The sequence below is a fragment of the Zootoca vivipara genome, chromosome 11 (assembly GCF_965207765.1).
Source record: "Zootoca vivipara chromosome 11, rZooViv2.hap1.1, whole genome shotgun sequence".
Lineage (NCBI taxonomy): Eukaryota > Metazoa > Chordata > Lepidosauria > Squamata > Lacertidae > Zootoca > Zootoca vivipara.
In genome coordinates, this window is record NC_142594.1 from 25,717,125 (window position 1) to 26,870,557 (window position 1,153,433).

Consider the following 1,153,433-nt stretch of genomic DNA (forward strand, 5'->3'; position numbering starts at 1 on the left):
TTCTGACATCGCCAGATGTAGAACCTCTTACCCTGCAGAAAGCAAAGAGGAAGGGGGAGGGAAGGGGCTCTGAGCTTGATTCCACACCAGCCTGGTTTTGCTTATTCCTGAAAATATACCAAGTGATGCTGTGGAAACCTCAGGCATATGCCCCCCTGTGTTGATGGGATTGCTGCCTATTAGGTGTGCCTAAAATTGCCTCCCGTTATGGGTTAACAACAAAAGGAAGAAAAGATCCAAAGATCTCCTCTTAAATCCAAAGATCTCTGCTGCTTTGGGAACCTAGCTTGTACTCTGGAGCGTTGACATTCCTGAGCTCTAGACCACAATTAGCACCCTGTTGGAGCAAAAAATATTGTTGCATGCATCCCAATCTCCAAGCGGCGGAAACCTCAGCTGTAAAATGACTCCCACAGATCTGGGATTAGGAAGCCGAACTTCCAGGTCAGAGGGTACAACTTGGAGGCAGACTCCTGTGCCTCAGCACCTGTTATTTTTGAAACAAAACAGTGTTGCATAGTTTCCAAGAGTTCAGGCTGTTTGGTTTGGATTTCCTCTTGATTACAAATGAGCCTTACATTGTATGATCTCTGTAGCATCCCTGGTTCAGTCATTTGGTACTCATGGTTAAGATGGCATGAAGACAGTCTCCCTAGTACCTGGATTGCTCTTCCTGCTAGATGCTGGCTTGCGTGGCAGCTGTTCCCATCCCAGCTGACACATATTTGCATAGATGCACAGGGACTCCCTCCACGGAGATGCAAACCCTCTCCTCTTTCTGTGTAGGCCCCCCACAGAATGGACATGGTTGGATGGGGTTGCACAACAGGGTCAGGGTCTCTGACTGTGGAGAATCTTCTCCATAGTCATAACTTGCTTCAGGAGTGCCTCCTAAAGAAGCTGATCTCAGCTTCTCCCCATATAGCAAAGCCCTTTCTTTTCATAAAGGCTTCTGCATAGGTCACATACTCAGCTTGGTTTTGTTCTGATTGTTAATTATTATTATTTTTTTGGGGGTTGCTGGGTTACTTTTTGCAGCTGTTTGAAGGAACTTGCTCTGCTGGGATGTCTAATTTATCTCACAGTTTTCCTGCGGTTCCAAAGTGAACTGGTACTGTGAATTTTATTGTTTTCAGTTTATGCTGTGAGCTGCTTTGCAGAAGCAGGACAGGCATTTTAAAACTAAAGAGAGATGAATACAAAGAAGGGCCCAGGCAAACCATAACAAGGAGAGCATTCCTCAAGCCAGGATGCCACCACTGAAAAAAGGAGTCCTAACTCACCTCAGAGGGTGTGGGCTCCCAAAGGATGGCCTCTGAGGAAGATTTCCATTAGGGATGGCGAGCCTGTGATCCTCCAGAAATTGTTGTCCTGCAATTCTCATAATCTCTGACCATTAGACATGCTGACTCTGAGGCTGATGGGAGTTGTAGTCCAGAAACACCTGGACAGCTACATGTTCTCCATCCCTGATTTGAATGAATGGACAGGCTGATGGCTGCTGATCCTTCAGATCCCAAGCTGTACTGGACTTTGAAGCTAAATCACTTGTATAATGTTACACTGTTAGCTTCTCAATAGTTTGAGGGTTACAGATATTGGGAGACGTGAAACAATGCGAAGATTGAATCCATGCACGTGGAATCAGTAAAATTCCTGCTCCAGCTGTTCTTAACGGAGCATGGAACTCAACAGATGTTTCAGATGCAGAGGGGATAGTTTACATTGGTTAAAGACCAGAGGATTTCCCATTTCACACTCTCAGCCACTGCATTACCCTGCACCAGTTCTCACTGTTCACCTGCACACTATCCAGTGCCCTGTGTGTACTGAATACCGTCTCTGTGTGCAGAGGATTGAGCTGACGGAACTCTACCATCAAGGTTAATCAAACCTCGTAAACAGCTCTCTCTTTAATTGTGGGCCAAATTCGCAGCCACGTCTAGGACTTTCTTTGCCATTGTACATTGAAAGTGAATCGGTAAAATGGCAGTCCATGTCTCCTATCACCCAACCAAATACTGCTTAATTGATTTAATGCAAACTTGTCTCAGGTTGCAGTACTATGTACACTTTCCTGCGAGTAAGTTGCTTCACAACCATTCCCTTCCAAAACACAGCGATGAATGAAGCCTCAACAAAGGGGCACTTGGAGGGAGGTCATAGGTTGATGGTAGAGCTTGCACTTTGCATGCAAAAGGTCCCAGGTTCAATCCTAGGCAAATCCAGGAAGGATGGAGAAAGACTATTGTCTTGGAGAGCTGCTGCTCTTCAGTATCAATTATACCTGTGTTTCTCAGAGAGTTGGCTGGGATCCAGCAGTGATTCCAGGGCCACTTTGAGAGGGCACCAGTGCCACAGGCTGCCCAGTGCCTCTTCACTTGCCTACCATAGCCCCTAGCCATGCCACAGCCCATTGGGGGCTATGTCTTTTGTGACTGGTGGGCCCCAGTATTTTTCAGCTACCTCTGGCCCTTAGGGGTAGAAAGTCTGAGAACCTTTGGAGTACACATTCACCAAGCTAGAGAGTACAAGGTAGTTTCCCATGTAAAAGAAGTCTGAGAATCACAGGTCTCATCCATAGAAATGCCCACAGTCAATTTACAGCTGTCGGATGTTGTTGTTGGCATCCACCCATCTCGAGAGACAATGGAGTGCACCTCTGGGGGTGAAGTCAAAAGGCTAGTTTAGCAGCACCAAAGTGACCTCCATGGGCAGTGTGAAAAGAATTTAAAAAGCTTAGAAGATTACTTGAGACCCAAGTTAAACCACAACCCCAAGTTGAGTGGTGGAATGAATGAAGCAACAGGATATGGGATGATGACACTATGTATGAATTTAGTGCTCTCCATCTTTTTGAACTTGTACTCCCCCTCGCCTTCTTAACTTTGCTTTCCTGGACCTTCCCAGCTTGGTTTTCAACCATCTGTTTGGCAGGTGAGTCTGGGGAGGGTATTTGGTGTGTGTAAAGGAGAGGAAGAAAGAGAGATCACAGCAACATGTATCCTGCGCTGCTACATTTGAGAATGTGAAGACTGAAGTGGAGGAAGATAAGCAGGAGAAGCATTGAACTCTTCTCCCCACAGCCCTGTCATCCTCCTTCTCCTGCCTGGCAACAGGACCCACCTGGATGCTCTAGGCCTTGACCTCAACAACAGGAAGTGTCTGAGAAACTTCATCCGTTGGGTGCTGCTTCCAGGGTTTGAGGGAGATGTGCGAGCTGCTGCCTGTTTCTCTGGAGCAGGAGATCACTCCCAGGTCCCTCACATTAAAAATCACACAAATGGCTGTGGATCCCCTTACAACTCCTGCCCAGGTTAGAATCATAGAGTTGGAAGAGACCACAAGGGTCATCCAGTCCAACCCCCTGCCAAGCAGGTTCTAATATGTGGGTCAAGAGCCTCCATATGAATGATTCACACCAGTTTCTTCCTACTCTGCAGAAGGAGAGAGCCTCGAATGGGACAGATGGTGGCAACAGCTGTCATTTCGGATGGCATGCAACATCAAATGTGATCACTTTTTCAGCTTTGCACAGCCTGGGATAGGAGAAGGGAAAGGAGCAAGCGGGGTTTAAAAAACAAGACTAGTAGCGGTGGTGCCGGGGGCGTGTGTGCATTTGGCCAGGCTGGAGGATCCCAAGGACAAATCCATTAATCTGTGGCTACAACAATGAATTTTAAAGTGAGCATCTGGAATAGGATCCTTTCCAAAATGAAATCAAAAGGAATTTGGCTAATAGAGCAGACATAGTATTTGAATTAATTCTGTGGAAACTCATTTTGGCTGGAGGCTGATTAACACATTAAAAGAAATGATACAGTCATAGCTGCGTTGGTCATTGGAGATGGAAGAGGAATCCATTTCAAATTGGATTTCTGCATTATTCAGACTCACATACCTATCTATGTTCAAGCTGCTTGTGCATTGCTGGGTTACTTGTTACTTTTTTTAAATTAAAAAAGTCCAACTAATTACATGCAAAAATATGCACCAAAACAATCAGATGCATAAGATAGATATAATATGCACAAAAGAGTCAAGCCCCATGCTGTATTGTACTTCTGCAATGGTATTTCAGTAATTTTATATCAAAACATAAGGAATTGTACAGTTATATGCATAGTTTCATTTAGCTGTTCATGTGCTGGCGACTTTTTAAAAATTGGAGTATATATGCAGATAATATCATATGTATGACAAAGTATATAATATGCATGAATTGTCCATATTCATAGCAGAAGGAGAGGTAACCTCCCTTCTCATCAAGGAGTGAGAGCCTGGATAGCTCAATTGGTTAGAGCGTGGTGCTGATAATGCCAAAGTTGCAGGTTTGATCCCCGTATGGGACAGCTGCATATCCTACATTGCAATTTGGACTAGATGATCCTCAGGATCCCTTCCAACTCTACAATTATTTTATTCTATAAGGATGGAACTGTGCAGATAACCACATCGATATTTTTCAGAAAATCCCATCCCTGTTGTCCATAGTTAACAGTGACACTGGCATTCTAGGAAGTGTAATGTGGACACTGGATGTTTATTGAACTGAAAGTGAAGACGTTGGATGATTGAGGGTAGAAGATTTGTTTGGATTCAGAGGGGAGTTTTATGGATTATAAAGAGATGGCACCACCTACCACTTTGGTCCAGTGTGGGCACATTTGGAATTTTGAAAAAAGTGCTGTTGATGCTTCTCAAATTAGCTGGCATGGATGTGTGGCACAATGCAAAATAGCCACATCTTGAAGGAAAACGAGACAGGGAAAATTGTGTGGGCATGTCCCCCATCAATGAGAAAAAAGTCACCTACATCAGCCACTATCTGGCTCATTGATTGAGACGCTATTTACACCTCTCCTCCGTTCAGAAGAGATGAGACAGTGGGTCTCCAATCTCGGCATCCAATGAAAGGAGGGCATGTTTAAGAGGGTGTGTTCAATGTGCCAGTGCAAACAGGAATTGAGCGGGAAGAGTAAACAGTCTCCCATGTATTGTGGATTTTCACGACAGCCTGGGAAATTTGCAGCCCTTCAAATGTTGTTGGACTACAACTCCCATCATCCCCGATCATTGGTCATGCTGTATGGGACTGATGGGTGTCCAAGGCCAGCAACTTCTGGAGGGCCACAAGTCACACATCTTTGGTAGGGAAATGCTCCTCTTTCCTTTCTAAACACACGGAATCCGTGCAGCCCCTGAACCGAAATCAACCATATGTTCTGCAGATGACCATGCAGCGATCTCTTGCATTCATTTGAGTGCATGAGCCCATCAGAGGAACACGAGGAAGGTCTGTGGTCATTGATCTAACTTAACATAACAGGATCTTTGATACCAGGATATTCACAGGAAACCATCACTAAAACAAAGCAGTAGCTGTTTCTTAGCATCCCGCTACAGGGGAAGAGGATGGAGTGACTGGGGAGCAATTCTTCCTCACCTCAGAAAAACCTAGTGCATACCTGCCAAGTTGCTGTCAGAGAAATAAGGGACCGGGCCGGAAATAGCAGACTGGAAGTAGCACTGCCGCCATTTTGGAACTGGGTGGAGCATGCTCAGAAGTGACTTTTGATGCTGCTTTGCCCAGTTCCAAAATGGCTGCCGCGCCAGAAGTCGCACCGCAGCCATTTTGGAACTGGGCAGAGCAGCATCAAAAGTCGCTTCTGAGCATGCTCCGCCCAGTTCCAAAATGGCCGCCACGCCAGAATAAACTGGGAAAAAACAAAAAAAAATCATTTTTTCAGCTAGGAACAGCTGGAAAAACGGGGATTTCCCGGGGAAAACAGGAGACTTGGCAGCTATGCTAGTGTGTGGATCTAGATTCCTCTCCACTCAACCTGTTGACATACTTCAGGATTCTCTCCCTCAATGAAACTTCCTCCAGGTGTTATAGGGCCCATGCCCACAGTTTGAGGACATGGGGAAGTAGACAGTTTCCAAGGATCTCCGTCAGATTTATTTTATTGTTTTTAAAATACCATTTAAACCAAATTTGGTATCAATTTCATAATAACTTCTTCTTCTTCTTCTTCTTCTTCTTCTTCTTCTTCTTCTTCTTCTTCTTCCTAATTATTCACCCTTCACCCAAAGGTCCCAAGACAGACTGCCACAATTGAAAACACAACTTTAAACCAATCACAATAATAAGGTGGGTCCTATACCATAAACCAAATTTATGAAAACAACAACAATAACAATTGGCAGAGCCACCAAGAAGATTTTTAAAATGCTTCCAGGACTTGAAAAGCCTGGGAGAATAAAAATACGGGAGAAAAATACTGTGTGGTTCATGCCGTCAGATCTTTTGTGAATAAGCCTTGTAAACTTGTTCTGCTTCTCCATTGGGAATCTTATTTATTTTGAAAGTGGGTTGGAAATCATCTTTAAAAAATTAAAAAAAATAAGATTCCCAGCAAGAATCTTATAAATAAAATTGTTCTGATTGCTTTTTAACTGTTGTCATTGTTATGCTATTTAAATAGCTTGTTTACATTTTTAAATTGTGGATGCTTTTAATAGCTTTAATGAAATAGTTTTATTGAGTGTTTTAATTTTTAAAAAAATTTAAATTGTGCATTTGTATGCTTTTAAAAATTGACTTTATACGTGTAAACTGCTTAGAAGCCACTTTGGCATGTAGATAGTAGATAATGATACATCTTGGTTTCCTGTTTGGAAGACAGAGAAGAGAGTGTGTAGAAAGTAAATAAACCCACTGAAGTTCAAAGGAATAATGTACCTCCATTGCTCCGCCCACTTTTGACTTTGACCCTGCCCACCACTGCCATGTGGCCCCCAAAACATTTCTGAGAAGGGAATGTGACCCTTAGGCTGAAAAACTGTTCCCCACCTTGATATAAGACAATATAATAAAACAACAGAAACACAAGGTATATGCAGGAATTTACCTTTTTTTTTTAGTGTATCTATCTTGACGGTATGTCTCAACACAGCAATGGTTACTCCAGAGTTGAGAGGTCGAACTCATTAGCAGCCCATCCAACATTTGAAATCATTTGCTCTTGGCTAAATAAACATTATTTCTTGTTCAGTAGACCAGGTTGGCTAGGATTGCAAGAATGCTGACTAATCCATCAAATCAGATTTTTACCGGATGGTGCTGAAATGACATAACACCCAACTATGTGATTCTGTCCATGTTTTTTTTTTTTTGAAAATGGCAACTCTGACCTTTAAAAATAAAATTTTAAAAAACAAAAATCATTTTCTTTAACCCCTCCCTCTTCCGCTTGGCTTCCTGATGATCACCAAGCAGATCAAAAGGTTTGGGTAACTTTTGTCCTGTTTCATGAACATTTTGGAGAGAATTTTAAAAGCGATGCTTCCCCAAACTTCAAGCCTATCAAATGTTTAGCAGCTGAGAAGGATATTCGCTTTTAGGAGTGAGGCCAAAATGTCAGTTAAAAATTTAATTATTTCTGAAACATATGGGAGCACTTAGAAAAGAAGAAGAAGAAGAAGAAGAAGAAGAAGAAGAAGAAGAAGAAGAAGAAGAAGAAGAAGAAGAAGAAGAAGAAGAAGAAGAAATTCTCAATATTGATATTGAGAGGAAAGTGAACAATATATTTTCATATTTGCTGGTCAAAACCTTGCCCACTCTCTTCCTCTTGCAAATCGAATGCTGGCCACTGATTTGCAATTAATTCTGACAGGAGCTCCAATTCTTGTACTAGAGGACAATGCTTAAGTTTATGGGATGCCCCGTGGCAGCTGCATCCATTTCCATGACAGATGTGTGTGTATAGCTTATGAGTGTAAGCAGCAAGGAGAAAAATATTTGTAAGGGAAAATGGTTGTAGTCTGATATAAACTATGTCCTCTGTACCGATGAGCCTGGGGAAAGCACATGGTTTGTGGTGCCCAGTCATGATCTCTCTACAAAATACTTTGGAGATAAAGACTTGGAGTCTATAGCTGGACACCACAATTGTAGCAGGTCAGTGCAGAGTGTCCAGAGCCCTGTTTATGGTTGGATGATCTTGAAGTTGGTACAGGTCATGGATGTGGAGAATATGTTTGGTCAGGTCTATACAATTACTTATATGCTTGTTTCTCGCCCGTTGTGGCTTATGAAACCTAGCAGCAAGTGGTTGGTGATTAATACATAGGTTTTTTTTGGATACATTTCATTCATGTTTAGGTCTAGATTTGGCACTGACAGTGTCTTGCCCACCGTTAGAAGAGAGATGGAGAAAAATGGCCCTGTTGATTTTCCTTAATTTAGCAGCTTTCAGTACCATCAAAGATAATTTGCTTCTGGAGTAACTGTCCAAATTGGGACTAGCTATGACTGCTTTGCATTGGTTCTGGCCCCAATTGAACTACCAAATCCAGAAAGTGGTATGGGAGGTGGTATTGTTTGACTCCCATGGAGCTATCAGTATGGGGTTCTGGAGGATTCGTTCATATCTGCGATGTTATTCAACATCTCCATAAAACTGCTGAGTGGGTTTATTTGGAGTTTCAAAGTGATTTGTTATCTCCTTTTCATTGGCATCTGAGCTGTGGCAATGGACTTGATGAGGGCTAACAAACTGAAGCTCAATCTAGACAAGACATGCTGTGTGTGGTTGGTTCCTTGGCCTAGATAAATTATAAATTATACCAGTTATAGATGGGAGTAAATTTCCCCAAAGGATCAGGCTCATAGCTTTGGGGATACACCTGGATCTACTACTGTCACTGGAACTTAGCTGCCAATTTTAATCGGTTTCCCGCTGTTCTCCCGAATGGAGAAAAATCCTGGAAATCCCCCAGATTTCCAACCTGCCAGGGAGCCTCCATTTTGGGTGCCGCTCTTCCCATGTGTGGGCACCGGAAATCGGGCAGAGCAGCACCGGAAGTCGCTTCTATGCATGCCTGGTGGCCCTCTTGGTGGTGGCCGCATGGCGGTGGCTGTCACCAAGATGGCCGCCAAGATGGCCGCTGGGCATGTGTAGAAACGGCTTCCGGTGCCGCTCTGCCCGATTTCCGGTGCCCCCACATGGGAAGAGCGGCCCCGGAAGTTGCTTCTACGCTGTTGATCCCGCATTTTTCAGTGGGAGACTTGGCAGGTATGCACCAGAAGCACAAGTGGCCTCTGTGACATTGAGTGCCTTCTACCGACTTCAGCTGGTAGCGAAGTTATGTCCCTTTATGGATGAGCATAACATGGCAGGATCCAGCAAGCAGCAAGCCTCTCTCAAGAGATCCACCTTTCCATTTTCACAGGGTGAAAACATTTTACTAGAAATCACAGAGGGATTCACCCCACCTGCACCTCCCTGGTGCACTCTTTATTTATGTCCTGGCTCTTCTGCAATGACTCTCCAGCCCCAGCAGGTTCCCCTCATCATAACACTGATTATGGGCTAGCTCAGGCATCCCCAGACTTCGGCCCTCCAGATGTTTTGGACTACAATTCCCATCTTCCCCAACCACTGGTCCTGTTAGCTAGGGATCATGGGAGTTGTAGGTCAAAACATCTGGAGGGCCGCAGTTTGGAGATGCCTGGGCTAGCTCTCTGGGAAGCCATGGTTGACTCTTGACGGCCCACAGTATGTTCTAGTCTTATAACATCAGTCCAAAACCTCCTCACCACAGGAGAATATTTCAGGAATCTACTCCTCTCTCAGCATTCTTCCACAGATGGATTTGGGCGACTGTTGATGCGATCACGGTGAATAGTCTCCACCATAAGCTATGATGGTGACACCTGCGGGTCAGAGAGTGGTGGGGGTGAAGAACATAAGCCACCTCACAAGCACTACAGCTGTCCATCACCAACAGGTGACAAGTGCCACAGAGAAGTGTAGCATTTGGTCATATTTTTGGTGCCTGTGTGCTGAAGTAGGAAGCTGAGGAGATCTACTTGTCTTCATCTTGTTCCTTATATTTTGACAGTAATAGTCCTTAGGCTCATTAATCTGGATAGATTTGTGCTTCAGCAGTTCATTTTTATTGTGGTGGGAGGACGGCATTTGGTTTAATTGGTTGCGCTGGTGTTTGTGAAGGACAATGGTTTTGGTTGTGTTTATTTGCTACTTTGCTTCAGAAAGGAATTAGTCATCAGGTTCGAGCTGAACTTCCCTTCCTCGAGACATCAAAGCTGAGGTCTGAAGCCTTGTAACCTTTTCTTGAGAAAGGTTCTCTCTTGTATTTCTGCTTCTTGTTTTGTTTTGTGGTCACTAACCACAGGAGAAATTTGTCTTTAAAAAAAAAATATGCTGGAAATAATTTACTGCCCTTGGAAATATTAAACCACAAAAAGGACATTAAAGTAATGCGAAGGGTCTGCCTAAAACCCTCAAAGAGCCAGGAATGGAGAGTTAAAGCGAAAATTCAGGGCTGACATGTCACTCTATCCAAAATTCACCTTGGAATAGTTTGGTTGGACTGACTTCTCAGGCTTGAGGATGAAAGGTATTGTGGGATATATTTCCTGAGCTTCTTCTCAGGATGAGTCACATGGATATTGGCCCCCAAGCTAATTTCTGGTCTGCCCCCACCCCCATAGAAAATTAAAGGGTTGATTCACAGGCACCTTCTGTTCATGCCGTAACAATCACTTATAAGGGAAGCAAAATCTTTCCCTGCTTAACGTCCCATTAATACCCCCCACTTCTGAGCTCCAACCCCCATATGCTGCACCATGCAGTGGGCACTTCAAACATTACAGCCAGATTGGTGTAAACTCACCATGTTTTATTGCAGTGCTTTGCTGTCTAGAATGACATGTGGAGGTTAGAACGTTGGACTAGGACCATGGTTCAAATCCCTGCCTAGCCATGAAACTCACTGGGTGACCTTGGGCCAGTCACAGTCTCTCAGCCTAACCTACCTCACAGGGTTGTTGTGAGGTAAAATAGGGAGGAAGAGACCCACATATGCCACACTGAGCTCCTTGGAGGAAAGCGGGGATGTACGTGCAATGAATAAAATAAACAGTGTCTCCATACCTTTGAAAGAAATGGGACTTGTACATTGAAAGTGCACTCCAGACTTACTGATTTCAATGAAATTTCAGCACACCTCACTCTCTGGGTGCCTTGTAGTCAATATGTCTAAGGCCATGTGTATAGCCGGGGGGGGGGGGCAGCTCCTCCTCCTAAATCAATCTAAATCAATACAAACTGAGGTTTTGCCTTCCTTTCTAAGAAAAGCCTGTCCCCCCGGGAAAAATCCTGGCTACGCCCATGTCTAGGGTTGCCAGACTCAATAGAGGACAGGACTTCTGTGCCTTTAACTGCGGGAGGCAGTGGAAGACAGGAGTGCCTGGCGTGCTATGGTCCATGGGGTCACGAAGAGTCGGACACGACTAAACGACTAAACAACAACAACAACAATTGCCCTGCTCTCTTTTGAGTCTGGAAACCTTAAAGAGAAACCAGGAGACCCTTTGTTTAATTTCCAAGCAAAGGGTCTGCTGGTTTCTCTTTAAGGTTTCCAGACTCAAAAGAGAGCAGGGCAATTAAAGGCACAGAAGTCCTGTCCACTATTGAGTCTGGCAACCCTACCCAGGTCTAAGGCTACATTTTGATCCTCTGCAAAGCCAACCTTTACACTCCCCTCCCCTCGAGTAACATTGGTCCATTGGGGAAGCATGCTCCAATATGACCTATAATAAAGGCACACTCTGGCATCCCTTTTTCCAGGTTGGAAGCTGGTCTGCGTTACAGATGCACTTGCTGTCAGACGTCTGGGTTTTAACTGCTGCATCTTATAGATAACAGCCTTTGGAGATTACATCACTTTTTTTAACCCCCTCTTCTCTTTGCTTTTAATTCTCCCCCTCTCTCCACCCTCCCCTTTTGTAAAGCTTTCAAGATGGCACAATCTTAAATACCTCGCATGGAAATGATAAACGGCTTGGTGTGCCTCCACTTTGAATGGGCTTCCCCTGCAGAGTATCATATTTAAATAAATTGCCATTGAGAAGACCAGGCAGCCCAATCATGTGCCTTCGAGAGGAGCCTTTTGATCATGTTCTTCTATAAGGCAATCAAGAGCCACATGAGGATTCAAGGACGTAATGGACATTATTCCATGCTAAATAGGTAATGGCGAAGGGAAGGATAGAGTATTAATTGTGAACTTGGAGTACTTGACAGAAACATGAAAGCCCATCTCTGCCTCTCCGGGTTTTTAATTTTATTTTAGAAAACTTGTTTGTGTATAACAGCAAAACATTCCCTGATGATACAAGCTGATCAGCATTCACAGCCAAAGAGAGTTAATGGAGTTTTAGAAATAAAAATAAATCACCACTCCCCTTCGTACTAAAGGACTTGTTTGTCCTCAGAGGATCAGGGATCACCCAATGGGATCGCCTATTAGGAATTGCTAACTGATGGATTAATTGGGAAAACTAATGGATGCTGTTGAACTTCAGCTAATAATTTAGGGGATGAGTTTAAGCAGAGGCAACAGATGTGGAGGCGGAAGCTGGCAGAGAAGGAGCTGCTCGGCTTGCGAAGATGCTGTGTTGTCATTTCAGTTTCAAACGAGAAAACAAATGCAGCGAGAAAGTGATAACTGATGCTGTTTGGAAAGATGTCGTGTGCAACATTTCCAAAAAAATCTTATGGAAAAGAAAGAAAGAAAGAAAGAAAGAAAGAAGGAAAGAAAGAAAGAAGCATTCTGTTGTAGCCAATGGATTAGGTTGTGGTGTGTGCTTGCGGTATGCAGAGGGTGTTGTGTTTTCCAGTTTATAAATGTGCACAATAAGGTTGGTGACCTCTGGCATGAATATAATTCACATACATACATACATACATACATGTATGTTTTAAGAGATATTCTATTCAACCATCATGAAGCTACTTGCTTCTAAGTATGGACTAGAGCTCAGCTAAAAAACTGAGATCCTTGTATTTCAAAGATCAGTCCTGCAATGCCTAAATTAGCTGTATTAAAGAGGGGAGGGGGGAAGAGTCCAGGTTTTAATTAACTCATTTGACCGAAAACCATATGACTTATTCAGCATCCTGCTTTTGTCAATGTGGCCCACATTTCTTGAAGCTAGAAAGCTGCACGGAGAAAGAGGGAGTAGATCGCACAGAGGGGTCACTAATGACTTAAAAGTGATGGAAGGTATCCAACTGAACACATTACATATATTTTCCCCTCCGAACGTATTCCTGAATATATATATATATATCTACAGAGGTTAAAATCTGAGGCAGGAACAAAAGTCTTCCACCACACTAGACTGCTCGTATCCGGATTCAAAAGGAAAGGCCAAAGTTAGCCTAGCCAAGTATATAAATTCATGGTTCTTTTCAATAGGAGGTCAAAGTCCCTTTTGAAGTGTGTAATTCAAACTGAAAGCTCTGGTAGAACATGCTCTCTTTTGCACGAAACAGTCTTTCCATTTCAGATAAAAAGAAAGCAAGCCATCCCTCTGATGAGTTTCCAGTGTAAGATTCCTACACACGGATGAGTAGAATGAGAGTAACCATGACCTAAATGCTAGTCATTTGTAGTGCTGTGGCACACAACATGAAACATAGGAAGTGTTGTGGACAGAAAACAACCACCAGACTCCCCTGATGGATGTGGGAAGCCAGCCATATCACTTTTGCAGCCCTGAATGGTCCCTTGCTATTCTGTCGTGGGAGGAATCCTCAGAGGTGTTGCAATAAATGGAAGCATTGGTACAGGATTTCTTGGACGGGCTGTAGCTCAGAAGGTAGAGCATTTGCTTTGCCTGCAGAAGGTTCCAGGTTCAATCCCAGGCATACCCAGGGCTGGGAAAGATCCCTGTCCAGAATTACGGAGAGCCACTGCAAGTCATTGCAGACACTGCTGAGCTGCCTACGTTCTAATATTCTATGAGCCCTAAAAGTCAAGATGCTCAAGAATCCTGATCCAGGACATCTGCTAGAGTTGGAGATCATCATAGTGCAACTTGCCTGTATCTTTAAAAATGGAAGCAATAGCTACTAGCTCTCTTCCCAGCTAAACTGTGCAGTGGCACAATGAACTCTTGTAACCTTTCAGAAGTAAAACAACAACAACAACACCCCCCCTTTAAAAAACCCTATGTGTTTTAGATAGAAGACATTGTCTGAGTGTGGATCCTTACATAGTCAGTTTGGCGCCATCCTTGCCCAAGGGGCTGCTATCAGCAGGTGTGGGGTAGTCCTATGTTTTACAGAACTTAAAATTTATTAATTTACTAAGCCCTGAACACCAGGGTACCTCAGGCACCACTTGAACCCTTATATCCCAGCTCGGTCACTGAGATCATCTGCAGGAATATAATTGGTTATTCCCAGTGCATATAATTGGTTATTCCCTGAAGCTCAACATCAAAAAAGCCAAGATCATGGCCACTGGTCCTATCACCTCCTGGCAAATAGAAGGGGAAGAAATGGAGGCAGTGGGAGATTTTACTTTCTTGGGCTCCTTGATCACTGCAGATGGTGACAGCAGTCACGAAATTAAAAGACGCCTGCTTCTTGGGAGAAAAGCAATGACAAACCTAGACAGCATCTTAAAAAGCAGAGACATCACCTTGCCTACAAAGGTCCGTATAGTTAAAGCTATGGTTTTCCCAGTAGTGATGTATGGAAGTGAGAGCTGCACCATAAAGAAGGCTGATCGCCGAAGAATTGATGCTTTTGAATTATGGTGCTGGAGGAGACTCTTGAGAGTCCCATGGACTGCAAGAAGATCAAACCTATCCATTCTGAAGGAAATCAGCCCTGAGTGCTCACTGGAAGGACAGATCCTGAAGCTGAGGCTCCAATACTTTGGTCACCTCATGAGAAGAGAAGAATCCTTGGAAAAGACCCTGATGTTGGGAAAGATTGAGGGCACAAGGAGAAGGGGATGACAGAGGACGAGATGGTTGGACGGCGTTCTCGAAGCTACGAACATGAGTTGGACCAAACTGCAGGAGGCAGTGGAAGACAGGAGTGCCTGCCGTGCTATGGTCCATGGGGTCACGAAGAGTCGGACACGACTAAACGACTAAACAACAACATTCCCAGTGCTGCCTTTCTACAAAAAGATATGCCAGAACTCCCCATGAGTGCCATACTTGTTCTCTTATAATGGCAATGGCGCCCACCTGAGAGGTGCCAGAACTGAGTTCTGGTGAGTTCTGACTGAAAATGCCCCCTGAACAAACCCCTCCCCAGGTTGGTGAGGTTTTTTTTTATGGTCATCACCACATCTTCTGGCAGAAAATTCCATAATAACAAAAATTAATAATTTCATTATTTATACCCCAGTCACTAATTTCATTATTTGTACCCCAGTCACTCTCAGTGGCTTCCAGCATATACAAAAACACAAAGCAGAAGCATTAAAAACTTCCTTATATAGGGCTGCCTTCAGATGTCTTCTAAAAGTTGTATAGTTCTTTATCTCCTTGTCATCTGATGGGAGGGCATTCCACAGGGCGGGCGCCACTACCGAGAAGGCCCTCTGCCTGGTTCTCTGTAATCTTAATTCTTGCAGTGAGGGAACCACCTGAAGGCCCTCAGAGCTAAACACCTGCTGGGATCTTTTCTATTCTGTCAGGCCTATGCAGACAATAAAGAATGCAGTACACCATTCCACAATAATTAGCTGATTTCTGATTTTAACTTTTTTTGTAAGGGTTTTTTACTGTATGGTTTTGTGTACCATTACTGTAAACCACTATGTTTTTCTAATGAATAGCAGTATATACATACTTTTTAGAAACAAAACAAATAGAAAAAAATAGAAAAAATAATCCGAAGAAGGGGAAAGCACAGGCTTAGCTCAGTGGGGACTGAGCATGCTCCGTAGATGTGGAATGCTGACTGACTATTGGAGGGAAGAAACAGAAAGCTGGGGGTGGAATGAAGTATCCTGGAAAAGGGAGCCCTCAACAAAAGTATTCCACACTTCTCTGCCATATAATATATGTCTATAATATGGACAATATCTAGGTTTCCCCCTTCCCCTTTGGACTTTATCTTAGATGGATATGTGTCAAAAATCTTGCTGACTCATCTTAAGGCAATAACATTAAGTTCCCACTTGCCAAATTCAATTAGTCAAGGTTGCATCAGCAAACAAGCTCCATATGTAAAACTGTGATGCTTTTCTGGCCTACTCTGACGGCCCTGGACTTGAATGGCAGCAACACTCCCCTAAGTTTGCACAAGAAACAGAAGGCACAGTGTGTAGGACATAGCCCAAGAGAGTTCACTCGTAGTGTTTTATAAACATGTAGGCTGCGGCAAACGAAACTCCCAAACTGATCTGCTAAGGAGTTATTCAAAATGACATAAAAAGCACTTTGGGAAGGGATGTTGCTCAGCAGTCGAGCACCTGCTTTGGTCACAGATTCAAACTCTGGCATCGCCGGGTAAGGTTGGAAAGGGCTTCTGACTGAAACACCAGAGAGCTGCTGTGGCTTTGGTTGGAGGAGCGTCCTGCACTCAAACCGAAGCTACGTCAGATGTTCAACTTCTGAAAAATGTTTGAAAACCAGAACATTTACTTCCGGGTTTTTGGCGTTCAGGAGCTGAACCGTTCCAAAACAGAGGCATTTGGGAACTGTGGTTTGACTGTAATGCCATATATATTTAGTTATCAAAACAGTGTTAACTTCTGTTCAATTTTCTTTTCAGAATGAAATATTTAACTGCTTTTGTGATGGCAGAGAAACCAGAGACAAGCTTGCTCAGAAATTCAGTGAGACCAATCGGCCCGTCCAGAAGGATTGGTTTCCTTCCCTCATCTTACTAGTTCTGCAAAGAACTTTCAACTATTACCTGAGTAATAGTCTTCTGCTCTCTTTAGGTGCTTTTGGGTGCTGCTATTTGCCCCTTTTTATGGATTCTGCTTCACTGATTGCTTTTTTAAGAACCTATTTTATAGCTGCCCCTCACTACCGAGGAAGGATGAGATATAACTCTTTTAAATAATAATCAAATTCTGCCAGAGACCTGGAACACTGGACAACAGGAACCCAGAACTGGACAACAGGAACCCAGAACATAATATTATCATCCAGATGTAATCTCCATCACTTACTGTATTTCTGCAATGTGAGCTGCAACACTTCTGTCTTTAGTGCATTCCTAATAATTAAGTTGTCCATCCTTGGAGAATGCATTCCCCATATTGCCATTGGTCTACTCAGCAGCAACTGGACTTCTGCCAAGGATGAGTCCATATGGGATTGTCCATCTTGGATTTAATTTCTCGTTTAACTCTCTCTTTTACCAAATAACCAAAATGATCAAAGGGCTGGAGAGACTCTTCTGCGAGGAAGAGAATTTAGGGAATTCCTAGTTTAGAGAAAAGGTAAGTAAAAGGTGACATGATAGAAGTTAACAAAATAGTGAGTGGCATGGAGAGAGTGGATAGAGGATGCATGCCACAACCTTTGAGTAATTGCTCCAGTGTTCCATTCCCAATCACATATGTTTTGAGTGCGTACTGAGCTGCAGCCCCAAAATTTGCCCATTCAACTGCTATGATTCCCAAGATAGTAATATCACACCAACACCAAATCCCATATGTTTCTATTGAAGATGAAGAAAGTTGGGGGCACACCGTCCTTATCACTCCCCCCCAGGAGCAAAAATAAATAAATAATACCAGTCAACTATCCCCTAACAATAAGCAGAGCTTTCCCCTCATTGCCTTCCCAGTTTTTGCCACGTAGCCCTGGTTTCAAATTCTCTTTGTGTAACTACTTGCTAAAAAAATATCACTTGATGTAATTTCGCAGAAGGAAGTCTCTGCACTCCCCAACCACCCCTTTCCTGGAAAACGTCAGCTTCCCATTGAAGTTTTCTCATCCACTTCTCATTTTTGCATCACAATCTGAGGCCTTTTGTAGCACTGGATTCTGACTTCTTAAATGACCGCTTTGTAGCTTGGGCTATGGAGGATGAAACGAAGGCGCCTTGTTCTGTGCCTGCGTTTTTTTCCACGCACGTCTTCCTATGGCTTTCCATACATTTGGGAGAGGGCGGGGTGGGAAACAATAGTTCAAAGGGAGCCAATATCTGTAGTGGAAACTAAATAAAATCAGATGGGAATAAGCAACGGCAGGGTAAGGGGAAAACAAATTTCAATCAGCCAAGTTGGTTCTCACTCTTAACCTCAGTTTGAAGTTAAAGAGAATTTGATTGTTAAATGATGTCTTCCGTTGACTTCATAAGATTTTCCTGTGACCTCTTGGGGCATATGGAACGTCTTTTCTCATATGGCTCTATTTTAGGCAACTTTTTTATTTATTTAAAAGAACTGAAATATTAGCGTGGCATGTGATGAACAGCCTCTTATCATATGAAATGCAGCTAATGGTTTCCCTCCCTTTCTTTCTTTCCCTTATCCCTGTTTCTTATCAGTGATAACAGGGCCAAATGAAATCACGCCATAATGTTGTTTAAAAGATCAAGCTGGCATCTTTGGGATCCATAACTGGTGTGCCTTCCTTTCTATCCCATTTAACATGACATCAATGCCTATTTTGACAATGTGCTGAGTAGACTTTCAAGCATGTGAAGCCCTCTGGGTGCCCATGTGTCCTCAGTGGCCCCCCTTTTGGTCAGAGATAGCTCACTTCCTTTTCCGTAAATCAGGTGCAGCAAAGCTTTGGCCCTCCAGATGTTGCTGAACTACAACTCTCACCAGCAAGTCCCACCAATGGCCAGGGGTGATGGGAGTTGTAGTTGAGCAATATTTGGTCCTCTGCACCTGCTGTAGATCCCACCCATCTCTACACAGCAGGAGATTTAGCAAGAGGCCTCTTTTGTCTTTTATACTCCACAGCTTCCTTACAAAGAGCTCAGTTCCTCCAATCTCTCAACATCGATAATTCCCACCGTTCCACAAATCAGGTTTGCCCAAGTCAGTTCCTTCTGATGAATGGCAAGGCTATATCCTGCTAGAAGAGGGGGTAGCTAATGTAGTGCCTACAGGTGCTTTGGAGTACAACTCCCATCATCCTTGGTCACTGACCCTGTTGGCTGAGGATGAATAGAAGTTGCACTCCCAAACATCTGGAAGGCTCCATGTTGGCTGCCTCTGAGCTAGAAAGTAGAATGGTAGTATCTGAAGCCCTGGGAAACTGTCCAGTACCGCATGGATCTGATGCAAAGGGACATAATCCCTCCCATATAATGGTTTGTCATACTTTAACTATTGACATACAAATTCCTGATTATGGGGCGGGTGCAGGCCACAGATTTTTATCATGACACATAATATAGAGAGAAAGCAGGAAGTGCAGGTCCCTTCTGCTTCCTGTTGCTGCCCTTTGTAGCAACAAAAGAAGCTTAGTATTGACTTTCCATCGCTGCAGCAGTGAATATACGATCCCTAGTGTTGATTCATTCCCACAGGTAAGAAAGGCAAGAGGTGTTCATGCCCAGAGTTTTAATATTGCCACATTCCATTTAAAATTATGGGCCGTTCCTTCCCAATTCCATTGCAAATGGTGGCGATGTTTGAATAACCTGCTACAGTCTCATGTTTCCTTATTTTTTTAATGGGCTGTTCCAGCCATCCCATCCCAAATGTTTGTTTAGGAAAATAGGAGCATGTTAAGGGTATATATGTACTATGTGTATATAGCTGTAGCTATAGTTAGATATGCTGCCCACATTACTAGACTTCTAGCTTTTTCTTCCTACATTCCATGCAACAGGATGCAATAGCTGATGATGCAGTTCCCTATTTACTGGGGATAACTAGCTAGCAACTTTTATGTGGCTTCTCATAGAAGAATGCTTGTAGAAAACAAAATGTGAGTTTCTTTTTAATGAATCATATCCTGCCACGTCTTTGTTTATTAGACCTATCTCATTTTCAGAACAACCTCCAGGAAAACCCCAGAGGAGATTGTTTTGACTGTGCACAAATGCAGGAACAAATCAACATATGAAATCAAATAATTCAGATAATCCATTAATTAATGTGTGTGGGTTTTCTTTTAAAGATCTGGTGTTCCAGAGGTCAGCCCTTGAATGGGATTATGAAGAGTGTATCTAAGCGTGTACAGAGTGTTTTTCCACCAAAAGAGCCACAAGTCACCACCATCTCGCATGAGAGGGAAGTTCCACCAAATGAAGAGGTCAAACCTTTTCAAACTTTTGCAATTACACACCTCAAAGTGTAGAAATCAAACACTGTGTGCAAGCAAGATGTTCTTAGCATGGGCGGTGCTGGAGGTGTGTGTGTGAAGAAGGGAAGTTCCCTCCCAACCAAAAACTTGCTTCCCCTTGCCCTCACATTGTTGGGCTCTTGTCATTAACATGTGAGACACAACTCGCCCACCTAGAAATATCCTTTGCCCCTTCTCCTTCTCCCCGAATTTTTTTCCTGCTGCCACCACTGGTTCTCGGCGAGATGAGAAAGGAAGTCCGGTTGGGCCCTGATCCACAGCAGCAAAAGAAACCGAACTAAGCATAGAATCAGAGCTCAAAGTTGCCGTCTTTAGATCTGTATCATTTTTTCTTTCTTTCTGTGGTTTTTTAGGCTGACAAGTAACATTAGTTTCAGATTAATGCTCGCGGTTCTTTTTTTTATGTACTCCAGCTTGATGGTGCTCAGTGACATTATGTTTTAAGAGCTAAATCCCAACAATTCAACGAGGGTGGCAGGATCAGATGCTGCTTCCGAAACTTCCATTTCATCCAGGTTTCCCCCCCTTCAAGTGGATTCTTAATATATTTATATATTTAAGAAGGAGAGACAAACATCAAATATTCTTATTTCAAACGGTTTTTTAATGCACACAAGAATGAGAGTATAGCCAAATAATTATACAAAACACAAGACCAAAGGACACCCCCCTTTCAGCCTGATTGAAGACTACATCAAGCAATCCCAAAGCCTACATATTTACAACAGACAAAGATTTGGAGCACAAGATGACTTTCAGTTATTCACTGGATTCTCTCAGATACAAAAACGTATCAGGAATAATAATGAGAATAATGCTCCACAGATTCCTCCTTGTCATACCAAGATGATTCCTTTTAGTGCCTTTTATAGTACCCTAGTTGAGCTTTGCCCAATTAAAACATTCCCAGTGGCAGTGAAGTCTTTGGGCCTTATCTGATGAGGTGTTAAATGCACACATGAGTTTTGCATGGCTTTTTTAAATCACAAAATGATATCTGCGGTAGGGCCTGATCAAGACTGGGACTGCAGTGTGTGGGTGGGGAGTAGGGATAGAGGAGAAAATTGATTCCGTTTGCATTTCAGCTGACTCGATCAAATTCACACTTTCCAAAGCGGTATGAGAACCACAACGCCACCATTCTTCCAAGTTCACACTTATCTGAATTTTGCGATGCAATTCTCCAACCAAACACTGCTTACAAAAATGCATTATTTTAGGGGAGGTGTGCGTAAAAATGAGTTCAAAAACACATACCAGAGAGGTTGTTTGTAAAAGGGTGTGCATTAGTCAATACAGCATAAAAAATGTGTTTGTTAAGAGACATTCACACTAAAATGCTGATGAATTTTCATGAGGATTTGTGTGTTTTTGTTTTGTTTTTGTTTTTTTAAAATGCAAGTTGTTGCAAAATGTGGAGAACTGAATACAGTCATACCTCGGTTTAAGTACACTCCGGTTTGAGTACTTTCAGTTTAAGTACTCCACGGACCCGTCTGGAACGGATTAATCCAATTTCCATTACTTTCAATGGGAAAGTTTGCTTCAGGTTAAGTACGCTTCAGATTAAGTACGGAATTCCAGAACCAATTACACTCATACTTCGGGTTAAGTACGCTTCAGGTGGAGTATTCCACGGACCCATCTGGAACGGATTAATCCACTTTCCATTACTTTCAATTGGAAAGTTCGCTTCAGGTTAAGTATGCTTCAGTTTAGGTACTCTGTGGACCGTCTGGAACGGATTAATCCTCTTTCCATTACTTTCAATGGGAAAGTTCGCTTCGGGTTAAGTACGCTTCAGGTTAAGTACAGACTTCCAGAACCAATTGTGTACTTAAACCAAGGTAACACTGTATAAGTGCCCCCAGTATCGGGACCTTTCCTCACCCCCCCCCAGGCCAACTTGGGGCACCTAAGGTGGTCTGTGGAGGTGGGCTTGCCAGAATAGAACAGCAGTCGGAGAGCACTGACAGATCCTTCCATCCCTAGTGTGGAGGGAACTTCCACCGGTGTCAATGGCAACCCCAATCTGAAGGAAAATAACCATTAGGGAAGTGGGATATTTTAATTTGGTCTATTGAGCAGGAAGAAATCTATATGTTGTGTTCCTGTCCCTGACTGGGGGCCTCCATGGCTTTTATTTTTAAAGTCTAGTCTGGTTTGGCCCTTGAATAGTAGGCAAAATATACTCCCTCCCCACCTAGGTTTACCTTATAGTGGAAGTTGTGGGTGGTGGGGGTGAATTAGGGAGTCAATGTTGACTTTACTTTTCCATATCAAGTGATCTTATAGTAAGCAGATGCTTCTTCTTTTTAAAAAATGGCATCATATTTTAAAATACTTAGCTTTGCAACAGAAAAAAAAATAAGGGGAGAGATGGATTATTCTTTTTTAAATAGTGATTAAAAAGTTCATTAAGGTCTATGGAAATATTCCAGGGAGAGAAAGGGTTGCTAAGTATATAAATTGTCAGTTCTGCTTTGCATCTTAAACTCAACTCTTCCAGAATTCAAGCATTAAAGTTTAACTCACTCATATGAATCCCATCCACCGCAGCCCAGTCAATATCGTGAGACACTTGAGGACCAGACCAGATGAGATGTGGGGGATCAGTGATGGGATCTCCTGGCGTTTTAATATGAACAAAGCACAGCTGCGGGACCACCCCAAATTGGATTGCAGCAGGGGATCTGAGGGGGGAGTCTTAACTCTTTCCCTGACTTTGCACCAATCTAAACCAGGCCCCTTTCAAGCTGCCTTAAAAACTGTGCCCCACCCTCTCCAATTGGGACTCAAATGTGGGGAAGTATCATGCCCTACCCCCAGCCCTGTGGTCCCAACTCCATTTCTAGGAGAAGCTCTGCAACTACTTCTAAGTTAGAATGAAAATGATGGGAACCCAGATCACTCTCGTCTGTTTTGATCTGTCTTGGAAGTCTGCAATATGTGTGTCGGAAGCGGTTTGAATAGGGATCACTGTTCATGGTCTGTGCACTCATCCCTTTTGCTCCCGCTTTTCGGGGTCCTCCCCCCCCCAAATGAAAACACCTGCAAAGGCTGTTTGATCAGAAGGAACTGCACAATGAAAAAAACCTGTGGACATACTACAGTTCCTTTCAACTGCCTTTAAAAAAACTGTTGTCTGTCTCCAAGCTGTAGCTGGCGTCAGCTACATATGGATCTGGCTGTGTGTGACTCGCTTACTGCAGATGCGCACGCCAGCCTGGAATGTAATAAATACCATTGGGAAGACCTTGAAAAATTAAAAGCATTATCTGTGTGCTTTCCTAGGAGAATTTGCTGCCCAATCAAATGCACGTATATTCAGAAGCAAACCCCACTGACTTCCTTTGTGGGGACTTACTCCCTAGTAAGCGTGGATAGGATTTTGCAGCCTTAATGTTGCATCAGTACGGTACTTTAAGAGAGTTTTACACACACACACAAACACGTGTATGGTGTAAGTGAAAACTTATGTACTTATTATGGGGCATTTATTCTTCTTGCAATTAATGGTGCAATATTTTGCATTCTTACGTACTGCTTTTTCTTTATTGTCTGAAAGTGCTCCTCTTTTATAGCTGGTTAACTTATAACCACATACAGTAATTTATTCAAGGGACAACAACGATATCCCTCTCTCTCCGACCTCGAACCAATCCACCTGAAGTTTGCCATGTCCTTGCAACTGAGTTATTTGTGACCAACATAGCTTTAAAGGGGCATAGCCTGATCCTATGCATGGAAGTCAACCCGTTACTTTGAATTTTCCAATGCCTCTGCCCCCATAAAGTTTCAACATCACACAAGCATATCAACAGGCACCTGAACTGCATGCATGAACTTTCCTCCTCCAAAAGGTTCAGAATACAACTTGGAGGCAGCCCAAAGCATTTCTGTATGTGCAACATTTGGGGCTTCAAAAATAATAAGAGGGGATTCATTGGCTGGTGTTTTCTTTTGTTTGCCTGTATTTAAACGGTTTCCTTATTGCAAGCACATCCTGATATCACGTGGAGCTCCCAGTAACCCAGATTGCTGACCATTAATCCCTGGCCCATATCAAGGCGAAGGGCAGTCGCTCAGTCTCTGCTTTGCATGCAGGAAGTCCCAGATACATCATCAACTAGTAGGGCTGGAGAAGACCTTTGCCTAAAGACCTAGCGAGCCACCGCCAAGACATTGTATGCAATACTGAGCTAGGTGAGCTAATACAGAGACTCAATACAAGCCACTTTCCTGTGCTCTTAACCTGTTTAGCTGAAGCAGTGTTGCAGCAGCTAGTGTTCCTAGACTGTGGCTTTGACACTGCTGTTCAACTTAGCTTTCGCATGGCAAAATGAGGATGCCATGTGTGAAGTCCAAAGAGGAGTCTGACTTACAGTCAGATAAACACATGTTTACTCGGAAGGAATTCCTCCTGCGTTCAACAGAACTTACTCCTGCTTTGTTTTGGCACAGTTTCGCAAAGTATCTGTAATAAGCCGAGTGCTCTGCAGCTAAAACAGGCACATTTCCACACTATAAAATTAAAGCTAAATGGGCAAATCTTATTTGTTCCTATTTTATCCCATCAATTTTAGATTAGGATTCTAAAGGAAAAGAATGGATTTTAATAACTATTAAGTGGAGGTTTGCAGCACTTCCGTGTAAAATAGGATGCCACAAGTTTAAGCCATGAAAGTCAAATAATAAACACCATTAGGCATGGTGGTTGATTTTTCACGAAGCGTTGTTTATAGGATGACTATTAGACAATTGGAGTAATTTGTCAAGTACGATCATTCAGAGAAGCAGTTAGAACATATTGCCTTACAAATGTAATGCTATTGGAATCAAAGCCTTAGAGTCAGTATCCATTTCCAGATAGTTTAAAGTTCTTCAGATTACTTGCAATAGCCAGGAAAACTGGAGTTGGATGATAAAGCTTTGAGGAGGGTTTGATTTTTTCAAATAATTAGTTGTAAATGCCCATCTTATCATAACACTTTCATAAACAAAGGCATGTTCAACCGGGCTGAATTCTCCTCCAACTTCCTATTTCAAGCACCGTCTCAAATTTCCAAGTTATATCAAACAGTTTCCATATAAGAAGGAAACAGTCTTTCAAATGAAAATGTTAATTGTAAACAAACCCAAACACATTGCGGGGGTGAAGGTGGGGAGAGAATGCAGGCCGATGATATAACAAAAGAGAATTACTGTATATAATTCCATTTGAGTGAAATCTTTCATCTTTGATTTACAGGTTTGAGTCTGCTATAACTCAAACCACATTTGCTCCATATCTTTCATACCACAGCTTTCCCTAAAATCTTGTTCTAATTAAGGTCCCTTTCAGATTTCTGAATAAAAAGCATGACAGTGTTCATTTATGGCTTTAATGTATCCCTTTGAGCTTGGAAAATATATAAAGGAAGAGCATCACTTGCCGTTCAAACAAAGGGAGGCTATCGGATACTGCAAAATGGAATGACGGAAGGTAGAAAATAATGCACTGTGTTATTTAGATGTGTGTGTGTGTGTGTGTGTGTGTGTGTGTGTGTGTCAGTGTGTGTGTGTGTGTCAGTGGGGAGAGGGTACAGCTACTGTAACTCCTCTATTGCTATTTGCATCCCTTAAAAATTCTCCCATTCTGAATAAGTGCTATTTCCCTTTCTGTGACAATAAGGCAGCATGTGTGAGAGTTTTAAACTTTCAGCAAAAGGCACAGTTTGTCGTGCATCCACAGTTACTCACTATAATGGAAGGAGAAAAATAAATAACAGGAGACACCTCTTGGGTTTTTTTTGTTTTTTTGTTTTTGTTTTTGTTTAGCACTAGGCTCCAACTTTTGAAAAGCCTCAAAAAGAAAAGAACATCTCATGCTCTGGTCAGGTTTAAAAACAAGGAATCTGCAGAAGCACCCGAACCTTGAGGGAAACGCAGGAAGGTCCCTTCTGCTTGCTTGCCCTGAAGCTGGAGCAGAGCAACAGCTTAAAGCAGGGGATTTTTGTGTGTGAGCTAACTGGAACCTCTTGCAATCATATACTGACTAGCTGATATCAGCTCCAAAGTGAGCAGCATTCTCCCAGAGTCAAACCACTGCTCTTTCTCTCTTGCGGAGAGCGTTTTGTTGCACGGGTTTATAAAATGCCACATGAAAAGTGAGAGAACAGAAAGCAAAATAACCCTCAAAAAAGGGAGGAAAGGGGCTAATTTAAAAAAGCAATGTTGCACATTTCATTTGGGGGACAGCTGAAAAGCAGTGGAGCAGAGCTCTCTTTCGGCTGAGTCCTCCTGACTCAGCATTTTAAAAATGGCACTACAGAGGAACGGCCCATCGGGAGCATTAAACCAATCCTATCAACTCTTTTGACAATGTGAAGAAAAACAAAACCCGATCCAGTCAGACATGTTCAAAATGCTAGAAACGGTGGGATTTTGTGACACTGTTTTGTCCCTCCCCTTGATGCTTCGCAGGCTGCTTTCAATTTCCCTCGGCAACCATAGTTGAGAATGTAGAATTGCTTTAAGTGTTTTCTATTCTACCATTTAGGCCGGCAAGTGGATCACACAGCGCACGAAAGCAGGCTCTAGGCTCAGGCTCGCTTTGCAAGGTCTGGTTCCCTGTAACTTTAGAATGGCAGCGGTTACATCGAAGGAGTCTCGGAAGACCCTTTTAAGTCCATCCAACGAACAAGTGAAGCTGCTGTTCTGAATTCTGTGCCCAGTGTTTATGCTCCATCTGATCTCTGCCACCCAAGCAGCAGACAAGACATGTCTAAGGGTGCTTTTTTGGGGGTAAGAGGAGGGGGAAATACACAATGATGTCACACACAGGAAATATCAGAGAGAACTTGGCATTTCACAAGGCTGGCTCTTCTTCCATAGGCTCGCCGGCAGCTCTAGAAAAATAAACAGGCAATCAGAATATGGAACCAGAGTACACAATGACATTGTAGATTTTCATGCATAATCAAAGCTGATTTTTCAGCTCTCCCCCATGTTTATTTGTATTCTTCAGCTATCCATAAATAAAAATTTCTTTCCTAGGAAGTATAAACAAATGTCAAGTGGAAAAACATTTTTGTTCCAAGCAATCACTGCAAAAGGTTCCTGTTTATATTAAAATTGTCAGAATATTTTATAACTTTAGGTTCAGAAATGCACATGCTTTGTGTCAGCAAAATCAGAAAATTTAAATGCAGGGAAAGGTGCAAGCCCACCATCTCTCCTTCTTTCCTTCTAATTTATCCAATTTAACGACGGAGAATACCCTCTTCAAAATCAGGTAACACGTAAAGAATGTAGCAGGGTTTCCAAGTCATCTTGGTCGCGCTGCTTCGCTTTCAAGACCCTGTTGGCTGCTTGCCTGCCTAAAACTTCCGAGCTCCAATTCTGAATTTGATTAGCAGACTGCTGCCATAAAGCAGGTATCTAATAATAATAAATAATCTGATTATGCACATCATTTTTATTAGGAATCACCTGGGAGACAGCCAACAGGCTGAACTAAATTGGCTGTTGGGAATGTAAAAACAGAGAAGACAAAGTATTTCTCCCCCTGCCCCCTTCCTGATTGCTCTGGAGAGTAAAGAATGAGAGATTATTTTTAAAAACTATGTTGCCGACAGAATGAGAAATCAGATAATATGTGAATCTAATCCTACAGCGATGCTTGAGAACAAGCGCGCACGCACACACACACGCACACACCCTCTTTGTTATTGCTGGATGCCCATTTCCAGATTACTTTCACCAGGGAAATTGCAAATATGATGGGGGAATTTATTAATATCCAAAATATTTACCATTGTAGCTTGCTTTGTGTTCCTTGAATTGCTGCAAGAAGGAAACTAGGGTGTTTTTTTTCTCATGGATGTGCCTGATGCAATGGTGATTCTTTCATGTTGTGCGTGATGTGTCACACACAAGTTTGACTAATGGCAGATAGCCCCACCCTGCTAGGAATAATATCGAGGGACTCACACAAGGGAGCCTTGCTTTTATGTCTGCAAGTGATACGGAATGACTTTTTTTTTTACATTGGTTTGATGTTTCCTTTACATGAATGTAAGATACGTTAAGGAGTGCAAATAGCTACCTAACATATGTAACTTACAGTAAACAGTGGACAGCAAGGTCAATAACCTGTAATCTGATTGAACTGTACTTAATTCTGAATTTTAAATTGTTCTAATCCATCCTGGAACCTGCTGTTGAAAGATAGGTATTAAATGAATAATACAGTAATAATAATCAATTAATAATACAGTAGTAATAATAATATCGGTTGGAATGTAAATCCCTGCCTCCTTACATCCCTAAAAACAGGTTTACAAAAAACAGTCTCAAAGCCAGCAGTACTGTTAGGAAAAGGCGGCCTTGACTGGGTAAGTAGGTAGATGTGTTGATCCATTATTTTAGTTATAGATGTCTATTTATCATCTATCTATACAAACAGCCCGCCTCCAATGCATTGCATAATATACAATATATTAGGTCCATCATGATAGCAGTATTATGCATAGCTACCTGAGTGTCAGGTCCAATGAACACAGTGACTGACTGCATAGGTTCAAATAAATCACACTGCGTTTTAAAAGGAAATATTCAACCAGCTGAAATGCAACCTCTAGCTTTTACTTAGAAATGCAAATGGGCTTGCCGATCAGAAGGTTGGTGGTTCGAATCCCCCTGACGGAGTGAGCTCCCGTTGCTCTGTCCCAGCTTCTACCAACCTAGCCGTTTGAAAGCACACCAGTGCAAGTAGATAAATAGGTACTGTTGCGGCAGGAAGGTAAACGGCATTTCTGTGCGCTCTGGCTTCCGTCACGGTGTTCTGTTGCGCCAGAAGCAGTTTAGACATGCTGGGCACATGACCTGGAAAGCTGTCTGTGGACAAACACTGGATCCCTTGGCCTGAAGCGAGATGAGTGCCACAACCCCATAGTCACCTTTGAGTGGACTTAACTGTCCAGGGGTCCTTTACCTTTTACCTTTTGCAAACAAATAATGCAAAAAAGGAAGAAACTTCAAAGAGTCAGAACCTCTTCCTCTATGCTAAACTGTTACAAACAAACTCCAAAGTCTCATTATTATCTCATTCAAATGTTGGAGCAAGGACAGTCCATCAAATTACACTGGTGCTGTGGCAGACAATATCAGCGCTACCATTCTGTTTCCACCGCTGCATTGGTATATCTAGATCTATTCTCAATGAGAGCAGAAGCTAGCAACACCCGATGGCACCTAACTTCCCTAGGTGAAAACCAAGTGATGTGATCAAAACCTATAATGCCTGACTTTGCAGGCATGTGAAATATAAACACAACGGTGAAACTTCTATAACAGCTGCTAAGCATAATACAGCACAGCACTGAATGTTGTTCAATTTTTGGCACTTGTTTTGGGGAAAATGCATAGCTCATTTGCAGCATAACACTTTCTCATTATAAAGCTAAGCCTATCCTTGTATTTTTCTTGGTATCCTGGGTTCTGTAGATAAATTGTTGGACTTGGATCTTGGAAATGTCCATTCAAATTCCAGCTAAGATTCACTTGGACAAATTGCAACATCTCAAAGCTGGTTCTGCATCTGTAAAATGGAAGTAAGAGCAGCATCCCTTAACATAGAAAGAAAAGGATTGCCTTGCTGGAGTGATCTAATCCACCATTTTGTTTCCAATAGTTGTCAACTGGGTGACTATGTAAATTCAGCTGGTGGCCACTCCTTCCTGTTGCCCCTAGCATAGAGTAGTCAATGTGATATACTGCATGTGTACAGGGAGATTTCCTTTCGCTATAAGGGCTGTTGATAGACTGCGTTCATTTGCTCCCATGCACCCAGTTGACGATGCTGTCCTGTCACTAGTGTTGAAGTAAGATTCAGCTGCATGCCCACTTCTCTTCTCCACATGGAATGGGAGAGGGAACCATCCTGTCTTTTGCTACAGGCAGCAAAATATATTTATATATCAGGGATGAGGGAACTTGGGTCTCTCTAGCTGTTCCTGGACTGTAGCCTTGGCCACTGGCCATGTCGGCTGGGACTGATGGGAGATGTAGTCTAGCAACATCTGGAGGGCCCAGGTTCTTCACCCCTGAGATATATTTATATATTTGGGTAGGATTTTTATGTTGTGTCACTTCATCTGCCCCCAGAATTACCTAAATCAGAAAGCATGCAAAAGCAAGCTCCCACATTGTTTCCAAAATCAGTGATTATTTGGATGTAGCTCTTGGTCCGACACAAGGCTCTAATCAGGCCGGTATAATCTCATTTCCAAAAATGAATGGGTACTTATCAGCACATACGATGCGCAGGGCATTACAGGGCCGTGGCTGCTGTTTACGGATCAATCTTTTCATTTAAATCAATCGTAGCCTCATTTTCAGCCCTTTTCTTTCATCTTGAACCGACCCCACCTCTCTTCCTTATTCCTTCCCCACCCTCTTGACAATTTCAATTAAGTTCCGAACATAGAGAGCTCTCACGAACGTAGAAAGCTCTGCTTTACCAAACAAAATGTTAAAACACCCAGAAAATCACAGCTTCCCCCTGAAGCCTGCTCCATTTGGCATGTCAGAACAAATCAAAATGAAATAACTGTTTACTCGATGATGTCACTTTAGCAAGAAGGAAGAACAAGAGGGGGGGGGGGAGAGAGAGAGAGAGGTGCTCAGCCAAACCATTCTCTCTTTCTTCTCTTGGTGGTAAATGAGTCAGATATTAGTTGGCCAGGGAAAGAGATGCTTTATTCAAACTCTGAGATGGAAATGAATCATGCTACTCTGCGCACCAATATAACCTCCAACATAATTGGCAAGTCTTTTGCAAGGAGAATGTTTTTCTCACCAAACACACACACACACACACACACACACACACACACACACACACACACAACCCAAGACCACGTTCTGGATAACAGATGTCAACTAATCAATCAGAACACAGGGCTGGGTTTTCCAACTATCCCTGTTTGATGTGAGTGTTTTTTGTGTGCTGGCGAATAACACTGAACATCATGGGATGCCGTGCTGACAGTTCTAAACTGAGAAGAACCCTGGAGGAAATGGGAGAATGCTCTTGTCTGTCATTGGAATGTGCCTTATATCTAGTTGCACTATGATGGGTTCTTTGTGAAGACTGAATGATGACGTGAAGCACAGCAATTTGGGGTACTTTCTCTTCCGTCCCCCAGTGCAATGTCAATAACCCCCCATGAGTCATGGCCCACACAAAGCCTTATGTTGTTTTGTTGTTTTTGTCTGTTGCTGTACCTTTTTCGCTCTATGCTTTCCAATATTTCCATGCTTGCCTGGGTCCAGTCTTCCATTTTGCAAGAAATGCGGCTGTCCAAAAGTTCCCTGTGGAGCACTAAAGAGCGCTACAGGATATTGTTGATGATGGTGATTATGATGCACAGCAGTGGAGGATATTTTTAAAAGTTAAAACCTTCATTTAAGTGGTTTTTTTTAATTTTAAGAAACCATATATTGTTCTGCTTTACCACGGCAACAAAAACTCACAGCTCTTCAGAACTCCACAGGCAACATTTCGACAGTCACGTACTGTAAGGCCCACTGGAAGCTTGTAAGGCTGGGGCAATGGATACAGGGCATAACAAAGACCTAAACTCTTGAAGAATGATTTGAAATTTACTGCATGTTATACTTTGAAAGAGAATTATGTGAAAATGATGCATAGATGGTATTTAACAGCAAGTAGGTTGGTTAAGATGTACAAAGTTGGGTCAGATCTGTGCTGGAAATGCAAAGAAACAGAAGGAACATTTTTTCACATGTGGTGGAGATGTAAAATGGTTAAAGGCTATTGGGAAATAATCTACAATGGGTTAAAAAAATGTTTTAAACAACATTCTCCAAAAACCTGAGGCCTTTTTGTTAGGAATACTTCAGTCTGAAGTTCCCAGTTGTCAGAAAAAAATATTTATGCTCGCAACCACGGCAGCTTGAATTTTGCTAGCCCAAAGATGGAAAGTGAGCAAGATCCCTAGTATAGAAGATTGGCGACTTAAGATGATAGAATTTGCAGAAGCAGCAGGTTTAACTTACAGGATAAGAGAGCAAGAAGAATCTTTATTCAAAGTGGAGTGGAAATTTTTTGCTGAATATTTAGAAAATAATTGTGTACAATTGAAAACACTGGTAGCATTTAGATAAATTCAACAGTATGGTAAATACCGTATTTGAAGGATGTAAAATGGAGAAACAATTAGACTGGCTATAGTAAAATATGCAGGAATGATAGAGAAGTAAAATGAACCATGAAAGGGAAGGAGGGAAGTCAACTGTTACATGGTATTATGTAAAATGTTTATTTTGACATGTAGATTAATTTAAAAATTTATTTTAAAAAATGAAGTTGGTAAGGCTGGAGTGGGGCTGAAAGTTAAAATAGCATTGGGGCATTAATACACACCACTTGATCTCCTCTGAATTTTGTTAAGGTAGGAAAAAGCACGAGGCTACACACCCTCACTCCCCACCTCAAAAATATGAAACTAGTATGGATTTTGGCCAAAGAAAAATATTACCTTAATAGGGATTGTGGAAGAAAGTGAATCCTTTTACAGTTCAAGATGATGAATGCCTACTGATTTCAGTACAGACTGATGAACTAAGATGAATCTGGAAGCTGAACTACCTGAATGCATGTGATCATATGCCCTGGTATCTTTATTTCTCTCATTTTCTTTAACTCCACTCTTCAGTTCAATTTGTGCGGTTGTTTTCTTTTCTTTATTTCTTTTTTTAAAAAGGCTTGGAGGCTGAAATGACCACATGTGATGCTCTGGTGGCTCGATATTTGCAGAAGCAAATGCATTGTTAGAAGAAGAGAAGGTGGCTTTATTTAAGCTCCTAGCAAATCAATTACTGCTAAGTGGCAGTGGTTTCAAATTAACACACTCTCAAAATATGGCAATTAGCTGCTAATTAGTTTAAACTCTGCAATTTGATAGGCCAAACTAATTACGCTTCGTTTTCATTAACCGAAAACTTGGCTTTATTTCACCATAAAAATTAGATTCACTCAGACTTAAATTATGGCTTGCATTTCGTTTCAAATCTCTCCACATTGGTAAAAGATGTCTTGTGTTTACATCTTTGGCTGATAAAAAGAACTCTGCAGTTCTTTTACATCTGGCTCCCAAGATAAAACCAATAAGCTAAATTCTGCTTCCCCACACCTAAAATCCCCATGAAATTAAGACTAATCCTGAATTCACTGGCCCAATAAGAAGCCCCACTGAACCTCTTGGGTTTACTTCTGAGTAGACTACAGCTCCCATAATCACCAGCCAATTTAGCAAATTATCATGGATGTTGAGAGTCATATTCCAGCAATATGCAGGGACCCAAGGTGGATGAACATTGGCCACACCAAATGTCTCCAACTCCTTCTTTCAATGGTGTGCTCACAGCATCCAAAGAAGTTCATCTCTATGGGATTTGCTTCTCCTTTCCCTCTTTCCCCTTTCTTCCACTTAATGGATTCAGACCAGTTCCACTACATTTGGACTCTCCTTTGCTTTGCAGAAGTGCCAAAAAGCACTTGGCATGAATAAATGCAAAGAACTCTATAACATCCTTTTTTACAGAGTTGCTTTCCTGACAATATGCTGTTCTGCGCATGGAACTATTCACACATCATATTGAAATACTTGATCGGTGAAGCGCATTGGCAGTTGTTCTTTCATTTTACGGAATTGTTAAATTCAGGTCCAAGTCAGTCATGTTAGGTCAGTGTGAAACAACAGCTGGCAGGCAGGGAAAAGGAACACTCCCATCCTTATTCATTGACTAGCTGAAAGTGCCCAGTGTTGCCCAGGAATTCAAAGAAACAAAAACAAAAAAAATATGAGATTTTTAAGTGGCTCATGCAATTTGTTCGTTTTAGGGCTGTTTATTACCCCACTTCCATCCTCTCTGACATGGCATCAATTGAATCCAGGTTGTTGTTTTTTGGTGGGGAATGATGTTTAATTTGGTTTTTTTTAAAGCCCTATATGGTCGGGACGCGGGTGGCGCTGTGGGTTAAACCACTGAGCCTAGGGCTTGCTGATCAGAAGGTCGGCGGTTCAAATCCCTGCGACGGGGTGAGCTCCCCAGCTCCTGCCAACCTAGCAGTTCGGAAAAAAACATGTCAAAGTGCAAGTAGATAAATAGGTACCGCTACAGCGGGAAGGTAAACGGTGTTTCCATGTGCTGCTCTGGTTCGCCAGAAGTGGCTTTGTCATGCTGGCCACATGACCCAGAAGCTGTACGCCGGCTCCCTCGGCCAATAACGCGAGATGAGCGCCGCAACCCCAGAGTTGGTCATGACTGGCCCTAATGGTCAGGGGTCCCTTTACCTTTACCTTTATGGTCAAGGTGGTGGAGGTGGAGGTGGCGATGAAGGAGTTGCTGCATCTTCTTCCCCCCTCCCCTCCTGACTACACCTAAGAGAGCAGGAGGGTTGTATCCTGCTGGGCATTGCTTTGTCAGAGCATTCCTTGAAAGCAGGGGTACCAACTTGAATAAAATATTGGGGGGGGGCGACATCCAGGTAAGCCCCACACCACATATTCAATCACCGTATGCAGCATGCATGCACACTATTTGAGTGGCAATGCCCACCAACTTTTGGGAGCCCCTGCCCCATCAAATAATATATTGACCTCAGCCCCTAGGAGTTGGCTTCTATGCTTGTGAGAAACATGCCAGTGAAGCAGTCCTCTGCCACCAGCGGGACTGTACCCTTGAGGCATGTTTCCTGCTGTGCTGCTTCACATGCTCAGCTGCTGTGCCAGGCATGTCTTGCCTCCTCGTTCTGCCATCCCCAATAGTTGACCCCCAAGGTGCCTCAGTTTGGTGTGGTTCAAGTCCCAGCTGTTCTGCGGCCACTATCAACAACAGTGCTGCCTCCTCCCATTCTGTAGCTGCCAGTTACCCTCCTGCAACTGCTGGTACAAGTAGGCAGTGGTCACCTGACCTGGCCCCACCTCATTTGCTGTCTCCAACTGACTCCTGCACCAGCTGTTCAGCTCACCATCCTGATTCCAAATGGATGCAGGAGGTATCCAAATACAGACCAAACCCCACTCCATCATTTCAGGAACTGTCACACCAAACTATAAACAGTCTATTCAGAGCCATCCAAACTAGCACAGTTGGCTCCATTATATGGACTCAAAACTGTGCCCGAAGTTATCCAAATGTAGGCCAAACCCACTTAATTTCAAGAACCATTGGCCAATGATATATCCTTGGCCAATGATATATCTGCATTTTGGAATATTTTGGCCCACCATCTTGATTCAAAATGGTATCCAAAGATGTCCAAACCCAGAGAAAAACTGGCACACCCAACTCAGGAACCATCATGCTAAATTGGATGACAATCTTAATAATAATAATAATAATAATAATAATAATAATAATAATAAGGAATGCACAATAAAAAATGACATCTAGAGCAGCCCAATTTCCTGAAAGGCTAACAATCCAAGGCAACTATAGAATGCTTGTTATTCCAACATTGTCAAGGAAAACAACATGAAGTTAAAGCATGCAAAAAAGAGTCTGGATTATTATTTTTAAAAAAGGTCTTAAAACACGTTCCTTCAGTCACACAACAGAAGTGCACAAACACTTGTCACTTGCCGTTCTAAGATTTGGCACGCACCTGGCATGTTCATGTGAGAAAGGCTGCTCCACATCCACCGAGAGTAAGGCCATCGCTGAGACTGCCTCTGTCTCCTCTGTTTCTTGTTTCTGAGTCTCAGCCAGCTTACAACTAACTGGCACAACGTAAGGCTCCACAGACTTCCAGTACTTGCCTAAAGAAAACACACCATAATAACTGTGCAGTCCCATAATTTATGGGAATTTTAGCTAGCATGGTGGTATAACCCTAGTAATTGCTTAGGTCCAACCCAGAGTGCTTATAAGTGTGTGGAGTGGTTGCAACGGGGAATTTCAAACGGCTGTGATGAAGTTATGATTCTGGATCCCACAGTGCCAAGTTGGAAAGTGCTCTCTTTCCAAGGTCTGTGTCACAGCCCTTCCTAAGAAAAGCAATAAAGTGAAAGAGCAGCACACAGTTTAATGAACTCTTAGTATCTGGGACCCTGGAGCCGTTGGCGGGCTGTTGCTAACAGTGTGAGCATTTCAGCATTTGCAAAATCGGAGATTTGTGAAATGGCAGGTACATTTAATGCAAACATAAACAGCAGGCAGTGGGAGGAAAAAAACCCAGAGACGACAGCAACTAGAACAGAAGTTTGGTATGCCAGAAGGCACTGTGCATCTGTGTTGCCAGAACAATCAGGTTTGTTAGTCCTGGATGTTCTTTTGCTCTAACCTCAGGGCGTGCACTAGAACAATAATTTATTTAAAATGTTAATATATGTACCGGCTGCTATGGGAGCACTGCGATATATTAGAGGGTAGCTTAGAATAAGGCAGGCAAGGGAATAGTGGTACATTATATAATGTGCGGAATTAAAAAGCAAACCAACCCAAAAACCAACCCTGAGTTTTCAACCTCCTGCTTATTGCAACATCAAAAAGTCTCTGAAGCAAAATAAAAAAATTCCTTCGGTAGCACCTTAAAGACCAACTAAGTTTATATTTTGGTATGAGCTTAGATATAAACTTAGTTGGTCTTTAAGGTGCTACCGAAGGAATTTTTTTTATTTTGCTTTGACTCAGACCAACACGGCTACCTACCTGTCTCTGAAGCAAATTATCCAGTTCAAATCAGCAAGGTGTATATAACATTTAATGGATATCTCAAACCAGCTTACATAAAATGGTATAAAATGTTCATTAAAAATAGCAATAAAAACAGGCTTTTAAAAAGTAGCCGTGTCGAAAGTTACCAAAATGTAGATAATGCCAATGGTTTAAAAGAGCAAATGCACATAATAAGTGTCTGGATTGGCTTCCTTAAACAAAAACAGTTCAAGTAGATGTCAAAAAGGGCACAATGAAAGCTCCTGGTTACAGTGGTACCTCGGGTTAAGAACTTAATTCGTTCTGGACGTCCATTCTTACCCTGAAACTGTTCTTAACTTTTAGCTAATGGGGCCTCCCGCTGCCGCCGCACAATTTCTGTTCTCATCCTGAAGCAAAGTTCTTAACCCGAAGTACTATTTCTGGGTTAGCAGAGTCTGTAACCTGAAGCGTCTGTAACCTGAAGCGTCTGTAACCCAAGGTACCACTGTACTATTAATAGGCAGGGAGTTTCAGAAAATAGGTGCTGCAGCCTAGTTTTTCCAGGGTGAGCAAACACACTGCAGTAGCTGGAGCCCAGATCAGTTCTACGTATACACACAGAAACTAAGAGATGGCCTCAGATTGGAGAACATCTTCCTTGGAGGAACTCCCCAAACCCATTAACTTCTTTGAAAAATTGGTACCTTTTCAAAGCTCAAGAAGCCAGCCTACAGCAACAAGAGGAGAAAGGAGCTAGAAAATGGGCACAAATATTTCCTATAGTTTAAGAGTTCAAATTTGGATGAATAAATTGTCAAGCTTGGCTTTTATATTTATGAATACAATCTCATGCGGCAGAGTTGGGGGTTTCCTATGTCAGGATGAGCTCAATGTTGTTGGCTGGTTGGTTTTTTAATTCCCCTGACATGCTAAATATCAGGGTTGTATTCAAATCCAATACAATCGTACCTTGGTTGACAAATACCTTGTGACTCAAACAATTTGGCTCCTGAACGCCACAAACCTGGAAGTGAGTGTTCTGGTTTGTGAACATTCTTTGGTACCCGAATGTCCGACGTGGCTTCTGATTGGCTGCAGGAGCTTCCTGCAGCCAATTGGAAGCCGTGCCTTGGTTTCCAAACATTTTGGAAGTCGAACGGACTTCCAGAACAGATTCCGTTTGACTTCCAAGGTACGACTGTATGTGTCTCATAAAACTGATGTGGTAAAGACACCTTAGGCCTTGGCGTGAGCCTTCAGATGCTGAGCTGGGTAGCTCTGTCAAGCTGTTTGCCATAGCAAGAATAATCCAGAGATACCAAATCTCTGATAGTCCTGGAAAATTATAGCATCCTATTCAGGAGACCTTGACGTAAGCTTGTCATAATAAAATAGGAGATCTATGCTAGGGTTTCAATAGCAACCAGATGACTTGATTATACTTCAATGTAACTGTTTGTCCATCTGACTCAGTACTGTCTACACTGATTGGCAGCAGCTCTCCAGGTTGTCAGGCAGAAGCTTTTCCCAGACTACCTGGAGACATCAGAGATTGTACCTGGGACTTTCTGCATGCAAGACATATGCTCTACCACTGAGTCACAGTTCTTTCCCAATACTGAGATGGACCATTGGTCTATGCTTTCCAGGGCTTCATCTGAGCCCTATGTCAAGATGCCAAGGATTGAACTTGAGACCGTTTGCATGCAAAAGATGTGTTGTAACCCTGAGATATGGGGTTGAAGGAGTTCAATAGGTAGTATGAGGGCTTAGAACTGAACTGGATGGAACTGAACTGGATTCTCTTATTTATGATGTAAGGTAAAGGTAAAGAGACCCCTGACCATTAGGTCCAGTCGTGACCGACTCTGGGGTTGCGCGCTCATCTCGCATTATTGGCCGAGGGAGCCGGCGTATAGCTTCCAGGTCATGTGGCCAGCATGACAAAGCCGCTTCTGGCAAACCAGAGCAGCACATGGAAACGCCGCTTACCTCCCGCTGTAGCGGTTCCTATTTATCTACTTGCATTTTGACGTGCTTTCGAACTGCTAGGTTGGCAGGAGCTGGGACCAAGCAATGGGAGCTCACCCCATCACAGGGATTCGAACCGCCGACCTTCTGATCAGCAAGCCCTAGGCTCAGTGGTTTAGCCCACAGCGCCACCTGGGTCCCATGTTATTTATGATGTAGCAAAGCTTGAATCCTTTCAGGATATCTCCTTCATTCACAAGAGGGGACATCAATGGAAGCCAAGCAGCAGGAAAAGGGCAATCTGTTTAATCAACCGGTAACATGATAGGAAGGTGGTTTCTTGGACATGAAGCCTCATGACCATTTGAGTTGCTAGCAGGATCCTTTAAAAACAGAAAATTTAAGGGGATTAAATCTGCAGCATATTATGTATCTTAAAATAAAAAAAGATCCAAGTGATAGAAACTTGGCTTTTCTCCAATAGTGTAAAATCCATCACTTTAAAAATGGTGTATATAAAGCACCGAACAATCACTGGGTCTGGCAAATTCTATTTTAAAAAACCAAGACAGAAACATTCTCTATTAATGGTGCATTTAGAGACTATAATCTCTATTCATTAAAACAAAAAAATTAATAAAAAAGTTATATGGGCATTCCACAATGTTCCCACAGAACATTCACACAGCAGTTAGTTTGCAATGAACAAGCAATTCAAACTCCATTATTTATGGGTTTCAGGGTGGGGGCAGTTCTTTGCTAGAAAAACAGATGTGCAAGAAAACCAGATCTGTTGGCATGGGAATAATACCCTGCCCTGTCATAAAAGAAATGAACCCATGTTCACCACTGGAGTTTTTGCAAAGGAATGAATAAAATAAAGTAAAACCAAATTTTGACTCTCTACTTTTTGATTGTGACTCCCACCCCACTCCAAACCCAACAGAGTTAAGCAGCTGATTAATTGCAATTTGAATTGGGTGCCAAAATTGAACCAGAGTAGGATCAGACTACTGGCACTCGCAATAAAAAAAGAAGAGTAGCTTTTCAACTGATACCCAGCGGAAAGCCTACAGGAGCTGAGGAGCATCCGGTTTGGGGATGGATCATTCCCAAGGGATGGAGGTGAAAATGTTCATGATTTTCCAGAGGGAGGAGGGCAGAACTAGACAACGAAAGTGGAGGGGGACAGGAAAGCAATTCAAAGAGGCTGAAACACTACAGGGGGAGCCATGTGTTAGAGCAGGCATCCCCAAACTGCGGCCCTCCAGATGTTTTGGCCTACAACTTCCATGATCCCTAGCTAAGAGGACCAGTGGTCAGGGATGATGGGAATTGTAGTCCAAAACATCTGGAGGGCTGAAGTTTGGGGATGCCTGTGTTAGAGAGACTTGGAGAGAAAAGATAGTGCCGTGGTGTGGCATGGGGGGGATCAGGGGGGTCGTGGACCTGGGCGCAGAATCTTGGGGCAGGGGGCACAAACCAGACTGGACAATGTTTCTTCCAAAAGAAGAAACATCAGCTTTTGTGCATGCTGACACTATTAATACCTACAATATAGTATATACTGACACTATTAATACCTACAATATACTATCACAATTACGTTTTCTGGGAGCATCAAGCTCAGGCATCCCCAAACTTTGGCCCTCCAGATGTTTTGGACTACAATTCCCATCTTCCCTGACCACTGGTCCTGTTAGCTAGGAATCATGGGAGTTGTAGGCCAAAACATCTGGAGGGCTGCAGTTTGGGGATGCCTGATCAAGCTCCTAGATCTTCTTAGAGATTGGTCCAGTTGGTCCATTAGGTGCCCCCTTAGGTATGGGCAGCTGTCTCGTGAGTGCAGCTGCACACTTATGAGAGGTCTGTCTATGGAGAGAGGGAGACAGTGTTGTCAGGAAAGTCCTGTGCATTGATCTGCACATGGTGGGAAAGTGAAGCCTGTACATTTTGGGATGTCCATGTACCTTCCAGCACTGCTCAGTTTGTAAGCCCTAGTAGCTTTTTAAAAAGAAGAATGAACAAACCTTGCAACTTACTATGAATTTTGGTGATCTTTTGCAAAGACGCCATGGCATTTAAGTTTGGGGTTCGGTGGAGGATATCCTCAGACAGGGGCTCCAGCTGCAAGACAGGAACAAATCAAGTGCAAAACGGTAAGAATTTGCAGTTAGCTGCACGGAAGTAAGGCTCGCTGAAAACGCTTAAGCCTCATGAAAATCTCAGCCAAAGAAGTAGCTAACACGTTGTGGGGATTCCTCCCACCAAATGAACAGGGGCTCAGTTTTGCTTTCTGTTTTTCAGCGATGTAATTGAATTCCAGGGGGCCTTTCCAGTGACTGCAAGACTAATCTACGGAGCCTCTCAAGCAGGTGCATGGCTGTGCATTAGTCATTTGAAAATGCTAGTTATCTGGGCAATTTTTTTTGTAGGCTCCTCACAAATCAAATTCCAGTGTGTCTCTATGTACAGCTGTATGCTGAAACAAAGCATTGTTGAAGTTGCCTTAGAACTCAAGGGGGCATGCCATTGTTCCCTTTCTTCTTCTTATCCCCTTCTCCCCATAATTCATAGAAGGGAAAACACCAGAAATTAATTTTATGCGCAGAAAATTCCATACTTCAAAACAAGTACTGTTAAATATCTGTTTACAGTCATAAAAATGTGCAAACATTTTTCGAATGTTCAAATAAATGGAATAAGAAATAATTCCATCAGTCCTTTTAATGGAAGTCTGATATTATAGTTTTAATTGATTTTTACATTTTTTTAAAAAAAATATTGTACACTGCTTAGAGGTTATTGAAGTTAAGTGTATATAAATCCTTGAAAGAAATTATATATATATACATAAACTGACCACACACAAATTTGTCCTGATGTTTTCTTCATTTCTGTATGTTATTTTGCAGCTGATATCTCGGGCCAAGATCAATTTAACATCCTTTGCACATTCTTGCCTAAGCGAAGATGTGATTTTGTGGTGCACAGCATTTCCCATTCATTCATTCAATAAGGACCATTGGCAACCCACTAGAACCTAGTTACGCAGAACAGGCTTCTATGGCTTTAGGAGCACAAATGCTCATTTCTCCTCCTGGCTTAAATGAATGGTGCAATGACTGGCTTTTGGAGGCAGGATATGTAAACACAGCTCGTGCTGCCATGGATAGAAACACACAGTTGGTTTGGGTCCATTGTGCCTTCTTGGAATAAAAGAGGCTGCCTTATACCAAGTCAAACCATTTATCTGTCTAGCTCAGTATTGTTTGCAGTAACTGTCAGGGGATCTCTCCTAGCCCTATCAGAAGATGCTGCAGATTGAACCAATGCAGATGGTTCTACTACTGAGCTTCATCCCTTCCTCAAACTTCTGAAATGATGTTTGATAATTTCTATCTATGGCATTAGACCTACATGCAAGGATCAGGGTTGCCATACATCCTCTTTTCCTAAGACATGTCCGATTTTTCATGGGCATGTAAAATGAGAGTCGTCCTGGAGATCCATAGTTAAAAGTTGAAGTCGGCAAATGTGCCCCCTTTTTTGCTCTTCGAAACACGGCAACCCTAAAGTTGCCACTGCCCGAGGGAAACAGTACTTAATAACAAATGGTCTATAGAGTTCAAAGAAACAGGCTATCATGAAGGAATTGTTTGCATGAAGCATTTGGGACCTTTAAAAAAATTGTTTTAATCAGATATTTTTTGGTATAAAACAAACAGATAAACAGGGAAAGGTACATCTATTGTCTCCACTTTCAGTTCATAGTCTTTTTCACACTTTTGTCATAGACATCTTGCATATGGGGGGAAAGGGTGGGGGGGGAGAGATAGGGTATTGTTCTTTCGTTCTATTGCCTGTTATTAGTTTAGGGTTCTGTGCCAGCATCAGTTCTGGACCTGTACAGCTCTTCCCTGTACTGTATATGATAATCTGGACGCTATCTGTTGGTGTGAAAAGGGGTGAATATAGAGCAAGGCAGAAAGGACCCCACTTTATGATAAGGAAGTAGATCTGGAGCTCCCAGATTCTGTTTAAAAGTTCCTCCTGTAAAATAGTTAACAGCTCATTCATGAGATGGCCTCTATTCTCTTGTCAGTTTCTGCTCCATGTCAGTAAAACCTCATCAGCCTTCGGAGGTAGGATCTCACACCCTATTTGACCCAGATAGATGCACCATTGTTATGAAAACACCACTAAAAAAATAAAAGCCAAGCGGATTATAGCAAGATATGTCTTTTTGAAGAATAATTTCTGATGGCAACGATCCATTTTTAAAATAAAAATAATCATTAAACTAAGTAGACAAGAGGGTGTCCCTGGAAAATGTCATGAGACCCAGCAATGAACAAAAGGAATGACTCCGCAGCTGACAGACATAGCAGTGTCACCTTCACTCCTACACTTCTTGGCATTTTATAAGCTCCGGAGCCAAAGAGTGAAGGGGTGGGGGGACTGCAAAAGAAGTGGAAATACATCTTTATAAAAGAATTTTGCATAAACAACTGACTAAGGTCAGTGCAGGAGCAACATAGCCGTTTGATGGATATGCTTGAAAAAGATACACCGAGCAATGTTTTTTTCAAAGGGTTTGAAGCCAGCCCAATTGGCCTGTTGCATGCTTTCTTGTACTTGCTTCCAGATAAGTCGGTATGCACGTCGAAAGGGCTTTCAAAGAAATGGCATCCTAGTGCAAGCCAGGTGAAGTTTGCCAGAGCTCCACCGCCATGTCTTTACAAGCAGATGTGAGCTAAGCTGTATTATGGAGTTGTAAAATTCTTGGACCGGAAGGGAAATGGGCGAGGTGAGATACATGGTTAGACACATAGAAGGAAGGAGGTGCATTATATCGAATAGAATCTATAAGGCAACTTCTTCCTTCTACTTAAGGAAGAGATAGTATTTGGAGGTAGAAATTCTGTTCTCAGTACAGAAGGTCCCTGGCTCAAGCCCCAGAATCTTTACTTCTTCTTAATGATTTGATTAAATTGATTTTACCTGCATGCACATAGATGCAAAGTTTTTTTTTTGGGGGGGGGAGTATGTATTTAAGCCATTCTACCGAGCCTAGGCCTTGCCGATCAGAAGGCCGGCGGTTCGAATCCCCGCGATGGGGTGAGCTCCCGTTGCTTGGTCCCAGCTCCTGCCAACCTAGCAGTTCGAAAGCATGTCAAAGTGCAAGTAGATAAATAGGTACCACTCCGGCGGGAAGGTAAACAGCGTTTCTGTGCACTGCTCTGGTTCACCAGAAGCAGCTTAGTCATGCTGGCACATGACCTGGAAGCTGTACACTGGCTCCCTTGGCCAGTAAAGCGAGATGAGCGCCGCAAGCCCAGAGTCATCCATGACTGGACCTTTACCTTTATCTTTACCAGCATGCTGCCAATATAAAATCATCACACACCAGCACAAAACCATTATGAAACCAAAAGCCCACACCAGTTTTTAGCTGATTTTAGCCTGTAACACAGGGGTAAGGAAAAGAAATGTATTGGGGTGTGTGTGTGTTTGCTGTTTTGTTTGTTATTATGTTATGTGTTTTTTATATATATATTGTAAGCTACAATGTGATCCTCGAAGGATGGTATTCAAATTTGATAAATAATTATTGTAATAATAATGATTGGCCGGTGGGACAGATGTGGCATCCCCGTCCTCCCTTCTACCAGCACTGCATTTAGGCTTCAAAGACCTTCAACTGGAGACAATAAGAAGTTGTTGTTGTTGTTGTTGTTGTTGTTGTTGTTGTTGTTGTTGTTGTTGTTGTTATAGCTTAAAACTGTCCTGGGGGAGAGCATTTCTGCATCAGAAGGATTCCTGGCATTGACCTTAGAAAAATCACTCATCTTCAGTTCAGTCTTCCAGATTTATATGACATTTGCCCTAACGAAAGTTCACTTCAGTCCAGTTGTATTTCTTTCTTTCTTTCTTTATTTTAAAAAAGGTGTGTGTGTGTATATATATATGAATAATAAATTTTGGTTGACTAATTCAGATGCAATGGAGGGAGCCCCTCCCCCAGTCTGCCAAACCAGGGTCTCAAATTGCAGTCTAAAGCTATATAGCCCTCTGAAGAACTTGTTCCTTTGCAAGTCGCCCCCCCCCATTAGCTGAAACCACCCGTTCCTTTTGTTTTGACAGATGCCAGTATAATGGATGTGTCCTAAAAAGTGCTAACTGAAGACTTGGGGGGGGGGGTATTTTGCAGCAGCTTAATCTCCCCCTTCCTTTCGATACCTGAATTAAGGATTTCAGTATTTTTATTTCAGAGTTCAGGGGGATCCAATTGCTTAATCTTTTCACACCTCTCAAGAGGGTTTCCTCCTAAGAGGCAATCTATGGTGGGAAGTGGGAAAGAGGCTTCTGATTAATATTTCCTCCGCCTTCTTTGTAATAGCCATTGGTTCCTGTCCACTGATACAACTCACAAACCTGGACTTTGGGTACTCTCACATTCTTAATAAATTTCCCCATTGTTTGTCTTTATAAACTGATATAGATCCCTCTGGGAGGAACCCCATGGATTCTCAATGGTATATTGAAACCTAAATTTTTATATTTTTTGCACTTATAAGTAGGTCCCACTGGTTTCCCTGGAATGCAAGTAAGTGTGATTTGGATCCAAGTTAGGTTTCTGTGTATTTTCCAAATTTGGGCTGCGACCCAAAGAACACATACTTGGAAAGCAAATACACTGAAATTAATGGGACTCCCTTCCAAGTCAAATGTATTTAGAGCTGAGGCATAATATTCAAGGTGAAGCAGGGTTGGTTTTGACCATCCAGGCAGTCGCCTGTGGCAGCAAAATTGAAGGGGGGCAGCCGTCAGGCCAAAGTGGCACGTGGTCTGTTGCTTTTTTTTTTTAACAGTGTGGCTGACCTTCACGAGGAAGATGGATCACTGCATCTTCTGCAGTTCTGGGGAGCATTTTGGAATGATGTTTAGGGGTGCTTGCTAATCTTAGGCTGGTAGGAAGTTTGGGGCTGGCTCTGGAGCAGAAATGCAGGCACCGAAGAATAATCTGAGTATGTAGCATTCCTCGCGCAACAAAATTTTGGGTTAGCTTTAACTTGTCAGCGCATACAGTGGTGCCTCGACTTACGAATTTAATCTGTTCCGAAGGCACCTTCGTAAGTCAAAAAATTCGTAAGTAAAAAAACGCCATTGGAAACGCGATTTTCCATAGGAATGCATTGGAAACGGAAAAATTCGTAAGTCGAAGCAACCCTATCTAAAAATTCGTAAGTCGAAAAATCCGTATCTAAAACTGCCGCGTTCCCCCCCGGATGTTGAGACATTCGTAAGCACGCGGCCATTACCCCCATTCGCAAGTCGAAAAATTCGGTTGTCGAGTCGTTCGTAAGTCGAGGTACCACTGTATATGAATTTCCTGTCCCTAAGAAGGTTACCTGGTCAAGCTACTTAGGGCTCATCACACTTCCACTTGTCCTGTGCCTAGAATGCATGGGTCCAAGTGGTTTCCCTCTTCCCGTGTTCCTTTCCCAGGGAAAACCTTCTCTTGAGCACTACCAACCATCTGCGAAAAAGCAATTTGCTGTTTCCTCCAACTGAATGCTAAAGAGCAGTTTTCCCTGGGGGGAAAGCGGCAGGTCAAGAGGAAAGTCGATAAGCTCTTAGTTCTTACTTGCTGTGATTTCCCCCCTACAAGCTTGTCTACTTGTTGGAATCAGCAACAGAACCCCTCTTGCACATCCCACCAATATTACAAGTGTGTTGGATTAGGGGTGGGAAGAGAGCTTTTTCTGCGGCTCTGTGCCTAGGCCAGGCACCCCCAAACTCGGCCCTCCAGTTGTTTTGGGACTACAACTCCCATCATCCCTAGGCTTTGGACCCTCCCCCCAAGAGAGGCCTACATCTACATCCATAGATTGTTCCACAGGCACCACAGAGTAGGGGAATCCAATTATTATTGTTGCTCTTCTTATCATCGTCATCAATATATTAATCACCTTCTGCACAGTCATCTTAAAGGGGATGTACAATAAAAAAAAAACCAGCAGGAAACAGTTGAAAACACAAAAAATAGCAAATATATTTCTTAGAAAATTAAAACAATACAGAATGGACCCATTTATCCATCTGGGAAAGCTGGAACGAAAATATCTTCAACCGTTTCCAAAAAGCGCAGGTTAGCGGGTGGCTGTCATATCTTGACAGGAATGCTATTCCATGGAACAAGTTATTGCAGACCATTGGTGGAAGTACTATCCCACCAATGGATCTCCCTTTCCCCTGCATCCAATGACCTTTCACACAGCCTCTGGCCAGCATGAGTTGCAGCCTTAATCTGCTTGAGCCACGAGAGCTGAAGGTGATTCTCCATAATCCATCAACTCCAACCAATTCATCCTAATCCATGTTTTATTTCTACACTATTGCCAGAAGAATTTTTTCTGAATGCTTTCCCCCCTCCCCCAATCATTTCTTCCTTCTCTAATTTTCATCCATTTCTGAAGTGGGAGACAATGTGATCTTCTTAAACTGATCTGTGCATTTGTGCAAGTGACAATGCAGAAAGCAATTCTTCTTCTCCAGCCCGGTCCTCCATTTATTCATTTCTTCCACATTGTTGGGATTCAGGATGTTTTCCTTCCAGAGATTCTGAGACAAAATTAATTCAAACAAGCTCTTCTTGCTGCAGAGTCTGGGGCGTTACATCTGCATGTCTGCCTGGCTCCCCATGAATGCTGGAAGGTCCCTGCTCATTTGACAGTTGCTTGTTTTATAGATTTTTGTGTGTGTACGGCTGTGCGTGTGGGGTGTGTGTGGGGTGTGTGTGTGCTGATAGTAGCGTGGACAGAGCCGCATACTGCTGCATTGACGAGTCCCAGCCAAGAACAACAAAGGCAAAGCAAAAGTATTCCAAAGCCCCCTGCATTCATGTTTATGAATTCTAATCCTCAGCACATGAATAAATACGTCTGACAAACTGCAGAGTGCCTTAAAAAGGCCTTTCCTGACCTTCCTAATTTAAGCTCAATTGCGTGCACCGTGTTGAGAAGGCAGCTTTGGCCTTGCCAGTGTTTTCTGAACTACGGCTAGGGCTCTGCTAGCACTGTTTGCAGAAGGGAATTGCTGGGAAATGAGTTCTAATTACCCAGTTAAGCACCTGCAGGGAGCGGCATCTTCTAATTATGATAATGCGTGGCTCAATTTAACCGTTGTTGTTGTTGTTGTTGTTGTTGTTGTTGTTGTTGTTGTTGTTGTTGTTGTTTGAAACATACTTTCCTGCTGGCCATGAAAGTTAGTGGATGGCCAGTCATATTCCGAATATACTGGGCTTTTAGCTATTAAAAAAAATAACCTAGCTTAGGGTGTGCATTGGGAGGGCTATCAGAGGACAATCTTCTATTGGAAGGAATCTCTGGTCCGTGTCCATTTTAAAGATTAAGAAGGGAAAGCAGAGGGGTCCTTGATGTCACCCACCAACCATTAGCCCCTGAAGAGGTCACCTGGTGACAGCTTTCCCAACAATGCTAAAGTGGAATTCATTTCTGCTTCAATTATAGTAATGATTTCTAAATTTCCACATGCACATGCACACACACACACATATAAATGCTTTTTTAATGTGAATCTGTATCCTCTCTTTGTGCTGTAATGGGTAAGCATTCAGTCTAGCACTGCCCCATTTGAATATAAGGCTTCAAAGTGGTTTGTAGGATATTGATTATGGTGCCTTCTACTTACAGAAGGGCTGTTTTACATGTGTGTTTCCCTCCAAGATCCTTCATTTTCACTGCTCCATGGCTAGCCGGTGAAAATGGTGGAGAGATCATTTTTGAAAAGGGGGTTGATAAGGGCAAAGGTTGCTAGCCATGTGGCCGCCATGTTCTGGGGCCACAATTTCGCCCTGAAAAAAAAGCACCTTTGGGGAGCAGCGATCTGGTGTTCTGATAACTAAATCCATTTAAAAATGGAGTTTGGCTCCTCTTCCCACCTGCTGCTCACTTTCCACTTTCCACCCCACATCTTTACAATGGAGGTAGAGAATCTCTGGCCCACAGGCCAAATGCGGCCCTCCAGGTCTCTCTATCTGGCCCACAGGAGAACACCGGCCCTGCTTGAGTGTTTATGCCTGCACGGAATACACCCTCAATTTCTTCTAATGCTTCTTTATTGTCTGGATGAAGGATAGAGAGTGGTGCATGAACATGTGTAGAAACTAGCCTAGTATACAAAGGTAACATTTACATCCCTTACCCCACCCACTTTTGTCTCTGGCCTCACTCACCACCAGCATGCGATCTCTCCAGAAGGTTCTTCAAAATGGTAATGTGGCTCTCAGGCTGAAAAATGTTCACCGCCACTGTTTTACAAGCTGCTCATTGCAATCCACGTTTGGAGATCCGGGCTTTGCTGCCACCATGTCAAGTTCTGCCCCCAAACATACCCGGGTGACATTTTCATTCTACATTGAGGGCAAACCCACCCCACCATCCTGTCACCCTGATATCACATACCATGAATCCACCATGGCATGGGAAAATATCTAGGAAGCATGCATTGTTTGTTAGCGTTTCAGCCTATTGATTACCTGATTTCCTAGTAGGGCATTTAGACAGGCTTCGGAGGCATCGCAGATGGCAGTAAGGTCATGTCCTCCCTCCAAGACCAGTACCATGCGACCATCTGCAAGCGTCAACAACTGTTGGATGAGGTGACCAAAACCTAGCATGTAGAAAAACAACAACAACCATGCAAGTTGTTACAGGAGAACAAGCACACATTAAGTACATGCTGTATGTTAGAGTATGTTATGCAATAACACATAGTGATCATAGGAACAATTTGCCACAAACCCAAAGTGGTTATGTGCCACCACTGACTCAACCCACATAATGACCTCTTTCTAATTCTACCGCTGCTATTTTGCCCGCTGGTGGATATTTGTGTGTTTTCAGAATTGGGGACTTAATAATGCTCCATTCTCACTGTTTGTAACACCACCTTTGTCAACCTTTATCAGAGATCTCTAGAATAGGGTAGCCCTTCAGATGTTGACTGCAGATGTTGATTACAACTCCCATCATCCACGATCATTTGCCATACTGGCCGGGCCTGATGGGAGTCGGAGTCCAACAGAGGGCCACAGCTTTCCTATTTTTGCTCTAGGGTGCGAGTTGTTAGAAAATTCATCTTTCCAGGTTTGCTCTTTTACCATGCTGTGGCCATTTTGCTGCTTTTAAATTACATGCAGCTTAAAAAGCAAAACTTAATCCTGCAATTTAATCTCAGCTTTCCTTGGTGGAGAAAACTGGAGGGGTGGGGAGGGATACTTCTACAAAAGACTAAATTTAGACAGGATAATAAAAAAGCAAGGAAGGAATGGGATGTGGATAAACTTTGATGTTTTGCCAATTGTCACTTTCTATTTTACCTTAAGGATCTATATTTCCACCTGTGTGTTATACATACAATCTTCAGATGCAGAATATCAAGGCAGTGCAGGGGGTAGTGAATCTTCTTTGCTGTATTACAGGAAATTAATGTCTAATGGGCAACTTACTTCCATAGACTGTTTAACTGTGCAAGAAACTTAATTCTCTCTTTTTTTTAACTGCTTCTGTTAAGAATGAAAAATTCATCTTAGTCCAATATCTTGTTTGCATTCTGACAAAGCAACCACAACTCTGCTCTGCCATACTGGAGGGGAATTGGATGGGGAGATGTTCCTCTGCCCAGATTTGCCTGGCTGTGTTGGGCTATGCCACCAGGGGGGCCTCTGTCACCTTTGTGCTCACTTAAACTAATGGGGGGAGTGGGATGGAGGAGAATTTTGATCTTGTTCACATTTTAATGAGTAGCTACCTAATTCACACTTCTCAATCCAGTACATGAACTGAAATGTATCCTTTGAAATTTGCACATCTCTGAATTTTGCAAACCAGTTTTCTTTTTTAAAAAGAAGTTTTTATTGGTTTTATGAAATATCTCTCTTAACAATTTTCCATTTTTCCTGTCCCCCTCCCCTGGATTTCCTCATACTTCCACTTTGTTTTACTTTCAATTTATTCATACTGTGTACTATTACAAACCAGTTTTCCAATCAAATAATGTATACAAGAATGCATAGGTTAGGGAAAAGAGTGAAAAGAAATGCATATATTTGTGAAAATTGTTATTTCAAAAATCCACTATAGCAGGAGAAAATGCATGTCGAAATATGTATCTTAGAACTGCATACAAAAATGTGTATTTTACGAGAGATTCACACTCAAACACTGAGCAATCTTCCTGAGAATTTTCGCAAGTTGTTTTGGACATGTGGAAAAATGAATTTAAGATTGTGAAAAAGAGGAACTGAGAGAAATTGAAATCGATAGGTTTGTTCACTTTTTGGTGGAGGCGACTGACAGCAGGAGCTAGTCCGTACACCCCAAACTGGATGTTGTAGAAGTGGAACTAGCATCCTGTTCTCACAGTGTCCGAACAGATGCCTGTGGGAAACCCGCAAGCAGGATTTGTGCAACTAACTTGGTCTGGATCCAACTCATAGGTACGTCAGGACTTCTCTCAGCTTTTCGTGTAAGTGACTAAGACTCCTACCTTTCAGGAACATGCAAATGGATAACAGAAAACTAACCCGATGAGCATAATAATCATGTTTCATTCCAGTATATAACCTATGTAAACAATGATTGCCAAAAATGAGGCAACCAACCCTTTTCAAGCTCCTCCCCACCCCACCAAGGATGATGGGGGTATTGACCAGCAACCGCTGGAGGACCACAGGTTCCCCATACCTGGTTGAAAGGTAAAGCTGTTACCTTGCACTTCTATACAACCACCAACAAATATGAAGTTAGTGGGCAGAAATAAAGCCTAATCTATTGGATTAATGAAGTAGGCATTCATCATCAAAGGCAGAAATGGCCGGAGGGGTGGGAATAAAAGAAGAAGAAGGGTTTGGATTTGATATCCCGCTTTATCACTACCTGAAGGAGTCTCAAAGTGGCTAACATTCTCTTTCCCTTCCTCCCCCACAACAAACACTCTGTGAGGTGAGTGGGGCTGAAAGACTTCCAAGAAGTGTGACTAGCAGCTGCATGTGGAGGAGCGGAGACGTGAACCCGGTTCCCCAGATTATGAGTCTACCGCTCTTAAACCATCTACACCAGGCACCCCCAAACTTTGGCCCTCCAGGTGTTTTGGACTACAATCCCCATCACCCCTGACCACTGGTCCTGTTAGCTAGGGATCATGGGAGTTGTAGGCCAAAACATCTGGAGGGCCGCAGTTTGGGGATGCCTGATCTACACCAAACACTACACTACACCAAACAGAGTTTGAGCTATGCTGAATTATTATTGTAGCAGTGATTTTAGATTGATGCTGGCAAACCGCATCAGATAAAAGCTAGCTATCAAAACCCTCCGCTATCAACACAACGTACAGTGCTGGCAAACCTTCCTGTACGTCAGTATGCACAAACACGCATCCACAAGTTGGGTCAGGGGGACATTAGAGGGCAGCAGGTCACTACTGGGCTGGCCAGAGTTGGGAGGATCCTGATGGAACCAGTTAGAGCAGGTTAAAACAGGGTAGGCTGGTCCAAGCCTGAAGGGTCAGACACAGGTTAGGAGGAAGACAATGGGAAAATGGCAGAGTGGTGGAAAAACCCCAAGGACCACAAGATTGAGAGGAGGGGGATGTTTAAGGAGTAGGCATGTGACAGGGCGAGGTCTGAGGAGTATGTGAGGACCAGGCACTTCCGCTATGGCGGAGTTTTGGGGTGTTGGCAGGATGTGACCTATGCAAGGACACCACCTCTTTTGGAGTTGACCACTTGTCATTGGATGAAGGATGCACCTCTAGTTAATCATTGACAGTTCTGAAACTTTACAATAAAAGGGGGTGCCTGCTTTCATTCTGGGCGACCTTCCGATCCACATTCTGTCTCCCGCTGTGTTCTTTATCTCGTGCTCCCCACAATTATTATTATTATTATTATTATTATTATTATTATTATTATTATGAAAGATTTTCTTGGTTTACAAAAGTATGTGCATTGTCTCTTATTTCAGGTTGTAGAGTCTTTTCTACAGATCAGTTACATTTGATATGGGACATTAGTGTTGTATACAGAATAAGGTTGGTGAAGAAGCGAAAAAGGGGAAGTGAGGGGAGAGGGGTGGGTGGAGTAGAGTGGTAAAACTTGTATTCTTTCACTTAGTGTGTGTGTGTGTGTGTATGTGTGTGTTTATGTCAGTGTCACTTGGGTAGGTTATCTTTCTATTCGTTTATTATATTACCTTGGTAATGAGAGAGGTTGGGAGGGCAGGCTGTGGTTGGTTGTCCTTAGTTGGCTGCAGTAAAATTTGCTTGCATGTGCAGGGAAAGGGATTGTTGGGTCAAGTTAGCCATATTGGTTCATATGCTGTTGTGGGTTTTTGTTGTCCTGTTGGGCTGTGATATGTAATAAAGGGGAGCCATATCAGAGTGAAAGCATCTTCTTCTATTTGTCCCTATGTCAGTTTCAGGCTGTTGGGCTATGCTGTTTTATGATGTATTTTAGCATGTGCTGTAGCACATTTATGATGTGCTTTGCTGTGTTCACCGATATCCTGATCTATCTATCTACCTATCTACCTATCTACCTATCTACCTATCTACCTACCTACCTACCTGAGGACGAGATGGTTGGACAGTGTTCTCAAACATGAGTCTGACCAAACTGCGGGAGGCAGTGGAAGACAGGAGTGCCTGGCGTGCTCTGGTCCATGGGGTCATGAAGAGTCGGACACGACTAAGCGACTAAACAACAAAATCTATCTATCATCTATCTGATGAAGTGAATTTTAGTCCAGATACTGTAAGTTTCTGCCACAATAAATCTGTCAAAAAAATTAAGGGGCCATGAGACTACTTTTGTGTATTCTTTGCTGTAACTGACCAGCACACCTACCCTGTTTGCTGCGGTGGAGACTTACAATGTGCTTCAGGGCTTATTTCTGCCCACTCTCTACCACAATTTTTACTGGTGACATCAATGGAAGAAGACATTGAGGAATTATGTCTCTGGCAGCTGTGGTTAAAAAATAATTATTATAATATATTCCCAGGAAGACCAGTGAAAAATATTCCCTGTAAAAGGTACCACAAATTATGAATTCCCTGGGACAAGCCACAGAATGTAAGCAAACAATTTGATTTTTTCTTTTCTTTCATGTTAATGGAAGGCAATCTACGTGCTGATGCTTCCAGGAAATATCGATGTGGAATATTTGTTGATGTCTCTGGAGACAATGCCAGATATTTATTTTGCAAGGAACCAGGACTTGAGTCTTCTTGAAGCTACCATATTTGAAGGGGAAGGCCAGCCTCATAATAAGGGATGGGCTGAGCATACTCAGTGGTAAGGGAAAGACACTCTGACCATGTTCAGAGACAACGTCTTCTTCACATTTCTCGGTGCATTTGAAATTACTGGGGCAGCCATCTTGATGAGGCTGGGTGTGTTGTGCGGCTAGTTAGGAAGCACAGGTATGCTGCCTTGGGTTCTGCAATGTAATGAAGGTGTTGTATAAATGTAAGAAACTAAATAAATGAATTATTAGGGCCTGGGATAAGCATAGTGAGCCCAAGCTCAGATTAAGCCCCAGAAAACACTCATGCAAACAACTGCACCTTTGGTTTACAATCTCCCAGAAGAAGACGAAAAATGCCGTTTATCAATGTTCAAAGTTACCAGAATAACAATTGGGAATTGGGGCTTTTCTTTGGCCTAATAATACATGGTTAAAAAAACCCACAACAGCCACCTAGGTGACTTTGCTGCATGGAGTGGAAATGACTTTGCCCAAGAGCCCCACAGCAGCCTGTGGAAAATCTTAAGGCAGGCTTGGATCCTGCATGTTCCAAAAACCTTCAAAAGACATTAGCTTCCTAAAGGAAATCCCCCTGCAGTGCGAGAGGAGCAAAACAGTGGAATAGAAATCCCAGACATGCCTTTTGATGGGCTTTGGTTTGTGCCAAACGATTAAGAAAACCCCCAAACCGAAAACCAACATAGTCACAAGAACTTGGAGGAGCAAGCTGTTCTTCTTCTCGAAACACAACCAGGACAATCAACCTTCCAAACTCCTGTCAGATGAGGAGGTAGGACAAGGGAGAGGTCAGCGAGGACATTCTGCTTTCTTCCCACGTCTTCTGAGTCACACGAAACCTCAGAAACCAGGAGCAGATCCTGGCCCTGGCCTTCCAGATGAGACACGGACAATTTGTGCCAATTGTGAAAGTGGCTCCACAAATCCCATTTCCATTTGGGCATACCATACCAGAAAGGAGGTGGGTTCCCGCCCACCCCCCACCCCACCTCACAGTGGTTTGTAAGATTTATAGTGAAATGGCCTTTTCTACGAACTGTGACAGTTTGGGGAAAACATTTAGAATGGAAATTCTTTTTCAATTGGAAAATCAGGTTTCCAGTCGAGCCTTAAATAGAAACCCCTTTCAGAACCACCAGTTTGGTGGGTGCCAATATTTGCCAGCCCAATCCATCCCAAATCATTGTTGCGTATCAGGCAGAAGCTATGTTTGATCAGTCCCATCCGTTTCAATGATCCACTCCAGAACAACGGAAGCTGAGCAGGTCAACTACACCTATGAATTCACTCTTCTAAGTCCCTCTGCTGGAGAAGTGCGGTAGCTCAGTGGCATAGCACATGCTTTGCATTCGAAAGGTCCCAGGTTTAATCATTGGAGTTGCAGGTAGGCTGGGGAAACAGGTGTGTCTGAAACCCTAGAGAAGACTTCCCCTCCAGATGTTGTCCTCCAGATGCTATTGTACTACACGTCCCACCATCCCTGATCATTTGCTGCGCTGGAGAGGGACTGATGGGAGACATAGCCCAATACCAACTGGCTGCCCTAGGGAGCCGCTCCTAGTCAGCGCAGAGAGTACCACTCTATGTGGACCAATGATCTGATTCAGTGTAAGGCAACTTTCCTAAGTCCTCAAGTGGAGACTCCGAAAAACTAGTTTAGGGTGATAGCGACCATTATTCGGTGAACAAAGATTTCACTGTGGACAGAGGCATACTTAGAGGCTGGCAAAACTGGATCCTGCCTGGGGACAGGCCCCGCGGAAGTGCAAAAATCACTTCTCAGACTATGGGATGTATGGTATATATATGTGTGGCAATGCACCACATCTATCATAGCGAGATCAAAGATGGGATAAGCTTCTCATCCTACTCACACTGCAGCGCAAAGGCTGATGTTTTGTTGTGTTCTGTTATATTCTCTTGGGAGCTGCCCAGAGTGGTTGGGGCAACCCAGTCAGATGTGTGCAGTACAAGCAAATAAATAAATAAATAAATAAATAAATAAATAAATAAATAAATAAATATAATCAGTGCTTTTTTTCTTAAAAAAGAGTTGAGGGTACTCTCATTTTGACTCAAGAAAATCACCATTTTAGAGTTCAAATCGGGAAAAATGAATACAGTAAATGGACAAAAGTACAAAGATTCACAAAATGTTTAGGGGTATGCGTACCCCTAAGGGACACAGGTGGTGCTGTGGGTTAAACCACAGAGCCTAGGGCTTGCCGATCAGAAGGTCGGCGGTTTGAATCCCTGCGACGGGATGAGTTCCTGTTGCTCGGTCCCAGCTCCTGCCAACCTAGCAGTTTGAAAGCACCTAAAAGTGCAAGTAGATAAGTAGGTACCGCTCCAAGCGGGAAGGTAAACGGTGTTTCCGTGTGCTGCTCTGGTTCGTCAGAAGCAGCTTTGTCATGCTGGCCACATGACCTGGAAGCTGTACGCCGGCTCCCTCGGCCAATAACGTGAAATGAGTACCGCAACCCCAGAGTCGGTCACAACTGGACCTAACGGTCAGGGGTCCCTTTACCTTTATGCGTACCTGTGTCCCCCCCCCAAAAAGTAATAATAATAATAATAATAATAATAATAATAATAATAATAATGCAATAAAGTGATTCTTTTTTGGAAGCAGGGATACAGCTCCTTGCCAAGGGTGCAAGGGACCCTAGGTACACCTCTGAAAATTAATTACATCATACACTGTGCCTGAAAGCTGGAGGGGCAAATGAGGAAAGGAAGGCTTTTTTGTGTGGAGTGCCCATTAACTTTCACTACCCTTGGTCTCATCCCTGAGATTATATATATCATAGAATCATAGAATCATAGAGTTGGAAGAGTCCACAAGGGTTATCCAGTCCAACCCCCTGCCAAGCAGGAAACACCATCAAAGCATTCTTGACATATGCCTGTCAAGCCTCTGCTTAAAGACCTCCAAAGAAGGAGACTCCACCACACTCCTTGGTAGCAAATTCCACTGCCGAACAGCTCTTACTGTCAGGAAGTTCTTCCTAATGTTTAGGTGGAATCTTCTTTCTTGTAGTTTGAATCCATTGCTCCGTGTCCGCTTCTCTGGAGCAACAGAAAACAATCTTTCTCCCTCCTCCATATGACATCCTTTCATATATTTGAACATGGCTATCATATCACCCCTTAACCTTCTCTTCTCCAGGCTAAACATACCCAGCTCCCTAAGCCGTTTTTCATAAGGCATCGTTTCCAGGCCTTTGGCCATTTTGGTTGCCCTCCTCTGGACACGTTCCAGTTTGTCAGTATCCTTCTTGAACTGTGGTGCCCAGAACTGGACACAGTACTCCAGGTGAGGTCTGACCAGAGCAGAATACAGTGGTACTATTACTTCCCTAGATCTAGATGCTATACTCCTATTGATGCAGCCCAGAATTGCATTGGCTTTTTTAGCTGCTGCATCACACGGCTGACTCATGTCAAGTTTGTGGTCTACCAAGACTCCTAGATCCTTTTCACATGTACTGCTCTCAAGCCATATATATGACCAAAGCCCCCTTTAAGTGCATGGAACCACCTGACGTCTTTTTTTAGATCGTGGGCAACAATTATAATTTCAGTCCATTAATTCATCAGAAAGGTGATCAATAAGCTAACACTCACAGGGTGTCTCCAGATCTTCCTCCTCACGCTTGTGCAAAGAGCCTTACTCTCATCTTCTGGAAGATCTCATTTTTTTTGTTTCACGGGCAATTTCTCTAAAACGCTTATCCTCCCCACTGGGGTGGGTCTGCCTTGGCCAGCTCACACCTACCGGTACCTGCCTTCTTACTTATAACCAGTCCATGAGCTTTCTGCTGCTGCTTCGTCTCAGTGTCGCCCTTGTAGAACTCTGCAGGGAGGAAGGCAGGGACTAAGATGGAATTAGTTGGGTCTGTCTGTCATTGGATCTGGCGCCACCTACTGCTTGGCTCCCAGCCTTCCGCCCTACCAGTCCCAATGGACGGCAGATCCTCCTGCCTCCTACTGCAAAGCCCCTACACTCCCCTCATCCTCCTTGAAATCCATGCTGAATTCCTAGGAAAGGAATTGACTATTCAGAGGAGCACACTGAGGACACACCACTCCTGCAACTTTGGATCTCCACTGTCCTTGTCTTTTAGTCATGCACTTAACCATTATTTACCATTTAATCATACCATTACTCTCTAATTTGCTTGAGAATGTGTTTTCCTCTCATTAAAACCTTTGTAGTGGCCGCTGCCAAGAGTCTTCCCACCCACCAATGTTCTGCACTTTATCCTTGCGGTTCTTTCATGACCGTTTGATTAATTTTCATTGATATGCTTCCAACAATAGCATCTAAAATTAACTGGGTCAGGTCTTTTTTTTCTTTTTTTACATAACTTCCTGAGTCATCAGGCTCTGTGTCCTAAATAAATACATCCATACAAGCATGAAATGATAGTTCACCCTTCCAGCAACGGGCTGGAGCTAGTGAGAACTAAAGAAAACAATGTGCTAGTTTAGAGGGCTGCTGTATTTCTCTCCTAGCATAGCATCACTAAAAAACAATAAATAAATAAAAGAGGGAGGAGATGCATCGCCAAAAAAGAGTTTTGCATTAAAAGTTGCATATGCTAATTTATATAGAGGGATGTGATTTTTAAAATAATTACTATTACTGAAATAGAAATACAATCTATCCCAACACAGTGAGAGTGACCAGGTCAGTCTACTGTTCAGGATAAAAGTGTTGGTGTGGAACTTTACAACCTCTCCACTTCCTTCTTAGCCTTCTTCATCTTTACACTGGCCTCGGATTAGTCAACCCTTCAAAGAGAGGACTCTTTCAAATGCAGGACCATCACCCCACAGATAGAGAATTGTCCTTTCTAAGTAAGACATATGCATCGTTCAGCTCAGACACTGAGGTCCAGCTCCGAGGGCCTTCTGGCCGTCCCCTCACTGAGAGAAATGAAGTTACAGGGAACCAGGCAGAGGGCCTTCTCGGTAGTGCCCCCCCCCCTGTGGAAAGCCCTATGTCAAGGAAATAAACAACTACAGTGGTACCTCTACTTACGAATAACTCTACTTATGAATGTTTCTACTTACGAATGGAGCTCCGTCCGCCATCTTGGAAGCGGTTTAGATAGGATTTTTTCTACTTATGAATTTTTAGATAGGGTTGCTTCGACTTACGATTTTTTTTCTCCCAATGCATACCTATGGGATTCGACTTACAATTTTTTTTCTACTTACAAATGTGTGTTCAGAACGCATTAAATTCGTAAGTAGAGGTACCACTGTACCTGACTTTTAGAAGGCAGCCCTGTTTAGGGAAGTTTTTTATGTTTGATGTTTTATCGTGTTTTTAATATTCTGTTGGGAGCCGCCCAGAGTGGCTGGGGAAACCCAGCCAGATGGGTGGGGTATAAATAATAACTTATTATTATAGTATGGTGCTCATTTATTGAGTCCATTTTTATATTGCCTCTGTTCCATCGCGGAACTCAATTTGGCATCCAGGTGGTTTCAAGGTGGGCTCTTATTCAGGCATTCATTAGACCCAGGCCTGCTTAGCTGCAGTGATGTTGCTGGAGCACACCTTCTTTCTACTCTCCAGCAAGCACACATTTTTCTATAGCAGTGGCATTCAAACTCTGGTCCAGGGAACCCTAGAATCCATTGGAAGCTTCTCAGGTGTCCCTCAATAAAAAGAGCAATACAGATGTACTGAAAGACACCTTGTCCACCAGTGCTGTTAGTTCATGAGGGCCAGTGGTGAGACCCAGCAGGTCTGGTCAGTGCCATACGTGAGCTGAAGGTGCATCTTACATCATGAAACAGGCTCTCCTGCTGGGTTTCCATGGCAGATGTTCAGTGGTTCCTTGCCAAATGGGCCAGTGTATGGGGTTCTTGGAAGTAAGAAAACCATTGACTTAAGCCTTGTGTCGTGACAAATAAGTGGAAGGCAGGAAGCTGCCTTATACCAAGTCAGATCATTGGTTAATCTAAGGGTCACACTATACATTTCAAGCACATTTCACACACATTTAAAATCTATGGCTTCTTTCAAAGAATACTGGAAGCTGCAATTTGTTATGGGTGCTGGGAACTGCAGCTCTTCAAGGGCTAAACAACAATTTCCATGATTCTTTGGGAGAAGCCACATGCTTTAAATGTACAGTGTAGATGTGACTTACCTCAATGTTGTCTACACAAAATTGGAGCTCCAGGTGCTTTTGGACTGCAGTTCCCATCATCCTTGACCACTGGGTCCTGCTAGCAATGGCCTTCTCAGTAGTGGCACCCTCCCTGTGGAACACCCTCCCTTCAGATGTCCAGGAGATAAAGAATTACCCAATTCTTAGAATACATCTGAAGGCAGCCCTGTATTGGGAGGTTTTTAATGCTTGATGTTTTTATTATATTTTTAGATATGCTGTAAGCTGCCCAGAGTGGCTGGGGAAACCCAGCCATATGGGCAAGCTAATAATAATAATAATAATAATAATAATAATAATATGTCCAAAAACAGCCAGAGGCCCACGTTTGGGAAACCCTGGTTTATATGACTGACAGTGGCTCTTCAGGATTTCCTACAGAAGTCTTGTTAGTCCTACCCTAAGATGCCAACAGCTGAACCTGGGCCATTTTGAATACAAAACACATGCTCTGCTACCAATCTTCATTAGCGGTTGGATCAATTGCTTCATGAACGCAATATCCCCAATAGGATCAGTGCCATAAGAAGGCCCCATGTGTCACATGTTCCCATTAGCGTCATATATACATAAACACATGTACACATTCCACAGCCATTAATCCTAATTCTAAAAATACCTTATTATGAAAGATGGACCTTTGACTTTTGGCAGTAACTAGTGTTTCTTAATTTTTTTGGGGGGGGGGGAGGGCAGGACAGCTTTTAAGAAAAAGAGAGAGCGAGAGCGCTCAGCAATCATTTAAATGGTATGTTCCTTACTGGCTTTTAATTTTGATTGTGTTAGACAGTAATTGTATGTTAAACAAATATTAGCGGTTTGAAAACACACTTTGCAGGAAGACACGATTTATATAATAGATAATTTCATTATGTGGCTGTTGGTTCTGCAGTAATTTGTTTCCAACAATTAATCTTTGATTGCTAAATAATAACTATTTTAACAAGCCCATAGAAAGCGGAGCAGAACCCTCATTTTCTAAACTTTGGTTACCTCAGTTGTATTCTGCCAACTTACTGTTTGTCATTTGCATAGCCATTTCCTAGTAAACAGCACCATAGGATCAGACCATTAGTTCACCTGGCTTAGTATTGTACACTGACTCTCCAGGGTTCAGACAAGGGTATTTCCTACCCCTACCATGAAATGCCAAGAACTGAACCTGAGATTTCCTGCATGGGCTTCCAGCTATACAAATAGTGAACTTTTTATGTCTTTTCACTGGCACTCGGATACATGAAAGTACATTAATCCATGTTCAGCCTTTTCATGTTCACTCAGACATAAATGCCACATATTTTCTCTTGGCCTCGGTCCAGTATACCTGAAGGAGCATCTTCACCCCCGTCATTCTGCCCAGACACTGAGGTCCAGTGCCGAGGGCCTTCTGGTGGTTCCCTCACTATGAGAAGCCAAGTTACAGGGAGCCAGGCAGAGGGCCTTCTCGGTAGTGGCACCCGCCCTGTGGAATGCCCTCCCACCAGATGACAAAGAGAAAAACAACTACCAGACTTTTAGAAGACATCTGAAGGCAGCCCTGTTTTTAATGTTTAATAGATTATTGCATTTTAATGTTCTGTTCTGATGGAGGCCGCCCAGAGTGGCTAGAGAAACTCAGCCAGATGGGCGGGATATTAATAATAATAATAATAATAATAATAATAATAATAATAATAATAATAATGGCCTTGCTCTCAAGTAAGCGTGTATAGGATAACCATGTTAAGCATTGCACCGTCACATTGCTACTGCTAAAAATTATGTCAAACAGCAATTTACAATGGAAAAATATGAAACTAAAATAATAAATTAAAATCCGATTATTAAAAATGCTCCCCACTTAAAATGCGCTAGGACTGTACGTATATAAAAGGATAGGCTGTGTCATAGCAACGGCCAGCATAGTCTAGTGCAGGGGTGAGGAAACTGTGACTCTTGGGATGCTGTTACACTCCAGCACTCATCAGGTCCAGAGAGTAAGGCAAATGGTCAGAGAAGATAGGAATCTTAGTCCACAGGAGGGCTACAGTTTTTCCACCCATGGCCAAGTACCAACTTTCTACCATGGCTGACAGATGGCATGCTTGGAACATAATACGAGCCTGATGGATCAAGCCAATGGCCCATCTAGTTCAGCATCCTATTTCAGATCCTATTGATCTAGTTCAGCATCAGAAACCTGCAAACTGGAGATGCGCACAATAGCACTCTGCCCACCTGTGTTTCCAAGCAATTGGTACTGGGATGTTATCAGTCTGCCTGATAACAGTCTGCCTGATGTTAACAGTCAAGGAGTTCCATCGATCAATTTGTTACAAATGTAGAATGGGTATTGTATGGCACCTGTAAGAGTGCCACTTCCATTTTTTATCCCATTCTGTAGCTGATAAAGGCTCCCAGAACCACTTCCAAATATCAAAAACAAGGCAGCGTTTGACAAGTACAATTGGGGTTAAAAGAGCGCTTCTTAGGCAATCTGACTCAGCTGTGATTTCTCTTGTAGCATCCCAATGAACATTTGTGGTTGGGTGAAACACAGAACCCCGAAGTCCCCTGAACCCCAGGCAAAGGTCCTAGTGAGTAGACCTCATCGAGATCCTGTGTATGAATAATCCACCCTTTCCAAAAGCCGCAGTAGTACAACAGGAATGAGTTTTGTGTTAGTAAATGGCCTCGGGGGATGGGGCTAAATCTCCTGGCCCTGATTAGCACCTACCCTTTCACTGAGTGTCGAAAGTGCTCAGCACCTTCTGGATGCGGGCCACTGTGTTTAATCAATTCCATTTCATCGGAGCAGAGGGACTCTGAAGCACAGTGCATTTCTAAGGGATTACTGCACATCTTGGGTAGTTAGTCACTTTCCTTTTGGCTTCCTGCCTCCTCGATCCACCTGACACATGCCATAATCAGCCAGAAATGCACCGCCTGTCATTCTTTATTGCAGAGGTAATGGGTGAAATTCAGCAAAACAGAGGAAACTTGTGTTGAAATTGAGTTTTGGCCCCTCAAAGCCTCCTGATTAATTGTAATTTCCAAATAAAACATCTTGAGCAACTTTCTGCTACGTTCTATTACAAAGACGTGTCAAGCGAAACTTGGAAGTTCTTGCCAACACTGTATAGCCCATTGGAGCCTGGCCAGAGGTACTGAGAAGCTGTTTCAATGCCTGCATTACTTATTACAATTCCCCTCGAGGCACCTAAACTAGGGCTGATATACAGACGACATTGCTGGTTCTACCACATTGAATTCCCCCCTTCCACTGGACAGTGCGATGGAGCCCTGTTATCAATCAGCCTGGGCTTCAGAAGACTAGAGGCCGATCCCCAAGTGGCTGGGTATTTAGGAAACACGGACAATTTAGAAGTTGCTGAAATTTTATTGTCAAAACTTTTCAGAGTAATCCTTCCTAAACCAGAACATTTTCCTGTTAAGAAATGAGTTATTGGAACTAACCCTAAGAAACCTAGGAATGTGGTTTCTAAGAAGAAGCAGGCAATGTGTCTCTTCCAAGAGACAAGGAGGAATCATAGTAGTACTTTAAGCATCTCCCAGCTGATTTAATCTCTCTCTCTCTCTCTCTCTCTCTCTCTCTCTCTCTCTCTCTCTCTCTCTCTCTCTCTTTTTAACGGATTAAAAGGGCAAATTGAAAAATATATGTCTTGTCCAGTCTGCTCTCATGGCTGCTGATCGCTGATAACTCAAAGTTGTTTGGAGAGAGGGGTGCTAGAGATGCATATTTTGGGGGAGAAGGGAGGGCAAAGGCACACTTTAATAATAATAATAATAATAATAATAATAATAATAATAATAATAATAATATTCACATCTCTCAACTCCCCAAAACGATGTGGATAATGTTGCAGCAAAAGCTGGCAGACAGCATATAGCACTTTGGGAATGTTTACATCACATCATTTATATTATATCAGCCAACTTGAGGCCAGAATGATATTCCTCTTGTGTTGCAGACTGGAGGTGTGTGGTGTTAGGAAGGTGAGAGACAGTAGCTTCTCTATGGCCACCGCACTAGTTAATTGTTAACACTTGAATCCTGAACTTCCATGCTCATGATCTTAAAGGTAAAAGACATGTAATGTTGGAGGTCCACGATGGATTTCTTGACTTTTAAGCCATGGCAGGGGGTGGGGTAATAATTTGTTTGCAGTGGAGGCATACCTAGGTTCCCTTGCACCCTTGGCAAGGAGCTGTATCGGTGCCTCTGAAGCCATGAGACCAAAAACGCAAAAGGTTTGTTTCCTTTTATGCTCCACCAGTGACTTCCTCTGTGGCCATCGGGGTTGGGTCTGCTCTGCTCCGCCTCCCCTCCTCTTTCAATCCATCCATCTCCCTCCCTCCCTCCCTCCCTCCCTCCCTCCCTCCCTCCTGCAACTGTCACCTGTTCTCTCCATCTTTCTTCCCTCCAAGCTCCCCGGGCACTCCACTAACACTTCTAATAGCCAACTGGGAAGCAGGCCTCACAGGGCTGCTGCCATGGCCAATGCCAGTGACAGCCAGATTCCTCTGCCAAGACACCCAGAGGAGCCTGCATACCTGGCCTGGCCTCCTAGAGCATGTAGATGGGAAACTCTAAGCCAGAGTGAAGAGGTGTGATTTTTGCAAGGGGGGGCAGGCCTGCACCTTTGTTGGAGGCCAACCTGCCCAACCCCAAGGTACACCCCTGGTTTGGAGCAGTGTGCATGTATGTGGGGAGAGAGGAAGGATACAAGACTGTGGAATCTATAAATCACCATAGACATCTCTAGTCGATCACGGTGAGGAGCAGGATGCTGGAGCAGGCACGGTGAGGAGCAGGATGCAATGCCCCATTTGGGGTTTTCACACTGGTAACTGCTGCCAAAGGTCTCATCAGCAGCCAGCCCACCCACATGATTGGCACATGGAAGTGGGAGGTCAGTGCCATCAAAATGATGCTTCTATTGCTCCGGCAGCATCAGCCAGCAAGGCGCTGGCTTAACTGGGAGACCTGGGCATTCCAACTGCAACAACCCCAGCCAGGTGTAAGGAGGTTGGGTTGTTCCGTCCAGTAACCTTATTTTGCAGAGAATATTTCACAGCAAGTTTTCAGCTCTTCACTGGTGTGTGAACAGAGTTAAACTGCCTGCTTAATAGGGACCATAACTCATACAAAAATGTTAATGGTAGTTTTATCACTCTACGCAGATGAAAAGAATCTCTCATTCTTAATGCTGGATATCTAAATATAGTTATTGCAATAAGACACAAAGTGACCCGACATTCCAAATCCGAACTCCAGAATGTGCTTAGATCCAAACTTCACATATGAATCCTCCCTCTTATCCTGATATAGTTCCTAAGTGAGTATATATGTGGGCGGATATTGGCAATTGAAAGAAGATTTGCTCAGGGTGTGTCAGCGAGAGAATAAACGATCTGTGGTGTGTCAGTGAATGACTAAGACAGCCAATGAAACAGATTATGCACACTGGAGCCAAAGAGATATTGTGAGTGTGTCAGAGAAAAGGCTTGATATATCCAATATCCTGGTCCTACACACATTGGATATTATCCAGAAAAGGGCACAACGAGTGCATATAGCATGTTCTCAGGCTTCCTTTCCAGTTTGCAGTTCACAAATCAGTAAACTGCATTTTTTATCTTTTAAAATGTGGAGCAATTCTGGGCATTATAAAGAAGCAGGAAACACAGTTTGTAGGGGCTTCTGCATCTGTTTTTGTGCTTCAGAAGGAATGTGCAAGAGGCAACTCATGCATCTCTTTCATGGAGAGATAACTGAGCTACACCAGCCACCCTTGACCTGATGCCCTCTGGATGCTTTGAACTACAACTCCCATCATCCCTGATCATTGGCTGTGCTGGCTGGGGCTGATGTCAGTTGTAGTGCAAATCACCAGTAAGCTGGGGGGGGGGGAGGCTGGGAATTCCAGTGCCTATTGCCCATATACATCTCACTATGGCAGAGAACTGTACATTCATTCCCCTTACTATTAATGTACAAATCTGCTCTAAGCAGTGTATTTCAAAACAATTTGATAAGCCATTTGAGGACTAGTTCTGCATTTATACCAGGCTCATGGAGCAGGGGTGGTACCATAAGCATTAATGGTTACACAACAGTGCCCCTTGCAGACGATTGCAGTGCTTGGAAACAGTCAGGTTATGCGTCCATAGCTGTGACCAGAGGAAAAACAACTACTGGGAGGAACTCAGATAGTAGAAATGCCATGGTATATTTGCAGCAGGAAAGCCAGATGCCATCATCTGTCCCAGCTGCAACAAAACATGTCTCTCCCATATTGATCTCTACAGTCACAGCAGGCGCCTTTCAACCATTTGACTCGACCCTCAAAGGTGCACTCCTCCATTGTCTTCTGAAACAGACAGATGCCAACAACAGTGTTTCATAAAATGCTGACTGGACAGCAAGCCACACCCCATCCCCAAACACTAAAGTGAATTGGACAGTTCTTGCTCATGCCAGAATCCCAAGTGTGCATCAGAGCCCACCATGTGGGCATCCTGAGCAAGTTTGAAGATGACACCAAATTGGGAGGGGTGGCTAATACCCCAGAGGACAGGATCACACTTCAAAATGACCTTAACAGATTAGACAACTGGGCCAAAGCAAACAAGATGAATTTTAACAAGGAGAAATGTAAGGTACTACACTTGGGCAAAAAAATTGAAAGGCCCAAATACAGGATGGGTGACACCTGGCTTGAGAGCAGTACATGTGAAAAGGATCTAGGAGTCTTGGTAGACCACAAACTTGACATGAGTCAACAGTGTGATGCAGCAGCTAAAAAAGCCAATGCAATTCCAGACTGTATCAATAGGAGTATAGCATCTAGATCAAGGGAAGTAAGAGTACCACTGTATTCCGCTGTGGTCAGACCTCACCTGGAATACTGTGTCCAATTCTGGGCACCACAGTTCAAGAAGGATACTGACAAGCTGGAACGTGTCCAGAGGATGGCAACCAAAATGGTCAAAGGCCTGGAAACGATGCCTTATGAGGAACGGCTTAGGGAGCTGGGTATGTTTAGCCTGGAGAAGAGAAGATTAAGGGGTGATATGATAGCTATGTTCAAATATATAAAAGGATGTCATATGGAAGAGGGTGAAAGGTTGTTTTCTGCTGCTCCAGAGAAGCGGACACAGAGCAATGGATTCAAGCTACAAGAAAGAAGATTCCACCTAAACATTAGGAAGAACTTCCTGAAAGTAAGAGCTGTTCGACAGTGGAATTTGCTGCCTAGGAGTGTGGTGGCGTCTCCTTCTTTGGAGGTCTTTAAGCGGAGGCTTGACAGCCATCTGTCAGGAATGCTTTGATGGTGTTTCCTGCTTGGCAGGGGGTTGGACTGGATGGCCCTTGTGGTATCTTCCAACTCTATGATTCTATGTGTATGTTTGAGCCATTGGGCAAAGTAGCGGCAGTGTGAAAGGGCAAAAAGTATTGCACTCAGAGGAAGTAAGTTAAGCAATGGGCACACATGTCAGATGTATGTGTAAGGGCGATAAGGGTCAGGAACTATGTTTGTGAAGCTATCGTGTAACCTGGAAGGTGAATCAGTAAAGGTTTAGGAATAAATCATGCATTGGTGGGCTTCTACAAGAGAAATAAATGGAAAGAGGTTGTGTGAGATAAATAGACAGATGATCAGATAGATGATAGATAGATAGATAGATAGATAGATAGATAGATAGATAGATAGATGATAGATAGATAGATAGATAGATAGATAGATAGATAGATAGATAGATGATAGATAGATATAGATAGATGATAGATAGATTTGCCTCCTACTCTTATAAAATCTGTAGTAGGGGAATGCCAATTCCTCATTGGGGTATCACATAAATCCTATTTCTTTTTCAAATGCCTTCAGGACTTTCTGCAAATGTGACCATAATACAGCCCTGTGGCTTTGCTGCCTGGAAATGAATGCCTGGGGTAAAAGTGCAGAGGTAACAGCCTACAAAGAACTCTACTGGATTGCAATTTGTGGAGTTTGGATGCTCTTCTACGTTGTTGAAGGATATCGGGAATATTGGAAGGCAAACTTCGGAAAGCAAGATTCCAGCCAGAATGGAAAAGAACAAGCCATTCCTCATTGGGACAATCACACTGCATTCCATCAAGCAGAATTACACTGCTTCCTGTCCCCCAACATTTTGCCTAATGCAACCTGGGCTGCAACCCAGAAGCAACTGAAGTCAAATATTCTGCATTGTGTTTGAGATACATAATCCATTTGCTTAAAATTAAGATAAGCCCATAGAAATAAAGCATTTCAGATTATTAATGAGCCAATGCATGTTTTTATTTAAGAAAGGCTCAACAATCTTGGGGTCTTCCTCAACAACTTTCAGTGTGTCCTCGTTTTTACTTTTTAAAATATGGCAACTCTAGTATCAAATCAAGTAGCAGCTGTTGGGTCTTGCTGGATGAAATGCTAGATGCTTGATTTATGGTAGCATACAACCCTGGATCTTATGCTTAATTATGAATAATTATTATTATTATTATTATTATTATTATTATTATTATTATTATGCTGCCCATCTTGCTGGGTTTCCCCAGCCACTCTGGGCGGCTTACAGCATATAAAAAATTGTAAAAACATCAGACACTAAAATTTTCCAGATGCAAGGCTGTTTAGCCCCCCAGTGCATAGGTGCGAACTCCCTGGGGCTCTGAGTACCCAAGCACCCACAAAATTCCCCATGAAGGGGCCAGGCACCCACAAATTTTGGAGCCAGGGCCATGGAAGCTGCATGGCACCCATGGCTCCAGGCACCTATGGCCACAGGGCCAAGTTGGCACTCCTGCTCCAATGTATGAAACTGTGTATTTGTGAATTTTACTGGTCTATCCTGCTAAAGAAGAGCAAACCTCATGTCTGCTGCCATTGCAAGGATATGTAGATAATTCTCTTGAGCTGATATACAAAGCCCTGAACAACTTGGGTCTAGGATACCTTAAGGACTGCTGGAGCCCTTATTTCCCAACTCAAGTCACTGAGATAACCTGGAGGACTGCTGTTAGTTGTACCCTGTGTTACAGAGGCTTGAATAGTCTGAAGTAGAAATCAGGTATTAAATGTTGATGGTCCCCTGCTGTGGAACACCTTTCTAGCAGAGATTTAGCAGGCATCCTCCCTATCAATTATTTTTGGAAGACCTTTTAATACTGACAGACCTATGCAGCCGTTAAACAACTTCTTTGATTAGCCAGTCATTTTAATGATTATTTCGTACTGCTTTGAGTGGGACTTTATTCTCTCTCTCTCTCTCTCTCTCTCTCTCTCTCTCTCTCTCTCTCTCTCTCTCTGACACACACACACACACAAGCAAAAAGAGGAACCTATGAATAAGCATTTGCAGGACAAGGAGAAAAGCATTTTACAGAAAATGCAATTTATTGTAACCCAGAACCCTTTGGCATGTGGTACACTTCCATGGTTGCTTTTAATATCCCCCTTGCATATTGAGGCAGGTTTGCTGTTTGTTAAAAATCATACTTGCCTGTCAAGTCACACCACAGCACACTTTTGAATGTTTCATTTTATTCCATGCATGCTTGAGGAACTAAGAAGCCAGGATCCGGTGTTCAAACGTATTGTGACAACTACCTATTTTATTATTGTACTTCTTGGGGGAGGAGAGTGGAGTGATCTTTTGCCACGGCACCAACATCAGAGTTAGATCAAACAAAATAAAGGCATTTAGAAAGAAGAAAGAGAGAGAACAATTCCAACAAGCAAGCAACCAAACCTCCACATCTTTAAAGGAACCGATTTCATAAGACGCAATTCTGGGGAAAATATGAGAGCTAAAACAGCACATTTATTTAGCTTTAATTTTTGTGCTGTCATACTTCAGTGCTGGAGCCCTGATTTAGAACACATGCCATTTTCCTTTGATGTTTTGGGCTGCCTTTTTAAACAATGGCAAGAAAGATAGAAAGGAATTAAACTGCAACCCAAATCATAAAACTGGACTTTTGTGCTCTTAATTTACATAAGGCTATTTTGGTTTCGGAAAGGCATTTGAGTCCCCAGAGCCTCGGAAAAGAAAAAGCAACCATTTCCATCAAACCATTATTTCTGAGGGTGCAATGAGGTCAGTTCCTCCCCACCCACCCCGCTCCAATTGGCATATAGTTTTCTCCTTGCCTTTCTTCCCCAACTCCTGCTGCCCACCTCCCTTTGTCAGCCCAACCCATTTCTCTGTAGGGTGTGTGTGCGTGCAAGGAAATAAAAAAGTCCCTCCTTATTCGCCTTTCCAATCCTACATTTTCATTATTAAAATCTTCATTTGTTTTGCAATTCATTCATGAGAGCCCTGCTGAATCCCAGCACTAGAGGGTGCAGGTCTTTGTTGCTCGTGCAGCCACCCAGTTAATTTCTGCACAGTTACAGTGATCTGGATACCACCTTGCACCAGACAGGTGGCAAAAGGAAACCAGTTAATGGAGCATTTATCTTCCGTGAACACTGTACTCAGAATTCGAGGTTTTCAAAAAAGCCATTTTTAAAATGAGCCAAAGGAAAGGGGACCAGAGGCAGTTTTAGGGTACTGCCACGGGGGGCGCCGCAACAACGATGTAGAGCAGTGTGTGAGAGGCACGGGGGCACCAAATTTTAGTGTTGCACAGGGCAGAGGCGGAGCTAGCTGATTTGGCACCCGGAGCAGTGCACATGCTGTGCACCCAGGGGGGGGGGCGAGTATCTGGGGGACGCGGCGGCGATGTCACCTCCCCAGGATGACACTCGGGGTGGGCCACACCCATTGCATCCCCTTCCTCCGCCAGTGGCACGGGGCACCACTGAAAGTCGAGAGCCCAAAGTCAGATACTGAGGGGATTTCTTTACAATCAGCAAATCCAAATGAGAATATTTTGCTTGAGATTTATTTTCCTGAAATGTGTTCCATCTGCAAACAGCAAGCACATAGCCTCCAACATTTCTCCGATGAAAATAGGGACAACTTATTCCATACCCTCCAACATTTCTCTGAAGAAAATAGGGGCGCCCTAAGGAAAAGTGGGACATTCTGGGATCAAGCCAGAAACTGGGACGGCTTCCTTAAATCTGGGACTGTCGCTGGAAAATAGAGACACTTGGAGAGCCTGCATGCTAGGCACTGGTAAAAGTCCAAGATAGCCTTCTGGTGCAGTGCGATCAATGGCCTAAACTGGGACAGCCCCATACTGAAGCCTGTTTTGATCATGAAGTTATTGACATGAGTTCGGTACAGGACAAATCACAAGCACAGATGAACTGCAATTTCCTAAAGACAAACCAACAAGTCTATGCTAATATATTAAACAAAGGCTTTTTACAGAAGGTCAAATCAGGGACTGAATATGCTAACCCACTTTCTTTTCGGTATTCACTATATATCCCACTTAGACCTTGAATAAAGAAGAAAGGTTGACATGCTTGCTTTTTGTGCTTAGGTTACACATTAGTGTGTTCCAAGGCCATACTTGAAAGTCCCTATTTATAGCACTTCATTTCCTGATTTATAGTCCAAAATATTGTCAGAAAGGCACAAAAAGCCAGAATAATTTGCCGCAAGGGGAACAGTTCTTTTCCGGTCCCTCTCAACCCAGAAATAACAACAAAATCTGCCCTAGTTGGCTTTCTACAACCACACTTTTCTGTTTTGTTTCTTTGATCACTGGTGTTACCTTCAGGCCACTGGCATTATTATAAGTGTTTGGAATTGGAATGTGAAGGACTCACAGCACACCCCTCAGTTTGTGCAATGTAATTTAATTTTGTACTCGGACTGTATACACATGGCACTTTTAAAGCATATTCAAAGCACATCATTTCCCTCAAAGGATTCTGGGCACTGTTGTTTGCTAAGGATTGTTGGAAACTCTAACTCTGTAAGGGGTAAACTACAGGGCCCAGAAGTCTTTAAGGGAAAGACAGTGCTTCAAATATGCTGTAAAGTTACAGTGCGTACACAGCCTAAGACTCCAAGCTCCTAGTTCTCATCGATGGGGATGAGAGCTGGTCTATGCATTGCACTGGTGAGGCTGTTGCCACAGCTATGTTCTGCTGTGTTATGTACTGAGCTGAATCATAGAACAATAGGATCCAGAATCAGCAGTCTGATTAGTCCGCAGGAGCCACCCAATGCAACTCCAGGTGGAAGTGAATCCGCAACCTGATTGGCCTGCATGAGCAGCCAATCAGGCGGCTGGCAGAATTCAATCCACAAACTGATTGGCCCACAGGTGTAGCCCTGAAGTAACCAATCAAGCAAAGCCCATTGTGTAAATAATGTATATAAGCAGATGGTTTTGGGAAAATGGCATTCTTCTCTTCTTCTCCTTGATGACTATGAGCTGAATAAAGAGCATGAATTCACTCTCGACTCCGAGTATATTTCATGCTGTGACACCATTCTTTGCTTCATTGAATGGAAACCTGTGGCCCTCCAGACAGGAATGGCCAAAGACATTTTGGCACCTGGGATGAACTACAAAATGGCAGCTCCACTCCGTCAAGGAAGAAAGGGTGAGTGAAGATCTACATCAAGAACAAGGGGATGAATACAGATCTACATTGGGAACAGGATGCAGGTGGCGCTGTGGTCTAAACCACTGAGCATCTTGGGCTTGCCAATCAGAAGGTTGGCGGTTCGAATCCCCGTGATGGGGTGAGCTCCCATTGCTCTGTTCCAGCTCCTGGCAACCTAGCAGTTCGAAAGCACGCCAGTGCAAGTAGATAAATAGGTAGCCTACCACTGCGGCAGGAAGGTAAACGGCGTTTCCATGCACTCTGGTTTCCGTCACAGTGTTCTGTTGCACCAGAAGCAGTTTAGTCGTTCTGGCCACATGACCCAGAAAACTGTCTGTGGACAAACGCCGGCCACCCTCAGCCTGAAAGTGAGATGAGTGCCGCAACCCCATAGTCACGTTTGATTGGACTTAACCGACCAGGGGCCTTTACCTTTACCTTTACATTGAGAACAAGTAGGGAGTGAAGATCTACATCGTGAGTAGGAGGGTGGGGGTTAAATCAAAGGCCGCAACAGGGGAGGAGGAACGGGTCTGCTTTGAATCACGCCGGGTGGATGCAGAGCTCCACCCGTACTCTACTCATAATAGCTTGAAAAATAATGCAATACACAGAATGTGTTGTTTGCTTAAAAACAACAACAACTTGGGCATTTGCTTGAGATAAAGAGAAATGCATTGGTGGACTAATGAAGGAAGGATCCCAAATACTGAAGCTAGTTTTTTAAAAAATAATATATGTGTGTGTTAGTTGGGGAGTGCAGAAAAGGTGCAGACCATGAAACAAATGGCCTTTAATTGCTTGATGGGGTTAAAACACCACAGCAGACTTTTTAGAGACTCCTTAACTTGTCTGTCCCTACCAGGATGGCCTCTCTGTCAAATTAAAGGTTATTGCCTCTCTGGCTTTCCCTGTGCTCAGCTTTTGAAGTCCATGGCCAAGGGGCCAGGGAGAGAATATTGCCTCAGATAAGAGGTGTCTGCTTTGAAAAATACTTGAGGTAACAATCCGTGGAGCCCTTAACAGTTCAGCAGGGACCTATGAGCTCCAGCTAATGTCTCCCGGTTCCCTGTTGGTTTCAGGACTACTCTCCATAAATAAATAAATGCCATCATGGTATTTTCTGATCTCGTGTATAAAGATCCATTGAAATTATGTCACAAACTTGCTATACTTTACTTATTAAAAATGTTTCTCCACTGCCCTGCATCTAAAGTTTCCAGGGTGTTTTACCAAAGCGTGGTTAAACCACTTCACGCGACTCATCTTAAATACAATTTTTAAACATAACGAAAGGTAAAAGTAACAAAACACAAGAAAGCAAATGATCAAATAAAAACCCAAAAGCAGAAGTGCAGATCAGGTCAAAGTTCCAAAAGTAATCCCAAAAGCCTGTGCAAATAAGAAGATATTTGCCTTGTGGGGAAAAAACCCTTCTAAATATTAGGGGCATCAAACATTCCTTTTAAGTCTGCCTTGAATAGCAAGGGGGTGAAATTCTGATAAATAAAGACCAATTTTTGAGAAAATATCAAAAATTCTTAAAATTAAAGTCCTGAGAATGCAGTGTGATATAGTGGTTATAGTGCTGGACTAAGACATGGCAGACGAGGGTCTGAAGTTCCACTCGGCCATGAAGTTCACTGGGTGACCTTGGACAATTCACCATTAGCCAAGTCTACTCCGCAGGGTTGTTAGGAGGAGCAGTGTACACACACACACACCCCGACCTCCTTAGAGGATAATTGGGATATGATGCAATAATATTTACACGTTTGGTAATTACAACTGGGCACAAATGGTTTTGTGAAATTTCCCACCCTATTTCAGGGTAGAGGAATGGGAAGTAGGAGAACATTCCACGCAATTGCTTCTGGGACAGTTTCTTTGGGGTTGGAATCTCAATTAGTACTGGCAGAAAACCAACTTATTTTTTTTCTTTCCCTGAGGTATCTGCAACTGTCTTGGCAGCCTGGCCAATGTTCTGCATTCCCCACAATGCCCCAGACCTAACATCACTGTGGGGCATTAGAAACATATAGAATCATAGAGTTGGAAGGGACCCAAAGGTCTTGTGAAATGCCCTGAGATCTGCAGGTTTAGGGTAGTCTATAAATTCAATTAATTAATTAATTAAAATTAAAATTAAAAATCTGGTCCAACACCCCCTGTGCAATGCAGGAAACAACGAAAACATATTTAATATACAGTCCTCAAATAAAGGACATACCCGATATTAAATGGATAAGAAATGATACTACACTTGATTAATGGCAGGCCTTGCCGGAAAAAAGAAGAAGTGGAGAATATTCAGAGAAAAATTCAGCAAAGTGACTTCTGGGGCAGGAATTTTTTTTCAAATCTCAGCAATTTTCTCTGAAATGTAATTTCACCTGTTCAAAACAGAGACAAATCTCTACACTCAGAGAGGAACAGAAGTTTGGCATAGTTTGCCAGTACTGCATATACTTGAAAATTAGTTTTATCATGCCATACTGTATACATTAGGGACTCCAATAATTGGGCTCAGCAGCAAGTAGATATCCAATCTCACATTGACTGATGTGCCTTCTAAATAAATGCTTCAAGGGCATCTTTTGTTAAACTACTGCTAATTGTCATTCCACTTTGCCCCATGGTGCCAAATGTTTTCTTTGAGATAACAGAGAAAAAAGCAAGAGCCGAGTTCTAGAAAGTCACTAAGTCCAGCCTTTCTGGGAAAGGCAGAAGCTCCCGTTACCCCTCTCTCCCCGCTGCCACCACAGACAAAAAAAGTCACCCAGCGCTTTGTTTGACACTTTACTGTTTACCATCTTTGAGATAGTTCCCATTTAATGGTTCAATTACTGCACCGGGTGATAAGGCAGTATCAAGAACTTTAGGCACAACATTTTTCTCCCCAAGCATTTTATGATAAAGCAAATACAAGGGGCACAAACCAGCCAAGGTTAAGTGTTTTCTGTTTTTGTTTTCACATCCCACGGGTTTTTCTGTGGGAGACACTTAAGCACATGCTTAAGCTACTCCTTTAAATCAACAGGGTTTAAAACTGCTTCCTTCGAGCTGGATCATGGTGAAAATACAGTATTTTGCATGTAGTTCTTTATTCAGGACAGATAAGAAGAGAATGTTATTTTTCTATTATTATTAAAATTACAAGATGCACGCAGAGAAAAAACTTTAAAGTATAGAAATATGATGATATATTATTATTTATACCCCGCCCATCTGGCTGGGTTTCCCCAGACAGCCTGGGAGGCTCCCAACAGAATATTAATAAATATGAACTAAGGAAGAATGTATCATTTTTCATGGATGCAATGGAAAATGCACGTCTGGTCTTGCACACCAGTTAGGAGGTTGGAGTATTGGATCTCGGTCACTCACCAGCTCACAGGAATTTTTTGAGGGCAAAAATGAGGAATTGTCATATATTCTGCCCTGAGTTTCTTGGAGTATGGCTGGGATATAAATGCAATTAATAGAGATGGTGGCTGAATGGATGGATGGGCATTTGGGGTGCAATCTTATGGTCCCTGAGAGGGTCTCCTGGGAGACATAGGATACTGTGGATCTTCCCTTCCTCAGAGAGGAAGTGGCAGCTCCTCTGCCATGAACTCTCCCCACCTGAAGAAGTGTGCATGCACACGAAAGCTCATACCTATGAGTTGGTCTCTAAGGTACTACTGGAAGGATTTTTTTTATTTTTTGTTTCGACTACGTCAGACCAACACGGCTACCTACCTGTAACATCTCCCCACCTTGACCTCCGTAGGAATGCTCCTCCCATTATTATTGTTTCTTATTTACAAAAATGTACAATCCCCAGTCAGAAGATCCTCAAACCAGAGAACCACAAATCAAAACAAGAATAGTAACACAATGACATAACATGAGAATAAAAACTCATCAACAGAAGTCAAAATAGCACCACAGGTAACTAAATCTACTCAGGGTTACAAAGTCTGCCTGAAAACAAACAAACAAACAAAGAATTGTATGGCATGAGAATTTGATTAACTTAATGTGTAGAGATGAAACTGTAATGCAGAAATACAGAACATACCAACCATATGCTCTCTGTTGCCCATAGACCATGGGTAGGCAAAATAAGGCCCGGGGGCCGGATCCGGCCCAATTGCCTTCTAAATCCAGCCTGCGGACGGTCCGGGAATCAGCGTGTTTTTACATGAGTAGAAAGTGTGCTTTGATTTCAAATGCATCTCTGAGTTATTTGTGGGGCATAGGAAATCGTTCACACACACACACACCCAAATATAGTCCGCCCCTCCCAAAGTCTGAGGGACAGTGAACCAGCCCCCTGCTGATAAGGTTTGCTGACCCCTGCCATAGACTAAGCCCATATGTGGAGTCCTTGCATAAGCAGACTCAACCTTTCAGAGGATGAAGCTTCACATATCCAATGGAATGCACAGGTATCATTTTTTCTGTCCATTAAAGTGAATGGGTGGAGCAGCTCTATGTACGCATGAGAGCACCTACCCCCTGGCCTATCCTGCTGGATGGGAAGCCACTGGGCATGATCATGGCAATCTTTTATTTCACTGCTGATATGGCTCTCCTCCTCTTTCACTCCTTTATCTTTTTATACAGTGAATATTCCTAACGCGTTGTGAGCCACACTGATATTACAGTTTGTCTTATTAAAAATTTAATAACATTTTAGCAGTGGAAAGGAAATGCTGAAATTATTGAGCAGGGCTATAACGTGGCAAAGGGGAATATCTGGATCATGAGCTGCACAAAACATTTCCATTGATATCAACAACTGCTGCGTATGAAGATCAAAGACAGTATATATGGTCTTTATCTGGGGCCTTGGGGAGACCCTTTATGGGGTGTTGCACTAAAAGTCAATATAGGATCTGAAGCAGCAACATATGATCCAGTTTATGCACTATTACGAAATGAGAAAAAAGTGTGTGTGTGTGTTGGCCTTTCTTTCTTTCGAAGTATAGCAATATCCAACTGAGTCAATTATTTACTTAGTCAAGGCAGAAACACAGGATGAGCTCCCCAGAAAAAATTGTGCTAATGTAGTTGGGCCATTTACTGCATCTTTGCTTCAAACCCTTAGCAAGTGAGTCTCCCCAAAGAGCAAAGGCTATTCCTGCTATGATCTCTGACCGCCAGACTCAAAACCAAAAACAAACCAAGCCAAATGAACACCACCATCCCCAAACAAAACTTTTTGTGGTGCTACAAAAGCCAGAACGTTGCTTATGCCCTCGTCATGGGATGCAGGTATATCAGACACTACCGCCTGTCGACTTGTGTGTTGACTTCGCACCTTGCTAACTGCTGCAAAATGGTTACATGAGCATATCAGGCAAAATTTGGGCTAGAATAATTTCCTTGGGTTCTGGGCGGCGGCGGGGGGTGGGTGGAAGGGGAAGAGAGACTTTTAAAAATGCGTACGTACATTTAGCTGTCAGTTTGTACCCGCCTAGAGGAGGGTCGTGGCCTTCCACAGCATCAAAGCCAGCCGATACTAAGACAATGTCGGGCTCGAACTCAGAGGCAATGGGCATAATCACAGTCCTAAAGACAAAGAATAGGCAAGCGGTTATGAACAAGAGGCTTCATTTAAAACGCACTGATTAGCATGATACCATAATTAGCTCTTGTCTAGCTCATCTCCCTCAAAGTCTATTTCCATGTTCTCTCTCTCTCTCTCTCTCTCTCTCTCTCTCTCTCTCTCTCTCTCCCTCTCTCCTTTCTGGGGATTTTTAATATTATTATTATAAAAAGACCCCCATAATTTGCAGGTACACGCGAGAGCTTCTAATGTTACACCCACATCTGGGCCTGCTTTACCCTCCTGCCTATAAAGGCTGACTCTTCAAGGGAAGTGACTAATGGATTACAAAGAGAACTCTGAAGTCTCAGTGGAAACCGGCATTGCTCCAGTGAGTGCGAACTTGGTGTAAATTTGAACTATAAATTTCTTTGGGGGAAAATGTTTGCTTTTCAAACTTATTTCCCATCCTCTTAACATTTTAAAATGTTTGTCAAGATGGGGGGGGAGGGGGTAACTCTTGTAGAAAGGGTGGGGTGGGGACCCACACAAATTCCCATAATCATATTCAGGTCCCGCTGTCAGGCATTTTCTGAGGTCATGCCTGGTAGGAATTTGGCTACCACAAATCAGGAAAAGCGCCCCCTGCTGGTTTCAGGAAGAAACTTCCGAGGTTTTTCGATTCTCAACTTATTAACTCCTTCGTATCCAGTGTTTTATATCAGCCTCTTCGGTTTGGACCAGCCCTACAAGGTTTAGGTAATGCAGTTTACTTTGGGCAGTGGAATTAAGGGGAAACTGATTTCTGAATGGGGAGACGAGCCTATTTTTAAAGTGTTGGCCATAGCAAAAGGAAAGAGGTGTCCTTTGGCAGCATAACATCTTAGGTTGGCAAGAATTTGGAATCAGTTTGCCAGTGTCAAGTTGAAGGCCTGTCTAAACCAGAAATCTTCACATTGGTATTTCCAAGAGTCTAGCCCTCAGTGACTTGAAAATTCAACGACATATTTAGTAATTTAGCAGGGTGGTCACTTACAAGTCACCCCAAAAAGAGGGTGGATGCCTCAACAGCAACAAAAAAGGACACATATTTGCAGGAAATGTGCATATGTTGATTCATGTATAAATGCAAATTTTTACATAATTTCTATTCTCCAAATAGAAATACTCTATAAGGTCGCATTATAGTGGAAACACTGTGGCCAAGCAGTCTGTAAGACTCAGTCTGCTATAACTGTTGATGGGCTTCCTCGAGGCTCTGGCTCTCCATTCCCAGGACTTGGACCAGACAGCGCTTCAAACAGAGGACTGTCAGCAACATACTTCAATTAGAGGACTGTCCTATGCAGGGTCGTATGAAGGGGTGGGGGGGTTGTGGCCCTCTCCAGGTGTCATCCTTGAGGGGGGGTGACAAAATGGCACACCACAGGTCCTGGCTTGCAGCGTGTCCAAGTCATGCGTCTCTCCTGGGAGTGACGCGGTGGCTCGGGGGCCCAGCACTGCCCGAAATGGCAGCATGGGGCTCGTGTGTGCCAGGCGGACTCTGTGGGCAGCTCACTGCCCTGCCCTCCCTGAGCGGATTGCTGCACCGCACCCCCCTGTGGTGCCCCCGTGTGCGGATTGCCACGGCACCCCCGTGGGTGGCTCACCCCGCCCCCGCCGCTCTGGGTCCCGGAGCAGCTAGCTATGCCCTTGGTCCTATGCAAATTAGGATATATGACAAATTCAGATTGCACCTGCATGGAACTGACTGCAGAACACCAGCTCCACAGCCCAAGAAGCCACATAGGACAGGACTGTCTGAATCTGAGATCTTCTGTTGGCACTAATGATGCAGGGAAGTAGCCCCATACTCCTGAGCAACCTTATGAGAACTGCTGAAATCTTTCAGATGTTTTTTAAACACCATTGCTCATCAACAGACAGCTACAAACCACTCCTGGATCATGGAGTTTCACCAAAGAGACAAAATCTAGGACCTTAGGGAAATACAGTGAGCAAGACCAGGCAATAAGGCAATATTGTGAACAGCAAGTGCAAGGGCAATGTGATAATACTCAAGGTAGACTATCAGAAAGTCATGTCCACAAATTAAATGAGTAAAACTGATTTATGCAGTGTCATCTTTGGAAGTTCCCATCCCACTCCTGTGGCTTCCAAATGGACCATGAAAACTTTTTTTTTAAAAAAAAAATCATCAAGACTTAACTGCATTTTAATTTGATGATGTTGTTCTAATGAATTATTTTGATTTTTTTGTACTATTTTAATGCTGGTTCTTATTTCACCCTATTTTGCTTGGCCTTAAAAGAGGTGGGAGATTCATAAATGGAAATCATTTATGCAAATGACCGTTTATGTAAATGCCAGTTTCCCTCTTCTGCTAGGCATCTTCTTTGAAACATATAAACCAAAGACTGTGGTTCATTCTTCTAACAAGCCAAGGTATTAACTTTTTCCACTCCATAAAACAAGGTTAGGGAACCTGTGGCTCTCCAAAAATTGTTCACATCAGCCCCAGCTAGCACAGCTACTGGTATTGATAAAGGATAATAGGAGTTGTAGTCCAATGATGTCTGCCGTAGAGTTGCACAGGCCTTCTGGAACAGTTTCCTCCTTTCCAAGCAAAGCAGCTCTTCCTGTATTCCAAAAGTATTGCTCAACAACAACAACATGTCTGGAGAGATTCTTTCCCCTGAGTTCTAATACATTCAGTCTGGTGCATTCTGCTGTCTGTAAAGAAGTCACAGGATTGTTTCCAGCCATTGTTAAACCATCTAGCACGCGATCCTTGCTTCTAACACTATGAATGTCAGATGCAAGTCATTCGGGCAGCGAGAGAGGGTTATAAACAAAAACCCAACAACCTTGGAACTTCCCTCACCACTCTGAATTACTCTCATTTATCTTGTATGGGTTTTACAGCACACGGAGCAGAGATGACTGTGAACTGAAAATCGGGGTGATGCTGCCCCAATTTCAGTGAACATGCATAGAGGGGGACACAGCCATGAGGAGGAGATAGGTCTTCATGGAAGGTGAGGGAGAGGAGGCTATTTACAGCTAGTTCCTGGCTCCTACCCCTCCCTTGGCCAGGTTCCTGGTTGCTCATCTGCTGTGTCCACCAGTCTATGAATGCTGTTGTTTAATGCCAAATCAGTATGCAATAATACTTCACTCATCCATGATTTGATTTTGGATGAGGGTGTTGATCTGGTGTATATTACTGAGACCTGGGTGGGCAAACTGGGAGGAAATAATCTGACCCAGCTGTGCTCGCCCAGATACTTGGTACAGGCTGCAGAGATGGAGGGGGATTTGCTGCGGTTCATCTCCTTCACCAGGAAGCCCCCCTGTTTTGAAGCCGGCTGCCAAGGCCTGTACTTGGTGCCGGTCCAAGTAAACTAGGCTTGTTGCTGGTGTACCATCCAACCTGCTTCCCAGCAGCTTCTTTGACTGAGTTGGCTGGCCTCGGGTCTGGTGTTGGGAGGAAACCAGAATGAGAATGACTTCAACATCTGTGTTGAGGACTTCATTGCCTCCATGGGGCTGCCTCAAGTTGTCATCGGTCTGACACACAGGTCAATGCTTGGTGTTTGCTCTAGATGAAGGAAGGAGTGACCTGTAAATGGGCAGGCTAGACGAGGGGCAAAAAACTGGCCCTGACCCCAGCAAAACTGAGGTGGTGTGCCAAGGTGTTGTTGGTCAATTGGCTGCTTTGGATGGGGCCATGCTCCTAATTAAGGAGCAGGTTCGTTGTCTGGGGGTGCTCCTGGATCCATCTTGGTCACTAGTCTCCCAGGTGGCCTCAGTGGCTAGGAGTGCTTTTACCAGCTTCAACTATGGCTATTTCTGGATGGGGTTAACCTGACCACTGTCATCCATGTGCTGGTAGCCTTCAGATTGGATTACAGTAATGCACTCTGTGTGGGGCTGCCCCTGAGGTTGACACAGTAACTGCAGCTAGTGCAGAATGCCAAGACTTGACTGATCACTGGGCCAGAAGATCACCGTCATATTACGGTGCTATTGAAACATTTGCGGCTGGCTATCAATTAGCTACTGAGCTCAGTTCAAGGTGCTGGTACTGGTCTACAGAGCCCTGTACTGCTTGGGGCCAGGATACTGAAAGCAGCATCTTGCCCTTTATATACCCAACTGATTACTGTGCTCTGCAGGATGCCATCTCGTAAAGAGGTCCCTTCTGCACAATGTTGGAAATGGGTCTTCAGTGCTCGTCTCCCTTCTTGTGTTTCTCACTATTGATAATCTGGTGAAAGAGGCATGTCTTTTGTTTATGTAACTCCATAAAGCAGCAGGTACATGAATCATCTACATATTAATTTCAGCGGAAGAATAATCCACAATATATGATTTCAGTTTGGAAAATGGGGGGGGGGACTAAATCACAGTTTATGCCTGATGGACCAAAGCAAATGAGCCAAACCTGGAATTAAAGTTTTGCCAAGCTGAAAAATGCATGGCTGTTTAAAAGAGGAAGGACAATGGGATGATCTGATCATGCATTTGCATTTTAGTTTGAGATACTGAGATACACGTTTTTCAGAACAGAAAAAACTTAATGGTTATAGTACTGAATCCATTTCCATGGCAATAAGTTCACTTCAAAAATTATTCTCACTTATAGTTCATGTCTTCTAACTTAATATTATTTTACTCCAACAGCAATCACAAAACTAGTATACCAGCTTGCTATGTTAGACAATCTATTCTGCAAAATCACTTCCAGCATTAACCAAAAGAAATGTAACTCGGCTGGACAAAAACAATATTGTTTAAGCTTAAGATCTCTTCTTCTCCATACCATAGATGCTGAAATCTTGCCTTTGGGATATCTGAGTTGCCTGCGCACCTTATCAGAGCTCACCAATCTCACCAACCAAGAGTTGAAATGAGTTTCTAAAAGTATATTTGGTCGTTCATCTGACCGCCTGGTTTTTAATCATTCTCACTGCAGCGCTTTCATAACTAGCCTTTCCCATTGCTCAATAATCTTTCAACTGGAAAGAATTTGGAAGTTGCGTCATGGATTGATTCCTTCTACGAATCAATGTTTTGTGGCTGTCCTTTTTCTTCTGGAAAAGGCTAAGTAGAAAAATGAAGAAGCTGAAAATAATGACATGGAAATTTCTTTCCATTTATAAAGGAATCTCTCTGATCTAAGTCAGGAAGATGTTGACATTAGAGATTGCAGCAGCATCCAGTACTGTTGGCCCTCCTGAGTCTCAGCAGAGCTGTGAACTTCTCACTGAAACGATGACACATTTCCCCCAAGACAAAAACATTAAATTGGTACATTCTTTTCAAAACATCCATTTAAAAGGGCCAGCAGGACTTTAGACACTAGTTAAGAACAGACCACAGACAATGTGAATTCATAATACCCCAAGTGCCAGGAGAGCTGATGTGCTGAATTCTTCAGGGTAATTATAAAGAGATACAGCAGAGGTTCCAGACTTCAATCTTTCAGGAACAAACTCTGGGATAACTCTAGACATTATATGTGCCTTTTTAGTATAACTTAAACTTGTTTTCATTAAGAGCTTTGTGACAAAATTAATTAATTAATTATCAAGGTAATGCCTGAAACGAAATGTAGAAATTGTATGTGTGCAAAGATTTGCATGTACAACCAGGACCTTGCAGTATCCTAAATGAAGACACACACACACACACACACACACACACACACACACACACACACACACACGACTCTTTTAGAGCTTAGAGGGAGTTCTGGATGGAACTGCAGCCTTAGTTTTAAAAGCTACCGACCTTCCGACTGGTCGAGCATCCTCAAGATTACAAGTTATTTATGATCTTCATCCAAAGGTCACAGGGTGATTCACAACATAAAAATACAAAATGAGAACACAAAATACACAACGTATAGTTGACTAAAGTAATTTGGAGGCTTGATTCAGCTTCATGTGCTCTGCTTATATTGTGTGTGTTTACTCTGGACAGCTCCTGCTTATATAGAAAATTCCCTTGTCATTGATAGGAAGCTCTGGGACATTTCACAGCAAGCTTTGTGAGACATCACAGTAGGGCAAAGAGAACCGCCCTGAAGAATTGCATGGGCCAGGAACAACGTAATATGTAGGCCAGCCCTTTGTCCCAGAAGTTCCCCCAAAGCTAGAAAGCCTAAAACGAGGTGATTTTGCACAAATAATACAATGTCAAGATTTTGCACAGCGTCAGAGATGGTTCAAAACATTCTGGAATCCAAGGTAGAAACATCCAAAATGGTTCTTCCAATGATGATAAACCTTATCCACATGAAAAGCTCTTCCCTATATAAAGGGGCAGTAGCATCCATGACAGATGGCCACCCAACCTCCGCTTAGAAACCTCCCACCTTCTGTGGGAGCCCGTTCCACTGTCAAAACAGCTCTTACTGTCAGAAAGTTCTTTCTGATGTTTAGTTGGAATCTCCTTTATTGTAACTTGAAGCCATTCCATGTGACAGCCCTTTAGATATTTGAAGATGGCTGTCACAGCTCCTCTCAGTCTCCTCTTATCCAGGCTAAACATACCCAGCTCTCTCAACTGTTCCTCATAAGGGTTGGTTTCTAGATCCTTGATAATCTTGGTTGCCCTCCTCTGCGCATGTTCCAGCTTGCCCATATCCCTCTTGAATTGTTGCTCTGAAATGACTCCCATGCTGTGCACCTGGTCCTTTAGGGGCACATTTACCCCATTCAGGACCAGGGAATTCCCCACACCTGTCCATCCCCTTTCCTCCAGAAACAGTCCTCCTGTCTTTTGGGGATTCAACCTCAATCTGCTGAACACCATCCAAAGAACGCTTTGGATAAACTGGAGAGCAGATTTCAGAACAGCCCAAACAACGTCAGTGAATGTTCTGCAGCGCTTGTGTGACTTTAGTCTTTTTATCTTTTACTTCACTCTTCTCTTGTGTGCAATCATTTAATTTATAAGGAATCTGTGGTGCCTGTGTTAATCTTGATTGCAGTTTTTTTTTGGGGGGTGAGTTCTTTACTAGGTGCATATATAATGCAAGAAAGTAAAAAAGAAAGGAAGAAATTATTCCTTCCCAATTGTCATATAAAGTATGCAAACAATATCCTATTAGGTTTCATTTCATATTCGGTTCTGAATCTTACTTTCCCCAACTCCCCCTTTGATTTTCATCCTCCCCCCCCCCACCTTCTGCTTGCTTTCATCCTTGCTCTTACTATGAAATCACATCCATATGATTTAAATTAGAACAGTTCAGTTTCACAGGAACAAAGCTGCAACTAGGAGCATGATGTGCCGTAGAAGATGGCTCCCCTTAATGGTAGTTTTGACCTTGTTAACAAGTATGTGTGCTTCTTCACACGGAAAGCCAAATAAAGAAAGACGTGTGCTAGGGCCAGTTCTGCTTCTATTAGCTATTTTGCCTTTGAGCTACATATCTACCATTTTTTTTCCTGAGAGGTTTCCCCTTATCCCCTTTTTGCTCTTTCATGCTCATTGCAATCAGGAAAGCAAAAACATATACTTTTCTTTTATCTCCTCTGTCACCCCTCCCAACACCTCTAGTAATCTTTGAGAGTTCAATCTATGAATGATTTTCTTTTTTAATCCCAATGCTTCCAAATTATTGTTTTACTAGAAGATCCTATGTTCAGCTTTTCAGCGATGAAATGTTTTCTATCTGCTAATGCTGAATAAATCCCAGAGTGGAAAATGACTAATGCTACATTTACGCCATATGTTTAAAGCACATTTCAAGTACACACACACACACACACCTGGCAAAGAATCCTGGGAACTGTTGTTTGTGGATGGTGCGAAGGGTAAGCTACGGTCCTCAGGGTTCTTTGGTGGATTGCGCTTTCAATCTATGGTATATAGGCAGCCTAATTTAATCTACCATCTTTGAGAGAACCTCGTTTCATGGTTCCCTCGTTTTCTTCTTGATCTTGAACAGTCTGACCCTGAGATTGGCTGCAGAAACAAAAAAACTGCCAGACCTGACCCGCAGCGAAGGAGGCATGCTTGCATACCCTTGCATACCACAGCATTTCCAAGCCACAATATCCTGACAGCTGTCCAACAAGCTGGAGCCAAAACGTGCCACAGAAACCTCTAATGCCACAGGAGTTGCTGCTGCAGAATATTGTAGGGGAAATTATGATGTCCTTGCCTAGAAAGGGGCTCTCTGGATCACAACCTAGATAACCAGTCCCCATATTTATAAGTGGCTCTTTTGCCCGCGCAGCACTGCCTGCCCAGGAGATTCACTGTGGAGTTGGGGGATCCAGTTCACGCAACAAGCCTCTCGGCTTGCAAGTGCTCCCCTACTGCCTACTTCAGCAAAGGAAACAACTTTTTCACATGCACAACACTTTAACACCCATAGAGCTTTTCCCTTGGCTGAAAAGAGCAGCACACACATGCAGATATACAGTTGGTGCACTGGAAGCCACATAGTGCTTCAGATCAGCTCAAATGTATGCAATCCAATATCTTATATGTCTCCTTTTGGGAGGTGATTTCCTCTGTAATAGCGGGTAACAGGAGTGTTCTATTTCCACCCATTCCAGCTGAATGGCTGGATCATGGACAATGTGTTTAAGGTTGGTGTGACCATGCCATCATTTCCATAAGTTAACACAGAAGCATCTTTTTATGCTGGATGCAAACTACAAATAAGGATTTACTTATGCGGGTAAGTCCTTAGTGAGGCGAAAGAGAGGGATGAGTTAACCTGAGGAGCATGGGATAGAATGACCCTCAATGGTGCAAAAAACCCAATGCAGCTGAGATTTCCTCAGCGGCAAGTAAAACGACTCCCTGAAAAGAGTGGCTCGGACAGTTTCATACCTATTTCATTTGCTGATTGGTGAGCAAACAATCGCAAGCAGTTCTGTGCCATCATGAACCATTGAACATTTATTCTGGAAAAGCTAAGCTTTGTTCGCTCACTTTTTACGAGGCACCCTCATGACGCTATGAGAAAACCACCCTCCTTCCCATGTGTTCACCCCTCCAGTGTGTTGCACGCCCTCCCCCTAAGCTTAGAAGAAGAATAATCTGACTTCTTAAAAACACAATGGAAAAGCTGTGCAATCTCCACAGGTGTAGATGAGCCATCCCACACAGCTGTTCAATAGCTTTCTCACATAGCTGCCAAGTTATCCCTTTTTAAAAGGGATTTTCCCTTATGCTGAATAGGCTTCCTCGCGAGAAAAGGGAAAACTTGGCAGCTATGCTTTCTCAGCTGATCATGGCTGGTACAGATTGCTCTGGTCACTTCCTTCCTTATGATCTGTCCCTCCTCTCTAGATATCTTTTGCTTAAACCAGGTATGGCCAAACTTGGCAACTCCCATCATCCCTACAACTACAAACTACAACTCCCATCATCCCTAGCTAACAGGACCAGTGGTCAGGGATGATGGGAACTGTAGTACCAAAACATCTGGAGGGCCAAGTTTGGCCATGCCTTACTTAAACCTTCCCTTTTGCAAACAACAACAACAACAACAACAACAACAAAACCCAACAACATCCATTTCTGCTCTACCCTCTAAGTTGCAGCCACAGGGAGAGGAGCACAATCATGGTTCAAACTGCAGTGAGGTGTGAGGGTGTGTTTAACCCTATTCTGCCATCATGCCATGGTGCTGCCAAACACACCAATCTCAGCCTATGTTTGAGTCTGGGGAAAGGGGAAATGTCCTCCTTGTTAGTGAGAACCACTTGGATTCTAGAGCCCTAGAAGCAGAGTTGCTGTTCTGTTTTCAGCTTGAAGCAAAATGATTAGAAGAGCTAAATTGTCATGGCTGGCAACACCCTCAGTGTTCGTTCCCCAAGGAAAAGTCTTATAAACTTCAGTGTTTCTTATGCACCTTTGAGGTTTCCCCACTCCTTTGTTTGCAAATGCTTATTAAAGCAACAGTGGAAGAGGAAGTAGCACTTGGCACATTATGAAGCCAACTGGTTTCTGAACTAAAACACAGTGATGCTTGTTTGGTGGACACGGCACAATAATCCACTTTTTAGAAGAAGGGTAGATATAATCTACCTCCACTGCAGGGACTCCTCACAGGAACTCCTCCTATGTTTCCAGAACACCTTGCATTCACTCATATTTCCCTAAACTAAGATACTACACCAGATATAGGAGAAGCAACCCTTTAGGGCATCAGGCCTCACTCTAAGGGTTTCCTCTTGAATTTGCACTTCAGAGAAGCATTAAGAATCCATTCTATTTGCAACGCACCTTAAACTTCGGTATCTTTCTTTCCCCTCAAAGGTGATTAAATAGCCAATTTTTTTGCCAGAATCCCAACCTCAAAAACAAATGGAAAGGCTTCCTTCACAAATCGAGTGCAAACAAAATGTTTTGAAAACTAATCACTTGGGTTTTTTTCATGGGAGGGTTTTTTAAAAAATGTTTTTTAAAGTAGAAATCTGACTTCTGTGTTGTAAGGAATGTCCACACATAGCACAGTGAAATTCAACACTGGTAAATGATCCGACTACCTCAAAGTGAAGTTTTTGCCTTCCTACAGTGGCCTTTCACCCTGCCCTTTCCTCCAATCTGAGGAGAGCTGATGTTGATGGAACATATAATGGCTCCTTTCCTGTGTAGTAAAGTCAGCAATAAAGCTTAGTAATTAAGGTGACCGGGGAGGCCCGGCCCAGCAGGCCAGTGGTGTGGCGAACACTTTTAGAACTTCAAACAATATCAAAGTCATTGAGGAATGGGCCTAGTTCAGGACTGGTTTGAATTAAGCCTCACTTCCACACGCACTTTTCAAATCCAAGCTCAAACAAGAAAGCCAAGGCCTTCTGGATTTCATTAGAGCCAATTATCTTATCTGTTTCATCTCAGGCCTGACCCTAAGGCTGGCAAACAGCTATTCAGTGCATTTGGTTGTTTGAGAAAGCCTCCAGCCAGCCAATGGCCTAAGGTACTGATAATTAAAACATTGTTGCCCCCTGCCTCTTGTGATTAAATATTTTCAAGCTTTTGTAAATAATTTTCCCATTCTTTGCCCCAAGCCTCAAAGGTCCAATACACCCAGCAATTTACTGAGCTTGTCAAGAAAATACCACTGGAAATAAGGCTATAATAGAAAGTGAGGGAAAAGGGGAAACACACACACACACACACACACACACACACAGACAGACAGACACACACACCCCAACATTCGGATTGTACTTCTGAAAGTGTTGTTTGACGCATTAGCAAAATGTGCATAGGAAGTCTGGTATAGTTTTCTACCCCCACGCCCCCAATAATATTTTTATTTTGAAATCAGGCCAAGGATTCCATATCTGTGAGGTCACTGGAGGAAATGTGGCATGTGAATGTACCAAATAAATAAAATGATAAAGAAATATGCAGAGTATCCTAATTCAACAATAAGGAAGGAGTAGATCAATAGTATTTTAAACAAACAAACAAACAAACAACCTACATCGGATTCATTATTTTAGGTTCTCCAGAACTGATAAATAAATAAGGGGTGTCTATTTTATTTATCTACATTCTCCAGATAAAAAGACAAAAGAGCATGGAAAAGAAAAACCAAGGAAGGAAGGGGGTGGGGGAAGGAAGGAAGGAAGGAAGGAAGGAAGGAAGGAAGGAAGGAAGGAAGGAAGGAAGGAAAGAAAATATTAATCAGATTGTTCCTATCACAACATGTAACAAAACTGTAACATGTAACAAAACTGTGTTCTGGACCTTATCACTCCAATAATGGACAAACATGCTGCACTTCTGCATAAATGAGTCATTTGCTGCATTCCCTCACTTACTCTTTTAATATTAGCAATTTTAACCATATAAAACCAATCTTCAGTGGTTGACAGATTCATCAGTAAACGTGCAGCCATTTCCCTATAATCGAAGGTTTTACACTTCCACTTAGCCTAGAGATCCACAGGCAGCTCATAGCCAGCGATAATTTCATTTACTATCAAAACCCAATAGTTTCTTATTTGGGGATAGGACCTTATATGAAATACGAAAGCACAAGCTGCATCCTATGTCTAACAGTTGACTTTCCCATTGACGTATATCCATCTTAATCTCTGTGACGTTAAACACCACCAGAAAATCAACTTTTTTCCTCTGTAAAGTATTGGAAATGTTTCCATTTCCATCTTGTTTGTGAGATGTTTGTATTCATCTCATTTTCTCATTATCCCAGTATCTTATAGTATCTAGATAATCTAGAATTTCATATAGTTGGCTCAAGATTACTTTAACTGGCTTACCAGTCAGTATCATCTCAAACTGTGTGCTGTCCCTCAATGAACTAAGCTTAGCAATTATAGAAGACACTATGTAAATACTGGGGAAATGGAATACTGTATAGGAAATGTATGTTTCACCATCACCAATAATTTGCCTGCAGATCTTTGTTAGACCATTTCCCATTAAATTTCTGGTCTCAATTAGACTGCAATCTCCCCAAATTTGTAATAATAATAATAATAATAATAATAATAATAATAAATAATAATAATAATAATAATAATAATAATATATTCTTTATACCCCGCCCATCTGGCCGGGTTCCCCCAGCAACTCTGGGAGGCTTCCAACAAAACATTAAAATACAGAAAATTTCCTAATACCCATTTATCTGCCAATTCCTTATTGTAATGAATATCTGATGTCATTTTAGATTTGAATTGATTTATTGCATAATAGTTTTCACGAACTTCCTTAATGCTGTGAATTTCCAACGTATTCAAACTCTGGAGAGTAATGAAATCATGCCAGCTCTAGAATGGATTCTAAATTATCTGTGCTTTAATCTTATGTCATTATGGGATGTGGCACCATAGGAAACATGGTTTGGGAAGTACTTAAGTTCAAGGAGAAAAAAAATCAGGGCAGCACCATGAGGTCTGGAAACCAAAGAATTGTGTGTGAAGGTGAAAGCAAAGCCTCAAAATGAATTTTTTGTGAAATAATAGTGTGCCCAACACATTCAACTGTTCTGTGTTCCACAGTTGCTTGAAACAACAAACCAAATGAAGTGCCACGGTAATAGGACTCAGCTATACAGCTGCAAATAAAACATTTTGAATGTGCTGTAAAGTGCAATGTACAATTGCGTGTGTAGACCCTTTAAAGGTAAAGGTAAAGGGGCCCCTGACCATCAGGTCCAGTCGTGTCCGACTCTGGGGTTGCGGCGCTCATCTCGCTCTATAGGCCGAGGGAGCTGGCGTTTGTCCGCAGACAGCTTCCGGGTCATGTGGCCAGCATGACAAAGCTGCTTCTGGCGAACCAGAGCAGCACACAGAAATGCCGTTTACCTTCCCGCTGGAGCGGTCCCTATTTATCTACTTGCACTTTGATGTGCTTTCGAACTGCTAGGTGGGCAGGAGCTGGGACCAAGCAACGGGAGCTCACCCCGTTGCAGGGATTCGAACCGCCGACCTTCTGATCAGCAAGCCCTAGACTCTGTGGATTAACCCACAGTGCCACCTGGGTCCCTGCGTGTAGACCCTTTAACCACCCCAAAATAAATTCAGACAAGACTCAAATTTTGGTTTGGTTCTTGGCAGAATTTAGACCACAACTTTATTGATTACAATCAAGTGAGTGGTTGCATAAGCTCTGGTTCAACTAGCTCCCTGCACTGTTGCAGGTAGCGCTGACCCAGGGCACACCATAGGTCAGCCTTGGGTGAACACCCGGCACAAGCAGGGTCAAGCCAGTCCACCAGCCAGATATCCCCTGGACTCAAGCTCAGGGCAGAACCCCTCTCAGGGTTGACCAACCAAAGAGTCCCTGGATCCCTTTAATGGAATACCCATCACGCAGGGATGGCGAGAGCGTTCTGCCACCCCATCACCTGAACCAGAGCCTATCCGCAACCTTACAAGTTGTGACAATTTGCTACGCAGCAGGCAAAACCCAAATGGCACCAGCCAATTAGCCAAGTGGGGAAAATTCCTGCCATGCCCCTGTCCCAACGACAGACGGCACACAATAGCTTAGCAAAGTCATGCGTGCAAGCCCTAAATATAGGGAGAAGTGGGCGGGTGTTCTGATGCACTGGCCTAAAAGAGGAAGCTTAGGGACACATGCATGGGCTTAAATAGAGGTCCCTCAATAGAATTTAGCTGGCATCCCATTGGTTGCCAGGTCACACCGCAACACGTGCCCTCTTGTTAGGGAGGACCCGATTCGAGACACTAGACTAGACAGAGACTGTGAGCTATAGCAAATTCAATGCATTTTTCAAAATGATTTTTGAAAAAAAAATGATTTTTTTTAAAAAAAAGCATTTTCACAACATTTTAAACATGTATGTAGACTCCACCTAAGTGGAACAAAATCCCTTTACCACTGAAGAAGGTGAAACAACCTAATCCATAATCCAGCATCACATGAGGTTTTCCATTTTATGGTTTTGCTTCAAGAATTTGAGGAACGTGGAATTTGAGGTGAAACTATGAAGCTCCCTTGTTATTTTTGCTGTTGGCTGCTGCATGTTGTTTAAAAAATTTAGTTATATTTAAAATATGGAAATGTGGTTTATGGGTGTTATTCTATCTTTGTTTTGCTGTGTTCTTATGAAATTGTTGCTATCTTGTTGTTTGACTATGTCACTATGAAATCGATATTGCTACATTATTATGAAACTCTTTTTGTAGTGTTTGTTTGAAACGCATCCCTGTTTCTTTGTTGCAAGCTGCTTTGAGCATGATATTGTGTGTGTGTGTGTGTGTGTGTGTGTGTGTGTGTGCGTGTGGAGAAGACACATGCAAATAAAATGAATGAATGAATGAATAAGTTCCCCAATCATATTCCATGCAGCTGTGTAAAACTGTGCCACCTATTTGGTATCACATATGGAACTCATGTTAGATGGCACAGTTTTTTCTGCCTCCTCAAAACCCCCTTAAATTTGTCATTTAAAGAAGTGCTCTGATCCCATTGGTTTGGCCTCAGACAGGGTAGCCAACGGAGTACCTTCCAGAAGCTTTTTCATTTCATTTATTAATTGCTTCCCAGAAAACATATTGAAGCGATTTAACTATTAAAACATCAACAATGAAAACAATGTCATGAATAAAAACAATTTGAAATCCAACACAGATACAGACTGAGCTAAAACTAGAGGTCTCATCAGCTCCAATCAACACAGCCAATGATCAGCGATGGAGGAAGTTGGGATCCAGCAACTATGTTGGCTTCTCCTAATTTAGGATTAGCCAGTTCAATGGTAGCTCTCTTAAACTTGTTTTGCTTCAACCTCTTCTAGTGTTTCACACATTTATGATATTTATCCATTTTTATTCTACCTTTTCTTCCAAGGACCTCAAGGTGGAGTACATGGTTCCCTCCCCCCTTATTTATTCCCCACAACATCCCTGTAAGGTAAGTGAGGCTGAGAGGCAGTGACTGGCCCAAGGACACCTAGTGAGCTTCATGGGTGAGTGGGAATTCGAACCCTGCTCTCCCAGGCCTTAGTCCAGCACTCTAACTGTTATGCCATACTGGATGGAGATAGGTTTGTTCTTAACCCCTTTGCATGATATTCACATGCTTAAATTTATAACCGAATGCAGCGCAATCAATATCTAGTTATATTTTTAAGCACTCGGGACATATGCACCAGCAATGGGTGTGTGGATCTTCAAGCAGAAGGGAATTAAAGAACCTTTTAATGAGGGTGAAAGAGGAGAGCGCAAATTATGGTCTGAAGCTCAACATCAAAAAAACCAAGATCATGGCCACTGGTCCCATCAAATCCTGGCAAATAGAAGGGGAAGAAATGGAAGCAGTGAGAGATTTTACTTTCTTGGGCTCCTTGATCACTGCAGATGGTGACAGCAGTCACAAAATTAAAAGACGCCTGCTTCTTGGGAGAAAAGCAATGACAAACCAAGACAGCATCTTAAAAAGCAGAGACATCACCTTGCCGACAAAGGTCCGTATAGTTAAAGCTATGGTTTTCCCAGTAGTGATGTATGGAAGTGAGAGCTGGATCATAAAGAAGGCTGATCGCCGAAGAATTGATGCTTTTGAATTATGGTGCTGGGGGAGACTTTTGAGAGGCCCATGGACTGCAAGAAGATCAAACCTATCCATTCTGAAGGAAATCAGCCCTGAGTGCTCACTGGAAGGACAGATCGTGAAGCTGAGGCTCCAATACTTTGGCCACCTCATGAGAAGAGAAGACTCCCTGGAAAAGACCCTGATGTTGGGAAAGATGGAGGGCACAAGGAGAAGGGGACGACAGAGGACGAGATGGTTGGACAGTGTTCTTGAAGCTACGAACATTAGTTTGACCAAACTGCGGGAGGCAGTGGAAGACAGGAGTGCCTGGCGTGCTCTGGTCCATGCAACTAAACAACAACAACAAACAAGCCTCCTTAATTCAACGCAGTAGCTATAATTTGAACTGAGGTTTGAAAAGAGATTGCCTTCCCAAGGGAGGGCTGAATATTCAGAGGATGTTGGAGAAGAAGGGGGAGTTCTGAGGCAGGTAAGGAGGGAGAGTGAAAAACCAAGGTGCTGTAAGGTTAGAAACATAGGTAAAAAGGTAAAGGACCCCTGGACGGTTAAGTCCAGTCAAAGGCGACTATGGAGTTGCGGCGCTCATCTCGCTTTCAGGCCAAGGGAGCCGGCGTTTCTCCACAAACAGCCTTCCGGGCCATGTGGCCAGCATGATTAAGACGCTTCTGGCACAATGGGACACTGTGACTGTTGTGGGGATTTGAACCGCTGACCTTCTGATCAGCAAGTCCAAGAGGCCCAGTGGTTTAGACCACAGCACCACCCGCGTCCCTTTTAGAAACATAGGTGTCAGACCAATAGCCCCATAGTGCCAGAAGCAATATGCACTCTGCTGCTGCTGGGAATTGCAAGTAGGGTGAGTGCTATTGCGACCATGTCCTGCTTTTGGGCTTCATGGAAGCATCTGCTTAGATAAATGAGTGTAAAACAGCCAGGCTGTTCTTAGCATCTTAGGCATTATATATGCTGACTAGCAGCAGCTGTTCGTCATTTCAGAAAGGAGTGTTTCTGAGCCCTACCTGGACAACCACTGAGTCACCGACCAGGCCACTTGACCCTCTTCTAGTTACTTTGTGGGATTCAAAGACACCTGCCTTGGCACCTGAAACTTTAAGATGAGCATTATCTCCTCCTAAAGAGTTTGCAGACAGGCAGACCTGCTAACAGTACCTCTACTTTGTCCTGATAGGGTGTGTTTACATATTAATAGGCAGAAACACATTTATACAGCTGCATCCACACTGTGACATTTTAAAAAAAATATTTTAAGAAAAATTAAGAAGAATAGGCAGAGATGGTCTCATTAGCTAAGCTACATAAAACAGATATTTAAAAGAAGCATGTGGCTAACCTGGTTTCTGCTACTTTGGAAATGACCCTTCCTTCTCATTCTGGAAAATGAGACCTTAATAAAATATCCACCAGAGGAAAGCAGTTAAACAATACATATAAAGCACCAGGGTGCAAATGCTGTAATGATGTTAACTTCTAGAAGGGTTGCATCAAAGACCCAAATGCTTACACAATTATGCATTAGAACTGGGCTGGACAACTAAAACATACTGGGCACTGGCACAGGAAAGTGTGCCAATTGTAGATATTATTTTCAGCAACCTCAGTACAGATAATCAAGAGTATACACTGAGGAATTTCCCCAACTAAACTGTCCATTTCAGCTTCTCTCAACCTGTCATTTTTACAAACTTAAGTTTACTTCTCCACTTTTATTATTATTAATAATAATTTTATTATTTGTGCCCTGCCCATTGACTGGGCTGTCCCAGCAACTCAGGGCAGCTTCCAACATAAATAGAAACATCAGTCTGAAATTTTATACTATTTTTAAGCCCTCACCAAAGTGTGTCAGGACTTTACTGTGGATTTCACCAAACATGCCCATGTTTGCTTGTGATTTTGCCTGATTGACGCATTTCTACAAGCAGTTCCCCATAGCAGAATGCATTTTTAACTTTATGTTCATTAATTTTAGCATTTTAAGCACCATATGCCTATTAATGTATACATTTTTGGGGGTTTAGGAACTGTATCACAAATTCGGGAAAAGTGCAAATTTCAAAGGTGGCCTGCATTTCGGTTCACATATTGTTTCAGGAAGTGATAACCAGGTGCAAAACAATTTGAATTTGTCCCCCCATTACTATTGCAAACCCATCATTCTATAAGCCCCAACTAGCTTATATAGTTGTGTCAGGATGTTTCAGGGTCAATCAGTGAATTATATTGCTCCTTCTAACTAACCTGGAAACAGCTTTGGTTAGCTACAGCTTGCAGGTATCCATACAATTCAATGTATGGGGAGAATAGTTTAAAATATTGATGAATGCACCCACAGAAACTTGGGGTTCCACCCTAAGACCTCCGGGTATAGGGAGGTATATAAATTCAATAAATAAAAATCATAATAATTTTCTTTTCTTTTTTTCCAAGGATCTTGCAGATGATTTTTCTCATCTCATTGCCAGTTTCTATAAAACATTTGTATATAAAACGGGGAACATGATTTATCACCCATACACTTGTAATATTTCATTTCACCATTTTTTGAAAAATATCTAGAGGCTAGGACTTTAATCAGTTTTCAACTCAAATCACATAAAAGTGGATGCATGCCCTGTTTATTATCTTCTCTCTTGCCTGCCCCCTATGCAGACGTGCCAATAAAAGGAATTGCACATCCGTAAGAAAGTTGAGTTGCAGTAATTAATTTGTGCAATGAAAAGGTTTTGTTCTGGCTCTCCAGTGGATTAAATGAGCTTCATCTGCTGTTTTCAAAAGCTGCTTTCAGGGGGGATAGCAAAGGGAGTCAAAGGTGTTTTGGCGAGAAGAAGTTGGAGTTCCCAAATAAAAAAAAAGAAAAAGAAGGAAAGAAAAAAGGAGATTGTGTGTCACAAAATAAAAGCAGGGTTGCTGGTATAGCTTTATTGTAAACTTTGAAGTATAATAACCTAGTCAGAAGACCTCTAGGTGTTGCATTTTCTCTCTCTCTCGTTCCCCTAACAAACCTTTTTCCATTCCTTCCTCCAAACAATGTCCCTTGGACATTGACATTAAAGATGCCAAGAATTAAGACACGCAGGCACAGTGTGCAACAACTCAGCCTGTCAAGGAAATCAACTCTTGCTCAGCAGAATTAAATAACCCAATAATTATTATGGAAGTGCCACATAAATCCTTGTACTTTTCTGGGGGAAATTAATTTTTATCAAGGACCCCCTCGGAGGGTTTCTCAACATTTCCCTACGAAAGCAGCTGGTGCTCTTCAGACAAGCTGCAAGAATAGACTCTTCTTGGAAGTGAAAATGCAAGAGGCAATCCCCCCCCCCACTTCAGGAGAGCACCTAACATTCATTGCTTTGTGGTGCGATGTAAGGTCAACCCTCTCTGGAAGTTGCTTTTTTAAAAAATTAAAAAACGGTGACATTACAGAACTTAACTCAGGCAAACCAAACATATAACAGGAATAAAGTGGAAAGCAAGCGAGCCCACGGATCGTGAGTTTAATCTCGCCTCATCACTTTTCACCCTGATTACATCATATGAGAACAAACTTGGAAACAAGGACAAACTTGGAGGGAATGTGATGATTGTGGAGCTCTGGGAAATGTTTTCTGGCAATTCCTGAGTTCTGTTCATTTTCAAGCACAGTATGCAGCTCTCATATAGTTCCCCCCCCAGTCGATGCTTTCTTTCTCGCTATTGTCACTCTAGCCATGAAGACACCAGTTAGTCTATTTCTCGCTTGTCATCCTGAAAATATTCCCATTTCACTACTGAACAGGGTGCTGTAGTGATTACTTCCACCTTCAGAAAATGTTCTTTGCTTTACATTTTTTTTAAAAAAAGAATTCCTTCTGAAATTATGTTTCTCAAGGATTAATGGTGGTTTAGAGCCAGTGTGGCCAACTGTTTTGGACAAACTATACATTACAGACTTGCATAGCTGTAGCCCCATTGGCCGCTGAAATGTAGAAGAGCTGGGTACCAAGGGGGTAAACAGGAGCAGAGGAGCACTTAAGCCTTTCATGGACTGTTCTTTTCCCTGCAGCTTCCCCCTCCCCGCCATGAGATGTTTAATGTGGAGAAACACGTGTGAGACTCAGAAGGGTAGAAGCCAGAATCTCCTCAAACAGGCCCTGTGAGAAATCTAGGAAGCAGTCAGTCGGTTTGACTGTGTGGCCTACTTTACAGAGTACGACCCTCCAATTGATGGAGTCCTCTTCTTGAAGAGCTGTCCAGCCCAAGTCCAGTTAAATGCAAGCAACCACAAGCAGAGACAATGGAAGTCTTGAAGTTGCCTATCAACAGGAAGCACCTCGACAGCAGACCGAGCAGCCACAAATGGCACCTGGTCACAGTCTTCTCCCCTATGTTTGGTCTTTCTGTTTCAATTACAAGTGTGTTGGAATGGTCAAGAGCAGGCATCCCCAAACTTCGGCCCTCCAGATGTTTTGGACTACAATTCCCATCTTCCCCAACCACTGGTCTTGTTAGCTAGGGATCATGGGAGTTGTAGGCTAAAACATCTGGAGGGTCGCAGTTTGGGGATGCCTGGTCAAGAGTGTTGGGCTTTGGCCTGAGAGCCCAGGGTTTCAAATCCCTACTCAGCCATGAAGCTCACTGAGTGAAATTGGGCCTACCACTGTCTCTCAACCTCACAGGGTAGTTGTGAATATAAAATGGGGATCAGAAAACCAAGTGCATCACCCTGTGATCCTTGGAGGAAAATAAATGTAATTAATAAATGCATGAATTATTATTTATAAATTTGCATCTATGTGAATAGCTCATGCACATTCTATGCAAGTTGGTGTCTTCCTCTTTTGGGGGGTGGAAGTAGTGGTGTATTTCTTCTTTTCTTGGATGCTGCAGAAGTGGCCCCCCTATAACCACTTCTGGAGGGGCGCAGTGAGCAACGGCAAGGTGTTGAGGAGAGCTAGGCATCCTACACTACTTTTTTTAACCCAGCCTGCTCCTCTTGAGTACGATGCACAATGCTGTCCCATCACAGATGCTGAAGATTCAGCTGCCAGCCCAGTTGGTTTTGAATAGGTAGCACCATTGTGTCCTTCACCTCACTGCTGACCCCTATTTGCCCAACTGCAAAATGGGGAAAATAGTTACAGGTTTGTAGGGTTGCTCGATGGCTGAACCAAAGAACTGAAAACAAGCCGCAGGTTCTGAAAGAGCTATGTGTCCTAAAACCAGGGCTATTTGTCTAGAAAAAGAGGTTCCAGAACTCACCACAAACACCTCCCTTGTTCTCGCAGAATGGCAATGGTGCCCACCTGAGAGGTGCCAGAACTGAGTTGCGGCTGAAAAAAAAGCCCTGGCTAAAATAACTAAAGAAGTCAAACTTTCTTTCTTTAAAAAAAGCCTCCATGAAGAGACACAACTTTCACAACCATACCATGAGCAGCTAAAAATGCCCCACAAATGTGAAACGTAGAATCACTGAGGTTTGAAATGTGGAATCATTGAGGTTTTGCATAATTGCTGCAAGAAACCTTAAAGGCAAGTACAAAGGTAGGGAATGAACTTGGCTCCTTTGCTTTTAAATAAATAGCCCTTGGGATACTCTTGCTGGAGCTATCACTTCGGAGCTCCCTGCTGACTCCAAACTAGCAGGCCTGGAACTTTTATCTCACACAGGAGAAGGCTGTGGTTGTAAAAGTAGCACTCGGCTTTAGTTCCCTCCACTGGCAATCTACTCAAGGGTATTCTGTTACATATCTACAAGAAAATGGGCTCTTTTGGAGGCCCATACAAGGATGAAACAATCCCTGGGAAAACTTGTTTTCCCCAGAACGAAACATGGCACAAAACACGCACCCCTAATATCTAAATCATTTGTGTACATAGTAAGCAAAAGAGAAGAAGGTGAGCCATTCACTTAAGCATTAGAAAATGCCCCCCCCCTCCCTTGAGAAGCAGGGGGACATATGGGGAACACAGGCCAATCCTGGAGGAAATGGGTAGACACTGTTCACATAGTATACATTTTTTGAGTTATAAAAATGTTAGTCTTTGCTAAAATGATGCTAAAAGGACAGGTGTTCAACCATCCCAAGCTGTTTTTCAGATAAACCTAATGGGGCAGTGCTCATGCTAGTTTCTGAAATGGCCCAGTTTAAAAGGCATTATCATCACTTAAGGCTGCCCGTCAGCTACTACTAAAACTTCCCAACCAGTAAAATCAAAAATTTCGATAGGTAAAGAATATTAGAATATGAAAAGTCAGCTAGCGCCAAAGCCAGGTGGGTGTACATGGTATCTCGATTTAAGTACACCACTGGTTCCGGAAGTCTGTACTTAACCTGAAGCGAACTTTCCCATTGAAAGTAATGGAAAGTGGATTAATCCGTTCCAGACGGAGTATTTAAACTGAAAGTACTCAAACCGAAGTGTACTTAAACTGAGGTATGACTGTGTGTGTGTGTGTGTGTGTGTCCTGGTTTTCCTTTATCTTTGAATTGCAGGATTCAGTTAGGCAGGGAGCATTCAAGAGCTTTTGTTCAAATACTTGAGTGGGGTTGCTTGTGTGTCACCCTGATCTTATGACCTCCCTCCACTTCTGCCGCCTTCTCTCTCCCCACTCCCAAGACCAAGGAATTATTTTAGAATTCTGCAAAAGGAAAGTCATGGTAGCAGAGGGTATGGCTGGGGCCTGTTTGTGTCCATTTGTCCTCTCTGAGCTGTCCAAGCTGATCAACTGCTTGAAAAAACTTCACATGGTATGCATTGGCCCTTGCAGGTGCCATCAGCCCCCTCCCCACCCGATGCCACAGATGATGCCAGGTGTAGAACAGGTGGGTGTGGCCAAAACAGCCTCATGGGCCAAATGGGGAGGCCTGCACTGAGCACTCACAAAAGCACTTCTCAGGCCAAATGATGGAAGGCCTGTGAATCTCTATTGCCTGTAATCGACTACTTTCTACTGAGCTCCTTCTCTGACCTGTCAGGTTCCCCACTGGCTCCATTTCTTTTGTTGTTTAGTCGTTTAGTCGTGTCCGACTCTTCGTGACCCCATGGACCATAGCACGCCAGGCACTCCTGTCTTGCACTGCCTCCCGCAGTTTGGTCAAAATCATGTTCGTAGCTTCGAGAACACTGTCCAACCATCTTGTCCTCTGTCGTCCCCTTCTCCTAGTGCCCTCAATCTTTCCCAACATCAGGGTCTTTTCCAAGGATTCTTCTCTTCTCATGAGGTGGCCAAAGTATTGGAGCCTCAGCTTCACGATCTGTCCTTCCAGTGAGCACTCAGGGCTGATTTCCTTAAGAATGGATAGGTTTGATCTTCTTGCAGTACATGGGACTCTCAAGAGTCTCCTCCAGCACCATAATTCAAAAGCATCCATTCTTCGGCAATCAGCCTTCTTTATGGTGCAGCTCTCACTTCCATACATCACTACTGGGAAAACCATAGCTTTAACTATACGGACCTTTGTCGGCAAGGTGATGTCTCTGCTTTTTAAGATGCTGTCTAGGTTTATCATTGCTTTTCTCCCAAGAAGCAGGCGTCTTTTAATTTTGTGACTGCTGTCACCATCTGCAGTGTTCAAGGAGCCCAAGAAAGTAAAATCTCTCACTGCCTCCATTTCTTCTCCTTCTATTTGCCAGGAGGTGATGGGACCATTTCTAATTCAGCTCCATTTCTAATTCAGCAGTTTCCATTGGAGGTCCCCTGCCTTTATTTCTATGCCCCATCTTGGGAAGGCAGCTTTTAAAAATCAAATGTTTGCAGCTGTCATCATTGCCGGACTCCTAAAGAGAACGCCCGCCCCATTCATTTTCTTTTGTAAAGTGAGCTTGAGGGAGGAGATGTCTCTTGCATCTGTTTTGCTTTGTTTCCTTTGTGCATTTAAAGGGTTTAAATGAGGGATGTGTGAAGCCCACTAAGGGAATAGATTCCATTGGAATTCTGTTTTCCTGCCTCCCCCAGACAGATATATGCGGAAAATCCATTGCCCAAAGCAAAATTCCACTTGGGTCTCCGTCCTTCACTGTTTTTGCAATTGTTCTTTTTAATGCAGACCCACAGATATTTCGGCATGAGCATTTTTGCTCACAGCCGCACTGGAACGATTCAGATATAACTCTAAAACCCATGACAATGCATTAAAAGAGCAAGCAGGCTGTGGCATAGATCCTTCAAATCTTAGAACTGTAGAGCTGGAAGGGACCACGAGTGTCATCTAGGCCAACTTCCTGCAATACAGGGATCTTTTGCCCAACATGGGACTCGAACCCATGACCGTGAGATTATGAGCATGATTTTGTTCCACATTGATGCTCCTTGCTCCCCTTTCACCATCCATCATCCCTTGCACATTGGCCCCTCAAACAAGATATGTTCTGATGAGCATGTTTATATATTTACACATCTTTAAGGCTACACAATGCTAAACCATTAACCATTTTCATTAACACGTACCAAGCCTGTAGTGCTATTGCAAACAAAGGTTGTAGTAGGAAACCATAATTCAAGAAAACTGGGGAATAAACATTCCCAGTTTTAAAAGGATCTTGGCTCAAAGAGGTTGCCACGGGCTTTGGAAATCTTAAAAAAGTGGTTTGGTATGGAAAGAGTTAGAATTCTGCAAGAAGGAAGAGGTTTCAAGAATCCAACCTGAAAATAACAACCTTTTCTTGGATAAAGAGGTGGCAGATTTGAAACAACATCAATTCAGATTTTGATGGGGGTTTTTTTTGCCAATGTTTTGGAACATTTTCTATTTTGACAGAGCCACTATTTTTGCCTTGCATTACATTTTTGTTCATTTTCAAAGCAACTCTAGTTTAAATTATCCCCCCAAGTCTAGGCATGCCCCCATTTTTTTGCATCCCAACCACTGGGTGTTTCCTCCTCTGCACTACCTAGTGAAAACCAGTGTCTAACTCTTCCTTTAATCTATCTGGGTAAACAAGGGTTTCATATCAGTAAGAGTTTTGACCACTGACAGTCAAATCAATTTTTCTGCTTCCTTGCTTGTACAGTACCCCCTGTGTAACTACGGGGTCTGTCCTGTAATTCGGGAGTCCACTTCCTTCGAATTCCCTGCTCTACATTTTAGGACATGGGCACAGCCACTGTAAAAATTATGGAGAGCGTATGTAACAGAAAATCCCTGACCCATAAAGAAAAATAGAAAGAAAGAGGATGTGGGAGCTAATCCATTAGAGTGAATTGAGCACTGCTCCATCACCCCTCAGTCTGCCACCTGCCAGCTACCACCTGCTTGCCTTCTCACTTACAACAGGTCTGGGGTGTTCCTCCTCCTCCTCCTTAGTCTCAGTATTGCCTCAGCATAATCCTAGCAGGGGAAAGGTGGGGACAAAGCTAGAATAAATTGGCTCTGGCTGCCATTGGTTCTGGCACCACATACTGTTGGTCTTCCTACATTCTGCCCGTCCCGTCCCTAAGGACATCAGTCACCTCTGGGTGGGTGTGGGGAGACGATGACTACGATAGTCAAGAAGGCATAGCAGACTTGGTCAAACTCGCCTGCTTGAAAAAAACCTCAGGGGCTTGAAAGAAGACAGAAGGATTTTAATAGACTATTGGATAAGATCTGGACTTGATTGATTAGAAAGCAGCGAATATACGAGGACTAGGCTTTCTGAGTCTGAAGTATGGGAAGTCAAGTTTAAATTTGTATAATTCGGCAGAAGATTTGGATTAATTGTTTAATTGATATTTGTATAATTTGAAAATGGATTAGATGTTTAAATTGGAAAATCTAATAAAAATGTTTATCAAAAAAGGGGAAAAAAGAACAAGAAGGCATAGCAGCCATGGAGTAGGATGTTCAGCTTATGTCCCACACAGGGCTAGGCCTCTTATTTTTCCACAAGGGCATTCAGTCCAGGCTATCCGCCTAAGTAAACTGTTCAGTTAAATGGGCTAAATTGCTCTTTCATACACGAAAGGAAGTGAAATCAAAGCATGTGGATATGGCAAGGCAGCCACTTTCCTTGACCACAAGCAAACCTCCACAGCATCAGAAGCCATTTGGAGAGCGGGAGCACGGCACAATTCACTTCACACCGCAGGTCCCAAATGCTTATTGATTCCGAATGAAAAAGACTGGGTTTAGTTTCAATGACTGACACATGTGCTAAGTTACCTCAGGGTGCATTCCTCCCTGCCCCTTCAGATGAGATACCATCGGTCCAACTGTGGTAATTTTTCTGATAGCGATGCGGTTGAACTAAACACCAAATGTGTTTGGCTCAGCTTCCAGTATTCTACCCTTATTCACTAACTGGGGTTGAATGTGAACCAAGCTTTTAGGAGGTGAGAGAAGCTGAACTCCATCACCGAACCCTTGTGCCATCTAAACACCCTATTTTTTTGTCCAACTTTTTGATTGACCTCAGCAAAGGATTAATGAAAATATAGAAGTGGTTACCATCTGAGGTTCACCAGCTTGGAGGGCGTAGCTTAAAAGTAATTGAATATTTGACAAGGTGTTTTCCACGATAGGCAAATTATGTATATGAAATCAAAACCCATTTTACAGAAACAGTGCGAGGCTGTGATTTTATGTTGCTTGTGTGTTTGGGGGTCGATGTCAGGTGTGTTATGTCTGAATATAAAACCACCTCAGCGCTGTGCTTTCCTGGACCACCCAAGAGTCTTGGGGGGTAGAGGAAAAGCAGGTTTTATAGATTTTGTGGTATATTTGCAGTGCAGCTAAGGTATGCAGCAGATATAACATTTGAAATTATAAAGTTCTGACATTGGTCAGAGCAGAAATTAGTGGTTTCGTTGTCAGCTGGTAAAAGTTCTGAACTAGCTTTTGCAAACTTGACCTGGCATTCTTGACCCAATGCCAACTGTTTGCCCAGTCCTGACATGGATTACTTCATCAAGCACTTTCGCCGTAAGGGAGGAGAGAAAAAATGAGCTGTGCAGCTGCAATAGCAGAAAACTGGACATGAAAGTACTTTGGATTATGCAGTAGCCCCTGGGTAGAGTACACAATACACTACACATTAAACTGTCTGAAACACCTAGGCAAAAATATAAGGAGAAATCTTTAGCGCTGGCTGCTACACTCAGTGACATGGATGAGATTAAATAACTGTTGTCTGGTTCATACAAGTTTGTAATGTTTAATATAGCTAAACTCACAGTGAAGGCTGCTCAACGTAGACTAGGTAGATGAGATTTAAGATTCTCTTCTTTCATGTGTATTTTGTTTATTGCATATATCATTGTTTTTTTATTTATATGTATAATTCTTAGCTACATTTATATGCTACTGTTTGGCAACAACCTGCATTCGGCTGCCTTATTAATACAGTGGTACTTACGAATTTAATGTGTTCCGAACGCACATTCGTAAGTTGAAAAAATCCATAAGTCGAATCCCATAGGAATGCATTGGGAGAAAAAATTCCTAGGCCGAAGCAACCCTATCTAAAAATTCGCAAGTCGAAAAAATCCTATCTAAACCACATCCAAGATGGCGGATGGAGCTCCGTTCATAGGTCGAAACATTTGTAAGTCGAGTCATTCGTAAGTCGAGGTACCACTGTACATCTGAATTTGGATGTGAAAGGCAGGTTTGATATCTTAAAGCAGCAGATCAATGAGGGATGCCACATTTATTTGATTAATTGGTTAAACTGTGGTATCAACAGTCAGGGACCAAGAGGTGGTGTGGCTATATCCAAAGGGCTACTTCAGTGTGTTGGCATCTTTGCTATCCCCGAACCCACGAATCCAATGGCAGTAACTTCTGCCCACTCCCTCCAGAAGAAACAGAATGGAACACCAGCTGCCAAGGACAAGAAAAATCTTCTGAACACACTTCTATGGGTAGGGAACTGGATACAACAAAGAGCTGGATCCAAGATTGGCCAAGCCTCCATGAGCTGCTTTGACATGTTGGTTGGGCTGCCTACCTATCAATCACTGAATGTGTCACATGGTGTCAGGTGGTTTTAACTTCCTTCTATGGGTACAAATGGAAAATGGGGAGTGCACTCTAAGGCCACATCCCCACCATACATTTAGAGCACTTTGATAAGTCATGGCTTCCCCCAAAGAATCCTGGGAGCTGTAGTTTATGCTTTACAGAGTTACAATTTCCAGCACCCTTTAAAAAAAACTACAGTTCCCAGGATGCTTTGGGGGAAGACATGTGCTCTAAATGTAAAGGTGTGGATGTGACCCCAGGTGCACTCCCAATTTTTTTCCTTTGCAGTTCTGCTTTGAATTCAAGCTGAGGCTGCAAAGGAAGTTTCTTCAGGCCCAGCTCAAATTTGGTGCTTTTTCTCAAGATGAGGATGATAGAAAAAGGTATCAAATTTTAGAAGCACAAAATCCGAGCTACAGCAGGAAAGGAAGAATCAGGAGCATTCTTCCTTTTTGAATTTGGCACTCTTTGCACCCACAAGTTAGCCTATCCCACCAGGTCAGTGTGCCTTCACTGGAATGACCTGGTTGGCCAAATGATGATGCCGGGGGGGGGGGGTTAATTAACCCCACAGGCTGGATAGCACAGTCCCTAGAGCATGAGACTCTTAATCTCAGGGTTCAAGCCCCACATTGGGTAAGAGATTCCTGTATTGCAGGGAGCTGGACTAGATGACTGTTGTGGTCCTTTTGACTATATTCTGCCTTTTGACAACTATTTTAATTGTATAGCAATGCAGGGTATGAATAATACACAGCAAACAATCGACCGACTAAAAACATTGCAAATTGCTAAACAATGCCACCGATCAATCTGGCAGCAGATTCTCCCTCCATTATTTCAAATATAAAAACTTGCAAAAATTGTAGCCATCCAAGAAGAGGCACTCCCCCCTTTCCCTGAAACTCAGACTGAAATGTCCCTTCTAGGATGGTGACTGCGGAATCACAGTACACACATAGTATAAAAACAGAACATACTTTCTCCCTCTGCAGAAATAATATTTAACCATATGAAAATCTATGTACATATAATTAATTAATTAATTGGCTGAAATGGCCAACTAATAGCCCAATCCTGTGTGGGTCTACTCAGAAGTAAGCCCTGCTGAATCAATGAGGCATACTCCCAGCTAAATATTTATAAGATTGCAGTCTAATTGTTCTTTAAGAGGTGAAAACTCTACTTCTCTCTCTCTCTCTCAATGAATATTCATTTATTGACCACAATACACATGTGGAATCCCCCTTGTGTAGCTCAGCTGACTGGGGAACAACCGAGAGTGATGTAAAGGAGGTTGAGCATTAGAAGAAAGTTAATATTTTTCTGGAGTCCTCTTGGCTTGAATGGTATATTGTGGGCTATTTAAGATTAGGCCGTGGTCCAGAAGCAGCCAGGAAGGGGCTCACATTTCTGAATGAGACACACAAAGAATAAGGCATATTTCATGGAGGTTGTGCATACTGACCAGAGATTGTGCATACTGCCCAGAGAATGTACAACATTCAGCCGAGATAGGCACATCCCCCAAAGTCTGCTATATTGACTTGGGGAGATGCACAATTCCCTCTTCACGAATGGATTGTGTGCATATTCTCCATGAGGCCAGGGGAATGTGCACAATGGCTGGTTGTGATGCCTGTTAACCACTCAACTTGCATTCCCATTAATTGACACCCACATTCTTATACATCTTACATGGAAGATCCATTGCTAACAGTAGGTCTTGGTTCTGTATCTGTTTGGTTAGGGTGTAACAGTGAGTTTCCATATACCGGGAAGCAAGTTCCAGGGAATGAATGGGAACTGAGCGTAATCCTGGTTAGATCATGATGCCAACACTTTACTCAGGATTTTCATTATATTTCTCACCTTTGAAAAGGCTTTTAATTTTAACCAGTATACAGTGTGGGGGCAAAAAAACCAAACAATCCAGCAATCTAGGCTACTTCACAACTGCTTCAGGCATGAAATGGTGTGTGTGTTTCTCTCGTGGGTGGCCAGCAATATTAACATTGACTCTTTATGAAATTCTGCGAAGTCTCCAAACGCTACATAATAACAGATCTTTCTTTCTTCAAAAACTTTAAGCCAGGTTCCACCACGGGTCACGTTTATGGCTTTCAAGATTGCTGCAATTCTAACTCTTGTACGTTTCAGGCTCGGTTACTTCTGTTTGGCACTTTCAGAAGGAAACAAGAACCAACCTGTATGCTGCGAGGTACTCTGCGTCTCCCATGGGAGGATCCAAGCCACCTGTCCAAGCAATATTTATATTATAACCTTCGCCAGGGCCACTTCCAACCTGAAAGGAGAAGTGGGAGAGGAGGGGGGGGGAGTGCCAGAGGAAAGGGGGGGTGGGAGAGAGGAAAGGCCAGGAGTGAATCAAAATAAGAAAACATCCAAAAAACGTCCTTTTGAAACAAACATCAAACGGCATGTCAAATCAACCCGGCCCCCATTTGACAAGGACTGTTCTGGGTTATGCACTTGTTCTACGCCGGTCCCTTGGCCCCAGTGGACTATTTGGTAATCTAGTGCAATTTAAAGCACCAGCCGAGGATGAGAAAATTAGGGGTAATCATGCAATGCAATTACCCGAAAAGATACAAATAAAATTGGGGCTCTAAAGAAATAAACCTAACCTCATTTGGGGCTCCGCTGCCAGGGAAGAAGTTGCCTTCATCATAGCGATGAAGAGAGACGTACAGGATGCTGGGGTCAGCATAAAAAGCCTGCTGTGTACCGTTGCCATGGTGAACATCCTAAAGGGGAAAGAAAATAGATGACAAACACAATCATGTCCAAGCCAGTGTGCCGAGAGCCCTTTTGCTTTCTCTTCTCCTTCTCTTTTTTCTCTCCTCTCTTTGTGTTTCTCCCTCTTTCTTTTTCCTTCCTTCCTCTTCTCTCTCTCTCCCCCCCTTTCCACCCACCCTTCACCACCCCAAACTTCCTGAACTTTCAGGCAAATTACTCTTTAATACACTCATTTTTTAAACCGGCTTCTAAAAATCAGGAAACCACAGTGAGCGTGCCCTTGAGACTCCAGATGAGCAGTCATTGAGAAATCCCAGTCCTTTTGTACAATTAGATATTATACACCGGCTCTTTGTACTCCTTGTCTCAGTGATGGAATCTAGCATCCTGTTTTATGGAGGAATTTTATGACTTATTAACTGCCAACAGTTCATAACCCCTCAGGCTTAATTAACTAGTCTCATTGGCCTAAAAAAGAAAGAAGAAGAAAGACTAATGTTTAAAATACAAACTAGAATTCTGCAGGAGGATCTATGGGTTATGGAGCATTTTTGCAATTCTTGAAAGAGCACTAAATATTCCAGTATTCATTGATTTGCCAAGTTCCACTATTGAGGTCAAAGGGTTTGCAACCAGCTGAGTAAATTGGCTTCCTTGAAACGTTCAGTTCAGTTAGCAGTCCCTCCGCAGCGAGATCCACATCAAAAGGGAACCCAGATGCAGAAAGGACTTCATACGTTATGTTCATAAAATCATGACGGCTGTAGTTGACGATGTAAGAATATGATCTCATTAGCTTGGAGCAGCCTGATCCTCAAAAGGCCACAAGTGCCATTCATCCTCTACGCTATTTGCTGGCAGGCCACTTTGAAGAATGAATTGCAAATCCTCTGACAAAGGACAGCATATTCCATCAATACAATGCAGCTACACGCATACAAATCATTGGTAGCAATAATTCACATGCACAAATTATTAGCATCTATGATCACATTTTAAGCTGCAGTGCTAAACATGCATGCTTGGAAATAATTGCCACTGAAAATCCACGGAACTTGCTTCCAAGGAAATACACTTAGGATGCTGGTGTGCAAAATAGCTTTTCGAGACTGAATTTGTTCATAGTCACAGCAGTCTTGTGCTTACCTTGGAAGTCCCGGACTGCAGAATCCGGGACCGGCAGCCGTGTGACACCGGAAGTTGCGTCGACGTAACTTCCGGTGTCGCTTTGCCCTTCTATGGGCACCAAAAATGGCCGCCGCCGGCTTCGAAAGTCGCTTGTACGCATGTCAGGAAGTGCGTTGACGCAACTTCCGGTGTCGCTTCGCCCATCTATGGGCACAAAAAATGGCCGCCGCCAACACCGGAAGTCGTGTCTATGCACTTCCGGACATGCGTAGATGCGACTTTTGAAGCCGGCGACGGCCATTTTTGGTGCCCATAGAAGGGCAAATAGGAAAGGAAAAAATGGCCGCCGGCAGGAGAAAATAACGGAGAAAAACGGGAGACGAAGTGATACGGGGGACCACTGGGAAAAGGTAAGTAAAATCGGGGTTTTCCTGGAGAAAACGGGGTACTTGGCAGCTATGGTCTTGTGAGGGCTGCTTCCATAAAGTTTGCATATTGACACAGATAATTACTGTCCATTTCCTTGTACATGGTTTTAGGGAAGAGAGATCCGCTTCTAGTATTGGAATTAAAAAGCCAGCCCACAGATCCTTGCAGATCAGCTTGTATCTATCCACGAGTGTCCACTTTTGTCCACTCTTCTGTGGAACAGATTATTGATGCTGGGTTTGACCTGGAGGGGTCCAAGTTGAAACTGATAGAGGAACACAGGTTAAAGTGTTTAAATTATAATGCGACAAATAAGGAAGAACACATGCCAGACGTATTGGAACTTGGTCTCAGGGCAGATTCTACAGCCACCATACAAAAAGCAAAGCATGGTCTGGCTAGCCATGGAAGGGAGACTCTATGGAAATTCCATATGCACAACATGGAGCTCTATGATGAAAGGAAGGCGGGATAAAAATGCACCAAATAAAAAAGTCAGTCAAATCTGTGCTAGAGATAATTTCCCAAAACTGAAGCATAGAACTCCAATTTAATTAGGTTGCCGCTCAACCTATTTGTGCTTCTCTTTTGCACTTGGCTCTGTGACCATTATGGATTTAAACAAGGCCACACATCAAGTAAAAAAGGAGAGCAGGTGACCTACAAACCTTGGATCTGCCTCTCCGTGTCATTAAATGCATTCAGCTCCAGTGGGGATAGGAATCTTCCAAAATAATGAAATTTGAGCATACTGGCTATCTATTCTCTACACAAGCTGAGGTTTAGTTTCAGTTATTTTGGGGCAATGCAGAGTTGGAGTTACACAGTAATCCTGCAGGATGTTTTTATGAATCCATAATATTATTAAGCTATTATTGATACGTTCAAATTAATGCTGAAATGGGATTGTGTTATTTCATTAAGGAAAATAGCTCCTGGGGAAATGAAAACCGCAAAACATAGTTTAAGGAATTTTAAAATTCATGGTGAGCTCATTAGTATGTTCAGCAAAACCTGTTCCCAAGGAGCCGTAATGGCTTATTGTGCAGGTAATCATCGCAATATATCACAGTACGCCATTCAAAGATTTCCAAGTATAATGAAGCCAAATGTAGTCTAGTTGCAGTTGCTACTATAGACATCTGTGTTGCCAACTCTTAAAAATGTCAATTCTAACTAAGACTTGACCAAAATTCCCTCATAGTTTCCTAAAGATATTCTCCCCTACAAATAATAATAATAATAATAATAATAATAATAATAATAATAATGGGCAGCAATATATTGCAGGGCACTTTTGAGTAGCACAAGAACGATTGCTTAAAACAAAACAAAGAGGGATGGGTGGTGATGGGGAAACCACGACCAACTTGTAAGATTAGGTAATGCAAGTAGGAACCTCCTTCTGAAAAACTGAGAGAAATTCTTCCCTTCCCATCATCTTTCAGGAGGGTTTCATTGAAAAACATTTCATTGGCATTTTCACCTCAGCTCTAGTTATTAAAATTTAGATGCAATTTCTAAGCCACATAGGCCCAGAAAATCTTTTGGAAATGCTAGAACATCAGCCTAAAGGGCGTACATGGTACTAAAGCGCAAGCAGGACACAATATAATTGTGGCTCAGGGCTGCAACAGAAATTACCTAGATGCCACTTAACAGTAACACTACTAACTAATTTAGCTCTTGAGAACTTTCCCCTGCTTCAGTTAATGCACATTCCCACTATTCTTGTTATGCTTTTCTTAGGTGTCCGTTAATGGAGATGGAGTGAGAGCTTTAACCGCTGGGGAAAGCGCGATCATCGAGAGGGTACTGGGGAGAGCACAAAGGCACTGTGCACCCCAAAAGAAGCCCAAAAGGGAAGTTTGGGTGCAGAGTGCAATTTGCAGGGTCTCCTGCCCTCCCCACCAAACCAAAAGGTCTCTTTCTGCCAATGCGTGAGCCCAAGATATGAGCCCGTGAACTACCAGAGATAACTTCTATAATAATACATGCCATTCGAGTTCTCAGCACTGATGCTATCTTCAGAATATGCATTCCTATTTTGATATTTCTGAGACGTACAATGGCATTTATTTTCTCTTCAGAAACTAAAGGGCAGGGCAGGGCAGGGCAGGGCAGGGCTGTGGCTCCGTTGTACATCACATTTTGCATTAAATCTTTGACATCTCCAGGCAGCACTAGCAGAGACCATGGAGAGCCACTGCAGTCAATGTATAGAAAATACTGAGTTAGACCAATGGTCTAACTTATATGATTTTGTAAACATTGTTTTCACAGTATATGGATGTTACTCTTCCATTTATCTGTCCAAATAAACTTTTGCTGAGACAGCAAAACATGGGCAGTAAGCCTCTTGTGCATGCTATTTTTTTCCTGTATACATTAACTTTGTGTATGCTATTTCTAATATTGCCACAAAGGCTACACTGCTACACATACTTGTCTGGAAACAAATCCTACGGAAGACAATGAGGCTTTCTTCCGAGTAGACATGTGCAAGTCAAATATGTTATTTGTTCCTTGGAAACAGATGCTGCCATTAAGGATGTTGGATAATTCCATCAGAAACAGAAACGGGAGTGGAAACTGTGACAATTTGCGTGTTTGTCTGAGGTCAGGAACGAAAATCATGCAAGCTAATATGAGTGGTATTCTCTAGCTCTGTTTGTTTTTGTTTTGTTTTTTAGATTACAAACACTGAATAAATGACATTATTGTCTGCATTGTTCTCATGGTTTTCCTTCCATTGAAACACACTAAAGTTAATTATGTGGTTAATTACATTAGTTTCAGCCCTATCAGATAGTGAGATGAACAATGTAGGTTTCAACAGAAGCTAAACTGTAGTGGAACAGAAACAATGCTGAATGCAGCAAACACAGGGCGGAGTGGGAAATTTTGCCTTCTTCCACCTCCAGATGCCACAAATAATTTTAACAAATTATTGTATTTTCTCCCCATATATGTTATTTTTCAATGTAACATGAGTAGTAGTGCTGATAGACAAAGAAAGAGGGCAAGTAATTTTTTTGTCTGATAAATGGTTACCTCAACAGAAATAAAGGAAATAGTTCCAGCATAGTTGCTGATAGCAGGATAAATGGGGACATTTTTGTTGCACAGTGCATAGTTGAAACACCAAACCTTTGGGTTCCATGCACAATTTTATCCAAGGGAAAAGCTAAAGAAACGATAATATGTTCAATACTTTTTCTAACATCCATTCTGCATTTTTGTGGGGTGCTTCCACAAATTATTTCCGACACGTAGTAATGATACTTCTCTTCCCTTCAAGGAGAACCTTCTCAGATCCAACATAGGCAATGATGTGGAAGTTACTGTCTCAAACTACCAGTGCACAAAAATTGGTTTTAGGTTCTGATTTAAAAAAAAAAATCTGGAAAAATGTTTAGAGGTCTGTTGGATACTTGATTCCATTGAGAAAAAGGAGACAGCATGAAAGAAGATGGGTATCTTCAGCCCTGATGCCAAGCAGTATGTTTACTCTGATCCAGCCAAGCCTTGTAGATTCAGGGTGGATACACAAAACTCTCCTGCCTTTTTTTTAATTATTAAAAAAAGCATTTACTGATTCACTGCAATGGAGGGAGCAGGTATTTCATATAAATGGATGGAGCTGACTTCTGAATTTATAGGAACTCGGTGTGAACATGCAGTATACATAAAGCTTTGAATGGGGATGGTGGTATTATCTTCTGTTGAGTAGAGAAGATGGAGATAATATATTATACAGCCTCACGAACTTCACACAAAAGCACAGCAGTCCCATTTAGGGCATTTGGTTTGGGAGCTGTGTGCCACACATGGGACAGTCTCCTTCAAGAACTATTTGGTAACTATGAGAAAATTCTTCCTATGCCATTCCTATTTTTCAGCATGTAAACACTGAAAATCCTTTCAGGATTGCAGATTTAAATCTTTAAAAGGAATGGTAAAAGCTCCAAGGATCAGAAGGAGGGAAGTTAGTTGAAACAATCTGGCTTCATTATATTTTTTCAATGCACATAATCCCCAAATCCAGGAGAAAAGCAGTTTCCAGGGCTGAGTCAAATGTTTAATATGTGTCGGCAGAAATTTCAGATATGAAAATATTGTAGCAGTTTGGCACCTGCCATCTTTTCTTTCAATATGTATATTGCAGGGAACTAATCGATGCAAATTTCCCACTGCCATATAATTCATTATACCTTTCTGAAGTCACCCTCTGTGTCAAAAATACGTTATCCCTTTTTTGAGCTACTCTCTGTTTGTTCTGGACCTACACCTCAGTCCATGATTTACAGAATGTGGGATTCCGAGCATGCACACACACACATACAGTGGTACCTCAGTTTACAAACTTAATTCATCCCGGAAGTCTGTTCTTAAACCGAAACCGTTCTTAAACCAAGGCACACTTTCCCTAATGAGGCCTCCCACTGCCGGTGCCCTTCCACCGTTTGGCTTCCGTGCTTAGACCGAGGTAAAGTTCTCAAACCGGAACACTACTTCCGGTTTTGTGGAGTTCGTAAACCGAATATTTTGTAAACAGGGCTGTTCTTAAACCGAGGTACCACTGTACTTTACTTAGTCCTGCTGAAGGAGACAGCCTAAAGGGAGGCAGACTTGTGGGATTGCCAATTTATGGATAAAGTGGGAATCCTGATCTGTGTTTGATCATCTGAGCACACAAACAAATGATCACCATTTTCCCATAGCCCCATTCACTTGAAGGAGCATCACTCATAAAAAGAGGCTTCTACGCTGGTTCCAGGTGTGTTGCTCCCTATCTTAGACACAGTCTTTAACATCATTTCATACAGGGTGGCTGGGCTGATACAAAGAACGGAACAAACATGCAAGACTCGCTGTGAAGTGAGTCTTCTCAGAACCCTGATTTAGAACTCAGATACAAACACCCATCAGGGATCCCTGATGCATGTAAATCATAGAATTGTAGGGTTGGAAGAGTCCTCTAGTCCAGTGTTTCCCAACCTTGTGCTTCCAGATGTTTTGGGACTACAACTCCCATCATCCCTAGCTCGCAAGACCAGTGGTCAGGAATGATGGGAATTGTAGTCCGAAAACAGCTGGAGGCACAAGGTTGGGAAACACTGCAGTCTAGTCAATTTCCCTGTAATCACAGCAAAATAATCCATGATAGATGGCCATCCAACCTCTGTTTAACACCGCCCAATGAAGGAGAGTCCAAATCAGGGAGGGGAATTCCCATATCTCCAGGTGGAACACCCAAACAACATCTATCACTGCTGTTGGCCACCTCCAGCGTACAGGTTATTCAAACATAGCAGCCAGAGAAAGGATCTCCCTCCTCCTTATGAAACCATGTGCAGTTGTACCTTGGAAGTCAAACAGAATCAGTTCCAGAAGTCCGTTCGACTTCCAAAACATTCAAAAACCAAAGCGCAGCTTCTGATTGGCTGCAGGAAGCTCCTGCAGCCAATCGGAAGCTGTGGAAGCCCCGGCAGACATTTGGCTTCCAAAAATAGTTCGCAAACCGGAACAGTCACTAATGGGCTTGCGGCGTTTGGGAGCCAAAACGTTCAGGAACTAAGCTGTTCAAAAACCAATGTACGACTGTGTTAGCTAGGTTAAAGACCCTCCATTCTTTCACAGACTGTAGCAGTATCTCCCAAATGGTAGAATACATGGTAAGTATACAGAAAGGGAGCTTCTGTTTGCCACAAACTCCCAAATACAAGATAGCTCTCAGTGGCAACAATGAGACGCACAGGTACTTTTGTCAATGAGCACCAAACCTGCTATTGCATCGATTCTCAATGCTTGCCAAACATTCATAATTTTATCCAAGACACCACTGGCATAATGGGGTGCCAGGCCAGATATGTGGAATGAAAGAGCAGCAGAGATTCTCAATGTATGAACACCCAGTCACCGGTTCCAGTTGCTCCCCTTTACTTTTCACATTTGTCATTATTTTTTCTGTTTCTATAAGACAACTCTTAAAGTCAACTCTGAAACAGCTACAAAGGAAACTAGAGCTTGTTTACAACTGCAACAAACAAACAAACAAACACAAAAACCCAGGCATGGTGGATAGGGGAGAAAATCCCTATTGCAATTTCTGTCTAACGCACACATTTTTGCAAAGCATTTCCTGTAATATAATGGATTTTGGCATGTTATTTTCACTCATATGTATTTTTATGAACACCTTGACCCACTCTGTGCATTTTTGTACACATTATGTAGCAGGAGACCTGCATTGCAGAATTTGGAGAGGTGCAAATTTCAAAGGATACCCTTCACACATTGTTAAAGAACGCTTGTATTAGGTGGGCCCACCCTTAAATGTGAACTGAATCAAATTTCTGGCTCGTCCGTTGTGACAACATGTGTTTGTTCCGCCATGTCTATATCATAGCTGCCAAGTTATCCATTTTTTAAAGGGATTTTCCCTTATGCTGAATAGGCTTCCTCATGAGAAAAGGGAAAACTTGGCAGCTATGGTCTATATGCTCATTGTTGCCTTTCCCTGCACAGCTATTGTGGGAGCGTTGATGGCAAGCTTCTTCCTGGTTGGTGAGCATGACAGGGTTACTGCTATGGGCGCATTTTGCTGCACTACTGCTATTCCTGGGGTGCAATATCTGCTGCTGATTTAGCATAGGACTGCAGCTGTAGACTACAGACTCTTCCTATCACTTGCCCAGAAGTGTACAGAAACATCTTGATTGTTTTCTCTGCTTAATTGTGCATTTTGTATCACACGATTAAATATATTAGAAAACAATTGTTGTTCATACAACTAAACCACAAGCCCTGTTTTCTTTGCACCGTCCTCCACTGGGGCAAGGTCACAAGGAGATTTAATTATGAGCGCTGATATGAATAAGATTTAAACTATTAATTCCATAGCTTGGGGGGTGGGGCGGGATCTTTAACGCATTTTGTCTTTAAATCTTTTATCACCTGCAAAAATTAATTAAATGCAGATGTAACAGGTTAGGTTTGGATGCCAGGGTTCATTTCCTGTCTATGCTTTTTCAGACAACTTATTACACCTCCTCCCAAAGTGTAGGCAAAACAAAAATGGTGCTCATAAATCAACCCCCAGCTTTTCCTCCAGGCTATGCATGAAGTTGGTCCTTAAGTAGGAGGCAAAGCTCAATTCATTATTCACAAGCCGAATGGAGAGAAAACTTACCCAGTGACAACCGCATTTGAACTAACCATTTGTTTGAAACTGTACTATGCAGCAAAAGATTAATCTAAGCCACGAAGGCTGGCTCTTTGTTGTTATTAAATTAGATTTCCTGCATGGAAGGCATCCCGTACTGGCACACGTGATTTGGAACCGGGCGAGGGTGGGGTGGAGAGAGACAAAGGCCTTGTTCCTTTGTTCCAATAATGTTTGCACTGCACAACTAAGCCAAGCTATTGTCAGCTTAAGGAGGAAAGCCAAACCGGTTACCAAACCAAAGCCACGCAATTTAACTATTTCAAATTTATATTCTGCAGGGAGAAGTAAACGTTGGTACTTGTTGGGTCATTTTAACAGTGGAAGTATCAATTCATTTAAGGACCATAAAAGTCACCCTGATCTGCGCCTTCTTCTCATTAAAATTGCAGTTAACACCATTAAAGTGAAACATACATGTTTATGGTTTCAGTCCTGCCATCCTGGATTTAATGAGTTCCCAAATTCAGAGGAAAAACACACACCTTTATTACTCCTAAGTATTAAAGGCAGGAAAGCCTAACATATAAAAGAAAAACACAAAACCCCTTTTCCCCTCCCCGTTTCCTTCCACCCCTACCCCAACCCTTTTTTTTTATCTAGATCCACTCAAATGATGATGCTTGCCAATAATACATACCAGATCTACAATCAATATCTTGCCCATATTTAGCTTGTCTCTCAAGTATTTGGCAGTAATTGCAACCGAATTAAAAAAGCAGAACCCCCTGTGGAATAGAGAAGAACAGAAATTTTACAAAGCACATCAGTCAGGAAAACAGTTATAAATAATGTTCAGTGCTTGTGTGTGTGTGTGTGTGTGTGTGTGTGTGTGTGTGTGTGTGTGTGTTAAAAAAAACCCACTATATGATCTCTAAGACCATAAATCTGCTTCTGTGAGTACCTCGAAAACCTTTTCAGTCATCTGCTAACAATTAGAGCTCCCCAGAGACATGCACAATGCAGGTGATTGCCAGTAACCCTAGCACTCCAAGATGGGCAATATTCCCTGGTACTTACATGGCTGTTGATTCTTCAGCATGATGGCCTGGGGGCCTTACAACAGCAAAACCATTCTGTAAGAACAAGATAGGTTTTCAATTACCAGATTTTAAAAGAAGAAGGGGAGTGATCTCTTCTCTTTTCTGTGGAGCAAAGAGCAGCAAGTAAACAGGTTTGGAATGTTTTAAAAGCTACTAAACACCTCCCCACCCCAGCACTCATTACCCTTTCATAGAATAAGTGGGGCGAATGCAAAGGATCTCAGCTGAGCGATTTTTTTTAAAAAATAGGCCGTATGTCAAGGATTCCAGGCTAGATAGATAGCTCACCCCAGAAGCTCACAAGCCAACATTTCTCATACCAAGAGAATTTTTCTAAGCAGGGAGCAATAAAACCATGCAAGTCAGTATAAAAATTCAAAACATTGAGAACAATTCAGCAGTTAAGTAAGCTACAGTGGTACCTCATGTTACGTACCGTCCCGCTTACGTTCCGCTAACCCGGAAGTAGATGCCCCTTGTTGCGACCCGGGATGCGAGCAGGAAGTCGCACTCCGGCAGCACAGCAGAAGTGGGAGGCGGCATTAGAGAAAGCGCGCCTCATATTACAGGTGGTTTCCTGTTACAAATGGACCTCCAGAACGGATTAAGTACATAATACCAGGTACCACTGTAACACAAAAGCTGGTCATGCTGCAGGGGCAGCCTAGCTCAATAAGAACATTTTGAGTAAGTGCAAAGGATAATACAGAGAGAGCTTACTTAACATGCTCTTTCTGAACATGAAGCTTCCACTTTGCCTCATGACATGTGACCATTGGATAGACTGATTCCGCAACCTAAAATTCCGCATGACTATTATGTGGGCGCAGAACTGCACCAGCAGAGGTGGCCCATTCTTTTTCATGTCGGGGATGTGTTTGGATTGAGACTGACCCAGCAGTCCAAACTCTCTGCTGCTGTTGCTTCCACAGCCTGACCACTCATGGTGGCTGCAGTAATAGAAGTGGGAGCAGGCAAATCAGCCCCAGTCCTTGTGCCAGCTCCAGGCTGGTGCAGAGATCAGGCCCAGATTGAGACCAATGCCCGTCTGCCCCAGTTGTGAGACTCCATTTCCAGCAGATTCTTGGCTGTCTCAGCCCCTCCCCATCCTCAAAAGGCCCCATTTGGGGGAGTTCCACCCATGAGGATACAGTGGTACCTCGGTTTATGAACACAATTGGTTCCGGAAGTCTGTTCATAAACTGAAGCGTTCATAAACTGAAGCGAACTTTCCCATTGAAAGTAATGGAAAGTGGATTAATCCGTTCCAGACGGTCCGCGGAGCAACTGTTCATAAACTGAAGCGAACTTTCCCATTGAAAGTAATGGAAAGTGGATTAATCCGTTCCAGACGGTCCGCGGAGCAACTGTTCATAAACTGAAGCGAACTTTCCCATTGAAAGTAATGGAAAGTGGATTAATCCGTTCCAGACGGGTCCGCAGAGTACTTAAACTGAAGCGTTCATAAACTGAAACATGGGTGTAATTGGTTCTGGAAGTCTGTTCATAAACTGAAGTGTTCATAAACTGAAGCGAACTTTCCCATTAAAAGTAATGGAAAGTGAATTAATCCGTTCCAGATGGGTCCGCGGCGTTCATAAACTGAAAATTCATAAACCGAGGTGTTCATAAACCGAGGTTCCACTGTACTACCAGTGGTCCTTCTGCCTGTTTAGTGGGTGGAAGGGGGAGGTCTGCAAGGATGGACTGATGCGTGTGACACTCTGGTAGGAGCAGAGGTAGGGGGCTGAGTCATACCTGAAATCAGTGGAACTTGGACATGGCTAACCTAAGTCCCACTGATTTCAGTGGGCCTACTGCAAGCATGACTAAGCTGTATCCAACCCAATGTGCATTTGTTGCCACATTGGGTGAGAATTAGGGGCGTCAGAAGCCTCAATTCAGCTGCTGAATCTCCACTGTCTTGCTCAGTGCAGCTGATTTAATATTTTCTACCAACCTCCAAGTGATGTTCATACCACAAGATAACCCTTTTTGTTTTTGTGCACCTTTACTCTTAGTTGCGTACAGCTGTTTGCACTGTCTCCTTCTACCCGTTGATCCCCTATAGAATAAATATTTTCTTTTTTCCTTGTGTCTAGCTTTGGTTATGCTAGAATATAAGAGATGTCTTTTGGCAGGGCTGGAAACATTCATTTATGTTCCACAGTTATGCACTGATCATGGAAGAGGAGAGAAAAATAAGAAACTCCATAGAAAATATGCTCAAATGGGCAGACATAACAGGAAAATGGCATACCCGTCAACTGCCTCAGAAAAACCGGAGAATCCTGTTTTTTCCATTGAGAGTACGGCAGCCATTTGGGGCTCTTGCTGTCTCGTGATTTGGGGCCAATATCTCACACACACACCCCCACACAAAAAAGCACCTTTTCAGGTCTGTGATCTCGTGCTGGATTTTGGACCCAGAAAATAGTGTCCCAGATTTGGGTTGTGTCATGTAGGAGGGTACGAAATGGGGCAAGTGTCTTGGTGGCAGAGCCCCAGATATAATGCGAGATTTTGGTCAGCATTGAGTTTCTTGTGCTAGAAGGGAAATGGTATGATTTAACCATTGCTCAATCCAGCAAGGCTATGTAAGCATGGAAGCCCAGTAGTTTCACTGATTCCTAGCTGTGCCCATGCAGAAACTGCAGGCAACATCAATGGAAGAAACACATTAAATCAGGCATCCCCAAACTGCGGCCCTCCAGATGTTTTGGCCTACAACTCCCATGATCCCTAGCTAACAGGACCAGTGGTCAGGGATGATGGGAATTGTAGTCCAAAACATCTGGAGGGCCACAGTTTGGGGATGCCTGCATTAAATCAAGATAAGCCATGCATTGCAAGGGAGCAGCACAAGCAACCTGTTATACATAGCTGCCAAGTACCCCGTTTTTCCCGGGAAACCCCCATATTTTCTTACCATTTCCCGCTGGTCTCCCAAATGGATTTATATCCCGTAAATCCCCTGGAAAGCAGCTCCTGCTGGCGGCCATGTTTCTGGTGCCGCTCTGTCCATGTATGGGCACCAGAAATCAGGCAGCGCCGGCATTAGAAGTTGCTTCTACGCATGTCCGGAAGTGCATAGAAGCGACTTCCAGAGCCACTCTGCCCATTTACAAAATGTCCGCAGCACCAGAAGTCGCTTCTACGCATGTCCAGAAGTCACGTAGAAGCGACTTCTGGCACTGCGGACATTTTGGAGATGGGCAGAGCGGCGCCGGAAGTCGCTTCTACGCACTTCTGGACATGCGTAGAAGTGACTTCTGGCTCCGCAGCCATTTTGGAAATGGGCAGAGCGGCACCAGAAGTTGCTTCTACGCATGTCCGGAAGTTGCGTAGAAGTGACTTCTGGCTCCGCAGCCATTTTGGAAATGGGCAGAGCGGCACCAGAAGTTGCTTCTACGCATGTCCGGAAGTTGCGTAGAAGTGACTTCTGGCTCCGCAGCCATTTTGGAAATGGGCAGAGCGGCACCAGAAGTTGCTTCTACGCATGTCCGGAAGTTGCGTAGAAGCAACTTCCAGTGCCGTGCTGCTGCTGGTCCCGGATTTTTCAATCCGGAACTTGGCAGCTATGCCTGTTATATCCAGAAGGCACATATGACAAGGAGGCTAGAAAAACCACAGAACCATATTGAATTAGTGATGTGCCAAAATGTGTTGTTTTAAAGTTTTCTTTCTCTAAGCAAGAGGTTCACATTTGTCTGCCTTATTCTTGGGGCACTTTGCAATTTCAGCAGGTGGGGGGCTGAGCTTACCTTATTGTTGCAAGGTAACCAAGAGGTGTGTGCCTGGGAGCTTCCCCCACCCAGCCAGCCACCCTCTGCCCCAGTGAACATTTCTCCAGCACTCTGCAACCTTCCTGACTGACTGTACTTCCTGACTGGAAAGGCCCCATGATAGGAGGAGTCACCTCATGAAGTATTCCCCTGGGCTTTAATTGAAGCACAACCATGCAGGGAGGCTGCAAAACACTGAGAGAATTCGTAGACTGAAGGGAAGGGTACTTAGCAACACCTTTTGGTCACCTGAAAAAGGAAGTTCAGCACATCCAAAGCCCTGCACCTCACCCATGAGAATTTCACTGAATTTCTCTCTCTCCCTTTTTCAAATGCAATTTATTTCCATATTAATCAGGAGAAATTTTCCGCGCAACACTACATTTAAACCAAAATTAAGGGAAATGTAAATTGCTCAACATATGAAGCAGTTCAAAACTATTTTAACTTCTTTTCGTTTACATCGATTTGCCTCAAAAGTGCCTCAAAATTTTTTTTTCTTTTTTGTGTGACAAGGATGACGAGCCCTCACATAACAACAAAAAAGGGTTGCTGTGGATATGAGAAAAAGGATGATGGAAATTCCATATTTCAGTAGTCTATAAATCTCATCTAGAAGCCTGCCAAAGCTTGCAACTTTATTGGATTTCCTAAGTCAGTTTATAACACACATTCTGGACATTTTATAGGAGGTTTTCATACAGACCAGTCATCAAAAGTTGTGATTTTCTAGGAATACCTGAAGCTACTGCTTCACTGCAATGCACCACTTACAACGAGCCTCCGTTCCCTCCCAGAACACCATGAAGCAAAGACCTATAAATCTTTGCTAAATGATGACTCCCCCCCAAACTCAGGGTAGGTAGCAGACATGCAAACATTCTTTGCTGATAAGGAGCTCACTGTTAACCAACACCTGATCATACATCTCCAAATGAATGAGGAGGAATTATTATTTTTACTGTTTCCATGAGACAGTAACCGCAAGTGCGACTCATTTCTCTGTGTGTGTTTGACATCATAGCTCCAAACCCAGATGCCAGAGATCACTCTCTCAGGTTCATACAGATGAAGAGGAAGAATCAACATTATACAAATGAAAAGAAAGTTTCAGGTTAAGTTATCTTCATTTTCTTTCCCACACTCATAATGAATATGGCAATGGCTGAATGTATACACTCTATTATTCACCAAGCTGCATTTTTAAAGTAATGGATCTGGGAAGGAGGGACTGGGGCATTTGCTTTCATGCTACAGAAATCTTAGGATAGCCTTCCCCAACCTTGGGTCTACAAGATGTTGTTCAACCAGAGCTCCCATCTTCTCTGACCATTAGGCTGGCCATGTTAGCTGGGGAGATGGAGGTTGCAGTCCATCTACACCAGGGGATCTCACAGCACAGGGTCATAGCTCAGTGGTAAAGTATTTGTTTTGTATGCAGAAGGTCCCAGGTTCAATCCCTGGTGGTTCCAGGTAGGGCTGGGAACATCCCCTGCCTGGAACCTTGGAAAGCCACTGCAGTCAATGTAGACAATACTGAGCTTGATAGACGAATTGCCTGAAGACAGTTTCCTATGTTCTGGGCTAGAGAAAACATCCACAAAGCTGCATTAAGATATAGACACAGACATATAATGATGCTTTTGGAGTTCATGGTATTCTTTCAGGAGGTAACTGAAAATAATAATAATAATAATAATAATAATAATAATGATAATAATAATAATTTATACCCCACCCATCTGGGCTGGGTTTCCCCAGCCACTCTGGGGGGCTCGCAACATAATATTAAAAACATGATAAAACATCAAACATTAAAAACTTCCCTAAACAGTGTTGCCTTCAGATGTCTTCTAAAAGTCAGATAGTTGTTTATTTTCTTGACATCTGATGGGCGCCACTACTGAGAAGCCCCTCTGCCTGGTTCCCTGTAACCTCACGTCTTGCAGTGAGGGAACAGCCAGAAGGCCCTCGGTGCAGGACCTCAGTGTCCAGGCTGAATGATGGGGGGTGCAGATGCTTGTTTATTCTTCTCTGTTTAGGAAGGCATTGAGAGATGCTTGATATCTTCTATTTTTGTATGTATTTATCTATACCATGTATCTGTCACCTAATAACAACAGTTCCCTTGGGCGATGTACAAAATAAAAACTAATTAAAACTCTTTAAAAAAAGCAAGCAGCAGGAAATAAGGCTGAAATAAGAAGAAAAATTCACTTTAAAACAGGGTTCAAGGGATTAAAATACTGCAGCAGTGACAGGAGCGGTGCTAGAACTTTTTGCGCCCTAGACAAAAACACCTTCTGGCGCCCCCCGGGTGCATGCGTCATGACGCACGCACGCACACCGCTGATGCCCTTGCATCCCCTCCATTGGCGGGAGGAGCGCGGGCCAAGGGGGGAGCTCGGCGCCCTTCCACCTGTGGAGGGGATGCTTTGAGCTCCTCAGCGGCGGCGGCTGCAGCGAGCGAGCGGCGCCGGCACCAGCAGCAGTGCCCATAGCCGAAGGCTTCAGCTGCGGGCGCTGCCGCCGCTTGCTAGCTGCAACCTCTGGGGAGCTCACAGCGTCCCCTCTGTGGGCGGGAGGGCGCTGAGCTCTCCTTTTGGCTCGCGCTCCTCCCACCTGTGGAGGGGACGCTGTGAGCTCCTCGGAGAGCGGGTGGGCGGGCAGCGGCAGCATGGGGGTATTGCGGGGCAGGCTCGGCAGCACCCCCTCCATTTTCATGCCCTAGGCAATGGCCTAGTCCGCGTAAATGGACGCACCGGCCCTGAGCAGTGATCAACTAGAACAGAGAGCCAAAAAAGAACAAACTTCTCACAGTTTTTAAAAATAAAAACACATAGTAAAGTTTAAAAGGCCTGGGAAAATAAGACAAGAAGACATTAAGGTAGATGCCAGGCGGGTTATTGTGGGAGAGAAGACATTTTAGTTCCACTACTGAGGATGTCACAGCAGACAAGGTCCTTTCTTTTGGACAAAAAGACCCTCATGGTTCCTTCCAAGTCTACAGTTCTATGATTCTATGATTCTCTCAGCCACCCACCACATTTCAGTTGATGGCGGCACATAGAGAAGGGCTTTAGTACTTAAGGGAAGAATAAATCCTTTAGATATGATCCCAAGTGACAAAAGTTGGTATAGTCAACTGGAGGAAACCAGCAAGGAAGGGTGGTCAGCAAGGACCACCATGCATCTGGCCTCCCATCAGCCAAATTGCTGTACTTACTGAAAGCAGGAAGGGTAAAGCAGCCGAGAAGGTGATGAGATGAATCCGGTGTAGAAATGAAGATAATAATAATAATAATAATAATAATAATAATAATAATAATTTTATTTATACCCCGCCCATCTGGCTGGGTTTCCCCAGTCACTCTGGGTGGCTTCCAACAAAAAAATGAAATAAAATAATCTATTAAACATTAAAAGCCTCCCTAAACAGGGCTGCCTTCAGACGTCTTCTAAAAATCTGGTAACTATTTTTCTCTTTGACATCTGATGGGAGGGCATTCCATGGGGCAGGCGCCACCACCGAGAAGGCCTTCTGCCTGGTTCCCTGCAACTTGGCTTCTTGCAACGAGGGAACCGCCAGACGGCCCTCGGTACTGGACCTCAGTGTCCGGGCAGAACTATGGGGGTGGAGACGCTCCTTCAGGTATACTGGACCGAGGCCATTTAGGGCTTTAAAGGTCAGCACCAACACTTTGAACTGTGCTCGGAAACGTACTGGGAGCCAATACAGGATTGGCTTCATATGTTCATAATGCTCAGTCCCACTTAATGCTCTTCTTCCCATATTCTGCATCAACTGAACTTTCCAGACTGTTCTTTGTCTGGATTGACTGGCACTCATCCAAGCCATCCTCCTCAGTCAAGCGCTGATTTAACACCACCACCACCACCTCAGCTCGCTTTATGAAAAAGAGAAATAGAACTACATGTCATCAGCTCACGGGTGGCACTAAATCCCAGGGTGACCTCACTCAGTGATTTCATGTAGGAACAGCAGCACGGGGGACAGAATAGAATCCTAGAGGACCCAAAATTATAAATGCCAGAGGAAAGATACCCCAGGAACAACTGGAAACAGTTCAGCCAGCTGCTCCAGAAGGATGGCACAGGAACCCCATGAGAGGTCCACAATAATCAACAGAGTCACACTTGCCTTGTCTCTAGCAGGGCAGTAAGGTAGTTTCAGTGCCCAGCTGAAAACTCAGTTGAAAACAGATCTAGAAAATCAGTTTCACCCATTAACAACCTGAGTTGATCGACTCTATCTTAAGCACCTTGCCCAGGAAGGGAATGTTGGTTCCAGATCCAGAGGAGGTGTTTCTCAGGAGTGGCCACACTCCTGCCTCTTTAAGAAGGCTGGGACCACTCCTCTTCTTAATGAGGAATTTGCTACCTTCTGAACCCAGCCAGCCATCCCATTTCTGCTAAATCACCCATCAAATTATGGGTTGCCTCTTCTTCCCACAGAGTGAATGGGAATTTGATAAGTGGCAGTTAATACAAAATAACTTTCGGAGTGGTGTGGGTTTTGCTCAGAGTCTGACTCATTGTCATTTGATTGGGAGAATGAGATAGGATTTGTTTTCGGTGAGTGCTTCAAGCCATTGTGACTGAAGCAAATGGGCTGGTTACTTGCTTGACTCAACTTATTACGGTACACTTTAGGCTCTCGTGGCCTATGACACGCTATTGTCTGTATTGTGTATGTTAATGTGTGTTAACGGATGGCCAAACCTTGGATCAGAGGCTGAGCAGGGCATCTGTCACTCTTGCAATATGTCATCCACAAAAGTATGTAGAATTTCGGGAGACCCATTCTTCATTCAACCCTAGTTTTTACATTTCCCCCATTTGGCTGCTTTCCAAAGGAGATCTTAGGCTATCTCAGGATCATCATAATAGGTGTTTTTTTGGGGGGGGGGGGGGCTATAGTATGACCCTGGTACTAAATTACTTTGAGGGCATGATATTTCTCCCCACAGCAAATGACTAATCATTGTTAAGCACTTATGCCAGACTTTGCTAATCAGCAGTTCTTCATTTCTCCCAAAAGTCTTCACACGTCTGTGGCTACTAGTTCTTCACAACATTGTCCCATATTAGCAGGAGGGAATGTGAATTCATTTATTTGGGCAATACTAAATACCAGACAGTGATCTCAGAACAGTGGGTGAAGGTCAGACAGAAACGTAAAAATATACTCCAGAGATAGACAGTCTAACATGGAGCGATATGTTGAAAATGTAGCCAACACACATAAATTCAAAGCATTTTTACACAGACGCTTGTTTATACTAGGATACAGACACCATTATACGTCAACAGAAGGTTAAACTGACTGACAGAAATGCACATTAGAGGAGAGATTCATGTCTTTGTCATTATAGGCCTGATTTTTGTGTGTTTTAAACTTCAGGATATGATGGAGTAGAAATGCATCAAACTTGGTCTAAAGTCTAGAAATGCTTAAAACAGGAATGACAAATCAGCAGTATATCAAAGTCTGAGTGGGGAGGAATCACTCTTTCATCTCATATCACTGGAAAGGGCAATGAAAGCCCAGTCTCCTCATTTATAAAGTATCACTCAGTTACGTGCTAAATATGTGGCATATTGTTTATTTTCCAAACAGAATGAATCCCATACACCATCTTCGTTTTCCTCACCGGAATGCAGTTCAGGAATTTTCAGATAATGAAAATAGAAGCCTTCAGAACACACTTCAGGGGCCTGATAGAAGCCATGATTGGTTTCTTGCAATCACTTTGGCCAACTAGCGAAGCTGGAAAAAAAAATGCTGGAAACCATATTGGATCACCAAGGAAACCAAGGAGAGGAAAGAAGCAGTTGGCTCAAGCTGCAAGTCAGTTTTAGGTTGAATACCAGGCCACGTCTTCTAATCACAGTTAGTCAAGGAAACAAATTGACTGTCAGTGACAGTTTTAAAGAAGAATCTGGTGCAAATTGATGTAAGACTAGAGAAATCTATTACTTTAGTGGGCTGGCCCAGATAATCCCACTACTATGTTTATATTATTTTTAAGTGTAAGCTTGTTAGCCTGTGCTAGTTATTGAGCATCAGTGACCATACTGCTTCATTTAAGTGCCTTAACTTTTTAGTCACACAGTCGTTATTCTTTGCCTCTTATTATACAGATTATCAAGCTGGCATTTCTTGTTGGCATTGTTATGCATGTGGGAGAGATACTCTGAAAATCCCCCAATGAACCTGAAACAAAACCGTCATCTCAGAGAAGTACAATCATGAACTTCGTTTATGTTAACGAAGCAATAACATTATTACACAAAAATTTCCCTGTGCTGGTGTCCCAGTTAAACATTGTCGGAAATAGCACAGAAATTGTTTGGCAAGTCTTTCCACCTCACAGAGTTTATGATACGTGCTTTACAGACTGACAAGGAAGAGTGATTCACGGCATCTTAAAAACACCATCTGCCAGGTTTAAGATAAGATTCAGAGACATGGAAAATTTGTGGTCTGTGGTCCCTAGATTTTCAGCCGGCAATGCCTCAATCCAGAGCAGCCTGTCTCTGTCATCCAGACTTACCTTTAATGTGATGTTCCGTTGCTTCCTCAGTGGTGAGGGAAAGTCACATATCTCTGCCCTTGCCCTCATTCGGTAGCCATTCTCAGTTCTTTCCCCCCACAATGGCTAAACCAAAACGGGCTGTTCTCATCCCTTTCTCAAACATATTTTACTATGTGAAAACAAGAAACCATGAAAGGAATTCTGCCCCATATCATGTCTCGCATGGAGGCAGGTAGCCACACCAGCCCTCTGTAAGGCATCACAGTGGAGAAGAGCTGATGACACTTAAATAAACAAGTGGGGGGGGGCTAGAAAGGGCAAAGGTCAGTTTCATCCAATGTTTGGGACCAGGGTGACATCACCTGCCCAAGGTAAGCAGGGGAAGTGGAAATTCCTAGCCATCATCTTGGTAGATAGCATGTCCAAACTGAAAAGGTGGAGTTTGACTTGCCCTGTTGAGTGTGCACCCCACTTTACTTATTTACAAATAAAGTTGTGGCTCATAGTTAATCCCAAATATTGTATTTATGCGTTCTGGGGTTGGGGTTAGGCCAATTGTTTTCAGTCAATTGTATTGACTGAAGGAGAGAAAAAACACATTTTTGCCCCTTATTCTGGAAGCCTTTAAGGCTGATGGATATTTTGAGACCTCTGCCCTGTGTATTTGACTTTTATGGCAAAGGCCTTGAGTAACATCAAACATATAAACTTATTTGAAATAGCAATTTTATGTTTCCTTTATGTTACCCAGAAATAGCAAACAGGCAGCAAGCGTAATAGTGACGGGATACAGCAAAAATCGTTCTGATACTGATCAGTCTTGACATATCAAAAGGAACCATCCCAGGAAAGCCTACAGTTTTAGTTTCCAAGGATATTCATTTCAAACTATTTTAATTCAGTTAAATGATCCCTGACTACCAAGAGGCCAATTCCATATACGCCATCTGAAGAGGGGTTTCAAGGGACTCATGCTTGTTTTGCTTCAGTGCAAATGGATGTGCAAGATAATGTCAGAATGCATCATCCTGAGATGGATTACCCCTCCCCCACCAACCTATTCCAGTGGTTTTGCTTCTCAACTGGTTGAATTTTAGAAGAACTTTTTGAAATTTACAGGAAAACTTATTTTAATTAAACATATTATTAATTAAAGCAGTGGTGCTGAGCAGTGCTTTTTGTGATGGTACTCACCAGTATGGAGTACCATCATCCCTTTTGGGGATGCTGGTGGCAGCCATTTTGTTTTGGCAGCCACAACACTTTTATCAAGATATGAGTACCGGAACTTAATGCTTTAACAAAAAAACCCAACTGGTTCTATGATCCTCTGATTTTATCAGTGTGTGGTGAAGCCAAGTCTCATGAGAAGGTTTCAAGTGCTAAAAAAAACATGCTGTTCAGTTATTCCGAATAGGGCTTACATAAACATGGGAGGAGGATGTGGACTAGTTTCATTCACCTACCGTTATGTTCTTGACGCCATTGCCCCTATTGTCCTCTGCATATTCAAGGTTGACTGTCTCCAGCAGAGAAGGCTCCTGTTCTCATGGAGGCTCCTGCACTTTAGAACGTGGGGAAACCAGGGAGTCGAAATGTACGGAAGTCTCTAGGGCCACAGTAGCTTTCCCCATTGCCAAAAGTCACTCTTGAACATTCAGATTTGCTAATGCACTTTCACGCACACTCTCCTCCTTATATGCTTATTTGAGCCCCATTCTGGATGTCTGAAGAAGGGACTATACATGGTTGAGGGAAGGTCAGGATACAAACATGCAAACAATTAGCAAGTTCTTAGAGCATCTGGATTTCTTGCCAGTTTGCAGAGAGGAATTTGTGAGGAAGAAGAACTACAGACTCTTTTAAAACTTAGATCAGGGCCGGCTCTAGGTAGAGCCCCGGTGGCGCGGTGCGCCAGGGCGCCGGGTGGGTAGGTAGGGCGCTGCACGGCAAAGCCGCGCGGAAACCATGCTGTGCCCTGCGAGGGCGGGGGCGCCGGAGCGATCTCCACCCCTCAGTGCCAGGGCACCCGACCTGCTCGAGACTGCCCTGACTTGGATAATGTAGCCCTATTCCCAAAGTGTTTTGCCCCCCATGGCAATGTTATCCAGAAAGGGGCATATTTCTTGTGCTGCTCTGTCCATAGTAAAGGAATTGCCAGCCTCATAAGGCTGTGGTCTCAGCCCGAGGAGCAAAAGAGAACAGCACAGATAACTGTGTGTTGCTCCATAGAGGGGGGGAAAGTACAAAAATGTTAGAAGCAATCAAAATGTAACAAATAGCAAGCAAGCTTTTCAAGTTCTTAAGAATTCTTCATCAGGCTAGATATTAAGCAAGAGAGAGAGAGAGAGAGAGAGAGAGAGAGAGAGAGAGAGAGATGGCAGCCTGATTAAAATCTACTGTAGACTTTGGATCTAAAGGAATAGGTAAAAGGTCAAAAGTCGTGACCGACTCTGGGGTTGCGCGCTCATCTCGCATTATTGGCTGAGGGAGCCGGCGTATAGCTTCCAGGTCATGTGGCCAGCATGACTAAGCCACTTCTGGCGAACCAGAGCAGCACATGGAAACGCCATTTACCTTCCCAGTGTAGCGGTCCCTATTTATCTACTTGCACTTTGATGTGCTTTCGAACTGCTAGGTGGGCAGGAGCTGGGACCGAGAAATGGGAGCTCACCCCATTGCAGGGATTCAAACCGCTGACCTTCTGATCAGCAAGCCCTAGACTCTGTGGTTTAACCCACAGCACCACCTGGGTCCTTACATTGATACATGAGATATGCATGCACATTAAAGCACACCAATCAATCTGCCAAATCCCAATGCAAGCCCAGAGAAAATTCACTTTTAAGGTTCCAAATTACTGAAACTTCAGGGTAGGGGGCAGGTGAGTTAATGGAGTGCTAAAGCTCTCCAGGAGAGGGGAATCTGACTATCTCCTTTAGGTTTCATGTCTTAGAAGCAACCCTGTATAAAAAGTTAAGTAGATACAGGGTGAGAACTGAATGAAAGCAAGGCCATTGGACACCTCATTATTTATGATATGCTTACACACCAGTGATCTAGGGTCCTGCTTAAAATGTAGAGTGATATGCCTAGTATCCCTGAACTGCACCCACATAACAATAGAAAAAGCTTGGTTTCGATGGATGATTTCACCCACTTTTATATGTGGGAAAATATTCTTGTTCAGATTCCACAGGTAGAGGCAACATTCTCCTAACCCAAAGAAGCCATTTACTATCTCTCCTTAAAGTGGGATTCAAGTAGGCTGTATTGTTTTACAGTTTCACAGCTGGTATTCTGTCCATTAGCCAGGAACAATAAAAAAGACCAAATAGTTCACAAGGGATTTCAAATGGAATGGAGAGATGTTTATTATAGCTATGGATTCAGTGTTTCAATCCGATTCCCCTGCTTTTTGGTCAGTTATCGAGTTACGTTGCTGATCTGAGACTTACGTAAGATGGGAGGAGAGGACACAAAGGATTCATTTTGTTCAAAAAATTAAATGTATTTCCAGGTCATAGTATAGAATCTGGCATATCTCTACAAGGAGTCCAGTGGTGGGAATAGCCTAGATTTTGATAAATAGGCTCACTGTTCCGCTATACCACAGGCATGTTATGTGACCATAGGGAAGTCTCCATATATTAGCAGTGGAATCCTACACAGAAATATGTCCCATTTAGATCAAGGGGACTTACTACCAGGTATGCCTAAAAATGCAGCCTAAGTGGACAAAATAGCGAAATCATAGCTGATTCCTCCCTCCTTTCATTTTAAAAATATGTACAGGTTCATGTACACAAATTCATAATAGACTGCTGGTTAAAATTGTGAACTCTTCAGTGTGAATGTATAACCAAGTAAATGGGCAGAAGATTGCAGCCCTAGTGTCTACTTTGGCTGCTGCAATCCTTTCCCAATTATCTCCAGATTTCTGCTGGGGACATTCCCAGCCCTATCTGGACTCTCCTTCACTGGAGGTCTTCAAGAAGAGGTTGGATGGCCATTTGTCATGGATGCATTAGTTGAGATTCCTGCATTGCAGAGAGGTTGGACTAGAGGACCCATGGGGTCCCTTCCAATTCTACGATTCCATGATTCTATGATCTGGGAATGGTGAGGATTGATCCTGGGACCTTTTGCATGTGAAGCAGTGCTCTACCCCTGAGCTCTGGGCTCTTCCGCTTCAGTGTCTACGGTCCTCCACTCCCCATGTCCATCAATACCTTCAGCCGAGGATAACACTTCATGCATATGCCATAATAAGCCTATTTAAGGTGCCGCAAGGCTCTTTGTTGTTCTAGTTGTAGGCATAGCATAAGCCCAAAGCATGTATATTGGAAGGTTACAAGAGGAGATGATAGCTGGTGAGCATGAATGGAGCGAGGAGAACCACAGGGGAAATGAGAGTCAAGAAACCTTTGAACGGGCTTCATAAAAAATCTGCACTGTGCGTGCTTGTTCACCGCATAAGCTAATCCCCATTTGATTCCTGGTGTGTGTTTTTCATACACCCAAGGTATTAGGAGTGGCAACGAGATGGATGTCTGAAGGAGGACATTAGGTGTAAGCTGATGGATCTGTATTAGTGACTGTGAGGACAGGGCCAGAGGGGGATAGTTATTCTAAATGAATATGTTAATTTGGGATAAAAGTGTGTCATCCTGGGGCTATCCTCTGCTGACCTTCCCTGGTGCCTCCGAAGGCAAATAAAAGAGTGATTTATAGACCCCGAGTCGCATAGTATTTTAATGACACTGTGTTCTCAAATTGTAATGCAATTGGTATTCTGCAGTAACACTCTGTGCGTGACCTTGATCTGCAGGATTCAGTTCCAGACAAACATTCCATTTGGAAATCTTTTAAATCTTCTTCTTAAAATAAACTGCAAATAAATATGGGTGAGGGGGAACCGCCGTCGCCGCCCCCTCCCCAACCCATGTAAGTATTTGTTGCTTTACTGCAGCTACTTCAGTGGCCATTGAGAAAATAGATTGATTGACAACTTTGTTTTTAGAGCTCTTCATTACACAGAGATAAACAGTGAAGAGTAAATCCACGATGTGAAAGACCCCATAAATCCTGGGAGATAAGCAATAAAGGTCCTGCAACAAATCCTGGTTGTGTCAACTGCACATAAAGCATGTCTGATTATTCTTATCTAGGCCAGCTTTTAAATTCTGATATATTCATCATCCCAATTATACTTCCTAAGCAGGAAAAAAAATGGAAGTCTGAATTATTATTTTGGAGCATGTACGTCTGCATACACATCTTTCATTTAAAGCACGTGACTTGCCTCAAAGAATCCTGGAAACGATAGTTTCCCCCTCATGGAGCTACAGTTCCCAGCACCTTTAACACACTTCAGTTCCCAGGCTTCTTTGGGGGAAGTCATGTGCATAATAGCACAAGCCTGTACATAGCCCAAGTCAGTTAACACAAGACGTTTCCTATAAATTGCTGTAAATTCTGGCAGCTACCAGTAGGTCATTGACTGGAACTAGCCACATGAAGCCTAGTTCACCTGCATTAAAATGGCTCCATGAGGTTCTTGTGGGCTTCCAGACGAAAATTAATGTGCTGGTGTGGTTTTTTAAATATATATAATGGCTTTGGGCATGAATATGTAAGGGACTGATTGTACCCGTATGAATCCACGATTCATGTTGCGAACTTCCACAAAGGCAACTGTGTGGGTGCCTTTCTTTGCAGGGTAGACATAGTCTAGCAGCAATAGGGCCTTCTCAGTGGTGGCACCTACATAATGGAAGGCTGTTCTCGTGTTAAGCTTTCAAAACCTGGACAAAACTGATTTGTTTGCCCATGCTTTAAACTACATAATGATTTGATTTTTACTACTGCTTTCATGCTTTATCGCAGTGTTTCGTATTCTATGCTGGTTTTCAATGGGTTGTTTCAGTGTCAAACTCATACCGTAGTCCAGGCATCCCCAAACTGCGGCCCTCCAGATGTTTTGGCCTACAACTCCCATGATCCCTAGCTAACAGGACCAGTGGTTGGGAAAGATGGGAATTGTAGTCCAAAACATCTGGAGGGCCGAAGTTTGGGGATGCCTGCCGTAGTCAATGTCCACTGACTTCATCTGAGTTTACTCAGAGCATGACTCTCTCAGAGAGAACCCAAGCTATTTACTGTTTTGTTATTTTGATTTTATGTTTATTTTCAGCTTTGAGGGATTCATTGAAAAATTTAAACTGAACAGCAGGAAACAAGCTATCTAAATAAATAAATAAATAAATGATACATAAAGCAAACATGTATTTTCTCTGGGAAACTTGCAGCATGGTGGCTTAAAAAGTGTAGAAAGTAGGGCATATTCAGAGCCTCTGTAGAACATTATTCCACATATCCATAGTTAAAGCTTTCAAGGTCCTGCACCCAGTGAAGGAATAGTTACCATATATTTGCAACAACTGGGAAAACTGGAGAATAGAGGTCACAGTGATGATGCCGATTTCTTTTAGCTGGTGGCTCCAGGTGATCAGCCTTCTGCATAGCCAGATCATCGCTGTGCAATATGTCCTCAAGAGGCCACCATTTTGCAAATGTTCAGATTTGTTACAATGTAAATCCCTGTCATAGGTGCCAACTCCCAGATTGAAAAGTCCAGGGATCGGCACCGGAAGTTGCGCTACGGCCATTTTGGAACTGGGCAGAGCAGCACTGGAAGTTGCTTCTACGCATGCTCTGCCCATTTCCAAAACGGCCGCAGCGCCAGAAATAGCTTCTGTGCATGTCCAGAGACTCCAGACATGTGCAGAAGGAGCCTCCCCGGGCCGGTAAGAATCCGGGGGATTTACGGGGTTTTTAAAAATCCGGGCTGCCAGCGGGAAATGGCTGGAAAAACGGGGGTTTCCCAGGGAATACGGGAGACTTGGCAGCTATGATCCCTGTACACCATATAAATAAGGTGCTTTTGATCTCTGTACTTTAGTGTCTTCATTGTTCTTCACATTTTACAGATAGGTGATTGAATCTGTAGGTGTAGTGTCTTCCTCAGTAAGCACGTAAATATAACCTGCTAATGGAACCATGCTTAAATCCTACTGTAATCCCTGGGATTTAAGTAATCTGTTCATTACAGTCCAGGTTTTGCAGGATGGTGTCCCAAGTCTATGGTAGCCACGGCTAGGAACGAAAGAACCTGTCCATTTCAGTTCTCACAGTTTCTCACTCTTTCAATCTCCTGTCCTTACCCCCAAGCTGTATAGCATAGACGGGCAGGTATCAGGAAGTGCCCCATCTCCTGGGAGGTCCCAACTGCTTTTGCCCCAATGGAGGAAAAACAAAAGAGCCCTAAATCACCACAAAACTGTAAGCATGTGAAAGAAAGTTACATACTTTTCATTTAATTCCATTTGTCGTCAGATCTGAACCGCAACAGTAGACTTTGGTCACTGGGTGAAATCCATTGCTATTTTACCGAACATCAATTGTATTGATGACGTGTCACATCCAAGAAAGTTTATTGGGATATCTGACCATTCGGGCCGTGCAGGGCCTACCTTTAAAACCCAGTTGTTATAACATCAAATAAAATGTCAACATTAGTCGAGCATGCAGGTTTTATAAATTGTTTAGACTGGGGATAATTTGGGTTTTGTGTCTCATTCATTTCAGAACGTGCAGAAAGGAAGCTCAAAAGCCGAGTTTGGGTTGGGGAAGTGCTTTGAATTTGCGATTGTTTGATGGAAAGGCGTAGCCTGCACCATTACCCTTCCAATCAACACTTTCATTCTTTCTTCAAAGCCCACAGGTCCATTATTTACTTTTCTTCGCCTTGGGTGGCATTTCTGAGGCCATGCTTTCAACCCGATAATAATTTATTTAAAATTCATTTCAAAAGGGAATTTCAGAATGGCGTGCCAGATCTGTACATCCTCTGAGTCATTTCTATCTCGGACAACGGTTGTGCAATTGACTCCGGGGCGGGGAAAACAAAAGAGAGAGAGAGACTTCAATAATACTGTAGTACGCTGGCAAGCAAAACTCTCTCTAGTGAATTGGAAGGCTCCGAGTAATAAAACGATCTGCTGATTGCCAAGCGAGTCTATTTAGATTACCACACCTTAGTGACCCGCCATCTTCCCCATTCTCCGGTCTCCGCTCCCCTTCCTTCAACCCCAGAACAACAACATCGCTTTCAGCTCCCCGCCCCCTGCCCCACTTTTCCCACACACATTGCAACCTAGACCTCACCTTCAGCTCTCCTGAGGCCACTTTGGAAGCCAATTCGATGACACAGCCAACAGCCATGCGTGCAGCACCGGACGAATGCAGCTCATTCCAAATGGTGTCACTATCCACCTGAGCAAACAGTTAGCAGAGGGGGTGGGGAGAGAGAGAGAGAGAGAGAGAGAGAGAGAGAGAGAGAGAGAGAGAGAGAGAGAGAGAGAGAGAGAGAGTTTAAGAGAAAACAAATCAGTGAGGGAGGGCTGGCAGGGTGACAGCCAATGTACAATAACATTAGTCTTCCGACTTGGCCAGCTGAAAAGGCCTTCTGGACATGGCTTTGCTTATACTTTTTCTCTGCACCAACTTCTCCAATGGAAACACATTCCTGTCATGCCTCACTGCCATTCCCTGTTTAGATTTCTCATTACAAACAGCATTACATAGGCCAGAGCTGGCCCTAGCTAACAGGCCCGTTAGACACCAGGCCGCAGTAATAGATGCAGCATACGCTCGGAGTAGCCTTACTTCTAAGAAAAGAATTTGCTTTTTGCAAAAGCCAGAACAAAAGCTTCAATGAAATGGCATGTGCTTACAGGAAAGCTCTGTTATAATGAACTCAAGCTGTAGCAAACACCTTTTTTTTTTTTAGTGTATTGGAGGGAGGCAACTATGGTTCATATTCCTAAAATAAGAGGCATTTCAAAGTCGCTGCCAACATGAATCAGAAAAGGGTCTGCAATTTAGCACCTGTGAGCAGGCAGGGAAGGCAGGTCAAATTTGAGGGGTATGACTGTGAGAGGACCCCTCCGATGGCCAGAGCCAATGGGCTCCTCCTTTCTTTGCTCCCACTGCCAGCTGACACAGGTGGCAGCTGTGTCATCTAGATGGTCAGATGGGGGGGGGATAGTTGTACAAATAAGGGGGGGTGGTCCCACGGGCATCACCTTCCTCAGGGATTAACGTGTCACTCATGGGAGCAACCAAAAAGACGTTTGGTACCTTCAAAAACAAACCTCTTTTGCAGACTCAAGCTCATTCCGTCTCATACATGAAACGAAATCTTGGCTGGGAGGCACATAAAGGAGAATATGCTAAGGAGGTTGAATGGCAATTGGATACAACAATCACAGTAAGTGATCAATAAAGCTTAAATATGCATCAAATAGATGCGCTTTTAAGGTTCCGCAATAGCAGAATTGCTGAGATGACTGTTAAGAGCTGTGGTAGGGCAGGGAACCATTTTCAAGAAACTGCCATAGATAGCACAGATATCCTGCAATTGATAAGGACAAGGGTGATAGTGCTAGCTGTATTCTTCTAGTGGCTACCACTGTGATTTCCCATGGTTCTTCAAAGCCCTGTAACATTACTCAAAAGTAATTAAGAAGGACAGCTGCCCAGCACTTATTGGAACAGAGCAAAAGTGGGCCCAGACCAATGGGATCATAGACGGGAGGCCACCAGTAATAGCTTGATGATTACTAGCCTTCTCTGTCCCTTTGTATTTATTTTATTTTTTATTAAATTTATATTCCCCTTTTGGGGGGGGGACAGTTTTGCAGGGCAACTTGCAGTAATATATAAATTAAACAAATTTATACATTGGTTTATATATAAATTGGTTTATATAAAAACCAAATATATTAAACAAATATAAATTAAACAAATTGATATCACTGTAAACACATCACCGTTTAAACTAAAAGGAAACTATCACAACAAAATCGAACAGAGGCAGCCAGAAGTAACATTAAAACAGTGGTCAGCGCTATATAACCAGCGATAGCAAGATAAAACAGCGGCATAATGACAGCACAACTAAAATCCTTAAGATTTTGAAAAGGTGATAGTAAACAAATATGTTTTCAGTTCAATGATGGAGATTGTTGAATCCTAAATGTGGGCGCCAAAATGTGCCCCCCCCCCAAATCGAAAAAGCCCTCTTCCATATGAACCAACATTGGACCAGCTAAATGATCATGGAATGCTATAGGTAATATATATCTAAGGGAAAATGAGCACCAACACTTAAGTTTTGAAATACAACTACACTAAAATTTAAGGCATCAACATTGTTCATATTTCAGCAACACTTCAAACAGGCAGAATTATTCATGACAATGTTACAAGCCAGAATATGCCGCCCCACTCTGAAGTCTAAGACTCTTAAGGCACATATGGATTTACTTCATTCAGAATTTCCTGAATGAATATAGTCGTTTCGAGCTTTTCCAAATACATCCAACGTAGCTCAATCACTGGCATGTGTAACAAAGCTAGACCGTAGGAAAGCCCCAGATGATAGAAATTAAACTACCTGTCCCAGAAGTGTGTGTGTGGAGTTATTCAAAAAGGCTGGATGGCTTAAATAAAAATTAATTTACATTTATCCCATGTGAAAGCTACCGGATTTTTACCTACAGCGTGCATAAGTGTGCCTCCCCACCCACCTGCAACTCTTGCAGAAATAATAGGGCCATGTAATATCTTCTGAAGGGAAGATGAGTTATTCTCCTCTACACTCTCAGCAGCATTCTTGTGCTCTGGAACTGTGGGGTGAAAGCTAGTGTTGCACACACACACACACCCCAGTCTCCGAGTAGCAAGAGACTCCAGGGGTTCCAGTGCTTACCCAGGGTTAGCTTTCCTTAAAATGAAGGTCATCGGAGACTGTGGTGTCCCTAGGATATATGGTTTCATTGGTACATGTATACAAACTGAGCATAGGACAGAGGGGCTTGCTTCCCCATTGGGTTTCCAATGGTTTCAAGAGCCACAGCTTTAGTCAAGAGCAAATATGAGCCTCTGTGTCTCCAACTTCCAGCATCAGCCAAACTCAGAACCAGTTTGGTGTAGTGGTTAAGAGAGGTAGACTCATAACCGGGTTTGCGTCTCCGCTCCTCCACATGCAGCTGCTGGGTGACCTTGGGCTAGTCACACTTCTCTGAAGTCTCTCAGCCCCACTCACCTTGCAGAGTGTTTATTGTGGGGGAGGAAGGGAAAGGAGAATGTTAGCCGCTTTGAGGATATCAAATCCAAACTACTACTCTTCTTCTTCTTCTTCTTCTTCTTCTTCTTCTTCTTCTTCTTCTTCTTCTTCTTCTTCTTCTTCTTCTTCTTCTTCTTCTTCTTCTTCTTCTTTTCTTTCTTCCATACACAGTGATTTCATGTTCAACCAGGTGAGGGAGCTTACCCCATTTGTCTCACTGGTGACAGGGCGACCTCTTTTTAAAGTACATGGAAGTACTTAACTAGTCAGCTAAGGTCAATGCCCTATCAAAGGAACTGGCTGGGCAGGTCTCCTCTTAGATTCTGTACTCACAGATACAGAGTTTCAGGTTTGGGGCGGGATCTGCAGGTATCATCCACAGTGAGAATGAGAAGTCATTCTGGAAGCCACAGATTTGCCATGTCATCTGGTGATTTATGCCTTCTTTACTGAATCCATGTGTCTCCGTAGGTACAAAAGCTTTTAGAAGCTCACACTTGGCCGTTTGCTTCCAGAGAAAATACGTTGCCTCCAACTCACCCCTCACCCCCTTGCTCTTTAGTGGCAAGCAAGTAGAAACTAAATCCATTCCTTTCGCAAAGTGTTCCTGCCTTTAGGAACTCTGTGTGCCATTAAGATCCAAGTGTCATCAAAGAGCCTGCCATTCCCAGGCCTTGTTGGCAGAAGTCCATGCTTCCAGCAAAGGTGACGCAATCTAGCACATAAGCCTGCTGTCGTTTCAGGGTGGGGACTCAGCTGCTGGGAGGTCAGGTGAGTACCGCGGCTGCTGTTGCTGCTCCACTAATGCTGTCTGCTATTGAAATCCAGGACCCACCGCAAAAGAACCAGGGCACGGGTCCCCAGATGGCAGCACCTAACAATTTCTTACTGTGAAGACATTTGTCTGAAATGGCCTTTCCAAGGCTCCTCAGTCTGAAGCAAGTTGCACCGATTTCATTGAACTCAGATCTACATAAATATGCCTACGATAGCTAGGTAAATTTCACGGGAATGAAATTGCTGCACATTGCATGCATCATTTTGTTACAGAGCCAAAAGTTCAGCTTCTCCACTTTGTGTTTTGTTTGAACACGACCGAAGGGGCAAAGACATATACATCAGAACTTAAGTCACCCTTAGTGGATTTAGATTTGATGAGGCCCTAAGCTACTGAAGGTAATGGGGCCCTTTATATGTCCAGCTGTCCTTTGCTAACAACAAATTGTCTCTGTTGTTTGTGTTGAATATATGCTACATGGTAATTTATGGACCTAATAGGTATCTAAGCCATTTGCACATAACAAAAATATGTATTTTATCAACTGAACTGAACTGAAAAAACTGAACTGAAAAACAAATAAGAAGAAGTATATTACCGGTAATAGCAAAATAATTATTAAGCTCTAACTTAAAATGATTTTTTATTCATAACAAACTTAATAATGCAAACACACTGGCATTTGGCAATGACAAAAGTTCCTTTAGAAACACAATTTACAAAGACTCATAAAATAGTCTCTAGAAACTTGCTATAACATGAAATAATAATAGGTGTAAATAAATGATGCAAACTACTAATAATTATAAGTAGCAGAATGTAGGCACCCTACATATACAAATGAGCAAACCAGTGATAATTTATGGAGCAGGCTAGAAGGTGAGGCCCATTACTTATATCATAGGAGCCTACACAACACAAAACATTGTTGCTGTATGTAGGTTTTTTATTTTATTTGTTTTTTATCTTATTTTTTGGAAACGTACATCCAGGTGTTTTTTTTCCCCTTTAATTTTTTTGAGGGCCCCCAAGAGAATGTGGCTGTAAGCTATAGCTTGTTTAGCTTATACGTAAATCCAGCACTGCGTATGTGGCTGTCAGGCTATGAAAGAGGTAAAAAAAAAATGTTACTTGTCATCGGCAGGACAGTCCCCACTACCCTGCCCAGACTTCACACAGTAATATGTAAGACACTTTAGAGCAGGCATCCCCAAACTTCGGTCCTCCAGATGTTTTGGCCTACAACTCCCATGATCCCTAGCTAACAAGACCAGTGGTTGGGGAAGATGGGAATTGTAGTCCAAAACATCTGGAGGGCCGAAGTTTGGGGATGTCTGCTTTAGAAGGAAGATGCTCTAGCACTGTGTTCTTCTGGTATTACATGTTTGCTATTATGAAACAGGATTGCCAGATTATGACTTGGGATGGAGCCCTGGTCATCAGACAATTGCAATTGAAGGAAGTCTGGTCTTCAGCTCCTATGTACTCTCCATAAAGATGCATTTCACCCATTTGCTCCTTTACCTGTTACCTGGGATGTGGACCTGAAATGGAAGACCTCATTCTGTATCCCTAAGTATGTGGGAACAGATAAGTAGGGCTGTTGCCAAAGCAAGGCATGGATATTTATTCATCACTATCGCTCCTGAACGCTGAGGATCAATTGAGAAAGGCAGTTCCTTCATCTCTGCATGAGAATCATAAAAGAAATACTCGAAACCAGGTGTGCTGTGAACTTGTCCTAAATCAGGAGCGGTCAAGCTATGCCTCCAGAGCATTGTGCTATCACACACACAAACAAACACACACTTTCTCTGCCTATCCTATTTGCACTAAAACTTTCAGATTTTTTTTTAAAGAAATGGGAAGTATTTCTGGCCGTTTCATGAAATGCAAAACCAAAAAGTAGTAGAAAAAGGAGGCACGTAAAAAGCAAAACTTTTAAGAGTATAATTCTCAGGATTCCAATGGTGGTTCTTTCTCTCTCTCTCTCTCTCTCTCTCTCTCTCTCTCTCTCTCTCTCTCTCTCTCTCTCTCTCTCTCTCTCTCCCGCCCCGTTCTTACATAGCCAGTGCTTTATCAAACACTGAGGATAAGAATATCAGAAGAAAAATATTCTTCTCCAAGGAGTTCTAAACATGTGCCCGTTGATGTTGGCATCCACCATGTTCATGGAAATCATAAGCAGCTAATGCCAATTACATGCAACTAAACCATGCAAAAGAGCCACAACTTTCTGGCTCATGATATATCATCAGTGTATCCTTCTGCACAAAATATGTTGCTTGGTCCTTTCCTTAAAAAAAAAAATTCCCCCTAAATCAGAAGGGTTGATGCAGCTTCACTTTTTTTTTCAGAGACGTACATTTGTAGTACAAACATCAAATCATTCTGATCTGCTGAAAGGAGCTTGGCTGACTCCAAGGGGATACAGCGTTTGGCACATTGAAGTCGGCAGCTAAGCCTAATTTAACACTTCTGCCCTGAGTGCCTGAATTCCTGCAAGGTGTCACATTGGCACTTCCTGAGATCTTTCAGCTTGGAAGTCTGACACTGCACATTGACCTTTCCCTTTCTGCTTGGTCCTTCCCACCCACCCACCCATCCCCGGCCTCCTCCTCCTCCCATCTTTATTTTTTAAGCATCGTTGTATTGGGCAGCTGCCTCGTTTTATAAGATAAATGTGGAATTCTCTTTTGTCTGCAGTACAATCCCTGGGGTACCAGGACTGAAACCCAAACTTTGCCCCAGCACAGCTTGAGAGCCCATTCCTCATCTAAACAAATGGCGTAAGACCATTTAGGCTTGCTTGCTCCCTTCTTCTTTTTTTACAGCATGTCAAAAATCATATTGACTGCCAATAGTGATGTGATTGGTGCGGCCTCCTTGGAGTCATAAAAGAGGCAGTCTGTTATCAATTTCTCTATGTGTATCCAGGGAATTTGGGGCAGGTTCACCTCCAAGTTATAAATGACAACAACTCAAATGCCACAGAAGTTTTGAAGCTGGAATCTGATTATGCTATCAGAGGCCCTGTTCTTCTTTCCTTATTAATTTCCTATTAATAAATCATAGATAGATGACAGGTAGATCTATATCACCACACACAAATGTGTGCATGCACACATACTGTATATATCAATATATATTCATATAGATATATGATTTGATTTAGGTCAGGGGTCAGCAAACTTTTTCAGCAGGGGGCCAGTCCACTGTCTCTCAGACTTTGTGGGGGGCCGGACTGTATTTTTTTTTAAAAAAAATGAATTCCTATGCCCCACAAATAACCCAGATATGCATTTTAAATAAAAGGACACATTCTACTCATGTAAAAACACCAGGCAGAACCCACAAATAACCCAGAGATGCATTTTAAATAAAAGGGCACATTCTGCTCATGTAAAAACATGCTGATTCCTGGACCGTCCGTGAGCCAGATTTAGAAGGCGATTGGGCCGCATCCGGCCCCCGGGCCTTAGTTTGGGGATCCCTGATTTAGGTTGTACTGATATTTGACCATTACTCCTGCTGTTGCGTTATTTATCATTTCCATAGCACCAACACACCATACCAAAGTTACAACAGCAATAAAAACATCTTAAAAAGCACAAAGAATTTTTAAAATCCACAAATACCAGTTGGTTGAAAGAAAATTCGCATTTCAAAGGCCTGTCTAATTAACATCATTTTAAGACCTTATCTAAAAGAAGGCAGGGGTGAATCCTGCCAAACATCCACTGGCAGGGAGTTCCACAGGGCAGGACCTGCCACAGTAGGGAAGTCCCACCTTATTTTAGGTTTCTGGAGGCAGAGAATGGCCCATTCTTGCCCAAGGAGGTGTTTATATATCAATAATATATGTTTCATTGAGTTTTGCATACACTGAGTAATAAATACATTCTTACAATCTACCCATACACCCACATATCAGTAGAGCATGAGAATCTTAATCTCAGGGCAGTGGGTTCAAGACCCATGTTGGGCAAAAGATTCCCGCATTGTAGGGGGTTGGACTAGCTGACCCTCGTGGTCTCTTCCTACTCTGCAATTCTATGATTCTATGATTAAGGAATCCCAATGATTGAACCCGGCACTAATGCAAAGACGACATTGATCGTATTCCAGTAGCTTGAGTTTAGATGCACAAGGCAGCATGATCACATTTCCTCTGCCAAGGCTGCATTGTTTACTATATTAATGTATCCTCGATGAAGTTTGCAATACCATGAAGACAAATGTGTGCCTGTCACATATTCATTTCCATTTGCACACCAGGGCATTGTATCGAGTGCTAGAACTGTGACAGTTGTAACTTGGTTAGAACAATATGGTGAAACCATCCACATATTGTGAAGCTTAGCATCATGATCCCAATCCATTTTGCACCTAGCTCCCAAAATGTGTAACCAGAGTATATATATATATATACACCATTGAGTTACCCAGCAGAAAGTTGTTTATGCTACCCTACTACACCAAAGCGAAACCTACTTACCCCAAGGCCTCCGCAGGGCAACAACGAAAATAGTTTCTGAGGCACGCTACCTATATATTAAAAAAGAGGGGAAAACAGTAAGCATTAAGATAGAACTTCATGTTTTGGATGACAACCCCTATCAGCCCCAGTCAGCACATTTGTAATGGGATAGAATTTTGTGCAATGCGGCGGATTTACAAATACTCCTCGATAAGAGTCAAAAATATTGACATTTAGGAAACTTCCGAAGCAGTTAAATCGCAGCAACTGGAACCCTGGTTAGTCTACCTTGGTTCCAGGAAAGCAGTATTGCGTAAAGTCTCATTATCGAATTATTTCTGTGGCTGAATTTGCAATCTTTGGAAGCTCACTTTTGTTGAAAGCTGATGGTTTGGTGGTCATGTGCCAGTGTTTGTGTACGGGAATATCTGCCATTGGATGCAAGTTAATAGAAACCAGGAGAGGTCTGGAGGTCCTTAGTGGTTTTCATTATCATCACTTCAGGCCAGTGGTGACTCTGGTAAGAACATGAAAAACTTGCCTCAAAGCTGTAATATATTCACACATACTGTCCAGATTCTTTAGAATGTCAGCTCTGCTTAAAATGAAGCATTAGCCATTGTGATGCCCCGACACATAATTTTGGCATTTATAAATTTGCCATAATTAGGAATAGTTGGTTTTTTTTAGAAATGCTATGTTTGTCAGGGTGGCAGTGGGGGAGGAATGGAAACTGAAAATGGGCAATTGTTCTGAACTGTGCTTATTAAAGGAACATGGTATGGTGCCAATTTGAAAATCATGATAATTTACATCACATCAAGATGTAATGTTGTATGGCAGATTGTAATGAACTATAAGTTGTCAAAGGCAGCATGTTAAAGGATTTTTTTTTTAAAAAAGTTACATTTGGTTTAGGAAACCTCTTAAGTAGATGCTCAGTTAAATGACATCAGGATATGAACACATACTTAACCATCTTCTAATTTCTGCTGTAGTGTTTTTGAATTTACTTCTTAATGTAAAGTTCACGAAAAAGCATTTATTTATTTCTGTAAGTCTCTTTTTAACTCTTCTTTGAACCTTTATTTACTGATGTTTTGTAAAACCTAAGTATTTTGCCTTTGTGGTAGTGGCATTTAAAAAAAACCCATATAGCAGAGTCTTGTACAATATGAATGTTCTGTCACTATCTACTAGAGTTCAACTTCTTTTGAAAAATTTGATTTTGGGCAAAACTAAAAAAAAAAAAGTTCAACAACTTTGGCAAAAAAAAAAAAAAGCTCAAAAACTTTTGTGTCTGGATTTTCACTTTTTGAAGTATGGCATCCCTAATATCACTCAACTTTTTCAAGCCCCAAACTGGGGCATGCATCTTCTAGGACGTGCTCCTGGGCAAATCATATGACCAGCGCCTCACTCTCACCCCCCCCCCAAATCCTCTAAGATCAGCTGCTGGGGAACATGAGTGGGAGAGGACCATTATGCTCACGTCCTGACTGTGGGATTTCCATAAGGATCCAGTTGGCTACTATGAACACACAAGTGCTGGGTCTGATCTGGCCGGGCACTTAGTTTGTTCTTAGTGTTCAAATAGTGCAGCAATAGTTTTGAATGTTGGTCCTAGCAAGGAAGTTGGACCATTTGGCTAACAAAATGTATTGGGCTGACAGAACTAAACATTACTCCATGTTGTGTTATCAGGTGTATTCAGCACGCACTAGTCAAAGATATTTTCGTACATGCTGTAGAGCCCTACAGCATGCTCTTTCTCCTAGTACTAACACTTTAAAATGTCTTGTTTCGGGCCTGCAGAAGTCCTGCCTTCACTTATCCTCAGCTCCCTTCCTGCTGCATGCACTGGTGGAGGAAGAGGAGTGCGGGGGGGGGAGCGCACTGCCCCTGGCAGCGTGATCCCGGTGGGGTGCCATTGTGCCTGTTCGCACTGGCTGCTACGCCCCCGCAGGTGGCATGCCCCACCCCCAGGACGCACGTCACGCCCCTGCGGAGTGTGTGTCAGCCCCGCCCCCGGTTGCTCTTCGCCCCCCCCCAGTGCCGGAGCATGAATCTCCGCCACTGGCTGCATGGGCAGGGAAGAGTCCTGTGAAATAAGTCAAACAGCCTTCTGTTCAGGGTTCTATCTGCCCATGCAAGTTAAATATTATGCCACAAAAGGGTTAATGTCCAGAGGATAAGAAAGCAGAGAGAGAAAGAGATAGAAAGAGAAAGATCTCTACTTCCCAGCAAGGACCTTCTCCTAATCTGTGTTGGCTGATGCTGCAACATTCTCTTTCTACAATGCAATGCATTTGGAAAAAGTGATGCTTTTTGTGTGTGTTATACTGCTTGCCAAGTATTTTAAACTGACACCAGCTATGACTAATGACAGTGCTGGAATGTGCTGTTCTCAGTAGAATAGAGCCCTTTACAGACCTAGGATTTTCCTGGGGTCCAGCTTCTGTCTGTTCAGGGGGCTGGTGCCATACAGCAGTGAATGATGTTCAGAGTGAACCAGCTGTATTTCTTCCAGACTGGCTTTTCGACCTCGGATCCGCTGAAAGAAAGCAGCAGAGGTCTACAATATTCCACCGATAATATAAGGAAGACAGGGAGTTGAGGGGGCGGGGAGCAAATCCAAAATAACATTAAATAGGATTAATCATGGGCAGCAATTGCATCATATGAGAATGTGAGACTGGTTTTGTTTAATATTCTTCAAGAAAGGAAAAGCAAGGATGGTTTTAACAAATGCATTGGCCCCGTGGTAAATCAAACATGTTAGAACAACACGAACTTTGCATGCAAAAAATAAATGCCCCGCCCCCAGACATGTTCCCCCTCCCCTTCCATGCAAAATCACAGGGACACCATTCACATGATTACCAGTGGCTTCAAGTTACAAGAAATGAGATTCTGACTAAACATCAGGAAAAGCTTTCTGACAGTAGGAGCTGTTTGACAGTGGGATGGTCTCCCTTGAGAGGTTGTGGACTCTCCTTCCTTGGAGGTTTTGAAGCACAGGTTGGATGGTCATCTGCCATGGATGCTTTAGCTCAGATTCCTGCATTGCAGGGGGTTGGACTCGATGATGCTTGTGGTACCTTACAACTCTACGATTAGTTATCCAGAGTGGGATTGCAGCAAGGACCAAAGGTTTAAAGCCTTCTCCTTCCCCCACCAGGGTCTTGGTTAGAACTTCCATGTCTGCTATTTACACTTTAGAAGCCCATCCAAACAATTGTTCATAGTGTGAATGAAGTTACATTTAGTTTTGTCCTAAGGCAGGGGGAGTCAGTATGGTGCCTTCCAGATGTTGTTGGACTACAACTCCCATTATCCCTGATCCCTGACAACAATACTGTAGATGGGAATTGTAGTCCAATGACATGTGGAGAGCATCAGGTAGACTACTCCTGCCCTAAGTTAATAATAATAATAAAAGTTTCCTAATTAACTTGTCTTCAGGATATTTGCATTGAAGGGTCATTTATTCACAATATCTGATGCACAGAGGTTTTTCTGCAAAGAGTTTGTCCACGAAAATCTGATGGAAGCTGAAATGGTTTATATTCTTGTAGAATGATTGATGGTCAGTCTTGTTTATCTAGAGCAGGAGTGGGCAACAATTTTCTGCTTGAGGGCCACATTCTCTCATGGGTGTCCTTATAGGGGCTAGTTACAGGTAGGTAGCCGTGTTGGTCTGAGTTGAAGCAAAATAGAAAAAAATTCCTTCAGTAGCACCTTAAAGACCAACTAAGTTTTTATTTTGGTATGAGCTTTCGTGTGCATGCACACTTCTTCAGAAGGGGCTTATAGGGGCTGTGTAGCTTAATGGGCAGGTCCAGAGGCAAAGATGTAGGCAGGGCAATAAAGATGGCTCTTATCATTGTGCAGCCACGCAAAGGTCAGAGGATTTCTACACACACACACACCTGTCCATTCTCCATCCAGGAAGCACAGGGCACAGTTCAATGATAAGTTCAACCCTGGTCTAGAGTTCTCATGTTGGGTATGAAAGGTTTAGGGTTCGCTGGCAGCTCAGTGGGAAAGAGCAATGTAACAGGAAACGGGGGAGGTGAGTTTGAATTTCATTCCTAGAAAATGTGCCTTCTTCTAAGTACAGTGGAGGTGACCGTTGCATGGATCACTGTGGCCTGGTTGGGGTGGGAAAGGTAAGGGACCAACTGCTTGATATGGCGAAGATGGAAAAATGTCGCCTTGGCTGTTGCTGCAACCTGCCCCTCCATGGAAAGGGAGGCATCAAGGATTACACCCAAACTCTTAATGGAAGGCACTGGCACTAATTGAGCCCCTGCAAGAGAAAGGAGTTGGTCCCCCAACCCTATGCCATCCTGACCCAGCCAGAGGGTCAACACAACTTGCGGTCAGAACTGAGAAATTTATCAGGAAAAATGCTATTCCCAATGTGTTGAAATCAGGCTTCTTTAGAGGCAAAATGATTTTATACTGATAAACATTTGGCATAGGTAACATAGTTAAACTGCCTTTCTAGAATCTAGCACTGTTAAAATTCAGGGATCTATTTTTCCTTATACTGATAAAATACAGCCAATATTTTCACATGCCTTTGATCACATTGCATTAATATGCTGTTCCTCACTCTCTGTCTTGTTTCAGTTACAAAGTTGCCTCCTCTGGAGACATCATTGTCTTGCCCTGCTAATGGCATGTTTGGATTTTCTTCACAATTGCTTACCGGAGACGTAACAGGGCTTTGCCTGGTTAGAAATCAAGAGCATTTGAAAGAAATTTCTGGTAACCAAACCTTGAATGTTGTTTCTGCAGCAGGAGCCAGAAAGAAACTGCACAAAAGATTTATACTCCTTACTAGTATTCCAATGCAAACATTGCTTGTTTTCAAAGGCCAAAAAACATTTAAGGGAAGAGGCTATTTTCTGCGACTGGCAACAGGACTTGATACAATGGACCGAATCTAGGATTTAGCCTTGCCTCTGTCTAAAAAAAATGGACTATGTTCCCTAAAACTTTGAATTAAGTCACAAAACAGTCTCCAAAGGAAGTAGTGGAAACCTCTATTTTATTTCTACAATTTGAAACTGAAACATACCAAATAATTCAGGGGGATTTTGCTATCCAAGGATGTATGCCTCACTCTGAAACACCTTTATTTAGAAGTAACTTATTTCGGTTAGGGAAGGTATAATATTTTCTCCCTTCATGTTGCTAATCTTCTTCAAACCATTTCAGCTTCCATCAAATTTCCATGGACAAACTAGTTTGCAGCACCATGACTGAAAAACCTTTCTCTTCCCACTCCAGCACCCCTCGGTTTACTTCAAAATGTGCTTTAGTTGAAATGTTAGCATAAAGTCTCATTTCAGTGGAATTTCTTTCCAACTGAATACGGTACTTTAGCTTCACAGTCTAAAGAACTTCACAATGGGGTTTTAAAGAACTGATTTCTCCACCTCTCCCAGAACTCTTAAGAGAACTCATAGCTGAGGAACGATATCTGAGGCGCAGTTGCCTAAAGTCGAGAATACAATGTTACTTTGTGGAGACAATAAATGGTTCTTCTGGGGCTGCTCTAAAAACAAACAAAGCTACAGTGTTCTTCAGACGTCAGGTGATTGATAACATTCTCTCGCTCTCCTAAAAGTTGTATGTATGTATTTTCTTGAAGGAAGGCAAAAGGGATGTGGTATAATATAAATGTTTTTCCTGGAATGGGCTTCAGATGACTGCATAGCAAATCAACGAAGAAACCCCAGGTGGCCAGTACTGTGGAAGACCCCTTCCATTTCCACTGAGGGTTGTGTATTCTATAAGAAAGCTAATTAAAATATTTAAGAGGCTGGGGTAATTATTAGTCATTGTAGCACTTTTGTCTATTAGTCCAGACACACTGAAGTACCATAAACCTCACTGTACATAAGGAGATAAGAACAACAGCTAGACTGTTGTTTTAAATTTTAAAAGACCCTTTGAATGATTTGCAGTCCAATCCTTAACATGTTTACCCAGACCAAAGTCCCACTGAGTTCAGGGGAATTTGCTTCCTGCTAAATATGCTCAGGGACTGCAACCCTCGTCTAATTCTTTTTTAATGCTCACAAGAGCATCATGGTTTTCCGATTGTATATTTTAAGGATGGCTCACTGCAGCGCCTATCCCATTGGAAGTCCAGGCTAACAAAAAATGTATCTCGTCGCATCCTAATACGTAGGGATATGTGACAAGGCCAATGGCACAGGGAACAAGTTGTGTGTTTGCTGCATGTGTGCTTGTGCTTCCTAGTGCATTTTGCTAAGTATAATTATTTAATAGACACTGAAATTGTGAATGGCTATGTGCATTAACGAAGGCTTTAACATGGGGATTTTCCATGGGGCTATATTCAGGCCAAGGATGGGCTCTCTGAGTTTTAACTAAGTGGATAATTAACCGTTGTCATTCTCTAGTAGCTAACACTTGAGTGTTAAATTTTAGATCACATGGAAGGCTATTGAATTCAAAATCACCATCTTGGAAGAGTGTCTTTGTTCCTAGACTTTGTGGACCTTTGCTTCCAGGAACTGTTTGGATTATTTCATATTTTGTAAAATGTGCATTTTACTGGCATATGTCTTATGGAACTGTTTGGGTGTATCATTTGATGTTTTAATTCTGTTATGAAGAAAGTTCTGCAAGTAAAGTTTTGAATAATATCTCATTGGTCTGGACAATGCTTCATTTCCAGAAGGAGTCAGATTTTATGCATCCAGTCACTTTAAACTGTGCAATATTAATATCTGCAATACATATATGGTCTGCACATATATAAACAGTTGGTCTTGCAGTAAGTGATACAGCAGAGAAACATCTCTAGATGATCACAGAGCAACTCTGTGTAGGGGCTACCCTTTAGCTATATACAGCAGAAGATGGGACCTTTCTTTCCTGGTAAAGGTAAAAAAGTAAAGGACCCCTGGACAGTTAAGTCCACTCAAAGGCGACTATGGAGTTGTGGCACTCATCTCACTTTCAGGCCGAGGGAGCTGGCATTTGTCCACAGACAGCTCTCTGGGTCATGTGGCCATCATGACTAAACTGCTATTGACACAACGAAACACCGTGATGGAAGCCAGAGCGCATGGAAATACTGTTTACCTTCCCACCACAGCGGTACCTATTTATCTACTTGCACTGGCATGCTTTTGAACTGCTAGGTTGGGAGAAGCTGGGACAGAGCAACAGGAGCTCACCCTGTCGTGGGGATTCGAACCGCCAACCTTCTGATCAGGAAGCCTAAGAGGCTCAGTGGTTGAGACCACAGTGTCACCCGCGCCCGGGTGCATGTTCTTGTAGGCCTCAGAAATAGCAGGGAATAGTGAAAGAATAAAGGTTTCATAAAGAAACAAAGGAAAGTGAGAGGCCAGGACATGAAGATGAGCATGAGCAGGGAAGAAGCAGTAGCCCATTGGTCCCAGGCTCCTGTGCTGATCAAAGCATCATGGCCCCTATGTAGAGTGTCAAAAACTATCTCCATGTGGTGGATTCTCCACAAGATGTCATTTAACCACATTCCACCTTGATATTGTGTTGGGCGTTTTCCACACCTTTATCACACATCCATAGGACTGGCATGGTGATTTAAAACCACAGATCTTCAGTAGCACTACACAGCAAGTAGAGGTATACATCACAGCCCACAACATCAAACAGAAGCATTTGGAGCGGCTTCCATGTAGAGGCCACAAGACAAAGATTGGTCTGGAGAGTGCAAAGGCTAACCTGACCCTTAAGCAAAGAGTAGCTGGTGGGACCAGGTTGCTGAGGGAACTGGGGGTGGGGGGTGGGGGTGGGATGGAACAAACAAAAAAGCTGGAGGATACACATAGGTAGCTATGTGTGAATGGGTTCAAGCTTCACTGGGGAGCAGAAGGCAGGGGATTACTACTTGCACTGCTAAACACAGGACCCACCAGGATCAAAGGTGTGTGTGTGATTGCGCCAATCTCCTATTTTCACAAGGTTGCTCAAATCCTAGGCTCCTGCCCTGTGTTTCAGGATGTCAGAAAGCCAAGCCCGGCACTCATTGTTTACGAGCCCCATAAATAAAAGCGTAGCGAACCCATAGATCTAGCACCTGGAAAAACCAGCTCTCCGTCATTTTCCCCCAAGGCTTCGAAAAGTTGGATGGAAAGTTCTACCAGCTCAATCAGATGCAAATGTATGATCAAGCTTTGATCAGCACAGACGTCAAAATAATGCTCAGAATAAATGTAACTTGGATTGCATGTAAAGAATGTGGCATCATAAAGCTTGGCTTGCTTCGCCCAATATCCATCAAATCATTATTTTACTGCCAATACATTTCTTATGGGAACTGAGTATGACCTTTATGACAGCCTGATGATTGACTTAAGAGAGAATCAGAATATTTTCAGTTCACAGCATTTATCCGGTGATGGGAACAACGCTCCTAGATTGTTTGAGGTTGTCCAATTGTTTGGTGGATTCTAAGTGGAAACACAATCCTTCTTTTATCTCTGTCTGAATAATCACCCTCCTCTCTTTAGCTTCTGTCAAATCTAACCTAGTCTGGTTGAATTTACGCAGCAGCACCATAAACTGCAGCAACAGTTTACTTATAGTTATTTAACCCAAATGATAAAATGAATGACTTATACAAAATGTAACACTCCTGGAGGAAAAACATTATACAAAGGAGTTGCATTCAGAAAAGCCAATGCAATAAGACCTGCGCCAGCAGTTGGCACTTCCTGGAAGCTGGGGAAGAGACTGATCGCCACTGACTTCCTCAACATTTGCCCTTTGCTGCTGCCAACCTTCTCTGGAGTCAGGATATGGGAGTCGGGAGTCAACTGTATGTCTTCTAGCCTGGTGAGAGGACCCGTCCCCTCTGAACTGTATTTAAGCCAAACTCATTGGAGGGCAGAAAAACCAATACCAGACACTTGATTGTCAAACCTTCCTTTTGCTTTGTATATATGCACTTAAATACTTTGTACTTATGTACTTGAATATTTATGTACTTCTTTAAAATATATATACTGTAACTGAATTTATTCTGTGTTTGTTAAATTGTTGGGTTTTGTCATTTTTGAATTTAATGGTATGCTCTGCGTTTTCATCTATTTGTATTTTGATGTGTTGAATGTTTGCGGCAAGTTGCTTTGGGCACAGCTCATTGTGGGGAAAAGGCACATAAACCTCAATCAATCAATTTGTTATCTGCTGTGGTCTAAAACCACAGAGCCTAGGGCTTGCCAATCAGAAAGTCATAGGTTCGAATACCCACGACGGGGTGAGCTCCCGTTGCTTGGTCCCAGCTCCTGCCAACCTAGCAGTTCGAAAGCATGTCAAAGTGCAAGTAGATAAATAGGTACCACTCCAGTGGGAAGGTAAACGGTGTTTCCGTGCACTGCTCTGGTTCGCCAGAAGCAGCTTAGTCATGCTGGCCACATGGCCCGGAAGCTGTACACCGGCTGCCTTGGCCAGTAAAGCAAGATGAGCGCCGCAACCCGAGTCATCCACGACTGAACCTAACCATCAGGGGTCCCTTTACCTTTACCTAAAGATTATTTCCTTCCTATGGTCACCCACTATAGACATTTTGCTAATCTAACTGGCTCACAGCAATTGGGTTAAGTGTCTGGGTTAAGTGTTTGGGGGTTCTATAGAAGGAGATCCCAATTCAGCAGCACCTCGATCTAGCAACACATTAGAGGCCTGGTGGTTCCTCAGTCTTACATCAGGAAAGGCTCAGCTCCATTCATTCCCAATGGCTGCATTTAGATGGTACATCCTGGCCAAGTTATGAATGAGCAGCATACACCCTACATGCAGCTGCTTTGCTCTTCCCTTCATGTGAACTGGGAAACAAGTCAGAAAGCACTAAAGTACAACTTCCCATTGTGATTAAACTGGTGGGGACTATGGTTTAGTGGCTCCAAACAAGCCAAGGGTAGCCAACTTTAAACCATGGGTTCATATCAGGTCTTGTTTGGAAACAATTCACCATCATTTCCCAATTTTGACATAACAAAAAGCTACAGTTACACAATACATGTAAAGCATGTTACTTTCCCCCAAATAATCATGGGAACTGTAGTTTGTTAAAGGGTGCTGGGAATTATATCTTTGAGGAAGATTTGCATTTTGAATTTGTGGTGTGTATGCACTTGTTCACTCACTTGTGCAAAGGAAAGAGGGAACTGGTTTATTATTATTATTATTATTATTATTATTATTATTATTATTAAAAACCCTATGCCCCCCTTCAAATTATTTTATGCTGAATTATGATTGTTCAAACACTTCTAGTGGTGCCATCACAAATAAGATGTGTATGTCTCAGAGTTCAAATGGAAGCTGTACATCATGGATGGAGTCACAAAGGGGGGGTGTAACTTAATCTGTCATTTTTTTGTATGTGGCACTGTAGGTTAAACCACAGAGCCTAGGACTTGCTGATCAGAAAGTCGGCGGTTCAAAGCCCTGCGACGGGATGAGCTCCCGTTGCTCGGTCCCAGCTCCTGCCAACCTAGCAGTTCGAAAGCACGTCAAAGTGTAAGTAGATAAATAGGTACCGCTACAGTGGGAAGGTAAACAGCATTTCCATGTGCTGCTCTGGTTTGCCAGAAGCGGCTTTGTCATGCTGGCCACATGACCTGGAAGCTATACGTCGGCTCCCTCGGCCAATAAAGTCCTTTCCGCCGTAAGGAGGAGAGGAGGTTGTGGGCCCACGAGGCCGACACATGGGGGTGAATGGTTGCCATTCCCCCTGCCCATTGGCTGGCACCCGGCTGCGGCACTCCCTTGGTGCGTCCAATCAGGACGTTCCAAGGGGGCGTGGCTTGTTGATTTAAGCAAGCCCGCGGCCGGGAATCTGCCTCTCTCCGCATTTTAACTCCCAGCTGCTTCGTTTTTTCTCCTCGTCGCTTCAAGCAGAGCTGAAAGTCACCTAAACGGCGTTTTTAAACGCCAATTTTTCTTTTGCTGATTGCTGCTGCGATCGCCCTCAGCCACCTCCGTGGCCACCGGGCTTCCTGCGTCACTGCTGCGCTCCCGGCGCCTCCTGTGCAGCCTCTTTACCAGTTCCTACCTTCCATTCATCTCCCGCCGGCGCGGCCGTGCCCAGGGCGCTTCTTGACGCTCCCTTTAGCGCCTACACGGGCCACTGGCAGCCGGCGGGGCACAGCGCGGCGCCTCCTCCAAGCCGCCTCCACGGCCACCGGACTACCAGCAGCCGGCGCGGCACAGCGCTGTGCCTCCTATAAGCTGCTTCCGCAGCCGCAAGGCTCCCTGCAGCTGCCGCACCGTGTTCCTCGCTGCGGCGCCTCCGCCGCACAGCGCCTAACAGCTGTTTTCTTCCCCTGTTTCAATGCAGCCGCCGGCCGTGCCGCGCTCAGGGTGCCCGAATTACAGCTGAGTGGCCCTTGAAGCTGCCGCGATCCCGCCTTCCTGCTTCGTAATGACGATCGTGCTCCCATTGCCGCAGCCGCTCTCGCAGCCCGCGCTACAGCAGAGCCTGCTAGAGGTGAGTTATCCGGGCACCCTGGGACCGCCGGTGCTAACACTGCCTTTCAGGGCTTCTTGTTCGTCCTAAGGAGGAATTCTCTTTTTCTGAGGTTCTGTTGCCTGTGTGTTTGGTTGTCAGGGTAACGTGGGGGCCGCCATTTTGAATTGCCCACGTGAACGACGCCATCTTAAGTGTGGTTTTGCTCTTGCTGCGGCGGCCATTTTGGGAAGGGCTAAAATAACAGGCCTAACTGGCGCCCATTTCCTATTGAACCACGTGCGCGGCGTATTTTGTGTGTGGCTTTCGGCGGAGAGGAAATTCCAACTGACTTTATTTGAGCAGGATTTGTCCCGCCGCCTCGGGGAATAAATAATAAAATGATTAAAAAAAAAACAATTTATAATAATTAAAATAAAATAAAAATAGAAGCTGCTTTAAATTTCTCTAAGGGTTTCCAACTGCAGCTGCCCCTTGCGGTTTATAGCCTTAGTTTTGCCAGAGTGCCAAGGCTGGCCTAGTTCTCCAAAAGAGTTAAACGTAACTAAGTTCTATTCTGGTGGGTTGCAAATTACAACCACCCCAAGTTTTTATACAATAAAACAAATAAAAGTGTGCTGGAGCTGTACTTGCATTTTTAAAATTAGGTGTTTGATTAGGACAAAGGTTTCTGTGAAACTAGTGAGAGTGAGGCCTTTGGTTTAACTGCCGCAACACACTGTGGGGGTTTTCTAAGGGCGGTATAAATTTTTTCATCAGGCTATCTAGAGCCTCTCTTAATTTACCCCACAGCAATTAGAATTATTGTAGGAATCAAGTGTGTAGTGGGGGGAACACGTGCTTATCTGACACAGAAGCTTATAAAGTCAATAAGAGCACTGCCTATATTCCCCTTAGTTAATGTATGGTCTCATTTAGTTGAACCTCTTTGGGGTTATTTTGTTGCTGCCTTGAGCAGTATGTTGCAACATTGTTTTGCTTGTGTTACTGCTGCTTGATTAATTTACCCTCTTGGTTGCTTTGGCATCCTCCGTATTTTCTAAACTTTATATTACTGCGATTAACATATTAATTTAGTGGGCTGTTAATTTATGCTTACCTTGCATAAATTGTAAAGTTTACTCGATATAATAATAATAATAATAACAATAATAATAGTAATAGTAATAGTAATAATAATAATAATAATAATAATAATAATAATAATAATAATAAATAGATCATAGCTGCATTGGCGTCTTGTATATTTTCCGAATGTTATATTACTACATCTAACATTTTAATTTCCTAACTGTTAGTTAAGCTTACCGTGCATAATCAGTAAATTTTTACTCGATAATAAGCATAGCTGCATTGGCATCGGCCAGTAACCCTGCTCAGTTGCTAGAGAATGAGACTGTTAATCTCAGGGTTGTGGGTTCAGGCCCCACAATGGGTATAAGATTCTTTCATTGCAGAGAGTTGGCCTAAAAAATAAATAAATAAATCTGTATTTTAATTTTATATTACTGCATTTAACAATTTAATTTCGTAGCTGTTAGTTTATGCTAGGGGTCAGCGAACTTTTTCAGCAGGGGGCTGGTCCACTGCCCCTCAGATCTTGTTGGGGGGCCGGACTATATTTAAATAAATAAATGAATAAATTAAAATGAGCAAATTCCTATGCCCCAAAATAACCCAGAGTTGCATTTTAGATTAAAAGACACATTCTACTCATGTAAAAAACATGCTGATTCCCTGACCATCTGTGGCCGGATTTAGAAGGATTGATTAGCATTCGGCCCCCGGGCCTTTTAGTTTGGGGACCCTTGGTTTATGCTTACCTTGCATAAACAGTAGTTTTTACTTGATAACAATCAGTAGTAGTAGGGGTAGTAATAATTTTAATAAATAAATAATAAAATACTTTGTATAGAAATAAATAAATAAAAGGAAAGCCAATCAATAATAAATAATGATAATTATATTATTCGAATCTCCGGTAAATTGTCAAGATTACTAAATGACCTTTGGCCTAATTACTTAACCTAATTGTATGCAGAGTGTCCCTGATATTTCTAGGTAAGATTGGGAATCTTCTTCATGAAACTTGTTAGCCCTGAAGTGGTGCAGAATTAAAATGCTAGCACAGTTGCAAAGCTAAGCAGCGTCCAGTATGGTTTCAAATTGGATGGGAGACCAAATGTACTGCAGGTTGTTGGATTAGACTGCTTTCAGAATCCCTTCCAACTCTACAGTTTAATAATGCCAAGGTTCTAGGTTCTATCCCCATATGAGAAAGCTGTATATCTTTGCGCTACGGGGGGTTGGACTATATGACCACCAGGGAAATCTCTGAGATACTATTTCTGGGTTTACAGGATAATTAGAGCTGCATATTCTTGCATTACATACCCTGAGTTACCGTTTGGATTGGCAGGATAGTAGTGCTGACAAAGCCAAGTTTTTTTTTTTTTCCAGGCCCTATCCCCATAGGGGATAGGTGCATATTATTGCATTATAGGGGGTTGGAACAGGTGACCACCAGGGTCTCATCGTGGTTTGGATAACACCAAGGCTGCAGGTTCCATAAATGACCACCAGGGAAAATTCTGAGGCACTATTTCTATGTTGACGGGATAATTAGTGCTGATGATCCCAAGGTTGCAAGTTCAATCCCCATATGGGAAAGCTAGTCTGCTTTTACCCAGTGCAAATAGTGGCAGTACTGTATATGCATTACTATACCACACATCTGCCGGTAGGTTAGTCCAGGTATGTAAAAGGATGCACCCAAAAATAAAATAAATAAATAAATAAAAAACCTCAACATTTTCAATTATAAGATAAATAAATAAAGAAATACATAAACAAATACATAGAATAATATTAATAATAATAATTTAAAAAAGAAGAAGATAAAAGTCGGCCATTGGCTTCAGTTATATGACCTCCTTTTACCTCTCCAGCTTATCAGTATGAAACCATTGGCTTCAGTTATATGACCTCCTTTTACCTCTCCAGCTTATCAGTATCTATGGTTAGGTTGGCATCATTCTTATGGTACTCAGTGGATGGTTAGAACGCCCCTATGCCATCGTGCACATGCACACCAGATCATTTGGGTAACATTTGCGTTCTAATAAATTAGATCCTGGCGGAGCCTACCATTCGATATTCCAAAACAAAGTGTTGATGGTTGAAGGGACTTCCTGGAGCAGGTGCCGACCTTGCTTTCTCGCCCTGAACATAATAAGTTAGGGATTTACATTTGGTGCTAAGGCCCGCTCCTTTCTAGAGCCTGCTCCTGTGAGTGTACATCAGCTGGGTTTCTGTCCTCTTCTTACATTATTGCCCGGAACATGATAAGTTAGGGACTTACTCTTGGCTCTAGAGCCTGCTCCTGTGAGTGTACATCAGATGGGCTTCTGTCCTCTTCTTAAGTTATGCTCTTGAGGTATCTCTGGCAGGACTATTGCAAAGTACTCCCACATTATCTGGTTCAATTAGGGCTCCGTCACGGACACCTGTGGGTGCGTGATGCTAGCCTGGTTACTATTGTTAAATAACCTTTGGAAGTTTCTTTCATAATAGTTCCAGTTCACCCGGATGAAGGACTTCAGAGATTGCCACCTTTGCCTTGGGAATTTATAATCAAGCTGTCATCGGTGCCCTTGCAAAACAGTCCAAGATGATGTCACTCCTGCTACACACAATTGCTCAGCTTCACCTTAAGTTTATCTTCACCTTCTCAGCATATTTATTCCTGGGGTTGCTAATGACATTGCGTTGCTTAGCCTCGATGGGCTGTGGGAGTAGGGGCTTATTGGCTTTGTCCACTCTCCTGGCTGATTTTATTGACTTCGGGTTCAAACCTTTGTGTTCAGATGTTATGGCCTATGTGGCACATCCGTGGGTATCGGGCACAGGCAGTCCTCTCACCACAGGGCAGGTGCTTCAATACCTTGCTGACTGCATAACCTGGGCATGTGGTTAAGACTTTTAATAGTCTGACAGCCGCTATTCTTCTTAGCCTATGGATTGTGTCAGAATCGGTGAAGGACACCAGGTGATTCCTTCAGTTAAGTACATCCACGCCTGGCCCCTTCCTCATCCATTGGGATGGTTTTGCGACACCCCCCCCCCCCGGTCGACCAGTCCGCTAAGGGCACTTTGTTATCTGACATAACACTATCAGATACATAACTTGTGCTTCACATTCGTCAATCAAAGCGGATCGAAGAGGGATGGGTGCCCTGATGCGCTTACCGGCCACAGGGCTTAGCGGCCCTTGCCCCGTGAGGGAAACCAGGCCCTCCCACTCATGGCCTAGCCCAGCATCAGCTTTCGCACGTCAGGCACAGGGCTATTGCATCATGTGGACTTTCTCCCTCTGAATTTATGACACATTCTTTCTGAATTGGGGCAGCTACAACTGTGGTACACATGGGCCTCTCATCAAGGAGAATGAAAGAATTGGGTCCTTGGAAGTCCATAGCTTAAATAGGTTACCTCTGTCGCACAATGTGACTAATCATTTGAGTTTGGCAAATCACTTACATTCTATTGCTTTGTTCCCAGGAGATAATACGCTAAATATCTGGACGGGTCATCACAGTATCATGCACTGGGCAAAGGCACGCACCTTTGATTGGGGACTGGGTCCCAATTTGGGGCAATCTCCACGGTTCAGAGTTTCCTGGTCTACCAGGAGATGGATGTGCTGGGTTGAGCTCCTGCCAGCTGAAAAGGTCAGGGCCGCCTCGCAAAATCCCCCTGTTGTCTTGGAAGCGCAGTCTGGTGAGAATGATTTGGCCTACCGTAAAGGCGTGGATTTGAAGTTGAAGATTTTGGGGACTTTTGATGAACTGGTGGCTGCCTTCCGGACTTGTCTATCTAATGGCCTTCTTTGGTCTACACGGCTGGAGAAATGCATTTTGGCGCGACTTTCACACCCCCACCGCTATTGATAAACCAAGAAAGTTCTTGATTCTGGCAGTGGCCAGAAAGGTTCAGCCTTTGAATGGTCAAGCTCTGTAAGGCCCCTGGGTGAGTCCTAGTTGATGTGCATCACAGGACTCACCCAATGGTGGTTCACCCTTCACAGACTGCCAGCACAGCGGGCTGGAGTCATCAAGGAAGTTCTTGGAACTGGCAGTGGAACGAAAGGCGTCAGCCTTGAATGAGCAAACTATCTTGCACTGTGGGGACCCAGGGTGAGATCCTAGTTGATGTGCATCACAGGACTCACCCAATGGTGGTTCACCCTTCGCAGACTGCCAGCGCAGCGGGCTGGAGTCATCAAGGAAGTTCTTGGAAATGGCAGTGGACCGAAAGGTATCAGCCTTGAATGGGCAAACTATCTTGCACTGTGGGGCCCCAGGGTGAGATCCTAGTTGATGTGCATCACAGGACTCTCCCTATGGTGGTTAACTCTTCGCAGACTGCCAGCACAGCAGGCTGGAGTCATATGACAGCGAGGCGTCCCTGTGCCGTGTTGATGGCGTTCACTTCTCGAACGAGGGATATGATGTTTGGCTTGCGGATATGTCTCTATGCTATTAGTTATTGGTTACGGTTGTGAGGGTATTGGCGGCGAGCCCTTCAGGCTCGATTGGGGGGGTTACAGGTGGGGGGGGAGGTTGCTGCCATCACCTCCCCCAAAATGCTGAAGGGTACTCCCTTAAGGAGTCCGGGGCGTGGCCATGTCCGAAGCCGTGGTAGGTGAGGGCCAAAAGGCACGACCTCTAGCGGTGGCCCCAGGATGAGTTCCTAGTTGATGTGCATCGCAGGGCTCATCCAACGGTGGTTAACCCTTCACAGACTGCCAGCAGAGCGGGCTGGAGTCGGATATAGACGGTTAGATCCAATGCCTATGCCAATACCTCTCTACATCCGTAATCAATAAAGTTGTGGCCTATTATGCCCATTAACCTTATACCATGTGTCCTGTGTCTTTATTCATTCTGGGGAGGCATCGGGTTTTGCCACACAAAGTCCTTTCCGCCGTAAGGAGGAGAGGAGGTTGTGGGCCCACGAGGCCGACACATGGGGGTGAATGGTTGCCATTCCCCCTGCCCATTGGCTGGCACCCGGCTGCGGCACTCCCTTGGTGCGTCCAATCAGGACGTTCCAAGGGGGCGTGGCTTGTTGATTTAAGCAAGCCCGCGGCCGGGAATCTGCCTCTCTCCGCATTTTAACTCCCAGCTGCTTCGTTTTCCCACCCACCCTCCCTTTAGGCAGGTCTCTCATTTGACATTGCTACGGGCATCGGTCAGTTGCCGTTGAGGGGCCTGGTAGGAATTTTCCCACTGGGAAATTGGCTCTGGCCTGGTGGTGAATTGGCTTTTGAATTGGCTTTTAATTTGGCTTTTGAATTGGCTTTTGAATTGGCATTTTTCTTGAATTGGCTTTTGAACTGGCTTTTGAATTGACTTTGAATTGGCTCTTGAATTGCTTTTGAATTGGCTCTGGCTCTGGCCTGGTGGTTTTCGCCTACCTCGTAGCAACTCGTCACAACTTTGGTTTGGGCGGTAGGCATTGGATTATCTCTGAAAGGTTACAGGTGGGGGGGGAGGTTGCTGCCATCACCTCCCCCAAAATGCTGAAGGGTACTCCCTTAAGGAGTCCGGGGCGTGGCCATGTCCGAAGCCGTGGTAGGTGAGGGCCAAAAGGCACGACCTCTAGCGGTGGCCCCAGGATGAGTTCCTAGTTGATGTGCATCGCAGGGCTCATCCAACGGTGGTTAACCCTTCACAGACTGCCAGCAGAGCGGGCTGGAGTCGGATATAGACGGTTAGATCCAATGCCTATGCCAATACCTCTCTACATCCGTAATCAATAAAGTTGTGGCCTATTATGCCCATTAACCTTATACCATGTGTCCTGTGTCTTTATTCATTCTGGGGAGGCATCGGGTTTTGCCACACAACACGAGATCAGTGTGCAACCCCAGAGTCGGTCACAACTGGACCTAATGTTCAGGGGTCCCTTTACCTTTACCTATTATGATCCACACATGAATCCACTGTGAGTCCATAGTTTATTTAATTTTTATCATGAAGTACAAGGGATATTTACAGAGCTAGCTGCTTGGTGCTTACACAAGGAATAGAAACACAAGCTAATAACATTGTGTCATCAAACCTATCTGTGTGGCCATGTTTTCGATTACCTCACACTTGTTCAGCAAGCCACTTTCTTGCAGCCTCGACCAGATGCTTTGTATTCTTCCAGCATGCTCAGGGTGGTTGCTGTAATTTCCACACATGCACTGGTGCTTCAACATTAGCGTGTCGTATGCAACACCTTCAGCATAAAGACAATATAACAAAAAATGATAAGTACATGCTCAAGGATCGCCTCTCCCTGTATAAACCAACCGAGGACCTTCTTCATGTGCCACCTCCACAAGAGGTCCAGCAGGCCTTTTCTGCAGTGGCTCCCCGTTTGTGGAATGCTCTTCCCAGGGAGGTTCGTCTGGCGCCTTCATGATATATCTTTAAGCGCCAGGCGAAAACATTCCTCTTCAACCAGGCCTTAGACTGATTAACATTCTACAGCCTTTAAAATTTATTTGTGGGATGGGGGGTGTTATTATTTTGGTTTAAACTATTTATATGTGCATTTACCTTGCATTTTTATCTTGTGAACTGCCCTGAGATCTTATGAAGGGAAGTTTATTAAAACAAACAGACAGACAAACAAACAAACAAACAAACAAACAAATGCCTAACCATTTGCCTTCTCAGTAAGTGACAGAGAGCCAACTATACGTGGCAACAAAGTTTCACAAACTCTTCGCAGTCTCTTAGGGTGCAATTCAATCTTGTGCTGTTCTGAGGACTCTCCCAACTTAACTCTGGTTTCTCTTCAGATCGTATAAATCTTTTGCCTCAAAGGATCGTTAATTCTGTTTGAATCCAGTAAAAATAAAATAAAAAATGCTGCGTTTTTTGGGCCTTTGTCAGAAACGTTCAGCTCAGACTGTTTGACAGTAATATATTTGCCCTTCTAACTGCATCGTGTCTGATGAAGAGTTTCTTGGTTTCAAAAAATGAAATCTGAATGGGTCGTTCCCACCCACCCCTTTCCTTCTTCATTCACTTCAAACATCTAAATTGATTTAGGATGTGCAAATAATTCACTTCTGCAGCTGCGGGTCACGCAGCACGTGTGCTACAGTACCACAACACAGCAACAGAGTTGCCTTCTAAAAATAGACAGTAGGATTCCCTAACACAATCCAGCCAAGGCTACAGCTCCCACCCCCAAAGTAAAGAGAGAAGAGACAAATGTTTTCAATTGCTAGCTGCTGTGGAATGTTAGTGGGAGATAATTATTCAGCCTGGAATGTTGTCTTCATTGAAGCCACTGGCAAAACTCCCCACTGAAATCAGAAGATCCAATATTTTCACTTGCTCTTTCTCTCTTTCTGCAAAAACCCTGCTCCTGCTTTGAGTCAGATGCTCATCTAATTGCAGTCCTGTAAATTGTGAATTTGCCTCCGCAGATGTCAGGGTGGAAATTGACCTCCAGGGAGAAATATACATGTATTTCAAATGCATCACTTTTTATTACCCTTAAGGCTCGCAGTGGGTGACAACCTTTATGAACGTTCACTGAACGGGGCGATGAAATATACTTAGAACAGGGAAGGATCCTAAGCTTCTCCCTTGCCTGCCTAAGTGAAAAGCAGAAAGCGGTCAGACTATCTGCTGTGAAATGGGTGCTGTGAAAAGGCAGCAGAAGTGCTGTAGCTCATGCGGAACGTCCTGGGTTCAATCCCTAACATCTCAAGGTAGGGCTGGGAGAGACTTGTGGGAATGTTCAGGGAGGCAGGAGAGGATAGATTGTTTATTAATATCCCTCCTAACTTGCGCTAGCAAGTTCTATACCTTAGCAGAGTTTTAACATTCCCCTTTAAATGCACAGCTGGTAGCTGCTTGCAAGCTTGTTTAAGCTTCTCAATACAGTGGTACCTCGGGTTACAGATGCTTCAGGTTACAGATGCTTCAGGTTACACACTCTGCTAAGCCAGAAATAGTACCTCGGGTTAAGAACGGTGGTGGCGTGGCAGCAATGGGAGGCCCCATTAGCTAAAGTGGTACCGCAGGTTAAGAACAGTTTCAGGTTAAGAACGGACCTCCAGAACAAATTAAGTTCTTAACCTGAGGTACCACTGTATAGATTCCTGGTAAGATCCCTTAGTTCCCCCTTAAAAGAATAAACATGCCACAATCTTATTTAAGATATATAAAAGTAGTTTACTCACATCATCAGTTCACATCTGGATCCCTGAAGGCAGGCTTAGTTACAGATATGTGGATCTACCCCATATGGGGGTTAATCCCAGTAACTGCAGACTGACAGTCACTGCAGCTCACACAATAAAAGGAAGATGGAGAAGAAGGGTGGAGGGCTGCGGGTCCTGTGCTTTCGTTACCTGCACAGGTAAGGCCACACCAACCTCTAGTCACATGCAAGAGGAAGTATGTCCCAGCCCAGGCGGAAACAGGAAGTTTTCAACTGGCTGGTCCAAACATCCCTTTGCATGTCCGCTCTAGGAAAACAAGGAATGTTGTACTTGACTTGCCTTGGGTCCTGCTCACCTTGACTTGTGGCATCACAGCAACCCAGAGGTGACCAGAGAAGAGGGTGGAGTGGGCTTATGTGTGCTCCATCATTCACTTGCGACCACTTCACTTAAGGCAGGCACCCCCAAACTGCGGCCCTCCAGATGTTTTGGCCTACAACTCCCATGATCCCTAGCTAAGAGGACCAGTGGTCAGGGATGATGGGAATTGTAGTCCAAAACATCTGGAGGGCCGAAGTTTGGGGATGCCTGACCTAAGGCCTTGCCCCATACCTGCCAATTCAATCACTTTGATTGGTGAAACTTGTATGTCTACTACTGTCACACAAAGTTCTTTAGTCTGGCAGGATTTGTGCTTCAGAGCTCCCTGTGACCATCACTGAACTCTTTCAGATGCCCACCGAAAGACCCTCTGCTTCAGCAGCCCTGTCTAGAGCACACCTATCTGTTTTTAATGCGTTGTTTTTAGGCGCTTCTAACAATTTTTAAATATTCACAATATGCTTTTGCCTCATTTTTAATTGTATTTTTTAAACAACAGATGTGTTTGCCACCCTGCCCAGAGGAATGCACACAGCAGAGTTAACCTAACAAAGATAACCCTTACACTCGCTTCTACAGCTCTGGAGACCTGTACACACCATTCTGGCATCTAGACAGCTATTCCCAGATTTGCACTCTGTGGAGCTGTTGTAGCATCAGGGGATCATTTATCCATTTATGCACCTTTCCCTGATGGATTGTGCACATGCAGCCTGAGACTACGCCTGAGTGGAAGCTGCCTCTGTGCTTTCTGCTTCAATTCTTTTCTGGTTCTGGGAGACAGTGGGGCAGGAGAGGTGGGGCAGCACCCGGCCATTCACTGGCCTGGCCTGCCTCTTTTTCCTCCTCTTCCTCCAGCTCTGAAGCTTCCCCTACCTCTGATTCTTTCCTCCTGGCGGGTACAGGTCAGACTCCAGTCCCTGGTACACACTCATCACTGTCCTGTTAGTCCCTGACATAGCCCAGGCTCCGTTGGGAGGTAGGATGGTGTTATGTACTGAGCTGAATAGGATCCAGAATCAGCAGTCTGATTGGTCCGCAGGAGCCACCCAATCCAACTCCAGGTGGAAGTGAATCCTCAACCTGATTGGCCTGCAGGAGCAGCCAATCAGGCTCCTGGCAGAAGTCAATCCACAAACTGATTGGCCCACAGGTGTATCCCTGAAGTAGCCAATCACACAAAGCCCATTGTGTAAATAATGTATATAAGCAGATGGTTTTGGGAAAAGGGATTCTTCTCTTCTTCTCCTTGATGACTATGAGCTGAATAAAGAGCATGAAATTCACTCTCGACTCTGAGTATATTTCAGATGGGATATATATTTAATTAATAAATAAGCAAACAAATGCTAAACTCCACACAGGAATCACCCCTTGGATTTGCATGAGACTCTGTGAAAGGAAAGTCCCACAAGCGGGGCACAAGCAACACAAATTCCTCTGCGTTTGCTGTCAGTGACTCAGTGTTGACATTTGGAGCACTGAGAACATGTCCGTATGGCCTTAGTTGAAAGCCTTAACGGGAGGATTAAGAGATTTCAAAAAGCTCAATATCAGGTCCATTAAAGTTAACCCACAGTGGGATGTGAAGAAAGTCAAGAAAAGAATCAAAGAGGCTTTAAAATGAGATCAAACCCAGTAAACGTTACTATTTTGTAATTATAATTATTATTCGTTAAATTTATATGACATCCTTCATCTGAAGATCTCAGGGCAGTTCACGAGATAAAAATAAAGGATAAAAGCACAAAATGAATAGTTAAAACCAAAACAAACCCATAACAATAATGATAGCCCAATGCAGCCCAAACACATTTCACATATCATTCCTCATTATGGAAATTGCACTTTTTTTGTTTGCAAAAGTATCAACTTTCTATTATGGCTGAAATTTAGTAGACTTTAATCTCTGATACATTTGGATAAAAGGAAGAGTGTGAGATGTTGTAGGAAAAACAAACAAACACCTACCCACAAACCCTGAAGCCCCCCCCCCTTCTTATCTCTCTCTAATTCAAAGAGCACATGTGCCGGCAAGCGCCTACAAATACCACAAGCGCATGCCAATCAGCCTTTGCTGATAAGCAGGTATCCCTTCCCCATAAGTGATCAGGTCATTTGTGTCTCGATTGTGGCTTTGCTTGTCACAGTGAAGAACAACACCTTCTGCATCAGCAGGTGGCATTCCTACAGGAGGCAAAGGACGGGCCTCAGCTTTATATATACTCCAGTCACGCAATTTTGTAAGGGTTTTGTTTCAACCTGGTGGTGGTCTCAACAGAGGCAAAAAAAGAGGCAACATGGAGGGAGGGAGAAAGAAACAAAAAGGGGGGGAATGACATGAGTTGGGGCGGCTGAGGGAGGGGGGAGGGAGGGAACCCAAATGCACCTGTTGCTCAAGTTATGGAGCCAAGTCAACGGTATTAATTTATGAGTGTGTGAATATTATCTCTTATCAGCTGCACTAGTTGACTGGCAGCCAATAAAGCATCATAAAGTCCGGTGGGATTGAGGTTAGAAATGAATGCATTGCTACGGCTACAAGAGGCATTCATGGCATTTAAATCAATTGATCCTACATGAAGCGTGCATTTACTCTGCCTGTTAAGCGGAGCCTTCAGGGAGTCCTACCAGTCATGAAGCTATGAGCCACAGGCTGATCCACCGCTGGGTGAGGTAATGCAGGAGTCGCCGGGGAAGACTGTGTCCTGGCAATGGGCTGACGTCTGTCCAATTGCGCCATGCCAACTGCAGCCATCTGAGCCCGGTACATTTGCAACTGCTGGATTCGCCGGCGCTCCAGGATCTGCTGTTGTCAGGAAAGAAGCACAGCAGAAAGAAATGTGAGAAGGGATCAAGCGGAAGACTGGAGGGAAATGGGTGCAAAGTAAACAAGGCCCGCCTGAGAGATACTCAATAAATCTACCCAATAGATGTGTTCACACTGACCCTCTCCAAGTGCCCCTATATTCCAGAGACAGCCCTGGCTTTACAGAAGCCGCCCCAGTTTCTGAATTGGTCCTGGAATGTCCTGATTTTCCTTAGGATGTCTCTATCGTCATCGGAGAAATGTTGGAGCTATGCAACCCCCCCCTCCCCCAAGCCAAGGAGACAAGTAACTATAGAGACTTTAGGAGACTTCTGAAGGTAGCCCTGTATAGGGAAGTTTTTTTAAATGTTTAATGTTTTATTATGTTTTTATATAGTTTGGAATAGGAGGTTCCCTATTTTCATCAGAGAAATGTTGAAGGGTATGTCAGGGGCTGCCTGCATCTTTTGCCAGGCCCAGAATAACTTCTGCATCCTCCACCAGGTAGCTGCAGAAGAAAACTCCCATTAGGGGAATACAGATACTGGAAAGAAAGGGATTCAGTAACAAGATCTCAGATGAGGCCACATGATCTAAACAGAAGAGATCATCCACTACAGCTTCAGAGAGATGGTCAGATAAGGTGGAGGCTTCAGGAATGCTTATTTATTCAATCAATCAACAAATAATAAAATTATTTTCACAGTGACTCAGCCCTCAGGTATGACTCATATCAGTTTTCCTAATGCTCTTGTGCATGCAGGGTGTCATAAATATTTCAATGAAGGGGGCAGATCCTTGGAAAGAGAAAGGTTCATTGAGATCTACTTCTCCCATTGAAGTGAATGGAATATTATTTCCACATCAGCAATGACCCCTTGGCTCCTTCACCGTGTGAAAAGGGACCCAAGCAAGCCTTGCATCTAATAACTGTCAAGCTAATGTGGATTTAACGAAACAACTTTTCTGTGTTAAATGACTTTACATGGGAAAACTCTATTTCGGAATAATAGAAGACATGATTTTACCCAGTAAAGTGGCCTGCTAATAAATCATATGCTACCTCAACAGGCTGTGAATAATATCATTGTGCTTAGGCCTGCTTATTCAATTGCTCGCTTGGGCTTTCCGAATTGTTAGGGTGCTCACGCAACAGGCAGCTGAAAGTGGGAGGATGCTTTGCTGGGGGAGGGAGAAATCCCGATGACTAGAAATACAAGGCACAAAATATTCCTCACAACCCCACCCAGCAGCCCTGCAAAAACCACATCCAGCCACACACACTAATAATGTGGGAATATTTCCTTCACACACAAACTCCAATTGCACTATTGTTGTTGTTTAGTCGTTTAGTCGTGTCCGACTCTTCGTGACCCCATGGACCATAGCACTCCAGGCACTCCTGTCTTGCACTGCCTCCCGCAGTTTGGTCAAACTCATGTTCGTAGCTTCGAGAACACTGTCCAACCATCTTGTCCTCTGTCTTCCCCTTCTCCTTGTGCCCTCCGTCTTTCCCAACATCAGGGTCTTTTCCAAGGATTCTTCTCTTCTCATGAGGTGGCCAAAGTAATTGCACTATATACAGAATCATAGAATTGTCCAACGCGGGGCACGAACTCATGACCCTGGAATTAAGAGTCTCACGCTCTACCGACAGAGCTATCTCAGGTCTTATCCTGACACTTTAAACAGTAACGGCTTCTCCCAAAGAATCCTGGGAACTGTAGTTTGTTCAGGGTGCTTGGAGTCATTTGGATACCCTTATTGCCTTCGCTAAGGGGACCCAGGTGGCGCTGTGGGTTAAATCACAGAGTCTAGGGCTTGCTGATCAGAAGGTTGGCGGTTCGAATCCCTGCAACGGGGTGAGCTCCCGTTGCTCGGTCCCAGCTCCTGCCCACCTAGCAGTTCGAAAGCACATCAAAGTGCAAGTAGATAAATAGGGACCGCTCCGGCGGGAAGGTAAACGGCGTTTCCGTGTGCTGCTCTGGTTCACCAGAAGCAGCTTTGTCATGCTGGCCACATGACCCGGAAGCTGTCTGCAGACAAACGCTGGCTCCCTCGGCCTATAGAGCGAGATGAGCGCCGCAACCCCAGAGTCGGACACGACTGGACCTGATGGTCAGGGGCCCCTTTACCTTTTTATTGCCTTCACTACAATTCCCAGAGTCCCTCAGGAAGAGGGATGGCAGCTCAGGAAGAGGGATGGCAGCTCTACTTTTGTATCTTTCTTGAGCATAGGTGTGCACAAAATGTGTATAGATGCAAACTGAGAATCACTATAATTTAAACAGAAATTCTGTACATCTCACCATCGTGGGGAAGATTGTAGCCGGGTGATCACTGTTAATGACCAACCTCAAGGCTCCTTTTCACCCTTCTTATTAGGCTTTGTTTTCAAAGAAATGCCTTTCCAATAGAGAACTGTCTGTCAAGGAGGGCATGGGGCCACCCTAAACGCATCTGACCCTCTCTCACCGCCATCTCTGCCCAAAGCAACTCTTGGAAGCTATGGAGGCGCTTTTAATGTGTTGGCCATTTCTCAGGGAGTGGAATCTTTGGGGCATTACTGTGTTTAATGTGAGATCACTCATTGCCAGAGTGAGTTAATTTCGGGTTGGGCAGGGAGGGGTGGGGTGGGGGTGTCTATACTTGCTGAGCTAGGTAGAACGAGAGGATCAAAATGTGGAAAATAAAATTAGGGCTGCGTTAGCACATACTATATTACAGGCTGTGCAGCACAGCAGACGTTCCAGCTTCTGATGTCTCCAACTGATTCTGGACCAAGGAAAGCAGAATACATTTTAAAGTAATCATAGCAACTGAGACCAGTGGAATTATGTGGATGTACAGGAAAGCCCCAGTAAATGTTAATGGATATCCTGGCATTAGCAAGACTGGGCGGGGGGGAGGGAGAGGAAATCCCAAGGGTGCAGAAGGAAAGAGAGATTTTATTGGCCCAATGCACATTTTAAAAGCTCACCGCTACGTTCTCTCGTTGTCCTAAACAGAATTACACCACATAATGGCATGCTTTCAAAGTACCCCCAAAGAATTTTAATCCAAAGTGCACTTTGAATAAATAAAATATTTATTTTTGTGCACCCCATGGGGTTTCATCCCCCCCCCTTATTGGTACTGTCTTCTCTTTCTTTGGTTTCTTTAGCTTGTGATTGGCCACAAAGGCAAATGAAAATTAGTGAGCGATCAAAGCAGTAGATCAATTCTCCCATTTGGAGGGTCAGGAAGATGCTATGAAATTGGCTTTTGTCCTCTCTCTCTCTCTCTCTGTGTGTGTGTGTGTGTGTGTGTGTGTGTGTGATGACTGCTGTGTGTGTGTGATGACTGCTTAAAAATCAAACCATAAGTAGATCAAGGACTTCTGCTGGCATTTTGGCACTGGAGCCTGTTTCTGTACCCCCACAAGAGCTATTCCATTGTACTACTAAATAAACCAGTTTTCATAACATCCAGCATTTGTAGCATCCACTCTTCCCAAAATTAAAGCCACTCCAGAATTTATTTATTTTTTCATCATTCAGTGAGAGAGAATCACAAATCAATTGTTTTGTTGTGCAGTTTCAGATCATGTCACACACCATGATGCAGTTTCCTAAGCACACACCATACTCTTGAGGAAAGCCACAAGGTGTGAGAAACATGCATGTCATGTGCAAATGCGGTGGGAATGCAGGAGATAGTAATGAAATAGACACATATGAGTTTGCTGCACATTCTGGCGCACAATGTGATCTTCCTACATAGAAGTGGCATTTCTGTAATAAATTTTCTTAGTTAAAGTATTCCTAAGAGGGGAGTTAAGCAACACCACCTTACTTCTTTTCTGAGGATGTGAGAACTCCCATTTAACTCAGTGCGGTTTTCTGAGAAGGCGTATACAGTCGTACATTGGAAGTCGAACGGAATCCATTCCAGAAGTCCATTCGACTTCCGAAACATTCGAAAACCAAAGCGCAGCTTCTGATTGGCTGCAGGAAGTTCCTGCAGCCAATCGGAAGCCGCAGTAGCCTCGTCGGACATTCAGTTTCCAAAAATAGTTCACAAATTGGAACAGTCACTTCCAGGTTTGCAGCATTCGGTAACCAAAATGTTCGAGAACTAAGCAGCTCGAAAACCAAGGCATGACTGTATAGGATTGTACCATTAACCTGCAATCCTCTATCCACTGACCTAGGAGTAAGTCGACTGAACTCAACCAGATTTGCTTCTGAGTATACATTCACATGAGTACGCTGTTAAACTGGACTCCTATGAACATTTTCTTAGGAGAAAGCTCAGTTGAGCTCCCTGGGGTTTACTTCTGACCAGGCATGCATCCGATGGTGTTAGTATTATTTTTTAAGCTGAAATACATACCATAACATACATACAACAATATTTACTTGTTGAGGGGATCTGTGCTGTGTTTGATCAAAACCAAAGCTGGGTATGGAACGAGATCTAATTATTACAGATGCTCTTCCATCTTGCCCATGTGTGTTCAAAGGGGGAAGGGATTGTGCCAGTGTGATTAATTTTTCAAAATAAGTTTTAACTACCGGTATACATGGTAAGAGTACGAAGACCTTAAATCCCAGATCGTGCAAAATGTTGATTCTAATTGTTCTGTTTAGCTGGCCTTGGTTGTGACAAGCTTGGTATTTTACAGATTTCCTACCTGCCACCCTCCCTTTTAGCAAGTGAAGTTACACAGATGACTCTTCTTGAAACTCACCTCTTTATTCCTAATTATCTTGGCCCTGTGTTCACTCAGTGAAATACTGCCATTGTCCCTGAGAGTTCTCATTCGGGATGAGTGACAAACTAAATTATCCAGCATTTGGATACGTAAAAAAGAAAACCTCACTGAAAGGCAGCCATGCATTTTTTTAAATTTTTTTTTTTTGCTACCAACAGATTTTTCACCGCTGTATTGGCACTGGTCCATAACTTGATGATAGAAACTGCAACAGTACCCAGAGGGTCACAGGTAGTAAACAAGAACTAGATAAGAATAGTGATCCATACACAACACTAGCCATTGGTGATGATAGTGTCTTTTTAGCTATGCTAGGCTAATTTAGATTGTAGGTGGAGCTAAACCTACTTTTCCTTGCACAGAATTACATTTGCTAAGACAATCTAGGTCAGCAGCTCCAGCCCTCTTTACTGGAGACTGTGGGGTCAACAAGGGAGTGACCTGGGAGACCGAAATGTTTCCCCACTAGTTTCTGAACACTACAATTTTTTAATAATGCCTCTTTTATTTGCTGCATTAAAATATTTGCACCCTGATTTTCCAAAGAAAAATCGAAAGTGATCTACAATTAAAAAGGCAAGGGCGCTGTAAAAACAACTGCAATAACAAAAAATACCCCAGAAGCAACAGATGAGCCACTTATGAAACAACCAACCAAAAAAGATTTGAGGGAGGACTACGTTCGAAATAAGGCAATTGCTTTTGGCAACACAAGGTTTGTTCGGGCTTGAGGATGCCTCAAACAAAGATAAGGTTTAAGATGCTGTCCTATTTGATAAAAGAGCCTTGTTTGAAAATGAAAACATTTTATATTAGTGCAAACCGGCAGCTCTAAGTACTTCCTCCATGCTTGGAAGAATGTTTCGTGGCCATAGAATGCCTCTGAAAACCAGGGCCGTCTTAAGCATATCTGGCGCCGTGGTGCAAAGATCTCTCCGGCGCCCCGCCCCCTGTTTCCCAGAGTTGTGGCTGGTGAGGTGGCTAAGGGAGAGACACGGGGTGCAGGTGGGGAGATCTCACCTATGTCCCTGCTGCACTGTGCCACCCAGCCCAAGCCTAGAGCTGGCCCTGCTGAAAACCACTTGCTGGGGCTCGCAATGGAGGAAGAGTACTTGAGAGCTTCCTATGAGCAGGGGGTGGAGGAAGAGGGTGGATGTGGTCCTGCCCAGGTGTCACCACTGAGGGGGGTGACAAAATGCCGGGCAGCACTCACGACGGGGCCTGCAGCACGGCCGAGCCATGCGTATCTCCTGGGAGAGATGCTGTGGTTTGGGCGCACGCTGGCTCCATGCTGCCCAAACGGTCCACTCGCTGCCTCCCCTCCAGCTGTAGGGTGGCTGAATGGAAGGAGGCAGGCAGACTCCGGAGGCCCCGTGGTGCGCCCTGCCCCTATGGGTGGCTCGCCCCGCCCCAGGCACCTGAGCGGCTTCCTCCACTGCTGCCTATGAGCTGCTGGTTGGCCACTGTGAGAAGAGGGGTAGATGCCCATTGGCCCTCTCCAATAGGACTCTCCTTCTGGAAGGGGCTACCCACTGGGACTGCTATCATCTTTCATTGTGCTTTATTATGTACCCAGAAGGTATAACTGGGATCTGCAAGACTGATTAAATGGCTGCTGAGGAAGCAGTCGAAGATGAATGCCGGATTCGTGGCTAGGCAATATAAGCCACAACTGGGATTCCTAAAGTGGTTTAACCACCAGGGAGCATTGTGTGGGGTGTGAACCAATGGTTCACCCTTTAAAGCCCCCCCTCATGTTTGCTTATCACATGACAGGAAAGCAGGAGCAATTTAAAATGCCTAGAACGTCTGCCACATGAGGAGTTTAATTGCTATGTATGGTACACCATAGTGGGATATTTGCAAGTGCCCTCCGAGTGATACATATCATTCAGAATAATGAGTCCAGTTCATAGACTCAAGACCTAAAATATGGCTGACCACAGAGCCTCTCTGTTCCTCAGCCCCTGCAATTGCTCTAGATTCTCTCCTATTGACAGCTCTGGTTCAACAGCCTCGAGTTTTATTCCTATAGCTTGATCTATATTGCTATTGATTATCTAGCTAGATACAGGTTTAAATCTACACACAGAGAGAGCTGAATTTCAACCTTCATAATAAGAGTTCCCTTTTAAAAAGAGAGAGATTGAAATTCACCTTTCGTTCTCCTGCATGTGGAAACAAGGAAAGCACAAGAGCAGTGTGGGTTTGTGACAGACTTACAACATGATTTAGCAAAAGGAAATCTTCCTGGATCCATGCATGACACACTTTGTGCCACCAGTTAATTTCAAACGCACACCAGAGATGTTCTCCTGGGTGATTTTCCTAAGTGGCCTCACTTAGTAGTAGTTACTCAGAAGCCTAATGCTGCCCTCGACCTGCATTGCTCTTGTATGGAACATTTTTACCTCAGTGTCCTCACTTTCTTTCCTATGTACAGTGGTGCCTCGCTAGACAAATGCCCTGTAAGACGAATTTTTCGCTTAACAAAGAGATTTTTCGAGCGGAGGTTGCCTCGCAAGAGGAATTCGTTTTGTGAAAAATTCGTCTGGCGAATTGCGGTTTCCCATAGGAATGCATTGAAATTCAATTAATGTGTTCCTATGGGCAAAAATAAATAAAATTCAATGCATTCCTATGGGATTCGCCAGATGAATTTTTTGCAAAACGAATTGACTCACAGAACGAATTAAATTCGTCTAGCGAGGCACCACTGTACAGCTCCTGCTGATCCCTATGTCCTGGTAGAATGTCATGGGCTTCATTTAAATCAGGCATCCCCGAACTTTGGCCCTCCAGATGTTTTGAACTACAATTCCCATCTTCCCCCACCACTGGTCCTGTTAGCTATGGATCATGGGAGTTGTAGGCCAAAACATCCACAGTTTGGGGATGCCTGATTTAAATCCTCCAAGATAACAGAGACGTTCTCAGCCAGTAAGTGCTGGTGAGTCAGTTTGCTAGCTATAACCACCAGGGAGAGTGAATTGTTATCTGAGTCAGGGGTGGTGATGGAGGCAAGGAGTATCTCAACCAGCACCATGCAAGCACTGGTACGGCCATGAGCAAAGGCCTACATAGTGCTAGCAGAGTTGCCCTCTACTCCACCTCAAGGGATCAAGATAGTTATCCAAAAATGGCAGATATGTCCTTCCCCACTCATTTGCTAACTAGCAAACAACCTCCCTGGCCATCACTAGTGCACAATAGTATTCCTAAGGTGATTCAGATATGCTTCTCAACATTTGCCATTCCCAAATAACAGGGATCAAGTAGACCTGGGTTGTTGAAGAGGTCCAGCAAGCAAGGAACATCTTCAGCTATATATCACATAAAACTCCTCCGGATTCTCCACTTGACACAAATAAGGGACTTAAGATTTGTCCCATCATGAACAACCATAATTTTGGAGAACTAGTTTGAAGCAACGGATGATTAGCTACTTTGAAAACCTTGTTCCTTTGAGATTTAAGCTGGGTTGACCTTGTAGCTAATTATGCAGCCCGGTGTCTTTGAGAATCGCCAGCATTCCTGATTGCAGTCCCCGGGCCTTTGCCTGTTCAAATTAAGGGAAGGACAGGAGATCGGGCCAATTGCCTAAGGGTCTGTTTCCAGTGTGGTTGATCAAGGCACACAATGTCGACAAAAATCCCCATGAGTGGAAAGGGTGGATTCACTGGGATTGATTATCCGTGTTGCGTGTCTGTTATGCAGTTGAATCAGGGAATGGTCCGCGAATAGTTCTTTTGCCATTTCAAAGAAGAATTGCTATTCCTTGCAATGCATCTTTTAATGAAGACCCTTAACATTCTGTACATTCATCATGTATGTCTCACCAGCTCGTTCAACCACTAACTCCCACCTGGCATGAGTGGCATGAATTTTGACAACATGCCTTCCATTCTTTTGGCTTTTGGCACATGGGGCTGATGAATACCAGCAGAAACATTCGGAGGCATCCACAAATGTTCAAGTGCACAATACACAAGGCACCTTGAATGAGATGAGCTTTGCAATTTTTGTGTGGTGGTGGTGAAACAGGGTTCAGAGTTTGAGTGCAGTGAATATGCCAGTTCCTCCCAGCCAAACATTTCAGAGAGTATCAGTGCAGTGGTCCAATTATTGACAATTTTAATAATGTTTTGTGGATGCATTTACTGATTTTATTACTAGTTTGGATGTTGTATAACATTCCTTGATATACTTTTATGAAAGTGCGGATTATAAACAAACAAATAAACAAGAGGAACAGGGAGCCAGGAAGTTCTCCAGAAGAAAGATTAGAGTTGAGGGATGAAGATAGAGAAGCAGGTGGTCTCTGTTGCACTAATAAAAGGGACTTTGCTGAGGAAAAGATGGATGGAGAGATGAAGGAAGGAAGGATGAATAGGAAGTCGTGGGGCTGGTGAGGTCTCTGTTTTCATGTTTATTTGTTGTAGAGAATGGCTCATTCCTTTACTTTGTTTCCTAGCTAACAGTGAGAGGGCAGGTTTCAAGCTGGCAAAAGAAGTTGAGGAGATTTGGGGGTGGACAGCTCAGCTGCAGGACAGGAACAGCTGGTTTTCCTTGGCCTCTCCTTAAGTGCCCTTCCCAACTGTTGCTTTTCTTGACTATATGGCCAACTAACTGCACCTTGGCAGGACTCTTACAATAAGTCATCAGAGTGGTAAGGAGAGTTGAGTCTTTGCCAAGGTGGCATCAAAGGGATTGAGGACCCTGGTGCTGTTTCTAAAATCCCCCCTTCCCTACAAAAGGAATATACAATATAGACTAAAAAAACCTTATTGAGTTAAAGTGCATTTATTTTGTCTTCCTATATAAAAAAAATGTATGACATCGTCATACTCTGGTTTGTGTGCAGCCTTGCCAACGGCAGCATGAGGAATGACAAGCAGGTTAACAGAGGTGGGGTGTTTCACAGCGATTTAGCAAACCACTGTGTGCCTGCAGTGAGCTGTGGGGGGAATAGGCAAGGGAGTTGGTGAGGTGTAAAGGTGTAAAGTTGGTCAGGTGTGGGGGAAGACCAATGGGACAGGCAGGGTTGGCGAGTCGAGCAAGCAGGAATGGCAGCCTATAGTCAGAAATATTTGTGCACTGCAACACATCTAGATGCAGAGTACGAGGCATGCAGTGGGTTAAATGACAAGGAGTGGAGGCAAACTTGCAGACATTTACAGGTTCTTAAATAGAAGAAGAAGAAGAAGAAGAAGAAGAAGAAGAAGAAGAAGAAGAAGAAGAAGAAGAAGAAGAAGAAGAAGGAGGAGGAGGAGGAGGAGGAGGAGGAGGAGGAGTTTGGATTTGATATCCCGCTTTATCACTACCCGAAGGAGTCTCAAAGCGGCTAACATTCTCCTTTCCTCCCCCACAACAAACACTCTGTGAGGTGAGTGGGGCTGAGAGACTTCAGAGAAGTGTGACTAGCCCAAGGTCACTCAGCAGCTGCATGTGGAGGAGCGGAGAAGCGAACCCGGTTCCCCAGATTACGAGTCTACCGCTCTTAACCACTACACCACACTGGCTCTCTAGAGGTTGGAATTGTGGCCTTGGCATATTTAGGAGCCTGTAGAGGTTTTGGTTAAGAAACCAATAAAAAATAAATGTCAGAACAATTTTTAAAATTAATTAATTAATTAAATTGGTGAATAAACCAGACAAGCAGCAATCGTTTCAGGCACATCCATCACACCAAAAACTGGAAGTAACCTGCAAATGTCACAACAATGGCAGAAGAGAGCAGGAAGGGGGCAGAATGGGGTGTTTGCAGGCTTTTTCCAATGGTGTTTCAAATATACGTGATTTCACTGTTATTAATTTAATTTTAATTAAGTCATAATTAAAACTGCAGTGCCTGTGATTCTGTTGGACTCAGTTAGATCAAAGAACACTAAGGAAAGAACACTTTTGGCTCTGCTATTGTTGGACTCCAACTCCCATCAGCCCCAGCCAGCGTAACGAATAGTCAGAGAGATTATGAGAGTTGTAGTCCAGCGTTATCACAAGTTCTCCATTTTTGCTTTGTGGTGGAAATCACAAAGCCAGCACATATGTTACCACAGGCAATTTACTTGCAGGTAATTAACTGTTGCTGCTAGTTAGAGGTCTGCCTATTCATGGGACCAGTGTGACTTAATCTTCCGTGATTAGAAAAAGGCACATCTTGTAGAAAGGGAAGTGTGTGGATATCAGGACACAAGGGCAGTAAAGGCAAAGGAATATAAAAGAGTGGCTTCTAGACTCTTAAAACCCAGTCGAAACATTTTAGAAGCGGAGACGGCAATAGATGCAGACCAGATACTTCCCAGATAATTTTTCTCTTCAACACGAGGACTTACATACTTCTCCCAAATTAACTGGAAGCCTTAAGATGCCAGTCAGCTGCTGTTTGAGCATAGCTCTGCAGGAGACCACATGCTCTGTATGAAGACGAGATGTTCCTGAGCTCACTCAGTCCCTGACAATTCAAGCTAAGATGAGAAAAACCCCTTCCTGCCTCAGATCCTGGTAGGGATGAATGAAGTACTCTCTGGGCTGCTTCAATTTCACATGTGTTTATTCATAAGTCTATTCCGTTCCCACATTAATCTGCATATTTCTAAAGAAAAGAAAAGCCACACAACATTCTTATGGCCTTGGTCCAGTATACCTAAATGAGCGTCTCCACCCCCATCGTTCTGCCCGGAAGTGCCGAGGGCCTTCTGGCGGTTCCCTCATTGCAAGAAGCCAAGCTGCAGGGAACCAGGCAGAGGGCCTTCTTGGTAGTGGCGCCCGCCCTGTGGAACGCCCTCCCATCAGATGTCAAAGAGAAAAACAGCTACCAGATTTTTAGAAGACATCTGAAGGCATCCCTGTTTAGGCAGGCTTTTAATGTTTAATTGTTTTATTTCATTTTTCTGTTGTAAGCTGCCCAGAGTGGCTGGGGAAACCCAGCCAGATGGGCGGGGTATGAATAAATTATTATTATTATTATTATTATTATTATTATTATTATTATTACTTAAATGTGTGTTTTAAAATGCATACCCACATGTGCATTTTTTTCACAAGATACCTATTTAAATCCGCATTTTATCCCAATAAATGCAATTCCAAAACTATTTTACCCCCAAACACACCCCTTTCCATGTATTTTATAGAGCCAAAAATTGTATTGCAAAATTCAGAGAAGTGTGAATTCTGAAGGCTAATTCTGCTCTGATCTGCACATTAGTCTCAGAGGTGCATATTAGGTCAGGTTGCTATAAAATGTGGGCCAAACATAATTATCCTCCATCCCTTGAACAGCTATATTCACCCTTCTTCTGTGAATGGAAAATTCCTCATTCTGGACCACAATGTTTGGAGTTACAACCCTTTTGGTTGTGTTTAGATGCATGAGAGGATGCAACAGATTCTCAGCAGGATCAGGGCCAGCTCTAGGGGAATGCTGGGTGGTGCGGGGCGCCAGGGGGGGGCTCTGCGCCCGCCCACCAGCCATGGCAAGAAACGGGGCGGGGCGCCCGGGCGCCGGAGTGATCTCCGCACCACGGTGCCCGGGTGCCCGACATGCTTAAGACGGCCCTGAGCAGGATGTACAGCAATGGAAGAAAGGGAGGACATTCTAGAAAGGAAAAAAGAGGCATTAAGGGGTTAATAGCTGCCATCCATGCACATTCTCCAATGGGTGTCTGAATAAGTACCAAACAAGGTTCCAGGTTCCTATATATGGGAACATGAGAAATAGCAGGCACTGATTGTGATGCTTCAGAAAGCAAACATGCACTTGGAAAGCTTAATAACAATAATTTTAATAATTTAATAATAACAATTTTACTGCTGACACCCTGCCCATCTGCATTTTTGGATCACATGATCTGCAGCAGCCAACCTCATTAGTTCATTCCAGAGTTCTCCCTTTCCTCAGATGGACTAGCTCCATGGCCTTCGACATATTGGCTAGACTCGGAATGCATCCATCACCAACACTACAATGGACAATTCTTTTCAAGGTCAAGACATGGATTAGCTATCTGTTAACACCAGTTTATCCTCCCTGCTGGTTTAATGGGATGGATTTATTCCAATCCCTTCAAGGAATACTTATGGGCAGAGTGGGGATTCTAATCTGTATTAGTAGATTAAGAGAATGATGGAGAGTGGTATTTATTCTAAATTTAATTAGCATGAAGCACAAGGATGTGTATGCAGCAGAAGGTTAAGAGCCTCTGGTCTCAAAACATATTTGAATGTAAACTTGGCAAAAGCCCTGCAGATGATCGAGCCTGTAATGTAATTACGGTCTGTTTTTATCAGACTTGGAAATTCTCCTTTTAACTTTGTATGGATGCGGAGATTTTCCGATACCCAAGCTTTATTTTTGTATATAGATATTTTTTTAAAAAAACCCCACATATTTCAAAACATTTGGCTGCCTGAAACGGAAGGCATTCAACCTCCCCCCCCCCCACCACCACATCTAATTTGCTTGCTCCCTTCTACTCTTGGAAAGTTATTGTGCAATTTTCGATATATTATATTTAACATTTTTAATATATTATATTTAACATTCAGTTAGACACATTGGTTCATCAGTGCCTAGCTTTTGGGAGCTTCTGTGTATTTTATAACAAAACTCTGAAGAATGCTTCCATAGGCATCCTGCCAAAAGATCAACTTGCTACAAAAATGGTGAAATCTTTCCACTGAGCTATCGCTCTGTTGCTTTGCTTTGCTGTGATGCAACTGACCGACTTAGAAGAAGATGATGGGAGGAGGAGGGGAGGATATTTATTCCTTCTCCAGGGCGGGGAAAACAAAGGAACTTCTATCCTGCCATCACCCCAAACACTGTGATGCCATCAAGACGACTAAAAGCCAAAAGAGAATTGCTTAAGTAAGCAGACCAGCCTCTTCCATGCTAAAAACACAGCAGCAGCGTCGATCTATTTGCTGACCACAAGAACTGTTTTGGCAAGAGCTGCCTCCATCCAACCAACAGGCCACTACAGGGCACTCGCCGCAAGGCAGCAAAAACCCTCATTGGAATAATTCTTTGCAGATGCCAGGGACCGGAAGTTTCAAGGAGGGGGGAAATGAAAGCCATTCACTCTTGCAATGACATGGACCTTTGATACCCACACAGTTATTTGGGCAGAGAGCGGCAAGGTCAGGAAGGCACATCAAGATTGGTGATTAGAGAAATACTATATCAGCAAAGTGTGGTGAGCTATTAAAAGAAAATGCAGCTTTTATGATGGTGTGGCAAAAAGCTTCCCAGAAGCTATTTGTATTAGATATTGAGTTAAGCATAACTTATTTAGCCCTGGCATTCCAGAAAACATTTTGATGTGAGCTACTGCAGGAAAGTAAACACAAAGGGAAAGAGGAAACAAGACTGATCCCAAACAGATAAATTTTTTGTAATTTAATTTTCCGAAGCCGTGCATTTTTAAAGAGCATCGAGACGAAGGAATTTTCATAGGATACTTTCAACTTGGGGGCAAATAAGCGCCTATCTAGTTACTTTGGCTGTTCGGAAAGCAACATGGGGAATGCATACATGCAGCGGCATTTAAAAAATAAAAATAAAAATGTCTGTATATGTATTGTCTCTGTGTGTGAACACACAAAATCACAGCTAGACTATTCAGTTGGACAATCATAATGTGGAAGGTGCCTTTTCATGGCTTATCCCTTCTGAAGCATAACTTAATAGACAGAACACCCCCCCCCCCCCGAAGAATCTCAGTACCTTCCAATGGCCAAAGACAAAGAGCAAATTATCCCAGCCTACACTTTAAGGTTAGCTTTAGCAAGGCCATGTCCAGAGAGAATCAGCCAGCACCCCAAAATGCTGTTAGTTTACAGAGCCTCAATTCAGCTCTCTGCCTCTTTCTCATTTGTCTTAATCCCGTTTAAAAGCCGCCACCTGCCCTCTTTGTTTCATTCACAGATACCTACATGATTTCATCCTTAGTTGGAAGTGAAGGTGGGCATTGTTGCTTTTGTCCCCTTCAGAAGACATAAGGAAGACGTCTAACAATGATTTCCCATGGAGACAAATCGCCTGTAAGTTCCCTAACGAAAGAGACACTTGCCAACTTTGCCCAGGCTCCTGAGTTTTTTAAACCCTTCATGTCCAGATTCCCTCATTCCAACAACAACAACAACAACAACAACTTATGGCTGGGTGGGGTATAAATAAGAAAACAGAAAAATAAAATAATCGATTAAACATTAAAAGCCTCCCTAAACAGGGCTGCCTTCAGATGTCCTCTAAAAGTCTGGTAGTTATTTTTCTTTTTGACATCTGGTGGCCCTCTGCCTGGTTCCCTGTAACCTGGCTTCTCGTAGCGAGGGAACCACCAGAAGGCCCTCGGCACTGGACCTCAGTGTCCGGGCAGAGCGATGGAGGTGGAGACGCTCCTTCAGGTATACTGGACCGAGGCCGTTTAGGGCTTTAAAGGTCAGCACCAACACTTTGAATTGTGCTCGGAAACAATGTGTGTGCATGTGTGAGCGTTCACATGTGTGCAAATTAACTCAGCAACATAATAATAATAATAATAATAATAATAATAATAATAATAATAATATTTTATTTATACCCCACCTATCTGGCTGGGTTTCCCTAGCCACTCTAGGTGTCTCCCAAGAGAATCTTAAAAATACAACAAGGCATCAAACGTTAAAAACTTCCCTAAACAGGGCTGCCTTCATATGTCTTCTAAAAGTCAGGTAGTTGTTTATTTCCTTGACATCTGATAGGAGGGTGTTCCACAGGGTGGGCACCAATTCCAAGTAGCCCTTGTGCATTAGGGCCACTTGGAAATGAAACCCCACCTCTACAAAAACAAATATACCATGAAATAAGAAAGATTTTGGATCGGGGGGACAACCATGTGCAAATTAGGTAGCTGGCCCTCTAGAGAGTAGGTTCTCACAAGCAAAGGAGTTATTGTTGGGCGATCTGGTCATATAGTTCACAATCGCAGCACACAGCAAGAGTTTTATTATGAGCAAACGGTTAGCTTTAAGGAAATGTCTATGTTTCTGTTGAATGCTTGAATGGTAAATAAATAAAAGCCTTGTCATTTCACTGCAATCAGTGAGAGCTTCACCAGGAGAAAAGGGCTAAGATTGAAGAAGCTTAGTGCAGCTGCAAAGCCACCTGGACAGCCTAAACATTGGCCATGTATGTGCGAAATCTTATTTTCCATTCTGAGCCAGAGGAGAAATTCCAAAATTGAGATAGGGCTGGAAAGTGGAAACATAGCTGGATGAAAATTGGGGGGGGGCAGCAGGGGACAAAGAAGGGAGAGTGGTGGATAGGTGGCGAAAGAGTGGGAATGGGATGAGGAGTAACAATGGGTTATTTTCTGATTAAGATGGTCCGAAACTGGAACGTTTTATGGAGCTGGTTGATACATCTGGGAGACCCGGAGTCCAGGGGAAGGGGGGTAGAATTAGACAAATGTGGTTAAAGGTATGATAGAAGAAAAATCATTTGAATGTATTTAAAAAAATTGGGGTATAAAATGTGAGGCTAAGGGAAGAATAAGAGACGGATGGGAAAATAAAGTTAGATTTGGATTAATTAATGAATTATAGGTTGAGGATAGCCGATGTCTTTTTGTTTCTTTGAGTAGATTAGAATTGGTTGGGAAATAATGGAAAAATTGTGTCAGAATGATTTAAGATGACAAAAGAAAATTGCTTAATTTAGATTTAATAAATGGACCCAGTGTGGGGGGAATCGAGGCAGTCCACAATGTCAAGTTAATGTAATGAATTGATATGTTTTTTTTCCTTTTTGATTATGTTTTATTGTTGCTTTTTTGTTTTTGTGTTAAAATGTTTGAAAATTAATTAATAAATATTATGGGGGGGGGACAGAAGAGAAATTCCAGGCCAAAATAACGTTTGATTCATAATACAGCCAAGCATTAGGAGGTGGGCAAATTCATGCGCCAAACCTGGTAATTACAAACCTTGGTAACATGTCTAGGGCCTGGTCACTGCCTTCTCTTCCTGTCTACATATATATCCATCCATCATAATCTGTGCAGCCAGATATTCAGGCCCTTAACATACCAATTTTGCAGCATTTGGACAGGCCAGTAGCCAACAGGAAGATCATGAGCTGACGCTTTGCAAGATTCACAGAGCATGTGATTTGGAAAAACTGTGTTAGAGTGCAACACTGACATTCTGTTGCAAACGGTTGTACAGTAATAGCAAATTGCTGTTTTGGAGATCCTACAATTCTCGGCCCCCTTTTGGAAAGAGTAATCTTATAGAATGGTGTACTGTTGTTTTCTTCTCCCTCATGTACTTTATTATATTTTAATCTTCATATTTTCCCCCAAATGGAAGCTCTCCTCAGTTCATGGATATTCAAAAGCTTCATTAAGATGCCACTACGGTCTATTGTTCTAGACTAAAGGATGCATTGCCTGCAATCACACAAGGCACACACACACACACACACACACACACACACACACACACACACACAGTGACGCATAATGGAAATTAAAAAACAAAAACAAAATATGTCCATAAAATAGTTTCAACTTGTAAAGCCCACTGCGTTTTAACAAATGATTTTCAGCCAACCTTTAGTTTTCAACTAAAAATTCAAAAAAACCTTTCGAAGAAATGCTATCATTTATATTGGTAGCACATTGGAGGAAAGGTAAGGTGTACAGTGGTACCTCGGTTTAAGTACACAATTGGTTCCAGAAGTCTGTACTTAACCTGAAGTGTACCTAACCTGAAGCAAACTTTCCCATTGAATTTAATGGAATGTGGATTTATCCTTTCCAGACGGTCCACGGAGTACTTAAACTGAAGTGTACTTAACCTGAAGTGAACTTTCCCATTGAAAGTAATGGAAAGTGGATTAATCCGTTCCAGACGGGTCCGCGAAGTACTTAAACTGAAAATACTCAAACCGAAGCATACTTAAACCGAGGTATGACTGTATTCAACTTCTGCTTTTCTTCATTCTCTGGCTTCCTGTATGCTACTGTGTCACACAAAGAAACCTGAACGCCTCATTATCACCTCATTCACTTGCCAGAGCAAGGAAAGGCCATCCTTTGGTGCTTTTTAGGGCTTTTTTGGTTGTGTTTATTCTAATTGGTCTTAGTATTTCTGTTGTTTGTAAGGCAGTTCAGATCACTTTTGTGAGTACAGCAACTATATTATTATTATTATTATTATTATTATTATTATTATTATTATTATTATTATTAAACCTGGCACTCCAGCAGATAGCACTATCACACCTGCTCTGAATAAAGTTGCAGAACTGTACTGCCCAGCATTCACCCACTGTGATGGTGCCTGCTGTTGCTGATATGCATCCTTTGCTTTCATACCCAGGGATGGAGGAAAGGTTGTGTGGTGGGAGAGGTCTGCCCCGGGTGTCACCACTGAGGGGGGTGACAAAATGCCAGGCGGCACTCACCATGGGGCCCACAGCCTGCCCGAGCCACATATCTCTCATGGGAGTGACGTGGTGGCTTGGGCGCCTGCAGGCTCCACGCTGCCCTAAACGGTCTGCCCGCTGCCTCCCCCTCAGCTGTAGGGCGGCTGAGTGGGAGGAGGCAGGCAGACTCCTCAGGGGCCCCACGGAGCATCCTGCCCCGGCTTGCCCTGCCCCACGGGTGGCTGGCCTCGCCCCTGGACGCAGGGCATGTGTGCCACCCCAGGCGCCCAATCGGCTTGCTCCGCTGTTGTTCATACTTATTTCTCCTAGGGCTTCTGCTGAAAAGATCCTGCAGGGCTGACTCAAATCATCACTTCACTGTTGGTACCTAAATGTGCATAGATATGCAGATTCAAAATAGGAAAATTTCCATTTGCTGCAGCTATTGGAAATAGCATTCCATCTGTGTATTTCTGTTGGACCACAGTAAAATTTTAATCACTGGGACTGCGAATTAGAGACACATTTATGCTGTTGGGTTTTTTGTTTTTTTGTTTTTAGAACCCTAACCTTCTTCCAATAAAGTAGCTTTTCTTTATTTGGTTGTTAAACTATCTCTTTTTCCTTATGATATCTCAAAAAAGGCATCTGCACTGAGCTTTTTGAAAATGCAAATGTATTGAAATGTATTCAGTTTGATTGATTTAATCAGCTGAAAGACAGGTGATAAAGCGACTCAGAAACGCTTTCATTTCGGATGGCAACTAAATACGCTGGCCAGGAGCCAAGGGAAATGTATAGATATGAAATCCCTGTTGCTTTGGAAACGGCTGTCTCTAAGGGGCACTGGGATCTGCTGGTGATCTTTAAAATCAGTGCCCTGCCACATTTTCTGCCTTTTACATAGTTTTGCCTGGCTGTGGTAATTGGCAGGGTGGCAAGCGATGGCCCCCTCAAGGCCCAAGTGCTAGGTATAGTATGGCGTCTATATTCAAGCCATGCTCCTCTTATTTCCGAAGCTGCTGCTCTTCTGGGGTACAGGAAGATTCTGGCAAGAACCGTTGTGGAGAGGCTAATTGCACAAAGCTTATTCCTCAGAGGTCACTTCTAGGATAAATGTTAGTCTAATTAATATGTTCAAGCTTTCCTTTGCCACGAAGTTATATACTGAAGTTATATACCTCATGATTGGATCAAACATCTGCTCAAGTCTGTGGAAAGACTTTCAGAGAAGTGGGGAGGGCATTAGTGGAGTAGAGAGACCCTTCTTGCAATGGTTTGCATTATTTCCCCATCTTTCTTAAACTTCTACACATCTCATTTGCCCAGATTCTCATATACTTTTTCTCCTCCAATGTTTTTGCCTCTCTTCTGTAACTGTTCCTCAGTGCAACCCAAACCCCAGGTCTTCTGGGACGAGCACATTTGGAAGAGGTGGAACTTGGGCAGTTCCTGGCTGAGTTCAGGCTCTGCCCATGTAATTCCCACATCCTGGTTGAGCCAGGAATATACAGTCATACCTTGGTTTAAGTACGCTTCGGTTTGAGTACTTTCAGTTTAAGTACTCCGCGGACCCGTCTGGAACAGATTAATCCACTTTCCATTACTTTCAATGGGAAAGTTCGCTTCAGGTAAAGTACGCTTCAGGTTGAGTACTCCGCGGACCCGTCTTGAATGGATTAATCCACTTTCCATTACTTTTAATGGGAAAGTTCACTTCAGGTTAAGTACGCTTCAGTTTAAGTACTCCGCGGACCGTCTGGAATGAATTAATCCACTTTCCATTACTTTCAATGGGAAAGTTCGCTTCAGGTTAAGTACAGACTTCCGGAACCAATTGTGTACTTAAACCGAGGTACCACTGTACCAGCTTTAATATCCTCAAACCAGCTCAGCTGGCGCTATGTTGGCTCAGCTGGCAGAACTTCCCAAAAAGTGGCATTGTGGGGGCACTTGTTGATACAGTACAAATCAACTTAAACCACTTCCCCTTCCTGAAATGGATGTGGTTCATCTAAGATTTTGATGATCCATCAGTTAAAGAGGGAAGTAATGGCAGTTGAAAATTAGTAACAGGGGGAGAAAATACTAGTGAAATTCTCATTGGGGAGAGGGTTGTTTTTGTATGTGTGCTTACCTTGCTTTGAATGTGGCATGGTTTTTGAGTGTCCTTTCCTTCATTCTACAAACCATGTATCTGGTGGTCTGCATTCTGCAGCCTTCCTGGGTGACCATGTTTCTGAAATATCCAGTGGATGTCCTCGACTGAGCTTTCATCTAAGTTTTGAGAAGCTGAGAAGGCTGCCTATTATACTCTGGACAGCTGTTAATTGATTGTTTTTAAAGTGAAGTCTTAAAAAAAAATTTTAAAAAAGAAATCAGAGCAGAAACTTTCTAAATATAAAAGCAAGGATTTCTCCTTTTAAAGAAAGTGTGTCAATCTCTGGCACACACTAGCCATCGTCTTGGGCTTTCTTTGATTCAGTTTAAATATGATTCAGTCACAGCCCAGGGGAAGATATCATGAGGTAACTCCTTCTATGGGTCTTTTTTCCCCCAGATCAGGTGCAGGCAGCTGGGGAGGCTGCAGAAAACACATGCAGGAAAACCCTCAGTTGCCTCACAGCAATAAGATAAGGTCAACTTCACACCCACCAAAATTATAAAGCAATTCCAAAGTGCCCTGAAAATGAGGCAGGAAAACAGATGCCTCTTTTATGGGGTAAGAACAATTTCAATAGTTCGGAAGAGAATTACTAGCACAGCACTAAGCAGACTTCGGTCAAGCAACCAATGGCAGATAATGCAGGGAAGTTTACAAATAGAGCACAATGCCCATATTCATCCTATCTTGTTATTCCCCCCCCCCCCGAAAATGTTGAGCTTTTTGAAAACTTCAAGCTTTGGGTTATTGCCTTGTCATATCGCGTGTAGCTTCCAACATATATTGGTGCGGCTGAAAGTTATCTGAGAGTCACATCCTGGTTACTTGTAACTTGCAATTTCAGTAATAGCTCAACCCTGAGGATATCTAGATATGTAAGGATGGAGAATCCTGCAGCCACCCAGAAGCTGATGAACTACAACTCCCATCAACCCTGACCATTGACCATGCTGGCTGGGGCTGATGGACTCCAACATCATCTAGATGGCCCCATGTTCCCCATACCTGGTGTACCAAATGAACAGAGGCATTGTGATGGAGCATAATTGTCCATTGTCGCTTCAAGATGCTTTGCCTTTGAAGATAACATTCTGTTTACAATAAACTCTAAGGACCTCTCCAGTGTCTCCTCCTTTATCTTATATTTTCACCCTCTGTCTGAAAACCAAGTTAGTTGTGTCAAGATCAAGGGAGTCCATCAAAATAGAGACAGTCCAGGACAAAATCGGAATATAAATCATTGTCACCATAAAGAATGTAGATACCCTTTTAAAGAAGAGGGCTGTCCTGATTTGTTCCCTAGGCTGAGGGAGGTGGCATTTCCCATTCATTCACCTCTGGAGGAACCCCTCATTCATTAGATCAAGCAGGTTGCTGTGTATCAGCTCTCAAATGGGCTAATCAAAGACTGAGATAAGCCAGCTCTTGGCCACTTCTTGCCCTTTGAACACTCCAGGGCCACCTCTTGCCCTCAGACTTTTATCTTATTATAGTTAAAGAGGGCAAATTAATCCTGGGAAGAAAATGAATGGACAGCCACTGGAGCAGACCATCTTATAGGCCTTTTAGGCTTTCATCTATTGCTACCTGACCATTTCCCTTCAGCAACCGGGTCCTCATTTCACGGCTCCCGTTTAACTCTTCAGTGCAACACAAGCAAGCATCAGTAGTTCGGCAACTCATCTAGAAGCCGAGGAAGGCCAAAGGAAAAGGTCATCATTTTGTCTCCGCTCCTCCGAGTTTGATGTAGTGCTGTTTTCACTTGCAAAATAGGAAAGTGAAAACTGTAATTTATTACTGTACCAGCAATTCAAGATGTTTTGCTTGGATGCTGGGCTCATAATCGGTCACCGGCATTCCAGCTGCTCTTGCTTTCATTGGCCGCTTTGCAGTGCTATGAAATTTCATTCTGCAAATTTGCATTTTAAAACTATTTAATGACGCTTTTGATTTTGCATGGGGTGGTGGAGAAGCACAGTGGTGCATCATCCCGTTCTCTTGACCCATGCTGCATTTTTTTGTTTTGTTTTTTGGCCTGGGGTGTGTTTTCAAAAGGCCAGGAGGATGTTAAGGAGCCCCAAACCTAAAGGCTCTTTCATGGCCATCAATTTAACTTCTCCTCCTCCTCCTCCTCCTCCTCCTCCTCCTCCTCCTCCTCCTCTCTCTCTCTCTCTCTCTCTGTTGTCTGCTACAAGCTTTTTGGCACAGTGTGCCTGAGAAGTGGGGTCACTCCAGTAGCACAGCAGTAGCCTCCTGCATTGCCAAGTGAGATGCCTGCATTTTATAGTGGAACTGGGAGTCCCAGGCCGTGATTGAATTTGATGCTCTTGGAAGAGGCTGCAGGACTCTGCTGCTCTTACAGCAACACCTGCTGGACACTACGGGATGCTGTGCCTAGCCTTGTCCTTTGGGACACCACAAAAGAAAGAAATGAGATAATCCATTCCTTGGCTGTTTTTGTTTCAAAATGCATCTCATGGTTTCAGAAGCTTCTATTCCATGAGGAGCATTGGCCCAAGTCTCATAACCCTAAGTCATAAATGTATTTTCCTTTATATCCAACAGTTCAGGGTGTATGTGCGCATTTGCATTCAGTTAACCAGGACTGGGGCTGGGAGCCAATGATCATCCTCTTTGTGGTTGCTGCTCTTCCTTTTTCTTTTTCTTAATTTTGTTTAGTTCTTTTTCAGATTTTGAAATTTACAAACAATTATCAAACAACCTACACAGAAAGAGAATTCCAAAGAAACTCCTGGACTTCCCTCCTCCCCTTTGTGGGTCCTTATATTAACTTTTCCTCCTGCATTTTGTCTATTAATCCAAATCTATTAAATCTCCATTATAGTGGTTGCCTCTTTTCTTTCCCTCTCTCTGCCCACAACAGTTGCTTATTGGCACAGAACTTGTAAAACACCTCAGCTACCAAGCGCAGGTCTGCACGGGGTTCATCAAGAGAAAGAAACCCCGCCAAATGTAATATTGGGTTCAGAGTTCAGCTTCCTAAACATCTCGACGTCCGCTTTTTCTTTAAAAAGCAAGTTTCTGGGCCTCTCGACAGCAAAGATGTGCTCAAGAGATGATGAGCAATATATATTTCAATCTTAAAACCAGAAAGCTGGATGAATCATTTCTGGCAGTTGGATTCAGAGCTTGCATAGGTTCCTGCCTCCATCCCACTGAATTTGGCGTTTGCAAAACTGTCAGTATTCTATTTGCATAATATACCACTCACAAGAGAAAGATGGTGATGGAGGAGGAGGAGGAGGAGGAGGAGGAGGAGGAGGAGGAGGAGGAGGAGGAAGAAGAAGAAGAAGAAGAAGAAGAAGAAGAAGAAGAAGAAGAAGAAGAAGAAGAAGAAGACAAAGCCACCAGTGGCGAGTAGCCACAACAACTATTTTCTATCTCCACTGCCAGAAGCACATTGCCTCTCAACACCAGTTGCTGGGAATCTCAAGTAGGGACAGCACTGTTACACTCATGTCCTGCTTGTGGGCTTCCTACATCTGGTTGACCATTGTGAGAACAGGATGTTGGATAGCTCAGTTGGTTACAGCAGGGTGCTGATAATGCCAAGGTTGCAAATTCAATTCCTGTACGGGGCAGTTGCATATTCCTGCACTGCAGGGCTTTGGACTAGATCAGAGGTTTTCAACATTTTGGGGTCCACAGCTCCCTTGACCAACTACATTCTTTCTGCGACACCCCTGTGGGGTTCAGGAGCCCAGTTACGTTACCCCTTGCCTGCAGAGCTGGCAGCCTCTCACCCTTTTCCGAACAGCCTCCCTTGTGGAGTGTTCCCTCAGCCTCCTCTCCTCTCCCCTCTCCTTGGGAGTCTTCTGGGCAGCCACTTCTGCCACCCCCCTGCACCCCAAAGAGAGGTGCCTCATCACACTGCCCCACAGGGGCCTGGGAAGCAACCCCTGGCCAGTCCCAGAGGAGCCATTCGACTGGAGAGCTTGTAGCCAGGGCTGCTGCAACAAACAGCTACGCAAGCCTTTGGGAGGCAGAGATGCGAGAGGACATCAGAGGAAGGGAGGGAAGGAAAGAGGGACAGAGGCAAGTGTTACCTGTGACACCCCTGGCCATCCTTTAAGGCACCCCAGTGTGCCATGGCACACTGGTTGAAAACCACCAGACGATAGGACCCTCTGCAGTTCTATGATTCTGTGACTAGATGAGCCATTGGCCTGATCCAGCAAGACTTTTTGTATTTTCTGATGGCGATTACTAGCCCAGTATTCAGATTACCTGGATGCAGTTAAAGAAAACAAATCAAAATGCATGCAGCCAAGACTTATGAGCAGGTGTATGGCAATCTTGCTGCGTGTGCACTTATATATTAAAAAAACCCCACATGTACAATTTGCGTACGTTGCCTCCCATATACAGGTTTCATGTGGCAAACCACGTCTATAAGGAAAGGCCTTAAATTTGCAGATTCTTTGGAAATATATATTTTGTAGCTGCTTGGGCATGGGTTTGCCAAATCTGCATGATGACTAGTTTTAGGACAGCTATGTAGAGCCCTTAGAGTCTGGTCTCTTATTTATATTTCTCTCTTAACAAAATGTTTGGCACATGAGGAATGTGTGGGTCAAAGCTTTTTTCTTCTCCCTACATAAATAGATATTCTCTCTCTACTTAAGAGGACAGATGTCAGATTTAATAACTGTGGCTCAGTTGCTTTGATTTTCAGAAGGATCCTTGGTTAAAGAAATGGTACTAATGAGCAATTCATTTAAAAAAAAATATTCATGCATTTTCTGTGTCAGGACTGAATGTGCCTGTGAACATAAGAATCCTTGCCTGTCTAAGACCCACAGAGAAAAGGCTCTGGGGGGTTAGCAGAGAAATTTGTGCTTTGTGACCTGGCCCAGACTTCTTTGCACATTGGATAAAAAGAGGATCATCTGGTTAGCACCATACAATCAGGGATATTGATCCAAGGGACAGTGAGTGCCAGTGTGGCTGGTCCTCTACACACACACACACACACACACACACACACACACACACACACACAGTATGACTCTAGTGCCCCTGCCTGCCTGCGTGTGCACACACAAACACACAGTGCAACTATACATTGTGATATATCAATACATTGATATATCATGACGTCTGAAAGAAGGATGGAGCTATGTAGAGGCACTGGCTGGCTTTGCAGTCCCCTGGTCCCGTTCCACCCCACCCCACCCCCCCGCCGGCAGGGTGATTTTTGCTGGCGCCTGCTCTCGTGATTCGCTGCGCCCTGCAGGAGGCAGGGAAGAGCTGAGCTAACAGGGGCTGCAGGAATCAAGAGAAGCATGGGCTGGCTTCACAGTTTTTCCCACATTGTGATTTTTGCATAGCGTACACACACACACACACACACACACACACACACACACACACACACACCATGATTTGCAATATATTGCCAGGTCAAAAATTACGAAACCGATATCATGATATGGACTTCAAACCAGTTTTGGATGATATTTTGTCAATCTGTTTGCTAGGCTATGTTGGCTCCCCACCAGCTCAAAGTAGAAACTGCGTCACTTTATTCAGAATTTGCCTGGATTCATTACAAGTGGGTTGATGCCCTGTTGGAAAGCTGTCCACCTCACACATGTGAGCTCAGGGCATGCTGCATTAGACTGCAGCCCCTCTGAAAAACCCGGGATGGAAACAAATATTAAGAAGCAGAGTCCCGAGGTTCAATGCCTCGCCATTCATTCTTATTGCCCCGTGGACCTGCTTGGAGATATTACCACGGCCCTTACACACTGTCATTGTTAATATTGCGCAAGCCGCGGTGTATAGGATGTTGAGCATTTAACATGTGTGTTGAAATTAATGAGGGTCTCGGGGAGCGCACTGCATGCTGCCGAAGATCTGCATGCCATTTGGCTGGGAAGACATCAAAAGCTCCCTCTCTGTCGAAATGTAAGCATGGAAATAACGAATGGTAATTTATGTTAAGTAGCAGTTGGAGGTAAATATTCATATTGGAGGTGGTCTTAAGTTTTTCCCCTCATCCCTTTTACCTTGAAGCCAAATACCACAAACCAGAAACCACCAACCAGCAGAGTCCCACAGTAACAAGATATTAATAGCCCATGGAAAAAATAACATAACCGTATATTAGGCTGCTTGCTGCACCTAGCCAGTATGTTTTTTAATGCCTGAACCGACCGACATGCAAGAAAAAGCAATTGAATAGAGTTTCTTGGAAGTACTGAAATGAATGGGTCTTGCTCCCGAGTAAGATGTACTTAGCACGGGGCTGCTACTGACATGTGCGAACCTAGGCACACTTCCAGCAGTTCTGAAGGTACTTTCAAGCATTTCCTTCTCTTTCAGAAAACACTTATTGAAAGAGGAGGGCAGAGTCAGTTTAACAGTCACCCCGTCCCGAAAAAATGTCGCACATTCGGCCGCGCCTCCTTCTCACAAGGGGGATATACTGTAGCCTTGCTTTCGTCTCACCACCCCTAGTTATATGGACCCTATTTGCACATAAAACTCAACTCATGCGTGTGTGTAAGCATTTAAATCAATACACGGGTGTTTTCATTTCATGGTAAAAGAGGCATTTGCGATTCTGAAGTGACCCACATATGTACGGGCAGGTAGGGAAGTCAGCAGTGGGTGAACTAGTAAAGCCCATTTGTAGGTTTCGTTTAAGCATGAAATGGTCATGCAGGGAAACTGCCCACATCTTGAACTTGGTAGTTTATATATATATATATATATATATATATATATATATATATATATATAAACACACTAAATGAAGCCAAGGATGGGTTTCTGCCTTCTACCCTTTCCTGTATCTGTTTTTCAATACATTTTCTACCGACTTCCTGTGATGTGGGAGACCGTGTAGAAGTAATTTTTGGAACGTTCTTGCTATGAACTGGGCATCATACAAAGAGAAGCTCATATATCAGGCTGGGTGTTTACCAAAATGCACAACGCTTTCTTTCTATTGTTATTATTATCATCATTAAAATCTTAGGGAATTCTGTCGCAAACAGAATAGAATGTTTTGGAACCGGAGAGAAAAACCAAGGATTCGATTTATTCTTTCTTTCACGGCAAACACCCAGAGGCCCTCCCTTTTGCCTAAACTTCCTACCCAAAGTCCCCAGGTGCCTTTGTGCCTTGTCATCATTAAAACTCAGTATGAGTTGCTAAGATATTTGCCAGTTCTAAAGCCCCACTCCAAAGAGCCTGCTCAGGAGAATGCTACATGAGAGAGAAGGAATACAGACATTATCGCTAAAGACTAGCATCAGCTATAAAGGGGAGTCCGAAAAGGCGAACCCATTAAGCCGATGATTTACTAGGCTAAGATGTTAAATGCATAACTTTGTTCTCCTGGGCAAACCGAGAGTCCCAGTCAAAGTTCAAAGATACAGTTCTGGGTCATAGCAGACACATCTTTTCTTTCTAAGAATTACAAGCGCTTTCCAGCTCAAGGTACTCTCGCAGCTGCATTAAGCTGAATTGCAGCCGCATCCTGTGATCTTATGAAACGTTTCGCTTCTGTTTATATTTCTGATGCTAAAAATCAAATCCAAACCAGATTGGGAATGGGGGAGCGGTTGGGTGTGTGTGTGTGTGTAAAGGGAAAGTGCATTGATTTCCTCCGCGGTGATTCATGCGGGTCACCCGAATGGAGTGAGGTCTTGCTGAAAGGATTTAAAAGTAGGCAGTGATCTCAAAAGTGAAGCCAAGCTAGTAGTAAGAGTCCCGTCCCCCCCACATTTTTTGGTAAAAGTTCAGGGACGTGTTCCAAAATCGCTGTCTCCTCCGTTTTAGGCAGCCTTCCCTCAAAAGAAAAAGAACACTGCTTGCTACTTCAGATTGCCACGATTTGGGCTCGTTGGTTCTTTTTTGAAAGGTGATAAACCACATAAGTGCTCTCTGAACCCAGCCACTCCACAGCACCATGAAATTTGGCTCCCCATCCCCTCCGTAGCCCAGTATTTCGTTCCATCCTCTCACCAAAACCTGGGCGATTTGGACCTCTCCATTTCCCCAGTTATCGTTGGCCAGGGCATCAAATGCAACGGTAATAATAAACCACCCTTCCTTGAGTGAATTCTAGCCACTGAACAAATACACCAGCTATCAAACCAAAGGCGCCCCTCTTTAAATCACAGTCCCATTTGGCAGCCAAGCCTGCTCATACCATTATGCTCAGCATATGCTATAAATCTCTCCTCTTGGACATCGCTCACTACCTCCAGTGCCTAAGCCCAGATATGACAATGATTTCCGCAAAGGGGTTGGTTGCTACGAGAACATGCTGTAGGTGCAGCTCCTAGGCCTCTTCTTTCAAAACATCTTGAATTGTATTTCATAAGCTTGGCCCACCCACCTTTCACATTTCTGGCTTAGACCAGTAAAAAAAAACCAGGCCGCTTTGCTTTAAAGTCCTACAATCCTGCTCCTGGTTATGGGAGGTGTCTGCCTGGCCACTGTGCGAACAGGATGTTGGAGCAGATGGGGCTTAGACCTGATCTAGATATGTAACACACTGCACACTGAAGCCCCCTGTTTTCGGCAGGATTTAAGTACACACAACAATGTATAAGACTGCTCTCATCGGCTCTTTAACCAGGTGGATCTGGAACCAAATTTTTGTGTAATGGAGTATAATGGAGGAACTGAATGGCTTGGTCACTTTCGGTTTCGCTCCATTTTCTAATCTCAACTTCAGTTCATGCCATTTCCACAGCTGTTTGCTTCCCCCCCCAAAAAAAAGAGTCCACAGGAATATTAGTCTGGGCTTATGCACACATTTCTTACACCGTTTTGCATGCAGATTTGTTTAATATATGCATCGTTGCAAGTAATCTCCCCTAATATAATTAATTTTGCACATTATTTAATCAGTGTGCACATTTTCGGACACTTTCGGGAGGGGAGTTTGGAGAACTCTGCAAAATTTTGAGAAAGAAGATGTTAAAGAATAGCTGCATTTGTGTTGGCGTATGGGTTCAGAAAGTGCAAATTAGCTAGATTTGCATTGAAACATGGACCGAACTAATTTCTCTCTCATCCCTAGAAAACATTAGTATCATCTTCCTTAAACTAACCTTTAAAGCCTTATATGACCTGGGACCCTCGTACGGGACCGCCTCTCCTGGTATGCCCCATGGAGGACCTTACGGTCTGCAGACAATAACATCTTGAAGGTCCTGGGCCTCAAGGAGGTTAGACTGGCCTCGAGCAGAGTCAGGGCCTTTTCGGCCCTGGCCCCAGTCTGGTGGAACACCCTGTCCCAAGAGGCCAGGGCCCTGCGGGATTTGACATCTTTCCGCACAGCCTGTACTATGGAGCTGTTCCGCCAGCCCTTTGGTTGGGGCTCAGTCTGACCCCTCTCCTCTTACAACACCCTGCATATAAGTGACTTCTCTAACTCTTCTCACCAGCTCATACAAATAGCTGAGCCCGGTGAGTACTTAAGGTTCACAACCCCTATATTTATAATTTGCGGGTAGCCAACTGACCTCATTTTGATTTTCACCCATTTTTAAGCTGTATTTTAGTCGATTGTTGAATTTTATGCCTTAATGTATTATACATTATACTGGGGAGGCGGGATATAAATAAAAATTATTATTAATTGTTGTTGTTGTTGTCGTTGTTGTTGCTGTTGCTGTTGCTGCTGTTGTTGTTCCAAAACAGAATTAGAGATACAAGAAGCATTTGACACATTTGCTTCTGTGTATATGTGTGTGCGTTTTAAGAAGATCAGATCAACATACCTATCCTACCTTTGGGAGGTAGGAAGGATAGACTTGGAGACTGCAACTTACACAGGGCCACCCAAAGACCTTCCTTCCGGAGAATGAACCTAGACATTCTGCTCAAAATATGGCTGTAGCAAGGAGGCACCACCTTACTGAATTCATTCCCTTTGCCAATCAAGATGTCAGCACACGAATCCATGCCATCATATATCATCATGTGGTATGACACTGATATTTGAAAAAAGGAAGTTATCTCAGCCAGCTCAGACCATAGGCCCATCCATAGCTGCCAAGTTATCCCTTTTTTACAGGGATTTTCCCTTATGCTGAATAGGCTTCCTCGTGAGAAAAGGGAAAACTTGGCAGCTATGGGCCCATCTACTCCAGCCCTGTCTATTCTGACAGCGGTTTCTTCGCCATTTCATGCCTTTATCTTTCCCATCATCTGCAATGTCATACTTAAGAATGTAAGAAGACAAGAGTATGCTGGACTAGGTGGGTCACTGTCCTGGGCAAGCAGGACCTGAACACAAGAGGGTTCTTCTCTCTTGAGGTTTCCAGCAACTGGTGTTCAGAAACATACTGTCTCTGATGAGCCATTAAGGCTAGTAGCCACTGAAATCCTTTACCTCAAAAACTTTTAAATAACAAACCCAGGGGTTGAACATGGCGCCTTCAGCATGTCTTCAGTGTGGCAGCACCTCTTAGTTATATCACCTGCATTCTCTATCACCTGTGCTAGGCAAACACCTTTGCTATATTGTTTTTAAAGGGACCCCTGACTATTAGGTCCAGTCGTGACCGACTCTGGGGTTGCGCGCTCATCTCGCATTATTGGCCGAGGGAGCTGGCGTATAGCCTCCAGGTCATGTGGCCAGCATGACAAAGCCGCTTCTGGCAAACCAGAGCAGCACATGGAAACACCGTTTACCTTCCCACTAGAGCGGTTCCTATTTATCTACTTGCATTTTGATGTGCTTTCGAACTGCTAGGTTGGCAGGAGCTGGGACCAAGCAACGGGAGCTCACTCCATCGCAGGCATTCGAACCGCCGACCTTCTGATCAGCAAGCCCTAGGCTCAGTGGTTTAGCCCACAGCGCCACCTGGGTCCCTTATATTGTTTTTAGGCACCTGCTAAAAATGAGTTTGGTGAGGCAAGCCAATCAAGACATACAATTTTATTATATAATTATATTTTATAATATGCTTATATTTTGCTTAATTTTAGGTTAGCTTGCTTTCAACCTTTCAATTTATCAGGGGTTGGGGGGATTTAATGAACATTTTACATTCTATGAAAACCCCTTAGAGGTTGTGGGTGATTAAGCAATCTATAAATCCCGTTAAATAATAGTCCCCCTTGAATAATATTTCCTGGGGGGTTGTGGCCAGAGATTTGTTTCCACTGAACATGGAATTTAACATGGCCTTTGAACTGCTAGTGACAAATGAGTGTTCCTCACCCCCCTCAAGAAAAGAAAAGAAAAAACCACCTGGATTGATGAAAAAACCATTTGCCATTTCCAAAATATTTTGACAGCATTGCCACTGAACTCTAACAATGCTACTAGGTGGCACCTAAGATAACAGGACTACTTGTCTGCTTACATTCCACAAGGTTATGGGGTTTTGGTTTTTAGCTCTAAGGAAGTTTGACATCCAAACCTCACCTTAACGCTGCTAAAATCTGTATTTGCAAGGTAAATGCACAACCTTGTCTGTCTCTTTGCCCAGACACACACATCCTTGGGAAAGCTGTGTTTGCATTTGTACCTATTACGCAGAGAGACCACAGAAACACGTGTGTAGCAGTTTCGCAGGAGCCAAGGCTAGTCTGAGCCCAAGCCTGTCCTATTATTTCAGTGTACTCCCACTAACCTTTCTAGAAGTTGTGGTGAACCACAAAGAAGGTAGGGAGCTGCTCCCTCCATAAATTATCTTCAAAGGAAGGTTCAATCACAGATCATTTAAAAAACGTTGGAAGTTGGAACGGCAAGAGAGCAGTGTTAGCCGCAGAAAAAGATTTCCAGAAACTCCTCGCAGAGTCACCAGTTTGTTAGGTATCTTCTACAGCCAAAAGAGTACAAAAAGTGGCTACTTGGAACAGGGATGAGTGAGGAAAGGTTATTGTTTTCTTGGACCCCAAACCAGCAATGGCTTCCTTGCCTGTAGTTCATTTGCCTGTGTTATGCTGATCACCTGTGCCCTCTTACTCCCTCCATTTATTCTGCTATGGCTGATAGCTGTGATCACATCTAAGGAGGATGCGGGGCAAATTTCATTAAAGTCACATTCGCACCATAGCCTTCAAGTACTGTGATTCCACTTTCAACTGTCATGGCTCCCCCCCAAAGAATTCTGGGAACTAAGGGTGTTGAGAGTTCTTAGGACAGGCATCCCCAAACTTCGGCCCTCCAGATGTTTTGGCCTACAATTCCCATCTTCCCTGACCACTGGTCCTGTTAGCTAGGGATCATGGGAGTTGTAGGCCAAAACATTGTTTGGGGATGCCTGTCTTAGGAGCTGCCTGCTCCTCTTAAAGAACTGCAGTTCCCAGAGTTCCTTGGGAAGGGGGACTGGTTGTTAAATCCCTCTTTGTGCTACAGGCTAGTTTCTACACAAGCTCACGCCTATCTATCCTCTGTCCAAACAAGCAAGAGATGTTGTAGGAGTTCAAGGACACATTCCAGCCAGTCAGAAGCACTGTGGGGTGGGGAGCAAGGCTAGTGATGGAAATTCCCTCAAGGGCCTGGCAGTGCTGCTTGGAGGGCCACAGTAAGCAGCACACGCACACACACAGAGAGAGAGAGAATTCCCCACCTCTGTCTTTATGTCATTTTCCTATATTCTTTCCAGTTCCATTTTTTACTTTGTGGACTAAAGTAATGAGGATTCAGAGCAAGCTTCCTCAAACTCGGCCCTCCAGATGTTTTTGGCCTACAACTCCCATGATCCCTAGCTAGCAGGACCAGTGGTCAGGGATTATGGGAATTGTGGTCTCAAAACATCTGGAGGGCCGAGTTTAAGGAAGCCTGATTCAGAGGATTATTTGTATGCTGTGGGGAACCTGTTCCAGGCTGGATGTTGTTGAACTTCAGCTCCCATCAGCCTGCACTATTAGCCATGCTGGCTGGGGCTGATGGGAATTGGAGAGTTGGATTATTATTATTATTATTATTATTATTATTATTATTATTATTATTACTTATACCCTATCCATCTGGCTGGCTCCCAACAGAATATTCAAAACATAATAAAACATCAAACATTAAAAACTTCTCTAAACACGGTTGTCTTAAGATGTCTTCTAAAAGTCAAATAGTTGTTTATTTCCTAGACATCTGAACAAGAGGGCGTTCCACAGGGCGGGCGCCACCACTGAGAAGGCCCTCTGCCTGTTTCCCTGTAACCTCACTTCTCGCAGTAAGGGAACCGCTAGAAGGCCCTCGGTGCTGGACCTCAGTAGATGGTTAAGAGATTCCAGAAGACCTCCTTTTTAGTAAACCTGCACCCCATTATCTACCCAGATTATCCATACCCTCCAACATTTCTCTGATGAAAATTGGGACATCCTATCCAGGTCATGACCAGGTATCACACACCTTTGCTGGCAAGCAGTGCCATTTCCATGTAAGCAGCATGGTGGGTCCTGCTGGTTTAGAAACTGGATCAAAAGAACACAGCCTTATAATGAGTGGAACCATTGAGCCATCTAGCTCAGTACTGTGTACACTGACTGGCAGCATATCTCCTGAGCTTCAAACAGGAGACTTTCTCCAGCTGTAACCTAGGGATTCTGGAGATTGAACCTGGGAGCTTCTGTATCCATATCACCTCCCACTGAGTTGGGGCCCCTCTTGGGCTGTGCTCATAAGTGACTGAATTGCTGTTTATTTCCCATTCATATCTAACTGAATCTATGGAAGAAAATGAGGGTGTAATCCAGAGACAAACATGCTGAAGCCCTATTAAAATCAACGGGAGTTAAACGTGGGTGTAATGGCCATCAATTTCAACGTAACCCAGTTTTGCCACCTTCCACCTTCTCCCTGAAGTCAACAACGTGAATCTTCCTGAAAATTCAGTTTGACAAAGTTGCACTGAAAGCAACGGGGCTTCAGTCAGCCACTGCTAACTTGTTCCATTGGTTTTGGTGAGCCTGAATCACAAGTAACTTAACCTGGGCTCAAAGAGTTTATTCTAGAATCATTAATTTTAGCACTTTTACTGTGGCCTGGTACATGGGGATCACCCAGGGAATTGGCCATGCGATAGGTTATTTGGAGTAATTGGTTTAGAGTTGGTTCCTGTTCCCACTGAGCTCCTTCTTCCTGATGGGAGATTGCATTTGCTTATATACATAAACATACAGAGTGCCTTTAATAAATTGGGGCTGAATGCGTTCTATACATTTTTTGGTTTTGGCTCAATTTGCTGTACACAGAAATTTGTTCTCAAACTATGTTTAAATCATTACTGGCCTCACGACTGTGTTTATTGAGATAAATGCCATTTCCCCCTTTTGAGTGGTAGCAGTTATCTGTGGCATTACAAGCTGGCTTCCCAACAGAAGAATAATCAGTGGTCAATTTGTCTTTCAGGCACTTCGTCAACCAGCTGGGTAAATATTAAGATGGAGATCCCACGAAAAAAAAAATGCTCTTCGTTTACACACACATCTCCTAACTGCAGCCAAATTCCACCTGAGTTTGTAGAGCTGCTCCATTTGTGGAAGTGCTCCAGGGCCGCACTGGATTCTGTACAGCTTTCTTTGATAATATTACCATTGATGTGGACCTCCAGCCTTGACAATCAGAACCCTGAAGACCAGCTTGTAAATAACTATATGCCTGATCACCTGTGGTGATTCAAAATAATATCTAGGCAACCAGGCAAAACTTGATAAACTGTAGGACAGTTTCCTTCTGCCATCTATGTACCACAAATGGAGGGCAGGTAAAGTAGTAAAAGTTTTTGTGAGCAAGTCACAAAGAGTGGTGGCTTGACTCTAGTGTCGTCATAGCTGCATTCCTTCCCAAGATTCCTTCCCCACAAGAAGTCTACAGGTGTGATCTCTACATTGACAGTTGGTAAGGTTTTTTTTTTAATGGCCAGGCTATTCCTGCAGAGATATGCAGACAGCACCCCCCCCATATTTCTGAATGATTACGCTGATGTCTCTCTCTGCCCCTTGCCCCCCATTGTACTAGTGGAGGGTCCTAGCTCAGGGGCAGCCACTTAAAGGTAAAGGGACCCCTGACCATTAGGCCCAGCCACGGATGACTCTGGGGTTGCGCCGCTCATCTCGCGTTATTGGCCAAGGGAGCCAACGTACAGCTTCCAGGTCATGTGGCCAGCATGACTAAACCACTTCTGGCGAACCAGAGCAGCATACAGAAATGCCGTTTACCTTCCCGCCGGAGCGGCACCTATTTATCTACTTGCACTTTGACATGCCTTCGAACTGCTAGGTTGGCAGGAGCTGGGACCGAGCAATGGGAGCTCATCCCGTCGCGGGGATTCGAACCACCGACCTTCTGATCAGCAAGCCCTAGGCTCTGTGGTTTAAACCACAGCGCCACTCGCATGGCAGCCACTTAAGCACCACCCAAAAAGTGGGCACCGATTTGGATAATAAAATTGAACATGGTTGTATTCCTGTGTTTAGATCCACCCGTGGTGATTTACAGAAATAATAAACCACTCTGCAAACAGAAATAACTGCTGTGATTTCCACAGAAATGCAATGCATCTCTCCATGGGGGGGGGGAATACTGTGAGCAGGTGACCCGTGGTGGACAACTTCAAGGGCCCTGCTTGCTCTTGCTTCTTTGTCTTTAAACCAGACATGGACCAGGCAGCCCTCCAAATAGAAGCCCACCCTCTACTGAAGAGTAGGATGCACAGCAAACGGTGCCCGATTCAATCCCTGGCATCTCCAGGATGAGCTGAGAAATGGATCCTGACTGAAACTCTGCAGAGCTAGTCAGTCAGACTTGGTAATCTCCAACCTTTTCAGAATCAGACCCACCTTTAACTGAAAAGGTTGCACCTGGGGATCCATTTCTTTTATTTAAACGGCCTCGGCCCAGTATACCTGAAGGAGCATCTCCACCCCCATCGTTCAGCCTGAACACTGAAGTCTAGCTCTGAGGGCTTTCTGGCAGTTCCCTCAGTGCAAGAAGTGAGGTTGCAGGGAACCAGGCAGAGGGCCTTCTTGGTAGTGGCACCCGCCCTGTGGAACACCCTCCCATCAGATGTCAAGGAGATAAATAACTATACAACTTTTAAAAATCATCTGAAGGCAGCCACGTATAGGGATGTTTTTAATGGTTGATGCTTTACCGTGTTTTTAATATTTTACTGGAAGCCGCCCAGAGTGGCTGGGGAAACCCAGCCAGATGGCGGGATATAAGCAATCTATTATTATTATTATTATTATTATTATTATTATTATTATTATTGATATTGCAGCTCACCTCAGATCAGCCCACCCAACAGCAGATCCCGACCTACCAATGGAAGACCTTCCAACACTTGGACTTTGTTATTTAACCCATATATACCTGTACTTACTCTATGTGCCCATTTTACAGCTTTGTTTTTCATCTGTTGTTATCTCTGCTTTATATACCTTATGGAATGAAATTGAAAAATCTTCACACACACAAAATGGTGTAGAGTATGAAGGGCTACAGCTCAGTGGTAGGGCATCTGCTTTCTGTAGAAGGTCTCAGGTTCAAATTCTGGGAAGAAAGTCTCTCGTTCAACGAAACCTCTACCTGAATCCATGAGCAGCTGCCTGCCAGTGTCAGCTAGATAGACCACTTCCTATACCCCTGTGAATTAGTTCAAAACGAAACAGTGGTTTGATGCTTGATGCATTAAGAATGAAGGCAAATTAAAAAACATAGTGGTACTGCCAGACCACCAAAAGCTAAATCAAAATTAAATTCATTATAATGAAATAAACACAGCCGGGGCCTTCCTCCCCACCCCGCTCCCCACATTGTGCCACGCTAGCAGCAAAGTCTAAAATAAACTGTGATTCATGTCTCTTTAATTTCTGCTAACAAAGCTCATTTCTAAACCAGAAAACTTTTTCATATAGGAAACCTCAGAATGTGACAGTTCATCTTCCGATCCTTAATGTTTCTCTTTCAGCTCAACAGGGCCAAAATGTCATTCTCTCTCTCTCCTCTCTCTCTCTCTCTCACTTGCAAAAAAGAAATCAAAGCCAAATGGTAAAAAATGCAAAGTTTGGTTAAACAAACAGTCGGCATTTCAGGGTTTTTTTTGTTTTTTTATCTGCAGCCTGCAGAGCAACTAAACAAAGCCAAGATATTGTCCATCTCTTTGACAGACAATGAGCCTCACAGGTCCAGCATGACATGCCCGGGGCTGGCACGAGATTGGAGTAATTAAATTAAATAGCAGGAAACATGTTTTCCATATGCCACTGCCTGGCCACACACAAACTGTAACAGTAAATCTTTTATGCTAGGCCAGTGCTGGGAAAAGCGTAATCGTTTGAGAAATGTAAGATGCTCACAAAAAGAAAAGTTAAAGTTAAGAATAATAAAGACCCTTCATCAACTCCTTGCCATTGTGCTCAAACGGCCTGCGTGGATATATCTGTATTTGGAAGGCTGCAAGGTCAAATGGGCAAGATCCAGCAGTTTAGGGAATCGGTAATGCTCAAGTTTCGCGTTTTCAAGACCCTTCCTGAATCAGTGTAGCGTGCCCCTCTCAAAACTGCGCAGATGCACACATTGTTAAAAGAGAGTCACACAACTTCCTCCTTTGAGAAATATGAAGAGTCCTGCTGGATCAAGCAAAAGATCCATATAGCCTGACCAGCTCGATACCTCTGAAAAGTTCTTGAGCAGGGCATCAAGGCCACTGCCCTCTCCTGTTATTGCTCCCTCAACAAGTGGGAGGAGCACAGAGCGAAGAAATGCCCACGGTGAATCTGAAGCAGCACAACCGGATGCCTTCATCTGCCCCAGCTGCAACAAAACATGTCTCTCCTGCATCGGTCTCTACAACCTTCCAACAGTTGGGTAAATGATTCCTGCATTGCAGAGGGTTAGATTAGAGGACCCTCGTGGCCCTTTCCAACCCTACAAGTCTATGATTCTATGATTCTTTCTATGAGGATGTCTTCCCCCAACTTCCAGTCTGGCACTGAAATGCAAAACTCAGTGCAGGTTCAAGGTCATTCCACTACATTTTAGGTGATCTGCACATTCGGGGGCGGGTGGTGGTGGTGGTGGTGGAAAGTTCATGGTGTAACCTCCCCAAAGCTACTGCATTCCTTCAATTACAGGTGGTTGGATGATGCCTCTTGCCTGTGGGAAGTAAGCAGGTCAGGTAGATACTTTGTCTTCTTCCTAACTGGTTTTCTACACACATTTTTAAAGAAAGCTGGGACAGAGATGGGAGCCTGTGGTCCTGCAGATGTTGCTGGACTCCAGTTCTCAGTCAACATGGCCAATGGCTAGGGATGATGTGAGCCGAGTCCAACATCTGGAGGGCTACAGGTTCCCTATTCCTGACTGAGAAGATATCCCATCATATGATGGCCCATTTGCATTCTTAAGGAGCCGAGTCCCAGGAAGGCTGTACAATTTGCCTTCTTCTTGATGTGTATATTGGCTCTTAGTTACGTAGTAGATTTATCAGCACTTTCTGATGTTTCCAGTGGAATTGCCATTGGCAGGCTGACCTAATCTGTCACCATCGGCTTTGTTTGGCAGAGGATGATCCCAACTAGCTCAAATGTGTGCTGGTAAAGAACTCCTAGCTCAGCTGCTCAGCAGACACGAGTGCCAGATTAGATCACCGGTAAAGCTTAGAGGATCCATCTGCCAAGATTACTAGCCTATTTGGAAGAAGCACCTCATCAATGATTGTCATGGTGGTAGAGTAGATTAATCACTACTATTTTTTTAAAAAGAGATGTCTAGAAAATTTCTCAAATGAGATAAACCTCAGCCATCATTATAAAATGTGTTTCAACATAAAGAAGAATATATTTTGGAAAGAAAACCCTGCTTGGCACACTAAGACTGTTGTTTGCCCAATAACCTTTTGGCAAAGCACTAAACTAAGTACTTATTTCACTTCACTTAAGAAGAAATGCACGCAACTTGCGCAAATGTGCCAAATATATGTCGTTTCTTTTTCAATGCACCATACCAACGGAACACAAAACTTGTAATGAACACCCTGAAGTCCAGAAGTACTAGTCACTGTGAGACCAAGACATTGTGCTGCCTGAGGCAAAGAACAAAAGTCCACAAGCCCAACTCCACGTACCAAAGCCAATCAGACCAGGCGTCGAATCTTACTTCAAATCTGATAATGGAACAGCACGCTCCACCGTATCTGAAGAGTGCAAGCTAGATTTAGGGCTAACAGTGGACAGGCTACACAGCTATACCACCCCCTAAAATCTCAGTACCGCTCCCCACTCTCCAGCATCTGTTGTCTGAGTCAACTACCCCACTTGACTAGTGTCTGTTCTGGGTAACAGCACTGATATTCAATGATGCAGCCCTGTGTCCATCAACAGAACTCTCCCAGTGTGAAGCCAGGTTAGGACAAAATCACCCAGCTATAGACCATCTCAGGAATATTTAAAGAACAATATTATAGCTGTTCACATGGAAGTAGACCCATTGAAGTAAGCCCAGTGTTTTACAGGATTATACTTCTTGGAAACATCTTAACAGAAAACACTGAGGGAGACAAGTATTGGGGCTTGAGCTTGAAGTGGGTTTTTTTTAATGATTACATACTGTAAAGGCAAAGGGACCCCTGACCATCAGGTCCAGTCGTGTCCGACTCTGGGGTTGCGGCGCTCATCTCGCTCTATAGGCCGAGGGAGCCAGCGTTTGTCCGCAGACAGCTTCCGGGTCATGTGGCCAGCATGACAAAGCTGCTTCTGGCGAACCAGAGCAGCGCACGGAAACACCGTTTACCTTCCCGCTGGAGCGGTCCCTATTTATCTACTTGCACTTTGACGTGCTTTCAAACAGGTTGGCAGGAGCTGGGACCGAGCAACGGGAGCTCACCCCATTGCAGGGATTCGAACCGCCAACCTTCTGATCAGCAAGCCCTAGGCTCTGTGGTTTAACCCACAGCGCCACCTGGGTCCCTATGATTACATACTGTACTGTACTGCAAAAATCTATTCCTCTAGGTACTGGAGGCTGGGATCTGAATAACTGTTATGGACCCACGAGGGAGAAGCTAATTGAACTGGCAGGACAATGGGAAGGAGGAAGAGGATCCTGGCAAGGGGTGTAGCTGTGACTGGGACACACCGGGGCAAGCAGGGGATGGAGAAGTACTCACAGGGTGACGGAGGATGGGAGTCAGTGCACAGGAATCAGAGCAGCAGGACCCATCACCAGAGCCAGAGGGGCCCCTGTTTCCATGGTCACAGTGGGCTTTGAAGTATAGGGAGCAGCAGGAGGGACGCTCTAGGAGGCTGAGTCAGGCAAGGGCCCACCACTCAGCTCCCTAGCTGGCCAGGTGGGGCTGGCTAGCTCTGGGAGGAGGTGTGTGATTCCTCAGCTGGAGGAAGCTTGGAACAGGTGAGGGTCACCTGCCCCATCAAGCCCAGATGCTGCAATCAGCAGGCAAAGTACAACAGGGAAGCAGAGCTGAGGTGCTGTTGATGGACCTTGGCTTGGATGCTTCTGGACCTCTATGGGACTGTGCTTGGGGTATGACACTGGACTGTATCCTGACTGTTGGACTTGATTTAGTTGGATTGACCATGGACTTTGTTTCCTGACCTTCGGACTTAGCTTGTGTGGATTGACCCCTGGTCTTTGAACTTTGGACTTGACATACTGACTTGCTGCCAGGGGTTCAGGACACTCAAGCACAGCTGAGACTTCATTTGTTTCTCTCCATGCAACCGTTCCAACAAACTAGATGAGCAAACGACTTTTGAATCTAAACACAGACCTCTCTTTAGCAACAGCAAAACAGTAGATGAGCACAGACAAAGCGAGAGATGACACTCTGGCTACCTACTCATGCCATTCTCTCTCCTCACATCTAACCTTGCATACACATCACTTCTTTGAATCTTGGCCCCATGCAAAACTCGGCTATTGAAGTGACCATTTTTTAAAAAAATAAAATAAAAAACTAAGCAACAAGTGTGCTAGTAGGCAAGGGTGACCCCAGAAAACACTAGTTCAGGGAAGTGAATTTACAGTATAAAGACCTTTATTAGTGGAGTAAAAATTGAATCCATACTATAAAGGTAAAGGGGCCCCTGAGATAAGTCCAGTCGCAAACAACTCTGGGGTTGCAGCGCTCATCTCGCTTTACAGGCTGGCTGAGGGAGCTGGTGTTTGTCCGCTCCGCAGAGAATTTTTCCGGGTCATGTGGCCGCTTCTGGCGCAATGGAACACCGACATCAGAGCAGTGCACGGAAACGCCGTTTATCTTCCCACCAGAGCGGTACCTATTAATCTACTTGCACTTTTGGGCGAGCTTTCAAACTGCTAGGTTGGCAGGAGCTGAGACCGAGCAACAGGAACTCACCATCTTGCGGGGATTCAAACCGCCAACCTTTTGACCGGCAAGCCCAAGGCTCTGTGGTTTAGACCACAGCGCCACCCACATCCCAGTCCACACTATACAGGACCTTAATACAGTCTGATGGAGAGCACTGTTGGTAGGGTCCCTAAGTATCTCAATAAAATTACTGGGACAAATAATTTCAAATGTTAATTTGGAGTATTAAAATTTTAAATCTAATACATAGGAGAGAGAAAAATATATCTTAGTCAGATTCTGAGTGGAGAATGGAATCTCCTATATCTATCTAAAAGTACCCCAGGATGCCAGTGAAGATAAAACAGGGAAAATAGAGCTTGGAATTACAAATTTTGAACATGGTGTGTAACATCTAGTTGCAGAGAAATTGGTCAACTAAGATTTCATTCACTGCAGCTAAGATTTCAGACAATGATGGAAATGGAAGATGTTGAGTGAAATTTATTTACATGGAAATCAGTTGAGACTTTGCCATTAATTCAACACAACTCCATCCTTTACTCAGGGATGGAAATGAAGATGGCAAGAACAGCATAGTTGCATTGAAAAGAGACAGAATTTATTTCAGTGAGGACTTCAGCGGGAATGACTGGATTGCATGACTGTGTTGCCAATGAATGAAATTGCATTGCTCTGCCTACATTAGTTACTGGCAGGGAGCATCTTGAACAGGCATCCCCAAACTGCGGCCCTCCAGATGTTTTGGCCTACAACTCCCATGATCCCTAGCTAACAGGACCAGTGGTCAGGGATTATGGGAATTGTAGTCCAAAACATCTGGAGGGCCGAAATTTGGGGATGCCTGATCTTGAAGATCCAAGAATCATGGCAGCATTTGTAGTGGCATTTGCAAAAACGAGCGCCATTTATAAAACGGCTGGAACCCACAGAATATGGTTTGCATATCCAGATGCACTGTCCAGTCGGCCAGTTATGCACATTTTGCCTGTTTTTAGATCTCTCTTTCTTAAAAGTTGCATGCCAGCAATGCATTTCCACAATATGCAGACCATAACAATGTCATCATGGAAGAATTCTAGTTACATGAAGCACCTTTAAAAGCCACCTTGTCTTCAATGGGGTGATCACCCCAAGGAGGCATGGGTGGCTTCCAAAGGCAGTGCAACCTCTTCCCTGAGCTCCCCTTGCTCTGATTTTACTCTTGCTTGAACTGAAGGTGAAGTGCTCTCTGGTTCCTTCCTATCCGGTCCACCACCTATTGCACACGTGCAAAGATATCTGAAGACAACAAAGAGTGGGGACCAGTGTGTAGGCAATCCATTTCCCCACAGATAATGAAGTGCAACACATCCCATTCCAGACTGAATATAAAGTTTTTACAGGGGTTCTGAATGCTGCTCCAATACAGGGGCCTTATATCACTCTATATATGTCTCAAGGGCCACGTGCCCCATTGATTTCACTGAAACTTAAACGTAACCAGTTTGTTCCAGACTGAGGCCACTAGCTTTTAAGAAACCATCTTCAATGGAAAGGTCCTTACCTGTGATGTTTTAGCACTGTCATTTTATATATAGATATAAAGACCCCAGATCTGCAATCATCAGCATCACTTAACACTTCTACAACTTTTCACAGGCAAATAAGTCACTTAAGGTTTTTTTGTTTTTTGTTGGGGGGGGGACTTGAGTAACAATGGTTAGCTATCAAAATTCTGGATAACCAGAAAAATGGTATTTACTTGCGTTATTGCAGTTTTTTGATGATACAATGGTTGACCCACATGTTCAAGACAAATGTGATGAGGATAAAATGAACATGCACAGATACTTCCATTTTTGTACGATGTGTAATGGCTGAAGTGGGATCAAGTAACAGGTCAATGTGTAATGGAATAAAAAGCATGCTCCTAAATCTGTTACTTCTACAATAATAAGCAAATATATTTGCCTATATCAAAGAGAAAGCAGTGCCTTAGAATTATCAAGTTTACACAAAGCCAAGTATGTGAAAGGGAATCTTTTGAGAAAAAAAACTTTATTTGAGAAAGGAATATATAGACTTGTATCAGAAGGCAAAATAGGGAACATACAAACATAATATATTTACAACACAAAACAAGAGATCACCAAAGGTGTAAATTATAATAAATACAATAGATTTAAAATGTGACAATTAGCAATTAGAAAGATGGTTGCGTAAACCCAGTTTTCCTTTTTCACTGGTTCCAGGTAACTTCTCTCTTTTTTTAAAAAAAAATGAGTGGCATGAAAGTCCACTGGCTATACTGGGGAAGCTCTCCTCAATTCTTTATAAAAATATCTTTACAGTTACACATTTTTGAAATATTATTGTACAAAAGTTTGCTTATATCCAGGTATCTGCCCAAATAAAATATTTTAAAAGATGTTCTATCCATTGTTGAGTGGGCTAAGATCAGAAAAAGAATGTACAAGATGGGAAAATATATTTTCACAAATGATCTACTTTATGGATCTAAATATCAGATTTCTTACTTTTCTTCAAGAAGGAAGATGATCTCTCTGTTTACATTAAAGCCCTTAAATCTGAGAGTCGGTGTTCATGCATCTTCTAATAAAGCTGATGGAAACATTTTTTGTTGCCCCTCTATTGAAATTAGCATTTTGCTCCTAAACATTGGCATGACATTCTGCACTGCCACCACACACACACAAGAAAATGGGCTGCATGCATTTAGGAGCTTGTCTGAACAGTGGGTTTCTATATTTCTGCTTGAGCTACGGTGCATATAAGCAGGATTATACCATAGGGGCCTTTCTTCCTAGACTAATTATCACAGGTACTTTTTAAAATCAGAGGGAAATAGTACCAGCTGAGCAACCTACTCAGCTAGACTCCAGGGAATACAAATGTTGGGAAAGTGCACCCAGTTCCCAGAATATGACCTGTCTGGACAGCTGCGGCAATATCTGATTTTCAACATTGTGATATATCACCAGTTTAACATTGTAATATACTTATATATCATGATGTCTGAAAAAGGATGGAGCTATGTAGCGGCATTGGCTGGCTTCACAGTTTTCCCCGCATCGTGATTTTTGCCATCGCCTGCTCTTGTGATTTGCTGAGCCCTGCAGGAGGCAGGAAAGAGCTGAGCCAGCAGAGTTAAGAGGGGCTGCAGGAATCAAGAGAAGCATTGGCTGGCTTCATGGTTTCCCCCCACATTGTGATTTCTGCCTAGCGCGCACACACACACGCACCATGATTTGCAATATTATTGCTAGGTCACAAATGCAGCTGATATGAACTTCAAACCCGTTTGGGATGATATAGCAATATATCGCCCAGCTCTACTGCTGTGTTGAAGCAATATCTTGAAACAGTCAGAATTGCTTCACACAGCACCACATTTTCCCCTTTAGAATTTCTTCTGTGAAAGTGGGGGCGGGGCAGGAATGTACACCACCACATGTGACAAGCACTCGCATGTCTGCTTTGCTGTGTGTATACATGACGGGAAGATGCAATGAGCTACCACGGTCATAAAATGCACAGGGAGTGGAATAGGTATATACCATGGGTAGGCAAACTAAGGCCCGGGGACCGGATCCGGCCCAAATGCCTTCTAAATCCAGCCCGCAGACGGTCCGGGAATCAGAGTGTTTTTACATGAGTCAAATGTGTCCTTTTATTTAAAATGCATCTCTGGGTTATTTGTGGGGCCTGCCTGGTGTTTTTACCTAGGGCCTTCTGGCGGTTCCCTCGTTGCGAGAAGCCAATTTGCAGGGAACCAGGCAGAGGGCCTTCTCGGTAGTGGTGCCCGCCCTGTGGAACGCCCTCCCACCAGATGTCAAAGAGAATTTTTAGAAGACATCTGAAGGCATCCCTGTTTAGGGAGGTTTTTAATCTTTAATCAATTATTTTATTCTTCTGTTGGAAGCCGCCCAGAGTGGCTGGGGAAACCCAGCCAGATGGGTGGGGTATAAATATATTATTATTATTATTATTATTATTATTATTATTATTATTATTACATGAGTAGAATGTGTGCTTTTATTTAAAATGCATCTCTGGGTTATTTGTCGGGCATAGGAATTCATTCATTCCCCTCCCCCCAAAAAATATAGTCCAGCCCCACCACAAGGTCTGAGGGACAGTGGACCCGCCCCCTGCTGAAAAAATTTGTTTGCTGACCCCTGGTGTATACACCTGTCACTCAAGACAGTGTGTCTCTTGTGTACATTCATCTTTCTACACTTAAATGATATATTAATAGGAAAATGGTCAACTGTGGCACAAATCATATTTACTGGTGCTGTTAGCAAGTCTCTTCGTGATGTAGGGGTTGCGGGTAGGATAATGTATCTTTCGAAACTGTAGCATTTTATATGGGATTCTAGAAAATAAAAATGTAAACACCACGTGCTTTTATTAGAACTTTTCCATTTGGCAAAACAGCGCTCTCTTTTTGAAAAAGATACTGCACCTTAAAATACCTTAGAAATATAAACATTTTAATTTTTTGGGGGGGGGGGCTGACAAGGATTCCAGGTCAGTTTTGGATTATCCATATTAAAGGGGGCCTTAATACAATGCATCTTTAGCTTAACAAAAGTAAACCTCTACAACAAAGTAAACATATCAAAAGGGAATATAAAGGAAATGTTTCACTGGAAAGCTTCCTTAACAATTTCCCTACTTGCTTTGTTATTTTCTTTGACAATAAATCATTTCATAGAGTGCCCTTTAGAAAACAGAGAATAAAACCCTATCCTCTGCTCCCCTTTGCCCCCTCTTACATTCCACAGTGCATGAGTCACTTGGACTTCCTGTTTCTATAAGGCATTTCCTGTCCACCTTCACACAATTACTTTTCTGCAGGAGAACAGCAGGGACCTGACACAGCAATGGCTTAAGTAAACGGCAGCTTCTGCTACATACTGAGTTGTTCTGATTTTAAAGCATTCAAAAGGACTTTGGTCCTTCTGGAGCTGCAACTACCTATAGCTGGATGCGTGCCTTAGTAAATAATACTTACAGCATTATTGAAAAGTATTTGCCAACCTGCTCTGTTTTTAGACAAATTTCCCAAGAGAATCAGACCTAGACATTCCCCTTTACTTGACACACAGAGTAGCTGGCCAGGGGTCTGGGTAAACCAAGTACACTAAGGCTCAATGGCTTTGACTGGGCACTCTGGGATGAACAGCTGACTTAATTTTCCAACTAGGAGAGGAGGGTAGTGGAGAAAGTTGGCCCCAAGATGGGTGCTGGAAACACAAATGTGTTCGCCTGCTACTGGTATAAGCATGTAAACCTCTGTGCTAGGCTGTGTGCTATTGTGATACAGTGGAACCTCGGTTTATGAACACCTCGGTTTATGAATTTTCGGTTTATGAACACCGCGGACCCATCTGGAACAGATTAATTCATTTTCCATTACTTTCAATGGGAAAGTTCGCTTCAGTTTATGAACGCTTCAGTTTATGAACAGACTTCCGGAACCAATTGTGTTCATAAACCGAGGTACCACTGTACTTAGTTTTTGCTGAATAAATAAATTGGCAATCACCGCCATAATTTGGTTCCTTGCCACCACCATCTCAACACAAATACAGGTATATCATGCATAATGTTGCACATAAGAAATATCCTCAAAGGAAACAGATGAAGATAGTGATAAAAAGATGGGGCATAAAATTAAGTAGCGCAGATAGGGAAAACCAATTTAGTTTTTAAAAGTGCATTCTATGCCGGTCTTCATTTGCCTTCCGACTCATTTTCTCCAGGTTACATTCTATATACAAAGCTCAGATCACTGGTATTTGGGCTGGTAGTACCAAGGAAGGGGGAAAATCCCCTTCTTTTTAAACAGTGTTTAGGACTACAGTATGGTACATTATATACAAATTGACAAAAGTATACATTGAGATGTCAAAGAAGTTTAGAAATGGAGCGAAACCAAAAGGGAAGAGAAATTCCGAGGTCTGATCAGCAGTAGCCTGATCAGAAAGTTCACACAACAATGAGTTCCATTTCACTAGAACTAATGTGGTAGAATCCATTGGAGCGAATACCAATTCTACGAATTACCCCAAAGCTCGCACGGCAATAAGAGTTTCCCGATCTAACAAAAACCTTCTCGCTATGCTTAAGGTGTGAACATATCTGGCGTTGTTAGATTTGCTGATTGCTAAAAACACGCAATTCAATTGAACCCTGTGGATGGGGGAAGAAAAACACATGTTGTTCACCAAGGATTCAGAAATGCTTATTATGAGAGTATTCAGATAATCACTTTAATTACGAAGCCTGGAGCTAAATCTTTGCCTATTACCTGTTGCACAAAAGCAGCTTTCTCCCCAGATTCCATTTGCTGACTTTGAATATCATCATCACTGTCCTGTGGTTCCTCTTTCACCTTCACGGCCCCTAAAGGCTGCCCCAGTCTGTCGTCCGAAGAAATGCTACTGCTGTCATCCCGAATGCTGCTACCAAGAGAGGATGCTCTTTCTTCCTGCATCAAATGTTCTCCATGAAGCTCTTCCTCGGCTTCTTCGAGGCTGCCGGGCTGTTTTAACTGTTCAATAGATTTAGAAAGTATCTGAAACAAAGAAAGAGGATTGGGTGGGGGCAGAAAACATAGAAATGAAAGATGAAATAGCTGTTTGGCGTGATTCTTTAAAGAGGCCCAAAATGGAGATATCAGAGAACTTCAACTCACTATTGGTGGAAGTCACAGTGAACTGAAGGATTGCAAAAACAGCAACTCTGAATGGTGTTATGAAGACCGTGAATTTGTACGCCAAAGAGGTGGTGGGGCAGAAAGACCACAATCTAATCATCCCCAGTTGTCGCCACTTCAGGAAAGAGCAACAGGCAGACACAGACTACCTCAGAGGCAACTCCAGCTAAGCTATCCTCTTCCCCAGGCATCCCCAAACTGCGGCCCTCCAGATATTTTGCCTACAACTCCCATGATCCCTAGCTAACAGGACCAGTGGTCGGGGAAGATGGGAATTGTAGTCCAAAACTTCTGGAGGGCCAAAGTTTGGGGGTGCCTGCTCTTCCCTATGTGGTCATCTACCACCAACTGTCATGCTAGAAGGACCTGATGAGATACAGGGACATTGGAGAAAACGATCCCAGAATCTCCTGTAGCTGAACTACCCTCCCCACCCATAAAAAAACAACATCAGAGCCTTTTACCACCAACAGCACCATGGGTATTACCAATATCTGTGTAAATTGATTTATACATTAACCAATTGTGGCTACCTTGAAATGGAAAACACATTTGTCAGAGTTTAAATCAGTGGGCTGTATTGATCAATTAACCCTGTTGGATGCTGTCCATATCACCAATTGTATCAATTACTTTCTTAGGTTCAACTATCACTCAAAATACGTTATCTTCATTGACATAGTTACTGATAATAGATATTTCTGCAGCTAATGATACAAAACAGGGGATCTAGACAAGATCCCCTCATCCTATAGCACACAAGCACTCTCCAGTTGCAATCAAAATGGGTGAAGATGACCAAGTATGCAAAGATACCAGCCGCTTATATTCAGAATGGGCAAGATATACTGGCATTGGAAACATCTGTTGCTGAGCCACCAGGAATGGCTGACTGCTGAATGGGGATAGCAGAAAAGGAGAGGCTGAAACATCTGTGTGACAGATAATCATCTACAGCTATATGAGTCACTGATGCTGGGCCATCTGTAAAACATTCCATATGCCAGTTCCTCGGCATCAGGTGGGTTAGCCTTAAAGAGAATCTGAGAGAGAATGAGATCCAGACTGCCGCCCAGTTAGGAAACATATTTATTCCCTCACTGTACTCCTTCTGCATGCTTTCAAGTTCAAAGTGGGGATATCTTTCTCTTTTGTGATGCATTATAGCACCATTCCTGCAGACCTGATAAGGCAGATGTTGCAACCCTCGTGTGACATACGGGGTAGTTCATGGAAAGAGCACCCTTGGAGCAACTTTGGCATTAATATATTAAATGAATTCCAAGGCTTTTTGTAAAGTTGTATAAACAGTGACATTTTCCCAAGATCATGTGGCTGCAAGTCAGTGTGCTGAAATTCAGGTGAGGATCCGGTTAAAGTATCCTAAGTTGAAATTATAAGACAGCCTTTGAGCTTCCCCAACTGTAACTGAGCACTTCCTTCCCAAGCAGTTGCAAGAAGATCAGCTCCAGATCAGAATGTCAAGGGGAGAGGCACACATGGTTGTGATGGGGTGGGTGGGTGTGGGGGAATCTGAAAACCAACCCTGTTTTCACAGGAGAGAGGCTTGGAACTAGGCATGCATTTATTTGTCTCCCGGCAGCTGTGAAGAACTGTGAATCTGGCCGCATGAAAGCCAGCACAAAGGAGAAAGCTGGAGAGATCTATCAGAGCAAGGGTTGCATTCAAACAGAGGCACAAAAAGCACTGGGGTGAAACAGCATGGAATTGAATTGTTTGTGGCCTAGCAAGTGGGAAGTCAAGTTCGGACAGGGAAGAGGAATTGGGCTTGGGGGACCTGGAGTAGCCAGAACAAGGCTGCAATGTAGCAAGAGACGGCTAGATGCCTTGACATAGAGGTGTAAAAAGAGCAAGAGGGATGATTTCTGTGCTTGGTTAAAGTACTGTTAATGGCCCACAGGGGAGCATCAAGTTATTTATTTATTACATTTATATACCAGCTTTATCTTCCAAGTAACTCAAGGTGGTGTGCATGGTTTTCCTCCTCTCCACTTTATCCCCACAACAACCCTGTGATGTTAGGCTAGGCTAAGAGATGGTGACTGGACCAAGATCACCCAGGGAGCTTCATGGCTGATTCGAACACTGTTAACTTTGGCAGCATGAAGCCCACAGAATTCTAACACTCAAGATGAAAGGTAATTTATCCTCATCTTTGGTTGGAAATAGGATCCTTAACTGGTATTCGAAGGAGGCAATCATTAAGATGTGCTGTTTATATAAAATATATGAAGTGCTGCCCAAAACAAAACGAACAGATCTAGAAAGACAGTACTTTAATAATGACCATTCAGCCACATTTGGGCTAACTGTACAAAGTGCAGTTCTCAAAAGCAGTATTGGCAATTGATCCAAAGTGAGAAAGTTACTTGGTGGAACAGCTTCCAGCAAATGGAACCTGGACCATTTTGTTTCTTTTGTTTGCAGGAAATTAAACCATCAGGAATACGTCTAAGCCAAAGTAAACAGCAGCAGCAGCAGAGGAAGTGTTTTGAGAAATTAGTCTAACGAAGAAAGGACTTCAAAAGGCAGCTGTACCTGGTTCACTCTGCATGAAAATATGGTAAGTAAATAACCTAGCCGCAGAACACAAGCCATATAAATACATTATATATTTTGCTTACAGCAAGTCTTTTCATGTATTCTTCCCCAAGTGTAAGCTTTCATAAAATCCATAATTTCCTGAAACCCTTTCAATGAAATCGCTGCACAGACATTCGAAGAAAAAAGTGCCCCGAGTGTACCTACGAACAGGAGCAGCAGCATAAAGGACTGCGCAGAGATGAGCTGCCCTGTGTGCTGTCTGCAAACTAATACAAAAAGCATGACACAAATGCCTAAGGGGCATCATTTGTACTAGTCAGTTGAGCTAAAACCAATATTATGCACAAATCTGTCCACGCACCTAACCACTTGTGGCAGTGAGCAGAGGCTTGCATATCCAACGAAAACATATCCCATTCAACTTCAAACCTTTGAGAGAAAATATCTCTACTAATTGAAAATTAATGCCTTTTGTAAGCATCTATAGCAAACAAACAAAGAAAGGATAAAATATTCAAAGTTTCCTAGATGTGACCTGTTCTAACCAGATTGCATCATTAGCCCACCTTAGGAAAGCCCATACACCTCAAGCTGAGACTTTTTTCTCTGTAGTCTGAGAATGATAAACTCATTCTACCTAACAGGTCTGATTTTTGTAATGATTACTAAAATGATTTCAGGGAAACACATCAAGCACTTAAGGAAAACCACTTTTCAAAATATTTAGGATATTTATTAAAGCGTACAGTAATTGCAAATCTGAGCGTGTATTCATCACGCAATACAACGTGATCACAGGGTTCATAATATGATGCAGTAAGTTTGGGTACAGTTCTGAAGACACTCTCTATTAATTGCTTTCCAGGGTTCATGAAAATATCCGCTATCTTGCTTTCCCTGTGGTTCTAATGTTTTTAGATGCGTGCCAGTAACCCGGTGCCGATGGTGCGAGTAGAAATTGCATCTTTTAAGTTATTTGCAGAGACAGGAACAGGAGTCAAAACAGTAAGAGTTCTGTTGTAGAGCCAGTCTTTTGGTACCTATGACAATTAGTTTAACTGGAGCTGCCAGACATGCTATCCCTTTTATTGGGCAGAATGGAGTTCTAAAAATTGTGATCAAAGGACTCTGTGAGGAAACAAGCTGTCATCTAGACAGAAGTATATTAAATCTGGCAACAGCAAAGACTATCTTTTAAAGGGAAAGCCCAGTTCAGGTTTCCACACGTTCATTTTTCAAAAGCAAGGGCAAGACTCTCCACTGACTTCTGGATGAGATGTCAAAATTTGCATTTCAGCTAAAATGTTTTGAGAAGGTCAGTGTATTGCATCCCTTAGGTATAAACTTCAGACTCCAATGAAGAGGTATACTGTTTCCCACTTCAAACACATGGCCTCTGACAAATGACAGAAGGAACCATGGGGGATCTTCTCCTGCTATAAGGAAGTAAGGCAAACTTTTTGGTCCAGTTGATTGTTTTATTCTTTTTATAGCAGAAACAATTCAGGGGGGGGGGAGCTTTACCTTTGGCCTGTGTTAGCTTTTGCTAGTTATCACCCCAGTCACCGTGCTGGCTTATAGCTGGAATTTATTAACTTTATCAAAGAAAAGAACTCGATTGATTCCTGCAACTTTGCAAGGCTAAACACTCCAAAGGTCTTCTTATAGATCAGAGCTCGTGTTAATCCAGAGGTGATCTGTAAAACTGTAAGTTTTTACATGGCATTGCAATTACACAAAAAATAAAAATGATCACGGCGCAAACAAGGACTTTTCATTCTTACCCACGGGATAATTTGCTTTCCAAAGCAACTTGTTGTTGCTGTCATTATTATCCACACTTTACAAATGGGCATCGAGGGACAAGTCACAACTTGTCACAGTGTGAAACAATTCATGCAGATGCCGGATCAACCTTAACGTTTAAGTGGTTTTCCTGATGTTGCTAAAATGTGTTGATCCAGGTGGATCACATGGCAACTTTTCAGACCGGGAATTTTCCCAGTTCTACTGTTATCTCCTTCAAGCGTTCCCCAAATAAAGTAAGGTGGGTAGCAACCAAGGAAGAGGCCTTCTTGGTGGTGGCATCCTGCTTGTGTAATTTCCCCCAAAAGAAAATCACTCAGCACAATATTATTATTTTTGCAAACGGCAAGGAGGTTTTCATTTCCCTGAGCTATGAATATATTGCTATTTCAATCGTTTCATTTTATTATGATTTTGTAGTAAATTCATCCATGACCACTGGTCCTGCTAGCTGGGGATGAGGTTGAGAAAGGCTGTTCTGGAGCAACCAACTTTTTACATTGAATGGGACAACTCAATAGAAATAACATGTACACTGCAGCATAGCTGGTTGCTGAAATTACAGCATTGTTTGGTTTTTAAAGAACTATATTTGTTTCAAGTGAGGAAATTTTTTTTATCTCCCCACACCATTTGCAGTCAAAATGACATCTGGACCTATTTCATTTCATGCTAGATGAAAGGTTGGTGCCTGACATGTGAAAGGCATCAACCTTAGTTATATTTTTCATGCATATGAAAAACCTATTTATTTAGCAAAACAATGTGAATACCTAGTGAAACGTTACACTTTTTTCTGTTGTGGTTTGTAATATTGATGATTTTAATGTATTGTACAAACTGCCCTGGAATGTGATAATGAATGGTGGCATGCAACAATTTTTAATAAAAAATAATGTAAAAAAATAGTTTGTTAAAAGTTGCAAATGAATACAGATCCATCTTATTTATTAACATTTATATTCCTTTTTTTCTATCCAAAGTAGAATCTTCTAAGTAGCTTTTAAGGATCAAGTCATATAACACAACCCTGCACAACTTGTGACCCATCAAACCAAATTTGCACCATGCTATGTATTGCAGCCCACCAGGAGCATCACTAATCTGCCTGACCAGAGTTGCAAAAATCAAGGGATGTTATGTAGCACTTGACAGACCATAATGCATACCTGGTGGGTTATGTCTGGCTTATTAGTGGGTCTGCAAAACAAACAACCCTGTGCAAGAAAGCTCAAGAAAAAATGCAAGATGAAATGGTGGTTTAATTCTTTTTGAGAGAGAAAAAAACCTAGAAGGTAGCTAATCGCTATTTATTTTGGACACCCTTGGGGGGGGGGGGGAAATCACAGAGCTTCTGTCTTTCAATCAGTAATAAAAGCTTGCTTTTGTTCAGACAATTGCAGGAAGGTGAAATATTTTGAAAACCAAGATGTACCTATGGCATCTTGATTAAACATATGGAACACATAGTAAATGAAAAGCCAAGTGGAGTCCAAGTTGAGTAATCAAAACACCCAAGTTGAGAGGGGTTAACATGCAAGGATCAGCTCTGAACTTTGAAGTTCTCTAGTCTTCATTTTTCCTAATTAAGATGAGATTTAATAATCAAACCACTGTACAAACTATGTACTTAAACTCAAGGTTGTGTTTTTAATTTGGTTGGGAATTCTTAAGAGATTCCAAGAAATCAGCACCCATTGGGGGAAGTGTTCCTTAGCAAGATTGGTTCCCCTATACTTTTTATTTTTCATTATGGTTTCCTTTCATGTGATTGCCAATCACATCCACTGCCATAATGAAGAGATTCTGTGTCGGAGCCCTAGAAATTTCTTAAATAACTTGCCTATGGGAATAGGCATAGCAGATGTTGAAATCGCTAAGTAGATGTATAAAATACCTGACAGAATAGTCTTTCACCACAGTAAACTATGACATAGGCCAACTAAACACTGGCAGTTATATACATTCTTAGTCCCAGCTAACGTTTATAGTCGGTTTGTCTCTACGTAAAAATTTACTTCCAAAATTTCAGAACAAGATCTTATGTGACTAATTTGAAGCTGTTTGGTAGGAAATATTGAAAATTAAAATGGCTATTGTTTATGGTTGCTGTTTATGGCTTATATCTTAATAAGATGAGAGGTGAATGATCTTTCTGTCCATGCATGCATCTCTTTCCTCTCAGCATGTTTGAATGCCACTAGAAGTCTTCAATTAAACAAAGTTTCCCATTTTCTGGTTCAGATGAAACAATAAACTAAATTTCATTGACAACCTCTACACTGCATTCATGCAGGCAGTGGAAAAGTGGCAAAAAGGGTTTGTGTTTGGAGGCAAGAGTCTTCATGTCTCAGTTTACTAAACTGTGATCCTCAAAACTGGCCTATAACCTTGAAAGTAAAAGCTGTTAGCTCTGCTCGGTCCGTTTGCAGTGAAAGCTTCATAATTTTATCTGCGACAACGGAATGAAAAGTTCAAATGTGAATGAGCAATGGCTGTTTAGAAGTCTTGGTAACTTGAGCAATTTACAAAAAGCCTAACGTTTACAAAGAGGTCATTAAAAGGAACAATCTGGCTATACAAAACAATACTTATTTCAATGACATAATGAAAAATAGCATGTACTTGCAGTTTGGTGCAAGAGACCTTCTCTGGGAGTTAGTTCGGCAAACATTTTTTTTTATCAAACCGCTTTTAATATAAGCAAACCTTACTGTAAACTGACATGCAAGGCTTTCCCTTTTTCTTCAATGGCATGTACACTGTAAAAGCACCGTATTCATTGTATGTTAGGGTTTTGAATGGCATACTTACTTTGTTCATGTGGATCTGTTGCTGATACTGTTTTTGCTTCTCCAGAAATTGCTGATGCTGTTGCTGAATAACAAGTTGTGCCAAGGTGCTCTGAGGAAGCGGAGCGGACTGGGTCCGATTTAGTGGCCTGTGTCTAGGTAACTTATGTGCAACTCTTAAGCCAGGTGAGACTCTTTCTTTTGTTGCCAGTGGAGACTGAGGATGAAGAGGCACCCCTCCTACAAGCCAACGACATTCCAATATTCAAATATGCCCATCAATAACATTGGGAAGTCTTCTTAAGATGCTCCATTGAAGACAAAACCAAACATGAAGGAACATGTGGACTTGAGAAGCTTAGGAACTCAAATGTGGGAGCCCTTGAATTATCACACTATAAGGAATGCTCTTCCATACCGTATGTCTTTTTTAAAACAACAACAACAACAATCACAAATAAGAGTAAAAACGAATGAAGTGACAGCCATGCTTACATATTCTTAACCCATCCCACTACAGTGGTACCTCGGGTTACAAACGCTTCAGGTTACAAACTCCGCTAACCCAGAAATAGTACCTCAGGTTAAGAACTTTGCTTCAGGATGAGAACAAAAAACATGTTCCGGCGGCGCGGCGGCAGCAAGAGGCCCCACTAGCTAAAGTGGTGCTTCAGGTTAAAAACAGTTTCAGGTTAAGAACGGACATCCGCAACGAATTAAGTTCTTAACCAGAGGTACCACTGTATTAATTTTTTTAAATCAGCAGATACAAACTAATGGGCTTTGTAAGTCATGGGGCCAGAAAATAAAAGAGCAGAACAGCTTTGACTTGAAAGCAGAATCACAATGGATAGATTTTTTTCTCCTTAGGGGAATTAGCAGTGAGGAAACAGAGGATGAACCGATAGCTAAGGAGGATTTGAGCACATGCAGAAGTGGAGGTGGATCTACGGTCCCTTATACAATACCATTGCTATGGGGGAGGGGCTAGCTAGTTTTTTTTTGCCCTGAGTGAAGTTTCCAGAGGGGCGTCATTGAGACTTCCAGCCTGTGTGTGTAGACAAATGTGCATTGGTGGGTGTGCCAAATTGGGTCTTTGACCCAGGTGAAATAAAGCCTAGTTTCACCCCTGCCTTACACCCTTGGCAAGCAGCTGTATCCACACACACACACACACACACACACACACACACACACCAGGGAAAAAAATCATTTTACCGCAATAGCCACATAAGAAATGACTATGTTTTATGTGACCCAAGTACTTGAAGTGTCCAAAGGGAGGGTGAGGTGAGGCGGAAGTACGGGGGGGGGAATACGTGCACGCCTTTGTACCATGATGTGAGAAGGATGGGAAGCTTCTCCCACATTTGATCTTGCCAGGATAGCGGTGGTGTGTTGCCACACACATATGCATAATATTAGGGCTGATATATGTCTGGGATTTGTCCGCTGGAAATAGTGTCTGGGTGGAATCCCAAAATCACTAAAATGTCTGGGGAAACCCGGACGTACGACAATCCAAGCATGATTTTTGTGCCCTCTGCCCCGGCGGGGCTGGTTTTACCAATCTCTAGATATGTCTCTGTACAGAAGATTCCATCTCCAATCCCTGGCATTTCCAGTTAAAAGGACCAAGTAACCAGACCTTTGGCTGAGCCCCTGAAAGGCTGCTATGGGTCAGACTTGAGAAAATCGGACTAGATGGCTATGGTCTAAAGCAGTGTTTCTCAACCTTTTTTGGGCAAAGGCACACTTGTTTCATGAAAAAAAATCACGAGGCACACCACCATTAGAAAATGTTAAAAAAAATTAACTCTGTGCCTATATTGACTATATATAAAGTAATTCTCCCACGGCACACCAGGGAACATCTCGCGGCACACTAGTGTGCCACGGAACAGTGGTTGAGAAACACTAGTCTAAAGGAGCTCCTTATATTCTGTTATAACATGTTTATTCTCAAAAGGGAAGAATCTGCCCATAAATAGTCACTGCTAATTACCTGGAGCCAGGAGTTTCTGCTGTCTCATTTGTTCCTTCAGTAATAAATGCTGGAGGAGAGCTTGGTGGCTACTGTTAGGCTTTCCTTCTAGGACAATTGGCTGAGGGGCAGAAGGTGAAGAGATGCTTCCTCTGTACTGTCCTGGCAAAACTACTCCTTGCCTGATTGTCTGGGTCTCGCACTTCTGTTTTTCTTTGAATGGCGCTGATGCCTGTATCAATCAATGAAAATGATAGTTAAACAAACAAACAAACAAACAAAAGTCCAGACAATAAAGGCTGATGAACCAGCATCAAATTAGTTGAGAGCACCTCACTATTTCCACACTATTTCCACAAACTAAGGTTGGAGGTCAGTTGAGACCCTGGTCTCCAGGAAACATCTAAGAAGTGATGTGCCTATGAGGCAGGACATGATTTGGAATGCAGGTTGGGTAAGGGTTGCTTAACCCTCCTTGCAAGCTGCCATTTCTCTTTTGTGTTCTTCTCTTATAACAGCCACCACTTATCTCCATAGCTGCCAAGTTCTCCCTTTTTTAAAGGGAAATTCCATTATGCTGAATAGGCTTCCTCGCGAGAAAAGGGAAAACTTGGCAGCTATGCTTATCTCCCAGGTAGACAACTATGTCTGAAAAGCTCAGCTCAGAGAAAAGCAGTGGGAGGAGAAACATGAAGGAGAACCGGGAAGCTTGTTGGTCTGTTGTGTTCTTGATGATGTAGTTTGGAGTATAACATGGGAGTAGTCAACATGGTTGCTCCCAGATGTTGTTGGGCTACAACTCCCATCATCCTTGCGCACTGGACTTGCTGGCTGGAGTTGATGGGAGCTGGAATCCAAACGCATCTGGAGGGGGCACCATGTTGAATATTCCAGGTGTGACAGAAGGTAAACTTTGTATGGATTTTTAAAGAATGCATGAACAGCCCACACTTAAATGACACACTTTTAATGTAAAATACACATTTATCAGTTTGTGAATTTGCTATTTCTAGATTATGCATATGTGTGTGTGTGTGTATTTGGTGGGGAAAATGTATAATCCAACTGGAAGTTGCATTCCAATCCATAAGCAAGTTCAGAAGCATCTGGTTGAGCAGGTCTGGTGAGAAAACAGTGAACTTCTCTATCCCTACTCACCACAGTGAGGAATACTTTCACCAGACAATCTGTGTGTCTGCCCAGTCTGCTGTCTAACTCTTGATGGATCCCTGTTCTTTTTTATGATTCTTTGTCTTTAAACTGGACTTGGATCAGACAGTCCTTCAAACAGAGGGTTGCCATCTGTGAAGACAAAGGACCTCCCTATCTGGTACAAAATTTAACAGTAGCATTGCCTAGAACAAGTCCAACATTGTCTTGAAATAACATCCAGAGAGAACTTTATGCAATCTAAAAGAACTGATATACCTTGAGTGATCCATAGCCAAAGCCAATGAAAATCCCCCCTAAATAGATTACTTACACTGAGTTGTGGTTGTACGGCTGGAAGTCCCAAAGTGATGTTGGGCAAAGAAGGGGATGTGTAGAGACTCAAAAGGTTCATTGATTCTTCACTGATGCAAATGCGTTGTGGTGGAACCAAATGCTGGGCGGGGGGAGAATTAAAAAAGAAAGAAGGTCACATGGTCACTAGTCAAGGTTATGTCCACAGTTGTGCCATGGAAGCAAAAGGAAAGTATTTCTCCTTTGTGTTAGTCATGTATCCTTTACAGAAATGCATAGTCAACTAACGTATCCTGCTAAAGCTCTAATAGTAGAGGAAATTGCCCAAGTTAGTGACTATCATTGCCTGCCCTGGGAGCAAGTGCCATAGTCTAACTGTGTGCTGCAAAAAAGAGTACTTCATTTTATGTGTCTTGAATCTTTCAGCTTTCAGATTCACTGATGTCTGTGGATTCTAGCTGGTGAGGTTTTTACATTGGCCCTGCCCACTACTACCACGTGGCCCCCAGAAGATTAGCCACAAAGGAGAACAGCCCCTGAGCTGAAAAAGTCTGCTTTAAAGTCACTGCAGGCCTCCAGGAATCATACAAATGGCTCTCCAGTTTCTCCAGTACTCTGAATGTTTCACTTATTTCAGAGGCTGCTGAGAACTAGAAAAATTAACGTTTTTGTATTAAAAATGCATTTAGAATAGAATAGAATAGAATAGAATAGTAATTTATTCACCAAGTACTTACATACTTGGAATTTGCTTTGGCTAATTTTACAATGTAAACGTACTTTATACAAAATATCTGTTAAATATCTGTGTGAGGATCGGAGTGTGCAGAACACTATTTCAAGCAAAGAGGAGCCACTCCGACTGCGCCTGGAGCTTTTGCCTTCTGAGTCTGTAGTGACTTCAGAACAGGTTGAGGTGGTTGTTGGTGCCTCTGGCGCCGAGTGAATTGCTCTAGCTGATAATGCTTGACTTTGCTATAAAACTGATTCAGGTCGTTTGCCAATTTTTGACTCTCCGGAGCAGAAGAATATGTTCCCCTATATTCAGTAGAAGAAGATGTTCTCTTATATTCAGAAATGTTCTGTAAATTCTTCTGAAGAGTAGCCGAGACATGTTTGAGAATTGAGTCCAAATCATAGGTTCGTTTCATAGATTCGTTAATAATCATTTCACTGATTATTAACCATTTCAGAAACCGTATGGGTATGTGTGGCATATCGATCACATCCTTGCATAGATAGTAGTTTAAAAAGAACAGCAGGGTCACATTTACCTTTTTCTTCCCTGATATTCACATTCTTCAACATGTGGTCTGCTATCGTTTCTTAAGTTACCTCTCTTTTTTCTTGTTGTTTAACTCCTGCCTCCCTCCCAGACCCTTTGCACAATAAGAGCTACAAAAGGTCTTATTAGGCTTCGGAACTCTGGCATGATATAGTCCTCAAGGGAACAACATCCTTGAAAAAGAATACCCTCTGTAACAGTATGACACAGTGACTGCTTTCTTCCCAAACAAAAAGCATATGGGACTCCAATAATAGACCACCTCCATGAGGGATCCTGTGCACCGAGGCTTTGACCAAAATAAATATAATAACTTGTCAAGCATGTTGTGGGGAGCTGTAGATTTTCCTCTGGACAAACCTGGGATATCAATTAACGTTGGAAAATGCCTTGGGTTAATACAATGCAACCTCAGACTGTCACTAAAGAGCTGGGCAGCGTGAAAACACAGGATGTTATTCCAAAACATAACCTTCCCCATACAGTTTGTTTGGAGACTAAACCTATCGCTGACATAATAACAGAATAGTCTATATATGTCATTCCTTTCCTGCCCCAGCATTGTAGTAAACTGAATGAGGATCATGCAGAAATAAAGATTTAATATTTTTGTTACACAAAGAGCTGCTTTTTACATTTTCCTGATGTCTTGTTAGCCTGGAATTGCTCTGAAAGCATCCAACAACATTAAATGTTTTCAAACATGTTTGTGCAATGTTGTTGTTGTTTTTTTTAAAAAAAGAAGAAGCCTACTGTGAGATACTAGTTAAGGGCTCTGTATGGATGGTGAAAACTTCCAAGCTCCATTACAGCATCTACATATACTTGTTGCAACCAGATAAGAAAACAAATTTCTTGCTTTGGAGTTAACCTTGTGGAGAAACAAGGATGAATTAACATTGCAAAAAGGGTGGCAAATAAGGATAGGTTGTCACTCTTCTAAGGAATACATCAGGCAGAAAAATACAAGAGAAGATGAAGAAACTAGAAATGAATGCATTACGGCACTGACAAAATAGGATTTGTATTTTGTACATACTGGGCTTAGTTGTCAACTGAATAAGTTACATTTTAATATATTATGTCACGATGTTGATTTTGACACTATGAGAAGCTGTATCTAATTTTTGAGAAGTAGTTTCTAGTAAATAACTTGGCAATTGTTATCATACAGCCTATTACATTTACGTGGTTTTTTTTCAATTGGATTTGCGTAATATAGGCATTCTGGTGGTTTTGCCATGAAAACCAAGGCTGTGCACACCCACTCAGATGTGAAAGTGACGCTCTGTGAAGAATGTCCCAACATTATACAACCAGAAGAATATGAGTTGGGCTGGATCGTGAGGTGGGGAGGACAATAGCTGTCAAGTCTCCCGCTGAAAAATGTGGGATAAGCAGTGGTGCGGCATCGGAAGTCGCTTCTACGCATGTCCAGACATGCGTAGAAGCAACTTCCGGTGCCGCTCTGCCCGATTTCCGGTGCTCAGGTATGGGCAGAGTGGCACCCGAAATGGCGCCTCCCTGGCAAGTAGGAAATCAGGGATTTCCGGGATTTTTTTTTCTATTCGGCATAACAGCGGGAAATGGATTAAAATCCAGAGGTTTCCTGCGAAAAACAGGAGACTTGGCAGCTATGAGGGCTCAATAGCATGGTGGCGGTTGTTTTTTAAAATAAATAAACCACTTAAACCTATTGTTAGAAATGTTTCTTCTGTGTCTGATGAAAAATTGATTTGATAGCTAACCTTTTTTGAGCCAGCAGCCAGCATACAACTTGAACATTCTTCATTGTTTGGTTACTCTTAAATAATCAAAAGAGCCCCAGCTCAAATCAATCATACTGTCCCTTGGAAAAAAATGTTCCAGCCCACAGAACCACAACACTAACCATCAAGTAACTAGATAGTGGGAGTGGTACATCTCAGATGCCCTATTTCCATCTCACTGAAATTGCACCTGAGCCGATAACATCACCTGAGAGTTTCTCAGTAATAAATTATTGTTTGAGAACTGAAGTGCCTATGGTTAAAAATGCTCAGAAGTGTGCTAACTATGCTGTTAACATTACTGGACCACTTTTCAAGTCATATTGTGCAGTTTGATCTTATTTCTAGCACAACAAACTGCTGCTGCTGCTACTGATCCAAATGTGCTGGCTGCCTTTTAAGCTATTACTCATGGCAATGTATAGCTTTGAAACAACCAAGCATGAAAATGACACTTAAAAAACAGTACTGTGTAATACAAAGCAATGGCAAAGGAGGAGTGGTTTTGTAAGTGTCCTATGACAGCATCATTTTTAGAAGCCTATTCTAAGCCCATCATATATAGGATTTTAACAGGTTACATAAAACTTGTGCAGGGTTGTTGGGAGTCTAACTCACATCAACCCCAGCTAGCACTATAGTCAATGCTCAGGGATGCTGGAAGCTGTCCTCCAGCAACATTGGGGGGGGGCAGCATGTTGACTCCTCCTGGCCTAGTGAGAATGCTGATGAGGGAGTTCCCCAATTCTGACAGCATTATGGAAAAGCCCTACTCCAGATGCAGCCACTGTGGTACCCTCCAGATGTTGTGGATTATAACTATCACCCCTGAGCATTGACCAGGCTGATTGAAGATGATGGGAGTTGTTGTCCAGAACATCTGGAGGTCACTATGTTGGCTGCCCTTGCTCTCTCTACTCCCCTCTTCTGCTCAAAATGCTAGATCACGGAGCAGAGTTTCCCCTGAAGACCTTACTGTCCAAGATGGTTCATATGACACCGTAGCATTATTTTATTGCCTGACGCAAACATTGTTGGCTGACAACACCGAAGTACAGATTAGCCACCCTGTTTTGAAACTCTACAGTCTGAACTTCCTGGAATCCTGCACAGAGGATTATGAGTCAAACCCCCACATGTTTGCTATCAATGTAGTCTTTTAGGGAACGGGGTTGTTCTGGGCCAAAGAAAAGCTACTTATCAGTGTGAAGAGGTCACACGCCTGCCCCTTGGATCAGAGTTCACACACACAATTAATTCATTATTAGGGAAAGTCACTGTTGGAGATTGAACTGGGCTTTCCAGTCTTCAGGGGTTACTGTCCTGGCAGTGACCTGAAGAAATTATCCCATTAGCCTTCTATCTGACAAATTACTTTCCCTTATGTTCTTTTTTTTTCTAAATCAGAAGATCCACACATAGTTTCTATGCAATTAATAGGATTGATGCAATGCAATACAGTACCATGTTGCGTGCTGATGTCATAATAAATGTGTTAAGTCTTTAAGGTGCCCAGATTTCGATGCAAGTTTGAAGCTGCAGATGGCAATCATTTTCTGCATGTTCAGTATTATCGGTTAAAGATATTATGGCCTCACGTAGTTATGCTATATTAATAGTGCAATCCTATAACACTTATTTTGAAGTAAACCTGCTGATCTTGGTAAGATTGGCTTCTGAGTAAACCTGCAAACTCTATGCAGATGGATAGCTGCAAAAAAGTATTCTGAATGCTCCATGTAAGAAGATCACAAGGAAGGTATATCAGTCAAGGCAACAGGCATACTATAAATAATATACGATGCACATAACAGCTACTTTCCCTGTTAGTAATGAATTAATATTAAAAAGTAGTAGTGGTGGTAGCAGCAGCAGAAGTAATAACAACAGAAGCTAAAACATGCTATGGCATCAAGCAGGCATTTTCTAAGTGAAAACGTCAAGGTATGCCTGCCTATTATCAAGTCTGTGATGACCAATCTTTGAGAGCTAGGAACCTACATTTTCTCATAATGAAATATTCCTCTTTCTAGTAATTCTCTAAGAAGGTATGAAGCTCTGTGTATATATTTAAGACACCCACTCTTTTGTGTGGTGCTCACACCTATTAAAACCTTTTAACCAACCTCACATGCTCATATATGGGGTGATAAAAAGCATGGGACTGTGAGAAAAGCGGTGAAGAGCCCGGGGAAAAAACGGGGGGATAGAGCAAAACCTTCCTTTGAATTGTTTGTTTTAATGGAATTAAGCCAATATGGAACTACATATGGTTCTCAGAAGATTTAAGGGTTGAAGTCTTCGTACTTGCTGTTCACCCCCAAACCTAGATTTGTTTCGCTATCTCACCCTTCCCCAACCTGGTGTTTTGAGCTACAGTTCCCACCAGCCCCAGTCACTACCGCCTGGGGTGATAGAAGCTGTAGTCCAAAATATCTGGAGGGTAGGGAAGTTTGTGTCACCTACTTGCCTCAGTACATCTACGGTAAGGAGAAGTGTGAAGATTTTAGTGGAAGAGGCATCTTATTCAAGCTATTGCTATTCTTGCTATTTTACAATAAACAAAGCTATGTATCTCTACAAAGAGATTAGGGAACTGGGTACAACTGGAGGGGAAGAACAGATCTAGTAAGCAGCTGACACTGTCAGACATGAGAACAGCAATTTAACACACTTTTCTATTACAATTGGCTAATTAATTAATATACTGACGGCATGCCAAAATGGCTTCTAAGCAGCTGACGAGCATAAAATCAATTGTAAGATATCCACACATAATTAAAATACACAATAAAGGAGTCCCATCATAGCATTAAACACATCCAGAATTAAAATATTCAGTAAGGCAAATAGTTGGTGCTAGGTTAAGACCTTGTTTGTCTGCTTAACAGGGCAATCCTAATGAGGGGACATAGAGGAACAACATGGCACATCTACTGCTATATCCTAAGTGCTGCTGGCTAATGCAGAAGGCGGGATTGCTTTGTCTTTTGTCTTTGATATGCCACTTTGGGGGAAAGCCACCAACTTCTTATGTAGGGGTTATATTGCTACTACCCACTATGATGAAGTTGGGGCATCTGCTGCAGCTCCCCACCCTCCGCAGGGTGGGTGGGTGAAGTTTGGGCTGCCTATACTGTATTTGAAATAAATGAACAAAGCAAGTATTATGAACTTATTTGAAGGCTGCAGGTATATACATTAAAAAAAATACATGCAAGAAAAATTATAGTGTCTTGGGGGAAAGTATGCTTTAGCTCTATTTTAAAGGGTACACATTTGGACATGTATACATTCCTCTAAGTAAGTAAAAGAGAAACTTTCTCACTACCAGCTAGTGATGAGTGCGATGCAAAAGCCCCTCTCTTTACAGATGTGTTGTAATAAGATTACTAGAGTATAGTACATTTATACTTAAAAACAGAACACTTGCGACAATAAACTTCCAGAGAGTAACCAGACAAATTATTTTACTGCTTTTCGGTATGTACTGCAGGATAACAAACAATATGTTTAATCTAGACAGGAAATTACCAACATGAACCACAACTCAGTAAAGTCAAAGTACTAAACTGGCTGAAATCCAAGTAATTTGGGCTAAATGGGTTGTATGCAGCTCTGGCTATGTGTCAGTTATTGTATATATTTTTGAGTTACATGCTCCAAATCTAGGCTTTCTGTTGTTCTCCACACACTAAAAGCTTGTGTGTCCCCAAGGCAGTCATATTAAGAAATATTTATATATTCTTCATTTAGCGTTCTGCTCAATTGGGGGCTCACATTTATATCAGAAATATTTTACTGCTATGCATCACAACTAAGGAAGAGCAAATATGTCAATTTCAGATTCCAGTCTCAAGTTCAGTTCCCCAAATTTCCACATCAGTCTGTGATCATTTGTAAAGTCCCCATGAAAATTCACCAGCATTTTAGGGTGAACTGCTCCTGATATTTTCCCTAATGTATAGTTTTGCAAAGCAGTTTTTCCTAATCTAATGCAAACATTTTGTATGCTGTTTTCACTAATATGTGCATTTCTATGCACATTTTACCCCAATGCATGCATTTCTGTACCCATTACTTGCCTGGAGAAGGGCATTGTAAAATTCAAGGAAGTGCAAATTTTGAAGGATGGCTGTGTTCCCACTGGTATATTGCTATGCAAAGTTTCGTCTTTAAAGGTGAACTGAATCTAATTTCTCCCTCATCTCTGGTCATAACATCTGACTTAAGCATCTGTGGCGTTGTCTAAAACTGCCCCTATCTGCTACTGTGAAGCATTAGACACCAGTATTCTTAGATTTCTCATTTAAGGCCCTGTTACATATTAAAAAATAAATAAATCACCAAACTGACTGATAATATGACTTGAGTGCATCCCCACCCAGCTTGATGTGTACTGATTTTGTTACAGTTTTCACTTTGCACCCAACTTTCAGCCCAACTCGCAGTCAGGACGACACCACTAGCCACCAGCAATAGTGCAGCATGCAAGTTAAGTGATGAGCTGGCCAGCCACCTGAGCACTTTGCCACATGCCGGAGACTTGTTTATTGTGGTTGTGTGAGCTGCTCTTTAGTTCCATGTGCGCAGATTTATAGACCATCAGACCACGCTAACACAAAGCATTATTTCTGGGTTTTTGAATGACCCTCTTGGACATGACAGCTACACCTAGATCAAGGAAATGGTAGAAAGAGGGAGCATGTGTGTGCATGCAGGTCAGATGATGATGATGAGTCATCTCCCCCCCCCCCCGAGTCCCTTTTGGCTATAACTGCCTTAATTCCCTTTTATATGTAACCCCTCCCATCTACTTTTCCACTTCCAGTCCCTTTCTTCCTTTGTCGTTCTTCTCATGTTTGAGCATTAGGTCAGTGGCATAGTCTTTTCCCAATATCGCTCTGGTGAAAACAATGGCGCATACCCAGAGACTAGAGGAATTTGGTCATTTTGATTGCGGAAGGTTAAAACTCGCAACCAGCTGGCGTACATCCCACAAGACATACAGCTGCTATATATCTTTTAGGATTGTTCACAAGCTCCTCCCACTAACGGGCTCTTGCCCCGCCTTCCACTTTTATAGGCACATCATTCAGTGCTTATATATATTCAGTGCATAGAGGCATGTCAGCACCAGTGAATTATGCAGAAGTGTCTCTGCAGGGAAAGTGCATCATTTCACTATTCCATTTGATAATAATGTTTTGGTAGATTTGGGCTATTACTAAATTGCTCTAGCACTCTTCCCCATTCTATTTCTTGTTGTCCTCTCTTCCTTTAAAGGGATAGCATGGGGAGAACTGGACCAACCCGTACGGTTCCCAGAGGTTAATGTGCTCTCACAAGTTTTGTGTGTGTGTGTGCATTTCAAATTTTATTGAATTTTACTGTGTATTTCAATTTTTGTAAGCCACTTTGAAAGATTTTGTCATGAGCAAAAGGATGGGATACACGTCTCAAAATAACTGAAATCGGGAAAATAGAGTTGCAGTCTCCAACCAGTGTTCCCAGGTGCCACTTCTATTGCTATTGCCTACTGGTCCAAAAGAGCTGATCGAAGCAGCTTGAGACAGAGAGCAGGGCTGGTGGTCAGCAGATAATATCCTTAGGAAGCTGATGAGGGTCTCCTGCTGTTGCTGCCCTTCCCCTAGGCCACATCTTCCAGCACTCAAAAAGAGCTCAGGGCAGCTGCCCTAGTAATTGCCCACAGGGTAACATTACAAATCTGGGGAATTTCAGTGGTGACCACCATTGGAGGGTTAACCAACCTCCTCCCCCTCTTATCCATCAGTAAGGTTGCTCACTCATCCCTACACTAGGTGGAAACATGTCGGAGAGGAAGGGGACAGGCTAACATGCACATCCCACTGGGTGCCCCCCACTAGGAGGGGCACCAGAGGACTCCATGCCAAGGGTACAATGAAGGGATTCTGGTCTTACCTCAGCTTGGGAATTCATTGGCAACACTGAGGTGTCGTTCTCTGTATTCCCAGCAGGGGCGTTACTTGGTGAACTGGGACCTGAAACTGGTGAACTGCTACTGACTGATGATTCTGGGGGTGGAAAGAAGAAATAAAAATAAGTACACATAGTATTTAGGAAATACAGTCATACTTCGGTTTAAGTACGCTTCGGTTTGAGTACTCCATGGACCCGTCTGGAGCAGATTAATCCACTTTCCATTACTTTCAATGGGAAAGTTCGCTTCAGGTTAAGTACGCTTCAGGTTAAGTACGGACATCCAGAACCAATTGCACTCATACTTCAGGTTAAGTACGCTTCAGGTTGAGTACTCTGTTGACCCGTCTGGAACGGATTAATCCACTTTCCATTACTTTGTATGGCAGGCATCCTCAAACTTCAGCCCTCCAGATGTTTTGGACTACAATTCCCATCTTCCCCACTGGTCCCGTTAGCTAGTGATCATGGGAGTTGTAGGCCAAAACATCTGGAGGGCCGCAGTTTGGGGATGCCTGTTCTATGGGAAAGTTTGCTTCAGGTTAAGTACGCTTCAGGTTAAGTACAGACTTCCGGAACCAATTGTGTACTTAAACCGAGGTACCACTGTTTCAGCTACAGCAAACAGCATATTACTACTACTACTACTACTACTACTACTACTTCCTGCTCTTCCTCTCAAAGGACTATAACATAAGGGTTGGCATATAATATAAGACAACCAAGTTCCATTTGCAATGTATCTTTTTATTCACTCTCAGAATCAATTCCATGATTCTTCCAATAGACAAAGGGCACAATTTATAACTCGGGCAATTCTACCCCCTCTCACTGCTGCCTCAGAGATGGCAAGTTACTCAGCGGCAGGAAAATACTGAAAGGGAGTTACTAATGAGTAAAGGAAAAGGAAGTACCTTTGGCTGCATTCTCTGCTGCCTCTGTGAGAGATCAGCATGACAGAGATACTGGACACTCAAAGGTCATAATAACATGTCATCAATTCATGAGGCCTACTGCCATTCCTAGGCTGTTTGGATAAACCCCTGGAGGACTTCAGTTGTGAACCAGCCTTTATATGAGTAACCAATAAAAAACAATACCTCATTGGCAGTGCATCTCTGTCAGTGAACTCTGGGGGAAAGCATGAAGCTTAAAACATCTTAACGTGGCGTTTTCATGGTTATATCTTATTTTGTTTTGATGCAGTACATTTCTGCATGCTTTCTAAAGAATAAAGGGGAGCTTTCACTAATATATCACACAATTGTTTAAAGACGTGAGCTCCTTATTGCAGCTGAGGAAAACAACCGTTGCTGAGCTTGGATCCATGTGGTCAGTCGGTAAAAATATCACCCTTGCCATCAATTTTAATGCAAACTTTATAATGCAAAGCAAGTAAAAAGACCAGCTCGTTTTCTACTCATTTATTGTTGCCCATTTTATCTCTCTCTCTTTCACGCCTATTCCTGACACTTTAGGGGTAGTGTAGCCCCCCCTTTTAAAACCCAAAACATTTGTAGTACATCTGTGAAATTGACATATTTTAAAATCATATTACAGTGAACCCCAGCATTTCATACAAAGGAAGGGAATTTTTTTTTAACTGATTTGAAAATTTTCTGAACCATACAAAGAATTAAATCCTTTCATTTAAAATAGTTTATTTCCCCTCATCAAACTCAACAACCCTGACTGTGTATCTTATGGGATGTATTTTTAATTTTTCCAGAGGAATAAAGAACAAAAATGACCACTGTTTATTTTGTCCATCTGTCTGAGATGTCACACATTTCAGTTAACACTAGTACCTTTAGAAAAGGACCTTTAGAAAAAAACCACAGAGCTCAAAAAACAATAACAACAATAAACTGGAGATAACTACTGAAAGATTGTTGGTTGTTTTCCTAATAAAAGGATGTATTTTTGTATTTGTTGGAAGCTGCCCAGAGTGGCGGGGAAAACCCAGCCAGATGGGCGGGGTATAAATAAATAATAATAATAATTCCTTCCACCACCTAGTTTTGTGCAAACTCTGATTTTGCAAAAATAAAATAAAATAAGATTTTCATTAACATCAGAAGAATTGAAGTTCTCCTCAGCATTAACTTTAAGACATGTATCATTTGGACTGACTTTTCTAAATTATCTGCATCATCTGATTTAATTTACACAACATAGGGCAAAGAGTAAAGGTAGCCCTGCTAGCCGGGAAGAAAAATCCCAAAGTCCTTATTAGGGCAAAATCTTTGTAGCGTCAAACAAAATGTAAATACTGTACGCAAGCTTTTGAGTTCCCCAGAACCCTTTACCAGGCTAGATGTTTAAACTAACCAAATGCAGACATGGCTGGTTTGACAAACACCAAAAACCATTTTAAATTTTTTTTTGCCAGGAGTGGCCAGTGTGGTGGTGTGAAACTGCTCTTCCAACAACAGTGTCATTGTGGCATCCTGGAACAGTGAGGGAACAGAAAAGGGCAGTGGCCTCACCCCTGCACCATCCCAGGAAGTAGATCCATGGCCCACCACACCAGCCGCTCCCTCTACAAGTTTCAACATATAGCCTGATGAAGAGTTCTGGTGAACTCAAAAGCTTGCACACTACTCTATGACAATTTGGTTGTCTCAGTGAAGATATTACTCTAGTATGGACTTAATAAACACGCTCATTTATAAAGATGATATTTCCCCCCAAATGCGAACAGGATCTCTCCGGTCCAGTCTTTCATTACCTGTCACCTCAAACAATCTTTTCTTGAAGGAGCAGACGACAGTTCCATCCTTTCTCCTGAGTAAAGGGCTGCTTCTCCTTTCCGTCACCTTTTGTTTTAATCTGGAGCGAACTTTTAAGTTGGGCTCGGAGGCTGGGAATGGAGAGAAGAAAATACATGTTTACGATACAGAAAGCTATAGAGGTTAGGAAGTGGGAATAAATAGTTTTTATCCCTCTTAAATCACAAGCAAGTCAACTGCGCAGTAGGATATCAGTTATAAATAGTATTTATTCATAAGCATGTGGGTTTTTTTACTCTGCAACTTTCTCTTTCTCTCTCTTTCTTTCTTTCTTTCTTTCTTTTTACTATATTCACCTTCACAACACCCTGTAAGGCAGAGCAACATTATTTAATGGATGGAGTCTTGGGCTTGATTAGAGGCCATGTACTAAGTTCATGGCAGAGGTCACATATGACCCCCCCCCAAGGTAGAGTCAAACTCCAAGATGCTAAATAATGATTTATTTTAGAAATGCCCGATGCATTTCAATTAATAGCCCGTCATCAGACACAGTGCTATATTCCAGCTAACATCATGAGAGATTCATGTGTTCTCAAAGTAGCTTCTCATCTTAAAAAATGCTAACAATATGTTTAATATTTCAAATCGTAGGTAGCGCTGCACTTGTCATACATACTGCTCCCGGTGTTTCTGTAAGCACCGTTCCAGGGATGTAAGGTGGGGATGGGCAGCCTGTGCCCCTCCAGCTGTTGCTGAACTCCCATCAGCTCTAGCCATGGGGAAGATGGAAGTTGGAGTCCAGCAAATCTGGAGGGCCACGGGTTCTCCATCCCTGCTCTAACGGGAAAGGGAAAGGTAAAGGTAAAGGTAAAGGGACCCCTGACCATTAGGTCCAGTCGTGACCGACTCTGGGGTTGCGTGCTCATCTCGCATTATTGGCCGAGGGAGCCGGCGTACAGCTTCCAGGTCATGTGGCCAGCATGACAAAGCCACTTCTGGCAAACCAGAGCAGCACATGGAAATGTTTACCTTCCTGCTGTAGCGGTTCCTATTTATCTACTTGCACTTTTACGTGCTTTCGAACTGCTAGGTTGGCAGGAGCTAGGACCGAGCAACAGGAGCTCACCCCGTCACAGGGATTCGAACCACTGACCTTCTGATCAGCAAGCCCTAGGCTCAGTGGTTTAACCCACAGCGCCACCTGGGTCCTTCTAATGGGAAAACTAATGGGTAAATAGGGGATCTACGATAATTTCTCTTGGTGTGTTTTTCCATTGGGTTAAAGCATTTGCAAGATGGAGATCTGGCTCTGATTTCTGGTCCCGGGTAACTGGAGTTTAATCTGCCCCTGACATAACCATTTCCCTGACACATTGCATATCCCTGCCCGCCCAATCCTGCTATTAACTGTGAAGGCAATTGGTGGTGGCTACTGGCAATGATGGCTATGCTGTGCCTCCACAGCCAGGGGCAGTGTGCTTCTGAATACCAATTGCTGGAGACAGCAGGAGTGGAGAGGGCTCTTGTGCTTGCATCCTGCTCGCAGGCTTCCCAGAGGCATCTGGTTGGCCACCGTGAAAAGAGGATCCAGGACTCAGTGGCTATTGGCCTGATCCAGTAAGCTCTTCTTATGCTCTTAAATACAATATACAATACAATTTCTTCCACCCTCCCATGCTTCAGGGAGGATTTCAATGGAAGAAACAGCAAGGGAGATGTTACCCATGACAATATCCCAATGCCAACTCTCTTCCCCACAGCTCCTTTTAAAGAAAGAAAAAACCAATATTGGCAGTCTGATCAGACATCTCCCACGTAACACCTAGTTCATCACCTTTCAACAGAAATGACCTGTTAAAAGTGCTTCATTTCACCAGTGATGGGAAAGCAATTCTGTTTTTAATATTTTCAAAACAAATACTTTCTCCCTAAGACAACTTGCCCTATCAGCACTGCATTATCACCAAGTTGTTTTTCCCTCTCCCTCTCTCTTTCAACCTATAATCCCACCTGACAATAATTACAATTTGCAGTGAAGTCATCTCTGGCTTCGACTCAATTTACTTGTAGGGTTATATTATATTTATAGGTCTCCATGTTCCTCCAACTGCTGAAGTTTCCCATATTGGTGCCTGAATGATGGGATGTACTCTTCAGGGCCCGAAGAAAAAGCTCTTCGCCATTTCGCTAGGGAGAAGTCCCACTTGCCTCTGAATGTGTTTTCATGCCCAGCTGCTTTGATTGCCTTTCTATTTTTAACCACCTCCCCCATCGCACTCTGCATTTCAATCAATAGCATAAACACAAGACCGCCTTTCTGTGGAGGACTGAATTTATGCTCCAGTGGAAAAGATAAACTACTTCCATTAAAGATGAAGCATCGTTACTTAAATGAAAACTATTTCACCACAGGGGTAGAAATCAGATTCCTACCTCACCCCTTGCTGTAAGAAAGAAATTAAAAACTTTACCAAATGAGAGAAAATGCCTAGAACAGGAGTAAGCAACATGGTGCCCCGACAGATGTTTTTAGACCGTAATCCTGACCATTAGCCATGTTGGCTGGGGATAATGAAAGCCTAGAACATCTGGAGGACTGCATGTTGCCTACCCCTGTCCTGAATATGTTCTTGATATACCTAGGACTAGAATGTAGTATGACTGTTTCAAACAGAACCTTGGTTTTTGTTTATTTATTGAATGCATATCTTGCAGGGAGGCAAACAACAAATGAATGATTTTTTTTAAATATAAAAAACCCCTTTAAAACAATTCCAATGCAGAGGCAGACTGGGAAGAATCTCAATTTAAAATGCTTGTTGAAAAGAGGAAGGTCTTCAGTAGATGCTGAAAAGACAACAGAAATTCCTCATGTCTAAGATGCAATGAGAGGCGCAACAATGCTAAGCTCCAATTCCTATGCTTTGTGGAATGGACCTCCCAATAAGATGGCATCTGCAGGTGGTCCTCACCTGCACAGTGATGGACTGGGTATAGAAGGGGTGAGATAAACTCTCAGGTATCCTGCTTCCAATCTGTATTGGGCTTCATACATCAAAACCATCACCTTGAACCTAACCATGACCTTGATTTGGGGAGGAGGGCATCTGCAACATGGAGAAATTGACAGTAGAGGCCCACAAATATCTTTGTCACCAATTCTGTCCTCTCCATTGTCTGGTACGTGTAAAAGGCCGGGGGATTGAAGCAGAGATTTCTCTTATTTGTGCTGGGAAATGCTTTATAAAGATTGGATTCTGACAGAGAACAGGCTATCGTTCTCATAAGATCCCAGCAACAAAATAGTTCTTTGTATCAATATGATTTGCTCCAATTGTAGATCACTACTTAATGAACCTCATCAGGAAGTATGATAAAGTATACTATTTAATCGGTGTAGAAAAAAGAATCCTGCAAACTGTAGTTTATTAAGGGTGTGGAGAATTTTAGCTCTATGAGAGAGAAACTACAGCTCCCTGGATTCTTTGAGGGTGCAGAGTGTGCTCTGAATATGTCTCGTCATAGTAAGCAAGTCCTTTATCTCCAGGCCATGTTGTTGTTCTTGTTTAGTCGTTTAGTCGTGTCCGACTCTTCGTGACTCCAGGTCATACGCTCATATATAAGAAACTAGAGTTTCGGAAAACATTACTAAAGATGATATTATAAATGAAACATTTAGCCTGTAGGCTGTACCTAAAAAATAGGACCATAAATGTCCAAATTACTAAATTTGGCCACAATGCTTTTTTATTGTGACATGCCCCAATTTCTCAATGATACCATAATTTGTGACAATATATTTAAGAAAGGTGATATGAATACAGAACTTTGTGGTACATCCAGAGGGGGGGGGACCACAGCTGCTGTACAAAATAAAAATAAAAGTTGCCTGTTGTTGTTTGTTTTGTTTGGAAAGTGCAACACTGTTATCTGCATAGTGAGACCCATTATGTCATAATGAGGCTAGGTTCAAATGCCCACTTAGCCATGAAGCTTCTCTGGTCACCTTGGGTCAGGGCAGCACAACCTACCCCACAAGGTTAACAGGCTAAATTGAGGGAGGTATGTTGTCTTTGGCTCCTTGTAGAAAGGTGGGGCATAAGTGTGTTAAATATAAGAAAGGCTAGGGGGGAGGAAAAATGCTACCTCTTCATAGTACAGTACTTGAGGATTTGCCTCACTAAGAAAGTTGATTAAAATAAGCTCCCGTTAAGATTTGGTCCTTTCTATCTGGAGTTATAACAACAACCAAACTTAATTAGCTTCATACACAATGTAAAACCTTCCATCTGGTAGAGTAATTTAGCAGAATTAATTGTATACCACCATAAGTCAATGAGACACTGAGGAAAACCATTGAAATGCTATTTCCTTTCCTTTGGAAGGGAATTATGTACAATTTCGGCATGATTTGCATTGCTAACAGAGAAATCCAACTGGGAGGAATCACTCTCATTTATATTACTTTCCCATGAGAAAATCAAGAGAGAACTATAAAGCTAGTGCTGTTATTCATAAATAGCTCTGAAATACTTAGAGCACTCTGCTTTAGCCAAGACATGCTACTTGGCAGCAAGAACCTCTAATCACAGGCCTGATCACATATCCAATGTTAAGTGTGCTTCTTTGTAAGTTCAAATGTATCTTTGTTCAATAACCTAAACAATCTGTTTTAGAGGTCTTGACTACTACGGCTACAACTATGAAGTCCTAGGGCTTCTTACACTCTCAGAGCGGTGGGAGTTTTTATTGTAGAGTGTGAATAGGCCAATTTGTATAAGTAAAATGAGATTCTCCTGGTTCTCGTGCAGCTTTATGGTGATTTGGGGTTGCACAGTTCACAGTCCTGCATCTACCTTTCTTTTTGCAGATCTGTCATAGTGGTTCATCAGAACCTCAAATAATGCAGTTTCCTGAAAGGAGGAGGAGGAAGTTGATCATTTCCCCACCTGACCCAGTGAAGAGTAATTAGCAAGCTGCATGCTGGCCTCACACTGGAGGAATCACTATTGTTCACTAATGCTAGTAGTATCATGAGGCAGTAACTGGAGAACCTACAACAGCCTCTCCCAACCTGGTTCCTTCCAGAGGTTTCGGACTACAACCCCCATCAGCCTGAGCCGTCATGGCCAACGGTCAGGAATTATGGGAATTGTAGTTGAAAACCTTTGGAGGGCATGAGGCTGCAGAAGGCTGCCTTGCAACATGTGGGAATATGTGCTACCAATGGCTTCAGTTTGATCAGCAGAACGGAAATGGAAAAAAAATGCAGAACAAGCATGTATTCCATATGCCAAAAATATGTTAAAAAAAATTGAGGTTCCAATAAAAGGAGACTAATTATTAGACACTGCATGGGAAGAAGAAATCTAAGGCAAATATATAAATCTGATTCTCAACTCTGCAATATTTCACCAGGCACTTCAGAAGAGAGTTCAATATTTTCAGAAAATACCTCCACTAGTCTAACCATATGAAAATCAATCTCAAGTTACACTTTGTTTCTAAATAATCAGTACTTTTGGCATTTTATACAATGGGAATTTGCCATTTTATACAATGGGAATGCTACCTATGATGTAAGCGAGCTTTGTACTGTACAGACTGAGGGCCGGTTCTGATAAAATGCTTAGTACATTTTATCTGTGGGAGATGTGAGCAATGTAATTCCATCCTTTCTGGATTCAAATGTCCATTTTGCCCTCCAACCACATACACCAAGTGTGGGGAAGCTTTGGCCCTCCAGATTCTGCTGAACTACAACTCCCATCACCCCTGGCCATTGGTCATGTTTACTGCGGCTGGACCTGTAGCCGATCCCTACATCTGGTCCCCAAGTATCCTCCTTAGCCTCAAAACCATATTCAGATGGGTACCCTTGATTCACTTGATACACTATGGAGCTGTCCTCCTGGCACTGGCTTTGCTGTAGCTTTGCCTGGACATGACTGGGACAGAGCAAGGGGTTGGTTAGGTAAGGACTGTGCACACACATCAGCGGAGCCAACTCAGTGTTCCCAACAGTGTGTCTAGCTGTCCTCCCACCTCCATCTCCATCATCTCCATCTCTATCTCCATCTCCATCTTGGTAAGTGCTGGGGCTGCCCCACTACACAATCCACTAACTATTTGTCTCCCATCCTAACTCCCCTCTTCTTCTTATCAACAGAGCAATACTTTTGACTGTGATTGCATACGCAGGCCAGGCTGAGTCAAAATATTGCTAACCTACTCATCCCATCTCCTCTCTTACAGTTTGTGTGTTCTCGGCTGTAGAAAGCAACTGGATGGAGTCCTTAACCAGACTTTCTAAATAATTAGCTTTTTTTCAATCCAAATATACAGCTGTATATTGGAACCGCACAGTTTGACAGTTGTGTGTTAATGTTTAATTTAACAGTTGTGATAGGTAAGAATCCCTGGCCCAAGCCTACAGACAAAACAAAAGCTAATGCCTATGAAGCAGCAGCCTCAAAATTAGATTAAAACACCACACGGTCAGCATCAACAAACCTGCTGGCTAAGAACGAGTATCTCTGACCATTCATAGCCCAAGAACAGGGGAAGGAGGGAGAGGAAAGACCACTTATTGTGACAAAGGTCAAACATTTGCGGGCAAAGAACCTGTCTATACATATGAGTGGTTCATGGGACAGCTTTGTCTGGGATGGTCCCAGGAGGATGTCGTAGGCTCCAGAATGTCCCTTTTGCCTAAGGGATGGCCCCATAGCCATCCTGATCAGTTTAGGGTCATTTCACTCGTGTCATCCTGGTTCCTGTTGCTTTTTCCTCTAAAACTGTTAGGCAATCATTGGGAGCTTTGTGAATCTGTAGCTGAGGGCAGAAATTAGGACCACTTCAATTAGGGGTCCCGCGTTGCTTACTTAAACAGGATGCATACAATACACGGACCGATTCTTAGAGATGCAGTAAAACAAAATGGGAATTTTCCTAACACTGTACTGATGTTCTGCCTATGCTTTCTTTTTTTTACTTTGAAAACCTGTCACATAAACAGAAGAACAGAAGTGACCAAAAATGAGATCAGCTCATTATTCATCTGTGTATGTCATATGTTGTGTTTCAAAAAGAGCCTCGTAGTTGTGCATTTTCTCTGTAGCTGATGTATGGCGTGCCCAAATATTTGGAATAATGTATAGAAAACATCTGGCTTTAATTATATTGTAGCCCTCTTATGCAGACAATGAGAATTGAATTAAGGAATATTTATAAACCCCCACAGAGATGTAAAAGTATTAACAGCTGCACCAGAACAATACTGTTAAAATGTTTGAAAATGTTTGGCCTTACCAATCAACAATTTTACACCTCATAAATATCAATAATGCTTTTTTAAAAAAGAGAAATGCATTTTTTTAAAGGGTGGAGGGGGGAATTTAAATGTCCAAACTGTAGTATAACCCAGGCAGGAATAATATGTTTATATATTATATTGGGACTGGAGAAAAGATAATTGAAATAGCATTCTTTGGGCCGAACCCCTTCATTTATATATATATAATCAGCGTCGGTTTCTCCTAATAAACACATTTTTTAATGTAAATTGAATAATACACACATTTTACAAACAATATTCTCAAATAAAATGCATTTTTAATGTTTTCCCCAATATACAAGTTTTGTGCACTGCTCCCCTCCCCACAAATATGCATTTTTGTATGAATCGATTGTTTGAAGAACTGCATTGCAAAATTCATAGAAGTGTGAATTTTGGGGCAGGGTAGTGACAAAATCAGGGCAGCACAGGCACACTAGTGGAATTGGCTCTGCCCCTGACCCCCTTGCTCCACCCCAACCATATCCAGGAAGCTGCAGCAACACCAGTGTCAGGAGAGTGGTTCCACTCCACCACACCAGCTACCAAAATACTGGATTTGTTGGTTATTTTGAGTGCAGAACTGCTACTTTCCCCCCATTTTTCTTCATTGCTAGACCAAAAAAAAGATGACAGATTAGAAAGTTTTGCTAATCTCCTCTATGCATTTGAAACACAAGCAACAACTGTCTTTGAGCATTTAGTGCGAGTAATTCATACCATGCGCGCACAATATTGAAGCACATGGTTGCAATATTTAAATTTATGAACAGAAGAACATTTATGGGGCAATGGAGCTCACCTTGGGTTGCACCTGGACATTACAAGTTTTTTTTGAGCTACTCATTCAAAATTTATCAGCCCTTCTAATGCAAATATGCAACGGAACACAAAAGCGAAATTCATGGTATGCAATATTCTCATTAGAAGGTGGTTTAAATTTTAGCGTTGTCAGTGAATATACCCCAAATAACTTAGATGTTGTATGTTCCTTTATGTTCACATTGTATCCGAAGGTCAAATTAAGCTTCATATTGGTTAAAAAAAATGATGGAGGCAGAACCGAGCTGGAATTTAAGGTAAGCTTATTATACTCACCGGTTTTTCGAAGCGGGAAATCATCCTTGGCTTCTTGTGCTCCTGGTAACGTGTATTTGTAGGAAGGGGACGTTCCACTAAGGGGAGGAGAACTTTGATCCAATGAGGTATGGTGGGCAGCCCTACATAAGATACAGATGGTCACTGCAATGCCTGACGTTTTGTGAATTAACAATTTATACATCCAAGTTACAGAAAATGTTAAAGCTATAGGTGCAGCTTGATTCTTCCAAGTGTGTAAAAAGCCTATGGGGCACACATAGTTATGGGGCACACGTAGTTAACAGTAAGTTATGGACTGCTCAGACTTCACAATAATTTTTCTTTAAGTAATTCATAAAATGCACGCAAGAGAAGTGTCATGGCAGTGCAGATAAAATTTGCCATTGGACTAGTCATTTCAGTATCATTAATAGAGACTGACTCATGTATGCTGCATGTCTATATCAAGATTTTCACCTGGCACCTTCATTACATATCTTTATATGTAATGAAAAAAGCAAAAACATCTCTCTTCAACAAGAGCTTTGGCTGATTAACATTAAATGTGTTTGTTGGAGTGGGCTTAGTGGTTTGTTTTGTTCTTCTTGTTGTTCTTATTATATATTTCATATTCATATTGTGAACTGCCCTGTGATCTTCAAATGAAGGGTGGTATAAAAATTTATATATTTTTTTAAAAAAATAAAGTATTTGAATTCTAGGGACAAAACAAATTCTTACCAAGAAAAAGAAAGTCCGGGTCCCCTATTTGGTGTGAAATATCTGCTTATGAGAAACCTCTTTTTGACAACTGAGCATCAAAAAAATAATAATACTTACTGACATTCTCTATGTACCTAACCTCATGCCCTACTTAGTAAAAATGTCGGCTCCCTCGGCCTGAAGTGAGATGAGTTGCCTTTGACAAGGCTTAACCATCCAGGGTTTTTACCTTTACTTACTTAGCATTCCACCAATCTAACTCAAACTTTTCTTTATATGAAAAAGGTAGTGAAGACATTTTAGAGTCAAGGAGCAGCCTAATTTATTCTGGTCTTCAGTCAAAGATTAATCAAGAAACTCATTTATAGTTGAAATGAGAACCGTTCCCCCCCCCCCAAAAAAATTCTATTCCATTTATCCTATTAAGGTGTAGAATAAAACACCCGTTTTCATTTTTCTCAAGAATCTGCAGAAGAATATAAATCTGAATGCCTTGCTTGGCATTTTGAACAACAACAAAAATCATCTGACTATTGTAATGAACTATTCAGAAAAATGGCATAAGCTAAAAGCAAATTCAAAGCCTCAAGATTGCCCAAGGATATCTGAGCAAAAATAGTGAATCTCAGTCCTGTTGATGGGAACAAGTGGTAGATTGTGTAATTTGATCCTGAATGTGGTCATTTTGGTTAAACACAGCTGTTTACATTGGTTACAAAACTAAAGAGTGTTGGCATATGTGAAATTCAATAGGGAAATATGTCTCCCTATTGCTTTTATCAAGCCCTATTCGGTACTAATGATATTTCCACAAATTAAATACTTCTAATAAGCTTAAGGGGGGGCAGGCCTTTAGGCTGTCACTATTTTGTGGGAAGTATTCAATCGCATACCAGATATTTAGTTTTTGTGCAATCCAACTGGATTGTTGCCCTAGCCCAACAAATCCACTTAAACAGACTTTTTGTGGTAGGGAATGTGATGGGAATATACTTTGAAAAGTGTACCGTAGGAAGAATGAACAATTGACGGGGAAGATGTGTAACACCTTGCAAGCAAATCAGGATGAATGTTAAGTAAACAAGGTAGATCTATCTGTTAGGTTTTTATAAGTAAAGTCAATATCCAGAAGAGGTACATTAGCCCTTAGGATGCAAAGATGATGATATGCAACATCTTTCTCAGTTTGCTATCATTTTGGAATGTGGAACTTTTAATACTTGCGTTTCCACTTTATTGGATGGGGAGGGTTTAAGATAGCAGAAGGCTAAACATACGTGTACCAGAGCTTGGGGTGCCGGCTAACGGAATGATTCTTCCCATTGGCTGGAGAGTCTTTCGTTGCAGATTTACTCAATAGAAACTCTTGAAGTTTCTGCTTCACTTCTGTACTGGCCACTGCTCCTAAAAGAAATATTTTTTTTCCATGTTTGTAATTGTATAGAGTGTCCAGAATTCATTTAAAAAAACAACAACAGATGCACAAGCAACAGTTTTGCTAGAAAAAAATGTGAATATGAGTGACAGACAATAGTTGTATCAAATAATGCCTTTCCCCTGATTTCCTTTCTTTAGAGAAGATGTCAAATACTGCAGTCATTAGAGAAAAATGAGAGCCTGGGTACTTAAAAAAATATTATGGATAGGTTTTGAAAGCACAGTATAAACTCTGAAATGTGTGTCATTGTGATTGCTGAAGTAATACAGGTCTCTGAGACCTTGTTTCAAAACTTTGAACATGGCATTATGCTACTGCTAAATTTATATAATTTCCCATATAAGCTAAAAGCATATTTAAAGGAGGTCACAACATTCTCTATTTTGCTAAATATTAGTACACACTTTATTATCAATGAGAAATTCCAGGGGGATAATGAATACATTTGGTGTTTATAAATTGTTACCCCATGAATATTTTTGAAGCACTGAAACAGCTTAGTTTTCACGGCCATTCCATTTGTGAGGGGAATTATATGTATCTGCCTCCCCCTAGTGAGTATCACATTCCAGTAATGCCATTTCTTTTTTAAAAACTTGCCTAGAAGCCACAGTAATAGAAGACTGTCAACGTGCCCTGTCTATCTATCTACATCTATCTACATTTCCATACAAATATTAGCAATGCAATTAATATGGATGATTTTGGATTTTAATGGAACACACAATGCGGGCAGTTCCAGACCTTTGCTATTTTTGGGTGGGATTCAATCAAATTGTGGCAAATTTAGGTTGCACATTTATACTTGTTTGATAGGTCCTGCACAACAAACCCACGAGGGATTGGACTTTTAGAATTAAGAAACACGATGGGAAAATGCACTGGGAATGATGGAATAACACTTGCTTTAGCACAACATCCTCTAGCCTCCCCACAAACAAATCAGAACGAATGCTCATTAAATAGCCAGCATTGTCTAATCTCCTTGCAAACAAATCAGGATAAATGCTCAATAAACAAATCACTTGGAAGTGCCCTGGACCTGAATGGAATTATATTGCCAGACCATATTTTTATATATGCAGTCATTTACTGAGGGGGCAGTGGTGGCGGAGGAGGCAGTAGTGAGCAAGCCAACAGAAGTTAGATAGCGTTTTTCAACCGGACCTTGGCTGAACAGATCTTACTTTCGCGGCTTCTTTCTTTGCTTCTGATTGGAGGAAGCTGCTCCCTGTGGTGCCTTTCCAGTTCCTGTTCTTGCCTTTGTTGCTCCAGTTTCTGCTCTTTCTCAATGAGTTCTTGCTGTTGCTTGATGGCTAAGAGTTCCTGTTGTAACTTGCAAAGAAGACATAGTCATAAGAAAGTATAGTCTTAAGGCTGGAGGTGGACATGCCAAGCCGCCACCCCGCTTGCAGTCCGTGGTCCTATAGCAAACAAAATCACTTGTGCATTAGTCCCTTTGAAAGCTACATGAATTACTTTCTCCGGGACTAACTTGTCCCACCGATTTCAACTGAATTCAGTACCTGTGCTGACTCAGCAGCACTCAGCCAATTTCAACAGGACTTACTCCCAAGTAAATCAAGAATATACTTGATGGCAGTATATATCATTGTTAAGCAAGCACTCATAAATGTGGTGGTGGTTCCTGATGACCCGGGTGGAAGGTGTTGGTGGTGAGCAGATTATTTATTCTTGCTGTACCAACTCTCAGGCTGGTGCAGTAGAGGGTCTTCACTGGGTCCCTTGCTAGGAAATGGTCTGACGTTGGATCCAGTGGATCTGCCACCAGTCCTGCTCTGCTGCAATCCCACCATATCCCATTTCAAGCCCATATGACAACTACTATTAATGGGAGATACTGCCAGCAGTAGTGTGTGCCCCACCATGCCTTCGGTGGGCTCAGCAGGAGCTTCCACAGCTGCAGAGTCCACCAGACTGCAGTGGAGGCATCTCTGCTGAATCTTAACATCTGCCAGCAGCACAGATCATGGGGACAAGATTGCTGCACCCCTTTAGCTGGATCAGGGCCAAAAGAAAAGTAATTTCCTTCTTTGCCTTCAGATGTCTTTTGCTCTTCCAGTCCAGCATTCTGATTTTTCTATTTTCAAGAAAAGTGCCATAAAATGTGACATAGCTCAATAATTATTGTTTTCTTAGTGTTTTAATCTCCATATAACCAGATTTTTTCTTTTGTAAGCACATTTTTGGTGCTATTTTTGCACATTTGCCATTGTGACCAAAGGCTCTGGTTGCTCTTCTCACACACCAAGCAAAAAGCAATTATTTCATGCCCACCTAATCACAGCTCTGAAGCACCGTGAGCTACAGATGGAGGCTATAAGCATGAGAGGCAAAAGCCCATCTTGGACTTTCTTGCATTGCTTAAGCAAAAGCCCCCATTTAATTTTTCATTCTCTTCAGCAGAGCTAACTTTAAAAGGTCACATTAACTGTTTCCATTTTAACAGGCGCAGAGTCAGTCCAAAACTAACAAGCATTTTACAAAGAGACTCTCCAAAGCTAACACAATTATGAGCTAAACACAACTGGATGCCTTTGGTGACTCTTCTGAAGATCTCACCTTTATTTTTTGGAGTTGTGCCTTTTACAAATCTGGCCGAATTTCTGGTTGAAGATAGTACAGTGCAAAATATGGCCATGTGTCTTAAAGAAGGTCTTCTGTGTCTGAATCAATCTGTGACCCCATACATAAGCAAAGAGAAGGAAACAATGCATTTCTAAAGCAGATTGATACGGCTCTCAATGTGTTCACTAATTGGCCGGAACATTTTCAGAACATTCCAATTTGGAATACTATGCATTTCTGCAAAATACGTGAATTTCAGATGGCTCCCTCTGTTGTGCAGCCCTGCAAACGTTTTTATGAACACATTTGGAGTAATATCCACACGCTAACAAATGTGTACTTTCACCACATACGCTGCTCATATAGCTGAAGCTTCATTCTGCTGCATGGCACCCCAAGAGACAACGCCCTCAAGTCTTTGAACATTTAGCTTGTTATGGCACAATCTGGGAAGAGGAGAAACATGTTGCTACCTTTATGTGTTCCTGGATCTGAGCTTGGTGCTGTCGCGTCAGGTTCTCGTGCTGCTTTTGAAATTCTGCTATAAGGAGCTGTTTCTGAATTTGTTGCTGCTGCTGGATCAGGAGGAGTTCCTGCTGAAGCTGCTTTTCACGTATCATTGGGTCCACCATGGGAACCATCATCCTGAGATCTGTCCGCAGGTCTAATGGCGTGATAGGTTCTAATCCCACAGGAACTTCTGACTTCACATCCACTGATATACAAGGATATACAAGGGGGGGGAGGTGGGAACAGAAAGGGTAGGGGGGAGGGAGGGGAAAGATCAGATAGGAGTTTTTATAAAATCATGATATTTGCCATTCACCAGCTATCGTCAGTCATACAGCCTGTTGAATGTCACCTTTTGGCAGCAATAGAAACAGGAAGCAGCATTTATTTTCATGGCCAGCTTGGAGAGGGCAAGGAATGACTCACTGAGGGTTTGTGAGCATCCTTTGTGAGCACTAACAACGCATGCTCACAAATCACCAATGGTTTCCAGAAGAATATAGGTTGCTATTTAACACAGGAAGCTACTTATACCAAGCTGACCTTTAGTCTACCTGGCTCAATATTGTCCATTCTGACAGTGATTCTGCAGAGTTCCAAGCAGGGGTCTTTCTCTGCCATGCCTGGCGATGAGAGGGATAGCATGCACCTTCGGCATGCACTGGACTACTGAGCCACAGATCCTTCCTGCGATGGTTGCTGCAAGGTGAACAGACAAGTGCTCAGCCACCCCAAGCAGCGACACATGCAGAGATGCAACAGGAATGACTCCTCTTCTGGAGTCCTCCTACTACATTTCCAAATGTGGAATGATTGAATGATTGATGATAGCAATTGCAGAGATAGGGAAGAATTACCAGTCCTAGCCAGAGGCTGACTGGAAAAAGGTAAGGCCAGAAAAGTAAAAAAGTGTGCATGCACACGAAAGTTCAGCAATGACAAACTTAGTTGGTATCTAAGGTGCTACTGGAAGGATTTTTAAAATTTTGTTTCGACGTACAGAATAAATTTATAGTAATAATAATTTTATTATTTGTCCCAGCCCATCTGATTGGGTTCCCCCAGCCAGCCTGGGTGGCTCCTTCTCGGTGGCTAGGGACCTCTGTGGGCTTCTGGGTGCCTTTCATTATTTCGCAGCCCAGTGCTTTGCTCATGCTTTGCACATGAAACATCCCAGGTTCAAGCCCAGGGAGGGCCGAAACTGCTCCTATCAGTGTTGACAAGACTCATCAATGGCCTGAGTCCAGATAAGGCAGCTTCCTATGTTGATATGAGGTGTTCTCTCTGTTTGGGATTGCTGCTGTAATACTCCTCGGCACCTCTGGAAGCAACAATGAGAAGAGAAATGAGGAAACATTTACAAGGCATAAACCCATGCTTGTCAGGATTAATTCATTTCTGGATTTCAGAATTTGGTGCTATATTTCCAGTGGCAGAGAAGGGATTTCTTGTCAGAATGGGAATTTCAGCATGGCTTCCAAGACTAAATGAAATTTGAAATATTTGCCTTTCATTCCCACCCACCCAACTTTTGGCATTCCCGCCGAACTTCTTCCTGCAGGTTTTCCTACAGTCCAGACTATGCCCACAAAATTGAAAGAAGAAGGGAACAGGAAATTGAAGACTCTTTGTCAGTATCACCTTTTGTTTCTAGAAGGCAATGGGAACCATGGCTTTGGGAAGCAGGGTATTTAGTGGTGGGGTATGTGTGGATGCTCCCATCTTTAAGCGTGGTTGACAGCAGGGTCCTCTCATAGTGCTATGGTGTGGGAACTGGGAGCTCTGGCAACCATTATAAAACCAGTGGGAAAGCCAACGTATGGGTTATTTTGAGGCAGCCCTTAAGAGTCCCCTAAAATGCCATTTAATTCAACAGCACCAGAGTCACAGAACATAACAAATGCCCGTTGTTTTACAGACTGCAGTTCCGGAATCCCCCAAAGTTTCTGACATTTTCTCCTGGCAGCTGGAAAACATATGAATTCATACCACATATCTACTCTTTAGAATTTTATGCATTGTTCTTCTTCTCTTGTGAGCAGAATAAGGCCCATGGTGCACAGTAGATCCAGTAGAGGGCAGAAGCAGCCAACTATACCAGACAGTGTTTTAAAAAACAAAACTATGAGTTAGTCTCTTTGCCCAGATCCGTATATCAGAAGTATGTGCATGTGGGCACTGGAAGAATATCCCATCCCTTTAAATCAACACCCCCTTTCTTTGTTTCACTCACTTTTCTTTCACTGCCACAGTTCAATACAAGGAAAACGGAGGACTATAAAAACATAATATTAGTGTTCTGGCTCTTCAAAAAGAAACGTGCAGCATAAAAATGCAAGGCTCTTTTTAAAAAATAAAAATAAAAATGCTTGCATACATATTTTTAGGCCCTTAAACCACTTGGGAATGCTCTAGCCTAAGGGAAGAACATATGGATGATAGAAGATGCTGAGTCTCTCTTACATTTTTCTATCAAACATAATGGGTTTTCTCTCTTTTTCAACTTTCAGAAACAGCTATCGTGAAGCTCAAGGCACAGTTTATGTACCAAGCATTTTTAAACCTGCCAGAAGGATATTGCCCAACTCCTGGCTTTTGTTCTGAGGCAAAATTGCAAAAAAAAAAAGGAGGAAAGAAATCACCCTTAAGTTACAAAAACTCCCCTTGATTATAAATAATTGTCCCAGACCAAGAGAAAAGCGGACAGCGAGATCCCAGCCCTTTCATCCAATTTATTCTGCAGCAACCCACATTCCATTTGTCTAGACTAAATATAGCAGCGTTTATACAAGAAATCAATAGTGCTTGGAGAGCGAGCGGAGCAAAGGCATGAATATTTCATCAAACTCACAGAGAAATGGCAATCAGCAAACTGACAGCTCAGTGGAAGCTGACTCCTCAGGCCCTCCAGATAAGTCTTTGTTATTTGGTAGTGGCTCATCCCCTTCAAGCCACCGCCTTATCACAGCCGCTTGTCTATTTTTAGCATTAATTGCATTGTAGGTGACAAAGGCTTATCATGTTTAAAGTGGAGAGATGGATTTTCTTCTATCCATTGTGCCACATAATAAGCCTCACTGGGGACAATAAAAGATGCCAGAGCCGAGCAAAAACCCTGCTCCCCAGGACTGCCTGCAGTCTGCGCAGGTTGAAACGTTCCCAATATTGACGACAGAAAAAAAAATATTCAAGCCCAAAATAGAACACAGACACACACCTGTGAGCGTGGGGGACAAATCCTGCCACAAAGGCAGGCCACATATGTTCATGGAGCTACAATGGATCTCTTTAAAAACAAAACAAAACTGTCACATGATGACTGCAAGGTGTAGTAGAATTTATTTGGCCTTGTTCCTTCTTTTTCTAGAACCAATGTTCTATAGCAGGCACCCCCCAGATGTTTTGGCCTACAATTCCCATGATCCCTAGCTAACAGGACCAGTGGTCGGGGAAGATGGGAATTGTAGTCCAAAACATCTGGAGGGCCGAAGTTTGGGGGTGCCTGTTCTATAGGCTTGTTTCTAACACCACAAGTCCCAAACAGCCAACCCCCTTGGTGTCTACCTGCTTAGGAACATAGGAAACTGCCTTATACGGAGTCAGATGATTGGTCCATCTAGCTCAGTATTGTCTCCAGTGATTGGCAGCTGCTCTCCAGGGTTTCAGACAGGGATCTCTCCCGGCTCTACTTGGAGATGGCGGGAATTGAACATGCAAGGAAGATGCTCTACCACTGACCTATGGTGGTAAGCAAGTGCCCGTATTTTGGGCAGAAAATCCATTACAGGGCGGATAAAGAAAACACCAGAAAGGTGAGCTGGCTAGGCATAGAAATATCATACAGGGCAGCTTTGTGTATGGAGAGGTAGGGAGGGTCAGGAATGAGATCCTCACTTTTACAACCGTCTCTGGGGCACATTGTCAAAAGGTTCCTGCAGAATTTTAGAAAGGGTTGACTTCAATTGTCCTCTGCTGCTTCAGAGGTCTACGGATGTATCCTTCTGTGCAGATTTGTCAGTGTAGGACAGATACATATGGTTCCCTCTATAATCTAACTATATGCTGCGTAAAGAAATACTTCCTTTTGTTTATCCGAAATCAACCATCACTGGATGACCCCTGGTTCTAGTATAATAAGATTAGGAGTGTACTTTCTCCACACCTAGCATCATTTTGTACCCTTTTATCTCTTCTCCCTTTCTACAAACTAAAATGCTCCAGATGTTATAACATTTCCTCACAGGGGAGTTGTTCCAGCCTCCTGATAATTTTGACTGAACTCTGTCTTTGTCCCCCTTTTTGAGGGGTGGCAACCAGAACTGGACATAATGTTCCAAGTACAGTCACACCATAGATTTGCATAGCAGTTTCACTTCTATTCCTTTTCCTAACGATCCCAGATGTGGAACTTTCAGGTTAATATATAAGGAAATAATACTGAGTGTTTGCCAGGGGTGCCAATTTGCATAAAATAGTGTGTGTGTGTGAAGATAAGACCTGCCTTGCACAATCAATCACATGACACAGTGCACACACACCATTTGAATGGCAATGCCCATCAACTTTAGGGGCCCCCAGATCCCTCAAATATTTTATTGGGGGGCTGAAGACCTCTCAACCCATAGGAGTTGGCTCCTATGCTGTTTTCACAGGACAATGTTGGCTGATTCTTCACTTTTTTCTGAACCTTGTGGAGGGGGCTTCGAGGGAGCTGTGAGGAGATGCCCCCAGGTGGAGGGCAGGACTAAAAGCATATCTCCAAGGACACCACATTATTCCCTGTCCACTATTATTATTACTACTGTATTATGCTTTCTTTCAAATGCATGCATGCCAAAAAATGAGAATTAAAACGACTGTAAACAGTTATCAGAATTTTGATATGCAAAGCTCTTCCCTTCCTCCTTCCAATAGCCTGAAAGACAACACCACACTAGTAAACCATTGCTGAGATGCATTGAAACTGTAGCTGTTGAAGTTAAAGAGAGCTGGCGGGCAAGCAGTGTGAAAACTAATGGCTTTATTTCACTGATTCTCTAAGATCCGTCTTGCTCTTTGGAAATATGCAAACAAACCCAAGCATAATCATGAACGGCCCCCTAATTCCAAACATGTGACAAGTTCCTAATTGTTGCATTACGGAGTTCCATCGCTTAGCGAGCACTTAGGAAAGGAGGCTTTATCTGCCTGCTGCCTTAGAGGTTCAAGCCAGCCTCCTGCTATTTGCCAGCAGGGAACCTGGGGGGCATGATGAAACAAATTAAGTAACTCATGACAAACCGCAAAAATATGTCAACAGGAGAATACCTGAAATATATCTCCGCTTCTCAGTGTGTGTGTGTGTTTGTGTGTGTGTGTGTGTGTGTGTGATATATATATATATATATATATATATATATATATATATATATGCAGAGCCTTTAAAGCTTCCCTGCATGCAGCTTCCTGCCAAGTAATCAAGCAACCCTCATTTTTCAAAAAAGGGCTCTTTTTTCCCTTACAAGGAATCTGAGCATCTTTCATACAGCCAACTTCTGCTAAGGGTGAGATAAAAATAGTCCAGAAATAAATGTGGGTTTTAACCTTTGAATTTACTCGAGTGCTTTAAAGACTAGATTGCCATGATTATGCCAGCGAGCTGGCAAGCAAAATCGTGTATGCTAAGATGCCTCCGGGTGGGGATATATATATATATATATATATATATATATATATATATATATATATATAGTATATCAAGCCATCTTAGTGCCACATCCTGAGTTGCTTGGTGATGCCAGTACAGCACCACATGCTATGGCAATGCGCTGCCAAAGCAGTCCTTGTTCCCAAGCCTACACAATTATTTGCTGGCAACGCAGTTAAGAAGATTCAGTAAGGACGTCTCCGTATGGTCTTGCGGATACATTTCCCAGGTAGTGGTCCTCCTTGTTAAGGTGGAGAAGTGGCCGAGTTTCCACAATGCACATAATGAAAAAGGTTGTGAGGAGCCAGCTCCATATGGAGGCCTCTGCTCACGGATGCCAGAATAGTACAGCTCTCCCTTCTCCGAGGCACATTGATTCAGCTTATGTGCACGTGAGCATCTTGAAGTACCCGCTTTCCCACATGTCATTATATACACAGCAGATGAGACGCTGCACCCCTCCATGTAGAAGCAGATAGGTTTTCCCTGCGTTGAAATATTGATAGTTTGCCAAATGCAAATTAAAATAATTTGCTGTAAGCATTTTTTTTAAAAAAAAAAACCACTAACAAGAAAACTTCTGAATGCACAAGATAAGTATGGGCAAAGTTCTACTTTTAGGGAAGGGCTGTGGCTCTTCCTTGCATCCAGAAGGCTCCACGTTCAGTCCCTGTAATCTCCAGGCAGGGCTGGGGGAAGGCTGCTGCCTTAAACCCTGGAGAGCTGATGGCAGTCCATGTAAACAATACTGAGATAGATGGACCAATGCCCTGACTCCGCATAAGGCAGCTTCCTGTGTTCCTAATGTTCCATATTCACAGTAAAAAAGTCCTTTTGAAAGAACCATGCATCACTAGCTGCAACCTTGTTTTAAAATATAGAATAATGTACACTACAAGTAAGCGAGAGATTTTTCTAATCCCCTGAGAAGCTACCCCCCCCAAGGGTGGGGAGCACTCTGGAGCAGGTGCCGAGGGGACACACCTGGAAGGGGAAAGAAGCAACTCCCTTATGGATGTGTTTTTCACTCCTCCATTGTGGAGGCTGCAGCAACTTGTGATCTTTTCATTTGGGGGGTTATTTCAGAAGCACATTCAATCTTGTGCCTACTTTTAAAAAAGGCAACCTGTAGGGACTTTTCCATCACAAAAAAAATCAGGTAATGTAGCAAATTGTACATAGGAAGTGGCTTTGTACTGAGGCGGCATATGAACCGTGCATTTCAAGCATGCACATGAACACCCCTGATAATCCTGGGAACTCTAGTTTACCACTCACACAGCTACAATGCCCAGCATCCTTAAGAAACTACAGTTCCCAGGCTTCTTTGGGGAGTGTGCACAGCCTCAGTCAGAACATAGGCCAATCTAGCTCCCTTTTGCTTAAACTGACTAGCAGCTGCTCTCCAGGAGTCCAGGCAGGAATATTGCCATTCCCTACATGAAGATGCCAGGGACGAGACTTGGGACTTCCTGGAAGCAAACAGTGCGCTCTGCACTTCTTGCAATGCGGCCATGCTAGTTTAACACAGTCTGTTCTGTTTACAACTAAGTCAGTATGTATTGATGATAAAACTGCCACAATGAGAATCAATCTTCAGGGTGGGGGGGGGGGTCAACTTGGGGTTGAAGTATGAAAGCAATTAACAGTTTGAATAGCTCTGAAAAGCTTTCAGCTCCTTGAGTACATCACAACAATCATCTGGAGCAACCATCATTTGTTTTAGAGCAGTTCAACTGACATTAATAGGGGATACTCAGTGAATGAATTGCGAAGTATAGCTGAGCCAAAGTTCCCACCCACCACATTTTACAAATCTCTTTGGAATTTGCCAAAGTCCACAGATTTTCAACCATGTACCCACAGAGAACAGATTTGTTATTTTCTTTGTCAGTTTGATTCCAGGAAGCGTGTCACATAGCCACATCATTGCAAGCCGAACATGGCATGCCATTTTGTTTACAGAACCCATCATGAACACCAGTGTGGTGCCTTGGCAGTCCCCATCTTGCCAAGCAGGAAGGAGTGTAGCCGAGAGAACCAATCCAACATTCATTCGCAGTTATGAGAGTGTCGTAGTTCAGTGGACATTTGCTTTGCACGCATAAAGTCCCCAGTTCAATCCCAGGCATCTCCAGGTAGGGCTGGGAACATCCTCTGTCTGTAACCCTGGAGAGCCGCTATCAGTGTGGATAATACACCACTAGATAGACCAATGATCTGGTTTGGTATAAGGTAACTTTCTAAGTTTCAGTTCATTCCTGATTCTAAGGGCTCCCTATATTTTTTTTCTCACTTGCGCTTCACAAGGAGATGCTTTGGTAGTGCAAGCTATGGATTTCGCTACTGCCTGTGAAATACTGGACTGCTGCCAGATCAAGTAAGGAACCTCTTCCTGATCCATGGTGGGCTTGGGGACGTGTGTGTTTGCAACTACAATCCAGATTGCTTTCAAGTATCAAATGACAGCTCAGTCTACTTCCAATCTCTGTCATTTGTGCATGTGTTATGTGAATTATGGCTTTGGGGAATGATCAGAGGGCAGGCATGCAAGCACAAGAAGAGCCTGCTGGATCAAGCCAATGTTCAATAAATTGGAGTTCTAATTGTAGATACACCGAAAAGAAGGTTTTTTTACACCAAGAACTCTGGCCATAAATTTCAATGTTAGAATAAATCCTACTCGCAAGTTACGGCCAAATAAGGTATGTATTCTGGTAAGACTAACAGTCTTGAACAGAACATATGGATACAAACAAGAAATGAGCTTCAAGTTCACTAGAGTATATGTACAGTGGTGCCTCGTAAGACGAATTTAATTTGTTCTGTGAGTCAATTCGTTTTGCGAAAAATTCATCTAGCGAATCCCATAGGAATGCATTGATTTTTTTGATTTTTTTTTTGCCCATAGGAACGCATTAATTGAATTTCAATGCATGCCTATGGGAAACTGCGATTCGCTAGAAAAAAATATCACAAAACGAATTCGTCTTGCGAGGCAACCTCCACTCGCAAAACCCATTCGTCTAGCGAAAAATTTGTCTAGCAGGGCATTCGCCTAGCGAGGCACCACTGTAGTTGATCAAGCCAATGGCCTATCTTGTCCAGCATCCTTTTCTCACAGTGGCCTACTAGATGCCCATGGGAAGCCTGACATGGACACAACAGCAGTACTCTGTCCATCTGTGATTCCCAGCAACTGGCATTCAGAGGAGGTGGAAGATTGTCATTGTGGCTGGTAGCCATTGATAGCCTTGCCCTTCGTGATTTATCTTTGTATATTTTAATCAAAAGACAAATTACACAGATCCCCCACTAGATGAAGAACTTTGGAATAAACATAATTCTGAATGTGTGACAACCTTCCAAAAGGTCATTTAACTGACTAATCGGAAGCACAGACTGCTAGTTTTATTATGCACAGCATTTTTGGACCCATCTGAGAAATAGAAAACATCACAAAGAAAAGGGCCTTGTATCAGTGGAAAAGAAATTAGTTCTTAGCAAATTAGCAAAACTAATGTTCTATTTCGGATATATTTCAATGAATTGTTCCATAATTATTATACATAAATGATTACACAGTATACATAATTATACATAAAACAACCCAACCAACAATAATTACCAGATTACAATAATTATACGAAGGATTTAAATAATTTAAAATGCCATTTGTGATATTTTCCTGGAAATGTATATTCCAGTATTCAACAAATGTTCACCCTGTGTCCGTAGTATGTGTCAGGGAGATGTTGTGGCTACTCCTGAGTAAAGACGCTCCAGTCCATTGTGTCTTTGAAGGTTTTATTGTGCATACTATTTACAGTGCAGAGGTAGCAGAAAACATGACCTCCTAGTCACTCTCAGAACCCAGCAATGGCACCCGTCGGCTTTGGGGCCAGCAAAATAACCTGGGCACCCCAAAACGCCGCCCCTTCACCCTGTGTTTGGGCACACGCCTCAATTTGGGTGCCGGAAGGAGCAGTGCCCCTTCTCCCCCTGGCCGGCTGGGGCAGTGCCTGGGCTCCGACGTATCTTTGAGCCGTCCCTCCTCCACTTGTTGGTCAGAGTGGTGCAGGGGCTCAGATGCCTTGCTGAGCCCTCCCTCCACCGTCTGTTCCCCAGAGCGTTGCCAGGGCTCTGATGCCTCGCTGAGCCTTCTCTCCTCCATTCCGCTTCCCCCTGACCCGCTGCTAGCGCTGTTGCTGAGCGAAGTGCTGGTCAGGATGGTGGGGGGAGGCTCCCTGTAGGAAGTCCCCCTGACAGTATGTATTGGTGAAAACAGCATACAAAACTGCATTATATAAAGTGGGAATATATGCAAAAATATCCTGCCTGTTTTACCATCTCATTTGATCTTTTGGCCCTGGGGAAGGTGGCAACAGGGGGGAGAATCAGGCTCTGAGAATCAGCTAGGAGACCTGGAAGCTGCTATGGGGACCTCCAGTCTCTGGGTCAGAAATCTGATTCAATTTACATTTAAATGTGAACTTACCAGATTCACATTTTCCAAAACAATATTAAATTTAAACACATCTTTCCAACCCTTTCAAGTTTGAACTCCTCTGGGATCTGAAAAACAGTCCTTCAGCAAAGAAATGCATACAAAAATGCATATGCAATGGTAAAGTGTGCATGTTGTTGTTGTTTAGTCATTTAGTCATGTCCGACTCTTCGTGACCCCATGCACCATAGCACACCAGGCACTCCTGTCTTCCACTGCCTCCCGCACTTTGGTCAAACTCATATTGGTAGCTTTGTGAACACTATCCAACCCTTTCATCCTCTGTCGTCCCCTTCTCCTAGTGCCCTCCATCTTTCCCAACATCAGTATCTTTTCCAGGGAGTCTTCTCTTCTCATGAGGTGGCCAAAGTATTGGAGCCTCAGCTTCAGGATCTGTCCTCCCAGTGAGCACTCAGAGCTGATTTCCTCAAGAATGGATAGGTTTGATCTTCTAGCAGTCCATGGGACTCTCAAGAGTCTCCTCCAGCACCATAATTCAAAAGCATCCATTCTTCGGCGATCAGCCTTCTTTATGGTCCAGCTCTCACTTCCATACATCACTACTGGGAAAACCATAGCTTTAACTATACGGACCTTTGTAGGCAAGGTGATGTCTCTGCTTTTTAAGATGCTGTCTAGGTTTGTCATTGCTTTTCTCCCAAGAAGCAGGCGTCTTTTAATTTCGTGACTGCTGTCACCATCTGCAGTGATCAAGGAGTCCAAGAAAGTAAAATCTCTCACTGCCTCCATTTCTTCCCCTTCTATTTGCCAGGAGGTGATGGGACCAGTGGCCATGATCTTGGTTTCTTTGATGTTGGTTTTTTTTTTTAAGTGTGCATATAAATAGATAAATCGGTGAAAGTAACATACAAAATGCATCGTATGAGGCAAACTGCTTTGCAATGATATGCTTGTAGAAGGAGAAATTGTGGTGCTTAAGTGAGAAACTGAATCATTGCAAGAATATATTTGCCTTTAATGACCTTTGCTATCACTAGGCTCCAGCGTCTTTATAATGTACAGAAAGATTTTCTGGCGTGCTTTTACTTATTGCACATGTCACGAACCATTTCTTGCAGGACTGATACTTCTGTGGTGACACCAGGGAAGCATTGCAGAACTAATAAAACAGAATGATATGAAGGCAGTCCAGTGTAAATCCAACACAAATGAACTATTATTTATCAATGACATGTAGCAGAATATATCCACAAGAAAACCACTGTAAAATATTAGTAACTACATTAGCACCAGTGGCCACCAAAGGTAGCAACAACCTAGTTTTTCATTTTCTTGCCTTGGGTAAAGATATTCGTTTTCTTCCTTAACTCTTCAATTAATAGATTTTCAATTTATCTAATGTAAATGTCATGCCTGCTCTTTGTAACCCAGTGTGATGTAGTGGTTTGAGCATTTGTCTAAGTTCAGAGAGACCCAGGCTCAAATCTTCACTCAGCCATAAAGCTTGGAACAGTCACCATCTCTCAACATGACATACCTCTCATAGGGCTTTTGTGAGAACATTATGAACCAGTGAGCACCATGTATTAACTGTAAAAAGGATTTGCAGGGGGTTTGGTGCACAGACAGCTCTATTTCAGCCTGTTGCTACACCATCCACTTTAATGTTTGGGAGTAGTATTCCAAGCTCCTGTATATGCAATGGAACTGCTAAATCAGGATGCATTTGGGAGACATATTGAACATAGTGCAACTTCTTTATGGCCTTCAGTCTTCTAAACAGATTCTCCTACAATCCTCCTAATTATCTTCTGTGAAAGGTAGCAAGACCCATTGGTGTCAGGGCTTTGAAACTCTCTCTTACAGTAGAATGAGACAACAAAATTACCAACCCAGCCAACGTCTCTGATATTTGCCACTGTGACATTAAGTTTGTTAATTAGTAAACTCTGTCTCCACAGATGACTTTTTGTACTTTATTACACAGTCTGGGCCAAATCATATTCCTCTTCAGTTTTTCCATAATAATCACTACTGAGAACAGTTCTAGCAATAATTAATTTTGATGTCATTGTGACCTAATAATTCCTTATGGTTCATGCTGCTCAATCATTCTTTGTAGTTTTAGAAAACAATGTCCTCGATATATAAATACCCTCACAATTTCTCTTCTTTGAAGGGGAGTAATTGAAACACAGTGGACTGAAACAATACAAAACCATTTGCTCCATTTAAAATTTTTTAAGGCAGCTGCCTCCAGTTCCACTAACCCTCCAGAACAGTTCCAGTTCCAGTCGTTGTCCAACCTCCAATCTTTCAACAATACATTACTACACCTATATAGCATATCTTCATCTCTTTCACATTCATCATTTTGGGAGACATTTATCATATTTAGAAGTCATTAATAAAGTTCACCCTAATGTTACTGAATGGGACACTGGAGCTCACACATCTTGACTTTTTGAAGTGCCACTTGAAGAAGATATTCAGGGAAGAAAATAAGATACACGCACACTGAAGCTGAAAATGGAGCAAGAAGCAATGTGAAAGGTTTCTATGTGGATTAATCTACCTCACAGGGTTATTGCAAGGATAAAAAGGAGAAGAGGATAACTATATTCACCACCTTGAGGTCCTTGGAGGAAAGGTAGGATATATGGGGAATAAAATAAAATAAAAAACCCTCTCTTGGATCACCTTAGGATCTCTAGATGGTCTAATGGTGAAATTGCACTGCCACCTTTCCCATTGTGAGCAGCCCTGTAAAGTTGGTCCAGGAATGCAGAGTTGATTTATTTTATTCCTCTGTGATTTCCCTTTCTTTTTGTAGTGGGACAATGCAATGTTTGAAACATAAGCTGAATAAGGTGGTACCTCTGGTTACAAATGCTTCAGGTTACAAATGCTTCAGGTTACAGACTCCGCTAACCCAGAAATATTACCTCAGGTTAAGAATTTGCTTCAGGATGAGAACAGAAATTGTGCTCCAGCGGCGCGGCAGCAGCGGGAGGCCCCATTAGCTAAAGTGCTGCTTCAGGTTAAGAACAGTTTCATGTTAAGAACGGACCTCCAGAACGAATTAAGTTCTTAACCAGAGGTACCACTGTACCAGCAAACAATTCCTGCTGAACTGCAGCAGCCCCAAGGCCCAGCTCCGCCACGGAAGCCAAAGACTCTAAGCCACAGCCTCTTGAGTCACGCAAGTGTCAGCACATTACCGCAACTGCTGGGTAAAATGATTAATGGATCAAAATACCTGTATTCTCCAGCATGGTATGTTCCTAATGGTTTTATTGGGCCTTTTGGAGACTGCAGTTTGTGTTGCCATAAAAATGTGCCCACTGAACGTTTCTTCTTGAAATGTACAATTACCTTGATTTATATTCCACAGCATCTTTTTGTGTGCCATTAAAATGCAGCCATTTACTCTTCAGAGCAACTATAATCTTCTTGGGGGTGGGGGTGGGGGTGAAACATCCTGAAAGCAGGATTCTTTAATTTTTTTTATTTTATAATAAAACCTGCCACAAGCAAATAAACACAACTCTGAGTTAAAGTGGCAGAAGTGTTGAGTTTCAGTGCTACCATAAAACAATCAGACTTTGGAGTGAGAGACTGAAGACAAAAGCAGTTCAGGTCAGGTGGATTAACTAGAACTCCTCTCCCCCATCTTAGCCTCGCAAATATTCACAACATTTGCCTTTATTCTTGCACTGGGTCCTGGTACATGTTGAACTTACACCCAAGTAAAGCCACTACATCTATTGTAACAAAAAATAAGGACTGCTTTCAGTGGCAAGGAAAGGTGTAGGCCACAATCCAATACTCACTTACTTGAGAGTAAGCTGCATTGCATTCAATGGAACTTACATCTGAGCAAACAGGCAGAGTGATGCACTATAAAGGGTTAGGGCAGAGCATCCCATTGTTAGATTGATATATGAGGTCATCACCACTTCCAGGGCCGGCACGATGAAGCAACTTGCTTCAGGTGGCATAATGAGAGGGAGAGCAGAGATGAATACAGAAACATAGGAAGTTGCCTTACAAGGAATCACACAATTGGTCCAGCTTCTTTAGTATTCTCCTTGTTGACTGACAGCAGCTCTGCTGGGTTTCAGAGACAGGGTTGTCTCTTTGCCCTACCAGGAGATGCTTGAACCTTGAACCTTCTGCATGCAAAGTATACCGCTGAGCTTTAAATCGGTGTCTCAATTGTATAGCACATCTTTTCAAAGTGTCGGCCCTAGCTGGGGATTTGGCTGCTTCAGGCTGCTTGGGCCAGCACCTAGCAGGCATAGAGAAGCTGGAGCTCTCCAGATGTTGCTAGACTATAACGCCCACCATATCTGGCCACTGGCCATGGCTTATAGAAGTAGGAGACCAAGACTATCTGGAGGGCGAAAGGTTCTCTATCCCGGACCTACAGTAGCCATTATTCTTCTCTCATGGTATATACATCCATACAGGTCATGGCCCAGGCAGTAAGCAGAATGGTGCTAGAATGCATTGACACGCTTTGGTTGATGTCGCCTCCCATCTCAGAAATCTTTGAATCATTTGGCTGTGGTTGTACATAAGAGGGGAGAGCGCTCCTAATGTCGCCAGCCCATTCACTTCCAGCATTCCTCCTTTCTTTCAGGTGGTAGTGATCCCTGTACTGTCAGCTGCTCATCACTCCTAATGCAGTTTTAAAGTGTTTAGAGCGCCACCATTTTCGGCTCTCGTCTTTCAATACGGTCTAACACTCTACCTCAAGCTTCCAAACTCCTCTTCACTGTGCTTGTGGTTTGCCTGAGGGAAACAAACCACAAGCTCAGGTTCATATGTCACATTTGGTTTCTGGTGGCACAGCAACAGCAGGAATGGAGCGGAAACGTGTCAACAGCATGGACTGGCACACCGTGCATTCACATTCAACAGATATGTGAATTGGGCCAAACCATGGTTAAACATAACTATGGTTTGTTAACACCCTCCAGTATGACTAATTATTATTCTTCCCAAGGACTGTGAATTCAACAACCCAAATTTGTAGTCCCCTTGTTTCAAGTTTCATTGTCATTCAATTGCCTGATTTCTATTTACTAATTTCTTATACATTATTGATGTATTATTGATGTATTTTGATTAAATAAATGAAACGAATGATTAAACTGCTTGGTTGAAGCATGCCACATTTCATTCCTAGTTTATGAAGCTGGCTTGCGTCAACAAACCATAGTTAAGTTTGCATTAGGATGACACACCAAAATGTTAATCCAAAATGGAAACAGAAGCAGCTATGTTAGGAGAGGAGAGGAGAGGAGAGGAGAGGAGAGGAGAGGAGAGGAGAGGGACAAGCACACAAGCCCGATATTCTCTGAAGGCGTTTCCCACAATCCAAATACATCCACTGTCTCTAAATAATGACAATCGCTGATCTACTGGGTGTTTCTGGAACATGCAGCTTTTCTGTTCAGCCTCCCTTTGTTCAGCCTCTACGGTTTGCTCATAAGCTTTGCAACCAGAAATAGAAGCAAAACATTTAATTGAAGGCTTCCCTGATGCTGAATTTAGCCAGCTACTCTGGGAGCTTGAAACAACAGCTTTGTAACAAAAAGAAACGATGGCAACTTAAATTATCTCAGGTTCCACACAAGACAACAATATTCCTAGAGAATATTTTTCTGTTGTAAAACAGCAAGGAATTGCAACGAAAGCTTGTTTCACTGCAACATAATTATAAGCATCTAAGAGCCATTCTAAACACTGCCTGCTAGGGTTCCCGGAGCATATGTTACTTCCCCACATGCTACGAAGAAGGCAGGTGTAACACTGGCGTCTCCCTCAGCAGGTGTAACATGTTAACACTGCACTATAAAGCACGCAACAAGCACTTTGCTTGCCTAATGAAATCAGTCTCAAGTGTCCCAGTTCAGCAGCTCCAGGGCCCAAATTTCGTGAAATGCGGAATGAAAGAAACTGTGGTGCAGGCGGGTGAGAGATGAATCCTTTTCTCAGCTGAAAACACAAGACACCTCCTTAGCAAGACTTATTATCATCATCTTCTCAGCATTCACTGCATTGTCGCAGGATGAAGTCTGGCCCCGAGAATAGTTGCACTGGCTAATTTTGTTATAGCTTTGCTACAGACAGATACTATTAGGAGGCTGACGCTCACTCGGATTTTTCAGAAATGCAAAGTCTACCTTCACAGTCACGTGCAACGTAAGATCGCTTGACAAACAGAAGCAGAAAAAACAAGAATTTACTGAGAAAGGCACCATAATGTACATAAACACTACACTCAAGACCAAGTTACCTGAAAGGTTACCTGTCCCTGTATAGACCTGTAGCATCACTGAGATTATGTGGGAAATTCTACTCATCATAGCTTGTCATGGAGTGGTGACCCAAAGTTGGCCTCTGTCCACTATTGACTCTTTCCCCACTACTGCTCTTTCCCCACTATTTCCACTTTTGCCATATGTGAATCAGCAACTATCAGCTGCTTCAGACATCTTGCAAAGACATCTCTTTTTGCCCAGGCTTTCCTTGACCTATAGATCAGACCTGTTCTTGTCTATATGAATTCCTGCTTTTGTTTGTATATACTGTCATGCTACTGTTTTACTGGTGTTAAGTTACATTTTTGTATTACTTACTCCCCACCACCACCACACACACACTGCATTTATGTTGTACACCACTTGGAAATATTTATGAATGCTTTAAATCAGTGGCTCCCAATGGGTGGTCCGTGGACCCCAGGAGGTCCATGTAATCCACCCAGGGGATCCGTGGCCCCATTCACAAAACTAAAAGTACCACAGATATATCAAAATTTTCAAAAGTAGTTTTTTAAAAAAACAAAACACAAGGGGTCTGCGGTACTTGGCTAATTCAGAACCACTGTTTAAATAAATGAATGAATAAAAAAGAAACTATGAAGGCCCTCATCCATGGCAGTTTCTAAAAATGTTACGTGAACCTCTTGAATCTTACAGAGACGGTGCATGATAACATGGAGAACTCCTCCATCTCATCAGGCAAATAAGAACTGCCAAAACAAGTACTTCTCCTTCATAAATATGAATAGAGATTCACTCTGCTTTCTCATTCTGAATCTATTCAATGTAGTGCTGCAACTCTTCAAATCGTAGAACACTAATGGGCTATGGAGCTGAATGTAGGAAAGTAGGTATTTTGGAGAGAGTGTCAGGAAAGAATGGGAAAGAGCTGGTTTAATTATAAGCTTATTTTATATAAGTAGAAAATAGACCCTATAAAGAATTCACAAATTTAAAAATATCTGGAAAAGACTACAAAGAAATGCTACAGCCCTGTTGCTTCCAAATTGGATTATAAAACTTTTTTAGAAACAAAAAAGCTAGGAGGTTTGTAGAGTCCTTTACAAGATTAGGCTTGATTGCAAATTAAATAACTCAATTTTAAGGTTCTGCTTTTCGCTCTGAAATGCTTGCTACAAAAATACCACAAAGAAGTCAAGACTTGTGTCTTCCTGGGTCTTTATTAAGAAAATGCTCAAAGTCCTTTACTTTCTATGTAATCAGAGCTATAATTTCTTTGGGTTATTTTAGGATCTGGCTATAGCTAAAGCAGGAACCTCCGCTTTATTCTGAGCTCCAGATATGTCAATGCAGCAAAGCAGTGCTCCAGTTTTATAAGGTATCTCCTTACATAAAGCATAACACTACTATTAGACTCAGTTCCCTTGCAAATGTCCCATACTGGCTACTATCTATTCTTGGAGGGCACTGAGAATTATATGGTCACTGGTTCCTGTATCCTTACTATGCAAGTGCAAAAATTATGCCACATATTTCCCCATTTTTGAATAAACAGCCACCCATGCTTAATGGGTCAAAAAATTTGCAAGGCCAACAAGCGACCCAAAGATTATCAGATCCTACTATCTCCATGCATGCCTACTGCATGACAGAGGCTGATTTCAATGACACACAGCAGAGCAACCATGAAAGGTCTCACTGGGTTATTGAACCACTGACTTTTTTAACACTAGAGAATAGATTTGGTTGTGCTGAAAGCAGACTGAATTAGAACAGCCCTATCCAGGAATTCTGCTCCATATAATTTGCATGATGTGGGGCAGGACAGCAGGGCTGCCCCTACAGGCTCCACCCCTGCGTTGCCATTGGGTCTCAGCATTACAATTAATGCATTTAGGAGGAGGTATGGAGAAGCTAGCCTGATCTATGTGCATAGGGTTCACCTTGTGATTTAGAATCCCATGCAATCAGGATTCTAAATGGTGGGAGGAGCGTACAGGTATAGAGCAGGTTCACCTCTTCTAACCTTGCCCTTTATGGTGAGGCACAGGGCCAAAGGGGAGATGGCAGCAGAAGCAAGGCCTACTCTCACAAGCTATATGATGTTAACTATGTGGAACAGAATCTCCAAACAGGGCTAGCATCAATTTCTAATCCATATACCAGAGGGAACAGGACATCTAGCCATGTCTCATATAGAAATCACACATCCTTAAGGTCATACTTAACTTCTTTTACAAAACTTGTTTTATTTCAGTTCTCGGTGAACTGAAATGTGGTATGACTTATGCTCCGGAATCCTGAGAATACTTTGAACTAGATGCCCAGAGCCTTAACTAGCAGCATGGGTGCTTGGCTAAGAATCCCACTAAGATTCAGATGCACCCTTAGAACTGTAGACCATGGTTCATCATGGCACTGATTCTTTGGAAAATCCTCCATTGGGAGGTTAGCCTGGATGCATCTTTACTGGTCTCCAGGAGGGCAATGGAGACAAGTTTGGCTCCTTCTACTGGTGAGTTTTGATCTGTTTTGCTGACTTGTTTTATCTTATTTGTGGTTATGCTGTATGTATTTCAGCTCATCCTTCATTTTGCTCCAGTTTAGTGAGGAGGTCTGAGACAGGATCCCCAGTTGCAGGGAGGCTTCTAACTGTGCTCAGCTGAAGGTGACCTCCACGGACCTTCCCACTCAACGTGGAGTGGGTGGAGTTGGTGTGTACTAAGACACTGGGGCTGAGGTGTGTTTCCCCTGCACACCTTATTCCTTTACACATCTGAACAGGACTATTGTGTGCTTTCCGTTACCTATTCAGTGGTACCTCTACTTACGAATTTAATGCGTTCTGAACGCACATTCGTAAGTCGAAAAAAATTGTAAGCCGAATCCCATAGGAATGCATTGGGAGAAAAAATTCGTAAGTCGAAGCAACCCTATCTAAAAATTCGTAAGAAGAAAAAAATCCTATCTAAACCGCATCCAATATGGAGGACGGAGCTCCATTCGTAAGTAGAAACATTCGTAAGTAGAGTTATTCGTAAGTAGAGGTACCACTGTACTATGTCAGAAATGTTGCTCTTTAATGTATTGTAAGTGATGGCGTTTGCTTGGTGTAAAGCTTTTACACTTATTCATGGTGTACATGGTAAAACATACATCATGCATCACTTCAGAGCTGGTACTCTTCTCCTTGTAAGCCAAGTGCACCATGCATAAAAAGGAAAGATTTCAAAGGAGAGAGAGAGAGAGAGAGAGAGAGACTCAAACGGCACAAAATGTAAGAACAAATTAGCTGTGACACTGCAGCTTTCAGGTTTTCTCAAGGCTGTGGAAAAAATAGAATGCAGATAGTACTTCACTACTTTGCAGCAGCTTATAGTAGACCTTAAAGCAAAAGTGTCACTTCTGATTTGTTCCCCCAAATCAAGCGTATAATTTAATTAACTCTTTCCTTCTAGATCTTTTGGTATTTGGTGGGACTCCTGAGCGGGATTCCGAAAGTGTCCCACTGCTCTGTTGAGTTCTAGATGTGTCTCTCTGGGATGAATTCTAGGATACAGGTGGAATTGCCCCCAAGTTATGGCTGGGCCTCACAACAGGTTGGCAAACAGTCCTGCTGCCAGAAATGAGTCATAGTGATGCACTTATTTTAGAAAGGAAACATCGTTGTTCATCAATGGATGTCTACAGAAGAGAAGCCAGGGTCATCGCCAAGAAGGCTATCCATAGGAAGACAGTGATAGGAACTGGATGACAAGGAAGAATGATCTAGAAATCTAAACTGGTTGTCCTCCAAGTGTCAACAGTGTCCAATCTGGAAAGCCATGGGTGTGGTCAACCAGGTAGTGAGGGAGAATAAAGCCTGCCATTGACACGGACTGGAATTCTCACTTTGCAATACATTTTGCCATAGTCTTGAGTTTCATAGTTTGCCATTGTTCCTGGTTTTCCGATTTAAAATCACTGTAAAATGCAGATGCATTCTACATGTTCCTTTGCGCATACTACAGACTTCTTAGTTTCACATTAAATGTTTGAGGATTGGTACTTTTGAACCACTATTTGCATGCCAAATAGTTCAAAGAGAAGCCAACAAATAAAAAACACTTCTGAATGAGAAAAAAGAGAAAAGAGAAAAGTGAAAGAAGAAATGAAAAAGATGAAAAGACTTCTGATTCTCTGTCTGTCAACTAAATGTACAGTAGTAGCTTGTTCAAAGTATTTACTCTGAAAAGGGGATTGATTGTTACAGCACTCAGCACCCTAAGTGAACTAAATCTCCCATAATGTTTTGGTGGAAGCCATGACTGTTTAAAGTGACATCACAGCACTTTAAATGTGGAGTGTGAATATGGCCTATATCTCATCTTCCTTCTACAAGTGCTTGTCTAATATTGACCTGCATTTAAACCCTTCCAGTATGACCCCAAAGTAACAAATCTCATATCACTTTGGTTCTTAATATACATCACGAAGAATGATTAGATAGTAATGAGTTTTTAAAACCATCTTATAGCATTTCACAGGGGGGAAATATACATAAACTTAACATCATTTTCTGCAGGGAGCAATAACATTTCCACAAACTGCCACTGGCTTTCTGGAAGGCAACATTTTTAATTAAACGATTTTAATTCAAGTTAAAATGAGTATTTTATGTTTAGTTTACAGGGAGATAATGTCTTGGGGGTCTGACTTCCACTGAAGTTATATCTGTTTTGTAAACCTAGTGGTTATCTATGTTATTAATACATGATATTAACTATGTTTCCAGATATATATATATATAGCAGCTACAAAATGAATTTCTAGATACTATTTCATATTAATAGTTTACCATTATCATACCTAAGGGGATTCTTTCTCTCCTCCTCACTTGTTCAAAGAAAACAAAGGATGATCACTGATTTCACATTACATCCAAATTATGGTACTGTATTTTTTACTCCAACAAACCCTTATCCTTAAACCAAGAACTAATCTGGCCTATGAATCAAACAAGCCACAGTAAGAGTAACAGGAAGCCAGAAATGATAGTTTGTTTGCCTTCACTGCTAGCAGGGAGGAGCAAAATCGCCCTCTGGTGTGTATTCACAGCAAACTGTTATCTATGGTTTACTGTCACTTGATAATTGGATAAATGTAATATAATATGCACAGCTGGGGTTCAACATGAGAAGGTAACTGCTTGTTTCCTTCTAAGTTGGGGAATAGTCTACAGATGCAATACATGTCCTGACATAGAATGAAACACAGCAGAAATTTGCTATGCCTAAATGGCACTAAATGGTAATGAGATGAAAGAAGAAAGCTATTAAGTAGCATCTTAATGTACCAGATAAAAATATATGTGAAAAATGGTGGAGAGTAGGCAACCCTCCTATCTTCAAGTGTCGCTAGAAAGCAATAATCACACAGTTGTGATTTGCAGTAATGCTATCCAAGTACTGTTATTTCACTTTGCTGGATGACTGCAAGCATCTTGCCATAGATGAAGACTATGTCATCCTCGGAGCCCTCTGATGACAGCAGTTCCAAGGAGCAGGTGGATCCACTGCCTAGTCTGTCACATGCAGAATCACAGCCACCAGAGCCCGTATCTCCTCCCCTGGACGCCAAGGGTACATCTTGGTCACCAGGGTCCAATAACTGGTTCATAGATTTTCACATAACTTGAGACCTGAACGCCTAGAGGAAGCCAGCAGCTGCAGAGAAAGGCAGCAGCATAAGTGGCCAGATACAGCATTAATACGAAGGCCCAGTCAATTGAATACTTAGTCCTGGTTATAGAGATCTGTCAGGTTGTCCAAGACCCTTGCATATTGAGGACCCTGCTGAGACAACCATTGTCTTGAAAACCCACACCTAGGTATACAGAGGTACCTCTCCTTACAAATAACTCTACTTACGAATGTTTCTACTTACAAACGGAGCCCCATCCGTCATCTTGGATGCGGTTTATCTTGGATGCGGTTTAGATAGGATTTTTTCTACTTAGGAATTTTTAGATAGGGTTGCTTCGACTTACGGATTTTTTTCTCCCAATGCATTCCTATGGGATTCGACTTACAATTTTTTCCGACTTATGAATGTGTGTTCGGAACGCATTAAATTCGTAAGTAGAGGTACCACTGTATTGGAAAACTAACACACACACACACACACACACACACACACACACACACCACACCTATGCTTCTCTCCAAGGTGCTGATTGTGCCTTGCCTATCAAACATCTTCGGCTCAAGGTTCTTTATATTTTGCAGGCAACAGTGAGACCGAGCTGTACACACAACTTGCAGGATGGGACTTATTGTATATAATAGTAAAATGTTCCCTTTCAATTTTACACTCCTATGCATGTCTCCTCAGATATAAGCTTCAAGGCGTTCATTGTGGAGTTTACTCTCTGGTAAGTGGGTATAGGGTTGAACTCTCACTCTGAAAGATACCAGTTCTAGGCATTCAGGTGCTGTGTAGACAACAATAGAATTGGCTGGCAATGCCTTGAGAATTCTAAATGTTATGGGAAGTGGAGCATTTGTCAAACCACTTAGGGGACCATATAAAAATTGATTAGCTATCATGTTGGTCAGATGCTGTTATTTTACGGTAGCTTTTATTTTATTTTATGATACTGTTATTTTTTGATAGCAGACCACAACTCATTGGCCCCATCCCTGACCTTGGTGTGTTCAGCTAAAGGTCTGAATAGTATTTACAGCCTCTTCCCACATGACCAGGACCCCTGCAAAAGGCAACGTCCCTGACCATCTACTGCTGTGTACACACACACACTCTCTCTCTTTTCAGGTCTTCAGCAAAATGCATTGAGGTAAGCAGCAGGGCTAATGCTCATGATCCCATTCCTCCGCTCTCCTCACCCACACATTTATATCCACGTCTACGTCACATGGAATGAATTTAAAATAAAATAAAATAACTCGTGCGAATAAAATCTTTCCCACAAAATAAACACAACAAAATCCAGGCATTCAAAACCTCATTATAATTGTTTTTTTTTTTTTGCAGCTATAGAGAAGACTGTCAGGGAGAAAAAGAAGAAAATGTGAACTTATATAAAGACAAGGTTTCTGCCAATCACAAACATGAAATGAGTAAACAAAATGATAAAGACTTTACAGAAAATGACAGCTGCCTCTTGGTGTCAAGACAATGGGAAAACAATTCTGAATGGCTCATTCAAAATGTAATAAGCATTAGAACATTGCTATATGCCAAGCAGTATACAAGATAACTGGATTTCCATACCCTGGCCACCTTCGTTTTGTGAAATCTGTCAGAATGAAGGTGTGTATTTGCCACTCACTCTTTAAGCAAAAATAGAAATATGGGAGAAAACACATCTGAAAATGTTAACAGAGCAATACATCATTATGGCATAAATTCAATTGTGCACCCAATTCTTGGGAGAGGAATTATACAGTAAACCAACCATGAGGTGCTTTCATTACTATGGGATCGGTGGTAATAATGTATTCACTTTTATGTGTGTGCAGTGTCCACACAACATCGCTGTCCTCAAAATGCTAGCTCCTCTTCAATCCAGATTGACTCCTTCCAGTAAAATCTGATGTTAAAAGTACCTGTCACCCATGACCAATTTGCAATATCTCAATGTTCATTTACAATATTAAAACCCCGTCTGAAAGCACCCTGTTTAATATTATATCTGATTATTATGATACCAGAATACCAAAGCATATAATAGTCATTCTCTTGTTGAGTTCCTTATGTTTGAGGACAGAGATGCTAATAACTGGATCTTTGTTTTTGCACAGTACCTTTATTTTGCACAGCACATCCTAAAACATCTCCTAAACTTTCACAAGGTAAAAATAAATAAAATGCTCCATTCCAGAGTGGGAATGCTCCTCGATTTCCAATAGTTGGTGCAGGTGTTCTCCCAATACAGGAGAGAATAGGAGAGTCCCTACATAAATGTGGGGGGGGATCTTTGGCCCTCCAGATGTTCCTGAACTACAACTTCCATCAGCCCTAGCAAGCAAGTTCGATAAACATGAGAGTTGTAGTTCAGCAACATCTGGAAGGCCACAGATCCTTCACACCTGCCCTACATGCAGATAACTCCTATATGGAAAGGTTCAGAGCTTTCAATTGTGTCTGTGTGTCTTTGAGCAGAAGACACATTGCCTTGGGCACAGGGGTGCTTCTGAAAATTACATCCTTGTAGTGACATTTCTCCACACCTGCTATAATGCCATGATTGGTACAACTGGATTGGCTTCCATTTCTATACAACAATACACCAGGAGTGACCGCTGGGGCAGATGGGAGTAGGGGTCCAGTAACACAGAGAGGGCCACTAGCTTCCCAATCTGGGCTTCAGTTATGCTCAACCCGAGGATCTGAAAATAAGCTCAAATATTGCCAAAACACCACAAACCTCCAGCAATCCCTCCTTCTAAAGAAAACTAAACCCAGGTGAGCACTGTGCCCCTGAAGCTTCTCACCACCTGGGGAACTGAGGCATAGGAAAGTCCCATAATCCTAGAAGATGGAATAGCTTTAATTAGAAAATAAGGCAGCCTGTGTCAATGTACCACAGCAGAACTTGGCAAAGTAGCTCTAGTCTTCCTGCTATAGTACCACCACAGCAGTTCCTTACCATGTATTGGCACATATAGTTACAACCAGAGGTTTTGCATACGGTGCATAGGCAGAGAGCTGATGTCTACATAAATATTTTGCAAACAAAAATGATTGGAAACATGGCTAGATGATATAGAGATGGCAATCTATTAACAAAGGGACATGTGAGAATTTGTCTTAAATGGGAAAAAAGGTATCTGGTTTGAGGGTCTGGGAGTCAGTGAATAAGGGAGAATTAACTAACATAGTAATGGTGAGCACCTGTTGAGAAGCGGAGTGTGTTTGTAATATACTTGAGCAATACAATGCAAGGAAATATTCATCCACATACATTCTTGGGGATGTTTATAATAGGAATAATTTAATGATCAAAGTAAGCCTTTGCATACTAATCATTTGCTGCTATCTGGGGAGGTGACAGTTAATTTCTTGCTACGGTTGTTAAAACCTTTTTGTATTGCTTATTGTTTAGCATCAACACGATCAACGTCTAAACCCAATATTTGGGAATTATAGCTGTACACAATCCACTGAAGCAACAGTGCTTATGTGATCCTTGTGTTCTGCATTTAGATTGTGTAGCCTTAAGTGTGATGTGCTACAACTTTTGCTAGCTTTCATTGCCATTACAAAAAAAGCCTTAAAAACCAGCTTTAGGCCAGCCTTCCATCTCACACCATCTTTTGAGAGAACCAATATTCTTACCCTTCATTTATATTGTTACCTTGAAGTTATTTATAGCATATGATTATGCTTTCTCTTCCAACCACCAGCTTTTTCATTTAAAGACTATAAATAGAGATCCCTTAATCCCCATGCACATGCTTTATCCTCCTGTCTTTTTGCAACTCTCTTCTGTATTTTCAATGATTTTTCTTCATCCTTATAAAAGTACCTGGACCTTCTGCAGAATTATTATTTTTTTGCCCTGAAACAAATATCTCTCTAGTACAGGAAAATAAAACAACAACAAAAGCAGAGTATTCTTTATATCCATGAAGGTCTCATCACAAATGATTTTTCCTAGTATTCTGGATACAAAACGAATCGTCCTCTTTCAGTTTAATGATGAACAGCTGGTTCTCTAATAGGATTGCTCCTCTTCCAGAAAAAGAGGGAGAACATCCACATCACATTGACCTGTACTAGTGGGTCACATCCTGTGTTGTCCATCTGCCTGTGCAACAGAAATTCACTGGACTATTAGTTTCTCTTCTTTACCTCCAGCCCCCTGTATCCCCACAAATCAACTCCTGAAGGTCCACCAACCATCTGGAGATGATGGTCCTTTTGTGCAAGCAGAACCTGCTCATTCCACACAAGATCTCACTCAGCAATATTAAGGTGAGCTCCAAGTAAGTCATACTCAGAAAAGACTTGGGTCTGAGTTAGTCATAGCCATTAATTTCAATGGGTCTACTATGAGTATGACCGCTTTTGGATTCAACCCATAACTGCAGTTGTAATAGAAACACAAAAGGGATAGATCTGTTCCCTGAGGGGTTACATTCAAAATTGAGGGCAGAAAAGGAAGAATCCTCACAAATGATATGTATAAATGTATTATACGTGTGCACATTTAAAAGTTAAAAGTTCTATCTTAAAACTCTCATGGGAAACAAAGCTCTATTGGCATGAAAAAGCAACACTTTTCTAGGAAAATTTATGTGACCATTTTTGCAAGTGTTATGAATAAAGAGATACACATCGCCCACACACTCTTCTGCATAAGTCAGCAACAGCTGAAGCAACCTCATTTACACTTGGCTTATTTTAATCTGATTGACATTTAAGAAATACTGAATGAAACTAGTCTTTGTACTTCTCATAACCAGAGAGAGGGGTTTCAATGGTTCAATAGTGGCTTTTTAAAAGCTGCAATTTATCACATTAAAAAAAACAGTAATCCATTTCACTCATTGATAGGAAGAATTGAAGGAAAGAATGAATACAGGTGTCATTTTCTTGCATTGCTTACTGTAAAAATGAATTGAAATTATATGGAAACTAGGGTAGTTCTTTTTTTGGCCGGGGGGGGGGGGTCGGGATGGAGAGTCAACTGCAAACCATAATGACCACAAGCAGTTCCTATAACCCTGCAAATTTTGTAAAAATAATGCCTAATTGTGACTTCCGTGAGGAATCATACAAAACCCTGGTCAATGGGTAATCCAAAATAGATAGGCATGTGATAACCTTGTCTCTCCACTGGGTCATTTATCCAAGACAAACTGCTGTCACCACCACCCACTGAACTATATACCAGTGTTTCTCAACCAGTGTGCCTCCAGATGTTTTGGGACTACAACTCCCATCATTCCTGACCACTGGTCTTGCTAGCTAGGGATGATGGGAGTTGTAGTCCCAAAACATCTGGAGGCACACTGGTTGAGAAACACTGCTATATACTACAGTAGGACCCTCCTTAAATATGCTAAACTGTGCCAATAAGAGACAAAAACAGGGAGTGAGTTATATTACCCTGGAATCTGCCCAGAACAGAATGGATCAAGTATTTGGAACAACCGTTATATTTATTTAGAAAACCCTTATTTCCTTCACAGAGGTACAATTCTCAGAGTAGTTTAACAATCAACCCCTCCTTCCATTGAACTCTGGGAACTGTAGTTCTGTGAGGAGAAGGCGGGGTCTCGTAACAACTCTTAATACCCATAGTAAACTGTGGTTCCCAAGAGGAAGTCATGACTGTCTAGACTGGTATGATACAGGTTTAAATGCATAGTGCAGATGGCAAGCGCACCAACTCTTGGGGGCCGCCATGTCTCTGGCCCTCTCAATCTCTGTTGGAAAGGGGCCAGGGCACCTCAATGTGAAGGAGCCTGGTGTGCATCTCGCATGTTGTGGCTTCAGTGGCCAGCTCCTCCAGGGTGCACAGCCTTCTCTAGATGACATATCGTGTGTGAGTTTCTTGCATGACATCACACACGCACGGTGCTTGTTGCACACGCAATGTCACGTGCACACAACGTGTACTGGGCCTTCCCAATCTTGGGGTCAACCTGGTGCCTCTGGCAGATGGGACCCTTCTGAGATGCATTAAATACAGATGATTGTAGAATTATTTTTATGGGTTGCCGGTCTTGTAAGCAACCTAGGTCTTGAAATACGTCTTTGCAATCTGTATCAGCATCCCCTTGATTTTGTGGTTTTGTTTCTATTAAATTATGTACTGTATTGGCATCAAATTTAAATTAGCCGAAGTGTTTAAGATGTGGTTTAGTTCATATACCAAAACCTAATAAACCTCAAATTCATATTATATTTGAAATGGGGTTGGTTTGTTTTTTACCAGAGTGTGCTACAAATATAATTTACTGTTGAAGGCATTCACCTTGCAGTGCTTTGTACACTTTTAACAGGCTCCTGTATCTATTTTAAAACTCATTGTTTTCTAATCATTTATGAGAAGATCCACATAGCACTTGTCTCCCAGAACTGAGAAATTCACTGAAGAAACTGTGCGGGGTTTCACCTGTTCCTGTCATCGGGAACATATCTCTGGCTGGAGATTTTCCTGCTCCTAGTTTTACATATTTTAGCAAAATGATTAAATGTGCCACATTTCTGGCACTCTTTCCCCAATCCTGTTGAACAGGATTTTATGCTATGGCTGATGTCACACTAAAACAGATCTCTGCCCATTCTGTATATCTTTGCGGCATTTGTCTCTGTCTGGGGTGTTGGTAGTGACCATCTGTCCTCCTTTACAAAGGATCAGGCCTCCTTCTGAAGGGTTGCCTGATTCAAGTCCTGTTTAATGGTAAAGAACCATAAGGGAGAAAAGTGACCTTGAAGTTGCCTATCAACAGTTAGTACCTGAGCAGCAGGCTGAGAAGGTACAAAGGTAAGTAGGAACAGATTGGTGGAGAGAAGAATTAGGTTCTGGCTAGAATGTCCTACTAAGAGCAGATACTGTTTCTAAGCAATATCTGCAGCCATTATGTTGAAACTAAGGAATGGGGTAGAAATCTGATTGAACTCACATTTTAAGGTGAACTTAACCTAATTTGCACCTTCCAAAAGAATATGCAAACCAAACCACAGGCATCCCTAAGTCGGCTAGAATTGTTCCTTATATAGTTTTAGGTCTCATTTTATTGCTGTTTTATATTTAGCTTTAAAGTTTCTTGTTATTTGTTTCTTCTTCTTCTGTATGTCACTACAGTGTGAAAAGCTACATATAAACACAATAAGCCATCAACATCATTGTCAACACCCTTTGATACTTGCGCGTCTCTGGATTTTGCAATGCAGTTCTCCAGCCAAGTAATGCATATAACTAGAGTGAAGTGTGCATATTAGTGAAAATAACATAAAATGCAATATATCGGAGAAAATTGCTCTGGAAAAAATGTGTGTATTGGTAAAAAATGCATATAAAGGTGGCATATAAAGGTATTATGACAACTTTGCACTGAAATGGTGGTGAATTTCCGTGAGGACTTTTTTTGAAATAAGAAATCCTCAAACTGTTGTGGAAGCGTGGGAACCAAATTTAAGATGGGAAAGTGGCTGAATGATCATATTTGCCCACCCCCAGTTGAAACTAGAGGCAGGTGAAGAATGGAAAAGCATCAGAAAGGATCCATATATGAGTCTTCACAGCTGGACCCAGCAGGTTCAAGAGCTGGCTTGGAAAGCTAGGGATACATGCCAGATTTTCCTCCCTGGGATTTGGCCGTTTCCCCTGTGTTTCCTTGCCCCTTTCCTAGAATGTCCTCTTATTTTCATGTCACTTTGCCCAAATTTGAGTTACCTTGAATTAGGACTGTATATAGTTGTGCTTGAGTGGAAGTGAACGGTCTACGCTTTAGTTGTAGTTGAATATTTGTGTCTATTGCTGTAGGGTGCTAGAAATTTAATCTGACTGTTTTGTTTAATGGTATGATTGATTGTTATACGATGGTTGGGAAGAGTTGATTTATATATATTTTTTCCCCAATATGTTATATAACTGATTTTCACTTGCAATATTTTACTATCTGATTTTTAGAGGCTCTTTAGTTTAGTTTTGAATTTCCCTTGTATTTTTGATTGTTATGTCTAGTGTTTATTTTGTTTTATAGAAGGAAGGAATTCCATGGTTGTTGTTTTTTTGCAGCTGTTGTTTATTTAAGATATTTTCATCATTGTTGTAAAGCACTGAAGAGTTTTGATGAAATGTAAGTGGTATATAAGTTATGCAAATAAATAGTTGGACTAGATGATCCTTGTCATCTCTTCCAACTCTACAATTCTATGATTCTATCATATAAAAACAGAAAAATAAATAAAAAAAGTCCCTTTCCTGTTAACTTATTGAGAATTTCTTCTACATTAGGCAGGTGAATAATGTTCTCTTATAATTTTTATTCATAGCTCTTGGATCTACACACATTCTTAATTTCTTATTTCTCAACATGTCTCCCTCTATTTTCAACTCCAAGCCTCACGATAGCAAATTGCTTTCTTTTGATTTGTTATAATTTTGCATTTTGGAACCTGTTTTCTTAATCTTTGCTCTCATTTGTTTCCATCAAGCACTGCAATTCATATGATATGGCATCATTAAATACGGATATAACCCTGAGAGCAAATATGCGGCTATACTCAATAGTCTTTTTTCCTTTTTTTTTAAACAAAAAAAGTCAGTACTTTTTGATAATCTGAAAATGCAACAGTGAGGAAATGTCTTGAAGAAAACAATGACAGCAAGTAATGAATCCATCCATACATTACCTATAATTCTTTTTTGCTGTTTATATTCATGAAGTCTCGCTGTGGTAATTTTCATTCTCTCCTCCATCACTTGTGTGCCAAGGTATGAATGTTGCCATTAAATTATTCATCTCAGCACAAATTCAAGAAAGCTTGTATTTAGAGGAATCTTGTGTTTGCTACTCTTGTAATCTGAATACAATTGCATGCATTTTACGCAGCTCCCAAGTAATTTTTTTTACAATTTTGTATAGGGCTGTCAAAATAGCAGTGCTTGTGTCTGTGTTCATGATTGCTTAGTAGTTCCATATTGAGCTATAAAAAGCTAAGATCAGGTTGCATTAAGTGAAAGTAAGGATGAAACAGGCTTGTAGAAAGCTGAAAGCCTGGTTCTATGATCAGTTGAAGTTGGGCAAAAGAACCAATTCTGGCAACACTAATTAGGACCCGGATCAGTTTTCCAGAAATATCTGCCTGCTTGCCTGCTCCTCCCCTCTTTGAATTCAATTTGATTATATTATTTGTCTAAGAATATGTTGTCTTCATAGATAGTATGCATAATATGCTCTGTAGTTATTTTATAATTTTAATATGTTTTAATGATTTCATTGCACACCATCTTTTTTTAATCAGATGGTGATTTATAAATATAAATAATTTACAACAGCTACAAATATCAAAGAGACATGCCCCTCTTTTCTTTATTGGCAAAAGATGCTCTCCTAAAATTTCCAAATGCTTCTAACAGTGTCTCAGTAATACTACAACAATCCTGCAAATTAGGGTCATATTTACAATATTCATATTACAGATGTGGCGGTGGAGGGTCAGAGATATAGCTTTGCTTAAAAGCAGTGTAGCAAGCTGTTGCTATTAATAATAATATTTACACTATACCATCTGCGTTCTTGGTACTTTGCAGAATGGTAAAGGAAAAAAAGATATTTTTCTTTCCTGTGAAGATTGCAATGAAATTATTGATGGTAGAGGGAGCAACTGAGAGAGGGATCAGAAACTGGAAAGGAAAAACAAAATTTCACTTGGATGATGTGAACATTGGGAACGTTTCAGAGTTTTTCAGAATGGGTGAGACATGGATGCTGAAGAATTCTGTTGGAAATTGAAAACTAAGCAGAAGTTAAATCATAAACCAGCCAAGTAAATATAATCATCATTGATTCACAACATTGACTCTTTTTTGCATAGTTTTGATGTTTCCTGTATAATGAAATGAATGTAAGATGTGCAAATAGTTACGCATCTTATGTTAAATAGTGGGCAGCCAGATGAGTTATGTAGCATTTGGCGGAAACCGAACGGCAGCAGAACAGAAATGCCATTAGTTGCGATGGGTACAAGTTGGAATGTAAATCATCACCACCTTACATCTGTGGTGAGACATAATACGTCACAGAATTATTTTTTTATATTTGTGGAAATTTTAAAATACCATTCAGGTACTGAAGGAGCATGTAAGTGTGGTAGCGGAAAGTGCTGGCACACAGCTGCCCTCCTGACACTGGAGCTGCTGCTGGTTACCATGGATGGGAAAAGGGCTGTCGTTGGGCACGGCAATGATGAGGTTGGAGCTGCACAGAAGCACTACTGGAACCAATCCATCACATTGTGCCACACTGTGTCCTCCCCCTCCTTCCCTCTCACCCACTCACTCCCAACCAGGTAAACTGCAGTGGTACCAGAGATGAGGGGGCAGTTCTAACCCATCCCACTGGCCACTGCAACGTAAGTTAAAATACAGCTCAAACTCTCTCTCTCCCACCCAACAGTTTGTGCATCGAAATATGTATTCCAAAATATGTATTTTGATAGGGGTTTTGTTTTGTTTTATAATGTTTACTGTGGGAAAAGGAAAACATTCATCCATTCCTAAATAATGTCATCAATAGACTGTGGGTAAGAGAGAAGTTAAAGCAATGGGATGAATACAATACTACGTACAGTGCTTTTTTTCCCTTAAAAAATGTTTAGGGGTACTCTCATTTTCCTACTTACAGTCATACCTCGGGTTACGATCATTGCAGGTTGCGCATTTTCGGGTTACAGACGCGCCGAACCCAGAAGTGCCGGAACAGATAACTTCCGGGTTTCAGCGCTCGCGCATGCGCAGGAGCACTAAATTGCGCTTTGTGCATGCGCAGAAGTGCCGAATCGCGTCACGTGCATGCCCAGGTGCGGCGCTGCGGATTGCAAACATACCTCCTGCACGGATCACGTTCGCAAACTGTGGTTCCACTGTATATTGAAATACTGGCCCTCAATGACGCCAAACTTCACAAAATGTTTAGGGGTATGCTTACCCTTGCGTCCCCCCCAGAAAAAAAGTAGTGATTACGTACTTAGTTTCTACTGGGAATGGCATCTATGATGAAAAGCCAAATACAAGGGAAAAGGTGTGCCCTCTGCCCCAGAAAGGCCTACCAGGTGCCTAGAGTAACGTATTTTGGTGTTAAGCGAAGACCTTTTTGTTCACTCAGGCCTTTTAACAGCTTAAAGCCAACATTCATTATCGTTTTAGTGTCTACTCTCGGCAGTATTTGAGCTCTGTATTGTTATTATTTTTAAAAACAACAACATATCACTTGGTTGGCTAATCTATTTTGGGTCTAAGGACCCCTTTATAAACATTTGAAATAAGCAAATAAATCCAATTACAGCCACTGCTATTTTTCTAGAAAAAGAGGTGCCAGAACTCACTGTGAACATCTCCCTTGTTCTCTTAGAATGGCAATGGCGCCCACCTGAGAGGTGCCGGAACTGAGTTCCGGCTGAAATAAAGCCCTGGTTACAATGTACACCTACGGCAGCAAGACGTTTTTATTTATTTCTTAGTTTAAGGCAGCTGAATATTGCTTAATTATTTGCCTTTCTAGACGGAGCACATAAAAAGCAATCGATAGAAAAATGGGACAAGAACAAAAAAAAACAGAAAAAAATAATAAGTGTAAAACCAAACACTGCATTAAATGCTAACTTTTTGCTCTTGCAGTTAGTGAATTTTCACTAGAAAGGTCTATGCTATGAATTGGGAGGGGGGGAGCTGTGTGTATGTGCCATTGCTTAGGCTGGATGCAGAAGTCAACCAAGGTGTCCCCTAAAAATAGGCAATGGACATATCCTAGTCATCAACGTTAGCCAGGATAATGTGTTCTTTCTGACAGCATATTTCAATTTGGTCTTCTTCTTCTACCCAAACAAGAGTTGAACAGCTGGTATATTTCAGTACGCATTGTTTTTTATTTTGTGGTGTGGTTGCTTGTTTTTATTTTATTTTATGTTCTGTAGCCCGCCCTGCTATCAGTGTTGAAAAAGGGTGGGTGATAAAAAAAACATTAATGCATCCCAGCATATAAAGCTGGGACCAGTTTACCTGCGAGACTGCCTTACCCAGTATGTGCCCACTTGGCTGCCTCAGCAGAATGGGCGCTCTTATGCATACCACATAATACCTGGCACCGCATCTGTAAGAACTCAATAGCTTAGTGTGACACTTTGGAACTCCTTGCCTATTGATATCAGGCAGCAGCCTTCACTGTATTCCTTTCAGTGTCTGCTGAAGACATTCTTATTTAGACGAGCCTACCTGGATGTTTAGAAAGTTTGCAGGGGTTTTAATTTGTTTTAGTCTCTGTTTTTTTGCAGTCTTACCCTCCTGTATGTTTTAAATTATGAATATAAATTTTAAAGTGATCATTTTATTATTTTACCGTTCTTGTAAATCTCTTTGAGGTTTGTTTGTTTTCCTACAGTCAGGTGGTATATAAATAAAAAAGAAAATATGCAGATAGATTGACGAAGCAGGCAACTGCTTTAACATATGTGTTTCTTATACTATGAAATCACTTTTAGAGGCTTCATAGGAATATATATATATATATAAAGGTAAAGGGGCCCCTGACCATCAGGCCCAGTCGTGTCTGATATATATATATATGAGAGAGAGAGAGAGAGAGATGCTTACAAGTCCCTACACATTGTCATCATCAGCCAGGATAATGTGTTCTTTCTGACAAGGCTTTTCAATTTGGTCTTCTTCCTCTGCCCAAGCAGGAGTGAGCTATACCCCCGGGCATCTCATTTTACTCTAAAGCAGTGGGGATAAAAGGGTTGTCACATCTGCAACCAACACACGTTTTGGAACAATATCGCTGTCCCCTCAAGAAGCAGTTATCTTTGCGCTGCTCTGGCAGCAGGAAGGAATCTGTGGTTTTTCTTGACTGTTACTCTTCTCTATTTAAACCACTAGAAATAACTCAAAAAAATGACAGAATGCTCCCTCTATAAATAATCATTCCGGTGTAGAGTTATATTAGGAGGTAACTCAGATGGTATGATAACGCCTAACCAACTAATCTTAGACCTGTAATGCCATAAGATATAAATAAACGAAGCTAAGAATAACTGACCCAGAGGAGTCAGGCTGTTCTAGAGGACTGTGCTTTAGATCAGCATCCAGTATAGAATAATTCCTGTCAACTTATTTCATCAGGGCGTCTCTCCCTCCCTCCCTCTGTTTTCCTTTAAAGAAAACAATGTGAGCATGTAAAGACATGGAGAAAAAAAATCCAGATAATAAATGCAACTATCCCTGACCAGTTTATTTGAGGCGTTTTATCATGAGGGACCAGCCAAGCAGTTGAAGAACATGCAGTGTAACTGCATAACAAACACTTTCTATAATTTGGTACATCGCTTCAATGGTATTTGTACAGTAATAAAAATCAATGTGTGTGCATTCGTATCCATAACACGGACAGGTACTCAATACCCATTTATAGTAAGCAAGCGTTTTCCCTCATTCCCCCTTAACGTGATACGAAACAGAAGATAAGGGAGGTCTAATGGATTGCAGATTACGTTCAAAGGATAGGAGTAATGCTCAGGAATAGCATTTCCTTACTTTGCTTTTCCACACATCAATCCTACTGTTTTTACTGCAGTGGTACCTTGGTTCTTAAAAGGGACGCGGGTGGCACTGTGGGTTAAACTACAGAGCCTAGGGCTTGCCGATCAGAAGATCAGCGGTTCGAATCCCTGTGACGGGGTGAGCTCCCATTGCTCAATCCCAGCTTCTGCCAACCTAGCAATTCGAAAGCACGCCAAAGTGCAAGTAGATAAATAAGTACCGCTCTGGCGGGAAGGTAAATGGTGTTTCCGTGTGCTGCTCTGGTTTGCCAGAAGTGGCTTTGTCATGACCTGGAAGCTGTACGCCGGCTCCCTCGGCCAATAACACGAGATGAGCACCGCAACCCCAGAGTTGGTCACGACTGGACCTAATGGTCAGGGGTACCTTTACCTTTATCTTGGTTCTCAAACTTAATCTGTTCCAGAGGTCTGTTCCAAAACCAAAGCATTCCAAAACCAAGGCGTGCTTCCCCATAGAAAGTAAGGCAAAGCGGATGAATCCATTCCAGACTTTTAAAAACAACCCCTAAAACAGCAATTTAACATGAATTTTACTATTGAGCCATAAAATGAAAGCAGTTCTGTACTATAAAATAAATAAAACAGTATTGTAGATGATAAAAATTAAAATTATTATTGTTTCCTTACCTGCACTGATGATAGTCATTGTTTATCCATTTCTGCAGTCACACAAACAATCAGTAGCTGAACTGGGTTCCACACAGTCACAAACACAAATTAACCAAAAAAGCCTCACAAAGAAAAACGCAAAATAAATAGCAAAAAGCAAAAGCACCAAACTTAATCTGTTCCGGAAGTCCGTTTGCGTTCCGAAATGTTCGAAAACAAAGGTGCAGCTTCTGATTGGTGCAGGCGCCCCGGAAACAATACCCGACAACCACATCGGATGTTTGGCTTCTGAAAAACGTTTGAAAACTGGAACACTTACTTCTGGGTTTTCTGCGTTTGAGAACCAAGGTGTTTGAGTACCAAGGCGTTTGAGAACCAAGGTACCACTGTATTCCCATTTTACAGGCAAGGGAAGCAAAACAGCATTCCTTCGCCTTGCTATAGGCCCCTCAGCCCCACTTATGCTTGTGAACTGAAGTGCACAGCACTGCTGCTTAATATGCTGAGAGGTAGCATCCTGCTTAAAGTGTACATACCTGAGGAATCCAGGCTTCTTGGGGCCTAACTACAGATTTGAACGAAGCTCCATGTTTGGAATTCCCAATGTAATTTTCTTCTTTGAAAAGCAAGGGCTGCAGATTTCCCTCCACACCAGTTCCATCACTTAAATATCACCAATGGTTGGGGGAGCAGGGAGTTCTTTGAAGTAAAAAAAACATACAGAAAGGGGGTTTTTCTTTGGGGGGGGGTTTGATATTCTCCCCCCCCCAATGGCTCATCACAGGTCCAGAACATGATTTGGCCCTCAACTAAAACCCAATCACCTGTAGCAGGGATGGGAATGTTGCTGGACCAAACTTCCCATCACCCATGCCCGTGGGCCATGTTTGCTGGGGTGAAGGGATACAAACCACAAGTGGAGGAGCATAGGTTCTCCAGCCTGTGATCTATGCAGCAGTCTACAGGAAGCACATATGCTATGGCAATCAAAGCACATCATTTTGCCAAGGTTTCTTCTTTTCTGTTTCATTTGGGCTTTTTCTTGCTGGGAGTGGCGGTGTGGGAGGGTGAGGGGAAGGGAGAAAATGAATCAGAAAGGGGCTAGTGAATCCGTAAAGCCGGTGGCCACATGGTCCCAGGTAGGCTGAGCAAGATGAGTTGCTGCAGGGCAAAGTGGTTGGAAGGGAAGAACTCTGCGTGAACTCTCCTCTAGAGCTTGCCATATCAAGTTGCCATCAAGTCAGTTTATCCTAGGCTGGAGCCCAGATAACAAAAAAAGCTCAGCTCCTCGACATAAAATTCAAAAAGATAAGTCACAAAACCAAGCATATTCCTGTGGAAGCACTATGGGAGAAAGTAGTTATCTGCTATCAACCCTCTGCCTTAACACATCTTCCACCACCTCCCCCCACCCCCCGTTCCATTAATAGACAGATGACTCTCCCCAATGAGAGGCCTTGTGATATATGTCTAGCAAGCTATAGCAGTGAACAAATGATCGCATCCTGTTTGGGACAGTGCCGTCGGAAGCCGCTCAGGCACCCGGAGCGGCAAACATGATGCGCCCCCGGGGGGGGGGGGATAAAATGTTAATAACAAACTTTTCTTGAAATTTTCCTTTATTTCAATATGAGTTTTCCTGTTAATAGTGTTAACAATAAAAGAGTTGGTATTCAGTTCACTCCCAGTGTTTTGTATCAGCAACATTTTCTACCATTTTAGAAACTGAGAAAAGAGAGGACACATGATGCTCATTCATAAATACTGCTGCTTAGCTTCAATGGGGATAGTTTCAATGGCACATGCCTGGAAATATCTATGATGGGAGCATGTGCATTCGGGACTTTCTCCGAATGGCTTGGGTTGAAAAACAACAACTCCAGATTGTCTCAGAAGTGGTCTCTGTGTGTAGCCTTGCATAATGCACCATGTTTAGAAGTATATCCTATAGGGGATTAATGGCCCTCGGTTATGGCATCCTCACCGGGAAGGGGGGGGGCTAACCTGGAAGACAAAAAGACATGCAATCTGAGAACTATTTCATCTTCTTGGATATTCTGTGCAAAGTGAAAAGGGTAGCACTATTAGGGCGGTGGGCCCCTTGCTAGTCTTTGCCAACCTCTGGAACCAGCCCTGATGTTCAATGTATGTGCAGTTTTGAGACCCAAGGAATAAAGCTGAATAAAGGATAGGCACACAGCAGTTTACCAACCTGTTGAAAAAGAGGCTGGAATAATACCTTGGCACAATGAAATGTGAGCAAGAGAACAAATAAGTACTTAACTTGCAAACAGCAGAAGCAAAACAGCATTTCTGGGTGTCTATATGCAGCAATACCAGGCAAAAATTGCCACAGCAGAATAGCGACAGGAATAATACCGTACCTCACTAAGAAACACAAAACTGTGCATCCGAAAACCAGGTGGGTGGCTTTCTCATGAGCCTGGGCAAATTTGAAAGGTGTCTTCTATTTGGTCAAATGGAATGAAGACAATTGCAGAGGAGGACATATTTTTATTAGCTTGGCTCCTCCACTGAGCTATTTGCTTTTCTGCAGTGTGGTGCCCTGCGGTTGGATTGCTAAATCAGTCTGGTCCAGTAGCGCAGCTAGGGCTGGCCCTCAGGTCTCCACTCCAGATCCTTCACCACTGCTCCTCAAGACCATCAGAAGACAGGGGCAATGGCAAACAAACATGGTGTCGGCATGCCAGTCACTAGCCCCACCCTATGAACTGACACTGATTGCCACAGCATCCTCGGTTTATTACTTTTCTAAGTGCTTTATCATCAGGGGGCAATGGCCAGCCAGGCAAATACATGGCTACATATATTTTATTATTTTAAAAAACATATCATCCTTTTCTACAACAAAATAGGTCTTCTTCCCAGCTAGATGTGCTTAGCAGCCAAGGCAGAAGAAAAACAACAACATTTTACTCTTATGCTCCACAAGTGGTGCTATGACTGAAGCGAGTTCAAAATGCAAAACTGCATATGCTCAGAGACTTTCTTTTCTGCCTCTTTTAATTAGGGTTAGCCAAATGCTTTTGTTCTGACATATCAGGAAGGTAAGAATGGCTGTAAAGGCATGGAATGGCAGTGTGCATGGGGGAGATAAATGCTAATTGAGTGCTTTGCAACTGAAGAAAGAAGGCCATTAAGTTCAGCATCTAAAATTACCTAGGTGCACTACTGATCTGGTGACCCAACCATCTGCACATACTCTGGTCTCCCTCCAACTCTTTTGCGATTTGTTTGAACAATGTCTCAGAACAGCCCACCTCACAGGGTTGTTGTGATGATAACACCTTGAGCTCCTTGGGGTATCAATGCAGTAAATAAACACATATCAGCCATGGATGCCAACTTCATCTTCCTATAGTGCTGCAAGCCACCGCACCCTTTTCTCTGCTGTTTGGTCTTGCTAACTTACATTAAGTTATGCACTGATGCAACAGTCCTGAGCCTAGCTATCTATACTTAGATCCCACACGTTCATGTGAGTGACAGAGAGAGCGAAGGGAGAACTGGGAGCAGCTTTTTGCAATAAACATTTTAAAAAAGAAACTAGTATCTCTCTCTATCTTTTACAACATGATGGAAATTCATTTTCTGATCCTTGAACTAGCGGGTGTTGGAAACTGTCACTCTCTATCTTTTTTTCTTTTCTTCCTGGAGAACTTTACCACCTGATTTTTTTATTTTAAAAAAAACAAAATAATAACGGTCATGTCATTATTATCCCACAGTAACATGCAGGTGCCTTTACTTAGCACCCTTCTAGAATGTCTTATTCATAACCTGATTTCTGATCTCCAGTTCAGCCCATTCATAATAGACGCTGCAGACAGAGAAGGAGGCAAATGGAGGAAGCAGTAATTAAGGGAATTCTAGAACTGCTGCTTCAAATGACAGCAATATTTCACGAGCCTCGTAGCCTCAGAAACTCCTGTGACAGTTTAGTTTGTGAATGTGTATCCAGTGCCAACCCATTCCATTTTATTTTTTAAGATTGAGTCGTCTGAGCTGAGGAATGCTTGTACAATTTATTTAAGGCTTTGTGACTGAAACAGAACCCATTTAGTATGTGCTTCATTCGTGCAAATTCCTAATTGTTTTTCATGGCTGGTGGGTAGGTGGTGTAAATGGGACATGTTGCGTTTTCTGGCTAAAGGAACTGTTTATCCATCACAATTAATGCACGTGAGAGAACCTTCCTTATGCAATTGGAACACTGGTCCATCTACCTCAGGACTGTCTACACTGAATAGCAGCTCGCCAGGGTTTCAGGGCTTTCCCCAGCCATACCTAGAGAGGGCAGAGATGGAACCTGGGGCTTTTTACCTGCAAATCATACGCACCACCACTGTGCTGTATCATGACAAACCACAGGGCAATGTAAGCAATTATATCGTCCAACAAAGAGTGCAATGCACAGCCGTGAAGTTATTTATGTGAAAGAGAAAACCAGCTCATTTCTTTGAACGCACACCCATACAGAAGCAAGGCTCAACAATTTCAATGGAACTTAGTTTCGAACCAAGTGCGGTTATAATCATCGCGTAAGGTAAACAAAATGAAACAAATAAACCCTAGCATTTGATGGTTGGTGGATTCACCATCAAAGCTGCCAACTTTTCACTGGCCTGGTTTCGATGACTTAAGTTTTAAAGCAGCCTGGCAGGCAGGAAGTCACCATGGAGATAAGGTGAGAGGAACCGCTGTGGGGCGCGGATATTGTTATCCAGAGACTCACACAATCAGGGTCAGGGAAAAAGGATTCGCTCCAATGCTTTCTCGTCCAGGTATCCAAACTGTACATCGTGAACATAAAGGAGCATGTGGAATTTTAAGTCTGTGTTACATGAAAAAATCCATTAGATTGCTCACAACATTTATTTATTTTAAAAAGCGGGATCTAATGGCTGGCACCTGTGGTCAAAAAAGCACAGGCAATATGCCAAGTCCCTTGAAATTCCTTGTGACCAGATAGGATGCACATACCCAATCCATGAGCTCTACACTGAGCAGACTGGAGCCCTCAGCGCCATGTCTGCCTGGGTCTCTTCCAGGACAGACAGGGAAAGCAGAAAGCATGTGGTTACCCAGAAACAGCAGGCAAGCATTTTGGCAGTTGCCAGGCAACCATCTCTACATGCTTTCTCCTGCCATGACCTCCCCCAGATGAGGGCTGAAGGTTCTTGATCAGCTGTGTAAGCAGAATTGATAGCAGCGGCCAATAGTAAGAATGCCCTGGGACCTACTCTAGGTTCATGCTCTTCTTGTCGGTGGCCTTGTTTTCACGCCACTGCTTCCTTAGTGCCTCCTTGCTGTTTGGTCCTCTTTACTTCACCAGATCTACCTTCGCGAAATCCCTGCTGCGCCAGCTCCACCACTGCTTGCCCACCAGGACCTCTCTTTCTTAGGCCCTCCTGGTCTGTTGACTTGTTTCCCCTTCAGGGAACGCAAGAAGTTGCCTGGTCTATCTAGTGTCGACACTGACTGGCAGCAGCTCTTTAGGGGTTTTAGTCTAGCTCTACCTGGAGATGCCAGGGACTGAACCAGTTGTTCTACCACAGAGCTATGGCCCCTCCTAACTCTCCTTTCCCCGCCAAGTGACATAAGTCCTCTTTTAAAAAAGCACTATTCAAGTGGACACAAAGGACTTGAGGATAGCTCAGTCAGTAGAGCATGAGACTCTTAATCTCAGGGTTGTGGGTTTGAGCCCCACGTTGGGTGAAATCTTTCTGCATTGCAGATGGTTGGACTAGGTGACTGTCAAGATCCCTTCAAACTCTACAATCCGACGATTCTATGATTCTAACCCCACAATGGACACACCCTTATTATTGCAAGAGGGAGAGAAGCCTGGCTATAAAGACCTAGAAACTTTATTATCCTGTCAAGCCATTCCAACAGATGACATTACGTAGAAGAGCACTGGTCAAACATTTAGGGATCATGCAACTTTAACTGTTGTACAGAAGAGATTATTTTGGCAGATGCTGATTCTTGTGTCAAAGGCCTGCAGGAGTTTGAAAAGCTACACCTGCCCAAAGTCCGTTTTCCATATATCTGTTTGGTATAGGAGCCCAACAATGTAATCCTAATCATGTCTGCTCAGGAGCAAGTTCCACAGTGTTCAGTGGCACTTACTCTCAGGTAAGTGGGTATACAGAGGCTCCAGCTTGTGAGGGCAATGGGGGGGGGGAACGGACGTGCCATCCACAATGTCGGGAGAAGCCAGAGGTAGAGCCAAACCGAGCAGCTGCACAGCTTCAATGGCTTCTACTCCGTCTCTGCCTCCTCCTGGCATTGCCACCGGTGGGAGGCTTCTTCAACACTCCTTCCCCTCCGTGGCAGGAGCAGGAGGAGCCCCAAAGACTGGGGCCCCAAGGAGCTGGCACCCCGGTGAGTATAGGAGTGCAGTCTTTGTGTTGAAACTTTGCTCATCCGTAAGGGAGAACTCTGTCCAACTTTCCTCACTTTTCTTAGCCTATGATAAACCAAGACACACCAACAAGTCCATAAGTCCCGCATAAATGCCCATGTACCCAATTTAGTTTTCGAAATGCCAACTCACCCCATCCCCAATTAAATATAGAAACATTGCTCCCTATACTGTCAGCGCACTGGCACATCTAGCTCAGTACTGTTTACACTGACAGGCAGTAGCTATTCCTGGTTCCAGGCAGGAGTCTTCCCCAGCCCTACCCAGAGAGGTCAGGGATTGAACCCGGGACTCCCTGCATGCAAAGCAGGCACTCTACCACAGGGCAATGACAGGCACCCCCCCCTCTTTTTGCTATGAATTACTATCCGCACAACAATTCTCACCACAGCCTTTGAAGAGGAGATGGGCAGCTAAGCACCCAGAGAACCTGAACCCTCAGCAATCCAGGTGCGCCTTTAAATCTACATCACACATAGCAACAATTGTGGGGCCAATGGAGGGCATGCACTGCATTGTGCTCACCTTCACATGGGGAAAGGTCCTGGTGCTTCAACAGAAGCCCAACAGGCAATGGGGATGCATTGATGGATAAAGCTTCAGCTGCTGCTGGTTTCTACCTGCTATGCATTAGCTAAAGGTACAGAAAATGGTACTTTAAAAATGCACATGGCACAAACCATGATTTGAACCTACAAAAACAAGGTGGGAGTAATTAGGAAATAAAAGTGTAGGCTTTTCAGGGTTCTCACTACAGCATGCTTCCTGCAGTTCTTGTTCAAACTGCCCAACTGACCATAACCATGAGATTCCATCGCCATGCTTAGTTTTACTTATAAAACAGGAAGGGCAACAGATTATCACATAGCCTATATATCATAAAATCCCATAGAGATCAACAGGTGCCCTGGGAGTATGGACATCGTAATGGGCAGGCTGTCAACCAAACATTTGCTTCCTCTCCATTAATTATGGTTGCAGCCACTTGAAGGCTTGAATAAGATTATGCAACTGATCAGACATTTCAGATGAGCAAGCCTTACACAATGTAAAATGAATGAAAGGAAAAAACTGGAGTTATGGCATGGAAACGAAAAACTTCATTGTGATTTAAGAATCAGCACTGTACCACTGTAGCACCGCACAGTGCCAAGCAAGTACTGTATTCGGGAGCATTTATGTATTTCTCAGTTTATTAAAATGTGTGTCCAAAAGCAATAATACATGTGATTTTTCCTATGGCCTCATCAAGCTTCTGTGATTTTTCACATACCATGCATTGCAAACAGGTGATGACAGTAGCCAGGAGAGCTTCTAAACCTGGAGAGGGGGGTAGTTTCAACAATCTGGTAGCTGCATCTTTAAAACACCTGTTCACTAGATACTTTCAGCGAGTCATCGCACCTAACTTTCACTTCAATGTTCCCAAATATGTTTCAAGCCGTGGAAAGGAACTACAAATCTGGTACAAGCAGATGCACTTTAGAACTAAGCTGACAAAGCACCGCTAGGGAATCAGAAAAGCATGCTAGCAGAAATCTTTCATTGTCTGCGATTTTCAGAGATAACATTACAGAAGGCAGCTTTAAGCTTATTTGCACCGGATAGGATGAGTTACATCTTCCAATTCTGAGCTGTTGTCTACTGGTAAATTCCGCGCTCCCCCCCCCCAAAAAAAAACCTGAGAAAACCTGAGTAGTCCTAGCAACTGCAATAGAGGTCTGAGCCCGTACAGGAAATCAATTTTTTTAGGATTGCAAACAGCTACCGCAACCCTAAGCCTCACTGGTTCAGATGGCTGCCTTACTGTGGTTGGGAGTGTGCAGGCTTACTTCCAAGCAAAAATGCTTCATAATACAACCACCCGTCAAGCCCACTTGTAAGCAAGACAGGAAAATGCAAAAGAAAAGAAAATTACTTTCTTTTGCTTGGAAACTAGCATTATATCTCGGAAGTAATGCTGTAGCAGAGCTCTTAGCTGAACAAGGAGCTGGATATAAACGAAAGATGCAGATGCAGAACTCAGCAACAAATTCTTGACAGGTTCTGTGTATATGGGTATATAATACATGCATACATATACTCTATATGGAGACACACACTGCCACACACACACATATGCAACTATCAGATCGAGAAGCTGAGTCAGCAAAGAGCTTCTTACCTGAGCTGATCATGCTGCGCATTCTTTGCTGAGCCAAGAGCTGGTCACGTCCCGAAACTCCATCTGAGGAAAAACACGATTCACTCTCGTAAATTGTCTTCAGCATATTCCAATCAGGCTGCACTTCTGCTACATGAAAGATTCATCATCAACTGTTCAGAGGCGTTGGAAACGACCCCTTCTGCTCCTGCTTCCTCCTCCCCAGGATGAGTGGTTAAAAAAAAAAAAGCCAAACCAAAAACAATACCAAATGGCACTAAATTACCAACATGTGCATATGTATACATATAAAGGAAATATTTCTATACGCAGGGTTTTCTAAAGTACCAACTATGACAGCAATCCAGTTTAAAAACCATTTTACTCTGACGCAGAAGCTTAAGGCACAATGATGCACAGGTACTTTTTAAAAAAATAAATAAAAATAAAATAAAACTGTTAATTATTATGCACCTCTCTAGTTGTGTTAGTTGTGCTCTGGAAGCCAAGAGCAGGTGGAGGAGGGATATATTTCTCCCTCAGGTTATTCTTGGGAGTCGAGTGAGAGAAATAAAACCACTTAAAAACAAAAACAAGCAAGCACAGTTTCTAGGGACCTGACTCCCTAGGGGTTTAAGTTTCAATTACTCCCAGCCCTGGCAAGTGATTCTGTCTCTGGGTCCTCTTCCTCCTCCTCCTCCTCCTCCTCCTCCTCCTCCTCCTCCTCCTCCTCCTCCTCTTTGATTGCCTGCCTGCTTGCCTGCCTGCTTGCCTCTCTGTGTGTGTGTGCAAAGTTGGCCGGAGCTTGTGAGAGCTCATTTGCATACGGATCAACAACAGCCTGGCCCACAGGCAACAGAAATAGAACAATGGCTGGCCTGAGCCAAAAATAGGTCAAGCATGGCCAGATGATTGGAGCCTGCATGAATGCATTTAAAAATACCTCGGCTCACCCAGCTGGCCAGTCCCTGTCTCACAAAAAAAAAAAAGCTGCAGGTTTCCAGCGTGATCCTATCCAAAGCAATTACCTTGCCAAACCTGCCTCTGTCTGTATTATGTGTTTATGTTACTGTGCCTCCCTGCATGTTTATGTGTGATGGAGAGAGACCTGCGTTTCGATTGTGTTTTTGATGCCCTCGCTCCTTTTGAGTGGACTATGTGTCATCTTTTGACAAAAGAGGAAAAGGGGAACAGGTCCATGCTGGGTCTAAAATAATACCATGGAAGGTTCTGCTCATAATGTGGCTTCTGCTTCTCCCACGCGCAGCAAGCCTATTTTTGTTGCCTGCCTCTCTGGCTGTGTTGCAGAGAGTTGGCTGGAGCCCTACTATCTCGCCGCTCAGTTGCAGGATGTACAGGCAACTGACAACAAAGAAAGAACCAAAAAGGAAAGAAAGAAAGAAAATAAGCCAGCTGAAAGCCATCGCACCCACCCACCCACCCTGCCGTGCCCCACTCCCCAGGGAAGGGAAAGCACATCCAACAAGGAATTGTACTTTGATTTCTGAATAGATTGTTCCCCTTAATGTCAGTTTTCAGCTGCAGCACAGCGTGTTAAGCGCTGCAAGCTACAATACCCCTCCATCTGAGAGGAGGGAAGTGCTAAACAATTTATACTGCAGAGCGCTCTAAATATAAAAGGAAGTGTTGTCTTAAAATAGCTGCTTCCAGAGTCGCATAGCAATGTTTAAAGGTATACACACTGGCACGCCTCATCCTGTCTTTCAGAGCCACTCGTGGTTTACACTGCAGGGAGAGGCACAGAAGCCAAGTGGGGATTCGAGACCATCTAAGCAAATGCGAAGCAGCAGATAACAAAAGCAAGTCTGTTGTTGTCACGTGCGTCACTCAAAGTCTCATTGCCTTCCTTCTGAATGGTATGTGTGTGACAATATGCTTTTTGCTTCGGTATCTGCTTATACTTAGAAAGGACCTGGTTCCCTGCTTACATTTTTGTGCACCTGCCTAACATTTGGATAAAGCTGCAGTCCAGCCTGCATTCAGTGGTGCCAACTGAGCACCCAGAGGAAAGCCAAGGTTCCCATATCTCTTGCTCTCCACAGCCCTTTCCTCATGTCAAGTAATCATATTCCAGTTTGCTGCATACACACTCAAGAATGGTCACTAATTATCTTTCAGTACTTTATTCATTTATCTGGAGTATTTCTTTCCTGCTTTATAGCTCCAAGAGCTTCTCAAAGTAGTTTACGCAAGGTCCTCAAAACAAAACCCTACTCAATTCTGGGACAGGAATGACAACCAAAAAAAAATCACACAGCGTGTCTATACGGAACCAGGAATATTCAGGCTCTTGACTTTGTTCTTTGTGACAGCATACCAGACAGCATCTCTCACAAAAGACTCCTCTGAGGCCAAGGAGTGGGGCTGAGCTGTTGGATTCCCCCTAGCCACGATGGAAGCAGACTTCCCTTTGATGCCAGTTGCCAGGCAACAGTTCCCAAACTCAGTCCATGATTAATGGTTTCTCCATATGTTGTTGGGCTACAACTCCCTGGCCACCGGGCCTCCTGGTTGGAGTGAATGAGAGCTAATCGCAATTTCATCTGGAGAGTCTCCCATTCCTATCGTAGACTCAGGCCTCGTCTGCACTACACATTTAAAGCAGTATCATACCACTTTGAACAGTCGTCATTCCTTAGGGAGAGGGATTGATTAAGCCACTGAATGAATTGCAGCTCTGTGAGGGAAATTGGGCTCTGTGAGGGGAATTGGGACTCGGGTGGCACTGTGGGTTAAACCACAGAGCCTAGGGCTTGCCGATCAGAAGGTTGGAGGTTCGCATCCCTGTGATGGGGTGAGCTCCCGTTGCTTGGTCCCTGCTCATGCCAACCTAGCAGTTTGAAAGCACCTCAAAGTGCAAGTAGATAAATAGGTACCACTCCGACGGGAAGGTAAATGCCGTTTCCGTGTGCTGCTCTGGTTCGCCAGAAGCGGCTTAGTCATGCTGGCCACATGACCTGGAACCTGTACGCCAGCTCCCTTGGCCAATAAAGTGAGATGAGCACCGCAACCCCAGAGTCGGTCACGACTGGACCTAATGGTCAGGGGTCCCTTTACCTTTAAGCAATTTTCAGCACCCTTAGCAAACGACAGCTCCCAGGATGCTTTGGGGTTGGGGGAAGCTATGACTGTTTATAGTGGCACAATAATGCCTTAAATGTAGAGGGCCAATGGGGCCTCACTTAGCAAAGGAGCCAGCCAATGAAAGACAAATAAATTCACCATGTAGCTTTCCATATATTGGATGTAATGAGATAATGGCCTTGTATGCACAGAACTGAAGCACAAACCATGGTTTACTACAAATGGGCAGGATGTGCATGCTGCTCAAATCATGCCTGCTCTGCTTCTCCCCTTTCCCATGGTGGGAAAGAACAAACTACAGTGTCGGCATAGTGTTATGTGCAAATCAGTTTTCATAATTTGTTTCTTCCAAACAAATCACAAGCAATAATAACAATAATAATATCAAAGAGAGAGAGAGAGAGAGAATCAAGAGTGAGGTAAGTATGGATGTAAACATGAGAAAAACCCAGCACCATTTTCCAGAGGAAGAGAGCTAGGGCTGAAAGACCAGGGGGGGAGGTTGTAGACGCATGAAGGCAGTTATCCTAAGCACAATATAGGGGACTGTAGTCCTGCTTCCATGGCAGGTGCCTGATTTAGCAACATCCATAGTGCGTTTTTCAATCCTACAATATGTTGCAAATAATGTAGAAAAGAATAACTGGTCAAAATGCAAGAGACATGTAATCACACTCCACAAATGCGTCTTAAACCAATCCTTTTTAAATATTGCCTGAAATCACCATTATTTAACAATAATTAGTGGGGCAGACTTGTATAAATAAAGCTCTCTTGTTTACTAGTTTCTTCTCATGCGTGGTTGCTGACAAATCAATATGAAGCAGAGCAAAGTGACCAAACTGTATGGATCACTCTTTCTAGTGACGTCAAGACAATCTAAAATGTCACTGCGTCCTCACACTGGGTGTGACTGGCACCTACTCTCTGTATTCCCATGTGGAACGCAGGGAAATTACAGAGCATGGCATGGCTATCCATAGCAGGAACAATTCAGCAGGAGCTTATCTCTATCCCCCACTGATAAGAATGAAAATCTAGGAGTGCCTTTGTGCTGCACCCATTAATTTAAGTGGAAGCTATTCAGAAGTCCTCCTCAATGGGCTGTGCATTTGGATTTGCAGGAAATGAAGGTGAATTAGCAAAGGGAAAGCTCGCTTTATTTATTTTCCTTGACTGCTATCTCCCACCATGACAAAAGGTTCAGGTAACTAACAATCAACTCAAAACAAAGGCAGCACCATTTCGAAACTCATTGTTAGTTCCAAAACCCAGGTTATGCTACTCTGTTACCCTCTAACTGCCAAATGTCAATAATAATAATAATAATAATAATAATAATAATAATAATAAAATTTGTATTTATACCCCGCCCTCCCCAGTGAGACCCGGGCTCAGGGCGGCTCACATCAATAAAATTACAGTAAAACGTAAAAGAAAGAAAAACAATTGATTAAAATGCGGATTAAAATACAATTTAGATTTAAAACTTGTTTTAAAATGCAGCCTCATTTTAAAATGGCCCAAATCAAAACCCAAAGGCCAGGCGGAACAGCTCCGTCTTGCAGGCCCTGCGGAAAGATGTCAAATCCTGCAGGGCCCTGGTCTCCTGTGAGAGAGCGTTCCACCAACTCAGGTCCAAAACTGAAAAGGCCCTGGCCCTAGTTGAGGCCCATGTGATGGGCACTCTTGAGGTATTTCCCTGGTGCTCACTGGGTTTTTAAGGCCCTAGGCCAGCCTTCCTCAACCTCAGCCCTCCAGATGTTTTGAGACTACAATTCCCATCATCCCTGACCACTGGTCCTGCTAGCTAAAGTTCATGGGAGTTGTAGGCAAAAAACATCTGGAGGGTCGAGGTTGAGGAGGCCTGCCCTAGGCCATAAGTGCATGCTCTCCAACATTTCTCCGATGAAAATAGGGACGTCCCATTCCATAATGGAAATTTTACTATTTATACCCCACACATCTTACTGGGTTTCCCCAGCCACTCTGGGCAGCTTCCAATTTATTTATTTTTTTAAAAACATAATAAAATGTTTTTTTTTAAAAAAAAAAAAACCTTCCCTATACAGGGTGTTTTTTTTAGGATAAATTCTAAAAATATATCAAACACAAAAGCAAAAAACAAACAAACTGCATTTCAGAAACAAAACAAAGACAAACAGAGGCAGCCTCTCTATAAAAGTTACACCACAGCCATTTTGGGTGAACGCAATCGAATTTCTATATATGTGTAAAATTGCCAAAAAAATAATAGAATAAAATAATATATTTAAAAGGTTTCAATAATCATACAGCATTCTGGTTCATCTCTTGTGGGAGAGAACTGAGGTTAAGAATCTTGCCACCTGCAGAGTTCTGTTCGAGTCATTGTCTTGCAAAACGAGTGCAAGATGGGACTCTGGTGGTTTATCCGCAATTTCTTGAATTATTGAATTCAATATATTTGTGCGGGCCGCACTGTATAAGGGGCTGTTGAACATTATATGCTGGAGAGATTCTATCGTTCTATTGTCGCAACCACATAGAGCAGAGACATGACCTTTGGAAAATCTGTGACTCAAAACATTTGAGGGAAATACATTAAATCTTTCTTTGATGAACGCAAACCTATGCGATGCAACAGAGAGAGAGGAAGGATATGCTGGAACCTGATAAATTGGGGTGATACCAATATTCAACGGTGACCAGACCTCTCCACCCGTCATAAGATTGTACTGTAAGTCAATGTCATCCAGTCCAGCGTTTCTCAACCGCTGTTCCGCGGCACACTAGTGTGCCGCGTGACGCTGGCTGGTGTGCCGCGACGTGCCGCGACGAGAAGGGCGATTTGCATTGTCACGTGCCTGGCGGCCGCCAATAAACAACACTAACCCACTGGAAAGGAAGCCGGCCGGGTCACGACGCGGGGCGAGCACAGCTCTCAACAGCCACCACCACGGCCTCGGACGTGAGAGGCGGCCGGCGGGTGCTGCTGCTGCTGTTTGTCTCGGTCTCGCTGCTCTTGCTGGCAGCGCCCGGGGCTTGATCAGCGCGAGGTCACGGGCCGACAAGCAGAACAGCCTCCGGAGGGCAGCCAGCAGCGTCTACGAGGGAGTGAGCGGCCTCTTCGGCGAGAAGCACGTGCTGGCAGAGAAATCAGCAGCTTGTGAAGCCTTATTACAGGAGATTGCAACCAACACAGCAATTGGCAAGTGTTTCTTACAGTCATAATTCACTGAGATTTAGGACTTACCCCACAAACTAAACTGGGCTCTCTCTCTCTCTCTATATATATATATAGTCAATATAGGCACAGAGTTAAATTTTTTAACTTTTTTAATGGTGGTGTGCCTCGTGATTTTTTTCATGGAACAAGTGTGCCTTGGCCCAAAAAAGGTTGAGAAACACTGATCCAGTCTTTGTTTAATGGACCTTTTGGCTGAAGCAAGGTCTAAGTTTAGGGAGTCTGATGGAGAAATTCCATAAAATAGGAGTTTGGCATGGATTTTACTCGCCCATGGGCTAGCAAATTCGTCTCGCCATAGGCATTGTATAAGATAGTGACTGGATAATCCATGCCAGAGAAACAGCCAATAGTTAAAGACATGTCTCCATAAGAGAGATTCTAATGAAGGGATCTTCAGTTCTAAGCGTATGGATGTATTACTTACACACGACGGTAGCTTTAGGAGTCAATGTAGAAATTGATTTTGCAGCATCACTAAAGGCGCAAGGTTAGCCAGCACGACCCATAACGGGGCGGCATAGGCCATTGTGGCAACCACTTTTACATTAAATACCTTTAAAGCCGATGGAACATGCATGGCCTCCTCAGAGAAAAAGAAACGCAGCAGAGAACGGGACAAGGCTTTGGCCTTGTTATGTAAATATTCAATTTGTGCTTTCCATCCCGTATTATATTGAAAGTAAATTCCTAAATATTGAAATTTAAGGACCTGTTCAATTGCCTTCCCGCCAAGCTTCCACTTATAAAGTTTCCGACTTCTAGAGAAGATCAGTACTTTAGATTTGGAATGATTTATAATTAGCAAATTAGATTGACAATAAAGAGCAAAAATCTTAAGCGCCCTCTTAAGATCAATTCTCGAGTAGGAAAGGATCACTGCATCATCCACATATAACAGCAAGGGACAGCGGTAATCCGCGAGACGGGGGGCATGGATGGTTTGATGGGACTCAACTAGTGGATTTCTCATATCACTGATAAACAAACTGAATAGGTAGGGTGCTAGTATGCACCCTTGGCGGACTCCTTTATTTATTGGTACTAACTTAGTGAGATCTCCCGCGGGGGTAAGTCACACCCTGGCAGCTGATCCTTTGTGTAGTTGGATTATGAGCCACATAAGTCCTCTATCAATACCCCACCACGCAAGTTTTCCGCATAATAGAACTCTGGGGATGCTATCAAAGGCTTCCTTCAGGTCTATGAAGGCGGCACAAAGCTGACCACGACAAGCAGCCGAGTATTTCCGTGCTAAATGGTAGAGGATTATAGCATGGTCTGTGGTAGAATGGTTAGGTCTAAACCCAGCTTGTTCATGTCCAATCAGATTGGACTCACCAGCCCACTGAGTCAGTCTCGTTAACAAAAAACGTGCATATATTTTCCCTATGATCGATAATAGGCTATTATTCTGGTAGTTTCCGGGATCATCTGAGGGGCCTTTTTAATAAATTGGAATTATGATGGCCTCCTTCCACGCTCTAGGTACAAGGCCGGTAGCATTGATTGCATAAAAGGTTTTAGCTAGAATTTCGGCCCACTATACAAGATGAAGTTTAATGGCCTCCACAGGGACCAAATCGGGCCCGGGGGCCTTGCCCGTTCTCAGCTGGGCTATTAATTCTATAATTTCTTCTGGTTCCGTACTTGGCCAAATGGGTAGATGACTAAATAAATGATCCAGATGAACAACAGGGACTTCTGCCTGGGAAAAGCATTTCCTCAAGAACTGTTCCCATATGGGGGTGGGAATGACCATCAAGGGATATTTCCTTGTTCTTCTATTGATTAAGGACCAGAATTTACGTGAGCAACGCGACTTAGAGGTGGCAATCAATGCCTGCCAGCGATTTAATTGCCACTCACGTTTGGCCGTTTTCTGTGCCTGCTTATAGGCAATTTTGGCCGGAGAGTAATTTGAAAGGAGGACAGAGGCGCCTGAGGATTTATATTCATTATAGATGGCACAGAGCTGGAATCTGGCTTGCTTGCATAAGGAGTTATACCAAGGTGCACCAGAATTGAACTGACTCCGATTTACTATATGGGATGGTAACGTAAAAAAAGACGGTTAGATCCATTAAAAAAAAAGTGAAAAAAGTCTTAGAATCGTGTTGGGATCAAATAGAACTACCTCTGTGTCAAACTGGAGCTGCTGGGACTCAGTTAGGAAAAATTCCGAGTACTTTTGTGCCTGGGCCATTGACCATTTAATTCCTCTTACTTTGGTGGCAGCATTCATTTCCATGCGGGTTAGATGCCTGCAATCAGCCAACTGCAAGTCTAGAATAAGTTTGGCAACTAGAGGTAAATGCATGGGCGTAGGCAGGGGGGCAGGAGGGGGCAATTGCCCCCCCCCCAGAAGCAAAAGGCTAAGGGGCGCAGCGTGGCAGCCCCAGGCTCCCGCTCCCAGCGCGAAGCTCCAGAGGCGCGCGGGGAGCGTAAGCGGAGGAGCACTAAGCAGGAGCGGGGAGTGTAAGCAGAGGAGGCAGCCACAGGCTCGCGTTCCCTGCGTGCCTCTGGAGCTTCGCGCCGGGAACGGGAGCCTGGGGCCGCCTCCTTGGAAGACCTGGGAGGCGCGGAGGAGGCAGCCCCAGGCTCGCGTTCCCCGCACGCCTCTGGAGCTCCACTCCCGGCGCATGGGGCCGCCTCCTCAGAAGAGCTGGGAGGGTGCAGGCCACGTAGCCCTGCCCACATTCCCACTGTGGCCCCTCCCCTCCCACCCCTTGCCCCCGCCCCTTGCCCCCCCCAATTTTGATCCTGGGTAAATGATCGCTAGGTTGTACATTATCTATCTTGAAGAGGGAAAAACACGAAAATAAGTCCCTTGAGACTAAAAAAATAATTGAGGACACTGTTAGATTTTATGCCCAGGTGGGTAAACTCTCCCGGTATATCAGGGGGAGTTAGATTCAGGCAAATGGCCATTTGATAAAGAAGAACTCCTGCTTCATTAACTCTAGTATCTTTAGAAGTTCTTGATGAAATAAAAGTTACATCGTAGTTTTGGAGGCAGGGGTCCACCCACCACTTGGCCTTAGTCATCGACTCCCAATTGGGGGCTGTGCGGGCATTGAAACCCCCCCCCCCCGTTATGGAGGGGGTATCGGGGAACTTGACATAGCAAGACCTTATACAGGATTGCCTTCAGACAACTCATGGATTGGATAACTCCATACCCTCCAACATTTCTCCAATGGAAATAGGGACATCCTAAGGAAAAGTGGGACATTCTGGGATCAAATCAGAAACTGGGGCGGCTTCTCCAGATCAGGGATGTCCCTGGAAAATAGGGACACTTTTGGAGGATCTGTAAGTGGTGAGGGTGCTTACCCTTTTCTCCCTTGAGAATTGACCTGAGGAAGGAAGCTGGAAAAGTGACACTTTTTCCCACTTATTTCAGCTCTATGTCCTTTTCAAGCCTCGGATTAATTCTACTGGATCCCAGAACTCCTGGAAAAGAAAATGTTTATGTGTGGGTTCTCTGTGTCTCTCTCTCTGTGGTGAGGGGTGATCTGTGGGCTGAGGGAGAAGGGAGAGAAGTAAATGGAAGGGGTGCTGCCCATAGCACTTGCTCACAAATTTAGGTTGCGTCCATGGGCCTAAAAACACCGTTGTACCCTATGTTAGATGCTACTGTCCTTTGGCAGCCAACTTTAAACTATTAGCAGGCTAACAAACCCCTCCCTAGAACCAGAAAAATGGGGAAGGTCTGACATCTCGGGGGGGGGGGGTGTGAGCCTTCAGATGGCAGCTCAAGTTGGTACCAATCTCTCAGCTTTACTCAGCTCTCGTCCTTTTCGAGGCACAGTCAGGTAAGAGAGGCCTGCTCCAAATGAGGCATACATGCCTGAAGGTGGGAACTGAATGGTAAATTGAACCACAAATTCTAGAACGTAGAATTGGATGGCTATCCTCAAAAAAATTATGGGCCTGATTATTTGTTTTCCAGATTTGTTGCATACTGTACTTGATAAGCTAGCAATCCATATATCTGATGCTGAAAAGTTTTATACATGCTTATTCATGAACATAATACATGGTCTCAACACTGATTTCTGTTTTTCAGCAGATGGAGACTTTGACTTTCAAGGAACTTTCAAACCTCTGCTCATCCATGAAGCTTACTGGGTAGCTTGGGGCAATTCATCTCACCTTTCAGCTTATCATGGAGTTATTTTAAGGGTAAACTAAGCCTAAATTGTAGCCTGCTCTGTATAAGAAATATAAGACATAGAAGCAACTGAAATTACAAATCATTCAATAACCTTGGCATGGCAGACTAGAGTAATCAAACCTGAATTAGAGGATTTTTTTGGGGGGGGAGAGTGAGAGAGAGAGAGAGACAGTGTTAAACAGCTCTGAGACTAGCTGTGTCTCCTAAGGATATTTGAGCGTGTGAGATTTTCTGCATCATTTGACCTGCTAGGATAATTACTAACCTGCTGTTATTACCTCCCCTTTTCACACTGAAATACTTCAAGGTATTTTTATCTTTGGGGAATTTGTGGCTAGTTTGCATGATTCATTTGCTCTGCAAGGGAAAATAACATGGTGCAAAAATAATAGAACGGTACAGAGTTGGAACGGCGAGCAAAGCTACCCTGAACTTTTCCCCCCTAACAGGTGAAGCAGGGGCGTAGGGAGATGCTGAGACACCCGGAGCGGCAAATTGCCATGCACCCAGGGGCATGGTGTCGCTACGTAACAACACATGCATTACGTAGCACCGGATCCAGCGTGTGCGCAGTCAGCACGCGGTCACGGTGATGTCACCGTGACCCGATGCTGAATGCGAACGCGCTGGATCCGGCACTTGCGCAGTCCGTTCGGGGTGCTGCTGGCCTGCGGCGGCTCCACGGAGTGCCACTCGTGCACGGTGACCCGTTAAGGGGTGCCGCCGAGCACATGCGGAACACCGTGGAGCCGGCGCACGCCAGCGGCACCCCGAACGGACTGCGCATGTACAGAAATGCATACAGTAGACGAAAATGTGCACAAGAAGTGGGTATTTGTGAAAATAACATACAGAAAACCATTGTTTGCAAATAAAATAAAATACGTAGATTAGTCAAAACTGCATACCAATATGTGTTAATTCAGAGAAATGTAGCCATAGATAGGGTTGTTGTTTTTAAACAGCAACACAGAAATTGCTGTAGAAATGTGGAAAACTGAATTTAGAATTGAGAAAAATGAGAAACTGAAAGAAACTGCCCTGAGACCTCTGGATATAGGGCGGTGCATAAATTCAATAAATAAAAAATAAATCAAAATGGGCAGCCCCTCCCTAGTAGGAGCAGGGATCATAGAATTGTAGAGTTGGAAGGGACCCTAAGGGTCATCTAGTCCAACCTTCTGCAATGCAGGAATCTCAACTAAAGCATCTATGACAGACGGCTGTCGAAACTCTGCTTTAAAACTTCCAGTGAAGGAGAGTCCGCCGCCTCTCATGGGAGCCTGTTCTACCATCAGAGAGCTCTTACTGTTAGAAAGTTCTTCCTGATGTTTAGCTGGAATCTCCTTTTTTGTAACTTGAATGCATTGGTTTGGGTTGTGCTCTCCAGAGCAGGAGAAAACAAGCTTGCTCCATCTCCCATGTGATATTTGAAGACGGCTGTCATACAATACGATGCAGCTATACTCCCTCTGGTTATGGAATCCTGCTTTTCCGAGCAGCCTGATTTCCTAGCAGTGACAATTAGGTTGAGGTGGCTTTGAACAAAGAAATTGCTTCTCCTTCTCCTCAAGATTAGTCCCATTGAACAATTGACATACTAGCTCAAGGATGTGGAGGAGCTGTGGCCTTCAAGGCTTCGTTGGGACTTCAACTCTCATGAGCCTCTGTGTGGCCAATGGTCAAGGATGATGGGGAATTGGAGTCCAGCAACATGGAAAGCACTTCAGTTTCCTCATCCCTGAACTAACTAACCAACTGGAACATGGTTAGTTAGTTACTCAAGTTAGTATGGCAACTCAGTCATGGTTGTTCTTGCCTCCACAATTGGATGCAGTAAGCTTCTGAATTTTGCAGAAGAAGAATATTACTGTCCTGCTTGCTAGTTTCCCACAAGGCCTCTGGTTGGTCACTGTGAGAACGAGATGTTAGGCTAGATGGGCAACTGGCCTGATCCAGCAAGACCCTTCTTATGCTCTACCAAAGTGCAAGCAAATAGCAAACATGGCTACTTCCTTGGGCCTTCCGCCCCACTGTGAGAAATAACAGATCAGGGTGCTATCTGAGAGGGCTCTTGGCATAGCTGCCAAGTCTCCCGTATTCCCCAGGAACCCCCCGTTTTTCTAGCTGTTCTCAGCTGAAAAAACGGATTTTTTTTGTTTTTCCCCAGTTTGTTTTTTCTGGCACGGCGGCCATTTTGGAACTGGGCGGAGCATGCTCAGAAGTGACTTTTGATGCAGCTCTGCCCAGTTCCAAAATGGCTGCAGTGCAACTTCTGGCGCGGTGGCCATTTTGGAACTGGGCAAAGCAGCATCAAAAGTTGCTTCTGAGTATGCTCCGCCCAGTTCCAAAATGGCGGCAGCGCTACTTCCGGTCTGCTACTTCCGGCCCGGTCCCTTATTTCTCCCACAGGAACTTGGTAGGTATGCCTCTTGGCTCCTCCATTGCTTGGCCACATTAGATGCTTCCTAGCTCAGATGAGACACAGTTAATTTCTCTGGGCTTTTTTTAGAGTTGTGGTCAAGTTTCTGGGAACTGTTTTCTCCTTGCTTATTCATGATTTTGTGCTTGATTCTCTCATTGATTGGAGTAATGCTCTTTATGGACCAACAAAAGAGCTTGCCATTTCCCACACGCTCCAGCAACAAGAAAACATAACAACTCTGAACTGAATTAGTCTTTGCCCAGAATTTAACAGCCTGGGTCCTACAGCTCACCCTGCATTTATAGCTAATGCAACAACAATAAACGTGTGAGGCCCACAAAACCACCTGGATATGCAGAGGTTAATGCTTATAGGTGCGCTGTGGCCAAGCCAGTTCACTTTAAAAAAAACCACTCAAGAAATTGGTAGGTTATATAAAAAGATAAGCATTGTGGCATCATGGAAGAGGTATGCACACGACACCTGGCATATTTTTGCTTTCAGCTCCAGCTATTCCCGTGCTGAGCTCTACAAGCATGCTGCTCAGGATGTGGAGAAGAACGCTGGCAAGAAGCATTACATCGCATCTCAGGAATCTCTCCAAATGTTTTCCTTTCCACATGTGATAAATAGTGCTGCAATTTCCTCCTCGTCGGATTTAAAGAAAATGCCAGGCTTCCAAGGTTATAGAAAGCCCACTGCAGACTGAAACTTGAACTCTACAACTTCAGCTACCTGGGAAGGGAGTAAAGGGTTTTTTGCCACAGCTGATCATACATTGTAAAATATGATGGCTAGAGGGGCACACCAGTAAGTCCAAATGTTGGCATTTGCAGCTTTGAAAATCTGATAATTATCCATTTACAAAAAAGGGTTGTAGCACGACCACCTCACAACAGAAGGGTGGACTTTTGTGGGGAGGGGGCTCCAAAAAACTCCCTAAAATAAAATGGCATTTGCTGCACCACCGAAAGTGAGCAATGATGGAGCCAGGCAGGGAAGCCTGAGAGTCACATCCAGATCTTGGGACACCACACCTGAAAAGGCCATTGAAAGACCTTCATTGGCTCCCAGTATATTTCCGAGCACAATTCAAAGTGTTGGTGTTGACCTTTAAAGCCCTAAACGGCCTCGGTTAGTAGCGCCCACCCTGTGGAACACCCTCCCATCAGATGTCAAAAAGAAAAACAGCTACCAGACTTTTAGGAGACACCTGAAGGCAGCCCTGTTTAGGGAAGCTTTTAATGTTTAATAGATTGTTGTATTTTAATGTTTGTTGGAAGCCGCCCAGAGTGGCTGAGGAGGCCCAGCCAGATGGGCGGGGTAGAAATATATTATTATTATTATTATTATTATTATTATTATTATTATGTCTCAGCTATCCATTCACCCCATTTCTGATGGTGAAAGGGCCCAAAGCAGGACTGCAGAAGGAAAGATTTGGGGCAGGCTCATACGGATGAAGGTGTTTCTTTAAATTGTCTGAACCAAGTCCTAAGGTCTTTACCACTTCTCTTTGTGAACCAACATGGTGGTGGCTGATATATAGGTCCCTTTCGTTCCAGTGACATGACTGATGAGGGGCATAACTGCGCCGTTTGTGTTCCTGTCTCTCTTTCTGCTCTTTCATATGTGGCAGCCAATTCGTGCCATTGGGACAAACACACCCTGAAGCTATTTTGTTAGGCCTTGCCCCCTTTTGTGCCCACAATACCTTCTCAACATTCAAAATCTGCCCATTGGCCCCAAACGGTGGGCAGCCTCTGAGTCAGTGATTGCCCTACCTGGCATAAGCCATAAAATGCAGAACACATTTTAAGGGGGTCTCCTACGCTCCTGGAATGCTATGTTCCATCTTACCTAAATCCACACTTTGACACTGCCCTCCTTCACCTGTGATAAAAGCTGGACGCTATGGATAGTCCTCTAGACCTGAGAATATTGGGCACAAAGCTGCTGCTGTGCTTGCACAGGGGGTCGTATAGTAGGGAATTAACAGGCCACTGCTGCTCACTGCCCCGCTCCCAAACCCAGCATTTTTATTTCTCTATTTCCCATCATTCTCTCTAGCAGGACTTGTATTCTGAAAATGCAGGTTGCTTCTATGGAACTCGTAGGAATATATTTATATATATCCCAACTCTAAGCTAGTTTCAAAACTGCAGTAAAACTCATTCCGCAGGGCAAGTTAGACTGGCTGAAAATATATTTATATGTGAGGATAGAAATAAATATTAATTCTTTTGTGAAGGGGGTTATAAATAAATATCCCTGAATAGTAAAGCTACAAGATCCAAGTGTTTTATTGTGCCACCTGGAGACAAGAGCTGACAAGGTAATTGTTAGTTTCCTTCTAAATCTACCACAATAAAGAGGTCTATTATGCAGAGCTGGTGCACAGCTTATTGCTGCTTCAAGTGCTAATGAAGCCTCTGAAGGCAAAATTTATTGTAATAGTGTCACGGCAGGAATTCATTGCTCATGGAACTTTTTAGCAAAACCAATGTATTAGCAGTGTAGAATAGCTTCTTTTATTACTAGCAAACACTCACGAATGAATATCGTTGGTTCACAATGTTTTGCTTTGCTGATATTTGTCTAGGCACACAATTTTAGAGGCAGGCATAGTAAACATCAAGGGACACGATCCGACAGAACGCACTCACGCCTAACAGTGAAATTCTAACTGTGTCTACTCAGAAGTAAGTCCTATTGAATTCAGCAGGGCTTACTCCCAAGTGAGTGGGATTGAGACTGCATGCAGCCTGTCATTTCCTTGCTCCTGAGAAGATATGGCACTGTTAATGATTATTTTAGCGAATGAACCCTCCTGTCCCAGATCTATGCAAACGACACCTCTAAGGGCTTTGTTATTGTGATGCTCAGTTGTACACTAAGCCTGATTTAAATAGCATCTACTGGTAATTTCTCTCCTTCTCTTTCAGTCCCTGTGCCCCCCATAACCTCTGTGGAGGTTCAGGGTGTCCTCCTGAACAGCCTGTGGGGGACTGATGGAGGACCTCCAATGTCATAGAATCATAGAATCATAGAGTTGGAAGAGACCACAAGGGCCATCCAGTCCAACCCCCTGCCAAGCAGGAAACACCATCAAAGCATTCCTGACAGATGGCTGTCAAGCCTCTGCTTAAAGACCTCCAAAGAAGGAGACTCCACCACACTCCTTGGCAGCAAATTCCACTGCCGAACAGCTCTTACTGTCAGGAAGTTCTTCCTAATGTTTAGGTGGAATTTTCTTTCTTGTAGTTTGAATCCGTTGCTCCGTGTCCGCTTCTCTGGAGCAGCAGAAAACAACCTTTCTCCCTCCTTTATATGACATCCTTTTATATATTTGAACATGGTTATCATATCACCCCTTAACCTTCTCTTCTCCAGGCTAAACATACCCAGCTCCCTAAGCCGTTCCTCATAAGGCATCGTTTCCAGGCCTTTGACCATTTTGGTTGCCCTCTTCTGGACACGTTCCAGCTTATCAGTATCCTTCTTGAACTGTGGTGCCCAGAACTGGACACAATACTCCAGGTGAGGTCTGACCAGAGCAGAATACAGTGGTACTATTACTTCCCTTGATCTAGATGCTATACTCCTATTGATGCAGCCCAGAATTGCATTGGCTTTTTTAGCTGCTGCATCACACTGCTGACTCATGTCAAGTTTGTGGTCTACCAAGACTCCTAGATCCTTTTCACATGTACTGCTCTCAAGCCAGGTGTCTCCCATCCTGTATTTGTGCCTTTCATTTTTTTTGCCCAAGTGTAGTACTTTACATTTCTCCTTGTTAAAATTCATCTTGTTTGCTTTGGCCCAGTTGTCTAATCTGTTAAGGTCATTCTGAAGTGTGATCCTGTCCTCTGGGGTGTTAGCCACCCCTCCCAATTTGGTGTCATCTGCAAACTTGCTCAGGATTCCCTCAAGCCCATCATCCAAGTCATTGATAAAGATGTTGAACAAGACTGGGCCCAAGAGAGAACCCTGTGGCACCCCACTAGTCACTACTCTCCAGGATGAGGAGGAGCCATTGATGAGCACCCTTTGGGTTCGGTCAGTAAGCCAGCTACAAATCCACTGAATGGTAGCATTGTCTAGCCCACATTTTACCAGCTTCTTTACAAGAATATCATGGGGCACCTTGTCAAAGGCCTTGCTGAAATCAAGATAGGCTACATCCACAGCGTTCCCTTCATCTACCAGGCTTGTAATTCTGTCAAAAAATGAGATCAGATTAGTCTGACATGACTTATTTTTCAGGAACCCATGCTGACTTTTAGTGATCACAGAGTTTCTTTCTAGGTGCTCACAGACTGTTTGCTTAATGATCTGCTCTAGAATCTTTCCTGGTATTGATGTCAGGCTGACTGGGCGGTAATTGTTTGGGTCCTCTCTTTTCCCCTTTTTGAAAATAGGGACAACATTTGCCCTCCTCCAGTCTGCTGGAACTTCGCCTGTTCTCCAGGAATTTTCAAAGATTATTGCCAGTGGTTCTGAAATCACCTCTGCCAGTTCTTTTAATACTCTTGGATGTAGTTCATCTGGCCCTGGAGACTTGAATACATCTAAACTAGCCAAGTATTCTTGTACTACCTCCTTACTTATTCTGGGCTGTGTTTCCCCTGCTGAATCATCTGCTCCATATTCTTCAGGTCGGGCGTTTTTTTCTTTCTTGGAGAAGACTGAGGCAAAGAAGGCATTGGGGAGTTCTGCCCTTTCTCTGTCCCCTGTTTGCATTTCACCATCTTCTCCTCTGAGTGACCCCACTGTTTCCTTGTTTTTCCTTTTGCTACGGACATACCCATAAAAGCCCTTTTTGTTGCTTTTAACCTCTCTGGCGAGCCTGAGTTCATTCTGTGCTTTAGCTTTTCTGACTTTGTCTCTACACGTGCTGGCTATATGTTTGAATTCCTCTCTGGAGATTTCCCCCCTTTTCCATTTTTTGTACATATCCCTTTTAAATCTTAACTCAGTCAAAAGTTCTTTAGATAGCCAGCCTGGCTTCTTTAGGCACCTTCCATGTTTCCGTCTCATTGGTATTGCCTGAAGTTGTGCTTTTAATATCTCCCTTTTAACAAACTCCCAACCATCATGAACTCCCTTCCCTTTTAGTATTACTGTCCATGGGATTTCACCCAGCGTTTCCCTAAGTTTTCTGAAGTCGGCTTTCTTAAAGTCTAGAATTTGGACCTTAGTATGCTTGGTTGCTCCTTTCCGCTGGATAATAAACTCCAGAAGAGCATGGTCACTCCCACCTAATGATCCTGCCACTTCTACCCCACTAACCAAGTCATCACTATTGGTTAGGACCAGATCTAAAATGGCTGATCCTCTTGTTGCTTCTCCCACTTTCTGGACAATGAAGTTGTCTGCAAGGCCAGTGAGGAATCTGTTCGTCCTTATGCTCTTGGCTGAGTTTGACATCCAACAAATATCAGGATAGTTGAAATCCCCCATTACTACTATCTCACTTCCTTTGGAATGCTTGGCCATCTGTTCCAGGAAGGCATCATCTGTGTCCTCAGTTTGGCTTGGGGATCTATAGTAAACTCCCACAATGAGATCACTGTTGTTTTTCTCTCCCTTAATTTTGACCCAGATACTCTCAATTTGGCTTTGAAGTTTTAAATCCTGGATCTCTTCACAGGTATACATATCCCTAACATATAAAGCTACTCCTCCTCCTTTCCTGTTTGGTCTATTTCTCTTAAATAGATTGTATCCCTCTATTACTACATTCCAGTCATGAGACTCATCCCACCAGGTTTCAGTGATGCCTATTATGTCATATTTAGTTTGCTGTACCAAGAGCTCAAGTTCATCTTGTTTATTTCCCATGCTCTGTGCATTAGTATACAGACATTGAAGACCGTTGATCATTCCCCCATGTCTCTTATTTAAGGATATTTTCGTCCCACCACTAGGTCTGCATGCTGCTTGCTCCATTTGGTCCTTGACATTCGGATGATCATCTTCAGCATTTGATAGACTCCTACCTTCAGGACCACTGTCTCCCTCCCCCACATAAGTCAGTTTAAAGCCCTCCTGATGAGGTTTTTGAGTTTCGTGGCAAAAACATTCCTCCCAACTTTTGTGAGGTGCAGTCCATCACTTGCCAGAAGTCCATCTTCAAGAAACTGCAGACCGTGATCTAGGAATCCAAACCGTTCCTGTTTGCACCATTTGCGAAGCCAGTTGTTCACTTCCCCTATTTTTCCCTCTCTCCCTGGGCCATGTCGTTCAACTGGGAGGACAGAAGAGATGACAATTTGTGCATCTAATTGCTTCAACTTCCTGCCCAGAGCCTCATAATCATTTTTGATCTTCTGTAAGCTATGGCTTGCAGTGTCATTGGTTCCCACATGCACCAAAAGGAAGGGGTATTTGTCGGTGGGTTTTATGATTCCTTGCAGCCGTTCTGTTACATCTTTGATCTTGGCCCCAGGTAGACAGCACACCTCTCGAGACATCTTGTCAGGCCCACAGATTACTGCTTCTGTACCCCTCAGTAGGGAATCCCCAATCACCACTACACGCCTCTTCATAGGCTTGGTTGGGATTCTTCCATGTGCTGTCCCTTCCAAGGTTACCTGCATATTCCCAGAGGACTGACTTGGTTGCTCGTCTTCATATTCCTCATCAACTGTGATGAGGGAGAGATCCTCAGGTGGAGTCTGTTTCTCGTCTTCCATGAGCACTTCAAAACGGTTGTGTAATTCTAAGCACTCAGAGCGATCCCTGGGCCTTCTACTTCTATGAGTCACGTTCCTCCATACATCTGGCTGCTGTGTTGGGGAACTATGTCTAGCAGAGGCACCTTGCATGAGATGTCTCCACCTGCTTTGGTGCAAATCTGCTTCGACGGATGTTAGACAGTGGAATTGCTGCCAAGGAGTGTGGTGGAGTCTCCTTCTTTGGAGGTCTTTAAGCAGAGGCTTGACAGCCATCTGTCAGGAATGCTTTGATGGTGTTTCCTGCTAGGCGGGGGGTTGGACTGGATGGCCCTTGTGGTCTCTTCCAACTCTATGATTCTATGATTCTATGATCTATGCTTCCCACTCATGCAGTTCATGAGCCCCAACCCTGTAGAGAGGGTTTAGGCACAGAAGAGAGGAAGTGCTGGTTGTTTTATCTTCCTTCTACTCATGCAATCTCATTGTGATTTCCTTTTCATTGTTCACTTTAATGGATAAGGTACAGAAAGCCTAAAGCCATGGATTCATACTTACAGCTTTGACTACAACTCTTTTTTTGGGGGGGGGGGAGGTGCTCCAAAAGTAAAATTTTGATCCTTAGTTTGTAGGTACCCTGAATGTGGACATTATTGCAACTACATATACAACATACATTGAACATTTTTGCCATCATATTGTCAAATTTGCATTTGCAAACACAAGGTATGACTTTAAAACACAGCTGAGATAAGAAAAAAATCAAGTAGGATCCAGCTTGTTGGCCACACATTGACATAATTAACTTATAGCAGTGTCTATGTCCAATACTTTGGCCACCTCATAAGAAGAGAAGACTCCCTGGAAAAGACCCTGATGTTGGGAAAGATTGAGGGCACAAGGAGAAGGGGATGACAGAGGATGAGATGGTTGGACAGTGTTCTCGAAGCTACAAACATGAGTTTGACCAAACTGCGGGAGGCAGTGCAAGACAGGAGTGCCTGGCGTGCTCTGGTCCATGGGGTCACGAAGAGTCGGGCACGACTAAACGACTAAACAACAACAACGTTTAAAAAGCAATATACCTCTGGTAACCAAATTCGAGGGGCACAATGGATACATTGCATTATCTTCTCCTGGCTGTCAACACTTCTGGGACATTATTTTTTGCCACTTGGAGGCAGAATACTCTGTTCATTCAAAAATGACAAATCTTGTGCTGATACATTGCTCAGTCCTCCTCCCTTAACTATTCTAACAATTTTATTTGGAAAAGACTCACCTCCTGCTGACAGAAGAGCACTGGTAATCTTAGGACTTTGATAGATGGGCAGTATTTGCATGCAATAAATAAAATCTTATATTTCAGGGTTTTTGTTTTGTTTTGTTTTTGTTTTACAACCCTTCATTTTCCTTCTTGTGTTACTTTACTTATTTATTAAAAACTTTCTTTTCAAGCGCTAGAGCTTAGCACGGGACAGCAGTGAGTGGAAAAAAGTGTCCCTGTTTCAGGAGACATGTACGATGGCATGCCTCTCATAAAACTGTCCCGTTGTAAATATACATATCTGAAGTGTTTCACTCTAGCTAAACCCTTTGCTGAAGAACACCTTGTAAGGCTCTTCTAAATGGCACAACCTTAAAAGCTCTGGGGGGCCATAATTCTGCAAACTGGAAGCCAGTGCAGACAGCAATTCCCTGAGCTGAACGCAAATCTAGGAAGTCTGCTGCCAACAACAACAATGAAATTCTTTCTTTTATTATACTGTTTAGATTTTAAAAGCTGGGCAAAGCTAGGTAATATGAACTGCAATGGCTGATGATAAACATATAGACCATTTGAAAATGCATTGCATAGGAATGGGCTGATTTCTCTAGCCAGGTATTCTGCCTTTTATAGTGTCTAGAGAACCGACATTTTTAGGAAATGTGTTATAAGAGCAGTCATGCTTTCCCAGCCGCGGCAGTTTAAATTGCAACTTCAAAGCCAAGTACTCAAACTTTTGTGCTGCAGAAAACCTCTAGGGACAAATAAGAATAACAACAACAACAACAACAACAACAACAACAACAACAACAACAAATAATACTCCTTTCTTGGCCATGTGATTGTGGGGACGTGTAGGCTAGGATAGAAAGAGTGAGGTACATACGAAAATAGTTACTTTTTAATTGACATGGAGTTTATTAATATTACTGTTTTGAAGTACAGGAAACGGATGCATCCTCTAATTCCTGGCAAAAGAGGCAATGCTTGCTGTTAGGGAAGACTCACCAGTGTAAATTTCTTTTAAAAGCAAATGAAAGAGGAAATGAACGCACCATCCTTTATTTTAACTTAAAGCTAAATGTAAAAATAAAAGCGAATGTGAAAAAATGTGGGGAGGGGCATTGGTGTTGGTTTTTCACATCCATCTTTGCCCAATCTGCCTGAGGGAGGGGTGCAAAGTTTCCAAATCCCATGCCATTTGGATGGAAAACACTGAAGTTGCAGGCAACAGAAGACAAGATAGGGCTCCTTTGAAATCAATGGCAAAACAAAGGTAAAAAAAACGAACGCAATTACGAGAAAACAAAACGAAAACAAAAGATGAAATTAAATTTCCTTGATAGCGTGGGATCTAACAATTGTGTTGGGGGCAGAATTCACAGAGTTTGAAGAGCAAAAGGGTCAGCAATTTTTGTGCTTCGCATACTATTCATTGCCTAAGTGCCTTCAAGTAATTCTGGCATCAAGTCTGAGACCATTAGCACTGATACTAAAACTGCTAAAGGAGACCCTGTTCACAGGCTGGCACCCTTCTGTGACACATACACTTATTTGTGATTAAGCCAAATTTCAAATTAAAGGAAATGTGACACTTAATAAATAAGGAATTAAAAAATCAGTGCACAACACAACTGAGTAGGAATAAACATTTACATGAAACTTGCTTGATCCCCAGGGAAGAATTACATCCTTATTATATCACTGTGAAAATGAGTTCTGAAGTTATGTTCCCCTCCGAGGAATGGTTATTATATTCAAAATTTAGCCAGGATTTGCAGTTGCCTAGTAGCTAAAATACCTTCACCTGGTACAAACTGACTTTAAAAGGTTCCTGTTGACAACTTTAGGGACAAAAACAAACAAACAAAAAACATCCCTCTCAAGCTGTATAAAAATGAGTCACGTGCAATTTCAAGTTCAAAATCATGATATTTTGTTCAGATTTTTCCTATAAGCCATGTCCCTTTATAGGCATTTTCTTATCTCTTTTAGTAATCATTATTATAGCATTGTATATAAGCACTGCTTTTTTGACATATGGGAATTTTAACATAATCTCGCTTGAGTCTGCAATATTAATGATGCTGGGGAACAGTGATTTGCTCAATGACTGATCATAGAATAGTGAGCTACACATGTTTAAATAAATAAATGTTGTAGCTTATCATACATCAGAGTAGCCCAAAATGGTGCTGTGCAGATCCAGAGCGCACACAAAGCAGTAGCTTCCATATCTCTTCTTTGAAGACATGTGGAAGTTCCACATGCAACACATGCCAGTACATGTCTTAGGATGGAAGTTGGGGAGAAAGATGGGAATATTATTCCTTTGGACACTACAATGGCAGTGCGGAAAGCGGATGTTTCACATAGTTCCCCCCCTTCATCATAACTATCCTGGACTGGATCTAGACACATTAAAAAAAAGGGTTTCAGAAAAACACGTTGTAAACATCAAAGTGGGAAATCACATTGGCAAAAGACAGAGCTCCATGTGGTGTCACAGTGTTATACTTCATGTAAAACACTTTTTCTTTACTAATGCAGCTGAGTCGCTAGCAGGCCTTTCCTGCACTGGCTCCCCACCTTGTGTTTTTAATATTCTGTTGGGAGCTGTCCAGAGTGTGGAAACCCAGCCAAATGGACGGGATATAAAAAATTATTATTATTATTATTATTATTATTATCTCTCTTCAGGGAGGTTGCCTGGTGGCTTCATTACGTATCTTTAGATGTCGAGCGAAAACATTCCTCTTCTCCCAGGTCCTTGGCTAATTAAACAATCTATAGCCTTTAAAAATATTGGGGGGGGGGTAGATAACATAATAGCAAACGAAACAGTATTTTGGTGTTTTTATACCAGAAACCACCCTGTGATGATCAGATGAAGGGCAGTACATAAAATTAATAAATAATAATAACCACCACCAACATCCTTTGGCTTCTATTGTCCACCCTGAACCTAAGGAAGATAAAGCAGAGTAAAGTAAAGAGCCGAATAGCCACCCTTTAGCACTTGCTATTCCCAGCTCCTTCGTACACATTCTGGGTAGGTAGCAGCCACAGACCAGTAGCGCAGCCCATGGCTTGCATGCAGGAGGACTCAGCTTTAATTCCTGGCGTCTACAGGTAGGGCTTGGAAAGGTCTGCTGCCTGAAACCATGGAGAGCTCCTGGAGAGCATATACAACTCTGAGCTAGACTAGAGGGGCCACTGCTCTGACCCCAGCTTCCCATTTTCTATTAGCACATCATTGGAAAGAAACAAGATACTCTTTCATTTCGGCCAAAGAGAGCTGTAGGATTTTGAGCTTTAGTTAATTGCTTAGAAAGCAAACGAACATCTGCATTTACAGGTCAAAGGATAACTTTTCATGTGTATATGCAATTGTTTACTGTTACTAAATGTAGAGACGGTTCCATTGCGTATGAAAGTACTCAGAAAAGCACCCGGGGGGATTTGAAAGTAAATATTTACGAAGTTCATCACAGAGAGAAACACTGTTGTGTATACCAAGGGCTGCATTTTCAAAGGATGGATTTCAAGTGCTTAGGAAGGATTGTTAATGACAGGCTCGCCTGCGTGAGTCAAGTCATGGAGTTATTTTAATAGGTTTCTTTACATGAAAAACAAATGAAAAATGAGGATAAATGAAAAAAAAATCTGGTTTCTGTTGCGTGCATTTGTATGGCTGCTCAGAAAATATTTAGATGATTCTGCTCATACTATCATCTCTGCAAGGGCATCTGTATAGAAGTCTCTCTGCAGTTAGGGCTTTATATTCAAATGTGGAGAGGGTCTTTCACTAAAAGCACAACTTCTTCCCTCTAACAATTTTCAGAGGAGTATCCATTTTAGCCTTTTGCATCAAAAACAACTAAGTATTGTATCACCTTAAACACATTTATTATACCACAGGTTTTTGTGGATTTGAATCCACTTAATCACATGCACCTTCGAGGTGCCACAAAACACTTTGGGTGTTGTTACTCGGTAGTAAGGAAAAGACACTATTGAATGTTCTTGAGAAGAATATTAAGGCAGTAATGGACCCTTGCTTTCCTGGGTTTTTGAAATGGAAAGAGCTTGAAGAACCACATTGTCTCATATATACCAACGCACTTCGCTCCATGTCCCACCACCATTTCAGGTCTGATGGATGGCTTCATGGTATATTGGGGCCTCCTTGATCACTGTGTCTCAGCAGTGAAATGCCATACATCCATGGACACGCACTCACACCCTAGAGAGTGAATTTAGTACAATCTTTTCCTGTGTTCCAGCTCATGGTCAAAACCTAGCTTTTTAGGAGGGCTTTGGAAAATAGTTGAGGGCAACGTTGTTTGGCTTTTCAGTCGCTGTATTGATCTCTGATTGCTTATAGCCCCCTTGAAAAGCCAGATATTTGACAGAACAGTGCAACATAAACCCTTTAAAAATAATAAAATAACTTCATAAAAGTATATCTATGAAAGGGTAAAGAAAGGGCTTCAAGAGAAATTCAATTGCTTTCCAGTTTACTAACTAAAACTCTCAAATCATTATGAGCAAGACTCCCAATGTTTCTTCTGAGACCCAACTGGGGAGATGGGAAGAAGATGACTAGATCCTAAAGGACGGAGTGGATTTCCCTTTCCAACTCCTTTTTCTCCTTCTGACGCAGAATAGAGAACTTCTCTATTGTCATGTTCCTCATCTAGTGACAGGAAGAATTGAACAGATTCTGCCATTGTGTTTGTGTATGTTCCCCTCAGAGGTAGTAACCCTGAAGCTTCTGGCCTACACTATAGAGATCCTATAGATTACAGTGGTACCTCGGTTTAAGTACACAATTGGTTCCAGGAGTCTGTACTTAACCTGAAGCGTACTTAACCTGAAATGAACTTTCCCATTGAAAGTAATGGAAAGTGGATTAATCTGTTCCAGACGGGTCTGCGGAGTACTCAACCTGAAGCGTACTTAACCCGAAGTATGAGTGTAATTGGTTCTGGAAGTCCGTACTTAACCTGAAGCGTACTTAACCTGAAGCGAACTTTCCCATTGAAAGTAATGGAAAGTGGATTAATCTGCTCCAGACAGGTCTGCAGAGTACTGAAACTCAAACCGAAGCATACTTAAACCGAGGTATGACTGTACAGGCAAATGCTGGAGTGCACCAATGCCATAGAACTAAAAAGAACTAGAAAAATGTTTGATGAATGTCTGGCATTCAGACTGTCAGCAAACAAATAGAAGATAACGAATGGAAACCTGAGAACTATTTTCCGACTAATGCATCTGCCAGAACAGAATGGAACAGAACATAGGGAGGACACCCAACCTGTCTCTCATCCAGTATCCTAATTGCATCCTGTGATAGACAGATGGGCAGGACAATCCACTGTCAAAGTCGGCCTGTGAAGATGGGGCCAGGTTCAGCATTTGACCCACAAAGTCAAAAGGGCTTCCCATCTCTGTTATAGTGGATGGCACAGAAACAACTAGGACAACACAGTTAACGCACAGCAAAAACAGCTCTGAATGGGATTGGCACAGCTTGTTATGATCCCTGGCCTGCTGTTGTTTGCTTTCTTTCAACCAGAGGCAGGAGACAGTGTCAGTCATTCTGGATGTTTATGTTAAGCAGGTTTTTGTTCTTTGCAGATAAACACACACACACACACACACAACACACATGCTGGACATTTTTAGTTAAATTTTAAATGCTAAGCTCCTTTAAATTTTCCTATTAAAATACATATTTGAATATGTAAAATGAAGATTAAAATGCCATTTTGTATGATTTTTTTTAAGTTCCGTTTTGAGTTCATCCCCCCCACATCTGGTTAAAATTCCTTTTAGCAAAAGGCCCTGCTGTACTGCTGGGCACTATAATGTCCACCACTTATTATCATAACGTGAGATTGCTCTGTAGCAATCAGATTGCCATATATAGTGCAACATAGCATTTAGTGCATCCTGGAGTAATTAAGAGTAGACTTGAGAAAACAGGCAACAGGTAAAAATAGGCAACAACGAAAACACAGTCACAACATTATGGTGGCACATTATGTCATTTAGAAAATAATGGTAGGGATTGTTTTACCCTCCCCCCCCTTTCATAGCACCTTCACTACTAGAAAAAGAACTAGGATGAGAATAAACAGAGGTAGAAAGTAAGTGGAAGAACAACAGCATATTCCCATAAACCCAAGCATTGGCAACAATTCAGTGAAATGTTTCTGCAAAATGCAGACATCAGCACGTAAAACAACACTGCAAGTTTTTCTTTCCCAATAATAATTCAGTAAATCTGAGCATGGATCAAAGAAGAAATTGGTGTTCTTTTCTTTTAATAGCCCTGAAACAGTGTGCTCCTTTCGAATTATTAAAAACTACAGTTAAAAGCAAGAAATACAGATCTTAGTTGGCTATAGAGTGATAAAGAAACACAGTCCACCAACAAGGCTGTGTTCCAGATTCCAGCTCCGCATCCGGAGACCTCAACTCTACTCATGTTCTTTGGACTTCTCTTTAATGTTCTTTAGCAGAGATTTCCCAGCATGGGTTGGTTCAATGGGTGCCAAGTAACCTTTTTTTTACCCACACCAAGTATTAAAAATAGATTGGTAGAGAGCCTGCGCACACACTATACCAGGCATCCCCAAACTCAGCCCTCCAGGACTACAACTCCTATCACCCCTAGCTAACAGGACCAGTGGTCAGGGATGATGGGAATTGTAGTCCCAAAACATCTGGAGGGCCGGGTTTGTGGGTGCCTGCACTATACCTTTAAAGTACATTTAAAGCACAGTCTTTCCCTCAAAGATTTCTAGACACTGTATTTTACCCCTCAGAGAGTTACGGTACAATTCCCAGCAACTCTTACAAACCACAGTGCCCACACACACACACACACTTTAAAGAAATAGTGTGTACACAATCTTAGTGAGCAAATTGCACTGGAAACTGTTCCTGGGTAAAACTAGGAACAAAACATCCTGTGCACACCTACCTGGGGAATGTGGAAGAAATCTTAGAGTGTTCACACTTTTATTGTGCAAGCAAGTACACAACCTCCACTGCACACAACTTGAATTGCTGTCACAGGGTGTGTTGGCAGCACTGGGCCATTCACTTTCTAACCTCTCCTAATTTTAGAATCTTTTTCCCCCAGAGGAAACTGTGACTAGAGAGAAGAGTAGAACAGTCCAGATCAGGGTGGTCCAATGAGCACCCCTTGAGGCCTTTTTTGGCGGCCCTTGGCAACAGTTGATGATCCCTCACCCTCAGCCCTTGTGCTGCCTTCCCAAAGCCAGGTAAGTGAGCCACCAGGCTTTGGAAAGGAGGCAATAAGGCTTTCCCAGCTTTGGGAAGGAAGGGGGAGCACTCTAGGACTCTGCCAGAGCCTTGCAACGCCAACCTTCAATTTATTTAGTACAAATTCAAGCAAAAAGCCCTACACTTGGGCTATAAATCGAGCCCAGGGTTACTTTTTCACCATTTAAGGTGAAAATCTTTTGGTTAAAGAGAGGCCCTTCAAAAGCTAAGCCTTCCGTTTTTGCCCATTTTTACTAGGTAAGTGCATAGACATTGGGTGGCCAATGCCTTCTCCTCCAGGACAATCTTGAGCCTTGACAAGCTCACAGATTGTACATATCTAATGTTCTATTGACAGACTATACAATGGGCTCATCCACACTTCCATTTTCCTCCCTACTTTCCCCAGGGAAGCCTGCTGAATTGGAGCAAACATCAATTGGGTTTTCCATGGATTGACATTTGCTCCAATTTAGAGGTAAAGAGCAGGTTTTCCCAGAGAAAGCGGTGGAGAAAATGGAAATTTGCTTGGAGCCATGCCTAGAAAGCACAGGAGAAGTGGAAACTGTTTCAGAGCCATGCTTCCTAGGCACGGGAGAAGCAAAGTGTGGACGAGCCCACAAGTTGCAACACTGTGCTCTTCCCAGAGGCACAGTGATGCCAGTCTGTTGGAGAAACCTGATTTCTACACTTGCCACACATTTTGAAAAGTCCTCTTTGTGCCACAAAATCTAGCCAAATTGTAGAAGAATCACCCTTTGAGGGAGTGACAGTAGTTTTAATTAAAGCAAATCCAATCCAAGAACATTAATGAAAATAAATAAAAACACCCCAGACTTAAAAAGAAAAGTTAAATTTTCCCTGTTCGAAAAGGAACTGAGCAAGTGATTGGTGCCGAAACATTATCTGAGAAGGGGAAGGAAAGCCTCTGGAAGGTTCTGCCGCCAATCTGGAAAACTTGCACTACATCAGAGTGGGGGACCTTTTTTTGCCAGGGGGTCACAGTCCCTCACGGACAGCCTTCCAAGGGGTTGAGCAGGGCCTTAAGGCCATATTTGTCCCCTCCCTATCCCCCTAGGCCTGAGATTCCTCACTCCTGTACCATTTACAATCCCATGTATGCAATTGCACAGGGAACACATAAAAGATTGTGCTGCTGTGTGTGTGTGTGTGTGTGTGTGTGTTGGCATATTTATGTATGACCTGATTTTCAATGGAGAATTTCCACCACTCCAAAATATGTTCTGATATATTATTTATAAGGCTATTCGTTTATGCAGAAACACTGACCTTTCTGTTCTTTTCAGTGAGGGGAAAATGCAAAGGCAGAAAAGAATAATTTATCCAGCTATCTATAAATAGCCCCTAGTTCTACAGAGCCTTCTGTGAACAACAATGCAGAATTAAACGACAGGTTTAGAATAACTTACTGTAATTAGATTGGCTGTGCTACTTAAAGAAAGTTGTGTCCTGACACTAATAACTAAATTTACCTTCCGTGATTAGTGAAAGCTGATTATGCCTGATTAAGCAGGTAATCTGTTGCCTGAGACGTGATTGTTATTTTATTGGGGAGGGGGTCACTATGGTTTTTGTTGCAACTGTGAATTTCTCCCTTAAGATCTTGACTGATACTGGTCCGCTACCCAGCAACTAATATATTAAAAACCTTGGCATGCTGAAGTATTGTCCCATTGATATAAGCCTATTGATATAAGGAGAATACAATCAGAATCAGTTTGCCAGTTTTCAGAGAATATGCAAACTATTTGCCAATTTTCAAACACCAGTGGCATTATTGTGCCATTCAACATATCCTATGAAACGCCCAGGAACGAAAGCACCCTTGTATTTAAGCACATATGCCTATGCAAGAAATAGTACAGTATTATGTAATAAAATCCCAAGAGATGTTTGCGGCTGGGTAGTGTGGCTCGTGGGCTGTTCAAATAGGCAAGTGTGGGTAAAACGGACAGAAACAGAAGGAAGAGTCCTTCGGAAGCACAACAGAGATTTCTCACCTCTACTCATTGTTTCTTCCAACAACATGTTGAGAGAACTTAGAAAGTGAAGGAAGTCTCAAGATTGGAGGTTGTCAGAGCAAGGAAGATAGGCTCTCCAACTCATCACCCCTGAAGTCAATGGCTTGAGCAAAAGTGCATCAAGCAAAAAGATATGCAGCACTGACCAAGCAAAGACCACAAACTGGGCTCCTCGTTTTATATCAGGCTTGGCCAAACAACGGGCTTCATTCTTGCAGCTAATGCAAGAGGATAGAGCAACTCCTATCATCCCTGGCCATTGGACATGCTGGTTGGGTCAATATGAGAAATCATTTCACCATTAGACTTAAATTATCCAGGTCAAACATGCAAAAGGTCTTTACAAAAGCAGGCTTCAGCTGCGATTTCTGGGAGGCTGTTCTTGAGTATTTGCAACATTCACCTCAATAATCATATAAAAGCTCAGTAGGAATTTTGCCATTAAGATTTGCAGAGAAAAAAGATATCTCTCTAATCCACAATAAATAGTACTGCAGTGAACGAATGTGGACATGGAATACGGTTACCAGTAAACTTGTGTTACTGTTATATACCCAACCAGGGTAGACGATTATCTATCAGAAATGATATATTAGCACATTGATGTCCCTATGATTCTATGAAGATATGGAAAACAATTGCAGTACATAGCTCTCTTAAACATGCCTTAATAATAGAAGTTCTATATGGCTTTCTCAACCTAAATGCTATTCCATACAAACTGAAGGGACAACATTTATGAATTTTCCAAAGTATACAGAATGAAATTTTGAACAACAGCACGGAAAGGGCTCATTAGCTCACACATTCAAGAGCTTTTTCAAATCAAGTATTCAGGAAGTAAATGTCATCAGGACTTTCTCTTTTATTTTCTCCAGTGCACACTTTGAAGGAGACCTCCAGCACAGGTCTATAAATGACAAAGATAATACCAAAGGATAAAACTGCCAAAATGGGAGCGAGAGGGTAGAAAATGTAAGATTGCTCTGACATCACACCTATTCTCCTCTCCAGGAAAATATATTCCAAGAGTGTGGTTGTTTATTCTCTTTGGGATCTCCTCAAATAAATGGCATGCTCTAAAGCATTTAAGTAGAGTCTTCCAATATTATTATTATTATTACTCCGGTGAATAATTTTCTTGTACCTCAAGAATCTCAATATGCCATAACTTCTTGCCATCTGGTGGAGCACTGAAATATGCAAGCAATATACATGCATAAATTCTGATCAGACTCAGTACATCTTCAAATATCCAAAGGGCTGTCACATGGAGAATGGAGGAAGCTTGTTTTGTCATTCTCTGGAGGCTAGGACCTGATTGAATAGATTCAAGTTACAAGAAAAAAGATTCTGAATAAACATCAGGGAGAACTTTCTGACAGCAAGAACTGTTTGACTACCACAAGAGGTGATGGACTCTCCTTCCTTGGAGGTTTTTAAGCAGAGGTTGGATGACCACCTGTCATGTATGATCAAGTTGAGATTCCTGCATTGCAGGGGGTTCAACTAGATGACCCTCGGGGTCCCTTCCAACTCTACAGTTCTATGATGCTACCATAGTGTCTATGACTGTACGTCATTATGGTACTTAGAAGCTGGTTTATTGTAATGTTTGGCAAATAAAAAGCACTTAGTTGCATTAGCTTGCAAAGTTGCGTTGTCTTTTGATCCTCAGAGGTCAGGAAATGATTCCTCTTGCTTTGACTGGGTACATATTTACTAACTCAAATGCCTGGCAATTCTAATATAGCAAATGGCTACTCATCAAGGACTACAGAGGAGACAGAAGTCCTCTTCTGATGCAATTCTGATGACTTCTTTGTGTCATCAGCATTCCAAATAGCCTGTGAAGCTTACTGGCTTGTCATCTCTTGCCTGGCAGTCTTCACCACCAGCAACACAACACACAAACATACACAAACCCAATTATTGGCAGTAACAGTAGTCTTGCTGAAGAACCTGCACAGAAGCCTTGAGTTCAACTGTAAGCAAAATAAATACTGACTGGCTTCTTTATAAAGATCACTGCTAATGCCAGGGATGGATTGATGCAGCGGCAGGGGAGAGGTTGGACTGACTTCTCCTTTGTACTTCCTGGAGTGAAGTGAAGTTCATGACTATAAGCTTCCCTTTCCCAGTGCTAAGAAGGTTGGACAAAAAGTCCCATCCCACCACCTGCAGAGTGAGAAAGCGGGCATTTCAATTAGTTTTGGGGTGTATAAGAAATATTAGGTAGAGAGCATGAAACTTATCAGCTTGTCATTGCTGTCAGCTATGATGTTTAATTCCCCTAAGCCCTACAGCGAAGCTATGTTATGACACAGCAACATTCCCAGTGGGGAAATGGAGGCTGTAATGCTGGAGATAATGGGCGGCCCCATCTATTTCCACCATGAAGCGGGAATATTTCGGAAACAGTTCCATTTGCAGCAATCCCGACACATGGATGCACAGAAGCTGCCGTACTGCAATTTTTCAACTGTCATATATAAATATGTGCATTTTCTATTATCAGTAGGACTCTAGTGAGGTTCAATATATAGTGTAAAAAAAATAGGTGTTTCTCTCCTTATCTGTATATAATTCATGAATATTGTTTATTTGTTTTTAAAAAAGGAGAGCTGGTAGATATAAAATGCTATTGTATTACTAAATCAGTTTTTACTGGATACTTACTAAAGGAATGAAGGAAAAAATAAAATGTGATGATGGCAAAAGCGTACAGCCACTTGCAAACACCCACACAAATATACATTCCACATCAGAGGCAATCAGATATATACATCCTCTTTTATAGAACAGCTTACTTACCAAAAGATTATTTTAGCCAGGAATCCAAATGAAATTGGGGCTAACATCAGCTTTAATTAAAATCAGCTCAGTACACTTGATACTGGATTTCCAGAGCTAAATGGGGGTTTACAGGGCTTTAATTAGGATATAAAGTCTCTGTTCCCAGCGGAGCGGATCCTCAGTAAAGCCCTCTACTATTCCATTATCCCCAGCCCAGCTTGCGTCATTTTGTCCCTCTGACTATTTTAACCTTATTAATGTGTTTAGGCACATCCACTAGTGAATTAGCTCAATCTAGTGTAGAATTTCAGGAGTGCAGTCTGTTGTTTCCGGTGCAACAACCTTACCTCTCAGCCTCCACCTGGTCCAAAAAAGGACTCCTCTTGCCACTTCTTATACATAGCAGGTATCACGACAAAATATTACGTTGACTCAAACATTCCTGCCGTTGCCTTTTAGAAAGTAAATACCCACATATCAAAAAATCAAGATTTGCAGCCATCCAACAGCAATAACACCACCATTTTAGCTAAATTCAGCACGGCCGTTCATTATCAAGACAGATGGAATTTCAAAAAGCTATCTGCTCTGGTATTATTTTCAGTGGGACCCAAATAAACAGGACCTACAAATAGAACAGTAGACTTTCAGGCTCTGTCTTGCACTGACTGTGCAGCTCAAACCACTGTTGATGGAGGATCTGCATAGAACCTACTGTGGACACTCTACAATGCATCACTACATTGAGTCTTCAAGGTAATAACTAGCTGCTCGAAAGCTAGTTCAAGCTAACAATTGGGTGAGCAAATACAAAATCCTCCCATTTAAAAAGCCTCATTCCACTAAAAAATGGAACCTAGAAATCTTGGAAATTCAGGTTCAGTTTGAACTGAGCTTTGCCATCTTTCCCTGCCACTTCCTCCCAGTTGCCAGCCAAAGAAACATTATTATTTTTTAAAGCTGACCTTTGAGAAGAGGAAGATGGCAAGCAGCAGGGAGGGATTGCTAGAGAAAGAAGATGTCTCAGCCCTTCCCACCACCTGTTGCTTCCTCCACTAGTGGCGGGCAGATCTGTCAATTCTGGGTTCCCGCAGTTTCTCATTTCCACATCACTTTCCCTTTTTTTTTTTAAAGTCATGAAACTTCATCAGCATTTCACTGCAAACCTCTTCTAATATGCTCGTTTTTATGCAATTTCCCTGAATGCTATTCATTCCTTTCACCAATATATGCATCTTTATGCAGTTTACCCTAAAGGTAAAGGTAAAGGGGCCCCTGACCATCAGGTCCAGTCGTGTCCAACTCTGGGGTTGCGGCGCTCGTATCGCTCTATAGGCCGAGGGAGCCGGCGTTTGTCCGCAGACAGCTTCCGGGTCATGTGGCCAGCATGACAAAGCTGCTTCTGGCAAACCAGAGCAGCACACGGAAACGCCGTTTACCTTCCCGCCGGAGCTGTTCCTATTTATCTACTTGCACTTTGATGTGCTTTCGAACTGCTAGGTTGGCAGGAGCTGGGACCGAGCAACGGGAGCTCACCCCATTGCAGGGATTCAAACCGCTGACCTTCTGATCAGCAAGCCCTAGACTCTGTGGATTAACCCACAGCACCACCTGGGTCCCCTGCAGTTTACCCTACTTAATGCATTTTTATACACATTATTTGGCTGAAGCATTGCAAAAATTTGGAAAAGTACAGCTGTGTTTCCGTCCACATACTGTTTCAAGAAAGTGCAAATCTAGTAAGTTTGCTTTTAAATGCAAAGTGCATCAAAATTCTCCCCCATATCTAGCTTGAATCCAGGTTTGCCATTCCTCCCCCCCCCCCACGCTTTCTCCCAGTTCCCTCCCATGTAAATGAAAATAAAGCCTTGCTTTTGACAAGAGAAAGATGATAAGCAGCAAGGAGGGTGTGCTGGAGACAGAAGTTGTCTTAGCCCTACCCCACTGCCTTTGCCCCTTCTGCCTACTCATAGGAACATGGGAATGGCCAGGTCAACCCTTATCCTGATCATATTTCACTCACTGAGACTTCTGCAAGATGGCACTCTCCAGCTGTTAGTGGACTTCAACTCCCGTCAGTCCCAGCCAACATGGCCAATGCTTGAGGATGAGAGTTGCTGCAAAGCATCAGGTTAGGGAAGGCTAACTTAAAAGATTTTACAGTAACAAGCCTTACAGAGAAACAGAGGAAGCTGTCTTATACGGAACCAAACAAGGGTCTAAAAAGGTAAAGGGACCCCTGATCATTAGGTCCAGACGTGTCCAACTCTGGGGTTGCGGCGCTCATCTCACGTTATTGGCCAAGGGAGCCGGCGTACAGCTTCCAGGTCATGTGGCCAGCATGACAAAGTCGCTTCTGGTGAACCAGAGCAGCACATGGAAACACTGTTTACCTTCCCGCTGTAGTGGTACCTATTTATCTACTTGCACTTTGACGTGCTTTTGAACTGCTAGGTTGGCAGGAGCTGGGACCGAGCAACGGGAGCTCACCCCATCGTGGGGATTTGAACCGCCGGCCTTCTGATTGGCAAGCCCTAGGCTCTGTGGTTTAACCCACAGCGCCCTCCGCGTCCCAAACAAGGGTCTAGATCAGTATTATCTACATTACACTGACTGGTGGTGGTTTTCCAGGGTTTCAGATTGGAGTCCTACCCTGTTTCCCCTATTTTAAGACGTAGTCATAAAATAAGCCATAGCAGGATTTTTAAGCATTCAAGGAATATAAGCCATACCCCGAAAATAAGACATAGTGATAGGCGCAGCAGCAATGCTGGCCGCAGTAGGAGGGTACCTGGTGTTTTCGTCAGGAGCACTACCTGGGTGTGCCAGAGATTGAACATGGGAACTCCTGCATGCAAAGGGGCTGCTCTACTACTGAGCAACTACAGCCATTTATTTGGATTTGATATCCCACTTTATCACTACCTGAAGGAGTCTCAAAGTGGCTAACAATCTCCTTTTCCCTTCCTCCCCCACCACAAACACTCTGTGAGGTGAGCGGGGCTGAGAGACTTCAAAGAAGTGTGACTAGCCCAAGGTCACCCAGCAGCTGCATGTGGAGGAGCGGAGACACGAACCCAGCTCCCCAGATTACGAGTCTACTGCTCTTAACCACTACACCACACTGGCTCCCAGTGCAATTCATTTGCGTAATGGTGCAATACTCACCACAGCTTTTGAGGAGGGGAGGGGCAGGTGTGCACCCAGTGAACCTGCACCCCCAAACCTACCCCCCAAGGCCACGAAGGCACATTAGCAGTGCTATTTTTCTAAAAAGAGAGGTGTCAGAACCCACCATCAACGCCTCCCTTGTTCTCTTATAATGGCGCCCACCAGAGAGGTGCCAAAACTGAGTTCTGGCCCGGGGGGGGGGAGAAGCCCTGCATATTAGGAACATTTCAGATGCAATATTTACAGAAAATAAGGGAAAGCAACTTTGTGATGCAGCTACAACCAGCTTGCTGTGGCACAACTTATTGTTATTGTGGTCCATTCTTGGCGACTCTTTAGCTGTTGCCCAAAATGTAGAGAATCTCTCATGTTGATCTGAAGTATTTGACTGGCTCTTGAGCAAAGGTCTATTAGGATAGGGCAGTGAATATGGCAGCTGCTTGTTAGCTCTTTGGGACGGCAATAAAGCCTGGTCAACACATATAATTGTATTGGGGATCAAAGAGCTGGGCTCCTACTGAGAAGCAAGTGTATGCCCTGCCAATATTTCATCACTCAGAGCCACTTTCCCCTCTTCTACCTAATATGAAAGCCGTAAAAACAAAACACAAAAGCCCCCGAAACTGTTATTGTTAAAGCCAAAAACTAATTAGTCATTGCTTCCCCAAGTGTTATGTGAAAAGTTGGTCGAAATAATAGGTTTGCATTCTCAAATTTTATAGGTTTACTGAGTCTAATGTTCTCTGGCATTTCCTGTTTCCTTTACTAAGAAAGACTGAGCAAAGTTTACAAGTAATCTTGAATAACGCATAGCCATTTCAATAAAAGGCAATAATTTGTGGATTCATAAACCATACGCAAATAAAAGGCATAGCGTTAAATAAAAGCAACAGGAGGATTATTTCCCTTACCCCCCAACATTCCACATCACAAACTTACTTAGAAACATTTTGTCTGCAACCCGTAAGCTACTTATGCCAACATAATCCCACAAACTTTAATAGGCATAACCTGGAAAATCATGTTGTGGGCTGCATACGTCATTTCCAGACTTCTACAAAATAAGATTACATAAAGGTAGGTACAATTACGCATTTAATCAGATTTTGATGTGCAGAGGGGATTTTCAAATAAAGTTGTAAGTGGCCTTCCTCAAATAAAAAAAAGGAGATCTTTTGGGACCTCACTGTGTTGGTAAGTCATAACAAACCTGGCTCAGTTGGCAGCATATCCCCATTGCCTGAGGTACATGACAAAGAGGGCAGCTTCTGGCAGAACAGAAGTTCTGTGAGCTTTAAGAACTCCCACAAATGATGTGTTTGTTTGCATAAAAATACAAAAAAAATTTAATTTATATATTTATTAAATTTTTATACTGCCCTTCATCCGAAGATGACAGGGCTGGTCACAATATAAAAATACAAAATGAGAACACAAAATGCATAATAAAAACAGAGAACAAAAACAATCCAACAACCCCTCCCACAAACACATTTTAAAGGACATAGAGTGTTAATCAGCCAAAGGGCTTGTTAAAAAGAAATATTTTCTCCTGGTGCCTAAAGAGACACAATGAAGGCGCCAGGCAAGCCTTCTTGAGGAGAGCACTCCACAAATAGGGAGTAACTGTAGAAAATGCCCATTCTTGTGTTGCCACCCTCCAGACCTCTCATGGAGGAGGCACACAAGAAAGAGCCTCAGATTATGATCACAGGGTCCAGGTCAGTTCATATGGGAAGAGGCGGTCATTGAGGTAAACAATAACATAAAACAATAAAATTATCACTAATGGCTGGGGAATCCTGTTTGAGACTTTGGGGGTAATTTATCATCTCCTACTACATTGTTCTGCGAAGCAGTTTATAAATAAATAAAAAGTGCCATTATTTGTTTCTTCTCCTTAATTTTATGATAGATGTTCTGTGAGTAAAAAAAGTGGAATGTTAATAAATGCGCACAAATGTGCACGAGCAACAAAAAGTCCCAAACAATATCTACATTTGCATAATAGGTTTCAATGCAAAACAACAATTAATATCATATCTCACAGTGGGCCATCAGTGCCCATAGATTTCAGTTCAATAGCTGCTGTGGCTCTAATGCTAAGATGAAAGACTACGCAAGAAAAATATGAATAGGGTTGCATTCGTAGAACCCGTGGAAGGACGTAGTAGGCCAAAAAGAAGCTTTCCTGTTTCTTCCTCTTCCCAGAAGCCCTGAAACTCCCACCCCCAAATAATTATCTGCCAAAGGACAGGGAACCATGCTGAATGGGATGGGATAGGGCACTGGAACAGAGAGGAAGGGGGAGACTGTAGAAAATTGGGCCGCGACACCTTCTGTGAACAGAAGGTCCTTGTTGCAAATCTTGGGTGTAGGCAACTCCAGTCAGGACCATGGCAGAGGTCAAGGATTAAAGGGATCACTCAGTACAACAGCGCTCTGATCTAGCTTGGTTCCCCACCCCACCCCCATGCCAGCTATTTGCAAAAAAGAGGGGGGGGACTCGGCGAGGACAAACTATGTGACAAATGTTGCATTAGTTTAGCCCACAGGAAAAGCAAGGTAATAACACAGCTATGTCCGTTTCATATACGCAGGCTTAAGAAGCTATCCCTGGTGAGCCTGGTACACCAAAGACTACACACTGCCAATATAGGCTTATTTAATTCTTATGTTCCCTACCAGAGCCACCTTCATTCAGGTGTCTGGCACAGCAAGTTGACGAAAAAAAACCCTCCCTCATAAAGTCATAAAGTTTCTAGGTTCTGTTTTTAACACACACAGCTTTGGGGTTTTAAAAGTTCATAAAAATCTATCAAAATATTTTTAGAAATGAAATCCAAGATACCTGTTTTGAATAAACTGCTGTGTTCTGAGGTAATTGGATTGTAAAAACAAATATGAGTATTAATAAAAATGTTCCACAAGGTTAAACTTGCTGTAATTTAGAAACATACAGTCCACCAACTTGATAGTGTCTTGTTGTAAAGCTACTTTGACATAAAAACAATGAATTTGCGAGTTTCAAATTCTACTGTACATCATTTATTTCACCTATTCCCTACTGTGGAATGTACTGTAAGTACTGAACAATACTGAGGACACCAAAATGACATGACAAGACTATTATAGTGCAATCAAAACCATGTCTTCTCTGAGGGAAATCCTACTGAATTTCAGTGGTGCTTTCTCCCAGGTAAACGGGGGTTAGGATTGCAATCTTAGAAATCAAGGGTGGGCAAATTTTATTTATTTGTTTTATTTACCATATTTGCATGGCTGACCATTAACATATCACTTAAGCCTTTGGAAGGGTTTGATATGGCTCAAGGTCAGGCATACCATCGTGCTTTCATCATTGTGAGATTCATTTTTTTTACATTTTGATTAATGTTTATATGGTTTGATGGTACTCATTGTTGTTTTAGCTATTGCATTCTGCTCTCAGATCATGACCAATGAATGCTGGTTTTAACTGTGCAGACAAAGATATCCATAAAAGCTGCTACGCATGCAGGTTTATAATGGTGTACACCCCTTCATCAACTAGCAACAGCTCCCTAGGGTTCCAGACCAAAGTCTTTCCCAGCCCTGCCTGGGGATACCAGCGATTGAATTTGGGACCTTTTGCATGCAAAACATCTGTCCTACCAATGAGATACTGCCCTTTTTGAGTGAAGCCCATTCAATTCATTCAATTTGTTTTTAGAAAGGTTTATAAACCATTTAATCAAAGAGGCCTTTAAGCCATGTACAATTTTCAGCAATTGCCATCTGTCTGTCTCACCCAAAATGTATCCAAAATCTGAAACCAACATTGCTGGTGAGGGTAAGGAACTGGAGGGAGAGTTGTCTTCTTTCTAGCCTGGTAGGCACAGATCACATCTGAAGCCTTCAGTGTTGGGGTCAAGTAAAACTCTGCAGCTCTGTCACCAGTTGTCTACTTCTCTACGGCTCTTCCCTTTTAAATGCTTGGAGGGAGCAGCAGATCACACTGCGGTGACTCCTCCCACTATTGTAAGGGACTTCAAACTCCAATTCTTCCTGTTGGGAACACAGAAGTCTGCCTTACACAGAGTCAGACCATCAGTCCATCTAGCTGAGCATTGTCTACGTTGACTGGCAGCAGCTCTCCAGGATTTGGGGTAGGGGTCTCTCCCAGCCCTGCAGAGGCTGGTGACTGAAGCTGAAACCTTCCTGCATTCAAAGCAGGTGCTATGACCTTTCCCAAGCAGGTCTTGGGACAGTGGGTGGTGCTGTGGATTAAACCACAGAGCCTAGGGCTTGCCGATCAGAAGATCGGCGGTTCGAATCCCCGCGATGGGGTGAGCTCCCTTTGCTCGGTCCCAGCTCCTGCCAACCTAGCAGTTCAAAACCACATCAAGTGCAAGTAGATAAATAGGTACCACTCCGGCGGGAAGGTAAATGGCGTTTCCGTGCGCTGCTCTGCTTCGCCAGAAGCGGCTTTGTCATGCTGGCCACATGACCCGGAAGCTGTACGCTGACTCCCTCGGCCAATAACGCGAGATGAGCGCCGCAACCCCAGAGTCGGTCACGACTAGACCTAATGGTTCAGGGGTCCCTTTACCTTTACCTCTCCCAGTCCTGCAGAGGCTGGTGACTGAACCTGAACCTTCCTGCATGCAAAGCAAGTGCTATGACCTTTCCCAAGCAGGTCTCTATGTCCCACAGAAGACAGGAGAAAAGACTGAAGGAAGGAAGCAATAGAGCGGTGAGCTTTATAAAAAGATACAGCCACAGGGACCAAACCAAGCAGCAAACTCAGATATTCTGCCCCCGTGTCTGTTCTAGGAATACAGTCATACCTTGGTTGACGAATGCCTTGTGAGTCGAATATTCTGGGTCCTGAATGCCGCAAACCCAGAAGTGAGTGTTCCGGTTTTTGAACGTTTCTTTGGAACCCGAACGTCTGACGTGGCTTCCGCGGCTTGCTCCTGCAGCCAATCGAAAGCTGTGCCTTGGTTTTTGAACGTTTTGGAAGTTGAACAGACTTCCGAGGTACAACTGTACTATAATGCTATATTGTAATTCACAACCCCCAGGGGTTCGTTCACCAGCTCATCTTCCAATGTGTTACATGCCATCGTCAACGGTGGTCAACAGGGTGGCACAGGCATTGCTCACCTGCCTTCTCAACAGCAAGCATCACTGCCAGTTCTTGAGAGGAAAAGGAGCAAGGAGCTCAGCGCAGTGCGTGCACAGCAGCAGAGCTAACCTGCTGCTCCTGCTGCCATGACGACTCCTTACACCTTCCCCTTCCCCTCTCCATCTCAAGAACTGGCAGCACCACCCTCCCTGCCCTGTCCATTATCTGCCAGCCATGCCCTTCTACATTCCACATAGAAGTAACAGGCCAGTCACTATGCAAAACAACAGAGGGATATAAATTGGACACCAGAAATGGCAGCATCCAAAAACCAGTGGGGGGACATTTCAGCTTCCCATAGCAGTCACCATATTTGAATTAGGGAAGTTTTAAGGGAGACTGCTATGTGAAACCGCTAGGTTACAATTAATCAAGATGTTGTCCTGTGAACTGAATGCTTTCATCACGCTGCATTTGCTAATTGATTTACCACCGCCAGGATATCTGTCTCATCATCAACTACATTTTGTGAATGGCCACTATTAATAACATAATCACAATAAACCTGCACTCTCTGCATTTCATGTTCTTCTAACTTAATGATTTACAATCCTCACTCACGCCCAGCCAACCATATGTAGATATGTCTGTAACTCAGGAGAACTCATCATTCAGTTAATGGTTGGACTGTTGTCCACAAAAGCTTAAACCATTCAGTTTTTTCAGGTGCTGCAAGACCCTTCACTGTTTTTGTTGAGAGTAACATGGCAGACCTTCTGGAAATGACTACTTCTGATCTTTTATTGTTACACTCCTGATTGGGACTCAGCAACACTGAATTCACATAAAAGCCTCATTAAAGTCATAGGGAGCAAATCAAGCAGAGTGCTAAGTTCGAATCTAGGCAATGAACAATGTCCACTACACTTCAATAAGCAATACATTGTGATTTTATCCTGTGTAAACCACAGAGCCTAGGGCTTGCCGATCAGAAGGTCAGTGGTTCGAATCCCCGCAATGGGGTGAGCTCCCGTTGCTCGGTCCCTGCTCCTGCCAACCTAGCAATTTGAAAGCATGAAGTGCAAGTAGATAAATAGGTACCGCTCTGGCGGGAAGGTAAACGGTGTTTCCGTGTGCTGCTATGGTTCACCAGAAGTGGCTTTGTCATGCTGGCCACATGACCCGGAAGCTGTACGCCGGCTCCCTCGGCCAGTGAAGTGAGATGAGCGCTGCAACCCCAGAGTCGTCCGCGACTGGACCTAATGGTCAGGGGTCCCTTTACCTTTACCTTTACCTTTACCACCCTGAAACCTGTGGGTATAGGGTGGTATACAAATATAGTAGTAGTAGTAGTAGTAGTAGTAGTAGTAATAACATGGAAGGAGGAAGAGAAAAGATTGAATACTTCTATGAGACATATTTGTGTGAGATATCGAGTTTCTATTAGAGTTTGAATTTAAACTGGCATAGTAACAGTGCGACTATTTCTCCAAAGGGAAAATTAGGAACACTGGTTTTTGAGAAAAAATATTGCAGAACTTGCAATATGATCGCATACGTCTGCAAAAGGAAACCCAATGGAGTATCTTAGGCTTGCACACCCATAAATTCAGAAACCAGCAGACTCACAGAACAGAGTTTCCAACAACTTGTAAATCCTGAAATACGGGAAGCACTTGCAGAGAGGCTTCCTTGTGTGATGGGGCAGATGCAACAGCCTCTCATGCAGTTGGGCTTGATCTGATGGCAGAAAAATCAAAAGGAAACCTTTCAAACCACAGGCAGAATTCTTTACATAACAAACATTTGAGCTCAGGACTGAATGGTGCATTTAAATGCCCCCACTGTGTTTCTTAATTCAAAGGAGAGAATACTCAGGCTAATTATTTTTTCCTGTGTGTTTTTCTCTCTCCAAAAGCAGGGCTCTTTTCAGTATTTCCAGGGGGTGGGGGATACTTTAATGAGATCAATAAAGATTCCTTAATTGACTGGCATTGTACGAGAGTATTAACGTCTCCACTTTCACAAGAGGCACATGAAATATACAGTTTTATTATATATTGCTAGCACAGGAACTTACTTCTCCCTCCCCCATGAACCACCTGCAATTTTTAATAGTCGTGTATCACCAGGGTACCAGAAACCCATAAAAGTTTAACCTGCCAATTAACAACTAGGTAAAGTTCCAGAGCATGAACTATTTGGATGGCCCACAAACTGCAGAAAATATTTCATTCAAGCCTTCCGTCATACTTTTGATGTGATTTATATGCATGAAAACTAGGAGGGTGGGGAAGGGAAGGGAAGAAAAGAAAAAAACACTCTCAGGTGTAGAAATGGCAAACTGTCATAAAAAGTAATGTCTATGTTAGAATTATTTTCATTTGCAGGTGACAAAAGCATAATGGCAAGCATATTATCCAAATTATTTTCTTTTTATTTCTTTTTCAGAAGGGAAAAGGGGTATGTGATCTCTGTATTAAGCTGCAAAAAAATAAAAATCACAAATTTCTAATAAAATGTATTTTGTTTTGTTTCTAAGACAGAAACCTCAACAAGTTAGCCATCATGGAAGGCAAGAAAAAGGTCAACTTCCCCCTGCCCCAGTTTTTCCTGTGATAATAATAATAATAATAATAATTTATTTATTCCCCAGCCACTCTGGGTGGCTTCCAACAGAATATTAAGGTACAACAATCTATTAAACATTAAAAACGTCCCTAAACAGGGCTGCCTTCAGATGTCTTCTAAAGGTCTGGTAGTTGTTTTTCTCTTTGACATCTGATGGGAGGGAGCTCCACAGGGTGGATGCCACTACCGAGAAGGCCCTCTGTCTGGTTCCCTGTAACTTGATCTGATTGGCTCCCATCCACTCTGCTTAATAGAACAGAATGGTCATGCTAATGGGAGCCAATGGTTAAAAGATCACTGGAATTCTCTCTGGGCACTAGAATAAAATTTCTACAGCTTGGGGACAGGGGTTGGCCAGGTTGACCCCACCAAGGGTGCAGACCAGGGGAGTGTGTGTGCAATAACCACTCCCCTCCTCCCTGCCTCTGGGGAAGATTTAAAGACCCTGGGGAAAAGGCACACACCCATGCTAGTAACAGGAGAGAATAAATTGTGTGTGTGCATAGAAACAGCAGTTTGGAAGAGACAGATGAGGAGACAAAGAGAGAAAGAGCTGTCAGTTGGCTGAGGCATCTCAACGTTTTTGGCTTCTCTCTGGGAATATAATGTTGGCTAGGAGTTATGCTATCTTGGAGGAGCCCCTGCTGTTTCCCTCCACTTATTGCCCCTTGACATTGTCCCTGCTTGGAGAAACGGGGGACGTGCAATAAGTCTGTTGCTTTATTTTTATGTTTTTTAATGACTGTGTTTCCCAAACTCTGTCTTGTACTCAAGTTTATTTAATTATTTAAAGTGTGCATTATGAATAAAGAACCCCAAGGCTGTTTACAAATGAAACCAATTTAAAAATACAGTAACAAAATAAACCAAGCGGCATTAAACTGTCGGTACAAAAGTTTAACTTTAAGAAGTTGCGGCAAGTGGCTGGGTATCAGTGACCAGCAAAGGCTTCGGCAAACAGGCAAGTTGTCGCCATGAATTGGAATTGCATCACCTTGCTTCTGGGAGGAAGCTATTCCAAAGAGCGGGTGCCACAATACAAAAGCTCCCCTTTCTGATCACCATCAGATGACCTTATTTAGATTGTGGCACGAGGTTTCTTGTATTTTGTGGCCAGCCACACTCCCCATGGTAACCATTTTCTTTTGGTGCCCACAACCAATTCTCAGATTTCTCCAAATATGCAACCCCTGGTGGTCCAGTCTCCCCTAAAACTTTCTATTGAACTAACCACTGGGCACAGAGGAAGTTTGTCTGGAATCATCCACCATCATAATGAAATGAATAGCTTATCTTAAAGTAACACTTTGTGATTTGCATTACAGGTTGATTTACCACCATATAGAAATCCATTATACCTGCTCTGTATTCCATCTCGTAATCCATGATGGTAGTCCTCTCAAGTTAGAAGTTCAGCAACTTAGGAAAGGGCATTCTCTGTGGCAGCCCAAGCTGGCACCTTCACTTAGGTGCATTTGGCATTCTTCCTATGCTGAAAGTGTACCTCTTTAACCCTGAGAGAGAGTGGTAACCCACCCTAGGACCTCATGGTAAAGGGCATGTAAGCAATTGAATATATTATACTATATTATGTTATAATTTGGTGTTCACCTTTTCCCCCTTTGCATTTTTAGTAATTTGTCGGAATGCAACATAGACATCTGAAGACAGCCCTGTTTAGGGAAGTTTTTGACGTTTGATCTTTTATCTCTTTATTATTGCTATTGAATCATAGAATCATAGAATCATAGAGTTGGAAGAGACCACAAGGGCCATCCAGTCCAACCCCCTGCCAAGCAGGAAACACCATCAATGCATTTCTGACAGATGGCTGTCAAGCCTCTGCTTAAAGACCTCCAAAGAAGGAGACTCCACCACACTCCTTGGCAGCAAATTCCACTGCCGAACAGCTCTTACTGTCAGGAAGTTCTTCCTAATGTTTAGGTGGAATTTTCTTTCTTGTAGTTTGAATCCGTTGCTCCGTGTCCGCTTCTCTGGAGCAGCAGAAAACAACCTTTCTCCCTCCTCTATATGACATCCTTTTATATATTTGAACATGGTTATCATATCACCCCTTAACCTTCTCTTCTCCAGGCTAATCATACCCAGCTCCCTAAGCCGTTCCTCATAAGGCATCGTTTCCAGGCCTTTGACCATTTTGGTTGCCCTCTTCTGGACACGTTCCAGCTTATCAGTATCCTTCTTGAACTGTGGTGCCCAGAACTGGACACAGTACTCCAGGTGAGGTCTGACCAGAGCAGAATACAGTGGTACTATTACTTCCCTTGATCTAGATGCTATACTCCTATTGATGCAGCCCAGAATTGCATTGGCTTTTTTAGCTGCTGCATCACACTGCTGACTCATGTCAAGTTTGTGGTCTACCAAGACTCCTAGATCCTTTTCACATGTACTGCTCTCAAGCCAGGTGTCTCCCATCCTGTATTTGTGCCTTTCAATTTTTTTGCCCAAGTGTAGTACTTTACATTTCTCCCTGTTAAAATTCATCTTGTTTGCTTTGGCCCAGTTGTCTAATCTGTTAAGGTCATTCTGAAGTGTGATCCTGTCCTCTGGGGTGTTAGCCACCCCTCCCAATTTGGTGTCATCTGCAAACTTGCTCAGGATGCCCTCAAGCCCATCATCCAAGTCATTGATAAAGATGTTGAACAAGACTGGGCCCAAGACAGAACCCTGTGGCACCCCACTAGTCACTACTCTCCAGGATGAGGAGGAGCCATTGATGAGCACCCTTTGGGTTCGGTCAGTAAGCCAGTTACAAATCCACTGAATGGTAGCATTGTCTAGCCCACATTTTACCAGCTTCTTTACAAGAATATCATGGGGCACCTTGTCAAAGGCCTTGCTGAAATCAAGATAGGCTACATCCACAGCGTTCCCTTCATCTACCAGGCTTGTAATTCTGTCAAAAAATGAGATCAGATTAGTCTGACATGACTTATTTTTCAGGAACCCATGCTGACTTTTAGTGATCACAGAGTTTCTTTCTAGGTGCTCACAGACTGTTTGCTTAATGATCTGCTCTAGAATCTTTCCTGGTATTGATGTCAGGCTGACTGGGCGGTAATTGTTTGGGTCCTCTCTTTTCCCCTTTTTGAAAATAGGGACAACATTTGCCCTCCTCCAGTCTGCTGGAACTTCGCCTGTTCTCCAGGAATTTTCAAAGATTATTGCCAGTGGTTCTGAAATCACCTCTGCCAGTTCTTTTAATACTCTTGGATGTAGTTCATCTGGCCCTGGAGACTTGAATACATCTAAACTAGCCAAGTATTCTTGTACTACCTCCTTACTTATTCTGGGCTGTGTTTCCCCTGCTGAATCATCTGCTCCATATTCTTCAGGTCGGGCGTTGTTTTCTTTCTTGGAGAAGACTGAGGCAAAGAAGGCATTGAGGAGTTCTGCCCTTTCTCTGTCCCCTGTTTGCATTTCACCATCTTCTCCTCTGAGTGACCCCACTGTTTCCTTGTTTTTCCTTTTGCTACGGACATACCCATAAAAGCCCTTTTTGTTGCTTTTAACCTCTCTAGCGAGCCTGAGTTCATTCTGTGCTTTAGCTTTTCTGACTTTGTCTCTACACGTGCTGGCTATATGTTTGAATTCCTCTCTGGAGATTTCCCCCCTTTTCCATTTTTTGTACATATCCCTTTTAAATCTTAACTCAGTCAAAAGTTCTTTAGATAGCCAGCCTGGCTTCTTTAGGCACCTTCCATGTTTCCGTCTCATTGGTATTGCCTGAAGTTGTGCTTTTAATATCTCCCTTTTAACAAACTCCCAACCATCATAAACTCCCTTCCCTTTTAGTATTACTGTCCATGGGATTTCACCCAGCGTTTCCCTAAGTTTTCTGAAGTTGGCTTTCTTAAAGTCTAGAATTTGGACCTTAGTATGCTTGGTTGCTCCTTTCTGCTGGATAATAAACTCCAGAAGAGCATGGTCACTCCCACCTAATGATCCTGCCACTTCTACCCCACTAACCAAGTCATCACTATTGGTTAGGACCAGATCTAAAATGGCTGATCCTCTTGTTGCTTCTCCCACTTTCTGGACAATGAAGTTGTCTGCAAGGCCAGTGAGGAATCTGTTCGACCTTATGCTCTTGGCTGAGTTTGACATCCAACAAATATCAGGATAGTTGAAATCCCCCATTACTACTATCTCACTTCCTTTGGAATGCTTGGCCATCTGTTCCAGGAAGGCATCATCTGTGTCCTCAGTTTGGCTTGGGGATCTATAGTAAACTCCCAATAGTAAACTATTGTTGTTGGTGTTGTTGTTTAGTCGTTTAGTCGTGTCCGACTCTTCGTGACCCCATGGACCATAGCACGTCAGGCACTCCTGTCTTCCACTGCCTCCCGCAGTTTGGTCAAACTCATGTTGGTAGCTATGAGAACACTGTCCAACCATCTCATCCTCTGTTATCCCCTTCTCCTTGTGCCCTCAATCTTTCCCAACATCAGGGTATTTTCCAGGGAGTCCTCTCTTCTCATGAGGTGGCCAAAGTATTGGAGCCTCAGCTTCAGGATCTGTCCTTCCAGTGAGCACTCAGGGCTGATTTCCTTCCAGCACCATAATTCAAAAGCATCAATTATTACTATTATTATTATTCTGTTGGGAGCCACCCAGAGTGCAAGGCAAACAGACTTGGTACACTCTGAGCTATGAATCTTTGACTTGGTACACTCTGACCTGTGAATCTTTGCTGACGAAGAATTGTCGAAACAGGGCCTTGTCCTGATTTTTACTGGAATTTATCTTTATTTGACTTCAATACTGGGATTGATTCCTATTTGAACTCATCACACAAATAAAACCTTGTGAAGATTTATTTGAAATCCATTTTTCTTCTGGCCTGAGTTCTTGCAATTTACTGTTTATTTCTGGACTTTACCAAGATCCTGAGAACAGCCATGTGACAACCATATCAGCAGCCAAAGTAATGGAGAATCTGCCTTTTGCTTTAAGAAGGCTTGAACACTTGTTATATTTAATGGGGAGGGATTGGGTGTCTTACCATATTGCTTGACTCAATACCACATCAAGGCATACCCATCAACTCCCGGACTGAAAAATCCTGGATCAACAGCGGCGTGGCACCGGAAGTTGCTTCTAAGCATGTCCAGACATGCACAGAAGCGACTTCCGGTGCCGGCGCTGCCCGATTTCCAGTGCCCAGACATGGGCAGAGCGGCACCGGAAGTCGCTTCTATGCATGTCGTAGAATTCCCGATTTTTGAAAATTCAGGGGAATTACGGGATATTTCGCCATTCAGGACAACAGCGGGAAACGGCTTTAAAAATGGGGGTTTCTTGGGAGACTTGGCAGGTATGCATCAAGGATTGTAGAGAATGAATTTGTTGCACACTAACGAGCTGCCAGACTAGCAATTTATCAGCTTCATGAACAAGTCGAAAGGAGAGGAAATAAATAAATAAATGTTCAACATATTTTTATTTTATTTTTTTAAAAAACCTCATGCTTTACCCCACTAAGACCACTGGGAAGAAGGGTGAGGGAAGCAAAGAGCAATACGTTTACTAGTAGGCTGCTTTATTAAAATCTATATGGTGAATTTTTCAGCATGTTCAAATCATTATGAAATATGTTATGTATTTATGGTAAATTAAACTATATTATACAACTTTCTCACTATGACTGCACCCTTGAGACCAAAGGGATTGTGCTGTTTCCAAAAAAATGTGTTATTGTAAGGTGCTGCCCCGGTTAAGCTTAAGTTGCAGTTTCCCCTATAAAAAAAAAAAAACGATTTCCAGAGGGTCATTATTTAGACATAAAAACTAAGCCAGACTCAAAATATTACATGAGAATCCTCAGCTCTGGGTATGCAGAATTAAAATAAGAACGTACAAAAGAGTCCAGGTTTTTTTGTGTGTGTTTTTTAATATCCTGGTGTGCAGTCAGACAGCTACAAATACCTCTATGGGGCACTTAAACATTATTATTATTAATTATTATTATTATTATTATTATTATTATTATCTGGCCCTGCCATGCGTTGCCGTGGCTAATCCCTGTGACTGCCACCACCCTGTGCCAATCCATGACGTATCACGCCCCCTCTTCCCCCTACCCCCGGGTCATCCCTGTGACTGGCCCCATTGTGTCCTGACCTATCCCGTCCCCTCCTCCCCCCACCCGGGTGAGTCAGTACCTCCATTCGACCTAGTCTGTAAAGGCTTCGGCCTAGTTATGTAAACGGCAGCTGAGGTGCTGTTGAAAAGGAAGGTTCTATAGGTGTAGTACCGGTGTAGTCGCCGCTAGAGGGTGGTGGTTTGCAACCTGGTTCTTTTCCCAGCATGCACTTTCGGCTGAGTGGTGCATTCTGTCTTTCAAAACCTTATAAGAGCCTTCGGACATTCGCTTTGGACGTTGTGTTCAAATTTGAATGCAATCGGTGAAGCGGTTTCGGAGAAAAGTAACCCTCATGCTCAGTTTACATCCTATATAATAAAGTCCCTGTGTCTCTGCGTCCAGTCCCTGTGTCCCTGTGTCCGCGCTAATGCGCATGTGCCCCACGGACACAGGGACTGGACGAAGAGGCGGGACTTTATTATATAGGATACACATGCATGTATACACATGCATGTTCTCTCCCCCCCCCAACCCTCTGCCTCCCGTCCCCCTGCAGCGGCGGACCAAGATGGCAGCATCGGGCTCCGGGGCCGCGGCAGCGGGAGCCTGGTCCGGCTCCCCCCGCCGTCGCTGCGGGCCACAGCCCTGGAGCCCGATGCCGCCATCTTGGTCTGCCGTCGCCTCCTGACAACTGTACCTGGCCCGTGGGAGGAGCGACGGGGCTGCGGCCTTCCCTCCCTCTCTGCGCTCGGCCACGGGACACGACGGGAGAGCGCTTTGTTTAATTGCGTTCCCGGCGCGCCCCGCGGACGAGCGCAGAAAGGGAGGGAAGGCCGCGGCCCCGCCGCATCTCTAGCACCCATTTTCTTAACGGGCTGAATGAGACTAGTTTATATATATATATATATATATATATATATATATATATATATATATATATATATAATTACCCTGCTCCTAAATGTCGCAGCCTAACCTTCACTGATCTGGTGCCCTTTGTTCTGGCTGGGGGCGGGAAGGTCAAGGGAGCTGTAGTCCTAAACAACACCGAGGGCATCAGGCTCAACAGAATTGTTCTAACATAATCTTGATTCAGAGACAGGAACATATACAAATTCACAATAAAAGAGAAGTACTTTCACCGACCTATTTTTATTACTACAGTTGCTGATTTATATGCATATGTGTGCCTCTGGTCAAACTGAATATACCAGGTAGCTGAGGAATCACCAGCGCTGCACTTTGCAGTGCGCTCAGCAAAATAAAACTTGAAAAAGGTATTGGAAACGGGAAGGGAAAGGCCCGGCACAAAAGGGCAGGGGCTTGTAGGATCTGGGGGGCCCCGAGACCATCCCCTAATAATGCATTTGAAAATTGGAAATTGTGTGTGTGTGTGTGTGTGTGTGCATGCTTTAACTATATTCTTCTAGTTCTCCCAGGACAAGGTATCTCATGCCCACCCTTCACTTAGTAGGCACTATATGAGTTTCAGGGGTTCTTTCTAATATTTCAAGGCCCCTTGTGAGACGCTAAATGGAGATTTACTCGAGGACTTAAATACACAGAAACCTGACACACTCATTTTTTAATAGGCAGGCAGACTGCTGTTTATTTAGTTTTTGAGAACTAGTCTAAATTAGGCCTTCAGAAAGGGAGGAAAGAAGTCTAGGTTTCAATTAACAGATTGTCTCCCACTGTCTGTGGGATAATTTGGGTTTGAGAGAAACATGTTATAAGAAGTAAAAATATCAGCACGGCCGTAACATGCAAGTTTCAAATGAGCTATCTGCACTTTCATTTTCTGAAAAGAAATTCTCATGAACATAAAGAATTGCTCTAAATTGGCATTTAAAGGCATCACAATATCCTCACTTTGGCTGACTTATAACACTCCACAAAAGAAACGAGAGCCCTCTGATGAGATTGATACAAAACGGAAGAGTTTCCATAAGGAACATGTCAGTGGAAAGTGGCAAATGGAAATATTATTGTAAGTGAAAGTGATATTGTGCTTTAATGTCAGTGTCAGCTTTGTAAAAGCTCGGGTTTCCTCTTTGCAAATTACTGGTCTTAGTCTGCCTAATTAATAGAACAGAATATTCTTTTAAATAAACAGCAACAGAGGCATATACAATACCAAGTGTTTAATTGTCACGAAGCAATTAGGCATTTTCAAATCCATTTTATCAGTTCTGTAGTGCCTTAGTACTACTTCCCTGATTTGTGCTTGCTTTTCCTTCATTACAGTCTAGGTGCATTCCAGCAAGAACCTTTTGGTGCAAGATGCCCCAAATGGATAAAATCAGGGAGAACAAAATTTTGGTGGATCTCCCTGAGCAGCTCTACTAAATAATAATGTGAAGAATTCGAACAATGTGAGCAAGGGTTTGATGTTGTATCTCTCTAAACCTCTGGAACAGGAATTATACATCGTCAACAACAACAGTGTGCAGTTCTGGTAAATTGTCGCCACACAGAGACCCATTGCTGGATAAGACTCCTCACCTGCTCCCACTAACAGATGCTCAGCGTAGTCAAATTCGACAGCAGCAATCACCTGTGGGAATGTCTCAATTCAGATAGCAGGTTCTCCCATAAAGGAGAGCATGGGTTGCGGAAGGGTTAACAAGACATCCCAGGGTGGGAGAGGCGGGTCAGTTTGGATGGCCACATGTGTGATTGGTGGGTGTGCTGTTGCTGGGGAAATTTGCTTGTAGCAAGTGATTGATTGGCAGCCTTACCCTATATATGCTTAGAGAGCAGCTCTCAGTTCCACTTTTGCTGCTCGCAATGAATCTCCCGCCTGCCCTCCTCTAATTTTAGGTGTTTTTGCATTGACCTTGCTGCGCCTCTCATGGGGTCGCCTGTTTTGGATCAGGGGCCTGGTAGGAATTTTGCCACTTGGCTGATTAGCTGGTGCCAGGTGGTTTTTGCCTAGTATGCTGCAATAAGCCACAACTTGTAAGGTTGGCGGTTAGGTTCAAATTGGATGGTTGAGGGTACAGATTTGGTTGGGCCTGCCCCTCATGGTTGCTGCTGCCTTTAGGGGTATTCCTTTAAAGGAATCCTGGGGCTATACATGTAGGGGCCAGGGCCACGCATGAGCCTCGGGGAGCATCTGAGGGATGAGGTCAAGGGCGTGGTCCCTGCCCCGATCTCTCCCAGTAAGGGTGCTTACCTATTGGCTCCCCTACTAGGCTAGTGGGAGTCAGATATGTCCCAGGCGGGGGACAGATGGCAAGAACCAGTGCCTAAGCAACCACTCACATTCAGCTGTATTTAAATAAAGTTGTGGCCAAATTAATGCCAAAAACCTTAAACTTAAAATATTGTGTGAGGTGTGATTTATTGGGGGGATGTCTTGGTAGCTCGGCACGCAACCTCCCTCCTACTTGCATCCTTTATCAGGAGCATCACTGTCAAAGCAGGCTGCGCTAGGACACTTTAAAAAAACATCCCATTTCCATTCATTAAGAGTATCTGGACCCATAGGAGCCAACTCCTAGGAGCTGAGGTCCCCGCCACCACCTCCATTAAGATATTTGAGTGGGTCAGGCTCCCAAAGTTGATGAGCATTGCCATTCAAATGGGGTGCAAACGACCTGCCCCCCCATATTGTATTCAAGTTGCACCCCCATCTGGACCATTATCCTCCTGGGGGAAACTGCAGCTGCTTCCTTCGGGAGTCACTCGCTTCACACTTCCAACATCAACCGTAACCATTTATTCTGGCTGATGGAGGAAACAAATAAACCCGAACTGAAAACCAAACACGTATTTTAAGAATGTCATAAATATCTGTGTGCAGCTCTTAAAAGAAGAAGAAAAGAAACCGGCATATTACATTAAGGGAGTGAGGGGGAAGCCACAAACATCATGGGAAGAAAAGAGAGGTGGGGAGAGAGAAGGAGAGAGGGGGAAAGCTCCTCTTTTTTGTTTTGTTTTTAATAAAAAAAAGCACTGAGTGTAACACACTAAGCTAATTTTTTGAAATTTTCCCTGTCCTTAATTTATTTTGATCACACACACACATTTATTCAGTACGAGGCAGTATGATGCCTATAACATCTAAAATAGAGGGCTCCAGGATGTCTGCTGCAAAAAATATAGTCATTTCCTTTATTATTATTATTTTAAATGCTAATGCAGTTGGCAACTATGTCTTGAGATGATTTACAAATTTGTGGGCCAGGCGAAGAAAGGCTATCTGCAAAAGGCTTTCTGCAACTTTCAGCTATACTCTTTTCACCAGCTGATAAAAGTAATACAGTATTAATTATGGAAAGGTGAGTCTTCTACTACAGCTCCCTCTACAGGAATCAGAGAGGTAGTACCAAGAAAAAAAATCAGCAGCTTAAAAACCTGTGCATGACTTTACTGTTTTGTCTGTTTATTATGGATACAGTTAGCAACATGTTAAGATTACTTTTCAGGGCTCTGTCTGGACTACGTGGTGGGACATCGCTTCATTACTTTTCATTAAATACGGTAGTAACAGTCCCTCATTTTACGTTTTCTTTAGTACATCTCAAATTTTTCAGTTATCCATCCATTTCTGATCTGTCTTTGCCTCAAATGTGTTCAATCATAAATCAGTTCTATGCCAAAGGATGTGAATTTAAAAATAAAAACAGCACAAAAGTTGGCATTCATATTGTATGCATTTCCCTTAAAATATACATTACATATGTCTTTTCCATGCATTTGCCTCCAAAATATGCAATTCCAATGCATTTTTTTGTATGCAACTTTCAATAAAATACACATTTAAGTATCTTTTTAAAAAACAACAATTGCACTGCAAAATTCAGTACGCAAACCAAATGATGAATTGTTTTCTAATGCATTTTTTAGTCTGGAAAGTGTGAAATAGATTGGCTCACTTAAAAATGTAAACAAAATGAAGTTCAATAGCATCGCTACAAGCTATATGTAGTAAATATTGGGCAGGCTATCAGTATTTCAAATTTCCCCACAGCTGTAAGAAAATGATTTCATAGCATGGTGACTGCCAACATGTTCTGAGCTGTGAAGAACTTGAGACACAAAAAAGGAACATTTTCAGATAGCCAAACTCCAGCAGGTCCTCGCTCTTTTCTAGAGACCCTTACAATCTGCATACCTAGTACCATTCCTGCTGTCATATTTTTCATCCAAAAAAGAGGGGGAATATGAATAGCAGAATCAACTTGATATTTTTTATGCCAGAAACACACATATCCCTGTCACCCCATTGCAAAAATCTACATGGGTTTCATAGCTGCCAAGTTTTCCCTTTTCTCGCGAGGAAGCCTATTCAGCATAAGGGAGAATCCCTGTAAAAAAGGGATAACTTGGCAGCTATGATGGGTTTGTGTGTGAGAGACACATAAACACAACCTACTGATCTTTGCATCATTTATAATGCAGGAGAAACATCACATTTCCAACCTAGTTGGTTAGTCCAAACCTCTATTAACCAAACAAATTTACAGGCAAAGAAATGTTTTCAGCACAACATTCTGCATGTACTGGATATGTGATTGTTTTTCCTTGACTTTCTATCAGTACTTTTATTTTCCCTTTTTCAAGTGGATTGGTTTTTCCCCCCATAGAATGGCTTTAGATACTAGGGATCTTGACAAAACTCATGGTTGAGCACATTTTGATGTATAAAACATGATCCCAGTCAGAAAGTATCAGCATTTTGTTTGCCCAAATCCTGGTGAGAGACCTCCTTACTGTATAAGTTTCTCTATTATTACTTCTCTCCCTAGGGTAGACTTCCATAGGAGCACAGTGGTGGCAAAGTGCCTACCATTTCTGGATAAAAAATTCAAGAGGCCAAAATAAACACAAACACACACACACATCTATCTATCTATCTATCTTTATCTATCTATCTTCTATGCAGTCTAGAGCAGGCATCCCCAAACTGCGGCCCTCCAGATGTTTTGGCCTACAACTCCCATGATCCCTAGCTAAGAGGACCAGTGGTCAGGGATGATGGGAATTGTAGTCCAAAACATCTGGAGGGCCGAAGTTTGGGGGTGTCTCGTCTAGAGCCACAGAATGAAGGTCCATGAGAAACTCAATGCTGTGTCTGAGCAATATATTGACAAGATTATGGAGCCAGGGCAGCCAACAGCTTTATGGAAACAAGTGGAGCCCTACTGGCTCACTGGGGCACCTGATCCCTTCTGATTCAAATCTGCAATATCATGCTTCACCCATCTACTGTGGTGGCACTGTGGCACTACAGCAAAGCAGCAAGTTTCCTTTGGCACGCTGCCATGGTTGCAAAGTGAGTAAAGGACCTGGGTTCGGCCGCTAGCATTCCAAGTCAAGGACACCTGTCACTTTACTTTGTAAAAGCTACATTTAAAGGAGAAGAGTGTGTGTTGTGTATAAATCTGTGAGCATGCATGCCCAAGTGGGTAGTGGCTGTGTTAACAGAATACAGAGCGGTATATAAAACGCTGTTCTTCCAATTAGTCAATTTCTGCATACTCGGATGCCTAGCTTTGGAAGGACTGATTAGATACAAGCTGGTCTACTCCCCAGGGATCCACAACCATTTATACAGTCAACCTCATCCAATTGCATAGTGAAAGGTTTGTACATCTGGACAAATTGTTTCTCCAGATGGACGCAACTCAAATCCAAACCTGCCCTAGTAAATTCAAAAGAAAGTCAAAAGGAAGCACAGATAGGTTTTTTGTTGTTGTTCTATAGTAAAATGGTTTCAAATAATAAAGTGAGATTTTTCTTTTCTTCCAGCAAAGGCGGTGTCTCTAAAGACATACACAACTCCATAGAACTTTAAGAGTGGCTAAAATGCAGTAAAACAGCTCTTTGCCATATTATGTTTCAACGGGTAGTAAGGAGCTGCTACCAAGTTAACAATAAAAAAATAAGTACACTTTAGAAGCCCATTTCCCAAGCTGATCATCCAACACTGGATGAAAATGAAGGACAAAATCTGTCCTTGGCTTAGTACATAAGGTTGGCATTAACTTCAGTGGGATCTAAGTGCACAGAACTGAGAATAGAATTGGCCTAAAGGTTTGTTGCTGCTCTATTATTAGACCAATCTAAACGCCAAACTTCAAGTCCAGAGCATCTGGGCCTTGCAAGTGTGTGTAAAATGTGTCTGTGGACTGAATACATGTGCCATGACATATTCCTCCCATTGGGAGGCTAGGAAATGTAAGTGGTAGAATCAGATGCTGGTAGAATTAGCATTAATCGGCTAATAAAGCGAGGCACTGAAATTGCCTTTGACATCGAGGCATAATCGCAAGCCCTTCAAACTTCAGTGGAGAAGGCAGTCTGAAGCCTAGGTTTCTCAACTGCATGCCAACTGATGTGCCATTTTATGGGTTACAAATCCCAACAATTTCGGTATTTAGACAACCCTGTTTACACAGGGCCATGATAAGATGGCGCTTCAAAGAGAGGATACACAATTAGTTTGAACAGGGAAGATGTTTTGTTCCACGTAACACAGATGATAGGGTTCATAACCACCTGTAGAATTGTGGTTATGAGAAATGGCTGGCAGCAGCATTTACTTCTGCTGCTCCTGCCTGTATGGGAATCCTCATCCATTAAATATACCAGTGTCCCAAAGTAGCCCCTCACCAACACCTAGTCAAAACTCTCCAGGCCCTTACCCTCTTGGTAGTCCCAAAGTCTACTCTGCTCCTCTTTCACCACTTCACCAGGGGCTGCATCAAACTTAGGCTACAGCTCACCATACTTGTACTCAACATAAGCATTCAGCCACCCTGAATCCCAAGGCAGGATATAAATATGTTTAACAACAACAACAACAACAACAACGTTGCTGTACAAACCTGGACTTTATCCTGCATCCCACAGTCCTAACATCACAACTTATCACAACATCGTCCCTGCATTATAGGATAATGACTACTATGTGGAGCAATCTAAACGGCCTCCAAGAAACGCCAGTCGCATCCGCATCATACATTTAAAGCACATAGGTAAAGGTAAAGGGACCCCTGACCATTAGGTCCAGTCATGACCGACTCTGGGGTTGCGCGCTCATCTCGCATTATTGGCCGAGGGAGCCGGCGTATAGCTTCCAGGTCATGTGGCCAGCATGACAAAGCCGCTTCTGGCAAACCAGAGCAGCACATGGAAACGCCGTTTACCTTCCCGCTGTAGCGGTTCCTATTTATCTACTTGCATTTTGACGTGCTTTCGAACTGCTAGGTTGGCAGGAGCTGGGACCAAGCAACGGGAGCTCACCCCGTCACAGGGATTCGAACCGCCGACCTTCTGATCAGCAAGCCCTAGGCTCAGTGGTTTAACCACAGCGCCACCTGGGTCCCTATTAAAGCACATAGCTTCCTTCAAAATATTCCAGGAGCTGTAGTTTACCCCTGATAGAGCTATATTTCCTAGCACCCTTAACAAACTACAGTCCGCCAAATGTTCTTTAAATGTTCGGCATGACCGAAAGTGGGGTTTACACTGGGGAGATGTCTGTAGGTTTGGCATTGTTTATTTGGTGGCTGGTTCTCCACCCCACAGGAAGTGAAGGGATTTATAAATGAAACGATACAGTCAGAGACAGTTTGTTTTTGATATGCCTAATATATTAAAGTGACTAGCAGGTGACTTGTAAGAAAGAATGTCCCTGAGCCTGATTGATGTATTATTATGAAAGCAAACATGATTTCCTCTTTACTAGTAGACGGTTGCTCCAAGGATAGTATGCGACATTCCTCAGATGATTAAATAAGCATGTAGCCTCACTTTAGATGTGTGTCTGTTAACATAGGGCAAAATCCATCAAGCCTTGCTGTTGTACAGCCTCCATCCATCAATGGGGCTTGCCCAGAGATGGAGAACGGCATATTCATACGGCTGGGTTTTTTAAAAAATGTAAATCCTGGAAGCAGACTCGATTCCAATATAATAAAATAGGAGAGAGCTTAAATCTCCAAAGAGTTAAATTTCATAGAGAAGCAATGAAAGCAGGAAAATGGCAGGTTGGCTCACAGAGCAGGAACAGCAAGGGAGTAAATCTGTTAGCAATTCTTTAAAGTCCCTTACAAGAACTGTCATGATCCTAAAAGCAGAACTCACATATATATCATCATAACTTTGTCCGTAGAAAACGGGGATTTCAAGGAACAGCTGAGGAATGTTAATGATCAATAAAGAGTTTGCCTCACAGGTTCAAAGGGAGGGGGTAGCATTAAGCACATGACTCTTGGAGACCTTGTGTGCGCTTCAGTTACTTACATTTCAATCCCAGCAAACTTTGATATGGTGAAAATGGTCTCGCTCCAGTGCCATGCACTGGTGGAGGAGGAGAAGGCCTTGGGCTTCGGTTCTAAGCCAAGGTGGCCAAACTGAGGCATCTTGCCAAGAGTCAAGGCAAAACTAAGTTCAACTCAGAATAGACCCAGTGAAATTGATGGAGCTAAATGAGTCACGTCTATTAATTTCAGTGGATCTACTCTGAGTATAACTTAGCTGGCTATCATTTGGAGAGGCAAGCTGAGTTTAGTTTCAGGTAGGTAAGGCAGACATAGAGAAAGGAAGCAGCTAGGTAAGCCGATTGGGCTGTGGAATCAGGTAAGGCTTGCAGAGTAAGGAAGTTAACACAGGATCAGAGAGATGACCAGGTTAACTGAAGGGCCACCTGCTCCTCTATAGATCCTTAGATCTTCTGGGAAGTTTTTTTTTACTTGTGGCACCCTATAGAATATCACAAGGTGGTGACCTGAAAATGGACATTTTCCAGTATCACCCCTGGACCCTGGAATGTTTTTCTTTCTGCCATACATGAAACATCAGTCACCAGTTGTTTCAAACATCTTGCAAATATGCATCGTTTTGCCCAGACTTTCTCTGACCCAAAATATTAGGCCCTGTTTTTACCGAATTTACGTTATTATCTGTTGTTGGTTTTAACAGATAAGGTCCCATCCTTCTGATACTCATGCATCTTACCTCCTTCCCTTCAACAGGTTTTCCATTTTCAAATCCAGTCTCACAATTTAGTTCTTTTAATCTATTATCCACATTGTATGATTTATTTCAACCCTGCTAGTGTCTTCAGAATTTTGCAGTTATTATTCAAATATACAATGAATTTACTCCAATCCCTTTGGAATTTTGGATCGTCCTGGTCTCGAATCCTGCAAGTCAGTCTGGCCAGTTCTGCAAAGTCCATCATCTTCGCCTGCCACTCTGCAATAGTAGGTACCTCTTGTAACTTCCACTTTTGGGCCAATAAAGTTCTCACTGCGACTATGGCATCATAAATAGTCCTTGATCTGCCTTCGCAAACATTTCAATAGAATTCTTGTGTGGGTATAAAAAAATAAATTTGCAGATTAATGTGGATACAGGACAGAACAAACTTTTGATTGAAGACCCACGACATTGCTGTGGACTGCACAGACCTATTATCCACCCCCAAATTAGCTCTGATTCACTCCGGATTCAAGTCCTTCCTGCTCAACTGCTTCTTGCATGTTTCCCCCTCAGGTATCTTTTTATCCTTAACACCTTCCTTGCACATCTCTTTTAATTATGTGTTTATATAGCAACCTGATACCAGCATTAGTACAACAGAACACACACACAAGGTACAAAAGAGCTATTCTTTCCTGCCATTCAACCGCAACAAAATGCAAACAAGTGGCTCGGCCAGCACAAAACTGGGAAATGGAGAAAATTCTAATGCTTAGTTGTAATTTCTTCCTTCAACAAACCTTCTAAGTTGTTTTAACTATTTTATATATCCAATTGTTTTGTATATGGTTTTTATTGTATTGTAAAATTGCTCTGAGGTGCTTCAGAAGAAGCAATTCATAAATGATATAACTATGATGATGATGAAGATGATGATACTTTTTGTTAAGAAGGGCTTCTCACTTAGTAGTACTAAGGAGAATGTTATTCAGTAGGATTCATTTGCTTGGTGTCTATTTTGCAATTGATTTCAAAACCAATTTTTTAAAAATTAATACGCTCCTTGGTTATTATTATAGTATATTATTATTATATTATATTATATTAATTTATTTTACAGAGAAACTAGAAAGGTTTGCTTAGGAATTTCATGCCAAGGGTTCAGAAGTGTGCTCCCTAACCCTTCCTCCCCACATAATTCAAGATAAACGTGTTCCCTGTGACAGACATTTCAAGAGATCAAAGGAGGGTACAAAGACTGGGGGGCGGAGATGACATAAAGTGTGAGTTCTGGGCCATTAAGATGAATGGACAGATTAGCTGGAAAATTCACGATGACATGTTGGGATGGCTGAAGTGGTTCTGTTTATGTAATTACAGCCCGGGCCCTTAAGTGAGAAGAAGCTCTAAACAATGTTTCTGCAGCCGTGCCTCCATATAAGAGCTTCTCCAGTATTTCAACAAGCCCGTTCATCAGTGCCAATCAGTGCATTTCACCTGACATCTTATTATGACCCCTTGTAGCAGTTAAATGTAATTCACCCCATACAAAGAGCTCTTTAGACAAAATGTTATGGATGAAACACAGTTTCTCAATTCATATTTGAATGCATTGGAAAAAACAAAGATGAAATGCAAACAGGATCTGGCAGGGACAATTATCACTATATACATGCTAAACAAATGGTGTGTGTGTGTGTGTGTGTGTGTGTGTGTGTGTGTGTGTGTGTTTTAATGGCCTAATCTACAGTCCTGGTTAATTTCAATTATTCTGGCTCAATCCGTTTCTGTACTGGCAGGCCTCAATGCTAAATATATCATTCAAGGGGTTGCAAAAACACAAAATTCAGAAAAGCTTTTATGGGGTGGGGTGCAATGACTAGTTCAGCAGTTTTCTTACACATTTGTGAATTGACTCTAGCTAAAGATGCAGCCAAAATTCAGAATTGGAAGGCTCACTGTACGAGCTCCCCTAGTTCAGAACTTCCAGCTAATTACCAGCAGAGTCCAAACCTTTCTGAAGTTTGAACTCAGCTCATAATCTCCTTCTGGACTAAAATGCTAGCCAAGTAGGAACCACATATTTAAACTGACAACATCAATGTCATCAATGTGAGTTCTTGAAGACAACTCAGGAGGGCAGATAGTGTTGTCCTCATTCTGAATAGGCACTGCCATGGGGGGGGACGGGACTTTTTTTTAGTCTTGGGAAAGCTTTCATGAAAAACACATTCCCCATCCCAATTTAAACTCAGTCCTAATTTTAACTAGCTGCACCCTCAAGACTTGCTGATATTTAAAGAATGGAAAGCTGACTATATGAGTTTGGCAACTCCTACAGTGCTGGGATACAGGGATTATGGAAACAGGAGGAGGAATACTGTATATTCCTCCGTATAAGACTACTTTTTAACCCAGGAAAATCTTCTCAAAAGTCGGGGGTCGTCTTATACGCCGGGTCGTATTTCTTATACGGCGAGTATACTGTATCCCAAACTCTATATTTTAACTGGAAAAGTTGGGGGTTGTCTTATACGCCCAGTCATCTTATACACTGGAATATACGGTAAATGATTTCATTAACTTTCTTGCCGGTGTTTTGACTTGAGTTGCCTTCTCAGAAATAGCTACATATTTCCAAGGTAGAACCTCCCCTAAAGAATGCCTTTGTTACAAAGTTCTGTAATTTTATGGTGAGTATTATGGTGAAATTTTGAAACTTGTAATAAAAAGTATAAATGTCAGAAAAGAGGCTAATCGAATGTTTGCGATAAAAGACTTCAAAAGCTGACCTGAATGAACTTGTGAAGGCTCTAATTAAAGAAACCTCTTTAAACTTAAAAACATTAAAAAAAAACTTTTCAAAGCAATTATCATCCTTCGAGTCATAACTTTGCAACTTTGTGATTAGCAATCCTAGAAAATACAATCCAAGTAAAATGGTTGTTACACAAACACAAACACACACACACCTCCATGTGCTTCAATGCATTTAACATACCTCCAGTTCAGGAAACAGAGCTTACCTACCACGCTTTACAGAGGACATCTGAACAAACATGACAGCAAAAGCTTACTGTAAAAGGCAATCATGTCATCAACTACTTTTACAGGAGGGTCACTTTGAGAAGATGAAATTATGGAGAGTAGTGAATCAGGTCTCACTGATCCATCCTGGGCCCCAATGTGGAATGACAAGTCTAACCACAGCCACCACTTCCTCCATGCAACTTTCTTCCCTCCATGTTCTTTCCTCGACCTCCCCGTGCTAAGAGGTCGAGGAGAATTAACAGGGACATGTTTCCCTTGCCTCTCTCTTGATAGAGGTCATCATACAGGGTGGCCAAAGCAATTTCTTTGTCAATACCGGGCCTAAACCTCTATTGAAATGAATCAAGAAAATTCGTTTCTTCCAAAACTGGATCTGGTCCTGCGGTTTAACTTAAACCCCCCCCCCAAAAAAATGATGCAGTCTTCCATTATCTCTTGAGACAGACAGGTGCCAACATACATCTCCCATCAGCCCCAGCCAGCATCCTTATGCTGGAGCTGGATGATTATCAGAAACAGCAAAAATCTCCTTTTCTATTTTGGGAAAGTATCAGGATTACTGTAATGTAATCAGGGATATGGAGGTTGAAGGCATTAAAGTCCTGAAACAACAGAGGCTGAAAAGGGGGCCAAAACCTTTGGTTCATGCCAATGGTACAAGCTGCATCTTCTGTTGAAACCAGCAATGAAAGAAATCTAAACCCATTTCCAAAAATATCAAGGTAACTCAGGTAACCTCCTGAGAGACTAAGGATATGTTCCAAGACTGTGCTGCTACCTGAGTAATAAAGCTTGTAGCCTCCATGGAGAGTAAGATTCTCTAGCTTTCTGATGATTACATGACAATGCTTAGGGCAATTACCATTTTTTTAAAAAAAAATCACACTATTTTATAGACTCGTTTTATGCTTTACAACTGTACTTGTGCTACTAGACACACTATCCTGTGGAGAAAGCAAAGACCTCTCCCCTACCTCCATGTGGGTGATGTTGCCATGACCTTTCTAGCTGTGCTACGTCTGTTGAATGAGTACAACACTGGGCCCAGATTTCACTATTATAAAGACTATATTTTGGCAGGAAGATACATTCCACACTGTTCCTAAGCCTCTTGGTGGCTTGAGGAAAGCAAAAGAAACAAGCCAACTTTTTCTAAATGCCCCTCCAGATAGCCAGTGACTCAAGAGAGGTGTCTTGCTTGGAGGAAGGGAAACCAGCTCCCAGAAGTTCTGGTTACACCGTCTGCCCTTTTCTGTAGCCACAGAGCAACCAACAAATTCCAAACGGGTAGTCAAAACAAAAGACCACACAAACAAACCCAAGAGTCTCGTTGCATCTTAAAGACTAACCAGTTTATTATTGCCTAAGCTTTCATGGCCTTCACTCAGATAGACAGATATACCAGATGAGGTAGGCTGTGGCTCATGAAGGCTTACACCACAATAAATTGTTTAATCTTTCATGCTGGGGAGCCGACATGTTGCCACCCAGATGTTGGACTGAAATTCCCAATCAGCCTCAGCCACTGTGGCCCGCGGTCAGAGGTGACCAGAGTTGTAACCCACCAACATCTGGAGAGCACCATGCCACTTATAAGATTTCACAAATTTACAGTAATTGTGGAGTTCTTCCTAGGAGAGAGGAAGAGGAAGCTCCCAGGAACCACCTGTCCTCTAACAGAGGGCTAAAACCAGTCTGTCTATCACTTTGAGAGCTGCAGTCAGGTTCTTATATCTCTTTGATTCTCTGGATAACCTAAACAATTAGTACTTACAGAATGAAGCAGATAGTGCAGCCTTCATTCTCGCTTGATGTAAACAAATATACCCAAACCGGGATCACCACAAACTAGCATTTCAGTTTCATTTGCTGACTTGAGACCCGCAAGAGTGCTCCTTCATTTATGCCTCTGCCATGTGTGACAAAAAAGCTCACATTCCCTTTGACACCATGTAGCGAAGCTTACAATATTAGATCATTCAAAACAGCCTAGCAAGCCAGGCAGTTCTCTACAGCCAGAAGAGCTATGGAGCCTGTGGGACCTCTCCTCTAGCTTTAAAGGAGCCTTGGCCAACCTGGTGCCCTCTAGATGCTTTTGGGGCTGTAGCACAACAATGTGGACTAAACATCGGTTTACTCTTGCCAGAGGACAGCATGATGATGTTTACGTGGCCAGCTGGACTTCCAAGGTATATCTTTGTCATAGATGTAATAGCCTATAACAGGACCCTACAGTAACTGCTGGCTTTTCTTTCTTTTTTGGAGGGGATGGAGTTCACAGCAGCTGACTCTGACACAGCGTGAGAAGTTGCTGTTAGAAATTGGGGGAGTTGGAAAGCCATCCATGCGCCTAAAGGAACTTTACAGACTATAGCCATCATCTTTAAGGTTACTGCAAATCACTGTTTTCTCAATACATCTTATTTCACTGGCGAGTCCAAAGTGCGATGCCAAGTCTCTGCTTGACACTTTCTTCCAAGCTGCAGTATTTTGGCTAAGTAATTTGGGGTGGGGGGTGGAAGCAAGTTTACTGAACTTTCTTCTTGGCTGTGAGCAATCTAATCACTACATAACGTCCTAAATATAGTTCATCAACGGTTAGTGGATTATTATTTTTAAACTGGAGTCCCTGCATGACACCACTTCTGCACACCTGTAGAAATCAGCAATGTTGCAATGACTTAATTGCCAGCGCACTGAGGGGATAAAGGCTTGAGGGATCACATGAGTACAGATCAAGAGTCTTCTCTGTGATTGAAATCTACCTGGGAATTAAGAGAAAAATCAAAGAGAGGGTGAAGATCAGCAAAGGACATGGAAGTGTCAATCCTTCAAGAGCCTTGTCATAAATAAGTCAGTTGCTGGGAACCAGAAGGAAAGAGTTGGGCCAGAGAAGAACAAAGTCAGGGGTCAGAGCTATGGGAATGCACAGGAAAATCCCCAGACCCAGGAAGATGTTGTGGGGGAGTATTCAGATGGCCCCCACAACACTGGAAAAATGTGTGAGAGGTCATGAGGTCATATAGACTACCCCAACCCTAAGTGGCATGCCCTCCCACAACAACTGCATGTTTGTCAGAATCCCAGCTGACCTAGCCAATGGAGAGATATCTTCAGAGGAAGAGGGTTGAGAACACCCTGCTATGGAGAAACCCACATACATTGCTATAATGGCAACCTGTTGATCTCATGCTTCACCTGGGGTTTGCAAAGGACTCCTAAGTCCTACCTTGATGGCCAGTTTTTCCATTACAATCCCCACACCCCAGCTTCAGGACCAAGAGTGGCGGCAGACCAGGCAGGGAGCCAAGTCTCAGGAGAAACACCCGTTTGGCTGCCAGATGGTTCCAGAAGCAGGAAAAGGAGGGAGGGTCTACTTGGAAGGATAGACTTGGGAGGGAGAAAACAGGGGGAAGCAGAGAACCAGGTGGGGGCAAGGACAGTGCAAGTCCCTTAGTTTCCCGTGGACCTTTGGTGGGTTAAATTTGAGAGTTGATGAATGCCAAAAGCCTCTGCACTTGGTTTTGTTTATGAACAACATTCAGCCAGGGTGTGAAAGGGCTCTACAGGACAAGGGATTCTGGCCCAGTTGAGGCCCACCTCACACGGGGAAAGTTCTGCATCCATCAAGAATGTGAATAGAGACCCTTCAGATGCCAAATGAACACACAGGTGGAGGGGGGTTCATGACATGTCAACTACATGTGGGCATGACAACTACACGTGTCACAGCCTGGAAGGTGCTCTCAGGGGCTAAGGCCCCAGTTACTAAAGATATAAGCATTCACCAAATACTTAGCAACAAAGGCAATGTTGCAGCTGCAGCACAGTCTAAACAAGCTAAGGTCAACCACAGAAAAGCAGTCAAAGTCCAAACATAATCCAGAGACAAAGTTCAAGGTTAACATGCCAAAGCATTCAGGCAAGGTATAATGCAGCAAGGAAGGGAGACTGACCTGAAGGACTAGGAACAAGAAGTCAGAGACCAGTGTTAATTCCAGAGGAAGGCATTATGTACTCTGACCTCCTAAATCACACCCCCAACTGCAATAAGGGATTGCTTAGACATGAGTAGACCCATAACTCTAGATCTTGGAAGCTTCAACACAGACTGAACAATTCAAGATCATTTGAGGTGAATTTAAAAGCTAGTGTTCCAATATCCCAATAAATGTAGGATTTCAATTCATGCATTTCACAGTGCAGAACCTGGTCTACAAAAACCTCAGGCAGTAACAAACTTGTTAGTCTTTAAGGTGTGCCAATACTGATAGCTGTTTTTCATTCTAATGTGAAAGTGTCTCATCTTTTAGTGGTGTGAAAGTTTATACACACCACAGCCAGAACAAGGCAAAGCCTATATTCAAAGTGTGATTGATTGTAGTATGGAAGAATCAAATTTGAAATGATTGAATAGCCAGTTTCTACACTTGGTTTCTACACTCATAAGAACCTGAAATTTATTTGGACTACAGGTTTCAGGATGTTCCCGAAAATGGTAATAAAACAACAATTTTCCAATTCAGAATCAGCACTTGTGTATATGAGGCTCAATTTTACAGTGAAATCCAATGCATGTTTACTCAGAAGTAAGTTCCATTGTTTTTAATGGAGCTTACTTCCTAGTAGCTGTGTTTAGGACTGCAGCCTCATATTGTGAAGTTTAAGGGCACTTCATGGTGCAGGGGAGCAGTAAATCAAAACATATGTGCTTACATTTGTTTCTAGGACATTCTTGCCTCAATCCAACGCAGAGTTAAGTGAGGGTAAGCACACTAAAATGAATGGGCTTAATATATTTGACTCTGTGTCAAACTGTGGCCAATGAGGAGAATAGGATATAAACATATCATATAAATGAAAACTACGGTTTCATCCTTAATAGCTTAACGAAATATAAACATAGGTGTGTGTCTTGTGATTTTCAGCCTACTTCCTTCCAAGCCATTTCACTAACTTTTAATAGGACTGTTTTGGAAGACATAGCATTTCACACTATTTTTCTAGGTGGATAGCTTAGCCACGGTTATGCATGCTCTTGATAACCTCCAAGATAGACTACTGCGATGTGTGATATATGAGGCTCCATTTGATGGATGTTTGGAAACTGCAATTTGTTTAGAGAGCGGTCGTTAGGTAGCTGCTGACTGGGCCTGGCCAACTGAAATATCTTCAACAGCTCCAGTGGCTTGAAACCGCTTTTCAAACACACTGTATGAGTCAAATCCTGTACGGTTTGGAACCTGGGGTACCTGCAGGACTGGAGTGCCCACTCCCAACATGAGCCTACCTGTGCAATGCAGCCCACTTCCAGCTACTCCCGCAGCCTGAAATGATGGTGACTGCGGAGAAGGTCTTGTAGCCAAAGCCACACCACTAATGATCAACAGGGAAGTTTCAGTAAATCTGGGGCAACTTCAAGGTATGCACACAAACGAAAAGAAAAATCTAGATGGGAAAACAGCCCCATTTAATGGCATGGGATGTTGCGTTAATGGGTCAGGGGATGAACCTGATGAGTGGGTACAGGGAAAAGTAAGATTGAGTAGGCGGGGGAAGAACAGGAGACTATTATATTATATTAGAATGGACCATCTCATTTCATTTCATTTTAATTTGTATACCTCCTTTCTATTTTACTACAGTGGTACCTCGGTTTACAGACCCCGCTTCCGGAAGTCTGTACTTAACCTGAAGCGAACTTTCCCATTGAAAGTAATGGAAAGTGGATTAATCCATTCCAGGCGGTCCACGGAGAACTTAAACTGAAGCGTACATAACCTGAAGTGAACTTTCCCATTGAAAGTAATGGAAAGTGGATTAATCTGTTCCAGACGGGTCCGCGGAGTACTCAACCTGAAGCGTACTTAACCCGAGGTATGAGTGTAATTGGTTCCGGAAGTCCGTACTTAACCTGAAATGTAAATAACCTGAAGCGAACTTTCCCATTGAAAGTAATGGAAAGTGGATTAATCCGTTCCAGACGGGTCCATGGAGTACTTAAACTGAAAGTTCTCAGAGGCGTACTTAAACCGAGGTATGACTGCATACCTAAGGTGGTATAGTAAGAATAAGTCAGAATAAGTCGCTTCCTAGTTCATATCGAGAAGCAATTTTTTCAGTGTTCTAATGATAGAAGACAGAACTGTCCATAAACATCAATGGAGGAATGAAATGATTTGAATTTAGCTTTGACCGGACACCAGTGTGTCCACCCCACCCTCCATTCAACCCCCATTTAGGGGGAGGGGGAACAAAGGGAGTGGTAAACCCAAAACAGACTGAGCCTGCTCAATGGGCATGGGATGTCAAGTGATGCTTATGGGAGGAGGAAAACAAGAGGGAAGGGAAGAAGAGGCTGGAACCCAAAACAGAAGCAATCCACACTGCAACATTTTGTTGCAAGGCCCCACTTGTATATATTTATTTAGCCTTGGAATGAGATTATTACACAGGACGAGTCAGCGATGCGATAGGGTTTAGTATCCATCCAAAGCAGATACAGTGGAGGAATTTCTGGGTTGAAACAGCTGACACGCACAGATCCTAAGGAAACTATTCCTTAGAATTCTTTTAAAGCATAAGTTTACAACGTGGCAAGGAATTTCACCGCATAACATGCTGTGGAGTTTTAACAGAGAACCAGTGACAGTTCCAGCAAAGTAGATGGAAATGACATCTGGCATCCTCATGTTCAAAAGTCTGTATTTTTGGCTCCCATCAGGACTTCCCTCCGACTTTGTAAAGCTATGAAGTGAAGCTTCATAAACAGAGAAGTGTGCTAAATCAGACTACATAAGACAGCAGTTCTTTCTGGGAAATAAGGTCCAGTCTACATAGTTCAGCTGTTGCATAATTGTTACCTTTACACATAAACACTGAGGGTCAAGACAAGGTGATCAGCACTTGCAGAGGAAACTGCAGATAGATTTATTTTTAACCAATAGTTTCATTGTAATAATTGAAACCTTAAACATTTTTACTTACAAAGAAAACTGCAGTAGTTTGTTACTATCAAAATCTCTGCATAGGCATCAAAATGTAACTAACCAAAAGAATTATCAACAACAAGAATGTAGCAAATAAATAAAATCTTAAGCAAGCTTTTAATTTTCAAATTCCTTTTTCTTTTCTTTTTTATCTCTCACATCTTGCACAGAAACGCCCCAATCTTTGGGAATACATAACAAGTTTTGTCCTCAAAATTTCACTCTAATTATGACCAAAGGGTAGAATTTGCAATAAATGTTTCCTCTGCCAAGAAAAGTTCTCAGAAAATTTTACCCTTGGTCACACACAGTCATTCTGGTTTTTCTTTATGGCAGCAGCTCCTCCTTATGTGTGCAATTTATATACTATCCCCAAAAATCAATTACTGGAAAAGGTGCACCTCACTAGGTTGGGCATTCGACAAAAGGGGAACTACCACTGAGAAGGCCCTGTCACAGGTCAATGTCAACAGGGCACCCCAAGTGACAGCACCAGCACCAAAGCTTCATCTGCTCATTGGTAGCCACCAGTACACAGTTTCTAGGAATGGTAGCACACAGTCCCATCGGGCTGCCCCACTTACCAACCTAGCTGCAGCCTCCAGACCATCTTCAAGGGCAGCCCAGCATACAGTGAGTTACAGTAGTCCAGACAGGCAGGGCCGTCTTAAGCACCTCTGGCGCCCTGGCGCGACGGATCCCTCCGGCGCCCCCCCACCCCGTTTCCCAGCGCGTCTGGCAGGCGGGCACAGTGTGCAGCGCGTCTGCCGTAGGCACTGCTGCACAACAGGTGGGCGGGCTCAGCGCGCAGCACAGCTGCTGAGGGCGCGGCGGAGCGGCAGGAGGGCGGGCGCAGCTGCGTGGCGCCCTGCGCCACCCAGCCTGGCCATAGGGCCGGCCCTGCAGACAGGAAATAACCAGACCACAAACAACTGAATCCAGGCTATACTTGAAGGTATTCACTTTTAAATGTTTATTTGTTTCAAACCATTCTTGGAACTGTTGTCACAGACAATCTCAGTGCTTGAATAAAATGGTGCTTTATTTCCATCCCGCACATTCTACAAGAGTCGAAAACCATAACCAGCCACTTAGACCTAATAGCTCTTGTTCCCACACAGCATTGGCCAGAACTTATGAACTGTAGCATTCCAAAGAACACTGCTTCCTGCACAATGAACTGTTTCAGGAACAATCCTCGTTGAAACGGAAGCTTGCATGTAAAAGTGGTTTGGAAAGCTGGTTACTTTTATGCTCTGGTTTTCCCTTGCAGCCTTCTTGATACCCAAGATATACCCAATTATGTCATCAATTTCCTTCAATTACTTCACAAAGGGTTCATGGGCACCCAGGGAATAGAAGGTTGCAACAGTAGCTTTTGTATCACTCAGCAATGGAATCCAGCATTCATAACGAGGCTCAGAAGCACATGGTGGGGAGGGGAGGTGGAGTCATTTGCTTAGCATTCTTTAGCTCTATGTGGTATAACAGGAGCCTGTCATGATTTATCGCTGAATAGCACATTTATTTTGCTCACGAGAGAAACCTTTCATAACCTGCTCATTTCTGAAGTGCTTCTGGAGTTATGAGATCTGAGAGCCCTCATAAACATGTTGTCCTGCTGAAAAGCTCCAAGATAGCCATCTCCCTTCGGAACATTTCTGTACCGAGATTTTTCAAACTCTGGATTAAAAATTTACAGTTACTGGAGAGCGACACATTGGACTTGGCACATCCGTCTGTAACACCAGCAATAGCATAATCTTGTGAAACTGTGCTGGCGTCTGAAGGAGAAAGTCATAGGCTGCATTTCAAAAGAAGAACTAGAAATGCCCTGGGCGGTGGGGGTGTTCCTAAGAAAACAATACGGCAGCCATCTTGTAAAATGTTCTATCAAATGAGATCCTCTCAGGCACCAGCACATTCTTCACTTAGACCAGGCATCCCCAAACTTCGGCCCTCCAGATGTTTTGGACTACAATTCCCATCTTCCCTGACCACTGGTCCTGTTAGCTAGGGATCATGGGAGTTGTAAGCCAAAACATCTGGAGGGCCGCAGTTTGGGGATGCCTGACTTAGACGTTTTGTTGAAACACAACTGAGTACTCCCTCAGCTTGTTATATTAATGATGTTGTCTCCATGAGTGCTGTTTTATTAATTGTTGTTTTGCTCTTAGTTCATGTGTGTGTGAGTGTGCACTGTACGATGTTTTATTTTTACTGGTATTTTATTTTTTAAAAACCCCACCTCTATTTCATTTTTTGAAGAAGAAGAAAAGAGTGAGGCTATTTATTTTTAATAAATAAATATGTCAACTGATAACCAACTAAGATATACAAAGTAGACCCATTAAAATTAATGGACTCTTGAGTATGACTAACATCAGACATCACCCACTGTACCAAATGCTAGTCCTATTTTGAGTAGATTCACTGGAAATAATGAACATGACCAGCGTAGGGCCATTGCTACTCTGAATATAGCATAGTTGGATACTACCAAGAGAATACAGAAATGGAAGATAAGATTTAAAAGTTAGCCCCTAGAAATGTGGGCATACAACTTGAACAAGGGCTGGGGCAGTGGGGGAGAGAACCAGTATGTTGTTTTACCACTTTGCTATGACCTTTCCCTCCAACAAAGTAATTTTGTCCTGTCTTCCTAACTCCAGTTCGTATATTTTTATGAGCTGACATATGATAAAATGTTCCAACATACAATCTACCTAGCCTGGAGCAGATCTCACTGAGTATAATGGGACTGATCTGGAATAAAGGGGCATTTAATAATTATATTGAAATATGCTTTCTCATGAAGGTTCCTTGGAATACTTCAGATTGGAAACAATCACCACACTTGTTGGTACAACTGAAACAAATTTCTCATTGGTCCTTACAGTCATTAGTTAGAGCATTATGGCAAATACCACCCTAGAAGATTTTATTTGGGTATTTACCACAAAACTGAGGTGTAAAACCAAGATCACAAAACAGCAATGCTACACCGCCCTCTAGAGGTGGTTCATTTAACAGTAAATTAGGCTTGTTCGTTGTTTTGAGAGCGAATCTGCAAAATTTTCTACCTTGCTATTTCACAACCCATAATTGAGAAATACACTTTGTGATTCATATAAATGAAAATCTCTTTGTTCCAGAAGCAGATTAAAAGCTGCAGAAAAATCAAAGCCATGCTAGGGAGCATTAAAACCCCAAGAAAGCAGAACAGTTCTTAACCAATGTGTAAAACACAGAGGATTTGATGTCAGCTGAAAGAATAAGGGCAAGGCTTTCTACAGAAATGTGGCTAGCAGGGCCTCTCGGAGGTCCAGATGGGCCCAGGTTACTTCCAACATTTGGGGCCCAAACCCACAATCAAAATTTAAAATGACAAATTAACACACACAATCTAAATAAAAGGCGCGCACACACAAACACAGTTCAACAACCAAAAGCTGCTTCACTGCTTGCTTCAGACTCATAGCAAGAAATAAAAATGATCCACATCAAAGCAAGTCTGAGAACCAAACAAAGAAATGGGGGGAAATTGCACAGTTGAACAAACGTGTCAGATTCTCAAATATTCAGGCTGCAATCCTAACCTCACTTGGGAGTAATTCCAACTGAATTCAACAGAACTTACTACTGAGTAGACATAGTTAGGATCGCATTGTAAATGGCTGTGCATATGGCATTTTAAAAATATTATGGTTTGTGGGGCAGGACAATTTTGAACTTCCTAGTGGTATGTGATTATTATCTACATGCATATGACACACCATTATACCTGTGCATTTTCTTCAGGGAACTTGCTTTCTTGATTAGAATCGCATTTCATTACTTTTGGAAGCCTATACAGAGTGGGAGAAAATCCCTGGAAGTTCACAAATGCAAAGGAGCTTATAGTCAAGCTTCGCATGTGCATTTTTGTACACATTGGTTGGAGAATGCATCGCAAAATTCAGAGAATATTTTGAGGAATAGCTGTTTTGATTTATTGGTTTAAGAAGTGCAAATTAGGTAATAGTTTCTCATTAACAAAATTGACTTTCTTCCCCATCTCGATGAGAAAAGTGGGCCTTCCAAAACTTTAATCCCAGACTCTTTGAAAAGAAATCAGAGAACACATTTTGTGACATCCAACTCCTGTGATTTTCTGAAATATGTTACTTGAATTGCTATTCTGCCAACTGCAGATTTCATACTGGTTCTAGAGCTGTTAAAGAACCTAAGAAATAAATTCTGACTCAGGCTAGCAGCAAGCTAGGCACTTACTTCCCTTGGCTCTATCCATCATTAAGGGGGAATGACTATTCCAGCTTGTTTGGGCTTCTGTCCAAACTACCTCTTCACACTGGGCAATACAGAGAGCACCAAAGCAAGCTGTACAGAGTTTTAAGCAAATAGCCAATATCCTGTTACATAACAGAACCACTGAGCATTCCCTCTACTATGAGAAGGGACAAGTTACATTTATCAAGGCGGCCATTTGATCACGAGTGATAAATAGTTCATACACAATTTAATGGGAAGTGGATACAACTTAAGTCAATCTTTTAAACATAAATGAGAAAGCCTTGGAGGAAACCCAATCCCTCCCAAAGCAGCTTTGAATCTACTCCCCTTCAGCTCTGAAACTGAAAACCGTGGTGCGCACACAGCTTCTGTTGAGATTAGCGACCGGTCAGGAGAGCAGGGCTGCACCTGCAAAGTTGTGTGTTATGATATTAGTTAATAACCTGCATAAATCACAGTCTTTGGGAAAACAAATAAAATAACTCTCAGGGTCCTTTGACACGGGGTGGTTGGGGAAAACGCCACAGGCTATGGTGGGAGCTGAACCATTCCAGACACGGCTACCTTCCTCCTCGTGTAAGCAGAAAATCAAGGTTCCCTGCATTCACAATGCATTTCTGAAGAAATGGGAATAAAGTCTGACATTCAAAGAGAAATATGCAGGGTCTGATCCTTGGGGCAGTTGCTCTGTTCAAACCAGGCAACATTTGAAAATGTGTCAGACTTCCCTGTTCTATTCAGTTTCAAAACACTGTGTGTTTACTACTTTTAGACCAAGTTATGTTACTGTAAGAAATATGTGTAGAGTCGTACCTCGGAAGTCAAACGGAATCCGTTCCAGAAGTCCGTTCGACTTGCAAAACGTTCGGAACCAAAGCGTGGCTTCAGATTGGCTGCAGGAAGCTCTTGCAGCCAATCGGAAGCCCCATCAGACATTCGCATTCCAAAAGAAAGTTCAAAAACCAGAACACTCCTGGGTTTTGATCATTCATGAGCCGGAATGTTCGACTCCCAAGGCGTTCGGGAGCCGAGGTACAACTGTATAGGGTTAAACCAGACTTTCTACCTAAGGATAATATTGAAACCAGCTATGGATGAAACTGTGGTGAAAGCTCACTGGAAGTGGGACTCTTTTTACTGTAAACTGCTGCCATGGGAAGGGGGGTCATCAAGATTGGTGCTGTGGCACCTGAAGAGGGGGTTTAATTCTTTCCTTCCATGCCACAATCCTGCTGAAAAACTCACGTGGCCAAAGCAGCTCTGAATGGAAGCCCAAGGAAGCATCATTCTCTAATGTAATGGACTGGCTGGATGCGGAGAAGTAGCAGAAGGCACCAGATGGGGAACCGGATTTATCTGTTTATTTCTTTAACCTTATTACTTGAGAACTCCTAGCTAAACTTAATGCTACACTATACTGTAGGTAAAACAACACACATAAAATAAAACAACACTTGTTATTTGTTTCTGTAAGTATACTGCATGTGGGTTATGTAAAAACTATCCAGCTTTTTAGGAGAGAGAAATAGAGAAGTCTTCCCTTGAGGTCTTGCTCACAAAGGATTTAAATTAAGGCTCTGAAGCTTTCTGAACACAAACAACGTCTAGGTCTCAGCACTTCTGTCAGAACTATCATTTGCTTTTGCTTTTTTAAAATCAACAAAAGAGCTCCCACAGCAAGTGCAAATGCTGAAACCATTTGAATGTATAACCACACTGCAAAGTGCAATTACGTTTTCGAATTTACTCTTATTGCATCTGTAATGCAAATGATTTGTCTCAGGGGGCTGCTCTTTGCACTTGCAGCGAAGCCGCTGAGCATGGGAAACACCGAGCACAGCACCATGACTCTGACATGGTGTGGCCAGCAGGGGGGGATGTAACACCAAAATAAAAGTGTGGCAATGGGAACCTTTGAAAGAGCAGAGAGATACAACTCTGCATTTATGAATGCAGATAGTTAACCACCCAGTTCAATTTTCTAAAACGGCAACAGAGCTTTATTTTGCAACCTACTGTTAAATACCGCTGAGGACGCTTTTTTTCTGGGGAAGTTTCTAAGGTTCCCTTTTCTTTTTCACACACCCCGCTCTCTCGGGAAAAGGAATTCCACTTTGAAGAAGTTTCCCCAAATGTTCATGATCACTCTGTAATGGTGGCCACTATCCTGCCACACACACACCCCACCAACTATTCCTCAGAATGACACTCAGTTCTAGACGCAACCTCTCTATATGTGGCAAAGGGGCCTTCCAACCACCCTTGCCTCTCCTTTAATTCTCCTTTGCTGAGTAGAAAGCCACTACAACTGTTGCAATTAGGGTTGCCAGACTCAATAGAGGACAGGACTTCTGTGCCTTTAATTGCCCTGCTCTCTTTTGAGTCTGGAAACCTTGAAGAGAAACCAGCAGACCCTTTGCTTGGAAATTAAACAAAGGGTCTGCTGGTTTCTCTTTAAGGTTTCCAGACTCAAAAGAGAGCAGGGCAATTAAAGGCACAGAAATCCTGTTCGCTATTGAGTCTGGCAACCCTAGCTGCAATAAAACAAAACCTTGTGCAGGTTTGACAATGGGTTACTTTCTCCATCTCCTGAAGCCACCAGGTCAAATATTGTTGAGTACACATGGTTTGCCCAGAGATGCAAGAAAAAAAATTAGGCATAAAGAGTTGTATCTAATGCAGCGCTTAGCAGATCCTTCTATCATCAGCGAATGGATTTCTCATCGCGCAGCAGAACAACATGCCCTTCTCCTCCCATCACCTCCCCAAATCTGTTCTAATCCCTACACTAGCACAAAAATGAGTTGAATACTGCCCCAGTATAACTTGTTTGGGGAATGTGTTGTGCACATAGCTGCCAAGTTTTCCCTTTTCTCGCGAGGAAGCCTATTCAGCATAAGGGAAAATCCCTTAAAAAAAGGGATAACTTGGCAGCTATGGTTGTGCACAGCATTCCACCCACAGGCACAGGGGATTTTTCAACAGGGTTTTGTAGCTCCCCACTTCTGGTATCGGTAGCTGTCTCCTGAGCTCAGAATAGAAATTTGGGTGGCTCTTAATGCTCACCCTTTCTATGAAGGGAGTGATCTGAATCTAAACCCAATAAAAACTCAACTCGTTCTCTCCCTCCTCACAGCTGCCAGTGGGTCTCCAAATCTCCCACGTCATCTGCTTACCTGGCTACAGATGGTGATGATCTACACCAGGCATCCCCAAACTTCGGCCCTCCAGATGTTTTGGACTACAATTCCCATCTCCCACTGGTCCTGTTAGCTAGGGATCATGGGAGGTGTAGACCAAAACATCTGGAGGGCCACAGTTTGGGGATGCCTGATCTACACTGTATCAGAGACATGAAGAACTGGAAAATGCTATTTTGCCATCTAAACAGCAGTGGTCAGGTACCTTGAGAGGGGGGGGGCAGGTACCAGTGGTGGGAGGATCATCCCATTCTGCCCTGGACCCAATATGACTCTGATTCACGAATAAGAATAGTTATTTGTCTACTGTGCCAATTCAGGTCAAGTCCCATCATAAGCAGCGAAAGAAAAAGTCCTTCCCTAGAGGATAGTTCAATCTAAATGCCAATGGTGGGGGGGGGGGGTAACAATATATGGAAAGAAGTAAAGGGAGAGGCAAATGAGACAAGGGATGACTGAGAGCAACTGCAGCACTTAGGTTTGGATTCAGTTGGAGAAGAGGACACAGTGTATCAAAGAAAGCGGACAAAAATAGTATCTACATTCTCTTCCCTTTTCTCTCTGCTACTAGCTTCTCAATTTTGGTCTAATTATGTGCGAGATATTTTGTTATGGAGAAACCGGGGGGAGAGAGTTTGAAAGGGAATGAGCCTCCTTGTTCCCCTTTCATAATTAGCTCAAGAGACACCCAGATGTTTGCTAAAGGCTACAGAAGCATCATGAAATCAGTGCGACACCGCCGTGTTTCAAGATTTGCCACAGTTCACAATCAATGGTCAATCTGTCCCCACCCCCACCCCCTCCGCACCCATCCATGACCACATGTCTGCCATCTGGCACCGTGTCTGCATCAGCAGAGGCAACTGGAGCCCTGCCACTGAGTCTGCCCACGGCACATACCAAAAACAACCAGCTTGTGGGTGCTGGAAAGGAAGATCGGGGAGGCAGTAGACACTTACCAATATTGCACATTCCTGGAAAGGGTAGCCAGATGGCTGGTAGGCTGCCAAAGCAGACATGACACCGGGCACTCTGGCCATCCTGCTGAGAGAAGCTGCCGTTGGTTTTTGCCATTCTTGGTCCCTGCCTGTTTTAAGAGTCAACCGCTTCCTTCGTGGTTGTGGTGCCTGACAAGGAGCAAAGCGTAGCAGGGGAAGAGAACTTAGCTGGGGTGTTCCTGAGGGAAGAGAGGAACTGGCCTCATCAGGGGACTTTCCCCTTGCGCTATGGCAGGGAGGGAATAGCTAGCAGTGTTTCTGAAGGACGTTGCAAGTACGTATGGGGATGGAGGGAAGAAATCTGGTAGGCAAGAAGGTGTGAGCCAGGGACGGGAAACCTTTTTTTTTTAGCCTGAGAGCTGCATTCCTTTCTGGAAAGCCTTCCAATAACTCTGAGCCTCTGTACACTTCAGGTTGTTTCTGCTAAAGGCACCATCCTTTCCTGCTGGCTTGTTCATATGGGTAGATTCAGCATAACCCATTGTCATTCCAGTGCTGGATATAAAGCAGGGCTAAAGAACCTTTTACAGTATTCCTTTCTAGGCAATCTTCCAAAGGCCATATCCCAGTAGTGGGCAATGCAAGAGGCAAATGTTGGTGGAGGCAAAAAAGCAATTTTTTACCACTGTGCATAGTAGGCTAGTGTACACCTACACACCTCTTTATCCTCCACTTGGGCAAATGAGAGAACTTACCATAATTCAAGGACATATTCCAGTTAGGTAAACAAACACACCTGGGGTGCAAAGCAGATCCCTGAGAGGCATAGCCTGGGGTGGGGGAGATGTGACAAGGGGGAGTTCTGAGGATCTGAAAGAGAGGCTGGGGGGGGTCACATTTTGTCCCTGAGCCTGAGGTTCTCCACCTGTGATTTAAGCGAAAGCATGTTGCGTATATTGCTTGCAATGCCTGGATAATCGGCGTGAGATATAAGCATGCATTCTGACAGAGGGGATATAGGGATGGGCAGGTGACAATGCCCCTATCTTCATGCAACTATAAGGAAAGAGCGCTTGACTTTTCCAGCTTGACCTCTAGAATTTCCAAAAATGTGATAGGGAGATAATGACATACATTCTAAATGTTGCACACAATTAGCAACGTGCAGCCTGCTGAGCCAGGAAATATAGCAGGATGTTCTAAAATGAGACAGTATGAGAGGGGATATTTTTGTAAACTGCCCTAGGAATATGACTGAAAGTGGGGCTAAGGGGACTGGTGTGGGTGGGTGGGTGGGTGGGTGCAATGAATGGCATTTCAGGATTGGCTAATACCCAAGAGTTAGCTTTTTATGCTCCAGATTTCTTAAAGCCTAAAATCATTACCTTTGGAAGTTGGCAAGCTAGTTCTTTATCATTTACTTAATATAATGGCCAGCCTCTTTTATCAGTGGATTAGAAGTTACAAATCTGCCAGACAATCGAAGCACTCTAGGGCTTGTTCCAGGGAAACAAATGGAACAGCTACAGCTTTCCTTGTCCTTCACTGGCATTATGTACGTGTAACTGCGCAGCTTATAGCCCTAAAAAAAAGTCAATTGGTTTTATGAGCTCTGACATTCTGATACACTAAAGCCACGGGTCTCAGTGCCCCCCAACATTCCTGGGAAAGGGCCTATGTACAATTCCATTATGTCAGTGAATACCTTGCAAGTTCCAGAAAAAAGTCAGGAGTGCAGGAAGCTGCCTTATATCCAGGGCTTTTTATCAGCCAGAACTCACCTGAACTCAGTTCTGGCCGCTCTCAGATGGGCACCATTGCCATTATAAGAGAACAGGGGAGGTGTTCATCATGAGTTCTGGACCTCTTTTTCTAGAAAAATGGCACTGTTTAACTTTATACCAAGTCAAACTACTTGTCCACCTAGCCCGGTACTGTCTACTCTGGCAGCAACCATCTAGGGTCAAGCTGCAAACTGCCCCAAGGTACTGCATGCTAATATATGTTCTTCATATATATATATATATATATATATATATATATATATTTATATATATATATAATCAAATATTTTCTTTGCTTACGAAAGTACATGCATTGCCTCTTTTTTCAGGTCATAGAGTATTTTCTATATATCAGTTGCATTCGATGCAAGACCTTAGTGTTATATACAGTATAATCATCTTAGGTCCCTTCTGCACCAGACAGTTAAAGTGGCATTATACCGCTTTAAACAGTCATGGTTTCTGCCAAAGAATCCTGGGAGCTGCAATTTGTTTAAAGTGCTGCGAGTTGTCAGAGATTTCCACCCCCCCTCACAAAGCTGCAGTTCCCAGAGTAGTTTAACAGTAAATTTGGGGGTCTCTGGGGAAGCCGTGACTATCGATACTGTTTTCAGTATATACTGCAGGATGGAGCCTTAGAGTCATGCAGCTTTTCCAAGGCACTCCGATAGACTCCCCCCCCCCCCATATAGGATTTCCACAGTGACACCAACTTACAGCATTCATATTCAATGCATAGAACAATTAGTTTCGAATTTCCTAATGCAGGAGATGATGCTACAAGCCCAGGAGAGCCTGGATGCTGGACTTCAATGCAGCAAAAATGGTACACTACACTGCTAAGACCATAAAGGTAGAGGTACCCCTGACCATTAGGTCCAGTCATGGACGACTCTGGGGTTGCAGCGCTCATCTCGCTCTATAAGCCGAGGGAGCTGGCGTTTGTCCGCAGACAGCTTCTGGGTCATGTGGCCAGTATGATTAAGCTACTTCTGGCGAACCAGAGCAGCACACAGAAACACTGTTCACCTTCCCGCCGGAGCGGTACCCATTTATCTACTTGCACTTTGACGTGCTTTCGAACTGCTAGGTGGGCAGGAGCTGGGACCGAACAACGGGAGCTCACCCCATCGCGGGGATTCGAACCGCCAACCTAAACACTCACTCTCTTTTTTTAAAGGGAGTATTATGCATTTAAAAAAATGAATTTTCCTGCAGTATGTACCGCATTGATCACAGTCACAGTGTATGTCTCCATGTGTGTGTTTCAAATATTACAATAAAAAGGCATCTCTTCGGGGGGGGGGGAGAAAAACCACATGAAATTGGGTTGGGAGGAAGCCTGGGAAACACGATTACCTTGGCAATAACCTAGGGGTGTACTTTGAGGGAGCATATTATTTTCCAAGCCAAAAAGATATAGATCTGCTTTTTAAAAAGAGTGTGAGGAAAGCTGCCATAAGGAACTGCAGGTTTCAGCAACGTGATTGGAAGAAGGCCTCTGTGTTCAGCATTTTACTTTCAATGCCACGTTCATGCAGCAAGCAGTTTCAAATGTAAATATGCTTGAACAAATTCAGTGCCACAAAGGAGAGACTTTTTAAAATCATCGCTACCCCATTATGACTTTATTTTGCAAAGGGATTTAAAGACATTAAGAAGGCCTTCTAGAAAAGCTGGGTTGGTTTCACACACACACACACACACACAGAGAGAGAGAGAGAGAGAGAGAGAGAGAGAGAGAGAGAGAGAGAGAGAGAGAGAGAGAGATATCTTTTAAACAAAGCAATGTGGGATACAGAACGTACTTATCTCCACAGCAGTCATTTGGGATAGAATCAGAATTTAAATAGGATGCAAAAAGAAGAAGAAGCTACTTTTCAAGGGATAAATTAATGTGAAATTTCTCAGGAGGAAAAATAAGAAGAAAAGGCAGCTGTTTGGTTTACCATATCAAAAAAGAAAGGAAATACTTGATTACACTGCACCCATGGTTTAAAGTTAAGCTAAGGCAGCACGAGTCTGACTGGTAAACATCATTTAGCTCATTCTTAAGAGGCTTAGGGAATGCCACTGTTAAAATGTTTTGCAGCACATTCCTGCAACAGCCAATAGGATGGAGGGAAGTTAAGTGCATATGAAAGAAATCAGAAAAAAGAGCTTGAATCGCTTTTTGAAAAATGAACACCCTTCTCAAAGGATTTGCTACTTCAATCCATGAAGATGTATCCCTGAACTGCATCAGTGTGAGTATCATCATGAAATAGGGAAAATTTCCTTGTTATGACTTTATTAAATCCAAAGCATATTATATGAGAGCATTAGATTTACTAGAAGCTTGTTCAGCAGCTGAGGTCCTCAGAACAAATCCAACTCCTTTATTTAAATGCAACAGCAATTCTTCATCTTTTCTCCTTGTGATTGTTAAATACGACAAATGTCCTTATTTATAAGACTAATTAATTAAAGTTGCCGCAATACCAAATGGCCTCTGGGCAACTCACAACAATTTTAAACCATACTAAAATTTAAAGCAACGACAACAACATTATAATATTACAAAAAGCATGTTCAGTAGTTCAATAATTAAGACACATCTCATGTAATCAGATAAATGCAAACAAAAAACTGTCCACTACCAGTTTCCAATGAGTTTTTAAATTATGAATTAGACACACAGAGACACAGCAAAAAAAAAAAATGAGGGGGAAAAAGGATACGGTTCCAATTAGGTTATGCAGCCTAGGCCTAGATTCAATTAAACCAGTGTGCTAGTTAAAGCCTATGGAAACCTCCTGATAGCTAGTGGCATCCCCCACCTATGACGAACACCTAAATGCTTTTTTCTTGTTTCCAAAAACAAACATCCTCTGTGACCACAGATGAAATCAAGGACCATTGTATTTTGCTATTAATAAAAATACAGAAGTGTTGAAAAGGGATGTATGAGACCTAGCTGGTTTCACTATACTTGTCCTCCAGTGTGGTGTAGTGGTTAAGAGCGGTAGACTCGTAATCTGGTGAACTGGGTTCGCTTCCCCACTCCTCCACATGCAGCTGCTGGGTGACCTTCGGCTAGCCATACTTCTTTGAAGTCTCTCAGCCCCACTCACCTCACAGAGTGTTTGTTGTGGGGGAGGAAGGGAAAGGAGAATATTAGCCGCTTTGAGACTCCTTTGGTTAGTGATAAAGTGGGATATCAAATCCAAACTCTTCTTCTTCTTCTTCTTCTTCTTCTTCTTCTTCTTCTTCTTCTTCTTCTTCTTCTTCTTCTTCTTCTTCTCCCTCCCACCACTACACATCAGAGCACAAGTTAAAGGCACTCTTGGTCATGAAAGGATGGCCCCCAATTTCCATTGACTCCCCCATCTGGCATCAGTCCCCCACAACATATTTCACACTTTAAGACCATGTGAAGGTACATCATGCCCTCCCAACTGTCACAACATGGGATGGAGAGGTGAGGGAAGCATGGCACATTGATAGAGCAAATGCTTTGCATACAAAAGATCACAGGTTCAATCCCTAACATCTCCAGTTGTAGGAGATGCTGGGAGATACCCCTGCACAAGACCCCCAAAGCCACTGCCAAACAGAATGGTCAATATTAGGATAGATGAACCAGCAGTCTAACTCAGTATAGGGTTGCTTCAAATATTCACTAAAGTTGCAGCCACAGATTGACTTTTATTCATTTAGAAGTGCCACCAATGGTTGACCGAGAATGGTATGCACAACCTGGTCCAGGATCTTAACCACCCTACCTAAGGATCCTGTTACAAAACCTTATATTTTGATGGAGCTCAACAGTGCCAACTGGAATTTCTGGGATTTCACACACACATATACACCCCAGTGAACTCTGAATAGACAACTATTCTTGACGTTCTTTTTGAATGCAAGTCTTAAAGTAAAGCCTTCCTATACAATGACTCAACAGGTCCGAACTGGCAAAAATGTAATCTTCTTTTGAAGTTTAAGTTCAGAGTTATTAGCAAAATGGAGCTAACCTCTATGCAACTTTCTGATTCTCTACAGATACTCAGAATGGAACAGATCTCATGAAAAGGCCCAAGAACAATCCATCTCTACTAAGGGACTTTTGAAGGTCTCAGATTCCCATAAATACTGAGACGTCACTCTCAGTCTTGCCTTCCTGGAAACATCTAAACAGAATCTGAAATATGTTGTATCTCAGAACCTCTCTTCTGGAAAGAACTCTGCAACTTGTATCATAGGATCAGTAAAGGCTGGTGCCAGTTGGGACTGGTAGGAGAGAAGTCAGGGGCCTGAAATTAATATAATCAGGTCAAGGAAAGGTGGAGCCAACTAATTCTGGTTTTGTTCCTATTCTCTTCCCTGCTGAATTCTACAAAGGCAGCTCTAAGGCGGAAGCTGACAGCCATTGCTACTTCTTTGTCTGGTTGTAAGTAAGGGGGCAGGCAGGTAGGTGCTGCCTAAGAGCAGAATGAGGCGGGGCAGTGTCCCACACGCTCTAATGGATCATCCTCCATCCTGCTTATTATGAGGGGCTGCAGTTATTATTCCCAAAAGGAAACGAGGAAACTTCCAGCCCTGCTGAAATGTGTTGCTGAAGTTTCAAAGAGAAGAAGACAAACTCACCCAGCAAAGGGCAAATGGACCAAAGGTAGAAGACAACTTTTCTTCTACCCATTCAGAAAACACAAAGTGTTGCTCCTCGGATCTCATCACATTTAAAGCCAGCAGCTTCTATATGTCACTGAAGCAAACTGTGATAGATTGAAGTTCTTCACCATTCCACTAACTCCTTAATTCCACTGCCGCCTTAATTGCCATGGGGGAAAAGAAATTGCCATCATACTTCAAACATCTAAGATTAATAACAAATGCAGAGGATAATTAAATGGGGAGATTTAAACACAACTAAATTCATCCATTTATTATTACACACTTGGTTGCCTGACTAAAATTAGGTAACTAATCTGAATATGACTGATGAGAAATAATAGTAATGAAGGAACATTTTATATATATATAAAAAAGAGCACAGGACAAAGATAAGTACTTGACTTGTTTCTATTTAGCCCTAAGTGCAATTTTTGCTCTTGTTTACAAAGACATCCCATCTTGTTTTGTATGCGGTATGTGTGATTGCAAGGCATAAATGGAGCACACTGTTAATTAGTCAACACAAGCAGGATCGTTTGTTTTTGCTCATGTTTAGGCTTTGATCTAAATTTCTCTTGCAATTCCTGTCAAGATTGTTTGTCACACTTTCACACAATAAGTGAGCAGTAGCAGAACTGCTAAGCCCATATCCAGCCACTTCTGCTTGACTTGTCTTGCACTAAGTGTCTTGAAGGAGAGGAAGGTAGCATTTGATGCTCTGTCTCAAACAGCAAGATGCCTTTCCGGCAGCCACATCTGAAATCTCCTTCTCAGGCCACTCAGAAAAAGACAGAGGTTGCATTGCAACTGGTAGAGGGACACCAGTGAACACAAAGTCTATTGGGGACTTTTAGAACAGGAGCTATGTTCACTGCCACCAGCTGCTGGGAACTGCAAGTGGGAAGGGTGATGTTGGACTAGATGGGCCTTTGGCCTGATCCAGCCTGGTTCTCTTTACGTTCTCAAGGCTTCCTGTTGACCCCTCCAAGGGTCTCAAGTAGGATGGGTTTCTTAATAAGACATCTAATGAAAGCTGCCCTTAACCGTGATTGTGACATTCTGCAGAATTTTCTGAAACAAAAGTACTCCAGGCCACGTTTTAGAAACAAAAATATATCAAACTCAGCAAAAAAAATATTTTAGAAAATGTTGGGAAGGAAATTGTTTTTGCCATTTTTCTTTTAAATGTTCAAGGAACGTAGAATGAAAATAAGAGCTGATAGTTTCTGGAACATTTTCTATATTCAGAGTTTTGCTTCTGATGTTGCCAGCTTCATATAGCTAGGAAGACGTGTTTCTGAGCGCCATGGGAGAGTACAAAAAGAAATTGAAAATAAGCTCCTGTGTTTAGGGAAAAAAATTAGCACAGCCTGATCAGAGGGTTTATGACTGAGCAAAGCCGCTGTGAATAAGCCATGCCCACGGAACACAACATTTTGTGGTGGCTGTGGCTACTGGTGGCACATGGCTTGCTGCCAAGCATCCTAGAAAAATCATAGACGGAGATAAGCCACGGAAGCAGAGCAGAGGAGTGTGGAGAAACAAAGCAGAACCAGGGAGACTGTTGTTCAGGCAAAGTCCCAGTCTGAACCAGAAGGCTTTTATAGCCATTCCTGTCCTGGTGGATCCAAAAGCGAACCTGGGTGGGAATTCCAAAAGCTCACCAGAGAGGGCAACCCCACATCCAACCCAAGATTCTTGGTTCTGACCCTGGTGCACACACAGAAATTTCTCACTCTGCTAGGGCAGTTGTTACCTTCTGTTCAAGATTTAAGAAGTAGAAGGTGGAATAAGAGATTCCCAATGGAAGTCACCCTAGGTAGAATCATGGTGCTGAGGCAACTATTTCTGAGCCCTTCTACTCCTAATCCTTGTACATGTAAAATGTGTGTAATTACCATGGGACTGTGGCCTGTCTCCAAATATGTGAGTCTAGTCCATGTTGTTCTGATAGTATCAAAGGAATCAAAGGAACGAAATTTGCATCCTAGGGCAAACTAGCATTGCCAAGTTGTATTTCAAGAACGTGGGCACTGGGGGTGGCTCATATAAAGAGGTTCATGGGAATGTGGTCCTTATTTTCTACGTGGGTATCTGATACAAACAAAGCCTGCACAATATGTGAACCACTAACCCAGGGGTAGAAAACTTTTTTTCAGCTGAAGGGCTGCATTCCATTCTGGGCACTCTTTTGAGGGCAACATGCCAATGGTGGGGTTGCCCATATATTATTGCCTTTGTTGTTGTTTAGTCATTTAGTCATGTCTGACTCTTCATGACCCCATGGAGCAGAGCACGCCAGGCACTCCTGTCTTCCATTGCCTCCCGCAGTTTGGTCAAACTCATGTTCATAGCTTCGAGAACACTATCCAACTATCTCATCCTCTGGGGTGAGACATCAGGGTCTTTTCCAGGGGGTCTTCTCTTCTCATGAGGTGGCCAAAGTATTGGAGCCTCAGCTTCAGGATCTGTCCTTCCAGTGAGCACTCAGGGCTGATTTCCTTCAGAAGGGATAGGTTTGATCTTCTTGCAGTCCATGGGACTCTCAAGAGTCTCCTCCAACACCATAATTCAAAAGCATCAATTCTTTGGCGATCAGCCTTCTTTATGGTCCAGCTCTCACTTCCATACATCACTACTGGGGAAACCATAGCTTTAACTATTGCCTTTGTACAATTTGCTAATTTCCACACATACGCACACCACACAGTGTTCTCCAACAAGGGGCATGGTCAGAGTTCAGGGATTTATTCCAGCTAGGCATAAAACACTGAGGGTGTGAAGCAGCTCAAATGAAAGATTTCCGAGGGCCAGGTGTTGAGGCCCCCTAGCCAGAGTTTTCACATAACTGCACTAAGCCATTAGCAGCACCCCATTTAGGCTCAATCCATTTCTAAGGCTGAATGAATCTACTGCCTTTCTAGGACTGCAGAAATGGTGGAACTCTCAACCACTTCCCAGGCCATTGCTTGGGTGATGGGTTACATTAGTTCACAAACAATACAGGCCTAAGAATAAGAACAGATGTTTCAAGTAATGTAAAGCCTTTGGAACTTTGCAAGCTGGTCAGAAATAGTATAAAGACAGCAAGAACCAAAGTCTTCTGTAGGTTGGTGCAAGGATGGATGCCATGCTGGGAAACCCTAGCAGAGAAGTGAAACTTCAAGCAGTAGTTATTCTGAGTTCTGCAGTATTAGGACTGTTGGGCAAAGTTCATTTGTTCCACATTTGTCTCCTGTGATATCATTTTACAAAGGTTACAGCAGCAAATAATACAAGCATGCACCTCATACTCTTCAGATCGTACCATCATGTGCCTTGCTTTTGGTGGTACATGACATATAAATCATTTTGGGACCTCTGGACACCAAAAACAACGTTTTGGGGGACAGGTTTATGCTAGGACCTAAAATGAAAGTCCCAAATAGATGTGCAGGTAAGAAACTTGGGGATGGACTTTGAAATCCACAGCATCAATTCAAAGAAACAAAGTAATGCCCTCAGGAACAGCATTGGGAAATGAAATGGTAAACAGAGATGCATGCAATCCTGGAAACAAACATAATTGTCTTTTTATTAGAACTGGGAAGCGAAAATGAGAATAAGGGGAAATGAATGGAACTAATCAGGCAAAGCTAGATTCAGCTGGCAGCCTGCAAAGCAAATACGCACAGTGAAAGCATTTTTAAAAAAGAAGAAGAAGAAAGAAAATAGTAATTCCATTATAATAATAGTTATGCACACATGCTATATGTATGGCTCTAATCCATCCAAAATGTTGTCTCAGCACTCACACCTCTGCGCCAGAATGTTTTCACTGCATTGTTTCAACGTCCTTCACACACACACAAAGGTGAAAAGTTACCATGAAAATAGGTTAAAATAACTCCAGAGGTTTGGAGAGAAGAAACATGAGCCACAAAGGTTCTGCTAAAACTCACTCTTTCATCAACCCACCCTATTGGGCTCACTTAATCAAGAGGGTGTGTTTTATATATATTGGCAGACTGAGGTATTAAGAAAACGAATCTCAACATGAAATGAACTTTCTGCCTTTTTCAGATTGTGCAGGGTTATTACATATTTTGGATATTAAAACTGCAAAAGTGAAATAAATCTTTTCCATAGACACATTATATACAAAACACAGACACCATGAAAATACAGGGCAGTTTGCTACTTCCCCAGTGTACACCTAGGGAACCGGGAGGGAGGAGAGGCTGCTGTGTAGCCACCTCACATATTCCAGGATCAAAACAGGTGAATCTAAATACTGAAGAAAATAACATCGCGAGCTCACATTAACAATGAAAGTAATCTATCAATCCTGACATCAAGCCATGATAGGAAAGAGTCAAGGGTCAAAAAGGTCAAGGATCAAAGGAGCTTGTGGTTGGCACTTTGGGCCTCCCCATCAAAAGCAGCACAACCTATGGCCTAATTTTATCCTCATGAAGACTTGAGTTGCATATGAGAAGGTTGTTTTTTTCCCAGACCAGTTCTTCTGACACCTCCAAATCTATACAGTCGTACCTTGGATTATGAACACCTCGGGTTATGAACTCCACAAACCCAGAAGTATTTTCAACCCCACATACATTCGGCGCATGCGCAAAGCACGAAAATTGCGCTTTGCGCATGCGCAAAATGGCACTTCGGGTTACGACCATTTCGGGTTACGAACTGCGTCCCAGAATGGATCGTGTTCATAACCTGAGGTACCACTGTATTTTATGAGAATCTGTCCAGCTGACGGAAGCTGTTGCTTTGGAAAGTTTTGTTTGAAGAATATTCCAAGTTTGAATGGGGCAGGGGGTTTCCCACAGGTTCATTCATGGGCAGTCCTATTCACCTCAGTGAGTGTTACATATGATTTCTGGGCTGTTTGAGATATGTTTTCTGAGTGATCTGCAAATTTCCCTATGCCTATAATTTCCAACTGCACTATGCAACTTGTAGTCAGAAATTACTGCGGTGCTATTACTCAGTCACTTGATTACACTGCAATTTCTGTAAAAGCAAGCTGATAACTGTTTAAGGGCTGGGTAACTTATACATTTGTTGTTAACTTCTTTAGAATTACCTAATGCTCGAGAGAAAATCATAGGCATAACATGCCTTCCCTTGTGCAGAACAGGAGGCACCAAATATGATGCACTTCAAATGGCAACTGAAGAATCATCTGCTTTGACAGGCTTTCCTTGATCTTTAAGATGTTTTTAAAGTGTGTTGCTATTTTTTTTATTTTGCCTTTTGCCTTTTTAAAGATTATTTTATTATATGGTGTTGTATTTCAGTTTCATTGTTTGATTTATGCGCACACATACATTCTGTTATTTGCCCAATTCACATTTTGGTTTGCAGCAAAGTGAGCACTTTTTTATTCTGGCTTATGCGAGATGCAGGTCAGGAAGCAGAGTTTGTCAGAAAAGTTAACTCTTTATTCAAAGAAATGACACACAACTCAACAACACTTCCCAGTAAGTCTTGTCCCCATAGAGCAGTTGCCAGGACGGATGGTCCCTACCTTCAACCCTACCCTAAGGTTCCTCCTCTAATCTCTGTTCCGCTCTACACATCACTCTGCATGTCCTTGGAGACTTGAGAGGGCCGAGATTCTCTGTATGCGGTAGGGCAAATACTTTAAGTGACGCTAAAGGGAAACCTAGGAGCACTAGCCATGGTTACTTGTGACACTGAAACCTGGCCAAACCATGGTTATTCTTAACTATGGTTTGGTGAATGAAAACACATACACTTTTAGAAGAAACATTTGTCTGTTGAGTTGAAAGGGATCCCCAAGAAATTTGTTCCAATGAAATTGAGAAGTCTGCTTCCAGGTAAATGTATTTAAAACTCAAATGAAAGTGAATCAAGGTTTCAGAAGCAACCAGCGTTTCCCCCCTGGATATTCTAATAACTCTAAGAAACTGAGTTATCACTTCATTTGCACGTAGTAAATGTTTAGGGAAGCTAGCAAATGTTTAACCATTTCTTGCCCATAGGGACTGCCCCCCCCCTTAAACGAGGATCCTCTGATGCTTAAGAGTTGCCTTGTTCATCTACTGTCTGTCTGCTAGCTGAACAGTATTTGGGTGGAACATGAAATGTGTTAATTGTCCCTTCAGAGAATATTGCCAAGGCAATATTCCAGTATGACAGTCCTTAAAAGTAAAGCTAAAGGGACCCCTGACCATTAGGTCCAGTCATGACTGACTCTGGGGTTGCGGCGCTCATATTGCGTTATTTCCAGAGGGAGCCGGCATACAGCTTCCAGGTCATGTGGCCAGCATGACAAAGCCACTTCTGGCGAACCAGAGCAGCACATGGAAATGCTGTTTACCTTCCCGCTGTAGCGGCACTCATATCGCGTTATTTACCGAGGGAGCCTGCGTACAGCTTCCAGGTCATGTGGCCAGCATGACAAAGCCACTTCTGGCGAACCAGAGCAGCACATGGAAATGCTGTTTACCTTCCCGCTGTAGCTGTCCCTCTTTATCTACTTGCACTTTGACGTGCTTTCCAACTGCTAGGTTGGCAGGAGCAGGGATTGAGCAAAGGGAGCTCACCCCGTCACGGGGATTCGAACCGCCGACCTTCTGATCAGCAAGCCCTAGGCTCTGTGGTTTAACCCACAGCGCCACCCGCGTTACCTGGGTGCAATTATTTTTGCCTTTACTTTGTTAGGAAATTGATCAAACTTACTGAGCAATCCAACCCCTGAGCCACCATACTTGAAGAGATTTGGGTGGGGTGGAGGCGTTCCTCTGCCCAGCTGTGCTGAGCTCCGTCAGCAGGGAGACTCCTCACCCCATCCACCAAAAGCTCAGGAGGGCTGAAGCTACTGCTGGAGGTATTACTACTGCTGGTAGCCAGCATAAAGCTCTGAAACAGGTCATTTCAGACAGAAGGATCGTAAGCCGGCCCAGCAACCACAAGTTGCAGTAGGGGGCTATTCCAGGCCTATTAGCCACACCCGTCCTGGTGCTGGTATAGCAAAACAGCTTTCTTTTCCTAGCCAGTGTAATCAACAGGGCAGTGCATGCAGAAGTGACTTTGCTGCTCCATTGAGCCATGCTGCAGCTTGTGCCTTTACTCTTTCAGTAATACCCAGAAAAGAATGGGTCAAGGATATTTACATGAAATTACGTGTGCTTTATTGGGTCCTTTTACCACCCCTGAAAACTGGGTGCTGCATTGCTAGGAGAAATGTGAAGCTAGCCTTGCACACTTACTCACTCGGATATATTTATTCGCCAGATTCAACATTTATGTCACCGCAAGACACATATAAGCTATGCGTAGGTGGGAGAGCTGACAACAATCAATTTTTCTACATGCCTGTCTGGAAAAAGAAAAAAGAAAATTGCATGTAGATAATAAATAGCACGGCAAGATGCTGCACGTATTATTAGCACAATAACTTGCACTGTTCAAAGTGTAGAGGAATTAAGATAGCTGAAGATAATGTAAATTTGCCATTGACCTCTCAGTACCACAAACCAGTCATCCATGTGTACTAAATAAAAAGTGTCGCCTTGAAGACATCTAGCTTCTGCTATGAATATTTCTAGCACAGTCGACCCAATTTGAGCACAGAGAAATATTTTTTTGCTATTCTCAGCAACTCAGGCTTAATGTAGATGAACAAAACCCAGCTGTGTTTATTCTGCTTCATAAATCATCACCATAAGCCAGAGATAATGACAAAGGAAATAATCTAATTCTGACTTCTCGGTGTTTATTTTCATTTACAAATGGCATTAACTTAGAACTGGGGGACTTGCTTAAACCCAGAGGTACAGGAATAATCAAAATGGAACCAAAATAAAACTCTCATACGATAGTTAAGGAAAAGACTGCACTCTGAAATAGCAGGAGTAGATCTCTTCCCCCACCCTTAAAATCAGGCACCTCGTTACATTTTGGTTCAGTTCTGTGGAATGCTCTGAACACATTTTAATAGTGCTTCAATAGGTTTTGCCCATGTGGCTTGTTACCATAGTGAATTCCGATTATGACAACCTCATGTCCTGTCACTAGAAGCACCTTTTGAAAGCCACAACACCTTGATCCAAAAATAGTAACCAGCTGCAGAAGCAGAGCTTTGCCAAGCACTTTCTCAGCTGTCTTAGCTTCTGCAGTTACAAAAAGACATGCACATCGTCCTGGCATGGTGGGGCTTAGCATGCCCGGCTTTGTGAGCACCAACCACCTGTTTGGGCAGGGCTCAATCCTGTCTAGCCCTTGTCAGTGTTGATTCAGCCAGCTATCTGTTTTGAGCGAAATCAGTGTGTCCTGCGGGAATGGATTCAAACCAGGGTTCAGCAGTGGTTGGGGCAGAGGGTCCTCTCAATGATGATGGCACTCTGCTTGTTAGGATGGGGGTGGAAAGAAGCAATGGTAAGGTCGGGAGAGCTCCTGGTTGGTGGTGGTCCTATATCCCTGCCTGCACCTGCAGGGTTGCCAATGTTGACCTCCTCCTCTGACCTCACTCCACTCCAATCTGACTAGTGCATGCTACCATGGGAACCAAGGAATGTGCCAGAAGACAAATGCAACAATTTGGTCAAGCTGCTAAATGGAGCATTCCTTTTCTTTAGAATTCAAGTGACCCAATCATCTGTAGGTGCATCAATCTCATTCTAAAGCACTCATAGATGGTCTGGTCCAAAATATAAGGTGTTGCCGGCAGGTAATAAACTTTCACTTTAATGAGCTTTGCTCTGAATCTTAGGGACTGTACTAATATCCTGCATGAAGAATTCATCAATTGGTAACTGGATTGATAGTGCATCCCTATGAAGGCTTACTCAAATGTAAACCATGCTGCACCCAGTGGGCCTTTCTCCCCAGTGGACAAAGAAACAACCAACAAATAATAATACTTCTTCGAACAATAACTCACCTTCATGGGTTCCTTAGTGGATAAGTCTGTTTTAAAGCATCAACTATGTACAGCCTGCAGGCTGTAGAAAGAAGCACAGTGAAGCAATAGCTAGACCAGGCATCCCCAAACTGCGGCCCTCCAGATGTTTTGGGACTACACCTCCCATAATCTCTAGCTAACAGGACCAGTGGTCAGGGATGATGGGAATTGTAGTCCAAAACATCTGGGGGGCCGAAGTTTGGGGATGCCTGAGCTAGACCATCCAGTTCTTAGATAAAGGATAGCTATCCCACCTTTCACAAGGCAAGAGGTTCACTCTCTTTCTTTCACAGCAGTTCCCCAAATAAACTAAGTCTTTTGCTTCGTCTCAACAGCATTTTTAAGTGTGTGCTTTGTCACAGCTTGCTACCTGAGAAAAACAGATCCAACGCTAGCAAGACACACTACCATTATATTGCTCATTTACAGCTATGGCAAAAGTGAGAGTGTTGAGGGTGGGGTGCGGGATTGACTTAAAATAACAGTGTTCAACCTTGCCAGAAGAAACATTTCCATTAGTGGTCAAACATGCAAGTGATCCTCATCTTCCTTTTTCCAAATTTCACAACAAGAAATTAAAAGTCTTGAACAGCCAAGAAATATACATTCTTCTGTGTTTCTATAGGATTGCCAACAATTCCCTTTCTTTATTGAAGACAATATTGATTTTCATCCTACCTCTTAACATCAAGAAAGAATGGAGACACATATGAGGTCTGGCAGGCTCAACAAGTGGCTAGGGATTGATCACCCATACAGTAACTGCAACTCAAGATGCCTTGCATTCAGCACAGAAATAACAGGATTTAGCTATGGTTATGCAACCCATAAAACAGAAACATGCCTTATTTTAAAAGAAATGTGAAGCAATTTTTGAAAATATGGAACCCATCCCATATTCAAGGCTTGAACCTTGAGACCAGGCACCACTTTGCAACATGGATGATACTTGCTATAGGGAGAATACAGTACTTCACTGTTGGGAAACCATGTGTAAATCAAATATACTACATCGCTTGTGATGGCACACAAACATCAACTATGTCATATGTGCACACACATAAAGAACATGATTTGAAAAGCCCTAGACAATCATTCCTTCTACGCAAACACAAATTAACAAAATGTGGTCTGTGAGATGTTTTCCTTAATGACATGATCTTTGGGTAGGAATTCATTACATATGAAGTTGCCGTAAATTACCGCTTCCTGAGTTATAACAGGAAGAATTGGCTGCTTTCAAGTTTTATCTGTTTTAGCACCATTTCTTACAGGCTTGGAATCGTGCCAGCTAGTACCCTGGGCACTATTCCTAGTGGCCTCATGGAACTATTCTGCTATCTATTCCTTCCAATGGATGAATAACTTTCAGGGTTGTACAGGCTAATCTTGTGCATATTCGCTTAGAAATAAATACTGTTGTTTTCATTGGGGTTTAGACCTAAGTGTGGAAAAGATTGCAGCCTAGCTACCTGTCAGAAATAGCAGTCCGCAAAACTGTCCTTCAGTTAGCCAAGGCTTCCTTCTCTTCTTTTGCTCCTAGCCCATGAGTAGGCAAACTAAGGCCCGGGGTCCAGATCCGGCCCAATCTCCTTCTCAATCTGGCCCGTGGATGGTCCGGGAATCAGCGTGTTTTTACATGAGTAGAATGTGTCCTTTCATTTAAAATGCATCTCTGGGTTATTTGTGGGGCCTGCCTGGTGTTTTTTACTTGAGTAGAATGTGTGCTTTTATTTAAAATGCATCTCTGGGTTATTTGTGGGGCATAGGAATTCCTTCATATATTTTTTTTCAAAATATAGTCCGGCCCCCCACAAGGTCTGTGGGACAGTGGACCGGCCCCCTTCTGAAAAAGTTTGCTCACCCCTGTCTAGTCTAATCAATGGAATTTTTGATTTCAACAGTCAAGAAATTCACTTACCTCCTCTGTCTTGTTAATGACACAGAACACATTGCAGTAATCCAGCAGTGGACTACTGCTCAGGCTGTCTCTGTCAAGAAACAGTCACAGCTGTTGAACCAGACAAAGCTAGTAAAAGGCTTTGTTCCTCTAACAGCAAAAAACTATAAGAGATTATAAGAGATCTACAGCAAACCTTTTTAGAACTAAAATATCCACCTGATGAAGTTAAACAACAGATCAACAGAGCCAGACTGATACCTAGGGAGAACCTGCTGCAAGACAGACCCAAAAAAGAAAATAACAGAACACCACTAGTCATCACATACAGCCCCCAAGTTAAAACAGTACAACGCATCATCAGAGATCTACAGCCTCTCCAGGACAATGACAGCTCCCTTTCTCAAGCTCTGGGAGGAAGACCTTTCATTGCCTACAGACAGCCACCCAATCTTAAACAACTCCTCACCCACAATAATACAACCACCAGACTTAACATGGACACTGGTACCAGAGCCTGCAATAAACCCAGATGCCAACTTTGCTGCCACATACACCCGGACAACATCATTACTGGCCCCAACAACATCCAACATACCATCTCAGGACTATTTAATTGCTCATCTTCTAACATTGTGTATGCCATCAAATGCCAACGGTGCCCTTCAGCTATCTCTATATTGGACAAACAGGCCAAACCCTACGCCAAAGGATAAGTGGACATAAATCTGACATCAGGAACCATAAGACTGAAAAACCAGTAGGAGAACACTTCAATCTCCCAGGACATTCTATACAAGATCTCAAAGCAGCTGTTTTATTACAGAGAAATTTCAGGAACAGACTGGAAAGAGAAGTTGCTGAATTGGAAATCATTACCAAGCTTAAAACCATGGAAGCACCTGGGATGAATAGAGACATCAGATTCTTATCTCATTATGCATGATCAAGCTTTCTTTAGCACCTCAGCCCAGGACTAATTGCAGCCATCAGCAGCCATTAACAGCCATCTACAGGTTTACCACTCCCATCAGCCCATCACCCATTCCCACCCACCCCCACCACCCTCTGTATATATATAGGGTCTGACACTTCTGTTTCTAGTGTATCTGAAGAAGTGTGCATGCACACGAAAGCTCATACCAAAATATAAACTTAGTTGGTCTTTAAGGTGCTACTGAAGGAATTTTTTTATTTTGCTTCGACTCAGACCAACACGGCTACCTACCTGTAGCAAAAAACTACTTCAGTAAAAGTTATCACTTTATATACTTAACATATGCAGAGTAAATGTGATATTCCACTATAATTTTTTACAAATAAATCAGAGTGATTATCTAGAAGGGAAGTCGACCATCTGGAAAAATTGCATATTTAAGTCCAATTCTCTATATGCCATTAAGGCAGCAAGGTTTCCAGCAAATTGGCAGTTCTTCCCATAGTTATAAAACTGCAGTGCCAAAGTCCTCATTAGAAGGCTGGGGAATTCCACCAAACACTGGTTATGAAACAGTACTTTCATTCTCTAAAAAGAAAGAAGCATTTTATCTCTAAAATAAAGCAGTAGTCAAAGCCAAACCATGAGAGAGAGATTGAAAGAAGATATATATAACTCATGTTCCTCTCACTTCCAGATAACTATGTTTGAGGTGCCCACAGACACAAGAAAATACTACTGGGAACTTAGACTAACATTGGGGATGGTGTTTTTTATTGGTCAGATATGCCAGTAAAGAAAAGACTCCACCTTACACACAGTAGTAGCATTACTACCGTGTTTCTCACATTTTAAGACACCGTCTTATAACTTTTTTCCCTCAAAAAAACACTGGGTGGCTTATTTTCAGGGAATGTCTTGTTTTTATTACGTCAGGAGCAGTGCCCCTCTTGCTCCCTGGCTCCCTGCGGGGCAGGATTCTTGACTGAAAGAAAAGGACGGGCAACAGCCACCACCAAACTCCGTGAGAGGGAGTCTGAGGGAAGGGAAGTGTGTGCGTCCCTGGCCCAGCCCTCTCTCCCCGGCCCTGGGATGTTCGTGAGGGAGGGAGGGAGGGAGCTCCTCCGAAGGGCTGCTCTCTCTCTCTCTCTCCTCCCAGGTGGGGACTCACTTAATAGCAATCTGCTACACTGGAGCTTCTTAAATTTAAACCAGTACAGTATAATGGAATCTATCTGTGTGATGCAGTACGTATAGCAAATAAGGATCTCTACCAGCCAGCCCAAGACTTAAGAGCGAAAGTTCCAACAATGTAGCACTTTGTAGCACTGATAGCAAAGAGGCTACCGGCTGATAAGAGATACTGTAGAAAACAAGGCAGTTGAGCAGCAATTAAAATGGTAAATGGTAGCAATTGTAGCAATTGAGCCAGCAGGAAAGCGGGGTGAGATAATCTGCTGGTCCTAACTGCTTCTCTTACCCACAAAATGTTAACTTTTAGCAGCTCCTAAACAGCGAGAAGCCACCGGCAGCGATCCCGGTACCAGTAAAAATCCTTAAAGGGGCAGCTCTACAGACAAGCAATAGAAAGAAAAAGAATCCTCACTTTTTAAAAGGTTTTTAAAAGGGGGGAAGGTGGGGGGAAGCGAGAGGTGGGCTCTGTGTGTGTGTGTGTGTGTGTGTGTGTGTGTGTGTGAGAGAGAGAGAGAGAGAGAGAGACACGCAGGGGAGAGAGAGAGAGAGAGAGAGAGACGCGCACACAGAGTCTCTCCCTAAAGGGGAAGGCAGCGTCTTCAATCGCCCCTCTTTTCTTCCTCCTGTTTCATCTCCTCCCCACCGCAAATGCCACTTTTCTCCTCTTCACTCACACAGCCTAGCTAAAAAAAAAAAAATCGAACGGGAGGGGAAATCACGAGTCTGCAGCAACCAGCAGCTATGGCTCTTCGGTGCATTTTTACAAGCTTTTAAAAGAAATACGTGTCTTTGGAGCGACAGCAAAATGGGGAGAGATTTTTTAGGGGGGGGGAGTTTGCTGGCGGGAGGGGGGAAGGGTCTATCACTATGTCTTATTTTCGGGTTATGGCTTATATCGCACAATTGCTTAGAAATCCTGCTATGTCTTATATTATGCCTACGTCTTAAAAAAGGAGAAACACGGTACCAACAGTACAGTATACCACTAACTGTAATACAGAGCACTGGTTACTCACCCATTCCATTTTACAGGTTAATGCCAAATATTGAATCACTCCAGCTATTGTATATATTATGAAATTTCTTTCTGAAGGTATAATCTACTTCTATTACATATTTGGAAAGTGATTTTCTGTTTGTCTGTTCTCTATGAATCTGGGAGCCTCTTGAGATATCACCACCCAAATTGGCATGACTGCTCCCCATGTGGATAAGCCACTTTTGTAATTTTTGGACACCTTTGGATGCCATTTTGAATCAAGACTGCAGACCAAAATGTTCCAAACTATAGCAGTTTAGAAGCTTCTCAAGATATCATCAGTAAACTTGGCATGACAGTTCCCAAGACAGAGAAGTGAGCTCTGGCTTACATTTGGATACCATCAGACACTGTTTTGAGTCCAGATGGTGGACCAAGTCATTCTAAACTGTGCTGATTTGGACACCTCTGGAGATACCACTGCTCAATTTGGCAGGATAGTTCTCAAGAACAAGGAGCAGGTTTTGGTCTGTTTACAAACAGGTGGATGCCTCTTGAATCAAGATGGTGGATAACACCACTCCAAACTACAGATATCATTGCCCACTTTGGTAAGACAGGTCCTGAAATTGAGGTTTGAATTTTGGTCCAAACACCAATTTGAATTACAGTACGATGGCGGGCTAAACAGCTGACCTGATGGAGTCAGTTGTGGGTGGCAAGTGAGCTGGGTTCCGCTCAGAAGGCCGATTCCTATGAGTAGCAGGCAGCTGTGTAAGTGACAACTGGGAAGAGGAAGTGGTGGCAACGGTCATGGGGACAGCTGGGACCTGTACCAGCACATGTTGGGGCAACAATATGGGAGGGGACAGCAGAATGAGGAGGTAAAGCAGGCCTGGCCCAGAAACTGAACACATGGATCAGCACTGGAGGAGTCATATGCCAAGGATGCGGTCTAGCTGGTTGCAGAGATCTGTTTTGCTAGTGTGTTGCAAACATGGAACACACTGGTCAAGCAGCACCCAGAAGAATTGAACCCTACTGCTCTCTGAAATGGCGTCAGGAGGAGAGGCAAAGGAGATGCAGCAACTCTTCCCCCCTTCCTGACTTAAACATTATATAATATAATAATAATAATAATAATAATAATAATAATAATAATAATAATAATAATTTATTATTTATACCAAGCCCATCTGGCTGGGTTTCCCCAACCACTCTGGGTGGCTTCCAACAGAAAAATAAAATACAGTAATCTATTAAACATTAAAAGCCTCCCTGAACAGGGAACCTAAATAGATTTGAGGTTTAATCTGGGTTGCAAGGGGTGGTTGTGCACACCCCGAGAAATTAAGAAATCATGTTTTTAAATCTCAGTATTTGGGGGGGGGGGGTTCTTGGAATTCTCAGGCAATGCTAGGTACTTCCAGCTGGCCCGCTATATAATGCAGTGTAGCAATGACTACTACAGCTACTATGACCATTCATTGTAGCGTACAACCTCAGCAGCAGTCATCACAACTGTTCACCATCCAAAAATGATTGTGTATATGAAACCAGGATCATAAAGCTGTGCTTGAAGTTCTTAGAAGAGTTTTCATAGCACAATGGTGCAGGGCAGACAAAAAAAGTGCAAGAAGTATTTTTCCCATTAGTCAGGATGCAAAACAACTACAGTGATTGATATAAGGAGTCAACGAATGTAATGATAACTTGAAAGCAAGTTAAAGAGAACACCGGGTGTTTCTTTTCTTCTTTTCTTCTCTTAGTTCATCTGTGTCTATAGCCAGCATTTTTCAAGAAGGCACACTGGAAAGCCCTTAAAAGGACTTTGACGATAGCTTGAAAATATTTATGAATTGCAACTGGTAGAGAAAGATATTGCTAACACTTAACATGTTACACTAGTAAGTGCATTGAAGGCGTGAAGCTACTGGCATTAGTCACTACATGATGAGTCACCACTGAAGACTCCCTTGCACCATTGCAGGCAAATGCCCCAAATGGAAACCATTGATCCATGTTGACTCAGCTCATCACAGCTGATGTCAGAAGTGTCAATATGCAAACACACCTAAACACCTATTTATGTTACTTGTTTCCCTCCCATTTAAAATCACTGAAGGTTTTTATTGGTTTTAAAGGATTTTCATCAGTAAATCAGCACAACCTCATCCAAAATAAGCACCTTTAAGTCCCCTTCATTTCAGCAAGAGTGATTTTAAGCTTAACTCTGATAGAAATCAACTGCAATTAAAAGCACTTAACTATAATGGTTTGTCTTTCAGTGGCAATAAAGTGCAATGATAGGAGCGTCAGACCAAAGAAAGTGCTTCTTCAAACGGGGAACAGTTAAAATAGCAAACTCACTCCAGCAATATGTAGATCTGCCCACTAATTTGGATGACTTTGAAAGGGAATTAAACAAATTCATGAAAGATAAGGGTATCAATGACTGTCAGTCAGGATAGCTATATTATCTCTAGCATCAGGTGCATTAGGCTCCTACCAGTTTGGAGATCAATAATGGGGGGGGGGGTTTGCTATTGCGCTTAGGTCTGCTTCTGAAAGGCACCTGATTGGCTACTGTAAGAAGAGAATGCTGGGCTAGATGGGTATTTGGTCTCATCCAGCTGGGCTCATATGTTCTTGCACCAACAGTTCATATGCTCATGCGCACATACCTAATAAATGAAGAGGGAAGGGGGCATGCCCCCTGACCCTGCTCCAACCTCAGTGGACCACTGGGAAGGGATACCTACACATAAAAGAGCTGTCCACACTAGTGGGAATCTCAATCATTATAGCCAACCTTTTCTAACCCTCCACTGGAGGTTGGCAGCACAGCCAGGCATGTACCTATAGGGCAAGGGCCAGCAGATTCTGTTATACGCATGGGTTGGAAGCATCTGAACAGCTATAAAATCATAATTTCTATGCACTGCAAATATCAGTAGCTGGAGTTTTCTAACAATTTCTAAAATCTGCCTTCAGGAAAAGGCTAAGTGCAATCATATACTTATAATTGTTAATTATAATTTCAATTTATTAGTCACTTTAAGCAATTTACAAAACTTTAAAGCTTAAGGATGTCATGAAATCGGAAAAAGGACAACGCGTTAGAATAAAAAGAAACCATGCAGTAAAGAAATATAAAACAAACATGAACAAAACAGCAGAATAACCTCAGCAGAAAACCACATCATTTGACACTAAAATCATCATTATCCTAATCAGTCAAATGAATGGGAGAAAATATATGTTTTTATCTGGTGTTGAATGGTGTTACTGATAGTTCAGGCACCGGGGAGTGCATTCCACAGGTCGGCAGTCACACGTGAAAATGCCAGCTCCCTTGTCACAACCCTCTGAACCTGCCTTGGAGGGGGGCACCTGTCAAAGGCCCCCTGATGAAGATCAAGAGGTCCAAGTAGGTTTGGACTGGGAGAGGCACTCCAAAAAATATTAGGTCCTGAGCCACATAATGTCACTAAAACCACTGGAAAAGTGAAATAGGCAGCGGGTAATGGACAAGTGAACCAGGAAGCAATGCAACAATTTATTTTACCAACCAAGTTCATTCATACAATTATTGGAAATGGAACTATCAGAACTATTACTGAGGGCTATGGTGGTTGCCATAGTAGTAGTATTCTGCCTCAAGATATTCTACACAGCTAGTGAACCTCACAAATTTCTCTGCATCAATTTTTTCACAAAATTTTGTAGTTCCAGACTACTCGAGCTTGTTTGCAAAATAGCAAACATTTTTCCATTTAAAAAAAACACACAAAAAAATTAATTCTAGGCATTGTTCTAATTGCTACGCATGTTCAGTTTTCTTACAATTCTCCATTCGTGTCTTATTCTTCTCTTCCTCTCTGCTAGTTACAAGTGTGCATTAGGACACAGTGATTAAAATGATCACATAATCTAGATTCCTTTTTGTGCTGCAGTTTAAGCAATGCATGTTTTCCCTTCTGCAATCTCCCTCCCTTCTCATGTACATGCCCACACATACTAACATACTGTATGTAATCACATTTTTGAGAAATACCAACAATGTCTGGTGATTGGACTCTGGGGTCAATGAACATTATTTTCCTTTTAGAAAACATTTCAAGAAGTCAGTTTGTCCATTTCACTCACAAACATCTCAAGAGAGGACTGTCATTATTTTAAATGATATATCAAATCCTTAATTCATATTCATGCAAGGCAGGTTCTGTTTTAGTTAAAGAGGAAGTTGGATTCGTCAGTTGTGGCATGAATGTGAAGAAACAGAAAAAGGTTATTCAAGGGCAACTGTTTACATGTCTTCCAAGTTTTTCTTCAACACATCAGTGATGATGGGGTAGATGAATTTCCTCTTTAAATAAATGTTGATTTCAGACCAAAATAGCTTCACTAGTAATATATATCACTCCTTCTGGCACTTTTAAACATTCCTTACCCACCTAATTGTTAAATAACAACATAAAAATTAATTATCACAAAGACTTTAAAATGCATAACAATTTAGTTGTTTTATGCCTCATTCTTTTTGTTGCTGATCTGGAGGTATTATACGAACTCCCTTATATTTGGATCTCTCCAGGTATATGCAAGGGGATGTCGGGAGGAAATCCCTCTTTGTTATTGATGTTTAGGTGACTGCATACACGTCATATATTTGAAGTACATTTTCCACCAAAGGATCCTTGGAACTGTAGTTAACCCTTCATAGAGTTACAATTCCCAGGATACCCTTAACAAACTACAGTTCCCATAAATCTTGGGGGGGGGAGTGTTGCTTTAAATTCATGAGACGTAAACAGCCCTAGTTAAAAGGGGAAAGAATGAGTCCTTGCATCTTCATTTTATCAGGCCAAGAGGATATCTTCATCCCTAAAGCACAATCATTGCCTATGCATAAAGGAAGAGGTTCACAATTATTAATTCCCAATAATAACAACCCTTATGACTCATAGGTTTCTTGTTAAAATACAAAGCACATAGAGGGGTGTGGATAACCCAACCACTTTTATTCCAGTTTGTTCCAAATTGTAATAATGGAACACAAGATACTTTTCTTGAAAACAGCATTTAATGTATCACTTCCCCATTATTCCACTTGTGGAATCTACCGTGTTTCCCCCTTTTTAAGGCGTAGTCATAAAATAAGCCATAGCAGCATTTCTAAGCATTTGAGAAATATAAACCGTACCCCGAAAATAAGCCATAGTGATAGGCGCTGTGCGGAAGAGATCACTGAGCTCCCCGAGTCAGCAGCAGCAACGCCGGCCGCAGCAGTGTTTGCTGAGTCCTTTCTTGCTTTTGGGACTTGGTTACTGTGCTGGCTTGGGATGGTGTGTGTGCAATTGCTGTTGCTGCTTCGTGTTTTTCAGCTGGATTCTCTGGGTTCTAAGCACTTTCCCCCGTTTGTTTGTGAAGCAGCACTCGGCTGCAGCCCCTGCCTCTCCCGACGGCTGCATGAATGCGAGGCTGGATTTGATCGCTATCTCCTTTTCCATTTCTTTTGTCTTTGAGCACCCGGCCCCGCCCCCTCTCCCCTTCGTGGAATGAAGAACGGAGTTTTAGCAGCATTTCCTCATTATAAAAAAAAGGTCAGGAACTTTTACTTTAACCTCAAAAATGGGATATTTCCTCTCTCTAAAAACAACTCTGACCTGAACACCAATATAACGGGGGTAGATCACCTCCAGTTTATAAATCCGCAAGTAGATCGCAGTCTCCTAGAAGTTGGGCTCTATACTTTGGCTGATTGCAAGCCTTTGCATCTTTAAAAAACAAAAACCATGCGCTTCTCAGTCTTAATTTTCCTTTAATTCATCCCCCTATACCCTCCTCCAACCATTGCCTCCTTCCATTCCTTACCCCCCTCCCTCTCTCCCCACTTCCCTCACTCCTGTGCGATCTCATTTAGTCATATACTTGCTTTTTCTGTTGTGTTGTCTATTTTATATTTAATATTATTACCCTTTATGATGTTATTTTTCCCCTTGCGATAATTATTTATTTTTTATCTTTAACTAACTTTCCTTTCCATATTTTTCCATATATAACTCAACACTTTCCCATTCCTTCTTAACTCTTTGGATAGAGTGCCCCCCCATTATTGTTGTTAATTTTACAATTCCTGGATTTTTTATGGAACCGAACAGCTCGGGTGCTTCAGAATGTGCCTTCTGTTGCTACAGGGCTATGGGGCTTCACTATTTGACCCCCCCCCCAGGTTGGGATTTTTAAAGTAGTTCTGTGGGTCCCAGGGCACAGAATCACCCCCGATCCTTTCCTTTGTCTAAACAGACCTATTCCCCCCTGACTTTGGAAGGCTGTGCTTCAAGGGTGATACCAGGGGTTTTTTAAGACCTGCGCCTCTTAAGGATTGTTACAGTCCATAACTTCCATTGCTTTCTACAGGGTTGGGGGTTTAAAGCACTGCCACCCCCACCCCACCCTGCAGGCGCTCGGAACTGGCAGCGCCAACAACGCGCCCAGCAATGTGCAGAAGAGAGCACCGAGCATCCTGAGCCAGTGGGTCCCAGTTGTACCAGCACTTTTTTTTTAAAAAAAAGACACCCCCTGAAAATAAGCCACTGTGTGTTTTTTTGAGGGAAAAAAGTTATAAGACGGTGTCTTAAAAAAGGGGAAACACGGTAGCTACTTTCCAAATAAATCTGAAAAGGTTTCTCATCTGTCAAAATATTTCCAAGTTGCCTAAATCTGGTGCTATGTCACAATGTTTAATTGCAGAGAGCCTATATCATAAAGCAAGCAGCTCCATCAAACTGTTTGAAGGGAATACACTGTCAAAGAAATAGAACTGCAGAGAAGTCTGTAGAAATTCATGACATCTATAATGAGAGTTTAAAAACAACTGGAAGGGCGGTGAAAGAAATGGAGAATAAGTAATTAGATGGTGGTTACTCTGCTTCCTAGTTGCTCCAGGATAATCGGGTACTTACCCATAACTTTTTATGGATCAAAAGTAAAACAAAGAATATGTAGCTTTGAGGAAATGAAGTATAGTCAGAGTCTTTATATGTTCCAGATTGTTTTTTCTACCCTGTTTCCCCCTTTTTAATACATAGTCATAAAGTAAGCCATGGCAGGGTTTTTAAGCATTTGAGAAATATAAGACATACCCCCAAAATAAGCCATACTTCCGCGCCATGGAAACCAACCCCCACAGGCACCTCCACTCACAGAGTCACTCCATGCGGCCAAGAGCTCTGCTTAACAGCTGATCGCGCTCCCGCCTTGCTGGCTGCATCCCCGTGCTCCGCTTGCCACCACCGCTTGCCACCACCGCTGGGCTCACTGCTTCTTCCTTGCCTGGCCCAGCCAAGGAGCTTGGAGCACCCTGCAGCGGCGGGGGGAGCGCCTGAGCCAGTGGCCTCCGCCTGGCCTGGCCAAGGACGCCTGCTGCCCCGCTGCCCGGAACCGGTGGCTGCTGCAGTGCTGAGCACTCAAGAGAGCACAGCAGCGCCCTGAGCCAGCGTCCTGAACCGTAAAAACCGTACCAGTAATTAAAAAATAAGACATCCCACCTAAAGTAAGCCACCCTGTGTTTTTTTGAGGAAAAAAAGTTATAAGACGGTGTCTTAAAAAGGGGGAAACACGGTACCAACCAAAGGCATGATCCTTTCTCATTGGCTTGTTGATTTGGATGGACTCACCATAACCCCTTTGTCCTTCCCAGGCAGAGAGTTTGTAGATATTTCAGAGCTGGATGTAAAGCATCCAAGGGCTGGGCAAGGACGGAGGGAAAAACGGGAGGCAGGGGTGTAGGAAGGGGGGGCAATAGAGGCGCTTTACCCCGGGCAGCACAATCCCAAGGGCGCCATCGCGGCTGCCCCCCCCCGCCCGTGCTGGGCGCCCCACCCCTGCAGGCGGTGGTCCCTGCCCCCAGAATACTCACCACGCCCCTATGGGCGGCGCATCACACCCCCAGAATGCGCGCCAGCCACACCCCCGCCTGCTCTCTGTCCCCGGTGCCGGAGCATGAAGCTCCGCCACTGACGGAAGGAGCAACAAATGCAAATTTTATCTTTGTACAATAGGTCTGTTTCTACACAACCCTCTCTATCCTCCATCCAGAAAAGCAAGAGGTATTATCGGAGTTCAAATGCTGGGGACCAGATGGAGAGTCCCAGTGCACGCTCAGTTTTCAAAACTGCAATAGCTCGGAGGTGGGAAACAATGTGTAGCCAAATGAAAATGTAGGAGCACCTTTGGGGTTTTTTGGGGGGGGTGACCCCAAAACCCAATATTTTTTATAGAAAACACCATTATAAAAACTTGTAGTCTCATAACTGAGGGTATTAAGTGATTGAAAGTCCAGCTCACAGAAGATGTTTGCTCACACAATATAAGCTTAATTATATTGCAATTATATAATTATCCCAATCTTTAAAAAGGGTGACAAAAAGCTGCCATCCAACTACCGTGTTTCTCCGAAAATAAGGCACTGTCTTATATTTATTTTTTTCTCAAAAAAACACACACACTATGGCTTATTTTCAGGGGATGTGTTAATTTTTTCCTCCTTCTCCTGTTGCGGCCGGCATTGCTGCTGTGCCTATTACTATGTCTTATTTTCAGGGTATGGCTTATATTCCTTGAATGCTTAAAAATCCTGCTACGGCTTATTTTATGGCTACGTCTTATTTTCGGAGAAACAGGGTATCGGCCAATAATTGTCAAACATCGGGAAATGCTAAACATCTGTTAAATAAACTAACTACTTGGCTTGATGAGAACAACATCATAGGTCCAGAGCAGACAGGGTTTAGGCCAGGGAAACATCTGCCTTACAACAGATAAAGATCCTCTCCTCAGCAAAGTTTTGTTAGACCCCTTTCTTTCCCCAGGGCTACAACAATTTAACATAAAGGTACAGCAACTTGGGCTGTCAGTGGAACTTTTGTGAATGATGTCCCTGCCATCTGCCAAGACTATAATAAAAACTAGATTGTGGGATATTGAATGCCAGGAACTAACAGTAGCAGCAGAGAAAACATGTCCCCCTCTTTACTTTCAACTTTCTTGGGCACATGAAATTAACCACAATTATCTTGAATTTTTGCTTAACCCTCAAGAAAGAAGGGCATTTTCACTGGCCAGGTTTAATTAAAATCCATCAAACCTCCTTTGGGGAAGGTTCTCAGGCATGGTGGAAGGAGAAAGAATTTGTCCATGTGAAATCTGGTGGAAACTCTTTCACATATGGTTCTTAAATGTAAACTATATGCTGATCTCTGCCAGCAATTCCTAGATCAACTCTGCATCCCCAAATGTAAACTAGAGTTGGAGGTCATACATTTTCTATTACTGGGAAATGATCAGGAGCTCACCAAGTTAGTTGCTAAATATCTTTATTTGGTTTTTTGTCATCGAAACACATTGCAGATGTCTGTTCTCCCTGGAGACCTAGAGATGTGATGATAGACTGCTTTGCCTCTTTTCTTTTGGCAAATGTTTTGTGCCACTGGGGAGGTGGTAATTCTGTATTGATTTGTTATGGATGATTGTAAGGTAAAGGTAAAGGGACCCCTGACCATTAGGTCCGACTCCGGAGTTGCGGCGCTCATATTGCATTATTGGCCGAGGGAGCAGGCATACAGCTTCCAGGTCATGTGGCCAGCATGACAAAGCCGCTTCTGGCGAACCAGAGCAGCACACAGAAACACCATTTACCTTCCCGCTGTAGCTGTACCTATTTATCTACTTGCACTTTGACCATAGCTGCAGTCTCCCTTTTTCGTGGGAAACCCCCGTATTTTAAACTGTTTCCCGCTGGCAGCCCGGATTGGAAAAAAATCCCGTAAATCCCCTGGATTTCCTACCTCTCAGGGAGGCTCCATTTTGGGTGCTGCCGCCGCCCAATTTCCGGTGCCCAGACATGGGTAGCGCGGCACCGGAAGTCGCTTCTACGCATGTCCGGACATGCGTAGAAGCGACTTCCGGTGCCACTCTGCCCATGTCTGGGCACCGGAAATCGGTCAGAGCGGCACCGGAAGATGTCTGGACATGCGTAGAAATGACTTCCAGTGCCGCGCTACCCATGTCTGGGCACCGGAAATTGGGCGGCGCCGGCACTGGAAGTTGCTTCTACACATGTCCAGATATGCGTAGAAGCGACTTCCAGTGCCATGCCGCTGCTGATCCCGCATTTGTCAGCGGGAGACTTGGCAGCTATGGCTTTGACATGCTTTCGAACTGCTAGGTTGGCAGGAGCTGGGACCGAGCAACGGGAGCTCACCCCGTTGTGGGGTTTGTATGTGATTTGCATGATTGTATGTGATGCCAATAAATGGTTTGATGATGATAATATTGCAATTAACCAGAGGAACAGTGTATATGGCAAGAGTGGAATGTCCAGGGCAGAAAATATGGAAGTCAGTCACCAGTGGGTTGAGGATCTAAAGATAAGAGAAGGAAGGGAAAGGGGGCTAAGGATTAAAAAGAAGGTGATACTGTCCAGACTAATATTTCATTGGAGGCCTCAAGTTTGAGCTAAATGCTCATCTAAAATAAATCTATCAGTCTCGGCGCAAGCTTTGAAAAGCTGTTAGTCAAAAACAGGAAACTCAATTTCATATATAGCTGGATTTCTCCACCTGAATTCTCATATGACATTTAACTTCCCTTCAAAGAATTGTGTGTTTTCTTTTTAAAACCCAGTGGTCTCCCCAAAGCCCACAATAAACACGCTGCTGGAGGTAAGCTATAAAAATAGACTACAGCATGTAGCTGAAAGCAGGAACATCATTATTTTGGTTACATGCAACAGCAGAAAGATAACATTCTGAAATGCCCTTCTAATTTCTATTTTGAAAGTCCAGTTTGATACAAGGCATTTGCGATGGCATTTCCTGTCATATTTTAAAGTAAAATAGCACCTGGAAAATAGTTGGATGATTCTAATTCAAGTGCAGGTACACCTGTCTATACATTTCTGTTTAAAAGCTGTTTAAAAGAGTCCAGGTGCTGCAGAGGCTACTTCAGGGCTAATTTCTCACTTATGCAAATTTAAAGGATTCAGAGACAGCCCTAGAAACAAAACATAGGAACTTCTCACAATGTATTAAGATCCATGTATTTTTTTTCCGATGGGGAAGACAACTAGAGTGTATGATCAATACAAAACTAAGTTGTATGAAAAAAAAATGCATAAGTTGTATGCAAAGAATAAGTATCCCAGTTTATAGGATGGTATAATTAAACATAGGATTCTGGAGCCTGTATTAAGTATATGAACAAGGGGAGGGGGAGATCATTCTTCCTTAAAATGTGATAGGTACATTTATATTTTTGATGAGATTACCCTCCAACACACTACCCAGAGGCATTTGAAAAGAGAAGGACAATATTATATTGGGTTAATCAGAACTTTATTTCCTAAGTAGGTCAGATTTTGAAGCAAAATCTCGAAATCTTATGCAGTGTTACAGGAGATAAAAAAAATCCTGGGAGATGTACAGCCAAGGTGTTAATCACTTTTTGAAATACAAAAAAAGACTCCTGCATAAATGTTAAATGTAGCGCTTTAAAAATGCACAGTCACACACCTGAGGCTGTTCTTTCACTGTCATTTTAATCCAGTTTTTAATAACCAAGTGAATTTTAATTAACTGAATTTTTGTATTCATTTACAGTTCCTATTTACAAAAGATTGGGAGCCCCTGACTCAATATATTGTGTCCTTAACCCTTCTTTATTTAAGTAGATTAAGAATGGCCACACAAAAAACACAATTGCTTAAAATAATATAAAGATCCCACAAAGAGTCAGACACGACTAAACAACTAAACAAACAAATCTAAAGATCTAGTGAAGCAAAATGGTATTGCCCTTCACCTGTAAGCTGGGGCAGGGAGCACAACCAGACATCACAAGGAAGTTCCATCATCTTTGTGCCACCAGTTCAACAAACTAGCTTCATAGACCATTATCCTGGCCTTGGTTTCAACTAACAATGTCACTGTTTCAAAAGAAACTGCAAACAGTTAAGCAAACACTTTCAAACTTCTCCTCCTCCTGGCTGCACAGGAGAAGAATAGGGGAGGGAGGGTGTGTGAAGCTTCCTGCAGCCAATCAGAAATTGTGCCTTGGTTTCCGAACATTTTGGAATTTGAACAAACTTCCGGAACAGATTCCATTCAACTTCTGAGGTATGACTGTATTTCACTGCATACTGCCCATTATTTATTTACTTTATTATCCACCCTTGACCACAAGCTCCCAGTACAATAATTAAAACACTTTAAAACAAGTTCCTAAAACAGTACAATGTGTTGAGGGAGGGCAGATGGGGTAGCACTGTGGCAGACTGGCTCTCTAAATGTCTCATTTTCTCAAGAGCTGCTGTTACATTCCTTTCCCCTCCTCTAATTGCAGGCAGATGAAACGTGAGAGAGGCTGAAGTGGAAGCTCAAGGGAACCCAACCCAGATTGTTTCTCCCAAGCTAAGTCTTGAAGCACATACGTCTTTACCCAGGGGTGAAAGGTGTGCATGCATGGGTGTACCCAGCATGGGGCAGGGGGGTGCAGCTGCCCCCCTAGAAGACCAAACTGCGGGCCCAACTAGGGAAGCAAATACCTTGCGCAGGCGCCCCGCTTGTTGACACAGGAGGGGAGGGGGAGGAAACGCTGCTGGTGCCGTGGCTCCTCGGTGGTGGCTCCTCCTCTCAGCCCGCCCTGCCTACATTTGCACCAATTCCCACCCACTAAAGCCTCTGCGCCTCCCAATGGAAAGCCCTGCCGGGCGGCAACCTATCCTGCCTAAGAGTTCTGCTGGGCTGGCAAGTGAAGGAGACGCGGCTCCCTGCATTGGTTGCAGCCGCTGCTGCGCTCTGCCTCCCGGTAGGCTGCACTGCGATCGTCGGCGCCGCGGGCTGGGAATCGCCCCCTTCCCCCCTCCGCACCCCCCTACCCCCCCTGAGTTAGGAGTTGCTACTGAGACTCCTCCTGGGCCAGGAGAGGAAGTGCACCGACAGGAGCCAGTTCAGCCTCGGTGGGCAGAAGCCCGCAAAGGAGGAGTGGGGGGGGGGCGCCCGAAGGCGGTGGTCATGGCTGCTGCAAGGAAGCTGCGTGGGGGCGTTTGCGCCGGATTGCCGGCGGCAGGAGTAGCCCAGTGGCAGTGACCCTTCCTCGCTGCCCCCCCACCCCCGGCAATAGGAAAGGAGCTGCCTTGGGGAGGCGGCACAGCTCTCCGCTCCCCCTGCGTGCATTGCCCTCTCTGGGCATTGGCTGCTGTTTCCTTCTTTGCAATATTTACAATATTTGTAAAATAGAGAAAGGAAAAGACATCCTAATTAAAATGCACAGTAAAGCATTTCCACTGAAACACTAAAATATAAATTCCATGATTCAAACATAAAATAAAACAAACCAATTAAAACATCACAGCAATTGAAGCAGGTGAAACAGGTTGAGAGATCAAGGGATTGCATGTGTAAACAGGTGCGTATTCAAAATCTGGCAGAATGCCAATACAGATGGTCTTCCCATATTTCAGCAAAAAGGGCACTCCATAGCACTGTTGCCACCAATGAAAATGCCCACCTCCACATCATCACAAGCCAATAATCATCAGACCATGGTAAGGCTACCTAGGTACCATCTGCAGATCTTAATGCCCTTACTGGGTGATGGAAGGGAAGTTGGTCTTTCAGGTAAGCAGATCCAGAGCTACTTAGGGCTTTATATGTAGGCAACAAGACCTTAAACCTGGCTTGGTGGCTAATGGCAGCCAGTGCAGTTTCCTTGGCCCCAGAAATGAGCACCACTCACCACCCAGACTACAACTGCAATCTCCAACCAACTGTAAGGGAAGCCCCACATAGAGCACATTATGTAGTCCGAACATGAGGTCACCAGGGCGTGAGTGGCCAAGCATCCCTTGTGCAGTTGATGCAACAGTCAAAGCAAGTGGTAGACACTCTTCATCACGAACACCACCTTTGCTTTCATGTATAAAGAAGGCTTCAAGAGCTGCGACCTGTTTCTTCAGAGGGAGTGCAAGCCCATCTGGAACAGGCAAGATTCCCAATTCTGGACCTGGGAACTGTTTACCTGCAGCATCACTGATTCAACTGTTGGGCTTCATCCAGCCCATCACTGCATCCATGTGCTGGTTTGGCTTGTGCGTGCGCCCTCCTGGCACAGATCTAATGGAGAAATAGAGCTGGGTGCCAATCACCATACTGATAACAGCATGTCCCCAAATTCCTGATGACTGCTCCCAACAGCTACATGTAGATGTTAAATAGCTTTGGGGATAAAATAATGCCTTGAAGCACCCCACTATTACGTTGTCAGGTGCAGTATCCAGCTAAACAGATTTGCTATGACAAAGATTTGCATTTGCACAATAGAACCTTCCCTTCCCAAATCTGTTCTGATGAGGGGGGGTTGGGGGGGAGAACAGGCAAATAACTGCATCCTGTATTCAGAAAACTGAAATCAGATTAGGGGGAGAATGCTTTCACTTCATGCCAAAGATCAAGAATGCCTATAATGGCTCTCTCGAGAAACTGTTCTTTAAAAAACCATTAAAAACAAAGGCAACAAAAATACCACAAATGTTCCAAAACTCATTTTCAGTCCGATTTGTCGTCATGCATTACTGTCATTCCTTGAGGAAGTGTAACTTTTAGAAGTTTGGACGTGCTGTTTCATTTCCCCTAGCTATTTCTTTCAAATGTGTGTGCCCACAGATTTTTCTTTTCTTTCTTCCTAAAGAACAAAATCCATGGTGACAGGAAACAAATTGACATTTTCAAGTGACCTTTGAAACGTTCCTCAAACATTTTGATCTTGGGGCCCCTTCTAAATTTACTCTACCTTCTAATTCCTGTCCTTCTCCCTCCGCCAAAAGGAGAAAAAAAGACAGTCATTTCTTCAGCAGAGGCAAACAGAAACCTCACACATGTCTGGGCACAGACACACTCTGCTGTGTCTACTGGGACACTCTTAACATATCACAGACTTCTGGCTCTGCCTGCCTTGGCATCCTCTCTGTCCCTAAACCTTACCATCACCCATCTCAGGTCTTTTGTTGCCACTTCCCAGGTTATTAACACAGAAGCAAACTTGAGCCATGTGACAGCTATTCTAAGTCCTACTGTTGTGCCTGCCCCTGTAGTCTCAAGAGCTGAACAAGGAGATATATGAGCCCTACAGGCCAAGGATGTTCCTTAAAATTGTTGGTTTTGACCAACAGTTTCCCCTCCTGTGGTCTCCAGCAAGTAGCATTCAGAAGCATTCCTGCTTCCTGCCTTTGATAGCCCTCTCCTCCAATAATTTGTCCAATCTTTTAAAACCACCTAGATTATTATGCCAATAAGGCTGAATGAATGAATGACCATCCTGATTGCTGCCCATCATTGCCTCCAGTGGGAGTGAGTTCCTGTGGGAGTGAGTGTGAAGAAATGCTTTCTTTTAATATAGTACATGTTCTGTGCTCATTTCTGTGTTGATTAAAAAAAAAACACTATTTCCAACCTGGAAAATTGCAGGGGCAAATTAACATAATTTGGGGTGGCATACAGTTCTTTCCTACTATTTTCATGGGTGAATCATGGGGGATAGAAGCACGTATGTGCAGATAGGCGGGCGGGGGGGGGGGGTAGTGACATTGTCTAATGGCATTTGTTGTTGTGCCACACTATGCCCACTGGTGTCAATGAAATTCAGCACAATGTGCTGGTATACAAGTCAAAACTCCACAGTTCCAAAGCACTACAGGTACTGTAATGTGATAGGAACATCAGGAAAAGGGACCGAAGCCTAGCATCATTATCAGGGAAACTAATGCAATACTCCTGTGTGTGGATGCACTCTCACAGGGGAGTATGCCCCTGATTCCAATTTGGGCCCCTCCAAACGTCCTTTTCATTGCACATTCATGATGGCTTGTCTCACAATGGCATTGGGCTGGATATACACGATGCCACTATGCTGGTTGGGTCTGCAAATTTTTCAGCTTCATTTCCAATTAGTTCATGTCCTGTAACTTCCTGATAAAATCACGAAACTTTCTATACACAAATGTTTCAGTTTCTTTTCTTTCTTTTTTTGCCCTGCTTGCATTGCCCTATAGTACCCTTCCAGACAGCAATAATGCAACACTGGGGAAGCATGACAGGAGCAATTAATAGGGTGGAATGCTGAGTTCATAGCTCAACCTTTATGACCCCATGGCTTGGCTTTTTCAAATGCTAGATAAAAAGAAGTGCTCATAACCTGTTTCTTCCTTCCATTGCCAGTAAGCAACTAAAAAGTACAGCAGCTTGTTTTAAATCTCATTTATTACTAATTTTATTCAGCCCTGTCCATGCCCTCTCCTGGGCAAGGTTTACAGGTCCCTGCCCCGTGAAGCTTACAATCTGAGATAGACAAAGAGAGAAATGAAGACCAATTACCATCAGAGCTTACATTTTGGAATGAGGAGTAAGAGGCTAACGTCAGAGTCCTATGTCAAAGTCCAACTACATTCACGAGAGTTTACTCCCAGTTAAGTGTGCATAGGATTTCTCCCCAAAATCCAATCATTCTGGACAACAACCATACGAGAAATCTGTAAGATAACTAAGCAAGTGCTAGAAATCACCCCGGAACTGGTCTTATTAAACATCTTCCAGGACAACAACGCCCATGCAGAATACAAAGAACTCATAACCCACCTACTGTCAGCAACCAGAACCATCATAACCAGAAACTGGAAAGACCTGTCAGGAGTAAACATGGATCAATGGTATCAAGTAGTATGGGAAACAGCCCTACTAGAAAAACTAACCAGTAAGCTGAAACTGACACGGGGACAAACGGAAGAAGACACCTTCACCCCAATATGGTTCCCCTTCATCACCTACACAGCCCAACGAGACAATGACAAAAACCCTCCACCAGCATACAAATCAATATGGCTATCCTAAACAAAGCACCCACCCACCCCACTCACACAAGAAACCAAAGACCATCACAGCCAAACACAAACGAACAAGCGCATCCTAAGCCAACCCCCGACCTCTCTCACTAACAAAGGAGCACAAGCGAACAACAGAAAACCTGCAGGACCAACGCTGACACTGAACCCCTACACATACCAAGGAAAATAGAAACATCGGCACCCCCACCCCACCCACCTACCTCTCCCCCCCCTTTTTCTTCCTAATGTCTTAATAGTCAAGTTCAATGTGTAAAAACGATGCATGGGAAAGATTATAAGACATTGTACTACCTTTGTAAACCAAGAAAATCCTTAATAAAAATTATTTTAAAAAAAAAGTGTGCATAGGATTTCTGCCTAAGCCATATATTTGATTGAACCGTATAATCAATTGCAGAATCCAAGAGTTCCTGTCTGCTTGCTTGCTTGCTTGCTTTTTAAAAAAACAAAACACACAATTGCAAGTGTCTCCCCCTCATGGTTGCAAAGAAAAGTTCAAAGCATACTAGCACTGTCTGTTTTGATGTTAATATTTAAAAGAGATGCTACACAGCACCATGTAAATATTGAAGTCTGAGCAGTGTGGCAATTAAGGAATTTTATGCACACACAAAAAAACATGATCTGCATATCTCATTTTGAGCCCAGAATCTGGGGTGTCCTTGATGCAGAGTGTGAGTCTTTGTGGGACAGAGACAACCCACTTTTTATAATGTTATCAACACACAACACAGTTGCCTTTTCACATGAGTTTGTTCCCTGGCCTCATTTAGAAACCACAAGAAACAATATTTTGCTGCGTGCTGTCAGTAATGGGTGAGATAAAGTAAGTGACAAGGAAAGAAATATAATCCATATGCTCTTATCTCAGACGCTTTGGTGGCAGATTCTCATAAAACATATGCTTCAGGTTTGTTTTTTGTTTTCTTTAAAAGACAACTAGATTTGCTCTGACTGCAAGAAGCTCTCATCCCACCGACATATCATATAGGCTCACAGCAGGCAACTTATTGTTACACACATACACCCTTTCACCCAGAAGTGAGAAGATGTGGCTGCATTGCAACCAGATTTAAAATGTACGCTTATGCATATTTACTCAGAAATAAGTTCCATTCCATTTAATGGGGCTTACTCCTAGGTAAGTGTGCATTGTATTGCAACCTTTGCTTTCTTTACGTGATTATGATGACGATAGTTGTTCATAATAATTGTTATTATGGTGCCATAGCCATGTTCTGGTTTGGTGTGCCACCCAAGGCCAGATTTATGGTTTGTCTCACTCAAGACAAACCATGAGATGTAACTTTAGCTTGTTCTTGGGTTTATAGCACACCAGCAGGTGATTTGGCTGAACACTGCATAAAAACCAACCCAGTGGTCATCTCAAGAGACCATCTCATAACCATTACCTCCCATGAGGAATCATCAATTAACCACACTGGACTGTTAACTAGCAATCTGCCTAACTCAAGAAGTGGTTGTCCAGAAGCTCTAAGGATGTATATGTTAACACACACAAAAAAAATGCAAATAACATCAGTTATTCATTCTCACAATTACTTAGTCCTGAACAGATGAGAATGGAAGCAAAATGCTCTGTGATTGGCTCCAAAACATTTTTCAGTTTACAGCTTTGGTCCCAAACCAAGAAAATAATGTTGTATTGTGCCAAGTAGGAAAGTGCTTTGATGGTGAATGTGAATTTATTCAGTACAGCATTCTAAATGAATTCTGAACCCAAACCCAAAAGTGTTTGAGGCAAGGACTGTTTTGTGTAAGACAGCTTCTTGATCCTTCTTCGTGTATTCTCAAAGTTTGCTAACCAATAGTCCATTATTTAATATTTACACTGCCGCATTGATGCTTTACTGCAAAAGCAATTTGGAGCGGGGAAGCTGGCCCCTTTAAAGGCCTGGACATACGGGGTTTGTCTGCATCTGGAGCCTTTTTTCCTCCATCTCCAGCCCTGTGGCAATGAATTTCCTTCTAATTCCTTTATGTAGAAAAATAGCTTATACCCAAAGGGAGTGACAATCAAAAATTTGACAATGATGACAAATTTATGGATGATAAGGCTATTGATTGCTACCTCCTCTGTCAGATGCAGTACAGTATTCCCAAGTGGGGTGGGGTGGCATGATGCTAGAGTAGATGGGACTTTTGGCCTGATCCAGCAGGTTCTTCTTACCGGTAGGTTCTTGAAGCACTGTCAGTCCCCAGCCCTAAAGCTAACCACAAGAGTTTTCTATGGCAAAATTTAATTTGTGATTATTATGGGAGTCCCTTTTAGTTCCCAAATTGTTCTATGTCATGATAATGTAATTGCTACTCTCATAGTGTCGGGTAAGTCCCAGAACTTGCTGTGCTTTTCATAATTCCCCCATTTTTCCTTCCTTAAAGTGAAGCCTTTTTCTTTGATAATACTGTTTCTCATTAGCGTACATCTCCTTTTTTTTCACAGCATGATCTGACCTCATACACCATGCACTCGGTGAGAATGGCACAAGACGAGTGGAGTGCCAGGTGATAAAACTGCTACAGAAGAGCTGCACATTTCAATAAAACTTTGGAAATGAAACACAGAGCGAAGACACGAATCCTCATTCATTCTTCCTCCAATGAATTAAACCTCATAGTTGTATCCATACGTATCAGCAACTCCTGCGTGAGGGTTGAAGCACTGATGGCAAGTGCTTAATAGGATCCTGTCCCCTGTGTTTGATGTCTCATTTACCAAAGAGCTTAAATAACAAAGAGAAAAAGAACTGTAAGATTTCCACCACTATCTGAGAATGAAATAATGTGACCTTTTCCAGGGGCTCTTTCTTGTTCATGTGCCATTTAGATTGGATCCTCAGTATCTCTCACATTCTCAGCATGGGAGGAGAAAGGCTAATCATTGACATCTGTGGATAATTATTTTACTAAAAAAAAACCTACACAATTGCAGATGTGGCTTTAAATCTTGATCTCAATGCCTGGGCAGTCTGGTACAAGTGCAATCCTTCAGCTAGTCTGGTCCCAAACCATTTAGAGCAGGCATCCCCAAACTTCAGCCCTCCAGATGTTTTGGACTACAATTCCCATCATCCCTGACCACTGGTCCTCTTAGCTAGGGATCATGGGAGTTGTAGGCCAAAACATCTGGAGGGCCGCAGTTTGGGGATGCCTGATTTAGAGCTTTAAAAACAGCACCTTAAATTGGACCTGGGAATGGATAGGCAGGCAATAAAACTGGTAGACAACAGTTGAAACATGAATGCTATATTTATTTTAAAAAAACAAAACAGGCTTGTATGTGGATGGAGCTGACTCATGACAGGGTCTCCTTGGTAGTGGTCTTTTATTTATGGAATGCCCTTCCAGGTGAGGTCTGTCTGTCTCACTCATTACTAGCCTTCAGCTGAAATTCAAAACATTTCGGTTCATCTGGGCATTTGATGGCTGAAATATAATGTTCCTGGCAACACTGAAATGATTTAGCTGTGAAGATACAGTACATGATTTTAAATACTCTTTAAAATTGTGTTGTTTATTGCTTTACTGCTGCCTGGGGTTTCTTTGGGGGTTGAGTCCCTGTGAGATACTTCTAATATTAGAAAGCCAGAAGTGTAGGGGTCCCAATTCAGCCTTTAATGAAAGGATGAATCATTATGTGGTCATCCTAGTTTGCCATCACTGCTATGTCCATCTTCTATTGATTTGTCAGAAAAATACCTTCCCTTCTAAATTTATGTTTATCTATATAATTTCTTTTTTATGCATACACTTCTCATTTGCTGAAGAACATATGCTCTTCCTCAGAATCCCTTGCTATTTTTGTACCGTTATTCAGCTACCAAGTTGAAAGTGTTGCTGCAGTTAAATTTAAATCTATTTTCCCTAGTTTGCACATAATTTCAAACCTCTTTCACCATAAGGAGATGTTTATCTAAAATGGTTCCTTCTCCCCCTAGTACATCCACCAGTGAACTACAACAAAGATACTAATAACAATCACAACAACAACAATCATCTTCTAAATTGCGTGACTATTTTACAAAAGATCTGGAGGATTTCTGATTAACTTTCTCACATAATTATTCTAGCCAAACCAGTTATTCGAGTAAAACTTTGCTGAAACAGTACTTCCTGGAAAGTCTGGCACTAAGTATTTGCAACAGGTTGTCTGTGCTCTGGGTAAGGTTAGAGAAGGGATTTCAAGCAAAGGATGTGAAATGTTTATTGTGTTCTCTGCTCCTATGCCCTCCTAACCCCAGTTAATACTACAGTATAATCCTTCGTGGCCTGGGTATAAAAATAGTTAGCTGCTAATTTTCTTCCTTCCATTACACCAATAAACATTACTCTGAATTGCCAACCCATACAACGAACTACGCTGTGATGAGCTCTCTAAGCTTAGGGTAGGTTAGTCAAGCATGTGTATCGAGTGGTAATGGTTTTTATTTACTGTACTTATTTATGGGGGGGGGGGATACTCCTATTACCAATGAGTGGGACGGTGATTGTCTATGCATGTTCACTGAGTGGAGATTAACCAGGCCTATCTAGAGTAAGTTCATACATTCAAACTTGTAGCTCCATACCAATGCCAGCCATTATGTTCGCAGGCAGTCTGTGTGTTTAAACATGGAGCTGCCTCAATTACATAGAAAGAGGGGTGGGGGACAGCATCTATCTGAGGCAGCTAAAGCAGGCATCCCCAAACTGCGGCCCTCCAGATGTTTTGGCCTACAACTCCCATGATCCCTAGCTAACAGGACCAGTGGTCGGGGAAGATGGGAATTGTAGTCCAAAACATCTGGAGGGCTGAAGTTTGGGGATGCCTGAGCTAAAGGGTTGTGAGGATAAGGAATCCAGAGCCATCCTCTCAACCCCCAACCCTACCTCTCCACAGACCTTCTCTCCAAGGATTCTTCCGGTGTCATAGCTTAGCTATAGAGAAAAGTGTTGAGGGGAGAACAGGCTGCTGGGGGGGTGGACAGAAAGAAAAAGGGCCCTCTAAAGTAGTAAGAACATGCTAAATCAAGCCAAAGGCTTGTTATTATCCAGGTCTCACAGTAGTTAACTAGATGCCTATAGGAAGCCTGCAAGTATGTTGCAACAGCACTCTCCCCACTTGTGATACCCGAAACTCTCACCAAAGGAATACAGTCATACCTCGGTTTAAGTACGCTTCGGTTGGAGTACTTTCAGTTTAAGACCCATCTGGAACAGATTAATCCACTTTCCATTACTTTCAATGGGAAAGTTTGCTTCAGGTTAAGTACGCTTCAGGTTAAGTACGGACTTCCAGAACCAATTACACTCATACTTCAGGTTAAGTACGCTTCAGTTTAAGTACTCTGCGGACCATCTGGAACGGATTAATCCACTTTCCATTACTTTCAATGGGAAAGTTTGCTTCAGGTTACGTACGCTTCAGGTTAAGTACAGACTTCCGGAACCAATTGTGTACTTAAACCGAGGTACCACTGTACTGCCTCTGGCAGTGGAGGTAGAAACTAGCCATCATATCACGTTTGTAATGTTTGTTCCCAGTTTAAGATGTTCTGTAAGAAGCACTAATCAACAGATGCTATCTATACAGCCACTTAGTATTAACACTCATTAATGCAGGCAGTTACACATATCCATGTTATCAAGTAATTAATGCATACTGAGTCACTAATATAATGTATATTGTGCATGTTGTGACAGCTCACTCCTAGGTAGCATGGGGATGCCATGAGTTTTTCGGATGGATTAAAGGTCATTATGCTCTGTACATATTAAATATCCTAGGAATAAACACATCACTTACAGGAGCAATATATTTCCAGTGCTGAAGGCTGAGGTGATCACTATTGTGCCTGGTTTGTAAACTTCCCAGAGGTATCTAGTTGGTCATTTTGGACACTCCTAGGGACCCAGGTGGCGCTGTGGTTAAACCACTGAGCCTAGGGCTTGCTGATCAGAAGGTTGGCGGTTCGAATCCCTGTGACGGGGTGAGCTCCCGTTGCTTGGTCCCAGCTCCTGCCAACCTAGCAGTTCGAAAGCACATCAAAATGCAAGTAGATAAATAGGAACCGCTACAGCGGGAAGGTAAACGGCGTTTCCGTGCGCTGCTCTGGTTTGCCAGAAGCGGCTTTGTCATGCTGGCCACATGACCTGGAAGCTATACACCGGCTCCCTCGGCCAATAATGCGAGATGAGCGCGCAACCCCAGAGTCGGTCACGACTGGACCTAATGGTCAGGGGTCCCTTTACCTTTACCTAATGTTTTGAACTACCATTAGCCCCAGCCAGCATGACCAATGGTCAGAAATGATAGGAACTATAGTCCAAAACTATAAATACAAATAAATCAGTAAGTTTTTGTCTTTCCTAGTTTCAGGCCTTGTACATAGCAGGGAAAACATGTAACCAAACATATGCCGGAAAAAGTCCCTCCGAACTAGATGATCAAGACACATGTTACCTCAGTGAAGATCATGCTTACTGGTTGCTAAGCATCACCTCCACACACCTATCTTGGGTAGTTGACTAACACTGAAAATAGAATTAACTCTTTAAGCTACAAAGTGAATGATCCTTGCTGCTGCACCTCCAACAGAAAGTCCTCTCCCAGAATGCCATTTCCTGCTGTTCTGAAGCTGACAGAACTACCAAGAGAGCCAACCCTTGAGCTGAACCTAGAAGTCTCCTTTCCTACCTTTGGAGTTATGTTAGTAGACAATTAATCAGTGTGATAATTTAGAAGCAAAAGAGGAAATTAACTTTAATTAGTTGGCTGCCTAGACTTCTGAAATATCTCATATTCATTCAACTAACATATAAGTGTTCCCAAGGGCCACAAGTACTGGTTCTCCTTTTTTTTTTTTTTGCCTCCATTCTCACTTCATTCCATTCTGGCGTGTTGCACATTTTGCCGAAGCACTGGCTTGTAAAATGAAGCAATGTTGTTGTCGTCCTGCTGCGCTACTCAGAAACAATCCATTCCCCTTATTGAGATAAAGTATGAGGGTGCAAGCCGAGACTGTCCAGTGGGGAGCCAGATTACTGCCTCATAAAGCATTGCAACTGTGCCATTATCACATAATCATCGTCATTACTTCACTCACAGCCATACTGTTACTTCTAATCCTAAATAGTCTTTGCTCTTCTATCTTGCTGAATCTCCCATCCCACGCTGTGAAATTAGCATCTTCCATTTTCACCAGTGCTTAATGTAATCACAAGTTAAAAGCACAAGCCTCTGAGAACTCTTCATTTCTATAGTTACTCATGCAAGTCTACTCTAGCTGAGAGCAAAACTTAAAACACACACAAACAGCAAAGTGGCAAAAGATCATAAATAAAGGCAAATAATGTACAAGTAGCATACGACGCACAATTTATTTTAGTCCTGCTTTGCAGGGTATAGGATAAATGATAAGACATGGTGCAATAAGACTCTAGCTCAGCCCAGATGCTGTGGCCAAGCGACAGGTTGCTACAACCATCAGTACTGAGCACAAACAACCCACAGATGTCAAGGACTGGCTGGATGAGGAACAGTGGTGGGATCTGCCCAACCAAGAGCCCCCCCCCCCAGGGAAGACACAGAGGAAGAGGATTGCAAGCCTGGGGATTGGTGGTGGGACACTGGCCACACCTCAGAGGAGGGGATGAGCTGGGAAGTGTGAGAAGCAGGTCTAGAACAGGACAGGGTAAGGAGGTTTCCAGATTGGATGCAGGTACCGACAGTGATGACAGAGCCACACTCCTAGAAAGAGGCGCTTATTGCATGTTGCTGAGCAGCAAGCCAAGCAGACACAGAGGGAGTCCCTTGGAGCTTGTCACAGCAGAGGAGCACAGAGGAAGAGGCCTGACACAGAGGGCTAGGGAGTGAAGGACGGGCTACACAACAGTTCAAACAACTGCTTCATTAAGACAGGATTACCCTTTTGAAGTCTATGCGTGTTCTTTCTTTTGCTTCCCTTAATAAAGAAACTAACTGCCCAGCCTCTCTCTCTCTCTCTCTCTCTCTCTCTCTCTCTCTCTCTCTGTGTGTGTGTGTGTGTGTGTGCAGGGCCGTCTTAAGTGCCCCACGGCGCCGGATCCCTCCGGCGCCCCGCCCCGCCCCGTTTCCCAGCTGCGCGGCGGTTGGGCAGGCAGTTGCGCGGCGGACCGGCGGACCGGCCGACCAGCGGGCAGGCGCAGCTCGCGGTGCCCCCCTGCCGGGCTGGCGCCGTGGTGCCCTGCGCCACCCAGCCTGGCCATAGGGCCGGCCCTGTGTGTGTGTGAACTGCTCTGCCTATCGGCTCCCTGACAACAGACTTTATATTGTTTGCTAGTGCTGCACACTTCTATTCCCTGCACATCTTCAAAGAAGGCTCCAAGGTCTGAGCCCACATGGTACATGGAAGCTCACTTGACTAATTGCCCAGTTTAGTCCCTGAAGTTTCTCAAATTAAACTGACAGGGAGGCATCCCAGCCACTTAACAATGGTAAGGTGAAAGGCAATGCATGTGGCTACTGTTACAATTTGCTCCTCTAGTGAAACAATCTACTATTATACAGGACACTACTGTACATGAGGGAAATATTTCTGTAACTAAAAGTTTAAAACAGCTAATCTAGCTCATCCACTTAAAAAGAACTTAGAGAGAAGAAGTACAAAATACCGTCTACTTACAGGGATGTTCCTGAGCTGCAAAGAAGCCACTAAGCTATCCTAGGAGATGCTCCCACATTCCTCTAACAGTTCTGGAGGGTAAAACAATTAGTTAACAGATTAATTCATTCTGATTGCTTCCAATTATAATGGACACCATTTCAATGCAAAAACATCCCTATTGAGTTTAGAGTGGATTTTTCAGGCTATTCATCCAAATCTATACTTAATCCAGGTTTCCTGGTGGTATTTTTAATTAGTTCTACCATCTATTCTTCTTTGTCCTTTAACCGCACTATTAAAGGCAAGTTAATGGTAAGTGAAGAATTAGTCACATCCTAATTTTTTCCCTTTGTTCTGTACCTCTAGAACTGAAATTCTGAAAGGCATCCCGTGTTATAATGAAATCCCTAAATGCTGCCTTTGGTGGGAATTACGGTAAGCCAGACCTTGTTGAATGATCATAAGCAACGTGGAGTGCTGAAAGCGAACACTGGATTTGCTCCACCATATCCAACATAACATGCATCTCAGCCAGTCAGTAACATCAGAGATACAAGCTAGCGATGTGCTGAAACTGGTCCACCAGTTTCTCAAAAGATTTCTACCCCTGCAAAATAATTATTAATTCATTAATTATACCACTTCTATTACAGTTTGTTACCTGCCTTTCACATGAAGCTCCCCAGGCGGGTTACAACAATTAAAGCACAACATTAATATTAAAATGCAATGTTAAAAATGGTTTAAACAATTTAAAATTACAGAAATAAGGTGGATCCTAAAAATATGCATCTCAAGTGTCAAAAGCCAGGGTGAAGAGGTGTGTATTCAGTATTCTGCCTTTCCTGGGCAGCGGTGTAAGCAACCCTTGATGGTGCCTGGGGTGGACCAAAGCTGTTGAGCTAGGAAATCTGACGTGCCAATCTCAAGCTCTTCTGCTGCCCAGAATCCCACCCCAACGCAGAGCAGCCACCATGCCACCCTACAGATCCCCATGGTGCCCTACAGCCCCCCTGCCCAGTGCGGACCACCCCACCCCACCCCTGGCTAGCTACTCTACTGTTCCTGGGCAGAGGAACCACCTAGAGAGCACCCAAGATGAAGGAGGCAGCCTTTCAGGTATTTGGGACCCAAATCGTTTACTGCTTTTAAACATTAATGTGAGTACCTTGAATTAAGCCCATAAATGAACTAGCAACCAGTGCAGCTATTGAAAAACAGGGGTTATACAAGATCTGACAGGGAACCCGGCCAGCATTTTTTCCATCCAACTGAAGTCTCCAAATCTTCTACAAGGGCAACCCCATGTAGAGTGCATTGCAATATAATCCAGTCTGGAAGTTGCCACAGCATGAAGTACAGTGGCCAAGTCATCTCTGCCCAAATTGGGGCTGTAGCTGGAGAACCAACCAGAGGTGGAAACAAGACACTGGGACCAGTGACTGTGTTGAATCCAGGAGCACATCCAAACTGCAGACCACAGTTTCCATGGGAGTGCTGTCCCATCCAGTTCAAACCGTTTCCCCACTTCCCAGTTATGAGAACTTAGGATACAGAACACCTCTGTCTTTTCAGGACTCAGCTTCAGTTGATTAAACTACATTCAACTCATCACTGTCTCCAAGCACTGGTTCCTCCACTGCCTCTTCTAATTCAGTTGGAACAGAGAAACAGAGCTGGGTGTAACCTGCAAATGGATCGCCCTTCACTCCAAACCTCCTAATGACAGCTCCCATAGGTTTCATATAGATGTTAAATAGCACGGGGGACAAGATGGAACTCTGCGGGACACCACAAGACAACTCCTATGGCACTGAACAGGAGCGCCACATGACTATTTGCTGGAAATGGCCCTGGAGGCAAGAGTGGACCTACTGAAGTACAGTTTCCCCAACCACCAATAATACTCTGGAAGGATATTGTGGCCAATAGTTTCAAAAAGGAGAACATGCAAGGTCTCACTCTATCTCTCTCCTGATTAATGTCACCAACAAAGGTGACCAACTTTTGGTGCCATGACAAGGCTTGAAGCCATACTGTAATGGATACAAGTTATCAGCTTCCTCCAACCATGCCTGGAGCTGAACAGCCACCATCGTCACAAGCATCTTGCCAAGAAAGGGGATATTTGCCACTGGGTGGTAATTGTTTGATACGTCTGGGTCCAGGGAGGTCTTCTTAAGGAAGAGGCGCACCATCACTACCTTCATGGTAGATGGAGGCAATGTGGCAATGGGAGGAGCAGTGATATGGGTTAATGAGCATGCTAAATGTGATGCCCCAGAGGCTCTTTCACCATGTTTGTCCTCTATATCTGAGTAACACGTAAAGAAGACTTTTGTCAGCAGGACAATCTCACAAACTCGCAAAATAAACAAAGCACATATCATTATTTTGTGAGTAGGGATAATAGGCAAATGAAGTAGTTTACATGGAAGTAAATTCTACAGAATTTAGTCACAGTTGCTCACGCAACATCTTTAAGACTGTAGCACCCACTTTGTGTTGGCATAAAAAAGACCCAGACAACATTTTAATACTTTGGTGGTTGATTCTCCTAACAGCATCTGCTCAGATTTAAGTCCTATTGAACTCAAGGGGATTTACTTCTAAGTAGATATGCATAGGGTCGCGCTGAAAAAATACTGAAAGTAAGATTCAGAAATTCCACGCAACGTATTTAAATAGGTAAAATATTCAGGCTGTGATTGTAGGTTTTCAACTAGCGCAGCAGATCTGCTATTCTATTTTCAAAGAACTCAAAACACTTCAGTATTTTCTTACATACATCATTATGCAATATATAAGCGTTACTACTGTAGCTTGCTCTGACAGCAAGATCTACTGCCACTTTAAAATGTTCCCTGTTCCCGATTAAAGATAAAAGAAAGCAACAACAATCCAAAACTTGCAGCTGTGATCAGGAACATTAGTAAATTCTCAGAAATTTAATTATTAATCTTATCTCTCTGAGCACCCAGACGACTTGCTGAATGCATCTATCAAAGGTATTTGCATTTCTTTTGCATCTGAATTGTTAAACATTTTCACCAGATTAGAAAACTTGAACAGGAATTGAAAGATATGGAAACTCAATTCCTATGAAGCTGTTTCTGACAGCATTATTTTAATTTATTCAGGATGGAGATGCAAATAAGATCTTTTAAGCACATTCTGAGCACAGAAGACTGCCATGAGACTTAAAATATAATTATTGTGACACAAGGAAAAAATTGAGAAAAGTATTAGCATGAAGGCTTAAGAAACCATTCAAAGCCTGCAGTTCATCAGATAACTACTTACACAGGGGTCATGCTGCCTCTGAATCAAAGATTACCAGCAGCAACAGTTTTAACGATTATCAAAAATGTTGAAATAATAAATAGAAGATTTTAATGAGAAAGCTTGATATGAAGGGTTTTTTTTAGGAAAGAAACAGAAACAGAAGAGGGATGGTGGGATATGGGGTGCCTTTTTAGTTGTTTGATGCTGAGAATAACTTGAATCGATACTACTTTTGTTATATTTTATTTAACTGTTTTAACTGTTTTTGGTTCGTGTGGGTTTCTTGCTGTAGTTCATTTTTATTAAGGGAGGGGTGATGTATCTGGGAGGAGGGAAGATGGGGAGAGCAAGCGGGGGGCCCAGTCACAGTGGTTAGCGACACACCAGTGAGATGAGATTCAGGTAGGTAGCCATGTTGGTCTGATGCAGTCGAAATAAATAAAAATAAATACAAAATTGTCCAGTAGCATCTTAGAGACCAACTAAGTTTGTTCTGGGTATAAGCTTCCGTGTGCATGCACAGTTCTTCAGATACACTGAAACAGAAGTCACCAGACCCTTATATATAGTGGGAGAGTGGGGTGGGGGTTTTCTCAGAAGGGTAGTAGGAGGTGGGTGATTGACTCAATGGGCATGGTAAACCTGTTGACTGTTAACAACTGCAATTAGTCCTACAGGAAAAAGCAAGGGATAGTATGCAGATGACCAAAAAACAAACAAACGTGCTACTGGACAATTTTTTAATTTATTTCAACCAGTGAGATAATTTTGTGACTGCAATATATCTGGTCCTGCGCAGCAACCAGAACTCAAATATGGAGAAAGGGCCACGTAAGGATTGTCAAATGCAGCTGGGATGTCATCAGACCAAGCTTTATACACCCAGTGACCTGTCCATGGTCCAGCAAGTCTCTTATCTCCCCTTCCAGCTTCTCCCAACCTCTGGAATCTGCATCATCTTTTTGTATCTACTTGCATAAATCATAATGAAATGTATTCTTCAACTATCATGGTTCTAACTATCACCCATGAACTCTGACTTTCTCGTCTTCTGTGAGCTCTGCTGCCTCAAAGCAGGAAAGTCACCTTGCAAGCAGAAAGTCTGGAAAAATGTAGAAGCTACCTGAAACATTAATTTAGCCCAGCATTGCTTACTCTGCCCAACAACACCTCTGCAGGGTATCGGACACAAGCAATTCCTAGCCCTTCTTGGCACATGAGATATGCTCAGAACCCATCTTTGTAAGTGAGGCTATAAGACAAAAGGATAGGCTTTGGGACCCACTTGAATAATAATGGTCTGGAGGAATAGGTGTATCTCTCTTGCTTAAAAAGCAAACAGGATTTTTTGAGTGAAAACAGACCATATTTACTGAATTGATACCAATCATTTTAAATATATATTCAAAAGTTACAATACAGTTACAATACATTTTCAATCAATATATCCCCTCCACAGGCACCTCTGTGCTGTTGGTGGTATTAAAATATCGGGTTCTTCTCCAATAAAAGAGAAAAAGAGAGACCAAATTGTGTCAAATGTATTTTTTGGGAGATGCCTTTGATTAGTCACTGATGGTATGTGAGGCGTTCTGATAGAGCAATGCCCCAGATGTTATTAACCCAAGCATCTATTGGTATTTTAGAAGTTTCCTTCCATCGTTGAGCAATAACTAGTCCAGCTGCTGTGAAGAAGGAAGGAAATTTATTCTTTAGATTTAAGGTTAGAATTTGGGGTCAAATCTAATGCTAATAAGGCAAGTGCCGATTTAGGAGGGATATATTGTTTAGTGATTTTGGAGGTCAGACTAAATGCTTTTTCCCAAAAGGTGTGGACCATGGCACACTCCCACCAAACATGAAATAGGAACCTCGTTCTCCACAGCCTTTCCAACATAATGGTGAGCTTAAAGGATTTATCTTGGCAGGGAGTGTGGGGGTCTAATGCCACCAAAAGATAATTTTAAGGAAATTTTTCAGGAGGCAAGCCGGAATTGTTTTTAAAGATGAATTTTGCCATATTGATTCCCATGCTTTTCCATTTATTGAAACTCCTATCAATTATTAAGAGCTCTATTGCCATTGCAAACAGCAGTGGCAACAGAGGGCATCCTTGGCGGGTGTCCCGCTGAGGTTTATTGCAGCAGCATCATATCAATTTACCATAATTATAGCTGAATATTTTGAATAAATTTGTTGAATCATGTAGATTTTTTTTTCCAAATTATAATTTAGAAAGTAAGAGCTTTAAATACAACCATTCAACTTTATCAAATGCTTTAAAAGCATCAAGTGAAATTAATGTCGCTGGAGCATTTTGTGGCTGCACGTCATAGATTACATTGAGGACTCTCCTTATAGAGTCTACTATATTCCTTGAGGGGACGCAGGTGGTGCTGTGGATTAAACCAAAGAGCCTAGGGCTTGCTGATCAGAAGGTCGGCAGTTCGAATCCCCGCGACGGGGTGAGCGCCCGTTGCTCGGTCCCAGCTTCTGCCAACCTAGCAGTTCAAAAACACACCAAAGTGCAAGTAGATAAATAGGTACCACTACAGCGGGAAGGTAAACGGCATTTCCGTGTGCTGCTCTGGTTTGCCAGAAGCGGCTTTGTCATGCTGGCCACATGACCTGGAAGCTGTAAGCCGGCTCCCTCGGCCAATAAAGCGAGATGAGCGTGCAACTCCAGAGTCGGTTACGACTGGACCTAATGTTCAGGGGTCCCTTTACCTTTATATTCCTTGAGGGTGTAAATCCTGTTTTATCTGTGGTGATGTACTGACCTATGAAAATATCTAATCTCTTAACCATCACAGCTGTGAATAGTTTCGTGTCCACATTTATTAAAGAAATTGGCGTATATGAATCAGGTTTTGTGGGGTCTTTCTTGGGCTTCAATATCAAAGTTAATTTTGACGTGTGCAAAGTTTAAGAGATATCCCCCCCCTTTAGCACTGAGTTAAAGTGTTTAGTTAGCCATAGTGACAATTCTACTTTAAAGGCTTTATAGCAGGCATCCCCAAACTGCGGCCCTCCAGATGTTTTGGTCTACAACTCCCATGATCCCTAGCTAACAGGACCAGTGGTTGGGGAAGATGGGAATTGCAGTCCAAAACATCTGGAGGGCCGAAGTTTGGGGGTGCCTGCTTTATAGTATTCTCCTGTATTCTCCAATATGACTGACATCAATCATATTGTCTGGACTGATTTCTGTTCCAGACCTGGGGTGGGGGGTGGGGGGAGTTGCGATTGCCACCTCCATTTGCAACAGAATTCTCCGACATCCCTAATAGAGAATAAGACTATCAATGGCTAAAAGTGATGGTTATGTTCTTCCTCCACTGTCAGAGGCAACATGCCTCTGAATAACAGTTGCTGGGAATCACATGTTTAGAGAGCGCAGTGCACTCAGGTCCTGCTTGCAGTTTTCCCATGGGCATCTGGTTGTCCACTGTATGACCAGGAGGATACTGGAATAGATGGGTGTTTGGCCTGATCCAGCAGGCTCTTCTTATGTTCTCATGTGCAGAGCTGGTGGATTTAAAGACACCAGTGCCAACCAGTTAAGGCAAATAGTCCCAGATCAGTGCTAGCGCCAGGACACTCCACTCCCCACTGCCAAGTCTTTCCTAGCCACTGCTGTGGGCAGCCGGGCAGCCCAGAGATACTAGCAGCATCAAGCAGAAGCAGTGGTAAGGCTGTGTTCTTAAGCCAGTCCTGCCTCCTAGCCAAGTCTCAAGTGCTACCAATGATTTACACAGCCTTTTATTGTCTGACGTCAAGAGAAAGTGTGTGTGTGTTACACATTTCCTCTTAAGAATACAGGTTGCCCATGAACAAATATAGGTCCAGCTCTTACCAACACCACAGCCCAATGGAAAAACAAGTTAACTACATGTTTACATGTTGGCTTTGGGATTAGGTCGTATGCCTTCAAGAATTCCATGTCATGCTGAAAACCTCTTTTGACTTACCCCTGAAGGGAAGGATTAAAAGAAATTAACATCTTTACTAGCTTCCTAATTAAAAGTGTCTGCTCTAAAACAAATATGTTTATCAAAACAGTTTGACTGGTAAAATACATTATTGAAGCTGCAGTCACCCAAATTACATGCTGTCTAAAGCAAAAAATAAAGGAGGGGCAAAAGCCATCTGGCTCATATAACTTACATTTTCTAGACAGCTTGCAGCTGGTTCTGATTAAGCAGCATCTTTTTTTATAATAAAAAAACCCTCACAGAAATCTATTTTTATCTTTGCAAGTTTATTTTTAGTGCTCGCACATCCAAGGCGCATGGTGTTTACATTAATAAATGAACAACCACCTACAGTTAAGAAAGGGTTTGTGTGATTCTGATGGCAGACTTGCCATCAGGTAAGGAGGACAGAGGGAAGGATGGGGAAAAATAGGTTCTGCCCTGTTGTTTTTTATTTTTTAAAAAAAGGTTTCTCCAACACACACATGCCACACAACCCACCCCTAAAATAGATACAGGAAAAGGAAGCTCCTCAGAGATCTGGACACTGTAGGAAGTGAAGAAGAAGAAAAATCATCACGAAAAACTGAGCCTAGATTGCATGCTATGTAATGGCTCTCTCTCTCTCTCTCTCTCTCTCCTCTGTTCATATAGTCAAAATAGGCTTGGTGGTCCCTTCCAAGTCTCTACAGGATGCCAAAAGACCAAGCTAACTGCCACTGTATAATTCAGAACAATTGGCAGGCAGTGCCTATTCACAGTAACTAAGAGTTAGTGCCATACATCAGTGCACCTAAGCTTTTTTTTTCACCCGTCTCTGTACAACTTCTTCCCAGAATTCACAGGCATGGGAACACAAGGAGGAATATTTGTGGGGATTTTTAGCTGATGATACAAAGAAAGGCCAATGTTGGATTCTATTACCTGCTAATGCTGGAGGCATTATGCTTTTGAATCTCAGCTGCTGGGAATCACAGGTGCGGAGTGTGCTGCTTGCAGGCTCCCCACTGTAAGAGCACAATGCTGTTGTTTTCATTCCCTGCTGTCTGTGAACATGTGCAGCCTTGTTTGTTCGCACTGTGGGTGATGTGTGCCCAAAGGCACCACGTTGGTGACCCCCCAGTATGGAATCCTGCAATAACACGAGTGGACTGTTGAATGCTTCCCCCCCCCCCAAGTTAAAAGAAAAGAAAAGGCATGTTGTGGTGAATGGATCTATCCGTCAGGGACTGACTGGGCTCTGAGGGGTGTGTGGCAGAAGAAGGGGGAACCTCAAGACTTATCCAGGGGAAGGGGTCAGTGATTTATGGAGTTTTGTGCCACCTGTGAGGCAGGAGCCAGGGCTGGAGGAAGGGGAATAGTCAGAGCAGTCGGAGAAAGGGGAGGATGTGTTTCCCAGGACCAGGAGGGGGTCGAAGAGACAGGCACAGTGGCAACTTCCCTGTAGAAGAAGTCACAGGTTGCTTGTGCACGCCCCATCAAACAAGGGTACTGAAGTTCAGGTGGAGGCAGGGCTGCAGTGCTGCTCCAACAGTCCAACTTGGACCCCCTGCCTGGAGAGGGGATGCCAGCCACTTAGCTGCCAGAAGTGTGTATGTGTGTACCTTAGAAGATACTGTAACTGTGTGCTTTGTCAATAAGAATCAAACTACTGGCTGTTTGTCCTGGGCTGAGTGTGCTCAGGATGCTAGCCAGATCATTTCTTAGTTGGGTTAATTTTCTGCTTGTAGTAAGGATTTCATGTAAAAGCCCATTTCAAAAAATGAGCTTCATTGCCACCTCATTTTGCTGCAGGCACAACCAGGTCTTAGCTGGAGAATTGCTGATTAATCTTCAGCTGCTTGGAAGCTGACACGGAACTCCCCAGAGTTTGTAAACAGGATTGCCAACTTTTAACTTCCTGTGTGCCTTTGATTCCATGGTGGGGGGGAAACCTTCAGCAGCTGATTTCTGCAGAGGTGCTATTTTGGTCAACTGGCAAACATATTGGTAATAGAATCCAGGATTGTAATAGTCAGTGGTATGGAATCTCGGGCTGAGGGGGTGTCAAATGCAACCCTCCAAACCTCTCTATTAGGCTCTCAGGACTCTGCACAGGCCACACCTCTCACCAGCCCTGCTCCACCCCCTTCTCAACTGGAATGGAATGTGTGCTTAAACAGTAATATTGCCTCTTGCTGGCCCAGAATGAGAGGTGTTCATGTAGAAATCTCTGGTCTTTGCATGTCTGGACTGTAACCTAGTGTACAAAGATAAGAGTTGCATTGTTTGACCCACCTGCCATTGGCACGTGGGCCCTGAAAGGGTGTCCACTAGGGAATGTGGCTCTCAGGCTGAAAATGGGTTAAAGCACAGAGCCTAGGGCTTGCCAATCAGAAGGTCGGCGGTTCGAATCCCTTCGAAGGGGTGAGCTCCCATTGCTTGGTCCCAGCACCTGCCAACCTAGCAGTTCGAAAGCACGTCAAAGTGCAAGTAGATAAATAAGAACCGCTACAGCGGGAAGGTAAACGGCATTTCCGTGTGCTGCTCTGGTTCGCCAGAAGCAGCTTAGTCATGGTGGCCACATGACCTGGAAGCTGTACGCCGGCTCCCTCGGCCAATAAAGCGAGATGAGCGCCGCAACCCCAGAGTTGGTCACGACTGGACCTAATGGGCAGGGGTCCCTTTACCTCTGGTATTTATACTAACCCTAGCACACCTTGGAGAGAAAGGGTAAACTAAATTTACTTCAAAGAAAATGCAACAAGAAGAGTGCAATATCAGAACTTGGATTCTTTTAAGACCGAGCCTTCTCTTTTCTGACTACCAACAGCCAGTTCCAGATTTCATGCACAAGAAATATCCATGGAAAAAGCTGTCTTAAGGTTTTTGTTGTTTGCTTGTTTTTAATGTAAGACACCACCCTATAGAAGCTGACTGTGGAATTCTGTTTTGAAAAAATAAAGGTGCATATAATGCAATTAACAAACAATATGGAAATAAATCAAAACACCAGGCAAATAAACAACTTGACACACAGACACGATGCTATTTGATCCATGCAAGTGGTTATTTTCACAGGAGGAAATTAGTTTGTAGCACTGGAGGATAAAGTATGTGATGGAAGAGTAAGCAAAGCAAATGGGCATATGTAATTATGATTTATTCCTTTCCAGTTTGTGATAAGCAGTAAAAGTGAACTTAATCATTTAGTACTTCAGGCGGCGCTGGGGTGTAAATTCCAATCTGTTTTCAGTTCAAAACAAACATTAAATGAAAGTGCTTAAAAGCCCTGAGTGATGATAGCCACACCTCAAGCTCAGGAGGAAATAATCAAGAAAGAGAGAGGTGCAATTGGCTCATTTTCAGGGTTTTATTGTACCCTGGAAGGCTTGGATTAACTATGCAAGACATTTATGATTTCTATGTATTAGGGACAGAAAGCAACCTTTTTAATACTAATAACTCTCACACATAAGTCTGTGCAACTGCATTTGCTAGCATCCACTCTTTGCCACCCTTACCTCTACTATTTCTACTTTTCTGGTTGTTCCTTTGTTTATTTTTATCATCATCATTGTCATCATTGTCCACCCGTGGAATATGGTCCCCAAAGGTTGCTCAGAAAGGAATGTGGCCCTCTGACTGATAAAGGATCCCCACTCCTGACCTAGTCCTTCTCACAGTTAAAAGTTTTTATGCAGGCATAGGCAAACTCGACCCTCCAGATGTTTTGGGACTACAACTCCCATCATCCCTGACCACTGGTCCTGTTAGCTAGTGATGATGGGAGTTGTAGTCCCAAAACATCTGGAGGGCCAAGTTTGCCTATGCTTGTTTTTATGCTTCAGAGCTGCTTCCTCCTTTCTCTATTTGGATTTTTCCCACCTCATATCTTTAAGCATTTCAGAGGTCAAGGTCAAGGTGGGGTAGGGGGTGGCGAACAGTGAGAAAGTGGCTGGCATCAAACACTGGGCATGCAAAATGCTCCTGTGTGCAACAGGTTTTCAAAGGCACTCTGCACTTCTTATTCAAGTGCTTCATGGAACTTCCACCCTTTCCCTCTTTGGCATGTTATGTCCCCGCTACTCATAAAATAACTAATCTGCAAATTACCTTTTAAATGCTTTCTCAGATTCATGAGAAGTAAGTTCTGCTGCAAAAAAAAGCACATCTGGGCTGCTAAAGAGACAAATGAAAAAGTGGAGAGTGGGTGGGAAAAAATTAAAAGTTGTCAAACATGCTTTCTTTGGGTGTTCAAAATAATTTGTTATTCTAATTATTACTCCAATATTTAAGGCAGCGGATCCAATTAACTCAGCATCAAACCTAAAATAACTAATGAAAAATCCAAGGTGATATAATAGTCCCTTTTATGTATTTCTAATTGTTTCTAAAAGTTGCTTTGTAAAAGAAGCATTTTTTAATTTTATTTTAGGTTTGATGCATAGGTTACAGGTGCCTCATGGAAGCCAATCAGTGGCTCACCTAGGGCCCCTCTCCAGACAGTCAGTGTTTTGCAGGAGGGATTCAAGCCACAGAATTAAGGCTTACACAATTAAAGTGGATGGAAGTGCTCTGTATAAATCCACTTTAAAAAGAAACTGCCTTTTCTGCAGTTAGGAAAGTGATGGAGAAATGTGTTGAAAAGTGTGGAATGAATGACTGATTAACAGGAAGATGCATAAACACCCCACAAGAAAATCGGGATGAATGCTTGTCGGTGAGTAACCTTCCTGTAAACAAATCAGAGTGAATACTCAATAAAGACCAAATATAATATATGCCTTGTGCAAATCAAATCAGGATGGATGCTCAATAAACAGGTTACATTATGTTTTTTCTTTATTGTACTTTTGATTTCATATTAATAAAAAAACTTAAAATTAAACAGAAAAGTTGTATGGAGGATCTATGTGGCTCAAGTCAATGAGTTGGATACAGGCTGCATCGAGTCTCTTGATATAAATGGGACATGACTTTAATCCCATCGACTTCAAAATTAACGAAGTGCTATTCACTCATTCTGGATTCAATCTATCCTCTCTATAACACTTTACTATATATAAAAAAGGAATTGCATCAAGGTGAAGGTGGGAATAAATTCCCAATCTGTGCATTTCTTCTTCTGGGTTGTGGCTCTAACAGATACTATGCCACACAAAACATATAAGAAGAGAGAGGTCAATGTAAGGGAAGCAATACTGTGAAGCACAGACAGATGTAGTGACCATCATCTTGCAACTTACTGCTTTTTGGGGGGGGGGGTTAGTAAACAAATTTATTTTAGAAATAAAAATACTCAGAGTTACATGTGCATTTCCCCCTCCAATGGAAAGAACACTGTGCATGTGTACATGAAGCAAGAAGTTTGGGGACTGTTGCCTAAGTCAGTATTTGTGTGCAAATGTTTTGGACTACAGCCATGAAAAAAATTACTTTGTCCACATGAATACATTCAATATATTAAAAAGGACTAGCAATAAAGTTCCACACAAACCAGGTGGAAAACCTGAGGCCGTCCAGACACCATCCAACTGCAATGGCCAAGGGTCAGGGATGATGTGAGATGGAGTCCAACACTAATAGGAGGGGCAGATGGTTCCTCATCACTGACACTAAATCGGCTACTATCCAGAAAACCACAAAGCCCATGCTGAGCTATTCTATCAAAATAGTACTTTTCATCCGTCCTGCTGCACATATCCGTGAGCATGATGTAGAGTTTGAGATACAGGATCAGATTGTTTTTGCACTTCATAGCAACCCCATTGCACAGCTGATTTGATCAAAAGAACAGGACTATAATCCTTTACCATCTCCAACTATGCAGTGTCCCCACCCCTAATGGCTACGAGCTCCATGGAAGAAAAGACATAAATACAATATGTGAACCTGCTTTTCCCTGTCCCCAACACCATCCCCCCACCAGGTGAAGCTAGTTGCCATTTGGATAGGTGAGTCAGAGAAATGACATTGGAGGCACACATTGGAGGTCCTTTAAAACCCTTCTTTCTAGGCTACTCTAGCAAGCAACAAAACACACACTTTCCTTTCCTTTCCTTTCCTCACCTATCTAGCTGCCATGTCTCCCCTTGTCTCAACTTACCTGTTATCAGCCCTCACCTGGGTCACCTGACTTCATCTCATCTATCCAACCAACCTGACATTTCACCTCCAACCTGTCTATGACTACACTGTCTGCTCCTTGCCCTCCAGACAAAAATGTGTAGAGGTTATGCATACAATAGATAAAACTTTATGAAGTGCGTATTTTTAAATTTTTCTTCTTTTTCACTAGATATAATGCATCACACAGTGCAAATTTATCTGTTGACCCTGTTCTTTCAGTTTGTGCACCATACCAAGGGCTTGTTGTTCATACTGAAACTAATAATGGTCTTTATAATGACAATAAAATAATTCTCTGGAGGAAGACATGACAGTTTACAGTGGTATCAGTGTTTTAAAGGTGTAGTGTGAATGTGGCCCATGAGATCCGGGGGGGGGGAGAGGGGGGGAGGCAATAGAAGGAAGTCTCTCTAATACTTACCCAATTGGCATGTCACCTTCAACAAGTCAAAACAGGTGTCTGACCACAGGTCAATGCAACAAAAACTGCTGGCCATTTTCCCTAAGTTTCACGTCCCTGTCCATTGGCCATGGTAGCTGATGGGAGTTGAGTATGGCAGACAGAGACAATGGTACTGGGTCAAAATACTGCCCATAAAAGCAATAATCATTAGCTGCAGGGGGGGGGGAATTATCACAATAACGAAGTTTGTCATACTTCAGGCAAACACATAGTTCCTGTTACAAACCTGATATTCACACAACATTAAAACTCCATAAAACTAGGCACCCCCCCCCACGAAAGCCACAAAAAAGTTGTGTACATGCATATAACTGCAAAATTCATCAGCTGGAGGAAAATGAGGATACGTAAGGGGTGTGACTACATTCATGGAAGTTTTATCAATTTGGGAACAATCCTCCATTAGTGTTTAAAGGAAAACCTCACACTGTCTCTGTAATAACATGTGACAGGTGCAAACTATCAACGACAAATTTGTGCCTAAAAACACTGGCTCAACCGGCAACTACACCACAATAAACAGTAAATGCAGAGAGGCCCTCAGACTCTGCCCCCTCCCATAAATATTGAGATCATTTGCAAAACAAATTAAAATAAAAACTGTAAATATTTCCCAACATGTTTATTATCTACATCGGGGCGAGAAACCTTTTTGGTCCCATAGGTCAACTCTTTTATCAGGTTCTGCCTCACTGGCCAATTTGGAAAGTTGGGTGGGTTCAGAACCTGCTGCATAAAGAAAAGCCATTTTGATTTCTTGGTATTGTTTAGGAAGGATTGGAGAGCACTTTCCCCTACACATACCTGCTTAATGAATATATGCACAATACGCTTTCATATGAGTACCTCATTATTTCTTCATGAAAAAATATTGGTTGGTTTCACTGCATGGAAGATAATTCTCTGAAGATACCTGAAGTGATCTTTTCACTATCACCAACATTTCTTCACAGGCTCTGCTGACATTCAGAGAGAAATGGTTGTGTGTGTGCCGGGCAAACTGTGGCATTACCACAAACTGACATATTACGTATCTGCTGGTAACAAAGTTCAAATCACAAACTATGAATTAACTAGTGAATGCTAGATCCTGGCTGATGAATAGGCATAAGAAAAATGTACCTCCAAGCATCCTTTGTTCCCAAGCATTTCCACCTATGCAAATCCACCTGAGGACTTGAACCTATTTATTCATTTTCAAAAAGGGAAATGTGAAATGCTTTCTGAAACCATTACAAACAATGCCTGATAATCCACCCCTCCAAAAGCAAACAGAGCTTTATTTATTGCATTTTTAAAAAAACTTATTTTGATCCTTACATCTTATGCGCACCGAATGGTTAAGAACATGTAACAGAAACAGGATGTAAACATTTCCTTAATGATAGCATAGTTTAGAACAAGCAAAGCAAACAACAAAACACAAGCATTTACCTCCTCCCAGTGGGAGTTGGCATTTGCTTTATAGCTGCAGGAATTAGCCATTCATTTAGACAAGGCCTAGTCCCTAAAGGCTCACAGAGCTGTGTTCAATTAAATTGGTTCTGGTGTTGTTGTAAGTAAATGTTACTACACAGGAGGCCTGTTTGTTGCATCATGCAATCGAAGGAAACACTTATTTAATGGTGCACACAGAAAATACTCAAGTAGTGTCCTTCGAGATCATCTGAGTAACAGACATACATTTTGCTTCGTTTGAGACTCACTCTTTAAAACTGTCAGTTTGCTAAGTTTGGTTGCAAACCACCGAAATCTATGGAAGTTCTGCTACTTCAGAAAATAAAAAAGGAAGAAGAAAAAGATCCCATCCTATTGTGCACCACTGAACGGTATGGAAGTTGCTCAAATGTAGCTCTTTGAAAGACAACAGTTCTCTCTTAGATGTTTTTGCTTCCAGCAGCTATGGATAAAAGCGTCAGTCAGGGGTGGATACGCAAGTAACTTGCTGCTTTTGATACTTTCCGTGAAAAGTCTGAAAGGGGAAAGCAGATGTGTGCATATACAGCTTGCACGTCTCAATGCGAAAGAAAAATACATTTAAAAAGGCACAACTGAATGTTCATCTGTGTTCAAAGACAGCCACATAAAATAATTATACCTTCTATCAAGTGGGCCAGAAAGAAATACTTCCCACACTTCCCAGTTCTTTTAAAATATGAAATAGTTTCACTGAAGCAAACACCACTCTTTCCACTTAATCAACCAGTGTATATAACTTGCTTGCATTAACATCCAAGAGAGACTCTTTTTATATATAAAGATACTGAAGCACTGTATACAAAATACCTGAAAATATTATCTTGCTCTACTTCTTAACATTTATTTGCTTCCAACACTCTGAAAGCACTGATTTGCTGTCTTAACACAGAATTGCAGCCAGCTAAGTTTTGCTCAGGAGTAGAACCACTGAAATTGATAGACCTAAGTGAGGCTGCATTCACGCAACAGTTTATACTCCCTCCCTTATGTCTCCCTAACTGTTAATATCTGCTTCACATAGGACTGCCTTCAAAAACTGTTTCAAAACCTCCAGTTAGCAGAGAATGCGGCTGCCCAACTATTGACAAGTTAAAAGGCTAACAGATCATTTAAAGCAATTCTGTAATAACTAAACTGGCTGCCTGGCTGCTTCTGAGACCAACTCAAAGTGCTTGTTTAAATCTACAAAGCTCTTTACAGCTAATGACCCCAATATATTCTGGAAAGTCTCAAGCCGGGTCCCCAGATCTTTATTTGAGGACATTCTCTGGATGTTAGAGGGTGGCTTGGAGGGGGATGCCAAGGGATGGGAGCCTTTTCAGTTGTGGCTCCCCGTCTGTGGAACACAATCTCCACTAAGGTCTGCTTGGTACTTTCACTACGGTAATATATTTATAGTGCCAGGTAAACTTCCCCCAGGCTTTTGATGGATAGCAATGTTTTCACTGATAATGTGCTTCCAGAGCTTCTATACCACTGCTTTTGGGGGGTTGGGGAGCGCCTGACTGAGCTCCAAGAAATGACTGGATTAGCACAATAAAAAAATGGGAAGACCCATATCAGAACCTCGGTCTGCTACCGCAGAACCCTGAGTGACGTCAGCAGAGTCAAGTGCTTTCCCTGTGCTCTAGATCCCCAGAGTGTTTACAAAGATGATTACACCAAATATTGTAGTGAACTCAGAGGCTACAATAATGAAGGCCTGAAAATGTGAGGAATATAAGTTCATCCTTTTCTCAGCCTCTTGGCAGTCTAAGCATGCCAAGCTTTTTTTTATTACACCTGAAAGAAAGGTATTTCCCCTGAAAAGTTTAATGTATCTATTTATAGTAACTTTCCAGGATGTTCCTCGCTGCTGGAACAGACACGGAATGCTCACCGTCTATAAGCAAAGCGGTTGTTTCAATATATTCATGCTTTATTAAGAATCCGAACTGAGTGAGGTCTAATAACCTCCATTCCTTGCTATAAAAAGCCATGTACCTGCTGGTGGAATTAACAGAAGTTAAACCACACTTAATGCAGATTGAACCTGCATCTTCTAAAAAAAAGATAATAATGAATTAATATTTACAGGCAAACAGCATGCACTCTTCATCAGTTTAAAAGAACATGGTTATAAGCAGAAGCTCCAAGAACCAATGGTAGTACTGGGCAGGCTTCTTATTGTTTGGGTTTAAAGCAGTAGCAGCCAACATAGTGTCCCCCAAATTGTTGCTGGACTCCACAACACCCAACATCCCGGACCGTTGGCCATGTCAGCTGGAGCTGATGGGAGCACAAGAACTGGAGGGCACCATGACATTGGCTACCCTTGGTTTAGAACTGTCATCACTTCTTGCTGGATTAAAGGCCTGCTGGTTTAAACGGAATGTCCATCCAGTGCAGAATCCTGCTTCCCATAGTGGCCAGACACCACCTTCAGGAATCCCACAAGCAGGAGAAGAAGGCCTTCTCCCAGCAACTGGTCACAGCCATTGGTCACAACCATTTTTGTTGTTGTTGTTGTTTAGTCATTTAGTCGTGTCCGACTCTTCGTGACCCCATGGACCAGAGCACGCCAGGCACTCCTGTCTTCCATTGCCTCCCGCAGTTTGGTCAGACTTAAGTTGGTAGCTTCGAGAACACTGTCCCACCACCACGTCCTCTGTCATCCCCTTCTCCTTGTGCCCAACATCAGGGTCTTTTCCAGGGCGTCTTCTCTTCTTGTAAGGTGGCCAAAGTATTGGAGCCTCAGCTTCATGATCTGTCCTTCCAATGAGCACTCGGGGCTGATTTCCTTCAGAATGGATAGGTTTGATCTTCTTGCAGTCCATGGGACTCTCAAGAGTCTCCTCCAGCACCATAATTCAAAAGCATCAATTCTTCGGCGATCAGCCTTCTTTATGGTCCAGCTCCCACTTCCACACATCACTACTGGGAAAGCCATAGCTTTAACTATACGGACCTTTGTCGGCCGGCAAGGTGATGTCTCTGCTTTTTAAGATGCTGTCTAGGTTTGTCATTGCTTTTCTCCCAAGAAGCAGGCGTCTTTTAATTTCGTGACTGCTGTCACCATCTGCAGTGATCATGGAACCCAAGAAAGTAAAATCTCTCACTGCCTCCATTTCTTCCCCTTCTATTTGCCGGGAGGTGTTGGGACTAATGGCCATGATCTTAGTTTTTTTGATGTTGAGCTTCAGACCATATTTTGCGCTCTCCTCTTTCACCCTCATTAAAAGGTTCTTTAATTCCTCCTCACTTTCTGCCATTTTAGCCACACATCCTCCATATCCAGACCAATGAGAGGCATTGTCACCATTCAAGGACATATTCTAGCCAAGCAAAAGCACTTAAGGAGAGTGTTTGGAGTGTTTTCCTGGAGTGGAGGTGTGGCCTGGGGAGTGTCCCGAGGGCTGGATGGGGGTACCTAGAGGCCACATTTTACTCCCAGACCTGAGTTCATGCATCCATGAATGCATAGTTTATTACAGTCAGAGGCTCATCAAATTAGATAACCAAATAAAGCTGGTTTAAACAGTTAAAAACAGATACATATAAATATACTTCTTTTTCTCTCTCAAGAAGCCAGCATAGAATTTCAACTTATCTGCATTGAAGTCAGGGGCATAGGTGGGGGCGGGGGGCCCAGGCGGTGCGATCCCAGGGGCGCCATCGCGGCTGCACGCCCCACCCCTGTCCACGGTGCGTCACGCCCCCAAAACGCACGCCACACCACGCCCCCAGCATGCGCGCCACGTCCCTGGGGGCAGCGCCCTGCTCTCCGCCCCCGGTGGCGGAGCATGAAGCTCCGCTGCTGATTGAAGTCAGAATTAATTAACCCTCTTTGTAACGTAAGAGAAAACTTCCCATAACCAACACTTTAGGAGATCTTCCCAGAAGAGTGCTCAACACAGGGAGAACCAGCCTTTCTATACATACATTCTGCACATTATGGTGAAGAAGAACGTGATTCTATTGCTCTAGCCCTACACAAATACAACCATTCATTAACCATGGCCTTCTTAAATCATCCACTCAACCGTGTAAAAAGTAGCACATTAAAATGAGCAAGGATAAGTTCTCTCCTGTTCTCAGAGACAGTTAGTGTATATGGGTATGAAGCTGAGCGGATTCCATAATTTATAGGGTTATTAAGGAGTAATGGGGACAGGACTTGTTAGCTGCAGTTCTCACATACTGTAGATCTAAATCATTAATCTTTGAACAACAAGGAGTTGAGTCCTGTTTAACTCGATATTGTCCAAAACTTTAACCTGTAATTGCCCAGACTAAATGCCTCCTTCTCAATCTCTGTCATCAGTTGACTAACAAGAATCTGAGAGCAATAAGGAGAGACAACTGGCAGGAGCTGCAGAAAAATGCAAACTTAGCCACTGTTTCGGGGCATCAGCTCAAGCTTTATATTCAAGTGATTGAATACTGTACACACTTCCTAATGAATTCCCTACAATAGGTGGCAAGCCCAGTATCTTCCTAAGGAAAGCAGACGGAACTATTTAGTTAGTTCACATCAACAGATCACATTCAACCACTGCTTGCCACCCAGCACTCCCTTGGCATTGTGGCCCACAATTCAACTGCCCTCACTATTTCAATTTACCCTTTTCTGCAGGTTCTCCTGTCCTGAAGCCACACACAAAACACTGTGAGTGTGGGTGTGTTGGTTTATTTGTTTCACCCCCTATGCTGCTTTTCTCCATTTCTCCAAACTCCTGAGCTCTGACATCCTGCTCCCTATAAAATCTTTGTTTGGTACATCGCAGCAGGCTGCTGTGCTACAGCTGTGGCCCACATTTCAAGAACTTCATATGCACATCTAGCTGAAGAGACAATTTGCTTTTTTATTCACCCCCCACTTCCAGCCAATGTGCTGCGTGAAGCAGCAACATAGAGATCTTCTCAGAATTCATTTGAGTTGACAAACATGATTGCAGATATACTAAAACCTTTAAGAAGAGTAATGTGGAATTTGTTCACGTGAAAGGTTCTATAACAGGAACAAGATGCAACTGTCCCCCTCTTTCTTTCTTTCTTTCTTTCTTTCTTTCTTTCTTTCTTTCTTTCTTTCTTTCTTTCTTTCTTTCTTTCTTTCTTTCTTTCTCTCTCTCTCTCTCTCTCTCTCTCTCTCTCTGTCACACACACACTCATACTCTAAAACTCTCCCTCTTTCTTTTTTCCCTCCTCAGCCCCAGGTTAAGAATATAGAAGTGAGATGGTTGTGGGCTCCCTTATCTGAAAGAACAGCCTACTCCTTAGGTTCTGGAAATGTGACTGAAATGTAACATCATGAAATTGCAGCTAATTATTGATATTTTAACACCTACACAAATTCATAAACCAAACAGCTTGCAAGGCTCCTCAGGAACTCAGAGGAAAATAGGTCAGCTAGACCCATATACATTAAGGTTTCTTTTATTTCGTACAGTCCCAGATCACATGAACCAGTATGTATGCTTTTAATGCTCCCCACCTATTTTGTAACTACCACAAATTCCCTTCCTCTCCCAAGTTTACTGCAGGAGAATAACGTGGAGGTAAATATGCAAAGTTTGGAACTCTGATTATTCTTTGCTGTTCTTTTTCTAAACATAATTATATAAGCAATTGCAGCACAATGTGTTTGGCAAGAAGATTACTCTGGCAAACCTCAGCTGCAGAACGTTCCTAAATTAAACAAACGGAGATGAAGCAAAAACTTCAATTACACTTCTCTTGCTATTTGTTCTTAAACTGATATTAAAATATTACACTTTCTTTGCTGACTTCTAGATTCCAACTGTTCACTTAAATAGACAAGCCTTTAAAAAATTATATTATCAACACCACATTGCGAAAACATGCACACATTAAAGCAAGGATTGGGAACCACTGCCCTTCCAGATGTTGCTGGACTTCAATTTCCCCAAACAGCATGGCCAATGGACAGGGACAATCAGAGTTGTTGTCCAACACCTGGAGGGACCAGGGGCATAGAAAGAGGGGGGGCGGTAGGGGCACTCCACCCCAGGCAGCACGATCCCAAGGGTGCCATTGCGGCTGCCCCCGCCCGCAGAACGTGCGCCACGCCCCCGCAGGCGGTGCGCCACACCCCCAGAACGCACTCCACGCCACCGCAGGTGGTGTGCCATGCCCCCAGAATGCACGCCAGCCCCGCCCCCGCCTGCTCTCCGCCCCCGGTACCAGAGCATGAAGCTCTGCCACTGGGAGGGACACAGCTTCCCCACTCCTGCATTGAAAGGTATAGACCATTTCTTCTAACAGGTGGGCAGGCATATTCCATACTAGTAAATGAAGCTTCCATTCTACAAATAAGTATGCATTTTTGGCAACTACTGGAATTCTCCACTGCCCACAATGGGGATTGCTAAAGCTGTGATAGGCAAAACCCAACAGGTTTGCTTGCTTTCCCGCACTTTAAAACTTGTGTTCTTTTCCCCACTCCTTCCTACATGTCCACCTGAGGATGTTTCAAGCTTGCCAAAGAGCAGAGGAACTCCAGTACACCAATGTGTCTTATGCTTTAGATTACTGTACTCAGTGCTAAGGTGTTAGATGCTGTTAAGAAGCAGACCTCCATGTCCTGAGTTTCAAGGCAAAGCGGCCAAAAAAACCCCAATCTGTTTACTAGCAGAGGTTTTTTTCTGTAATAATAGCGTGTACCAAATTTCAGCTTCGAGGATGTTTTGGGAGTACTTTAGTTTTAATATCATCTCAGTAAGAAAGTCAGACCTGAGCATCTTTAATATTGCAATATTTATTTCCATAGAGAGAAGTAAATGAATTGTAACTTGCCACAAGGGTTCACACACTCACAAAAATCAAGCAGTATATACTTCATATTATCACAGGTGTGCTGTATCCCAATTTAACATGTGGGTTGACTTCTCCGCACTGACTGATAAATTGGCCACAAGAAAATGTTACAGATGAGAAAATACGGATAAACATAAAATGTGAAACTTTGTTTATTCAAATACACAGAAAAAATATGTTTCGTTTGTATGTTTGTGTGCCGCTTCCTTCTTCTTTGTCAATAAGGGACAAATATTGATACTGTACATTAGCAGGAGGTTAAACGAAGAGAGACTGACCTGGTTGTGTTGTTGAACTCATTGTTGTTGATGGAGAGATGAACATTTGACACAAAGAGATCAAATCACACCAACTGTAGTTTGGATTTCTATAAGTTCATCCAAGTTGATGCAACTCTGTGATTTCAACCTATTAATGAAAAAAAAAATCATGTAAAATATATTACCCATAGTTGTGAAAGCTATCTTTAATCACCCTGGGATCTTTGGATAAAGGGCAGTATATGAATTGAATAATAATAATAATCTTGTGGAATGAGACAATAGTGCCCTGATCCAACCAACCCCATTGAATAATAATAATAATAATTTATTATTGGCCAAGTACATTTTCCAACATACTTGGAATTTGTTTCGGCTACATTGCAATGTAAACATGCACACACTGTTCCACACACAATACAAATAAGCAAGGAAACCCACCCATAATTGACCTCCCCTTCAGCTACACATCTACAAATTTAACAATTTAATGGCATAAGGGGAAAAAACTGTTCCTGTGCCTGGCCGATTTTGTATATGAAGACCTGTAGCGATGTCCAGATGGGAGTAAATCTAGCAGATGATGGCAGGGATGTAAAGGATCTGCTACAATTCTCTGCTCTCTTCTTAACTCTGGTAGCATAGATCGACTCTATTGTAGGCCAGCTAGCACCATATACCCTTTCTGCAATTCTTACAGCTCGTTGGAGCCTTTTCTTGTCTGTCTTGGAGGCTGTACCATACCAAGCAGTAATAGAATTACAGAGAACAGTTTCAATGATGCTTCTGTAAAATTGGATCAACACTTCCTGGGGCAATTTTAATTTCCTTAGTTGACGCAGAAAATACGGAGGTCCATAAATAAATAAATAAATAAATAAATAAGGTCCACATTGACTTCAGAGCTGGACAAGCTGCCACACTAATTATAACCCCATCCTAGAGACGTGGAAAAAAAACTATGATTGTGAAACTGAGGGGTAAAATTTGGAAAGCACCGCATCTCTCTGGTGTTACTGGTGGGGGGGGGAGAGAGACTTACAAAGAACCTGTCCATATTTAATTTTTCTCTCACATGGATGCATGCAATATATAAAAGCTGGTAACTTGCAAAAGCACAATCTGAAGGGTGCATGTCAAAGAGCTCTCATCCAGTGCCGGATAATAATAATTAACAATAATTTATTATTTATACCCCGCCCATCTGGCCAGGTTCCCCCAGCCACTCTGGGCGGCTCCAGCCACTCTGGGCGGATTTACTTACTGTATAAGCTAAACAAGCTATAGCTTAGGACCCCACTCTCTTGGGGGCCCCAAAAAAATTTAAAGGGAAAATAACTGGATGTACATTTCCAAAATATAAAATAAAATAAAACCTACATACAGCAACAGTGTTTTGTGTTGCGTAGGCTCCTATGATGTAAGTAATGGTCCCCGCATGCTTGCCTGCTCCCTAAAACATCACTGGTTTGCTCATTTCTATATATACTTCTTAATTGTATTTCAGTTCAACAATTACTTTGACAAAATACATATTTTGTTATGTATAAATGGCTTTAGATACCTATTATGTCCATAAATTACCATATCGCATATATTCAACACACAGAAAAAACAGTGACAGTCTGTTGTTGACAAAGGACAGCTGGACATATAAAGGGCCCCATTACCTTCAGTAGCTTAAATCAAACCTAAATCCGGCCCTGCTCTCATCCAAGGGTAAGCAATCAGAACACAAGATGGAGAGGACGTTAATGGAGTGTCGCTTCAGGTAGGATGAGGAGGAAATGGAGGAGGTGAAGAACCAAACACCTCTAGAACTGTAGCGCTGCCCGAGTTATGGAACACCCTCCTTCTAGAGGCATGGATGGCCACATGGTACTTGGGAGTTTACTGCTCAGTGGAAATTTACTTGATTTCTCTTGCTTTTGCTGGCTATTGTTAGATTGTTTTTGACCCATGACCTTGAGACTGATGGTGTTGACGTTTTACTGTTATCTTAATTGTGTTCCGTGATTTGCAATTAAACAAGTTATTTCTTTATTTTATTTAAACTGTTTTGAGGCCACGTCTGGAAAAAAAGTGGTACAGGGGACTCCCCACTTACGCATGTTCGACTCACATGCAACCACATATACGCATGGTGCCAGGAAATTAATAATTATTTGATTTAAACTGTAGAAAGGTGCGGAAAGGGGGGGGAAACGGCCCAAAAAGAGTGCAAAAACTGGGGGGGGGAGTGTGAGTTGGTAAAACGGCTAGCAATCCCAGGAGCCTTTGCAATTGTAATCTGACTCGCAGCCAAGCACTTTGGAGTCCCAGTCTACCCCCTTGTCATTGTTTCCACATCGTCCTCCACCAACGAAGAAGGCTGAGAGCCACCATTTCCCTCAGTCATGCCAGTCTGGTAAGTGCTGCTGGTTTTCAAAAGAGTTTTTTAAGGGTTTCCAGAGGTTTAGAGGGTGTTTACTGGCTTTTTAGATGGCTTTCCCCACTATATGTGATTTAGCATGTATGGCAGTATCTGGAAACATAACCCCCACATAAATAGGGAGTCACCTGTATATGCAAATACTAAATTAATGATGATGATGATGATGATGATGATGTATCAAAAATTAGGCCCAGAAAACTAAAAGCAACTTGGTAGCTACTAGGATAAAATAAAATGTGAACTCTTCCAACACAAGGCAAGTTAAATGCTAGCAAAGCACATAATGATGATTGTCTGCTTGAATGTCCCTAAACACATCTCACATTTTGAAAATTCTGGCCCTTACAGAATAGGTTGTAGAGGTTATCTCTGCTTAGTATAATTCCAAAGCATCCAAGAATTCAGCTGCAAGCTTTGCAGAGTACTTGCAAACGAGTCTTTTATCAATTCTTTCTGCTGTTACTAATACATTTTGTGAAATTACAACTAGAAATATGCCCAAAGAGAGATGATATACTCGCAATTATTCATTTCATACTGTGTGGAACTTTCTTTTTTTAATAAATCAAAGATTGAGGCATATCAAATTGCACTGAAATTGAACAAGAGTAATATTTTCATGGGTATTTGGAAGACTTCATTCTGCCACGTTTAGCAGATTTTACACATGCATCCGAATTGATCTCACTGTTGTAACATCTTTACTTTTTGAAAGCTTCTTAGACTTGGCATATCTTAGAAAGCAGAATATTGAAACAAAAATTAGTTTAGTGGTTGTCACATCAAAATCAATCAAGAATGCACTACTGTATTGCTGAAACTTATTTACTAAAAACATACTAGACTCTTAGACATAAAACTAGAGCCTTCATGCAGACAGTGACATATGGCGGGGAGATAAATTTCTAAAAACAAAGTGTACTGGTAATTCCTCCTCCTCCATTTGTTAACAATGAAAATTAAACCCCAGGGGAAAAAATTGAATGCTTTCTGAACATAATTATATGTTAACGGTTTTTGTTGTTATTATTTCATATTGTCATGCTTTCAAGAAAACCTTCTCTTTTTATACATTATGGTTTAAACATGACATAGAACTCAGTCCGAACCATGTCTACCCAGAAATAAGTCTGATTGACTTCAATGCGGCTTACTCCCTAGTAAATGACATTAGGATTACAGCCTTAATTAACTGGCTTGAACAGAAGTGACCGAAACATTGCAAAAAGAATGCATGCCTCCCCTCTCCTGCAACTCCCTACTTCCCAAGTTTCCAAAACAAACTTTTGCAAAGAGGAGGTGGTCAACCAACAGTGGGTCAGGCACCCTAGACACAGGAGGAAAAAGCCTCACATGTTTCTTATGGTCTTCTACAATGGGTAGGGTTTCTTGGCATGCCAATCAATGTGAAAAATTAAGGTAGGAAGTTTTTTAAACCACCGATGCACAGATGGAAAAGAGTTCAGCCATGTCTGCTGGCCTTCCAGTTGACCCCAACACTCCCATTCTAATGTGTTTCACATGAAAGGTGTACACATGGTCTCTCTGCGCAGTTAGGTATCCTGCAAAATGCAGAATACCAAATCAAGCAGAAAGAGCCTATGCACCTACAAGTTGTATTGGCGCAGGATCTTGGAGCATAGGAAGCTGCCTTATATTGACTCAGTCCATCGAACCACTGAGGTCAGTATTGTCTACACTGCCAGTGGCTCTCTAGGATTTCAGGCAATCCCCTACTAGGGATTGAACCTGGGATCTTCGGCAAGCAAAGCAGATGTTCCACCACTGAGCCACAACCCTACCCTTGATCTCTGCACAGGCAGATACACTTCACTCCCTCTAGTTTGCATAGCTGAATATGGCCTTCTTCTCACTCAGGATGCAAACTCATATCTGGACTGTCCCATCTCCAACTGCACGTCCGGTGGATCACATAATTGGATTCCCCTCCATATGAAACAACATCCTTCCACATAAAGAACTGCCATATCATGGGAAGAAGCCTAGCCATCCAGTTTTCTCACAGAGCTTACACAGTATGCACCTATAGAAAAACATTGTCCATTCTGGTCTACAAGTTCTGCTGGATGCTCAGGTAGCAGCCTGGTTTGCATGCCATGCTAAGCCAAACTATAGCTTAGGGCTTGTCCACACTTCTCTTTCTAGGCATGGGTACAAGTGGTTTTGCATTTGCTCTGCAACCTTCCCCTAGAAAACATGTTCTTAACTGCTGAATTGGAACCAACAGCAATCTACAAAAAACCCAATGCCCATTTGGCCCGATTCAATGGTAAACCACAGATTTACAAGGGGGGAAGTACAGTAGTGGGCAAGCAGATGAGCCCTTAGGGGCAGCACACACACTCCTGCTGGTAAGATCAGTGTCACTTAGCTCTTCTCCAGGATTTCTGCTGCTGTGCTGAGCTAAACCACACCCAGCTTACCATGTCATCTGAAACCAGGCTCATTGTTTATCTCCCCACAGACTAACCATGCGCTTTAGCTCAGGTTTGTTCTTGGTTTATGGCTCAGAGTTTTGATCACAGGGCAACAGGTCAACAGCAGAACAGGAAAAGCAAGGCAACCACAATCGCCTCCCCAAGAGGGAGGCATGGTAATGGCCTGCGTGTCATTGCAGTCTTTTATCCTCAAATCTCTACATCTTGTCTACATGGAGTGGATTGTTTTGTTTGGAGGGAATGTTCAGTGAATTGGGCCTCCACCTATTGCCTCACATGGCACAGCCGAAACAGACCTATCTCTACTTATATCTAATTTCTGTTATTGTTTAGTTTACTATTAGGAGGCAGGCATGATGCTGGCACTAGGGGGAGGAAGAAAGGAAAAGAAAACCATGCTTCAGTCTGATGAACAGCCTTCATTGTGCAGCCAAAGATAATGATGATCTCCAGAGTGTGACTTACAATGCAGTTTGATAAACTGGCAAATTAGCTTCCAAATAGAGGTTGACAAAATGAAATCCATAGTTATCCATGAAGATGAGACACACAAAAAATAACATCTGATGAAGTGGATTCCAGTCTATAAAAGCTTATGCTATAATAATTAGTTACTCAAAGGTGCTGTAAGACTCTCTGTTATTTGCTACAACAGACTTAACATGCCTACCCCTCTGGAAATAAATGGATAGAAATAATGGAAAGCGTGTGAATGAATTTATATATTAAGACACGGGAAATCATGTTAAGTGGCAAATGAAATGGGCCACCATTGTTTCAGAAGTAACAATGGAGGAGTTAAAGAAATAGAGTTATCACAATAGACACAAGTAAAAATTACCGGTATGTGTTCATATCATTATATTTTCTTCTCCTTTGTAGTAAAGATTCAAGTGATTTCCACAAACCTTAAATTAGTATCAAAATAATGGATTATAAAATTGTAACAATGGATCAACAGCAGCACAACTGTTACAGATGCTCAAGAGCTGCATACATATATACAGCCAGGTAGGTATTGTAATGTTAAAAACATACTGTGCCATTAACATGCATATAGTTATGTTACATGGATGTTTGTTATAACAGCTCTGCAGGTGCACCAATTCAGTGTTGTAAAAAATAATAATCTAAAAATAAGTTCATAACATATGCACAAAGATAATAAGAAAAAATAAAGTAAAGAAAGTATATACAGTGGTACCTCGCTAGATGAATGCCTCACAAGACGAATTTTTCGCAAGACGAATGCGTTTTGCGATTTCAATGGAGACTCTCAAGACAAAGTTTCCTATGGTGCACTTCGCAAGACGATTTTTTTCGTCCCATAGGGTGCCTCGCAAGACGAATTTTTTTTATTCGTCTTGTGAGGCACCCTATGGGAAACCGCACTTCAATGCGTTCCTATGGGAGCCACTTCGCAAAATGAATTTTTCGCTATATGAAGCGACTCACAGGACGAATTAAATTCGTCTTGAGAGGCACCACTGTAATAAATATGGGGGGGGGAGAGACTAGATGGATGGATAGATGAAATAAAACCCATCTATCTATAAACTTGACTTTGTGAGTTATTTTTGGCCCTTGATTGATATATCATGTTGACTAACAATGCAATTTCCAATGTTTTTCTTATCCATTCAATTAATGATAGAAGATTTTGTTTTTCCATATTAGCCAATACATAGTCTTGTACCAATTAAGAGGCTAACAACAAGCTGGATATCAACTTCTCTTACATATTTCTGTTTACACCTAGAAGAGTTGATTTAGGATTTCTGAATAAAATACATATCAATATGCATACTCTCCAGCATATAAGCCCTTATTTTCCTAACTCTAGTTCAGAGGTTGGCAATCCAGCAGGCAACAATCTAATTTTATACAGCTTATTGTGTTCCCTCCCACCAGCACACCTGAGAGTGTGCAAAATGTCCGGGTAATGTACAAAAGCCTATCAATGCATTTCACATTCCCCAAGACCTGCTGGGAGATTGTACACAGGGAAATGTGTGCAATTCCTTCTTCAGAGACAGGTTATGTGCACATTCTCCATGAGGTGTGGTGTATGCACACAATGGCTGGTTGTTATATACATTAACTGCTCAACTCGACAGATTATGTTATGTAGACACACACATGCAGCAGAAGTAACCTCCCGAGTACTACATTTCACTTTTCCTGTTTTGCATTTTACAGAAACAACACATCTAAAATAACCTACTAAACACACAAGCAAGATACAGCCAAACACAGCTAGCTGAAGCAAGAACTCTGTATTCCAAAGCACACACTCAAATCTATCACCCTTAAAGTGATTAACATATGGATTTCATTTCTCATTTTGACACCTTCCGTTGGATTTTTTCCCACTGCCTCTGTTTTTAATACTAATTAACACATAATATTTTGACCGTTTACAACATTTCATCATTAGAGGGTAGTATAATATTTTACAACACTAATCCAGGTTAATGTCCATGCCAAAAAATTGGAATATTTTGATAGAAGGGGAAGCAAGCTAGGTGGCAAATGTGGTGCCTAGGCTTAGAAGTCAGAACCCTGGAAAATTAGCTGTTAGCAGCTGCGAAAACATTTCAACACAATCCCCTTCATTTCAGACACCAGTTTGTGTCTCCTCCACTAACAGCTACAACTGCCAAATGTGTTATTCAATTCTAGACTATAAGAAATACACAAATATGTGTCTCTTCTCGAAATAGCAAGTGTTTCGGTACAGAGGCAGAATATAATGTAGAAAGGCTCAGAAGCATCACCAATTCTAAACTTCAAGAAATTGAAATGAGGTGCTACCAGTAAATCAGGGGTCAGCAAACTTTTTCAGCAGACCACTGTCCCTCAGACCTTTGGGGGGGGCGACTATATTTTGAAGGGGGGGAATGAACGAATTCCTATGCCCCACAAATAACCCAGAGATGCATTTAAATAAAAGGGCATATTCTACTCATGTAAAAACACACTGATTCCCAGACCATCCGCGGGCTGGATTTAGAAGGCAATTGGGCCAGATCTGGCCCCTGGGCCTTAGTTTGCCTACCCATGTGCTAAATCCTCACCCTGTATCCACAACCCTTATAAGCCACAAGCCCATTGACCATGCATTTTTCACTTAGCTGAGATGTCAAAGTTTCACAGATAAAGTCCTGTTTCACAGATAAAGTGGGGGAGAAGGAGGAAGCTGCAGGCAAGAATGCCCTCAGCCCTACACCCCACCATCTGCTACAATTTGGCACCCCCCCCCAATAGCCCATCTTTCTACATCAGGGGTGGGTAACCAAATTTGGTCCAAGGACCAAATGCAGCCCTTTAGGCCACATGCCTTACTAGCCTTGCTTCAAACTGCCCTTGGGTATTTTTCCCTTGCTGGTCTGTGCCCTTGAACTGAAATTGTAGTTTCTGGTTTTTGTTTTTACTTTTTTACTGTACCCTGCCCTGTGATAAAGGCATACAGTGGAACCTCAGTTTATGAACACCTCAGTTTATGAATTTTCGGTTTATGAACGCCGCGGACCCATCTGGAACGGATTAATTTTGGAACGGAAAGTTTGCTTCAGTTTATGAACGCTTCAGTTTATGAACAGACTTCCGGAACCAATTACACCCATGCTTCAGTTTATGAACGCTTCAGTTTAAGTACTCCGCGGACCCATCTGGAACGGATTAATCCACTTTCCATTACTTTCAATGGGAAAGTTTGCTTCAGTTTATGAACGCTTACTCCGCGGACCGTCTGGAACGGATTAATTCACTTTCCATTACTTTCAATGGGAAAGTTCGCTTCAGTTTATGAACGCTTCAGTTTATGAACAGACTTCCGGAACCAATTGTGTTCATAAACCGAGGTACCACTGTATTAAAAATATTTTAATGTTTTAAATCACATCAATACTTACATACACATGCTATGTGGGAGGACTGTTCTAAACAGCAGCTTACATTTTTTGGGGGGGGGAACCCAGCCGTAATGATTAATAATTATTTAATTTGCACAAGATTTCTCCTTGCAAAACAAAGCCTTCATTTGCAGCTGCAATAATAACGGAGCTCACAAACTCATTTTCCTTCTCAGTTAACCATTGAACACACATGTGATGATTACAGCAATGTTAGTCCTACTCAGAGTAAACCCACTGAAAGGCTGAGTGTGACTAGCATTGGATATCACCTGTAGGCTGGAAAATCTGCTTCTTAAGAGGCACATATTAAAGACAAGAAATTGCAGCATGCATTTTTTTTTTCACCATGTACTGTTAGTGTTATGACAAGGTAGCATAACCTTTAACTAATCATCCTTTAGCTGGCAAATTCTGGGGGTATGTGTGTTTAACTAAATAATCTTGTCTGCATGTGTTATTTATAGATAATTCAGCCTGTCAAGAATTATGGATGAAGAGGGGGAAAGAGCAGACTGCCCTTAAAAAAAAATCCCTCAAACTTTCATCCAAGCTATGTGAAAAGCCGATATTACTCTGGCAGACATCAAAGATTTACATTACATTCCTTTCCATTCACTGTTCTAATTTTTTTAATAATGAAAAAAGAAATTTTTACCACCTTCAGTGAGCCTGTTCTGCCATGTGCAGTTTGCAAGATGTTTTGTCTCAGTACAGAGACCAAAAGTAAATAAATAAATCTGTATTCATCACCAAACAATTCACAGGAGCAGGTTGCTAACTTGCAGCCACATCCCACATATTTAAGGCACATCCTATGGGAGGAGACAGAAGCAACATTGGTGAGCAGCTAGCAAAGGGGATTTCACTAGTAACAGAAAACACAGTTTTCTTAACAAAACCATAGAGAGCTAAGCAGAGAGGGAGGCAGAGAGGGGGCTAACTTTACAATTACGCAGGGTGAGGCAGCTGCCCTGGGCAGCAAATACCATGGGATGGCAACCGTACCCACATTCTCCATGAATCTCCTAAGCATGTCACCTCTGTGCCTCCCCGCAAAGCTAGCCTGTTCCCCTCAGGAACGGTGAAGGATTTAGACACACACACCCCCATGAAATTTTTCTCCAGGAACATTTCAACTGATTGTAAATTTTCATAAGCGTCTCGGAGAATGTTTTACGGCAACAGGCCTGTTGAGTTTAAATTCTGGTAAGATTAGCCAAGTCATCTGAATGATTATTCCATAGCATTTTTATGGTACTTGTATTGGTATATATACTGTATCTCATTGTACACAACCTTGATATTTCACATCCAATATTGGTACAGTCATACCTCGGGTTAAGTACGCTTCAGGTTGAGTACTTTCAAGTTAAGTACTCCGCGGACCTGTCTGGAATGGATTAATCCACTTTCCATTACTTTCCATGGGAAAGTTCGCTTCAAGTTAAGTATGCTTCAGGTTAAGTACGGACTTCCAGAACCAATTAAGTACTTAACCTGAGGTACCACTGTACATTGATTATTGTCTTCATTTTATGGATCAATGGTCTTATTAGACAGTAAAATTCGTGTTAAATTGCTGTTTTAGGGGGTGTTTTTCATCATCTGGAACGGATTAATCCACTTTCCATTACTTTCAATGGGAAAGTTCGCTTCAGGTTAAGTACCCCTCAGGTTAAGTACGGACTTCCGGAACCAATTAAGTACTTAACCTGATGTACCACTGCATATAAATGCTTTGATAAATAAATAAATAAAATTGCCAGGGTCAAACCAAGATTCAGATGTCACTTTGGTCCTATTCTGTCTGTGGCAGAGGAAGGTACCAACTCATCCTTTGCCTCAGGGAGCAAATGTTCTTGGGCTGGATCTGAAGGACAGTGGCTTTTGTGGCATACACATGCCTCGCTTGCACCTCTCCTAAACAGTTTTTTGCATTGTTTATTTTTTTTAAAAAAACACCTTTAAAATCTGTTTCAGGTGAGAAGGAAAATGTTGTGTACTGCACCAGAGGGAGAAATACCTCTCCTAAATCATTTTAAACTTTATTTAAAAGCTACGCCTGTCTCCAGTCTAACACATTACTTCTTTTCGATTTGAATCCCTACCAATCAAGCAATAGCTTTGAGCAGACCAAATGTGCTGCACTGATGAACTCATGCTACGAATACAGGCCCAATCTTAAGCCTCTCGTCCTGGAAAGTCTGCCCTCTACTGCATGAAAACATGGGAGATAGGAGAGCTGAAAGCTTATCATAATGCCAGTGGTTATGGTATCTCTTTTGGTGCCTCCTAGATCCTGAGGGTGTGGATTTCCCATCTCCCTTGTGGAATGAAGATGAGCTGAAATAAATGAAGTAAAAGTGCTTAGTCCACCAAGCAGAAAATAGTAGTATGTAACCCAAATTCTGACTATATATCTTTCTCACACCCTCTTTGGTTTAACACATAATCAGCAACATTTTTAAGACTGTTCAGCACCTTCTAAAATATCCTAGCGGGCTGTTCAGACACTTAAGACACTGTCATGAAAACTGTTCTTCCTGAATTTAGTTGAATTTTATTCCTTAGGCAGCAATTTGGAACTATTGTACTTTGACTAATTCTCTTCTGAGGAAAAGTCCTCTGGAAAGAAAAAAAAACACACCTTTTCTAGGTACTTCAAATCTAATAAATAAGATATCTCTGTGAGAGGCAACCAGACATGAGGCATCATAAATTCAACAGGGAAGAGATATAAACCCATTACATTTTTTACATCTGCTAAACAGGTTTTGAATGATTGTTTCAAAAACCTGCAAAACTTGTTTAACCACAGTGGACAGTGGATAGAAGAAGGGTTTCACCTACTTTCGGAAGCAAAATTTCTCCCAAACTATTTTCAACTTCATCAGGTTCAAACTAGAAGATACATTAAATGTATACATGCTTTAATTAAATATGCGGATTTAATGTGTCTTGCTTTTTCTATTTTATTTTTTAAAAAATCTGCAGGATCAGGACTGCACCATGGAGAGAGAAAGCTAGCACTTTCCCCCTTTGCTACATTCTCAAAAAAAAAAAAAAATGTCCATTCCCTCCTGGGGCAAACTGCAGCTTAGAGTTATGTGGTTTTCAGCTGGGACTGTAACATTAACAATCCTGCAAATCATGGTCCTAGTCCTGATCCTGTCTCCCCATGCCAAGTTGAAAGGTAAACACAAGACACAATAACTGTGTGTCTCTTAGTTTAGCCCTTTAAAACAATTCTGTTTCGTGCTTTAGCCTGAGCATTCTCCTGAAAGCCTTGCATTTATTTCACTTTTCTCTTTCTTTCCATGTTACAAGCCATTTTTTTTGCTTGTGCTGCAGTGTACTTTGATTCCTTCTTGCTGTGTTAGCAGCATGCTGCCTTTCCCATATGTTTGTCAAGCATTTATCTTGCCGTGTCCTGGTTTTGTCCATTCAGCCTGTTATTTGCAGATGAACGGAAGAGTACAAATCAACAGAACTAATGCTGCTGACACTGCGCGTGTTGATTAGGTTTTTGTGTGTTCGGTTACAAATACACTCCTGAATCTTTATGGCTATGCCTTCCCAGGGTGAAATACTGGACTGTGCCCAGATTTAATGCTATATCCACCCAGAAAATTCCCCTTCATTTCCATCTTATCAATTAAGGACTTGCCAGACCTTCCAAAAAGCATGACTGGCTCCCCTGCGGGGAAGAAGTCCTTTCCCAGCAAAAGAAAAATATTCTCCTTGGCCACTCTGTTTCACCGCACCATGTTTGACGACAACTTTGCTATCATAAGCTGTATTGACAGTATCACATTTGGCCATTTGCAACTTTAACACTGTTGATACAGTGTAATAGCAAAGTTGCTATTGGCCAAATATAATACTCTTGATACAGTCTGTGGTTGTGTATCATTTGCAAGTCAAGAGGCAAAACACTAAGTCTGTACAACTTGTAACCTACCAAGCTATACAGAACTTCCCAGTCATGTTTAGCAGTCCATTAGGAACTCAAAAACAACAGTGACCTCTGGTCACCAAAAAATGGGACTTTGGGGGTTATTGCAGCACACGGCAAGCCACAGAGAACTGTAGCGCATGCTCTTCAACAAGCTAATGGCTCCCAACTCTCCCTTCCATCCCACCTCAAGAAAGACAGTGAGATTCTGAACCAGCACCTGAAGTCACTGATGGACCTGATATGGACTAACAAGCAGAGATTTAATGCAGAACAGACAGAAGTGATTTAAGGAACAGAGGTGAGATCTGTAGTCTTGTGGAAGTATTGCATTCTCTTTTGAGAAACAGGTTCGCTTTTTGAGTGTGACCCCATGCCATGGAACTCACTGGCCTGGGAGATCTGTAACCCTAGCCTTAATGGTGCTTTCGACATCAAGGAATTCTTTTTGGTCTACTTTTCCTAGCATGTTTATGGCATGACCAGTTTATAGTTACTGGAGTTGGGCAGTGGCAGAACTTCATGCTCTGGCACCGGGGGGCGGAGAGCAGGTGGGGGCGGGGCTGGTGTGCGTTCTGGGGGCGTGGTGCCCAGTGTGGGCGGGGGGACAGCCATGATGGCACCCTGCCGGGATCACACTGCTGGGGGCGGTGCGCTCCCCCCCCCACTCCTCTTCCTCCACCAGTGGAGTTGGGTTGGGGCTTCTTTAATCCACTGATCTTTTGAAAATCTGTTTTACCTGCTGTTTTTGGGGTGCATATTTTACACTAACACACACACAGAGAGAGAGAGAGAGAGAGAGAGAGAGAGAGAGAGAGAGAGAGAGAGAGAATTTTTCCGTATATAAGAATAGGTTTTATTTCCCTAAAAAATAATGTCAAAAATTAGGGGGCATCTTATACACAGATAGTGCTGAGGGTGGACCGGCAATTTGTTGTTGCCCCCCCCCCCCAAATAGGGGGCATCTTATACATGGCGGTGCCTTATATAAACATTTATAATAAATAAAATATCCACAGCAAGTGGGCAATTGGTTTGGTGGGTCTTAAACTTCACAGAGCCTCAACAAATCCTATTGAAGGAGTGTCTCCACCCCCATCGTTCTGCCTGGACACTGAGGTCCAGTACAGAGGGCCTTCTGGCGGTTCCCTCGTTGCGAGAAGCCAAGTTGCAGGGAACCAGGCAGAGGGCCTTCTCGGTGGTGGCGCCCGCCCTGTGGAACGCCCTCCCATCAGATGTCAAAGAAAAAAACAGCTACCAGATTTTTAGAAGACATCTGAAGGCAGCCCTGTTTAGGGAGGTTTTTAATGTTTAATAGATTATTTTATTTCATTTTTCTGCTGTAAGCCGCCCAGAGTGGCTGGGGAAACCCAGCCAGATGGGTGGGGTATAAATAATATATTATTATTATTATTATTATTATTATTATTATTATTATTATTATTGATTTAACAGAAGTCACAAAACTACCTAACCTTTCAACCTCTGTTCAGTTTTGCTTTTTCATTACTATTGCATTGCTGCCCTTTAGACCAGGTCAATGGTCACCACCGGCCTTGAGGAACTTCTAGAAGATAAATGCTATTGAAAAGGCAGTAAACAAAAGAAGAGTCACAGTGATTACAGTATATTTCTGTTGTCATGAGCACAATTTGATACAACTTTTCTTTCACTCTTCCCAGTGCCCAGCCCCGTTCCAAGAGTGAAAGAAGTGCATTGCTCTCAGCTCAAAGGTCAGACTTCCAGCCTCTAAAGGGAATTTAGAATGCTAACTCAGACACATAAAGAATAGAACATAGGAAGCCATCTTATACAAAGTCAGGGCATTTAGCTCAGTATCACCTACACTGACTGGCAGCATCTCTCCAGGATTTTCTCTACCTGGAGATGCCACAGAGTGAGCCTAGGACCTTTTGCGTATAAATAATGTGGTCCATCACTAGAAGAATGTCGTCCTTCACCAAGAAGTACACAGAATTTAGAAATGTTAGAATTTCCTTTGTATCTTCCCACTAAAATCTTGCCTCCTTCAGCATGCAACAGAGGTGCTGAAGGCAAACAGAAAGGTCCTGAAAACCAAACTGAGTCCCCAGGCTGCCAGCTGCATATCTCCAGCCTAAATCTAAGATCTTCATTAAATGAAATAAACCATAAACCCAAAATGCAAAACTGTCACCTGAACATTAGTTGCTAAAACTACACCTATCATTTCGATGCAGTTGTCCATTAAGTTTACAACGTCTCACAAAAAAATACAGCACTGGATTTCCTACAACTCCTAACTGAACAAGAGAAGTTACTGAAAATAACCATTTTGCCCACAAGGAACACTGAGTGATTGACAGGAGAAGAGAGCTGGAAAAAATGGTCCAGTGTCTCTGTGTACATTCTCACTGTTCCGAGAAAAGTTTCAGAGTCGTCACTGTGCAGTGATGTTTTCCTTTGACACTGTAGCCAGTTAAAACAGTATATACTTTTAGTCACTTTTCCAGCTATAACATTTACAGCCAATTCCAATTTTGAAAATGGCAGCGTTTTGGCTGGTACTAAATGAAGCCTGTTGAATAGTAGCTTTTCCCTGGCAAAGCTGACATTCTATATTAAGTTTTTACATTCATGGAACTGAAAAGGAAATCATTTACGTTTCTCCATTTCAGCTGGTAAATGTAGTTTGGAAGATTAAAGGGTAAATCACATTAGCCCCTCACAGGCAGAAGTACTGTTAAATTAAAAGGGGAAAAAACATGCAAGAACTAGTTGCACCGGTGGCCCATCCATGCCCATTCAATGATGTATGTAGGCTATATTGTACCATCAGCTCCATGGAGGCCAGGAGAACCTTACTCCAACTCCATCTATTAATAAGAAAGAGTGGTCTTACAAACTGAGTTAGCATAGAATGCCACTATGGCCCAGTTCAGACAAAAATGAGCAGATAATCCACTACAAATGAGCCACAAGGCACTTCTTTAAAACTCTGCTACTAGTTAGCAAAACAATAACAAGGTTTCATGCTGTTCCATACTCAGCAGAACAGGGTTTGTTCAAACCATGATTTGTTAAAAAGCTTGGCTACCAAACCAAGATTGTTCACTGTTGCATCTGAGAAAAGGAAATAGTTGTGATGCATTTTTTTGGAGCAGATTCTTAATTGTATGTACATTATGCTAAATCTATAGTTAAACAGGACAGTTCAGAAGAAAGCAATACTGATTAGAAAATGAGGTGCTGGTATCTCGAAATGCTCGCCGTATGATTCCAGAAGTAAAAGCGTCTAAAGATGGACAGGTTGTGTCTTGGTGTACCATATAAACTATGGCCTCTGCGTCATATCTAACATTAATCATACTCAGGACAGACCCATTGAAATTAACAAACATGACTACTCTTGATACAACTCTTTGTCTAGTTTTTTGACCTTTAAAAAAATTAGCCAGCATACACATTTTAGCATGAAACTTCTTTGCAAATTAGACCACAAAACTTTAGAGCCCCCACACACACTGCATTGCGTGATTCTAAACAGCAAACAACCTAATCCTAATAAATTGCATCATTTCCATACTAAATTGTATCACAGGTTTAAGGTGAAGTTTCCCCTGTGATCAGTGATGAGCTATTTAAAAAACAATTATGCCAGAATATTACACTGCATTCACTGGCAGAAGTACTACTGGAAGTGGGAAGGAAGGAAGGCAGTTTCTCAGCATGAGAAGAAAACGCCCCAGGAGCCCCTGGGAAATCCTGTATTCCCAAGGGCTACTGACTTTGTTAGCAGCCCTTGGGAAAACAATTTTCCAGGGGTTGTTGGAGCTTTCATCCTGGAACCAGATTGAAGGAGAGGAAGAAGGCAATCCCCCTCCTTTCTTCTATTTGAAACCACTTCCCACTGCTGCCAATGCCAGTCAGGTAGGTAGGATTCAAAGGGAATCAATAATAAGACTTGGGGATCAGATGATAGAAAGGGAAGGAGGGCCGAGGGCTAGGCTGTTGAACAGAGGTTTCAGTATCTGAAACCTGTGTATCTGAAGAAGTGTGCATGCACACGAAAGCTCATACCAAAATATAAACTTAGTTGGTCTTTAAGGTGCTACTGAAGGAATTTTTTAATTTTGCTTCGACACAGACCAACATGGCTACCTACCTGTAACTAGAGGTTTCAGTAGGAATTCTTCTTTGGTTTGGAGTAATCCAAGCCCAAGAAGAATCTCTTACTTAACATTACTTTGAGGGAAGCATTACAAGCAGGGCCGGTGCGTCCATTTAGGCGGACTAGGCCATTGCCTAGAGCGTGAAAATGGAGGGGGCGCTGCCGAGCCTGTCCCGCAAAACCCCCGCGCCATCGCCGCCCTCCCAAGGCGCGCGCTCGCGCTCCTCCCGCCTATGGAGGGGACGCCAAGAGCTCCCCAGCGGCAGCGGCCGCTGCGAGCGAGCGAGCAAGCGGCGGCGGTAGTGGCAGCAAGCACCCGCAGCCGAAGCCTTCAGCTATGGGCGCTGCTGCCGCCGCCCGCTCACTCGCTCACTCGCTCGCCGAGGAGCTCACAGCGTCCCCTCCACAGGTGGGAGGAGCGTGAGCCAAAAGGAGAGCTCGGCGCCCTCCCGTCCACGGAGGGGACGCTGTGAGCTCCCCAGCGGTTGCAGCTAGCAAGCGGCGGCAGCGCCCGCAGCTGAAGCCTTCAGCTATGGGCGCTGCTGCCGCCGCCACCGCTCATTCGCTGCAGCCGCCACCGCTGAGGAGCTCAAAGCGTCCCCTCCACAGGCAGGGAGGGCGCCGAGCTCCCCCTTGGCCCGCGCTCCTCCCGCCAATGGAGGGGACGCAGGGGCATCAGCGGTGTGCGTGCGTGCGTCATGACGCATGCGCCCAGGGGGCGCCAGAAGGTGTTTTTGTCTAGGGCGCAAAAATCCCTAGCTCCTAATTACAAGCCTGAAAACTCATATCCAAATCATAGCTGCCAAGTTTTCACTTTTCTCGTGAGGAAGCCTATTCAGCATAAGGGAAAATCCCTGTAAAAAAGGGATAACTTGGCAGCTATGATCCAAATCCTGGAAGAACTGGCTTCACCAGCATCTCCAGTTGCTACTGCAACTCGTATACACAAGAGCAAATTATTCCTCAGGTGCAATCAGTATAACCATCACACTGAAGATCAGGCAGGCAGTACCTCACATCACTGAGCCCATGATATATGCCAGATGGAATTGTTCACCTGAAAATCTTGATGTTTCTTATCATTGTGCAGCTTGATGGCCATAGGCACTGGACTGGAAAATTAGAAGGAAGTTGAACTGTGACTATTCTGTAAAAAAAAATTTAATTCAAGAAAATGGAACATCAAGTGCAATCTGTGCATTACTGCTGACTGAAATAGCACAGGGACAGACTATGTGGGGGCTGTTGTTGTTGTTGTTGAACTCCTTTGAGGGTAATTAGATGTCAGCGTGAGACTGCTTCAAAAGAAAAACCAATCCTCTTTCAAGATTCTAAATCTATGGATACTGGAATCGTCTATAGTTCACTTTTTAAAAAACCATACTTTTTATTATATATCTCACAGGGGCACCCTTTGGCCTGCCATCTGGAGGACTGATTATACCCACCTGATTCCATTCAGTGGTGCAGTAGCAACAGGTCCTCCCAGACTATATCTATCCCTCTATGTTTTAAGCTTTTTGCTTTATTTTGTTTTGGGCACACAAAAAAATACAGATAGGTTGGGGAATCATTAGCTTCAAAGGGACCCGTGTGTATCAAGAGCTGGATCTAGAGTCAAATGTTACTGGTTTCCAAGAGTTATACATTTTTGGTTTTTTAAAAAAGGGTGCCAGCACCCACAAAATTGTAGAGTTAGAAGGGACCACGAGGGTCATCTAGTCCAACCCCCTGCAATGCAGGAATCTTTGGTCCAACATGGGGCTCGAACTCACAACCCTGAGATTAAGAGCCTCATACTCTCCCGACAGAGCTATCGACCCCCGCTCTTTATTTTCAAGTCCTTTGGTTGCCAGCACAAAATGGCTCCCACGGGTCGAAAAAAAGAGGTACACTCCATACCGGTGAGCAACATCACACACAAAAAAGAAGCAACCCCGATTAAGTGGATTATGAGATAGAAGGGGATGGAGAAAACAATGCCTTTCATTTTGATAAGACTTGGTCACTATCAACAGATGCCAAGTAACATGGAACTAGTGCTGTATCAAATTATCATGCCTTTCTTGACAGTGATTTTAGCTGCATGGAGGAAGAAAGCAACAGTCTGCTTTATTCAGGGTCAGCACTGGGGCTATGAATAATGATAGGAATAGTTTTGATTGGTAGCTGGGGGGCTGCAAGGGAAGAATTTGGGGGTTTCAGGGGTGATACTGTCTCATATTGTTGCTGTGAATTCTGGCACCAGCTGCCTGTGTGTACTTGTTTCTATGCCTGCAAAACACCTGTTCTGCCTGTAGTAAATAAAAGAGATAATTACAGGTGCCATAAGGCTTCAGCACTCTCTCCTCCAAAACAAACTGACCCTGTAAGAGATTGTCCTTAAGTTCCCTCTGCTTAGGGAAGCGAGGCCTAGAACAGTACACTGTGCAGCTTTCCTTACACAGCATGTTAAGAAACCAACTAAAACAGTTCAATCTGTAAGGCCAAAGAGCATGTCTAACCCCAAGCACATTTCAGCATGCAACTCTGGGGAAATCCTCTGAAGTGAATTTGGGCTGTTACTGCCATTTAAAAGCCAGAGAGTTAGCTTATGTTAGTTGGTTCCAGCAAAACAATATCAGAGTCCTGTGGCACAGAGAGTCAAATGTTATGTGGCACAAGCTTTTGTGGACTACAGCCTGCTTTGCCAGATCACTATTGTAAAATTTTAATGCCAGCATTGCACTGACCACTTTGCAGAACAGAGATACATTCCTTTGCCAGTTTCAGAAGAAAATGGAAGGAAAAATGTGGGATTTGATAAAGCAACAGAAAGATGCATTATGGAAAAACCGACTGGTAACCAACAGCCAGGTGGAGTTTATGTTGGTCCTCTGAACATTTTGTGTTTGAACGCATTTGCTTGACTCGAAAAGGATGGCAAAAGTTGTCCCAGACACAGAAGCAGCATCCAGGACCACACAAATGCAGCACCATTTGTGTGGCCTCTCAGCTGTGGGGTCCTCTCCCCTGGGAAGCACACTGGGCCCTATCAATAGCAGACTTTAAAAAACATTTACGTAATTGAATTACTTCAGCATTTTACTGAAGATTGTCTACAGGCTAGATGTTTTAAGGAGCAATCCTAACCCAGGCTGCTGCATTGATCACCACCTAACCCAGGTGGGGCTGCATTGATCAGCAGGGCAAACACGACACCTACCACCCTGCTGCACGTGGGCAGGAGAGGCAGGCAGATGGCACAGCAAGCAGCCCCAGACCAAGTCGCGTGCCTGATGGCGACAGGGCCAGCTTTGGATCTCTTGTTATTTGACACATTCTTAGAATGACCTGTTTTGAGTTCTTGCACTAGCTGTCACTAGCTGTGACCCTGTCAGGGCTATTCCCACAAACTTGCACATTCAGCAGCCAACAGGGGAAGATCCACACTGGCAAAGTGATGCTTGTGTTCCCGCATCACCAGTGACTGGTAGGAGGCTGTCTTCACCAGCAGACCTAGGCAGGGAGCTACCTCCCCACCCCCACCCCCCGCCGCCCAGTGCAATATGAGTTTGGTTTGCTCTGTCCGCTGCTACATTTTCAAAATTGTTTTTCAGGCTTGTTTTAATGGCAATACTTTAATGGGTTGTTTGTTTATCCCTTTGTAAGCCATCTCTTGCAGACTCGTGGGAGCTACATTTGATTAATTAATTAATTTCAATGGAAAACTTAAGCAATGGCAAGATAAAACAAGTTGTCCTTATAATTACAACCTTGAGTAGCGTGGAATAAAAGAAAAGGCATAATTGGCAAAATGATTTTTACTAAATTTCTTCAATAAATGTTAGCATTCAATTATAAAAGAGAGCTTTGTTCCATTATTAATATTTTACACCCAAATTAAAATAGCTAGAGTGCTCTTGGCTCTCATTTTAATACAATGGCAAAACAAAAACCATTTTGCTGAATTTTCCTATATTGACACAAACTGCTCAGTCCCCGAACTAACTTTACATAGAGGGGATTTTACAGTAAAAGGCAACTCTCCCCCCCCCCCAACTGTCAGTTATTCAATCTAAATTCACATTCTGCTATCACTTATCCTCAGCTGTCAAACCCAAGCTTGCACATCTGGATCATGTGGTCAGTGCTGACTGCAGTGGGACCAAACCGAAAAAAGACATGAATGGGAGCAACAACAGGTCACCAGATGGAATGGAAAGGAGAGGCTAGAGAGAGTTAGTGACTCTACTCCTTCCCATCTCTTTTCTAAAGGATTTGTGAATATCTAGCCAATTTTAAAGGCTAAGCCTATTGGTGTACCATAGCCAAACATTATACTGCAATTATTCCATAAATACTTCCACAGTATTTCCCCCCCCTTCCACATCATCCAGTAAGCAGTGAATAACGTGATTTCCCCCCTGTATTCCATGGTAATGGTTTCAATCTTATATCTTATAAATGAAGTTTCTACTTTTCTGACTGCACATTTGCTCTGATGTATTTCTCTGATCAACACTAGCACATCAAATAAGCACAACTAACAGGGGAAGTCACCCTATGCACACTTATCTGGAAGAAACTGAACTCAGTGGAACTTACTTCTGAGTAGACATGTAAAGGAATGTGCTGCTAGCCTCCCTATCTCTCTCCAAACAAGGGGAAATATCTTTTTATTACCTTTCTCACTACAATGCATTTTCTAAGAGAGCATATTTTTCATAATACACCCTTTCTCGAAATCAAAACCAGGGTGGCATAGTCATCCCAGAGTAGTTTGCAAAACGTCATAAAATAAGAAACAGTTAGAAATATAACAAATATACACAAAGAAGGTGATTATCTCAGGGTGCAATCCTTGAGGTATTGAAGTCCTGAGCCGTTTAAGATCAAAACCAGCACTTTGAATTGGGCTCCTGCAGTTGGGTCAGGATTGGAGCCAACTCCTACCGTAGGTGCTGAGGTCCCTTCTCCACCCTCAATAAAATATTTGAGGGGGTGGGCATTGTCATTCAAATGGTATCCATGCACTGCATCTTATGCAAGACAGGGTCCTGCCAATATTTTATTCAAGTTGACAATATTTTATTCAAGTTGACAATATTGTATTCAAGTCTGCCGATTTACTTTCTAATTAAAGCACTAAACATTAGTAAAACAGTTTAAAACAGGTAAAGTGCACAGTGCATGCATAGTCGTATTCTATGATTTTATCACATAATAACTAGTTCTAACTTTTAATCTAAAGCTCATAGATTTCCAGGTAGTTGCAAGAACACAAATAATTTTATGTAAAAGGGGTCAGTCATATCAACAGTATATCAGTAGTTTATGTACTCTAGAAATTGTTAAATAATAGTTTATTTATACAAGTAAAATACAAGTTTTGGAACCAGGTGAATACTTTTAAGAAGAAGGAAAATATTTTGAGAGGGTTTTTTATTTTGGCATGAATATTCCACCAACAGTTTTCAGAGTCCAATCAAACAAATAATATGCTACTCTGAATATACTTCCTACCAAATTAATGCGTGTTACACAAACCACATTCACTTAGCTTCAAACTTCACTTTTTTCATCTGGGATTTATGCCTTCTCTTTTTTGAATATCTTATACTCTTGCCTGGGGCTAATCCACCTCTTTTGAAAGCAAAGCCAGAATTTAACAGCTTTGCCTCCTAGAGACCTAATGATAGATGTCAAAAACGTATCATTAGGATTTTGTCCAATTTTTTAAAAAAAACAAGACTTAACAGAATGTATGTGTTATACAACTTTCTCATGTTGGACTAGGTAAAAGTTTGGAATAATGAAAGAGAATTCCTGTTACACAACATCTCATATATCCTTGAGGGAAAAGGTTTACGACTTCCCCCACTGTAAAAACGTATTATGCTTTCAGGTTTTATTCGATTAGTGGTCCTGATCCAGAGATCTTCGTGTACAGTGACAAGAAGCTCAACATGATTTGTCCATGAAATAGATAGACATTATCAGTGAGTCAGTTTGGTATAGTAGTTAGTGTATCAGATTAGGACCTCAGAAACCAGGTTTGAGCCTTGAGTTCTTCAGAGTAAAGGCAGGCCATAAAAGAAGTCAATAAACAAGGCCTTTTAGAATTGTCAGCACAAAAGAGGGTAGATATGAAATTTCTTCCAACACAGCACTATTTCCCAGATACAGAAGATTAATCCAAATGCCACATTTCCAAACAGATATAACTCTTTCAAGATCAGGGCATATATGTAGAAATATTTAAATCTGGATTTATACATCACTATTGTCAAGGGTTATGAATACAAAGGTTCTATAGTTTTTCAGCGATGTGGGTGGCGCTGTGGTCTAAACCGAGCCTCTTGGGCTTGCCAATTGTAAGGTTGGCATTCAAGTCTGTGCAAAGGGGTGGGATCCCGTTGCTTTGTCCCAGCTCCTGCCAACCTAGCAGTTTGAAATAGATAAGTTTGAAGTAGATAAACAGTGTTTCCGTGGGCTCTGGCATTCGTCACGATCCCGTTGCACCAGACGCGGTTTGGTCATGCTGGCCACATGACCCGGAAAAGCTGTATGTGGACAAATGCCTGAAAGTGGAGATGAACGCAGCACCCCATAGTCGAATTCGACTGGGCTTAACCATTCAGGGGTCTTTTACCTCCTTTACCTCTATACTGCAGTTTTTCATTACATCCTGTATTTTATTGTTATACTGATCCTAAATATTTATTGTTATACTGATCCTAAATGGTTTCCAGACTGTATTAGTCTGTTGCAGCAAAAACAGCAGTCTTTTGGCATCTTAAAGACTAACAAACGTATTATAGCATAAGCTCTGATGGATCAGAATTCACTTCACCAGATGTTGTAAATCAAAGTTGCCATATTGCAAAAAGATTTTGCAAAATCTCCCCCAAAATGAAGTTTTTAAGGTATCTTTTAGGGAAATTGGCAAAAAAAAATCAATACTTACTTCCGATATGGGCTGCCATGCATATTTGGGCAGGTTTATTTTCTTACTGTACCAGTGAGACCTCCCTTTAGGGGCCACATGTCACAGATGTACTTAAGTCAGTTTTGTGGATATAAAACTTGCATGGATAAAACCCAAATCTCATCACTAAAAAGTCTGATGCAAACACAACCTCCATAAGCAACTAAAACAACAACTTAAAAGTAACTTACAACTTAATCCTGCCTACTTCTATATGTAGGGAAGTTCCCCTAACGTTAGTAAATGTGCAAGGAGTTGCAACCTTAGACTTTAAAGCTAAGTGCTAAATTGTGAACATAGAAAAAGGAATTGACTGGATGGCAAATGTCCATATGTAAACTGAAAATGAGTTTTGAGCAAGAATTCTACATGAATGTATTAAAATCTTGTTTTCTTTCTTCTGATATGATTTCAGTTCTGCTAAGGAGAAGAAGCTATATTCATTTCAAGACCCTAATGACTTCTGTTTTGCATAAGAACTATGTAAGAAGATTTACAGTGTGGGTAACCTATTATTAAAGTATATGCTAATCACTCTCAATCCATCTACACTAAAACATCACCAAGAAAATATGCATAATGTGTTTAAGCCAAACACAAAACAAAACCATTATTTCCTATTTTACATGTACAGTAGTTAATGTATTTCCTAATTGGCTATAAACCTTTAATGTTAAAATATATGGATTGTATTTTAATTTCGTTTTAAAAACTCATACCGAAATAGAAACATCTTCATAAATATTTATTGGACCTTTCAGATGAAATGTTTCTCTTGCAAACTTACAGCCTGTGCTTACTCAAAAGGAAGTTCCAAAGATTTTAGTATAATTCACTTGCAATAAGAATACTTATGATCACAGTCCTAGGTTCTTTCCACAATGTTAAAACAGTTGGGGGAAATTAGCCAGTTTTAATTCCGATGAGGGGGTGTGATCTCATTGTGGTTTGGCTTCCTGAATCATCACTGACAAATCAGTAAAATGAATAAATCCCTGCAAAGGTATCTGTCATAGACGCTACAAAGATTTTATTGTGTCATAGATTTTATTCTATGACAGATTTTATTCTGTCATAGACGCTACAAAGATTTTAAAGACTGATGTAGGAATATTTTAAGGAAGCAACTGCCTACAGAATTTAAACACTATACAGTACTGTAGTTCTGTTGCTGATCTATAGCAAATTGCCTGCAATTATTTTCATACAATCATTTTAGTAATACAGACTGACCAGGGACTGCAGCAAATTAGCAATATGGCCTGTCTAAGGCATTTAAGGTGGCATCCTTCCCATGTAGCTGTAATCTTAACCCCCAATGTGGGGGAGTAAACCCCACTGAATTCAATGGGACTTAACTTTGGAATAGACATGGTTAGGATTGTCGCCTTGGCTGCGAATAAGACCTATTGGACTTAACTGGACTTGCTTCTGAGTAGACAGGTATAGGATTGTGCCATCAATCATCAAAATTTCTCCAGCCATACAGACACCACCAAACCTCAATAAACCCCACTGAATTCAATGGGACTTAACTTTGGAATAGACATGGTTAGGATCGTTGGACTTAACTGGACTTGCTTCTGAGTAGACAGGTATAGGATTGTGCCATCAATCATCAAAATTTCTCCAGCCATAATCCATCATCGTATTATTTATGTAGAAATCTAACAGTGATGTTAGCATTTTTCCAAAATTAAAAAATAAATATATCAGCCTACTGAAAGCAATGGAAACTATTGTTATGTCCAACACAACATGGTTTAGCTACTTCTTAACAATGCTTTACGATAAAAATTACGGTATTATTGTTTCTTTCTAACGTTGCACATATTTCACAAATTATGTACCTTAGGAAACTTAACACATCTGTTTGTTCATAACCAGTGAGGGATGCTTGTATTCAACATTTCTAAAATAAAACTACACAAGATTTCAGAAGTCAAGCTAACTTATATAAAGTTACCCATATGAAAAGAAAAAGGCCAGGAAATTGGTGGAAAGTCCTAAAAACTAATAAAAGTACTGAAAAGTCCTAAATACTAATTCCAGGAATTACTCAACATTCATCACATGTTTATTAAAACCAGAAACCTATTTGTGGAAAAGTATAAAACAGACAACAGAAAAGCATATGCATATAAACCATTACTTGAATCTATGAAATATCGTTTTTAAAAGGCACATCAATATGCATACAAGTGTACTCGAAACAACATTCTATTTGCTATAGTTTAGCATTACAAGAATTACCCTTATTGCATTTACCCTTAGGACAGTTGGGTGAAGAAAGTGATTGTGGTTCACTGTTCATTGTATCTGATTTCAAGATACTTACATCTGAGGTCAGGATGTTTTTGTTTGTTTTTTTAGCTTTTTAAAGAAGTGAAACTAAGACTGACATACTTGACCATGATACCATGACAGAGGACAGACATAGACACCAGATGTCCATGATCCAATGTGATGTAGTGGAAGTGTTAGTCAATGATGGTGGAGTTGGGCATATAGGGTCACCAGTCCCATACTATGGAACAAAAATTCAGCAGGCACCCTCCCATCCGATTTTGGTCTCTTAAAGACCAAACAAGCTAATACAACTTTGTTTGGGTTTTTTTGGGGGGGGGTGTTTCATTAAAATGGTCATTTTGCCCTTTTTTGGTGTTTTGTATTTTATAGTATATATTTATAGTTTTATTGTATATATTTATAGTTTCATTGTACTGTATATATTGCTATACACCACCATGTATGAAATAAATGCTTGCATGTATATATGTATGTATAAATAAATAAATAATTCCCCAGTGAGCCACAAAGCTCTCCTGAACCAACTGTTCTCTCTCAATCTAACCTACCTCATAGTTGTGAAAATAAACTCTTTGGAAGAGAAGGGTGGGATTAAAAGGTAATTAAAATAAATAAATTTCTGCACACTGTCCCACACTAGGGACCTCTCTCTCTCTCTCTCTCTCTCTCTCTCTCTCTCTCTCTCTCTCACACACACACACACACACACACACACACACACACACACACACAAAATTCCAGGATTAATGTGCTATTCTGAACATACTTACTAAGGAGTTAGCCTCACTGAGCGGAGTGGGGCTTCAGAGTCAGAGCATCCTTGGGGCAGTTGCATGGGCCCCAGGAATTAACCAGGGCATGTGCAAGATTCCCCCCCCCCCGGGGCCTGGTACTCTAAGCACCTCTGGGTAATTGGGTCCAGTTGCTATTTTGATTCTCCACAATGCCCCAAAACAGGGAGTAATGTGAGAAATTAAAACTGTAGGTATGACCCACCAATGCATGAAGCACTGTTGCCTTTTTTGCCTCCTGGTAAGCCTGCCAAGCGAAGGGACCCAGGTGGCGCTGTGGGCTAAACCACTGAGCGTAGGGCTTGCTGATCAGAAGGTTTGAATCCCTGTGACGGGGTGAGTCCCGTTGCTTGGTCCCAGCTTCTGCCAACCTAGCAGTTCGAAAGCACATCAAAATGCAAGTAGATAAATAGGAACCGTTATAGCGGGAAGGTAAACGGTGTTTCCATGTGCTGCTCTGGTTTTCCAGAAGCGGCTTTGTCATGCTGGCCACATGACCTGGAAGCTATACGCCGGCTCCCTCGGCCAATAATGTGAGATGAGCGCGCAACCCCAGAGTCGGTCATGACTGGACCTAATGGTCAGGGGTCCCTTTACCTTTTTAAGCCTGCCAAGAGAGAAGGCAGCCCACCAAAGAGCACTTAGGAACAAAGGAGTCAGACCATTGGTCCACATAGCTCAGCACTATGACTAACACTGACTGGCATCCCAGGATTTCAGGCAGGGGACATCCCCAGCCCTACTGGGAGTTGCCAAAAATTAAACCTAGGAACTTGTGCGTGCAAAGCAAATGCTCTAACACTGGCTTATGGCCCTTTGCCCAGGCCACCCTCAAAGTTGGAGCCAGTTCTGCCCTAAGTAAATGATACGTTTGCACTGTCAAGAATGCAACCTTAATGCAAGCCGCACTGAACACACTAGAAATTACTTCCAATAAAACATAGGAGAGGATTGCTAGGGTAGATGTCACATCAAAATGATATTCTGGGAATTTAATGCTATTACAAGTGTAAACATAATAAACAATTGTAGCAATGCCATATTGCAGTAGGAATTCCTCCCAATCATTTTGGAAAAAAATGAGTTCCACACACCTAAAATCAATATAAAATATAAAATATGTAATTTATTATTATGATGTCCTTGACAATGGCATAGAGCTTTTCAAAAGGTAGCTATTATGTACCTCCTTAGTTATCCCTTCATTTTAGATCTATACACATAAATTTTTTTATAAATATCATTTTATTTTATTTTCCCTATTTTCTCCATGACTTGTACATTTTAACACAACTTTAAAATTCTGGTGATCACATTTTTAAGGCTTGCCGGAGAGTTAATCCCATTCAACTCAATTATTCTGAGTAGACATATGCACTCCACTCCACCAGAATACATTTCAGCATTTTAGAGGCAGATATATTTTCCTCCAGTAAAAATATAGCATAGTTGCTTGTTGCAACAAACACACATCATGTTACTTTATTCATTTCTAAAATCATATATACATATGGATTTTAAGTATTTTATAAAATAATTTGAATATTAAAATAGCTGGGGTTTCCCCCCCCCAAAAAAGAGTCATTTCTAACCATTGTACAGACTCCCCCCCCCCTTTCAAAACAAAAAACAAAACCCACAGCAGCTATTTCCATAGTTACAGGATCCAGGGTTATTCATTGTGGAAGTTTGCTTTGTGGAAATACATGTCTGTTAGGCACAAAAACCCAGAACAGCCCCATCTTTCTACAACTATGTCCTGAAAGAGCCCAAACACATGAATCAGTTGCAACAATACTTACTCCCCCAGCTCTAAAATCCGGATATGCCTCACAAGCACACAGCACAGCAGACCAATCCCATGCGCTCTAACTTGGAAGTAAAACCCACGCTGTTCAATGGGACTTGCCTCTAAGGAAGGGTGCAAGAAAACGTGCACAGGATGGCAGCCTTCCTTTTTTCAGGGGGGGGGGGGAATCAAACAAACCCATCGGCTGCAACGAACGGATTTCTAGCATTTACACCAATCTCGATCCCAGTCCTTACCAAGAGGCACCGAATGCAACCCTCCCGATGGCTTCACTCGAAGATGGGAGTCCATCCCACCTGTTTGATACCCAGGAAACATTCCCTAGCGCTCACCTCGTTAAAGCTTTCTCCTTACCTGGTTCACCCTAACAAGTGTCTCCCACGGAGCGGCTCTCTACCAGCGGTTCCCCCTCCCTCTCTCTTTTTGCTAGCTTCCCAAGAATAAACCCAGTCGCCTCGTTCAAAATCATGGCTGGATGAGATGAACCCAAAAGTAGGTGATATACACACAGACACAGAAAGAGAGTTCGATGCGTGTATGTGTGTAGGATTCCCCTTCCAACCCTAAGTGCCAGCATCAAAAAAAAGAGGCAAAGGCAAAGTAGCAGAGCTGCAGCTTCCATCCCAACGAAATCCCTGGAGGGGGGGGGGGTTAAAAAAAAACATTCCCAAGGCATCTGGAGAAAGACCCAAGACTGAACTTCTGGTCCACACACACACACTCACTGCTCCTCCAAAGGAGCCCATTCAGTTGCATGGGAGGGATGTGGCATGTGTCGCCCCACTCACCTGTGTGCAAGATGCTGCTGTTCCGCAGCTGCTCCCTTTCCTCCTCCTCTTTATCTCTTTGCTCCGGCCGGGCTGCGACTGGCAGGCGTGCCCCCCACTGCCATCTTCTGCTGGAAGGAACTATGGGGCGGGGGGCAATGAAGGGGGGGAGGCAAAAGAAAGTTACCTGCCGCCGCTGCTAGTGCTGCTGCTGCTGCTGCGAGCAAGGGGGCTTCATGTGAGCCTGGCCCCGGCAGGCGGCGGAGCAAGCCTCTCACCGAGAGAGGAAGAGGAGGAAAGGAGGCGGAGATAGGGAGGGAAGCAGCAGCAGCAGCAGCGAAGGACTGAGCGCCGCTCCCGCAGCCCGCCGCCGCCGCCGCCGGTGGCGGTGGTGGCTCGAGGAGGATTTACTAAAAATAGCAGTCGATAAGGGGCGGGCGAGGCGGGGGGGGGGGGGAGAGAGGAACCGGGCGGGCGCGGGAAGCGGAGAGGCCGCCTCAGCCAACACGCCCAGAGAGAGGAGGGTTGGCGACGGCCTGGGGAGGAAGCCGCGCAAGGGGGCGAAGTGGGGCAGCGGGAAGGGAGGCCGTCGAAGCGGCCTCTTGTCAGGGAGAGGGCGAGCTCATTCCTTCAGATATAGAAACAGGGCAATTGGAGGTGGGGTGGGGTGGGGGGTGAAGCGCCTTTTGAAGCCGCCTGGAGGTAACTTTGGGCGCTCGAGTGGGAGAGGGTGCTTGTTCGCCCCAAAGAGGTCTTTCCCTTCAGGCGCTGCGGCCTCTCCCTCCCTTGGGAGACCTGGCTGCCGTGTGTTGTGTGTTGTCGAGCGGGGCTGCGTTTCGGAACCGCCTGGGCACGAAGCCGTTTCGCCAGGCTCCGGTTTGTTTCGTGCCACAGTACAAAGTTAAAGCCCCAAAGCAGGAGTGGGGCTGACAGGGTTTTTTTGGGGGGGGGGAGCTGAGGGCCGCTTTCAACCATGAGGCGGGACCGGAGTGTGTGTGTGTGTTCCATTCACGCGCACAGGACAACTGCACCTGCAGAGAACATCGCCGAGCCCCCTCCTCACTCAGCGGCCTCTGGGCAGATTGGCATCCCTGGCAAGGCGCAGGGAGGGCTGATTTCACCCTCTCGCTATATAGCACTGCACTGTCTACTTAAAATAAATAAAAAATAACAAGCCTATTAACAATTGCTATCACTGACATTTTTTTGGGGGGGGGTATCTTTTTGTGGATCCAAAAAGGAGTTAGATACCTCTCCTGTAAAGAGGAAGACTCGCTTTCGAATCTCTGCTCATTTGAAGCACATTTTGACTCTTGTTTGCTCCCAGAATTGTAGCTCTGTGCGGGGTAAACTACAGTTCCCAAGAAAATGTGCTTTGGATGATTTATTTTGAGGATGAGGTTGGGGGAGAGAAATGGGTCCATTTCTGAGTTCCTCGTTGGAGGAAAGGTGGGATATCAATAAAACGAATAAGGCACAGGCTGGGGAGATGCTTTGGCACCTCTTTTCAAACTTCCACTGTTTGTTACAGTTTCATGATGCATGCACATCTGTTTTAGAACGTGAACAGGGAGGACACTTGAACAATGGTCCCATCGAATCTGACTGGTTTGGCCCTCAACACTATCACCATACTGCAACCCCTTGAGTTTTGAGGAAATTGGAGTCTCACCCACACTATACATTTAAAAGTCTCATACCACAACAGTTGTGGGTCCCCCAAAGAATCCTGGGAAATTTAGTTTGTTAAGGTTGCCAGCCACGGAGTAATTCCCTTCACAAAGCTACAGTTCTCTGAATATCCTGGGAACTGGGACAGGATGTTAAACCCCTCCGCAGGTTATAGCTGTGCAAGGGAAATAGGGGTCTCCCAGCCCCTCTCAGCATCATTAACAGACTACAGTTCCCAGGATTCTTTGGGGGAAGCCACGACTGTTTAAAGTGGCATGATACTGCTTTAAGTGTATAGTGCATATTTATATAAATGAATGATTATATATGTTAGTTCCTTTTCTTATAAAGGCAACTCAAAGTGACTTATATTAAATAACCCTGATGGGGCCCATATCAGCTTAACTAGTGTAGAATCAAGGTATATTTGTAGTATAGCCACATTCATGAATTTCCAGAAGGAAATTGCATCAAAAAGAGCAAATAGTTTTGTGGCACCTTAAAGTTTATTGCATCTTATTATGACATAAGCTTTGCTAACAGTCTACTTCATCAGACACAGGGAGAGTGAACCTGAGATGCAGGTACATATAAAAACCCCATCCACCTGCAATTCAGGGTCTCACTTCATGCATCTGATGTCTAACAGCAGTGACCAGAGGAGGAATGACCGCTGGGAGGAGTGCAGAAATAAAGAGACATAATGGTACACCTGTACCACCTGCATGGTACACTAGATGCCTTCATTTGCCCCAGCTGCAACAAAACATATCTCTCCCATATCAGTCTCTACAGCCACAGCAGGCACTGTAACTCTCCAGTGGTTTGACTTCACCCCCAAAAGCGCACTCTTCCATTGTCTCCAGAGCAGACGGATGCCAGCCGTTAAGGTGCTGGAAGGTTCTTTGGTGCTTACACTCCAGAAGTTATACAGTAGATCACAGCCTTCATATTCAGTGTTTAATTAAATTGTCTACTGAAAATGACTTACTGTCTTTATAACCTTGTCAGATGAGCTATTCTGTTGTTCTGTTTCTTTAATATATTTTGCTTTGATTTTATTTTAATTGAGACTTTTTGCACCACATGGGTATATTTTCATAGATATATATTTTAATGAGTTTGAAGTATTGAAAGGTATAAAATATTACTGTACATAATAATACAAATAACCAGGAATAACCAGAAAATTCACAATTAATCACATAAACTTGAATTTCTGCTTTACTTTCAGAAAGCATGTATTGAAAGAGAAGGCAAGAAAATGTTGTTACCACTTTTTAGTGACTGCAGCTGGTTGGAGCATTCCATGAGTCAAGTTCAATTGTTGGGACAATCCCACCAATAGAAGGAAGGAGGTGACTGAGAATTGGAGAAAGTTGACTCCCCATTTCCACCAATTTTACAGTGATTAGATAGCAAAATCCTATGTGTATCTACGTAAGTGAGTACAAAATTGCAGCCTAAAGTCTGTTAAACATCCGTATTGTGGTTAATTTGTTAGTTTGCATATGTATGCTATAAAACTAGAGATAATGTAGCTTGCTTCCAAAATGTTCATTCTGGATTACCACCTGTACCAGCAGGAGGCATTTTTGAAGAGTCCATAACTCATTTGCATATGTTAATCCATTCAAATGTATGACAAGTGAAGAATTCCCCTTGTGTGCCCAGGCATGGCATCAAGGCATCACATCTTCCCATACTTTTTTTATACATATTTGCTGTAGGACCTGTGCATGGAGCAGATTCTACTGCCCTGACTGAATGGTTGGCCAGCTATCCATCTGCCCTCAAATGGCTAACCTTCCCCCACACCCATTCACAACACATTTCTGTCTTTTCTTTCTCTCTGACATCTTTAACTTGGCAGCAGGACTGCTTCATCAATATATTCATTCACTGCAATACTGTATTCCATCCTCTGAAATGCACTTATGAACAGTAGAGCAGTGTTTCTCAACCTTTTTTGGGCCACGGCACACTTGTTCCGTGAAAAAAATCACGAGGCACACCACCATTAAAAAATTTAAAAAATTTAACTCTGTGCTGCCCTATATTATAATTATGACTGTAAGAAACACTTGCCAAATATTGCTTTCCGGTGGGTCAGCGTTGTGTATTGGCGGCCGCCAGGCTCGTTTGCACTGAGCTTTGGGAAAGAGGAGGAGAAATATTGCTTTCCGGCGGGTCAGCGTTGTTTATTGGCGGCCGCCAGGCACGTGACAATGCAAATCGCCCTTCTCGTCGCCGCACGTCGCGGCACACCAGCCAGCGTCTCACACCAGCCAGCGGCACACCAGCCAGCGGAACAGCGGTTGAGAAACGCTGCAGTAGAGTATCACACTAAAATAAAACTCCCCTTGCTTGCATGACAATGTTACAACAATGAAAAACTTCAAGTCTGTAGCAAAATACATAACTAAGTTACACCCTCGGTACTAGCTCCCACTGTTTCTTTCCTCTTACATGCCAGAAAATTTGAAACATCAGCTTTAAGTGTGTGATCTTCACTTTACTCTTCAACTAAAGCTGCAAATCCTACATACGCTACTGAAGAGTAAGGCCTACTGGGCTCTGTGGAATTTACTTCTACTTAAACATCCACAGGATCAACATGCATTTTTGCTTTATATTACTTTGATGTATTCTTTTCTTATATGCCATCATTTCAGCCAGAAGTAGAATATTAAATATCTTCAAGCAGACAATAGTCCACTCCATCTCTCTCTAAAGCTCTTTCAGAGCAATCACATTTCTTTGTTCTTGGGTTGCCCAGAGAATTCTTTTCTGGGCGTTCTCAACCTAGAAAACAGTTGGTTTTATGCTTTAATTTCTCCAAGAAAAAAAATGATGGTATGAAAATACTGTCTTCAGAAATTTGAACGAAAGATGACATTTAAATACCTTTATTTGACAAAGCACAGTTGCTTTCAAGACACAGACTACAGAACACAGGCAGGCTGTTAGGTTTTTCCCCGCTTTGCTTTGCTGAGCAGCAAGTTCTTCATAAGGACCGTTCTTATCTATATAAATAAGTCCTGCTAAAATATAGGTGTGGGTTTAGAAAGTGGAGAATTTCTTCAAATTATAAAGGGGCAGAGCTGGAAGGGCTCTGGTTGAAGCAGGCAGGATCCTCCACAGCCAATCCTGCAGCAGTTTACCCATACCATTCCAACTGGTGGATTTTACTCATAGCCTAGGGATGCGTGTGTTAGACATTTCCCGATAGCTGACCTTAACGTCCAAGACCTTAATGTCTTGTTTTCACTTCTGTGGCCCTTTTCAGGAACTTTGGTCCAATGCACCCAAATCTGATCTTGCGCCAGCATCTGTAAAATTAATTATAGGCAGGTGACATTGCATGGGCAGATGTGGATTACGTCCATACATTCCTAGGGTTGCAGCTCCATGGTAGAGTATCTTCTTTGCATGTAGATGGTCAAAGGTTAATTCACCTAGATCTAAAGCAAACTTTCAGAAGGGGGCCGGTCCACTGTCCCTCAGACCTTGTGCAAGACTAGATTTTGAAGAAGAAATAAACAAGTTCCTATGCCCCACAAATAACCCAGAGATGCATTTTAAATAAAAGGACACATTCTACTCATGAAAAAAAACACACACCACTGATTCCTGGACTGTCCAAGGACCAGATTTAGAAGACGATTGAGCCGGATCTGGCCCCTGGGCCTTAGTTTGCCTACCCATGATCTAAAGGCAGTTCTGGGAAAGTCTCAACTGAATCCCCGGAGAGCTGCTGCAAGTCAATGTAGACAAAACTAGTTGTTGGTATTAATACCCTGTCTATCTGCTAGATGGACCAGTGGTGTGATTCCGTATAAGGCAGCATCCTATGTATCTGTGAGATAGGAAGTTGCCTTTTACTGAACCAGACTATTGATCCATCTATCCTGAATAGCAACAGCTCTCTGAACCTCCAGCAGATCATCTGCTACTTGTCTATTAATTGGAGATGCTGAGGAGTGAACTTGAGGTCATCTGAATGCAATGCATGTGCTCTACCTGACGTAACAGGAGCAGCGAGCCAAGACAAGGTGGTGGTGTTTGAATGCAACCCCAACTCATTTTAGAACACCAATTCCTGCTTTTGGTGCAAATGATGGAATAAATATTGTTTTGTTTTATAAACTAACATTAGTCTCTGGCAGAAATAATCCTTCTGAAAGGCATCAACAACAGTGGCATTTCATTATGGAAATATAAATATTACAGCGAGGAGAAAAGATTGTAAACAATTAGCTACTGTGACCTTTTATGAAGGACACACTGAAATAGGAAAGCTTTGTAAAAGGTTAAGCAGCGTGAATGTGACATGTCGGTTGAACTTGACCTCTGAAGACTTCAAAGTTTTTTTCTGACCTGGACTGGAGTAGTCCTACTGGAAATCATGAAACAACAAAATACAATCATTTATTTTTCTTCCTGTCACTTTTGAAACATTTAAAAACAAACAAACGAGTAAGATATTAACATATCCTGTTTCTTTATCAGCATCAAGGTTTGTGTTTAAGGTTGCATTTCAAAACACACTAGGGAGAAAGTCCCATTGGACACATGTCTCAAAATATATATGAATAGCAATGGACAGTAAGGTGTAATCCTGTGCATGCTTAGGGGTAAAACCCATTGAATCTAGTGAGACTGGAGAGCTGTGTAGCAGCTGACCATGTAAGCCCATGTTTGCTTTCTCAGATGTAAGAATAAAATTTACTCCCAATATCCAGCTCTTTCCCAACCTGGCTCACCAGTCTGGCTCTGTGCCTTCCTCAAGTGTCTGCCTCCCTGGAATATATTATTATTAAACTATAATAATGCCCCTTGCTTTCCTGGATGGAGAATGAAGAGATGGAGCAGGCATTGCCAAAAAAGAGAAGTTGCACGAAGAAAAAAGGACAAAAGAGAATTTCAATTTGCATAAAATTTACAAATGATAATTTTTGTGCACAGGTGTACATTTAGAAATAACTACTGTAATTGTGGGACGCAGGTGGCGCTGTGGGTTAAACCACAGAGCCTAGGGCTTGCTGATCAGAAGGTCGGTGGTTCGAATCCCTGCGACAGGGTGAGCTCCCGTTGCTCGGTCCCAGCTCCTGCCCACCTAGCAGTTCAAAAGCACGTCAAAGTGCAAGTAGATAAATAGGTATCGCTACAGTGGGAAGCTAAATGGCGTTTCCGTGTGCTTCTCTGGTTCGCCAGTAGTGGCTTTGTCATGCTGGCCACATGACCCGGAAGCTGTATGCCGGCTTCCTTGGCCAATAACGGGAGATGAGCGCCGCAACCCCAGAGTCGGTCACGACTGGACCTAATGGTCAGGAGTCCCTTTACCTTTTTCTTATGGTAATTGAAGTAGAAATGCAATACATCTCACCACAGTGAGATGACATCAGCTGATTTTTGTGCCTGCTCAGTCAATTTTGAGGCCCCTGCTCTCCCTTTTGATGGTTCCTTATTGTTAAATCAGGCTTGGACTAGCCAGCCCTCCAATTACAGAAGATCTTCAAAAAGAGGATTTGTCCTCTTGGCAGTACTGTGGGCAGCACCAAATTTTAGGTGGTGCGGGCCATTCCCCGCCCCCACCCTCAGGCATCAGGCTGAGAGGAACGCAAAATAATAATAATAATAATAATAATAATAATAATAATAATAATAATAATAATAATAATATAAAATAATGATGATACCTATATTTATATGCCTACCTACTCAAAGTTAGGCCTCTGGTCAGAGTTGCCGCAACTATGATGTGGTGCACTTGAGAGCATGTGCAGAACGGAAGGCAAGAGTGGGAAAGAGGGGCACCAAATTTTGTCCTTGCTCAGAGTGCCATATTACCAAAATCTGCCCCTGCGGTTGGATAAGATAAATGGCCACCCTTGGGGGAGGAGGATGGATGCATAGCAAGCTAATTTACTGATTTTAAGCAAGACTAGTAACATTTACCTATTTCCCCCTAAATAAACTTTCATTGGGGAAATTGAACTGAATATGAGCAAAGAAAGGAACTGTCATTTTTGTTTTGTAGTGACAACCTCACAGTTTTTTTTTATTATTTCCTGTTTTACAAAAAAAAACTGGCAGCAAAATACAGCATGCATATGTTCTCTCGATATAAGTATATAGCTCTGTTTTCGCACAAAGACACTGGAAAATCAGGTTACTCATCACACCACAAAAGACTCGGCATATCTGTAGCTTTGCAAAATATGTGGCCAGGGTTGTATGAGGTGCTCAGCACCAATGACAGCGAAATCAAATGATAATTAAAGGGCTGCATCAGTATTTCAGGCTTTTGTAAAGAGTACACCACTGCCATTCTTTCAGTTTGTACAATTGCTTTCAAAGCTTCTGCTGCTCCTCCAAAGTTCTCTTTGCGCCATTAATTTTTAATGGTGAAAAATTGATCAGCCAAGAAAAACTCCTGTTAACCTGTAAACTGAGAGATAGAGAAAGTTATTTACCGGTACACATATAACATGCACTGAATTCAGATAGCTGCACTGTATTCAATAACATAGTCCAGGCACCCCCAAACTGTGGCCCTCCAGATGTTTTGGCCTACAACTCCCATGATCCCTAGCTAACAGGACCAGTGGTTGGGGAAGATGGGAATTGCAGTCCAAAACATCTGGAGGGCCAAAGTTTGGGGATGCCTGACATAGTCTGTGGCAGCAATCCAGTTCACACTATTACTTGAAAATAAGCTCCATTGCATAAGCATGCATAGGATCTAGCTGTATGCTTGACAAAGTCAAAACCTTAAAGGGGTTGGTATCTTCTGCTATTTAAGTGAGCAGCATATATCAAACAGCTTGTAGGAACAGAAAACCAAGAAAATCTCTGCCACACTGCAGTGCCACCGCTTGTGGATGACCTGAGGAGGTACAGCAGCTCCCTTCCCAGAAGGATAGGGAAAGAAGCAACTGGCCTTATTATATACTCAGCTGCCCACCCTGAATCCCCTGTGCTGGCTCCTTGCCTCCTCTGATATTTTCTTGTCTTAACCTTAAAATTTCTCCATGCCTTGCCTCATATCCCATTATTGTATCCCTGCCCACAACCATTTCTCCTCTTAACATCTGCTCTGACTCCTCTGAGATGTCTTCTGAAGGCCTTATTGGCAGCTGCAACAGCCCTTTAGAAGTGTCTGAGATCACAGGGGCGAAGCAGCTTCTGACAACCCACTTGAACCTTCCCCAGGATCCAGCTCCTGACCCTCCTGTTCACCGCTCCACCAGCTCCAACCCTTCTTGAGACACCAGTGCCACATTTCTCATCCCACAACTTTCATCCCCCTCAGGTCCTCTACCTGAAATGCCCTGATCTCTGAATCCACACCTTTGGGATCCTCCCATAACAGCTCCATGGGACTCATGACAACATTGCCATGCATAATCTTACATACTTCTGTTGCCTCCTCCGTCAGCTGTTTCCCTAAGCTATGAAGCCCCAAGTGTTGCAATCTCCACTGCCTAGCAAGATGCTCCAACTTGTAGCCCTGTTGGCTCAGCACATGGCCATGCATATAGAGCCCATGGGTCCTCAGTTCCAGCCTTGACAGCTCCCAGCAATTATCCTGATGAACAGCAAAGTAGGAAGTCTAAATTGCTGCAGTGCTGCCAGTATCTATTGTGCTGGGTGAGCAGTTACTTAAGTCTTTTTTATTTCATTCCTCCCTGGGAGTAACAAGCGAGGTGGCCTTTATGGCTCACCCACAATAAATTATATCTTCCACCTGAGGCCATTTTTCCAATTTATTGAATGTTCCAGGTCACAGAGCTCCCATTCAGCTTTAATCAATAGGTAGCATCTTCTTCTACAATAAAATTAACACTGATACACAGATGCTGCATATCTTGGATGGGCTGAACGCCTCCAGTTTCTGTGAGATTCTCACGAGATGCATTGGATGCTGCAGATAACATGCATGTTCTGTTAAACTGGATCAAAAACTACCATTTGATTGCTGATGTTATAGGCAGTAAAATTATCTCATTGCTTGTGCTAAAGCATGGTGCAAATGTTATGCTACACCCTGCAGGTTAAGAACATAGCTTGATGTCATTTTATACAGCTCTGTATTGCATCACTTGGCTGTAAAGCGACTTCATCAAAGCTATTTCTGTGTTAGATGAAGCAGGAGGGAATACAGACTAGTGATTTTTGAACCTTGAAAACTTTAAACTCCTTCCATTCCGCTCAAAAGCAATAGTAAAAATATATGAAAACATAAAGCTCTTTCTAGGTGACTATTTTCACTGTTAGCTGGGAGCCCATTGCCTATTCTGGACTAAATGGGATGTGAAATGCAATTGGATTCTCAATATTTTCAAAATGGAATTCCAAGAAGAACTATATTTCTTTTCTTCAGCCAATTCAGAAAGCAGTGCTAAAAGCAGCTTTTTGTTTCCAATGCTATGATCATATTTTCCCATTATATAAGTCTGTGGAGCAGATTCCTCCTCCTTTTCACCTCAGCACAAACCTTTTCGCCATATGAGCTTTCAACTATATTTCTTCTCTGATCTGTACACTTACAGACACCTCAACCATCTCTGCAGATGTCTAGGGTGTCTATCTGAAGAGGTTAGCCTAAGATCCTGGCACACAATTCACCCGGCATCTGAGATGACTGTGAAACAGAAATGGCTGGGCAAAGGTGGGGGAGGGCAGCTAGGTTTACCCATTGTACCCATTCCCCCAAAAGCTGAAAAATTTCCTAACAAGCAAGTATCCAGAGGTTCTACCTGTGAGTCATTTCACAGATTAAGCTCATGGAGTGACCTACTCATTCCCAAGATTGGGGTATCTAATCTTGTGCCCTCCAGACGCCATTGGACTCTAGCTCCCATCATCCACTGCCAGCATGGCCCGTGTTGAGGGATGACCAGAATTGCAGTGCATTGGAAGGGGGACACCACGTTGCCTTCACAAAGGCAGCTTGCAGATGAGGTGGTCCCACTGCTGCTACAAGCCAATTTGACCTAGGATGTTTGCACACACTATCATTTTGGGGCAATAGGAGAAGTAACTGTTGAGGACCTGCCTGAAAAGCGGCCCTTTGCACATCACAAAAAAAGAAAAAATGTTACCAATTTGCATACACTCATTTATCTCTCTAGCTAAATGACACTGTCTAAATAAATACTTAGAAACATAAATAACACTTAGAAACAATTACTATCATCTAAATCAGGGGTCAGCAAACTTTTTCAGCAGGGGGCTGGTCCACTGTCCCTCAGACCTTGTGGGGGGGGCCTGGACTATATTTTGAAGGGGGGGGTAAAGGAATTCCTATGCCCCACAAATAACCCAGAAATGCATTTTAAATAAAAGCACACATTCTACTCATGCAAAAGCACCAGGCCCCACAAATAACCCAGAGATGCATTTTAAATAAAAGGTCACATTCTACTCATGTAAAAACACGCCGATTCCCGGACCGTCTGCAGGCCGGATTTAGAAGGCGATTGTGCCAGATCCGGCCCCCGGGCCTTAGGTTGCGTACCCATGATCTAAATAGAAAAACAGTGCATCTCACCATAGTGCAGAAGACTGTGACCAGGTGGCCAGTGTGCCCCTGGTCAGTCTGTTCTCCAGCCGCTTAACTGTTGGTGGACTAATTCAAGGCTCCTGCTTCTTAGGGTTCTTTATCTTTCAACTGGACTTGAACCAGACACCTGACAGCCCTACAAAGGAAAGTACTATAAAGCACATGGCCATTTCTCCATGCAGGCTGCTTGCAGGAGGATCTGTGGGAGGTGGGGAGAGAGGGGTGGCTGGCATGGTTGGAGCAAAAAGTTTGCATGCATAACATTGTTAGTTGGGGATGGAGGGTTAGGCTGTATGCCTGAGTCCCTTCTGATTCCTGGATCCCGCAAGGATTCCATTGCTGAAAGAGCCAGGCAAGTTTCTTGGTGAGTTAATAGCCCTAAGTACAGGGTTGTTAATATAAGAAAGGAAGCTGTTCTGTGCCATTGTGAACTGGTTAAAACACAACCAAAAATGCTAACTGCTCCATTCAAAATTCAGGGACTTGACAGAATTGAGCCAGAACTTCATAAATATTACTGAATATTTCATGATCTTTAATGCTCAAGGGAAGTGCATCCCTTTTGCTTGTTATATAATGTGTTCTGGGCCACTCAATTAGAAAGTAACAAAAAATGTGTGCACTGTGCCATGCAGTTCCAATTCATGTGTTTTACTTTCCCAAATGCCAAGTATTTTGAGCCTGATTGGGAAGACTCACATTTTAGAAACACAGGCTCAGTGGTTCTCCCATAAGGGCAGACTTTCCACACTCAGCTTGGTTTCATTTCTTAGAAAATAAAAAAGCAGCAAGGCAGTGATCTTGTGCTTCACTTATGCGAAAAACTGAGTCAACAGAGCTATTAAGAAGTTTGGGCACCCTGTGACTCTCCTTGACATGCCTTGTTAACAGTACAATCTAAGTAACATGAAAAAATACCCCAAATCACCCTAATTCACCCCCTTTGGGCCAAAACACACCCCTAATTTATATAATCTCTTATCCTGTCCAGTCTCAAAACATTTTGAGTAAAGATTACTAAAACACATACCAGTCATTTCCCTAGTTTTTGTGTGCTAAATGTCCTCTATACAGGTCAGTAACTTTATGTATATTCTATATTTAGCTATGTTCTTAGCTCAACAAACATCTGTGTAGTTATATCCCAGGGTCCTGTGTTTATGAGCTTTAGATGTCCTTGATACCTCCTTGAAGATTGCTTTGTCCACCTTTTCCCTGCTGGTTAGAAAGCCTATGAGAAATTATTCACCTTTATTTGGTGTGTCCCCCACCCACCCTTCTCCTGTTGATTTAAAACACACACACACACTTCTGTTCTTCTCAGGAGCACCACGTGTATGTGTATTTGGATCATACTACCTATCCATTCTGAAGGAAATCAGCCCTGAGTGCTCACTGGAAGGACAGATCGTGAAGCTGAGGCTCCAATACTTTGGCCACCACATGAGAAGAGAAGACTCCCTGGAAAAGACCCTGATGTTGGGAAAGATGGAGGGCACTAGGAGAAGGGGACGACAGAGGACGAGATGGTTGGACAGTGTTCTCGAAGCTACGAACATGAGTTTGGCCAAACTGCGGGAGGCAGTGGAAGACAGGAGTGCCTGGCATGCTATGGTCCATGGGGTCACGAAGAGTCGGACACGACTAAACGACTAAACAAGAACAACAACATCTATTATCAAGGCAGACCTGAAGACATTACTGGGGTATTTCTAATTATTGTTGTTGCATATCCACACCTATGAACACTGCTCTTCTATCATTAAGTACCCTTAGCATCTTACAAAAAGGGATTTAAATGCAATTATATGTATAGGTAGGGACGCGGAACCTGAGGACCTCTCAATCAGGGGTGGTGAACCTGAGGATCTCTAGATGTCATTAAGACTACAACTCCCATCATCCCTGACCACTGGCCATGCTGGCTAGGGCTGATAGGAATTGGAGTCCAACAACATCTGGACATGTTCCTCATCCCTGCTCTCAGCTGTATTGAACTTCAACTCCCATCAGCCCCAGGCATAGCTGCCAAGTATCCCGTTTTTTCCTACCGTTTCACGGCGGTCTCCCATATCGGTTATTATCCCGTTATTCTCCCTTAAATCCGCTCCTGCCGGCGGCCAATTTTCTGGTGCCGCTTTGCCCTTCTATGGGCACCAGAAAATGGCGGCGACAGACCCAAGAAGTCGCTTCTACGCATGTCCGGAAACGCGTAGACGCAACTTCCGGTGGCGCTTTGCCCTTCTATGGGCACCAGAAAATGGCGGCGCCGGCACCGCAAGTCGCTTTTACGCGTTTCCGGTCATGCAACTTGCGGTGTCACGCGGCTGCCAATCCCGGATTTTTCCGTCCAGGACTTGGCAGGTATGGGGCCCCCGGCAGCATGGTTGGTAGGCAATTGTAGTCTAACAACATCTGGAGAAGTGTTGCATTCTCATTCCAGCGTTCAGGAAATAAATATACAATACTGTAAAACAAAACAAAACAAACAAAAAACCAGCCGACCTTAAAAAAGCAGATCGTAAAATAACTAAAAACAGCAGCAGAGCTGGACATTAAATGCCTTTTAGAAATAAAAATGCTTTCTATTTCTGTCAGGAGGAGAGTGCCAGACAAATCTCCACAGAAAAGGCGGTGTGGTATACAGGAAGATCCAGGGAAACCAAGAAGGAGTACCGGTAATTTGTTTTTATAGATTTATTAAAAATTTTAAAGGTAAAAGAACAAAAACAATCGATCCATTTCCTAATACAAAATCCAAATGCAAATTACACAAAAAAGATGAGAAAAAATACAGGAAAATGCAGAAAAATGCAGAAAAATACAATACAGTACAAAAAAGGTACAATACAAAAAAGAAACACAACAAACCAAAAATATTTTGTTACATAAAAATTCTTAGTATTAATCTAGTTATCGACTTCCTCTTTCCTCCTTCCACTGCGTTACATTGTAAAACTTTATTTTAGTAGTTTCTAACTCTAAATCCTTAACTCAGTTAACTTTAACTTAACCTTAATTCTAAACCTTTAAACTTATTTTATGAACTTATCATTTATTTCATGAGTTATTAACATTATTAATCTATACATCTCTAAATCTCAACATTTAACAATCTACATACAATCTCTCTATACCTTCTTAACCTCAATATTAACTATTTAACAATACGTTTGTTCTTTAAATAAGCTTTAAATTTCTTCCAATCTTCTTCCACTGCTTCTTCCCTCTGATCTCGGAGTCTCCTGGTTAGCTCAGCCAGTTCCATATATTCTATGGTCTTCTTCTGCCACTCATCCACTGTTGGCATTTCTTCTTTTTTCCAATTCTTAGCTAATAAAATTCTTGCTGCTGTTGTAGCATACAAAAAGAAAGTAACATCTTTTCTAGGTAGTTCATCACTAACTATTCCAAGTAAAAAGGCTTCTGGTTTCTTAACAAACGTGTTTTTAAACACTTTTTTTAGCTCATTATAAATCATTTCCCAGAAGTCCTTTACTTTGGGACAGGTCCACCACATGTGATAGAAGGTTCCTTCTTGTTTATTGCATTTCCAGCATTTATTGTCTTGTTTATGATAAATCTTAGCTAACTTTACCGGTGTAAGATACCATCTATACATCATTTTCATCATGTTTTCTCTTAATACGTTACATGCGGTAAAGGAGTACCGGTAATTTGTTGGTCGTTATGCCTCCATAATAAGACACACACCACACACCACACACACACACACACACACACACACACACACAGTGAACATTTTGTGCAGGGGGGGGGGATACTCCCTGTTCATCTCTACAGGCATTATCTGTTGAAGTTACTAATGGTTCATTAGTTGTTAATAATAATCATTAAAATAATGATGATGATGATGATAAGTATAGTTGGAGATCTTAAAGCATCTCAAAGAACTAGTCTATTATCCCAGCTTCAGATTCCTGACAAAGCTTCTTTCATTATAATGTCAAATACATATATTTGCTTTCTTCTGATGTAACCACCCATATATAATTGGGTATTTTTTATCTAAATCTAAATCTAAATATTCAAAAGGAAAAGTGAAGAAAACACCCTGAAGTTTTGAAATTCTCACACCCCTTGAGTGTACTGGAGGTTGCATTTACCTCCATCTACACTTCAGTGATTGTCATGCGAGGGAAAAAGAAAGTTAAATGGAAATGTCAAGCGCTGAGAACGTGAGGCAGCGAATGTATGATTGAGCTCGCAAAGAAAACACCCTCATAATAAACAAGCGAAGATCTATAGGGAGGGAAATTTTCCCCTGCACTTGAAATTTAACAGTCAACTGTCAACATCCTACACATAACTGTCAAGAAGAACCTCTAAATCTGTCCTTGTTTATGGCATGTGTTATGACAAGAGCTGAGAGTTTCTGAAAGAGCTATAATTGGCACCTAAACATCCAGCGTTTTGTCAACTGCGATCGTGTTTAGGGAAAGCTTTAATTTTGTTTCCTTCCTGGAAGAGTTGACAGAACTTTTATTTGCTCATTAGCATTTGCAAGTCATTTTTTCACCTCCTTAGTAACATTTTGCCCGTTGGAGACATAGGGACCTTTCAGTGTAAGCCAGGAACACATAAGGGAAGCCAATATTAATTCAGTTGCAGTAAGACCAGGGTGTTTATGAATGTTTTGATTACTGCAGACACTTCTCATTATCAGGGTGGTAAGAAATGACCTCTGGATAGCGCTTAGTATTTCTGCTATGCTATCGTAGGAGAACATGTGAGAATGTAGGAAATAACCCAGAAAATAGTCTTCCCCGCTTCAATCCTGAATATGCATGAAGCATAGCAAGATGAACAGAGTAAACAAGCACTTAAATAAAGACAATTATTTTCAGTAGTGTGTTTTCTGCATGGTGCAGTGATCAGAATATCAGGTTAGGATTTAGGAATCCTAGGTTCAAACCCTCACTCAGGGATGTTGTGAGGATCAAATGAGGATCGGGGAACCAGGCACACTTCCCTGAGTTTCTGGGGTGAAAGCTGGGCTTATAAATAAAATACTGTATTAAATAACCACTCCCATTGACAACTGAGGCATACTGTAGTTCCACAGTTTCTGAGTTACTAATGAATTTGAGCACAACAGTGTCATTCAAATATATAGACTGACTGTTCCTTTAGGTCCCCCACTGTGATACTATGATGTCCAACTGTCTTGTGACCCACTAACACCTCCCCCATAAAATGTGGCGATTAAAAAACAAACAAATAATAAATAATTTTAAAATGAGTTTTTCTAGGAAAAAATACTGAGTGCTCCAATGGATACCCCACTGGTGCAAAAAATGCCCCCCCCCGGCATCTATTTTAATAGTAAAGTTTAATGGAATGTTTGAATTCCAGGAAAGCAATTCCTCAGTTTGGGATTAGGATACGGAGGGATGTCATTGTCATTCTCCCTCTTTTTCCGTCCAACCTACCATTTTCCTTAAGCTACTCGGCCCCAAAGCTCCGATCTGCTGCAGATAAAAGCCTAACAGCAGAGTTTCCCAATGTATGTTGAAAGATCTGAATTTCGGTTCTCGTTCCCGGAGTAATCAAATCTCAATAATTTAAAGAAAGGCTGGATTTCTTACAATCATCCCATCTAGTTTAAATGAGGTGGAGGGGCTAGCAGCAGTTTCCCCCCCCCTCTCTCTAACATAGTGCCAAAGTCGGGGTGTGGGTGGGGAGGAGTATCTCATTCAGTAGTTCTAATTATAGTAGAATCATCTATCTGTGTCAGCAACACAGACTCCAAGAAACAAGTTATCCGGAGATTAAAAACAGCAGATCAATAAAAGCCAGATGGGTTTTCAGGAGTCTCCTACTACGGGAGCACAAAAAGTAGCAAAGCAGCAATTGTCATCAGCTACAGTGCTCAGCTAACATTTCCCCAGCCCACAATGAAATACAGCACTACTAATAACAAATGCCTATAGGGATTCCCTTCTTCTTCTTCCTTGTCTATTTTCCATCTACAATGCGCTGTCCAACCCCACCCAACCCCTCATCCCAAAGAGGCACACCAGCCTACCAAGGTGGGACCTGCCCATCACACTCCTAAGGACCAGAAGGGCTAAGAGAGGTGGACTCTCCAGGTAGGAGAAAACCAGCAGCAACTGCAATAGGAACAGCAGGTGCCAGCATTGCCCTGGCCAATCAGTTTATGGCTGAAAACAATTTTGCAGCTCCTTCCTGGAGATAGGCAGCAACCAGACCTTCCTGTTCAATGTGGGAAGACTGGGGGATAGAGGGGCATAAGAATTAAAAACAACTGCATATGGCTAAAGAGAGGGGGCAGCAAATGCAGAGAGGGGATTTTTTTTTTACAGAGTTAGAAATGGGTACCGCATTGTACAGCAGTTCGCTGGGAAGAGAAATCCAAGTTGTTGTTTTTGAAAGCTTGGCTTGCGGTTACGAGCTCCTGTTCTTCTCCTTCAATTCGCTTAAGCAAGAATATTTGGGGCTAGGAGACAAAGCAGGGTGGATTGTCCACTTAGACACTCGCCTCCTTTTAAACAATGCATGTCTGCAGTTCACATATTCTGCTTCTTGGAACCAGCAAGGATGCCAACTGAACATTTCCACCAATTGGCCCGCCCTACTTTGCAGGGGCCGTCTCCCGTAAACAACTCAATTTTTCCATTTTGAGGATCCTTGTCCCAATGCTGTTAGCGATCCTTGGCTAGAATGGCCATTCCTCAAAGTTCAGTTCCCTCTCCAGCATCTCTAGAAACTAAGTCTTTGAGGCTGTGTACACACACTATAACTTTAAAGCACATTCCCCCGCCCCCAAAGAATTCCGGGACTGTGGTTTCTTAAGGGTTGCTAGGAACTGTAACTTTGTGAAGGGTAACGTTCAGTGGCCAGAATTCTTTGAGGAGAAGGAGAAGAATATGTTTCAAATGTGCTTTGAAGCAACAGGGTGTACACAGCCTGAGCGAGGCAATTGCATTTCATCTCTAATGCACAAACAAGGAAATGCACATGCATGAATGTGAAGAACCCAACATGCCACATGGAGTGCACAATCTGCCAGGCCACATGGCGGTGATGCTTACTGTGATCTGTAGAAAACAGATTGTTGCACAGATAGCCTGTCCTGTTTTTGAAATGCTGACCACAGGGCAGTCTGTTCCCAAGAAAATAAAAACAGTTGACAGTAGAATCGGGCTGAGGGAAACATTTTTCCACCCAAAGGCTTGCATTCTTTTATGGGCAACTGGATTCCAGAAGCCATATTCTGGGGGGGGGGGTGGATTCTGAGGCAAAAGTTGGGTGGGGCCAAATGAGATTCTATTTATTTATTTCCATTTATGAACTGCTTCCCATAAGACATCTTGAAGAAACTTAACTATATATATAAAACAATCAACAATGAAAATAGTAACAGGAATTGCTGATACAAAAACAACGCTGTATACAAAAACAGAACAGCAGGGGAAACAACCTCTGCGTTTCAAGCTGCCACCGACTACATCGCCCGAGGCTAAGGAGGAGGAAGCTGACAGGCTGTCGGAAGTCAGAAGGCAGGCAGGTGGGGCAGGCTGCTGGCAGACTATTTGGTGGGGCAGAGCCCCATTCACCTAAATAGATTTACACCCACTGAGCTTTACTGCTTAGTTTGGAGAGTTGTTTCTTCTTTGTTCATATTCAGCCTTCTGTTTATGAGGGGCCTCTGACTCCATTCCCAACCCCCCTCAAAAATATATCCCATACACTCAGATCTTGGGCTTAACACTCACCTAACCCCAAGCCTCGGCAGCCAGGTGGCCTACTTTACAGAGGGCCGTCCTCTGTTTAAAAGGCTACTGATCCAAGTACAGTTTAAAGACAAAGGAGATCAGTGATTTTGAAGTTTATTCACTGATAGTTAGCCTCTGTACAGCAGACTGGGCAAGCATATGGGTCTAGGTTCCCCCCACTATGGTGAGATATGTTGCATTTCTTTGTTAATTAGAACAATTATTTCACAATTTTCATCTATAGCCTGTGAATTAGCATATGCCAATTTCATGCAAACCTCCTCCGTCCTCTTTTTTTGTGATGTGTTTCCACTTAGTGGGATGGGGCACTGGACTTCAGCGGACAGTGACCCATCTAATCCAGCAGCCTGTTGTCACAGTGGCCAACCAAATGCAAGCAGGGTTCGAACCAAGAGCACTTTCCCCTCCTGTGGTTTCCAGCAACTAGTTTTCAGAAGCATTGTTGCTTCCAGCTGTGGAGGCAGAGCATAGCCCTCGTGCCCAGTAGTCCTATCCTCCATGAATTTCCTAATCCTCTTCTAAAGTCATCTGCTATAGGTTGGTGACCATCACTGCCTCCTGTGGGGGCACCAAATGCATGTCTAAAAGTGTACCCTGGGTCTGGAAACATTGAAGGCTTCTGCTACAGGACAAATGGAGGGTAGTGCTGACATGCTGAGATTCAAGGCTAGGAGCATAGGAGCGTATTCATCTAACCCTGGAGGTCTTATGCTTTATGGAAGAATTTAGCAATTATTTATTGACACACACTCCTCTGGGTCCCCCAGTTTCTGTCCATTAAAATTGGTAGCCTAGCTTTGCTCAACAAAATACTTCCTGGCAGGAACGTGAAACAATACAAAATTGTGTTCCACCTATTCTTTCTCATTCTGATTATGAAGGTACTCTTTTTCACCTTGGAAGATAGGGAATAATACCCAGGCTGAATGAAGGGCAGTGTATGGTTTAAAAAAGTGTACAGTGGTACCTCTACTTACGAATGACTCGACTTACAAATGTTTCTACTTACGAATGGAGCTCCATCCGCCATCTTGGATGCTGTTTAGATAGGATTTTTTCTACTTATGAATTTTTAGATAGGGTTGCTTCGACTTACGAATTTTTTCTCTCAATGCATTCCTATGGGATTTGACTTACCATTTTTTTTCAACTTACGAATGTGCATTCGAAACGCATTAAATTCATAAGTAGAGGTACCACTGTATGTGGAAAAAAGTGAAGGACTCCCATTGTAAAGTCACCTCGGCAAGTGTGCTGCTGCTGCTGCTGCTCTGAATTTTGGCAGTTTAGCAAGGTTTCATTTATCTCTCTCTGTATGTGTGGATCACGGTGCATGTGTTTTTTAATATTAAAAAAGCCCATTTATGAACACATAATTTAGGAGGGTAATTAGTCATGCAATGCAGCACTGCCCTTCAACAATTTATTTCTATCAGCATTATTAATCACAGCAGAGCAGATGTCTTAGGGACAAGCCAAGGTTAAAAACAAATGGTACAATATAATGAACTAGTGCACAAGATGATAACCTGCAGAGTTCCTCAAGTTGTAGGAGGGGCTTGTGCCACATCTTCCTGCGAACTTCTTTCGTAATCCCTCATTACCGTGATCTGTTATGGGCAACATTCATTACCACCTATTAGTAATGCCCTACTGTTGTTATTATTATTATTATTATTATTATTATTATTATTATTATTGCACAATCAAGAACAGGGCTCTCTTAAGCTTATCTGGTGCTGTGGTGCAAGGATCCCTGGGCACCCCCCACCCCCACATTTTAACGCCTGGGATATATGCCTGATCCACAGAGGCACATTCCTGATGTTTCTAAAACAAGCGCCGCAATACACTCGTGTTTCTGCTGCAACAGACTAACAAGGCTTCCCCCGGGACCCCTTCCCCCTGCACCCAAGTAATCCTCCCCAAGGCCCTCTTAGAAGTGGGTGGGGTCGGTGGGGTGGGGGGAAGCAGCCTGGCTCTTCCCACTGAAGGATCAGGAAGGGAGATCCTTGGGCAGCAGCAGCAGGCGCATGAGCGGAGAAAGGGAGCGATTCTTTCCAGCTCGTGCGTGTGCTCTTCCCCTTTAAGATGCGCACGGCTGCTGCTGACCTTCCTGGCTCGGCCTGCCCGCCCCTCTCGAGATCCCTGCCATGGCCCCATCGGAGAGGCTGCAACGCCTAAATGGCAGCTGTGTGGGCTGTCCGAGCCCCCCTTGGCTTCCCCCCCCCGTTGCATTTCCCTGGGCTTAAAGGCACAGCATGGAGAAGGCGGACGAGGGCGGCGAGCTGATGCTGGGAGGCGCAGCATCCAGCCTCCACCTCTTCCATTGTGCCCTCCAGAACTCCTGCCGCCGGCAAAGCTGCGCAGCTCCCCCACTTGCTGGGGCGCCCCTGAGAGGCCAGCGCCCTGGCGCATTGCGCCGGTAGCCCCAGTAGGAAAGACACCTCTGATCAAGAAAGACAAGGAACTATGAAGACAAAGATCTCCCCCGAGGCTTCTGTTTTTGATGGACTTGGTTGAGAACTGATAATATGCAAGGCCCAGCCAGCACAGCCTATGGTCAGGGATGATGGAAGATATCCGTCAACATCTGAAAAGGCCAGAGGTTCTTCATCCCTGATCTTGGCTGTGCTGACTTTTTAGAGCAGCCCTTGCTTCTACCCCTTTTAAAAATACTGTACCCAGCTGTCCACGGTCAGTATTTCACAGGTTGTTGCTTTGGTACAATTCCGCACACACAAATGCACAATGTTCTCTCTCTCCTTGTGCTAGTACGACCTTGCCGATCGTTCCAAGGTTGCAGGTCCGATCACCATATGAGGCAGATGCACATTCCTGCATTGCAGGGGGTTGAACTAGATGATCCTCAGGGTACCTTACAACTCTATAATCTATGATTCTATGTAGTGAGTCTGCTGGTGTCACTGCAGGCAAGCATAACCAGTCAGAATAAGGTCACTGCTTTCTAGACTGGTGGTGACACAGGTAACCAGAGCACATTTGCTCTCCTCTACGTATGCCCAAAAAGAAGAGAAAGAGTGAAGGGGTTTGCATTATTTTATGCTGTTGGATTATTTGCACTCCTACTAACTGGAATTCCCAAGCTGGTTTACAACATGTTTAAAATACAATGAAACAGGCAAGAGTGATTAATGTGCCTTTAATACAAATGGGCAAATATTTTCAGGGCCTGTTCCAAACAAACAACCCAAGAACAACAACACCCCATCAAAATATATGGTCGGAATAGAAGACTGACTTTTTAAAGAACAGATAGAAGCAACATAGATAAAAGGGCTGTGTTGTTGCTGTGCCTTTTAAAAACTGTTGATTGGCTAATTCTAAAAATGCATTGATTTATGTTGCACGCTGCCTTGAGATCCAAACTGGATAAACGGTGGTATATAAGTGTTTTAATAAATAAAAATAATAAAACCAGAGTGGGCACTAACTACTCGTCTCTCCTCAGATGGCAGAGACACCTGAAGGAGAAGCATCTGATCATGATCTTGCTATTCTTGCAGTCTCTGAACTGTCTTCAAAGCATTAGAACACTCTAATCTGAAGGTTGCAAGATTATGGAAAAGAATTGCTAGACTGTCTCTGTCTGGAGCGATTGCAGCTTGTACCTCCCGTAGTTCTAGGAGTGTCCTAAAACTGTGAATCTGTTCCTTTAAGACTGGGGTGGTTCACTTGGGCCCTCCTGATTTTGTTGGATGCTAATGTCCATGCTTCATTGTCTGCTTCATTGACTATGCAAAAGCCTTTGACTGTGTCGACCACAGCAAACTATGGCAAGTTCTTAAAGAAATGGGAGTGCCTGATCACCTCATCTGTCTCCTGAGAAATCTCTATGTGGGACAAGAAGCTACAGTTAGAACTGGATATGGAACAACTGAGTGGTTCAAAATTGGGAAAGGAGTACGACAAGGTTGTATATTGTCTCCCTGCTTATTTAACTTATATGCAGAATTCATCATGCGAAAGGCTGGACTAGATGAATCCCAAGCCGGAATTAAGATTGCCGGAAGAAATATCAACAACCTCAGATATGCAGATGACACAACCTTGATGGCAGAAAGCGAGGAGGAATTAAAGAACCTTTTAATGAGAGTGAAAGAGGAGAGCGCAAAATATGGTCTGAAGCTCAACATCAAAAAAACCAAGATCATGGCCACTGGTCCCATCACCTCCTGGCAAATAGAAGGGGAAGAAATGGAGGCAGTGAGAGATTTTACTTTCTTGGGCTCCTTGATCACTGCAGATGGTGACAGCAGTCACGAAATTAAAAGACGCCTGCTTCTTGGGAGAAAAGCAATGACAAACCTAGACAGCATCTTAAAAAGCAGAGACATCACCTTGCCGACAAAGGTCCGTATAGTTAAAGCTATGGTTTTCCCAGTAGTGATGTATGGAAGTGAGAGTTGGACCATAAAGAAGGCTGATCGCCGAAGAATTGATGCTTTTGAATTATGGTGCTGGAGGAGACTCTTGAGAGTCCCATGGACTGCAAGAAGATCAAACCTATCCATTCTTAAGGAAATCAGCCCTGAGTGCTCCCTGGAAGGACAGATCGTGAAGCTCAGGCTCCAATACTTTGGCCACCTCATGAGAAGAGAAGAATCCTTGGAAAAGACCCTGATGTTGGGAAAGATTGAGGGCACTAGGAGTAGGGGACGACAGAGGACAAGATGGTTGGACAGTGTTCTCGAAGCTACAAACATGAGTTTGACCAAATTGCGGGAGGCAGTGCAAGACAGGAGTGCCTGGCGTGCTATGGTCCATGGGGTCACGAAGAGTCGGACACGACTAAACGACTAAACAACAACAATGTCCATGAATCCCAGCCATCAAGGCTAATGGCCAAGAATGCTGGAAGCCGGAGTCCAGCAACATCTAGAGAGCCACAGGTTGCATTATGGACGCAATAGCGCAGCCATAAAAAGTAGCAATTGAAATAATTAAAAACAGCAGCAGAGCTGGATCTTAAAAGCCTTTTTCAAGGAAAACGTTTTCAATTTCTGTCAGCAGGGAAGGAGCCAAGCAAATCTCCACATGAAAGGGAATGCAATATACATTAATAATCAAGGTATGGGAGTCGTAGTCTAGTAACATTTGAAGGACTGTAAGCTCTGCGTCTCTACAAACCCATCTAGAACAGGCCAGGTCAGCCAACCCATTTGTCAGACAGACAAATCAGTGATCTGAGACACTGCATTAGCACTGCATTAGCATGTTTACTTCTTTGCCTATAACAAAGGTGTTTTAAAAAATAAATAAATTAAGGACTAGAATGACTCCGTATTTTTCTTACCATGCTACTGCTGTCATATTTCTGCCTTTTCATTTTTTGCTTTGTTTATAAAAATGGTCTGAAAATGCATGTCCTTTTCCATATGAAACACACATATATTAAAGAAATACCAGTAAATAGAGCAGGATTGTTAGCTGTCAGAGGATTCTGCTGCTACTCTTTGCTCCCTGCCACCTCTGCCACCCTTGGCTCCATATCCTGCCGTAAATGGGTTTCTCAGGGCTGGGCTGCCTATGAGGCAGACTGAAGCAGCCGCCTCAGGTGGAGAAATACCACACGAGAACGAGAACTCTCATGAGATCTTGAAGATCTTGCATGAGAGCTCGTGAGATCTCGCTGGAAGCCAGTACTGCTGTGCAACCCCAGTAAGTGAGGCTCTGGTAGACTCCAGACTTCACCCCAGACAGTAAAATGGGATGGGCTGCTCCTGAGGTGTCCTATTCAAGACGGGAATGGATACGGACTGTGATGCTTCCTCTTGAAAGCTCTCAGCTATCACAAGCACAATGCCTGCATTCCAAAGTGAGGTCTGCCCTTCCTCACGTTTGACAGCAAGAACTGGTCTGGCTTCTGCCCTCCCTCTGGGGTTGAGATTGGTCTGCCCTTCTCCTCTCCGTCAAGCCGAGTACTTAGGTCAGGCATCCCCAAACTTCGGCCCTCCAGATGTTTTGGACTACAATTCCCATCTTCCCCAACCACTGGTCCTGTTAGCTAGGGATCATGGGAGTTGTAGGCCAAAACATCTGGAGGGCCAGAGTTTGGGGATGCCTCACTTAGGTGAATTTTTGTGAGCAGATGTACGCCACTGACATGCAGCGTACCTGAGCACCTCTCACCATTGGATATAGTCTTTGCAGGCTAAAAGGTTGCCCACTCTTGCTCTAGGAGAAGAATTTATCCCCTTGTACAGGACCTCTCTCCCCAGCCCAGACATTCACCAGAAGGAGACTGGCTTTTCACACCTGATGAATCTCACCTTCCCTTTGGCTCAGCTCTGAAAAGAAACCAAGTAACATTGCCTAGTAATTTAAAGCTGAGTTTCCACAAGCTACGTGATCTCTGTCCTGATTAGGTTTCACCTCCGTGACTAAAGACTGGCCAGGTGGATATGAGAGAAGATGAGACAGTATTTAACTCTTCAAGCCTTTTTCGGCTAAGAGTAACTGGGAATAATTCTCCCTGCACAAATTTGTTTCGTCTACTGAATGGAAGATGCCTTGGAGGCAGGAAAAAGGATTGCTGGAGCAAGGCAGATATGTACACTTATTATAATTACATGTAATATGGTTTATTACAGGTCCATTGTATGTGTCTTAAACAACAACTGTGCTAAGTATTAGGTTTAACATGGCAGCCCTTAGTGGCTTGGGACTATCTTAAGCAGGCATCCCCAAACTTCGGCCCTCCAGATGTTTTGGACTACAATTCCCATCATCCCTGACCACTGGTCCTGTTAGCTAGGGATCATGGGAGTTATAGGCCAAAACATCTGGAGGGCCACAGTTTGGGGATGCCTGATCTTAAGGAACACTTGGTCCCAATGCAGAGCTGGATGGGCTTCAAAATGGACCTACATATGAAGCCTTTCTCTCAATGCATGAGCAAGAGGCCTTTTCAGTGGTGGCACCATGTCCTTCCAGCTAAGTTGCATCAGTTCTACTCTCTAAGCGCTTTTTCACGGAAATTGCAAATGTTTTAATAGGCTTTCAATACTTGACATATGAAATTGGCTGTTGCCTCAGTTGCAGCTATGTTAAACAATTTACAGTCGTACCTTGGCTCCTGAACACCTTGCGAGTCAAATGTTTTGGCCAGAGTGAGTGTTCCAGTTTGTGAATGTTCTTTGGAACCCAAACATCCGACGTGGCTTCTGATTGGCTGCAGAAGCTTCCTACAGCCAATCGGAAGCCACGCCTTGGTTTCCAAACGTTTTGAAAATTGAACGGACTTCCAGAACGGATACCGTTCAACTTCCGAGGTACCACGGTACTCCCAGGTAAGCATGTTGCAGCCATAATGTGTTTGACTAACTGCTTTTAAATGACTGTTTTTAATTGGATTTTATGTATGCCTATGTAGATTTTCTTGTAAGCCCTTCCAAGTGCAACTGCAGAAGACCAGGATATATGGTAAATAATAACATATTATTGCTGTAACTGCCTACTACATTTTATCTAACACTGCTCCATGGATAATCAAGACTGTAATTTACTATCAGATTCCACTCCAGTCATTTTCACCCAGAAGCAATATGTTCCTAAAAGTGTGCATGGGACATTGTGTGTAGGTGTTGCTTTTTATGGGCAATATCCAATCGGTTGTGGAGTTGATTGACAATTGTGTGTCCATTGCTGCAGTGTTGATAATGCTCCTGTGGGATACAGCTTCGATTGCTATAAGTCCTTGCAAAACCAGTTTAAGTTAGTCTACCTTCAGCAATATCACCTCAATGGCTTCCAGTGATTACTGTGTGTGTACATAGCATGGTGGGCCTTCAATATTTAAAAAGCTGGAATCCTCCTTGAATTCGAAGACACATACCCCTACCAATTAAAAATGCATTGCAACATCTGTGCATGGAGTGGACTTTAAAGACTCAAGGAAACAAGGGGAAATGATACATGAATTAAAAAGCGCAACTATCACACTGTAGCAGTTTATACAAAGAAATCATGTGAAAGATACCAAAGGCTGTAAAATAATTCCATTTAAAGGACAGACAATAGTTCTTAGTTTGCTTTGTTTCTATAGCAAAGAGAACAAGTGGAACAAACTGTGTTTTGACAGTGAGAAAGTTTAAACACAGCGAAAAGCCTTGTAGTAAAAAAAAAACACTTCCGAAAGAAACTATTGAATTTTTGGTCTCCAGTTTCTTGCCTGAACTTTAAGCCAACAAGATACCATGGTCAGTTTTTTCAGGGTTACTGACCTAACTAAAATTATGCTAAGATAAAATCTAGAGTGGGTAGTTGTCATGAGCCTCATGAGAATGTCCTGGAGAGGCTGGTCAGGTCAGGATGATGCTTGAGGAGCTGGACTTGGATGAACCCGGGGAGAGAATTAATAGGTTGAGCCAGACCTCGCCTAGTCCTCAGGAGGTTTCAGAGTTGTATGGGAAGGAAGATGGGGGCACAGAATCAGACCCCAGAGAGGGACTCAGAAGACTGTTGGGAGAAGAAGGTGGGTTAGGCATCAGCCATGATCAGTTGGCTCCACAGGAACTCTCCCAACCACCTTCCCCTAACAGCGAGTCTCCACCTGCATAGGAGGTGCTGGGGTACAAGTCTGGCTCTGAGCCTGTGTTGCCCCCTCCCCTGTCACATAAGGCATGGAGATGCCACTCTGAGCAGATGGCTCAGGCCCAGCACACTGGAAGAAGTGCCTGTTTGCTTGCCCACTCCAAATATGCTTCTCCCTTGCCTCGCTAAAGCTGGGCCATGCTGGGCTTCTAACCTTTGCCTTGCCTATGTACTACTCTGATTTGAGCATTAAAGATTTTTGTCAGAAACCATAATCCAAGTTCGAGTTCTTCATCCATTGAGAGCCAGGACAGTAGTAAGCATGCATGCTTCTTTCCAATCAGTTCTTGCTCTTGGAGTTTCTCAAAAGTGTCAAGTCTCAGAGTTGTTGCTCATTATCAGCTCTTGCAATTAAGCTGAATTAATTAAAGCTTAAACCACAGCAAAAAAAAAACCAGCAACCAGAACTGTGCACAAGGAACAAGGTGCTATGATTGTGGTCTCAGTGGGTTCTTGGACCAACTTACTGACTTTATTGCAGGCATTTATTTGAGTCTGAATTAGCAACCTTTTGTCTCAAAGAATACATTGTGTGCTGCATGTGGTTTCGGGAAAGAGCTGTATGAATGCCACATCCAAATCCATAGAAAGTTTCATAATACTCTGGAGTAAAGAGGAAACACTTGCTGAGTGACATGAGAATTATGAAATAAATGTAGCTTTTTATAGGCAACAGCCTTAGTGTTAAGTTCCAGTGTGTCACATCCACTTCCTGTTATGCTTACAAGCTTTGCCTCACTTTTTCCTTGAGATCTTTATCCTGTTTATACACCCTTTCTACGTTTGTTTTCAAAATTTTAAGCTTATTAAGCCACAAATGGCTTATTTTGAATCAGAACAACATGACTAAGGGGCTACTGATAATAACAGTACTTGAGTGATAAGAACGTTGCATGCTCCTTCTTTTTTCCCCTAGACCAATGAAATGTTCTAGGTTCTGCTACCCAGATTTGGCTTCTTTCAGGTGAGAGCAAACAGAATATTGCTGGTATTATTTCATAATGTTTTCCTCATATAATTATTTTCTTTCTTTAAGAGTTTTTTAGATGGACTTTCAGCTGAAGATAATTAGCAAAATGAGGCAGTCCGGAACATAAAAAGAAAATCAAAGATTGCAACAAAACAGGAGATGAAAGCAGCACAAAAAACCTACAAAACATTGATAAAAAACAGCAAAAAGGAAAACGACAGGAATAAAATTAATCATTAAAAGCTTAGGACATAAGAATGTATCATAGCTGCCAAGTTTTCCCTTTTCTCGCGAGGAAGCCTATTCAGCATAAGGGAAAATCCCTGTAAAAAAGGGATAACTTGGCAGCTATGGAATGTATTCACTAAGTGCTTGAAAGGCAACAGCACTGATGCCAGCTGAATATTCCTGAGGATAACATCCCAGAACCGGGGCACCACCACTGCAAAGGCTGTACTGCTGGTCATAACCTACCTTACGACCCAGAAGCGGATACCTGGAACTGGGCATCTGATACAGGATCATATGTGAGTAGATGGTCCTTCACTTGCTCCTAAGTCTTGTAAGCCTAAAAGTCAAAGTGAGAACCTTCAAGTTAGAAGTCAGTGAAAATATTTATATCTTCAAACACACACATTCACACATACTAGGTTGTAACCAACTCAGAGTACACCCAGAGTACACTTTGTTTGAATTATTTGAATAAAATTTGTCCTGTGCATTAATCCCAGTGCATCTACTCTGAGTAAGACTCATGCTGGATATAACCTATTGAGTTCATTAAGTTCCAGGCAAGTGTGGTTGTCAGGAGCCAGCCCAATTCACAATGTGTCAGGCTAGACTATCATTGAATGCCACTAGATATTCCTGGGCAACTTTCACTGTAATATCAGTGGCACCAAATTTTCACAGCTCCCATTGAATACTGTGAGAAAGAGAGCAAGCCTTCCATTAGTGGAGATGTAATCCTTTGTTTTTGACATTCCAGCTGGTAGCAATGGAAAAAAGATTAAGATATTTGAAAAGCAAGGATTATGATCTCACATAGGGAATAAGCAGTAGCAACTAATGCTCTGAGCCTTGCTCATGAAGCAACAAAAAGAAGAAAAGTTTGGTTTTTTGCAAAGTACTCTGTGAGGTATTTTCAACACTACAGCTACTAAGGTAAAGGTAAAAAGGTAAAGGACTCCTGGACAGGGAAGTCCATTCAAAAGTGACTATGGGGTTGCAGCGCTCATCTCGCTTTTCAGGCCAAGGGAGCCGGCATTTGTGTACAGAGAGTTTTCTAGGTCATGTGGCCAGCATGACTAAACCGTTTCTGGCACAATGGAACACTGTGACGGAAACCAGAGTGCACAGAAACACCGTTTACCTTCCCACCACAGCAGTACCTGTTTATCCACTTGCAATGGTGTGCTTTTGAACTGCTGGAACAGAGAAATGGGAGCTCACTCCATCGTGGGGATTCGAACTGCTGACCTTCCGATCGGCAATCCCAAGAGGCTCAGTGGTTTAGACCACAGTGACATACAGTATATTTCATCAAATAGCAGGGAAGCTGAAACAGGAATTGTGATGGGCTCTATAGGGCACGTTCAGATGTGGGGAATATTGTGTTAGTTGTGCCCGAGTGCAAGGTCCGATCAGGATTTGTTTTCAGTATCTGAAATATAGAAAGCTGCCTTGTACTGAGTCAGTCCATTGGTCCATCTTGCACAATTTTTTTTAATGTTCCTCTGTTCTTGCACAATATTATCTGCACTGACTGGCCAGGGTTTCAGACAATGCCAACACTACCTAGAGATGCCAGGGATTCAACCTGCGACCTTCCACCTGCAAGGCAGATGCTTTTCCACTGAGATATGGCCCCTCCCTGAGCACAGTTCACTGTCTTTCTACACTGCAAATGCACTCAGTTTCTCCCCAGCTTTCTCCATTTTAGCAACCAGATTTGGAGGTCTAGTGGGTGGGGAATTGCTCAAAAAACTACCAACAGATCCTCATCGACCTTGTTCACACCTGATCTAAAATCTTAGGTTCACAGTAAATATACTGTGCCAAAAGCCTTGTTCTAACCCACCCTGAAGTAGCACTTGTAGTGTTTGCCACATAATGTGTACAAATTAAACTGATGCTTGTAACTCAGACTGCCATGCTTTTTTCCATAGTTTTACTTTTTCATAAACAGTCAGAAGCATAAACTATAGTATACATACTACCGCTTTCATACTGATGCTTTCATCTGAGAAAAAATGATGGAATAAGCTGCCACCTAGAGTTTGAGAACCGGCTTGATATTATGGCTATATTTTACTTATTGCTCAGAGATAGTACTTGTGGTTAGACAGCATTGTTTTGAAGCACGACTCGAGAGGGGTACAACGCAGATGCCAATTACAAACAAGACTGAGGACATGCCACCCCAATGGCTGGCATCTTTGCTATATGATGAGATTTATATATTCCACATCACTGCAATAGATGCAATGACAATGGTAGCTTTCAATATTTCTGCAACATAGGAGCTGTTCATCAGGACTAGGTGCGTAATTTGTTGTTTCGGTCGTACTGCTTTAGGATATAAGGGGCAGATCACATATTTGTCTTTTTGGGGCACCGCAATTTAAGAAGAATATTGACAAGCTGCGGGCTTCCGGATTCAGCGCCAGCGTCGATCGGCGGGGTTTCGTCTCGTCTCCGAGACGGCCCGTCTCTGCTAGGAGTGGGGAGGGCAGCGAGAGCGACGCTGCGCCCCTTAGAACCTCGGGAAGGGCGTCCCGAGGGCAATTTGCTCGGCACAGACCCAATCCGGACTCCCCAACTCTTCGGCTAGCTCTAATAAGAGCTCCGGAGCGAGGAGGGTAGAAGTCGCGGGGGCCATTTTGAGCGGCAACGTTATTCTAGCAGGGAGAAGCTTCAAGCCGAAGGCGGAGAGCGCTGGATTCTTCCGAAAATAAAATGATTGGAAAAGACTGTAAGTAACCTCATGATTTGGATTATTATAAAACAATTTGGATCTGGGAGAGAGGGGAGAAAAGAGGAAGCCACCCCCCCCCCCACGGCAACAAAAGAGACAGTAAATAGAAACCCGAGGCCATAAACAGAAGATTTACAATTCAAAGGATCCCTCAAAGGCATCAAAGAGAATCTCCCCTTTGATGCAGGGTGAAAAGGGGAGAGAGACTGCGGTTTATGATGCCCTGCAATAAGAGGTACAGCCTAAGAAAAAAAACCTTTCCACTCGGGAGCCGGCAGCCCAGACAACCCAGTGAGTTGTCAGGATTTATGAGTCAAATTTTACTTCACTTTGTATTTCTGGACTTTGTGGAAACTCTTTTTTGGCTTAAGTGTTTGTGAAATGTGAGTTCGAACTTTATGGTTAATAAGACTTGAAGAATGCAGCCAGCTTGTTAAAATGGAGTCGAAAAATAAACTGTGATCATATTCCACCCCACGTGACAAGTTTTGACCTTGGCAGGACTGAAATATGTCAACAAAAAAGTGTTCCCCTGAGTTCCAGCGGTCTGTTTTGACCTTAATGTGGGAAACAAGAATAGAGTTATGTCAAGAGGAGACACGACGGCAAGAGTTACAGGAAAAATTCCAGGAGGTGATGGCGGAATATGATTTTTTAGGAGATGAAGCTTTGGACACTGAAAAAGATGAATGTGAGAATGACAATGATGGGGAAGGAAAAGAAGAAGATGAGGATTGTGATGATTCAACACAAAATGAAGCACACCACGAAAAAAATGATGACTCTACTCTACAAAAAGTTGGATGGAGTGCCCTGCTTTTGAGGGGGGCACGATTGGTATCATTGGAACTCCAGAACGCCCACAGGGAAGAAGGAAAAAATATGCAGAGAAGAGAAGAAATTCAGGGGTCCTGTATGGTGGCCTGGATGACAAAAGACTGTAAACAGGGGGTGGGGTGAAGGGAAAGTGATGTTGTGATTAAGGATGGATTAACAGGTTTATAACTGGTCTGCTGATTTTGGAATTTGCTGGATTGGGGGGGGGAAGCCGGCAATCGGGGATGTAAGGTTAAATTGAGAATAGTTATAGTTTTAAAAGTGAATGGATTTTGGAAAATGTGAAAATATGGAGGCTTATAGAGGGAGAAAAAACAAAAAATTAGGCACGGGAAGAGAAAATGGGAGTTTGATTTCTCAGTGATTTGAATATTAGATGAAAATGTTAACAATTGATTTATAAGTTGTATAAGATGCAAAGGTGTATTTTTATAAAGTAAGAAACTGTTGCAGATGATAAAAAAGGGATGAAAACCGGGGAAGGGGGGGGGAGGGGAAGCCCACAAAATATGGTTTTACAATTATGAATGCAAGAAATTTTTTTGTTTTGTATTGTTTTTTCTTTTTTCTTTCTTCGCTCTTCCTCTTTTTTTTTTCCCCTTTTTTCCTATTTCTATTTTTCTCTCTTTTTTTTGGTATGACAATAGATGGTTGGATGGATGTCCTCCTGCGTACTGCCCTGGTTTGCTGGAGCTCCCTGGTGGCAGGGGGGGGCTTTGGGGTCAGGGGAGGGGGGGGAGGACAGAAACCCAAGCATAAAATGGACCATCTCTGACTGTTCACATACATGGGATACTTCTGTGGCAGGGGAGGACCCATGTGGGTGGGTAGGAAGGAGGTGGAAAAGGGGTTTAAGTATGTACCTTTTTTTTTTGCTTTTTTGTATTTTGTAAAATTAATAAAAAGTATGTACAAAAAAAAAAAAAGAATATTGACAAGCTGCAACATATGCAGAGAAGGGCAACCAAGGTGGGAAAGGGTCTGGGAGCGAAGCCTTATGAGGAATGGTTGAGGGAGCTGGTTATGTTTAGCCGGGAAAAGAGGAGATTGAGAGGAAATATGATAGCCATCTTTAAATATCTAAAGGGCTGTCACATGGAAAATGGAGCAAGCTTGTTGTCTCCTGCCCTGGAGAGTAGGACCCAAACCAATAGATTTGAAATACAAGAAAGGAGATTCCAACTAAACAGGGCCACATGACTAAACCAACTAAACAGGGCCACATGATTCCAACTAAACAGGGCCGGCTCGCCCATTGACTCCAGTGGCGTGGGGTGCCAGGGCGCCTGGGCACTCAGGGGGGCACTGAGGGGCGCCCCAGCAAGTGGAGGAGCTGCGCGGCGGCCTCCCTTTTCCCTCCGCCAGCCGCGCCGCTCAGGATCTCCGCTCAGGGAGGTAAGCGAGCGGAGCAGGGGCACTAGGACCCTGTTCCACTCTGCAGTGCCAGGGTCATCCCTCACCCCGGCGCTGTGCTTCATTGGCATTCCTGTTGGCGGGAAGGCTTGGATGCCTTCCCACAGTCTAGGACTCTCCCCGCTGGCTCCATGGCGCCCATCTGGCCTCCGCTGCCGGGGGAGGGCTCCGGACTGCAGGAGTGGGGCTCTCCCTGCTGGCTCCGTGGGGCCGGGACGCCGGGCCTCTCTGCTCGGGGGAGACGGCATGCTCCTCCAAGGAAGGTAACAGCTTTCCTTTTTTAAAAAAATGGAGGGGAAGAGCTGGAGGTGCAGAGTTTGTTTTTTTTAAGAGTTGGGGTGGGGGGCGCCCGAGGGATCCCTGCACCAGGGCGCCCGATGTGCTAAAGACGGCCCTGCAACTAAACATCAGAAAGAGCTTTCTGCCAGTAAAAGCTATCTGACAGTGGAACAGACTCGATCGTGAGGTTGTGGACTCTCCTTCCTTAGAGCTTTAAAAGCAGGATGGACATCTTTCATGTATGCTTTGCTAAGATTCCTGCATTGCAGGGAGTTGGACTAGATGACCCTGAGAGTCCCTTCCTACGCTAAAATTCTATGGTTCTATGATTCTATGACTAGCATGTCTTTGAGAAGGACTCAGCCTTCTCAAGGATTCTATATGGAATTTTGCCTTCAAAGGGGGCATTAAAACGTACGTACACATTTAGAACCTGAAGTGGTACAGTCTAAGATAAACTTTACTAAAACTTTTGCATTAAAATGCTGATGAATTTGTAAAAGGACTTAAAAAAAATTCTCAAGGTACTATTGAAATGTAGAGAACTGAATTCAAGATTGGAAAAATGAAAAATGGACAGAAAGTGAAACTAACTTATTCACCGATCACTAGCTATAGGTTCTTCATCTTCTGGATCAGACCAAAAGTCCATCAAGTCCAACATCCTGTTTTCCCCAGTGGTCAACCAGTCATTTTGGGGAAACCTGCAAGCTGGGAATGAAGAAAAAGATCTCTCCCATTGTTGCTGGTCAAAGATACACTGCCTCTGAAATCATATGTTGCATATGGCCATGAAAATGAATAGCTGGGAATTTGTCTAATCTCTTTGGAAACCACCTAAACTAGCAGTTAGCATTGTGTGGCAACAAATTCCATGAATTCATTATGTATTATGTGAATAAGTACTTTCTAGTGAAGTAAGCGTATGGAATTCTGGGGTACTTTCTACGTTACATTTTTTTAAAAAAGAGAATACCAGCACAGTTTTTAACATGATATGAGCTTGAGTTAACATGATATGAGCTTGAGTTTATCCTGCCCATCTGACCGCCCCACCCCCGGCCACTCTGGGCGGCTTCCAACACACATTAAAATACATTTAAAAATCACAGATTAAAAACTTCCCTAAACAGGGCTGCCTTTAGATATTTTCTAAATGTCAGGTAGTTGTTTATCTCTCTGACCTTTGATGGGAGGGCGGTTCCACAGGGTGGGTGCCACTACCGAAAAGGCCATCTGCCTGGTTCCCTGTAGCTTTGCTTCTCGCAGTAAGGGAACTGCCAGAAGGCCCTCGGCACTGGATCTCAGTGTCCGGGCTGCACCTTTGACATACCTCTATTTATTGGGAAATTGAAAAATATTCCTTATTTTGTACCATTGAAAGTATGTTTCTCCTTTACGCTATTGCCTCAGCAGCAATTGTTGAGCAATATCTGGCACCTCACAAAGTCTCTGGCAACTAGAAATGTCGCTTACATTGGCTGCATTGAATTGTTGCTGGACCTATTTAAAATCATTTATATACCTCTTCAGGTTTCAAAAATCTCTACATGCTGTGTTTCCATCCAAGTTATATTGTTAATGCTGCTGATTTTAGCATGATTTTATTTTGTGAACCGTCTTGAGACCCCTGGGTATAGGGCGGTATATAAATTCTAATAATAATAATAATATAGTAGAATGCTAGCCAAATGCAGTTTTTGAGTACCCAGAACATTGTTCAAAATGTTGCCTTGCTGAAATCTCTGTTTTTTTCACCTACTCCACCTACAATTCAGCCTACAATTCGTAATGGGCTTTTGCATATACAAGCAACACTCCGTATTGAGTGAAAGCATTTTCCATCATTTAACTTTTTAAAACCTGCTGCTTGCATGGGATTAACACATGCAATGCAATAAACTGACCAGCAGAGGGATTTATAGTTCTATTGATGCTCAAGAACTACCGGTAAATAAGCTTTGAATGCTCCGTTCTATTTAACTACTGTATATAATAGCACTTGAAACAGTCATGGCTTCCCCTAAGGAATTATGGGAGCAGTAGTTTGTTAAAGGTGATGACAGATTTTAGGAGGCCTCTATTTCTCTTCCAGAACTACATTTTCCAGAGTTTTCACAATCAATTCCACTTTACAGGGAACTCTGGGAATTGTAGCTCTTTAAGGGGAATAAGGGTCTCCGAGCAACTCTCACCACCCTTAACAAACTACAATTCCCAGGATACTTTGGGGAAGCCATGTCTGTTTAAAGTGGTAACATAGCACTTTAAATATATGATGTGCATGTGGGCCCAGCGCCCTCTAGAGCAGGGGTAGGCAACCTAAGGCCTGGGGGCCGGATGCGGCCCAATTGCTTTCTCAATCCAGTCCGCGGGTGGTCTGGGAATCAGCGTGTTTTTACATGAGTAGAATATGTCCTTTTATTTAAAATGCGTCTCTGGTTTATTTGTGGGGCATAGGAATTCGTTCACCCCCCCCCCCAAAAAAAATAGTCTGGCCCACCACATGGTCTGAGGGACGGTGGACCGGCCACGGCTGAAAAAGGTTGCTCACCCCTGCTCTAGAGCATTGTGTGGGACCCTGGCCCAACCTATGGATCTTTTATGTCATAACTCCCCCTCCCCCCAATAGGTTTAACTGCTAAGGAAGCCTTACCATTCTCTGATATTGCAGGCTTTTTATAAAGAGGCCAACACCTCCTCATTTTCAAAGGCTGTTTCATGTGGATATCCTGGTGATAGCTGGCCTTCTTCAACATGGTCTTTTAAAGTTTTTATACTAATGGCTTTTTTCAGTCAAAAATTATTTTTTGGCTTACCTATATGTTAAGAAAGGTGGAGTGGTACATTTATTAAATAATGACAAAATGTCCCAGTTTATGGTGCCTGGTCCCATTTTATATAAATTTTAACAACAACAACAACAACAACAACAACAACAACAACAACAACAACAACAACATATTTATACCTCACCCATCTGGGTGGCTCCCAACAGAATATTAAAAACACAATAAAATATCAAACATTAAAAACTTCCCTAATAACAATAAATAATAATTTATCTGGGTGACCTTTTTAGGTTTTATAGGGGTCATCAATCTCCATGCCACTGCCTTAAAAGAAATAAAGAATGCTTCCTACTCAAGTAGCTGTCTAGATATCAGTCAGAAGCTGCCCTATATCAAAGTTAGACTACTGCAAACAAGTATCGTTTACTCTACTGGTGGCAGAAGCAACCTGGTCTCGATGCAGGTTAGGCTGTGCATCTATCTGGTCAGCTAAACTCACACCCAAATCCACACTTTCAACTTTATTGATCGCTTGGGCACAACTTGAATGGTAAACTTCTGAATGAAGGTGTAAAAAAATAATAATAATGGGTGAATCTAATCATGGCTGCATAAAAAAGGTAAAGGGACCCCTGACCATTAGGTCCAGTCGTGACCGACTCTGGGGTTGCGCGCTCATCTCGCATTATTGGCCGAGGGAGCCGGCGTATAGCTTCCCGGTCATGTGGCCAGCATGACAAAGCCACTTCTGGCGAACCAGAGCAGCACACGGAAACGCCGTTTACCTTCCCGCTGTAGCGGTTCCTATTTATCTACTTGCATTTTGACGTGCTTTCGAACTGCTAGGTTGGCAGGAGCTGGGACCGAGCAATGGGAGCTCACCCCATCACAGGGATTTGAACCGCCGACCTTCTGATCAGCAAGCCCTAGGCTCAGTGGTTTAACCCACAGCGCCACCTGGGTCCCACAGCGCCACCTGGGTCCCAATCATGGCTGCATACACACCATAAATTAAACACCCCCCCAAAAAAGAATTCTGGGAAGTGTAGTTTACTTTAACAAATCTACCTTTAACAAACTACAGTTCCCAGAGCTCTTTTTTGAGAGGTGTGTCTGCTTTTAAAGTATGGTGTTATATAATGTATAATATAGCATGTATATTATGTATACTAATGTATATGGTATGCTACATGAAATGGTTATGGATGACGTGCAAATATAACGGCGAGGCCAGGTCCCCAGGCCACAGATAACAATGCAAGAGGGAGGGTGTCCCCCCCCCCGAGGTCTGAGCATGGTTAGATATATGACACAGGAAAACCAAGCATGGCATGATAACAGAGGCTTGATCAGATGCTACCAGACCAACAATGGAGAAATCAAAACAGTTCTACATGCAGAAACTAGGGGGCAATATAATAAATAACATGATGCCCACCTGGAGCAAAACAAGCTGCTCATTTGCTACCTGACAGTTTCTGTCTGAAGATGCCGTTGATCGAACCAATGGCTTGCAATGCAATGGGCTCAGTCATGAAGCAATTCTCCTGCTCTCTTTGTTTTTCTACAACCCTTCTATCCCATAGGTTTCAATACAGCACTAAAAAACCCCAACAAAATCCCTACTCCATTCTTCAGGTATTCTTAAATAATGCTACTCACAATTTAATATGGGTTACAAGAGCTGAACAGCTATCAGTTTCTCTGCTAGTTGATATAACCCTTGTAAGGGAAGAAGCCCACTGGGATGAGCTCATGCATTCAGAAATGTGATCGGCTGCAAAGGGCTGATCTCTAAAAATTTATAATCTGTTCTTCCATCTCTCCACAAATAATTGAGATGGGTCTCAAAATAGCACAGAAAACAGACTTGGGGGAACTGCTAGACACAAAAGGTTAGTGCCATATGGTATATAATGTTCCTCTTCTTGGTATCAGCCAATGCACAGGGAAATTCTCTGAAAACCATACACCACTGGTATCATACACATGGCCTCTATCCGGGAAGGGGACCAGCAGACTGCTGGGGAGAATGTGGCCTTGGAGGCTCCTATTTTGTAGTGGCAATCAATGTCATCTGGCAGATGTGTTTTGGGATGATGTTATTACCAAGGGAAGCCTCATTAGCTGCTATGCCATGGCTAAAGGCCCCAACCTGTGTTTTTAACCCATAGTTTTTTGGGTGCTAATTTGGTAGCACCTTCTAAGGTCTAGATTAGGTTGATACTTGTGGCAGCAAGTTTGCCATACAGCACTGAAATAAATGTTTCGGGACTGAATATCTGTCACGAGCCTTGAGATGCCATTGGGTTCTGGCTGGGGTTGGCAGGCAATGGAGGAAGATGAGGAGGAAGAAGAGGACTGAGGAGGCTGAGACACTGGAACAGAGGCTGGTGGAGGGAAGTTCACCCCTTTCTCTGAATCAGGCATTTTGTATGGTTCCGAAAATGGAACCCTCCCCAAAAAAAGACAATGGAGAAACTCCTCTATGGGAAAAGTTTCCAGCATTTATTCTATTTTACCCAATTATTTAATTATTTAATTCATATGCTATGCCTGGCTGTGCCCCTGAAGACTCTTCAATCCAACAGTCTTTATGCATTAACTCTCCCATTTCCTGTTTGTTTGCTAGACCACTGCAGTTTTCTGTGATGTCTTAACTGAAAATACTGTTCCAAAGCCTAATTTGAATCCATAGTTTGCAAACCATTATTATGAAGTTAGAACTAACCTTATTGTCCCAATTGGGATATCATGGCAAACTACAGTGACTGAGAAGAGGGATAATATGTGAGCCTACATAAACGATCCCACGTGCCAGACTGTTTTGGTGTTTATATGTGAATTGAACCAATGCAGCAATATTCAGTCTCTTGTTTGTGCCAAGGAAACTTACATTCAAAGTAGGGAAAACAATGGCTGAACATACTCAGCTTAAAATGTACATAGTAATTGTGTTATTTAGTTATTGTTGTCTGTATAACAGATGGTAACTTCATTTGGTGTGGGTTTACTGCCTTGAAATAATTTTAGAAATTCATTACCCTACCACCAGCTTCCTCATTTAGTTGCATAGGGTTTTTTTTTTTAAAAAAAGAAAAGAACAAAGCTGTAGTCACTTTTCAAACTAAAGACTGAAAGTAGGTTCATAGCTCAAGGAAATAATAAACCAAATTAGGTCTGCAAGGGCTTACACAGAAAGACAAGAGATAATGTGAGTAATAAGGGAAATTCAGACAGATTTTTGTACAAGTTGCAAAGAGAGAAATGAAGAAGCAACTAAAACAGCTGGTGCTAGAAACCTACCGTAGAAAAAGCAAAAAAAAGAGAGAACTATATCAGGAACTTAAGTAGGAATACTGTCTTGTATAGGACAAAAGAACCTATGGTGATTCAGCTTTATACAGTTGTGGGAATGGAAATAATAGAATTATTATTATTATTATTATTTTATGAATCACTTTTCACAAATGTCTGAAGGCCATTTACAACCTTACAACAGGAACTAAAAATAGGTTTTAAAATGATAGCAAGTTAACACTCAAGGACATAGGAGCCAACTCCTAGGGGCTGAGGGGTCTTCACACACACCCCTGATAAAATATCTGTGGGGTCTGCCCCCCTCCCCAAAGTTGATGGGCATTGCCATTCAAATAGTGTGTGCACACTGTATCATGTGATCAATTATGCAGCGTGGGGCTTACCTGGGTCCCCCAATATCTTATTCAAGTTGGCACTCCTGCCCAAGGGAGTTGAAAAACTATATATAATATTCTTGAAACAAAGTGACTTCAACATGGGCAAATTGTAGTTTCTAGTTGGTTGAACTGCAACAGGATAGCTATAGTTAAGGCATAACACTTGGGTCTCGTTCACATGTCATGGTAAGCCAAACTACAGCTTACTACAACCATACAAATGTTTAGGCTCCCAGAGGGAAGTTGACTGCTTCTTTGCTCCTTGCTTTGCTCCCCATATCTATTTCTCTTTCCTCCCCACCTCCACCTCCAATCTGTAATTGCCACTCCAAACAATTTGGTTAATCAATCTATTCCCAGTGACTGTGGAGCTGAAGTTTTGCAGGTGATCCCCAGCCTGCCCTTGACAGCACGCTGGATTCCTACTAGAAGCCAAACTTGGCTGATCATTCGATTTCTAAGGATACAAGCTATGTACAGATTTGGAGTAAACCCTATTGGATTAAGTGGAGCTGACTTGCTGCCAAGTAATTGCACATAGGATTTGGGTTGCAGATGTGGTAGAAGCATGTTCAGTGCAGGGAATGGGATTGCCATTGTATAGTGCATAACCACGATAGTCACAATCACACCCCTTCACAAGCTTCTAAGTTTATACAATACATAACAATTAGGGATGTGTTGCACATAAATTATACAATCATAACAATTAGGGATGTGTTGCAGAAACCAATGCAGATCTCCATGTGTTGTCTTTCAGCTTGATCTACTATTTCCTGTGCACATACTTGGGAAATTATTTGGAGTGCTGCAATGTCTTCTTTCAGCCTGACTTAAATTATGTTTTCTGTTAAGTTCCTGTGTAGCAGAACCTGCACACTGTTCTCTTGAAACTCTCGTGTTTTCAATGTTTACCTTTGGAGCATATAGTGGGCAAAAAGCTCCCACTTCGTGCTGATTGGGCGGTTTTAGGACACTGGAGGGACTCTGCTGTATAAATAGTAATCGGCAGTGCTTTTTTTCTGGGGATACGCATACCCCTAAACATTTTGTGAATCTAAGTTTGGCCTCATTGAGGGGCAGTATTTCAATATGAGTAGGAAAATGAGAGTACCCCTAAACATTTTTTTAAGAGCACTGGTAATGGGTCTTCAACCCCCTCCAACCCTGGACCATGGCACCACTGCGCTTAACATAGTTACTCCAAATCCATTCAAAGTGAGATACCATTCTCCATTGTCAAGTCTGCTTGTCAGAAAAGTACAAACCAAGTTTCAGTTTTCTTTTTTTATGAAACAAGACAATGCATAGAAGAAATTCATCTATCTCATCCAGGCTTGGGAAACCGCAGGCCTGGGTCCCCACTGTGGGTCTCAATATACCTCTGGCCCTTGAGACTCTCCCCAGGAAACTCCCCTCCCTGGCCCTGTTCCTCATGTTCCTCAAATGTTTTGCCTGGCTGGAATGTGTCCTTCAACTGTGATCATTCCTCTTGCTTGCCTGGATTGAGGATGGAGAGAGGTGTGTTTGAGTGTTTAAGAAACTTCCAAATATGTCTGGAATGTAGTCTACTGTACAAAGCTAAAAGTCACATTAGATGCTTTGCCTGCTTTTCTCTCTAGCACAACTGGCACAACTGGCATGTGCCTCCGGGAAGAGTCTGCATGATGGAACACGGTGCTTGGCCTGAAAAAGATTCTCTGCCTTGATCTTTAGGATAAGGTTTACACAGTGTTGCAACTAAGGGTCAAGCTATGCATTAATCACCCTAGATTTTTAATTGAGAGATGGTGTAGGAAAAAAAGAAATATGGTGGTAATATTCAAATTAAATGCTTAGGACCGGATACACCTCTTCTTGAGCAAAATGCAGCTGTGTTGCCCCAGCAGGAAAGTTTTTAGTCTTAACCCTTCCTCCAAGACATCATTTTCCTGCAAAAAATCGGCCCCGGAAGTTCCCCTGACATTGCTATTTGCAGCACTGCTCTACACTTCCTCTTTCAGTTCTAGTTTGCAGCTACTGTCACTGGGAAATCACTTCAAATTCACTTCTTCTGCTTCTGCTCCTTATTGCTTTTTTCCCCATTAACAGGCTTGTCCTATGCCAGTACTTAGAAAATGAACTGTGGCTATTGCATTATTATTATTATTATTATTATTATTATTATTATTATTTGCTTGTCACTCAAAAGGTTCCCGTGACTTAGACTGAACACACACACACACACACACACACACGACAGAAAAAAGGGGCTTATATAACATATTAAAAACCAGCCCACCCCCATAACAGTAATAGAAAACTTTAGCAGCATGGGAACAACAAACAAATCAATACTCCCATTAACCAAAAGACAGAAATAAAAACTCATCCCTGACACCTGCTCCCTATCCCTAAAACCATCACAGTGTGGGCAGGAGGTATTTTGAATCTCGTTTCTGCCCAACCTAAAGTATGTGGCTCTTCCTCTAATCTCTCTTGGTTCAGAATGGCGTGTCAACATAGTTTAGTAATGCTCCTTTGATGTTGCTTTCATTCCACTAATAGCGCGAGCGGCTGAGAATAATTGGCAGAAGACAATTAGTGACAATGAAAACACATTATGGAATGTTTTGAATCAAATACGTCAGCTCCAGTTTTGTTTCAATGTCACTGGTTACCAATTCATTTTGCGGGGGTAGCTTTTAAAGTCCTAAGTGGTCTGGGGACAGGATACTTTAAAAAAGGGTTGGGAGACCTGTGGACTTCCAGATATTGCTGGACTACAACCCCCACTGTGCTGACCATCGGCCACTGGCTGGGTCTGATGGGAGTTCAGCAACATCAAGAGGGCTGCAGTCCCCCCCCCAACTCCCCTTCGATAACTGTCTACTCAAACTCCCATGCAAACTGTCAGAAGCCCTGTGCTTTATCTGAAAACTGAATACACCTTGGATGTCTGCTCTGAGCTTGTGACAGACAAGAGGGGTAAATGTAATTTCACCAAAACAAACAAGTGTCACTTTGGATGTGTAGGAATGCAGATATTCATGCTCAATTTGGTGGAAAGAATGCTGTCCATAAAACATCGCTTCATTGCTTGCTTGTGTGACCTTACATTCTCTAATAAAACTAAAAAAATTCAGTGCTAGCGTAGCGTCTTAAAGGAGCTTCTTGTTTCTTGGGCAACTGTTTTGGCTTAACATCTAATATTTTAACCCAGGTGTGAATAAAGAGAACAATAAAGCAGAAACAAACAGCCACAACCATGGCAATTCTGAAACTCTCAAGAGAGATCATAGAAATAAGCTGATAATGAAGGAATGCATTTTAAGCTGCAAAGAGGCGACACAGGTAATACAGGGTGGGGAGGGAGGAAGGTGAGCGGAAAATAAGAAAAGGAAAGAACGGAAGAGAACAAAAATACCAAGATCTGTGGATTAGGCAAATGCTGATTCACCAGAAATGGCAGGTGCTGTTTCAGAAACGATGTGCGACACTATTTATCTTTGAGGACATTTTGCTAGACCTCACAGTTTTATAGGAACACTGCTTCCTCCACCTGGTGCACTGGGTGGATTAATGGACTACTCAGCCAGGGAGCTTTCTTAGCAATGTAAGTGCAAGGTTAGAAATACCGGTAAGAGCTCAAGTGGCTACCACCAAGTGCAAACATGGCAACTGCGGAATATGGTGGCCATGTATTCTACTTCATAGAGACCAAGTCCCAATTAAAAATAAAGAACCATAGGAAGGGAGAGCAGGGGCCTTGAAATTGCCCACCAATGGTTTAGCTCTTGGACAGCAGACTGAACAAGCACACAAGCACAGTATTCCCTACTATGGTATTTGTATTTTAAATTTTAGTAATTACTTATACATTTCCATCTATACATATTAGCACATGCAAATTTTATGGTAATCTGTGTTCTCTCTTGTTAGTCATGCATTTCCTCCATTTGGCACAGCACACATGGTGGGGATGCACAAATCAATTTTAGTTTCTCACCTTTCCAATCTAAAATGCAGTTCATGATTTATATATATTTGTTTGCAATTTTGCCAAATAAATAACATTTTCCCAAGGATTTTACCTAACACCATGCATTGTTCGGTGCTATTTTTACTAATGTATGCTTCTTTTATGAACACATTACACAAATACACATTTAATATGCATTTTATGCTTGGAGAATTGCATGGAAGAACAATTTCTGAAGGATGGCTGTGTTTCAGTTTGTATACTTTTTTGAGAAGTACAGTTTAGGTTAGGTTCACATTAAAATGTAAATTAAATCAAATTTCTCCCCCATCCCCAATAAGTGGCCACCCTATTGATAAGGCAAAGGATTCCTCACACTCTTTTCTTGATTCTTCCACAGAACATGTTGCACACAACAAATGTATCACTCAAAGGATTTGTTTACAGGTAGGTAGCCGTGTTGGTCTGAGTCGAAGCAAAATAATTTTTTTTTCTTCAGTAGCACCTTAAAGACCAACTAAGTTTTCATTTGGGTTTGGCCTGTTTGTTGTTAAACATGACCACCATTGATGTTCACAATCCTGTTTTGCTTTAATTCAGAAACTTTGTTGCACAAACAATACAAAGCCTTTGACTTGTCTGTTCAGTATTCTGCTTGTTTGCAGTTCAGTAACTCTCTTGAAAACTGACATACCAGAATGAGATTTTGTACATACATTTAAGGACAATTCAGCATTTCAACTCTGAATATAATTTCTACTTCTCCCCTTTTTCAATCACCTTAGATTTCTGTTCTGACAGGTATCATAATGCAACCTATCAAATATTGGAATGAAAGTTGGCGTTCATCTTCAGGACATCACATTCGTATTTGATCTTCTTTTCCCTCATCACAATGTAATACATCCCTTGAAAATTGAGATATTGGAATGATTTCCCCCCTCCATATTTCTCTGAAGTTAGAATATACTTTCAGTTGCCATATTAATTTGTGGTGGCAGTTGGAAGATGGAAGTCAGATTGTAATGCAATATCTGAAATGAAGTATCTTGAATACTGTGCCTTACCCACTCTTGTTTTGTAACTATTTTAAGTAGTACTTTAATAGCACCATGTCAGAACTGCATGATTTCTGCAAAGAGGCAAGTGCATACATGACTATATGTCACACCATCTACAAATCCGCGTGTTATTTTATGTAAGTAATCAGACTTATGTACACCTAAAGGCAGGCTAGCTCAGTGAAAAAGCACCTGCTTTGTGTGCAAAAGGTCTTAAACCCAAAACAGCTACATGATAACTGAGCACATTTCGGGGGGAAAGGATGGTGGTGAACTTTAGGGTAGTAAGATGGAATGGAGTACCCTGCAAAGGGCATGGCTAGCTGGTAGGGAGCCCTGAATGGGACCACTCCACACTGCAGCACTTTGTCACAGATAGAGTTGTTGTTGTTGTTTAGTTGTTTAGTCGTGTCCGACTCTTCATGACCCCATGGACCAGAGCACACCAGGCACTCCTGTCTTCCACTGTCTCCTGCAATTTGGTGAGACTCATGTTGGTAGCTTCAAGAACACTGTCCAACCATCTCATCCTCTGTCATCCCCTTCTCCTTGTGCCCTCAATCTTTCCCAACATTAGGGTCTTTTCCAGGGAGTCTTCTCTTCTCATGAGGTGGCCAAAGTATTGGAGCCTCAGCTTCACGATCTGTCCTTCCAGTGAGCACTCAGGGCTGATTTCCTTCAGAATGGATAGGTTCGATCTTCTCGCAGTCCATGGGACTCTCAAGAGTTTCCTCCAGCACCATAATTCAAAAGCACCAATTCTTCGGCGATCAGCCTTCTTTATGGTCCAGCTCTCACTTCCATACATCACTACTGGGAAAACCATAGCTTTAGCTATACAGACCTTTGTCGGCAAGGTGATGTCTCTGCTTTTTAAGATGCTGTCTAGGTTTGTCATTGCTTTTTTCCCAAGAAGCAGGTGTCTTTTAATTTCGTGACTGCTGTCACCATCTGCAGTAATCATGGAACCCAAGAAAGTAAAAAGTAAAATCTCTCACTGCCTCCATTTCTTCCCCTTCTATTTGCCAGGAGGTGATGGGACCAGTGGCCATGATCTTAGTTTTTTTGATGTTGAGCTTCAGACCATATTTTGCACTCTGCTCTTTCACCCTCATTAAAAGGTTCTTTAATTCCTCCTTACTTTCTGTCATCAAGGTTGTGTCATCAGCATATCTGAGGCTGTTGATATTTCTTCCGGCAATCTTAATTCCGGCTTGGGATTCATCCAGTCCAGCCTTTCGCATGATGAATTCTGCATCTAAGTTAAATAAGCAGGGAAACAATATACAGCCTTGTTGTACTCCTTTCCTAATTTTTGAACCAGTTATTCCATATCCAGTTCTAACTGTAGCTCCTTGTCCCACATAGAGATTTCTCAGGAGACAGATGAGGTGATCAGGCACTCCCATTTCTTTAAGAACTTGCCATAGTTTGCTGTGGTCGACACAGTCAAATGCTTTTGCGTAGTCAATGAAGCAGAAGTAGATGTTTTTCGGGAATGCTCTAGCTTTCTCCATAATCCAGCGCATGTTTGCAATTTGGTCTCTGATTCCTCTGCCCCTTCGAAATCCAGCTTGCACTTCTGGGAGTTCTCGGTCCACATACTGCCTAAGCCTGCCTTGTAGAATTTTAGGCATAACCTTGCTAGCATGTGAAATGAGCTTCTCCAATCCCCTGGCTACTGCTGGGTTTTCCAAACTTGCTGGCATATTGAGTGTACCACCTTAAAAGCATCATCTTTTAAAATTTTAAATAGTTCAGCTGGAATAATATCACTTCCACTGGCCTAGTTATTAGCAGTGCTTTCCAAGGCCCATTTGACTTCACTCTCCAGGATGTCTGGCTCAAGGTAAGCAACCACACTACCTGGGGTGTACAAGACCTCCATATCTTTCTGGTATAATTCCTCTGTGTATTCTTGCCACCTCTTCTTGATGTCTTCTGCTTCTGTTAGGTCCTTTCCACTTTTGTCCTTTATTATGGTAATCTTTGCACGAAATGTTTCTTTTCCTTTCATACCTCCAAATTTCTTGAACAGATCTCTGGTTTTTCCCATTCTGTTGTTTTCCTCTATTTCTTTGCATTGCTCGTTTAAGAAGGCCCTCTTCTCTCTGCTGGCTATTTTTTGGAAATCTGTATTCAATTTTCTGTATCTCTCACTATCTCCCTCGCATTTTGCTTGCCTTCTCTCCCCCGCTATTTGTGAGGCCTCATTGGACAGCCACTTTGCTTTCTTGCATTTCCTTTTCATTGGGATGGTTTTCATTGTTGCCTCCTGATAATGTTAAGAGCCTCCATCCATAGTTCTTCAGGCACACTGTCCACCAAATCTAAATCCTTAAACCTGTTCCTCACTTCCACTGTGTATTCATAAGGGATTTGATTTAGATTGTGTCTTACTGGCCCAGTGGTTTTTCCTACTTTATTCAGTTTAAGCTGAAACTTTGCTATAAGAAGCTGATGATCTGAGCCACGGTCAGCTCCAGGTCTTGTTTTTGCTGACTGTATAGAGCTTCTCCATCTTTGGCTGCAGAGAATATAACCAATCTGATTTTGATACTGCCCATCTGGTGATGCCGATGTGTAGAGTTGTCTCTTGTGTTGTTGGAAAAGAGTGTTTGTGATGACCAGCTTGTTCTCTTGACAGAACTCTATTAGCCTTTGCCCTGCTTCATTTTGAACTTCAAGGCCAAACAAGTCACGGATAGTACTTGTTGAATATGTCTCAATTTTCTCACAAACTCTCACCCCATCACAATAAGTAGTGTGGGAAAGACATATTTTCCTGACAACTTCAACATATTTGGAAATGTTGCATCTTTACTCCAGCTGCGGTCAAGCCATCTAGCACTTCATCATTCAATGCACAATCACTAAAATTCCTCTCTAAACACCGTCATCCTATTATCTGCCTGTTCATTCGTCTTGTTTCCAAGTTATTCCAGATGTGCCCACTGCTTTGTCTGATCATTCCTTTTGTTATCCACGTTAGCTTCTTGTTTCCACTGCTAATTGGATCAATTGCCACCCTTTCCCTAACCTACGAGTGCTCCAGCCTGCTTCTCTCCCTACTCCATTCCCCTCAACTCTTTTTACCAAAATGCCATGCAAAACAAAGCAAAAGCAAGTGAGCAGCAACTAACAGCAGTCACTATTTGTCTGCTGCTCTGGCCTTGTGCGTTATCATATTTTAACGCTGCCCAGCTGATGGCTTCTGGACTCATCATGAACCTTGCTTGATATTCTGGTCCAAACTCTACTCTGACATCCCAACCCCACACCAAATCAACAAGGCTATAGGCAGGCGTTCATTCATTCCCTTTCCATACATAGTCAGGGTTGTGTGTTAGAACCAACACTAGATGACACTCAGTGTACTGGAAGAAGCAAAGATCACCAGTGTCGAAGCAATGATTCTTCAACATTAACTTCGTTGGATTGGTCATGGACAGGATGCCTGTTTATTGTATTCCAAAGCAACTACTCTATTCCCAACTTAAGAATGGAAAGCGTAATGCTGGTGGTCAACAAAAGAAGTTCAAAGATTCTCTCAAGGCAAATCTAAAAAAAATGTAGTATAAACACTGATAACTGGGAAACACTGGCCTGGGAGCACTCCAATTGGAGAACAGCCTTTACCAAAGGTGTCGTGGGCTTTGAAGATGCTCGAACTCAGGACTAAAGGGAGAAACGTGCTAAGAGGAAGGCACATTTGGCAAACCCTCACCATGATCAACTCCCACATGGAAACCTATGTCCCCACTGCGAAAGGACATGTGGATCCATAATTGGCCTCCACAGTCACATGCGGACTCAGTTAAGATCATGTTCATGGAAGACAATCTTACTTGGCTACGAGTGATCACCAAAGATGACACCCATAAGCAAGTGCTGAAAAGGGTGTGAGAAAAAGGCCCTGCCTGTTGGAGGCGTGATCATGTGTATTTTAATTGATTGTCTGATTTTATGTTAATGTGTTATACATTTGATGTTAGCCGCTCTGAGCCCAATTTTGGCAGGGGAGGGCAGGGTATAAATACTGTAAAATTATTATTAAAAATTATTATTAAGAAAGGAACAGATTCCTTTGGAATTCGGACGAACATCACATTCCTAATCAGAAGCAGGACCCCACTTGCATTCACAGAGTGGGCCATACTTCTTAGAACAGGCATCCCCAAACTGCGGCCCTCCAGATGTTTTGGCCTACAACTCCCATGATCCCTAGCTAACAGGACCAGTAGTCGGGGAAGATGGGAATTGTAGTCCAAAAAATATGGAGGGCCGAAGTTTGGGGATGCCTGATCCAGAGGATGTCTGTGCCTCCAACTTGTCCCAGAGCAACTTCTCTCTCCCGCCTCCAATCATGACTGACTTTTTGTCACCAGTCCAAATTCCAGGGAACTCCTCACAACGACCTCGGCAAGCTCTTGTGAACGTGAGCCCAGCTCTCCTCAAGTCTTTCACAGCACGCCACATACTGACTCGCCTGTCCTGCTCCGTGCCCTTTTCCTCACGTTCCGCCGCTCCAGACCCGCGTCGCTTGGGGGCGAGCGTAGAGAAAAAGGCTGGCGAGTGGAGAGGCAGCGAGCCCGCCCTCAGCCCGTGCCTGCTTGAGGGGAAGCGGTGTGGGTGGAGGAGGGAGGCGGCAAGGCGGCCGGGCCAGAGAGAGGCCTGCCCAGCAGTGTCTCGCCGCCCCAATGGGCGGCCGCGCCGGTGAGAGCAGCGGCGGCAGCAGCAGCGGCGGCGTCTCGCGCAGCCTCCTCAAGATGGCCGCCTCTCCTGAGCGACCTGCGGAGGCGGCGTCGGCTGCTGTGGGCTTGGCGCTACGGAGGCACCGCTGAGGAGGGTGGCAGCCGGCTGGCGCCGTTCCCCCTGCGGCGGCGGCCCCGGGCAGACGTTGCGAGCTGCAACACCATGCGGCGGGGCTAGAGCCGGAGGCTCCCACCGCGAGCAAGGATGTTAGCTGAGGTAAGAGAGCCGCAGCCAAGACGGACCGGGCAGCGACGGCGGAGAAGAAAAAGGGGCCCGGAGGCTGGAGGCCGCTCGCCCTGCGCGGCGCTCCGAGAGGTCTTGCCTCCGTGACAGCGGCCAGCCGCCCGCGAGAGACTCCTCAGGGCCCGTTTCCGCGGCGGCGAGGGCCGTTGGGTCTCTGGATAGTTGTTGCCCCCCCCCTCGCCGCAAGCCCCTGTGGGTGTTGCTGCCGCCCCTCAGCAAGCCGGCCGAGGGTGGTTTTGGGTCGTTTCATAAGGACGTCGGTGTGATGAAGCGGAATGCCCGGCTGCTCCCGGTAGGCCTCCTTTGGGAGGCGTTGGCCTCCGGATGCAGGTCCGCACCTGGATTTCCTTCTCCATCCCCTCTCGGGGTCTCCCCCCCCCAAGGTTAACTGACGAGCACCGGGGCAGCTTTGGGTTCCCGACCGAGAGAGAGGCGGCCACTCCTTCGCGGCCACCCGCTTGGCACTTTCCTTATCTCCCTCAGTTTCACTCGTGACCCTGCAGCATATCTCGTAAAGGGAAAGCGAAGCCAGTTGTTGATAGTACAGTACATTATTGTTCTTGGCGGTGGTAATGTTACGGAACTTTCTCAGTGTAAAAGAAGCAATCCCGAATTATTTTCATTTTTTGAGGGTGGTTTGGGTGTGTGTGATGGGACAGGAACTCAAGTCTTGTTTTCTCAGGACTGCCTGCTGCTTAGACTCAGCCAGCCTCAATGACTTAAACTTTTTAGCGTAATTAGAATTGTGGTTTGTGAGTGTTGCCTCCTGTGTTGCTGCTCATCTTTTGGTGGAGTGGGTAGACTTGGGGCCCTGACGAATGTGTTGCCGGAAAAGCATTTCATGTGTTTTGTCCTCTTTGTGTTTTTAAATGTTGCCTGGTTTTTAATAGTTTTTATTTTTGTCAAGCTGCTTTGAGACTTTTTATTGGGGGGGGGAATAAAAATGACTTCCTGTACTAAGTAAATAATAATAGCAGCAGCAACTTGATTGAATGCTAGTGTTATGCTTTTGGTATAAAGTGTGCCAGCTGTGTTCTTCCAGGTTAAGGGGCAAACACTCTTTTAGTGCAGACCTATGTATATTGACTCAGAAGTAAGCCCCATTGTGTTCAGGGGGACATATTCCCAGGTAGGTGTGCATAGGATTGCCACCTTATGTTTTCTGCAAAAGCATCTGCAAGCTTTTAAGTCACAAAGAAGTGCTCGAGGCTGCTAATTCTTTGCTGGTGTATTTTTCTGGATACTTAAGTGGTCCAGCTGGTGGTGGTTAATGGGTCAAAGGTATTGTTGAATAATACATTGAATACCTTGTGATAAGTCTGAAGTCGCTCACCAGTGTCGTGACCCTAAAGGTATTGGCTTGGAGCATACTGAACATATGAAGCTCCTTCATACTCTGAGACCATTAGTACTGTCTATTCTTAAGTGGGACCAGCTTTGTGGAGTCCAGGGCAGTGGGTTTTCTCAACCCTGCTCCCACAAATTCTTTTAATTGATAAATGCAACTGGGGTCCTGGTTGCAAAGCAATTGATGCGCTCTTGTCATTAAATTCTGCAAAAGAAATGATTAATAAGATACCTTGCTGCTGCTTTCATGTCTTTTCAAACTGTAATATATGAATCTGAGGACTATGTAGTAACTATATGTGACATCCAAATAACATGGTTACTGCTGCTGGCACTAGATAGTTCCATGTAATTTGGAAGCTTGTATGCTTTTCACAAGCAGAAATGATAACATAAGAAGAAACTGCTGAATCAGGTCAGTGGCCCATCTTGTCCAGCATCCTCACAATTAGCAGCCAGATGCCTGCAAGAAGCCACAAACAGGACATAAGAGCAACAGTAGTCTCTGCAGTTCCCAGCAACTGGTATTCAGAGGCATAATGCCTCCAACAGTGGAGATAGATGCAAACATATTATTCTCTGAAGTGGTGTAGAAAAAATTAATAGCAAATAGTAACAAATAGCATTCATATAGTGCTTTCGGTGCTCTAAAGTGCTTCACATATATGCCTTGATAATGCTTACAATAGCCCTGTATGGAAATTCACTCTTATTATTTCCACATTGCATATGGGCTGAGGCTAATATACGGTATAATGGTCTGCCTAAGGCTGCACCTAATCATTGTGAGGCAGATGCATACTTGCTAACTATGCAGTAAAATACGGTTTTTATTAACATTTCCTGTTAATCCTGTGACCAGCTGTTTAAAAGTTCCACGACCTGATAGCATTTAATAATGTATTGTGACTATTTAGGAAATACTGTTTTGAGAAGTTCTTTTCTCAGGATTTATGTACATTTTTGTTACATGTCGGACAGGAACTTTCTATTTTGATCTGTCTCTTTCGTCTTGTTCAGATATGTACATTCCAGAATGAAAGGTGCAGGGTGGTACTAGTGGATTTCTATCAGCATAAGAGCTGGAGACGGAGATGCCTTGCACAGTGAGCACTTGACTAATACTGCTATCTATGTACAATAAAATGAAAGGAACTTAAAAGCAGCACGGGCACCCAACCTCTGTATCAGCCTTGCACCTCATTTTGATTAAAAGATCTAGTTTGGGGGAAATCAGAAATGTGCAAGCATGAATAGCAATATGGTATTACACATATGTCACCTTTAAATTGCTTACAGCACTACCCTATACTGTACATGTTTGTTTGAAAGTGTGTCCTGCTCTGTTCATTGAGGCTTACTGTACTCCCTGATGTGTAGAACTGCAGTCCTAAAATAGCTTCTGAGTATCAATACTTGCTTAATAAGTATTGTAACACAGTTTTACTGGTGCTTTCATTGGGTAGTAGTTGTGCATGTTTGACTGTGAACTTATTCAATCAGTCCTAGGTTTCCTTACTGATATTTTAGTATTAGTATTATTCCCCCTGTGCTTTTTTTATAGAAAGTTCCCCCCTTCCTGCCATTTTTTAAAAAGTTCATAACATTGGAGAGAACCAAATAGATTGCCTAGTTCCACCTTGAATGGAATATCTTGTACCTGAAATGCCTGCAGTGGAAGCCTGTGCAACTTAAAATTAAACATAAATATACTCAGCAAATATCCAGGAAAAGGGGACCACCCGTATCAACATTTCTTATACTTACAAAGTCCCCCCCCCCAAAAAAAGTCACCACTCTAACTTACAAGTGGTATGCTTGTGCACTAGAAGTGCACAACTTCTAGTCAGCTTTAATTTGTTGTTTAGTTGTTTAGTCGTGTCCGACTCTTCATGACCCCATGGACCATAGCACGCCAGGCACTCCTGTCTTCCACTGCCTCCCGCAGATGGTTGGACAGTGTTCTCGAAGCTACTAACATGAATTTGACCAAACTGTGGGAGGCAGTGGAAGACAGGAGTGCCTGGCCCATGGGGTCAAGAAGAATCGAACACGACTAAACAACTAAACAACAACAAGGACCTTGGAGCTCAGTGCTCTCTTGTTGTAGTTTGCTCTTTTGAATCAACAGGTTATCTATGAGATGTGGGCATTCACATCTGTATTATAAGAAATACAACCTTTGACGACCCATTCTTTTCTAAGGCTGATGGGCTGGCCATTAATCATGTTATTATAACTTTGGTCCTCTAGTTTCCCAGGTCTACCAGATTATTGCTGATACAGCAGCATGGGCTGGGACTGATTTGGTTGATGAAAACCATCATCAAATGAGATCACTGTCAAACTGCATCATGATTTGGTCTAGATTTTCTGAGCTTAAAAGTGGAAAGAAGAAAAACACAAGTCATTTAGGAACATCAGTCTGCTTATCACATGGTCCACAGCCTACACATTTTTGATGTTCACATTAATGACACAATAGAACTAAAATTAGGACATATTATTTCTGGGAATAGGAGGAGAATTGCTGACTGACTGCATTTCTTGAAGGGAGCCAGACTCTGCTTTTGAAAATAAGCTGTAAATGGTTAAAATAACTTTATTAGATAAAGCTGAATAGTTCTATCATTCTACTGCTATCATTCACACCATGTTAGTAGATATGGGTGATTGTTTTATCTCTACTAGAATTTATATATGCAAACTGCATCTTTGCAATCTTGCTTGGGGTTGGGCAAACTATGATGAATAAATCAAAGCAATTACATGCACACAGTCCTGCCTATATCAGTCATAAAATTAAGTTGGTAAAAAAGTACAAAAGTCAGAAATCACTAGTTTTAAATAACTAAAGCTATTGGCTTATATTCAACATTAGTCATACTCTGAATGGCTCCATGGACGTTAGTCTGTTGACTTCAGTATGTCTAGGTAAAGGTAAAGGGGCCCCTGACCATCAGGTCCAGTCGTGTCCGACTCTGGGGTTGCAGCGCTCATCTCGCTCTATAGGCCGAGGGAGCCAGCGTTTGTCCGCAGACAGCTTCCGGGTCATGTGGCCAGCATGACAAAGCTGCTTCTGGCGAACCAGAGCAGCGCATGGAAATGCAAGTATCACCCACTATAATGGGTAGGAAACTGGATTTTGCCAGCAGGTTGTGTTGTTACCTCCCTCACCATTCTGCAATCAACTGATGCCACAATGACACTAAAATCAAAATATGTAGATAAAGGCACAGTGAGGACACGTGAAGGCCCATGCTTGCAGTTTTGCAAGCCCCGACAATTTGCTGATACCGTAGTTGGAGTTTACAAAACCATGGTCACAGTGCTTAGCAGATGCCACAATCAACTGATCAGAACTTTATGGACTGGTATGTACTAGGTTTCACAACACCAGGATCCAGTTTAGACCCCCTTTAGTTCAGCCACATGTTTACCTATTTCACAGCTGACATATGCCTCTACCGTTTGCGAATTTGGATGGATGTTTGGATGCTAGAAGTGCTCTAGACAGGGTGTGTAATAGTCAAAGAAAAGGTACGATATAGTTTCCAGGTGATACATACAATTTCCTCCCTACTTCCAAGTGTACCTCGCCCAGAGGCAGCTGTAGGGGAGCATGACTGGTGTGATTGCACCAGGCACAGAGCTTCTGTTCTGGGGCGCTGGAATAGGCACCACCTCTACCGGTATTACTCCAATGGAAGGTGAGAGGCGGGGGGACAGACAGACTGGCTTTTGCCATCTCACAGGGCGCCGCTGAAATTTGAGACGCCGAGGTCCACCACTCTTGGCTCTATGTTTATGGTTATTGATTTCCCAGCCATCCATGCCAATTTTTACTAAAACTAATGTCCTCAAAATAATTTATGCTTACCATCTAAACTTGTGCAAATTTAAACTGGCACAATGTATTTAAATAACACATTTTTTCCTAATGCAGAATATGGAAGTTTCTCAGTATTTTTGCACCATCAGCTGTAGCTTCTTGTCACAAAGTTTCATTTTATCCTACTTAGTGGAAATATTTTTGTAGAGAATATTTTTCCTATGTTGAGGAACTTACCTAAGTAGTAGTTCTGATGTTTATATATACACAGAGATAGACAATTGTATCTAACACTGATTTTAAATAAAACAATTACAATTTTGCAGACTGAAGAAAATTTTTGTATATTTATAAAGTATAAGTGAAAAGTTCAAACACTATAGGCCTTTCTCATTATGTGATTTATAACTGCATAGACAAGCACAATTGTGAAACACCATAACTGAGTCATACTTCTATTATAGATTTAAGAGCTGACTGTGAAAACAAGCTGGGTGACACCTTGTTATTTGCTCTCCAGGCCTTTGCATTAGGACCACATTGTCATCCTGTTTGTTACATCAAGGAGAGGATACAATATGAGATAATATGCACACAGAAAACTGCCACTTGCTATTTCGCAACCCCCTTCCAAGTGTCCACTCAGTGGCTGGCCTATAAGGGCAAAGAGACTCTGCCACTCTTGCAGTCCAGAGCCAGAGACCACTCTTCTTTTACCTTTCCCCCATGCTACTGTATGTTATGTCTTCCTGCTTGGAGTCTGCATCACTACTGCCTGGGTATATACCTCCATAACCCTCCAGAAAAAGAAAGATGAACACCAAAGTCCCTCCTGCATGTTGTGGGATTATTTTCAGTTTATGCAATCAGCTGATGTGGCTAAGAGGCTGGCGGCTATCACATCTGACCAGTGCACTCAAGGCATATTAAATCTAACACGGAGCGGGTGTTGACTGGTTGGGTTCAGAGCGTGGTGAATGTTTCATTGTGTAAGGCAGAGGTTCCTGTAGTGATGCAATCACTCTTAAAGAAACTACAGTAGTCCTGGACACTTTGGACTGGAAAAACTATCAAGCAGTTGCAGATACGCACTTTTGGAGGCAGATGGTGTAGAGAGTAGTGGCATGGGAACCATAAGCATTATTGGATGGCACAAGTAAACATGCATTGGATTGGACTTGGTGTGGTAAAATAAATTCGTTTCTGAAGGTAATATTTTCTGACTTCTCTATAAGAATAATATGGTCACTATATGTAATTATTAATTATAATGTGATTTCTAACACAGACATATGCATTTTACTCAAAAGAAACTCCATTGTGTTCATTTGGACTTGCAGTCATTGGAGTACACATACAAGTGCAGACTTTCAGTGCTTTGCCTACCATCAGCCCTGCCTATTGTTAGCCCTGACTCTGCCTGCTGTTAACTGCCCTTCCCACTGTCCAACCTACCTCAGTGGACACCAACTTGCATTAGTCATGGCTGGTTGCAGTTGCACAGAGAATTCCATGCACACTGTGCCACTGGTGCTGCTGGTACTCTGGTAGCAGTTGTTCACTAGCAGCATAACCCATGACTACCACACCCAGGAAGAAAAAGTTCTGACTTCACACTTCTTCTGCTGCAAATGCTTGGCTGAAAAGATCTAATCTTAGAATGCATGGGTTAATCTTTGGGCTTTTGGGTTTTTAAGCACAGGGGCAGGGGCCCTTCTTTGTAAAACTGATGGCTTGACACAGGAACTTGAGTGGTGAGAAATAAGTGCTTAGGATTGTGTGTAGCTGCCCAAGTAAGCACATAATTGCAAAACATTATGCAGTATTGCAGGCAAATATGCAGATACTTAGAATTAGGGCATTAAGTGGTAAAAACTTCTTGATATCAATCTTAGTTGCTAGTTATAAGCCACTTATAATTTTACTATTCTTGTGTAGGCTGCCACTGGATTTGAAGTATTGTCACATGCATTGTTAATAGTCTTAAAGTATCATCATGTGTACTGTCATGTGCATTGCTAAAAGGTACTATACTGCAGCCTTGTAAATAAGCTCACAATAATTACTAGGCTGCAGTCTCTTTTCTTACTTTCTTACTAGTTTGCTAAGAAATTAGTAGCCTGCTTTTCCATTGGGGAGGTTAAGGTTCTTAGCAGGCAAATAAAAAGCTTTATAACAAGTGGACTAGCAGAGGAGGGCCGAGTGATCTGTGAGTCTGCTTCGGATTGTGAAAGAGTAGATTTCCATTCTTCAGGTGATACCAGGACAAAGTGGGCTGCTGGAGGAAGGATGGGGTCCTTCCATGAAACCTTCTCACTGTCCGACATGTACAAAAAATGTACATCAATCCTGAGAAAAGAACTTCTCAAAACAGTATTTTCTCAATAGTCATAATATATTATTAAATGCTATCAGGTCAAGTGAACTTTTAAACAGCTGATGACCAGGTAATTCTGTACACTTGCCTTCCATGGAATTCCTGGCTACCTATGGCTACTAGGCTAGTGCTTCTATATATGTCTGTTGTAATGCTTACATCAATGTTTCTCTTTTAACAAAGCACTTTAAGATGGGAAGGTGGACCTTTATAAAATGTTCATTAGTGATGCAGATGGCTCGAAATATGTTGCCTACAGTATCTAGTTTTGTTTCAGGAGAAAGTGGTGGTGAAGAGTGCTAAATTGGGGATCTTAGAACAGTGAAAAACTGAAAGGAGATGGACAAAGCAATAGGATTATCAGTACATCTTCCCTGTTCCTTCCATCATTATTAATTCAAATGCTCTAGTTGCTTTTCTCATCCAACTTCGGTAGGTAGTCATCTCAACATGCCTTCCATATTCTAAAGTCCTTGTTCTTGTTAAAAATAATAAAAAAATGAGTTAAGTTTTTAATCTCTTTTCAGTGTAATTCTAGAACTTTTAATGACTGATTCTATTTTTGTAGGTTAAAATATTATGTCAGCTTGAAATAATGAGGCACAAGTATCATCTTCACAAGCTTCTATTTTTGTTTAATGCAGACATGGACAGACTTCAGGGTGGTGAGATCTATTTTGTTTTTTGCAGGAATGCTGAGGTTCACCAAAGGGACCCAGCTGGATGATGGGGCCAGTTACCTACTAAACCAAATGAACTGTGAACTAGAGGAACTTGCATATATAAGTACCAATATATACCTGTTACCACAGATCAGGAAATTATAACAGTCTCATTGGCAATTATTTTGGGGGGGTTTGTGTGTGTGTTCTAGTTGTTAAATAATTGGGAAAAAGAAAACATGCCTCTGCAATGCAAATAATCCAGAGATCAATCTGCCTTTGCTTGTCTCTGTCTTAATGAACTTCTCTTGTAGTTGTAATGGAAAAAAAACCTTTATATATTAAACCTGTTTGTATTTACTGCAGGTACATCATGGGAGTTAGGAACCTATATTGCTGAAATTACTTCTAAATAATAGAGCATCATGATAACACTAATCACCCATGGGTGTAATACCTAGTTACCAGTTTGAGGTCCTGTATTTCTTACTTGCCTAGTAGTCGTTTCAACATTAGCTTTATGTTGTCCATGATAGCAACAGCACTATTTCATCTAACAGTATACTATTAAAATAATAGAAGGTTGATGTCACAAGGTAAATGCCATAATAGACAACATAAATGGTAATGTAATGTTTAGATGAAGGTCAGAATCATTTGGAGCAATATAATGCTTTGTTATACATAGCACTGTTCACTCGTGTCTTTATGTTAATTCCTTAAATTTAGTTTGACTCAGATGTCTTTATTTGGAAGACAACAGGTTTGAAGTTTAATTAATTCTATGTTGTGGGCATAGGTGGAATTAGATCATACATAGAAACAATGTAAGTTTTGTAATCTTGAGCTTACCTTTATCCCAGACATCAAGGGTGAGCTTAGCTGACATGCTAAAAGTGCAGTTCCAAGTACAGTATGTGCTCTCAGAAGTAGATGTTGGTGAGTTCAGTGGTATTTACTGCCAAATAGGTAGGACCTATGCATAGGTTTGTAGTCTAAGCCTAGGATCCTAAGCACACATTTAGTTTTGGAACTTGAATCTCTTTGCTGGATGTATTTTGGAGTTGGAATGTAGAATTTCAATGACCCTTGATTGGAAGTAACTATGGGATACAGTTGGCTGCATCCCTCTTTTTGAATTTGAGGTATGTTGCATGTGGTTGGACAGTGTTCTCGAAGCTACCAATATGAGTCTGACCAAACAGTGAGAGGCAGTGGAAGACAGGAGTGCCTGGGGTGCTCTGGTCCATGGGGTCATGAAGAGTCGGAAATGACTAAACAACAACAACCTCAGTTTGTAAAAGTCTGCATAAACAAAAATATATTCAACTGGCATCTAAACATGCTAAACAAAGGTGATGATTGGGATGGGGGGCAGCCTGGCCACGGAAGCAGATGCTACTTCTGCCATCCCTTTTCTGAATTTGTCCAGAGTTTCCCAATGCCATACTGTGACATATCTCCTATTCCCTACTAGTAAAGACACCCTAGTTTCATTTTCAGCTCATGCAGGCACATACCGTAGTGCTAACTATGCAATTAACAAAAAGAGCTACAATGCAGTGAATCACATTGGCACATATAAAGAATGCAAATAGAATTATTAAACTGTGTCATATGAACAAGGTACTTAAAGTGCTCAGCATCAATACAGTAGTACCTCCAGTTACGAATGGGATCTGGAGGGCCAGCCGCATCCTGAAAACTTTGTAACGGCAGGTGCCCTTCTGCACACACATGCAGCGTGATTGAGCACTTCTGCGCACGCATGCAGAGCGCTTCTGCGCATGCGTGCACAGTGAAACCCAGAAGTATACACTTCCGGGTTTGCCGCGTTCGTATCCAGAGGGATACATAAGCAGAGGTATGACTATATGCAAAACAATTGTAATAGTTGCAGAAAACAGTTTTAATAACCAAAATAATAAATAAACAGCGTAATAAACTTTTAAGCTAGTAAAAACATGCAAACCTTCAAAAGTGCACTATACCTAGTCAGTGCTTTTTTTCTAAAAAAAATAAGTTTAGGGGGTACTCTCATTTCCCTGTTGCTGCTGTTTAGTCATTTAGTCATGTCCGACTCTTCGTGACCCCATGGACCACAGCACGCCAGGCACTCCTGTCTTCCACTGCCTCCCGCAGTTTGGTCAGGCTCGTGTTGGTAGCTTCGAGAACACTGTCCAACCATCTCGTCCTCTGTCGTCCCCTTCTCCTTGTGCCCTTAATCTTTCCCAACATCAGGGTCTTTTCCAGGGAGTCTTCTCTTCTCATGAGGTGGCCAAAGTATTTTCCTACTCATGTTTAAATACTGTCCCTCAATGAGGCCAACCTTAGATTCACAAAATGTTTAGGGGTATGCGTACCCCTGCATCACCTCAGAAAAAAAGCATTGCCTTTAGTACAGAACTGCAGTTTATAACTCACCTTAAAACTCAAGATATTCACAAAATATTTGGGGTCCTAATTTATATCTCACATAAGTTCAACCCTGCCACTCACCAGAAAGAACTGAAGTACGTTCACTTGCACTATTGTTGAATGAAGCACTATATAGTTCTCTGAGTCCCACTATGAGCTCCACTAGTAAACCATCCACCAGCTTGTGGAGAGTAGGGTGTGTGTCCTGTCCCCATGATATCCCCCAATTGGCTCTGTAAAGGGTTAACTTCCTTTGCTGTTTCCCCAACAGGATCAGCCCACAAGTCTCCTCCCACAGCCAGATCAGTTTTAGTGAGCTCCACCTGGAAGGTGTTGGGTTTTAGCTTCTAATCAGTCCCAGTCTGGCTGCAATTCATGTCAGTTTGCTGATGAAACAGCAGCAGTTGGTGAAAAAAGTAGGTGGGCTGCATGTTATGGCAGTGCTGTTTTTTCTCTTGTCACTGACTAACTGATACTGTTAGAGTTCTTCTGTTCTCATCCTGGTCAGCATTGAACAAGACTGTTAAGGCACATTATTTTTGCATTCAAAGAAACATCTTTAAACATAGTTAACATGAAGTGAAGATGTTAGACTTCATGAAGCCAATATTTTTATTTTTATAGAATAACTCGTACTTTTGCAAAACCTAACCCAGGATACCACCTTCATGTATTGTTTCCAATAATGTAACACATTTACTAGAAGTATGTCCTATTGAATTCAAGTGTGTATACAATTTTTGTAGCCTAATTAATATACATCAGACTAGGTTTTCAGTCTAAATGCTATTGTCCTCTTGTTCTTTCACAAGAGCAGAATTGGTGAAACCCCCGATCATGACACCAAAATTGAAAATATTTTTCTTTAAATTATTTATCTTTCTTTTAATGTAAATGTCAAACAGAAAATTCAATGCTGCAATTCAGCCTGAAGGAAAAATAATTTGAGCAAATAACTGAAAATTCAGCTTTTATTTGAACACTATGCTTAATCAGAATTTCATAGAATTTTAAAATCAAGTAATTACTATGTTAAGGAAGTTTGAATGCAAAGAAATAAAACAAGACCTTTATATAATTACAGCATATGAAGTTAACCAGTAATTAAAAGCAAGACATGGTTGTAAAAATAGATGATATTAAGTAATGAATAAATCATCGCTATTTCACAGGCTGGTCCTTGGTGTATGGTAATTTTTTTCTGCAACTTAGCAATGAAATACATTACTGTACCATCATTTTAAAAAACAACTATGGGGGCTTCCTCGTCCATGCCCAGTGCTCTGAACTATATCATACTACCGTAATCTGATGTGCTGTTTTCCATCCTGTTTCTAAACACAGTTCTTGAAAATCATTGCGTTCTGTAAACTGTAAAACTTCGGTTAGGATTTTGAGTTAAAGTATCTCGGCATGTTCTGTGGAGGGGAATTCACAAGTAGGATTGTACTAACAAATTTCCATTCATGGATTTCTATTGGATCCACATAGTCTTGTTTACTTGTTCATAGAATGAGAAGAGGCACCTTAATGCAGTCCAGCATTGTCCTCTTCCCACCTCCAAACACCATTTGTCTACTGCACTTTCTTTTTTCTCCCTGATGTTTCTTATCTTCTCCAAACTGCTGCATGTATTAAGAGGAAACTCTTTCTTTCTCAGTCCCTCTGATAAGTGTACAGAGGTGGAAAATCCTGCTAGTCATTCTGTTCTTCAAACTGTACTTGGGAACTGCTGAAAGACTTTGCAAGAAGACCAGGGGCTTTTCCCACTTGGTGAGTGAGATTGTTTGTGAATGCCACTTTGGATGATACAGTATTGGAAGCTGGATGACATGAACTATTTGCCGTGGTAATATATTTACCCCTACATGTGCACACACACACATTCAATCTGTGTTTTAAGATTCCTTAAAGTATTGCCAAGTGTCCCTCAATGGGAGAATAATAATGACAGACAAGCTTTTCTGAAGTACAGTTGCAGAAGGAGTGTTGGGTATGCAATAAAATACATTCATATGAAGCTTACAGTGAAAGCATGGCCACTACTCTAAATAAGCTGATTATGCTATAGGATCCTCTGTCACGTGCAATGCATCTGTGTCTGACATTCATGGCTTATTTGGCAGTCAGTGTTCAGTGTTCCTTGAAGGTGAAGGATTTCAAAGCTACTATTATTTCTTACTTTATTTTAATAGATCATAATAGTCAATTGACCTGAACTGTTTACATTGTAACAATGAGTTTCTTACAGGAACAGAGCAAGGCGATGCCAATTGTCATAATAAACAATGAACTTGTTGCCTGCCAGCCCATAATCACCAGTTCTTAGTTAGAGAAGTGAAAGATTATGAAGACAGCTGAATAATGAAGTACTTTTTAATAATGCACCTGTTTAATGCTAGGAAAATGGCAATATTGTGGAATTCCTTTTTAAGGTTGTTATGAAAACAATATGTTAGCAGTCTAATAGAAGAAATGCAGTGAATTTGGCAGATAGGATTCAATTCAACAAAAAATTAAGCACATTTGAATTCCCGTAATTCAGTGGGAGATTTTAATCCAATTGATAGTATGTTGAAATCAATGGGAATTAAAAGTGCTTTCATTTGTTTGAATCATGCCCTTGGTTTTTAATGTCTTCCCTTATTTTGGCTACTGACAGGAGGAGGAGGAGAGAAAGATGGATATTTATGTCTAGCTCTGCTGGCCTTATTTGGGAATTCTCTGGGGATTAAAGTTCTATTGCAGGGGTTTATTTAAGAGTCAAATACATTTGTGCAGTACTGGTGATCCTTAAAATATGCAGGCATGTGCCTTGTGTTTATTACAAGTTCATAGTTTGTTAAAAGTTGTTCATACTTTTAGCACATCTCTTGAGAAATATAACTCATTGTACATGTCACAACCAGTTTTGTCATATATATTTGCACCTTCAGATGCTTTAAATATCTCCTGATACTGTCCCCATGACAGCAGGAAATAGTAAAATCCAACATACAAGTTATTAAAATTAATCAATCATGCTGTTTTCTGTGAAAGACAGATCTAAAAATATAATGCAAGATTAGTATTCTGGATCTCTCAATCTTGTGGGCGGGGCGGGAATTGATATGTCCAATTCTAACAAAAGGTTTTTTCGAATGAACTGCTTCTGCGGGAATTTTCTAGAAGCATTTGTGTGTTGGAGAATGCTACATTGTAAGAAGCCACCTTAAACCATTAATCTGGATATGTTTGACTCGGTGACTTACAAGCAATTCAATAATTCTTGAGATGGAAGGAAAATGAGATAGAAACTTTTTCTGATAAAATGTTTATTTGGAATGCAGGTTATGTGCAAAAGTCAGTGGTCAACATTGTTACCATAGTATTGGAAATAAGATGTTTGTGTTCTGTGCCTACAAGTTTTAAAAAACTGGTTCGTTCTTCAGTCAGCTAGTGAAAAGCAATCTATTTGGGCCCACGTCATACCTGCATAGTACACTATGCACGACGGTACGTTATAGTATACTCTCTGGGAAGGTGAGAAGAATCTACCAGGAAACAAAATTATTTTTCTGCAGCTGCAGGGCATAAAACAAAGTGACATGTTACTGAGAGGCATACATCACTTTTAATGCCAGTTTTTGGAAATGGCAGGCAGGGAGAGTGCCTTTGTGCTCAAGTTCTGCTTGCAGGCCTCTTATGGGCATCTGGTTGGCCGCTGCGAGATCAGGGATTCTGGTCTAGGAAGAGCCATTGGCCAGATCCAACAGGGCTATTCTTTTTATGTTCAGTTCTAGACCAACATTGTAAAATGTCCTGTTTTCTGAGTATTTTATTCTTGCTGGAGTCCCAGCTTGTTCAGGATCCATCTGTCATTTCGAGCCTTGGACAAAATTTGTTAGCATTTCCCCAAAACATTCCTTAGTCCCTATAGTGTACTATCTCCCGTTTATTGTTGATATAGTGGTGATCTACCTACAGATTTCACTTCCCTCTGGGAATAATCAATCTAAATGGTAAACCATACATGGATTCCAAAGTACTCCTTCACTTGTTGCCTTTTCCCTTTGAATAAAGGGAAGATAACAAAGATAACCTGTTAGTTCCTCATTAAGAATTTTTATTTTAGTACTGTTTCCAAATTACTATATGAATGATTATGAAACATGGGGTTTTTAAATATGTTTTTGCAGTTGCTTGTGATCTAGATGGAGAAAGTTGAGCACTTATAAAGCGGATACTGTATATATTGTAGTTTGGACTGTGGAAATGAGATGCATTTTGTCTCCAGATGTTATTCCAGGATCTTTGGTCAAAGGGAGGAAGTGTTCTCTTGCTCCCTGCCACCCAGCAGACTAAGAGGTAATGATAGCAAATATTGTTATAATATTAAGAGGAACTGATTGATTGCCACAGTTAAGTTCCCATTATCTTGGGAACAGGCGAAGTCCCAGCAGACTGGAGGAGGGCAAATGCTATCCCTATATTCAAAAAGGGGGAAAGGGAGGACCCAAACAATTACCGCCCAGTCAGCCTGACATCAATACCAGGAAAGATTCTAGAGCAGATCATTAAGCAAACGGTCTGTGAGCACCTAGAAAGGGACACTGTGATCACTAAAAGTCAGCATGGGTTTCTGAAAAATAGGTCATGTCAGACTAATCTGATCTCATTTTTTGACAGAGTCACAAGCCTGGTAGATGAAAGGAACGCTGTGGATGTAGCATATCTTGATTTCAGCAAGGCCTTTCACAAGGTGCCCCATGATATTCTCGTAAAGAAGCTAGTAAAATGTGGGCTAGACAATGCTACCATTCAATGGATTTGTAACTGGCTGACTGACCGAACCCAAAGGGTGCTCATCAATGGCTCCTCTTCATCCTGGAGAGAAGTGACTAGTGGGGTGCCACAGGGTTCTGTCTTGGGCCCAGTCTTATTCAACATCTTTATAAACGACTTGGATGGTGGGCTTGAGGGCATCCTGATCATGTTTGCAGATGACACCAAATTGGGAGGGGTGGCTAATACCCCAGAGGACAGGATCACACTTCAAAATGATCTTAACAGATTAGAGAACTGGGCCAAAGCAAACAAGATGAATTTTAACAGGGAGAAATGTAAAGTACTACACTTGGGCAAAAAAATAAAAATAATAAAAATGAAAGGCACAAATACAGGACAAATACAGGATGGGTGACACCTGGCTTGAGAGCAGTACATGTGAAAAGGATCTAGTAGTCTTGGTAGACCACAATCTTGACATGAGTCAACAGTGTGATGTAGCAGCTAAAAAAGCCAATGCAATTCTGGGCTGCATCAATAGGAGTATAGCATCTAGATCAAGGGAAGTAATAGTACCACTGTATTCTGCTCTGGTCAGACCTCACCTGGTGTACTGTGTCCAGTTCTGGGCACCACAGTTCAAGAAGGATACAGTACTGACAAGCTGGAATGGGTCCAGAGGAGGGCAACCAAAATGGTCAAAGGCCTGGAAACGATGCCTTATGAGGAACGGCTTAGGGAGCTGGGCATGTTTAGCCTGGAGAAGAGAAGGTTAAGGGGTGATCTGATAGCCATGTTCAAATATATTAAAGCCATGTTCAAATTTATTAAAGGATGCCATATAGAGGAGAAAGGTTGTTTTCTGCTGCTCCAGAGAAGCGGACACGGAGCAATGGATTCAAACTACAAGAAAGAAGATTCCACCTAAACATTAGGAAGAACTTCCTGACAGTAAGAGCTGTTCAACAGTGGAATTTGCTGCCAAGGAGTGTGGTGGAGTCTCCTTCTTTGGAGGTCTTTAAGCAGAGGCTTGACAGCCATCTGTCAGGAATGCTTTGATGGTGTTTTCTGCTTGGCAGGGGGTTGGACTGGATGGCCCTTGTGGTCTCTTACAACTCTATGATTCTATGATCTTATGTATAAACTTCAAGAAATTAGCAGTTTAGCAACTGTTTTTACTTGATTATGTGTTTTAGTAAAGAATGAAAGATACCCCACTCTCCCAAGTTGTCTGCAGCAAGAGCTATTGTTATGACCAAACATTTCTTCTGCTTCTGGTCTGTAATCATGAGGGATCAGCTAGTGGTCATAGGCCTAGATTAGCTATCATCTTTACAGTAGGCTATTGGTAAATATTGTTCCTACAGGAGTCTTCTCTCCCAGGATGAAGAAAATCTTGCAAGATTTAGGACAAATTGCTTCTAGAGTCAATACAAATGTATCTAACAAACAGGATTGTTAATGTCCAGGCTCCCACCCTCAGACGAAAGATGCTTGGCTAAGCAAATCCCAAAAACTTTATTGATAACATCAGCACACAGTATCACCACCAAGTACAGGATATACAGTGCAACAGTTCTTAAGCAAAGTTCTAAGCAAAGACATTGTCCCAACACTTGACATGCCCCTCCTGCTCTGCTTTTAAAGAGCAAGGCCTGTATTTTACCAGTTTAGGGCCGCAGCTAGATTACCAGCCCATCTGAACAGAGATTTCCTGGCCTCAGTTATCCATGCTCTGATAATCTTCAGGTTAGACTACAGTAATGTTCTAAACCTGGAGCTACTTTTGAATACTGTTTGGAAACTACAGTTTGTTCATAAAAAAGCTGTTACATTATTAACGGGGACTGGGGATTATGATTGCATTATGCTTTGCTATTCTGAATGCACTGACTCCCACTTTATTATTCTTTTAGCACCAGGAAAAGTCATTTTCCTGAGCTTTTAAGTGGCACTTTTAATTATGATGCTTTTATAATGTTATGGCTTTTAGCTTATTTTAACTTTCAGGGGTTTTTATAAACTGTTCTGGGATTATAGCTGAATGGTGATATATCTATATATCTATATCTATGAATGAACCATTTGTCAGCTCCAGTGATTTCAACAGGAGAGTTCAACGTGTTTTTCAGTGTAGATATAAGGTACTTAACTTTGGTAGCATTGTGGCATGTGTTTAGAAACCCCGTTTTTAGTAATGTGACACTAGTAAAACTCAAAATAGAAATAATCTACTTAACCAATAAACTGCACCTGAGTGATCTTTATCTCTTGGCTTGGAAATGAAAAGGATTAGTCTAAGTTCAAATGTTCTCTGTTGTGGTCTATGCAAGAGTATGTACGCACTAACCTTTTCTCTTTGCTTTTTCTGTGGTCCAATTTGGTTTATAGCTATGTGTTATGGTTATGTGGTAAGATCTGGTATAGCAGGGACATCAGATGCTGCTGTGTTTATGTTGTGCATTCAGTCTAATGACCAGATCTTTAGGATTGCCTCAGTGCCTGAAGCTAATGTGTGCATATTGGGAGCAGAAGTACATATCATGCAATGTTGCTTTTGTTTCACTGTACTATTTCAGCTAAGATGGGAGATTTAGTGCTCGACTGTTTCTTTCTCATATATATCTCTTGAGCATGGAGAACAAAATCATAGTCGGAATATACCGGTATCTTCTCCTTCATCTGCTGTGTGCAGAGAAAATGCATTTGCCTACTGTAGCTTGAAATAACTGAATCCAGACATTGAGGCTCTATATTTGAGGGAAAGCAGCTAGGCTATGCTATGAGGTTGGGATCTTCACCCTTTGATAAGCAATGCTGTCTTCCTTACATAATGAAGCAATTTAGGCAAGGGGTAGTGAGTTCCACTGGTCAACAGTGTCCCTGGAAAAATGAAAAGCACCAGTAGCCTGGGCACCTAGTGGTTGGAATAAAGTCATTCATGATGAGGACAATGAAGACAATTATGCTATAGATATCGTCCATCCCCATTTATGTGTTACTAAAACTATATAGAACATCTTTCCTCTTCATTTTTATGTACCAGTATAGGTGGCAAGTTTCACATCCTACAGTAGCATAATTAATGGTTTCTGTTGTGCTTTGCATGAAATTATTTATAGATTCTTGTGCTCTATTTTTAGCGAGCTGGCTCCATCTAAATAAGCTCTATCACTCACAGTTCAGTTATTTGTCTTGCAGAAAGAAAGGCAGATTGCTCTAGCTTTCTTTCTAGGAGCAACTTGATCCTACTTTTGCTACTGGGGAAGCCAGGCACTATTCAGTGAAATACTGTAGCATGGTGAAATTTGCCCAGAAGTTCCAGCAGAAGTTTGTTTCTCCTTTCCTTATTCTCAAACATTATGAGATTATCCCAGATCCTTTCTGCATTGCCCCCAATCTTGGAATTTTGCTGTGTGTGTACATTGCAGTGGGTTAGACTAGATTAGTCTTAGGGTCACTTCAAACTCTTTGATTCTATTATTCTGTTTAATGCAGAGCCGGGTTCTCTCTTGCTCTTAAAAGGACTACCAAAAAAGTAAGAAAAGGAACCATACTGCCCGCAAGCACCTTGTGTAGATAAGGTAGTGTTGACATTTACCAGTGAACATAACTATTTTAATTAGTAAGCATTAAAGTGTACTGAAGTCCTTAGGTGCTCATATTCCCATTTTCTTTAAAAACAGAGAGAGAGAGAGAGAGAGAGAGAGAGAGAGAGAGAGAGAGAGAGAGAGAGAGAGATGGTTTTCATGCATACCACAGCTCTAAGGAATATGTTTGCTTTGGGATATTGTAAGATGTATATCTTACAAATCCTTGCAAAATGATATTTGTAAGCGCACTAGCAGCATAAACATCTCTTACAGTAAAGGCTGTGCTGCTGTTGGCATCCTAACTCTTAAGTGACATAACTAACCTAGATAAACCTCTGATGCATGAAAGACTAGCAGTTTAGCTTTCACCCCACCCGCTTCCCCTCAGGGATTGCATTTGAAAAGAGGGAAGGAGAAGGGAAGAGAAGTCTGTACAGAATTCTGCACAGCAGTCATAACTCTGTTTTATATTGCAGCATTTTCTCACACACTATTGAAACAATGATCAAACAAAAAGAGATCTTTGAGCCCAGTGATATTGGTGGAAGAATTAACTAGCATTTAATGATACTCTAAGGGTCCTAACTTTAGCTGAATTGTGCCCCCCCTGCCTCCCAGCTCTACCCATTCTTGCTAAGTTTCCTCTTTCGGTTGTGTGGCTTATACACAGGGGCGTCTTGTTTTTGTTTTTTCCAAACCATAACTGACTTCTAACCATGGTTGCACATTTCAGATGTTAAGAATAGTTTAAAAGTAAGTTGTGGCTACAATAAATTTTGTTTCCCGTTGAGCAACATAATTGTGCCCATGGTACCCCCCTGGCTGAAAGCTGTTGACAAATATCATGACTGTGTCATTGGTTGTTCTGTGGCGATTCGGTCAGGTTTTTCAGACCACCTCCTATGGTAGGCTTAGGGGCTGCATATCCATTTGTGGATTACCTTATTAGACATTAATGTGTTCCTCAATGAATCTCAGTGATCATCAGTTCTTCGTTGTAAAAGCAACCATATTGTAGTTATTAAAATTAAAATACATTATGTTTAGGGAGGCTTTTAATGTTTAATTGTTTTATTTCATTTTTCTGTTGTAAGCTGCCCAGTCTGGGGAAACCCAGCCAGATGGGCAGGGTATAAATAAATTATTATTATTATTATTTTCATATGAATGTGTTCTACCTTGCTCCCGAAACATAACTTGGGACTGAAGTCTCAATAATTTCAAGAGAATTTATTTCTGTGTAAAGCCACATGTTTGTCTGAGGGGTGTGTGTGTTTAAAATGTGCATTAGAAGAAGTCTGGGGCCAACATGCCTCTCTGTTCCATGTGTGTCTGACTCAACACATCCCTAAAAAAATGGTTTAGGGTTTGGGAGGAAGCTACTGTAACATGCACCCTTCCCCTTACCCCTCATCCTGAGTACTAGCTATGTATAACTGCTGCTAGACCTTGTTAAAGTAATTCTAGCTATTCTAAATTGGCTTCCTCTATTTCAGTAGAAAGGAAACATTGTTTTGTTGAGTAGCAAAAGTGTAAGGAGAGAGTTGGCTATTACTGTTTGCAATACAAAATGTAAACATTGCTTGTTTTGTGTCTTATTGTATTCCAGACCAGTCTTTCCATATGGGGATGGGGAAGCCTTGGCATCGTGCTTTTTCTAATAACATTTGGACCATTCGCTATATTTTACTTTGCATTTTATATTCTCTGCTTCGTGGGTGGGTAAGTACGTGTCTTATAATATGAGAAACACGGTATGTAAAGAAAGTGTACTTAAAATGATGCAGTGAAATTAGAACTATTTTGATAAATAGGTTCCCTTTAAGAAGGATCAAACAAAAAGAGATTATAGTCAGCAAGACAAGTTACTTAAATAGGTGCCCAGCTTCTTGGCGTCTGCAAAGACGGAACATTGATAAAGAACCTTGTTGTTACTATTATTCATCTGTTTGGCAGTATTATTCATCCTTTCTGCTTCTTTTCAAGATAATCAAGCATATTTAAGTAAATTACTTCACTGTACCTGTGCTTTTTTTGATAGCACATTGTTACACCCATTATGAGATAAAATTCAACCAGACCTTGACTATATGGAGGCCTCAATTGAAGAGTTCAGTCAAGGACAAATTAACTATCATGAAAATGTAGAGTCCATATTCACCCAAGGCTTACTTCAAGTCAGGTTAAAGTGAAATCATTTAAATGCATAAATGATTTCTCTGTTGTATTTTCATCTATTCCTATATACCCATTTCCTTCAAATTAGGGCTTATCTACACTTCCATTCCTTCCAGGCACAGTCTGCACTTAAAAGCTCTGTGTCCAAGCGCCCTTTTTGTTGTTGTTGCTGCTGCTCCAGAGCTTTGTCTGTAAAATCCCATCTTTAAATTCAGTCGGAGCAAATGTCAATCTGCTGAAAACCCGAATTGATGTTTGTTTCAATTGAGCTCTAAAGAGCAGGTTTTCACAGGGAAAGCTCCCGGGGGGCGTTTGGGGGGGGGCGTGGACTGCTTCAGAGCTGTTAAGCACAGAGGTGTGCCTGGAAAGTGAGGAGAAAAAGGTAAGTGTGAATAACTTACCATTAGTTAATACCATATTGTATTAACTTTTGCTATGGATGAATTGGTAAATTCACAAGAATGAAGCTAATTCAAAGATGTTAAGCAGGATTTGTGTTCCAAAAAATATGTTTGTTTAATACAAATGTTTTTGCATTATTTAAACAACATTCAGTTAGCACTGAGTAGGTGGAGGCTTGGGGAACAAATTTTGGCTATTTTTTATTTAGAATGTTAGTAGATTATCTCACTGTTTGAAACTTACAATATAGTTTCATTCTTCTAGGGGCTTTGTGGTAACACTCTTGTTTGGGAAAAACAACTCAGAGACGTACCTTGAACGGTGTGAACACTCCTATCTTCCTCCAACATCGTTTGGTATTACTAAGGTAAGTAAAATATACTGGCATTATTTTTCACAATTTATTCTCCGCAAGTCAAACTTTATTGTGCTCATGCCACATTTCCTTTTCAAGTTAACAACAAAAGAAAAGGTATTTTAGGCAATTTAAAGAACAAACCCTCCCAACTTTGGTATTAAACAACTTCTGCTGATGGTTGATATATCAGTTTTGGTTAGACTGAAAATGAAGTCATAAATAAAGTAAGAATCGTGAAGTACTTTATAAACAGAATAACAGGATGATGTGTGTGAAATCCCAAATGGCTTTTTTTTCTCATGTGATTTCGCTCTGAAACTTCAACATGATGATACATGAAATGCGTGATAGCATTTCTGTCGGGGTAGATCAGGTTTGGGACTGTGGGGCATGTGGAGAGGATTTTAGTGCTTTATTTCATTCTGGTCTAATCCAGATTGGAGAGCGGTAGAGCTGCTATTTTTTAAGCAACGAACAAACCCAGATACATTAAATGCAGGATTGCATTTTGCATATCACTTAGTTTAGCTTTCTCTTTTTTTCTAATATTGTATTTTATGTATATTTTCTGCAAATTAGCCCCAAAGTGGTTTTTGCTGTCTGTCCTGGCAGGATCACCATTCTGGACCTTTCATCTTTTATAAATTGATACATCTGCTTCTTCAGCTGACTTAATTGGACTTTCATAGTCTTAGACTGAAAAGCAAAGTAAAGCTTGTGTTTGTAGTACATGAGGGAAGCTTGCCGCCTTTGGTTTAGATTCTAAGTTGCTAAAATAGACAAGGTATGAACAACGAAGCTCTCTTTAGTGGATTAACTAGAAGCTGTTGCCTAAAACTTAATCTTGAATGTTGGGTCCTCCTCCTGTAGTTTGATTAAATATGCTTGGATATATATCTATTCTTGTGCCTGTCTGACTGTATTGATGAAAACTATACTATATTAATGCACTGTTTAACATTGGACCTGCTACAAGCTCTGTAGTCTCAGTGGATTTTGATCGTGGCTATCCTTAACAGCATTTCCATGTGGTTTTTAAATATGATATTCTCACAAAGGGTTGCTGACAGACAAAGCAGAAGTACAAAATCCAGTAGGTGTGTCCTTTGCTGAATCCTTTTTGCATTGTAAACCATAAGCATGTGTCAGAATCTTTTTTTTAATGAATTGACTAATTCTGTCCATTCTCTCCCAAAGTGCATAGAAGAAATGAAACAGGAAAGCAAGCCTATTAAGATTGATAGGAGGTTGACTGGAGCATATATAATTGATGAACCTTTGCAACAAGTAAGTTTTGAAAAAATAATTGCATTGTAAATCAGACTATAGCCATGATATTCTGTGACATTTGTTATAGTAAGATTTTTTTGTGGGCTGCTAAAATAGGAGAACTTTCAAGATAGTATATATTGAGTACAATATATGCTCAAATAATGAGCATACTGGGCTGTATCACATTTTTTAAAAATATGGTATGTCTCTGACCAGTTTACACTTCACATTCTTTCTGGTGATAGATCAGGTAGAAATGTCCTAAATGTGGTTAGCCCCTTTTGAAGCGGCTCAGACTTTCTGACTGTTATCCCAAGGAACTGAATAACTTATTAGTGTTTTTGTTGGATCACATCTGCCTCTCATATTTATTGACATATGTTTTGAAGTTGTAGATAGCCAATACAAACGTTTTCCCCATAAGTACATGAGTATAATCTGAAGGTGACTAAAGCTAAGCAGGTCTGTGTCTGGCTAGTCCCTGCCACAGTACCACATGGAGCCCAAGGTGGCATGCATGATGGAATAAAAGTGGGTTAAAAATGTAAGAAAATAAACTGGCTAAATAATACCTTGTCCAGATTGTTTTTGCATTCCTTGTGGGTCCACTCCAAAAGGTGGGTCCACTCTAAAAGAGCTGGTTTACATGTAATGCAAAACTATGGTCTGAAGCAGTTGTTAGTTGCTAAACAAGCCAACTATAAAATATATATGGTTTATATTCAGCCATTCTACATGCTTAGATTATGCTCTGAATTATCACCAGGTAGACTTTGGTTGTTCTGGTTGAAGTGGAGGGTGGGGGGAAGGGGCAGACAATGATTATTGTTTGACTTGCGGTCTTTGCCTCAGGCATGGTTAATGTATGTAACCAGAAACAGAGAGCACAGAACTAGCACAGAACTGCAGAAGCATCAAGCAAGATCTAGAATTGAATTGTGATTTCCTCAATTAAGGAATGTATATCACTGCTCTTGCTTGCTGCCTGGCTTTTAGAACTGGAAAAATTAAAGTCTTTCTGGCACTGTATGATATTTACATTAAATTTAATGCAAATTCATACTGTGAAAGGACATGTGCTGCACCCTTGAGGAAATGCACTTGTGGATGTAAAGGAGGACATAAATATTTAATAAATGGTTCCCCACCCCCTCCAAAAAGAGTCAAATGCTCTATGAATTTTGAGCAGAACTCTTTATCAGGGCTAAAATATATGTCAACCATTCTAATCAATTATAAAATGCAGTGATAGGAGCAGGCATTAATTTTTAATTTGCATACTCCCTACTCTGCTTATCCCTTCTCTGTTTATGAGGGGAGGGGATTAGAAGCTTCCATTCCTCCCCCCCCCCCCAGAAAATCACAATTTGCTCTTTAATCCAAACTCAACAAACTATGGTTAAAGAAAACTAGGATCCCAGACCAAGCTAAACAATCGTTTACTGCAAACAGATATGAAGATTTCTAATTTCTACTTTAAGAGAAGGAAAAAGGACATGTACGCAAGGCTTGCCATGGGTCATACTCGAAACGCAAAATAGCTTTGCTGGTTTTTTCAAGGTCTTTCAAAGCTTGCAAGCAGCATGAGGGAAAAATACTTTTGTACTTTTTGTGCTTGTTACCTAATGAGAAACTTCTTTGTAGTGTGTGTGGGGGGGTGGGGGTGGTTTGTATGGTTTTATAGGGGAGTGGTAAATTTGCCTTAGCACTGGATGGATTTCATGACCTGGTGTCTTTGAGTCATTGACATCATTCCTAGACAAATACTGAGATTAGTTTGGATATCTGGAGATTTAAAGCGCAATTTACTGTTTGCTGTTTTGTCTTAACATTTCAAGCTTTGATCCTTCCCTCCTCCCCCTGTATTATTCTCTACTGTTGCAAAATACATAAGGCGTTTAAGCTCTCATTAACAACAACAAGCTTTTATATATTGTTGTTGTTAATGAGAGCATAAGCCCTTTATGTAAGTGCTTAATTCTAAGATTTGTGGAATTAAAATGAAAAGCAAAGTAAGCCTTGTGATATTTGTAAGATTTGGAAAACACTATTGATGGCAGTTTTACATCACAGGTACCTGTGGCCACAGTTCACTGTAGGTTTGGGGAAAGGAATTGTGAAGTATGCCATGTTAAAAAATGCTCTGCTACCTTAGTCAGAAAAAGCTTTCCAATATTGTCATGTAACAGAGATGTGGAATAAACTAGGCATTTAGGGATTGGACTTGTTCCTTCTCTCTCCTGCACAAACATTCCTTCTCCCTTGATGTACTCTACCAAGAGTCGCTGTATAAATGCAACTGTAACCAACCTGATTTTAAGTAAATCAAGATAATGGCAAAAAACCTCACTCGATAAGCCTAATTAAGCTCTGAGCCTTTATTTAAGCAAGTGGCTATGATCCAGAACACGAAAGGTAAAGTACTCTTGAGCCAACGTGTTCAGTGACCAGCAGCAGGAGAGCTCTGCAGTGTGCTTGTGATCATGAGCACACCCAGAATTGCGATTCATTTTAGTGTTCTGAATTTCTCACATTCTGAATGACAATTGTGTCGCACAATAATGGTTTCATTTGCATGTTGTGATGAACCACGGTTGATAAGTTATTGTAATGACACTTAAGATGGGGCTTTTGGTTCTATCTGCTTGTTCATGAAGCATCAAGGATAGTTTGCTCCTAACAAACTATGGTCAGCAACCCAAGAACAAACCTTGGCTACAGATTGTGGTTTGCTAGGAGCAAAGCAAAGATATAATGCTAAGCCAAGAATCATAGTTTGTTTTCTCCAAGCAAGCAGGGAGGAGGGAAACACCACAAAGTTTGAACTTTGGTTTACTGTGTTGTGTGAACCAGGCCAGTACAGTATCACAACTTTAGCCCTTATAAGCATTATTTGTTTAACAAAATTTTCAGATAATGTAGAAACAATTACACACATGAATGTTTTAATATTTTATTTATCTAATTTGATATAATTTTAGGTTATCCAGTTTTCCTTGCGTGACTATGTCCAGTATTGGTATTACACACTAAGTGACGATGAATCCTTTCTTCTTGAAATCAGGCAAGCTCTCCAAAATGCACTAATTCAGTTTTCTTCTAGGTAAGAATTACTTTTGTTTTTCAAACAAATCTTGAAAACTTTCCCTAAAATTATCCCAGTAGCTTACAAAAGTAGATTAAAAATGGTTCATAATGCTTCCTTGCAATATATCAGCAAGTTGCATGCAATAAAAACAGACAAAAGGTTGCACACATATATCATGTTTTGTGAGTTTGTGTTACAGATGCTTGCTGTTAAGGACAACTTGGCTTTTTTAAAGAGGGGAATATTTCATAGGTTCCGACCTAGAATCATAGAATTGTAGAATAGGAGGGGACCACAAGGGTTGTCTAATCTAACCCTCTGCAGTGCAGGAATATTTTATCGAACATGGGGCTTGAACTCAAAACCCTGAGATTAAGAGTTTCATGCTCTACTAACTGTGCTATCCCTGGATGTATACAAGTAATTGACATTTCATATGATGATCAACAACCGTTGGAAACTTGCTTATATCAAATGGTAGGAGAAACTTATGAACTTATTTTGTCGTTTCAGTTTACTGATCAAAGAAACCACTTTTTCATCTCATAATGAGAAATTATTTAAGTGCCAATAAGGTGTTGTGTAATTGTGAAATTCAACCAAATATTATCATCTTTATACTGTGAAATATGAACCTTCATATCCTGGAAGTTGTCAACATTTCTCACTTCTGCTCACTGAAATCTAATAAGTGGTTTCACTGCTTGTTCTCACAAGCAGGAAGAAGTTGGACATCTTTTTCCAGCTCATATTTTCAGCATTTATTAAAAATGTAAAGATAGGTTGCAGCCACAGTGGGTTAGTTGTACTTAGTTCTCATTGAAATAAATGTGAATAATTTGTTATGATTTGAATCCTTTTGATTTCAGTGGGAGCAAAGTGTAACTAGATTAATCTGCTTCTAACCCAATATGTACAGATGCTGATTAGCCATTTCAAACTTACTTGATCTCCCTTTAGGCATTAAATGCAAGTTTCTTTAGGTTGGGGTCTTTATTTAGATCCAGTACATCTTCAGATACTTTATTTCACAGAACTGTACACATTTTATTGTGTTACACAAAACAGTTTTAACATCATAACCTTCAGTTGTTAAATGGTTAGATTGTTCACCAGGTGTTACTAATATTTACAGATCGTAATGCCATACATTTTGGATTGGTTTTGTTTTGTTTTGTCTCTCTGGAATAGGGATGCTTCCAGAAAAAAAAATATTGGGCCAGTTTGTCATGGGATAGGACAAAATTCCATTCCATCCTGTTTCTGCATGGGTTTTCAAAGACAAAACTAAATTTCCTTTAAAATCCAGAAGTTTATGACATAAAAATTTGAAAAGAATGTGAGGTGATCCAAGAGCTGCATCTCTGTCATATTTTGATGTATTTAAAAAGTAATTCCAGATGCTTAAGAGTTGTTTGATTATATGTGAGATTTCTGCCACCACATGCATTGAAATGAACCCAGCAAGTCTGAGAGTGATGGGTCTGGTTGACATGCTTTTGCCCTTAAAGGAATTTTAATGTACATTTTACATATTTATGAGTAATTGGACATCCCCTTAGTTTTAGGGGCAATTGAGTGTAAAATGCATGAAATGTATGCAAGGTTTCCCTGAGAGTAACATCACACCATCAAGACCCGGTGACGTTTGCCAGTTTTATTTCTACACATGTGATGGCTGGAGACCAGCACACTTTGTAGTGCCTCTTAGGTGGCTGAATTAACTCACAAAAGAAACAGATAGGCAAAGTTCAGACTACCTTACATACAAATCTGTAAGAGAATGGGAATACAGCAAAGCACAGTTTTGGAGCAAGCCCTTGCTCTGATCTCTGCATTCATCCTCCTGGCCAATTTGATCAAAGGTGTCTACTTTAGGACCACAGCTTTCTAGATTCCTTCCTCCCCCATCCATGTGCTTGAGAGGTCTTGAACAGCATTTTTATGTAAGGTTGCCACCTACTGTTGTATTCTATTATGTGCAACCTAAGTACTGAAAAAAAAGTTATTACTGAATTCAATTTTTGTAACCAACCACATGCTAATAGTACTCATTATAATTCCTCTCTCCTAAAACAGTTCACTGTAAAACAAAACAAAACAAAACAAAAAACCCTCTCCAAACAAACTTTAAGCTACTAGGGAGTAAAGACACTTTTGAGCACAATGTAGTTTATTGTTGAAAAACGTGTTTAAAATTGCACTGTCTGTCTGCACTGTCTATGTAGTATTATGTCTATGTAGTCTGTGACATTATGTCTATGTAGTATTTCTTTATTTTGAAAGGACAAAAGAAGTAGATTGGCAGCCTTATTTTACCACCCGGCTCGTAGATGACTTTACCACTCATCTAAGAGTATTCAGAAAAGCTCAGCAAAGGATAACAGAGAAAGAGGATCAGATTACGGGTAATGCCTACAACTTTCATATGTTGTGTTAAAATTTGTAATTTATTGAGTTGTGTAAAAGGTAGCCTACAGCTATTTCTCAATGCATTCAGCTGCTGTTATCTTACAGATAAGAGCTTAGTGTGTGCATTATCTTCTTTTACAGTGGTTTTAATTGCCACAAGTGCCTTAGTTTGGCATTAAATATGTATCTACTAGTAATAAATAAATATCAGGTTTAAACATTATGGGTTCCGTTGTTTGACACAAGAGTGCAAGTTGTCTCCACTCATATTCCTCCTGATTTCTTATTCTCCTGCTCCCCAGGAAGGGTTTTTCAGGGAGGCAAAGGGAACAGGGAGCACAGTATTGTATGCCAGCCCTCTTTTGTCTTGACAGAAGTCATTGGGCAAGATGGATGCTCCTCCGCAGTAGAAGCTTTCTTTTCTCTGTCTAGAGATAAATGTATTCTGACTGGTAGCTTGAACAAGTCTGCTTGAAAAGTCAGGTCAGGTGATTCACTGGTTTTTGGATGCGATAGATTTGGTCTTCTGGTGATTTTCCCAATTGAAAGAACTAAGTACTTAAACTGGAAACTTGTGGTATCAGAAATACAAATTACAGTACAGCCTGAACTCTAATGGTTGAGAGAGCAGTTGCTTCCTGTCACACAGACTTCCATTTTCAAGGAAAGCAGTTGTGGTGATTATTCTTTGTATATGCTACCAAACACAAGGACCAGAGTTCCTGCTGTGGCTATTTCCTGGCTTGGAACTCTTGGCTTCTGTTTTGACTGTAGTGGAAGTGCACACAATGTAGTCACTGAACTGAGCTTTAAGATTTTCCACATTATGAAATACATATCTTGTCACACATGAGAAATGAAAATTAAATTGCTAAGCAAAATTATATTTAAATAGTTCAGAAGTTTTCATAGAGGTTCATTTGGAAAAAGAATCTCAGTGAAGCTGATGTGCTCAAATTTTCCAATTCTATTTAGATGGGGCAGAAGACCTTGTAAATACTTTTTTTGAAGTTGAAGTTGAAACGGAAAAGAGAGTTTGTCGTGATCTCGTCTGCACATCTCCCAAAGATGAAGAAGGTTTTTTCCCCTTGCTTTCTTCAGTTATGTTGTGACTAAATCAGAGCAGCAACTAGTCTCCTAGAAATAAACTGAGATTTCTAAGTGGATCATTGTTAATCCCTCGTATTCAATTAAGTGTACTTTTGCTACATAGTTTTGACATTGAATTTTGTTATTAATTAGTAGTAGGAATAATATATTTGTAACAGAAAAATAAGATGCCTTTCTATTAGTTTAGAAGTGAGACTTGTGGCTGAACATTATATATTGCAACCTAATATTGTATTCCTAGAAAATTGTTATCAATAAGTGATTTTTCTGGATTATTGCCATACAAAATCTGGTGATGGCATTTATTGTAGTATATAATGATTTCTATTACTGCTTAAAATACTTGAAAGGAATATGTTTAACACAATATTAGAATTTGTTATCCACTGTTTTCTTTTATATCTTGTACCTTTAGGATTCCTAAGGGATCTGTGTGAAGTTTTACTGTATTTATTGCTACCTCCTGGAGACTTCCAGAACAAGATCATGAGATATTTTGTCAGGGTAAATTTAGTTTCCTACCCTACTCCAGGAGTGTCCAATACTCCTTAGCCTAGGAACTGCATGATGTTTATATAATCAGGAACCATAAGGTTTTTATATCTAGATTTGTCTGGTAATTAAAGCTTTTGCAATTCTCTGTTTAATTTCCGTTAATCTGTTTTTAAGGTATAAATGACTTAGGTTGCTACCCTGTATCTACTTACCGCACTTCTGAGAAGGCCAATATAGTCTTGCTCTGTTAAGTATGAATGTGGTGTGTGCAACAATTAAAAATGAAATGGCATGATTAAAAAGACCATTAAAATGAAATGGCATGATTCAGTCCACCACTGGGTACCCAAGCAAAGAAGGTTCCCACAACTAAAGCCCAGTTTTCTCCTTGCCACCACTACCACCAGATAGGTATACTCACCACTTGTATATGCTCATGTTCACTCGCTTTGTGTTTGCTATTAAGGGGTGGCCAACCTGCCATGGCCAAGGGGAGGCTAGATCAAGTTATTACTACTTATGTTGTCTTCCTGTATGTATTCTAATATACATACAAGGGCAGGAAGGGCCTTTGGAAATATGGGTGGAGCTGCTGTACTCATGGTGAGCTGGATCACGCCCGTTATACAAAGGGTGCATCATACAGTATTGTACCTTTTGGAGGAGCAAAAGAAAGAGGATATTTTAAGAGAGAAATAACTTCTAATTCAAACAGTCAGTTAACTCTAAATATAGAAGAGTGAAGAAAAGGCAAGTCTGAAAATAGTACTGAAAAAAGCTTTAACAGAATATTCATTTGCCCAGTAGACTGTGGAAACCTTCCTTGGGCACTAAATGAACCATCATAATTTAAACAATGTTAAAATATTAACAATGCAACATGTATATGGTATTCATAGTCATTAGTTATATTAAACCTATGTTAAAAAGTAAGCAAATTAATAAAATTAATCCTTAATCTTAAAATTAATTACATGTGCATTCAGCAAACCACATAAGAGCTGTTGTATGGTAATCTTTTTAAATTAATATAATCCTTGATCAAAATAAGTTCCATTGAATTAAATGTTTCTTAACTTCTGAATAGACATGTATAGAATTGCACTATTTTAATTTATTTACATATATAGAGCAATTTACAATTATAACATTGGCTTTGCACTGGGTAACTATAGTCTTAATGAAAAACAAGTGCATAAGAAATGGCTGAGCTTAATTTGTTTTATGTTTAGTACAGGTGAAGGGCTACCTTTACTAAGACACACTTTGCATTCTTTGAATTATGGTTTGTCATTTCGTTTCCCCTGAGGAAGGTTGCTGCTGAAATGCATTTGGCAATTTATTGTTTTATTATAGAGTTCCTTACACTTCTCAGTACTATTTTCAACCTTGCCTCTTTATTCTTTTCCTGCTCCCTCATGTTTGAATACAGATCAGAAAGGAATTCCATCTTTAACTTACATATTTAATTATGTTTTGACTTGAAGATGGAGCTGGAATTGTGGTGGCAAGCCTTTCAAGATGCCTAAGTCCTAGAGTTCTTGCTTGTCAGTCACATCATAAATTGGGGGAGGAAGGAATTTATATTGGTTGGTAGATTGCACTGGAGAATCAGTCAGAAGGCTCTGCAAATATCGGTTTATTTGAGAACCTTTCTCCCTGTGCTATAGAGGGAGGTCACATCTTCTATTGTATCCCATTAAGTACAAAGCAGAACTTGCTAATAAGACTAGGATTCTCCAGCCCTGCAGAGTTGCCAGCTATGACAATTAAACCCATATCTCCTGTTTGAGCAGCTCAGCTACTTCTTACCCCTGACAGGACATTTGTAAGATTACATTGCTAAACATGAGCCCTTTTGTGATTGCAATAAGGCAGAGAACAAGGCTGTGCCTGTTGTCCCGTCACCACCAGCAATGCTTCCTCTTCTCCCTTCCCCATCTATGTATTGAGATGTCTGCAATAGAAAAGCCTGCTGAAAACATGTAGGCACTCCATGTGATCGTTGAGCATTCCAGATCATGATGAGCTTCTGCATGTCTTCAGCAGAATTCCCCTTCCTTTACTAATATTTGGATAGTGGAGCGGTTGCGAAGGTGGGTGGGTTGCTGCTGGGCTGCTGGAGTTGGGATGAAACTGACACAGCCCTGTTCTCTCTCTCTCTCTCTCTCTCTCTCTCTCTCTCTCTCTCTCTCTCTCTCTGTGTGTGTGTGTGTGTGTGTGTGTGTGTCTTTCTGTCTCTCCGTGCCCTCTGCCCCCATTATTATGATTGCATGGAGTAAAAGGAGCTTGGCCTTACTGGCATTCTCTGAATCAAGGGAAGGCGAGCCTGCTCTATTTGAGTGCTTTTATGTCAGTTTGAGTTTGGATATAAACACAGTGGAACCTCGGAAGCCAAACACCTTTGAACTTGAACGTTTCAGCTCCCGAACGATAGAAAACTGAAAGTGATTGTTCCAGTTTTCAAACAATTTATGGAAGCTGAATGTCCGGTGCGGCTTCCGATTGGCTGTAGGACACTCCTTCAGCCAATCGGAAGCTGCACCTTGGTTTTCAAACTGTTCCGGGAGTCTAATGGTCTTCTGGAATGGATTAAATTTGAAAACCAAGGTACAACTCGAATCTGCCTCTTTGAAGCTGACAAGGCTTCGAAAAGTGGCTTTCTGGAATATTTTTTCTAGAAAAAGTTGATAGAGAATTTTATTTCTTGTTTAATTTTCTTTTTATTTGACTTGTTTTGTGTTAGTTTTTGTTTTAGTTGAGGTCTGGTCAATTTATTGTTCCTTATTTTTCAGGAAATCCTTGCTCGAGGAATTCTTCTTCCATTAATAAATCAGCTCAGTGATCCTGATTATATTAATCAGTATTTCATATGGATGGTAAGCTTTTTACGCTTGAACAGTATCTTTAGAATGTTTGTCTATGCACATAGGGCTGGTTTACATATCACTTCAAACCACAGTTAAGCTAAACTAGGAATTAAAGCTGCATGCAAAGCTTGATGATGATACACCCACTTTGCTTCTCCTCCATTCCTGGCACACTGCAAGGAGCTAAGCAACGGTTGGCCTTGGTGCTTGCATCCGACCCCCGGCTTATAGTCTGTCCCACCCCCCCCCCCCCAAACACCCCTAAACTTACAATTAGGGTTTGCTGTTAGTTTACCTCACATGGTTTGTCTGGGGAAGACAAACCACATGCCTGGGTTTGGACGTAACACTAATCTCAACCATGACATAGGTATTAGCAGAGTGGCAGCAGCTGCAATCTTTGCTCAATACACCATCCTACTGTGTGTTCACCTGCAAAACATAGTTAAGCATAACTGGTTAGAAGTGAGATGGGACCCAAGCCATTAAGTTCTCATTTTTTAATACACTTAAATAACAACATATATATTGTAGAAGTTGACAGTGTAATCATTAAAAAAACCCACCCAGTGCTGTTTATCTCTTGTAATCTCTTCCTAATTCCTTGAAGCAGCATTAGTAGGAGTAGAACATAGTTTGAAATCAGGAGAATTGTTCAATGTTAATAACAGGAGAATGAAGCTTGGGTTATGAAGGTTATTGCTTAGAAGGTGCAATGATTTAACGAACACCCAGTTGAGGGGAACTTAAAAAGGAAGGTTGGACTGTAATGCATTGAAAGGAACTATGTCTTGATACATCAGTCTAGTCAGCTTGAGAAACAGTAGATTAACATGTATTATCTTTTTCCATGTTCATTAGATTCGTGATTCAATTTGCAACTATGAGGCCTTTATGAACATTATTAAAGTAAGTGACAAAGTAGGGGAGTTGGAAGCAGTAAGGGATAAAGCAGCAGAAGAACTACAGTATCTTCGATCTTTAGATACAGCTGGAGATGGTTAGTATTTAAATTACATTTGCAAATTAAAGCATCAGTAACACACTACTTGGTTTAAATATGTAAAGGACTGAGAATTCTTAGTTTGAGAGCTGATGCATGGAGGGAAAACCATATTTGCATGTGTGTTTTCATAAAATGTAATTCCCCTCTCCCCTTTTGAATGGCTAGGGAAACTGATCTAAATAGGGTGACTTTTGATAACTTTTGTTCTTTTAAGAGGTGTACTGGATTAGAAGGCACAGAAAAGGAATGCAAAAGCACCTTTTTTGTTAATTCTTACCATGCTAGAAATGATGAGGACACTTTGGTAGCATTTGTTTACCTAGCTTGTTTTCTATGCAACAACCTATCAGTAGGCTACTTGTATTACCATGGGGTAACTAGGGTTGCTGGTGATCTGCAGAAAGCTATACATTAAGTTCATAGATGAACAGGTTTTTGAACCATACTGACTCAGTTCCAAGACTCCATTTTTAAATGGACCACAGAAGATAGATAGTGGCTTTCCTAATCGGAGGCATGATATGGAATTTTAGAATAATGGTTTTCCAAGTCTGGAACTTTTGTGTATCTAGAAGCTATATCTGTTCATTCTTGCCCACCTCTGGCTCTCATTAATTCTGCATTGTAGAGCTACATTTCTAGTGCTAGACTGACAGATTGTCTCATTTAAAATTGGTTACTTAAGCAGTTCAGGAAAGAGGATTGAGAAGGGGCTATTATGAATATACAAATGACCTTTGGTTTAAATTGGATTGTGCCTGGTTCAAGGACTTAATATGTTTATCATTCTTGTGTAAAATGTATTATTGCAGATAGGTTTTTAGTTCTTAGTGACTTAAAAGTTTATCCAGAAAATTTGCAAATCTCACCTATATACTTTTAGTATTTCAGAATAGTGGCCATTATTGGTAATGGTGCATATACATTGTTTTCCAAAACAGTCACGTATTTCTGCAATGTGTATTCTGTATATTTACTTATTTTGGCCAGCTTATTCTACTTCTACTTAGCATTGAACAGGGAAAGGGGCTAGGCAAGGGACTAGCCCCAAAACATGAATTAGAAATCCTGTTCATTCTAGACCTGGCTTGTGAGATTTCATAAGGCATAGACTGTAGGCATGAAAGTGCATATTTGCATACGTAAGGGCTACATGTAAAAATACAACCAGGATGGAGTAATTCTGTACCTCAGTAGAAAATATTGTGCAATCATGGTTGTCACAGCATCAGATGATACATGCAACCTTAATTGTGGGGCTGAGTACCTGAGTCAAGATATAAGTGCAAATAAAGTTACAGAACTGCATTTGTATCCTAAACTATAGTTTTTAAAAACCAAATGAAGAGTTTTTAATATTCATTTAATTTTTGTGCCATTTGTTTTAAAATGTTTATGATATCACTTTCTAAAAATATTTCTAAAAGCTGGCAAATGGAATCCAAAGGCAAGAGTGGCTTGATGTTACATCTCTCACTTTGCATTGTTAGTATTTATTTAAGTTAGTGAAACCAATGACAATTTCATTGGCTTTAAAAATAATAATCAATATATTCCTCCATTTGTGAAACCACTGCTTCAGTGTCTCTTGGTCATCTTGTTTCTGTGCAGACAGCTTTAAGCAATACTTATATTGTAATACCCCGAATACTTCCCGTCTTTTTGAGTCTTACTTCTTAGTGTGTTTGTTTTCAGATATCAACACTATAAAAAATCAGATAAATAGCTTATTGTTTGTGAAGAAAGTATGCGATTCAAGAATACTGAGGCTGCAGTCAGGAAAAGTAAGTGTGCTTTCTCTGTTAGAATGTGTTAAAATCAACCCAAGTATATACGTATAATCTATAACAGGGATGTCCAACAGGTCGATTGGGATCAACTGGTCGATCCCCGGTAGGTTTTGGCTCTTCCTTCCATGCCCCGCCCTCTAGGTCACTAGAACGGAAGACGGAGTTTTCTTAGTGAGGCTGAATGTCTCATTAGTGATCTCTCATATTTTTGACCTGAACTCCCCCCCCCCCAAAAAAGGTAGATCACTGCCACATTTTAATTGTGCAAGTAGATCACAGTCTCTTGGAAGTTGGATGTCCCTGATCTATAACATCACTGGTCCCCTCTCCTGGGTCACTCTCCTGGTCCCCTGCCTCTGCCCCACACTGACATGGTGGGAGTTCCATTCATGTGATGCTCTTGCCAGAGGAAGAAAACATGCATGATGCTACTGAAATGGTTTTACTTTGTGATTGTATGTTGATTTTAATCTAGGAACCTATTAACATGATGTGGTCTTTATCCAGGAAATAGATACTGTGAAACTGGCTGCAAACTTCGGAAAACTTTGCACAGTCCCTCTGGACACCATTCTTATTAACAATGTTGCACTACAATTTTTTATGGGTAAGAGAACAGTAGTTGTGTATTTTTAAAACTATGAAATGCCAGCATAGACTGCAGTAGGCACGAATGAATGCCACATCTACTTCAGTACCAAACCTTGCTGTCCATATTATACAACACAGATGAGCAGAACTTTTTTTTCTTTTAATGTGAATGGCTCACTTAATTTCAAGGCTAAAGAGCCGCAGTGTATTCTCAACTCTGTCATTTTTAAAGTAGCATGATTCCTTCCAGAGCAGCAAGGAAGCAGTAGATAGGACTTAGGGAGCAGGATGTACATACCAAAGTTCAGAGCAATTTGTTAGTAAATATGCTGAGCATATAATTTTGATTATAATCTGATCCAAAATCAGCATCACAAGGGAAATTATTTGGGTAGGATATTTGTATATCCTGGCGTGCTATGGTCCATGGGGTCACGAAGAGTCGGACACGACTAAACGACTAAACAACAACAACATTTGTATCCTAATGGATATGACTGAATTATTATTTGTAGATTACATGCAGCAGATGGGCGGCCAAGCACATCTCTTTTTCTGGATGACCGTAGAAGGATACAGGGTTACAGCACAGCAGCAGCTGGAAGTACTATTGAGTCTTCAGAAAGATGGAAGGCATCAGACTACAGAAACCAAAGGCCTATTAAAGTCAGCTGCAGTTGGAATTTATGATCAATATTTGTCAGAGAAGGTAAGAATGGGTTTTAAAGGAAAATTAAGTTGTATGATAGCTGTATTCTAAACGTTTGTTTGCATGGGCACCTTAAGATCAAGCTGCTGAACTTCAGTCCAATATCTGAAGATGCAGAAGCCCTGATGAGCTTAATAAAATTGATCTACAGAGAATCAGTCTTTACTTTTTACTCAGAATAATGTCCTTCATTTTCATTCCTTATGTTTGGCTTTGAGCAAGTCAATTTGAATTTGGGGATTCAGACCGAATGTGACAAAGTCCTTAGTTGTTTGGTTCCCTTTTTTATTTCTCTTGAAGAGACACAACTAACACACACACATTTTAGATACATTTTAAGAAGCACATTAAATTAAATGCCATCTATAGGCACCATGCCCATCTTTCTTCCTTGGCTAGTGATCTTGGTTTGATGAAAATAACTCTTGCAGTCTTTACTTGTTAGGTGTCTATCTTGAGCTTTATCCCCCCCCCCCAATAATAATTTCAGTTTTATTTTTTTACAAATTGATAGCATTAAAATAAGGTCTAGTGGTGCACAAATTTATTGAGTTCTCTATGGCAGGCATCACCAAGAGTCGATATTGATGATACCTTGGTTGCAAAACTGGAAGAGAAACTGAATAATGAGGATCCAACCCCCGAAATCTTTGATGAGATTCAGAGAAAGGTATAGTATGCTAATTCTCTTTTTCATATGTATTGGTGGAAGATGGTTGCTAAGAACTGATTTTGTTGATTTTTGATGAAAATTCAAAGTTATCCTAGAAATATTGCAGCATTTCCATTACATGCAACTCATAGCTTTCTTTCTGTGGCTCGTGGCAGATGTAAAAGTACCATACTACTAAAAAAATGGTGTGTTTCCCACATACGAATTCTCCCTTACTTCCTTTTTTCAGAGTCAACTAGGGTGCCATGTGGAGTTTGCTCTGAATTTAATCATAACTGGACTAAGCTTTAATTGGGGCGTACCCAGCTTCTCAGTTCCAAAATGCACAGCAACAAATTCATCAGCAGCTCAGCAGACTGGAGAGTCCTGGGGGCAATTTTGTGTGGATAAAACTTTTATTAACAGCATGACAGAGAAATTGCTTGGCTAGTTTAAACATTGACCCAGATTTTAGACCAGAGCTTTCCCAACTGTGTCGTGACACATCAGTGTGTAGGTGTGTCGCATGAGCACTCCCCACGCTCCTCCCGGGGATGGAAAGGGGTTAGCTTAACCTGTGGTTTGCTAGTAAAACTTAATTACTCTGTCGCAAAATGATGATGCATGTCTAAGAAGTGTGTCACCAACATGAAAAGTTTGGAAACCTCTGCCTTAGACCTTCATTAGTTAACTGCTTTAGACCCTCATTAGTTAATTAACTATGGTTTGGACGAAAAGGGAAACTGATTCAGTACAAATTGAAAACAGAAGCTTTACAGTGCTCATGAAGAGAAAGGGAATGGGAGGTGGGAAGTTTGTGAGCTGAAGGCTTGCCATGACTCATGCACCTAAAGCCAAGCTGTGTTCTGAATTGAGATACTCAGGTTTATAATTGGGAAAGCAATGTAGTTCAACCCGGTAAGGCCTGCTGTTCTTCCTTGGGTGCTCTGCCACAATTTAGGAGACCTTTGAAAGTCTAATCTGATTGATTCCATAATTGTGAGTAATACTGAACTTTCAATTCCATAAGGTATATGATATGATGCTCCGGGATGAACGGTTCTATCCTTCATTCAGACTGCATGTCCTCTACGTCCGAATGCTTGCTGAGCTAGATATGCTAAAGGACCCTAGCTTCAGAGGATCAGATGATGGTGAAGGGGGTAAGTTGTGAACCACCCTGTGATCTTTGGATGAAGGGTGATATACAGATTGATTGATTAAATAAATAAATAAATAAAAATAAAGTGTATTCCAGACTTTAATTGTTATGTTTTATGCTTATTTGTGATATAATTGCAGCATCAGATTTACTGTGTGATGTTTTTTAAATCTGTTTAAATGTTTGCCCCGTCTCATCCTGCATGCCCAGTAACAATTTAAGAACCAAGATATATGTTAAGTCCAGTAAAATGAGATCAAAGTACATTAAATCCCAACCTGATTACTCAGTTCCAGTTTCCAAAAGGAAGCCCACATTGTGTGTTTAAGATGACAGGCACTGATATGTCTTAGCAGAAGGAAGTTTCACTGTTGGGCTAATTGTGGGCCATATGCATAGGACTTTAAAAACGTGCAGTCATTCTGCACTGAGCTTGCATCGTGCATGAGTAGAGAACAGTTTCCTTTGTATAAACTATACACTTTATGGTATGGAAGATAAATATACTGTATAAACATCACAAAATATAAGTATTATCTATATCCAATCTCTTTCGCCCTGGTAATTATGACATGTTGCAAGCAGCCCCTTAGTAAACTGCATATCAAACTTTCTTGCAAACTTTTCAAGTCTGTAGCAAAAAGTCTGTAACTTGCTCAATAAACGAGCACTCAAGTGTGATTCTACAATTTCTTCCCCTCGTGCTTTGTCATATTAAGTCCTGCTGTATGAACACGTATTGTTGTGGCCCATCCCAGATAAGGAAGACACACATCTGATAGTTAACTCTATTGGCAACTCTATTTGCAGCAGGTTCCACAGTGCTCTGGATACACATGCCCACATGCTTATAGCCTCTAGGCAGCTGTCTATAGGTCTAGAACCTGCAGAACAGTTACAGTAGCTGTGGGGCCCCTCCCCTCCTCCAGGTTATATGCCTTCCTCTGATGGGTTGTGTATCTGCAACCCAAGACTTCTACTGCATGGAAGTCATTAAACTTTTTACCATAACCATTCCTGATTTTATTAATATGTCAAATTGGGTAATATTACCATATATGATAGTAGTAGATAAATAACAAGTGTGCTTTGCTGCCACCTAGTGGTATGGATTAGTAATACCTTTAAGTTTTAACATTAGGGCCACACTTGCATGCCTGCTAATAAGAGTTTACCATATTTGTTCTAATCTAATTAGGAATACTGTGATGCATGCAATTTTCAGGTTAGCCTAAAATTCATCGTTAAGTTAAACTATGTGGATATCAGTAATGTTTTGTAATTAGATTTTAGTTTACACTTTCTATTCAGGAAGAAATCCTAATATGTAACACTTTACATGTTAACTTGCTTAAACATTTACGTTTTGACGTACAGTTCTGTCTCCTATTTCGACAGAATCATTCAATGGTTCTCCGACTGGCAGCATTAATTTGGTAAGTGTGTTTTTTCAACTGTAATGTTGGCGGCAGTAGCAAGGTGGGGTAGGGTAGGGGGAACAGGATTCTTTCCTTGTGCTGTCTTCCAAATAAAGATTGCCATCCGCGGATCTTTATCTGACAGGGGGAAAACATACAGGAGGTTGTATAGCGGTGTCATTCAGTAACAAAAAGTAGTGAGGATATCAATAAGAGAAAGGTCATAGCTATGACAACGGTATCCTTTGGCATCTCCTTTTCTGCCCCTGCTCCTGACTCTTAACAGAAATTAGTTGAAGCTTTCCTACAATTTTTATCCTGGCCAGGAAAATTTCACCCACCTAAATTTATGTTGGGCTTCTGCCAAAGATAAGGATAGTTGCAGGGAAACCGTAGCAACATTTTTTGGGTAGCATTTTCTATTGTCATTTCAAACTACAGACACGCTCCCACATCCCACACATATGTGACCACATTTACGTAGGCCACTGCAAAATAGGCCTCATCTTGCTCAGGACTGCTGCCATTGATCGACAAGAAGCAGGGCGGGAGGCACCTTCTCCCTACCTCTGCTGCACATCCATGCCCCCATCCTGGCACCAGTTCTGCTTGGCACCCTTCTCAGCCCTCACCCTCCACGGCTGTCGGCTGCTACTGCGCATACTGGCTCACACAGAGGCAGGCAGGCAAGCTTGTAAGCTCGGGACAAGCTGGGCAGTGGCCCCGGGTGAATCTGCCTCTCTCCCGCTCCCTCTCCCTCATCCTCTCGCTCTCATCCCCATTCATTCTCCCTATTAAAGTGGGGTGCTCCCCACTTTATGTGATTTCACCTATGCCCACGGGGACCTGTAATGCAATCCCCGTGTAAGTGGGGGACACCTGTAATTGTTTAATTGGGAGATTATGTAACTGAAGCTTTACTTATCTAATTAATGAGAAGCAAATTTAATTGATGCTGGTGGGTTTTTTAAATTTTTATTTCTAGTGATCTTTTTTTGAAGCTAATTTATTAACATATCAAGGAGAGGGATATGCTAACCTTTCTTTCAGGCAAGCTAGTTTACTGCCTGGAGGGAATTCTTTTTTTACTTAGAAAGTATCCAGAAATACGGTTTCCCCTCTACAATCTCAAGTGATTGCATTCCAAATGAAGACCTCATTCTCAGTATTGTGTAGATCTGCTGTAAGTTACAATTTAGATACCAGCCTTAGGAGGGAATTGTTCAAGGATCGGTCTATTGGCTACTTGTAGCTGTGATACCTAAGTGGAACCTCCATATCCAGGGAAAGTATACATCTGAATACTGGGTGCCTTGGACAATCATGGGGCTTGACCACCATTTTTTATCCTTGCTTGCAAAGTTCTAGAGGCATCCACTGTAGGCTTTCAGAAATAAAATGCTGCACAATATTGGCTCCTGGTTTGTCAAAGCAGTTCCTCATTCTTGCTAAAATTGTGACTGTGGCTATTCTTCTTCTAGTCATTGGATGATCTTTTAAATGTGCCTGCCGATGAATCAATACAATTACATGCATATATTTCAGATACCGGTGAGTTCAGTAGTGATGCTTTCTCTTTCAATATTTGGTCATACTATCATGGCTGTTGTGTTACTTTTCTTCATAAACCTTGATAAACTCTACTGTCATGTACCTCTTTTAAATCTAAATACTTTCCGTCATAACGTTTTCATCCTCATGATCTCTGCCTGCTTGGTGTGGTTATTGGTATTCACAAACCCCAGGAACAAAGAACTGCTTAAAGCTCATGAAGGGGCTTGATGTAGCCCAGGCATCCCCAACCTTCAGCCCTCCAGATGTTTTGGACTACAATTCCCATCATCCCTGACCACTGGTCCTGTTAGCTAGGGATCATGGGAGTTGTAGGCCAAAACATTTGGAGGGCCACAGTTTGGGAATGCCTGATGTAGCCCCATAGATTTTAAAAGTTTTTTTTCTTTGAGCAGCTGCCACACCACCCCTTCAAAACATATTATCAATAGCTTTTGAAACTTTCCTTAGTTTTAAAACAGTTTTCCAGGCAAGCCTACAGGCTTCTTGGGGTTACGGAATTATTTGGAGTTCCTTGACTCCTAAGCCATTCTAATTTGGGATCCCCCCCCCCGTATTATTAAAATGTGATTAGTTGTGTTGAAATTCCATGAATGCCTTAGACTATTCAATATAAGACTGCATTTGTTTCATTTTCCTTTAATGTACAATAATGCCACCATTAAATTGCATGTATTGCACCATAATTTCATTTGTTCACATCTAACATTCACCTTCTATTTATATTAAGCAAACATTTGTATTATTATAGCACACTCAGATATTTTTCTTAAACAATAAAGAGGGATGGGAACAGCTCTTTTCATTCCAGGCATGAATACTAGCAGCCATTTTTTCAGCTGTGATTTGGAACTCTTTTTAAAGTGTTGAATCTGTGGGGGGTGTTGTAGTAACAAGGATGTCCACTTACACAGTGGGTCTCCCCACCCCCCCCACCCCCAGATCTGCTTCAGAAGTTTGTAGGAATGTTTAGGGGTGCATGGAAGGACAAATTTCACAAACAGAAATTATTGATGGAAAGATTGCCTTAGCAGTAAGTTGGATTACAAAATAAAAAGAGCTTGAAATGAAAATATGCCTAAAATTGAAACTGAAACATGCCTGTAAGTTAAACGGTCTAATATTACAGGCAAATCATCACTTACGTGGGATTTCCCTTCCTGGCTGCTGCAAGTGGGGATTCTCCTGTTCTGCCCCCCTTTTGGCACTGAAAACAGTGTGCATGTCAGCTGGGGCACTCATGCTGGTCGTACACAAGTGGGAAGATGCCTATAGATGCTATTATGCCTGCGTCCATTCAGTAATTTTTATGTGATTTCACTGCCAGAAATGAATGAAATAACTTGTATGCAGCTGCATCATATACTGTTAGTCTGGTATACAGCATTTGGTTGTACAAATAGAGCCCTCCCACCTCCTTCCCAAAGCTGGGAAGGTGCTACTTAGACTTTGGGAAGGAGATTGGAGGACTCTAGGATGCTGTCAGACCCCCCCACGCCTCCTTCCGAAAGCTCAGCACCTAGCTCACCCAGCTTTGGGAAGGCAGCACAAGGGTCGGAAGGGGTGTCAAATGTTGTCAAGGGCCACCCAAAAAGGCCTTGAAGGCTGCATGGAGTCCTCAGGTTGCCGGTTGGACTGCCCTGATCTAGACAAAAACATTTTGCTGAAGTATCTCTTGATTATAGGATGTTATGATTTCATACACAGAGCAAGGCAGTTTGTTTCCCCCCCTCAGTTTGCATGTCCGTTTTGTCTCCACTTCCTGTCATTTCCAACATCTCTTCATTTCATGTCTCTTCTGCCCTTTCGCCTTCCTCTTTTGTGTTTCTTTTTTCTTCCTTCGTTTTTTTTGTTTTAAATTGCTAGTTTATGCTGATTATGACCCATATACTGTGGCAGGAGTTTGCAATGACCACGGCAAGACATACGCGCTATATGCTATCAGTGTTCGTCGTCGAACCCCAAATGGTGATGAAGTATGGAAAACATATCGTCGCTATAGTGACTTCCACGACTTCCACATGAGGATTACTGAGCAGGTAATTCCAGGTGTGGGTGGGAAAGACCCCCATCTGAAATCCTTTAGAGCTGTTGCCAGTTAAGAGTCATGCTGCCCTCCAGAGGTTTTGGACTACAACTCCTATCAGCCTCAGTCAGCATGGCCAGTAGTCAGACACGATGGGAATTGTAATAAAACATTTGGAGGGCATCACATTGGCTACCCTTGATCCAAATGGGCCAATGGTGTGACTTGGTATCAGGCAGCTTCCTAGGTTCTCATACTACTACAGAATTGATATTTAGGATCACATTACTGTGCAGAGAAGTATCTTGTATGCTCACACACATATGGAAAAAGAATGTGTCAGGGAGAAACCCAAGCCAAATCTATCCTTGACATTTTCATTTCCTGTATGTAAAGGGTATCTTGTGTTCACAGATAAACGGATAAGACTAATGGTCCTTTATCCTGCATGCTTGAGCATTCAGTTGCATGAACCCACATTGTTAGCCCGAAGTGGTACAGTCTAGAAACAAGTTGTTCACTTGTCCACTTGATGCTCAACATTCTTAGCATTGGTGCAGATGTAACATTCCAGGTGTTTCCCATCACAGTTAGTTCTGGGGGTGAGTGTGGGAGCTTCTTCCTGATTTCTTAAATAAAGTAAATAGATTGGAAGTGTTGCATGTGAAATGGATCCAAAATGTATTTATGAAATGAATACATAGTAATTCAGTTTGGATGTAGATGTTAGGTATATATTTAAAATAAAAAAATTATGGGTTCTTTTCTAGTTTGAAAATCTAGGAAGTATGTTAAAGCTTCCTGGTAAAAAAACATTCAACAACATGGACAGAGACTTCTTAGAAAAAAGGAAGAATGACTTAAATGCATATTTGCAGGTATGTTGTTATATTCAAGTTTTTCATTATGTGTGCATTAATAGTTTTTGTCCTAATTTGATCTCTTGAAAATCAGCAAAGTTCATAACTCAGAAGGGCTAATATTTGTATCCAAAATTGTTTAGCATAGCTGCAAGGCATTCAGATTATTGGTGTTATTTTTTGGGGCACCCATCTGTTTCTGGAGACAGTGGAGGAGTGCGCTTTTGGGGTGAAGTCAAACTCAGACTGTTGGCAGGTTGCAGTGCCTCCTGTGGCTGTAGAGATTGATACAGGAGAGACATGTTTTGTTGTGGCTGGGGAAGATGAAGAAATTATTAATAATTGTGGTAATAGTAATTATGTTTTGATATTGGTATCTTCAGTATTTTGGAAACCTGATTTGGTTTCTAAAATTAAAAAAGTGTTCGAAGGAAGCACATAAGGTAATGTTAATATAACATAGGGGATCCAGCCTTGCTACTGGATGCTCAGATAGCAGTTGTGGCCAGGAGAAGCTTTGCTCAGCATAGTCTCATATTCGGTGCCAGCTTCTGTTGAGGCTGAACCTAGCTACAGTAACACTCATGCCTGGGATAAATTAAGATTGAACTATTGCAGTGTATTCTAAAGCTATTTGTGAAGTGCCCTTGGAAGATTTTAGCAGCTGGGCTTCCACAAGATCATGGCTGTCTGAGGGTACTACGCTCATTTGAGAACATCTGCACTGGTTTCCAATTAGAGCTGCCCCCTGAAAGAAAATCTGCTCTGAAACCACTTCAAGGGCCTAGAAAGTGTGCTATCTTAGCTTGGAGCAACATTGTGCTTCATCTTGGGTACACTAAGCAGAGGGCCACCTTGGTTCCAGAGCCTGGGAGGGCATGGTTCCCCATTGACTATAATGGGGAAGAAATAACAATAATAATATTTTTATTATTTATACTCTGCCCATCTGGCTGGGTTTCCCCAACCACTCTGGGTGGCTTACAGCACATTTAAAAATTGTAAAACATCAGACATTAAAAGCTTCACTAACAGGGCTGCCTTCAGATGTTTTCTAAAAGTCAGGTAGTTGTTTATTTCCTTGACATCTGACAGGAGGGCGATCCACAGGGTGGGCGCCACTACCAAGAAGGCCCTCTGCCTGGTTCCCTGTAACTTCACTTCTTCCAATGAGGGAACTGCCCTCTGAGTCCCCCGGAGCTGGACCTCAGTGAATGATAACTTGATATGTTACAATTGAAAGTGTTTACAAGCATAGTAGTTCTTTTTGATGGTATGAAACATGTCACAATCTTCTAGTGGCGTCATGGGGTCACTGGATTGGGCTCTGACTCCACCGTGATCATGAGGCAAGAGCAAAGACTCTGGGAAAGTGGGTGGCTTCCATTCAGTTTTTTTTTTTTTTTTTTTTTGCTGCTGCTTGATCAAAGCCATCACATCGCCTTTAGCTTCTGTTCTTCTTACATTTCCTCAAGCTATTTTTTCCCTCTTTCTACAATTCCTTCATAACTTTGTGAGACCTTTTATCTTATTTCCTTTCCATTCACTATCCTTCAAAGAAATTGGTACTGACCTGAAGTGTAGGTCTCTGACATCATGGCGTCAGTGGGGCCACTCCCTAATATGGACTGCAATGTGCCTCTTCATTTTCTTACATGTTCTATGCCCTGTTGTTCAAGGGGAAACCGGGCATCTTTTATTTCCTTACTACCTGAAACTCTGATGAGTGTTTGAGCTTAGCGAGTCCATTAAACTGTTTGGGAGCCCATAAAACTGATTGGGAGCCACCCACTTCCCCAAAGAGTCTTTGGTCCTGCCTCGTGATCAAAGTGGTGTTGCAGCCCAATCCAGTGACCCCATGACACCATAGAGGTCAGTACCAATTCTACTTTTAGGCACAGTTTCAGTTGCTTTTATGGAAGATGCCTTTAAAATGTGAGAGTAAAGGTACTCCTGTAACCTTTATATTTTTAGACGGAATTGGAATAAATGTACAGACATACTTGCGGACTGAACTGGCCAATTCTGCTTAGGAGAAGGACTACTAGTTATTTTAGGGAGCAGGAGCTATGCAAAAGCATTTAAAACATCTTATTTCTGCTGTGCTGTAAAGTGTTTTATCATTCAGAATCTAAATGCGCACCTTCCAAAATTACCTGCCTCCTTTACTTCTTAGCTTTTGTTAACTCCTGAAGTGATGAAATATTATCCAGCTTTAATACACTGTGTGTATGACTTCTTGGAAAACAAGGCATACAGTAAAGGAAAGGGAGAGATTGCTCGGAAGGTAAGAATATTATCTGTTGCCTAGCAGGGCTCAGTGATGGCTGTTGTCCTACAACATTGTGCACAATCAATCAATATAATCTGTTGTTCATATTGTATGCCCTTTGTTGTTTAGCTTGTATTACATGATTTATATATGAATGGACACGTGGCATAAATGTAGTTTGCAAGTAAGGGGTTGTTGTTGTTTTGAAACAGAAGCATTTATTTATCAGCAAAGAAGCCAAACTTGCAGAAGAGAATTGTTGTAATACAAAAAGTTTCTGTATTGTTTATAAGTTTGCTATCAAGCCTGAGATGCACCTAGTGTTGAAAGATGTAAATATCCCTTCCCTTTTATTTACCCTGAAATCCTCTGCCCATTCCAGGCACCACATGCTTCATGACTCCAACCACCTGCTCAAAAGAGAGAATGCATGTCTCCCTCTAAGGCTGGTTTTTGAGGCTGTTTCACATCAAAGAGCAAAAGGAGCTAAGCACCAAATTTTAAAATGCAGCACTTTGTCAAAGTTGATCGTTTAGTAATTGTGCTTGAAGTAGATCAACTTGCAGATTTTACATGCTTACTTACCCCTTTTGCCCTCACAATTCATTTCTATAAATTAGGCACAGCTTGCTGTGCTAGTCTAAAAAATTAAATTTAAGACTGAATCCCTATTGTTCTTAAACTTTTTCATTTGAACAGAACAGTTAAATTAGTGCATATTCATATTGCGCCATGGTTTGTGCAGTTCCTATCAGCTCATTTGCATGCCACTTAAAAATGTGTGGTTTTCTTGTTTGGCCAATCTTACTCTTTCAAAATAACAAATAAATGCACACAGGATAACATTTTTCTGGTTTAAGGGCAAGGGTCTATTATCCTCAGTAGCTGTAGTGTGTACACTTCAATGGATGAACACTTTAATTTAGCGTGCTCTCTCTCCCTCCTCTCCCTTTTATTTTCTCATCTTCTTTTTGCTGCAGCTTCCCAAAAAGCTGCTCTTAAGGGTGTTGGGACTTTTTGGAACAGTATGAACTTTGGGTTGGGGGGATACATACAACAGGAGGGGAAAATCTGAGACCTCCCCCTGTGTGGGTGGAGATGTCTTCTGCTTGAGCAGGAGCTCTCTAGCTTCCATTCCATTAATATTATTCAGCACCAGTAAACATGGTACTTTGCATAGTAATGTTACAAAAGCAAATCCCTGTGGATGACATTTCTCTCGGTTTTGATCGTTTTCAAAGTCAGGCCATGCATTTTACAAAATTAGCCTTACTGATGCCTGAAATTAACACAGTAATATTTTTTCATAGTAATGGCTTTGTATTACTGCTCTCCAAAACAGTGTGATGTTTTCAACACACATTATTGGATGACTGGAGTCATATCCTCATAGATTTATGCAATCGTGGTAAATGTTTTCCTCTTCAGATGGACACATTTGTAAACCCACTGCGTAACTCTATGAGAAATGTTTCAAATGCTGTCAAGTCCTTCCCTGACAGCTTCGCAGAGGGGATGACTAAAATGTCAGACAACATGGGCAAAATGTCAGAAAGATTGGGACAAGACATAAAGCAATCATTTTTCAAGGTAAGAATGCATTGAAGTAACACACATTAGACTTGGTTCCATTTTGGGCCGCCTCATTTAAACATGATCAGACTAGGCAAAGTGTGAGGTAACAGTTATGCCTTTCTTTTTATTTGGAAGAATGAAAAAAAATAACCTAGGAAGGAGTGCATAAGAACATAATCCTGCCAAAGTCCTTCTGGACACATGGACCCTGTGCAAACCCAAATCTTGCTTGGGGTCATTTCACCTTATACACGTAATGTTAAACCATGGCTTAGTGATACTTGCAAGCCAGCACTGTAAAATGTGGCAGAGTGAGTGAAACGTCTGTGGGTTCAGATACATAGATTAATACAGCTGCTACCATCAGTTGAGAAGCTTGATTGTTAAGTTGCCAAATGTTCTCTTAAACAGAGCGCTTGGCAACCGTGGGCCATCTTCTTCACGAATGGCGCATCTGTCGTTTCTTTTAATCATTTTTGGCCTACCAATATACTGCTGAATATGCACTGACATCACTGTATAGGGTAGTTTTGTTTCAAAAGACATGTAAAGCTCCCTGATGTTGATGTTAGTTAATTTAGGGTGGGCCACTACTGAAAATGCACACTCTCGTTCTTAATTTCAGAACACTGTCTGTGCTCCAGCACGTTCCTCAAATACTGCCAACTTTGCAACCCTTACTAAGTTACCAGAACACCTAGGCTTATTTTAACATAGGTCTCCTCCCCACATTCCCACTTATTGGCTGCAGCCCAAAGCTTTTCAGTGCTTCAGTGCTCACACGATGCTCTGCCTAAGTTTTGGCTTGCATCAAGTATCATGTGGGCATCAAGAGCTCCATGCGTACACTAGAGATGCTGGAGAGGGGAGACAAATGTCTGAAGCAATTTTTCCTCCCATCCCCCCCCCCACAGACCTTGCTTTCCATCAATCCCCTTGCCCACCCTTGAATAAAATATATTTATTCCATTTAGCCTTGCCATTGCTAACCCAACACTTCTGCTGTGTCACACATTAATGCATCTTTCCCAAAACGGAATATTTCAAGTGTGTAAAGTTAAAATAAAACAATGCAAGATGAGTATTTTATCTCGATTTCCCCTTTTCTCCCCCCCCCTTTTTAATTGTGTAAATATTGCTGTAGAGCTGGGGCAGGGAAGCCTGTGGCGTTCCAGAAGCTGCTGGGTTCAAATTCCCATCAGTTTCAGATAGCTTGGCCAATTTCCGACAGGCCACAGGTTTCCCCACCCCTGTTCTAAGGTCAGCAATGTAGGGCCTTACTAACCTTTAACAAAATGCACCTGCATAGTAATAAACAATATTGGAACCTTTTCTTTAAAAATGGACTAAAGTAAAATATGAAAATGCAGATTAAGCAGTAGTTTATGCCTTTAGGAATAAGGCATTTTAGAAGCATAAACTATTTATGTTATATGAGATTTAAGCAAAAGCAAATCTTATTTTTCCATTATATTTTATAAATTGTTACAAACAAATCCCAAAGAAAAAGTTACTTATAAAATGATAAGTGTCAGAATGCAGGCTAGTTGGGCTTTTTGTCATGTTACTATTAGATACTCATAATGCAGCTTAATTTGTTACAATACTTTTTTTGGATTTTTATTAAAGCAGTTTCACAGTACTATGTCTTAGCAGATTTTATATCAAGCAGTTAAAAGTATTTTATGAATAAAATATGAAAAAGTTCAAATTTTATGAACTAAAGTTCATAAAAGGATTGGTTTTGAATTGAGTTTCAGAATTCTATGGCTTTATAAAGGATTTTTTTAAATCACTATTTCTCGCTTTCAATAATTTCTCTTTGGGATTTAGGATCCTCCTTTAATCCAGAAGACATACGTTGATCCTAAGCACTGCCGTGTTGCAGCACAAGTTGAAGACAATGTGAGTTTGATAGTTGCTTTTAAACTAACCTCACTTTTATACACATACACTTTTTATACACATACACTTTTATACACTTTTATACACATACATGTTCATGTGTACACTCTAGAGTTTACCCATGGTATTACCGTGAATCAGTGGTGCCTAAATATGTAAAGTCCTCTAGTTGAGGTCCCAAGAACAACTATAGGCAAGCTGAAAGGCAGCATGCTTCATGGGATTCCCATCGCCCTTTGATAGCAACCTTCATGCCTTATTTAAAATGTATAGGAAATCTAAGTTTTGAAGCCTGATTGCCATGTCACATGGGGGATTCCTGTTAAAAGAATGTGACCTTGTGCAAAGCGTGCAAATCTACTTGAATAGTTCTTTGGATCCCGATAAAACTTCATTATAAAACGTGTGTGTGTGTTTTTGTGTGTGTGTTTTTGTGTGTGTGTTTTGTGTGTGTGTGTGTGTGTGTCCCACTCCTACAATATTCAAATGATCAACAAAGTCTGTGTCAGTTCTATTAAAAAAATGGATAACTTCCTTTACTACATTTTCATAAGAGTTTGTTATAGTTCCATGACCTCAAAACATTAAACAACTTCTTTGGTCATAGATGTAGTTGAGTTTCTTATTAAATGCTCCAAAGTGAGTGTATGTAAGAATATGAAGGTGAATATTAAAAGGCTATGTCCCTGGTGTTCTCATAAACTAGGGAATTTCTTATTTGTTTGAAACACTGATTAAATATGTGAAGATCAGTTCAAAAAAATCTTTTATCTTTAATGAGGACAGAAGGACCATAAGATTACCACTGATTATATGCAGATTTGTCATGGTCATAAATCTGCACCTGTTCTACACTTCACATCTTTTTCTTGCCACATCAAAGCATTCCAGTCTGTATATCTGAATACTGTCTGCTGCTATGATTTTAGCAAATCCCCCCGCCCCCTTCTTTAGGAGCATTTCATGTTTTCATTGTTTTGATCATCACAGAAAGAGCTTATATTCAGTTCTCTTTTGTTGCTGTTACTGATTTTGATTTATGGTGCATCATGCTAGTATTGGGAGTGTGAAGATTCTACATATTCATGTACAAGCAAAATATCCCCCCCCCAAATGCTAAATATGGTTGGGTTTGCATCTTTCAGTGTTTTCATGTCACCGAAGAATGTGTTAGTCAGCTTGTAATATTCAGATACACAGTGGGTGCATCAGTGATCCACAAAGTTTTGTTTGAAATTAAGAGCTACCAAGACACTGTGTAGCATCCCAAGGGCCATTCAGCCGATTCCACACTCTCAGGAGTGCTTCGGACTTATTTCTCTTCAAATAACAACCTCCCATACTGAGCAGCAAAAGATTTCTGAAACTGATAATGCAAATTCAGTTTGTAACATGCTGTTCATTGAAAAAAGTCAAAAATTCCAAGGGGCCAGTAGTTCATAGAGCATCTTTTTCCTTTCGATTTTGATCTCTTCTGTTTGTCCTTCATAGAAAAAAGTGTTGCTAAATATGATTTACTGTTCCTAGGCTATAACTTTCAAAAATAGGAATCTGAAATGAAGCCCTATGAGCTAAATTTGTACACTTTGTTGACAAATTATTGATGAGGACTGACAGATATAAACACATTATTTCATTGCTTTGTCTTCTGTGGTGGCTTCCAGTCTCTCTCTGGGTCCTATTCCAAGTATTGATATTAACCTTGAAAAATATGCCACAAAAGGTTCAACTCCAGGGTATCTATGGGGGTAGAATCTGTAGTATGTAAATACCAGGTTGCTTTCATGTTTAATGTAATTATAACATGAATGGGTTACTTGTTCTCCCAAAATCTGCTGCATTGGATTTGAGAACCCTCAAGAACAGTGCAGGAGATGGTGCAGGGAGACTCCATGAAAATTGTCCCTTTTTGTTTGTGGAAGCATCTGCTGGATCAAACCACTTTCATGTGCAGGACTCCTTTCCTTTGAAGAAGGACTGTGTTTGATCCAACCTTGTGTATTTGCTTGAGCTGAAATGTTCCAGTAGTTTCATACTTTTGAACAAAGCAAGCTGTTCAGAGTTCTGATATGCATTACTGAAATGAGGAAGATTCATTCATTTTCCAAAAAGTAATAACCTTTTCACCCCATTTTATAGGTGGAGGACAATGTTCCTCTTAAAATAATGCTGCTACTCATGGATGAAATCTTTGATCTAAAGGAGAGAAATCAATGGCTACGACGAAATATCAAAAACTTGCTTCAGCAGCTTATTAGAGCAATGCATGGATATACAATAAATAAGTACTGCCTTCCTTCTTTATAATTACAATAATACCTGTTTAAGTTGAGAAGTACACGTGAAAAACTTTTGTCTTTTAAGCACTCATTTTGGAGGCAAAACATGATGTGATTTAATTTTTGTTGGGGTGCAATAAATGGTTCCTTCCCTCCCTCCCTCCCTCCCTCCCTCCCTCCCTCCCTCCCTCCCTCCCTCCCTCCTCCAGACAGTGTTTGCTGTCTGTCTTGTTTCCTTACCCAGCCAGCTTACAAAACAGATCCATTAGATGGGCATTTCTGCATGATGGCATACTGAACCCAGGTAGTCATGGTCAGCTTTTGAACATATCACCTGGATCCAGTGTGCCTTTGTGGGAGATTACCAATATTTACTTAGGAAAGTTACAATTCCTTTCCCACCCTACCCTCATGTATCTTAGGTAGGGTAGGGTAATGGATTGAATGCTGCATTTATGTGGTGAGCACCTTGGATCAATTTCCTGCTCAGCTGTGAAGCTTAATATTTGGCATTGAGTTAGTCTCAGGCCTGGTTGGATGACACTGTAAGTCAAACTATGTCTTCGTGCAGGCTATCTGTCAGAGAGGAACTTGCAGTCATTGTGCTTCTGCGTTGACCTTTTTATTGCTGTCCTGTGGTAGATTAAGTCATGGCTAAGCTCTCTCCTCACCAAACATGAGCCAAAAACAAATCTTACTGAGTTTGGCTTACCATGTCATGCAAAACAGCCTTAGCAGCCTTAGGACTTCCTGTGAGGTTGCAATCGGTGCTGTATACTTTGCAACTATCCAGTTTTTCTTTGGGTAGTCATATGTTAAATATAATTACTTTTGTGAAATACATAGGGGGAAAATGAAGGTTCTGGAGTCTGCCCCTTAAAACTCAGCTTGCTGTAGGCACCTTTGCATGAAGGTATAGAAGCATTTAAAACAGCAGCAAATTTGTTTAGAGAAATTGTGTGCTCTCCTTTCCTACCTACCCTTCCAGGCCCACAAATGTATTTGGCAGATATAAGTGTTGCAGAGATACAAGTCTTACCAACCCTTTCAGGTGCTGTTGTATCAATGAATGTTGGACATGAGATTTGTCTCTTTTATTTCTTGCATTCAATTTTAAAGAATACAATATATTAAAGCAATATGCCCACATTAATTTCAGAAAAATAGTAGATCATGTTGATTGGATGACATCTCCTGAACAAGTAGCAGATGCAGTTAAACGTTTCAGGTATGTACTTTTAACACATGCTGTACCCAAAGCAATTTATATTTCCTGCCAATATTTCCTGTTGTTCACATCTATACAATGTTAGCTGACAACTATTCTTATTTTTCACGAGAACCCCGTTCTCTGCTAGGTTTAAAGAGATGATTAACCTTTTCTAGATAGGCGGTCTCTGTAGAAAGCCTCCTTTGCAAATATGTTAAGTTACTTGAAAAATAGATGTACAAAAAAAATCTGCCTAATGCAATCTTGCTATCAGCCTTCCTGCTTACAGGGGGAATCAAGCCAACTTTATACAGTGAATTATACCTACAGTATATGCTGTATGTTTTCTAGCTTTGTTTTGTAGCAGTTAGTTTAACTTCTCTTTCCCATAGAAAGTTTAAACTGACATCATTAGGAGTTTTCTACATTCCTCTCCTTTGCACTAGTGGCTTTTAATATCTTTATTTGTTGAGATAGCTTTAGCTGTCTTTGCATGTGACATCCAGCCTAGTTGGCACTGGGCCTCCAGCATAGTGCTATTCCTCCTAATTTATTCTGCTCTGGTCAGCAAGTAAGCACCTGAAAAGTCTACACTCAGCAACAGTGGCTAAGCTATTGCCTTCCAGATGTTGTTGGACCATAGTTCCTATCATCCTTGTGGATTGGATTTGCTGGCTGGGGCTGGTGAGTATTGGTGGGCTTCAGTCATTTGTCTAGGCTAACTATCACTGACTGTGATCAATCGTGCACAACCAGGGTAGTGTGGCTCTCTAAATGTTGTTGGACTCCAGTTCTCATTAGCCACAGCCAGTGTGGTCAATGATCCAGGTTTATCATCCTTGTTGTATAACCAGGATCTGAAGAAACACACCAGCTAATCTAGAGAGGCCACTTTAATATTGAGGTCTTAATATAGTACCTAAGATTTGCATGTGCAATATGTGTTTTGAGTTTTCAGAGGAGATCTATAACCTGATTTTTATTTTAACCGGTAAACTTGTCTGCTTACAGAGATGCCTTTTGGCCCAATGGAATTTTAGCTGAGACTGTTCCCCGCAGAGACAATGCCATTAGAATGCGAACGAGAATTGCTGGAAAAACAAAATTACTAGGGATGATGCCAGGTGTGTGAAATTATTTCTCCTTGAGCCGAATTGGAAAATGTCCTTAGATGTGTCACATAGGTTTTAAAGAAGCAGAGTCTTGTTTGCCTGCATGTGAACAGTGTTGAGAAACTATTTCTCTAAGGAAGTTTGCAACCTTGCATTTAATGCGAGGGCTATTTAGGGAATGATAGTTATTTTCTTGAACATTTTAAGAGTTTGTACTTTTATAGCAAATAAACATGAAGATTGAATTGTTACTGAACTGTCACCATCATTTTGTGATTTGTCTAGATGAATTGAAGCATATCCTAGGTGCTGAGACTACAAGGAAAGGCATTCTCAGAGTCTTTGAAATGTTTCAGCATACTCAGCTGAATAAGAGGATGGTATACGTCTTTCTGGAGGGCTTCTTGGAAACTTTATTTCCAGCAAATGAATTCCCTGAACTCTTCAAAAAACTGCATTCACCCTCAAAGCAGATGCAGCGATATAAGCAGAGACTGCAATCTACACAAGCGCCTTCTTTACAGAAAAGGTGACACTCCAGATTTTTAAGTTGGTGTCCATTTGCCCAGGACTTGGGCAGGTTCTCTGGGGCTTAAAACTCTCATGCTGTTATTTCTGCACCGGTCTTTTAGTGTCACATATTAGATTATTAATGCATCCATACGAGATAATCATTCATCTCATCCTCCTCCTCTTATGCAACCACTACCATGAACTGGGTTCATGTGTCTAAATGATTTGGTGCATCTTCATGCAACATTGAGAAGAATATTAGCCCACTCTGTAAGAATGTCTGTTCCTTCCACTCTTGACGGAATCTATGATTGCCAGCAATGAAAAGTGCTAGACTGTGTCAGTTGAGTAATAAGTAAAGCACAACTGTGGTGATAGCAATGGAGGACTTGGCTGCTTTGCTCGGAACTGGGAGATTGTGCAATGTGAAAATCAGGTGCAATTTGATTTGCATTATGACTGTTGAGGCCTTGTAGGTCTCACTGAGCAGCTCTGAAGTGGTTGAGCTAGCATGAAAGAAGTCTTTTGAACAGATGGTTCTGAAAAAAATTATTATTTTCCCAAACTACATTTGCTAACTAAAGGTTGAAGTAATATTTGCGAAAGCCGTGTTAGCTTCCCTTTCCAGAATGATGATGATAATAAATAACTAAGTATATTCGTTGGTTTTATTACTTAGTCCGGGTGGGTACACATAAAGAAAAACATCTTGGTTTGAATTAGCCTGCTTAGTGGTCTTGTTTTGCTCTTCAATAACAGTTATTGTATTCTGCATATAATTTTTAAAGAAGAAAGGCTCATAATAGCACTTAGTGAAGGGAAGGACAGATGTTTAAAAAAATTGGATTATCACATTTATTTATTAGGAGTTTTGGGGGCTAGGAAACAGAAGCAAATTAAAATACAACGTTCTCAACATTAAGAAACTATTATCAGAATGGTTTTACTTTATGCCATTAATTGTCACCCTTAGCTTTATTTAAGTGTGTTCACCTCAAGAGGAAAATTGCAGAAATGACTTGGTTTCTTACTGACATAAGTCTTCTGGACTTCATTGAACAGTCATATGCAAACAATTGCAAATTCCTGAATGCACCACAGTGTATATATGAAAATAAGAGACACAACAACAATATTTTTTTAAATAACAATCTTTTTTATTTTTTGCATAATGTAAAATTTTAATAAATAAACTTCTTCTACACAAAGCCCCCTGTCTATCCTCTTTACTTCCAGACATAATGTCTAATTGAGAATGAAGTAATAATTTACTACTTTTGCTGAGCCTTAAATTATCTTGGAATCTCCTTTTCCCGAATCTCCTTGATGAGCACCTCCCATGATCAAGGAATTTCAAAGCATTATGTATAATCCCCTTAATAGTCTACTATATAGTTTGTTTAAGATCCCGAGAAAATATCCCAAATAGTAGTCATTTAATGCTCTGATACTAAACACATTTGATTTTACTCAACAGGGCTGACTTAAAAACAATGTGTTTCAGGTTTGGGCATAAATGCAGTGCCTAAAGATCTTGCAAAACAGGTCCTCCAATGTAGGGGGGAAAATCAAGAGAAAATGGCTTTAACCTCGAAAGAGAAAAAGCAATATTTATTGAGAGGGTATCCAAGAAATACATGTGTTTTTAAGGCATGAACAAGGAAGTCTACAGCCCTTCCCCTACCCACTATCCTTATTTGGATTCCATTCTTGCTGTGAAGCCTACTCAGTAATGGCAAAACTGCAAAAAAGAAAAAGATTTTTACATCTTCATTACAGTATGCATGTCTTCAAGTGCAATTGTTCTCCCCTATCTCTACAGATCTATACTATACGTGTAATTCCCTTTTACCAGAATCAGAACAGCTTAAGATAACATGTATGAAGTATTCTTTCTGTAGCCTCCTCAATGCTTTTAAATATAGGTGGCAATTGACATGAATCTCTCTCATATATACACACACTTTTTTTAAAAAAAACCTTAAGATTTGTTCCTCAGTCTGTGGCCTAATTCTAATTGAGGTAGTAGAACTGTCTGGACTCTATTACTTTACATTGCAGGGGAGGACTTGCACGATTGATTTTTTTAAAAAGCACTGCAGGTAGAACAGAAACCCATCATGTTGGGATGAAATAAGCTTGCTGGTCTTTCCCTATAAAGTTAGTTTTCAGTGTACAGGCATGACCTGCAATTTGAAGTTGAATGGTCTACACAGGTATACTATTCAATGCCATCTCTTAATGACCTTTATTCCTTCCCAGTTTGACTTCTAAAACAGTAGAATGATATAATCCCTGTGAAACATTGGATAATAAGAGAAAAGGCAGGCCAAAATACAGGTCGTAATACAGCCTCAATATATGACTCGAGTCTAATTTTCAATACTTCAAAGTGGAAATGAATAGCAATCTATAGTATGTGGTATCTCTTACCCCTGGGCCATCTACATTAGACTTCAGAATTATGTTCAATTGTTGAATTTTAAAATTGATTACATATCCAAAAAAATGTGTGAATGAAACAAAGGTGTGTTGTTTCTTTGAATGCAATTATTGCACAAAGGGTTTTTTCCATCTATATTTAATTTCAGAGCGTGCCTGTAGACAGGAGCAGTCAATTTGTACACTTCCTCCTGATTAGTTATTATGCATTGTTCCCATGTTGTCCATTCACATCATCTCAACTATAGCCCCCTGTGTTATTTAAAAGCGCCCCGGAATTGATTGTGTAAATGCAGCAGATACTTAGCCAGGTGTGACCTGGTCTGAGAATGCTGTGACCAGCCTCTGAAAATAAATGTGCCATTGTCCAGCAAAATGCACTTAATTTTAGCCTTAATTGAGAGAGAATGAACAGTAAGGTGGAATATTTCATATGGTTCATCCTCAAGCTTCTGCCTCTGGTGTTTGCTATGACTAAACAATTAATTTTAAATGCTACCAGAATGTGTAATAATTTTTAAAAGTAAAATACGAATTCCACAACCTCAGTTTTAATTTAGTGCAATATTTTCCTGTAACGCATGTGTATTTGAATAACTGTTTAAAAAAGAGAGAAAGTTTTTAAGGTTTTGAGATCAAAGGTATACTGTCTTAACCAACAATGTATATTCTGTTATTGCTGCTGTGTTGGCTTATCTAAGGACTTGTTTTAAAAGTCTGGTTTGTCACTCCTTGTAAATCCCTACTTCTCTGTGCTCGAATGAGCATGGTTCTTACATTGCAAGGAGCAAAATCTAAAGAGCACATCTGAATATAGCTGTTAAATAAATGACTTGTGCATATCATTGTACAGTATGTGTCAACTGTGTGCCTAATGGTTCTTTCAATATCTTCCCCCTTTTTCTTTAATGAAGAATGAAAACAAATTTGGAATGCCATGGTCTCTCTTTCTGACGGCTAAGAACTCTAAGTTTTTATTTGGAGTTTGCATTATGTTTGTCCAATAGAGAAGTTCAGAAAAGTACACTAATAAAAGTATTAACAAGAAAACTTGGAATTTGTCTTATTTGGTTAATTTGACTGTAGCCCATGTGAAATAGCAGATTTGCTGCAGTGAGATCTTTGCAATGGTGATCACATGTTTAGGAGAACAAAATAAAGGAGATTTTTTTAAAAAGTTATTGGACCGAATGAAGTATAAGTGTAATAGCAATTGATTTAGAATAAATGTGTCGTAAGAAAACTTAATGAACCTAAAACTTCAGTGCACCTGCAATGCAACCACATTAGCTATACATAATAGCAGACCTTCCACAAAGTATTGTGTATCTTTAGTGCAACAATTTCCGATAGGGGTTTCCCCCCATAGGTTTTATTTTCACAACAGCTGGACCTGCATGCAAGAACTATTGTTCTACTTTATATGTAAAAAAAATCCAGCTGTTTCACATTAATCTTACCAACTCCATAGTATCAAGTTAATAAAATGTCACTTGTTTGTCCCCTTGAAAAATGTTTATTGTAGCTCTTTTCTTACCTAGGTATCTACCGTAGTAAAATTGGTCCTGAGAAAGAAAGAAATTCATTGGGGGCGGGGGAACCAGTATGGATGACATGCAACGTTACTTAAGAGTAGACTTGCTGAAATCAGTGTACGTACTTTGAGGATGGTTATCATCCTATGTGTTTAGATTACAGAGTACATTGGATCATAACCATAGCGTATGTGAGAGATCAGTGATCATTAAGAAATTATTATGAATGCAAGCTGGTGAATATGAGTGATCAGGAGTTCCCTATCTTATGTAGCATGACAATTAAACTTAATTTTATGAAAAACTTTGTACTTCTTTTTCTGAATATGAGAGCCAGCTTCCTCTCTGCACCATTCAGTGCTAACCTGGACACTCCACAGTTTCAGCAATGAACCTAAATAAACCATTCCTAAGAGCTCATGATGCTCTTGAAGTAATTCAAGAGCAAATGAAAGAAGCAAGAAAATTGTTCTCTATATTCTGTGCACATTTTAATACACCAGAAACGATCTTTTCAGAACTACTAAAGTACGTAAGTGTTTTAAGCCAGTGACTTAATCTCTCCATGTGAACACAGTGTTGTCCTTTCACTCCGGGTAGCATTTCACCAAGCCAGTTCAACAGTAGTTGGGGATTTTACTGTTTTAGCTCTTTGGAAAAACATCTACCTGCAGGTGTTTTCCCCTTTTCTTTACGGGTGCTCATGGAGGTCACGGAAGCATGAAATCTGCCCTAATTCAGCTTAGCTGCTAATCACACAGTGAGAAAAGAAAGTGTGACTGAATATGGAATAAATGTCAGTTGGCACCTGTTTTCGCCATCTCAATTTGTTTTTCTTCTCACGGCATTTTACACCTCTTAATTTAATTTGTGACTGGCCTTTTTCTCCTTCCAGCTGTCCAGGGTTATACAACACACATTCCATTTGTGTTATCAAGGGCTTAACAGGCCCCAGCCATTGAGCCAAGCAAATTAACAGGGCTGCGCTGAACCTGTAGCCCTTCTGCTGTCTCAGCATCTTATCTCTCTCCGTGAGGGTATTCAATTTTCAGCTCTGAAATAGAGTAGGCATAGTTTTAATGTGTCTCAGAATCTTTTCCCGTCCCAACTATACAATTTTTCATCATCATCATAACAATAAAGAAAACCTTTAGGGTGCAAACCAGAGTACATTCGTTTTGCAGATGGCGACAACGCGTCTACATTACTCCTAACAGCCAGGTTCCAATGCATGCTTGCTCTGAAGGCTGAAGAGCTATTTGGTTTCCATTTCATGGGTACAACACAAATAATAATCCTATTATGAGACACAGCAGATGGAGGTGTGACCTCGAAGTTTTGCTTTGATCATCCAATACGCCCATCTAATGGGAAGAGCAGCTCCAAAATGTGAATTCCAGCAGCTGACACTGCCCGGTAGCACCTTTTGCCAGAGAGCACCTGCTAAAGGTCGAGCAACTTGTTTGAAGTGAAATTTTAAGGTTGTGAAGTCACCAAGATTGATCTGAAACGTCGCTGAGGTCAGCAGCAAAGGACTACTGCATTTTGATGGTTGGTTGAGATGGGAGCAAGCTTTCGATTCTTTCTTCATTGGCACAAAGTTGCCCTTTACATGTTACATGCTGTCCTGCTCAGGTGTGATGATGGTTTAAAAAAAAGAATTTCTGGCAAGTTAGTGATTGGCAGGGTTTAATGATGCTAGGGGCACTCTCACTACTCTGTCCCATCACAAGCAGGGGACAAACACAGACCTCAGGACTTGTGGGGAAATGGTGTCTGTAGTCCTGATTGGTGGTTAGGAGCATGTACAAACCATTGCTGGGCAAGAAGCTGGCAATCCTAGTTCACAAAAGGAATCTTGGGTACCATAGTTCACTAGTTAATTAAAATAGTTCTAACCTGTTACGGATTATAGGGACAGAAATTAATAATAATAATAATAATGTTAAAGGAAGAAGTTCCAACCAAAGAAGAAAAGATAAGATAATGGACTATGCTGAACTGGCAAAATTAACAGCAAAACTAATTATGAGTGTTTTATAGCGAATGGATGCTTTTTTTGACTAAAGAAATATAGTATGCTGAACTCGCGAGCAGGACTTGAGCTATGAGCAACAGAAGTAATTAGGTTATAATATTTTGGTGGTGATTTGATGGAAGATAGGGTGCAACAGAATGGGAAGAACAGCAACTCCGTGGAAAAGGGGGTGGGAAGTCCACAAAAATAAGAGAAAAGATGAAATTGTGTTTTGACTATATGTTTAAAATGTTGAAACTTAATAAAATATAATTATAAAAAAAAAATCTAACCTGCCCTGTATCTTGGGCACCAGGCACACATCAATTAAACCCACGATTCATAATACAATCAGCAATAATCAGGCAGTGAGCAGATGATGCTAAGTTGCAATCAACAACCCCAAATGCTTGAGTAAACAGCCAGGTCTTTACTTGGGGCCAGAGTGCCACCAGTGTTGGCACCACACAAGCCTCCAAGGGGAGGCACCATAGTGGAGAAAGCCCTCTCCCATGTCTCAACATAGCATACAACTCCCACCAGTGGGATGCAGGACAGGGTCCTCAAGCTAATCTTAATGCTCTGGTGTGTGTATATTAGGAAGTATGTTCCATCAAGTAAACAGGCCCCAAGGTATTTAAGAATAGCCTGCTGGATCAGGCCAGTGGCTCATCTCGTCCAGCATCCTGTTCCCACAAAGGCCAGCCAAATGCCTTTGGGAAGCAAGACCTAAACACAACAGCAGCCTCCCCTTTGGGGCTCTCCAGCAACTGGTATTCAGAAACATACTGCCTCTGGCAGTGGAGGTACAACATGGCCATCAGGATTAGTAGCCTTTGATAAGCCTTTGTGGATTTTTTCAGTCCTTCAAAGCCATCCAAGTTGGTGGCCACCATTGCCTCTTGTTGAGGCCAATTCCATAGCTTGACCACACTGCATGTAGGAAATACTTCCTTTTGCCGGTCCTGAATCTCCCATCACTCTGTTTCATTGGAAGCCTCTTAGTTCTTATGGTATGTTGTGTTTTATCCATCCCCTTTCTCTGTCCTGTGTATTATTTTATACACTTGCATCATGTTTGCCTCTTCCTCCCCCTCTCTCTAAAGTAAAAAGGCCCAAAATGTTGAAACCTTCCTTCACGGGGACTTGCCCTATCCCCTTGATAATTTTTGTTGTCCTTTTCTGAACCTTTTCCAACTCTACAATATCCTCCATGAGGTGAGATGGCCAGAGCTGTGCTCAGCATTTGAATTGTGGGCTTGCCATAGATTTGTATTTGTATCTGATATCAGCCATTTTATTTTCAATTCCTAATGCTAGGAATCGTTAGGAAAGGAATTGAAAATAAAACGGCTGATATCAGATACAAATACAATTCTTTGGCATTTCAACTTTCCCAACATCAGGGTCTTTTCCAGGGAGTCTTCTCTTCTCATGAGGTGGCCAAAGTATTGGAGCCTCAGCTTCACGATCTGTCCTTCCAGGGAGCACTCAGGGCTGATTTCCTTCAGAATGGATAGGTTTGATCTTCTTGCAGTCCGTGGGACTCTCAAGAGTCTCCTCCAACACCATAATTCAAAAGCATCAATTCTTCAGTGATCAGCCTTCTTTAGGGTCCAGCTCTCACTTCCATACATCACTACTGGGAAAACCATACCGTAGCTTTAACTATACGGACCTTTGTTGGCAAGGTGATGTCTCTGCTTTTTAAGAAGCTGTCCTTGAACAATTTAGTATCACCAGCAAACTTGTCTACCTCGCTGCTCATCCCAACTCTATGTGGTGTATGAACAAGGGATCCCCTGTCTACATTCCTCCATTGGCAGAACTGCCCTTTTCTGCATGATGGCTCCTGAGATGAAGAAGCAGGCTTTTTAAATGCAACTGGAGGCCATTTTGAATCAAGGTAATGCACTGATTTTAAGCCACAGATTTCAAAACGACATTTATTTGGAGAGGGCTTCTTCCAGGGTTTCCTCTATTTCCCTCCCAGGAGCAGTTTTATTATTGGATCCTGCTTCTTTCTCTGTCTCTTTTTAGCATTATTGTTATAGCAGTTTTTACTCCTTTCATTTTCCTTTTGCAGGTGATGTGTTCAACTACCATACAAATGATTTTCTGAAAGACTTGTTCTCTAGCTCCACCCTGTGCCCATACAGGGAAGAGAAAGAATATTTATTTTCTGCTGTTGTCTGAGATGGAAACCTGAGTCTTGAACCAGGCTTTGATGAAGACTCCAGGCTTAGCTGAAAGTTCATCAAGGCCTAGTTGTCACAGACAACTTTTGAGGGGAAATCCTGTGAGGTTTGAGCAGAGGAGACGAGGTTGGGGGGGGGTAGATATTGGGAATGGAGGCTAAGCGTCTGATTGGAGGCGAGAGAGGGAATGCTTGACTAAACTTTTGATTCATATTTTTATCATTGTAAACCATGCTATTTAATTCAAATACTTCCACCCTATCCCCCCTGGTTTTGTGACAGCTTCAATTTTGTTGTTGTTGTTTAGTCGTTTAGTCGTGTCCAACACTTCGTGACCTCATGGACCATAACACGCCAGGCACTCCTGTCTTCCACTGCCTCCCGCAGTTTGGTCAAACTCATATTGGTAGCTTCGAGAACACTATCCAACCATCTCGTCCTCTGTCGTCCCCTTCTCCTTGTGCCCTCAATCTTTCCCAACATCAGGGTCTTTTCCAGGCAGTCTTCTCTTCTCATGAGGTGGCCAAAGTATTGGAGCCTCAGCTTCAGGATCTGTCCTTCCAGGACAGCTTCAATAATAAGAAATATAAATATGTGAAATCTCAGGTGGATGTAGGGGTAAATTCTGAAGTGAAGATACTCATCGTGACAACTCCTTATATAGCTACACCTTCATAAGCCACAGGTGGGGTAGTTACTGTTGTTGCTGTTGGTTTCTTATATTTTTCTTATATTTTTATTTTAGATCTTCATATGATTTGTGTGGAAATTGTTCAGTTTGGCTATGTATTTTTTAAAGCTTTACTTATTGTTAATGACTACTTCTGTTACGTTCTAATTATGTATATTTGCCATTTTGTAGGCCGCCTTGAGCATGTTTTGAACAGTGGAACGGCAGCTCACAAATAAAATTGTGTGTGTGTTTGTACGTTAATGGCATGTGAATAATTAAGCCTTCAGCAATTTCAAAAGGCAGAGAGGGATTTCACAAAGCAACATATATTATTATTAAGAATAGCTAGAAAGGTCAACTAAATATTGAAATAGATATGGACAATCTAACATTCAAATGAATAGTTTAGTAATGTCAGGATATCTTGCTCCTTTTCTATGATTTGTTTGTACTTACATTTTGATATATTTTTGAAACTACTTTTTGTGATATTGTGTTAGCTCTTTTTACGTGCTCTTTCTTCTTTTCCACTCAGCCATCTGATGAACAAAAGCCGAGAGTGAAACCAAGTCCATTTTGGCATTAACCATTCTATTACATATCCTTTCAGGGTTTTTATACAGCTGCAAGGAGTTATTTGATAGTTTACTGCAGAAACATTTTAGGCTTATGCTGCCACCTGGTGAGCGCTACAAGAATGGACAAATCTATTCTTGATTTGACAAGCACACAAATATCATACTTTTCCATGTACAGTGGTACCTCAACTTACGAACGACCCGACAACCGAATTTTTTGACTCACAAGTGGGGCAAATGGCCACACACTTACAAATTTCTCGACATCCGAACGGAAACCATGGCTGTTTTAGATAGGGTTTTTTCGACTTACGAATTTTTAGATGGGGTTGCTTCAACTTACGACTTTTTCCATTTCCAATGCATTCCTATGGAAAATCATGTTTCCAATGGCGCTTTTCGACCTACGAAGGTGCCTTCGGAATGGATTAAATTCTTAAGTCGAGACACCACGGTATAAGACTAGGTTTTTTCCCCTTAAAAATCATGCTAAAAAGTGGGGGTTGTCTTATACATTGGTAGTGCATAGGGTGGACGTTTGATTGGTTGCTGCCATGGCTGTCAGCGGCTTTTGTGCTTGTTATTGGATGCTGTGTCAATGGGTGTTGTTGATTGGCTGGTGCTGCGGCAATTGGGCGGGCAATTGGCAGCTTCTGCCGGTGAGGGGTCAGACGGGGATTTTGCGATGCATGCAGGTGAGCAATTTTTGGCATTCCCCACTAAAAAAAAGCTCAACAACCCCCAGTAACCCCTGCTCCAAAAAAGCTCAACAACTCCGAGCAATCCTCTGCAAAAAAAAAAAGCTCAACAACTTTTTGCCATCTCCCCCATTTTCTGAAAATTCAGTCCTCAAAAATAGGGGGCGTCTTATACATGGAAAAGTACTATCTCTAAAAACCAAGGTGCACTAAGCATGCATAGTGGCTGCAGAATGTCAACTGACTATAGTGAGGAGAAATGGTAGCTGGAATTCTGAACTGAAGCAGTCAACACTACAATTTGGGGTGGGGGAAGAAATTCATTTCAGTTCATAATTAAAACCCAATCTCCCAAATGTGCACTTTCTGAAAGCAGCAACAAAGGAAGGAGGGGGGGGGGGCGCCACAGGCTGCAGGGCACCCTTTAGCAGGCGAGCCCAGAGCTGCCTGAGAACACAGCGTGGGGTGTGCCATGGGTGGCATGAGGCCCGCAGGCAGTGCTGGATTTATGTACAAGCTAAACAAGCTATAGCTTAGGGCCCCACTCTCTTGTGGGCCCCCAAAAAAGTAAAGGAAAAAAAAAGCTGGATGTACATTTTCAAAATATAAGATAAAAAACAAAATAAAACCTACATACAGCTACAGTGTTTTGTGTTGTGTAGGCGCCTATTTGTTATGTGCAAATGGGTTTAGATACCTATTAGGTCCATAAATTATCATATATTCAACACAAAGAACAGCGACAATTTGTTGTTGACAAAGGACATATAAAGGGCCCCATTACCTTCAGTAGCGTAGGGCCTCATCAAACCTAAATCCGGCCCTGCCCGCAGGGCACCCCAGCCACTGCCTCCCTCCTGGCCACAGCTGCCCTCTAGTGTGTCCAGCACTGCCTGAAAAAGTGTGGAAGGGACACCCAGGAGGGGCACAGCTGGCATGCACTGGCCTCCCGAGTCCCAGGTGCCATCCCATTGGCGCACCCCACAATGTTTTTTCCGACAGCGTTGCTCTGGTGTACGCTAGTTGCTTCCGTCCCAGGAGGGATGCATTCACTCAGACACTGCGTCCTGCCCAATTGGACACCCTCCCCCCACTTCTGGTGCCTGTGGGGATTGCTACACCGGTGTTTGAAAGAATATGAGAACCGAAACACAGCCATCCTTCAAAATTCACTTATCTGAATTTTGGATTCTGTTCTCCACCCCAAGTTTGCAAAATGTATACATTAGGGGTAAGCGAGAATGGAATATTACACACCGAAGTTCATTATATGAGGGGAGATTGCTTGCAAAAATGTGTGTGTCAAATCTGCATGAGAAAATGAGTTCATTAGGGAGAAATTTACACCAAAATGCTAAAGAATTCTCATGATGCTTTAAAAAAACAAAAAAAAAACTATACACGCAAATTGCTGCATGCATGTGGAGAGCTGAATTTAAGGTTGGGAAGATAAGAATATGAGAGCACCAAACTTGACAGATTCTCTCACTCCTGCTCCACCCTGCAATGTTTTGTTGAAGAGCCTCATTTTTGTAGATTTGTTTGCCCCAGAGCAGTGGTTAGCAATTGGTGGTCTGTGAACCCCAGGGGGCCTGTGTAGCCCACTCAGGGGGTCCATGGCACATACCCATTAACTGTCTGGGACATCCCATTTTGAGGAAGCCCCCAAAATGTGTGAGATTGTGCTGTGTCTTGTGCAAGATTGTGGTGCCCCCCCAAAAAAAATGTTTTTTGAGGCATCATGCTCTCCTGTGGGTTACGTGTAGGGTTGCCAGACTCAATAGAGGACAGGACTTCTGTGCCTTTAATTGCCCTGCTCTCTTTTGAGTCTGGAAACCTTAAAGAGAAACCAGCAGACCCTTTGTTTTATTTCCAAACAAAGGGTCTGCCGGTTTCTCTTTAAGGTTTCCAGACTCAAAAGAGAGCAGGGCAATTAAAGGTACAGAAGTCCTGTCCTCTATTGAGTCTGGCAAACCTAGTTACGTGACTCAACGCAGGAATGTGGCCTAGCTTTGTGCTGGGACATGTTGGAGGGTAGAGTGGCACCATTCACATAACAAAAGCTTCCACAGAGATATAAACATTTTCAAAAGTTTGGTTTGGTTTTTAAAAAGTGGGGGGTCTGCAGTAATTAGCTAGTTGGAAACCATTGCTCTGGAGCCAAGTGTTTCTCTCTCTCTCTCTCTCTCTCTCTCTCTCTCTCTCTCTCTCTCTCTCACACACACACACACACACACAGCCTCCACAGCTCTCAAGTGTTGTAGCAGTGGTTGCCAACATGGTGCCCTCCAAATGTTGGGGACTTCAACTCCTATCTTCTTTGACCACTGGCCAAGTACCGTAGGTTGGAGCTTATGGGATGGCGCCCTGTTGGCTACCCCTGTTCTACAGTCTGAGTGCGCTGAGATTCAGGGTGGGTGGATGAAAAATAGTTAACTTTACTGGTAATGGTCCAAAGATAATACTACTAATGAACTTTTGTTATTATGGGGGGGGGGGGAGAGAGAGAGAGAGAGAGAGAGAGAGAGAGAGAGAGAGAGAGAGAGAGAGAGAGAGAGAGCGAGCATCTTTAATTTATTGCCTGAATTAGAAACATAGAGACCATTTACAGCACTTCTCACTTCCAAGCCAGATTTCCACTTAAGGTCACCTCTCTGTTTATGCGCTGAGGTTTTCAGCTTGAGGGTGTATATGTGCTATTTTTTTCCTATGATGCAGCAGAATTCCTGAAATACTTGGGTGTGGGGATGAGCTTTAAATGTTAAAAGGAAATTATTCCTAGGTGGACTCACTGAATCCCTCATCAAGTTGACCTTGTTTAGTCTAAATGATGCCTTTATGCAAAAATGCATGCGGTCGCCAGCAACCTTTCAAATACAATTGTTTCTGTTATAAATGCGGGGAGATGGCTTTCTCAGGAAAGGGCATAATCTTTGCATCTATAATATCTTTAAAAGTGTCAGAAAACCACAGCCATGATTTTTATACAGTGGAATCAGTTTTGAAACCTAGCTAATATGTGTGGAGAGAGAGTTAATGGGGGCCAAAGAATGACTAAGATTACTCTTTTTGATAGTTTTTGATAAAGCTTCCAGACACATTTCTTTTGTTAGTGAAAATACAGGTGATGCATTTCTATGGGATCTAATTATTTAGCCTGGAGAAGAGAAGGTTAAGGGGTGATATGATAGCCATGTTCAAATATATAAAAGGAAGTCATATAGAGGAGGGAGAAAGGTTGTTTTCTGCTGCTCCAGAGAAGCGGACACGGAGCAATGGATTCAAACTACAAGAAAGAAGATTCCACCCTAAACGTTAGGAAGAACTTCCTGACAGTAAGAGCTGTTCGGCAGTGGAATTTGCTGCCAAGGAGTGTGGTGGAGTCTTCTTCTTTGGAGGTCTTTAAGCGGAGGCTTGACGGGCATATGTCGGGATGCTTTGATGGTGTTTCCTGCTCGGCAGGCCGTTGGACTGGATGGCCCTCGTGGTCTCTTCCAACTCTATGATTCTATGATTATATTGGGTCAAGGCTGAAAGAGGGAATGGCTACAATCCTCATGACTAGGCATGTGTACTCTTGATGTTTGTGTGTCAGGAGAACAATTGACTACAGCACAAGTTTGATACAGTGCTACCTTGGTACTCAAACGCCAAAAACCTGGAAGTAAGTATTCCGGTTTTCAAATGTTTTTCGGAAGCCAAATGTCCAATGCGGTTGTCGGCTATTGTTTCTGGGGCGCCTGCACCAATCAGAAGCTGTGCCTTGATTTTAAAACATTTCAGAAGTCAAATGGACATCCGGAACGGATTAAGTTTGGTGCTTTTGGTTTTGCTATTTATTTTGCATTTTTGTTTTCGAAGCTTTTTTGGCTAATTTGTTTTTGTGACTGTCTGGAACCCAGCTACTGATTGATTGATTGATTGATTGGGTGACTGTGGAAATGAATAAAAGCCCCCCCCCATCCAAACAGATCAGATCAAATTTATTGCAGCTATAAGCTCATACAGCATAAACATCCAAACAATGAATATCATCAGTACAGGTAAGAATTTTTTTTAATTTTTTTTTAATCATCTACAATACTGTCTTACTTATTTTATAGTATAGTACATTGATTATTGCTTTCATTTTATGGATCAATGCTCTTGTTAAGTAGTAAAATTCATGTTAAATTGCTGTTTTAGGGGTTGTTTTTAGAAGTCTGGAACGGATTAATCCATTTTGCATTACTTTCTATGGGAAAGTGCGCCTTGGTTTTGGAATGCTTTGGTTTTGGAACAGACTTCCAGAACGGATTAAGTTTGAGAACCAAGGTACCACCGTACTAAGATACACTTTTTTCTGAAAACCAGGAATGGAGAATTTGTGGCCCTCCACAAGTTGGACTCCAAATCTCATCAGCCCCAGCCAGCGTGTGTAATGGCAGGGATAATGGGAGCTGTAGTGGTATCTGGAGAGCACAGCATCATTAAACACCAAGAGACGTGATCCAAATACCATTGTACTGCAAGTTCATTATACAGGTGAATTCTTATTGAGCCTCCTCCACAGGCTCTTTGAAAAGCTTCCACATTTTGCCTCTGGGGGCAAGGAGCGGTTCTTCAGCATTTTCTCTGTACACAAGAAACATTAATCACAAATACAACACTTCATCAAACCCAATGCACAGTGGATCACATGAGCAATGCATCATTGCAGGTGCCACACAAATAACCATTCTGATTATTTTGTTTGTTTTTTTATTATTGTGTTACACCTGCAGCCCACCTTTCATCCAGGCTGCTCAAAGTGGTGCATGTGCTTCTCCCACCTCAATGTTTTATCTTCTCAACAACCCTGTGAGGTAGGTTAGGTTAAGAGACCACGGTCACCCGATGAGCTTCATGGCCGAGTGGCGATTTGAACCCTGGTGTCCCAGGTTCTCGTCCAGCTCTCTAACCACTACAGCACCCTGTCCTGTTAACTTAATCACCATGCTCTCTTTCTCCCAAACTCCCTGCTAATTTGCTCATTTTAAATCACTGTGTTCAACATGCCTAGACCTCAAAGAGTTAAATAAATTGTTTTCCTACTCAGTGTGCTCCTCCGATGGATTTTATGGCTCCAGCATCAAAGGAGACGCACCACAAAGAACCAAATATTTGGAAATCTAGTTATCCTCTGGGAGGCGGACATTTACAAAAATTCCAAACTTGAAAATGTCAAGTCTTACTCATCCTCAGCAGGGCTGTTTTTCTGAAGAAAGCTTTTGGATCCGTTTGGCAGCTCTGGACGTTATCTGTAACTCCCAGCTTTGCTATTTGTAACCGAATGCCGGGCATACAAAGGGATGACTAATACCATTTGCCGGAATTCGACTGTTTACATCAAGGCCACAGTTTCCATCCAATGCTTTATGGCAAGAAGCAAAACAAGAAACTGCAATTTGATCCCACGTTGTTGTTGATTGGTATGGTAACAATTTGGGGACAAAAGAGGACTTTTTAATGGTTACTTCCAAAGCCAATGAAACTGTTTCTGGCTGTGTGTGTGAGAGAGAGAGAGAGGAGAGAGAGAGAGAGAGAGAGAGAGAGAGAGAGAGAGAAGAGAGAGAGAGAGAGAGAGAGAGAGAGAGAGAGAGAGAGAGAGAGAGAGAGAGAGAGAGAGAGAGAGAGAGAGAGAGAGAGAGAGAGAGACACCTACTGAATACATTAAACATAGGCCCCAGCAACACTATGTACATTGTATATACAGTGGTACCTCGGTTCTTGAACGTCTCCGTTGATGAACGTTTTGGAACCCGAATGCTGAAAACCCAGAAGTAAATGCTTCCGTTTCCGAACGCGCCTCGGAAGTCGAACGGCTTCCACTCTGTGTTTTTCAATTTTCTCAACTGAATTTGTAGACAGCCCTTTGCGCCTCGGCTTTCTAATGTTTTGGAACTCGAATGGTATTCCGGAACTGGTTGTGTTCAGGAACCAAGGTACCACTGTAGTCATGACAACAATCATGGCTCCCCCCCTCAAGAACCCCGGGAACTGGTGCCCAATGGGATCAGTAGGGCAGAAAGTAAGGAGCTTGGAAGTACGGTAGGTGGCAGCAGAGCCAATGCTAGGCAGAGCCATGGCCTGATTGGTTGTAAGAGGGCAATCAGGTGGGCATTGGCTGAGGTTGGTGGGGCAGTGCCCCATTTCCCCTAAGGGACCAGCCTCCACTGGTGCCACATGGTCTCTGTAAGTGTTGTGGAATAGCATCTGAAGGGGCTTATATGCCTGCAGGTGTCTTTCTTTCTTTAGACTGTGAATATCCCCTCCTTGGGACCCAGGTGGTGCTGTGGTTAAACCACAGAGCCTAGGGCTTGCTGATCAGAAGGTCGGCGGCATGGGCGTAGGCAAGGGGGGGCAGGAGGGGGCAGCTGCCCCCCCTAGAAGCAAAAAATTAATCTATTTTACAGACCATAACCAGCACTTTTCCCCTCCAAAAACTGAAGTGGAAAGGGCTTTGCTTTAGCAAGAGCAGCTAAGTCTCCGCTTGCTGGGGGGGGGGGACACAGCTGTAACAAAAACACATCAAATAAATAAAGCAAAGTGGCTACCAGTAGTTAAGCAGTTAAGACAATGGAGCATACATCCCCAGGCAAGATTCGATAGCTGACCATTTCACCCTATTGTTCTTAAGTGGGAGTTGTTAATGAGCATTCAGGAGCATTAAGAGTTCTATTGGCGATTTAATGAGGGTGCAGACTCAGAGGATTCAATTTGAGTAAGGTGGCTCTGCAAGGCTAAAAGGAAGTGAATAAGAAAGGGGGGGCTGTAGCTTTGACAGACACAGTGATGTTTATAAAAAGCAGTGGTGTTCCAGTCTGCCCCTCCTCCTGCATCTGTATACTGTAAATCAGGGGTGGCCACCTCCCAAGAGACTCTGATCTACTCACAGAGTTTAAAACTGGGGGTGATCTACCCCCTTTTGGGGGATTCAGGTCAAAGCTGTTGAGTTTTTTTAAGGAAGGGAAGCCCTGTTTTTTGGGGTTTAGGTCAAACTTGTTGAGCTTCTTTTAGGAGGGAGGGAGGCCCATTTTTGTTTAGGGCTTCAGGTCATAGTTCAACTTTTTTTAGGGAGGAGGAAAATTTTGGGTGAGCTTTTTTTAGGGGTGGCAGTGACCTACCAGTGATCTACCACAGACATCCAGTGATCTACTGGTAGATCACAATCTACCTGTTGGACGTGCCTGCTGTAAATCAAGCAGAGAGAAAGCTGCTTACAAGGCTCCTGTACATGCAGAGTTCCAGCATCACAGCGTCATCCAGAGACACCCACAAATATGAGTTATCCCTCTCTCTATTTCTTCCTTCCTTCCCTCCCTCTTCCATCCTTAATAAAATAGGGGGGGGGCAGATAAGCCCCACATAGAAAGCCCATCAACATGGGGGGATGACTCTTTCAAATATGGTATTTACCAGTAATTTGGGGGGGGGAGAGGCACCTAGGCCTCTAGGAGTTGGCTGCTATGCCTAGGAGTAGGACAATTCAAGAAAGCAGAATGATGCATATGCTATGGTAATATATCAATAGAATCATAGAATTGTAGTCGGAAGGGACCACAAGGGTCATCTAGTCCAACCCCCTGCAATGCAGGATTTTTTTCCTAAGGTGGGGCTTGAACCATGGTTGAAATATTATGCTGATATGCAGCAACGCCTCGGAGCTGTCGTGGCTGCGGCCATGCCTTGCCTCGCCCTCGCCCGCCCTGCCACCCCCTCTCGCCTGCCCGACCCTCCCGTCCTCTTGCTGCAGAGTTCCAGCATCACAGCGTCATCCAGAGACACCCACAAATATGAGTTATCTCTCTATTTCTTCCATCCTTCCTTCCCTCCCTCTTCCATCCTTAATAAAATACGGGGGGGGGGCAGATAAGCCCCACATAGAAAGCCCATCAACATGGGGGGATGACTCTTTCAAATATGTTATTTACCAGTAATTTGGGGGGGGGAGAGGCACCTAGGCCTCTAGGAGTTGGCTGCTATGCCTAGGAGTAGGACAATTCAAGAAAGCAGAATGATGCATATGCTATGGTAATATATCAATAGAATCATAGAATTGTAATCGGAAGGGACCACAAGGGTCATCTAGTCCAACCCCCTGCAATGCAGGAATTTTTTCCTAAGGTGGGGCTTGAACCATGGTTGAAATATTATGCTGATATGCAGCAACGCCTCGGAGCCGTCGTGGCTGCGGCCGTGTCTTGCCTCGCCCTCGCCCTCGCCCGCCCTGCCACCCCCTCTCGCCTGCCTGACCCTCCCGTCCTCTCCAGCCAAGCAGGGTAGCCGCCAACGCTGCCAGCCCCAGAAGCACAAGGTGGCCGCTGCCTCCGCCACTGCCACGATGTCAGCAGGCCCGCTGGCCTGTAGCCCCGCCCACATTCCCACTTCGTGGCCCCTCCCCTCCCGTGCCTTGGCCCCGCCCCTGAATGACCATGGCTTGCCCCCCCCTAGTTTTGATCCTGGCTACGCCCCTGGTCGGCGGTTCGAATCCCTGTGATGGGGTGAGCTCCCATTGCTTGGTCCCAGCTCCTGCCAACCTAGCAGTTCGAAAGCACCTCAAAATGCAAGTAGATAAATAGGAACCGCTACAGCGGGAAGGTAAACGGCATTTCCATGTGCTGCTCTGGTTTGCCAGAAGTGGCTTTGTCATGCTGGCCACATGACCTGGAAGCTATACGCCGGCTCCCTCGGCCAATAATGTGAGATGAGCGCGCAACCCCAGATTCGGTCACGACTGGACCTAATGGTCAGGGGTCCCTTTTTATACCCCCCCCCCTTAAGATGTGTTGGCAGGTAGCAACCATGTCAAGAAAACCCTGAGAAAATCAGAAGAACATAAAACCCCATAAAAGCACTGCTCTGCTCCTCTCCTTTACTTGCTCCCAATGCTGATATGGACAGCTCCTTATGGGTATAATAACTCAATTAACGGTTGTGTGTATATTTAATAATTGGCCAGGCAGATGGAGACGCATCCCTGCATCACAGCCCTAGAGCCACATTCCCTCCTGGACAACCTGCTAGGGGAACCACATGTCTGTGGCTTGGCAGGGCCAGAGGCAAATGCGGGTGGATAAATGAGTGCAAATTTGACATTGGTACAGTAGGCTAGTTTCTTCACACTTACAAATCCTCTCCATTCTCCATCCAAACAGGCAAGAGGCATTGCCAGAATTCAAGGACACTTTGCAGTCATGGGGGGGACGGGACTCAAGGAGGGTGAAAACCAGCTGGCTCAGGAAGCTGTCCAGAAGCTGAGAGGGTGAAAGAGAGAGAAAGAGAGAGGACTGGAGGGCCACATTTGGCCATGAGCCTGAGCTTCCCCAGCCCTGCTGTAAAACTAGCTGTACCTGCATAAATTCCCTCTTCTGTCCACTGATTAGAGTTCCCAGAGGCATGTGGTCTTGAAGCCAATGCCTTGAAGCTAAGCAGCCCTGAGTCTGGTCCACTTCTGGATGAGAGACCACCTGGCTGACTCCTGTGGAAGAAACACAGAATAGAAATGAAATAACAGAAATGAAATAAAATGATTAATGAAGGGACCTTTCTCTGTGCCTCCCCCTCTATGAGACACAGCTGGACTTCTCTACCAAGCTTTCTCTTTTTATAAACACACACACACTTATTTTGCAACAGCTCACAAATAAGGGTCTTAGTTCGCCATGCAATGCTAGGCATTCATGCCCAGTGTTTTTGCTGTGGTTGAAGGGAAGTACAGTACCGGTAGGCATGTGACAAGACTTCTTTGTGTTCATAGAAGGAAGAACTAATATTGAAACCAAATACTAGCTTGGCTTTCGTCCTGGGGGAAGCGTTTCTCTTCTATGTTTTCATGCTCAAGTTGCACTTTGGACTAGATTGTCATATTTGACAAAGATCAATCGGGAGGAAAGGTTAAGGACAGGCCAATGACGCAAGTGGCCGTATGCAGCTCACTGGCAATGCGGCCTGTCAAGTGGGATAGCTCCCTCTATAGGTGGTCGCAGATGGACTATAATTAACATCTTATGTCAAATCCAGCAAACCCTGTGGCAATACCCAGGGAGACCTGCCAGAGGCCAAGCCACCCCTGCAGGGCCCGCTGGGGTTGTTGTTTGGCCCCTCTAGAGTTTCCTTGGACATGGATCTTTTGGCATTTCAACTTTCACACAATGCTCGATGTTGCACTGGAGCATTATGGGAAAATCAAAATGGCAGTTGGCTCCCTAGGCCTCTCTATTGTTCCCACATAAATCCGAGGCCAGGGTAATGAGCAGGTAGCTAGAGGAGTGGGGCAGCAGCCTGGGGGGGGGCACTTTAATAGGAGGAGTGCCACTTAGCCAGGGACTCCCTCTAACCAGTTCCTGTAGCTCTGGAACTGGCTTGTGCTGGCCTGGCCCCAAACCATTTGAATATTGCATAAAAAGAGAAATTTCATTATTTTCCAATATATCACCATTTCCTGTCCTCAGCGTTCGCTTTTCCTGCATTTCACTAACTTCCTGTTTATTTAGTGGATGCACCAATATTGGGCCGTCAAGCCCTAAAGCCAAAAATCTGGCTGGCTCTTTAAATACTTCCACTCAAGTCCCCGTGTCTTTGGGCTCTCTGCCCTGGCGCATTGATAAAGACAGGCGTGAGGGCTGCCACGAAACAACTTTAATTTGCAAAGTTGACCCTAGAGTGGATGCAACAGCTTTAAGTCTTCCTCTGCTTTCACAGCCCTATGTGGTATTAAGGCTTGCCCAAAACATTTCGATGTCAGTGTTGCTGACTATTATTCCCATATACGAAAGTGTTTCTAAATTATAATATTTCATTACACTCCACTTCCCTTGTTCACTGACTCATAATGGCTCCTGTTTCTGTCCGTCCTGCTCACCAATAGTATAGAGTCACCCTTATTCAGAACTGCTACATACCATAGTATATGTTATGTGTTCAGTGGTCTGTGTAGCCTGAGCTTGAGTCTGGACCAAAGGATTCTGAGCCCCTGTGTTCTGATTCGATACATGATATCCAATCACAGAACATTTCAGGGTTTAGGCCTCTGCCATTGGCCCTTAAACTCTGACTCATGATTCGCAGCTTGGAAGTTTAGACAGCCAATCACGTTGGGAGTGGGAGTGGCCCAGGCCTCCAGAAATGTATATAAGCAGTTACTTTGTCCCTGTTGTCTAGTTCTGCTAGTTCAATAAAGGTTCTTGCTGTTATCACTATGTCTTGCCTTGTGGGAACCCACCTATACTTCAGTATATTTGTTTTCTTATGTGCACCATTTTCTCACTGAACAGTCCTTCCCTCAGATCCCTGCCTCCCCTGCTCCTCCTTTAACCCCTCTGCTTTCTCCAGCTATCTTCTCAGTAGTGTCAATGCCTCAGTCCCTCTGCTTTCTGAGTTTTTCTTCTTTTCCTTCCTTCGCTGCCTCTTATTCAGCTTCCTTGAGCATTGCTCAACTTCCTAGCTTCCAAGTCATCCTCCTTCTCTAGTCCCTCTTCCTGCAAATGCCACTGAGGTTTTACTATCCGTAGGCCCTCTATGAAATGTATGGTCTACCCCAAACTAACCTTTTGCTGCTCTCACATGTATGTTATTTTTTTCTCAATTGACCTTTCCTTAGCAGTTGGAATGTTTGTGACAATTCCATGACATTACAAAAACCCAGTCAATTGCTGTTCACAGGCAACAGGTGAAAATGCCCCTTTGCCTATTAATTAAGATTTTGAACTAAATAAAAGTAAGCCTGCTGGTCTGTTTATGAATGTGACTTTTCCCAAAGCAAATACTTAAATATATGTCCTCCAGTTAGCAATATTAAAAGTCTTCCATAGCTACCTCCCAGAAGCCCTTGGCTATTATATGGGATCAATTTATATCTAAAATGCATTTTCTGCTTTTTAATTGAAACTGCTCTTGAAGCACTATCAGTTAAAATTACCAGTAAAACCACCATAAATGAAAGCTTTGTAATAATAATAATAATAATAATAATAATAATAATAATAATAATAATAATAATATTATTTATACCCCACCCATATAGCAGGGTTTCCCCAGCCACTCTGGACGGCTTCCAACAGAATATTAAAATACAATAATATTGAATCAATATGTTATTTATCCTTCAACAACCAAACTTGAGGTGGCTTTCACCATCTTCTTAAAATTGTAGTTCATGTTTTAAAAGAAACCCCACAGTAATGACACAAAGAGGGGTTTTCTGGTTATAAACCAGGTTTAACCATTTAATTTCAGGTCAGAGCCATCCTTGTGGCCCTTCAGATTTGGTGATCTATCAGCCCTGGCCATTAACTGGAGGACTGATGGGACCTCAAATCCAGCCACATCCAGGACCCCTAAAAGGTAAAGGGGCCCCTGACCATCAGGTCCAGTTGTGTCCGACTCTGGGGTTGCGGCGCTCATCTCACTCTATAGGCCGAGGGAGCCGGTGTTTGTCCGCAGACAGCTTCCGGGTCATGTGGCCAGCATGACATAGCTGCTTCTGGCGAACCAGAGCAGCACACAGAAACGCCGTTTACCTTCCCGCCGGAGCGGTCCCTATTTATCTACTTGCACTTTGATGTGCTTTCAAACTGCTAGGTGGGCAGGAGCTGGGACCGAGCAACGGGAGCTCACCCCACTGCAGGGATTCGAACCGCCGACCTTCTGATCAGCAAGCCCTAGACTCTGTGGATTAACCCACAGCGCCACCTGGGTCCCTCCGGGACCCCTACTTTAGTTATTTTAGTATTGATGTTGCTTGGAGGGGACGTTGTGGTTTCCCTTCTAGTCCCATCTTCTACCAGCAAGTGTCACTATAAGGCAGTGGAAGTGATAAGAAATTAAGGACTGGAACATTCAATTGACATTATGACCTTGCTTTGCTTGCAGTGGCTATAACCTAATGTTAAGTACAGAGGGGGGAAATGGAATATGCTGGTCAAGGGAGAAGAGGAACATCTCTGGAGCATCAAAGTTCCTCCATAGCTCGCATTTATTATGGCTGTCTGAGAACACTGTGTTGAAATAACAGGCGAGAATCTAGCTTCTGATTTTCCATTTGTTTAATGGGCATGTACGTTAAAATAATAAGCTAATGAATAAAATTAATTAATTTATATACTGTTGAATGCAGCCAAAATAGGCTTTTGAGCATGTGGCACGGAACAGTTTGATCACCTGCTTTTTGAATGCACGCATCCTGTCAGTGCCTAGATGTGCTTCCTTGTGCACATAACCATGTAGCCGAAATTATAGACAGACACACGCAAAAAAGAGGCCTCGGCTAAAAATAAACTCTTGTGTAAAATGGTGTTGGGGGTGTGCCAATGAGATCTTTTGGTTTTCCAATTATGCTCGTGTTTGGTAAATAGATCTTCTGCCAAGTGCTCGTGCAACTTCTTTCTAGTTAAGTAGCAAGTCAATGAAACCGTGCGTAGGGGGAAGCGTTTTGAAAGGCGCTTGTGTTTTAGACCAGCTCTCGGAGTTGCAGTGTCGCTCCTACCCATCCCATTGCTGTCCTCATGTTGAGAAAAATGTCTGCCACAGGGAATCTTATCTTCGGTGGCTTTTTAAACCTTCACAATGGTATTCTTAAGGGACCCAGGTGGCGCTGTGGTTAAACCACTGAGCCTAGGGCTTGCTGATCAGAATGTCGGCGGTTCGAATCCCTGTGGCGGGGTGAGCTCCCGTTGCTTGGTCCCAGCTCCTGCCAACCTAGCAGTTCGAAAGCACGTCAAAGTGCAAGTAGATAAATAGGAACCGCTACAGCGGGAAGGTAAACGGCGTTTCCATGTGCTGCTCTGGTTTGCCAGAAGCGGCTTTGTCATGCTGGCCACATGACCTGGAAGCTATACGCCGGCTCCCTCGGCCAATAATGCGAGATGAGTGCGTAACCCCAGAGTCGGTCACGACTGGACCTAATGGTCAGGGGTCCCTTTACCTTTACCCTTTAATGGTATTCTTCTGACCCGACTTAGTACGATGGGTACTGGGGGCACTATTTTACAGCGGCTGCAATCCTATCTCTGGGGTCGGTTTCAGAGAAGAGTGTTGGGTGATTGTTTTTTCAGGTAGTTGTTTTGTGGGGAGCTGCTGCATGGCGCCACCTTGTCCCCAAAGCTGTTTAACATCTATATCAGGCACCCCCAAACTTCGGCCCTCCAGATGTTTTGGACTACAATTCCCATCTTCCCCGACCACTGGTCCTGTTAGCTAGGGATCATGGGAGCTGTAGGCCAAAACATCTGGAGGGCCGCAGTTTGGGGGTGCCTGGTATAGAGTAACCATTATTCAGAACTGCTACATACCATAGTATATGTTATGTATTCAGTGGTCTGTGTTGCCTGAGCTTGAGTCTGGACTAAGGATTCTGAGCCCCTGTGTTCTGATTCGATATATGATATCTAATCACAGAACATTTCAGGATTTAGGCCTCTGCCATTGGCCCTTAAACTCTGACTCATGATTCGCAGCTTGGAAGTTTAGACAGCCAATCACATTGGGAGTGGGAGTGGCCCAGGCCTCCAGAAATGTATATAAGCAGTTGCTTTGTCCCTGTTGTCTAGTTCTGCTAGTTCAATAAAGGTTCTTGCTGTTATCACTATGTCTTGCCTTGTGGGAACCCACCTATACTTCAGTATATTTGTTTTCTTATGTGCACCATTTTCTCACTGAACAGTCCTTCCCTCAGATCCCTGCCTCCCCTGCTCCTCCTTTAACCCCTCTGAAAGTAGTATAAACAGGATTCATGAACAGAGAAAACAAGACTGCATGTTTTCCCAATAGTTCCTAGGAAGAGGAATAGATTGCAAATCCACTCAGGAAATTTTAGCTCCCCAGGATCCATGACTGTTACAAGTGGTATAATACTGCTTTAAGTGTATGTACAGTGCAGATGGAGGTCTTCCTTAAAGCTGCATTAAAATACCAAGCACTTCTTTCCCCTCCCTCTCCTTTGTTGTTTTTAACGGCCGTCCTAATGGTTTCTGCTTTCAAATCCTTCTAAGTGTTTAGCTTCCTTACGACCATCTGGCTCACTTAACAATATCCACTAACTAGAAATTAAATAAAAAGAGCACTTGCAAATCCACTTTCTCTCAATAGCTATTTATTAATGTACACAATTGGATTACGGGGCTCAAAATAGAATTGGCTTGAACGAAATGAGAACTGACCTACCCCTTGGAATGCTCCAGTAAAACGGATTTCTTTCTGTCCTTTTTAGTTTATTGTCTTGAATTGTGATGCAACCTTTTGTTCCCGGAATGCTGAGGTCCAGCTTTATAGTTTTATTCTCATAGGGGCCGTGTGGGGTAAGCCACTATCATTTCCATTTCGCAGGCTGAATGTGGCTGGCATGCCCAGCCTGGAACAATCTTGCAATTTTGAAGGCTTCATAGCATGTGTGTTTCTGTGTGGCAGAGACGGTGAGCAATGTGATATTTAAAGGGGCAATGCGCATCTTTGAAGAAATATACCTAGGAACCCTAGCCAAAACTGAAGGAGCGTCTCCATCCCCATCATTCTGCCCGGACACTGAGGTCCAGTACCGAGGGCTTTCTGGCGGTTCCCTCTTTGTGAGAAGCCAAGTTGCAGGGAGGGCCTTCTCGGTAGTGGCACCCGCCCTGTGGAACACCCTCCCATCAGATGTCAAAGAGAAAAACAGCTACCAGATTTTTAGAAGACATCTGAAGGCAGCCCTGTTTAGGGAGGCTTTTAATGTTTAATCAATTCTTTTATTTTATTTTTCTGTAAAAAGCCGCCCAGAGTGGCTGGGGAAAGTCAGCCAGATGGGCGGGGTATAAATAATATATTATTATTATTATTATTATTATTATTATTATTATTATTATTATTCTCCATCCATTGAGTTATGAAACATATCTTCATTTCAAATGCTATTGGGTTCTTTGAGTGACATGTGGTGGATGTGCTAAAAAAACAAAAAACAAACAAACACCCACACCTGCTACATTCATACAATGAGAGGTGGTCCTTGGTTCAAGCTCCCACCCACCCCCCCCTATCATGCTGGCACCGGTTGGCATCATCATCAGAATTTCCTCGATGCCCAATGCTAACAACCAGAGCAACTTGTATATCACTTTACACTAAAACGTCTCCAAACAATTTACTATCTCTCTCTCTCTCTCTCTCTCTCTATATATATATATATATATCTATGCTTAGATCTGCCTCTATTTATCTAAGAATTGTGAATAGCAATATACAAATTAAAAGTGAAATAAAATAAATAAATCAAAACATATGAAAACTATGGGATGTAAAACTGCAGTCAAGTACAACATCCCTACAGTGGACATGTTAGGAGATGTTTTGTACCGCTCAGGAGAAGACTTCCTCTTTACTTCTGAGCTGGGACAGACTTCCACTACATGTGACTTGAAGAGGGTGTGGTCTGTTGTATTTCGATGGAGGCGCACACGGCTTCCATGTTCTGTTCAGTGTGTCTTCTCCATTTTGTACGTTCCTGTGTGTTTGGAGAAGTGACTGCTTAGTCGCAGTCACTTGGGACTAACTTCTTTATGGAATAGTTCTAGTTGTTATGTAACCTAAGCCTGTCTTCAGGGATATGTCTGTGAACCTGAATGAATCTGTGAGTAAACTACTTTTATATTAACGTTATTCAGATGCTTGTGTTTATTCTTTTTAAGAGGGATTAGAAGGGATTTTACCAGGAAGGAATCTTTAATAGTAAGACTCAGATGAGTCAGCAACAAGCTAACTGCTGTGTAATTTAAAAAGGGAACTCTGCTAGGATATGGAACTTGCTAGCGCAAGTTAGGAAGGATATCATTAAATAATATATCCTCTCCTGCCTCCCTAATCATCCCCACAAAAACAACCAACAGTTGTACTTATTTGGCCAAATATATAGACTGCCTAATTTTAAAAAAATCTAATAAGTTTACACAAAACAGTAAATTTCCCTTGGGAAGGAGCACAGCTCAGTTGGTAGAGCATTTGTTTTGCCTGCAAAGGGTGCCAGGTTCAACCTCCCAGCATCTCCGGGTAGGTCTGGAGAAAGCTCCTGTCTGAAACCCTGGGGAGCAGCTGCCAGTCAGTGTAGACAGTACTGAGCGAGATGGAACAATGGTTTGATTCAGTATAAGGGAGCTTCTTGTGTATGAAATTCATTAAAAATAGCAATAAAAGCAGATCTGGCCTGGGAGTTGAAATCTAACACCACGTGGAGGGACAGAGGTTTCCTCACTCCTGGGCTAAACTATGCTGTTTGCCGTCCATGCGGTTAAAAAGGTAAAGGACCCCTGGATGCTTAAGTCCAGTCAAAGGGAACTATGGGGTTGTGGTGCTCATCTCGCTTTTGAGGCAAAGGGAGCCAGCGTTTGTCCACAGACAGCTTTCCGGGTCATGTGACCAGCATGACTAAACCCCTTCTGGCGCAACGGAACACCATGATGGAAGCCAGAGCGCACGGAAACATCATTTACTTTCCCACCACAGTGGTACCCATTTATCTACTTGCACTGGCGTGCTTTCAAACTGCAAGGTTGGCAGGAGCTGGGTCAGAGCAATGGGAGCTCACCCCGTCGTGGGGATTTGAACTTCCAACCTTCTGATTGGCAAGCCCAAGGGGCTCAGTGGTTTAGAATTCAGTGCCACCAGTGTCCCAGCTATACTATGGGGATCATTTCTAAACTGACCTAAAACTCATTCATTGTCCCCCACATGAATTCAGTATTGTGGTAACCCTGATTATCAACACAGTTTGGGTATCCATCAAGCTAGTCAGAAAAATGAGATTGTAGACCTTGAAATAAAGTATCTGCAGACACTGACAAAATGGTACTAGGACATTGGCAAGTGAGTGCCAATATCCTCTGTAACAGGAGAGCTGAGCAATCTAAATATTACTCGGGATTTGTGCCATTGTTGATGTTCCAGTAACTCTGGAGCTTGCTTTGGAACATTTAACTTTACAATCCCTAGAAACCAACTTGAAAAGAATAGCTTGGCAACTATAGTCTTGACAATCTTTTACTGCATGGTAATTAATATCAGAAGAACTGGAACACATTCTTTTGTGATATTAAGGAAATTAGTCTTGGCATTCAAATTACTTCCACCTATTCCGTACTGAATCTCTTCAAATGATTAGTTGAACTAATTCTCTTGTAATTTAAGTAAATGACTCCATATCTCTTAATCCCATTAAAAAGAGAATGGCGATTATTTTGTTAAAGAGCTCGTTGGAAAAATGATCTAAAGCTCGCACCGAATCATTAAACAAAGCTCATAATTGAATTATGCAATACTTGGAAGGAATGCTTATTTACTAGGTCCAAGGATTTGGCAATTTGTGTTTTCAAGCTGCAGCATTAGACCACAAGCACCAGAACTGAAAGGTTTCTCTTACCACCAGAAGGAAGTGTAAGGCAAAGGTGGCATTGCATAAATAAACTCTATGGAGGGAATTAATTTGGGCTGATCACTGCATTGTGCTCTACGAAGGAATTGGGTGTGGCCTTTTCAAAAAGTTTGGTATTGGCCGGTTTCTTAAGATGATACACATTGTTATTATTATTTATTGCATGCAGTGCAGTCCTTGCCCATTAACTCACCACAAGTTCCTATATGAAACCAAGACTGCATTCCTATGTTTACCATACAACATTTAGACTGCGGCCCATCCTATGTTTTCTTTATTTAAATTTCATATGCACCGCTTTATATCATGCAGACCTCAAAACGGTTTCCATCAAAGCACACATCAATAAAAACAAAATCAACAAAACAAAATCATAAAATACAAAGCATGCATAATACTGTAATTCATAAAAAAATATAATTTCGGTTAACAACATTGCGAGAAAGAGCCGACGAAAAGGAAAGCACAGGCAGTCTCCAAAGGTGTTTGAAAACCATTTTGTTTTCACCAACCTGCGAAAGCCCATTAATGTTGAGGCCATTGGTTCTTCCACTGGGAAAGAATTGCATAACTGGGGAACCACCCCTGAGAAGGTCCTCTTCTGGTTCACTGCACAATGAGCAACACTCATTGGCAGGCACAGCAGCAGGCCTCCCTCTGCCCATCTCATGGCTTGGGACATGGGGTTGGGGATGGACATGAGGTGTTCCTGTCAAGTCATAGAGGGCTTTATCTGTTAGTACCTTGAATTGGGCTTGGTAACATGTGGGCCTGGTGCAAAATTCTGCGGTTAGACCATTGATGTGGACTTGCCAGCACATAACTCCCATGCTCAAATGTGCACTGGCTGCCCATATGCTACTACCAGGCCAGTCCAACGTTCTTTTTATTAATTCACAAGAACTGTAACAATTTGCGTCCAGGGTGCCTCGAGGACTGCTCAGTCCCTTACATCCCTGCCTTATCTTGGAAGCATACCTGCCAAGTCTCCCACTGAAAAATGCGGGATCAGCAGGGGCGTGGCACTGGAAGCTGCATAGAAGCAACTTCCGGGGCCGCTCTGACCATGTGTGGGCACCGGAAATAGGGCAGAGCGGCACCAGAAGTAGCTTCTACGCATGCCCAGCGGCCATCTTGGTGATGGCCGCATGGCGGCGGCTGTCATCAAGATGGCCGTCGCCATGCGGCCACCACCAAGATGGCCACCGGGCATGCGTAGAAGCTACTTCCGGTGCCGCTCTACCCTATTTCCGGTGCCCACACATGGTCAGAGCAGCACCCAAAATGGAGGCTCCCTGGCAGGTAGAAAATCCGGGGGATTTCCGGGATTTTTCTTCATTCAGGAGAACAGCGGGAAACGGATTAAAATTCGGGGGTTTCCCGCAAAAAAATGGGATAGCTAAGCTTGGAAGTCCTGGGCAGAGGTTAAATTGTTAGTGATCCCCCAATGATTCAAATGTACGGGTTGTATCCGCCAGGAACCATGTGTTAATTTAAAAAAACAACAACTCTATTCTAGTTGAGGTGAGACAGGCCACTTCCCTACTTAAAGCCTTTCATTATGCCATCAGGCATTTTAATTGATTCAGGCATTCAATTTTATAGTTTCAACTGCTATGAAGTCCAGTGGCTCCTCCTCTCCTACAATGTTTCTATCCCAGCTGGTCATTAGAAGAACTTGTAACTAAGAACTAGTACCCAAGTTTGCTTATTTCCTCCTCCCTCCTGACTCTTTTTCCTTTTGTGTTGTGCCTTCTAATTCTGCACTGGAGAGATCCTTGGCTATTCTGGCATAATCTCAAACATCGTACTTGGGTAGTTTATTTCCTCCTTTTCCGCACAGCCTGGGATCCTTGTACTGCTGATGAGAATTTATCTGCTTTTCTTCTCGTGCATTATATTTGCTATATTCACAGATTTCAGTTATTTCCTCATATTTCTTTTGTTCACAGTGAATCCATAATGATGGTCTCGTCTCATAGCATAGCATGATACTGTAGCTGAATATAAGAAGGCAGTGAATTCTAAAACGGACATGATTTTTGGTAGAGTGAAGTCCTGTAACATCAAATAAGCCAATCAGTCAATACTTCCCAACAATACTTCCAGTGTTTAACTGTACTTTCCCCCTCACAGGTCACTCCACATTAGTTAAGTGTGAAGTTATTTTAAAACAAACAGCCGTAGAGTGATTTCCCCACCCTGAAAATATTTTGCATCTGGATTGACAAGCAAAACGGTGACATCTTTCATCTTCCTTTGGGGCTGCTCTGCCCTAAAACTGGAGAGGTGGAATGGTTGCTGCTGATTTATTCCAACGAGAGATGAGAGGACAAATGGGACCATTATGATGCCAAATCCCACCGTTTCCCAGTAATAAGCCTGCAAGTTCAACACAGCAGTGTCAGGTTCAATACATCTACTGGGTTGCCACGAGCTCACTCAACCAGCAAACTCCCAGAGCTACTGCACTGTATACTTAGTTTCTGGAGTTTGTTTTCTTTTGGAATTTGGATTGCTTTTCAATCCAATTTGACATAAGCTATTTAGTTTTGATGAACGCTTTGATCACCCGGGGAAGAAGGGGAATAAAGCCTTCAGTGATCAAATTAGAGATTTGCGGGATGACTTGGCAATAAAGTGTGTGTGTGTGTGTGTGTGTGTGTGTGTGTGTGTGTGTGTGTGTGCGCTCACATGCCAACGAGTGAGAGTGGTAATTCCCTGAATCTTTCTCATCCCATTGCTACGCCTCCAAGAGGAATTGCCCCTCACTTGCAAATATAAATCCCAAACCTTCCTTCCAATTAGGCTCAGGGTGGTTTTTTATTTCAATTTAAAGAAACACTAGTTGCAAGGTCACATTCAGCTGGGCTCTTCTCAGGGCGAAAACAGAAAAGCAGAAGCCCTGTGTGATGTATCTGTTGCTGAGCTTTACCATTTCAGGTCGCCTGCGGTACTGAATGTTGAAAGTGTTTTGCTTGCTCTCCAGCAGGGCCATCCAACACATGGCCTGAGCACCACATGTGGCCCTTGAGACCTTTTGTGGTGGCCCTCGGCAACATTTGATGCCTTCGCACTGCCTTCTTAATGCCGGGTAAACAAGGCTTTGGTGTGAGGGCTCCGACAGGGTCCTAGAATCCTTCTGCATCCTTCCCAAAATCTAGTTACTGTAGCAGTTTCCCAGCTTTAAGAAAGAGGTGGGAGGGCTTTAGGGCCCTGACAGAGCCTCGTGGCTCCTTACCAAAGCCTGGCACCTTCCTTTGCCAGCATTCGGAAGGCAACACGAGGACTGGGGAGAGGTACCAGTACATCAAATTTCGGCCTTGCTCCCTCCCCCCACAACAAGGCAGTGTGTGGCCCACAGGCTCCATTTTGAAGTACTCTTGCGGCCCAATTGGTATGAAAAGTTGGACCCTAAAGCAAAGGTGGAAAACCCTCATGCCTATGTGCGACCTCCACTTTTGGAAGTATTATGCCACAATGACTATGCTATGACTTTTGCTGCTATGTGACGCTGTTGTTGTCCAGGCAGTGCTGTGATGCTGGTAGCCTCCCTTTTATTCACTGACATTGCAGTTAATTGGTTGCTGTTTGCTGCTTTGGGTTCCACAGGAGGAAAGTGGAACCATTTTTAAACGAAATAAATGTTCTCCAGCAACGTAAACAAGTCCTTAGGATGTTGAGGAGGAAGTTCTCAGCTAGCCTTTCCTGGCAAATTCTAATTTTATACGTTTAGAAAATTATTTGAGGAAGCAGCCAAATATCTGATACTCTCTTAAAGGCTTTTGCTTACCAGTTTTGACTCAAACATGCTGGAAAGAAAGAAAGAAAGCTTAGGGGGTATGTGAAGCCCAGCCCTAGGCACCACCACTAGTCTCCAAGGTCATGGTAATGATAGCCAATTTGCAAATGTTTGATGTGAAAGAAAGTGGCATTCATTAAGGATTATATAATTTCAAGGGTCTAGGAGAAAGAGTAACAATGACCGTTCCCCACATAAAAGGGGAGGCGCATTTTGTGTGGTCACGCTCAGCCCCCTGGGATCCCTGGAAGTTCGGAGGCCGGCACTGCCTTCCCGGGCTGGATACTGGTGGTCTCCGCCAATTGGACAGTTACCTGTCCAATCCAGCTCGGGGAAGCATTGCCAGGGGGATTGGCCAGGTAGGAGGAAGTAACCTTACCTTGAACACGGCTGAAGCAGAGTCATTCCTGGGAAGCAGTCGACGGCTCCAGAGCTTTCCCACCCTCCACTCCCAAAATATTAATGATTGTGTTACAGGTTATTTTCTTCCACAGGCGTACACGCACGCAGGCGCTGCTATGACAAGGCTGCTGTTGAAGGGCCGGAAAGGAAGTTTCCCTGCATTGGCAGGTTTCGCCTTTCCCGTAGCAATTTGTCACAACTTTGGCGGATGCAGACCTTGGGCGGAATCCTTTAGTCATCTACATAAATAGGGGTGTGTGGGGTGGTGACCCCCCGCCCCCATTGCGGCGGCGATAACAGGGTTTCTGTAAATGGGGCTAAGGGGGAGGCATTGACCATATGCAATAGGCTGTCATTGCCCTTCCTTTCCAGCGGCTGCGATCGAGGGGGGGCTATCTGCTTGAACATATGTTCTCCAGAGCTAGCCCAACCCCCACACATGCTGGATAACCCTGAAATTACCCAGATCCCTGGCTGGGGGCTGCGAAGGATATATGCCCAATGCCCAAGCCAAGGTCTCCCTATATCTGAATTCTTAATAAAAGTTGTGGCCAATTTTAATCCCATAGGACGCGGTCTTGTGTCATCATTCCGCTCGGGGGCTGCCTGGGGCTTTGGGGGGGCTCCGCCTGACCGCGCAAAACAAAAGATCCAGAGATAAGGAGGAACCACTGTTCTCCATCAGGCCCAAAGATTTCAGAGTCCAAAGTTTTTAAGACCAGCCAATAAGCACAGCTGTGTGGGTGAAGGATGGAGTTTCAGTGTTAATTCTAAATTTCCTTTCTGTGTGTGTGTATTATAGAAACCTAATCAGACGCTGAACATTATTTTCATAACATTTCAAGCTACCCAAGTATGTGCGCTACAATACGGAGTGATACAGATCTGGGATTGGTGACTCAGACACTCTCCTTGTTTTCTTATATCTTATATTACACTTGTCAACAGGATGTGGGATAGCTCTGTGCTGCCAAGATGCATTTAAATATAATAAATCCAAGAATTCCTCTTGCATTCCCCATCCTCTGAGAAATGTTCCTTTATTTGAACGCTGAATGGCAGTAAACATTGTGACAAAGTTTGCTCTTTTCCCACCCTGCAGTCTGTCTACACATTTTGAACATGTTTGCTTTGGAGATCAGTATTAATTCACAGCCAATAAACACCAGTGAATTTATTCTTTGTATCCCACTGTGTAGCCAAGTGCTGTTAAGATGTGAAGATCCAGTCTTTGCACAGAGTTCATGGATATGCTTTAAACTTGACAAGTTTCAACTCGGTGTTGAATCTTGATAACTTGGTATTATCAAAAGCAAGGCCAAAGCTAATATCACCAGGATGTCTAACTAAATGTATTTCTAAATTAAGCTTTTGGCAAACATCACATCGGGATTGTCGTTGCTTATTCACTCTTAAGTTGACCTTAACTCCCATTGATTTCAATGGGAACTAAGTTACAGTGTCACAAATGTACCCCAGTGGGTGGCACGTAAGGATAACTACATTAGTAAAGAAACAGCGATTTGAATGAGCTATAAACCTGGAACATCAGATGGTGCCAGAGAGCAGGAAATTGTAAAACACAATTTTCCATAGAGATTTTTTTTCTTTTGTTATAACGATCTAATTTCTGAGTTATTTATAGCATTTCCCCCCTGTGTTTAGATCCACCCTAAGTTTAGATCTAAACCAGATTTTGATTCCTTCATGGAAAGACAGCTGTAAGCCAACCAGTCCCTGAATTCTAAATCTATCGGGTAAGAAAGAGTTTGAAAACTTTAAAAACAAACATATCAGCCAACAAATCTATCAGCTAATAAGCAAAATTCAAGCACATCCACAAAATTATTTGGTGCTTTTTCCTGTTTATCCCCCTTCCGTTAAGATCCAGGCAATCAGAAAAATAATGTGCCTATGTGAAAGTTTAGGCGAATCAGCTCTTTCAATAATAGTTTAGCAGTGCTTGAAGATTTCAGAGAAAGTGATTCAAAGCTGAAGAAAATGCCAGGCCAGTCCTATGCATAGTTACACACTTTATGTTCACTGAAATCAGCAAGCTTAGATTCAACATATTGTACACACAGTTAAGCCTAGGCTTTACAGAGGATGCAGTTATTGAATCTTCGGGAGGGGAGAGATGCCCCTAAACCAAATAAATTAATGAATGTCAGAATCTAACTAATATTTGGGGATAGAAAGGCAAAATGCAAGCCACTGTATTGTGCGATACAAGGGTTGGCTTATGCAAACCAGCTTGTCCAAGCTGGTTGAATGCAGGGATGACAATATTGGGTGAAGGGTCCAGGTAAGCCCTCTCCCACATAATTGACCACAATACGTGGTGCACACACACCATTTGAATGGCAATGCCCATCACTGGGGGGTGGGGGTGGCCTCCTCAAATATTTTAAGGGGGGGCAAAGCAACCTTGCTTCCTATGGGTTGTAGTGAACTTGTTAATGGAGGAGTGACATAAGGCCAGGTTGGCAATTAGCAGCTGAGATCCCAAGGCAAAATTGCCTTGGATGAGCTAAGTGGGAATAATATATAGCTTTGCATTACGATAATATTTATTGAATGGTAACTGGCTAGAGAAGGTTATTAAAACAGCAAGAATTAAAAGCACTCGTTTCCAGGACAGGACTTTTAGGACAATGAGCATCTAAGCACACACGCCTGAATCTCACCGGATGCCAACAATACGTGCCCTTTACTGTGGTGTGCGGATGAGCCCAAAAACTGACTGGTGTGTTTAAAATAGTCTCTATAGGGCCCTGTAGGCATTTCACTGCTATAGAGGGCAACATTTACCAAATCAAGCAACTCTTTCATATGTTCATTGTCCTGGAAAAATTTATACGCACACTGCCGGTAACTTTACCATACTCCCAACTTTCATTTCAGAGCATTTCTGTGTCAGCTTGTCAATGCGCATTAAGGTTTGTAGGCTAGTGTCATTTTTTTCTCTGGCTAAGGTACATACCACTTTCTCTGTTCTGAAGTATGTTAAATGCACCCAGCCATTGGGGGGGGGGGGATCTCTACCTGTCATGTTGGACAAAAACGCAAAAGTGTACAAACATCCAGAAATCATTTTGTGGGTGAGAGCTGTCTGTTGTGGGCTGCTCACCCCAGGGGTTATTTTGGAACGTGCTTGCATTTGGTTTGTGGCTTTTTTTCAGAACAAAAGATCTGGCTTATTTGTAAGTGTAACATCTTCTTGTGAGGAAGACAGAGGGGAACACTGAGGCTGAACCAAAGCATCTCTCCAGATGACATTTTAAGAGCAAATTTAAAAAGAGCACTAGAAAAGTTCCTCAAAAGTAAAAAGCCAGGACACCCCAGAAGTTGTTGAGCTTTTTGGGGAAGGCCCCCCAAATGTGAGCTTTTTTAAAGGAAACCAATGAAACTGTTCAGCTTTCTTTTAGGAAACCCCTCAAAATGACATCCTATCAGGCCACACCTTTCACTAGGCCACCCGCCTAACAGCCCTTGCTCCATGCCCTCCTCTGGTGCTTTTGCCTGACTGGACTTTGTCCTTGAACTACAATAAGACCTCATTGCTTGTCTGGATGGAGAGATGTGGGCGAGTGTGTTACATATAAACCTCTGGTTTTTATATGGCTGAAAAGTATCCAATTTTGTCTCTTTTGCCTCTGGCCCTCCCCACCATTGTCATGCGGCCCCCAGAAGATTTCTGCACTTAAGGCAAAAAGCAGGCTTTCAAGGGATACAAAAAGCCACCCCACAAAAATACTACTATTGTGCATTCCACACACACACACCCCAAAATATTCTGCCTCTCTGCTACTGGTTTAGCACCATGATAAGGCCGCTTTCTTCTTCCCTGGAGGAATCCTAGCCAATCAGGTATCACACAGAAAGCGTGACAATACTATCGAACACAGCTAAGAGATGATATCACTGAGGGCCAAGAAGACAACCCCTTACCCTCAGTTGGGGTGGGAGAGAGAGGAGGAATGTTGCCATTGCTGGATTAAATATGCTACCTTGGTAGTACGGGTGTTCCTTGTCTTGTTGCTGCTAGTTTACTGTTGCTTTTCCTTTGGCAACAGGGATGCATTCTCATGGGTATTTTGCACTATGTTGAGCACTCTTCCACACACAGCAGGCCCTTTGGGGGAAGTGTGGAAACAGTTGGGGAACTCGGCTCCTGTTTGTTTTCAGCACTCCTTCCTACAGGAAACACAGTGTGGTGTAATCTCTGCATCAAGGACCATGATAGACAGGCAGGCATGGATGTTTTGACAGAAGGCAATGGACACAGCCCATCCATCTCTCTTGCATCCTCTCTTATATCTCCTTGGCTCCCGACGTAACTAATAAGGCCAGCTTCAGGACTCGCATTTTGGCATTTGTTGCCAAAACAGAAACAGAAGCACGGCCATTTTCATGAGGAACTGTTTTTCTTCCCATCAAGAGCTCTTTCTCAAGCTCAGTGTAAGCTTTCCGGGAGCCTAGGATTGCTCAGTTACATTTCTGAACATACGAGTGCTGACTTTTTTTGGCCTGGCTCAACTGCCAATACATTTCGAGTTCTTCCAGCAAGAATAAAAACACACCCAAAGATAAAAATGGAAGTGGAAAGTATCCATGCGCATACAGTATTTAGTCCCACCCATCCCATGTTAAGACTCTAGCCCTTTTGATATTTCTAAGCAAGGACCCCATGGTGATTGCACACCACGTCTTGTGATCGATTATGTGGGGCAAGGCTTACCTTCCACCCCCCAATATTTTATTCAAGTTAGCATCCCTGCTACAACCCATGGAGCCAGCTGCATCTTCAACAGCCCAACATACAGAAAGGAGGATGAAGCTGTGAGCCTTCCTGCCATGCTTCTCATAAGGCCTTAAGAAGAGTCTGCTGGACTGGGTCAATAGCGCATCTAGTCCATTTGAGCATATTACACTGATCCTGGTCCAACTGCACTGACTACCAATTAGTTTCCGGGCCCAATTCAAAGTGCTGGTTTTGACCTATAGAACCTTAAACGGCTCAGGACCAAAATACCCCAAGGCCAAAGTCTTTCCTGGCTGCAGGACTAACTAACCATCTAATAGTGTTTTTAGGTTGTGACCTAATGGCATCTCTAGTTATATTCTCATGGCAACATTTGCAGCTGGCCTACTTAACATGTTCCAAATCAGGGATGGAGAACCAAGTGGGACTTCAGATGTTTTTGGACTCCAAGCTTCCATCCACCCTAGGTATCATGGTCAACCGTCAGGTATAATGGGAACTGTAGTCCAAAAATATCTGGAAGGCCACAGGTTCACAATTCATATTCTACTGGGAGGTAGGCAGCCCTTAATGTGAACCACAAATCCTATCAACTAATCCCCTGCCTTATTCTTGCTTTCCAAAAGCAGTAATTTTAAGGGGTGGGATGCCACTAAATATAAGGGGCTGGCCATTATGCAATCTGAGCGCTGATCTCATGCTACCATCCAGTTGCCAATGTGTCCAGAACCACAGACCTACAAAACTAAAACTTTGAACCTTTCTCTCATGAGTCGAAGGACAACATCTGTAACTTTCAAGCTCTTTTCTTCACCTGTTTGCCAGCCACTGAGTACCTGCAGCCAGAAAGTTATAGATCTTTATATACTGAATCACACATTCAAGAGTTGAACTCTCCTTAGAGGATAAACACATGCATATATTTAAACCAAGGATTGCAAATCAATTGCAGCTTTACTGAAGTGAGGCAAAGACCTTCCTGCTTCCTTCTCCCCAAATAAAACATTTGTTTTATATCTAGACACACAGAATCCCTCGTGCAGGCAGGTATTTCAGTTTTCATTTGCCCATTCTCACCTCTTTCCCTGGAACACAGATAGCCAATGTGGCTCTTTCCATATGTGGCTGAACCATACCTGCCAAGTCTCGGACTGCAGAATCCGGGACCGGCAGCCGCGTGGCACCGGAAGTTGCGTAGACTATGGGCACCAAAAATGGCTGCCGCCGGCTTCGAAGGTCACATCTACACATGTCCAGAAGTGCGTAGACGCAACTTCCAGTGTCGCTCTGCCCATCTATGGGCACCGAAAATGGGCGCCGCCGACACTGGAAGTCGCATCTACGCACTTCTGGACATGCGTAGACGCGACTTTCGAAGCCGGCGCTGGCCATTTTCAGTGCCCATAGATGGGCAAATCAGGAAAAAATGGCCGCCGACAGGAGAATATAAGGGAGAATAACGGGAGACGACGTGATATGGGGGACCGCGGGAAAAGGTAAGAAAAAATGGGGGGTTCCTGGGGAAAACGGGGTACTTGGCAGCTATGGGCTGAACTACAGCCACCAGCATCATTGACAATTGGCCAGGCTGGCTGAGGTCGTTGGGAGTTGGAATCCAGCAGCGTTAGAGAACACCAATCCGAGGAAAGCCGAGGTATTAATTAGTGTCTTCTTCAATGAGAAGATTTTTCAGGGAGGAAGAATAATCTCTACAATGGTCCATAATGCCATAACTAGCCAGGACTGTGAGCCAGTGTGGTGTAGCTGAGCTAGGTTTAAAAATCCTACATGACCATTAATCTTTTTAGGTTGCCAAATAGGGACGTGGGTGGTGTTGTGGTCTAAACCACTGAGACTCTTGGGCTTGCCAATCAGAAGGTTGGCGGTTCAGATCCCTGCAACGGGGATTCAGTTGCAGTAGAATTGCACCCAAATTGCTACCCTGCCTAACAATTAGCTTTATCTGTAAAAGCTCCCATGGGTGCCAATGGGAGTTTTTTCCCCCCTAAGGCTAATTGCTGCCAGGGGAGTGATTCCTGCTAGGGTCATGACTAGGAAGGGTTAAACTTTCCCGCCCCATGTGCTGTGCTCCTCCTGGACACTGCCTTCCTCTGCCTCGTATTACATTAAAAATACATTTTAAAATCTTCTCATGTGGTTGTTAACTGTGCAATTTAAGTAACATTTAGTTTGACCCTCCACACGGTTCATCTCCACAAATTCCTAACGGGTGGGATCACTCTCCCAACGTCCATTGTTTCCAGAAAGAGAATAGAGATAGATGGTGTCTGTCAAAACAAAACTTAACAGATCACAGTTATGGTTGAAGTACGCAGATGCAGGAATAATAATAATAATAATAAAACACACCACCACCTCATTACATAATCTCTCAAAGAATGTGGAAGAGTTTAATTACAAAAGAAATGTACCACCGAGGAGAAGGTTTTCATTCTCGAATCCCAAGGCACTGTCATTATAAAAGGATTCTTCTTCTGTGACTCTCCTGAGTTCTGTAACCCGTCTGGCAGCAAACTCTACAAACGCTGCCAAGTTATGCTTATCTAATATTTGGCTTTTTCCTTTGAAAGTCAGCCCAAGCCCCGGGCAAGGGGACAGGCATTTCACTTAGAAAGGCGGTTTTGTTTCTTTCCGTTGTCCCTGGAAGATATTCTGTTGAGCGCAAAAACCGGAGCGCTCCTTCTGTGCTTTAACAAAGATTTAATTGCTTCCTTACATTTGGGTCCTGTGTGTCTGTGATCTGTGGTTAAAGCATTTAAAATATGCATTGGCAATCGAGGTGGTGTTTCCAGCTGACGTGTTCTTTAATTTTAGATAGGTTTGATGGCAGCAGCCGAAAAAGGCGATGGTTGTAATAAACACAGAGGCGGTGATTTTTTATGAACTCAGACCAATATGAACTCTGCTCTGATAATACTTTCCTTATTTTTCAAGAAGCAGGTCCTCACTCAATGGGTAGTCTGGCTGACACCTCAACCAACTATCTTGTTAAGTCAATTCATTCAGGTTTGTTCTTTCTGAACTCAATGAAAGCCGGCTTGGCCAGGATCCCCATAACTATTAAAATAGTTCTGTGAGCCCATGGCTAATGGTCAGCGGTGATGGGAGGGGACCACATTGGCTACCCCTGTTCTGTACTGATCGACAGCTGCTCTCCTGGGTTTCAGCCCTATTGGGAGATGTTGGAAATGGAACACCTGGAATCTGCATGAAAAGCAGATGTGCTACCACTGAGTTACAGTATAGCCGTTCCCTAAAGGGAGAGGGAAATCAACTATCCAAATAACAAAAGGAAATAAATTCCACTTGGCTAATGTAAAAACCTTTCTGTGATCCCAATCAGCCCCTTGGATCTCAGCCTCTGATTCTGTTCCAAACAGTTTGATTTAACTACATTCTGGACTGAGCTGTAAGACTGTTTAAAACCATGATCCTCACTTGGAAGCACCTTAAATCTGTGAAATGTCTATCCCAGTCAATGTATTTATGATGGGAGTGCCAAGTGGTGATGGAATTACTTAGGAGGAACAGTTGCAGTTCCAGAGAGAAATAAATGTGGTTCAATCCCATTGAAATAAACTGAATTTAAGTTTTGTTTTGTTTTTTAAATTGGCCACATGACAAGATTTTTTCCCTCCTTTTGTGAAAGACGTCCTCTCTGGAGATAAAATGGTTCATCCTATTTGCTTATAGGCATCAGTCTCAAAATAGACACTTCCTTATTTTAATCAGAGAATCACATCAAATCAAAATGGAAAGTCAGACCCGAGTTATACTCTGAAATGATCCTGAACCTGAATCACTATACCACAGTTCAAAATTGAGGTAGCTGACATGGTGCCTGTGAGATGTTGTTAGTCTCTAGCTTCCATCAGGCTCAGCCAGCAAGGCCAATGAACAGGTATGATGGGAGTTACAGTCCAGTAAAACCTGGAGGGGACCACATGGGCTACATTGGTCCAAAACAAAGGATGAGAACTTCAGCAGGAACAGAACAACAACAAAACCATAGTCACATAAATGGTTCAGTAACCAGAAGCATTGATCAAAGGCGGATATAGGGGGCATGGCCGGTCCTGTTGCACTGGGCACTGAGCCTTGCCCGCCCCAAACATTAGCCATGACTAAGACGTCCAATGAAATGCAAGAGGTGAGGTCCACGCCATTGGTCCTGCCAAGTTTTGGAGAGATTGGACAATGAGGCTCGGTTTTAGAAGCAATTTAGAAGCTTCCCATTACTTTAAATGGGAAACCCAGTTGCCCTTCTTCTGTTTATAAATTCTGTTTGTCTGCTTTTTTTTCTCATCCAATTAGCATTAAAGTTACAAGCTTTATAGTGCCCCTCTAAAGCATCATATCTGGCAAGTTTCAGATAGATTGGACAATGTGTCCCCATTTTATGTACAGTTTAGAAAGGCACACAGATGTAACCTACTATTTGAACTAAAAATAGAGTTTCTAGTTTCTCCATTTTCCCACTCCCTCACCTCCACCCCTCACTATCACCTTGCTGTGAACTGTACATTGCATTCTAAAGTATGTATACAATGAAAAACAGTGTCTTCAGCAATTGGAAGCAATGTAGCAAATGAGATTTTGTTTTGCTTTTTCTTCATTTTTTTTGTTAAAATGAAAACACAAAAACAAATGGGGCTTGTTTGTATTGCTTCTCATTTCCTTGCAAAAGAAATTTGCTTACATTTCACATTGTATAGGTGTAAAAGGCTATAGTGCAGAAACCTTTTCTTTATAACTATTGACCCAATGATTAGTTTATAATCATTGTATATGTAACAGTGGGCTTCACTGCAGACAGGCTGTATTTAAGCTAGTTAGGACTGCAGCATCCCATAAAAAGTGCAAACTGGAGAAGTGTTTGGGGCTCTGGAATTGATGGGGACCATGGATTAAATCAAGGGACCCAGGTGGCCCTGTGGGTTAAACCACTGAGCCTAGGGCTTGCTGATCAGAAGGTCAGCAGTTCGAATCCCTGCAACGGGGCGAGCTCCCATTGCTTGGTCCCAGCTCCTGCCAACCTAGCAGTTCGAAAGCACGTCAAAATGCAAGTAGATAAATAGGAACCGCTACAGCGGGAAGGTAAACAGCGTTTCCGTGTGCTGCTCTGGTTCGCCAGAAGTGGCTTTGTCATGCTGGCCACATGACCTGGAAGCTATACGCCGGCTCCCTCGGCCAATAATGTGAGATGAGCGCGCAACCCCAGAGTCGGTCACGACTGGACCTAATGGTCAGGGGTCCATTTACCTTTACCTTTATGGATTAAACCTATTAGACTATTAACAAAAATCTCAAATCTCTTCCACAGTAATAAAATGAGCCACGTGCTCGGTCCCCCTTCCTGCCCCTGCCGTACCTTTCACTCATCAATGTTTTTCTCAAGAACCACCATGAAGGCCTTTTTGCATCCCTCTGTCTTATATGCTGCAGGACATTCTGAGCCTGCAATACTAACCAAAAGCTTTTTAGACAAAAGCCTTTCTTGCCATCTTCCTCCCAAGTTCTTTAAAGAATGTTTGCAATTAAGTTAATTTAGATAAACCCAAGACCTCCCGACTAGCAAAACATGGCTCCAAGTCAACTTTGAATCGAAGGTGGCAGTGGCGGCGGCAGTGGTGGTTGGAGGAAAGATGTGCTGAGATTCTTATCTTCATTTTTGCAAACAAAGCGTATTGGAAGAGAGACAGTGAAGTTTGCCCTGCCTCCAGGTCTGCGGCGTTTTTTTTGTCAGACTATAATAATGTACATTCACTCGTATTTTTAATGGGGTACCCTTGGCACTTTGATATTAGTCTTCGGATTTAATCAGATTCTGTCTGACATTAACCCAGAAGTAACTGCAAAGGTGGCTAAGTTTTTAGCAATAGTAGGCTATTCCATATTTTACATGGTTGTTTATTTGTACATGTTTTTAACATTTTATATATGGATGTTTTATGATTGCCTATATTTACAATGCCTAATACAGTGGTACCTCTGGTTAAGGACTTAATTCGTTCTGGAGGTCTGTTCTTAACCTGAAACTGTTCTTAACCTGAGGTACCACTTTAGCTAATGGGGCCTCCCGCTGCCGCTGAGCGATTTCTGTTCTCATCCTGAGGTAAAGTTCTTAACCCGAGGTACTATTTCTGGTTTAGCAGAGTCTGTAACCTGAAGCGCTTGTAACCCAAAGTGCTACTGTAAAGGTTTGGCGAAATAAGTAAGAAGTAGTTGATAGTGCAATCCTGTACTTGCCTACAGAGAAGTCAGTCCCAATAAGTTCAGTGGGGCTAAGTCCCATATAAGTGAATACAGGAACACAAAGAAAAGCCACTTCCACACTAAACTTTTAAAGCACTATGGCAGTCATGGCTTCCTCCAAAGAATCCTGGGAATTGCAGTTAGTTAAGACTACTGAGGGTTGATCGGGGATCCCTGTTTCATTATTATTATTATTATTATTATTATTATTATTATTATTATTATTGAATTACGTTGCATACAGAAACAATTACCGTAGAAGAAAATTAACAGTCGTCAGATTAAGTAAAGAAAATAAAATAAATAAAATAAATATGGAAAAGTAAAATTATAATATGGAAGAAAAAAGAAAGGAGAAGTATAAAAGAGAAGAAAGGGAGAAAAAGAATATATATGTATGTGTATGTATATATACCATATGTGTGTGTATATATATATATCTAGGATAACAGTAAATCACTCATTGTTAGACTACTATTTTACAAACAGATTATTAAATTAAAACACAGAGAACTACAGTGGTACCTCAGTTTAAGTACACAATTGGTTCCGGAAGTCTGTATTCAACATGAAGCGTACTTAACCTGAAGCGAACTTTCCCATTGAAAGTAATGAAAGTGGATCAATCTGTTCCAGACGGGTCCGCGAAGTACTTAAACTGAAAGTACTCAAACCGAGGCGTACTTAAACCGAGGTATGACTGTACTGCAACCACAGGAACTGGAAAGAGGAACAGTTATTGGAGTCCATGGAACAAATGCAAATATTTGCATGAAGCATTTGTTTAGTCTTCTTTATATACGTATATAGCTCATGGCCACAATCTATAATGAGCAAAAATGGGCAATAGTTTGGGTTTCATATAACTCATAGACTGTCGAAAACAAAAGCAGATTGCCAACACTTCCATTACAGTGAAGATTACAGTGAGTCTCTCTTACTATAGTAGAGTAAAGAAGTGTTCCTAGCACTTTTCGTCTTCTTTTTTGGGTTGTATACAGGTTTGCCAAATGTCTCCATTTTTTATTTTAATGTGAGCCTTGCTTCTCTCTCTCAAATTGTAAACCACACAATAAAAAGAAAGAAAGATGGCCACTGGGGTTATTTCACTGCTTTGCAATCCCCTTTCCTCGGTTAAGTGGGGTGTTGAGGGAAAACCTAGGAGACTCCATTTCCTTTGAAGGCATATAATGTTCTTTGTATTTTATATATTTGCAAATGTACAAGATGAGCAAGCATTGCAGGGCAGAGGTGGTGGGATCAAATCAGAAACTGGAATGGCTTTGGTAATTCTGGGAGCATCCCAGGAAAATTGAGACATTGGGCTGACTGGTGCGATGCGCCAGGGTGCCCGCCCAGCAGGGGGTGCATCAAGGAGGCACACGGAGCCGCCCACGCCTCCACCTCACCCGCTTCGCTCCTTTCCTGGCAGTGGTGGCTGAAGCGAGGCGGCAGCGGCGGTGGCGGTGGAGCTGCCTCCATCGAGGGGCAGCAGGGAAGAGGAACAGAGCTACCGTCCGCCCACACTCCTTCAAGTCACAGTGAGCACAGACAGTGCTGCCCCACAATGCTCCGCGGCACTTCATTTGCATGCATGCAAATGGGGCAGCGCTGTCTGTGCTCACTGTGACTTGAAGGAGTGTGGGCAGGCGCTGCCCCACAATGCTTTGTAGGCAAAACTTCTGCCGGGGTGGCAGTTAGGGCTCCCTGGACTGCAGCGCCGCTCCGCCGCTTTGGCCGAGCAGGTGGAGCGGACCACAGCTGGCAGCGTCCCTGCCTGCCGCGCCGCGCCCTCCTGCCTGGCGGAGCGTGAGGGGTGCCGGAGGGATCATCGCGCCATGGCGTCCGATACATTTAAGACGGCCCTGGTGCAGAAATTATTTGCCTTGGTCCAAAATGGGCCACTTTGGATGCATCAGCACCCCAGGAATCTTTGTGAGAAGCCACCACTATTTAAAGTGGAATCATAGTGCTATGAATGTGTGGAGTGAAGGTGGCCTTAATTGCTCACAACTGGTACTAGAATGGGGTCGTTCCTCAGCCCAGAATGGAGAAAAAAGGGCATGAGACAGGGATGAGGTTGGACTGTTTTGTGGCAGTCTCACCAGCCTTGAGCCAGCTGTGTTGGCCCAATTTTATGTGCCTAAACGTTTGGCTGTAACTTCTAATAAAGTATTGTGAACAAGTTGACAGTAAGCACATGGGGCATGTATTTCCCCACTTGGCAGGAATTCACAACACATGATCAGCACAAGCTGCTTGGTGTGCGGAGCAGCTATGTTCTTGCTCGCATAAAAAGTTCGGGTGCTCAGCAATGCACATCCATAAAATCCCTGCAAAATGGGATCGGCAAGCAAAACACCAGCCATATGCCACATGCCATAATTGAAATGGCATATAGATAAAAGCCCATCTTTTAACCATGTGCCATTTTAATTATGGCTTCGTTAATGAGGAATAAATGGATCAATTCCAAAAATGAGAAATCTATAGTGGCAGATGCGTACAATTCAGGTACAGTATAGGAATCCAGGCTTGTGAACATAACAAAGCTAAGGACACATATAGAAGCATTTTATTTATTTTTTGAGAAATCAGAAGAAGCAGACTGAAGCCTATGTATGCCTGCTTCCTGTCTTGAAGTCGTGACCTCAGTGGGCTGGCTGACCTATTTTGGAAGCCCATTTTGCGGTGGAAATGGGCTAAAAGCATAATGGGAGGTTATTTTCAAATGAGAATCAGTGGGCAAGGTTAAGGCAAAAAGTGGCCTTTTTAGTTGTGGCACCCAGATTGGGAATGCTCTCCCTAGGAAGGCTTGTCTAGTTCCAAATATCAGGTCCCTTATTTTCCTTTTACAACCAGGATTTTCTTACTTGCCAGGACCTTTTAGATCCTGAATTTTAATCTATGTTACAGTCCAGATTACTAATTTTCCCACTGCTGCTATTTTCTGCTGGCTTTTAATTTGTTGCTTGGATGCATCAACCATGTCAGCTGATGATCTGAAGCACAGCAAATCAATTCCTTAAACAAACAAACATTAAGCTGGCAATTAAACAAATACAAAAATTGGACTGCTTTTAAGATGTAGAACATATGCAGAAAGTGTGCAGAAATAACCTCACCATTGTTTTAATTTTTTTGTTTTAAATTAAAATGCCAAAGGTATTTCTGGTGGTCCAGAAATTTACACAGTTGAATAGTTTTGACAGAGAAAATAATGAGAGTTTGGGTTGGCCTTTGGCAGCCTTACAAAATGTCAGCTACTTAGCGTAATCCAGTAACTGAATTTCCCTCCCTCAAGCTAATTGCTTTACCATAAGGATTAATTTTTTCCCACAAAAACGGCAATGACAATTATCTTTTTAGTTCTATAATAGATCCATGTTATTTATAAAATTACGGAATATTATTTTGGTTTGATGATTTCTTTGGCTAGAAATACCATCCAAACTATTGTGAAATGGCTTCCATTTTGGTTTGCTCTTGTGGCCTGTGGAAATGTCCAAACAGGGTTAGAAGCTAACTCACTAAGTTCCAACCCACTGCTCCTTGACCAAACAGAAAGAAAAAACTTTTGCCCTTTCATTTCACAGATTCTTATTTCTCTACTCTAGTCCTCCTACCAACCAAAACAAAACAAACCCAGGAGTGGGCATGTGACAGTCATTGCTATCGTCATCATTGTTGCCCCACGATTCTGGTTCTGTTCTGTGATAGCACTAATATTAGTTACCCAACAAATCTCCGAGTGTCACTTGGTCTTTAAACATTATCTGTGATCAGACAACTGGAGTAAATTTTATGTGACCTAACCATGGAGCCTGGCCATGGAAATGGTCCCCATCAGAAAGTGGGGGTGTTGGTGCCTCAGGAAAGACACAGGTGATTGAGTCATTGAGTCTCCTCTTTTAAGGCATTTTCTATTCAAAGGACTGTCAAGTCCAAATTAAAGAACACAGGGTGGTGAGATTCATCAGAATGTTAGATAAATTATAGCCATTATTTCTAAATTATTTTCAAATTTTAGACAAATCTGTCTTCTGTCCTCTTTTTTGGTGCTGTGTAACTGGCCATCTCAGTTACTTAGCTAGAATAACATTTATTCCGCCTGCCAGCCCAACTGTATGATGGAATATGTTTTTCAAGAACCAGGGAGGTGCAACATATTCTGATGAATCCTGAATCCCAGTGAGGGAAGCGGGTTGGCTCAGAAAGATTTTTGGCTCGTCAGATGAAAAGCGGGAACTGTATGAAGTGGCACAAGTTGAAGCAGTGGTATGGTGCTTTATGGTGCCTTGGCAATCCAGACATTTAAAAATGCTGCAGGCAAGGATCTGCTAAAAGCAATGTCTCTAACCCAGGAGTGGGGAATTCCCTCATGGGCAGCCTTCCAGGAGTCTCATGCCAAAAGTGGGCAAAGTAGGACCCTTTTAAATTAAAATTATATTAAAAGCAGAAGGTAAATATGCATAATTACTTTTTTTTGCATTCTGTAAACAAGATACAGACACGCACACCATTGTTTATTCACCGTCTGTTGACGTATGTGAAATTGTGGGGAGCACTGCCCACTGCAAAATTCCACCCTTTCTTAGAGCTATAGCATTTTGAGAGGGTGCCAAATGCGTCAGAGAAAGGCTGCTCTTAACTACTCCCAATAACTATGTCAATGAAGCGTCTTCACATGCCCACCCCATGTATTTAACTAACACAAGGAGATGGAAGTGCACCATGCCCACTGGTCACATCCCTTGGCTACTTCTCACGCCTCCCAAATGGCTGCACATTGAGCCCTAGCGAGAAAGGCTGTACATGCCTTTACTATCTGAGAGACCTGATTGGGCAGGAAGCTATACTTGCAAGAGGGCCCACTTTTCACTAACACTGCATTCATGGCTGCCAGGGACGCAGGTGGTGCTGTGATCTAAACCACTGAGCCTCTTGGGCTTGCCAGTCGGAAGGTGAGCGGTTCGAATCCCCGCAACGGGGTGAGCTCCCATTGCTCTGTCCGAGCTCCTGCCAACCTAGCAGTTCGAAAGCACGCCAGTGCAAGTAGATAAATAGGTACCGCTTCGACGGGAAGGTAAACGGCATTTCCGTGCGCTCTGGCTTTCATCACGGTGTTCTGTTGCGCCAGAAGCGGTTTAGTCATGCTGGCCACATGACCCAGAAAGCTGTCTGTGGATAAACGCTGGCTCCCTCGGCCTGAAAGTGAGATGAGTGCCGCAACCCCATAGTTGCCTTTGACTGGACTTAACCATCCAGGGATCCTTTACCTTTACGTTACTATTCATGGCTGCTGGGAATTTGGCCATAGATGTGACCCTACCCTGCTCCCCTAGATGCATTCATGGAATCCATGAGTAGAGGTTGTGCGATGAGCCCTACTCATGTTTCCTGACTTGTTTGCTGAATGCAACCCACCGATCCCATCTATGCCCCAAACTCTGTGCAGTTTCAGGAGTGATCTGTGTAACGGTGCAAAGAGGTGTATGTAAAAAGAAAAGAAAAAGAAAAAAGTGGGGAAGCCTCAGAACATGTACAAACACATTTATGCACATCTAAAAGACTCTTTGAATCACAACCCAGTCATTTTTTAGATGGATGAATGAAATTCACTGAAAGGAGCAATTACATCACCGAGAAGTTGGGACTGTGGATTCATGCTTTAAAAAACTGCTGTTCTAAATACATCTGATGGTCACGTGACGAGCTATACAAATGAACTGGAATGTAAGCACATAAAATAAACTTCACCTTGACCTGATTTCCACACTTCACTAAATTTGTTGTAGCAAACTGGTGACACATAGTGGATAAAGAGGAACACATGTCTGTGTTTGGAAACAGAGAACAGATGGTAAACTGACTGATAAAGGCACTGTTATACAAGAGCGCTGTGTACAATTCTGAACTACAAGATCATTTGAAAGCTTATCATGGTGGATAAGGGAAAAGGAATTTTGCAGTAATGTGGAACGAACTCCAAAAAAATCTATTTTCTCTCTCCTTGGGGGTTCCAGAGCTGCACAATTCACAAATTCAATTATTTTTCGCTCTTGCCAGTTTTGGGAATCTGGTGAATCAAGGATGCCTGAATCAGTTCCTACAGATAGTGGACTTTTAACATGATTGGCCAAAATCTGTCCCTCTTGCCTTCATAGCTGCCAAGTTCCCCCTTTTTTAAAGGGAAATTCCCTAATGCTGAATAGGCTTCCTCGCGAGAAAAGGAAAAACTTGGCAGCTATGCTTGCCTTCCTGATTGCTGGTATGAGTCAATTTAAAGCTACAATTGACCATACCAGTTGTGCCATTCAGAATTACTGATAACAGGTGGTAGAATAGCATGTTTATTGTTAGACCTAACAGCTTTGCTGAGAAAAACTAAACTTAGAATTTAGTTTCAGTTATATTTGACAGGCCGAATTCTACGGTGCTTCACGATATATACATTGATGGTGCCAACACACAGAAATGTCAGTTCTTGGGAACTTGCCGTAAGATCCACCCATCCAATCTAAGCACTTTTAGTCCCATCAACTTCAATGGCAAAAGAAAACACATCTCCCCAGCTGATATCAATGGACCTTCAAAACTTTGCTCAACTTTGGCTACATCATGCCTTTTGGTGTAGAAGTTTCTTCCACTGATATTTTGGACAAGTTATTGCAACACTACATAAAAACCTAAAACTCATGTCTGCAGGAAATTAGCTATGCATTCCAAAAGACTTTTAAAGTGGAAATCTGGAATCTGCTCTTTTCTGGTCTGCCCAATAATAAAAAATAAAAAAATATCGTCCAATGAAACAGGAAATAGAAGCTTACTGATTCATCTTCAATATATCAGTACTCAAACCCCCAGACTTTTGATAAGACATTTACGTTTAATCTTCATCGCTGGTAGATACATTATTGGTGACTGTGGCAAAGCTTTAGCGGGCAATCTGGGTAAGATTTTTGTTTTGACAAGAGTACATAAGTGAAAGTGCATGTATGGCTATAGCAGAACTTGTAATACTCATATGCTCTGAAGGAATCGCAATAGCCAGGAATGTGTGGCCTTCTGCCCCTTCTGCCCACCAAACATGCAGGTAGGTGAGGGTCCTACTGGCTATTGCTGGTAGTAGCCTACGAAACACCCCCAAAGGCAGACCCTTCAAGAGCCCCTATTTTCCAGGGACAGTCCCGGATTTACAGAAGCCATCCCAGTTTCTGATCTGATCCTGGAATGTCCCGCTTTTCCTGTTTTCAGTGGAGAACTGTTGTAGGTTATACAGTTGTGTGGTCTCCAAGCTAAGGAGATAAGTAACTATACAACATTTAGAAGACATCTGAAAGCAGCCCTGTATAGGGAAGCTGTTTAACGTTTTATTATGTTTTTATATATGTTGGAAGCCACCCAGAGTGGCTGGGGGCAACCCAGTCAGATGAATGGGGTATAAATATTATGATTGTTATGATTGTTATTATTATTATTATTAAATGGGACATCCTTATTTTCATTGGAGAAATGTTGGAAGGTATGCAAATGGGTCGTTTGAAAAGTAGAAAGGGCCTGAGCTAGCCCAGGATCTGTTGGATGCCAAGCTAATCTCATTCATTGCTGCCATGTGAGAATATCAGGCCTGATCTGGGTCTGTTAGCCAGACTAGCTCGAGGCGGATGCAGCAATCTTTCCGCCCCCACACTTTTTGCTCCAGCCGCTATGTGCAAGGCTATGGATGCAGCGCTCTGTGGAAGCCCTGCCAGCAGGAGGCGGGGAAGGTTTGGCTTGCAGCCTGTGTCACCAAAACCCACCTCAAAACCCACACAAAATTTCTCAAGCGTCCCTAGTTCAGACAGCTCTCAGGATCTGGTACTAGTCATCCGTGCTTACTTTCTTTCATGGCCAACAAAAAACAAAACAAAACTTTATGGACCTGGGAAAAGCAAAACTCCTTGCAGCATAAGGGTCTGTTGGATCAGGCCAACCCACAGAAGGCAGTGATGGCCACCAACAGAGATGGACACAAAAGAGGATTACAGGAGAGGGCTATTGATGGCTACTAGCCACATTGGCTATGCTCCGCTTCTACAGTTAGAGGCAGCAATGCTTCTGAATGCCAGTGGCATGGAAACCACGGGAGGGGAGAGGGCTCTTGCGTTCAAATCCTGCTTGCTGGTTTCCCACAGGCCTCTGGATGGCCACTGCGAGAACAGGATGCTGGACTAGATGGGCCATTGGCCTGAGCAAGCAGGCCGTTCTTATGTTGTGTGGCCCATCTAATCCGGCATTGTAAGGGGACCACCAGGGGTCAGAAAAGAGCCCAGCCGAGTGGTGCAGGGCTCCGAGATGCTGACAGGTCAGAGCATCGCTCAGAGGGTAGTGCAGAGTCTGGACAGGCGGAGCAAGGGGTCAGGGATGCTGACAGCTCAGAACTCCACCAGGGAAGGTCCGGAGCATCAGATCAGAGTGCTGCGGAAGGGTAGGTGTCAGTGGCCAAAGAGCCCAGCCAACAAACAGTTAAGTAGTTCAGGAGGGGAGGGGACCACCATTGCCCCTTCTCCACAGCAACACAGGGGGGCAAAGCACCAGGAGGAGAGGAGGAGAGGAGGAGACCAAAGCTACTATGCTGGAGGCGGTCCCGCCGACCGCCACTTCCGGATTCTGACTCGGACTGAACAGTCATGGACATTTTTTGCTCTGTCTTGTATACACTTGTAAAATAAAGACTTGTAGATATTACTCAAGGTGTGTCATGACTCGTGGGAAGCATCCTTAGCACTGTTACATGCATCCTGTTCTCACAGTGGCCAAACAGAGGCCTGAGGGGGACAGCAACCCAGAAGCAGGACCAGAGCACAAGAACACTCTCCCCTCCTACGAGTCTTACCAATGGCCACTTACCCCCTTTTCTGGTTGGGCGTCCTGAACCAGCTGAGCCAAAGTTCTACCTACACCTGTAGTCAATAAAGCTGTGGCCACTTTTAATCCAGATCATTGTCGGCTTGAGTTCATCTTATTGCCCCTTAATTTAACCACTGCTGGGGGAGGGTGGCACTGCGGCTGGGACCGCAGCTAGTATTCAGAGGCCTGTGGAGGAGCACAAATGTGTCTGCGATCAGGTCTCAGTACCACTAAAAGGGCTCGCCCTTCTTTGCTGTTGGGGGTCCTCACCATCTGAGCCTATCAGCTGCTGTGTCAGCATCTCAGAACAAGCCTACGACGGGCCTGTTCAACAGCGTCTCGGGCAGCATATTTGAGACGCCGATTAGTGTCAGCTGACATTTCTGTGTTGGAACACAAGCACAATAATTGTGGCCAAATGTTCCATGGCTGTTTTGAAATCCTTCCTCAGCTCGGTGCCTTGAGTTGCAAAACACCCATGCTAGGCTCAAGAGCTGGCTCTTTGTTTCATGTAAAGTGGCGTTCATATGGGAAGGGAACACTTTAAAAGAGACCGCAGTGTTTGTTGGAGCAGTTTTCGCTGCTTGAATCAGCTGAGTTCCCCATTCACGTTTCTCACCTCATCCGATGCAGTGCAAGAATTGGGCTCTCAGTGTGTATTGGGCCACTTTGGAGCTGAAGCTGTAGAACATCTGGTTTCCAGGACCGTTAAAATGTGATTCTCTCCCCCTCCCCTCTTCCAAATTCTTTGCAAAAACTGGCAATAACCTATTGGGTGGTGGGGAGGGGAACTGGCAGAAATAAGTAATAACAACTGGAAAGAGCTTGGTTAACCACAAGAGCAGCTGATCTGAAAATTGAGAACTGTTCTCAGAAGACATCTTTTGTTCTGAGAACACAATGGCAAAGTAGGGGGTTTCAATTTGTGTGTTATTACTTTCCATTTATCCTTATTAGATTAAAATAAGTTTCCTATGGTGTCGGTGGTTCAGAGGCAGGAACCAGGGAAGCAATGGCATCATTTGCCCCCTTAGGGCAAAACCAGATGCCCTAAGATCTGGTGAAGAAGACCACTAGACCAGGCATAGCCAACCTTGGCTCTCCGGATGTTTTGGAACTACAACTCCCATGATCCCTGACCACTGGCCCTGTTAGCTAGGGATCATGGGAGTTGTAGTTCCAAAACATCTGGAGAGCCAAGGTTGCCTATGCCTGCACTAGACTAAGTTAGTTCTGATGAGGCAGTGGGCATGTGAGGCACTGGATCTGTGCTGAGGCTGGGCCAGTTTGAACCGCATGGTCCATTATTCTTATTCAGGTTTATGGTCCATTATTCTTATTCTTATTCAGGTTTATATACCACCCTTCATCATAAGATTTATTCACAGAATAAAAACACCTGCGATTATTAATTGCTGGTCTTCCACCAGGAACCTGAAGGTCTTGCTGTTTCCTTCTCTTCAGCTTTCTTCAGGCATTACTAAATAGCTACAGTAAATATGTGAGGAGAGTTATATGCAGCTGAGCATCCTAGGTCCACTGCCTCAGTTGCCATTTCTGTCAACATGAGAACGGGCCTTCTCTGCAGTGGCTCCCTGTCTGTAGGCTGCTCTCCCCAAGGAAGTTCGCCTGGCTCCTTCATTATAGAAGAAGAAGAAGAAGGAGGAGGAGGAGGAGGAGGAGGAGGAGGAGGAGGAGGGGGGGGGAGTTTAGATTGATATACACCTTTAGGCGCCAGGCAAAAACGTTCCCTTTTAACCAGGCCTTTGGCTGATCCGATTTACATCCTATGCCCTTTTAAAATTTGTGGTTTTTTTTGGGGGGGGAAGCTATTGAGTTGTTTTTATTTTTATTAGGTATTTTGTAGTTTTATATCTTGATTTTATTCTGTGAACCGCCCTGAGACCCCCGGGTATAGGGCGGTATATAAATTCAATAAATAAATAAGTAAATAAATAATAATCTTCCAATGACGGATGGCATGGAAGGCAAGAGTTGGAAGCAGGCCACCACCTTGCTGAAACTAAACAGGTCTGGGCCTGGTCAGTGCCTGGGAACTATCTGTACACTGCCTTGGGTTTCATGATGGAAGAAAGGTGGGGCAGAGGTGTAAGGAAATGAACAAATAAACTGGTCTGTCTCCAACTAAGTTCTACCCAGAGTAGAAATTAACGGACATAAATTAGCCATACCCATTAGTTTTAACAGATCTGCTCTGAGTATTGAATACAACCCAATGTCAGAGGCATAGGAAGATAGGGGCGGTGGGGGCAGGCCACCCCGAGCGGCGGGCTCCAAGGGGCGCCATTGTGGGCGCCCGCCCCGCCCCCGGAACGCCCATCACGCCCCTCTGGGAGGCGTGCCATGCCCCTGGAACGTGTGCTACGGCCCTCCGGGAGGCACGCCCCGCCCCAGAACATGCGCCCTTCCCCTCCAGGAGGAGCGCCCTGCCCCCAGAATGGGCGCCAGCCCCGCCCCCAGTACCGGAGCATGAAGCTCTGCCACTGTTGAATGTATGGGGGCATTTTGGAACCTGAATTGTGCAGGAGTCTAACATGCACCCCCATGGCTACAAAAGTCTCCCTGCTACATATTGTCACCTTGATGTGGAAGAAGGTCACAGAAACAGCGATGGAGACAGCAGGGTTAGCATGGTCATCCCTGCCCCATCCATGTGTTTACTATCCCCATTCAGTTATGTCTGGAGAGGAATTACATTTTCCCAAGGATATGTGTTGAAAATGTAGGCAGCTCCACACTTTACTGTGGATGTATGCACACTAATTAGAACACTTGGTGTCTCTTTGCTGATGGAAGTGTCTTTGATCCCACAGAGCCATCTGCCAGTGGACAGGGACCAAGGAGATCTTTAAGGGGTCTCCCTGCCCTCCACAGCACCCCACAACCCCCCTAGAATCTTCTGCAGAAGGTTTGTTGACCTTTCAGCAAAGCATGAAAGGCGGCTTGTGGGTGGGACGCTACAGGGGCAGTTGTCAAGATGGCCCCGATCCCAGTTCTACTGATGGAAGGATTTTTTTGGGGGGGGGAATCATTTGGAAAAAGCATGATGCCAAACATAGGGTTCGATCCAGAGATGTTTCCTCTGATCCACAGTGTTATAGCCAATGAAGTCCTACTCAGAGTAGACCAATTGAAACTACTGGACCTAACTCAGGGCTCATCCCCACTTCTACTTTTCTTGTGCCTAGAAAGCACAGATCTGAGCAGTTTTGCATTTTCCATGCAGCTTTCCCCTGGAAAACATGCTCAGTTCAGTAGCGCTGAATCGGAAGAAACGGAAATCTGCAGAAAACCTTATTGCTGTTTGGTCCGATTCAGCGGTAAACCCAGAGCTTTCAAGGGGGGAAATGGCAGGGCAAGCAGAAGTATAGATGAGCCCATTGTCGTTTTCATTCATTTCAGTGGGTCTACTCTGAGTGAGATTAACATTGCATAGAACCCATAAATTCTGAATACTGATTTGGAGGTAGAAAGAATATTTGGTATTCTTCAATTTGATAAAAAACAAAAATAACTAATAATGGAGATTCTGTGTTGCTGGAACTGATATGGAAATGGCACTGCGTAATAATATTCAATGTGAAAACCAGGTAGAATCTAATAAAAGTAGCCTGCAAGTTGACATTTGAATAAAATGTTGACAAATGGATGGCTGTAGCTGAGAAGCAAATTCTGCCATCTATATTTATGAGTTCGGGGATCAGTAATTGGCTTTGATGACAATATACGAGAAGTATTTCAAAAAAAATACCCTGCAGCACTAGTCGCCCTTGGTATACAGTGTGAGTGATGTTTTGATTCAGAGAGCTAATAGAACTGATTGTGATTTGCAAATCAATGCTAATTTTCCCCTTTGGGCGTAAAATTGTGTGGTCAGTGACTGGGCCAAAGGTCTAACAAACAGGAGAATTGAGTTTTCCTCTTGACTAGGAATGAGTATCCTTTGACAAATCATCCGCTTTTCAATGGATTTTGCTACTTACTAAAAACTCCATATTCTCCCAGCCTGCAGTTATTTACAAGCTTCAAAGTCACCAAATATTATTCTGTGTGTCACATGGAGCCTGCTTTAAGAAGAGTCACTTGACCTCATGACTTTCCAGTCAGCAGAGATTATAGAAATCAATCGCACACGATGTCAATAGAAACAGTCTAAGCTATCCAAGTTGGGTCTCTTTGCTTAGGTGAATATTAACTCAGAGTTTCTAAAGCTCCTGATAAAAAAAATAAACTTTAACGTTCTCACGCACAATAAAATCAAACATGTTACCTATTTTTAGTGGAGTCTATTCCCTTTGCCAGTTCTAAACATATTGGTCATGATTCAAAAATCACATTGATTGTCATTAGAATGAAGGTCTTTTAACTCCTTCTGGTGGCTATTCCTTGTTTTAATCAATTACCTTTTAGTTTCCTGTCATTTGACTCTGTTTCGGGTTTCAAAATTCCAGGTTGTCGCCAATTGCCATTCACGTAAAATCCAGAAGGTTCATTTGGCCAGCAGCCTGGCAAAGTAATCAAGTCTGATTAGTTATTTGTGCTCCTGACTTCTTATCCTGTCCCTTTAGATGTGGAAGCCATTTTGTATCGTGCTGCATTTCCACAGAAGCTATTTTGTGTTATGCCACGCAACCATGTAGGTTTTTCGTGACTGGTGCCCACAGCACTTTATTTTGGCCCACCGGCCAAAAAGCTTGGCAGTCTCTGTCCTATGGCGCTCTTTCAGATGCCTAATGGGATGACACAAAGTATTAAATCAAGGATGGCCAACCTGTGGCCTTCCAGATGTTGCTAGGCTAGAATGCCCATCACTCCTGACAATGGACCTTTCTGGCTGGGGATAAAAGGAGTTGGAGTGCTTCACAGTCTGGAAGGATAGGTACCCCTCTGTTAAAGCCACTATGGCTCCTGAAACTTGAAATCAGGTTGATAAAACTCATCATTTTTTAACGCCACTCTTCATTATTTAAGAAGCCTGCAACTGCATTTATTTAATCATTTGCATTTATATCTTGCTTTTTCCTCATTATGAAACTCAAAGCAGCTCCTGAAACTTAAATTAGGCTGAAAAATACTCATCATTTTTTAACGTCACTCTTCATTAGTTAAGAAGCCTGCAACTGCACTTATTTAATCATTTGCATTTATATCTTGCTTCCCCCCCCCCCAATTATGAAACTCAAAGTAGCAAGCCGTCTCTGATCAGACCCAGTCCTGCTTAGCTTCAGCAAGGTGATGACCTCGTGTGCCTTCAAACCATGAGCTCACTTTCCTAGTTACTATGTAGAGTATCTGGGAAAGGAGATCCTTTCTCCTAGCTAGCAATTAGGTATGATAATTAGGAGGAAGATAGTGGGGATCACAGCCTATCAACATATAGCAGAGTAATTGGTTTAAGATGTTTCCTCATACAAATCTCCATAACAGAGGATTTCAGCTATTGCAGTGTGAAACAGTGTGGAACTCCCCTCTCCAACCTCCCAGAATGCTGTCTGGGGACTCAGCAATTTACAGTGGAACCTCGGTTTATGAACACCTCGGTTTATGAATTTTCGGTTTATGAACACTGCAGACCCATCTGGAACGGATTAATTCATTTTCCATTACTTTCAATGGGAAAGTTCGCTTCAGTTTATGAACGCTTCAGTTTATGAACAGACTTCCGGAAGCAATTACACCCATGCTTCAGTTTATGAACGCTTCAGTTTAAGTACTCCACGGACCCGTCTGGAACGGATTAATCCACTTTCCATTACTTTCAATGGGAAAGTTCGCTTCAGTTTATGAACGCTTCAGTTTAAGTACTCCGCGGACCATCTGGAACAGATTAATCCACTTTCCATTACTTTCAATGGCAAAGTTCGCTTCCGTTTATGAACGCTTCAGTTTATGAACAGACTTCCGGAACCAATTGTGTTCATAAACCGAGGTACCACTGTATATGCGTTGTATGTGTGGTATAACATTGTGCCACCAGAAGGCGATGTGGAGTTCCTTTTTTTCTCTACCTGATTTCCCTGTTTAAATTTGCAATGCTTTAAACTGAAATGCTTTCTTTGATGTGCCTGGATCCAGCCTGGGAGCATGAACTTGTTGCTATTCCATTTTTCTGGCTTTCTGCCAAGATAGATTTGCTCAAATGCAGACACAGTCTATTAAACTGCCACTTCTTCCAGCAGCTCCTTGGAAATCGCCATGGAAACCAGAGGAGCGTAAGAGAGTATCAAGAACCAGGTGACTATACAGTTGTAGATGAGAACCAGCAAACATATTGAATACATGTGTGCCAACTATTACAAAGGATTCTCCTGTGCACGCCTGCCCAGATGCTCTCCTCTCTATTGTGTGGTATCTGAAGAAGTGTGCATGCACACGAAAGCTCATACCAATGACAAACCTAGTTGCACTCTAAGGTGCTACTGGAAGGGGAAAAATTATTTTGTTTTGAGATGTGGCAGGTAGGCATAATCGTGGCAGGTCTTCTCTGTTGTGGTGTCCAAACTGTGCAACAGTCTCCACTGGCTTCTGGCAGACCATGAAGGCTATTTTATCCAGTGTGCTTTTAATCTGCACCTGATGCCCATAGTGCACATTCAGACACACAGATACTTTCAGTGTGTGACAAGGAGTTTTCGCTTACCGTAAGTGTCCACAATGGTTCCATGCGTGTATCTCCATTGTACGGGAGAAAATGGCTCCTACGCTGAAGTGAATGTGGAAGTCCTTCATTGCACCTTGAAAGCTTGGATCCAGCTGATCCTGTGTCACAGGTGAATGGTGAACCTGTGGCCTCCAGATGTTGCTGGACTATGACTCCTATCACTGTTGACCACTGACCATTCTACCTGATGAGAACTGCAGCCCAACACCACCTAGAGCTTTTGCCCCAGCCATGCCTGAATTCCAGAGAAAGCCTGTCTATATGGAAGCCTTGTTTACAGCAAGCATATTTCTTCAGCCTGATGAAGCTATTCTGGAACCTCTTCCCGATTCCTGTGTTTCAATGGCACCCAATAAGAAGTGGTGTTCTGTTTTGTTGTTGATAACACAATCCTGAACAGGATTTCTGTCTTTGCTTGGAATTCGTTTGTTGGTTTCGTGACGTAACCCAGAAGTCACTCTTCAAGCTTTGCATTGTCCCTTCATGTATTCACTATCCGCCAGGGAGTAATGACCCCTACACAGGAGTCAGGGCCAGTCCCTGCCACAGCCTACTCTTCCAAAATTGCCCCATTGAGCCTGCTGCTGACCGCAAAAGTGTTTCTCATTCCAAATCTATTAGCAACTTGAACTCTGGCTCTGTAGAAAGCCTTTTCTTGTTGACCACACAACTCAGCTTGCATGAATGGCTTTTTTGTCTCATTAATTAGGCCAATAAAGACAGTTCTGTGGCACTTCGCCTGCCTTTTCAGGAGCTGCCGTAGATATTGTTCAGATCCCCTATTTCGCTGCCAAAAGAGGTAGTTTTCATACATACAGGCCCGGCTCTAGGTAGACCCCGGTGGCGCAGGGCACCATGGTGCCGGCCCGCCAGAAAGGCGCCGCGAGCTGCGCCCGCCCGCTGGCCGGCCGATCTGCCGGTCCGCCGCGCAGCTGCGCCTGTGGGAGCCACGCTGCGCGCTGCGCCCACCCGCCCACCGCGCTGGGAAATGGGGCGGGAGGGCGCCAGAGAGATCGCGCTGTGCCTGCCTGCCCGCCCGCCCGCCGCTGCGCCCACCCGCCCACCGCGCTGGGAAACGGGGCGGGAGGGCGCACCACAGCGGCAGGGGCGTTTAAGACGGCCCTGCATACATACTTGATATACGCTCAGCATATTGCTAGTCTACACTTATGGTTGTTTTATGATAAACATTTAAGTAATGATATAAAATGAGATGAAGGTAAGTGGCGATTGCAGGCTGGCGTGGTAAGCTGGGCCGAAAAAGGAGCCGTAATTCTAGGCAGTTGTAGGTTGATGATTGGGGATTGCATATCCCTAATGTTATGGAATGGTGAGTGCCTGAATAGGGCCAAGGACCACTTTAGAACTGCTACTCTTACTGCTGCTTTAAAAAAGACAGGCACTCCGGGGAAAAGGGTGAGGGGAAACTCACTCGTTCCATCTCAAAGAGCACCTTCTCACAGAGCTTAGAGTGAAGTGAGGCTGAAATGTTAGCATATAAATATAATACCTTCCATTCCTCTTAGTATAAAGAACGCCTGATTCTAATTAGTAAGGATTAGTTACAACATGGAGGGCCACTCAGTCTCCTCATCAAGGCATTCAGGTATTAATGTACACAGTCCCAAAGCCGAGAGAGCTTCCTTTTTGGAAGCTGCACCCTGTTTTACGCACAGACATCGGGCAGAGTGACTGCTCAGTGTTGCTCTACATGGGAGCTGCATAGACTGCTGAAGACTTTAGTAGAAGCGCAATCCTATACATGTGCACGCAGAAGTTAAGTTGCATGGAGTTCCATCTATCTTGTGTGGTACAGGATCACAGCCTTCACAACTGATCCTGGCAACAATCCTATGTATGCATACAGCCTGATCCTATTCACATTTATTAGCTTCCGTGTAGCAGCAACGGCCAACAAATCTTGGTAGTTCCTTGGCGAAGCACCGTTGTCAACAGAAATGATGTGTTGTTTAGCTAATAATTGAATGTAGCTAAATAATCTGGAATCTAGCCTAGTTTGGGGCAGTAAATTCTTTAGTATGATAAGGATGGGGAAGGAAATCTGATTTTGCAACAATAGGAAGTGTAACGTTGCTGCTTACTATGCCATAAATCAGAGTTAAATTATTGTTTCCATTAGGACAGGTATAAAATAAACCGATGAATGATGGAAATAGCAGAATTGCATTAGTCATATGAGCTCCCTTAAGCTGCTTAGAAAACAAATGCGGTGGGAGAGGTCTGGGCTATGAGGAACGTCTCTATCCTGTGCTAAGAACCTTTTTGTTGGTTTGTTACTAAAGACCGTGATTTAAAAGAATGGTCCCATTTAGTCATTTACAATTGACCATTTTGTTATTAGGACTCTAATGGAGCATCCTCCTCATTAGGCCTCATTGGGGTGGATTATCTGGGACTCCTGCATCTTGGTTGCACTGTGAGCACGGCATATAATTTCGGGGTCGGAATTTGCAAAATAAAGGACTCACTGATCTAAGGGTTGAATGGAGAAATTATCCAGTATCAAGGCTGTGATCCTGTCTGTTAAAAAATAATAATAGAGCATCTCCCTTTCTGATGGGTATCTTACGAGACACCCCTTCAGGCTAAACCACAGAACAATTTATGCTGAACCATTCCGGTGCCAGAAGGAGCAAACAGAGTGTCTGACTAGGACCTGGTAGAACCCGGTTCAAAACCTTACATGACACTCACTGGACGACTTTGGGCCAGTCACTGTCTCTTAACCTACCTCACAAGGTTGTTGTGGAGATAAATGGGTAGCAGAAGTATATGCAGCATTTTGAGCTCCTTAGAGGAGAGGAAAGATATAAATGTGATAAAGAAACAAAAAAATTAATTAAGAAAACGAAAAAGAAATTACCTGCGCAACTTCCACAAAGCCAGTGAGATGCCAACAGTGGAAATGAAATCAATATTCAGTTCATCTGCCCTCAGTCGTGTCTTTTAATTCTCAGAGGAATTATGCAGGAAACTATACAGTAATGTTGAACAATTCTGGATGAGTGACTTCACTTTTCAAATATTTTGCTAGATTTGTCATCAATTTTAACCCAAGTTTGGCACTTGATTGTTTTTAATTGGTGCAAAATAGCATTATAGATTTTTAAAAAAATGCATATGGGTGTCTTCTGGTTTACTTTCTTACCATCCTGGTAAAACTCTAAATTCCTTTCCTTTCATTGTGTATAATATTTTGCCCGTTTTTCTCCCTTGAAGTGTTTCTCGCTGCAGAAGCATGTGCTTTGACAGCACCTTTTAATAATACTGCAAACCTTGCCATAGCAACACAAATATTACCCCAGGAAAGGTCACAGAACCCGCTAAGCGAAAAAGATCAAGATTGCCAGAGGGGGAAATTCCAGATGAAAACCAACTTTTCAGACTTGATAAAAGATACACTCTTCCAACATTCTCTCTTGTTCCATTTAAGATTACTGTACGGTGGAATTTGAATGACTGAACTCCTTGTGATTTAGTTTGCTTATCGTATGAGGAGAAACAGGGAATTCTTGTTTACACTACGAATTAGGAGAAGGAAAACATATTTATAGGAACTTTCTCAAGAAGCTGCTCATTCAAAATGCCTGCATTCTCCCCTTAGCAAAACAAGTACTTTCTGTGCTAGGAAACTAATCTAGATGCTGGTCTCACATAAATGATTAAGTAAGTTCAGAGTGTTTAGGATTTTGCGTGTAACCCACCCGGCCCATCAAGAGTTTGATAAATATTCTGTTGCTGCTGCCAGAGTGCTGCAAAAAAATAGGCTGTCAAGCGCAGCTTGCCACAATATATGGATTGCCTTCAGCATAGTGGGATCGTAGGTTATGTAGTGGCTATAATAATGAAGATGTTTTCACACAATTAAAGGGCAAGTCTGTCTATGATGGTCTGTCTATATGTGTGGACATCCGGCATGGGACACCTAGGCAAATATAACATTGTAGCTGGTATACAAGATAAGAAGATGATAAGATAAGATAAGATATGATAAGATAAGATAAGATAAGATATAAGATAAGATAATCTTTATTGTCATTGCTTCCCTGCGGGAACAACGAAATTACTTGGCTGTTCCATCCAGTCAGATAAGGCACTCCATTTAAATTTAAAATAACTACATTAATTAAACAATACAATGCGAAACGGCAAGTAAAAATAAAATGACTTCAAAGTCCAGACTTTCCATTTAAGGCTGAAATTGCTCTAGAGAAGAAACTGTTCTTGAGAAGGCTCGTCTCAAGAGTATTCCATCAGTATTTGGGGGTGAATGCATTATGATAGCTCAGGTGGCAGAGCATGAGACTCTCAATCTCAAGGTTGTGGGTTCGAGCCCCATGTTGGGCAAAAGATTCCTGCATTGCAGGGGGTTGGACTAGATGATCACCGGGAACCTTTCTAACTCTACAATTCCATGATTCTTTAAAAAGCCGTCTAACAACGGGCAAACTGTAAAAACGAAGTTGTGGAAATTGCAGCAGCCACAAAGATCATGACAATATTACCTTAAGGTCATCTGGATTCTCAGCAATGGCAAGAGTAACCATCCAAAAGGATACAGTTCAGTGGCGGAGCAGCTGCTTTGAATGTAGAAGGTGTCAGGTTCAATCTCCAGAATCTCTAGATACGACTGAGAGAGACCCTTGTCGTAAACTGTAGAAAGCTGCTGCTAATCCATGTAGATAATACTGAGCAAGATGGACCAGAAGACTGGCAGAAGACTGCTTCCTATATGTCTAAGTTTTTGGAGCAAAAATGGTTATCTGAACCCCTGGGTTTTGCATACAATGGAATCCCCTCTGGTTTGTTGGAACTTCACGAAAAATGTGTTCCTGTCCACTTGAATGGAGTCACTCAGGCAGTGTGTTTGAATATATTTGAAATGTGTCTGCATTTAAACTGGGTGAATATTCTTCAAAACCCCAGAGCTGCTTCCATAGTTCATACACACACACACACACACACACACACACACACACAAACACAAACACACACACAGAAAAACCATGTAAATATTTGTTCTGCAAACAGAAGATGCCACAGGTTCCAATGACTTCCAAAGAGTCATTTTCATATTTTTATTTTTACTGATTGGTACTGATTTTTTAAAGCCTTTGATCTAGCTCTGCTGTGTGCATTATTTTCTTAGATGGCATTCAACTGCCAGGGCTGAAAAGTGACAGTATGACCCCTAAAACCTCAGTGAGGTTGTTGAACCAGAAGAACTTGCAGAGCTTGTCAGAGGCAAACCCACAGGATGGCCATGGGGAAAACCAGCTCTGTTTCCTTTTTTCTTTTTTGTCTGCCTCTTCATTGAAAGCTCTGGAAACAGTATTAGAATTGAACAGTCTCCAGACAATGGAAAGGCTGAAATCTTACAGGCTCTATTTTGCAAAAGAGTTTAATGGAAGCAATTTAGTCTTAAAATAAAAACAAAAACAAAATCTTTAGGAACTAGGATGGGCGAAACTGTCAATTTTGATTTCTCATTCTTCCAAATTTAAGTTCTTTTCCATGTCATTCTGCAGCTTTTATTTTTTAAAAAAATGTATGAATATTCATATGCATCTTTGTGCGTCATTTCCACTAAAACACCATTTTGTATGCATTTCACCTAATACAGGGGTGGCCAACTCCCAAGAGACTGCGATCTACTCACAGAGTTAAAAATGATCTACCCCCTTTTTTGGGGTTCAGGTCAAATTTGTTGAGCTTTGTTTAGGAAGGAGGAAGACCCATTTTGGGGGGGGGGTTCGGGTCAAAGTTGTTGAGTTTCTTCAGGGGGAAGGTAAAATGTTGAGCTCTTTTAAGGGGAGCTGCAATTGTTCAGCTTCTTTGGGGGAGCCAATGATCTACCAGTGATCTACCGTAGATGTCCAGTGATCTACCAGTAGATCATGATCTACCTGTTGGACATGCCTGACCTAATACATGGCTGGAATGCTTACTGATCATAGGACCGGGATATTTTTCCCAGTGTAAATCCTTAATTTCACTCAGCCCCCCCTTTACACTGTTGGCAAGTCTTGTCTCTGACTATGGCAATAGAAGTCATGTATCTATTTTCATGCCTACTGGTTTATTATTGCACTGTACAGTTAGGGCTCATCCACACTTGACATTGCTCCACATTTCTAGGCACAAGTCTGCTTTCCTGGTCGGTGTCTGGCGAGTTTTTGTTTTTGCCCTTCTGATTTCCCTGCATAAATCCGCTCTTTACTGCAGAATCAGAACAAAATCCATGGAAAACCCAAGCTGCCATATGCATATCCTCTAAGTTCCCGGGAAAAAATGGGGCAACCCTTTTTTGTGTGAGATCTCAGAGATCATTTGGGATGCTGTGATCTCATGGCCCCTGAAAAAGCACTTTTTCAGGGCTGTGATCTTGTGTGGTGCCCCCCCAAATGTGTTTAGACACCTCACAAGATTGCACCCTGATTAGTCCTCCTATTATGGAATTTGAAACATACCACAATTATGCTTGGCCTTGGCCTATAGGTGTCTAACTAGATCTTTGGCAACCCTGCCACATTTTTATGCCTTGGATTTTGTGGTTGTGCTCAGCTTCTTTGAAGGGAATAGGTTTTACTGCCATAAACACTGAGAAAGGTTGCCCTTTTTTGTCACATTCAGCAATTTCATCAGCAAGGAAAGAGTGTCTCAGTCTTTCCTGCCATACTTCTATTCCTGGATTAAATTAATCTGACGTCTGATTTTTTCCCCTAACACCACTGTTAATATAAGGCAAGGTTACTCACTTCCTATGCCCAATGGACAGGCTAAGACATAGGAAAAATGAAAGTATCCACAAGAACAAGCTAAAGGGTTCAGTCTTAGCTCCAACCCACAATAACTGGAGACAATGTTTAACCAGTTATTACAAAAGGAATACATTTATTTTCCTACTGGTGAATCTTTTTCTTTATCCTGAAATGGGTAACTCATACTGCATAAAAACCTTTTGCCTGAAGCCAATTGAATCCCAGATACATCTGAAAGTGTCATCAAATGCTTTGCTTACCCAACTGTTAGAGGAAGTCTAACAGCTTTATATTTTTGCTATAATCATAAAACAGACAGGAAAAGGCAGCAAAGCCCTCTACGTGTTTCCCATAAAGCATTTTTGAGAAGTGCAGATAATTATAGCCTATGGCTGCAGGTACATTTGAAGGTAGCTGAAACTTTTTCTTTCAGGAAAAAAAAAGGATGTACAAAGCTCTAAGTCTGCACCGCCGAGGGAGCATTTTTAAGACCTACAGTTCCAACTGAGGTGTAAATTGTAGTTTGGACAAGGCCAGGATCTGAACTGCACAGCACAGCAATGTCATGTACTCATCCATCCTCAGTAACCCTCAACTTGCATCAAGGGTTGGTTTTTTTAAATAAAAAAAACAGGTTTGCATTCCTATTCATAAGGAAAATAATTTCATTGTCAAAATTTGTGACAGGTAGATGGAGCCCCTACTTTAATGCTCCCTCTTCTTTGGGGGCTTTGTGTAAGTGCCCCACCCATAAACTCATACCAATTTTCCAGTTAAACTTTTTATTGCACTAGCCACAGGCCATGGCATCATTCAGAAGGAGAACAATAAACAAACAAATAACCAATAGCCATAAAAATCATGATCACGGCTACTAAAATTATTTGTTGCATTAAATAGAATAGAATAGCAGAAGATTCTCAGGTAAGATGTGCCAAATTAAATATCCGAATCGCCTTTGCAGTTGACCGCTATTTTGTCGAGTTCCTTCCTCCTGATCTTCTTAGCTGCCAGCTACATTGCAAACTCATACATTACACCTGCTTTCCCAACTTGGTTCCTTCCAGCCTTGGCTGCAGTTGATGGGAATTGTCATCCCAAACATCTGGAGGGCACCGGATTGGGGGCGGTTGTGTCACATAATGGAGAGAATATTACTATTGATCCTGAAAACCAGTAAGGGGATTAGATTCTTCCCAAACACAACACCTTTCCAGGCATTGAAGAATACAGAAGATGCCTGAGATTAAGTTAGAACAGGCATCCCCAAACTTCAGCCCTCCAGATGTTTTGGACTACAATTCCCATCATCCCTGACCACTGGTCCTCTTAGCTAGGGATCATGGGAGTTGTAGGCCAAAACATCTGGAGGGCCGCAGTTTGGGGATGTCTGAGTTAGAACATACACAGAGGAGAGATTTGCAAATACAATTTATATCCATGAGCGCACATATAGGGAAGTTTTTAATGTGTAATGTTTTATTAGGTTTTTGTATATGCTTGAAGCTGCCCAGAGTCAAAGTACAAATAATAAAGTTGTTGTTGTTGTTGTTGTTGTTGTTGTTGTTGTTGTTGTTGTTGCTGTTGTTGTTGCTGTTGTTGTTGTTAAATAATGGCTATTACTTAAAGAGAAATAGAATTCAACTGACCACAGTAGGGAAGAGTGTGACTTGTGTGCCAGCATAATTTGCTCCTCAGGTGTGAACTATTGATAGGGAATTTCAAGGGCCTTCTTAACACCCTGTATCTTAATAATAATAATAATAATAATAATAATAATAATAATAATAATAATAATATATTTATACCCCGCCCATCTGGCTGGGTTTCCCCAGCCACTCTGAGCAGCTTCCAACAGAAAAATGAAATAAAAAAATCTATTAAACATTAAAAGCCTCCCTAAACAGGGCTGCCTTCAGATGTCTTCTAAAAATCTGGTAGCTGATTTTCTCTTTGACATTTGATGGGAGGGCGTTCCACAGGGCGGGCGCCACCACCGAGAAGGCCCTCTGCCTGGTTCCCTGCAACTTGGCTTCTCGCAACGAGGGAACCACCAGAAGGCCCTCGGTACTGAACCTCAGTGTCCGGGCAGAACAATGGGGGTGGAGACGCTCCTTCAGGTATGCTGGACCGAGGCCATTTAGGGCTTTAAAGGTCAGCACCAACACTTTGAACTGTGCTCGGAAACGTACTGGGAGCCAATGTATGTGGTCTCGGCGGCCGCTCCCAGTCACCAGTCTAGCTGCCACATTCTGGATTAGTTGTAGTTTCGGGGTCACCTTCAGAGGTAGCCCCACGTAGAATGCATTGCAGTAGTCCAAGCGGGAGATAACTAGAGATAACTTTAAACCCGACTCAAGCCAGTTAGCCCTTCAAAAATAGAGGGCCTGCCTCTGCAATGTAGGACACATGAATCACTGTCAGGAAAAAAAGCAGGGTATAAATAAATTGATTGATTGATTGATGGTGATAGCTATCCTACTAGGGATACTGTTATAAACAACCAGAAATTTCTGATGTTTCTAGAAGTAATATAAAAAGAGGGCAGCTGGACTGGAGCGCTGCGTAACATGAATACTGAGAGATGGGCTGTGACTTCTAGGTCCATACACATGGTGATGACAGGATCCTAGTTCAGATACAATCCAGAGTCTGGATCCAATTTCTTGGGACATTTACGCGGCAACTGGATAATTAATTTAGCTACCGTACTCCAAAGCAAGTCAATCAATCAAATCTTTATTACGGTCACCAACCAGCACAGCCAAAGCAATTTCATAATTTATCTTTGCTGGGTCCACCCTCATTACTGGACTGTGCACTGAGTTATTAAAAAGATTTGGGATGTTATTTTAATCCTCCCTGCCTGACAACTTCAAAAATCGCCAGATTCAGCCACACAGACAGAAAAACTAGGCACGGCACATAGAAAAATTAGGCACCAACATCAACACTCAGAAAAACTAGGTGCCAATATATTCAGCAAGCACTAAATAGTTTTTTTTCTTGGGTACACACTAGAAAAAAGAAGAGTGAATTAATGTTTACCCCAAAAGACAACTGGGCGAAAATCATGTTTCAGCTACAGGGGAAAAAAGCTTCTTAAAATGATTTATTGTCTCCCAGCCGCAATGTATTTTCTCTGATCAGTATAAACCGCTCAGCCGTAACACTTGAACTGCAACGAACTTGTTCTATTATCATTTGAACCTGCCAGAGCTTGTTCTGTGACTCAGAGCTTTCTTCCAGGCAAGAGTGCCTGAGGTTTCTCTGACTGGAAAGAGGCACGGTGGGTGTGCACATTTTTTAAAAAATAAAAAATAAAAAAATAACCTTACTTGATTTCTCTCCTCTTTGCAGGTAACACTTGCGCTGATTAGAGCAATTACTATACGGAACATTGGCGCTCACACTTGCTGTACAGAGATTCATTTTTGCATTCTGAAGACGTCCGGTGCGAACTGTCGGCCTCTCGCAATGTCAAATAACTAGAGATTCCGCCCCTTCCTTCCCTTGGATTTCTAAGCTATCTACAAGAACATGCTATTACTGCAGACACATCACATTACCTAATGAACACAGTGCATGCATTGTGTAATCAGCGAGTGCTTACATGATATTCAGAGCTCTGTAACTTAATTACCTACAAACCCTGCAGTATGCTTTTGTTTGGTTTTCCAAACACTCTCCTGTGGAATGCCCTGCTGGCATTAAACACACACACACACACAGGAAAAAGATAATCAGATATCTGTGGCCACCTATGTTCTTATTTAGCTCGGGTTGAAGAATGTCAAAATGCACTCACGGCAGCAGTAGTTCATAAGGATGTTTGTTTCTGGAAAATTATCTAACTTTTTAAACCGCTCTCCAGTGGAAATTCTGGAGAAGTCCTATGGGGTTTAGTGGTGCTCACCTTACTTTCAAATGGGCCAATGCGTATTTGTTAGTGTGCTTTCATTCTACAAGTAACCTCTCTGGGGTCCTGTCGTCTGGAACGAACGAACACACACACACACACACACACACCAGGTGTCAGCAGTTGCCGCCACAGGCACATGATGTCCACAGCTGGTGCAGAGAGGACTGAAACAATGTACACAGGAGACTGGTATTGGGTTGAATTAGGCCACAACTTCACTGATGGAAGCGCCTAAGGGTCATGAGTTTGATGTGGTTATGTAAGCCCTATCTGTGCGTAAGTCAGAGAAAGAAGAGTCCACTTTTTGTCATCTAGGTTTCTGTTTAAATAATGTTTAGAGGGTCTGGAAGTCAAGTCTCGTGAGGTACAATTGAGGGAGTTGGGTATGTTTAGCCTGGAGAAGAGAAGACTGGGAGGTGATATGAGAGCCAGTGTGGTGTAGTGGTTAAGAGCGGTGGACTTGTAATCTGGTGAACCAGGTTTGCGTCCCCGCTCCTCCACATGCAGCTGCTGGGTGACCTTGGGCTAGTCACACTTCTCTGAAGTCTCTCAGCCTCACTCACCTCACAGAGTGTTTGTTGTGGGGGAGGAAGGGAAAAGGAGATTGTTAGCCGCTTTGAGACTCCTTAGGGTAGTGATAAAGCGGGATATCAAATCCAAACTCTTCTTCTTCTTCTTCTTCTTCTTCTTCTTCTTCTTCTTCTTCTTCTTCTTCTTCTTCTTCTTCTTCTTCTAATATAAAAAAGACTGTCACACGGAAGATGGAGCAAGCTTGTTTTCTCCTGCTCTGGAGGGTAGGACCCAGACCAATGGATTCAAGTTACAGGAGATCAAACTTAACATCAGAAAGAACTTTCTGATGGTAAGAGCTGTTTGACAGTGGAACAGACTCCCTCAGAAGGTTGCAGACTCTACTTCATTGAAGGTTTTTAAGCAGAGGTTGGGTGGCCATCTGTCATGGACACTTTAGCTGAGATTCCTTCATTGCAGGGGGTTGGACTAGATGACTCTTGGGGCCCTTTCCAACTCTACAATTCTATGATTCTAGCTTCCCCATCTCCATAATAGGCAAATGTCTAAATTGTTACTTTCTTGGCCATATAATGAATATAATGTGGGATCTATTGCCTGCGAATTTGCTAATTTTCTTATGTTGCCTGCTCCGCTTCCAGTCTATTTTGTGGTTTCTTCCTGTTGGCAAAGTTGTGGTCTGAAGCGCACTAAAGATTAGATTGATCAGTGATAACCTGCTAGCAGTGTGTGGATGGGATTGCTTGAAGGTGGAAGACTTGTAAGCTATATGCAATCTTAGATAACCAGAGCTTTGCACCTCCTAAGCACATTATGTTCTGCCCTTAAGCCACCAGGTTCTGTCTCTTGACTTGTCAGATTCTGGTGGTGGGAATGGCTTGACAGGGTGGGTGGAGTCACAGCACTTTTGGGAGATGGAATCATGAGGATGATGCAGGAAAAAGAGAAAGACCAATATGTGTCTATCTACCCAATAGAAAACGATGACCTGGGTTATGTAAACAGTCTCAGATCCTATTTACTATGAAAGGAAAGAGCCAGCATGAATAAAGATTAGTTTTTCCTGCTTGTGTAGATATTCTGTGAGGCAGCAATGTCCTTTGTTGATACAATCCAGATAAATAAGCTATGATTTCCTATTTTGGCATCAGTTTTTGATTAATTGCCTAGCAAATAAATTCTCATGAATGGCCAGACCAGTAACAATGAAGTGACATGGATGTTGGACGCGGGTGGCGCTGTGGGTTAAACCACAGAGCCTAGGGCTTGCCGATCAGAGGTCGGCGGTTCGAATCCCCGCGATGGGGTGAGCGCCCATTGCTTGGTCCCAGCTCCTGCCCACCCAGCAGTTCAAAAGCATGTCAAAGTGAGTAGATGAATAGATACCACTACGGCGGGAAGGTAAACGGTGTTTCTGTCCGCTGCTCTGGTTTCCCAGAAGCGGCTTTGTCATGCTGGCCACATGACCTGGAAGCTGTACGCCGGCTCCCTCGGCCAATAGAGCAAGATGAGCGCCGCAATCCCAGAGTCGGTCACGACTGGACGTAATGGTCAGTGTCCCTTTACCTTTTAATGAAAGCAAACCATTCTTATGTTACCATATAAGCTAGTCAAACCCAAAAAGAAAGATAATATGGGTGTTTCATCCTGAAATCCACATTTATTTGGAAGTGTGAGCCTCCTAGAACTCAGTGGGATTTACTGTTCAGTCGTTGTGTGCTATTAAACTACAGAAGGACCACCTCAGAATCCTATATATGTTGCTGTTAATTCGGTGATAAAAGAATGGGATATACATGTAAAACTAGACAGATATAGGGCGTGTGTGAAACATGTATTCTTAATTATTTTAAAATGTAATTTGGTTGAAATCCATCAAATAGCAGCTCTAAAATAATGACAATAAAGAAAGTAGAACTGAATGAAATCTGACAGTGCAAGCCTGTGCTTATCTATTTAAGAGTAAGTCCCAATAATTCCCATGGGATTCACTCCTAGGTAAGTAAGCATAAGAATCAACTGTATGTTTGGATGATGCCTGGCTCCATCACTGGCCTGCAAAACAGAATGAAGAGGGAATGTCTTCCCAGCACCCCCCCCCCAACAGCAATGGTCTGTTTCCACAGTAAACTCAGAAAACTTGGGTTATATCCAGGGCAGATTACAGATATTGCTCTAAGAAGCAAAAGCTTCATGAAACCTCCTAAAGACAACTTTTAAAAGCGCATTCATTTTAGAGGCTATTTTTAATTTTGCTTCAGCCCAAACATGCTGCTTTGTACAAGACTCTTTGACATTAGTTTCGACTCTGTGGCACAGAGAGGAGAAGAGGAAGGGGGAGACCAAACAAAACAGAACTCAGGGCCAGCCCTACGGCCAGGCTGGGTGGCGCAGGGCACCACGGCGGCGGCCCGCCAGGAGGGCGCCGCGAGCTGCGCCCGCCCGCTGGCCGGCCGGTCCGCCGCGCAGCTGCGCCCACGGCAACCGCGCTGTGCCTGCCCACCCGCCACGCAGCAGCGCATGTGGCAGCCGCGCTGTGCCTGCCCACCCACCACGCTGGGGAACGGGGCGGGGGGGGGGCGCCGGAGAGATTCGTTGCTCCACAGCGCCAGGGGCGCTTAAGACGGCCCTGACAGAACTGGCTCACAGCACCTGCTTAGTTAAGGGTGGGCTAATGCTCCAGCATCGTGGTCTACTGAGGCACACACCAGTTTACAAATGTGGGGGGGGGGCGCATGCGTGTGATGATTTTAAATAATAAAAAAGTGCATCTAGGCCACCTAGTTTGTTTCAGCTTCACATAATTCATCCCTCTTATTGATGATGAATTCACAATTGCTTTCACACCTCTTTATGTTGGCCTTTTACTAGTTTACGATTTGTGTGGTTTTTGTGACACCACCTCTGTTGCCCATCTGCATTCTTTGGTGTGTTTTAAATTGTTCTTTTGGGTTTTAATAGTGTATGATTATATAGCTGTAGCCTACTCTGGGACCTTGTGGCAAAGGGTGGTTAAGTCATCTCTTAAAAAAATAAATAAATCTTGAAATGGGCGATTTCAATTATTGATCCAGAACTGGATAAAAAGAGAGATGAAGGTGGCAAAGGGAAAAAGATAATAACACTCCCAAAAAAATTTATGCAAATAATGGATAATGTAGACTTAACAGATGCATGGAGACATAAAAATCCTGTAGCAAAAGAATGCACACACATATCTGCACGCCATCACACGGCAAGCAGAATTGACGCCATTTGGATTTCAAAAGAATTATTAACCAAAATCCAGAAGATAGAAATAGGACCCCAGACCTTGTCGGACCATAATCCAATGGTTTTAACATTAAAAGAGGAACCGACAGAAAAAAGATGGAGATTAAACACCTTCCTTCTAAACAACTCCCAAATAATTCAGGAAGCAAAAAAACATTTAAAAGAATATTTTATGTGGAATAACAATGGGGAAGTGGACCTGCGGACTGTATGGGACGCAGGAAAAGCAGTAATGCGTGGGTATTTTATACAACAAAATGCCAATTGGAGGAAAGCTAAAGAGGCCAAGAAAGAAATGTTAATACAGGAAATTAGGAAAAAGGAAAAAATATTATTTAAAAATTATTCCAAAAAAATAGATCAGGAATTAAAAATATTAAGATTGGAATTTGAGAAAATAATAGATCAAGAAATAGAATATCAAATACAATTTTGGAAATATAAAAATTTCCAGTGGGCCAACAAACCCAGCAAATTATTGGTTTGGCAAATAAAAAAGAGAAGGAGTGAAAAAATAATAAGTAGAATTAAATCAGAGGGGAAATATGTCACCAAAACTGAAGAAATCATGGATGTATTCCAGAAATTTTATGAAAAATTATACCAAGAAGAAGAAACCCCCGAGCAGGAAATAGATGATTTCTTAAAAAAATATAGATTACCACAAATACCTCCAGAAAAAATTGCACAAATAAATAAAGAAATCACAACCTTTGAAATAGTCGAGGTAATTAAAACCATGAAAAAAGGAAAAGCACCAGGTCCTGACGGATTACCATTAGAATATTATAAAGAGGTACAAGAAATTATATTAGACCCCCTGAAAGAGTTAATGAATTTATTGTTAAAGAAAGGATCTATCCCCAAATCATGGACTGAAGCACAAATTATTCTAATCCCCAAACCTCAGACTGACACTGACAACCCTGGTAATTACAGACCGATTTCACTATTGAATAGTGATTATAAAATCTTCACAAAAATATTGGCCAATAGATTGAGCACAATTTTGACGGATACAATACATAAAGACCAAGTAGTGTTTATTAAAGGAAGATTTGCAAGAGACAACATAAGAAATGTAATAAACATCCTGGAATGCCTGGAAAACCGAAGGGACAAAAAAGCAGCACTACTTTCCATAGACGCAGAAAAGGCTTTTGACAGGGTCTCATGGCCCTTCATGCTGAAAACACTAGGGAAGATGAAAATAGGAGAGGAAATGGAAAATGCGATAAGAGCAATTTATAAAGTCCAGAAAGCAAATATAGTAATTAATGGAAGATTGACAAATAAAATAAAGATAACGAGAGGCACCAGACAAGGTTGCCCTCTATCCCCCATTTTGTTTATTATAACTTTGGAAATATTATTAAAAAATATAAGGGAGGACGAGGAAATTAAAGGAATTATAATTGGCAATAAAAAATACAAAATTAAAGCTTTCGCGGATGCTATAATAATAACTACGGAAAACCCTATACATTGTATCCCCAGAGCAATCGATAGAATAAAAGAATATGGACAGGTAGCGGGCTTAAAAGTAAATTATGAAAAGACTAAAATGCTTGTAAGAAATTTGGAAATAAATGAGAGAATAGAACTTCAGGAAAAATCGGGCTTAAAAATTGTAAAAAGAATAAAATATTTAGGTATACAGACTACAGTCAAGGGTATTGACCTGATACAAGAAAATTATATAGAGATTTGGAAAAAAGTTAAAAAAGATCTGGAGATATGGAGTAAGTTAAATTTGTCATTAATGGGGAGAATTTCTTTAGTAAAAATGAATGTGGTTTCCAAAATTTGCCACTATTGGGAATAAGTAAAATTTTTAAGGAGTGGAAAAGAGACATTACAAAATTTATATGGAACGGTAAGAAGCCAAGGATAAAATATAAAATTATGATTGATCATAGGGAAAGAGGAGGGTATGGGTTGCCTGATTTGGAAATATATCACGATGCAGCAGCCTTAATATGGTGTAAAGAATGGATGGAACTTAAAGACAGTGATCTATTAGACCTGGAAGGTCAAGGGCTTGGTTTTGGATGGCATCATTACCTAATGAGAGAGAAAATTGAAAGAAAAAATGTCTTTATGTTAAATATTATCAGAAGATCTCTTTATTCAATCTGGACAAAATATAGAAAAATTTTTGAACCCAAGACACCTTGGTGGATTTCACCTCTTGAAATTTTGGCGGTACGAAGAACCAACATGGAAGACAACTGGCCAACATATAAAATATTATTAGAAGAAAAAGAGGGAAATTTAAAATTAAAGGAATATAATGAAATAAAACCACATTTTAAAACCTGGCTACAATATTTTCAAATTAATCAAAGATGGCAATTAGATAAAAAAATTGGCTTCGAAAAAGAAATATCTAAATTAGATGAAATACTATTGGCAAAAAAAGATAAATATATGAAAAATCTTTATCAAATAATACTAAAATGGAAAACAGAGGAAGAATTAACTAAGGACTCCATGATTAAATGGAGTCAAGATTTGGGTAAATCGATCACAATGCAAAAATGGGAAAAATTATGGAAAATTGATTCAAAATACACACCTAATTATGATTTAAAGGAAAATCTATTAAAAATGCAGAATAGATGGCATTTAACACCGGCCAGATTGGCGAAAATATACCCAGATACGAACAACACATGTTGGAAATGAAATAAAGAAGTTGGTACCCACATACATATGTGGTGGAGATGTGATAAAATCAAGGTGTTCTGGGAAATGATATATAGGGAATTAAAGAAAATTCTGAAATATTCATTCAAGAAACTACCGGAAATGTTTTTGCTGGGTATGATACCAGATGACATCAAGATACAAGATAGATGTTGCATAAGCTATGCTACAGCGGCTGCAAGAATATTGATCGCGAAAAATTGGAAATCGGCAAAGGTCCCGGAAAAAGAAGAATGGCAACAAAAATTATATAACTATTATAAGTTGGCAGCAGAATATGAACGAATCAAGGGGATTAAATCAGAAAATTCAAATAATAATTGGAAGCCATTCTTTAATTACATAAAAGATACAATAGAAAAACCAATCCTCATATCAGATATTTAAAAGTTCTGTAATTAATTAATTATTAACCAATCATTAATTAAAGACTCTTATAATACCATTTAGGTATGGTACAAATAAACAATATGAAGATGAATTTGGAAAACAGTATGCAGAGATTATACATGGAATCAAAAGAGAAAAACTCAAGAACGGCTGAGAAGTCGTCGGGGATGGGAGGGAGGGCTCAGAGGGGAGGGAGGGGGGTAATTTACAAATAAGACACATGTAACACAATGTTATAGATGTATTTTATTTTCTTGATTTTTATTGAACCTGTTTTGTCTGTTGTATATTGGAAAAAAATAAATAAAGGTATTTTATTTTAAAAAATAAAATGCAACATGGAATCTCTTTTATCCACGTGGGCTTGGGGACAATTAAAACTTGCTAATCTAAACATCTGGGGTGGGGGAACAGAGGCTAAAATTGACAGGAGGTTAATTTGTGCAGAAGAAACCTAGGAAATTGGTTTCCTATATTCTAGTTATACCAATCCTATATTCCTATATTCTAGTTATACCAACTGGGGGTAGAGGGGTGGGCAAGATATATAATATATAATATTATAAAATAAAGTAATATTAATAATACACAGGCTTCCATTGCAATGACAGACTGGCTGCTGTGTCCAATGCATGTTCAGCCTGGGATAGGAAAATATACAGCTCAACAAATTAAAACACATTGTTAAAACAGCAGGCACACCCCAACATCCCTGGGTAGGATGTGACCAAGCAGTAAAGGGGTTGAACTAAAAATGTGGAAGCCTACAAGCAGGATTTTCACAACAGCACTGTCAGTTCAGTCATGAGGTAAACAATTCTGCCTCGCAATCCTCATGCTAAGTTCACTGAGGGTTTCCTGTCCGGGCTATTTCTAATATCCCTGAACTACATGGGCATCACAATCAGGGCATTTTTCCCCCAGCCGAAACTCTCTGGAACTCAGTTCCAGCCCCTCTCAGGTGGGTGCCATTGCCATTATAAGAGAACAAGGGAGGTGTTCATAGTGAGTTCTGGCAATGGAGGGTGTTATTTTCCCTTCCAGTGTTGAAATACTTGGATTAGTGGCATGTGGTGAAATTTTTCATAGGGGAAGAGTTAGGACCAGAGACACTAGCTTGCAAGGGTGATTGTGTGTGTGAGAGGGGGCAACACTGCATGTGTGACATTGTAACATCTTGACCTTGCATGTGGGAGCATGACACCTCCCTAAACTGGGCAGAAGCTTCCTGGCTTTGGGAAGGAGGTGCCAGGTTAATACTTTAATGCTCTAATGTACTGGGAACATTTAGGAAGCTCGCCTAGTCACCTAAGTCCATAGCTGCCAAGTACCCCGTTTTCCCCGGGAAACCCCCGTATTTTCTTACCGTTTCTTGCAGGTGTCCCGAATGGCAAAATACCCCGTATTTCCCCCAGATTACGGAGTTCCTGCCGGCGGCCATGTTCTTCTGGTGCCGCGCCGGCACCAGAAGTCGCTTCTACACACTTCCAGATATGCATAGAAGCGACTTCCAATGCCCCTGTGCCCATTTCCAAAATGTCCGCAGCGCCAGAAGTCACTTCTATGCAGAAGCGACTTCTGGCGCTGCGGACATTTTGGAAATGGGCACAGTGGCATCAGAAGTTGCTTCTACGCATGTCCGGAAGTGCGTAGAAGCGATTTCCGGTGCTGCGGCGCTGCTGATCCCGGATTTTTCAATCCGGAACTTGGCACCTATGCCTAAGTCCACTCACTTGGATGTTTCCCCACCATAATAACTCTCAGGGTTCAGTTAAGGTTGACCTTCCATCAGACGACACAATATGAGATTGTAATTTGAGATTACGTTAACATATACAAATTCCAAAGCTTCATCTAAAACCATAGGAGTACAGACTTCACTCCAGAACAAGGCCATTCCTTCACACGACCATATTCTAGGAATCAGCCTGCATCAAAATTGTCCCTTTTGAAAAAAGTCTCAGAGGTGTCCGGTAATCTTGGAAGTTTTTGCTGTATCAAGAAAACGAGTCCAGAGGAATAAAGTGAATTAAGGCACTGTTCATGTACCAGGCGGTCTAGCTCTCTGGCTCCATCTCTTTTTGTTATTATTTGAGAGTTATTGTCCTGCCCTTAAAGTATTTTCCAGAACATAATAGCTGCCTCTTGTATCACAACCCTCTGCTGTTCCATACCCTCCCCTTAACATTGATTAGGCAACTCTATCTCACTTAGACTACTTAAAAGGGAAAACAGACTTTTTGGTAGGTTGCCTACCTCCTGGGAATCCAAATTGCTTTCAGAAGATGAAAAATCAATAACTATCCTTTTGCAGGGAGGGGAAAAAAAGATATCTGGCTGCATAAATGACTTGTGCAAGTTATTTCTGCAAGAGAAAGGCCAAAGGAAAGATAAGCCTTCAATACTTACCTTTCTGAAATCCTAGTTAGAACTAATAGCATGTTTACAATGCTGTATAGGAAACATTAGTTTGGGGGTGGGGAGAGGAAAGAAGAAAATGCTTTCTGGCTCAGCATGACATTCTTCTTTGTAGATTTTCAGTCTCTCTCAAAACCGCAGGCAAGATCCATTTCAGTCTTCTGATTAAATATTTCTTCTCCCCGTTTACATCCTTCCACTAGAGTCGACGGATATTTCCACAACCTTATTAATGTCCCTCTTGCTAAAGAGAGAGGGAGAAATAATAAACAAGCATTGACTGTGACCTCCCCCTGACTTTTGCTTCTCTTTCAGAGAGGGGAAACATTGTGCAGACCCCCTTTTGGGAAATACGTTTCTCTGGGGTTGTCACCTCAAGCCCGAGGGGTTAGCTAAAGAATTCGAGTGCACTGTCTATATCCATTTGTGCATCCTGCATTGTTGTTGGAATAGCTCTGCTCTCTGCAAGGCTGCCCACCAGGAGCTTGGCTAGATGACATCATGTCCCTTTTTAAAAAAATAAAAAATAAAAATGGCCATCTTTCAGACTTCATCAAAGGGCACACTGCATGCATTGCTACTGCTAGTTCAGGAAACCATGGCCAGGGTTGATTGATTCGTTGCCTCCTAATAAATTGTTCATAAGGGATGCGGGTGGCGCTGTGGTCTAAACCACTGAGCCTAGGGCTTGCTGATCAGAAGGTCGGCGGTTCGAATCCCATCGACGGAGTGAGCTCCCACTGTTCGGTCCCAGCTCCTACCCACCTAGCAGTTCGAAAGCACATCAAAGTGCAAGTAGATAAATAGGTACCGCTCTGGCAGGAAGGTAAATGGCGTTTCCGTGTAGAAGCGGCTTTGTCATGCTGGCCACATGACCCTGAAGCTGTACACCGGCTCCCTCGGCCAGTAAAGCGAGATGAGGGCCGCAACCCCAGAGTTGGACATGACTGGACCTGATGGTCAGGGGCACCTTTACCTTTACCTATCCTTTGAAGAATAAAATAAGATAATGCATCACACACCTTTTTATTTGAGAATTATATCATACTGAGTATGCGAAATTTTTAAAAAAGGAAATCAGCTTCATGAGAAAATGGCTATAAGAAAATCTTACAAAATAATGGCTTTACTTACATTATAAAACATTACTTTAGCATATTCTAAACTCAGTATGTTCTTCTCGCTGCGGAATAAAAAGGCGATGGTTTTATTTGTCTGTCTGTCTGTCTGTCTGTCTGTCTCTCTGTCTGCAGGACACTGTATACATTTCTGAATAAAAAGTTTGCATGTTTATTCATTTTGCATACTTTGCATACTTTTGGGAACCCAAGAAAAAAGAAAACGATCGGCCAATATGTTTTGGCAAGTTAACTATGTGCATTGTTTAATGCTTTACTATCTTGGAAAATATAAGCTGTGAGGGTATTTGGGCTTTCCAAACTGGCAACAGTCTGTGTATAGTAACTCCATAAGAATGTTTTTACATAATTCAGTAAGGATAGATTGTATATATCTTATATATGTAAGGTAGGTAGAGGTAAAGGATCCTTGGACAGTTAAGTCCAGTCAAAGGCGACTATGGGGTGAGGGGCTCATCTCGCTTTTCAGGCCAAGGGAGCCGGCGTTTGTCCACAAACAGCTTTCCAGATCATGTGGCCAGCATGACTAAACCACTTCTGGCACAATGGAACACTGTTACATATACATGTAATGATGTGCAGAAAGAGTCCCAATATTACAAGAGTTTTCCCCATAGTTTCCAGCAACTGGTATTCAGAAGCATTATGCTTTGTTATGATTCTGTCAATGGAGTCAGATATGATCTGTGATTTGATGGTAGCTGGGGTGAGAACCAATGGGGAGAGATACAATTTCAAATATGTTTTACTGAATCTAAAAGGGTAAGTTCTGTGTATGCACCTCTTCCCTTTCCCCACCCCGGCACCTCCATTCCCCTCTGCTCTGTCTCCCAGCTTGCTGTTCTGTCCCTTCTACCCTCTGTTGCGCCACATTCTATGCAACTGCTCAAGGGTTGGTCTGAGCTAAGAAAACCACATGGAATGGAAACAGGAAGTGGGAAAGTGTGTCGCTCTACACAGTTCAACTCTATGTACTTTTCAAGGGCAACAAAATGGTCCCTGACCACCTCATAACAGAAGAAACAGTGAGGAGGGAAAGGGGTGCTCAGAGGTTTTGTGGATGCCAGGAGAAGTTTTCAAGGATGCCCTTGTGTCTATGTGCTTGCTGACTATTTAGTCATTGATCACTTGCTCGCATCTTGGCACTAGGCTCACTACTACTACTACTACTACTACTACTACTACTACTACTACTATATAGTAGTATAGCAGTATACCTGAAGGAGCATCTCCACCCCAATCGTTTCTGCCTGGACACTGAGGTCCAGCGCTGAGGGCCTTCTGGCGGTTCCCTCACTGCGAGAAGCAAAGCTACAGGGAACCAGGCAGAGGGCCTTCTTGGTAGTGGTGCCCGCCCTGTGGAATGCCCTCCCATCAGATGTCAAAGAGATAAACAACTACCTGACATTCAGAAAACATCTGAAGGCAGCCCTGTTTAGGGAAGTTTTTAATGTGTGACATTTTAATGTATTTTAATCTTTGTTGGAAGCTGCCCAGAGTGGCTGGGGAAACCCAGCCGGATGGGCGTGGTACAAATAAATTATTATTATTATTATTATTATTATTATTATTATTATTATTATTACTACTACTACTACTACTACTATTTAAAATGGTAAATCAGGGCGTAATGTCAAGGCTTGTTTTCCAATAATACAATCTGGTTTTTAAAGAATGTTGATCACCTCTTTCATGAAATGTACGGCCTTTGAATTCCTCAGTAGCACAGTTCAAACTCCCCCCCCCCCAATAGTGACAACAGCAGAATATTGTCTTCAACTCTTTCCTCAGCAAAAGGTCTTGAATCCAAGCCAGGAAAGTTGGGGGGAGGGGAGGCTTGACAGATCAGAGTCTGTAGTGTTTATTCACTCCCTTTCCAAACCAGTTCCTGAAGGAATCCTACTCCCCCCCGCCTCCGCTTTATATAACGAAGTGAAACTCAAGCAGCAGGAGGTTGCCACAAAAGTTATAAAAGCACTTCTCCTGGCATGACATTGACTAGTACAGACAGATGCCACTCATTCAGTCTGTTTGGTAGGAGTGGGAATTGAGTTCGGCAGAGGATTAAACTGACTGTCAGTCACAGCCATCCTTGACTATTACGCGGAGAAACCACTGACGACAGGGAACACTCAAGACTCAGCGAACCTAACAGAAAACAATAGGTTTATTCACGACAAGCAAGGGAGTCTCCCTGCAGTGCAGCGGTTTAATATGCACCAGTTAGAAGTGACAGGATGATCAAACGGCTTTCTGTCCCGCTGACACTACTTCTGGCATGGCTTCGGGTAAGCAAGCAAGTTGTAACAGCAGCCCGATTGGAAAGGAAGAGCTTTCGACTCGAATTTCTTGAGGACGATTGGAGGATTTGTTGGCTGGGTAATGGGATATGCTTCTTTTCATCTGCACAGCTTTGGCTTGACTCTGCCAAGGATAGTGGTTACCAGAAGTTTGTAAAAGAGTAAAAAAAAAATTAAAAATCCATTGGATTAAAGAAAGAAAGAAAATGCTTTTAATGTCAGCTAAGTGAAAACAGCATGCCCAGTTCATGGCATGCAGTAAATTCTGATTGCCATCAGCAGTCCCTCTGTTGCCACCCTTAGCAAAGTCATCAATTGCTGTCTAAATGTGGATAGGCCTTGACTGTCATCGGGCAACACAATGTCTTGAGCAGATCTTGTTCCGTGACTTTTAAGTTTATTCGAGAGTCTTTGGGGATAAACGTTATCCAAAGTGTTTCCAAAATTCCAAGCACTGGATCACGTGCTTACTAACGCTCTCAAAGAACTCTTGAAATTTAAATATTTTTTTAATAAAAAAAATTGTCCAGTAGCAGCTTAGAGACCAACTAAGTTTGTTCTGGGTATAAGCTTTCGTGTGCATGCACACTTCTTCAGATACCTGAAAGCTTATATCCAGAACAAACTTAGTTGGTCTCTAAGGTGCTACTGGACAATTTTTTAATTTATTTATTTCAACTGTGTTAGACCAACATGGCTACCTACCTGAGTCTTGAAATTTAGTGAGACCAGACTTACCTTTGCAGAAACCACACTGATTCTTCAACCAGACTTGTTCTTCTTGCTGGGCCTGTTAAGAATCTGATACCTAATCCAAAATATTTGTGTAGATCAGGCATCCCCAAACTGCGGCCCTCCAGATGTTTTGGCCTACAACTCCCATGATCCCTAGCTAACAGGACCAGTGGTCGGGGAAGATGGGAATTGTAGTCCAAAACATCTGGAGGGCCGAAGTTTGGGGATGCCTGGTGTAGATCTCTTAGTCTGCTGTAATATAACGCTTTGTTGAGTTGTACCAGAATAATAAATTCAATAAACAGTAGCAACCACAATTAAAAATGGCTCTCCTTAGTAATTTTTTGAGAGAGACGATGATCAATAAGACATTTGACTTTCTTCTAGGAGACTTGCGCTCAAATCCATACACAGCTCTCAAAAATCAATAGGTGACTTCAGCTTTCTGAACTTTCTTCTTGAGTTTGCTGTGAAGATGAGCAAGACAAGAATGGACAACATTTTGCCATTGCTTTAGCTTCTGTAAATTAGGCCTTCGTGACTAAAAGGCAGGCCTAGATCCAATGGGCACAAAGTTACAGGAGGATAGCTTTCAGGTGAACATAGAATCATAGAAATGCAGAGTTGGACAGGACCACGAGGGTCATCTAGTCCAACCTCCTGCAATGCAGGAATCTTTTGCCCACAACTTTAGAGTCTCCTGCTCTACTGAGCGATCATGAGGAGAAATGTATTAATAGGAAGAACAGTTTGACAATGGAAGCAATTACCCAGAGGGATGATGGATGCTCTCTCAAAAACTGGCTATTCATCTTTTAGGCCTGCTCAAGCTCTGGAATTCCTCAACTGAATGGGGGCTTGGGCTGGATTGCTTACAAATCCCCCTCCCTCTAACTCTAAGACTGATTTACAACCGAATGCTTTTTGATGCCAAAATGTTATATTAAAAATGCCTACTCTGAATGGAATTCCAAGTCTGTAATATATGCCCAGCCTCGGTGTATGCTCTTTTGCTGTCTGGGACTAATGGATGTTCTACATTCGCGGGAAGCATAAATGCAAAGAAAAGCCAGCTTTCGAGTGAAGCAGGGAAAACCAAGATGGCACAGTAATAATGAAGAGGCTTATTTGCATCTCCCTGGGCACAAATTCTATCAGGGGCTTCGTGGACTCTGTTTTGGCTGCAGCGTTTTGGGAGAATTCATTGGGTTAGGGTTTGCATTGTCTGTGTGTGTAATGGTAGTCTAAGGTTACATGTTTATTAAAAGAAAAGCTACAGGGCTTAGCCAAAATATGATCATCTCAGATAAAAGCTGATTCATTTTGGCCCAAGGGCAGAATCACTGAAATAAATCCCACTAAGCGCTCAAAATCAGGGAGAATCAAAGCTACAAATCTGGCAGGCAAGCGTATTAATCTAGCAGTGCTATATATGTTGCATTATAGTGAGGATTTTAATGTGTTCATTCCTTGCGAGGAAGGAAAAAAAAAACCCCACACATCTGCTTTACATTAGGCCTGCAGAGAAGAGTTAAGTTGATTTCAACCACACTGTAGGCACAGAAAACCAATAAATGGTTTCTGGGCCTCTCTCAAAATAACTTCTGATAAGAGCACATCAGCAATTATTCTAGAGCTGCTAGTTTGAGAGGCTAAATATAACGTAGGGAGCGAGCAGAAAAGCAGAGTTTTCGGAATCACAATAGAGCCAAAGCTCAAACTCCTTGGAAACTGGTGAATTCCACAATGCGTTGGGAAGCCTCCAGTAACACAGTAGCGCCATCATGGCACCAAATGCCTCTGGGCATGCACAGATTGCGTTGCTGAAGACTTGGAGGCTTATGGAATCCACTGGATTCCTACATGTTTGCCACCAGAATAGGAGCTTCCAGAATCTAAAACAGATCTTCAGGGGGTAGGGGAAACATAGTAACTACCTTACATTTCCAGGTCTACAAAATTCTCAAGTTGAACCTACTGGGTCCATGCATCTCTGTTAAAAGCATGGCACAATCAAAGCTGAAACCCTACCTCTCCATTCAGGTATTTCATGGGCAGATGAGCATTTCTTATCATGTAAGTATACTTTTGTGTTAGTGGAGAAAATAGTATGATGTGTTAAGTTTGTAAGCAGGGCTGAATGGCTCTCCATAGTTGTTTCTCTCCATTTCTCATTTTAAAGTTTTGTCCTTCCCATTTCTGCATTTGTTTATTGAAAAATTGTTTTAAAGTCTGTATGAAAATCGATATGTGTTCTTAGGCACATGTATCTCAATATATGCAGTTTTAAACGCAATTTTGCGTAGCATGTATGCCTTTTTTTCAAACAATTTCCCCTTGGACAGAATGCATTTATGTACAGTATGTTATAGCCACTAATGCATGCATTTGTGTGAGCACTTTCCCCTAATAAATACATTTCTGTGGCCATTCTTTGGTTGAAGAAGTGCACTGCAAAATTCGGGAAAGTGCGAATGTTGTGATGTTTAGGTTCACCATTGGTTCAAGAAATGCAATCTTTGTAGTTTCGCAAATTAACCATTTCAAGAAACAATGCATGAACCAAAACACGACTCTCCTTTAAAATTCACACTTCTCCAAAGTATTTTTTTTTGGGGGGGGGGTTAAACTGATTTATTTGGGGCAAATCAAAAATTCAACCTATAATTCTTAGCCTCACTTCTCTCTTTCTCAAGTGCTCTCTCAACAAGGTTTTTAAAAGAAATAAGAAACAGCCTGTGTTGCATGGATAAACATAACTTGCTGGAATTTTAATGGAGAGAGACAGTTGAAAATAATGATCCTTTGATTCTATACATTATGAATAACTATAGCAAACAATCTTATAACTAGTGAACCACATACCCATTAGGGCCACTTTATTACAGTTTGAGCATGATGACAGGTTCTATCGCTCGGTTTCGAAAATGGTTCCAATTAGAGCTCTCTTTATTCACATATAGTTCACTGAAACAACTTCCTATGGACACGGGAGCACATTTGCTTCGTACTTAAACACTTCTGAACAATCCCCTCCCCCAAGTAAAAAAATAAAAATTAAGGCCACATGTAAATCTTTTCATTGAATGTGATCTGTTTTGCTTCAGCATAGCCTGTCATACAAAGGAAGGATGAGAATTAATGTGGTGTGGTGGTTAGAGCAGGCATCTCCAAACTTCGGCCCTCTAGATGTTTTGGACTACAATTCCCACCTTCCCTAACCACTGGTCCTGCTAGCTAGGGATCATGGGAGTTGTAGGCCAAAGCATCTGGAGGGCCGCAGTTTGGGGATGCCTGGGTTAGAGTGTTGGGTTTGGACTAGGAAGATATGTTTAAATTCTCACTCAGCCATAAGATCACTAAGGCTGTAATCCTATTTCTGGGAGTAGGCCCCATGGAATTTACCACAGAAAAGGCCCGTTCTCGTGTTGCCACTCTCTGGACCTCTCATGGAGGAGGCACATGAAGAAGGGCCTCAGATGATGATTGCAGGGTCCAGGCCAGTTCATATGGGGAGAGGCAGTCCTTGAAATTCAGTTCCCCACCCCCCACCCTACAACAAGTCTCAATTTGGCTTTGCTTAAAAACATCCAGTTGTTAGGCTTTGCGGGATCAGATCCCTCCCCTGGTGGCAGCAAAGAAGCAGATAAAAAAAGAAAGAAAGAACAGTTCTTACCAATTAGTTTATTCACTAATCACAGCGAGACAAAGGAATGCAGTCCCACTCTAGAAATGGTGCTGCTCCAAGTAAAGTCCCATCCCAAACTTCGTTTCCCCTATTGTACATCAGTCCTGCATCTTCTAATCTAAGCCTTCTGCCTCCGAGCTCTCTGTTCTACTACCCTCAATGCTGGTCCTGGGAGAAGGGGGGCAGTGCGGTCTAGGAATGCTTTCCAAGGACACTGAGTCTGTCAGCTGTCTCTCTCCTGGTGCTTTTACTTCTTCCTGCTGTTCCTATCCCAATATTTCCCAGCTTCTGCCCTCTGCAGCCTCTGAACTATGCCCTTCTGCAAACTACTGATCTAAATCTATACTGTCCTCCTGTTCTCGGGAAGGTTTGGGAGAAGTGGGCCCTACTATTCCTCCTCAGTCCAGCCCCTGACACCAGTACATTTCAATGGCAATTCCTTAAATATAAGGAATTGGAGGGGGGGGGGCTGCAGTGTCTGCTAAACCGCTAGAAAATAATCACCACAATAATGAGAACCACCAGCATAAGCATTAAAATGGATCAGATTTTTTTTAAAAAAATACCCATCAGGAACAGCAACAAAAGGTGTTAAAACCATTTGCAGTCCTGAGATAAAAGGAAGGTCTTCAGCTGGCCTGAAAACTGATGTTTATGCAGACATCTGGTGAGCCTCTTAAGGGAGAGCATTTCATAAGGGGCAGGGGGGGGGAGGGTTGGTATTTTTGGATGGAAATGCCCATCTTTTACAGCTGGGGCTGTTGGAGTTAGAATACATGACAAATACTGTGTTGGCTAATCCTGGAGTGGGATATTTCTCTAGGGGAAATATGGTACTGAATAGATCTTTGGTCATCTACTGTTAGCTATGCATGCATTCTGGAATAGTCATAAATGACACAATGGTCTCTGGTGGTATAAGCTTCATGTATGTTAAAGTATGGGAAATTATTTAAGAGGGATGTTGCCAAAACATTTGTTTGATGCTGTATTAAGGATGCACCTTTAAAGACTTTGGGGTGGGGGGACAAGATTCAAGACAGCTGCTTCATATTATCTCACAGTACATGTTCCAAGAACAACTGAGGGCTTTTGTTTTTACAGTGTACGCTATATATATATATAGGGTTTGCAGCTTCAATGTAAAGTGGAGGCTCATGAAATTGTTTGTTTTGGGGGAAATTCACATTATCCATTGCCATTGATTTAGTTCTGAAGCCTGGTTTCCAGTAAACCAACCCGAGAAGTTTGACGAGAGCTGTTCCTGTGAAATAAAATTTCTGAGAACGGGAGGCACAGAGCAATCCAACTGTAACTACAGATAGCAAGAAGCCACATTTTTGGAGCATAACTGATGAGGGGGGAAAAGTGAACTAGCATGAAGGTATCTTTTTATCTCTTCACTTTTCTCACCTGAACGTAGATGCATCATAGCCATGTAATACCTAACGGAGGCTCACTTTGTCTTCAATGGAGGCATTTGTAGCAGGAAGGGACCTCTTTCAGAAGAAAGAAACTCTGATAGAAGATGATTCTATTGTGCTCACACAATACAGAACGTGTACATCACTCAAGCTCCCATAATTTAAAAAGACTTGCTGTTGAATGTGCCAACAGATGGCACTGACAATGACTGCATTCGAAATGACATCCTGCAACATGGAAATCTTGTGATGTTAGATTGGCGAGGGCTCATTCAAACATACAATCCGCAAACCAGCTGCAACAGTGATCAAGGGACACAGGTGTGAACTGGTCCTCTTTTTTAAAATTATTATTACATCCAAAGACTGCAGGAGCACTAAAATAAACAGCAGCAGGTCCTTTTGCCACAGCCTGCATCTGTTTAAACTTAGTACCTACTATTTTTCACGTCATCATTTGAGATTTGCAATCTATCCCTACAGCAGGGATGAGAAAGGTACAGTGTAAGACTACTACTCCCATCATCTGTGACCATTGGCTGTGCCGGCACCAACTGACGGGAACTGGAGTATAACAATATCTGGAGAACCACTGCTTCCCTCTTTCTGGAATAAAAGACAATAAATGGACCCTGCTCTCTCGATGCAATTTTATGCATGTCTGCTAAGAACTATTTCCAGTGCAGCTTACCCACAGGTAAGTGGAAATAGGTATGGAAATGCAGTCTGCATTAAAGGGCCCTCAGGCAGGTGAGGCAATGAAATATATCTAAAAGAGGCAGATAAGAGCAAATGTTGTGTACAAGTGTGCTTGTGTTTGTTCGTCCATTGCGAAGTGTTCAGCAAACAAAGGAAATGAATTCAATTAATGTTAAATTCACCTTGATCTATGTGACAGTTTACAGCAATTTTATCACTCTCTTTCCAAGCTTTCCAGTTCCCTCTCTTTTTGTTTCACTTCTGATTTGCTATTTTGTGATAACAAGGAATGATGATGGAACACCGTGCCACAAAATGTACAGAGGAGCTTTCCATCTCTCTAGTGGTGGGTGGGGCTGCTTCCAAGTTTTCTTCGATGCCCTGTGGGTTTCATTCTCGTATTCTTTCCATTCTTTTTATTAGTCAGCAATCACAAAGGGTATTTATAGAACTTTACTATGAGAACTTTTTGGAAGAGCCAAACAGAGTTCTCTCCCCTACAACCTGCTTTCTTTGCCACAGCGCTGAATATACAGGTTTATTTTACATAGTCAGAAATGGATGTAAGGAAACACCTTGTGGTTCTCCATTGCTGGGGCAGAAAGTGGGGGGTGCTTTAAAGGTACAGTACAGTCAAAATGAAAGAGCCTAAAGACCTACACAAGATGTAGGTTTTTTTAAATAAATAAAATGGATCAAATAAGTTTCTATGCTGCCCATCTCTTTTGCTTAATAGCATCTTATGAGGATGTCAAATGCCTTCAGCTTCAAAGCATCTTAAGTACTTCACCATGGACATGAGTCAGTAGGAAAGAAGGGTGAAATAGAGTGCTATAGACAGATCCCCCCCCAGGTACCAGAAAGGGCTTGGCCTAGTACTAAAACAAGAGGTAGGGGTGGGGAGAGAAGCTGCCCACAATGTAGGAGAAAGTATTTTTTTTCTTCTTTAAAGAATGTCTCTAGGTAGGCCATTTCTAAACTCACCTGCCACCTTTTGACAGCCAGGTTTTGTTTTGCTTGCTCTTTTATTTTTTAAAAAACTGAAGATTGAGCTAAATACATTGTGATTGGGCCTCTAGGGCAAGGAACCAAAGTAATGAAAGTACAACTAGATGAAAGGATAGAAAGCCAGAGGGAAAATAAACTATATCCACACACACACACACACACACCACTTTAGAAAGAATTCCAGAACTTTTCCTTTTAAAAAAAAATGCCCACAAGGGAAAAGGCAGAGACAAGGAACTTATATTTTTGTAGCTAACATTCTGTACTGTTCATGCTCTGCTGCTTGACACTTTTAAATTGCATCTGAGATAAGGGGATTTCACCCAGTCGCTGCGTTAAATTGGTACCTGCCCCGAATGCTTTTGAGCATTCAGGGGGTGTGGTTCTGAATCATAGCACTGGACTCGCCCCTTGAGGTGGCACAAGAAGCATGATCAGTAAACGAGAGTGCAAGTACAAATAAATGAAAATGAAACCTTCACTTCAGACTGAAAATCCTGTTCACCTGCAACACTCTGAAATGAGGTGACTGGAGGAACTTCGATTTCACAGTGCCCAACCTACACAGCACACAGTTGTAAGGACGTAATGTCTAGCTTTGAGTGTGAGCAAGCACTGGGCCATTAAAGCACAAAGCAAACAAAAGCTCACAATGTCAGAAGAGAACAAAATTTATTCCGAAATACATACAGGGAAAGGGAATCTGTGGCCTTCCAGATGTTTGTTGGGTTACAACTTATGTAGTAATCTTACTGTTAAGCCATGCTGCTTGTGGCTGAAGAGATTCGGGAGCCCATCTAGAGGGCTACAGCTTCTCCATTCTTGCTATAATACAAAAAGCTGGGAGCAATAATTGCTATGTGCTTACAATGAATGCACATTCTAGAAACGCACACGTGAATGAGCTGCACAAAAATGCACGCATCGCCACATGCCAAAGATTTTGCAGCTGAGTGACAGTTCACACCCACTTTTTACACCTCTTTTCATACAGCTAATCAGAAACTCGGGAGCTATTTTCCCATGGAACACCAAACCTTTCTGGTATGCACACTCCTTGGACTGATTTCTTTTAACACCTGAAAGCAACTGCCTGTCATAAATACTGCATGGCTGCCTTGTGCATGCAGATGACTGCCTGCAAAAACAGCTCATGGAACTGGGACACTCCACTGAATGCACCATGTATTTACATATCCCTTGAAACAAACAGCAACAGATCAATGTGTATTTGCACACAAACCATGTTTTCGGGTTGCTAATTCCAACGAGGCTGTCTACTGGAATGGGTCTGCAAGGATATTTTATGTAAGACTGAAGAATAGAAACCAAATTTAGTTTTCTACCATATTCCATAGCAACAGAGGGGGGAAAGCAGCCTTCCAGATGTTGCTGAAGATAGTAAGTGGTCCTTAAATGGAAATAACAACTCCCACCATCCCTGACCACTGGCCATGTCTGCTGGAATGGGTGTTCTGCAACATCTGGAGCACTGCAGGTTGTCTACTTGCACCAGTAGAATGTTAAATGCTGCATTTCATCCTGGCAGCTAAAGGTAACTGATTTTTAAGTCTAAGGGATAGAGTTAAACTCTGTGGTTGAGAGCTACAAGTGACCTTTTCATCTTTCTTGTCTTATATACAAAAGGGAAGTCGAAGCTCACTTCAGTATGCCTGTACAACAAAATGCTTCTGTTCTAGAGGCTTCAATGTGAAGGGTACCAAAACAGCTGGAACAGCAGCATCCCAGTCTGTGTCACACATTTACAAAGCATTCAAAAGGGGTGAACAATCCTATGTTAAAGTATGTAAGGGTAGTTTCAGAATAAAGCAGTATGTTGGACTCTGGTGTCAGCTCTAAACCTAGCTAAAAGTTATCCTTTATGGAGTTGTCAGCATTTCAAAGACAATTTCTCTGAAATCCCACAACCAAAAGAACGAAATATTATGCTTGCAGTCGAAAGGTTCCCATGCGGAGTTGTGTAGCATCAGCCTTGTGCCAGCCCTCTCTTCTGTGCGGTCCTAATAATGTGACCAGAATTACATACCACTGTCAGATTGCTGTAGCAGAGATCTAGCTGCTGAGATGTAGCCAAAGGAAGAGAGTACCAGCCTTGTACAAAAACATGCTTCTGTGCATGGGACCCATCTTGTTTGAATAAAAATATTGTCTAATATTATTATCCAAGGTCAGGTCTAACATTTGGAAATTCTAACAGGGGGAGCAGTGTCAGAACAAATCCTACATTCAAAAAATGCCCCCCTTTACTTCCTCCCTCGTCACACACAGGCCTTAGATCTGGACCTTAATTATGCTTAGAGGGTAATACAATACAACAATGGAACTTAAAATATTAGTTACTACTGAAGTCCTACTAGCTTTAATGGGTATCTCCTAAGCACAACAAAATCTAGATCAGAGCTTTCCAAACTTTTCATGTTGGTGACACACTTTTTTAGACGTGCATCATTTCGCGACACAGTAATTCAGTTTTACTAGCAAAATGGAGGTTAAACTTTCCAGCCCCAGAGAAGCGCCAAGGGCACTCACACAATACACCTACACGCTGCAGCCGACACACTAACATGCCACGAAATACGAGTTTGGAAAGCTCTGGTCTAGATCTACCTCAATTGTTTTAAAAGTAGCAGCAAGAACTAGGTGAGGCCTCGTTTTGAATTCTATCATCCTTTCTACTGCGTTCTGTTTGGCACTTGAAGGAGGGGTTTAAAGGCACCAAAAGCATTTTGAAATTCTTTCTGTTACTGGGGAGTAACACAAACTCAGCTGGTACCTTTGCCGGAGACAGACACCTGAGGGAGTATGCAACAGATGGTTAGAGTGAGGGAGGTCTAGCAATGTTGGATCATTTGTATGAAAGAGGGTTGTCCATCCCTCTTTCTTGTCCATTCGTGGAAACAAAGTTATATGATATACTTTCGAGTTTCTGTATTATCTTCTAGAGCTAGGAATAAAGTATGGTGTGCTGCGGAAAAAATTACGTATTAGCTCTAGTCAGGTGATATTTTATTGTTGTATATTATGCTTTACAAGTTTGACTGAAGCTCATTAAAAGCACTATAAAATTATACCCCGACACGTAAGAAATTAATTGCATGACATAAAGTATAGATAACAAAGGGTGATGGGAGACAGACAGGGGAAAAGCCAAGGCAGAATCTACAAAAATGGGTAGTCTAATACTGATTAAAACTAGGAAATAATTTGCTTGTAGGTGGGAGGGTAAGTGTGGGGTTGGTGGGGCAATAAGTCAGCAATTCATCACTTTTGAGAACAGTTTGGTGTAGATCAACAGTGCACCACCAATACATAGGTTTGTTGCATATAGACACAGCTAATGCAGAAAAACAAGTTGATATTACGTGTAACAGAATTAAACTAGCCTACAATAAAGCAGTACACCAATTTGTACTGCATCCTTGGCACTTAGTGACGGGATTATATTTGGTTTAGCAGAAGTGATATGATATGCAGGTCATGATTTGTTGTGGGGTTCTATGTTTTTTGTTTTTGTTTTGGTCTTTTTCTTAAAAAAACAACAACCCTACATTATCCCTTTGAATCTTTCACATTTTACAGTACAGCTACTGATTGTCAACATTACTCTTGTAATAATAAGATACTGTTACAAAAAATATTACAGCAATTGTTTGGAAAGAAGATAATAAGAAGCAATCAATGGCTATTAATCTAATGCATTTAGTGATTTCCAAAGCAAAGTTCAATGCTTAAAGGGCATTATAGCCCAAGCTTCATAGCTATTATTGAAACATAGTATCAAACAGTATTTCCTTTTTAAAAGCAGCACTAGATCCTAAATTTGAAGGTCTACAAACTGCCTGGCCATCTTTTCTAGAAGGACAAGTTTATACAATTTGTGTAAGCAAAATTTTTACCATGACTCAGATTTAAGATGAAAAGAACAACACAGCTTTCAAGTGATTAAAATGAGTAGCCACCTCCCGCTATCCATACAACCTTACCCTCAAAAACATTCCTTCTTGTTATATAAACGTATATATATATAAACTTAACTGAAACTCTTTTCTCATCAAAAATTTAAACACCACCCTGGAGGGAGTTGGTTTATTATTTTTTTCTTTTTTGAAGAGTCTACACTGTCATTTACATTATACATATGTATGCAATAGACATTTTAATAATATGGAATAACACTTTAAAATTAACTGTTTGTAAAATATTTTACAAAGACATCATTAAATGGTGCTTATTACATATTAACAGCATGTAAGGATATTCACTTGTTTGAACATGTACACACCCCACCCTCCTCCATTTAAACTACTACGAAACACCAAACATTGGTGTATGCGATTCTAAAAATCCTCAGATAAAAATCCAATACAATGTTTTCCATTTTTAAAAACAAAGCTTAAAATATCCTTTTTTTGTTACAAGGATCATCTCTCTCTAATTTTGAACTAAAATAAATTTTCATTTTTTTCATCTCTTGAACAAAGACATTTAAAGTGAATTCACATACACATAGAAAGATAGCCTTTTCTTTTTAGAGTGCAATCATCAGGGATATTTAACATGAACAGACCCTCTCCCCACTGGAACAGTTGAAAAACAGCAGCCAATCAAAATTTGACCCTCAGTGTAGAAATTTTATTTTACAAAAGTAAACTTTAGTACTATTTGCTACTGAGACACTGCTTTCCACTGGCTTTTAAAATTAACCTATCTCAATAACCACTTTAAATGGAAGTATTTGCATAGAGCAGCCTTGTACTTTTTTTTTTTTTAAGAGACCATTCGACAAGTGTTGTAACACAAGATAAGGCACATGTTTTCAGTATTTGAAATTCAGAGCTAATCCCGAGGAGACAATTTTCTCCTAAAATGTTTCTGTTTTTACCCTGTTCTACCTGAAGAATGCAGAAACGCAACAAAACACAAAATCAAAAATCCCAGTCTTTTAACAAAGTAAAAACTCAGCACATACAGAATAATATCAAATTCTAAAGAAAAACAATATACATTTAATAGAGAAGGAATACACTGCTTATAGGTCTCTAGGTTTTTAAAAACAAACCTAAGTAATCACTGAATAGTCACAAAGTAAATATGATTTGTTCTTACAGTGAATCTCCTTTTTCCTAACTTTTTCCTTTTTCCTCCTTTCAGAAATAAGGTAGCAAAGTTGTGAGGCACTTAAGGCTAACTGTAAAGGAGGAATGCAATGGATTTGGTTGTACAAAACCTAAAACTGTGTATCAAACCCTTGTATTAAACCTTCTACTAAAGTGCTAGAAGCTGACATGTAAAGTAAAAGGATAAGCTGAAAAACTACTAAATAAAGTTAACTGCGGGAAAGACATAAAAAATTGAGTGCTTCACTTGCTCCTCTATTTAGAACATGGCTTTTTAAAAGGCCTAAAATAATCTAAGATTAACTATCTTATACCATTCCAAATAAGATTGTCAAAAGTGCCCATTTTATCTGCTAAACATAAAACCATTTGCCTTATCTTATGTTCTACAATGTGATGCAGTAATATTGCAATAGTGCATATTTTCACTCTCACTGAAAATTACATGTGCACACTTTTAGGCCACGATTACAGCTCCAACTTCCACCTATAAATATTAGGTTTGGGATGACAAATCCTATATGCATGCGTTTTAAGTGCAACCACACATGATTTTCAATCTCTGTTCAATAATCCAGTCCTGATCTCTTTCTCTATATGACTTTGTTCTTGAACTACATAAAACCACTGGATGCCAAATCAGAGAAAGATCTGGGTTCTGCTGGATGATGAAGAGGCTGAAGATGTGTTCCAGGCTGGGTGTTGACAACATCTAATTGCGGTGGATATGCATCATTCATATTTCCTCCATTAAAACTATTCTGGAACTAGAAAAAAAAAGGCAAGGTCTTATTAAAGATAAATTGCTTTCTTCTTAACACTACTAATTTATATCAAGGTACAGAATAAATGATCCTGCATGCAGTATCCTAATTTCAATGCTTAAGCAGAAACTATTTGATCCCAGCTAAGCTAGTTGCAAAGGGACACGGGTGGCGCTGTGGTCTAAACCACTGAGCCTCTTGGGATTGCCGATAGGAAGGTCGGCAGTTCAAATCCCCGCGATGGGGTGAGCTCCTGTTGTTCGGTCCCAGATCCTGCCAACCTAGCAGTTGGAAAGCACGTCAAAGTGCAAGTAGATAAACAGGTACCGCTCCGGTGGGAAGGTAAATGGCGTTTCCGTGTGCTGCTCTGGTTTCGCCAGAAGTGGCTTAGTCATGCTGGCCACATGACCCAGAAAAACTGTCTGCAGACAAACGTCAGCTCCCTTGGCCTGTAAAGCAAAATGAGCGCAGCAACCCCAGAGTCGTTCGTCACTGGACTTAACTGTCAGGGGTCCTTTACCTTTTAAGCTAGTTGCACTCAGGTCCTTTGGGAGCCAATGTGAAAAGTTATTTCAATGAAAACTAAATGCAACTTATACCAACACCTGTAAATCCTGGAAAATATGCAACACAGAATCTCAACAGGACACATTTAACAGGAGTAGTGGAAAGGACAACTGTTTTCTTTCCCAGCTTCCCGAAATGATTCTTGCCTATGCGGTACAGCAGGAAAGATTGGTTTCTGCTGAATGGAAAGAGAAAAGCTTTCATTTCCCCCATTTCTTCTTCTGAAGTCTCTCCATATAATACAGGGAGATGTGGGTGGGTGTAAAAAACAACTTATGGTTTTCATCTTCCTAGCATAGTATCTACCTAATATCTGCTCAAGTAGGCTTGTTTCTTCCCCGTCACCCCACCTCAAGATGATACCCTCAACAGTCCATAGGTGCTGACAGCATTGACCATGTGTAGGCAAGCTAAGGCCCGGGGGCCGGATCCGTCCCAATCTCCTTCTAAATCCAGCCTGCGGACAGTCCAGGAATCAGCGTGCTTTTACCTGAGTAGAATGTGTCCTTTTATTTAAAATGCATCTCTGGGTTATTTGTGGAGCATAGGAATTCGTTCATCCCCCCCCCCCCAAATATAGTCCAGCCCACCCACAAGGTCTGAGGAGCTCCCTGCTGAAAAAGTTTGCTGACCCCTGGCATAGACCCTGGGCAAGCTCTTTGGAGGTTTTATAATTTGCTTTTTAAAAGTACAAACTAAAATAATTCTGCATGCCTTGGCAGTCTACCAAGTATGTGGAACATACCACCTTATTTTAGGGAATTCCATTTCAATGCCAAATTATTAGAAGTTATTATGGTGATGAATTTGCTCTTGAAAATTTCATAAAATTTATGAGTTCTAAATCTTTTGATACATTTTTAGCTAAACAGCCTCAGAGTATTTTGCATTTGGTGGCAGCAGATATTCACTGCTATTTAGTGCACTCTGGATTTTGCTCTAATTTCACTCGCCCACCTACCCATAAAAACATTATTTCACAGGCAGCAAAGATCACATTTCAGTCTTTGAATCCAAGATCTAAATTTCACATTTTGTTTCAAATGTTTTAGTTTCAAGCTCTAACACAGGCAACATCAACAAAAGGAGAAGTAAAACATCTAGCCTGGTTTCCAAATATGCAATACCTTCTGATTGAAGAAGTGTTCTATCAAATAGATTATACACAAATATAAAATACAAATAACTTCATTTCTAACACTATAACTTAGATATGCAGTGCAATCCTATATATGTCTATTCAGAAATTATCCCCAATGAGTTCAATGGGACTTATTCCCAGATAAATGTGTACACGACTGCAGCCTAAAACATATACCACTATGAACTGCTGCAACCTCCTGAAACCTATTTAGACTTTTGGATACTGAGCCATTTGACAGCTCTGAAATCTTTTTGTCCATTGTAGAGAAAAATTACAACAAAATCCAGGACCTGGAAAATAAAGCATATTTTGCATCACTTGATCTGACCCCTAGTGAATCTTGGTGCCTTAACAGGTCAAAAACTTAATTTATATTTCTGTCAGTTATAATATTTTGGAACCTGATTTCTGGCTACCCCTAACTTTAAATCTTTCTAGTTTATATAATGGAAGTTCCACTAGCTCTTGTCTGAATCATTCCTTTCACTGAACTCTTCCTCTTAAGAGTATTTTCAAGTTCATTTCAGGCCAAAAGGAGATGCTCCAAAAAGCCTGAAGAGAATTCTTCTTAAAATGAGCATAAAGTGCATCAAAAAATATACACATCAGCACCCTCAGAAATGCTATAAATCATAAAGACAACCCCGCGCTATTAAATGCAACGTTCTATAATGCAATTTTTGTTGAGACATGAATAATCACATGATCCAAATAATTACACCGAGAGGATGTATAATAATAAATACAAGCATTAACAAAAAGTCTCTTTGTGGGATGAACGGTGGATGCGTATGCAAAGGCTAGTGATGTTCTCTTAAAGAGTGGACTTGGATGGCCCCAGAGGAGGTTTTCTAAAAGATCAATAGCACCAACTAAGGCCAACGAAAGTGCAGCCAAGGGCGGTGCAAGCATACACTCCAAACTGCCAGAGCATGTTCTACCCCAAGTCATTGACCTTTATAGCAAGACATATAAATCCTACAAGCACAAAGCTTTAATGAAGAGTTTCGTAGAATGCACAACTTATCATGTCATGGTTTGGCATTATATGCACGAGTAGAGGAAAACCAAGCTTTAGCCTTATGTGCTTTTTTCCTCCTCTTGCATGCTGGGGTTGTTTTCTTTTTCAGCAATACAGTGTTTCATAAAATTAACTGGTAACATATTGAACTGATACAAGTCAAATCTAAAAGCAATGTTATCAACAATTTTTTTCCAGGTGACTGCTCTTAGAAAAGCACATATTCTGATGCATACAAGCATACAAGCAGTCTAAAACTAATGTTTTCCCCTTTAAAATCAAAATTTTATTTGAAACCCTGCTCCAGAGGGTTAAGAGACATTCAGAGGCAGATTAGGGAGGTTCAGGGAACTCTGGGGGCGGGGAGGAGAGTAAAGTGAAAGTCCGGTCAGGAAAGAGAAAGTCCACTTACACTATACTGAATTTCACCAGTTATGAGGAAGTCAGCCTCTTTTATTTCCATGGATCAAAAGAGAGATGATATTAAATGTAAGCATCTACACAAATAAAGAAGCTTAAATTTGATAAGATATCATATGCCATTATTTGTAAGCATCTATTGAGACTTGGAACTGTAAAAAAATAGTTTGTTCAATTCATGTTTACTAAAATGAATAAGAGCAGCGTGACTGCTGTTTTATTTAATCAAGGCAATGTGCAAATTAGGCATAATCTAGTTTAACGGCCAGGGATGGTCCCTGTAGCCTCAATGCCGTTTTCTGCCCTTCCCTATCCTGCATGTGTACACTGGTAATTCTCCCAATGATCCAATGGTTTTTCTTGGCCCATGTAGTGAGGGATAGGGAAGGAAACTTCTGGTTGTTGCTTGTTGTTGTTATAGCTTATGGGAAATTCACATCCATGGCCTTTACACTTGCAGCCCATAATGTTTATTACATGCCAAGTTCATGTAAACAAGAATAATTCACTGTAGCTTCTGAACTGCATATGTTTTCAAGGTGATTTTTAGAGATGAATATTTTTGCAGCAAGACATGGAGAGTATGCTCAGTGAAGTGGTCTTGGGGGAACTGTCACAAGGGACTTTATACACTAAAGGATGCTACGTCTTAGAAATTGATCTAGATCCCAAGGCTGCAGTTGAAGAAGAAATAAACTGTTAAAAAAAATTCTAACAGGATGAATGTGAGTCCTTCTAGAAAACCTCTAGTTTGGAATTTGGATATATGCTCCAAGCTAAGCAAAGAGAATGGCAAACCAAACAAAGGGCTTATGTGAAAGTTTCTTTACATTTGTTGTCTCGCATGTACTATACGGCACATTAAAGTCTATTTTGGTTTTGAACATTATACTTCTATAACACTTGTTGGGGACAATCGCCAACTAATGAAAACTACTGTGGACTTTGTTATAGGGTCCCAGACTCAGAATTCAAATTTACTGGAGTAAAAAAAAAAAGTTTCAATGCAAACTATAGTAAACCTTCAAGCTGGGTGAGTCAGAGAGCTACTGAATGAGTCAAATATCATAGCTTGAAGGCAGACCCAGCTGCATTTTAAACAATGATGGAAAAATGTCAACTATTACAGCTATGGAAGGATTACAGTTCTGGCCACGCAACACTGTATTAAAAGTTGAAAACATAGCTTTAAGCAGTGGTCAGCTTCTAATATCTTGTAGTGTTTTGTCCCCCCCCCCCTGCATCTACAGCAGTACTTCTCCAGCGGAGGGTCTGGGGCCATCAGTGGGCCCAAGTCCACTACCAGATGGGCATCAAGTACTTGGGCATACTGTAGCCTATTGGACTGACCAATGCAAGTGCAGCAGCATCTTGCATGCATGGCGCATAGGAACATGTGGTAGTGATTCTGAGAGCAAGGTTGTAGCATGCAAAGTTGGAGGGGAGGAAAGAAAGAAAGAAAGAAAGAAAGAAAGAAAGAAAGAAAGAAAGAAAGAAAGAGAAAGAAAGAGAGACGGAAAACAGATGATGGACAGACTGAGAAGCAGTGTAAGAGAAATAAGAGAGTCTGAGGGAGATGAAAAGGAGAAGTGCCTACAACATATACATATACACATACACACACACACACACACACACACACATATATATATAAAATCAACAGCATCAGGGAACAGAGAAAAAGGGAGGGGAAGAGAAGGGAATATAAAGAGAGAAGAGATCTGAAGGAAGTCAGCAGGTTGATTTTTCAGGGTAGGGATAAAGTTATTTCATGGTTTGAGGTGACAAATTCAGTGCAAAGGGAGAAGGCAAGACTCAATGACAGGAATGACTTTTGAGACACATAGAATGGGAGAGAAAATATAAAACAAAACACCTTCTCCACAAGGAGCCCCTGGATTAGCAAATTCTACCTAAAATGGGGGTGCTGAGTCACAACACCTCCAGAGCCAATGCCTATATTTAGGTTGAGAAAAACTGAATGATGGACCTCCTTGCCACAAAGGAAATTTCTGTGGCAAAGAATTTAGCAATTTTCAAAGAGAAAGTAGGTGTCAATAGAAAATGCCAGTAACTGCCAGTTGGTTCTGCCAAGTTCTACCTCTGTCTACTATCATTTTGTGTTTGATTCTGCCTTTGGCTCTGTCATTTTCTGGCTCTCGTGAATTTTCAGCCCTCTCAAGTGAAACCTGGGAGTAGAAAGTTCGAGAAATCCTTGTCTGCAGCAGCAAGTAATCGTTAAGATATATCAACGGGGTTTCGTTACCTGTGTGTTGCCTACAAATTTAACAGAACTGAGGTTAAAAAGGTTTAAAGATCAGAAAGTCCAATTTTAGTCCCAAGGCAAGATCCTCTTACAGATCAGCCCATATGAGAGTTTGTCAAGAGAAGCTGCCAGCTGGGGTTGGAAGACTCATCACCAGACCTCACCTATACCAAATAACCATCATCAGCCACATCAATTTTCTCCTCCTAATGCTGTCCTAAAGAGACATCATAAATGTGTTCTATCCCACAAACTTCTGAATGCCAGTCAAATTTCATTCACAAATAATGTGAAGCCACTAAAGATAATATTGTCCTACACTTATTTCAGTTCTAATTGTTCCTTATAACTCCGAAAATAATCTCACAGCATTTGATGCTAACCATGTGAACACACTCTATGTAGATATTGTTTAAATCTATTTCTTTCCTATTCAGAAGTGCATTAATCACTACTTTAAATATCCTAAATTACCTACAGTAATGTAGCAAAATTAAGTTTCCTGAGACTAATGAAGCAAATAATTCACCATTTGACAAGACTGATCCTTTTCTCTTCATAGTTACAGTTAAAATAATTGCTAAGCGATAATGAGGCAGCAGAAGAAAAGGATTCTATTGGAGGGTTACCAGAAAATTCATGCTACCCAGCTAAGTCCTTAGGTCTCTTTAGGATGGCCCACTGAATAAAAATCCATGCACAAATTAAGATGCAAACCAATCAGATGGTAACAGTTCATTTGTATATTTAAAATTGTTAGCTAGAGAGCAACTCTCAGAACACTGACATAGCACATTTCCAAAGCGAAACAAATGATTTCAGAAATCCCATACCTTGCTTAGCAATGCTTGCTGTCCGGATACCACAGGATTATACTGCATTTGTTCTGTGCTGTTTGGTTGAGTTTCAGATACACACTGATACATTGACACAGCACCTGCATAGCACGTCTGTGGAGTTACTATAACTTGCTGAGAGTTTATTCCACAAGGCTGACTTTCGGGAACCTGCTGCAAACAGCTGAGAAAATCCTCCAGACCAGAAGACCCTGAATAGGATGATCTGTCAAAGCTTCCTACTGGGAAGTCTATCTGCGTAAAATCTGAAAGCTGTGACACCATGCTGGTGGGCTGCTTGTAGGGAATGAACTCCTGCCTACATGCGTATGTTGCTGTGTTGACTTCAGATTTGTAAGGGAACTCCTGAGTTACTTCTTGCATGCCGGAAAAGGCATATGGCTGTGTCTGTTGCTGTGAAGGGTTAAGGGGCATGCTGCTGACAGAGTTCCAGTTTGCGAGCATCCCATTGACCTGCATGTGCTTCATCTTCTGACACAGCTGCTGCTGCTGCTCCACCCCTGGCTGCTGCTTCTGCTGCTGCTCCAGTTGCTGCTGCATTAAACAAGTAGAGTTCTGAACCATGGGCTGCTGTTGCTGCTGGCAACCCGAATACAAGAGGTCAGACTTGTTTAAAGACTCCTGAACATAGGTCAAGATTTCATCAGTTATATCTATGTCTCTAATATCATCTGCCCCAGAAAGTTCGTTTTTAAAAAACTCTTCATCCTGCTGAAAACATTTTATATCTTCAAAGTCAACACCCAGAGTTTTCATGATGTTGTACAGTTCACTGTTTTTGTTATCCTGAAAAAGTCCCACGCTGTCTTCAGGAAGCATCAAGTTGCTTTCCTGGGGGCACTCAGTCTGCTCCTGTTTCAGAATGCTGTTATTTCTCACTGGTAAAACATTATCCTGCCAATCAGAGGCCATCATGCTACCCAGTTCATCCCAGGTGTCCGCAAAAAGGTTCCTCTCAAAGGAAATTTTATTTGGAGCAGGTGGGCAGAGATACACAGATTCATCTTGCTGCAACATTGCACCCAGAAGTGAATTGGGATCAACAGATTCTTTGCGCAGTGTAGTCTTAGAAGAAGCTCCTTTCCCAATGCTGCTTTTAACCTTTGCCTGAGAAGAGTCCATTAAGCCAGGCGGCGGAAACATCACTTCATAGAGCACAGCCTCACCTGTCGCGAACATGAAGGGCAGCTTCATGTTCCGCTTCCGTAAATGCTCTGCCCCTTCTTCATCTCTGAATTGCAAAATAACAAGAATAGCAAGTTAATATAGCAGTAATTGTAAGAAAGAAAGGAAAGCCGTATTTTACTTTAGTGCTGCAACAAACTCTCCCAGTACCTGAACAGACACAGAAAGCAATTATAAGTGGGGGAAAGGCACAGCACTAAAACTGTGCACCTATATAAGAAGCAGACACTAATGGTAGGCTGGGAGACAAGAAACATAATTTACATATTGACCTAGATCCAAAGGACCACATGACAGGTTCCTTATGCCTACAGGAAGTTTGAACATGTTTTTGAAAGACACCCCTAGCTTCTGCCAATTCCACATGGCAAAATGTTTTTGAAAGCACAGGGAAGGGCAGGGAGAGATGACTGGACACTTTGCATCCTAGTCATTAAGTTCAATTTTTATATTGAAACTATTTGCTAATGGAGATTAGAGATTCTATCAATCCTGTATCTATAAACAACATTCAATAATATGATGAATATTCTGCATATTATTAATAATCAAGAAGAACAACTAAAAGGACACACAAGTATTTTAAATGATTTTGTCATTCACAGAAACATGTTACAGAATATTTACTTTTCTGTATTTAGGCGAAGATCCAAAAAGGTGAAGATAGTTCTATGCACCTCAGGGGGCATCAAACCTTTCTGATTAGTAACAGTTCCCCTTACTGTATGGGAAAAAGCTTTCTTCAAACTGAGTAGAGTTAAAAGCAGCTTCTGATATTGTAGTTATTCTTCAGAGACAATAAAAGCAAATAATTTCACACTAGGCTAATGCAAGCCTCTAGCATGTACTTGCTTTGGGTTTCAGCCTTTAATATTAACCCACCTTATCCCATTTTGAAGGTTACTAGTAACTCATACAGCAACACCACAACAATTTAAAAAGTTTAATATAATTGTTTTAAATACATATTGCCTTGTAAAAAGGGCCAAACTACCCACAGAGAAAAGAACAAAAAAACATTAAGCAAGCCCCTAAACCAAGCAAGCCATTGTTTCAGATCCCAGGTAAAGGGAGCGCTGATTAATTGTGGTTAAGGGGGAAGCAGGCATTGTCAAGATTCTCATAAGTAACCACAGAGCCAACATTTTGCCTGCACTTGCTCCATAGGGAGAAAATGCTTTTAGTGGGAGGATAGGAAGTACAGGGCTAGAATTCTCCCCACAGGACAAACTGGTTAACCACTTTGTTATATCTCTGTTTTGAATAAGATAGCCTTAGAATAGATCATCCCAACTGCAGTGTCTCTACTCGTCGGTGGCTACTTACGTAAGAGGTCTCTGTGTAGCAATAATATAATCTGGTCTCCCATTTTTGTAAACCAGGCGTGCATTTGCTTGAACCCAGGCCCATCGATTTTCTTTGGTAAGAAGTCGAAACACAGTCATACCACTCTCTCCAGTCTTTATCACTAAAAAATTGAGCAGGAAAAAAGAGAGAAGCATTTTTAATGAAGCCCAATAAAAAGTTTGGAACTCTTATTTACATAGAACTTACAAACTAAGCAAATCAAAACCACTTAAAAGGTTAAGTCCAGCTAATTTTCAGGATCAAATGCATATCCATTTAAACTGATGGGTTTTTAGTTATGACTGACTCATGTCCCATTGATTTTAGTGGTTTGCTCTAGATATGACTAAGTTTGGATCCAACCTACTGTTCTGTATTCTATTCTCAACAACACAATGACTGCATTTGCATGTCAGGCTAAAACATAGTTTGCTGAGAATGCAAAAGCATAATTAAGTCTCAGGATTGTGTGCTCCACACACAACTACTCTTGTATAGCTGGAATAGCTTTTGAAACTTTTGGTTCTGCTTCTAACAAATCACATTTCCCTTCACTGTGCAGTCCTGAAATTGTGGTAAATGCTAACCCTGGTTAGTTTAAACAATTTGGCTTCAGAAAACCGTGTTTTGAATATGACTTGAATTAAACAGACCATAGTTGGTGTTAAATTCTGGTTAACTAAATCTGTCAATAAAAGCTTCCAAAATTATCTTCCCAGCTGTATAGGAGAAGCAAAAGAAATTAGGCAAGCCCAAGTTCATTGCAAATTGTACATAACATGCTAAACCATGAGTTGGTATTATGTAAAAATATGGCCAATATTTCATGGGTAAACAGAAATAAAAGCTATGGAACCCAAGAGGTTTCAACTGCAACTTATTTAAAACTTTTCAGTATTTTTGGGGGGAAGGGGTGTCTTTAAACAGGACAAAAATGTGGAATATTTTAACTGTTTTTAGAAAACAAAGTTATTTCCCATATTTATGGAAACTGTAGTTTAAAAAATGCTTTCAGTAAGGAAAGGAGAATGGAAGCCATCTCTAATAAAGTGCTATATAGGACAAAGAAAGAGTACTCCCTTTCAGCAGAAGCTATAGAGATGGTCAAAGTTTGTGACAAAGGGATCCAAATACATCAAGGTCAGAAAACATTCTAAATTTAGACTTTGACTACTTTGAAGAGATTTTTTCCATCTGCCTGAGAAAACTGCTGAACTGGCAGCAAGAGAGGCAGAGAAGAGGAAGTGCAAAGAGCAGGATGTGACAGGAACATGGAGAATGAAGCTAAAGGAATCCACATGGGAAAATTAAACACTGCTTCTTTCAACGTAAGCTCACATGTTTAGTCGAAGGACATGTCTAGAAAAAAGCCCTTATTAGAAAAACAATAAGGTTAATTTTGGATACATTTCTGAATTTATTTTGGCACACTTTGTTCTGCTTCATCGCTCAGCACAAGAGCGCACTTACTTCGGACATGATTCTCAGCACAATAAAGCATATCAGCTGCATGGATAAACTGGTATCCTGTTCCTCTCATGCAGAGTTCTGCTTCAGTATAACCCAGCACAATTCGTCCTCTGCAAAAAGTATTTAAAACATTTAAAATATATTACTCAATCCTTTCACAGCTCAAGAGCTTGAAGAATAAAATAAAACAAAACCCAAAATAAACAAAATAAAATCAGAATTTCCCACTGAACAAGCAGAAAATAATAACTACTCGGCAATTCGCAACAGTCAAATGTTGCCAATAATAATAATAATAATAATAATAATAATAATAATAATAATAGTGTTCCGTATCTTGCTTCCTGAAAAAGTGGCTTAAATTCATTATTGACCAGTAATTCTCTGAAATATGTACATTTTGGTCATTAAATATGAAATGATCATGAATGAAGCTGTACTTATTTAGAGGGGGTAATTAGCTGAACTTCAATGGAAAGGGTATAAGGACTAAGGCTGCAGAACAATTGCCACTGGGGCTACATATTACAACTTTAACCTGTACTTCTGACTTTCAGCTACTGTATTCTGTATAATTGTCCTCAGATAACCTTGCACTTACTTTGCATCACATCCTGTAGGTGTGAAGTCTAGCTTATGCTTAGTTCTGAAGATGAAGTTTTTGGTACGTATTTCAAGAATGGATGGAGGCTGAAGAGGAGTAGCCACTGCAAACAAAGCCAATTGAGGGGATATAGAAGCGCCATCCTTTCCTTTCTTGTTCTGTCCATGGAGAAACTTTAGTCTCCCTTGAAAATTCATGGCCTTTAAAAGAAGAAAACCAGTTATAACCTCATGCCACATTTTTAGATACAATTTCATTTTTGTTAGGTATGACTGTGATAAGCTATGCCACTGTATATTTTAAACATCATCCAAAAGAGCAAGCTTACCCAATTTTACTATGGAACAACCAATCATGTGAAAGGATAGTGAATCTTAAATTAAGAGATTTGATGAACTGCCATTGAAACTTTTCACTATTGAGAGTGAATCCCCTTACTGTTATTTCAGAAGTAGCTGCTTTTATGCAATTTTTTTTTATAGTTTAAACAATTCTTTTGAAAGTATTTTCAAAGATGAACTAATTTATTTCACAAGTTTTAAAGAAAAAGACAGTAATATTTATTGGGGTATAGAAAGACCTCCTTTGGGGACTCTACAACCCTCTCATGGAAGCTCACATCATTAAAAAATATTAATACAATACAATTCAAATTGCACAACTTAATCAAAAACGAATTTGTAACACTGAAAAATCAATTACCAATATTTTAATTTTTCAGAAAATGACACCGCTGTGATAGAAACTGGGCAGAACAAGCTTTGTGCATATATTCCCACACTCAATTTGCTGGAAACTGTGAGGACCTTCCTTGTTTTTTCCGCTTAGGGCAGGCATAGACAAACTTGGCCCTCCAGGTGTTTTGGGACTACAACTCCCATCATCCCTGACCACTGGAGTTGTAGTCCCAAAACATCTGGAGGGCTGAGTTTGCCTATGCCTGGCTTAGGGCAATGCACTTGCTAGCTCCGATTCAAGGCCAATATAGTCCTACTCACGCATACAGGATTCAGAAGTGGAATAGCTATGATAGCTTTTTGTTTCTTTTAAAAATTGAGTGAAAAATCTGAAATTATAGTATCCTGTTAGGTGTGAACCAGACATTAATGCAACTCTGTACTCACCAAGAACCCAGATGAATTATCCAAGAGACAGCGTAATCGACAGATGAAGTTTCGTTCCATAAAAGAGGAATTCTCTGGAGGTAGCTGCTCTGGGTTATAATATGTTGCGGACTGTGAAAAGCCATTATCACCTATATGAAAAGATCATTTAAGACTTCCTTTTAGACAAACATTCATTCATATGATAATGGCAACTCCCTTTGTAACCAAGGTTTCAAATACTATTCTAAACAAGAATGACAGTGGGAGGTATCGCTAAGGCATAACACACTTTATAAATATCTGCCATTTGGAAAACCTCTAGATATGTAATGCATGTCCCATTAGTATCAGTCCCCATTACAGATAAGCACCTTTGCAGGTAGTAGGAGAGAAGGCAGTGTGAAGTTTTCTCAATACCTATAAACATTTCTTCCTAGGTATGTCTCGTAAAGACAGACACAAATTATTTGCTAGTGCTACTAACAGATACTAACCTTGCATTATCTGTCCAGAATCTGTAGAATGTACGGGGTTCAGAGCCCAGTGAAGCTGGCGCTGGAATTCTGGTCTGTCTTCCGTGTGAATTAGTTCAAATACACTCTGGTGTATAATATCAGACTATATTCAAGAAACAACGATAGCAAAGAAAATGCTAAGTAATATTCCTGTGCTTGATTGCTACAAAGAATATTACAATTCATGACATTTTAAGTAAGAGAGTCCACTACAATTAATGGACTCCTATAGAATTAATAAAGAAGGAAAGTTAATCCAGCAAAAACCAGTTTTTAAAATCCTTTATAATTGTTTATTAAAACTATTTATACAATTGGGGACAAAACAAAGAACACAATATCCTTGCAATACATCCAAAAGGTGCTAAGCGTATCTTGAACAGGGTTGAAACTGATCTGCTTATTTCAAATCTAACTAGAGTATGCATTCAACTGATGCAGTGCCAGCCAAAGTTCCAACAACTGGATATAAGTTAGGTTATGCATTTCTATTGCTTAATTTGGAATCAAGATAATAAAATATATTACCATTTCTTGTGAAAAGGGGGACTAGTCTACTAATCAAAGTCACATTTATGCTATGGACTTTAAATCAACTTTAAATCTCATAGTAAGAACATTAATTTTTGAGGGTGCTGATGATTGTTTAGAGTTCTTAATCCTTTCATAGGAGCTGCAAAATTTATTTACTTATTTTCATATTTTGTGCAACACCTGGTGACCCCTCTCCTTCTGACCCTCCTGAGTTTCGCACATGTGCTTGCAATTGTTCTTCAGGACTTTGCACTGAAAGTGGGAAGGTGGAGGGCTGGTGCACACACCCTTGTGCCACCTACATACATTCACATGGAAACCTCAAGAGAGCTACTGATAGCAGCAAGTGACAAAGCCCAACTCTCCATATAATCTCCCCCAGTGTCTTCATGGAACAGACAAAAGCTGGAAGTTTGAAACAGAGGTAGTTTTAAAAACAGGTCATAGTGTTGTTGTTTTTAATAAGAGGTTTCTCTACAGTTTCCTTAAGAGCTGCTTGCATCAACCATTGTTACCCAGGGAGGTTACCATTTCTGGGATTCCTCTAGAAGCCACCATGACAAATAAATTTGCCTTTCGATACACGAAGCAGACACGAAACTTTGAAAGTACTGTACTCTTTTTTGAAAGAGGAAAAAGTGCTTACCTGCTGAAAACCCAAGTAATCCTGGATTGTAGAAGAAACATAAAATATGAGTGCATCTGATGTGACCACCAGCACAAAGCCGTTTAATGCCTAAAGATAGAACAGCAACAAGTTTAATTTGAAAAATACATTGATACTGCATGTTGAAAAAGAGGATACTGCATGTTGAAAAAGAGGATTTAAAAATTTAATTTAATATATATTACAAGAAGCACAGGAAAAAGTTAATATAGCCACACTTATTATTCTGGCCAATACCAAACAGCAAATCAGCAGCAGAAAACTAAGTTTTCGATTCTCAAAGCATTTACATAAAATCTACAATAACCCCCAAGAGAGATTGCTAGTACATTAGGCATGCAATACTAACGTCCAAGCGTTTTACAATGTGAAAATTAAATCCAAAGTTAAATCAAAGACACTTGTGTAATAATGTTACATGATGACCATTTCATAGGAATGTTACCATAGAAATTGCATCTAGGAAAATGTGGCCCATCATCTAATCAAACATCTACTATATCTCTTGGAAAGTGGTTTAGTCCCATCTGTGGCTGTTTTGTCTGGGTTTGGGCAACTTGAGATACTGTCACCCAATTTGTCATGACTGCTCCCATGAAAAAGGAGTTGGTTTTTGTCTACGTTGGGTGCCAGGTGCCAGCAACACTGAAGGAATCATGAACCAAGGTTGTAGCCCTGCTAGCTACTGCGTCTGCTTCATTAGTTTATTTCTTGCACCCATTATACACAGTAAGGCATTATGTTCTTGATCTTTGAAAAAGATTAAAGAAAAGCCTGAAGTGGTAACTGGAATAGATGCAAAGTTTTTGCTTACGCTTCTATTGATGAATGAAGCAAATTAAACACATGTTCCAAGATTATTTCCCACAGAAATTCTTTCAACATAACCACAAGTACCTGTAGTAAAAGTTCTCCTTCTAGCATGGTCTCTCTCGGTTTTATAGTTCTGCCACTTTCTTGAATACCATTTCTGTCAGACTTTGCAGAACTGGATGATTTTAGTGCAACTGCAGAAAAAGAAATAAAGATGTAACATTTCAGTGAACAAACTATCCCTTGAGTTGATTAACACAAAATACCAAAAAAGAACTATTTCTAAAACTACATATTCTGGAAATGCTTATTTAAGAGGAAAAACTCCAAAAATAACAGAGTAAGTATAATTCTCAGAGCTATTATCCAATGCTGCAACATTGATAGGATTAAGCTTTCTCTCAAAGAAATTGATTCTTGTGTTTGCTCCAATTCTTAGTGCTACAAATTCGCATGTAGTTTTGTCTTTGTAAAATGGGATAACACAGCATGTCTTATATATAATTTTTTAAAAAAATAAATAAAAACTGCAATTATTTGAAAAAGCTAGTTCAACATTTTGCATTATTAATTTCATATTTAACAGGGAAAATGAAGTGAACTGTTTTTCAGTTTAGGGTTACATAATTTTGAAGATAAATGAAACCGCTTTGGCAAGAATTAAGCTATAAATGAAGAGAAGAGTGAAGCTAGTAAGAACACTGATTGGAGAATATTGATCACAAGCTCAAGAAGCTGTGAATAGCAGAATTTCACTGAATGGCTGGGACTGGGGAAGGGGAGACAAGGAAGCACGCATGCTACAGAAGATATGTTCACTGCATTTTGAGAGCAAACTGCCATGAAACACATGAAGTTGCTCTTAGAAACACACCACACAAACACACACACACACACACACACAGAGAGAGAGAGAGAGAGAGAGAGAGAGAGAGAGAGAGAGAGAGATTCTGGCTGCCTGGAACTAGTATTGTGGTTTTCTGCCCTGTGACCTGATTTCTCCTGCCTAGGAAGCTACATTTTTCAAGAATTATGTAAATTTGATTTTTATCTGACTCCTATTTGCATATTTGGCAATACATAAATTAAGACCATCTTAAAAAGAAATAAGTAGGCAGCTTCAGACTTCGTTTAAGCACACACTTTTTTATATGTAGACGGGTCAGTTCTCTAGCTTTTGTCACTAGGTCATATTGTTTTGGTGCAGTGTGTTCTCTTGTTCTCCGCCCAGAATGAAGCATCAAATGCAGGTTTGCAGAACTATAAATCTATTCTCTTCAAGTCAAGCTCCATAGAAGGAAGGTGACATGGAGGTGGGGAGTGGGGAGGAAGATCAGAAAGAAGAGAAAATAAAGACTTATCAACTTCCTTGAGGAAGTCCCCAAACAATACACTATGCAAAGTTTCGAAGTCACTACACTTAGTGTGTGTTCTGAGCCTCAGGCTCTGGCTTCCTAGAGACCAAAATGCCAGGTCTGGGAATGCAGCTTCCCTAGCTTTGCTTCCTACTATGCAGTCCTAAAATAAAGTCAGATATTGTTAATGAAGTGGATGCTCCTCTATGAGCAGGCCACTGCCCTTCTCTCACCTCCATTAGACAAAACGTATTTGAAAGTGAGAAGAAGCATGTCACCGGTGATATGCTGCTACACACAGATTTATGAATGAAGCACCCTCTACAATTCTCCCCCCGCTCTCTCAACTGAAATGAGAAATCGGGCAACCTGGTCTCCCTAATCAAACAGTCTCCAAATGCACCACGTTCCTCAATGTTGATACATGAAGTCATTTTGTGTTCCAACGCTGCAGTTCAAATATTTGGTTTATTTCTCAACTCACAAAGCAGCAAATTTACAAGATGCAACTTACGGAAAAAGTCATAGCCTGATCGTACAACATTCACGTGAGTTTCATGCAAACTGATGGCTGGGATAAAATCAAAATTATCACATATCTCCTTGGAATATCTGTATCACTGAAGGATATGGGCAGGTTTCAGAGAACTGTGAACAGAGGTCTGCTTCTGCAGCAGGACTTCCCCACCTCCTCCCTCCCACTGAAGCTGTATGAGCCCACAAAACAAATTCCCATGGGGGAAACAAGCAGAAATTGGAGATATCACTCTTGCCCTTCAACCATTCAAAGGTTTTTCTGGGTCTCACCCTTGGCTTTACAGATAAATATTTGGCTTTGAACCCAATTATAACTAAAATGCATAAAAATCATAAGCCCATTTCACACTCCCACTAGTGGATTGAAAAAGGCCAAGAATTTTTCGCACATAGCCTGGTTTTCTCAAAAATTAAAACTCAAGCGCATTAAATCCAATCTTCCAGTTCAAGCACAAATATTTTAGATAGCTTACAGGCTTACTAAATTCTACTACACACTAATAGAATACCACCACTGTTAGTAAGAAACAATAGCAGTCTACTGCAAACAAAGGCATATTATAATCTACTGCACAGTTGCACTGAATTTTTCAATTGCAATTTTCTTAAAGCATTCTATCACAGGAAAAAGATGTGCCCTCAATAGTCACAATAGTCATAAATTGGTTAGCTTTTCTGTGAATGAGATTTTGTGTCACTTTAAATTCAAATCTGTTTCTCTGCATAAAAAAACCATGGTTGAGAGGGACAGATACAGGAGGCAGGATATCTGAGTAGGCTGAGAAATGGTACCTGAAAAAGGTTTAAGAACACCAGCAAAACAACTTTTTCACATTTTTCACCAAGCAAAACAACTTTTTCACATTTAAAGTATCTGTTGGATTACCACTGGGGGTAAGGCTACCAGCACAAGCTTCTCTATTTCCCAATCATACTGTAGCCTCAAACCATCCGCCATTCTCTAGTCATTCATTAACTTGGTACAGTAATGGAGGATGGACTTAATGTAAACACAAAGTGAATTAAAACAAATAATTATTCCTCTTCACTGTAGTCTGTGTCAGTGGTCAGTGTGCATGTGTTTCTCTATTTTGCCACCTTCGTAAGGTCTCATCTGCACACATACTTGAAGGTTTCAGGAGATTGTTTCACTTGATTCTTATCAAACCTCTTGAGCATGCAGGTGATGGTTTTTATCACCTGCATACTGTGGGGTACTTTTTCAAACTTTGATTTTCAAACCCAGGGAAATTTGAAAAGCAACATGACATGCTTTCAGTTTTAAGAGGGGAATTGAGTGCATACTTAAGTCCTTTTGTAGCTTCTAGCTTTGAAGACAAAGAAAATTATTATATAATAATAATAATAATAATAATAATAATAATAATAATAATAATAATAATAAATTTGTACCCCACCCATCTGGCTGGGTTCCCCCAGCCACTCTGGGTGGCTTCCAACAATGATTAAAAATACATTAAAATGTCACACATTAAAAACTTCCCTGAACAGGGCTGCCTTCAGATGTCTTTTAAATGTCAGATAGTTGTTTATCTCTTTGACATCTGATGGGAGGGCGTTCCACAGGGTGGGCGCCACTACCAAGAAGGCCCTCTGCATGGTTCCCTGTAGCTTTGCGTCTCGCAGTGAAGGAACCGCCAGAAGGCCATCGGCACTGGACCGCAAAGTGTCCGGGCTGAATGATGGAGGTGGAGACGCTCCTTCAGGTATACTGGGCCGAGGCCATTTAGGGATTTAATCTTTGTTTGTATTAAGAAAACTAAAGTACTTGTATTATACTGCGATATTGTACTGTGACTGAATGATGCAACTCCAGGAAACTTATGAAGTAAAAAAAGAGAGTTAAAGTTCATATTGAAAATTACAAAAACTGTACATAGTATGCAGCTTTTGTGAATTCTAATACAGGGTGCTTATTTAGCATTTATAATATAATGGTGTGCTTTATTATTATTATTATTTTATTATTATATATTTCTTTACACCCCACCTTTTTCCTTGATAAAGAAAGTACTTGGGCTAAGGGGGGGGGGTGGAATGTGGTCCCAGAAAATGAAAGAGAACTTCTGGGAAACACTGGCATAGAATATTTCACAAGTTGGTGGCTGAAATTAACCTTGCTTATATTATTTGCCATTCTGAAGCTGACTTCTTTTGATGGAGATAAGCTTAAGAACCGTAACAAGATTAAGTACAAAGAAGCACTGGCTGAAAGAACAGAGAACAGATGAAGATTAAATACATCAAAAGCTGTAGAAATATTGTTCACAATACTAAGACCAGTGGCCATCCCAGTCAAACATACTGTACTTCAGAAGTGCCACTTACAAGCATGTTGCTTTAGGATAGAACAAAAAACCAAGGATGAGAAATGTTGCATAGTGCCTGACATTAAGGAAGACAGGAACTGTCTTACACAGAGCTTCAGTCTTCTCTATACTGTCTGGTAGCAGGTCTCCTGTGTTTCCCTACTTGGAAATACAGTGGTACCTCGCAAGACGAAAATAATTTGTTCCGCGGGTTGTGCCGTCTTACGAAAATTTCCGTCTTGCGGAAACAAATGGCAGACAGCAAAAAAAAAACCCCGTCTTGCGAGACGCGGCCATAGAAAGCTTCGTCTTGCGAGGCAACAAAGAATCGCTAGACGCTTTTGTCTAGTGAGTTATTTGTCTTGCGAGGTACCACTGTACTGGGGATTGAACCTGGGTCCTTCTACATGCAAAGCAGATGTTCCACCACTGGCCCATCGTATGATCACTTATTCTTGCCGTTGCTGAGAAACCAGATGAAGACCTTAGGGTAAAACCTGTCATTGATATTTGTGGCTGCTAGTTTCCACAACTTCATTTTTGCAACTTGCCCATTGTCAGATGGCATTCATCATACGTTCATCTCCAAATACTGATGATACAAAACTGTATATGGTACACAATTGTTTATGTGTGTAAGTACAGTATTCCCCCACCAGACCTCCACACCTAATATGTGAACATCAGAATCTGGCTGGTCCTTTGACTGTGTGGAACCCTGCTCACTATAATAACTAGTACTGCACAACTTATGATTCCACAATGCTGAAGGCAGTCCACCAGCCACATATTGGGGCAAACTGTGCTTTACACCACTCTGCTTATTGTAGTACTCAGGCAGCATTCTGTTGATAAACAGAATGTTTATCAAACTCTTGAAGGACCACCATTCATGACTCATTGAGTGGGTTTGGCTGGTTGGGTTATACACAGAGGCCAAAACTACACTGATCTTACTTAATGTTCTACCACGGAACTACAGCTCTTAACTGTGCCACAGTTTTCTTAGAAGCTGCTGCCAGGATAGAAGCAGCCACTGTGACCATAACACCAATCCAAAAAGATTAACATTGGCTTCCAGTACATTTCCAAGCACAATTCAAAGTGTTGGTGCTGACCTTAAAAGCCCTAAACGGCCTTCGCCCAGTATACCTGAAGGAGCGTCTCCACCCCCATCGTTCAGCTGAGGTCCAGTGCCAAGGGCCTTCTGGCTGTTCTCTCAATGCGAGAAGTGAAGTTGCAGGAAACCAGGCAAAGGGTCTTCTCAGTAGTCATGCCTGCCCTGTGGAACACCCTCCCATCAGAGGCCAAGGAAATAAACAACTATCTAACATTTAGAATATATCTGAAGGCAGCCCTGTATAGGGAAGTTTTTAATGTTTTATGTTTTACTTTGGCTTTATAATTTGTTGGAAGCAGCCCAGAGTACCTGGGGCAACCAAATGAGACAGGTGGCATATAAATAATAAATTATTAACATTAGAAGTGAATCCCATAATGTTCAGTGAAACTTATTCTCAATTGTAGTAATAAATGTCTTCTTTTATATTTTAAAAAATAAACCACAATAATAACATGGCTGTTCCAAATAATGCCAATGAAGATCATCAATTTGCAATGAACTTCCAAAAGTTAACTAAAAAGGAGGGGTGGGGGGGACAATTTAGAATACTAAATACCGGTATTAAGTTGTTGATGGTTGTTTACCAGCTTATGTTTATTTCGAGAGACTGACTTCTCTTTCAGGTTAGGTAGCTGACAAAACAACACTGAAATGTCAGAACCACTACATGTCATGATACAGAAGAGCTTTAAAATTATACTTGGAGTGAAAACACATATATCATATAAGCACAGAACTGTAGTGTTGGAAAGAGTCCCAATGGCCATCTAGTCCAGCCCCCTGCAATGCAGGAATCATAACTAGATCATACATGACAGATGGCCATCCAACCTCTGCTGAAAAACCTCCATAGAAGGAGAGTCCATCACCTTTTCTGGGAGTCGAACAACTCTTACTGTGAGAAAGTTATTCTTGTTTATTTGGAATCTTCTTTATTGTAACCTGAACCCCCTGATTCAGGTTCTAGTCTCTCAAGCAGGAGAAAACAAACTTGTTCTATCCTCCATGTTACAGCCCTTTAGATATTTAAAGATAGCTACCATATCGCCTCTCAGTCTCCTCTTTCCCAGGCTAAACATACCCAATTCTCTCAACCATTTATCATAAGGCCTGACTTCCAGACTAATCTGAAAATCTGCTCTTCTCCTTAGCTAATTAAACAACAGTAAATTTTTGTTTTATGGAAGAGAACTCTATATGAAACAGGGGGTGGGGACACAAAAGTTAGGCTGAAGATACAATAGGAAGAATGGAAAAGGTCACAATTTTCTACTTGCTGCTCTTCAAGGAATAGTTTTTGAAAGTAGTTAACAGTGAACACACTGTATATATTCCACATCAAGAAGGCATTTAACACGACGTGACAAGCAGGCAATGCCTGCACACCTCATCCAGTATTTTTGTGGCTGTTTAAATCTAATCAAATTTTAAAAAGTTAAAATACCAATTCTTTCTTGAAATACTTCAATTTTCTAAACGAAATAATTAAACCAGCTTCAAATTAAGAACCCTCCCCCACTACAGCAGATGTAAGATTGTTCAAATATATGCTCAGTTTAAAACAGGTGGAGGATATACTAGCTGAGAAAGCACTCTGGGAACATCACCATCTAAATATTTAATAAACCACCAACAATATGAATGAGGCTGTACGAGACTCATCAAGAAAGCTCATAACCTTAGCAACTGACAACCTGAAGGGCAGGCTGAAGGGCAGCCACACCATACAAAAGATGCTTTGGGAAAACAGCTAGAGTTAATTCTGGACCCCTCCCCCATTTAATACCACCACAAGAAAAACATCTTGACTATAGCAGGCTTTGGGGAAACAAGGCACTTGGAAAAGGTTTCACACAATACAAAACAATGATTCATTTGCAAATTATAGCAACTTCTGAATTTCAAGTCTTGATTTTCTTCCCTCCTAAATAAAGCAAATCCTCATAAAGATCTTAATAAGACGTATGCTCACAATAGTATCCAAAATATTATCTGTTTTTAGGGGCATTTCCAATGAGCAATTAAATGCCATTTAACAGATGACTTAAAACATTCAGCACTTAATATATAAGAAAAGGCTCTAGTCCATCATTTCATTTCAAAAAAGGAGATCTTTAATTTTTGATTGCACCTACGGTGCAGTGCATCAGATATTCTGTACAAATGTTTTAACCTGTAATAGCTTCTGTTTGGAAAGGGAAAGCCAGTTTCCTGGGCATTGGTTTAACAGACACTTTTGAGCATTTTTGTGTGGATGCAGATGCCTTTTGAAAAGCTATAATTATCTAGTGTAGTCCAAGTTAGCAGGTGTTCCTTTAGTACAAGACAATAAATTATTAACCCATAGTGGTATGTGAGGGGGAAAGGCTTTGTCACTGTTAAGAAGGTCATTGTTTCTCAAGCCTCACCCCCAGCATGACAGGAAAGTTATAATATCTTACAGCACAACTGCAGTGTCCCTGAAAGCTTGAAGAAGTAAAAGCTGTTTAAATCATGAACTGGCACACAAAGAAAATCAATCTCACTACTTACTTAATGGATACTGGTAGGTGCAGGGAAAAGATGCAAGAAGCTGACATTTTTTAAAACCAGGAAGTCACATTTCTCACTGAACCTGCCAAGAGAGGATGTGGACCCCCTTATTCTCACCACATGCCCCCAAACTATGCAATTCTCTTCCAAATGGGATGGGGCAGGGGAGAGATCACCCTTACATCCTACTGTGACCAAAGGTAGCCGGCAGGACTTTGAATGAGGCAGTTGCTGCACCATGAATTCTCCATGTCTCTCCATCACACAGGCACCCTCCACACAGATGCAAGGAAAACAAGACTGCTTTGCCCAAAGGGCCCAAATACCTATGGCATCTCAAAGGGCACAAATACCAATGGCATTTGGTTGTGCACACGTGGTGGGGGGACGTGAAGGAGGACTAATGCCTGCTACTCTTTTCCAAATGAAGAGGACACAGGATCTGAACAGATATTGTGATGGTTGGCTTTTGTCATAGTCTAACAACAGATGAAGAACAACAATCCAGGATCTGCAGACAGGAAGGGACTTGATGTTCAGTGCCTACCATTAAGGTGTTCAAGAGAAAACAGACTACAGATAAGGAAGACTGTGGGAGGACTTGACTTGCTTTTCCATACAAAGAACTTTAGTCACCGGGATCTGGACATTTTACTAATTAGATTTGAAAAATACAGTAATGGCTCAGTGTAGATATGAGTATGCTGAGTTGTTTCCAACAATGAAATAAGTCATCGCGGACTCTTAAGCTATGCACTGGAGTCTTTGCAGAACTTCATATTGGTGACTAAAGGTTTTAATTTCAAAATCTATCAGCTTTGGAAATTCTGTTCTAGAAATGTAACCACACACTAAGTGGTACCATTTCCACACACACAAGCAGATCAAAGGTTTTAAAATTGCCTTCAGAATCTACCACAAAATTATAATAGGAAATGGGCTCTGCCTACTAGAAATATTCACTATTTAACACCATCTGTAAATGTAAAAAGTTTCTCCACGATTATGTCCAGATCTAAATAGGATCTTCAGAAAAACATGTTGCATTTTGATGTGTGTGAGTTTCCTCTGATGGCAAATTGTGCAGTACTTTAACTAAAATGAAAATTAACCTTTCTCTACAGCATAATTAGAAAAGCATACAAATGAAAATTAGGCAGAAGTCAGCACTGCTTGGCTCTTATCCTTAAGACAGTAGAACTCAGCAATTATACTTAGATTTATTTGACTTGCATTGCAAATAAACCTCTACCCATCTCTTTAAAAAGCTAAAAAATAAAAACCTTTCCATTCTGTCTTTTTTCTACATATTTTTGGCAAGTCATATAGGAAGCTGCCTCTTTTCTAGTATAACATATGTGCATTTTTGTAATATACTACCGTCCAAGCATGCTCAGTTTTTGTTGTGCCAAAATGACACTATGAAATTTGAGAATTAGGACAAATTCATACATCATGCTAAAATGAACAAGAAAAATAGTCATGAAGTTCAATACAACAGAGAACATCCATGTGAATTTCTAGGTCAGAAAAAAAGTTACTTGGCAAAAAAATCTTAAAGCTTTAGGTACTTTAGATAACCAACACATACCTCATTAGATTATGAAGTATGTATATATTATGAGTCTTTCAGATTGATTAAAATTTCCATCAAAATGCAACATGTGCACCTTTTATTAATTTTTGGAAAGGAAATCGATTTGAACCTACAAGCCTACAGAGTCACACATCTCATCACTTTAAAATGAGGTTACAGTAGGATCCTTACAATTTGCCAGAAGAAATTACATTCACATGGCAAAGACTGATCTGTTTCATAATTATGCATGTTATTCATTCCAGATGCTTACAGAACTTGAGATTTGCATAAAAAGGGGGGAAATATACACCACAGTGCTCTCACTAGAGAGTGTTTTATGCAAATATTAAATTAGCATGTAAAATTCAGTAAGCAAGTATACATCATTACGAATGTTGTTGATTCTCCTATTGTCCCACTCTCTGATTTAGAATATAATTGTTTAATGCATTCCTATCAGACGCTAGGGACTCAGGAAACATTACTGTTCTTTTCTTCAAGAGAATTTCCACCAGCTAGTGGAATATGAATATGGAGGTCTCATACACCCCAGGTAGAGTGGTTGCTGACCTTGAGCCAGACATCTTGGAGAGTGAAGTCAAATGGGCCTTAGAAAGCATTGCTAATAACAAGGCCAGTGGAAGTGATGATATTCCAGCTGAACTATTTAAAATTTTAAAAGATGATGCTGTTAAGGTGCTACACCCAATATGCCAGCAAGTTTGGAAAACTCAGCAATGGCCAGAGGATTGGAGAAGATCAGTCTACATCCCAATTCCAAAGAAGGGCAGTGCCAAAGAATGCTCCAACTACCGCACAATTGCGCTCATTTCACACGCTAGCAAGGTTATGCTTAAAATTCTACAAGGCAGGCTTAGGCAGTATGTGGACCGAGAACTCCCAGAAGTGCAAGCTGGATTTCGAAAGGGCAGAGGAACCAGAGACCAAATAGCAAACATGCGCTGGATTATGGAGAAAGCTAGAGAGTTCCAGAAAAACGTCTACTTCTGCTTCATTGACTATGCAAAAGCCTTTGACTGTGTCGACCACAGCAAACTATGGCAAGTTCTTAAAGAAATGGGAGTGCCTGATCACCTCATCTGTCTCCTGAGAAATCTCTATGTGGGACAAGAAGCTACAGTTAGAACTGGATATGGAACAACTGATTGGTTCAAAATTGGGAAAGGAGTACGACAAGGTTGTATATTGTCTCCCTGCTTATTTAACTTATATGCAGAATTCATCATGCGAAAGGCTGGACTAGATGAATCCCAAGCCGGAATTAAGATTGCCGGAAGAAATATCAACAACCTCAGATATGCAGATGACACAACCTTGATGGCAGAAAGCGAGGAGGAATTAAAGAACCTTTTAATGAGGGTGAAAGAGGAGAGCGCAAAATATGGTCTGAAGCTCAACATCAAAAAAACCAAGATCATGGCCACTGGTCCCATCACCTCCTGACAAATAGAAGGGGAAGAAATGGAGGCAGTGAGAGATTTTACTTTCTTGGGCTCCTTGATCATTGCAGATGGTGACAGCAGTCACGAAATTAAAAGACGCCTGCTTCTTGGGAGAAAAGCAATGACAAACCTAGACAGCATCTTAAAAAGCAGAGACATCACTTTGCCGACAAAGGTCCGTATAGTTAAAGCTATGGTTTTCCCAGTAGTGATGTATGGAAGTGAGAGCTGGACCATAAAGAAGGCTGATCGTCGAAGAATTGATGCTTTTGAATTATGGTGCTGGAGGAGACTCTTGAGAGTCCCATGGACTGCTAAAAGATCAAACCTATCCATTCTTAAGGAAATCAGCCCTGAGTGCTCCCTGGAAGGACAGATCGTGAAGCTGAGGCTCCAATACTTTGGCCACCTCATGAGAAGAGAAGAATCCTTGGAAAAGACCCTGATGTTGGGAAAGATTGAGGGCACTAGGAGAAGGGGACGACAGAGGACAAGATGGTTGGACAGTGTTCTCGAAGCTACGAACATGAGTTTGACCAAACTGCGGGAGGCAGTGCAAGACAGGAGTGCCTGGCGTGCTATGGTCCATGGGGTCACGAAGAGTCGGACACGACTAAACGACTAAACAACAACAACAAGTAACCTCTAATCCTCAGGCAGCCACAAGGTCATTATGAAATCCTGAGTGATTGATGTCAATGAGTTTTATTCTTCACTAACTATGGAATGGAAGGGACCCAGGTGGCACTGTGGGTTAAACCACTGAGCCTAGGGCTTGCTGATCAGAAGGTCAGCAGTCCGAATCCCTGTGATGGGGTAAGCTCCCATTGCTCGGTCCCAGCTCCTGCCAACCTAGCAGTTTGAAAGCACACCAAGTGCAAGTAGATAAATAGGTACTGCTCCGGCGGGAAGGTAAACGGCATTTCCATTCACTGCTCTGCTTTTCCAGAAGCGGCTTTGTCATGCTGGCCACATGACCTGGAAGCTGTACGCCAGCTCCCTCGGCCAATAACGCGAGATGGGCGCGCAACCCCAGAGTCGGTCACGACTGGACCTAATGGTCAGGGGTCCCTTTACCTTTACCTTCTTCAGCTTGTGCTTCATGAGAGAATTCACAAACTAGTCTTTGTTTTTATAAAAATTGAGCATTTGTTTATATAGGGAAAACATATTATAAATGGCTTTAACTGTAAACATCTACAAAGCTATGTAAGAAAGCCTTATTGGAATTCTGATGAAATCAAAACAAGAAAACAGGAATTTCTGTGAGAAACAAAGTATAGTTGCTGAGTCATGCAGAAGAATATGATCTGAAAAATATGCTTTGCCTTGAATTGTCACTTAAGCTACACAAAGGGTGTTCTAACAGTGTCATTTAAAATTAAACTCAAATTATTTACAAGTTTTTCATGTTTATCAAAGAATGCCTACCTGATGGATGTGTAGTGTCTTAAACTAAAGCAGAGTGTTTGGAATATCAGTAAAATAATGTTTCTTGCAGCAACTCATGTCCCATGTACTTTTGAGCAATACAAACACACTTCTTAAAAACAGATCAAGCTCATTAAATGTTACACCAGCCTTGGATTTAAGCACTCACATGGAAGCCATAGGCAAGGGGGGGAAATTGCATGCAGGTGAGTGAGCTTGTATAAATGAAAGTTTGGGCCATTCTTGTTAGCATACCACATATCTAGGCTGTGTTAAGTTTGAAAAAAGATGTTTTGATGCTGTGTTTTTTCAGTTTGAAGCCCAACTGTCTCCCTTCTTTAAGTAAGTCTTGATGCGAGGCCAGATGACTTATAACATACTGGCATCAAGTCTTGGTTTCAAATCCTGGCTTATTCTGAAACCACAGCTGTCTGAATTTGGGCATAACTGGGAACTTTTGATAATTTAAAAGGAGCAAACGCCTTCATTCTTCTCTTCCTCACTATAAAAGGGGATGGGTGGGAATAAAGTAAGCCCAAGACTCATGCACCAGTGGAAAATTGTGAACAGATCCTTCATATATATAAAGTCACTTAACCACATAACAATAACCACATATGAAGTCTACAGCCGCTGACCTGCTATCTTCTTGAAGAGAAGGATTCAACCTGCTAACTACAAAGGAAATGGACAACAGGCATGCATTAACTCTTTGCTAGTGAAAATCCCAAGCTTGCAAGACGTTTCCGAGCACAAATCAAAGTGCTGGTACTGACCTTTAAAGCCCTAAACGGCCTCGGTCCTGTATACCTGAAGGAGCATCTCCACCCCCACCATTCAGCCCGGACACTGAGATCCAGCACCGAGGGCCTTCTGGCAATTCCCTCATTGCGAGAAGTGAGGTTACAGGGAACCAGACAGAGGGCCTTCTCGGTAGTGGCACCCGCCCTGTGGAACGCCCTCCCAGCAGATGTCAAGGCAATAAGTAACTATTTTACTTTTAGAAGACAACTGAAGGCAGCCCTGTTTAGGGAAGTTTTTAATGTTTGATGCTGTACTGTTTTTAACGTTTGGTTGGAAGCTGCCCAGTGTGGCTGGGGGGGCCAGCCAGATGGGCGGGGTATAAATAATAAGTTGTTGTTGTTGTTGTTGTTGTTGTACTGGACACTTGAATAAACAGGGAACTGAAAAACTGCAGCCTCAGTGAGCACATGACATCCACTCCCTGTTATTTCTAGGAACTGCTTTCTCAGTGTATTGGAAAGAGCACAAAGGTGTTACCTCAGCCCTGTGTTACCAGAAAGTGTGCAAATATATTATTTCAATCTTTAGGAGAATTATTTTATAGTTGGGAACAGACTGAGAGACTGAATTGCTCAAGGCCATCTAAAAGCACACACAGTTTGAAACCAAGACCTCCTAAGTGGAAAGAAATTGTGATACTAGAATTCCATGCTATATAAAAATATAGCACACATTTGAAGCAGTGATCATAAAGGGAAAATATGTTGCCCAAAGTATAGGTTGAAAGCACAGTTACCGAACATGTACAGCCTTGAGACATTAAGAAATTATTTCAATAGGGGTAGCCTTGTTAGCCCCCTGAGTTTGCAGCAAAAACAATCAGAGTGCTGTGACATCTTAAAGACTTGCCACATTTTCAGAATAGCAGCATTTTAGGAAAAGGAAAACTACAATTTTCTTTATTGGTCTCCAGATTTTAAAATGAGGGCTGCTCAGTTTCTACTGGTATACTTAGACTACTATCCTACACCAAATCTGAGAGGAAGCACCACTGAACTCAAAGCCACTCACTTCAAAATTCACAAGCATAAGATTAGAGAGATAATATTATTCAGATTTTAGATGGGTTTTCTGTATGAATAGGTACCGTGGATTTTTGAATTGTATTACAAACTACTGTATGTTGATGTCATATAGACAAAAAGGCAGAGTAAATAAACAGTTCTCTCTTGGGAAAACAAGCTGTTCGAAGTTTTAAAAGCTTACAAAAAAAATTATTGTAATTTTCAGTTTAAGTTTTGTATTAAAACACACTATATGATTTCTATCTCTCATTTAATGGTTTACAAAATCTTTAAACCTAGAATTCAGGCTTTTGGCTGCTCAACACTTTAAGAAGAACTAATTGCTAATAAAAATCTAAAACCCGACAGAGAAATGCTATTCATTTTGGAGTAGTCAATACAAAGACTACTGAAGAACGATGTTTTTCCCCATCTTTAGCACTGATTTTACATATCAACTGAACTAACACGACAGGACAGGTTTAACATCTATTTTTAACAAGTTTTATGTGCCTAGCCTTAGCTTTAGGAAATCTGAGATAATTAAACATGAAGTTAAAAGCTAAGCACAGGTAAAAGAACTCCCACAAAATGTCAGCACATACCCACAGAAAGTACATATCCGATTACCTAGTATCCTTAAATACAGCCCATTTTCCAAAAGTGCAGCACAACCCTTTTAAATAAAGCATGATTTAACTCAACAATTCACTTCCTGAAAAGCATGATAATCCCTCCTAAAATTTTGTTTGCATTTTTCAGCATTCTTAACATTTGTAAAGGCAATTGTGTTTAATCCAGATAATGTTTTTAGCCCCACCCCAAACGTTGTATCACCTTCTTCCAACAACTGTGTTGTGTTCAGCCAATGCATGAGCAACCAATTGCCCATTTGGGGTTCTTTACAATAAAAGCATGCCCCTGCCCCGGATTAAACCCAGCAATGCCCTACATGCAAGAAATGTATAAGTAGGACTTTATCCATAACTAAATGCCATAGTTCAGATAACATATTAAGCTACGGTAAGGTAAAGCCACAAGCCCCAGTTTGCAATCACACTTTTGCAACATAAGAATGTTAAATCTTTATGCTGTATACTGGATATTTCTTTAAAAAACTAAATTTTAGGGGAAATTATCATGTATATATATTTTTTAAAGTTCTGCACCACAAAGTATAAATAATCTGTAATGTAGGCATTTGTGCAAATATGCTTAATTTAACTGTTCCTCAGTGGTGACTCAATAATCATGAGTGTTTCAGTTCTGAAAAACAACTGCTTAAACTGTACATCTTACATGAACAGTAAGTAGGTGACATTTTCCAACTGTATATAAAATTGATACCTTCAGAGTTTACACATTTTTAATAAGATCATTAGAAGAATTCTTTGGTTATGTCTAACTAATTGACTTCCAAAATGGATTATTTAAACACAGAAAAATGCAAGTGTTTCTTTTGGAGAGGGAGACTATTGTTATAGCAAATTCTTGGGTTTCCTTTCAAATGCGATTATATGATTGCACGTTTATATTTTACTTTCCTCAGGAATTCACACACCCCTCATTTGTATCCTGTTATTCATTTAGCATTTCCCTTCACATCAGTTAACTGTTAACATGAGCCTAGGAGATACAACTCCACATCACAATATACATTTATACATTTAGCAGATACAGTATGTTAAGAAACAAGTGCTTTTACTTGGTGCTGTATCTAGAAGAACCTGCTCCTTTTGACAAACTTCTCTTCCTTTCACTTGTTCTTCTATGTTTACTTTCTTAGGCAACATCATGATTAGCAAGAGCGGAGGAGGAGAACAAACAAAGGAAGCAAGTACATGGCTGCCAGTGCACACTTTCTTAACCTCACAGGTTGCCTCTGAAAAAAGCTGCCACTACACTGTAGTCTAAAGAAGCAGGACATGTACTGGAAACAGTTGGCATTACAACTGCATTGGGTGGGGATGGGCGCAGAGGAGGAGAAGCCAGAAGTGCACAACACAGGCATGGCTTTGTTCTGATATCCAAAGTGTGGGAAGTCAAATGATAAACATTTCTAAAACAGTTTGCTTGTTTAAGCACAGCAGACTTTTATACTGCAGGCATGCAAAGTACATGTAGAGACTTCTGCGCATGGTGCGTGAGAAATTAAGGGAAGTAATAATTTAATAGATCAATGTCTCCAGAGATAGAGGATGTCCGCCACCCCAGGGGGAAACAATCAGGTTCTGGTTTACAGTGAAAAGTTTAGGATTTTTCTACTAGTTGCTTAGAGTTAAGTCCCCACACTGCTATATCCTTTGGGTGCTATGGGTGGATCTGTACATTCCTGATGTTTTCAAAGCCCAGCCACTGCTTCCTTGTCTGGCAATTTGTAATGCAGGGCACTGGATTTCTGTTCTCTTTCCTCCTGCAACTCTTGCCCACCAATTGCTTTTCTCCCAGCTCAGGTTCCAGACCCTCGCTTGTGATAAAAACCGGAATTTAAAACTGCTGGCTGTGGGGGAAGTAACCAATTTCAAAGTTCATCTGTTAATGACATTTCTAACTTTCTGTAATTTTGCCCTAATATGATTATGGTATACTATCAGTTATTAGTTAATTAACTACCTAAGATTGGAGAACTTGCACAAAGGCAAATATCCAGTTGTGTCTGTCAGCTAACAGAACAGGCACCAGGACTTCCCCTTCCCTTCCTCTCCTTTCCCTTATAGCCCCACCCACACTTAGACAACATCATGATTAGAAAGAGCAGGGAAGGAGATCCTTTAGGGTTGAAGATCCTCTGGAGAAGATTTGTAGGACTGCAGGGGAAATCTTGTCATGCTCCAATGTCAAAAATCCCTCACTCTATATTTTTAAGCTAAGGCAGCCCAAACACTGTTTCGCATGTTTCACAAAGTGTTTCACAAAGCAGCAATCCTTATACTGCTCAATTCTTTAATTACCATGCAATGTGGTGAACACAAGATCCATTATGCTATCATATGACTAACTTAAGTATACTTAACGGAGCACTGTAAAGCACAGAGAAATTGTAAGGAAGAAAAATATCCACTTTAGTCCCATATACCCTTGCATTGGCCCATCAGCATAACTATAACAGAGTTTGGCTGCTGAAACACTTTTACATTCTAGAGCAGGCATCCCCAAACTGTGGCCCTCCAGATGTTTTGGCCTACAACTCCCATGATCCCTAGCTAAGAGGACCAGTGGTCAGGGATGATGGGAATTGTAGTCCAAAACATCTGGAGGGCTGAAGTTTGGGGATGCCTGTTCTAGAGGATAACATGCGTGCTCTAATGGGTACCAAGCAGCTTAGGTTTTGAATGTTATAACCTGCATATTTCCTTGAGTCTAGAAGGAATTAGACAGCCAGTCCAACTCCCTTGGAATTTGATCTCATGGATCCCCATTTGTTAAAATTATAGTGGTTGCATTCTACATTATATGAAGTTTCCAGTTTCCTTCAGGGCCAGCCCCATATACAACACATTACAGTAATCCAATCAAAAGGTGACCAGTCCATGAAGCACATAGCCAGACTATTCCTAACCAGCAATGGTAATAGCTGCTAAACTAGACAAAGCTAACAGAAAGCACTACCAGCCATATTATGGTTGGATTAATAGCAACCAGCCCATTTCTTCCGCCTTGGGGGGGGGGGGTAGGGGTAGAGAGATAGTTCACTTCTTTGTTAATAAGGACATGTATAATGAACAGCCAAATATGCAGTATTTGACAATGCTCCACGGGTCACATACAGTAACAGTGAAATTATGATCAACACACCTCCATGTTCAATCATTAGCTCCTTGTAGTCAGATTAGGGCTGGTTTTTTCCACATCGTGCCTCAGAAAATATTTGCATGAAGAAAAATGTGGGGTGATGAAAATTCTGCAGGCTGATTAAGACTATTTAAAATTTTTTAGTTAAAAATAGGTCTTTAAAAGGAGTGCAACTCTTTTAAAATTATTCTTACTGGCATACTTGATCCTTCAGTACTTTAGTTTAGTTTTTTTTAAAAAAAAAAAAAGAAGAAGCATAAGATTAAAGTTACAGTACACACATTTCATAGTCAGTTATGAAAATAAACTCAAATTTCTTACCATCAAAGAAACTTTTGGCTCTTAGGTAACTAACGCTGAGCCTAAGCACAGACAGTTTATCCAGCTTGGCAATAACATCATGAGGGAATGGCAGGAGACTAGCCAGGCGATCCAACTCTGCATTCAATCGATCTCTATGCCTCTTCGATGGATTAGACTTGGCTCCTTCAGGAGGTGAAGGTTTCACTCTGCCATAGTAAAAGAACATAAAAGTCACATTTTAAAATAACTATGCATTTAAATACATTCTCATTAGTAAAGCTTTTATTGGGGCTCACACAATATTTTAATTCACACATTTCCTGAATAGTTCTGTCACTTCCATTAAAGTGATGCATCCCTAGCACATTCTTCCTTTTAAAGAAATTCTTTCCATTCAAATGGAAGCTGTGAAAAGGGACCAGGGAGCTAGAAAATGTTATTCTGACCCACTCTCCCAAGGTTTGGGGATTTAACAACTTCCAAGTATTTTATATATACTGCTCCGTGGTCATTTGAAATTGCAAGGTTTAAATTTGCAGAATTACACAGAGAGTCACTTACACAAACAGCTTGTGAAATAGGGTAGTCTGTACATAGTTGCATTTTAAAGAGCCACCCACACAGCAAGGTTCATGTGTGAATTGGGTCACAGGACCAGTGGTTTGAATTGTTCCCAGTTAGCTAAGAACTTGCTTTGTTGAATGTCGAGCACATTATGTAACCATACATAGATGTTATATATTCAATGCAGAAAGTCCAGTTAACCTACCTAATGAGTTCTAGATCAGAGACTATTTTAGGAATGCCCTCTGAAGTAACCATGTTTTAACATATTTAACTCAATAAAGTCTGAGCCAAGCAAACCTCAATGATCAGGGTCTTCCATCAAGTGGGTAATACCATAGAGAAGGTCCAGTTACCATACATGACCTTGAAGGTCTCACCTGTGCAAAAGAGGAAATAGACCCTGACAGATCTAAGGGCATGAAGAATTACATAATAATGTTATATCAGGTATGTGAGTTCTAGATCATTTGAAGATCGATCCACATCCTGTCCTACAATCTTGCAGGATTTCCTTTTGATTCCAAAAAAGGAGCAATACTTTTTATGATTTAAATGAATAGAAGGATCACACTTCTAAGTGACTGTTCCCCCCTGCTTGTTCAGCAAACCTTTTTCTTTTAAAAATGCTAAATTTGCTAATCGTAAACATAGTTTTTATCTTTAAATCTTCAGTAGTTTTTTCTTAGACATTAGATGCCAGCCCCCTTGCTGCACAACAGCACCATTCTGTTTCTTATTTGGGTCTCTATGCTATCATCTACACTCAAAAACCTCCATTTTGTCTGTAAAGGTGAACTGACAAGGTCAATAAGTAGCACAAAATGAATTTGCTGTTCCTGCTGTCATACATTGCTGAAATGGAAAAGGAAGGAAGCCAACATGTATGCACTCGCCTGGGAACTCTCAGATTTGCTAAAGGCTAATTTTTCTATGCTCCCCTTTTCTGTGTTCCTCCAAGATAACACTGTATCACCATTCAACTGGCTACTGGGAACAGAGCTCTTTGGTTATGTTACTAAACACTCCTTAAATGGGGGTAGTCATTCATCCTTCTTTTGTTCACCAGAAAATCTTACTTCCAGTGACTGCCTTAACCTTTTGTTTTTCCTAAGCCTATAACTGGTTATAGACTTCTGCACTTAGGGAGACCTGACAAGATCTCAGAAGCAGTATGATTTCAGGAGAGCTGTCTTGTTAAAATAAATTCATCCCAACTCTCTCCTAGAGCTCTTGGTTTTGTGTATCTGTCTCTGCACTCTTCATCCAATGGCCATTGACTGTTAAAGCCTTATCACAGCTAAAGAAATCCTGTTAACTGTCTCCCCCCCCCCGCCCCCAGCTTCCCAATCTCCGCTTGCTTCAAGCCTCACTCCATCCTGCTCCCTCAAGCACTGAAGCAGCACTTAGTCCCACTTGCACCTCTTTCTCTATGAGTCTCCAGCCTTTACTTTCTCCAGTCTTTACTTTCTCAATAGAAACCCATTTTTGGTTAGGGGAAACCTCTGATCCCATCTCTGTTGCTAAGTATCTTATGAGAGAAATTTTCTACCTGGATTGCTGCAAAACATCTGCAGTTGAAATGCTAATTCCTGAGTTAGCTTTACTGGACCAACAGAAACCTGTCCTCCAGCAGAAAAGAGCCAGGTCCATAGACAGAAAAGTTTTCCATGGAACTAGAGTTAAATTCCCCTACTGATTCAATTTCCAAAAGGGCTGAATATTAGTAAGCAGGTTTCTGATATGTAGAAAGATAAATATGGGTAAGTATGTTTCTGATGTGTAGAAAGATGAATGTCCAGATCAAGTGTGGCAACACCTCCTCACAAAAAGCAAAACAAAAATAAAAACAACTGCAGCAAGTATGAAGATACATACAAGCATCACTATGCAGCAAATGAGTATTTTAAAACAGCCTGCCAAGAAATCCCACAAATTTAGAAAGCAAATATGCCAACAGAAATGCACCAGGATTAGTTGCAAGACAGGTGACAAAGCTAAAATTAAAGCTTGATAACTATGTCACTCTAGGAATAGGTACTCTTCCTGAAATAATGGCATAACATCATTTCAATACTCTCTCTTTTCCAGAACATAGCAAAAGGTTCCATCCAGTTGCCATTCCATCCAGTTGCAATTAATGGTACACAGCATTTTAGACAATTATATTATTATTATTAATACTCTAATGAGTATAAACTTTTCTAATGAGACTCTAGGCAGCTTAGACAAGGAAATGCAGCAAAAAGGCAAATATAGACCATATCTTATGTCAATTGTTTATTATCCAGAAACAATGCAAGAAAGAAATCTAGTTATTCCCAGACATGGGTTAATTATTAACAATATCCGAAAAAGGGTTAGCTATTTTGTATATAGTTTGATACCTGAATCATTAGTTCTCAACATATTTGCTAACACCTGTATCTAAAAGGCAGACACGTAATGTAACTTAAGTACTCTGATTTAAAGCAGTAGAGTTGCAGCAGATTCAATGTAAGTAGTTTGGTTTAAAAACTGGTTACGACAATTTGTCTACATTATCGAATAATGCATTTGGTTTATTCATTATTAACCTTAAAACCATATTTTGGCCAAGTTCCAGATTGAAAAACACATGGATTTTCATATAATAGTTGGAGTTGCTTGTAACAAAGAAATGTTACAAGAATAATTATCAATGTGTCTAGTGCTAGTTAAGAAATACTATTTTTTAAATTAGTCTGTGTGTAAATTTAGCATCTCCTTGCTGTTTTGAAATGCTTTAGACTTACTGAAACACTTTGGCTTCCACCACACCAATAGCATAGTCCCTTACCCTCTTTGGTTTACTGGTGTGGCTGCCTGTCTTTCCTCTCAGTCCCACCCCCTTTATTTTAAACACACAGGGTACTAATTTCAGTGAAAGTTGACAAAGTTACTCTTTTTCCAGTTTTGGATCAGACAAATTACATGACTAAAACATTGTGCAACTCAAAACTGTCAGTAGCCTAATACAAACCAAGCTGCTCAAAGTTGGATTATGAAAACCTAAAACAGGGTCTCTTAGCGTCTACACACAATAGGGAGAAGACAAAAACTATAGGGAGAAAATTGATCATCAAGCAGAAATCATAGTAGGAACTGGCCAGAGGAAATTGGTCCTAATTTCAGAAGTCTTATCCTTAACAATGAATTGAAATATTTTGCTTCTTGTTCAATTCAATAGGTTTGTCACTCTGGTTAAGTGCTTGGATTTTAAATTTACACATCCCTTGTTAATGAATTACAACAGGTTCTTCTGCTAACAAATAGCAGGATACTCTACTGCAAAAATTATGCAAACACTGTTATTTCCCCTCTCCTTTCAAGATCCAGAATTTGCATTCCAGCAGAATACCATGGTACAAAACAGTGAGAACTGTCACCTTTATATCTTTTGGGGGCTTTCAAGATTTTAAACCAGCTTTCTTCAACAGGAAAATAAAGGTGCAAGAGAGGTGGCAGAGTTGGCCAATGATGGTGACTGGCAGTTGATGGTCAGAAGTTTTACAGCGGGCATATCAATAATTTTAGGTTGACCGCAATACCTCAAGGGACGCCCCTCTCCATATACACCTACCTAGACCCTGAGATCATCCTCTGAGTCCATTCTTTGTGTGCCTCCTCCATGAGAGGTCTGGAAGGTGGCAGCACAAGAATAGGCCTATTCTGCAGTGGCTCCCCATTTGGGGAATGCTCTCCTCAGGGAGGTTTGGTGGACACCTTCACTATACACTTTTTGGTGTCAGGTGAAAACATTCCTATTTAACCAAGCCTTTGGCTGATTGACATCCAATGTCCAATTAAAATGTGTTGTAGAAAGGGGGAATATTGGGTTGTCATTGCTTATATTTTCATTATGTATTTTATATTCTAATTTTATGTTGTGAGATCTACAGATACAGGGGGGTATACAAATTTAATAAATAAATAAAATTTAAATATCTAACTATAAAAAGAACCAAGGCTATGTTTCTCACAGGACTAATCACAGGAATACATCTCTTCTCTGGAGTAAGCAATTATGTTAAACCTATTTCACTATAACATAATATTAAAATAAATGTTTTAAGAACATATACCCTTTTTTTTTTAGCCAAAACAATACTTAAAATTTATCATTCCATTGTGACATTTAATACAAGAACACTTCTCAGATTACTCAGCATTCCAGGAATATTCCCAGTTGCACACAGTTTAAAGCTCCCCAAATATGAACTGTTTTAAGTTCTATAGGCAGCTTATAATAGAAGTGTTTTGCTTGACTTAAGTAAATCACTCTTAGATAGGTACCAGACAATTTTCAGAAGAGCAGAAAAAAAGCCAATTAAATATATTTCTCAGTTGTAAAAGGTTTACAGCTTTCCTTTAGCTAGTAGACAGGTGGTCCAAAGCTATGTAGAAGTTCACCCTACTGAATGTAGTGAGACTTACTCTAAGGCAAGTGCATATAATTCTCCCAGCTTAAACAAGTATTGTTATAGACTTCCTGGTATTTATGTAATATTTTATTCCATTCTGTAATATTGTATTTCAACACTTGAGGGGGTGGAAGAGGTTATACATATTCAGTTCAGATATGCAGAAGACAGCAGTTGACATATTTAAGTAAGGAAGCTGCATTTTAATGTATGCATGGACAGAATCCTATTCTTACTGACTCAAGTGATTTCCAAAAATGTTAACATTTTTATCCTTAAACATATTTTATCACTATTGTTTGAGGCCTCGATCACCTGCTTTCAAATGCTCCAACAGATAAAAGGCAAAAAGAAAATGGCTTAATAATTTTAATGTTATGTGCCTATAAAAGTAAGGCCAGAAGGAGCCTGGGTTTCACTTTCTCTTTCTCTATTATTGGAGATCTGCTGTGGATCAATACTGAGTAGAATTACACATCAGGTCATGCACCCAGAATAATTAGGCGGTTCTTCATACCTTTTAACCTGGTGTTAAGGTTTTAGACTTCTTAGATGTTTATGTTAAGTCTGCTGCAACTCGATTTCTTATGGACAGTGCCGACACTGAATGTATTGGATTTGTGACCATTATGTTTATTTGCCTTCCGTAGCAGTAACGCTCTGCAGGATGAAATATTAATTGCCTCTGGTCTATTTTTTAGGGAATCCTGCAACGTGTTTAAGTTTTTACTCTGCTAACTATACATTGGAGCTCTGGCTCAATATTGAGTAGAATTCCATGACAGTGTCATGGTGATCAGCAAGTGAAAGGTGTCCACTTATTTACTCATAAAATGTTTATACCACTTTATGTTGAAAATATCTTAAGTAGTTCACTATAAAGCAATACAATTAAAAGCAATCCTAAAGTCTAGATTAAACCCTCCCCCATCTACTTCTTTTCTTCCCAATGTCTCAACAAATGAAACTGACTTGTAAAAATGTTATGAGAGACATTGCACATATCTTTGTAAACCAAGAAAACCTTTGATTAAATAAATAAATAAAATAACACAAATAAAATTGAGCAACGTACAAAACAGAGAATAAAGTTGTCTGTATATGTATACATGTTTTTAAGGTAGAGGAATAATATTTTATGTGTATTTTACAATGTTGGTGGATAAGTTTCACAATTTTATATTTTCCCCTGTGCACCTATGGATGAATATAGGCAGTGTATGACACTAAAACTATTCCACTATTTCCCACATCAACATACGACATAGTTCTTAAACAAAAACAACCTACCACTGAAAAGTCAAATTAAATGCAAATCTTTTGAAACATTTTAGTCCAAGTCCATAAAAGTAACAATAGTTGAATCTGTCTCTTTAATTAATGTTTCATTAAAAAACCCTTTAAGTATATATATAATGTTAGCATAGAAAGACATATAAAATTAATTCTGAACCTAAATACATTCTTAAATATAAGTACTGAAATGAAAATGATCCACATAACACTTTCAGTTCTTAGTCAAGGAAAGGTGCCAAGAATGACAGCCTGGGAAAAAACAAAAACATGTTAGGACAGGAATTCCCAGAACCATGCTGCAGGGAAGTTCATCAAGCTACAGAAGGGAAGGCAAAACAACAGGGGGGAATTATCTGACTGCTCCCTGGCAGATTCCAATAAATAAACCAATCGTATGATCCACTGAATCTTCACACAATAACTTGTCAGCTTTTATGCCAGAATCTTGTAATCAGCAAGTCTACAAATGGCAGTTTCAAGTGAGCAATAGCCCCATGGTCCCAGTATGAGAGCAAGACCTGGGGTGGGGATGGGGATTGGGGGGTGGGCGGGCTGCCAATTCATTTTGTCCCCTGAATATCAGCTCCATCAGAATGCAAGGACATTCTTCATTGTATGCTAGGCATTGTATGCTAGGCATAGGAGGCTGGCTAGGCATAGGAGGTCTATTTGCCCCTTTTAGACAGAATGCTGTAACAGTTGCAGGGATAAAAGCCAGCACTTATATCCTGAACGTTCTGGACTTCTACCGTGTTTCTCCAAAAATAAGACACAGTCTTATATTTATTTTTCCTCCAAAAAAAAAACACGGTGGCTTATTTTCAGGGGATGTCTTATTTTTTTATTATTAAGTATGGTACAGTTTAACCTACAAGGTTAAACTGCCTATCACTATGGCTTATTTTCGGGGTATGGCTTATTTTCGGAGAAACATGCCAATACTAAGTTTCACCCAGTATCATAATGGGCCTCAAAAGGCCCAAAGAAAATGTACAGAAGGAAAGCCACATGTGAACCTATATTCTTTGTATTTCATATTCCTAATGGAACAACAACAACAAAAAGGCGGGTGGAGGCATGAACCACATCAAACCAGGGCTTTCTTCAATTGGCTTCTTGTATAATGAATCAGTATTCATGAAGGAGCAAAGTACAACATACATGTCGTGTTATACTACAGTGGGAGGTTGGCCACACATCAATAAAACACTTTTTAAAAGTAATGTAAGAATTGCTAGGCAAGTAGAAGAAACGAGAATGCATCAAACAGATCTTCCCAGGCCTATCCCTTCAAACACACACACACTACAAGCCGGTCTTTGACCGTAATAAATTTCATGTTCACACACACACTAAAATAAACAGTTTACTGGGTTTGTTTGTTTGTTTTTACATTGAATTAACTGGCACAATTCAAAATATGGTTACTTGCAAGAAGATCCATTAATAACAATGGGAGAAACTTCCAAATAAATGTGTTTAGATTGCAGCCTATCTACTCCAACAAGTCCAACTTCAGTGGGATTTACTCCCAAGTGACTGTTCTTTGGGTTGCAACATATGAGGCTTTCTTAGAATGATACACCACAAACACACACGCATGTACCATATACCAAAGTTTACTAACACTCAGAATGTTTGCTGAACCTTAAATAACCACTTTACTCAATACATTGAGTTAATCTAGGAGTGTATTTTTTTAACATTATTTCTTTAGCCTGGGTGTCATAATCATCCTTTAAAGTCTCTTCTTAATACCTCCCCCACTTTTTTATTTTTTTAAAAAGCTCATTTTACTCTTTTCCGCAGCTGAAGGGGTAGGTGATAATTCTAAATCCCATAAAGTGGCGTTTGCCAACCTGGTGCACTCCAAAAGGTTTGGGCCAAAGCTCCCACCAACAGTTGTGCTTGCTGGGGCTGGTAGTAGTTCAAAACATCTGGAGGGCACCATACTGCTAAAGCCTACCATAAAGCAAGCTCAAAGAAAGCCAGAATATAAATGTAATAAAATAAATAAATATTAAGAGCTCCACATACCCTGTTTCTCATATTTTAAGACATACCCATAAAATAAGCCATAGCAGGATTTTTAAGCATTCAAGGAATATAAGCCATACCCCGAAAATAAGACATAGTGATAGGCGCAGCAGCAATGCCGGCTGCGGCAGGAGGAGGAGGAAAAAAATAAGACATCCCTTGAAAATAAGCCATAGTGTGTTTTTTTGAGGAAAAAATAAATATAAGACGTGTCTTATAATATGAGAAACACGGTACCTCTGAAAGGGGAGCAGTGAAATCCTAAGCACAGAAACAAGTTCCTCTGAATTCAGTGAGATTTATTCACAGGTGTAAGAATTAAAAAATGTTTTTCTAAGGAAGTGTTTTGTCTACTCTTCAGCAACATTGGAATGTTTTTTCTTCCACAAAGTAGCCCTGAAGAATATTTTTACATTGCAACCGACTACAGCACTTTTCCTTTGGAGTATGTATCTTTTGTATATACAGTATTAGTGTATGTGTACCATAATGTAGACATAGGAAGGAAGGAATTCTCTTAACTTTAATCCTATACAAAGATTAAGTGTAAGTGTTGTCCTCCTTCATGAATTGGCTTCATAAATCAAGAGGAGTTCTCCATTAAGTAGAAAGCCTACTAAATTAACTTTGTTGTGAGCCTGATTTGTTTCATAAGTCAACAATCACATAGCTAACAAACCCTGTTTGACATGAAACTGTGGAGAACAAGGAAGCTCAAATACAAGCTTTCAAAGATTTCACATTCCTCACATGATATGCTGCTAGTTATATCTCACAACAGTACATCAGTGAGTCTGAGTGTTTTTCCTAGAAGCAAGGGGATCTCTTCAGCAACAACCACCTTAAGACTATTCTGTACATGCTAGATTTTTTTTTCTATAATACAGTATTAAAAGCTTACTGTATTTGCACATCAGGAGCCTGCTTCTGTTTACAAGACAAACTACAATGTTACTTAACAGGAAGTGTTGCATAACCATCACCTCTAAAGTAAACTTTGGAGACATAATGGCTATCCTTTTTATGAGCGTGCTGCTTTTCTAGAATCCAGAAACTACTACATAATGTACCTAAGGCTGCTTAATAAGCACAGATAACTTTCAAGTACTGTAATGTGAAGTCAGATACATAAAGTACACTGGCAAAAAAACCCCAATTATTTATATTGCATGGCAGTAACACCTGCCAACCCCCTGCCCCAGCACATTCATGCTGGATTAGAAAAATAAACTAGGATGGGGTTTTTTCAAAATAATAATAATAATAATCCTGCATCTCAAGGTTAACACTAGCACCTTGAGGACAATACTAGCTTTGCCAAAAATTATAGAATTCAATTTGTATACATTATTCCAATGGATTTCCTCCTATACGGTATTTGTTCCTATTAACAATTTTAAAAGGCTAACCAGTTCGACTCCACAATCTACATTAAACATTAGTATGCACTTTAGTAAACTTTAAAATTGCTAACACAGCACAGACTGCTCCCAAACCATTCCATTTAATCTTTCTTGAAGTCCTTTGGGAAATCCCACCAAGCTCAGTACAGTTACTTTGTGTAGAGGAATAAATATTTCATCAGCAGTGCTACTTAACCAATAAACACAGATTAGTGAAAAGTGGTACTCATAAACACAGAAAAAGGATTTTTTATATACTAAATATTAATTTTAAATCAAACACTTAAGGGTAAACCTTCATACCTATGATTAACTTTTTTGAAATTTTAACTATTGATTTCATGTATTCCTAGGATCAGATTTTATACACCCATTAAAAATATAAATCCATTTTTTCTACAATTGCTTATTGTTCTCTTAAAGATGAAACCAATCTATCTGAAAGTACATAGCTTTGACAGCATGGTAAACATGCAGATTGTACAGTTTTACATTTGTAAAGCCTCGCTTGAAGAATTACAACCATTACAATAAATACAAAAAAGTGCACAGATTACTGACACACTTAAATTATTCCATCTGTATCATAACACTCCTGGCCTCCACAACAGCAAGATGCCGCTCCGGAGACTGACACTGTACTGTACAACATTGTGGCCTATGGTGGTGAGGTAGAGTGGCAAATCACAATGCTGTACAATATGATCATCATAAAACCAAGCTGAGCAAATGAGTAAATGATCGTCTTCGAATCATGGACAAGCCCACTGCAGTGGCAGAAGCACAGTCAGCACAACGTGGCTTTCTGCACACACACCATACATTAACCAGCAATCCCTGTTAAGACAGCACAAGTCACAGCCCACAGCCAAAATAAGCCAAAAGCTACATCCATTGCCACAAGCTTTCGATAATTATCTTAAACTTACATTGAACAGACTGCCAGACTATCACCTTAAATGCCTGCTGACATCCTTGGTCAGGGAACCCAGCCACACTGACAGACAGTGCAATCCAATGCAGGTTTACCCAGAACCAAGTCTCATTATGTTCAGTGGGGCTTACTCACAGGTAAATGTGCACAGGGATGCAGCCTTACACTCAAATAATTCCTTCATCCCTCCCACCTCCCAGTCCTTGTTCTGATTTTAATCAGCTGTTTGAATTTAACTGGGTCATCAGAGCCTGACAAAAATAGGGCCCTGAATCAAGGCTTAATTTTACTGCAAGTCAGCCCAGGAATCCATTTCCAATAGCACAACTGCTGAAATATATGTAGCTCTAAGCTGCCTCTGTGCATGTGCAGAATGCCTTTCCCTTCCTAAACCACAGCCTGTCACCACAAATTTAGAACAAGCTCCAGAACAGTCCCCATTCCAAATCCCAGCCCAGTTTTTCCAAGATGATCAAAATAAAATAATGAGCATTGCCTTAAACTTAAGACTTAAACCTTTCAACCGGAGAACAAGAGGCTTCTTTAGACCTTTACAAATTATTTACAAACATCTGGGGGAGTCACTAGATGCGTTTCTACCAGAGCAACTAAAGGAGGGATGACACAGATTGCGCAAATGGTTAACTCGGGCCACCAAATCCCTTTGCACATGTTTAAGAGTTATCCCAGGGTACCTTGTTTAGAAATAATAATGATGATAATAGGATAGATAGAGAAAATCAGCACAAGCTGAAGAAACTGCCGGAACACAATAGCAAAGCATAACCTTACAAGGGAGAGGGGAGGGGGACAAAAATACAAAAAGTTGCAGTGCGGGCACTACGAGGGTTTAGAGGCGATGCGCTCGCAGCAAGGCAATGCACAAGGTTACAGGGAAAAGGGCATCGGGGTTAATTGGAGGAGAGCTGTGCAGAGGGTGTGTGTGTGTGTGTGGAGAGAGAGAGAGAGAGTAAAGAGGCGACAGCTTTGCAAAGGGGAGCGGGAAGGGGAAATCCAGACCTCAGCATGGAGAGAAAAAAGGCACCCTTTTTTGCTCTCCAGGAACATCCACCCCACCCTACCCCACCCACACGACCCACTTACATTTTCTGCACGGGTTTCCGCCGCTTGCGGCTGGCGTAGGTGACACTGGGGTTCATCCTGCCCCCCCTGGCCGAGGCTCCAGCTCCTCTCCTCCGGCTCCTGCGGCAGAGAGCGGCAGCCCCTCGTTACTTCTGCACCGCCGCCCGAAACAACCACCGCCCCCCCCCCCTCGGCTTGAGAAGCAGAAACCTCTCAGCAACTATGTCAGCGGCGGCTTAAGAAGGGACCTTGTGGGTGTCTCTGTGTGTGTGTGTGAGAGAGAGAGAGAGAAAGAATATTCCTCTCCCGGCGAAACGGCTCCGCCCGCAGCTTCCCGGCCTGCCTTGACACTGTTGTTGTTCGCCCTGCTGCTGCTTGCCCTGATGCCACTCCTGCCGCCGCGGCGCGGACTCCCCTGAGAGGCGGCCGACGGAGGGAGAGAGGAAGGCGGGCTGGCGGGCGAGAGAGGAGGCGGCGGCGGCAGGAGGAGGAGGAGCGGCTGCGGCTGCGGGGGACGGGGCCAGGTGCTCGGCGCCGGCTACACCCACTACGGCCGCCCTCCTCCTCCTCCCTCTTTCTCTCTCTCTCCGTCTGGCCGGCGGGAGTGCGAGACAGGTGCGGAGGCGGCTGCTGCGGCTTCCCGGGCAGCTGCCCTCAGTCGCCGTCTCTCCTCCTCCTCCTCCTCAGGAGCGAGGCGGGAAGCGAAGCCTCGCTTCACCTCAGCGAACGCCGCTGTCGTCGTCGTCGTTGGTTGTCCTCCCTCAGTGTCAGCCAGAAGGCCTCGCTATTCTGTTTTCCCCTCCCTCTCTCTCTCGGCTATAGCAGCAACGGCTCTTCCAGTCTCAAAAGCCACCCCGCGAGCCAGCCAGCCAAGCCTGCGCTCTCTCTCCCCCGGGCCCGCCCCGCCGCCGCCCACGGAGGAGGCCCCTGTGGGCGTCGTCGGCGTCAAGGGGGCGGCGCGGCGCCATGTTGGGAAGGTCAGACGGGGGAAGCGAGCAGGCACGGCGGATGGATGGGAGAGAAGGAGAAGCAGAAGCAGGCAGCAGGGCCTCCTCCTCCTCCGGCGGTTTCCCCGATGCCACGGGGTTCTGGGCCGCAGGAGGAGAGGGTGGCCACACATCAGAACAACTTTGCCGCGCTTGCGGGAAGGACAGTAGACCCCACCATAACAAACAACCGACGCGATCAGATTGAGGGTGGAGAGAGCGAGCGAGAGAAAGATTCTTCTTTTTTCCCTCTTCACGCAGTTTTCCGAACGCGCACGTGCGAATCAGACTGGGAAATGGTTGGCCTGAAGTGCTGTGAGCACTGGAAAGAAGTTGCTGCAGGAAAGTGGCTCCCCGCCCGCATGGCTCACCTGCATTGGCAGGCAGTATTAGAAGTGGATTTGGTCAGCGCTCGCTCTCGCTCTCTCTTTTAAAAAGAGAAATTCCCCAGAGCTGCTTAGACCATAATCCAAAGAAAATGCAATCCATAAAACACAACGTTTAATCTGGACAGTAAGTATAAAAGTCAAAATAGGTATCGAGCAGTAGTACTTCGGTGCAATATCAGAAATTGCAGTCTGTCATAGAACATTTCATAGATTTTTTTTTTTTTTAGAGTTGGAAGAAACCCTCAGAGTCATCTACCGTAGTACAAATCTGCAATACAGGAATCCTGCCACAGACATCCCTAGATGGGCTCGAACCACCAACCTTCTTGGTTTAACAGCCAGACAGTAGATAGGCGTGGGGTGCAGTTGTCAACACATGAAGCACCCCAGTCCTGCACAGTTGCTTCATGACCATATAAAAAGAACATCCATAGAGATTATTTGCTGAGTGAATGCTATTTGAAGGAACTCCATTAATTTTAAAAGATTGCTTTTCCCCATAGCTTCACACCCCTTCAAACATAGCGTTATTTTATGTGATTTTAGGGAAGCACAGCTCTAACAAGTCAACAAAGATTCTTGTAGTACCTTAAAGAAACCCCCACACACGGTGGTGCTTCCATCAGACACTTGTAGTACGTATACAATTCTGAATTTATTTTCTGCAGAGTAAAGATGGATAGGACTGAACCGGAGCTAACTGAATAAACACAAATAATTGTTTCCTAGGACAGATCCTACTGTCACTGTTTTAAACGAATGCTATACAGGGTAATGAGATATGTGTTATAGTCTTGTGCTGACATCATGTTACAGATCAAATAATACCAATGCAAACTTAAAGGAGAGGAATCAAAGGGGTCTACAACACTCTTTGGCACTTGAGAAATCAGTTATCTGCCTCCATCTTTTTAAGGTGCATTTATGTTTTTGAGGTCTTTGCCGTAACTACAAGGAGAGAAAAGCTGAGATAATGAACTACATTTGATGGACGTATGGATTAAATCTGGCCACATCTAGGAACTACAAAAGAGTTCATGACCTATAGGGTTATATAACCTCTGTGGTTACAGCACACCACAATATAGTACCTAAGTGGATTATTTCATTTTAATAATTATTACAAATAAATTTATTAATTTATTTCATAGAATCCGAGAGTTGGAGGGGACCCAAGGGTCATCCAGTCCAACCTCATGAAATGCAGTAATCTCAGCTAAAGCATCCATGACAGACGGCCATCCAACCTCTGTTTAAAAACCTCCAAGGAAGGTTTAAAAACCTCCAAGATGTAGGTAATCCTGCATTGTAGGTAATAATGACAAGAGAAGGGCTGCGGACTGGTAGTAAGCGAAACCAGGATAGGTTTAGAAAACCAAACCACCTTACAAATACATGAAGGCTGGAGGAGTCCAGGCAGGAAGTGGAAGCAGGACAGAGAGCAGCTACACTTTTACAGACCAGTTAGCTTTGTGTCTGTGTTGGAAAAGCTAAAAACATAATATGAGCCTGTTGGATCAGGCCTGTGGTGCATCTAGCCAAGGGTACTGTTCTCACAATGGCCTATGGGAAGCCCAAAAGCAGAACCTGAGCACAACAGCCCTCTCTAACTTTCTTGGACAAACACTATAGAAACACAGTAGTACAGTAGCTCCTTTCATCCATTAGTCATTGAAAGGGTACTTCATATAATTAATAGGAAACAATGTTTATGTTTAGGCCTGCACCCAAATGGGATTAGAAGTCATGATCTAATAGAAGTATACACACAAACAACAACTATCTATATATGCTTCATCAGTTCAGACATCCACACCAATGCATAGAATTCTAGCTGCGTGGAATTACTGCTACTAATTGGAGTGAGGCACTCATGCAATTAAGAGGGTTCTCATGCATTACATTGAATGAGTTGTTATGGAACGTAACAGTTGTTACATTTTAACATATGTATAAGCTATCTGCGTATACAAATAGTAGAACTGTAGAAATCAACAAGTGTACAACAAGTGTACGGTACATTATTATTATTATCCTTTCACACAAACATTTGTACGTGTGTGGAGACAGCTTGTACCTGTGGTCATTGTGATTTGTGAACTAGTCCAATGTGTGATGGAGACCAATAAATCAGCAGAGAAACTAGGCCAAGTTTGCAATCCTATTTTTTTTTACTTTGGAGTAAATCCCATTGAACTTACTTATGAATGAATGTGCTTCAGATCGCTCTGTGAAACACAGTACGGTAAATGGTCGAAGGATGTGGACTATCTTCGATTGAAACAAATGGCAAACTTCTTAAAGGGGAGAGAGAGCTGGCAAATTTGAGATCACTTGTGAGGTGATACATTTTGAGAGTTGGAATTCATTCCTTTAAGAGGAAGTAAAGTAGCATTATGCCATTCTTAGTTCAAAGGTAGCTAGTCAACTGATGTATCTCTGGTTGCAAACCAGTCCTTGAAATGTTTGATTGTCAAACCAATTGGGTTGGAAATGGTCCAGTTAATTTCAGTACTACTATTGCAGAGTAAATGGCTTCAAGATTATAGACTTTATATCCCAGAGTGTTTTCATATGTGTAAGACTGAAATAGTCTTTGACTTTCTCGTATTTACGTTATGTCTGATCATTGTTAATGTAGCCTAGAGGTATTTATAATATGAATGGGTAGTCTGGTCAATGTAGGTTTTACACTTAAGCCTAATGTGTGGAAATGCATTGAGAGAACACCAATAGTGTTATTTTTAAAAATCCAGTTCCCTAGAAGAAGCGTGCCAAAATGGCTTGGTTTAGCAACATCCTCTTAAAGTGGAAATATTCTTCCATTTTGCAGCCAAAACTCTACTTCTAAGAATACTCTGGCACTAGTCTTGACAAGCTGGAATCTGGGTTCCATCTTCTTCTGCATCCCAGCACAGCTTCTGTACAAAGGGATGAAGTAAGATAGTCTTTCAGATACACGAGGTCATCCCTTGCTCATTTCCCGCTTTGACAATAATGATAAAGATCTTTAAAAGGACATGGTATCGAAAAGGTTGGGCAACATAGAACAGTGCGGACTAGTTGCCTTATATAGCCATCAAAAAGCTGTGGCTTGAACCAGTTGGGTTATCCAGCTCACCAGAATCATTTCAGACAGGAGTATGTTGCAACAACGCAGCTTGAAACAAGCATGCAGAAACAAGATTGTCTGTGTTTTTCGATTATACTATAATGTGACATTATTAGGCTACCTAAATTCTTATCATATTATTTAAGTCTCCATAAATAGTCACAAAGCATATGAAGCCCCATATTAACAGATTCATTTGGGGGGCCCAAGGCAAGCTAGCTCTGGGAGAAGGATTGTGTACATGTCATTGTGCTTGTATGCAGATCTGGATTTTTTTTTCCAAATCTCAAGGAATTGAAGATGAAATCAGCAATTGTGGGTGTCTATGTCTGAGCCCAAATGCAGAGATAACACCCAGGTTCTGAGAAGACTACTGAGTTTTGTTTGTGCAAAGTTCCTACCACAAATTGCCTAAGGATGTGCTTCTGATTTTCTATATGGGGCCAGAATGATGTGGCTATATGCCACTTGTCTTGATGTAACTGGTCTGTGTTTCCTGTTTGGATCATATTCCTGGGACGGTGCAATGGTTGGTTTCAGAGTTAATCAGAATCCTATCTGTTGTGACTCTCTCTCTCTCTCTCTCTCTCTCTCTCTCTCTCTCTGTGTGTGTGTATTGGGATGAAAGGAGCATTTATGCTCTCTCGGTTGACGTCACTGACTCCATTGCCAAGGAGGAGTAACTCAAGTATAGGAAATGCTGCTGTTGATTGCAAAAAGAGGGTTGTTGATGCCCAAGACTAGGTTCACACATTAATGTCTGTCACGTGAGAACTTCAGCTATCGCTTGAACATGTGACCCTGCTGTCATAGATAATTGCATAGTAACGTAGAATTCCTGCCATATGATAGGTAGAGCATTTGGACAGTGAAGGTCCATTTTTAAATCTCAGCCCAACCATTCACAAGGTGACGACCTCCTCCCCCCAGCATTTTTACAGCAATTGCAGTTTTGTTAAAGTGTGTCATCTGCTTTGGTTATGCCTCAGCAAAAGACCCAGGCCTGCTGTATTTCTTAGCTTATCTTCCTAGCAAAGGTATAGGAGGCTGTAATATGAGATAGGGATATATTACAAATCACTTTGAGCCTTTGGGAAAAGTTAGAAAGAAATCTAAATATTTAACACATAAGCTGGAACATGATGAGCCTGTCATAGTATTTGTTGTTAAACACCAGCTGTGTGAGCTTAAGAGTCACAGTTTTTCACCTCCATGGCATTTCCAAGTTTATTTCAACTTCTGCCTACAAACAGCATTAACCATATTTTGCTGATTAATTTTTGCTGACATACCTATGGAAAAGAAAAATAATCTGACCTCTTCAGTATCAGCCTCTATTTTGTGGATGTATAAATGATTTAAGGGAGGTTTTATTGTTGTTATTATTATTAATAAAACAAATATTCTGTTGAAACTGACAGCCAATATCCCTGCAGACCCTGAAACTGACCACTTTGGGGTCTGATACTCCTAGGTAGACAGAAAGGTATTATTATGACAATTATTAATTGCCTTCTAAACCACTATCTCAAGGTGATCTACACATTAAATAATTAAAAGACAAAAGCCTTGATAAGTGGATGCTCATTTATCCAGCTGGGAAACAATCATAGAAAGGTACATATATACATACAGTAAATATTTATAGTCACACAGATTAGAATTCCTACTTCATTAATAAACATGCAATGAAACCTGCTTAACTGAGACTACAAGGGCATTTGAAAATGTTAGCTGGTAGGAAATCATGTGTGCAGACAAACCCTTAATTGTTCTGATGAAATCTGTCCAAGGGCTGGGGAATGCAAGATTTAGCTTGCAATAGAGTCTTGTTTGGTGCTCAAGTTTGCATTTACATTCTTTCATTGTTGCATGCAACTATCTTTTTGATGCTATCCCAATCCCAAACGGTCTTTTCCAGAAAGCTGTCACTCTTTCAAAAATGATTGATACTTGCAATGTATAGCAGGCAGCTCACATACCTTCATCTCCATGTGTTGCCTGCAGAGGGATCAAAGTCTCTATCTTATCCAAAGAACAAGATACTCATGTGGAGATCAACCCCCCCACCGATAAATTGTTTGTATTCTACTTCTTAGGGGGGGAATCATCTTTAGTAATCAGTAACAATAACACGGAAGAACAGGTGAGAGGGAAGTGACTTGCAATGTGAATAATTAACACAAAAATTCAGTCATGTGAAAAAATCATGTCTACCAAAGGTACCTGAGTTAAATTTTTCATTAAAAATGTAATCAACATCACTTTAGGACTAAGAGATATTTAGTATGTTAAACTCAGAATGTTCTTCAAATAATTTGGTAATCTCGACTCTTGAAGTATTCTCAAGGCTAGTGTATTGGGTTTTTTTCTAGGAAGGACTGGGTAAGACATCTATCTATCTGGAATCCCAGAGAGCCGGTCCGTGTAGGCAGTAATGAGCAAGATGACTCAGTAAAAGACAGCAATTCATTTTATCTTTGAATTGAAGATCCATCAAAACAATATGACGCAGGGATTTTAACCTGAAGGACAATCAGTTAAGGATAACACCTCAACAATATCATGTTCAATCTCTTCGTCATACCTGGAATTACGTTACCTGAAGCAACTTTAGAAATAGATACAACTATAATGCCTACATGTTTCAAACTAATCAATGACATGACTTAATAATAAAATAAGCCAGGAGCTCCCAAACAGGGGTCCATAGACCACCTTTGGTCCACAAGCTTCATTCAAGTGGCCCATGGCATGTTTGCATTAAACATTCACATCAATTTAAAATTGTATTTTTATTGCTTCTTTCACTTCATTTCATTGTATTGTAATTTGAATTCTATGGAATGCAAATTGCAATACAATACAGCAAATATTCACATTGTATCAGTCTTGTCACTCATGTTTAACAGACTAATAAAGTGCAGGTTTCGTCCAAGGATCATCAAAAGGTAACAAGGTCTGAAGAGGAAGAAAAGTGGAATGTTACTTAAGTCAATATTTACCCTTAAGTGTGCTGCAGCTTAAAACATTCCTTTTAGACTAGATTTTTTTATTAAGGTTTGGTTCCATTTACTCAAATTGCCTTGGCATGAGATGTAATTCCTCTGGGCATAATGAGCTTACTGCTTAATATAGCACTAACAAATGTAACTGCTATACATAGTCCTATGGAGGTGAAGATGAATGATTCTTTGTGCAAGATTAGATATGTAAATATGCATGGATGATGGGTGTAGCTAATACCCATTAAGACTTTATTTAAAACAAAGAGAATTGGCATATTACAGGACGGCGCAAGATGTCTCTTGCAATACTTTGAATCACTTCACTATGTACTTCTAAAACTCTGAAATATATTTCGATATGCATTTCAATATGATCCATTTCTAATACAATTATGAAGTCAGACATTTGTTGCTAAAGACCCTGTATGTTCTAATTTGGCCATATTTACCAAGCATGATCTGTACTTTTCCTGCTATGTGTTGCTAGTAAAACATTGTCCCTATTTTGTCTTCTTTTCGAGGTGCGGGAGATGGGGGACACCTGCTTTTCAAAACTGCTGTTTGTATGCCTTGCAGCCTTCGAGCCCCTCTTCAATGACTCCAAAATTTCTAAGGGAGAAGTCTACATATGAATATCCAAATAGAAATTGTATGGACATATTTGATGTAGTTTTGCATCAAGAGTACATCCACAATATTTTGTCTAATCCTAGACCTATATTCCAGAATTCTTATCTGTACACATCTCAGTGCATACTCACATACAATTTGGCCTTTTAGGTATATATATAATCCTGTACACGACACCTTCCCTCTGCTTTTGGCAATGAATGCCTAAGTTCTCACCGTAAATACCCTCCCAGATTCATATATCCCACATTTTAACCTTTTTGGTGCAAAATGGAAACAGTTTAATTTGCCCAAGCATTTGACTGATGCTATGCTTTTAATGCCTACTGTCTCTTTTATTGCTTGTTGGTTTCTTTGAAGGGTTTCCATTATCATTTGCTAGAGAAAATTCTGGATTGTATATTTCAGTGTTTGAATTATATAAGCAACCTTGCAGGCCGCTTCATCATGAGCATGCAAATTATATCAGCAGAATGGCAGGAGTTTGCTCACGGCTAATCTGGGTCATGGTTAGTGTGAATGTTGCCGTTTTGTGGAGGAGAAACTCTGTGTGTTTTTTAATCACCTGGAAAATTCTTGAGGAGCCTTTCAAGACAAGAAAACAGGGACCAATTGTCTTCTAAAATGGAGTGCAGATAATATACATTCAAAATTTTACATGAGTCCAACTGGATGCATGAGCCAGAAATGGGGTGGAGCCAGCTTGCTTTCCAAAGAGCAGTGGAGGGCTCAGGAATGTCCCACAGCCAGGGCCGTCCCTAGGCCCGGGCTGGGTGGCGCAAGGCGCCAGGGCGCCTGGCCATCAGGAGCGCGGAGGGCTTCAGGCCGCTCTCCAGAGGCGCGTGGGGAGCGCTGACCTGGGGCTGCCTGAACAGCTGAGAGGCACAGCGCGGCGGCCCCAGGCTCGTGCTCCCTGCATGCCTCCGGAGCTTCGCACGGGGAGCGGGAGCCTGGGACCGCCTCCTCCGCGCCTCTCAGTTTTTGAGCGGCTTCAGGAGGCGCACAGGGAGCGCGAGCCTGGGGCTGCCTCCTCCGTGCCTCTCAGCTCCCCGCACGCCCCTCCTGCCCGCCTCACGGGGGGCGTTGGAGGGATCTTGGCACCAGGGCGCCAGATATGGTTAAGACGTCCCTGCCCACAGCTGAGTAGGGAAGGTGTACTGGAATAGCTGGGCCATGCTGGCTGTGGTGGTCTGTGGTCTTCAGGAGAAAATGTGGAATATGAAAGCAAATTCTCTACTGCAATCAAGACTGTGCAATTAAGATTTGGCAGAAGCATTGCAAATTTCTCTTTTAAGCTTTCCTGATATTCTAATACATACATTTGTAGCACAAAATCATTGAGATTTCTTGAGCTGTGAAAATGTTGGCATGAGATCCTCCTAGCATTGGTCATGGGCTGGTTATAGAGCCACCCAACCACTTCCACTTTGTAGGGTGAAGGTTAAATTGCCTTTTTATCAACACTCCTCAGAAAATGATGAAAGAATTTGCTATGGTTAGAAAAACCAAAACTGTCTCTTACCTAAGGCCAGTCTTGGAGCCCGCTTATATTTTCAGTAGTCAGGGTCCTGCAGTGTCAGGCTTGCAAAGAGTCCGTTGAAAGAACCAGAGGCAATGGCATAGCTCAGGCAAGGCAGGAGCAAAGTCCAGAGCAGTAAGCAAAGGGGGGCAGGGGAGGTGCACAGATGAAGTGAGGTGGATGCTCAGATTGCAAAGGTAGTATTCCAGAGGAAGACAAGCATAACACAGGAGCCCGTGTGCATTAAAACAATGGGTACAGAATAAAACTGAAGCATGAGTTTTCATGGTGTACCCAAGAATGCACAAATCATATTCATACATTTCAGGCCGACCACTTCCTTTAAAACATGTGTTCAAGCACACCAATCTTAAATACATGGATTGCGCACAGCCAAGTCCAATTGTCAGTTATGGAAGAGAACAAAATACTGCAAGCAAAAGCTGCTCCGTAGCCAACAGAGAGGAAACCCTGGCTGGATTGTGACCGTTACTTGGGAGGAAATTCTATTAATACCTATAGCATTTACTTCCCAAGTGTTGTGCCTAGGGCTGCAGTGTAAATGGACCACGCTGATGCAAAATGTTTGTGGTGTAACTGACTGCAATGCACCAGATGACATTCAGACCCTAGCATTTTCTTCTTTTCTTTTTTTTAAAGGCAAATTTAAACCATGCTGGAATGTTAAAGAGGTTCTTTTTTGGAATCCTTTATTTTGGAAAAATTCTAAACAGCCCTGGTGGAGAAAGAATACAGAAATTGAAAACAGGACAATAGTTTAATAGCCGTCTGTGCTGTTCCTCTCATTACTGACAACACAAGCACAATCCCTACAGTTTTTAACAAGATGGGATGTGTGCATTTGCGTAAATAAGCATCTGATTTTTTTGGGGGGGAGCTCTCTGTGCACTGCTGCCAGCAGCATAATGAGATCCTCTTTTCCCTTCTCCATTCTGGGTTACTGGAAAGGGGGATTTCTTCCTTCCTCCAGTCCCTCCCACTCCTCCAAGTTCACATAGGGACAAGGCATCTATCTTTCCAGCCTTTATAATCAGCACTCGATTTGCTCAAAGCATATGGGCTTCAGAAAAGGCCCTCGCTGCAAATCAGAAGCAGGCCTTCCATGTGGGCATAGTATTAGCAGCATTCCCATGACACCTCATCAAACAAATTCAAGTCCTCCAGAGGAAAAGTTTAGATTAACGTTTCAAAAGCGGCAGTAATGTGCTCTTGGAAAGTAGCATTTCATGTGAGTCCTCTTCCTCTTCCCTCCCTCTCAAGTCAAAAGAGCAGAGGCAAAATCCCCGCAAAACTGTGGTCCGCACAACAGACAGAGTTTCATATCCTTCATCTCTTACTCTTTTCTTTCACTTTCATGCAGTCAGGTCATTGGGTTGTGGTTGTTGTGGTTGTTTGCACATTATTGTTTTATTTCCAGAGCACATTTTACTTTTCTCACTGCAAGCCACTGTTTCAGAGACACTATGTTTTCTGAGCAAAGGGGTTTGGTTTTGTGCCTGGGGTGTGTGTGTGTAATGCTGCCCCCCTCCCCAAGATGGCACATGAATTGCTAATGTAATTGCAGTGTCTTTCGGAGGGCAAACAGACGCTTTATTTATTTCATCAATTGATATGTAATTGGCTTAATTACAGTCATCTCTAAATGGTGTGCGATAAGCTTATCAAGCAGCATAGAGATATAATCAATTAAATACTAACTATAGAAGTAGAAATGGCTTATGCCTGCTGAAATAAAAGGGCCACCAGATGCTGGAAGTTCAACAGCTTCTAAGCAAAGAAAACAAGACCAGCAGATCTGATCATGGATGTCTCGCATCATTTCTTGTTTGGTCCTCTATCATTTGTAATATAATTAGCAATCAGCAGAACAACCCTCTGCGTGCTCAGTCCAGGCAGAACCACTAAAACTGGCATTACTATGTTGAATTCTTCCTTCCTTCACTAATACTCATAGCATCACTAACTCCAGCTTCTATCAACCTGGTGTCTAGCTAGGGTGCATGAGAGTAGTAGTCCAAAATACCCAGAGGGCACTAAGTTGGTAAAGGTTGGCTTTCTCCTTGTTACGGCATCATCACATTGGGTGTTTCTCAGTTCTACTTCATTAGCTGTCACGGGCAGAGACAAAGAAACATGCAGAACGATAGCCACTTTCACGCATGTGCCATGCATTGGAGGGGGTAGGGTTACTGTACATTCTGACGGGCCCACCCCCACAATTAACCCCCACCCTGCCAAATGCTGAGGTCTTAATGAAAATGGTCTCCCTGTAGCTTCTGGTGCCAATGGAAAATTCTCTCCCACTGTGAACAGAAGCTTCTGGTACAGTTTTCACGGGACCAACAGAAAGGGCGAAGGCAAGAGTCTATCACCACCACTGCAGTGCATCAAGACATAATTGCCTCCCCGCTCCTCCATGCCTGCTATTTAAAATGAAATGTTGGGCACAGTGACAGCAATCACACAATGAATGTCACATCTAGCTTGGCTCTAAGCAAACCCTATGGAAGGCTCTATCTGGAGACAGGCATTACTGGATAATACCGTGTTATATAAATTGCTGTGCAGAACCGCACTTTAAATTTTGCTTCCCACTGATTATGCATTTGAATTGCCGCAGCAGCTGTAAAGGACCCTAGGGGGGAATAAGGCTAAGAACAGCTGGATCAGAATGCCAGTACATTTCCCTAACTTCTTGGGGATAAAATATAATGTCTATTGAATAAGCCAAACAGAAGACAGGGGGCTTTTGCATGGCCATTTGCCAGCGCATCGACATAATTTTGCCCTCCTCAACCATCCAGTTGCTGGGAGCCAAGATGCAATGGCAAAATTGTGCCCTTTACTGATCTGCATTCATGCAAATATCCTTATTAGCATTTGGTACCTGCAAGAGGCATCATAATCATCACAATCATCATCATCATGTGGTCCAACCTGTTAAGACTATTCCTCCATCGATATTGCAGGAAGTGGCTGTAATAGCAGGAGGAATGTGTGAAAGAACAGGAGACTCCACTAAACATTCTTCATAACATTGTGACTCTGGTTGCTTGACTTCTGGGACCATTTCCAGGAAACTACAGCCTGAAGAAATAGTACAAATGGTGACTATGAAGCCCACGAAATTAGGAATGAATCTGGCACAGAAGTTAGTCATTTTAAGGGAAAAGGCCAACTGGGAACTGCTCTGTAGACCTGGCAGCTGATGAATAGCCCCTATGTGTGGGGAGGAATGATACCTTTGGCAAAGAGATGAAACAAGCTGCATTAGAAACTTCTAAATTAAATGTTTTCAGGGCAGAGCATGATCATGCTGCGGGTAACAGAAATGGATCTATGGAAAAATGTATAACATGTGACAGTCAAGTCTGTGCTGATGTAGCCTAGTGAATCGTGGTATGTCCCACAAAGGCGGCTGAAGAAAAGAAATCAGGAATGCCAGTTAGCAGGGCCATTTAAAATGCCCAAAGACAACTCTGCAAAATCAACACAGCTGCGAGGACAAAGAATGGGCTTAAACACAGACAGGCCTCATTTTATCTTGTGGATGGAGGCATTTTGCACAGCACATGGGACACAGCACCACAGCTGGTCTTCCAACTCAGAGGCCCAGATGCATATCCAATGGTCAGGGATGATGGGAGTTGTAATCCAACAACATATGGAGGGCACAACATAGACTAAATCTTTCCCTGCCCTTGATCCCAAGCAAGAGATTCAGGCAGTACACTCTACTGGAAGACAGAGTAATCTGTGTGTTTATTGTACAGAACACATACCATATTTTTCTGTGTATAAGATGCCCCCTTGTATAAGACGACCCCTATTTTTTGAACCCCAAATTAAGAAATTGAGTTGTTGGGCTTTTTTGGGGGGTCACTATTAAATAGTGGGTAAGCATAGCAGACGACACAGGAATCTCTCCAAAAGCAGCTCTTTATTTGGAAGCTGGAACAGAACTGAACTGCATTGCTGAGCCGGCCTGCTTTTATAGAGGCTGGCTCAAACAATGTATCAAACATAATTCAAAGTTCCCTCCTAAAGTTCCCTCCTAAAGTTCCCTCCTAAAAGAACTGACAAGGACCTGAGGACCTGAGGGAAAACTATATGCACTAATACATAACAGTCACCATTGCCAGTCGCTCACCCAACCAGTCACCACCACTGCCAATCACCCATCCCCCTCTGCGTTCACAAACACAACCCCCAATTTCTGCCAAAAAATTGTTGGCAAGAACCATTGTCTTATACACGGTAAAATACGGTAGGTTTCGAATGTATATTATAGGCACTGGAATACTTCATGAATTGTACCTACTTGTTTTGCACACAAAGAGGTGCAAAGGCTTAATATATCATTATAACCGTCAAATATGAATTCACGTAGCACAGTTATTTTCATCAAAACAGCATATATGGACATTTTACTACAAGACCCACATTTCAAGATGTGGACATTATCATTATTTGACATATATACCACTGTCCAGACAAGAAGTTGCTATATTTGTCAATCTGATTAGGAAAGTGATGGGAAAGTACCAAGAAAAGATACACTTCCCCCCTCTTTGTATGTCTCTTCAATATGGCTGTCAGGTGCATGGCAGAATGGGCCTGCTGCCTTTCAAGATGGCAAAATCGGCTTGAAGTTCATATTCCTATACATCACTTGATCTTAGCCAAAAGGTCGAGAAGTGAAGTTCATTTTCCGGTGTTACTGTGGCCTATGAATATCTGCACCTTTTAAATCCCCAAACTCCCCTATTCATACCTTGCTTCCTATTGGTTCTGCTCTGTAAGGCTGTAACCTTCATTTTTAACATTTCCTCAGCCCCCATGCTCAACAGTTTTTGGGGGGCTTGGGGCTGGCTGCTAGTCCAAGGGTAAAACTAGGCGAAATGCCATTTGTGCAATTAGCAACTGTAAATGACTTCTAAAAGCTCAATAGCCAGTTGAGGGATGCAGTCTACATTGGCACCCTAGTGCAAAGTATGCAGCCTTCACCCTTGGATCTCCAGTGCAAATACCGGTAGAATCATAGAATCATAGAGTTGGAAGAGACCACAAGAGCCATCCAGTCCAACCCCCTGCCAAGCAGGAAACACCATCAAAGCATTCCTGACAGATGGATATCAAGCCTCCGCTTAAAGACCTCCAAAGAAAAAGACTCACCACACTCCTTGGCAGCAAATTCCACTGTCGAACAGCTCTTACTGTCAGGAAGTTCTGCCTAATGTTTAGGTGGAATCTTCTTTCTTGTAGTTTGAATCCATTGCTCCATGTCCGCTTCTCTGGAGCAGCAGAAAACAACCTTTCTCCCTCCTCTGTATGACATCCTTTTATATATTTGAACATGGCTATCATATCACCCCTTAACCTTCTCTTCTCCAGGCTAAACATACCCAGCTCCCTAAGCCGTTCCTCATAAGGCATCGTTTCCAGGCCTTTGACCATTCTGGTTGCCCTCCTCTGGACACGTTCCAGCTTTTCAGTATCCTTCTTGAACTGTGGTGCCCAGAACTGGACACAGTACTCCAGGTACTGTGATAGCAGGTACTTGATGTGGATTGGGGCAAAAGGTTAGAAGACTAGCCCCATGCCAACATCCCCATCTCCATCAGCTGCAACCCCAGTCCTTTGGGCATTGAATGGACCTAGCTAAATGCAGTTAAGAAGCTATGGCCTGGGGGCTGGATAAGGCCCGAGGGACTCGTTTATCCGGCCCACGGCAACCCCCGCCGCCCGCTCTTACTGGCATGGCACAGTGCACTGTGGTGCGGGGACCCACTTCCAGGTTGGAGGAGCACCGGAAAAAGCTTGTGTGCATGCGCACAGGCCTCCTCCGACCCAGACGTGCACCAGAAATAGCATGTGCACACACGTATGGGCATGCGCTCCCCTGCCCGCTGGCCCACCACACAATCGTCGCTGGAGACACCAGCCCAAGGCAAGGAAAGCTTGGAGACCCCTGAGTTAGAATGTTCTATGATCACTCATGGTTCCTAGTGACGGGAGGATTCAAAGTACACAGTCAGCCAAATACACAAAGATTCCTCCTCCAGACATGTACGAAGGTCTGGGTAGGGGCAGCAGGACTGGGCATATTGGAGGTAGGGCTACCCACTCCTCCCATTGCACATTATTGAGAGCGCCTGAGCTGGGTTTATGCAGCCGAGTGGTCAAGCCTATAAAATGGCCATGATTTTTCATAACGGGACATGGTAAACTACTAACATTCACCAGAGTTTTGCATTTCCTGGTATTGTTAAGCATTCTGAAATCAGCAGTCTGAAACCAGTTTTCTCAATAAGATGGTATTGCAGCCGAATGTAAAGTAGACTGGGATGTAGGCGTGCTTATGTCATAATTATGAAGCACACAGAATGAGACAATCATACACTGGAATGGACAGGAGAATGATGATGAATGGAGACATTTTGTGATAAGAGGCAGCCTGCGTGGTTAGGTTGACTAATATTGTAAGAGTGAGAGAGAGTGCAAGCAACCAGAGAACTTATTCATCGAACAATGGAGCAATTTTATCATGCACTGGCGCAATGAGATGTGGGATGATGTTCAACTACACCGCCTGTTGGACACAATATAGTAATGGCTTAGCCTCACTTCTGCTCACTCAATTGAAATACTGATGTATTTTATTCTTTCTCATCTATATGTACATAAACACACACATACATTTATAGAAGTGTGTAAGATGTATTTGTTTAAGTTTATATGTCTAAAATATCTAAGATCAATTCTTGCATGCCTGTTATATTCCATATAAATCTTTTAAAGAGGAATAAGTGAATGCAGAGAGGAAGTGGTTGTCTTCTGTAGGGACCGCGCTGAGGAGGGCTGCACTGAGGAGGAATGGTGGGAGCCTCCCCCTCCCCCTGCTCCAGATCCCGAATCTTCCCAGGAGCAGGGAAGTAGTATAGATTTGGAACAGTGGTTTGCAGTGGGGCTTAGTTCAGAAGTCAGAAGCTGGGAAATACTGGATGGGGAACAGCTAGGAGAAGAAACACTGGGAGATAGAGGGTTAACATATTCACTGTCTCTGGAAAGCATTCATCCACTCTCCCCAAGGCCAAGAAGAGCTGAGAAAGCACACAAAGCACAAAGGCGACAAGCTCATATTACAAGATGGAGCAGTGATGTGGATTAATAGGGACGAAAGGGGGTGGGATTCTTAATTGGGAACACCACCATTTCTAGGAGATGTGTTCTTTGTTCTCTCGCTGTGATTATTAAAGTTTCTAACTGGTAAGAAGACTCCTTTTCCTTTGTTCTGCTTATCTACTGCCACAGGGGGAGGAAGCCGATTCCCTGAAGCCTGACATCTTCTAATTTTGAATACATCGTTCTAGAGCAGGCCTGTCCAACAGGTCAATTGCGATCTACTGGTTGATCGCAGGGTGTCCCTGGTCAATCCTGGTCGCACTTGTGATCCTGAGCGATTTAGCGAAAAGAAAAGAAAAGAAAAGCTCAACAACTTTGGCTTCCCCCCAAAAGCTCAACAACTTTGGGTAGATCACTTTTTTATAGTGGGAGTAGATCACAGTCTCTTGGAAGTTGGACGCTCCTGTTCTAGAGCATGGCAGTCTGGACCCAGTGCAGACCAAAAGGCATTTAAAGAGTGGACAGAATTGAGGAGATAAAAGTATGGGACTCATATCAGCTATATATGATGACCTTCTGGACATAAGAACAGGCCCTTTATCAGGTATAAATTTCTCTTGGGAAAAGGATCTAAATATCTGCATAGAGGGCATGGCCTGGAAAGCACTTTGGAACTTGAAGTGGTACAAATCAGCACCTGCACATGTTCCTTAAAAAATCGACACTGATGATATAATCTCTCTCATATTACTTCCGATACATCACCAAACTGTTGGAGAGGTTGTGGGAAGGAAGGGACTTTTGGTGGCGATGCCCACAGATTGTTTTATTCTAGAATGAAATTTATCAGGCGTTAGCAAAGATGATTCAAACATATTCTAATTTCTCCTGAGTTAGCCCTGCAAAATATGTGGGCAGGAAGACACCAAAAGGACACCAAAATGATTTAAAATAAAATAAAATACATGGATGTTGCCAGCTGTCAGGATCTCTATAGCACAACAGTGGAAATGGTTTTTAAAAATCTGCCTATATCCTTATGGTATAAAAAATATCTGGAATTTAGTTATTGCAGAGAAAAATAACACATAAGTTACAGATCTCTAAGGGACATTTCTGTTCAGTATGGTGGGATTTTATGTCATATACAGTTGTTGCTTTTCAGATTTACAGGTCTATCTCCCCACACCAAAACAGAGCAAACATCTTAAAAGAATCCAGCTAGTGAACCTTTAAACTGTGTGGTCTTGGATTCCTATCTGGCCCATATCAGAACTGACTAAATTATTTCCTATGTATCATATGTCTTTGCATTGTTTGCAGCTGTGCTTGATCTCTCTCTTTTTTTAATCACACCTTTAGTTTGTTGGGATTTATTTCCCCTTTTGCACCACTCACATGAGCACAGAATTAAGGATCTGGGAGAAATTCAGCCTGGTTCACATTGCACTGCAAATTTGCGCTTCTGGAAAAAATAGATAAACTGAAAAGCAGCTATCCTTCAAAAATCATACTTCTCCTGAATACGATGCAGTTCTTAATCGAAAGATATGTGTGCCAACATCATATTAAAGGAAAGTGTGCACAATATTGCATCTTTTAGAGAACATGTGGCAAGCAAAATTTCAGAATGGAAAAATGAGAAACTGAGATTGAAAGGTTTGTCCATCGCTGTATAGCACACAAAGGACACAAAGTATAATGTGCGAACAAGCTGGCAATGGGTCCCCCATTGCCACCAAGTCCTCTGCTTCTCACTCAGCTTATTTATATAATAATAATCATAGCTGCCAAGTTATCCCTTTTTTAAAGGGATTTTCCCTTATGCTGAATAGGCTTCCTCGCGAGAAAAGGGAAAACTTGGCAGCTATGATAATAATAATAATATTAATAATATTAATAATAATAATAATAATAATAATAATAATTTATTATTTATACCCTGCCCATCTGGCTGGGTTTCCCCAGCCACTCTGGGCAGCTTCCAACAAAACATTAAAATACAGCAATGTATTAAACATTAAAAGCTTCCCTGACTTCAGATGTCTCCTAGAAGTCTGGTAGTAGTTTTTCTCTTTGACATCTGGTGGGAGGGCATTCCACAGGGTGGGTGCCACTCCCGAGAAGGCCCTTTGCTTGCTTCCCTGTAACTTGGCTTCTCGCAGCGAGGGAACTGCCAGAAGGCCATTGGCACTGGACCTCAGTGTCCGGGCAGAACGATCAAATTACGTAGCTCAGCATTGTCTGTTAAAACCGTCAGTACCTCTCTGACATCTCAGACCAGGGCCTTTTTGGACCCACCTGGAGATGTCAGGGAATGAGCCTGGGACCTCTTTGCGTGCAAACCAAGTGTTTTCACACTGTGCTCCAGATTAGAGAAGAGAGAATACTTTGTTCAAATGTCTGGTATGCAGTGATCATTTAGCTGCAGGATGTATTGGTTTTGTAATCAAGCCAAGGGACCGAATGCCCCCCAAATTATGTTTGCTTACATTCTTTTGTTAAATTGATTCCCTTTATGCCATAATGGGCATATGGGGCTTTCATAGCTTCAATGTACAAAGTGCGCAAGCCCTGACTGCTGACCACTAGGGCTCACAAAGCTCTGTGTGTGATGTTTTGCAAGTCCCAATGATCAGCGGATCAAAGGTGTGGACAAAACTCAGATCCCCTCATCGCATTGTGATGTCAGGTGATTGACAATTGGGTGGTACCACCCAACTGTCAAACTCAGCCCTTGGGGGTGGAGGAGATCAGGATTCTGCCCACACCTGCCTTACAGTCAAAGACATGGGCATAAACAAGTGGTCCAAGTGTGGTGGAAGTGGTATAAAAATTTGCTACATTCTAAGACATTCCTTATGAGTGTTCAAATGACTTTCACCTCACTGTAGAATGCCTGTCTCCTTTCATCCTATATGCAGGAAATGGGGGGAAAAGGAGAATCCACAGACAAGGATTTCTATAGTAAAAAGCATTGCCTTCATTTTCCCCCCTCCTTATCTGATATTTATCTCCTTCATTGCTTTTACATACTGCAGGGCAGAAACCAAAGCAAACAAAAAAGAATGATTACAGCCGACTTTTGCTAGTAGCGAAAATCAGGATTGTTGATGCATACAGACAGGTCAAATACTGTTGTGATTTCGCATCAGCTTCTCCTGCTTTATTTCCACGTTTTGAAAGCTCCCTTTAGGTTATGGCTGAAAACAAGAGGGAATCTATCTTCACTCTGGAACACAGGGAGGGCTCCCCTCGCGAAACAAGAGCAGCATCCTGCCGGTGGGCTTGCCAGAGGGTACAACGTGACTGAGAGGATGAACTGCCCTCACCATCAAATACCTTTGTTTTGATGTACCCTTCATAAGACACAGAGGGACTGCACATCTTGAACGGCCAGTTATTTCCATTCTCCTGCTCCTACTTATCATAACGTTAGCTAAGATATAGCGTGGCATCAGTCCACCAAAATTGCTGTTCATTCCTTTGCTGCGTCATCCCAGTATCGAGAGAGGACAAGCCATCACCACACAACCTTCCCCTCTGACTGTTGCCCAAAGTGAAAACACAAGCAGATACAGCGCCTGATGGATCAGTCCATCTTTTTCAGGATCCTGTTTCCCACAATGGACAATCAGATGCCTTTGGGAAGCCAGCAAACTATTTTGGAATGTTTTTAGGAATGAACTCGCAGCTTAAAATAATCAACAAAATGTTAAAATATGTTCTGCTGCCCAGGGCGGTGCAAACGTTTTATAAAATGTTGTCTTTAGAGATGCTAAGGAAGAATACAAACAGATACACTAAGTATGAAGCCTTGGGAAGGGTAAATCATCAGACGAAGGCAACTTTCAGCTGTGCACCTGAAGTGCGATTGCTCAGACTCCATCATGTAGGGAGTGGGATAATAATAATAATAATAATAATAATAATAATAATAATAATAAAATTTATTATTTATACTCTGTCCATCTGCCATCTGCTGGGTTTTCCCAGCCACTCTGGGCGGCTTCCAACAAAACATTAAAATACAATAATCTATTAAACTTTAAAAGCTTCCCTAAACAGGGCTGCCTTCAGATGTCTCCTAAAAGTCTGGTAGCTGTTTTTCTCTTTGACATCTGGTGGGAGGGCATTCCACAGGGCGGGTGCCACTACCGAGAAGGCCCTCTGCCTGGTTCCCTGTAACTTGGCTTCTCGCAGCGAGGGAACCGCCAGAAGGCCCTTGGCACTGGACCTCAGTGTCCGGGCAGAACGATGGGGGTAGAGACGCTCCTTCAAATATACTGGACCGAGGCCGTTTAGGGCTTTAAAGCTCTGCACCAACACTTTGAATTGTGCTCGGAAATATACTGGGAACCAATGTAGGTCTTTCATGACCTGTGTTACGTGGTCTCAGCGGCCGCTCCCAGTCACCAGTCTAGCTGCTGCATTCTGGATTAGTTGTAGTTTCCAGGTCACCTTCAAAGGTAGCCCCACATAGAGTGCATTGCAGTAGTACAAACGAGAGATAACTAGAGCATGCACCACTCTGGCGAGACATTCTGCGGGCAGGTAGGGTCTCAGGCTGCGTACCAGATGGAGCTGATAAACAGCTGCCCTGGACACAGGCCATGTCGAAACTTGGAAGGATATAAGCTTTCTGCAGTATGTGTCATTGTACAGTTACTGCCTAGTGAACGTGAGCAAGTTCTTAATCACGGACAGAGTTGATTTCACTACATCTGAATACCAACATATCATACAAACGGGAGGATTTTACTACATTATTATTATTATTATTATTATTATTATTATTATTATTATTATGCAAAAATGTGCAAGGAGGATTCCCCATGCCAACGTGGCCTCTTGTTTCAGTCATTCACACTTCCCATCATGAAGATTTCTGTTTCAAACGGCCAATATATTTGTTAACTTTATTTAGCAGAATTTGTACACCACATAGGGGTAACGATACATAGACATGGCCAATGAGCACGTACGTTTATTCAGTACATACTATTTCTACAGACAAAAGTTTCTTGGTATGCATTATCATATTCAGTGTGCGCTGGAGAAAACAGGATTATCTCATGCATGATTCTATCAGTATGTGAAACGAAAGATAGTGAGATCAACAAGGCTTGCAATACAATGTGCAGTTCCAGGAATACATCAGACTTTGTGTGAGTTTATCTTCAGGAAATGGAATCGTATTAATCTACTTTGGTTAAGAGGTTGGGGGCTCTCTTTATCTTTTTTAATAAACCAATTACATATTAACTTCATTTGATTTAGCAGTAAAGGGGAAATAGTCTCTATATTATTGATAAAAGAGAAAACACGAGCAAGCTATTCTGAGCAAATTAACCCTGTTTTTAAGATGGCATTTACTTTGACACACAATAACCCAACCCTGCTTCACTTTGGTGTCATCCTGATTGTTCTGCTACACAGAGCCTTGGATGTCTGCCCCAAAGCCCTGAGGCCCACAGTTCTATGGCACAGATGTGCAAGGATGCCAGACATGTGTTAATCTGGTGATCCAATCAATACCAGTGCACCATGGCCAATCCTGGCCAATGCACTAAAATCCATTGGATTCCAGTCGAGGTTCCACTTTCGTCAGTAGCAACCCAGAGGAGTACACAATAGAAACCTGGCTGTAATTGAAACAAATGACTCTGTTTAACAATATAAAAAGCTTAATAGTATTATTAAATGATATGGAATGGAATTGTGAATGATATGAAACTTGATTGGATCACCAGGTTAACAAAAAAGGACGTCATGTGTCATACGTGGCTAGAACTAGTCATAGAATCATAGAATCATAGAGTTGGAAGAGACCACAAGGGCCATCCAGTCCAACCCCCTGCCAAGCAGGAAACACCATCAAAGCATTCTTGACATATGCCTGTCAAGCCTCTCCAAAGAAGGAGACACCACCACACTCCTTGGTAGCAAATTCCACTTGAATTGCAAATAGTCACTTGAAAGATCTCCCACTGCTTTGGATGTACTTGGACCCAACTGCAAATTGACCTAAAAAACGAACAGCAAGGCAACTGCAGGCTTATGCACACCTATCTTTTCCCCTGCTCTGTCCACGCACAGGTCTGCAGTGCACTTTAATAATAATAATAAATTATTATTTATACCCCGCCCATCTGGCTGGGTTTCCCCAGTCACTCTGAAGCCACTTTAAAGCGAGAGAATGTTTGTTTGTTTTGCTCCAGAGTTCCCCCTAAAAAAAACCCCTTGAAAATCAGAGCAAATGTCTATTGGGGTTTTTGCGGATTGATGTTGGCTCTGATTGAGCACTAAAGAGCGGGTTTTGCAGGGAAAGCTCCAGGACGAAAGAAATGGTGCTCGGATACAGAGCTTTAAAGTGTGGTCTGTGCCTGGAAAGAGAAGAGGAAAGATGAGTGTGGATAAGCCCTGAGTTGTCCCCAAAAGGGACAAAAGTCTCCCAGGTCTATTTCATCAACAGAGAACCTTGTTAAAACAGAAGGTTTCCTTCTAATATGGAATCTTTTTCTAGCTTACCCCAAATAATCATAATAAACACCAGTGTTCTATATTTATATCCTCATTTTTAATTTGCCATAAAAGTACTTTAAACATCAATGTAGATCCCAAATTGGTAGCATAGAGACACAGTGCTGGTGGAATTACATTTAAACACCATTCACCTTAAAGTAAATCATGTCCTCCCTCAAAGAGGGCATGTGTTGTGGTGCGACCTGCCAACCAAACCCTTGTGTTGTGGGTAGGTACGATTGGATAGCCACAACACCCGATTGGTAGGTCCCTTGATGCTGGGTTCAATGTTCAATGGGACACTAGTCAAATGTATCAAGGGACCTATATATGCCAATGCACGTGACCCTGAGCGCTTTCTCTCTTGGTCAGTGCATCGGAACACCTGCCCACCTCTCCCTATATTTAGGGTTTGCATGCTTGACCTTGCTATGCCATCGTGTGTCGTCGGTCATTGGGACAGGGGCACGGCAGGAATTTTCCCCACTTGGCTGATTGGCTGGTGACATTTGGGTTTCGCCTGCCGCGTAGCAGATCGCCACAACTTGAAAGGTTGCGGAGAGGCTCTGGTTCAGGTGATAGGGATGGGGAAACGCTCTCGCCATCCCTATGTGAAGGGGTATTCCATTAAAGGAATCCAGGGACTCAATGGTTTGGTCAACCTTGAGAGGGGTTGTGCCTGTGCCTGAGCCCAGGGGGACATCTGGGTGGTGGACATAGCTGGTTCCCGGCTTTCTGCCATTCCGGGTGTTCACCCTAGGCTGACCTATGATGGAGCTCTGGGTCAGCGCTACCTGCCAAGGTGCAGGGTGCTAGTCGAACCAGAGCCTACGCAACCACTCACTTGTTGTAATCAATAAAGTTGTGGCCTAAATTCTGCCAAAAACCAAACCAAAATTTGAGTTTTGTCTGAATTTATTTAAGGGGGAGGTTTAAAAGTCTTCACACGCAATAAATTGCAATGAGCTACTATTTGAACGTTTTGCCGATTATTTTGTTATTGCTTGACATTGTTCATTGTAGATTATTTTATAAATGGAAATAAAATATAAAAAAACAGCTGTAAAAAATACAAGTTGTAATACCACTGGTGACATACAGGAAGCTTCTGGATCTGTTTTTAACCACAGAAATGCTGGCAATCTGTTAACTCTTTCACCTCTGAACCACTTAACAGGTGTCTAGGAAATGCAGTTGTCGACTATGTGCAGAGTGCCTTGCCAGATTCCTGACCTTCTGCACCTTGAAGAAAGATCATATGAACCCACCACCACATTCTAAATACAGCTGCGGAAGTTAAAAAAAGAAAATGGAACTTCCAGGTCCTGATTTAGGTGCCCTAGACAAACAGGGAATAACTGTCAACATTCCTTCCTGCCCCCCCCCCGGGTGAAGCTCAAATACTTGTTTGATCAAATAACTGTAAGAAATCTTCTTCTTCTGCATTATCCTATCTTCCAGTTTGGATGATATGTGTTTAATAATAACATTAAGCAAGTGACTACAGGAGCACACATTCTATAAATAATAGCTCCTCCCAAACACTCTATTTTTAGATGTCATTACATCTAAGACTGGTGTCATTCAGGAATATTGCTTTGGAATACAATTCTGCTTCAGCATCAGATGTATAGCTGCCAAGTTATCCCTTTTTTAAAGGGATTTTCCCTTATCCTGAATAGGCTTCCTCGCGAGAAAAGGGAAAACTTGGCAGCTATGATCAGATGTCGCGCCATCCTAACAGCCACTTGGCATCCATGCAAAAATAACGGCAGCAATATCACTCCTTTGATTCATTTGGGCATGCAAAGTGCAGGGGGAATTCCTCTGCAGCTTGTATTTCTTGCTTCACATCCCAAATAACAATAATAAAAAATTATTTATTGAATTTATATACGTCCTATACCCGGAGGACTTGGAGTGGTTCACAGAAAAAAAATTAAAACCATAAAATACATAATCAAAATATAAAAAACAACCCAATACACCCCCCCCAAAAAAAAACACATTTTAAAAGGGCATAAGATGTCAATCAAATCAACCAAAGGCCTGGTTAAAGAGGAACATTTTTGCCTGGTGCCTAAAGGGGTATAATGAAGGAGACAGGCAAACTTCCCTGGGGAGAGCATTCCACAGACAGGGAGCCACTGCAGAGAAGGCCCGTTCTCATGTTGCCACCCTCCAGACTTCTTGAGGAGGAAGCACATGAAGAAGGGCTTCAGAAGATGATCTCAGGGTCCAGGTAGGTTCATGTGGAAAGAGGCAGTCCTTGAGGTATTGCAGTCCTGAGTCATTTAAGGCTTTATAGGTTAAAACCAGCACTTCGGTCCTGAATTCGGTCCAGAATTCGGTCCAGAAGCTAATTGGTAGCCAGTGCAGTCGGACTAGGATTGGTGTAATATGCTCAAACCGTCCTGCTCTGGTGAGCAACCTGGGTGCTAAATTCTGCACTAGCTAAAGTATCTGAACCATCTTCAGAGGTAGCCCCACGTATAATGCATTGTAGTAATCGAACTTTGTGGTTACCAGAGCATAGACAACAGTAGTTAGGCTATCCCTGTCCAGAATGGGGCGTAGCTGGACCACCAGTCGAAGCTGATGGAAGGCACTCTGGGCCACTGAGGCCACCTGAGCCTTGAGTGACAGCAAAGGATCCAGGAGTACCCCCAAGCTATGAGCCTGCTTCTTCAAAGGAAGTGTAACCCCATAAAGAGCAGGTGATCTCCCTCCCAACCGGTCAAGGGAACCACCCACTAACAGCGCCTCAGTCTTAATCTGGATTGTGTTTCAGTTTGTTGGCTCTCATCCAGTCCATTACCAAGGCAAGAAACTGGTCCAGCACTTCCACTGCCTCACCTGCCGATGTAAAGGAGAAACAGAGCTGAGTGTCATCAGCATACCACTGACAATGTACTCCAATCCTCTGGATAACTCCACCCAGTGGTTTCATGTAGATGTTAAACGGCATAGGGGATAGGATTGAGCCCTGCAGAACCCCACATTGAAGGTTCCATTGGGCAGAAAACAACACCAAGCAACACCATCTGGAAACGACCATCCAAGTAGGACTGGAACCACCCCAAAGTGGTGCCACACACACACACACACACCAGTTCGGACATTCGCTCCAGAAGGATATATAGTATTGAAAGCTGCTGAGAGGTCAAGGAGAATTAACAGGACATGTTTCCCTTGTCTCTCTCTCAACAGAGGTAATCGTACAGGGTGCCAAAACTGGTCCTAAATCCCGACTGAAATGGATCCAGAAATCAGGTTCCCCCTAAAGAGTCTGGATCTGGTCTGCGACCGCTCGCTCCAAAAACCTTGCTCAGGAAAGTGAGATAACTTTCTAGGGTTTCTTAATTTCTAGGGTTTGAGGGTGTACTACCCCCACCCAAACTTATAAGAGAGGATTAGGACAACAGTCAGGGATAGAAACTTAGTGACACAGAAAGATGGCACAAGTTAAGGGAACAGCTACCAGGAAGTAATTCAGCACTGGAAGTACAGAGCATAGGAGCCAACTCCTAGGGGCCCAAGTCCCTTGGCCCCCCTCCAAAAAACTATTTGAGGGGTCCCGCCCACCCCAAAGGTAATGGGCATTGGGTGTGGGTGTGCTGTGTCATGTGATCAATCTTGCATGGTGGGGCTTACCTCCCCCCAATATTTTATTGCGGGAAGTGAGGTTACAGGGAATCAGACAGAGGGCCTTCTCGGTTGTGGCACCCGCCCTATGGAACACCCTCCCAGCAGATGTCAAGGCAATAAGCAACTATTTTACTTTTAGAAGACAACTGAAGGCGGCCCTGTTTGGGGAAGTTTTTAATGTTTGATGCTGTACTGTTTTTAATATTCAGTTGGAAGCCGCCCAGAGTATTATTATTATTATTATTATTATTATTAATTTTGGCACCCCTGGTATAAAGAGAGCACAGGAGGGTCAGAGAGAGTTAGAAGCTAAAGAAAGGAAGAAGTTCCTTGTTTATAGTATTTCTGTCTGATCCTTAATGATAATTAACAGCACATGAAACAGTGCATGTGTCCCAATTGCGCAGAGCTCCTACATGTGAAGAGAGGTTTGTGCAATGGATATGCAGCCCCACTTAGCTGCCAAAATGGATATGCTCTACATACAAGTAACACGTGGATAGGTCTACAGTAATTACCACCTGAACTTAAAAAAAAAACTGAGTCCATAGCATTTACTGGTTTAGAACCTGAATATCTGTAAATAACAGAGCATGCATTTCAACATGGCTCTCATCGTAACAGAACTGCTGTTTCATTTCTAGTGAAACACAGTTTCCGTTTGCGGAGAAATTATTGGCTTTTCCGTTATCTCTCATTTGCAAACAAAGTTAACTTTTTAAAAAAATGAAATCACAGCACATGATCACCATCCGTAACAACCAATGATAACTGAAGGCAAGAGTGTGCCAAGAAAAAAAGGCCAGGGTAAAGCAACTGGCTGAAAAGCAAAAAATGTTTCCAGAATAAGAAGAGTTCTGCAGGTCTAAACATTTTTATTTGGAAGGAAGAACGGAAGTGGAGGTGATGCCAAATGTGAGTTTGCCAAAAACTGCAGTCTTTCATCCAGGTTCCCCCTCTCCTTCCCACAACATTTAGTTCCTGAAATTCATGTTGTGATGTTTCTCCTTATCTTCCTAGAACAGCCCATAATGTCTAGCAGGATGAGGGAAGCCAAGCCCAGCATTGTGCATCCCAGGAGCTAACTTTTACAGGAAGAGAGGGAACTGGATGGTGGGTTGTCACTTGTGCTGGGACCACGCCTAGTTTTTGCCCCCCGCCTCATGCTTTTGGGTGGAACTTACTTCCAAGTCACACTGCTTAGGTAGGGCTGCATTTCTTAACCTACATGACAATGTACAAAAGGAAATCCTTCAACGTTTTACAAGCAACACAAAGCTTCCCACTAAATAACTGCTGGCAGGATTGATCCCACTATTAGGCAGGACCAGTCCAAGAAATTTTGCTGCCTGAGGCAAGGGGAAGATGGCATCCCCATTTAAGATACAGTCATACCTTGGTTTAAGTACGCCTCGGTTTGAGTATTTTCAGTTTAAGTACTCCGTGGACCTGACTGGAACGGATTAATCCACTTTCCATTACTTTCGATGGGAAAGTTCGCTTCAGGTTAAGTACGCTTCAGGTTAAGTACGGACTTCCGGAACCAATTACACTCATACCTCGAGTTAAGTACACTTCAGGTTGAGTACTCCGTGGACCTGTCTGGAACAAATTACAGTGGTACCTCTACTTACGAATTTAATGCATTCCAAACGCACATTTGTAAGTCGAAAAAAATTGTAAGTCGGAAAAATTTGTAAGTCGAATCCCATAGGAATGCATTGGGAGAAAAAATTCGTAAGTAGAAGCAACCCTATCTAAAAATTCGTAAGTAGAAAAAATCCTATCTAAACTGCATCCAAGATGGCGGACGGAGCTCTGTTGGTAAGTAGAAACATTCATAAGTAGAGGTACCACTGTAATCCACTTTCCATTACTTTCAATGGGAAAGTTTGCTTCAGGTTAAGTACGCTTCAGTTTAAGTACTCCACAGACCGTCTGGAACGGATTAATCCACTTTCCATTACTTTCAATGGGAGAGTTCGCTTCAGGTTAAGTACGCTTCAGGTTAAGAACAGACTTCTGGAAACAATTGTGTTTGTAAACCGAGGTACCACTGTAGAGAAAGCTGACTGGATTGGTAGTTGAGTTTTATTTTGACACTGGTGATAAAGTAAGTGTCAACAACCAGTCTGATTGGCTTTATACATGGAACGAGGGAAACCGCCATCTTGTCTTTCACCTCAGGCAGAAAAATGTCTTGGGCTGGCCCTGACTGCTTCCAATGCTGCACAATGATGCGGATGGCTAAATAATAGCATGATGTCTTCCATCTGCTGCTGGCATCTGTGAGAAAGAAGAAGTGCCTGTTTTTAAAGAAGTTTCCTTTCCCTATATAATTCCAAATCCCCTTTCCTTTTTTAAAAAATAGTATTGTTATTCTTCTTGCTCCATAGCAAAATAAGCAGAAGCACTGAAATATGTTGTGAAATACCAGGAAGGAACTTGTATGAGATAGTATTTCACAAGTTGATGGAAACATCAAAAGGGGAACTTGGTATTGGTTAGATTAAAATACATTAGATCATTCTGCTATAGGGAGCTAAGCGAGTGTGGTGGCCAAGTGAAGAATTTCTCTGTAGAAAAATCAGATTTAAATCACCTTTGGGCCAAAAAGCTCACTGGCTGATCTTGGACAAATTACTATGTATCAGTCCAGAGTAACTTCTGAGGGTTGTTGTGAGGAAGGTTTTGTTTCTTCTTATTCTTATTCTCCTCCACATCCAGCCTTTTGGTCTGGTGCTTCAGCACACCATATAATGTCAGAAATTAGTCACAGACCCCTCAAGCAATTGCTTCTCATGAGTAAGCAGACTCTACTAACTAGGTAATGTCTGACACGGTATTTCATACCTAAACCATTGTGACAAGATCCAGCCGTTTCTTGAAAAAACAAAGGAGGAGGTTTCATCCCAGGGGGAAAAAAAAAACCCCTGTGACCGTAATTGTGTTATAATAGAACAAAGGTCTCAGAGAACCTGTGGGCTTCACCTGCTAAGTACACTCAGATTTCACACTACTTCTAACTTCTATATGAAAGCAGTAATTGATGTGGGGAGGCAAAAATTGGTTTGGAGATGAAATGGCAAAACACTGTCTCTGTTGATGATTCAGAGCTAAGGTTTGCAACATGCACCACACAATGCTCTCAACAAAACCCTTGGCACACTAAGGCTCCAGCCACTCCCATTTTTTACCAGGTATTTTGGGTTTTGTGCTACCTGCTTCTTCTTTTTGTTTTTCTTTTGGACTATGTTTCATTTGGCTTGGAGTTTCTGTGTTTTCACTGTTGTTTGTGGCAGTGGTCTGAGGGAAACCACAATTTTCCTGTGAAATCTGTATTATTTTGTAAAAAAACCCCACCAAAACAAAAAACAAAACTGTTATGTACTGAGCTCCGAGTATATTTCAAAAACAAAAATGGTTTCTTAAATTTACAAATATGCTCCTGGGCCCCCAAAGGTTGTTCGGCTCAAAGCCTTAAAAACACAAATGACTACAAACAAACCTGGAGAACTCAAAGTTGAACTCTCTTAATGATTCATGTCTGATTCATATAGTATGTCACTTCCTCTTAGCTTGTTGCCAAAATAATGTTTCCTACCACATCTTTACTATTATATGGCCACACTGTTATTGACTTCATAACTCTATTCCAGCTGGAGAGACCAAAGTAGGAGAAAGAAAAAAAGTCAAATAGCACTACACATTTGTTTAGGAAAATGTGGATGTCAGAACCTGCTTTATACTGAGCCAGATCATTGATCTATCTAGTGCCCAACTTTGTCTACATTGGCTGGCAGTGACTTTCCAGGGTTTCAAACAGGGGCCTTTCCTCATGCTACCTGGAGATGCTGAGGAACATGCAGAGCACATGCTCTACCACTGAGCTATGAACCTTGTCCCAAACAACGGCCTTCACCCCATGTTTTAAGTTTGGATATTTCTTTTGCAGCCATGACAATGCCATCATCTGGGCTGGGAGAAAGGGGGTCTTGTGAATTCTGCTTTTTCCTTGCCACATCTTCGGTTCACTGAGTTTTTGCTCCTCGCACTGGTGGGATTTCCCCAGCCACATCTTTCCACTGGTAAAAGCTTTTGCTATGCTGGCATAGATATTTTTTTCTGATTCTATGGCTCCATGCAGTTCTAACAAAGGAAGACTGAGAAGCAAGCTAATCAGGATAGGCTCATTGTGTTGTGCACTTCTAAGAGAGCAAGTTCAACAGATGCTTAGACTTCTCTCTTTGAAATCAGCTGGACTTCAAAGTGCTCGGCTTCATCTGGACTGTGACCAATGACTCTCTTCATCAGATGGGGCTTAACTTTGGAATGTTTGCTGTCTCCATTCCATGGATTAGAGCACAGCGTATTTTTGATATTTCTGTAACTGGGTAGAAAGGCAGACGGACAGAAATTACCTTGTATTAGTAAAGTTGTTGCATCCATTATGCAAACTCAGGGATAGGGAACCAGTGGCTTTCCAGGGGTTGTTGGACTCCTGCTCCTGTCAGCTGTAGCCTTCATATCTGATTGTCAGGCATGAGGGGAGTTCTGGTCCAACAACATATGCTGGGCCACAGTTCCACCATCCCTGGAATTAGCATGCATCAAAATCAGAGCTACCGGTATGTAAAAGGTTCAGAAGGATGTTTCCTTATTTTAGGAAAAGCTCAGACCTTGAAGTCTGATGAGAGAAATTGTATATGATTTTCATGTTCCAGTGTCTATATCTGCAGTTCTATATCCTCGAACCCCTATTTATTTAAAGGTAAAGGTAAAGGGACCCCTGACCATTAGGTCCAGTCGTGACCAACTCTGGAGTTGCGGTGTTCATCTCGCGTTATTGGCCGAGGTAGTCAGCGTACAGCTTCTGGGTCATGTGGCCAGCATGTCAAAGCCGCTTCTGGTGAACCAGAGCAGCGCACGGAAACGCCGTTTACCTTCCCGCCATAGCGGTACCTATTTATCTACTTGCACTTTGACGTGCTTTCGAACTGCTAGGTGGGCAGGAGCTGGAACCGAGCAACGGGAGCTCACCCCGTCGCGGGGATTCGAACTGCCGACCTTCTGATCAGCAAGCCCTAGGCTCTGTGGTTTAACCCACAGTGCCAGTGTCCCTAGTTATTTAGGAAATATAATTCATTTTTTAACTTTGCAAGCCTGAATAAAGTAATTCTTTTCCTTTTAAAAGAGACATCGACTCATAAGCAAATGAAGTTTTTATGCAAATGCTTCCTAAATCGTCAGATTGTATAGACCAGGGGGTCACTAATCTTTAGGGCACAGTGGGCACATTTGGAAGTTTGAGTACCAGTCACAAAATGAGTGCTGTGAGGGTGACATAACACAAAATGGCAGCCACATTTATGAGCAGAAAAAGAGAGGGGACCACAAAAGGTGCCACAAAAAATGCACATGCATTTTTATGCAGATTGGAGCCCTTTTTGGTCCACCTTTTTTTAGTAATGCATTTTCTCTCTTTGTTCTCTCTCTCTGTGTGTGAGATGTACAGGTGGCATCCTCATATGTTTACCTTTCCAAATCCAACCTGATTCTCTAACCATGATTTATTTGGGATTGGCAAACCATGATCTCACACAACGCCACCCCCAGCTGGTTTGTGCACCTTGAAACTTGAAAACATAGCAAATTAAAGGTTGCCTGAAATAAATATCTCAATTTCGACCTTTTACAAAAGTCTGTCCTTGATTCCTAAACAAATCTCAACCCAAAATTAAAAGCGGGCCTGCTTATTTTTAAAGGCTAACCCATCAGCAAAACTATTTTCTTTCTACGTAGCCTGCATTATCACAGTCCAGATACAGGCCAAAGAGTATTTTCTTCTCAACAGCTGTTGCTGGCTGCTATGTTGCCTTGTATCTTGACATTCAGTGTCTCCACTTCCCACATGATTTGCCAGTGTTTCACATCAACACATAAGCCTCCATGCACATTTATCATGCGGCACTGAATATCAATCAGTAGTACCACTCAGCTGTGAGAGATTCTATTACTATCACTCTCTGAAATATGCATTAATGCTAACTGCCATTCTGAATAGCTTGGGTAGACTTTCCACTAGGAGAGGGAGTGGGAAGCCACTTTTTAAGAGGGTGACATACTGCATAAATGTTTTGCATTACTGCACCACTTTCAGCCTTTACACAAAATAAAGCAACTGAAAGTAGCGTCGTTCATTCACACAGCATTATTTCCCCAATATTAACTGTGATTCCTATAAGGAACCTTTTCAGAATAACTGGCCAAAGTGAAGTATATTGGGTTGGATGCCGACAAAGCCAGTTGCACTCAGTTCCCATTGAAATCAATGGAATGGCACCTCATTGTGGTGTCCCAAGAGTATGGTCTGAAGGCACATAAATTCCCCACCTTGCTGAAGCTAAGCAGATCTGGATATAATCAGTGCCAGGAACCCTGTGAACACTGCATCAATTTTTTTTTTTGGGGGGGGGGTTCCTTTCACCAGGATCAATCCTAATGGAGTTATCAGGCAGCAAATGGGTTGCCTGATTCAGGCTATATACCCAAGGCCTATGCCAATTCGAATTTCTGACTTACATCTGTAATCAATAGAATTGTGGCCCTTTCTATCCCAAGTTGGGTGTCATGTTTTTCCTACTGCATACACATGGTTCAGCCCCTCCCTCGGTAACCACTTGCGTGCTGTGCTTTGGCCCATTTCATCCATGTTCACTTCGCATGGCCATCAATCATTTCACATTAGTTCCTTTTAGTTTCCCCGCAGAACTTAGTTGATTTCAAGATAGGTACTTGAGGAAGTCTTCTTTCATTTTCCCAGGGCAATGAAACCCTCCAGCAAGCAAACATTACTGTAGGATTTAGGGAAGATTAAACTTTTACTAGCCTGCCAAAAAGGAATAATTAAAGTAACCAGGGTCTGCTTATGTAAACAGCTGTCACTTCACTTTAACTGGGGCTTTTGCCTTTTACCAGTGTCAAACAGAATAAGCTTTCACAAGACTGGGCTTTCAAGAGGCTCTCCTAAGCAACATTATCTCTTAAGAAACATCATCTTTTCTGAAGTGTTAATAGAACATGCTGAGCTACTGCAGAGTGGACATCATCCAGGATGTGATTCTAAAAGGGATGGGATTGTACACACACACACACACACACACACACACACACACACAAACAGCAAATGTAGTAGGTCTGTTGCCAAAAGGTTCTAACCTCAGCAAATGTCTTTGCTTCCTTCCTGCATGGATAAGTTGGGTTTCAGCTTTCATAAACACACATCAAGCTGCTTTATAATGAATCGGATCATGGATGCATCTAGCCCAGAACTTCCTACTCTTACTGCCAATGGGTCTCCAGGTCAGGTGAGGCGCTCTTTCACAGCTCTGGTACCTGAGATCCTTTTAACTGGAGATTCCTGTGAACCTGGAACCTTTTGTATGCAAATCAGGTGCTCCTCAGGAGAAGAAAAGGCTAAGGAGCAAACCTGACATACATATGGAGTGGAGTCCCTATTATAATTGGCTGGTGTCTTGTACGCCTCCTTCCGGCAACTCCTGCAGCCAAGCTGGTCCCAAATGTATTGCTCTGATGTCCTTTGGACCACATCACGGAGGCTGAGAGGGAGGGTCTTGTTGTCTGGGCAGCCCAAGACCTCCAAACATGCTGCCCAGTCTTGCACCCCAGAGAGGTCATTTTGGTGCTGCTAATGGAGCAAAACAACACAGTTTGACTTCACCCCCAGAGATGCACGCCATTGTCTCTTGAGAATGAAAATCCCAACACATAGCACACACAATACTGCAAAATTGTGCTCAAGCATGGGCCTTAAGTCGCCTTCCTAAGAATTCTTGCAAACAAGCGTCTATAAAGGTGAAGCTTGCCATTCTGTAACAAGCAGCTGACTTATCCAGTTCACCACCCCATCTGCGAATGGAATTGGTAGCAAACAGCCTAGAGGAAGCTTGATGAGTGGTTTTGAGAAATCCAGAACTTTCTAATCTATACAGAACTAGAGGAAGAGTTTTAATTTATCTAGTTCCCAGTTCTTGCTTTCTCATCAATGCTTGCGGGTAGCTAGATGAACAACAGAACAGAAACCAATTCTGCCACACATTTCAAAACACGTTGAGAATCAGTAGAGAGCATCCCCTATGCAAAGTCTATCCCAACGGCTGGTGATGGCGACAGCACTAAAATAACAATACAGTCATACCTCGGTTTAAGTACGCTTCAGTTTGAGTACTTTCAGTTTAAGTACTCCGCGGACCCGTCTGGAACGGATTAATCCACTTTCCATTACTTTCAATGGGAAAGTTCACTTCAGGTTAAGTACAGACTTCCGGAACCAATTGTGTACATAAATCGAGGTACCACTGTAATGGTTGCTGATCAAAAAAAAAAAAAGAGGAAAGGAAAACCATTTCTCTCAGTATTAATTTTCCTTTCCCCTAGAATTACTTGGGGGTTGTTTGTCTAAACCTTGTGGGTGACATTGAGTAGAACCTAAGGAGATTTTTTATTTTCGCTCCAGGGCAAGGTCAGATGGTGGAGGAGTGTTAGCTTTTTCCTTTTCAGTTCTGCTCACAAAGTGTGTTCTGTCACTCCAGATGCTGCTCTGAGCAAATTGTGCAGACATGTCTATTGGGCTCATTCTGAGGTTACGTCCTGTTGTGTCGTTGCTTTTTAAATGCTCAGACAGCGGAGCTCAAAACAATAGTGTTATCTTATGACCCAGTGCTGTAAGAGGCTGTAAAAGCCAGTAAGTCTACATAGGACCTGCCTGCAAACGCTCTTGAGGCATTGGCACTGGGAGTGCCAGCTAGCCAGTTGCATCAGCACTGCTTTTGTTTCGCCAATAGCCTCACAGCTACCATGCATCATGGTTTTATAAAAATGAATATCATGCTTAATGGATAGATGTGACTGGATTGTTCCAGGAGCGCAGGGCAGAATGGTTCTGTTATTCTGGAGGCAGCCATTGTGGTGCCTTCCATAATCTCCAGCCAGCTTAGCTAATGGCCAGGGAAGATGAGAGTTGTAGTATTTTTGACTCCCATGAAGCTAACTAACTGGATTTTAAACAGACAGGCAGCAGCAGAAAATTGTTTTTCATTAAAGATTTTCTGGGGTTACAAAAGTACATACACCGCCTCTAAAGCAACTCCGTGTTGAATGCACTGAAGGGCTGGTGGTTGATTAGTGACAGACTGCCAATGACTCATTCTGGAGGAACAAGCAGAGAAAACATCAATGGAAAGCAAGACTAGAGAACCTTCTTCAGCCCCAGGATCATATTCATTCATGTCTAACCTTCTGAGGGCCACTTACAGGTTATGGGTGGGGCTAAAGCCAAAATGTAGGTGGGACCAAAACAGAAGTGGGAAGGGCACTCCATACACCCACTCTCATATGCACATATCCATTCATACGTATCCACCCATCCCGCTGGTGGAAATGATAAGTTTTCCCCCAAAACCTAACAGCTGAAGGGGTGGGCATCAGACAAGGGAAGGCCAGGAGGAATATGTGTGGGCCAGAGAAGGCCCTATGGAATACATGGAGACCTTTGGAGGTTCCCTATACAGTGGTAGCTCGGTTTTCAAACATAATCAGTTCCGGAAGATCGTTTGAGTTCCGAAATGTTCAAAAACTGAAAATTCAATACAGAAGCCTCAAAATGTATGGAAAACTCAAACATGAAGCCACCTCGGAAGTTCGACTTCCGAGGCATTCAAAAATGGAAGCATTTACCTCTGGGTTTACAGCGTTCGAGTTCCGAAACGTTTGTCAGCGGAGATGTTCAAAAACCGAGGTACCACTGTATCTGATGTAAAGAAATGTCTATAAATTCTGGGTGCGATTCATTTCTCAGAAAATGATGGTATGTGTCAGGCACACTCATTTGGGTAGCCAATGCCATCACTGTGAAAAACAAACACATTCAGTTTACTAAGAACAAGAACTGTTGGAGGGAAGCAGTTATATTTAAAGAACAATCTACCAAGATGTTCCCCTGCACACTCTCCATTGAACTGAATGGAAGCTCTACAAGAGCACTGCCTCATGCCCTCCAAAATTTTCGTCCCCCCCAACACTCTGGGACATGTCAGAAGAATCCGGAAGGCGCTTTGGCACAAACCTAATGATTATTGCCAGTGGTTTAGTGATCTGGTGCGAGGATTTGCGCCAGAGCACCAGTCCAGAAAATTGGATGATCCAGGATGTAAACAGAAGCCAGGAATGGCTTCTGTGATTCTGGGGTTTCCCACTTAAAATGGGACAGTTGTGGGGTATGCTGTCCTGCAATATACTGCTATGATCTAATGTAAAAATGGAGAACACCAGGGCTTTTGTTTCCAGCCAGAGCTCAGCTCCAATACCTCTCAGGTGGGCACCATTACCATTCTAAGAGAACAAGGGTGAAGTTCATGGAGAACAACACCTCTTTTGCTAGAAGAATAGCACTGGGAGAACACCATCATAAAAGGGGCATTCCCTGCTCTCACAAGGGATGGAACACTTCTCCTAAAATGATGTCTCCCAATATGCACAGATGCATCGTCTAAGGACAAAGGACGGGTGTTCCTTTTGTTTCAGAACCATCATTTTATTCACATGCAGATGTAATAAATTGCCTGATTGTAGGGATTTACACCCCACCCTTCAATCAGACTGGCAGGGTGACATACAAAATGCAAAACTTACTTAAATAAGTTTAAAACACAACACACGAAAAGTCGCAGAATCTGTAACAGGGGTGGGGAACCTGTAGCCCTCCAGCCCCCAATGAGCCTCAGTCAGTATGGGCAATGGTCAGGGATGATGGGAGTTGTAGTTCAGCAACATCTGGAGGCCACCATGTTGGCTGCTCATGGTTTACATCTGAAATGACAAATAGCATATTGATCAGGCACCCCCAAACTTCGGCCCTCCAGATGTTTTGGACTACAATTCCCATCTTCCCCGGCCACTGGGCCTGTTAGCTAGGGATCATGGGAGTTGTAGGCCAAAACATCTGGAGGGCCACAGTTTGGGGATGCCTGATTATTGATGATAACTTCATTTTCACTTGAATTTGCGATGTTTTGGAAAACCAGTATTATGTATTATGACTTAACGTATTTCACAGGGATAGCTGTTAACAGTCAAGGAAATACCACCCCCCCCTCAGACCAGAACCTGCTGATTCTGCAATTAAAATGAGTAATTTACCCTTTAAAAATATAAATGACATATTTACTCAACATCCTCAAAGTGGTTAAGGACAGGACACTGCTAAATGGTTCCAATTAGGAACCAGCCGAGTAAGCATAAATGTGAAAAAAATGGGGTGGGGGTGGGAATAGTTACGTTGACTGGATGAGTCACAGTGAATTAGAAAAGAATGGCAGCTGGTTGTGTTTGAAAGTCTACTTTGAAACTCTTTCCTATTTCGCTCAACCATACTCCAACCAGGTCAAATCGGCAAGTGTACTTTACCAATAAACTGAAGTGCCGTCAGTTAAGAGCTTAGAAGGTTGGCTTTTAAATGTTTGCTGTGGTTAGAAAAAAAGTAATCATCCTTTGAATGTCAGATGAATAAGAAATAAGTGTGTGTGTGTGTGTGTGGAAGAATTTAGCAAACTCAATAACAGGATTTGGAAATAATTGTTAATAAGGAGCTATGAATAAAGTTTGAGTCTGCAAGACAGAAGAGGGAATCAGAGATTTAAACATGAAAACCTCAAGGCAATTTGAAGATGACCAGTACCACATCTATGATGGGTGTGGTTTTGTGTTTTTTTTAATCCATTTTTCCCCCAGAGATCTGTTTAAATTCTTACACTGAACTGATTGATCCGCAACACATTTCAAGATGCAGATGCCCGCTGAGAGAGAGCATCTCAGCTCTACACATTTATATAATTTGTGGAAGGCAAATGAAAATATCTGGAAAGGTATCAACACTGTAGGAAAACACTTGAGGCCTGGTTCCGCTATCATTTACACACATGTATTCCATCGACTTCCAGTTCCATTACATATGTATAAATGGAGAGCAGATGCTAAAGAAAGTATCATAATTTTGACAGTCATGGTATCTGGTCAACACTGGGTATTGTTTAGAGATTTTTTTTGGGGGGGGGAAGGGGGTTGCTGCTGTTACCGATATTCATTTTGTGCATCTTTATTTTAGATCTTACTAAGATTTACACGGAACGTGATTAATTTGGTTGTGTGCTTTTTGACATTCCATTTATAGCTTATTATGACTACTTTTGTTGTTTGTAAATATGCCATTGTTATTCGTGTTGTAAGCTGCATTGAGCATGGTTTTAACTATGGAAAGGCGGTATGCAAATAAAATGATGTATGCAAGACAGCAAGAAATTGTTCCAGCCTGCTACTTCAGACTCATTTTCCATGTAATTTTTTTGCTCAGTTTTTGAGGCAGGAATGGAGTTACTGAGCCATCAGCTATTGGCTGTTGTAATATCTTAATGATGCATTGCAGGGGGTTCAACAAGTTGATCCCCGGGGACCCTTCTAACTGTACAGTTCTATGATTCTGTGACTGTTATATGATTGTTAGTGTGCGTAAGGCAGATTTCATGCCATTTCACAATATGGGGGTTGTACAGAAGAATGTTCTGGGGCAGGACAGTTGGTTTACGTTCCGTAATTGTTCACTTTTGGGAGAGATATTGGGACTTCTCTTGGGTGCCACATGTTTTTGCACATTTCCTAGAAAGAAGTTAGCTAGAGCTCTGTGCAAAAAGAATAGAAACGAAGGAGATAAAGTTTGAGAGAAGAGAGAGTTGAGCAAGCTAAAAATATCTGGAGGTGATTTGAGACAGTGGGTTTCTTCCTTTGCAGGACCACTTGTGTGCTGTGTGTTTCTAATAATAATAATAATAATAATAATAATAATAATAATAATAATAATAAATAATTTTTATTTATACCCCGCCCTTCCCAGCGAGAGCCGGGCTCAGGGCGGCTGACATCAACAAGAGCACAACAAAACATAAAAGAAAGAAAAACAATCAATTAAAATGCGGATTAGAATACAATCTAGATTTTAATGGTTGTTGGTTTTTTTTAAAATGCAGCCTCGTTTTAAAATGGCCCAAATCAAAACCATTTTAAAACCCAATTTTAAAACCCAATGGCCCAAATCAAAACCATAAGGGAGGAAAAACATAGTGGTCAGACTGAGTCCAGCCCAAAGGCCAGACGGAACAGCTCCGTCTTGCAGGCCCTGCGGAAAGATGTCAAATCCCACAGGGCCCTGGTCTGTGAGAGAGCATTCCATCAAGTCGGGGCCAATACTGAAAAGGCCCTGGCCCTAGTTGAGGCCAATCTAGTCACCTTACGGCTCGGGATCTCCAAAATATTGTTATGCTCAACTTGTTCCCAGTATTACATAAGAATACAAGAAGAGCTCCAGGCTGATGGCTCATCTAGTCGAGCATCCTGTTCTTTCAGTGGCCAACCTCATGCCTGTGGGATGCCCACAAATAGGAACCGTGAGGGCTGGAGGGTGTGGAAGGAGAACATAGTGTGGTTAGTAGCCATTGATAGCTTTACCCTCCAAAGTGCATTCCGTAAGCCAAAAGCCAGCTCAGGTAAGCACTGCCCTTGAAAATTCTTAGTGCTCAGGAAATTGCAGAGCATGTAAAAGCACACAGAAATGGAAATAAGAGGCTTGCTTGATGCATCTTTTCTGGGACTTTTCTGAAATGAATGTCTCAGAAGTCAGTGCCATAATAATATTCATTTTCAGGGTGGCTTACTTATATTAAAAAAAAAACACGACCCCACACAATTTATTTCCTGATTTGACTTTCATCCTGATGGAAACTCCCTTTGTCAGCCACATTGCAGCCATTTCTTTGATTATCAGTTTTGATAAAGATGAACACAGATGTTAACTGAAATGCTCTTGGTTGGGTGTCATTTTGCGCTGGAGAGCTTATAAAAGGGGAAAACATCTTATTAAGAAAATATGGTGGTGGTATTTTTACATTTCACAAGTATGCTGGGAGGGTAAAACGCATCAAATTCTATGAAACAAGAAAGACTACAGAGTATGGTGTGGTTTGGAGTGAAAATTATAAGCAACTTCATTTCGTTCAACAGAAGAAAGAATCTTGGCTTCCAAGCTCATAGCCTCATTTTCTAAATTTAAATGCCCTTTAGTTTATGGTAAATGCTAAATACTTACATTTATAGTGGGAAGGAACAGGGCAAGGTTCTCATTCTTGCTATTGCTAATAATTTATTATTTATTTTTTCAAAGTTTCATCCTACTAGAAGTCCCATTGTTTCCAATGGGCTTTCTCTCAGGTAAATGTTTCCTGGAGAGCAAAGTTCTGATATCATTATGGCTAGTGCTTTTTTCCCCCTATAAAAATGTTTAGGGGTACTCTCATTTTGACTCAAGAAAACCACCATTTTATAGTTCAAATAAGGGAAAATAAATACAGCAAATGTACAAAAGTACAAAGATTCACAAAATGTTTAGGGGTATGCGTACCCCTGCATACCCCCAGAAAAAAGCACCGATTATGGCCCCATCTGCACTATTCATTTGAACCTGAATCATACTACTTTTAACAGCCCTGGCTTCTTCTGAAGACTCCCAGGTACAGCGGTACCTCGGGTTACAAACACCTCAGGTTACAAACACTTCAGGTTACAGACTCCGCTAACCTGGAAGTAGTACCTTGGGTTAAGAACTTTACCTCAGGTTAAGAACTGTTTCAGGTTAAGAACGGACATCCGGAACTAATTAAGTTTGTAACCAGTGGTACCACTGTAGTGTAATTTGTTAAGGAAAAAGTTGTTAAGAGACCCATATTCCCCACATGGAGCTACCGTTCTCAGAGTGGCTGAACAGTCAATCCCTCTGTCCAGGGAACCCCCTTTTCTTTTTAAATTAAGTCTTGTGAATCATCCCCTAAAAGGTAAAGGGACCCCTGACCATTAGTTCCAGTCATGACCGACTCTGGGGTTGCGGTGCTCATCTCGCGTTATTGGCTGAGGGAGCCGGCGTACAGCTTCCAGGTTATGACAAAGCTGCTTCTGGCGAACCAGAGCAGCATAAGGAAACGGCATTTACCTTCCCGCTGTAGCGGTATCTATTTATCTACTTGCAATTTGACGTGCTTCCGAACTGCTAGGTTGGCAGGAGCAGGGACCAAGCAACGGGAGCTCACCCCATCACAGGGATTCAAACCGCCAACCTTCTGATCGGCAAGCCCTAGGCTCTGTGGTTTAACCCACAGCGCCACCCGCTACTCAGAAGCAAAAAGCTAGCAACTCCACCACTCTTCCTTTCCCCTATCTCTATTTACATGCCACTGCCAGAGGGCAATGCTTGGGGAATGTTATTCAACCCCATGAAGTCCTCAGTGTCCGGGCCGGCTCTACGTAGACCCCCGGTGGCACAGTGCACCATGGCGGGGGGCTGGTAAGCTGGGCGCCGGCCTGGCAAGGAGGGCGCCGCGCGACGAAGCCGTGCAGAAACCAATTGCGCCCTGCAAGGGCGGGGCGGGCGGCGGAGTGATCTCCGCCCCTCAGCACCAGGGCACACGATCTGCTCAAGACGGCCCTGCTCAGTGTGGGGCTCCTCAGGGTTCCCCTGCAAGTCTAGCAAAGCAGCATTGGACTCAATGCATTCAAGCAAACACCTGCATACCCCATTTAAATTAATGTTAAAAGTCAGACATGACTTAAGTGCCATTAATTTTCAATGGGAACTAATTGCAATCAGCTTGGCCTGGCCCTCACCCACCATGACCTACGCTGATCTGCATGGATTTATGTAGAATTTCAAGATGTCAAAAATCCAGTCTTCAAGAGGTATCATTGAAACGATGCTTCTCCCCTGGAATAAAAAGAGAGTTCCATATGGCTGCATGGAAAACATCTAATTTCAGAGAACATAGAACAGAGCACATCTCTAGGGCGAGCCAGCTATAGGAAATAGGAAACAAACAAATAACACAAGAGATGAGTGATTCAGAGTCACTGACTCTTTTGTTTTTTAAAAAAGCTTCATTGATCTCCCTGACATAAACCATCATCTCATGCCAAGGGGAAGTGCCAAAAACAATAACAAAATTGAGCAGGCATTTAGCGAGAAAACATAAAAGCATTTTCCAAGGGAATGTACACATTCACATCGCTGTTCTGCCTAAGCCTCAGCGACCTTTGGAAAGTCACTTTAGGATCTTCTGAAGGGAGAGCCTTTGCCAAAGTTACGTTCCTTGGGGTTATACAGTATGTTGCTAATGTTTGCCCCCTGAAGAGGAAAGCGATGTCTCCAGCAAGATGTCTCTTTGATGTGAGCCTTGCTGTTCCAAGCTGAGCTTTTGGTGCAGAAAGATGACATCTAACACTTGCTTGTCAATATGACAACCTCAGCACAATGAAGGAACTGAGAGGTCATGCCCCCAACGGGTCTGGGACTGAGCTGAACTTTAGAGAATGACTGAATCAATGCCGTAAGACGAAACAGAAGTGCAAGTGTGTGAAAGATAAAAAAGATTTTTTTAAAAAATGTGGCCATGTGCCTTACCACATGACTTGAGATGAAGAAGTTCACAGGATCAGTTTCTTGAACAAAGACCATTTCTATTCCTTCCTTTTTGAAAGCACTTTACATGATTTAATTAGCCAGCTTTTCATCTCATGCTTCTTTTTTGTGTGCGTATTGTAATGTATGTACTGTAAATGAAAAAGTAACCACAACTGAGCCAATGGGAAATTACATGCTAGTTTTGATCAGGATGAGACTTGGGTGCCTATTTGACCACATTCTATTTCCATTCACAGTCATCAAAAACAGAAAAGCCTGGCCATGGCTAGCCTTGCTCTGGTAATCCTCCCGCTAGACTACTGCAGTGCATTGTATATAGGGCTGCCTTTGATGACTGTTCAGAAAAGATAGTTAATCCAAAATGCAGCTGCTAGGTTTGTAACTGGGCAATGGGTGAATAGAACGTATTACTCCAGTGCTTAATCGGGTCCTCCCTCAAAGAGGTGAGACCTGGAAACCTGTCTTGTGGGTGGGTAAGATTGGTCAGCCACAACACCCCATTGGTAGGTCCCTTGATGTTGGGTTCAATCTGGCCAATGGGGCGCAGTCCAAACAGATTGAGGGATCTATATATACCCATGCACGTGACCCAGAGCTTCCTATTTCGGTGCATGCATTCAGAACACCCGCCCACCTCTCCCTATATTTAGGGTAATTTTGTGCTTGACCTTGCTATGCCGCCGTGTGTCATCTATCGTTGGGACAGGGGCACGGCAGGAATTTTCCCCACTTGGCTGATTGCCTGGTGCCATTTGGGTTTCGCCTGCTGCATAGCAAATCGTCACAACTTGTAAGGTTGCAGATAGGCTCTGGTTCAGGTGATAGGGATGGGAGAACGCTCTTGCCATCCCTATGTGAAGGGTATTCCGTTAAAGGAATCCAGGGACTCAAATGTTTTGGTCAACCTCTTTGAGGGGGTTGTGCCCGTGCCTGAGTCCAGGGGGGACATCTGGGTGGTGGACATAGCCTGTTCCCAGCTTTCCGCCTATCCAGGTGTTCACCCTTGGCTAACCCAATGCTGGTGCTCTGGGTCAGCGCTACCTGCAAGGGTGCAGGGAGCTAGTCGAACCAGAGCCTATGCAACCACTCACTTGTTGTAATCAATAAAGTTGTGGCCTAAATTCTGCCAAAAACCAAACCAAAATTTGAGCCAAGTGTGAATTTATTTAGAGGGGAGGTCTCTGGGTCTGAACACGCAAAAGAATTGCACTGTTGCTGGTTCAGGTTCAAGCACAATTCAAAGCACCCCAAGCTTACCATTGAAGTTTTAAAGCATGACTTGAAACCAGGTCCCACCAGCAACGTCCCAGCAGGATCTTGTGTTGTGCTGTGCTCTGGAGGCATTCTTTACAGTGACCCTATTCTCTGTGGTAGCCACCCGACATCTATGAAACTCTCTTTCCTCAGACGTTTGTCACTTCTGCACCAGGCATAGACTTAATCTTTTGTAACATGGTGCCCTGTGCAAGGCCGAAATTTGGCGCCTCTCCCCCAATGGATCTTCTCAATTTTATGCCCCCTCAGCTTGGCATCCTGTATGGTGGAACCGCCGCTCATGACTCTAACTCCAGAGCTGATTTATTTATCATCCCAGACTTTTTAACATCCAGTGTGATCTAAGCACCAGCTTGGGGTTGCATTTTGAGACTGTTTCCGCCTGTGCTTCTCAAATTAGCTTCTCTTCGGCTTTCTGGTTTAAGAGATTAAAGTTGATATGCTATGGATTTCACTGTGCATTTCTCCTATGGAAAAAGGGAACAACTTATACTCTGATTAATGGAAATAACAGGAACCTTAGATCAGCTCGTGTGTTGTTTTTTCCTCCTTTATTTTGTAGACAATAAAAACTCGTTCTCTTTTGGCTTGCACTAACTACTGGTCATTTTCCAGTCAAAAATTATTTTTCAGCACAGGGCTGATTCAGAGCAAGTGGAATGTGACATTTCGACCCATAACTTAATTTTTTTAATACTTTAATAGAATAAGAAAGCTCCAGATAGGATTTATTTGTGGTTCCCAAAGTGGAAGGCTGGTTGGCAAACCGAAGATCCTCAAATTGACTTTTGGCAAACCAAAGATCTTCAGTTCACATCAAAATGGCTGACTTCCTTGGGTTACTACCATTCAACTAGCAGATAAATAGAGCAGAACCTCCATGCATAGCTGCCAAGTTTTCCCTTTTCTCGCGAGGAAGCCTATTCAGGATAAGGGAAAATCCCTTAAAAAAAGGGATAACTTGGCAGCTATGCCTCCATGATATACACTTCATTTATGCTCAGAACCTTGAGCATTGTTCTAGTGTTAGCCTAGTTCTCACAAACCACAGATGAGGTGTTAATGCTGTGTATGGATTGTATCATTTTAGACTATGGCCCCATCTTCTCACTATATTTAAATTAGAATCATACCGCCTTAAACAGTCATGGTTTCCCCCAAAGAATCCTGGGAACTTTGGATTATTAAATTTGCTGAGAGTTGTTAGGACACCACTGTTCCTTTCAGAGTTCCCTGGTAAAATGGATTGGCTGTTAAATCTGCTTCTGCCTGGGGTGGATCTTGAACCCATAGGTTCCCTTCTCCAGATCACCAGAGATCCTTCCTCTAATAGCAGGAGGTCTGAATCTTGGGCCATGACACCAGTGGAGGAATGGCTCTCGCTAATGAAGAGAATATACTCTCTCTCTCTCTCTCTCTCTCTCTCTCTCTCTCTCTCTCTCTCTCTCTCTCATATCTATCTATCTATAATAATCTATACCCCACTTTTCTTTTCTTTTTAAAGACACCAGAGTGGCTCAGAATAAGAACAACACTTCCAGTTTTTCTTTCTTTCAAAAAGGCAAGTTCATCTCCATTTCACAATATATAATGGGAAGAATAGAGGAAGTGGACATACTAGACAGCAGAGCAGCATCATTGTCTGTCCAGGAATCTTCCCCTTCTCAAGTGATCAGAAGGCATGAAAAGAAGAAGAAGAAGAAGAAGAAGAAGAAGAAGAAGAAGAAGAAGAAGAAGAAGAAGAAGAAGAAGAAGAAGGAGGAGGAGGAGGAGGAGGAGGAGGAGGAGGAGGAGGAGGAGGAGGAGGAAGAAGAAGAAGGAGGAGGAAGGAGGAAGGAGGAGGAGGAGGAGGAAGGAGGAGGAAGGAGGAGGAGGAGGGAGGAGGAGGAAGGAGGAAGGAGGAGGAGGAAGGAGGAGGAGGAGGAGGAAGGAGGAGGAGGAGGAAGAAGGAGGAAGGAGGAGGAGGAGGAAGGAGGAAGGAGGAAGGAGGAGGAGGAGGGGGGGAGGAGGAAGGAGGAGGAGGAGGAAGGAGGAGGAGGGAGGAGGAGGAAGGAGGAAGGAGGAGGAGGAAGGAGGAGGAGGAGGAGGAAGGAGGAGGAGGAAGAAGGAGGAAGGAGGAGGAGGAAGAAGGAGGAAGGAGGAGGAAGGAGGAGGAGGAGGAAGGAGGAGGAGGAGGAGGAAGAAGGAGGAGGAGGAGGAGGAAGAAGGAGGAGGAGGAGGAGGAGGAAGAAGGAGGAGGAGGAGGAAGAAGGAGGAGGAGGAGGAGGAGGAGGAAGAAGAAGAAGGAGGAGGAGGAAGAAGGAAGAGGAGGAGGGATTTTATCCACTATTGATGATTACCGTATGTTAGAAATTCCTAGAGGTAAACAGGAAAAGTCATGTATAAAATATTAGAACAACAACAACAACATCTTCAAAGAAAGACAGTGGTTAGAATTTAGAGTATTCTTGTTAATATTGAAAGGAATTATACCTAATGCAAGAGAAGAGGCCTTATTTCATATGTGAGTCCTGGAAGACCTGCTCCCTGCCTTGCAGACCTTTTCCCACCTGGCCTTGACTGACTCCAGCTACAAAAGCTGAGGATTGTGGTTTTCTGTTGGTGGTGGGGTTGTTGCTGCTGCTATTGAAATTATTTTTTTTGTATCTTTACTTTAGATCTCATGCATATCCTGAGGTACAGTGTGTGAATAAAATGAATACGTTAGTGAAAGTAACCTATAAGAATGCATTATATAAGGGGAGACTTGCTTTGTCAAAAAAGTGCACATTAGGCAAAATTTCACACAGAAATGCCAATATTGGGAGAAATTCACTCTAAAATGCTGATGTATTTCCATGAAGGTTTTTTTTTCCCTTCAAAGATCCACCGATGTGGAATTGATGTTGGAGAACAGAAGTTAAAATTGGAAAAATGAGAAACAGAAATGGTCAGGTATGCCCATCCCCAGTTTAGATGAGTGGTGATGTGGGAAGGAGGACAAACCTGGTGTGTGTGTGTGTGTGTGTGTGTGTGTGTGTGTGTGTGTGTGTGTTTGAATGCCCTGCTCCTTCCATCTTTTTAAGCTTTGCTTGCAGGGCAGCCAGACCTGCTGGCTGCAATGAGCAATACCACCATCTTAATGCCCATCCCCTCCCTGAGACTAATTAAGGAAGGGTTAAGGAATGCTTTTTAATAACGTAGATGGACATATGACGTCCTACCTTTTATGTTCATAATGCCTTATTACCTTGTCTTTTTTATCGCTTACATTTTTAAAAAATCATTTTATGCCACTATATCGGTGAAACACTGCTCATCACTATCCCTATGTAACATTTTACCTTTTCTTCCTGCCTTCAAACTCCGCCTCCCCTCCAATGGTATTTGAGGGCCAGTGTTTAGGGAGGGAGGAAGAATTAAAATATGACACCAGAGGGTGGAGCAAAGCAACCAGCCACCAGCAGCAGGGAAAGAAACAGCATTTTGGGAAATGGTGTGGCCGGACTTTACTTACATTTGACGGGAAAAACCCAAGGTAAAAAAAAAAATTAACAAGTATGCCCTGTGACATTTTAGAACGACATATCTAATATTGTTCTAATAGGAGGAAATAACGTTAGACAGGTCAGTGTAGATCCCGCCCAAGAGTTTTATTTTCTCTTCTGGAACTTTGTCAAAAGCTGCATATCTATATATAAATTAGCATTGGCAAATTGTATGCAAATCTGTGTCCCCCAAGTCTTTTAAGTTGTTTCCAGTGCACATTTAGAGATGCTGATGATCGAGACAGGTCTGCTTTTGTAAATGATCCATCCATTAGAAGTAAATAAAACTTTTTCTCATGCGCTGAGGCTGTGAACTCTGCATATCTTGTGCTTGTTGTCGGTTGGCGTGAGGCTTTCTGTACATGATCGACTGAAGTGGTTCTTTTCCTTTCCACAACTCCCAATTGTGTCTTAAAGATAACCGGGTAACATTACAGTTGCAGTGACTCAGGGCGTAAGCAAAGGTCTATTTGCTTTTTTTAAGAAAATGCGAAGCAGGGGAAAAAAAAGACAATTACTTCAGACCACACACAGCCTCAGCATCTCTCTGTTATGTATACCTGGCATTGAAAGCAACTCAAATTGTGGCTGAATCCATTTGCTGCACAAGCATTTGAAGGTTGTTTAAAAAACGTAATTGAAACAGTCATGCTGAGAAACCATACTAGGCATGGTTTTTATCTCTTGCAAAATAAAATAAAATAAAAATCATACCCAAAGACATCTGGCTGTAATGTCATGTGTTTCTGTTTAATTCTGATACACAACTCTCTGCTCCACGTTGGCTAGTGGAATTCGCCTTAAAATAGTAGATAAAAACCACACAAAGCAAAGCATAGGTAGAAAGGGTCTTTCAGAGGCAGGACTTTTGGGTTGCATAACTACAGGTCCTGCTTGAACAATAAGTGACTAGGAAGCTCTTGTGAAAAGGGGGGGGGTTCTCCCCTCTGACCTCAGAGTCAGAGAACTGCAAGTTAGTCAGGGTCATAGACCAGAAACATAGCATTTGCTCCACATACAGGAGGCACCAGGTTTAATCTTCAGCATCAGCCACCAGGGAGGGCTGGAAATGTTCCCTGCTGGAAATCCTAGATAGCCACCACTGTCAGCCATTGCAGACAATCTTGCGTTAGATGAACCAATGGTCTGGCATGGTATAAGGCAGTTACATTCCTATGGTTCCATCATAATTTTGCCCCCCTCTGCCAGCTGTTTGCTCCAAGGCAAGAAGAAAGATGATGTCCTCCTTTGCCTCCATCAACCCTTCAGAGCAGATGGGGGCGGGGAGTAGAAATTGCTAATTCCTGTTGCAATGCCTTTGTTGGATTCAACCCTACATTTCTAGGGTCTCGGACATGGCATCTGAGGTCACCATGCTGCAGCTCTTTGATAATTGCCAAGACCCTTTTAAATTAGATCTTTTCCGTTGATTCTGGAGCAGTTTGTCTTTTTCTTTTTGTCTGTGTTTTATTTATATTTTTGGGGTCTGCAGGTGCTTTGCCAGTCCAGGGGATGTTCTGAGCATCGCCAGTTTTTCTTCTGCGAAAGGGTTCTTTTGTGGTGCCCGCAACAGTTTCTTAGATAGAAAGGTTGGGAACCCCTATCTATCTATCTATCTATCTATCTATCTATCTATCTATCTATCTATCTATCTATCATCTATCATCTAAATGTAAACTGGGTATGTTCCTTCGGTCTCCAATGTTCAAAAAACCGCTTGACCAATTGAGGTGAAATTTTGACACAACATCACATGCGAATGTCTGAAGGCAATAGGAAAGTTTGCTAAGACAGATGGCACACCTGTGCCAGGTAAGAAAAGAAACCCAAGCCCCGTGTTTCAAAACACACCACTCAGACAAAAATGCATGCTGGGAAAAGAACCAGGTTGCAAACCAGCGCCCTCTAGCGACGGCTACACTGGTACTGCACCTATAAAACCTTCCCTCTCAACAGCACCTTCGGCTCCCGTTTACATACTAGGCCGAAGCCTTTATAGACTAGGCCAAATGGAGGTACTGACTTGCCTGGGTGGAGGTTGGGGGGAGGAGGAGACAGGATAGGTCAGGACACGGTGGGGCCAGTCACAGGGATGAGCCGGGGGTGGGGGGGGAAAGGGGGTGTGATACATCATGGGTCGGGACAGGGTGGGGGGAATCATAGGGATAAGCCAGGGGGTGGGGGGAGGGGCGGGATACGTCATGGATCGGCACAGGGTGGGGGAATCACACGGATGAGCCACAGCAACACGTGGCAGGGCCAGGTAGTACCAGATAAAGTCGCTCAGATTCGGAAGGAGGTAGACTCCACCGGGGTAGCAGGGCCGGGGCGGGAGAGTGCTGGAGTCCTGTCTAGTCATGTTACATGGGATCAATTTCCAATCTGTTACCTCCGAGGATGTGGACAGGCTGCTTGGACGAGTGAAACCAACCACCTGTCTCCTTGATCCTTGCCCATCCTGGCTAATAAAAGTGAGGCGGGAAGGGCTGGGTGATGGGCTCTGTGGGGTGGTGAATGCTTATCTCTGTGAGGGAGCCTTCCCAGACCCACTGAAAGAGGCGGTCATTAAACCACTTCTTAAAAAAAAAACATATTTAGACCTGGCCAATATGGCCAACTATCGGCCAGTCTCAAATCTTCCATTCTTGGGCAAGGAGATTGAGTGGGTGGTTGCTGAACAACTCCAGGCATGCCTGGAAGAAGCGGACCATTTGGATACCTTCCATTCGGGATTCATGCCTCATCATGGGACTGAAACTGCCTTGGTTGTGCTGGTCGATGATCTCTGGTGGGCTAGGGACAAAGGTGGGAGCTGTTTCCTAGTTTTGCTGGATCTCTCAGCAGCCTTTGACACCATTCACCATAACATCCTTCTGGACCGTCTAGAGGGGCTGGGAGCTGGGGGCACTGCCATACAGTGGTTCCACTCCTTCCTCCTGGGCTGTGTTCAGAAAGTGGTGGTGGGGGGATGAGTGCTCAGACCCCTGGGCTCTCACTTGTGGGGTGCCTTAGGGTTCTGTCCTCTCCCCCATGCTTTTTAACATCTATATGCAGCCGCTGGGAAAGATCATCAGGGGGTTTGGGCTGGGTGTGCATTAGTATGCAGATGACACCCAACTCTACCTCTCTTTTAAATCAGAACCAGTGAAGGTGGTGAATGTCCTGTGTGAGTGCCTGGAGGCGGTTGGAGGATGGATGGCAGCTAACAGATTGAGGTTGAATCCTGACAAGACAGAAGTACTGTTTGTGGGGGACAGGGGTGGGCAGGTGTGGGGGATTCCCTGGTCCTGAATGGGGTAACTGTGCCCCTGAAGGACCAGGTGCACAGCCTGGGAGTCATTTTGGACTCACAGCTGTCCACAGAGGCACAGGTTAATTCTGTGTCCAGGGCGGCTGTCTATCAGCTCCATCTGGTACGCAGGCTGAAACCCTACCTGCCTGCAGACTGTCTCGCCAGAGTGGTGAATGCTCTAATTATCTCTCACTTGGACTACTGCAACATGCTCTACGTGGGGCTACCTTTGAAGGTGACCCTGAAACTGCAATTAATCCAGAATGCGGCAGCTAGACTGGTGACTGGGAGTGGCCACTGGGACCATATAAGACCGGTCCTGCATTGCTCCCAGTACGTTTCCAAGCACAATTAAAAGTGTTGGTGCTGACCTTTAAAGCCCTAAATGGCCTCGGCCCAGTATACCTGAAGGAGCGTCTCCACCCCATCGTTCAGCCAAGACACTGAGGTCCAGCACCGAGGGCCTTCTGGCGGTTCCCTAACTGCGAGAATTTGGGAGCCGCCCAGAGTGGCTGGGGAAACTCAGCCAGATGGGCGGGGTATTAATTATTATTATTAATTGTTACCGGTAATTATTATTATTATATACCAAAATGGTACACAAATTGGTACACAAATTGAAAACTTAAAACCCAGTATAGCACATACAAAATAAAATGCACGATATACAGTGAACGGTTACCAGCAGTATAGACACATGCTGAGGGACTAACTGTAAGATAAGTCTTGTTCAAGCACCTAAAACATAATACGGTAGGCATTTCCCAAATGTCCAAAGGCACAGATTTCCATAGAGTTGGTACAGCAATGCTGAAGGCCCAGTGATTATGGAGTAGACCTCAGGAACACATGCCGTAGTAAAAAGTGAAACTCTTGAAGAGCACAGTGACTGGAGAAGTGGGAAGGGAGAAAGTGGTCCCTCAAATAGGCAACATTATTTGCTTAGGAAAAATGCATATATTTTTTTAAAAAAAATGGCAAAGGAATAATCATAAATAAATCAGAATAAAAATGTGCACCCCACCACCGAGACCATTCCATTGTGGACCCAACCTCCCAAAATTTCAACACCTCTTGTGATGGTTTGACCCCTTTCCATTTTAACAGTGAAAAGTCTACTAGCACCCTCCATATCTCCTCAAAATCATTTCTCCTGCATATTCCCCATCTTACCTTAATGGCACTTATTAATTTATCATAAATAGCTGTATCCCACACCTCTTTATACCATTCTTCCATTTTATATTCTGCTTGCCCCTTCCACTTCCTAGTTATAATATTGCGCGCAGCTGTCAATAAATTTGTGAGCAAGTCCTTCATAGCCTGCAAACCTTCCACCCCATCGTAAATTGATAATAATTCTAAGTCTAAAAACTGCATCTTGATAAGGTCACCTGAGGTGAAGCACATGGAATTTATACTTGTTTTTTAAAAAAATAATAATGCATGTGCAGTATATAAAGTATACAGTATGCTTCACACCATCAGCGACTTTGAAACGGGTTTTTACTTTTTTAAAAAAACAACAACGGTAGAAATTAACTTTGTTGTAGCAGTGAATGTACATAATGTTGAACAGCATTCATCTATATAGCATTTTAAACACACATAGACATATAAAACCTGGGTTTTGCCCTTCAAGTTGTGCCTTTGAGGATACAAATTGAATTTCCTGATTGCAAATGGCAAACTCTGCTATTACATACTTTGTGATTTCAGAAAGCATCTGTCATCACACAAAGACAAATACATTTCTCAAAGAAACATCTGGTGCTTTTTAAAACAAGCCTCAGGCCAGGTCTGTGCAATGAATGAAGTATGTGCTATAGATAGAGTGTTATTTAGTGCTGCCTTTCATTTAATCAACTGTGCGTGGAATTTTTTGCATCGAGCTAACTACCTCTGAAATATTGGCTCTCAAGAGATTCTTGATAATATAGATATAGATATATTAAGATGACACTTTTAGGATGACAACCAAGAGCAGTAAATAAACTCGACTTCTTTTCTTGAGCCCCTTTCAGCAAAAAGCAAGGCAAGTATTTTTACTTTAGGAATTAGAAGACCATTCAGCCAAGCATTCAAACCCCAGCTAATTCAATATTCTCAGTATCAAATCTGAAACACAAAACCATTAGCCCCAGCTGGCATAAGAGATGTTCCCACCCTGTACATACAGCTGTCCTCTTACCCTGTTACCAAAAGAATGGAATTTGATATAACATGCCTGTCATTTTCTAACCTGTCACTGGTGTGGGATCTTTACTACTGTGGCACCTGCTCTCTTGCAGACCTTCTGTGTGATTGATGTTCTCATCCCTCCCCCCTATACGATATTCCCATTTTAGGAAGAGTTGGTGGCCATCATAAATGGTGCAGTTGAGCTGCGGGAAGGAATAGACTTCCAAAAGGCTTGTGCACGATTCACAAAATGTATAAGGGAACTGGATAAGATCCAAGTGAAAGAAGCAATGCAGAGTGATGAGAGAAATGCAATGCCATGCTTAAATAGGAGCCAAATGAACATAGAATCATAGAATAGAATCATAGAGTTGGAAGAGACCACAAGGGCCATCCAGTCCAACCCCCTGCCAAGCAGGAAACACCATCAAAGCATTCCTGACAGATGGCTGTCAAGCCTCTGCTTAAAGATCTCCAAAGAAGGAGACTCCACCACACTCCTTGGCAGCAAATTCCACTGCCGAACAGCTCTTACTGTCAGGAAGTTCTTCCTAATGTTTAGGTGGAATTTTCTTTCTTGTAGTTTGAATCCGTTGCTCCGTGTCCGCTTCTCTGGAGCAGCAGAAAACAACCTTTCTCCCTCCTTTATATGACATCCTTTTATATATTTGAACATGGTTATCATATCACCCCTTAACCTTCTCTTCTCCAGGCTACATAGTACAACATCTTCCCAAATGTCATCAGGTGGTTTGGCTTAACTCCATATTGGCCTACAGAGTCTCAGGCTACCCAGTGTTAAAGGTGAACCTTTACTGTACATTTGGTTTTGGCTTTGAAAGATGTTGGAAATATTTGTTTCACCCTATACAGTGGTACCTCAGTTTTCAAACAGCTTAGTTCACGAACAAATTGGAACCCAAACGCTGCAAAACCGGAAGTAGGTGTTCCGGTTTTCAAACTTTTTTTCAGAAGCCGAACGTGCTCTGTTTTGAGTTCCCTTGTATTTCCTGTTGCACTGCTAATTTGTGTCCCCCCACTCATGGGCGTACCCAGCACGGGGCAGGAGGGAGCATGTTGCCCCTCCCTAGAGAAGCAAAAAAAAGGGGGGAAGCTCCTGCGCAGCAAAAATAAACAGCCGGCAGCGGAGAGCGGAGTTGCCGTGTTCATCCTCAGTGTGGTCCATTCCCTGGGACAGGGAAGGATTGCTGGGTCACCTCTGTTGGTTTTTGCATCGTAAAGGTTCCCTCAAAGTCCCTTTCTAGCCAGCAGCTAAATCACTCTAATCCTAGTTACATAGTTTTGCTTTTGTTATTATTACTTGATTATTTTACTCTCATAGCTGCTAGTTTATGCTCGCCTTGCATAAGGAGTAAATAATGCTCTATAATAATCAGTAGTAGTAATAGTAGTAGTAGTAAGAATGTTATTAATAATAATAATAATAAATATTTAATATAGAAAATAAATAAATAAAATTCTATCAATAATAAATTGTATTCTTCAAATCTCCAGTAAATTGTCGAGATTACTAAATGACCTTTGGCCTAATTACTTAACCTAATCTTAGAGCTGTACCACAGTAAAGATAGCCTGCTTTGCATGCAGAAGGTCCCTGGTAGGATTGTGAATCTTCTTTATGAAACTTGTAGGTTCAATCCCCATATGGGAGAGCCACGTATTATTGCATTACAGGGGGTTGGACTAGATGACCACTAGGACCCCCTCGATCTCTGAGGTACTTTTCTGGGCAATAGTAGTGCTATTAACGCCAAGGTTGCAGGTTCTATCCCCATATGAGAAAGCTGCATATTATTGCGTTACAGGGGGTTGGACTAGATGACCCCCAGGGTCCCATCAAAACTTTGAGGTACTATTCCTGGGTTGACAGGATAATAGTGCTGATAACCCCTATGATGCAGGTTCAATCCCCATTTGGGCAAGCTGCATATTATTGGTTGGCAAGATAGTAGTGCTGATAAAGCCAAATTTTTGCAGGCCCAATCCCCATATGGGATAGGTGCATGTTCTTGCATTACAGGGGGAGGGACTAGATGACCACCAGGAGCAGATGTAGCTTGAGGGTCGCTTAACACCATAATCTTCAACATTTTCTGAGGGAAAGAGGGGCACCCTACCATACTCTCCTCCGGTGAGAGTACTCCTTAATTTTCCTACATCTTTAAAAGATGTGGTTATTGAATTCAGTTTTGTTCCCGGTGAAGAGTTTGTGTAGCACAGTAGTCTGCTTTAACCAGTGTACATGGTGGCAGGACTGTATATGCATTACTATACCACATAACTGCCAGTATGTTTAGTCCAGGTACGTAAAAAGGCCGCACCAAACAAACCTCAACATTTTATTCAAACCCAAGAAAAATGCTATTAGTATAAGACATGTAATTAGAATAGAAATTTTTTAAAAATCAAGCAAATAATTGTAATAACTACCGTATAACTACTGTAATAAAACACTGCTATAATTATATATAATAAAATTTTGGTTTCATTCGCCTTTTCCATGCTGAAATGTCACAACCTGGATGACCATGGCTCCCCCCCCCCCCAGATTTGTTCCTGGGTACGCCCATGCCCCCACTGTAATTCAAGCCTTTCTTTTCTGATTGCAGTGTTCTAAGGTGATATTTGGAGCTTATATTTGGTGCTTTTGTTTTTGCTATTTATTTTGCTTTTTTTGTTTTGAGGCTTTTTCAGTTAATTTGTTTTTGTGACTGTGTGGATCCCAGTTCAGCTACTGATTGATTGATTGATTGTGTGACTGCGGAAATGGATAAAAGCCCCCCATTCCAAACAATGACTATCATCAGAGCAGGTAAGAATTTTTATAATTTTAATTTTTATAATCTACAATACTGTTTTATTTATTTTGCATGGGAAAGCGCGCCTTGCTTTTGGAACGCTTTGGTTTTGGAACAGACTTCCAGAACAGATTAAGTTTGAGAAGTTTGAGAAGCTGCATATTAAATAAGATGAATGTAGTTAGTTGGTACTCAAGAGTGCTTAGGAATATTTGACCTTAATATGAAATGGCTTTGGGCTTGAAACTTTGGTTGGCTGGCTGACCAAACAGCATGCAAGGAATAGAAGAAGTAACAGGCCTGTTCACTTTCCTCCTGCCAAAGTCATTTTCCTGTTCTGTGTGTGGAAAAGAAAGCGTGGCATAAATTGTTAATTGTTTGACATGTGGGGAAGGGCTGAAGCTCAGCAGTAGAGCATCTGCTTTGCATGCAGTAGTTTCCAGGTAAAATCTAGGTGCTGGTAGGCTGTGATCCTATACACATGTACCTGGGAGTAAGTCCCATTGACCTCAGTGTAGGCATTCAATGCAAGATAAGGACAAGGTTTTTAAAAGTTCTAAGAATAGCTGAAGTTCTTTAAAAGAGATAGAATTGAGCTGGTAATTATAGGTAGGACTGCAGCCTAATTTAATCCTGGTGATTTCAGTGGCTCTACTCTTATGAGTATGAATTATTGGATAAAATCCATCACCATCTTCCACACAGAGGAAAGAAGGTAGAAACAGATGATGGGAGGAAGATAGTATATGTCCAAGACAGTGATAAGGAAGCCACTTTCCTCTCCTTGTTTCTGTCCCACAGGTCTCATTCAACGTCATCGTGGCCACCATGATTCCTTGTTAGAAAGCAGATGAGATTGATTATAGTAAATGTGACAATGATCAAAGCTGGTTGGTTTCTGTAACTCCCTTCTCACCTGGGGTTGCCATATTTCAAAAAGTGAAAATCCGGACACAAAAGATGCTGAGCTTCTTTGGACAAAGTTGCTGAGACTTTTGGCAAAATCTCAAAAAAAATAATTTTTTAAAAAATGGAGTTTTTGAGCTAATTTTAATGAAATCCCCCAAAATCTACACTTCCGACATGCACTGCCACATGCCTGGATTTTCCTGGACATTTCAGCGATTTCTGCCAGAACGCTGCTAACAAGGGCCTAATACCATCTATGTCCATGAAATTCCAGACGTATGGCAACCCTATTCTAACCAGTGGTGCCTGGCGCCCATTGGGCGGAAGGCAGGGAGACCAGCAGTAGGTGGCACCAGAGCCAATGACAGGCAGAGCCAACTAATCCTGGTTTTGTCTCCATTGTCTTCTCTGCTGAGTTCTGCACCCTGCAGACTGGGTAAGAAGGCAGGCAGATGGGGGGGTTGGTTAAGGATAGACTGAAGTTGGTGGGGCAACGCCCTATTTGCCATAATGAACTAGACTCCACTGCTCCTAACAACCAAGGATACAGCAGACCACTTCTTGAATTAGATCTAATAATCCCCCTGCAAAAAATAAAATAACCATGTGTGTCAAACAGGCACTTTAACAGCTTTTTGTATTATGTTGTCTAGCATGTGAGTTAAGATTTTCATCTGTGATAAGGAGACATGCAGATATGCGCTTTGATCTGCTCCTAACTATTTCTGAGTGTATACGTGCTATAGATAAGTCATTACATAAGAGATTGCAGTTGCCACTGACATGCCACCTATAACCATATGACACTTATTTACATTTAAGGCAAAGGGTACCAAATTCAGGCTTGCTATAGGCAAGGGAAATTCCATTTCCATCACTGAGAGCAGACCCCAGCAGTCAGTCCATCACTTGTCCTAACATGACCTGGCAATGATTTTTCTTCTTCTCAGTTTTACCAGTTTATATAGATTAGAACCTAACCTCCCTGCACTCTCTACATATCAAACTATTACTTTAAAAATACATTTCATTTTGTATAACAATGTAGGGGAAAACTGCACCTAAAGAATTCCAACATCCAAATCACTTTGCTTAGTGCTCTTTGGGGAACCGCTGATTTGGAAACAGCATAAGAATTTTGGGTTATTAAATACAGTAAAATCCTACCTTTGTTTCAAGGAGCTCAAAGAAATGTACATGGTTCTTACTTCACCATTTTATTGCCACAACCACCCTGTGCCAGCGGCGGAGCTTCATGCTCCGCCACCGGGGCGGAGAGCAGCCGCGCTCCCCCCAGGGACGTGACGTGCGTTCTGGGGGTGGGGCACATTGTGTGCAGGGGCGGGGTGTACGTTTTGGGGGCGGGATGGGCAGCCGCGATGGTGCCCCTGGGATCGCGCCACTTGGGGCGACCCGCCCCCACCGCCCCTATCTTCCTACGCCCCTGCCCTGTGCGATCACTTTGGACAACCTTCTCCAAACTGCTTCCCTGCAGATGTTTTGGTCTACAAGTCCCATTGTGCTCAAGATGGGTTGAGACTGTGCTTTTGAACCAGTGTCCCTCTTGGCTTAGCCTGATGCTCTAACCAGTATATCATGCTGGCTCTAGATTAGCAGGTGCTGGCGCCATTCATGACTTTCCTGCCTAAAAGGGGGGGGGGGGAACTTGATGGAGTGAATGGAAATGTGTATAACCGCCTGTAAAGGTAAAGGGACCCCTGACCGTGAACCCAAGTGGCAACAGCCAATCAGCCAAGTGGGGACAATTCCTGCCATGCCCCTGCAACAACGGCAGACGACACACGACGGCATAGCAAGGTCAAGCAAAAGCCCTAAATTAGGGAGCAGTGGGTGGGTGTTCTGATGCAATTCAACCGGAGAAGGAAGGTCTCTATGGCTGAGTGCAGCGTTTAAATACTGGTCCATATGACTCTTTGATTGGCATGCCCTCGGCCCAATTGTACCCCGTCAGATGGACCATCAATAGGGTGTTGTGGCTGCTCCAATTGTCCCGCCCCAACACCTAGACCTGGTCTGCTGGGACCCACTGCAACACGTGCCCTTTCTGTAGGGAGGACCCGATTTATAAAAGAATGGAAATGGTTTATTGAATATTTACAGATAAATTGCAAACAAATAAAAACATTGGCAGGATTATTGTAATAACCTGCAGTCTCATAAGAGCATATATTTAAAGTAGATAATTAAATGAACAAATTAATTGAATGTGGATATGCAGAAGATATTAAAAACTAAGTTTAAGAAACCACAGAAAGAGGGGGAAGGAAGTCAAACCTTGAAATGTTAAAATGATTGTATAATTAATGAAATGTATAAATTTGAAAAGTATATATATATAAAACTTTTTTTTAAAAAAAATCAGCTCAGCCCTTACTGCTTTTGTTTTGGATGTGTGGTGCAGTGGTTAGAGTGTTGGACTAGGATCTGGGAGACCAGGATGCAAAACTCCACTCACCATGAAACTCACTGGGTAATGTTTGCTTGGACAGGCAGAGACCCCTCCCCCCCAACCCCAGGCGACTCCCTAGTGGAATAATGACTCATGACAACGTGTTATGGGATTAAAATTGGCCACAACTTTATTAAAGATTCAGATGTAGGGAGACCTTGGCTTAGGCAGTGGGCGTTTATCCCTCCCAGTCCCCAGCTGGGGATCTGGGGAACATCAGTGTTATCCAAACTGTGTGGGAATTGGGCTGACTCTGGAAAACGTATGTTTAAGCATAGAGCCCGTCCCCCATTTCGCTGCAATGCAGGGGAGACCACTGACAACCTATCGGTGTCTGGCCAATGACCCACCTAAAAAAAAAAAACTTTAACGGGGAACCCTGGGATCGCCACCGTGGGGAGGTGGGGCGTGGGTCACCGCTTCACACACCCCTCCCCATTTAGGGAAGACAGACTAAAGGATTCCGCCCAAGGCCTGAAACCGCCAAAGTTGTGACGTTTTGCTACGGGGGAGGCAAAACCTGCCAATGCAGGGAAATTCCTTCCTGGTCCTTTAATAGCAACCAATGACAAAGCAGCGCCCACATACCTGTGGAGAAGAGGTTAACCTGCAAAAGAAGGCATAACTAAGGGAGGGCAGGATGGGAGAAGCTCTGGAGCCGACTGAGGACTCCCAGGTAAGTTCCAACCTCTGTTGTGTGAGCAGGGCGGTTCCACCCTACCTGGCCAACGCCCCTGGCAGTGCCACGCCCCCCCCCGGCCGGGATTGGTTAACTGTCTGAGGTTAGGTGGGAAGCTCCAGGTATCTAGCATGGGAGGGAGAAAAGCCAGGTTGTATTTTAGGGAGCTGCATAGGATCGGGGGAGGGGGCTGCGTGCAAAAAACTCCCCCCCCCCATTTGATGTGGGAAGCGGTCATTGGTTAGTCACTGCCTCTCAACCTACTACACCTTACAGGGTTGTTATGAGGATAACATGGGGAGGAGGAGGAGGGAAAGTTGTATATAAATGTAATAAATACTCACCTTCTAGTTCTTTTTTGATTCATTTGTTTTGTTACACACATTCTCTCTTTTGCTTAGTCTCAGTGCTAAATAATTTTAAATTTTAAATTTAATTGAAAATCTTAAATAAACTACTGTAGGCAGTTGAGCAATTGCCAGAATTTTTTTGTCGCATCTGGAAAAAGGTCTGTTTTGCTGATTTCAGGGGCGCACTGGATCTCAGGCTTCTTTTGTTTACACTGGCTAATGTTTGGGATTATTATAAAAGAGCAAAGGAGAAAGAAAAAGCTAAGCCGAGGGTATGCAGACAAAGTGCTTGATGTGGTCAAAACAGGAAGCCTGCAAAATTGTTCAGGCTGATGGTGATGCTAGCAAAGATAAGAAACCAGTAAAAGAGGCAACGTTTTTAAGTTAAGGAGAGCAGACTCTGGTAACGCAGGCCATTACTAAGAGATGGGCTGGGTTTTAACATGCACAAGATAAAACAAAATGGTGATGTGGGTTGCTTCACTAATTTCCAAATGCAATGAGCCACACCTGTTGCATTTGGGGGTCATCTTGGGCTTCACCCCCAAACTCCTGCTCTGACAGCACCATTGAAAAGCACCGACAGCTCATTGCTGAAGTGCACATTTCCCAACTTTGTAATATTTCCACGTAGAAAGAAATGCTTCTAGCTTAATCTTGCATCAAGGGAATTTCTTAGAGTGCCATACAGGCATGGCCGTGACAACACTATGAGGCAGCAGAAGACACAGGAGTCATTCATATCTGTGTCCGGGAATGAGTGCAGAAATGACACTGACCCTGAACTATTCAGACACAAGCATTAGGATGCTGGCCATAGGCAGAACCGCAAATACTAGCCCTTCATCTACACAGCTTCACTAAATACAGCAAGATAAGTTTCCTTCAAAACAATAAACATAGATGCGACAGCATGTCAGACTAATTGGACGATGGTAAGTGATGAGTGTCTGAAGCATTCCAAAAACGTATAAGAAAACCTTCATATAATATTAAGTGTCTGATGAATACAAGTTCACACTCCATTCTCTTATTTAAGCTTTTTTTTTTCCGGGTGGGGACACTCCTATCAGCAGAGATGAAGTATACAAAAAAATAGATTTTTTTAAAAAAATTATTAAGGACTTTCTTGGTTTACAGAAATATGTGCAATGTCTCTCGTAACATTTCTACAGATCAGTTTCATTTGTTGAGACATTGGGAAGGAAAGGGGGAAAAGAGGTGGATGGGGAAAAGGTGGGTGGGGGTGGGTTCGGGTGACGGTGTTTCTATTTTACTGAATATATGTGGGGGGGGGAAGCAGAAAATAGAATTTTAAAAAATGCAAAGGAATGTTTCATTGAAGGCCAGTCTATTTATATTTTGCTTAGCTAAAGCCTGGTGACTTAAAAAAGGGAAAAGAAATAAATTTCTAGGGCTAATGTAACCCTACTGAGCTACAATCCAGCATATGTTGCAAAGTTCACACTGACATGTGCCTTTCAAATTGAGCATACCCTTTTAGAGCAAGGGTAGCCAATATAAGTCCCTCCAGATGTCATCGGATGGGAGCACCCATCAGCCAGCATGGTTAATAATTAGGGTGATGGAAGCTGTAGTTCAACAACATATGGATGGCACCATATTGGTCACCCTTGCTGTCGGGTCACTTGCCACTCTGATATTATAGCCTTCTTCATATGAAAAGGATCTAGGAGTCTTGGTAGACCACAAACTTGACATGAGTCAACAGTGTGATGCAGCAGCTAAAAAAGCCAATGCAATTCTGGGCTGCATCAATAGGAGTATAGCATCTAGATCAAGGGAAGTAATAGTACCACTGTATTCTGCTCTGGTCAGACCTCACCTGGAGTACTGTGTCCAGTTCTGGGCACCACAGTTCAAGAAGGATACAGTACTGACAAGCTGGAATGTGTCCAGAGGAGGGCAACCAAAATGGTCAAAGGCCTGGAAACAATGCCTTATGAGGAACGGCTTAGGGAGCTGGGCATGTTTAGCCTGGAGAAGAGAAGGTTAAGGGGTGATATGATAGCCATGTTCAAATATATTAAAGGATGCCATATAGAGGAGGGAGAAAGATTGTTTTCTGCTGCTCCAGAGAAGCGGACACGGAGCAATGGATTCAAACTACAAGAAAGAAGATTCCACTTAAATATTAGGAAGAACTTCCTGACAGTAGGAGCTGTTCGACAGTGGAATTTGCTGCCAAGGAGTGTGGTGGAGTCTCCTTCTTTGGAGGTCTTTAAGCAGAGGCTTGACAGTCATCTGTCAGGAATGCTTTGTTTGTGTTTCCTGCTTGGCAGGGGGTTGGACTGGATAGCCCTTGTGGTCTCTTCCAACTCTATGATTCAAACACCCTCCCACCATGTTTGCAGCAGAAAGCAGAACCACGTCTGTTGCCTTTGCCCACGGCCAGTTTTCCACCCTGCCTCTGATATCCCTGTGTTTGGTGCAAGGATGCCTACATGTTTACAACTCTCCATCCAGCTGGGAATCCCAGTTGTGCAGGGTATGCAATTTCCAGTATCATGTAAGAAGCACTTTCAGAAGTTGTGCTAAATGCACAGATGTGTGGGTTGGGGCTGGGGGGCTGGGAGGAACAGGGGCGTAATTGCCTGGACTGGTCCCATTACCACTTCCACACTTTGGCTTTTTGCATGGAGGGTTTCTTTGAACACCTCACCTGTAGCAAATTATCACCACAATATTTAAAATGACATCCTAAATTATGACACCCCTAATAAAGAAACCCATCATCCGTCAGTGTCTGAAATTGCATGACTTGCCCACCAGCCGTTAGCAGTTTTTACAGGGAGTTTTATAACTTATGGAGCCCCTTCTTTCAAAAGCATTCCATAGATTCATTCCTTGGAGACAAAAAGGATAATGACTCGCAAAGTGTCATTTCAAATTCAGCTTTATTTATTCTTGTTGTCAATTACACGAGTGGAAATAATCTGTCGTGCCGACAATGATTTTTTCGAGATGTGTCATGTGTTTATGGTTTAAATATGTTGAACGTCACATGAAAGTTGACAAAGTTATGGCTCAAGGGGGGAGCACTGTCAAACGCCCTCCGATTCAGAGGCAGCTGTTGTCATCAAACTGATTGTTTCTGTTTGATTCCAGCGTGTGGGGCCCTGAGTTTTCATATCATGACTTTTGAGAGACAAGGAGCTGTTTCCGAGAAATGAATCTGGTTGCAGGCAACAGCACATATGTGCTCACAACTGCCTCACCTAGAAGAAACTAAACCCAGTAGAGTTCTCTGAGAGAGACGAAGCTGTGCAGACCAATCCCTTCCTCAAGGCAGGATCTGCAATGCAGGATGCAACAATGAGACCCCATTCATACAATGAACAGTGGAAGTTTAAAGTGTTTCACAGGTGTGGATCCAAAACGGTACAAGGACCCCAGACCCTCTAAGTGCCTCTGTTTTCCAGGGACAGTCCTGGATTTACAGAAGCCATTCAGGTTTCTGATTTGATCCCAGAATGTCCCACTTTTCCATAAGATGTCCCTATTTTCTTCAGAGAAATGTTGGAGTGTACCGAGTTCTGCAAAGCCCCAGCCAAGTAGATAAGTAACTCTACAACCTTTAGAAGACATCTGAAGGCAGCCCTGGATAGGAAAGAGTTTTAATGTTTGATGTTTTATTGTGTTTGTTTTATATGTTGGAAGCCACCCAGAGTGGCTAGGACAACCCTGTCAGATGGGCAGAGTACGGTATTATTATTATTATTATTATTATTATTATTATTATTATTATTATTATTGACATCCCTATTTTCATCAGAGAAATGTTGGAGGGTATGCAACAGCAGCGGCAGGCAACACCCCGCCCCGAACCTTCCTATGGAGGCAATCTGTCAGAGGTTGGAGGCCAGTACTGGGTGGTGACAGAGCCCATAGCATTCTGGATTAACTGCCCTGCTTCAATTTTCACCATGGCTACCACAGATTAGCAGCAGTATCCAGCTAAACAGATCTGTTAGCCCCAGGATTTCCACTTGTGCCATGGAAACTCCCCTCACTCTCTTCTCCCTGTGCACTTCCCATGCCCTCGCCAAAGGTGCTCCAGAGAGTGGGGAGGAAACTCCAGAATAAATTTAGGAGGGCATGGAAGGTGCAAGGGAAGAGGAGGAGGAGAGGAAGTTCATTTGTATAGCCCAACAGTCTTGCCCTATTGGATCTTTTTAGCTGGATACCACTCTCAGATTCTGAATCCTGTGCAGGTCCTCTCAGACATAAGTCCCACTGTATTTTATGGGGTTACTGTCAAATAAGTATACAGAATTTATTTTTCTAGTTGCAACTGATGGATACAGGAACTGGTCTAGAAAGCAAGTGACAGTAATTCCTTTTTCTTTCTTTTTTTTACTTAAGTGTAGCACACACCCGGGATGCAGGTGGTGCTGTGGGTTAAACCACAGAGCCTAGGGCTTGCTGATCAGAAGGTCGGTGGTTCGAATCCCCGTGACGGGGTGAGCTCCCGTTGCTCGGCCCCTGCTCCTGCCAACCTAGCAGTTTGAAAGCACGTCAAAGTGCAAGTAGATAAATAGGTACTGCTACAGTGGGAAGGTAAACGGTGTTTCCGTGTGCTGCTCTGGTTCACCAGAAGTGGCTTTGTCATGCTGGCCACATGACCTGGAAGCTGTACAACAGCTCCCTTGGCCATTAACGCGAGATGAGCGCCGCAACCCCAGAGTCGGTCACGACTGGACGTAATGGTCAGGGGTCCCTTTACCTAGCACACACACACACACACACACACACACACACACACACACACACAAATATGCACACCTATGCCCATGGAAGAAGCTACCAGTTTGTTCTAAGACTACAGAAGAGCATATGTCCCACAAGCCCCACAACTAGGTAAAAGGAGGGGAAATCATCAGAGAAACCATGGTTAAGAAAGGGTGCTGGGTTCACATGCAATGTTAATCCATAGTTAAAATAGACCAAATGTTCGTAAGCTAACAACAAACCATGACCTTCGTGTCACTGTGACCTGCTTCACATGTGACATTAAGTCAAACTATGGCTTAGCACAAATGCACAGGTGATGTGGAAATCTGGAGAGCAGAAAGTTAGGAAACTGAAACTGAGAGAAACCTAAATTTGCCCATTGCTATTCAACACTTATGTGCCCTTTTTGATGTAAAAGTCAGAATTCCTGGCTTGCTTTATGCGTGAACAGAATGGACACATGTATAAACAAACAATCGTGACTTCCCTAAACTTAGGCCCTTTAGTTGCTCCATATACCTAGTTTGCCCTCTGTTTGACTGAACAAGTCCTGCTGTTGCTACATTAGAAATAATCCTAGTGAAACCAACACTTTTGCAAAGTGTTTGCTTTTTTTCATATTTAGTATCCTGTGGTTTTTAGCAAACTGGCCAACTTCAGTAGCAGTTGACTCAGAGGATTATCGCTGCTGTAAACCATTTTCCATGGTGATTTATAATATTTTAATTATGTTTAATACAGGGATTTCTAACACAGCTGGAGCAGGACTGCAAGCACACCACGAATCAGTATGAGCTGGCAGCTAAGATGTGACTTTCAGCCAGGGAGATTTTTATCAACGGTTCAGTCCCTTCCTCATTAAGAAGGATCATATTATAAATACCTCCTATATTTACATGCACATGCCATTTTGAGCACAGATGATTCACATTTTCTAACATCCAGGAGCCAGCATAACATGTGCTACTGTGGACTTTTTAGAAAAATATTTGCGCTGCCTCTTGAAAAGGCAAGAAGAAAAGAATGGTGATGCATATTTTCCAGAGGACTGCATGGATAGTACATGCGTAGAATGTGAGCTAATTTGAATGAGCCACCTACAGAAATCTAGCTGTCCTAATCCGAGTCACACTGTCACCTCTTCTCCTAGGGGCTGACGGATCTGCTAACTTGCAGAGCTACAACAGGAGGGGCATTTGATGCACAAGGTACTGCTACCTGGATACTTTCCAATAAGAATATTATTCAGCATCACTTGACTCATAAAGCTGCCCTGTGATGGAAGCAGAAGACATCATTCAATCTGGGGACGATCCAGCCTCAGTTGAGCATTTGATTCCCCAGAGGAAGGCAGCCCCTGTGTATTATAGGGGTGGAAATCCCACTCCTGTTGTCTGTCTCCCCTCTGAGTGCTGGACGGAAAACCGCTCCCTGCTGCAAAGCTCATTTCCACCTGGCCTAGGAGGCGGGGCCCAGACTCACCTTGAACAGCTAAAAGGCTCCTGGGAGGCCGGAGGGACATTGCTGGAAAAACGCTTGATTTGGGGCAACTGGCTAAAATGTTTTAAACAGTTCTTATTTTGGTTCCTCTGTTTCGTTTTTGTCGGGTTGGTGTTGGTTAAATGTTTAGTTGGGGTTGGCAGTTATTTTAATTTGGGTGGAACTGGAAACTGTTATCGTTATTGATTGCTTGTTGCTTATATAGGATATTTTGTTATTTAATGTTTGATGTTTTGTTGTGTTTTTATATATGTTGTAAGCTACCCAGAGTGGCTGGGGAAACCCAGCCAGATGGGCAGGATATAAATTTTGAAAAGTATTATTATTAAGCCAGCATGGCTTAAAAGCTGCTGGTCCTCAAGGTTATAATTTTTAAATAAATAAAAAACAGAAGGATACTTTTTCAAATAAATGCTTTCATCACAATACTTGTATTTTCCTTTCTCTCTTTTTCTATCCACCAAACTATGTGAAACTGTGATACCTCGACACTTATGACTGCTTTGCTAAAATGTGTATTAAGTAATCAGATATGGATCAATACCATTGGGATATTTACTAATTATTCTCCTTAGGCCTCCTGTCAACTTGGAGCATATGACAGACCATGGGGTGGGTGGGAATCATTTGATATTCATTGTTTGGTTCCTTTTAAAAAGAAAGAATCTAAATAATCTAAGTTCCAAGCCACGTGAAAAAAGATTTCCACAAGGAGTTATAGCTTGTTCTCGCTTTCCTGCTTGCGATAGTTCCTGTCTTAACTCCTGTGCCATATCCTTGACTACAGCTTTGTTTATGTTGGTTTACTTCTTTTATAGATGTTACACCTGCTCATACATCTCTTTTCCAGTACTGCTTTGTTCCAGAGACAGTGTCTGGCATATCGTTGCCCTGGAGCAAGAATGGGATATCTGTGACCCTCCACCTGTTGAACTCCAGCAACCATCAGCCCCAGTATAGCCAGTAGTCAGGGATAATGGGAGCTGGAGTCCAATAACACTTGGAGAGCACCAGGTTCCCTAGCCCTGTCCATGAGCTCTCTGTCCACTTATTGTCCCCCCTGCTTGGACCTTACATTCCCCAAGAGCAACTTCATGCCTCAAATCTAAACATACACATCAGCAAACTGTCCCTTGTTGGCTGCATGGATCATTCTCTCCACACCTCTCAGTAACTTTTAGGGATGTCAGAAGACTTTTGCACAGTCCACAATTTCCTGTTGAACTCTGCTCCTTTGCGTGGGATTTGCAGTCAAACACAACGATGCATGAAAGCTAGTTGGTGCATGAAAGAGTTAAAACCAGAGAGTTCTGTTCCTAGACCACATTCCCTTTTCTCTGGGAAAAAAATGATGTCAGGTGTGGGACAGGCAAAGGCTGGGCTTGGCTGAAAGGAGTTTTGCAGGCATTGGTGGTTTTTTGGAAAGCCCCTTGGAAGTGCTTCTCTAGGGCCGACTATCAGGTGTTTGTCAGCTCTTGTGAGACATCAGCTCTTGTGAAATGCTGCACACATTTTTTTTTAATTTCATTGTCATGTCGGGCAATTGGCAGGTGGACAGCCACACCCCTTTGACTCATGGGGTCATTTCAGATCCATTTCCCCATCCCTGTTTTAGATTATGGTAGAAGATCTAAACAGCAGATTCTTGTCTGTTCTCCTCTTCCAGCTATAGAATTTCTTTCCTGGCCGCCTACATATAGTATTCTCCAAAGAAGACAAACAACACAATAGTTGTGCTGGTTCACTAGGTGGCGGTGGGGATGGAGGGATGAGAAAACCATGTAGGGATTGTAAAACAAAGATCAATAGATTTTAGGCTTTATTCTTTGAATTTTTGGGGTCTGTGCCAAAGACTATAAGCTCCAAAAGCTGTTGAATTGCTTCTTTGGGGAGTTATCACCAATTTATCTATTCTTTCCATGTTATTGGATCTTTTGAGAATTCAGAATTAATGCATTCGATATCTGAAACCCAGCTTTGGAGCCCACTCTTAATGCAAACGTTTAGGCAAACATTCGACATGGCAGGTTGAATGCTGCGGGCAAAATTCAACCAAGAATGTCTCGTATTTCACAACTCCCAGTGGATCATGTTCTGTTTTGGAAAGAGGAAATATGCGAGCCCGTACGAAACACGTACAGAGAAGCCGTTTATGAACAAATGTGAACGTTTCAGTTCAAGGTTGAACCGCAAGTTAGACTTTTTGTTTTACATGATTGCATGAAAGGCCTTTCTGTAGGGGGAAACTTATGGAAATTGCTCATAGGCAGCAAACTGTGACGATCAGGTATGTGTGCCTTGCTTCATGCACTTGCCTCTTAGCAAAACAGCCACAGGGAGCCACTAGCTCTCCCATCCATCTCTGTCCTTACCTCCTCTTTAGGCACCAAGAAAACTATTGGCTGTGAGCACCAGCAGCACCTTGCGGTTCGAGGACACGCCCCCCACGAGAAATAAAGACATGGTGACACATGAATTTAAGTTAATGGGTAAAGTAAGGCCACAGCTTTATTGGTTAGAGCAAGTGAGAGGTATTGGCTTAGGCATTGGACACACGAGCAAGCATGACTCCACCCCGCTCAGCGGGGAGTCATATAAGGTTAACAACCAGTGGGAGGAGCCTGTTGATGCAAATACAACTGAAAGCTTCCCCTGATGTTACTGGGGGTCGTGCCATGGCCCTAGCCACCAGTAGGGCATCGGACGGGATCCATGACCGCCGGATCCCTTTAACGGAATACCCCTAAAAGAGGAGGGTTGGATGATGGCCACAACCAGTCCTCAAACACACCAGACAAATACATATTCCAACGCCTAACCGCCAATACCAAACGAAGTTGTGACAAATTGCTATGAGGTAGGCGAAAAAACCAAGAGGCCGGTGCCAAATAGCCAAATGGATAAAAAACTCCTACCAGGCCCCTTGGGCAACCAAGGCGACCAACCAAAGTCCATAGCAAGGTCAAAGCAAACACACAAAGGAAGACCTAAAGGGAGGGTGGGTGGGACATCCGACGGGATGCAGCAGCAGAAAGAGGATTTGAATGCTGTCGCGCTGCCTTAAATGCAGGTAAATGCAGGATCCTGTCCGCAAAGTCTCCCCTCTCGCAAAGAGGAGATATCTTACCTGAATGGCAGGATGAAGAAGGCAATAGGAGGAGTGATTTCAAGGCAGAGTTGCCTGTAGTTGCTTTGAGGACTGGCAACCACTACAGGTATTGAAAGGCTTCATTATGCACGATGCCTCAAATATGTGGATCAGGGCACATGCCAGGAAAATAACTCCCGCTGCAACATACACCTACAAAAATGGAAATAAAAATATTCTTACACATATATTTCCAAACTTGATAAATCTCAGTCAGATAAGCATAAGTCAGATAAACTACAGATCAATGCCCATAAACATAACTGATTAATGGGACTTTTTTTGCTCCTGTTAATGGAGGCTGGATGCATTTAGTTCACAGTGACCACAGACGTGGCAAAAACCAGTGGCCAAACACATAACAAATATGTTGCGTAATTGTAAATCCCAGCCAAATGCTGTGATGATAAAGTTGGTTATGGTTGCGATTACTTTCAAAGACAGAAACAGGACAAGACTTGTCCAAGATGATACAAAGGAGGATAATTAAATGTTAAGGGAAGCAGAGAACAATTTACGTGATTCCACCCCCCACCCTCCAGATAAAATACTTTGACTGGGGGGGGAAAAAGTTCTTTCAGGGCATGTTGTTGCCGTCTCATCATTTACATCATTTAAAACTAGAATGAGAACACTTGCTGCAGGAAACAATTCCTGATGACCTAGAAACAACCAAACATGCAATCGAAATTACGATATCTAAGAACAAATGTCCTTTTTATTCCTGCTGCAAAACATGTGTCAAATTTAAAATATTTATATTTTCATCCTGCTGTTAGGCTGGCAGCCCTGAAGACACTGGTTGAAATTATGTTTTTACCTGTTTTTTGAATGCTTTATTTATTTATTTTAAGGAAGCTATTATTGGGTTGTCATCGTCATCATCCCAGACTTCTTCGGGAGGAAGGCAGGGATATAAATTGAATCAACAATAAAAAGTAAAAAGTAATGCTTTACAGTGCAATCATGTACCTATCTAATGATAAATGCTTTACTTATGTATGTATTTATTCATTCAACTTCTAAGTCACACGTGCGTCATTAATTAAGATCCCAGGGCAGTTTACATACAACAGATGAACTCAGTGGGACTTTCACCCAGGTAAGTATTGATAGGACTGCAGCATAAATCTGATGGAATTCATTAACAGACAACTGTAGTCATTTCATGGGATCCATACATAGTCATACCTAGAGTAGACAAATTTGGAATCAATGAAATTCGAGCTACTGTAGTTATGACTATCTTTGAAGGTTTGGCATCATTATAAGGAAGATGGTTAGACACCTTTGATTAACTTTTGGATATACAGGTGGGGTGTAAATGCCTTCATTGCATTGTAAATCTCTCTCAGATACATCATCAGAAGTGATCAATAAATGAAATAAATAATTGTGCAAAAATATATTTACAAAAAATAGACGCCCAGAATGTTGTAAAGCACATGAGAGTGATTGGATTTCAAACGGGACAGAATTTATCTGCACAGAAAAATAGAATTATGTGTGAGCAGAATTTATCTGCAAATTCTACCATCCCTCACTTATGGCTGGGACTGATAGGAACAGCAGTACAATGCCTGGAGGAGAGCAGGTTGCCCATCCCTGATCTAAGGGGAACTCTCTACATCAGCTTCATTTTTCATTCCCTCTTGATGCTGTCTGAAATTAATTAATGTCTTTAGCAAAATTTATATTTCACTTGAGAGTAGGAAAACCTCAAAGCTGTTTACAAGAATCTAAAATGCAATGTCAACATTCTCAATGGAGGAACAGTTAAAAACAGGTATTTAAAAGCATTCAAAAGATGATTAAAAATGAACAGATAAAAAACACACGTGCATCTTCTACCTGTCTGGAAAGGCTTGCATAAACAAAATTGTTTTAAGCAGGAGCTGCTAGGTGCGAACACACGTACCTGATGTCACTAGGTAGGAAGTCCCTACACTAAAAAAAGATTTCTTACAAGTACTATGTGGCACCTTTAACAGTGCAGTTCATAGTGGTTAAGTGGGCATATTTGAGGGGAAGTGATCCCACAAGTAAACTGATCCCAGGCTGTTCAGGGCTTTAAAAAGGATTGGTTTTAATTTGTGCATGGCACCTAATGTTTTAGGCATGATTATGATCCTTGGTGTGTTACCTCTACCACTGACAAAATAGCTCCAGTATGACTGTTCCAGATTCTAGAGCAGGATTTGTGTCCGAGAATACTACACAGATCAGTACAATGGCTTCAGCTTCATATTCTAAATTTGTGTTATGGGAAAGACAAACCCTTGTATGTCGCCATTGACAAAAGAGAACCTGACATGGTTGACTTTATGAAAATGTGGTTTATTTTTAAACAGACCTTCCATGGTTGCCCCATCCCAATAGTTTTGGGGTAGTTTTTGCCAATGTTTTGGCTACAATGTCTGTGTTTTCAATGCTGGATTTTATGGTTTCATTGTTACCAATAGCAGCCATTTTGCATGGCTAAGAATACGACCATGGCTGTGGCCATAGGCGCAAATACTGTACCTAGGCAGTGGTGCCAACTCTAGGGGACCGAGGTGGACTTCACCCCCCTCAAAATTTGTTTTAAGGGGGCCAGGTCTTCAGACGACCTTGCACACATTGTGCGCATGAGATGTCATGTGCACAACGCATGGCGCAGGTCCAGTGGCCAGCTCCTCCAGAGCTCTTGGCCTCCTGCATCATGTGCAGGTTGTGTGTGCAACATTACACATGCATGACAAGCCACGGACAACCCAGTGCCTCTGTACCTAGGTGTAAGGAGAATCTGCTGGATCAGGCCATTGTTCCATCTAGTACAGCATCCTGCTCTCACAGTGGCCAAGCAAGCTCTCATAGGACCTGAGCAAAAGACCACTCTGCCCTCCTGCAGTTTCCAGAAACTGGTATTCAGAAGTGCTGTTGCCTCTAATTATGGAGGCAGAACATCTCCACCTTAGCAAGCAGCCATTGATAGCCTTAAGACAGCCATACATCCTTCCAGGTAAACATACGCATGGGACTGGCCTATAAACATTTCATCCACATGCCAGGGTAATTCAGCAAGATTGCACAAGTAATCTTAGAGGATTTTTTGGGGGGGGATTCTAATGCAAATATGCAAAGATAACAGCAAATCAGTTGTGACGCGTTCTAGGAGTATGTGTGAGAGCTTTTTCTTCTCCAGCTTACAATGACAGGCTTTTATTGGCTTCAAGTAAGCAAACATTTCATTCGGGATGCATTAAGTCATCTGCGGGTAAAGGCTGCATTGTTATGCCACCCATTTCATGTTTGAACAGTTAAGCTTGAATCCTGGGCCCAGTTTGCTTGGGTAACCATGACTCGAGGAAGAACAGAAATCTCTAGCCCTGGTGTTTAGCTGCCGTCTGTCATGGCACTGCCTCCCTGCTCCTGCTGACTCATGCCGTGTGTGTTCAACAAACATTTAGAAACATCTGGCAAGATGGCAAAATGCAGGCAAGGCAGGTCATGTTAGTTCTGGACTTTAATGGGGTAGATTTCACAGCCCACCCACTCACGTCCTGCCTGCCATCTTGCCAGCTTTTCATTTCAATGAAATCAGGTCTGCAGAACCCCACTGTAGATCATTCAAAACTGATTTGACTAGGAAGGTGATTTTATCTGTTTTAGTGTTTTAACTTCTGCATTTTTTTAAAGTATGGCTGTAATTTTTCTCGATTTTCATGTTTCATCTATTTGTAAACTGCTTTCAATGTGATTTTTTATTATTACAATCAAGTGGTGTGTAAATTTTATTAATTAAGTAAATAAAAATGAATGTATCACCTTCTCTCACCTTTCTTGGCACACCCCCAAAAATCTCATCCTCCCCACCTACCCAAAAGAAGCACACTATTGTAGCCAGCAGACTAGGTTGAAATATGGGCTTGATTGTTGTGTTTGTGCGTGTGTGTGTGTGTGTGCAAATAATAATAATAATAATAATATTTATTTATTTATTTATTTATTTATTTGTACCCCGCCCATCTGTCTGAGTTTCCCCAGCCACTCTGGGTGGCTCCCAATCAAATATTAAAACAATACAGCATTAAATATTAAAAACTTCCCTAAGCAGGGCTGCCTTCAGATGTCTTCTAAAAAATAGGATAGCTGCTTATTTCCTTGACATCTGTTGGAAGGGCATTCCACAGGGTGGGTGCCACTACCGAGAAGGCCCTCTGTCTGGTTCCCTGTAACCTCACTTCTCGCAATGAGGGAACCGCCAGAAGGCCCTCGGCACTGGATCTTAGTGTCCGGGCCGAATGATGGGTGTGGAGACGCTCCTTCAGGTATACAATGGTACCTCAACTTACGAACGACTCGACAACTGAATTTTTTGACTTACGAATGGGGCAAATGGCCGCACACTTACGAATTTCTCGACATCCGAACGGAAACCGCGGCTGTTTTAGATAGGGTTTTTTTGACTTACGAATTTTTAGATGGGGTTGCTTCGACTTACGAATTTTTCTGTTTCCAATACATTCCTATGGGAAATCGTGTTTCCAATGGCACTTTTTGACTTACGAATTTTTCGACCTACGAAGGTGCCTTCAGATTGGTTTAAATTAGTAAGTCGAGGCACCACTGTACATGCGCTCAAGGGCCCAACAAGGTTTGCAATCCCTGATCTAGGGCAACAGTGAACAAGTTTTTACCCTCTTCCATGTGGCAAGTATCTGCCGTCTTCTATTGTGTTCTTCAAAACCTATAACTGAAAATCTTTTTTCATTCAACTCTCTGCTACTTTTCTTCCTTCCACAGGGCATTCAGATGCCCCACTTGCAAAATGAGCCAGTTTCTCTAAAGTCTGCTCAGAACAGGCTTGCAGCACTAAAGGCAGGAAATCCCAAGGATAGCGTCACATGACTTTTCTGAACAAAATACAGAAGTGGCGTGGCCTTAAGAAGAAAGGAACAGGAACGGTACCATTCTGTTGAGGGATTGGGGGTGGGCGAGATGACAGAATCAGATTGAAACCAGAGTAGCTATTGGAATTGAAGCCAACACAATTAAGAACAATTAGGAGAGAAAAGTGGATTTAAAAGAAAATGATCACATGCATAGCTGCCAAGTTCTCCCTTTTTTTAAAGGGAAATTCCCTTATGCTGAATAGGCTTCCTCGCGAGAAAAGGGAAAACTTGGCAGCTATGCACATGGATATAATTTGACAATACCATTCAACTAGTAAACAAGGGAATAGCTTAATGAAAAGAGGAAATTGCAAGAGTGGTGAATTTTGAAATGTGAAAGACAAGTAAGGACCATACAAGACAAGAACACAATTTAATAGCAGATGAAGGGAGATCCACAGTACAACCTGGGGACAACCAGGGCAGCAGAAGTGGGAAGGGGGAGGATGAGCTGGAGTTGAGTGGCAAAGCTTAAATCTTTCTCTCTTTGCCATGATTCCAACAGAAAAAGCTTTCCCTACTATTTGCATCAAAACCCTAATTAAACATAATGTCAAGGGTGGGGGTGGGGAGACACATGCCTCCTTCTCGCCCCCAGCATGTTTAATTGGGGTTTAACCTAATTAAACATGTGGCTGGGTCTCCTTCTCCCCAACTCCTGACTACCAGGCCACCAACCTTCTTGACCTCTCCTGATCACTCTGGGTTGACCCAATCCAATCTGGGGATAACTGGGGTTGCCCCTGTCTGATCTGCCTGAATTAGATCCAGCCAGATTGACCCGAATCGGCCTGATTCGCTTTGGGATCCAGGATTCAGCTTGATCCGATGCACAGCCCTAGTATACAAGGGACACACAGTATACAGCAATGTGTGCTACTTCATTTATTTCGATATGTAGTAATCTATCTTTGCCGCTTTGCTCCCCCCCCCACAATTCTGCTTAATTTGTGCTCCAGTGTCCTGTCCTGATCACACAACTAGAACCAAAAATACAATCAGACATGTCTAAGGGATTTGCCAAACAATCTGCCTGACTTTATGAAGCACGATATAATTGCGGTCATTGTCTGTTTCCCCATATTTTTGGCTGTTCTCTCACTAATTAAGGTCTGATTTAGGTTAATTTTTGCTGCATGCTTTGACTCTCCGGGTCTTTCTATCCTGTCCACCTCTGTTCATTCTGTCAAGCGATGGGTGTCTCTTGGGGTAGGTAGATTTCAGCCTTAATTTGTTGGTAATATGAGTGCTCCCTGGAAGGACAGATCGTGAAGCTGAGGCTCCAATACTTTGGCCACCTCATGAGAAGAGAAGAATCTTTGGAAAAGACCTTGATGTTGGGAAAGATGGAGGGCACTAGGAGAAGGGGACGACAGAGGACGAGATGGTTGGACAGTGTTCTCGAAGCTACGAACATGAGTTTGACCAAACTGCGGGAGGCAGTGGAAGACAGGAGTGCCTGGCGTGCTATGGTCCAGGGGGTCACGAATTGTCGGACACGACTAAATGACTAAACAACAACAATATACAATGATTTCCCCCCCCCTAAAAACATGTTTAGGGGTACTCTCATTTTCCTGCTCATGTTGAAATAATGCCCCTCAATGAGGCCAAACTTAGATTCACAAAATGTTTAGGGGTATGCGTACCCCCACCCCCACCCCAGAAAAAAAGCACTGGTAATAAATCACAGCATCCATTCAGGTTTCTTTTTTAGTAGATCGAAAAACCCATTTCTCTACATTTCATTAAGGTTTTGTTTCGTTGTTTTACCTCACCTCATTATTATTATTATTTTAAAAAATGTATGTCTTTTCATGCCGTGACATTCTTATGTTTGCAATCACTTTTGAATTATTCCGTTTTTTAATATGATGCATTACGTAATTGCTAATTTCTATGGAGATGGAATTTCCCACTAGTTTACATTTCTGCTCTCTCTATTTGTTGGATTCACAATGTTTGCTAGCGAATATAAAGTTCCAACATCACTTACGAAGGATTACACAAGGCTATTGTATTGCAATGCAATGCAATGTTCGGCAAGACTCCACATGCTGTCTTGCCAAGTGTGTGCCTTTGTAATAAAATAGATACATTTGTGACTTTTGGGAAGCATTTTGATACATGCATTTTAAGATGAGAGGCTTAACATTGTCCTTCTTCACTTTTCAGATCCACACACACAAAAAAGAACTGAATAGGTACAGTACTAGGTTACCAGAAAATTAAGGCTCAAATATTCAGGCAACCTACTCTGGACTCGATCTGTTTATTTTAAAAGTCCTAAAGTCAAGTAAGGTAAGTTGTTGACTACAGCCAGTTTAACAATTATCCCCATTAAATGGTAAGTTGCAGACTTGACTATCAGTTTGAGTTCATTCATTAGCAATCATCTTTAGTTCTTGTTGCAGTCTATCTCACATGAAATGTGAACTGTTGAGGAAACCATCTTTATTAATAATACACAGCACAGAGAAAATAAGCCCATTTTGGAGCCACAACTTGTAGTTAAGACAAGTGGCATGTCCCTTATTTCCTGTGCAAGATGATATAAGCATCTACTCAGAAGTAAGCCCCACTGAGTTCAATGAAACTTACTCCCAAGTGGGAAAATATTCCAATGTCATTCATAATTCCAACTCCCACACACCTGAGAGGATTGGTCCATCACTACCTCCGATATGTATGATGACATTGTTTGAATCTAGCAACAACTATTCATACTTGTTTTCTGTTTTCTGGTTGTTTTCTGCTGCTCCAGAGAAGCGGACACAGAACAATGGATTCAAACTACAAGAAAGAAGATTCCACCTCAACATTAGGAAGAACTTCCTGACAGTAAGAGCTGTTCGGCAGTGGAATTTGCCGCCAAGGAGTGTGGTGGAATCTCCTTCTTTGGAGGTCTTTAAGCAGAGGCTTGGCAGGCATATGTCAGGAATGCTTTGATGGTGTTTCCTGCTTGGCAGGGGGTTGGACTGGATGGCCCTTGTAGTCTCTTCCAACTCTATGATTCTATGATTCATATTTGTAGCTGCAAGAGATCACCAATATTTCTTCATGGGTGGGTGGGTGGCAGTGGGTGGGAGGGATATCAAAGAATGTTTAAGTAGTTACTATGAGCATTCAAGAAGGGAGCAGAAAAGCTTGTGCTAGGCAAGGTCACGAAATATTTAGAACAGTTCCATTGTTTCTAAAGCATTTATGGCAAGGAAGAGATATGAATGATTCCTTTTTTATATAACACACACACACAACTTCCCTCTCCAGGCAACTTTTGAGTCAGCACTCAGCAATCATGAAACAAATAATTCAAAACTGACATCAGAGGCAGCTTCAGAGCTTAACGCCAGCAGATGACAGTGAAAGGAAAGGCAGACATCAGAGATGGTTCTCATCAAACGAGTTTTGGGATCTATCTTGGGTTGACTAAATATAGGCCTGCTGAATTAGTCATCTTGCTCTTTGACTTAACTTTCAGTCTACTATGGGAAAAATTGATTCTCCTTGATATTTTCCTGTTTTGATTTTAGCAGCAGTTTTGGGGTGACAGGAACAAGGTGCCATCACCCCGGCAGCAGCAAAGTCTTTCCTGTCTGGAACATTAAGAAGTTTCAAAACCAGTCAGCTGACTCGCACCTAGAAAGTGCTACTTGAAAGTCTACAGAGCCTAGGTGAGACTTGTGTGGTTTAACCAACAGATTTGCATCCCAAGTTCATTTAGCACTCCGACCAGTGGCCATGAGCTAGACCAGGCATAGGCAACCTTGGCTCTCCAGATGTTTTGGAACTACAACTCCCATGATCCCTGACCACTGGCCCTGTTAGCTAGGGATAATGGGAGTTGTAGTTCCAAAACATCTGGAGAGCCAAGGTTGCCTATGCCTGAGCTAGATGAACCATACCTTCTGCATTAAACAGATCAGCCGTGACATCACAGCAGGCCTACCATTCATTGCCAGATGACTCACAGCTTGTGGCCTCTAAAGTGCTAATTTTTACCCTGCACCATTCTGAATCACCAAGGCATGCACTAAAAATGTCAAAGGGAGAGGGGGAGAGAGAGAGAGAGGCAGGGAGATGAACTATGGTGTGCAGTTTTCTTTCAAAAGCACAATTTTAAATCTGACATTGTGATATGTGAAACTTTTAATGCGCCAAAGATAAATGACTAGATAAAAGGTAATGCCTTACAAAAACATGATTTCATTAAAAAACAAAACAAAAAAACCCAATATCCCTGCCAAAATTCACTGCAGCTAGTTTTTCCACAATATGTCAAAAAGTATCAGACAATCAGGCGTCGGTATGATTAATATCACCACATTTTTTTCTCTCCTCCAATTGACCTCTGGGAGCTCTGGCCTGCGATGAATAAGCTTGCCATTCAAGCCTGTTAACGGAAATGTTTGTAAACATATGACATCCTTTTCTCCATTAGCTTGTCTCCAGTCAGACATCTTGACCTATTATATCAGAATGATTAGTGTGAGTAATGGCTGAATCCTGCTCTCCTGTTTTGATTTAACCCCTTTGCAAACCTAAGTGGGGAAACAAAATTAGCACTGGGCTGCAGATGGGCGCTAAGAATACTTAGAATACTTTTGTGCATCAAAACTTTGGAGGAACCGCTCAAGGTCATTCCACTATGGCAACTGAGTCCCTTCTTAAGGGAAATGAAGAGCAGAAGGTAAATCTGCTCGGTAGAATATGTGAGTAGGTAGAAAGGGATACTGAACTGTTCCTCTTCCCAATGATTTGTCCCTGAAACTACCTCCTGGTCATTTTAACCTTCTTTTTTTTGTGGTATTTCTCCCCAACCAGATTCTTAAACTAGAAGTAAAAATCAGCTGGGGTTGGTGGAGCAGATCAAACAGCCGCTGCAGGTGGGAATAAGTACTGTTCTCTTCCGTAAACCTTCCTCCCCATAAACCAGGCATCCCCAAACTGCGGCCTTCCAGATGTTTTGGGCTACAACTCCTATGATCCCTAGCTAACAGGACCAGTGGTCAGGGATGATGGGAATTGTGCAATCATGTATTTGGCAAGATAAAGTCTAGTTCTACTCTCTGGACCGAGATAACATTGCACAGTCGTACGTCGGCTCCCCAACGCCTTGGGAGTCGAACGTTCCAGCTCCCGAATGATTGAAAACCAGAAAGGAGTGTTCTGCTTTTGAATGGTCTATTGAAAGCCGAACATCTGACGGGGCTTCCTGCAGCCAATCAGAAGCTGCGCTTTGGAAGTCGAACGTTTTGGAAGTCGAATGGACTCCCGGAACAGATTCTGTTCGACTTCTGAGACGTGACTGTATAACAAACCCAATGTTGATCAATTTTGGTAGGAAATGTTTGTTATTATTAGGGATCACTTATGATGAACTATTCTAGGCATAGGCAAACTCGGCCCTCCAGATGTTTGGGGCCTACAACTCCCATCATCCCTAGCTAACAGGAGCGGTGGTCAGGGATGATGGGAGCTGTAGTCCCAAAACATCTGGAGGGCTGGGTTTGCCTATTCCTGAACTATTCTATGCTCCATTGGAAGCTTCAGTTATTCTTCCATTGTGATTGGCCTCAAATCCCATCATCCCTTGCAAACATAAGCAGAAAGAGGCTGCAATCAGGGCAATCCGCAGTTCCTTGGTGGGAGCGAGATTCTGTCTTTCCCCATATCTATTCTTGGTCCTCTTTGCCTCTCTTCACCCCCAAATGGTGTAGATTCCTTACATGTCTTCCAAGGGTAGGTACACACTTTTGCATAGGCACAAAGTCAACATGTGCAAAAAAAACCAAAAACTCTCACAGAGCTACAGCTTTCAGGGTGGTTTAACAGTCAATCCCTCTTCTTGGGGAACTCTGGAAACTGCTCCTCTGTGAGGGAATAGGGATCTCCTAAAAAAGCTCACAGAACCCTTAACAACCTACAGCACCCAGGATTCTTTGGGGGCAGCCATGACTGTTAAAGTGGCAGGACAGTCTTTAAATGCACGGCGTAGATGTGGCGCTAATGACAAAATCTGAGAAGGCCCCAAGCAACTCAGAATGTATTCAGTTCTCTCATGTTAACATTGCTGCCAGAATCTGGCTCCTAACTCAATTAAAGGCAGTTATCATTAGCCTCATTATCTAACCCACTGTTAAATGTTCCACATGTTTGGTCCAAAAGATGGTGATATAATAGGAGCAGACAACGATGGGCAAGTTCTCTTTTGCCTCAGGAGGAACTAAAAGTCTCCCTCTCTCTCTCTCTCTCTCTCTCCCTCCCCTCTCTTTTTCTTATTTCTGTACAGAGTACTTACATGGTCTTATTTCACTTCCTTTGTGGTTGCATTGCAATAGATCTATGACAGCAATACGTACAATTCAGCTTCGGATTTATCAGTAAAAAGGGAAGAGCAAAATCACATTTACCAGAAAAAACCATTTGGAAGGCTTCATGAAACTTCCTCCTTTTGCTTTCTCTCATTCTCCCCTTTTTTAAAAGGGTCTAATTAGGGTGAATAATAGTTCCTTGTCTTGTATTTCAGCCGGGAAGATTAAATTAGTTGCCCCGAGGGCAATACATTCTATTCTAAATTGGTGTGTGTGTGTGTGTGTGTGTGTGTGTGTGTGTGTGTGTAAAAGTTGAATGGAACCATCTCACTCCTAACTAATCCTTCCTTCACCAGAAGTCAAAAATCTCTGTTTTATAGTTTCTTCCCACAGAGACAAAAATAAATGCCGGTTTGAAGTGGAGAACATAAGCAAAGTATCAGCCTCCCCAAAAACATTATGCCTTAAATCTTTTTTTTAAATAGTTATAGCTGAGTAAACCAAGCGGAATGCATTTCAAACACTCTCCCAAAGCTAAGTAAGGGCCAGTGGCTTGAACAAAAGAACATATTGTCATGAAAAAGCCTGACCACCAAGTTCTTTTTCCTCACAAACTTATTGGAGATGAAAGAATGTTAAAGGGCATCTATAGTTCAAGCCACAGAACAGTTGGAGCCACTTCTAGTAGCCATGACCATTTCATTCATTTATTTAACATTTATATCTCTCCTTCCTATAAAAAATATACATCCAAGGTGGCTAAGAAATATATAATTTTTACATCAAATATATCAAATTAATCATTTAAAGGAAATAAAAAATTATTAAAGCAAGGTCACGAAGTAGTCTAAGAGCAGCTGCCAAAGCAATCTGAAAGTCATCACACATTATGCCCATCAGAGGTAAAGGTAAAGGACCCCTGGATGGTTAGGTCCAGTCAAAGGCTACTAATGGATTTGTGGCGCTCATCTCGCTTTCAGGATGAGGGAGCCGGTGTTTGTCCACAGACAGCTTTCCGGGTCATGTGGCCAGCATGACTAAACCGCTTCTGGCTCAATGGGACACCATGGTGGAAACCAGAGTGCATGGAAACACTGTTTCCCTTCCCGTCACAGCAGTACCTATTTATTTATTTGCACTGGCATGTTTTCAAACTGCTGGGTTGGCAGGAGCTGGGACAGAGCAATGGGAGCTCACCCTGTCATGGGGATTCGAACCGCCGACCTTCTGATCAGCAAGCCCAAGAGGCGCAGTCATGGGCGTACCCAGCGAGGGGCGGGGGGGCAGCTGCCCCCCTAGAAACAAAACAAAAAATTAAATGGTTATAAAGTGGTGAAACAAAACAAAATTAGGTAGGGCAATGACGAATAATCAGTTGTTTACCACACTGAAATGGTGTAAAAACCGGGAAGTATCTAGAGCCACCTAGCGACTGGTAGAGGAATCTATGTCAGCCAGCCATTGGGATTCAAGGGAGGGAGAGGTCTCTAGCAGGCTCTAGCAGAGAAAAGAGGGAATCTTCTAGAGGGGTCTAGTGAGTTCCACGTCACTAAACTGAGCCGCCCGCCGCTAAACTGAACCACCTGCTATTATTTTACCTTCTTATTTACATTTAGAAGACATCGAGGCTGCCTAAATGGATATAAGAAACTGGTTCCAAAAAGGTAAGTTAAGTAATTTCTGTAGAAAATTAAATTTTAAAGGGCAAAGACCTGGCTCAGAAGTACAATGGGAGAGGACAGACTGACTGGGTTGTGTTTGATGAGCGTCCATCGGAAATTCTTCACGGAAAATCAGGACTGGATTGAAACGAAAGTTTTGAACAAGTTTTCTTCAAACCCAAGAAAAATGATATTAGTATAAGACATGTAACTAGAATAAAAATTTCAAGCAAATAATTGTAATAACTACCATAATAAAGCACTGCTATAATTATATATCATTTTCTTAAAATTTTGGTTTCATCAGCCTTTTCCGTGCTGAAATGTCACAACCTGAATGACCATGGCTTGCTTCCCCCCCCCCCAGTTTTGATCCTGGGCGCAGTAGCTTAGACCACAGTGCCACCTGCAACAGAACATATTAATGGCACCAGTTCCAGTTCAATGGGAGAGATGCATAGGATCCCCTTATCCTGTAATGAGCTGGGTGTAGGTCAAGCTAGGAAGCTGAATCTGACCGACAAGCAATATGCTTATCTGTCACTATGGAACCAAGTTCGGCAGGGTTTGATGTTCTCCACCCCTTGCTTTCATTGTAAGACTATCCACATCCACTGCAATCCCTCCACGGATTAGCATGTACAATGGATATTCGTTGTGTGCTGCCAAGAGTTGGCAGTAGCAACTAGAGATTGGGAGGGGGGGTGTCAAGGTGCAATTTGATTCAGTTCACATTTAATTGAGAACCTGCTGGATTTGCATTATTTGATACGCAAACAGCCACCAAATTCGCCCTCCTCCAGATGTTGTCATGCGGTCCTCCAAGGAATGTAGTAATGAAAGTAATGTACAAAAAGAGGGTGAAATTGCTTGCAAAATAAGTCAAAGCTATGTCCAAAAATACTTCTGTTAGTAGAAAGTCTTACTAAGATGCTTACGAATTTTCAGGAGGAATGTTTTTATATTAAGATTCAAATCACTGCAGAAATGTGGAGAACTGCACTGAAGACTGGAAGTATGAGAAATTGATAGAAACTGAAATTGAAAGATTCAGGGTAGCAAGTGATCCAAGTCGTGCACATTTTCTACAGAGACCTCATAAATATTGTGTTGTGCTCTCCCCAGCCCGTTCAGTTGCTATGGCCCTTGATCTTCTTTGCATTTGTCCCCATTTGAATTCATTCTGCATGACCCTGACTGACTCAATTCTCAAATAGAAGCAACAGACTCAAGCTTTTTTCTTTATTTTTCTTTTTAAAGTGGCCAACGTTTTAACTTTGCTAATGTTTGGTGTTCTCACTTTGGGGTTCAAACTTCCAATGGCTGTTTGCATGAGTGTAAATTTCAGCCAACAGATTCACCTAATTTCTTTTGACACCACAGGGATGTCGGTAGGTTTGCAAGCTCTTTATGTAGAAACTGAACGAACAATGATCTAAACAACCTAAACAGACACATCTGCAAAGCGAACACTTTGCAATTATTCATCTCTTTTTTTTCTTAAAAAGAAAAATTGTGAAATGTGTTTGATGTGTTCATCTTACAAAGACCAGACTGCAAACTTTTGCCATCCTCTTTGTAAAAGAAAGAAAAGAATGTAAACTGACCTTTTTCTATTGCATTTGTGAAAGCCAGGAGCTTTTACAAAAACAATTAGAAATGCTAAGATGATTTAATGATTTTTATTTACACTTTTAAAAGAAAATGTGTAGGAGTTGGTGCCCTTTTCCATTATTTTGCAAAGAAGGAGAAAGAAGTTATGCTAAGTATCTACAAGGAAATATGTTGCAATAGGTTAATTTAGCTGTTTATTTGCAGGCAGTGTTATTGGCTTTGGTGAGCTGCAACATACATAAATTGCTAAAATATTACTTTTTAAACATCCCACTTTTACCTTCCATTAAGTGCTTATGTGTAAATGTAATCTTACTCATTAATGAAAACAGGAACAAGCAAGGCCCAGTCACTAGTCATATCTACACCGTACATTTAAAACACACGGCTTCCCCCCAAGAATATTGGGAACTGTAGATTACCCCCTCACAGAGCTACAATTCCCAGCACCCTTAACAAACTACAGTTCTAAGGATGCTTTGTGGGAAGCTATATGTGTTAAGTATATGGAATGGATGTGACCGTACATAATTTTAGTCAGAACACAACATTTTACAAAATGCTATTTTCATAATCTAAACCAGGCATCCCCAGACTTCGGCCCTCCAGATGTTTTGGACTACAATTCCCATCTTTCCCGACCACTGGTCCTGTTAGCTGGGGTTCATGGGAGTTGTAGGCCAAAACATCTAGAGGGCCGCAGTTTGGGGATGCCTGATCTAAACTAATGTAGAGACACTGAAGGTCAGAGCAAACCTAAGTAGGGCCAGGAAGAATGGTGTCTCAGACCTTGCCAGATTATGCAGGTCAAAGTTAAGGCAGAGAAAGATCAACTAGCACAGGAGGCCATCAAAGACCAGATTCCTTTTAAGTTCCTAGTAATGGTACCAGGCTTGACTTCCTTGGATAGCTTCAGTATCTCCAGGCAATTTGTTTCGTACACACTCATAAAGGAGTGATATAGATGTTTCACTCAGTGCCTTTCATCTGTTTCTAAAATCACCTGTGGTTTCAGTTTTCACCAGATGGAGGGAATATGGGTACACACCAGGTGTAAGGAAACTTTGGCTCAGAGGTTGCTGAACTTATCTGAAAAAAATCTTCTCTTACATGTAAATCTCCTTGAGACTGGCTTAGAAAGTATTTAATTAAAAAAAAGTAATTGCTGTTGTTGTTTAGTCATGTCCGATTCTTTGTGACTCCATGGACCAGAGCACGCCAGGCACTCCTGTCTTGCACTGTCTCCCGCAGTTTGGTCAAACTCATGTTGGTAGATTCAAGAACACTGTCCAACCATCTCGTCCTCTGTCGTCCCCTTCTCCTTGTGCCCTCCATCTTTCCCAACATCAGGGTCTTTTCCAGGGAGTCTTCTCTTCTCATAAGGTAGCCAAAGTACATAGCTGCCAAGTTATCCCTTTTTTTAAGGGAAATTCCCTTATGCTGAATAGGCTTCCTCTTGAGAAAAGGGAAAACTTGGCAGCTGTTATGTACTGAGCTGAATCCTAGAACAATAGGATTCAGAATCAGCGGGAGCTACCCAATCCAACTCCAGGTGGAAGTGAATCCGCAACCTGATTGGCCTGCTGGAGCAGCCAATCAGGCGGCTGGCAGAAGTGAATCTGCTACCTGATTGGCCTGTAGGAGCAGCCAATCAGGCTGCAGGCAGAAGTCAATCCATAATATAATTGGCCCACAGGTGTAGCCCTGAAGTAGCCAATCACGCAAGGCCCATTGTGTAAATAATGTATATAAGCAGATGGTTTGGGGAAAAGAGCCTTTCGTCTTCTCTTCTCCTCCTTGATGACTATGAGCTGAATAAAGAGCATGAAATTCACTCTTGACTCCGAGTATATTTCACTGGCGACGAGGATGGGATCCTGCTGAGCTGACCGCCACCACGCACTGCACCGCAGCATCGCCACCTGCTGCACCGCTGCATCGCACCGTGCATCCAGGCTTCAGCTCCAGGACCCAAGGAACCCAGAATGGCAACCGACAGCAGCTTCTCGCCATTCAAACCAGCATCAGGAGACTGGGAAGGGTACGCCGCCCGTTTCAACTTCCTCCTGCAAGCGAAAGAAGTCACCAACGATGCCATGAAGAGGGCGACATTCTTCAGCGTCTGTGGAGAGGAGACGTTTGAAATCGCCCGGGCTCTCCTTGCACCTAGAGATGTCGCTACCGTCTCTTACAAAACAATAATGGAACGGCTGAAGGAGCACTTCTCACCACAGCCCTCGGTGGTAGCTTGCCGAAATGCCTTCTACGCAAAGCGGCAAGCCCCGGGGGAAACCATAACTGGGTTTGTGACCTCCCTCCGCCAAGCCGCCCGGTTATGCAACTTCTCAGAATTGGAGAACATGCTTCGTGACCGCCTCGTCGGTGGCCTGAGGGACGAGATGTTGCAACGACGCCTCTACGCCAAAAAAGACCTCACGTTCCAGATTGCCCTGGAGGAAGCCCTGGCAACCGAAGCCGCCGAGAGGTCAACGCAAGAGGCACGACCGGCCCCGCCATCCCAACCGAGGGTCTACCACGAAGACCTCACCGACGAATCCGAATCTGACAGGGAGGAAGTACACCGAGTACAGCGGCGCACTCAAGCAGCACACACACCACAGCAGCCTCGACGAGAAGGAGGGAACTGTGCAAGCTGCGGGGAGAACCACGAGAGGAGGACCTGTCGTTTCCGCAACGCAGAGTGCAGGCAGTGCAGAAAATTGGGACACATCGCCCGGGTGTGTCGGGCTCGACTCACCCGTCGACAAGCATCAGATGACCGACCCAGGAGCCCCAGGTCACACGGCACCATGCACCAAGGCAACTCGACGGAGATCACGGACTACCAGGTATTCCAGTTGCCCCATCCCAGCACAGAGAAAATTTATATAGAGGTACAGATAGAGGGAGCCCCATGCCGCATGGAGCTGGACACGGGTTCAACTCTATCCATAATCTCGGCCCGAACATTAAGGGAACTGTGCCCTAATGGGGGTCCCAAACTAAGGCCGGCCCCATTCACCCTCCGGGACTTCCAGAAACGTAAGGTCCCTACTATGGGGGTGGGGACCTTCAGGGTGCAATATCGAGGGCGAAAGCAACAATTGGACTTGCTGGTAGTTAAGGGCCCCTACGTTAGCTTACTGGGACTGGCATGGTTTGGACCTCTGGGGCTAGCCGTTACCGGGGTGAACCGCACTAGCTTACAAGTGGACGTGGACGCCATATGCAAAGAGTTTCCAGGGGTTTTCGATGGGGCATTGGGACGATATACAGGACCCCCCATTGCCCTACAGCTGGACCCCGCTGTACGACCCATCAGGCACAAGGCCCGCCGGGTCCCGTTCGCCCTGAAACCCCACATAGACGAGGAATTGGACCGGCTCGTGGAGCAAGGAGTGCTGGAGCCGGTGCCCAACGCCCCCTGGGAAACTCCAATTGTCACACCCGTCAAGCCTAACGGTTCGGTCCGCATCTGTGCAGACTACAAATGCACCATAAACAAGGTTCTCACGGCCCATGCATACCCAGTGCCAGTGGTCAGCCATGTCCTCGCCACCCTGGCTGGGTCAAAAATCTTTGGCAAACTGGACTTGGCCCAAGCGTATCAACAGTTGCCTGTGGACGAAGCCACAGCAGAGGCTCAGACGATTGTGATGCACAGAGGGGCATTCAGAGTTAAGCGGCTGCAATTTGGCGTTAGCGTGGCACCAGGCATATTCCAGAATCTAATGGACTCTCTCCTTAAAGGGATTCCTGGCGTCACCCCCTTCTTCGATGATGTACTGATCCCCGGGCCCACACCAGAGGAATTTGAGGACCGCCTCCGCTCCGTCCTGCACCGTTTCCAGACGGCGGGCCTCAAGGTGAAGCGGGAAAAGTGTTTACTGGGAGTGCCGCAGGTGGACTTTCTGGGATTTAAGGTGGACGCAGAAGGGGTCCATCCAACCGGTGACAAGGTACGGGCCATTTGTGAGGCCCCAGCGCCCAAGAGCAAGCCCGAACTTCAGTCATTCTTGGGACTATTGAACTTTTACCATGCCTTCCTTCCCCATAAGGCAGCGGTAGCGGAGCCCCTACACAGACTCCTAGATAAAAGGGCCCCTTGGGTGTGGGGCCAGCGACAAAGGGCCGCATTCCAGGCAGTCAAGGACTTGCTCGTCTCGAACTCGGTCTTAGCACACTTCGACGAGAGGCTGCCAGTGGTGCTGGCATGCGACGCCTCTCCCTATGGCATCGGCGCTGTCCTGGGACACCAACTCCCGGATGGAAGAGAGGTGCCGGTGGCATACTTCACCCAGACGCTTGCTGCAGCCGAACGAAACTACTCACAGATTGACAAGGAGGGTCTGGCAATCGTGAAGGGCGTAAAAAAATTCCATGATTTCTTGTACGGGCGGCCCTTTACCATAGTGACTGACCACAAGCCGTTGCTTGGCCTGTTTGCCCCTGAGAAGCAGACCCCCCAAGTGTTGTCTCCACGTGTCCTCAGGTGGTCAATTTTCCTTGCCGGCTACCAGTATGCACTAATCCACCGCCCTGGGAAGGCGATGGGACACGCAGATGCCCTCAGCAGGCTACCACTACCAGAAACAGGCCCCGACCCAGCGCCTGCGCAAGAGGTTATGACCCTGGAGCTGCTTCCCGACCGACCCATTCAGGCACAAGAAGTTGCGCACCATTCCACAAAAGATAGGGTCATCTCCCGGGTCCTGGACTGGGTGTGGCGAGGATGGCCCAGCAGCAGCCCCGGGCCAGAATTCGCTGGCTACACAAACCGCAAACATGAACTGTCGGCCCACAAGGGGTGCCTGTTATGGGGAAGCAGGGTTGTTGTTCCCCAGCCCCTCCGCAAAAGGGTCCTCACAGCCCTACACGAGACACACCCAGGGGTAGTGAGGATGAAGGCCCTTGCCAGGAGTTATGTGTGGTGGCCGGGGATTGACAGAGAGATAGAGGCCTGGGTCCAACACTGCCAGACCTGCCAAGAATCCCGCCCGGATCCCCCAAGGGCCCCAGTCCAGCCCTGGGAGTCTGCCCGACATCCATGGTCACGCTTGCACGTGGACTTCGCTGGCCCCTTCCAGGGAAAAACATTCTTCATAGTGGTGGATTCCTACACCAAATGGCTGGAGGTCGCACTGGTACCATCCACTTCTACGGCGGCAGCCATCCGGGTACTACGTAAGCTGTTTGCGACCCACGGGCTCCCTGACACCCTCGTCTTGGACAATGGAACCGCATTCACGTCAGAGGAGTTCCAGACCTTCACAGCGCAGAACGCCATCCGCCACATCCGCTCAGCACCATTCCACCCTGCCACCAATGGCCAAGCGGAGCGCATGGTGCGGACCACCAAGGACAGCCTCCGCCGCATGACACAAGGGGACTGGGAATACCGCCTTGCCGCATTTCTTCTAACACAGCACAGCACCCCAAGCACAACGACGGGCCGGAGCCCAGCTGAATTACTAATGGGCCGGCGCCTTGCAACTAGACTGGACCGACTTCACCCCGACAGAGCTCAGGATGAGGTAGTGGTGGGGAAAGGCAGGTACCCCCGGACATTTGTGGCCCAGGACCCAGTGTATGCAAAGAATTTTGGGGCAGGCCCAGCATGGGTACCCGCCACAGTCACCAAGGTGACCGGTCCCGTGTCGTACGAGGTACTAACGGAAGGGGGGCAATGTTGGCGCCGCCACTGCGACCAGCTACGGCGACGATTCCCAGGAGGAACCCGGGAGGAGAGCGGGACAGAGTGGTCCCAAGGGGACAGCAGGGCAGTGAGGCCTGTAGAGCGAGAGGGGTGGGCAGGGGAAGCAGAAGCAGTAGGCACAGAGGGGCGCCCCGAGGCTGGAAGGACACCGGAACCAGAGCTACAACCTAGTGGTTCAGTGCCGCCAGACCAGACAGCCCTGGCACAGCCAGCAGCCTCGGAACACGAGCCAGAACCAGAACCCCTGACCAAGGAACACCCCAGGCCACAACGCACACGGAGGCGGCCAGCAGACCTTGGGGACTACGAATGCAACTTCCCGGGCAGGACTGGAACTTAGAGGGGAGGGGTGTTATGTACTGAGCTGAATCCTAGAACAATAGGATTCAGAATCAGCGGGAGCTACCCAATCCAACTCCAGGTGGAAGTGAATCCGCAACCTGATTGGCCTGCTGGAGCAGCCAATCAGGCGGCTGGCAGAAGTGAATCTGCTACCTGATTGGCCTGTAGGAGCAGCCAATCAGGCTGCAGGCAGAAGTCAATCCATAATATAATTGGCCCACAGGTGTAGCCCTGAAGTAGCCAATCACGCAAGGCCCATTGTGTAAATAATGTATATAAGCAGATGGTTTGGGGAAAAGAGCCTTTCGTCTTCTCTTCTCCTCCTTGATGACTATGAGCTGAATAAAGAGCATGAAATTCACTCTTGACTCCGAGTATATTTCAGCAGCTATGCCAAAGTATTGGAGCCTCAGCTTCAGGATCTGTCCTTCCAGTGAGCACTCAGGGCTGATTTCCTTCAGAATGGATAGGTTTGATCTTCTTGCAGTCCATGGGACTCTCAAGAGTCTCCTCCAGCACCATAAAAAAAGTAATAGTCAGGGATTTATTTCAGTGGGAACTCACCAGAACTCAGTTCCGGCAACCTCTCAGGTGGACGCCATTTCCATTCTAAGATAACGAAGAAGGTGTTCATGGTGAGTTCCGGCACCTCTTTTTTCTAGAAAATAGCACTAGTAATAGTAATAATAGTAATAGTAATAACAACTCCCATTAGCCCCAGCAAACATGTGCAATGGCCAGGGATGATGGGATTGTAGTTCAGCAACATCTGGAGGGGCGAAGGTTTCCCACACCTGGTATACATAAAAGTTCAGTGCATTTGTCATTGAACACTTATCCCCATTGTCAACATGGAATTTTTTGTGGGTGTGCTGAGATCTGAATCCTTTCATACTCCATTCTCTGCTTTCACTTTTGGACTGCAGATTACGCCATTGTATTTTGCCTCTTGTGCTATGTGGAAGCTCATACCCATCAACTGTCCCAATTTGAACGGGACATTCAGGAATTACAGAAGCCATCCCAGCTTCTGATTGGATCCCGGGATGTCCCATTTTGGTTCCTGCGAGAGCGTAGCCCCCAAAGACACCCGTTTTTGGGGGGGCGACATGATCTCGCAAGAGTCACCCAGCTCCTGCAAGAGCACCACCCCAAAAGAAGAGCGTCCTGATTTTCCTCTGCGACAGTATGGAGGGTATGGAAGCTTCCTATAGGAAAGGCTTTGCTATATAGTTATATCTGATTCCTGGGGGAATGTGTCATGTTCTATTTCACAGTAAAAACGATGACCCTTAAGGAACGCTTGCTTCCCTTGGAAAATGAAATATGCTGAAATGCTAAACAAATAAAATGTTGCCGTTTTAGCCAGCACAACTAAATATCTCAGTTTTAGCAACGCTTTTGATATGGCCTGTAACATGAAACAAAGCAGTCCACAACAAAACAATAGGATTCAGATGGTAGAACTATCATCCAAGAATGCAATTGTACACACAATAACTAAACGATACTTGAGATTCTACTCCTAAGTAACTATGCATGAAACTTTCTTTTTAGGCTGCAGAAAGGCAGGCAATATTTTTAATTCAGGAAAGTCCCAGTCTCATTAATGCACTTCCTTCCTCCCCACCCCCCAAATCAAGAGTTTAAAACATTCTCAGTGCTGAAGTGTGTTGCCATCAGCCATGACGCTGCAGCAAAGGTTCAAGTCCCCAGTACAGCAGAGGGGCCTCCCATTGCCAGGGCATCAAAAATTTTCAAGCAAAGTGAAGTTGAAAAAGTAAATAAAGCAGGGCCGGCCCTATCACTGGGCACATTGAGGTGGGTGTTTTAGACAATTGATTAATGTCTTTTTACTGTCAAGGGGCAGAAAGATATGTTTGTGGGACCTACCACCTCTGGCTGGCCTTGTCTTGCATGTGGGCTTTCCCTTTAAAAAATGGGATAATTTGAGAAGTGTAAAACAAGGTCTGTGTTTGTCAGTCCATGCCAGACAGCGACATTTACTAAAGGAAAGGGAGACATGTTTGGCGGTGATGCACCTTAATTAGAACAAATGTCTATAAACCTCAGCAGCCAGACTGCAATGAAATGCTCTCATTAGCGCACACTACAGCCTATCATTAAATTGCTCTAATCCTTTCTTACAGCAAAGCAACTAACACCACTTACGCTTAAGGTCTCCTGCTCTTGTGAAACATCAGAGGGTAATTTGCGTGCAGTAAATAAACCAGATGGAAGTGCAATTACATATTTCCCTGTCAGATATCGAGTTGGCTGCATACTTTTCTAACATAGACAGCTAAAGGAGGGTTTGATTGTCTAATGTGAAAACTTCAGACTCTCTATTAGGAACGATAAAAAAGATAGGTAATAAACATAAGCAAGCAATAGATATGCATGTGAATGATGCTAATGAATGAAATGGGTGGCTTTTAGAGCTCTGCCTGCTTCCTCATTTCCTCTTCCCCACTGTTGACTAGCACCAGCATTTTATTATGGATCAGGAATGCCTGGCTTTTAATTCAGCACAGTGAGTAATACTGGCAAGCTCATCTTGACAAATCCCTACAGCAAAAGGGCAAAATGGATCCCAGAGGGAAAATGTCAGCATGGGAAACATCTCTTAGGCCCCTGAGTCAGTGTGACAGGGTCACGGGAGCAAGGCCGCAATAAAGCAGGAAAGCCAGAAACTGCTTTAGGCTGTAATCCTATACCCACTTACCTGGGAGTAAGCCCTACTGGACTCAGTAGGGTTTACTTCTGATTAGAACCAAATAGGATTGCACAGTGTGTGTGTTTTTTTTGGGGGGGGGGTGGACAGCTAGAGGGGGAGAGTCCGTGATCAAAGAATGAAGCAAAAAGAGGAGGTTAGGCAGTCCAAAGAGAGGGTGGTATCTGAGATGTTACACAAAGGAAGGAGGAGTTTAGAGGAGCAATTTTATTAATTTCGTATGAAGCTAGTAAGCTGAGTCCCATGGAAAAGAGAGCGAAATCTCCAAGGGGGTTTAAAAATGGGTGGCCAATTATGCAAGATGATACCATGAAAAGAAGAATATTGATTTGCATATGTTATATATATATATATATATATATATATATATATATATATATATATATATATACACACACACACACACCACTGCCAATTTAGGAGGGGAAATACTGCAGTTTAAAAAGGAATGTAACCAAACTCACCTTCATGCAGAACAAGAGCATGAATGCTTGCTTAGTCTGCTGTCCAGGTGTTAATCTGTTGATGGGCAACTTCACGATCACAGTTTGCTCTCCTTTATAGGATTCTTTATTCATAAACTGGTCTTGGAGCAGCCAGTCCAAAAATAGAGGACACCTGCAAATAGAAGACCGTCCCTCTGTAAAGTAGAACTTTAGTTCTGAACTGACTCTGTGCAGACACAAAAGGCACTTGTGATTAAAAAGAACTTGGAGGTGGTGGCGGTAGGGAGTAGCCCCCCAAATGGATGCAGCTGCCCAAAGACCGTTTTAGTGGTCTGGAAACCTAAAGCAGGCACCCCCAAACTGCGGCCCTCCAGATGTTTTGGCCTACAATTCCCATGATCCCTAGCTAACAGGACCAGTGGTCAGGGAAGATGGGAATTGTAGTCCAAAACATCTGGAGGGCCGAAGTTTGGGGATGCCTGCCCTAAAGTGAAAGGAAGCCCAGGTGATGCTTGTTGCAAACATAAACACACACTTGTGAGGGAGTCCAGTTGGGGCTTCCTTCTGAGTAAGCACGCATATCGTGCCTTGCCAGATGAGTACATTGTTGGACCAGCAGTGTGTTGAATAAGATCAAGGCAGTAAAAGTTTGAAAGGAGGCACCCACCAGGCCCGGCTCGCCCATTGACTCTAGTGGCACAATGCACCACGGCACCTGGGCAATCAGGGGGCGCTAAGGGGTGCCCCAGCAAGTGGGAGAGCTTCGCGGCGGCCTCCCTTTTCCCTCCACCAGCCGCACTGCGAGAGCAGGGAGGGAAGCGAGCGGAACAGGGGCACTAGGACCCTGTTCCGCTCTGCAGCACCAGGGTCATCCCTCACCCCGGTGCTGCGTTTCATTGGTAGAGGTGACGCCACATGGCAGCACCTCTACCAATAAAACGCAGCGCCCTGTTGGCGGGAAGGAACCCGTCATGGCCCGGCCTGCCAGGCACCCCGCTCCGCTGGGAGAAGGGAGGAAGGCCATGCGGAGCAGTGGCACCCCCTCCCCCACTCAATCCGGCAGCATCGGACAGGCAGGCGGCCTCCGGCACAGCGCGACCCTGCTTTGAGGTGCTGGGGCTGCCGTGAGGCTCCTGCCGCCTGGCACGCCAGGTAAGAGTTTTTTTTTTAAAAGAGCGGGGGGCGCCCGAGGGATCCCTGCACCAGGGCGCCCGATGACTTTAAGACGGCCCTGGCACCCACCCTTAGAGTGGGCATTGGGAACTGGTGGACTTCCTGATGTTGGACTCCAGCATGTCCCCAGTGGTCTGGGATGACGGAAACAGTAATTCAGCACACCAGGACAGCAACAGGTTCCTCACCGCTGCCTTAGAAACAAAGGGGGAGCCACTGGGCCCATTGCTCAAGACGCTAATGATGAATAAAAAAAGTGATTAAGAGTGCAATCACTTTCAATCACGAAGCATTTTCACTCAGATAGAAGTCCTGTTGTATTCATTGAGGGCTTGCTCCCTATTACAGTCTAGGTGCCAACTCCCTGGGGCCTTGGGTGCCTGGTCACCCACAAAATTCCCCATGAAGGGGCCGGGCACCCACAAATTTCAGTGCCAGGGCCATGCATGCTGCGTAGCACCCACAGCCCTGGGCACCCATGGTTGTTTTAAGACTGCAGGTTAAGTTTTCAACAATGTTATGTTTCTGCCTTCAGAAAAGGAGGCCCTTGTGATGATGAGGGGATTAACAGCAGTCAAGAAAAAAGGAAGAGGAAAAGTCGCAGCTGAGGATAGTGGAGCATATCAAATAATGTCCCCGTCCCCCCCGCCTGAATGAGCACTGGGGTCTGAGGAAATAAACCCGAGGCATCTTGAAGAAGTTAGTGCATTAAAGAATTGCCCGTCTAATGGTCATATACTGCCCTGGCAGATGAACAGAGGCCTATCTATAAGAAGAAAAGTAATTTAGGGAATTGCAGGCCTTCTCCCTCTCCACACTTCTTTCCCCTTTTTGGATGGCATTCCAGCAAATAATAATAAAATGACTTTTTAAGTTACCCTAATGGGAAATGGAACATTTACTAGTTACTGTACTATTGTTATATAAAGATCAAACCATGCTAGAACAATTCCGTTTCCTTTGACAGAGCAACTGGTTGGGAACACATAATGTGGGTTTGAGGTGATGCTATCAGTTCATGCCTTGCCAGAATTTAGAGGTCTCTGAGCAAGACTAGAGCTACCCAATGACCAATCCAGCTTTATTTCAGCCCAGCATAGACTCCAGACAGTCTGGAGCCCAGCCCCAAATGAGTTTGTGAGAAGCAAAAACAAAACAAAACCTGGGTTGCTTGAAGACTTTGCGAGTGATTCTAGGGCTTGTTGTACAATTGATAAAGGAGGTCATTGATGATTGATTGATATAGACACCCAGGAAAGAAGAGACACTTAGTGAAGGCAACAATGGATAAATCCTTCATTTATGTGAAGTGGATGAATGACCCAGGAGCTGCAGTGGGTTGTAATAATGATATCTGTAGAACATCCGGTCTAATCTGTTTGCAGAAGGAGCAGCTTGCCCAGTGCAGTGGAGTCGCAGCAGTAGCCCCCTGCAGTAGTGGCTGGTAGGGCGGAAGTCACAGAGACCAACAGTGGGTGAAGCCAGAGCCATAACAGGCAGAGTCGTCGTAGATGTGCTTTCAAACTGCTAGGTTGGCAGGAGCAGGGACCGAGCAACGGGAGCTCACCCTGTCACGGGGATTCGAACCGCCGACCTTCCGATCGACAAGTCCAAGGCTCAGTGCCACAGTGCCACCCACCTCCCCAAAACTAAATTCCCTTTAGTTCCCTCTTAAAAACAATAATGACACAACAGTCTTCTTTAAAAGTAATGATAAGGTTTACTTACATTCAGTTCACAGTTTGATCCTGAAGGTTTTTAGTTACAGTTACAAAAAAAGGGGGGTGTGCGTTCAGCTTCTTGTGAGGGATGAACCGGTGTGCTGCTGGCTGAGAGCCAGCACACAAGAAAAGGCATCGAGGCAAAAAAGTGAAAGGAAAAGGGAAGATGGCTGCATGACCGGCCCTCTTATAGAGTCTACCAGGGTCACGCCCATCTACCTGGTCACAAGCAGGGGGAGGATGCTCCAGACCAGGTATGGCAGGAAGTCCTCCTGGCTGGAGCAACATTCCCCTGTGTGTCCACTCTGGGCAAACAAGAAATGTTGTATTTGACTGCTTTTGTGATGTTACATCCCACACCCTGGCTCTGAGCCTTCTTCCCCTGGGGGTTCCCTAGGGGCTTCCCTGGCCGGTGCCTCCCACCACTCCTCTGCAGCCAGCCAGTCCATGACACACAGCCCCAACCTTGCCACTGCCTAGCCGCTGTTAGGTCCCAGTTAGGGACACTGGCACCATTGCTAGGAGGCTGTCGCTGCAGCACTGGCCCAGCAGGAGAGCTGCTCCTGTTCAGGGCTGTAGCTAGGGCTGTAGTGAGGTGGGGCCCCGCCAGGGGTGCAGGCGAAGAAGGGGCGCAAAATCAACTTAAAAAGTATGTCTATGAATAAAAATATTAATCATTGCCTCATAAGAAAAGGTTTTTAATAGAGGTGAATTGAATGGGTGCAGGGGGGTGGAGAAGAGGCATAAAGAAGAGCTAATTTGTACGTGGCTAGGGGGCGCAATCTGGACAGTTCTGCCAGGGCCGCAAGATCACTTAGCTATGGCTCTGGTCTTCTGTTCTGAATAGCTTATTTCTTCTCCTCTCTGTCAAAGACTAAAGTAAAAAAAAAAAAAAAAGACTATTGGAAGACCATAGCCCAAATCATATTACAGAATACGGGTGTTCACTTAAACACAACGTACGATTATTTTATGTTGCTAAAGGCATGAGCACATTTCTTGGGAAATGAAAGTACTTGGAGGCAGAGATGCAGTACAGGTGGTCCACGGTTTTCCTCAGCCAGGTTGGCAACCTCAAAAACAAAACAAAAAATGGTTGAAAAGGAAGAGTTTTGCAAGAACCAGTCTAGAAGCTTCAAAGGTTTGGCAGTCATAATGATGTTTTACATGCTCCCAGGAAACTGCAACCTTCTAACAGACTGCTAACGTTGCACAATGAAGCAAAGCAAATAATGAAAACTATTTGTAAATAATTAGTTTCTAATAAGTTTAATCAATGGAATTGTATATATACAATGGATTTTTTTAATATAGGAATTTTTTTTAATATAGGAATTTTTTTTATTTTTTTTAACATGTAGGAAAAGCAATGGGTGAAGTCTAATTAGAATATAATTGCACTCACAGGAGGACTTTTGATCCAGTGGACACTTCCACCCATGGAAGAGTGGGGGGGTGATTGATGTTTTGTCCTCCCCCCCCCTGCAATCCCCCTTCATGGCGACGTCCACCTGGTTCTAGAGGGTCCATCAATTCTCTAAGCCAGTTTCAAAGACTACTGGGGGCTGCATGTGGTCGACTAAAATCAGGGAACTTTTGGATCAAAAAACCACGAAGAACCTTCTCAAACGCCAACTGGGTTGCACTCAACAGTACAAATCAAGTTCAATTAACACTTTAACAAAATCAATTAGAACAGCAAAAAGCAAATGGTGAGGTAATGCATAGACTATGATCCACAAGGAAATATCTACGAGCATTAAGGAACAGATTGTTTATGTGACTGAGTTGTTTTCATGGTCACTGTTTGAAAGTCCAGACAAGAATGTTCAGTCCAAACCACTCACTTTGTTTCTATGGATTTGTGGACCTTCAAACAATAACCCAGCCAGAACTGCCAGACTCAACTCTCAAACAAAAACTCAAAAATCTGGACCATTTCTCTCTTCAAGCCTTGTACAGCAATATTTGGACTATTGCAATATTGGAGGAAAATACCCACAGTATACGCCTATTGCCAGGGAAGAAGAAACCACAAACATTCATTGCCATATGGTGGAACTTTATTTAATGTGCCAATACATCAGATGTGCAGAAATGCATGTCAGTTATGGGCAAGAGATTTAGGATTGCATTAAGTTTTCTCTCCTACACTATACGTGGACCTTGTCCTTCTTACTTCTCCTCTTTTCTTCTTTCCCTGAAATGTCTATGTTGTGATCTGACCATGGCAACTTCCACCTGTTTTCTGAAGATCCTCCAACTCTCCAATACAATTTTTAGGGACCACTGTGTTGGGAAGGTCTTGAGGTTCGTTTGGGCTTTGTTTTTGTATATGCTGTTCTTTTTTGTTTGCATGTTCTTACATTTTTGAAAGCCTACTAAAAAATAATTTTTGGAAAAGTCCATCAAAGCAGCAATAAGTAAACAAAACAACCAGCAACAACATACATGAAGCAGCGAGCAACAGTTGATCTAGATCAGGCATCCCCAAACTGCGGCCCTCCACATGTTTTGGCCTACAACTCCCATGATCCCTAGCTAACAGGATCAGTGGTTGGGGAAGATGGGGATTGTAGTCCAAAACATCTGGAGGGCCGAAGTTTGGGGATGCCTGATCTAGATGTATTTTGAAAAGTCCTATCTTCTTGTCCAGGCTTTCCCTGACTCATGAGATCAGATTCTGTTTTTATTTGTATGAATTCCCCGAGTTCCTGTTTTTAATATGCTTTTATATAACCATTTTACTGGTTTTATGTTGTATTTTTCTAATAATGTTTCTTTTTATATTGTACACCACTTGGAGACTTTTTAAATATTATGTGGCTTATAAATGCTTTTAAATAAATAAGTAGCACTCAGCATTACAGTCAGGCTCAGTCATGCAGCTTACTCAAAGAATGATCTTCAGCATTCAGTGAAAGGTCAATGGAGCAGAGGGGCATAAACCTCTCTCATTGGGTAGTTCCAGGGACCAGGTGCAACTGCTGCAAAGGATCTGTCCATAGTTGTGACAGACAAACAGGATGGATGGAACATGTAAGACTGCCTCCACAGATGACCTAGCAAGTAGATAGGTTCCTACTGTGAAAGGTTGTCCTCAAGATTTTTTAAAAAAGATAAAGGTAAAGGACCCCTGGACGGTTAAGTCCAGTCAAAGGCGACTATGGAGTTGCGGTGCTCATCTCACTTTCAGACCGAGGGAGCTGCCATTTGTCTACAGACAGCTTTCTGAGTCATGTTTCCAGCATGACTAAACTGCTTCTTGTGCAATGGAACACTGTGACAGAAACCAGAGCGCACAGAAATGCCATTTACCTTCCCGTCACAGTGGTACCTATTTATTTACTAGAACTGGTGTGCTTTCGAACTGCTAGGTTGGCAGGAGCTGGGACAGAGCAACAGGAGCTCACTCTGTCACAGGGATTCGAATCACCAACCTTCTGACTGGCAAGCCCAAGAGGTTCAGTGGTTTAAACCCCAATATAACCTGGTTCCAAACCAGGAAGACTTTAAAAGTCATAATCAGTCATTGGAATTAGTCCCGGAATCAAATCATCAATGAACTATGGGTAACCCATGTAGAGAGTGCTGCAGATGACATTATTAAACAAACATTCATATTATATGTTGATTTGTGTGGTGATTATCTTGATAAGTGACTCTGATGAAGAAGCAGAGTTATCAGTTTTGTGGATAATACAAAACTGGGAGAGATTTCCAACATTTTTGAGGATATAGCCTAAAAATTGTCTTCGGCAATTAGCTAGGCAAATGTCCACTGTTTTGTATTAACCATGCCTAATCTACTGTTTCACCTAGATTATCTGTATCTATCTATCTATATTATATTATATTATATTATATATTTTATATAGAAGGTCCATGTTTGTTAAAGTCCACTTTTCTCCGAAACCGCTTGACCGATTGCGTTCAAATTTGGCCACAACGTCACATGGGAATACACGAGTGTTTGCATGCACTTAGATTGGACAGATGTCATACCTGGGACAGGTAAACACCTGAATTTCTCTAAAAAACCATAGCACCCTCCAGTGGTCGTCAAAGGAACAGACGCCATTGTAGAGAGAGGGGTGTTGTTATGTCATATGCCTGTCATATGCAATGTGTGCCTGGGTACAGCTAGTTACAAATAAAAAAAAATATAAATTATAAATATAAATAACTTAATTCGTTTCAGAGGTCCGTTCTTAACTTGAAATGGTTCTTAACCTCAGCCACCACTTTAGCTAATGGGGCCTCCCGTTGCTGCTGTGCCACCGGCATGCGATTTCTGTTCTCATCCTGGGGCAAAGTTCGCAACCCAGAGCAACTACTTCCGGGTTAGCGGACTTTGTAACCCAAAGCGTTTGTAACCTGAAGCGTTTTTAACCTGAGGTACCACTGTAGAACTGAAATGGATCTTTTCCTACCCTGCTTCTCAGACCTAAATACCATCTTTGGATGGTAGCTGTTGGAACATGCCGTCTTGGATGGTTTCAATAAAAGAATTGATCGAGCATCTGCCAGAGTGCCTATGCATCCTTGATGGCAACACCTTTGATAGGATGGCCAGTTTGGACTACATGGTGGACCTGAATGTGCTCCATGTTCTCAGTGTTCCTTTTCAGAGTTACGGCTCTTGTTCATATCTCTGTCACCGGCTCTTGGTAATAAACAACAGCTTAGTTTACAGAAAATGCTTCCTAAAGCATGCTTTTCCTGCAGAAACCCTATTCATGTTAATCCACCACAAAAAGCATTTGATATATAACTCTGAGCCACTTGGGAGATTAGACCGTCATCAGATCATCCCATATATTATATAAAAATCTGCAGTGCATTTTCCAGCTAATTAACAAGGCAAGTGTTCAGTGCTGAAATCAGATCTTCCTTTAATAAGCACAGTGAGCACACTTTTTATAAAATAAGATACATAGGTTTAGGTTATTCTTAGGTTCTGATGCCAAATCCGAGAAGCCTTAGGAAAGACATGGTTTTTTTGTGAGTAAATGCCAAGTATTTTTGGCTTATTTTGGGAATTTGACAGCTGAATCTTCCTAATTCAGCAATGGGTTATGATGATATTATCAAGCTTGCATAGAAAATGATAGCCTAATTTACAAAAGAGGTCTTCATTTAAATGTAAATTAAAAGCAGTTTAATATACTTTGTTATGTGTATTTTGTAGTTCCAAATGCATAGGCACCCTTTTATTCTAATTTAGTGAAGAATGTAAAACATTTTTTAAGCCTGTTTGGCTAGGATTTAGCAAACTGACTTCTAAAAATGTATTTCCATGCTATGTAATTGTTTTCTGTCCGATAGGGGAAATTTTCTTACTGCTAATTGAAGAAATTAGCATGAAGCAAATTTTGAGCTGAAGGGCAAATCGCCTGATGTTTCGTTTGCCCATCACTACCTGTATAGCAGAACTTGCACATCTTTTTCTCATTCCTTTCCTTTATTGAAATTTAATGTGTGTGTGTGTGTGTGTGTGTAGTTTTGCGAACGTTGCCCTGTAAACAATGTGCATATTGATGGTGATATAACATAAGTAGCAGAAGGCAAAGTGACAAAGCACATTACTTTAATATAGTGACTGAAATGATCAAATAAGAATTCGCTGCAGCTGAATCCAGCGTAGCTTCTCTCTTAGGCAGTTCTCTGGCAAATCGTCCACTGAGGATATGCAGCTGTGGTCCTTCTATTCCTCAGGGACAGAAGAGCAACCCTTTCCCTGCCTGTTGTCAAAAGTGGACATTTTGCACAGCAGTACAATGACTCAGTAGGAAAACCGCGTTGCACAGACTGGGAGATGCTAAAAGCCCCAGAAGGGCAATAAATACCAGACTTGCAAAAAACTCCATAATTTTGCCTTACATGCAAATGAGTCTCTATGGGCATCTCTACCAGTGCTGTTAATCTGATTGTGTTTTGTGATGTTGCAAAACTGGGTGTCATTTAGAAAAAGCAAGTGCCAAATTGCCGACAGAAAGCCTGAAATAATAATAATAATATGTTATTTATTGGCAGCTTCCAACAAAATATTAAAAATACAATAAAACACCAGACATTAAAAACTTCCCTAAACAGGGTTGCCTTCAGATGTCTTCTAATAGTCAGATAGTTTATTTCCTTGACATCTGGTGGGAGGCCGTTCCACAGGGCGGGCACCACTACCGAGAAGGCCCTCTGCCTGGTTCCTTGTCACTCTTCTTGCAGTGAGGGAGCTACCAGAAGGCACTCGGAGCTGGACCTCAGTGTCACACAAACTCACGTGGAATTATGGAGAACTAGAATTAAGATTTGAAAAATACGAAGCTGAGAACCAAAACTGACAGATCCATCCATTCCTAGTCCTGTGTGACATCACATAAAAGGCAGGTAAAGGACATAGCTGTAGAACGATAGATTGAACTGCCTGTTCCTTCCTCAACTGGTTAAGGTTATGAACTCTGTGCAAGCCAAAATCAGTAGTGTGATTTTTAAAAAATATTTGCAATGGAGAACTGGTCTTAACTCTGAATATCAGTGCTACATAGTTTTAGCAGTGCCAGTTTGTTAACTTCCATGGATTCCATTGCTTGTTCAAAACAGGATCTAGCAAGATAACCCATCTGGGCAACGTAAATATTTTGCAAAGTTTATTGCACTGTGTAACAGGAGCAGTTGACTCAACGTTACATCACATCCTTAGTGCTGGTTTAAAAGCCTATTGTCTTATAGGCTTAAACCTCTCAATAGATGAATAGATAGAGGTGTGCCTCAGATTTGCATTGAAAAGTGAGTTCTTACAGAGACCTTTCTGCTGTTTGTTAACATAAGCAAGCAAGACAACAGAAATACATTAAAAGAGTTTTCAAATGGAAAGAGAATGTTTTCGGAACTCCAGAATCTATACCAGGAAAAACTCTCCACAATTAGCATTTGCGAGAAGGGGTGGAGGAGGAAAATGTTTATGTTCCTTCAAATAAGTATCTGTTTTCATTCAGCAATCCATAGCTTTTTCACAGCGACTCATGAATGTCAACAAATTCAGAGAATATGGAGCTCATGCGAAACGAAGAGAGAATTCCTGACAGGAACAGGCCAAAGGGCAGATTTTACAGAAGGGAATTGCAATGGCCGTATTAACAGTAATGGTGGTTTAACAGCTCGAGATGTCTTAGGTAACTCAGAAAATGGCTGTAACCCAACAACTTCTGGCTGACCTGGTATAGCCCATTCACTAACAGCAGCCATAAAGAATGTTAGACTCTCTTTTCAGATTCTAATTTCGGTTGTGCACATGGAACCCTATTCCACTAAAGTCAGCAAAAAATCCCCAGAGCTACACAACAATCAAATGAAATGGAATTAGGCATATCTCTGGTTTGGCATCTTCTGTCTGCTTGAATTGCCAAATAGTTTGTAAGTAGAACTACTGCCAAGGAAAACATGGACACGCGCATCAACAGTAAATGAAATCTAAGCATCATCCATCATTTTTGCAAGCCAAATCCTGGTGGCTCCCAAAAGTGAACAGATCTGTTGTTTCCACTGGATATGATAAAGCATAGATGCTGCCTTTCTGAGCGTCATGACTGATGGCTGACTGATGGCTGAAAACACACTCTCAATGCCGTTATTTTTGTTTGAAGGAGATTGGAGGGAAGCAACTGTGCTTCTGGGGCAAAGTTTACGTTCTTTGAATAGTTGAAACAATACCAACAAACAAGAAAATGGTATCTACAGGGATATGGTTCTGAGCAGGATTGCCAAGAATGATCCCAATACTCAAATGGAGAGACATAGACAGTGCACAATTTTTCAAAGAATCGTGTTCCTCGAGACCATGAGCTGTAAGTGTCACCTGCATCCTTTTTGTTTGAATAGGTTAACAGGAGAGCATTCCTACATAGTCACTCAGTAATCTGGTCATCTGAATTGTCTTGACAAGTGATGTGGAGAATATTCCCTTGTTCTCTGTGGCAGGATTTTTCCTTACTATACAGATAAACAACTTACCAAGCCTCTTGGCCAGCAGTTGTGTTGGCAGAGCATTCCTGGCTGATACATTTCCAATGCTACTTATAGGACTAAAATAAATAAATAAAATTCCCCCAAGTTGGGCATTAAGAAAACTATGCATTTTGAATCTGATCCTTCCATAATGAAGTCAATTTCTACTACAGTAGGTCCCACTGAATTCATTCAGGCGTGCTCTCATGGAAACATGCATAGAATTTCAGCTTTAGGTTGCAAACCTACATCCATTTATTTGGGAGTAAACCCTATGGAACTCAAAAGGACTTATTTCTGAGTAAGCCACATTTTAACTCCTATAGCCATTTGTCTGAAAGGAGGCGTGGTTGAAGCCTTCAGGACTCCCAAGTAGATGCATATAAGATCAAGCTGCTGAAAAAAATACCATTAGACGTTAAAAGAACGGGTGGTAGAACTTTATTCACTTAATTTGATAGTGTTTTGTTCTTCCCCTGCAACGTCTAGGGTCCAGGACCTCCTTCAACCAGTTTGTTAGATTTGGCATTATGGTTTTGTCCTTGTTTTTCCAAAGTTGTGCAGTACAGACCTTGGCAAGGCTGAAGAGAAAATAAGGAAGATCTAATGTGGTGTTGTGTGAGTTAGGACCTGGGACACCAGCTTTCAAATCCCTGCTCAGCCATGAAACTCACTAGCTAACCTTGGGTAAGTCACAAGCCTACTTACCTCACAGGGTTGTTGCGAGAGGAAAATAGGGAGGAAGAGAGCCCCTTGAAGGAAAGGTGGCATATAAATGCAATAAAGAGATACTAAATGAAATCATGAAAACATTTAACAATTAAATCTACTTTCTAGCCCAAATGTAGGCCTCACACTTCAGTTACCAGCTTTGAGAAGATGCTCAACCCAAATTTGGGTGTCATTTGTGAAAATGGTCTCTTGTCACCCCGTTATTTCACTCCTTTTTGTTATTAAAACAAAACAAAAGAACAGGGTGGTGGTTTCACAGTGCTCCTAATATTTACAATACAGATGCAATTGTCTTTATTAGCTATTGAGTTTTCCTTAACAAATTAACATCTGAAAGACAGCATAATTCCCTTCAGAGGGTCTGTTGTGGGGAAAACAAATGGCCGAATTCCTCACCCTCACTGCAGTCGTAATTGTTTGATGTAAGGTACAGATTGCCTTTTTGTTTCCCTAAATGGAATTAATGTCTGGAGGATTCAGTAGTGCCTCATTAACAGGCAAAATGACCGAGCGCAAATGACTTCCAGCTAATGACTTTGGTAATATTAACAGTGTGCCAGGGAAATATATACCCTAAATGGCTGAGCTATTCCTTTTGGCTTCAGCTTCATACAGTATCTGAAAGGCTAATACCGTGTGAGCGAGCATAATTGCAGAGCATTTTCTTATTATCTCTGCCTAAATCTCTGGGTGGGCTAAACAGAGAAGCAAAATTCTGATGCTATTTCCTGTCCCCGGAGAAAGAAGCTGTAAATATACCATGGAGATTTTCAGTATTATTATTTACAACGGAGACATTATATGTTTAAGCATGGTAATTGGCCTGCGGCATGAAACCACCGCTTCCCTATACAGCAGGGGTGGAGAACATTTTTGTCGGGGACCACATTCCCTCAGAAGTTATCTGTCAGGGGCCACATACCAACAGGCAATGGTGAGTAGAGCCAAATGTTTGTTTCTTTGTTTCATAAGATTTATCTACCACTTGTTTGCAGCATACGAAGATGTTCTCAATTAATTAGTCTGAATAAAGACCACCCTTCTTCAATTTCAATCATGGGAATCCCAGATTCACAGTTCAATATAGGTCTACTCAGAAGTAACTCCCACTGGGTTTGGTGGTGTTACTCTCAAATAAAATAAAATAAAAATTCATTCTAGTAGCACCTTAGAGACCAACTAAGTTTGTCATTGGTATGAGCTTACGTGTGCATGCACACGGAAGCTCATACCAATGACAAATTTAGTTGTCTCTAAGGTGCTACTAGGGACCCAGGTGGCGCTGTGGGTTAAACCACAGAGTCTAGGGCTTGCTGATCAGAAGGTCGGCGGTTCGAATCCCTGCATCGGAATGAGCTCCCGTTGCTCGGTCCCAGCTCCTGCCCACCTAGCAGTTCGAAAGCACATCAAAGTGCAAGTAGATAAATAGGGACCGCTCCAGCGGGAAGGTAAACGGCGTTTCCGTGCGCTTCTCTGGTTCGCCAGAAGCAGCTTTGTCATGCTGGCCACATGACCTGGAAGCTGTCTGCGGACAAACGCCGGCTCCCTCGGCCTATAGAGCGAGATGAATGCCGCAACCCCAAAGTCGGACACGACTGGATCTGATGGTCAGGGGCCCCTTTACCTTTTTTTTTAAGGTGCTACTGGAATGAATTTTTAAATTTTGTTTCAACTATGGCAGACCAACACAGCTACCTACCTGTAACTCTCAAATAAGTAGGCAGAGGAGTTTAATTTTATTTTTTAGTCCAACAGACCAATACAGATCCTGGTCTGGAAAGCAAGTGAAAGTAATTCCTCTCTGACTTCATTGTGTTAGATACATACAAATGGCAGTATCTTACTAAGTTGTTTTCAGACAGTGGGGTGTGGCTGGATGGGTGAACTCCCCCCCCCCCCCCCCGCAAGTCATACAACAAGAGAAAACATTTTTAAAACTTATTTATTCTTATCAACATTTTTTTTTAGTAAAGGGGCTTCCCTGCAGGTAAGTCAGAAACTCAAAAGCAAACCTGACAAAGTCCATAAAGACATCATTCTAAATATAAATTAATGCTGTGGTTTTGTCAATTAAGTGGAAAACAACGCCTCAAACTGTTTTCATCCATCATAACTTCCTAAATTCCACGCCCCAACAATGTACAACATTCTAAATAGAAATCACAGAGGGGTAAGTGTCTATGCATTTCTTAATCCCCAGAAATTTAAAGACTACCCTTGGCCCATCTTTCTGAAATTCAGTAGGCACCATCCCTGTAGAAAGGGCAACAATGCCTGCAAATTTTATCTAATTATGCCAAAGCTGAGGCTCCAATACTTTGGCCACCTCATGAGAAGAGAAGAATCCTTGGGGGGGAAAAACCTTGATGTTGGGAAAGATTGACGGCACTAGGAGAAGGGGACGACAGAGGACGAGATGGTTGGACAGTGTTCTCGAAGCTACGAACATGAGTTTGACCAAACTGCGGGAGGCAGTGCAAGACAGGAGTGCCTGGCGTGCTATGGTCCATGGGGTCACAAAGAGTCAGACACGACTAAACGACTAAACAACAACATGCCAAAATGGTCATACACTCCCTCCCCCCCTGGCCATTTCTCCATGTAAGTCAATGGGGAGATTTTGGAAACCTCTGGTTTTCCAAAGCAAGGTTCTGATTCAGCCCTGAGGCAAAACAGGTTGTGCCTGAAGCATTCTGTCAAACTGATCTGCTTTCCAAAATGGGGTCTCAAACTGAATCATCTTTGGTGCACACCCATTTTGGACAGGAAAGGACAGGAAAGTCTATGGGTAAATGTATGCTGCAGTACAAACTGAAGGGTGGCAGGATAGGAATTTGAACTGCTTACAATCACTGCTAAAGCTGTTTCTCGTAAGTTTCCTAAGGTTAAAAAAGAAATGAGGATGTGAAAGGAGATAAGCTAACGGTAAGCAATAAAAGTGTCGGGTCTAGAGAGACAGGTTCTGATCTGCAGGTCACAAGGAGATGCTTTGAAATCCTTAGACACCGATGAATTCTTTCACTACTGCTCGATCAACAAGCATGCTGTGAGTGGCCTCAGGCCACAAAACAAAAAGAGCAGTAGCCCTTTTTAACTTGTTAAAATGTGGTCGGCAGGGTTTGCAATGTGGGAAACATTCATTTCGAATACGAATTGTGAAAGGAGGAAGTTATAGGGGGAAAACATTCTGTAGAGAAAGGGCTAAGCACTCCCTCCTCTTGCCTCCTTTTCAAATTGTCCCTCCCCAAGGGCTTCGGTATGCTCAGCCACAGTATAAGATGGTGCATGTTGCCCTTCTCAACATGGTGGTACATCCTAGGAATAGTGCTTACCTGGGCTTGGCTTCCTCTGGAACAGAGAGATCACTAGAAACTTTAGCCATTTCTGTAATATTTGAGTTTATTTACAAGGTGGGAACAGCCTAGTACTCCCTACCAAGCAGCCCATCGGTTGTCCCGCATCAAAATCCCAGAAAGGCATCCCATATGTTGACCAAAGCCATATCCCTTTTCCTCTCTTTTCCTTTTTTTGATATAATTTTTATTAAGTTTTGAAACATAAACATATTCGTAAGTATATACATTTATACATTTTTGCATATCAACCGTCCATTCACTAGATACAACACTATATAACTAAAAAAAAACCCAAAATACAGCAATAAAACCCAGATCCCCTCCCCCCCTTCGAGTTCCTATTTTCACTTTTTATCTATTCTATTCGTTCGGCTTCCTTCTTCTTCTATGTTTGGTTTTCTACATTCACATCTTTCATCTGCTCTTTTTCCATTATTTCAATACATTTTCTATTTTGTTTACTTTTTAAAATTTTCCTTCTCTTTTTTTAAAGCTTTGTAGGTATTTATGCCAAGCCAGTCAGTGTTATCTCTGGTTTACAATATACTCTCAGATATTCTTTAAATTTGTTCCATTCTTTTTGAGATTTCTGGTCCTTTTGATCTCTGACTCTCCCAGTTAGTCTAGCCAATTCTAGATATTCCACCATTTTTACCCTCCATTCCTCCACCGTTGGGATATCTGCCGTTTTCCATTTCTGGGCCAACAACACTCTGGCCGCAGTGGTTGCATACATAAATATTCTATGATCTTCTTTTTTAATCTCTTTCCCCATTAATCCCAACAGAAACAATTCTGGTCTCTTGGGGAATGTATATTTTAGCAGCCTTTTGAGTTCATTGTATATTTTCCCCCAGAATGGTTTTATTTCCTTACATCTCCACCACATGTGGTAGGTATCCCCATCTTCCAACATACACTTCCAACATCTTTTGTCTGCTTTCTTGTAAATTTTGGCTAGCTTAACTGGGGTCAAGGGCCACCGGTACATCATTTTCATGATATTCTCTTTTAATACCGTGCACGCAGTAAATTTAATATATTGGTTCCACAATTTTATCCATAGGTCAATTTCTATATTGTATCCAAAGTCTATCGCCCATTTAATCATGACCTCCTTCGTTTCCTCGTCTTTTGTATTCCTCTCTTTTCCAATATTACTCAAACTGCTTCCATTCTTTTAGCCCTTTTGCACCAGCTTTCCCCAATCTGTTTCCCCTTGGATGTTGAAGGACTCTATATCCCAGGGGTTCCCAAACTAAGGCCCGGGGACTGGATACGGCCCAATCACCTTCTGAATCCAGCCCGCGGATGGTCTGGGAAGCAGCATGTTTTTACATGAGTATAATGTGTGCTTTTATTTAAAATGCATCTCTGGGTTATTTGTGGGTCATAGGAATTTGTTCATATTTTCCCCCAAAATATAGTCCAGCACCCCCACAAGGTCTGAGGGACAGTGGACCGGCACCCTGCTGAAAAAGTTTGCTGACCCCTGCCATATCCCATCAGTCCTGGACAATTGAAAAGGATGTCCTGCCTGTGGACTTCTCAGTACGCCTAACTGGCCTCAGATGAAGAAAGATGGGTAGACTAGATTAACCCTGGGACTAAATATCAAATGGGCAGTTAAGATTACCTCTGGTAATCTAATTTATGGCTATACCTTCTTTTCAGGGATAGGAACTCAGTTGATGTTGTTGGACTACAACTCCCATCACCCTTGACCAATGGACATGCAGATGGAGAAGCATAAATTGCCCATTCCTGCCTCAACTCTACAGGATTTATTTCCTGCTAAGTGGCTCAAAGGAATGGCTAACAAGTAAACATGGGCATAAACTCATGATTGTGGGCTAGAAAGTCAAGCCCTATTGGCCATATGAGAGAAGTAGATGGATTGTGAGATATTGATTGCTTTTATTAAGAATATACCAGTATTTGCTCCAACGAACTTGCTTGAGGTCCTCTTCAGGGTCCCCTACCATGGATAGTGACCAGAAATAGGGTGTCACCACTGAAAAAACCCTATATTTTGAATATTCTCCTAAGAGAGGATCTCTTTCATCATTTTGACACTTAGGAGAAGAGTCCACCACAGCCTTTAAAATGCTGTTTATTCTTGATAACTCTAGTTTATCTGTTTTTTTAACATCCAATTTTGCTATTTTAAAGTTATCGTTGTTGATTCTGATTGCACTTGGTTGCTTCAGTGCATTATGAGTGGTTAGCCACACTGGGAAACCTTCGGGACTGAAAAGCATAAAAAAGAATATATTAAATAAACAAGAAGCAGCCAATTTCTCTCTTGCGCCAACCACATTTGTGGGAAAACATTGTTAATTTGGGCATTTAAATTCGGAAGAAACAATGTGATGCCAATTGGATAAAAAGGATTTAAAAAATAATATTCACTTAAAGCTCATTTTGTGGAATAATTGCAGATCTGAGGCATTAATGTTGTTCACAGAGACAGGGGCGTAGGAAGATAGGGGCGGTGGAGGTGGATCGCCCTGAGCGACGCGATCCCAGGGGCGCCATTGCCGCTGCCCGCACCAAAGTGCACACCACGTCACTGCGCACATGCGCCACATCACTGGGGGCAGCGCACATGCTCTCTGCCCCCGGTGGTGGAGCATGAAGCTCCGCCGCTGCACAGGGAGATAGATTCGCTACAGAATGTGTCAATATCAGTTTCTCTCTATCATTTTCCCAATCTGTTTTTTTTTTTGAAAATTTTTATTCATTTTTCATAAAGATATTAACAGTCATTCACATTACAAGTAGTTCAACCTGTTTGACTTCCTTCCGTCCCATAAGTGGTAAATTCTGTCAATCCTAATTCATATTTTCTATTTACAACAGATTCGTAACAATGTAGAGGTTATGTTGCTACCCCTAACGCTCTCATACCCATATAATTTCCCTTAGCATACTCTATAAATTTACTCCATTCAGCTTGGAACTTCGCATCATCTGAATCACGTACTCTGTGTGTTAATTTGGCTAATTCCATAAATTCTAAGACCTTCGATTGCCACTCAATTATAGATGGTATTTCATTTGTTTTCCATTTCTGGGCGATAAGAATTCTAGCTGCCACTGTGGCGTACATAAAGAATCTTAATTTTCCCAATCTTAAATGTCTTCATGGAAATTAATTAGCATTTAAGTGTGAATTTCTCGTAACACACACATTTTTGCATGCTATTTTTTTGATATGCACATTTTTGCAAAGCAATTTTCCTATAATGCATTTTTTAAGTCATTTTCACAAATATATGCACTTTTCCGCACACTACCCTAGCACATGCATTTTTGTGCACATTGCTTCGCTGGAGAACTGCATTGCAAAATTCAGAATGGTGTGAATTTAAAAGGGTGGCTGTGTTTCGGTTCACATCTTGTTTTGAAAATTGCAAATCAGATAAATCTGCCTTTTAATGGTAAATTAATCAGATTTCTCTCTTATCCCTAACTAAAGAAGGTGGTAAGTTAACAAAATGTCTCTTGCATGTACTCCAGTTGCCAATCTGCCAATGGACTCATACAAGTAGACCACATTCAAAGTAGTCATGTTGGCCTGCAATAATCTTATACTCAGCTCGCTCAGTTGCAATAAATTTCTAGAAAATGTGAAATAGAGCATCTGGATACTAGCCTATGCATGCAAATGAATTCCATCTAGGGCTACCAGAACATCCGCTAATCAACATGCCCTTTTCCTAATGGCTTATTTGTACACAAAAAAACTGGTCTTGATGTCTAATGGCCTAAGAAACCAGAAGCTTATTAGCAAAATTAACTAGAGTGCAGAGAGTTTGCTATGTTTGCGTGAGAGATAGTGGCTTCGATGTGATCTCAACAGGAGATGTGGTTTGCTGAACTGCAGACCTGCTCTGAGTTCAGCCTGGGGGGGGGGGAGGAGAAAACATACAGAATTCCCTGCAATATCCAGATGCCACTTCAGTGATTGAAGCGAGGGAGAATTCATACTGTAGTCCACCATTTGGAAAAGACTGATATCTGTCCCAAAACTGGACAAAGAGACTTTTATCTGCACCGACAAAAGACCTCTTTGAAGCTCTGCCATTCAGTCAGACAGCATTTTGTGTCTGGTCAACTTTCTGTTTGGAACCATGAAGACTGAATAACTACACAGACATATGGGTGGTCTCAGAACATCTGGATGAGAGCCAAACACATGCCCTAACTTAAAAAGTCAATCACTCCAATTTTGAAGAATAAAATGGAAGTCCAGGATCATCAATGGAAGCCATTGATGAACCCCCAAGTTAAGAGATGCCACACATAACTCATACCACAACATGCAAACAAGTAAAATGGCAGATCAGCTTTATTTGTTTAAAACATTTCTACACCACTCTTCACCACTGATTCCAGGGTGCTTCACAGCAGTACATATGCATTTATAATTCTTTAAAAAATCAACACATTAAAGTATGCACAAATTACCTCAAAACAGCAGCAACAAACAGGCCAATTTCGACTAAAAGCTAACCACAAATGCCTGGATGAACAAACAAGACTATAGCAGACAGTGAACACTTATCAAAGTCTGTGCTTGCCTGATTTTAGAAGGAAAGTGATTCCATAAACAGCACCTCAACAGAAAAGGCCCTCTCCATAGCTGATACACAACGAATCTCAGCCGACTGTGGCAAAACCAAGAGGAATGCACCTAACGATCTCAACATGCAATAAATTCTAGCTATGTGGGATATGTAAAAAGTAATGGACAATGACCCCTGGACGGTTGAGTCCAATCAAAGGCGATCATGGGGAGAAGTGCTCATCTCGCTTTCAGGCTGAGGGAGCTGCCATTTGTCCACAGACAGCTTTCTGGGTCATGTGGCCAGCACGACTAAACTCCTTCTGGTGCAATAAAACACCGTGATGGAAGCCAGAGTGCACAGAAATGACGTTTACCTTCCTGCCACTGCTGTACCTATTTATCTATTAGCACTAGTGTGCTTTATTATTAATAATAATAATAATTAATATTAATATTTATACCCCACCCATCTGGCTGGGTTTCCCCAGCCAATCTGGGTGGCTTCCAACAGAATATTAACTGCTAGGTTGGCAGAAGCGACACACACATAAACAGCCTCGGTTCTGTATATCTGAAGGAGCATCTCCACCTCCATCATTCAGCCCAGACACTGAGCACCGAGGGCTGCGAGAAGCCAAGTTACAGGGAACCAGGCAGAGGGCCTTCTCGGTAGTGGCACCCACCCTGTGGAACGCCCTCCCACCAGAGGTCAAAGAGAACAACAACTACCAGACTTTTAGAAGACATCTGAAGGCAGCCCTGTTTAGAGAAGTTTTTAATGTTTAATGCTGTTAATTGTGTTTTTAATATTCAGTTGGGAGCTGCCCAGAGTGGCTGGGGAAATGGATAGGGTATAAATAATAATTTGTTGTTGTTGTTGTTGTTATACACACATACTAGGGTGGACAACTATCTGTGGATGATATTGCAGATTCGTTTCCGGCCAAGAAAGGGCCACCCAACCACTGAGTGTAGCTCACATAAATAACTTGTTCTGCATGCACCATATTCCCAAGAAAGCTGCACCCATCTAAAAGCAAGGCTAGGCAAGACAGTTAGTTGTCAGCCTCCTGAAAGCTTTCTTTTACAGAATTGCAGCTGGAGGGAGAGTGTGATCCAAATTTGGAGGAGCGCAACTCATTTCTTTTCCCCCTGCAGGAGGGCAAGCAGTTGAGAGCAGACAATTTTGACACACATGAGAGGGAGGGAGGGAGGAAGAGAGAGAGAACCAACTGAAATATGTTAAGCACTCTTTCCACTTTTAACAGCAGCACCTTTCTGTATTCTGTGATTGTGACAGCATTTGGGGAGCTGCTGCTGTCACAGAAACATTGGTGGCAGCCGCCCAGTTTTTTTCCCAACCGTGTCCTGGAGGATCCTGAGCCACCAGATGCCAATTTGTTATGCCTACATTCCCAGAAATCAAAACTTACAGCACTACAACCACCTTCCTCTGCTGTCACTAGACAAAATCACAAATGCAGATGTTGTGAACTGCAAGTAGTTACATTTCTCACGGATGCCTCACACCTCTGCTTGCAGAGATACCCCAAAAACTTCCCCTTAGGCCATATCTCATCTTTACCAATATCGTGAAAATAAAGCCCAACTTCTAGATCTGAGCTGGCTAGATCAAAAAGCTAGATCCAAGGTGCCTATAGAGTTGATAAGAGTGAAAGGATAAAACCTATACTAATGCACCACTGATTTGTACAGAACTGGAGAACATTGTAAATGGAATGCATGGATTGGGACAAGAAATGTGCCCGGCACCCACTGTTTCCACCTCTGACTTGCATGTATTGACTGTTCTGCGCACACAATACAACTTGTGTATGCACCAGCTTAGTGCATGCCGTGTACAGAGTTTGTGTGTTGTGCAGTTGGGCACTTTAGAGCATTCAGTGCATGGAGAACAAGCTACAGACTAGGGGCAGGGGTGGGGCACATGGCAGTGTGAGCTGGGCAAAACCGAGCAGAGCAACAAAAATAAAATTTATCTTTGTGCAGTAGGTTTGTTACTTATGCAGAGTCTCAAGCAGCCTTCTAGCTATGCTCCAGTCAGGGAAGCAAGGGGCATTCTCAGATTTCAAGGACAAATTTCTGCTTGGGAGAAGTATTCAAGAAGGCTGCAAAGCAGGGTAAGAGAGGGGCATGACTGGAGAGGGTGTGTAGTCTGGGTGGAGTCCCCAAGGGCCAAATAGAGATGCCTGGAGGGCCACATTTGAATACTGGGCCTAAGGTCTCCCATGTAGACATGTGGGCATGTCTACATGTGCTCATGTGCTCACTGTACACTGTTGGAAGACTGTGAGATAAGAATCAAAGAGGTGGAAGGGACAACAAGGGCCATCTAGTCCAACTGCCTGGAATGCCGGAATCTTTTGCCCAATGTGGGCCTTGAACCTACAACCCTGAGATTAAGAGTCTCATGCTCTACCGACTGAGCCACCTGATTCAACCAATGATGCATGCAAACATCTATATCAGCAACTTCTTTGCAGAACAAGCTTTGAAAAATATTCTACAGATTTTTTTTTTTACCCCTTCTAATCAGCTAATTACCCCGGAAAGTTTATGTAATTAATCATGTGTCTGCAGAACAGACAAATAAAAGTTTTTATAGGGGGAACTAGCATTTTATTGCCTATTAAGTTGTTTGCCTTTCTCTAGGAGAGCATCCTTTTTATTGAGGTGTGTGCATATCTGTGTGTTTGCACTGAAATCCACTGGGAATTACACAGGCATAAATAACGAATTGCATTGTTTAATGTTGTTTAAGAGTTATTAAACAGATCACATGCTCATAAAGGACTCATTTAGATTTCTTAGTAATTAGTATAATGGCTGTGCTTTATGGGAACATTCCCACCCCCTCACCTGCATAAATCGGGATTTGAGCTTTATTTCCCACCCCCCTGTAACCTTGCTTTTAACCAAAGAGAGAAAGAGAGTAAAGAAAAGAGAAGAAACTAAATGAGCAAAACTCTCATTTGGTGCCCTCTATTGATCAAATCATGAACAGCACTATCTGTCCCAAACTAAAAGGCATGATTATGTTATTTTCAGGTACATAATTGCCTTCTTGCCTTTCTATCAAGGAAAAAGCTGATTCAGAGTGAGCGAGTGCCACTAATATAATGGAAAAATGCAAAAACTGAGGTTTGCCATGTATAAAGGGCCCTAACAAGTCTCCAAAATTCGTGAAGAAAGCTGTACACTGAGCACATGTCAACATACGTACTGAAACTGGTCTAAATGTTTTAGCTTTGTCCCTGTCCTACAATTAAACCCCAGGCATTATAATTCTTGGGAAGGTAGCATTCGTAAGAAATTATACTCAGCACCTTGACTTTGTCCTTTTAGCTCCTGAAGAATCATAAGCATTTTGCAGATGTTTAGGGAAAATGTATGTTAGCTTAAAGAATGGAGTCAGCACATGCAGGCTCCCCTCAAAAGTTATCATGTCTGCCAAACCTGTCTGCATGGAGAAGGAAGGTCTGACCGAGAACTCCTTGCAACCAGGAAGCTTGATAGGACAGGGTTCTGATCATGGGGAAGATTCTAAGTCTGCTCACCTGAATCCAAATCTATTCATTGATGCACACTGCATCAGTGTGATCTCCCATACAGAGATGCTCATTTTTTAGTCTGCTAGTCCCAACTGGATTTAGATTCAGAATGACTATAACCTCCAGACAATGCTCACCTAGTAACGAGTCCCATGGCAAATGAACAGCAACGGCAAAGATAAATAAAGTTTCTTGTGAATGAGTTCCCAAACAACAATCACTTGGCAATCCATTTTAGGGCACCTTATGATACCCCATTTCTAGAAGTGTTCGCTTTCAACCACAAATTTGTGGAGGGAAGTTAACCACAAACCAGTTCAGTCCAACATACAGTCCAGTTATCCTGCAGAACTTTAAATGCATTTAAGTTTCATTTTATATTCAGCAGGCTGAAAGCTATGAACTAGTGTTAAACTGCTATGGGTTGCTGTATAGTCACTGAATTAACTTCCTTCCTTCTGTGGAAAACACATTCACCATACACAACAAACCGCTCCCATGAGATCAAATCCATGTGCCCTGACAGCTGCAAGCCACATGTTGTGTTAAGACTAGTTTTGTTCAAGGAGTAATGCTATTCCTTATTCACTAGCAGGGGCTGATGGGAGATGTAGTTCAATACAGCTAGGGGCCATCCATTTGTCAAAGAATGGGCTAGATCAGGCATCCCCAAACTTTGGCCCTCCAGATGTTTTGGCCTACAACTCCCATGATCCCTAGCTAACAGGACCAGTGGTCGGGGGAGATGGGAATTGTAGTACAAAACATCTGGAGGGCCGAAGTTTGGGGATGCCTGGGCTAAACCAATATTGCTGTTGCCAAACAGGTCATTCCTTTCAGCTGTTACTTCACTTTGAAAGCTTACAGGAAGGAAAGTGCCAAATGGGAGTGTCAAAGCAAGACAGAACTTGAACTCCTGAGGGAGGCAACAGGTCTGCTGTCACCATGGCAAAGGAAAGAGCAGTCAGATATGAAGAAAGCAATGCTTTGGGGATGAAGCGTAGATCTTTTATTTATGGTGGACATAATATTGGATTTGTTCATGAATACTGTTCATGAATACTGAAATTCAAGAATATTCCATAATGGTGGTAGTTAGAGAATACTAGATTTGCATAAGCTTTTCCTAGAGGTATAAGATACTAGGACAATTACTAGCAAACCTAAAGGGTAACGATTTGGAATGCAGACTAAGTGAATTGTGATTAGATAAGTCATGGTTATCTTGTCCCACTGGATTTAATGGGAATCAAGTTCAACAACTGGGACGCGGTGGCTACTGGGATGCGGGTGGCTCTGTGGTCTAAACCACTGAGCCTCTTGGGCTTGCCGATCAGAAGGTCGGCGGTTCGAATTCCCCATGATGGGGTGAGCTCCCATTGCACGGTCCCAGCTCCTGCCAACCTAGCAGTTCGAAAGCACCCCAAAAAGTGCAAGTAGATAAATAGGTACCGCTTCAGCGGGAAGGTAAACGGCGTTTCCATGCGCTGCTCTGGTTCACTAGAAGTGGCTTTGTCATGCTGGCCACATGACCTGGAAGCTGTACGCTGGCTCCCTCGGCTAATAATGCGAGATAAGCGCTGCAACCCCAGAGTTGGACACAACTGGACCTAATGGTCAGGGGTCCCTTTACCTAGGGTCACATAACCCCAGAGGAAATATATTGGGGACTGTGTGTGTGTGTGTCCCTCCCTCCCTCTGTTTCTTCATGCTTTCTGCTACAAACCTTTCCATGTGGCAATGAGGCATGGATAGAACTTTTCTCCCTGAAGCCTTATTGACATAGGAGATTTGGGTGGGGGTGGGGTGGGGGAGGAGGACAACTGCACTGCACAATAAGGGTTAGCACTCTCTTCCACAGCTGCAACCCCCCCCACTCAAACTTGCCCTCCCCACATGGCAATTGGGTTTATAGGAGCCTAATGATCCTGCAGAAGAGTAATCAACAGCCACTAAAAATATACGATAGACACTTAAATATTACATTTCACATATAGTCCCACATCCCAGCTGGAAATTTATTACACAAAGAGAGAGGACTGCACAAAACCAGAATGGTTGCAACCAAACTTTTGATGCTTCTTAAAGAACACATGAAAAGATTGTATCATTTGTGTTCACCATTAATGTAAACCTGCTGCATAAGCATCTCTGGATATGTCATTTGTGACTAATTACCATTGGCCCCACCCATTTTATGGAGCCAGCTGCAGAGATGTGCTCATATTCTCCAGAAGAAAAGCCAGAACATTTTAATTTTGGCAGATGCTGTACCATCACCAAGGTTCCCCAGGAGGGGAAAATATTTAAAATGGTCCCACAGTTGAGTTCTATGTTCTCTTAAAACTATTACGCAGCATTAAATAAAAATAAAAATCTAATAGCAGCTCTTGTTAGAAACCTTTCCATTCTGCTGATTATTCTAGCCCTTATCTGGAACATGTTTAAAGAAGCCCACTACAAAAAATACAGCGTCTAACTGTAAATTTAAGTTCTCTTCCTCCTTTCTGAATCGTCAACTACCGTGTTTCCCCTTTTTTAAGACACCGTCTTATAACTTTTTTCCCACAAAAAACCCCCACAAAAAACCCACACAGGGTGGCTTACTTTCGGTGGGATGTCTTTTTTTTTTATTACCGGTACGGTTTTTACGGCTCAGGGCGCTGCTGGGCTCTCTTGAGTGCTCGGTGCTGCAGCAGCCACTGGTTCCGGGTGTTGGGGTGGCAGGCGTCCTTGGGCGGGCCAGGCGGAGGCTGCTGGCTCAGGCGCTCCGCCCGCCGCTGCAGGGCGCTCCAAGCTCCTTGGCCGGGCCAGGCAAGAAAGAAGCAGTGAGCCCAGCGGTGGCGGCAAGCATGGAAGCGGCAGGGACGGCGGTGGACGAGAAGGCGGAGCACGGGGATGCAGCCAGCAAGACGGGAGCACAATCAGCTGTTAAGCGACGCTCTTGGAGTGCCGCTTCACAGCTGATCGCGCTCTTGCAGTGCCGACCGCATGGAGTGACTCTGTGAGTGGAGGTGCCTGTGGGGGTTGGTATCCGCGGCGCGGAAGTATGGCTTATTTTCGGGGTATGTCTTATATTTCTCAAATGCTTAAAAACCCTGCCATGGCTTACTTTATGACTACGTATTTAAAAAAGGGGGGAACAGGGTACCGTCACTGGGCTGATCATCGGAAAACATCTCTTAACAAAAGAAGAACTGAATCTCAACTTCAGTCGCATTAAAAGACTTCAAAGGAAAAGGAGAGGGGTCCTCTGAAAGCTGAAACCATTCTGAAATGCATTTATATACTTAATTGACTGGCAGTGTTTATGTGCCATCTCATGACATAAAGCGTTCACTTTAATGCCCCAAGCAACATGTTCAAGGACCATGTCAGTGCAAAAGCCTGAAAATAACCTTCAGATTGCCTAATTTTCAGTTACAGCCAAAGGATTGGGTTTTGTCCAGGGGTGGGGGGAGAATTTTGATTCAGTTCACATTTAAAGGTGAACCTACCTGGCCTGCACTTTCTGAAACTATACCAAAACCACAGTTCTTATTCAACATTCTCACATCTCTGAAGTTTGCAAAGGAATGGAATCAGCCAACCAGGGAGCTACAGCAAAGTCTACAGCAAACGTCACATGAACCAGATTAAGAATTTTGACTTAGATACTGTGTTATAGAAGCATCCTTCCCCAACATAGAGACTTTCAGATGCTGTTGAACTTCAACTCCCATCAGGAGTGTTGCAATGGGGGGTGATGGGGGCGGTCCGCCCCGGGTGCCACTCTGGGGGGGTGTGCCACTTGGCGCCCCCACCCCGCGACTCCCAAGCTGAGCCTCCAGTCTACCAGGAGGCTGGAGGCTCAGCTTGGGAGTCGCGGGGGTGGGGGCGCCATGTGGAACACACACACCCCGCCGCGCCGAGTGGGCTTTCTACCTGGAGGCGCGCGGCTTTGGAGGCACGGAGCGGCGGCGATACCCCGCCACGTAACGATGCATGCGTCCTTACGTAGCGACGCTGTGCCCCCCCCAGGTGCATGGCAATTTGCCGCCCCGGGTGTCACGGCAGCTTGCTACGCCCCTGACTCCCATCAGCCTCAGCCAGGTTGGTTGTCGGTCAGGGTCAATGGGAGTGGTAGTCCAACAACATCAGGTGGAAAAAGGGTTAAAAATAGATCTTAGCTGTCATTTCTGCCTTATACACAAGGTGGCTAAGCGGGCATTGTATTATCCTGGTTCTTCCCCACAGTAACCTGTGGCACATTTAATCCACAAAGTAAAGTATTAGAATATTTACAGACAAGAACCCTCTTGTATGTTTTGGATATAATATACATTGCTTTGTCTGAATCAGTCGTTCTCTCATATCCAAATATTTTAGTTGAATATTTGGCCTGTGCAAGAATAAACATTGTGTTCATGGCTTATAGCCCTTTTATTTTAAATCTCCTTACATTGTCATACATTTTGTCTAGAGTGTTATATTTTGACCCACAAATACATGCAGAAACACCGGTCATTAAACTATCCCATGAACATGTCTACATACCCTCCAACAATTCTCCGAAAGGTTGTCCTATTCCCTAATAATAATAATTTTATTATTTATACCCCGCCCACCAGACTGGGTTGCCCCAGCCACTCTGAGTGGCTTCCAACATATATAAAAACATAATAATACAAACATTTTTTAAAAAAACTTCCCCATACAGGGCTGCCTTCAGATGTTTTCTAAAGGTTGTACAGTATAGTTACTTATCTCCTCGGCACAGGGGGTTGCATAACTCCATACCCCCCAACATTTCTCCGGTGAAAATAGGAAAAGCTAGACATTCCAGGATCAAATCAGAAACCGGGATGGCTTCTGTAAATCCAGAATTTTCCCTGGAAAATAGGGACACTTGGACGATTTGTGACTATGGGTTCCAAACAGTAAGAATCTGACAATACAACCATTGTTCTCTTTAGGTCAGCTTGGTGTTTAACTTTTTTGAAACAGCATCTTTGTCCTTTAATAAGCTGCTACCATGTTATCATCAATACCACCCTTAGAAACATTGATCAGAACCAGTGTTTGTCATTCACTCCATTCTGATTACAGAGCAACGGGGGTAAATGGGAACCAGGGCCTTATTAACTTCAGGAGTTTTGATAGAATAAACCACCCAGACCACAATGGGCAGTCTGTAATGACAGACCAGATAGCAAGCAGACGCTTCAGTTGAAGAAGAAAATTTATTAGAAACTTCAAGAGCATTACTCAAAGTAGCTCAGGAAGCTCAGCTGTGATTGGCTCAGGGAGGTTTGCTCCTTAGCAGGGTGCAGCTGGCTCAGTCAAGAGTTCTTAGGTCTCTGAAGTGGTTTCCTGAAGCTTGGAGAAGCTGGAAGTAGCTGCTGACTATAACAGACCAGGTAAGGCAGGGGGAGACAGCAAATAAGGGCACCCGCCAGACTGGAGACACCTTAAGATACTTATTTGAGGTTTGCAGTGCATGTCTACTCAGAAGTAAGACTTCTGAGTTCAATGGAGCTCACCCCCAGGTAATATACACTAGTGGCCAAAATTGTGGAAACCTTTTGGGAAAAGTGTATTTCCAAGGTCTGATGGCTCATAACACCTGATTGGTTCTCTAAACACTCATTGGCTAGATCCAAAAGAAGGAAATCAACCTACACAAGTTGTGCTTCCTTTTTCTGGTTATTTGGCTATAATATTTGATACAATACAGATAACTGAACAAACTTCGTTGCATTACATTCTTCGTTAAAGTATCGTTCCATTGATATATAATGTTATGGTATTACTCCCCAAAAAAGTGGTGTTATGAGCCAGCAAACCTCAGAAATACACTTTTTCCAAAAAGGTTTTTACAATTTTGGCCACTAGTATACCTCCCTTTCAAGGGAAGATGCCAGAAGGTTCTTTAGATGGTAGCGTTTGAGACAGACGTTTGCTAGTGCTGCAAAAACTGATAATGAAATCTCTATTCAAACACTAGCTAGGATAGGAAACAAAGAGAAGAAATGAAAGACAACTTCCTAGAGATGTGAGTATCCTATGGAGAAGGAAATAGGCAACTGTACTGTAAATACATTTCCCCATCAAAACAGCAACAGAATGCCAGAATCCCTAAAAGCAGCTTTCCGAGTATATATATATATATCTCAAAGACCATCCTTTGTTCTGCAGAGCTTTTTTTCTTAAGAGCTGGTAGAAATGTTTCGTTTAGCAGATGGGAACCATTAGTTTCAGGCTATGAAATAATGCTGGTTATTTGAAATGCAGCCGAGCAGGTGTATCCTCCTGCTTAGATTCTAAGCAGTCATAGGTATAGAGGTTCAATGAAATTAATTTGTTTTCAATAATGGGGATTAATTCAAAAATATCTGCAGCATTGGCTAGCCCAGTCGACACACGTGAAAAACATCTCCCATTCTTCCGAAACCATTTCTGGTTTTATTTGACTGCTCCGTGTCCCTTGTCAACCTATTGTTTTAGCACTTCCTAAGTATCTCCTGCTAAATCTCGGTTCCTTCCTTGATGCTTTGACATCTAAGCCTTTGCGATCAGCAGTAATGAAAGAGGATTGTTTGCAACCAACTCTTCTTCTTTCTCTCTCTTTGCTACCGTACACTTCCCAAAACGCATATACAGATCTGACTTCCCCAACAGAAACATCTGTGGTATATTTCCTGTAATCGTGTGGTTGAAACCAGTTGCCTTATTAACGTGCAGATATTCTATGGAACAGAAAGATGGCAATTAACCGGAAGAATCTTTCTGTATGTTGTGCTGCCAAGATTAAGACGAAAGAGATCATCTGACAGTGGTGGAATAACCTAACATGTTTGGTGGAACTGATGAAAAGGGTTGCCTTAGCTAATTAGATGTGGAAGGTATGAAGCAAAGACTAAATGCCTTCTATTTATTTAAAGACCTTGTGTCTATTATTTGTTTTGTGTATGGCTGAGCACCCCCATATTATCATGGTGTACAAACAAGATAAACAGCAGATTTAAACTTAAGCTCATTAACATCAGGGTTGAAGTGCACAGAGGGGGAGGAGCATGCATTTAAGTCCCACCCCCAGTATCTGTGCATGAAAGGCTCACCTCAGATGTTCACACATTGATCATGAAGATCTGAAGCAGGTTTCTAAGAGTGCCCAACTGAACACTGTTAAGAGCATGGGTAAGCAAACTAAGGCCCCAGGGCCGGCCTAATTGCCTTCTAAATCCGGCCCGCAGACGGTCCGGGAATCAGCTTATTTTTACATGAGTAGAATGTGTGCTTTTACAGGGTGAGCCCTTTAAAAGAGGTCCCGTGGATACAGAGTACATATGTTCCAGGGTGCCTCTTTATAAGACTCCCCCTGTATTTAAAATGCATCTCTGGGTTATTTGTGGGGCATAGGAATTCGTTCATCCCCCCCCAAAAAAAATATAGTCCAGCCCCCCACAAGGTCTGAGGGACAGTGGACCGGCCCCCTGCTGAAAAAGTTTGCTCGTCACAGTTGGGAATCCTGATAACATACCCTCCAACATTTCTCAAATGAAAATAGGGACATCCTCTTCCATAATAATAATAATAATTTTATTGTTTATACCCTGCCCATCTGACTGGGCTGCCCCAGCCACTCTGGGTGGCTTCCAACATATGTAAAAACATAATAAAGCATTAAACATTTCAAAAGCTTCCCTATACGGGGCTGCCTTCAGATGCCTTCTAAAGGTTGTTCAGTTACTAATCTCCTTGGCTCAAGGATCACGTAACTCCATACCTGTCAGGGTTGTTGTGACTACTCTTGAGTAATGACCTTCCACATGCTTGTCTTTCAGAAGCTTTTATTAGTGCACATTATTTACAGTGTAACAAACTGCTGGTTTCATGTCTACTCGCTCAAGTCAGATTCCTGCACTGCCCCCCTCCGCTTTCTAGACCAACATAAAAGCCTCGGAACTGAGAAGCGCCTCCCTTTTCTCCTCCTCCTCTATTCCGGCGTCAGGGGGGGGGAAGGGTCTCCGGTCTGACTGATTCCTGTCCTCTCTTTCCCCCTCCCTCTCTCCCTGCCTATGGAGCAGGGGCTCTTGGATGTTGCCAGAGCCCTGGCACTCCCTTTCCGTTTCCTGACTCCCTCCATCAGACCCTTCGCTCTCATGACTGCTGGGAGACGAGCTGCTTCGGATGAGGGGGGGGCTATTCTCTGTAAGCCCTCCCCCTTACAATACCCTTCAACATTCCTCTGATGAAAATAGGGATGTCCCGACCACTGGTCCTGTTAGCTAGGGATCATGGGAGTTGTGGGCCAAAACATCTGGAAGGCCGCAGTTTGGGGATGCCTGGTTTAAGAGGACCCTGCACGGGGACCTTGATGATGGGGAGTAGCATATGCACCCCTGCCCCTCTACATACTTTTATTCCTCACATGTTCAGGCAAACACCTGAAGAAGACTATCATGTCACATGAACTAATTCCTCTTAGCATATTCCCAAAGTTAGTTAAATGAGTAAAGAATCTGGTTTAGGAAGCTTCATTTCGAACGCATGTGCATTTACTGAATGATACCATGAAACTGAGAGGTGCTTGTGGTTCCATCACACTGTATAGTGGATAAGGCTTGGTAGAACCGCAGTACAGTACTGCTAACTGTTACGAGGTTGAATTTGACTTCATTATTTCTGCTATTCCCATTTTTTAATGGTGAATATGGCCAATGGCAAGAAGGGGAGGAGAGAGAATTTGACTGGAAATATAACAAAACAGGAAATGGTTATTTCAAGTCCAAGGTAGGAATAGATATTCACAGCACATGTGATGTTTCTATCAATACTCTGCCCTTCCGGCTTGAGAAACCTTCAAAAAGGTCAGAGTCCTTTAAAAAAAAACACGTGCTTGTGTACGTGTCAGTCATCAGCAATTAATTCAAACAACTGCCGCTTCTTGTTCACAAAGCTATTGCATTCTGAAAGATAATTACTGGGGTGTATTTTTCTTCCTTGCAAGATATGAAATAGCAATTTTAAAGAGCATTGTGCCATGAATGTCTCTTGAAAATATATTTTAAGTATTTTGTTATTATGTTGTTCCTGCCGCTGCTAAAAATACACAACAACATGACCTTTATATTGCAGCAAACATGCCTTGAAATTTGGCTCCGAATTGTCTTTCTAAACAATATCATGGTTAGTTCGGATGAAATGTTTGGTTTAGGAAGCTGTTGCCTACAGCCCACTGTGAAATTTCTTGTGACCTCTGCATGCCTTATCTCAGGCATCCCAAAACTGCGTCCCTCCAGATGTTTTGGCCTACAACCCCCATGATCCCTAGCTAGCAGGACCAGTGGTCAGGGATGATGGGAATTGTAGTCCAAAACATCTGGAGGGCCGAAGTTTAGGGATGCCTGCCTTATGTAGACCCAGGAATCTGATAGCGACCCCATTGCTTACGGAATCAGAAAGAATGGCCAGCGACAGAAGGGGGGGCCCATGAGGTGAAAGTTCTCAGCCAACAACTCAAATTACAATGACTTAAATGCAATGGCAAATGGCAACAGAATTGGAGCTCACAAATAAATGACCAGGAAGCATAGGAGGCCAACTCCTAGGGGCTGAGGTCTCTTTGGGTCCCCCATCAAATATTTTAGGGGGCTGCCCCCCCCCAAGTTGGTGAGCATTGCCATTAAAATGTGCCCCCTGGCAGGAAGTGGTGTAAAGTAGAGCTAGGTCAATATTTTCAACTGGACCCTTTTCACGGAGCTCTATTGTGGGGTGAATGGTGAAAAGATAAGCAGTTTAATATGCATTATAGGTAATACAATTTTAAAGTAAGTGCAAAGTGTGGTGAAATGGTTAGAGCTTTGAACTAGGACCATGGAGAATGAGGTTCAAATCCCCAGTCAACCTAACCAAACTAGTTATAACATAGCTGCCAAGTACCCCGTTTTCCCCGGGAAACCCCCGTTTTTTCTTACCTTTTCCCGGCGGTTCCCCATATCACGTCGTCTCCCGTTATTCTCCCTTATATTCTACTTCTGGCAGCCCATCTATGGGCACCGAAAATGGCCGGTGCCGGCTTCGAAAGTCGCGTCTACGCATGTCCGGAAGTGCGTAGATGCGACTTCCGGTGTTGGCGGTGGCCATTTTTTGTGCCCATAGATGGGCAGAGCGACACCGAAAGTTGTGTCTACATACTTCCGGTGTCACGCAGTTGCCGGTCCCGAATTCTGCAGTCCGGGACTTGGCAGGTATGGTTATAATGATAAGATGTGATTGTGGTGGGGTGATGCATGTATGCTTTCTTGTGGGTAGACCTTGTTCCAAATCATCACGGAGGCCATGGTGGCACAGAGTGTCTATGCCTAGCTGCAGATGTTCCTGGACCACTTGACTACAGTGATCCATGCTCTAATATTCTCTTGAATGGACTCCTGAAATTGATTTTTAAAAATCCTCATGGTGAGATAAAAAAAAGAAACATACCAGGGGAAAACACCATGGGCCCACAAATTTGTTCCCAACAGGAAAATCATGCTACTCTATTAGCCATAAAAATATATAGCTATGGCTATCAAATTGACCAATGTAATTGAAAAGTATTTCTTCCGTTTGTTAGGACATGCATCTCACTTCAGGGATGGGAAGCTCTACGCTGCAGTTCCCCTCATCCTTGACCATTGGCCATGCTATCTGAGGGTGATGGAAGTTGGGAGTTCAACAACACCTGGAGCACTGCAGGTTCCCCATCCCTGAGGTGAAGCTACCAGGCACACCTCTGTGGGAGGGAATTCTACAACTTAGGGACTGCCCCAGAGAAGGCCCTCTCCTGGGCCGCCACCCTCTTAACATCTGAGGGGGGTGGGGCTACCAAGAGGCCTTCTTGTGCTTACCTTAACACATGAGAGGCTCTGTGGGGAAGAACGCAATCTTTCAGATATTCGGAGCCCAAGGGCTTTAAACACTGTTGCGGAGTACTTCAATATGGAATACTGCCAGCACCGTATTCCCCCTTTCCTATCAGTTCAAACAATAACACTAGAGATATAAAATAAAATAGGCAAACTTTAAAGAAAGAGGTCAAAAATATCCAGAGGAGAGAGAGCCGCCTTACAGATCCTGGCTCTCTACAACTTCTCTGCCTGGTTCTCAGCTTCCATTGTATAATCATTTAAAAGCTTGAGGTACAGTGCTTTAAAAAGGCAACGAAAGCAAATCTTCCAGCAGATGCCTGGCAGACTCATTTAGCAGCTGCCCCAAAGTTCTCCAGTCTGTTTCTGGAAAGCGTTCTCATTTCTGAAGTCTTTACTGGGACCTTTAAATGCAGGGGAAATTAAGTCGCTTTTCATTTCTCATGGCATTCTGAATATTTCATTTGTGAACATTCAGTGGCTTCATAGCACAACCTAATTTCCTGGCTCTTGACCTTAGAAAATCTGGTTTGGCTTTTCCTCCATCACCTGCAAATTATTTTATACATAAATATCATTAAAAACCCCACCCATAAAAACTACATTTCCATATTTGAAAGAGCCTCAGGGGTTGTTGTTTTTTACAATTTTTTTTTTACTTAAGTTATTTGAATCAAATTAGTGCCACTCCGTCAACTACAAGAAGCCATGAGGAGGAAAGCTATGGAATGAATGGATCAGACTGATATCATGAAGATCAATCTGCTGCAAAAACAGACATTTGATTGCATTTATTCTGAACATGTCTACTGCTCCAGAAATAGATCCTAGTCACTGACTAATTTTGCGTGTTTTTTTTTTTACTTCCTGGAAAATTACGAGAAAACCAAACACAAAATTGTTTGTGGTTTGCAACCCAATAAAGGATTCTAAAATTATCGAAGATGCATCTGTGTGTGCAAATTCTAGGCAATGATTCACCCTATCAGAAAGAGTCATCGTCTCTTTGTGTCACTTGTATATCATGGATGGGGACCCGGTGGTCTTCCAAATGTTGGACTCCCCAAATCCTATTAACCTCAGCTAGCAAGGCCAATGGTTAGGGAAGATAGGAGTTGTAGTCCAACAACTGGAGGGCGAAAGGATTTGTATTCTGGCTTATATTAATTCACAAATTATCACAGTTGCAACTTGGGGGTGGTATTTTTAACTGTGTATCTAATCTTCCCCCTTCGTGGATCACTGCCTTGTCGTGGCGAAGGGGCTTGAATAACTCCAAGACAGACAGGTCATAGCCGAAAGTTTAGACTAAATGTGGAGAAGGAACTGGCAAACCACTCCAGTATTTTGCCAAGAAAACTTTCTTTGAGAAGAAAGTGAGAGTTTCCAAGGCATGCTCTGGTTCATGGGGTCACGGAGAGTCGAACATGACTAAGGCAACTAATCAACACACAACAAATCTTCCCATTACACTTTCCAAGCTTCTTCACTATCTCCATCTCCGGTTCCTCCAGCCCCTACATCACAGGCCACCTTGCAGACAGGAATGGACCTGCAAAGTTGGTTAGAGCCTGGTGCTGATAGCACCAAGGTTGCAAGTTCAATCCCCCTATGGGACAGAAGCATATCCCTGCATTGCAGGCAGTTGTACTAGATGATCTCTTCCAACTCTACGATTCTATGACTTGAGAGAGTGATGCACTGTTAGGGCTCAGGCTGAGAAGAGCCATGTACAGTACATGGAGCCAGGATTCATGCCCAGGAGCCAAGGTGCTTCCAGATTGTTGCTTCTTTGACGTGGGAGGCAATCACATACCGGCGCCATTACACTGGATTGGAAGGTCTTGCCCAACAATTCCGCTTCCCCTGAAGACGGTCATTTAACTTCCCTGCAAACAAACCTGAATGCTCAATTAACAGGTCATCTGGAAACAACCTCGGAGCAAAAAACCAAAAGAAGTGTCCCAGGAACAAGTGGGAACTAGAAACAAGACTTGGTGGGATGAAGCCACAGGCAAGACCCAAAGATGTACAGAAAACCACCTGCGCTCAAGGAGAGCTTGTACTGTAACTGAAGCAAGTAAAGCTTAGTTGCAGGTAGGAGGACCATCTATGGTTCTTCCTTTCCAGGAGGCGCCCATTAATGGTCAGCCTGGAGGAGCTGGGCCACTCCTGAACTTGGAGATACTCGCGACTGCAATCTGTACTTCTGCCATTCACCACGTTGGATTCCATGTTGTGTTAGTATTCTGTGACATTAGCTATCCCCGATCCTCCCCCTTTGTGTCATCTGCAAATCAGTGTTAGATACTGAGATATGAAAGCTAGGAGCTAAATGGCACCTTAAACCTGGGTTGTGGGTGCAACAGCGGAATTTCTAGGCGTCCTTTTTTATAACAAGAATACAAAGCTGAAAATGAATGAACTGCAGCTAAAATCTTATGTTCATGGTCTAGTCCTCATCTGAAGACTACAAAAAACAAAGCCATGCTTCCCCTGCCCACCCCTCTAATATTCTTAAGAGGGTCTCTTCTCCAGTCTTCAGAAAGTAGCAGGAAGTGGGGAGGCAGAAAAAGCACCTCCTTTCCTTCCGCTGTGCAGTTTTAATCTGAAAATCAGAGCTCATAAACTGTTCACGCTAATGAAATTCCTTATTGCAAAATGCACCAACAACAATGGGAGTTTTGAACGCTGCCTCCACCCCTTGATCTAGCACCAATTTTAAAAACAAATTAGAGAGTGCAGCGCCAATGACTGAAAACTGCAGCATTACATTTGAAACCTCCCTTTAGTCTGATGGGGAACCACTGATGAGCACTCTTGAGTATTTTCCAACCAGCTATGAATCCATGTGATCCTCATCTAGCCCACACTGAATCTGTTCTGCTTACCAAAATATAATGGGGAACTTTGTCAAATGCTTTGCTCGAATCCAACTTTTAAAGCAACATGTATGATCAGCCTTAGGGTTCAACCAGAGCATAAATACCAGAATCTTTCTTGGACTGTTTTCTGATGTTAAAGATATGAGCAAATACAGGAAACATCCGTGGGCTTCCTTTCCTGTGTTCATGCGAGATGGTTAAAATAACAATAATCAGAAAATACTTCCTTGCAGTCCAGAACTCTCAAACTTGATTTAAGTCTTTTGAGTACCCAACAAGTCCATTTCCTCCAAGCTGCCTTTAAATGATTATTAAAACAATGAATCAAACAGTGCCATTAAAAAAAATGCACAATAAGAATATTTGCAATCATTTTTTTTTTTTTTGCAGCTCTCTGAAAACACTGTTGGAATTATTTCAATATTTGCATGACACTTTTGTTCCAGCAGATGGCGCTTGCAGCATAAATAATGAATTAATCTACTTTCGCTGCCCTGCATTGAAGCTAAACAATAAAATAATTTAATCTTGCCATACCGGTAGTTGTTCAGGAAAGTTATGTAGTTTAGCAGTCTGGAAGAAACCCTTCATTCTAAACACTCCCAACAGTTGCAGTCAGAGATGGGAAGACTATCACAACAACACTGGATCTAAAAAATCTACTTCTTCATTAAAGGGACTCATAGCAAAATATTGGGATCTCTGCAGTGGTTAACATAGGTAAAATGCATTTCGACTTCTTCAGACTGGGGAGGTGGTGGCAAGATGGGGTCCTCATGCGTGGGGTTGTCTGGGGCCAATGCTGCAGGAAATTGCCTCCCCTACTCAATCACCTTCTCACAGTCCATGGTATCATCTCTCGAATAAGGACAATCATCTATTCAATCTTAAATTCTATGGGTTGTGCTCTAAGAACTGCAAGAGGAAGAAAAATCACTATTGCTGCACCACAAATATTTATGCAGGAGTTCATGCAGTGTTGCGATGCTCCAGATTCTATTATTCATCTTTATTGTATATCTGCCTGAAAGAACCCTTTTAATGAGCTCTTTTGAGCCTGATGTGAAGACTGAGCTATGGGCTGTCTGAAGGGGGGAACTCTGAGGCCAGGAAATGCTTTGGACAGAAGAATGCATCAAGAGAGCAAAGCCAGGGGTCAGGATAGACAAGCAAGTCTTATTCACAAGCTCCAGCTGATGCAGAATGTGGCAGCCAGATTGCTGGCCAGCTCTTGTTAAAACATCTGAACTAGCTGCCCATCCACCTCTAAGCCAAGTTCAAGGTCCACATACTCATTTTCAAAGCCCTGAACAATGTGGGTCCAGCGCACTTTGGGGATTACCTAAACCCTTACATCTAAGATCAGTCACCAAGATAGTCTGGAGCAGCATCATTTGTTGTCCCCAGTGTTGGCGAGTCTCATTTGTCAACAAGAAACCTTGCTCTTAGTGGCATTGGTCCAGTCCTGTGAAATGCTCTGTTAATACAGATTCAGCGAGTGCCTTCTGTTTCAACCTTTAAACACCTGCTGAAAACTTCCCTATGGCACCAGGTTTATGCAGGCAATTAGGAAATAATGATTAGTTGATGGTCTTTGGTTTTAAATTTTTGTGTGCTTTCAGTATATATAATTTTGAAAACCACTATGATTTTTTTAAAAATGATACAGCAGTGTATAAATATTTCATTTTAAAAAAAAGATGACGAATCAGGAGGGAGGTGTAAGCCAGAATCGGAATTGTAGAGTTAGAAGGGACCCCAAGGGACATCTAGTCCAACCCCCTGCAATGCAGGAATCTCAACTAATTCATCCAGGACAGATGGCCATCCAACCAGGCATGGGTAGAAGCGACTTCTGGTGCTGCGCTACCCATGTCTGGGCACCAGAAATTGGGCAGCGCCAGGACCCAAAATGGAGTCTCCCTGGCAGGTAGGAAATCCGGAGGATTTACGGGATTTTTCCCAATCCGGGCTGCCAGCGGGAAACGGTTCAAAATACGGGGGTTTCCCGCGAAAAACGGGAGACTTGGCAGCTATGGTGCTAAGGAACAGAAGAAATCACAATGATCAGCTGGAACAGGAAGGCTTCTTATACTCCTTCCTGTCCAGGAAGAGCCAATAGGCAGCCTGGGTGGGCGGAGTCAGTCTACTTCTGTGGCACCTGTAATTCAAAGGTTCACCACCTGGGAGAGCTGCCCAAATATCCAGGATTTCCTGACACCTGATCGGTGACCCAATTGTCAGTGTATTCCAAGCAACAAAAGGGGGCAAAGATAACATAGGTGTGTGACCAAAGTAAACAACCCTCTGTTGAAAGCGCAACGAAGTCAGCAGAACTGCATTAGAAAACACATTTAAAACTCTCGTCCTCCTTACTCATCCTTAGCTCAATCATTATTCTGTGAAAGGTGAGGACTTTGGGGGTTTCCCACCCCCCTCTCCTTCTGGGTTGATTTTTTTTTTTACCTTGATTACATTTTTTCTGCACAAAGGGTAACTGTTGTATCTTCCTATTAGTTTCATCCCTAATCTCAGAGTCCTAGTGAACTCAGCCATTCATTGGAAACAATAGCACCTCCAGTTCCAACTTTCATTGCTGGTTTCTTATTTCACTGAACTGGAGCCAGGCTGTAGCCATTTGGGAGGAAAAGCCGCAGATGCACACAAAAACGCTACTTTTCCCTCTTCCAATGCAATGACACCTGATACAAGCAAAGATGGGGAGAGAAATCTGAGCATTCAGTATGCCAGGGTGAGAACTTGCAGCAGTGAGAAGTTTAGGGAAAGGAGGGAGGAGGCAGGACCAGGCATTGCTACCCCCTTTTCAAGGAACTATACTGCTGTAAATTCTGGATGAAGGGACCAGGCAGGTCAGCTGTTCTCAGATCTATAAATCACACCTACTTTAAAACATTTGCTTCCTTGGCAAGGAACTTTCGCTGGCGCAACTGATCAGCTCCGGTGAGCAAAATCCAGAGTTTTTAACATCTTTTAATTACAAATTTACCTTAAACAAAAGAAGCAAATAAACCGGGCCAGGAAGAAGCTACACACACGGTCTACCCATTTTCTGTGAAATACTCATGGGCATCTTTTGGATGCAATACCTGTATTTGCAGTAGATTTGATAGTGTTGTAAAAACTTGCTGACAATGGGCTTGTGTTTATCCAGGGTGGGGACAAAGGTTTCCGATAGCAGCAGTTATGACTTGTATTAAGGAAGAGAGCGGGAGATTTTCCCAATGAGAAAAATGTTTCATTTAAAAAAGAAAATTATCTTTTAATCCCGGGGTAAAGTTTAACGGCTAGTGATTTGTGTGTCTTTGAAGAATGTTGTCTGCCATGGTTGCATGAGCTTTGTCTTTGCAAATCAGAAATGGTTTGTCAACAATATCTTATTAACTTCTTTAATTAATAAGATATCAATAAGAAATTTCTTTTATTTCTTATTTAAGCAGGTGTGCTTAGTGCTTGCTGTTACTAATCTCTGCATCTGACAGCAATAATATTGATTGTTTTAGGTCTCCTTTTATCTGTAATAATTTACCATGTAGAGAATTTGGAGCTAACCTTTTTGTCCCCAGGAGAGATTTCTTGGCTGAGAATAAATGGGGGAAGAGCCATCCCATACAGTTGATGTCAATGGCGCAATCCTATGCATGTCTACTCAGAAATATGTCCAATCAAGCTCAATAGAACTTGATTAAAGGGTTATAGCTCAATGCTGCTATCCTGTACCACGGATCCTGTGCCTTGGAGACTTACTTCAGAGTAAATATTCAGATTGGTTCTCTTAAATGAGAACCATTTACTGTGAAGGTAAAATACTTATACCATGAAATCCTAACTTGTCTACAAAAGCAAATACTTTTACAAGTTCAGAATTTCTGAAGAATGAAGAAGCCACAGCACAATCTTGTGACAACTTCTCAGTAGAAGTTTACAGCTATGATCTGTTATGACCCTTTCAAAGTGCATTTGAGAAAATTCGCCAATATTAGCAGAATGCAGGTTGCAATTTTATGTCCACCTTTCCCTGGGTGAGCCCCACTGAACTCAAGGGAGACCAACTTCTGAGATTACAAGATTGTGCCACGAACAGCCATGTTTACAGATGGTCCATTTTGTCCAGGTCTTGTTTAAAAAAGAAAAGAAAGAATAAACGGAGATTAGTTGCTCCATGAAATTTGCAATTGTTTCTTTATGGAACCACATATGGAACCACATAATTTAACATGAAATAGGCTGGTGCAATGAACATTCCTTTTAATATTCAACAAGAAGGTCAACCAAGTTCCTATGGGTTTGTTTGTTTGTTTGTTTGTTTGTTGTTATTAACACTGCCTAGTATTGGGCAATTCTAGCACTTGAATTTCTGGTTAGATGTGGGAGAAAATTGAATTCGAATCACAGGTATCGCCAGAAGCTTTGTGACATTTTTGGTGCCTAGCATCATAGAATTGTGGAGTTGGGGGTGACCACGAGGATCATCTAATCCAACCCTCTACAATGCAATAATCTTTTGGCCCAACATGGGGCTCGAACCCACAGCCCTGAGATGAAGAGTCTCACATTCTACTGACTGAGCCAAACCAAGCCAGCTCAGCTCCATAAAAACATTTCATGTTCCATAAAACAAGAGTGAGGGGTTGCACTAAATTACTACTTTTTTAAAATGCAAAATTACCCTTCGAAAAGTCAAACGTTTCCCTATAAAATGAGATTTTTGAATATCAGACAAGTATACATTTCCTGGTCACTATCTGCTCATAAGAGTCAAAGGGATTGTTCTTAGTCATATTGTGTTAATGGGCAAAATAAAATGAACCTGAAATCACTATTAATCATTCAGCGTAATCTGCCTGTCTTTTTTCTTTAATACGTGGGTTTGGTTTCAGTAGTTTGTTAAAGGAAATTTATCTCTCTTTCTTAGAATAAAAAAGTATCTTTATCAGAACACATACAAGCACAGCTTCTCAGGAAGATTCCATTTATCAAGGTCTATCTTGAAGAGGGTTGAAAGAAGACAAAGATGCACTCTGCGTTGGGCTTATCTTTCATGCTAATTGCTGTTTCCTCCAATTTTGCAATGGCAATCAAAAAGGAAAAAAGAGTTCCCCAGACACTCTCCAGAGGTATTGTAATGTCACTCTGTTCTTTGGATCCCTGCACAATCTGATTACTTTTTAAAGTTCATTCAAAACAAGTAGGTGTTTAACAAGGTATGGAATTTTTTTAAGACAAGGAAATTATTAATATTTAAATAACCAATGGATCAGGAGGTGGTATGAAAGATGAACATCATTGCTTGCTGGTTCTAGCCTGAAAATATCACATCATCCAGACTCTAAAATAATAATAGTAATAATAATAATTTATTACTTATACCCTGCTCATCTGGCTAGGTTTCCCCAGGCACTCTGGGCAGCTCCCAACAGAATATTAAAAACACAATAAAACATCAAATATTAAAAACTTCCTGAAACAGGGCTCTTGTTTTCTAAAAGTCAGGTAGTTGTTTATTTCCTTGACATCTGGTAGGAGGGGGTTCCACAGGCCGGGCGCCACCACCAAGAAGCCCCTAGAAGAATGTGGCTTATCCTAGAATATGGTGGTGGGTTGGTTTTTCAAAGGGGGTGAAAACACTGTCCCACATGTTCTCACCTTAATATATGTGTGCCTGGTATGTGCCAAAAATGTCATGTGAAAAGTGGTGCTTAATGACAGACAGGATAACATACAAACCACTGATCAACCTCTATAAAAAGACGGAAAGAGTGGGCATTTGCGATTTTCATTGTTGGCTTAGATTACTTTGAAAAATATATTGTATGACTGAATGGACGATTATTTACCTTGAACCTGTTGTTCCAGGATGGGGAGATGATATAACTTGGGTACAAACTTATGAAGAAGGGCTCTACCAGGCAAAACAAAGGTAAGATCCCATCCCTGAAGCTGTTTGGGAGAAGGAAGTTTGCTCTAACAAAATATCCCTTCCAGGCTGACAGTGTAATCACTATGCGTATATCTCCTACAACTCAAGGATGGGGAAGCAGTTTCCCTTCAATGGAAGCTGCTTCTCCCTCCCAGTGCTGCACTTTGAAGCCACCGCATGCTGCTCCTTTCAATCTCCAAAAGCAGCAGCAAGGGAAAACTCCCTCCGTGTGGCTCCTCTCCATTTCCATCAGGGGTGGAAAGGAGCAGCATGGGGAGACTTGCAAAGCTTAGGGCTGGCAACACCCTTTGAGCTGTGCTTCCCAAACACAAAGGATTTTGGCAGGTGGGCGGGTAATCCACCTGTCAACCGTGTAGCATCATTATGACATCGTGTGAATGGCAGGTGGGTTGCCCCACCCATGTTTCAAAGTTGGCCCATGGGGTGGGGTCACAGTCAAAAAGGCTCCCCACCCTTGCTGTTAGGTGTGGTGCCATGAGGAAAATCCCCCCCCCCCAGCAATCTAATGGATCTTCCGGGTTGATAGAGGAGTAAGTAATTTTTCACATAATTCATTTCCAAATTGTTATGCGCTTTATGCATGAGGTAGGAGTCTTGAGTTGAAATATGGAAGAAGGTATCAGCAACTCAAATATGGCTCTTATAGTTGCTCTGCAGGTTTTATGTTTCACCCGCGCCTGTCAGGAAGGGGAATCCTACAATGGGACGGGGTAAACAAACCTACACTGCTTACTTTTCTTGTCCCTTTGCAAGAGGATTTTTCTGAGCCTGTTCAATGTACTTTGTAATTGTTACTTAATTCATTGCCGTGTGGCGATCACACAGGGTCCCCAAACGTTTAACGGTCTATTGATCCCTGTGCCACCATTGTACTTGCTGCCACCGACCAGGTACTCTCTGATAAATCACTGAGTCCAGTCAGGGTTTAGAATGTGAACACAAAACTCCAATTTATTTCTCACAGATTACAAGTTTATGGTTACTCAGGTAGTTTTCTGTCAGTATCTTATCTTTAGTTCCTATGCCTTCCTATACCTTCCTATACCTTCCACCCTCAAATTCACAATCCAACCAACCTCCTCACAAACTGTCTAGGTTCTCATCTGATTCTCTCAGACCCTGACTATCTCTGACTCCGACTTGCTTTCTCTCTCATAGACTAAACCAGGCACCCCCAAACTGCGGCCCTCCAGATGTTTTGGCCTACAACTCCCATGATCCCTAGCTAACAGGACCAGTGGTCGGGGAAGATGGGAATTGTAGTCCAAAACATCCGGAGGGCCGAAGTTTGGGGATGCCTGCCACTAAACCAACCCACAGACTCCACTCTTAGAACTCACAACCCTCCACTCTCAGCTTTCAACTCAACTAACTCCTAAAACTCTCCCTAAAACTCCCTTTCTTATACCCTAGCTGACTCTGCCCCCCTGGTTTCTCATTGGGCAGACATTTAACTCTTTCATACTGGGATTACATCACTAGCATCATAGGGCAAACGGTGCAACAACATTTGCCCATCATCCCATTTATGATAGAAAAATGTATCTGCATTTAACCTAATATGTTTTTTTTTTCTCTCCTTGGAAAAGCAATAAGCCACTGATGGTCATTCACCATTTGGAAGATTGTCCGTATTGTCAAGGTAAATCAAGCATGTTTGATTTGAAGCAACAATTTATTGTATCTCTCTGCAAACATAAATGATTCTACTGTCTGCTGCACTTCAGGTAGCTGCTTACAAATTCCCTGTAAGGAGGAAATAGGATACACATTTGACTCTAATTCAAATACCTAGAAATACAATGTCTCTTACCTTGGTGGGAAGGACTTTGACCGGGGTGGCTGTTCTGTCTTCTGTTGTGAAGAGGAAGACGGGGTCATGGAAGAGATGAGCACAATGAATGGTTCTATTTTGCATTGCTCTATGTCATAGTCTTGTTGTAGAGCAAAAACATGCAGAGTTCAGTAGAGCTGGGAGGCCAGCCAACCAGAAGAGTCTCTGAGGTTACTTGCCTGGAGGTCAGGCAAGTCAGCATCCAAAGTTAGGTCCAGTCCTAGGATTGGGCAAACAGCAATCTATGTGGTCAGATGGTCCAGGGGTCAGTGAATCTGATGATCATGGGGTCAAGATGAGCAGGAAGCAGGAAGGTAGGACCAGGAGCTACAAGAGTTGTTGCCAGCATCTGACTGCTGCTGGAATCTCTGCTTGAGAAGGCTGAAGCCAGCTGGTTCTCATCAGTGCCTTCTTCTCATCTGTGTCCTTGAAGGCCGATCAGCTACAGGTGGAGTGGCTCCGCCTTCTCCCCCTTCAGGCTGCTGTTCAGCAGGCGAAGCCCATGACACTAATAAAGAGGAATGCTTGCCTACTCTCTTTGCATATGTTGTATTTTGCACTTGGAATGACGATCTTCCTTTGCTTTCTCCAGCACTGAAGAAGGTTTTCGTGGACAATCAAGAAATCCAAGAGATGTGCCAGAACAACTTCATCATGCTCAATCTGATGGTGCGCACATGTAATGCACAGATTAAACTTATTGTTTGTAGTTATAATGCTTGATTTAGTGCTAGAGGTTAAGATGATGCGCATTCTTTTCTTTTTTCCTGCCAGCATGAAACAACAGACAAAAACATGTCACCTGATGGACAATATGTGCCTCGAATCATGTTTGTAGGTATGTGTTGGATGTGACTATGACCCTAAAATGGAACCTCATCTCAATGAAGCATGAAGATTTCCAGCAATAGCCCATCAAAGTGTTCCAGGAGTAGGAATTGCTGGTTGACACTGCAGGATAGTCCAGGGGTGGTGAAGGGAAGGTGAAAGTCGCCTGCTCCTAGCAGTAATGTAAACTTAAAATAAATGAATGCCTAATATTGCAGCAGCAGATCTCTACAAAACATTGCAAAGGTGGTCAACTACAGAATGCACATTTAACACAACAAAGTGAACCAAAATAAATAATTATCTGAAAGATTTCAAAAGAAAACCTAACTAAAGGAATACAAAACGCTCATCCAAAAGAGCATACCATATTTATCGCTCCATAGGACGCACCTGACCAAACGACGCACCTAGTTTTTGGAGGAGGAAAACAAGAAAAAAATATTTTGCTTTCTTGAATTGTCCTAGGCATAGTAGCCAACTCCTAGAGGCCTAGGTGCCTTTGCCCCCCCCATTAAATATTTGAGGAAGCTTCTTTTGCAAATGGGGAAAGCTCCATTTTTTTGAGGATCAGCTCAAAGTTGTGCACTTTTTTGCAAATGGGAAAATCCCTGTTTTTTTTGGGGGGGGTCAGCTCACAGTTGTGCATCTTGTTTGCAACGGGGTAAAGCTCCATTTATGAGGATCAGCTCAAAGTTGTTGAGCTTACCTTGAAAAGGAAAAAAAATCCTGTTTTATGGGGTTCAACTCACAGTTCTGCAGCTTCTCTAGGAAAGGAAAGGGACCCATTTCTACAGTTTCCAGACAGATAATCTAATCAGCCAGTCACATGTCGCTGGGGAAACAAGCGGCTTCCCTCTGCAGACAACAACTGAGGCCTGGGCAAGGGGCCTGGGTGGGGCAGGAAGGGAGCTAGCTCCCTTATCTCCCTCCCCGATCTCTTGCAATCAGCTGCTGAGTGGATCCTTTCAACACTCTCTTTCCCTCTTGCTAGCCTTTAGCTCTTTCTAAAAAAAGAAGAAAAAGCATGATCTGCCTTTTGCCCCTAGGCAATTCGGCTTCAGGGACCATACATTTGCTCCATAAGACGCACAGACATTTCCTCTTACTTTTTACGAGGAAAAAAGTGTGTCTTATAGAGTGAAAAATACGGTAATTAACAAGAGAATACAGTAGTATCATAAGCGTAGTACATATCTGCTGCTGTTGTTGCTGCTGCCAATCTTGCCAATGGTGGTTTTTATAAATAATAATAATAATTTATTTATACCCCGCCCATCTGACTGGGTTTCCCCAGCCATTCTGGGTGGCTCCCAATAGAATATTATTAATAATAATTAAAAAGCAATAAAACATCAAACTTCAAAAACTTCCCTAAACAGGGCTGCCTTCAGAAGTCTTCTAAAAGTCAGATAGTTGTTTATTTCCTTGATGGGAAAGTCAGATAGTTGTTTATTTCCTTGATGGGAGGGCGTTCCAATGGGCGGGCACCACTACCAAGAAGGCCCTCTGCAATGAACAGGGTGGTGATACAATGACTACTGCAGTCGACACAAGATAATATCACCAAGGCAAGTATCTGTAAACAAACAAAATGGCAAAAGTAATTTCTTTCCCAAAGAAGTTTTATCTTAAACAATAGCAAATACAGTAAACAAAGAGTCCACTTGTGATATACCAGTGGTTCAGTGCTCAGATGCTGTTCCGATAATCTGATGTTTCGACGCTAAAGAGCTTAGTCGTCAAGCTTTGTAGTAAATAATATACAAGAGAAGACAGTATGTAAATGACTTAAAGCAGGGGTATATCTGTCCTCATCTGCATATTGCCATTGGGAGGAGCAGAGAAAGAGGACGATGTCCTTCAATTTGATAAACCTCCTGGTGGTTTGTGGCAGGTGGTGGTTGTGGAAGCTCAGGCTCAATGATCTGGGTCTTTAACTAAGAGACAGCCAAGATAGATTCCTACCCACATCCCAACCGTCCATCACTGTTGTGCAGTGGATTGGTTCACACTTAATGCTGAACAATTGTTTGGTGCTATAGGAACAAGTTCTTACACACATGCTCTCTTATCCCTACATCCCTCAAAAATCTTAAATCCTACCTCTTAGCATGAAATAAGAGTAAGATGCTGTTATATCAGGGATGATTATGATACAGTATTTTGTTTGCTTTTCCAGATCCTTCTCTCACGGTAAGGGCTGATATCACTGGAAGATACTCTAATCGACTCTATACTTATGAGCCTCAAGACCTGCCAGTCTGTGAGTTGATCCCTCAAAACAAGCGTATGTTTGTGCTGCCCTTACAGGGAGTGCTCAGGCGAACCCTTTCAGGAGATTACAAAATACCCAGAGTAGCAAGTTTGCACTTTCTGCTTACTGCTGTGCCAAAAATTTACCTCCTGCACTTTTTTTAAAAAAAGAAATCTCTATTAATTAATGAGAAATGAAATGGCTTTCAAAAATTATCAAAGGGGGGAGAAAATGTCACAGAAATTCTCACAGGTTGGGTGCAGGGTTTTTATCTTGCTCGCCTCACTTTTGAGGAGACCAAGGGGGTGTTTATAAGGTTCCTTTTTTCACCTTACATATCATCCCAGCAGTGGTCTGCACTCCACAGCCTTCTTGGGCATGTGCATTTCCATTAAAGCCCAGGTGAAGGCATCATGAGAATTTCCCCATAGGGCATTTTCAGATTAAAAAGCGTTGGTAGCTGAGCAGGCTGCAGAGTGCTGGATAAATGCATATGAGGGGGAACCCCAAACCACGTGACAAGAAGGTAAGCTTAAAACAATGTGCCAACCCAAATTCGTGTGTGTGTATGCATGTACACACACACACACACACACACACACACACACACACAGATATATATAAACTATTGAACAAGCAAGGCAGATAAATGAGATAAGAAAATGAGTTTCAGGAGAATAAATTCTAGAATTTTGAGGACAGATGATAGCACAGCACTAATGTCTGTATGCTTTACTGGCCCCGTGCCCTGATGTCTGCATGTTTAGTGCAGCATCTGAAACGGGAGCCTTTGCATATACTTACACGAACAAGTTGCCGTTTCAGATGTGCTGAGCATATGGACATTGGCAGGGGGGCACTGGTATCCTTGTGCTGGTGGCATACACAGTCGTACCTTGTTTTGCGGCCAGGATCCATTCCGGAGCCCCGGCTGCTAGCCCAAAAGTGTCGCGTCTGCGCACTTGCGCGGAACGGTTTGCACTTCTGTGCATGACATTCTAATGGAGGCGGGTCTGCTTGGAGCTTAAAAGGAGGGAGGAGCCGTTTTGTCCGTTGGAGAGCGCAAGGGAGTGGGAGCGTGGGTGGTTGCAGGGTCAGGGTCAGGGTAGGGTTTAGATGAGGAATAAGGAAGTTCCATATTACGTGTTTGACAGCAATAACATATGACAGTAACGAAGCTTGTACACGCATGAATCTTTAAAGCAACCATTATGAATTTAAGTTAATAAACTTTCATCGTTTATGTGCCAAGGAGAAATCGTCTTTCTTATTTCCAGCACGGTATCGAAAACAGTATAGGTGGAGGCTCTTTAAAGGACAAAACTTCCCTCAAGAGTGGCGCCGATAGTTTGTGTCCTTGAGTAACACGGTATAGGCTGAAGGTGGATGACCCGGTGTGTCCCTAAGTTGCCTAAGCGGATAGGCAAGCTTTTAGAGTGAGGGATTTCAAGCTGCGGGAATCTTTTCACTGGGGACAAAGGGGTTAGTCGCACAAACAGCCTCGAGTTTCATAAGATACCTGGCCACGTGTGTTGGAAGTAAACCCCACTTATTAGTAAACCCAAGATTGAAGAGGGGTTTATAAATGATCTGTAGGGAAATAGGGAGGTGGATTTTGCCTCAGGATTCCCTAGGAGTTCCTTTAGTAAGTGAGAGAGAAGACGGGTTCCCTAGGTGCTCTTTTAATAATAGAGTAAGAGGGGCAACCGTCACACCTTTTTAGCATTGGGTAGACTGGATCCGTTGCACCTGACAACCATGAAAAGGTCATGCCAAACTTTTACGATGGTGGGTCAGACAAGATCCAGATATGGGGAGCCAAGCACATATCTCCCCTTCCCTGCACTGGCCCCTTCTGCTGCCTTTGCACTTCTATAGAGCTGGGGACAGGGAGAACAAACAGGGGTCTGTTGGGCCCAGGCGGAGATTAATTGGTATGTGGCTGAATTGCACCTGCACTTGATTGGATGGAGCTCAAAGCATTTCTGGGTTCTTTTGTTTTGATCTCCATGTGCAAGAAAATCCCAGCTGTTGCTTCCAAAGGTCGGGGCGCGCGCAGGGGAATCAGCAGGATTTTGGGTAGTTTCTTTTCTCTATTTTTAACCGTGATCATCATTCACGTCACCATCCTTCTCTCTCTCTCTCTCTCTTTCCAGTAATAGAGAACATGAAGAAAGCATTGCGTCTTGTTCAGACTGAACTATAAGTGCAGCGGTGAGATCGTCGCACCCCAGGGAAGTAATGTGAATCAGACCCATCTCTCTTTTCCCTCTCTGGAATTTTATTCCCAGCCTGCTGTTATCCCATTCCAGGCCTATCTTGCCTCTTCCAAGGGTGGTAGTAGTAGGCGGCCCCATCTGCAGTATCATGCCACTTTAAATAGTCATGGCTTCCCCCAAAGAATCCTGGGAAATGTAGTCTGTTAAGGGTGCTGAGAGTTGCTATTCCCCTCCCCAACAGAGCTACAGTTCTCAGAGTGGCTTAACAGTCTATCCCTCTTTCCACAGAATGCTAGGAATCGTCGCTCTCTGAGGGGGATAGGTGGCCTCCTAATAACTCCCAGCAAATTTAATCAACTACAATTCCCAGGATTCTTTGGGGGAAGCCATGACTGTTCAAAAGGGCATGATGATGCTTTAAAAGTAGGGTTGCCAGACTCAATAGAGGACAGGACTTCTGTGCCTTTAATTGCCCTGCTCTCTTTTGAGTCTGGAAACCTTAAAGAGAAACCAGCAGACCCTTTGCTTGGAAATTAAACAAAGGGTCTGCAGGTTTCTCTTTAAGGTTTCCAGCTTCAAAAGAGAGCAGGGCAATTAAAGGCACAGAAGTCCTGTCCTCTATTGAGTCTGGCAACCCTATTTAAAAGTATGGAGCAGTTGTGGCCATGGATTCAGTATCAAACTTCAGTTAGTGAGAATGAAGGCACAATTTTACCTCAGGATCCTTCCCTTCCTGGAACTTCATATCACAATACCCCCCCCTCCCACAGAGTCTCATTCCACAGTTCGAGAATCTGCAGTTGGAGGAAAGCATACATAGCAATGCTTATATTTGTGAAAATAAGATACAAAGTATGTTAGGTTGGGGAAACTGTTTTGCAGAAATGTGTATAGTAGGGGGGAATTATGCACAAGCATGCATCTGTTAGGATCAATTAGCATGAAAATGCTGGTGAATTTTATATACGTGGAAATGTGGAGAGCTGAATTTAAGATTACAGAAGATCGGAGAAATGGAAATTGACAGATTCACCCATCCTGAAAGCCACTAGCTGGCAATGTCATATAATGCCCATGCAAACATATCAGCATACTGGAAGCTCCCATAGTTTTCAACCTAGGGTGTAAAATGCTCTGTTTCAGCACATCCCAACTGTACAAGATGCACAGATGAGCAACAGTCCATGCTGGATTAATAGAAACTAGTGCAAACCAGTGCAAGCTCTGCAATCTAAATAGCTAGGAGCTGCTTCTAGCCTAGGTGTGCTGGAGATGAAAAGGTATTTCTCTCTTCCAGTGATGCTTCTTGTATTCCTGGTTACCTAGATGAGAATCTCCTGGTGCATTTCTTATGTCCATTAATTTACAGTAGTTAGCTCCCAGTCTTTATAACGCTGTGTAGAAATAGGCTTTTGTGCAGAGTTATCTTGAAGATGTCATTGCAATCTGCATTTGCTAAGATAGTGTGAATGAGCGAAAGATCAATTTCTTACAATGCAGTCCTAGGAAAGTTTATTCAGAAATCATTTCCACTGATTTCAGTGGGATTGACTCCTTAATAGGTGGCTTAAGAGCACAGCCTTAGTTGTTCTGCAAAGGAATTGGTTGTGTTATCTGCACAAGTTACTCCAAATTATTTGAATTTTGTATGAAAAAACCCAAAATAAAATAATAAACTGCTGACAAATCCTTCAGACCTCTCTTTGGTGATGTCGGTTTGTTTAATAATTTCTGCCCCTTGTTTCCAACTATAGTTCAAAGCACCTTCCATCAAATCTGAAATTGCAAAGCTTGGGGGTGTGGCAGGCAAGGGAGGGGGCACTGGGCAGGCTGTGACCCACCTGAAAGTGACACAAGGCTGTTTGAGAAACACTGCAGTAGAAATTGGAGTTCTTGGTAAAGTCCAGAAATAAACAGTAAATTGCAAGAACTCAGGCCAGAAGAAAAATGGATTTCAAATATATCTTCACAAGGTTTTATTTGTGTGATGAAGAGTTCAAATAGGAATCAATCCCTGTATAGTAGGCAAATAAAAATAAATTCCAGTAAAAAATCAGGACAAGGCCCTGTTTCGACAATTCTTTGTCAGCAAAGATTCACACGTCAGAGTGTACCAAGTCTGTTTGCCTGTTTGTCTGTTTACCCTTGTCCTGATTTTTTACTGGAATTTATTTTTATTTGCCTACTATACTGGGATTGATTCCTATTTGAACTCTTCATCACACAAATAAAACCTTGTGAAGATATATTTGAAATCCATTTTTCTTCTGGCCTGAGTTCTTGCAATTTACTGTTTGAGAAACACTGGCACAGAGGATGTGCAGCCTCCCTCAGTGCCACAGGTGGGCACTGTACTCACATGGAGGTTTCTTCAAGCAGAAATTACTGAGCCATTGTCAGAAAGAAACAACCTCTCTGCTCCAGATCTTATTTAACCCTTATATCTAAATCTAAATATAATATAATACCCAGGGCCGGCCCTACGGCCAGGCTGGGTGGCGCAGGGCACCATGGCGCCGGCCCGCCAGGAGGGCGCCGCGAGCTGCACCTGCCCGCTGGCCGGCCGGTCCACCGGTCCGCCGCGCAGCTGCGCCCACAGCAACCGCGCTGTGCCTGCCCGCCCGCCACGCAGCAGTGCCTGTGGCAGCCGTGCTGTGCGCGGCGCCCGCCTGCGCACCCACCGTGCTGGGAAACGGGGCAGGGGGGCGCCGGAGGGATCTGTCGCTCCATGGCGCCAGGGGCGCTTAAGACGGCCCTGATAATACCTCTACAAATCCACCTCTACAACCTCCATGTACTTCCAAATCTTATAGTAAACATTTCCAATATTGCAATTATTTCTTATATACACTTTAAATTTCTTCCAATCTTCTTCCACCGACTCTTCTCTCTGATCACGTAGTCTCCCGGTCAGTTCAGCCAGTTCCATACATTCAATCATATTCATCTGCCATTCATCCACTGTTGGTATATCTTCGCTCTTCCAATTCTTGGCCAATAAAATTCTCGCTGCTGTTGTGGCATACAGAAAAAAACGTAATATATTTTTTGGGAATTTCCTCTCTGACTATCCCAAGTAAAAAAGCTTCTGGTTTCTTAACAAAGGTGTTTTTCAGCACTTTTTTCATTTCATTATAAATCTTTTTCCAGAAGTTCTTTACTTGGGGACAAGTCCACCACATATGGTAAAAGGTCCTTCTACATTCTTACATTTCCAACGTTTATTATCATGTTTGTGATAAATCTTAGCTTATTTTATCGGTGTAAGGTACCATCTATACATCATTTTCATCACCCTTCCATCTACTCTTATTCAGTAACATCTAAATCCTTTTCTCAGCTTCTGCATCACCACCTAGTTGTTCTGTGACCAAGTGGCCATTCTAAACCTCTCCATTCACCCACAAGAACCAACAGTGACTGCATCCATCTAAAACAGACAATGGGGCTCTTATGAAGGAGTCTTCTCAATTCTGCGTTCTGAAGCAGAAAGCAGGAGCCAGAGAAACAAGAGTAAGGAAAGAAGCAGACACGTCAACAGCACAGGTAATTGTGAATATAACGGGGAAAGGCAACATCTCCTGAGACGTAAATGAGACAGGCAGGGCACCTACTCAGAGGGTGCTTAAGCAGCGGTGTATTTCTTTGGAGATTCTCATCTTCCTAGAATAGATGCGACAAATTCAAGAGCAATGTTTTTCTTCTTTTTTCAAACTGCATCCACACAGAGAAGCCGTCTCTATCACTCACCACTCTCACTCTGGCTCATTACAGCCGCTGCCCCTTTGTCCTGTGATGTGGGAAGAGAGTTCCTATTGGTCTTTGATCACATTTAAAGTTTGTCCCTTGATGGCACTTCTACCTTCTTGTGGAATTTCTATAGAATAAGAATTAGAATTATCAACTGAAGCTTGGAACAAAAGGTGGGCTGACTATGGCATCCTACTGTTCTCCTCCCTCCCTCCGTTCTGCCCTGCCCCATAACCATTACAGTGGAACCTCGGTTTATGAACACCTCGGTTTACGAATTTTCGGTTTATGAACGCCGCGGACCCATCTGGGACGGATTAATTCACTTTCCATTACTTTCAATGGGAAAGTTCGCTTCAGTTTATGAACGCTTCAGTTTATGAACAGACTTCCAGAACCAATTACACCCATGCTTCGGGTTAAGTACGCCTCAGGTTGAGTACTCCGCAGACCCGTCTGGAACGGATTAATCCACTTTCCATTACTTTCAATGGGAAAGTTCGCTTCAGTTTATGAACACTTCAGTTTAAGTAGTCCGCGGACCATCTGGAACAGATTAATCCACTTTCCATTACTTTCAATGGGAAAGTTCGCTTCAGTTTATGAACGCTTCAGTTTATGAACAGACGTCTGGAACCAATTGTGTTCATAAACCGAGCTGCCATTGTAGTCAGGATCCCCTAGCCACTCATTGGACTGTTTTATTGGAGGGGCATGCATCTCTTCCATTTTTTTCCCTAAAGTGTTTTTGTACTTTTGCGAAACTTCTTCCATGCCTGTTAAACATTGATGGTGCTCTTTTGTGTATAATTTTATTAAGTTTTCTGTTTTACAATTTAAAATGCTCATTTTACATCCTTAAGATATCAATGACTTCCCTTCTTCTCTTTCCATGGTTCATTTTACATATCATAAATCCCTGCATATTTTACAAAAACTAGATCATTCAGTATTCCATTATTGCACCTATCAAAACTTTACTTACATTGTTGAATTTATCTTAATACTGCCAGTGTTTTCTTGATGGTGCTGTTTTGGCTCGTGCCCTGAATACCATGAATGGAGGTAACAAGTGGGACTTGTTGCAACAAAATGCAGCAGCGTCAAACATTCCTAATCATAGAACCACAGAACTGTAGAGTTGGAAAGGACCACGATGATCTAATCCAACCCCCTGCAACGCAGGAATTTTTTGCCCAATGTGGGGCTCAAACCCACAACCCTGAGATTAAGAATCTCCTGCTGTACCAATTCAGCTGCCATATTCAGAGTTCCAGCCAACCACCCATGTCCTCTTTCAAGAGCCTCTCTTTAATTCTCCCTTCCTCCTGGGTTCTCATCCCCCCCCCAACAATCAGTTGTGCGTGCTTACAGCATGCATAGCACCCTCAACAAACTACAGTTCCCAGGGTTCTCCATGACTGTTAAAAAGGTCTAAGAGTGCTGATAATGTACAGTGCAGTTGTGACCTAAAGGAAACACATAGTCATAAAGATTCTTTTTCTGTGCATTCTAAAAATGCACATGTGTCTCCAGCAGCACAATAGGCTGCCTGCTTCAGACAAGTTCCTTCCATGAGTTGTAAGATAATAGGAATGGCAATAGGGGGGGATAATAATAATAATAATAATAATAATAATAATAATAATAATAATAATTTATTTATACCCCACCCATCTGGCTGGGTTCCCCCAGCCACTCTGGGCTGCTTCCAACAAAACATTAAAATACAGAAATCCATCAAGCATTAAAAGCTTCCCTAAACAGGGCTGCCTTAAGATGCCTTCTGAAGGTCTGGTAATTGCACGCTTAGTCCCTGTTCCACCCACTGCATGCTTCCTTTACACCAGGGGTCAGCAAACTTTTTCAGCAGGGGGCCGGTCCACTGTCCCTCAGACCTTGTGGGGGGGCCGGACTATATTTTGAAGAAAAAAAATGAACGAATTCCTATGCCCCATAAATAACCCAGAGATGGATTTTAAATAAAAGGACACATTCTTCTACTCATGTAAAAACATGCTGATTCCCGGACCGTCCGCGGGCCGGATTTAGAAGGTGATTGGGCCGCATCCGGCCCCTAGTTTGGGGGGCCCCTGCTTTACACCTTTTCTGTAACTCCTGCGGAGGTCTGTTGTAAATGCCTGCAAAAGGACACGTCCCTCCGCTGTGCTGAGTTTTACTTCCACGACACAGCTAAGAACTTGTTTCAGACTGAAAATTATGTGTGCAGAACGGGGTGTGGGATAAGCCTTGATACGATTCCCAAGCAAATTTGCGCGCACCGCATTCTTTCTTCCTCTTATCGCTAGCCAGTAATCTGAACAGGAAGCAAACAAACTCCTCCAGCTTCAGAAGAAGTGCACACGGACGGGGAAAGCAGAAATTCAAAAACTGACGGAACAGGTCCTTAGCCTGTATCCGTCTCCTACCAGGAGGGCGGTGGCTCCCCTCAGCAGATGGCAGGTCCATAAATATATGGGGCTGAACATTTCACTCTGTACAAATATTTGCTGTGAGCTCTAACAAAAGAGGGAGAAAATGTTTGCCGTGGAGACCAAAGGCTTTGGAACACCTCAGCATTTAGGTGACAGAAAAAGCATGAACTGGATGAATGAGCTCTGGTGCTGATTTACGTTTCATTGTTTTATGTGTTACACCTCCTTGTAAGTTGCTAAAAAGGGCCTGTGAAGAGGAAAATTCCAAAAGCTGATGTGTCTTAGCCTGAGGACCAGTCAGATCCAGAAACACCAGCTCTCCTTTATTTGGTTGTAGCAAGTCGCTGTGTTCCTTCAGACATAAATCCTGAACGCTAACTCTGACTGCTTACATACAATACAATTAAAGCACATTTCTCCCCTCTCCCCAAGAATCCTGAGGAATCTAGTTTACTCCTCAGAGAGCTACAATTCCTAGCACTCTTAACAAACTTAAGTTCCCAGGATTCTTGAGATGAGGGCTTTAACTGTATGGGGTGTATGCAGTCTCCATTTAAAATCCTTCAAGCCCAATCCTAACTCTGTTTACTTGGTGGGGGTAGTTGGGTTGCCTCCAACCCCCGTGTAAATAGAGACAATCATCATAACAGAAGACTTACAGCAGATGACTTAGGGGTTTCTGAATGGTGCTTTTCTCCAAGGAGGTTCCGGGGAGATGAAACTTCTATCCCACATGATTACATAAATATCTGTAATTCCACTTTAGACATCATGCTATGTTTATCTATTTATAGGCCAGGGCTCAAAGAGTTATGTTAAGTTTGCCCCTGAGCATTTGGAAATGCCCAACGGGATCTGCAATTTTACTTTTTTTGCACATCAGAGACACAGGCATACCCACCATAGCTGCCAAGTTTTCCCTTTTCTCGCGAGGAAGCCTATTCAGCATAAGGGAAAATCCCTTAAAAAAAGGGATAACTTGGCAGCTATGATACCCACAGAGTCACATATTGCAAACTGCTTCCGTAAAATTCCTTCAAAAGAGGTTTGCCTCAGTCCGGTATACCTGAAGGAGCGTCTCCACCCCCATCGTTCTGCCCAGACACTGAGGTCCAGCTCCGAGGGCCTTCTGGCGGTTCCCTCACTACGAGAAGCCAAGTTACAGGGAACCAGGCAGAGGGCCTTCTCGGTAGTGGCACCCACCCTGTGGAATGCCCTCCCACCAGAGGTCAAAGAGAACAACAATTACCAGACCTTTAGAAGGCATCTCAAGGCAGCCCTGTTTAGGGAAGCTTTTAATGTTTGATGGATTTCTGTATTTTAATGTTTGATGGATTTCTGTATTTTAGAATTTCTGTTTTGTTGGAAGCCGCCCAGAGTGGCTGGGGGAACCCGGCCAGATGGGCGGGGTATAAATAATAAATTATTATTATTATTATTATTATTATTATTATTATTATTATTATTTGCCAACAGCATGGAGAGTTCATTTTCAAGAAACACAAGCCCACATTCCCCTTGAGCTAGCCCAGCCTGTTGTACAGCTGTTTGAATCCTGCCATAGGATTATTCGCGAGGGGGAATGTGTCCTACATTATAGAGGACAGTCCTCTGTTTGAGAGGGCTGTTTGTGATTTGCTGAAAGAAAGGAGGGCAGAGGCCTTCAAGCTGTCCGTCAACCCTTACCACCCAGTAAGCTCACAAGTCCCTTGGTCCCTCATATGGTGATATGTGTTGCATTTCTATTTAAATCACAGTAATTATTTCCAAATTTTCACATACCAGATTTATGTAAATCCTTTTCTCTTTTTTTCTTTTTTTCTTTTTTTGGAGATACATACTGTAAGTAGCCTTTCTAGGTATTACAGCAGTAGGTTCATAAGCCTGTTTTGGAATGGGAAAATCTATGTATTTTACTGCATTTTAAAACTTTGAGGCAGAGTACACTACCAGCTTAAAACACGTGGCTTTCTTCTAGGCAAACTACAAGTGGAGCCTCACCCAGACCCTGCAGGTGAGTACAGACAGGAAGCCTGGTGAGTGATGCCCTTGCTTCCGGTGGTGGTGAGAAGCATGGATGGACTGGAAAAGCTGCTCCTCTTTGTCCATCCTCAGCAGCAAGGCAAGCAAGGCAGGAGGGGAGATAGGGACACAAAGAGAGGTGGCCGATAGGGTCAGCAGACTGGCAGGTGAGAGGCTCCGGCCTACAGACAGCCACCCAATCTTAAACAACTCCTCACCCACAATAATACCACCACCAGACTTAACATGGACACTGGTACCAGAGCCTGCAATAAACCCAGATGCCAACTTTGCTGCCACATACACCCGGACAACATCATTACTGGCCCCAACAACATCCAACATACCATCTCAGGACTATTTAATTGCTCATCTTCTAACATTGTGTATGCCATCAAATGCCAACAGTGCCCTTCAGCTCTCTATATTGGACAAACAGGCCAAACCCTACGCCAAAGGATAAATGGACATAAATCTGACATCAGGAATTGTAAGACAGAGAAACCAGTAGGAGAACACTTCAATCTCCCAGGACATTCTATACAAGATCTCAAAGTAGCTGTCTTACTACAAAATAATTTCAGAAAAAGACTGGAAAAAGAAGTTGCTGAATTGCGACTTATCACCAAGTTAAAAACTATGGAGAGACCTGGTTTGAACAGAGACGTTGGATTCTGATCTCATTATACATGATAAAGTGATCTTCAGCCATCTCACCCCTTGCTTTTTCTTGCAAGACCATTTGCAGTCGTTTACAATCGTCAACAGCTATCAGTCAGTCAATCACCAATTTCCACCACCCTTCTGAGTGATACCCCTCCCCACCCTTTCTCTATATATAAACGTATGGGGACTTCTATTTCGGTGTATCTGAAGAAGTGTGCATGCACACGAAAGCTCATACCAAAATAAAAAACTTCATTGGTCTTTAAGGTGCTGCTGGAAGGAATCTTTTTATTTTGTTTCGACTACGTCAGACCAACATGGCTACCTACCTGTAACTTCCTCATTCGTCACCTTCTCCCCTATGGGTGGCGCTGAGGGCCCTTTGCTTCTGAGCCCTTTGCTCTCTTACTTTCAAGGCTTGCCAGGTTCTGGGAGAGGGAGGATCTGGAATGCTTTCTAATGACACCGTGTCCTTCAGCTGTCACCCTCCTGGTGCTTCTTTTTCCTCCTCTTCCTCTTCCTCCCCCATTATTTCCCAGATTTCCCCCTCATCTTCTTCTGAGCTCTGACCTCCCTCAAACCCCTGTTGTAATCTGAACTGTCTTCCTCTTCTCTGGAAGGGTCAGGCTGGGGAGGCGGGTCTCCACCATTCCTCCTCTGCCCAGTCCCTGACATTGTACTTTCTAGGCAGAGGTCCAAATGGTTTTCCTTCCCCCCCCCCACTGGCCGCCTCCCTCTGGCGGTCATTTGAGGAAGGGTATTGAGCAGTGGCACCCTTGATAACATCCTAGATGCCCACACTGCCTGCAAACATGTGCTATGACAATTTCCCACATAAATTTTGCATTCCTATTTTGGCAGCAAAGAGCAGTAGCACATTTGGAGGAACATAGGAATATGCCTTAAACCATGCCCTCAAACCATTTACCCATTGAGCTCAAAACTGCCTACACTGGCTGGCAGCAGCTCTCCAAGGTTTCAGACAGGACTCCCAGGAATACCTGGAGATGCCGGGGATTGAACCCAAAACCTTCTGCAAGCACAGCAGATGCTCCACACGGAGCTACAGTCCTTTCCAAAAATCTGTTTATCTAATTGTTGTGGTTTCAAACTGCTGAATTTCAAGCTGAATTAAAGTCAGTGGCCTGTCATGCCCCGAGGGGGGAAAAATGACCCGTGAAAATGGTTAGATTCAATTAGCTTAGTCCTGTCAACTTTCATTTTTAGAATTAAATTACCAATGGATTGTGCTTAAGAATGTACAACACCACGCCCTCTGAGATCTTGAGCTCATTTGCCAAACCGGTTTTAACCTACATTGCCAGACCATTCTTGATGATGCCTTTTTAAAAGTTTTTTAAATCTCTTCTGGTACTGCTTGGAAAAGAGCGAGGCACCATCAGGGTGCACAATAAATGCTTTCTAAATCTCTGTGGGCAACAGATGAAGCATATGGAGACTCTGAGGAGGAATATGGTCAGTTGCTCAACTTGCAGATCCACAATTTAACCCAGTAATGCATAAGGCTGGCCCTACCATTGGACAGTTGTCATAGGTGGTGGATGCTGGGTGTGTGTGTGTGGGGGGGGGTAGTCCTGGTTCTCTTTGATGGATGAAGAACTTGAGCTTACAGCACCAGTTCTACCCAAGTCCTTAATTTTCATATTAGATCAGTACATAAAGCATATCCCAGGTTAGAAGAATGCACAGCTACGTGAGAGGTTAACTGCATGGGTAAGCATAAAGCTAAGATGTTGATCCAGCAAGCAACACACACTTGCTGCACCTTCCTTTCAAAGAGTGGGGCAGGCACAGCTTTAGCATAACAAGTGGCTGGAGTCCGGATATTGGTTGAGCCATTGAGCAGACCTTCAGGTGGACTGGACTTGTCCTGGTGCTGGCATCTCTGTGATGAGAGATAATAGTTTTCTGCTAGCCACCTCCTGGTGGTGATGGACGGGGAGAAGGATAGAAGGATCCTCTGTTGACCCACTTGGATCATCACCCGGGTCCAGATCTCTATCGCTCAAGCCACTGGGCCCTTCTGTTCACGTCTATGACCACATAAAAAAAGAGAAAGTGATAGGGTCCTTTCCCAGGGTCAGACACCTCTTGTGTCCCAGAATCAATGACCTGCAACCTAGTGGGACCCTTCCTGGGGTTTTCCGACACCTATCCTCTAAGCTCCTCCCATTCCTCCTCTGACAATGCCCTCCACAGCGCCTCCTAGTGACTCAGGTCAGGAGCAGCAGCAGCCCTCTAGCTGAGCCCCACAGTCATTCCCTTCTGTTCTGTACCTCAAAGGGCAGACAGGTGTCTGCCTGCAGGTTTCAGCAGGGGACACTGTCTCATCTACTGTGTTTAAAAGTCGGCTGCCAGTCCAGGTCGCATCCAGACACTCAGGATTTTTTGCAGGAGGGAATTACAGCAGGCTGCAGCACATAACGCTGCATTCTCGCACTGCAGCGTATCCATGGAGTCAGAACAGGTGCTTTTAGAAACCTCAGCCACTTGCTGTTTAACTGAGGTCATTGTCTGCAGTCAACAGAGATTCCAAATGTATGAGTATTCAGAACCACCCTGCACAGGAGGAAATGCTCTCGGTTCCTTCGCCTATGAAAACTGAGTGCAGGTACCATGCCAAATGAGATGATGATGCCCAAGAGTGAAAATGATGAATATTTTCAGACAAATATTCGTTTATTTGCAAATGTTACACCCCACCCTTCAATACTGCCATTCAGAGGACAGCAAATATAGACAACTTAAAGGGACATAATTCAAGTCTTCTGAAGCTCTATTTGTGGCCTCCAAAGCTGGATCAGGCCAATATGCAGCACAGTTCTAAATCTCATTCAGTTCAGCAGGAACCATGATGTCGTTGTGTAACAACAAGTGGCTCAAGTGAGGATTCAATCTCAATACAGAATTATAGAGTTGGGAGGGACCACAAGGAGCATCAACTCCAACCCCTGCAATGGGGGAATCTTTCACTCAAGGTGGGACTAGAACCCACGACCCTGAGATTAAGAGTCTCATGCTCTACTGGCTGAGCTATCCCAGCTGCCTAATTGATCAGATTGCCTTGGGTGATTTCCCCATAATTTCATGTGAATCACCTAGGTGGTATAAAGAAATAAACAAAAACCAGATTTTTGTTGTGGCCCTTCTTACTGGAAGAAAATAACTGGAAGTCAGAAAATAACTGAGAGCCAGTGTGGTGTAGTGGTTAAGAGCGGTAGACTCGTAATCTGGGGAACCGGGTTTGCGTCTCCGCTCCTCCACATGCAGCTTCTGGGTGACCTTGGGCTAGTCACACTTCTTTGAAGTCTCTCAGCCCCACTCACCACACAGAGTGTTTGTTGTGGGAGAGGAAGGGAAAGGAGATTGTTAGCCGCTTTGAGACTCCTTAGGGTAGTGATAAAGTGGGATATCAAATCCAAACTCTTCTTCCTGCGAGAGCATCCCCACCACTCCCAGAGCAACTGCTCCACTGACCAAAGACACCTTCAGGGTGCACCAAGCATGACTTGCCCAGAAGGAAAGGATCGCAGCTTCAAAGCTCTTTTTGCACTCGGTTTGCTTGGGGCTTCCAGCTTTCTTCTGCCTTCAGTCCTGCAATATACGCAGTCTTCAGCTACATATATTTGAAATAACATATGTTAAATGTGTATCCTATGCAGGTTTTAAAGGATGCGGGTGGTGCTGTGGTCTAAACCACTGAGCCTCTTGAGCTTGCCGATCAGAAGATTGGCGGTTCAAATCCCCATGACGGTGTGAGCTCTTGTTGCTCTGTCCCAGCTTCTGCCAATGTAGCAGTCTGAAAGCACACCAGTGCAAGTAGATAAATAGGTACTGCTGCAGCGGGAAGGTAAATGGTGTTTCTGTGCACTCTGGTTTCCATCATGGCATCCCGTTGCATCAGATGCGGTTTATTCATGCTGGCCACATGACCCAGAAAGCTGTCTGTGGACAAACGCCAGCTCCCTCGGCCTGAAAGCAAGTTGAGTGCTGCAACCCCATAGTCGCCTTTGACTGGACTTAACCATCCAGGGGTCCTTTACCTTTACCTATGCAGGTTTACTGTACATGTATGTAAGATATTTATGGACTTCTCTTCATCACTTGATCCCAGGATGGAATAAAATAAAATACATAAAACTGTAATGCCAACAATAAACAGCCATAACTTACAAACCCTAGAGCAGCAGAAAACAGAGCAGCTCTTGAGGAATAATCTCATGTGATCTGCAACATGGGGGAAGCATTCTGCTATTTTTGTTCAGGGGCATCTCTGGTCCTTGCTGACTTCATATTTAAAAAAGCAGTTTCTGGGTAAATAGAGCAGCGAAGTATTTCTATTCCAAGTTCTTATATGCAGACTAATCAGTAACCACCCGGCTTTGAGAGAACTTTGAAACAGTAATGGACTGGTTTGCTATCGCTTAATGAAATATTTGCAAGCTGAACTAAGCATGCTTAGCACTTGTTGTTATCTCACTCCCCTTGTCCAGCTTCCAATACTACACGCTAAAGATGGCAAAGATACAACATTGATTTCACCATAGTTGAAACATCAGGCGGGCTACAGAAATAAATACAATTCTGCCAATCAGTTTTGTAAGCAAGCAATAAGCAGGAACTGAGTGCAACAAAGTTCCTGGAAACTTGCACCAGGAACTTGTTCATATGCCCGCACCATTGTACAGACATTTTTCAGGATTATATATTTTTTCCCACTAATTTAATAAGTTTTTCTGCCTTGCGGATGTGGAAAAGGAAGTCAAAGTTGTTCTCAGAGATCAGGATACCTAATGAAATGATGTTGCCCAATGAAATGATGGTGTCTGTCACAGTGGCCGGAGTGGGCTACTTCAGAGTAACGACGCTACGCAGCTCTGCATTTTATTCTTTTATTGGTGCTGCGTATTTACAGTGCTGAAGTCATTGCTATTTACACGGAGTGATGTGGTCAGTCGGTTCCAGAACCTCCGAATGGCTTTTGGCGCGTCTTTCTCCAACACAAAAGCTTTGGCAGACCCATCCTCTTTCCCCTCCTCTTTCTGCGTAATTCCGGAGTTGGGGGGATGGGTCTCCCCCCCTTATTCGCCCCTTCCTGTCCCACCTGGGACCCTGGCTCCTCTACCTTGCCTGAGCCTCGGACACGACTTCCTGCTTCCCCATTGGAATCGGAACTCTCTCTGCTTTCCCCTGTGCTCGGGGATGGGCTTGAACTCAGGAGGGGAGGGACTTCGCGATATCCCCTGTCCCTCACAGTGTCTATCTTTATAAGCAGACCATACATTTAAAGCACAATGATACCACTTTAAACAATCATGGCTTTTCCCAGAGAATCCTGGGAAATGTAGTCTGTTAAGAGTGCTGTGAGTTGTTAGGAGACCCTTATTCCCCTCACAGAGCTACAATTCCCAGGGTGGTTTCACAGTCCATCCATCTTTGCAGGGAACTCTGGGAGCGCTAAACCTTGCCAACATGGTCATCCCCTTTGCTCACCAACTCTGCCTACCCACTCACCAAAAAACCCTCACCAAAATCCCAACTACACCTTGGTTACCCCCCATCCACCCTCAGACTTCACCAACCCCCTCACAGCTTGCAAAAAACCCACCCCATATCTTGCAAAACAACCAAACAAACAAACCCCTTAGACCGTCCCTTTCTACTCCACGCCACCATTGCAGTCAAGCAAGATGAAGAGTCAACCTGGCAGGAGGAGTTAAACAGGAAGAAGGCCAGAGAAGACCTTGGGCCTGCTGCCATCTTATCCAGGCTGACTATCCTGAGAGGTGTCAGCCGCGGCAGTGGATAACCAGGCTGAATAGACACCACTTTAAGCTGCCTTCCTTCTTCCTGCGCTGTCAGACCCTCCAAGTGTCTCTATTTTCCAGGGATGTCTGTGATTTAGAGAAGCCGTCCCGGTTTCTGATCTGATCTGATCTGATCTGATCTGATCCCAGAATACCCCACTTTTCCATTGTTTAGTCGTTTAGTCGTGTCCGACTCTTCGTGACCCCATGGACCATAGCACGCCAGGCACTCCTGTCTTGCACTGCCTCCCGCAGTTTGGTCAAACTCATGTTCGTAGCTTCGAGAACACTGTCCAACCATCTTGTCCTCTGACGTCCCCTTCTCCTAGTGCCCTCAATCTTTCCCAACATGAGGGTCTTTTCCAAGGATTCTTCTCTTCTCATGAGGTGGCCAAAGTATTGGAGCCTCAGCTTCACGATCTGTCCTTCCAGGGAGCACTCAGGGCTGATTTCCTTAAGAGGAAAACTTTTCCATAGGATGTCCCTATTTACATTGGAGAAATGTTGGAGGGTATGGTGTTATGCGACCCCCTGAGCCATCTGAAGGCAATCCTGTATAGGGAAGTGGTTTTTTTAATAAAAAACCCACCGTTTAATGTTTTGTTATGTTTTTATATATGTTGGAAGCTGCCCAGAGTGGCTGGGGCAACCCAGTCATATGTGTGGGGTATAAATAGTAAAATTATCAATATGGAATGGGACGTCCCTATTTTCATTGGAGAAATGTTGGAGGGTATGTGCTGTTCTCTCTGCCAGGCCCCCTCTTCATCCTAATCAGTGCCAGCAGAAGCAGCAGTTTCCCAGGCTGACAAGAATGGCAAAGGGTAGCCAGCAGCAGTGCCAACTGGCCTAGAGATCTGGGTACTGGGGCATAGGTGAAAATTCTGGGATCGGCGTGGCGTGGCACCAGAAGTCGCACTGCGGCCATTTTGGAACTGGGCAGAGTGGCACTGGAAGTTGCTCTTACACATGCTCTGCCCATTTCCAAAATGGCCGCAGCGCCATAAATTGCTTCTGTGCATGTCCAGAGACTCCAGACATGCACAGAAGGAGCCTCCCCAGGCCGGTAAGAATCCGGGGGACTTACGGATTTTTTAAAAAATCTGGGCTGCCAGTGGGAAACGGCTGGAAAAACAGGGGTTTCCCAGGGAATACAGAAGACTTGGCAGCTATGTACTGGGGTCAGTGGCCTGACACAACAGACCTGAGGCTCAGGTCCAATTTCAAAGATCACTAATCCTGAAAAGAAGTACAGGCTGACATAGACCATGCATTAAAAACACACTTATGCCTCTCTAAGAGTCAGCAATCACTCTCCACAGTCCCCTGTGAAGGGAATAGGGGTCTTCTAACAACTCTCAGCACCCTTAAACTACAGTTCCTATTATTCGGGGAGGGGACACAAAGGTGCTTTAAGTGTATGGTGCAGATGAGGCCTAAGCCTCAAAAATCCTCAGGTAGAAATAACATTCTGTCAATCCTTGGAGTGATGACTAGGCCTTAATACTTAACAAAGCACTGTGGTTGTTTGTTTTCAGGGATGGGACACTCAGCAAGGCTAGTGCAGCGTCATAGCTCAGCCCAGCAGGATTTGCCCTAGAAGTTAGGTACACATCATCCAATGACATTTCCGGTCTGGATGAAGCAGACTTGACACATTCTTGCATGTTTCTAGAAACCTGCAGCAAAGTCCAAGTGCTCCCTAGAGCTTTTTGCTGCTGTGGCACAAGCCAGTATTTGCATTTGCAATGGCGAATGTTGCATGGAAAGGAAGGAAGAAGTCGATGCAGTCCTTAGATGACCTCTGATTCTGAACGTAAGGAGTAAACAACAACACAAAAATGTGTTGCACGGGCCCAAGGAATACCTCAGTTTCCTCCACACTATAGCACAGAAGCCATTTTCACATTCACTGAATGCATGGAAGGGAGAGGTAAGGATCACACTCATGGATCACTGCTCAACTCAACCAAAGACTCAAGTTGATTGTGCTTAGGAATGATTTTTTTTGGGGGGGGGGGAGTTCAAGTACGTAGTGCCCCTAAAGGAGGATTTATATTTAAACATGTTCGCTTCGCTGAACGTGTATCTGTGCAACTTGGAGGACCCGTCTTTTTCTGCATGTAGTGCCACCCTACCTATCTTTTCCCATCGCCCCACCCTTTCTTAAGCTAGCGGGTGCCAGTTCTTAAAGAATGAGCAGCTGTTGCATTTATGATCCAAGGAAGAAGCAAGGAAAGAAGAATGCATCCAGCAAAGCAAGGTGAACACCCTTTTTTTTTACCTGGATAATGATGACTGGACTTTGTAGCCTGTTACAGTCTCCACCTTAGGAAACATATTTGCTATGGCACGAGAGACTGTGAGATCTGCAGCTGGGCCTTAAGTCCACGTGTCTTTACAACTTTTTGGTACGGCACACCAACCAGGTAAAGGTTAGGTGGACTTTACTGATTCTAATCAATCAGTCAATCAGTCAATCATACAATCAGACAATCAGTCAATCAGACAATCAATCAATCAATCAATGCCTGTAAGGGAATTGATAACTACAAAGAGTCTTATGCGGCATAAGCTTTTGTGAACAAGAGCTGACATACAGCTCTGAGTATGTGCATTTTTAGTATTAATCAATATTAATTAACTGGGACCCAGGTGGCGCTGTGATTAAACCACTGAGCCTAGGGCTTGCTGATCAGAAGGTCGGCGGTTCGAATCCCTGTGACGGGGTGAGCTCCCGTTGCTTGGTCCCAGCTCCTGCCAACCTAGCAGTTCGAAAGCATGTCAAAAATGCAAGTAGATAAATAGGAACTGCTACAGCGGGAAGGTAAACGGTGTTTCCATGTGCTGCTCTGATTTGCCAGAAGCGGCTTTGTCATGCTGGCCACATGACCTGGAAGCTATACGCTGGCTCCCTCGGCCATTAATGCGAGATGAGCGCGCAACCCCAGAGTCGGTCACGACTGGACCTAATGGTCAGGGGTCCCTTTACCTTTACCTTTACCTGCAAGCCTTACAAACAAAGGGTAAAATACAATACAGTCATACCTTGGTTTTAGAACAGCTGCTTCGAACACCAATGACTTGAAACTCGAACGTCGCAAACCCGGAAGTAGCTGTTCCGATTTGCGAACTTTGCCCAGAAGCCGAATGCCTGGCATGGCTTCCGCAGCTTCCGAACGTTTCGGAACCAAAGGTACGACTGTATAGGATGAATAAAATCATCAACAACAAAACAATAAAAGGCAGCAAAAAATTATGTCAATTATAGCAGAGACAGCATGATACAGCCAAGAAATGGTGGTGATTGTTGTTGCAGGCCTACTGTGACTGCCCTTTCCATTTTGCAGCCCACTGTTTACAAAATTTGCTTCCCCACCCACACACTTCTGTTGCCTTCTGTATACATCCACCAAGGATAAATGCTTCATTCATCTCACAAACTGGGAACACCGGGCGCTGCCTCCCACTGAGTCAGACCATTGGTCCATTTAACTTAGTAATGTCTACACTGGCTGGCAGTGCCTCCCCAGGGCTTCGCAGATGCCCTGTTTGGCAATGCCAAGAATTCAATCAGGAAGCATTTGCATTTGAAACTGGTGCTGTGCAAATGCCCCTTCCCCGTAGTTACCCAAACTGCCAATGACTGCATGCTTGTAGCAGGCAGTATGGCTCACTTTAGTCCATGGAAACATATGCTACAATTATCACGTTGATCTTGAAGGGGCCACAAATTGTGTGTGTGTGTGTGTGTGTGTGTGTGTGTGTGTGTGTGTTACAGAAGGTTTACCTGCAGTATCAGGCTTTTATTCCTGTGATATCAGAACCTGTACAGATGTTGGGTTTTGTTCCATTTTTTAAGTATTTCACAAAGATTATTTCAAACATCAATTAAATATGGTAGTTATATGTGGGTCGGAAAAACTGTAAACTATGGAGTCAAATGCCTGTGAAATGTATAGAGTACAGTGGTACCTCAGGTTACAGACGCTTCAGGTTACCCAGAAATAGTACCTCGGGTTAAGAAATTTGCTTCAGGATAAGAACAGAAATCGCGCTGCGGCGGTGTGGCTGCAGCAGGAGGCCCCGTTAGCTAAAGTGGTATCTCAGGTTAAGAACTGTTTTAGGTTAAGGATGGACCTCCAGAACGAATTAAGTTATTAACCTGAGGTACAATTAAACTTTGGCTGGATTTTCACAGACTATGCTTTTTGCATTTCACAGGCATTTTCCCTCACAGTTTACAATGCTTTTCCCCCTACAGCTGCATCTGCTGACAATAACACTTCTTGCATCTAGTGAAGTGGCCTCTAATCCACAAAATCTTATGCCATTATATATTCATACATCTTTAAGGTGCCATAAAACTCTTTGTCATTTTTTACATCAGGAGAACACTGGTACCGTAGCTGTTAAGGCTTAATGAGAGCAGCAAATATCTGGGACAATCTGTGCCAAACTTGGTGTTGTCAGATGATGCTCTAACACCTCTCTTGGCTTCCTCTTCCCTTTCTAGCACAATTCAAGGTGCTGGGTATTGATCTAGAGAGCCTTAAAATGGCTTGGGCTGGACTATTTTTGAGAGTGCATTACGCTCTCTGTTCAATTACAGCCTCGAGAGATGGCAACTCAGAAAGGGGTCACTTGCAGTCCTCTGTTCCATCCCCAATCTTCCTGCTCTTAGAAGCTTCCCCACAATCAGAAAACCTAGTAATGTAGAGGCTCTGATCCACAGAAGGACAGTCAACTAGTTTATTTGAGCCTACCTTGCTAAGAATCTCCCTTCTATGGCAGAATTCAAATGATTTCTGTATAAATTCGTAACCAAAAATATCATAAGAAGGATACAAAAAGATGTTGGCGATTATAAGACAATACTAACTGCAAAGGTAAAGGGACCCCTGACAATTAAGTCCAGTCACGAACGACTCTGGGGTTCTGGCGCTCATCTCACTCTAAAGGCCGAGGGAGCCGGCTTCCGGAGACAGTTTTTTCGGGTCATGTGGCCAGCATGACTAAGCCACTTCTGGAGAAACCAAAGCAGTGCATGGAAATGCCGTTTAGCTTCCCGTCGGAGCGGTACCTATTTATCTACTTGCACTGCGTGCTTTTGAACTGCAAGGTTGGCAGGAGCTGGGACCGAACAACGGGAGCTCACCCTGTACATCAGTGTTTCTCAACCAGTGTGCCTCCAGATGTTTTGGGACTACAACTCCCATCATCCCTAGCTAGCAAGACCAGTGGGAGTTGTAGTCCCAAAACATCTGGAGGCACACTGGTTGAGAAACACTGCTGTACATTACGGTATACAAGAGGAGACTCTTGAGAGTCCCATGGACTGCAAGAAGATCAAACCTATCCATTCTGAAGGAAATCAGCCCTGAGTGCTCACTAGAAGAACAGATCCTGAAGCTGAGGCTCCAATATACTGGCCACCTCATGAGAAGAGAAGACTCCCTGGAAAAGCCCCTGATGTTGGGAAAGATTGAGGGCACAAGGAGAAGGGGACGACAGAGGATGAGATGGTTGGACAGTGTTCTTGAATCTACTAACAAGAGTTTGACCAAACTGCGGGAGGCAGTGCATGACAGGAGTGCCTGGCGTGCTATGGTCCATGGGGTCACGAAGAGTCGGACACGACTAAACGACTAAACAACAAACAGTATAATGTAATAATTATTAGTACAACTGGAAAATAGGATGTTTGGTGAAATGAATTGTTTAGGAATGAAGTGATTTTTATTTGTATTTTTTGTTATACCATTCATAAGAATGCTTTGTTATCTACTAAATTCAATTAAACATTATTATTATTATTTTAAAAAGGGGAATCTCCCTTCAGACTTTCCTACTCAATGCAGTCACTCGCTTGTGTGCTCCTCAGTACTCACACACAGACTCCTAGAACGCCTGCAAAATTAAGGGTATGCACTTGTGAAATACAATGTTCACTACATCAAATTGCATGTGTGGTAGTATTGATAAGCCTCTGTGATATAGAAATTCACTTAGCAATCTGTTCGGTTCAGCATCTATTCCTTTTGTTGCTAGGAGACAGCTACTATTCCAAGAAGAACACCGGGCGGGCACTAATTTGAGTGTTCCATCAATGGAAGCAGTGGCGGACGGGGTGACCTCCCCTCTCCTTCCTCTGCCTGCTGTCCTGGGGGGTTCTCCTGACTCTCCAGAGTAGATTTGGGGGAGATGGGGCACCCAGGCGAGAGGAGAGGGAGGCAAGCCCATTGAGCTAGCTGGAGTCTCAGCACCGGCTTCCACTAGTGTACTGGCTTAGTTGAATCCAGCCCAATAAAATCATTTCACACTGAAGGCAGAGGGTCTGGGCAGTTCCCTCCATAAATTATGAGATTCATATTTTCAGCATGGTTTCCAACACTGGAGTGATGTAAAAGGCACTTTAAAGCAATGGTGGGGAACCAGTGACCTGGCTGTTAGGCTCCAAGTCCTATGGGCGATGGGAATTGTGGGCCAACACTACACCCTGCTTTGGAAGATGAACTGTCAGGTTCCATTTTCACCTGGCATTTCCCTTGGGTTCTTTGATCTGGATCAGTGCCCTGTACTCAGTAAAATGACCATCTAATTTGCCCTTAAATTCATATCCAATTTCATCTTCTCAAAGGAATTGCAGACCTGTCCTTTAGGATGAAGCTTCTGTCCAATCACAGAAAGCCAGATCAGCCTTCGGGCAAATCAGAAGCCTTGATTTATGCTTACCTGGATTTGGCTCATTGCCCACATCAGAAAATATATTTCCCCAAACTCTCATATACACCTATAAATTTTACGCTGATGGCATTTATTTGTTTCAGAAATTACTTGCAAACATCTTGTCTTTTATTTATTTTCTTTTAAAAAATGAATAAATAGAGGTTTTTCCCAGAACTATTCAAATGCCACAGCTTGTGGGTGGGGATGAGGTGTGCCCAGGTGCATAAATAGGCATACCATACCTTCCTTGTTCACACTGAAACTTGGAACGCTTTAGCAGTTTCTCAAAGGAGGAAGAGGGCAGAGCAGGTAAGATGATCAGCTCTGGGCTTAGCAAAGCACCTGTTCAGAGTCCTCTGAGCTCATGGGTCAGGTTACTTATTGATGGGCAGGTAACAAAGAACAGGCTGGGAAGACTGGAGCAGTGAAAGGGCTGTGCAGCAGTTCTAACTAAAAACAGCAGCTAGAGTGTTTTGCTGTTTCTTCCACTAACTATGCTGGCGATCACAAGTGTGTGTGTGTGTGTGTGTGTGTGTGTGTGTGTGTGTGTGTGTGAAGCTTTACAAACCTTGGTGGTTTTATTTTGTTTCACAAAGAAGCAACTTTTGTCAGTCATTGCTTTCCCATTGGATCTGCTAACAGCTCTGATCCCCGCCTGATTTCCTGCTTGTTTCTAACGCCTTTGTCAAAGCTCTGTTTTCTTCTATGGTGCTATGATTTCTGTATACCACCATTGCCAGTTTTGAATCTTCTCAGCTCTCTATCTTCGTGCCCCACACCCACCCACTTCTTCCATTTTCTGCCCAGTTGTGTGTCTTCCCGCTTCCCTGATGCTGACACAGTGCCCATTGACAACAGCTGTGCCGTAAAAAGGGACTCCGCTAGATGCATATCGGCCTACTTAAATGCCCCTGTGGTTTCAAAGGATGACAAGATGTCCTTGCAGCCTGTTTTCTTAGAAAGCCAAATGCTCCTCCCAAAACTTGCCTATTTTATTTTCCCCCATGAAGGCATAAGGATGTCTGTCGCATTAATAAAACATGTGCATGTTTCTTCCGTAAAGTAAGTCCTAACATGCTGCACGGCATTTACTTTCATGTAAGTGTGTACAGGATTGCAGTCCCTTTAAAAAAAACACAGATCCGAAACCTGAAAATCAGCCCCATTCGATATCATTCAGACTTCCTTCCAAGTTAGTATGCTTAGGATTGAAGCTTCAGAATGCACATTTTGGCCACCATTGTTTCCTGGATGTTGTAGAAAATCTGAGAAGAAAATATGGGAGATGAATGACATGCTTGGAAATTGTATTTCCTGGTTTTGAGCATAGTAGACTTAATCCTGGCCATATCAGCCCCGCTTGATCTTCAAAGCGGGGACTTGATTGTCTCAAATGGTACCGTTATTTTGAAGCTCCCATTCTCGGCTAAATTTGATGGAGACAGACCTACTCTTTGCAAGGCTGCCCCAGTGACCTGGGGCCAATCTAGAGAGCCAAATGGGGTGTGCAGCTGAGACCCCTCCCTGCTACTTACCCACAGCCTCTCATCCTAGAATCTTTCCTCCCAGCTTTGTGCATCTCCAGCATCAAAGTTCACCTGGGAGGAGAGAATGTGGAGGGACATGCAGCACGGATTAATGGTGGAGAGGGGGGTTCAGCACCATCATTGCTACTTCTTCTAAATTTGGACATCTGCTCTATATATGTGTGTGTTTGGAGTCTCATGCCTTTAAATAGAATCATAGAATCATAGAGTTGGAAGAGACCACAAGGGCCATCCAGTCCAACCCCCTGCCAAGCAGGAAACACCATCAAAGCATTCCTGACATATGGCTGTCAAACCTCTGCTTAAAGACCTCCAAAGAAGGAGAGTCCACCACACTCCTTGGCAGCAAATTCCACTGTCAAACAGCTCTTACTATCAGGAAGTTATTCCTAATGTTTAGGTGGAATCTTCTTTCTTGTAGTTTGAATCCATTGCTCTGTGTCTGCTTCTCTGGAGCAGCAAAAAACAACCTTTCTCCCTCCTCTATATTACATCCTTTGATATATTTGAACATGGCTATCATATCACCCCTTAACCTTCTCTTCTCCAGGCTAAACATACCCAGCTCCCTAAGCCGTTCCTCATAAGGCATCGTTTCCAGGCCTTTGACCATTTTGGTTGCCCTCGTCTGGACACGTTCCAGCTTGTCAGTATCCTTCTTGAACTGAACAGAGCTTCAGCTGTCCCTTGCAGTTGGAGTCTCAACTGGGATACTGATCAAAACTCCAGGGCCGGCCCTGCCATTGGGCAGAGTGAGGTGGAATCCTCAGTTGGAATGGAAGACCCAGCTCTGTGCATCATGCAAATAAACTAACCAGTCTTTCTGTAAGATTAAACTGACACTATGATCCGCTCCTGTACATGGAATTGCAGGGGGGAGCTTATTGTCCTTTTGCTTAGACAGCAAAACATCTTGGGCCACCCCTGCTAAACCTGACCTGTGTTCTGCCACTGATTTTAAAACCCCCCCCCCCCGAGCTAATTCAGGCTTGTTATATAAGTTGCAATTGCCTTAGTCACTATGGGGATGCAAGCATCTACATAGCAACAGCCCATGTTTCAATATGACATCACTGTTGAATTGGTCCTGAGACCTGCAGAAAACCCTTTGCTTCTCTCAACTTTGCAGTCTGCCACATTGAGTGAGAATTGTCAGGTCTTAGCATCAACCGTCCACCCCCCGTAGCGATGGATGCTATTTTTAAAAGTCAGGATTTTGAAACCAACAGATCTATAATTGGACTAAAACGAGGTCAATCAGATTCATTCAGAATTGTGTTCACCGTCAAGATAGGGAGCGTTGGAGGTGCTAGCAGAATTAGCATCTCGAGAGGCATTCATTCGAAAACTTACTGCGTGACTTTTAATTGGCTTAGAAAACTTCAAGGCTGCAGTGCTGGATATATACACCTACAAGAGAGCAAGTCCAACTGAACACAGTGGGGCTTACTTCTGAGTAAACATGGATAAGATCCGGCTGTACATTTGGGGGGTGGGGAATGCATCATATGTGAAGACACACAGCACAATCATAACACATAGACTCTCAGAATTGTAGAGATGGGAGATATCCTGAGGGTCATTTAGTTCAACCCCCTACAATGCTTACTCTGAATCAAGCACCCCTGTGCTCAATGGGTCTTACATGAGGGTAACTGTGCATAAGACTGCAGCTTGGGGGGGGGTGTTAAGCGGACACTGACTGTCAGAGCATAGCCAACTTGGCAAGCCTAGGGATTTGAAACTACTTTGATTTCATTGTCTCCTATATATTTCCCTGCCGTCACCGCACTGAGAGAAGGGTTTCACTCCTCACAACCCAATGCAAGGGCCTCCTAAATACTTTGATTTGCTTTACACGGCTCCAATTCTTTCAAGTCCACGGTAAACACACCAGATGAGTGACTGGGAAATAAAGGTTAGTTTTAATTCAAAGCAACAACTTTGAATATCACAGTAGAGTTGCATTTAGCTCTGTTTGTCTTCATGATGTAGGCATCAATGGAAGGTTTCGTTATAGGGATGGGGAAGAAATTGGATCCAGTTTGCTTTTTAAGCAAGTCTACCTAATTCACACTTTCTAAAACAGTCAGCAAAATGAAACACAGCCATCCTTCAAAATTCACACTTCTCTGAATGTTGCAATGCAATTCACCAGGCAAGTAATGTGCACAAATATGCATATACCAAGGTAAATGGAGAGCCAGTGTGGTGTAGTGGTTAAGAGCGGTAGACTCGTAATCTGGTGAACTGGGTTCGCTTCCCCGCTCCTCCACAAGCAGCTGGGCTAGTCACACTTCTTTGAAGTCTCTCAGCCCCACTCACCTCACAGAGTGTTTGTTGTGGGGGAGGAAAGGAAAGGAGAATGTTAGCCGCTTGGAGACTCCTTCGGGTAGTGATAAAGCGGGATATCAAATCCAAACTCTTCTTCTTCTTCTAAATGGTGCATAAAACTGTATATAGTTTCCCATCCCTGCTTGAGCACAGAAGGACTTACTTCTATGCATGCTAGACACTGAGTCCCAAGCTGAGTTTCTCATACATGTTGTATGTAGCACTTAACATTCAGCTGCTCCTTTTTTCTTTCTCCCCCCCCTCTTTTTACTGTGACCAAGCTGGAACTAGAGTAATTCCATTCCAATGCTTGTAACTTAGCCAGCAAGACTGATTGCATGCCTCTATTGTTCCATGCCTAATAGTCTCCTGTTCTGTAATGCAGCTGAATAAATCCTTAATGCTTTTTCTCCCCCTAGCTTTAACAATGGAGAAGAGCCTCATATCGGTGTTGCTTTTGCTCGTCGCCGTCTCGTACATTTCGGCGAAAGACACGACGACTGTGAAAAGTGAAAAGAAGGATGTAAAAGAAACCCGTCCCAAACTGCCCCAGACTCTCTCCAGAGGTAAAGGAATGCTAGCTGAGTGCAGTGGGAAGACAGGGTGCTGGTTTTTTTCTTAAACCCTTTCTCAAAATACAAGAACCCAAGACCATCCAATGAAGCTAAATGATGGCAGATTCAGAACAGACCCAAGTGGGTTGGGTAGCAATTAGAGTGTTGGACTAGGACATGGGAAACCAGGGTTCCAATTCCAATTCACTCATGAAGCTCACTGGGTGACCTCTCTTAGCCTAACCTTTCTCACAGGGTTGTTCTGATGGATCCTGCCCTTTGAAAACTTACAAAACTGCACAATCCTACATATATCTACTTGGAAGTGAGTTTGACCGAGTCCAGTGAGGCTTACCTCTCATACGTTGTTATAAGATTGTAGTGTAAGAGGGTCTTTTCTCAATAAGGAAGGGTACATATTGTTTAAATAAGGAAGCCTCGGGGGACATTCCTCCAACAGTTGGTAATTCGTAGCAGGTAATTATCTAAATTTCACATTGAATTTGAAACAAGTGCTAGTTCAGATTAATGCCAACATTTGAAGAAATCATTGCAATTAATCAATGGGTTTGAAAAAACAAATACCGTATTTACGCCAATCTAATGCACCATCGAATCTAATGCGCACCTCAATTTTCAAAACCTCGAAACCAAAAAAGTATTTGCTGGTGAATGTAAATGCGCCATCAAATCTAAGGTGCACCCTAATTTTTGCAACATCATTTGGCCGAGAAAGGTGCGTATTAGATTCGAGTAAATACAGTAGCCCCTAAAAATATGGTGTTGGCAGGAGGTAGTGCAGCTAACTGGCATAAGGTTATATAGCTGGAAATTAGTGATTTATTTTATTTTATTTGCTGTATTTGTGTTTCTATGCCACTTTTCATTCAAATGTATCCCAAAGCAGCTTACAAACAATAAATAATAATGACATGACAGAACACAGTAAACATGACAGAACATCACAAACACAGCATAAATCATATAGGAGAATTCACAAATCGTCAGGGAAACAATTGCAATCTATAAAACACTTTTAACAAAGCAACAACTAAAAAAGAAGCCGAACATCACAATGTAAGCAAAAGTCATATTATATGATTAATGAATTAATCCAGCATTTATAATCTATAAAAATAATATCAACTTTAACAAAATAGCATCAAAGACTCATAATCTTTTACTCTGATCAGCTCATTAAAATACACATACACATCATGCGCATGGCTGCAACTCCCTTCTGAAGGTTCCTCGGACTGGAATTGAGGCAGCACAGATTAAACCAGGCACCCCCAAACTCGGCCCTCCAGATGTTTTGGAACCAAAACTCCCATCATCCCTAGCTAACAGGACCAGTGGTCAGGGATGATGGGAACTGTAGTCCCAAAACATCTGGAGGGCCAAGTTTGGGGATGCCTGGATTAAACCAACCAACCCCTGATGGCAAACAGAAAGTCTCTCTCCCCTCACAATTCTTCCTCTGGAAACAGCTCCCTTATCAGGGCTTCTAGGGCTGGAGGGTAGGGCAAGGTGGGTAGGAAAAGCCATTGCCTGATGGCCAGCACTAAGCCTCACTTACGGTAGAGTTGCCTTTGTTCAGGACTCAGTTCAGTTGCCATATGTCCTCTTTTCCCAGGACACGTCCTCTTTTTCATGGGTATGTAAAATGTGTGTTGTCATAGCGATCCATAGTTAGAAGTTGGCAAATGGATCCTCTTCCTTGCTCTTCAAAATATGGCAACCCTACAACCGGTTATGGGATTAATGCCTCCTCAATCATAACATGCTTTAAAATTCGATTCATCATTTCCTTTCAGGCTGGGGGGATCAGCTTATCTGGACCCAGACTTATGAAGAAGCTCTCCATAAAGCCAGGACAAAGTAAGTCCCCCTATCTCCACATGGTTTTCACTATGGCATGTGAAGGTCTCCTTCCAGAAATGAGAAATGTTTCCACATCTTTTCCCAGGACCTTAAATCTTAAGGCATTGAGTTTTTGGTCCATCATGAGTTTTGCTCTTTTTTATTGCCTGCTCTACTGTGAGATTCTAAAATGGACCTTTTCTTCTTTTCAGCAACAAACCTATAATGATCATCCACCACTTAGAAGACTGCCCTCACAGTCAAGGTACCATTCTTTCCAACAGATACATAATCTTTTGGTCTGAATCCAAGCAAATACAATTGCTACCAATAATAATAACAACAACAATAAGTCGGCTCTTTTTACACTGAAAGTGTAATCTATATTTTTAGCCTGTTCTGTACTTAATCCTGTACTGTACTTAATAACTGGGGAGATTTAGATGAATGGAAGGCAGAAATTTCTATTCACATTTTCCCCCCTCTCACAAATGATCACAGTACAGAAACAGAGATTCACAAATTTGTGCCGAAGAGCTCATAATGTAGCCTGTCCACACATCATTGTATGAATGCCCAAACTCCATGCATTCATTGACAGTTGCGAAGACATTTTCTGTTCACTTAAGAGACTGGCTTTCAGGCAGGCCTTAGATCTAGCACTTCTCTCCTTAGAAATGAAACATTCATTGTATAATTCAAACTAGAGTAACATAGCATGAGTAGGTCAATAAGTGCAGTTTCCTGTCTTAAGCTGCAATCCAGTGTCTACTCAGAAGTAAGTCCCACTGAATTCAGTGAGTGGAATGTGGATTTTAGCCTCAGGCTTCTTGTGAATTCCTTTGCTAAGCAAAAGAATCCAGGTTTCAAAAACCCAAAACATTGATTGCGATAACCTTGACCTCCTTTCGTTCCCAGGCCTGTTTCTAAACTTTTGATTCTTTAGCTTATCTCTTTCATCTTACAGTGATTTTTATTAGGCCTTCAGGCTTTAAGCGTTCATGAATTTTTATTTGATCTGTACTGACAATAGATACGTAATGTTCTTTCTATGTTTCAGGTTTTTTCTTTTTCCCCCTCTAATAGCGAGTCTAATTTATTCTTCTCCCATTCTAGCACTGAAGAAGGCATTTGCTGAGCACAAAGAGATACAGAAATTGGCCGATAAGTTTGTTCTCCTCAATCTTGTTGTGAGTTTTCTTTGACACTTGACCAATTCTGTTATATTATACATTACAGTGGTACCTCTACTTACGAATAACTCTACTTACGAATGTTTCTACTTACGAACGGAGCTCCGTCCGCCATCTTTGATGCGGTTTAGATAGGATTTTTTTTCTACTTACAAATTTTTAGATAGGGTTGCTTCAACTTATGAATTTTTTCTCCCAATGCATTCCTATGGGATTCAACTTACAATTTTTTTTGACTTACGAATGTGAGTTCGGAACGCATTAAATTCGTAAGTAGAGGTACCACTGTATTCTGTTATATTATACATTATTCTGTTATATTATACATTATGGGACGGCTGTCACATCATCATCTATTCCACCTAACCTTTCATTATGTTGAAGTAACTGGCAATGGTTAATAGATATTTTTACTCTTCTCTGTGTGATCTAAATGGCTTGCATCACAGGGGTTTGTATTTTCTTTTTCTTTTCTTTAAGTATGAAACCACAGACAAACATCTTTCACCAGATGGCCAGTATGTTCCCAGAATCATGTTTGTAGGTGAGTAGTTAAGGGGTTAAAGAGTTCTGTGTTTTTTTGGTGGTGGGGAGACCATGGCAGGCTGAATACAGTTGTACCTCTGGTTAGGCACGCTTCTGGTTATGCACGCTTCTGGTTACAAGCTCCGCTAACCCGGAAGTAGTTGCTCCTGGTTGCGAACTTTGCCCCAGGATGCAGCGGGAAGTGGCCATTAGTGAAAGCACGCCTCAGGATAAGAACGGTTTCAGCTTAAGAACGGACCTCTGGAACAAATTACGTTCATAACCAGAGGTACCAGTGTAGCTGAGATGAGTTAATATTTACCGTGAAACAAAAGCTTGATTTATCTCCAGATTGCATCTCCAATATGGGGGAAACAGGGTTTTGCAAGCATTCAAACTGGAGAATGTGGCTCTTGCTAGCAAAACCTGAATCTCCTGTACCGCTGGTGCTATTGGTGTCTTTGAGCTAAAAGACCTATAGGATGGGTCCCATAAAACCGCTCTTAACGTGCAATACACTTGCCCCATGTCCAACCAGTTTTTGTAATTTGAAGTAGCTTTCCCCTCCCCTGTTTTTAAGAAGGGGATTGATAAAGGGACAAAAAAAGTAGTTGTGTAAAATGAAACATTTCACATTTGCATCTGCAACAATAACCTGCCCAAAATTTCTTTCCAATATACTTGCTTCTGTGCAAACAATGGAACATATGCCCCACTCTTTTTATTAAATTGGCTAAGGGGCGGGTTTTTTTACACACACTCCAAGGAGTTAAGGAATGACACTGATCTTAAGAAGATTCCTCAGGCTGATGCTGCTCATTGCTTTAACACCTACAGCTTACATTTTACTTAGTTATTACAGTGGTAACTCTGGTTACGAACTTAATTCATTCTGAAGGTCCGTTCTTAAGCTGAAACCGTTCTTATCCTGAGGTGTTCTTTCGCTAATGGGGCCTCCCGCTGTGCGCGTGCAATTTCCATTTGCATCCTGGGGCAAAGTTCGCAACCAGGAGCACCGACTTCCGGGTTAGCGGAGCTTGTAACCTGAAGCATTCATAACCAGAAGCGTTCGTAACCAGAGGTACCACTGTATTTAGGATGGGGGTGGAGAAATCACCAAGTCCCATTTCTGCCCACTAGCTGTTCAGTAGAAGCAGCTGAAAAGGGAAGCTTTGTTGGTGTAAAAAGCCTTGCTATGGATCTGCGGGGGGCCAGATTCCCCTAAATGCCTGGGTGCAAGATTATCTCCATAATTCCTGGATGTAGAATTAAGTTTTGCCAGACACGGGAACCCCCAGGATTTAGTTATGCTAATGAGCCAAGTTATGCTAATGAATGGGCCATTAGCGGAGGAGAAAGTCCAGGGATGGCCCATCAAGGATGGCCCATCAAGGGATGGCCCATCAAAGGGCAAGAATGCCAGGCAAGGGGGAGTGGAGCCCCTTCTTGGCTGGGTGCTAGTGGGCAAAGTGGGCAAAGCTTTAACTCTGAACAGAGGCGCTGAGTTCTGCCCACCATTGTGGGGCCCCATTGTGCACATGTGTGACATCACACACATCATGGCACAGGACCCTGTTAGGGCCACCACAGCTGCCACAAGGCCCAGCAAGACTCAGCACCAGCACTGCAAGGCCCTGCAAGGCCTGCTGCCACTGCAAGGCCAGGCTCCTCAAGATGGAGGAGGGATTCAGCCCCGTCCCAACACTTTGGGGTGGGGGGAAGGGGCTGAAGACATCTCAGCCCTGTGGAGTTGGCACCTATGTCACTGAATGATGTAGGCTGGGGGAGGTCCTTGGAATTGGTTAGCAGCATGGAGGAGGAGGAGGAGAGCTGGAGAAGACAGACTGGAACGAAGAGACACAGAGCCTGGCTTTTTGCTGTCCTTTGAATCCAATGCTGCGCTCAAGAGGGGAGCCAGACCCTCATAAGATGTGAATGCCCTACAATCCCTCCATCTAGGGGCAGGTTGTTTATATGTGTAAACCATAAGGACATCATAGTCTCAGCTGTGTCTTGTTGTCCCAAAAGGGAACACAAACTTTGGTAAGCACGCCAGATACCTCTGGAATCTCACGCTAATTGTGTAGATTCGAGAGGACTGTAACAGCGTCCAACCTTCCTTCCTACAGAAGCAGGGAAACAACCAATCAATCAATATACTTTATTCAACCGATAGTCAGAACAAGCAGGGAAACATTTCTCAGCGTTTCCCCTGCAGGTATGCAAAAGAGTGACTATGCATAATTCCATACTGGAGAATTATAGACAACATTCATGTGGTTAAGCATCTTTTGCCTAGGGACAGCAGAAGTCATTTTTATTGAGGGTTTTTTGACGGCTGCAGATGGAAAGTTAATGCGATCATTGTTTCTCCAGATCCTTCACTGACAGTTAGAGCAGATATTACTGGAAGATATTCCAACCGCCTCTATGCTTACGAGCCTTCAGACATTGCATTATGTAAGTATTTCCTAGCAGAGCTTCTTGCATAGATTTGGAACAAAGGAAGGTCTGAAATTCTGCGTTGGAGCTCCCTCCAGTTGCGCAATAGCATTGCAAAGTGTGCATCAAATAGTAATAAATGCTGCTGAATTTTCATGACTACTTTTTTTTAAAAAAAATCACAAACTGATGTGAAAATGTAGACGACTGAATTTAAGATTGGAAAAATGTGGAATTGAGAGAAAACTAAATGGATAGATTTCACCATCCTAACCTCTCAATAAATATGCATAGCAACACATAGAAAATGACTGCTGTTTATGTATATGGTTTAGAGTCTGCCGTTTTCGATATGGATGCCATTTGAATGTCACCTGAAACCGGTAATCCATCCACATGGATGGTCCAACATGGTGCAATTTGTTTTCATGCCACTGCCAAACTATTTCCAGAGCAAGTTCTGCACCTGAGATGACCCACATGGTGGGGTCCTATGCACAATAATGGCTCACCGCATGGAAACCTCAGCATGAAAAGCATCATTAAATCCATTTAAATCCATATTATCCAATTTAACTTAGTTGTCAATGAAGTGTGGACCATTAACAGCATGCATTGCTTCTGCTATTGTAAATGCAGGGAAATTAAAGTGAATTTGGTTTATTGCAATTTGCATAATTTCAAAAGTTCAAACTGATGTGCATTACATGCTAGATTACTTTTTGTACAACACGCCCCCCCCCCCGGCCTCCCTGACTAATGCTCTGTTTGTTTTTACAGTGCTTGCAAATATGCAGAAAGCTCTGAAGTTGTTGAAGACTGAATTGTAAAGAAAGAAAACCGACACACTCTCAGGTCTTCCACCTCTAAGGCAGCGTATAAAAAAATTGTTCTCACCAAAGTGAATGCGTAGGATGCCCTTGGATATGCATATCAACAACTCACAGTATGCATAACTTCCAGGAGGATAACTGTGCTATAAATACTCATTTGTAACTGTGTGGTATTATGTATTGATTGCTTTTATAAAACAAGACTAAAAACACTGTATGCTCTTTTCTATGAATCAAGATTAAAGAGAAAAACACTTTATGGAGTTTGCACTTGTGTAATCTGTTTTATTTTGCAATCTTGTACAGAAGCATCTATAATATTTCCAATGGCACAAATAACACAGCAAACCAATTTTCTAGAACAAATTCCATGCAGATCATCTGCAGACAGGGCTGGAAAAGACTCCTCTTCATTCCTGGGGAGTTGCTGTCAGTCAGTGAAGACCAGGGCTGAGGAAACTGTGCATTCCCCCCCCCCCCGGCCGGATGTTGTTTCACTCCAACACCCATCATCCCTGACCACTGGCCACACTTGCTGGGGCTACTGGAGTCCAGTGACATATGATGGGCCACTGAGATATATGCACCAATGGTCTGATTCGATGCAAGGCAGCTTCCGATGTCAGCAAATAGACAGCAAACTGCCCAGCAGCAATGTGAATGAATGCCAGTTGTATTTGTGTGACTGGTGTCCATTCCTGACCGCAGAAGAACAAGCAAACTGCCTTGTCTGCTTACAGTGGTACCTCGGTTTAAGTACACAATTGGTTCCGGAAGTCTGTACTTAACCTGAAGCGTACTTAACCTGAAGCAAACTTTCCCATTGAAAGTAATGGAAAGTGGATTCATCCGTTCCAGACGGTCCACGGAGTACTTAAACTGAAAGTACTCAAACCGAAGCGTTCTTAAACCGAGGTATGTCTGTACTTTAATTTTTGGTCAGAATTCTCTGGCATCCCTACTGGCATTCACTGGACCACGATCTCCAAAACTGGCCTTACTTTCTACGTCATGGTATCTCCATGAGTTTATCTGAGACTGGGGAGCCGGTAGACCATTAGACACTGATATCCTTCAACACCCATGAGCCCCAGCCAGCCTGACCAATGGTCAAGCATGATGGGAGTTGCAGTCCAGCAAATATTGGAGTGGCCCTACTCAGCATTCCTAAATTTCCTTCATGCTGTTTTTTAGAGCCACTCAAGTCAGCGGCCCTCTTCTTATGTTGTGCAGTGAATTTCATACAGTGGCGACATGTTACGTGAAGAACCACTTTTATTTTGCCTGCCCTGAATCTGCTACCAATAAATTTTAGGGTGTGATTAACTCAAACAAGTTTTTTGTTTTTTAAAAAGAGGGGGAATACACAAAATGGACAAATCTACATTTTGTGCTTAAGCAAGAATTGCCCTTGAAAAGCATAAAGCCAAAACTACCCTTTATGTCAGGGGTGGGACTGATGGGAGTGTCTTCAAGGCCACAGGTTCTCCACCCCTGCTTTACCCAGGTGACCTTGTGCTCGGCCTAGCTTCTTCACTGTTATCATTGGCAAATGAGTCTAGGTAACAAAATATAATTTGATGACAAAGCAGAATTTACCATTTTCCCTTTGGATCCCCATCAAGAAAATATGCATGACTCCTGGGGATTTAAACAGAAGCATCAGCGGGTAAAATATGTAGGCATTTCACAGTGCAGTCCTGTACATGTCTATTTAAAAGGAAGACTTACTGACTTGGTTTGTACATGATGCTCGGCCCAGTATACCTGATGGAGCGTCTCCACCCACATCGTCTATCCCAGACACTGAGGTCCAGCGCCGTGGGCCTTCTGGCAGTTCCCTCACTGCGAGAAGCAAAGTTACAGGGAACCAGGCAGAGGGCTTTCTCGGTAGTGCCACCCATCCTGTGAAATGCCCTCCCATCAGATGTCAAAGAAATAAACAACTATCTAATGTTTAGAAGACATCTGAAGGCATTCCTGTTTAGGGAAGTTTTTAATGACTGATGTTTTAATGTATTTTAAATCTTTTGTTGGAAGCTGCCCAGAGTGGCTGGGGAAACCTAGCTAGATGGGTGGGGTATAACTAATAAATTATTATTATTATTATTATTATTATTATTATTATTATTATTATTATTTTGCTCAAGTATGGCTTAGCCCATAGCTGCCAAGTTATCCCTTTTTTAAAGGGATTTTCCCTTATGCTGAATAGGCTTCCTCGTGAGAAAAGGGAAAACTTGGCAGCTATGGCTTAGCCGTATGTGTGAACCCAGCCCAGTCACTTAGGTATGGATTTTTAACCATGGTTAAAGCCACTTGTTGATCAAGGTTTGTTATTTGTTCATGAACTTCAGTTAATGTCCATCATACTTTAGTATTAGGTATGAACCTGGACCTTCTCTATTACCATCACCATCCAATAGCCATGAGTGAAGAGCAGCTCTTTAATCCAGGCTTTAATGCAGGGAGAGGGGGACACACATAATAAACCGAGCTTTGTCTGCCATACACCTCAGCTGGTGATCATGAATTCAGGCAGGTTTCTGTCTCTTAGTACTAGTCAGTGGTAGCGGTGCCGTCTGGTGGACAGATGAGGGTGCTGCCACCATTGCTGTTCCTCTCTATGCTGCTAGTGGAGGAAGAGAAATCGTGGGGTTTGTGGAGCAAAACAGCAGAAAACTTTGAAGGTCAATATTTGATTTGGTGTGTTAGTGAAGATCCCGGCTGAGTGTGTCAGTTACATCCTTATTGGTCTCAGCATAGCTGGTACACACACACACACAAAAAGGCACAAACGTTTGGCTCAGTTTTGAGGTGATTCCAGGCTTCAGAGATCCCAGTTAGCATCCCCTCAACTCTAATGGAGAGTGGCTCCCCAGTTGTCCTTTCTAGGCCCACACCTCTCTTGCCAGGTGGAACTCTATACATAGGAATACAGGTAGTTGCCTTTTACTAAGTCAGCTCGCTGCTTCACCTTGCTCAGTTATCTATACCAAGGTTTAAGACAGGGGTCTTTCCTGGCCCTACCTGAGAAAATTATTGTTGAAGCATCCAAATGGAAGCTGACTAAATGTTGGATTTGAAGTGTGCCAAACTTATATCCCCTCCTCAGCAAGGAGAAACTGTTAATCGATTCCATTTGGAAATGAGTAAATGGGTAAAATCTTTCCTAGCATTAATTCAATGGAAAATGATACAGCGTTTGCAATACCTGAGAAATGAATTATATTTAAGGAAACCTGATGGAAAAACTTTCAATGGCGTCTCACTATTTTCTGTCATTTGTGAAATTTCTCTCCCTGTGTGTTTTCTTTTTCTAATGCTCTATCAAGCCAATATTTGGGTTTTGTTTTAAGAGTCAACAAGACCACTGCCCACCACATAAAAATGCTGGCCTCAAGATGCAAATATTGAAAACGGATATTCCTTTTCCCCCAAAACTCTGATGATTTGTTAAAGGGGTTTTGCAGTGAGTCAAGGGCTCAGATGAGAGACACAAAAATACTCCATTCTTCAGTGATCCTTCTGGCACGTTAAAGCAGGACCAGGGAACCCACAATCCTCTGCATGTTGTTGGACTACAACTCCCATCACTCCTGACTATTGGCCATGCTGGCTGGGGCTGATGGGAACTAGAGTCCGACTGCATTTGGAGGATCACAATTTCCCCATCCCTGCACTAAGGTAAAGATGGGTCCTTGAATAACAGAGGCCTATCAATTGAAGGCAACTGAGAGCGTCTATTTCTTTTCTATTTCAGTTTCTATTGAAACTGAGATTTCAATAATGAAAAGACCAAGAGTCCTCAGGCTGAGCCCATGGTTTCATTTTGGCTCAAACCATTCCTGCCAAATATGTTCCCATTCCATCAGGAACATATAAACTACTCCTGCTGAACGGAGGAAAACCAGTCAAATAACTGAGTTGAAAGGCGGCTTCCCACAAGTCAATGTGAAAAGTCTCCATTACCTCACAGGCAGTCTTAATTTACATAAAACTGTTGAATAGTTAATGTTTGATTAGCTGGCTCATTATGTTACACATTCTACATCGGAGCATGTAAATAAATAACTTGTAACCAAAGTCTGGTCACCTAATAAATACCAGCATTTAAATATTCATGCTGTACATTGCCTGACCAGGATCACAAGAGGCAGCCAGAGCAACCAAACGTCTCCATCTATTCCGCAGCTGAATTTCATACTCTGCTTGCTCCTGCCCATTCCAAAACACACACAAATGCCTGGTTGAGACAATCACCTGAACCAAAGGATACCAATGTGGTGTCCTCCAGATATTTTGGACTACAATTCTCATAAGCCTCGGTCACTATGGCCAGTGGTCAGATATGATGGGAGTTGTAGTTCAAGACACCTGGAGGGCAGAGTATCGGCTGCTTCTGATCTAAACCAGGCATCCCCAAACTTCGGACTACAATTCCCATCATATCTGACCACTGGTCCTGTTAGCTAGGGATCATGGGAGTTGTAGGCCAAAACATCTGGAGGGCTGCAGTTTGGGGATACCTGATCTAAACCATGATTTCTGGTTGAGAAGATCAATGATAGGGCCAGCCCAATACATTGTTGGGGCCTGAGGCAAAGGATAAGATGATACTGTATCCAGCTGAAGCTGATGGAAGGCCCTCTACACCACCAAGGCCACCTGAGCTTCAAGCATCAGCAATGGAACCAGAAGTACCCCCCAAGCTGCATACCCACTCCTTCAGAGGATTTGTCTAAGCTCCTTTTAAAGCTGTTCATGTTGGCGGCCATCATGGCATCTTGCACTAGCTTGTGCCAGAGTTTTGACCGCATGCTTCCATTAAAGCTTTCCACAGTCTGTTCCTTACAATGAGTTTACCCAGCTGGTCCTGCCTTCCAATTTGTTATTTCCTTGCACCTCGTTTTTGTTCTGGGATTTTGTAAGGCGCCCTACCCCTTAAATCATTCACCCAGATCTTTTACTATTAAAAAAAGCACAATGCCTAAGTTCAGGTTTGTTTGTTTTTTATATAAAGCGATCCATGCAAGTCATTTTAGGACAACAGCTTTGACTAGGAAGCACAGTGCTTTCCAGTCCAGCCCTTCATTGGGTGCTCTCAACTTCCAAAAAAAGTTTTATTTTATTTTTTATCCATGTGCTACAAAGATACATAATTGTAATGTTCTAGTTCACATTTACGATCAAATATTTTAAATACCGAGTGCGGAAAAGGTATTTTAAATAGCAATGAAGGAGCATAATTAGTTAAAGACCAACAGCAGTATCACAATTAACTTACTACACCGATTAAATTTATATGAGAACTCTAGGCATCAAGACTAGTTTTTCTTAGTGTGACAAGCTAACTAAACATTATTCTCTCTTTTAGCCACTTTAAACTACGCACAGGTCATTCAAATGCAAGTTATTGGGTAATACAATGAAGTTTCATATCCCTGTCCATCCTCACTTGTTGCATGAAAGATAAACTCTATATCAAGGGTAAACAAGCTGGCGCCCTCCTGATGTTGTCAGGTTCCACCTTCTACCAGTCCAGTTGGCAGGGCCAATGGTCAGGGGTGAGAGATGTAATTCAGTACACCTGAAGGGCACTGCATTAGCTACCCTTGTGCCACACTCTAAAGTCAATGGAGAATCTGTTGTGAATTTTAACCATTCTGAATGGCAATGAGCCATTGCAGTCCAATGTCTTCATGTGTGTGTATATATAGAGTTCCAGTGAATAAAGAAGCTCACGTACAATCCATTAATGCGGTGAAATGACAAAACAGGGCTCTGGAATGGAATCACTACGTTTCCATGGCAATTCTGAAATAGACGGACAACACTAACTAATGTACACAGGTTTTCACATTGCCTACCGAAACAAGAGGAGAAGCAGAACAAAGGGTGGGAAATGATTTTCTACATCCCGTGACATCTACGTTATTGGGTGGTGGTGCTTGGTGTTTTTTTTTTTACACCCCATAATACCAAAATTGGAAACAACAGCGTCACAATTTACATCAGGTTTCATAACGGAGCTTTGGGCATTCAAAGCTAATCTTTCAGAAAGAATTTCTGGCAGACGAAACAGATCAGAAATCTCTTTTCTCCTCTTTGCCCACCGAAGGCAATAGCAAGCAATTGTCAAAGGCCAGAATGCAGGATTGGACAGTGTAACATTAGAAGAGCTCCTACGGAACTCCCCCCCCCCACATTCCTAGAGTATCCAGATTCTGATTAGGGGCACAGGTGACATTCCAAGCCAGTTAATCCAGGGGCAATACAAGAAAAACCAAGACGAGAAGCAGCTGTAGGCAGGCCATCTTATCTCAAGTGCACAAGGCCGAGGCCAATGTGGAGAGTAGCCAATTGGTAGAGAATTCATGTTTAAAAACACAGGTAAAGAAATATTCAGTCCCCCGAGAAAGTTTCCAGGTCAAAGAAATGCACTAGGATTTGCCCGAGGATCCTTCTGATTCCTGTATCTGTAGGTGAGCCACACACCTAAGATCTGAAGAAAGGGAGGGGAGGGAGAGAAGAGAAGAGAGGGAATAAATCATTTGTTGGGGTTCATAAAGTTCTCAAGTTCCATGCCCTACCACCACCACATTTTACCTAAGTAGCCAAAACATAGTAAACATAGCTGTCCCAGGGGGCCAGGTGGGGGCCAGACTGCCATCTGGTTGTGTTGAAACAATGAGCAAGGGAGGCAAATTCCTGAGGTTTGCCTGCCTACATACTTGGCTGGTGTGTGAAGGGAGCTCCATATGCCTGGGCCACACTTCTCTTGAATGAAAGAGCTCTATGCACATCTCTAAGTATTCCCATAGAGCAGGGTCTGGAGACTTCTGTTTCAGTGTATCTGAAGAAGTGTGCATGGACATGAAAGCTCATACCAATGACAAACTTAGTTGGTCTCTAATGTGCTACTGGAAGGATTTTTTTATTATTATTTTTCACATAGAGCAGCTAATGGTAGATGTCAAGCTTTGTTTTGTTGTGGTGGTTTGTATTTTGTTTCCACAGAATGGTTCAGGAGTCAAATAGCAGAGAATGTACAATGCCTCAGAAACAGTTCAGATTTTTAAAAAAAGGCATACCCTTATTATTTCCCAAGTGGTAACTTACTTGACAAACCAATAATCAGTTGAATGATCAACGAAATGACAACTTTGCCACCACAGAAACCCGTGACAATGATTCAAGGGAAGAGCTCACAATTATTTTACGGCAGACATTTAGCACGGAAGGGTTCTCCCAAAAAAACCTTGTTGATTTTTACAAAGCAAGAGCCGTGCTTTTCTTACCTCTGTGAAACTAAAGAAGAGCCCAATGCCTCCTACAAATCTCAACACCATCCCAGAGTATTCTTTGATTATTGGGGCACATGGGTGGCATGACTGTAGCTTAACACAACTCTGTAATGAAGCAAAGATTATACACACTTAAGATGTCATCTATCCCTACACATCAAGATTGTTTTCCATATACAAGTGATACCTCTTCTAAATTATGTCCTTCCCCTCTTTTTAAAAAAAAATCGCTTGCGATGCTGCTAATTTAATGGCCAAAATTCGCAACTAGTGTCCCAAGGTTATGAAAGGTAGAAAAACCCTCTAGGTGTGATTTTAAAAGAAAAGGACCCCTGACAGTTACATCCAGTTGTGAACAACTCTGGGGTTGTGGGGCTCATCTCGCTTTACTGGCCGAGGGAGCAGACGTTTGTCCGCAGACAGTTTTTCTGAGTCATGTGGCCAGCATGACTAACCTACTTCTGGTGGAACCAGAGCAGCGCACGAAAATGCCATTTACCTTCCTGCCAGAGCGGTACCTATTTATCTACTTGCACTTTGACGTGCTTTCGAACTGCTAGGTTGGCAGGAGCTGGGACCGAGCAATGGGAGCTCACCCTGTTGCGGGTATTCGAACCGCTGACCTTCCAACTGGCAAGCCCTAGGCTCAGTGTTTTACACCACAGCACCACCCTCGTCCCTCTAGGTGTGATTAAACTCCAATAAAATGCAGGTACCTCACATGCAAGGTAAAAAAAATTATTTCTTTCGAAGACAGGCAACTGTGGATACTTGATAAGAGTTAGCTGTCCAGTACTTCTAAAAACAGGCTTTGGAGTGGAAAATGGAACCAAGTTGTTTACTCACAGCCAAGCATGTGTCCGCTTCACTGACGTTATTGAATCCGCAACAGTTTAGATTCCTCTCGATATCCTGCTTGGCATTGTTTGTGTTGTTCCATCCAACTTCTAGAAGTTTGCTCTAGAATACACAAAGAAGTTACCTATTTAGCAGGTGGGTACCCTGACAGTTCTTATTCCCCAGCATGGTTGCATAGTGAGATGTTTCAGCACTATCTCCATTGTTCCAGATCAGATACTTTATCTGAACTAACCACACAGAAGAAATTCATGTTCCCCTGTAGCTTTATGAAGGGCGCAGCCATTTATCTTCCTTCACTCATAACTTTATATGCCTTTGACCATCTGGGACTAAGGGTTGGATCCAACGTAGTGCTAAGTTAAAGTCCCTTAGTGGTACAGTATACACGCTGCACTGGTGGAACACTGCCGTGCAAAGCAAATTGCAAGCACACTATCAAAGGTTGCCACACAACAGATTGCACAAAAGAGCTGTTGTACAACAAGCTTCCAGTAGTGCAACTGTTGCACTGGGATTCCTTTGTTGCACAACCTTTAAACTTCTGCCATGTGCTAGTAAATGGGCTGTTTTATTTTCAGACGATTATCTGGCATTTCTTTGCATTACTACTTTTCCTGGCTACGGCACACTCGTGCTGGTCTTTTCAATGAGCTTTCTATGACAATGGCAAAATCACTTTCCTGAGTCGTTGTGGTAAAAAACCAGCAGAATAATCAGCGCTACGTGCAGAAGCCACTTCCAACTCTCTATGCAAAAACCCTTAAAGGTATTAGGTTAACAGAGGTTCATGTCTTCACAGCAGATATTTAGATCTCCCAAACTGTACACATCCCAATCTCTGTTTGAGGCAGTTAATCTGCAAGTGGAGAAACCCAGAATTTAGACATGCAGGGAAGACAAACATCAGATCCTTCTTCTTGAAGGAGGGTCAGATTGAGATGGAAGAGTCAGATTGGTTAACTTGATGGCTGGCATGATGGGTGTGAGGCTTGAGCCATACGCAAGTGTGTGGCAGCTTTTGAAAATTCCTGGACCCTCTGTAGCTTCCAGGTGGCATGTAGAGCATTCAGCCATCAGTGGTAATGGGTGGAGGAATAAGCGTCAGCTGTGACGGTTCATATGTATGTGAGAGAGGGCAATATATGACGGTGGCTGTGGAGCTCCATAATACCATGTATCTGTTGATTAATCTGACCATACCATACCATCCCGTGGTACCCTGGTTCCCAAACGACTTAGTTGTCGAATAAATCAGCTCCCAAACACTGCAAACCTGGAAGTGTTCTGGTTTGCGAAAGCTTTTTGGAAGCTGGACGTCTGACACGGCTTCTGGTTGAGTGCAAGAAGCTCCTGTAGCCAATCAGAAGCCGCACCTCGGTTTTTGAACGGTTTCAGGAGTCAAACAGACTCCCAGAATGGATTGAGTTCGAGAACCAAGGTACCACTGTACTATCTCGGGCTTATATGATTGAAGCTTGATCTTACCAGTGGACCATGAGTTTTAATGACTGCACTTGCCTATTTTGTAACAAATTTTAAATGCTACTAGAGAAAAACTATTTTGATTGCTCTATATGTTTTGAAATGAATTGTTACAAAATTATTTCTAGCAATGACACACATTCCTGCTCTTGCCACATTGCGAGACACTCTAGGCAGGCATCCCCAAACTGCGGCCCTCCTGATGTTTTGGCCTACAACTCCCATGATCCCTAGCTAACAGGACCAGTGGTCGGGGAAGATGGGAATTGTAGTCCAAAACATCTGGAGGGCCGAAGTTTGGGGGTGCCTGTTCTAGGTGCTTCTATATGGAAAAGCAGCACACAGATTTCGCCACAGCCATGAGCAGTTTTAGGCAAAGAAGTCACAAGTCATCTCTTACCTGCTGTTCCTTGTTCAATGTCAAACAAGCACAGGAGACCGAAAACTGTATAATAAACACTAGCAAGAGAATAATCATATACTGAAGTTACATAGTTAAGGTCAACAAGATGCACAAAATGGGGTTATTTAGCCAAGAAACTAGGCTCTCTTGGCTTGGAAGAGATGGAGCCTGATCAAGAGGCAAAGTAAGGTAATCATCACAGAAAAGAAGATTATTATTTTTTCTGGTGCCGCTAAGGGTAAGAATCAGAAACAAACTGACTCTAGACTATTCTCTGTTTTGGTTGATTGACCAGCCTGCCAGTCTGCCTGCCTTGGATCAAGTTGCTCCTTAAACCATCTTGGTTCAATCATTTCTTCATATTACCTCTACTGACAAGTGGCATTCCTAAGCCTCATTACTGGAAGCGCATTTGCTAAGCCCCCACGTGACACAAATACAATCGGGGAAAGTTTTTTTTTTTTACCCATCAATCATTTTTAAAGCAGAAGAAAGGTCTTTTGTTTCTTATCAAAGAAAGGGTGGGAAGGTGTATGGGGGAACTCTCTACTGATACCATTTTCTCCAAAACGCTGGCAGCAGTCAGGTGAGCCATTATATGCATGTCTACTCAGAAGTAAGCCCCACCGAGTGAAAGTTACCCCCGTGTAAGTTACCCCCGTGTAAGTGAGTCTGGGATTGTAACCTGAAGTATTTTAGTAAGTAACCCCTTTTCCCCCCAGCTACAGAATCATCCGCAGGAGGATCGCCGGTTGTTCCCCAAATTGGTGGAATCTCATTTCACATTGACAAAGAAATAGAGTCCTTTGTGTCTTAGACCTGATATTGGGGGATACTGTGCTAACAGAGATTCACCAGGTGCCTTCTGGTTCAACTTTTAAACATTTTATTCCACCAGGCCTATGCAGGCAATTAAGAACACATCTTTCCATAACAGTTAGCTGACTTTTTATTTTATTTTATTTGCATGGTTTTATGTATTATTGTTGTAAACCACTTTGCTTTTATTAATGCAATAGTGGAATATAAATATTTTACAAGTAATAAATAAATAAATAATATTTTTCCTACATTGGGGTGGAGAATCTATAGCTCGCCAGATGTTGCTGGATAACAATACACATCATCCCTGATCATTGGTAATACTGGCAGGGGCTGACAGGTGTTATAAATAATAAAAACAATATGATGAATATTAACTAACATTTATCATCATATTTCTCATGTAACTTTTAAAAAAACCCAGGCATGGCAACTAATAAAAAGTATAAAACATCCAACATTTAGAACGAGGCAATAAAAACAGAAACAATTGATTCATATTATGCACACACAAACTACAAACACACCTTGCCCCATAAAGATTGGCACAATCAATATCAGCACAGTACATAATCAATAACCAAAGACCCTTATAAGTTGGTAATTAATAATGAACAGCCCATCACATACCAGCAAATCCAAGCAGAGGAGTGTCTTAATCTGGTGCTGAAAAGACAGGAATGTTGGCACCAGGTGGGCCTCGCTGGGAAAATTATTCCCTTCGTGGAAGGTCACAACCAAAAAGTCCCTGTCCCTTGTCACTAACTCCGAAACTATCTCAGAGGCGGCCTTAAATGTTAATTTTAGGCACACACTGGACACTTGCAAGTCTAAATGCACTTTCTGTAGGGTGGAAATGCATGGATGCGAAGTCTAACAGTGGACAGATCATACCATAGCCAGTATATGTACACGGCAAATCTATTCCAGCTGGGAAGCAGCTAGATAAGTATGGCAATTCAAGCAGGGCTTTTAGGCAGCTGGGAAAGGGCAAGTGGGTCTCCCATGTACAAGAATTCTTCTCTCGCTGGGCTTCTAAGTATGTACCCTACAATCTTGTGTGTGACATAAGCAGTGCTGCCTTCTAGAAGAAAACAAGATTGCTGCAAGAAGCGTAAGATATAGAATTGCTTCAGAAAGCCCAGAAAACAAGCTGGCATTCCTTATCGGTGATCTGTAACTATTTCAAGGAAACCAGTTATACCACCACCGTCTTGTGACCCATTTATAGATGGAGAACTGTTTGCTTTTCCAAACAGGGGTTTTTTTGGGGGGGGGGCAGAAATGTCATAACTGGGTCAGGGGCCAACCATGTGACAAATGTTCCTTGTGCTTTAGGTGACTCTGTGCATTTAGACTGAGCTGCAATGCAAGGAGTCGTCGAGGCAGATGAAGGGGGGGGAAATAGGGTTACAAATAGCTCAGTGGAAAATGGGTTGTGTGTTAGAAAAACTGCCCAGGTCGAAGGATACGAAGAAGAGCAACACCTGGTGGTGTTTGATGGCGCCGATCAGCCCCACCAGAGCAATCAGGAAGAGAAATATCCCCACCGCAATGACGACTCCGACCACCCGAAAGCTGGAGATGAGGCCAAAACCGATGCCCCATGCTGCGATTCCAATCAGCAGCAGGCTCACCAACTGGAAGGAAAAGCGAGAGAGGAAAAAGGATTACTGGGATTTCCTAAAAAGCAAAAGAGAGAGAAAGATATAAAGCTGAAATCCATGCACATTGCAATTAGTCCCACAGAGCTCGGTGAAACTTACTACCAAGTTCAAGGTGTTACTTTTAGGAGAATTTGGGACCTTAATATTTTGGGACCAGTTTCCCTCCAAGATCACATTACCCTATATATACCCACTCGACTGCTCCAAACTGCAGAACAGTGGCATGTAATACTTACTCCGCATCTGTACAAAACTGACCTTTGGAACTCCCTGCCTATTGACAACAGGCAGGCACCTTCACAGCACTTATTTGCAGCGTCTGCAAAAAAACTTTTTTTTTTTGCAAGCCTATCCAGATACGTAGATTGAGAACAGGTACTTTAATCTGGATTTTAGCTTACTGTGGAGTTTGCTTGTTTTTAAAGTGTTTTAAATAGCTGCTTTTAACTGTTTGTTTGTTTGTTTGTTTTTACTGATACTGTAATGTCATTGTTTTGTCCTGCTCTGAGGTTTTTTGTTTTTTTAAACAATCAATTGGTATATAAATTTTATGAAATAAGTACTGTAAATAGGAAAAAAATTATCAAGCCAAGGATTGGGTTGCATAGCTCATGTTGAAAACTTTAAGTGAAAGTTTTGGGTGTGTGTGTTTTAAAAAAGAGAGGAAGAACCAAACATAAATGGGGGGGGGCACGTGGAGGAGCGGCGGATGGAAGGAAAATAGCCTTCATGTCCATTTTCCTTTTATACAAGTTTTGCTTCCATGGAGCTTCGATTACGAACTGCCCTCTACTTGTCCCAAACAACCAGGAAAAGATAGTTACTCCAAGCAAAACAGACTTTTGCCAACTGGGATGATTTCTTTCAAGTCACCAATGCCTACAAATAGTCAACGGAGCGGGGTAGGGAGTTTTTTTCCCCATGAGCAGTCCTATAACATTCTTGGAAATATTCTACTAGGCGGTCAGATCAGGCTGTTGTGTACTGACCCAGAAGGATGAATAATATGTCGTTGATTTGTTAGACGCATTGTTTCGACACCCATGAGCAAGTGAAGAGAATTGCTTTAAATTCACAACAATTAAGTCGCACAGGAAATTAATTGTGATCCTCGGCTGTTCAAACGGCATGAGAAATCTCACACCACAGACACGTAACCGCAGACTGAGCTGCCAACGTGTTATCTTCAGCATTCTCTATACTGCTGACACAGGAGGCAGCAAGATGAAGACTTGACCTAATACACGTCATTTGCTGGGAAGAGTGCATCCAATATCATTAATAGGAAGACAGCTTTTTACTCTTACCAAGCCCTTCTTGTCTGAATTTGATCAAAGCAAGTTTGAAAACCTTGGGGATACAGCTGTCTTTCCTGTTCTGGATGACATTTTGAAGTGGAAGATTAGGTTCAGCTAGGTCATCTTGCAAGGTCATGTTTTATATGCAGGAAGCTCCTGCCTTTCCTGTGTTTCCGTAAGCCACAGTAAGTTTGAGCCACCTAAGTCTGTGCTATAATGTGGGAGAAGTGAAGGCAATGTTAGATAGCAGTGAACTGAGAAGGCCAAGAATTTATCTTGCAGAAATATCTGTGAAGTTTGACGGTTCACCTAGCAAGTGAACTGGACTGAACTGCAATGTAAATTGCAAGGTTTCGATTTTCAAAGAAGTTTCTTCCCAAACCAGTAATGATTTCCTCCAGTACCCTAAACCGGGAAGTCTGCTAATACAATTCACAAAAACAGGAACCACCAGCTTTTGAAAGAAGCCAGAATCCAATAGTTCCCATTGTATTTTTCCAAAGCAAAATTGGTAAAATGGCCCCCAAGCTTCCAAAATAAAAGCCAAGAAAAACCGTTCAGTCTCTTGAGCAGGCACCCCCAAACTTCGACCCTCCAGATGTTTTGGACTACAATTCCCATCATCCCTGACCATTGGTCCTGTTAGCTAGGGATCATGGGAGTTGTAGGCCAAAACATCTGGAGGGCCGCAGTTTGGGGATGCCTGCTCTTGAGTAACATGCTCACCGCTTGATAACAAAATTGGAGATTTGGTGATTCTTACAGGGCAATCCTATGAATTGCAGAATCCTATGCTGCAGAAAACCCCACTGAATTCAATGGTGGCTTACTCTCAAGTAAATGGGTACTGTGTTCAACAACACACTCCCAAGCATAGGACAGCAGCCTAAATAAGCAACAAACACTTATTGGAAACATCTTTCTTGCAATATAAACTAGCAAATCTGAAATCTCCAACCGTCTGAAGCAGTGGCAGGGAACTGCAGAGCTGGAGGCTGAATGAGACCCCTGCTCTGCTTCACACCCTGTGTTTTCCCCTCTGACTGAAATGTGTACCAAAACACTAATGATTTCTTGCTTTCCTGGACAGAGAAAGATGTGAGAATGTGCGTAGAAACTAGTCTACCGTATAAACTAGTCTACCGTATAAAGGTAACATTTACATTGGTTTCTCGGCCCATTTTTGCCTCTGGCATTCACTGACATGTGGTCCTTGAAAGGTTGCCAAGAAGGAAATGTGGCCTTCTGGCTGAAAGCTATTCTCCGTCCCCGCTCTAAAAATTTGCCTAAACCACTTATCCAGTTGTGCAAGCCAGCCACAAATGTGCCCCTACCCGCTTTGCCTAAAGGAAGGAATGGTTTAGCTCAGCGGTGTCCAAACTTTTTTCAAAGAGGGCCAGATTTGATGAGGTGAAGGGCCGTGGGGGCTGACCAAAGCACCAACCAAAGTTGTTGACCTTTTTTAGGATTGAAGTTGTTGAGGTTTTTTTTTAGGATTGTACTCCAGGAAATAAACTGCCACAGGGGCTGGATTAGGCCCCCGAAATAGACTTTGGACATGCCTGGTTTAGCTCAATCCATTATTGGTGCCAAATGTTCCACCTGTCCTTGGGCAGGAGCGGCTATTATGTTACAGCACAACAGAAGCTTCCTCAAGGAAACTAGCAGGTCTATGCCATGTTCCACTCAAACTGAGGTTACAGGTGCAGTAACTGCATCAGAAAGGCTTGACCCTGACCCTTATGGTAAAACTTTCTTGCCAGCTGAGGGGAAGAATCCAAGGATGTTTGTGTGCATTCATGTACAATGGTTAGTTTAATTTATTATGTTTGGGGGAAAGAGCATGATTAGGGCTTTCTTCATCAACTCCTGTGGGGCTTTACGCAGTGATATTATAGGATGACTGAGTTAATTTTCTTATTTTTATGTTTGGCTGGTTGAGTACTTCTTTGATGGTTCCCTAACTGTTTCACTTAGTGACTATTTTTGTGTGTGTTGCAGCCTGTACATTTGTGAAACATTTTCTGTCAGCCACATGCTTTTCTCTTACACTTGCTGTAACCAAATAGGTGTATATAAGCTCTGAGTTTTGTTTCTTCGTTTGTTTTTCTATGATATGTAAAGTCCTAATAAACGGTTCTTTTCTTTTCTTTTAAGGGCTTGACCCTCCGCAGTAAAGCCAACCCAAGTCGGGTGTTAAGTAACCAGAACTAGAAGTTGGGTACAAGCACCCAAAGCAACTGTCCAGACCACCCATGTTCCAAAGGGCACCAATGAAGTGCTCCATGAGGTGCATTCTGGGATGTCTTGAAAATGATACAACTCATACTCAGCCAATTCAGATTCAAAGCTGACAAGATTCCCACAGAAATTAGAGCGGTCCCTATTTCAGGTCAGGCTTTTTATCCATGTAGCCTAGTATTACAGACTCCGAGACCCTGGAGAACATCTGCTAGTGCAGGCACCCCCAAACTCGGCCCTCCAGATGTTTTGGGACTACAACTCCCATCATCCCTAGCTAACAGGACCAGTGGTCAGGGATGATGGGAATTGCAGTCTGAAAACATCTGGAGGGCCGTGTTTGGGGGTGCCTGTGCTAGTGATTCCTTCCCATCACCTGTTACCTGATTCCCCATCCCACCCCAGCCACTTTCAGCATGCAAAGCATGGTCCTCTACCCATTGAATGATGGCCCCTCACATACAGTCCGTATATATGAGCTTAACCTGATGGTGTGAAGGTAAAACACCACTTATATATGATTATTCTGCCATACAAGCCTGTTTACTCCATAAGAGCTGTTGAGCAGACTGGGGTTTCTTTCCCCACTTCCATTTCCCCGGAAGTGGCTGAAGCACGACTGCAAGGAGGGGACTGACATTTTTAGGTCAGAGGGTCACAATCCCCCATGAAAACCTTCTGGGGGAGTTGGAGCGGGAGGTGGGGGACATGCCAGTGTGGCAGGCAGGGCCAGAAGCAAAAGTAGGCTGGGTGAAAAGTAAACAGGGGCAGAGCAAAGGATGTGACTCACCCTTGTACGGAAAGCTACATTCTGCCCATGCAAAACTCAGAAGCTTCTAGATAACACATCGCAGTTCAAGGACACATTCCAGCCAGGCAAAAGCACTTGAGGGTTTATGAGGAGTGTGGTCTGGGAGGAGGCAAGGCCTAGAGAGTCCCAAGGGCCAGTTTCAAAGGCCTGGGGGGGTCCTTCGGTCAAAGATTCCCCACCCCTGCACAACAGGACACAGCAGAGGGCTTTCTCTGTGCCCCCACCAAGATAGTGGGACTCCCTCAGGAGTGTATTCCTGCAGACATTTAAAACCCCCTGTTAAGATCTTTTCAAGGGATGGATCCCACCCACCCACCCCATCCTGTTTTTAGACAGACAGGTACCGCAGATAACAAAGTCATTGCTCTTCCGTTGTTTAATTGTAGTGTTGTTTTATTTTTCTCCCAGCATTTCATCATAGAATCCTAGAGTTGGAAGGGACCCTGAGGATCATCTAGTCCAACCCCCTGGAATGCAGGAATAGGCAGCTGTCCCGCACGGGGATCAAACCTGAAACTATTGGCGTTATCGGCACCGCGCTCTAACCAACTGAGCTGCTCTAGCATGACCTGATATTATCATTTACATTATTGCAGGCCACCCTGGGTGCTATAAAGAATGCCACGATTCTTCTAGTTAATTAATTTCAAAAACTACTCAAGCATCCGGATTTTTAACCAGTATCAAATTTAAACTTCAAATGGCTTCAGTAATCCCTTGGAAATCCCTAAATAGCTCTCCGGAGTCCAGCATTAACCAAACACCTTGTTTACCAGTCTCCTTGATCTTGTTCCCCCGCCTACTCCAGTTCCCTGCTCCAAGTACATAAAGGCAGGTAATCAAAATGAGCTGAGAGGTGTAACTTACAGGTCCCGTAATTAAATGCCTAGCAGATGACGACTGGACAGACCCGGAGATGTTCCACACATTACGTGGCAAGATAAGCACCTTTGCCATGGTTACATCCTTGTGAAAAAATCCCAGGACAATAGATTTCTCATTCATACAAAAAAAGAAAACACACAAGACAAAAAAAACCTGAAAAAGACTAATAACATTTCTATCATTCATCCTCTTTTCCCTCTCTCCCCCTAAAAAAGACTTCCAGTGTTCCGTGTTTAATTTAATTTAAGTTTGAAGACAAATATGATTTATTACGTTTTTCATATGTATTTAAGTTCAAGGTGTAAGTTTATGTATTGTTATTTTTTTCTGATTTTTGGTTTACTTATTACATTTGGTTATCATTATTCTGTTTTTGTTATTATTTGTTATTACTATTTTTTTCTTAATGTTTAATTGTTTATATGTAAGTATGTGTGGGTGTTTATTTTTTATGTATATTTCATGTAAATAATTATGGCAATAAAGTTATTTTAAATTAAAAAAAAAAAAATCCCAGGACAAGGCCCTGTTTCGACAATTCTCCATCAGCAATGTTTTAATGGTCAGAGCATACCATTAAAACATTGCTGATGAAGAATTGTTGAAACAGGGCCTTGTCCTGGGATTTTTTCCACTGGAATTTATGTTTATTTACCTCATTATCATACTGGGATTGATTCCTATTTGAATTCATCATTACATAAATAAAATCTTTTGAAGACTTACTTGAAATTCATGCTTACATCCTTGCCCACAGTGTCCAAATCACACACATGTATCTGTGATGTTTTCACGTGTTTGTGTCAGGATGTAGTGTACGGTGTGGCTTTTGACATATTATGAAGAACGTCCTTGGAAGGGATACACCCCTGGCTAGAATAGCATTGTCAGCTTTTTCTTTCTCTAATAGCACAAGTGAGATCCTGCTCCATTGTATCCCCCCCCCCAAAACCAGGCTTTCCTCTACTCCTCCAGTCAGTCAGCCAGCATCTCATACTACTTAACACTCTAAGGCAGGCATGTCAAACCTGCGGCCCTCCAGATGTTTTGGCCTACAACTCCCATGATCCCTAGCTAGCAGGACCAGTGGTTGGGGAAGATGGGAATTGTAGTCCAAAACATCTGGAGGGCCGCAGGTTTGACATGCCTGCTCTAAGGCAACCTTTCTCAACCTTGGGTCCCCAGATGTTGTTGGCTAATGGCCATTATCCCTGACCACTGGGTCCTGCTAGCTAGGGGACATCTGGGGAATCAAGGTTGAGAAAGACTGCTCTAAAGTCTCATTGGGATATTTTTAGGTGACTGTCCCCTCTGTCTTCCATTTTGGCTTCCCCCCACCAGTTACATTAAAATCTTGGCTATGTCCATCATCTATGGAGAACTCTCTGTTCTGTCCCTGGGGACATTTTTCAGTCTGGAACAAGGAAAGACCTATGCAAACAATGTGAGGATTCTTTCTACATTCGACATATCTTATGTGCCTCCTTCCTTTCCCACCACTTCATTCTATTTCCCCTCCAACTCAGTTGTCAGTATGCTTCCTCTCAGGAATATGCACAGCCTAAACATTTCTGATTCCTTTCAGCTTTCGCTTTTTAGTTTGTTTCCTTTTGGTTTTTCCTTTTAGTTCTTTTCCTTTAAAGTTTCTTCTTTTTAAAGTTACAAACATTGGCATTGCTCCATGTCTAGGGGTACCTCTCTCTTGACCATAACTGATGCTGGTAAGTATACACATGGGAAGATTTGAAGCAGCATTATTCTCTAGGGTAACAATGCTTGAGCTTGGTTTGTTAGGATGCAATTCAGAAAGTGATGTTACTGCATTGCAGGATTGATATCGTTTTCCAAAGGTAACCACCATTATTTACAGGGCCGTCTTTACCCAGTGGTGCAAAGGGTGCACCCCTGGGGGGCGCCAAATTCTGGGGGGCGCCAAATGTATACCTGCTGTATGCCGGTCCCCCTCGATTGGTGGCAGTGAAAAGCAATGGAGCGAAAGTCCCCTCCCCATCGCTCTGTTACTCTGTAGCATCAAATATTCCCGACGAGTCAGGAAACATATCAGTTTTTCCCAATTCATTGTCGTTACAGGTGAGCGATTCCCCGCCCCTCAAAAAGCTCAACAACTTTGAGTTCGCCCCCCCCCAAAGCTCAATAAAAGTCAATTTGGGGGCGGCTGAACTAAATTTGGGGGTGCTGGGCCAATCTTTGCACCCCGGCGGTACATATGCTAAAGATGGCCCTGATTATTTTTTGGGGGGGGAGCAACTGCTGTAAGGGCACAGGGATCCACCCATTCTGTTTGTGGAAGCGTCTGTGGAATATGAGATTACTCTAAGGTAGCTCATATGAAGTCTATCTACCCCAGGACAATGTCTTCCACAGTAGTCAATCAGATGTTGTTGTTGTTGTTTAGTCGTTTAGTCTTGTTCGACTCTTCGTGACCCCGTGGACCAGAGCATGCCAGGCACTCCTGTCTTCCACTGCCTCCCGCTGTTTGGTCAAACTCATGTTTGTAGCTTCAAGAACACTGTCCAGCCACCTCGTCCTCTGTCGTCCCCTTCTCCTTGTGCCCTCCATCTTTCCCAACATCAGGGTCTTTTCCAGGGAGTCTTCTCTTCTCATGAGGTGGCCAAAGTATTGGAGCCTCAGCTTCATGATCTGTCCTTCCAGGGAGCACTCGAGGCTGATTTCCTTCAGAATGGATAGGTTTGATCTTCTTGCAGTCCATGGGACTCTCAAGAGTCTCCTCCAGCACCAAAATTCAAAAGCATCAATTCTTCGGCGATCAGCCTTCTTTATGGTCCAGCTCTCACTTCCATACATCACTACTGGGAAAACCATAGCTTTAACTATACGGACCTTTGTCGGCAAGGTGATGTCTCTGCTTTTTAAGATGCTGTCTAGGTTTGTCATTGCTTTTCTCCCAAGAAGCAGGCGTCTTTTCATTTCATGACGGCTGTCACCATCTGCAGTGATCAAGGAGCCCAGGAAAGTAAAATCTCTCACTGCCTCCATTTCTTCCCCTTCTATTTGCCAGGTGGTGATGGTACCAGTGCCCATGATCTTAGTTTTTTGATGTTGAGCTTCAGACCATATTTTGCGCTCTCCTCTTTCACCCTCATTAAAAGGTTCTTTAATTCCTCCTCACTTTCTGCCATCAAGGTTGTGTCATCTGCGTATCTAAGTCAATCAGATGGACTACTCCAGTACTCCAAGTCCACAAGCAGATCATGAGGGCAACTGCCCACACCCTAGCAACTAGTATTCAGGCACAATCTAATCTCTGAACCTGGAAGTGGGATATATATTGATCCTGACTTGTGGCCACTGACAGCCTATGGGCAGATTTGGTCTAACCCCCTTTTAAAGTCATTTAAGCTACATATGACCCAGTGTCACATTTTGCAACAGCAATTTCTGTAGGTTAACTGTTTAAACATGTTTCACTTCCAGGTGGATATTACGTTGTATTTTTTCCTGTTCTATTTTGATATGGTCTGTGCTGTGCACTAATTCCAGTGCTTGGGGGGGGGTTGTACTCAAGGGTACGCAATACCGACACCTTTTTCTTCGAATGTTAAAAATGTGGCACTTGCTGTAACAACTTTGTAACAACTGTACCTTTTTTCTAAAAATAATGACTGGTTAATTCTGTTGAATCCCAAGTTACCTTTGCGCTATAGCACTGCAGTCCTAAATCTTTTGGGGGCTGGGGACATATTTGGAAGCTTAAGCAACTTCCACTGGCAGCTCAAAATATCCATTTCACGGAAGAAACTGTGTCTGAGGTAGCCGTTGTGCCCATGGGCACCGTCTTGGAGATCCCAGCACTATATGAAGTAGCAGCAAAGACTGTAAACTAAAGTGATTCTGGCCCACTTACGTGCCATAGGTTCCTACTTCTGGCTTAGTTAGCCAGAAGTAGCTTCCACTGATTTCAGTGGAGCGCACTTTCAAATAATTGCTTAGGGATCCATACCAGCAGTTTTGTTTTTTACAAAAATAAACAAGTTTTGTCCAATGTACAGACCCAGTCAAAACACAGAGATACAAGGCATCTTAAACAGATTAAAGAGTCCACTGCTGCCACATCAGGGAAACAAAGAATAAAAGCTGTGATCACATGGCTTATAGGCAAGCTTCCTAAACAAAAGCACAACACTTAAACTTAGGAGGAAATTACTTGTCTTTATATGTTTTAAAGTGAAAGGGACTGAATACGAAAAATAGGTTCAAGAGATTAATAAAGCCTGTGGCACTTTAAAAAAAAATATCGACATAAACAGAAACGTAAGAGACCTTTTTCCATAGTATGTTACTATTTTGCAAGAACAAAACAAAGGGGAAAAAGTAAGGCAAGCAGCACAATGTCTACTCAGTTCCAACTTCCATCCAGTTCAGTGAAATTTACTCCCAGGTAAGTGGTAGAAAGGATTGCAGCTAACATCCTGCAGCACCTTGGAAACTAGGGAATTTGTAAGGTTCAAGGGGCAGAATTGACTTCCTTACCTGGCAGGTGTAGTAAATATGGCATGTAAAGGATAAGAGCTAAGGGGGAAAAGGTAGATGTCGAGTTTACCTGCTGCCTGGCCCAGTTCTTTTTTTAATGTAAGGCTACGTCATGGAAGATTTCCTAGCTCAATATGACCCACAGCACCCCTTTTGCCATTTTCTCCTGGCAGGTGTCTGCTTGTCCCTGGAAACAGATGCCTAGCAGGCAGAAGCTCAACAAGTGAGGCTTCCCCCACTGTTGGGAGGGGGAGAGACAACGCCGAATTATTACTGCCTGCTCTGCAGTCGTGTTAAAGGCAAAGGGGCAAGGTGGGCAACCTCGATGGGGGGAATTTCTGCGCCACCCAAAAAAACGAAGTGAGGAGTTCGCTTCCGGAAAAGGGTCCTCCCCCCCAAATAAAACCCAGCTTGTGGCCACGCAGCCCTTTACACCGGCGTCAAGACGGAGAAAGGGAGGCGCTTCCCGGAGCGGATTGCAAGCTGCCCCCTTCCTCCGCCTCACCCGAACAGGTGCAGCCGGCGCGCCTAAGGGGCCGGGCGGCTTTTCAGAGGCCGTTGGCTACCCGGTTTCCCAGGCCAACTCGAGAGGCTCCGCTTGGCGACCGCCCAGGCCTCAAAGGTGGCCCTTTCCCGACCCACCGGAGGAAGGGAGAGGTGGGGCCGATTGCCTCCGAGCAGCGAGGGGAAACCGGCGCGCCAGGCTCCCCGCGTGGGCCAAGGAGGCGCGCCCCGCCCGGCTCCCCCCGACGTGCGCCTCCACTCACCGTATAGAGCAGGTTGAGGGCGCACAGGCAGTTCTTGGAGCAGGAGAAGCCGCCGCAAACCATCGCGCCTCTGCGCTTGTGGCCGCCGCTACTGCGGCGATCGCCTACCGATCGAGTAGGTTTCAATAGCTGGGGGGTGGATGGATCTACTCTACCCCCACCCCCTCTGGCTGTTGAGGAGCGGTCCTCAGCTGCCGGAGGATCCCACGCTCCTGGCAGAAAGGATCAGACGCGGCGAGGGCGGCGGCGAAGCCCCTGTTTCCCAGCGAGCTGGAAGAAGTGGCGGCTGCACCAGCTCGGGAAGCTCGAGGGGGCCGGGCCAGGAGCAGCAGCCGCGCGCGCCCATTGGCTGGCCGGAGGAGACAAAGGTAAAAAGATGCAAATAGGCGCCCGGCCCGCTGACCCGGCGGGGGCCAAGATCCGGGAAGGGAGGGACGCCTCCTCTCTTGGTGATCGTGGCTGCCCGCGAGGAAATGGGAGAGCCAAAGGCGCCCCGAAAGCCAAACAGGCGCACGCCCATTTCTGGTTGCTTGAGGAGGAGAGGGAGCAGCTAAGAGCACCGGCGTCAAAAAGCGCTTTGCGCCATTTTCTGCGGGGTCGTGGGTTTCCAGTGATCGACCACGGTGGGTAGCCAACGTGGTGGGCTCCAGGTCCAATAATCAGTGGGGATGGGAAGTGGAATCCAAGAACATCTGGAGGGCACCAGGTTGACTACTCCAATCAGTTGCCTACCATCTGTCAATCACCTTTGGTTGTGTGCAATCTAATCAATCAATCAATCAATCAGCCTTCAGGAAATTGTATGGGTCTCTCTGTGTTCTTTCGGAAGGAATAGGAGCATCCCAATAGTTATCTGGACCATTGTTTAAAGTATGTTGGAGGTTGAATCGTCGTATTTTGAAACTTCTTATTTTTTTATATGCCACGTTCCTTGCCACCCCGAGACTGAAGGCAGCATAGACATCATCAAAATAAAATTTTGGTTATGGTGCAATGCTGTGGGTTTTTTGGGGTTGGGGTAGTAAACCTCTTAGAAGCTTGATTACAATCCGGCAGCTTATAAATGGAAGGGAAATATGTGTTTACTCAAAAGTAAGTCCCACTGTGCTCAGTGCAGTCTACACTCTAGTAATGGTGTTTAGGATTTCAATCTTGTAACAACCTGTCTCAGATTATCTTAGCTAGAACAGCTCCCCTAACAAAGTACAGCTCCCAGAATTCTCTGGGGGAAGCCATAACTGTTTAAGTGGTGTCATAGCGCTTTAAATGTATATTATGTATACTGTATGGTCAAAGTGAACACTGCTGGGCTTTCTTTCAGTCTCTATATTAACCAACTCCCAGAGTTCCACTTCTGCCATGTATCTGACAACCTTTATGAACTCTGTACTCCATTATGCAGATGGCCAATATAACATGAGTATCTGCACACTTGAGGCGTTTTATTTCAATGAATCGCCCAGCTTGCTAGGGAGAAAAGATAAAGGCCTGTGTCAATATTTGGAGTGGCAAGTCCACAGTTTAAAGAGCAAGCTGGCACAGATGCTGCGCCATGCACAAGTCACATTTCATGCAGCAAAGTCAAAAGGAGGGGAAATGCAGTAGGTAGAAAGATGCAAGTAGGCAAAGGATAGAACATATTTGAACTGGTTTGAGAAGCATTATGGATGAAATGTGTATTTGGGTGAAGGGACAAAAGCCAGGGACACCTGGCTTACTAATATAGTAGACGTGAAAAGGATTTAGGGGTCTTGGTGGACCACAAGCTTCACATGAGTTAAGAGTATGATGCAGCAACAGCAAAAAGAAAGAAAGAAATAGCTACGTAATGCTATTCTAGGCTGCATCAACAAAACTATAGTGTCCAGATCAAGGGAAGTCTATTCTGCCTTGGCCAGACCACATCTGGAATACTACATCCAGTTCTGGGCACCACAATTTAAGAAGGATGTTGACAAGCTGGAACATGTAAAGAGGGGGGCAACCAAGATGATCAAGGGTCTGGAAAACAGACCTGATGAGGAACAGCTGAAGGAGCTAGATGTGTTTGGTTTGGAAAAGAGGAGACTGGGAGAAGATATGATAGCTTCAGTGGACCCACCACTTATTACCACCAATTAATAATGTGGCAGATCCACTCCCACTAACTGCCCCCAATTAAATATAGTGCACCCACCTTACGGTACCCCAGTTAAACACATTTCTACAATTTACCACAGATTATCTAGTGGGGGACTTGTGTGAGGGAAAACTTAATGATTTAGAGTCTCAAGAAGGAGTTGATCAAACTAAAAAGAAAAGCTTTATTAAACAAAAAGAAGTTTATGAAACGAAGCGAGTCAAGAAATGCATTCTTTCAGGTAGAAGTTAACTTATTTACTTTAAGTAACTATGAGATGACTCAGTCTTAAACACGATACTATAGGAACAACTCTTCTTAAACTTCAGTTACAAAAAAAAAATCAGGTGTTACATTTCAGGTGATAAATATCCAGGTTTCTAGAATAGTTGGTAAAATGCTCGACTCAGTTTAATTATAAAAGTATTTACAATTAAATACTTTTGACACCATCCCGCTTCCTTTATAGCTTAATACTTTGGTTCACTTCTCCTCAGTTACCCACTCTTTTAACAATCCCACACCTGAGGTATTCTCAGACCCAGGGGGATCACCTCACCCCTTGGTCTAGGAGTCCTCAGTACCTAGAAGAACTCTCCCCACCTGGCTATACTGACACCCATGTAGCCTGCATTCCCACAATATCTACCTCTCCCGATCCACTCACAGCCTTCCCAGGACACTCCTGTCTCTATACCTTTCCCAGACCCTCAACCAGGTCTCCCTATCCAAGCTGCAAGGCTCTGTCCTCTCGCTATGGATAGTCTCCTCAGTGTGTAAGTTGAACTTCACTCAGAACCAGTTCTCCTTATCTCATTCCCTAATTCCCAACTCCAAGCAAACCATATTTCTTAACCTGAACCTTTGCCCCTTCTCAAAACCTATCTAACCTTCTCCCTCAGAAACTGCTCATTTTATTATTCACCCCCCAAAGTGACTCTGCAGCCGCTGGTGGAGTTTCAGAGGAACTGCATCACCAGACTCTGCTGTCCATCACAAAGCCATCTTCAAATATCTAAAAGGCTGTCACGTGGAAGATGGAACGAGCTTGTTTTCTCCTGATCTGGAGTTGCCAGAGAGGAGATTCTGACTAAACATTGGGAAGAACTTTTCTGACAGTGACAGCTGTTGTGACAAGAGGTGGTGGACTCTCCTTCCTTGGAGGTTTCTAAGCAGAGGTTAGATCATATATGACCTAGATGAGATTCCTGCATTGCAGGGGGTTGGACTAGATGACCTTCAGCTACCATTTCAACTCTACAATTCTGTGGTTCTATTATTCCTCTTGTTGAGAGCCAGAGTAGGTAGCAGTTGTGCACATGATCCACATTGGGCTCCTGCGTGCCTGTTTGATGTGACATTCCACTGGTTTACGCATGTGAGATGCTCTCTCTTTTTAAATTGGTCCAGTTTTCTGAGCGCAATAAAACAATGTAGGAATGCATGCAAGGAACTACAGATACCATCCTGTAAGCATGAAGCTGTTCACTGGGATCCGTGCGTTTTCTGAAATGGGGCTGCAGTGTTTAATCCTTTATCTGCAATGACGTGCAAATTTGAGTTTTAAGGTAGCTTACAAAAAAAGATCTGCTGTCTAGACATATTGACACAACTTCATAGCCTTTCCTGCAACTCTGATACTTTACACAAGCACATGATTTGGTGGAGCCAGCAGAAAAGCAGAGATCAAATAACCAGAGTCATGTTCCCTTTGTCATAGCTCTGGATTTTTCAGCATCGCCTTCCACTGTTCTGGTCCCTTTCCCTCATGCATTATTAAGAGGGGATCCCCTCCCCCAACTGACTGGCAGTCTTTTTCTCACCTGGGGGGGGAGCAAGCAAGAATTGGGGGAAGGAACCGAAAATAATGTTTGCAACATCACATTTTCACAAATAGTGTGTGCGCGTGTGCGTGTGTGATGACAGTTTCACTCTGCAGACTGCAAAGTTTAGGAAGCGAAGTAATCACCGCTGGAGGTTAACTTTGTACTGTGAGTCCAAATATATTTTACCCAGTTTGTTTAATCTGATAGAGAGAAGTCACATTTCCCCCCCCCAAGACTCAAACAAGTTGCTAGGGAAATGCTACCACCCCTTCCTCCGTGAAACCCAGCCTTACACACTAATTTACGTAGGAGTAACTCCCATTGAACTCAGCGGAGCTTAATTCTGAGCAGAAATGGGTAGCATTGCAGTGCAAAGTTAGGGATTGTTATCAAAAGCCACACGCGTGCAAGATTCAGCTTTTGGCACGCAACTGCACGTGTCGATGGACAGCAAGCAACAGACAAATGGACAAGATAAACCTGGTTCACCCAACCCCACTGAATATACTTGTAGCTGCGCATACTATTTTTGCACACCCGCAAAAGTGATGCAAAGCCTATGGTGCAAATATTCTAAGGCAGGTGGTGCTGTGTGTCAGATGCAGGGCATGTGTCTTCTTCCCAAGGCTGATATTTTATGCATAGCACAGTTCTTTTGCACTCGCGTAATATTGCTGCTGCTGCAAGCAGACTTGCAGTGTCTGTACAGTATTCTTCTTGCTTGCTTGCTTTGTTTTGAGTCTCCTTTATCCCTGCTCTGTCTCACGCACAGTCCTTGTTTCTTTCAGGCCCCTTTGTTGTCTTTCAATGGCATCGCTGGCAAGTGGACAATATATCTAAGCAGCGGGAATCATCGCTTCCATGGGAAAGGGCAGCAACTTTCCCCTGGTGACCCCATGGCTTCTCTAGCTATCCGTGAGTGAATTGAGCAGACGAGTGATGCCGTTAGGGTATTGGGGTTCAGGACTCAATAACCTGTGGGTTCCGCCTGGACGGCCCATAAGACCCAGTTGTCAGTCAAACAGGACATTTTTTGCATACCCTCCAACATTTCCCCAAAAAATAGAGACATTTTATTTAATATAATATAATAATAATAATAATAATAATAATAATAATAATAATAATACCCCACCCATCTGACTGGGTTGCCACAGGCACTCTGGGCAACTTCCAACATATATAAAAACATAATTAAACATTAAACATTAAACATTAAAAAAAACTTCCCAATACAGGGCTGCCTTCAGATGTCTTCTAAAGGTTGTGTAGTTACTTCTTGGTTTGGGGGTCACAACTTCATACACGCCAACATTTATCCAATGAAAATAGGGACGTATAGTAGAGGGTGAAATACCCAAGAAAGTGCTTATTCTTTTCCTCTACGCAGTAACAGCGGCCAGAATAATTTATTCCCAAAGGTGGAAGGACGAAAATAGTCCCACAAAAGGAGACTGGCAGAATAAGCTAATAGAATGCGCTGAGCTAGCAATGTTGACTGCAAAGATAAGAAATCAGAATGAATTGGATATAAAAGAAGAGTGATAATACTTTGGCGAATATTTAAAGAAACATAACAAATCAGATAAGTGGGGTTAGAGCAGGCATAGGCAACCTTGGTTCTCCAGATGTTTTGGAACTACAACTCCCATGATCTACAACTCCACTGGCCCCGTTAGCTAGGGATCATGGGAGTTGTAGTTCCAAAACATCTGGAGGGCCAAGGTTGCCTATGCCTGGGTTAGAGATATGAGCAGCAGTTAAAAATAAGCAGAAGAGGGGTGGTAATTAAGGTGACACAGCTCAACAAGGACTAAATAAGACCCCCACAGAGGGATGTGTGTGGGAGCCAAAGAGTATAAGATAAACAATGACAATTGTATAATTGATGTACTAAGATATGTAAAATGCATAAATGAAAGTGTGTGTGTGAAAATAGGGACATCCTAAGGAATGTGGACCTTCTGGGATCAATTCAGATACCTGATGGCTTCTGTAAATCCTGGACTGTCCCTAGAAAACCGGGACACTTGGAAGGTCTGTTTTCTTAAACACAACATAGTAGCCAGCAAGTAGTTGAAGGGTGGCACAGCAAATATGAGAACAGCACACACATTTATACACTTATCTTTCCTTCCTTCCTTCCTTCCTTCCTTCCTTCCTTCCTTCCTTCCTTCCTTCCTTCCTTCCTTCCTTCCTTCCTTCCTTCCTTCCTTCCTTTGTCCTTAATAGTTATAGTAATAGCTCCTGCATACATGTTTTTCCATCCTTCTGTTGCAATGACAACCTTTGCATTCCAACCTTCACTTGCTCAACCTTGCTCACCCACATTTCAACCTTTAATGTTATCATTTCGGTATATTTTTCCCTCCACCAACACAAGGAGGTCCTATAACCTCTTGGGACCCTGCTATTTCTGATGGTTTTCAATTGTGTGGATTTCTTGTACAGTTTACCTTACCTTCTCTCGCTAGGCCGCTGTGTAACCCAACAGAAGGCAACTCAACGTGGCCCATGAAATATGTGCTGAGGCCTCTTCAAACCTGGAGCTGGTCCGGCATTTGCTCATTGTCCAACCTGGTGCAGAGCTTTGGTTTGCTCGCTTTATGGTGACTTTTGCAGTGGAACCTAATACAAAAGGTTGACGTGACTGCAGTTTTGGGGCTTTTACATATTTAGGGGGTGAAGATTGTGTCTATATGAGTATTGCCAGAGTTTTAAGGTCAGTATAGGGATGAATGAATCTGTCAGTTCAGCGTCTCATTTTTCCAATCTTAAATTCATGGCTCCTCATTTCTGTAGCAAGGAGAAATCAAAAGGAAAATTTTACACCACTGTAAAATTCATCAGCACCTTAGTGCAAATTTCTCCCACTTTTGGCATGCATTTTGACAAATATACGCAATTTTTGGTTAGCATGTCCCCCTAATATAATGCATTTTTGTGTGTTTGTTTCACTGATGTGTGCATTTGTAGGCCTGCTTTCCCCTAATACTGTATATACATTTTTGCACACATTATTTGGCAGGAGAACTGCATTGCAACATTCTGAGAAGTGCAAATTTTGAAGCATAATTGCGCTTCAGTCAAGCATCAGTTGCAAACAAAATCAGATTTCAATCCCATCCTTGGCGAGTCTCTCTTTCTTATTTTTGTACCTATTATTTTTAACACTAGGCTAAACTCCTGTCAGCTTGTCAATACCAGGGAGCCTATTCAGCTGGAAGCGAACTGTCGCAGCTCGCCTTGCAGGTGACAAATCCCCCAGCACAGCACCAGATAAGGCAGATTGCGACCTGACTTCCCAATCTGAGCCTCTCCGGTTGGTGACAGCCTGACATCACCCAGCAGTATGGCAGCAGCTGATGGGGAAGCGGAAAAAAACGAGACCCGCTCACTGTTAAATAAAACATCACCAGTTGAAAATGAAGGTCTGCTTAATGAGCTCGAAGGAGGTGGAGAAGCATTTAACAGCCCAGAAGGCCTCCTGCTGTTCTGCCATATGGTTTCAAAAGGCACATATCCTCTCATATCTCTGTGCCTGCTCCAAGAAACGTAGCTGTCTAAAAGAACCAGAAGAGTGTGAAATAATCCTATTTTAACCCATCAAGCAGCTTGGCGTGGCATACAATGTTCTTCCCTCCTGCTTTCTTTTATCTTCACAACGACCCTGTGAGGTAGCGCAGGCTGAGAGAGAGAATTAGCCCAGTGGGCTTTGTGGCTAAACAAAAGATCTGAACTCTGCTCTCTTCACTTCTATCCCCCCCCCCTTCTCATCTGTTTCAGCAATGGTTCCCAGGCTTCTTTTTGGCACAGTAACCCACAAGTCTGAAATTACTTGGGATGGAGACCTGCTAATTTATTGTCACATTAATTTTGGAAGCGCACATAGAATCATAGTTGGAACCAAGTACCAATTTGGCTTTACCCCTCTCAGAACACCTTTAGGTCCTGGTCATTATTGAACAGAATTAAAGGATATTCCGGATTATCGGAGTTGCTTTATATTTCTCTCCCCTGTTCCATTTTCTTTTTTGTCTGATGCTGCTTAAAGAGCAACCCTAGGCACAAGTGTAAAGCCAGGGCAAGTTAAGCCATGGTAAAGTTAGGTAAAGGGACCCCTGACCATTAGGTCCAGTCGTGACCGACTCTGGGGTTGCGCGCTCATCTCGCATTATTGGCCGAGGGAGCCGGCGTATAGCTTCCAGGTCATGTGGCCAGCATGACAAAGCCGCTTCTGGCAAACCAGAGCAGCACATGGAAACGCCGTTTACCTTCCCGCTGTAGCGGTTCCTATTTATCTACTTGCATTTTGACGTGCTTTCGAACTGCTAGGTTGGCAGGAGCTGGGACCAAGCAACGGGAGCTCACCCCGTCACAGGGATTCGAACCGCCGACCTTCTGATCAGCAAGCCCTAGGCTCAGTGGTTTAACCACAGCGCCACCTGGGTCCCTATAATGGTAAAGTTACCCCAGATCAAATCTCCATTTGGCAGCTTGGCTGCAGTGGCGTAGCAAGGTCAGGTGGTACCCGGTGCGAAAAAGTTCTTTTCACTCCCCCCCTCCCCAGACACATTGAAATCTAGTTGGACTCCCAAGAGACTGTGATTTACTTACAGTATAAAAATACTGGCTGTGATCTACCCATTGTCACTGCCAGGAGTTGTTGGGCTTTTTTAAGGAAAGGATTGACAAAAGTTCTTGAGCTTTTTTTAGGGGAGGGTTGTCCAAAGTTGTTGAGATATTTTTTAGGGGAGGGTTGGCCAAAGTTGTTGAGCTTTTTGGGGGGTGACAGGGTTTGGGTTCTGACTTGAGGGAGCTTCTGCTTCTCTCCTTCTCTCCACCCTCCTCTTGTTTGCTCGCCAGCCTCCTTCCCATCATCTCCCTGTCTCCCTGCACACCTCCTCCAGCAGCCCAGGAGCGTGGGACTATCAAAACGAAGGGTTAAGGCCGCCGGCAGAGCAGCACAACTCCCCCCCCCTCCCCTGATGGCCCGGGGTAGGTGGGAGTTGCGGGCGGGTGGCGAACCGAATGTCAACCCCCTCCGTGATGACACCCGGTGTGGTCCGCCCCGCTTGGCTGTTGCTGCTGCTCCGTCTAACCCTGGCAAAGGGGGGGGGAGCCTTTACAGGAGTGTTCTGTGCTAGATTGTGGTGTCATGTGACCAAACTAAATGGGTTTAAGAGCCCACCCTAGGACTGTCCCTTCTGAGGGATTTACACTGGCTGTCCTGTTTGTGGGTTTTCCACAAGCAACTGAAAGGCTTGTCCTCTTTACGTCCTTATGGTAAACTTCTCATCCTAGCAGTTCTTGCCATAGGATTACCCTCACAGATTGTTAAGAGCTGGGCTTTTTTCTCAGGGGGAACTCACCGGAACTCCGTTCCGGCCCCTCTCAGGTGGGTGCCATTGCCATTCTAAGAGAAAGAGGGAGGCGTTTATGGTGAGTTCCGGCATCTCTTTTTCCTTGAATGCCTTGGATGAAAAGCAGCACATAAATGTGGTAGATAATTAATAGGAGAATAAATAAATATCTGACTTCATTTTAACTTGATAGTGTGGTGTGTTTAGGTTCAGATGATTTGAAATATAAATGGAATCTGCATGCAACACCCAGAGGTCACACTAGAGGGTGCAAAGAGTCTACTGTAAGTCTAGAATACTGCCTAACTAGCTTCCAGCAAGGGAAATACTTTCCCATGCGAATACAGTGGTACCTCGGTTTATGAACACAATTGGTTCCGGAAGTCTGTTCATAAACTGAAGCGTCCAAAAACTGAAGCGAACTTTCCCATTGAAAGTAATGGAAAGTGGATTAATCCGTTCCAGACGGGTCCGCGGAGTACTCAACCTGAAGCATACTTAACCCGAAGCATGGGTGTAATTGGTTCCGGAAGTCTGTTCATAAACTGAAGCGTTCATAAACTGAAGTGAACTTTCCCATTGAAAGTAATGGAAAGTGAATTAATCCGTTCCAGACGGGTCCGCGGCGTTCGTAAACCGAAAATTCGTAAACCGAGGTGTTCATAAACCAAGGTTCCACTGTAAATAAATGAGCAGATTTCACAAAATTGCTGTTTCCAAGTGCAGGGTTTAGATAATATGGAGGATCACTTGCTTTGCAATTAATGACACTTCAAACTAAATAGAACCCAAACTTTTGTTTTTATTTAACCAAAGGCTTCAGTGCATTTTTTATTCTGGCTGGTTTGTATTAGATTAGGAGCAAAGCAAGTCCAAAGAAACCACAGACTTCATTGATCAGCAGATCAGAATCAAGCTGCGGCTAAAAGATCTGGGCTAAGGCTTATGCCTGTGAAGATGTTCATCCAATGCTCATCTACCCTATTTAAATAAATAGTCCATGCGTCCTCCTCAAGGTAGATAGCTAAGAAACAACAAAACTCTAGCGGAGATTATTATGTTAAAATGCAATGCACCTTAACACACCATGACATTTTAGTAATCATAGGAGTTGTGTGCCTGCCTCTTCCATTTTCCTCATCCATTATTTTTGTGTGTTGACTGGGACTGATGGGTCCAACAACATCTAGAAGACCACAAGTTCCCCGCCCCACTGTAAGGGAAACCAGTATTCTTATCCCCATGTTATAGATAGGGGTCAGAGGCTGAGAAACAGGCTTACCTCAGGCAACTCACTCTGTTCATGGCAAAGATAAATATTTCATACATACATTTCATACACCCCAGGTCTCCGTATGGGAGCTGGATAAGGGCTGATCTTGTGTGGCTCATGTTCATTTCAGTTAAGATTCCACAGATAGTTTGTGCCCAGTAGGTCAGAACTATTGCTAATCTCCATGACACCCAAATTCTGCCACCTGAAGCAGCTGTCTTATCATGTCTCATAGTAGGGCCAGCCATAAGAGCCCTTTAGATATCTGGTTCAGGCATGCATGCCCCAAACAACCCATGTATCATTCCTAACCATGGTAGGGTTCGGTGATGGTATCAGCGTAGCTAATTTGTAACCAAACATGATGAATAGAAGCTCCTTTAGTCTATCTTACACTCTATAAGACCCCATGACTTGTCAGTGTTTTTTGGGAGGGATTCTAGCACATACTGGGAAATTTAGGTTAAAGTGCCCTAGCACAACAAATTCACTTTAAAAGGGAAGTGGACTGTTTGCGGTTAGGAAAGTGATGGGGAAATGCATTGAAAAGTGTGATATGAACAAATGATTAAAAGGAAGATATATAAACACCCTACAAGTAAATCAGGATGAATGCTCATTTGTCATATAACCTCCCTACAAACAACTCAGAACAAATGCGCAATGAAAACCAGATAGAATCTAACTGTTTCATGAGCTTTTTGCAAACAGATTTCGACAGTTATTCAATGAACAGGTTGCCTGGTCTGGAGGAGTGGTCTAGTCTCCCATCTCCCAAGAAAGAAGCAAATGCAGTTCACAAATTGAGACCTTTGTTGAGGAAATGTTAGAAATGTGAGGAAGAAAGCCAACTCTTTGAAGTCATGTCAATTTTGCAAAAAACTTGCATCCGCTTCCTTCTGTAACACCAGCATCCTAAGTCAAGATCTGTGTTTAAGGTAAAGAAAGGTAAAGGGGCCCCTGACCATCAGGTCCAGTCATGTCCGACTCTGGGGTTGCGGCGCTCATCTTGCTCTATAGGCCGAGGGAGCCGGCGTTTGTCCGCAGACAGCTTCTGGGTCATGTGGCCAGCATGACAAAGCTGCTTCTGGCGAACCAGAGCAGCGCACGGAAATGCCGTTTACCTTCCCGCCGGAGCGGTCCCTATTTATCTACTTGCACTTTGATGTGCTTTCGAACTGCTGTTACTTTTCATCAAATAGAGGCATCATAGCCCAGTTCAAATGATGGGATATGAATAAGAACAACTCGGAGAACAAAGCACCTGGCGCTGACACTTTAGGGATTTCCTCTTGGCCCTCAGTAACTTCTCAGGAAATTGCTACAGAAGCAGACTTTTAATAACATCCATCCAGCAAAGCAACCCTTCTGCAGGATAAATTTCTATTCCTTCCTTTTTCTTACAGACTGCGCCATGAGTCAACAAAGGGGGCTTTAACAACCTTTGAGTGGAGTCGAACATGCAAGTATCTTCATGACTATTAGGAAGAAAGACCATTTGTTTCCATATGAACATATTGGTTTGAAGAACGCTATTGCATGGCTTGGCACCAAGTGTTTGACAGCCTGTGCATAAAAGGCTATTTGTCCTTGTCAGGGACGTAAGGATCCTCTGGAGCAGGCTTCCTCAACCTCGGCCCTCCAGATGTTTTTGGCCTACAACTCCCATGATCCCTAGCTAGCAGGACCAGTGGTCGGGGATGATGGGAATTGTAGTCTCAAAACACCTGGAGGGCCGAGGTTGAGGAAGCCTGCTCTGGACCCACAGTTCTCTTTTCTACACTCTGATGATGATGATGCTCCTTCCCTGTTTAAGTGCAGAGCAGCCATTGATATTTCACAGTCTGGGAAACAAACATGAACACGCAGAGCAGGGGCTTTTGGGGAGGGCTACAATTCAGTGGTAACACCTTGCATGTTTTTCCATCCTGTTGCTCCAATTGAAAGAATCAGATAGTATGTAGTGAAAAAAATCCCCAGACCTGAGACTCTAGACAAGACTGATCTAACTCACAGGTGACCAACTTGCGCCCCGCAGGGCCATGTTGAGGCCCTTGGTGCCACCAGAGTGCCTTTCTTTCTGCTCATTTCCTCCCTGTTTTTTCTGTTAATGTAGTTTAAGACTACATAAGGGGCATTTTAACACCCACTCCCATTTTATGGATTGGAGAAAAGAAGCTGCCTGAGAACAAATTGCAATGTAAAAGGTTGTGTATAAATGTGAGTAGCGCACTAAAGTCAGGAAGAAATTACTTTCACTGACTTTCTATAACAATAGCTGCATTGGTCTGATGTATCTACATTATTTTAAATCTGCTGCATACTTTTTTAAAAGAATAACCCCACCAAACCCAGCAGGGTTTACCTCTGAAGACAGCCATAGAGGATTGGATATTCTAATATGTGGGAGACATGACAAAAATTGAAACAGGTGAATCTTTTTTTCTGGATTAGTTAATCTAGAACACTTGTCTCTGGCTCCACCCATTGCCATCAAACAACAAAAGGTTGCCCCCTCCTGGTCTAGCTGGACAATTATTCTGACGTAGTATAAAACATATTCCTATGCACTACTCTGTATTTCGCAATTGATTGTTTATATTTTGACATTTCAATGATGGCTTTAAAGGAGGGGGGGAAATGGCTTAGGCAGCAAGGTGGATGTGTGGGTTTCTCAAAAATGGGTATTCGGAAGATACCAGCAGGTCAGTTTTATCCAAAGCAAAAGCCAAATTGTCTAGCCCATAGTCCTTCCCCCACTGCAGATTCCTGATGCTGTTTAGACTGCTCTGGCTAAAGGTAGAAAAACAGGTACTCTTCAAGATCCGCTAACATGCTCAAGATGTAATATATATATATATATATATATATATATATATATATATATATATATATATAGTGTGTGTGTGTGTGTACACATGCATACATATACATATATATGCACATACATCATCTAGTATATATACATACTGTATATATACACACATATTTTATATATACATATAAATATTGTATGTATACTCTCTCTCCCCCCAACACACACACAATACACACACACACACACACACACACACATATATGTACCGTATGTGTGTATGTTGTGAACTGCCCTGAAATCTATGGGTATAGGGTGGTATACAAATTACAACAACAACAACCAGGCGCTGTTATTTGGGCTAGAAACATGCACCCCCAATGAGAAAGTTATCTGCTTTTCAGATCCTGCAAAATACTATTGTTTCTGATTTAGAAGATTAACATGGCTACCTCTCTTTAAAACAACAACAACAACAACCCACTAATGGAGCTGACAAGTATTTAACAATATGATCCGTACTTCAGTGGCTTAAAGACAGCACTGTTTGCCCACAATGACAACACTGCATAAGGGCACCTCACTGCTCCACGCTATTTCCCTGCAGGCATAACTGGATATGGTCACACACTGTTCTATTAGCAATTTCATTATTTAGTTGTCATAGTTACCGTAAGCCCTTTACATTTTGCTTTCAGAAAGCAATACACCTTAAATTATTACTTGGCCGAGAGCTGGCTGCTAATAGGATTTTGCTTTCTACTTTTGGCGCTGCGACTTCATTGAAACCATGGTACACTATTCTATGTTCCACTTAGATGACAAAGCTTATACAGTTATACCTTGGAAGCCGAACGCCTTGGGAGTCAAACGTTTTGACTCCTGAACTCCGCAAACCTGGAAGCGAGTGTTCCGGTTTGTGAACGTTCTTTGGAAGCCAAATGTCCGATGCAGCTTACACTTGCGTGCAGGAAGCTCCGGCAGCCAATTGGAAGCTGCGCCTTGGTTGTTGAATGTTTTCGGAAGTCAAACGGACTTCCGGACCGGATTCCGTTTGACAACCAAGGTACGACTGTACTTTGAATCAGAAGCAGTGGGCTTTAATGGTTAAAGCCTTCCCCCAACCTGGTGCCCTCCAAATGTTTCAGACTACAACTCCCATCAACCTCAAGGGATGGTGGGAATTGCAGTCTAAAACATCTGGATGGCACTAAGGTTGGGGAAGGCTGATTTCTATCCCACCATCTTTTCAGGGCATATGCTGGCTTAATATCCACTGGGATCAGCTCAGCTGGCTGGGTCCTGGCTGGGTCAGGATTGAAGAGTTACACTGAGGTCTCTCTCCAGCTGTGGTGAAGATGACAGAGCTAAGACGGCATAGCCTGGCTGCATTGGGAACCTCCTGGCTCTGCTGAAGATCTGCTGGATCCAACCCAGCAGATCTTGCGGTAGGATTGCTCCCTAACCATACGTTGTATAACTAATCAATTACATCCGTATTAATTTTCACATGGGTAAATGCAAGTTTGTTTTTAAATAATGCTCCTGTGTTGTAGCAAGCATTGTCTTAGCAAAAGGCTTTCCCCAGCCCTCTCTTGTGAAAAGCGAATTGCCTCTTGAGATGATGCTTGTTACCAATTTATAAGTCCTTGTATTAAAAACATTGTCATTTTTTTTAAAAAAAAATCCTGCCAATTAATCAGTCAGGGTTTTAAAATTTGTTTATTTATTTAACATATACAGAAGTCTCTTAAAAGTTGTTTTAATCTATTATAACCAATTGCAGGTTCAGATTCATAGAAATGGGTTTTAAGCTATATATAATAGAATGAAAAACAGCAGTGGACGACTTGTATGAGAGAGGGCAGGGAATTCACAAAGTTGACATTTCTTATTTAAAAACAAGGCAACCCAAACTCAACTCTAATATAGGTGTTTTAGGGTTGGTAAACATGCTATAAACATTTCCATGTGGAAAGTTGTTTTTCCCTTTGCTGTAACACAGGACTAGGGGATCTGAGTTCCATCAGCCCCAACCAACATGGCTAATGGATACAGATTATGAGGGCTGTAGTCCAGAAACATTTGGAAGGCCACAGGGTTCTCATCTCTCCTGGAATAGATAACCGCCACACATTTTTCATGGAAACCCTGCAAGGACCCAAAGAGTTTCGAACCCAACACCACGTGTTCCTGGAGCAGTCTGTCACAGGTATAAAAACGATGATGCAGAGAGAGTCACACCAAGGAAGAAGCTTGCCACATTCACCAGGTGGAGCAGCCTTTGCCCTATCTGGTTTCCTACAGATACTTTGGACTACAACTCCCATCATCCTCAGCCTTGCTAGGGCTGATGGGAGTGGTAGCCCAAAATACCCGGAGAGCACAAGGCTGGCAAAGGCTGAGGTAAAGTGTAGACTGGACCTTCTAAAACATCTGCCCAGAGAGGCTGGGGCAACTGAGTCAGATGGGCAGGGTGCAAATAGCAAAATTACTATTAAATCCTTCTGCAGAAGGTAGGCAGTAGTTAGTCCCATGCAAGCCCACTTCTGAAGCAAAAGAAAAATGTGCAGAAACATGAAAGTAAGATTTTTAAAAGCCATTTAATTTCCCCAAAATGTGATTATGTCAAATCACACACAAGCAAATATTGAGCTACACGCACAGAACATCCCTATGGAGAAACACTGAAGTGTTCATATGTAGTACCTGAATACTGTTAATAAAAAAGGAGTCCTTAAAGGATATTACTTCAGTTTTCCTATATGTTGTTTCCTTGCTGAATGCCTCGGCCTACAATAGTGTACAGTGCGCCAGAGGAAGAGTCTCAGCGTTTAATGTCTCAGGGCTCCAACATTTTATTCTTCTAAACAAAAGGAAAGCCTAGCCTAGATTTTTCAGTATGACACTGGAGTAAGAGTCTTTCTCTTTGAACGGTACAAAATTCCGCAAGAAGCAGCCAGCCACAGCGAATACGTTTTGTGCTTTGTTCAGCCATCTTGGTTTTCTTCCCCTTCAGATTCGGATTCTGAGAGGTGAGAGAGGGAGAGAGCAGAGGAAAAGTGAAGATTTTTATCCAACTATTAAAACAATTCATGTGGCAACATTTATACAGTTATTCCTTTAAGAAGCCCCAGATGTTATTTTAAGGCTGGATCTACTACACACAGGGAAAACCCCACTATAAGTCATAAATTAAATCGTTATAACAAAAGAAAAAACACTCTATTAAAGTCGCATAGACAAAGTTTTGTACTCTACAGCACCATCTGGTGCTGCATGTTTATAATGCACTTATAGTGTTGTAACATGGCTAATGTAGCTGAGTCCTCAATCAATGAATCAAATGCACTATATTGCATGGCTGTCAAGTTTTCCCTTTTCTCGCAAGGAAGCCTATTCAGCATAAGGGAATTTCCCTTTAAAAAGGGGAGAACTTGACAGCTATGCATACTGCAGCAGAGGTGGGAGACCTGTAGACTTTCAGGTGTTATTGGGCTCCATCTTCCATCAACCAGCAAGTCAGGGATCATTGGAGTTGTAGTCCCACAACAGTCCTGTGCTAAGGAGACAAGACCCCTCCCATAGCTCTTGGGACTAAAGGCTGTCTCCCCACTCTCATGCCCACCGTCTCTCGGTGGCTCCTCAGCATCCCACATGGAGGCTTGATCCCCAATGGCAGCAGCTTCTCTGGCACGAGAGATGGGACAAGCCGGTCTTACGCCACAAAAGAATAGAGCAGGCATAGGCAAACTTGGCTCTCCAGATGTTTTGGGACTACAATTCCCATCATCCCTAGCTAACAGGACCGGTGGTCAGGGATGATGGGAAGTGTAGTCCCAAAACATCTGGAGGGCTGAGTTTGCCTATGCATGGGATAGATCCAAGATTCCCAGTAAGGCTATACAGTGCATCGGGGTGCATCAGGATCTGCTAGTAGATCTCTGGGCAATTTGAAGCAAGGATCAATGAGGATCTCCCACTTCCCAACTGTATAACAATGGCAGCAACCAAATGATTCCTCCCCTAGACTGTATGGCTGCTGAACTGAAGGAAGCTGGGTGTGTGGTAGTTGGGGATGAGGGAGGGAGAGAGAGAGAGAGAGATCAGTTCAGTTCAGTTCAGTTCTGGTATTCAAGGTAAAACCCTGGGCCAGATTTTTGAAATTCTAAACATATGTCTTTTGCACCTGGCTTTGGCTGGGGACTCTCAGGGTAATAATTAACAACAACAACAACAACAACAACAACAACAACAACAACAACAACCTGCAAGCCTTCCCAGCCCTGCAATATACTGTATCTGATACACAGTAGCACAAGCACATTGAAAAATGAGTATTAAATTAAACCAACTATCTCTCTATTTCTTTTGTGTGTGTGTGTGTGTGTGTGTGTGTGTGTGTGTGCGCGCGCATTTGACACATTCATTCTGATTTTCCAGAGCCTTCTCTTTATTCTAATTTCAGCTACACTTTCTGAATTTGCTAGAGGCAGATTAAAGACAGAAATCTCTGCAGAGGAGGGGGGTGGAACAGGGTGCCTGCTGTTTGCCAAAATACAAAAAAAAAAAAAGAAAGCCCCAAGATATTTTTAACTAAAAATAATGTTTCAGGGCTCTTTGACATTTCGGGACAGAATGTTTTTTGCTAACATTTCTATTGGAATCATTACAAGATCTTGACACAGGTTGTTACTCTCTACATCAATTCTAACAAGTAAGCCCATTGCCGTAAAAAATAAAATAAAATAACAGGAGGGAACCAGCAACCTTTGATTGTTGATAGAAACAGACTAAAAGCAAATATTAAGCTTAGATTTTGCAGGGGAAGCAGGCGAGTCCTAATAATTATAACCTGCCAATCTTATGTGCAGCTAATATGGGATTAGTCTTCAAGGGGAGCTGCTTAAAGACTTTCTGCAGAAAGCAAAAATAACTCTCCATGGGTGGTCATCAGAAGAAAGGTGGGGGAGAAAGCAGCTCTTGGTACCAGAAAAACGACTCTGCAGTCCAACTCAGCTTCTACATCTGAGTTGGCACCTTAAAATTTTTCTTTTTCCATTAGAGTTTTCCCCTCCCAGTCACTCTCCTACCTTCCTAACAGGACTCATACGACAAAACAAGGGGAGATTTGCCTATGGGTTCGAATCCGTATCTAACCTTCAATCCAGTGACTCTGGCAAATGTTCACAGATTTGTATGCAGATTTGTATGCAAACTGTGTGTCACAACACCTTAAGTGTGTCGGCTGCAGTCTGTAGGTGTGTCGCACAAACACTCCCCGTGCTCCTCCCGGGGCTGGAAAAAGGTTAGTTTAACCTCTGGTTTGCTAGTAAAACTGAACTACTGTGTTGCAAAATGATGCACACCCAAAAAGTGTGTCTTCGACATGAAAAGTGTGGAAAGCTCTGGGACAGTTTCTCCTTTAAGTGTTTGCAAAGGCCTGGCCAGTAGGATTCACACTCACCCACCTTAGCTAGGCAAATTGTGCCACATCCGTTTCACAAATGATTTGCCATAATGCACAAGGAGGTGCTGATTAAGACAAATCAAGAGACTGGGTCAAATCAAGAGACAAATCAAGAGTGGAACGGCTCATGCTGGTGAAGAGCTCTGCACATATTGGAGCCGCACCGATTGTTTGGTTCAGGAACAGAGTAAAGCTAATGTCCCCATAGCTATCGCTGAGAAGCGTGCTTCACATCACAGCTGAAATCGTGCCCAATAAATGAGCTCCTGGCGAAGCCCCATCACCCCAAATAAATATATATTTGTGGCATGAGACCCACAAAGGTTTTTGAATCACATATCAATACTGTATCCTGTTTTATATATAAACTATGCTGTAGTGGGCAAACTTGTCTGACATCTTGTGTGTCATCTTAACTCTTTTCAGAGGCTGCTGCAAAAGAAACAACTGCTTATTTATAAACAATCATTCATTCAGAATTCTTTCCCGACTAGAATGAGGACAAGCTAAAATCCCCAATTTGGGGGGGGGGGGGAGGGAGGCGGGATCCAAGCCATTTAACCAATACAGCGGTACCTTGGGTTACAGACGCTTCAGGTTACAGACGCTTCAGGTTACAGACTCCACTAACCCAGAAATAGTACCTCGGGTTAAGAACTTTGCTTCAGGATGAGAACAGAAATCGCACAGTGGCGGCAGCGGGAGGCCCCATTAGCTAAAGTGGTACCTCAGGTTAAGAACTGTTTCAGGTTAAGAACGGACCTCCAAGACTAATTAAGTTCTTAACCCGAGGTACCACTGTATAAAGTGTATTTGGGTGGGTGGGTGTGGCCACATTCACACACATTGGGGGAGGTTCAGTTTTGCACTACTGTGCAAAAATGGCCAGACCCATGAAGAACCCACCAGCTGGAGCTGACCAGTGCAATTTGACAGTTGGGAACATCAGGCCTGGAGGCCAGATTGTCAGTTTGCATTTCTTAGTGCAAAAAGTATTGATCTGATGTGTAGAGATCTTTCCTATTCTAATTAATTCAAGAGGGTTCTGGAAGTTTCTTTGTGTGAAAGAAACAAGCAGAAGGTTCATGATGTTTGGGATACTCCTGCAGAGAATTTGCCTACAGCTGGCTTAAACGGCTTTGTTATCTCTTCTCTCAAGGTCATGCTGACTATAAAAGTAGGGCCAGAAGGAGCCTGGGTTTCACTTTCTCTTTCTGTCTCTCTTTCCTTCTGGTGTGGTGTTCTGTACATAGTATGCTTACTGTTAAGGTTTCGTCTTATTATGTTATTGTAAGTTTAAATTAAGTCTGCTGCAACTGGATTTCTTATGGACAGTGCCAATCCTGAATGTACTGGACTTGTGACCATTATGCTCATTTGCCTTCAGTAGCAGTAAAGCTCTGCTGGATGAAATATTAATTGCCTCTGGTCTGTTTTTGGGGAATCCTGCAACGTGTTTAAGTCTTTACTCTGCTAACTATATGCTGGAATCTGCTCTGGATCAACATTGAGTAGAATTCCATGACACAGGTGTGGCCGTCCAGGCCTCAGGACTCTTCTTAAGACCCTTCCTACTTTGGCTGATGCCCTTGCTGGTTCTCCTACACACCCTCCCCAGGTCTTTTTTCTGGCTGGAACACATCCTGAACTTTCAATAATGCCCCTTGCTTGCCTGGATAGAAAGTTGCAGGTATAGAAAACCTCTGATGTGCATGGCTGGAATACAAAAATAAGAATCACATATGTTGCACCTGCCCACCCCTGGCATGTGACCCCCAGAAAGTTGTCCATGAGGGAATGTGGCCCTTGGGCTGAAAAAGAGTTCCTCACCCCTGATGTAAGTCTTGGTCCCATTGCGGAACCTGGGCAATGAAGTAGTCGTTTCCTTAATACCCCAGATATACCAAGAAAAAGGAGAGGGGGGGGATGAGAACCGTACCTTCTTCAGCATTATGTAGCCACTCAACAAACTTCTTCATCTGGTCAAGGAAGACACTTTTGCCTTTGGCAACATGTGCCTCTTTATACCACTTCAGGATGGCTTCTTCACTTAGGACATCAGCTGCAATGCAAAACCAGGGAGGATAGAGTTAGGAAGTGTTTCTGGGCAGAGAATTAGCACACACAAACCCCCAAACTGCTGCTAGCTTTTTTCTTCTTTCTTTTTTTTAGGGGCTTTAATGTGACTACACCACTTCAATCGTCAGCAAAGCCTAATAGGAGGGGCTGCAGCTGGAAACGGAGAAACAAGGGAGACTTAACTGCGCCGCTAGTATTCAGTAATCAAGCACTTAAAATAATTTCACGTTACATGAAATTGCTTCCTCCATTTCTGGTTAAAACGTTAATGATCTGCAACACGTCAGTCATGCGAGCGGCTGCCAAGAGGAAGGCTAGTTGCCCATAGGATTCCTTATCTTCAAATCTGCGGGTTGACAGCTATGATTTCTCATACTAAATATGATATTAATTGTAGACATTATGACTAGTAACCACTGACAGCCTTATTAATTTACAACTGTCCTAAGTTGGTGACCATCGTGACATCTTGCGGTAGTGAGTTCCAGAGTTTAACTGGGTGCATTATTTGGTCTGTCCTGAATTTTACCACATTAGGAATGTAGGAAATTGTCTAATACCAAGCCACCCTATTGGCTCCATCTAGATCAGTATTGTCTACGACTGGTAGCAGCTCTCCACAGTTTCAGACAGGAAGTCTGCTCTAGCCTTAACTGGAAATGCCAGGGATTGAACCCAGAACCTTTTGCATGCAAGGCTGAAGCTCTACAGCTGAGCTACAGTGACTACCGTATTCCTCTCCATTGGTTGACCTGGCATTAGGAGAGAGAGGAAAACTTCTCTCTACCTACTTTGTTTAGACCATGCATAATTTTATACACCTCTATTGTATCACCCCTTAGTTTTCTTTCTTTTTTAAAAAAAATAAAATAAAAATCCTGCAGTGTTGTAACATATGCTCAAAGGGGAGCTGCCCCAGTCCCTTTACTGTTTTGATTGCCTTTTCCATGCTCTAAGTAGCAGGGATCTATCTTCCATAGATTCCCACAACCATTTTAGAAAGCCGGTCACATTTGCACTGACTATGGCAGGGAGCTCTGTAGGTCCAGGGCTGCTTTGGTACACTCTGCCAGAATTCCATCACAGAAGCAGCTTCCACGTGAGGGTTTTCACGAACCTCACATGAAAAGTTACACATGTGTCATTTATTGTTCGCAGAGGCCAATCATGGATGTATCTGCTTGCAGAGAAAATCCAAAGACGAGCATGTGCGTGATAATCTTCATATAGGATTTACCAACTTTCACACTGCAGTGACCTCTGTTTAACTGAAGTAACTTTAAGACTGGGCCCACCTGATGCTACTGGACTCCAACTCCCATCATCCTTTGCCACTGACAGTGCTGGCTGGGACTGATGGGAGTTGGAGCCCAACAGCATCAAGGCGGCCACAAGTTCCCCAGCCCTGCTGTAAGCCAACAACATCTGTTCCCAGAACAAACTAACTGAATAGCCGTTTCTTGATTTTATGTTCCTTTTAAGGCTCGCTGCACTTGTTTTGTGAACAGCTTCGTCGCATTTGTTTCACGTTGTGCTGTAATCATCATATTTGTTGGCTTTAAACTGGAATCAACAGTAATCCCAGTTCTTTGCTTCTTCCAGTTGCACTGCAGACCCCCTCAGCAAAGGCAGCCTCTCCTGCTGCACTCCCAGGTCTTATGAGACCTTGTGAGAGTTCATGCAGTCTCATGAGAGCTCAGGAGTGGGTGGGAAAGCAGTGCACTGAAAAGCATTGGCCACTCAGAGAGCTGCCTTATGGTTTCAAGCAGAAGACCGTGAACGGGGAAAGGGTGTTGTTAGGCCTAGGATGATTTTGGGGTATTGGGTAGGGATGAGGAACCCATGGCTCTGCAGCTGTTGTCGGACCCCCACTCCCATCAACCTCAGATGCTCAAAGGTTACAGGAGTTATGGTTCAACATCTGGTGAGAAAGTCCCTGAAACAGGGGCAGAAACTCTTCAATGTTGCAGGTGCTGAAGAACAAATTCAGCTTCAGTTAATAAGGACAATTTTACACACGTTTTCCTGACTTGGTTAGGAAGCCTCTCAGCTAATCTGACATGCCCACAGGGACATTGTAATTAACTGCAAGACAAATGTCAACAAGTATTCTGTGTTGGATTCTGTTCAGATCACTTAGCGCTTATTTTATGTACTGCTCGAAGTCCTATTGACTGCAAAACTTGCAGGCAGGTGCTAGAAACTGACTTGGATCCCTTGTCTGGTTGCTGCCGGGGACTGGAATCCGTTTAGGTAGCTAGGGCTTTCTGAAGGAGACAACAGAACTTGTAGAAGGAAAAAACAGGGACCACATGGAAGTGGGAAAGAACTGCCTTCCTTATGCACAACCTGCTTAAGAGTCAAACGAGAATGAAGGGATCTTGAACAGGCCTTGAACAAGCACAGAAAAACAGACTGAGCAAGTCACCCATGCGAATTAAAAGGTCAACTGAATTTTCCTTTAATCTTGAGAAAGACAACTTGTAATTTATTCATGCCTTCAGTAGTTCCCCAAAATATTCTCTTGTCAGAGAGTTGCTCAATTAAGCAATCATGCAGGACAGGGTACACTTAATCATACCCCTAAGTTGCTTTCTGAAGTACAAGGAACACCAGAGGGGGGGATTTATAGTTAGCTATTTATGGTTAAAAATGATTGAGATGACATTTTAAATGCTGCCGCAATTTTAGCTGAGCAGTTGTGGGAAGTGTGTCTCCCCCCCCCCCCCGTTGCTGCCCCAAGTGATGTCAGTCTGAGCAAAGCCCATGAAGCAATTCGTGGAGACATTCCCGGGGGCTGGAACCAATTCCAGCCACCCACTCCTTTGGCCCTAGGGGACTGTTATAGACACAAGGAGCAAAGGCACACACACACACATGCCTTTAGGGGAATCCGCAAGGCAACAGATTGCCCCTGTTTTGCAAATCTGGGATGTAATCAATTTTGTAAAAATGAACTTAAAATTGGTGACTTCCAGATGTTTTGGGCTACAGTTCCCATCAGCCCCATCCGGCACAGTCACAATAGTAGCATTTGTACTCCAAAACATCTGAGGGACATCAAATTGGCAAAGGCTTGAGGGACATGCATTATATTTACAATATGAGAACAGCCTGCTGGATCGGACCAATGGCCCATCTAGTCTAGGGTCCTACTTTCATAATGGCCAACCAGGTGCCTTTGAGAAGACCATAAGCAAAGGCCCGAGCACAAGAGCACTCTCCACGCCTGTGGTTTCCAGCAACTGGTATTCAGAAGCATTTGCAAGCTGTGATCATTGCTTTTGAAGTGGCCCGGTGTCTGTCCTCACTAGAGTCTTCATTCCCCCTCCATTTCATTAAGGGCTTGAGTGCTGTCTTTTTAAGCTACATTGGTGAGTGAGAAGGCGGCTCACCAGCTTCCAGCTGCCAGACCCAAATCCCTCGGTCTACTGTTGTCATTATGGCGCTACAATCAATGCAAGCAAGGAGCATTATGAAACTTCCCTGCTGAAGCCATTTCCACCTCCTTCCACTATTTATAGCCACAATGTCATACTATACTCTTAACACCTTGCAAAAGAAAGACAGATAGTCTCTATGACAACAAGCCACGAACCCATTCCCTTATATAAAAGGAAAATGGAGGAGGGGGGTGGGGATGTGACAGCTTAGCTAAAGAAGAGAAAGTGCCTTCCTGGATCTTTCTGAACAAAGAGATAGAATAAGAGATGTGCTGTTAATTGAAATTTCCAAGGAGAAGCTATTTAGAGTCTGTTAAGGTATAGGATCTGTGTCTAGCTTTCAAGAGCTTTCAGTAGAGACCCAATTCAAGAGATGCTCAGCCACCAGTTAAGAGTTGACAGCCCCCAAGCTACCGATTACAAACCCTCCCCAAAACCTGCTTCTGGACTTCTGCAGCCCTCAAAGCAACTCATGGGATGGCTCTCCTTATCTCCAGGAAGCCTATCATGTGAATGGAGAATACTGTAGATCATTGAATGGAAATTGCTCCTCACATCCTGCACTGCTCCTTAAACTGAGAAATAAAGAGGGGCAAAAGCTAACAAGGAAATGCAAAAGAAGGGGGCAAATTAGGGCACACAAATCTCCTTTACTGGAAAGCAGGAATATGTGAAGTTGAAGAGCAAGAAACAGCAGGCTCCTTCTGGATGGGGCAAGGCTGTGGGTCAGAGGAAGTGCACCCAAATTGCACGCAGGAGGTCCCATGTTCGATTCCTGACATCTCCAGCTAAGGCTGGGAGACAACCCTCTCAAACCCTAGAGATGCGCTGCCAGTCAGTGTAGACAATACTGAGATACGAGGAGCAAAAGTCCAGCCCAGTATAAGGCAGCGTCTTGTGTTCCTATGTAACAATTCCAGCAGACAAGTCCCAGGTCTAAATGTGCCTGTATATCATTGCACTGCAAGCTAAAGCAGTATCACCAGACATCTCTTAAATAGGAAGTTTTACAGCACAATAACACTGGAGCTGCAGCAATTCACAGGGCAGGAAGATGCAGGCCAGCCCACAGCTTAGCAGCAGAATCCAGGCACATTCAGCTTTTATAGAACAGAAAGAGAAAAACAGGCAGTGGACACATCCTTTTGTGTGCTAAACCTATTGGATGAACTATTGGAGTCCTAATGTTTTACCTTTGAACCCTCTTTAAACATTTTATGTAAATTGAATAATGGAGGAAGGAAGGAAGGAAGGAAGGAAGGAAGGAAGGAAGGAAGGAAGGAAGGAAGGAAGGAAGGAAGGAAGGAAGGAAGGTAGGTCAAATACCTTTATAAAAGAGCACCACAATCTTCTGAAAGGCTTTCATAAAGTGGATGTTATCATAACAGTACTCCTGAACCTTCTGGAGAAGGATCAGCTCTGATTGGCCTTGGGTGCTGAATACAGCCAGTAAAGGTGCATATTGCTAAAACAACCAGAGAAGAAATTAAGTTATTCTCTCATAGGCTAATACAGAAGAGAGTGCTACGTTTTGCTGCAAAACAACCACCACCACCACCCAGGATAAAGTATTGTCGCCTGCCACACCTGCAAAACACACCAGTGGGATATTCACTCTGGATAACCTGTCCATTGCATGCCTGCAATTATCCAGTAAACTGATTTACAATGAGCTGCTCTCAAAGAGCCTTGAGTGAATGAACCTGGGAGCTTTCCATGCTCCTCCTGTGCTGTTGGGAGTTTTGAACATGCTTGCAGGCTTTGAGAGGATGAGATCTATCACTGTGACCGGCGCATAATGCTGGCCTTCCTTGCCAATGCAAAGCAAGCTTTCTATTGGATGCGCATCTCCTGTCTTTGGCAGCCATGCACACCCATGTGCTGGGACTGCTGCACAAAAAGGGATCCAATCCTCTGTTCTTACTGTACAAGCCAGCCGTCACTTGCACACCTTCAGATGTTTCAGTGCTTGCTCCGCGACCAGCTCTTCTTTCTTGTTCCATTCAACAGCATTCATTATGCAGGTCCACAGGAGTCCAATCACAGCCGGTTCTGACAGGTCGTTCCTCTTCATTTCTTCTTTTACATAAAGCACCATCTGCAGTGGAAGATTTTTTTATTTTTATTTTTAAAGAAGAATAAACTGAAGCCGTTCTCTTAAGTCACACCTCCTGTCTGCTGCAAAACTCCCTCCCAACGATTTTATTTGGAGGGCTGGAGGAATAATAAAATAAAACATGTCTTATACTTAATATGAGTTGCTGATTCGGTTCAAATGCCAATGTTTAGAGAGAACAGTCAGGCCAGGGATTCATTCAAGAGTATAAATTTTAAAGAGGGTTCACGGCACTTCACACCATGCCGCAAGTGAGCATTTGTACTAGGATACTGTCAACACACCATATGGGGAGTAAAAATATTTCTCCTGGCAGCCACTAGAGGACAGCCATCACATTGGAAATATAACAAGCGACACTTCTCCCTAAAAACTGTTTCATTTGGCAAGGTCGAGGCGGCTCCACTGCTTTCTGCTCAACCAGTGCAGTGCCAGCCTACAAGGTGGCCTATAATAAAATGTTGCTATTGTTCTTGTCATGAAATCCCACTGAATATTGTTCCAGAGCAGAACTCCGATGTTTAGTTACCAGAGTAAAGACTTAAACACGTTGCAGGATTCCCCAAAAATAGACCAGAGGCAATTGTATTTCACCCAGCAGAGCTTTACTGCTACTGAAGACAAATGAGCATAATGGTCACAAATCCAATACATTCAGGATTGTCACTATCCATAAGAAAGCCTTAAACTTACAATAACTTATAATAAGACTAAACCAGGCATAGGCAAACTCCGGCCCTCCAGATGTTTGGGACTACACTTCCCATCACCCCTAGCTAACAGGACCAGTGGTCAGGGATGATGGGAATTGTAGTCCCAAACATCTGGAGGGCCGGAGTGTTGCATCCTCTTTTGCAATCAGCGTTCTTTTAATGCCCCCCTTTTGTTTGTTCTAGTTTGAAAAGCTTTCCCCACCTCTTTAATTGGGCATTCCTGAGAAAGGCGCTCCTGAAGCTCTTTCTGTAGTTCTTTCCGAGTCCCCAGCGACTGCTGGACCCGGAGGAAATCGGACAACTCCTTTAGACCAGCATCAGTGAAATACTTGGCAAAATGTTCCACATTCTGCCGGTTGGCTGGAAACAGTTCCTGGAAGGAGGAGGAAATTCACTTACTTTTTGCAAAACCACCTAAAATAGATGTAGACGTGAGGCAAGGATATTTATACAAAAGAGAAATGCAGAACCTCTTCTTGGTAACTTGCAAAAAAAAAAAAAAAAAAAAGCAGAAGCAGTGCAAGGAGGCCATTTATTACCTAGTTGGCAAATGGAGCCAAAAGTGGCCAAGCATTGCTGGTAGCTTCTTGCCAGGCTCCAGAGATTGCACATTTCCTTAAATATATATATATATAATAATCACCCAAAGGACTGAGGTTGGTTTAAAAAGAAGAGACCTGGCTAAGTACACAGTCGGAGGTGGCAGTGTGCAGTTCTGGGTAGGAGCCCTTTGGACATATTGCACTTCCCATCCTTGTGATGAAAACGCATTAAAATGGCACCATGGAGCATGGTTGCACAAAGGCATGGTGGCATCTCATGTGGTCCTTCTCCATGCCTTCTCACATCAGAAAGCAGAATGTGCACCAAGCAAGGATCTTTCCCATAGTTCTTTTCCTAACCATGGTCAAAAGGCAAGAACTGAATACAGGAAGGTTGGGTTTTTTGTTTTTGTTTTAAAAAGAGTAGTCTTTGCAAAGGCAGTTTACCATTTTGACAGGGTGGATTTGATTTAAATCAAACTGATTTAAATCATGATTTAAATCACGATTTAAATCACTAGTCAGTAAGGCTTGATTTAAATCATAGTCGATTTAAATCACATGAAAAACTTAAATACTGTCCACTCCAAACAATCAGAAAAATATTGTTTCTATTCTATAGAAGGGGAGGACAGAGGACAAGATGGTTGGACAGTGTTCTCGAAGCTACGAACATGAGTTTGACCAAACTGCGGGAGGCAGTGCGAGACAGGAGTGCCTGGCGTGCTATGGTCCATGGGGTCACGAAGAGTCGGAAACGACTAAACGACTAAACAACATTCTATTCACTGAACTTCTTGAAACTTAGCACTGAAGGGGTTGTTTCTGTATTCATAGGTTTGTAGAACAATAGGATTAAGGTCTTTTTCTCAACTCTGTTCATGTTATAACATTTTTGCTGTGAAGAAGAGGCATGTGATCTCTGTTGAGTCAAATTCAGTTTTGAGAACTGCAAAAGTAAACCAAGCATCTGTGATAATATCTTGTAGGCAGAGAATCTGCCCAATAATCTTACAAAAACCTCTGGAAGAGCATGACATTGTGAATGGATTAATGGCATTTATTTACCCCCAAAAATAAACATATACAACTTATTCTACATAATTAAAAAACTAATCTTTATTTCATGATGGAATAACCTTTGGATGGTAATATATTTTCCTCAAAAAGCATTTTATTTTTAAAAAAATCAGATTTAAATCAAAAAAATCGATTTAAATCAAAAAAATCCGATTTAAATAAAAAAAATCCGATTTTTTTGATTTTTTAAAAAAAATCATTGATTTTTATCCACCCTGCATTTTGAGATATTCCCTTAGTATTAAGAAGTTGGTTATTTGAGTATTTGCCCTAAGGTCACATGACCTAGGCAGTTCCAAAGCCCTAGTTGTCATTACAGTAGCTTGCATTAGAGCAGGCACCCCCAAACTTGGCCCTCCAGATGCTTTGGGACTACAATTCCCATCGTCCCTGGTCACTGGTCCTGTTAGCTAGGGATGATGGGAGTTGCAGTCCCAAAACATCTGGAGGGCCAAGTTTGGGGGTGCCTGCATTAGAGGCTGTGGAGAATAAAGCTGTTTTCAAGTCATTCTTCAATCCTCTTGTCTGTTTGTAGCAGGGACGCCAACTTGGGCCCCAAGTTATGCATGCTCAATGGCACCCATGACGTAACATGATGCCGTGATCTCATGATGTCATGTTACATCTATGTGCCGCAGCGGTGCTTCTGAGGCCTGGCAGGGCCTCAGACGTGATCTCCGAGGCCTTGTGGGGCTTCGGAGATCACATATAAGGCCTCGCGAGACCTCTGACGTGACTTCAGGTTTGTACTGGAAGTCGTGTTGGAGGTTGGAGAGGGCCTCCAACGTCGCCCTGGGGGTCCAACGCGACTTTCAGTAGAAACCAGAAGTTGTGCCGTGGAGTTGTGCTGAGCACCCCAAAAAATTTTGTGGGTGTCTGGGCCTCCAGGACCCCCTATAGCTGGGGGGTCTGAATCATAGGTGCCTATGGTCTGTAGGGTCTGAATCATTACAGTACTGAAGTCGTCAATTGTATTTCCTAAGGCAGGATCCAATCTGAATACACAGTTGGAGATCTTATACCCATTTCGCAATGCGCCAGGCAAACATTAGGAAAGGAAATACTTACTAGCAACCTCTTGTCTAAGTTAGCTTTTCTTAAAGCGGAGGTGACTGAATTGGCATCCTTCTCGAGCATCCATGCTTTAAACAATTTGACAGCGAAAGAAGCTGCAATACCTAGAAGAGAAGCGGGGGGGGGGGGGTTTGCGCTCAAAAGTACATCTTGCTAATTCAGTCATGTTTAGAAGGCTCTTGCAAGAATCATTGAATCTGAAGCAATAACATTAATGATGGGACTGACATAGATCGCAGGCAGAAGTTATACCGACGAGAGGCTGCTTCACAGATTTATGGCTTTAAATGGATCTCTATTACAGCTACCTGCTGCGTGTACCTACTAAAACTGTAATGTCGGGAATGTAGGCAACACAGGGCCGGAAGGCAAGGCCAACTGGGCCTCTGCTGTGTTTCCATGGAGATTTTGATGCCTCTCTTGCTGGCTATATTTAGGAGTGAGGCTAAAACTTTTTAATCGTGTTTCTGAGCCCTCTTAGATATATCTGTCCATATTGTAATTCAAGAACTAGGTCTACATCTTACACAGTCTACAGCAGCAGTAGGGAACCTTTACAACTCAGAAGCCCCATTTCAAAGTGCTCCTTTAACCTGTGCTTTTGAGGATCTGACAGTCAGCTGACGGCTGGGATTTCAGAAGCCCTGTTCAAAGCAAAGGGAAAGAGCGCACTCTGAGAGGTGTTTCTGAAGGCATCTTGGAGGTTTAAAGAGTGGTGTAAAGGAGGGAGAAGTGGTCTCCTTTTTTTAAAAAAGGAATTCTTCCCAGAGTTGCATTTCAAAGGAGGGAAAGTGAGCAATAAAGAAAAGCTAGAAAGAAGGCGTAAAATGGGTTAATTAGGGCACACAAACCTCTTTTACTGGGAAGCGGGAGTAGACAAAATCTAAAAGAGGATGGGGCGAGAAACAGCAGGCTCCTTCCAGATAGGAAAAGAGTGTAGCTTAGGAGGAAGCATCTGCTTTGCATGCAGAGAGACCTAGGTAGATACGGCTGGGAGAGACCCATCTGAAACCCTAGAGCAGTGGTTCCCAACAGGTGGTCCGCGGACCCCCAGGGGTCCGCGAGCTATGCCAGAGGGGTCCGCAAGATGCTATTAGAATAAAAAATATATTAAATATATTTCGTATGATAACAGATTTTTTGTTTTTGCTGCTTCCTGCATGAGCAGAGTCTAGCGCAAAACTAGAAATAGATAGAGGCAGTAGTTCTGCTGTATGCCGTTAGGTGGCGCTTACAAACACTACTGTTTTGAAAAGAGGCAGCGCGCGCATTCTACTAATGCTCACCTCCCCAAGATGCTTTGCGCACGTCGGCTTCATTTGTGCGCTACTGCGCAGGTACCCTGTCTTCTCCATTCCCCTCCCTCCTCCCTGGCGTGCGCTGCCTCTTTGCAAAACAGTAGTGTTTGTAAACAAAGCGTTGTTTTTCGCGGAAGCTACAGTTCACGTAGTTAAAAATGGACCGTTGGTTTCAGGTTTGGAACCTAATATTTCAGAAATAATGGGCTCAAAGGACAGATTTAACTCATCTTATTAAGAACTGAAAATTAAAACTAACTGTATACTGATGGAGTACTCTGTTGTAACTGTAAAAAACGTATAGATATAAAATATAAAAAGACTCTTAATTTGGCTCTCACTTTTTAATTTTAGGATTAGGAATTAATGGGGGTCCTTGTCACAATAGCGGCTCGATGAGGGGTCCTCGAGAAAATTTTGTTGGGAACCCCTGCCCTAGAGAGCCATTGCCAGTCATTGTTGTAGATAATACTGAGCTAAGTGGAACAAATGGTCTAACTCAGTTGAAAAGCTGATTCAGGACAAATGGGGAGGCCTGCCAGGCCTAATTCAGCCTGCAGCCTAGGGGTTCCATACCTCTATAGTTACACGGGACTACATTACACATGACAAGAATGTAGGCGCACCTCTGTGGGGATGGAGTTCCACATTCCACAGCTTGGGGGCTGTCATGGAGAATACCCTCTGCCAGCCCACCACCCCACAAACTTCTGAGAGTGGTGCAACTACCAAACGGGCACCCTCCATTGATCTTAGTGCCCAAGATGGTCTGAAGTGAAGGGTGTGGTCTTTCAGGTATTTGGAGCCCAAGTCATTTAGGGATTTAAACACTAACATGAGCACCTTGAACTAGGCCAGGAAGTGAACAGGCAAACCACACAGGTGTTTTAAACTAGAGGTTATATGAGATCTAAATGCAACCTCAGCCAGCAAACTTGGCTACTGTATTTTGGACCAAGGTTAGACTAAGTTGGGCCTTTATTGAGCATTTATTTTTATTCTTTGCAGGGAGGTTATACAACAATGAGCATTCACCATAAAATCATCCTTGTTTGCTTGTGTGGTGTTTATATATGTTCCCATTAATAATTTATTCATCCATCACTTATCTTTGCATTCCCCACTCACGTTCCTAAGCTCTTTTAGAAAAAGAAAAGGCCTGTTTCTTTTTCAAAAGTGTTTAATCCTTCCTCTAGGGCAACAGAACGCTTTAATTGCGCATACCTACATTTCTGGTCTTCGCTTGAATCTCTCCCACAGAATACCGACAATCTGGAGGCAACCCTAAATATTTGGGTGGCCAAATGTCTCTTATTCCAGAACACAACAGGGAAAAGGAAAGAACGGCTTGTCTTATTTGGGCAAATGTCGCTACAAGCAGTTGAGTTACCATGGATATCATCTGTTGAGAATGACTAAAATGAACTTCGCTATTATGCCGTACTTTGAATCTTTTCTATATACAAAAGTGGCATGAAGCACAACAAAAAGCTATACTGAGATTGCAATGCTTAATTTTGGTTCTTTAAACTGGAAGTGGTTTTTCATTTAGCTGAATACCTCACACTGCAATCATACCTGCAGACAGTATTAAGTCTAAGGTCCTATGCGCACATGCAGAAATCAATTTCCAAGTCAACCTGCTTAGGAACGGGGTGCAAGACTAATGATTCCAGAAATTTTTAGTTGTAGCCCAATTCCCTCCCACATCCACAATGAAATGAATGCATTCACCCCCAAACACTGGGGAGCAGGAAGGAGGTATAAACAGCTCACAGCAGTCAGTGGAAGATAGGTAAAGGTAAAGGGACCCCTGACCATTAGGTCCAGTCGTGACCGACTCTGGGTTGCGGTGCTCATCTCGCATTATTAGCTGAGGGAGCCAGCGTATAGCTTCCAGGTCATGTGGGCAGCATGACAAAGCCACTTCTGGAGAACCAGAGCAGCACACAGAAACGCCATTACCTTCCCGCTTAGAGCAGTACCTATATATCTACTTGCACTTTGACGTGCTTTCAAACTGCTAGGTTGGCAGGAGCTGGGACTGAGCAACGGGAGCTCACCCCGTCGCAGGGATTCGAACCGCTGACCTTCTGATCAGCAAGCCCCAGGCTCTGTGGTTTAACCCACAGTGCCAAGTGATTTTTAGTCTACCGTCAGCTTTGAAATCATAAACACACTGAGCAGAAACTTGTGTCCAAACAGTCATGCTAGGTTTCTAATTTGTGCATCAGGACGCTTCGATTCAGATCAATCCTGTCTTCAAAGCGAGTGGGGACAAATCAGTATGCCAGCAGGTTATTTGAGTAGCTCAGTTGTGGCTCCACTGAGAAAAGGACAGGCCGAAGATCAGAGCTTTCTAGCAATATCCAACTGATCACTGCAGGATCATGGCCATCTGCAGATAATATCTCATCAGGAGGTCTGAGTCATTAGCATGGCTGCAGCTACCCTTTCAAACTCCCTCCCATAACATATCAGAGGGGCACTTTGGCACATGGGCAATGGAATTCCACCCTGCATCAGTGCTGTTTTTCTGCTCAAAAACACCCTTTAAAAGATGCTATTTGCCCCTAAAAATCTTCAGGGAGAAGCATGAATTTTTCTTGGACAATCAGCAAGCAGGGAAAGGTTAAACCCTCTCCCCCCACTGTAGCCCTGATCTACGTTTCCCGTGTCCCCAACCACCTCTGTTTTTTAATAAGAAAGGTGGTAATGTAGCCAATTCTAAGCATGCTATTAAAATACGCAGATACTGTATTATAGTTTGGGCCTTAGGCCGCTAAGGCATTAAAGGCTGCTCCTTTGAAATATCCATTTCCTTACTTTTCCTCTACTGATGAGCATACGTGCCAAGTTCCTCCCTGAAAAATAAGGGACCGGACCGAAAATAGCGCTGCCGCCATTTTGGAACTGGCGGAGCATGCTCAGAAGTGACTATTGATGCTGCTGTGCCCAGTTCCAAAATGGCCGTCACACCAGAAGTCGCGCTGCAGCCATTTTGGAACTGGGCAGAGCAGCATCAAAAGTCGCTTCTGAGCATGCTCCGCCCAGTTCCAAAATGGCCGCCGCGCCAGAATAAACCGGGGGGGATCCGTTTTTTCGGCTGGGGACAGCTGGAAAAACGGGGGTTTCCCGGGGAATACGGGAGACTTGGCAGCTATGCTGATGAGACATCTCTTTTTGCATGTACAAAAGGTGCAAAAAATGCCATCTGTTTGTTGTGAACAAGGTGAGAATTTGGATACCCCCCCCCCAAAAAAAAATATCGCACGAAGGCAATAATTACTGAACACAAAAAAATTAGTACAGTGGTACCTTAGTTTATGAACTTAATCCGTTCCAGAAGTCCGTTCTTAAACCAAGGCACGCTTTCCCTAATGAGGCCTCCCACCACCGGTGTCCTTCCACCATTCGGATTCCGTTCTTAGACCGAGGTAAAGTTCTGAAACCGGGACACTACTTCTGGTTTTGCAGAGTTCGTAAACCGAATAGTTCGTAAACAGGGCTGTTTTTAAACCGAGGTACCACTGCACATTGAATATCAAAACCATCTTAATTTCTAAATGCATGACAGAATAAGCCGCTCATATCTCAAGGCATTTCGAAAAATTAGGCCACGGAGGAAGAGCTTTTCAAGGGAGAGCATTCTATGGCCTCAGGTGTTGGAAAACCATAAATCCAACCTAATCCAAGAGAAGGTCAGGAAAAAAGAAAATTACCTTCTTTGACAATGTTGTCAGTGAAAAGGCTTGTTAAAATGGTCGCAGGAAGTGTCCCGTTGGCTAGCAAGATTCCAGTGAGCATTGCCAGCTTTGTCTGCTCTGTTTCAGAAAAGGCTTTAAGGAACAACAGGAGCTGTAAAACAAGAAAGAGATGGAGTTTTTGAAGCAATGAAACTATTATGCCATCCCGCTTCAACACACACCAGCATGGAGTGCCTTTTTCTGCACATATCTATTGATGTGACTGGCAATCCTATAAATATAATTTATCAAAACTTTGCCTAAGGTTCTGAAATGCTTACCACTGGGTCAGAGCCAGGGGCCTAAAAACAGACTTATGATTGATGTCAGTAAAAAAGAAACAACCCTTTTGCTATCGGTATGTGCCTTTCTCTCAAGTATGCACAAGAAGCCTCTGCATAGCTAGGAATTAGGGCTTCCATGAAGGGTTGATTTTTCATTGGAGAAATGTTGGAAGGCATGGGACGTTCCATTCCATAATGATAATTTTACTATGTATACCCCACACATCTTACTGTGTTGCCCCAGCCACTCTGAGCAGCTTCCAGCATATATAAAAACATAATAAATCATTAAACTTTTTTTAATAAAAGACTTCCCTATACAGGATTACCTTCAGACTCGTCGGGGGTCAGATAACTCCATACCCTCCAACATTTCACAGATGAAAATAAGGACATTCTAAGGAAAAGAGGGACATTCCGGGATCAAATCAGAAACCAGGATGGCTTCTCTAAATCAGGGATGTCCCTGGAAAATAGAAAGACACCTTGAGGGTCTGCAAGTTTGAATTTGTAAGTTCTGCTCCCTTTAAATGGTGTTAGTTGTAATTTGTGGTATTATTATTATTATTATTATTATTATTTATATACCGCCCTATACCCGGAGGTCTCAGGGCAGTTCACAGCTTTATGCTTTACAGCTGCTGTTTTATGGTTTTGTTCATTGACATTCATGATTCTGTGATTACACTTTTAGTTTACGTAACCTACTCTGGGACCCGAGGGTGAATAGCTCGTAAGAGATACCAGAAACAAACAAACAAAATCTAGCCCTGAATAGCTTGGGCTGAAAGGAAAATCACTAATGAGCTGCTTTTCTTTTTCTTTTTGCCAATTGCCTGGAAACCTGAATGTTCAGTTTAAAAAGAAAAATTGAAAGCAAACATCTCGAGTGTCAGCTTAGTCCTTGAACAAAATAGGTTTGAAAATAAGATGATTGTGGACAAGGGAAAAAAACAAGTTTCTGCTTCTCTGTGAATAAGGGCTTGAAATACATAGTACTGATGGGCGCCATTTAGCCTAGGAAAGGGAATGCTGTGAGAAGGACAAAGGGAAGAAGAAAAGGGCCTGGAACCCCTCAGGGATGAACCAAATATTAGCATCTCTGAGTGTATGGAAAGCACCCAGAGCGAGAAACCCCTTCTCCATACGGAATGAGCTGCGGGTAACTTTTAAAAGGTTCCCAGTAAATATGAAGGTGCTTTCCCCCCTCTAGCATACAATCTTCTTATAGATCAGGAATGGGGAACCTGCAACCCTCCAGATGTTGTTGAATTTCAACTTTCATCAGCACCAGCCAGTGTGGCCAATGATGATGGCCATGGGTCTCCTGCCTCATCAGTGGATCCAGGCACATCTGGGGATGGGCTGTTTCATCAAGAGGGCTCTGTTGCACAGTCTCTTTCTTCCCCCTTCCTCTCTTTCTGAAACCTCACCCTCCAGTGCTTCCCATACTTGGTCAGAACCCAAGGGGCTCAAAGGGAACCAACACAATGAACGAAAATGATTTGGAACGGGATTGCAAAGTGCATGTGGCAGATTTATCAAACTGTTTAATGTGCCTTTCCATAATTGCTTAGGGGTTGCAAAAAATAAATAAAAATAATGCAGAAGCTGGGAAAATACACACACACACACACACACACACACACACATTTGACAAAGAGGCGAGGTAGCATGCCATTCTGCTTGCCACAAAGATGAGCAGCACGGCAGAAACAAGGCCTGTGTTTCTGTCTTCAGACCATGGGATATCATTTTCCTTTGTTCAAAAGGTGTTATTTGTCCTTTATTCAACTGTTAAGCATTGCCTGAATTAGCTTATGGGGAAAATTTCCAATTCTAATTAACCCACTTTGAAACCATCAATGTTCAGCTTCAAGTTGCTATTACCGCCAGCAACTTGAGGCACTGATTGCATTCAGAACTCTCCCCTGCCTATCACTGTTACACTTTTGGCTTCCAGCTCTGTAGGGAAGGTCAGAGAACACTGGAGAGTTTCAGAATAACACTGACCTGCCACCCACAGGACTCCAGTTTGTGAGCCGGTAGAAAATCACTGGTATAACTACATGTACTACATGAAGGGAGTATGGTTTTAGGGGAAACCAGCATGCCTGATGTGCCCCAGTGTGGCACGTAAACTCCTCCTTTTTTGCAGCAGGAGTATTGAGTAGCTGATTAATCAAAGCACTCTTTCTAGTGCTAGGATCTCACAGGGTATGATCTGAAGGTTAATGAGGCTGCCACCTTGCTAGAGCTAAAGCATGTCTGGGTCTAGTCATCAACGGTGTCTCCGAAACATGTTACACATCACTTGGGAAGACAGGCCAACTAATGTCAGTGTACTAGAGGAAGCAAAGATCACCAATTTCATTGTCAAAACAATGCTTCTTCAACATCAGCTTCGTTGGACCGGTCATGTTGTGCGGATGCCTGATGATCATCTTCCAAAGCAACTACTCTATACTAAGAATGGAAAGCGTAATGTCGGTGGTCAACAAAAGAGGCTTAAAGACTCTCTCAAGGCAAATCTTTAAAAAAATGTAGTATAAACACCAACAATTGGGAAACACTGGCCTGCAAATGCTCCAATTGGAGAACAGCCTTTACCAAATGTGTTGTGGACTTTGAAGAAGCATGAACTCGGGGCAATAAGGAGATAAGAGGAAGGCATGTTTGGCAAACTCTCACCGTGGTCAACTCCTGCCCAGAAACTGATGTCTCCACTGTGGAAAGACGTGTGGATCCAGAATTGGTCTCCACAGTCACTTACGGACTCACTGTTTAAACGGTGTTTATGGAAGATAATCTTACTCAGTTATGAGGGATCGCCAAAGAAGGAGGAGAGTCAGTGCCTAGATGGGATGCAGCCCTGGAACCACATGTACACCACCTTAAGTTCCATGAAAGAAGAATGAACTAGAATGCCTGAGTGGAAGCTCATTTGTCTTTTGGAGAGAGGCTGCAGCTGTAGCTCAGGGGCAGGGCATGTGTTTTCCATGTAAAAGGTCTAAGGTTCAACCCCCAACATCTCCAGGTAGAGCTGAGAGTATCTCCTGCTTCAAATCCTGGAGAGCTGGTCACTGTAGACAATACCAGAAAAGATGGACCAACATAACTTCCCATGTTATTATAATTTCTTTGCCTAGAATAGATTTAGTGGGTGCATGGAGGAAAGGGGGATACAGTTCCTCTGAGTAAGAAGAAATCCTTGCACTGATGGAACAGTCAATGAACTCTACACACTGCCTACAGTGACTGGCAGTGGCTCTCCGGGGTTTCAGAAAGAAGATGGAAATGCCAGTGATTGAACCTTTTGCACACAAAGGATTTGCTCCCCTAGCAAGCTACAGCCCTTTGAAACAAACTGAAAGAAGCCCAACACCCGCTAAAAGCTTTACATGTACACCTTCCAGAGCATAGCTTAACTAATTTATTATGTTGTGAGCTTCCAGAGGCAATAACCTACTTTACTGAACGTAAAGGGAGAGATGCGGAACTCATACCACGGAGTGAGCTACAATGAAGTAACAGGAGGAGCAAGACCTAAAACACATGATCAAAAGGACCACTGTGATCCAGACCATTTGCTTAATGTTGGTCAAACTGAACACACGTACGTGTTATTGGGATAGACCATATTTCCCTTTCCTTCTGTGGATCACATCATGGCATGATCTTGGTTGCCTAAGGCTGGATCTATACATACTCTTTAAACGTTCTTAGAATGATATTTTTGATATCATCTGAAATGTAATGGCACCTGGTTTCTCCTTCGCTTCCTTTTCTACATGGTTCACCCACTTATTTGACGGGGAGAGCTCTGCAGCACCCTCTGGTGTCACATTTAAAAGAATGTCATGTGGCTGTATGATTAAAAACCACGAGTGTAGATGAGTCCTAGGTGTGGTATGCAATGGGCACCGTATGTGCACACCCTTTAATGCAGAACCTTACTTATTACTGCAGTACACAAAGCCTCAAATAAGCTCCCAGCCTGATCTGTTAAAATAAACAGAGCACAGTTTGTCACAACCGTGCTAAAACACCATTAACAATCAAGAGTCCCCAGCGGATGGAGGTGGAAAGGAAAGACAGCTGCTTGAAGGAGCATAAAGTGCTTTCTGTGCCTGAGAGTGCATGAGTCAGTATTACTCATCACAATATTAACAGTAAAGTTAAGGTTAGGAAAGGAGAGCTGCATAACTTAAAGAGAAAAATACCTTAAATATACAATTTTCATCCTATCATGTACAAGTTCAAGGGCCCGCACCACGTAATTCTGCATGACTGCTGCTTAGAGATTTCCTCAACACATGCACAACCCCAAAACACACACAGGCTTTCCATCTTGTCTTACCTAGAAAAAGTGTGTAAATACAAACTCTACCATTAAATATGAAGTCACCACCTGACACCTTAGCATCTAGTGCTTAAAAAAAAAAAACAGCTACTGACTGAACATAATACAGGAAGACTTTAACCACCACCGCTCCAAGTTGGCAATATTACCTTTTTAATTTCATCTTCAAATGCCTTTTCCAAATATTTATATCTCCTGATGAGTTTGTTGAAGACCTAAAATATAAAGATAAGCAGCCATCTTTAACATGAGAAGTAGAACCTAACTGTTCCTAAAGTGTTCATAATTAATCTGTGATAAAACGGAAACAACATATAAAAATATACTTCCCATATTTAGCAAGACAAGAATGTGTTGTTGCAAGTATGGTACAGGATATTTCCCAATCACACATAACTTTACTCCAGAACAACAAAATGCTTTTAGGTAAATACTTTCATAATTATGCAATCCTACTGCCTCAAGCAATTTGCTACTCCAATAAAAGCCATAATCTGTAGAGATGTTCAATTTTGGCAAAATGCATCAGTGCCAAATACTGCCAGAAGTAACAAACGCTGCAGCCATTTTATATTCTGGGTCTGGTAGGGAACAATAGAAACAGCTGGTATATTATAGTACAAAGTCAACATGAAAGCTTCATCATCAAATCCAGTTGGTCGAACCTGAGCATAATGTCGGAGGGCATCATGGTCTTCGTCTGCGGAAAACACACAGTGATTGGTCATCTTGGTCTTGTCATTGTCATCGATTCTTGTCCCTCCAGGAGCTGAAGAGACAGAAGCAATGTAAACTTATATCTTGGAAGTTAGAAATAAAGAGCCAGCTTTCATTCTTCATAATGTACATGCTGCACACATTTGTCATGGAGGCACCTAAAAAGTGAAATAAGAGTCAGCATAAAAAATTCTCAAACCTCCGGCGATGGGAATGGCTTGAACATCACATACCGTGAGGTGTCAATCCTGCTGTCTGATGCTCTCTGCCCCACCTATTGACAATGACACTGTACAACAATACAGATGGGGAACCTTTTTGGCTCTCAGAAGCCAAATTTGACTGGCGAGCTGAGCCACCCACCTGTCCGGCGCCTGAAAGCACAAATGATGTCAAAGTCAGGAGTCCTAACTTTGGGACTTCAAAGTGCAGCCAAACTGAAGGGGCCAAACTTAAAGCCTGCTCAGTTTGAAAATATTCCCCCTGTTAAAGCAAAGGGGGGAAAGGATCATTTTAGCAGTGGTTTGGGTTTGGGTGTGCTAGGGAGTTCCCTGCAGTGAGCTCTCTTGATCACCTGAACCCTGCAGGATTGACCTCCCTTTCTATTGACAGATGTGAGGGGAAGTCAGTTCTGCTTTGTGCTATGCTTCAATGCACGTAAGTTTTCTGCAAGCAAATCAGGATGAATGCTCAATAAACAGGTCCTCTGGAGGAGTCCAGTGTAGACTTTACAATCCCATATATTGACCAACTTTCTCTAGTCATTAGGGTCCACCCTGTTGCCATTTTTTTTCAGGTAAAAGAGCACAGCATTGCTATTCTAGATACGCTCTACATCTAACTTTAACACTATTTCAACCATTTTTAGGGTTGCATCCAATGCTAGTTATACTCAGAGTAGACCCATTGAATTGAATGGACTCCATGTAGCCATGTTCATTAATTTCAATGGGTGTTCTCTGAATAAAACTAAGTTGAAGACCACCCTTTGAAATTAATGCACATGGTTAACTTTGGTCCATTAATTTAAGTGGGTCTACTTGAGTTGAACTTAGTTGGGCACAGCCCACAAAGTTTGCCAAATTGTACCAAAAAGGTAAGAGAAACATAAAAACAAAACACAGAAAACTGAAAACAAGGAAGAGGAGGATCCAGACCAAGGGGAGAGCCACAGTTGTTGAACATTAGCTGCCAGACAGATAAAAACCAAGAGGGCATATTTCCAGGATCAGCTTTGAAAGTGTTGAAAGTTTTCAGTGTAACATACATACCTAGCATGCTGCCAGCTATCAAGATGTCAAACAGAGTGTCAGCATAGCGGCGATAATCTAGCCTTGAGCCTGTAGTATCCAGAAACTTGGCTACAGCTTCCAGGTCATCACCAGCTTCATTGAGACCTTGGACAATTGTATCCCGGAAGACGGTCGGTTCAAATTTCTCTTTTTCATCTAAAACAGAGAGCCAGCGTCAAATCCTTTTGTGGAAGCTGAATACCAGTCTCCATTTCTCAGTCATATTCAAGCATTCTGTTCTACAGGTGGCTCAAACAACCTTTGCTAAATTGTTCTCTTCCCACTTTGCACATGCATCGTAACATGCTACTCACTAGGTTACAGAAATTATACAATATAAAGCTGCACGTGAAATATTTTCTTTCTTGTTGATTTTTCTTCTTCCCAATCACCTTTTCTTAATTGCATTTAAGGTCATCCTCTCAAGAGGAAGTTCAGCAATGGGGCACAATGACTTCCATTTTCAACTAACCATGGCTTGCTGTTATCTCCAAATCTGGAACTGTGGCTAGCATTAAAGCTGCTTTATTAAAACAAACCAGGGTTATTAGTCATGGTTTGATGTTGAGTTCTTAAAGAACAAGGTTTCTATTAAGACAATATAGGTGACATGAATACTGCTAGAGCAGGCTTCCTCAAATTCAGCCTTCCAAATGTTTTGAAACTACAATTCCCATCATCCCTGACCACTGGTCCTGCTAGCTGGGGATCATGGGAGTTGTAGGCCAAAAACATCTGGAAGGCCGAGTTTGAGGAAAGCCTGTGCTAGAGAAAAGTCTTCTAGTACGGTGAATAATTATTACACTTTTGTTCACAGGGAGCTCAATGTATACCAACAAGTCAACTGATTCAGTCCCTCTACTCTTTAATGTTAAATTCTGATTTGATAAGCAGAGGAAACAAAACACAGCAGGCAGCACTGTGAAAAGTCTTCAATAAACTGCATATAACGTTCACAAAACAAAATGATCAAACCTACCCCTCTTCCTAGTTTTGAACCGTTGGCCTGTTAGCACCGGCTTCTGATGCTTATTCATAAAATTTCTGGAATACAAGTGTAGAATGTTACAGATGTACAGTTTTCATGGAGATATTTCAGATCAAAAGGATATCAAAACCTTAGCAAAATATGAACTATATAGGATAGGAACCCCAAGATATTGTCGAACTCTCACTCCCATCAGTCCCAGCCAGAATGGCCATGGTCAGGGATGATTGGAGTTGTAGTCCAGCAACACCCGAAGGGCTGCAAGTTCCCCACCCCAGAGACAAGTGAAGGACAAATTACTGGTGACATTGATAGGTCCTGATTTGGGAACCCATAAAAGCCACACTTGATGCAACTTGCATGCCAAGCAATTACCACTTGATGCTATTAATTTTTGCGGGTAGCCATATAAACTCCATACATTCCATTCAATGTAGCCTAATCTTTTCTGCTGTACCACCCCAAATCCCAGTTAGCTCCAGTTTCCCACTCTCTCAATCAACTCCCTGGTGACCTCTTAACTTCCTCCTTCTCTTGTGACTCTTACATCCTTACCTTGCACCGAAACAACTTCTCCTTATCTTCCAAAAGATTTCGCCTCTTATTTACTCATCCCGGTTATTGAATCTATCACATTCCTAGTGTTTCCTGAAGATCAGAACAGCCCCTTCTCAATCCTGACCTCTGCTACCAGGAATCCACTTCTATGTTCCAACATCACCATTTTTCCAAGGTGAATTTTCCAGAGCAAGCCACTAGCTCCCAGGATGCTTCAGAGGAGGCCATGACCATTTATGATACTGGAATGATACTGCTTTAAATGTATACTGCAGATAGGGTCTCAGAAGAAAGAGTCCCAAGACAGAGATTAGACTTCCCAGGCATGTTTAAGCCCTCAATTCAGCAAGAGTTGTCCAGAAGAAAACTTAGTGTGGGGAATAAACAGACCAGAACACATTAGCAAAGTGTCAGAGTCCCTCTGACTCTCTCCTGCTTCAATCTGATTCTTAGGATAAACTCCCTGGCTGCTATATTTTTTAGGGTGTTAATGGTTTGGGGGGTTAGCAAACAGCAAGAGCAGTTCCACACAAGGTGAAACGGCTGCATCAAAACCAACAACACACTGAATCACACCCATTTGAGCAAGGGTCAAGTTTTTATTTGCCTGCCCTCTGAAACCATCTCCTCTCTTTCTTGGAAACAGCACGTTATTGACACAGCAGACCTGAAGGAGTTCAAACCTGACAAAACAGGCTAATAGATAGCTCAGCTGGTGGAGCATGAGACTCTTAATCCCAGGGCTGTGAGTCTGAGCCTCACATTTGGGAAAAAGAGTGCAGGGGTTGAACTAGGTGGTCCTCCTGGCCCTGTCCAACTCCGCGAGTCTATGAAATAAATAAATAAATAATACTGCATTAACGATGGTCGGCGCCTCTCAAAATAAACACAAGAAGCTGGCACCAAGAGCAGCCACTGAATAAACACAACAGACACCCGACTCTGCAGCAACAGAGATCTAAAAATATGCAAGGTGGATCTCCCTTCCCCACTGGGACCAAGGGAAGTCTTTTTCAGACTGAGGCAACAAGGCTAATGAAGTCTGCTAGCCTTTTTCCACAGGGCTCAGGGCCTTCTAACTGTTGCGCAGACCTCTGGTCACCATAACTGCTTCTATTAATGCACGTTTTTCTTTCTGAGGTGATATGGGTGGAACAGAAGCAGCTCTCTCCCCCCCCAATAACCCAGCCTCCAATGCACAAATAAGCCCTTTAAAAACACTGAGGTAACGGGGGAGGGGCGAGTGCCAAATCTAAGCAAAAACCGAGAGGAGAAAAGCAAACTCACCACTTGCAGCGGATTTGACAAATTACGTACAGGAGTGTCACCCCAGAGGTTATTAGTACCAGAACAGGATCTTGTTTCTATATTTAGCTTTAAAATGCATCACACTCTAATCTGCTTTGGTCGGGGCTTTATAAGGTGGTTGTTAAAGCCCGGGGTCAAGGAATACGCACGAGAGGGAGAAAGAGCAAAGGAAAGGGCAAAAGGCAGCAACTGCTAGTCAGACACATTTCAGGCGCATCAGGTCAGACTCTGCAGGTCTGCATGTAAAGAACGTGGCAAACAATGGAAAACAGCAGCCCAAACAACAAACCAGAGAGACCCATGGCACCAATTGTGGCAGGATAGAATGAGAAAACCTCTCATTTCTAGTTAGAATAGTCTACCCAGTTAATATTTTAGAAGTGTAAAAGAGGGGGGCGGAAGAGCTCCCCTAGGGTAAGGGTGGGGAAACCTTCTCAGCCTGAGGGCCACATGCCCTTCTGGGTAACTTTCTGAGGGCCACACATCAGTAGGGCTAAAGACAAAATTGGGTAGAGCAATAGATGCAATTATTACCTTTGCAGAGTAGGCTGGTTTCTACGCAAACCATTTTATATCCTTTGTCTAAGGAAGCAAGGAGCATCAGTGTCCAGTGACGCATTCCAGCCAAGCATAAACACTCAGGAATGGTGCAAAGCAGGAGCCAGGAGTGGGTGTGACCTGGGAAAAGTCCTGAGGGCCATATAGAGAGGATTGGAGAGCCACATTCACCCCCAGTTCCCCACCCCTGCCCTAGGGAAGTGCATTTGTTTATTTCCTTACATTTATACCCCACCTTTCTGCCACCATGGACCTCAAGGTGGTATAGAAGTGGTTCCTTCCCAGGCAGTTACCCATCCGGGAGATGACCAGGCCTACTTAGCAGCAACTAGATGGTGGCCCTGTGTCTCTTTACAGGCCACATCCTGGGCCCCCACACAACTAGACCTCACAAAGCCACAGTTACAGATGAATTTGTGTGTCATGGACTTAAAACTGGGCAGATCCAGGTCTGAATCCTCACTCAGCCATGAAACTTGCTGCGTGACCTTGGGCTTCGAACAATAATCCCTTTCAGATATTGTAGGAATTATGTGAAGCGGACTGGGGAGAAACAACACACCTCAACCTAGCCCAAGCTGCTGGGAGGAAAGGCAGGTTAAAAGCAGGTGTAAATACACCCCCAGGGAGCAGTCTTTAGCCCAGTCTTAAAATATCTAAGCAGCTGTGAGGCTTGGGAGGAGGACGGCAATGAAATCAACAGCATTGCCTTAAGGCTTTGCATACTTCTGATCACCCAACACATGGCTGACAAGGAATCACAATGGCTACTAGTCTAGGTGAAAGGGCAGGGGAATGATGCAAAACTATGATTTTCTAACCTTTTACTTTAAAGAGTATTTCCTACTCTTGACTGCCATGGAGCTCTTCAGCATCTCCTCGGCCCCCTCTGCATGTTGCAAACAATTGCAATACATGCTTCCAGGTGTTTACTCAGTTGCTGGTCCAGGTGAGTGGATGGTACGCACTGATATCATCACATTGCAGGGGAATGTTGCCCACCACTAAGCTGTTCTTCAGGCAGCTTGTCCACATTTAATAATCTGCTTGCTGAAAAACTCTGATAAGCATACAGTAAATCCCCGAGTTCTCTAAAACACAGCTAGAAAGTCACCCATGTAGGATAACACCTCGGGAGGCAGCAGGTATGTGAGATTCTCAAAAAATGGTTGAATTAGGCTGCAAACCCTAGTCCCACTCATCTTGAAGAAAGCCCAATTAAACACAGAAAGACTTCCCTCTGAGGGAACACGCACAGCAAATTCCTATTGCTCTGCGATTTTATATCTACACTGCATCATACATTGAACTTCCTTCAGACGATGACTTGAGTTTCTGAAAGCCAAAACTGCAATTATGGTAACCCTTATCTGCTTTTTTCAGAAAGCATACATCTTCCAAAATGTCAGACCATGCAACCTCAAACAGGTTGTTTTTTGTGCAAGAGGCAACATTTTTTGAATGTCAATCGGAAGCACGGTGGCAATCGTTTAAAAAAAAAAACAAGGCATGGACAGAGGGGAAGAGAGAAGGGTAATTCTGTTTACATGCTGGAGTATGACTTAATCAAAGCATGGATGAAGAAGAAAAGTGGATGATTAAAGGGGGGGGAGCGGAAGGCACTGAATCAAAACTGCGTCCAACAAAAGCAGAGTCCAGTAGACTCTAACTGCCTTACAGAGTTGTGTAACAGAACTGGAGGCCAATAAGAATGGTACTTTGATATCTTGGCTTTTGGTATGAGCTTTCAGGTATCTGAAGAAGTGTGCATGCACACGAAAGCTCATACAAAAATAAAAACTTAGTTGGTCTTTAAGGTGCTACTGAAGGATTTTTTTTATTTTGCTTCGACTCAGACCAACACGGCTACCTACCTGTAACTAGAACTATGGAAGTTTTCAATGAGTTAGCCTCATCTAAAACTCCCATGCAAAGAGGTGTTAACATACCATATGAACACAATATATGGTGAGGACATGCAGTGAACAGAGTTGAAAGCCTAACCATCTCAAATGATCGGATTGTTCATGGTAGCTGCTCCATGAGCAGTGGAAGTAATAAAGCAGAAATGGCAGCAGGATAACAGAGGGCCATGCAGGGATGACTGACATCTCAGCCTGGACTACGGATGTAAGATTTCCATTCTGACATGTATTCATCACCGTCTGTGCCGTTTCCGTTCTGCCACAGTTTGGTTTCCAACAAATACTACGTTATTCATTCTACTATTTAATATTAGTTCCAACAACTATTTACATAGCTTACATTCATTTCAATGTAAAGGAAATGTCAGAACAATGTAAAAAGCGTCCATTAATTGTAAAAAAAAACACCTATTTAATATAAGTTCCAACAACTATTTACATAACTTACATTCATTTCAATGTAAAGGAAATGTTGAACAATGTTAAAAGCGTCCATTAATTGTAAAAAAAACAATGATGTAAACAAATACCAGTCACATTTGGTTGACTGATTTCCATTCCCATCATCATCATCATCATCATCATCCTCCCATCTGACTGGGTTGCCCCAGCCACTCTGGGCGGCTCCTAACAAAATATTAAAAACAGAATAAAACACAAACCATTAAAAACTTCCCTGAACATGCAGACGGCAGCAAATTCCCACTTGTTCTTCCATTTTTATCAGAATTCTCTGATACCCCTAGCCTGGGATGGCAGGGCATTGGGAAATTATCCTCTCTGCTTTGTGCTGCCATAGAGCCTGCAGTGCAGGCAGGGCCTATACCAAAAGGCATGGCATTGATCTTCACTCTCATTGTACACTGATTGATTTGATGCCATCAAAAATGCAGAGCCGGCAGTGCTAGAGCCAGTAGCACACGTAAACTTGCTGTCCGCATGCCAGCCCATGGGAGCGGCGGATCGCCCTGGAGAAGCATCTTCAGAGCAGGGCACAGAAACAAACATTTTGCCATCATGCTTCCTCTTTGAGAGAGAAATGCTCTTACATTATAAAGCAAAAGCGCACGGCCTTGATTAGTCATTATTCGGCACCCAGCCTCTTGCTGTGGAACAAAAGGATTATGTGTGTCCTCTTGTTATGCGCTGTAAAACCTACATGTTAGCAGAGATGAATGTGTGAAGCTCCAATCCCACATCACCATCACCACCAACTCATGAAAAGCAAAGTTCTGAAGTGGGGAGCCTTCTCTACTCAGTGTGACTCACCCTATAATATAGAATCCTAATTATTAAGCTCTCTGTTTCAGAACTTTGCCGACTACAGGTTACTTGAGATGGAGATTGGGCAGTGATCAGCGCAGCACCCTCATTCCAGCTCAGATGCAGGTTTTACAACACAAGAGAAAGTCTGCAGAGTCCAACAATATTGCAACAAATTGGCTTCTTAAAAGCTTATTCCATGGCCAACTGGGGAGCGACTACAAAAAGTGGGCGCTGCGTACACAAAATGCATTTAAAGAACATTTTATTACCCCAAAGAATCCTGGGAACTGTAGATTATTATTTTATAATACTTTTTATTAATGTTTAATTATAATCCAATGGTAGCCTCATTATAACAATACCTATTTAAAATAAAAATTACTATTATCAATCATTCAAATACCAAATTATATAATTTAGTGGGGGGGCTGTGCTATAATTGATGCTTTTCTTTATTTCTGCATTCCAAAATATTATTGATTTCAATTACATCCCAGTCATAATAATAATCCCTTATACAACAACTCCAATATTTAAAACTTCTATTCGTGTTGACACATTAAATGTTTTATAGAACTACAAGCGAGGATCTCAAAGTATATCCTTGTTCTTCCTGTGTGTGACATTTATTCTGTCCGTGATGTTTTTTTCCGTCCTTGAAAAGTGTTATGTCTATCTTTTCCCAGTTGTTGCTATTATCCATCATGCCTTGAGCGGAGCTGATATCCCATTGTTTTTCCATAAATTTCTCCCTCACTCAGCCCCATGCTTCATTGTTTTTGCAACTTTGACAATAGCTGCAAAGTCACTCTATCCCAGTAAATAACCTGTTTCCGCCATTTCCCCTCTCAGCCTAGGAAGAACAGCGGTCTGTCAAACTGCAGGTTGTTAAGCATTCTGGGAATTGCAGCTCTGTTGAGTGGAAACTACAATTCCCAAGATTCTTGAGGGGTGTGTGCTTTAGGCGTGTATGCAGTCAGAGATAGAGAGATGCTTTGAAGGATACAGACCCAGCTGTTACTTCATTGTGCAACAAAGTGAAAGAACATCCAAAGTTAGACACGAACTAAATTTGTAAGTGGGAAAACAAGTGTAGGTGCATCACTCAAGTTTGGAAAAAGGAAAGTGTTGACAGCATGAAAGGATACATCTGGGTTAGATGGAAGAGAAGCAGCTTCTTGTGAAATCCCCATCAAATGCTGCCAGGGCATATATGGAATTTGTCTCTCATCCTTGCTGCAGATGGATAGAGAAATAAATTGCCACAGTACAAGAACAGAAGGGAACACAGGAAGTTAACTATGCTGCCCAAGTATGACTGACAGCCAAGATATCTAAAACTGGTGTATAGGGCTGCTCTTCCCATTCAGAAAAAACAAACAAAAAAACCACCATGTGACAATACAGTGGTGGTAATATCCTTCAATGACAGTATCACTTCAGAATGTAGGAGGTGTTAAGGATTGGACATTTCTTATGGACTTTTTGTATGAAAGAGAAAATGATCTTGTAATATCTGGATTTGAAGATTGAAAAAATACTGGTTTATAGAGGATAGAATCAGGGCCGTCTTAAGCACCTCTGGCGCCCTGGCGCTGTGGTGCGACAGATCCCTCTGGCGCCCCGCCCCCCCGCCCCGTTTCCCAGCGTGACGGGTGGGCGAGCGCTGCTGCGCGACGGACAGACGGGCTCAGCGCGCAGCACTGCTGCCGAGGGCGCTGCTGCGGGCCGGCGCCATGACTCCCGGCGCCACCCAGCCTGGCCGTAGGGCCGGCCCTGGATAGAATGGTTGGATTTTGAGGAATGAATAGCACATACAGCTGCAATGCAGAGAACTATAAGTTCTTTTATTTTCTTCATCTTTATTTTTTTCTTTTTTCCCACGCTTTCTCTTTTTTAGGCTTCTCCTTTCCGTGCCTTTTCTTCCTTCTTGCTTTGTTCTCTTATAGACTAAGTAGCTGTTTTATCTCAGTATATTATAAAAGGATACTTTGTTTATTTTTGTATCTCTTTGAATAAGTATCAAGAAATATATATACAGTATATATTTAAAAACAGAATATAGGAGGAGCTGTATGACTGAGGCCTGTAGAAAGCCAGTATGCCAAGACAGGGAAGAATTGTAGCCCTGAGGTGAGTAACTCGGGGGCCGAATACATCCCTCCAGGCCTCTCTACTTGGCCCCCGAGACTCTTCTCAGGTCCCAGTGTTTCCGGACTCTGCTTCGCAACCCCAAGTGCCTCTGCCAGACTGGAAAACATCCTTGAACAGTCATAAAGTCTCATTACTTGCCTCAATGGGGAGGGGAATCTGTGTATAGATTGTTCTGAGCAACATGTAGCCTATGTGCAAAAGCATGTTGCAGATCTACTGCCCGCTATTGCCTACCTGTTAGTTGAATGTGGTCCCCAGAAGGCTGTCTTGGGTGGAATGTGGCGCTGTGGTTGGAAAAGGTCCCCCAACCCTGTTCTAGCCTATCCTTCCACTGAATGAGCTACCGCTTTTTTAAAAAAAAACCACCCAAAATAAAGCTCACCCCAACTCTCCTTTCAAATAATGAAGCCTGAATGCATATGCTGTATTTCCCCACTCTGTGTTGATCTTTCTGCCATAACTTTCTGAACATGTTGCACTCCTGCCTCTAACCTGAAGAAACGTCTCCACTCCCATCATTCAGCCCGGAGATCCAGCGCCAAGGGCCTTCTGGCAGTTCCCTCACTGCAAGAAGTGAGGTTGCAGGGAACCAGGCAGAGGGCCTTCTCAGCAGTGGCACCAGTCCTGTGGAACACCCTCCCATCAGATGTCATGGAAATAAACAACTATCTGACTTTTAGAAGACATCTGAAGGCAACCCTGTTTAGGGAAGTTTTTAATGACTGATGTTTTAATGTATGTTTAATATTTTGTTGGAAGCTGCCCAGAGTGGCTGAGGAAACCCAGCCAGATGGGCGGGGTATAAATAATAAATTATAACCACAAAATTAAACACATGAAAAAATATGAACACCTGCCATTGAGACCACCTTTGGCCTTTTGGTAGACAAGTTGCTGCCCACTCACACCCACAGTAATATTCCAGATTTCCCAATTGTTTTCTCTGGGAAACCATCACTTCTCTGTCAGGAAAGAGGAAAACACAGCTTCAAAACGAAGCCAGGCAGTCCCTTCCCCAGTCTCCATATCTAGAGAGAAAATTCTAGGGTGACAAATGAACCAAGGAAGACCCCCAAAACAGCTTCAAAATAAACTAAAAAGTCCCTTCTTCGTTGTTTGGGGAAGGGACTTTGGAGGTATTCTGAAGCTGGTCTTGGATCTTCTCCAAAATGGAGTGGGATTCACAAAGTAATTGCTTTGAATGGTGCCAGCATTTTGCTTCATAATGTTCTAAGAAAGAAAGAAAGAAAGAAAGAAAGAAAGAAAGAAAGAAAGAAAGAAAGAAAGAAAGAAAGCTCAGAGTCTGGGCCAGGCATCTCCAAACTTTGGCCCTCCAGATGTTTTGGACTACAATTCCCATCATCCCTGACCACTGGTCCTGTTAGCTAGGGATCATGGGAGTTGTAGGCCAAAACATCTGGAGGGCCGCAGTTTGGGGATGCCTGGTCTGGGCCCTCCTCTCATGAAGCTTGTCAGTTACCTGGTTTTGAACTCCGAAGAAGAAGCCAACCCCACAATTTTCTCGTGTGTGCAGTTTATTTATGTTTCACGGGGCCTGCTCAAGAGAAGTTCCCAGCAGATTGTTGCCTAGAGAGCACAAAAAAGCTCTCACTCATTACTGAAGGTTCTTACTCCCCCATATAGGTATAACCTCATTTTTTTCACCATTTTAAAGAAAGGGTAGACACGTCACAAATGGAGTATCTGTGAAGTGAGGCATGTTGAGAGCACTCGGTAATTTCATTGACATGGTTACCCCTTAAACATATAGTCAAAAAATAGTGGATAATTAAAGGCCCAGAGAAACCTGCCTTTTGCAGATATGTCAGCCTGCTGTTCTTCAGGCAGTTATTGATGCCACTCCAACTCAATACACTTTGCTAATAAGCAAGCTCTTTTGTGAGCGTTGCTGACAAACTGATGCTCAATCTCCCAGGAACTCCAAAGAAACAGTTATGACAGGGAGTGAGGGGAAATAATGGAAGAATTCAGCTGGCTCAGAAACTTGACAACCTGAAATTTTGCAAGTGGATAAGCACATGTTAAGTGTGCATGTGCACTCTGTGGGATAGTAGAAAGCATTAAGGGAAGGGCCATAGCTCAGTGAAACAGCACATGATTTAATGAAAAAGATTGTGGGTTCAGTTCCTAGCATCTCCAGGGAAGACTGGGAAACATTTTTCTCTGAAACCCTGAGAGCCGGTCAGTGCAGACTGGGAGTAGGGCATGCTTCTCAACCTGAGGCCACATGCCAGTGTTGTTGGAGGCGAAAGTGAGTTTGGCCAGTGGCATAAGTGGAGGAAAGGGACGCAGGTGGAGCTGTGGTCTAAACCACTGAGCCTCTTGGGCTTGCTAATCAGAAGGTTGGAGGTTCGAATCCCTGCGACGGGATGAGCTCCCATTGCTCTGTCCCAACTCCTGCCAACCTAGCAGCTTGAAAGCATCCCAGTGCAAGTAGATAAATAGGTAAAGGCATTTCCATGCACTCTGGTTTCCGTCACAGTGTTCCGTTGCACCAGAAGCGGTTTAGTCATGCTGGCCACATGACCCAGAAAGCTGTGTGGACAAACGCCGACTCCCTCGGCCTGAAAGTGAGATGAGCGCCTCAACCCAATAGTTGCCTTTGACTGGACTTAACCGTCCAGGGGTCCTTTACCTTTTACCTTAAGTGAAGGAAGCAAGGGATGTGACTCTTGCAGTCCAATACAGCTACATTCCAGCCACACGAAATTCAGAGGTTTTTACACAGTCACATACACCCCTCCATTCAAGAAATCAGTATTTATCACCACAGCAAGGACAAATTCCAAGTGCACTTAAAAAGGGAATGGAGCCAAAAACACTTAAGAAGTTCATGGTGAGGGGTGTGGCCTGGGAGAAAGAAATGTTACCAACTGAGAGAAGTTTACAATTCTGCAAGCAATACAGATACATTTATTGTTTTCCTTTGCCACACCTTTGGCTTCTTGAGGTTATTTTATCATGCTCAACCTTGGATTTTTTTTAAAAAATGAAAGTATTTCAATAAACCTATTCATGGGCTAAGTTGACAGCATAATGCTCTTATTAGGATCAGACATGTTTAACTTCTGGCTAAAAAGAAAAAAATTAATTCATTCTGTGTTCATGCTGTTTAAAGCTTCTGGGTTGGGTTTTGTTTTGGGTTGGGGTTTTTTTAGATTTAAGGTTTGCTGAAATGTAGTAAAAACACATCCAGCCCTGCATTACTGTTATAAGCACCAGACTTTTAAAAATTTGTAGACTGATTGCTTTTGTAAAAAAATGCAGCTCCTTTGCATATCTTGAATTAGAGATCCATTGACGTGTTCTCCATGCCCCTCTCCAAAATGTCACATTTCATATTCTTCCCCACCATGTCTACTGTTCCTCACCAATATCTTATCATTATGCTATATGTTGCACAATTCTGAACAGGAAAATGTGTCCCAAGTTGCTTAGCAGAAGAGCAATTAAGGGCAGACTGAACCAGCTGACAAATCTTAGGACCTAAGAAGAGACCAGTTAGGTCAGGCCAAGGGTGTGTCTAATTCAGAATTTTGTCCTCATAACAAAATTCTCATGGGAAGCCAACAAGCAGAACACAAGGGCAACAGTAATTTTCCAACATATGATTTCTAGCAACTGGTAATCAGAGGAATACCGCCTCCAGTACTGGATGTAAAACATAAGTCATCATGGCTAGTAGCCACTGACAGACTTATTATCTAACCCCCTTTTAAAGCCATCTAAACTGGTGGCCATATTGTGATAGAGAAGGTCATAGTTTCCACCTTCTCCCTATCCGCTTAAAGTTAAGGTGACAAAGAAATGGAAGTCTAAGAAGCGTAAAGCATTGCAGTCACTTTACAATTGACATTTTTCCTACATGGGGGTGTTTAGGTGTATATTAGTTATCTAAAGTGCATGTGCAATTTTGGAAGGAATCTGGGGGTGGATGGAAGACTTTCTATACCAATGGACTCCTTTTTTTTATGGGGGTTGACCTTTGCCTAAAGAATTACAATACCTTGGCACGAGATAGCTCAGTCAGTAGAGCATGAGGCTCTTAATCTCATGGCCGCTTCAAACTCTACAATTCTGTGATTCTATAGAAAACTGATGAAATGCCTTCGGCTAGGAATGCCTGGGAATATACTTCAATTGCCATGGTTTAGATGTTCCATGAGAAACATTTTTAACATTATGACAAAAAAAGAAGAGACTAAAAACACTAGGTTCTATCCAGTCCCAGTTACACTCCGAGTAGACCCATTGAAATTAATAGGCACGACTAACTTGGCTCCATGAATTTCATTGGATCTACTCTTGAGTAAATTTAGTTGCATGCAGCCAAGTTACTTGTTACTGATTTGCGGGAGATGAGTGTGATTTTGGAATGGAAACACGGTTCAGACTAGAACACCAATTAGCTTTCCTTGGGCTGCACAAGAATCTCTCTGTACAGTATTTATTCTTTCAAACCCATCTAATAAACATGGAATCAAGTGTTCCTATTTTTTTTAATAAAAAAAGCAATCAAAGATATAAATAGTTTCCCCATCTTTCTTTAGAGGCGCATAACAGAAGACTAAATGTGGTAGGCACTAATGTACATATTTTTCTTCTTACAGACTGAATTAACATCCTACACAGGTCATGTTGATGTTGCCGAAAAAAGACAGCTTAATGTAAATAAAAACCTACAACCTTATCCTTAAATACTCGGTGGCACTTGCTTCTTTTTGCATTTTCAGAAGAAACCACAGGAAGAATTGAAGCAATGCCAAATCAAAGAGTCACACAACAGGAAAAAGGCTGCAACCATAGACATTGATTTATTTATTTTTCTGCAATTGGGGGAGTACATTCCATTTAGTTATAGAGCTGTACATCGGGTTACAGACGCTTCAGGTTACAGACTCCGCTAACCCACAAATAGTACCTCGGGTTAAGAACTTTGCTTCAGGACGAGAACAGAAATTGTGCTCCGGCGGTGCAGCGGCAGGCCCCCATTAGCTAAAGTGGTACCTCAGGTTAAGTAGTTTCGGGTTAAGAACGGACCTCCAGAATGAATTAAATTCTTAACCTGAGGTACCGCTGTATATATAACACAAGGGGAGGAGGTAAGGTGATAGAAAACATTCTCAGGATACAATGGGGGGGGGGAAGGGGAGCTATTGCTTTACAACTTTAGTTGCCTGTTCTAAAGCAAACACTTTAGACCAGTCCATAGATTAGCAATCACTGCTCAACATACACTGTAATTACTTGTTCATTAACAAAATGAGACAAAAACCATAAAGCACCGAAAACTGTCAGAAGAAAAGTAAGTGATTCAAAAATGCTACATGCACCCAAAAATGGAAAGATGAAGGCATCCTGATGAAAGAAAAATGAATACAAAAACTTATGGACTATGCAGAAATGGCGAAACTTACCGGACGAATAAGAAACCAGGATAACAAACTTTTTATAAAAGGAATGGAAATGGTATATTGAGTATTTACAAATTGCAAACAGATAAAAACATCGACATGACTATTTTAATAACCTGCAGTTTTTAAAATACAGATATATGAAAATAGATGAATAAAAGAATGATTTAATATAACTTGGAAAATGCAGGGAATGAGAATGAAAAAATTAATGAACCGCAGAAAGAGGAAAGAAGTTGTTTTGAAATGTTTGATTTACTGTTAAACTACTAGTGAAATGTATATAAATGAAAATCATAAAATTATTTTAATTTTTTTAAGAAAAAGAATTGCTACATGCATGTATAACTACAAAATCTATTATTTTGCCAGCCTAGAGATTTTGCTACCTTAAACCACAGCAAACAATGTGCACAAGCAAGAGAGATGCCCGCTGCTTTGAATGGCTTTTAAAATCCCTTACTGGCTGCATTCACATATCCCAGTCAAGCTAATGGTTTTCCATAGATGTGCAGATCACTCCTCCCTGCTAGGGGGCAGAAGTGACAGGCCACAATCGGTGGCTTAGTGTTCTACCCAAACCAGGGATCATGGTTTGCTTCACGCCAAACAAGCCATTATCTGAAGCCACTGTTTATTCTTAGCTTACCAATTGCGGTTTGGCTAGAGTGAGACAAACCAGGATCCTTGTGCAGACATAAACATGAAGCCAAGGGTTGTGGATTGCTGCTTTCACTCATTAGTGGGGATTCATAGTGAACCATTAACCATGGCATGTGATGACTGGGTTGATGCTCAAATGTCAACATGAAGGAGCACATCTAATTACAAGTATTGCCAGTGAGTGCAAAAGACATAATGGAATCAAGACATATAAAGTGCATTTAGCAACCATCTGCAAGTGGGAGAGGAGACCTATCTCTTAACGGTCGAGCAATAATCACAACAAAAGTTCTAATTAGTTCTAATACTGTTTCAAATATTTTCCAGTCAAACTACAGTTGCCTAAGTTAGGTTTTATTGTGAACATAGTGATGACATTTTGTTTTTTATAATTGTGAACATAGTGGTGACATTTTGGTTTTTTTTATAAAGCATCCAAGAGGGTCATTTCCCCAAAGAAATAATGTTTGTAAATTGTGGGTGAATTTGCAGAAACCAGAAAGCCATAAAGAGGGGAGTTTTCCATTTTGCCTCAACAATGTAATTAATTCAGAGTTGTCATCCAGGTGCAAGCTATGCTAATTAATCACACCATGGAATCTGAATTTATTTTTTATTTTATTTTTTGCACATAACTTTTTACCAACTTTGGCACTAAGTTACTACAAAAATGTCAAGCTGGAGTAACTTTACTATAATATTTTTTCTCTTTAAAAATGTGCTTTATAAATCTTATATAATAAATAAACACCTGTCTTGTTTATAAACAGAAGGAAGACATGCAAAAATACATGCACAAGTAGATAAATAGGTACTGCTGCGGTAGGAAGGTAAACAGCGTTTCTGTGCGCTCTGGTTTCCATTGTGCCAGAAGCGGTTTAGTCATGTTGGCCACATGACCCGGAAAGCTGTCTGTGGACAAACGCCGGCTCCCTCAGCCTCAGAGATGAGCGCCGCAACCCCAGAGTTGCCTTTGACTGGACTTAGCAGTCCTGGGGTCCTTTACCTTTACCTTAAAGCACAACATATCTAAGGGAGTGGGAAATAAAAATATATGGTCCTGAGTATCTGAAAGTATGATGACAGAATGGGTTGTAGTATTTTACAACCCACATTTTCAATAATACTATGCATACAAAATTCCCTACTAGTGGAAATTTAAGAGATTAGGAAGGGGGCGGAATTAAAACCTTCCACTCTCCTGCATTATGGGTTGTTTTTTTATTAAGAGGGCTGTGTGTGGTTACTGCCAGTCAGGTTTTACACTGGAATCATTCAAAAAGAGCACCTCCTGTATTCACTCCTATGGCCCATCATCCTATTCTGCTGCATGTGTACAGTAGACTAACCACACTTTCTGGTTCCATGCTCAGAAATAAAAAACGCTGCCTGATATCACACCCTACGTGTAAGCATTGAAAAAAGAGGGGAAACACCATTGTTGGTCCCATTCTGACCTCTGAGAAAGGACACATGATTATTCCAATTGAAGAATTCTTAGCAGGGGCTAAGTCCCCATGGAGCATAACTGGACTTCTTGCTCAGTAAGCATGTTTAGGACCAGACTGCATTTAACACAAGCTTTTCTTTGCCTACCAAAAATAATTATTATTCAGGAGGTGCACTAATTTACAACTCAAGCATGCCAAGAAGAAATTCCCTTAATCCTCAACTGAAAAAAAAGGGCAGCAAAAGGCTCTTAAGTTATAAATTAAATGTACCGGTCATTCATTCAGGCTGCAGGCTGCAAAACTACCCAATCCAAAAAACTAATCTCCGAGAAATCCTCAGGGCTAAGCAATACTTGTGACTTGTATCCAGCGGATAAAACAATTATTTAAAATGATCTTTCCTGCTTTTACGCAACTTCCTTCCCTTCCTTTTTTAAAAAAAGAATGGAAGAATAAAATCTGAACTCCCTCAAAGAACTCACATCTCCAATTTAATGCGTAAACAGAAAGTAAACAGCTGAGCGATGTCTAGACGACCTCTTCCTCCAAGAGGCTTACAAAACACCTGTAACCACTAGGATGACTAAATAATGAATCTCAGCCAACTTTTGAAGCACACCTTCGTTTTAAAAGCCTGAAAATTAAGACACCGCTGTCCAGATTTCACGAGAGTCTTTTTTCTTTAGGGAAACGTTTCCAGCGCCATCCTATGCACCAAAAGCAAGTCCCATTCAGTTTCATGGAGCTTACTCCCCGGAGAATGGGTATGGAATTGCAGCCTCAACCTGACACTGGGATGGCTCCCCACATGCAGCCAGGCGGGCTGGTGGCACCACGCAGGTTAAAGTATCTGGAGTGCCAATGGCGCCTCGGTGATAAAACTGCGCACAAGGCAGCGCCGTGCCCTCCTCGCACACACAGATTTGTTGCACGGCTCCGGAGCAAAGCAACCACCACCGCGTCCTCCCCACCGCAGCCAGCGCCCAGTGGGTCTGTTGCCGCCTCCCACCCCCGCTCCATCCCCAGAAAGGCTCTATGAGGAACCAAAGCCAACTCCTTCCTTCTGCCGCCTGCTTGCACCCAGCAGAACGGACTTCCGCCAAGGATGCAGGCAAGGAGAAGGCGATACGTCTGAACCCTCACATACACAACACGTTTCTTCGCATGCAGCAGCCACTGCCGAGCACCGGCCGGCCGAAGCAATCAGAAAGCAATTCACCGCCAGAATGATAGAATCATAGGGACCACAAGGGTCATCTAGCCCAACCACGCGCCTCCCTGCAATGCAGGAACCTTTTGCCCAACGTGGGACTCGAACCCACAACCCTGAGTTGAAGGGTCTTGTGCTCCACGGACTGAGCTATCCCTCCAGCATCCCCCTCTCCTAGAGGCGCTCAATTCACCCCGGCTTGTTCTTTTTCTCACCCTACCCCATATAAATGACAGCTGCCCCCCCTCCCCGCAACACCGATCCCCGAGTTGTCTCGTGTCACCTTGCTAAAGGAAGACACGCAACCTCGAAGTTCACCGCGTAAAGAGGAAAGCGGACCCTCCCAGGCTGCTGAACTCCCCTGCTTTTCCGGCGGAGTCAGCAGGCAATTGAGGAGCAGCGCCCCTCTCTCTCCCCCCCTGCCTTTTGCAGGAGAGGGTCGTGTAGGAGCGTTTCTGCCTCTTTTGTGCATTTCGCGGACACTCCCCAGCTATGGTCTTCCTTGCTCCTGGACCCACCAGCACCCTCTTTTCCACCCCAACCTCGGCGCCTGCCCCTCCCTCTCCCCGCAATGCCAAGCTTTTACCTCTCTGGGGGAAGTGGCTCTTGTCTAAGGAGAAGAAGCAAAGAGACAGCAGCAGCAGCACCTCCGCCAGAAACAGCAGCCACAGACAATGGAGAAGTGAAGGACGGACACATTAACACACACAAACGCGCGCAGAACGCCGGCTCAGGCCCCGCCTCCTTCCCCGCCCGGCCGTACCATTTTACCAGTGAGGGGGAAAAATAAAAATAAAGGAAATTGTGCATGTCCAGTTGGGCACTCTCCTGTCTACACGCGTTCCTCTTTAGGCAGCGTCCAAGACGACTCCTCCGCCCCCCCTCCCAGCCTGAAATGCTAACTGGGAGAGAGCGTCGCTTTGTTTACTTATTTTATACACCCCCCTGTCTTTTGAGCGAGTGGTTTAACCCCCCCTCCCCTTGTTTCTCACGGCAGCTCCGGGAGAGGAAGTTACAATGTCGCGAGCAGCGGGGATTCTTGCGCGGGCGTAGAGGGGGATATCCGCTGGCCGAAGCGCGACGGGGGGCAGGGGGAGCGCGCCGAGGTTCCTTCTACTCTGGCGGAGCGTTGGGGGCTGCGCTCATTTTTCTCCTCACTGGAAGGAGGAGGAGGAGGGCGGCGGCGGGGGGGGGGAGGTGCGTGCGTGTGGCTGAGCGAGAGAGAGGAAGAAAATAAAGCAGCCGGCAAGCTATGGCGTCTCTGAAGAGAGGGGACTTGAGCGAGGAGGAAAAGGAGTTGCTGGGAGTGATTGGGAAAGGTAAGGCGGGCAAGGGAAATCTGGCTCCAGGCCAAGCCGAGAGGCGGAGTGACGCGTGTCGGCTGCCTTTTGCCCGCCGCTCTGATTCTGTGCGACCGGGCCTTGTGCGTCGGGCCCGGGCTAATACGCAAGGAGGTTGCTTCTGTTCTGGAAGGGGCTTTCCCCCTCAGTTTTTGCTTCCTCGCCTTCTCTCGTGTGCTTTGACTGGCCGCTGCTCCCTGTGACTGTTGCACGACTGCTGCTTTTTATCATATCGTGCATATTTTCATGCAAAATAAGCAGTAGCCTAATAATAATAATAATAATAATAATAATAATAATAATACAAGTCTTCTGAAGACGTGTAATGAGTATTTATTTAAATTTTGAGTCATTCTGTAATGAGTGTCATTAGAATTGGAAAATGTATAAATGGCAATGATATAAAGCAGGCTTCCTCAAACTCGGCCCTCCAGATGTTTTGAGACTACAATCCCCATCAACCCTGATCACTGGTCTTGCTAGCTAGGGATGATGGGAGTTGTAGGCCAAAAACATCTGGAGGGCCGAGGTTGAGGAAGTCTAATATAAAGGTTAATTTTGAAAGCCATGAGACGGGAGGGAAGGAAGTCGATAGGCTCTAAGAGTCAGGGCGGTATAGTGGATAATGTTGATGTGAATGTTGTATAATATTAAAAGGAAAATAAAAATCACACACACACACACACATATATATATATATATATACCCACCCATCTGGCTGGGTTTCTCCAACCACTCTGGGTGGCTCCCAACAGAACATTAAAAACACAATAAAAGATCAAACATTAAAAACTTCCCAAAACAGGGCTGCAGTAAAGAGACAAGGGACTGTGTTTCTTTTTATCCCATTTACCCCTTCTTCCAAGGAGTTCATATGATTCAACATGTTTCTTTCTTCTGATCTCCCCCTCTCCACCCCCACCCCATTTTATTTTCACAACCAACCTGCAAGGTAGGGCTAGGGAGATGGACTGGGCCGAGGTGCCAACCTGAATAAAGTATTGGAGGGTCCAGGTAAGCTCTGCATGATCGATCACAAGACATGGCATGCACACAACATTTGAATGGCAATGCCCATTGGTGGGGGGCAGCCCCCTCAAATATTTTATGGGGGGCAAAGGGACTTCGCCCTTAAGAGTTGACTCCTATGGACTGGGTCAAGGTCATCCAGTGAGTCTCATGTCTGAGTAAAGATTTGAATGAGCGCTATCTACATACCACACATTTCTAGCACACACCCCAATAATCTTGTGAACTGGAGTTTATGGGTGTTGGGAATTCTAACTTGGAGGGGGTGCTTTAAATTCACAGTGTGTACTCAATAGTTGCATTCAAGGAAAGTCTCTGTGGAGTGCAGAGAGGAGTAAGCAGACTGCAATGACCGGTGTAAAAATCAACACTTTGCTAGCTGTCATACGATTCCAGAGGTATGGCAGACCTTGTCAGTGGCTGTTCCTAAGTAGCATTTTTGTTGTAGCAGCAGCAGCAGGAGGAGGACATGGAAAGTTATTCCCCTTCCTTTGCTGGAGTACACGCTTCTTCTATAAAAGAGTGTTAACTGGCAGATGGAGAAAATATGCCTTTAAGATTACAAAATAACCAACTCTGAAATAAGGGGGTAATATTCGTATTGTAAAGATCACGTGATTTCAGAGTCCATTATCATAACTAACTTAGTGTGAGAGCCACTGCTCATACCAGCTGCAAGTTGCTGGTATTGGGGATGGAGGCAGCCACATGATGCACACAAAACTGCATGTGCTAGATTTAGCTGAATGCTGCCGTATTTTTCGCTCTATAGGACGCACCTGACCATAGGACGCACCTAGTTTTTAGAGTAGGAAAACAGGGGGGGGTGCTTTCTTGACTTGTCCTAGGCATAGCAGCCAACTCCTAGAGGTCTAGGTGCCTTTGCCCCCCCCCAATATTAAATATTTGAGGAAGCTTCTTTTGCAAAGGGGGGGAGCTCCATGGTTTGTTTGTTTTTTTTTTTGGATCAGCTCAAAGATGTGCAGCTTCTTTTGCAAATGGGAAAAGCCCCTTTTTGGGGGTGGTCAGCTCACAGTTGTGCATCTTTTTTGCAAAGGGGGAAAGCTCCATTTTTGAGGATCAGCTCAAAGTTGTTGAGCTTACCTTGCAAAGGGAAAAAAATCCTGTTTTTATGGGTTACAGGTAGGTAGCCATGTTGGTCTGACGTATATGGTATCTAAAGAAGTGTGCATGCACACGAAAGCTCATACCTATGACAAACTTAGTTGGTCTCTAAGGTGCTACTGGAAGGAATTTTTTATTTTTTGTTTTTATGGGGTTCAACTCACAGTTCTGCAGCTTCTCTAGGAAAGGAAAGGGACCCATTTCTACAGTTTCCAGACAGATAATCTAATCAGCCAGTCACATGTCGCTGGGGAAACAAGCAGTCTCTCTCTGCAGACAACAATTAAGGCCTGGGCAAGGGGCCTGGGCAGGTCGGGAAGGGAGCTAGCTCCCTTATCTTGCTCCCCGATCTCTTGCATTCAGCTGCTGAGCGGGTCCTTTCAACACTCTCTTTCCCTCTTGTTAGCCTTTAGCTCTTTCTAATAATAATAATAATAAAAGAGCACGATCTGCCTTTCACCCCTGGGCAATTCGGCTCCAGGGACCACACATTCACTCCATAAGACGCACAGACATTTCCTCTTACTTTTTAGGAGTAAAAAAGTGTGTCTTATAGAGCGAAAAATACTGTGCTTTATTCAGTCATAGTGCTTTATCTATTCATGGAAATAATGCCTTTTTGCAGTGCTTCTGAATGTCAGCTGCTGGGAATCACTAGCAGGGGAACAATGTAATGTGTTCTTTTCTACGTACGGAAGTAGCTACTGTGATTCTTTACACATAGCGCTAGTCAAACTGTGGCTTAGCACGGAAAAGAGCACGTTCCCAGAGCAGAGATTTCAGCCATTGCACTTTGCAAGCTGCAACCACCTTTTTTTTTTGGTTTCACAACTCATGGTTTGTCTGGAGCAGGCATCCCCAAACTTCGGCCCTCCAGATGTTTTGGACTAAAATTCCCGTCTTCCCCGACCACTGATCCTTTTAGCTAGGGATCATGGGAGTTGTATCGTGAGGTATGGTGGTGTTGACAGATGTTAGTGAAGATGTAAATCTTCGCGGTATTGGAAATAACATCGAACTTATCTTTGTTGGTATCTTTATGAACTTATCTAAAGGAAATCAAAAGACTGAGTTTAACATCTATTACAAATGGACATTCAGTTGGAGTTAAACATTTGAAAAGTGCATTGGAATTAGATATCAACAGGTTGTTTTCAGAATTGTTAGTTTGCAAGTCTCTGTGGCTTTCACATAAGGCAGGGGTCCCCAGACTTACCGGGCTTCGGGCCGGAGGGCGGGGGAGTGCGCGCCCGTGCGCACACGCACATGGTGGGGAAAAATCGCCAAAAATCGCTTGTGCGCATGCGTATGGGCCTCCCCCGACCCGGAAGTGCATTGGAAATTTTTTGCCGATTTTTTGCCGATTTTGAAGATCGCCGCCGCGCTGCGCGCCGTAAGAGCGGGCGGCGTCAGCAGTGGGCGGCGGGGGTTGTCGCGGGCCGGATTGGGAGGCCAATTGGGCCGCATCCGGCCCAGGTGCCGTGGTTTGGGGACCCCTGACATAAGGCTTTTTATATATATTTTTCTCAGAAGTTTGATACACAATGTATGATGAATAATGTATAATTGATTTGACGATCATTATACTCATACTTTATCATGGCAGAATTTTATGATTCTGTGATTCGGAGTGAGGAGTTCAAGCTGAAATCCTCATTCAGCCCTGAGTTTTACTGAATGGGCTTGGGTCAGCCCAGCCTGTCTCACAAAGGAGTAAGATAATAACTACAGCAGTGTTTCTCAACCAGTGTGCCTCCAGATGTTTTTGGACTACAACTCCCATCATCCCTAGCTAGCAAGACCAGTGGTCAGGAATGATGGGAGTTGTAGTCCCAAAACATCTGGAGGCACGCTGGTTGAGAAACACTGAACTACAGTACCTGTACATACGTTACCATGGTCTCATTGGAGGAAGCATGGGATACAAATGTAATGAATTAATAGATTCACTGTATTGATTTTCTGTTTAACAGTAGGCTTCACAAACTCTTTCTCTCCCTTAGGAAGCCCTGAAGAAGCTGCACAACTGCTTGGCAGCAAGAATGTTCGTGTGAATTGTTTGGATGAGGTAAAAGACTTGACTCAAAATATGTGTCTAGATTGGGTAGAGTCAAATTTAAAAACATTGGGAATTCAAAGGTTGGCAGATCTCTATAAGCAAAATAATACTTATCAAGGAAACCTGAGTATGAGTTTAACATACTGGAATCAGAAAGTATCCCTTGACTATATTGGAAAATGATTATGGTCAAGCAAGTTTTCAGTATTCCCTGGTAAAAATGAACTAGTGCAACATGCCTGAACAGAGGTATAATATGCTGATTTTTTTGGACCCAAAATATCCTCTTTGATTTTTCAAAGTAAGCTGATACTTTTTAGAAAATAAGAAATCCTCTATTTCTGCTATAAAAGCGACCTGAACTTTTGTTAATGTCAGATTTATTTATCATCTTCTGAGATTACATATTTGAAACCTCAACTTTCCCAAGGCCTTATGATTGATTGAGGAGTGAAAGCAACATATTACATAACTGAATATTTCACAAACATAGTGGGTTGTTTTAAAAATGTAGTTGCAAATGGCTGTTTCTGTTTGACTTTTTTTGCAGGCGGGGGGGTCAAAGGTGAGTCTATCAAAAGTGTTACTGTGGGGAAAAGCCCACAGTGTATTTTTAGATCAACTTCCTCATGGGAACATGTACCATAACACATTTTGTGTTTTTGCAACTAACTTATTGCAAACTGGCCGGAATCCAGTGCAGAGTCAATGGGTTAAAGCCTGCCTCATATCATGCTGGATTTTGACTGTTGTCCCTGTAGATTTTTTATTTTATTTTATTGGTGAAATTGTTCATCTTGGCAAGAGCTGTTCAGCTGTAGAATTTTCCTAGGAAAGTGTTTCCCATATCATCCAGAAAACCTGCTTCATCACCGCTTAATGCAGTACCTGGAAAAAAAAGCACAGTGGTACCTTGATTTATGAACTTAATCCATTCTGGAAGTCCGTTTTTAAACCAAAGCGCTCTTAAACCAAGGCGTGCTTTCCCATAGCAGCGGGGGACTCAGTTTACAAATGGAGCACACTCAACAGGAAGAGAAACATGTTCTGCTTTGAAGGCAAAGTTCACAAACCAAAACACCTACTTCTGGGTTTGCAGTGTTCTTAATTCAACTTGTTTATAAACTAAGCTGCTCTTAAGCCAGGCAGGTTCCACAGTGAATCCCTTGTGGAATATCCTTTCTCTAGTTTAGAGGGAAATACTCTGCAAAGCTGCTGGTCTGTTTTAATATGCAATGGGAAATGTTGCCCTGTCTGGAGGGGGCGCAGTGTATCTAATATACTGGAAGTGGGGCAGTTGCTGCATTTGATCCCTGTAACTTTGTCATGGGGTGGGGCATGTGGATCCATTCTGGATTCAGTATTGAATGTCCTTCAGATGAATCATTTTTATACAGAAAAGGACCATAGAGATGTTTCTAAAGACATAAATGAGAAAAATAAGAGCTGCTTTTTAGTGTGTGGGGGGAAAGCATTATTCAATACCTTTAAATCTTACATTTTTCTATTTATTGCCTTGCCTTAAGAGAATTTTGGTGATCTCATTATGTGCCTTGCATCTATTTGCTTGTAGTCACTCAATGCTTCATACTTTCCCTGCAGTTCTGTTGTCATCCCACCCATCCCACCCCTATATGTTGCTTTGTGGCTTGGTCCCTCAAAAGCAACTATTAAATAACTGCTGTGAATGGATAGAGATGTTGAATGGATTCAGATTCATTTAGTTGTTTCCATATAAATCAGTGGGATTTGTGACTAACTTGTCCCACTGTTTTCAATGGGATCTAGTAAACCCCCATTTATCAGGCCCCTTCCTCCATCAACCACCACTGGGGAGCAGCCATTCCATCAGGCTCCAGCATGTGGAGGGATGGGAAGGAGGCTACTCCCATCAGCTCTGCTGAGAGACCATTTTGTTCTCTCTCTGAACTGGTTTCTATTCCTGGTGATCTTTATAAGAACTACTACTACTACTACTATGACACTTTAAGAACTGTTGCCCAAGTTTGCTTGTTCTCATCTTCTTTATCCTCTTTTGTTTCATGTTGTTTTCATAAAACTATAGAGTTGAAAGGTATCCCCAAGGGTCATCTAGTCCAACCCCCTGCAATGTAGGAATCTCAGCTATAGCATCCATGACAAATAGCCATCCAACCTCTGCTTTAAAACCTCCAAGGAAGGAGAGTCCACAATCGAGGGAGCCTGTTCCACTGTTGAACAGCTCTTACGGTCAGAAAGGTGTTTTTTTTTCTGATGTTCACTTGGGATCTCCTTTCTTATAACTTGAAGCCATTGGTTTGAATTCTACCCTCTGTAGCAGGAGAAAACAAGCTTGTTCCCTCTTCCATGTGACTTTTGATTGCAAATCTGCAGGCAGGGACTGTTTTATTCCTATTCATCTGAATCCAGCTCACATAACATGAGGCACCACTTTGTGGTTTCTTCATATTGGTTATCTACATGTTGTTTGTATATTCCATCTTCCATCTGAGATTATTTTTGAAATTTCTTCTAGAAGTGCTGTATAATGTGTGGGTTGGCTCTCCTATATAGCTCTGAGGCCAGGTGGTTATCTTTTTTTAAAATCCTCATTATCAATCCGTAAGGAACAGACTAAGGCAGGGAAAAGGGCACCACTCTAGAGTTGGCTGTCTGTACAGGTGGCCTGTACAAATACCTCACTGCTCCTTAATGCACAAAATTCCATCCCACTACTTGGAATATATTTTTAGCACGCGGAAGACTCGCGTGTATAATTTGAACCAAGTCTCCCTGAATATAAGCATTTTAATCTCTTTATGAAAGAAGCAAAGGGGGCTGCTGGAAATGAGAAACAATGGAAGCAGAGGTCCTAAATGCCATTGTGCATTTCTGGCTTAACAAATGTATGATTCATAACAGACGGTGTATGTGAACTGCTGCTTAAAATGACATGTTTTTCACCAGTGCCTGCAACTAAAGAAACTACCAAAAACTGGTAATGATCCATCTCTCCCACATGGCTTCCCAAATATAAAACTTGCCTATTATATAAATTGTCATACTGAAGACTCAAATATAAAGAGGTCCTTTGCAGGTCTCCCTGCTTGCAGCTGTTAATCTCCTCAGAGAATTGTGTGGTTTCCCACCAAATTAGACATGTTGTTAATTGTGTGAAAGCAACTGATGTGCACATTTTTTTATATAAAAAACCCAAATCTTACTAATACTTTTATTAATACTTCAGTTTATTATTAGAATAGTTCCCTAGGAATTAAAAGCTTAAACACTACAGTGTTCATTCTACCCCCCCCCCCCCCCGGACCCTTATAAAAATGTAAAGAAATGTTTATTGTTGATGCCTTGCAACTAAATTGCTCCTATCTCCTATCTCCAATACAAGTAAGGGGGCTTTATTATTCGCTGGTATACCAAGGCATAGTAGCTATTCCAAAAGCATAAATTGAAAAGCTTTTCATAAATATAGTCATTAGTAGAATTTTTATAAGTATTGATGGGTGTGGGGGCGGGGAAGAATTGCAATTGCCCACATAGAAGGCAGGCAATCATAGCTGAAGTTTCCTTCTCATTAGTAGCTTACATTGAAGCTGAATGTGTACAAAGGTATCCTCTGCTAAATTGGGGTGAAGGGGTAGTTGGTTTTCTAAAAGCTGGATTTTGCTGAAAGAATATAGTTAAAGAGTATTCAAATGTAGCAAAGTGAACATCAAAAAGGCTCTGTTTGGAGTGCTATCTTTTCATTTTTGAAGTGTAGCTTGCTTGTGTTTAAATACTACTGGAGAAGAACAAACAGATATATTTAAAGCTCCTGCATTTATTTCTTCTTTCCTTAGCATGGCATGACTCCTCTGATGCATGCTGCATACAAAGGAAAAGTTGAGGTCTGCAGACTGTTGTTGCGACATGGGGCTGATGTTAACTGCAATGAACATGAACACGGATATACGGCTCTGATGTTTGCTGGGCTTTCAGGTATCTATGAAGTTTCCCTCATTCAGTTAATTACATCTGCTTCTTGGTGCAGATAAATGAATCCTCCGTGCCTTTGTGTAGGCAGAATTTTTGTCTTTTGTTAAAGGATGATGTGTTAGAGGTAAGGTCTACCTCTACTTTATAGGCAAGATTGCTATTCTTTTCTTAATCAGTTTTTATTGTAAGCCACTGATAGCCTTCTGCTGGAAAATTGGGATAGAATCATAGAGTTGGAAGAGACCACAAGGGCCATCCAGTCCAACCCCCTGCCAAGCAGGAAACACCATCAAAACATTCCTGACAGATGGCTGCCAAGCCTCTGCTTAAAGCAGGGGTCAGCAAACCTTTTCAGCAGGGGGCCGGTCCACTGTCCCTCAGACCTTGTGGGGGGGCCGGACTATATTTTGAAAAAAAATATGAACGAATTCCTATGCCCCACAAATAACCCAGAGATGCATTTTAAATAAAAGGACACATTCTACTCATGTAAAAACACCAGGCAGGCCCCACAAATAACCCAGAGATGTATTTGAAATAAATGGGCACATTCTACTCATGTAAAAACATTCCCGGACCATCCGCGGGCTGGATTTAGAAGGCGATTGGGCCACATCCGGCCCCCGGGCCTTAGTTTGGGAACCCCTGGCTTAAAGGATAGAATTAATAGCTAATCAGACAACTCTGAAGACCCAGTTTTGGTCTTGGATATCTACTGTATTTCACCCTCTGGACCGCTCATGGAGGAGGCACTTGAAGAAAGGTCCGGGTTAGTTCATATGGGGAAAGGCAATCCTTGTGCCATTTAAGGTGTTACAGGTATAGCAAAGTACAGTCTTTATATTGTGTGTGCATATTAATTGTCAGGGTTTTTCTTTGTTCTTTAAAGCAATAAATAAAACTAAACATCAGCCGTCCAGATGTTGCTCTTGGGCTTAGCTGGAATACTCCCTTAAAGGATAATATTTTTATTTTCAAAAATGTGGTTTGGATTTCAGGGTCTGTTAAACGTCTCTCTCTCTCTCTCTCTCTCTCTCTCTCTCTCTCTCTCTCTCTCTCTCTCTCTCTCTCTCTAGCAAAAGGTAGAATTATGAATAGTAAACAATATCTGTGAATGCATATATCAGATTGTGGGTGTAAGAGGCCTCCCTCCACTGAGGGGAAAGAGCCGGTGAAAGCGTTGAAGGAATAAGAATGTGAGAGGAAATGTCAATAGGAATTATTAAAATAACATGAGGGGAGGGAGGGGAGGAAGGAAGGAAGGAAGGAGATAAGAGAGCAAAGTTGTTATGGGGTGAAGAAGTGAATGTGAAAGGACCATGGAGGAGAGGAGGAAAGAAACTGGCGGTTTTCTCTTTGGGTGCGGAATACGGTAAAAGAAATTACAGGATATGTGTAAAAAATAGTTTGAGAGACATCATTGGTTGGAAAGGAAAAATATAAAATAATGTGCTCTTTACCTAGAGCCTCTGGGTTAGGAAATTCTGCCTAAAATCAGGAGGCTGAGTCAGAATACTTCCAGAGCACATGTCTGAACTTAGCTCACAGAAAGCTAAGCTATGGAACTCCTTGCTGCAAAAAATTAGCAATTTCTAAAGATGGATTAGATGACAGCAGAAAGTGATGCCGCTGGGGAAGGTTGGTGCAGCCGTCAGGCCTTGGTGTAGAATCTATTCATACTGGCACGACAGAGGGTGGGGTGAAACCTAGAGAAAGCAAATGGCATCTTCGTTTCCAGTTACTGGGTATGAATAAGGGCTGTAGCTCTGTGGAAAAGCACTTTCTTGGCTTGCAGAAAGAACTAGGCTCAATCCATGGTGTCTCCAGATAGGGCTGAGAAAGACCTGCATTTGAAAACTTGGAAGAGCTGCTGCCCGTCAGTGTAGTAGACAGTATTCATCTCAGCCAGATGACGCACTTGCCTGACTTGGTATAAAGCAGCTCCCCATTTTCTAAATGTTTAGTAGCAGCAGCAGCCTCCTTAAACTGCAGATTTACAAGGGATGAAATGTTTTAATATCTTGTGCGGGGGGGGGGGGGGACCCACCCAAAAAACCTTATATGGCTGGAACTTTTCTACAGACCCATCGTGAGAAATCTAAATGGAAGCTGTTCTCTTCTGTGTTTAGGCAACAAAGAAATTACGTGGATGATGTTGGAGGCTGGAGCAGACACAGATGTCGTGAACTCAGTGGGAAGGACAGCAGCACAGATGGCTGCCTTTGTGGGTAAATGGAGCAGCCATTTTTAATTACCCTTCATGAAGGCCAGGGTGGGAAACCTGTGGCCTTCCAAAAGTTGCTGGGCTTTGACTCCATCATCCCTGACTATTGTCCATGCTGCCTGGGGCAAATGGAAGATACAGCTCAACAACAAGTGGAGTGCTGCAGGGCTCTCTCTCTCCCCCCCCCCTTTTAAGGCTCTGAGAAGATGGAGATTGATTTGACTTAATGTTTATTGACAACGGGATGTTCAGTACCAGTTTCTTAACTAACTCAAGGGGAAGAAAATTTTAAAATATTCATTGGATGGTCGCTCCTTTTCTCAAATTGCTAACCTTAGTTGGCGGCAGGAGAGGGGATGTTGAATTCATAATTAGGAAAGAAATCTGCTCTATTTTGAACTCAGCCTGATTTTCAGTAAAAATCTGAGTCCAGCTAAAAAAATGGGTTTAGCTCCATTCGTGGCCAGCCTTCCCTGTTATCCAACCTTGCTCACTTCTCTTTGAGAAGGAAGATTTAACTAGCAGCAGGGAAGAGTTTGCTAGAAAGGAGTAGCCTCTGTGAGCTGATAACTGTATGTAAATATATATTTACATAAATAAATGGTGGTGTTCTTTGAGCTGTATTTCCTTTTAAGGATAGACTATGAAGAAGAAGAAATTATTTTTGTTTGTTTTTCCTGGCAAAGGGGTTGGAAGGACTGGTGAGGAGAGACCTTTCACCCAATATTTTTTTTAAAAAAACTGTTCTAAAGTCAAGTCTTTTGATGATTACATTAAAAAAAAAACCAGACACAAAGAGGATTGTGAGACAGGGAGACTAGTGGATCCAGTCAAAAGACCTACCACTTTATTGCAGGAATCTGCTTACAACGTGGGGGAAATTACACCCACATATCACATCCACTACATCTGAACAGTCAGTCCTTAGTCAGAGATTCAGACACTGTAATTGTCAGTCTGCACTGGAAGCTTTGCAATCATTGTTTCTAAAATAAAAAACCTATTAATGAGGCGTAATCACTAAGCATTCTACTGCTCGCTGAAAGGTGAGCCAGAATCAATCATGCAATCTCATATGAGCTGCTTTGAAATGTCATGTAATGTCATGTCTTCAAGAAGAATTAAATTTTTGACTGGTTAGCAGCACCCTTTTTAGATTTAGTTCGTGCAGTGAACTAAAACAAATCTATAAAAGTGGGAATAACTTTAGAACTGTTTCATAATGTGTCTTAAAAGCTGTTTTGCCCATCAGATCCTAAGTTCTCTGAATAGGTGAGTTAGTTTAGTTCTGTAAACTTCATATTACATATAGGCCTTGAGCCTTGAAAAATTGCCTCTGTGTGAAGGTACTTCCATTTCGTTCCTCACTGCTTTATTAGTATAGTACTTCCTCTAAATGGTGAACAACCTCTGTGATTTGTGCTTCATGTGTGAAATCATTTGTTCTTCATCTTCATAAAAGATGCACCGTTCTCTTTTTAGGTCAACATGACTGTGTCACTGTTATCAACAATTTCTTTCCTCGAGAAAGGTTGGATTACTATACAAAACCACAAGGACTTGATAAAGAACCCAAACTGCCAGTCAAGTTAGCTGGACCTCTGCATAAGATCATTACAACTACCAATTTGCATCCTGTTAAGGTAGAGTGTCCATATTTTGGCTTATGCTTCAGGCATACTTGTCAAATAACTTACAACCTTGCTGAGGTCGGTCCTCTAAGAAAAAAATATTTGGCCTATGGAGTTGGGTGGCAAAATTTGGCCAGCAGCTAATTCATTATTCTGAGTTTGTTCTTGGTTTTCCATATTCCTGACCTGCTCATAGGGGCTCGTTCTCAAATGGAGAGATTTATTGTAAAATAGTCCCCAACATGAAATGCTCAAAGGTTAGCACACTGAAGTATATACACCTTTAGAAGTCTTCAACTTTTTGAGATCCAGGACCTACTTTTAACATAAACAGACATCCGGGAGCCCATTTCTTAATCATATATTTGTGCAATGGTAATGCTGCTGTTATGACCCACCTTAGATTAGCTCACAACCTAATAGTGTGTCCCAACACACCAGTTAAAGACCAGTGATTTAGCACAGAAGCAAGACAGCATCTCATAAGGACTTGTATGTAAAAGAAGAGCTGAAATCTACTTGTGTGACACTCATCTCTGATATCAGTTTCTGTGAAACCCTGTAGTTTCGGAAAGGGCCTGACATTTGTAGTTAGAAGCTACAAGTGAGACCTGCAACAAAAAATTGCTGTGTGAATTGCTACAGTTCAAATTCAAACAACTCCATTCCATTCCGTCTGTAACAGTTGTCGGCATTCCAAGGCCCACCTGGCTTGCTTGGTCCTTGTTGGGCTGTTTTGTGGGTTCCTGTGCTTAGGGGATTTTTTGGTACTTCTCCAAAACCCAGGGGTTCCCCCAAGTCTGCTGATACTTCCCTCATAGGCATTTTTGGCTACATATGCAATGTCACTTAACACCCCGAACCTTGGAAATAGAGAGGATTATGGTGTTCAGTTTCTCGATCAAAGATGCATTCATTTTGTACGTTATCACTTCCTGTAATCAGTATTGCATGCATTGTGGACACTAAAATGGGTCAGTCATATTCCCAATGTGATCCACCTATTGCTTGGCAAGTTTCTTAGGCAATATAACTTATTTAAGAAGATAAAAGAGCTAGAAGTCCTTCTAATATGAGCACTTAGAAATCACCTATTAATTCTGTTTTAAATAATCTATCCAGGAAAGATAAACTCTTGTTAATCTTTTCCTATAGATTGTGTTGCTAGTGAAACAAAACCCTCTCCTAGCAGAAGCTGAAGCAATGCAGAAATGCTACAGAGTGCTGGATCTGATTTGCGAGAAGTGTATGAAGCAGAGAGAGATGAATGAAGTACTGGCCATAAAAATGCACTACATTAGCTGTATCTTCCAGAAATGCATCCTCTTCCTTAAGGAGCGAGAGGATAAATTGGATGGATTAATCAAAAGGTATTATCCCCATCATGAATGGCATTGAATGCATCCAGAAAAGCATTTGTGTTCATTTCTATCCAAGTAAAGACAGACTGCTTACCTTGAATGGTAAAATGAATGGTTTGCTGCTCAGTTTCCTTCAAAATCCCCAAGCTATCTGCAGCTAGATGAATATTCCTTCCCTGGGCTCTTCTTCTGTGTCTCTTTTATGCTAGACCAAAATTATTTTTGAATCTTTGCTGAGGCCTTTTAATCTGCTAATGTGTTTAAAGATCTGAGGATGCTGCTGGTTCTTTTCAGGCTGTTCTGCTATAATAGCAGTAATTCGTTTTTTTTATTATTGCAGTAATTCACACTGATGGACAAGATAATTAAGTAAAAGGCGCTATGACCTGGTTCACATGGCAAAACAAACCAAGCAAGCTTTGGCTATAGCTTGTGGTTAGTGAGGAAACAGTGTAGCCATGAGCTCAGGTTTGGACGATATGCTAAGCCAGGGGTGGCCAACTCCCAAGAGACTGTGATCTACTCACAGAGTTAAAAACTGGCAGTGATCTACCCTCTTTTTTGGGGTTCGGGTCAAAGTTGTTGAGTTTTTTTCAGGGAGAAGGTAAAATGTTGAGCTTTTTTAGGGGAGCCACAGTTGTTCAGCTTCTTTGGGGGGAGCCAATTATCTACCAGTGATCTACCGCAGATGTCCAGTGATCTACTGGTAGATCACGATCTACCTGTTGGACATGCCTGGGCTAAGCCAAAGCTTGGTTTAGTTCTGTGCAATGTTGTGGGAGCAAAAAGGACTTGGGAGGAGTAAAGTGGCTACAATGTCCTCTCAAGGTACCCACAGGTCTGTTGGGAATCCTAGGTGAGATACCCTGCAGTGGAAGTTGCTCTCAGTACCAGTCATTACATGGAAGGAGCTTAAGATCCAGTTGGTTTACTGTTGCAGAAGATAAGGCTTAGTAAAACAGTTCTGGGCATAGATATATACAGCAGTAGGCTTTTGCAGACACTGATACATACAAGGAAAAAGTATCTCCATTGCTCCAAATAAACCAGCAATTCAAGACATGACACTGGATAAGTAACAAATAATAATAATAATAATTTATTATTTATACCCTGCCCATCTGGCCGGGTTCCCCCAGCCACTCTGGGCGGCTTCCAACAAAATATTAAAATACAGAAATCCATCAAACATTAAAAGCTTCCCTAAGCAGGGCTGCCTTGAGATGCTTTCTAAAGGTCTGGTAGTTGTTGTTCTCTTTGACCTCTGGTGGGAGGGCATTCCACAGGGTGGGTGCCACTACCGAGAAGGCCCTCTGCCTGGTTCCCTGTAACTTAGCTTCTCGTAGCGAGGGAACCGCCAGAAGGCCCTCTGCGCTGGACCTCAGTGTCCGGGCAGTAACACCAACATACTTAGTAAATGATTGACACACTGCTGAGCTGACATGCCTTAATCACAGATATGGTTGGGGCATTGGGGAGTTACCATAGCAGCTGGCTTGGCTGCCTTGCACCTGCGATTACCTCATCCATGGGGTGATTTACGCTCACGCCCAGTTACTCCCAACCATGTTCCTATGTTCCCAATATCCCATAGTTTAGCTTACCATGTTGCATGAATCAGGTCTATGTTTTAGTTGCCCTCAACTTCCATTGTAGGGCAAGAGTATCTTTAGCTGCAGAAACGTTGTTGTTAAATCTCAGAGCTGAAAGATATAGATACGTATTTTAAGTGTTGCACACAGAAAGTTCTTGCATTAGCATCTTTCTCTGTTATGCTGTGGGTATGTAGTTCAAATATTAAAATCTTGGCCTATGTGCTGCGCCGTAAATAACAATAAAACAATGAACAGGGTGGTGGTACAATGACCACTGCAACCAACACAATCAACACCAGTGGCTTGAGCAGTGAACCACTGTTATATCACAAGTGGACTCTTTATTACTGCGTATGCAATTGTTCAAGATAAAATCTATTTTAGAAAAAGAAGAAATGATCACTGAACTGCTGATATATTACAAGTGAGCTCTTTATTTACTGTGTTTGCTATTGTTTCAGATAAAACCTATTTGGGAAAGAAAATACTTTTGCCATTTTTATGGATATTTATTGTTTGTTTACGGATAGTTGCCTTGGTGATATTATCTTGTGTTGATTGCACCGTAAGGCAGGCATGACAACTACAAATAAAGCAAAGTGATTGTCCAATAGGATTGGCATGAGTCCTTTAAATTCATCTTTTGCTTTAATCTTTCCAGCCTATTAAAAGGCAGAGATGCAGATGGTTTTCCAGTATTTCAAGAGAAGCTCATCCGAGAATGCATTCGGAAATTTCCTTACTGTGAAGCAACCTTGCTCCAGCAGCTTGTGAGAAGCATTGCCCCAGTTGAAATTGTGAGTTTCTCTAGTTCAATAGCTTCTCTTTCTTTGGCAGAACATTTGAAATCCCCAAGATACAGCTTAATGGGTGCACTTGATATTTGCAGTTATTCTGAAGAACTGTATTTCATACAGAGGATGGGATATCTTTTTTAATGTGTTTCCTTTAAATTTTGATAGCGTCTATGAATTCCCCAATCCAGGAGCCAGAGTTCCTCCTTAGCTTTATAGGAGAGGAAAGCAGGGGGTATCATGTGCTGCTGAGGATATAGGCAGAAACATAATCTTTCCTTTCCCAAAACCCTGATCAGGGTGTGGGGGAAATTACTTCTTCAGCCACACTGAGCTTCAGAGGAGGCAGAAGCAGCATGAGAGACAATGTGCCTTTGTCCACTCTAAAGTCTAGTGTAATAGGAACCCCCTCTTCCTTCTCCTCTACTCAAAACACTACACATGCCAGGAAACTCAGACATAAGTGGCAACAAGCTAAAGCTTGTGCATCGCCAAATTGCTTTTCATTCCCATTTTGCAAATAATCTCAACGATGTCACCACCAGTATACTTTACATTGGAACGGTCAGCAAAGTTAAATCTTGGGATAGTGGAAGAATAATTTCCCTGCTTCCCTCCATATGCCAGGCTAAGATCTTGCATTTGAGACCAGTGCAAAAGTACTAAAGTTTACATTGAAAATATGCAGATTTTTTTCCTATATCTGCATTAGTGTTGTAGCTGCAGGCTTCTTATTGGCTGGGGGGGGGAGTGTATGTTTGCAATGACTTAACTGCCTTTATCTTTTCCCCCAGGGCTCTGATCCTACAGCTTTCTCTGTACTGACACAAGCAGTTACTGGCCAAGTGGGCTTTGTGGATGCTGAATTTTGTACCACATGCGGGGGGAAAGGTGCAGCCAAAAGATGTTCCGTTTGCAAAATGGTAAGAATCTGCAGGTAAATACCACTGACTGAGATTCCAGCCAGAGATTTCAACTGTTCCTGTATCTGGAGACTGTTCCTTTATAGGAGCAATATAGATGTTACAGGTGCTGGATCTTGGATCTCCTAAAGTGAAAGTGAGCAAATAGCTGTTCCTGGCACAAGTCAACAACAAAAAAACATATTTCTTGTTATTAAAATAAGCCAGCTATTGCAAGGTTTAGATTTCCAGTTTTCCATACAGAAATGATTGGGTGCCTTATACAACCTGGCTGATTCGAATGCAAGCCCATCCTTTTTGTGCATTGAGGCATGGCTTGTTCCGTTCGCAGGTGATCTACTGTGATCAAGACTGCCAGAAAATGCACTGGTTCACACACAAGAAAGTATGCAAGACATTAAAGGAAGCCCACGAGAAGCAGGAGTTGGAAGCTGCCAAGGCAAAGAAGCAGCAAGAAGCGAAGCAAAAGAGAGGTTGGCACACATCATTGTCCTTGCAACAGCTTCCATGTTTGTGGCCAGATTAGAGCAGTGTTTTCTTAAACAACGGGTGGGGGGAACAGTGGCAATCCAGATGTTGGGCTTGCAACACTTAACAGATTATTTTGTTTGTCAAGCAGGTTATGAATTTTCTAAACAAAGCACTGGCCATTCTGGCTTTGGTTAAGGATAAAAGAGATTCATTCCTCTGCCCCTAGATCTGTTAGGGTTGCACTGTCAGCAAGGAACCCCTAACAACATCTGTCTAGAAGTACATCCTACAGAGTTAAGTGGGGATTTCTCCCTGCTAAATGGAGTTAGGATTGCAGCCATAGAAATGCACATCGCATGCACACCCGCCCCCTAAACTCAAGGTACTGTTTCGGAACAGTTGAGTTTGCCTGTGCTCTGTAACAAGCAGCTGTTTTCTGAAGCTGCCCATGGAATCACAGTTTGGTTCTCTGACCAATTTTAACTTCTATTCCTGGTTTGATTAGTTATTTCAAAATAGCTTCTAATACTAGCGTTAGTTTCTGGGATGAAGGAGCCGGTGTTGCTTGTGGGAGTATTTATTTATTTAATTTATTTATTTATTGCTGCACATTGCAATATATGTATTGCCCTTTGTTTTCTCCTCTAGAGGCAACACGTGCAGCAGAATCTGCTTTAACAAGTGAAGAGCAGTTGGCCTCTGAACCAGGAGGCAACAAAGAAGAGGAACTAAAATGCGTGGGAGACAGAACTGAGGAGGTGGTTCCTAAGAAGGAGGTGCCTGCGCTGTCCCCTCAGGACGACAAGGCCCTTGAAGGAGAGACTAGTCTAGCGGACATCACGGTTGAAAAAGCTCATGAGTCCGAGGAGTAAGAAAAGCTGGAGGGCCCAAGGCTTTATGGAGGATGTCCTCTAGGCCACAACATCGGGATATGCAGGTCAATGGAATGCAGTAATAATGCTCACTCTTGACATATGCTGTGATCCAGCACATGTCAACTTATTTGTCCTGTGTAACTACATCGCATCATCCTAGACTGTGATGACAAGAGCTGAACCATCTGATCAAAACTATAAGAGCATACCCATCTGCCTTCATGCCTGCACAAAGCGTAGAAGACTTAAATGGTGTCTGAGAAGAGGGCCATTTGCTAGCAAAATTTTAAAAATATCTTAGACTTCAGTGCAATAAAGCGCTTGGTCATGATACTGTTAGATCATAAGGGATGCAACCATCTAAAAGTTAAGTTTTTCTGGCTACTGTACAGATTTTGAAAGCTAGTACTGCTACCAGTCTGTTTTCATTAAACAAAATCCTGCTCATCTATGTTGGCTTAACTTCCTCGAACTTTCTCTTTCCACTTAAGTGGCTCAATGATGAAGAACACAACAAAAATATTAGTGTTCCCCAGGAAAATAGGCTCACGGTGGCATTTTGCTACACTTTTATGAGATACATCATGATTTTGTTTGTACTTAGCATCACTAATATTTAAGTACTAATAGGTAGAGCATGAAAGGTCCACTCCAGTTGGATTGGGAGTGTGTGCAAATGTAAGGAGGAAGGGTTGTTGACTTGGGTCCAGTTATTCCAAATACTTGCAAGCTTTAGTAGCGGAAACACTGAATCACATACTGAGGTGTGTCGATTTCCTACTAGAGAAGCAGGATGAAATTACACAGGATGAGTTGTATAAAGGATTAGACTTTAGAATATAATAATAATAATAATAATAATAATAATAATAATAATAATAATAATGTATTATTTTTACCCCACCCATCTGACTGGGTTGCCCCAGCCACTCTAGGCAGCTTCCAACAAATTATAAAACCACAGTAAAACAGCAAACATTAAAAACATCCCTATACAGAGCTGCTGCATATCTGATCTTCTAAAAGTCAGATACTTGATTGTGTCCTTTACATCTGATGCATGTCAAGGAAATCTTAGGCAGTGTATAGAATTTGTATATTCACAACTGTCAGTAAAGTTGGCCTGTTCAATGGCTCTGATCTTAAGACTAGGGCTCAACTAATTGGCAAACCTATAGGTGAACTACAATGTTTGAGCCTGCAAATGGAAGTGCATGTGGCTGAATTCTCTTCCATACTCTCCTCTAGCTAGAAAACTAGCAATTCTATCTTGGTTTCCACCCATCCATTACATGCTACTTTCTTCTTGGAGGAAGGAGCATTCAATCTGTCAGCCCAAATGCACAGCATCATGCCTTGGGGCTATTTGGAGATAAAGGTGTGCTATATTACCCCCTGAATTTACAGGGAAAGGATGAATAAATTCTCCCCCAAAAGGCATTAAGAGACATCTCTTCCGGTCTGTTAACTATATACTTGGTAAAAATGGCAGAAAGGCTTTTGTTCTCCTATATGCAGATGTTAATCACCAACAGAACAGTGGTCAGCTCACTTACTGCCCCCTGAGTCATAATCAAGCTCCCTAAACCACTACTCTGTTTCTTAGCTTTACAACCCCCAGAGACTGCGACCTTAGGAAACTAAATCCCCTCCAAGCTTGGCAAGTAGGCATTAAAAAAAAAGGACATGCTGCCTAGTTTATTTTTCATTTGAAAGCATCTCAGCTTAAACCTATATGCAGATCAGGAATCTAGTTTCCAGCAAACCATGGTCAACTGTTCAATAACCCAATTTCAAACCATAGGCTTGTTTAACTAACCAGTGATTTTTATAGCTTTAAATATCACCCCTTCATACTATGCATTAAGTGCTAAAATGGTAACGTAACTGGATTTTTTCCCTGCTTTGAAATGATTTTAATTTATGTTTAAAGCGCAACAATGCCAAGAGCAGCAAAAGAAATGTGTTGTTTATTTAAGAGACAACTGCCGGAGAAAAGTCGCATTTATCGGAACCTAATTGTCAGTCTCTCTGGCCTTTTTTCTGGATTGCTGCCAAGGCGTTTCTCTTCGCAGGTGGGCATCTTCTCCCAGTCAACAGTGGCGAACTCCATGACAGATCGCCTCATGGCCCTCACAAGTACAGCATGTTCTGGGTTTTCATACGGAATCCTTCCGAAGGCAAAAAGCAGGGAAAAAAAGAAAGTAAATGACCAGATTCCCCCCCCTTCTTTTGCAACGAGAAAACTAAAGTTTAAATGTGAATGGATTTGACACTAATATGGCACCCAATGCATAGTAAATATTTTTTATGGTTTCTTTTGTACCACTTAGTCAAGAAGTAAAGCCAGGTCAGGGGAAACAGAATGAAGAACAGAAGCAATATTTATCTGCAGCCCACCCCCACTTAACAAGACTCTGCTGCCATGCCCCACACTTTCCGCTCAACTCCGTTGTTTCCCTACTGCTTATCTGTGTGGGTGGAGGAATGGCTTACAGGTGGGGCTGAGGTACATGTGAGAATCCATTCCAATGCTCATGTACAGTGGTGCCTCGCTTAACGAATGCCCTGCTTAATGAAATTTCCGCTTAACGAAAGGATTTTTCGAGTGGAGCTTGCCTTGCTAGACGAATGCGTTTTACAAAAAATTAGTCTAGCGAATCGCGGTTTCCCATAGGAATGCATTGAAATTCAATTAATGCGTTCCTATGGGCAAAAAAATAATTCAATGCATTCCTATGGGATTCGCTACACTAATTTTTCGCTATAAGAAAAGACCCGTGGAACGAATTAATTTCGTCTAGCGAGGCACCACTGTACTCTCAGAATGAATGGATGTGCGGTTTTACAGGGGTGGGAGAGATAACCACCCACATCTGCCTTTTCACACACAGAAAAACGTTTATGGATGGAAGGAATCTTGTGCGGAGCCTGATTGTGAATGAGGAGTAAATGTTATCTACAGCCCCCACTCTTCCAACCTCTGCTTAGTCGATGACACAAAGTGGGGAGGGGAGGGAGATGAGACTGCAGCAATGCCTCCTTTCCCCTGCTGATCAGCAGGAGGGGATGCTGCAGTTTGCATAAAATTAGAAAGCAGGCTACAAGCAACCATTTGTCCACTTCTGATCTAGAGAGAGAAATAAACAGCATTTTCTTGGAGAGTGTTGCATATTGACCAGAGAATGTTAAATAATAATGCATTTGAGATGTGCTTATTCTACAAGGCCTGTTGGGAAAGGGATGTTTTTTATTACTGACCACAATTCCCTTTTTCATTAGCAGATTATGTACACCTTCTCCATGCACAGTAGCCGGTTATTACGCACATGGGGACAATGTGAATGGGGTTGCGGCACTCATCTCGCATTATTGGCCGAGGGAGCCGGCGTACAGCTTCCAGGTCATGTTGGGAGCATGACAAAGCCGCTTCTGGCAAACCAGAGCAGCACACGGAAACACCGTTTAAGTTCCCGCTGTAGCGGTAGCTATTTATCTACTTGCACTTTGACGTGCCTTCGAACTGCTAGGTTGGCAGGAGCTGGGACTGAGCGACGGGAGTTCACCCCGTTGCGGGGATTCGAACTGCCGACCTTCTGATCGGCAAGCCCTAGGCTCAGTGGTTTAACTCACAGTGCCACCCGCGTTTATTAGGGCAAAATAAATCTTTAGTTTTTAAGTTGCCATTAGACTGGGAGCTTCATATCTAAATATTAATGGATTAGAAATAAAGGAAAGGCAGATCTTGCTTACTTAACCAGGTGATTTCCAAAATCGCAACCTAAAACAAAGATTGGAAAAAGTTATTCAAGTCTGCATACCCCTTGACATGCATAATACTGAACAGCTATAGGCAACTCTAAATTCCATTAGATTCAAATGGCAAGTTTGGTAAATTAGCAATTTGGCCTAAACGGTTCACTGAGTGAGATAGTTCTTTCTAGTTACTCGCTAGTTAACTTGTGATTGATTTCTCCCTGTGGACAAAATTATATTTGCTTCCTGTCATCACCTGCTTCAACTACACATAACTAAGAAAAAGGGAGCAGCAGATAGAGGTTTCTAAATATTTTTGTGCACAGATTAGGAATTTCCAATGGCTGTGGCAGTAGTCACTGGAAAACAGTGGGAAAGACTTGCCATAAGACTTGAAATGGGAAATCTATGACTTGTGGGCGAAATTTTGCCTGCCTGCCCCACACATGACAACACATGTCCATCAAGCTGGTGCTTGGGGAGTTCAGTTCTGCTTGGTTTGGGATGTGCATGAGAGGTTGCTCACCCACCTAATCCCTTCAGGAAGCAGGATTGAACCTTCCCACCAGCTGATATATGTAGAGTTCAATCCTGCTTGCTCATTTGCTCCTGATGTGACAAACATTGACTGCCAAAGGGGTGGGGTGGGGGAGTATCTGACCCACCAGGTGAAAAAGCTGCCCTATAAATGAGAAGGAAAGCAGCTACAGTGGGACCTCGACTTATGAATTTAATCCGTTTCGAATGAACACTCGTAGGTCGAGCTTCCCATAGGAAAAGCGGTTTCCCATAGGAATGCATTGGAAACGGAAAAAATCGTAAGTCGAGGAAACCACATCTAAAAACTCGTAAGTCGAGGAAGCCACATCTAGCAGCGAATGGGTTTTCTGTTCGGATGTCGGAAAAATCGTAAGCGTGCGGCCACTTTTTCCGCTCGTAACTCAAAAACGTCAGATGTCGAATAGCTCGTAAGTTGAGGTCCCACTGTATATGTATGGAACACATGCCAAGCCCTTTTTATTTTCAAGCTTTAAAATCTTAAAAACCAATCTGGAAAAGGGAAGAATGGCTGAATTATACAGTAAATACCCTGAGTAATTTGCCGACATTTTTTCTTCTAAAAGATAACAGCTTTTACTGAGAAGTCTAGAATGACAATGAGTGTAAATCACAGCAAGCCCTCAAAGAATCCCAAGTACAATGCTAAAAAGTGAGGCTATTATACAAGTTTATAAAAATTATGAAAGTCATTTAATGTAAGGAGGCAATGGTTGTTCATCTGCATTATTATTATTATTTTCTAAATCACACTTAAATACCTGGAGGCAATCTCATCACTTTGGTTGGTGTTAGGCAAAATGATGGCTTAGGCAAAAACGGTTCATCAATTTTCTTCCCAAATCCTATAGAATGAAGCACGAGGGACCTGTCATGGTCATATATATGAACAGCTGATACTCTTTCTCTTGGAGTTACTTCTGTAACATAGGAATAGATGGCATTATCTGGAGCTCAACCAGCTGCTGACATGCTATATTTATTTATTCTTTAGATGGGTGACAGCCTAGCACTAAGGGGTGTTGCGACTTGTGTGATTGACAGTCAGTAGTAGCTTAATGCTAGAGAGGCAGGCTTCTGGTCACAGTCAAGAGAGCTCTTTTAGGTGCACCCATGGGTTACCTCTACTCCCTGTGGGGCTTTTTGACATTCCCCACCCCCACCCCCGAGCTACAGTCACCCCGATATATTCCAAACTGCTTTTGAAACTGCCCTATGTCGCTTACAATTGATTTGGTTATGGGAATTTAGAGGACCTCCTACTGCTAGTATGTGAAAGGCATTACAGTCATACCTCGGTTTAAGTATGCTCCGGTTTGAGTACTTTCAGTTTAAGTACTCCGCGGACCCATCTGGAACGGATTAATCCACTTTCCATTACTTTAAATGGGAAAGTTGGCTTCAGGTTAAGTACGCTTCAGGTTAAGTGCAGACCTCCGGAACCAATTGTGTACTTAAACTGAGGTACCACTGTAAATAATAGGCTCCATAGTCCACCTTGAATAGGCCAGTTTTAGTAAGCATTACACAGGGCTTGTTCCACGAAATTAATTAATTAACTTTGCAAATTAATTTAGCAATACCGGCTGCTTGTGTTTTCAGCACTGCTTTGTGAATGGCCGCTATGCTTACTTTACAAACATTTAAATACTTGGTCTGTAATGCTTGGTCTGTACTTTTTGCATTTCGCTGCCTTCTGACCTCACTGTTTATGTCCACACACAACTGCATCCATCAACAGAGGATAATAAATCCTTCATGCAACAGATGCATCGGATAAAAATGTATGCAATAATAATAATAATAATAATAATAATAATAATAATAATAATAATAATAATAATAAATGTCCCCTGCTCATCTGACTGGGTTGCCCCGCCACCATGGGTGGATTCCAAATATGTAACAACAAAATAAAACATTAAAGATTAAAAATCTTCCCAATACAGGGCTACTTCAGATGTCTTCTAAAGGTTGTATAGTTACATATCTCCTTGACATCTGATGGAAGAGCAAATAATAATAGTAAATCTATGTGTCTTTAAGGAGCAATGAAATGTTGTTGCTTGTGTGGCAATAGACCAGTCATCCCCAAACTTTGGCCCTCCAGATGTTTTGGACTACAATTCCCATCTTCCCTGACCATTGGTCCTGTTAGCTTGGGATCATGGGAGTTGTAGGCCAAAACATCTGGAGGGCCGCAGTTTGGGGGTGCCTGCAATAGACGAACAAAGACAACTCCTCTGGAAACTGAAATAAATAAGCTGTTACAATTGCACTTAGCCAGGCTATAGATGCACATTCATTTCCATGTAGGGTTCTTAAAAGTAGGGCCAAATAATTCTATTAAAGATGAATGATGTCTTGCAATGTATCTACCCAATACTAAAAAGTATTGTAAGTCATCTTACAAAATTAATGGCTGCTGAGTAAGGGCAGCCACAAATATAACAGCATTAAGTGATTATCCTTCATGTCTATTAAGAAAAGAGGGGAGGGGGAAAACAGTTTCTACCTTTTCTGTCAAACAATATTACTGAAGGAATGTGGTATATTACATACAGATGGTATCTGCGATCATGAGACATGGGGTTATTAAACAGGTCTGCAGGAGTTGAAACAAAGAGAACAATGGTCAAAATGACTGAGCAAAGACTTGGCAACCTCCTCCATATTTCAGTAGATACTATACAGACATAATCAACCAGTTTGTATTCAGAATGCTCCTCCTTCCTGAACGTTGTGGCCCATTGTGAGGTGCATGAAAAAAGATCTGTAACAAATGCCTTTTTTGCCACTTGTTGTGAGTTTCTGAAGTTCTTGTTTGTTCTTTATGATTAACCAGGAAGATTCAGATACTCTGATCAAGTTTCCCATCATGTATTGCACCGATGTATCTCGCCCTCCCAGTGCTAACACAGACAGATAAGCCCCAGCAAACCCCAAACATATCTAGCAGACAGAGATGGTAACTGTAAAAGAATTTCCACTTCTCCATTCCTGGCTGAGAGATGTTGTGACTGGTCCGGCCACTCACAAGAGTCCTCATCAGACTTCGGTGAACGCAAAAAGGCATTCAGAAAAATCAAACTGCTCCAATTTTAGTGTGTGTGACAGCTGAGCTGTGACTAAGGCACCACCCCATTTTGTCTGTCTAGATCAGCACAACACATTTAATTTAGTTCCTATTTATATATATATAAACCCAACGTGATTCGCTGGTACAGTACATCATAGTTGACGGTCATTCTTTGGTGGGGAAATAGGAACCTTTCTTTTTTACAGTGAGTGTACAATGGGAACCAGCATTAGTTGGTTCCAGAATTCTTTGTCTTCAACATGTTAAAAAAAAAAAGGATTCTGGACGGCCCAATCCAAATCTTCTGTATTTACACAGTTGCACAAAAAGCAGATTACAAAAATAACCAGTATCCTGGCCAAAGGGGCAAATCGCATCTTTTATGCAGATTGCTGGTTATCATGCCATTAGAAAAAGTGACTAGCAGGAATTAGGTGTCTGGGGTTGTATCAAAATCATCGGTCTTGTGTCTGAAATGCTTCAGAATTCAATGCAGGTAAGTCATCTGCAGTCTCCATACCCTAAACTCATTACATAACTATCTTAGGTGATTCTCTATTGCTGCATTGCACAGCAATGGCTTTCTCAGTATAAAAGAAATGCTGATAAGTGTGTAATACCAGCAGAATACTGCAGGCCGTGACATTTCCCTGGTATAGATTTACTTTAAAGCACAAGAAATGGCCACCGTCTCTCTCTAAGCACCCAATGGTCTTTGCTTTCAGCCTACTCGGATTAAAGAGCTTTCCATCTGTTCAATATATGATTTCTACTCCAGTGGGGAGTTTCCCTTTGATAAAGTGTAGGATCATGGAGATGAAACTAATAAATAGAGTTGGGGAGATAACACAACCCTGTTTACCACCTGATCCCACACTGAATGGTGCACTTTGAGAGTCATTATTATCTGCGATTGTTGCTGTCATATTATCATGGAGGAGACAAAGGATGTTCACAAATTTATCTGGGCAGCCAATTTTCAAAAGGACAGTCCATGGGACATTATGATTTACATTGTCAAAGGCCTTAGTTGGGTCCTTAAATGCCATATACAGGGGCTGGTTTTGCTCTCTGCATTTTTCTTGAAGCTGTTGAGCAGCGAAAATCATGTCCACTGTCCCCAGAAGGTCGAAAACCATTTTCGGATTCAGAAAGGTTAGCCTCTGATATTGTTAGGAGACAGTTGGCTAAGATCCTTGCAAGAATTTTGCCACCTGCAGCTAATAAAGAGATGCCTTGATAGTTTCTACCATCCATTCTACCACCTTTTAAAAAAGATATATACAGGTGTATATATACACCTGTACTCATTAATAATCTCACAGCTCTATTTTGGGCCAGCTGGACTTTCCAGGCTATTTTTAAAGGCAGCATCGCAAATAACACAGTACAGTTATCTAAGCAGAAGATTATCAGAGCTTAGATAACTGCTGCAAGCTTATCTCTACCCAGATAGGGTCATAATTGGTATAGCCAATGAAACAGAAATAACACACACTCTGCCTCTGAGGCTAACCTGTGTTGGATCACGGAGTATCCTCAAATGACAAACTTAGAAGAAGTGCAACACCATTCAAAACAGGTTGAAGATTATTTAATTACGGAGACAAATCACCCACAAAGTAAATGCTAGCAAAGTCCTTTTCCTGGCCACATGGGGAGGACTAGAGGGAAGGAGGAAGGGTGAAAGTACAAGATTTTGCTGAAGCTTGTTTCTACTCACACACATTGCGCTAAACCATGTTTTTATATTAATTGTGAACCAGCTCATTATGCTACTCCATTTTTCTCATGGCAGAGGGGGGAAAGCTTTAAAACACTGATGGAGAAGCAACTCAGTAGTGAGGCACATTAGTGCCTTGTGCTTTGGGAATACACTTTCAATGTATCTGTGATTTCTTTTAATAATGACAAAATCTGGATAAAAAAAACAATCTATCTTTTTTTCTGGTCATATCCTGAAAAATCTCGTTCCTCTATTTTTGTGAATTCTTTCCTCACTCAAAAATAAATCATGTTAATCGATTGCATGCAAAGAACCACAAGATGGCAGCAGTAGAAAGAACACTACTTTTATGGCTATGAAGTAGAGATTTAATCATCTCTGTAGAAATAATCTAATCACTTTGAATGGTGTACAGAGCCTAAAACCTCTGTATGCAAGAATATTAGAAGACCTTTATACAAATCTATGGAGTAACTACAGTTGAAATGCTGTCTAAAATGTTGGTCGCTGCACCTTGAAAAAGGAGGTTATAGAACTGGAAAAAGGGGACAGTCAAAATAATCAATGGGGCAAGTCCTCTTTGAGGAAAGTTTACAACATTGGAGGCTTTTTCATTCAGGAGAAAAGCAAGTAAGAAATGGACATGGTAGAGGCGTGCATAATTTGGAGAAATTATACAACCTGCCCCCTCTCATAATACCAGACAAGAGGAAGTACTTCACTCAGCATATTGTTGAACCATGGATTTTTTACCGGTGTGCGAGCTGCCAACTTGGATGCCTTTAAAACATGGGTAGGCAAACTAAGGCCCAGGGACCGAATTCGGCCCTATCGCCTTCTGAATCCAGCCCCCCGGACGGTCCGGGAATCAGCGTGTTTTTACATGAGTAGAATGTGCCCTTTTATTTAAAATGCATCTCTGGGTTATTTGTGGGGCATAGGAATTCGTTCATTTTTTCCCTTCCAAAATATAGACCGGCCCCCCACAAGGTCTGAGGACAGTGGACCGGCCCCCTGCTGAAAATTTGCTGACCCCTGATTTAAAAAGTATCAGAGGCAACGTGCCTCTGAATGCCATTTGCCAAGGACAATGAGAAAGGGGGTGCTGTTGTGCTCATCTCCTGCTAGTGGGCTTCTCAAAGGCATCAAGTTGGCCACTGTGAGAATAGAAAGCCGGAATAGAAAGGTCTTTGGCAGAGGGCCAAAAAATCCCCCCCAAAAGTTGATATTGTTGCCGTTAAGAACACAAGGAGAAATGTGACTGGGCCATTAAAGAACAATTGACCGTTCAGATGCTGTCCTCCCCCCCCCCCCCCGCAGATATGTGTTAGTTAGCAGAAGACAAAAGCAGAGATGAGAGGGGGAGGTTGCCAGGGTAACCGTGGGACACGATGTCACCACAGGAAGAGCGGGTGTCCTTTTGCAACAGGCTTTTGGAGCAGGGGTTTCTGGGAAGAAGGAGCAGGAAGTGGACAGAACGCCATGTGGGAACTGAAGGAGAGCATCCAACTCTTGGGATATAATTGCAGGGAGCTCTCCCTCCATAAAACTCAGGCGTAAACACGTGTCAATAAACTGTATTTCTAAGATATCACAGCATCATTTCCCCCAAGGAAACAAACCCTGGTTAAGTGCCAAGACCCCTGGAATCCCTTGGCAGAGATTGGGGTGGCCTGTAACAATATTAAATACCTATTAATTACTTTACCGAGGCATCAAATTAGTTCCTGCTTTTTAAAAGTTCTGAAAGCCCTGGTATGATCTATGAGCGCATTCCTGAGAAAGATTGCTTACACTTTCACTTTCAACAGGTTAACAGTTTATAATCCTGCTTCCCTGAAGGCGATTTCAATGCGGCAAACGCTTAGTGGCGCCAGCACCGTCTTGTTTATCTTAATATGAAGTTTCAGAGTCTCAAGCATTTTCATCTACCCCTTGCTCTTGTCAGTACCGTAAAATAAAGAAATAAAACAAATGCAGACACTAGTTAAAACTGATACTGGCATGTTTAATTAGAGAATCTTATTTGCTCAGCAAATAGCATTTCCAAAAAAGGCTAATATATCTTACTCAATCATTCTCAAAACTATCTGTTTTCTACTAAATGTATAAGTGGGTCCTGTCAATGCTGTGCTGCATGGAGAGAAAGAGAGAGAGAAAGAAAGGTAAATGATTACTTAAGGTGTGTAGATGTTGCATTCCTTGAAGCTCTTTCACGGTTTTCTCCAGGTGTTTCAGGTGATTGTTGTGAAGCATCAGGATTCGCAACACATGAATATGTTTCAGAGCACCTAAAACGACAACAATTATTAACAATAAAATAATGCCTTCCTTGTGCTTTTTTTTTTGCTTCTTCAATTTGTTACGTCTCCTTATCTTGCCCAGTGACTTACAACCAAAAACCAAATGAACAAAAAACAAAAACCCCACATGGATACATTTGAACCAAAATACATTAAACATTAAAAAAACATCCAACCCACTTCTAAAAGGTCACAGGTAGTTAAACGGCTGAAAGCCTGGTTATAGAGGAAAGTTTTTGAATGGAGCCTAAAGATATCTAAGGCAAGCCTCCTTCTGATATCTTTAGATATCTGAAGGCCCATACTCACGTTGCCTGTCTGGACCTCTCATGGAAGAGGCACATGAAGATGGGGTGAATTCATACACAGTAAATTCATATGGGGAGAGGCAATCCTTGAGGTATTGTGGTCCTGAGCTGTTCAAGACTTTATAGGTCAATACCAACAATTTGAGTTGGGCCTGGAAGCTAATGAGCAGCCAGTGCAGTCAAGCTAGGATTGGTGTTGTCAAACCATCTTGTCCCAGTGAGAAACCTGGTCACTGAATTCTGCACTAGCTGAAGTTTCTGAACCATCTTCAGAGACAGTCCCACATGTAACACATTGCAATAATCTAACCTAGAGGCTATCAGAGCATAGACAACAGAAGTTCAGCTATCACTGTCCAGATAAAGGCACAGCCAGGCCACCAATTGAATCTGATGGACGGCACTCCACACCAGAAAAATGCCCAGGCACTGTACTCGCTCCTTCAGAGGGAGTGTAACCCCATCAACCTCCCAGCCATCAGACCTAGGGAGCCACCAACTAATAGTACCTCAGTTTATCTGAACTGAGCTTCAGTTTATTGACTATCATCTAATTCTTTACTGAGGCAAGACAATCGTTCCCAAACTTTGGCCCTCCAGATGTTTTGGACTACAATTCCCATCTTCCCCAACCACTGGCCCTGTTAGCTAGGGATCATGGGAGTTGTAGGCCAAAACATCTGGAGGGCCGCAGTTTGGGGATGCCTGGTCTAGCACATCCACTGCCTCACCTGCAGATGTAAAGGAGAAGCAGAGCTGTGTGTCATTAGCATATTGCCGACAACATACTCCAAAACGCTGGATGACCTCACTCAGTGATTTCATGTAGATGTTAAGCAGCATGAGGGATAAAATCAAGCTCTGAGAAACCCCACACTGAAGGCTCCATGGAGCCAAAGAACCTCCCCGAAGCAGCACCCTCTGGAAACACCCTTTGCCAAATGTTGCCACCCACCTCCAACTCAGACAGCTGCTCCAGAAGGACACCATGGTCAATGGTATCAAAAGCTGCTGAGAGGTCAAGGAGAATTAAACAGGGACACACTTCCTCTCTCTCCTGACAAAGGTCATCATGCAGGCTTACCAAAGCGGTTTCTGTGCCCAAACCAGGGCTAAACCCTGATTGAAATTGATCTAGAAAATCAGTTTCCTCCAAGAGCACCTGGATCTGTTCCACAGCCACTCACCCAAGAACCTTATCCAAGAAGGGGATATTGGCAACTGGCTGGTAATTATTTAGGCTTTCTGAATTCCAAAAACTAGAAAATAAGAGAGAAGCAGGGAAAGTGCACTTAAGGGAAATAACTTGCTTATCAATCACAGCTTTGATTTCATTGATTGCTTAATTGGCTAAAAACAGACAGTCAAGAGCAGCCAGGTTGGGTCATTTCACAGAAATTGCTTAGAAGGATACTTGCACATTTTGCTTCATAACTTTCATATACTCATAAAATCATAGAGTTGGAAGGGACCCCAAGCCCTCTTTCTAGGACTAGAGACTTACTCTCTCTTTTTTCTATTTTCATGAAACACCACTCATCTTATTTCCAGGACATTCTTACAGTCTTTTCCAAACAAATTTACCACATCTACGCTCACAGGAATCACTCCCGGTTCAAAAGAGATTATGTTAACGCCATACCTGATATATCTCGGATTTCATTATTGTTGAGGTACAGTTCTGTCAAGCAGCAGTTATGCTTCAACACAGTTAGATTCTGAATCTGAATTGTGAAAATTAGAACAATAGGTTCATGTGATTTTATTGGTGAAGAACTATACCTTATATGCTATCTTTGTGGGTTTAAATAGTCCTGTGAAATTTCCAATATAACGGATTAAAAACATAACAGGCTCCAAAATGAACAGTATAGAAATATTCTTTTCCTCTATATTAAGCATCTACCTATGTTTTTGCATGTCATATGATTGCCATACTGTTGAAATTAGTGAACGTAACTAAGTTAGGTCCATTAATTTCAGTAGGTCTGCCCTTAGTAAAACTTCACTAAATGCCACCCAGTGTGCTGAAACCTCAGCCATTTTACCCTCTTCATCCTTTGCCCTGAAGTGGCACAAACCACATACAGTTGGAAAAGGAGAGCTTCAGCAAAGGATATATAGTCTGCTAATACAGATTCTCAGAAAATACAGAGTTTTAGAGCATTAAACAAGGATCAGGTGGAACGCACATTTTATGTACTAAATTTCTATCGTACCATTCCTCCCAAAGAAGTCTGGGGCACCGTCAACAATGGCTCAGTTTTCACAAACTGTGGAAGTGAGAAGCTGGTCCCAGCACATGGGCTGAAGGGACAAGATGCAACAAGCTTGCTGAACTTAGCCATGCTCAGTGGCCTGTGAACCACCTTGAATTGCATTGTGGAAGTGGATAGATGTAATAAAATGTTTGCGTGTGTGAGTGAGAGCGCTCATAGACTTTCTGTATTCAAATAATAATAATAATAATAATAATAATAATAATAATAATAATAATTTATTTCCCGCCCATCTGGCTGGGTTTCCCCAGCCACTCTGGGCGGCTTCCAACAGAAAAATGAAATAAAATAATCTATTAAACATTAAAAGCCTCCCTAAACAGGGCTGCCTTCAGATGTCTTCTAAAAATCTGGTAGCTGTTATTCTCTTTGACATGTGACAGGAGGGCATTCCACAGGGCGGGCGCCACCACCGAGAAGGCCCTCTGCCTGGTTCCCTGCAACTTGGCTTCTTGCAACGAGGGAACTGCCAGAAGGCCCTCGGTACTGGACCTCAGTGTCCAGGCAGAACGATGGGGCTGGAGACGCTCCTTCAGGTATACTGGACCGAGGCCATTTAGGGCTTTAAAGGTAAGCACCAACACTTTGAACTGTGCTCGTACTGGGAGCCAATGTAGATCTTTCAAGACCGGTGTTATGTGGTCTCGGCAGCCACTCCCAGTCAGCAGTCTAGCTGCCGCATTCTGGATTAGTTGTAGTTTCCGGGTCACCTTCAAAAGTAGGCCTACGTAGAGCGCATTGCAGTAGTCCAAGCGGGAGATAACTATAAATGTGGTGTTCTTACCTTTCCCCATCTAACAGTGTCACTCTTTTGCTTTAATATAATATCCCTCTCTTACACCCTTTCTCCACCTCGCAAGTCTTTCTGCATCCTATATTTCACGTTTAGGTTATCTTTCCCCTCCCCTTCCGCACTCCCCGGTACTTTATGTCTATTCCTCCACCAGCAACAACTCACAAGACTGCCACTCTCTCAGCCTTTCAACTTTCCACAGGTATGGGAAACAAGCAACAGGTAATTGGAATTAACCCAGGGGGTGCACAAGCAAGCAAGGATAGAGGTGGTCGTACATTGTACAGGCCTGAGCTGTACAAAGAAGCTGTCTGCTTGCTAGCATACTGAAAGATGCAAAACATTGTAGTAACGGCAGCTTTTCAACATGGTTGACATTATATGGCATGTGATTACTCTTAGCCCAAGGCGATAAACTGTATGTTCTCCCAAATTATATGGAATATTACAGTATCTTTTCCTAGTCTTAGGAATGTATGTATTTACAGTCATAAGTGAGCAGCCAGTGACAGAACCTGTGGCTATTGTGTGACTTTCAAAAAGCCTTCCGCCAGCCTATGTATTCTTCTTGATTAATTGTTATAACATGTATTCATGTTTCGATAAATGTTTCTGCTTTTAAACTTGAATATATTCTGGCCTGAGAGTCCAAGGAGTGCACCTGCCCCACTATAGAGGCTGCCTAAATGCACTCAATGCTCAGCCTCAAACTGGGGCACCAAATAGCTCTGAACTGGAAAGGATGGTGTTTGTGGCTCACCAGGGGTTGGGAGCAAATGGCTCCGGGAAAGTTCCCAAGGGCAAATTGTCCCTGCCTCAGCAATACAGAAGCAGAGGAAGCCACTGAAAGTATCTGACAAATGTCAGATCATTTGTCTCCAGAGTTCAGTATTGTTTGCACTTACCAGCAATTTCACACGGGAGTTTTTCCATCCCTTAGAGCCCTTTCTCCCAACCATATGGTGATACTTGTACAGTGGTACCTTGGTTCTCAAATGCCTTGGAACTCAAACAACTTGGAATTCAAACACTGCAAACCTGGAAGTAAGTGTTCTGGTTTGCGGACTTTTTTCGGAAGCCGAACGTGCTCCGTTTTGAGCGTTATGCTTCCGATTTGAGTACCACACTTCCGTTTTAAGTGCTACGCTGACGTCTGTCTGTTTTTGCTGTCTGTTCCTTTTGCATTTTTGTTTCTGTGGCTCTTTTTGTTTTGTTTTTATGACTGTGGGGAACCCAGTTCAGCTACTGACTGATTGATTGTGTGACTGCAGTACTGTACATTGTTTATTGCTTTCATTTTATGGATCAATGGTCTCGTTAGATAGTAAAATTCATGTTAAATTGCTGTTTTAGGGGTTGTTTTTAAAAGTCTGGAACGGATTAATCCATTTTGCGTTACTTTCTATGGGAAAGCGCACCTTGGTTTTGGAACGCTTTGGTTTTGGAACGGACTTCTGGAACGGGTTAAGTTTGAGAACAAAGGTACCGCTGTACTAGTACTAAGCACACAGCCAAAATTTGATTCCAATGCGGCAGTTAGGCATATGTTTAAATCTCCTTTCTTGAAATGAATGGGACCTAAGAATTTTAGCTTTGGACCCAGTCTATAAATTCAGCAAATTCTAAGCTTTCTTTTTTTAAAAAAAAATGCTACCAAAAAATCCCTTATTACTATTTTTTGCCCAAAATAAAGTTACAAGTGTTAAAAATAATATAAACTTTATATTTATTACCTTATTATTATTTAGCCACAAATGGCTTAATATCCGGAACTGTGATAAATCAGGGATTTCTTTTAACCCTCTGAAACAAAAGTTATATAACTTCAGTTGTTAATACCCACTTTAATACACTATTATGCATCAGAAATAAGCACTGAAGCAGTTATGTAATTACATCAGTAACAGCTGCTTTTTGATTCAATGTGCTCACAAACTGTTGGCAGTAAGCAATCCTCTTTTGTCAGAAAAGCATATGCAGTACTGCTTATGAAGTAATATATGGAAATTCATTTGCACCCAGTGGTCGCTGAGCATCTCTAGTAGTAAATAAATGACTTTTGTTACGTACCAACAGTTCTCAGTCTCTTCAATTTTACCTCATATTTGGTGAGGAAAGCAAGTATCAGTGGTTAACTTCAGATGAACATATATCAGCTTGGTTAGTAGCTTTGGAACAAGTCAGGATATAATATCATAGTTTAATATTCTGCCTTCTTCTGAAGCTAATAATCTGGGTTGTTTTGCTTGTTTTGGATGAAACAAAAACCACAGTTAATTAGAGACGTAACAGTCTGAGTGATCACACTGCAAAGCAACTGAGTGCATGGGGGAAATGTCCATTCATAAATGAACATTAGCACTCTTCAGGTGTGAGGTGAGCAGCAAGGCTCCACTCCTTCCCTCATATGTTGCCATCACAATTACCACCACAGTAAGTTAGAGGGGCCTCTTTTGAAGCAGGGAGCTTCCTGTACTCATAAAATCCCAGCTTCCTCCACCCATGACTGCTGTTGGTGAAAACAAAAGAAGCTGAGATCTTCCATGTACCTCAGATCTTCCATGTCACATTTGGCCCTAAGTGGTTATCTAAAAAGAAAAAAAAATATCCATATGTTGCAGCCATTTCTCAGTGTTCTTTCCATTTGTCATGATCAAAGTGTATTAAAGACGGGGGACAGCTATGAACCATTTGGGGTGAGGAAATAGCTGGAGATGTATGGCTTCCCACATACCAGGAACTAGAACAGGCATCCCCAAACTCGGCCCTCCAGATGTTTTGGACTACAATTCCCATCTTCCTCGACCACTGGTCCTGTTAGCTAGGGATCATGGGAATTGTAGGCCAAAACATCTGGAGGGCCGCAGTTTGGGGATGCCTGGCTTAAAGGATGCTTGACAAAACTTGACCTACCTGGGCAAAATTCTCAGTCCCATTACAGTATGCTTTTATTTATAAAAAGCTGGAGCTCTGCACAATGCACACACAACAATCACTTTTCCTTATTGACTTCTATCCACATGCAAGTTATTTCTCTCTCCAAAAGTTTAAACTTATTTTTAATTGGCTTCATCCCCCCCCCCCCCCGACCCCATATCTCCAGGCCTACCCTTTTGATGAACAGACTGCAGCCCTCAAACCACTTACTCTAGAGAAATTCTACTGAAATAAATAGAACATATCTGGAGAAACTCATCTGAGGATCGCACCCAAAGGCATTACATTTCTTCCAAGGAGGGTTTAATTCCAATATATTTTTTTAACCTGCCCCTTTATGCAGGTCTTTCTAGTCTTTGCATGCCCTTTGGGCCTCCAACATTCTTTTCCAATTTACAACTAAACTAATCAATTTCCTCAAGATGACAGCTTTCTCAGAAGCAGAATTTCCTGTGCTTCATTTACAGTACTGGAGGATTTTTAATGCACAGACTTAAATATTTATTAGCTTTTTATAGCGGCCCCGCTCCAATCAACACAACACAAGTCAGCCAGTTTAGAAGTAATGTTGCAAACTATGGTTTGGGAGGTGTGGAAACGACCATGCTGTTGGGTTTTTTGCTCCTTTCTTCCCCTTATATGGGCAGATACAATGAATTGCTTCCTGCTTAGCATATACCTAAACTGCAAAGCAGAAGCAAATCATGGTGAGCCATTATGATTTGGAGGGAAACTACAAATCAGTTTGCTGGTTTGCATGTGCAAACTCTGGCCTAGATTCAACATTCTCTGACTGCTAGTGCAACCCCTACTGTGTTATGGTAAGGACGTTAATAAAGCCTGCACATTATGCTGGCTTCCTGCAACTTCTCTTGTGCAAACCGTTCTGCTAGCACAATTAGTACATCACTGAGGGATTTCTGATATTTAACCTTTTATAAGATGAGCCCTGGTACACGGGTGGCACTATGGTGTAAACCACTGAGCCTTGGGCTTGCCAATCAGAAGGTCGACGGTTCAAATCCCCGCGATGGGTGAGCTCCCATTGCTCAGTCCCAGCTCCTGCCAACCTAGCAGTTCGAAAGCACATCAAAGTGCAAGTAGATAAATAGGTACCGCTCCGGCGGGAAGGTAAACGGTGTTTCCATGCACTGCTCTGGTTTCACCAGAAGCAGCTTAGTCATGCTGGCCACATCACCCGGAAAAACTGTCTGTGGGCAAATGTCGGCTCCCTCGGCCAATAAAGCAAGATGAGTGCCACAACCCCAGAGTTGATTGCGACTGGACTTAACTGTTAGGGGTCCTTTACCTTTACCTTTAAGATGAGCCCTAGGGAATGTACTGGCCTCGCAAAATAAAGATTAAAGAATGAAATGGTAACTTATTGGTCCTGGACAGCGGTGGAACTTCCTGCTCCGCCACTGGGGGCGGAGAGCAGGCGCACTGCCCCCAGTGACGTGCATGCATTCTGAGGGCGGGGCGCGCCGTGTGCAATGATGGCATGTTTTGGGGTGGGGTGCGCAGTGCGCAGTGACGTGGCGTGCGTTTTGGGGCTGGGTGCGCAGCGCACAGGGGCGGGGCGTGTGTTTTGGGAGTGGGGGAGGCAGCAGCAACGGCGCCCCTGGGATCGTGTCGCTCGGGGTCTTCCTACGCCCCTGTGGTCCTGGAAACAAACTATTTTATTTTCACAGAACCAAAAAGAATTTTTCTGTTTTCTATTGCTTAAAGATTAATCAGTCTTAAAATGATTCTTTTCAGCTGAGCCTAACAGAACAGTGCCTTAAATCAGCAAAAAGAAGGAAGAAAAACAATGATATACTTACTTTTCACCAAGATACAAATCGGTGACTTCGATATTTTTCTTATAGCCGCATATTTTCAACTGTTTTCTTAAAGCCTGGAAACAAATTGTGTGTCAGAAACAATGCTCATAATCAAACAAAATATATTATTATATATAAAAGGAGAAATTGAATCCACAGGATCTCTTTCTCACCTATTTTTAAACAGAAGGAGGAAAAAAATACCTACAGCTATTACATTCCAGTTTTTATCCTCCTTACTTCTTTTCACTTCAGTACGTGCCTTACCACATATTTGTGGGGAAGACAGCACTGACTGCCTTGGGGCAACACTGGCTCCTGTAAGATAGAGGAAGAAACGTAGATATGAGGATTGCTATATAGCTCTCAGCTATTAATTCTTTGTTTTTCGTGATTAGTCAGTCTAGAGTCATGGGAATTTGGAAGGGAAGAACAGATTCACTCCTACAAATCATATATTCAAAGCATAGCTATGAGAGTATGGGGGCGGGGAGCCTTGTTCTACTGGAGTTAATAAACTCGTGGCTGAACATGAGTTTAGGGCCAGTTCATATGATATCATCCTTAATTGGCTGGACGTTTTCTGCCAAAGTTTCTTATCAGACCAGGCTGATGCAAGCATCAGCGTTAGGATTCCTTGATGTGCTGAACTGCAGCTGGCAGGCAATTCAGACTACCAATCTTGCATCAACAGATCAAAACAAAACAAAAGCAAGCAACACAGACATTTAAGACACAGATGTAATCTGCAGTGCTAGCCCACCCATCAGGCAAGGTGCGGTGGCTGCCTTGGGTGGCAGGATCCACAGGGACATCAGATCTGGCCTCTAAGGAAGGCATTGCCTGCTGTTGCCACAGGGGCAAACCAACACGGCTACCTACCTGTAACTAGATCTGTGAGGTGAGTGAGCCTGAGAGACTTCAGAGAAGTGTGGCTAGCCCAAGGTCACCCAGCAGCTGCATGTGGAGGAGCGGGGACACAAACCCGGTTCACCAGATTACGAGTCCACCGCTCTTAACCACTACACCACACTGCCTCAAGATGCAGGAAGAAGCTGCTTTACCCTCAGTTGGACCACCCACCCACCTACCTTAGCAGCCTCTGCGCTGATGCCCAGTGGCTCCCCAGTCTTTCTCAAAGACCTCTCTCCCAGGCTGGACGCAGGGTTCATAATCTCCCCCTTCACCAGAACAACCAACCTTCCCCTGAATGCTTCATTCACAAAGGAGGAGAAGCAGAATCCTGCTTGACTGCCTCTAACTGACATTCTGTCTCAACCTTCCTTAAAGACATGGCGACAAGCGGCGACAGCCTTCCACACTGGCCTCATTCAAACTGTCACGCCTGAAACTCGCTTCCACCTCCTTTCCTTTCACTTTCCTCTGGCGTGTTTGCATCAGGGCAGCAGGCGGGTGTGCTCTTCACCTTGCGACCACACTTGCCAGCTGGCCTTATAGTTGCTCACTCAGGGGCTAGCCTCTCCACCTGGCTACCCCAGACTGGTGGAGATGAGGAGCAGCCTGGCATTTATGGTGAACTCACAAATCCTTGCCCACGGACATCGCGGTCTGTAGTGGATGAAGGAATGGAGATACATGCGGAATTAGAAAAAGGGCGCATTTGTAACTGGGGTTATCTTTTCAAGTGGTCTGTTGGTGGTGTCCCTTCCCACACACAAAGCTTCTCTGCACGGGGACAGACAAGTGCTTGGAGTCACTCACCTGCTGCCACTCTAGGCTCTTGCCGCAGCTTGAAACAGCCACCATTTTGGAACTGCGCTTCCCAATCAACTATCCCAGCAAAGCCAGCCACTAAGAGGCAGGGGAAAGGGAACAGCAATCATGGAGAGCTTGTGATGGGCTGAGGGAGGGAAGGGTGTTGTTGTTTTGTGGCTGGAATATCAATAGCTCCGACTGTCTTTCCTTCAGGGTGCTGAGCCAACCGTTGAAAAGCAAGTTCTAGTTGTCATATTCTTGGTCATGTGTTTTTTTGTGTGTGTCCTCTGCATCAGATTTATTATTCACTGAATTTATATCTTGCCTTTCCCCACCAGAGGAGTCCAGAGCAGCAAACAGATACAAAATAAACAAAAACTAAAACAAAGAAAAAACACTCTAGAATAGTTAAACAGTTCTAAAAACAATTACAAATAAAAACAATTGCATTTCTACACACCTGCCTCAGTTCTCCATCCAGGCAGGCCAGAAGTATGATCAGAGTTCAAGGGCACTCAAGCAGGGTATGAGGAAGGGCTGGTGAAAAATGTGGCCTGGGGAGAATCCCAAGGGACAAATAAGGTGGTATGGGGAAGGTGGCATGGACTGAATTACTTACGTGCTTGTATCTCCTTGACCACATTCACACCATACATTTAAAGCACTATGATACCACTTTAAGCAATCATGGCTTTCCCCAAAGGATTCTGGGAGCTGTAGTTTGTTGAGGGTGCTGAGAGTTATTCACCTCAGAGAGTTACAATTCCCAGCATTCCCTGTGAAGAAGAGGGATTGCTTATTAGGCCACTCTGGGAGTAATAGCTCTGGGAGTGGGATGGGGGTCTCCTAACAACTCTCAGCACCCTTAATAAACCACAGCTCACAGAGTTCTTTGGGGGAAGCCATGTTTGCCATGGGAAGCGTGTGGCGCTGTGGTCTAAACCACTGAGCCTAGGGCTTGCCGATCAAAAGGTCAGCGGTTCGAATCCCCATGATGGGGTGAGCTCCCGTTGCTCGGTCCCAGCTCCTGCCAACCTAGCAGTTCGGAAGCATGCCAAAAAGTGCAAGTAAATAAATAGGTGGGAAGGTAAACAGCATTTCCGTGTGCTGCTCTGGTGTCGGTGTTCCGTTGTGCCAGAAGCAGCTTAGTCATGCTGGCCACAAGACCCAGAAAAACTGTCTGCGGAGCAGACAAACGCTGGCTCCCTCGGCCTGTAAAGCGAGATGAGCACCGCAACCCCAGAGTTGTTCGTGACTGGACTTAATTGTCAGGGGTCCCTTTACCTTTACCTTATGGTTGCTTAAAGTGGTAACAATACTTTAAATGTACGGTGGTATGAATGTAGCCCTTGTCTGTACCTCTGTGAAATGAAAGATCAATGGAGCTAAAAATAGTGTCGTAGAAATTTAGTTTTCATGGGGATTTAGTATCCGTGGGGCCTCTGTTTTATCAGCATAGTTTTCTTTTAAGTATATAAACCATAGCACTTTTATCAGTGTATCATCTTTCTTTGTTTTTTTTAGTTACTAAAACTACATTAGGTAATTGGAGTGACATGGTTGTCCCATATACCAAGGAAGAACATATGTGACTTTGAAGCACAACTACACATAAAAACAGGGTATAGGTCTCACACATGAAGGAAAAAAATATATTTAGACTAAAATGTGCCAAAACTCTCACTTTAGAACTCTATGGGGAAAGATCAAATGATAAAAGAAAAGAATAGAAATAACGTTTTCATTTCTTATAGGAAAATTACGTCACCACTAACATTTCCAACAGCAGGATTAATCACTGAACAGCAGACTTCTAAATAGGGAAGATGCTTGCTTTAGGCCTCTGGGAGCAGATGCCTTAGGCTTTGACTTTGAAGACTTTTTTGACGACATTAAGATGCTTGCTGAAACTTGGGTGCGTAGTGAATGTGTTTCTATTTTCAGCCTGGATCACTGCTTAGCTAGTCACACTAAAGACTAGCTCACCTTATAGCTCATCAAAACTAATATCATTTTGGCCCTTCATCTTTGAAACCACTTGTACACGTTATAGGGATAGGGTCTACTTTATTTTGTATAATAGCTAACTTGCTCAGATTCAGATATTACACTTTCATTATATATGAAATAGCAGACGGAGCAACATTCAGAACAGAGGCATAGCGTGGGTTGCCATTCTGGTGCTCTAGGCAGTGGCCTAGTCCGCCTTTATGGACACACCGGCCCTGCACATATGATCAACTTCTGAAGGAGCCATCAATGGCCTGAGAGAAATTTTGAGGCTGCCCATCCCTAACCTTCCCTATGGCTACTTAAGAAAACTGTATGTGCCTTGAGGAAATGCAGAAGAAGGAAGGGAGCTCAGGCAAGGGAGGGCATCATGCCACCTCCTGAAGCAATGTCAGCATAGTACCCTCAGGCCTGAGACTGACTCTGCTCACTCTGGCTAGTCATGGGATCTTCTGGATAGGAAGGAGTAATAGCAGGGCTTCCTGTTCCAACTGAGCCTTGCAACAAGGTTTTCCTGAGCTCTGGGATGTTCCTGTATCCTCCAGTCCTGATGACTGGCTTTCTTCTGCCTCCTGCTTTGTCTTTTGGTCCTGATTTGCTTATCAGTCCTGATTTCTGGCTTGTCTCTCAGACCTATATCTTAATTTTGTTCTCAGGCCACTGGGCCTGAGTAATTGCTTGACCCACAACTCCTGGTTCCTGACTCACCTTCTGGAATCCTGCTGAATGTGTGTTCTTGATGTTTTGCCACTTTCATATCACTTATGACTCTCAGTACCTCAAGGCAATATAATAATTTAACTTCCCCTCCTGCTCCCAACAGAAAAATAATGCCACCCAGTTTCATCAAACTTGAAAACTGGCATAAAGCACCCCTTCTCTGTCAACAGCTCAACATAAGTGGTTATTACATATTCTTTGCATTTGAGACCTTATTCTCGCTAACCCTTGTTGGGAAACAGAAAATGCCAGGTTAAGCACATTCCTCTTTAGCATTTCACTGTGAATCTGTTTCATGAGCTGGTTCACAAAAAATTCCTAGTCCCTAAGCAGAGCTAAGTTAATAAGCAAGCATGGGCATACCCAGGAACAAATCTAGGGGGGCGGGCAAGCCATGGTCGTCCAGGTTGTGACATTTCAGCACGGAAAAGGCGAATGAAACCAACATTTTATTATATATAATTATAGCAGTGTTTTATTACGGTAGTTATATGGTAGTTATTACAATTATTTGCTTGAATTTTTTAAAATTTCTATTCTAATTACATGTCTTATACTAGTATCATTTTTCTTGGGTTTGAAGAAGATATTGAGGTTTGTTTGGTGCGGCCTTTTTACGTACCTGGACTAAACAAACCGGCAGTTGTGTGGTATAGTAATGCATATACAGTCCTGCCACCATGTACACTGGTTAAAGCAGACTACTGTGCTACACAAACTCTTCACCCGGGAACAAAACTGAATTCAATAACCACATCTTTTAAAGATGTAGGAAAATTAAGGAGTACTCTCACTGGAAGAGAGTATGGTAGGGTGCCCCTCTTTCCCTCAGAAAATGTTGAAGATTATGGTGTTAAGCGACCCTCAAGCTACATCTGCTCCTGGTGGTCATCTAGTCCCTCCCCCTGTAATGCAAGAACATGCACCTATCCCATATGGGGATTGGGCCTGCAAAAATTTGGCTTTATCAGCACTACTATTTTGCCAACCAATAATATGCAGCTTGCCCAAACGGGGATTGAACCTGCATCATAGGGGTTATCAGCACTATTATCCTGTCAACCCAGGAATAGTACCTCAAAGTTTGGATGGGACCCTGGGGGTCATCTAGTCCAACCCCCTGTACCGCACTAATATGCAGCTTTCTCATATGGTGAAAGAGCAATTGCCAAAACAAATCTGATAAAAGGGCCCCGAGGCTATGCACAAAGAGGGGGTAGGGTAGGGTAGGATTAGGGTAATTTAGCTGCTGGCTACAAACTCAGGAATAGTACCTCAAAGTTTGGATGGGACCCTGGGGGTCATCTAGTCCAACCCCCTGTACCGCACTAATATGCAGCTTTCTCATATGGTGAAAGAGCAATTGCCAAAACAAATCTGATAAAAGGGGCCCGAGGCTATGCACAAAGAGGGGGTAGGGTAGGGTAGGATTAGGGTAATTTAGCTGCTGGCTACAAACTGCCAAGCCCTTAAGCAGCAGTTCAGCCCAACACAGGACTGCATGGCGATCAGGGAACAAAGAAACTAGGATTAGAGTGATTTAGCTGCTGGCTAGAAAGGGAGTTAGAGGGAACCTTTACGATGCAAAAACCAACAGAGGTGACCCAGCAATCCTTCCCTGTCCCAGGGAATGGTCCACACTGAGGATGAACACTGCAATTCCGCTCTCCGCTGCCGGCTGTTTTTTTTTTTTGCTGCGTGGGAGCTTCCCCCCCTTTTTTGTTTCTCTAGGGAGGGGCAGCTGCACCCCCCTGCCCCACGCTGGGTACACCCATGTAAGCAAGACTGATGCCCAAGAGATTTTGTGGCATGAAGCGATTTCAGCCAATTGGTCTGGCAGTTGAGCTTTACTTCAGTGCTGTCAACAAGACAGCATTTCTGAGAGAAGCTTAGGAGATGCAGGGCAGGCTGTGGGGCACACATCGCTTTGTTCTCTAACACGTTGCTGATGCTCCCTGGTGCCCCCTCTCCAAATCTGATGCCTGAGGCAGGTACCTCACTCTACCCAGTGGTAGGGCTGGGCCTGTTTATGGTTCTGTATTTATCAGGAAACAAAAATTCCATAAGAAAATTCATATTTGAATGCTTGATCAAGTAAATTACTGTGATGCACTGTGTGGGAAGCTTCAGCTAATACAGATGATAGAGGCCATCTTCTCTAGGAACCTAGGCTTATAGGATCCTGGAAGACTGGCTGCCAGTATGCAGCTAGGTGAAATTCAAGGTGCAGAAGATGACCTATAAAGTCCTGTGCAGCACTTGGGACTTAAATATTGAGGAGCATTTCCTCTGAATTAACCCACACATGTGTTAAGATTGCCAGGAGAGCCAGACATCTTGGAGAGTGAAGTCAAATGGGCCTTAGAAAGCACTGCTAATAACAAGGCCAGTGGAAGTGATGATATTCCAGCTGAACTATTTAAAATTTTAAAAGATGATGCTGTTAAGGTGCTACACCCAATATGCCAGCAAGTTTGGAAAACTCAGCAATGGCCAGAGGATTGGAGAAGATCAGTCTACATCCCAATTCCAAAGAAGGGCAGTGCCAAAGAATGCTCCAACTACCGCACAATTGTGCTCATTTCACACGCTAGCAAGGTTATGCTTAAAATTCTACAAGGCAGGCTTAGGCAGTATGTGGACCGAGAACTCTCAGAAGTGCAAGCTGGATTTCGAAAGGGCAGAGGAACCAGAGACCAAATAGCAAACATGCGCTGGATTATGGAGAAAGCTAGAGAGTTCCAGAAAAATGTCTACTTCTGCTTCATTGACTATGCAAAAGCCTTTGACTGTGTCGACCACAGCAAACTTTGGCAAGTTCTTAAAGAAATGGGAGTGCCTGATCACCTCATCTGTCTCCTGAGAAATCTCTATGTGGGACAAGAAGCTACAGTTAGAACTGGATATGGAACAACTGATTGGTTCAAAATTGGGAAAGGAGTACGACAAGGTTGTATATTGTCTCCCTGCTTATTTAACTTATATGCAGAATTCATCATGCGAAAGGCTGGACTAGATGAATCCCAAGCCGGAATTAAGATTGCCGGAAGAAATATCAACAACCTCAGATATGCAGATGACACAACCTTGATGGCAGAAAGCGAGGAGGAATTAAAGAACCTTTTAATGAGGGTGAAAGAGGAGAGTGCAAAATATGGTCTGAAGCTCAACATCAAAAAAAACCAAGATCATGGCCACTGGTCCCATCACCTCCTGGCAAATAGAAGGGGAAGAAATGGAGGCAGTGAGAGATTTTACTTTCTTGGGCTCCTTGATCACTGCAGATGGTGACAGCAGTCACGAAATTAAAAGGCACCTGCTTCTTGGGAGAAAAGCAATGACAAACCTAGACAGCATCTTAAAAAGCAGAGACATCACCTTGCCTACAAAGGTCCGCATAGTTAAAGCTATGGTTTTCCCAGTAGTGATGTATGGAAGTGAGAGCTGGACCATAAAGAAGGCTGATCGCCGAAGAATTGATGCTTTTGAATTATGGTGCTGGAGGAGACTCTTGAGAGTCCCATGGACTGCAAGAAGATCAAACCTATCCATTCTTAAGGAAATCAGCCCTGAGTGCTCCCTGGAAGGACAGATCGTGAAGCTGAGGCTCCAATACTTTGGCCACCTCATGAGAAGAGAAGAATCCTTGGAAAAGACCCTGATGTTGGGAAAGATTGAGGGCACTAGGAGAAGGGGACGACAGAGGACAAGATGGTTGGACAGTGTTCTTGAAGCTACGAACATGAGTTTGACCAAACTGCGGGAGGCAGTGCAAGACAGGAGTGCCTGGCGTGCTATGGTCCATGGGGTCACGAAGAGTCGGACACGACTAAACGACTAAACAACAACAACAAAATGTGTTAAGATTGCCAGGAGAGGCCCTTCTTGTTACCCCATTGCCCATTATAGGTTGCCCATTCACTTTTTGCATTAGTCTTTTTCAAGGATATCACTTCCACTGGGGAAAGCCACCATGATGTCTTCTCCTCTAACAGGTTTTTATATTTTTCCCATACACCATAAATTGCTTTTCTTACCAAGTGATTCAAAAACCCTTTATGCACTTTGGTCTTCTCATACCATAAATATGCATGCCAACCAAATCTATTATCATAACCCTCAAGGTCTAAGATATTTGTATTTTTAAGGTTGTCCACTCCCGTAGCCAGCAGAGACATGACGCATCATAATATAATTTCAAATCCGGCAGAGAGAAGCCACCTCTTTCTTTGGTATCCGTTAATAGTTTATACTTAATCCTTGGTTTCTTCCCTTGCCAGATAAATTTGGAAACATCTTTTTGCCATTGATATCTGATAGGGGGGGATGGGAGTGAACCTTTTTTGGGGGTAGCATCCTGTATGTGGAATGCCCTCCCTTTTCAAATACAGCTGCCACCATCTCTTTTTGGGTTGTGTCACCAGCTGAAGACTCACTTATGCAGGCAAGTCATTTGTGAGGTGTTTGTTCTAGGCCAAGTTTGAAAACACAGTATTTATGTACTGTCTGCTGTTTACTAATTTCTTATTGGACATTCATTCATTCATTTATTCATGTCAGTTATTTAATCCCATCTTTCAGGATACAAATCCTTCCAAGACAGATTACAAGTAATATCAGCCTTAAACATCCTTCCCGCTGGGCAACTGTTGATTTTATGTTATTATTGGCTGGATGTAATTATTGATTTTAAATTGGTTTATTGTACCACACCTGGGATTGCTAGCAATAAGGAAGGGTTAGAAATATTTTAAATAAGTAAGTACATAAGGAAATGCTTACGTTTGTGTGCATATTTATCTATACCTGTGTGTGCTGTGTGTCATTAATAGGATTTAAAAGTATATGGCAGGTCATAAATAGTAGTAGTCTCGCAAGCATATGGTACAGTATCTAGCAGATGAAACAAAAAAAGTATTTGGTCCTACATTCCTTGTAGCCACTAGATGGCATTCTTCAAGCATCTCTCCTAAGAACTCACTGAGAAGAATTTTGGTATAAATCTCAAGCTGAGTTCGAAATGTATTTCTGGCTATATCCAAAATGGGCCATACTTACCAGTACTCTCCCCCCCCCCAATAAAATATAGCAGAACTAATAATGAAGTGGAGGATATAAATCCTCAACCTGTGCAGTATTGACCAGAAAGGAAGCGGCGAAGTAAGGCCATTAGGCCTCTCCTCAAAAGCCTCTCCTCGGTCATCTTTGTCAGAAGATATAGGTGACGGAGGAGCCCAGAGTTAGTGAAAGTTAAGCAGAACCGATGGGTCACAGCTGGGTGTCCATCTTTACTATTTATATGGAAGTAGGCCTTCCATTTAGGGGGCCTGGCTATTGTGCAATAATTAGGCGTAAGCCACAGAAATATTTGCTTTCTTGGGTTCCATGATCACTGCAGATGGTGACAGCAGTCACGAAATTAGAAGACACCTGCTTCTTGGGAAAAAAGCAATAATAAACCTAGACAGCATTTTAAAAAGCAGAGACATCACCTTGCCAACAAAGGTCCGTATAGTTGAAACTATGGTTTTCCTAGTAGTATGTACGGAAGAGAGAGCTGAAAGAAGGCTGATCGCCAAAGAATTGATGCTTTTGAATTATGGTGCTGGAGGAGACTCTTGAGAGTCCCATGGACTGCAAGAAGATCAAACCTATCCATTCTGAAGGAAATCAGCCCTGAGTGCTCACTGGAAGGACAGATCCTGAAGCTGAGGCTCCAATACTATGGCCACCTCATGAGAAGAGAAGACTCCCTGGAAAAGACCCTGATGTTGGGAAAGATTGAGGGCACTAGGAGAAGGGGACGACAGAGGACGAGATGGTTGGACAGTGTTTTCGAAGCTACCAACATGAGTCTGACCAAACTGCGGGAGGCAGTGGAAGACAGGAGTGCCTGGCGTGCTCTGGTCCATGGGGTCATGAAGAGTCGGACACGACTAAATGACTAAACAACAACAAAAGCCGCAGTCTTTAAGAGGAGGCAAGGTTGGGACTGACATAGGTGAGGTAAGATATATTTTCAGAAGGAGAGCAGCAGCATCTGTATGATCGTGGCCTGCACAGTTAAGGCATCCCCAAACTTCAGCCCTCTAGATGTTTTGGACTACAATTCCCATCATCCCTGACCGCTGGTCCTCTTAGCTAGGGATCATGGGAGTTGTAGGCAAAAACACCTGGAGGGCCGCAGTTTGGGGATGCCTGGTTAAGACAGTGAGTGGTCCCCTCTTGTTCCAAACACAGCCTCAGACCAAGATGGCTGCACAGTGGCTTCAACCTTGTCACATGTGTTGAATGTTTGACAGTCACCCCATGGCTTTCACTACAATATCAACTTTTGTAGGTCCTGGGGGTTCATACTGTTTTGGTGCAGCGACGGAGCATGCACCACAGTTCAGGGTAGGAGAAGGGCAGGGAAAATGCTGCCCACTTTCCTCCTGCCCTCCACTGCCGAGTCAGCCCTGACCAGACAGCAGAGGTGGAGCTGCTACGGCTGGGCATGCCTCGACGCAGCAAAGGTGGGATGCTTTCTTCCACCTGGTCAGACATGACCTGGCAGCAGAGCCGCTGCTGCCAGGTGCAAGGTGTGCTGCAGCTGAGGAGGGTGGGTGGCAGTGCTGCCTAACTTAATTAGCTTTTAATACTTGCTGATTGCAGGGAATCAATAGCTTCTAGCACACAGCTCAACATACACGAGTATGGCTTAAGAAACATTGGCTTCATACACACTCAGTCTTAATATTGGCACTCAGTCTTAATATTCTAAGCACTAATATTCTTAATATTCTTATAATAATAATATTAATAATCTAATAACTACTGGACCCAGGGATTTAGGGTTCCTAGCACCCACATACTCATAACAATACCGAAACCAATGTCCCTCATTCCATGAAAGGCCAGAACAGATTGGTGAGACAGGCTCCACATAAAGAACAACACGTAAAGACATCTTCATTAGAAAATTGTGTCCCAGGACCACACAGTGCTTCCATTCAGGCCGTGGTTGAGGATATTCCTTGTAATATTTGTTGAAGCATCCGTTAAGAGCTTGCATGTGTGACTCAGCCATTTTCGTCATCTTGTTTGTACTTTGACCAACGTCCTCATATGTGCATCTTCATGTTCCTCTTAACATGCCAAATTCATGGTCAGAGTATTCTGAAATTTCCATGCTGTTCTCTCTCCCTCTCTCCCCCCTTTCTTTTTACAGCCATCAGAATTTCCTGTTTACAAAATATGAGTCTTTCTAGTTATTCAACATGTGTGGCTTGTTTTTGGCAAGTGGGACTGTGGATTGAACGCAGTTGCTTTCAGCCAATGCAGTTGCTTGGGAGCCAAAGGAGATGAATCAGTAGCACCTCTGCCTTGTTTAAGAACAGAACTGCCACAATCAGGTAGAAAGTGGAGGTGGGGGTCTGAGCTGAGAAGCAGACTAGTGAATTTTCCCTCTCACACACAAACAACATACATCCCTACAGCTTCTCTCATCAGCCTAACTCTGATACCAGCTGTTGCTTGGGCAGGGTGAAAAGGACCACAGAGAGACATAAGTTAGGTCTTTTTTTGCTTTCACAACAACAACAACAACAACTTATTATTTGTACCCTGCCCATCTGGCGGGGTTTCCCCAGCCACTATGGGCGGCTTCCAACAAAGATTGAAAATACATTAAAATGTCACACATTAAAAACTTCCCTGAACAGGGCTGCCTTCAGATGTCTACTAAATGTCAGGTAGTTATTTATCTCTTTGACATCTGATGGGTGGGCGTTCCACAGGGCGGGTGCCACTACCGAGAAGGCCCTCTGTCTGGTTCCCTGTAATCTCACTTCTTGCCATGAGGGAACCAGCAGAAGGCCCTCGGTGCTGGATCTCAGTGTCCGGGCAGAACAATGGGGGTGGAGAATGAGACTCCACCAGTACAGAGTCGTTGCTGTTGCATCTAGCTTGGCCCTTGTCATGGCTTTCCCCAAAGAATCCCGAGAACTTCAATTTACACCCAAGAGTGCTACAATTCCTAGCACCTTGAACAAACTACAATTCCCAAGATTCTCTGGGGGGGGAGCCATAAACACTGCATGTTGTTACTTTGGGGGAAAGTAATGGTTCAAGGCTGTCAGTAAGGAGAATTCAAGTGCATACATGGAAATTTGGGTTTGCACTATTAAAATGAATTCAAGTCCTCTGTCACTCTATTACGTACAACAAACCCACTTTTTTAAAAAAAGGCCTTTTGCAGTTAAAAAAGTGACGGGGAAGTACATTGAAAAGTGTGGAATAGGTGCATGATTAATAGAAAGACATAAAAACACCTTGACCTTGCAAGCAAAAGAGGATCAAGGCTCATTGCCACATTTATCTCCCTGCAAACAAATCGGAACAAATGCTCAGTAAATATATAATCTAACCTCCACGTAAGCTTTGTGCAAGCAAATCAGGAAGGAAGCTCAATAAATAGGCCAGGAGAAGTCACACATCTTTGTGATTCGAAAGAAAAGACGCTGAAAATATTGTCTTTAAACCAAAATATGGGAAGTTTTATGTTGCAAAACTTTAACTTGGAAGAAATGCCAGAATCTGAAGAAGGTACAGGCAGGCGCATATGATATGGAATTGTATGGGCAGCCCCCTTTCTTTGCTGTTTTTGACAAAGTAGCTTCCACGACTGAAGAGACAAACCATGGTTCAGTTGCAAAGCAGCAGCCTGCCTTGTCAGCACCAAGGCATTTCTTTGATGTCTTTTCTTCATAATAATAGTTTGTAAACCCTTGGAGATATTTCAGAGTGAACTTTGTACACAAAGCATATTATATTATTACAGCTGCCTCCATGGGAAAGGCTGGGCGAATAATGCATGTTTGGGAAACCATCTAGAGAAATTTATTGACTAGAACTGTTGTTCCCAACCCACATTTGGGAGGGGGGGGGGATTAATGTGATTTATCTTCCGCCAAACTGGAAATTTGGAGAAAGGGAGAAGGCTTGCATTAAATTATCTTTTTTGTTGCTGTAAATCAGCACCAAACATCATGAACACATGCACCAAAAAAAGAACAGTCCCTCCTCATCCACTTAGGATTGGGCGAGTGGGGGGGGGTGAATCTAAGAAGAAGACTAGAAAAGAAACAATGGGTTCAGGGGACATAGAAGGCAAAGAAATAAAAAAGAAAAAAAGGAGATGTTTTCCATTTTAATTTGTTTTCCTTTTAAATTACTCTGTGAAGAAACACCCTGTTGCAGGATGCCCAGGGGCACCCCTGCTTCTGCCAAGTGTCTTCAAGAGTAACCTCTGATGAAATGTGAGAAATGTGGGATGCTGCCCTTCAAGTCAGGGAAGAAAAATCCAGCGAGGGCCTTTCCAGGACTTAACTGGGCATGTCAATGGGTTATCTGTCAGCTTTCATGGGCCTGGTGCCCTCCAGATATTTTGAAATACAAACCCCATCAGCCCCAGCCAGCACTGAAGGGCACCCATACTGTATTATACGGCCCCTCCACCACCACCCATGCTAAGGTCCTGAAAGACCTGCATTGGCTCCCAGTACGTTTCCGAGCACAATTCAGAGTGTTGCTGCTGACCTTTAAAGCCCTAAACGGCCTCGGCCCAGTATACCTGAAGGAGCGCCTCCACCCCCTTCGTTCAGCCCAGACACTGAGGTCCAGCGCTGAGGGCCTTCTGGCAGTTCCCTCGTTGCGAGAAGCCAAGTTGCAGGGAACCAGGCAGAGGGCCTTCTTGGTAGTGGCACCCGCCCGGTGGAATGCCCTCCCATCAGATATCAAGGAGATAAATAACTATCTGACTTTTAGAAGATATCTGAAGGTAACCTTGTTTAGGGAAGTTTTTAATGTTTGATGTTTTATCGTGTTTTTTATATTCTGTCGGAAGCCGCCCAGAGTGGCTAGGGAAACCCAGCCAGATTGGTGGGGTATAAAATTGTTGTTGTTGTTGTTGTTGTTGTTGTTGTTGTTGTTGTTAGTGTTTGCTTCAAGAGGAATTCATACTTCCTGCGTACTTGCCACAATTGCTGGCTCACCATCTTCTCAATGAAAGGTGATAGGATCCTCTTTTAAAGGAGGTTAAAGCCCCTCCACCTCCCAGCAGCGCTGGATTTAGGGTTGTGCAGGTGGAGGAGGGGCAAAATTGAGAAGATCCATAATGGAGAAGGTCTAGTTGGGGGTCCCAAATTTTGGCCTCGTACGGGACGCCATATTACAAAGTCTGCCCCTATTCCCAGGCCTCTCTAATGATAGCCTGGGAGAACTACTATTTTATTTTTTATTTTTTCCAAATAATATTTATTGATTTTCAAACATTTCAACACAAAAACAAAAAGCAAAAATAAAAATAAAACATAATAAAAAAAGAACAAAGTATCAATTCTTACATTAACTTGACATTGTGGACTTCCTCGATTCCCCCCCCCTCAAAACTGGGTCCATTTTTAAATCTAAATTAAGCAATTTTCCTTTATCATCTTAAATCATCTAACGCAATTTTTCCATTATCTCACAACCAATTCTAATCTACACAAAGGGGGGAGGGGAATTGACTATCCTCAACCTATAATTCATTAATTAATCCAAATCTAAAGAACAGTGTATATTTTACTTCCAGGGCTCTTAGAGGATAACAGGCTGCTTTGCAGCTAACAGTAATAAGGCATGATCTCATCCAGACTTTGGACTGAGCAACGTGGCCAGGATGATGTTGGCTTATTAGACACACCCTATAATTTCAGGAATGATTTTATTTTGTAGAACATGAGTGGTCAGAACATGGTCTCTTAATTAAAAGGATATTGTTTATTTTGCTTCAGACACCTGTCTTGAGTACCTCTTTTCCTTCCTTCCTTCAGACAGGGGTTTCTCCCAGACCTCCCTGCAGATGCCAGGGACTGAACCTGTCTGGTAGTTTCTGCATGCAAATTAACCATTTTCCTACAGAACCACAGCCCTCCTCCATCCAGCTTGGGAAGAGAAATCTCATGATTCTCAATTAATGATGCCACTTGCACAACTTTTCCCACGGAGGCAGCTGCAATAATATAATGTGGATCATTATTATAGCTCCTTATGTTCTGAGCTATCTCGAAGGGTTCACAAATCAGTGTTATGAAGAAAGGACACCAAAGAAATGCGCTGGTGGGTCTGCTGACGAGGAGAGCTGTTGTTTCTAAACCAGTGCACAGCTTGCCTCTCCGGCAGTTGGGAGCTGCTTTCTGTAAAACAACAACGGTGTAAGAAGTGGCTGCACATGCAGTTTGTGGTTTGATTACTAATATATAGAAATGGAAGCATGAAACGATCCATATGAGACAATATAGAATAGTGGCCCAAAATGGTTAGCATCAGCCTGTCTCGAGAGGCAACGGAAGAGGGTGCCGTCGGAGGTAAGTCAAACCCTCGGAGAGTTACAGTGCCTGGGGTGGCTGTAGAGCAGCGTTTCTCAACCGCTGTTCCGCGGCACACTAGTGTGCCGCGAGATGCTGGCTGGTGTGCCGCGACGTGCGGCGACGAGAAGGGCGATTTGCATTGTCACGTGCCTGGCGGCCACCAATAGCCAATGCTAACCCACCAGAAAGGAGGCCGGCTGGGTCACGACGCGGGGCGAGCGCAGCTCTCAACAGCCACCACCACGGGAGGGTGGTTTTAGACAAACTTAAAGAAGCTGGCTGGATGAGCTCAACCTGAAACTTGCTGAGCAAAGGATTGTGCTGGCAGAGAAATCAGCGGCTTGTGAAGCCTTATTACAGGAGATTGCAACCAACACAGCAATTGGCAAGTGTTTCTTACAGTCATAATTATATAGTCAATATAGGGCGGCACAGAGTTAAATTTTTTTAACTTTTTTAATGGTGGTGTGCCTCGTGATTTTTTTCATGGAACAAGTGTGCCTTGGCCCAAAAAAGGTTGAGGAACACTGCTGTAGAGACCAACGCAGGAGAGATCATGTTTCATTGCAGCTGGGGCACATGAAGGCATCTGCTTTCACTGTTTCAGATACAGCGTGGCATCTCTCCTCCCAGCGCTCATTTCTCCTCCTGTAGATCCCCGACTTTCTGTCTCCAACCTTAACAATAAAAGAGCACTGCACCTCCTCCAGTGGCCTAATCAAGAAGGGCTGTTTGTTTAAGTAAACAATGATGTTTAAGTAAAGGATTTGAATTATTGCTCAGCCGTGAAATGGTGATCAGGATCACAGTGGTGGGTTGGGGTTCATCTTACCATCAAGTTTTCACTTTTAACGAGTAAGTTTTGGACTTCAGTCGCAGTCAGTTTTGAGTCCAAGGTGGAATCTACACACACATAAAATTTGTTCTGATTTTAAGGTGAAAAGGACTGGCAGGGCCGGCCCTACGGCCAGGCTGGGTAGCGCAGGGCACTACGGCGCCAGCCTGCCAGGAGGGCGCCGCGAGCTGCGCCCGCCCACTGGCTGGCCGGTCCGCCGGTCCGCCGCGCAGCTGCACCCACGGCAACCGCGCTGTGCCTACCTGCCCGCCCGCCGCACAGCAGTGCCTATGGCAGCCGCGCTGCGCCCACCCACCCACCGCGCTGGGAAACGGGGCGGGGGGGGGCGCCGGAGGGATCCGGCGCACCACAGCACCAGGGGCACTTAAGACGGCCCTGAGGACTGGTTTGGGGCAAAGATACATTCTAGAGCAGGCACGTCCAACAGGTAGATCATGATCTACTGGTAGATCATGGAGTGTTCCTGGTAGATCTCTGGCCCCTCAGTGATCTACTCCCCCCCCCAAAAAAGCTCTACAACTTTGGCTTTCCTAAAGAAGCTCAGCAACTTTTGCTTCCTAGCAAAAAAGTGGGCCATCAGATTAAGTTCCACCACCGGACTGGGGATTCAGGTCCCTCAACTGTGTTTTATATAATCAACTTTTGATTATGTTCTGTTTATATCGCAATGCTCATTCAGTTCCATTCATTCATTTGCTCCCTAAAAAAAAGCTCAACCACCTTGGCTTCCCCAAAAAAGCTTAACAACTTTGATCCATCCAACGACAATGGGTAGATCACTGCCAGTTTTTTTACACTGTGAGTAGATCACAGTCTATTGGGAGTTAGATGTCCCTGTTCTAGAGAATTATACTGGGATCAGTATACCCTGTTTCTCTGAAAATAAGATGTAGCCATAAAATAAGCCATAGCAGGATTTTTAAGCATTCAAGGAATATAAGCCATACCCCAAAAATAAGCCATACTGATAGACAGTTAACCTTGTAGATTAAACTGTACCATACTTAATAAAAAAATAAGACATCCCCTGAAAATAAGCCATAGTGGGGTTTTTTGAGGAAAAATAAATATAAGATGGTGTCTTATTTTCGGAGAAACACGGTATGTAAGGAGAGAAATGTATAACTGAGAAAATTGTATTGTTGTCTCCTTTTTTGTAACGTTTAAATCAAGTTTCTGCAAGCTTTAAAATAAATTTTAAAAATCATTCTGAAAATGCTTTTTTAAAAGCATTTTAAAAAACACGTTGAATTTTCCATAAGGCTCACCATCACCATCTAGTGTCACATTGTGTCTTGCACTTAAAACATACTTAAAACGTTTTATTTGCAGCTGTATAGCTGAGTCCCAGGCATTCTGGTTTGCACCTGTCTGGATATGCAGATCTTCCCATTCCACTGGAATAATTAGGGCAGCTTTTGTGCACTCAAGACCTGCATTCATGTTCAAGGTCACAGAGATCTCTAGATCAAGGCTATTGCTTGGAACATGTTTGCGGGTAGCTTGCAGAAGCTCGCTCTTGATAATAGCTGTAAAATGATAAAACATAATGCATGTCTGAGATTTTAGAGGATAGGAATGAGCTTTCGGGAGATACTCCTACCACACACAAAGCATATCCATGCTGAGAGGCAGAGTGCAAAAGGAGTAGCAGAAAATCATCCACACTTTGGAGTATTTCAACCAGGTTGATAAGAGATCCCTATTATTGTTATTTTTTAAAGCAACCACTTAAGTGTGTTTGACTCTTTCTAATGCATAACCCCTCGATGCCAGTAAAAGCAATTGAAAAGTTAATGAAACCTCATTTCAGATGCAAGCACATGAACAGTGGCTGCCATTCTTCTTGCTGTAACTGGCAAAAATAGTTTTATCTTCTTAATGGTTAAATGCCACTCCTTCATTTACGTTTTTCATCATTTTCATCTTACATCCTACCCTCCAGATTTCTCCCATCTCCTATACTGATTCATATTGTAACATGCATGCTAGGGATAAGAAAGGAAGCAAAAATGTTTCCACCTGGGGGGCACTCTTCGACAGCATTCTTTACTTTGCAGGAAAAAAAATATCCCGATCCAAGATCCTTGAAGTCAACGGAAATACCTCTGTTGATGTCAGTGGGCTCCAGTTCAGACCCTCAGGTACCAAAGCGAGATCTGCCTTAATGAAACCACAGACAACTCTTGTATCTTTTCCATTATGAAGCCAATTGACTGTCTTAAATGTTTCAACACCAAATTGTCAAAAATGCTCATAAGAATTTTGCTATGAGGATTTGCTGACATATGGAAAGACAAATGTGTTCTCGTTGACGCACACACCTTCACTTCTGGCACCTTAGTGGCATGTTCATGCCCTGTTGTTTATACCTTTCATACTTGCCAAAAAGTGAAAATCGTTGCCATTATCTTCTTTTTTAAATTGCACCACAGGAAAGTATGTACAGTGCAGTAGGGGAGCAGATGGAACTGTGAGAAAGTTGAATAGCCAGGGATGGAGGAAGGGAGGGATGTAAATTCAGTTGCATGCCCAGACTCCACACTCCCCACCTCCTCGACTGGGTAGGAATGAAGGACACAACACAGCTAAAATGGAGTCAAATCAGGCCACAACTTTATTGACTACAGATGTAAGAGGTTGGGCATAGATCTCACTGGGCAACCGCCTGCCAGAAGTGACACCAAGTGTCAACCCGGAAGTGGATGATTGCTATGACGGACATCAAATAGGGGAACCCCATGGGGATTGCCACCGAGGAATGCTGAGGCCCAAGCCCCTGCCTGGGCATATGGACAGAAGCAACTCCTCGCTGATCTGTTTAACATCTGAAGTGGGAGGCAGAGACCACAACCTCCCCTCCACCCAAGACTAAGGTTTACCCAATGCCAAAACCTCCAAAGTTGGAATGATTGCTATGAGGTAGGCAAAACCACGACCCAGTGGTCTTACTCCATGAAAATTCGTTGCCGAGACTGGAAGTACCCACGTCCTCCCCATCCTCCCCCGAGTTTTTCCCCAAGCAATCAGAAACTGTGTCTTCACACTGCCAATCTCTCCTCCATCCTTTTCATGCCTCTCCTGGGTCTGGGAGAAGAGGGAAGGGGAGAGAAGCTTGCCCCAGCAGGAGGGGGAGAAACTCATGACTCTTCATCTCTGCCTCTTGGCCTTCCACACTCCACTCTCCTGCTTCAGCTTCTGCCTCTGATTCTGGACGTCTCTCTGCCACAGACTCTCCCAACTCACTAAGCCCTGTTATCCCTTCCAACATCTCCTCTTCCCAGTCTTCTCCCTCTTCTCCCTCTGACCACCTATCAATGTCCCATCACCGCTGCCCCACCTCTGAGCCTTCTGCCCTTGGAGGTTCCACAGCTGATTCCTCCCACCATTCCTCTGTGTCCAACCAGTCATGGCACCAATCCAGCACATTAATCTGAGCAATCATAGAATTGTAGAGTTGGAAGGGGCCCTGAGGGTCCTCTAGTCCAACCCCCTGCAATGCAGGAATCTCAGCTAAAGCATCATAACAGATGGCTGTGTAGCCTCTGCTGAAAGTGCTCTGAAGTGAAGAAGAGCTCACAGCTCTTTTCCTGAGGGAGACCGTTCCATGGTTGAACAGCTTTTGCCATCAGGAAGCTCTTCCTGATGTTTTGTCGCAATCTCCTTTCTTGTGACTTGAATCTCTTAGTTCGAGTCCTACCCTCCAGAGCAGGAGAAAACAAGCTTGCTCCATCAAGGTTTCAGGCCAGAATCCTTCTCCAGCCTATCCAGAGACACCATCGACTTCTGCACGGAAAGGATGTACTTTGTCCCTGAGCGAAATCCCTTTCCCTTAACGAGCTGCACATTAAGTTAATGAGTTGTGCATTAACTGTGAGAGCAAATAACAAGCACTCTCTCCTTTTTAAATTAAAAGCATGTCAGTGGAACAAAGGGATTTTGCCTCTGACCTTGCTGCCTCCAATATCACTTCCAGCAAGGGCAATTGTGTGAATAGATTTTAAAAAATTAATTGTAGGCAGGGTTTGGCGGGCAGGGATCTGGACTCTGAGGCAAGGGTTCTTTAACTTTTTATCTCCACTAGAGTCGCAATTCAGATTCCCCCCACCACGTATCTGATGTTTGCATTGGAATAAATTCTTCCATTAGTGCAAATGGTAATTTTTCTTCCAAAGTCAACAACACAGATGAAGTACAGTCCATATATGGAAAGTAGTAGGGATAAAATGTCAATGCCTGACTAGTCCATCCTGCTGTCAGAGGTCCAGCCCAGATCTTCCTCAGCAATAGTTACCCTCTCCAGAACTTCACTAAAAAATAAATAAATTTCTTTTTGCCAAAAGGAAAACCTTCAGGTGCAAAATTGATATTAAGATGATAAGTTCACTCTGATAAGCCCTCATAAGCGGTGGAACTGAAACTTTACCCAGAACACAGATTGCAAACCATTGTTTGAATATATTTTTTCCTGACTTTTGTACAACCTTGACACATGGTATGGAAACATTTGGGGCTGAAAATATTTCCATCCTATATCATCATCTCATTTAAACATCTGGTGTAAGTAAGCCCATTATATGAAAGATGAGTTCTGATGAAAGCTATCTGTTTTATATTTATGTAAGCATAATATAATCTCCCTAGCACATAGACTGAGAAAATTGGAAAAAATTATCGTGGCATCCTTTGTTGTTGTGAATGTTGCAGTCATAAAGCTTCCTAAGTGGAAACATGTTGGAGCCAACGCTCTTCTTCGATGTCCAACATACTTTTTGGCAAATTTCAGGGTTTGTCTCAAGCTCAGAGAAGATCCATTGAAATTAATGGACCCAAGTTAGTCATTTTCATTATTTTAAAGAATCTGTTCTGAGGAGGATTAGAATTGGATACCTTTATTTCACAGTTGGCTGAGAGCTGAAACCCATCACAGATGCAGAGCTCACCCATACAGGTGACCATATCCTGGTTTAGGTAATATTCCATCTGCTATGATAGAGGAGCTGAGCTGGCTCAAGACATTTTGGCTATCCCCTCCTTGCAATTTCAGATATAGAAGCTGACTGCAGTTGAAACTTATTTCAATACTAGCATCCCTGCAGGAAATCTGAGGGAAGGAGGCTAATTTAGGGTATGGCTGCCAGATTTTTTTCAAGGAATCCAGGGACACTTTAAAAATAAATAAATTCATGCTTTGTTTTAGGAAAGGGTTGCCCAGAGTTCTTGACCTGTTTTTAGGGGGCAAACCCCAAAGTTGTCAGGCGTACACCTCAACACAAGGCAGGCGGAGAAGCCCATCTACAAACACACAAACACCCCCAAAAGAGGTGGGGGAGCGGAGAGAGATTGAGTAAAGGCACTCGCTGGTCTTGGGAAAACACACAAGGCGCTGGCTTCCCATAACCGGAAGATCACTGGAGGGCGAGTACAGTCTCTATGGAGATTTAACTGGCGGTGGTGGTGTTGGACAAATGGCAGACTCGCACATAGCCCTCCTCACAAGAGAGGCTGCTGGTGCCGGAGGAGGCGTGGAGGGAGGGACTTCTGTCTTGTCAGGATTTAACTTCAGTCTGTTAGCCGCCTTCCATCCTCCAACTGCCTCCAGGCACTCACACAGGACTTTCACCACATTCACTGGTTCTGATTTAAAAGAGATGTAGAGCTGGGTATCATCCGCATACTGATGAACACCCAGCCCCAACCCCCTGATGATCTCTCCCAGCGGCTTCATTTAGATGTTAAAAAAGCATGGGGGAGAGTTCGGAACCCTGAGGCACCCCACAAGTGAGACCCCGGGGTCTGAACACTCATCCCCCACCACCACTTTCTGGACACAGCCCAGGAGGAAGGAGCGGAACCACTGGATAACAGTGCCCCCAGCTCCTGGCTCCTCTAGACAGTCCAGAAGGATGTCATGATCGATGGTATCAAATAGGCTTATTGCCCAGTAAATATCTGAAATGGGTCATTGCTTTCTTAATGCAAGTTAAATATACTGTGCTTTGAAACAATGCACAGATGTAATTTTGAAAGTTAGGAGTATGCGGCTTTCATGCGGAGAAGTTGTGCATTATATTATGGTCTTTGCCACCTTATTTTCACATGAAGTTAAGCATTAGATTTTTGCTTTACCGTCTGGATGGCTTCATTTGAGCTCTTATTTATGGAGATCACGGCTTTCAAGATGTGTGTGCTGTTGGGTTTTTCAAATAGCCTAACTTGTAATGTGAAGAACTGGGAACTGTATGGCTTTCATTAGGAATTGAGAAATGCCCTCGTGCTTCAAGACAATTCGCTTCTTTAAGGTCTTCTGGAACAAAAAGCTAGACATATAAGATGTGCTATGTTCCTTGGATGGCCTCTAGTGAACTATGCATATACGGCCACACACCCTCATTTACTGAACTGCTTTGTGGAACATCAGACACTTTGAGATTGCTAGATGCTTACCAGAAGAAAGGGAGCATTATTTCCATGAGTTATCTTGATACAGAGTTAGACAGAAAACACAACTGGCTTTGGATGACCCCCAAAATGGGAAAGTCGATGTTTCAACAGTACTAGTAGGTGCTATAGTGTAATGAAATGAAGTAAGGTCTAGATTGTGCGTCATCAGCAAGGTTTGCGACTGCCAAAATATGATTACCAATGATAATGTTTGGCTTTATAGATGAGCCAGGAAAAGCATAATGACTTTCATATCCATAATTGAGTTGTTGACCTTGCAGTTGAAGAGAAACAAACACGTATATGCAAAAAGTATCATAGCAAACAATTATTTGGAAACCATTTATGAGAGACAGTCTAGTCTTAATGATGGGTACTTAAAAGTAAGTCCCACAGGTTTCAGTGGGAGTTCTTTCCAGGAGTAATGCAATGTTACTTACGGAAAACTTGTTTGATGTTAATCTTATAGGTATCATGATCACCTCTGGAGAAACATTCAGAAACATTGTGCTATACCTGAAGTGGTAGTTGATACTTTCAGTCTAGATCTATCCACTGCTCTGCACAGCAATATGGGATTAACTATAAATTCTGCTGCAGTGCAAAGGTGAAGGAAGTGAGGCTTTCTTAGTGGAAGACTAAGGCTGTATACATCTTTCCTTTTCTTTACAGGGGGTCCCACTCCATGCTAGCATTTTAAAGAGCAACACTTATTTGCAAGGCAGAATTTCCGATGAAAAGCTAATGGTTGCAATTCAGCTGGTTCAATATCGTTTGTCAATGCACAATGTGTTTCAGAAGCTGAGCCTATGCAGTCGGAAGTAAGCAATACTGAGTTTAATTGAGCTTACTCTTAGGAAACTATGCATAGGTTTTCAGTTACTGTACACCAGTCCTTTTAGTTATGCCAGTCCTATTATGCTGTGTACCACTGCTCCTTGGTGGGTGGGCGCATTTATATAATCCTGGGTGAGCAACAGCCCCCTCAATTTTTTTTTGTCCTTTTTGGCGTACCTTTGCAGGCTGCCACGATGAGTTCCTGCACTTCCGAATTTGTCGCTACACTATGCCGCTTAAGTGTTCAGTGAGTCCAGATCATATTTCCTTGAGATAGAAAGTTTGATCAAATAAATTATCAAATTTGAATAACCTTAAACAAAGGCTGTTTCCTCTGGTCAATCTTTTTTGTTTCCTTTTTAAAAGCAACATTAAATTTGCAACTATTCTCCAACTGTTTAAATGAAAACTAGGCATCTTACCCTACCTTTGACTCTGCATGGCGCGGAATCTGCAAATATGCATCTGGTTAAAGAATGCAGCTCCCAAAAGGTGTTGCATTCCACACAAGGCACAATGTGTGTGCATGTCCCCCCCCCCCCTTCAACAGACCCATTTATTTTCATTCAGCTTGTGTGGGAGCTACGCTTTGTAGATTACAACCTAAGCAAGGTGAAGTGGTCCCCTTGGGGAAAAGAGGAAGGAGAGAGGAATGAAATCCCTCCCTGGTTCCTTGAAGGCCTCTAGGCCTTGTTTTAAATTATTACTGTTTTGCTGGATCAAAGAACAGGTTTGGCAAGCACTTATTTAGAAGAAAAAGAAACACCATGCAACTGTGCCAGATTTTTCCGGACGGATTTGCTCTTGAGCACATATTTTTCTAAGGCGCTCTTGCAGTGATTTCAAAACACTTAAATAATTGGAAACAAAGTAGCAAATTTAAACACAATTAGCGCGATATATTAAAAGTTTAATCCGCAATTTAGGAAGATACACTCTTCAATCATCTTGCTCCGGCTTTAATTAACTCTGAAATAAGATGCACCCTTTGGACTTGATGTTCCAAGACTTTCATGCTTCCCTGTAATCTGCCACTTGGGGGGGGGGGGCGTTTAAAAGCGTCTAGGCCTGCAGTCACTGGTAGCACAGAAGGGAGGAGACTCAACAATGCGTGTACCATTTGGTAGTGGCACCCGCCCTGTGGAATGCCCTCCCATCAGATGTCAATAAAATAAAATAAACAACTATCTGACTTTTAGAAGACATCTGAAGGCAGCCCTGTTTAGGGAAGTTTTTAAATATTTGATGAATTATTGTATTTTAATCTTTTGTTGGAAGCCATGTAGAGTGGCTGGGGAACCCAGCCAGATGGGTGGGATATAAATATATTATTATTATTATTATTATTATTATTATTATTATTATTATTATTATCATTGCTGTACATGCAGAGCCAATGCACACTCCTAATACTTAGTCTGAGGTGCCCAGTGTTGGATTTCCACAGACAGCTTTCCAGGTCATGTGGCCAGCATGACTAAACCGCTTCTGGTGCAACGGGTGATGAATGCCAGAGCGCACAGAAATGTCATTTACCTTCCTGCCGCAGTGGTACCTATTTATCTACTTGCACTGGTATGCTTTCAAACTGTTAGACTGAGAGAAGTTGGGACAGAGCAATGGGAGCTCACCCCATTGCACAGAATTGAACGGCCGACCTTCCGATCGGCAAGCCCAAGAGGCTCAGTGGTTTGGACCACAGCGTCAATAGCAGTGGTAGCAGCAGCTCAGAGGCCTTTGCTTAAGCAATGTGCTGAGGGGCATCACAAGTGCTTATCACCCCCCATTCCACCCACAGCAGCCATTGACAGCCCAAGGGCACATTCACAGTTATTCGCTGTGGCGAGGTTACCCGGTAAAGGCCCCCAGACGTTTCACGGTCTATTGACCCAGTACCTCCCTCGCCTATATTCTTCCTTGCTGCCACCAACGAGTAAGTCTGCGTACTGGTACACATATATTGGATTCCAGTCAGGTGAAAGGTAAACCAAACAATTAAGTTTATTTAGGTGGTGATCTTACAAGCATATAAATTCTTCATGGTTTCTCAGGTACTTTTGCTTAAACTTAACCTTTAGTACTAGTTCCCCCCTTTTTCCTCCCTGACTGAAGTTCCCTTCTTATTACTCTCTCAGATTCAGCACCACAGCTCACCTCACTAGCTTTTCTAACCCTCTCTCTATCTCAAATCCTCTCCACCTCACTCATCAACCACCTCCTTCTGACTGACTGCTTCTCCCTATATACCCCTGCTTCTGTCTGGAGAGCTCCTATTGGCTATTCACCTCCCATACAACTTAACACTTGCTGGTCCCCTAGAGGTGAAACACCACATTCACTAAGGGTGCCTGTGGCTCGTGGCCTTGCGGCTGAACTGGGATCTGAATCATTACTGGCAAAAAAGTTGACTTTAGTATGCCAAACATAATTGTTATCACTGTCACCAAAGTTATTACATTATTTCACAGAAGATTATATATATATATATATATATATATATATATATATATATATATATATGGTAGTACACAGCATTGGAAAAACTGAGAGTAAATCCATTGAGATCAATGAGTTTTAGTCAATATATTGTAATGGGTCTCCTCTTAGTGTTGCAGATAGAGATATAGATAGTGAAATCGTTTCAAGATGCTCCATAGGAAGCAATTCATAAATTAAAAATAATAATGATGATGATGATGATGATGGCTGGGGTTGATGGGAATGGTTAGGGTTAGAAAGACTGAACCTCTTATTTTGAGCCCTTCCTGCAAGTTTCAGCAGTGTTTCTGGAATGTTGCAATTTGTGTTTTTCTTGCATGAGGTGGTAGTGGGGAACCCTTAACCATTTTAAAGAATTGCTCAGTTAATCTTTGTGTGTTTGAAAGCTGCTTTATGAAATGCAGAACTGACTGGAGTATGTCCCAGAAAGGCCAGAGGGGGCATCATGATGAACTCGCTCCATCTAGACGCAGGCTGTAAATATGCATAAATAAACTATTTTTTTCATAAAGACACTACGGTCTCCACAATGCCTAATGGTCCAAGAGGAAACAAAACCCTGGGTAAGTGCTTGGAAGCCCCCTGAAATCTTGCCACTGATCGGTAGAGATTGGGGGTGGCATGTAACAATATTTTGCATTGTGAGCTGTCGTCCTCAACTAAGACTGATTATCTTTTTCATTATAACTGGGGAACACATTGGTTAGGAAGAACAAATCAAGCCTGCTAAGAATAGCTATGGAAGAAAGGTAAATGAAATCAAATATGTTGAGAGAGAGATACACGGAAGAAGAGGTTATCTGTGATCATAATTATTATTTTTTTGCCCCTGTTTCGTATTAGATCCCTGAAATGTTCAGAATAGATTCAGCATGCACAGGAAAATGGAAGCACAGTTTTCTTAAAAGTTTCTATTTTTCTGCTTTTGCAGCTCTAATGTATTCATTACGAGGTCTTCAAACTATGCAAACCTGTTGCTCAACCACTCTCTTTTAAGTCCTAAAGAATTTTATATGGATTATGATTTTTATATTCATTTTTGGACTTGTTCTTTTATCGTGCTCCAGATTGTATTTTATTCTGCTTTGAAGTTCATTGCTAGGCTTATTACTTAGGGGGGTGGGGGCGAAAGCTTGAATTCCATCGCTGCCACACTATGCAAAGCAATTAATGTCAACGTCCATTTGGCAGTTGCTTGTCTCACATTTTATTTAGTGTGCCTTTGTTTTGAAAAACTGGCTAGAGGTGAAATGTTTGGGTTCTCAAAAAAATAAAAATCCCCCTCTTTTTCTGATATTCAGAGGTGAGTGTGGATCTTCCTGCAGCCAAAATGGAACCATTCATGCAAGAGAGTCCTGGAGGACACTGATTTGTTTAGAGCCATTTGAATGGTTTCCAGCTTGGATCTGGGAAATAAACCACTCTGGTTACCTTGGCCAATGACTTGTGCTGGGGGATAGACAAGGCAAGTGCAAGCAACCCTGTTGGTTCTCCTGAACCATGGCATCCTTCCAGATGTATCTCTGGGATATGACTGGGAGGCACTGCGTTGCAGTACCTCCAGTCGCACATGGACCGTAGCATTCAGAAAGTGGTGCTGAGGGGTGTCTGTTCCACCTCTTGGCATTGGGGTGCCTCAGGGTTCAATCTCTACCCCTCTTATGCTGCTGAACATCTACATGGAACCACTGGGTGAAGTCATCTGGAGATATCAATATATGTGAATGGCATGCAACTCTCCTTTCCATCCAAAGAAGTTGATGGAAACCCCAAACAGATGTCTTGGGCTAGATTAGGACAAATGAACTGAAACCTAATCCAAACAAGAGGGAAGTTCTGGATGGGGTTGCATGCCCCCTCCCAAGGGTCAAACATGTCATTTGGAGATGCTCTTCAACTCAACATTTCCCTTGAAGGCATCATCAGGGGCCAGGAATGTCATTTTATCAGCTTGGGCTGATTCACCAACTCCAGTCTTATCTGGCGAAGGCAGAGCTTTTAACTTTTTGATGTACACTGGAAGTGAGGATTGCATGGGCAAGCCTCTGATCTAGTAATTTATACTTGTCTATGCTTATGTTCTGGAACTTTTGTGCTGCTTGACAGGTGTTTGCTCTGAAAAATACCTTCCCCTTTAGATATCATCTTGATGCCTAGGGCACAACGGGGATGGGATCTTGACAGATTTATCAATGACCATAACATTATATGGAATGGGAATGATCTTGTATGACCTTTACAGGACTTATGCAGTGCATTTTTATAGATTCATTCAGCTGAAAAGGTGCATGCTTTTCCATGAAGTTGCAAAAAGCAAGAATAAGCATCTCGAGAAGTATAGTTAACCAATTCCGCAGAAACATGCAACCCGGATGAACTATCCTACCAAACTGTAAAAAATCAGTTAGATGTCATATATTGACAATGGTCCTTTCGATCCCTCTATCCCTTCAGTCATTGAGTAAATGTACCCCAGCAAACCAGGACTGCTAACATCTCTGTACTGAACATATTATGAAGGTATTATAGTAGGTTTCTTGACTTCATGACACGAGAAAGAGCTCAACTATATCAGAAAAAGTTGATGTCTTCTAGCCCATAATCCTTTCTCTGCAATTGGCAAGATCCAGCTGCATGAGGGGAAGTTTTAATTACCGTATTTTAATTAGCGCCAGACATTAATAGAGTGCTGCATTCTCTGCTGCCCCCTCCTCACTCCCAAACTCTTGGGAAGGGACATACATACCGGTAGCTCAGTAGTAAAGCAATTGTTTTGCATGCAGATGATTCTAGGTTCAGCCTCCAGAATCTCTGAGTAGGGCTTGGAGAGGCTGTCTGTCTGAAATTCTGGAGAGCAGCTGCCAGTCAGTGTAGACACTACTGAGCTAGAGGGACCTAATGGTCTGACTCAGTATAAGGCAACCTCCTATGCTATTTGGATACTAAAGACTCCAGTAAGTCTCTAGGAACTGTAGGGAGTTAAGAATTTGGATGGATGTTCTGAGAAACCTAGCCAATATTGGGATAGATCAGATTCTTCTTCTTCTACCTCATATGCATGGAGAGGAGCAAAGGTGGGCTCTCCATGCTCACCAGCCATATGTGTCCCACCTGCAGCATCCCTAGACGTCTATATTGCCAGACTCTCATGCAGGGCAGTAACATCAAAGTGTGGCCTGGGCACATAAATCCAATGTGTGGCATGTCTAGGCTTGGACTGCACTGCACTGTTGATTATGGGATTTTTGCCAGGAAATTAACCTACACGTGTTAGTTTGATGCATGCATGCCACATCCGAACATCAACAGGTCTACATCAGCGGCAGTGAACCTCTGGCGCCTTTAGCCCCATGCACAGTGCTTTGCAAACCCCAATGATCAGCTGATCAGTGGTGCTTGCAAAAATGCAGACTGAAATGGGTCACCTGGTGTCATTGTGAGGTCAGGTGATTGACAGGTGGACAGGTGTCAATTTTGGGTCATGGGGGTGGTGGTGGGTGATAAAGATTCGATCCACCTGTCAGATCCATTCCTCCACTCCTACAAAATCTGCACTCCACACTTTTATCCACATAAAGTCTAGCAACATACAGTAAGAAGTGAGGCAGGCATATTAGGTGCAGGGGAATGTCAGGTGTGTTCTCATTGTTCTCCCTGTTTATGGGCCAGATCAAGGCCAGATATTGCCCAATCTGTTGCTGTTTTGGCTACTCTTTTGAATTTATATTTTTAAGCTGTTCCAAGTTACAGAGTTCTTCAGTGCATCGGTTAAGTATTTCTATAGCATTTCCCCTAAGTACTCAAACTCTTTCCCATAAATTACCTAAGCAACCCTTAGGGCAGTGTGATTATCTATGTATTATGGATTGGACTGAGGGCATGAGACAGTGGCTTGTGTAAGGCCACCCACTGAGTTACGCGCCAATAGCTGAGCTAGGGACTTCTTTTAGGTCATAATTGCTCTTAACTGCTCTGAAGGCGAGCCATAATTGCTCTAAACTGCCTCACTTTGCCAACTTGCCATTTTTCTACTGCCCAGTCACCAGATATTAAATTCAATATGCAAACACAAAAGAGATCCATCTCGCCTGGAGATACGAGCTGATTACTTTCCCCACAGCCTGACAAGAAAGTGATGAATCTCCTGCAGTTGGCAGCTCTTCCAGCTCTTGACAGACCAATGAGGCTCTGAGAAAAATGCACCTCCAGATCCCGAACCTTTGAGGAAGTAGAAAATGTCGGCTGTCAGTGCGACACAACTGTGATAGAAGATCTGTCAGGCAGGGCTCCAAGAGGATAGGTCTTTATAGATCAATAGCGATATTTTACCTGGGGGGCGAAAAGGAAGGCAATATAGACTTCAAAGGCATTATGCTGTCTATGGCCAATACCACTAATTAATCAAGGAGTCCTTTTTAATAGGAGGAGTAGCTGTAGACTGGGACAGGAGCAGCCGATAGACAAGATGTCACACTTACTCAATCAGGAGATCATAAAGGAACAGATAAGTTTGGCAAAGCCTTCATTAGAGAGATGCTGGCAGTCTTTTGATCAAAGACAGAAAAGAAATGCAATTTAGAATCCAGGATCCAGATGGTCACTCAGAAATACTTCCAGATTGCAGAATACCTTAACAAAAGGTGAGGCAATCTACCAAGATGATCTCATGGTTGTCTGGACTACATAAAGTATCCATTACACACACACACACTGAGACTGCATCTTCTAGATATGACGCGTTAGTAACTGTCGCCCATGTTTTGGTGACCTCACAGATCAAATGATCTAAAAATCTCCTGATGAGCCTCAAAGAGAATTGTAGGAGCAAATATCCATAAAGTATGCAGAGCATATGCAAAACATTGAACAAAGAGGAAACTTTATTGGAGAGGAAATACTTGCAAGGAATAAGCTTGACTTGGATAATTTCACATGCTTGCAAGAGACACTTTGAAATTAGAGATCCAATTGCAGGTGAGAAGTGGTGGTGAGCTCAGCACGGTGCAAACACATTGGTTCTGCCAGTACATTTGCACCACGCCAACCTCACTGACACCTCACCTTGCTTCCTCCCAGTAAACCACAGCAATATCAGTGATAGAAGGTGAGGTTAGCACTTCTGCTCCTCCCCACTACTGGCTAAGGTTTAAACTGCTACTTCTGAAAAATTCCATTTATTATGAGTCCAACCAAAATGTCACAAAGCAGTGAGCAATACTTTGAGTCCACCAGAGCTGTTCTTCAGGTTGGACATAAACTAAGCAAAACAGGGGACATGGGGGTGAGAGAGAAAAAAAGCTGGTTTGATGTTGAAGCCATAATGTCTGCATTGGTCAAAAAATTCTCTCTTTTGTTTATCTCTGTGTGTGGCATAGAAGCACTTCAGAATTTACAACCACACCATTGCAGAAATCTAAAACTGAACAATGGGAAATTTGTATTGTGTCGATTCCACTTCGGAAATGAGACCGACAGCATGCCTAGTGTGTTGGCATTGCTGTTTTCTGTTCCCCATTACATAGTGCAGAGGAAGAAGGCTGCACATGGAGAAACAAAGGGAGAATATTTTAGGTAAGTCATAATTATATACAATATCTTTCTGATACAGCTGAGTGCGCCTTTGTGAATCATTTAATACAAGGCAGCCTTACTTCATAATTGCTTTATAAAAGCAAAATAGATTTCATCATGTCTATTTTTTTTAAGGTGGGTTAAATTGGAGAGGTATAAAAGAGGAGAGCTGATCGTCTGGCTGTGGCGAGACACAGGACCGCCAAGTCCTGATCAAGGTTTTCCACACAAAAGCAACTGCTAATACGCCGCCGTTCCAACCTGCAACATTCTTGCTATTCCAGAAAAGGGTGTGGCCAGTTATAATAACACAGGCAGGTACGGATCGAGCTCTCCTCACTTGCAGCTGCCAAGAGACTTATGGGTTCTGCTTTTCAACACCTCCTGCTTGCCTCCGTCTCTTCCACAGAAGCTGTCACCTGGGTGGTGCGTGATCTCCCATCGTTGACATGAGTGGCATCGTTCTTATTAACTTAAATGGTGAAGGTAAAAGCCTTGGGGATGCCACATCCAGCCGGAATTCAGTATTTGGCGTTCAAGCTAAATTTAGCTGCATCAGTCTCAATTGGATTAAATCATACATCGAACAACCGAGGTTGCACAAACGTGTTGGGTATAGGTGGTTTTTCTTTTTTCCAATTCTGGGGGTTCCGGTTAAGCATTGAAAAGAGGAAGTATGCGCTCCACAGAAGAGGCTATACAGGAACTCATATGAAGTGCCCTGTGATGTGTTAGATCTAGCTCACGGTGGTTCTCCAAATACTTGTCAGACTACAGTTCCCATCATCCCTGACCATTGATCATGTTGGCTGGGACTGATAGAAGTTGTAGTCCTACAACATCTGGAGGTGTTGCTCTGGCCATGTGTCCTTTGCCTCTGTTTGCACAAGTTCAGTATGTGCATGAAAAATATGCACTACTTGAAATGGCAGACTGGTGCACCTACCTGGAAATAGATGTACTTGCTGGGAGTTCTAAAGTGATTTCTTACAAATGCAGAATGGCCCTTATGTGGCCAGTGCCAGTTCCATACACTGAAGAGGTCAAGTGGGCATAAGGCAACGTGATCTTGCAGATAAACTGGTCCCCAAGTTGTTAAGGGCTTTATATAGTAATGCCTTAAATTTGTCTCAGTAGCAAATTGGCAAGCAGTGCAGACCTCAGAGCACAAGTGTTATATGTTGACAAGGTTTCACTCGTGTCAGCAATCACGTTGCAGCATTCTGCACTAACTGCTAGCAGGACCAGTGGCCAGGGATGATGGGAATTGTAGTCCAAAAAAACTGCTGGAGACCCAAGTTTGGGAAACCCTGACCTAGATCAAGTGCAGGAATCCAGCTTTGAAGTGTGTTTCTGCCAAACAAGCTACAATCAGGCTACCACAAACGTTGGTTGTTGGAACAAAGCCGGCTAAGAGCACTGCTTTATTTATTTGTTCATTTTTTTTGCATTTATGCCCCAGCTTTTTTCCCCCCTCAAAAGGAGGTCAAGGTGGCATACATGGTTCTCCCCCTCCTCATCCAATCACCACAACAACCCTGTGGGGTAGGTTAGGCTGAGAGACAGTGACTGGCACAAGGTCACCCAGTGAGCTTCATGGCCAAGTGGAGATTAGAACCCAGATCTCCCAGGTCCTCCTTGTCCAACATTCTAACCACTACATCTCACTGGCTGTCAGACATAACACTGTCAGCTATACTGCATGCTTGTTCCCCCAACAGAGGAAGGAGCAAAGTGGAGGCATGGACAGATTAATTTGCTTAAACTATGGCTAGTGGCTTAGCACTGCATGTGGTCATTGGAGGACCAGTTGCCCAGTATCTCAGGGAGAGGAATCTCAAATGAATGCTTAATATCTGGAAGTAAGACATCAGGAGAATGCTACAGGTCAAAGCAAGATTTCCTTCCCCTCTTTGCAGAACAGCTTATTATTACTCATTACCGGTATGTAAAATATACTTTCGCATCCTTCAAATAGCAGTAGACGATTCATGAAGTGAAAGCTCCAAGTTATGTGCCACTTATGCTAGAGTATTCCCACAGGGTTTAATGAGGCTAACTTGGGCCATGTGAGCTGCAGAAGCCGTCTAAAGAAACTTCCTTTGGGGCAAAGAATGCACATTATCTTTGTCAGCAGTGTCAGAGAAGTACAGCAGAGACTTTCTAGCACTCTGAATATTGAGAAGAGACGATTCCCCTAACACAAACAGTTGCTTTAGGAAAGCTTTGCGTTGATCAAAGCTACATTATTAAAATCTTTCTCTAGGCCATCTTTAAATTATTCACGGGACACGTATAGTGGGCTGCAATTTTCTCCCCCTTCCAGAAAACTATGCCTGCCCTGAACCTTTTCCGCAGTGTGCAGAACAATTTTGCATCTTTCACATAAATGACAAAATCCATCTCTCTCTCACCCACCCCCACCCCCACCTCCCTCCACCCAATACAGTACTGTAGTAGAAAGTCTTAGGAAGACAGATCCTCACTGGCAACAGTGATTCAGGCTGCATACACCTGAAACCTTTAATCCAAACATTCAAAGCACATCGTTCCCCCTCAGAGAATTCTGGGCACTGTAGTTTAGCCCCCCCCCCAGAGTTACAATTCCCACCGGCAACCTTTAACCACAGTGCCCAGAATTTTTCGAAGGAGAAAATGTGCTTCGAATGTGCTTTAAAGGTATTGTGAGTATGCAACATCAATTGCACCAGGTGAGTGGGGCGGGCGGGGAGAAGCCAGGTATGCAGAGTGTCCGAAACGGCAAACCAACTTATCCCCTCTGCAGTGTCTGGTTGCTACTGAGCAATTCTTAGATTCCTGCCTTCCTCTCCCCATCCTCAAAAACCTGGCCTAGGAATCCTGCAATTAGTGACTTTCCCCCCTTAAGCTCCTCCTTTGCTCCAGCCTTCCATTGGTAAAAAAAAGAAAAGGAAAAAAAGAATCCTTTGCTGTTTCCAGGGGATCCCACCCTCTCCTTGTCTGTGTTTTCATCCTGAAGCTCTCCCCAAGCTTACACTTCCACGAGTGCCAAGCCTCTGGGACTATAAAAAGGGAGTCTCTGGGAGGAATTTCACAGTTGCAGAAAAGGCGGCGGAGGAAGCAGCAGCGGCAGCAGCAAAAGCAGGAGCTGGGATTCAACAGGCGCGCGCGCAGCTTGAGCCAGCCATGCTCCTCTCCGCTCTTCAGCTCTCTGGCATTCTGCTCGCCTGCCTGCTCCTGAAGGGCTGCTGGGCTTTCAAAAACGATGCCACCGAGATCCTTTATTCCCACGTGGTGAAACCCATTCCGGCCAGCTCCAGCAACAACAGCACCTTGAACCAAGCGAGAAATGGAGGCAGACACCCGGGATTCGACCGGACCAGTAAGTATCTGTTTGGAGTTGTACAGATGCGCTCTGTTCGTTATTCCCTCCTCAAGTCCCTGCCCCTTATTTTATTTTACATAGGATGTTTCAAAAGTCGAATTCTGTTTGCCATTAAGGATGCACCGCCTTTAGAAGTTCTTGCGGAGAACTCCGTCTCAAGGGGGTCGGGGGTGAGGCTCTCCAAGCACGCTTTTTTTTAAAAAAAATGAATGACTTCCCGTGCAAAAAACGTGGCAGGCTTATTATTAATTCCAAATCAGATCCATCCAGGCTTTTTGTATTTGGGAGTTCTCTCCTGGATCCTGTGCCCATGAGATCTGAACAGGGAGCAAAAGACAGAATATTAAATGGAGAAAAAGAGAAGTGCTTGAGTTATTTATTTTTTTCTCCTTCCAAATCGGGGGCTACTTGAGATTACCTTTCATTTCTCATAAAGCGTCTTTGTAAGGGACAAAGTACTGTAGTTCAGGAGAGACAATGCTCTCTCTCTCTCTCTCTCTCTCTCTCTCTCTCTCTCTCTCTCTCTCTCTCTCTCTCTCTCTCTGTAACAGCGGGCTTTTCAGCTAGCTCATTCGTCTGTGCCCCTTCACAAAGCTAACATTTACTTTCAGCAGCCAAGCTTTGATTTGGTTCCAGCATTTTTGTTTTTTACTTCCTGAATTAGCACTTACCTGCTTAACTCCTCTAGTCAGTGTCAACAAACAGGTTCACAACCTACCCAGGATGTCTGCTCCAACTTGCCTTTGAAAATGCCCTGCTCTCCTGATTGGGCTTTTGGCTGAAAAAAAAGAGGGGCACAGTTGGGAAAAGTCCCCCCCCCGGGGGGGGTGGTCGAGTTGACTTGAGCCATAAACCAGATTTGAAAGATATGAAAGGCACACCGGTTCAGTATGAACATCCTTGTCTCCCAAAAGAGTAAAAAAAAAGTTGATGACCACGTTTTTTAAAACAAGGAAAAGGGCTTGCCTGCATTTCTGCTCAGCGTAGTTTAAGTACACAGGAAATATCTTGTCAATGCAAGATTACATGAACAGCCCGGTATGCATTCATTGTCAGCGAACTGTCACTATGGGGGTGGGAGGGGAGCTAAAGTTGTATGCATGCAAGCACTGAAGAAGACAGACAATGCAAAGTGGTAACCACTTCCTTTCACTCACATTCCTGAGCCAGGTGCAGGATGCAAACCTGGATCAAAATTATTTGGGCAAGGAAGAGTGTGCAGAAATCTATTCCTCTTAAAATAGTCAGTGGGGAATAGTCTGGGAAGCTGCAGTCACTTCAGGTAATAAATAGTCACACACACAACCTGGGTGGGGACTTCCTGCAGAATGTCACCATAGAGAGGGAATTGGTTGATGGATAGAACCACGACATGTTGGCACATTAGCAAATTTAGCTTTGCCCTACTAGAATTTGGAGAAGATCTCTTGTGTGAACTCTATTGGTGCCATCTTGCACAAAAGAACATCCTTGCAGAGTGTGCCTTAAGGAATACCTGCTGGTTCTTGAAAAACGGAAATGGTTGAAAAATCCAGTGTGCATGGAGTGTTAGATTACACCTAACACCCTCCCCCCCTAAAAAAAGTTTGGTAAATTTGAGTTGGCCTGTTGTGCCTATATAAGACGAACCTTTCCCATAAGCTCTTCCAGACAAATATCTCTCCATATTGAGGAGAATGCAAAAAAGCCCATATGTGTGGTTGTTATTATTGTTGTTATTATACAAAAGTTCATTCAACTCTACTTGAAATCAAAGCAGCAAACATAAGTTGAAATATCATGGGCATGAGGCTTTGCTCATTAACTATAATTCTGCTATTTGCATTGCTCTTGAATAACATTGCACAGTTTCCACTTTCTTTAAGAAAGAGAAAGCATAAGAGTGAGAGGTGTGTATTGAAATTCATGGTGTGTGTTCATTTCAAAGGGTAATTATTAAAATAAGGAATTGTGCTTACTTCGTTGAGGGTATATCTCTGCAGATGTAAGCAGGCACAAACATGTCTGTATTTGCGGCTGGTTCAGTGCCTTGGTACAATGTCAGTTGTCTTTTTTAAAAAATGAAATAATATTGCCTCAGGTTTAGCAGTATTACCTGTTTTAAGAAAGCATACTGACAAGCAATGTTGCAATACTGTAATACTGTCGCCTGAAGAAAAATGTGTATTTTGACAAAGAAAAATGTATAGAATACAGTTTTCTAAGAATCTTCCTCAGAGCTAAAGTTTTCCTTGAAGATGGTATGCATACATTTAGCTTTTTTGTATTGTTGTTATTTAAATCCAGCACATTAATTTCCTAAACACCCAAAACAACACACATAAATCTTAACACTAGCTAAACAAATATATAACATCTTGGATCAAATCCATCTTAGATCAAGATCCAGGACAATGATTTCATGCAAGTCAGGTAGGTGGATGGGAGCTTTTAACACAGTATTACTTCTGATACCATCAGAAGCTGAGGCAGCTAATATACGTACAGTACAAACAGGCCACAATTAGCAACCTACTTACTCTGGGGCAATCCCATTATCTTTTGGACCTGCACTATTACATTACAGCTTTAGTCATTCAGTTTTGGCCCAGAACAGGCATGGGGAGCCCATGGCCCTCCAGGCACTGTTGGACTTCAACTCTTGTCATCCTTGACTCTTGGCCAGGCTAGCTGGGGCTGATGTAGTCCGTAGTCCACCAACATCTGGAAAGTCACATGTTCTCCACCCCTGGGCCAGAGGGAGAAGTAGAAGCCAATAATTAGTACCTGGCCTCCATTGGGTTAGATCAGTGTTTCCCAAACTTGGGTCTCCAGCTGGTTTTGGACTATAACTTCCATCATCCCTAGCTAGCAAGACCAGTGGTCAGAGATTATGGGAACTGTAGTTCAAAAACAGCTGGAGACCCAAGTTTGGGAAACACTGGGCTAGATGAAGTACACATCTATAGTGGGAAAATATTATACCAAATAATCACCCAGGACATCCATGAAATGTCAACTGACTGCCAGGGGTTGACATTTTCTGTGCCCCAGTTCAGACATTTGCCCAGTCTCCATGTGACTGAGAAGCATGCCCCTCTCATTCCTCCACCATTCAGATGGTGTAACAAGAGCTGAATGCACAATACGCACCAGGCGTGTATGTGCAGTACAATATGCGTTGCAGGGAACCAAGGGAAATTACAGTGGCTGCTTTGGTGATGGGAAGTATCTTGTGATCGCAGAAGTAGCCGCTGCAATATTCTGTGAATCCCTGCATGAGCAGATCCATAAACAGTTACTCTATGGAGAAGCTGGTTGCAGGGGGAGGAGCAATAATGTCAAATATGGATGTTGACAAGGACTTCCTGGCTTGTATATTACATCATCTACACATAGTGCAGCAGGAAGGAGCCCCATCCCTCTGCCACGTGAAGGACATATAAACATGGGTAACAAGGCTTTGTGAGCTACTCTGATGCAAGAAATAAATGTAGGCCATTGGAATGTGAGCGTTGACCTCCATGTTCTGTGCCTTTGACAGGTCGCGTTCAAGTTGGATGCCGGGAACTGAGATCCACCAAATACATTTCTGACGGCCAATGTACCAGCATAAACCCTCTGAAAGAGCTGGTGTGCGCTGGGGAGTGTCTCCCTTTGCCGGTGTTGCCTAACTGGATCGGAGGAGGCTATGGTTCCAAGTACTGGAGCAGAAGGAGCTCACAGGAGTGGCGATGTGTCAATGACAAGACCCGCACCCAAAGGATTCAGCTTCAGTGTCAAGATGGAAGTACAAGAACCTACAAAGTAACTGTCGTTACGGCTTGCAAGTGCAAGAGATACACCAGGCAACACAACGAATCCAGCCATAACTTTGAAGGAGCATCTCAAACAAAGCCCACACAGCATCATAAAGAGAGGAAAAGGAACAGCAAATCCATGAAGCATCCCCCAAGTTAGAACTCAGCCATGCATCTTAAAATTTGAACTTATCAATGAATTGCCTGCTTTTACAGATATCACTGCCTAACGAAAACTCTATCATGCCATTGTTTGCTTCACAGCTGGGTGTACATATACTTGTGGCTTTGACCAAACTCAAAAGGGCATTCTGTGCATAAGGACCTTTTTTCTTTTTGTGGGGGGAGGGGGTGAGCATCTATATTTTCAAGATGGGATCCAGACCTGCAGCTCACTGAACTTCTTTTTACTGGAACAAAGAGCTGTTGACATGGACATGCGATATTTTATATTGTAGAGAGCTGCTGTTGTGTTCTTATGGGCACATGTTCTCAAGTATTTAATCCATGTCTCACATCTCTCATTTAAAAGGAAAGGAATGATTTGGATTTCACACCAGTGGGGGGGGGGAGCATTGTGTGTGCTGATAATTTTCTTCCAAACATTTGTATCCATAGATTTGTAAACAAAAGCAAAATACGCATGACAGCAGCTTCAAAAGTAAATTTGAACAAAAGCTATTTATTAATGTAATTATTTAATGAGCTTTGATGTGTTTTATATTTTTTAAGATGCCTGTTTTACGTCTTATCACTCCCCTCCCCACATGCATCAAAGTGTTTTCCTATGATTTTTGGTCAGAGTAGAATATACATTTTGTAGATAATGTAAAATAGATATTTTAACCTTTGTAGTTTCTCATTTTGGTTTTCAACTCAAGGAAGCTGAAACGTGGGAAATGTTGTGTAAATAGACTGTAAAATGCATTTGTATTTTTTTATGTGTGCAGTTAAAAAAAAGTAGATCTTACTTCATATCAGTTTCATCCATTTTTAATAAAAACATACCAACAACATTGTTATTGTCCTTGGTTTAATAGCACATAAAAGAATGATGCATCAGTGACATAAAGTAAGGGCTGTTTTTGAGTGGCAGGTCACATCAGGGTACTCTGGATTGGCACCCCATAGCTGCTAGTGTGGTGGACCTGTTCAGCCATCTTCCAACATTGCTACCCTGTTTCTCATATTTTAAGACATACCCATAAAATAAGCCATAGCAGGATTTTTAAGCATTCAAGGAATATAAGCCATACCCCGAAAATAAGACATAGTGATAGGCACAGCAGCAATACCGGCCATGGCAGGAGGAGGAGGAGGAAAAATATAAGACATCCCCTGAAAATAAGCCATAGTGTGTTTTTTTGAGGAAAAAATAAATATAAGACATGTCTTATAATATGAGAAACACGGTACAGCTTACCTAGACAGGGCTGAAGGAGGGCACAGCGATAGTGAGTTCAAGCTTGGTGAATATCAGTGGAAATGCCAGATGGGCTCTGCTGGTACACCTGCACAGCCTCAATCTTGCCACTGCCCTGCCCAGGTCCTGTCCAAATAAACTCAAGTGCAACACCAATGTGTAGAGGGCAGCTCCTCCCCACCACACTCGGTGCTATTGTTCAAACCACCACCAGACATTTGTGGAGGGGACATTGATTGTGGCACGGAGGAAATTGCCCCTGGGCGGTACACAAGAAAATAGATTCACTACTGCAAGAATCCTTTGGGCTGTGCGAAGGGATTCCCCCTGGCCCCCTGCTTAATCTGTGCTGGGGTTTTCCTCAACCCTCTGGAGCAGATTTGGGGAGGTTGTGCAGAGAGGAAAAGGCACAAGCAAAAATCCTTGCGCTATTTACAGCTGTAGTTGCATACCAACCTGACATTTAGTGATCCATAGTATATAAGCACTCGCCTCCTGCCCCACACATCATGCACGATCACCATTGCCTAAGGGGAAGAGCAGGGTGTGCTTTCTGGGAACCCACAGAAATGCCAGTGTTCAGCCTCCAGCATTCAGAGGGCTGCAGAGGAAGCAGACTCTCATAGCTTTGCCTAGCTTTCTCCCTTCGTTGGTGACACCAGTGCAGTGTGCAGTTAGTGGCTTGAGGGGAGGGAATTGTTTTTAAGATAGTTGAAGACTGTATTATAACATAGGCATCATCTGGCCTTGGCATACAGCAGTGATCTATTGGTAAATTGGGATCTATGAGTTGACCTCAGGGTAAGTGGCAGATCAGAAAGATTTTCTGACTCAAATGTTTTTAAAAAATAGCAACAAATGAGAGGCTCCCCACTTAGGCTTCTGAAAGGAAGGAAGTGTCAGAGGAAAACAGGGAGTAGACTTTTGTGTGGAAGGGCTGTGAGTTCAGTTGCAAGGGGGCGGGGGGAATCCTGGGCTAAGCATGCTCTTTAATTCTAAGAGTCAAAGCATATGGTAAACATACAAATGAATGCTCAGAAACAATCACATCTTTCTTTTGGAAAAGCAGCCCAGGGAGGGCAGGGATATGCATCAGTCTTATATATTCTTGGGGGGGGGGGCAGGGCCGTCTCAAGGATATCCAGCGCCGTGGTTCAAAGATCCCTCTGGTGCTCCCCCCATTTCACATTTTTACAGCGGGGAAGAGGCGGAGGCTCCGGGGCTCGCCCTCAGCAGCCGGCAGCCTCCTGGCAGCCCTCAAACGCTGCAAGGGTTTGACGAAGCGCACACGCATCGTGGTAAGCCTTGGCACTTCGGCAGCTCCCGTTGCCATGCCATGAGGGCCCCTTCACCAAGGGGGAGATGGGAAAGGCAAGAGGCAGCGCTCCGACGGGATGGAGGCTCCAGGCACCGCTCGGCATGGCGGAAGCGGGCGAGGGCGGTGAGCTGATGCGGGGAGGCGCCGCGTCCGGCCTCTTCCTCTTCCGTGGCACCCTCCAGAACTTGGCGCCGTGGTTCCCCGCGCCACTAGCCTCTATGGCTAAGATGCCCCTGGGGGAGAGAGATGGCTGTTGCTATGAGTGCTCTCACATGAAGTTATGATAGCCACCAATTTGGATGTCTTAAATTCATGGAGTATCAGGAGCTACTAGCCACAGTGGTTATACTCTGCCTCCATGTCGGAGACAGTATGCCTCTGAGTGCTGGGAATCACAAGTGGGTAGAGCACTCTTGAACTCAGGTCCTTCCTTTCAGGCTTCCAATAGGCAACTGGTTGGCCACTGTGAGAACAGAATGTTGGACTAGATCAGTCTTTCCAAAACCTGGGTCTCCAGCAGTTTTTGCACTACAACTCCCACCATCCCTGGTCACTGGTCCTGCTAGCTAGTTGTAGTCCAAAAACAGCTGGAGACCCAAGTTTCGGAAACCCTGGACTTGCTGGACCACTGGCCTGATCCAATGGGCTCTTCTTAACTTCTTAAATGTGTTGTGTGGCTGTGACCCAAGGCCACCACTTTGCCCCTGCAGCAAAGCAGTCAGCAACACTCATACGGGGCTCTCTGGTCAGCTGCATCTTACTCTGAGGAATGGTTATTCCTTGACAGCGAAGCACTGTGGGCAAAGGGCTGCACCGCTGCCATTTTGCCATGGCCAATACTGTCTAAACTTGAACAGCAGCAGCCTTTCAAGTTGAACTGCCCTTAAACTACAGTAGTAGTGTGGGTGCTCTTCAAGGTCTTCTGAACCTGGAAGGACCCAACATTTCCTAGGGTCCTTTGTCAGGGGAGACAATGCCAAATGAGAAGCGCTGGAGAGCCTTGACACACTGAGACTACTGCCACAGCAGGGGAAGAAACACAAAAGGAGGCGGTCAGTGGCAGCTCTGCCTCATGTGGGTAGAATGTCTTGTGCTGGTTCATGCTGAACCAAAGAAAGTGATTCATTTTGCAAGCAAGCAGTCCATCCAGTAGTGTCTCGAAGCCAAGGTTTGCAAACAGAAGAGGTAGGGAAAGCACGTCCTGCAAAAGAAATTTACACCCCCACTCCAGCCATGTTGCAGTTAACTAGGGAAGACTTTTTTATTGACAGAGGCACATTAAGCAATTAAACAATGCTTAAATACTACATGGCAACTTAAACTTTATGGTCAGGTTCCAGAGATACTCAGAATTAGTTATCTACAAAATCAGCTGTACACAATAATTGGGCAAAGTTTCGGGCACATGTGGGAACTGCCCAAGGGCTGCTAGCCAACCAGACTTTTCATTTGATGATTTCCTGGAGGATAAGACTTTCAGAGAAATCATAGTTGTAGAGTTAGAAGGCACCCTGAGGATCATCTAGATTCTAGTCCAACCCTCTGCGATGCAGGAATATGCAGCTGTCCCATACGGGGATCAAACTTGCAACCTTGGCATTATAAGCACCTTGTTCTAACCAACACCAATACATACTATTTTATGATGAGTATTTGACTTCCAGTACCAGAGGCAATATGCCTCTGAATACCAGGTTGCTGGAAGCTGCAACCAGTCATGTGCCCTGTTTGTGAGCTCTCCATAAGCAGATTGGCCATTGTGAGAACAGAAGGTTGGACTAGATGAGCCTTTGGTCTGATCCAATAGAGCTCTTCTGATGTTCTGATGATTCTTGGTGGCTAACTAAATCTGTTTTACATCATGTAAATACACTTTGTCATCATTCATTTATTTAAATATTTTCGACAGCCTTTTAGGGCAAGGCCATCCAAAAATCTAATAATTCAATGGGTTGGATTAAGACTACATCAGACGTCATTTAGTCCCATTGAAAACAATGAAACAGATTCATCCATGGGACTAAAGTGTGACTAAATCAGTCTGGATCCAGTAACACTAAAATGCAAAATCAGTTTGCAAAAGAGAAAAAGAAGAAAAAGGTGCCACTGTTTAAACAGCAGAATCATTCAAAGCCAAACAATAATCTGCTGGAATATATAATAGAAAAGAACACAATTCTTCTGTCGTTTGGATTATAAAATATAGAGTGCAAACTATGTCTATGAACAAGGATAAAATTTTTTTTCTCCTGAACTGATTAATCCCAGTGCTGGCATGAGTCAGCTGAAAAAGCAATATCAACCTCATTAGTGAACTGTTATCTGCTGATGAAAAATGCCTAGAGCCAAGGAGTAATCAGGGTTATATTTAATGAAAGGAAATACATTCTCCTCTGGCATGTTTGCTGTTTTGAGAGCACCATGGAAATACAGAAGAACAACATATGATGATGGTTGGAAGGAGTGAGCTAGAATGGCTTGAAAATATTCCCAGGTTGGGAGACAAAGTTTGTGACATGTTTGCAACAACGATTAGAAGCTTAACTTTCATTCCGTTTCCCCTTTAAACTGCCGCCACACACACAACCTGCTAGGCATTTCTCCTCAACTGCCTTTGAAACCCAGAAATGTCAAATCCAAGTTCAGTCACAGAATAATGCTGACTTGAATAACACCCTTGGAAATACCTGAAAGATTTCTGCCTCATAAATAACCAGAGTCCTCCTCAACCTGACCTTTACATCCTTCCTGAAGAACTGCCACATTAATCATGAGCGTGTTCAACACATTCCACTCTGGGATTCTTGTTGCTACAGTGCTAACTTGGAGGATTTCAGAAACTTAGAAGGATCCGTGAGTGCTGGAAAGCATTCTCTTCTCATGATGCACTTCCTTTCCCGCAGGCCAGGCAAGGGGGCTTTGATTTTAATTTCATTGACATACTTGTAAATGTAGCTCCAGGTGAAAACTTAAATTTGTCTGCAGATTTATGAGCCGGGCAGACAGTCTGTCACTAGACTTGTTCCCTTTGCTTGAACATCAGCCCCACAACAAGACTTGCCTGAGCATCTTTTTGAAAGCCATCCAGCTTTTCAAATTGTTTCACGTTTTGCCCATGTCAATTTCTTCCTAGGGGTTCTGGGGATCTTGTTGGGTCTGCAATATTAAAGTGTGCTGACTCCATTCACTCTGTGGGCTAAGGTGCAGATTGGAACACAAATAGCTTTGGTTTTTGCACATCTTTCAATTTTTCAATACAGACCCACAAATTGATCATTCAAAAAACAAAAACAAAAGAATACTGAAATACAGATAAAATAAGCATTTTAGGTTACTATGTACACCAAAATATGTATTTTAGGGTATAATAAAAATGCATATTTTATGGAGAAAATACAATGTGCATATTTCTGCTGTTGTTTTTTAAAATGCAGCTTGATGTGGAAACATGCTTGAAGAGCCTGATATAAACAGAAGCAGACAGATCTGTCCATTCTCATTCCTCCTCTACATCAACCTCTGCAATTCTATGTACTCTTACCTGGAAGTAAATTAAGCACAGTGGGACTTACTTCTGTGTAAACACGTGATAGGATTGCATTGCACATCTTTTTTAAAAAAACAACAACAACAACAACCTCAAGACCTCTCTGTTTTCCCCTGGTATGGAGATATTCCATACTCTAATAACTGGAGAATATATATCCATAATGATCACAATACTGAATTCAATTAACTTCTTGCAATGCTCCAAATTTGTTCTTAACACATTTGGGAAATGGCAGTATCTTTGCCACATGGCTGCACAGCCTGTTCTGTTTTTAAAAATCAACCAAGCTTCTCATCTTCCAGTTCCTGAAATGAGAAGCAGAGATGCCTGGAATTTGGAATGCAACTTCTCGAAATGTAGAATGCACTCAGGGGCACCAATGTGCTTCAAGTAAATAAGACATTTTATACTGTAACTAATCTGGTTATAGGATGAGGCTATAGGTTCACCACAGCTACCTGATAACTATCTGCTGGGGTAGCTGAACCAAGGGTGATGGGTATTACAGAGGAGATCTTCAAAATTCCCTGGTGAGACTAGCAGTTCTGTGAGGCTGTGACTTTATAGCATCATGCACCAATATAAGAAAATGACCAGTCTATGAAATCCTTGAATAATGTATGGTTAAAGGCTGCAGGTTTGTGTGTCCATGTGTCTGCAGCCAGCACTCATGCAAGAGCTTCAGGATCTTTGGCTTGGCGTTATGACGTGAGCTTGTTATGGATGTGTGTTAACCTTAACCTTATGCCCACAAGAAGCTCTCACACAAAGAAATACAGAAAGCTCAATTTATTATAGAAAATGGGAGTGACAGAATAGATATATACAGTGGTGTCGCTAGCCTTCTGGCTGCCCGGGGCGGCAAACCCGTTGCGCGTCACGACGCACGTGTCACACTACGGAGCGGGTTGCTGGGGGGCGGTGCTCCAGCTCCCAGATCCGAGGATCCCAATGCTAGAGCGGGAGCGCCGGCAACCCGCTCCGTAGCTCACTGACGCCCCTCACTGCTCCGCCTGAGCAGGAAGAAGCACAAAGCTTTGTGCTTCTTCCTACTCTTTGCAACGCCCCTGGACACACACACACACACACACACTGCTTTAGACAGCAGAGTTACAGTCAAAGCAGGTGGCAAATTACAATGCATACACACTTTATTTAAAGAGTTAAATATTTCCTAACTATTCTATGAGGCCTACAGAAGAATTGGCATGACAATTTTGCCATAGACTCACACTAGAAGGAGAGGGTGGAAGTAAAGTATACCTGTCCTTAAAGTGACACAGAAGTGTGCTGAGTTCTGGAAAGCACTGGGTAAGTTCTGTCCTGTTGGAGCTATGAGAGCTAACTGACCTTTGAATTGAATGGGTTTTTAAATACCAATTTTCCAAGGCATGCCAGTGTAGATGGAGGGGGCTGTGGACTGAGTGATCCCTACAACTTCCATAATCCCTTCCAGAATTTCCTGCCTAGTTCTCTTTGGTCATCCTGTTCCCATTTGCTTAACAAAAAGGGTGAAAGACTTGTGATAGCTTGCCATTATCTGAATCTGGCCATCTCTTGTCTGGATCTGCCTTCAGATCAGATCACCTTACCATTTGCGGGGGTGGATCTCACTGAGGAGTTGAGTATCTTGTACTTGACAAATAAATTTGCATGTGCTAACCTTTAAGCCAAGATGTGTGTCAGGCTGGTTTCATGATTACTGGAGTTCATCATGGGGGGTCTTGTGTCATATTATAGTTATGTCAATCTTATACTTATGCCATGATCTACAGAGATAAACCATATCAGAAGTTCAGATTCACACACACTCACAAGGTATGACTAGCACAGCAACTCACTCAATATGTGTCATTAATTCATTGGGTGAGTGAGAGCTAAGGGCTTTTAAGATGGTATTCTAGAACTTTTTGGGACCAAATACATGATATTATTCACTCAATTAGTCACTGACTAAATGTTTTGCAAAGTCAGTCGTATATTATGGGGGGCCCAATCCAAACTGGGATTGTGGCATGGAGGAGTCTTTAGCCATTTATCTCCAGATTGCCCCCTGCTCCAAAAAACAGCTGATGAAAGCAGGAACAAACAGCTGAGGTCCCCTATCCCTGTGTCCCAATCCCCGTTTGGACTGGACAGCTTTAATCTGCAATTTTTGCTTTTTCAGATTTGTGGGAGGTTGAGGCTCACTGGGGAAGCAGGCACTGTCCAGTGAAGGCAGGTCAAAGCAGAGGGCAAACAAGAACAGGACCTTGGACAGCTCCAAGAGGGCCCTGACGGCTCCTCCTAAGGCAGCTACAGGAAGACGGTCATTGAGTTGTATCCAACACTAGTCCTAATTAGAATAGACAATGAATGGGCTTGGCTAGTTTAGGTCCATTAATTTTCGTTGGCCTATTCTGAGTAAAACTTAGCTGGAGACATCCTTTTGCAGGGACCTAGACCTATGGAAGTCTTATATAACTTACAAGATAGGAAGCATAACTACACTCTTCCACTTGGGAGGAGGTGGCCTCATGGTTTATTCTATTTATTTATTTATGAATGGATTACCCACACTTTCATAAAAATATAGCAAGGCAGAGTACAACATATAAGATAAAATCAGGAAAAGATCCATAAAACACTCTGAGTTATGCATGTATGAGTGGGGGTGGGAAAAATACACAGGAGAAACAGTTATGGTTTGTTTCTAATGGTGTTCTACTCTTCTTGGTGACACTTGCAGTCATTCCTCATGTACTAATCTTATTTCAAATAACAAAAAGTTTTTTGGGCTGCTAACTTTCTGTACCAAGGGACCTCTTCCGTGATTTTTCCCCCTTTTCTTTTTGGCAGACCAAGTACATTCCTTTCCTCTCTCTCTCTCTTACTCTCACTTCCAAAGAAGATGAGAAGCACGGTGGCCAACTGAATACTTCTGAAAGGATTAAGGATGTTCGAAGGGTGAGTAAGAGTTGCTGTAAATTTAACACACCAAAAAAAAAGCGCTTATGAAAGAAATAATATAAATAAATAATCCTGGCTCATAATGGGAGTATTACAACTTTTGCCAGGGGCTGTTTTCCATGCAAGGATACAGGTTTTTACACATATTCCTTAAATCAGAAATGATTGCTGAAACTGGGCCAGAAGTTTTGAAAAGATGATTCACAGTGCAATCCTATCCCTAAGGGGGTACCACTATGTGGGGATAGGAACAATAGACTAGACTCTATGTGGGCATAGAGATACCCTCATGGGCATACCCAGTGAAGGGCAGGGGGGCAGCTGCCCCCCCTAGAAGCAAAAAAAAAAATCACCGTATTTTATGGACCATAACCCGCACTTTTCCCCTCCGAAAACTGAAGGGGAAAAGTCGCTGCAGGTTATGGAAATCGGGCTGTTTCCGCCCCCTCCGCGGCTGCAGCCAGCGACAGGAACGTGGGAGGGGGGAGGAGCAGCCTGAGCTGGGGGGCGGGCGGATGGGAGCTCCATCCTTCCTTTCCCCCTCTTTCTTCCTTCCTTTTTCTCTCCCTCCCTTCCTTCTCTCTCTCACTCCTTCTTTCTCTCTTTCTTTCTTTCTTTCTTCCTTCCTTCCCTTGCCCCCCCCCCAGTTTTGATCCTGGGTACGCCCCTGGATACCCTTATGCCAGCAAAGTCTACCACCAAAGCAGCCTTTCTTCTGGCAGGATACTGTCAGCATAAGCGGGGGAAGAATGGATGTAAGAACATGGCAATGCATGAACAAACGAGCCTCCCAGTATCTTTCCGAGCACAATTCAAAGTGTTGGTACTGACCTTTAAATCCCTAAATGACCTCGGCCCAGTATAGCTGAAGGAGCATCTCCAACCCCATCGTTCCACCTGGATGCAGAGGTCCAGCTCCGAGGGCCTTCTGGCGGTTCCCTCACTGCGAGGTTACAGGGAACCAGGCAGAGGGCCTTCTCGGTAGTGGCGCCCGACCTGTGGAACACCCTCCCAACAGATGTCAAGGGGAAAAAATAACCTGTTAGTAATTTCATTCTCTCATTGCTGTTGGATCTCATGATCCACACATTTCATGGTGTTAGGAATATGGGAACGGAACGCAGACACGGTACTTCCGTTTTGTGTGCTTTTGTACCTTCTCGTTTTGTTCTCTGCTTCTCGGACAGAGAGAACATGTGTGAAGCTGCTGCTCACACTAGCTATGTTTGTTTTTTTGGTTTGCTGCAAATAAAGAAGGTTTCGCGATGCCAAATGCCTCTATAGCGTCGCTTCTTGCTGGTACTCTGCCACTGCATTAGCGTGCCCACAGCTCCACTGGATGTGGGCTGCTGGACACCTGCGTATGCAAAAGGGAGGTACGCACACAACCACCTGACTTTTAGAAGACATCTGAAGGCAGCCCTGTTTACGGAAGTTTTTAATGTCTGATGCTTTATTGTGCTTTTAATTCTGCTGGGAACCTCCCAGAGTGGCTGGGGAAACTGAGCCAGATTGGGGGGGGGGGTTATAAATAATTTGTTGTTGCTGTTGCTGTTGTTATTCTGCTGCTGCTGCTTGTGGCTTCTCTCCACCCTCTAAGAAGAGGGAAGTAAATTGCATACTCCCACTGAAGTCAATGGAAAAATGCAAACCATGACCCCTTTTCTCCCCACCCCACAGCTAAGACTATGCATAGGATGTACTCCTAGGATGTACCCCAAGGCTCAGCAGTTGAACTAATGCTTTCGATCCTTGGTATCTCCGAGGACTGAGAAAAATACATGCCTGAAATCCTGGAGATCCTCTGCTAGTCTTTGTAGACAATGCTCAGTGAATGGGCCAGCAGTCTGACTCAGGATAAGCTTCTTAGGGTGCTAAGATTCTCACAGCTGATCATGGCATGCCATCATGAGTATCTATTCAATTTGTGCTCTCAAGAAGGGAATATAGATCACATATATAGCAAGACATCCCTCACAAGACTCATGGCATAGGGATATGGAGAGCTGCCTTGTATCAGCAGACGTTTGGGGATATGTGGAATGGAGTATGTGGAATGGAGTATGTGGAATGGAAGAAAATCTAGGAAACAATACCCATATTCCCTCCTCTAACAATACCTGATGAGCACCCTTGTACAAGGAATTGTCTGCTCCAGCTATTAAATTCTTCCATGGAGCAGGATTGCACCCATCTCATTTCTGCTCAGTCTCACCTCACTCCCCTCCTCTGTTACACCATCCTTCATGGAACAAAGAACTTAGGAATTACGTAAAAGGTGATGGAGGTCTCCAGCAATATCCGCCCTCACCCCTCCCCTCAGGTGGGCGAGGTTTGCGACACCGTGCGGGGCTTACCTGGCTGGTGACGCCTACCTGTCTGCGTCGGGCCTATGACCTGCCACACGGCCAGTAAAGACAAAGGGCACCTGGCCGGTGGGGGCGGGAGTAAGGCCAAAGAAAAGGGACAGGAGCACCGTGGCGAAGCCTCTTTGTCCTTCTTCCTGTTCCAGTCACCCACCCTCCCTCCCTCATTTAATTGCGTTTTGTAATTTCCTTCCTAGGTCAGCGATCACCGGGTTAACAGTGTTTCCGTTAACTTTCTTCTTTCCAAATAATAATAACAATAATAATTAAAAATTCCTTCCTAAGGCAGCGATCATCAGGCTAACAGTGTTTTCTTTACAGCATAACGTTTTGCGTTACAGGTGAGCGGGCGCTGCTGCGGCATAGTTGGTTGCTGTATTCAGGACCGGGAAGGAATTTCCCTGCATTGGCAGGTTTCGCCTTCCCCGCAGCAATTCCCCTTGTGGCAAAGGCTGATATGGAGAGGCTCCACACCTTGTACCCATCAATGGCAATAGGCTGGTCCTATCTAATCCCCCGCCTGTCTTGGAGGGGGGTTTCCAATCCTTCTCGCATTAATTATGCGGTCCAAAAAATTAACAGAGCAATGCGCAACACCATGCAAAAAATCGGGGGGTTCTCTATCCCACACCCCGCCATTAGGGTGGACGCGATGGACATTTTCAGGGCCGATGGGGTGCATCTGACCCCGCGTGGGAATGACCTCTGGCTAGATGACTTGCGGCAGGCCCTCTTGGACCGGGTGGGCGTTAGGCTCGGATGTCAGAGTACGGGTTATGGTCACTCGGTCGTGGGACTTGGCGGCGAGGCCCCTTAAGGGCCTCGGGTGGCGGTTTTTAGGCCTTGGCAAGGTTTCCTTTGTCTATCTTCATGCGGCGGCGTTGCAGGGGCCCAACTAAAAAGGGGGCAAAAATCGGGAGTCCCTGGCCCTGGAGCAGCGGCTTGTAGGTCAAACTCCCAGATGGGGTCAGAGGAGGGCATGCTGTGTAAGTTTGCGCTTTACAGTCCCCTCTCTCGGGCCCCGTCAACCTGCATATCCTCAGCCACAGGGGCTGAGAGGGTTACCTGCCAAGGCCTGAGCCAAGTTTCCCACGTTTGAATTCAATAAAGTTGTGGCCAATTTTAATCCATATTCCTGACTCCTGCCTCTTTATTGGGGATGAGGGTAGGCACCACAGACAGGATTTAGCACGTGTGTACGCAAAGCATATTCACTTTGCAAGTAGCCTGGAGAACCACCCCTGAGGTGGTTTTCTCCCTCAGCAATGAGTTAGCAGGCCAAGGAAACAACCGGGCCTTTCAAGATTTGTTTTGAACAGTCAGCCCTTAGCTGAAGAGTTCTGACGATTTGAATGGAATGCTCAAAGGTCAAATTCATGTTGGGGGTGAGCACATGCCAGTTGTGGCAGGAGTGGAAGACCATTCTTTTTTCTTTTCTTTTGAACTTTTTTGCTAGGGTAGAGCCCAGAGGCATTCTGATGAAGTGAAGATTAGCGAGTGGCTGCAGCCTCACCTATACCCTTTCTTCGCTGCACAGTGCTAATTGTTGCCAATGCATCGTCCTGATAAGAAAAAGGAGAAAGGGATGCTGGCAAACACCCTCAGTCTTCTGGGGCACATGGGCCCCTGGCATTTGCCCCACTAAACTTGTCTAAATTCCTTTTTAATTGGAAGCTCCAGGCGTTGAACCTGGGGGGCTTCTGCAAACGAAGAGTGAGCCCGGCCACTGAGCAATGGCCCCTTCCCAAAATAGTAGTGAAAAGATAAGAGAAGCAAGATTTTATCAAGATCGTTAACTCAGGGTGATAAATCTTTTCGTGAACTACATTTACATTACTTGAAAGCAAAACTAAATTGCGCCAGTGACACATCAGTTCTTTAGCAAAAAAATTAAAAGTGCAAACGTTCCCTACGCTTCTAACTAGGAACCGAATAGCACATTCACATCAATCATACTGAAGCACAAGCATTTATGCTGTGATCAAACTTATTTACTAAGTTTTCGATCCACTGGGCCATTAAAAAAGCACACAGAGATGTTTAACAAGAAAAATAATGATCTCAAAGAGTAGCAGAGAAGGTAAACATCTCTTGGTTCACCCCTTTTCTTTTCCAGACTAAAAAAAAATCAGATTTAATAGGATTTAATAAAAAGAAAACCATTTGGGTATAATTTAATTTTAATATTTAATAATTATTTATTATTGTTGAATAGTTAAGATCAAGCAGAGCATTTGTCTAGAATTCAGTGTTTCTAGAATCATTCTAGGGTGTTTTTGCCTAGCTAGGGTGTGCTGGAAACTGTGATTATGCTTTTTGCTTACCTGGATGGAGAGGTGTGTGTGGAGGATGTGTAGACTCCTCTGACTTTAGTGTGGCAGGAATGTAGACTATTGCACAAATGTAAAAGTCACATCTATTGCTCCTCCTATCTTTGTGTCCGGTTCTGCTCATCACTTGCACGAGTCCCCTCGGAGATTGTACCTGAGGGAATGTGGCCCTCAGACTGAAAAAGTTTCTCCAACCCTTTTCTAGATCAATCGAGAAGTTGCTTGCTAAGCAGCAGATGTAAATAAGATGTACCAGTAACTCTCAAGCTGAAGGCACCTATCAGTCACATAATGCTGGGCATTTGATGCACTTTTCTAATTTAACTCAGGTAACAAAAATATGTGTGGCACAATGCATGGCTTATGGCTTGCATTGTTTGGTGGGTCAAAAGTTGTTATTAATTAATTTCCTTTCATATTGATTTCAAGGTGATTTACAACCATATAACAAAATGACTAGAGATACATGTTAAACAATACAGATAAATACCCAAAGCAGAAATCCAAAGCTTTTTTCATTCAGCTGGAATAATGTCTCAAAACAAGAATGGGTGCCTGTCACATCTCAACAGGATGCTGCTGTTCCACAAAACAGAAGCACCTACACTGAGGGTCCTGCTCCGAGTTGCTGCAGAGGGAGCTTCTGATAGTTTAGGAACTTCGAGAAGAGATTCCCCTGCAGAATACAGTGAGTTACTGGGTATGCAAGAGGCAAGGCAGTCTCTTATGCAACCTGGTTCCTACTTGTCTTAAACATGAGTACCAAAACATGGCCCAGAAGCGTTTTAGGAGTCAGTGCGGATCCTGCAAACAAGGGGTTATATGCTGATAGTTTACCCCATAAGCAAGCTAGCTGCAAACACTGGATCAATCCCACATGGAAAGCATTTGTAGTAACCCAACACAATTCTATCTGGCAGTGGCCATTTTAGCTGGTCATTATGTAACAGGATAAAGAGCTGATGCCCCGGTTTGCTTATTTTCGCCTTGCCTCCCTTATGTCATGCCATTTAGACTGCAAGCAGTTATGATAAAATAATAAAATAAACCATCTTGTGTGGTTTGGCAGAAAGGCGATATATAAATGCAGTAAAAACAAACAGTTTTAATTGTTTCAGCTGCCGGTTATGCAAGCACTGCTGAAGCATAAGCCTCCCGGCCAATTGCCCCCAACATGTGTTGCTTACATTGCACAACCAAGCAACCCACCAAGCTCTCCTCCCGCCCACCACTGCCCCCTGAGAATTGATTTTCCACATAAACTTACGATAATTTGTAATGAAATGCACATGGGTGAAACTGTTGCTGTTCTTTAGAGGGCTCCATTTTCTGTGAGAGTCCTATGCCCTGGATTATATTTTCAGAACTGGAATAGTAGCTTGTCTTACTTTAGATAATTTTGGAAAATCAATGGTCCCCCCACGCTTCTCCTAACACCTGTTTTCGTAAGTACAATCCTCAGCAGTAATTGACAAACAGCTGTTGTACGTTCCATGCGGCTAACTCAAAAGGCTGCACAAAAACAGCTGGCCTAGACCTCAGAAGAGGCTGGTGACAAGTGCAGCGGCTTCTGGTCAGTTCAGTAGCACTCGGACATTACACTATAATCACTCATGAAGAGAGGATAACAGCATTAAACAGTAACAGAAAGACATTACCACCAAGCTATATGCTGTGAAATCAGTGAGAGATGGAAAAACATCTGTGCTACACTGGACTCTGCTTAAGAGCCAATGATTGCTAAGGAGTACAGGGATTAAAATGAAGTGTCAGGAATTAATAGAGACACATGGACGAGAATGTCAAACTGAATGACCAGTGCCCGATTTATGTGTAGGCTAAATAGGCTGAAGCCTAGGGCCTCTAAATCTAGGGGGCCTCACCAGCCCGCCGGCCCACCAGCAGGCCGTCTCCCCTCTCCCAAAATTGCAAACCCAAGACTTCTTGCGAGGGCCAGGCCCAGCAACTATGAGACTCAGGGCCAGCCAGTGGGGCCCAATTTGAAATCTAGGGCCCAACTTGATTTTTTTTTGTGGGGCCCTAGTTCACAGCCAAAGTCTGCAAAATCTTACATATACAGTATATATCCGTGTGCTAGGTCATTTTCACAAGGTCAGCAAAGCCCTTCAGAAATCAGACCTGTTATTGAGTTCTTGTGCAAGTTTGTACAGTTCACTTCTGGATTTTTTTAAGAGAAGATTTTGATGAGCATGAGAAACAAGCAAAAGCCACCTTGCCAAAAGTTAATTACAAAACAAGAAGACAAAGAGTGAGGGAACGGCAAAGAAATGACAGAGGTGCACCTGATGCCAAGTGGAGTAGCCTAGGGTCTCTCTTCATCTAAATCCAGCCCTGGAAGGGGAATGTGACGGGAGAGAGGGACTGGGGTGGCGAAGCTTAAGTTCTTTTATTTAGTATATGCTTGGGGTTTTTCTGTCAGTGTCGCTTGGGGTAGTTCTCTTTCTATTCGCTTGTTATGTTTCCTTGATGGCGAGAGAGGTTGGGGTGGCCTAGGATGTGGTTGATCATCTTTGGCTGCAGTGGGCTTTGTTTGTGCGTGGGTGAGGGGGGTTGTCGGGTTAAGTTATCCATATTGAATCGTATGCTGTCAGTGGGTTATGAGCTCTTTATAGTGTGAGTGGGCATTGTTATCTTGGAAGATGTTCAGTAGGGCCAGTTCTGGGGTGACTTCTAGTACCTGTTTAGTTATTTTGTTTATTTCTGGTATGACTGCACACACTCCTTTTCTGTCTAGGTCCTTGATTACTTGGTTTGGTGGGATCTGCTGGTTCAGACACAGCATATGTCTGAGAAGGCCCCACTGTCAGGAGTGCGTGCAGGAGCCAGTAGGGCTTCGCAGGACTGGGGCTTTCCTAAATTTGTTTTGAAGAGGCAAGGCGCGGCCGCACAGGTGAGGCCAACTGGTAACGCACAGGTGAGGCCAACTGGTAACGCACAGCACCCGGTGGCAAGAGCCTGGAAGGCATATAAGGCCAGCATTTCCCATTGGTTCTTTGCCACAGCAACACGCTTCCTGCCTTGCTGCGTTTGGCTTCTTGACTCCTTGCTTCCTGATCCTCAGACCCTTGGCTCCCACCCCGCCGTCTTGCCCCCAGTCCAGACATCCTCAGCTGGGACTTCGGCTGCCCATAAGCCGGACCGTGACACCATGGGATCATGGGGTGCGAGGAAAAAACTGTTGTGACATTGATTTCTTTGGCAACTTGGAAGGGCTGTGGTGGGATCCAGAAATGACAACCTGGAGCCCCACTAACCACTTAACTGCTCTTTTCTCCAGCAGCTGAGACGCTTGCGGGGTGTGATACCATCCTTTGTCGTTTGAGCATCTTTATCAAGATGCTAACAGATCTGCCTGCCTTTGATCAGTTGTGCTTCAAGGGAAGCTCTGATTCTTTAATATTTTCCAGTCCATATAGGATCTCACAATAGTTATCTCCTTGCAGGAGCAAGGAAGCATAGGAGAATCAGATGCACCACAAGAGCACCTTGGATAGGATGGCTTTCAAAGAGGGCTAGACCAGGGGTCAGCAAACTTTTTCAGCAGAGGGCTGGTCGACTGTCCCTCAGACCTTTGGGGGGGGGCGGACTATATTTTGGAGGGAAAAATATTAACGAATTCCTATGCTTCACAAATAACCCAGAGATGCATTTTAAATAAAAGCACACATTCTAATGTAAAAACACACCGATTCTCAGACTGCCACCGGGCTGGATTTAGAAGGCGATTGGGCCGGATCCAGCCCCCGGGCCTTAGTTTGCCTACCCATGGGCTAGACAATTGCATGGAGGAGAGGCCTATCAACGGCAACTAGCCGTGATGGCTATGCTCAGCCTCCCGTTGGAGGGAGCAGTGTTTCTGAAAAGCACTTGCTGGAAGCCACAGACTCCCCAAACGTGTTTCACAAGGACCCTTTCCTTCCCTCTGCCCTAGTACCTGAGGGTCGTCACATCTCTTCATGTATTTGGCCAGAACAAAGTATCTGTTGCGGAAAGGCTCCCTCCCTGCAAAGAAAATGGAGGAATCAGCAGGCGCCTGGCTGCCAGCCATACTACCACCAGTCTGTCGCATGAGGGTGGGGGATCTGGGAAGGAAGCATTCCAAAGTACATTATAGGACACTCAATTGGCATTTCCACCTACCTGAACTCTGAGCCTTTCCCCCGTTGTTCTGGACTGCCGCTCTTGCTGGAAGCCACTGGTGGGGAGAGTGTTCCTACGATTCCCAAATATTTCAGAAGCATATTTTTGTTCCTTTAGCTGCTTGATATAATCATAGCATGGCAGGGTTGGAAGGGATCACAAGGGTCATCTAGTCAAACCCCCGGCAATGCAAGGATCCTCGCCACAGCCAGCCCTGGCTGGGCTCCAAACTCCAGCCTTCTGGTTACCATTGCAATTCTGCATGGTGTGGAGAAAAGGGAGAAAGAAATGTGTTGCTTACACTCTCATAACACTGATATGAGATCCACACCATGCAGCCCTTTCAATAACTAAAGTCTAAAGGGCTGTCACATGGAACAAGTTTGTTTTCTCCTGCTCCAGAGGCCCTTAGGGCGTGAAGCAGTGACTCTCCTTCCTTGGAGGTTTTTAAGCAGCACTTGGATGGCCATCAGCCATGGATCATCTAGTTGAGATTCCTTCATTGCAGGGGGGTTGGACTTTCCTCGGGGTCCTTTCCAACTCTACAATTCTATGATGCTATGTTTTAAAGAGCATCCAATGTGCCTTTAAAACACATCACTCTCCCTGAAATGATTTGTGTGGATTCCCTCTCACAGATCTACAATTCCCAGGAACATTTGGGGGAAGACACCTGCTTTTTAGAACAGGGATGAAGAACCTGCAGTTTGCTCACCCCCATTTCCTAGGAACCAGGAATAGGAAGCTCAAGTGCTTCTAACAGTATGGTTATAGGGAGCAGTGTGTATAAAATATTGAATGTAATAGGGTTATTAAGGTAATTGTATCAGAATTATTATGGGAATGTTAAGGAGGGAGGGGGAAAGAGAGATTGTGGAATTCTGGTGGTGAGTGATGATTGGATGAGGATTCGAAAGGGAGTTTGAATGCGAGGCAGTTGAGAGTCAGTTGAGAGCAGTGGGTTCTGGAGGGGGTAGCTGGGCAACTAATTATTCAGTTTAGGATCAGTAGTCTAGTCGTCATTCTTGTAATAAAGCAGCATATAAGATAAAGAGAATATGAGGCTGTAAGCTCAGATACACACGTCATCCTACAATCATTTAGTGAATCATCCATACAGTCTCCTTTAGTGAGGGTGCAATACCTAGGATCTGGACCAAACATTGATATTTTTTGCTCTTTTCTAGTTTCATAGGTTTATGTTCTGGTTCTAATGATGTAATAGGGGTGGGGACTCTTTAAATACTGGGGGCTGCCACACACTCCTTTTCTTCTATTAAAAATATTTTCCCCTCATTTTCAAAAGGATTGCATTGTCTCTTTCTTCAGGTTCTTCAGTTACATTTGTTGTGAGGCATCGGTATTATATGCAGTATAGGGTTGGGAAGAGGGGGCACGGCTATTGTCTGGAGAAATGACTGATTGACGGTAGAGGACTTCGAATGGCAAGGACAAATTCTCCAATGTTTTGCCCAAATAGAATTAGAAACAAACTCTAAACCCAGTAAATTATGCAAAGGACCTTTCAGCATCTGAATGGCTTGTTTACCAATATATGTACAAGACCGCCCCCAGTATTCTACGCCAATCTTCCAATATTGCATGATGTTTTAGTATAACGAAAAACCACACCCCACAACCCCCCCCCCAGACAGCACTATGCAGATGAGGGCTAGCTAAGTTCTTATCGGCTCTCACATTTCATGGGGTAAAATAAACACTCAAGAATCTGAGTCACAGTTCTCACTCCAGTCACTCCGATCAGCAGGGGCAGCTGGATCAAGTTCAGCTTCAGACCCCAGGACCTAACTCCATTGGCTCGAAAACTGAGAGCAGCGAGGTTTCAGTGCATACTCCCTCCTTTCCCCAACATGCGCTTTGCACAAACATGTAACAGCAAGAGAAACCACAGATATTTATTGCTTAGACTCATTAGATATTTAGTGAACACAATAACCATACAATTTGGAGCATATTAACTTTTATTAATTATTAATTACTTATTATTACACTTCTAGGAGACTGAAAACTAAACCTCCGCTGCCTTGCAGCTATTCACAAGGAAAGCTTCAGGAGTAAACCCCGAGGAAGCAAGGGTGGGGGTGGGGGGAATCTGTAGTCCTCCACATGCAATTGGACTCCAGTTCCCATCAGCCCCATTATTTGGAGAACTTTTTGTTTCTACAGTGGCCATAGTGGCTTGGCTAACCTGTCTTTTGTATTGTATATACATACACTTGCATAGGTTTGTTTATGTGAGAGATCATCAGTGGGTTTGGGCTGGGTGTTCATCAGTATGCAGATGACACCCAGCTCTACCTTTCTTTTAAATCAGAACCAGTGAAGGCGGTGAAGGTCCTGTGCGAGTGCCTGGAGGCGGTTGGAGGATGGATGGCGGCTAACGGATTGAGGTTGAATCCTGACAAGACAGAAATACTGTTTTGGGGGGACAGGAGGCGGGCAGGTGTGGAAGACTCCCTGGTCCTGAATGGGGTAACTGTGCCCCTGAAGGACCAGGTGCGCAGCCTGGGAGTCATTTTGGACTTGCAGCTGTCCATGGAGGCACAGGTTAATTCTGTGTCCAGGGCGGCTGTCTACCAGCTCCATCTGGTATGCAGGCTGAGACTCTACCTGCCCGCAGACTGTCTCGCCAGAGTGGTGCATGCTCTGGTTATCTCCCGCTTGGACTACTGCAATGCGCTCTACGTGGGGCTACCTTTGAAGGTGACCCGGAAACTGCAATTAATCCAGAATGCGGCAGCTAGACTAGTGACTGGGAGTGGCCGCCGGGACCACATAACACCGGTCCTGAGAGATCTACACTGGCTCCCAGTACGTTTCTGAGCACAATTCAAAGTGTTGGTACTGACCTTTAAAGCCCTAAACGGCCTCGGTCCTGTATACCTGAAGGAGCGTCTCCACCCCCATCGTTCTGCCCGGACACTGAGATCCAGCACCGAGGGCCTTCTGGCGGTTCCCTCATTGCGAGAAACCAAGTTGCAGGGAACCAGACAGAGGGCCTTCTTGGTTGTGGCACCCGCCCTGTGGAACACCCTCCCAGCAGATGTCAAGGCAATAAGTAACTACCGTATTTGATGTTTGATGCTGTACTGTTTATAATATTCGGTTGGAAGCCGCCCAGAGTGGCTGGGGGGGCCCAGCCAGATGGGCGGGGTATAAATAATAAATAATTATTATTATTATTATACATGCTAATACCGGTAATAACTTCTATTTTACTGTTGCTTGGATTCCCATGGCTTTGTTTGTTGGTTACTGAGACACACTGGAAATGTGGAGTGTAAGTTGAAAACAACCAACTGAAAGGAAAGGGCTGAGAAAGAGAAGGAATCAGCCTGCTCATGCTTCCCCTGATAACTTATACTGTAGTAGTTTCCTGAAGGGCAGAATTAGGTTGGAGGATGCCATTCCCATTCTCCAGAACTGCATGGCCCACCCCTATTTTGGGGTCAGCTGACAGCCCTTTCAATGGAAATGAAATGCTTTCAATGGAATTTAGTCATGACTGATTTTTGCTAGATTCTGTCCAGGTCACTAAGTATTTCAGGTTGCAATCCTATAAGCACTTATCTAGGATAAAGCATCACTGAACTTAATGGGACTAACATCTGAGTAGACATGCATAGGATTGTGTTGTCAAGTAAACAAATGCACGTCCAGCATGCTATCTCTTAAGGAAGGGATCCTAGTCTCCACAATGTGTTCTATGTGTGCATAGAATGGCAGCTATTGCTGTGGATTAATAAATACCTTCTTTAGTAGCTCTTTTAATACAGAAAGGTCCAACTGATACATACAAGTGTTTGCAGTCACCAGTTGGTTGCATAAGCAACTTGGGAAAAGGAACCATTTAACTTCCATCTCAGTGCACAATGAGCACCTTTTAGCAGAAAACCAGGAACTCCCTCAAAGCTATAGTTTTGCCCTGGCCTTTCAAAATATCAACAGTAGCTTATATTGTTGGGCATACAGTGAATAAGCAATTGTACTGAAATATTTAAAGACAGCTGCCATTCATTGTAGGGCACAAGGACTATTTAAACATTGTCAAGAGCATTTTAATGGGAAACAAAGAGGTATAGTTAGCTCTATCCCACTTCCCTAAATGTCAGTCTGGAAGTGTCATTCAGATGAATAAAAGTCAGAAACAAGAGTTTACTTCAGGATTGGGGAGCATCCAGAATTTGCAAGATTTACTCCCATCAGCCCCAGTCAGCGTGGTGAATAGTAAAAGATGACATGAGTTGTAGTCCAGTAAGGTAGTCCAGGCTTCCTAGCCATGGTTTACATTGACATCCAGACACTTTGATCTTTTGGCAGAATTAACGGTAACCTTAAGTGCTTCAGTACCTACATAAGCCTCTTGGAGTGTTATTAGTTCTCCTGCTTCAGATGTTAGGCGCTAAATGGCTCCTTAAACCAAGGTTACAGTCGCCAAAACAGAATGCCTAGTTGCCATTTTTGGACCAGACGAAATTCATTCTGATTGTGCAGAGAAAATATAATGGATATTCTACAGGATGTGTTGCTAGTGTATGAAAATAGTCAAGATCCAAGGACCCTCAGGCATGCACCTCGGTATGGTAGAGACGTCAGGAGCTATCCTGGCATCCAGGCATCTTCTCTTGGGTGCAAATGGTCGGTAGCCAGTTACAAAATGCGCCTGGAGAATTTTGAATGCTGAAATCAGGTAAGCTTTTTATGAATGCCAATTTATTTATTATGTTTATTTCCCATATCTCATCCAAGGAGCTAAAAATTCTCCCCTGCCTCATTTTATTTTCACAAACCTCTGAATTACATTAGGCTGAAAAAATAGTGAGTTGTCCATTGTCACCCAGTAAACTTTATGGCTGAGTTGACATTCGAACTCAGCAGTCTCCCTGTTGCTAGTCAAACACTCTACTAATGTCATTGTTGTTGTTTAGTCATTTAGTCGTGTCAGACTCTTCATGACCCCATGGACCAGAGCACGTCATTAAAGTAAACTAAAAAATATCAAAATACAGTGAACAAGCTTTTGAAGTTCCCAGAACCACCTTACTACCTAGTGGTGTTTTATTTAGCTCTAATATTGGTATTATTATATCATTCTTTTGGGCTTTTCCAGAATAAATCAACACAACTACTTGCTACAAGTTAACTCTGAATTAAGTTCTATTGACTTAATTTGAGTTTACTCTGCAGCATTTATCCCTGTTGGTGCCGTTTAGCAACAATTTGCACAGATCCCAAGACAGCATTATAAAGCTCAAAACCATTAGAGATCTTGGCTACAGCTTGTGTTTAGTAAGAAGAGAGCTCACCTGTGACCCCCATTTCAATCAACATGCGAACCCTGGAATTGTCATGATCCATGGCATGGGCATAGCCAGGATTTTTTTGTGGGGGCAGCTGCCTACTCAGCTATGCCCATGGGCCATGGTGACTTCCAGAAGTTGCTGGACTCCAACTCCCCTCTTCCCCAATTAACTGGCCATTCTGGCTGGAACTGAAAGGATCTGAAGTCCAGCAATATCTGAAGGGCATCACATTCTCTACCCATGTGCACAGTGCACGTGAGGAGGCAGCACAAATGGCCAGGAAGCTGCAAAGTAGCTAGAGCACTCCTTGCACGCCCTAGCTTGCTTTGTCCTGTCCTGCAACCCAGGCTCCTGAATTGCAGAGTGACACAAAACAAGTAACTAGTCTCTGTGCTGAAACATTACATATGCATCGAGCTGTAGTGAGGAAACTAGCGCAACATCCTTAACGTAAACATTCTACAAGCTAACCATGTCTAGCCACAACGTCGCAGACGTTAAATTGAAGGCAGTGTCACGCCGACTGCAGGCATGTGGCTTCCGCTTTGAATCCCAGCCTTTCCCCCCCCCCTTTCAAATGGGCACGACGCATGCGCAGAAAGAACGCAAGCGTCACACTCTCTCCTTCCCTCCCTCGTTTCTAAGAGGGGCTATTTAAAGGGCCAGCCAAACCCACTTAAAAACAAAGTAATTTTTTAAAAAAATGCCGAGGGCGGTAGATGATCAGCAAGTAAAAGGATGGTGGCTTGCTGAGGATATGTGAGGCAAGAGATCAATTCAAGGAGGGCGAGCTATCCAGGCAGCCGGCACAGCGAGCGAGATGTTTTTTGCGACTCACAGACAGGCTTGGGGGTCAAAAGTGAGGTGGGCGGGCGGCTGCGGCTGCTCGAGGCAAGCCCCTTCTCTGTCCGTCGCGCGCGCAACAACCTTTTCTTCCGGGGTGGGGAAGGGAGAAAAGGAGCCACAATTAGGATTTCCACCATGGAGCTGCCGGTGACTGACCTCAGGAAGGGCAGTTGCGGCGGCAGGGGCTCGGAGGCGCCTCGGGAGCGACGCCCGCCGGTGTCTGTGGCGGCGGTGCTCCCCGCCGGAGGAAGCGGGGAGCGCTTGGGCGGCTGCACTCCGAAGCAGTTCTGCGCTCTGCTGGGGAGGCCGCTCGTTAGTTACACGGTGCGAGCCATGGAAAGGTAAATAGCCGCCGCCCCCTAGTCTCCCCTCTCGCCGGCCTGACTTAGCGTGGCCAACGGCTTTTCCCTTCACCTACGCATGCGCACACGGTCTCCGGGGCTGACAGGAATGGCGCGCATACCTCAGCCCCCCCCCACCCTCGCCTTCCGAGAGAAATAATACAACTGTCAACGCATAAAACGCAGCTGTGCCTGGAAGCTTACAATTTTACCTACTTATAAACATTTTAAAAGGAAGGGGAGTAAGGAAATCAAATTCAGCTCTCTACTATGTGCACACTTGAAAAGACCTATTGATTTCAGGAGGATTGGCTTTCAAAGTCGTGCTTACTTATCTGCTGAATACAGGGGTGCTTATTCTGATTAAACACTAGGAGTTTTGCAGCCTTGATTCCAGGGCTTTATTGCTAAGATGAGGGAGATGTTCAAAGGCAAGAAGTTGGCTCATAAGCCCCACCTACTTGGACCTCTTGTCCTATGGAGCCTCAGCTAGTAAAGGGTTATTTGCAGTATTTGCAGTTCTGGGTGCTCCTTATAACTAATAGGAGTTGAAGCATGTGTTGTACTTATTTCAGCTATCTTTTACACTTACACCCACCTTTTTTCTAAGGAGCCCAAGGTGGCATACATGGTACATGTTGACTTGGAGGTCCCACTAAGTTCAGGGAAGCTCTTCCTGTGCTTTGAACTGCAGCTTTGGAATTTGATCCTATGCAGCTGAGTACACCTAAGCTGCTTAAAATGAATCGGCTTATTTCAAAGTATTCACAGGTTTGGTCTGTAAATGGTCTTGAGCAGGCATCCCCAAACTTCGGCCCTCCAGATGTTTTGGACTACAATTCCCATCTTCCCCGATCACTGGTCCTGTTAGCTAGGGATCATGGGAGTTGTAGGCCAAAACATCTGGAGGGCCGCGGTTTGGGGCTGCCTGATCTTGAGTATGGAGCTGTCTATATTCCAAGTCATTTCATATTCCAGGTAATTCCAAATCCTAAAGTAGGTTTGTTGGGAAGAAAAGAAAAATCATTGCCAGTGATGTGGTTTTTTTTAAAAAAATACAGTCATACCTCATGTTACATCCGCTGCAGGTTACATCTTTTCAGGTTTCGGATGTGCCAAACCCAGAAGTCCTGGAACGGGTTACTTCTGGGTTTGGCATGCGTGCATGCGCAGAAGTGCTGAATTGCGTCATGCGCGTGTGCAGACATGGTGCTTCAGGATGCGGCCTTTTCATGTTGCGAACGGGCCTCTGGAACGGATCCCGTTCGCAACCAGAGGTACCACTGTAAACAAAATTGAATTGGAATTAGGGTAATTTACATTGGAAATTTTTATGATGTCCTAGGGAGTAATCTAATTTAGCATGACTGTTTAGTAACTGAAGCTAGTGGCATTGCCTAATATTTACTTTTAGTTGACATCTATTTACTGTTACTAATGAAATTATGAAATGGAAATAATTATGTGGGGAAAATACGGCACTGAAACCCCAACATCAGTAATTTTAAGGATGTAAATAATGTGAAATATGGTGCTGGAGGAGAGTCTTGAGAGTCCCATGGACTGCAAGAAGATCAAACCTATCCATTCTGAAGGAAATCAGCCCTGAGTGCTCACTGGAAGAACAGATCCTGAAGCTGAGGCGCCAATACTTTGGCCACCTCATGAGAATAGAAGACTCCCAGGAAAAGACCCTGATGTTGGGAAAGATTAAGGGCACAAGGAGAAGGGGACAACAGAGGATGAGATGGTTGGACAGTGTTCTCGAACCTATGAACATGAGTTTGACCAAACTGCGGGAGGCAGTGGAGGACAGGAGTGCCTGGTGTGCTCTGGTCTATGGGGTCACGAAGAGTCGGACACGACTAAACGATTAAACAACAACAACAAATAATGTGATGAACGGGGCCATAACTCTTTGGTAGAGCACATATTTTGCATGCACTGGGTCCCAAGTCCTTCTCCCTGCCAAGTCCTGGTATGGCTGGAAAAAGAGGCCTGCCTGAAAAGTTGGAGAGACACTGCCAGAGCCCACAAAGAATATACTCCATGCAGTTGTACTCTTTAACTCTACAGCTAATATTTTAGAATAGCTACCATCCCCATCCTGTATTTCCTAGCTATTCATGGCAGGCCTTTATTGCTCCAGCTCCTCCAACTGTCATTTTTTCAACCTGTCGGAAATGCTGATATGAAAGCCTATACCCAGTTGGTGCAAACAGGGAGCCATACAGTCATTTTAGTCTGGACTGCTTTCAGTTATGGATACCATAAAATTTGGACAGCCATGGGTGAATAGATAAAATAGGAGGGTTTCACTTGGATACATTATTGTGATTGGCATTAAATCTGTTCCCTGGCCCTGATTACTTACAAGCATTCCCCCACTTACCTGTGTTCTGCTTGCATGGTGCTGGGAAATAAATAAATAAATAAATAAATAAATAAATAAATAAATAAATAAAATCATACTGTACCAGGAAGTGGTGGGAATGAGCTGGAGAGTCCTCGCAGCTTACAAGGAGACCCTCCCCAGAACCTGAAGAGGGCGGAGGAAGCCCCAAAGAGACCTGTGGCACAGTGGGGTTTTGTTTACCTAATAGGTGGCATGTGGGGTAGCACAGCAGCAGCCACCGCTGCCACTTTGCTGTGTGTCCTCCAACCTCCATCCATAGCTGCTAAGTCCGGATTGTAAAGATCCGGGATCGGCAGCGCGCGCATGACCGGAAGTTGCATGACGCAACTTCCGGTGGCGCTTCGCCCTTCTATGGGCACCAGAAAATGGTGGTGCCGGTGCCGGAAGTCGCTTCCGCGCATGACCGGAAACACGTAAAAGCGACTTCTGGCGCCGCCATTTTCTGATGCCCATAGAAGGGCGAAGCGCCACCGGAAGTCGCGTCACGCAGCTTCCGGTTGTGCACGGAAGCGACTTCCGGCGCCGGCGCCACCATTTTCTGGTGCCCATAGAAGGGCAAAGCGGCACCAGAAAAATGGCCGCCGGGAAGAAGCGAATTTAAGGGACAATGCCGGGATTTTTCGCCAAGCGGGAGACCGCCGGGAAACGGTGAGAAAAAAGGGGTTTTCCCGGCGGATACGGGATACTTGGCAGCTATGCCTCCATCTGGTCCCAGAGCTTCAACTCTAGATATTTTGGCCTGGGTTTGAGAGCGAACTGGAGAGCAGAAAAAATAGATGTTTAGAGACTTTTTAGAGGGTGCAGGGATCATAACCCCTGCATAAGTGAGGGGATGCCTGTAATCTAGACTCTAGAGCAGGCATGTCAAACCTGCGGCCCTCCAGATGTTTTGGCCTACAACTCCCATGATCCCTAGCTAGCAGGACCAGTGGTTGGGGAAGATGGGAATTGTAGTCCAAAACATCTGGAGGGCCGCAGGTTTGACATGCCTGCTCTAGAGTATTCCATTGAGAATCAAGCCCTCCCCTGTTCTGTATAGCTTTTCTCTTTTTTTGCATAATCCAGTCCAGGGTTCTTAGCCGCACTAGGGTAATAGTCTTTCACTAGCTGATCAGGACTCAAAGCTGGATTGTATCCTGACCTAAGGTGGGTCAGCATTACTTGCATATGGAGGTAAATTATGGCTCAGTCCTGTACTGCATGTATGGGCTAATGGAGCTTATGAGTCTGAAAAGGTTGAAAATTCTGCATGAGAGTCTGTTGGAATGTTGGAAATGAACTGGTTTATATGTGATTGAGGACCTGCATGCTGAAAATAGATTCCAGGACTAAGCCTGAAATAACATTGACAGGTTAAGTTTATTGTGTTTTGAAACAACGCAGTGCATGCTTACTACCCCATCTGTTGAATTCAATCTTGCCTTCTCATGTTCATTTTTAATGACATTCTTTCTGCCCCTGTTGTAGCCCATTTGTGTTGCCTACCACCCTTTGTGGCTTGCCCTTCTTTACCTTTGTTGTTACTCATAGAGTGAATGTGTTGCCTTAATAGTTTGGCAGGTGCATAAGTTGTAATTTTGCACACCACTACCCTGTCCGCTTTAGGACAGTTTGTGGCGGATTACAATAAACTCTGTTTGCCTGTGAAGAATGATTCAGTCAGTGACTTTTTTGCCATGTGCAAATGTGCAGAAAAGAAAATGACTTGGATATTTGAAGAAGGGTTGTACTCAGCAGTTTTTCAAACAGTGTGTTAAGGTGGGTAATGGGAATACAGAGTCAGAAATTGCCAGGGCTTAGCCCTTGAGATTGTTTTTAATACAATGGCTGTTTATGTGAATCAATAAAGAGGTCTCCGAGTTCAGGAGTGGAGTGTTTTTCTGTTCCAGAAAGCCTTCACACTTGGGCAGAAGAGAGCACTTGCATGTGAATTTGTTTAAAGATACAAAATATACAGCACAGAAGCCGAGTTAAAAATACAGTTTTTAGAAGGGAACGGAGCGATGCTGTCACCCACACAAAATCAACATATCGGTTTAAACTGACTGTGATGAATCCCTGCAAGTGTTCCCTATTATATGCCAATGGTGCCAGAGGAAGAGATTTATCACCATTCTCCCCAACAAAACCCTGTGGTGGTAGCAGTGGAAACACTAGTGTGTGTGGTTAACACTGACTCATATTCCATTATCACTAATTTCTGCATATGTTGGTATTTATGCATACCTTGGCATGATGAATGAGCATTGTTTTGTCACCCCAACTTATGCTCATTCATTCTTAGCTTAGTCCCCCACTTGTGCCACCCGGAATGTCCTTTCTCTCTTTTCATCTGTATTGGCTCTTTCCAAGAAGCCTTCTCTGACCCCATCCTGGGTGGGTTGCTTTCATTCTTTACAGATGCCAGAGGATTACTGTGTCTTGCTTTGAGCTTTGGCAGCACTTTATACAGTGTCATGCTAACAATTTAATTGGCTCCTGCCTCAATCTCTGGGACTCATCAGCAGCTAGTACTCTCAGAAAACATATGAAAAGACCCCCCCCCCAATCATTTGTGGCTTCCTTGCTTTCCAATATCTTCTAATTGCAGACTTTCTTCCCTTTTCAATAGCTCTTTGATGGCATCTTGCCACGAACAGGCATCATCTAGTCCTTGGTCAAATGTAAAAAGGTGTATTTAGCTGGAAAGAGCAAATATCCCACCACCCCGGAGGGTACCAAGTGATGAACCTTTTCTGAGAACTGGCGTCTTCTAAAATAAGGGACATCTGGAAAACATTTAAGCACAAAGTTGCAAGTTCCATTATGTTTGAGAATATTTTTTTCTTTTCAAGGAGTTATGACCCATGATTAGCTTTGTGATATATTTGGATCTATGTCTTGATGAAGTCTGCTAAAAGACAGAAATTGATTCCATCTATTACTTTTTGCTTCTTTGAATGAAGTTATCTGCTTTATCGTCTTGGTAAAACTAGTTCATGAATTCTTTCATGAGTACCACACACTGTATTCTTCTGTCTATTTCATAAGTGAAGCAAGCACTGAGTAGTATTGGGTTAAAAATATACCGGTATATTAAAAATATTGTTTGTGCTATATTCTGCCTTTTGACCTCCTTTCCCAAGCTTAATTATCACCCCTTAATATAAAACATTCCATTTAGCTTCAGTTTCAAAATAGAATGCAATCTGAAAACATGCAAAGGTTTTGATACATTTTAAAGGAAAACTAAGTAACTAATTTTTTTAAAAAAATATTCTCTTTTAGTGTAATTTTTGTGCTTGCATTTTGGTAGAAATAACATCTACAGTGGTACCTCAGTTTATGAACACAATTGGTTCTGGAAGTCTGTTCATAAACTGAAGCGTTCATAAACTGAAGTGAACTTTCCCATTGAAAGTAATGGAAAGTGGATTAATCTGTTCCAGACGGTCCGCGGAGTACTTAAACTGAAGCGTTCATAAACTGAAGCGAACTTTCCCATTGAAAGTAATGGGAAGTGAATTAATCCGTTCCAGATGGGTCCGCAGCGTTCGTAAACCGAAAATTCGTAAACCGAGGTGTTTGTAAACCGAGATTCCACTGTACTTAGAAGTTCAGCTCTATCCAGTGGTGGTTTTGCCTTGGTGAAAAGTACTTCAGCTCATGCACGGTCGCAGTTTTCACCAATCCCCTTTACCCACCTAAGGCTCCCTAAAAATATGTTTCTGAGGGTTGGGTACCCTCTGGAACAGCATGGGTTATGGCACGGGCAGGAGATTTCTGCAGAAACTGGGTTCTGTGAATGAAAGCACTTCCCACTAAGGCAAACTCACTGGGAAGAAGGATTAATTGTTCAATCACCCTGGGAGCTATTGCTGTGTGAGGGAAATAGGGGTCTTCTAACACCTCTTAGTACCTGTAGCAAACATTAAGTTCCCAGAATTGTTGGGGGGTAAGCTATGGCTATATAAAGTGGTATCTCCTTTGGCGATCACTCGTAGCCGAGTAAGATTGTCTTCCATGAAAACAGTGAGTCTGTAAGTGACTCTGAAGGCCAATTCTGGATCCACACGTCCTTCCACAGTGGGGACATAGTTTTCTGGGTGGGAGTTGATCATGGTGAGGGTTTGCCAAATGTGCCTTACTCTTAGCTCGTTTCTCCTTATCACCCTGAGTTTGTGCATCTTCAAAGTCCACAACACCTTTGGTAAAGGCTGTTCTCAAATTGGAACGCTCACAGGCCAGTGTTTCCCAATTGTTGGTGTTTATACAGTACTGTACTACATTTTCTTTAAGATTTAGATTTAAACCTCTTTTGTTAACCACCAGCATTATGCTTTCCATTCTTAAGTTGGGAATAGAATAGTTGCTTAGGAAGACAGTAATCAGGTATCCGAACAACATGACCAGTCCAACTAAGTTGATGTTGAAGAATCATTGCTTTGACAATGGTGATCTTTGTTTCTTCCAGTACACTGTCATTAGTTCGCCTGTCTTCCCCAGTGATGTGTAAAAATTTTCAGAGATACCATAGATTTAATCTTTCAAGGATTTAAATATTTAAAGTGGTATGATACTGCTTTAAATGTATAGTGCAGATGGGGCCACAGTTGGCAAATTCACTACAGGTTTCCCTAAGGCCATACACTATCCCCAATCAAAATAGGAAAGAATCTTCTTATGCCTCTAGTAAATAGTATATGTCTAAGAATATTTTGTGTCTTAACAAATAGATTGCAGTTGTGAATAAATTCTGGTCACAATGTTGGTTATTTAGTTGAGTAAATGAGAAGATTTATGATTCGAAGATCTAATGTAGAAGTTTCTGTTGGGTAAAACATAGTTCACCATTGTTCTGAACATGTGAATGGTGTCTCCCTTTTTTGCTAGTTTTCCTAAATGGCAAACCAGTAAAATTAAAGAAAGTCTGAAAGATACTTTAACCATTTTTTTTACATATTTAGAAAAAAAATGCTAGCAGAATCCTCGAATATTTAGACATGTGCATGAAATAATTTTATTCAATGCCTTATAGAATCAGCTGGATATCCGATATTATTGTTGTGGTGTCTCCGGAGAACGTTGAAGTAATGAAGTCTATTATAAAAAAATATGGTCACAAACGAACAACAGTAGCCGAAGGTGGAATGACTCGTCATAGATCGATCTTCAATGGATTGAAAAAATTTGCAGAGAGCCACCTTCTCAGTTCACCACTTCAGAAACCAGAAGTAGTAATAATCCATGATGCTGTGAGACCATTTGTTGAGGAGGACATACTTTTTAAAGTAGTTATGGCTGCCAAAGAGCATGGGGTAAGTACTGTAAAATCACAGAACTCTCTAATGCTGAGATAGTAGGTGGTAGGTAACAGAGACAACTAACAGTGCTCTGAGTCTGGATGATCTCAGTGATCAGACTGCGATATAAGGGCTCAGGCACTTCATAAGGTATCCTGGACCCAAGTTTTTGAGGGTTTTCAGTACTGTATCTTGAAACTGGCCTAGTAGGATAGAGACAGCAAGTACAGTGGTACCTCTACTTACGAATTTAATGCGTTCCGAACACACATTTGTAAGTAGAAAAAAATTGTATCCCAAAGGAATGCATTGGGAGAAAAAAATTGTAAGTCGAAGCAACCCTATCTAAAAATTTGTAAGTAGAAAAAATCCTATCTAAACCGTATCCAAGATGGCGGACGGAGCTCCATTCGTAAGTAGAAACATTCATAAGTAGAGTTATTTGTAAGTAGAGGTACCACTGTATAGTTTTTCTAGGAGAGATGTCACATGCTTTCACCATCTCACCTCATCAGCCTAGCTCCTGCCTTCTGTACCAGCTGGAGCTTCCAGACTAGGCCAAAGGGCAGTCCCCCATAGACCACATTACAGTAATCCAGCATTGAGTTTACCAATGCATGGACTACAGTGGTCTGGTTTCGCCAATCTATGCAGCGAAAGACTGGAGATAAAGCATTCCAAAATATCCTAGAAAGTAGAATGAGTTAAAGAACATTTAACGCTTATTTAGATTTCTATGAAAAATAATTATTTCCTCTTACATTGTGTGCGTAGAGACTTCCTGGTTTTCTTTCCTTTCCTTTTTCATTAAAAAAAAACCTGTCTGAAACTTCATACTAAATCACTCATGCAAGGAAGATGATGCTAATTTAGAGTTCAGGTTCTGCATACCATAAAGATAGCATAATTGTATGAAGTTTTAATGTTCTTAAAATGGCAATTGATCAAGTAGGATATTGCACTCCTTAATTCCACTTGTCAGTGGAATAAATTACTTTATTACATTTACTAATCAGTTTGTTATTTGCCTGAAGGATTCAAAATGTGCAGCTTTCCAGAACTTCCAAATTAGGCTTTAATAAATTAATTCTATGAAACAATCTCCTGATAATGTTGGAATATAATTTTGTAACCAATTAGATTCCATTTATGTTTTGAAGCAATTTATAATTAAAATTTTACATTTCTAAAAACCACTATTTTTGTTGCCAATACAAGTTGTGGAAAGTAGTAGAAACAGAAGAAGGCAGCATTCCAAAGCCCCTAGCAAGTTTTTTATTGCCAACAATTTAAACTGCACCACAAAGAGAAATGCTTGCAGCATGTTTTCTTTAAATTGAACTTGTCAGTCCAGCTTGAAAGATAGAATTGAGATAGAGTCTCTATAATTACAACAAGTATTGAATTAAGTCTGATTCTTTCCTTACAACTATTGCAGTTATGAGTAAAAAGTGACTCAAAAACTTTCACATTTTCAAAAGTTAGAATTTTCCTGATTGTTTTTTGGATTTGGATTTCACATGAAACAGGCAGCCAATTGAAAGATGAGACTGATGCTTCATCATGTTTTCAAATAAACCTTTAGTGTTAAATGTGAAATTGTACATTTTGAAAATAAATATGATTAGGCATATAACAATGTGATTAGTTTGAAAAGAGTTGACTGCCAGAATACCCAGGTGTAGAGTCTAGCTTCTGTTGAGTGAGAATTCAGGATGTTGTTGTGCTTGTGTTCAGTGCCTGTGTACTTTACTCAGACCAGGTACATATATGTGTATTCTAGGGCTAGAAAAATCACCTTCAGAGTTGCCAAACTGCAGAAAAACAGAATTTGGACTGAAGGATCACATAGATAAATGGAAGCTCCATTGCAGATGAGCACAATATATAGTATATGTTGGCCTTACATGGAATGGAATTGCCATGCCCATAACTTCCATGCTTTCGATGAATGAGTTTGTAAGCATCTTAGCTCCAAGTTTTCTTCATCTTATAATTTCATTGTATTTCTTAAAGGAAATTCACTGAATGACATAGATCACCTTAAAGGGAGGCATTCATCAAAATCTAACTTAATTGTGGCTCTATATTCATTAACATTTATACTGCGATTTAACAAGTTGAAAATACTTTATTTATTTATTTATAGTAGTAATCTGTACATCAGTCCTCTAAGAGTATTTCTCCTAGTTTTTATTATCTTCCTAGTATATCTATTAGCTTAAGAAGTGTACTTGGCATACACCGTAATCTGTTGCTATCCTCATGTTATGGGAAGGTAAGGTAAGGCTGAGACAGAGTGTCTATTGCAGCCCTAGAATGTATCATATATTCCGGCGTATAAGACGACTGGGCGTATAAGACGACCCCCGACTTTCCCAGTTAAAATATAGAGTTTGGGATATACTCACCATATAAGAAATACGACCCGGTGTATAAGACGACCCCCGAATTTTGAGAAGATTTTCCTGGGTTAAAAAGTAGTCTTATAAGCGGGAATATACAGTAGTCTGCTGCAGTTATCAAAGATTGCAAATTGAGAGAATGTGACAAAGAGGTGTAAAACAGGTCACTCAAGCAAGCTAAGCTGAGCCAGAAACTGCAAATCAAGTGAAGCCATAGCACATCCTTGCACACACAGGCAAACACACAAAAGCACTCTAAGGTGCTCACAGTGTTTCACATATAAAAACCAGACACAGCACTAATGTTACCTACCTGCTGACTTTTGTTTGTTCAGCCTTTTAGCCTGATGATTACCTTTTTCAGAGGGCAAAGGAGGGACCCAACTTTACCTGGGCAACATCAATCTGGCAATGAGCATGTACTGAATTAACTTGCACTTAGTTTAAATTGGAAACTTTGAAATCTCATAACTTTAGGAACACACAGTGGATCCCCACCCAACTCTTGGAAAGGGAAACCCCTGAAGTATCTCTTTTCTTTTACATAATTTAAACTAAAAAGGAAAAATGGAAGGTACCCAAAAAATTGTAGAAAACACTGACTCCCCCTGCACTTCAATGATAAAAAATTAACTGTTTTAATTGAGTCATTTTCATTTGTTTCCTTTTTCCTTTTTCTTTCTTTTTGGTAATGTGGCTAGCTTAAACCCTTTGCCAGGTAGATTCGCCATGCCAAGTTGCATAGTGATAGGATGAATCATCTTGATTTTATTATGAATGGAATTCTGAAGCAGCTGTTTTAACTATACAGCTGCTCCTAGAACAGCATAATAAGAAATTTATGTGTATAGATTTTGTTATACTTCAGAATGAAATTTTGTTGTTGGATATCTGATTTTGTGGCTGTATAGGTGACTGATATGTAAGATGAGACATAGTTTGGAGACACTGTTTCAAAACCAGCTGCACCTGCAGTTACAATAGAACACCAGAACAATTGTATAAGTGCTGCATTAAAGAAAAGGGGAGGTTTTGTCAACCTCACATAAAGGTACCCTTGTGCATATGTTTAGGATGAAGTTTCTGAGAATGCTTATTAAGCTTGTGAAGACATTTTTCACCCCCTAATTAGGAATGCTTTATGTTGGTTGCAGCAGACAAATGTGAAAAAAATGAGCAGTTGTCCACTGAGTCTGTGGGACAGTTACCAATATACAGCATTCTAGTGAAAGATGGCCATTCTGTCATCCCTTCTATCAGTTGTTTATAAAATGCACTATTCCCTGAAACAAGCTCTAGATCAGATATATACTCAACCTTTTTGAGCCCATCTCTCCCCCCCCCCGGGCCTAGTGGGGGCCTGGCAGGGGCCTACATAAAACAAAGGCCTAGGGGTCTGATAATGGCCGCCTTGGTGGTTTTAGTTGCTTGGTTGATGTCATTTGGTTTGTGGGTGTGGCTTAGATTTCACAGGAAGGGAGGGGGTGGAGGAGGGTATAACACCACTTGAGGGCGCTGTTTGACTTGGTGGAAAACCAGGTTTCTACCTGCCCAGATGCGAAATGTGAGGGTTTTTTGTCCCCAAAACATAGCTGCCAAGTTTTCCCTTTTCTCACGAGGAAGCCTATTCAGCATAAGGGAATTTCCCTTTAAAAAAGGGAGAACTTGACAGCTATGCCCCAACAACCCTCGGGAAGTGGCCTGGATCGTTGTGTCAAAATTTCAGGACGACCGGTCAAGCGGTTACGGAGAAAAGTGCGGCCGACACTTTCAAGATTTTTACATACATACATATATATATATATATATATATATATATATATATATGTATGACTGAAGGTTCCGTAGAAGTAAGGTTTTCTGCTGTGCTTCTTTTTTCTTAAGCTGCTTCATGGCTTGCACCGCCACCTTCTCCAAGCCATACATGGTGGCTCCAGGGACTAGTTGAAAACATTCCTAATGCAATTAGTGCATGTCATTTCATTGAGAAGTGCAACTCTGTAACTTAAATGATCAACATCCTTAAGGCATGTGCCTTTCTTCTGATTTCTAATTTGCCTTAGTGCTATCACAAAATGAGCTACTGTGCTTGCACATACCTGCAGCAACTTGTTATCAGATGGAAAATGCAGCAAATGTTCTTGTGCAGTATTGAAAACTTAGGGAAAGCTTTCCTTCTTTCTTCACCAGTTGCAAGAGACAGCAAAATTGCTCTGCTTTGGTTTTGTTTGACATAGCAGTGGGCCCCTGCAAAATCCTTGAGTGCTCTATTGCTCCCCAAAGCTTACTGATCTCATGCAATCCTTCTCGTGCAGTATATGTTATTCGGTCCTTAAATTTTCAGGTATGCTTTGAACCTTCTAGTAATGTTTTGATTCTCTTGACTTCCTTTGTTGTTGGGCAAGAAGCCAACAAGCTGTGGGTTGAGACGGAGGAGGTCTGGTACAGCCTCTGAATCCTATTCCTGGCTTCCTTCAAATTTTAGATATTTCATTATAGTGCTCATTAGTGAAATATTATTTCCCCCAAGGCAGTCTAAAGGACTCTCCCAATGATTCATAACTTGTGGGACACTATACACCATTCAGCTATAAAATTACGACTACCCCAAATCAGGCTGCAGAAAAACAGTTTTAAGTGGTACTGTTTTTAAATTATGACAAGTCCAATGTTCTAAGAAATATTTCTTGTATTTGGACTCTCCCCTCCCCAATAACTTATTGCGCACAGAGAGCACACTAATGATACTCATTGTAGAGTTCTAAACCTTTACAACTTTGAAATTCCTAGATGTTTCTTTTTAAAAGATAATGAAACCCTTCCTAATGGACTTTATGAACTGAAACCTATTTTTATTCCGTACTTTCACCTTTTTAACAGGTTTATGAATCAGTGGAGCAGGTAGTATTTAAGGAGACTTGTCTTTCCGAAACTTGTTACTGTAGAAAAACTTTCAACAAAGCTTCTTTGTGCATGAAAGGATTTTGTTGGGTAAAACTAGGCTGTAAAAACCAAAAGGAAACAATACAGTTAATTTAGACTGAATACAGTAGAAAGTTGGGAACCTAGAATCCTCAGGAAATAATGCAGCTACTGACTAGAATCCAGTTTGCTTGTGTATCTGTTTTTGATATGAATAGGAATTATTACCTATTATGAACAGATCTTTAGAAACAAAGTTATGTAGCTTAAGAAAACCACTGTTTCTAAAGAAATAATTACTGCTCCTTAAAATGAATGCTTTTTAAATTTAGGATTTGATTGTAATTTTTCTGGAGTATCTTGACAGAATCAGGACATTTCAAGAAATTAGAGGTATCTTTGATAGAAATAATAAGTGAATAGCCCTTTGTAATTAAAAAGGATTGTTTAACTTTAAAAAATTTTAAAACAATTTTAAAGAAAGGGACAAAATCTTTTTTTGCATCCTGCAATTAAATCCACATTTGGAAAGTAGGAGAGAGAGAGAGAGAGAGAGAGAGAGAGAGGGCTTGAACTAAAGCCAGAACTGAAGCAGGCAGAACAGCTCTGTTGACCACACAATGGCAGATAGTCAGGCTTCTAGTACAGTATATGTACCTTGCTAATCCAGAGGTGCAAACTACAGAGGAAGACATTGCTCATTCCCATTCCCTTCAGTCATGAAGTTTCTAGCTCAAGCCCTAGAGTTCCTGTTGGATAGTGATTCCTTTTGATTCACTTCCTACAAGGAAGCATTAATTCACTGCCAACAAATCCCCTTCCACTAGCTCTAAGAAGCCAATGTGGGCAAGGGGCAAGGGAGTAGGTGATTGGCTGCACTTCTCTAAGCAGCTGGTCCACATCCTCAGACCATGATAATCAAAATGATCAAGTAGAGATAGAACAGACAGGGTTCTGGACACTTCCATTGGACTTGCTCTAACTGGTATCTGACTGTCCAAATCTGAGTGATTTTGCCCCTAAAGTGCCTTGCAAGTATACATGAGGCTGCTAAAGTGTGTCATAGCAATGCTCTCTTGGTCATATGGCACAAACGCATTCGCCACTTGGAAGAGCTCTGCTGGACAGCTACTTCTGGACACAGTGGGAGAAGCAAGCTTTCTCCATTGCCATCACCACATGCTAAGTGTCGTAATGCACATTCGCCTGTGCTCAGTTGAAGCAGGCACATGTGTGTGGAACTTTTTATGCATAACTGTAAATTTACAGCCAAGAGAAAAGCAGTTTTAACTGCAAATTAGGATTCGGATTTTCAGAAACATAGTAGAAACTGTGTAAAGCAGGCACCCCCAAACTGCGGCCCTCCAGAAGTTTTGGCCTACAACTCCTGTGATCCCTAGTTAACAGGACCAGTGGTCAGGGATGATGGGGATTGTAGTCCAAAACATCTGGAGGGCCGAAGTTTGGGGATGCCTGGTGTAAAGGAAGAAATTTTGAAACAAAGACTGCAATGCTAACCCCACCCACCTAAGAGTAAGCCCCACTGAATTCAATAGAAATTACTACTTAGTAATTTTGTAATCATGCATTATAAATATACATTGTGTACATTAAACCTTTGTTTTTGAAGTCTGCTTAATATGCACCATGGTGTCAGGTCATTGATTCAAAGTTTGCTTTAAGCTTCTGATTATCTATTCATTTTGCATTTCGGAATAAACAGATTAAAACTTCCTTCCTGCTGACCTTATTCCAACAAGTTCTACAACTGGCCCCTTCCAGCTGGGTAAACAGCCTTAAGGATCTAATTTGCCCTCTTCTCTTTAATTCAAAATTATGTTAAACGTTCTCTTCAGTGACTCATGACATCATTCTCCGTTTTCACCGAGTAGTTTACACAGGTTCAACAGTTCATTCTAAGCATTACAAATTAAGGAATTTAAGACTCTGGGTTGTACTGTCTTTTTTAACATTCCAAAACCACTCTAGTGTGTAACCATTCTGTCTAGGCCTGTTTATAGTCTTAATTGAATACCACGGACTATTTATTTATTACCCACAAGGTTACCTTTTTACTGTACAAGATAGACAAACAAATCCTGGGCCATGGAGTCTTGATACTAGCCACATTGGACCCCAAACAAGCACAAAGTATTGTTACCGGAAAGATAGCTCAGTTTTTGTCCCCACACTGTCATTTTGTCTTTTAGTCCTTCTTGAACATTTGTTTGTATTTTCTAAAGGCCAATAAAGAAGTATTTGTAGGTCCTTTGACAACCTCTCCTTGACATGGGAAAGAGAGGTTCCCAATCTTTCCCTCGCTTGCCAGGGGAACTCCTGGATGCACTCAAGCCATATCTCAATTTCTTAAATTGATCAAGTCAACGTTGCACTGTTTATCAAGCCCTGAGTTCTTGTGTGACTTTCCAGTTAGTAAAACTGCGGATGGGGAGAAGCTGTGCACCTGACTGCTGAAATGAGCTGGAGAAGAATTGTGCGGTAGTGGCTTTGAAAGAACCCTAGAAACTTCTTTCCAAGCCAGGTGTGGACAAATTTTGTTGACATCCCTGACATTTACTTGAAGATGGGATGGGTTTGAGGTCTTACAAAAGAGCATAATGAAAGCATCAATAGCAGGCATATGAATGTTGTCATACGTTTTGGTGATTTAAGTTGCTGTGAAGTAATCTTGGATTTTGTTGGCCACTAAATTAGAATAATTTTTCTAAAATCAGTTTAACATTAAAAGAATAGCTTAATACAGTATCAGTTTAATGCTAAAGAGTAGCTTAATACAGTATCAGTTTAATGTTCAAATATACAACAAAATATTTTTTGGAAATAGTTGAAATATTTTAATCTCATAATTGCTGGTGGTTGCTTTATCTTTGAAGGTGGTATTCTGTAAATTTAGGGTAAGTATTCTTTTAAGACAGTTCTGCTAACAGAAGTGGTAATTATAGTATGTGGCTGAAGCATGTTGATTACTAGAGATATAATTGGTGGGAGCGCAGATGTCTGAATAGAAGTACATGTTTCTACCTGTTGCAAACATAAATACACAGGTAATTCTTCTCCTTTAGTTTAGAAAATACATGTGGTTTTGAATGCCCACTAATGGAAGTTGTTTCAATGGTGTAAAATAATATTTTCTGTGCAGTAATATGTGGAAAGAGTTTGATTAATTAGGATGTGAAGACATTAATCATATTCATTTACAGAGCAATACTATCCCTGAGTTTTTTTATGCCTCCTGGGCAGGGAGAGTTTCTCTTCTAAGTCCCTGTGCATTTGCTCAGCCTGAAGATACACTGGGATTGATTTCAGCCTCAATATATCACATCACGGCTGCCCTTTCCGTTGGCACCAGTACAAGGGACAAAAAGTGGGTGGAATAGGGAATGGCAAGGGAAGAACAGAGCTTAATCAGTATTGTGTGCTTTCTCGGGTCACGCTCCTGTCTCCTTCAGTGGTGTAATGTTATGCCTGTAAGTGAGGAAGTGTATTATAAGGTTACCATTGTTGTCAACGGTCAGCCCTAGATGACTGCCCCCTCTCAATTTCTTCTCTGCTGCAGTAGAGTACAGGATCCCAACTAAGACATTCTTATTTTCCTAAGCATAAGTCCTGACTATCTCCATGATTATTGCTGGCATTTGAAGCCAATCAGAAGGAAGTTGAGAACTGAAAATAAGACCAATTGGGTGAATAGCCAGGAGGCTCTGACAATTCACCAAATGGTGTGTGTGTGAGAGGATGGACAAAGTGAAAGTCATTCTTTCAGAGTTGAATTATCAATATTTATTGAGCAAGAGATAGATGTAAAGACTGTTGCTTAGGAATGGTCTCTGCCTGAAGTTCAAAATACTTAATCATGCAGTACATATTCCAGTGTAGTGTTGTAGAATTGTTGGCTAAATTTAGCCTGTCGTGTCATAACTCTTACCTGATTGCTTGTCCTACGAATTCATTCACTACTTACATAAACGTTTGAAACTAAGATATTAATAAGCCTATGAAGGCAACACAGCAGAATTTCACTAATCATGTTTATGAAATTGTATTAAAGTAATTTGGTTTGATGTGTAATAATTTGGAAAATTAATTAATTATTTTAAAAAAGGATGCCGCTAGAGTCTGAATCATATTTAATTTGATGGCTTGGGTCATCTGATTGTTTCTCCACATGCCCATGGTCATGGTTTCAAATATAGATCTGGGTTTGATGAAGTGGTCACATTAATACTTTGCCATTTATCCACCACAGTTTGGTTACACTCATTCCATATTTCAGAACAATCAAAATAATTTGTCAGTTGGTTCTTCAGCCTCCATTATGAAGTAAGTTTTTTGCCTCCCATAAATAGAAGATTCTGAAAATACGATAGGTATGTGTGTGCTTTAGATAGTTTTTCACAAATACATAAGATTGGTGCTAAACATTTTTGGGAAAGGTTTTAATGTTAATTTTCACTGTTTGCTACAACATGAGAAAAATCACGCATACAGCTGTCTATTCCCATAGTATGAGGCTCAACTTTCATCGACATCATGCAAAATACGATGTGCAATATATATCAGGAAGAGTTCAATGTCTGTATGGATCAGGCCAACAATATATGTGGAAGTCAAAATATTAAATTTGCTTGGACTTGTTCTTTAAGCAGAGATTAACTAAGGTAAACATGTAAATCTGTGTTTAAAGTCTCTCCCCCTTTTTTCTTGGTTCCCAAGGCAGCAGGAGCAATCTGTCCTCTTGTCTCCACTGTTATTGCTTCCTCTGCTGACGGATGTTTAGACCATTCACTAGATCGTGCCAAGTACAGGGCAAGTGAAATGCCTCAGGCTTTCTTATTCGATATAATCCATCAAGCATATCATCAGGTAAGAATTTTGGCAATTAAAAAGGAAACTTACTCTTCTCCTCCCACCCCCATACTGTAAGAGGCAACTGACTTGCATGTGTCATTTGGAGAGTGAATTAGTAAATATTCATTTTAATAAATTATATTTTTTGTTTTTTTTGTCACCAAATGGTAGCATTTTGTATAATTATGTTATATTTCATATACCAAACTTCCACACAAATATCCACACAAAATGGATGAAAAGGTTTATGTGTTGGGTGTATACAACCTACACCAGTCTCTGTGGATTCTGCAGTCAAAATGGACAAACGCTTGTGCTACTACTGGTAAGTGCATCTTCTCTTTACCGTATTTTTCGCTCCTCTTACTTTTTAGGAGGAAAAAAGTGCGTCTTATGGAGCAAAAAATACGGTATTTTGATTGGGGAAGGTGAAACCAGAAAGCACCCTATGTGGCTGCATAGAAACCTCAGACTTGTGCATGGCTGGGATACAGCCTGTTGTAGAATGATAAAAGTCACATCCAAGGCTCTGACCAGTTTCATCTCTGACCACACACTCCACTGGCAGGTGGCTTCTGGAAATTTGCCCATGATGGAATTGCCCTCTGACTGAAAGAGGGACCCATTTGACCTGCCTTTAAAATAGTTTTTAAAATACTGGTTGGAGTTATACTCTACTGGGTTTCTGAAATACAAGCTCACAGCATGACTGCTACACCTATTTTCACATCTTAGCCACTGGATCATACACATCTAGTTTCTCTTTGGTCATGTTTGATTTTTGATGCGGTGCATCTTCCTTTCCTGTGGAAGCACACCATATTGGTAACCAAATGTGAAGACTAACAAGGACCGTGCATTTAGGAGGAGGCAATCTCCTCTTTTCTGCTTGTTCCTATTGTAATATCACCCACAGCTACAGGAGAGTTTGACTTAGTAAGCAACAGTATCAAACAAGAAATCCTGTTTGCAGGAAGCTTTAGCTTATTTCCCTCTCTAACTCCCAAAAACCAGTACTTACTGCTATCACTTAAAAAAAAAAGAGGTATTGAAATTCTGTATTTGTTCCAAGTAAACTTAACTACTGCTCACCATCTCAATCTACCTCATACTGATTTAAATTTTGCTAGTAATTTTGATCTTAACAAACATTTTGAGGAATTTATGGACAGCTCATTTTCCTGTTGCTTTTCTGTTTTTCAGACTTTCTCCCCCCTCCTGTAATTAAGAATATGTAGAGGGAAAGCTACTAATTGCGACTGATGAATTTGCATTGCTTTGAAGTATTCCAGAATGTCTCAGATGCATTACAGGAGGGATTCTACCATTTTAGGAGCTATACTGTGCTTACATAGTATAGTTAGAATTGAAAGGGCTTTAACAGCACTCTGACAATTCTCCACTGGCACAGTTAACAAAGGACAGAATTACAGAAGATCTTGGCTCAGGAAATAATCTAGCCCTTTCTTGACATAACACTTTCAGTTTATTGAGAGTAAATTGGCAAAGTTACATAATGTTAGGTTACTGTCCTGTTGCTGTGAGGCATTATACTAGAAAATACATGTTTAGAAGGAGTACAGTTACAGCTGTGCCAGCACAGGAGTACGTTCATGATGCGTGCTTGCAATGTTGGCCAAATCTGAAACAGATATGATAATCTCAGTATTGATACTGTTAGGTGAGCAACTGCTATCATCATCTGATGTGGCATATAACAGTATAAAGCAGAAAATTATATGGATCAGGGTGGCTTATTTGGACCTCTGCAGTGATTACTATGGTGGCACAACCTGATGTTGGCAGTAACATTTCATCACACATATGCAACTGATACAGGTCTATTAGCCAAGCATTGACTGCACCTGGACTAGGGTGCTCAGTCAATCTGTACACAATTGCGGCTTTGTATATTTGTAAAGCTTGAGAAACAGTAATTTAAAATGCCACGTTGTATATAAATTCTGTAGGCTACAATGATTTTTGTTTCAACATTGTCTACAGTGCAGTGACTATGACCTGGATTATGGAACAGAATGTTTGCATCTGGCACTAAAATACAACAAAATAAATGCGAAACTTATTGAAGGGCCCCCTGACTTATGGAAGGTAGGAACAACATTTTTCTTTAGTAAATGGGAAGCTTTGGAAAGTTGATGATAGTTACATGCTTGCACTTCTGAAAAATATTGTTCAAATGTTACAAACCATGAATGCAATTTAATTATAGCAAGCTGTATATCCATGTTGGAACTTTTAAGATGCCCAACTCGCTTTTCACTGCCACAGATGAATGTAATAAATCTTCTGCAATGTAGAATTGAGATGCAGGTTGTTCCTTGAGATGCCTGATCCAGCTTTTCTTAGGAAAACCCATTCTCCCCTGGTTTTAAGTACCCAGGCAGGATTCAAGAAAGGAAGTTTATGGAAATGGCACACCTTTGGTAGACTTCTCTTTTAGCTCATACAGAACGATACTCTTCAAATATTCTTTTGAGATTTTGAGACATATCTATTATATACACAACACATTTCGATGTGTTTATATCAAACACATCAAACATATTATATATTTTAATATGTGGAATGGAGGTAATAATACATAAAAACACAAGTTACAGGAGAATCCAAGCCTCCCTGTTCTCTTTCTAGTTCTCCTGGCCAAGTCAGCTTCCTGGCATGTCATTCTGTCGTGTAATACTCCACTCCACCTGCCGAATGTGTGGATGGACACAAGTGTCAACAGCAGCCCCAAACAAGTTTTCTGGAGGGGCGAGGGCTGGGCCAGCCAAGTATTGTTGGATCCCAAGCCACTCTCACTGCACCCTATGCTCGCCTTGGTTCTATTTCAGGCCCCGTTGCTGCTTCGGTTCTAGCCCGACGCAGGCTTCTTCCTCCACCACCTCTTGCACTTGCCACCATGTGGGTGGATTTGGATTGTACCCTTAATCTCTAAAAAACAAGAATTACTACAATATCATTAAAGTATGTGACATAATTATAAATGAATGGAGATACATTTTTTAATTAAAAAATAATGTATACATATTGTGTTAAAAATAATTACTAGGACTTATCCTTCCACATTTTTGTTGTTATGTCTATGCTAAAATCATACTGTAACAACTGTTTTATATATCATTCTGTACCGTGTTTCTCATATTATAAGACATGTCTTATATTTATTTTTTTCCTCAAAAAAACACACTATGGCTTATTTTCAAGGGATGTCTTATTTTTTTCCTCCTCCTCCTGCCGCAGCCGGCATTGCTGCTGTGCCTATCACTATGTCTTATTTTCGGGGTATGGCTTATATTCCTTGAATGCTTAAAAATCCTGCTATGGCTTATTTTATGGGTATGTCTTAAAATATGAGAAACAGGGTATCACTATGCAGTATATTCAGTTACATTTGTTACACACACACCCCCCCCCACATAATAAATAAAATCTGTTTTGGTAATTTCTCTTTATTTTCTGGCGTCAGTTTTAAGCATGTGAGGTTCAGAGCAATCTATTTGTTTCACTACCAAAACTGACATAAGAGCTCTCCTCTATGAGGTGTCTTGTTCAAAGAACACTCCTGCCCCAAAGTACTTTTTAGATCAGAACTAGTAATACATTAAAGGTATTACAGCAGGAGGATTGCTGTTGTTTTTTTTTAAAAAAAATAAAAGATGTTAACTCTAGATTTTGGGAAATAATGTAATTATCATAGTAAGGGAAGCAATATAATTATCATAGTAGGTTAGATGAACTTCTTGACATGAAGATACGCAAATGGTAAATTTACTATTTCACTAACACAGAATAAAGGTGAGCACTCTTAGAAAGAATTTGGTAGACATATGTGAGTAAACCAAATGCAGCAATTTTTAAAAAGAATTATAAAATTAATACTGAACAGATTTTAAAGCTTAATACAAATATGCATTTGGAGGATCTTCTGATTTACATTTTTTTCTCATGGCTTCTAGTGCTTTTTAAATACAATTTAGATATAATTAAATATAATACAGTAACTTGGAGCAGAGCTTTCAGTGTGGCTGTCCCTGTTCTGTGGAACAACATTCCTGTCAAGACACAACAGGTATCCACTATCTGCACTTTCTGGAAATAACTGAAGACCTTTTTATCCCAGCAAGCTTTCCCAGCTGAATGAATAGGTCTCTAACTTATGCATCCATTCTGTGTGTTTTTTAAAATAATATTTTGTGTTTGTGTGTGTTTTTTTAAAAAAAATATATTTATTGGGTTTTCAAACAGAAACAAAAAAACACAAAAACACGCCAAAATGGCAAAAGAAAAAAAGAAAAGAAAAGAAAAAAGAAAAGAATTACAAAAACAAATACAGCAAGACAATAAAAAAGAGAAAAAATAAACAATCATTATATAACCTCATTTCATAACATCATTTCGGCTTCCCCGTCCCCCCCTTTCCGAGCCTTTATAATATCCCAATTTGCGCAGCTTTCAAATTATAACCGTATTACATACTCATTGCCTGATAACACATAATCATTATCCCATTACAATTCATTACAATTCCTTTATATTAATCACTTATTAAAGCCATATTCTTAATATTTCATTATTTCATTTCATAATTTTCCAATTCTCAACTAACTTCCTTTAGCCTATTTTTTTTTCCTTTAAGATATTCTAATCAATTTCAATCAACAACTTATTTCTAACCTATTACGATTCCCACTACCCCCCTCTATCTCCTGGTTAGCAATTCTCTGGTTAACAATCCTTCGTACAGTCCAAATTCAAATCCATATAATCCATCCCAATCGGAATGCCGCTTCTCTTTCAACCCACACCATCCCTGAACCACTTCAGCCCACCCTCCTCTCCCCATCCCTTCTTCTGTTGTTGCAGTTTCTTAGCTCCCTCCCACCTCCATCTTTCCCTTTTCTTGTCCTCCCATGTCGCTGAACTGTTGCCTGGGGTTCGCCTCCCTCCTCTCACTAGGGGGGCTCGATCCCAGGACAAGTCTTTGTCCTTTGCCACTGCTTGGTTGGTTTTACCATGAGCCCGATCCCTCTCTCTCACTGAGGGGTCGGCATCCTGGATTTTTTCTTCTTTTTGAGCCTCCTGTTTGTAATCCAGACATTGTACAGCTTCTCTCACAGGCTGCACTAATTTCACTTGTTGTTGCTCTTCTTGTTCATCCTCTATTAAGTCTCTAGTGTCTTTAGATTCCAAAATTTTAGCATGTGGCTCCTGGCTGTCCTTGGGAGTAACTTGTTGTAAAGTTTCGATGAGAGTCACAGTGTTGCTTCTGTATATTTTCACTTTTTCCAACACTTCTTGGGTTTGTTCCCAGATACGTTGTAGCCAGTTATTTTCCATCTTGTGACTTATTGTTTTGACTGGCCAGTTCTTTTATCTCCTCATATTTCAATATGGAGTTTGGGCTGCTGTGCAGGACAATGCTTTGTTCTTTTTATCCACCAATCCAATTTAAAAAGTTCCAATTTCAAACTTTATTTCCAATTTAAAGAAGAGTTGCAAAATTATAAAGAACCAAATTCACAATGTTTGTGTGTGTTTTAACTGTTTTTCAGTTCATCCATTATGCTTTGTACATAGCCTTGAGATGGAAGGCTACTAAAAATAACAATAATAATAAAATGGCAATATTATGTGTTGATGGTCTTTCAGTGTGGAAAAATGTCTTTAGGTACTGTGTGTGTGTGTCTGTGTGTGTGTGTGATTAACAACTCGTGGAAGAACTAATTAGGTTTATCTGTCCTTTAGGTGACCTACAAGCGGGATCTGTATGCGGCTGATTCTTTAATTAAGGGTATGTGCTTGTCCTTGAGTCCGCAAGTTCATATAGTCACCAAGGTGAAACCACATTTTGTGTGTGAAAACACTAGAAATTAAAGTTGACTGGTAAAATAATAAAACCACGTAAATAGCTTTAGCTTATTCCTTCAATCATGTAAAGTTGCATAAAGGAACCAGGCAAATGGAAAATAGGCCTTGGGCACTGTCTCTGATTCAAGTCAGACAATGCTGACCTTTCAACCAAAATGAAAGCCTATCCAAGGGGAAAACAGAACTTCAGGAAGTACATAATCAAGACAGTAGTGAGGACTTCATTGTTCTGTGGATGGGCATTGCACCAGCAGGGAGATCCATATGGCTGGTGACACTACACATCATGGTTGCTGCTAAACAGATTTAACTTGTATTGGCTTCTATTTCAAGGCTCTAATGTGTAAAGGTGCCTTTACAGATTATTTCTTAGTGAGAAGTGTAAACATTCACCTTGCCATCACCTTGCACCTTCATATTTCACCACAACAGATTATCAAATCTCATTTAGTGTTGCACTCCACATTTATTTGAGACAGATCTGCAACACTACGGCTTTGATTCTGACTGCTTTGGCAGCAAGTCCCAACTCATCAAATCCCATCTAGAACTGTATTGCCAGCTCTATATCTTGGAGGGACGTGTCTTTGGGATGTTAGACTACATACAGCACACAGCTTGGTAAAGTCAAGGCTGGATGTCAGTCCACGTGGAGAATCAAGGCAAGCCAAGTGGGAGAATCTAGGTTCAAAATTCAGTAACTTCCCAGGGGGCAGTGCTGTGGAGCTGGTCTTAGAGTCACAAAGGTCTGCAGCCAGGAGGAAGAAGAAGAGGAAGAAGTCCTAGCTGGCTGGTTTGGATAGAAAGAGATCTCTCTTTCTCTCTCCAAACTCCTGACAAGCTGCTGCTGTTCCTCATAGGATATGGTGGTAGCAATCAGTGTAGCTTCTTAGAGAAACAGTGGAAGAGAACCACCTGAGCCTGACTGAGCTGCTTTCTCATCTGCAGTGTCTGTAGGGACTTGTTCTGTGCAATTCCCTCTCCCTGCAAAGGGAAACCAGCCCTAGGAGCCATTAGTGGATACACTATGGTTCTACCACACTGAGGCCTTTTATTTTTCGTAACAGTATACAGTGGTACCTCAGTTTAAGAACAGCCCTGTTTACAAACTATTCGGTTTATGAACTCCTCAAAACCGGAAGTAGTGTCCCAGTTTGCGAACCTTACCTCTGTCTAAGAACAGAAGCCAAACAGTGGAAGGGCACCAGCGGCAGGAGGCCTCATTAGGGAAAGCGCGCCTCGGTTTAAGAACGGTTTCGGTTTAAGAACGGACTTCCGGAACGGATTAAGTTTGTAAACCGAGGTACCACTGTATTCTGAAAACATTTGGACCTGATTCTTTAAGCGGTTTAAGTTTTAAGACTACTATAGTTTTCAGTGGAATGGCTATCGTTGAAAGTTAAACTTCTTTGTGAAGGAGATACTTAAACTTCACTTATAAATTAGAAGCAAAATTGGATCCTGTCTCCTCATTTTGCATATATTTGTTCATTTAGAAGATTCATGGGAAAGTGTGATTTCTGGTGCACTTAGGTATCTAAAACAATTGTAGCCGCTTAAATATGGGGATTTCCTATGTGAAGAACTGATTTACAAATAAATGCGGAACTAGTTACAATGAGCTAAAACCACACTTCGTGTTGTATGTTTACCTATGTATTTAGGGACATTCTCTCAGCAGAGCAACATTGTATTTGTTGTGCAGACTTGTTTTGCCCACCCACAGTTGCTGTGCAAGCTCAGACTAACAAGTTTTTAAACTGGTTAACAATGCCAAGACTAAAAAAGCTGAATTTAATTTACATAAACAAACCAGTCTGATGTGATACGGATTTTCTTATTCTCTACAATGAGCATTTCTTGGCACATACTGTACTCTACTAGTCACCGTAGTAGAAACAAAAAATATCCAGACACATCTTATGTTTTCTATTTTCTTCTTTACCTTCTTCTTTTGGTACAATTGGGTAGTACAGTTTGTTCAAATATTGACTCTATAAAGTATTTTCTGAAGTCATTCAGATTTTTCTGCTTCTGTAGTATAAATGTTATACCAGTGAGTAATCTTGACTATTAAGACTATTGAATTTTGAATACAAATTCTTTTTTTTGTTCTACATATATTTCCAACAGTTATCCAGCTGTAAAATATTCAGTTTTCTCTGAATATCTTATGGAAGTTAATGACATTTAAATATATTTTTAATTGCTGAGCAATTCTATGCTAACTTAAGACAGTTAATTGCAGTGGGTCTACACTGAGTACAGCATAGTAGGAGATCACCCTTTAAAATTATGTGAATGACTTCAATGCATGTAAAATAACAGATGAGATTAATATAGCATATTCCCTAGGTTGCTTGAATTATTCCAGATTTGTGTATAGGAGAATCTGTACATAGTATAAAAGGGAATTTGTATATGTCTCAAGCCACATTTCCTCAGTTCTTCCGAGCATATGCCTATACTTACTATAGCTCCTTAGGTGACATTTTATATAATGGCAACTGTCTTAGAAATGACTGTACATAGGTAGTGTAGCTGCTGTGTATAAATCAATAGGTGTGACAACTTCAGTAACTAGCCCAGCTACAGTCTCACTGAACCCTTGATGAGAATTATGAAAATGTAAATATTTGCACAGCAGCAATGTTACATGCCAACCCTAAATATAAATTGACCACAATGGGGCTTATTTCCATGTAATATATTTAGGAATGGGATTTTACAATGGTATGCAAGTGTTTGAAGTCGACCCATTTCTGTAGGCTATGTTAATGCAAATGCATTCCACTGTTTTATTGATTAAATCAGTGGTTGTGAGCTTCTCCTACAGAATTAGGATTGTATGTAGCCAAACTATACATCTTATCTTAAAGACTGTATGATGATCAGGTATAATGAAAGGGGGTGAGATTTGGCTCTCCAGAACTTGGATAAGAGACCACTAGGAGAATGTCATATATGTCACACTAGGGCCATACTAATATGACATATCCATGTGTTTAAATTCAGCTTGCTTCAATCATGTAAAAAGTGAGGATGTGGGAATCCAATGTAAAAAGGGAGGTGCAGTTAGGGGAGGTGGGGTTAACATATTTATAGATGTATGATCATATTAACTTTGTGATTTAATGGCCTCTTATTTTACATAATATAGTAGCTGATCAGTTTTATAATCATCTAAGACTATTTTGTATAGCAGTACAGTGGAGAAAACTTTTAAACATTAACCTGGTTTAAGTACATCCATTATTAGAAAATAAGAGCTATCAAATGGTACCTAATGGGAAGCTAAGCAAGTTAGAGTCTTATAAGTACCGGCATCTGGCTGGAGAATGGCACTGCACAATCTAGTGAGTGTAAAATTTGAAGGATAGCTATGTTTCAGTTTGCATATTTGGTAGGTTGCATATTTGGTACTGAAGGTAGGTCCTTCAGTATACCTGAAGGAGCATCTCCATCGCTCTGCCCAGACACTGAGGTCCAGTGCCGAGGGCCTTCTGGCGGTTCCCTCGCTGCGAGAAGCCAAGTTACAGGGAACCAGGCAGAGGGCCTTCTTGGTAGTGGCACCCGCCCTGGAACACCCTCCCACCAGATGTCAAAAAGAAAAATAACTACCAGACTTTTAGAGGACATCTGAAGGCAGCCCTGTTTAGGGAAGCTTTTAATCTTTAAGAAATTAGTGTATTTTAATATTTCTGTTGGAAGCCGCCCAGAGTGGCTGGGGAAACCCAGCCCGATGGGCGGGGTATAAATAATATATTATCATTATCATTATTAATGCAAACTGAATCAAATTTCTCTCCCATTCCTGTTGATGAGCCAGGATTAGGGAGAGTTATCATAGCAGGGATGGGAACCTGTGGCCCTCCAGAAGTCCCTGGACTATAATGCCAGTCATCCTTGACCATTGGCCATGCTGTCTGGGGCTGGTGGGAGTTGTAGTCCTACAACATTTGGAAGATCACAGGTTCCCCATTCTGGTGAATCTGAGCTATGGCCCAGGAAATCACTGGTCTGAATCTTGTCTCTGCCATAAAGCCACTAGGTGGTCTTAAGGGAGCCAAATTTCCCCTCAGATACTCATAATAACCAATACATGGTAGTGGTTATAAGGATTACAGTAAGATACAGAATATGAAGTACTATAACCACCTGAAAGCGCTGTGCAAACATTAAGTTGTTATTCAGCAGTTTACAACAAATAAATGCAAATAATATCTTGTGATTGATCAAATAATGTGATTGATCAAATCACAATTAATATATGACATTAAAGAGTTTAAAAGAAATTAGTATACCATCTGCTTTTAATTATGTGAGCAGTATTTGGTGATCTGTATTACAAATGTAATCCTACCTATGCAAATACAGCTAACAAGTTCCAAATGCTTTAGGAAAGCTTAGCTAAAGTTTTCTGCTGTAGGCAATATAAGCTGTTGATAAAGGACACATTCCATTCTTTTAAACTGAGCACTGATGTAGGTAAGAAAAATATAATGATCATTCAAGTACCAAACAATGTGGTTCCAATATGTAAAACATTTGATTCACTATCTTCATAAAATGATTTCTTAAAGTGTAATGGTGTTCCATTTTTTAGCTTTGTCTTTCTTTAACAACCAACGTTGGAAAAATAATAGAACATGTTTAATAATAATTTTAAAAAGCATTCTTAATGCTCTTGAAGTAAAACAGGTAAAAACTTGCTGGATGTGCAGACAATGTGGCGCATGTCTGTCTCTCTCCCCTTCTCATATTATTAGTCTGCAAATAGGGAAACCTCATCCTGCAGTTACCGGTAGGATGACTCATTTAGAAAAGTAGTTAGAACCTGGATAGTACAAAAACATCCTGAAAAAATCTCTTTAAGGATTTCTTCCCCTAGGGCAACTATATATTTGAACCTCCAGTTGAAACATGTAAAGCTTCAGTCTCCCTTTCAGGGATACCTTGAAATGTGCATTCAAAAATAGGCGAAGAATGAACCTATAATTTTTAGAACTGTAGTTCTGCCTTGCACACTTGCTTGACTACTGAATTATGTGATCCCAAATTCTAGCAGTAATGAGAAATTAATGTTTAGCCTCACTTTTTTTTAAAGTGTTAATATATTCACAGTGGGGCTGCCCTCAAGGAATAAATCACTTATTATGCCCTGCTTGGACGTACTACCTCAATGTGCAGCCACATGCTCCTCCATTCAAATGAACATACTCCGTTTATATCAGTGGTATCTAACTTATCCCTAGTTGCACTTGCATTGACAGCAGCGCCCTTTCACCCTGCCACTTTTCTGGAGTGCAGGTAGCTTCTTCTCTGTTCCCACATCACAGGAATAGAGTGTGGGTGCTCAAATCCCACTTGAATTAAGTGAGTTGTGTAACAAAGGTTAATCATATATCTAAGTTTTTTGATGCTAAGTACACTTAGGGCTTTGTTCATTAATATTTCTTTACATAGAATGCAATCCTAGGTAGCCAATGAACAGGTGGGATGAAAAATGAGAGCACTGAAGTTATTATTTTTTGTTGTAGCTGGTCATATATTGGAACAGATCAGTTATCTGGGCTGCCTGTGAATTCATTCACATTCGATTATGTGAATGCTTTTCTCCTGCATACACGGTCGGCTGCTTAAGTTTACACCCAGTAGGTCAGTTCATATGCAGTGCCAAATCATAGTTATGCAATGTGGGAAGAAGCACACTAACTCTTCCTCTTGCACACTCCATGTAATTGGTTACGTTCCTGGCTTGAGGCAAATCATAGTATGCTCTTTGCATCCCAACTGGTTGGTGCTTGTCTTCCAAACCAAAATCATAAAGCATGGTTTGAAGCTTGTTTGCAATCCTGATTGTTTCCTGCAACTGAGGAAGTAATTAAGTGCAGTGTGTAGTAGGGGGGTGCATGGAACACAAGGCTCGGTCATGTTACATGGGATGACAGATGCAGTGGGAGAAATGCATACAGAAACAGTACAGATAAATCTTATTGTACGTTTTATTAAGTTTATTTTTATTCCAGTTAGAGCAGCTTTTGCATTGTGGTTTTTACACATGCAGTGGTTTGTCAAACAACACAAAAAGGAAAGAGTAGGGAATACCCTTCCTCCCAAAGGGACCCATGGGATAAAACATTGGGCTGTGTATGGTCAGTTCTTTTTTTCACAAACTTGAGCTGTCTTTGAGTTGGATAGGGATGGTATCTATAATAGTAGTCAGGAAGTTAAATTTACCAATCCTCAGGTTGTGGGGAGGGAGTATTTTCATGGTAGCTGATGATATGTCTAATCCTTTATTTACCCGTATATAACCCTTGTCATAAAACCTTATTTCCAAGTGCAGAAAACACGATTCCTCTTTCTATAAAAACAAACCCTGTCTAAAATAATTGTTTACTGAAATAAGTTAGAGAATTGATAATGATAACAACTGTTTTTCCCCTCTGTTTTAAATTTTCTTTATTAGACACCATATCACAACAAGTTTGTGTTCTCACTAATATGAAGGAAGATGCCGTGCAAGTAGGATTTCTCCTTCATGAAACACTGAAGAGTCATGTGAAAGTAAGTACTAGATTTTGATTCTCAACATCATCAACATAAGGAGAATTCCAATGTGAAAGCTATGTAGAAGTATTTTTTTAGCATGCCACTAAATGCAGTGGCCTCCGGCAATTTTTTTTCAAGGGATGATTATAGCTTGGGTTGAATTGGCATCTTGAGTTGGTTTTCCTTTTAGATTCCCAGAACACATACAGCTGATCAATCACTCTTTGTACCAGGGTATTTAATACATTGCTTCCTTCCTTGGGTCTTATTACAGTCAGTCAGGACAGTCAGATCAGACCAGTATTTTGAAAAGCGTTCTGCTTGGACTGGCTAAGGAGGCCTATAGCTGGGCATGAAATGAGTTTATGGTCTGGTTCCCATAAACTTCCTTCCTTGGGTCTTATTACAGTCAGTCAGGACAGTCAGATCAGACCAGTATTTTGAAAAGCGTTCTGCTTGGACTGGCTAAGGAGGCCTATAGCTGGGCATGAAATGAGTTTATGGTCTGGTTCCTATTAAACCATAGTTTAGAAATTTCCCACAATGAACACTTCTAGTTCATATCAAACCATTGTGGGAGCTGGGCCTGAGTATGCTTGTTCTGTTCATGAGTATGATGATACAAAGTGTTACTTACATTGTTTAAAAGTGGTAGTTAACACATGGATTCTTCAGTGGTTTGTGGTTTAAGACGCGCAGGATAACAACATTGTTTAGGGGAGTATTCAGTAATACAATCTTAATTTCCCTTTTCAGCTGGTTAAAGCTGTATCAACGTCCCTTTGCAAAAATGAAAGTCATCTACAAAATATATTACTAGAACAATGCTACAACTTTATTTGCATAAATGTAAGTATTATGGAAGATCAAAGGCAGTCTCTGAGCACATATTTTAACTTTACAGCATCACTTAGCTGCATTGTCCTTGGTAAAATTGGCTTCCTTACAAGCTTCATGGTCTGTTGTCAAACTGATGAAACTCAGGCCTGCAATTGTGAAGGACAGGTTTTAGTTTAACAGAGCCATATGTCGTATGTAGACATCAGTCCTGTCAGTTTGATACTTGGACTGTTGACTCAGGCGGAGTAATGTTGATATATTTTACAACCAGATACATCCCATTTAAAGTTGTATTCATATTCTTAATATGTTGTAGAAAGTTATTCCGAAATTAGAACAATTATTGTCTTTTTAATTTCATTTCTTACAGTATTTCCACTATATTTACTATTACATGTTCATAAAGCCACAGTTTTAGGGGAAATGGTTGTATAAGTATATTTGAAAGAGTGTAACACACTTCACAAAATCCTTTCTGCTTTTGATCCAAAAGTGTCTCTAAGATTTACCTCAATTGTAATCAGTATGACATTTTTCCCCAATCAGCAATCCTGTTTTTTTCATTATGCTGCAACTTGGCTTGTTTGTATGAGATTATTGATTTTATCAGAAGTTATTTATATGATTGTTAACATATTGGACAGATTGCCATTTAAAAATACATTTTTCTATTTGCTCTGCCGACACATTTCTTTGATGCACCTGCTGTGTTTCCAAGGCAGAATTTGTCTCTTCTACAGTGAAGTTACATTTGTTTGTGGCTCCATAAAAGCACTTTTCTTTCCTTATGGAAAAATTCACCTAGATTATTTTTTGTCCATTACAAATCCGGAGTTTCTGTAACCCTACAAAGCACAGGAAAGGGGAATCCAGTTGTAATATTAGTGCAATACTACAAATGTATTGTTATTTTATTGGTCATAGCACCATGTCAGTGGAGATCAACTTCATAAAGTGCAAGGGGATAGGTCCTTCCCCTGAGGGATTTACAGTAACAAAAAGACAACAGAGGGAAGGGGAGAAAGTAGTAAATTAGGGAATAATATCCTTTTATTTACATTACATGTGCTTCATTTGTAACAGTACGGTATAGGCTTGAGGGAGGTGTGCCACAGCCTCCCTGAGCAAGGGAAGTTGATAGTGTAATTAAATAAATACATTATGCATCTTAAAAGCATTCTTCTTAACCGGAAATTTGTTCTTCTTTAGGATAACCTGTCTAACTTCCAAGAAACACATCAGTTAGTGGAAATACTTGAAAACACAAATGCTTCTGTTTTATACTCTGTTGTTCTTATCTCGGTAGGTTAATATATTACATTATTATATTATAAAGTAAATTTTCCAATACATCAGACTGCATATGAGATTCTGTTTTTAAGCATCGGTGTCACCTCTGTAACATGTAATAGATACCAAGTAGAGGCAAGTCAAAACTGTATTCTTTCTTGAATACTTATTGTAAGGGTGCATGGGGTGTTAGGGGAGGGGTACTGCCTCTGGCAGGGGACATATTGTGCTCCTTCTGGGATAGCCTGTCCACCTTTGGTCCGCACCCTGCACTCAGCTCTCACCTGTGACTCCTCTACAAAAATCTGGAGTGGAGCCCTTAAGAAGGTTGGATGGTGCCCTTTATGCCTCCTTCCAGCAACTCCTGCAGCCAAGCTGGTGCCAACCGTATTGCTCTGCTTTCCTTTGAACCACATCAGCAAGGCTGGGAGAAGGGTCTTGTCATCTGGGCAGGCCAAGACCTCCATACACACTGCCTAGACTTGCACCCCGGGGATGTCATTTCGGTCCTGCTAACATAGTTGTTGAGACAGATGAATGCCAACAACTTGTTGTAAAAATTCCATGCTTTTCCAGATTAGGATAGTCTAATCATGTTGGTGGTGTGTATCTTGTCATCTCTAACTCCAGCTGAAATTTTAAAAGGAAATTTCTGAACCAGAATAACATTTAAAGCAATGTACTAAAATAGTAAGCAGGGTTGGTATGGTACTTTTCTTTGATAGTATTGGAGAACCACTCTATCTGCTTTGCAATCGTTTGCATGGTAAATCAGAAGTAAGTTCCACTGTGTCCAGTCAAGCTTGCTCCCTAGGAAGTGTGATTATGTTTTCATCTGTTGGCCAAACTAATCCGACTGATGGTGATGGTGTGAAGATCTGTGGCAGACCTGTTACACTTTACTAAGTCCAGGTGGCAGTGGAACCATCCTGTGGAAGCTGGTTGTGTGTGTATCCTTTTTGCTTCCTCCCATTGACTCCAGTTGATGGGCATTAACTATGCTAGATCTTGGGTTGAACTAGTTTCAGACTCAGTTTAGAGGCATGTCAGTGGAACAAGAGAGCTTAAGATTCTGTGGATCTTTGGTCACTCATGATGTGCCTCTAAACCACCCCATTTTTCATTCCACCACTGGTGGAGCACCTCCAGCAAAACATCAGGAATGGGAGAAAATTTCACTACTATCCAGGAAGGACCTCCCTCTCTGCCAGAGGTCCTTTTTTTTTTGCCGGCAGATACTGTTAGGATCATTGGACTGCACCCTTAAATATAAAAAGTATAGAAAAGGATTTCACAGAATATTTTCTTCGGTGCAGTTTTAAATAGCAATAAATTGGTTTTCTTTCCTTTTTTATTTGTTTCTTGGGAATTTAATTTTTTAAAATTAGTTTTTCTTTTCTCTCCCTTTGTTAGGTATACTTGGATTTTTTCGAAAATGTGTCTTTTATCAGTGCAATGCAAAGATTCGCTAAATTTGCAAAGGAAGCGGAACAGAAAAATATTTTGTTATATGGTCTAAGTATACATTACCAAAAGGTATGTAGCTGAATGAATGTGAAGTATCTGTGAATTACCTATTTATGAATGTATTTTTGTGACCCACCTGATTTGATTTTTTAAAAAGTTTTTAAAAATCTGAAAGGTGACAAAAATACAACAACTGTTTCTTAGGTTGGAAAATTTCCTGTCCTTTTTTGTTGTTCTGCAGAATCCTTAATGTGGTTTACAGATATTAGTAATAAAAAAGTCCCTGCCCTTATGCTTACAATCTGAGAGACGTGACACAAAAGAAAAAGGGTTTAGGAAGGAGGAGAAGCCTGAACGTTAGGAGGAACACCTTAAAAGTGAGAGCAATTCAACAATGGAACCAATTACCTGGAACAAAGTGGGGTGGCCTCTCTTCACTGAAAGACTTTAAGCGGAGACTGGACAGCCAGTTTTTGAGGATGCTCTAATTCTGAATTCCCTACATTGAGCTTGGAGTTGGACAGGATTGCCTATGGGGCCCCTTCCAACTCCATGGTTCTGAGAGGAATTTGTGATTAAAAGCCTAAGTAGGTTTCTGAGAAAGCCATGTAATCCCAGTATAATGAGGGCTACAGGAATACAGTTCCTTCTGGCTCTGTTTATATATCATACTCTGCCTTGGGGAATTGTCATTTTAAATGTCAGTCCTTGAATAATTGCCTGGAGCCATTCTTGATGTCAAGTAAGTATAATTCTAAGTATAATGCCAAGAATGTATATAGTATGTCACAGAAACCAAGAAAGACAGGTCTTCACTAAAACTCTATGCTTTCAAATGAAATCAGCTGCATTGCTGTTGGTGACACTTGCTGCATTTTCTTGTGAAATGCATGAGGGCAAATCTGTGATGAAATAATAGTGCAGAAGCAGAGAATAAATCCTGAAAGGATCCAAGCTCAGCCTGGCTTGATCACGTGCATAGCAATATTGTCAGGGAGTGCTATAGGACTGGTTGACGCATGAGGCCCTATGTGATTACGCTGGAAGGGAACAGGGTGTGAGGCTCAAAGCCAGGACATATGATGATATTTGTGTGGTTTATATGAATTGGCACCTCCACATACATTGCATATTGTCAGTTTGCTAATGCCAGAAATTGTAGCCGTAGCTCACAGAATTCAGCTATGCTGGATGTGTGACTACCAGTTCACAGAAATTATGCTTCCACACAAAACCAGTTGTTACCTTGGCAGCTTCTCCACCTTCTCTTTCACAGTGAATGGTTGATTCATATGTGAATCTAATCTAAATCATTAGGTACTTGTGCCAGAGGGCCTGCTGAGCTCTGTGTTTCCCTGTGCATCTCCACTGCTTTTTAAAGGGCATGTTCTTACCATTCATGCTACACGGTTGCTGCAGGAATTGCCATTTAAAGGGTGATGCCAGGGCTTACATTTAACTGTAGCTAGACTTGGTTAAGAAGAATACTGACAGCAGATGTTTAACAGCTTTTTGAGTACCATACATTTTTATTTCAGTACAAACTAAAAACTGGATGCCTGATTTAGTAGTTCTTGTAAATAAAAGCTCTAGAAAGGCTAATCTCATTAAAGCTTGAAATGCTTATTCTAAAAAGGCAAAGTTTCCCTTTCTCAGTCCATTTCCAAGCGAGGGCTGTGTTTGTTCTTTAAAAAATCCGATGTTTCACCAAGGGTGGTATTTTGTTTTCAATTTGTGGGAGAACATTTCAATTTGTGGTTAATTTTTGAAATTACTTGTGTGACTACTTCAGGCATTTAAATACTGGATGATTCTTCTCTGATATTACCTTACTATTTCAGCTATTGGCTGGGAAAACATTGAGGATTTTTGTTGTTGTTCTGGAAAGATAAATCAATTAACTGAGAGAAATGTTTTGCAAATAATCCTTCTCCAAGTGGAGTACATGAACCTATCGCATTCTTTCTTCACAACAATCCTGTGAGGCAGAGTAGTGTGCCACAACATCGCCCACAGTGTTTCATGGTTTAATGGATGTCTCTCAGGCCCATATACAATGGTTTAGGAAACATATACAGTACAGGCAACTTGCATTCTGGGACATTGTAAGCCCATTCTGCAGTCTGATGTTGGAAAGCTTTGCTTCAGATTAAGGCTAACCCCTGCTTAGTTTTGTGTTCAAACCTAGCCAAACGATGGTTAACCATTGGTTATGAAGCTGATTGTTTCAATCACCACTGTTTAGGGTTTGGCCATAACACTAAACTGTGGTTAATTGAAACTGGAAGCAAACTATTCAATCTCATCATGACTATGCTAGCAAAGAGAGGCTTTGTGCACACGCCCAAAGCTGTTAAGTGCCATCCCACTGTTTATCGGTACATGCAAACCATGAGTCACAGACTGTGGTTTGGGCAGTTACTTGGGCCATGATGCAGAGGAATGTGAGCAAGGCCAAGCAGACACATTAGCATGGCAAAACAAACCCTACTTTTCTAAATCTGTAAATTCTGGTTATTCATGTGCTGGTTAAGAGCCCCCATCTACCTCTGGTGTGGCCATAAAGCTCCATTTTAAGTGTTGCTTAATCCTTTAGGTTATTATAATTTGACATCCTGAACCTAATGTTATTTACTTGGAAGCAACTCCTATTAATATCTGTAGCTGATACCTGTACATGTGGCAGATCACCCATCCTTAGAAATCAGTTTAATGCACTGAGAAAGTTCCATTGTATGCAAGCATGCATGTGCATAAATTAGTCTTTCAGAAATTAGTCTTTCAGAAATTATATTGCATACCGTTATATATTTTGTACAGATTGTTTCCCTTGCACCTGTGCTTGCTCCGAGAAGGGTTAATCTTCATAATTATGAATGTAATTTGTGGAAGAAATACATACTGGTCTGCAATTGTATTTGAGTTAGAGTGAGAAACATTTTCCTACCATATGGGTGGAAAAGAACAATGTCCTAATGTATCAAATTTCCATTTTTGACAGTCTGAACCACTTATATTTGATTTTTACAATCTTTCTGGAAACCTAATTTTGCTTTAGCCGCTAAATGCTTCTGTTTACTATTTCATTCCATGAAGTATGATTTTGTGCAAATTCTGAAAGGGGATTCTTTCTGCTAGATAGCAGCAACAGACAATATGTAAAATAAATATATTGTACTCGGTCCATAATTGCCAGCCTATAAATTCTTGAATTTTCCACCGCAAATTCAAAAGGAATGCAATTACTTGCATCTGGCTTGAGTAAACATGTGTGTTCCTAGCAATAAGATGAACATATCCTAGCAATGCTTCTGCCTTTGGTATTCTTAAGCTGCATCCTTTCTAGAGAAAAGACTTACATATTCACTATGTATTCTATATTAGAAGGATTGCACTGTAACCCTTCACTGTAATATGTGCATACACAGCTCTCCTATTTACCAGTTTCTTAAATTTGTATCCTGCCTTTCCAACATTAAAATTCCAAAAAATCAAATGACTTCTAGGCACTAAATTATTCTTTTTTAAAAAATATTTTTTCTTTGCTTTTCTGTTTTATCATATCATCAATGCATACTGCATTATATAATAAGGATAATAAGAAGGAAAAATATGACATATATAAATAAATATTAGTAGTAGCATAGCTTATTCTCCAGTTTCTTTTACTCACCTAAACTTTGTCTTTAATTCCCCTTCCACTTTTTTCTTAGTTTCCTAACTGCTGTCTTTTCAACTGCGTTTTCTTACTCTATTCTTCATTACCTTATATTATCCCACATTATAGCCTCTGCTGCTGAGTATTTTTGTTAGTCTGTTACGGTTATTTTTTTGTTATAATAGTTTTTCATATAATCTATATGTAATATCCAATCCTCTTTCAAATTCTTGTCATCATTATTTCTTAATCTATTTGTCATGCTGGCCAGTTTTATATATTCTAATAGCTTAAGATGCCATTCTTTTCATGTTGGTACTTCATCCAGTTTTGTGCTACCAGAACTTGAGCAGCTATGGTCGCATACATCCAAAGAATAATTAGATTTTTTGATGTTTCTGTTGTTGTTATTATTATTGGCTAATTTACTTGGTGTCAAATACCACCTGTGGATCATTTTTAAATAGTTCTCTTTTAATGCGTAACTAGCAGTAAATCTTAGGTTTATTTTTCACAATTGTTCCCACCGATTCAAATCAATGTTGTGACCCACATCTTGTAGGCACTAAATTTTTCCTATAGTGATGAGGGCAAGTCACATTTGAGGGGTGCAAGCAATTTAACTGTAGTCAGTGAATGATGAAACATTGCTTTCTCCTAGCATTTTAAAAACCTGTGGCACTATGAACTATTCTGCTGCTTCCTCTTCTTCCTTGCACATTACCATGTTTTGTTATGCAGTGTGGTGAGATGAGGGAAGAAGAAACAAAAGAAAGGTCTACTGTACCCCATCATTGTTCAGGAGATCCCAGTAGAGTAGAATTGGAGGGCAGAGGGGGAATTGGTGAAAATTGTTTCGCTTTTCCATTAGTAGAGGTCTCCTCTGGCTCAAAAGCTATCCCATGAACACAAGGGCATCACTGGATACAATCCAGTTTACTGCATGTGATATTTGTCTGCTTTTTTTTAAAAAAAGTTTACTACTGTTATAATAGGAACTGGAACAAAATCCTCTAGCCCAGTGGTTTTCAACCAGTGTGCCGTGGCACCCTAGGGTGCCTTGAATGATGGACAGGGTGCTGCAGGCAACCCTGCCCTCTGTCCCTCTTTCCTTCCCTCCCTCCTCTGAGACCCTCTCATGTCTCTGCCTCCCAAAGGCTTATGCAGCTGTTTGTTGAAGCAGCCCTGGCTACAAGCTCCCCAGGCAAATGGTTCCTCAGGGGCTGGCCAGGTTGCCAGGAGCTGAGGTGGCCTCAGAGTAAGTAAGCAAGTCGGTGAGGGAGCCCAGCCAGCCAGTCCCCCAGCCCTTGCTGTTGGGAATGGACAAACATGTGGGATGCTGGGCAGGCAGGCAGGCACCACACTGGCCTTTCTTGTGCTTGATGAGAACTGAGTGCCCAGTGTCGAAGGGGAGCCTTTCCACCATGCAGGCCCAGCAGCACCCACTGCTGTCACTGCTGCCTGCCAAGGTGAATAAGGTGCTGGCCTCAGGATTCTAAGGCCGAGGGCAACCTCTGCCCCTGTGGGGCAGCATGAGGAGGCACCTCTCTTTGGGGCAGGGGGCAGTGGCTCAGAGACCAGGGGCAGTGGTGACGTCTGGCTGGAGGACTGCCAAGGAGAAAGGAGAGGAGAGGCGGCTGAGGGAACACTCCAAGGGAGGGTGTTCAGAAAGGGGTGAGGGGCTGTCAGCTCTGCAGGCGACATAACTGGTTCAGAGTGCGTTTACCCACTGGGGAGCTGCAGAAAGAGTGTAGTTGGTCAAGGGAGATGTGGACTCAAAAAGGTTGAAAACCTCTGCTTTAGCCACTCAATTTGGAAGTAGTGTTCCATATTCAATCATTCTGTTATCTTAACCGCCCCTCATTTTTTGGTGTAATTAAATTACTGTTCATGGAGTTAGAACATAAAATCTAGGTGATGTGTGTTTAGTTTCTTTGGACTCTCGATTCACACATGCATGTAGTTGATTTCTCATCACTTAATGACTTGCAACTCAGTATGTGAATTGCTTCCTTTGAAAATTAGAGTGATGAGATTTTATAAAAGCTCTCCCTCTGGAGTTTTATCTTTGAAGACTGTTTTGCAAATGCCAACCATCAATTGATACGGCAATTGCTGAGTGATGAATAACTATGTGTAATCAAGCAACTTCATAAAAGTGAAATAATTTTATGCTTTAGAACAGGATCTAGACCCAGTTATTGAAAACATTTTCAGACAATTAGGATTGTCTCACACTTAAATACTGCAATCAGAGATATGGCCTCTTTAAGTTAATTACAGAACCCTAGAAATCTACAAAATATAAATGGCATGGGTTAGGCTGGGTTCTAGCCCTTTTTGTTTGTGATATCACAGGTACAATCCACACCATGTAGCACTTGCAATAAAAACACTCATTGAGGAAATATTAAATTTTTCCAGCAGCACGATAATTGCATTTCGAATTTCCACCTGTATGCAGGAATAATGCCTTTCAGAAACAAAGTGATATTTCAAAAAGACCATGGAAATTGTTAATATCCTGTGTTTGCACTACCACAATACCCACATTATTGTGGATTTTTTTTATTGATATGAGATGCTAATAAAGGTTCTTTATTCCTAACATAAAAGGCCAGCCACAGACCAGGAATCTTATAACCAGCTCTTGAAATGAAACAAAACAAAAACCTCACCACAAATACAATCAGGCCTCTTTGAAAGCTATTACAGACTTGCTGTTTTAAACATAACAGTGTATAAAGAAAACACTACATGAGTATGCTGCTAATGGAAACCAGCATGTTTGCCAAAACAAGTGAAAAGTACACACTGTGTCAACTGATTCATGATCAGAGACAAGTTGTCAAAGACAGGGCATCTGAACTACTCATTCCAAAATTGACTTAATGTATTTTGTGCTTCTTGCATTGTTTTATAAAGTATAGATTTTGATGAATGTTTCAGTGTTGATTGTTATTATTCATATCTAAGAAATGGATTGCTAGTGAGAGGATAACTTCCATGCTTCTAAACAGGTCTGCAATGGTGAGATTTCTGGAAGTACCCTGAGCCAGTTCTGATGTAATACCAAACTATGGTTAAGTGCATGAACCATGCATTTGCTACTGGTTTTAAACTAAATGGAATTCCTTGTTATGTCTGAACTGAGGGAACTCTAGTTAATGAACAAGTCAGGGTCCTAAATCAGCTCGCTGGTTTTGAAAGGCTGTGACAAAGACGAGTGACTAAATTTATCTTCTGTTACCGCAGGTTTTCTTTAGTGCTCCTAGAATGAGCCATAACCCTCAGATTTTATATATATTCACACACACACACACACACACACACACACACACACACACTATATATATATATATATATATATATATATATATATATATATATATATGGTGTATTTATAGCATTTTGAGAACTTGGGATGTAAGATTTAAAGACTCCATTCTTCTCAACTGTTGTGAGAAATTAGCCTGTAATCTCTTATATTTGCATTTCAGGTTTCATTTTGTTTTTAAGGTGCTGAAACTTTAAAAATATTCCATCCATGCTACTGAATTTTGTGGATGTAGCTTGGTATCAAATATGTTCAGCTACTTAAATACCCCTCCATTATCTCTTTAATGGACAGCACTTCAGCCATGACTTCTCAGTTTGATTCCTTTTCAAAATAGATCAGTTACATCAGTTTTACAGATGGGCTTGCAGCCAGATCCCAATTCTATGTCCTGGTGATTCCTGTGGGTCTTATTCCCAAGTAAGGGACAACCTTGCACTGGCTGCCGATCTGTTACTGGGCCAAGTTCAAGCTTTTGGTGCTAACATAGAAGGACCTAGATGGATGCCAACAACAGCAGTAGCAAACCGTGGTGGGGAGCATAGCTGCCAAGTTTTCCCTTTTCTCGTGAGGAAGCCTATTTAGCATAAGGGAAAATCCCTTAAAAAAAGGGATAACTTGGCAGCTATGGTGGGGAGGGGGGAATAACTCCTAATGAAAGCATTTTTTTAACAACCCCACATGCAGACTTCAAAAGTTCTTTGTAATCAGTTTAAAATTATTTCTGCTGCCATCTATATTATTTTACCTTCTCTGGTTCATTTCCACGCATGCCCCGATTTCCTTTAGTGATCTCTCAGTAACTTGCATTGATGTAAGAAGCCTTCTATCACTCAAGCAAACATCTTTTGTGGTTTAAGCCAAAATGCTATTCTAAACCCACTCCTTCATTAATCACAGACGGTGAAATGTATTTTATAACCAAAGGTAAAAAAACTACACTGCTATTTGTTTTGAGTGTAGCAAGTGTTTGCTGTGTAAATAATGTCACTAATTATAAAAGTGCCAAAACATTTTTTAAAATTTCATTCAATTGCTATATGAACAAATAATAATTATAATATAATTGGTCTTTCAAATACGTCTTGTACTTGGAATGCAATGGTATCAACATCAAGGCAAATGGAGCTAAATGCTATAATTATTGCTTTCTACAATAGATAGGCAATAATATGCTGGCTGCAGGTGTTTCATGATGATGTACATGTAGATTTAGTAAAAAAGATGGTGTAGTATAATTATAATTAACTAAATTCAACAAAGATAAGAAGTGAGCAATTTTCCTGGTGGCCACATCAGCAGTTCCTTATGCAAATTTTGGTTACATTCAATTAATTCCAGTTGTCTAAATTATATTTATTTACTTTGCATATCATTTTCAAAAAGATATGCAGTCTAACTTTCTTTCCCCAAGACAATCATGTAGGCCTGATCTGTGAACTAGCTCATAAATGTGCTTCTGGTCCCACTGAAATTGTTTGCTATTTCCACCAGGGAAAAGATGGTTAATAGTAATAAAGCTTCTTGGATGGTGTGTGTACTTGAATGATGTGTGTACCAAATAAACACAAAGGAGGTATATGGACATGGAGATTGAATCTATTGAATTTGATTGTGTTTCTTCTTTCTTCTTTTACTTGGTTGCTGATCAAAGGGAATGTCATATTTCACGATGTTGCAAAATTTAAAATGCTACTCATGCTGCGAAGAATGCTAACAACCCATGGACAACAAGATGGATCATGACAAAAGTGCAGAAAGACACAACTATCCAATGTAGCACAAGATATGGGCCACACAACTCGGTTTATTGAACCATATGCAGGCAACTCATATCTAGGCTCTCTATGTCTGTTTGCAGGCAGGTAAGAATAGAATTAAGAACAAAATACAGTTTCTGACTGGGGTAGGGCCTAACCATTGGCCCTCATAAATACCCATCAGCCCCAGCCAGCATGGTCATGGTAAGGTATAATGGGAGTTGTAGTCCAGCAACATCTGGAGGGTCACAGGATAGCCACCTCTGCTTTAGATTAGTATACGAGGTAAGACTGGAAAATATTTACAGCCTAATAAAGCCGCCAATACAGTGCCCTCCCATGTACTCTGAGGTCCAGCATACAGTGTTGATATTTCTTTGAGTAGCATAGGAAAGGGAAAGTGAGAGCAAAGTTACAAAAGAGAGATGTGGTATTGGTTAAAATGAAATAAAGTGATGGGAAGAAATGAATGTTTTTAAAAGGCGTTTAAATGTGTGACCTACTTTGTGGACTGCCCCCATGTTTCCCTGTACTTTTTGTTAAATTGTTTTCAGTTGTGCATGGTTCCATTTGCATACTACTTAATGAGCAAAATACAAAACAAACACACGCACGTATTTTATTTGTACCAATGTGTATATATCTTCCTGAATTAAGAAAAAATGATATATGATTCGCTGAGTGTCCCTTGACAAGTCAGTAAATTGGAAAAAGTCACACAAACTAGTGCCTGAGTGGAGAAAAACATATTTTTTTAAAAAAATTGAATAACAGTTATATCTTGACTTCCTTCCACCATAGTACCCAAGGCAGCATACATGTGATACCTCTTCATTTGTAGTTTGTGAGAGTATCAGTTTGTCCAATTTGCTTTGCTTTACCCCATGGAAAAGTTTACAGCAGCAGCTAGCTCATCAATAGATATAAAATAAATAAATAGATAGATATTTATTACAGCTTTAAGCCCATATAAACAAACAAAACAAATATAAAATACATTTTGTTCTTCATTGCAGATGATCCAAGGTGTCTGAACTGTAATACTTGGGGCTGGGGGAATGCAGCAGTGCATTTTTTTTCTTTTTAGAAATTAATTTGGGAAGTCAATGGCAAAAATAGGAATATAGGAAATTGCATAGTATCAAGGGGTCCATCTAACTCAGTATTTGCTGTCTCTATTAACTGACCGCAGCTTTCTAGGGTTTCAGATATGGGATGTTCCCAATCCTGTCTGGAGATGCCAGGGAGCCAAGACATCCCTAAATTATTATTTTAATGTAAGAGTGGAATGTTCTAAAATGATTCTTAAAATGTGATAGATCCCGTTCTACTCTTATAAGCTGTTTTAGGTACTTGTAAAGAAAAATAGTGTATAAATAATATTAATTTGCAAACAGTTTTCTAACACTAGTTTTCAGTTACAGTTTAAAGAAGCGTACAGCTGTATATACTGGCTAGTTAAAGCTCAATGAGGTCAAAGAGATTTTAGCACCAAACTGCTCTTGGAGTTACAGCCATTTTGTATTTTTTAACGGAATTGGTCTATTTATAGTCATCATTGTTGCTATATGTTATAATTATAAGCTAGTGAGTCAATTACACAGTTGCCAGTGAAATGAGGCTGTCTGAAATAGAGGGATCAGAAGAAACTGGAGTTCAGGAAGGGCTTACGTTATCTTTCTAGTGAAATACCTTACCAGAAACGAGATTGCTCAACTATTTTGACCGTCAGTGATTTATCATTTTTAATCCCTGGAGCATAAATATCATATTTCTTCATCAGTCAGCAGTGGTTTTATTAATATAATTACAGTAAAAGGCAATAGATCTTCATTTTGTCCTGATTATAATTATAAATGTATTGCCAAAATTATTACGTTTTATATTGACACAAGACATGTTAGTGCATGCATTCTGACAATGCAATGTTGAAAAACACATTTCTTTCTACATGAATATGTTCGTGCTGTTTAAATGGTGACCATTCTTGCTTTCCAGCTTTGATCACAGAATATGTATTTCTAATGGGAGTTTCAATGCTTAGTCCCCAGAAAGTGCTATGGCTTCCTTCTTTGAGTCACCATGCACTATTTGTCCTGCAGATGCTTTTCTGGGTTGCACCTATTTATGGCTGATATAGGGAACCTGTGGGCTCGCAGATGTATTACAGTTTCCATCATTCCTGATTAATGGACATGTTGGCTAGGTAGGGCTGATGGGAGTTGGAGTTCAACAGCCACAGCTTCCCCATCCTAGGTCCATGTAAAACTTTGTCCTGGATTGTGTTGCCTGTTCTCTCTGGACCTAATGGATTCGGGGTTCAAGGACATTCTTTTTGTACCCAGCTACTCTGATTCAGTAATATTTGACATTTTTTAAACAATATTGTAAGTGGGATTAGTAACAGAATCTTTTCAGCAATTGTGGATACATCTACAAATATCCCAAAATCATTAATTTGGTAGTTTTAGGCTGCAATATTTGGTAATGTTAGGGCACATAATTGCTCCTTGGGAAGTATGCCCTTGTGATACTTGCATTTGCATTTATAGTTTACATTTTTAGGTATATTCTTCAAATATCTTAAAATATCCCTGTGCACATAAATGTGTGAAACAACCCTTGAATGCTTTTAGTTTACTGTAACATGTTGTAGATAACCCTTGTTTTATGCATCTATCATAATGGCATAAAAATATTATTTTGGCTATTCATCTCTGATAACTTTATCATTTTAGTTCCATAAGACCATAGCACTAAATTAATGTTTGTCAGAAACCATTGACACAATGTCTTTTTCTCTTTCACTATCAAAACATGGAATGTAGAAAAGAAATAAAACAGCCAAATAAGGATTGTGCATACACAATGTTGTTGTTTTGCAAAAGTACCCCAGCACTCCCACACAGAATAATTACAAATAATAATGATAACAGAAATGTTTAGGATCCATAATTTCAGATAGTTCTAGGCTAAGACCTTCCAAGGTAGGTCACATGCACAGTAAGTCATAACATTAAACATCTTATAAAAACATATCAGTATAAAAACACTGTGCTGGAAGTCAATGGTGAAGCAGCAAATGTCTCTATATAACACTATGTTCCCAAACCCCTCCCCATGTTTTTCCCTTATAGAGATCAACTATAAGGGAGTGTAGAGCCCATTTACGTACAGTACAGCAATGGGTGAAATGGGAGCTTCAAGCAGTTCACTGCTTTTAGTTTACTATTTTTCCTATGGCCTGGTTCATAAAGCACCACAAGCTTTGTGTTTATACCTTAGTGATACCTGAACCATGTGAATGTGCAGGAACCTGGAGAGGAGTTGATAGTCCTTTCGCTCTACCCTGGTCATTCTTAAAACCACAGTTTGGCTTCTAAACCGGGGCTCATGGTTTAGATTGCTAACCATGAGCTGTAGCCAAGAACAAGCCTTATCCAGTAGAATCAAAGTTGGGGATGCTGTTCAGGCATGTAAATTGAAACCAGTGGAGCTATGTAGTGTACTATGCAAATACGTCTAGTACAGACTGTTGTTGGTTGGTGCATTTTATGTCTGCTTGAAAGCAAGTTTTATTGCTGTCTAACTATTGGAGGGGAAGGAGTTACTCATGGGTAATGTCATGTCATTTTTCTGTTTTAATCAGTAACATAGAGCATTCTTTTTAGATTATGTTGAAGTCTTGCTATTTTTTAGGGTGAACTCGTAACAGAAAACACAAATGTACATTTTTTTCCACAGAGCAATTAAATATCTTTATTTAACTATTCGCCACAATTAAAAACACAAATCTGTGTGAAAGAGACAAAACAATTTTGTAGGAACAAAAGTGGAAGTGAGGAAAAAAGCAAAAACAACTGGTTTATCTTAGAATTTAGTTGCTACTCAACTGCCCTTGTTTGTTGGCTCTTTTCCTCCTCTCCCAATGTTTTACTTGCATTTTCTGCACAAACGTATACCTATCTACTCAAAGGTAAGCCCAGTGATGCTTGCTTTCAGGGATATGTGCATGGGAATTCAGCCTTTTTACAGAAGATATATTTTCACTGCTATTTTTCTTTTATTCAGTGTTTTTTAGCAAATAATTGGGTTTAATTTGAATTTTCAGCAAAAGGAAGTACCGACTATGTTCCCAACTGAGGTTACAGATGTAAACCTTAGACCACACTGAGTTTCAAGTTGTGTGTTTCTTTCATATTTCTTTGGGCTTTGGTTTTAAAATAATTCAAATTAGCAGTATTTGATTAGCAGAGTGAAAATGTGAAGTTTAATCTGCATTATTTAGCGAATTGAAAAAACAAACATTGTGGCCTTATGGGCATAGCCAGGATTTATTTGGAGGGGGAGCAGAACCAAGTTATCTGCAATGCAATTGGTCAGTTTGTTAAGTATTTTTCTTTATTTACTTGATGGGGGGCAGCTGCACACACCCCTGGCTACGCCCATGTGTGGCCTCCTTCTCAAAACTGATTTGAAGCAACTAACAGTAGGAAAACCTCCACACATAGTGACTTAACACTGATTTATAGAGTGTAGATGAGCACTATCACTAAGAAAGTCTTGGCTTTGCAGAGCATAATTGTACTTAGAATTATTTGTTTCAAACTCCAAATTAATGCTGGGCAGTACAACTTTCATGAAACAAAATGGGAATAGAAAACATATTCAACTAGGATATATGGCATTCCAGACATTTGAGAATCTAGTGTTTAGAGGACAATGTAGAAACAGAAAAACCTGACAATCTTGGTTTTATTAAATCTCCAAAAACATGAGAACAGAGGTGATGGTGGGAAGCAAGCTGCACACAATAATTGCTGTCTACATTGGAAATGAATTGCATGACTAACATTTCAGAGAAACAACAACATGAAGTAGATAGCTTAAGAAGCAGATTTAAAACACACACACACACACAGAGGAAACACTTTTCAGATGAGCTTTATGCAAATTTGAAAAAACGATGTTCTTGATTAAGTATGGTTGATGACAAATCTTAACATCCAAGGCCTAATGAGAAGAACACTAGTTTATTGGTTTTCTGTTTATGGTTATGCTGGTTTTTATTAATTTACTTGATGTATTTTGGCAATATCCAGAGCAGACCTGCTGAAATTAATGGATAAGTTAGTCATGTCCATTAATTATTACTTCTAGATTTTGAAGTCTGAAAGCTGAATTCGGAGGTTGTATTCTCGATATGTGTATGCATGATGGACAGAGGAAAACAGAAAATGAAAATGTTGCTTTCTTCTTGATCTGCTTCATCACAAGTAGAACACTTAATTCTTCCCCTGCCCTCCTGCTCTAGATAGGCAGATTCCCAATGCAGTTTGAATACATTCTGTTTTAGATGAGATGTTAAGATGCTTGAAAACAGGAAACAATGGGGCAGTTGCACTTTCTGTTGTTTTTCTGCATCACTTATCTTGTACAAAGACATTCAGTTCAGTGAAAGTACAATACTGTAAGGTAAGGACATAAATAATGGCGAGGGTGTATTTTTTGCAGAGGTAGAGAACCTGCAACCTTCCATATGTTGTTAGACTCCAACTCCCATCAGCCCCAGTCAGCATGAACAGTAGTTAGGGATGGCAGGAGTTCTAGTCCAATAGTATCTGGAAGATTGTAGTTTCTGCATTCTTGTGTTTTTAGGTAAAGAGTTTTCCTGATCGCAAATATTTTGTATACTAGAATTCATCATCTTTTTTGTTACGATTTGTCCACCTTTAGTGCCTCAAATTGTTAATTTACTTTCTTAGAATAGACTAGACATGCTATAAATGGATGTGAGTGAGTGAGGCATATATATGAAACATATACCTCATATAGTTCAACCACTCTGGAGGTTCACAGGCATCTTGTCTGTGATCTACATCTTAAAGGTAATATTGCATATTTTCCTTTGTTTACTTTTGCCTTTCCTGCTGGCATGGTCTGGGTGAATGGTTGGGTGTTTTCCAGTAGTACAAAAATGTCTAACAAGTTTTCCTTAACACAGGAGCGTGCTGCAAATGTAACTCCTAGCAGCCATAGAAATAGTTTACAGACTATCCTTTTTCTTCTGTCGCCAACTGACAATCTTCTGTTTATACTGATACAGATGTATTGAAAGATGGGTATTCAAAATACAATGTATGTTTTAGTACATCATCCAGATTTCCAAGGGCTTTTGGAGCAAAACCATTGTGATGATGCCACACCTCACTAGCAAAAGGAAGTGAAGTTCGTGCATCTTAATAATGCTTTCACCCTCCCAAACTTGATACAGTTATAGCAGCCAGTCTCTCCCTGCCCCCTCGGTTGGAAGCAGGTGTGTTGTTGATTCTGTTAGACAGGTTGTGGGATATTATTTCAGAACTTTACTGAGACCACCCAAAAGAAATGCCAAATGTGCTGCACCGAATACTACTTCACGTTCTTGTTTGTTCTTTACAGCAACTAACATTTGGGCATCTTTTGATATAGTTACACACAGCTGTCAATATAAATATAAGCTTATTCTTCATTTCAGTTGAAGTTCAACTCAGCTGAACTCAGGATAAAAAGATACAGTGGGCAATGATGCCTTGGCCTTCTGTCTCCCAGCCATTATTGTTTGTCAGTGAAATAGCATGATTTTTAAAAGTTGGCTTAACCTGTTGCAGTCAGAATCGGTCAACATTCACGCCAAGACAGGCACAGCCTTAACAGGCTGTCATGGCTTCATGACAACAGTTGGGCTGGTATGTGTTGTTACTGGGCCTATGCATTCTCCAGGGCGCATTCTGAACCTAGTATTTTTCACCTATCAGGTGATTTGAAGGTGAGACCCTATTGTCATAGTCAGAGCCAGACTATTAAATCTCTTTCTCATGAATTTAGGCAGACAGCAACCGTTCCTCTGTGCAGAAGAGTTGGGCCCATTAAGTTTGTTCATTCTGGGAGACTTAGGAATCCCATAAATTCATGAATACCCTAGGAGTTTCCAGTTGACGTGGTTGGTGCCTCTGTTAAAAACCTTGTCTCACTATGAAATTGTGAGTTGTATTGGGCTGTTAACATGATCCCTCCCACTGAATTGCTCACAATTGCTCAGGAAGTTGTTCAGCAGAGTTTTTTGAGGGGTTAGTGGCCTATTGGGTGATATTTTAAAACCTTTGGAGGACTTCTGTGACATGCTTGTGAGACGTTTTGATGATAAAATGGCTCTTATCTATTCCAACCTTGTCACCACTGTATCAGGAAACAATTAATCAATTTGTAGTTGTTGTGGCTTGATGATATAGACGAGGTGCTTGGAATGACGCAGCTGACCATATGTGGATTTGCCCTTTCCGCATCTTCGTTAATGACATCTGGCTATGTAATAATTACATCTAGGTGTAGAATAAGTACTGTACTATATATTCGTATAGTAGCCTATGCTTAAGCCAGGCAAAAGCTCTTGAGGGTGTGGAGCAGAGCTGGGGAGCATGGGCCTGGGGAAGGTTCTGAGGGCTGGATAAAGAAGCCCAGTTTCTTTCCCCAGTCAACAAGAAGGAGGACTTTTTTGGCAGTGGAACCCTGATTGTGGAATGCCTTAAAGCGGCTGAGGGCAGACCGGAGTGAAGCCTGCTCACCTCCAGTCCATTTCCAAGGCCTGCACACTTGTCTAGGCAATGTTGCTTTGTGTGTTGTATGTGTGGTCTCGCTTCATACGGTGGCATAGCTGAATGTATAGAATTCAAGTTACTGAGCACCAATAACTCTACTAGAAAACAAATATGAGACTGCTTTCCGGCATCGTATTACCATAATCCAACTAGTATTGAAGCAAAAGAAGACATCAGTGTGTGGTCTGGGCGCCCACACATGGTGGGAAACCACTTGAATCAGATGTAGTAAGTGTGCATCCGAATCCATCTGGAGCTACAAGGCATTTCTTATTTAAAAGCAGAGGGTGCATATCTTTTTGTGGAATCAAACTTTTGTAATATGAATTTATAGACTGTATGACTGGCAAGATTCCAAAATGCTTTATTTTTCTAAATTGCATTCACATGGCGCTGTAAATGTTTTGTTCTTTGGTTGGTATATTAATGCAGTAAATCATCCATTTAAATAACAGTAAAAGAATATTGCACGCCAGGAAGATAGATTTTTCAATACAGCATTAACTGTACTAGGTTAATGGATCCTGTGGTTCATCAACAATACGGTCTACATTTTGGAGATGGGGAAGTAGATTACGACAGAATTTACGTGATACATAGGGAAGATCAATTACTAGGATTGCTGTTGCAGGTTTTACTGATGAGTTAAACAATTTTCTGTACATGTTCCATAAGCATCACATATTTGGGGTCCCAGAACCATAGAGGCAGCAGTGGGTGGTCGGCAATGTGAGATAATTGGTGTGGGACAAGAACAAGATCTTGGCTGCTCGTTTTGTTTTTCCTATCCTTCTGTGTTTAATGTTACAATATGACTAAACTTTTCAAGTATCTAAGACTGTGATGTTTTCTGTTGTTGAATATTTGGCTTCCCTCAATGAAAATATTGAAAAGCAGGATTGTAACACTATAGAAAGAAAGTTGTATAGAAAGAAAGACAGGAACACTTGTAAATATGATTGACCATGACATTTTTTATTGAGTCAGTTTGCACTGCCAATCTAATTCAGCAGAAACTCCAAGAAAGGTTCTTTGCTATCAAAATATCACTGGAACGAAGTGCTCACTCACAGGTCCAGCTAGATATTAGAAAGAATGTCTGATTCTTCTTTCTATTTTTATTTGGGTTTAATGAATCCAAACCACAAAGCAGTCATTCAGAAACTAAAGGTTTTGCACTTAAACATGTTGGGAACACAGCAAAAATGTTTAGCAATCTGCAAATTCAAAGGATTCAAAGGATCTGTCCGTAGAAGAGACCCTCTTGCACTGACCATTGTCAGTAAAAAATGTGCAAACTGAATGAAGAGAACAGGAAATATTCAGCTAAGTTTATTTAAAAAAATAAATTTAATATTAATGTTGTGCTTTATTTGTTGTAACCTGCTCTCCACTGTATTATGCAAAGTCATTTCTCTGCCAACCTTTATTTCTAAATTATTAACCTTCTCACCCAGCTTCCCAAACTGTTTTGTCAATAAATTGGTAGATCTTTCTAAATCTGAGTGCACTTGTTGTACCAAACCTTTCATTGACTGGGCAATCTTTTTCCTAAAATCAATAAATTGCTGTGTAAAGAACTCAGTATAATCTGCCTTCCCCATTTCTTCTGTTGTTGTTGTCTCTTCTTGTACGCTTGCACGTCTCTTCTCAATAGAGGCCTTCCTGGTAAAAGCTCCCATATCATGTTTTCCCCCCATGTTTAGCTAAAAGTTTTCCCACAGAGTCTTTATTGTGATCTATTCAAGGTCACACCTGCATTTCTCACTCTACTCAAAAGTGAAAGTATTTCCCCACTCCCAGACTAAACTATAAATTTTCCCCTCACTATTTTTGGACCCTTTTGCCACTTACCAAAAGAGAGACAGAAACCAATAAATAAATAAAAATACAAAAATACAAGTAAAAAGAAAGAGTGGATAATATCAATTTGTTGCAATTACCCTTCCACCCAAAGGTTGTTTAATTAGCACAGCCAAATCCCACCTACCATAAATAGCGGACGATATTACTCAAAACAGTTCACAGATCAAATAAATCCAAAAATGGGCAAAATCCATACAAATACACCATATAAAAATATACTTCTCTTCCACAGTTCCTTTCTTTTCTCAGACAATGGCGGCGAAGGAGAGATAGTTAAAAGTGTCTAATTGTAATCCAAAATAATCCAATATGTTATGATATATTGTAATCCAAATTCCATATTTAAAAATTCAAGAGGTATGCTTCCAAAGGTGTCAGAGAATACTGAAAAGTTACTCACTGGCAGGTAATATTGCAATAAAATCCCTGGTCTTCAGCAAGCACTTTTTATCCAACCAACTCCAGCTGTTCCAGGTTCTCTTCCCTTTCTGGGAGATTTCTCCCCCGAAATAGGTAGAGAGTTCTCCTGCTAGCTTTGGTTTGTGCCTCCAAGTTCCAGGGTTAAAAGTATTAATTCCTGTATTTCCAAGCCTCTTTTTAAACAGGAGACTTTTGCTGCTCTGCCAGATATCCCTCAGCCTGTAAAATTGTATCTCTGCCCAGCTGTCAAATTGTAGCTCAAAGTTATTCTATTGAAGAGCAACCAGACATAATTGTATCCAATATGTATCCAAAAGAAAGGAAATTTCTTGTATTTCAAAATTGCTAAATAGTCTCCATTAGCTGCTACTACTGTGCTCTGCTCCCATTCACAAAAAGTCCCCTTGCAGAGCCTGTCCGCTGACTTCCTTCTTCACTTCCGTTTTGCCAAATCAATTAATTTAAACCTAATTTCTTCTTTAAAAGCTTTATTTGGTCTTTACCTCTGATTGGAAAGTCCACTGCTTACAGTGACAGCATGTGGCTTCGGCTGTAGGGTGCAATGGAGCCGTGAGCGGACTCAAGCCTCTTCCCCTTTTCCCCTCGCAAAAACAGCAGTGGGGAGATCGGGGTTCTGGCAAGTTCTCCGACGCTCTGCTGGACCCATGAGGTCCCCACTCATTCCTGGGGGGAGGGGTCCAGGGGGGTGCCTAGCCTAGCCCTGGCCTCGCCCCAGAACCCTATCAGCCAGAACCGCGTCGTCCTTTACTCAGACGACACGGAGCGCGCCGCCATTCCCTCCGCAGCAGACCGGAAGTCCACCCTAAGATTCTTTTTCAACTGTAGATCTCAAAAGTTTAATCTCTGCCCATCTGCAGCCAAAGGATGTCATGTGCCACTGAGATATGGGCCTATCTGCTTCCTACTTTTTCTTCCTAATTCCTACCATTTCCCCGTTATTTTTAATTCATATTTTGAATTTCCCATCCTAGAAATGAAAGCAGCTGATAATGGGTATATTTCTGCTCTCTTTCAGGACAATGTGAAGCTTCAAGAGACCATGGATTCAGCTGCTGCTCTTATCATGGGATTAATAAGAGACAGAAATCCTGCCTACGTTGGACAGCTTCTAGTAGCATGAAAAGGAGATGTGAAGATATTTCAAGGAGGGGTCAATGCAGGCTTTTTAAGTTGAAATCTACCAACAGTATATTTAGGGTGGCAGATAAATATTTAAGAGGGAGGTCTTATTTGAGATATAGCTACTATAAGGTTCAGAATGCTATGCTATGTGTTACCTTGAGTGCCTTTGGGCAGTGAGAAATAAGGACTATGATTAATAAGGTTGGTTGTATTCTAAAGGGATATAACTGCAGAAGTGAATTGTTTCAAAGCTGTGTGGACATGATCTAAGAGTGAAGTACTTTAAATGCAGCTATACCACGAGGAAGTGCTAAGCATGTGTCACTCTATTATTACACTGGCTAATTAAAGCCATAAGAATAGCCCATCTAGTCCAACATTCTGTTCTCACAGGGACCAACCAGATGCCTGTTGGAAACCCAAAAGCAGGATCCAAGCATACCACCACCACCCAACCCTGTGGTTTAAGGCAACCAGTATTTCCCTCACCTTCTCTCAAATAACTTTCTGGTTTAAATCAGGGGAAATCAATTACAGGTAGGGTTGCCAGACTCAATAGAGGACAGGACTTCTGTGCCTTTAATTGTCCTGCTCTCTTTTGAGCCTGGAAACCTTAAAGAGAAACCAGCAGACCCTTTGTTTAATTTCCAAGCAAAGGGTCTGCTGGTTTCTCTTTAAAGTTTCCAGACTCAAAAGAGCAGGGCAATTAAAGGCACAGAAGTCCTGTCCTCTATTGAGTCTGGCAACCCTAATTACAGGTGTTATTTAAGCAGAACTTTTCATACTGGTATTGCACTACCTTGCTGTGCTTTGAACCCCAGATAAAGAAGTGGGCTTTTCGCTCGACTTCAGATGTTCGCCTTTTCATGTGTGGAGTTGTCCCTTGCAATGAAGAAAAGAAGGAAGCCCCTCATATTTCAAAGGCATACATTAGACTCCCTGTGCCAGCAAGGAAAGACCAATTCCTGGTTCTGTCTCTTGAGAATGCTGCCTTATCATCAGTTAACCTTAGGCCAAATCCACACTTTGTGCAGCAGAAAGAGAATGTGTTGAGAAGGATCTGTCTTGTGTTTAAAGATGCTAGTATATTCTTTGCACTTCATGTGATAGCTACAGAAAACAGTATTCACAATATTTGAGCCTGCCAGGTAAGATGTGGAGCATCTCAAAATACTCTCATCTTGGAGTAGGTGGTTAGTGCCTCTTGCTCCTTATCTGGGAAACCTTGTATCTTGTTAACGTAAAATATGAATGAGCAAACCCCAGTTATGTTTATGTTCTTCAACCCAACTCTTTTAATACAGTATGTCAGTAAATCTGTAAGAGAACTAAAACAATGATGGTTAATGGTTAATAAGCAGTGCACAGCTTTACACGGGTATTCATGCACAATCTCTTTGAGCTTGACAAGGAAATAAAAAGGGCTCACCCTTGGGCCATATCCTTGGGTGCAGCTTTGTGCAATGCAGCTAAATATAATCAATTACAGTAAGGCTGATTGAATCATCGCAACATTTTTGTGTGGTCATTTCAAATGCTCATGTCATTGTTGGCAAGATTATTTTTACCACCCTCAAGGAAGTATAGTGAAGAGAACACTCAGAAATGGAGGTGGAAGAGCTGTCTTGCATGATTTGGCCATATAAACTATTATTTTACTTAAAACATTTTTATTTTGCGATTCAACCAACAAAATATTACCAGAGGAGCTTACAAATATCAATAAGAAAGTCCTTGCCTTCAGGCTTGCAATTTGATAGAGAGTTGAAAACAAACAAACATGGGATATATCTTCGTTATTCTCTTGTCCTTTGATAACTTTACAAAGATTTGTTTGCAATTTTTTATTTGATATGTACAGTTGTGCTCCTTCAGTTGAGCCTCAGCAGTTTCTGCAAGGAGGCATTTACACTGAACAATTGTTCACAACCCTTTTCATTGCTTGGGTAGGTGACAAAGAAGCACGGTAGTGTTAATTTCCCTAAGGAATAGACTGAAATTTCAAAATAAAGTATGCGTGACTGAAACTTTGAATCAAAGTCCTTGATTTTGCAACTCAACACTGCCATGAATTCACTAGAGGTGTTAGGCAAGCCACTGTCTCTGTGTCCTGTCTACAGCATTGGGATAATAATACTGACCTATGTTTCAGGGCTCCTGTTGTATGGGATAATGCTATGAATTCTGATTATTATTATTAGCTAGCATCATCTATAGATTCAGTAACCTTTTACCTGCCACTTTTTATCAAATATAGAATTTACATCATTGAGTCTTAAGCATTTAACATCTATCCTCAATGCCATGTTGTTTCTCTGTGACTATTCTCCTTTTTGCTTCCTGTCTAGAATATTTGTGTAAAAAGTTCCAGAATGATTAAAATTTCCTTGCACCACTCAAACCCCATGGCATGAAAAGAATATGTCTCTACATTCTATGACATCAGGGAAGATCAGTTAATGATACCAGGGCAGGCAGGCAGGTCAAATAGTAGTGTCTTCCCATAAGAACCTTAACTTCCAATTGGATTGTGCTCTTGTTCGTAATGCAGATTTAACAGCAGCAGTTGGTAGTATAATAACTTGCACACTGCCCCCCCCCAAGGCACCACAAAAAATAGATCAGAAGACGACAGATGTACATAACCTTTATATATGTGGATTAATACCTATAGATACAAATATAGAAATAACTGCTATGGCTTGCATCCAACACTGCGGGCATAGAGTTCCACTCATGCAAGAGGACTTCCTTGCCTCTATCTGAACACCTTCAAAATCTGCTCCAGATTTTGACCTCCGGAGAAGATTTTGAGGGTGTGGGGAAAGCGAAGGGGAAAGTTCCATCACACAAGTGGAAGTCTGCTATGCTAGTGGAATGCTATGCTATGCATTAGACACAGCCCAGTCATTCAACTAGAAATACAGTACATCTCACCATAGTAGAGAAGACTGACCAGGTGCCAACTCTTGATGGGCAACATCAATACCTTTTCTTTCCCTTCTCTTGGTTATTTATCTTCTAACTGGACTTCTATCTAGGCAGCCTTCCAGTTGTGGATTTCTTTTAACTAGAGTCCTGCAAAGTATGATACGGGATCATGCTAGCAGCTGGCCCCATTTTCCATTTTTTATATAAACTACTTAATTTGAGTATAATGTTTTTATGCATTGGGAATTGGGAAACAGAATGGTCAGGAATACTAACTTGTGTTGAGGAGAAGTAGGAAGGGATCTAGGTTCAGCTCAGTGGTTGAGCTTAAAAGCCAGCATATATATATTTGTTTAAAAACCACTTCTTACAATTTACTTTTTAAAAGAAATAGACCGAAGCATATTGGGAACCTGACCATGCCAGAAATCATGAGAGAAAGCCCTTTTGCTCTGGTATACCTCAGTTCAAGCAGACACAAGATGCACTTCAAGCACAGGATTACAGAAAAGAGCAGGCAATAAGAAGCAAATCTTTTATAAGCAATTCAAATCAACGCTGCACTAGAGAGAAGCAACTGTAGGCATAGCCGAATATTATTATGTCATTCAAACCATTGTGTTTGGTTATCTTTACTGTTTAAAGTAACCCACCTGATTATTCCCTACTCTCTTTTTTGACAGTAGAATTACTTACTTCTAATCCCAGTGGCTTCTTCTTTTTAAAAATGTATTATTGGATATTTATCCTGACTTGAAATACATGGTTTGCTGAATAAAATATTTTTTTTTGTATGACTTTGAAAGAAAGCAATTCAAAGGTATTTCCTCTTGTTTGTTTCAAGGATCACTTACCTGAACCCACATCTTCCTTTTGTCTCTGAATTAACTAGAAGAGATGCCAAGACTTGCAAAAGAAATAAACCCTTGATGTGATCCAGCTGATAGTATATTCTATGAATTGCTGACCTTTATATTTATGCAGTACAATAGACCCAAGTATAAAAGTTCTATTTTTCAGTCACACATCTTAATGCTGTATTTGAGCAAATGAAAGTAACCCCAGGCAAAACACAGCTCTGATTTTTGCTATTTTCCCTTGATTCTCATCATCTCTTGCAATTTCCTTTTGTTACTGCTAAATTGATAAATTATTTTGTTTCAGATGATAAATATAGATGTCCCCTTAAAAAACAACCTAGAGGAAAGTTATTTGTGCCTGAAACTTAATTTGTCATAAAATCTCAGTAGATTTTATCAGAAACTCACAATGCTAGTTATTCTGAAAAGTTTTCCTTATATTGTCTCTTCTATTTCCCCCCCACATCCTGCAACTAGAATGTGGACCTCTTGTGTGTCCTCTGCCTGCTAATATTTAGACAGTTTTTCTTTAATTTTTTTTATAATAATTTTTATTAGAGTTTTTTAACACAAAAAGAAAACACTACAACAACAATAAAAAGACACTACAATAACAACAATAAAAAGAAAAAATAAACACACAAATTCAAATTACTTATTCCTTTTTCCTTCACAGCATATATGGCGACCCCCTCAGGTTCCCGTCCACTGCGGTTCTTTGGCAAATTAAATTTCTAGCAATTTCTAAACCATTTTATTCACTTTTTTCTAAGCTTATTTTACTCCTTTGCACTTAACATATTCATACGTTCCACAGTTTCTTTTTAGCCTAATTCTGATCTAAATATGTTACTTTTACATATTTTTTTAAAAATATAGCTTAAAATCTTTCCATTCTTCTTCTGTCACTTCTTCCCCCCAGTTGCGGATTCTTCCGGTCATCTCAGCCAGTTCCATGAACTCCATCATCTTCATCTGCTAGTCATCAACTGTTGGTAATACATGTGATTTCCAGTTCTTAGCTAATAAAATTCTTGCCACTGTCGTGGCATACATAAAAAAAGATACATTTTTCTTAGGAATCTCCTTACCGACAATGCCCACTAGAAATGCTTCTGGTTTCTTAACAAATGTGTTTTTCAACACTTTCTTGAGTTCATTATCAATCTTCTCCCAGAAGTCACTTACCAGTGGACACGTCCACCACATGTGGTAAAAGGAACCCTCTTCTTTCTTACATCTCCAACATTTATTATCATGATTGTGATAAATCTTAGCTAATTTTACTGGTGTAAGATACCATCTATACATCATTTTCATTATATTTTCTCTTAGCAGACTACACGCAGTAAATTTAATATTCTGTTGCCATAATTTTTCCCATTCCTCTATCATGATATTGTGTCCAACATCCTTTGCCCACAAAATCATGGCATTCTTTGTTTGTTCATCTTTCCTATGCCACTCAAGCAATAGTTTATACATTCTGGAAAGTAATTTCGTCTTAGGTTCTAATAACGCTGTTTCCAACTTTGACTTCTCGTATTGAAAACCAAGTTTTCTATCCATTTTGAATACTTCATTAATCTGATGGTATTGGAGCCAATCATCTAGTTTATGTTTTAATTCATCATATGTTTTTAACTTAAATTGGTCTCCTTCTTCAATCAACAGATCTCTATACTTTGGCCAACTGGTTTCCATATTAAGCCTTTTAAGAGCCTTGGCCTCCAAAGGTGAAATCCATTTAGGTGTTTTTCTTTCTAACACATCTTTATACCTAATCCATACATTATACAAGTGTTTCTTTAATTTTAAAGCACACACATTGGCTGACTTCTCACACCACAGTAAACCAGCCTGTGCCAATCTGCCATCCTCCCAACTTCTCTTGCTGTGAGCATGTCCGCTGCCTGCAACTAATGGGAGCTATAATCCAAAATATACGGACAGCACCAGATTGGCAAAGGCTGCTGTAAGCCATAGCTAATCATTTACCAATATTGTTCTGATATCATTCACATGGCTCCTTGCTAGGGTTGCCAGACTCAATAGAGGACAGGACTTCTGTGCCTTTAATTGCCCTGCTCTCTTTTGAGTCTGGAAACCTTAAAGAGAAACCAGCAGACTCTTTGTTTAATTTCCAAGCAAAGGGTCTGCTGGTTTCTCTTTAAGGTTTCCAGACTCAAAAGAGAGCAGGGCAATTAAAGGCACAGAAGTCCTGCCCTCTATTGAGTCTGGCAACCCTACTCCTTGCTAGCATGAAGCAGCAGCAAACCACATTGTGTAACGTTTCAGCCTGTAATTGTGTGTCTGAGCAATGCGAAGTCAGTGATCATAGTTTGTTTCTCCCGTGTGCAAATGGGGAGGAGCCAAGTGGGCAAGATCTGTACTTCATTAAAAAAACCACACGCAGCAGAAACATGGGAAGCATCAGAGCAGTGAGTTGAGGCAATACATCCCTCTTGTCCAGGCCCCTAGGCTGTGCCTATTGCTCTTCCAATATTGTTGCCTGCTGGAAAAGAGTGCACCAATGCTCTCACCCCTATTCAACTTTAGTCATACCTGGTTACATTTAACTTAGGAAACCCCCCCCCCCCCAAAAAAAAAAGGTTCCCAGAGTGACTTACAGATCACCACATGCAAGGCAGTCCCTGCCCTCAAGCTTATACGGTATTATAAAAAGAAAATGGATTGGGAGGGAAGGAGGAAACGGCTTGTGCAGAACATTGACAGGGAAGACACATCTGCAGGTGGATTTTGTTGTTCCACGCTGAATTACTTCTTATGGAATGCGTATTCCAATAAACATCCCAATTTTGACCAAATAGATGCAAGAAAACACTGGCTACCTGCCTCTGTTTCCTCCGCTTCTTTGTGAACAGTTTTGCAATGGTGTGGCCAATTCTCCCAAAGGCATTTCCTCCCCATTGGTAACTCCCCCCCCCCAAAAAAATGCACTCATTTCAATGAAGCAAGAAGTTGACTGGCAAATACATATTTTTTCATTTCTATGTTCCTGTTTGCGGAAGCAGGTTCTGTGCTTAAAAGAAACTGAAAGCAATTAACTGCATGATAAATCAATTAGAAGTGTCTTAATCCTATCCAATTGGAACCTACCAGAGCAAGTTAATACTGAGCACTCATAAATTTGTGATCCGGTGAGTCAGTCACAAGTTAGGCGTGTCCATTTCCACTGTGCCAGAGGATGAAGAGGGGCACCGCCTCACATCAATTGTAGAATCTGCATAACTGGAAAGGTAGTATTAATTCCACATGAGATACACATGTTTTCTTTTTCTTTTTTAAAATCATGTAACTACAGTAGATGTGGCAGGATAGCCTAAGACTTGCCACTCTCCCTCCTGCCCTAAGCAGGCACTAAACCATGGACTCACATGGGAAGAGTGAGGAATCGTTTTCCTCCAGCAGCGCTCTAACATGACATTCTAGCTTGGGCCAATGCAGCTGACCTGCTTGCCACTTCCAGTTAGTGAAAGGGTGCAGTCAGCTATAGTAGCCCAAGAGCTAAAGGTTGCAGGGCTAGCAGTACCATTAGGCAAAGGTAGGCAACTTCCTCCAGCAACAGATTATGGAGGGTGGCAGCAGACGCTTGTTCAAGGTTGCTCCTCCCAACTATTGGCAAATAGAGCATTGTGTCCTAAATAGTCCTGCACATTCCTAATTCAGTTTGTTGCCTTCAGGTGTGCTAGTGGGCATGATCCGGTTGCTGATATTGAGGTAAGATTCAACTGCAAGTCCAACTGGCTTCTGTACATAAAACGGGTGAAAACCAGTGCTATTTTTCTAGAAAAAGAGGTGCCAGAGCTCACCACAAACTTCCCCCTTCTCTTAGAAGGGCAATGGTGCCCACTCAGAGGTGCCGGAGCTGAGGTCTAGTGAGCTCCGCCTTGGGGGGGGGGGAGCCCCGTTGAAAGCCATTTTGCTCTCCACCTTAGAGAGTGAAATAAAAGCAAAGCTGTCTTTCTCCACAGGGTACAGCACCACTGAATGGAGAGCCACCCATTAGCTCATTTCAATAAGTTCTAGCAATATTGGAAAGGTGCTGGTGACAGGTGGGAAGGAATTCTGACCTGAAGCTTTCCCCATCCTTTAGCCTAAAGCAGGAGAGAGACTTCTGAGCGTGGGAGAACTAGAAGGTCCAAACTTGATGTGATGGAGCTCAGGAGCTTTCACTCTCTGCTTGCTTCTGTTCTCCCGGGAACCTTAAATTGGAGACCTCGCTCTTGCCTTCAGACTCAGCCCAGGCAACCACCAGGGCAAGGGTTGTGTTCTTCCGCAAATGGGTGCTGGCGTCTTGACTCATTATCTGTGCCTCTAGGCCCAGTTCCTGCAACACCCAGCCCACACAGCGTGCGCAAGAAACTGAGCTCCTTTCACCCACCTCATTTCTAACAAAGCCGACGACTGGATTGCTCAGATGCTGTTGCAAAAGAAAATGAGAATTTCTCAGTTGTCGCACTTTCCACCCCACTTCCTCAGCATCTCCTCTGCATTTGTTGTGCTTTCCCATTCCACCCCCCTCCTTTCCTGTCTGCTTCCTTGTGTCCTAGTTTGCCAGCCCATCCCTCTCCCCCCCCATTTGAAGCCCACCCTGCTTGACTTAAGCAATCCCCTCCTGCATTCTAACCCAAGACCGTGGTCTGGCACAATATTCTTTTCCTTGCCTGGCTGGATCAGGAACTGAGGCCGTTGGTCTTTGGCACCTCCCTGCTCTGCTTGGTGGGGCTCAAAGCAGATGTCCCTTCCCCTGCCAACGGAGTACAGATGATCAACAGCTGGTGTGGAGAGGGACAACCCTTCGCCAGGGCAGCTGCTTGTGGCAGCGTTGTGCACCAGCAGTCAAATCCTTACAAACCCCCAGCCTGCCCCGCCAGGAATTCCTTTAAAACCCATTCCTGCATGTAAGAAACGGATTAATGGGCCAGCCTCAATGCACTCCAGACCTCCAACGGGCTTTTCTCTGAAAGTTGCCATAAAAACAATATTTTAAACAAGTCTTAAGGGTTGGAATTGTAATCTTCTCTCTCCCCTCATCTTTGGTAGGGGATAGAAAAGGGAGGAAGGAAACCAACTATCTGTAAAGGATTTGGGGAGTGGCTGCTTAGCACCCGCTCAAGGAAATCACACTAAGCTGGCAAAAACAAAGGGTTCCTAATGCCTTGAGTGCACAAGACAAAAGCCACCTTCTCGCTGTTTGAAAGCACAACAATCCTTCATTAATCTGGTGTGTGTTGTGTGTAGCTTCAGGAAAGCTGCCACCCAGAGAGAGACTCAAGGGGCACGAGTCTCTCCTCCCCACAAAGGTTTAAAACACAAAGCTAGAATTATTGTATTTCCTGCTCTTAATAAATCAAACCAAATGGGCAGCAGTTGCAACATTGTCTGGCAAGTGGATTTCTCAGACGAGCGTTCTCTTCCCTCCACCCGCCAAGCTGAACAGTAAACTAGTGCAAATGGCGTAAAAATATTTTTTAAAAAGAAATGCCAACCTTCTGTGCTTAAAATTTCCCTGATTGATTTGAGCCAGGTTCCCCGGGGCCATATTTTTCCCAGAAGGGTCTCTCACCCCTTTCTCAGCTGCACAGCAGTTGCGGCCTCTCGCCCTTGCCCGCCATCCCTGAAAGCCAGAATACATGTGTTGGGCCTGCTGTTTGGGAGTTCCCCTGGCTGGCAGGGTCACAGGGCAGGACTTCCCACCCAAAAGTTGAGTTCCAATCAAGCTAATCAGAGCCCCCCCCATAGGCAATGACTTGCATGCCTCCCGCCTCCAGCTGTGTGAGAATGACTTGGTTTCCATGAAGGGTGTTGAGCTCATCGAGGCAGCGGTTGCTGATGTTGAAATGCTGTGTCCTCAGTTTCCAGGCCTCATAATCGTCTGGTTAGAGCTTCTTCACAGCAACAGTGGCAAGGAACAAGGCATTGCGATGAGCGACTGAACAACTCGGTAGTCATGCCATCCCCCCGTCCTGACATTGTTTGATAATTAGGACTTCTCCACTGCAGGGAATGAGTTTTGGGCGGCAGATTTGTTTGAGGGGATCTCTGGTTGGTTGCAGCTGTAGGTGGATTGGCAGCAAGGCATCTTAAAGAACCACCATGAGTGGCAGTTAAGGCATTGGGTGGAATCCTAGTCTTCAAGCTTTGGGGTGAAGTGGTGCACCACCCTGTCCTGAACCGGTGGTGTATGCAGGCAGGGTACCCTGTTGGAGGGGTCTTGGTGGAAGTTTCTGTCCAGAAGCCAAGTGTGGGGCAGACTGGCCATAGAGTTTCCAGTGGCAGCCTTCAGATGGCCACCTCAGTAGAGCAGCATCTTTGATTCTTCGTCATGGTCCAGGCTGCTTACGAGTGAATTCCCAGCAAGGAGCGTCGGGACCGGAGGCAAGATGGTAGGCACAAATGTCCGGAGAGCAGAGCTCCAAGGGTCAAGAAGCACAAGGGAAGAAGTCACAGTCCGAGGGTCTAAGCACAAAGTCACGGTTAAAAGGTAAGGAGGTGCATGGCAAGGCAGAGAGTGCATTGCTGTGGCAAAGAGCTGAGGGGAAATGCTGGCCTTATATCCCCTGCCAGCTCTTGCATCCAGGTGCAGCGAATACCAAGTGGCCTCACCTGTGCGGCTGTGCCCTGCCTCTCTGGAACAAGCCAAATTGGATCCCAGTCCTGCAAAGCCCTGCTGGTCCCAGGGCCCGGCTCCTGCACAAACTCCTGACAATCTTGGGGAGGGGAAGAGAGGATCACCAGCCCTTTTCTTAGTTGTTTGTTGCAAGTAGGGGAATGTGCTGAGGTCATCCCACTTCTTCTGCCCATGGAAGGGCTTTTTGGAAAGGATGGGGCAGAGCTGAGAAGTGTTTTCCTTGTTTGCCTTCTCTATGCTTTGCAGCTCATGGAAAGGGATGGTGAAAGGGTCTATGTAGGAACTCTTTGTAAAGGGGGAGATGTGTTGAGGGTGTTTTGAGATGACAATTCCCAGCATCCCTAACCACTGGTATGGTGGGGATCATGGGAGTTGTAGGCAAAAAACATCTGGAGGGCCGAGGTTAAGGAAGCCTGCTATGGACAATATGAATAGATACAAAACATAGACTATGAAATAATATGCAGTTAGAAATGTTGACAATAGGACCCATGGAGGGGATGGGGGGGGGAATCTCGAGATTCAGAGAAATCTCATTTTGCGGCTATGTATTAGGTATTGTAATTAATTTATATTTGTAAAATAAAAAAAAGTTTTCAAAGAAAGAAAGAAATGAGAGCAGAGCTGAGCCGGCCTTAGATGACGGCCTTAGGCCCAGTTCAAGTCCCATTGCTCAGCCAGCTCTAGGGTGGTGGAGAAATCTGTCCACCTACCCCACCACCAGATTTCCCCACCACTAAGGGACACGGGTGGCGCTGTGGATTAAACCACAGAGCCTAGGGCTTGCCGATCAGAAGGTTGCTGGTTCGAATCCCTGCGACGGGGTGAGCTCCCGTTGTTCAGTCCCTGCTCCCGCCAACCTAGCAGTTCGAAAGCATGTCAAAGTGCAAGTAGATAAATAGGTACCGCTACAGCGGGAAGGTAAACGGCGTTTCCATGTGCTGCTCTGGTTTGCCAGAATTGGCTTTGACATGCTGGCCACATGACCTGGAAGCTGTACGCCGGCTCCCTCAGCCAGAAACGCGAGATGAGCGCCGCAACCCCAGAGTTGGTCACGACTGGACCTAATGGTCAGGGGTCCCTTTACCTTTTTACCCCACCACCAACTTTTGCCCCAGTTGCCATGCTCAGCAGGGCAATGAATGCTCCTCCATAAAGCATAAACCACAAACATTACCTACACATCTGCCTGCTTTTGTCTGCATGTTAACAAAGAAGTCGTGTTCATTTGGGACACAATCTACAGAACTTCTCCCATGGAAGCCTAAGATAGATGAGTGGAAGTTTCACATTTGTCTATGCAGTGGAGCCTACACAGATGACTCCAGATTTTAATATCAATATTTGTATTCAGAAATACTCTTGATTAGCATCATTTTGTCAATTAGGTGTGGGCTGCTCTTCAGGGCTCCATGCATGTTGGTTAATATTATTATTGTTTCAGGACAGCTTCAAAAAGGAGAAGGAACACAAGGCACATTATTCACCTAGAAAGCTTTCAGATCTGCTGTAAAATTCTATGAGTAAGATACATAACTGTTCAATGGTCCTTTCATGCCCCCTGCAGTTGGACAATTTTAAGGGAGTGCAGTTTAAAAAACCGCATGTGTTTTCCCTCCTAATTCACTTTCTTAAACATGGTTCCGTGCCAAGGATTTCAAGGGAGTAAATCCACAGTGCTGCAACTCTGTATCTTACGTACTTGCTTAGCTTGTGGTTGAATTGCTCACACCTGCAACTACATAGGAACAAATTGCCCTGTATAGTACACTGGGTACTTCACAGCAAAAGCTCAAATAAAAATAAGATTATTATTGCACATAATGAACTGGAACACACTACTGTTTCAACCCCTGTCCTGCTTGTGGGCTTCTCATAGGCATTTAGTTGGCTAATGTAGCAAGAGTGCTGGCCTGTTGTATGATCCGGAAAGTCTCTTCTCATGCTCAGCGTCTTCTGCTTCCTATCTCTGTGTTTCTTTGATGTATATAAGGAGATACATCTGATCTATGATGCAGGCATAGATTGTCTCCTTCTTCATAGGGTATCAAGGCTGAGCCACAAGTAATGGTTAGAGCCGAGCCAGGAGCTGTATTTGAAGGGCTGTCAGAGCGCAGTCCTCTGAAGAAGTCCTCTGCTGATGGGCTGTCTTGTCCAAGTCTGCTTTAAAGGAGGGAAAACAGGGGCCTTGAAGTTGTCCGCCAACAGTTGGCAACTGGGCAGCAGACCCAGCAAGCATACAGGACACCAAGCTCCCCCCCCCCACTATGTTGAAATGTGCTGCATTCAAAATGGTGGTCACTGTTTCAAAATGTGCATGTACGCATCTCAACTAGCACAGGCACATTTTGAGAACATCACTACCCTCCTTTTGGGGTTATGCATTTCCTCTTTGAGGGCAGGCGATGCATTAAATGACCGCCCTGTTTCTATTCCCACCGCCATTGGAAGCGAAGCCTGTGGCAATTGAAGGTGAGACTGTCCTTTTCATGCCAGCTTGGCCTTGGCCTTTCTCCAGAGAGAGTTCGCCTGGTGCAGCTTTTGGGCACCAGGTCTTTATTTCCCTGGCTCTCTTAGATTTTTGTTTTTCAAACCAGCTCTCTGTTGCTGTTGCTCAGATATTCGCCTTTAATTTTCTTTGTTGTTTTTCATTGTAATTATTTTATTGGAAGCCCCTCTGGGCATTTGGCTTGAAGAGCATAGTCAACAAAATACAGAGTTACATAGTCAACGAAATAAACATATCACTAACACTTCGAATGGAAAGGCTATGATTAGTACATGTGGGAACCTTCCGTAACTAATGTGATGCACATGCCGAGTTCAAAGGGTTCAAAATGCCCCCTGTGTGCATGGCATTGGCATCCACGGGACCTCTCTGCAGGTCCAATCTAGCAACCGAATGTGGGCTCAGATGTTGCAAGGCCTGCAGACGGTTTGCTGCTGGCGGGATAGCTTTCCTTATTTATTAAGGGTTGTATCCAATGCCAGCGCTATTCAGTGTGAGACCCATTGATGTTAATGGACCTGACTAACTTAGGCTGGGTACACATTGTATTCTTTTTACATTGTAAGAAGAATTTATTATTTATACCCCGCCCATCTGGCTGGGTTCCCCCAGCCACTCTGGGCAGCTTCCAGCAGAATATTAAAATACAATGATTCATCAAATATTAAAAGCTTCCCTACACAGGGCTGCCTTCAGATGTCTTCTAAAAGTCTGATAGTTGTTTATTTCTTTGACATCTGATGGGAGGGCATTCCACAGGGCAGGTGCCACTACCAAGAAGGCCCTCTGCCTGGTTCCCTGTAACTTCGCTTCTCGCCGTGAGGGAACCGCCAGAAGGCCCTCGGAGCTGGATCTCAGTGTCTGGGCTGAATGATGGGGGTGGAGACGCTCCTTCAGGTATACTGGGACAAGGCTGTTTAGGGCTTTAAAGGTCAGCACCAACACTTCAAATTATCAGCTTCAAATGCAGATAGGTTGTTCTTTTTCCTCAATTCTCAATTCAGATTGAAGTTGGGCGTTTCACGGGAGGGGAGCTTCAAAATGGAGTATTCCCTAAGAAATATGCGTAGATTGCGGCTAATGTGTGCATGCTGCATCCCTGTGGGAGTGCCTTCGATGCAGACTAAACAGAAATGTTTACACAGTCCTAGATTCAGTCATTTCAATGGGTCTGCTCTGACTAGCATGGGGTGCAAGCCGAAATTTCTATCCTTTCCTTCTTCCCACAGAAAGCCAGGTAGGCAAACAACAAACCGGTAAAACAAAAGAATTAAATATAAATGAGAACACTTTTTTAAAAGGTTAAGGGCATATAAACATTTTTTTTAAAAAAAACAGTCACATATCCTCACAGCAAATAAACTCAAGTTGCAGGGAATGATATCTTCCAGGCATCAAACGCCTGGGTGAACAGGTCTTTTTGCAGATCACTTCTGAATGTTAATAAGGAGGGAGTCAGTTATGTAATTGAACTAAATATGTAAGTTTGTCTACACTGCAACAATTACCCATCTCTTGCAGTGAGCAGGGATCCCATTGCTGCCTTCACCATCAATTATGCCTTAAGGTGACTGAAGTCCAGCTGTTCTGTGATATGATGACTGCAATAGATATAGGTAATCCTAGTATTCTCTGCCAGAGAACAGGATTAACTTTATTATCTGCCTTCTGCAAGTTCGTGTGAGTCATTTTCAATTTCTGTGTCTGCACTTTCCATTGTTTCGTTAAGCTCATTCCTTACCCCAAAGGCAGGTGGAATTTTTCTTTGCCCAACTTTCTGCTTGTACGACACCATTATCTGCATGACACAGACTCATTTGAAAAGATGTCGTAATTAAGAGAAAGTTTGCAATGATAGCTGCAAAACCCAGGTTGGAAAGCTTAGGTCATGGGTAGGCAAACTAAGGCCAGGGGGCCGGATCCAGCCTAATCGCCTTCTAAATCCAGCCCACGGACAGTCCGGAAATCAGTGTGTTTTTGCATGAGTAGAATGTGTGCTTTTATTTAAAATGCATCTCTGGGTTATTGTGGGGCATAGCAATTCGTTCTCCCCCCCCCCAAAAAAATATAGCCAGGCCCCCCACAAGGTCTGA

General features: G+C 42.6%; 12 protein-coding genes, 3 long non-coding RNA genes, 1 other non-coding gene and 1 pseudogene across 36 annotated transcripts; 9 read left to right on the forward strand and 8 right to left on the reverse strand.

Moving 5' to 3' along the window:
* Positions 1-25,499: 25,499 nt before the first annotated feature.
* On the reverse strand, positions 25,500-475,874 carry HDAC9 (histone deacetylase 9). 5 transcript variants are annotated; one of them, XM_088653965.1, is made up of 27 exons: positions 475,487-475,874; positions 445,921-446,050; positions 299,107-299,169; positions 254,100-254,341; positions 252,225-252,372; positions 250,877-251,003; positions 248,895-249,016; positions 240,457-240,588; positions 237,708-237,820; positions 228,730-228,852; positions 227,268-227,478; positions 225,285-225,502; positions 217,692-217,958; positions 169,562-169,739; positions 164,468-164,601; positions 148,242-148,362; positions 145,827-145,876; positions 137,586-137,693; positions 118,989-119,044; positions 118,609-118,696; positions 109,072-109,191; positions 108,634-108,731; positions 78,351-78,469; positions 49,380-49,513; positions 40,858-40,942; positions 35,811-35,964; positions 25,500-27,021 (listed from the first exon to the last, which is right to left on the reverse strand). In XM_088653965.1, the coding sequence occupies exons 2-27, from the start codon at positions 445,964-445,966 to the stop codon at positions 26,982-26,984; spliced, it is 3,297 nt and encodes a 1,098-aa protein (XP_088510091.1). In that variant the 5' UTR covers positions 445,967-446,050; positions 475,487-475,874; the 3' UTR covers positions 25,500-26,981. The 5 variants fall into 5 exon arrangements, with proteins under 5 accessions (XP_088510091.1, XP_034986171.3, XP_088510092.1 ...); XM_035130280.3 differs by lacking the exons at positions 445,921-446,050; positions 475,487-475,874 and adding an exon at positions 377,558-377,740; XM_088653966.1 differs by lacking the exons at positions 445,921-446,050; positions 475,487-475,874 and adding an exon at positions 299,560-299,871.
* Positions 75,059-75,203, reverse strand: LOC118092398 (U2 spliceosomal RNA; annotated as a pseudogene).
* TRNAT-UGU (transfer RNA threonine (anticodon UGU)) lies at positions 124,197-124,268 on the forward strand. The gene has a single exon. It is a non-coding gene; the product is annotated as a tRNA-Thr (tRNA).
* A 7,291-nt stretch (positions 475,875-483,165) lies between the features above and the next one.
* LOC118092001 (uncharacterized) lies at positions 483,166-526,583 on the reverse strand. The gene is made up of 4 exons (XR_015946366.1): positions 525,468-526,583; positions 504,549-504,642; positions 486,696-486,843; positions 483,166-483,590 (listed from the first exon to the last, which is right to left on the reverse strand). It is a non-coding gene; the product is annotated as an uncharacterized LOC118092001 (long non-coding RNA).
* SNX13 (sorting nexin 13) lies at positions 525,924-585,415 on the forward strand. Of its 5 annotated transcripts, none has more exons than XM_088653968.1 (26): positions 525,924-526,063; positions 546,696-546,808; positions 547,931-548,033; positions 549,222-549,311; positions 552,278-552,399; positions 554,671-554,792; positions 555,772-555,873; positions 556,322-556,410; positions 559,197-559,280; positions 560,133-560,271; positions 561,973-562,061; positions 562,575-562,674; positions 563,174-563,367; positions 563,933-564,037; positions 565,050-565,182; positions 566,559-566,617; positions 568,081-568,150; positions 570,071-570,210; positions 570,968-571,075; positions 573,234-573,344; positions 574,758-574,919; positions 576,738-576,809; positions 578,949-579,094; positions 580,248-580,316; positions 581,310-581,422; positions 581,696-585,415. In XM_088653968.1, exons 1-26 carry the CDS (start codon positions 526,052-526,054, stop codon positions 581,941-581,943), a joined length of 2,895 nt encoding a protein of 964 aa, XP_088510094.1. In that variant the 5' UTR covers positions 525,924-526,051; the 3' UTR covers positions 581,944-585,415. The 5 variants fall into 5 exon arrangements, with proteins under 5 accessions (XP_088510094.1, XP_088510095.1, XP_088510097.1 ...); XM_088653969.1 differs by having other exon boundaries at positions 566,580-566,617; XM_088653970.1 differs by lacking the exon at positions 525,924-526,063 and adding an exon at positions 528,463-528,543 and having other exon boundaries at positions 566,580-566,617.
* An 89,908-nt stretch (positions 585,416-675,323) lies between these two features.
* On the reverse strand, positions 675,324-723,606 carry AHR (aryl hydrocarbon receptor). Of its 2 annotated transcripts, XM_088653973.1 has the most exons (12): positions 723,462-723,606; positions 722,765-722,863; positions 711,003-711,190; positions 692,816-692,925; positions 691,898-691,987; positions 690,697-690,820; positions 690,221-690,351; positions 689,094-689,296; positions 688,493-688,602; positions 687,002-687,143; positions 684,467-685,721; positions 675,324-678,218 (listed from the first exon to the last, which is right to left on the reverse strand). In XM_088653973.1, exons 2-12 carry the CDS (start codon positions 722,818-722,820, stop codon positions 678,066-678,068), a joined length of 2,562 nt encoding a protein of 853 aa, XP_088510099.1. In that variant the 5' UTR covers positions 722,821-722,863; positions 723,462-723,606; the 3' UTR covers positions 675,324-678,065. The 2 variants fall into 2 exon arrangements, with proteins under 2 accessions (XP_088510099.1, XP_034984808.1); XM_035128917.3 differs by lacking the exon at positions 723,462-723,606 and having other exon boundaries at positions 722,765-723,240.
* A 109-nt stretch (positions 723,607-723,715) lies between these two features.
* On the forward strand, positions 723,716-730,950 carry LOC148684236 (uncharacterized). Its single transcript, XR_015946367.1, has 2 exons — positions 723,716-724,242; positions 730,760-730,950. It is a non-coding gene; the product is annotated as an uncharacterized LOC148684236 (long non-coding RNA).
* Positions 730,951-858,809: 127,859 nt separating this feature from the next.
* Positions 858,810-867,415, forward strand: AGR3 (anterior gradient 3, protein disulphide isomerase family member). The gene is made up of 7 exons (XM_035130020.3): positions 858,810-859,006; positions 859,746-859,809; positions 861,420-861,472; positions 862,257-862,333; positions 862,439-862,502; positions 864,675-864,758; positions 866,906-867,415. The coding sequence occupies exons 1-7, from the start codon at positions 858,904-858,906 to the stop codon at positions 866,953-866,955; spliced, it is 495 nt and encodes a 164-aa protein (XP_034985911.1). The 5' UTR covers positions 858,810-858,903; the 3' UTR covers positions 866,956-867,415.
* Positions 867,416-870,506: 3,091 nt separating this feature from the next.
* LOC148684237 (uncharacterized) lies at positions 870,507-876,685 on the reverse strand. Of its 2 annotated transcripts, none has more exons than XR_015946399.1 (3): positions 876,171-876,685; positions 874,936-875,037; positions 870,507-870,758 (listed from the first exon to the last, which is right to left on the reverse strand). It is a non-coding gene; the product is annotated as an uncharacterized LOC148684237 (long non-coding RNA). The 2 variants fall into 2 exon arrangements; XR_015946398.1 differs by having other exon boundaries at positions 870,507-870,845.
* An 11,981-nt stretch (positions 876,686-888,666) lies between these two features.
* On the forward strand, positions 888,667-899,948 carry AGR2 (anterior gradient 2, protein disulphide isomerase family member). 2 transcript variants are annotated; one of them, XM_035130297.3, is made up of 8 exons: positions 888,667-888,707; positions 892,699-892,845; positions 894,651-894,714; positions 894,909-894,961; positions 895,813-895,886; positions 896,370-896,433; positions 898,791-898,874; positions 899,637-899,948. In XM_035130297.3, the coding sequence occupies exons 2-8, from the start codon at positions 892,707-892,709 to the stop codon at positions 899,684-899,686; spliced, it is 528 nt and encodes a 175-aa protein (XP_034986188.1). In that variant the 5' UTR covers positions 888,667-888,707; positions 892,699-892,706; the 3' UTR covers positions 899,687-899,948. The 2 variants fall into 2 exon arrangements, with proteins under 2 accessions (XP_034986188.1, XP_060136721.1); XM_060280738.2 differs by lacking the exon at positions 888,667-888,707 and adding an exon at positions 891,946-892,103.
* Positions 899,949-904,798: 4,850 nt separating this feature from the next.
* Positions 904,799-922,881, reverse strand: TSPAN13 (tetraspanin 13). The gene is made up of 6 exons (XM_035128866.3): positions 922,746-922,881; positions 912,037-912,204; positions 909,740-909,820; positions 907,843-907,956; positions 906,991-907,101; positions 904,799-906,194 (listed from the first exon to the last, which is right to left on the reverse strand). The coding sequence occupies exons 1-6, from the start codon at positions 922,806-922,808 to the stop codon at positions 906,120-906,122; spliced, it is 612 nt and encodes a 203-aa protein (XP_034984757.1). The 5' UTR covers positions 922,809-922,881; the 3' UTR covers positions 904,799-906,119.
* Positions 921,818-977,854, forward strand: LOC132592858 (uncharacterized). Of its 8 annotated transcripts, none has more exons than XR_015946395.1 (3): positions 921,818-921,886; positions 927,479-927,605; positions 929,868-934,724. XR_015946395.1 is itself a non-coding variant. In XM_088654153.1 (3 exons), exons 1-3 carry the CDS (start codon positions 922,886-922,888, stop codon positions 934,762-934,764), a joined length of 387 nt encoding a protein of 128 aa, XP_088510279.1. In that variant the 3' UTR covers positions 934,765-936,159. The 8 variants fall into 8 exon arrangements, 1 of the variants encoding a protein (XP_088510279.1); XM_088654153.1 differs by lacking the exons at positions 921,818-921,886; positions 929,868-934,724 and adding exons at positions 922,886-923,113; positions 934,733-936,159; XR_015946393.1 differs by lacking the exon at positions 921,818-921,886 and adding an exon at positions 922,975-923,113 and having other exon boundaries at positions 929,165-934,724.
* BZW2 (basic leucine zipper and W2 domains 2) lies at positions 937,845-996,793 on the reverse strand. 2 transcript variants are annotated; one of them, XM_088654151.1, is made up of 12 exons: positions 996,707-996,793; positions 965,338-965,402; positions 964,338-964,514; positions 963,015-963,118; positions 962,499-962,564; positions 957,679-957,814; positions 952,653-952,762; positions 950,165-950,335; positions 949,085-949,231; positions 948,460-948,598; positions 943,551-943,673; positions 937,845-939,169 (listed from the first exon to the last, which is right to left on the reverse strand). In XM_088654151.1, exons 2-12 carry the CDS (start codon positions 965,393-965,395, stop codon positions 939,132-939,134), a joined length of 1,269 nt encoding a protein of 422 aa, XP_088510277.1. In that variant the 5' UTR covers positions 965,396-965,402; positions 996,707-996,793; the 3' UTR covers positions 937,845-939,131. The 2 variants fall into 2 exon arrangements, with proteins under 2 accessions (XP_088510277.1, XP_034984755.3); XM_035128864.3 differs by lacking the exon at positions 996,707-996,793 and adding an exon at positions 982,461-982,550.
* On the forward strand, positions 982,853-1,001,721 carry ANKMY2 (ankyrin repeat and MYND domain containing 2). The gene is made up of 10 exons (XM_035128863.3): positions 982,853-983,193; positions 987,372-987,436; positions 991,261-991,399; positions 993,526-993,624; positions 995,103-995,263; positions 996,407-996,621; positions 998,869-999,004; positions 999,796-999,924; positions 1,000,256-1,000,397; positions 1,001,044-1,001,721. The coding sequence occupies exons 1-10, from the start codon at positions 983,127-983,129 to the stop codon at positions 1,001,265-1,001,267; spliced, it is 1,377 nt and encodes a 458-aa protein (XP_034984754.1). The 5' UTR covers positions 982,853-983,126; the 3' UTR covers positions 1,001,268-1,001,721.
* A 1,490-nt stretch (positions 1,001,722-1,003,211) lies between these two features.
* On the reverse strand, positions 1,003,212-1,022,004 carry LRRC72 (leucine rich repeat containing 72). The gene is made up of 9 exons (XM_088654155.1): positions 1,021,897-1,022,004; positions 1,020,833-1,020,906; positions 1,017,806-1,017,875; positions 1,014,643-1,014,724; positions 1,012,567-1,012,680; positions 1,008,100-1,008,189; positions 1,006,346-1,006,504; positions 1,005,024-1,005,051; positions 1,003,212-1,003,441 (listed from the first exon to the last, which is right to left on the reverse strand). Exons 1-9 carry the CDS (start codon positions 1,022,002-1,022,004, stop codon positions 1,003,276-1,003,278), a joined length of 891 nt encoding a protein of 296 aa, XP_088510281.1. The 3' UTR covers positions 1,003,212-1,003,275.
* Positions 1,022,005-1,054,277: 32,273 nt separating this feature from the next.
* SOSTDC1 (sclerostin domain containing 1) lies at positions 1,054,278-1,061,037 on the forward strand. The gene is made up of 2 exons (XM_035128983.3): positions 1,054,278-1,056,239; positions 1,059,766-1,061,037. Exons 1-2 carry the CDS (start codon positions 1,056,044-1,056,046, stop codon positions 1,060,179-1,060,181), a joined length of 612 nt encoding a protein of 203 aa, XP_034984874.1. The 5' UTR covers positions 1,054,278-1,056,043; the 3' UTR covers positions 1,060,182-1,061,037.
* A 21,069-nt stretch (positions 1,061,038-1,082,106) lies between these two features.
* On the forward strand, positions 1,082,107-1,140,412 carry CRPPA (CDP-L-ribitol pyrophosphorylase A). 2 transcript variants are annotated; one of them, XR_015946471.1, is made up of 11 exons: positions 1,082,107-1,084,629; positions 1,092,063-1,092,342; positions 1,102,389-1,102,538; positions 1,104,528-1,104,632; positions 1,108,290-1,108,335; positions 1,114,885-1,114,982; positions 1,115,724-1,115,816; positions 1,117,017-1,117,109; positions 1,118,511-1,118,633; positions 1,127,214-1,127,424; positions 1,138,279-1,140,412. XR_015946471.1 is itself a non-coding variant. In XM_035128980.3 (10 exons), exons 1-10 carry the CDS (start codon positions 1,084,424-1,084,426, stop codon positions 1,138,381-1,138,383), a joined length of 1,299 nt encoding a protein of 432 aa, XP_034984871.3. In that variant the 5' UTR covers positions 1,082,107-1,084,423; the 3' UTR covers positions 1,138,384-1,140,412. The 2 variants fall into 2 exon arrangements, 1 of the variants encoding a protein (XP_034984871.3); XM_035128980.3 differs by lacking the exon at positions 1,127,214-1,127,424.
* Positions 1,140,413-1,153,433: the final 13,021 nt, after the last annotated feature.

What these genes read in the sequence shown, in the direction of transcription:
- LRRC72 (XM_088654155.1), bottom strand. Translation starts at nt 1,022,004, where the DNA reads ATGAACCCTGCGTCCAGCCTGGGAGAGAGGTCTTTGAGAAAGACTGGG. An exon ending in GGTGGGTGGTCCAACTGAGG is followed by an intron (nt 1,020,907 to 1,021,896) that starts GTAAAGCAGCTT and finishes ATTTGTTTCCAG; the next exon opens with GCTTTAAGAAAACAGTTGAA. An exon ending in TGTGGCTAAATAATAATAAG is followed by an intron (nt 1,014,725 to 1,017,805) that starts GTAATAAATATA and finishes TTCACAATTCAG; the next exon opens with ATTCAGAATCTAACTGTGTT.
- SNX13 (XM_088653968.1), top strand. An exon ending in ATCAGATGATGGTGAAGGGG is followed by an intron (nt 565,183 to 566,558) that starts GTAAGTTGTGAA and finishes TTTGACGTACAG; the next exon opens with TTCTGTCTCCTATTTCGACA. An exon ending in GATGCAGTTAAACGTTTCAG is followed by an intron (nt 580,317 to 581,309) that starts GTATGTACTTTT and finishes GTCTGCTTACAG; the next exon opens with AGATGCCTTTTGGCCCAATG.
- LOC132592858 (XM_088654153.1), top strand. Translation starts at nt 922,886, where the DNA reads ATGGATCTACTCTACCCCCACCCCCTCTGGCTGTTGAGGAGCGGTCCT. An exon ending in GCTGGCCGGAGGAGACAAAG is followed by an intron (nt 923,114 to 927,478) that starts GTAAAAAGATGC and finishes TGTTTCTTTCAG; the next exon opens with GCCCCTTTGTTGTCTTTCAA. An exon ending in CATGGCTTCTCTAGCTATCC is followed by an intron (nt 927,606 to 934,732) that starts GTGAGTGAATTG and finishes TTTTTCTTACAG; the next exon opens with ACTGCGCCATGAGTCAACAA.
- TSPAN13 (XM_035128866.3), bottom strand. Translation starts at nt 922,808, where the DNA reads ATGGTTTGCGGCGGCTTCTCCTGCTCCAAGAACTGCCTGTGCGCCCTC. An exon ending in AAGCGGACACATGCTTGGCT is followed by an intron (nt 907,102 to 907,842) that starts GTGAGTAAACAA and finishes GCTTCATTACAG; the next exon opens with AGTTGTGTTAAGCTACAGTC. An exon ending in TCTTCTTTAGTTTCACAGAG is followed by an intron (nt 906,195 to 906,990) that starts GTAAGAAAAGCA and finishes CCCTTTCTTCAG; the next exon opens with ATCTTAGGTGTGTGGCTCAC.
- BZW2 (XM_088654151.1), bottom strand. Translation starts at nt 965,395, where the DNA reads ATGAATAAGCATCAGAAGCCGGTGCTAACAGGCCAACGGTTCAAAACT. An exon ending in TGACAACATTGTCAAAGAAG is followed by an intron (nt 952,763 to 957,678) that starts GTAATTTTCTTT and finishes CTTCTCTTCTAG; the next exon opens with GTATTGCAGCTTCTTTCGCT. An exon ending in GCTACATAATGCTGAAGAAG is followed by an intron (nt 939,170 to 943,550) that starts GTACGGTTCTCA and finishes CTCACCTCTCAG; the next exon opens with AATCCGAATCTGAAGGGGAA.
- SOSTDC1 (XM_035128983.3), top strand. Translation starts at nt 1,056,044, where the DNA reads ATGCTCCTCTCCGCTCTTCAGCTCTCTGGCATTCTGCTCGCCTGCCTG. An exon ending in CCCGGGATTCGACCGGACCA is followed by an intron (nt 1,056,240 to 1,059,765) that starts GTAAGTATCTGT and finishes TGCCTTTGACAG; the next exon opens with GTCGCGTTCAAGTTGGATGC.
- HDAC9 (XM_035130280.3), bottom strand. Translation starts at nt 377,672, where the DNA reads ATGGCAAAAACCAACGGCAGCTTCTCTCAGCAGGATGGCCAGAGTGCC. An exon ending in GCTGAAGAATCAACAGCCAT is followed by an intron (nt 118,697 to 118,988) that starts GTAAGTACCAGG and finishes TCTATTCCACAG; the next exon opens with GGGGTTCTGCTTTTTTAATT. An exon ending in AGATATTGATTGTAGATCTG is followed by an intron (nt 109,192 to 118,608) that starts GTATGTATTATT and finishes TTTCCCCTTTAG; the next exon opens with GATGTTCACCATGGCAACGG.
- AGR3 (XM_035130020.3), top strand. Translation starts at nt 858,904, where the DNA reads ATGCACTCTGCGTTGGGCTTATCTTTCATGCTAATTGCTGTTTCCTCC. An exon ending in CTCTACCAGGCAAAACAAAG is followed by an intron (nt 859,810 to 861,419) that starts GTAAGATCCCAT and finishes TCCTTGGAAAAG; the next exon opens with CAATAAGCCACTGATGGTCA. An exon ending in AGATTGTCCGTATTGTCAAG is followed by an intron (nt 861,473 to 862,256) that starts GTAAATCAAGCA and finishes TGCTTTCTCCAG; the next exon opens with CACTGAAGAAGGTTTTCGTG.
- AHR (XM_088653973.1), bottom strand. Translation starts at nt 722,820, where the DNA reads ATGAACCCCAGTGTCACCTACGCCAGCCGCAAGCGGCGGAAACCCGTG. An exon ending in AAGGAGAACTTTTACTACAG is followed by an intron (nt 691,988 to 692,815) that starts GTACTTGTGGTT and finishes TTCTATCTTTAG; the next exon opens with GCATTAAACGGCTTTGTGCT. An exon ending in ATTACTTGGGTTTTCAGCAG is followed by an intron (nt 690,821 to 691,897) that starts GTAAGCACTTTT and finishes TCTTGAATATAG; the next exon opens with TCTGATATTATACACCAGAG.
- ANKMY2 (XM_035128863.3), top strand. Translation starts at nt 983,127, where the DNA reads ATGGCGTCTCTGAAGAGAGGGGACTTGAGCGAGGAGGAAAAGGAGTTG. An exon ending in GTGTGAATTGTTTGGATGAG is followed by an intron (nt 987,437 to 991,260) that starts GTAAAAGACTTG and finishes TTCTTTCCTTAG; the next exon opens with CATGGCATGACTCCTCTGAT. An exon ending in ACAGATGGCTGCCTTTGTGG is followed by an intron (nt 993,625 to 995,102) that starts GTAAATGGAGCA and finishes TTCTCTTTTTAG; the next exon opens with GTCAACATGACTGTGTCACT.
- AGR2 (XM_060280738.2), top strand. Translation starts at nt 892,082, where the DNA reads ATGTTGCAATGCAATTCACCAG. An exon ending in TCCCAGAATCATGTTTGTAG is followed by an intron (nt 896,434 to 898,790) that starts GTGAGTAGTTAA and finishes TTGTTTCTCCAG; the next exon opens with ATCCTTCACTGACAGTTAGA. An exon ending in GCCTTCAGACATTGCATTAT is followed by an intron (nt 898,875 to 899,636) that starts GTAAGTATTTCC and finishes TTGTTTTTACAG; the next exon opens with TGCTTGCAAATATGCAGAAA.
- CRPPA (XM_035128980.3), top strand. Translation starts at nt 1,084,424, where the DNA reads ATGGAGCTGCCGGTGACTGACCTCAGGAAGGGCAGTTGCGGCGGCAGG. An exon ending in ACGGTGCGAGCCATGGAAAG is followed by an intron (nt 1,084,630 to 1,092,062) that starts GTAAATAGCCGC and finishes AATGCCTTATAG; the next exon opens with AATCAGCTGGATATCCGATA. An exon ending in ACTCTGTTGTTCTTATCTCG is followed by an intron (nt 1,117,110 to 1,118,510) that starts GTAGGTTAATAT and finishes TCCCTTTGTTAG; the next exon opens with GTATACTTGGATTTTTTCGA.